The sequence below is a fragment of the Giraffa tippelskirchi genome, chromosome 14 (genome assembly GCF_054371585.1).
Source record: "Giraffa tippelskirchi isolate mGirTip1 chromosome 14, T2T-mGirTip1v1.2.pri, whole genome shotgun sequence".
Lineage (NCBI taxonomy): Eukaryota > Metazoa > Chordata > Mammalia > Artiodactyla > Giraffidae > Giraffa > Giraffa tippelskirchi.
The window spans coordinates 39,829,029-40,982,461 of record NC_137288.1 but is presented as its reverse complement, the minus strand read 5'-3'; the positions used below and the strand labels follow the sequence as shown (position 1 = coordinate 40,982,461).

Sequence of the window (1,153,433 nt, the reverse complement as noted above, 5' to 3'; positions counted from 1 at the left end):
TGGCTATTTAAGTCTCGGAATATCATCTCTATTGGACATAGGATGACAGTTCCATTATATTAACACTTCATTTATCAATGAAAGTGAGGCCAACCTCTTTCCTTCCCCACTATGGCCATCCTCAGGTGAGTTGCCTGCCTTCAGGAAGAGGGTGCCACTGGATTTCCTCTGATTCTCATTTATCTCCATTACTCTCTAATCTGCTTTCTGACCCTTCCTTTGTTGGGGTGGGTAGTGAGATAGGAGTTTAGGATGGTTCCTGCTTCCCCCAAGGGCTTCCCTGAATGGCTCAGCAGTAAAGAATCTGCCTGCCAACGCAGGAGATGTGGGTTCAATCCCTGGATGGGAAAGATCCCCTGGAGAAGCAAATGGCCACCTACTCCAGTATTCTTACCTGGAGAAATCCATGGACAGAGGACCCTGGTGGGCTACAGTACGTGGGGTCGCAAAGAGTCAGACACGACTTAGCGAAGGAACACCAACAACTGCTTCCCTAGTACTGGTTTTGTGTTCTCTGAGTCTGGTTGGTGTATAAATCTCTTTCATAAGATACAATGTCAGGTTCTCTGTGATTCTCCTGATGATTCTTTTTGATTGAAATTCACTTCTTTCTGTACAAATTTCTAATTTAACATTCTTTCATACCTAGAGGTGGGTACTAAAATTAGCCTCTTTTTACAGCTGGGGTAACTGGCACGGGGAGTTTAAGTAATTTGCCCATGTTCATACAGCCAGAAAGTGGTAGAGTCATGCTCATTTCTGAGCTTGATTTCAGAGATGTGCTCTTAACTGCTAAGCAAGATCCTGTACCGTCAGGTGAGCAGTGGCATCAGGAAAGATTGCCTTTGCTTTGTGCTGCTCAGTCTCTGTCCTGCTATCTCACATGCCAGCCTGCTCTTTGCCTCAGAGATGGGTGGTTGCTGTGTTTGCTTGGGAACGCTCTCCCTGACTGCCTGCTATTTACCTAGTTCCTCCAAGCCTTCTGTCTTTCAGAGATTTCTTCCCTGCCACCAGGAAGGGTTTGTTCATCCCCTGCTTCCAGAAATCTGGGAAGCATCCCAGGAAATGCCACAAATAGACTGCAGGTGGGATGCAACAGTCTTTTGAATGGGGGAACAAGAATATCATATCCACACATAAAATCTGGAAAGCAGTTCTCACAAAGCTCCTCTGATGTTAGGAGGGGTGGTTTTCATGTTGCCTGGCAGTTGAAGACCCTTCCTCACTTGTATGCATTCAGATCTATCTATCTAGCTAGTTAGCTAACTAGCTATCGACAAGTTGACTTGGGTACCAGATGTCTAGGAGATGAATTTAGGAGAGCTGCCAAGGAGACAATTCAACCATCACCCTGAGGAAAGAAGTCCCACCTGCTGTCTTGATTGTAATCTTCCATGTATTAAATATTGGAAAAAATCCCTTCTTAACTAGAGAAAAAGCTTTCATGTGCTGCTTTCACTGTCAGGAGCCAATTGTGAGCAACGCCCAAGAGTCTATGAGAGACGGGTGTACTGGTCTTTAGAGTTTCCCCAATTACACCTGCACCCATCTGAAGAGCAAGGTTGACAGGAAATCTTGGACTTCTCTAGATGGGAACTTACTGAAAAGAATAAACTGACTAAAAGACCTGGAATTAGACCCTCAGCTGCCCCATTTTAGATGGCACAGGCGCTTGAGATCTCATTTAGTGGAACAAAGACTGACGGCTATGCACCGTGCTTTTTCTAATATGCTTCATTCTATACCAGATGTCTTTTGCATTTTAGAAGTCTTATTGGACATCAGACTTGGTTGCATATATGGATTCCAGCATCTTAAGCCAGACCCTGAGCTGCAAGAGCCATACTTTAAGCTGGTTCACATAGTCTATCCTAAATGTGCTAAGGATTATGCACTTCTTCCTCTGGGTCCAGATTCAGCTCCTCTGCCTGCAGAACCCCATGGACAGAGGGGCCTGGTGAGCCACTGTCTACATAGGGTCGCAAAGAATCAGACACGACTGAAGTGACTTAGCATGCATGCACGCACACAAGGCTTAAAACAATCCTCCAATTTTGATTCTTAACCACCTAAATTCACTGCCGCTCTAAAATTAGTTTTCATTCATTTCTTATACCAACTCTATTATTAGTGACCTGTCCATTCATCTTATTTATGCCTTTTCACTCCAATGGTTTAGTGGTTTTTCATGTGGTCTCTGCTGCTTTAGTTCTTTTTCTTGGCTACTCTTTCTGTCTTTGATTATTAGAGAACCCAGCTGCCTTTGTAGGAGACACAGGAAACCTGGGTTTGATCCCTGGGTTGGGGAGATACCCTGAAGGATGACATGGCAACCCACTCAAGTATTTTTGCCTGTAGAATTCCAGGGACAGTGGAGCTTGGTGGGCTACAGCCCAAGGGATTGCAAAGGGTTGGACACAACTGAGCTCATACACACAGATAAATTCTATAAACACTCTTGAGTAACACTTTGTTTGATCTTTATATATCACACAGATCCCTCAGTTCCTGCCCAGTGGGAACTTAGGCAGGAGAAGTAGTAGAGCTGTCCAGCCATACCAGGGCACAGAAGCAGGTAGACGCCAAAATCAAGTCCATAGTGTATGCTGAGAATTGCATCAAACTGCTTATCAAAGCAAAGGTGACCCTAGGACATGATCAGAAGTTAACCTGCAGTTTAACAAGACAATTGTGAGATGTGGGGTGAGAGACAGAAATCTAGAAAAGACCTGGGCAAAGATATAGCACAATGGAAGGGGCATGCTGAGCTTGTCTGGATAAATATTGGAAATTTTAATGGAAGTGGATAAACATAAATTCCCTGGACCACTCTGGACCTACAGTGAGATTTGGCACTCTAGCTGATACTGAGAAATCAAGTGTGGGGAATAAGATGTTAAAGTGTCTTGAGAAGATGGAGTTCAGGGTACAGAGATAGACATGATGTTTATCAGACTTGACCACAGTCCTCCTGTTGCATCAAGAATGAGCAGAGGGAGGACAAGATGATAACATTTGTGATAAACAGCTCAGGGGCCTAACTCACACTAATCTGAGGATATAGTCGTGGATTTCAGATATTCTGGAAAACATCTGCCGACTGTACAACCAAAACCTTGGACTGTGTTCTCCTTATTGACATGAATAAGTATTTGTTGTTATCCTTTGAGACAACTTTTTGGTTACTAGTTTTTCTTTTCTTTTTCTTTAATTTTTAACAGTAAAGATATATATGATCTTCATTATGAAGAATTCACACAATAGACTAGAATACAAAGAAGGAAATAACACTCCTAAAATGACCATTGTTAGTATTGTTAACTTTCAGATGTTATCCTTTTCATATGTGCAGTTAGAAGAGTAGATACATAAAGAGATCATTTGATAGGGATAAAAAATGTTATTAAATAGGATCATACTTTGAATGCTCATTTGATAAGATATTCAACTTATTTTGGCTTCTTTATTAAAACTAACAAAGAAAGTGAAGAAATTGTAAATATTTTGGTCAACATTTCCTATAGATCTCTCTAATTTTATCAAAAATATAAGAACAAATAAAAGGTTGGAATCACTGTGTTTTATTTCTTGAACACATACTTCAATTTAAGAAAGGCTTTGAATTCTAGTTCCATATCTTTGTTTTCTCCATTATGCCTGGTGAAATGGCTAGTGATCGACATGCATTTACTGAACAGAAATGAAACTAAACCTATAAAGGATAATATACTGAATATCATTTTACTCTTAAGCATGAAAATTAATTTTATCTGTATGATTTCCAAAGTAAAAGATACCTCATGTGTCAGTTATGCAACTCTGTCAACTATCATTAAAGAACTTAAGATCCAAATAGACTGACTTACTATTACAAGACATATAACCAATTAATAGTAGAGTCACTGGAACCCAAGCCTTCTTGCTCCCAGGGCAGTGATCAGTTGGACCATTGCTTTGAAGCAGCTGAAAAAACAGAAATGGGATCTTAGCTATGCCTGCAGCTTGCTCTCTCCCCGTTTGTCAACCACATATAATATAAATTCTTCCTATTTCATCATGTTTAAAATGTAATTAATACATTGCTTAGTAAAGGGTGGTAAAATAAAGTCAAAGCACAGAATCTTATTCATCCATTTTTTCTCCCAGTTAATAAAAACAGATGGGGACCAGTACTTCAAATTTATTCATAAGAAAGAAGTGCAACCTCTTGCCATAATGAGGACCACAATAAACACAGATGTTTGGTGAGGCCCCAGGGGACTCTAAACCCACCCAGTCTTCTCATTGAAAGTGGCAAATTTGTAAAATCCTAGCAACTTTCATAATATTCCAAAGTTTGAAGAATAACAGATGGGATAGATATTCTCTGATGTAGAATCGGTACAAAATATATCTGTAAGAGGAAGCAACCTTGAAATGAGAACAATTCAGATTATTAAGATGAGGTTATATCATCTTTATTTGTCTAGTATATTTGTGAAGAGTCTTATTTTGAGAACTCATCTCTTAACACCTAACCATGTCAAACTTAGTCGCTTCAAGGGAAAGTTTTCAATTTACTTCCCTTTCATATGTACCTTAAAAGTCTCTAATGGTTAGAAATACTAAATGTAAAATTTTAAAAAATCTTGTTATAAAACAGATTATGTAAATACATCAAACTGACTTTTAATCCTTATATTTGTCAAAAATAGCTAAGTAGAGTATAAGGGAGTGTCTCAGTTAGGCCAATGATAAAGAATATGCCTGCCAGTGCAGGAAACACAAGAGACACAGGTTTGATCCCTGGGTCAAGAAGATCCCCTGGAGGAGGAAATGGCAAACCACCCCAGTATTCTTGCCTGGAGAATCCCATGGACAGAGGAGCCTGGCGGGTAATGGTCCGTGGGGTTCTAAAGAGTTGGACATGACTGAGCACGCACACACACACACACAGAGAATATAATGGTTAAGAAAACATCATTTGGAATTATGTATTTGGCTTTGACTCACAGTCACCCATTAATTATTAGCAACAAAAGCTAAGTCCAGTTTAGTAAGTTCTGTAAAGTTCTGTTTTAGAAGAGCAATGGCTTTTTTTTTGGTGATGTAAGAATAAGGTGAAATGATGTAGCAATTAATACAGAAAGCAGAATTTAATATGTGCTTTGCAAATGATGGTGATTTTTATTATCTCAATGTGGAATTTCAATATAGTCAATAAAGATGCATACAGAAAAAAAACAAAAACAAAACCTCCTCTTTCAACAGTTTACACATAAATCAAAAAATTGTATTGGCTAATTTGACATATTCGAATGAAATTTACACTAAAATATCCCCAAGTTTTGTCCTGTCAGATCCTCTTTGTTATCAGTTGCAGAGAGTTTGAGATGGGAGATTGAGTTTGAGCTGTTATGGAAGTCTTCTGGAAAGATAACTATTAAGGTGGTTTATTTATAATTGTTCATTGTAAACATGGTTAATTTTAAATATTTTCAATTGACTAACTTTGGAGTTTGAAATATAATACAGTTTCAGTGAAATAAACCAACCTATTTTGAAGAAGGATACCATGAAAACTGTCAGTAACTCCTATCTGAAATTGTTCACCAACTGTGTGTGTGTTTGTTACTCAGTCGTGTCCGACTCTTTGTGACCCCATGGACTGTAACCCACCAGGCTCCTCTGTTGATGGGATTTCCCAGGCGAGAACACTGGAGTGGGTTACCATTTCATTCTCCAGAGGATCTTTCTGAACCAGGGATCAAACCTGTAATGTCAGCTTAATAGCAAAATTAATTTTTTTAAGTAGGTGTAGTTTCTTTGAAGTAAAGGTAGTTTCTGTATCTCAGGAATGTTTTGAACATTACATTATAATGCAATTTTCACTGTATTACATTGAAGTCAAAGAATGAAATTTTTGAGTGTTTATGAGTTCTCTCACATTTTAAGCAGACGACAGTATAGTTAATTTTAGAGGTTTATCATTTGCTAATGACACTGAGTTCAATGCAGATTTAATATCCATTTATGCTAAGCATGTTTCTAAAGGTTCTTTTCAAATATGCTTCTGTCTTAAAATTTTTTTCATGTCTCAGATAATGGATGTGTTTCTAGCTCTTTTAAAGTTCCTTTTATATTATGAAAATGTCTATCCCAAATAAATTTCTATTCCAATGAAGGAGAGAATTGGACAGATAATCCAAAACTACTGTGCATCAATGTGGATTTTTTTAAAGTAAGATTTTATTTTTCTGAACAGTTTTAGGTTCACAGTAAAGATTCCCAAAACAACCCCTGCCCTTACAGGTGCATAGCCTCCCCTGTTATCAACATCCCTCACCAGAGAGGTACATTTGTTACCATTGAGGAACCTACATTGATGTGTCATCATCACCTGAAGCCCATAGTTTACATAACAGTTCACTCTTGATGTGGTTCATCCCATAGGTCTGGACAAATGTATAATGACATGTATCCATTTATCTGGCATTTTCACTACCCTAAAAACACTTTCTGCTTCTCTTATTTTTTCCTGTGCCATTATCCCTGGCAAGCACTGATCTTTTCACTGTTTCCATAGTTTTGCCTTTTCAAGCATGTTGTATAGTTTGACTCAGGCAGTATGTAGCCTTTTTCAGATTGACTTATTTCACTTGGTAACCTACATTTAGGGTTCCTCTATGTCTTTTCATGACTTCATAGTTCATTCCTTCTTAGTATATAGGATGGTAATATTTCAAAGGCAGGTTTGCCTTATTAGTTTGAGTGAAGTTTAAAATGTTTATCATTTTAAATGTTTATCATTTTAAACTTAATTTCATTAAATATTTCTTAAAACGTGTTGGGAAGGAGAATTATAGTATAATGTAAATCTATTTTTTAGAATAATTCATGATGTGAGTAATATAAAAAGAAAAGATCAAGACTTGATTTCTTTATCAAACTTTTAGGTGACTGATGTCTTCTAAATGGTTGTAAATTATTAAAAAATTTCTTTACCTGAACATATTAAAGTTTTTAAAAACAGATGCAATAAAATTTTTCCTTTGCCACATAATATTTACTTTTGGAAGATATGGATCAAAGTTATATTTTTTCCTCGATTATATGGATATGGCTTCATTGTATGTAAACACTAGCAGAAGAATCACAGTAGAGAGAAATTTTAGCTGAAGAGACAAGAAGGATACTCTGAGTCCTATAAAATAATGCTGTATTTTAAAATAGATCATTGTTCCTGTCAATGAAGGGTGGTAAGAATATGCCACCTAGAGAATATCTCATTGACATAGGGTTGTTTTGAGCTGATTGTTACAGAAGCAGCAGACACAGGAGAAACTTGAAAAATAATGATTATTTTTTTGTAGAGAACATTTCCATTTATAAAGGAAATCTCTATTTGTAAATGTCTCCATCTCTGTACCAGGAAGAGAAGGATGACTAAGCTACAAGAAAGCTTCTCAGTGGAGAAGGCCACAATTTAAGTCCATTTAGTAAACCTTCCCAGGTGGCTCTTGTGGTAAAGAATTCGCCTGCCAATGCAGGAGACGCAAGAGACTCAGGTTCAATCCCTGGGTCTGGAAGATCCCCTGGAGAAGGGCATGGCTATTCACTCCAGTATTCATGCCTGGAGAATCCTATGGACAGAGAAGTCTGGTGGGCTATAGGCCATGGGGTTGCAAAGAGTCGGACGTGAATGAGCAACTAACACATTATTTTACTTAAAGTAAACTTCCCAGGTGGCTCTAGTGGTAAAGAATCTGCCTGCCAGTGCAGGAGACTCAAGAGACTTGGGCCAGATGCCTGGGTGGGGAAGATCCCCTGGAATAGGCAAATGACAACCCACTCCAGTATTCTTGCCTGAAAAATTCATGGACAAGAGGAGCCTGGTGTGATCAGTCCATGGGGTCACAAAGATTCGGACACGACTGAGCACATAGTACGTCTTACTCTTGTTTACTATACTTTCCCGATTGCTTTCCCACAACTGGCCTCCTATATATTCTTCTCTCTTTGGCCAAAGATGGATTTAAGCCTGGCATTCTAAGGGCTTCCCTGGTGGCTCAGCTGGTAAAGAATCTGCCTGCCATGCAGGAGATCTGGGTTCGATCCCTAGGTTGAGAAGATCCCCTGGAGAAGGGAACAGCTACCCACTCCAGTATTCTGGCCTGGAGAATTCCAGGGTCACAAAGAGTTGGACACGACTGAGCGACTTTCACTTTCCATGTATTCTAAGCCAACTTGGAGAGTTACTGATTTTCTCCTGAATATCTCCCGTGTATACATTATGTATACACATTAGTAAACTTCTGTTTGCTTTTCTTTTTCAGTCTGTCTTTTATTACAGGGCTCCCCATAGAGAATTTAGAAGGTAGAAGGAAAATTATTTTTTCCTCCCTTACAGTTCAACTACTTCAGTTGAAATAATTTTTAAATAAACTCTCCAAACAAGTAAATGTCTTTTAAAAGCTTATGACATAAAATCATGTCATAAACTTACAGGAGATATTAATAAAATTAAAGAATCATTTTATTAAAATTATTTCAACAAAGTCATTAAACATAAGGAATGAGCTATATAGAAATATTTGATTTTATTATAAACTGCTAAGGAAAAAATAACTTACTTTTCCAAAACTATGAGGCTTGTATTTGATAGTTTCCTAATCCTCAAAGTTATTTATATCTAATAACTCCATGTAACAAATCTTTTAATTTCAGTTTCATTGGGAGGGGAGGATATCTGGATCTTAGTAAGTATGGTGTCAAGTCAGATTTCTGAGCATCAGGTAAACTGAGGTACACGTTTGTCAGTCATGTCTGACTCTTTGTGACCCCATGGACTGTAGCCCACCAGGCTCCTCTGTCCATGGGATGCTTCAGGCAAGAATACAAGAGTGGGTAGCCATTTCCTTCTCCAGGGGAATCTTCCCTACCCAGGGGTCAAACCCTTGTCTCCTGCATTGCAAGCCAATTCTTTACTGTCTGAGCCACTCGGGAAGCCCAGGTAAACTGAGAGTCTGGACATTTTCTGGTACCTCCTTGGATTAGTCATCACTCTTGTTTTGAAAGTTTTCCAGGAGAAAATAATGCTGACCATACTTCCTGGTAGGAAACTGGGAATTTGTCCACATTTGTTCAGGCGTTAAAACAGGTCCAAAGTTTCTTCCTAAAGGAAAGCCTACAGTTGAGTTTTTGCTCATGGCAGAAGTGCTAATCCAATGTTCTTTGTCCCCTTATTCCAATAAGAACCTTGATTTTTTTCATGGGCACTTTGCCCACGAGCAAAAATATTTCTCAGAAGCACTTGTGGATAAATATAGTCAATGACCAAGCTTTGGCCATTGAGTTGTAATTGGAGATATTGTGTGCAACTTCTAAAATATTTACTTCTTGGACCCCTTTATTGTTCCTTCCCAATGACTAAAATGCAAAATTTATGACGAGAAAATGAGACAATACACTATAAGTGGTCAGAATACCTTGGGAGCCCAATGAAAAGAGAGCTGCAACACTGATACCAGACTGTCTAATAGGAGTTTCTTTTCTCTAACAGAGAAAGAAATTTCTATGATTTAATTAACTATGAGTTGTTTTTTTTTTTTCTTTTTTTTAAAGTCACATACACTCAGTCACTTCAGTCGTGTCTGACTCTTTGCGACCCCATGGACTGTAGCCCATCAAGCTCCTCTATCCATGGAATTCTCCAGGTCAAGAATACTGAAGTGGGTTGCACTTCCTTCTCCAGGAGATCTTCCCGACCCAGGAATCGAACCCTAGTCTGTTAAGTCTCCTGCATTGGCAGGTGAGTTATTTACCACTAGCGCCACCTGCTGACGCTGGTGAACTTAATTCCTCCTGGATCTGTCTAGTTACTGCTCTAGATTTCTGTTGAGCTGGGGCAAGAAAGATTTGTCCTGCACGTTTTATATACATACATGTAATGACAAAACTGCAGAGCTTAATGAAAGATACAAAAGACTTAGATAAAATAGGCACATACAGATTTCTCCACCTTCAAATGTCTTAATAGGTCCTATTAAACTTTGCTTTGTTCCTCGAGCTATCTTCTAACCAGTGGCTGACATAAACTCGGTTGAACATTTCAGATTCATATTCAGCTAACATTCATATTCAGGGCCCATTATGTGTTAGGAAACTTCTGATACTTAATCGTTTATATTCCTCACAATGACCCTGCAGGATATGTGGTATTTTTGTAATTTTACTGTGAGCCACTTCCCTAGTGGCTCAGACAGTAAAGAGTCTGCCTGCAATGCAGGAGACCCGAGTGTGATCCCTGGGTTGGGAAGATCCCCTGGAGAAGGAAATGGCCACCCAGATCCACTATTCTTACCTGGAGAGTTCCATGGACAGAGGATCCTGGTGGGCTACAGTCCACGGGGTCGCAAAGAATCCGACACGACTGAGGGACTTCACTTTCAATTTCACTAAGAAGCTCAAAAGAAATAGAGTGTGTTTAAGGTATTCTTGCTGGTGAGTGGTGGAGCTCCTTGGTTTGGGTTGGAATGTGTTCCTTCTATAACATGCAGAAAAGAGGTCATTCAACTTTAAAGAAACTGCCTGCATGCCAGAGATGCAGGTTCAATCCCTGGGTCAGGAAGATCCCATGGAGAAGAAAATGGCAACCCACTCCAGTATTCTTGCCTGGGAAATACTATGAACAGAAGAGCCTGGAAGGTTACAGGGCTCACAAAGAGTCAGACATGACTTAGCAACTAAACAACAACAGCAGCTTTTCTTGAACTTTTAAAAATGGACCTAAGTGCCATAAGATGTAATCATTTCATTCATAGATGACATTTTTTTGAGAAGTTCTTATCTATATTTTATTGAAACAAATCAGTGTATAATACCAACCACAAAATTATTTTACTCTTTGTGGTCATACAATGCATATAGTTTCAATTTCTGATTAAATCATTTCAAGAATGTTCGGTCAACTAAGGTGTGTGTGAGTGTGTGTGCATGCTAGTTGCTCAGTCATATCTAATTCTTTGTGACCTCATGGACTGTAGCCCGCCGGGCTTCTCTGTCCATGAAATTCTCCAGGCAAGAATACTGGAGTGGATTTCCATTCCCTCCTCCAGAGGAGCTTCCCAACCCAGGGATTGAACCCTGGTCTCTTGCATCGCAGGGAAATTCTTTACCATTTGAGCTACAGGGAAGTCTGTCAACTAATCTGTCCCCTTATAAAAACTTTCCTGCCTGGGTGTAATGTCTCTAGGTGCTTCATCATTCATTATGTTATGTGACCTGAATCCCTCACATTTCTAGTTTTTCTGATGTAGACTAAACTCTTACTTCTTTCATTGTGTTTGTCTAGGTTGCTTATTTATTTGATCAGTTGACATTTAACTTCTTCTAAATATGGCAATACCCACTCCAGTATTCTTGCCCATGGACAGAGGAGAATTCCATGGACAGAGGAGCCTGGTGGGCTATGGTCCATGGGGGTGCAAAGAGTCGAACATGACTGGAGCAACTTAGCACAGCACAAGTACTCTAGTTCCACATAGAATCTCCATTAGTAAACACAGAATATGATTTAACCTCAAAAGTAGCAAAGAAGTAGGACTTTTAATAAAATGTTCTTTAATGACCACTGTCATGTCAAAGATAACACATGGAAAATAGTGTCTGTATTAATTTTTTCTTAGATAATAGATATGTGCTTATAATTTGAGTATGATAGAACTGACAGACTAAGTGTAACTGTTATTCCTAGACCTGATTCCTACAGGAAGCTTTGCTTGGTTACCTCCCGGTTGCCAAGTATCCTTATTCAAGTGAGCAGTGCCAAGAAAGTTGTTTCGCAACTGCTAGTAAACTAAGTACTGCTGTACTATATTATTTGACACTTGTGTTTTAACTCATCTTTTCCACAGAGTGTTTTAGCTTATCCTCAATACTTTCCAATTAAGGTTTGGTATATAGGAACCGCTGGTTGTTTTCAGACTTCTATGAAATCAAGTGCAAAATAATTAAACATAAATGCATAATTAAATATACAAATAAGTGCATGTTCCACCTGCAGTAATGTCAGTCCTGCCTAGCATATTTATATCATAAATCCGTTTCATGACTTCATCTCTCTTGTCACCCATGTGCATCGTATTCATATACCACATTCAACTCAGGACCATCTTCCTCTATGAGGTCATCCCTCTTATGGTTCTAGCTTCCAGTAACTACTTGCAGGCCTGGGTCCTATAGACTTAGCAGGTAGACCTTCATTACATTTTTGTAGTTTATTATACTCTACCTTTTATAACTATCTGCTTCCTATTTTATTGAGGTGCTGGATTCAGACAATTGGGAGATTTTCTGGACTCCCATTCTGCATGCTGTGTTGTCTCTACTCATTTCTCTCTCTCCAGGCAATCACTTACTAGGTTTTGAGAAGATTCTACCTCACTCTGCCCTGATGTGTATGTCCTTCTTTCACTTACCTCCTTATTTCTGTGGTGTTTTTCCTCACCTCCCTCATGTGTTCATTTTTCACACTGCCAGCGTTAGATTTCTGGAACAAAAGTCTGATCACATCTCTTCCCTGCTTGAGGTTTATACTGGCCCTCCTGTCTGTTACCATAAACATCCAAATACCTGTTATCATTCAGGCTCATTTCTTGCAACACCCTCACTGCCCTGCACTACATTGCAGTTTTCTGGTTATATTACCTGCTTCAGTACCTGCATGGGGACTGGGAGGAGTATTTGGGAGGTAGACTCACAGGAGGATGGATCAAATATTTTATATTTTTATCTCACTTAATCTTTGCTCAGCTTTAAGAGGGAAGTATAATCATTATCCCCATTTTAAAAGGAAAAAAATAAGAGGTTTGACAGGCTACATAAGCTGTCCAATGTGGCAGAAAGAATAGGTGGATGAAAGTAGAATAAAATTCAAATCTTCCTCAGCCAAAGCTTATACTTTTATCCCCCATGTCTTTGTGCTTTTCTGTAGGCTGTTCTCTTTGCTCAGAATTTCTTCCTCCCTACTTTTTATCTGTCTAATAAACTACAATTACCCTTCTCAACTCAGCTAAAATGCCATTTTCTGTGCAGCTCTCCTAAGCATCTCTCATTTCCATCTCACCAGATAAAGGCTCCCAACTTTGGGCTCTACAATTCCTTATATCTATCATCTGTAAAATATGTTATATCATACTATAATGATTTATTTACTCATCTTGTTTTCCTTACAAGATTAAGGATGTTGCATCTCCCTGTGTCGTTTTGTTTTCATAAAACTTAGCACAGTGCTTGCACCCAGAAACATTCTGTGGTTAATTTATTCACTAATGGTATATAATTTAACTTTAAAAAGTTTAAGAATCTAGAAGTGATCTGCATAAATGCTCTTCAGTCAGATGGACCTTCAACACTGCACCATGCTGCTAGCAGTTATTTTCAGCTGTGAACTTAAATTCTCTCCATGGAAGAAATAGAATATCAGAATACCAGTAACATGTGCAGCTTGGCCAGTTTATTAGTATGGATTGGATTTGGGGAAATACTGTTTTCTGAATACTAATTAGAGAATATAAATGGTAAGCATATGTTTTTAAGCAGGGGAAGGTCTCTAATATGTTGACTTACAACATAGTTCTCAAGGTTTATGTGTGTGCTAAGTCACTTCAGTCGTGTCTGACTCTTTGCAACCCTATGGACTATAGCCTGCCAGGCTCCTCTGTCCACGGGATTCTCCAAGAAGAATACTGGAGTGGGTTGCCATGCCCTTCTCCAAGGAATCTTTCTGACCCAGTAATTGAACCTGTGTCTCTTAGTCTTCTGCATTGGCAGACACCCAGGTCCTTTACCACTAGTACCACCTATGTATTATACCATAAGTAAAGATATTAAAAGGAGCAATGGCTATAAAAGAGTAAGAAACAGCAATATAAAGCTCAAGTCTATTTTGGGGGTATATTAAGGTCCCATAAAATAGAATTGATTAACAAAGTTACAAATTATTTCTCTGAAAAAAAATGTCACCAAGAATATAAAAAACCTTTTCTAAAGAATCAAATTAATTATATAATATTATGATCAAATTTAATAATGCTCACTTGCCCTGATCTATATACTGTCATGAATGTCATGAATTTGGAGTTTATTATTCCGAAAATGTCCATACAAATCTTAATGCAGCAGGTTAAAAAAATGTCCAGCAATTTTGGAAGAAATATACAGTGCCTTTTCCCCTCTTAATGAGAATTTAGCATGCATAAATGAAATAATAAAGATCATTTTGCTCAATTACCAATCACATTTTTTCACTTGTTCTATAAAATGCTTCCAAATATCTTTTAGTAGTGTTGCTTGACTGTTTTAGCAGCAATCTAACATTGCTACCAGCATAATCATTTCTTTCCATGATGTCTGGAGCATAAGCTCAATGTATGTTCCTTGGAGGTGGCATCTTTTGATTATATTCTTACACAAAACTAGTATATTGAAGAGAAAACTTTCTAAAACTCAAAACTTTTAGACTGTGTAAAGGCCACCCTCAGTCTAGGTTGAGATTTACTTTTATAGCACTGGTTATTAGATTTCTTAGCATACTGCCTTTCTTTGTGGTTTTAAAAGGCAGACTATGAATATGATGAACCAAGGGCTGTGGACATATTAAAACGCTTTTAGATAAAACCCCATTCCAACTGCTTTTCTGAACTGGCTTTTCAACATTCTTTGTTTTATTATTTTTGTTCTTATATATCTTGCCTTCTTAGAGAATATTTTACAACATTTATGCACGCTCTCCTAACACCCATGTAGGTCACATTTCTACTTCCCTTAATATTCCTTACAGACTCATATTTATAGATAAGTTCTTCATAATGTGGTTTATATGATGATGGGGGCAGAACAGTTGTGACCCCGGCTTTCATTTTTGTCCAGGCTTCAAACTCTAGAATGCATTATATAGAGAAATACTCATTTCCCCTTCCAACTCCTCAAGCCAATGAGGGTGATTAGCTGAAAGGAATTTCCACCATTGTAAATTATAGTTTTACCTAATTAGTGACATCACATAACATGATAAATTATGAATTTAGAAGATCGTTATTCGGTAAATGAATACTTGTCAGTTGCTCTGACGGCAAATTAATCTTGGAGCATCTGAAGAAGGCTTAAAGTAACAGCAGCAGAATCGCTGACGTCACTGGTGTACAGAATCTCTTTATTTCACACTGGTAATTTTGCCCGTCAAAGTGTCATAGTGGTTGAAAAATGTCCTGATTCTGGGGGGGGGAATGCACATATTTTGGAAGCTGTTAGAAATTAGAAGGGAGTAGCAATTATTCTGTTCTGAAATTCCAGTTTTATAGATAGTAAGATTTATATATGGTGCATTTTGTTATAATTAAGAGTAAGACAACTTCCCTGATAGCTCAGTTGGTAAAGAATCCACCTGCAATGCAGGAGACCCTGGTTCGATTCCTGGGTCAGGAAGATCTGCTGGAGAAGGGATAGGCTACCCACTCCAGTATTCTTGTGCTTTCCTTATGGCTCAGCTGGTAAAGAATCCATCTACAATGCGGGAGACCTGGATTCGAGCCCTAGGTTGGGGAGATCACCTGGAGAAGGGAAAGGCTACCCACTCCAGTATCCTGGCCTGGAGAATTCCCTGGACTGTATAGTCCATGGGGTCGCAAAAAGTCAGACACGATTGAGTGACTTTCACTAAGAAACACAACTTTGTAAATCAACTGTACTTCAATAAGAGTAAAAAAAAAAAAAAAAATCAGACATTTGTTTTTTTATTTTCTCTATGTTGTTCAGTATTTAGAAATATCGAAAGTACTAAAAGCTAGAGGAACCTGCTTAGACCTGAACCCACTTAGAACAGTCTGTTCTTCAGCATCACTGTCACTGACAAATAGACTTGTTGGTTCAGCATCTGGGGTGTCCTGTAGACCTTGGTTGCATTGTTCACAGCATCCTGTTGGGACAGACAGCTTAGACTATTCTTTGATCAATAGTTGCTATTAAGTGGACCTGACTTGACCCCATGGTCTCTCATTTGTAAAATAACCTAGCACAGTAATTCTCTGCTCCAAATTCTGCTCTCTAAGACAGTAATAAATAATTCTGATCTCTGAAACAGTAGCAATTTACTAAGGCAAATTAGTAATAATTTTCCATAATTTTGACTAGAGAATTCAAGATGGATTGGGTGGTTGGGAACCAGGAATAAAGTTTCAGATAAAATTGGATGCACCGTTCAAATGAGATTATGACAATACTGGATTCTAGAACAGTCTTTTGTGTTTACAGCTTTCTGCCCCTTATGTATCTTTGCAGTTGTATCATTTTTCTTATTGTTCATTCCATGATTTTCATTTTGATGAACTCAAATATCCTTATATAGAGAATATCATGAAAATGGTTGCATGATGAACACTGAAGTGATCTGAGTAAATATTCTCCTTTGTCATCTTCGACTTAAAGATGAATGTCAGATTACAGATGTTTGTCGGTCTGCACTGGTTTACAATAATTATCCAAAAGAGTTTTTCTTTCCTCACTGTCATATCTTACCTAGATCTCTCTTTTTAACTTCTTAAAGTGCATTTCCACAGGGTTCTACATCAATTGAGGCAGTATTGTCACCTGCGTGGACAACGAAAATTCCCTTAACTTTACTGGGCCAGTTTTCTCTTCTGTAAAATGGGAGTCATGCTTTCTTGTATGAAGTATTCTTGTGAAGATTAGAGATGACATATGTAATAGTATTATTCCTCTTCATAGAGGCAGTGACACATATGAGAAACAAAAATGTTCATAAGGGTAACTTGAAAGAAAATTTCTAATCTTAGAAGATCAGTACTAACAGATTTGCCTATTTTCTTCTCTTTTGAAATGTATGAGTCAATCACCTTTTCCTAAATGTTTATTCAGTAGCTACTGCTTGTGTTCATTAGCTTATGCCAAAGTCTCAAGTGTAGACACAATAAAGCCCTTATTTCTCACCCATATGTCTGCAGACTGGCTGTGGTTCAATTGACCTAGGTTGGGTTCAACTGCTTGGTATTAGGCTATGGATCAGATTTAGATCTGCTCCAAACACCTCTTAAAACTCAGGAACAAGCAAGCTATCTGGAGCATATTCTTTTCACAGAAATGGCAAAAGCACAAGTTTAAACATGGAAGCTCATTTCAATCTGGTTAATATTTTATTGACTAAAAAAGATGGATGGTACATTCCTAAGTAAGAAAGCAAGGGAGGACAGAAGTGGGGAGTATGGGTGAGGTATCTTCTTAATGGTGATCTAGTTAGTTGTCATCCAATGTAGGCAAGAACTTAAATGGCTTCCAGTATTTTATTTTTAAATATGCATTCTATTTATATATCATACACACTGAGCAGTTAATGAAATACTTTTTAACTTCAACTTATAGACCTCAATAAGGATAGGTCAGTGAATGGGGAAATGTGATGAAAAGAAATTTTACTATGTGTGATAATGTCCACTTCAAATTCTGTTTTCTGTCATTCCTCAAATGACAAAGGTTGCAATAAGACAGTGCCCTGTCTGTTTGTAGGGCTCTGTGTGTAATGGCTCCCGATTTTCCCTAAGGAAAAGCTTGTAAGAATTTGATCAGATATATGTATGCATATATATATGTATATAGCTTATATATGATATATATATTATTTCTAATTATATATATGTGTGTGTGTTAGTCACTTAGTTGTATCTGACTCTTCGTGACCCCATGGACTGTAGCCGGCCAGGCTCCTCTGTCCATGGAATTCTCTAGGCCAGAATACTAGAGTGGATTGCCATGCCCTTCTCCAGGGGATCTTCCCAACCCAGGGATCAAACTTGGATCTCACACATTGCAGACAGATTCTTTACCATCTGAGCCACCAGGGAGACCCATATATATCCGTACACACACATATATATATATATATAATATTCCAGAATTGCTAGAAAATAATTTAAGGTACTACCAGTAAGAATATAATATTTGATTCTGACATGGTATTTTATTAAAATTTGTGATTGCCATCTTTATCATTAATCATTCTTTTTGCTGTCTCAGTTAAACATTTTTTTTAAAGTGGCAAAATATACCAATATACCATTTTTTGGCCTAAGATTTGGTGACAATCTTCATTTCAGTCTATTTTTCTTATGTCTGTCATTTTGTGAAATATACAATTAGTACTGGAGGAGACTGAAATGACAGCAAACAAGAGAACAAAGTGAAATGACATTATTTTAAGAACTTGTGTATAAATGAGAATGATAAGTGTAGTAAAAGCAAATAAATCTGGAATGACTTATTTTCTTCAAATACAGAATTTGGAAATCAGGGCAAAAATTCTTATGGGAAAGAGAAAAGATTAGATGAAGTTGTTTATCTATTCAATTCTTTATGTGCTATTTTGGAAGAATGAGTAAGGAAGTAAAGTTTATGATATTAAAAATGGAAGACTATGAAAATAACTCATTATTTTATGCCATTGAGAACCAGAGGCTACTTTGAAAAATGTACTGTATTCTTTTATGGAAATGAATACAATCTGTGAAATTGTAGTTATGTTTGGAAGAGGAATTTTGTTTTGAACTCTCTGAGGTTCCAGTGTAAAAAGAAAATCAGAGTCGAAGCATCTTCAGAAGTTTTCTCTCTTCATTAAAATGAAAAACTGTGACAGGGCCCTAACCTGAATCAGATAGGTCAAGAAACTGTAATTCCAGTCCAGAAAACCATAAACACTTTATATTACTGGCCATTTGACTATAGCTTCACAGGAGATAAAGGAAAAATTGTGCTTCTAGAGATAAAAAGTAAATCAATCACACATAGAATAATATTTAGGTCTTATTTTCTGTCTTTGTGGTGATTTATCTCTCATAATTTATTCCTGCAAATGAAGTAAAAAAATGTGCTGGGAAACATACTCTCTTAAGAATTTTCTCAGAAACACACATATGCTGAGAGTAAGGTATAATACTTGAAAAAGTTACTGTTATGACACTTTGAAAGAAGTTCTTCATGAAGATAAACAAAGGATGCTAAATAACAGCCCAAGCCATGTTGTTACATGATTTATAAATTCATTATTAAATATTAATATATACTCATGTTTATATTATATATGCATGTGTGTACGTACATATAATTTAAATATATGTTCTCAAAACAAAATTCTTAAAGCTGTCAACTTGTTTGAATGGAATAACACCTTAATAGAATACTATCAAGATACTTTATTAAGACACTTACTGTAAAACTAATGGTTTAGTTGTTTTTATTTTTCTGAAACTCTATACAGTTTTGAACATAGTCTAATTGAAATTAAATTTGCCATAAACATGATGCCAGAAATTAGGATGAATGGCCAGTATTGTATAATTTTAGGGTTCCCAGGTGGTGCTAGTGGTAAAGAACCTGCCTGCCAAGGCAGGAGACATAAGAGACATGGGTTCAATGCCTAGATTGGAAAGATTCCCTGGAGGAGAGCATGGCAACTCACTGCAGTATTCTTGCCTGGAGAATCCCATGGACAGAGGAGCCTGGTGGGCTACAGTCCATAGAGTTGCAAAGATTTTGACACAACTGAAGTGACTTAGCACATGCACACATGGTATAACTTTGGAGAAATTATTGAAATAATTACATCTTCATCTGTCCTTTTTCATGCTTTATCAATTTATAGGTGAAAATAGTTTAGATATAGGATGGTGCGTAGAAGAAAAAATCATCTTTCCCCATACTACATCTTCTCCTCTTTCTTTAACAGATCATTTAATTCATAGCGTTTGTAATCTATAATTATTCATTTGTTTCCTTATTAGCTTTTTTTCTCTCCCTCTTATATCTACACTACAAACACATGATACACATTCAATAAATATTTGTGGAGTGACTAAGGATTCCTGGAGTGAAACTATCAAGTTGTACTGTCTACATAAGATTTTAAAAGGCATCAGGTTAGGGTAGGATACCAGATCTATTAGGCTTCTCTGATAGCTCAGTTGATAAATAATTCGCCTGCAATGCAGGAGGCCCCGGTCTGACTCCTGGGTCAGGAAGATCTGCTGGAGAAGGGATAGGCTACCCACACCAGTATTCTTGGGCTTCCCTTGTGGCTCAGCTGGTAAAGAATCTGCCTGCAATGTGGGAGACCTGGGTTTGATACCTGGGTGGGGAAGATCCCCTGGAGAAGAACATGGTAACCCACTCCAGTATTCTTGCCTGGAGAATCCCATGGAGAGAAGAGCCTGGTGGGCTACAATCCATAGACTCACACAGAGTCGGACAGGATCGAAGTGACTTAGCACGCACACATACATGTCCATCCCAAACTCCATAACTATCCCTTCCGCCATATTTCTGTTTACCCAGTTACATACCATCAAATAAAAGATTTAAACTCTTGAAACTGACAACCATGCTTCTTTACCTCCCTCTCATGATGTATAGGTTTACACATTGCTTTGAGATAGGGAAGGGTAAATTAAGTATTGTGAATGAAGAAGGTATTCTTTGGGGGTTCAAAACAAATAATTCTAGTAATAATAACATTATTAAGGATTGACATCTGTAGAGAAGGTACTATGTGTTTGGAATTACACTAAGAGCACTGTAAGAAACAACTCATTAATCTTCCCTACAAGCTTATAGTCTAAATTATTCTCCCAGATACATAGATGCAAAGGTTATTACTAGCCCAATTCCATGCTTTCAGCAAGTACTAGAGTCTTTTGTGTAATTTTGTCTCCAAGATGAAAAGAAGATAATAAGATAGAATCTCTATTTGATCTCTAGTGTGTCCAACACTGAAAACCACACAATGAGGTACTTTTTCATACTTTCCATATAATTTTACTCAGTGGAAATGGGACTCAGAGAGTTCATTCTAGAATGGGCGGGTGAGAGGGATGGAACAAAATGAAATAAAATAAATCATTTAAATTGGCTTGATAGCTGAGTGTATTTGCATATTTGAAACCAGGGAGATATATTGAAATAATACTATATAGGTGACACTCAATTTTTTTTTAACATGAAGTTAAATTATTGGAGATATGCTCTATAGAAAATCAGTGTGTTCATGAGGTGAAGGTGGAATTAAATGGGCTTCCCAGGTTCCGATAGTAGTAAAGAATCTGCCTACCAATGTAGGAGTTACAAGAGACTCAGGTTTGATCCCTCAGTCAGGAAGATCCCCTAGAGTAGGAAATGGCAACCCACTCTAGTATTCTTGCCTGGAGAATTCCACGGACAAAGAAGCCTGGCAAGCTACAGCCCATGAGTGTCACAAAGTCGGACACGACTGAGCACACAGCATAGGGTGGAAGGGGAAAATAAGCTATGATAAAACCCAAGAGAAAAGTAATAATAACCTCAGTTAGTGTCACTTTCTATATGATTGAGATGCCTGTCTTCCTTTGAAATGGATTCTTCCTCGACCTCTAACCTGCTGTCCATCCTCTGATGAAAAGCTAGTGTCCTGGTATGCAATAGCATGGTCTCCAGAGCCAGACACCACAGTTTCATGCTATCTATGAAGTGTACTTCATAGATGTTCATTGGAAGGACTGATGTTGAAGCTGAAACTCTAATATTTTGGCCACCTGATGTGAAGAGCTGACTCATTTGAAAAGACCCTGATGCTGGGAAAGATTGAGGGCAGGAGGAGAAGGGGACGACAGAGGATGAGATGGCTGGATGGCATCATCGACTCAATGGACATGAGTTTAGGTAAACTTTGGGAGTTGGTGATGGACAGGGAGGCCTGGCATCCTGCGATTCATGGGGTCGCAAACAGTTGGACACAACTGAGTGACTGAACTGAACTGATGAAGTTTACTAATGTAATTTCTATGTCAGATTTTGTGTTAGGACACAGATACTTAAAATAATCTCTCTTGTGTAAAGCATATCATGGTGGAAACTGTTAAATATTTTTCATTTTTACCTACATGTAAGAAAAGGACACAGACATAATACTATGGTTAAATGTCATCATGCTGTAGCTTAAGTATAATTTTCAGTCTGATAAGAATAATTACATATTTGTTTAAAGTAGAATCTGTCCATAGATCTCTGAGTCCATACAAATATAAATGAATTATGATTTTCTTAATTCTGTTTTTTTTTGCAATTTGGATGAATTGATCTTTCTTATTAACTGAATGTACAGGGCCTTCATTTTGATATGATATTCTTATTTGTCTGATGATTACTTTAATCTTCACTTTTTTTGTCTTCAATTACATTTAAAAGGTGATTTAAAAATGGTGTTTAGAGTGGTGCTTGTGATGATGATGTGATGAATAGCCACTGAGGATCTATTGTTCTGAAAGAACTATCTCCATGGTGAAGAGAGCAGGGTTGGGAGGAAAACAATATATACAGATATCTCGATAACAGCATCAGTTCTAGAGTCTTGGGTACCATTTTGTGGGGCGGGGCGGGTGGTGGTGGTGGTGGCATCCTCTTTAATGTTCTCTACCATTAGGAATTTCAAGGATTCTCTTGGTTTTCAGCAGAGAGGGCATTCTCAGCACTGAGACTGAGCCTAAAACAAGAAAAACACTGTGAGCCTGTCTGATTTATGTCACTGCTCCTTTTTCAAGGGTATCTTCCATGTCTTTCTCCTATATTTCACAGGTCACTGTCCTGACCACTTGCATTGTCCTGCTGGCCACTCTGTCTATGACCCTGATAAATCTAGTAATTATTACAGTTCGTGAACATTTGCTATGAGCTAGGTTCTCTGCTAAGCCCTTTACGGACATCATTTTATTTAATCCTCACGACAATCCAGAGAGCTTGATATTATTATCCCTGAGGAAAGTGGAGTTCAAGAGGCCGAAGAATTTGTTCAAAATCATCTAGTCTTCGGGTGGCAAAGCTGGTATTCAAATCCATTTGGTCTGACCCTAAGCCTGAGCTACATTTAAAACTCAACTAGGATTTAAGCATCATGGATAAACGTGCCCAGAAGTCAAGACAGAACCTAGTTGTAAGCAAAATAAAAATAGGCTAAGACAAGTTACAGTTTGTGATTTTTCCTTAGAGACATATTCAAGTGAATAGGGAGCATCTCGGGAAAAACTGAAGCCAGCAAGATTTATCTTCAGCTTTTATACTGATTTTCATTGTCTAATCTCCTTATGCTCCTGTGACAGCTAGTGACCTCATGCTGACCCTGTGTTGCTCCTGTCATGAAGAGTAGTGTTAAGTAAACTCATTTTATCTGAATTGTAAGTGACACAGGGCTTTATCCCTTTCAGAGAAATTTGCATTTTTAAGAGAGGATATTAAGAAATCATAGGGGTCAATTTAAATGAATTAATCTTAAAGAATGGGATTTTGAGCCTCTTACTGATGGGTGAAAAATGCATTTTAGGTCTGGGCCACTTTTCCATAGCTTTTCAAGTCACACCTTCTTTGGGACTGGGCAGTGCACTGCTGTGATAGCCAGGATGGTGAGTGAGGCTGGATATTCACTTGCTTTTTGCTCACTTATGGAAAACGTATTTATGGTCAATTATTAGTATTACTGTCGCCTTTGGCCATCATTGTTATGATCTAATATGTGATTTTAAGTTTCATATCAGACACAGAAATACTCACTGGGTAGTTCTTAAATTGCACGGAAAATTACTTAATTCCTTGTTTTTTAGAAAATAATAGTCTAATGAAGATACATTAAAAAGTGTTTAAATGCACATTTGACCATTTAATTTATTTAGAATTTCTTGCTCACAGTGTCTTGAGATTTATAGAAGGAACCATCTGTATAAAAGCAAAACCAAAATCTATCTATCTGTATAGGTATTTTATCTATATGTCTATACAGTTTATATACCTATTAAACCAAAACGAAATTCCGTTTAAATGTTTGTATCAAACCCCATTAGATCCAAAGTTTATCTTAGTATTTTTGATGCCTCAAGAATTTATTGAGAGCAAGAATTAACTCATGTGCAACCTGTATATGTTAGAACTAGGTTAACTATCAAATGTATGATACAAGCTAGATTTTCCTAGTAAAGAAGATTTTGCCAGGTGAAGACAGTAATGTAGCTTCAACTGTGTCATGGTAATAATCTCATTGAATCTATACATAGAAAGGGGAAATAAAAGGAAATCATCAATCTATATTTTAAAGAAATGTCAAGTGTGTTTTATGCCAATGAGACTACATGCATTTACATTTGATCAAAGGATGAGATTTCAGTTCCTCAGAAATAAGCCTGGAAAAAAATGCTATTTCAAAAAATCAACAAAAATCATAAACTGCCTTTATGGCTATATTTCTGATTAGATAAGTACATATCACACCTAAAGCAATGGAAACACAGAGGTCCAATGTGCATGAGTTATCACCCCACTCAACCAGCACCTATCAGATAGAGTGATTGCTTCCAGGTCAGTCATTGTATATAATACCACTGATAGTAATAGACAATGTCACATGATCAGTGAATCTGTGTCTGCAAAGAAAAATCAAGGTTTGCTTTTAAGACTTATGTGAAAAGGAAAAAAAAAAATACTTTTGGGTGGAAATTGCTAAGCCCACTGGCAATGAATCCGATTCCTGCCTTGGTGAAAAAATAATTGGTTCAAGAAAAATGTGATTAGACTGTGTCCCTCCAGAAATCACACAGGATTGAACTTTTCCAATTCAGTCTTTATAGTAGACTCATACTAGTCTCAGAGACCCCACAGCCATCCACACATGATTGTTCTATTTACAGACATAGCCACGACAGAAGCTGTGGACAGAGCTCAGGCTTCTCAGATTAATTGCCATGTGAGTGGCTTCCATATATATATATATGTATACATGATCCTATGGTCTCTTTTAGTAATTATGAAACAGTACCAATGAGGAAGAGGAAGGAGGAGCAGGAGACAACAGAGGATGAGATGGTTGGATGGCATCATCGACTTGCTGGATATGAGTCTGAGCAAACTCCGGGAGATAGTGAAGGACGGGAAGCCTGGGATGCTGCAGTCCATGGGGTTGCAGAGTTGGACACAATTTAGCGACTGAACAGTAACAAACAATGCAAAAAGGCTCCCAGTGACTCAGTGGTAAAGAAGCTGCCTGCAAATGCAGGTGACACAGGAAACACAGGTTCTATCCCTAGGTCAGGAAGATCCCCTGGAGGAGGAAATGGCAACCCACTACAGTACTCTTGCCCCCAAATCCCTCAGACAGAGGAGCCTGGTGGGCTACCGTCCACGGGTCACAAAGCACAAAGAGTCGGACATGACTGGGTGACTGAGAACACTCGCACCAATGCAGAAGGACCAGCCACCGAGCTGTCCATGGGCAGTGGAAAGGCTGTCCACTTCTCTAGCCCATGGCTTAAAGCCCTCCACAGTCTTGTTCTACAGTCCCTCTCACTCACTGGCTACAGGGACTCTGTCCCTGTTGACATAGAACCAGAGAACAGAAGGGATGTGAACAGTGATCCAGCAGGCTCTGAAATTACAGAGGGAGGTCAGAAGACCTGACCATGCTCTCTTCCTTCAGACTCCATCATCAAGCAGATAAAGAAGTGAGTGAAGGGGTGGAGAAAAACTAGGAATGCTTTTCAGTAAGTTTCCTTTCTGGGATTTGGAATAGAAATATATTCCTCTCTGTGGAAATATGATGAGTGTGAATGGTTTTCCCCTCAATGGAAAGAATATTCAGAGTCTCACAATTTGAATGTGAATCCAACTCTGCTACTTACTAGCAGTTATACCACATGCAAATTATTTTCACCTTAGGCTTTGGTTTTCTCATATGAAAAATGAGAACAATAATTTTTTCATCGTAGAGTTTTTCCAAGACGCACTAGTGAAATGAAAGCATCCCAAAAATGGTAGAAAATATTACATTTACTAATAGTAAAAATGATCTCTTTGAGCTTCAGTTTTGTTTTTTTTTTAAATCAATGAAATGAACACAAAATATGGCTTTCAAGGATTTGTTGGAAAATTATGTGACAACATGCAGAATATGAATGTGCTCTTATACTCAATAAATCTTTAAAGACATCCCTGTCTTTTGACAAAGACTGTGCTAGAGAAACCCACAGCTTTTCCTTCCTAGGAGTCTCCTTGCCCCCTCACACAGAGCATTTTACATTTGACATTTCTGGTCACCAAAGAGGTAGGTTCCCCGCCGCCGACGCCACCAAGAATTGTCCACACCAGGAGAATTCTGATACTCCAGAGTATCAGTAAATTCTGATACTCTCCACCTGCAGATAGCACCAGATCCACTGGTTAAGGGTTCAGTCCCTTATGACTGCTCTCACCCACTTCAGATGCCAATCTCAATAACAGGTCCCTAGGTTACACACAACTTCTTTTCCACTTGGCTACAAATTGGAGGTTCCTGGGAGTTAGATACAACTGAGCACACATGTACAGGACCCCCTACTCAGGTTCGATTAATTTGCTAGAATGGCTCACGGAACTCAGGGAAACATTTCTGTTTATCAGTTTATTGAAGGATATGCTGAAACATACACATGAGCAGCCAAATGAAGAGATGAGTTGGGCAAGGCCTGAGCGGGTCCCAAACCCAGGAACTTCTGTCCCTGTGGAAATGGGGTATATCATTCTCCTAGTCCATGGATGTGTTTGTCAACCTGAAAACACCCAAACTCCATTTATTTTTGGATTTTTATGGAGACTTCATAATGTAGGTGTGATTGAGTATTAACTTCATTTTCAGCCCCTCTTTTTTTCCCCCAAGAGAATGGCAGCTGGAGCTGAAAATTCCAAGCTTCTACTCATGGTTCTGTTTTCCCAGTGACGGACCCCCTACCAGGGAGCCACTCCACCTCGAGTTGCCTCAATGAAACCAAAAATGCTCCTATCGCCCAAGAAATTACAAGATCTTCAGGATGCCTGTCATATAAGAACAAAAGATGCTCCTAGCTCTTAGGGAATTACAAGGATTTTAGGAGCTTTTTTCCAGGATCCAGGGGCAGAAACCAATATATATTTTCTATCATCTCACATAAGCCAAAGTGGCATGAGTGGTAAAGAACCCGCCTGCCAATGCAGGAGATGTAAGTGATGGGATCCCTGGGTTGAGAAATCCCCTGGAGAAGGGCATGGCAACCAACTCCAGTATTCTTATCTGAACAGTTCCTTGGACAGAGGAATCTGGTGGGCTATAGTCCATGGTTTTGCAAGAGTTGGACACAACTTAGAAACTAAACCACCATCACCACCACACCATTTTCTCCAGTCCAAAGATGTGAGACCCTTGTACATTGCCCTCTTCCAGAGCAATACCTGATATTAGGGAGAAGTTCTGTTGGATGGTATAGAATAGAGATTATTGAGTTGGCCAAAAAGTTCATTTAGGTTTTTGCATAACATCTTACTGAAAAACCTGAACAAACTTTTTGGCCAACCCAATACGCACACGTACCTATGACGCATATATGTAAAATGACCGTAATGTGAATGTAAGTGCATGCTTGTCTTCCATCGAAATTCTTCAGCTTCAACTCTAAGTATCTGTTTCTTCTATGAAAACTTTCTGTGATCAGAAAATATGTAGAAGAGATCTGGGGAATTCCCCAAAGGTCCTTTTTAGTTTCTTTGAAACCATCCAATGTGAGCCAACATCTATGTCATTGAAACATAAAGTGAGCCCTCCTAACCCCTGGGCTATTGAAGATGATATCTCTAGGGTTATTATTTATGTTCACTTACAGGCTACTGGCACAGGACCCTAAAGTCATTTTCAGTCTTGGCCAAGTAGAGAAATTGCTGGGGTGAGGCCTGAGGAACTATGAATTAAGTCCTCTGGACTCCCTTCCTGTTTATGAAAGGGATAGTGAAGTTGACAGCTGTAAAAAGGTCCACATAGACAGCTGGAAATAAAGGCAGAGCCATTCAATTCTAAATCTTTTGTGCCAGGTTATTTGTCTCATGTCTTCCTAAATCTCATTTAGCTATGTTTCAGCAAATGTGAAGACTAAAATCCAGGCAAGCAAACTGGCATCTCTGTTCATCATCAAAATTTGTAGCTATATCTTGAAGCAGAGAGAGTATTTTTGAAAATGCTTGAAATGTTGTCACAGCACATTCACAGTAAAGCATCCAAATGTATTATTTCAGCACTTGTTGTTTCTACTTTTAGTGAGATGAGGAGAAGCTGAATTCAGACGTGTGTAAACTGTCTTCTATTGTACACATTCTTGGCTTCAGACATTTCTTTTTAAAGTGAGGTTTTGTTTTACCAGCTTGAAAATCGATTCCTAACGCAGTGTCACTTCTCACAGGCCAAGGCATCAGATTTTCAGTTGTAAATGCCTCCATCATTGTCAAGAAATAAAGTTAACAGAAAACATAATTGAAATCCAAGACATTGGCAATTCTAAACAGAAATAATACTGTTAGCTAATAGCTATTGAATATTTGCTATGTGTCTGGGAGTGTTCCAAGTACTTGACCATGAATTAACTCATTTTAACATAACAACAAATTGATGAAGATTATAAACCATAGTTGGATGTGTCTTACTCCATGGGAGTTATCCTTGGATTTGTATGGTTTCTGAATTCAAGATGAAAGTACACTCTTAGAGGATTTCAGAGGTGGACAGAAGGCAGGCTTACACACCTGCCTCCACTTGCCATTCTACAAGATCTGTTCCTATTCCTTTTCTGAAAAAAGAGGAAAACGGGAGAACCCAAGGACATGACCAAAGATTATTAATTCATAGTGGATGGAGAGACAGCAACGAGGGCCATCATGCACCTCTTCTTATATCTCCCGCTCACATTTTAGTATCATGTGAGCATGCTCAGTTGCTTCAGTCATGTCTGACTCTGCAACTCCAGGGACCGAAGCCCGCCAAGCTCCTCTGTCTATGGGATTCTCTAGGCAAGGACATTGGAGTGGATTCCCATGCCTTCCTCCACGGGATCTTCCTGACCCAGGAAATGAACTCATGTGTCCTGTGGCTGCTGCACTGCAGACAGATTCTTAACCGCTGAGCCACCCGGGAAGCCCTTTAGTGTCATAGTTGTTGTTCAGTCACCCATTCATGTCCGACTCTTTGCGACCCCATAGACTGCAGCACATTGTACGTGACTACTGGGAAGACCATAGCCTTGACTATACGGACCTTTGTCGGCAGAGTGTCATAAGAGTTCTTTAATTTCTTGTAGGTCTTGTCTTTTGCTGATTTCAAATTCACTGCTAGAGACAACTGGATCTCGGGGTTTTCCTCAGTCTGTCTTTCCCCATCCCTGTCTTCTCCCCCAGGCTTTCTTCAAAGTGGAAAAAAAATGAGTTGATAAGAAAAGGCCTCTTGTTTTGAAGATTTTCCTGTGTTTTCCCTTAGACTAAATCCTACACTTTTGCCTTTGGAGAGAATTGTAAAAATTTTCTGTAGGTTGGTTACTTAGCAAACCCAGCTTCTGGGGCAGAATGCAGTGAGGAAATATTTCTAATATCTCAAATTCTTTATTTTTAATTTGGATTCTTTCCAAGGCACTTTCCAAAGTTCATGATAGAAATTATGCCTTTGTGTCTATCAGATGGGAACTCAGAGACCAGAGACCAGCAGAGGCTCTCAAGCCCAGGATGAGCTTACCTACTGGTCCAAGAACTCTCATCCTCCTAACAAGCAATAGAGGATATTTGATGACTGATGGTATATTTGTGATAGTATTAAAATTATTTCCTTTATTTTTAGTCATCTTGAGAGCTTCTGTGACTCAGTAGAGTTCTCTACTTCTGTTAAGTTCTACAACTTCAACTATGTACAGTTGATCAGTCTTGACATGGTCAAATGAAATTCTTAATTTTCATTCTGCTTCCCCACTTTCACACACAGATGACCTGCTTCTCTTTTTCTTCTTCATCTCGGTACATGGCTTAGAATAGCATCTCATGTGATCTGTAAGACCTTCATGGTCGGATCCCTGTCCCCCTCTCTGCCTGGGTCTCTTTTTGTTCCTTTACCAGTTGTGCTCCTGTGTTCTTGTGTTCTTTCTGCCTCTTGAATATTGCAAGCTTGCTCTCTGTCTTTTTGATGCTATTTTCATTTGCTGTTTCTCTGTCTCCTGTGTTGGCAATCACCAGTTTCCAGGAGAGGTTATTTCTTTTCTGCTAAAATGCTATCAGTGGAGCAAGGCTCTCCCTGACCAAAAGTAGCCCCACTCTTAATCCTTACATCCAGTCATTCTAGTATTTATTGTTCTCTGAAATTGTCATATTCACTTTTCATTTACACGGTAATTACTCACCTTTCTCCCATGCTAACATATATGCTCTTTTGAGTAGGAATTATATCTATTTTGTTAAAGATGTATGTATTCTACGTTATAAGGATTCAGTAAATATTTGAAGACTATATACGTAATTTCTATCCCATAAATATTTTGAATATGTATCATTGAGATGTTGTCATGGGTTTGTTGGGGTTTTAAAACATAACCTCCAAATTCACTGATACTCTTCCTTTCACGAGATGAAAGCATGTATGTGCTGTCCTTAAATCTGGACTACGTTACTGCTCAGGGCTTAAGAGACTAACTCTTATTCTTTGCATTTCCTTCATCTTGGGATGCTGACTTTTAGAATCTAGCTATTACATTATGAGAAAACCAAAGTGCTCCATGGTAAGGATTAAATAGAATTTTTGGCCTCAGCCCAAGCTGAGGTTTTAGTCAACAGCCAGTGTCAACTTCCAAACATGTGGGGGAGTTTTTATATCAGAGGTCAGCACATTTTTTTTTCCTGTAACTGCCAGCTAATAAATATCTACATTATGGCTATATAGTCTCTGCCTCAGATAATCAGCTGTCCTGTTACAGGTTAAAAAAATTAGCATAAAGTAGCCATAAACAGTACATAAACAAATGGGCAAGGTTACTGCAGTAAAACCATACAAAAATATGTGGTGGACCAGAATTGGACCATGGGCTGTAATTTGACAGCCTATACGTTAGATGACACTACTAGCTCCATCCTTAAACTGCTTCTAGCTTTTGAGCCACTCCAGTTAATGACACATGAAGCAGAGACAGACTAACCCACTAAGGATTGCCCACATTGCAGCTTTCTGAACATATTTAATGCTTTTTGTCATTTTAAGCCATTAAGTTCGAGGTAGTTTGTTATGCATCATTAGATGACTGGAAGAGGGTCAAAGCCAGCCTTGTTAAAATCTGGCAACATTCAGTTTTATATTATATGCTGTGTGAGAGAGAGCTTTTCTATCTTTGATGTATTTCCATACATATACGTTCTAAGATTCAGCCATCCAAGCATCTTAAAAAATCACAACATTTTTAAGTTTTACCAGTATTTTTTAAAAGTATCATATTGCAGAATATAACTATGTGGACAAAGTATGGATGGCAACGCACATCTTAAACTTCTTGGCTTCAAAGTGCAACATTCAGAGACTCTCAAAGTAGAGCAATTGTAGAGATATATCAGAGAGTTGATTTTGGCTATGATAAAGTTTCATGTGATTTTTCTTCCAGAAAAATAACTGCATAAATATCCAGGTCTGTGGGGAAAGAAAATAGTTTACTCATCTATAGTCCAAAATAGAAAAATTGAAATAGTCTTTTAGAAATTTTACAACTTTTCCATGAAATGCACATTTCTATTAAGAAAATATCTGTAGCATTTGGTGAATTTATGAAGAGGCTAATACATTTCCACCCTAATGCATATGTATAAAAGTACAATCTTGAGAGAGAATTTTTGTAGGAAAGATTTTTCAAATTTTAATTTTGTTGCCTCTATTATAAGACTAGAAGTATGGACATTTTCATTTCTTCAATAGATTAGAAGGTTTATATTAAGCTAGCCAGGCTTTTAAAACTCATGTATACACATAGCACAGAATTTCTGAGATTTAAGTGTAATGTACATGTCATATGAGCTCCAGCTGTATTTTATGTGGGTTTCACAGATTACTGATCACTTTTCAAACTTTGTTTGCACACACTCGGAATGGTTTGCCTTGTAATGTTATTCCACAATGCAGAAGTGTTTCTTTCCATCATTCATATAATTGATGTGGCAAATGTACTGGTGTAAGTGTTCTAACACACTCTTCTTTCTCCAAATAGTGACCAATATTAATAGAAGTAATATCTAACCCTCAGATGTTCTGTCTAGAGAGATTAATGGCAAGTGCTTTCTTTTGTAAACTTTGGGGAAACAAAGAATCAAAAAAATGTTCAGACACACTGTTATAAATGACAAGAATCTTGAACTTTTGTAACTAAACTAGGAAAGTTAAGAGTGGAGTAAAAATAAAAGTTATTTTTAAATGTATATTTTTTATTTTCTGACAATTAGTAGGAAATAGTACATTTGATACCAAATATTAAACATTTAATATTATAAATGCCTTTTAAATTCCTGACACCACACAAAGAAATGTATCATCCCACCTTAAGGCAATGTGTATTTCTCAAATTTCTTTAAAAGAAAATTCAAGCAACTTGGGAAATCGTGTCAGGATAACTTGATATTTTCCTTTTAGTCTGGGTCAAGTATGCATGAAACGGACAGTTTAAGCAAAACCATTTGAGATCTCACCTTCTTTAGTTTTTTGAAGTGTCATCTTCATGATTGTCTGTTCTGGGGCTTAAGGTTTTTGTTTTTGAGAGGAAAGGTGCTAACAGAATATAGGATTTTCCTATATTCTGGAAAGGCCCCCCCCCATATATTCTGGAACGCTTCCCCCCCATATGTTCTGGAATGCTTCCCCCCCTATATTCTGAAATGCTTCCCACCACCCTATTCTGCTACTGCTTTTGTTTCAAGGGAGTTGGCAGCTGCCTTTCAGTTCCGTTATAGCTTAGGAAAACCTGCTTTGTAAGCATGTTAATTTTTTTCCTTTTAGAAAGAGCTTGCAAATCTCAGGAGGTATTGCAAAGTTTAAACTGAAGTAAACAGAAAAATTGCTGAGTTGAAAAAAAAAGTTCCATGCGTTTTCTGATGAGTGGGAATACATCTGGCACACAATAGAACATGACATTCTTCAGCTCATTGCTTTTTGAGGATGTGTGAAAGAACTGTCACTGTTTAGTATGCATCAGGTTTGGAGCACCAGCAGATACAGGTTTAATTACTGATCAATGTGTTACTTGACCTGTGGATTATTTAGGAGTAGACTAGTCTTATTTTTTTGTTCTTTTCTCCATAGAATGACTCTTAGAAAAGACAACCTCAGAATAACAAGACCTTGCCCCTTATCATTTGCTTATGTTTTGTTTATTTTTCTTCTTCCTTTTTAACAAGCCTGCTAACAGTAGTTGATGAATCACTCAAGGTCATGCCTGAGTTTTCATTGCTATTCTTTTCACAATGATCGTGCCAATGAGATTCACCCATTGTGTATATGAGTGCATGTTAAATATGGAAGTCAGCAGTAAAAAAATGCATCATTTGGGGCCACTTGAGGGATTTAGAGCAGAAGAAATTCTTCCTAAGAAACCTTTGGAAAGGTGTGACACAAGAGTATACCATTTAGCTGGTGTGGGAACAAATATGGCAGAAGGACGAACTAACAATACAGAGGTCAGCGAAAGACAAGCCCACCTGTGTGTTCTATTTCCCACATAGTAAGGCTAAATCCACCTAGGTCCTAGGAAACACCAGAACTTACAACACAAAGTCGCAGAAAAAATTAAACAGGAACAACGGATCAAAATATCAGCCAGGATTGTTGTCATTATGTTTCTAGCTGCTTTGTCATCATTTCACTTAGGAGAGATTTTCTTTTCTTTTTTTTTTTTTTTGCTCTATGATATTTTTTTATTTAGTGTACAGAAAGAATCTATAAGTACAGTTTGCAGAAAGAAAATGTTTAGTGCTATTTACATTCATTTTAAAACTCTGCTCTATACAAATTTAATTCTGATCAGTATGAACAATATTTTTGTAGATCTACTGCAAAGAGAGATTTTCAACAGAAATATTTTTTTCTTTTAAAAAAATTCAAACGGCGAAGTAAATAGACTATAGGAAATTGAATCAGATTTTCATTTTTAGGGAAATTACTGGTTTGCAGAAGGATGGTTTTCTGAAAGGTAATAACATTTTTTCTTTTCTAAGTATTTTTTTTCTCCAAAGTAGACAGTGTAATGAGAGTAAGGAATTAAAGTTCTACTGCCTTGAGAAAAGTTAATACTCTGGATGATGAATCAGTATCTTGGTCTGCAGTGACACAGAGGAAGAAAACACAAAAACTACAGAGATTTCAGTGACCTTCTAACAGTGTTTTTGGTCATCTTCCCTAAACAGAGGATAACTTCACACCAATTTTCTCTGTTACTAAAATCTTTCTTGTTGCCTCAGTGCTTCAATATATCCCAAGTTTTCAATTAGGTCCTGCCAGCTAGATATCTTGATTCTTTTCATTTGAAGTATAAAACCATTCATCTGTCAATCCATCCATTTATCCATCCATTCATCCATCCTCCAATTCAGCAAATTGTATATACATAAAAGTAACACATAATAATGCATAAGAGTCCCTATAATGAAAGGTTTGACAATAAAGTTGAAAACAGTGGCATGTATACAAGTAAATTATACTTAAAAATAATATCACAGTTGCCACTGGTGGAAAAGATATTTAGGGATATAGAAAAGCAAAGAATTTTACCCAAAAAAATTTATTAGGCTTCATATAAATGGAAATGTCTAACATTTAGGATACTGGAATGGGTAGCCTCTCCATTCTCCAGTGGATCCTCCCAACCCAGGAATCGAACCAGGGTCTCCTGCATTGCAGGTGGATTCTTTATCAACTGAGCTATCAGGGAAGTCCTATCTAATGTTTAACAGCCATTGAAACCTTGACGTTAGCTATTTATTAAATGTGTAGAATGTATCAGACACAGTAGATAGGCAAATTAGATTTTACAGTAACATAAATCATTAATACAACTCTAAAATTACTAAGGTAAAGAAACAAAGGTATAGAGAAGCTAAATAACTCCCTCCAAATTGCACTGCTTGTAAGTAGTAGAAGGAGAATTCAAAACTATTAGTTTAATTCTAGTGTCTGAGCCATAACTCACTGTACTATATTGTCAAGTAGAAAGAAGTGGTACAGCACTTCCTTTTCTGCTGGTATAGAAAAGTAGATACCCTGAAAGACCTTTCTAATTGCAACAATTAAAATGCAAGATCAAATATAACAGAACATGTTTTAAAATGCATTGGCCAGTGGGTATGAAAGGAAGGGCTCTGCAGGGACCAAAAGTTCAAAGTTTTCACCCCAGAGATTATATTGGAGAATCCATATAAAAATTTACCAACCCAAAATGTGGAGCAAGTTAATCAACAGATGGACTAACCAGGTGGCTCAGTGGCAAAGAATCTGCCTGCCAATACAGTAGACATGGGTTCGATCCCTAAATCAGGAAGATCCTTGGAGAAGAAAATGGCAACCTACTCCAATGTTGTTGCTTGGAAAATCCCATGGACAGAGGAGCCTGGTGGCTACAGTCCATGGGTCACAAAAGAATTGGACACGACTTAGTGACCAAAGGTCTTTCAGGATATCTACTTTGCTATACTGGGCATCTTCCTGACTCAGGGCTCAAACCCATGTCTACTGCATTGGCAGGCGGATTCTTTGTCAGTGAGCCACCTGGTTAGCCCATCTGTTGATTACCTTGCTCTACATTCTGGGTTGGTAATTTTTTTATGGATTAGCGAATATAATCTCCAGGGTGAAAACTTTCTCTGAGCTTTTGGTCTCTGCAGAGCCCCTTCCTTTCATACCCACTGGCCAATGCATTTTAAAAGATGTTCTTTTAAACAACAGCAAAAGTCAACAGATTACCAGTAATATATAAGAAAAATAATATTAAGTTCTGGTTCTTATCCTGACAATAACACAAAACAACAGATTACCAATAATATATTAGAAAAATAATATTAAGTCTGGTTCTTATCCTGATATGAATAAGAACCATGGGAGTCACTTCTTGTAAACTAAGAAACAGATATGCTTTCAAGTTTGTTCTTCATTCAGGTAGCTCATTGATCAACTTTAGCCAACTGATATCATTACCTTAGGTCAATTCTTTCTTGCCCCACCACTTACACAACCATTCTTTAGTGGCTAGCCACCAAATTGGTCCCTGATGATACTTCCTTCTGGTCTTAACATTCTTGCAGAATCCCTTCCTATAATTTACCAGTTTATTTGTGTGATCAATGGAATATGGTGGAAGTGTTGAGATGTCCCTTCTAGATTAGGTTATAAAGGCCACTGGGTCACAGCTTTCACCTCTGACTCATGTCTTAAGGACATTTAGGCAGACTTCCCTGGTGGCTCAGATGGTAAAGCGTCTGCCTACAGTGCCGGAGACCCGGGTTCAAACCCTGGGTCGGGAAGATCTCCTGAAGAAGGAAATGGCAACCCATTCCAGTATTCTTGCCTGGAGAATACCAAGGGCGGAGGAACCTGGGCTACAGTCCCGGGGTCACAAAGAGTCGGACACAACTGAGCGACTTCATTATCACTATCTATGAGAGGACAACATGGAGAGGAAATAAGATTTCCAGCTAGTGAAGAATTAAAGAGTTCATGCAACAGCCACTTGAATCCACCTTCTTGGCAACTCTCAAGGCTTTAGAAGATGCAATCTCAGTCAACATCTTACTCTAAGAGACTCTAAGTCAGAACCACCTAACTAAACTGCACCCAAATTTGTAATCTATAGATATAGGAGATAATTAATATTTGCTGTTTCAAGCCAGTAGGTTGGGACAGTTTGTAATACAGCAGTAAATAACCAGTTCCTATATAGTATATATAGTAGTATAGTAGCATAGTCATATAATAGCTTAGCTTCCCTATTAAGTAGATTTGAGAGCATAGACGCATTGCATTACTTATTCTGCGTTCACCTACTTGTTTTCTTTCCTCACAACTTGGAAAAACACATCAGCACATCAGATCTTCCATTTGGAATCCTTTAAAGTCTGTCCCTACCCCTATGGCTCTGAATCTGATCTCATTAATATTGCAACATGTGTGTGTCTGCTAAGTTGCTTCAGTCATGTCTGACTCTGTGAGACCCCATGGACTGTAGCCTGCCAGGCGTCATTGTCCATGAAATTCTCCAGGCAAGAATACTAGAGTGAGTTGTCATGCCCTCCTCCTGGGGATCTTCTTGACCCAGGGATCGAACCTGCATTTCTTATGTCTTCTGTATTGGCAGGTGGGTTCTTTACCACTAGGGCCACCTGGGAAGCCCTATATTGCAACATAGTATTGCTCTATTAATCCAGATCCCATACTGAAACAGACATGAGAATGTATTATATGACACTTAAGGGGAGTAATCCTCAAACATCCTCAATATTTGGAAATTAAGGTCACTTCCCCAATGAGTGGAATGAAGGCTGCCATTCCACTGTTAATACCTATCTTGGAAATGGTACACATCTCCTATGGCTTAAATAAGGCACATGGTCAAACTCATCGCCAATGGGAAGAGGGAATAAATAGTTGATAAATAATGTGATCAACCACAATAATTGCATTCACATTCCAAAATCTTAGTTGAAAGAGAATTTTAAAAATTCTGAACGCTATTGTAATTCTCTTTCTTATCACTTTCCTCACCATGTTCTCTTTCTCTATTCTTCTTTATCCCTTAGATTAATGCTTTTAATAACTGCCTTAAACTATGTTCATCATTTCTCCTGCATAATCCATTTGATATTGAATTATATTTCTTCTGCTCTCTGATTTAAGTAGCTTATTTTAACTAGTTTATGTCAAATCATAAAATACATAAGATATTTTGTGTTTGTATATAGTATTAACTTTAAACAGATCCAGATTAACTTTTGTCTTTTCTCATTTTCTTGCAGTCATCCCCTTCATAACTGAAAATAAATACAAAGTTACCTTCTTCAATTTAGCTCTTGAAATCTTGATTAATATTACACACAACTGTTGGGACAGTTGTCTAAGTTATATACTAGTGCAAACATGAGAATCTCATTTTTGATATATAATCAGAGCAACCTGTAAATAAGTTTTATTCTCTGTATGAAAATTAAATTTACCTTCTTAAATAATATGTACTTCTGGCTGGGATTTTTACTAAGGAAGATTAAAAAAAGCCCTGTAAGTAGAATGAAAAAAACCACTTAAATATATATTCTGGGACATGAACTGATGTCTTAGAGACTAGGTAATTTGTTCAATAGTCAGGTGACAAAGCACAGTTCTCATCCAACTTTTTAGCTCTAGATGCTACCAGAACTGTGTAGTATATTGTCTGTTTCCCCCTCTTCCTCCTTCTTCATTCCTTTCTTATATTTTTTCTTTCCTTGTCCCCTCTATTGCCTTTAAAACCAGTGTTCATTGGCTACTGTGGAGACTTTTAATGGAACAACATCTTGAAAGACTATAAAGAGGAGCATATGTCTCTACATATGTATCTCAATATATCACAATGCATCATCATTAATATTTGAGTGTCAATTAGTCCTCCACACTATCTCCTTCTATGATCAGGAGCATAGAGATAGAGTAGAGGTCCTATAAGGGGGATGAGATGGCGGTAAAAAAGGGGATAAGTAGACAAACGAACATTTTATGCACATTACTTTTCTACTCGGCTTCCCAAGCGTATGCATTCTGTTGCTGCATGAAAATGAGTTTACCACCAAACTGTATTTGCAAAAATATGTTTAAAAGGGTTAAATACAGACCTTTGCCAGTGAGTGATTCCTGGGAATTTTAATAAGGCTGAGCTCCTGCAATTCAGCAGATAACAGTCACCAGGGTTGCTGTGCATACAAAACTGCCTAGGGTCATGTTTTCACGGCTGCACAATTCTTGTAGAAACTGCTCGTGGAATGACCCAGCCTCATAGGCGATACATCCACGGGATGTTGCAGGAGTTGCTACGGTGCTGAGATTCTTGCTGAAGCAATAACCTTTGGATTTGGAAAACAACTGAACTGAAAGGATGACAAGGTGACTGAAGACTTGTCAGTCTCCATCAGCCGGTTACCTGGGATGACAAGAGATGGAAGTTGTGTGTGTGTCTTCTAGCATGCCAGAACCAGCACTCCATTCAGAGTCCCTGAGTGTGTAGGTAGTAGAAGAATCGCATATATATGCTCAGTCATGTCTGACTCTCTGCGACCCCATGGACTCTATCCCCCCAGGTTCCTCTGTAGGTGGGATTCTCCAGACAAGAATACTGGAGTGGGTTGCCATTTCCTACTCCAGGGAATGGTCCCGACCCAGGGATCAAACTCCTGTCTCCTGTGTCTCCTGCATTGGCAGATGAATTCTTTACCGCTAGCATCACTTGGGAAGTCCCCAGTGTAAAAGGTCCCAAATCAGGTCACTTTGGTGCTCAGCATCCCAATGTACAAAGTAATTAGCTCCACATGCCATGGCTGAGTGCTTGGACTGTGTTCAAGTAAGGTGATGAGGTATCCAGCCTTAAAGGATACAGTTGCTTGACTTCTTTATTACAAACACAATGAAAAAAATAATAGTTTTTGCTCCACAGCATGGCAGTGCTTCCACTCAGGAAATGAATTTTCATATGTTGGATCTCTTATGAATTCTGTGTAATTTTGGTCCCAGGAGTCTAAGAAAAACTGCTCTTTTTGTACCACTAAGCGATGCAATGTGTAGCCTAAACAGATGGAAACAGCTTGACTTTAGCATAAGTGTTAGAATATGTAGTTTAAGTGTAGAAATCCACAAAACACAGCTAACAGAGAGTCTACATCATGTAAAAGGCTTATCAAGTTTACACTGACATAGGGATTGTGACATTGCTATGTGAGGCTTTTTTTAAAAATAAATTTTGTATGAAAATAATAGCATTTCAAATATTTTTTCAAACAAGAAAATAAAAACAAAAAGAACTTAAAATGGTAAATAGTACAAAGTAAGTGCTTATTAAACATTAGCTATTATTATTTTAGTAAGTAAAGTAAAGTTGCTCAGTCGTGTCCGACTCTTTGTGACCCCAAGGACTGTAGCCTACCAGGTTCCTCCATCCATGGAATTTTCCAGGCAAGAGTACTGGAGTGGGTTGCCATTTCCTTCTCCAGGGGATCTTCCTGACCTAGGATCGAACCTGGGTCTCTCGCATTGCAAGCAGATGCTTTACCATCTGAGCTATTTCTTTATCCATGCAAAGAATGATTACCTATCAAGTACTTTCTAATAGCTACCAGAAACTTTCCCATAGGATATATCCTGATTAGCCATCTTTCTATAAAATGCAAATCTTAAAATAGTTGGTGAATAATGATTTCTAACCTTTCAAATAATGTCTTGCATGATGTTGTTTTCGTATTTAACAAACATTTTTTTTATTTTACTTTTAAATTTTTATTGGAATATAGTTTATTTACAATGTTAGTTTGTAATGTTGTGTTAGTTTCAGGTGTACAGCAAAGTAAATCAGTTATTCACATAACATATATCCACTCTTTTTTAGCTTCTTTTCCCATATAGGCCATTACAAAGTATTGAGTAGAGTCCCCTGTGCTATACAGTAGGTCCTTATCTATTTCATACACTGTAGTGGGTATTTGTTAATCCCAACCTTCCAATTTATCCCTTCCCCTCCTCTTATCCCCCAGGAACCATAACCTTTTGTATCTCTGACTCTATTTCTATTTCGTAGATAAGTTCACTCAGCTTCTTTTTAGATCACATGTATAAGCAATATCATTAGGTATTTGTCTTTGTCTGACTTAGAATGTCTAGGTCCATGCATGTTGCTTCAAATGGCATTATTTTGCTCTTTTTATGGCTGAGTAATATTCTACCATATATTCATACCAATTTCCCTGATGGCTAAGATGGTAAAGAATCTGTCAGCAATGCAGGAGACCCGGATTCGATTTCCTGGGTTGGGAAGATCCCCTGAAGAAGGGACTGGCAACCCACTCCAGTATTCTTGCCTGGAGAATTCCATGGACAGAGGAGCCTGGAGGGCTATAGTCTAGGGTGTCGCAAAGAGTCAGACGTGATTGAGCAGCTGACACTACCACTTCCACTTCCATATAGGTGCCACATCTTCTTTATCCATCCCTTTACTGATAGACATTTAGACACCTCCCGTGCCCTGTCTGTTGTAAATAGTGCTGCAATGAACATACAAGCATATTTAAAATACCAATAAATAATATCTCATAATGTAACCTACCAATAAGGTCTTTTCATGTTGTAACCAGGAGATGTTCTGTAGAATTTACTTTGGTTTTTCTCTAAAGCAAAGCCTCTCCTCTACCTATTAAGACCAGTAGTCAGTAGACTACTTTGATTCAAGTGCTGTGTATGTTTTTTTAATGCCTATAGCTCTTCTTAAGAATAAAGTGGCAAAAAATTAGAAAGAAAAAGATCTGTCAAGAACAAAGCAATAACCAATAAATAAATAAATAACAAACAGTGCATGAATATGGTTCTAACACTGAGATTCAGGCATCTATGCATGGTAGAAAAGAAAGGCAAGAACAACATAGTGTGAATCTAGCCAACTCAAGTCCTGTTAGGTAAGGAGAGAGCTCAGATGAGACACAATACTAGGCAATGGATTATTCTAACAAATATTTTGTCTTTTTGTATGCAAATGTATTGAATATTTGTATTTTATACTATTTATTTACTTATTTGACTGTGCCAGGCCTCAGTTGCAGCCCATGGGAGTTTTTTAGTTGCAGCATGTGAACTCTTAGTTGAGTCGTGTGGAATCTAGTTCCTGGACTAGGGATTGAACCCAGGCCCCTGCACTGGGAGTGTGGGGTCTTAGCCACTGAACCACCAGGGAAGTCCCTGGATATTTGTATTTTAAATGAGTACTCCTTTATTATTTTTTTCACTAAAATCATAAATAGAACAGTAAATGAGCTCTTAATGATTGACTGGTGTTTAAAAGAAATATGTTTTTATTCTTTCCAATACGTTACTTGTTTGGGAATATGTTTTAATTATGATTTTTTTTATTTAGAACTCCTTTTATTGACATTGGTTAATTAAACAGTGTCTACAAATGACAAATTGTTTACACATTGGGGCAGATTTGCAAGACAGTTTTTGTGGAACTTTTTGCTTTGTCAAGTATCCACACATTATATATAGAAAGGCTTTCATATATACACACAAAAGACTCAACAAATAAAATGTACATATTCTATCACATTTCTAATCACCTTCAAATCATCGGGGCCACAGAACTTGCTTGAGCTATTTTGGATTTCTCGCTGAAAATATTGGTATTTTAAAATCAGACATCTCAGGGGTATGGGTATTATGTATATATGGATGATATTACTTTTCAATTCCACTAACCTCTTACAAGGGCTTCCTAGTGGCTCAGTGGTAAACAAACAAACAAACAAACAAACAAACAAAACCTGCCTGCTAATGCAGGAGACGCAGGAGATGTGGGTACAATCCTTGGGTTGGGAAGATCCCTTGGAGAAGGAAATGGCTACCCACTCTAGTATTCTTCCCTGGAGAAGTCCATGGGCAGAGGAGCCTGGAAGGTGCAGCCCATGGACTCACAAAAGAGTCATACACAACGTAGCGACTAACACAACAACAAACCTCTTTCAGACAGATCACAAAATAGTTTTTTTTTATATGTCCATATATTTTTGGTTATAGACTATATCAATTTTTTTCTTTAATGACTGCCACCAGCAAAAGACTCAGAATGGGCTACAGTTATCCACATATTTCAGGGCAATATCTTGTCGTAGGGTGTTCTAAGGAAATACCCAGACTTACACATTACTTCTCATTGGTCAAAATATTCTATGTGATGGATCTATATTTCATTTTACTGCTTCCTCTACAGAGAAAATCCAATCTGAAAAGCTTGTAGTATAATACAAAACTAAGTAAGACATTTTTGCCAAATTTGGAGGAAGAAAATCATGTAACTCTCTTACCTATACGTATATCTGATGTAAACCCTCTGTGCCTTCTAAGTAGATGCTCTATTTGGAATGTCTTCTTAATGAGTCATAATTGTAAATTTACTATTAAATATTTGCAATATACACTTATGTTTTCTTAAAAGATACAATATAGAAAGTGAAGTCGCTCAGTCGTGTGTGACTCTGCGATCCCATAGACTGTAGCCTGCCAGGCTTCTCCGTCCATGGGATTTTCTAGGCAAGAATACTGGAGTGGGTTGCTATTTCCTTCTCCAGGGGATCTTCCTGACCCAAGGATTGAACCCAGGTCTCCCACACTGTAGGCAGAAGCTTTACCATCTGAGCCACCAGGGAAGTCAAAAGATACAGTATACATAATATAAATTAAAATTTTGGTTAATATGTCCCAGTGTCCCATCAATATCAATATCTTACACCCTTTCATTATAGAATAAATTGATCAATGTATTTTTGAGATATTTGTGTGTTATTTACCCAACTTCTTCTGTATAAAAACCATAAGTTTCAAAAGTGCCTAATATAATCTAAGAGATTCTGATTGCTAAAATATCATATGTAGGGAAGTATTTCATTTCTGAGAAACTAATCTTGTTTAGCGTTTGGGTAAATGCATAATAACTCAAGTTTTAAAACTGATTAGAATATTGGATTTACATAAGAGTTGATCACTTGAATATTGTAATTTTCCTTGAATATCCATTATGCACATTCAGTAAATCTACATATGCTCTTCTAGCAATAGCTGACCACAGATTCAGTTTCTTTTGCATTGAAAATAAAAATCTTAGCTTGGTATGAACTTTTTCCCCATAAATACCTTTGGCTTACCTTGGCATTTATGCAGCAGCAGCAGGAGACCATTATTCAGTGACACATTCTATCCCACTGACATTATCACTCAAAGATGGTCGATTTCATTTTCAGGAAGGTCCCAGAGAGCCACAGAGAAGTTACAATCAATCACACAACCAGGATTGCTAGCAAAGTCACATTTCTGGCAAAAAGAAAATGTAAGAAAAACACAAATGTGTTAATGCATATTGAAATTTTACATTTAGTTCCTAAAGAAACGATGAATTGTAGCATGTCCTTATATTAGCAATATCACGATGTTTAATCCACACCGTTTTTTTTTTTTTTTCCACTGAGATGTATGTATAAATAGCAAAATGAGTTTAAATGCTTTGCCTTGTTGTTGTAGAATACAGACTGGCCAGGTGCTTCGAGAAACGCTGCAGAAATTGTAATATAGGAGTGGAAATGAGTGGAGAGCTTTAAAGTTAATCCAGTAAAGCTAGATATGGATCAGACTAGGCTTGAGAGATAGTTAAAGGTAAGTAGCAAGTGGGTTGGAGCAAGTGGCAGGTATCAGGGGTCAATGATATAACCAGTGGGATCAAACAGAGCTGAAGTACAGCAGAAGATGAAGAATAGAGTCAGGGATCCAGACCACTAGGCTTGAAAGAGCCTTAGACAGAGGTAACCCAATCCTATAGAGAATTTTTAAGGAGGAATTTCTCTGGACATTGGGAGATTTTCTACATAATGAGCTCCAAACATGTTTAGTGGATCAGATCCTGTCTTTCTACCTATGTTTCTGGGGAACATTCCTATGTGTCAGTTCAAGTCTTTAAGGAGCCTTGAAATTACCTTTCTTCCCCCCAGAGACTTTTAGTTTCTGTGGCAAAAGTTGGGATTATATCTTGTGAACTGATATGGAATTCCACTGGCCTGTCTATATCATGTGGATAAAGGAAGCCTATAGAGGTCTTCTTCACCTCTTCTTATGCAGTGAAGCGTCAGAAGCTGTTAAAACTTTTCGTACAACTCCAAGTTCCTCACACATTTCACTGGGAAGGAAACCAGCACTCAGGAAAATCAAAGAGCTGAAGCCATATCTGAACTCATTAATAAGGGAGCTGACACTTAGCAACCTGGCCTCTTGAAGTTGAGGCCAGTGACCTTTCTACTTTATCAAATGGCTTATCCATATAGTCTGTTTTACTCAATGCAGAACAGAGACCCAGCTAGTCCGAGGGCATTTGACAAAGGTATTGTGGAATTCAATTGTGAAAACATTTCCTGTGAAACAGTTATATGACTCTTTATAATGGAAATGGAAGGCCATCAAGCTTGGTTAGCTGAATAAAGAAACTGCATTATCACAAAGTCCTCCCATTGCTCTCCACATAATTGTCAAGAGTTCAAAATGTCAGACTTGGCTATGTTCCACATTAGATTTAGGGCTGAATGAACTTTTTATGTCTATTAGGAGGCATATAACTTTTATCCTCCTCTAAAGAACCTCCAAAGAAACTGGCAGTACATAGAGTTAGTAATATTTACCAATAAAATAAGCACAATGAGATCCATATGTAAGATGGATAACACAGATATTTAAGTTCTTAGACAATTGGTCCAAACGTTTTGGAACTGTTTCTTGCTATATAAAGTTTGGGAGAACTGGATGAGGACTGAGTACTAGTTAAAACAGAGATGTTAGTTCCAGGTTTCCTGATTCAATTCCTGCTTCTGCTGCTTATTAAATGTGTGTTCTTGAGTGCATGTTAGGTGCATTGATCTTTCTGAATACAAAATATGGCTAATTATAGACTCCATTAGGTTTCCCTGGTAGCTCAGGGAATCTGCCTGCAATGCAGGGAACCCCAGTTCAATTCTGGGTTGGGAAGATCTGCTGGAGAAGGATAGACTGCTGCTGCTGCTGCTAAGTCGCTTCAGTCGTGTCCGACTCTGTGCGACCCCATAGACGGCAGCCCACCAGGCTCCGCCGTCCCTGGGATTCTCCAGGCAAGAATACTGGAGTGGGTTGCCATTTCCTTCTCAAGTGCATGAAAGGGAAAAGTGAAAGTGAAGTCGCTCAGTCGTGTCCGACTCTTAGCGACCCCATGGACTGTAGCCTACCAGGCTCCTCCGTCCATGGGATTTTCCAGGCAAGAGTACTGGAGTGGGGTGCCATTGCCTTCACCCACCAGTATTCTTAGGATTTCCAGGTGGCTCAGAGAGTAAAGAATCTGCCTGCAATGCGGGAGACCTGGGTTCGATCCCTGGAGGAGGAAATGTCAGCTCACTCCAGTATTCTTGCCTGGAGAATCCCATGGATAGAGGAGCCTGGCGGACTATAGTCCATGGGGTCGCAAAAAGTCTATGTGACTGAGTGACTAACACTTTCACTTACACTCTCATAGACTATAGCTCATGGAGTTGTTCTGAAAATAAAATGAGTTAATATATGAAAACCATTTAGAACAGAGATTGGCCTATAGTAAGTATTTTATTTGTTGTAGTCAACCCTAATACACATTCTAGATCTGTAATTTGGAAATTCTACGAATGCATCCTTTATGGTGATTTTTCTTTTAAATCTAAATTTTATAGTAATAGAGGCTATTATTTTGTACTTTTTCAAAACATAATAGCTAATTTATTCATGATTTATAATAAGAATTCATTACATTGTGCTCGACCCTAAGTATATGTAACTTTAAATCAGTGATGACCAACCACCCAGAACAGATAGGTATCTAACTCTCCTCCCCACCTCATATTGGCTTTGTAGGTCAGATATACTCACTTATGATGGAAGGGATCAAGTCTCTTCATGAAGGTAGAATTTGATACAATTTGGAGGTGAATCTGGCATACCTCTCTACCAAACAAGGGAGGATGATGCCATCAACTGTACTTGAGAACTGTCTTCCTTGGTGGCACAGTGGTAGAGAATCCTCCCACCAATGCAGGAGACACAAGCATCTCGACAGATTCGATCCCTGGGTCAGGAAGATCCCACAGAGAAGATAATGGAAACCTACTCCAATATTCTTGCCTGGAGAATCCCATGGACAGAGAAACCTGGTGGACTACAGTCCATGGGGTCACAAAGAGTCGGACATGACTGAGAAACGGACACACGTACCTGAGAATCACCACATTAGAGTTATTTGCAAAACCAAATGCAAGCAGAATATGTCCAAACTATCTCTTCAGTTAGCTAGTTTAATTAAAAAAAATCAATAAGTAGATGTGACAAGTCTTTCCTCCTCTCAATACTATTTAAGTAAGTGGAGACGGAGCCACTGAAGTGACCCACTGGACAAGGGCCAGTGACTTTAGGATGGACATGATGATGAGATAAAGGGCTGCTAAAAATCCCAAGTCAGCAAGATGCTTCCAGCACAACTTCTCACCAGACTTGGTCAATGTATCTGTTACAACAAGACGTCTTGATTTATAGTTAATTTCATTATGTAGGTGCTTTGACCTGCTTGATACTCTACTCCATTGTCACAAGTCTTTTCTCTATTGTCTCACACGTTTCTGGGCAATTGGCCAACATCAATCATCCCACAAGTGTTGATAGAGCATCCAGGTGGAGCCAGGCACTACAGTGAGCCCTGTAAACGATTAGAAAAAGACGTTGTGTCTCCCTTAAAGAACACACAGTCTTACCTGGGTTATGAGCAAGCTAACCGTCAATTAAAATATACTATAGTTACTCCTGTGTTATTAGTTCTGAATCATAAATGCCTTATGGGGGTTTTGATATCTAACCTGGAATGAAAGAGAAGGTAACCTTCTAGATGCATGGGACAGTAGTGTAGAATCTCTGAAGTAATATTGTGCTGTGCTTACTTGCTCAGTCCTGTCAGATTCTTTGCAGCCCCATGGACTGTAGCCCGCCAGACTCCTCCATCCATGAGGATTCTCCAGGCAGGAATACTGGAGTGGGTCACCATGCCCTCCTCCCAGGGATCTTCCCAACCCAGGGATTGAACCCAGGTCTCCTGCATTGCAGGTGGATTCTTTACCATCTGAGCCACTAGGGAAGCCCGAAGTAAAATTAGGCATATAAATTAGAGAAAAGCCAGTAATTTATTACATGTCTACAGTTTAGAATGTCTACAGTTTAGAATACAGAGTGAGATTTAAGGAAGAGACTACAGAGCCTAGGTCAGGAAGAGTTTCAAAACCATCATTGGAAAATTTCTTAAATATTGAGAAGTTTAATAGGGTGATTGATATAATCAGATTTGCATTTTATTGATAGAAGTATAATTCTAGTTGCCATGGAAAGACTGAAGAAGGACAAGACCATAGACAGTGACATTAGTTAGACAAGAATTTTACTCATTGGTAAAAACAAAAATTGGTGACTGAATCTAGAGTTGTAGTTGTACTAATAGAGATGAATGAATGAATGAATGAAACAGAAATATTAAGAGAGTTGACAAGCTATAAGGAAGAGAGACATCAAATGATCAAGCATAAGATCTCTTTCTTGAATAATTGAATGGGATATGGGTTCATTACTGGCTTAGAAGACAAGACAGCTTGGTGGGGAAGATGAGAAGAAAGAGCCAGCTCACACGGGGTTAAAGGAGGGACTGAAAAATTAAGACAAAGAGACAAACGTGTTTGAATGCTGAATGGAAGCACCTAGAAATTAAGATGTTTTTAATACAGGAGAAAGAAAGTATATTAATTGCAGTGGCAACGAGAGGAAGATAGAAATTTAACACGACTGAAGAAACTTTAGACAGGAAAACAATTATGACAGAAGGAATGGCAGCATGATGAACATGTTGTTTAGTCGCTAAATTGTGTCTGACTCTTCTGTGACCCCCACGGACTGTCGCTTGCCAGCCTCCTCTGTCCATGGGGTTCCCTAGGCAAGAATACTGGAGTGGGTTGCCTTTTCCTTCTCCAGGGGATCTTCCCACCTCAGGGATTGAACCCAGGTATCCTGCACTGGCAGACGGATTCTTTACCATTGAGACACCTGGGAAGCCTATGCATGATGAATATACACGCATAATAATTGGCAAGTGAGGTGAGAAGTAAGTGGAGTCCTTTTCTGATGGTCCTATTTTCTTTGTGAGGTAGGAGACTATGACATTGGCTGTGAGGAAGAAGGAGGTGGTAGAGTAAGAGATTTCATGAAAGTGAAGATAAATGAAATAGTGACTATGGAAGCATGAAATAGAGTGAAAGCAAGCCAGTGATTGACAAGACATGGCAGGATGCGTGGATCCCAGAATGATACTAAGATGAGCACTGAAGATCCTGTTTGAACTGGAAACCATGGATTTGTAATGCCTCTAATTCTCAACGTTCTGCCGTTTTTTGTTTTTTGTTTTTCCTCTAGATTTATTCAGCATCCCTTGTATAACAGTTGAGAATTCAGACAATTTGAATTTTCCAGAACTGTGATTTCTGCCAATTGAGTACAGTGGAAGGATGAACAGTCAACAAACAGATGTATATGTGAAAAATCATTTATAGAAATTAAAGAAGAGAGGGCTGTGTTCAGAGAAGAATAAGTTTGGGATTTTTCAGTTAAAGAATCCTAGACATTTTGTTTAAAATAAAGTTAGGTGATTGAATGCTGCCATATATGCAAATGGTTATGGTACCATGCAAAATAAAAGCGTACACTGGCAATGTTTTTAACAATGTGGTGGTGGTGGTTTAGTCGCTCAGTTGTGCCAACATTTGCGATCCCATGGACTGTAGCCAGCCAGGCTCCTCTGTCCATGGGATTCTCCAGGTGAGAATACTGGAGTTGGTTGCCATTTCCTTCTCCAGAGGATCTTCCAAACTCAGGAATCAAACCCAGGTCTCTTGCATTACAGGCAGCCTCTTTACCAACTGAGCTATGAGGGAAGCACTCATGTACTGATCTAAACTAATAAAACAAATGATGTCTAAAAGTTAAGCAAGCAATCAGTACACTGCATGGTGTTGAAAGATGAGAAACTTGATGAGGCCAAGCCAATTCTTCTAGCAATCTAATCTCGCTTTTCAGTTCTAATGCCATCGGCATTTTTACCATTCATAGTATTTTGCCAAATGAAAAAGTCAAGTTCCAATTCTCTTTTTCAAGGGATTGCTAAACATTTCTTTTCCAATAGATAGATTAACAGTGGCCACAGGATTGGAAAAGGTCAGTTTTCATTCCAATTCCAAGGAAAGGCAATGCCAAAGAATGTTCAAACTACCGCACAATTGCAGTCATCTCACACACTAAAAAAGTAATGTTCAAAATTCTCCAAGCCACGCTTCAACAGTACGTGAACTGTGAACTTTGAGATGTTCAAGCTGGATTTAGAAAAGGCAGAGCAATCCAACATCCGTTGGATCATCGAAAAAGCAAGAGTGTTCCGGAAAAAACATCTACTTTTGCTTTATTGACTATGCCAAAGCATTTGACTGTGTGGACCACAACAAACTGTGAAAAATTCTTCAAGAGATGGGAATACCAGACCACCTGACCTGCCTCCTGAGAAATCTCTATGCAGGTCAGGAAGCAACAGTTAGAACTGGACATAGAACAACAGACTGGTTCCAAATTGGGAAAGGAGTACGTCAAGGCTGTGTTTTGTCACCCTGCTTATTTAACTTATATGCAGAGTACATCATGAGAAACGCTGGGCTGGATGAAGCACAAACTGGAATCAAGATTGCCGGGAGAAATATCAATAACCTCAAATATGCAGATGACACCACCCTTATGGCAGAAAGTGAAGAGGAACTAAAAAACCTCTTGATGAAAGGGAGAGAGGAGAGTGAAAAAGTTGGCTTAAAGCTCAACATTCAGAAAACTAAGATCATGGCATCTGGTCCCATCACTTCATGTCAAATAGATGGGGAAACAGTGGCAGATTTTATTTTCTTGGGCTCCAAAATCACTGCAGATGGTGACTGCAGCCTTGAAATTAAAAGTCGCTTACTCCTTGGAAGAAAAGTTATGACCAACCTAGACAGGATATTAAAGAGCAGAGACATTACTTTGCCAACAAAGGTCCATCTAGTCAAAGCTATGGATTTTCCAGTAGTCATGTATGGATGTGAGAGTTGGACCATAAAGAAAGCTGAGTGCTGAAGAATTGATGCTTTTGAACTGTGGTGTTGGAGAAGACTCTTGAGAGTTCCTTGGACTGCAAGGAGATCCAACTAGTCCATCCTAAAAGAAATCAATCCTGGATATTCATTGGGAGGACTGATGCTGAAGCTGAAACTCCAATACTTTGGCTACCTGATGTGAAGAACTGACTCATTCAAAAAGACCCTGATGCTGGGAAAGATTGATGGCAGGAGGAAAAGGGGATGGCAGAAGATGAGATGGCTGGATGGCATCACCGACTCAATAGACATGAGTTTGAGTAGGCTCCAAGAGTTGGTAATGGACAGGGAAACCTGGCATGATGCAGTCCAGGGGGTCGCGAAGAGTTGGACACGACTGAATGACTGAACTGACTGAACTAAAGAGAACTTAGTTCAGCTGCCCAAGGCAAATGTGAAGCTGTGTGCTATTTCCCTCATCAACACATGGCTAAGTGGCCAGGGCCCCACTTTCATTTGAAGGGTGAGCCTAAAATATATTAGGTGGTAAAGGCATGTGTCCAGAGGGATAAAGCATGTGGCAATTTATTGGCAAAAAGTAAGAAATCAAATTTAACAAATGATGGAAAGAATAGAGAAATAAGGTCATGTGCAAATCCATCTTTGCGTCTCTTCTTCTATAAATACTATGTATATTCAGACACAAAAAAAGCTTATAAAACTTGACTGATATATATCTTGTTCTGAAACTTGCATTTTTAATTTAATAAAGGGGATGTTGATTATTAGTAAATATTTACCTAAATAATCATTTTAGTGGCAGCAAAAGATTCTATAATAAGCCTAAACTTATTTTTTTATTTCCTTATTATTTTAACCAGTTTTCTACTACGGAAACTTTAAGTTAGGGCTTCCCTGGTGGCCCACTGGTTAAGACTCCAAGTTTTCAATGCAGGCAGCATGGATTTGATCCCTGATCAGGGAACTAGGTTCTTCCCTGGTGGCTTAGATGGTAAAGAGTCTACCTGCAGTGCCAGAGACCTGGATTTGATCCCTGGTTCAGAAAGATCCCCTGGAGAAGGGAATGGCAACCCATTCCAGTATTCTTGCCTGGAAAATCCCATGGATGGAGGAGCCTGGAGGGCCACAGTCCATGGGGTCGCAAAGAGTTGAACACACTTTCTTTCTTTCAGGAAACTAAGATCCTGCTGCGTGGTACAGTCAAAAAGAAATTTTTTTTTTAATAAAATTTTTATTTTTTATTTATTTTGTTGTTTTAATAAATTTATTTATTTTAGTTGGGGGCTAATTACTTTACAATATTGTAGTGGTTTTTGCCATACATTGACATGAATCAGCCATGGGTTTACATGTGTTCCCCATCCTGAACCCCCCTCCCACCTCCCTCCCCATCCTATCCCTCTGGGTCATCCCATTGCCCCAGCCCTGAGCATTTGTCTCATGCATTGCATCTGGAATGTGAAGCTCCTTCACAAAACTTTTTTCCTTTAAAAAGAACCTTTAAGTTAATTTAATTGTTTGATTACTACACACTTAGCAGGATTTATATATGATAAGGATAATTCTTTAAATCAGTATATAGTATCTATTAGTGGGGTTACTGGATATGTATTTTAAAATTAGTGATATTCCTATCATATTTAGCACAATGACAAATTGTACATGGACCAAATGGACAAATGTTAAAAATTAAATAACCGTAGAATACAGTAGTAAATGGAATCTCTAGAGTCTTGACTTGGAAAATCCTTCTGGAGCAGGGCTGACGGTGCAAAATCTAGGAAGAAAATGCCTTGGCCATATGAGCTTTAAACCTCCATTATATTTGTTAAGTTCCTACATCTTTATAATGTGGTTTAATTCATTCTTCCACATCAGTCTTCATTTTCACAAACCTTCTTTGCTTTTCTCAAACATTTACTCTTCTACATAAACCTTAGAGTTATTTGAATAATCTCTGACTCTCGATACCCTTTTAAGAAGTCTATTGGGGTTTGCTTTGGCAATGCATCAGGCTTATGGCTTAGTTGGAGTAGAATGGTCACCTTTCCTGATGGCTCAAGAGGTAAAGAATCTACCTGCCAATGCAGGAGATGCAGGAGACCCGGATTCGATACCTGGGTCAGAATGATCTCCTGGAGAATGAAAGAGCAACCCACTCCAGTCCTGCCTGGGAAATTCCATGGACAGAGGACCCTGGTGAGTTAAGTCTGTAAGATTGCAAAGAGTCCAACACGACTGAGCATGCATGTGCACAGAAGTCACCTTCGTAGACTTGAAACTTTCAGCCTGTAAATTGTCTTTGCCTTTGTAAATGGATATGCTTTATTAATAACCTTTTAAAAAATAATATGCAAAATATATATAAGCACTGTTTAATCAATGAAATTACAGTTTATTTAGGTGAAACTCAAATGAATTTTCAGGCCCTTTGCAATAACCAGAAGACCCTTAGTAGTTCATATCGCACAGGTTGGAGGCCGTTTTATCAGAGAAGAATCTGTGTTCTGTTTGGTGAGCTTCACTTTATCCGAGGAGGGGAGACAAACAAGACCCACAGGGCCCTTGAACCTTTGTTTGAATGCTTGACCTTGAGAGATTTCCTCCTTGAAGAGATGATTTAAACAAGCTCATGCCAGGTTTGAATTCTGACAAAACTGATATTAAAAAATGCCTTTCCAAATCTAGGAACTCATGATTTTATATTTGTGTTTCACCTGTCTATCTAATCATCTATTAATCTATCATCTATCTATCCATAATGGAGAATTTAGAAAAAATAAAATTCAACTACCGTGTTTATAATAACACTGAATTTTATTAGCTTAAATATCTTTTCAGTAAACAAGAATGCTCACTACTACTGTTTTCCATACTTGAAACAGTGCAGAAGAAGCACAATGCTCTGATATTTCTTTGCAGTCTCCCTCCTCATGCAGAATGGAAGCTTGTCATTAGTAAGTGATTTCAAATTTTGCTTTCAGGTAGTAATGTTCTAACCAATTTGTTTTCAGAACAAAATAATTCTCTAATCATTGTTATGAAGTTTTATGTTTTCCATAAGTGTATTTTTCCCTTGATCAGGAGGAATGATTAATTCAAAACTTATTTTAACTGCTTTTCATTAAACCATAACTGAGTTTCACTGGGTTAAATTTGATAATTTTCCAATCGAAGTGTCTTTTAGGTTGGTGCCAGGACTAATTCAATTGCTTCTCTTCTAGATTCATAGGTTTCATAAAAAGTTCATTTTATGTTAGCTTAGGGCTTTTCTGCCTAGTGAGGATTATAGCATTTGTCACAAGGGTGCAAGATTTATTATAAGAAAAAAGAAAATAATTTGTAAATTTTACAGTTGAAATGACTATATTTAGAATGCTTAATAGGGCACTTAAGAGACAACAGTGTTTGTACATTCTTATGCTAATTAGCTAATTTGCTGTTGCTTTTCTTAATTGTGAAAGGTGGTTTTAGTGCAGAGTTCTGTACTGTGATTTATAAAACGTTACGACCTTAACTTACATCAGGGCTTCCTGTGGAACTGGGACATTTTCTTCTGCACAAATGCTGTCACATCAGAGAAGGCACGAAACTCATCATGCTATTTATTTTTGGAGGGTAGCTTGCAAGGAACAGATATTGGAGATGGTAGGACCTATGTCTTTCCTGATGTGTCTCATTGTGTGCAAGGAAGGCTGACTGTATTGTCATTATCATTCTGGTCACATCATAGAGACAGCTTGGAATTTTAATAACTGCCCTATTCAGTGAATTATAGTCGTTTGATGTAGCAATTTGACAGTATTGTGATTAGCCGCCTAGTGGTTACCCCTTCCCCTTGGAGTTCTAGTAAGGCTGCTCTATCCAGGCCTGTAGGCGTCTTGGATGCTGTACAAAGAGGTAACCGAAATGATGAAGTGTTGTGTATTATTTATAGCCTCAATTTGCTGAACTAGCTTGTTTTGTGTTGGTTTTGAGTGAAAGGAAAGATCAGGCAACTCTAAATGATTTCCATTTGTGTCCTCTGGGTATGGTCCTCAGTTCACTGCACTCTCTAATTTAAAAGATGGCATTACTTCTCAGATGAAAGTGATTGTGCCAGAACCTGGCTTGAGCCAGCTGCAGAACTAAATGAGGATTTGAAAAAGCCGGTGCATGTCCCTAAATGCTTAACATACTTTCAGGGAGTACTTTTGGCAAAGGGAGGGGAACAATTCAGTCCACGATTTCATTAATCATTTCAACTTCAACAGAAGTAACTGCTATGTTTATTACTCTGAGATAATTAGTAAAAATTGTCTTAAATCATTTTGCAAGTGAGCTTTATGTCAGACTCTAGCCTAATGGTAACATGTTTATTCTTTTTTTTGTTTGTTTTTTGTTTATTCTTTTACAATGTTTTTATTAGAAGAAACACAAGAATGTATTTTTTCTTCTCTTCACCTTTCCATCCATCCCTTCTTCTTGCACATATTCATAGCTCCATTTATCTAACTAACTGATGTTAACTGGCTATCTGCTAGACATAGTTTACCTGTCTGTACAGTATTTAGTATTTATTATGTGGCAGGCAGTATGCTTAGTACTGGAGATACAAAGATGAGTGAAACCCTTGTGAAAGTAGTGGCTGAACCACATGCTAACAGACCACTATGAAACGACATGGTAAGTGATTAGACAGTGATAGGGAAATTATGCCATAGATTTATTATAAACTGCTCCGTGCACAATAGGCCAGTGAATCTAGAAACGAGTTGTTGGGGAAAAGAATAGCAACTTTATTGAGAAAGACAGCAGACTGAAAAGATGGTGTACTAGATCCCCCAAGAACCATCTTCTGAGACTTAGAATTCAGATTTCTTTTATACTAAAAGGGGAGGGGATGTAGTTGGTTGTTGCAAATTTCTTCATGTCAGAATCTTTTGTTCTTGCAGCTGTCCACACAGGTCAAGTCAAAATGTTCCTGTAAAACCTCCAATAAGACAAATGTTATTCTCTGTTCTACAACTTTTTATCAAATACGAATGGAAAAGGGTTATACTTTAAAGGTCAGAGCCTTGAGAATGGATTGGGCTGTTGCTTAGTCTCTCAGTCACGTCCGACTCTTTGTGACCCCATGGAGTGCAGCAAGCATGCTAGGCTTCTGTGTCCTTCATTATCTCCTGGAGTTTTCTCAAATTCACGTCCCCTGAGTCAGTGTTGCTTTCTCACCATTTCTTCCTCTGCCTCCTTCTCCTTCTGCCTTCAATTTTTCTCAGCATCAGGATCTTTTCTAATGAGTTTGCTTTTTGCATCAGGTGGCCAAAGTCAGCTTCAGTATCAGTCCTTCCAGTGAATATTGAGGGTTGATTTCCTTTAGGATTGACTGGTTTGAGCTCCTTGCAGTCCAAGGGATTCTCAAGTGTCTTCTCCAGCACCACAATTCGAAAGCATCAATTCTTCTACCTTCTTTATGGTCCAACTTTCACATCTGTACAAGACTATTGGAAAAGCCATAGCTTTTACAATGTGGACCTTTGTCAACAAAGTGATGTTTCCACTTCTTAATATGCTGTGTAGGTTTGAGGATCGTGTAATACTCTGCAGTTGCATAATAAAGACTGTGGATATGTTTGCCTTTGGGAGTTATGCTTAATGTTTCCTTATGTGTCCTCTGGGTACTTTTCACTATGGGACAGTGTATATTTGGAATTTTCTAGAACTAATAATCTCAAGAAAGAAAAAAATAAGAGTTTGGGGATAGACTGAGTGGCCATAATCAGCAATCCTTTCTGTTACCTATGGTTAATGGCTATTCTAGACTGATACCTAGAATAGTAGAATGCATTTCTATGAGGTTGCTTTGTGACCCACTGGAATGAATGCAACATCACACTAGGTATTGTTATTCCCTTATGTTTTGGGATATAGAAATAGCTTAAGAGTGAGACCTCATAATGGCAAAGTCACAGTCTTAGTTCACTAGTAATTTGAGCAAATAGGAACTGTTTAGTATGAAATGTGGTGCTTCCCTGCTGAATATAAGCGAGAAGGATTTCATGCTTTTCTAAGTTCTACAGCTGTCTCAGCTTTTAAAAGAACATCAATATAACTACAGATATGCTACTTTTTCTTTTTAAAGAAAATCTACCAAGGCTTATATGATGCCATAAGTGTTGTAGTTTTGAGCCTAAGGAAGTCATGTGTATGATTTTCGATATTATAAAAAGAAGACTTCTTGGACCAGGCCTGATCATTCTCATTATACCTCTTGTCTCTAGCTACAATTTTAAATAGATAGATGCCAAGCCTTCTCAATCCACCTTCCATTCCTTCAGCCTCTTCTAACTCTTTATATCTTTGTGCTGGATGTTTTATACTTCCTTAGATCATTCTTCCCATAGATTGATTTTGCCATCTCTGTCCTATTTGCTTTCTAACACTCTATTGAATTTTAATTCTGCTATTATATTTTTTCCTCCAATGAAAACATTATCTTTGTTTTTTTTCAGATCTATTTGGTTATTTTTATGAACCTTCATATACTTAAAATCATAATCAGTTCAGTTCAGTCACTCAGTCGTGTCCGACTCTTTGCAACCCCATGGACTGCGGCACGCCAGGCCTCCCTGTCCATCACCAACTCCTGGAGTTTACCCAAACTCATATCCATTGAGTCAGTGATGCCATCCAACCATCTCACCCTCTGTCACCCCCTTCTCCTCCCGCCTTCAATCTTTCCCAGTATCAGGAGCTTTTCAAATGAGTCAGTTCTTTGAATTAGGTGGCCAAAGGATTGGAGTTTCAGCTTCAGCATCAGTCCTTCCAATGAATATTCAGGACTGATTTCCTTTAGGATGGACTGGTTGGATCTCCTTGCTGTCCAAGGGACTCTCAAGAGTCTTCTCCAACACCACAGTTCAAATCATAATACATGTGATATTATATATTTTAGCTGTTATTCTGATATCTGAAACCTTAGGTCTTATTCTTTTATTTCTATCTTGTGATACTTGGCTGCTTTGTGTGGTTTTATTGCTATTTTTGGCTGCATGGTGATGATCCTTGGGCCATATATCTTGCTGGGCAGGAAGGTATGTTCAATAGAGGGACTCACAAGAAGATTTTAGGGGATACAGAATTTTATTTCTTAAGGTATATTATGTGAACGTGTTCATTTTGTTATTGTATATATTACTGTGAAATTTTTAAAAAAAATTAGAGTAGGTGTATTTTTCTGTCTCTCTGATTATTTGTAGAATTCTTAATAGCTAGAAATGAGCACTTAGATCTACTAGATGTTCAGTTAGTCAGAGATCCATTCAATAGCTTCCTCTGAAAGTATTTATTCACACAATGAGCATTTATGGCAAACATCCTGAAATGGAATGGTGACTGTATTGCTTCACTTGATAACCAAACTGGATGATGACTTGCTCGATTTTTTAAAAATCTGAGTTCATTCAGACAAAAAGGGTATTCAAACAGAGGATTACTGAGGGCATATTTCTGAGATGACCTGAAAGAGTCAGTCTGCATGAAGGGTTCAACTTTGAAATTAAATAAGTTTTCTAAGGTAATGGAGTAAGAGCATATCTGTTGTAAAGTGAAGTCAAGAACCAAGAGATTACCAAGCATAACAGGTGAAGGCAAGTATTAATAGAACAGAAAAGAAGTGAAGGCAGAGAATGGAAGGGATCAGAAATAGACTCAACATTTGAGTCCATTTGACTGTGTTCATCTCTAGCTTCTGATTTATTCCTCCTGCTCCCCACTCTGTATTCATGAACACATATACTACTATATATAAAATAGATAACCAACAAGGACCTACTGTATAGCACAGGGAATCCTACTCAATATTCTGTGATAACTTATATGAGAAAAGAATCTAAAAAAGACTAAATATATGTATTAAGTGAAAGTGTTAGTCACTCAGTTGCATCTGACTCGTTGCAATCCCATGGACTATAGCATGCCAGGCTCCTCTGTCCATGGAATTCTTCAGGCAAGAATACTGGAGAATTCCCTTTTCCAGGGGATCTTCCCAACCCAGGGATCGAACTTGGGTCTCACACATTGCAGGCAGATTCTTTACCATCTGAGCCACCGGGGAAGCCCAAATATATGTATATATATAATTGAATCACTTTGCCATACACCTGAAATTAACACAACTATTGTAAATCAACTATACTCCAAAAAGAGAAAGAAACGGAATGGCTTGAATACATATCACAGAAATAAATGTTGATGACTTCATTGGTTCTGCTTTTAATGAAACGCAGCATTTTTTTTTTTTTTTTGGCAGAAGCATTATGTTGTGTTTCTTATCTGTTTTGAAAAGATTTTACGCTATTGCCTGGAGTCGGGTCAAGGAATAACTATACAAAAGTGAGTTGTGTAAGATAATGGCTGCCTCAGGGCACCCAGAACCTAGTGATGATAAAATGCTAAATCAGGAAGCAATGACTGAGGTAGAATGAAGTAATTTGCATTGTGCTTGAATGTATAAAGTATACACACAAACACACAAAATTTTTAAAGACTATACCTTTAATTGGCTTCCTGGTGGCTCAGTGGTAAAGAATTCACTTGCAATGCAGGAGATGCAAGAATCGAGGGTTTGATCTCTGTGTTGGGAAGAACCCCTGGAGAAGGGAATGGCAAACTACTCCAGTATTCTTGCCTAGAGAATTCCATGAACAGAGGAGCTTGCAGGGCCACAGCCTGTGGGGTCTCAAAGAGTCAGACAGGAGTGAGAGACTAACACTAACTAACTAGAAATATAAAAATTGGTTAAGACACATCTTATTGAAGAGTTTAGAGCCAAAAAGGCAATAAGTAATCTCAATACCATGAGAGGGGTTATTCAAAGGTATAGGCTAATGTTTTGGGAAACGCAGATTTCGGGGTGATTAACTCTGCTGGTGGAAGTTAGTTGAGGCTTCACAAAAGAAGCAGTCATGAAAAGAATACTGAATTTAAAGTAGTGGTTTGCAAGGTTTGAGGGCTGTAAAAAGTACATTGGAGAAAAGCAGACCATGCAGAGATAAAGAGACATAAAAGAAAACATGGAATGTTCAGGAACTGGGGGGATTTAGTGTGGCTGGAGCATGTAGGGTACAGAGGTTGGATAGCAGGGAGGGGACCAGTAGGCAGAAAACCTGGAAGGTAAGTTAGAGGCAGCTTAGGAGGGTTTTCCTCTACTTAAGGAGGTTGGATACCATTCTCTAGAAAAGGGAAAAAAGATCATCAGCTGCTTTTACGCCATGATTATTGAGATCTAGTTTGTGTTCTTGGAAAAAAAAAAAAAAAACAGAAACACAGAAATAACTTGGCTTCATCAGGGGAGAGGGAATAGAAAAGGAGAAGTTGGAGCAGAGCTTGTGTATATTGGGTTGGCCAAAAATTTCCTTTGGGCTTTCCATATGATTTTACAAAAAACCCAATGAATTTTTTGACAAACAGTAATCAGTTGCCTCTACCCCAAGCAAACTAGAGAACCAAGTAAACTGAGTGCTTGTAACCTTTTACCTCTTCCAAAAATGGGGCCAGGAGACATTTGTCAAGCCCTACCCTTCTGAAGATATCTCCACTCTTCATTCCTTTCTGTATCTGGAGCTGCCCAAAAAAAAAAAGAAAAAACCAAACCAGAATACCACTTAGAAAACTATCGAAGTCATCAAAGCAGAGATGATGGGCATTGCCATCAATCCATGGCTGCATAGATGGTGGATAGGAAACTAGAATAAGAAATGAAGCTGATAGAGCATGTTTAAGAAGCGAACAAATAAGCTTGATTGTGATGTATTATTTGCATTGATCCATGGAGGGAAACTGTGAATGGATGTTTTCATGCCTTATTTTCTTCAAAGGCAGAATACCTTGTATTATCCTATTAATTCCTTGATTGCTCTGTAGAGAATAAGATGGATTTCTTTGTTACCCAGACATATTATTAAAGATTATGATGATCTGCTTAAGAAAACTCCATTGCTATGAAACAATATAGCACCCTTAACATTGTCAGTTGTGTACATCTACTATGAACATTCTGAATTAAGCTTACAGTTTCATATACTGCTAGTGAAACTCGGGCCCTTCACTAGGACTCTCTATATATCCCTTGCTAAGGGAGGTTGTGGGCTTCCCTGGTGGCTCAGCAGTAAAGAATCTGCCTGCCAAAGCAAGAGACTTGGGCCAGGAAGACCCCCGGGAGGAGGAAATGGCATCTGGTGTGTATAAGTCACTCAATCATGTCTGACTCTTTGAGACGCTATGGATTGTAGCTCATCAGGCTCCTTTGTCCATGGAATTCTCCAGGCAAGAATGCAGGAATGGGTTGGCATTCCTTTCTCTAGGGGATCTTCCTGATCCAGGGATCGAATCCAGGTCTCCTACATTGCAGGCAGATTCTTTACCATCTGAGCCACGAGGAAATGGCAACCTACTCCAGTATTTTTGCCTGAGAAATCCCACAGACAGAGGAGCCTGGCAGGCTACAACCCACGAGGTCACAAAAGAGTCAGACACAACTTAGCAATGAAACAAAAACAAGGGAGGTTGCAAAGTTAACCAATGAAATGAGAAGATCCTGACTCCATAGGCCAGTAGTTCTCAATGCTTTTTAATTACTTGTCGATATCTCATTTTTCTCAAGATATGACAAAGAATACACACAATTTAAAGTAAAATCAATTTATTTACATGAATTAAAAAGTAGTAACAAAAGGAAGACTTCCCTGGTGCTGCAATAGTTAAGACTTCACCATCTAATGCAGGGGGTGAGGATTTGACCCCTGGTCGGGGAGTTAAGATCCCACATACCTCAAGTCCAAAAAAGATTGTAATAGATTCAATAATGACTTTAAAAATGGTCTACATCAATAATAATAAAAGCACTATTTTACCAGAGTGTGGATTACAAGAAGAGACCTAAAAATAATTCTGTATTTTGACTCAACTAAATGTATTAATATATTTGATCTATTTCTACTTGTGTTAGATCATCTAGAAAAAAAGAAAGACACGGTTTTGTTTTTTTAAAGAAAATTTTAGTCAGTATGTTGAGAGAGCCAAAATTACCCACAAGGCTTTCACCCCATCCATGCTTCTGGCTGACTCCTTTCCCTCCCTACAGGTTTCAGCTCATAATCACCTCCTCAGAGAGGTTTCACTGAGTTCTCCAGTTCTTCTCACTCCCATGTTGCTGTTGTTTCATTGATTAGTCATGTCTGACTCTTTGCAACACCCTGGACTGTAACCCACCAGGCTCCTCTGCCCATGGAATTTTCCAGGCAAGAATACTGAAGTGGGTTGACATTTCCTTCTCCAGGAGATCTTCCCAACCCAGGGATGGAACCAACGTCTCCTGCATTGGTTGGCAGATTCTTTACTGCTGAGCCACCTGGGAACCCCCACTTCCATATTATCCCTCTCCAAATCCTTCCTTCCTAACAAATGTCCCTATCAGACATCATCTTGTTTAGTTATCTGTTTAATTTTCCAGTGTTTGTCCTAGGATATCAGCTCTAAGGGGACTAAGCTACCAGCTCGTTGTGCCTAAGTCTCTGTTGGGGAGTTTGGACTCTCAAGAAATATACATGGGACAGATAGAAGAATGAATGAATAACTTAGACACTCATGTGGAGAAAGGAAGCACCTGAGGTTGGGACTATTTTTCAGGATGGCAATTTAAGGCAGGAAAAAACATTCCATTTGTCATTGGCTACCTTTTAAGTGTGTATATAGCGGAGAAGGAAACCTACCAGTAGTTACCTAGAGAGAAAGGAAATATGGATTTTCCTTGTTAGCATTAAATTAAAACTCTGTGACAGAGAGCTGCAGGAAATGCTATATCAGGAAAGAGATATTAGCTCTATTATGTAAGTGAAATTACTCTGTCACGTGGAGGGTACTGACAGATGGTGGTATAAATCACCCTTACAGCATTCTTAACTGAGAAATTTAATATAAACCTTTGTTGGAAATCAGTAAAATTCCAGACACAAGGCCCAAGTCTCCAGGGAACAATTAACAGTTGCAATGAAATCATAGAAACTCTAGCATACCAAAGCAGGAGCGCTCACTCTGATAGCCTACACGAGAAGAGAAACAGTACCAGCAATATTTTCCATCAAAGAATTTTATCTTAGACAGTCTGGGAGCAGGATCTGTCACAGTTGTGAGGGTCAAATCAGACATTTTGGTTTCTGGCTGGCCCACAATCTCTTACTTGACAGTATTGTCTGAGCAATATCAGACAATCATCAGCAGTGAAGCTAACCAGCTGACTACTTCCATCCATATTCTTTGAAATAACCACAATTGCCTCTATTCATTCTCTTTTTATAGTTCCTGTTTTTACAGCTTTTTTATTGTTTAAGTTTTTATCCCAGTTTCCAATTTTGTTGTTCATGTTGGATTGTTAGTTTTCATTTCACGTCCCTTAAATCTAGACTGTTGTGCTGGTACTTCTTATCTCAGTCACTAGCCCCTCAATTCCCCTGTTCTCTTTCCAGCCTACCCTGGAAAGTAACACACTAGGTTTCTCTCTAGACATCAGGACCATTTTACCTCTAGTTTGAGCCATATCCTAAATTGTTCTATATTATTTCTTTTAAATTTTGTTGTTGTTGTTAATCTTTAAGTCTTCTTTCTCCAGTACTATCTTTATTCTCTTGCCCTGAATAATAATTTTCTTTCCACGGCAGTCAGCTGTCTAAGTCTTGTGTGTATCTGTGGTTGTGGGTATGCTTGCTTGCATATTTTCAAGGCATTAAACCTAATCCCTGAATTTCTGACTTGATATTTTCTTTTCACAGGTAAATACAGGGATCTTAGATAATCAATTGAAAAGCAAATTGACTATGATCTTGGATGTTCTGCAGACACAATTTTGAACTCTTAGTAGTCAATTGAGTTAACTGAATATATGGTTTTTACAACTATTTCACCTTTCTAAACCATAGGACAAAGGACTGCTTAGTACAGGAGAAAATGATATTTTGACCAGTTACGGAAGCACATGAACCTCCTAAAATTCTGAACACAGTCACAAACACAGCCATGGAATTTTTTAGATTGCTTGTGATAAAAATATATATGGGACTAGTAGGCCTTAGTTGCTCAGTTGTGTCTGACTCTTTGCAACCCCATGGACTTTAGCCCACAAGGCTCCTCTGTCCATGGGATTTTCCAAGCAAGAATACTGGAGTGGGCTGCTATTTCCTTCTCCAAAAATATATATGACTTATATGCAAAATAAATATATTATAATGAAAATTTCACAAAATTATAGTATTTGGGGGGTGGGGTTTGAGATCTAGTTCTCGTAACTTTGTAGGTGAAAAACAGACCCAGAGAGACTAAGTGAAAATGAAAATGTTAGTCACTCAGTCTGTGTCGACTCTTTGAGGCCCCATGGACTATAGCCTGCCAGACTCCTTTGTCCATGGGATTCCCCAGGCAAGAATACTGGAGTGGGTAGCCATTCCCTTCTCTAGGGGATCTTTCCAACTCAAGGATTGAACCCGGGTCTTCTGCATTGCAGGCAGACTCTTTACAATCTGAGACACCATGGAAGCCCCCAAAGAGACTAAATCTCCCAACAAATCCCAGACTTCTCTCTTATAAGCCCTATGTTCATTACACTTCATTTTAGGGCTTTGAACAAGCTACAGTCATGACTTTAAGAACCTGGACAAAACTCAAGTGATGCTAATAACATATGTCTTAACTAACACAGTCAGTTGTCCCTATAGTTGAGAAGCGGCAGGAACCATAGTTTTGTTTAGTGATTCAAGTCATGCTCTTTCCTAAGTGTGGTTGTCGTCAGTCTCCTGTGAGCTGCATTGTGTACTGTCCTTAGATTCCCCACACTCCTCTGTACCCGCATACTGAGACAATGATGTAAGAGGTGGAAACAGGAAGATAATGCATCAGATTCTCCTTCCTGCATGGGGAGATACAGTCTTTATTATTACAAAGACTCATAAAGCACAGTTGGGTTGAGGGAATCACTCCCTATAGGTCTGCTTGGAAAGCCATCTTTGTGTTTGGATATTTTGTTTAAGCGTGTTTTCTCTCTTTTTTTCTTCCTTCCACAAAGACTTATCAAACACTGTATGAAAAGCATTGTGCTTGGCACTGGGAAAACAAAAAGGAATAAAACCACATTATTTATCTTCAAGGGACTCTTAACTGAGGTACGGGGAGGGAGAAAATAAACAATAATAATAGCATGAATATTAAAATGATAGAAAGCACATCCACACTAGAGATACATAAGTGAAGTGAAAGTCACTCAATCATGTCCAACTCTTTGTGACCCCATGGACTATACAGTCCATGGAATTCTCCAGGCCAGAATGGGTAGCTGTTCCCTTCTCCAGGGGATCTTCCAAACCAAGGGATTGAACCTGGGTCTCCCACATTGCAGGCGGATTCTTTACCAGCTGAGCCCCATATCACATACATACACATATTATGTATCCAAGAGATACATAAGAGAGGCATCTTATCTGGAAAAAAGGATCAGGAAAAGTTTCTTGGGAGTCTTAACACCTGAGCTAGATAAGTTTCCCGGGACTCTTAGGATTCTTACCTCAGTAAAGAAAGGCAAAGAGCCATCCTAGATAATCAGATCGTCAGAGCTCACATGGGCCATGAAAATGGCTCTGATGTTGTAGGCCGTGTGTCATGGCTGCTGTTGTTGTTTAGCTGCTAAGTCATGTCCAACTTTATAGTGACCCCGTGGACTGCAGCCCACCAGGTTCCTCTGTCCACGGAATTTTCCAGGCAAGAATACTGGAAGTGGGTTGCCATTTCCTTCTCCAGGAGATCTTCCTGACCCAGGAATCAAACACCCATCTCATTGACAGGTCGGTTCTCTACCACTGAGCCATCAGGGAAACCCATGTGTCATGGATTCTTCATAGCTAAACTCGTGGCTCTTCCAGGGAAGCCAACACTTATAGAGTGACGGCTCTCCTTAAATGTGTCGATGTTTTCCATCAGTTAATCTCATGAAACTTGGCTATTCTGCAATATAAATTCCAAAATTCCAATGGCTTAATACAATATAAGTTTATTTCTCCATCACACCAAGTCCAAGGCAGGACAAATGAAATTCCTCCATCTTGTAACTACACCATATGTGTGTTCATCTCCCCAGACTGCAGCAGCTGGAGAAGGCTGCTGAAGGATTGCCTGGAATACTTGTAGAGAGCTGTGGTGGAAGAGGTGACATCAGCTGCTGCCATTGAGCAGAACTCAGTCACGTGTCCGCAGCCCAATTACAACGGAGGTTGAAAAATATATTCTCCCCATGCACTGGCAATAGAGGAAATCAGCTGGCAAACTCAGATGAATATTTCTGCCACAAACAGAGTAGTAGAATGCACCCTTCTCCTTAGGTGTGATCCTGAGATCTTATTTAGGATGCAGTTTTCAAAAACAACCCACAGCTATGCCCTGCTCAAAAGGTCATGCAAATTAACAGCTTCTTGATGTGAACTCTATCTTAAGTAAATGAAATGCAATTGTGAATGAAGAAAAGTGGCCAAAAAACACTAAGAATTGATGTTTTTCAGAATCAGTGAACTGTGGTCAGCACAGTTTGGCAGAAAACACTCTCCTTTGTTCTGTCAATAGCCATAGCCCCTAACATGCGGGTTTTCTAGAAAATCTCTTGGAATAGTAGCTTATTTGAAGTCATTCAGTTGATTGAGCCAAACATTTTATCCTAGAGCAGCCTAGATGGTAGAGTTTCTGGATATCAGGTTTGAGGATCAGAAAATGAAAGATTCTGCTTCTGGATAATTTGGCCTATTTACTTAATGAATCAAATGTTTTGGATGCAGTTAGGTAAAAATGATGAGTTTGGTAATATATGGGAAAGAGAACTGAGGAAAGCTCTGTCCCTATCTGCAAGGACATATAATTTCCATGACTGTATGAAGAAACTGAGATAAGTATTGATAAATAGCAATGTTGCACAACCAAAATTAGTAATAGGAGTGGAGAGAATTGCAGAAGAAGGGATAATACTAATACACTCGCTCTGTAGTGATTTTAGGAAGATTTGGGAGAAAATATGGTAGCATGGAAGTTGAATGTGAAGAGTGAAGGAAGCTTTCAGTGGATAAAAAACATTCCAGGATGGAAGAATAATATAAGCACGGGTGGCTTTGTGAATTTTAAAAGGATTTTGTGAAGGATTTAATAGCTTTGTGTGGCAGGAACAATGAATGTTTAAAGGATACAGGCTCTTCGAGGGAAGAGAATATTTGAATCTTCATCTTACAGATGAAAGACCAAGCCCAGGTGCCCTGGGTACCAGACCAAGGCTCTCTCCATCTTAACCTGTGCACACTGAGAAATTGAGGCTGTCCAGGAAGGGAAAGATTGAGGGCAGGAGGAGAAGGAGGTGACAGAGAAGGAGATGGTTGGATGGCATCACCAACTCAATGGACATGAGTTTGAGCAAACTCCAGGAGATAGTGAAGGACAGGGAAGCCTCATGTGCTGCAGTCGATGGGGTCACAAAGAGTTGGGTGTGACTTCCCAACTGAATGATGACAGCAACAAGGAACGATAAGGCTCAATTGCATAGGGCTGGTTATTTTTCTTTTTCTGGGACAATGGCTGAAAAAGACTTGTCAAGACTAGGTAGCAAAATATACTGGGAAGAGTGGAATGATAAATGATTTTTTAATTAGCTGTCATCAGATTTTATTGTAGAAATAGCCTACTTTAGGTCATTACCTTGAGATAAAGCATTAGATAGGGTAGCTTACTTGTAAAAGTAATCCTCTGTGTCTATTTCTTTCTATATAAATGGAGTTAATGACAGTATCTACTTCACAGATCATTAGGGCAACAACTGAGAGTATTCATTCATTTCAAGCACTTTTCACAGTGCCAGGCACATGCTAAAAGTGATATGAATGTTAGATATTATTATTTTCCTTGTTATTGTTATTGGTGTTTCTAGAAGCTGGAATAAGAGTGAGGAGAAAATAATACCACCAACAAAAGTATAAACTCTGAGTGAAAGATAAACAGAAATTTATGAGAAGAGAGAGCAGAGGTTGTGAGAGAGATGAGAGGACTATTTTTCTAGTAAAGAAAATTACTAGATGTGGTTGAGATACTTTGAATAATGAAAATCTATTCAATTTTAACTTATTGGTTTCTCATTCTTACTTTCCAAGCAGAAAATAGAAACCAAATCAAAGATGACTAAGGGCAAATGTAGTCCAGGAAATTTGCAGAAGTCTTCCAGAGGATCAAGGAGTCAAGAATTTCACTCATGGTGACATGGGGATGGTGGACATCAAGGGATTCAGCTGGAAATGAAGGGGTAACATGACTCTAACTGGCTTCTGCTTTCCCACGCCCAGAAAACCAGAGCTTTTATTTGGCAGTTGACCTGTTAGATTCCTCAACTGTGAACTAGGACTAACTGTGAACTCTAGGACTAATGTAAAATCTTGACTGGTTAATAATACTTAAGAGTTTCGTTTTCCTATAGATTTTATACTGATACTTTCTACTTTTACTATGTGATTCAATAAAACAGAACCAACTACATTAATATCTGTTTCAGTTTAAATTTTATGATATGTTGTTGGCTTGAAATAGTGCTTGTTGCTAGGTTAGAACTGGATTCACAAATGCTTTAAAAAGAGCTTTGGGATTTTGAGATGACGGTTGTATGTCAAGTGTTTTTATTAGGTGGGGAAACTTGGGGGGAAGTACATTGGACTGGAAGTCAGGAGATTTTGAACAAATTGCATCCAGTTGAATTATAATTTCCTCTCCTCTAAAATAAAGTGAATGCTTATTTCGCAGAGTCATTGGAATAATAAAATATCTCTGCATGACTAGTACAGTGCTAGTAACATAACTGCATCCAAAAATATGGTGTATGCATTCTTTCAACAAACGTTTATTGGCTACTTATCATGTGCTATACTCAAAGTACTGTACTCAAAGATGGGGGCAAAGCAATGAAGAAGGTTCTCCTTATGCTTAAGAAGCTCAGTTCTAATGAGGAGTTAGAAAAAACACACACGCACATAAATAAAATAGTTAGAACCTTTAATAAAACCAGTAAGAAGTTGAACAAAGGATGATATATTTTAGATAAGCTTGATGATTTTACCACTTGCTTATCAAGAGGTCACTATTTCTGAAAGACATAGATTTAACAGGCTATTGTTCTTTAGAGTAAAGTGGATCATAGTATGCATTTGTTTTCACCTTTCCTTTCAATTGTAACATGTCACCTGTTTGACTTTGGATGATCTCTGTGGGGTCAAACATTTTTAATAACTCAATTGCAATGACTTAGTTTTATTGCTGGTTATGAACTCGTAACTTATATCACTCCGCCACCTACTCTGTCCAAATTTGATTAACTATTTTAGCTTGGAAAAGTGGAGAATTAAAAGTTGGGGCAACAAGGGATCTGGTTGCAGATTGTTATGAATCATGTGTCAAAGGAAATGTCTGCTTTGTTATTTACAGCCTTTCAAATACTGAAAGTTGGCAAATGTCTGAATCTATGCATTTATTATAATTTTTTTAGTGGAAGAATAAACCATTGGTGACTTGAGCCCTGTAAATAAACTTTTTACTATCCAAAAGGTTCTCTTTTCTGCTATGTGGTGGGATTGCTTAATTTTTAGAACTGTTTTTAGCTCGGTCATAATTTATATAGAAAACATTAAGTGAAACACATAGCTCTCTCCTTAAAATGTTATTTGAAGAGGGAAAAAAAAAAGCATGCCTGAGGGACTCTTGGGGTTACCTACTCTGATTTTATCTGAGAACTTGTAGGAAGTTATAAAAGAGAAAAGATGTTACAGATTTCTGATTCTGATATAACCATCTGGGCCAGCTATTTGTAAAACCTTCGCCCATCTCAATTGGTTTTCAGCTCAGGCTTGCCTCATACATTATTGGATTTGAAAGAGACCTGAGGAGGATGATTGCTGAAACTAACAAATGGCCTTATTAAGCCTAAGAAGCTTACAAAATATACCTATTCCTGGGTTCTACCCCAGTCGTGTGCATGAGTGATTAGTTGCTTAGTCATGTCCAACTCTTTGCAACCCTTTGGACTGTAGCCCGCCAGGCTCCTCTTGTCCATGGGACTCTCCAGGCAAGAACACTGGAGTGGGTTGCCATTTCCTCCTCCAGGGGAGCTCCCCAGCCCAGGGATCTAAACTGCATTGCCTGTGTCTCCTGCATTGCAGACGGATTCTTTACCCACTGAGCCATCAGGGAAGCTCTATCCCAGTTACACTAAGTCAAATCCTGACTAGGTAGAGCCAAAGAATCTGTGTGTTTATCAAGTTCTTGTAATCATGAGCAGTTAAATTTGAGAATACTTTTGAAATTCAGTTGAGGACACAGAAGAGTACTATTGTAAAGGAAATTAAAAATATAAACAGTAAAGGAGGGAGTCATTCATTTATTCTTTTTTTAGAAAATGAAGAGCTGCTTTATTATGCATATACTATTAGGTAAATGCAGGGCTTGCAAATGTGAAAAACTATGATCTCCGACCTCAAATATGTATCTTTCTTGTTAGCATCAAAGGGATACAATCATGTAAATAAGTACATATACTACTATATATCTAGAGCATTAAAGAATATGTATATTTTTATTTTCTCTTTGAAAAATATGTGAGGGCAGATACTATTATCCTCAATCTACTCTTCCTCTTTTTCTACATTAAGTAGAGATATAACACATGTGATTAGCAAATTTCCTTCAGGGAAACAATAAGTTAAATATAAAAGAATAAATGTTAACATTTATTTCATACTTATAATATTCTAGGCACTGTGCTTGGTACTTTATATGCTTTAACATATAATCCTCACAACTTTATGAAATAGAGACTATCATTCTATTGTATAACTGATGAAACTGAAGTTTAAATAACACGTTCAAAATCAAGAGCATGTAGGTAGTAGCCCTAAAAGCTGAGGTTTGGAGTTAGCATGTGTATTTACCATATGATTGCATCTCTTTGAAATAGAGAAAAAAACACAAATATTTTTTGGTGTGAAAACTCTATGGGTACCTCGTTCCCAGTGATGAACAAGACAATGATATTCTGACTTTGAACAAGACAGGAAACCACTGTGTGTTTAGGCTTCACAAGCCATTTGTTTCTCATTGCATGAAATACACACCACCACCACCCCCAACAAAGAACTGAATATGGGGAAACAGTACTCTACAGACCCTGGAGAAAAAAATAAATCACTCTGAGGCTTGGCAACAAAAAATTTTTCACTGCACACTAATCAAACAGATAGAAAGAGGGCCATGGCATGTGATTTACTTAATTAAACCTTTGAGGGAGGAGAGGTAGGTAGCTCACAGATCTGTATGCTTTACACATGACAAAAACCAGCAATGTCAGCAGCATGGAAAGGCTATCACTCTCACCATGACGAATGCAAAGGCATAGGAGGCTCTGTCCACCTCTGTTAAATATGACAGAGCCTGCTTCATGTCAGAAAAATCAGGAGACTTTTATTTGGCAACTGGTGCCTGTGTCCTGTTGTTTTTATTAAAACCTACCCTCAGTGTGGGGTGAAGCACTGTTGGGGGAATTCTCTCCAGGCTTCTCTGGCAACCAAGAGGACCAGGCAGCTCTTCTTGAGGTCAGTGCATGAATGTGAACAGATGAGTGTAGACTAATTGCTTCTTTATTCCTTGGAGCCCCTTGGTCATCTGAGGTTCAGTTTAGGATACTTTGAAACCTGATCTCAGATTTCACCATTTCTAATGTCCTTTCCATCTGCGAAGTGTTAAATGTGTGTGTATAGTTTTGGGACTGTATCCATCAGGATAGTCTAGGTTTTGCTGCAGCAACAAACAACCCTCAACTCTCAAGGCATAAACTCAACAAAGGCTTATATTTGCTCATGTCACCTGGACAGGAGGATGGGATAAGGGGTGGAGGGCCCCCACTCACTGTAATCACCTAGGGACTCAGGCTGAAAGAAGATCTATCTTGACATGTGCTTTTATAATAACCAGGAGGGAGGAAAAGGGAATGTGGTAATTATACATTGGCTCCTAAAGCTTCTGTCTGGAAGAAATAAATGTCACTTCAGATTACCTTTCACTGGCTAAAGCAAGTCACATGACCATGGCTAATTTCAAAGAGAATGAGGAAATACAACACTCACATGCTGAAAAGATATGACATAGACTATACATCCACAGTCCTAATGGCAAAGGACACATATAGGAGTCGTAGACATGCTGGCAAATGCTGAGAGTAGAGGAGAACCTATGATTTGATCTCCTGGATTCCTAGTGGCTTGGTTTTTGTTCTGAACGTTCTTTCTTATCTGAGGAGTCTTCTGGCATCTCAACCTGGTATCAGACCATCAGGGAAATTTTCTTCTCTTCAGAATAAGGAAGAGAAAGAATTAGGAAAAGAGAACATGGACCATGAACTTCTGAGATGCCTATGTGTTATTTTTAAGAATAAAATCTTAACAGATTTTGCCTACAAAATCAAAACAGATGACAGGTGATCAAGAATATTTCTTGTTCATGTCTACTCAGGACTCTCCAAAAACACCGAAAAGGCTTGATCAGGCAACACTTGTGTCACACTTCCTCTCATCTGGTCCACGTTACTTACTCTGGTCCAAGTGGTTAGATTTTTTGTTAATTTTTAAGATTAACTGCATTTGGATGCAGTTATTAATGGCTGTGGAATGGCATGGTGGCCAGATTCTTATTCTCAGTAGCCACCTTGCACAGCTGGTTCTACTCTGGGATACTGGGCATGTTTCAAACAACTGCCATAGCACACCAAGTATATATTTCATACATTGGTGTGTATATATATAAATATATATATACATATGTGTGTGTGTGTGTGTATTCTTTTTCAGATTATTTTCTCTTATGAGTTATTATAAGACATTGAGTATAGTTCCCTGTGCTATATAGTAGACCCCTGTTGGTTATCTATTTTATACTTAGCAGTGTATATATGTCAATCCCAAACTGCAAGTTCATCCCTCCCCTCCTTTCCCCTTTAGTAACCATACATTTGTTTTCCTCTCTCTGTGAGTCTATTTCTGGCATGATTTCTTCCTTGGACTTTCCAGGGAAAGAATTGAAATACAAGAGTAAATTAGAATAAATACACATTTTGTTTACTTTTTCTGCTCTTTCCAAGAATATTGTGCTATATCTTCTGGTGAGATAAATGAAATCTGTCACTCTGAGGACTGCCCTTATAAAATGTGAAATTAAAAGAGAGAGAAATGTTAACTACCTAAGAGATTCTCTTGTGTTTGTCCTCTGTGAGACCATTAGGTCTCTCTGGGTCGGGAAGAACACTGTGAAAGTAGCTTATCCTTCCTTCAAAGTTAGAAACTATGATATCTGCAATGGGACAGTTTTTGGAAATGGGGAAGACAATGGAACCTGGGTCTCCTGAATTGCAGGCCGATTCTTTTATCATCTGAGCCAAGCAGCACTAGTGATAAAGAACCCACCTGCCAATACAGGAGATGTAAAAGACGCAGGTTCGATACCTGGGTTGGGAAGATCCCCTGGAGGAGGGCATGGCAACCCATTCCAGTATTCTTGCCTGGAGAATCCCATGGAGAGAGGAGCCTGGTAGGCTACAGTCCACGGGGTCACAAAAGCTCAGACACGACTGAGCAAATAACACTTTCACTCTCTTTTTCATATGTGTGTGTGTGTGTGTGTGTGTGTGTGTGTATTCTTTTTCAGATTCTTTTCTCTTATAAGTTATTATAAGACATTGAGTATAGTTCCCTGTGCTATATATATACAGTAGGTCCTTGTTGGTCATCCATTTTATACTTAGCAGTGTATATATCTTAATCTTAAAATGCTAGAGGAGTCTGGAGGGCTACAGTTCATGAGGTTGCAGAGAGTCAGACACAACTGAAGTGACTTAGTGCATATATATAAAAGTTCAGTTCTGTCGCTCAGTTGTGTCCGACTCTTTGCGACCCCATGAACCGCAGCACACCAGGCCTCCCTGTCCATCACCAACTCCCGGAGTTCACCCAAATTCATGTCCATTGAGTTGGTGATGCCATCCAACCATCTCATCCTCTGTCATCCCCTTCTCCTCCTGCCCTCAATCTTTCCCAGCATCAGGGTCTTTTCAAATGAGTCAGCTCTTTGCATCAGGTGGTCAAAGTATTGAAGCTTCAGCTTCAACATCTGTCCTTCCAGTGAACACCCAGAACTGATCTCCTTTAGGATGGACTGGTTGGATCTCCTTGCAGTCCAAGGGACTCTCAAGCGTCTTCTCCAACACCACAATTCAAAAGCATCAATTCTTCTGCGCTCAGATTTCTTTACAGTCCAACTTTCACATCCATACGTGACTACTGGAAAAACCATAGCCTTGACTAGATGGACCTTTGTTGACAAAGTAATGTCTCTGCTTTTTAATATGCTATCTATGTTGGTCATAACTTTCCTTCCAAGGAGTAAGCGTCTTTTAATTTCATGGCTGCATATAATTTTACTGTATACCTGAAACTAACACAGAATGCTTCAATTAAAAAAATAAAAGGGAAAAGATGTGCCAAATACACTCCCATCCAGGTTTCCTCCAAAATGCTTTCCAGTGAAAACAGTGGAGCTTAAAATCACTGCTTTCCCTGGGATCCAATCCAGCAGCAAGTCCTATTGGTTTCATCTTCAAATCTTGAACCTGCCTTTCCCCCACACGTGTACTCCTATCACCCTCATCCAAGCCACCGCCCTGTCTCACCTAAGTTATTAAAGCAGCCTCCTAAGTGACCTTGATGATTCTACTCTTGCTCTGCTCCAGTCTGTTCTCCACCTGGCACCCATCACTCACTGCTTACAACCGTTCAAGGGATCCATATCACAGGTAGAGTGAGATCAAAGCCTTCTATAATGAATACAAATTTCCAACCTCAGCCTCTGCCATTCTTCTCTTCTCTGTTTCTGTTGAGCTAAATGGACAACTTACTTTTCCTTGAATGCAATAAACATACTCAAGGTTTGTGCATACATATATATATTTTTTTTTTTTTTTCTCACTGCTTCGAATGGTTTCCCCAAAACATTCCTAATGATTTCTTCCTCATTGGATTCAAGCATCTCATCAAATGTTACCTTCCCAGAAAATCTTTTCTTGACCGCGATATTAGTTTTCTATTGCTGTGTAAATAGGATCCTAAAACATAGTGACTTAAAGCAACAAATGCTTATCATTGTACCGCTTACATGGGCCAGGAGTCTGGGAGAGTTTTAGCTTGATGATTCTGACAGAGAGGTTTCAGTCACATCAGTCAGGGATGTTACCGTCTGGGGCTTGACTGGAGCCAGATGTCCCCATTCAGAGGTGGCTCTGCTCAGCCCTGACAAGTGAACACTGGTTGTCTGCAGAAGGCCTTAGTGCTCACCACGTGAACATCTTCTGGTAACAACCGAGTGTCTTTGGGGCCTGGTAGCTGGTGTTCCCTGGAGTGAGTGCTCCAAGACAGAGAGAAAAGAGAAGCCCCAGTGCTGTTTATATCTTCATCTTGGATGTCAACACACCTTATCGTCTATCTTCTATTTGTTAAAACAATAAATCTGCCCCTCATTCAAGGGAAATGAAATTAGGCTCCGCCTCTTAAAGGAAAGGCTTCCTAGGTGGTTCAGTGATAAAGTATCCACCTGTCAATGCAGGAGATACGAGTTGGATCCCTGGGTCAGAAAGACACCCCAGAGAAGGAAATGGCAACCCGCTCCATTATTCTTTCCTGGAAAATCCCATGGACAGAGGAGCCTGGCAGGCTACGGTTCACAGGGTCACAGAGTCAGACACAACTGAGTGACTGAGCACATGCAAGCTCTTAAAGGAAAGAGGGTCAAAGAATTTGTGGACATACTTAATTCAAATTCCAACTGTACAACTTACAGGAAATAGGGCCTTGGACAATTGACACACTTCTCTGTGTCTCAGTTTTTACATCTGTAAAATGGGATACTCATAGCTACCTTAATGTATTATAGTGAAGAATAAAGGAGTGGATAGATAGATAGAAACAGTACTTAGCCCAAAAACTACAAAAGTATTACATGTTATCACTACAACTATGAGTATTATTAGTAGTAGTAAACAAGTATTTGTTTCTTCCTTACTGGAATATGATTTGCAGAAGGGCAGGGATTTGGTTAGTGCTGTGTTCTCAGAGCCCACAATAGGTTTCACATTTATGTTTTGAATGGATTTAAGCACTAGAAGGGAATGGTGCCCGACAGGCTCCTCTGTCCTTGGAGATTCTCCAGGCAAGAATACTGGAATGTGTTACAATTGTGTTACAATTGTCTTACATGTGTTACAGTGGGAAATATGTAGGTTAGTGTTATATCGTGTCATGTAAAAGACTATTAATTACTTTTGAACAATTATAAGAACAGTACCTGGTGAGGCATGAGAAACTTGGTAAAAGACACAAAGTGAATGTGGCTCTGTCGTGTCCGACTGTTCGTGAGCCCATGGACTGTAGCCCGCCAGGCTCCTCTGCCCATGGAATTCGCCAGGCAAGAATAATGGAGTGGGTTGCCATGCCCTTCTCCAGGGCATCTTCCGTCCCAAGGGATTGAACCTGGGTCTCCTGCATTGCAGGCAGTTTCTTTACCATCTGAGCTACCTTGCTAATCCACATCTAGGTCACCATCTAGGTTGTCTTAGGATGGTATGCAGTGTTTTTTTAAATTTAAGACAGTCTTAGAATTTCTTAACAAATTAGTGATCCACAGAAAGTAGAGACCCACACAAATTTTCTTTGAAAAGCTGAAAGTTTAAACAAATTTGGATTATAAACATTTGTATTTTAATTACACGGTACACAAGGACTCCACAAAATGCTCCATTTTTTTCCTGGACCAGTGCAAGCCATGTAGAATGTGACTCATACAGCTGTCTACATTGGCCATCAACCACAGATAGACCTTAGCCCAAGGCTCATTTTGGAAGAAAGCTGAAAACATGTTATGCCTACGTGTTATTGCTACACTTCGTCTTGCACCTGCAGGTCGCTTTTAGGAGTTGTTTAATGGAAATCTCAAGTCCCCTTAAACCAAATGTAATTGATGGAAAGGTGGCTGTGCTGAATTATAAGGGTAAGTATGTTAACGAGTTCTAGTTCACTCGACCACAGGCCTGGTGAGCTACTCTGGAGTGAGTCCTGCCATCAGCCAGGAAAACAAAAAATAGCACATCCCCTTTTAATTAATTGCTTCTGGCAAGAAACCTGGTCATGAGGGAACAGCCCTAGACAAAGACTGGAGTGCATTGATTTTCCCAATTAATATATGGCCAGGGCTTCTTTTTCTGATCATGTCCTGCTTGTCTTATTATTGTTCCTCTTGTAAACTCGCAAAAGGTACCAAGTATTTTCTTTGTTTAGCATGATGGATTAAACTGATGGTTGCAAAACTGCACTGTTTCTAAGCAAGGGATAACTACATTAAATCTGTTTCTGCCTCCTATACAATAAAAAAGGAACTGACCTTGTTAATAAGGTATGTATGCAGCAGATAACAAAAGTCTCATTTAAGTAGTGTACTTGGGTAAGATAGATAAGTTAAATTTTGGATTGCATCATGGAGATGATACAGATCCAATAGTTGCACACTATTAATTCCATAAATATTTTAATCTTGGAGTAATATATTATAAGCTCATTAGAAAACAAAGAAGAGAAAGATAGCATACTATTTCCCTTTTGTTAATTCACTAAATAAATAAATATGTATTATACATATTATGGGTCTGTTATACACTAGGCCTTGAGGATACAAGGTAGACAAAACATAAATGGTTTCTGAACTCAGATACTTACGTCAGTAGTGAGTATAAAGAAAGCAAACATTAAACAAATAATCACACTAAACACAGATGGGAGGGATGTGTTTGTACAAGTGCCTTAAGAGACAAGTATAATGATTTATTCACTTAAACAATATTTTTTGTTTACTATGTGTGCCTCTTCTCCTTCTGGGTTTACAGTAGTGAACAAAGCAGGTTTAAAAAAAAATCTCTATTTTTCTTGAATAAAGTAGGCAAAAGATCTGTTTTACAGAGAAGCAATAATTACAAAATAAATAGGTAGATTCTAGGGTACAGTGTATCAAGGAGAAATAGGTGGAGATGTGGTCAGAGAGGCCTTGCAATGAGTCGAGAAATGGATTAAGGAGAGCCCTCTAACAATTTTCAAAGGCGCTGGCTTTACCCTAGTAAAATAGGAAGCTTTGGGGCTTTGAAACGTGGCATGGTCTGACATGTCTTAAAATGATGTGTACATGTATGGCTGATTCATTTTGCTGTTCAGTTAGAAACACCGTAAAACAACCGTACTCCAGTAAAAATAATAATAAAAAAAAGATGACTCTGGCCATAAGGATCAAGATAGAATCAGGTAAACCAATGAGAAGTTCATTTAATATTCCAGGCACAAATATGGGTAGTTTAGAAACTGTTGGAAATCTTATAAGTAGTGAAAAGTGGTCATTTTCTGGATATAATTTTGAGATACTGCAACTGGATTAGCTGCTAGACTAGGTTAGGAATGGAAAAGAGAGGAGCCAGGAAGGGCTCTAGGGAACTTTGAAAGAGTGGTATCTTTTGAGGAAGTCTTCCTTGAGCGAGTGACACTTAGGAATTGTTGTTGCTGTTTAGTTGCTAAGTTGTGGGATTCTTTGCGACCCCACGGATTGCAGCCCACCAGGCTCCTTTGTCCATGGGATTTCCCAGACAACACTACTAGAGTGGGTTGCCATTTCCTTCTCCAGGGGATTTTCTGACCCAGGAATTGAACCATCGACTCCTGCCCTGGCAGGCAGATTCTTTACCACTGAGTCACCTGGGAAACCCACTAATAAGAATTAACTGGATAAAGGGTAAGGATGGACAGAACACATAGACTGAGAGTTGATTACGTTCCTAGGAAGATGAAAAGAAAATAACTTTATTAAGCTGAAATTAAAGTGTATTTATTATACTTGTCAAACTTTTAGGGGCAGTATTATTTGCAACCTTGCATACTATTTAAAGCAGTGCATGTGACACTGTATTCATCATGAATTCTTAAATTAGGCTCCACATTAATTAGGTTTGTGGTACATAAATTTAATAAATGTTATTTCAAAATTACTATTATAAAAGCTTTTTCTTAATATTACTTATCTGTACCCAGCCAAGGAGAGAAAAACACCAGTTGTATATTTCCAAAATTACATTGCAATTGCTTCTTCTTTACAATAATAGGGAATGCTGGTTTTGTATTGATAGTACAATAGTCTGACAGTTCTGGAACTTTCAGCTGGAAATAAATTAGGAAACTTCAAGCCTGCTTATAAGGATTCAAGGCATGCATTTAACCTGGATATGAACTACATTAAATCTGGTCACATATTAAATAACAAATCTAAGCAAATATGTACAGCATCAGCAAATATGTGTACTATTCTCAAACATTTTCATTTTCTGTTAAATATTTACACCTTTTAATAGTCTCTGTTTATTTTACTTATTAAACAATTTCTCATCTCTTTCTGTTTCTTAAACTATATTTATATAGAAGAAGTCATAACAAAGAGGCAGTGCCATCTATGTTGTGTCTGATACATCTTCAATCATTGCGCTTACACTTTTGTTTTACTTAAGTTTTTATGGTTTGTATTTTCACCTTTTAGAGCAACTTCTAGAAGTACTTAGCCTTAGAGGAGTCATTAACCAAATTCCAAAAATTAGGTAATTCCAACAGCCCAAAGCAATGGTAATAAAAAACATCAAAGGCTTTGTTTTATGCTATTTTTAAAACGAGGACGATCAAGTATGGTTTGATTTTTCTAAAGGAGGAAATCAAAAGCATCAGGGCAGGATGTATGGAATTACGACAACGAAGCTGTCCCAGCATGGAGCTGATAGAATCACGGAAACCCTGTCAGGAGCACATCTGGCTCTGCCTCTCATTCCAAAGTGATGCATCAAGTCTTCTAGTTGGAAAATCATGGTAACTCCCCAGATCACTTTCCCCATGGCTTTGGAAACTCAGATGTGCCTCGGGGAGGAAAAAAAAATATGTTCATTTTTTCTTTCGTGTTTTCATATATTGAGTCAACTTATACGATGATCCAACTCATGATTAAGTTGGAAAATTCAGTCTTTTAATTAGACAATTTAGTTATTTTAAAAAACCAAACTGTTACACAATAGCTGTATTATATGGAGAAAATGACATTTTTATAAATCTGTTTATTCGATTATTCTGGCATTAGCTAAATGACTATGTATATGCCAGTTCAGTTTAGTCACTCAGTCCTGTGCAACTCTTTGCGATCCCATGGACTGCAGCATGCCAGGCTTCCCTGTTCAACACCAATTCCTGGAGCCTTCTCAAATGCATGTCCATTGAGCCGGTGATGCCATCCAACCATCTTATCCTCCATCGTCCCCTTCTCCTCCTGCCTTCAATCCTCAGCATCAGTCCTTCCAATGAATATTCAGGACTGATTTCCTTTAGGATAGACTGGTTGGATTTCCTTGCAGTCCAAGGGACTCTCAAGAGTCTTCTCCAACACCACAGTTCAAAAGAATCAACTCTTCAACACTCAGCTTTCTTTACAGTCCAACTCTCACATCCATACATGACTACTGGAAAAACCATATGTTTGACTAGACAGATCTTTGTTGGAAAAATAATGTCTCGGCTTTTTAATATGCTGTCTAGGTTGGTCATAGCTTTTCTTTCAAGGAGCAAGTGTCTTTTAATTTCAAGGCTGCAGTCACCATCTGCAGTGATTTTGGAATCCAAGAAAATAAAGTATGTCACAATTTCCATTGTTTCCCCATCTATTTGCCATGAAGTGATGGGACTGGAGGCCATGATCTTCATTTTTTGAATGTTGAGTTTTAAGCCAACTTTTTCACTCTCCTCTTTCACTTTTATCAAGGGGCTCTTTAGTTCCTCTTCACCCTCTGCCATAAAGGTGGTGTCATCTGCATATCTGAGATTATTGATACTTCTCCCGGCAATCTTGAATCCAATTTGTGCTTCATCCAGCCTGACATTTTTCATGATGTATTCTGCATATAAGTTAAATAAGCAGGGTGACAATATACAGCCTTGACACACTCCTTTCTCAATTTGGAACTAGTCTATTGTTCCATGTCCAGTTCTAACTGTTGCTTTTGACCTGCATACAGATTTCTCAGGGGGCAGATAAAGTAGTCTGGTTTTCTCATCTGTTTCAGAATTTTCCAGTTTGTTGTGATGCACAGAGTCAAAAGCAGAAGTAGATGTTTTTCTGGAACTCTCTTGCTCTTTTGATGATCCAACGGATGTTGACAATTTGATCTCTGGTTCCTCTGCCTTTTCTAATTCCAGCTTGAACATCTGGAAGTTCACAGTTCACATACTGTTGAAAACTGGCTTGAAGAATTTTGAGCATTACTTTACTAGTGTGTGAGATGAGTGCAATTGTGCAATAGTTTGAACATTCTTTGGCATTGCCTTTCTTTGGGATTGAAATGAAAACTGACCATTTCCAGTCCTGTGGCCACTGCTGAGTTTTCCAAATTTGCTGGCATATTGAGAGCAGCACTTTCACAGCATCGTTTTTTAGAATTTGAAATAATTCAATTTAAATTCCATCACCTCCACTAGCTTTGTTCATAGTGATGCTTCCTAAGGCCCACTTGACTTTGCGTTCCAGGACGTCTGACTCTAGGTGAATGATCACACCATTGTGGTTATCTGGGTCATGAAGATCTTTTTTTGTATAATTCTTCTGTGTATTCTTGCCACCTCTTCTTAATATTTTCTGCTTCTGTTAGGTCCATACCATTTCTGTCCTTTATTGTGCCTGTCTTTGCTTGAAATGTTCTCTTGGTATGTCTAATTTTCTTGAAGAGATTTCTAGTCTTTCCCATTCTGTTGTTTTCCTCTAGTTCTTTGCATTGATCACTGAGGAAGGCTTTCTTATCTCTCCTTGCTGTTTTTTTTTGGAATTCTGCATTCAAATGAGTATATCTTTCCTTTTCTCCTTTGCCTTAACTTCTCCTCTTTTCTCCGCTATTTGTAAGGCCTCCTTAGATAATCATTTTGCCTTTTTGCATTTCTTTTTCTTGGGAATGATCTTGATCACTGCCTCTTGTACAATGTCACGAACCTCTATCCATAGTTCTTCAGGCACTCTGTCTATATACTATAGACATAGTATATACTATCTGTACATATATAGATATATATGTGTATATAAATATGTGAAAGTGAAAGTCGCTCAGTCATGTCTGACTCTTTGTGACCCCATGGACTGTAGTCCATGGAATTCTCCAGGCCAGAATACTGGAGTGGGTAGCCTTTCCCTTCTCCAGGGGATCTTCCCAACACAAGGATCAAACCCAGGTCTCCTGCCTTGCAGGTGGATTCTTTATCAACTGAGCTATCAGGAAGCCATATATATATATATATATATATATATATATATATATATATATATATTCAATATATGTATTCTATATATCTATATCTATATACTCAATAAAGAAATTAATTTTATATAGGTTAAAGTCAGGGCTTCCCAAGTGGTACAGTAGTAAAGAATCTGCCTGTCAATACAGGAGATGCAAGAGATGCAGTTTCGATCCCTTGATCAGGAAGGGCCCCTGGTAGGATATGGCAACCCACTGCGGTATTCTTCCTTGAAAATTCCATGGACAGAGGAGCCTGGTGGGCTACAGTTCATGTGGTCAAAAAGATCTGGAGACAACTTAGCACAGCACATATATTAAAGCCAGAATATTATCCAAGTGATTCCTGCACTTCTTAGATTTTGGGGAATTTCTTTATGACAGTTTTCTGAAGAGAGGTGCCAAGAGATGAAATGAGAAACCACTGCTGCAGTTTACTGCCTGGGCCATGATTCTTGATTTTACATAACTGTTGAGATTAGAACTCTGGCCAAATTCTACCAGGACATCTTGAAGAACTGAGATGTCAAACCCATTTTATCTTAAGTTTTTATTGCAACCTAAAATAAAAGTGATTTGAAAATTGTAAAAATTGTAACCAAGTAGACATGAATTGTTCAATTTCTGGTTCGCACTTTGTTTTATCCTGACTGTGGAGTCACTGAGGTTTCCAGTTCACTTCATTCACTTACAGCATCTAGAAAATATATTTATACCAAAGGCAAGCTTTCTTATGAGAGAGGGTAATATTAATAATCACCTATTGCTCACAGAGCAACCTCCAGTCTAATAATTGTCTTTAATGATCTAATGATGCTCACACAAGAGTTCTCTGGAGAAGAAATAGGATGCATGATCATCCCCATTTCACTGATGAGAAGAATGAAAGAATTAGAGATATTGAATCTGCAGAGATATTGAAGTCACTTCAGTTTCATCTTTGTATACATGAGGGGATCTACTGTGATATTGATTGTTACTGTCATTACTTACTATCTTCGCTATTGGGGCTTTTCACTGCAGCACAGTAATCCTGCATACTTTTGTGCAAGTGAAAGCATTTTTCTTTTGAAGTTTTCTTTGCATAGTCTATTTATAGTGGCCTTTGTTTCATCTAGCTGATACCTGCTTGATGAGCCCTCCAAGCAGGGATTGCTAACGGTTTTTATAAAGGACTGTCAACCTTTGCATTCTTTACACATCACTGAGTTTTAAAGTGCAGGACTGTGGCAGCTTACTACATAACATGGTCTCAATAAACCTATCAATTGGAGACTTGGCTCAGCAGCATTTCAAAAATCTCACACTGGCCCCAGGTGCATTTGAGGAAAATGTCCCCTCTCAGCAGGCACGTGTGAAAATCTAAAAGCAGTGTTGGACCTGGTTAGAAGAAAAGCCCTAGAAATATCAAGGATTACTGAATGTGAGGATCAAAATCTGCCTTGAAGCTCATGTTAACAACTTCCATTCAACTCTGTGAGGAGTCAAAAATATTGCATCCAGGGTCAGTTGAATTTTCTGTTCTTAAATAATGCTGGGGAACTTCATTCAAGAGTGAGACCTGCTAAGGGCAATCCTTTAGATGGAGGATAACTCACTGTTTGTAATAGATTGGGGAAAAAGAGTTAGAACTTATTGGCAAAAGCCTCTATTTAGGTGTGCACCGTTGTACTAAAGAAAAATAATGCTACTTTGGCATCCTGAGATCAAAGATCAGCTTTTTATTCAAATTCCACATCACTGGTCTTTCCCTGGAGTCCCATAACTAGGTGGGTAGATTACGGACCTATTTTCTGATAGATATTTGGCTCTTAGAATATATTTTTTGTTTCTCTGGATATTGGCAACTAATAGCTCTTGGGTTTTATCCAGTGAAAGACTGACTCTTCTTACATTGTGCACAGAGCAGGATGCTTTACATGGAAGCATAGTGGATACTTGATTATCACCTGATAAAAGGAGTCCCTCAAGGCCTCCCTTTCCAGATGTCTCTTCTGCTTGTTAATGTCTTCTAGAGTTCCCACTTTTGAGATCATTGTACTCCAATATATTCAACTATTAGCATTTACTACCAAAACATTATAAATGAGTTTATCCATTTTAGCTGGTTGCCAGTATTACAAACAGATACCAACATATGCAAGTTTTTATTAAGGAAGGAAAGTCATGGGAATAGGGCATCCTTTGCAAGGGGGCCACATAGGGTTAAAGTCTTTGAACAGACAGAGCATTTCTTCCATTCCTTTTCTCTACAACTAAAGTATACAGCTGTCAATTTTCAATGCATATCTAATAACTATCTACTCTATTCAAGGCACTGTGGCTTTAGAGGACAAAATAATTTTTTATTCTATTTTATCAGCCCTTAGAGAGATGATGGCTGGCATATATGTGTACACATATGTTTATGTATTTGTTCTATAATATGAGGAAATCATTGGCAATGGAATCATAGTGATTTAAGTACAGTATTGTGTGCAAGTAGAGGAATTAGAAACTCATTTTCTCTTAGATGAACTGGGCCTGGTTTCAGAGAAGGGCTAGCTTCTGTGCTCTGTCTTGACAAGTAAATAGGATCATGGAAAGCAGAGAGAAAGGAGGAAGAAATTCTGGGACAGGGAAAGACAGGAGTGAAAGTATGAACATAAGAAACTGGTGGGGGAAATGGTAGGTGATCCTAGTTTCTCAAAAAAGTCAAATTCTTACAAACATGCATGCATAAAAAGCAGGTTGGAAGTAGCCTACAGAGATTTGAAAATGGTTCAGAAAGCCATTATAAAGGTTTGGTACTAACCATGTAGGTAATAGAAATTAATAAAAAAAATTATAAACAAAAGAGTGATTTGATCAGTTCTGTGCATTATAAAGGGCTTCCCTGGTGTCTCAGATGGTAAAGAATCTGCCTGCAATGCAGGAGACCCAGGTTTGGTCCCTGGGTTGGGAAGATCCCCTGGAGAAGGAAATGGCAACCCACTCCAGTATTCTTGCCTGGAGAATTCCATGGACAAAGGAGCCTGGTGGGCTATAGTCTGTGGGGTCACAAAGAGTGCATTATGAAGGAAAACAGCAGATGAAGGGTCTGACTTGGGGAGAGACATAGAGGCTGTTGCAACAATTTAGTCAAGAAAAGATGTGAAAAGAATATAGAAAATATAAAATATATATATGGCCAGGGCAAAGGAAATTAAACCAGGAGAAAACTAGGATATAGCACCAAAAGGATTTTATGACTTAATAAATGTAAGCAATGGAGCAGTGTACCCCTGAAAGAAGGAGAGGAATGCTAATTGTATGGAAAATGCAAATATAATACATTTTTCTCATTATTACCCCTTAAACTACCCCTGGTTGCTATAATAATAATGATATTGATAATAATGTTAAATAGATGGTGAGAGTTTATATTTGATCCTCACAACAAATATGGTCAATGGAAAATAAAATATTGAGGCTTTACAAATGAGAATGCAGGTACAGAAAAGCTAAATGTGTCAAATATTAGAGACATGTAGATAGCAACATGTAGCCCACAAGGCTCCTCTGTCCATGGAATTTTCGAGGCAAGAATACTGGAGCAGGTTGCCATTTCTGGTTCCAGGGAAGCTTCCTGACCCAGGGATCAGATCCACGTCTCTTGCATCTCCTGCATTGGCTGGTGGATTCTTTACCACTGCACCAAGGACTTCAGATATCGTATAAGTTACAAAAAAAGATCAAATTCAAATGTGTTAACTCCAATCTTCATTTTCTGAGCATTTCATCAGAGTCATCTCATATGTGTTATCAATGGATTCTGCACATCCAAGTAGTTACATGGTTAGGACTGCGTGTATGCCAAGTCACTTCAGTTGTTTCTAACTCTTTGCGAACCCATGGACTGTAGCCCACCAGTCTCCTCGGTCTATGAGATTCTCGAGGCAAGAATACTGGAGTGGGTTGCTACTTCCTTCTCCAGTGATTAGGAGTAAATGATCTTAATCTTTTCTGAGAGGGGTAAGGATGGGGATGTTGGGTATCAGGATGTAGGAGGTGTGAGTTTTTCTTATGTAAACACTAGGAGACAGTTTTTTTTTTTTCTTCTGCTAGTAGGAAAAAGAAAGGAAATCTGTCAACCAAGCAAAAGCATAAAGGTTCACATAAGGGAAGTAAAATTTACAAGATTAAAGAAAGTTAGAAATAAGCTCCTTTGCTCTGTGAACTAACATTGCAACTGCTTCTTGGATCTGATAAGGAGGGAAATAATTTTTATTATTTCACTGAAATCAACACCTAAAGATGCCTCATATTTCTTTATTATAGTATTCATTTTCTTTTCACATTTGACTACAAATTGTCTTTGTTGATTTTATACTTCATTTTATCCTCGAAATAACCTTTCTTGGTTGATAGGACTTGCTCTTTTTACATTCATTTTATAGGGAAGGAAATTGAGAATTTTCCTCACAGCAATTAAATGACCAAACTGGAACCTGAATCTTCATCTTCTGACTCAATGTCTAGGATTCTTTCCACGATCCCACATTACTTCAGACAAGTATGGCATAATTTCTGAAGAAAAGCAGTTTCTATTATGAGGAAAGAGATTGAGAGTTAATTTTTGTTTAAATTGCCCCTTCTATCTCTGAGAGGCTTTAAAGAGGAAACCACAAGCTGGGAATGCTTCACTTGTCTTATCTCTCTGGCAAGGAATAAAAAGCATTTTGGAATTCTCTAGAGCTTATGAAGCCTGCTCTATACTGACAGCCCTTCCTGTAATTAAAGGCTACATCACTTTAGGATGGAAATGGTGAATTCACTTCTGGAAGCATACAGCCATATGCAAGGCTTAGTTTAACAAAAAAGAAACCAGAGATCAATCACATGTGATTTTTGTTAGGATGGAGGTGTGCAGTAAAACCATGGTGAGGGCAGAGTTGACACAATCTTCTCTCTGAGTTGGTATGAAGTATTGGAGCTTCTGTAACGATACAGAGGATTTTGTTTTCAAAGTGGGTGAAAAAGAAGAAACATCATTTGTTGGCCTGAGCCGGAAGTCTACAGAAATTTTCAAAAGATTTGGTGAACAGATGCTTTTAAAAGCTCTTACCAGCTCAGCCTTCACGACTAGTAATTTCAAACAAAGCAGGAGGTCTGAGCATTAATGTTATTTTCCCTCCTTTGTCTGTAGTCCCTTCAGCTAACCACTGATAGCGAACAGCCCGGAGCAGCCTTGAGAAGTCCCCGTGGTGAAAACGCATCAATGTCAGCTTTTCAACTAGGAGCTTGTTGTCAGCTTGAACTAATTTTTTCCAGTTTCTCTTCTGCTTTACCTCTTCCCAACCACATTAAAAAGGAGATAATACCCACGACCCGTCTCCAAAGATATGTTATTTTGTTTGAGTTGTTATCATATATTTGTCATTTCTTAGCTATGAAGAATCCTAGTCAAGTTTTCATGAATAATAAGACAGGTTGGCGCGGGAGGTGGGGAGGGAGAGGGTGGATGAATTAGGAGAGTAACATCGACATATATACACTGCCGTGTGTAAAACAGAGAGCTAGCGGGAAGCTGCTGTATAGCACAGGGAGCTCAGCTTGGTGCTCTGTGATGACCTAGAGGGGTGGGATGAGGTGGGTTGGGAGAGAGGCTCAAGAGGGAAAGGGTTTATGTATACTTATGTCAGATTCACATTGTTGTACAGCAGAAATTAACACAACATTGTAAAGCAACTATACTCCAGTAAAAAAAAAAAAAAAAAAGATGACATACGAGAAGTTAGCAGGGGCTCTTGGTAGAGACTGGCTTCCCAGGTGGCTCAGCGGTAAAGAATCTGCCTGCCAGTAGGGGATATGCAGGAGATGTGGTTTCGATTCCTTGGTCAGGAAGATCCCCTGGAGTAGAAAATGGAAACCCACTCCAGTATTCTTGCTTGGGAAATCCCATGCATAGAGGAACCTGGTGGGCTACACTCCATGCAGTCACAAAGAGTTGGACATGACTGAGTGACTGAGCACATACACACACTCTTGGTAGAAACATTATATCCCACTGTTGAACATACTGTCTTGATCAGTATCGCTAGAAGCACATCTTGAGATGAGGATTCAAGTGCAAGAGATTCATGAGTAAGTTTCTTCCTGGAGACACTGTTAGGAGGAAACAGAGCAAAATAAGAAAAGGGAGTGCTGGTACTTGCTTAGTCATATCTGACTCTTTGTTACCCCATAGACTGTAGCCCACCAGGCTCCTCTGTCAATGAAATTCTCCAGGCAAGAGTACTGGAGTGGGTTGTCATTCCCTTCTCCAGGGGATCTTCCTGACCCAGGGATCAAACCCGGATCTCCCATATTGCAAGCAAATTCTTTACCATCTGAGCCACCAGGGAAGCCCAAAGAAACGTGCAAAGGTGCAATTTCCCGTCACATTTCCCTGAGGGTGATCTCAGTGCCATCTTTCCAGGAGAACTGGCTAACATGTTATTCTTCAGGATCCCTCAACTTGAAGACAGAGAAGTGGGCTTTCTTCTTTTTCACTTCCTGCTCATGCTTAGATAAGCCTGCCTCTCACAAGGTTGCCAGCTCTTGGAAATGCCAGTTTCAGTAGCATAGAATCTTACAGGCAAATTGAAGCAAATGAATTTCGAAGCTAGGGGAGGCAATCACAGAAAGAATGAAGGTTCAAGGGAATCCAGTTAGACCACAGATTCAGGGATGATGAAAAGAAAATCAAGTTAGAGCTGCATTAAAGATTTTTATTTTCTCAGATCTCATAAAAATTCTTAGAGTTGATTATTAAACATGATAATGAACAGCCCTGGAGTGGAAACAGGTCTTTTAAAGAATTGTGCATGGAGTGAAGTACAAGGAATGAGAGAGACGGGAGCAGGGCTCACTCAGGAGTCAAAGTGCTGGCAAGGTTTGCTTCTACAGTGTATGAAATATAATCCTTTGGGATAAGTTAGTTCTACTTCTGAAGTGGTTATTTTGAAATACCTATTTTTATTTTTACTTAAACGCCTCCGATAGGCAAAAATATCTAAAATACCAATGATGATTCCAGCTTTTTTAGGAGCAAGCGCTGGTTTATTTATTGCTTCCATATTGACTTTTTAAGGATGGTTTGGCTTCCTTGATGGGATTTCCTGCATTTTCCTCCATCATCTGCTTTGCCAACTCCAAACTGGAGAGTGTATTACTAAAGTATCACAATTTGATAACAGCTTTTTTATCTCCAATGAACATCTCTTCTTGCTATAGCTCTGTCCTGCTCCATTGCACTAGCTGGATTCAGAGCCTGGTTGAGGGCAGGATACATAAACAGCTATTCAAGAATGGACCAAGCAGAGATTTTGCAAAGAAAGTGTGCAAAGGAAAAAAAAACTCAGTTCTGATCAAGACATGAGCTTGGCTTCTAGCTATCAACTCAGCTGCTTTTCATTGTAGGAAAAGATGTGGCAGAGTTCATTCATCCACAGATTATGACAACCATGGGAATTTCAAGCAGAGCCAAGAAGAAAGTATTTTGAATATAGAATAACTTCTCAAAAATAACCATCATTGGTATTCACAACTCTATGACAATAACACTGCCAGAATTTCCAATTTTCTAAAGTCCAAAAACATGTATTTTGAAATCCAGAAAGCCGACTATTAAAGGTAAGATGTCTTTCAGGCTGAGAGACCTTTAGCCCCCTTCTAGCCACAGAAGTGGAGAATACTATCTATATGTATCGTATGTTCTTGTCCAATACTTATTTGCTACAACACTGACTTTCAACATTTGACAGAACCATAAAGTAAGAAATGCATTTTACTCTGTGACTATATATAAATACATATACACAATTATATAATTTCGGGAAGACATGTTTGAAAAACAATACCTACTATTATACTGCTTGTGATCCACAATGACATTTTCTATTCTTTTTCAGGCTTATGTGAAAAAAAAAATGCTGACAGCAATCCTGGGCTTCCTGGTGGTTCAGATAGTAAAGAATCTGCCTGTGATACGGGAGACCCGGGTTCGATCCCTGGGTTGGGCAGATTCCCCTGAAGAAGGACATGGCTACACACTCCTGTATTCTTGCCTGGAGATTCCCATAGACAGAGGATCCTGGCAGGCTACAGTCCATGGGGTCACAAGGAGTCAGACACGACTGAGCGACTAACACTTTCACTTTCAAACTGAGCATTGTCAACAGGAGTGGTATTGACCCCAAAGGTGTAAAAATAGGTTCTTGGGGGCAAAGAAAACTACACAATGGTTGGGAACCCTCCAAAAAGTCCCAGTACATAAATACACAGCGCGCTGTTTGTGCTTAGTCACTCAGTCACATCTGACTCCGGGACCCCATGGACTGACTGTAGCCTGCCAAGCTTCTCTGTCCATTGGATTTCTCAGGCAAGAATACTGGTGTGGGTTGCCATTTCCTACTCCAGGGGATCTTCCTGACCCACGGATCGAATGCAAGCCTTTTGTGTCTTCTGCATTGGTAGGCATTTTTTTTTTTAACCACTGAGCCACCTCGAAAGCCCTGTTAACAGGTCTGTATGTCTGTGGTATTAATATTTCATTTGGGTGGGGTGTTAGTAAAAATGGGGACAATTGAAAAAAAAATTGAGAAACATTACAAAACTGGCCTGCAATTTAGAAAACACTTTCAGAAATTTAGGAGATCAATTAAACTATGCTTGAAATTCACATTTTTTTCAGAGAAGGCAAATGACATCAAATGTTTATAACCCATAAGCACACAGAACATTTGTTCAAGATCAAGAATCCCAAATCCTAGTTCCACTTTTCTGTGGGATTTAGGACATGACTGCTTTTCTGAAACTATTACACTTCCCCCTTCTGTCATTCCAAATTAAACAAATTCCTTCTTCTATATACCCAGAAATTGGGATTGTAGCTCAAGTTTTCCCTGAGAGAAAAGAAGAAAGTAGATTATTATAATAAAGTAGGTGATGAAAATTTTAAATTGGAGTGATCTTCAGAACCAAAAGTGGTCATTAAAGGATAGAATCTACCCAAGATATTCAGGGGAAAGAAAAGACTGATGCAGTATGTGTAAGGCAGCAGTTAGGGGAAAATGACCCTCTTTAATGTTTATTTCACAGTGAGGTACGACTACTTAGTAAATCAATTACATGTGTCAACATCTTTTTTCCTGCTTCTTTGCTCCTAATATCTATTCTTTTTCTGTCCTTGGATTTCCATCACTGAACCCTTCCATCAGTAAGCTACATGGTACGTAAAAACAGTGATGGAAAAGAAAGGGACATCCCTGGTGGTCTAGTGGCTAAGACACCACGTTCCCAGTGCAGGGGGCCCAGGTTCAACCCTTGGTCAGGGAACTAGATTCCACATGTTGCATCTAAGAGTTTGCATGCCTCAATTAAAAAGCACATGTGCCACAATTAAAAGAACCCACATGCCACAGCGAAGATTGAAGACCCCGCATACTACAACTAACACCCTGAGGAGCCAAATAAATAAATAAATTTGAAAAAAGAAAAATCTGTAAACAAGGTTTCTTTCTACCCCAAACCTCATATACAAGAACATGTGGAAATAGATTTTCATATTCATCAAGCAAATTTGGATATACTTAAAATTCAATGGACATGAGTTTGAGCAATCTCCAGGAGTTGGTAACAGACAGGGAAGCCTGGCGTGCTGCAGTCCATGGGATTGCAAAGAGTCAGACGTGACTGAGCGACTGAACTGAACTGAACTGCACTGAACATTAACTGGGAGAAATGATGCCAACATTTGCAGTAAGATCTGCAAATAGTAGCCTTTTGTGTTGAGGGCATTACCCTCAGCTCCTAGAAATCTGTGACTGTGACACACACAGGATCTGAGCGCTGGAGGAAAAGGTAGTGTGTCTACCAGCTTTCCCTACCTGTACCTGTACCTTTAAAAAGTTGATGAAACCTTTCAAAGCTCCAACCACAAAATGGAAATATTAGCAATTTAGTCAATGCAAACTCTGTTCAGAGGTATGACATGGTCATATGCCCATTCTGAATCGGGAAGCAAGGAAGATGTAGTCAAATTGTACGACGCACCTGCTGTGCTCAGAGGATGACAAAAATGCTGAAGCAAAGAGATCGCCAATGAGTGAAATAGCGCCATTGCAGGTGGGATGGGAGCAGAAAAACTAAGCGTAAGGTTGCTTCTCTCAGGAAAAATGTATTTTGGAAGGGTGGGCAATATTTTTTTTTTCTTTTTCTGTGGAGGGAAAAGTTGAGATGAAAATTTGCGATGGATAGATTATTTCCTGTGAAGTGCTTTTCTCTGCCTCTCATTTCAGATTCTAGTATTTCTTAGTCTCAGATTGACATTTTGAAGTATTCGAATTAATTTACTCTTCCCTAAATCTAATATTTTATTGTCACTTTAAAAAATGGTCTCTGACATCCAGATCCAAGATAATGAAGAACTCTGTTTTTCATTCTATACTTATGGATATTTTTAGTCACTAAATCAGTTTATTTGATAATGGTACAATATGAGCTTAATAATGTCCCATGGAGGATTTTTCAGAAATTCATGAATTTAGTACCACTTTGGAGTCAGTATTCAAATTGGGGGCTTGGGACTTGTCTTTAAGTAAATAAACTCACACATACACAGCCTTACTGAATACTCAGTGGACTATTCAAAATATTATTGTCACAGTATCATTGTTATTTACCAGACAACCCCTCAAAATGTTCTTTAAACCACCAGTACGTGTTTTTTTCTATATATAATTTTTTCTGTGCTTATTATTTAACATGTGACTCATCAAATTTGGAGCAAAATAAGAAGGTAGAAGGGAAGATAATCAAGACTATTGCATTTTCTTTAGGCTGAAAACCTCTTGTAAAACAAGGTTACCTCTAATGGAGGATTTTTATTTGTATCATGATACTGCCTTGAGGTGTCCTTTGAATAAATTACAGAAAAGTGGCTTCTTTTTTTTCTGAGTGAGTTTACTTCTCCTAACTGGCAGAGATATCCTTTTCCACTCAAAATTCACATTAAAAGAAAAAAGACTTTCAGACACTAGAGTCTGATAGTTATGGTTGCACCGACACTTCACAGACACTTTTCAGAACAGAACATGTCTTGTCAACTAGCTTGGTTAGCAAGACAAGCTCATAGTCATAAGCAGAGTTGAAATAACAAGTGTTTTTCCAGTAACTTATGATCCCTCAGGAAAGACAAAAGGAGAATAGGGCAGCAGAGGATGAGATGGTTCGATAGCATCACTGACTCAATGGACATGAATTTGAGCAAACTCTAGGAGATCTGAAGGACAGGGGAGCCTGGCAGGCTGCAGTCCATGGGGTCACAAAGAGTTGTATACAACTTAGCAACTCAATAACAACAAAAGGTGACCCCCTGGAGAAGGGAATTGCTGCCCACTTCAGTATTCTTGCCTGGAAAACTCCATGGGGTCCATGGGGTTGCAAAGAGTCGGACACAACTGAGTAACACATACATTTTCTAGGGAGTATTGACACTTGCTATCAGTTAATCAAATTTCAACATTTATCATTCTAGACTTATTGAAGGAGATATGACAGCCTCCTAATTATGCAATAGTTTTAAAAAATATTCTCTTTTTCTTTTGCAACTTCAGGTGGCTTTCAGCTGAGAAATTATGAAGTATAGCCACACTTTTACTTTTAACTTCTTAAAATAATCTCATTTTCCTGTCTAATTGAAGCTCTTCCTTTCTTGGCGTATTCTGTAATATATCATCTTGCATTCTATTATTGTATTCTGGCTCATCTGGACAATACTGCAATAAATTGTGATGGCTGACAGAGCATTAAGTGAATTTCAATAAATTATGAGAAACTTCATTCTGCCAGCAATGCAAAAAATGCTTGACACCTCAATAAAAGGCAAGAGGGGGAGCTTTAAAAATGAATCTCTAAAATATTAGTCCTGTTTTTCTCCTATTCAAATGTTCAATGTAGGGAAGAGAACTGAATAAACATTTTTTAAAACTCTATTATGATATAGTCTTTATATAAAGTCCTTGAAAACTCAGCTTATTATAAAATTTTAAGATGTGTGTGTGTATTTGTGTTAGTCGCTCATTTGTGTCCAACTCTCTGTGACCCCATGGACTGTAGCCCACCAGTCTCTTCTGTCCATGGAGTTCTCCAGGCAAGAATACTGAAGTAGGTTGTCATTCCCTTCTCCAAGGGATCTTATTATAAAATTTTAAGATGTACTTATTTCTTTTAAAATAATTTAACGTGTGAAAGTTGCTAAACACGTTAGATTGGTCATTACCAATATTTTATTGTTTTCCATGTAGGGTATTTGGCCTATGGCCCATAAAAGTTTATAATTTCCTCAAAGCTATTATACTGAGGGCTCACCTCTCAATATTATGTGTATTTTTGCATAGTGTTTAGAGGGAACTGATACTTAGTTGTGATGATTATGTGATTTATAATCCAGACAGGACAGCTTGAGAGGAAAAGGAGTTTCATTGAAATGTCAAGTCTGGACCACCAGTGAAAACCAACATATCTAAGAGCTAAACAATATGAACTGTTTTCCTATGTATCATAGATGCCCAATATAATTTTCTAAGTTTTGGGGAATATCTGTTGCTGATTCTGACAAACATTTTTCATGAGAGATTTAAATTGTTATTTTTTCAAACTTCGTGTAATAAACCCACCACTCAGTGTGATACGGAGAGAAAGAATATGTTTTAGACATTTGTTCTTACTTTAATCGTTTTAATTCTAGTCTTTCATTTCTCCTTGGAATTATCTTTCTTATCTTCTTTGTTATTCCATTTTCTCCTTTTTTCCCTCTCTTCCAGGTGATGGTGGGTTGGGGTGGAATAAATGTCTCGCAACTGAAATTATAAGAGAAAGTGAAAGGTGTGATCTTAATATATTGCAAAGGAGGGCAATGAGCTTCTCTCTGGGATAGCGATGTCCTTGCTGTGTGTGAGAGAACCAGGGACCAAGGCAACAAACTTCTCTGTATACAAATAATCTGTTTCCTCCCCTCCCAGCTCGTGGAGTAGGAAATGCAAACCCACTCCAGCATTCTTGCCTGGGAAATCCCATGGAGCCTGCAGGACTACAGCCCATGGGTTCGCAAACAGTCCGACTTGACTAAGCAACTGAGCACACTCTCCCCTTCCAACTACGCTTCACTCAGGCTCTGTGTGATGCTTAGTGAATCCCAGACATGAGCCTCCTAGTGATCTGAAGAATAAAGTTCATTATCTCCACTGAAGTTTCTTAAACTGAAGCTTCCTTCCTTTCAGTGAATAGGTTATCTGTCAATCTTCATTCTATCCTTCAAAGATATGTTAAAGTACCTCATCTGCTGCTGTCTCCTCTCTAATCTCTCAGTTCTTATGGGCATGTTCTTTTAAAATTCCATCCTTCTCAATATTTTAGTTCTGAAGAGAAAGGAGGTGAACAGTTTTATATTTATTCTATCGATGTTTCCTTTAAACATATGTGTTGCAGAATGATAGTTTCAAAGCTTAAATCTGATAATGTCATTTTGCTTTACTAAATCTCTTACTATTCCCTCCAAAGCCCTAAGTAGCCTGACCTCTGAATTCGCCTTCATTCGCATCTCAAACAAGAACTTAGTATCTTTCTCTTTCCTCAATGCACACACCCACACCCATCCACCCACACACACACACACACACATATGCACACACACCCCCACACCCCCACATGAAAACACACACACAAATACACACACACACACTCACCCCACACACACACAGGTGTTTTTTGATTCCTTTCACATGCAGTGCTCCTTCTGCCAGAAGTTTCATTTTCTGCAAAGATAGCTTTTCTTAGCTCTTTCCATCTTTGAGTTATGATTTTGTCTTGTTTTGCTTTGTTTTTGAGGAGGGAGGGATTACAAGAAGCAAGCTTGCATTCAATTGAAATTTTTATTGAGGTAATTGTAGTTTTATAAGCAGCTGTAAGAAGTAATACAGGATATTTTGTGTTCCTTATTCACTATTCCCCAATTGTAACATTTTGCAAATTATTTATGTACAATATCACAACCAGGATACAATAATAATAAGCCCAATGATCTAATTAGTATTTCTTTAGTTTCATTTGTACTCACTTGTGTGTTATTTAATTATATACAATTTTATTCCATGTGCAGTTCTGTGATCCACCACAGGTAAGATACTATTTCTGTCACCACAAGGATCTTTTGTGTTTTGTATTTATAACACAGTTACCTCCTTTATCATGCCCTGGAAACCATATAATGGCTCTCAACTTCTAAAATTTTGCCACTTCAAAAGTATATCAGAGAAGGCAATGGCACCCCACTCCAGTACTCTTGCCTGGAAAATCCCGTGGACGGAGGAGCCTGGTGGGCTGCAGTCCATGGGGTCGCTAAGAGTCAGACACAACTGAGCAGCTTCACTTTCACTTTTCACTTTCATGCATTGGAGCAGGAAACGGCAACCCACTCCAGTGTTCTTGCCTGGAGAATCCCAGGGATGGGGGCACCTGTTGGGCGGCTGTCTATGGGGTCTCACAGAGTCAGACACGACTGAAGCGACTTAGCAGCAGCAAAAGTATATAAATGGATCATACAGTATGTAATCTTTTTTGGTGTTGACTTTTTTACTCAGCACAATTCTTTGGAGATTCTTCCAGGTTGTGACATGTATCAAATAGTTGGTTCCTTTTTATTGCCAAGTGGCCTTTATTGCTAAATGATATGTTTGCACTAAAATTTGGTGAGCATCCATCCACCTGTTCCACCTGACATATAGCCTTTTCCACTTTGGGATCTTATAAATAAAGCTGCTGTAAGCAATTGTGGGCAGGTTTTTGTGCAATCATGCTTAACTCTTCTTCTAGTTAAGACTTATCTCGGGGAAGTACGCTGTCATTGCATTGCATTCTTTTCTTTATGTCACTTGTCACAGGTGCAATTTTACATTTATGTGTGTGTGATAATGCAATTACAGTTAATAGAGTTTACTGGACCTTAAGCCTTCCCAGGTGGTTCAGTGGTAAAAGCACCACTGAGTGACTGAGCACAGAGCATACACATACTGGACCTTAAGATGTGTGGGGGCAGGGATTATATTCATTTTTTTTTTTACTCATAATTGTATTCCTAGTGCTTGAGAGAATGATTGGTGAATAGATATTTGGGAAATATCTATCTAATAGATATTGGTGAATAAACTGACTAAATGAATCAGTCATGATACCAGATAATGTATTCTTTGTATATGTGTGCTGTGCTTAGTTGCATCCAACTCTGCAGCCCCATACACTGTAGCTTGCGAGACTCCTCTGTCCATGGGGTTCTCCAGGCAAGAATACTGGAGTGGGGTACCATTTCCTACTCCAGGGGATTTTTTTTCCCCACCCAGGGAACAAATCCACGTCTCTTGCATCTCCTACATTGGCAGGCAGATTCTTTATGACTAGTGCCACTTGGATGCTTTGTACATATTACTTACTATCTAGCCACACCCTTAGAAGATATAAATTTATAAATCTTATTTTATAGATGGAGAAAACTAGGTAAAGCAATTGATCCAAACTACTCTCTGCGAAAATAGGTAAGCTAGACTTCAAACACATAGCTGAGTTCATCACTCCAGCTGTTTCCACTGTACTGTCTTTTCTTTGCAACTATGAAATTATTTCTGCTTTTCTCTGATGGAGCAATTCTGTTACAACCTCAGAGACGCAGCTGTGACAAAAAAAAACTATTCAATTGATAACCTAATACAATGATGTGATGAAATGGAAACCAACCCCATGGCCTTTTGTTCTATGATAGACCACATGAAGAAAGCATGCATAGCTGCTATGCAATCTGCAGTTTGCAGGTGTGGGAATCTCTATTTCATAAGACACAAATAAGCCTGGACATATTCAGTAATTACTGTGTTAATACAGAGTCATTGCACAGCTATTTCTTTCTTACAAATTATATGGTAGTTAGACTTGGAATTACCATAAAAAATGAGAAACTTCTAGTTGCCAGTAAATGATTGCTTTATAATTACAAAATAATTACATAGTTATTTTGGCCTAGAAATATAAAGCTTTGTACAAAATCCATATACTTTGCTGCCAGAGCTGCCAAGGTCCCAGGCTATCAGTTCTTTTAGGAATTGCCCTTAGGACCTTCTGAAATTCTCAAAAACTTTAACTCCTCTTGGGAGAAAAAGATATGTCATAAGGGAGATAGCTTCCCTCATTAAACTAGAATTTTCACTGACCCCAAAGCTATTGCACTGTAAAAATTAAGTCAGTAATGGTAATAACAGAACTTTGTTACCTCTCCCTGATGAGACCTGGTTGGCTGTGGATGTTCAAGAAGAAGTCAGTTAATTTAGCAAAGTCTTTATGCCTTTCCATGGGTCACAGAGTCAACTTGCTACAATTCGTGGGAATTATGACAGTTATTAGCTTATTCAACTATTCTGTCACCTAAAACATTGACTTTGGTCTGTTTGTTCATTCGCACTATGATTTATTATCTTATAATTTTCCACTCTTTATGCTCTTACAGCATTTGATATTATGTATATGGGTTGATTATGATTTTTGATGCAAATTCTGCTTCTCTGGATATTTGATATATAATTTTTTAAGGAAGTCAAAGATAAAACAAATAAATGTGTACTCTTAAGTTGTAGGATTGAAACTATTGAAAGAGACAGTTTCATCTATAAGGCTTGGGATATTCAGTTAGTATTTTTAATAAATTACTTCAACATTGACATGATGTAACGCTTCAATATGGCCAAGTAAAAATATTTTTAATTTAACTTTCTGAATTTGAATTTTTTCTCTAATAGAAACAGATAGTGCTGAAACACTTTGGAGATTCATAATTCTAAAAAATTCAATATGGAATTCCAGTTCTGGGCATAATTTAGTAACTGGGATAAGACATTGTTTCACTATAAATGGGTTTTTAATTGAAAAAAGAACATGAAATATCTGTTTTCTGATATTAGCAACAAGAATTACCTGTTTTCATATTTGAGGGAAGAGAAAACATGAGGCAAATTCCACTTCCCCCAGCTTTCTGCCTGCAGCACTTGGTACACATTAGCACATGGGGATGGGATCAAAACAGAGAGAAACATTTTGTTGGGCAGAGGGAATAGAGATCAAATATCAGGATAGTTGATTTGGCTAGAATTTTCAAGGCATAATATTCAAGATGAGCGTACAGCTTAGAGAATAAGCTCCAAAACTATGCTTTGGGCTCCCTTTTAATTTTTTGCCAAATATTCACCTGCACATTGACAGAGGTCTTAACAGAGAAAGTGATTTGAAGCCCTGTGCACTGAAAGAAGATTCTAGACTTCATACAATACTAGAAAACATTAGGGTTCCAAACATTAAAGTGGGGAAATGAGGCTAAATAACCTAGACATTCATTTGATTGTCTAGAAGGGCCATACCTATCCATAGAGAAAAGACATTTTCTACACCCACCTCTCTAAGGTATGAAAACAATTTTCCACTAGATAAAACATATATTCTAGTAAAGTTACTGTCTGCAAGAAGAAAACGCAACATTTTTAATAGAAACTAAACAAAATCTACAATAACATGAATATAAACAATGTCCATGTTGTGTTAAAATATGGAGAATGAGGAAAACATGCTCCATAACCAGAAAAAAACAAACAAAAACTCTGATTACAGATTACACAGATGTTGAAATTAGAAGGCAAGAACTCTAAGCCAGATACTATAAATACATTCCAGGATTTAAGGCAAAAATTGGACATAATAGATGAGCAGATGCTTCAAATGAAAAATAGAAATTGTACAAGAAAGGAAATTATGGAACGGAAAACACAATTTCTGAAATAAAAATTATACTAGTCTTAACAGAAGATTTTACATTAAAAAAAAAAAGAATAGGTGAGACAAAAATGAATCAAACAACAAGATCAAAACTAAAACACAAAGAGGAAAAGAAGATGGGGAATAAAAACCTCAGTGAAATTTGAGACAGTATCAAAAACTTTAACAAAGAATTAATGGGTGCATGAAAAGAAAACTAGAGAAAGTTGGGCAGAAATGAATATTGGAAGAAATAATATAGCCATACGTTTTCTTCTAAGTTTGATAAAAGAATTCTCTAACAAATTCCCAGTAAAAGAAAACCATACTTAAGAATATGAAAATCAGCTATTAAAAACTGAAAGAAAAATATCCTAGAAACAATCAGAATTTAAAAGTATATTATATGTAAGAAAATTACAGAGTCAGGTGAATAGTTATCTGAAACAATGTTAGCCAAGAGACAGTAGGATCCCATTTTTTTCAATGCTGAATGGGGAAGTCAAAATATAGTCAGCCTAGGATTCTATATACTTTATAAATGTCATGCAAAATATCCTTCAACATATTATACAAAAATCCTACAGAAGTTTTCTTCAAAAATTTAATTGAAATGAAAACATTTTAGATACCAAATGCTGATTGGCAGGAGATCTATACTACAAAAAATGTTAAAGTTCTTCATCTTTGAGAAAATAATAGTAGATAGAAACCTTGGGTCATATGAAGGAATGAAGAGTGCTAGAAACTCTAAATATGTGGAAAAATATGCTTTTGAGTTATTTTCTTATATCTTTATTTAAAAGATAACAGACTGTAAAAACTAAATGCAATATACTTGTGTCAAAGTGGCATCATAACATATTTAAGAATTATGACAAAAATAATACCAGATATGGGAAGAAATAAATGGAAATATTCCTTCATAAGATTAGCATGTTACATGTTGAATGGTATCGTATTAATCTAGTATTGACTCTAATCACCTAAGGATAGACAGCATAATCCCTGGAGCAATGACTATAAGAATAATACAAGGAGATACAGCTAAAAATCAAATAGAGGCATAATTAAACACTAAGAATCCATAATTATCCCCAAAATGTGATAAGAAAGGAGAAAAGGGGAAACGACTACTAAGTAGGGCAAGAAGAAAACAAGTAGCAAGATAGCAGACTTAAACTCAATCATATCAATACTTACAGAACATGTAAATAGTCTACATGTTACAATGAAAAGAAAGATTTCCATCTTGGATTAAAAAAAAAAAACACTTTATGCTACTCCTCAGAAATACACTTGAAATATGAAGCCAAGAACTGGTTTTATGTAAAAGGATAGGAAAAGATATACCAGACAAATACTAATCATATGAAAGTTGGATTATCTCTGTTAATATCAGACACAATGGACTTCAAGAAAACACATAAACCAGAGAAAAGGAGAAATACAAAACACACCTAAATGTACACACATTGTTTAACTGAATTTAAAATGTATGAAGCAAAAACTGATAGAACTGAAAAGAGAAATAGAAAAATAGACAAATACAGTTAGATTAAGATTTCAACTGACAAAGCCATCAATATTCTAAATCTAATTCACATTTATAGAACCTCACCCAATGACTCAAAAAATTGACTTTATTTTCATTCACCATGATGGGCCATATGTTTTGCCATAAAGATAATTTTGAAATAACTCAGAGAATATTTTCTGACTAGAACAGAATGAAATTAAGAATCAACATCAGAGATCCCAGAGACATTAAAAGTATCATAACTGAATATCTCAAAAATTCTTTACTGTCTGAGCCACAAGGGAAGCCCCAATAAATTATATAGCTAAGGTAAAATTCTTTAGAAATTACAATTTACCAAAATTGATTCTATAAAAGGTAAAAAAAAAAACTTAATAATTATGTACCTACTAAAGAAGCTGAACTGTTATTATAGCCTGTCCACTGAGCAAACTCCAATCCACGACAGTACACAGATGAATTTTATCTTACAACTATGTTTTTAAAAATAAACCCAAACTTACACATGTTCAAAATATAAACATAGATAAATAGGAAACATCTCCTAACTCATTTTTGGGAGTTAGAATAAAACTCTGATACAAACATCTGACTAGGGCATTAGAAGAAAAGAAAATTACAGATGAATACAAATGAAATATTAGCAAATTGAAGCCATTTGTAAAGGAAATAATACATCCCCTACCTCATACCATTATTGTTGTTGTTTAGTTGCTCAGTCGTGTCCAACTCTTTTGTGAACCCATGAACTGTAGCCCACCAGGCTCCTCTGGCCATGGGATTTTCCAGGCAAGAATACTGGAGTGGGTTGCCATTCCCTTCTCCAAGGGATCTTCTCAACCCAAGGATCGAACCCACGTCTCATGCATTGGCAGGCTGGTTCTTTACAACTGAGCCACTGAGGGCCCACCACCTCATACCATACACATGAAAATTCATGAAAAATCATCATGCTAATCATATAAGCTCAACTTATATAAACTCTGGAGAAAAAAATAAAACAGGGAAGAAAATTCATATGTCCTGTAGATAGGCATAGTTTATGTAGAATAGTCACTAGCAATACCGAAAAAATCACTAACAATAAAAGAGTTGATCATTTGGTATTCATGAAGCATCCACTCATCAAACGTCCTATTAAGAGAGTGAATGAATAGGTGAGCCATACATAGACTGGAAGAAAAAAGAAAGAGAGGAAAACTACTATAGTTCAGTACTAAAAAGACAATCTGCTTAAACAAACAAACAAACAAACAAAAATGGACAGAAGGCTTGAGTCAATTCATAGAAGAAGTAGATAATGAAAAATAGGCATATAAAAATGCACAACACAAATTATCAAGGAGACACAAATTAAAAGCACTATTCGACACCACTGCACATCCATTAGAATGTACAATTTTTAAAGACTGACAACAGCAAATGCTATATGACAGTCAGATCTCTCATGCTTTACTGAAGGGCGTGTAAACTATAACAATTGCAGTGAAGAACTGTTTGGCAGTGTCTTTAGATTTAAAAGTACACGTAACCCTTTGTATTAATACCATTCTGACCCCACTTCATAAAAGAGCTTGCATTGCATCCGAGAGTTGAGCAGTTAGCTACCAACATCCAGGTGCGTTTTCTTCAGGATCCACCTTAGTGTTCACACCGAATCCACACTCTTGGGTGCTACTTCCAAACCTGTGCATCACCTGGTCATTTGTCTGCAGAACAAGAGTCTTCTAAGGGGCAGTCTTTGTTCTCAAGGCTGTAATTGTTTGGCTGAGACGTTGTGACATCTGCCTTGCAGTCAGAGGTTCTCCCTGCCTAATTATGTTTCCGCCTGCCTCTTCTTTCACAGGTGTTAGCTCCACATCATAGAAGATTGTTCTGAGGAGTTATATTCATTATAGCCCCAACTGAAAAAAAAAAAAAAACAAAAAACAAAACACAAAAGTTCATCAGTAGGAAAAAGAGATCAACAAATTGTGGAATCCCTCTACAGAAAAATACCAGCCAGCAATAAAAAGTAACAGACAGCAGATACACAATAACATGAACGAATCTCAAAAGTATGCTAAGGGAGAGAGAGAATAAAAGAGGAAAAGAGAAAGAAATGAAACAGTCTGTTACAGACTGAATGTTTGTGTCCACCTCCCAAATTATATATTGAAGCCCTGATCTCCAATGTTATGGGGTTTGCAGATATGCTAAGGGAGAGAGAGAATAAAAGAGGAAAAGAGAAAGAAATGAAACAGTCTGTTACAGACTGAATGTTTGTGTCCACCTCCCAAATTATATATTGAAGCCCTGATCTCCAATGTTATGGGGTTTGCAGATGAGGGTCTTTGGGCGGTAGTAATGGTTAGATGAAGTTGGGGTGGAGAGGGGGTGGTCTTTTATGATGGGACTATAAGAATAGACATCAGAGTGGGCCATCTCTCAGGCTCTGTCTCTCATTCTGCCTCTCTACCTCTTTTTCTATCTTCATGAATGCACCAAGGAAAAGCCATGTAAGTACCCAGTAAGAAGGCATCCATCTATAAACCAGAAAGAGAGCCCTTATCAGAACTCAAAGATGTTCCAAGCCACTCTGATCTTGGAATTCCAGTCGCCAAAACTAAGAGAAAATTAAATGTCTATTGTTTAAGCCACCTGATCTAAGGCATTTTGTTTTGTTTTAGTTAAAGTGAAGTGAAAGTCACTCAGTTGTGTCCAACTCTTTGAGGACCCCATGGTCTATAGAGTCCATGGAATTCTCAGGCCAGAACACTGGAGTGGGTAGCCTTTCCCTTCTCCAGGGGATCTTCCCAACCCAGGGATCAAACCCAGGTCTCCCACATTGCAGGCGGATTCTTTTCCAGCTGAGCTACTAGGGAAGACCACAGGTAGACTAAGGCACAGACCGAAACATTATAGAAGTCCATTTACTTGAAATTCTTTAGCAGTCAAAATGTACTGACGAAAATCAGTAAAATGTCTGGTCTCTGATTGGAGGGAGTGTAAGAATTGCCTGGGAAAAAGTACAAGAGAACTTTCAGGGATGATGAAAATGTTCTGTATCTTAACAGGGTGTGGTTGGATGGATAAAATATGCAGTTGTCAAAATTCATATAACTGTGCATTTCACTCTGTATAATTTTACCTCAATAAAAATTTAAATATATTCAAAGTGAAAATAAATGCATTTTCAGCTAATGTTCAACTGTGCTAACATATTCCTAGTTTTATTTCCTTTATTTTCAATTTTCTGTTTGAACATTTTTTCTGTTCTGACAAAATGATCCATAGGGTCAATGCAAGCACAACAAAAATCTCAGAAGTCTCTTTTTTACAATACAAATTGATAAACTGATTCTAAAATGCCTATGGAAATGCAAAAGATTTAGAACAGATAATATAGTTGAAAAAGAACAAATTTGGAGCATTTACACTATAGACTTTAATACTTTATATAAAACTACAATAATTAAGACACTGTATTAAAAAATCATGGTTTGGATCCACACCATAAAAAAATCAGCCTAAACAATGTAAGTATGATTTGTTGAATCAATCACTTTTATTTCATTTTTGATATTTATTTAATATATTATTGGCCTAACAATATAAGACTCATTTATTTTGAATATTTAATGTGTGACTTATGAACACCACTTTTTAAAAGGTGTACACAATTACATATTTATGACATCATCTCTTTATTTTTTAATTCAGATCTTTCTCCTTCTCAAACACTGCAATTCATTTTTGAAACTTTTTAATAGTGATGTCCAAAGACCCTCAGAGGTATTACAGGTATTTCAAGGGAACGAGTATTGCTCAAAAAGGCCTATTTTCTAGTTGTCAGAACAGACTTGTTCTCATCTAGGAAAAGAAATTTATGTTTTAAAATTCTTAGTAATAGATATTTTCTTAAAATACTACAAAAGCTTGGTGTGGATTCAAATGGGAATAGAAGAGTCAAACATTTAATATGAAAAATTTGGTATGCTCCAAGTAAACATTTAAAAAAGCAAATATAAAATTTCTTTATTACTGCTTGCTCTGTCAAATAATAATTGTTGATCTTTGTTTGAAGGGATTAGAAAACATGACTATTTTTCTAACTTCTGTATCTGAAGTGTCACCCATTATTAATTTTTTCTTCATTCACTCAATAATGATGTATCAAAAATCTACTATATGCCTGGCATTTTGAGATGCTGGCTCTGTTGATTACATAGAATGCTCTCAATAAACATTGGTTACACTTACACATGAATAAATAAAGTGATACATGTGCATGCTAAGCACAGAAACATGGTCAAAACAACTTCAAAGGTTGTGACTATAGTGAACATTCTTCTTGGTAGTTAAAATGACCTCTGATCTTATACTACAGATCATTGTCAGCTGAGAAGTCAACCAAAATATTTTTATATTCAACTCAGTTTCTTGGAACATCATGGTAGCTGGATTTAAAGTTATAGGTTTGTGTTTTTTTTCATGAATTTTTCTGTTTAACAGGTTTGTTGACATTTATCAGCACATAATAAACTGTATATATTTAAAGTGTAAATTGTTGAAGTTTTTAACATGTATACACCTTGTGAAATTAACATCACAATCAAGATAATAAACATATGCATCACATTCGAAGGTTCCCCATCACCACTTTTTCAACCCGTCTTCCTGCTTCTTCTCCTTCCTGCTCTTTCCAACCCCTACCTCGTATCATATACAAAATCTAACTTAAAATGGTTACGTGAACTGAATATGTCACAAAAGTAAAATTCTTAAACAAGAGTTTTCATGACCTCAGTTTTTCAATAGATTCTTGTTTGACACCAAAAGCACAAGCACCAATACAAAAAAACAAAAAAAATAGATGAATGGAACTTTATTCAAATTTTTAAAGAATTATGCATCAAAGTACATTGCCAAGAAAATAAAAAGTCAGCCTTCAGAACATAAGAAAATATTTTGAAGCCATACACCTGGTAAGGATCTAGTGTCCAGAATGTATTAAATAGCCTCTTACAATTCAATAACAGACAACTCAATTGAAAAATGGGCAAAGGAGTTGAATAGATATTTATTTTAAAAAAAGAAATGTATGCAAACTGACAATAAGCACATGAAAATACATTCTAAGTGATTGGTCTTTAAGGGACTACCTTTATTGATCATGAAAGGATTACCCTTATTTCTGAAAGACAGTTTTGGTTGGTATAGAAATCCAGCCTCGGAGTTCTGTTTCTGACAGAACTCCCAGCCTGACAGTGAGAAGGTCTACAAACATAATGCCCATCAAAACTGGTGAAATTACTTTTTTTAAAAAACAACCATTTGGAATGGCCTTAAAAGCATATATAAAAGCCGGCAGTTTCAGAGCTGTCAGTTTTCAAGCTAAATTTAGCAGAATCCCATTTGATGGGAATCCCGTGTAGTTAGGGTTCATTTTGTTCAGCCCCTTTGTTTTCTCGTTGAGGGCTCTGAGACCTTTTTGGGGGCTGAGAACTTCCCTCGTGTCTCACAGGTGGAGGCAGGGCTGCACCTACAAGCCTGCTCTCCAGACTCCAGCTTCCTTTCTGTTTCTGATAACTTTGACATGACAGGAATAGTGGACATTAAGATGCTGTTTAATAACTGTGTGAAATTTCCTGTCCTAAGATGAAACCACAGGCCACCATGGAATAGTCTCACCTATATGTCTGGCTTTAATGTTTAGGTTAGGACTACCCCCTCCCAACTGGTAAGAAGTAAATGCATTTTCTGGTAGGCATTTCACAGACTGCATGATGCAGTGGTTGGTCTTAGGTGGGAACCGTCTACAACATAAAAGTCCACGTGGGCTCCTCTGCTTTACATTCCAGAAAGCTCTCTGACTGAACGGGAGGCGCCTCGTTTCTGTATGAAGTGTGATGTGGTTGCTTTGTGACAGTTACTTGAGAAGAGTCCCAGCTGTGTTAATTGACTGGTAATATATAGGTTAACGGAGAAGGCAATGGCACCCCACTCCAGTACTCTTGCCTGGAAAATCCCATGGACGGAGGAGCCTGGTAGGCTACAGTCCATGGGGTTGCTAAGAGTCGGACACGACTGAGCGACTTCACTTTCACTTTCACTTAAAAGCATATAACAAATGAAAAAACATTTACTCCAGAAAATATACTATAGTTTTATAGAACTGCAAGGACCTATGTTATACGAACCAAAACCCACACCCTACTTCCCATCTTCCTGCTCAAGAAGATGGAAGGTTCTCTCCAGATTTATATGGCATGGAACACAGGGCTTACTCTGACTCCAGGTTGGAGCTATCTTTCTGGGAATGGCAAGACAGCATTCCTTATGTTGCTCCCAGTTATCTGTTAACTGAGGCTAAATTCTAGTGTGAACAAATAAATGGGGGACTTTCCTGGAAGCCTAGTGGTTAAGACTCTGTGCTTCTGGTGCAAGGGGTGCAGATTCAATCCCTCATTGGGGAACTAAGATTCCATATGCCATTCAGTGCAGCCTAGAAAAAAAACTTTTATTATATATGTATATATAATAAAAGGGAACCCCCTTCTTTGCCCAGCCCTCCTCTGGGGGGACAGAGGCTCTATCTCAGATGTGGCCCTGCTGATGATACTGGGACCGGAATCAACTTTGCTTTGGATCATGGAGTGGGTTTTCCATGTAAAGAGACTCAGAGCAAAGAAACTTGGGGCTGCTGCTCCCACATTCACCGAGAGCTCAGCTCCTAGATGAGGGTATCACTCAGATGAAAGTGCATTATTTTCCCATCCTCAGCACCAGTGCCATAGCGCAGAGATTTTGCTTGGGAGGAGGAAGACACAGGGGAGAGACCTCCAATTCCTCTCCAGAAGAACTGACTTCATTTGCAATAGAATTTGGAGAACATCTGACTGACTGGTTCCAAATAGGAAAAGGAGTACATCAAGATTGTATATTGTCACCCTGCTTATTTAACTTATATGCAGAGTACATCATGAGAAACGCTGGGCTGGAAGAAACACAAGCTAGAATCAAGATTGCCGGGAGAAATATCAATAACCTCAGATATGCGGATGACACCACCCTTATGGCAGAGAGTGAAGAAGAACTAAAGAGCCTCTTGATGAAGGTGAAGGAGGAGAGTGAAAAAGTTGGCTTAAAGCTCAACGTTCAGAAAACTAAGATCATGGCATCTGGTCCCATCACTCCATGGGAAATAGATGGGGAAACAGTGGAAACAGTGTCAGACTTTATTTTTTGGGGCTCCAGAATCACTGCTGATGGTGACTGCAGCCATGAAATTAAAAGACGCTTGCTCCTTGGAAGGAAGGTTATGGCCAACCTAGATAGCATATTTAAAAGCAGAGACATTACTTTGCCAACAAAAGTCCGTCTAGTCAAGACTATGGTTTTTCCAGTGGTCATGTATGAATGTGAGAGTTGGACAGTGAAGAAAGCTGAGCGCCGAAGAATTGATGCTTTTGAACTGTGGTGTTGGAGAAGACTCTTGAGAGTCCCTTGGACTGCAAGGAGATCCAATCAATCCATCCTAAAAGAGATCAATCGTGGGTGTTCATTGGAAGGTCTGATGTGGAAGCTGAAACTCCAATACTTTGGCCACCTCATGCGAAGGGCTGACTCATTGGAAAAGACCCTAATGCTGGGTAGGATTGGGGGCGGGAGGAGAAGGGGACGACAGAGGATGAGATGGTTGGATGGCATCACCGACTCGATGAACATGGGTTTGGGTAGACTCCGGGAGTTGGTGATGGACAGAGAGGCCTGGCGTGCTGCAATTCATGGGGTCGCAAAGAGACGGACATGACTGAGCGACTGAACTGAACTGAACTGAACTTGGAGAACATCAAGCCTAAGAACGTTCTCCAAAAACAGTGGCTTTGGGAGGCGGAGGCATTGGAAGAAGAATGACAGAATAATTGGAAATACGAAATTGTACTTTGACTAGTTTGCCAGGGCGAACTGGGGAGAGAACCCTGCTGAAGTAAGAATAAATGTCAAACACTGATCTGTGGAACTGTCACCTCAAAGGAGCCTGGATTTGATTGTCTGTGAAGCAAATAATGTACCAATGTGTGTGTCAGTCGCTCAGTCGTGTCCGACTCTTTGCAACCCCATGGACTGTAGCCTACCAGGCTCCTCCGTCCATGGGATTTTCCAGGCAAGGACACTGGACTGGGTTGCCATTTCCTTCTTCAGGAGATCTTCCCCACCCAGGGATCAAACCCTGGTCTCCAGCATTGTAGGCAGATGCTTTACCATCTGAGCCACAGGGAAGTCTGCATTGTTCAAAACAATAAAGCCTACAAGGTGGAAATTGGAGGAGTTGAACAACTGGGTGTCCCATGGACAGAGGAGCCTGGCAGGTTACAATCCATGGGGTTACAAAGAGTTGGGCACAGCTTAACGACTGAGCATGCACACAACAGCTAGGTGTGGTAATGGATAAAAATGTGATCAAAAAGAGTCCCATTAAAACTTGTTATCCCAGGTTGACTGTGTGCATCTTGAAGCCTGTTTATTCTAAAGATCTGTGTTACAGACTTACAATATTTGGACATTAGTTCAGTTCACAGTCATGACGAATAACGCTTTCCCAGCTTAAACTCCAGTTCCATCAGAGGATCAATTTAATTTTCTTTGTTTCTTCTCCTGCATTAATAACATAGAAACAAAGATAACTTGTTCATTGATGCCTGAAAGCATATGTGGATAAATGATAAAGTGGGATGCCAATAGCATTCATTAATATTCTTCCCAGTATCAATAAGCTTCCCTTTAAAGCTGGATTCAGTCTGGAGTCAATCAGTCTTATATGCAAAACAGATTGAAAATTGCTCTCAAGTAGGCCCGTGTGTCTACACTTCAGAGGAAGGGCAGCTTGAATTGCGCAGATAGTTCCACAGCTGTAGGCTTGCCCTGGTTAGAATTTAACAGATAACACAGCGCTTCACCTCTGCCCTGGCTGTTTCAAAGTTCTGGAAACCAGCTTTGGTGCCTTGTGGCTGCTCCTTCAGCCACACTTCAGTGTTCCCTAAGTGGAACCGGAGCCAGAACGACTTTTTCTAAATATTAATTTTAGGTTCTGAGGAATTGTATGTAAAATCTCTCCCCTAGAGTAAAGAGTATGGTGAAACTATCAATTCCTCAGAAAATAAAGCCTACAGATATTTTTTGAATTTAGTCTTGGAAGAGAGATCTTCATGTTTTTCAAAACACATTAAGCATTTTTTTTTTCATTTAATTCTTACAACATGAATTCTGTAAATTTCAAGGAAATGATACTTTAGAGTGAGAAGACTGGATATTTAAAAACATGTGGTATCTGCTTTTGATGCTTTTTGTTTTCTTCTAAGCGCAAGGCCACCCTCCAACCCATGATCCTTATTACGTCACTTGTTTGGCCCCTGGCTTAAGCAGACTTGTATCGTGATCTGTGGACTTCCCTGGTGGCTCAGTGGCAAAGGATCTGCCTGCCAGTGTAGGAGATGTGGGTTCGATCCCTGGGTCAAGAATATCCCCTAGAGAAGGAAATGGCAACCCACTCCAGTATTCTTGCCTGGGAAATCCCATGGACAAGAGGAGACTGGCGGGAGACAGTCCCTGGGGTCAACGAGTCGGACATGACTTAGCAACTAAACAACAATATTGTGACCTATGGAAATGCACTTGTTTTATCTGGCCCCTCTTTGATGTCAAGAACAAAGTCCTTATTTCTCTGGAAACATCATTGCACAGAACAATCTCTAGTGGCAGGAGCTGATTCCATAGAGATGCTTTTCTTACCTAAATTATCTCTTAGTATCAAACAACACATCACAGAAATGGAACCATATTTGTGCACAAACTTGCAAGCAGCACTTATTTTCATTGTTTTTGTTTGAAAACCTAGAGGGTAAAACACTTTCCTTTACATCAAATGGTTAGGTGGGATATCTCTCTCTCTTTACATAACAACTGCTTTCTCTAAGTGATGGATCAGCATCATTCAAGTAGTTTACTGTATAAGTAAAGGGTATATCATTCCTAAAAATTAAGCTCACTCTCAGTTGAAGATGGTCAAATGTTTCAGACAAAAAGAAGGCTGTAAAGGTGTATTTTCTTGGCATGAAGATGGTTGGTTGATAGTATCATATGCTTTACTTTTTTTAATGAATGGCAATAATGCATTAAATGCTATTTTATTAAAAGTTAATATGGATTTTGTGAATAAGTGGATTTAGGTAGGCGAAATAAGATCTTCATTTTGCTATTAAATCACTTTTCTATTATCTGAAGCAAAATCTTCACACTAAATGAGTGTAAGTCACAGACTTTCAGAACATCCCTGGGAATGTACTTTACACTATAACTTAAATACTGATGAAATCAACTGAAAATGAATGTCATTAGTCAGCTGTGTCTTGATAGGGTTCCGTGTGGGCTGATATAAGTCATCATTAGAAATACATTTTCTCACGATCTACAATGAGTGTTTAATGTTTTGCTTCAAAGCAGAATTTAAATTTTATATTTAATGCAGGACTTTCAGGTTTTTTTAAAAAAATTTAGATGGCACATTTTTGTCTTTGCAACTTGTGTTTAATCTTCAAATGTTATAAGACTGTGTAAAATGCATAAAACAGATAATAATCACCAGTGGAGACATACTAATTATTTTAAAAACTCAAACTAAAGACTAGTGGGAACAAAATGTTTTCATATATACAACTTTAATCTTGACTTAATAGATATGTAGAAATTGAAGAGCAAATATGTGTGATATTATTACATCCTTCTGGATTAAGAAATGGTTAACATTTTTAGATTTTGATATTGAAAATAATGCCAGTATTTACAAGTTCATCATGTATTTCTATAGCAATGTAAATGTGTACACATATGCATGTGTGTGACGTTTTGAATGTTTCAGTATTCTGAGAACCAATAGGATGGAGAAGTAAGGTAAGGAAAATTGTATTTAAAAAAATTATGTATACTGTTGTCATACAGAAAATAATTAGTTTCAAAAATGAATATAGTATATCTTGCTGTATATTAATAGCTACAGCAGAGTACTCAGTGGGACTACACAAACCTTAACGCTGTTCAAGAGGTTTAGAATTTCAGTAGAAAACTTTTACTGTGAATATATAGCATAAACTACCCAACTGACTTCATATAAAATGCTTAGAATTTATTTGATTTCCTACCAAATATCCCACTGTGCATAGATATATAATTGCTTTAATTATCTCAGTATCCGAATTACTTGTTGGGGATCTCCAGAAGGGTATTTAACTCTTCCTGGCCAGTATAATATTAACAAGTACAGTGATAGATGTTATTAATTAGCTTCTGTGGGTCTGTGCAGTTTGAAAGCAAACAGTATTGTATACCTTTCATACAATATCAGCAACTGAGCTTCAGGGAAAAGTGTTGTAACATTTTCCCTAATTTTTGTAATATTTTTCCTCAGTCAAAAAGTTGCTAGGATATAATACTGTGTTTAGTTTTATCATCAAAGAGTGAAAAGTGGTGAAGAAGTTTCTTAACATGGGATGTAACATAGGATGTAACATAGCACAAATAGGCAAATAAACCAAAAGGATGAATAAGTAACTTATAAAGAGATATAAACATGTTAAGAAGATTCATGACTTTTAGTTGTATATTAATACAATTCAATTCATAAGGAGATATTAGTTATATCTACAGGTCTTCCTCCACTTACTATGGGGTTACATCCAAGAAAATGCATCTTCGATTGAAAATGCATTTAATACACAATGTATGAAACATTATAGCTTAGCTTAGCCTACCTTAAATGTAGGCCCAGAACAATTACATTAGTCTGCAGTTCATCTAACACAAAGCCTATCTTTTTTTTTTTTTAATTTTTAAAAAATTTTAGAGGAGAATTGCTTTACAATGTGTTAGTTTCTGCTATATAACATGGATAAGTCATAATTATTAATATAGACACAATCCTATCTTATAAAAAAGTATTGAATATTTGATGTAATTTATTGAATACTGGATGGGAAGTGAAAAACAGATTGGCTGTCTAGATACAGAATGGTGTATCTGTTTATCTTCCCAGTTAACTGGGAGCTGCCACCACCCAGCATCACAAAGGAATACTGCATACTGCTACCCCAGGAAAAGATCAAAATTCAAACTACAGCTTCTACTAAATGCAAATTGCTTTTGCATCATCATAAAGTAGAAAAAAATTGTAAGTCCTTCCTAACTGGAAGACTTCATTCATTCATATTTTAAAATTACTAGGTATCCAAATGCTAGGTCTTATTGAAATATATACATTTAATATATAAACATATACCTAGATGTACTTATATATAGAACTGATGACAAGTTTCACCGAGTAGATATCTTTTGGAAAATTATTTTTACCCTTTAATTACCAAGCTTGTGAATTTTTCCTGAAGAAATAACAAAGTTATCTATGCAACTGGGTTCCTTATAACATTTAGAAAATCATTTCTTTATTCTTTTTTTAAACTAGAAATCATTGCATTGTAATATTTATATAGAGCTATAATTTTTATTTTTAAATAAGAAAACAGTGCAAACAAAGCAACCGACAAAGGGTTAACCTCCAAAATATACTGTATGGCTCATGCAGCTCAATACCAAAAATAAAACCTCAAACAACCCAGTCAAAAAAAGGTGGAAGATCTAAACAGACATTTATCCAAATAATACATACAGATGGCCAAAATGCACATAAAAAATGCTCAACATCATTAATTATTAGAGAAAAGCAAATCAAAATTGCAATGAGGTATCACATCATACTGATCAGAATGGCCATCATCCAAAAATCTACAATCAATAAATGCCAGAGAAGATGTGGAGAAAAAGGAACCCTCCTACACTGTTGCTGGGAATGTAAATTGGTACAGCTACTATGGAGAACAGTATGGAGGTTCCTTAAACAACTAAAAATGTTTACAACAGAACTACCGTCCCACTCCTAGGCATAAACCCGGAGAACACCGTAAGTTGAAAAAATACATGCATCTCAGTGTTCATTGTAGCATTATTTGCAATAGCCAAGACATGGAAGCAACCTAAATATCCATCAATAGCTGAATGAATAAAGAAGATGTGGAACATATATACAATGAGATATAGGTAACAAAAAGAACAAAATAATGCTATTTGCAGCAACATGGATGATCCTAGAGATTGTCCTACTGAATGAAGTAAGTCAGACAGAGAAAGACAAATATCACATGATATCACTTATAAGTGGAATCTAAAAAAAAGGGTAGAAATAAACTTATTTACAAGACAGAAATAGAGTCACAGATATAGAAAACCAACTTATGATTACCAGGGGATAAGGAGGCCTGCATGCATCCTCAGTTACGTTCAACTCACTGTCACCCCATGGACTGTAGCCCACCAGCCTCCTCTATCCATGGACTTCTACCAGACAAGAATACTGGAGCAGGTTGCCATTTCCTGTTCAGGGGATCTTCCTGATCTTGGGATGGAACCCAGGTCACTTGCATCTCCTGTATTGGCAGGCAGATTCTTTACCACTGCCCACCTGAGATAGCTCAGATGGTGAAAAATCTTCCTACAATGCAGGAGACCTGGGTTCGATCCCTGGGTCAGGAAGATCCTCTGGACAAGGAAATGGCAACTCACTCCAGTATTCTTGCCTGGAGAATCCCCATGGACAGAGGAACCTGGTGGGCTATAATCCATGGGGTCACAAAGAATTGAGCACGACTAAGCGACTAACACACACACACTTGAGATAAGGGAGAGGGAAGGATAAATTGGGAAACTGAGATTAACATATACACACTACTATTATATATATGTAAAATATGTAGCTAAGTGAGAACCTAATATATAGCACAGAGAACTCTACTCAATACTTTGTAATGGCCTATATCGGAAAAGAATCTTAAAAAAGGGTGGAGATATATATATATATGTATGTAACTGATTCACTGATACACTTTGCTGTAAAGCAGAAACCAACACAACATTGTAAGTCAAATACACTCCAAAAATTTTGTTTTAAAAAAGCAGTGCATTGTACTTTTTTATATTGTATTACCATTTGTTGGTGTAAAGTAAGTAGAAAGACTGGTAAAATGACAGTAAAGGATGTGATAGATGTCAAACTTGTAAACATTATATCCAGGCAATCTTTCCAGATGTGGAAAGTGTTTTTTTGGACAAAATTTATGAATTGCATGTACTTCATCTCTCCAAGCCACCTCTGTCCCTCTGAGATCTGGTAGAAAGCCACATCCTTGGGGACAGGGAGTTTTGTGTTCTGTGAGGGACAAAAATAGTTAACTCAGATGACAGATCAGAACAAAACTTTGGCCATGTAAGGCAAAGCTTCCGGTAGGAACGGAAAATCAGAGAGGCCTTTGACATAGCTTCCTGTCCCTATCCATCCTCCTAATTACCTTTCCTACTTTTACCTTTTTTCTGATAAACCTGTTGAGACCTTAAAGTGATGTATCTGTGTCGATGAAGAGAAGACTGAGAAAAAGGAAGAAAGAGCCAAAAACATAATAGTATAAATAAGAGAGCTACAGAGACCCCTAGCTATGTTACACTAGTTAAAGCTATAGCTTCTCAAATCACAGATATTTCAGTTCATCCACGTTTACTGTGCAGAATCTATATGCATGGGACGTGCATGCAGCTGGCTGTGGTTGTGTCTAGGCAAGAATCGAAGCAGAAATAACACACACACAAATCCTTAGTGTGAGGACAAGGTCTGTTTTGGTAAAGAAAACAAGAAAAATATGTTACAGAAAAGCTTCTCTAGCTGCTGGAGCCCATTTCCTGTAGTTCCATTACAATAAGCGATCCTTTCTCCCAGGGGTTGAGGACTATTGTATTTCCGTTGTAGTAGTTCACCTTTGAAACAACTGGCCCTGGCCCCAGGAAAGCTGCCAGCAAAGCAGAGGATTGAAGAAAAGTCTTATCACTTTGAAAAGATGACAAAATTTCAGAAGCAATATTGAATATTTGATAATGTCTGATTTTTTCCCTCTTCCTCTAACTTATATTTCATTCTAGATGTTCTGGAAGGAAAGGGCAAACACAAAAATTGTGTTAAGTGTCTCAGCAAAAAGTCCTGGATTTCCCTCCTTTTAGGCACACTGTAGTATTATATCCCTGGCTTTCTTGTTGGTGATGTACTGTGACCCTGAATCTGGCCAAGCGTTAAATTTAATTGCTAATGTGACATCCTCCAGTTTCTTTCTTCTTTCTTCTAAGGACCAGCAAAAATTGCTTATGTATGAGTTGTGTGTTTCTGAATTTGAATTCGTATTATCACTAATTGAATGGGGCTTGTGATGAATTAAGAAGAATTCATACATTCGTTTTACAGGGTAGAAATCTGACAGGTGTCCAAATAGTTAAAAGGCCAGAACTTCATTGGCTTTTTTGTCTTTCACAAGGTGTAAGTGTATTCTGGAACTGTCTTAGTGGATCAAAAATAGTTTGTCTTCAACAATTTCCATTTAAGTTTGGCTTGTCCAGAAAGATGTGATACGATTTTGTGATAGCTCCATTTCTGAATCAAGTCTGACACCTGAAGAGTTAGCTGTGTCCTGAGGCTCTGAGGAGCACTGGGCTAGAGTTTAAAACTCACTGTGAACTATCATTGATGAGTAGGGCTGTGAATAATATCAATCTTAACCTCCTCTTCTGACAAATTGCTTGGTAATGACACAAGGCAGAGAAGTGTGTAGGGGTAGCCTTTCCTTCCCCATGTCGTGATACCCTGTTGGCAGAGTTCCTTTTTATCTGTCAAGACAGTAAAATTTACTTCCCCTGAATTTCACACCCATGTGGTTGTGAATATTCCAATTTCCCCTTCCTTCACTGTTTCTATGCCCATGTGGCAGTTGTCTTTCCTGTTCTTCGCCTTTCAGACAATCAACCCTTTGGCACCTTTTTCTAATAGTACAACTGTTACCAAGTCTAGCTGAAATGTTTTTTTCTCTGCCCCCTTCAAAATACTTTCATTCACTTTTTTTTTTTATAAATTTATTTATTTTAGTTGGAGGCTAATTACTTTACAATATTGTAATAGTTTTTGCCATACATTGACATGAATCAGCCATGGGTTTACATGTGTTCCCCTTCCTGGACCCCCCACCCACCTCCCTCCCCATCCCATCCCTCTGGGTCATCCCATTGCCCCGGCCCTGAGCCCTTGTCTCATGCATCGAACATGGAATGGTGTTCTCTTTCACATATGATAATATACATGTTTCAATGCTATTCTCCCAGAACGTCCCACCCTCACCTTCTCCCTCAGAGTCCATAAGACTGTTCTATGCATCTGTGTCTCTTATTCTGTCTCGCATATAGGGTTATCGTTACCATCTTTCAAATTCCATATATATGCATTAGTATACTGTATTGGTGTTTTTCTTTCTGGCTTACTTCACTCTGTATAATGGGCTCCAGTTTCATCCATCTCAGTAGAACCGATTCAAATGTATTTTTTTAATGGCTGAGTAATATTCCATTGTGTATATGTACCACAGCTTCCTAATCCATTCGTCTGCTGATGGACATCTAGGTTGCTTCCATGTCCTGGCTATTGTAAACAGTGCTGCGATGAACATTGGGGTACACACGTCTCTTTCAATTCTGGTTTCCTCGGTGTATATGCCCAGCAGTGGGATTGCTGGGTCATATGGCAGTTCTATTCCCAGTTTTTTAAGGAATCTCCACACTGTTCTCCATAGTGGCTGTACTAGTTTGCATTCCCACCAACAGTGTAAGAGGGTTCCCTTTTCTCCACACCCTCTCCAGCATTTATTGCTTGTAGACTTTTGGATAGCAGCCATTCTGACTGGTGTGAAATGATACCTCATTGTGGTTTTGATTTGCATTTCTCTAATAATGAGTGATGTTGAGCATCTTTTCATGTGTTTGTTAGCCATCTGTATGTCTTCTTTGGAGAAATGTCTGTTTAGTTCTTTGGCCCATTTTTTGATTGGGTCGTTTATTTTTCTGGAATTCAGCTGCAGAAGTTGCTTGTATATTTTTGAGATTAATTGTTTGTCTGTTGCTTCATTTGCTATTATTTTCTCCCATTCTGAAGGCTGTCTTTTCAAAATATTTTCATTCACTTTTTATCTGTAGTGTCAAGTCTGGTGAGCTGAGAAGAAGCAAAAAAAAAAAAAAAAAACAAGCCAAAGGACTGAGCTTGATTTGCTGCTTGGGAAAGCTTGATGCATTGGGCTGCAGAACACTGTGCTCAGTCTAGTGTAATTGAACACAGAAACCATGCTGATAAACAGGAGTGAGGAGAAAACTGCCCCGCGAGTGAATGTGTTACGTGTACAACAGAGAGAGAAAGACAGCCACCAGGTCCTGGAGAGTCACATTTTTCACTTCCGCAGACTTGCTTCAGTAGTCAACTACATTACTTCCCTGGGACGGCGAACCACTTAAACCACACTCTGTTAGTTTCATGTCACACCGAAATTGAAAACGGGGACTTCTAAGTTATAATAGGCAGTTCTGATGAACTTCATGAATTCTCTGAATAGGTCAGAACCCTACACAAGGCAGGATTTTGCATTTTCTTTGGCAGTAAATTGCCCTGCGCCAGAGTGAGAAACCATGTCATATTTTATTACTAAACCTGGGAACTCAAATCAAGGATCAATGAGATTTCAAAAAGTATACTTATTAAGAGTTGGCAGTCACACACAAGGCCACAAGGCTTCAAAAGCTTTACCTTTCTCTTCTGTTTTTCTCAACTTTTTCATTTCAGACTGTCTTTTCACAGTTTTCCCAAATATTAGAAGCAGCAGTTACTAAATCCTAGTGCTAAGATAAAACTAAAAATCTCAAAATACAGACTTAAAAAAAAAAAAACTATGAAGAACTCCACTTTTAAATTGCACTGTTCCCATTTTATGCAGATGAAAGAACAATTATTCCTAAATAATTGCAAAATTCGTTTGAAATACTTAAAGATATGTTACCCAAACACCACTTAAATGCTTTAACACACTTCCACAAGGCATTCACTTTTGGATTTTTCTCTCTTATTTTGCGTTTTTAATGTAAATTAGGCCTTTATCAATATGTCAGGAAACTGTAATGCAATCCTTTCTGTTGGAATCCCAAACTTGTTTGTTTTAGTCATCTGAGTTCAAAATATTAAGGATATCACCAAAGCATCGTTCATACAAATGCCTATAAACTATGCAAAGCAGTAACGTTTGCTTGGTGGTGGTTTAGTTGCTAAGTCATGTCCAGCTCTTGTGACCCCATGGACTGTAGTCCACTAGGCTTCTCTGTCCATGGGATTTCCCAGGCAAGAACACTGGAGTAGGTTGCCATTTCCTTCTCCAGAGGATCTTCCAACCCAGGGATCGAACTTGGGTCTCCTGCATTGCAAGCAGATTCCTTAAGGTCTGAACCATCAGGGAAGGCCAACCTTTGTTTAATTTTGTCTAATCTGAATGATCCCATCCCTGTAAGGGTTGATTATTCTTTAAATATTTATAGAGAAATGCACAGCTGAATTTGAACAAACTTGTGTTTGATTTCCACCTTGGTTCATATACATGCACATATATGTCTATATAGGCTTCCCTGGTAGCTCAGCTGGTAAAAAATCCACCTGCCATGCAGGAGACCTCGGTTTTTGATTCCCGGATTGGGAAGTTCCCCTGGAGAAGGGATAGACTATCCACTCCAGTATTCATGGACTTCCCTCATGGCTCAGATGGTAAAGAATCCACCTGCAGTGCCGGAAACCGGGGTTGGATCCCTGGATTGGGAATATCCCCTGAGGAGGGCATGGCAACCTACTCCAGTATTCTTGCCTGGAGAATCCCCATGGACAGAGGAGCCTGGCGGGCTAAGCTCATGGGGTTGCAAAGAGTCGGACATGACTGAGCGACTAAGCACAGCACAACACATACATCTATATGTTAAAACCTACATATCTGTTTGTGTATATTAATTTATCTCCTTGGTCAAAATGAAGTCTTGATTCTTCTACCTACTTACCGCTTGTAGTGTGTAAGAGGGATGCCAAACGCTATCAGTTACATTAGCAAGGGCATTTTCAGGGAAATTGATTTTTGGAGTCCAAAATCCCTGAAATCACTCAAAGTCCTTGTTGCATTTCAGGGGCCCCATTAATCTTTATAGCACTCTACTGACATTGGTGGCAGCTGCTTTCCCATGCAGTGCTTAGGGCAGATGTGAGCTGAAACACCATGGCCCAGGGATTCAGGTCTAATTCAGCAGAACTCACATTAGGCTTTTAAACTAAACAGAAAATGATATAGAAGGGATTTGTAAAGACAGGGGTGTAAATTACAGCAATGGTGCTGAACTATTCTCTGATGAAGCTGGTTTCAGGGAAAATAGTTTGTTTTTTGAATTACCTCCATTACCACTTGATGCAGCTTAAAATTCAACAAGTGCATGCCTGAAAGCCAAGGAAGTGCTTCTCGTCCTAATGCCACCCCTTCTGGTGAACGTGTAGGATGTAGGGTAGCTACTAGGACTGGAATTGTTGGTAGAGAAAAAAAAAAAAAAAAAGAAATTGGACCCAAATCTGCATACCATGGCTTTAGGGAGAGCAAGATGTATCAGTGAAACTGAAGCTTAAATTACCAAATAAGGTAAAACCACATAAAATGCTACAGTGATGATGCTTTATTCTCTAACCTGGGTGAACCTATTTTGGGTAGTCTGTGTCCTAATTTGATGATGCTTCTACAGAGAAAAGCTTTTCTGAGGGAAAGACAAAGATAAAAAGCTGCTTTGGAATTTCAGAACTTTTAACAAGAGCAGAAGTCCTCTCACAGTAAAAGGAACAAAAGTCAAAAAATATGTATGAAAACATAAGTTAGAAAATTCTTGGAATTATGTCTAGAACACAAAGCTGTGGCTAGGTTTCTTTCTGGCCTATGATTTCAAACTCCATTGCCATCATGGCCTCTTAGACTCAATTTTCAGAGTAGAGCAATTAGCAATTTATTTGAGAATGTAGACTGTCACTCCAACTGACTCTTTCTGTCGTCCATCTATTCTCATTTGTGCACACAGATTAGATGGTGTTCAGAACTATTGATGATTTGCTGGAAATACGAACATTTCTACAGCTACCATTCAAAAGTAAGAGACAGAAGTAATAATTCGGGTGGTAAATAGCAAAAGACCATAATCATTGCCATGATGTCATTATCCCAATGCTTGGAAAATCAGAATAAGTATGTTAAACCTGGAGATAACAAATCTTTTTCTCCAAAGCAGCATCCTCTTTCATGTGAAAATGAGAGAAATTAGATATAGACAGACAGATAAAAAGGATTTACTTCAATTTCAAGATAATTTATTATCAGTGCTTACTTTCTCAGCTTTATTTTCTGTATTAAACTCTATAAAAGCTCTCTTGATTAAGTTCCCCCAAACATCTCTGAGTGAAGCAGTCCAAAACATACATGGATTTGGTCATAAAGCATATTTTATTCATCTTGTCAAAACAACAAAAAACGTCAGGAGGATATCTGAAATCACATAAAACAAGCTCAAGGGAAGAGAGATGCATTAAAATCACCTAATACCAGACACTCCTTGAGTATAATTTCATGAGGATGATTTACACAATTTGTTTGAAATTAACCTCAAAAAACATTCTGTTTTAAGAGTTGTATATGGACACTCTTTCCTTTGCTGGGTATACAGATAGAACAAAACAATGGCATATTCAAATTTATTCACCATCTTGCCAAAAAGAATATGGTAGTTTATGTGAATTATACAGCCCTGCCACTTTAAATTAATGTTGAATAAAAAGCACTGGATGCACATTCTCATGGAAATTTTTTAATACAAATTCTCTTGTGCACATGGGTAAGAGTTTTTTTGTTTTTTTAAGATTTATTGGCTATGCTGGATCTTCGTTGCTGCAAGCAGACTTTCTCTAGTTGGGGTGAATGGGAGCTACTCTCTAGTTGTAGTCCTCAGGCTTCTCATTGTGGTGGCTTCTCTTGTTGTGGAGCACAGGCTCGAGGGCATGCGGGCTTTGGTAGTTGTGGTTAGTCGCCCTGCAACATGTAGGATCTTAGTTCCCAAACCAGGGATTCAACCTGTGTCCCCTGAATTGGCAGGCAGATTCTTAACCACTGGACCACCAGGGAAGTTCTGGACAAGAGTCTTTTAAACAACTTAAGTATTGATCTTAATAAAGATGCTTGCTCCTTGGAAGGAAATCTATGAGAAATCTAGACAGCATATTAAAAAGTAGAGACATCATTTTGTCCACAAAAATCCCTATAATAAAGCTATGGGTTTTCCATTAATCATGTACAGATGTGAGAGTTGAACCATCAAGAAGGTTGATCGCCAAAGAATTGATGCTTTTGAGCTGTGGTGTTGGAGAAGACTCTTGAGAGTCCCTTGAACTGCAAGGAGATCAAACCAATTACTCCTAAAGGAAATCAACCCTGAATATTCCTTGGAAGGACTGATGCTGAAGCTGAAACTCCAATTTTTTGGCCACCTGATATAAGGAGCCGACTCATTGGAAAAGACCCTGATGCTGGGAAATATTGAAGGCAAAAGAAGAAGGGTGGTAGCGGCAGAGAATGAGATGGTTGGATAGCATCACCGACTCGATGGACATGAATTTGAGCAAACTCCAGAAGATAGTGAAGGACACGGAATCCTGGCAGGCTGCCAGCCTATGGTATCACAAAGAGTCAGACATGACTTAGCAACTGAACAACAACAACAAATGATCACCCAAGACACATGAGCAAAGTACAGACAGAGCTGCACAAAGCTCTCCCACAGGCAGAGGGAATCTGCAGCCAAAGTTACAACCTTGGATATAGCATAATATTTTCCATGAGCTTTCCAATATATAAAATAAATGTATGTGAGCTCATTTTATCCTTATAACAATTAAATGGATCAGCTTAGATGAGTGATACTATCTGCACGTTACCAATAAGCGGGGAAATAAGTTTGGGGGACATTATGTGACTTACATAAAATTACAGATCTGATAAGTGACTTAGTTGAGATAAGCCACTCCTTCTTCAAGTTCTTAGGCTAATGATCTTCCCACTGGAGGTTTTCGCATCGTTTTTACAACCCTTGTTTTTCGCCTTTTGTTGTATGGGCTATGTGTTTTGAAAGATTTTGTCAACTAAATGAAACCCACTTATCAAATAGCCTACACAGTATTATCAGGAATAAATGTGGAATTTCCCTCATGGTCTTGAATGTGAAACAGCTGGTGTCAACTTCCTACTATCACTGCACTATACCTATCCTACTCACCCCTGAGAAGAGACTCTCCAGGCTTATCAGCCCTTCATATTTCTATGTCAGTTTGACAGGTTTCCTTTTGCTGCTCCTGAAGCCTGGGCAAAGTATTTAGATGAAAGTGGATAGGAATGAAAAGTTTCAAAACAATGAGCTGCCTGGCTAAAGACTCCTAGAGGCAGGAAAGTGAAGGAGGATATTGCATATATCATAATTTCTCCTCTGTGCTGGCCTTGCTTCATATATATATAATGAAAAACAACAATGAAAAAATGGCCATAATTTAATGACTAGACTAAATGGTTCACTGCAGGTCAGATGGGGTATTTTTAGCCTTTTGTAATGAGCAAATCAAATCACTGCCGGATTCACTTGGTCAAATGATGCACACTTGACTATAAAAATAACTGAACATGACAGATAATTTGAACTGTACCCAGTTAGCAACTACATGATCTTGTGCTAACTTCATAAAAATGTCTTGCTATAGACCCACAATAGCAAACTTCCACACAGATGTTAAAGTAGTAGGCTTAAGTAGAGCATTCTGAAAATGCAGCCTACTCAATGATAAACAGGAAAGTTCAGAAGCTTCTGACTCACACAATTCTAGTCACATGTAGAGAGTTATGGGGCTTCCCTAGTGACTCAGACAGTAAAGAATCTGCCTGAAATGTGGAAGACCCGGGTTTAATCCCTGGGTCAGGAAGATCCCCTGGAGAAGGGAATGGCAACCCATCCATTATTCTTGCCTGGAGAATTCCATGGACAGAAGCCTGGCAAGCTACACTCCATGGGGTCACAAGGAGTCAGACATGACTGAGCAACTAACACACACATACACACACACACACACACACACAGAGTTAGGAAATATGTATCTCCTTATGAATCAATTACACTTTGTAAAATGCTGTTGGGGCTTCCTAGGTGGCACGAGTGATAAAGAACCCATCTGCCAATGCAGGATACAAAAGAGACTTGGGTTCAATCCCTGGGTTGGGAAAATCCCCTGGAGGAGGGCATGGCAACCCACTCTAGTATTCTTGCCTTGAGAATCACAAGGACAAAGGAGCCTGTTTGGTTATAGTCCATTAGGTTGCAAAAGATTTGGACATAACTGAAGTGACTTAGCATGCAGCATACACGCAAAATACTGCTGGGTTCTATGTCAACAATTAAATTCACATAAGTAGAAGATCCAATATTCACAAAAGACATATTGCATGTGTGCTAGCTTTGTAGTTTTTGCATTTTTCCTTTGCATCTTTGATGATTTTTATTTCATACAATCTTAACTCTTTAGAATATCATGTCTTTTATAATTAATGTCTCATGTGAAAACACATATTTACAAAATGGTTTGAGATTCCCTCAGTCTTGCCTTGTTTTTTTTAATGTCATTACATTTTTCCACAAGAACATTCCTCTTCCCTTTAAACCCTTTCTATATTTATCAATTTGATGAATTCCTATTTATCATTCATGAGCTTCTTTGCAAAGTCTTTCATTATCTTCCTGCTTTCTCTCCCACTCTAGACACAGCTGGCTACGCTCTTTTCTTTGATCCCATGTCATTTTTTTGACAGAGCTCCTCTCTTATGTTTTTTTTCATATTTCATTAGCTGTCTACAAACTGTCCTTCCCCCAAATACAATCCTGGAAAGAAAGAAAGAACCATAGTATGTTGATTTCTGAATCCTGGCAGTTTAGCTCAAAACCTGACACAAAGTAGGTGTTCAATAAATATTTGTTGTTTAAATGTCTTAAGTTGGGTTCCTTGGAAGTGGAGCCTGAAGTTGAATTTCTTTTGCAATGATTTATTGAGGGAGACATCTCAGGAGAAGCTCTAAGTAAGTGAGGGAAGGGCTTCCCTGGTGGCTCAGTGGTAAAGAATCCACCTGCCAATGCAGGAAATGTGGGTTTGATCCTTGGGGGTTGGGGAAGACCCCCTGAGAAGGAAATGGCAACCCACTCCAGTACCCTTGCCAGAGAGATCCCATGGACAGAGGAGCTTGGCAGGATATAGTTTGTGGGGTCACAAAAGAATCAGACACAATTGAGCAGCTAAACAACAAGTGAGGGAAACAAGATAGGAAATGGGGAAGGGAACCATGCAAATATGTGATCAGCTGCAGTCTTGACTTCGTTGACACTAAGGTAGCTCTGAAGTGTAAGGGTAACCCTTGAGATGTTCCTTCTTGAGGACCTCTGTGCCTTCTATCATTCTGTTATTAGCTGTGGGTCTCCTGGGAAAAGGGGGAACATAAAAATTTCCAGACATTTTCAAGCAAGACAGCTTAGTCTGCCCAGCCAGTCTGAAGTTAGCGGTCATGATTCATAGCAATGGAGGGAAGGTGCTCCAACCAGGAAAAGGACCAAGATAAAGCAACAACCGTGTTATTAAAAAAAAAAAAAAAATAGAGATCCAAAGTTTTGTGGATAATGATTCATGCGAAATAGTATTAGTCACATGGGTTATCAAAAATAATTCAAACTTAGAAGTCAGACGTGCATACATGCTAAGTTGCTTCAGTCCTGTCTGACTCTTTGCGACCCTATGCATTATAGCCCACCAGGTTCCTCAGACCATGGGATTCTCCAGGCAAGAATACTGGAGCAGCTTGCCATGCCCTCCTCCAGGGGATCTTCCCTACCCAGGGATGGAACTTGCATCTCTTACGACTCCTACACTGGTAGGTGTCTTCCTTACCACTGGCACTACCGGAGTCGGAGACCTGGTTCAAATCCATGTTTTGCCTGTATAACCCAGAGGCAGATCTTCATTCCTCTCCCAGTCTCAGTGTTGTCTGAGTAACAATGTTAATAAGATTTATTTCATGTAATTCCAGTAAAGACTATACACAATATACATAAAGGACCTTACAAAGTGATCAGACCAGAGTTAGTATAATATTATTTATTGTACATTATTTCATTGTATTCACTTACCAAACTCAAAAATGAATAGAGCCATAGGCAGAGAATTCTACTGAGATTCTTTGACATTGAGAATCCTTTCCTATAGGTTAGGGATATTTTTTTAAAAATAGGGTACATAGCAGAGAAGCTGGGCTGATTCTCAGGTTCAGTTCAAAAACCACACCTGACAACTTTAGCAAATGATTGCCCTTCATTAATCACTCTTTGCTATTACACTAATTTCCTTGCTTCAGAACACCAGTCATGATTTAAATTTGTCTAAATTTATTATCTCTTTTGTTTTTATTTTGTCCTCCCCCACCCCAAGTAAAATCTAATCTTTTTCAGGGAAGCTACCTACTTTCTTGTTCAGTGCAGTTTCCTTGGCATAAAATTCTGCCTTGGCACATTATTGGTGGTACCTAAATAACTGACTGGCTGCCTTGATGTTATTTTAAATTATGTAACCAAGGTGTGGAAGCAACCCAAATGTCCATAAACAGAGGAATGGATAAAAATGATGGGGGTACATATATGCAATGGAGTATTACTCAGCCATAAAAAAGAATAAAGTAATGCCACTTGAAGCAACATAGATGGACTTAGAAATTATATACTAAATAATGTAAAGCAGATAGAGAAAAATAAGTATTATATGACATTGGTTATATGTAAAATCTAAAAGAAAAAGATAGAAACAAACTTATTTACAAAACAAAAGAGACTCACAGACATAGAAAATAAACATATGGTTACAAAAGCAGAAGGGAGGGATAACTAGGAGGTTGGGATCAACATATATATACACTACTGTACATAAAATTTATTAACAACAAGGACCTACAGTAAAGCACAAGGAACTATACTCAATATTTTATAATAACTTATAAGGAAAAGTAATATGAAGAGGAATATACATACATATGACTGAATATGCTACCTGCCTGAAACTAACAGGACATTGTAAATCTCCTATACTTCAATAATAATTTTTTTACATCATGTTATCAAAATTTCATACTTATTTTAACTTACAGACTGATCCATGTAAGTTGGTAGAGATCAAAGGCCATGCCTGCTATAGCTGTTCTGTGACCTTTGTGAGCACAATTAGTCTCAAAGAGACGTGCATGTCACTAGTATTATTATTCACTTAGCCACTAATTTTGACAACTCTTCACTGACTCATGTTTCAGAGTCCCAATTCACACAAAGTTCAGAAGTTCTATGCACTGTAAAATATTACCACTACTCAGTGAATATAGTCAGAACACAAGACAAAGAATTGTCACATCATTCTTAAACTAGAATGACAATATAGAAATGAAACTGCACTAGTATAGCAATTCTATGTGCATCTTCTTATTTTATCCTGCAAATGTCTCTGGACAAAGTCAGATGTTGCTTATTCATTTTATTTTTCAGAATTTGCTCCTGGATGTTCAGGTCTTTAGGCATATGCAAATATGAATTCATATTTTTGAAATTATGATATCTTTGAAGATGTTGTAAATTCTTAATTTGCTTGATTGTACTTGAAGATAGGTATGATTAGTAATCCCATCCATTTTTTTTCTGTATTGCTTGATAGAACATATCTGAACTTGCAATTGTGGACGAATAAGGGCTAATTTATTAGTAAATTCCAATATCTATCAAAGGAACAAATAAAGAAAAGGCTGAAGGTTTTACATAATTACATATGTGCATGGATATGTGAGAAATTCTGGTGTTGACTTGTATTTGTCAAGGACCTGGTCGTTGATGGATGTAAATATATCAGTGGGGTGTGTGTGTGCTCGTGTGTTTAGTCATGTCCAATTCTTTGCAACCCCATGGACTGTAACCCACCAGGCTCCTCTGTCCATGGGATTTCCCAGGCAAGAATACTGGAGTGGGTTGCTATTTCCTACTTCAGGGGATCTTCCCAACCCAGGGATCAAACCCGTGTCTCTGTGTCTCCTGCATTGGCAGGTGATTCTTTACCACCACGGCCAACTGATTGTCATTGCATTGATGCTGTCTTCCTCTGTCTATATTAATACCTGCAGAAAATGATCCAACTCTGCCAAAGAAGGCTCAGAAATCTAAAGAATACAGAATAAGTACCTCAGAAATAGAGGTATTTTCTTTTATTTTAGATGTTGATATACTTTTTATAGTGATATAACATCACAGGTTTTATTCAATTTTTGCATTTTAATAATCTTTTCAGATACATATAAAAAACTGGCAAAATTCAAGCATGCTCTGGACCAAATCAAATGTGATATTGTATATCACCAGGTGGTTTATTAAATATTTGTTGAGAAAATAAAATATGTTCAATGATTTAAGAATTAAGCATTGAGTTAGCTCTACTTATTTTCAGTCTCACATCGAAATTTGAAAAATGCATGTTGAATAAGTAGACTCTATTAATATTTCACTTAAAACCTAAAATGTCTGCTCCACTCAAAGTGATGGATGAATAACTGAGTCCATAACTTCTGTGTTAGAAAATAGTTTCCCCCATTGACCAAAGTAGTTCTCAATGGCAATTTAATAGGTAAAGGGGGAAAAGAAACACTAAAAAAGAAAGTGACAGCTTTTCTAGGCTCTCAGAATGAGTGAGAAGGGACTTTTTCAGATAAATGCATGGACTCTTTCAATGAAAGGTGCTTTCCCGGTGGCTCAGTGGTAAAGCATCTGTCTGCAATGCAGGAGACTCAGGAGACCTGGGTTCAATCCCTGGGTTGGGAAGATCCCCTGGAAGAGGAAATGGCAACCCATTCCAGTATTCTTGCCTGGAGAATTCCATGGACAGAGGAGCCCGGCAGGCTACAGCCCATGGGGTTCGCGAAGAATCGGACACGACTAAGCATACATGTACCTCTCAATGAAAAAGCACCTGATTTAAAAAAAAGAAAAAGTATGTTTAATACTGGAATAAATTGAAATCCCCCAGATCCCTGCTAAAAATTTCGTTGCATTTCTGAATTAAACAACTCTTTCAGGGACTACTCAATATGTCAGTCACCTTTAATAATTGAATTGGCTCCAAGAAACTAGCAAATAAGGAGCTTATGATTTTTTCTCCCCCTAGGTCCTCATTACATTGGAAAACTTCAAAGATTGAAATTTAATTTGATCGTTTGTTTCCTAGAATCTCTTCTTGATTTGGTGAACTTCCCATGGTTGAATATTTCTTGACATTGACTTTATCTGGTTATGATAGTACAGACCAAACCACCAAAGAGAAAGATTTTGCAAGTGCATAACTGCAGGCTGCATTGACCATTTGGGTTATCTGCAGATTTGGCTGCTTTTGACTTGCCAGCACATTTTTTCTTATATCCTGTGCTGTGTTAGTTTGCTGAATGTCTGAATGTTCCTTGTATCCAAAAGAAAAATACTAAGGCACATGAGTTGTGCCATTGTATAAGTGTTTTGGGATGGTATTTACAAAATCTTCTAAATATAAATTTCTATCCAAGTAAAAATTATGTAATTTCAAGACAAGTAACTGATGGATCTCACAAGTAGTGTTTGAGTTTTTCGGTCTATGTTAATAGTGCATGTTTGGTGATAGGCTACTCTATATTTATATATACATTAAGCACATTATGCTATCAATGGTTAAGTAAATAAAGTATTACACTTAAGTCAATTTTCTTTTATTTAACTAGGAACAAGGGCTTCCCTGGTAGCTGACCTCGTAAATAGTCCTCCTGCAATGCAGGGCACCCTGGTTTGATTCCTGGGTTGGGAAAATCCCCTGGAGAAGGGATAGGCTACTCATTCCAGTATTCTGGGGCTTTCTTGCTGGCTCAGATGGTAAAGAGTCTGCCTGTAATGCAGGATACCTGGGTTCAATCGCTGAGTTGGAAAGATCCTCTGGAAGAGGGCATGGCCACCCACTCCAGTATTCTTGCCTGGAGAATCCCCATGGATAGAGGAACCTGGCGGGCTACAGGCAAAGAGTCAGACATGACTAAGCGACTAAGCACAGCACAGCAACCTTCACTTTTCCTTTATCTAATGAGATACAGACAATAGCAGCAATAAATTGAAGAGAAAGAAAAATAACAGGGATAAATCTAGGAGACACTGGCCACAACCACATAATAGTTATCCTCTTAATAACATCTACAAAGCTATGTTTCTAACCCAAGCACATTTCTAACTCATTTCACGTTCTTTTAGTCTTTACTAGTTCTCATCTGGATTGAAATTGTTCTTTTATGTATGAGATAATTTAGCACAGTATTCAGATTGGCAATTTATTTTAATATACTATTTTGTCTCTTATTACAAATGCCATATATGTTGTGTTACACTTTTAATATGGACAAGAATAAAATAAAGAAAATGTACTCTATTAGTCATTACTATAGAAAAATCATGATGGACATTTTCACTGGGTAACTCTCTCTTATGTTGTTGTTGTTCAGTTCATGTTAAAGAGAAAGTGAAAGTCTCTCAGTCCTGTCCAACTCTTTGTAACCTGGAATTCTCCAGGCCAGAATACTGGAGTGCCTTTCCCTTTTCCAGAGGATCTTCCCAACCCAGGGATTAAACCCGGGTCTCCTGCATTGCAGGCAGATTCTTTACCAGCTGAGACACAAGTGAAACCCGAGAATACTGGAGTGGGCAGCCTATCCCTTAGCCAGTGGATCTTCCTGATCCAGGAATCAAACCGGGGTCTCCTGCATTACAGGTAGATTCTTTACCAACTGAGCTATCAAGGAAGCCCACGTCCACTTTAAATTCTATATTAAAATTAAGCCATATTTTTTGCTTTTCTTTATCTTAAACACTTCCTTGTATAACAAGTAATTTTCACTTGTAGCTTCTTAAAACTTTTCTTTCGTTTGAGTGACAAAATAATAAGGTCATCTTGGCCTCAAGTTTCTGGTCTTTTTATTTTTCCCATGTAGCAACATATATATCAGCACATATATATTAGCAAATAGGGCTTCCCAGTGGTAAAGAATCCACCGGCCAAAGCAGGAGATGCAGGTTTGATCCCTAGGTCGGGATGATCCCCTGGAGAAGGAAATGGCAACCCGCTCCAGTCTTCTTGCCTGAGAAATCCCATGAATAGAGAAGCCTAGTGGGCTACAGTCCATGGGTCACAAAAGAGTCTGACACAACTTAGCAACTAAACAACAATTAGTATATATATATATATATATATATACACGCATACACACATTTATAAGTAAATATATAATAGAAACTTACCCTATGCTATATTTATTAATTTTTCACAAAAAATTTAAATCTGTGTATATGTGTAAAAGATTATTTAATAGACTTCCCAGGTGGTGCAGTGGTAAAGAATCCACCTCCCAGTGCAGGAGATGAGTGTTCAATCCTTGGGTCAGGAAGATCCTCTGGAGGAGGAAATGACACCCCACTCCAGTATTTGTTTAAAAGATTATTTAATGACTGATTATAAAATGCAATTAATTTAAATTTTTGTTTTATATTTCAGCATTGCAAGAATTAAATTTAATTTTGAATTTCTTGAGAATCACAGAAAATAGAAACATAATTTTTTTATGAGTAATGAAAACATACCCATAATTCAAATTAAGAAATATTCTGAAACTAAATTCTAAAATGACATATTATAGTGTAGGGTTTATTCACTGGCCTTTGTACAACATAGACAAATTACATTTACTTTTGTGAAAAAAAGTAAAGTTTTGAATATTGTGCCCCTTTAATTGTAATTCACTGTGATGACCCAGTGTGCTGAGTCTAAAGGATCTGAGATAAAGTTTGTAAGGGGAATTAATGGTTCTGATACCTGGGGTATAATTTAAGGTTATTTATTGCATAAAAGATTAGGTGGCATGAAATTAGATAAACAACCAACAGGATACAGAAAACTCTCACATGTGCCTGTGTACTTTCTGTCATCTGGCTCAGTGGTTCTCAAACTTGAGTGCACATTAGAATCCTCTGGAGGGCTTGTTCAAGTTCAGATTTCTGGCCCCATCCCCAGAGTGTCCCATGAGCGGGTCTGGGGTGGAGGCTCGGGCTTTGCAGTGCTCGTGGTTCCCAGATGATGCTTGTGTTGCTGGCTCCATTCCGCACGTTGATCATTACAGTTCTAGGGTATCCTGTGTTAGAGGAAATGTATTCATAGAAGACTTTTGGAATTAGTGTGGATGCAGAGGTAAACAATGGAGAAGGAAATGGCAACCTACTCTAGTATTCTTGCCTGGAGAATCCCAGGGACAGAGGAGCCTGGTGGGCTACCGTCTATGGGGTCGCACAGAGTCGGACAAGGCTGAAGCGACTTAGCAGCAGCAGCAGAGGTAAAGAAATGTGCCAGTTTCACAAGGTCAGCCCAAATTTACTTCTAGCAGAAAATTTATATTTCTTTCCCTTCCTTTCTTCCTTCCAGCCAAAGGCATACAAAATTGTGATTTTTCTGGTAGGCAGATAAACAACAGTGTTATGGAGGAACACCGGCAAAGTGACAATGCCTTTATCCCATTGGAACTGTGTTTTTTCCCTCTTCTCTGAGACAGGGAAAAACTGAAGCTCTGGGAATCAACAGGCTTTTGATGAAAGTAAAGTGCAGAAGATACAAAGAAATAATAATAAAAAAAAAATCTGTGTCTCAACTGGAGGGACACAAAAGGACTGGCATGAAAGTAAAAGTGTGTGACTCTGCAAATATTCAATATGATGATGGATTTGGTAAAAACTGTGCAAATTTCCTCCTTATTCTCTAGAGTAGGTGGTTAATGCATTCTATTATGTTAAAGGATGGAGCTGCTAGGGAAAAAAAAAAAGAGAGGCGAGGGTGAATGAAGACTAGCCAACATGTGGTTATTGCTAATGGCCACGCAAATAAAATAATTTGATTATTAAACATTTTGGTTGGTTTCAGATCATCATGCTTTATAAGATTCTATATACTCTTTAATTTCTTTATGTCTAATTCACCTAAAATGGAACAAAAAAATATTATATCAAAATAAAATTTTTAAATTAAGGGATTTCAACTAGCCACAAGTCTCTCCTTTTTTTTTTTTTTAATCTCATTAACTCTATGAATTATTTACTTTGGTGTTCAAAGTAATTTTAAAATAATAAAATATGAGGTTGGCACATTTCATTCTCAGATTTATGTTCTATTGAAAATAATGAAAAGTGACATTTTCCACAGTTTATTGTGACCCACACAGTCAAAGGCTTTAGCATAGTCAATAAAGCAGAAATAGATATTTTTCTGGAAATATCTTGCTTTTTCGATGATCCAGCGGATGTTGGCAATTTGATCTCTGGTTCCTCTGCTTTTTCTAAAACCAGCTTGAACATCTGGAAGTTCACGATTCACATATTGCTGAAGCCTGGCTTGGAGAATTTTGAGCATTACTTTACTAGCGTGTGAGATGAGTGCAATTGTGCGGTAGTTTGAGCATTCTTTGTCATTGCCTTTCTTTGGGATTGGAATGAAAACTGACCTTTTAGTAAAAGTCGAAATATTTACTTACCAGAGATAACACAAGGGTGATGATCCTATCAATCAGAGTGGATGCTTGCCAGGCTCTTAATGGGCAGGAAATTAGTCCTTGTGCCGAGATCAAGAGGAAGCCTGGGGTTTCCCTAATGGTCCAGTGGTTAAGAATATGCCTGCCAATGCAGGGGACATGGGTTTGATCCCTGGTCCAGGAAGATCCCAACTAAGTTGGTGTGCCACAACTACTGAGCCAGTGCTCTAGGGCCTATGAACTGCAACTACTGAGCCAGTATGGTCCAACGATTGAAGCCTGAGCGCCCAGAGTCTGTGCTCCACAACAAGAGAAGCCACTCTAATGAGAAGCCTGCACACCACAACGAAGAGTAGCCCCCACTTGCTGCAACTAGAGGTGGTCTGTGGGCAGCAACAAAGACCCATCACAACCAAACAGTAAAATTAATAAATAAATCTTTAAAAAATAAAGACGAAGCCTGGGAGTTATCCAAGGAGGCCTAGAGTGGCCAGAATGAAGGAGGTACACTTGAAGAACTACTTACAATGCAGCATAGAAATCATTCAATATTTTCACAATCTGTACAGCCACAACAGCCCACCCCAGCAGAATATCAGCCTGTTGCTTTTTTGACATTTATGTTCATACTTTTGAGTCTTGATCCTATGCTTCTAGAGTATAAGCTCTATAGGCTTCTGTTTTTTCCCTAATGTGCCCCCAAGTCCCAGAACAGTGTCTTCCACATAGTAGACATGCCATAAATATTTGTTGAATGAATGAATAAATGATACGTAACAGACTTTCATGATACAAGGGAATACTCTCAGGATTTATTTCATTCTTAAATATTACAGAAACATACTTCATAAAGTGAATTTGCAGTAGCTCAATATTACTTCCTAATCCTTGAGAATAACATTTTCTATTTTAATAATATAACGTTTCTCAATTCTTTATGTGCAGATGGCTACGCTGCTGAATTCATAAAGAAATGATAGTCAAACACTTTTAATATAGCACTCCATTATTAAAATGCTTTGGGACTATAATACATGCATACATATTTATTTTGAAATAATAAGTATATTCTATAAATTATTATATGCATAAAACACATACCAAAATAGAAATATTAAAATATAAGCTAAAGAGCAATTAAGCAATATTATATTTTATATTAAGCAACATTATATTTTACTTAGTGTTCCAAAATTTTTCATTATTTTATTATAATTATTATACTAAAACATCGTTGGTACCTATTAACAGTGACTTTTAATGCCAGCAATATTATTTACTCTATCACATTATTCTGGAAAATATTGCTATAATACTTTGTGACATAGTTGGACAAATATTTTGGTTGGAAGTTAATTCATTTGATTTTCATGGCTCTCATAGTTGAGAATGATAACCTTACATAGACACAAAGATCCAAATGCAAAAAGAAGTCATCAGCTACACTTATCAAATCATACTATTGATTTTTAAAATTTATCTATCTGAACAATTATGAAAAGGATTTTGTTAAAATTCAGCTTGTCTAATTCTCTCTTTCCTAATGTTCACCAATTGTTATTCAAGCAATTTTGAAGGAGTTAAATGGTTATATTTATAGCAAATAGGCTATACTTCATTTGGAGTATCTTAAAACAGATTTGAAAATCTGTTTTTAATGGCTTCATGTTGATAAATACATAGATGACACTCGGGTAAATTTTGGAAAGTGGTAACGTAACTCCAAGGGCTTCTCTGGTGGCTCAAAGGTAAAGAATCCGCCTCCCAGTGCAGGAGATGTGGGTTCAATCCCTGGATCAGGAAGATCCCCTGGAGAAGGAAATGGCAACCCACCCCAGTATTCTTGCCTGGGAAATCCCTTGGTCAGAGCACCCTGGGCGGCGACCATCCATGAGGGTTGCAAAGAGTCGGACACAACTTGGCAACTAAACAACAACAAAAAGCCTAACTCCGAATATCTCCAAACAACATTTTTAAAAGTGCTCTCTTCATCGTGTGGATATGTTTTGAAAAATCATTCCATTCTTATAATTTTAAAACATTCCTTTTATCTTGAAGGGCAAATAGTGTGTTAATTTTTCTCTAAAATATGGAGCTTCCCTTGTAGCTCCGCCTGTAAAGAATCTGCCTGCAATTGCAGGAGAGCTGGGTTCGATTCCTGGGTCAGGAAGATCCCCTGGGGAAAGAAATGGCAACCCACTCCAGTAATCTTGCCTAGAGAATCCCATGGACAGAGGAGGCTGGCAGGCCATAGGGTTGCAAAGATTCAGACCCAACTGAATGAATTTCACTTTCACAAGAGACTGATATGTGATTACTAATCAACTTCACTAGCTTTAGCTTGATTGGGTTCTCATATTTTTTTTTTTAAAGCTTCAGTGAATTCAAAAATTAGACTAGACAGATATTAAAAATTGATAGATATACTAATGTCAGCTTGTATGTCCTAGTCCTATTTAAACTTTCTCTTCCAATATCTTATTCATTTCACTAAGTTTTAAAAATTCAGTGTTATCATACAAGATACCAGTAGGAATGTCTAAATATAGATTCCACCTGTTTCTTTTGTTACATTTGGCCTCCACTGCTTCAATATTTTCAAGTCAATTCTGCTTTGTTCTTTTTTTTTTTTTAAGAAACTTGGATTTTTTAAATTCATGCATTTCACCTATTTTAAATATCCTGCTAACTTTCATATTTCATTAAGGCTGTATAAGATTGTAGGTACAAAAATATTTCCAGTTGTGACTAGGTAGGGTGCTTCTCTCTCCTCCTTCAGGGCTTCCAAAGGAATAAGAAGATGAAGCTGTTTAATTGACAGCACGCTGTAAGGCTCCAAACTGTCAGAATAATTTGAAGGCAGATTAGCCTTACAGATTGTTTATTAGCATACTGGCAAAGGGATGGTGACTGCTTCCCACTTGGCTCTGCATAATTGGATCTTCCCGAGAAAAACACTCTTGTGAAATTGGGAGTGGGTAGTGGGTCAGGGAGGGACCAAGACAAACCCATTCTGCAGTTGAAAGCACATTGTAGTGTCTTCATTTATGATATTTAGCCAGCAAGGCTGAACTACGTCGTATTTTTTGAATTGGGGTCCACGAGGTAGCAAAGAGTCAGACACGACTGAAACACTTAACACACACACATAGTTGCTTTACACCGTTGGGTAGGTTTCTGCTGTACAATGAAGTAAATCAGCTATTTGTTGTTGTTCAGTTGCTAAGTTGTGTCCTACTCTTAGAGGCCCCATGGACTGCAGCATGCCAGACTTCCCTGTCCTCCACTGTTTTCCAGAGTTAGCTAAAATTCATGCTCATTGAGTCAGATAGGTTATCTAACCATTTCATCCTCTGCTGCCCCCTTCTCCTTTTGCCTTCAATCTTCCAATCTTTCCCAGCATCAGCTATAGTATACATATATCTACTCTCTCTTGGGCCTCCTTCCCACCAGCTCGGCTCATCCCCTCTATCTATGTCACTAAAGAGCACCAAGCTGAGCTCCCTTAATACTTCTAAGAGCTATTAATACCATGTGACCCAGAAGTCCCACTTCTGGACATATACCTGGAGAAAACCATGATTCAAAAAGACAAATGCACCGCAATCTTCATTGTAGCACTATGTACAATAGCCAGGACTTCCCTTATAGCTCAGTTGGTAAAGAATCTGCCTGCAATGCAGGAGATCTGGGTTCAATCCCTGGGTCTGGAAGATCCCCGGAGAAGAAAATGGCAACCCATGCCACTATTCTTGCCTGGAGAATTACATGGACAGAGGAGCTTGGCAGGCTACAGCTTATGGGGTCACAAGAGTTGGACACGACTTAGCAAACTCAACCACCACCAGGACACAGAAGCAACATAAATGTCTGTTGACAGATGAATAGATAAAGAAGATGTGGTACATACATACAATGGTATATGAATGAGTGAGTGTTAATCGCTCAATCGTGCCTGACTCTTTGCGACCCCATGGACTGAAGTCCACCAGGATCCTATGTCCATGGGATCTTCCAGGCAAGGATACTGGAGTGTGTTGCCATTTCCTTCTCCAGAAATATGAATATCAGTTCAGTTCAGTCGCTCAGTCATGTCTGACTCTTTGCAATCCCATGGACTGCACCACACCAGTCTTCCCTGTTCATCACCAACTCCCGGAGTTTACCCAAACTCATGTCCATTGAGTTGGTGATGCCACCCAACCATTTCATCTTCTGTTATCCCCTTCTCCTCCTGCCTTCAATCTTTCCTGGCATCAGGGTCTTTTCAATTGAGTCAGTTCTTTGCATCAGGTGGCCAAAGTATTGGAGTTTCAGCTTCAGCATCAGTCCTTCAATGAATACTCAGGACTGATCTCCTTTAGAATGGACTGGTTGGATCTCTTTGCAGTCCAAGGGACTCTCAAGAGTCTTCTCCAACACCACAGTTCAAAAGCATCAATTCTTCAGTGCTCAGCTTACTTAATAGTCCAACTCTCACATCCATACATGACTACTGGAAAAATCATAGCTTTGACTAGATGGACCTTTGTTAGCAAAGGCTTTATTTGTAATGAAAGTTTAAAGTGGAACCTCATATATGTGAGGGAATTAAAAAGTAATTTAAAAGGAAACCATACTGGGGTTAACAGATTAGAGTTAGGAAAGATGGAAACTAAGGGCTCATGTGATTGATCCAGAATTGTGTCAAGTTGTAGGTGTTATAGCAAAGAATCTGTAAAAAGTCATAAAGAATGTGATAGAGATAAAATGAAGCACAAGCCAATTTGGGGAACTCTACTTCATATGTCAGGGCTTCTCTTTTCCACAGCCTACCACATTCAGAAAGAGGAAGATGCCCTCAAAAGTGTCAGCTTAGACCTTATAAAAAACTCTCTATCAACTTCATTAAATTGTCTAAACACTCTCTTCTTTAGTACTGATTCCTGCTTTTAAAGTAAAGCGTTGATTGCTTTTTGATCATAGAGGTATATATCTGAGATAAAATAAAAGGTGTGGCATAACTCGAGATAGAAAATTACTGTGTTCTTTAGAAGTGTACAGGATCTTCCCGGAATCTGAGCACTTGAAGAAAAGATACAGAAATAACATTTTAAAAATTATTTATTCTCATAATAGTTTTGAAATGTCTGTGCTTGAAATGAAGCTCATGACTTCTCAGGTCTTTGTTAAATACCTTACTAAGTCTCTTTAAATTGAGGCATATTAAATCTTTACAAAATTTTAGTAAAATTTCTCAGCCTATTAAAAAGAACACATACATCAGGGAAGAAGTTTTCAGAAGCAGACACAATGACAGATGTAACAGTTCCTCAAAAGAAAAAAATAATTAAAAGCTAAAAAATAAACAAGGATAAAGTACTACAACAATAGCAGTGTTCAAAATAGGGGCTAGGAATCATTAAAAACTTTAAAATTCTATGTAGCATTATTCTTTTTAAAAAAGTTAAAAATTTGTAATCATATATTTGCTTTAAAAATAATTACAATTTTAAAATGGCATTTCAATCTTTGATATTTTTTATCTTTTGAAAGATCCAGTTATACTGACCTCAACTCCTAATGGTTATATAACTGATGAAATATCACTGATTTGTTAATATTTTCAATTATCCAAATAAATATAATGGGTGTAGATTATCTATGAGAAAGTCTCAATAGTGGATCAGGTTTTATAATAATATCTAAAATTATTAAAACCTCCTCTTATTCTATTTCAAATAAAATGTGTTCAGGAATGTAAACTTACCTAAATATTAATCAAGCAAATATAATCGAAGGAAATATGTGCCTTATTGCCCTCTTTGACATGACTAAAAACTGACTTTACCAATAATGAAAGTGTCATTCCATAAATGCAATGTGCTAATGCTGGGGTGTCTTAATATGCTGACAAATGACCTTTAAACCATTAGTCTTAAGTCATCCTCATATTCTCGTTCAGTCCTCACCACATGGATTCAGTTGCCAGTCAAGACAGTATCCTTCAGAACCCAGAGATGATAAAGCTTCTTTATCATCTACCTAGAGGGCTGGGATATCTTCCTTCATTACCTGTGTCACCAGAAACCATCATACCTTATAACAGTAGTCATAGGTTAAACTTGATATACTTGTTAATTCAAGCCTTACATTGATATCTTATGATCACTGCTTTAAAAATGATCTGCTTTGGATCTGCCAGATTCCAAAGGCTGTGTCTTTTCTATTTTTCAAATATGAGACTTCTTCCTAGTGAAATTGTAGAAAAGTCAATGTATTTAATGCAGGGAAGAGAAGAATCAGACCCAAGAGTACCTTTCAGTATGTGGACATCCCAGTGGAGTGAGGTTGGGAGAGAGGCAAGACAAGTATATGAGTAATGATTAATTTTAAGGAAATAGAAATAAGGAAGTATAAAAATGAGAAACCTCATTACTTTCCTCTGCTATTTTTCTTGCAGAATGACTGCATGTAAGATGAAACGTAAGTGATCTGGAACTGTCTCTAGAGAAAAAAACTGTAATATAATTTATGATGAAGTGAACAAAACATAATTTTAAATTTCTCAGAAAAATTACATAAAGTCTAATAAAGTTAAAATTAAGTTCTTCTAATAAACATAATTGATATTGACTCCCAATGTATTTCATATACATTTATCTCATATTTGTAGTTTGTGCTTAAAAATACAATTTAGTGATAATAATTATAAAAATCATAGCAAAGATGATTGAATAGTAATTACATGTTAGACACTACTTTAGGCACTTTACGTGATATTTCATTTACTATTCATGACAGTCATATGAAGAAGATAATTTGATTCCTATCTTTTTTACATGTTAAAAAAATGAGATGTACTTGAGCAATTTACCTAGATTCTCCACAGATCATATGGGGCATATCCAGAATTTGAACCCAGATGTCAGATTTCAGAACCTGAACTCTGTTTAAATTCTTTTTTTGCTGTTGTTAAATTTCATTCTCTATACATGCATGAAGTCCTATAACATTCAAATGTGCATTAAGAATGTAAAACTATGGAGATGATCAGTCAGTTCAGTTCAGTTCAGTCGCTCAGTCATGTCCGACTCTTTGCAACCCCATGAATCACAGCACGCCAGGCCTCCCTGTCCATCACCAACTCCCGGAGTTTATACTCAGAAAATAGTTGCACAATAGCTGGATGAGCATTTGAACAAACGGTGGTATTAAACTTTAAAGAATATATAACTCAATATAGAGAAATACAATAATGCTTATATGAGTAATAATAGAATGTATACATCCTTAAAGTTTCCCAACTGCTTACTGTACATTTAATCTTCTTTGTTTATGGCAACATCCCTGTGAGGGGGTAATTGTATTCTCATTACACTTTATGGGTGAAAAAAACTAAAGCTCAGTTTTATTACTTTGCCCAACTTAATACAATATTAGGTGGCAGAATCTAAACTTGAGTCAAGGTCCTGTAGCTACCCACCCAATCCTATTTTAACACACGAGTTAGCCTTGGGAATCGATCACACCAAATTTATTACCTTCTTCTTTCCTGACTTCTGGTTTGCCCTAAACATATATATTCTAGAAGCTAAAGTTCTTTTTTTACCTCCTGTTGGAATTTTATATGATCACATTTATTTTATAGCCTAAGTCATTATGTCACTGCCCTGTGAGTGCTTCTCCCCTGCTCAGAAGCCCTAAGCTATTCTGGGAGTGTGTTCCGCCCTATATTTAAGACATTCCTTTGAAAATGAGATGAGTGGTAACCTTATTAATATTTCATATTCTCAATCCTGCTTGAATTGATAATGTTGCAGTAATTTTAGGGTGAAATAATGAAACATAATATGCATAGAGAGTAAGTATTCCTGTCAGAGAATTAATAAAACTTAGTTGTGAGAGGGAAAAAAAAAAATTCTCACTGTTTTAGCCCCAGTTAGGAGGATTTAGCCTTTCTCTCCATCCTATGCAAGATGCCACATTACTAAATAAAGTATCTTTATGTGCTGGAGTGAAAAGAAAAGCTAGCCTCGCTATTCACCGTAGCTGAATATAGAACTGTTGAGTCCTGTGTATCCCCACAGAGGTGTGGGGATGAACCACTGTGGCGTTAGCAGGGACCCGAGAAATGAGCTGTCTCAGCAGGATGGGCCAGCTGCCCCGCCAGCGTGGCTCTGCTGAAAGGCAAGCACATACATTCATTTATTCTTTAAGACCACTACCAAGGCTGTGGGTTCTATATATGATCAAGATGCTAATTCCCAGTGAACAAGAGGGGCAGAGCCCTCTTTGCTGAAGTGGTATCCAGCATGCAAACTTGGTCTCATCCACTCTTTCTACTCACCCAGTGCTGTGTCCTGCTGTTCTGAGCAATTTAAGACACAGAAACATTGGCAAACTTAAAGACAGGTTACTACTAACATGTAGGTACACAAAGGGATTTATAAAGTGAAAAAAATACACAAATTATTGTTTCACCAGCCATCTAAATTTGCAGTCTTATTTTCATAGAGTATCTCAAAATCTGTTTAGAAAGATAACAATTGATTCTTTCAAAAAATCCAAATATAGCCGAAGGTATATATTTGGTTCAAAGTAGACATGGTTAAAGCTCAAATTTCTTTTGTTTCCATGCTTTAAATACATTAGTAGTCATTAACAGTGAGCTTTAAATCCTTTTAAAATAAAATAACTTATTTTGCCTTGAGCATGTTCTGTTACCACTGGTGTTTTATTTTTTTTTCAGCATTCATTTTTTCCATCCATTGTTTAGTATATACACTCTTTCAAATTTAGAAGTTTATCATATATTTTGTAGTCTTTATTGAATTTATTATACTATTGCTTCTGTTTTATGTTTTGTTTTTTTTGGCCACAAAGCATGTGAGATCTTGCCTCCCAACCAGGGATCGAATCCATACCCTCTGGATTGGAAGGTGAAGTGTTAACCACTGGACTGTAAGAGAAGTCCTTATCATATATTTTTAAAAGTGATATTGTTCATGTTCAGTTCTTTTATCATACTTGCTATTTTCTAAATATTTTGAGATTTTGCATGTTACACAGCCCTCCATACATTTCTCCCTTAATCTACAGTTGAACCCTCACAATGTTTTGCACATGAGAAGAGAGAAGGGTCAGGACAGGGAAAAGTTACTTCAATAAATCGCTTAATACAGAGAACTAGACAGCCGCTGTGAACCTCAATGAAGCAGTGAATGTAAAACTGGTGTTTCCTGACCTTCACGGGTCTCCATGCCTGTCTACTTCATGGCTACAGGATTCTTTGACAGAACAAGCATATTAGATGTATTCCAGCCCTTAAGCTACCCATTTAGGGTTATTAATTTGTTAAATTATTTCAGGGATTTAATTTTGATGTCTCATTTTGAAAGAACTCACTTCTAGTCTCTGTTTCCTGGCAAGGCTTTCTGAATATCTGGGATTGTCTAAAATTCAGCATATAACTTGTCAAGAAGATAAATGATGTCCTAAAAACTTGAAAGAACTGATATGCTTTACCAAGTTTCTCCCATTACCAGGTGTGACATAGCCATTGAGGGGAGCAGAGGCCGAACAGAGAAGCGTGGTGAGGTGAAGAGCGCTTTCCACTTGTTAAATTGTGTAATGTTTCCATTGTTGAGTTCAGCTGGTTGATAAAAATAAATTGTAAACCTCATTCCTTATAACCATTTCCTTGGAACTGTCCTCTATCCAGCTCACTTATTTTAAAAAAGCACCTGTTGAACGGAAATTCTGTGAAAGGTCCATATGTTCAGGTGGGAATTTTTAGCACAGTTTGCTAAAAATTCCAGGTTTCCCTCTTTTTAGGCATATCATAGGAGTATTGTTGTTGTTATTTAGTCATTAAATTGTGTTTGACTCTTTTCAACCCCATGGACTGTAACCCACTAGGCTCCTCTGTCCAAGGATTTTTCCAGGCAAGAATATTGGAGTGGGTTGCCATTTCTTTCTGCGGGGCATCTTCCTGAACAAGGGATCGAACCTATGTCCCCTGCTTGGCAGGTGGATTCCTTACCACTGAGCCACTTGGAAAGCCCTCATAGGAGTATATCCCTGGCTTTCTTGTTGATGATGTATTATGTGCCTCGATGTGACCAAAAAGTATTAAATTAAATTAAATTTAATTGCTAATGTGAGACCTTCCCAATTTCTTTTTTCTTTCTTCTAAGGACCCAGCAGAGTTTCAGATAGTGATCCTTCCATCAGCCAAGGTCCTCCACTAAGAGCAAACCGAACAGCGATCCCTAGTCAACCCATGATGACATGTATCATGAGCATAAACCTTTGCTCTGTCAAGACACTGAGAATTGGGTTTGTGGTCACTGGAGCATGACCTCATCCCTCCTAACTGATGTCCTGTGTAAATTGAACATTTCAATACTTTTAAAAAGTTGCAGTTTTATCCTTTAAAATACTTTAATACTGCAACCTGGCTCATTTTCTAATATCTGAGTTCCATAAAGATAGTTTCCATTGTTAAATGTTTTCCTAGCTGTAGATGAAAGATCATGAGTTGAAAGGATCTGTAGAGTTTATCCTGAACCTTGACAAGGAGTAATGACATTAAACATCAATCACATGGTAATTTGCAGTTATCATTGGGCTGTTATTGTGTCTTTATTAAAGGCAAAAACTTCAAATACGTGCGAGAAATCATTTTTGCATTTTAATACGACTATGCTTGCATGCTCAAAAACAAACTTGGGAGTCGATAAATTCCACTGGGAAATAGTCATTAAAATACATGAATATCTGCTGCTGGTTCAGATTTTGACACAAGTTCACTTGTTTTACTGTGTATCACCATGCTTCAGAGCATGTTAAATATAGTTTAATGCCTATATGAGACTCAGAGAACATGGACATTTTGATCAGGCATCTATGGATTATTCTACAGTTTCACCTGGGCACTTGATTCCACTGATGACAAAAATCATTCATTGAGGTCTCATTTCCTTTCTGTGTAGGGAAGAATGAAGTCCCTGGCAAATGCCTTTCTCTATTATATCTGAAAGCTCCCCAGTTACACCTCAATTTTAAAATCTTGTCCACCTCATCTTCAATCTGTTGTGTTTGAGGTTGAAGAAATATATCAAAAGAATTTCCATTGTACTCTAACTTTGAGGATGTAAAGTCCAATCTCAAAACTTTATCTTTTGAAAGGTATGCACTGAGAATCACAATTTTCTGTAGCACCTAAGTAATGACACTGGTTCTGCTAATGTTTAAGTTTGAGAATCAAGTAGTATTCAAATACCTTTCTCTCATTAGTCATTTAAAGGCTTCTCGTTCAATCTCCAGCAGGGGCAAGGAGGTAGAGAAAAGGAAAGAACTGAAGATAAAAATCATCAGATCTCATGACAAAGGAAATCAGTTATAATTTGACGGCAGAAAAACTGGAGTACAAGGTTGAAAAGGTTAAGACATAATCACACACCAAAAAGCAAAGAGTGAGAATCTTATTGGTTAAATTAATATTTAGAAACCTAACACACAAATGGATTTGGTACAGTAGCTATAAAAGCATTTCTGAATTTCATCATCTTCACATTAATTTTCCGAGCACTTCTGGAGAACAAGATAGATGCCAGGCACAATGAGGCCTTGTGAGATGCTGATTCATGCGAGTCAATCAGTGCATTATTACAGTTAAAGTTTTGTTTTTTTTTTTTTTTTTTGAGAAAAGGGAAAAAAATACCAAGATGAGGCCCTGACATTTCACTTTTCATGTGAGAAAAAGGAGTGTATATATTATCTTCATTTCATCTAATTTTTAAAAAGTCAGGTTCTAATTCTTATTGCTGCACCGTGATGGGAAAGGTAGGTTAGGGGAAAATTACGTGCTTTGTAAAAGAAATTTCAGAAAGAGAAGACATTGATTTATAGGGGACTGAAGATATAAAGATAATATTTCAAAATTTCCTTTTATGCAAAAGCCAATGGTACGTCTTCTTGTTTCTGTGGCCATAGAACTCTGCTTTGCAACACACAAGAGGTTGCCATCACGTGAGGCAAGGCAAACTTCTTTAAGAAAAATCAAACAGAGTGAAATTCATCTTGATAGAGATGGCAAAGCATGATACAGATGGCATGGTTGTGGCTTATTTGCATCCACTGGGCAATTTTACAGCAAGAGCCACTAGGATCCATGGACAACATGTGTTTGTTGAGGCCTCTGCAGCAGAAATGTGTCTGGCATTTCCTTTAAGATATCCCTGATCACATCTGTCCCTCACATCATAAGATGTTCCCTTAAGAGGTGATCTATGAGTTGTAATGAGTGAATCCTGAGCAGCTAAATGGATCTGGGCATGTTAGACATGGTGACTGGGATACCTTGTCATAGTGCTGCTGTAATTAGTGTTCTCCTGCCCTACATGCACTTCTCTGCAGGAGACCAGGTCTCTGTACTCTGTGGAAATCAAGCAACGCCATACTACTTACTTGGGCCAATGGACCATGAAGTCTAATGAAGAAGATCATTGTCCTGGAGTGAAGAAAACATGAATCAGAGACTCAGCCAACTCAAAGTGGTGGAGATATATATATATATATAGATATAGATATAGATGCATATTTTAATGTAAACCACTGATAGACGGGACTAATAAAAAACAAGGAAGTCTTGTCATGTGTTAAGGTCCATGGATGGACCTTAAGGACATTATGCCAAGTGATATAAGTCAGACAGAGAAAGATACATACCATATGAGCTCTCTTATATGTGAAATCTGAAGACAAAACAAAACACCTCACAGATACAGAGAAAGGATTAGTGATTGCCAGAGAGAAGAGGGGGTGGTGCAAAATGGGTGAAAGTAGTCAAAAGCTACAAACTTTCAGTTATTAAAAAAAAAAAAAGTCCTGTGAATGTAGTGTAATGTGATTATAGTTAATACTACTGTATTGTATTTTTGAAAGGTTTTTAGGGAGTAAATATTAAAAGATGCAATCATAAGGAAAAATTGTAACTAAGTGTGGTGTTGAAGGAGGAAACAGACAGAACAGGCTCCATCTTGAAAGCAGGACTCCATCTTGGGCTGGAATGTGGACTTTGAACTATATGCCCAGTATCTATGGAAACAACATACCAACTGGAAAACCAGGCCCCCAGAAGGAACAGCCCCAGGGCTTGTACCTAGACTCTCCCTCACCTAAAAGAATACCCTAATTATTTGTGTAATGAATAGAATCCTACATTCTATCATGCTTATTGGGGAATGACCACAGGCCTATTGATAATTGTCCACTGTTAACTACCTAGGCTTAAGGCATATGAATCATGGGTTACCTTTGATTGTATCTTTCTTTTCCTTTGTTCAGAGTAGTTTCAGGGAATTTGGGGAGATGGGTTTGGGCACGTACACTTAGGGTATATAAGGTTTTCACAAAAACTGGTCGGGGTCCTTGGCTAAGAGGAGACTCTTCCTTGGGCCCATTGGTGTAATAAACTGCTCTCCACTATCTGCATTGTCCTTCTGAGTGAGTTTGTTTTCCGGAACGTGTGACTACAACAGTGTTAGATGTTAATTAGACATTGTCATGGTCATTGAACAATATATACAAATATCAAGCCATCATGTTGTACAAGTGAAACTAAGGTAACCTTTTATGTCAATTATGTCTCAATTTTTTAAAATATTATTTTTTGCCATAAAAACAAAGGTTTTTTTTTTTTTTTTTTTTTTTTTTTAGGGCACAGCTGGAACTCCCAGGACACTATGGGACTTTAGACTTCAGGTGTCTTGGGGAGTAATATGGGTCCTGATGAGGGGCAGTGGGAGGAGAGGATGGGCTGAGATGGGCTGAATGTCAGCGGCTGCCCAGAGAAGAGCCTAACCATGCAGGAGGTACTGCTCCTGAGACCACACCTCCCAGGGGAAGCGATCTCATGCGATCCTGGGAGATCTATGGGTACTTGGTAGGAGAGTCTCGGTCTGAGAAATAGCTGTGCCCTCCAGGTGCCAGAGGCCCATGTTCCACACTCCTCTGTAAGCTGTCTGTCTCACACCATCTGTCAGGCAAACCCAAAGCTTGCGGATGACTCATCCCCTTTCCACCCCCGCATTCAGAGTCACAGTGCAGCCAATTGCCAGGAAGAGATGCCAAGCCAAACACAGGTGTACACAGCACATTCCCCAGGCTGCAAATCTGGAGTCTTACTGAAGCCAGAGGAGCCCTGGCAGTCATGTGGGCTTCTAGGTAGGAACCCTGGGGCCCTGATCCCACGTCTCGAAAAGCTCAAGGCCAAAGCAACCCCAAAGTGCCATCTTACCACACACCTTTGGGACGGGGTGTTCCTCTCATCAGCTGCAAGGAGTTTATAACTGCAGCAGAACCTCTATCCCTATCCTGAAAAATATAGAAATCAAAGATAGAAGTGGATGCTGTAACAACCAAATCCACACTGAGAGGTGCTGGCTTTGGAAACTGGGTTATAGGTAGTGAAAAAAATTCTATGAAGCTGGAAAATGGCCAAAGATGTTACACTATGGGAAAATACCTTGGAAAAAACTATTGGTTGCAATAAAGTAAAAGGTAAATAGTGTCCCTAATGAACTTGTTTAGTCGCCAAGTCGTGTCCAACTCTCTGCGACCCTATAGACTCCCATGGACTGTAATCTGCCAGGCTTCTCTGTCCATGGACTTTTCCAGGCAAGAATAGTAGAGTGGGTTGCCATTTCCTTCTCTAGGGGATCTTCCCAACCCAGAGACTGAACCCATGTTTCCTGCACTGCAGGCGGTTTCTTTACCCGTGTGTCACTGTGGAATCAGCAATGAAGTTATTAGTTTACATTTGTTTTTTTTTTTTAAAGTAGAAAATGAGACTATAACATGAGTTAGTTACCACTGGATATTTATTTTTCTTAAAAGGTAATGCAACAAAGAGGTGGTCTCAAAAAAGCAAACAAGAAAGATTGGCCTGTTTACAAGCAGGAATAAAAGAGCACATTGACAGCTCAGGAAATCAGGGACCTGCAGGCTTGAATGATGCTATTGATTCTCATCAAATCAGTACAAGATAAAACTGAGGAGCCCTTTGAGTGACAGCCTCAGACAAGGGCAAAATCAAGACTTTGCCCATTGAGTCTACAGCTAAAACTCATGAATGAGTCACGTGGATTCCAGCAAAATCTTACCAGTTGCTGGAGAAACAATGGCTCAGAGAGAAGAGGTTAGGAGTGTGACTCTCCCACAGAAACCTGCCAGGCTCAAGGTATTCACGATGAAATCTAGAAAGGGGCATATGAATGTTCATGCATGGAAGAAATGACAAGACTCAAATAGTAAATAGCCAAGTATACTGGATATTTTATGTATTATATTGTATATATTATGTATCATTGGGTTTTCCTGGTGGCTCAGACAGTAAAGAATCTGCCTGTAATGCAGGAGACCTGGGTTCGATCCCTGGGTTGGGAAGATTCCCTTGGAGAAGGGATGGTTACGCACTCCAGTATTCTTGCCAGAATCTCACAGACAGATAAGTCTGGCAGGCTATAGTCGATGGGGTTGCAGAGTCAGACATGACTGTCTGTTACACTATTGAATATTCTGTGTGTGCATGTGAGTGTGTGTGTACATGCACACACAGCAGGGGTAGTCAGATAGCATATCCTTCTTGTTCCTAGGTCTCAAGCAGGAAGAATGGCAGGCAGGCTTGGTAAAAAGACTCCCAGGTACCACTCAGAGATCCTGGTCTTTGAACCCAAAGCAGAGACAGAACAAGGCTATCATGTTATTTTGCTGTGTCAGGGGAACAGAAAGAAGTATTAGTGACTAGAAAAGTTGACTTCAGTGCCTATAATTTACTCATCATTTTGATGGCAAATGAAAAACCTCATTTTGAGGTTTATAACACAATGCATCTGAAAACATTATCTAATAAAGAAAATGAAGCTAATTAGGAGAATTTCTGTGATATAGATTTTTTTTTTCAGCAACCAGTAGTTTCAGAAAGATGTCTGGATCAGTGGGTGGTCCTCTTACCCATTTTGACACTGGAGAACATTCAGTTCCATTTCTCTTGCTTTTGAATGCTCCTGATTTGCTAATTAAAGATTGTTTTGTTGAGTTCTGAGATTTCAGCCCCAGATTACCTAATCACAAGAAGTCAGTGATCAAGAACCTGGATTCTGAGAAACAGAAGTCTGGAGCAATCATAAGAATTCTTAGTTTCTAAAACTGATGGCATATTGTTACACAGTGCTGTGAGCTTATTGCGACCACGTTTTTGTAGTGACACATCAAAGAGGTAGTCTTGAAATATAAGTGAATTTCAGAAGAACTATAGCTTATGCAAATAGTGCTTTTTTGGTGGTCTTCCTGAAATGGATTTTGTCTTTGGCTTCCCCCAAAACTTGGAAACCAAACAGCTCAGCTCACATCAAACTATTTGAGAATAATTCCAACAGGATATTTGCTAATTAACAATGGGCAAAGGATCAAAGAAGGGATAGATCAGCATAATCAAAAGTGGCTCATGGAAAAACTGAACCATAAAGGATGAATAAGAATCACACTGGAATGCAGGAGATGTTTCAGTTAACAATAATGTGAGTCTAGGCATGTGGCCGGAGAAGGCAATGGCACCCCACTCCAGTATTCTTGCCTGGAAAATCCCATGGACGGAGGAGCCTGGTAGGCTACAGTCCATGGGGTTGCTGAGAGTCGGACACGACTGAGCGACTTCACTTTCACTTTTCCCTTTCATGCACTGGAGAAGGAAATGGCAACCCACTCCAGTATTCTTGCCTGGAGAATCCCAGGGGTGGCGGAGCCTGGTGGGCTGCCGTCTATGGGGTCGCACAGAGTTGGACACGACTGAAGCGACTTAGCAGCAGCAGCAGCAGGCATGTGGCAGGCATGAGCATAGTAGGAGAAAAATATTGGTGATGCCATCTGGAGATGCCAACTACCTAAGGCTAAAGATGTATGTTGAGCACAGAAAGATTAAACAATTATTATTCTAGGTTAACATTATTTTTGCAAATTTTCAGACTGGAAGGAAGCAATAGAGTCTCAACCATATCTTTAAGAGCAATTATAATAATGTGATGTGCAGGGAGAATAGGATCAATAGCCTCTCAACCTCTTTAGTGTGACAACTATTCAAATAGCTATTTGCCTAAATATTTACATTCTGACTTATAGGGCCTTGGGGTCACACAGACCAGGGGAGCATCAGCCATATGAAGGCAATGTGACTGACTCCCCTAAAGTTCTGCGGTGTGAAAACCATAATTCTAAATAAGAAATGAGGATTATTAGCATAAGTGGGGTAGGGGTGAGGAACTAAAGAGGGCAGTTGCCTGAGGATGGGAAATAAAGGGGATTAAAAAACCGGCTAATTCTTATGATGTACTAAAACCTCTGCTTATTGTTTCCACCTGTGAGGTGATGCTATGTTTTATTCCCATTTAACAAACGAGAAAATTAAATCACAGAGAGAATAATTAACTTGGTCTAGTTCTCAAGCCCAGAACTATGAAGTTTGAACATAAAGCTAAATCTATCAGATTCCAAATTTGCTTGCTTGTAACCATGATAAAAGACTTTTTCCTTAGTGTTTAAATCCTTTCTCACCTGGCTTCAAGAAACTGAGTCAAGATATTTCTTTATTATCATGAACTATTTCAGTCTTGAAAAGGATCCTAGGTAATTCCTAATTATAACCTTGATGGTTTCACTCTTTTTATAGTGTTCTAGAACTTTATTAAAGAATAATACATTAGGACAGAAATGGTATGGACCTAACAGAAGCAGAAGCTATTAAGAAGAGGTGGCAAGAATGCACAGAAGAACTGTACAAAAAAGATCTTCATGACCTGGATAACCATGATTGTGTGATCACTCACCTAGAGATAGACATCCTGGAATATGAAGTCAAGTGGGCCTTAGAAAGCATCACTACGAACGAAGCTGGTGGAGGTGATGGAATTCCAGCTGCGCTATTTCAAATCCTCAAAGATGACGCTGTGAAAGTGCTGCACTCAATATGCCAGCAGATTTGGAAAACTCAGCAGTGGCCACAGGACTGGAAATGGTCAGTTTTAATTCTAATACCAAAGAAAGGCAATGCCAAAGAATGCTCAAACTACCACACAATTGCACTCATCTCACACGCTAGTAAAGTAATGCTCAAAATTCTCCAAGCCAGCCTTCAGCAATATGTGAACCATGAAATTCCAGATGTTCAAGCTGGTTTTCTCAAAGGCAGAGGAACCAGAGATCAAATTGCCAACATCCGCTGGATTATCGAAAAAGCAAGAGAGTTCCAGAAAAACATCTATTTCTGTTTTATTGACTATGCCAAAGGCTTTGACTGTGTGGATCACAATAAACTGTGGAAAATTTTGAAAGAGATGGGAATACCAGACCACCTGACCTGCCTCTTGGGAAACCTGTATGCAGGTCAGAAAGCAACAGTAAGAATTGGACATGGAACAACAAACTGGTTCCAAATAGGAAAAGGAGTACATCAAGGCTATATATTGTCACCCTGCTTATTTAACTTATATGCAGAAACACTATACATCATGAGAAACACTGAGCTGGAAGAAGCACAAGCTGGAATCAAGATTGCCAGGAGAAATATCAATAACCTCAGATACACAGATGACACCACTCTTATGGCAGAAAGTGAAGAGGAACTAAAAAGCCTCTTGATGAAAGTGAAAGAGGAGAGTGAAAAAGTTGGCTTAAATTTCAACATTCAGAAAACTAAGATCATGGCATCTGGCCCCATCACTTCATGGGAAATAGATGGAGAAACAGTGGAAACATTTTCAGACTTTATTTTGGGGGGCTCCAAAATCACTGCACCTGGTCATTGCAGTCATGAAATTAAAAGATTATTGCTCCTTGGAAGAAAAGTTATGACCAACCTAGAAAGCATATTAAAAAGCAGAGACATTATTTTGCCAACAAAAGTCCGTCTAGTCAAGGCTATGGTTTTTCCAGTAGTATGTATGGATGTGAGATTTGGACTGTGAAGAAAGCTGAGCACCAAAGAACTGATGCTTTTGAACTGTGGTGTTTTAGAAGACTCTTGAGAGTCCCTTGGATAGCAAGGAGATCCAACCAGTCCATCCTAAAGGAGATCAGTCCTGGGTGTTCATGGAAGGACTGACGTTGAAGCTAAAACTCCAATACTTTGGCCACCTCATGCTAAGAGTTGACTCATTGGAAAAAGACCCTAATTCTGGGAAGGATTGAGGGCAGGAGGAGAAGGGGATGACAGAGGATGAGATGGCTGGATGGCATCACCAACTCGATGGACATGAGTTTGGGTAAACTCTAGGAGTTGGTGACGGACAGGGAGGCCTGGTGTGCTGCAGTTCAGGGGGTTGCAAAGAGTAGGACAAGACTGAGTGACTGAACTGAATTGAAATGAGTACATTAGGAGACTTCCTTGGCGGTCCAGTGGTTAAGACTCTGAGCTTTCATTGGAGGGCACTCAGGTTCTATCCCTGGTTGTGGAACTAAGATCCCCCTTGCCCAGCAGGGACAGCCAAAAAATAATAGTAATACATTAACTAATTAGTTAGTTAATTAGTTAATCCTATCAGTTCTGTTCAGTTGCTCAGTGTTTCTGACTCTTTGTGATCCCATGGACTGCAACAAACCAGGCCTCCCTGACCATCACCAACTCTCAGAGCTTGCCAAAACTCATGTCCATCAAGTCGGTGGTGCCATCTAATCATCTCATCCTCTGTCGTCCCCTTTTCCTCCTGCCTTCAATCTTTCCCAGCATCAGGGTTTTTTTCTAAGGAGTCAGTTCTTCCCATCAGGTGGGGAAAGGATTGGAGCTTCACTTTAGCATCACTCCTTCCAATGAATATTCAGGATTGATTTCCTTTAAGATGGACTGGTTGGATCTCCTTGCTGTCCAAAGTACTCTCAAGAGTCTTCTCCAACACCACAGTACAAAAGCATCAATTCTTCGGCGCTCGGCTTTCTTTATAGTCCAACTCTCATATCCATACATGACTACTGGAAAAACCATAGCCTTGACTAGACAGACCTTTGTCAGCAAAGTAATGTCTCTGTTTTTTAATATGCTGTTTAGGTTGGTCATAGCTGTTCTTCCAAGGAGCAAGCGTCTTTTAATTTCATGACTGCAGTCACCATCTGCAGTGATTTTGGAGTCCAAGAAAATAAAGTCTGTCAATATTTTCATTGTTTCCCTATCTATTTGCTGTGAAGTGATGGGACCAGATGCCATGATCTTAGTTTTTTGAACGTTGAGTTTTAGGCCAGCTTTTTCATTCCCTTCTTTCAGCTTCATCAAGAGGCTCTTCAGTTCCTCATATTTTTTTGCCATAAGGGTGGTATCATCTGCTTTTATCTGAGACTACTGATATTGCCTTAATACATCTATATAGATACAATGTCATATATTATCACTCTTTTATTAACGACTTTTAAAATCATTTTTTAATTTGTAATTTACATTTATGATGACAGGTTTTTTTAAGTTCCCCAAGTCAGATGTTTGACAAAAAAACTGAACGGTGACTTCTAAATGATGGATTTCTTTTTCCTTTAGGATATACCTCCATCACACTCCATGACCCAATACCTCTCACCTCTCATCCTCCAAGTTTCTTAGGTTAGCTCTCTGAAAGATGTCCAAGGCTAGTGACCTCCTGTACATGCCCTAGAATAAAGTTTACAGATCCTGTTACCCATTTTTTTAAGAGATTTGTGACTATTCCATAAGATAATCCTTGGGCAACCACTGATGTATAAAGGCTAAAATGTATATATTTCAGTGTATGTAATACTATGTTATAATGCAGTGACATAGAAGTGACCAGAGTATTTTCTTTTTCTCGCTTTCTTAATGCTGTTAAGCAACGCACAATTACTAATGTAAAATGTGGGGAAGACATCAGAGCTTCTAACTGCTATTTTGTTTTGTTTTGATTTTCTGAATTCTTATATTGTTAAGCTTCTTGTGATCTGAATCTTATGCTTCTGGCTTATTTGATTCTTAATACACATCACATTAACCTCAAACCCTCAAAACTTTTATGAATGTCATGAATTAAATAGTCACCTAGGTGAGATCACAGGTTGTCTTCATGTTTACTGAGGTCAGGGCCTGGAAATCATTAATACCAATCAGGTGTCCTAGGACAATATATTAATCTTTATAAAATGATTTAAATACAATGCTTTATTATAGCACTTCTTGAATATTATTTAGTTTCACACAACCCATTGCATTAAGACAGTTAAAGAAATGGAACAGAAATTTTCCTTTTCTATTTCATCTATTATTAATCATCTGATCCCAAAGTCCCTATAATAATATTTGAAATAGATGGATGCTCTCCTTCTTGCTGTCATTTCAAGTTTTACATGAGGACTGCTTTTGGATCACTCTGCAAATAAATGAATTTGGAGCATTCTTACTCCTTATATTATAGACAAGTCACTGAAATATCACTTTTTATATTCTACTAAACTAGTCTATCTGCATTTTATTGTAGGAGAAAAAGACTGGCCAAGTCCAATGTCTATTCTTTTCCCTTTAGACTGAATGAGAGAGCTTACAAAACCTTACCCACAGATGAGTAACTATGGCTGTATTACTCAATTATCAATTTAAGCCAGGAAGCAGATGATAAATCTGTTACATTATTCAATTTTAAGCTCCTGTAAAACAGTAATGTTTAGGCCACAGTATTTGACTTCATAGATAACACTGGAAAAAGTTGCAGATCCTATTTGTTAATATCAATCCATTTTAATTTGCACTTTAAAAAATCACCAGCTTTCAGAACACTGGAGATGACTATGAGCATTTTACCTATATTTTTAAAAGGGCACATGGTCTTTCTAGTAGTTCTGACTCAGTTATCAACCCTCAGCTTGATAAGAAGATGCTTCTATTTATCAATAGACCATGGTCTTTGATTCAATAACACCTCCTTTCTAAGGCTAGAATTTTAGAGACTGGGAAAGATTACAATTCTTTAAATATGGTAAATGTACACCCATGGCTGATTCATGTCAATGTATGGCAAAACCACTACAATATTATAAAATAATTAGCCTCCAATTAAAATAAATAAATTTTAAAAAAAGAAATGATAAACTCAAATATAATTGAATGAAATTAATTATCTGATTATGCAACCATTAAAAATGATTTTAAAAATAACAAAAGAAAAATATGGTAAATTGAAAGAAATCCTATAGATGTAATATTTATTAGCATAAAAGATAAAATAATATATACATATATATATATACATATTTTTATACATATAGTTTGTTCTATCTTTAAGACACGTTGGAAAATAGTGCTGAGTAACTGTGTGAGCTCTGCAAAGAAACAACTGCAGTACCTTTATGAAGGTATAAACTCCATACCATACAGGGTACAAATTAAGTCTCTTTTTACTAGGAAGGGTCATGTTTGAGAAAGTGTATATTTAAGCCTAAATGTTAGCAAAAGTGGTATACAGATGCCTGTGAAAGATCTATAAAGTGGAGTCATACGCACAGAACAACATTATATGTGAGAGCTTGGACTCTTTGGCCAGATAGCTGGTCCTGAATTCCAGTTCTGCCACAGACTGATTGTCCTTGGTAAAGTCACTAAACTGATGCCTCAGCTTTCTAGGTGAGTAAAATAACCATATTAATGGTACTTACATCACAGGGTCTGTGTGAGGGTTGGATAAGTTGGTATGCACAGCCCTTAGAAGAGTGACTGGCATACAGGAAATGCTACAAGTATTAGCTACTGTTTTTAAATAAACTCCCGGAAACCACCGAATTAGTCAATTCAGTTTAAGAGCCAGGCTACATGAAGAACAATTTAGTCAAGCAATCATTTGCCGTAATGGACTGATTTTTTCCCTTCTTTTTCCTTCTTTCCTGACAATGTTGGTAAAACAGAGAACATGGACATTTGGAGTCTGACTGGGTCTGGCCAGTAATTCAGGATTCATCTTGTCCCAATCCCCTCCTGATATTTATAACAAATGAAAAACCCTTATGCCATGAAAATTAACTTTCATAGACACCCTATTGCCAAAACCTGCCAAGAATTTTCCACATTATAAAACCAATGGAGCTGAAAGACGAATTACAATCATGATTTATAATGACACGTGTGCTGCTGTGTTAGGGAGAACCAGCCCACTGGCCAGGAGGATGGTGGGAGCTGCTTTATTCCTTTCCCCACAGGCTGCAGTCTGATGCACAAACCTTGGCTCCACGGGCAACAGAAAGCTGAGGAGCCATTTCTCCATCGTACCCATATTTATTTTATACAAGAAAGAGAATTTGTTTTTTGTTTTTATTATTTTCCTACTCTCTGCCCCATCCCACCCCCCTCCCCCACATACATCTTTCATTTCCCAGAACTCAATAGCAAAGATTCTTTAAAACTAATTGGAAAGAATGGCAAGCCTCAACAATAATCTACCTGAGAGCATGATCGATTAGACAATGAGAACAGCAGTGGAACTAGGGAGAAGTGAACTTGGCACTTGATTGGATGGAGGTGTTACAAATGAGGGATGGGTCAAGAATGACTCCTGCTTTTCTAAAGAACTATTGAGTACATGGTGGAACAATTGACAGAATAGGGAAGCTGGAAGAGCAGTAGGAGTCTTGGGGAAAGGATCCTGTTTGAAGTGGTTGGCCATCCCACATTTCTGTTGTCTGAGATATTCGGGTTCAGTCTTGAGTAGAGACATAGGAATGTGCGGTAAAGATGAGATGAATGGATTGGATTGGTAGTGGTCATGAACAGATGATAATCCAAGTTATGTGAGAACATGATATTGTGTCAGGATATATTTAATAGGAGGCTTCCTGTGTGCTGTTTTCAGTCTTCAATGAATTCTATGTTCCTTAACAGCACCTGAATACAGGTGCCAGAGAGCTGGCAAGCCGGCTTTCGAGGATAATAGAAATTCATGTTATCTCATTCATATGGAAATTCCATATGGTGAACAGCAGCCATTTACAGGTCTCCTCCTTTCTGATATGTAAAGTAACTGTTACAACCCCCTCTCTAGAGAATAATTCTAACCTCCGGCTTTCTAGATGACTTGTTAGACTTTTGATCCCTATCTCTGCTAAAAAGGGCTATCTGGTAAGAGAGTATATATATGCCCATAATATGTTGAATAAATGCCTTTGTTCCACCAGAGCACTGGTCTCCGTGTCTTTCCTCATTTTCTCTCTCTCTCTCTCTCTCGCTCTCCCCCTCTCTCCGTTTCAGGCTGCTTCCACGGAGCACAGGTGTCCACCGTGTCTACTTATTTGCCCGGGCTTTCAAGACCTCTTCCAGAGGGCGCCCTGAGCCTACGTAGACGGTGCTAGCTCTTTGTCCTAGAGTTATATTGGCATACTGTGTAAACCAGGGAATATCAGCCTCTTTTCTTCCTTCTTTTCTTATCAGTCAACTCTGTACCCCCAAGTTCCAGTCCATTAAAGGACCACAACAATATTGAAAGAAATTATACTGTGAGCAGAAAATAAGCTGAGAACCAAGTCTTGAGGAATCAGCATTTAATAGTTGAGTGGATGAGGAGAAATCTCAAAAGGCATTGAGAAAGATAGGCAAATTGAAGAGAAAAAAATATTTGGAAGAGTTGGGAATTACAGAAAGAAGGATGTGAGCTTCACAAACAGCAAATATTTAGAGTGAAGCTCACCCAAGAATAATTCATCTCTTGTCTGGATGGATGAAGACAGGTAATGAAATAGCTTAGCAAGATCATATTAGCTGTAAACAAAGTAAATAGTTACATGTTCTCTGCTTATCAGAGTGAGGGGGTGAAAAAATTTTGAAATCTTATTCTTAAATTGTGGGAAAATTACTTGAGTATTTTTATTTGGTAATCAAATTGATCTATTTATTTTAAAAGACCAAGAACCATAATAGCTACCATTTATTGGACACCTGCTACTCACTGTATTTATTTCTCTTGTTTGTGCACTCTAGGTTGCTTCAGTCATGTCTGACTCTTTGAGACCCCATGGACTGTAGCCCACCAGGCTCCTCTGTCCAAAGGATTCTCCAAGCAAGAATACTGGAGTGGGTTGCCGTTTTCTTCTCCAGGCGATCTTCCTGACCCAGGCATAAAACCCACATTCTTGCATTGCAGGCAGATACTTTACCACTGACCCACCTGGGAAGCCCCACCAGTATTCATACTGATTTCCTTTTCTTTGCTAGTCTGTCTCAGGATGTCTGATTGGAGCATGGAATATACAAATTATATTTTCTTATGAGTTTATTCATGGCTGTCTGAGGAGGCCTTACAGATAGCTGGGAAGAGAAGAGAAGCGAAAAGCAAAGGAGAAAAGGAAAGATATTCCCATCTGAATGCAGAGTTCCAAAGAATAGCAAGGAGAGATAAGAAAGCCTTCCTCAGCAATCAGTGCAAAGAAATAGAGGAAAACAACAGATTGGGAAAGACTAGAGATCTCTTCAAGAAAATTAGAGATATCAAGGGAATATTTCATGCAAAGATAGGCTCGATAAAGGACAGAAATGGAATGGACCTAACAGAAGCAGAAGATATTAAGAAGAGGTGGCAAGAATACACAGAAGAACTGTACAAAAAAGATCTTCACGACCCAGATAATCACGATGGTGTGATCACTCACCTAGAGCCAGACATCCTGGAATGTGAAGTCAAGTGGGCCTTAGAAAGCATCACTACGAACAAAGCTAGTGGAGGTGACAGAATTCCAGTTGAGCTATTTCAAATCCTCAAAGATGATGCTGTGAAAGTGCTGCACTCGATATGCCAGCAAATGTGGAAAACTCAGCTGTGGCCACAGGACTGGAAAAGGTCAGTTTTCGTTCCAATCCCAAAGAAAGGCAATGCCAAAGAATGCTCAAACTACCGCACAATTGCACTCATCTCACATGCTAGTAAAGTAATGCTCAAAATTCTCCAAGGCAGGCTTCAGCAATACGTGAACCGTGAACTTCCAGATGTTCAAGCTGGTTTTAGAAAAGGCAGAGGAACCAGAGATCAAATTGCCAATATCCGCTGGATCATCGAAAAAGCAAGACAGTTCCAGAAAAACATCTATTTCTGCTTTATTGACTATGCCAAAGCCTTTGACTGTGTGGATCACAATCAACTGTGGAAAATTCTGAAAGAGATGGGGATACCAGACCATCTGACCTGTCTCTTGAGAAACCTGTATGCAGGTCAGGAAGCAACAGTTAGAACTGGACATGGAACAACAGACTGGCTCCAAATAGGAAAAGGAGTACGTCAAGGCTATATATTGTCACCCTGCTTATTTAACTTATATGCAGAGTACATCATGAGAAACGCTGGGCTGGAACAAACACAAGCTGTAATCAAGGTTGCCGGGAGAAATATCAATAACCTCAGATATGCAGATGTCACCACCCTAATGGCAGAAAGTGACGAAGAACTAAAGAGTCTCTTGATGAAAGTGAAAGAGGAGAGTGAAAAAGTTGGCTTAAAGCTCAACCTTCAGAAAACTAAGATCATGGCATCTGGTCCCATCACTTCATGGGAAATAGATGGGGAAACAGTGGAAACAGTGTCAGACTTTATCTTTTGGGGCTCCAAAATCACTGTAGATGGTGACTGTGGCCATGAAATTAAAAGACACTTACTCCTTGGAAGGAAGATTATGGCCAACCTAGATAGCATATTTAAAAGCAGAGACATTACTTTGCCAACAAAAGTCTGTCTAGTCAAGGCTATGGTTTTTCCAGTGGTCGTGTATAGTTGTGAGAGTTGGATGGTGAAGAAAGCTGAGCGCCGAAGAATTGATGCTTTTGAACTGTGGTGTTGGAGAAGACTCTTGAGAGTCCCTTGGACTGCAAGGAGATCCAACCAGTCCATCCTAAAGGAGATCATTCCTGGGTGTTCATTGGAAGGGCTGATGTTGAAGCTAAAACTTCAATACTTTGGCCACCTCATGCGAAGAGTTGACTCATTGGAAAAGACCCTAATGCTGGGTAGGATTGAGGGCAGGAGAAGAAGGGGACGACAGAGGATGAGGTGGTTGGATGGCATCACTGACTCGATGGACATGGGTTTGTGTCGACTCCAGGAGTTGGTGATGGACAGAGAGGCCTGGCATGGTGCAATTCATGGGGTCACAAAGAGTCGGACATGACTGAGTGACTGAACTGAACTGAACTATTCAATATAAGGACTTACAGGTAGAGAGTAGGAATACATCTTCAGCCATGATAATTCCAGCACTAGAAATGCTCTTTCAGTTTATTCGGGAATAAAACAAAAGATCAACGGAACATAAATTGAGCTAAAAATATTTACTTAATTAAAGATGAGTGAAAACAAAGTACCTTCTACTCTAAAGGGTAGTTTGGAGATGTGTGCAAACAATGGCAAGAAATGGTTCATATCATAAAATATGAATACACAAAGCATTGAAAACGAAATTAGAAAGGGAAATAAATAGTCAGTTTTTGTGAGCACATAGCTGGGATTAGAGCCTGTGGCAGGCAGGAGCCTTTGTAGCCGTAAACAGTGAAATGGGATAATGAATTCTGGACACTGACTCCTCCTTTCACTCCTATGCTCGGCTTAAAGCCCCTTGACTTCTACATGGCTCACTAGACATCCAGAAACATGATTCTCCTGGAAGTTAATTCTTGCCCGCAGGCCAGAACTTTGCTGGTTGAAGCAAGAACATAACAGGCTCAGAGGGACTTTCATCATCAGGCGTGGCAATAGGAGCGATTCAATCAAGATCTCATAGCACTCATTCCCTGAGCCTGGATTTCCAGCTTGGGAATGTCCTCTGCGTAAGAATATTTTCTACAATTGCTTCCATACCATCTCATACATAGAAGTAATCGGTTCCAGTAAATGGAGTAAATGTATTTCTTCAAACAAACTTGCTTTAAGTGACTGTCACTCTGCACAGAGCTTGTGCTTTGGGATGAGAACAAAGAAATCAGGCTTGATTGATTTTGTTACTTTATTCATGTGTTTATTAGGTGAGGCTGGTGATCAAAAGAGAAATCTGGGAGAATGCAGAGAGAGACTTTGTAAAGGGCTAGAAGACATTTACATACGTTAACAGATGGGAGACCAGTGGGAGTATTGGAAAGAAAAAACAAGTATTGTTTGGAGGAAGGTCTTTCAGATTAAACAACTGGTACATATTTAGTTGGAGAGGTCATGGGTTATAATTATGTATTATGAATGCTTATGACTATTTTGAATATGCTAGTAGAAATGAAATCTAATGAATCCTTGGGTTTGGGAAAGTATATCTTTTTCAATAAATTTATTAGCTGTGGCTTTAGGATAGCCAGGTATAGAAATTAATCAAAAAAGCTTAAGTATAAAAGAGAATGTATTGACTTTAGCAGTAAGGTTTCTTTTCTCATCAAGTCCTCGTCTGGTGCTCAAATACTTTAGGATGATGAATTTCACCATTTATCTCTCAGTTATGATTTTCTCCTTTTTTTGGCTTCATCCTCAGGCAGCTTCTCTTTACTCGGAGAGGGACTGCTTCAGGTTTCCTTTTAGACCTTTCCCTCAGGAGGAAAAGTGACGTCTTCCTCAATAGTAGCCACAAATTCCTGAAATGATGTCAGGTGGCTTATGTTGCATCTCCAACCTTGAATAATCCCCTCTGTCTACAGTATGGACTATCATACTGGTTCTCCAGGATGATGGAGACCCCCTTATGCTTGAAGGCAGAAAGCAATCAATTTCACTAAACAAAGCAGGGAAATTGAGGTGTGACAGTGGAAGAAAGGAAGTGGAAGCTTGACAAATGAAATAACAGACAGTCACCCTGGGAAAAAGTGTTCATATAGTAGGAGAAATGATGAGAAGGTTGTTGAATAATTTTGCTCTTGTGGCCAAAGAATAGAAGTCAGCCAAGGATGTGATTTAAATTTAACCAATCAGAACAGAGAGAACGGCTGAGATCAAGCTGTAGTTTCGTTTCATTTGTCTCAGATGGAGAGTTTCCTTCTGTCTTAGCTGAAGAGTAAAGTGGTTTAGATGCATCTTCCTGGGTCCCTAAACAAGTTCCAAAACTTAATAATTTTATGATTTTGAAGAAAATCCTTAACATTTCTGTACCTCATTTTCCTTCTTTGGCAAATGTGTAAATATTTCTCATGGGGCCACGGTAAAGAGCAGTTGAAAATATAAAGTGCTTAGAAGGTCATGTGGTCCACAGGAGACTTACATTCAGTGTTTGTCATTCTTGTTTTTATTAATATGATTATAATAAGAAAAACCACAGGCAAATGTGAACATATGTAAGGATGACACAGTGTCTGATATTAGAAGTTCATCCTCAGAGAAAAAGACTGAAGGGATTGAGGTTGAATACATACAAAGTGTGAAATCACAAAGAAAATCACTAAGAGTTACTTGGTTATAGTATTAGCTGGTTCTTTCTCCCAGGAGTGTGTTTGTCATCAGAGTCAAATCAAATAATAATCAATTAAATTTTTCTAACTCATTGCACTGTGGGCATCACTTCCTGGAAGAAATTTGTGATCAGAAGCTTTTAAGGTTGTTTCCAATCCTACCTACCTCCTGATAGTCATGTCTTTGTGGAATTTCCTTCCGTTGGATGTGGGATGGAGTTACTGACCTAGTAGTCACATATATTAACTTATTAACTTACTAGTGAGAGTTGGGCCATAAAGAAGGTTGAGCACCAAAAAATTGATGCTTTCAAACGATGGTGCTGGAGAAGACTCTTGAGAGGCCTTGGACTACCAGGAGATGGAATCAGTCAATTCTAAAGCAAATCAACTCTGAGTATTCATTGGAAGGACTGATGCTGAAGCTCCCGTACCTTGGCCCCCTGATATGAAGAGCTGACTCATTGGAAAAGACCCTGATGCTGGGAAAGATTGAAGGCAAAAGGAGAAGGGCATAAGAGGATGAGATGGTTAGATAACATCCCCGACTCAGTGGACATGAGTCTGAGCAAATTCTGTGAGATAGTGGAGGACAGAGGATTCTGGCGATCTACAGTCCATGAGGTCACAAAAGGTCGGACATGACTTAGCAACTGCAGAATGACAACAGTAAAGAGAATATGTCAGAATCTGTCGTGGATGCGACTTCTGAGATATGGTTATAAAAATGCTATGGCTACTGTCTGGGCATGCTGTCTAAATCCTTCTCTTAGGTCACTTAACCTGGGGGTAGCTAGTTGCCGTGTTGTGAGGCAGTCCTGTGGTGAGGGGCTGAGACCCATCAATAACCATATGAGTGAAATGGAAAGCAAATCCCTCCATCTCTAAACGAGCCTTCATCTGAGCCCACAGCTCTGACTGACAGCTCAGCTGTAACCTCATGAGAAACCTGGAGCTACAGGCACTCAGCTAAGCTACCTCCTGAGCTCTGACCCACAGATGCTGTACAATAAGACACATTTACTTATTTAAAACAGTACTTAAAACAATAAATATCATTTTAAGCTTCTAGGTTTGGGAGTAATTTGTTATACGATGATAGATAACTAATAAACAATTTCTAGACTAAAACTGATAGAATATAATCATCCAGTCGCTATCATGACTTGGCTGAGTTACTTGTAACTGTGGCAGTTTTTTGCCTGAATGGATCCCCATGGCCTTTATTGCTGTCACAGAGAGAATCCATTCCCAAGTAGAGAGAATGGAGGAAGATGTCAACTAATTTATGTTAGTATTTAAACAAACACACTTTTACACAGTTCTGATCATAACCTTTACTAGACCATAATATGTATATATATATATATATATCATGCCATAAAGAGGAGGAAGAGAGCATATAAAATTATTTTGGGCCCCCAGTCTCTATAAGTTCAATCTGGGGATAAGATATATACAGGTAATTCATTAAGTTAAGCTACAGTGCAATAAATTAAGTGCCAGAGTGGTGTGCTGTGACTGAGTTGTGACTTCAGTTAATTTGAAAGATCAATAACATACTTTATTTTGATAAGCTCAATTCTTTCATGCCCCCTCCCCTGCTCAGCAGAAGGCAAATTATTTTTAGGCCAAACTGGCAAATTCAATCCAAACCAATAACTTGTATTCTGCCCTGGGTAATAAAGGAGCAGATTCTCCCAGGAAATACTCAACCAAATTCAAGGAGTCTCTTTCAGCCACTGTTCACAATTTCAAGTTTTCTTTCTGAGCTTCCTCCCCAGTTCTCCATGCTTCTTTTTTTTCTTTCTTTCTATGGTTTTGTTTTTTTTTTTTTTGGTATGTGACAAGGAAAACAGGGAGGATGGGTCATCTGCTGCTGTGGTTGAGAGACTGTGAAGGTGTATGGTTTATTCATTGCCATTTCTCTGTGGCTTCGGGCATCTGGGGTTTTCATGTCTCCCTGTATTGTCTCTGGTGTTGATGGCAAATGATGTGGACTATGTTATGGAACATTTCAGGGCTCCTAAACTTTCAGCTGGGCAGCTGCTCTAGCTTTCCAGGGTGGGGAAGTCTCTGTGAAATGCCACATTCTCTTTATTCCCTGATCTCTTTTGTGTGAATAGCAAACTGGTTCAACTGCCAGCTAAGATGCATTGTCTTCAGTGAGCTTATTAGAAATCTTGGTGTCAAGGCCATTTCCAATTAGGATTCCCATAGGATGGACATTTTTTAAGAATGGTGGGGGGAGGGCTATTCTCTCTCTCTCTCTCTCTCATTCTGTCTCTTTCTCTCTTGTTTAGACTGCTTACTCTAGGGGAATCAAGTGTGGTGCTAGGGCCTGTTGGCATCTCCACATGTCTAGGCACCGAGAGAGGGCTCAAGTCCACAGTCAGTGAAGGGTGTTGGATCTGCAGGGATTTCCCTCAATCCAAGAGTCCACAATGAACAGAGGACACATGAACAAGCTTGGAAATGGAAAAAAGCCAGTAGTGATCGCAAATGTTTAGTAGAGACAACTTAACTGCAACCTCATGAGAGGCCTTGACCCAGAGGTACATACCTAGGCCATGCCTGGGTATTTGAAGTATAGAAACTACGATAATAAATGTGTGTATTAAAAGTGCTAAGTTTCAGAGTAGTTTCTCAAAGTGCATGGATAACCAATACATCATGCCACCTAGTGAGTGTTGTATATTACTCCTCCTGAGCCCTGGCATCACTATAGGTCATGCATATATCAAGATAGAGATTATAAACTGGGACCATGCCCTTTTCTCAGAAACCATCCCCAAATTACAAGGGATATTCTCTCGGTGTCATAAGTTTCTACTGGGTAATATATTAAACATTCTTCTACCCATACCCTGCACAAAGGAGGGAAAAAAGATAAATTACCCAAGTCTAAGGCTCTCCAGAGGTTGTTCTCTAAAGCTCTGCCATTTATTCCCTGCTAACACCCATATTCCCTCTTCATACCTTCTAGTGGTAGAGGCTTCAAAAACAGCTTTGTTTCAATAATATATATATATAAAATTATGGTTACCAAAAGGGAAAGAGGGAAGTGAGGAATAAATTAAATGTTTGACATTAGCAGATATGTACTACCACATATAAGATAGATAAACAGGGGCTTCCCTGGTGGCTCAGTGGTAGGAATCTGCCTGCCAATGCAGGAGACCTGGGTTTGATCCCCAGTCTAGGAGGATCCCACTTGCTGGGAACAGCTAGGCCCTTGGACCACAACTACTGAACCCTTGTTCTAGAGCCTGGGAACTGCAACTACTGAGCCATGAGCCACAGCTATTGAAGTCTGTGCCCCTGGAGCCTGGACTCTACAATAAGAGAAGCCCACACACTGCAACTAAAGAGTAACCCTGGTTGCCACAACTAGAGAAAAAACCCATGCAAAAATGAGGAACCAGCACAGCCAAAAATAAATAAACAAGTTTTTTTTTTAACAAAATAAACAACAAGAACCTACTCTGTAGCATAGAGAACTACATTCAATATCAATAATCTATAATAGAAAAGAATCTGAAAAAGAATAATATATATCTGAATCACTTAGCTGTAGACCTGAAACATTGTAAATCAGCTATACTTCAATAAAAATTAAATTAAAAAAACAAACAGTTCTTTCTTACTTGAAACTTGTAGACTGGGAAAGCCCTGAACCAGAAATAAGACTTTCTTAATATTTAGCTGTTTGAGATAATGTGTCATGATCATCAGACATGAATGAACTCCCTAGTCATTCATATGCACTTCATATAGTCGTCATGAACAGACAGACAGCTGGTAAACCAGGAAAAACAGGGGAGAACACCACCTAATGTTAACTCACATTATAATGTAGCACAATTCTCTGAGGAAGAGATCAATGGAAGCTGGTCTTATGGATGAGGTGGGATTTGTTCTGAGCCTTAAAGGATTGGAGGATTTGCATAAATAGATAGATGGTTTATGATCATTTCAGAAAGTGCAGGGGTAAAAAGAAAAGCTTGTGCAAAAGGCACAAAGATCAAAATTGTGTTTGGGGGCACAGTCGGAGCAGGGCTGTCTGTTAGGCAGCTGAAAGAGAGATTTCTGTTGCACTGGATTACTTAAGAGTCTGACCATTATTTTTAGTAGAGGAGTAAGACAATGAAATAAATGTCTTAATAAATTGATGAAATGGCAATTGATAACCAAAGAATAAATATTTACTGAGGATCTTCTATGGATCAGGCATAAAACTGAAAGTACAATGGCAAACAGTGTAGATATAGCTTCTACTTCCATACATCTCACTTGCCATGGTGGAAAACCATAATTATAAAAATGAGACATAACTTCAATGTGCAAAATGCTAGGAAGTTGAAATTCAGTATTACATGTAAGGTTATAATGAGAGAATCTCATGGAATTAGGCTTTCCTAGAGATTTTTTTTCAACGGTAGCTTTTTGTTTTGAGGTAATTACAGATTCATATGCACTTGTAAGAAATAATACAGAGATTCCATGTATCCTTTGCCCAATTTTCTTCAGCGGTAACATCTCAAGTAACTGTATTACACAGCCAGGATATGGACTTGGCACAGTGAAGATACAGAGAATTTCCATCACAAGGATTTGTTAGTTTGCCCTCTTTAACCATGTCTACTTCCTTCTTGCTCCACTCTGCATAATCCCATCAACTGAAGCCCCTCAAGCTCCTCTGTCCATAGACATCTCTAAGCAAGAATACTGGAGTGGGTTGCCATTCCCTGCTTCAGGGAATCTTCCTGACCCAGGAACAGAACCTGTGTCTCCCTCCTTGTAGGCAGATTCTTTACTGTCTGAGTCACTGGGGGCTGAGGACTATTAATCTCTGGCAACTGCTAATCTGGTTTCATTTTAAAATGTAGGCATTTCAAAAATACTATATAAATGGAATCATACAGTGTATAGTTTTGGTGACTGACTTTTCATGTTCTGCATAATTTTCTGGAGATTCGTGCAGGTTTTTGCATGTATCAATATTTTATTCTTTTTTTATGGCCAAATAATTTTCCTTGGTATGGAAATATTACAGTGAATGTTTTGAGACTGTCTTATCACTTTACAGAGTGATACAACCAATATTATTTAAAATTCCTTTCAATAATATATGAGTGATCCAGTTTACCTACATCTTCTCCAACATTTGGCATTATCATTCATTTTCATTTTAGCCCTTCTGATAGGTATGTAGAGAACTCACTGTGGTTATAATTTGCATTTTCCAAGTGGCTGATGATGTTGAAACATTTTAATGTGCCTATTTGCAATCTGTATTTGGAATATCTGCTTGTGTCTTTTGTCCATTTCAAATTGTTTATTTTAATGTGTGTCTTGAGAGTTTTCTGTATGTTCTATACTTGTGTTTTGCATTATTTTCCTTCCCAGTCTATATATTGGCTTTTCAAACTCTTAAAAGATCTTTCACAAAGCAAAATATATAAAACTTTTGATTAGGTGTAACTAATTTTTCTTTTTATGGATCATGCTTTTAGTATCAAGTCTAAGAACTCTCTGCCTAGCCATAGGTACTGATTTTTTCCTCTTATTTTAAAGTTTAATAGTTTCACATTTTCCATTTAAGTGCATGATCCATGTTGAGTAGAGACTTATATCAAGGTTTATTTTTTCCTGTCTGTAAATGTCTAATTACTCTAGTGCCATTTGTTGAAAGGTTCTCTTTTTGTTTCTGTTTTAATTTTCCTGCCTCCTGTGGTTTCCGTGAACATATTTTAGAATACTATTTTGTTTTATCTAAGCATTTTTGAGTGTTTCTCTTTGTATAGCTTTCTTAGTGCTTGCTGTAAGCATTACATTTTATGCACATAACTTATCATAGTCCAACAGTGTTATGATTTTGCCAATTCAGATAAAATCTACAAACCTCATCTCCATCTGTCTCCTGACCATCCTAATTTGCAATATTTATAATAACATTTAATATAATTAATGTATCTACTTTATGTATTATTAATATATTTATATTCATGTATGTGTTTATATTTGATAAATGTTTATTAAATATAAACAGTTCCTCTACATATATCATAACAAAAAGCATTTTAATTTTTGTGCCACTCTTTAAACACAATTTATCCATGTTGATGTTTGGCAGAAGCCATCACAATATTGTAAAGTAATTATTCTCCAACTAAAATAAATTAGTTAGAAAAAAACAATTTAAAAGACTCAAGGCAAGAAGAATCTTTTGTATTGTACCATATTTTTGCTTACTCTGTTATGTTTTTCCCTTTGATATTCTGAAATCCCTTCACTTATTTCTTTTCTGTTGAGAGAGTTTTCCCTCTCCATTCTTTTAGGGTAAAGTGCTGCTGGTTAAAGGTTCTTTTAATTTACCTTCATCTAAGAATGTTTTAATCCCCCCCCCCCCCACTCCTGGAGGATGCGCTCACTAGGTGTAGTACCCTTGGCTGCCAGTTCTTTTTCAGACCTGAAAAATGTTAGGTCACTTCCTCCTGACTTATATGTGTCCTGATGAAAAGTCCTATGTCATTCAATAATGTTCTCTCTATAGGTAACATGTCATTTCTGTTTCACTGCTTTCAAGACTTTCTTTTTCTTAAGTTTTCAGGAGTTTGACTATGATGTTTCACAGTGCAGAATTCCTTGGGTTTTATCCCATTTGGAGTTTGCTCAGCTTCTTGAATCTTTCGGCTTATGCCTATTGCCAAATTTGGGGATTTTTCAGCCTTTTTCTCTTGAGCATCTTTTCATCTCTACTCTAGTTCCTTTTCTTCAAAAGTCTTCAGTGTATTTTAAAGGATAAATGGGAAGTGACTGATACATTTTAATCAAAGAGTTTGTATCATTAAACTTTTAATGAGAAGCCATCCCACAATTTAGTGGCTTCTAACAACAATTATTTAATTAGCTCACAACTCTGTGGGTTGACAATTTGGGCTGGTCTCAGTAGAGTAGCTTTTTTCCTGGTCTCAGCTGGTGTTAACCATGCATCTTCACTTAGCTGCTGTGTTGGGTAGAGGCTGGTGGCTGAAGAAGGTTTTCACTGGTATGGCTGGTCTCTCTTTCAAATGTCCGTTCACCTTCCAGCAGACTGTGTGTGTATGATAGTCGCTCAGTCATGTCTGACTCTCTGCCACCCCATGGACTATAGCCCATCAGGCTCCTCTGTCCATGGAATTCTCCAGGCCAGAATACTGGAGTGGGTAGCCATTCCATTCTCCAGGGAATATTCCTGACCCAGGGATCGAACTCTGGTCTTCTGCATCGCAGGTAGATTCTTTACTGTCAAAGCCACCAGAGGAACCCTAAGCCCAGCAGACTAAACTGAGCTTTCTCACATGATGCTGAAAGTCCTACAAGACCTATGAGAAGCAGGCTCCAATGTGTAAGACCATCCACTGGCCAGAGTAAACAATATAATCAACTTAAATTCAAAGGATGGAAAAGTAGATTCCAAGTTTCAGTGGCAGGGGGAAATTTTTGCAATCCAGCTTGGGGCTATTATAATCAAATTCACCTTTTAAAAAGAGTATTTAATACTATGAGGGGTATAATTTAAAGGAAGCAAGAGTTGAGGCTGAGAGATCACTTTAAATAGGAATAGAGAGAAAACTGAAGCTTTAAAACATGCTTAAAGAGGAGTATTGACAAGTGATCGATTATGTGTAAGTTGAGGGAAAGGATATGTCATGCATTGCTATTAGGTTTATGTCTTCAGCAATTTGAGAAATAGTAATCACATTTATTGAATTGGAACCCTAGAAGTCGTAAGATAAAGATAAGGGTAATGAGTTCAGTTTGGGATAAATTTTATTTGAGGTACTGAAAGACATCCAAGTGGAAATATTGGCTATTTAGTTCATTAGAGGGCTAGGGTCTAAGAAAAGAGCTCTGGATGGAAAGAAAACTATCTGTAAGTTAGCAACTTACTGACCATACATAGTTTTGGCTATAGAAATGAGTGAGTTAAATGTTAATATTCCTAAGAGTTGTACTGTTCTGAAAATAAGAAAAAATGGAACAAGGGCAGGATTCCATTGAGCTCAACACTCTTTAGCAGTAGCCAGAAAGATATTTTATTTGTATTATTTTTATTAGGCACACATACCTTTAGTATTTGTTGAAAAGGTTTGCCTATACCTCACGTAAGTGCAAGATCCAATCTTAGTTATCACTCATGGTGGAAGCTACAGACTTCCATGAGTACGGAGAATGGTCAGGTGATTATATGCATGTAACAAGGAGTCAGGATGATCATAACATCAGGTGATCATAGGATCATATCTCTCATGGTATTTTGTAATTATTAATAAACAGCTCCAGATAATGTCTATTCTGTCTGATCAAGGTTGCCATCAAGAACTCACTCAGTAAAATAATAATAGACAAAACTCAAAAATACTTGAGATAACATTTGACTTTGTTTCAAGTGGTGAGAATTGAACTGGATTTCTGAAGTCCAGAGATCATGACCAGCCAAAATTTCTGGCCATATGTCATTTCCGTCACATATATTTCTTAGTGTGTTTATGCATCCTTCAGCTCTAGGGGGAATTAGAATAAAGTACAGAGAGATTTTGAGAGAAGGAAATGAAGATATTTTTATCTTTGGGTAGAATCTATACATCTTTTTCTGTATATGTGAAATTTAATAGAATTTGGCATCATTGAGTGACAGCTTCGTAAATCCAATTTAAAATGTTATTGAGTAATTGATTTGGAATGCTGATGTAAGTTGAAATCTTGCTGTTTATGTACAGTGTGTTATGAACATTTATATAAATTCTATCATATATATAAATTAGTTTCTTGGATTTATAAAAACCTCTAATATTGAGATTTTTTTCTCAGAAAATTGAAATGTTTAAAATGAATCTAAATTATATCTTATTTTAAAACTCTGTTTAAAGTATTTGAAGTAGTATTCAAAGGCCCTTTAAAGATTATTGTTTTCCTAGATTTAAAAGTTGAATAAAATTTGCTAACTGAACTTAAGCACTTGACAAGGATTTTGAATATGTAACTTCAGAAAGTTAAATTTAAAATAGTCATAAAACTCTAAAAAGTCTTTCTTATATACAGAATCTACCCTGAACTCAAAACAAGAAGTAAGGAAGTTAGAAGACTGTTGCATGAAATGAGGAAATCAGTTACATGGAGGCACAGGATGAGGGGCCTCTGGAGGGGGAGTAAAAAGGGCAGAGGATGAGATGGTTAGATATCATCACCTCAATGGACATGAATTTGAGCAAACTCTGGGAGATAGTGAAGGACAGGGGAGCTTGGTGTGCTGCAGTTCACGGGGTCACAAAGAGTCGGATGTGACTTAGTGACTGAACAGCAACAACAAAGTACAATACTGGAAGTAGAATGAGATGCCAGGAGTCATGGAACAGAATTAACTTTGGGTTATACAATGTCTGACTAAGGTTAATGTTTAATACAATGTTCAAGAATATCTGAAACTGAAAGTTAGCAAACAGTGAGGCAAGGAGTTGAGCCTCCCTACCTTCCCACTAAACCATCTGGAGACCCATTTGCAACAAACTTCCCTTCAGTTCCTTTATTCCCTTCATTTCCAAAGTGATGGATAAACAGAGTTGTAAGAATGAGCTTGTCTACATTGGCTGGGGTGTTATGGAGAAATGGGTGCTCAGAACAGACTGTGAGCACATGAGAGCTAATTTTCAACCTCTGCATGTGAATTGCGTGCATATTCAGTTGCGACTGACTCTGTGATCCCCTGCACTCTAGACCACCAGGTTCCTCTGTCCATGGGATTTTCCAGGTAGGAATACTGGAGTGGATTGCTATTCCCTTCTCCAGGCATCTTCCTGACCCGGGGATGGAACCCAGGGATCTCCCACATTGGCAGGCAGACTCTTATCACTGAGCCACCTGGGAAGCCCCATGTTATATAGCCTCATGGTTTTATTCCTTCCTTTCCCCAGAATTGGAAAGATACACTAGGTGTCCTCCTTGCTTCATACTCTCTCTTATTCATGCCACAATCCTCTAAGAATGTTTAGAATTCTACATGCTTTTGAAGCCCATGATAAAAAACTATAACCTTTCCTTTTTGTTTTAACCATTGATATTTAACACTTTCTGCATTAATTTGAAAAAACAAAACAAAAAACAAATAGCACTTAACTGGCAATCTTTCTTTTCTCACTAGTCTCTTCTTCTATTTTGAGTGACTTCTGTTTTACCCATATCCTGATCCTCAATTTCTTGACATTTTCGTCTATACTGAGTATTTTCCCCATTCCAGTTCAGCCATTTGCTCCCATAACACCATCCTGAAGCTTATGCCTTAGATCCTCTCTGCTTCTTTTGTGTGTGTGTGTGCCTTTTTTGGTTCTTATAAATTTATTGGACAATCAGCAGTTAGTTCTAATTTACATTAACTGTAGATTTTGGAAAGTGGTAACGAGTATGTAGGTAACCAACAAATAGAGCTTGTTTGGTGATTCTTCATCTTAGGCTTTCTGGACAATTTTGCATGGATATGGTATGGGACATTGCTTATTCCTTTGGCCCAGAAAGCTTTGTTGAGCCTGAGGTCAACACTTAGATCTGGGGTTCCCGTCTCTTTCGTGGCAAATTTCCAGATTTCTTTGAGTGCCTGAGGAGCTCTCTTCTTGAAACCCACTCCATGATGCACTTGTGAATGTTGATAGTGTATTCTCTGGTCAACACTTTACTGATGGCAGACTGACCATTCTTGTCACCAATCTAGCTTGTGGGAGCCATCCTACAGGTGGGGGCTGGAAAGGAAAAGTGAAAGGGATTGTGGGAGGGTCTTCTCTACTCCTGATAGCATATAGACAGGATCACAGAGATGACCACAACCTTCTAGCCTTCCATCCTTCCAAATAGCAATCAAATTTATTTCCCTTCATTCCTAGCATCACTATCCATTACTCTTTCATTCCATCCTCATCCGTTTTCTGGATTATCGCTTCCAGCTCTTACTTGATCTTGCAGACTCTTTTTGTAATTCATTCCTGTCTGTTCCCTGTTTTCAGTCTTCCCTCTTTATAAAATGCAAATTAGATCATTGCCGTTACGATATTGTCCAAACTCTTAACGTACGTCCTTTGTTGGAGCCCATTTATTTTTTCCCAGTTTAGCTCTCAGTCCAACTTCAACTCACTTCAACAATATCACTCCATATATATCTCTCCATTTCAACAAGATTGAAATTCATTGAGTTCTCCCGAAATTCCATACACTCTTACCTCCAAGTCTTCACATATGTTATTTTCTCCCTGAAATATCACTCTCACACCTACCTGTAGGTTTCACTCCCACCATACTCTTAATCTAGTTTTTTACTATACATTTGTAGGTCCTACCTTAAACTTTACTTTCTTTATAAAGTTTTCCCTAAATTTCCCCTGGACCAGGCAGCCCACCCTGGATGTTGTGCACCAGTTTCCATGTTGCTAAAGCTTTCTCTGCTTCCCAATTGGATAACCTGTTACACTTTCTGATCCCTACGTTATTCTTTGTAAGTTCTTTGATCAATACATATTTTGATACGTTGAGTTGGACTTTTCTACATATCTCTTTTTTTTTCTTCTTTTTGCCACTGTCTTTTTATTCTTAACTATTTTTTTAAAAAAAACTTTTTATTTTATTTTATATTGGGATATAGCTGATTAACAATGCTGTGATAGTTTCAGGTGAATAGCAAAGGGATTCAGCCATACATAATACAAGTATCCATTCTCCTCCAAACTCCACTCCCATCCAGATTGCCATATAACACTGAGAAAAGTTCCCCGTGCTATATGTGCGTGCGTGCATACTAAGTCACGTCAGTTGTGTTTGACTCTGTGCGACCCTATGGGTTGTAGCCCACCAGCCTTCTCCGTCCATGGGATTCTCCAAGCAAGCATACTGGAGTGGGTTGCCATTCCCTTCTGCAGGAGATCTTCCTGATCCAGTGATAGAACCCGCATCTCCTGAGGCTCCTGCAATGCAGGCAGATTCTTTACTGCTGAGCCACTAGGAAGCCTCCTGTGCTGTACAGCAGGTTCTAATTGGTTATCCATTTTAAATGTAGCAGTGTGTACACGTCCATCTCAAACTCTCTAACTACCCCTCCCCCTTACTTCCCCTAGGTTCACTAAGCACCTCTTTTCTTTACTGTTTATATGAAATGGTCTGAGGAATAAGACTATGCTATATTTTAGAAATATTTCCCAGTTTAGGCTGATATTATATCTTTTCTTGGCCACACTGTGAGGCTTGCAGGATCTTAGTTGCCCAACCAGGGACTGAAGCAGGGCCCTTGGCAGTGAAAGCACAGAGTCCTAACCACTGGATCACTAGGGAACTCCCTAATGTTTCTTTTCTTGATGAAAAACATACACACTGTAAGAAGGTGTGCTTGAAGGAAATGGGAACCCAAGATTCACTGAGAATTATGGGATCTTAATATTTGTTTCTTAAGTCTCCCTTGGTAGAACTTCCATTAGTGTACTAAGCTTAGCTGGACCTATATTAATGAAAACTTAACATTTATTAATTGAATACTGGAGTGAGTTGCAATTTCCTTCTTCAGGGGATCTTCCTGACCCAGGGATGAAACTGTGTCTCTTGCATCTCCTGCACTGGCAGGCTGATTCTTTACCAACTGTGCCACCTGGGAAGCCTGAACTCATATAGTAATCACCGTGGCACTTTGCATGCATTTGCTCATTTGCTTCTTCATACCTTTCTAAACCTTTCTAAAACCTTTCTAAAGTAGGCATTACTTCTATTATCACAATCTAAGAAATAAGGGAACCAAAGCTGATAGACCTTCAGTGACTTGTTCTAAGGTTTATTCCATCTCCACATGGGAAGATCCAAGTGCACATCTGGTAATTAGGTACCAAGGTTTGACCCAAACAAGTGCTTTAGTGAAAGAGCACTCAGAATAAGGAAGAAACAATGTGATGTCAAGAAATCAACGTTTGAAATAGAAGCAAGGCCCTTATTTACTGTTTCTCTGACTACTTTCTATTTTTGAATCTATTTATTTATGAATAACTACCTGTCTTGTTGGACACAATTAGATATTTTCATTTTATATTGATATTCATGATAAAAACATAGTATGCTTGATCTAGACAATGAAAACTGAAGGTGCTGTTTGCCACTCTCATTATCTACTAAAAAGTAACCACGTGTCTTGTGGAAAATACACTTAATGAGGAAACATCATATGGCCTACCATGGCAACAAAATGAAGCAACTTACCAAGAGAATGTTCAAGAATTATGGGTTGTATAGTCTCAAAGCCTTAATTAAGTGCCCTTTCCTATGAATTCCCTGAAGTGTAGTCTATTTCACTAATAGCTAAAAATATCTTTGGCACAAGAATGACTTCTTTTGCACATAAGCAAAGAGAATGAGTATGACAAAGAATAGTAAAACGGATTTCTCTAAATTCTGGGCTATAAGGCTAATTTATCCGTATTTTGTAATATACTATGTGGGGCAAGAATCTGAAAAATAGTTGCTGTATGTATATGTGTAACTGATTCCCTTTGCCATACACCTGAAACTAACACAAACTGGTAAATCAACTGTGTGCTTAGTCACTCAGTCATGTCCCCATGGACTGTGGCCTGCCAGGCTCCTCTGTGCATGGGGATTCTACAGGCAAGAATCCTGGAGTGGATTGCCATGCCCTCCTCCAGGGAAATCAACTATACTTCAATATAAAATAAAAATTGAAAAAAAATAAAGTAAGTTCACATAGCCAGGAACAAAGCTCACGTGAGGAAGGCTTCCACAATACATGACTGAGATTTGAAGGATAAGGTGGCAGGCTGGGAAGAAGAAGTAGGAAATGGCAACAGAGGTAATGCATTTCCCATTTTAAGACAAGAATAGGTCGTTGCATGACCCTTGTTTCCTTCCTCCTTCCTTCCCTCCTTCACTTTCTTCTTTCCTTCTGCTTTATATTAGGGATTCAGGTATATGAATTCAGGGAAGAAACATGTATTTTATTCAAAGAGTGATACAAACTCTGTTAGAAGTGCTGGACCCCACCACTTTAGACAGAAAATTTGAAAATCATCTACTCAGCTCAATCTGTTTACTTAAAAACAAGCACACAAAGAAATAAAATATGTGAAAGATTATTATCCATTTTACATTAATACTTTGGGTAATCGTGAAGCCACATTGTGTAAGAAATTTAGAGTAAAAAACAAATCAAGTTTTACTAACTTCTCTTTGTATGAATGCTGGTAATTTCCCTATTTTCTGGAATTTACATTTCTCCTCCACAAAGTAAGGACACTGATACCTCTCCTATTTCACAAAGATTGAGGATCAAATTTGAGAAGGCACTTTGTAAATGCTAAAGGATTATGAACATGTTTGTAATTATAATGATGTGTTGTCTATTATTTTCCCAGCTAAGACTTAGTAGTACTTGCAATTACTAAATCAGTATTCATGTAGATTATATCATTCAGAAGGCTCCAGAGATATCTTAATGAGATTATATAAAAGCAAATATTTTATCCAGTATTGAAATGCATCACTTTTGAAAGTTAATGGATCAATTGCCTAACAGGAACAATAACTGTAATGGTTTACAACAGAAAGTGGAAATATCTCTTTCAACTGACATTCTACAGGGAGTTAGGTGGGAGGGAATCAATTATTCAGAGTGGGTAACAGTGCTCAGAATTGTAAAATGTGCCCTGGAATCTTAAATAAGTTCAAGAAGACAGATGTTCAGAGTTGCACTCATCAAGACTAAGAGAAATGTTTTTTCTACTCATATTTTAAACTTAAAAAAAATCTGAATTCTTCACCTTAAAGTTTTTTTTTTATTTCCTCCAGAATAAATTGCCTAAAATGGTCACTTAACATCTCTGAAATTAAGTCATTTACAGTTATTTTCTTTTCTAATCCATTACTGAAACCCTTTTACAGAAGACAGATCTATATGATTTAAGATATTTATTTATATTTTTCCATTCTCCTTCAGAGACTTTTTCAAGGAGTACAATTCCTATGAGAAGATTCTTGCAAAAAGATACTTTTTTCAGGTCTGCAGTCAACCTGATTACTGTGTATATTTCTTAGAGAGTCACCACTACATATTAGCATATTAAAAGTTTTGTATCTTTTTGTTGTTAGGGAAATGTACTTAATTGTTTAAGTCAGTGTTGCTTTTTCAAATTTCTCTGGCCATTGGTAAAGCAAAGATGCTTCCTCAGTGGCTCAGTGGTCAAGAATCCGCCTGCCAAACAGGAGATATGGGTTCAATTCTTGGGTTGGGAAGATGCCCTGGAGGAGGAAATGACAACCCATTCCAGTATTCTTGCCTGGAGAATCTCATGGACGGAGGATGGTGGGCTACAGTCCATGGGGTCACAAAGAATAGGACACAACTTAGCAGTTCAACAACAACAACAGAAAGCAAAAGATCGTCTGTAGTAAGGCTGCCTAAGCTGAATCCCAAGCCTGTCATTGACCTATCTGAACCAAAAACTCCTCATCTATAAAATGTGAATTATAAGATATATAGATCACAGATTTTTATAAGGATTACTTGAGGTGACATCTGTAAACTGCTTAGAACTTTGCCTGACATGATTATGCAAGAGTTTATTAAAAATAGTATAAACTTTTCTTTCATGCCCTATTGTTTTTTTCAGATCCCTGCTACTTGAGGGATTATATAACTATGGGGATGGGGCAAGTGGTATGGAATCTAATTTTAATAGCCCCCAAGCTTGTAGGCTCCTTGAGGCTCCCTGGTGGCTTCCCTGGTGGCTCAGTGATAAAGATTCTGCCTGCCAGTGCAGGAGACACAAGAGATGCAGGTTTGATCCCTGATCTGGGAGGATCCCCTGAAGAAGGAAATGGCAACCCATAAATGTATACTTGCCTGGGAAATTCCATGGACAAAGGAGCCTGGCATGCTACAGTCCCTGGGATTGCAAAGAGTTAGACATGACTTAGTGACTGAACAACAACAGCAAATTGTAGGCTTCTTAAGGCTCAGAGACATTGAATAATTGGCTCAAGACATAGTGGTGGAGATTCAAATCCAGACAATTTTTAGTCATTTTATTAAACCACTGCAATAAATGCCTCTCTGAGGGATAAACAGCAGATTCTTATTTTATGTAAAGCCTCTCCTAGAAATGTTTGTTCTAAGTAAACCTTTATTTTCTAACACACATAACGAGGGAAATAGGACCAGAAGAATTTTTCTGTCCTTTGAAAACTGGTTCAATTCCTCAACAAATTTGATTGTCTTTGTCACTTAAGTAAAAGATGAGGATCAAAATATAAAGATGTAAAGGAATGAAAAGGTTTCAACCAATATCTATCCAAATCCTAACCAAAACTAAAAAAAAAACCAAAAAAAAAACTTAGAAAGGAATATGACAAATTGACATGGGACTAGATGGTGTGAGAAAGAGGAGAAAGTGCATAAAACTAATTTTATGATGTTTTAGTTAGCAAGAAAGGACAAACAAATATCAATCAATGTCCTGGGTTTCTTTTCATGCCTTTTTTTATAGTTTAAAAATGATCAGAGAAATGTATTTACCATTTCAAGTCACTTTGGCTCCTTCTAGTTAAATTTCTGTGATAGCCCCAATTTTCTACCTTCCTGCTTATGATTCTTTTTGATCAATGCATTAAGAAAATCTTGTGACATTATTAAAAAGAAAAATGCCTGGAGTTCTCCTTATTAAAATGACATGGTTAGTCAATCTTGTAAGCATTCCTACTTGGTTTGCTTGGATAATGTACATTAAATATTTGTTTTTCCCTTAGAATTGGGCAGAAGTGATAAATAGCCATGTATTATATTTTATCAATCCTATTTCAACATTCTTTATAAACTTGCAGAGGAATTGTATTTAAGACTTGGAGGAAAGATAATTAGCATATAAAATAATTAGAGTAAAATAGTTTGAAAAATCTAATCAAATACCAACATGTGTAGTGGATCACTAAGAAGGAGAGAGATGTGGGCTGATTTCATTGATAAAGGGTATCTCTCATTTTGTAAATCAAGGGTTACGAGAACTAGGGCCTGAATTAAGTATCATGATGTGATGGGTACATTTGAATTTGGTGAAATTATAGAGGTCATCTAAGGATGGTCCAAGAGGTCTGTAATGTGATGGGCTGCCTCACTGTCAGTACTTTGTCCCCTAGAATGTTGAGGTGGGGGCCTCCTGTCAGATGATGTGTAGTGGGCTGGCTTCCTTTAAAGAGTGGAGGGATAAACCCAGTCAGCTGCTATGTTGCTGTTCTTGTAAGATGTCCCTTTTATTCCATAATCTGCCTCTCCAATGCATGTTCTGTACTCTACCAGTATTTCCCAAATTGAGTTATCAAAAGCATGTATATTAGACACATTAATGCATATTATGCAAAAAATAATTAGCCTAGATGGTAAATTTTACCCTGTATTAAGTTTGTTGACCTTAGGAATATGCTTTTTCATTGAAAAAAATGCTGTAGGATTGAGTGGTCTAAGAAAACTTTAAGAAATGCCTAAGATGATTTCAAAGGGTCTGACAATAGGGAAATTTTGCAAATCAAGAGTTTTTGAATTATATTATTCAATAGGAACAATAAAAGCACTTCAAGTCAGTGTTCTGCATATATCACCTGCGTGACACTGAATTACTTCATACTCATAAAGGATGAATGTATTTGCCAATTTTAATCCAAAAATTTGGCATTCTAGATATGCGCTTATCTTTCTAAACTTTGTGTATACCAAATAGATAACTCTTAAGATACAGGAGAGAAAAAAATTAGAAAAATATTGTTTAATTTATTTTACAGTTTTTGACTATCCTTTATGGGGTATTTTGACGATCAGCTGTATTAGTGGTTAATCCAGTTAGTGTAAGTATGCTTTATTATGCAAACAGAAGTTTGGTTCTGTGTAGTTTTTCTGCCTTTGGGAAAAAAAAAGTCTATTCTATTTCTACAGAGAATTATTCCAATAAATGAAGATAGTATTGCAGAGTAGTAGGAACTCTAGATCTGGGGAAAGAAGAAATGAATCACTATTCTAGTTTTCCTTCTAAATTGGCATGTGACTGTGGGCAAAATTTCAATGTAGTAGCAATGTAGTACAGAAGCTTGAAGCATAAACACTGGAACTCCATGACCTAAGTTGGAAGCACAGGTCTACCAGTGATGAGCTCTACCATCTTTGACAAGTTTTATCACCTCTCCCTGTCTCAGTCTCTTGATCTGTTGAAAGGATATTACAAGTACTCACCTCATAGAACAATTATCTGTTTAAATTATTACTCTGGACTTCAGTATCTTCAACTGATGGAATTGGATTAGATGATCCTCAATACATTTTGTTGCTAACATCCCAGGGTTTTGTGAACTAGATCATCAACAAAGAAATAGATGCATATCTGCCTCCATGCCCATGAAGAAGCTATACAAAACAGTAAGAAATATGCTAAAACTGTATTCAAGGAGATGGAGTAGGATACAGAAATCCTATTCCATCTTCTTCTTTTTTTTCCTCCCCTTTCTTTTTTGAGGGTGGGCAGAACTATTTCTCTTTTAATAGCTATGCCACCTTACTCACATAGGAACACTAAATGCAAAATTATTTGACTACTGAGAAAATAAAGTCCTCTTTTTGCAGCATAGAACTTGTTTGCCTCTAGTTAAATGACAATTACAAATAATCTATTCATCAGTATTCAATAAAAATAAATCTATTTGCAAGGATTTCCATCAGAAGGGGGAAAAATCTTTTGGGAACTTATATCTAGTTAGAGATACAGCTTGATGGAGGATTCTAGGCAGCCTGAGTTCTCCATATAGGTTTAGCAGTGGATCCTGTATTGTGCCAGGAGAGATGAGTGGGATTCAAAGGTGGAAAGGCACTATGGGATTAAGACAGGAATGACATCATGAAGAAGGGCAGGAAGGAATGTGCAAGATTTTTTCCAGGTATCATAGATTGGCCAGGCTAATTTCTTAAACCTCAACATTATTGATATCTGGGATTGGGTGATCCTTGTAGTGGGGCTTCCCAGCTGGCGCTAGAGCTAAAGAACCCACCTACTAAATCAGGAGACTTAAGAGATGCTGGTTTGATCCCTGAGTGGGGAAGATCTCCTGGAGGAGGGAAGGGCAACCCATTTCAGGATTCTTGCCTGGAGAATCCCATAGACAGAGGAACCAGGCGGGCTACAGTCCATAGGGTCACACAGAGTTGGACATGACTGAAGTGACTTAGCACACACACAGGATCCTTGTAGTGTGGGATCTTCTGTGCACTGAAGGATATTTAGCAGCATCCAAATGCCAGTCGCCTTCCCCCACTTGTGACAATCAAAAATGTCTCCTGAGAATGACAAATGTGATTTGAGGGGGCAAAATGACCCCTGATTAAGAATCCATGTCCTACAGGTATTTGTTGTTGCTGTTAAGTCACTTAGTCGTGTCCAACTCTTTGCGACCCTGTGGACTGCAGCATGCCAGACTTCCCTGTCCTTCACCATCTCCCAGAGCTTGCTCAAACTTGTGTCCATTGAGTCAGTGATGCCATCCAACCATCTTGTCCTCTGCTACAGGTATAGAGTTCCATAATCCAGTGGGTGGTAATTTTGTTTCAAGGGACAAACAGCAGATAGTCTTGAATCCTTGAAGAAAGATGTTAGCCTCCTTAAGAAATGAGGAACACGTGAAAGTGTTCTTCTACACTGGCTGTATATATAAGTGAGTCCAGTTGTGGTCTATAACATAGAAGAGGGAACATACAGAGATGAATTGTATGCCACCACACTATCATTACTCCCCCTTTTATTAATAGAAGATAAGGACTTCCCTTGGGGGTCCAGTTGTTAAAAATTTGCCTGACAACGCAGGGGACACAGGTTCCATCCCTTGTCTGGGAAGATTCCACACGCCTCAGGGCAAGTAAGCCTGTGTGCCACAACTGCAGAAGCCCACGTGCCTAGAGCCTGTGCTCTGCAACAAAAGAAGACCTCACAGTGAGAAGCCCAAGCACTGCAACTAATGAGTGGCCCCTGCTCACCACAGCTAGAAAAAGTCCTTCCACAGCAACAAAGTAAAATACATAAAGTAAAATTTAAAAAAAAATACACAAGTAAAATTAAAATAAAAAAGATAAGGTGAAGTTGACCACTTGCTACTATTAGGAAAAAATATTAATTTCAAGATGATTCAAAGTAAAATCACAACTCACCAACGTTTCAAAGTAACTGGGGGAAAATTATTGAACTCATCTGTTGGACACAAGGAGAAAGACTAAATATGATCTGCACCTTTGATGCCCTTCCCTTCATTTTTTCCTCTGGAATCTTAAGCATCTGTCTTGCCTCTGAGCTTGGAGAGCTTGAAACTAGGCAACTCATCAGTACATCCACGGCTTGAGGCCAGTAGATCTCAGTGACTGGTATTCTCAGTTAAGAAAAGTGAAAGGGCAAGAGGACATAAACATTAATTTTGGCGGAAGGTGAAAGGTCAATATATTTTGCTGAGGTCTTCAGCCAGTGTCAAGCAATCAAAAAATGCTTTTAGTTTAATCTTTGGTCTGTCAAACTGAGAACAAAACACGATCATGGTCATAAAGACTTTGCTGGTATATTTAATAAATAAGAAACATGGGGAAAGGTTATTAGATGGTAAAAGCATGTTTGATTGTCTTTTTTAAAATGAGATGAAAGACAAAGAAGACTGATGCTGTACATGGGAATGATGTGAGAGAAGAATAGCAATTTCCAGTTTTATGGGGATCTGTTGCAGTGCTGTTAATTTCCATTTTTAGAAAAATGTAATGCAGAATCTAAGGAGAAATCTGTATCACCACGTAGAAAATGTGACTCTGAATTGTATGCGAAAGCAAGAGAAATCCTATCTCTCAAATAAAATTTTGTGCTTACACGCATGCGCACATTCACATGCCAATTAGGTGACTGAGAGATTACTTCAATCCTGGCAGGGACTGCCACGTGAATGGTTTTGAGTCATGTTCATTGCTCCCATTCGGGTCACTATCTATAATTCAGGCTTATTCAAAAACACTCCACTTTGTCAGTTTCCAGTGCGCTATTTTTAGTGATAAAGAGTTGCCATTAGGGAGAAAGATACATGGTTCTCCCTCTTTTGTTAAAAGACACCTCTTCTGCAGCAGAAATACTTATGCATTTTTCACTTGTTCTCTAGCATTTACTTACACTTTGACATGGAAAGCTTGAGGTCTTTTGTGGCAAATTATTCATCCTTAGCATTTTGGTTGTTAAGGTGACTAGATGCTGTCCTGTTATTATTATTTTAAATGAAAGGATGTCTTAAAATTCCTTGTTATTTTAGGCAGATCATTCAAATCTTTTGAAAGACATTAGTATACCATTTCTCGAGAAGTTAAGTTTATTGAATTTTTCAAATACTCTGCTTAGCTTGGCTGTCATCACACCATCAGTTGTGAGGTATATAAATAACCTCACTTTAACATGTGAGAAATAATAAAAAAAAGACTCCTTCTGGATGTTAAGATGCAAAATTAAACTCCAGGTGCTTTTCAGAGTTATTTGGGACATTCTGCAGTTGTCAGTATGGAAATCCTGTCACTCAGGGCAGGGATCTGTTGCCAAGGGGAAACAAAAGCTTCACCATTTGACAAGCTGGCAGTTGTTACAGTTCGTAGAAAAGAAGAAAAAAAAAACACCTTAGAGACAGGTATTGGAAGATGGTCGTTCACTAGGGATCGGTTAACTGGCTTGGAAATAAATTAATTACTCTTCTTTCTGTTTCAGAGACATTTGTTTATGCATAAAGAATATGGTCTTTTAGGTACATTGATCCTAGAACTTTGGCCTAAGTAAGTCCCTTAAATATGTAAATTTATTACATACAAGCATTTTCCTAATTCATAACTAAGATTCTGATTAGCCAGTTCTAGCGTGGGGGGGATTTTCCACACCCTAGCAAGCAATTCTCTGACACCAGCTAGTGCCCTACAATTCAACTCAATCCTGACGCTGTTACCTGGAGAGAGTGTCAGGTCCCACAGATTAAGGACTTAGGGCTCCAAGACTGCCTCCGCTTCAGATGCCAATCGCAAGTCCAAGCTGTTATCTGTACTTCTGACTGACTGGCTATCAATCAGATGTTCCCATGACCCCATCCTTGTGTTTAGTCGTTCAGTTGTGTCCGACTCTGTGACCCCATGGACTGTACCGGCTCCTCTGTCCATGATATTTTCCAGGCAAGAATACTGGAGCAGGCTGCCTTTTCCTACTCCAGAGAATCTTACCCACCCAGGGATCGAGACAACATCTCTTGTGTCTCCTACACTGGCAGGCGAATTCTTTACCACTGTGCCACCTGGGAAGCCTTGACCCCTCCTTAGGTCTGATTAATTTGCTAGAGTGTCTTGCAGAACTCAGGAAATAAGTATACTCACCAGATTATCAGTTTATTACACAGGATATTAAAGGATACAAATCAATAGGCAAGAGAAATAGGCAATACAAATCAATGAGATATACAGGGCAAGGTACAGACACAGAGCTTTTATGAGCCCTGAGCAGATCACCCTCCCTGACTCTCCAGATGTTCATCAGACTGAAAGAATCCCCCCCTTTTGGGTTTTTATGGAGGTTACATTACACAAACATGGTTGATTAAATCATTGGCTACTGGCAGTGGATTCAAACTCCAGCTCCTCTCCTCTCCCCAGAGATCTGGGGAGTAGAACTAATAGTTTCAACCTTTCAATCATTTGAATGGTTCTTCTACCTTACCTACCTTACCTAGGGTTGAGAAGTCATCTCATTAAGATAACAAAATACACTTTTATCACACTCATCACTTAGGAAATTCCACGAGTTTTAGGAGCTCTGGGCCAAAAATGATATAAAGATGAAATGTTTATTTCCTATTACACATTGCAATATTGCAAATACTCCTTTTAGATTGATGTGATGTTAGATGGAAAATTTCACATTAGCTTGAACTGGGTGATGGCTTCTAAGAGAGTCAAACACCAAATTGCTAGGTAAGGAGATTAAGGGCCTCTTTTGTTTAGTCCTAGCGAGATTTCCATTAAATATATTGCATTTTATTCCATTCCCTTAGTCCTCTCAAAGAGGTTGACAACTGGGCAAAAATTCAGAAAAGAATAAGGAATGTTAAGAGGATTGAGAAATTGATTTTTCAATAAAGCAACCCCCCCCACTTCATACTTGAAGCAATGTGTCAATTATTAATTTCCCTTTAAATTCAGGAGGACACATTCTAATTTCTCATGGAGAGAATAAGATATCCGTTTCTCTCTAAAGCAAAATCCACTACAGTCCTGGTGTGGCCTATATCTAGTAGGAATTAGACTCTACTTAAGATGTTTAACATTTGGAAATATTAGAATGTGTGTCATAGTTCAATCTCTTCCACTAATATTTTTGCTTGACAAAGAGGGTAAAAAAAAAAAACAAACAACTATTTTTTCTCCAATCAATTATTTTTAATTCTAGATAGAAGTAAAAATAGTTGGATTTTCAAAGTAAATTTCCAAAGCCAGCTACTCTGATAAAACAGCATATAATCAAGTAGAAAAAGTATAAAGGAAGGTCAAACAATAATCAGTATCAAGGCTGTAAAGAGCAAAGAGATTTATTTGGGGTTTTAGGAGTTGCACTTCAGGAGACACAGATTTGGGTAAAATCTAAAGAGTGTTACAAGGAAGAGAGTCAGGAGCTTATAAAGGCAAAAGCTACACAGTTGTTAAAGTTTGCTTTCAAAAATTATAGTTGGCTGGGATGCATAAAGGAAATAAACGATAGGCTGTCACAAGTTATTTAGGGTAAGGATCCAATAAGTACCCTGCGTTTCTGAAACATTTTGTAGATGTTCTGAATGTCTGTATTCAGACAAGAAGTGATCAGAGTTCAGATTACAGCCAGGCTGGGGCATGCCTACGTTTTACTTCCTTGATGGCCTCTAGCTCCCTTTTAGAAAGTTCTTTTAGCAAAAACAAACTCCATTTTGATTTTCCTTCTGCAGGAGGTTGGTTTTTTCTACATCTACTGATTGACTTATTGTGGAAGAGTATTCTCATGAAGATGGAGGAGATAAGACTTCTCTTTCTCCCTTATAGAGTTAAGCTATGCAAGACTGTTCCTTGTGGCCAAGGTTTGTTTTTATTGTTTTGAATCTTGAATTGCTTCATTGACTTCTACATAGCGGATAGTAAATATATGGGTGTTTTTTGGTGAATGTTTGCTAAGCAGAGCATAGAACTCTTTGAAGGCTTATAAAAATATGAAAGAAGAGGAGGGTATGTGAAAATAAGAATGATAAAGTCCAATGTATAATAGGCAATCTACTTGACAAAGTGAATTGGAAGTGGAAAATGCACTTGGAATGAACTTTAAAATTGTAGTTTGCTTCTCAAGTGAGTTCTAGGAAATTTAAAGATCAGGTGATATTACCTGTTTTTGTAATATGGAATGTATTAACATATATTTCCCATAAAAAAAGTAGTAGCTAATTCACTTAGAATAAGCTGGGAAACAGAAAGTGTGTCTAAGAATAAAGAACTGCAAGAGAAACTTGTTAAAATTGGAGGAGAGGAAAGGAGTTTACTTTACAGAGCAGACACTACATGACAGGCACGTTGCGCCTGGTAATATGTTGGGCACATTTCTTCTAGCGATTTCTAACATAAAAATGGGGGCTCAGTGTTTGTGACATTTAGATTCACTAAGTAAGTGATGCACCAGTGACTAGAAAACAGATGTCTCAGATTCTAAAACCTGAATTTTGCCATAGTTTCTTACTGCATTCCAACAGGATAGATTTAAAGACTACTAGAAATCTAGTCTTTTTAGTCTCTGCTCTGCTCAATATTCTGTAAGAGCCAAACGGGTAAAGAATTTGAAAAAGAATAAATAGATGCACACATATACTGAGTCAGTTTGCTGTATACCTGAAACTAATACAACACGGCAAATCAACTATGTGGCAGTTTAAGTTATGTCTGACTCTTCTGTGACCCCATGGACTAGAGCCTTTCAGGCTTCTCTGTCCACGGGATTTCCCAGGCGAGAATACTGGAGTGGGTTGCCATTTTTCTTCTTCAGGGGATCTTCCTGACCCAGGGATCGAACTTGCATCTCCTGCACTAGCAGGTGGATTCTTCAGAAATGAGCCACCAGGTATCTACTGCAACTGAACCCATGTCTCCTCCAAAATAAAATAAATTTTAAAAACAAATTTAAAAATAAAATCAGTCTCATACTTACAAACTCAATTCTTCCTAGTATCTTTATTTGTCTCTTAAACAAAGTCTGTCTGTTTCTCTGACTGAGTTGGTGTTCGCTGTTCTTTCTAACCTGTTCCTTGTCATCCACTTACCCCTTTACACACATTGCTGATTTCCCCTACCAGCCAATGTCAAGCTTCCTTGAGCAGCTCAATACCAATATGCTCCATCTCTGACAAAGTCTCTCTCCTTGACCAAACTTCAGTCAGGCTCCTCTGGTCCCTTTCCTTGACTAGATCTAGACCTTGGACTTCCCTGTTCATCTCCTCATCACCCAGTTTTAGCCAGAATCCTTAGCAGTTCAGAGAGTCCCCCTCATCCTCAATATCTGATCATCTGAGACCTTCAGTCAAAATCCTCATCCTGCCCTCCATCCCTCAGATGATGACTTTTCTGCCTTTGGCATGAATCTTATTAGGTCAGTTTAGCAAGAATTCTCTACCCCTGATGTCTATTCTTAGTAATTTTCTGTCTGCTGACCCACCAACCTGCTCCTTGATTATAAACCCCTGCTTTTCTGTATTTGAAATGGAGCCCAGACCTATATTAAGGTCTCTTTTCCTTTTTTGCCAAAGTTCCTAAATAAAATATGCTTTTTACTAAGGGAAAAAAACAAACTAACTAACCAACTTTAACTATCATACCTCTTTAGTTCTCTTTGATACCTCCATGACGAATACAACAAAACAAAACAAAAACAAATGACAAAGCTATAATTCTACTCTAAGGTCTTAAACTCTGATTTTTAACTTTCCTCTGACTTCAACTACTCATCTTTTTACTTTTTTACCATTTTCTAATATTTATAGAACTAGTTCTTTATATTCATTTTCAACTTCTGAAACATGTAGCATAATAATAATGAAGACATGTCATGGAGAACACTAAAATTGTCATGCTATATTTTCTTATTTGTACAAAGTTTATAGTCTAAAAATTATTTTGTATCCATTTTCTCAAGATTAGACTAGAATTGAAAGCTATATTTAGACACACTGTTGTTATTTATTTGCTTTCCAACTTTATTGAGATGTTATTGACATAATGTGCATCATACAATAGATTAGATGCAAATACATATCACCTTAATAAGTGTAAAATTACATGGTGAATATGGATTTTAAACCCAAAGTATAATGAATAAAATTAGCATTGCTCCAATGTGGTTCATTAGATCAAAACATTTCTCCCCATTGGAAAGTCGTAACCTTTTGTGAGGTTTTTCTAATTGTGAGTGTAATATTTTATTTTAATGGTTGTAATTGTTCTAGAATGAGGATTATTTTGCCTACCTTGTACTACTTATGCCTTCAGGAATCGATCTGAAAATTTGTCATGAAGTTATTCTGCATCCGATGTCTTTCATTATCATCTTTATTTTCAAAGACTGGTATTTTAGAATTTGGATTCTGGTCTATCTAGGATATAGCTATGAGTTACCTGTCAGTGGCAGTAACTCAGCTTGCCCCTTTCAGAGGCATCAGTAGAGCACAGAACTCTTCTATATTGGTTGCTATAAAATAGAAGGTCTATGTTTCTTATGGGATTCAGGTGCTATATTATGCTATGAATGTTGGATATTTTATGTTGAAGGAAAATGGCAAGTGCAAGACAGACTCTCTGACAAACTCCGTCTCTCCTGAAGCAGGTCAAAAGACCCTTGTGTAAGAGGTACCTTCCCCATTCCCAGCGAAAAGGAGCATGCTTATCTCTGAAGATGGAATAGAAACACAGAACAATCTAGAAAAAAACACAGGCTTTGCTAAGTTTCCTCCAGATTACTACCTTTAGCTCTTTTCTCTCACATTTTTTTCACTCTTCCTCAAACTAGTATAAAAACATTCAGGTCTTCATTTCCTTGGTTTAGTTGCTAAGTTGTGTCCAACTCTTGCAATCCCATAGCCTGCCAGGCTCCTCTGCCCATGGGATTTCTCAGGTAAGGATATTGGAGTGGGTTGCTATTTTTTATGAAGGCTAAATAAATGTGTGTGCTTTTCTCCTACTCATCTGTCTTTTGTCAACACAATTTACAGGGTCCTAGGTGAGAAATCTCAGCCAGGAAGAGGAAGAGACTTTTTTCTCCCTTACATGTCCATATAGTGAAAAGAATTAGGGCTGTAGCATGAGACAGATTTCATTTGGGTTCTGACTCTTCAAGTTAATAGCTTTCAACCTCTCTCCACTGTAAAATGTGGAGAAAAGTATTTACATCTCTGAGTTGTTGCAATAGTAAGTGAGATTAGATTTGTAAATAGGTAGCATTGTAAATGAAACGTAGAAAAGATGCCTGGGTGACACTAGTGGTAAAAAATCTGCTTGCCAATGCAGGGGACTCAAGAGATGTGGGTTCAATCCCTGAGTTGGGATTGAATACTAGACCCATTCTAGTACTGCTGCCTGCAAAATTCCATGGACAGAGGAGACAGGTAGCTTACGGTCCATGTGGTCACAAAGAGTTGGATGTGACTGAATACTACTATCCCATGGTAGTCTTCATAATATGTAAATCTTTCTTTAATAAGTAATTGGTATGAGATTATTCAATGAACCACAGTGTAACCATCTTAAACATTTGTTCTTATATTAAAATTAGAATTTATTTATGGCACCAGGATAGAATTTTATAGCTTTTTCAGTTGTACAGTTTTCTTCTTTTTAAATAGTATCCCATCCTTAATGACAAGAGAGGAAGAGAAAGAGGGAGAAGGGGAGCGGTCGAGAGAGAAAATGAGACAGAGAAAGAGAATATTGACCATAGAGTAATAACTGAACATGGAATATTTTCTCTATTTAGAAACATGAATATGTAAGATCAATAAATTTAAACCTAAGGCAAGGTAAATTTAAGAATAATATCCAGCTAGATCATGTTACTCAAAAAAAAAAAAACAAAACAAAGATGCTGCATAATATTCAAAGACATGAATATCCTCTCTCTAATGAGCAGAGTGAGTACAAAGCGTGGTTTCGTTGATAGGAATAGACTCTGAAACCTTAAGCAACTACTGAAGCCACCTCGAATACATATACCCTCTAAGTAACTATTCCATACCATACACATACAGTCCTAGAACATTCCACTTGTTTTGTCCTCTCAACTAAATTGTTGGCCAAATTCTGGATCTGTCACTGACTCTATCCATCACTAACTCTTAAATCTTCTGCTAACCTGCTTTCACTTACCGTATGCTTTCCTAATAATCTCCCACCCGTGAGAGTTTTTCTCATCTCATTACTAGTACAGTTACTTTCACTCAGCTGCCCTATCTTCATACTTACCTATACACACATGGGTATCTTCCATATGTAAATGTTCTAGGTCTTCTTTTGATCTGGTTTGAACTTCAGCTTTTCCATGTTAAGCTCTAGTTCTGCAATTACATAGGATGTTTCATTGCTGTTATCAATGATCCATCCATTCTCTTTATTTTGTTTTAAAAATCATACAACGGTACTCCTAGTTACCTCCCAGGAAAATTGAAGCTTTATCCAACATTTTACTTTCTAATAAGTCCTCCAATCTTGCTCTTGACTTCTCTCCCTTACACCTGCTGTCTTCATTTTCAATTCTACTGCAATTGGTCTTCCCCCTCTCCAACCTCAGCAAATGCCATTGTTTAACTTATCTCTCTTTTCGGTGTCTCTCCTTTTGACTCTTTTGATTTAAGAACACATGTATTGAATCTACTTCATTCTAAATGAGTCTGATGAAATGACCACAGCCCATGAAATAAATTTCCAACTCCCAAGCTTAATTACACATTCCCTCTGCATCCTCTACACCTACTAATTCTGAGGCAGCAGATAGAGAGGTCCCTGACTGAGAAGGTGCAGTTCATCCCCTGTGGACTGATACTCCACGATGGAGAGGAGAAGCCGCTAAGCCCTGTCCAGATAAGAGACTGCAAATTTCTCATTCTTGTCTTCAGGGACACCTTTCCAAATATACATGCACAGAGAGTCTCCCTGGAGGTCAACCTCCCCATAGTCCTCTTCTCTAGAATCCATCTTGGCTGAGAGATGGGCGTGCATACATTGGAGGACCCTGTGAAAGGGAAAGTGTTAGTCCTTCAGTCGTGTCTGACTCTTTGCGACCCCGTGGACCGTAGCCTGCAAGGCTCTTCTGTCCATGGAATTCTCTGGGCAAGAATACTGGAGTGGGTTGCCATGCCCTTCTCCAGGAGATCTTCCCAACCCAGGGATCGAACCCAGGTCTCCTTCATTGTAGGCAGACTCTAATGCCGAGGACACCAGGGAAGCCCCTGAGATGTACCAAATACAGACTCAGAACCAGTCAAAGCAAGATGACTGGTCAAATGAAACCCGCTGCTGCTGCTGCTAAGTCGCATCAGTCGTGTCTGACTCTGTACAACCCCATAGACAGCAGCCCACCAGGCTCCCCCATCCCTGGGATTCTCCAGGCAACAACACTGGAGTGGGTTGCCAGTTCCTTCTCCAATACATGAAAGGGAAAAGTGAAAGTGAAGTTGCTCAGTCATGTCCGACTCTTCATGACCCCACGGGATGACCCATATAAGTGATTCAAACTATCACAAGAGTGGGACTCTCTCTGAGCCTGCCTGTGTGCCTATCCACACGTGCCTTTTTTCCTCCTAATAAACAGTTTTTAACTACTTTACATCTTTCTGAGAATTAATTTCTGCAAGACTGTACAGGGAAGGGCCTTGTCACTGGCCACTGGTCTAGTGGCTAGGATTCATTACTTCCACTGCTGCAGCCTGACTTCAATCTCTAGCCAACAACCGAAAACCTGCCTCAAGTCGCTGTAGGCTGAGGTCATCTGAGACGACTTCCATTCAACAAAGCTTGTGTGCGTGCTTGCTAAGTCCTTCAGTCATCTCTGACTCTTTGCAACCCTATGGACTGAAGCCCGCCAGGCTCCTCTGTCAATGGGATTCCAATATCCAGACAAGAATATTGGAATGGGTTGCCATGCCCTCCTCCAGGGGATCTTCCCAGCTCAGGGATCAAACCCGCATCTTTTATGCTTCCTGCATTGGCAGACAGGTTTTTTATTTTATTTTATTTTTACCATTAGCACCACCTGGGAAGCCCCAACAAGGCTTACCTCTAGCTAAAACATTTTCCACAAGTGCATTCCAGTGGTTTTTTTTTCATTCTCTATAAATAAAATGCTTTTTTTCTCCTATAGCCCAGTGTAAGTCTACCCATCCTTTCTGTCACAACTTAAATATCATGAAATTCAATTCATTTTCTTTCCATAGCACTTCCCTAAAATTTATCTGATAGAATTTACCACATTCTACCTTGCATTACAGCTTAGTAGTCACCTGTGTTCATTTTTATCTCTTCTATTAAATTGTAAACTCCTTAGAGATGAAGTCATCTTATTTATTTTTACAGCAACTGCCATCTTTGCAATACTGCTAATATTTTTGCCTTGTTTGTTTTGTTTTCCTAAATAAAAAAAAAGGAAGCAGGCTAATGTTTAGTACATAATTATGATGTGATAAGTACCATGCCGTGTATTATCAACACAATTACTCTAGGAACGAAATTATTCTGTCCATTTTATTGATGGAGAAACTTAGTCTTGGAGGAATTAACTGGTGCAGTCAATACTCCGTACCTGGAATCAGTTTGGTTCAGTTGCTCAGTCGTGTCTCACTCTTTGTGACTCCATGGACTGCAGTAAGCCAGGCCTCCCTGTTCATCACCAACTCCCAGAGTTTACTCAAACTCATGTCCATCCAGTCGTGATGCCATTCAAGCATCTCATCCTCTGCTGTCTCATTCTCCTCCCACCTTCAATCTTTCCCAGCATCAGGGTCTTTTCAAATGAGTCAGTTCTTCGCATCAGGTGGCCAAAGTATGGGATTCAGCTTCAGCATCAGTCCTTCCAGTGAATATTCAGGACTGATTTCCTTTAGGATGGACTGATTGGATCTCCTTGCAGTCCAACGGACTCTCGAGAGTCTTCAACACCACAGTTCAAAAGCATCAATTCGTCAGTGCTCAGCTTTCTTTATAGCCAAACTCTCACATCCATACATGACTACTGGAAAAACCATAGCTTTGACTAAACGGACCTTTGTTGACAAAGTAATGTCTCTGCTTTTTAATACGATGTCTAGGTTGGTCATAGCTTTTCTTCCAAGGATAAAGTGCCTTTTAATTTCATGGCTGCAGTCACCATCTGCAGTGATTTTGGAGCCCCCCCCCCCCAAAAAAATAAAGTCTGTCACTGTTTTCATTGTTTCCCCATCTATTTGCCATGAAGTGATGGGACCAGATGCCATGATCTTAGTTTTCTGAATGTTGAGTTTTAAGCCAACATTTGGACCCTCTTGTTTTATTTTCATCAAGAGACTCTTTAGTTCCTCTTTGCTTTCTGCCATAAGGGTGGTATCATCAGCATATCTGAGGTTATTGATATTTCTCCTGGCAATCTTGATTCCAGCTTGTGCTTCATCCAGCCCAGCATTTTGCATGATGTACTTTGCATATAAGTTAAATAAGCAGGGTGACAATATACAGCCTTGATGTATTCCTTTCCCGATTTGGAACCAGTCTGTTGTTCCATGTCCAGTTCTAACTGTTGCTTCTTGACCTGCATACAGATTCCTCAGGAGGCAGGAAAGGTGATCTGATATTCCCATCTCTTGAAGAATTTTCCAGTTTGTTGTGATCCACACAATCAAAGGTTTTGACATAGTCAATAAAGCAGAAGTAGATGTTTTTCCCGAACTCTCTTGCTTTTTTGGTGATACAGTGTTTGTTGGCAATTTGATCTCTGGTTCTTCTGCCTTTTCAAAATCCAGTTTGAACATCTGGAAGTTCTTGGTTCATGTACTGTTGAAGCCTGGCTTGGAGAATTTTGAGCATTACTTTTCTAGCATGTGAGATGAGTGCAATTGTGCGGTAGTTTGAGCATTCTTTGGCATTGCCTTTCTTTGGGATTGGAATGAAAACTGATTTTTTCCAGTCCTGTGGCCACTGCTGAGTTTTCCAAATTCGCTGGCATATTGAGGGCAGCACTTCCGCAGCGTCATCTTTTAGGATTTGAAATAGCTCAACTGGATTTCTATCACCTCCACTAGCTTTTTTCATAGTGATGCTTCCTAAGGCCCACTTGATTTCACATTCCAGGATGTCTACCTCTAGGTGAGTGATCACATTATTGTGGTTGTCTGGGTCGTGAAGATCTTTTTTGTATAGTTTTTCTGTGCCTGGAATAGCCAGTTTTGATTCCCAAACTCATCCCCCGTCTTTTCTTTGTTGCTACCTCTTTTTATTGCCCTTTCCCCATGTACTGCAATTATTTGCTTACATGTCTGCTTCTTCAACTGACTTTGAGCTTCAGAAAACTAAATGTTTTTAGTAGGTGCACACTATATGATTGTAAAGTGGTGTCTGATAAGTAAATGGAAATTTGTAACACATTGAAAACATTATTGGAGTTTTGTAACACATTATTGCAAGATGGGAATCTCTTAGGTACTTTTTTTTTTCTTGCTTTTTTTAAATAGCACCTACTGGGAACATTTGAATTTCCTTGTAAGTGAAAAGATCAAACAATGTATCTACTATTTTCATCCTGCATTCTCAGAGCCTAGAACCTTGCTGTGTAAAATGTGGTCCTGATTCTGAGCAATGCCCTATGGAGTTCCTGGGGGCAAAGCCTTCCTGTGTCCCCCATTTCTTGGATTATAGGAAACAGCCTTCACTTAGCCTCCGTGGCTTTCCCTGAATTCCAATGGGCAGATTCAAACAATTGTTAATTAGGGAAGGGAGGGTATTTGAGACCATGGAGAAATAGTCAAGAGCAGCCTTGGGGCAGGTGCTGCTTTCCCATGAAGGGATACATCCAACAATATGTTTGAGCTATTTTGCAGATACTGAAACCCCCTCCGGTGGAGAAGTTAATGATTAACAGTGCCGTGCTGCCTGCAAGCAGGTAGACCTCAGGCCAGTTGGACCTGAATGTTGATGATGCTGACTCCTACTTATCACCCATCAGAAGAATGTCCACAAGCTGATCAAGCTGACTTTGAACCATTACTGTAAAACATGTCACTATCTTCTCCAAGCTAGGACACTCAATTTTGAAGCCATTAGCTTTCTGGGGCCCCCTTTACCTAGCAAAATGATTAAGCTAGTCTTTTCTACTTCATCCAAAACTCTGTCTGCGAGATTCGATTTGGCACCATTGTACAGAGAAGCTGAGCTTTTGACCTCAGTCCTTAAACCAATACCACGTGCATCACGTAGGAGCTGGTTAGAGAGGCAGAATCCTGGGTCTCTTCCCAGATCCACTGAATCAGAAACTTCACTCTACAAGAATCCCAGGCGAGTCATATGCATGTTAAAATTTTCTGGGCACTGACTAAGGTTGCCATCTTCCTGAAGGTAAAATTCACATAAGTAAAAAAGTTAGAACTTTGCTTTGATTAGTAGATTCCTAGGATGAAGTAGCATGTTTATGAGCAAATGATGAGGCAGCCAATCATCCATTTTATTATAATCAGAATTAACAGGCAACACAGTCGACAATTACTGTCAAGAGACTTTATCGCTCTCGCCTTTTCCTTGCCCCTGCCCAGGCCATTCCATTAACAGCCCTGGGAAACATTTCAATGACAAGAGTAGCAAAGGGTTTGATTTCCCTTTCAGTTTATATTTGCAGGCGAAAAAAGAAAGGAGGAGGCATAAAGAAAGCACATTGCAAGCAGCATAATGCAAATGAGGTCCCTTTAAACAGTAAGCAATCAGCATAGGTACATGCCTTATGCTGTAGTCCCAAATGCAATCATTAGACTGCTTTCCCACCAGGGAAAGGCAAGACATCGAGTGCTATTGAACATTGCCAATTTTTACAGTGGATCAGCTTGAAAATATTTAGCACAGATGTTTCTGTAATTGTGACACACTGGGAAAATTCACATGTTCAATAGCCCTCTAATGCTGTCTTCCATCTGTGCCGTGTGATGGTCCACAGTTCCTGCACTGGGCCATTATATGAAGCAGAGAATAATGGGGTCTGGCTCAGGACCTACAGGAAGGATCTCTTGTACCATCTGTGCAACTCTATTCATTTGCAGGTATACGTGTGCTTGTCCTTATTTACGGCCATTGCTATCACACACCTACAAGGTTGCGTTTATTTCCCGTGCTCCGTGATGAAGCAGAACTTTGCCGGTAACCAGGATCTAGAGAGAATGAGTGGCATAGGGAATTGGAAAGCAAATCTCCCCTTTTCTTTCCTTGGCTCCAGCCTGAATTCTAATCAAGGTCAGTAATGACTGAAAGTTTTTATGAGCTGCTGGTTGTTTGGTATATGCAAAGTAAGCTAACTGGCTCATTTGGGTTCTCGGTGAACAGTTGCCCAAGTTACAAACCATTGACTACATGTTTTTGTTTTTCTTTTAATCTGAGCAAAGAGATCTCTTAGCAGTGTGTTTTCTGAGTATTACAGTCCTCCATGTTCTTATTTTCTTCTCTCGAATCTAGGATTGCTTAAATTTTAGCATTTAGACATGCCTGGTCCTTCCTTGGTGGCTATGCTTCTCGGACTCTTATTCTGTCTTCTAATATATTACAAATCTTCTAAGGAGAAGGGTCCTTTCTTCCATTGCCCTTCTTTCATTGTCACTCTTGACTGCCAATAAATTGCCATTCTTGACCCACTGAAGATAGAATTAATACAAATAGAATTAACTCCCATAGACATCTTTGGAGAATACATTTGAAATATACAATGGGAGTGGAAAGCTTGGACTATTCAGTCTTTCATGATATGCTACATTTTCCTCTAGCCTCTAGCCTGTGGTCACTTGGACGTGAAAAACTACATGCAAAACACCAAACTGTTTATCTTGACTTTTTTCTCCTGCAACAAACCACCAGGCCAATAGAGTTTTAAAACTACTCGATCATTTTTAATGTGACCCCAGAAACATTTTTAATACTGTATTTTCAACTTGAGCTGTAAACATTTCATATATTTTGCAAGTAATTTGCAGGTTGAGTAAGCAATCCTGCCTAGATTGCTCATAAATTTGAGGTCTGCCTCATTATCATCATGGCCACCTTACAGGAACTCCTAAACCAAATTAAGGAGCTAATTTTGTCTCTAAACAATGTTTAGCAATTATAAAGCTTCAGAAAATAGTATATTTGAATTCTGACCTTAAGAGATAAGAAATATTTCCAATTCTATGTTCTATCGCTCAATGATTATTTCACTCCACCTCACAGCTTGAAGGCCCACATTGACGCTACTGAAATCAGATGTACATATTTGATGGCAGAATCTAATATCTGCATTAAAAGGACTTTGACACAAATGGCTCTAGTCATTGAAGAGCAACATTATCTTCTCAGCTATCCACATTGTGACTATATAGGAACAACATTTTGTTGTAGTTCAGTTGCTGAATTGTGTTCGATTCTTTGCAACCCCATGGACGGCAAAATGCCAGGCTCCTCTGTCCTTCACTATCTCTCAGAGTTTACTCAGATTCATGTACATTGAGTACGTGATTGACCTATTGCTTGTATTTTCAAACACATATCCAATTTTTATTTAACATGTATGATTGAATGTCTGTTATGTGTTTGGCACTAAGCTAGAATGCTGATATACAAATATGGAAAAACTAAAACATATGTGCTATCCTTCTTAAAGCTTGTAATCCGCAAGGGATATAGGGAAACAAATGGACAATTTAAATGTGAGTTGAGTCATTATTTGGGCATTATAGGGTATGATGGGTGCCCATAGAAACACCTAACATTTACTTGTGGGATGAAATACAGCTTCTCCTAAGATATAATATCTTAGTAGCTATCTGAAAGGTAAGTGGGTATTTTCAAGGAGACGTGGAGTATAAAAGGATGTAACTTCAAAGGAGAAACATCACAAAGCTCTTTACATGGTAAGTAGTTATGTAATTATGTCCTGAATTTAGTTCTGTATGACTTTATATTAGAGCCAACCCACCCATTTTCCAGGACCTAGAAGAATCTTAAAGGTAGCACCTAAAAATATGCCACTTTAGCACAAGGATTATTGTGTGCTGAAAGCAATTGAGAAGAAGTAGATACAAGAAAGGCTCTCTGTTCTCTCCATATTTGCCTAAAAGCAGGACATAAATTTGTAAAGCTATTCCCATCCCATCTCTACCAGGAAGTGACTCCTCTAGACCCTTATCAACATGGAGATGGCACCTGAGGAACCTATAAACAAGCCTTACTAAAGCTAGACCTTTTCTTCTATTGTGGTGGTTTAGCCACTAAGTTGTGTCCAACTCTTGCGACCTCATGGACTGTAGCCGGCCAGGCTCCTCTGTCCTTGGGATTCTCCAGGCAAGAATACTGGAGTAGGTTGCCGCTTCCTACTCCAGGGGAATCTTCCTGACCCGGAAATCAAACCAGGGTCTCCTGCATTGCAGGCAGTTTCTTTACCGACTGAGCTATGAGGCAAGCACTTTAGGTCCCCACATATTGGCATTCCCCCTATTTGCTCCTTCTAGTGCCTTGAAGTTCCTTTCCTTTGTCTTGCTACTTCTCTACAAAATTATTGTTCTTTGCTAAGATTCTCTATAAGCTCAAGTCCTTACCATGCCCTTTGAGTTCTTCATCACTGAGTACTCTTATGTATGTGTGTGATACACAAGTTATTAAAATTCTGTTTTTTTTTTCACTTGCTAATCTGTCTTTTGTTAGTCAATTTACAAGACCCAAGCCAATGAACTTAAGGTGGATAGAGTGAAATTTTTTTCCTTCTCCCACTGTATATATAAAATCCCACTGCATACACACACATACACACACACAGACACACACATATGCATTCCTAACAATCACCATGCTCTGCAAAATTGTACAATAAAAGCCACAATGATTTTAGAAGAAAATGGGGTTTGAGGTACAAAAGTCAAAAGCATCAGTGACACACACACAAAAATATAAGAACCTCCTAAAGATGGTGGTCATTTTAGATGCATTAAGTGATCAAGAGATATATAAATAATCAGTAAGTATGGCATTTTTCCTTGAAAAAATTCCTGAAGTCTGCTTGCAAAAGTGGATATAAGGAAGGTTGCAATTTGTGAGTGCTCACAAATGCTATGAGGAAGGTTATCTGAAATCAGATGAAAATTGTAAAACCGGTTGTGGAGAGGGTATTAGTTTTCCCTTGCTACCATAAAAACTATCACAGATTTGGCACTTTGCATGAAGTCTGGGCACAGGTTTGTTGTTGTTGTCCAATCACTCAGTCATATCTGACACTTGGCGATCTCATAGGCTGCGGCATGCCAGGCTTCTCTGTCCTTCACTAACTCCCAAGTTTGCTCAAATTCATGTGTATCGGGTAAGTGATACTATCTAACCATCTTATCCCCTGCCACCTTCTCCTGCTGCCTTCAAGCTTTCCCAGCATCCGGGTCTTTTCCAATGAGTTGGCTCTTCACATCAGGTGGCCAAAGTATTGGAGCTTCAGTTTCAGCATCAGTCCTTCCAATGAATATTCAGAGCTGATTTCTGTTAGATCCTTGATTTATGGACCTAACATTTCAGGTTCCTATGCAATATTGTTCTTTACAGCATTGGTCTTTCACCACCACACACATCCACAACTGAACGTCATTTCCACTTTGGGCCAGTTGCTTGATTCTTTCTGGAACTATTAGTAATTTACCACCACTCTTCCCCAGTAACATATTGGACACCTTCCAAGCTGGGGGGACTCATCTTCTGGTGTCATATCTTTTTGCCGTTCTACACTGTTCATGGGGTTCTTGCGGCAAGAACACTGGAGTGGGTTGCCATTTCTTTCTCTAGTGGACCATGTTTTGTCAGAACTCTTCACTATGACTCGGCCATCCTGGGTAGCCCTGCACAGCCATGACAAGGCTGTGATACATCAAAGGGGGGCACAGATTTAGTTGGGTTCTAAATCAAGGTGTTGGTGAGGTCATGTTCCTTTCTGAAGGCTTTGGAGAATCTGTTTCCACGTTCATCCAGTTGCTGCAGAATTCCATTCCTAAGGAATATAATTGAAGTTCCCGCTCCCTGGTGCCTGTTAGCTATAAGCTCTTAGTTACTAGAGAGCTCTCTCAAGTTCTGCAGGTGTTGAATCCTCCCAATGCTGGGAACCTCTCTTACTCTTTTTTTTTGTTGTTGTTCCATATCTGGCTCTAAACAGGGTAAGTTCTCTGCTTTTAAGGGCTCATGGGATTAGATTAGGTTTGACTTCCCAGGTGGCACCAGTGGTAAAGAACCCATCTGCCAACGCAGGAGATATAAGAGACTCAGATTTGATTCCTGGGTCAGGAAGATCCCCTGGACAATGAAATGGCAACCCACTCCAATATTATTGCCTGGAGAATTCCATGGACAGAGGAACCTGGCAGGCTACAGTCCATAGGGTTGCAGAGTTGGACATGACTAAAGCGACTTAGCACGCAGGCATGCACCTAGATAATCCAGGATAATCTTCCTTACTTCAGGTCAGTGATCAGTAACCTCCAGTAATCTGCAGAGTCCTTTTCACCATGTAACATAAGACATTCACAAGGTCTAGGGATTCAGACATGGTACCTTAGGAGACCTGTTCCATCTATGACCTATGGGCATGACTTGTAAGACATGTGGTGGGCTGAGGGAACTGGCAGATGTTTGAAATGTATGCATTTTGTATATTCCTAGTTGGGTCAGTTTAGCCAGGTGTCAGTTTCTTTGGTCAACTAGTACATCTCCTGGATGAAATCATACATAAGCAAACATGAAATTTACATTATGCCCAAGTTGTTCCTTAATATGTCATTTGCATTGGGACAAATGTGTGTTTTTAAAACAATTTCTCTAGCAACACTGATATACTTCAAGGAAAAGAGAATTAGAGTTGGCTTATACAAACATAAGTGGCAGGCTCATAAGCACAGTGCATACAGAAATCTTTCTGATCTCATATCTATTCTAACTATAAGAATGTAAAATAATTACCACATATCTTTAGACCTTAATTCCCTTATTGGTAAAATAAAAGACTTGGCCAAATAATCTCATAAGTCCCTTCCAGACAAAAAAGATAATTTCCATAATACATCTAAGTTCTAAGTAAATGGATAAATAACTTATAAATAAGATTTGAAGAAGCAATGACTGTTTTCATATTTGTTGATAAGTACATCTAGCCAAAGGCTCTAAGTCCATTATCTGACAAAATGACACTTTCATACTGCTTTGAAATTACAGAAGAATGTGTTTTTGAATGAATATATTTTTGCCCTTGAGGATGAGAATAGAAATAAAACACAAAGCACTTAGTGCAGAAGAAGAAATAAAAAGGATAATAGGATGTAATACTAGCTTGTGATGAATTCTATGTTTTGGGGGTGTTTTTTGTAGAAAAATAAATGTGCTCCCCTGAGTTAATGCCAAAGATAGGTGAATCTAGATTTTGAATTACATTGGATATTAGGTAGGCATTGGTGAACATTGTATCAAGAAACAGAATGGAGAATCAGCCACCCCAGTGCAATATTTCCCTTTCTTTGAGTCAGTTCATTAGATCGGCCCCAAGCTGTCAGTTCAAGCAAAAAGATATGGCTATGCTCAAGTGCTCAGATACGATTATTTGGTCAGAGCTAAAAAAATGTTCTTCCTGGCAATGATGTTTTAATCTATCCAAATTTATTGAACTTTCCCCCACCCCACGTCTTAGGTTTTTTGCCAGGTTGTGTAGGAGTTTATAAATGCATGATATCAGGTTCTAGAATCAAGAAACTCACAGTCACAGTAGCAACTCATCCCTTCTATCTGTTTCAACCCACAGATAACATGATGAGTCAGAAGGAAACCCCGTTAGACCATACTAACTTGCAATTCCCAAGAAACTTCTTCTTTCTTTATCAGCTATCAGTTCCAATGAGCTAGCTGCCAGTTATAGCTGACACTGGAAACATGCTAGCAAATTACATCACCTCCCACAGCAGTGTCTGAGTCATGTGGTCATTTTCCTTCTCAACACTCTCTCACTTCATCTCTCTCCCTCTTTCCTAAAGTCTCATTTTCCTTCTCTGGGTTCGATGGGTGTCCTGTGATCTTCACTCTGGTGCACGTGTTATACTGCAGTTTCCTGGCTGGCTTGCTTTTATGACTCAGCTACTAGACTGTGACGGTTAGGAGGGCAGGGATGTGTCTGGTGTCTTTTTGCCTCCTCAGCCTTCAAACCTGACTAAACTACAGACGGAAGTCAAATCAATGTGTAATGAATAAGTGATAGTATTGGTGGTAGTGCCATTGATTGAGTCAAATTGAAACTTCTCAGTAGAAAAGTCTTAAAGAAGTCAATATTCTTAACTAAAAATCACTTTTCATAATATGTGCCCTGTAGTTTTAGTCTTCCCGCCCATGCCGTATGATTTCATTCACTCGATACAAATGGAAAACAAGTTTGTGTGCCTGATAGCAGTATGGCCAGTCGATTTTCCTCATTTCACTTATATATCAGGTTCAGTTCAGTTCATTTCAGTTGCTCAGTAATGTCCGACTCTTTGCCACCCCATAGACTGCAGCACGCCAGGCTTCCATGTCCATCACCAACTCCCAGAGTTTACTCAAACTCATATCCATTGAGTCAGTGATGCCATCCAACCATCTCATCCTCTGTCGTCCCCTTCTCCTCCCGCCTTCAATCTTTCCCAGCATCAGGGTCTATTCCAATGAGTCAGTTCTTCACATCAGGTGGCCAAAGTATTGGAGTTTCAGCTTCAGTATCAGTCCTTCCAATGAATATTCAGGACTGATCTCCTTTAGGATGGACTGGTTGGATCTCCTTGCAGTCCAAGGGACTCTCAAGAGTCTTCTCCAACACCACAGTTCAAAAGAATCATTCTTCAGCTCTCAGCTTTCTTCACAGTTCAACTCTCACATCCATACATGACTACTGGAAAAACCATAGCTTTGACTGGACAGACTAGACAGACTTTGTTGGCAAAGTAATGTCTCTGCTTTTTAATATGGTGTCTAGGTTTGTCATAGCTTTTCCTCCAAGGAGCAAGTGTCTTTTAATTTTATGGCTGCAGTCACCATCTGCAGTGATTTTGGAGCCCCCCAAAATAAAGTCTGTCACTGTTTTCATTGTTTCCCCATCTATTTGCCATGAAGTGATGGGACCAGATGTCATGATCTTAGTTTTTTGAATGTTGAGCTTTAAGCCAACTTTTTCACTCTCCTCTTTCACTTTCATCAAGAGGCTCTTTAGTTCTTCTTCACTTTCTGCCATATGGGTGGTATCATCTGTGTATCTGAGGTCATTGATATTTCTCCCGGCAATCTTGATTCCAGCTTGTGCTTCATCCAGCCCAGCATTTCTCATGATGTACTCTGCATATAAGCTAAATGAGAAGGGTGACAATATACATTGCATCTAATCAGGACTTGGATGCAATCTCAAAAATGACAGAATGATCTCTGTTTGTTTCCAAGGCAAACCATTCTATATATCAGGTTACTTATGTCAAAAGTAGTCATATAGGATAATGGACACAGTTGTGAATATTGAGTGCAGTCAACAATCACCCAGGCAAAACAATATTATAACCATACTTTAACGTTCATTGCATGTTTTTAGTGGTATCATCAAAATTGAAGGTCAGAATATTCTATTCATTTTTGAAATGAAATAAAATGGGACTAAATAATAAACTTGAAATATTCCAGGGTTTTGCTCTTTAGTATTCTTTGCTCTTTAGTATCTAAAAATAAAATCTTCATTTTTTTAATATATTTTTTAACACAATAAGATATTGTATTTACAGATTAGGAGACACTTTTTAAAGTCAAATCTGTGGCTGTGATTAAATACTAAGATGATTCAGAGTAAAAATCAACAGCAACATATCAGTCTGTGTCTCTACAAGTATATGAAAATGTACATAATGATGGTCCTTCCATCTCAGAAGTGATGGTGTCATGAACCTTGACTAAACTGATCTATTTATTTTAAAAATCAGTATATGTCGAAAGCATTTCAGCTAAAATAGAGAAAATATTCCAGATAGAGTCCATAATGTATTTAATATAGCTTTAATTACCCACTCCAGTATTCTTGCCTGGAAAATCCCATGGACGGAAGAGTCTGGTAGGCTACAGTCCATGGGGTTGCAAAGGGTCGGACATGACTGAGCGACTTCACTTTCACTTTCACTTTATTTTTTAAAAACTGCAAGATTATTTTAACGCTTTATTCATTGGCACATCTAAAGTTTTGCCCCAGCTCTGCCAGATTACTATTTCAAACTTGTCAGGGGATAGATTTTGCTTGGACCTCAATCTCCTTATGTGCAAAGTCAAAGAGTTCACAAAATGAATTTTAAGATCTCTTCCAGCTATACCATTTATGACCTCTTTTTCTTTTTATACAATATTTAAACTTCATTAAACAGGGTAAGACTCAACCAAATATCACTGGCCTTCAAATTCCTCTTGGGTCTCTTTTCCCAAATGGCAAAACATAACTTGATTACTATCTTTCCGCCACAACCCTGAATCCAAGTTTTTCTCTTTCCCTCTGATTTTGCCCTCTGTCCCCTCCATACACACACACACAGACACACACACACACACACACACTTTTATCGTTAAGTGAGAAAGAGAAGGCTTCACTTCCTAGGTCACAGATTTCAGGAATATCTACTTGCAAGACTCAGGTTTCAGTTAGTCAGGGTACCATGAAAAGGTAAATGCCTTCAGAGTGTTTTGTAATGAAAGCGGGTTTCAGAGGGCACAGCTTAAAGAGCTGAGAGTAGAAATGAAAGGTGGATATAGACATAGAGTTGGTAAGAAATGTAATGCCTGAACGAGACAATGTGTTTAAACGGGTTTGTATTTTAGGAGACACTCAAAAAGAGCAGAGATGAATGACATGAATAGAAATACAATTTTAGTGTAATTGAAAGAGCAGGGTTAGGGAGTTGGGCAAACCTAAGCTAGATGTAGTTTAATAGCTATCTAACAGTGGCTAGTCATCTAACCCTGTGTCACAGTTTTCTTATCTGTGAAATTGGATTAATTTTAATTGCTTAGGAGAATTCAATCATATTACGCACATAAACACTTAGCACGGTGCCTATCATATTTTAAATTATTACAAATTTTCTGAAAGCAAATCTTATTATGGTTGCCCTCCTAGCAGCTAAGCTAGTGCCTTGCAATTTCCTCACTTGTAAAAGGAGAATCGTGGGGGACATTATCCTTTGCAGAAATAAAATGTGCTGGTTTTTCAATTCAGTGAGGCTCAATGTCTCTAGCAATAGTCTTTCTGCCAGCTATCCCTCCACTTTCCATATAATTTCTCAGTTTGGGCCTCATTCTAATACATGTGTAAATGAGGTTGACTACTCAGAAAGGAGAGGTGGATCATTCAATCATTCGTTTACTCGGTAGGTGTTTATTGAATGCCTAACATGCATTAGGCACCCTGTAGTGTGAGAAGACACACTAGTGATTAAAATAAACAATTCTCTGCTCTCATGGAGCTTGGAATCTAGAGTCAAAGGAAGACAATCAAAGCATTACATGTGTTAAATTGATTTTGCGATTTCTATAAAGGGAAGGTACGCAGTGCTTGGAGAATATACAACAGTTGAATATCACATTAAGAGAATCAGGGAGGGATCCCTCAAGTGAGGACATAATGCTTGAGCTGAGATGTGAAGACTCAGTAGGAGAGGGAATTTCAGTAAGAAGGAGCTACATATGAAAAGGTTCCATATAGGAAAGGAGCTTGGAATTATGTAGCCTTGCTGCTGCTGCTAAGTAGCTTCAGTCGTGTCCGACTCTGTGCGACCCCCATAGAGGGCAGCCCACCAGGCTCCCCCGTCCCTGGGATTATCCAAGCAAGAATACTGGAGTGGGTTGCCATTTCCTTCTCCAATGCATGAAAGTGAAAAGCGAAAGTGAAGTCGCTCAGTCGTGTCCAACTCATAGTGACCCCATGGACTTGACTAACAAGCAAATTGTCTAAAATTTAGAGAGTAACAAAGGTTAAAAGAGGAGGAGGGAGGGGGCTAGGAATAAGAACCACTTCATCCTACGACAATTAGAAAGCTGTTGAAGCATTTTAAGCAAGAGTGGAGGATTTTATTTTTTACTTCAGTGTGCAGAATGGAGTTAAGAGGGGCCCAGGTGCATAAGAGCAATCCAATCAGAAGGCTGTTTAATAGTAGAGACAGCCACTGATGGATGGATGAGTGGTGAAAATGAAAATGGACATGGTGCCAATCACATGGATAAGGACACTTTGAGAAGAGTTGGTCTGAGGGGGACTTAAGACACAGAGACCCCTTTGGAAGTTCCAAAAAGAGTTGTTAAATAGGGCACTATACCCACAAGATAGGACCTCAGAAAAGAGAACTGGGATGGGGATGAAATGTATGTCATCCTCATATAGATGGTAACTGAAGTCATCTGTATGAATAAGGATGAATAATGAGGAGACTTGAGTAAGAAAATGAGAAGAAAAAAAGGGCTGAGACAGCGCTGATATCTTCTCACATTTAGAGGTAAGGAAGAGGAAGATGAAACTAAGAGAAAAACAATGAACAAAGGAGTGGGAAGAAAACCAGGAGAGTCCTGTGAACTTTCCTATCAAGTCAAATAGCCCCCTATTTGGTTAAATTTAACCTGATTACTATGAAACCAGTTAAGATGGAAGTAGAAAGTTTACTATAGAAAGTTCTATATAAGGAGACAACTTATTGTTCACATTAGTCTTGCATTTACAACTATTTAGAAAATTTGAATAATCTAATGAGTTCCACGTGATTCTTTTTATATAACTAGAAACCTTTTCATCGAAGGCAAGTTTTTTTTATCAAAACTCTGTTGAATGTAATCAATCCTATGCTTATTATTATATACATATTTCCCTGTTCTGTTGTAAAAAGTGTATCATTTTAAGCATCTGCTATTTATTCAGTCTTTAGCATATTAAATGTAGTAATAGATCCATGAACAATTTACTAGTTTGCATTTAATGACTATTTTAATCCTTAAACTCTTCAGGAAATTTGACTAAGAAATATATTTTTTTCCAACGAATGGCCCAGTCTTGATAAAAGAAGTTTTTGATGAGATGATTTGAGACTATATAGATATGGTATAAATTTTCAAATCCATCCCCCTCCTCTAATTTGAGAGCTGAGCTATTAATAATTCCTGCTTGAATTAATCTTTAGTATTTTGGGGGGAGTGTGTGAATTCCTCGGTTTTACCTCACCACAGCAAAAGTTTGAAGCAACAGACAGACCAGTCTGAGCTAAGACTGGTTGAGTTTTATTGGTGAGCAAAAAAAATCACATCCTTGAGGCAAAAAGATGCACAGGAAAGAGAGGTCCCGGCTCAATTTTGGCTCCTCCTTTTATACGCTTTTTCTCCTCCCCCTGAGCCTGCCCTGTGTAAGTTGGGCTAGCCAGGAGGGCTGTTTGTTTTACCTGAAGTCCTCATTTTGGTCGGTCCTCCGACCTTCCTTACTTCTATTTTCACAGGCTTCTCCCATCTTTATCTTTTAGCCACCGCCATTTTGGACTCCTTTTTCCTATTCTAACTACCTAACTGTATGCTGCTGCTGCTGCTAAGTCGCTTCAGTCGTGTCCGACTCTGTGCGACCCCATAGACGGCAGCCCACCGGGCTCCGCCGTCCCTGGGATTCTCCAGGCAAGAATACTGGAGTGGGTTGCCATTTCCTTCTCCAGTGCACGAACAGGAAAAGTGAAGTGAAGTCGTTCAGCCATGTCTGACTCTTAGCGACCCCATGGCTGTATAATGGGTGTTAAATAGTGAGTTTTCAAGCTCCATCTCTTTTTTCCTATATTTATTATTAGGAAGTAGATTGCAAACCACTATTACTTTTCTTTCTTTTGCTGTGTGCTTACATTTTCATCGATTTAGTTAGTTAGAGCCTTTTCAAGCTGGCTTTTTTTTTTTTAAGGGTAGAAATATGGCTTTATTTGAGAAAGTTACTTTCAAATTACTTTTATGTGTTTTAAAAAGTCGTGTATAACTTATGACTGATTCACGCTGTTGTACAGCAGAAACCAACAGAACATTTTAAAGGAAGTATGCATGCATTAAAAATAAATTTTAAAAAAGAGAAGGAAAGTCATATACAAACACACACACACACACACACACATATGTCCAAATACATGTGTCTGTTTATGTTTTAACATACTTTACTACTTTCTGGTTTGGTCATATGTGTGTGTGTGTGTGTGTGTGTGTTTATATATGACTTTCCTTCTCTTTTTTAAAATTTATTTTTAATGGGTGCACACTTCCTTTAAAATGTTGTGTTGGTTTCTGCTGTACAACAACGTGAATCAGTCATAAGTTATATATGACTTTTTAAAACACAAAAAACTCAGCCATTTCTTCAAAGAGCTCTGGTTTCTTTTGATGGGGAATGGAATTTAGAAGCCAAAATGTAGGTGCTAGGTATGTTTATCAGTGCAAACATCTTTTAAATGAAATTCTAATGCTAATTTTCTTTTTTAGCCCCTGGCAAATATGTCAACAAATCAAGAAACAAACACAAATTCTGTTATAAAACAAAATTCAACCAAGTAAATCTGAAATCTAATTGGCTTTAGCTAACACTTCAAAAGTCAGGCAGCATCGCAGGTAGTAAATAGAAACTCATTCCCAGGAGATGTGCAACAATGGAAGGCTTTTATACCTTGGCAGGACAAGGAGGCAAAGAAAGGAAATAATTGTTTCCACCAAGGTTACCTCACTAATGCTGACCAGAAAATTCCAGAAATTCCATCCCTGGGAGAGATTGCAATTAAGTCTTGGTTTGCTGTCCTGGGGACAAGTGACTTGACCTTGGGACTATTGTTTCTTTTTTCTTCTTTTACTTTTTAAACAATTTCCTCCTTTTGACCAAATTCTCAACCTGAGAGATGTGATCAAAATTTAAGGCATTACTTCCGCTCTCAGCTACCACTCTCTAGTTTCCACAGCTTTGTTGATCTTGGGTGTGGTATCCACAGGTCATGATGTTTCTGCCTATTATCCCTGTAACATTCACAAGGAATAGTTGCAAGTTCATAATCCTTACATTGATTATTCTCTTGGAGTCTTTTCTAATGTTCTGGTCTTAGGGAGATCAGCTGCTTGGTGCTTAGCAGCTGTGAACATGCACTTAAAGCTTTTGAGAGAATAAAATGTGCCAGGGGTGATCTTGGGGAGCTGTAGGGTGTAGCAGCTTGAAGTGGGGTCTTACTTCCCTGATTGGGAATTAAACCCAGGGTTCAGAGATGAAAGCGCCAAATCCTAGCTACTAGACCACAAGGCCCAGCAGGGTTGAAGTAGGACCACAGATCTCGTCTTCTTTGAGGAAAGAAATCAGCAAAGAGGCAGAGACAGTAAAGCAGGTGGAGTCTGTTAGAAGCCAAGTATGTCTGAAAGGACACATGGGTGAACTCAAAGAGAGATGCACACTGAAGGGGGAGTTTAAATCACTTATGAGGCGGAGGATTTCTGGGTTCTCTTTGACCAGTCATCTGGCTCATGTCCATATGTGCTCTGACTCAGGACCCACCCAAAGTACATGTGCATCTTTTAGCCGAGATGGATTCCAGCATGAGGGTTTCTGGGAGGTTGGAAGGATTTATTACAGGCTGATCTCCCCTCCCTTCTCTGACTCCTGAGGATCCTTTCTGCACACCTGTGGTCTGAGAGATCTCCTTGACCTCAAGAATGAAAAATACGTAGCCTCCTTATCTTTCACTCAAGAAGAGCTCAGCTCCTCTCTGCTTCTGCCTTATTTTTTGTCTTGAAGTGTCTACAGGAGACAAATTCCAGGTGTTCAGCCTAGGGTCCAGCTACCTCCTGTCTCAATATTATCTGAAGGTAGAAACACACCACACATCTACTATATATACACACACAATATATAGACAGAGGCAGAGATCTTGTAATTATTAATATTTGTGGGAAAGATTTGTAAGATTTCTCAGTAGCCCAATTTGCAAATACTTCCTTTTTATCTCTTTCTTGCTCTTCTGATGAGAAACTTCTCCCTAAAGTTTGTATTTCAAAGAATGTCTCTTAGGTCCTAGAGAAGATAAAAAGGAGGTAGAAAATCTACATCAGAAATGGATAGAATAAGTTCAGGACAATTCTTGTTTCAAATTCCTCATCTTTCCAAACATTTTAAAAGAAATAGGTAAAGTTTGGAGGATTGATTAAAAAAAAAAAAAAGCAGGTAAACTTTGAACTTCTAGAGCTCCAGAGTCACACCTTTGACCCTGCAGGAATTCACAAAACAAAGATAGTTACTCCCAACTCTTTACAATATTGGATTGTAGCTTTTTTGTTTTAGATACATTTTATCTCTTAAATTCTTAAATTTTTATAAGACTTTTGCAATGAATCTTTCAATTAAGCTATTTTGGAATTTCAAAATTTTTTGTAGTCTTCTACACATTAATTAAAATAGGTATCCCATTCTGTTTGATTTGGGAGATACTGCTTTTAAGTGTACTTCTTAAATGAACTTATCTATTTGGAACATTTTCTATAATGACCACTGTAATTTCCCCTGAAGTCTGGCAGCAATCTGATAGGTCTCCAGCTGCAAATGGAGCTCAACCCATATTTCTGTCCAGCCAAGTCTAGCTACAAATAGTGTGCAATTCATGTTTCTATTTGGCCATATTTTGGAGCCTCCAGCTTGACAACTACCAAGCCAAGTTCTCAAAACACGAAAAAAGCTTCAACAGCTTCCAGGATCACAGTTCTCAGACATAAAATTAGCAGGTATGCCAGAAGGCAATGTGCTTAACTCTTTAAACACAAAGAACCTCATTTAAATAAAACTTTATTCAGATGAAGCCTTCTGCCAGCCCCAGTCTGCTCTAAATCAGACCCAGTCTGATCCAGTCCAGTTCTTTGAATGCACAGTCTAACTAAAATTGGACCCAATACAATCCCAGACCTCAGATGATCTTTAAATTGAACCCCATCCAATTCTGGCCAATAACCCCTAACAATTCCTGTAGAACCTAGGAATCGCAGTCTGAAAGGCTAGGGCCTTGGCGCCCAGCAGAACCCTCTGCCAGTTTAGTTGGGATCCAGAAAGAATTTTTAACCAGTTTAAGGTGATCTGCCTTGTAAAGGAAAACCAGTTACACTGGGAGCTTGATGCAAAGAGAATGGAGCTCCAACCAAGAGGAACTTGGAAATGCTGAGAAAGACAGGAAAATCCTCAACTCAAAGGGTTTTCAGGGTGCTATAGGTATATTTCCTATTGTGTCTGAAGCTGCCAAAAGTCTCCTTTGATCCCACTGCTGCCACCAAATCTGTTAAAAAAACAAAATTCAACCAATGAACTTTGAAGATCTAATTGACTTTATCTGATGATTCATGAATCAAACAGCACTCCATCTAATAAACAGAAAATGATTCTGAAGAATTATACAGACTTGAAAGTAGTTATAGAAATGGGGCAGGATGAGGAGGTTATTAACAAAAAGAAAAGAAAGGACTATTTCAGGGAAGGTTACCTCACTAGTGATGACCTGGAAATTCCAGAAATTCCATTCCTCAGCCAGATTGAAACTTTAAGTGTTGCAATTAATCTGCTGCCATAGGGACTGTTGTTTTTCTTCTCTTCCTCCTCCTCCCCCACCTCCTTCCTCTTCTTTCTTTTTCTTCTACCTTTTAACAATGCTAAATCTTAAATTGAACTGTTATAAAATGGTAGAATTTACGTGCAGATTGCACAGTGCTGTCTGCAAATGCTATTGAATATTTAGTTTTGTAATTAAGTACATCAAAAATCTTATCAGGCCTGAACTAATTCTTATAAAAATTAAACTCATTTTTAAATTTATTGTAGATAGCTAGGCTTTGAAATACTTAATTAGGATTTTACAACTTTGAAAATTGGGTTCCTTCTCATCTTAACTGAATTAAAAACAATGCTAGATAAATGTAAAATTGTATTAAACATTAAAATATCATTTTTCTAAGAATCTAAGCTTTTTTTTCCCCCAAAACCAGGAACTAATTGTACCATTTAAAATTAATAGCTTGGTTATATATACATCTTTTATTAATAACTAGAGGTTTAAGTGGGTGTAAAATGTGAACATGTTTTTACCAAGGCCTACATTGCCTTAGACTCAAGCAAGCTTTGCATTAAGATGAGAACATACCTTGTTCATGAGTATTGAGTTGACTAAATCCAAAATCTGGTTGTGATTACATACATATGAAGTTAAAAACATATATGTTAAAGAGGAATACTCTATAATAAACAGTCACTCTCAGACTCAATATACCCCACTATGCAAGTCTTTGTTATTGTTGCTTATAGTACTTAGGAGTACCTGATATTATTTCATGACTTTGTTAATTTGTTTACTTGTTCATTTGTCTTTCTCCACTATTAAAATACGTGTTTCAGGAGGGCAGAGGCTTTCGCTTTGTCCCCAGTAGTGAAGAGTGCCTAATTTATAGCAACTGTTAAATGCATAGTTTTTCAATGAATCAATCAATCATTCATAGTAGAAGGGATGAAAATACAGAGTATATTATAATTTTATGTTGGAAAGACATATAGTAAGACATTGTATAATGGGAGATCTGGAAAACTAAAAGGAAATTGAGGGAATGAGGTGAATGTGTTGACAAGATAGGTCAGAATATGAAGTTCAGGACAAATAGGTAAGGATATGTAAGAAAATCAAGTAATGACTTAAATTCCTCTGCTTATCATATTCTTCAGTGAACTGTTCATATAAATAGAGACTAAAGGTTTTCATTTTGAGGTTAGCTTGCTTCTTAAGTAGAAATGTAGTGAGATTCATGTGTGACCATGAAACCACTAAGCACTTAAGGGAATTCTGGATCACAAGTAGAAGTTAAATTAAAAAAAAATGTAAAATAACCCCTCTGCAAAAGATAGCTTGTAACATCATGGCACTACTATAATAGTATATTGTCTTGTTTTGTGTGTGTGTGTGTGTGTGTGTGTGTGTGTGTGTGCGCATGCGTGCTCAGTCATGGGCAACTCTTTGTGATCCCATGGACTGTAGCCCAGCAGGCTCCTCTGTCTATGGAATTTTCCAGGCAAGAATACTGAAGTCAGTTACCATTTCCTACTCCAGGGGATCTTTTCAACTCAGAAACTGAACCTGTGTCTCTTGCATCTCCTGCATTGGCAAGTGGATTCTTTACTACTAGTGTCACCTGGGAAGCACATATTGTCTTTTATACATACAGAATAAGTACAAAGAATAATTTCTATATAGTATCTCATTTAATCTTCACAGTAGCTCTCACGGTACTAGTATTATTTTATCTTTTATAGAGCTTAAATCATTTGTACACATACTAGTCACCGAGCCGATTTTAAGGCAACCATTGGTACAGATTTTCCTCTTGTTAAACCTCTTTTGATACCCAAAACTCCTATATCTGTACCTCAATGACCGTGAACATATTCCTTCCTATAACTGGAAGCACTATTCCTTTGTTTGCTTTGTTTTTAGTCTGGTATAATCTGAGTACACAGTGCAGTCACAGGTTTAGTATCTTTTAGAGATCACTAGTTAAAAGGTCATGGCAGAGGTCATCCATAGAAAAGAGGAAGGAGAGAAAGGAGAATCTGAATGTGTAATTAATGTTTAGAAACCAGGAAGACCACACATGAGAGAGATTTCAAAGGAAGCTGCTCAAAATGACAGCTCTAGTTTTTCATAGGTTGTCTTGGATTTGTAAAAATGGAGCTGAAATAGAACCACCAATGGAGCTGACGGTATGTACCAGAATGAGTTTAATCAAAAGAAAGGAGCTGAGTCATAATGTCCTGATTTTCAATATCCATGCCTGCTAGGGGGGAGGGGGGAGGACTGGCTCTGGCTGTGGTTTCCAGGATAGAATTAAAATTTCCCAACTCTGATTATTAAAGAACTTACAAATCCTTTGAGTGGTGTGTGAAGTTTTCTTCATGAATAAGCAAACGACATATGAAAAAATATCTTTTTTTGTCCGTAAAAAATAACTACATTGTGTCAGAGATACTTATGGAGGCAGAAAACTAAAACCTCTTTTGAAAAAGTTTCTCTTTTTATACCTTCGTATTGCTGCTATCCTTTAAATGCCACAAAAGCCTCGGTCATGGCATTTATCATATTGTATTGCAATTATATATTTATGTCTTTCTGTGTGATATAGCACTGCCCTTGCCTTATTCATTTTTTCAAAGTTCCGAGGCTTAACAGAGTGTCTGGTACATAGAAAGTGTTCAATGCACTTTTGCTGAATCAATGAATTCTGTTTGCAGATTGAAAGACACAGCGATTGTGCAAGGGAAAGGTGACTTTTAGAGAGGATGCTGATCACATGTTATGAGAATGAAGTTCAGAAACTGCTAATGTCGCTCAGCACATTTGGTATCGGGGAATCCTGATGATACATACATGTTAGAAAGCTAGAAATAGCTTATATGAAGAAAATTCAGGGAAAGGTGCCTAAGAATATTTATGCATTTGCTGCATAGTTCATTAATGATTGTGAGTATAAAAGGAAAGGTCACTAGGGACTTTGCAATGACAGTTGGAAGAGAAAGCATTGACACAATTTTTTCTCCCAAAGTCCTAGCTGAATGTTATCGAGGTTTTTGCCAAGATTACAGAGAGCATCGTGTGTCCTCTAGACTGCTATTGCTGGAAACTCCTCTGTGAGCTTAGAGAAATTTTCTTTTGTTACTACAAAGAGTAGCATAAAAATTTTTATTTAAAACAAAAATGTCAAGAAGTACTTCCTGAGATTTGATCCTATGAGACATCCTAATTACATACAGTTTTATCAACATATTCTCCAAATATTGGGATTATAGTTATGCTACAGGACATATTTTTTAAAGTTTTTTTGATGTGGACCATTTGTAAAGTCTGTATTGAATTGTCACAATGTTGCTTCTGTTTTGATTTTTTGGCCTGAAGCATGCGGGATCTTAGCTCCCTGACAGGTAATCGAAGGCCCCCCTCCCAGAATTGGAAGGTGAAATAGACACCAGGGAAGTCCCTATTTTGATCTTCGACATATTGTAATTTTATTTCTCCCTACTAGTGGGGTAGTATATGAAGTAGATCCCATGTATCCTAGGTACATAGCTTTTCAGTTCAGTTCAGTTGCTCAGTTGTGTCTGACTCTTTGTGACCCCATGAATTGCAGGACGCCAGGCCTCCCTGTCCATCACCAACTCCCGAAGTTTATCCAAACCCACGTCCATTGAGTCGGTGATGCCATCCAACTATCTCATCCTCTGTCATCCCCTTCTCCTCCTGCCCCCAATCCTTCCCAGCATCAGGGTCTTTTCCAATGAGTCAACTCTTCGTATGAGGTGGCCAAAGTATTGGAGTTTCAGCTTCAACATCAGTCCTTCCAATGAACACCCAGGACTGATCTCCTTTAGGATGGACTGGTTGGATCTCCTTGCAGTCCAAGGGACTCTCAAGAGTCTTCTCCAACACCACAGTTCAAAAGCATCAATTCTGCGGCGCTCAGCTTTCTTCACCGTCCAACTCTCACATCCATACATGATCACTGGAAAAACCATAGCCTTGACTAGACGGACCTTTGTTGGCAGAGTAATGTCTCTGCTTTTAAATATGCTATCTAGGTTGGTCATAACCTTCCTTCCAAGGAGTAAGCGTCTTTTAATTTCATGGCTGCAATCTCCATCTGCAGTGATTTTGGAGCCCAGAAAAATAAAGTCTGACACTGTTTCCTCTGTTTCCCCATTAGCTTACTTTTATTTAAACACCTCCTTTTTGCCACCAAGACTGCAAAATTCTTAATTGGAATACAGAAAGCCTTTTCTGCATTTCCTGAGCAACAAATTATAGGAAGTGAGGCTTCCCTGGTGGCTCAGATGGTAAAGAATCTGCCTGTAATATGGGAGACCTGGGTTCGATCCTTGGGTTGGGAAGAGCCCCAGGAGAAGGAAATGGCAACCCACTCCAGTATTTTTTGCCTGAAGAATCCCATGGACAGAGGAGCCTGGCAGGCTACAGTCCATGGGGTCGCAAAAGAGTTGGACACGACTGAGTGACTAACACACACACACACACACACACACACACACACATTAGGGATGAGCGAAGAATAAGACAATGAAGTCTTCTGCTCTCACGGTCCTTACTGCCTGGCAGGAAAGAAAGGATTCTACAAAGGATTCTACATCATCATCTATACTTGATGATGGGAAATGGGAAATAAAAAGGTACTACAGATGTGTAATCTGGTATCTTTGCCCCATTTATGAGTTCTGGAAGATCTGAAAAGTCTTCTTTGAGTAAACATAATAAGGCTGAGACTCAGAGTAGTACTCATCAAAAAGCCCATTTCCCCTACAAGCTGTAAAGGGAATTCAGATATTCAAATTGACAATATATTTCTGGACAGTAATTACTATTTCTAAAACTTTAGCTATTTTTATGATATATATTATATAAATACCATACATTTATTATTATATATGATAATCATCACACATATTTTTATAATGACCTTTCCTGGTAGCTCAGATGGTAAAGAATCTGCCTGTAATGCTATAGATCCAGGTTTGATCCCTGGGTTGGGAAGATCCCCTGGAGAAGGAAATGGCAACCCATTTCCTCGTTGTATTGTTGCCTGGAGAATTCCAAGGACAGAGGAGCCTGGCAGGCTACAGTCCATTGGGTTGCAAGGAGTATCATATATACTATATACTACAACATTGCAGTATAATATGTTAATATTTTACAATTACATACATATATACATATGTACATATATTCATATATATGTAACAGCACTGGGTTGGGTTGGGACTGAGCTATCATGCCCTATTTCCATCATGTTATATACCCATCGAGTCATATATTTATATATATGTATGTAAATATAAAACTGCCAGTTTAATTTTTGATTTGTTAAAAAATTAAAAGAGTTTCTTTAAAGAATTTTTGTGGTTGTTTAGAAATATAATCAGATCTTCTTTTTTGTTTTCAAATGAAGCAAAGCTTATATTATCTAAAATAGTCACTCACTGACAAAACATTGTTTAAAATGTAAAATATCTGGATAAGTTGTTTACTTTCTCTGCAATTTGGCAGTAGAATTCCAGTCGGCAAAAATCATTCTATTGTAGGAAAAAATGACATATTCGTAGAGTTTGTAAATGATTCACAAAAGCTATGTAAAAGGCAATTTTTACTCACTAAATTAGTCCAACATGTTTTCTAGAGATGGGATCTAAACAAAAATGTGTATCTGATAACAATTACTACCAAAAAGAAAAAGTTGGATTTATTTAGGTTTCAGCTCAAATTCTTTTGATATTTGAGACTAGGTATTTTTTTAAAAAGAGAATTGTATTTTTTAAATTTTTAATTGGAGGAAAACTGCTTTACAATGTTGTGTTCATTTCTGCTGTCAAACAATGCAAATCAGCCATAATTATATCTATATCACCTCCCTCTTGAGCCCTGCTGCCCTCCCCCCATGCCATCCCTCTAGGTCACCATAGAGCACCAGGCTGGGCACCTTCTATTATATAGCAACTTCTCACCAACTATCTAGTTTATACTTGCTGGTGTATATATGTCCATGCTACTTTCTCCATTCCTCCCACTTTTTCCTTCCCCCACTGTGTCCACAAATTCATTCTCAATATCTGTGTCTCCATTCCTTCCCTGCAAATACGTTCATCAATACCATATTTTTCTAGATTCCATTATGCATTAATACACTATATTTGTTTTACTCATTCTGATTTACTTCACTCTGTATAACAAGCTCTAGGTTCATCCATCTCACTAGAACTGACTCAAATTCATTCTTTTTTATGGCTGAGTAATATTCCATTGTATATCTGTACAACACTTTCTTTATCCATTCATCTGTCGATAGACATCTAGCTTCCATGTCCTAGCTATTGTAAATAGAGCTGCTATGAACATTGGGGTATATGTGTCTTTTTTAATTATGGTTTTCTCAGGGCATATGCCCAGTAGCGGAATTGCTAAGTGAGACTATTGTTTTAATGAAATCTATGAACAAAATAATACCAACAGTAGATATATTTCACTTCCTCCCTTCTTCTCTTTCTGTACTAGCACTGGTTTTGAACAAACTCTGGTTGTGTTGGGATTGATCTATCATGCCCTATTTCCATCATGTCATGTACTTAGCAAGAATCTGATCACATTTTTTTTTCCATTTGCAATTTTTTAAGTATTTCAAATTTGGAATTTCATCCACTAAGGACATTAGAACAACAGCAATAAACATAATAACATCAAAAGCATACTGTAGGGAAAAGAACATTTTTAAAGGCACAAAGATGAATAGGACATTCCTTTGATACAAAGAAAGTTATAGTCATGAAGTCCTACTGCAACTCTCTCTCTCTCTTATTTTTTCTCATTTTGCTGCAGAATGGTGAAAGTGACCTCTTAAACTACTTCTTCCCAACCCAGGGGTCGAACCCATGTCTCCTGTGTCTCCTGCATTGCAGGTGGATTCTTTACCCAATGAGCCACCTGGGAGACCCTCTGACCTATAGGTAAGCATTCAGGAACCTCTGATATAGACATCATGGTTGCTCAGTGTCATGGATAGGTTCAGTAATTCACAGAGATATTAACAATTAAGCAACGAGGTGTAGTTGAGTCTTTACTTTCTCATCTATAGATTAAAACGTGCTACAACTCACAAATGAAAGAAAACATTTGCAAAATGTATGTCTGACAGGGGTTAATATCCAAAATATATAATAAACTCATATAATTCAACAGAAGAAACCATCATTATCACCACCACCATCATCATTTGATTAAATAATGGGCAGAGGGTTCGACTGACACCTCTCCAAAGATGACACACAAGTGGCCCACAGGCACAGGAGAAGGTGATCAAGAAGACCAGTCATAAAGGGAATGCAAATTCAAATCACATTGAGATATCACCTCACAGCTATCAGAATGGCCATCATCAAAAGATAAGCGATAAGTAGTGGTGAGAATGTGGAGAAAAGGGAATCCCTGGATTCCTCCCAGAACAGGGATCAAATCTGTGACCCCCCTGCATTGGCAGCCAGATACTTAACCACTCGACCACCAGTGTTGTTGGGAATGCAAATCTGCACAGCCACCAAGAAAAGAGATATTTTGAGATTCCTCAAAAAAACAAAAATAGAACTACCATATGATCCAGCAATTCCACCTCTAAGTATGCGTTCGAAGTAAATGAAACCACTGTCTCAAAGAGATATCAGCATTCTCTGTTCACTGCAGTATTATTCACAATCGCAAAGCCACAAAAACAACCCAAATGTCCACCAACCGATGAACAAAGAAAATATTGTATACCTGATCACATTTTTATCCACATGCGATATACTACTACCTCAGTATTTAAATAAGCATTGTTTGAACATCTACCATGATGATTTTATAACCGTGCTAGACCATAGACAAATCTGAACGGCCAAGACCTGTTCCCAGCTTACTTCTCCCACCTTCTGCATTGTGAGGTGCTAAGATTTGCTTCCTTTTTCATTTTCAGAGATTATAAAAATTTTTTCTTTCAACTTTGTAAAGTTACAACTTCTGTTTTGTTTTGTTTTTTATAGGTACCAGTCATAAGTGACAGTTTCCATAACAGAAAAAAAAAAAAAAAAATCCTTCAGCTACCTAGAAGAGACATTCATGTCTGGAAAGGGCCTCAAAAGTCATCTAACCTAGGATCATTTTATTTATTTTTTTAACTTTTATTTTGGAGTATAGTTGATTAATGGGTTTCCTTGGTGGCTCAGATGGTAAAGAATCTGCTTGCAATGAGGGAGATCCAGGTTCTGTTTCCCTGGGTCAGGAAGATCCCCTGGAGAAAGAAATGGCAACCCACTCCAGTATTGTTGCCTGGAGAATTCCATGGGCAGAGGAGCCTGGCAGGCTACAGTCCATTGGGTTGCAAAGAGTCAGACACCACTGAGCAACTAACATTTTCACTTTCATAGTTGATTAACAATGTTGTGTTAGTTTCAAGAGTAGAGCAAAGTGATTCAGTTGTATATATACATATATCTCTTCTCCCATTTAGGTTGTCACAGTATTGAGCAGAGTTCCCTGTGCTATAAAGTAGGTCCTTGTTGGTTATCTATTTTTTTTTTTTAATTTTTGGTATATTTTTTGCTTGCTTTTTTGAATCTTTTTTTGTTTGTTTGTTTATTTATTTACTTTGGCTTCTCCAGTTCTTCACTGCTGTGCCTATGCTTTCTCTAGTTGCAGTGAGAGGGGGCTTCTTTTGTCGTGCACCACAGGCTCTAGGGTGTGCAGGCTTCAGTAGTTGTGGCACACGAGCTTAGTTGCCCCTTGGCATGTGGGATCCTCTCGGACCAGGAATCGAACCCATGACCCCTGCATTGGCAGGCAGATTCTTATCCACTGGACCACCAGGGAAGTGTGTTTATCTATTTCAAATATAGCAGTGTGTGCATGTCATTTCCAAATCTAGGCTCACTTTAAGTGCTTGAGTCCTTTCTACAGTATTCTTGCAATGTGGTGATCAAGCTGCTGTTTGGATGCCTTTAATGACAGTGTGCTTTGCTGCTTAAGAAGAAGCTCATTCTCCTGATGTAAACCCAGGTTTAGAGATTTATTCTTATTTTGAACCCAGATATATTTTCTGGTAATTTCTTCTCATGATTTTTAATGTGGTTCCTTAACTCTGGGCCATGTATAGTGTATCTGTTTCTCTGAACCTCACTCCATGCAAACAGCTTCTGAGATTCCCGGATAGGGTTCTTATTCTCTTGGGCACTAAGAGACTGGTCAGGGGCCAAGGCATGTGTATAGTTCTTGATATGAGAGGGGTTAGGGGTGGGGCTTCCCAGATGGCTCAGTAGTGAGGAATCTTCCTGCCAATGCAGGAGATGTGGGTTTGATCCCTGGGTTGGGAAGATCCCCTGGTGAAGGAAATGGCAATCCACTCCAGTATTCTTGCCTGAAGAATCCTGTGGACAGAGGAGTTGGCAGGCTATAGTCCATGGGGTTGCAAAGATTAAGACAGAACTGAGTGACTTAAGAACAATAACAACAAGGGGTGAGGAAGGTTGCAGGGTTTGTCTCAGAAGTAGAAGGAAATCATGAGGGCACAAGCCACCTAGAAAGGTGGCCTAAGAGTTGATGAGAGGGAGCAGAGCTTGCTGGCAGAGAAGTTTGTAGGCCTACTTAACTGACTTCACTGTTTGTCTAAAACTGTATTTAAATGTATCATGGTAAATGATTGTTTAAAATTGTTTGATAAGAGGAGAATTTTGTTTACATAAATACTCCACCATTTTGTTTTATGTTGGTCAAGCCATGTGGCATGTGGGATCTTAGTTGATCTTAGTTCCTTGACCAGGAGTTGAACCCACACCCACTGCAGTGGGAGTGCAGAGTCTTAACCACTGGACTGTGAAGGAAGTCCCGTTAAAGTGATATTTTACTTAAGGAGATTATGAATTATTTTCTGTCTCTTCTGTCAATTAGAAAGTTCCAAACACACTCTTACACTTCAAGGTAAAAATCACATGTAATTTTAAAATGGCTACAAGGCCAATGTGCCATCAGGAAAAAATACTGATTCAAGGAGAAGACTCTGGGGTCAGAATACTTCAGTTCAAATTGAAAATCTACCACAGAGGCTGTTTGATCTGTGACTCTCAATCTCCTCATTTCTAAAACAAAGATAATGATAGAAACTAATTCATCTTATGGTTATGAGGGTTAAGGACACTCATATATTCACAATGTCTTAATTTCTTTCAACCTTATTTTATGTCTTCTATAAGCCTGGTATCCTGGCTGATATGAACCATTTGAGGGAAGTAGAAATTTCAATTTGTTTTTGAATATTAGACCAAATGGTATTGTACTGCACTCTCAATGATATTGTCCTTGATTAATATTTTCAATAACTTTATATTAAATGTCAGACTTGGGAAATGAAGTTAACTAACTTCAGAATTCATGAAAGATTAATATAGCTAACAAGCCATATATGGCTTCGCCAAAGTATTGACATAGTTAGGAAGAGAATATAAAAACTATTTTGTCGCTAAATTTTGTGTATCATTTTTGTTGTTATTGTTTACTAGATTGTAGATGCTTGGAAAATAGATCCCCAAGGCCTCGCTTTTAACATCACGTTTTTTATAAGAAAGAATGTCAAATATTTTTCAGGAAAAAAAATCTAGAGCTAAACTTAAATTGATTGAAATGTATAAAATAAATGAACAGTTTTTAGCTTGTGTTACCAAGATCACTTATTTCTATCACAAGGTTCTCTCTCATAAACATTTCTGTATTTGAATAAAACTCTGTGAAAAAGAACAAAAAAAAATCTACAAGCTCAGTTTATGACCTTAACTTCACCAATACATATTATTTTTTAGCATCAGTGCCTTTTGGTTTTGTTTTCTTAACAAAGAAGTCAAGGACCAATTATCCTCTTATTGGCTTTCCTATTGTGTTAGATGAAATAACTATAATATCTGTGGTTTAGAATGTCACTAAATATTTAACATTTTTCAGTGTCAACAAACTATTCTGATTGTTATTTTTCATAAGAAAATACATGGTTAGCAGGCTGTTCTCTAAGTATTTATTTTCAAGTATTAAGAATTATTGGGTACTTATAAGGTTAGCAATATTGCTCTTTACAGCATCAGACCTTGCTTCTATAACTAGTCACATCCACAACTGGGTACTGTTTTTGCTTTGGCTCCATCCCTTCATCCTTTCTGGAGTTATTTCTCCACTGATCTCCAGTAGCATATTGGGCACCTACCGACCTGGGGAGTTCCTCTTTCAGTATCCTATCATTTTGCCTTTTCATACTGTTCAAGGAGTTCTCAAGGCAAGAATACTGAAGTGGTTTGCCATTCCCTTCTCCAGTGGACCACATTCTGTCAGACCGCTCCACCATGACCTGTCCGTCTTGGGTGGCCCCACATGGCATGGCTTAGTTTCACTGAGATAGACAAGGCGGTGGTCCGTGTGATCAGATTGGCGAGTTTTCTGTGATTATGGTTTCAGTGTGTCTGCCCTCTGATGCCCTCTCACAACACCTACCATCTTACTTGGGTTTCTCTTACCCTGGACGTGGGGTATCTCTTCACGGCTGCTCCAGCAAAGCGCAGCCGCTGCTCCTTACCTTAGACGAGGGGTATCTCCTCACGGTTGCCCCTCCTGACCTTGAACGTGGAGTAGCTCCTCTCGGCCCTCCTGCGCCTGCGCAGCTGCCGCTTCTTGGAGGTGGGGTTGTTCCGCTTGGCCTCTGCCCCTGACCTCGGACGTGGGATAGCTCCTCTCCGCTGCTCCTCTGCCATCCCAGCCTGGCACTCTCAGCCGCCACCCATGACCTTGGGCATGGGTCGACATTCTAGGAATCAGCAAACTAAAATGGACTGGAATGGGTGAATTTAACTCAGATAACCATTCTATCTACTACTGTGGGCAGGAATCCCTTCCAAGAAATGGAGTAGCCAGCATGGTCTACAAAAGAGTGCGAAATGCAGTACTTGGATGCAATCTTCAAAAACGACAGAATGATCTCTGCTTGTTTCCAAGGCAAACCATTTAATATCACGGTAATCCAAGTCTATGCCCCAACCAGTAATGCTGAAGAAGCTGAAGTTAAACGGTTCTGTGAAGACCTACAAGACCTTTCAGAACTAACACCCAAAAAAGATGTCCTTTTCATTATAGGGGACTGGAATGCAAGTAGGAAGTCAAGAAACACCTGGAGTAACAGGCAAATTTGGCCTTGGAGTACAGAGTGAAACAAGACAAAAGCTAATAGAGTTTTGCCAAGAGAATGCACTGGTCATAGCAAACACCCTCTTCCAACAACACAAGAGAAGACTCTACATATGGACATCACCAGAGGGTCAACACTGAAATCAGATTGATTACATTCCTTGCAGCCGAAGATGGAGAAGCTCTATACAGTCAGCAAAAACAAGACCGGGAGCTGACTGTGGATCAGATCATGAACTCCTTATTGCCAAATTCAGACTTAAATTGAAGAAAGGAGGGAAAACCACTAAACCATTCAGGTATGACCTAAATGAAATTCCTTATGATTATACAGTGGAAGTGAGAAATAGATTTGAGGGACTAGACCTGATAGACAGAGTGCCTGATGAACTATGGACGGAGGTTCGTGACATTGTACAGGAGACAGGGATCAAGACCATCCCCATGGAAAAGAAATGCAAAAAAGCAAAATGGCTGTCTGAGGAGGCCTTACAAATAGCTGTGAAGAGAAGCGAAAAGCAAAGGAGAAAAGGAAAGATATACCCATTTGAATGCAGAGTTCCAAAGAATAACAAGCAGAGATAAGAAAGCCTTCTTCAGCGATCAATGCAAAGAAATAGAGGATAACAACAGAATGGGAAAGATTAGAGATCTCTTCAAGAAAATCAAAGATACCAAGGGGACATTTCATGCAAAGATGGTCTCGATAAAGGACAGAAATGGTATAGACCTAACAAAAACAGAAGATATTAAGAAGAGGTGGCAAGACTACACAGAAGAACTGTACAAAAAAGATCTTCATGACCCAGATAATCATGATGGTATGATCACTCACCGAGAGCCGGACATCCTAGAATGTGAAGTCAAGCAGGCCTTAGGAAGCATCACTATGAACAAAGCTGGTGGAGGTGATGGAATGCCAGTTGAGTTGTTTCAAATCATGAAAGATGATGCTGTGAAAGTGCTGCACTCAATATGCCAGAAAATTTGGAAAACTCAGCAGTGGCCACAGGACTGGAAAAGGTCAGTTTTCATCCCGATCACAAAGAAAGGCAATGCCAAAGAATGATCAAACTACCACACAATTACACTCATCTCACATGCTAGTAAAGTAATGCTTAAAATTCTCAAAGCCAGGCTTTAGCAGTACGTGAACCATGAACTTCCAGATGTTCAAGCTGGTTTTATAAAAGGCAGAGGAACCAGAGATCAAATTGCCAACATCCTCTGGATCATTGAAAAAGCAAGAGAGTACCAGAAAAACATCTATTTCTGCTTTATTGACTATGCCAAAACCTTTGACTGTGTGGATCACAATAAACTGTGGACAATTCTGAAAGAGATGGGAATACCAGATTATATGACCTGCCTCTTGAGAAATCTGTATGCAGATCAGGAAACAACAGTTGGAACTGGACATGGGACAACAGACTGGTTCCAAATGGGAAAAGGAGTACCTCAAGGCTGTGTATTGTCACTCTGCTTATTTAACTTATATGCAGAGTACATCACGAGAAACACTGGGCTGGAAGAAGCACAAGCTGGAATCAAGATTGCCAGGTGAAATATCAATAACCTCAGATATGCAGATGACACCATCCTTATGGCAGAAATTGAAGAACTAAGAAGCCTCTTGATGAAAGTGAAAGAGGAGAGTGAAAGAGTTGGCTTAAAGCTCAACATTCAGAAAACTGAGATCATGGCATCTGGTCCCATCACTTCATGGGGAATAGATGGGGAAACAGTGTAAACAGTGTCAGACTTTATTTTTGGGGGCTCCAAAATCACTGTAGATGGTGATTGCAGCCATGAAATTAAAAGGCACTTACTCCTTGGAAGGAAAGTTATGACCAACCTAGGCAGCATATTAGAAAGCAGAGACATTACTATGCCAACAAAGGTCCGTCTAGTCAAGGCTATGGTTTTTCCAGTGATCATGTATGGATGTGAGAGTTGGACTGTGAAGAAAGCTGAGCACTGAAGAATTGGTGCTTTTGAACTGTGGTGTTGGAGAAGACTCTTGAGAGTCCCTTGGACTGCAAGGAGATCCAAACAGTCCATCCTAAAGGAAATCAGTCCTGGGTGTTCATTGGAAGGACTGATGTTGAAGCTGAAACTCCAATACTTTGGCCATCTCATGCAAAGAGTTGACTCATTGGAAAAGACCCTGATGCTGGGAAGGATTGGGGGCAGGAGGAGAAGGGGACGACAGAGGATGAAATGTTTGGAAGGCATCACCGACTCGATGGACATGGGTTTGGGTAAACTCTGGGAGTTGGTGACGGACAGGGAGGCCTGTGCTGCGATTCATGGGGTCACAAAGAGTCGGACACGACTGAGTGACTGAACTGTACTTATAAGTTTAGCAAAGGTATATGAAAAATGAAGAAAAGGGATCAACTATAAAACTAAACCTTTTTACATGTATGAATGGCTGTCAGCTGAGGAAATAACAGTTTTCAAGTCAGTCCCAAACAAGAGGCCTTGAACTTCAATACATGAACTGAAAAAGAAAATGTTATATTTGACCATGAATGCTACATGAAGAAAGAGAGATTCAGGTACATTTTACAACTTTGTTTTATGACAGATTCATTATTGGTTTGGAGTGCTTTCTCAATCATTTTGGAAGCTTGTCTCATAGTCTTCCTCCTTGCATGTAAATAGAAGAGCACTGGTGAATGGTTCTACCTAGAGGTTAGCCAAGCCTCATCGTTGGGCTTCCCAGGTGGTTCTAGTGGTAAAGAATCCACCTGCCAAGGAGGAGGTGCAAGAGACATGGGTTCCATCCTTGTGTCGGGAAGATCCCCTGGAGAAAAGCATGGCAACCCACTCCAGTATTCTTGCTTGGAGAATCCCATGGACAGAAGACCCTGGTGGGTTACAGTCCATGGGGTCACAAAGTTGGACAAAACTGAGCATACTCATAGAAACATTATTGTAACTTATTATCAGTATTCACAGTCCCTTCCTGGTAGTTGGTAAAGAATCCACCTGGCATGCAGGAGACCCTGGTTCCATTCCTGGGTCGGGAAGATCTCCTGGAAAAGGGATAGGCTACCAACTCCAGTATTCTTGGGCTTCCCTTGTGGCTCAACTGGTAAAGAATCTGCTTGCAACATGGGAGACCTGGGTTTGATCCCTGGGTTGGGAAGATCCCCTGGAGAAGGGAAAGGCTACCCACTCCAGTATTCTGGTCTGGAGAATTCCATGGACTGTATAGTACAAGGAGTCTCAAAGAGTTGGACACGACTAAGCGACTTTCACCTTCACCTTCACAGTCCCTTGTCCATGTAGGGCAGTGCCCCTCAGCTCAAAGATACTGGGTAAGTAGAACATTTTTTTAAAACTTAGAGAAGTTTTCAAAATCCTTTATTTCAACCATAACATGTGTGTAAGAGTCAGCTGAACTCCACATGAGCAAAGTAGCATATGTGTAGGAGCTTGGGTAATTTAATGGTTACAAATCTTCACTCCAATTGCCTAACTGTTTGATTTGTGCAAGGTTATTATTTTATAACTCATCAGGCCTCCTTACTTTCATTATTTATCTAATGATCCTCCAAATAGCATTGCTCTATTCTGAGGAATTAAAAAAGAGAACATGTATATAACAGAGTGGTACATTCCATTACCAAATCAGAGAGGCAGAAAGGTCCTCAAGCAGATTTAATCTAATCACACATTGATCATACGTTGAAGTTTTTACTTCTCTTCATAGAACCATCCCTCTGAATATACATACCCTGCACAATTAATGTGGAGTCATCCAATGGAGTAGGCTTGATGGAGATCTGAAAAAACGTCCCAGGCTCAGAAAATTGGTCATCCTGCCAGACAGTCTACTTTCACATATCATTTATAAAAATAAACTCAAATTGGATTAAAAACTTAAACATAAAATTGAACGCATAAAACTCCTAGAAGGAAATGTAGACAGTAAACTCTTTGACATTAGTCATAGCAGATTTTTTTGGATCTGTCTGCTCAAGCAAGAGAAATAAAAGCAAAACTAAACAAATGAAACTACATCAATAGAGAACAGACTTGTAGACACAAGCAGGAGAGGGAGAGGGTGGGATGAAGTGAGAGAAGCATTGAAACATGCAATTACCATATGCAAAATAGATAGCCAGTGGGAATTTGCTGTATGATGCAGGGAGCTCAACATGGTCTCTGTGACAGCCTAGAAGATTGGGATGGGGTGGGAGGTGGAGGGAGAGGACATGTATATTCATGTTGATGTATGGCGGAAACCAGCACAACATTGTCAAGCAATTATCCTCCAATTAAAAATAAGTAAATAAAATTTTAAAACATCAACCAAACAAAAAGGCAACATGCAAAATGGAGAAAGATATTTGCAAATAATATATCCTATAAGGAGTTAATATACAAAATATACAAAGAACTCATGCAGCTCAATATAAAAAAAATGAAAAATCCAAGTGAAAAATGGGCAGAAAATCTGTATAGACACTTTTCCAAAGGAGGCATGCAGGTGGCCAGCAGACACATGAAAGGATGCTCAATATCACTAATTATCAGGAAACATGCAAATCAAGATGGATGGGATGGGGATGGGTCAGATGAGGAAGGGGAGAGGATATATGTACACATATAGCTGATTCACTTGGTTGATGGCAGAAACCAATACAACATTGTAAAGCAGCTGTACCCCAATTAAAAAAAAAACAGTTAAATATCACTTCACATCTGTCCAAATGATTATTATTAAAAAGACGACAAATACCAAGTACTGTCAAGATACAGAGAAAAAGGAACACTTGTACACAGTTGATGTGAATGTAAATTATTTCCTCCACTAAGGAAAACAGTATGAGGGTTCCTTGAAATATTAAAATATATCTATCATATGATCTAGCATTTGTACTTCTGAGTATCTGTCTGAAGAAAACAAAAACACTAATTCAAAAAAATATATGATCTCTAATGCTCATTGCAGCGTTGTTCACATTCAGCAAGATATAGAAGCATCCATGTGTCCATCAATAGATGAATGGAAAAAGAAGTTGTGGCATGTGTGAAAGTGAAAGTGAAAGTTACTCACTTGTATCCGCCTCTTTGAGACCCCATAGACTATACAGTCCTGAATTCTTCAGGCCAGAATACTGGAGTGGGTAGCCTTTCCCTTCTCCAGGGGATCTTCCCAACCCAGGGATTGAACCCAGGTCTCCCGCATTGCAGGCGGATTCTTTACCAGCTGAGCCACAAGGGAAGCCCAAGAATACTGGAGTGGGTAGCCTATCCCCTCTCCAGTGGATCTTCCTGACCCAGGAATGGAACTGGGGTATTCTGCATTGCAGGCGGATTCTTTACCAACTGAGCTATCAGGGAAGCCCTGATATGTGATATGTGGCATGTGTATATATATATGTGTATATACATATATATGCAATGACATATTACTCACCCATAAAAAAGAATGAAATCTTAGCATTTGCAGTAACTTGGATGGATCTTGTAGGTACTATGCTAAGCAAAATGTCAGACAGAGAGAAACAAAATATTATACAACTTCACGTTTATGTGTAATCTGAAAAACAAAACAAATAAACAAAATAAAATACAAACGGACTCATGGATACAGAAAATAAACTGGTGGTTGCCAGTCAGGAGGGAGTGAGGGAATGAATGAAATAAGTAAAGGGGATTAACAGGTAAAAAATTCCTGTCGTACAATAATTAAGTCATGTAGTGTCATGGGGAATATATTCAAGAATGTTGTAATAACTTTGTATTTTGACAGATAGTTACTGGGCTTATTGGGAGATCACTTCATAGTGTATGAAAGTGTCAAACCACTCTGTTGTACACCTAAAACTGATATTTTATGTGAACTCTATTTCAATAATGAAAAATGACTTCTTGTTATATGATTAAACCCTAGGTATTTGCAAACCCTAACTGATGTCCAAACAACACCCTTTTCATAAAATAAACGGAAGTCATGTTTAGACATCTGGTTCTGAGCAGGGGCCGGAGAAGAAGGATATTCCCAAAACATGATTGAAGTACTTCAATAGCAGATGCAGCATTATTACAAACTGTACTTTGAAATGCTCTCTTGTCATATAGGCAAATTGCCTAGTACAATGCCTATCACACAGTAAAGATTTTACAAATTGAACTTAATTGATTATTTTTAGAGGCAGGTTGAAAACTAGAAAATTCATGTTTTCTGACTCCAATTCCAATGTCCTTTCCATTTCATCACTATGTGTATCAGTAATACAAGAAGAATCAAGCACCTAAAATCAGTAATCCACTATATGAATGTAACATCTTTCGCTTGGGAAAGAGCCTAGAACATAGTTACCAAATTAGAAAACATTCTAAAACACATTATGTACTGTGTACATAGTCGCTTTGTTTGTGTCCGACTCTTTGCCATCCTATGGACTGTAGCCTGCCAGGCTCCTCTGCCCATGGGATTCTCCAGGCAAGAATACTGGAGTGGGTTGCTATGCCCTCCTCCAGGGGATCTTCTCGACCCAGGGATCGAACCCACCTCTCTTATGTTTCCTGCCTTACAGGAAGTTTCTTTACCCCCTGAACCACCTGGGAAGCTCTTATGAGAGCTTTATTTTTCCATCCCAAAGAATCTCTATTTTTTTGTTTGTTTGTTTGTTTTCCAGTCATAAACTTCTTTGTGTGTATGATGAAGTCAATGAACCTGTTCTACAATAATTCCTTTAAATGCATAAAAGCACATGCCTAGACTTTAACAAAAATCGAAGAAATCAAATGCAGTTACAAAAACACCTGTATTACAAAAAATTTTGAAATAAGTTATTGCCATTGTGAGATAAGACATTCTTGAAGAAGAGGAATAAATATCAACCATCAAACCAGAGGCTGCCCCTTTGTTCAGCCCTTCTGTGATAATGAACTGTAGCCTGCCAGGTACTTTTGTGGTTACCAATGGTAAAATGGATTTTCACAAGCACTCATACGTACACAGATATTTGAAAAAAAAGGTCATATGTGAAGCTGGCACCCAGGTAATTATCCAGTGTTTCACGGCTCTCAGAATGAAGCCAGAAGATGGAGTAATGCAAAACTATCTGATGATGAAGCTAGCCGTATACACAGAGTGAGACCTCCTGAGTTATCAGATGAAATGGGTCTTTTGGATAATAGAGGATCATCACCAGGTGTTAGGAAACTGTAAGGGCTTCCCTGCTGTCTCAGCAGTAAAGAACCTGCCTACTAAAGCAGGAGATGCAAGTTCTACCCCTGGGTCAGGAAGATAACCCAGAGAAGGAAATGGCAACCTAGTCCAGTATTCTTGCCTGGAAAAATCCCATGGATAGATGAGAAAGGCTTTTACATATCTAGGAACCCTCAAACTGTTTTCCTTAAAGGCTACAGTCAGACACAACTTAGCAACTAAACAACAACAACAAGGAAAGAGATGTCATGGAATGTGAGGAAAACACATAAAATCATTCCTGTATATATTTGTAGGTATTCCAATTTCTACTAATTGCAAATGAGAGACAAAGCTTTTCTAAGATAAGGATTTAGCTTAGGTAAAATATAGCTCAACCACAGATATTAAGTATTCTGTTTTTATATTAGATAGATTTAGAGCATTGCTAATTTCTTTTAGTAGCAATTGGTTATTTTATCACTTGGTTATTTTGTGCACAATATACAATTCTAAATCACTCAAATCATCAAAGATGATTTTCTTGCATGATGTGCATAGTATTACCCAATAAATGGCCAGTCAGTTGTGTTGAGTTCTTTATTGGTCCTTTCATACTCTCTTGACAATAAAGAAAACCAAAACTCAAAAAGAGAGTAAAACACTGCCCCTCATAAAAAGATTTTCCTTCCTTTTCCCACACCCCCTTATAACTCTCATTCAAACCATGATTGGACTAAGTGCACTGAAATAGGCCAGAATATGCCCGTACGTCTACGGACATACTGTCAAGGTGAAAATCTGTGAGAAAGAATTTGTGCAGCAGTGCTTTATAGCTGCCATGAACTTTGGCAATTTCCTTTTGATCCAGGGACCAATGAGTTGCATAGGTTTTCAACTTAATCAGACTCCTTGGTTTCCCTGGAGGCTCAGATGGTAAAGAACTTCCTGCAGTGCAGGTGACCCAGGTTCAATTCCTGGACCAGGAAGATATCCTGGAGAAGAAAATGACAGCCCACTTCAGTATTCTTGCCTGGGAAATCCCACCGACAGAGGAGCTGGAGGGCTACAGTCCACAGGGTCACAAAGAGTTGGACACAACTTAGCAACTAAACAACAAGACTCCTTGGTGCCTGGAGAACCCCACATTCTACCTTGAACTCTGGTTGTAACTTCAGTTCCAGGTAGGAGTTGACCTGCTTCTTATTCTTTTCCTTTCTATGGGTATGGCTTTCAGAATCCAGTCTCAAAATCAGTCCTGGAGAGTTGTTTTCACCACCTGGTTATTAATTATTATTTTATAATATGTTGGCAAAGAATTAAGCTACTGCAACCTTCAGAGATCTATGCATTTAGCCAACTCAGACATGGGTCAGTGGAGATCAGGACATAACAGTGCCCAGCACTGCCTATCAGTGGTTCCTGTGTTCCAATGTGTGGAAACATATGCCTACCTCAGATTGTTTGAGGCGTTGATCTTGCTTTTGCCTGTGACATAAAAACATGGCATGATTGTGAAATAATGTCTGACTATAATCTTCTGAGTTTGTCATGCCACGCATTTGGCAAGGCTGAATATTTAAGAGGATTCAAGATTGTACAATGGCCATTAGGCCGTGTTGTAAAAACTAAATTTAGTAGGTTAAAATTGCTGTGGCATGTTCTATGTCTCTCCAATAATTTGAGAAATTTCTTTTAAGTAAAATTGTTTTCATCTGAACTTTCAGTTCAGTATTGTCATACTGTTAGGCTTCTGACAACTTTAAATGACTTAGAAATTTGTTTTATTTTAGAGCTCAAACCAGAAAGAGTTTTTTTTGTTGTTGTTGTTCCTTGAATAGCATGATTTACTGTAATTAATAATTACAAATATAGGTTGATTAGTAAAATATACAATATTATATACTACCTTTAAACCAAAACTTATATTGCATTAACAATAGAATTGCTTTCTCACAGTTGGATAATATGGTTTATTTACACAATGAGTGGGAAGGAACTATCCTTATACACACAAAATGAGGAAATAACCTCCAGGTTACAATTAAATGTCTATGAAATGTGAGTTAAAATAAATACAAATATTTTCTTCCAACAGGCATGTCCATTACAATCATAACACTTGCAGATTGCCAGCAGTATTTTAAACAAACTCAAGTTCAAAGATTTCTGCTTCCGTATTGACACTATTAGAAGCACTGATAATCAGGTTTTACTAGTACTTTAAATCTGAAAGACATTATGTATATCTTTCTAGGGCTCCTGAAAAGTATTTTTGCATCACTATTATATTAATGCTAAAGCTTAACGCAGAATGTACACGGGAATAGACAGTAACAGTCACTGGAAAATGTTTAAAAGTAGAAAGGACAAGATTCTGTAGAAGGTTCATGTTAAAAGGAACCAGAAATATTCTATTCAGTCTTATTCTTTATAAATTCATTCAGTAAAAATTTTAAAAAATCATTCAACAAACGAGATTGAGCAACAAGTACTTTCCAGGCTTTAAGAGAGATGAACAAGATATAATCTCTGGCCTTGATGTATTCGGAGACAAGTGGAATAAACCTGTACAAGAGCAATTGAAAAAAATAATGTTGTAAGTACTGTGATGGAGGTTTTTATGTGGTCTTAAAGGAGGAGTATTGGAGATAATGGACTGAGGGTATGAGTGAGAGAAAATGAGGGAAAAATCCCATACTGTATGAAACTCAAGATTTAGAAGAAGGTATAATTCACGAAGTGAGGTGCCATTGGTGAATGGAAGATCAGTTGAACAGGGAGACAAAGAAGAGTTTGCATCTTTTATCTCATATGTTAAAAAAAAAAAAAACAGGACAATAGACCCAACATGGAGTCACTTAAGCTAAGAACCACTTCCTCAACTGAGACTTATAGTTCTGGCCCTTCTAGAAATGAAATTCTAAACTAGTCAATTAGGAATTGCCTGATCAGCACTAGTTACCTCATCTGCCTGATAGACCCCAGTTCAGTTCAGTTGCTCAGTCATGTCGGACTCTTTGCGACCCCATGGACTGTAGCACACCAGGCCTCCCTGTCCATCACCAACTCCTGAAGCTTGTTCAAATTTATGTCCATTGAGTCGGTGATGCCATTCCCTAAAGGAAAGTAGCCTGGCAATACACCCATATTTGCCTCATATAACTTCCTTGTTCCTTTTCCCTTCTGGTGAAGAAAGTCTTTCATTTTCGAGTACGGCTACTCAGAGGTCCTTTCTATCTGCTACATTGGATGCTGCCCAATTTAAATCAAATTTTCCTTAAAATAAACTCTTAATAAATTTTAAAATACACCTCAGTTTATCTTGTAACACATAGAAGTGCCCTTGGAAATAGTAGGCAACTTTTTGAGACTTGTCATTTCTAAATTAAGGTTAACATTGACTCTATCAATCTTTTGTTGTAAGGAGTAAACAAGATATTAATATGAGAAGTTTAGTAAAACTCCTAGCACATAGTAATTGCTAAATTTATTTTTATTTCTTTCCTCTACCACTGAACATGTGAGTGATGAACCTTCAGATGATAATCGCCACCAATCCTGGAACCTTCCAGATGAACCAGATGAGGACCCAGACACTGTGGAAGAGACACAACATCCCAGCTATGCCTTGTTTAAATATCTGACAATTCAGAGTCCATGGATGTAACAAACGATTGTCTTATGTAACTTGTTATCCAGTGTCAAATAACTAGAACACACCCCAAACTCAAACATTAACTCTAAGCCTGGATTTATTGGTAAAGACTAGAAATGACTGGGGGCTTTCCTGATAGCTCAGTGGGTAAAGAATCTGACACAGGAGACATGGCTTCAATCCCTAGTTTGGGGAGATCATCTGGATGTGGAAAATGGCAAGCCATTCCAGTATTCTTGCCTGAAAAATGCCATGGACAGAGGAGCCTGGCTGGCTACAGCCCAAAGGATTTCAAAGAGTTAGACATGATTGAGCAACTAAGCACAGAGATGATGAGGGTCATTCAATAAGCATATAGATTTGTAAGTCCATTCTTTGAACAAGACTGAAAAGATTGAAGTGCCTAAGCAAGTGGTTTAAATATTCACTGTATGTCTCAGGTCAACAATACAAAGGACTTCAGGCCAGGACTTAGAGAAACACCATTCCTAGACATGGGTCTAGGAATCGGAGGTCTCAGAGTCAGTGAAGTATGACTTAGAGAAAAAAATAACTAGGATTGTAAGTCTGTATGGTCATAGAATAGTATATGAAAGAGTAAGATTCATTGATGTAGTAATTTTACCTAATTAAAGTTTTCTTATCCTTACTTTAAAAGATGCTATGAAGCTGACTCAGTTGGAGTTTATAAGGATTTTGGAATACCTTTGAATAAGGCTATTGAAGAAGATTATTATTAACAATGTTGATTTTGTGACACAATTATTAATGCTCACAACAACAATGATGATAATATATCACTCAACTCTTTGTCATAGTCCAGATTGTTCATTAGAATATTGTTCCTCCTTTATTGTTCAAAATATTGGAGATGAAAAGATAGGAACAACGCCACCAGCATCAGTCTCCTGTCATGAAAATCAACTACAACACATCAGGGAGTAACCAAAGGCATGTTCAAAATAATGATTCATGTTGTCTATCGTTTGGGTGGGAAAGCAATGCAAAAACAGCTAATATTTAAAACAGTGATCCTAGTGAGATATTTAAAAACCTGTAACATGAGTGCCAACTGGCTTTCAGACTACGCATTAGAAAGAAAAGAGAAATTACTGCACAATTGACCACATAGGAACTGAAGCTCTTTTTTGCCACATCAATCGTTACACGAGGCTTCAGGAAAAAAAAAAATGCAGCAAAAATAGAAAGACATTAACTGCAGAGGACAATTGAACCCAGTTGTGCATAGTAAAAAATAAAAACTGATGAAATAAAACAAAAGGAAAATATTGGAGAAAAGGAAGTTATGACTGAAGACAAAGGTTGGTGGTGAAGACTTCACACTAGAGAAGAAACTATTATTCTCATATGTCAATGAACAAAGAAAAACTGGAGCTGAATTTAAAGACCTACTGAGTTGAAGAGTTTGATAGGAGGGAATCAATAATTCCAGGATCTCAGGAAGAATGTATTTCAACTGCAAAAGCTGTGTGAAGTTAAGAAAACAGTCAGAAATAATCTCAGAATAGAATTTTAGAAGTTCTATGTGATCAATAATATATAATTCTTCAATATCAAAAATTTATTGTCAAACTGCAGTAAGTGATTTAGACATGGTTCTGAGAAAAATAAAAAGGGATGGTACATAGTGAGAGGTGTAATAGACACAACCAGCACATTTCAGAGAATAATATATCAAAAATGTCTATTCTAAAGAACATTTTGTCAAACTCTAAGTGTTGGTCATGCTGAAAGTTCTTTTCAGTTAGTTTGTCATTCTGTGACTCTGCCACACTGCCCTAACTTAAAGAGAACCAGTACTGAGGCAAAACTAGTTATCTATCAGCTAAATTGTTACCTACCCAATAGCCTTTGAGATGATCTCAAGATAGCTGCCAAGTAAGTACACATAACATATTGGATGATCCAGTCAATTTCCTCTCAAATAGGGTGATCAGAAAATAAAGAATAATAGTGAAATAGATACAATAGTAAACACAAAATATATAGCCACAGAGAGATAGGAGAAAAAGAATTAGAATCACAGTTCAGTTCAGTTCAGTCACTCAGTCGTATCAGACTTTTTGTGACCCCATGAACCACAGCACGCCAGGCCTCCCTGTCCATCACCAACTCCTGGAGTTTACTCAGACTCATGTCCACTGAGTCAGTGATGCCATCCAACCATCTCATCCTCTGTCGTCCCCCTTCTCCTCCTGCCCTCAATCTTTCCCAGCATCAGGGTCTTTTCAAATGAGTCAGCTCTTCGCATCAGCTGGCCAAAGTATTGGAGTTTCAGCTTCAACATCAGTCCTTTCAATGAACACCCAGGACTGATCTCCTTTAGGATGGACTGGGTGGATCTCCTTGCAGTCCAAAGGACTCTCAAGAGTCTTCTCCAACACCACAGTTCAAAAGCATCAATTCTTTGGCACTCAGCTTTCTTTACAGTCCAACTCTCACATCCATACATGACTACTGGAAAAACCATAGCCTTAACTAGACGGATCTTTGTTGACAAAGTAATGTCTCTGCTTTTTAATGTGCTGTCTAAGTTGGTCATAACTTTCCTTCCAATTTCATGGCTGCAATCACCATCTACAGTGATTTTGGAGCCCAAAAAATTAGTCAGCCACTGTTTCTGCTGTTTCCCCATCTATTCCCCATGAAGCGATGGGACCAAATGCCATGATCTTAGTTTTCTGAATGTTGAGCTTTAAGCCAACTTTTTCACTTCCTCTTTCACTTTCACCAAGAGGCTCTTTGGTTCTTCTTCACTTTCTGCCATAAGGGTGGTGTCATCTGCATATCTGAGGTTATTGATATTTCTCCTGGCAATCTTGATTCCAGCTTGTGCTTCTTCCAGCCCAGCATTTCTCATGATGTACTCTGCATATAAGTTAAATAAGCAGGATGACAATATGCAGCCTTGACGTACTCCTTTTCCTATTTGGAACCAGTCTGTTGTTCCATGTCCGGTTCTAACTGTTGCTTTCTGACCTGCGTACAGGTTTCTCAAGAGGCAAGTCAGGTGGTCTGGTATTCCCATCTCTTTCAGAATTTTCCAGTTTATTGATCCACACAGTCAAAGGCTTTGGCATAGTCAAAAAAGCAGAAATAGATGTTTTTCTGGAACTCTCTTGCTTTTTTGATGATCCAGCAGATGTTGGCAATTTGATCTCTGGCTTCTCTGCCTTTTCTAAAACCAGCTTGAACATCTGGAAGTTCACGGTTCACATATTGCTGAAGAATCACAGAGAGAAACACAAAAAAGGGCTGAGTCATAAGAAAGAAGAGTCACCAGAATAAGAAGCCACCCTCTCTCTGTGGCACTTGCAGGCTATGGGAGGGTGTGTGGGTGGGGGTGTAATCAGTTGCTCAATGAGATTACTGATCAAAACTCAGTAATTTGGAATAATCTGCAGTATCTGCAATGTAACTCAGTGGTATGGTTCATGTCAGAAATCAAGTTCTTTATGAACTTCTAAATTGCAATATAGAAGTGGTCCAAGAATCATGATGTTGGATCCTGTGCAAATTCTGCTTGCTGGACTATTCTCCAACATAAAATTGACCAATGGGTTGCATATTCACTTCGATTCAGTCCTTTCACATTTTCTAGGAAAATCATCAGTATTTTGAAAGGCTTCCCTAGTGGCTCAGACGGTAAAGCGTCTGCCTACAATGCAGGAGACCTGGGTTCGATCCTTGGGTCAGTAAGATCCTCTGGAGAAGGAAATGGCAACCCACTTCAGTATTCCTCCCTGGAAAATCCCATGGATGGAGGAGCGTGGTAGGCTACAGTCCATGGGGTCACAGAGAGTCGGACATGACTGAGCAACTTCACTTTCAACATATATTAATAAAAATAATGTTAAGTTTCAGTAACTGCAATGGTTAAATATATTTCAATATAGGCAAATGTTAATTTTTATTCATATGCTAAATCGGGTGTTTGAAGCATAGGCATTGAAAGTTAATATTAAGTGAAAATAATGATTAAATCATATTATAGATTTGTAAATATTGAGATATTAAAGAAAAAAGTAAAGTAAATTCATCAACATTGATGTTCACAGTGGCAGGTACTAGGCTGAGTGCTGAGTGAGTGCTCAGTTGTGTCTGGCTTTTTGTGACCCCACGGGCTGTAGCCCACCATGTTCCTCTGTCCATGGAATTTTCCAGGCAAGAATACTGGAGTGGGTTGCCATTTCCTACTCTGGGGGAATCTTCCTGACCCAGGGATCAACTCCACATCTCTTGAGTCTCCTGCATTGGCAGACGTGTTCTTTACCGCTGCTCCACCTGGATAAAAGCAATTTGCTTTCTTCCTAATGTGTTGTCTAATTCTGTAATGTACAGAAGATATTTTATAATTGTGAATACTAGAAAGAGTCCCCTGAAACTAAAAATTAAGGCAGGAAAGACAATGTCTTGGTTAAAGCACACGTACATGTTTTTTAGTATTTGGGGGATTATCTGCTTCAATCCAATTTGAATATTAAATCCTATCTCTCCTCATAGTAGGCTAATGCATCTCAAGTTAAAGTACTATTTTAGGACCTCCTCCTCAATTTGGCTAGATGACCGACTAATTGTGCAATATGGTTCTCAAAGTAATCTAGGTTCTTACAGAAATCTTGAAATGATAGCCAGAGATTTGACATGTAGGGTGTCAAAATATTCTCAATTTTGATATCAACTAAAGATCAGAATACTGGTAGATAATACACTGTTTCCATCACATGAAGGGAGTGACCCTCTCTTCCTAGTCACCACCTCTCTTACCTGGTCACTGCCATAACCTTCTAACCAGCCTCCCTGTTTACTTTTGACACCCTGCAGTCTCTCTCAGCAGGACAGCCCAGAGTGAGTTTTTTCAATTATAAGGATTATTTCACTTCTCTACTGCAAACTTTGTAACAGTTTCCCATTCCATTAAAAAGAAAAGCACAAATGCTACCACAAAGATTTTACATGATCTTTCTTTTCTGCTCCATCACCCACTACCTTTTTCTTTGCTCACCGCATTCGAAACACTCCAGGCTCCTTACTGTTTCCTGAGGACAGTGTGCAAACTCTTACATTAAGATCACTGGCCCTGCTGTTCTCTCTGCTGGGAATTCTCTTGGGTCAAATAGTAGCTGCAGAGCTGAGGCCCCATCCCCTTCTGGCTTTATTTAAATGCTACCTTCTCAATGAGCCTTTCAAAGATAATCATTTTGTAAATTGTAACCAGCGCCCAGCACAATTCAGTCAGTCCTAATTTCCATTACCCAGATTCACCTTTCCTTTTTCTACAAAATTTTACATATTTTAATTTCAAAGTAATTCACTTATTTATTATGTATAGCATTTACTGTTCACCTCTACCTACTAGGATATAAAGGATATAAAGAATATCAAGCTCACAAAGGCAGGGTGAGCTTAGTGTGTTTTAATCACCAGTGTATCTCAAGTACAAAAATTTGTGCTTGGCATACAATAGGTACTTAAGAAATATTTGATGAAAAAAAGCAAATGGGTAAATGCATCTTTTTGTAATGTTTAAATGAAATAAAAGGAAAGTGTAAATTTATTAAACTAGAAACAAGCAGGCAAATGTCTCTCAACAGTATTTTTACAGCTTTTTATACAAATATGTTATCACTAGTATTCCAGGTTATCTGGAAAAGTCATTTCAACTTTCCAAAAGATATAAGTATGGCAGAGTCGGGTGGATAACTCCAAAACTCTGTGCTCCCTCTGGTTGTTCCTAGGAAGAAACTGCCTACCAAGGATTACATTTCTCTGCTGTGTGATAAGTTCATGCCAATGGAATTTAAGTAAAATTATGTGTATCAACTCCTAACAAGGTGACTATGTAAGTGAGTGTATTTGTTTCTAAACCATCTCTTTACCTGTTTGTCAGCTGGGAATAGAGAAGTCCCTACATAAGAAGATAGAATGTCATAAGATGAAAAATCCTGGGTCCCTGAATCACTGCATGGAGGAAAGACATCCCACCAATCATTAATACCTGCATTTGATTGCTATGTGAGTGAAGTTATTTAGCATTGTGAATTTATTGAATATAGTAGTTGGTGTGACTTTAAATGCAAAACATGATTTAGTTAGGCTCTAAAGTTGTGTATCACATATTTGCAGATGATCACAACTATTAAGACAAAATTCTTGGTCTTATAGAACTGCACAGTTCAAATGCCCAGTCAGAAAAATCTAATGTCCCAGAACAAATCATTATTGCTGAATGGCATTTGCAGACTCAAATGTTTGAGGAAGCTGCTGCTGCTGCTGCTGCTAAGTCGCTTCAGTCGTGTCCGACTCTGTGCGACCCCATAGACGGCAGCCCACCAGGCTCCGCTGTCCCTGGAATTCTCCAGGCAAGAATACTGGAGTGGGTTGCCATTTCCTTCTCCAGTGCATGAAAGGGAAAAGTGAAAGTGAAGTCGCTCAGTTGTGTCCGACTCTTAGCGACCCCATGGACTGTAGCCTACCAGGCTTCTCTGTCCATGGGATTTTCCAGGCAAGAGTACTGGAGTGGAGTGCCATTGTCTTCTCCGTTGAGGAAGCTATTCTAGTACATAAGATATATAGAGTCTGCTTTTACAACCAAAATTTATTTATAATGTAATTATAAGAAAAATGTAACAGATGAACTAGATGAGTGTGGGTAGAAGTACTTGCTAGAGGCTTAAACCACATTTAGTTCATATGAATGACTAATAAAGGATTATATAAAGAAACTATGGTATCTCTAGTGTGTGATTTTGAAGACAGAGTAGTTCCGTGTCATTCACAGCATTAGAAGAAAGTGATATATCATTAAAGATTTGTGACATCAAAGAGTAAAAAATAATTACTGCATTTCAGGAGTCAAGGTTATTTTCAATAGAGATATTGCAATTTTGTAAGGAGAAAAGAAACTACTTTCTTGGTAATTTCCAAAGATTGAAATTAGTCTGGGGTGGCAGAGGACTGTCATAGTGATGACAAAAAAAGAGGTGGAGTTCAATGACTTGAGTGGAAAGAAATAAAAAGGAAGAAGGAAATAAATAGGTGAAAATTTCCCTGTAAAACCAGAAGCATTTAAGTTCTTCTCAGTATCTTAGATTTAGGGCATGTGTGCTATGTCACTTCAGTCATGCCCAACACTTTGTGACCCTGTGCACTGCAACCTGCCAGGTCTGTCCATGGGATTCTCCAGGCAAGAACACTAGAGTTGATTGCCATGCCTTCTTCCAGGTGATCTTCCCAACCCAGGGATCGAACCCGTGTCTCTTACATCTACCTGCATTGGTAGTTAGATTCTTTACCACTAGCGCCACCTGCAGGGGTCCCCAACCTCTGGGCTGTAGATGGGTGGCTCCTGTCAGATCTGCGGTGGCATTAGATTAGAAATAAAGTGCACGATAAATGTAATGCACTTGAATCATCCCAAAACCATCCTCCATCTCCGGTCCATAGAAAAATTTTCTTCCATGAAACGGGTTCCTGGTACCAAAAAGATTGGGGACCTCTGATTTAGGGAACTCAAAGTTTTTATGAGACAAAACATCTTCAGCTATATACTCAAATTTTGATAAATACAATAAAATGTGTGTATCCTCACAGTATTTTTTTGCTTTACAATTATCTGATCATGTCCCCAGTGTATTTTTATTTTTTTAACAAGTGGTACATTCTATGTCTTATTGTAATTATATGCTTATGTATGTCTCTTACTCTGAAATGCAGCATCCTTCTATAAATATAATAGATGCTTAGGATGCATTTTTAAAATACATTTATAACTGAATGGGAAGATGTGTAAATAGACGTGAGATTCCAAGAACATGTGCAAAAAGAACTAATGACAGATAACATTCTCAGATGAGTGTAAAGAAAATTTGGAAACCCATTCTTCAGATTCTAATCTGGGTGCCTTCACTTTCTGAGTTTCAAAAGTTTAAAAGAAAGAACTAGAGCAATTGTAAAATATTACCAGTTGTCATAATAATTGATGAATTAAACAACTCTTCTTGAAAATTCAGAATTAAAAAAATATGTATTTATTCCATAAAGTAAATCTATGCTCTCTTCCTCAACAAGACTATCAACTTACAATCTAAATATCAAGACATGAAAATATTACTGCTCCATATCCTCATTTAGAGTCAATTAAAAAAAAGTCTTCCATTTCTGAATAAAAGCATTAAAAAATAATGTCCTGTCTGCTGAAGCTAGGGAAATTGGCTTCACAGCTGACTGACTGGTTCATTCAGCAAGAAATCGGTCAACTTTCAAAGATCTGAAGAAATGCATTTTCACAATGCCGAGAATCATGAAATTGCCGAGCCAACTGGGAGTTAAATAACTCAGGTAAATTAGAGCTTGTTTAGAAAAATAAGAACTGTTCAAATCTTTACTGAATCTCTCAAGCTAAACTATTTCTAACACTTGGACCCATTTCACTGAATTTTCTAGAGTAAACTTTCTTAGTGTCATAAACATTCAGTTTTAACTCTCTTTCATAGTCTATGATTTCTGCACAGTCATCTGTTTTTGATTTCCTTCCTATGTTCTGTCAAGCTAGCTCACCTTTTCAGCACACACGTTTCCTTTTTCTGCCTTCAAGGGAAAAGAATGCTTGGTGTTTGTCGAAAATATTATGACTACAATGTAGGACGTGCCTCCTACCAGTTGGGGTGCACCATAAACTATATTTTGCTCTGTCCTGCTAGGAAGTGGAGAGGAAGTCTGCCATTTACACTATTTAATATATTTTCTGTAAATGTGTAGAAATGCCTGTTTGAAGTTCTGAAGGAAACTACCTTGATGTTTACAGAGGTGAGATAAACTACTTGATGAAAGAAATCACATTCAAGAAAGCATCCTATGAGAGGAAGGCAGCTGGTTTATTTAAATGAAGATCAAAGACATTTCACAGGAATTGAAACTACCAATTTTTTTCCCCTGAGTGATTTACAAATAAATAACTTTGTGGCTGAAAGAGAGAAGGGGTTAAGTCTTTAATGGCTATATTTGGGGGTTTTGTATTTTAAAAAATGAGTCACAAACTAAAATAATATGCTTGTAAAATTTTTAGTTTTAAAAAAATTCTGTATTTTCCACACTGATCAATATTAAATTATAATAAAATAAATTTAAATTATAGCTCATTGATATTGCACTTGGTAATTTTTTAGAAATTACCAACTGTTGAGCTTATTCAAAACACAAAGAAAGCTACACTTAACAAATAAATGCTATCAATGATTAAAGGCCTTTGTAATCAAAGCCAGGAGAGTATTGTACAGATGCCAGAATATTTTAATACAACCAGGAGAATTCCTCTAAATACCCAACACCATAATGATTTGCTGCCTAACACAATATTCCTCTTTCTAGAAAAGAATAAACGTTGTCCCCAAATGAGAAACTTAAGAGTGATGTTTCATGAGAGGGGAAAACCACACATTCTTAAATCATTAGCTGTTCCTTTCCTTTATGTAATTTACCTCCTTTTTCTCTCTTACTAAGGTTGACTGCACTTTAAAGAATAGGCAGGAAGGCAAAAATACAATCAGCTTCAAAAATCACTTTGGCACAGCACTGCAAAATGCATCCAATTAAAACATTAAACAGTATGCTAATAATTATATTTCCTATAGTGCCTTTTCATCAAGGATTTCAAAGTCAAACTTGCAATTTCTCCATTATGGTTTGGACATCTCTAATCCTGACTGCTGGCAAGGCGCCCTCCCTTCCCCGTTCCTAATGTGTACTCAAAGTTCTAACTGAATTCGATGGAGAATCATTTTGCCTCCAAAATCAGAAAGACTTGGATTCTCTTTCAATTTCTTTTGTCTTTGTTCACTAATTGGTGACTGATTCTGGATAATTTGTAAGCAGAAGTTAGATAATTTTAAAATGTTCAAAATTTGAATAACAATCTTTAAAAAATGAATAGGCCTTTATGACTTTTCAGTCACAAGTGCTTAGCTTAAAGAGCATTAGCAAAATTCTGCCTTCACAAGCCAAAGGTGATTAGCAAGGGACATAATTTAAGCATGGCAATTAGTGCTTTTAAGGTTCTTATAAACAACAGCATCTCTAAAGAGACTATCTGTTTAAACATGTGCTACTGTTCTCCTGATGCTGAAGCTCCAATATTTTGGCCACCAATGTGAAGAGCTGACTCATTGGAAAATAACCTTGATGCTGGGAAAGATTGAGGGCAGAAGAAGCGGGTGACAGAGGATAAGATGGTTGGATGGCATCACTGACGCAATGGACATGAGTTTGAGCAGACTCCGGGAGATAGGGAAGGACAGGAAAGCCTGGTGTGCTGCAGTCCAAGGGGTCACAAAGAGTCAGACAAGACTTAGTGAATGAACAACTGCCCTCATAGCCCAAGTGTTTATTTAATGTATCCTCCCTTTACTTAACAGATATATGAAACTGTATATGACTAAAGCACTGTACGTTGGGTCTAATTAAAACAATTTCACTGAATAATGTTAACTTCTATAATTATCCTGCCTATGGTCTTTAATCTCTTTGCAGACCCTTTCTGACTTCTGTAACTACATTTATTTTTTCTGCTTAAAAAAGTAGTAACTATCTTTATATATATATATATATATATATATATATATATATATACACACATACACATATATATGTATGTATGTATGAATATATGGATTTTCTCAAAACTCCTTTACATGATTCAAACATTTAAAGAGTTTGCCTTTACTAAGTTAGAACTCTTTATAACCACAATTTTAAAAGCGCTGAATGCTTAGCTTGAAACTAAATGCTAAAGGCCTAAATCATCTAGAACCTAATTCCAAATCTGTCATTAACTGTCCATATATCATTTAGCAAACCAAATAAACACTTGTTCCTAGTGTCTTCACTTTTAAAACAAAGTGAATGACCTTAATATGTCTTTAAATATTAAGAACTATGCAGTTCAAAACTAAAGCTTAATGTTGGGTGCCTTGAGTTTCCTGATACAGTAAGTCCCCTACGAATGAATGAGTTCCATTCTGAGAGCATGTTCATAAGTCCAATTTGTTTGTAAGTCCAGCAAAGATTCAGACATAACTGAAGCTCTTAGCATGCACACACACCAGCAAAGTTAGCTTAGGTAACCAAGTAACACAATCAGCATTATAGCACTGTGTTGTAGTAGGTTTGTAATATTTTTGTACAAATAACACATAAAAGACAAACACAAAAATAAGGAAAGCATTTTTAATCTTATAGTACAGTACCTTGAAAAGTACAGTAGCATAAAGGGGCTGGCATCGAGTGAACAGGCAAGAAGAGTTACTGACTGGAGGAGGGAGAGAAAGGGGGAGATGGTAGAGCTGAAGGATCATCAGCAACAGGAGATGGAGGGCAAGCTGCAGTTTCACTCATGCCTGACAGGTTCTGGTTCCTTGCTGAATTCAATTCAATCTACCCTTTTGAAAAAACGATCAAGTGATGTCTGGGTGGTACTGTACCAGATAAATCACCTCTGATTTTACACTCGCTTCTGAACATCCTGGGCTTGAAGTAAAGATACTGTACTGCTGTACACCATACAACACTGTACAGTAAAGTATACAAAAGCACAACTACTTGTAGAGAAAGCATGCATGTGACAATGCATGTCAGACACATGAACTAACTTTTGTGATGGGACATGCAAACGCACATTTGCATCTTTGAAAATTCAAACTTGAAGGTTCCTATGTAGGGGGTTTACTGTACTTTATTAGTTAAAAACAATAATGCAGTGAATATTGAAGGTCTGCTTCTCTACAAGGTCCTATGTCCATAGGGATACATGTTAATAGAAAGAAAAAAATGATCCTGCCTTCATTCATTCTTGTGTGGGAATGTTCTAAGTCACCTCAGTTGTGTCCGACTCTGTGTCCAACTTTGTAGCCCACCAGGCTCCTCTGTCCACGGGATTCTGGAAGCAAGAATCACTGGAGTGGGTTGCCACGCCGTTCTCTAGGGGAACTTCCCAACCCAGGGCTTGAATGTGCTTCTCTTACATCTCCTGCATTGGCTGGCATGTTCTTTACCACTAGTGCCACCTGGAAATTCCCCCATTCATTCTTACATCTGTACAATTTTTACCTGTCCATATACATTATCTTATTTGATGTTCCTAACAACTTATGAGATGGAAAGGAAAGCTATTATTATCTCCCATTTAGGAGATAGTAGCTTCAAAAAAGATCAAGCATTTATTAGAAAATTCTAGAGTGAGCAAAAGAGGCAGAACTAAAACTATGTAAGAAGTTATTTTTGTCACATATTGATTAGTGGGCGCTGTTCTTGAATGACATTCTTTCAGCCTCTCATCCTGAACCACATAATATTGTCCCGCTGTGAAGTAAGCATTGCAATTTTGTATTTACTTCTAATGCATCTCAAAGGGAACCTTGTTTAATGATATAACATTTGTAAATCTCTTTGAATAAAGGAATCATTTAAATGCAAAGTACTCTTGAACATTATTCCCTTTACTCTCCCACTGGGTACATAAAAATCAAATAGGGCTGACTGTGATCTTTTAGGAACATAAAAGTGACATAAATGGACTCTTTCCACCTTCCTACACCACCCCCTGGTGACACTGTGCACCTCAGGCTGATTTCGAAGTGAGGTTATGCTGCCCAGGCCACAAGTCCTCCATAGAGCATAGCAGGGGAAATTGACAAGCTGAAAACCTTTCCTAAACTTGCACTTGGTCTCAGATCAGCAGGTGTTGGGAATTAGTTTTTCACACAGCTTGAGCAAATGATTGGACAGAGATCAGACTTGCACAGGAGGGGAAATCATTGCTTTCGGAATCAGAAATGATGCTGCATGACTGAAAAAGAGAACGCTGTACAACTTTACCCGTCCGGCCGCCATGGGCCATTGTAAGCACTTTGCCTTCTCTTTTTCTCTTACTTTCTACTGCCAATTTCAACATAGGCTGTGAAGATGTTGATCAAAAAATCTGCATTGAAACATGTATATTATCATATGTGAAACAGAACACCATTCCATGTTCGATGCATGAGACAAGGGCTCAGGGCCGGGGCAATGGGAAGACCCAGAGGGATGAGATGGGGAGGGAGGTGGGTGGGGGGTCCAGGAAGGGGAACGCATGTAAACCCATGGCTGATTCATGTCAATGTATGGCAAAAACTATTACAATATTGTAAAGTAATTAGCCCCCAACTAAAATAAATAAATTTATATAAAAAAAAAAAATCTGGTATTGGTACCCTAATGGGTTTGCTACTTGAATTTCTTTACTTAATAAACTAAACTTCCCCAAATCCAACTATCATTAATCCCTTACTTGATTAAGTATCCCTTCACCTATCCAATATTCCCAAACATTAGTTTAGCATGTTAAAACTTCATAAGCAGTGCTTAAATTTTCTCTTTCATCCAGTCTGTTATAGTTGGTGTCCTGAATGATTCTAAAGGATTTCTCATACTACCCCTATATGTATTTCTTCTTTACCTACATACCAAACCTGCAAAATCCTGCTTAGACACATCAGCACGCGTGTTCTTAGTCATGTCCAACTGAGAGACCCCATGGACTGTAGCCCTCCAGGCTCCTCTGTCCATGAGACTTTCCAGGCAAGAATACTGAAGTGGGTTGCCCTTTCCTTCTTCATAGACACACAGAGAATGACATATTTTAAAGTTATTGATGTAAAATTTATATCAGTGAAAGGTGTGAGACTTACATGAAACATCAAATGAGTTTTGATAAATGTGTACATCTTATAAACAACACCCCAAACAAGATAAAGGGCATTTCTCCTATCCAGAAAGTTCTTGACCAATAAATCCCCATGAGTTACAATTATTCTAATTTTTATTTGTATATATAATTTTTTCCTGGTCAACAGCTTCATGAAAATGAAATCATACAGCATTTACTCTCCTGTGTCTGGCTTCTTTGCAATTTCATATAAATCCTAGATGCCATTTATCAGGTTGAGAAATCTCCCACTTTTGGTTTGTGAAAGGCTTTTATCAAGATTGCAGTTTGAATTTTCTCAAATGATTTTCCTCATTATTCTGCCAAAATTTTTATCTATTTAAAAAAAATATTAAATCAACCTTGCATTTTCAGGATAAACCCAACTTTATATTGCTATCTTATTCATTTTATGTATTTTTGAATTTGATTTTCTAAAATATTTTTAAAAGATTATTGTTTTATTTATGTATTTTTGGCTGCCCTAGGCCTTCATTGTGGTGCATGGGCTTCACACTACAGTGGTTTCTCTTGTTGCAGAGCTTGAGCTTTAGGCAGGTGGGCTTCAGTGGTTGCAGCACGTGGGCTGATTTGCTTCCTGGTATGTGGGATCTTCCCAGACCAGAGATCAGACCTGTGTCTCCTGCATTGGCCAGCAGACTCCTAACCACTTGTCCACTGGGGAAGTTCTCTAAATCATTTTTAATTGTTGTATAAATAGTTGTAAGTGATCTATAATATTTTTCTTGTATTGTCCTAGTTTGCTTTGGTCTCATGACAGTGCTAGAGTCACAAAATCAGTCAGGATGTGTTCCTTCCCTCTTCTTCCATTTACTGAAATATATTGTGTAAGACTGCTATTATTTCTTCCTTAAATGTTTGATGGGTATCACTAGTGGTATCATATTGGCTTAAAGTCTTTTTTGTGGAATGGTTTCTAATTTCTACTTCATTTTCTTTAATAGATATAGGGTAATTGAGATTTTTAATTTACTTCTGAGTCAGTTCTGGTGATATTTAATTTTGAAAAAAGTTTTGGTTGCATCTAAGCTAGTTAATTTACTGGCATAAAGTTGTTCATTATCTTCCCTCCTCTTGATTTTGCTGTTTACAGCATGCACTGATGCCTCCTCTTTAATTATGAGATTAGTAACTTACATTTTATTTATCTTTTTATTGATCAATCTAGAAAGAGGCTAATCAATCTTTTTTCAAAAATTTTTAAAAAATTTTTCTCAAAGTTGTTCATTTTCTGTTTCATTGATTTGTACTTTTAATAATATTATTTTCTTATTCTATAAATTTAGATTTAATTTGCACTTCTCTTTCTAGTCTCTTAATTGGAAGCTTAAGCTCTTGGTTTTGAATCATTTTCCTTATCTAATTTAAGCATTTGAAGTATAATGTTCCTCTAAAATTTGTTTTAATTATAATTCAGGTCATATATATGTATGTATGTATATTATACAGATATTATATGCAATACAGCCAAAACATACTTTGTACTTCATTTACATAAATTAAAAATTAATATTTTCCTTGTGATTTCTCTTTACTCTTTCAATAATTTCTAAGAATATAAGTCAATTTCTTACAATAAAAACATTTGCATAAATACACAGATATTCTATTGGTTCTTTTTCTGTAGAGATTTCTGACTCATATAGATTTCGATAATTCTTATAAACCAATGAGAGACTAAAGAGGAATCACAAGGAAAATATTAGTTTTTAAAAATTTTATGTAGGTAAAATAAAAGTATATTTTAGTTGTATTATGTATATATATATATATATATATATATATATATATATATAATACAGAGTGGTTCTAGGGAAATAAAATTTTAGGAATTAGTTTTCTGACCTGATTCTGAGGTTTCCAGAATGGCTATCTAATCTGGTTAGATTTAATGTCTCTGTTTCTGGGGATTCCCAGGTGGCTCAGTGGTAAAGAACCCACCTGCCAATGCAGGAGAGACACCAGAGACAAAGGTTCAATCCCTGGGTTGGGAAGATCCCCTGGAGGAGGAAATGGCAACCCACTCCAGTATTCTTGCCTGGAAAATCCCATGGATGGAGGAGTCAGGTGGACTACAAAGAGTCGGACACGACTGAGTATGCATACACACACACAAAATGTCTCTGTTTCTAGTAGTAAATAGAGCATTCATAGTTCATGGCATGTTCTAGTCATACAGATAAGCAAAATATCACCACTGGATACTCCTAATCAAACTCTTAAGAAGCAAAGATCTAGATGATGTATATGATATGTTTAAATATTTTGGTCAAACTAACAATTAAAACGAAACCGACTGCTAGTTCCTAAAGTTTCTGGACAAAGTTGGGAGGAAAAAGGATGTGCTCAGGGGTTAGAATTCTCAAGTAACACATAAATGAAGTGAAAGCTTCCCTGTGTGCCCTGGAAGAAACCTTTACCACCTGTAGCCACAGGATAGAGACTGCAGAAAACCAAACCCAAATTCTCATCCTGTGAGTGGCTGAGTTGCAACCCGAATTGAACACCCAGCCTCATAGGTTATCCTCTTTAATCAAGTGAGGGCACTGTTGGGAAGGGATGGGGTCGTCAAACTTAGGGAATCTGGATGTATGAGAAGAACCTGATGAAGTTGGAGACACTGAGCCCCTAAGATCATGAGTTCTTTACCAATAGAAACACCCTCATCCTACCCCCCCAACCCAATCTGAGGGAATTAACCCTGCACTGCCTGAGGAAATTATAATGGCCTCCCCTGAAGCAGTTGCTTTGCAAAACGATGTTAATTCTCCTCCGTACTCATTCTCTAGGACCCCTCTTTGCTACTAGACCTATAACTAGATTCAGAGGGCCTAGAAGGTACAAAGTGATACCAGGAAGATGTGTACTAAAACTAATGACTTGAATTTTTTAATTCATTGTTATTGTTCCATTACTCAGTCATGCCCGACTCTTTGTGATCCTGTGAACTGCAGTATGCCAGGTTTCCCTGTCCTTCACTATTTCCCAGGGTTTGCTCAAACTTATGTTCATTGAGCTGAGGATGCCATTTCATCCTCAGTCACCCCATTCTCCTCCTGCCCTCAATCTTTCCCAGCATCAGGGTCTTTTCCAGTGAGTCAGCTCTTCACATCAGGTAGCCGAAGTATTAGAGCTTCAGCATCAGTCCTTCCAATGAATATTCAGGGTTTATTTGCTTAGGTTTGACTGGTTGAATCCCCTTGCTGTCCAAGGGATTCTCAAGAGTCTTCTCCAACAGCACAGTTCAAAAGCATCATTTCTTCGGTACTCAGCCTTCTTTATGGTCTAACTCTCACAACCATATTTGACTACTAGAAAAACCATAGCTTTGACTATATGGCAGAAATTCAGAAAATATGTATGGAAATGGATATTAAAGGAGTGGTATGATGGTGGGGAAAAACCATGAAAGTAGGTCAGAATAAATGCATTTCTGTGAGCTCAGTATGCAGAGATGCTGCCTTTAACACTGAATGCAACTTAAGGAGTTAGAAAGTGGTCCAATTAGTCAGTTGATTGGTTGGTTGGCAAACATGGACCAAAAGGTAGCCCACAGTAAATGAGTTAGAAGTGCCAGACCTGCCTTGGTTTACTATAGAGGAAAAGAGTCAAAGATATGAGGAGCTTGGAATGTTGCAGTAGATTGTCGTTTACTCACTCACCTTCAGAAGATTCAGAAGACATAATTTTCCCCATGAGTGTAAGAAAAATATTTTAAGCATTCTTGAAGAATTCTAAGATGGCTGTTCTCTGTAGGTCAGATCTCACGGTGGGAACTGTGGTCACTGAAATGGGAAACAAGCGCCATGGAAGTGATAACTGGATTCTTGAGTAGTGGAGGCCAAGTAGTCACACTCAACTGCTAAATGCAAGGTGGGTAGTAGATAACCACAATGGACAGAAGAGTCAAAGCAACATGTGTGGCAGATATGTTATTGTTAAAAGAAAATTCACTCTACTCCTTACAACATTCTCCTCCTTGGGTCCATCCTGTGAGACTATATTTCCCACCCAAACCTTCTCACACTTGGAAATAGGACTTATCTTGACCACTGTAATATGAGTGGACATCCCATGTATTCTTTCTAAGCAGAAGTTTGAAACTATGGTGTGAGTCTTTTGTACCTCTTTTTCTCCTGTCACAGGAATGTCTCTGTTCTAGAGAGGGGCTCTTCCTTCACCAAGACCCCAGTGTGAGAGGGGTGTAGACCAGACATATGCAATGCAAACAAAAATGATGCTTTCATTTTTATGAGTTACTAGAATTCAGATGATTTTTTTTTTTTTATTCTAGCACAACTTCGTAAAAGCTGACTGTTATTCTGTGGAGTGCAATGTGGTAGCTGGAGATCGTGTTTGGATGTGAAATACTTTGTGGTGATTTTTAAGTATAATATAAGATTTTTAACAAAATATTAAGCAAATTAAAAAGATAACAAATGGATCAAAATACATATTTTAAAAGGATATACACAAATTCAATAAAACGTATCGAATACATTACTACATTTTCTTGGGGGGAGCTAAGGAGAGTGTGAATGGAGAATAGGGATAAAAAGATATAAAACAATATATGAATACTAACCTATGTGTGCACATGCTCATGTATATAATGCATAATCATTGAAAAGATGAGAAATGTAGAAAATGTGAATAATAATAAGAGAAGTACAATTAACTCCAAGCGTTGCTCCTGAGGATCAAAAAAGGAACAAACAAAAATGTTAAAGAAAGGGAAAAAAACAAATTTTAGGGAAATTAGTAGAAGAGAATGCTTCACCAACTAGGCAGATATTTAACAGTAGCAAATGCCATGAAAGGTCAAAGTAGAAAGGAATTGACAAGTGACTATTTGTTTTGCCTCTTATAAAGTCACTAGTGCAATCCTATGCTTCTATAATTGTAGGTATTATCAAAGCATGGGGCTGATTTAGAAGGGAAATTGGAAGCAGTTTGTCAGGGAACAGTGTAATTGCATCTATCCCTCCCTCCTAACCTTTTCCAAGAGAGGAGAGGATTTGACAGCTTGAATTGTGTATCTAAGCTGGAAAAAAATTCTTTTCAATGACTTTGTGGTGACAGCACCTTAGAAGTGTTGGCCAACTTACAAGGTATTGTAGAAAATCCCTTTGTCATTCAACAAAATTTGTCAGATCACTTCCTGTCTACCCTTTGAGAGATGATGGTTGTCTTACTCTAGAACATGCAACAGTTATTTTTAAATAAGCTTTTATTTCCTTGCTGTGCTTTTTTATTTACTGAGCCCCGAGGAATACCTTTGCCAGCTCAGGGAGGTGTGCCTAGCAGGTAAGGGCTGGCTTCAGTTGCACTGTATTCTCCAGGTGTGCTCTGTGTCCTTGGCTGAATATTGGAGGACAGAACCTCTGCACCGTGATGTTGTAGCTTTCCCCTGCTTCTGATTTCATATTTGCCTACAAGAATTGAATTTGTGGCAAAATAAAATGCTGTTCTGTAGTTTGTCTCGAGATTCCCATGATCCAAATTTTCAATGGCTACATTATTCTACAATTTTTATGACCTTAGAACTTTCGGATATGACATGTGTTTAATCTCTCCTTCTCATGCTTATTTTATTGGAAAGGTGTTGGGGAGTTTGTGCTAAGGAAGTAGAATCTTAATTTCTCAAACACTTTTGGTTTTGCAGTCTCAATAGGAAAAATGTATGAGAGAAAGGAAGATAAGAAAATAATACATAAACTAAAAGAGATGATTATTTTTAAAATTAGAATTGAGAAATTTTTAAATCATCAAAAGTTTAAATAATGAAAGTAGACTATTGTATTGGAATAGATTGAAGGATATAGGCATTTAATTCTTAACCTCAGCTCACTTCCACTTCTCCCAAGTTACATGTGTTATGAAAATTAGTTTGAGTTCAGGATAAAATAAAACTATCCTAAAATTTGATTCAAAGAACAATAGTGTTAAGAGGTAACCTTTGAAAAACGAACGAAAAAATCTGCCTACTATGTTATCTTGGAGACTCCCAATGCATGTAAATATGTTATTAATAGAAGCTCTGAGATTAACTGATTTAAAGGAACTTGTTTAACTTGACTTAATATAATCTTTCCAGTCTTATTTGATCCCATAAAGTTTTTTTTTCTATAATAGCTATTAATTTGCTTGGAAATAAGACTTTTTAATAGCATTCTTTGGTAAATATGGCAAAGTTATTTGCATATTAAAACTTTTAAACTTGAAGAGTACAGTGCCTAACATAATATTCATTCTGTAAATATTTATTGTAAATTTAAAGCCAATGAGTTTATCAAGAATTAAATGCCTATATCCTTCAATCTATTTCAATACAATAGTCTACTTTCGTTATTTAAAGCCAATGAATTTATTGTATTTCAGTTGACTATCTAAATCAATAACCTCAGATACGCAGATGACACCACCTTTATGGCAGAAAATGAAGAAGAACTAAAGAGCCTCTTGATGCAAGTGAAAGAGGAGAATGAAAAAAGTGGCTTAAAGCTCAACATTCAGAAAACTAAGATCATGGTATCCAGTTCCATCACTTCATAGCAAATAGATGGAGAAACAGTGGAAACAGTGGCAGACTATTTTTTTAGGTTACAGAATCACTGCAGATGATGACTGCAGCCATGAAATAAAAAGATGCTTCCTTCTTGGAAGAAAAGTTATAACCAACCTAGACAGCATATTAAAAGGCAGAGACATTACTTTACCAACAAAGGTCCATCTAGTCAAGAGTATGGTTTTTCCAGTAGTCATATATGGATGTGAGAGTTGGACTATAAAGAAAGCTGAGTGCCGAAGAATTGATGCTTTTCAAATGTGGTGTTGGAGAAGACTCTTGAGAGTCCCTTGGATTGCAAGGAGATCCAACCAGTCCATCCTAAAGGAGATCAGTCCTGAATGTTCATTGGAAGGACTGAGGTTGAAGCTGAAACTCCAATACTTTTGCCACCTGATGTGAAGAGGTGACTCGTTGGAAATGACCCTGATGCTAGGAATTTTTGAAGTCAGAAGGAGAAGGGGACGACAGAGGATGAGATGGTTGGATGGCATCACTGACTCGATGGACATGAGTTTGGGTAAACTCTGGGAGTTGATGATGGACAGGGAGGCCTGACATGCTGTGATTCATGGGGTTGCAAAGACTGAGCCACTGAACTGATCTAAACAACAGCTTAAGATAATTAGAGGAGGTATTATAATCTCTGTTAACACAAGAGGAAATAAAGATTAGTAGCATAAGTAAAATCCCAAATGTCATGCATTTAGTTGGTTGAGAAGTCAGGAATTAAGAGAGTTTTTTTTTTTTTTCAGTTGGTGATTTCTAGTGCTAGTATCAATTTATTAGGCAAACATTCAGCTTATTTAATAGATTACCACATTGTATGGGCCTTCCAGGTGGCATTGGCAGTAAAGAACCCACCTGCTAGAGCAGGAGACTAAGAGACACGGATGGATCCCTGAGTTGGAAAGATCCCCTGGAAGGGCATGGCAGCCCACTCCAATATTCTTGCCTGCAGAATCCCATGGACAGAAATGCCTGGCAGGCTACAGTACATAGGGTGACAAAGACTCAGTCTCAACTGAAGCGACCTAGCACATACATGTACCACACTGTATAAAACAGCCCCAAAATAATTTTCAAAAACCAGATATTATGCTGTAACAATGTATACTGATAAAATAGAACAATAATCAGAATTTCGTTCAGGCTTCTAGTGCATAGCCCAGGTATCAGAAAGAATTTGAGAGATAAGATGAAGTTAACATTCTAAATTAAAGAAAAGGCAAATTAAGTTTTAACCACTGTTAGATTTTTTAAAGTAGCCAAATGCTATAGCCATGGCATTCATTTTGGTATAATAATGAGGCCGGGATATACTCTCTTGCACTGAGCAATAAAAATGGCACTCAATTTTTTTAAGTGTGAATAAATATTACAATACATTCTAAAATTCCCAGCAGCATAAAATGACCTATAAATTGACATAAATTCTATAAATGTCTACATTCTTTCAGATATCTGCATCCTGCAGTGACCACACTCTCTAGAAATGAGCTCTAGCTCATAGGATTAGCAAATAGGTAGTAAAAAGAAGTGGGAACAGTCTGTTTAGACATTCAGGACTACATGTCAGCACTGATGAAAGGAGTGCCAATGAAACACTGTGTATCCTGCTGAAAAGCATGCGGCTTGTCCACTTTTTTAGGAATCTTTGATCATTGTAGACCTGTTAAACCCAATTTAAATCTATATTTACTTTCATTATTACATCCCCAAAGGCCTCAATGTTCCACTAAACTTTCACCATCCATTAACAGATCTTCACTTTATTGTGGAGAAGAACCAACATTAGTCTAATATTATTTATGCCCTATGTCTTAGTTTTTCACTTCATGACCCTTGAATATTATATTAAAATGGAGCAAAATAGCACTAATTCCTTAAATTTAAGCTAGAACTCTTGCCAAGCAAAGCGGCATCTACATTACTTTATTACAAGACCATTTCTATAAAGTTCAAAGAATCTAGCATAATATATACATCTAACGGGCATTTAATAATTGCATTTGCATTGAATGGTGAATGTGGCAGAATGCCAGAGGCTGTCTAATGTTCATGGTTCCACTCTTTCATGGTAATGACTAAACCACGTTAGCGAAGGCAACTTTGAAAAAAAAAAAAACTATATTTCAGTGTCCTTTGTAACTTGGTATACACAGTACAAGTTTTACCAATTTTATTAATGGTATATGAGAAGTTATGTATGACACTCAAGTTTAATCCTGTAAAAAAAACAAAAACAAACAAACAAACAAGCAAACAAAAAAACTGGCCACACACTGCCCCGGTCTCTTTTTCCATTTCTATGGCTGAGATAGAAGAAACTGGATGCGGAGACTGAGACTTCCGGTTGAGGACGGCAGATCTGTTCTTAGAGCCTGGATTATGTACCGCTCAACTGTTACATGAGAGAGAAATAAACTACCTTAACTCATTGTATTTTGGCATTCGGGGCTTCCTAGGTAGCTCAGACAGTAAAGAATCTGACTACAATGCTGGAGACTCAGGTTTGATCCCTGGGTCAGGAAGATCCCATGGAGAAGGGATTGGCTACCCACTCCAGGATTCTTACCTGATAAGTCTCACACACTGAGGAGGTGGGTCTCAGTCCATAAGCAGGGTCACAAAAAGTTGGACATGACAGTGACTAACACACGTTCACAGCCTGACATATAGTGAGTTGCACGGAAATATATTCAGAAAAGAGGATAGACACAGGTCATGCCTCCAAGTGCAGTATCAGTGATAGCAGGAGGAACAAGAAATTATTACTAATAAAGCAAGACTTTCAACTATCCTATCATTTTGTGGTTTAAGAAGAGTATAAGTACTTTCATATTGAGTGTCAAGAAGCACTTCCTATCTGTGTGACTGTGCATGCCATTTAAATATTCTGTGCCTAAATTTCTGCTGCTGCTGCTGCTAATTCGCGTCGGTCGTGTCCGACTCTGTGAGACCCCACAGACGGCAGCCCACCAGGCTCCGCCGTCCCTGGGATTCTCCAGGCAAGAATACCGGAGTGGGTTGCCATTTCCTTCTCCAATGCATGAAAGTGAAAAGTGAAAGTTAAGTTGCTCAGTCGTGTCCGACTCTTAGCGACCCCAGGGACTGCAGCCTACCAGGTTCCTCCATCCATGGGATTTTCCAGGCAAGAGTACTGGAGTGGGGTGCCATTGCCTTTTCCGTGCCTAAATTTCTACAATTTCTTAAATGAGTACAACTTCTGTGCAATGTTACTTTGAGGAATAAATACATATCTGATAGGTTGCATTAGTTAGACATTAATAGTCCCACTTTACATAGAAGAAAGTTGAGGTTCAGAGTTATTCTGGGATACTTCACTAATAATTAGCATTGCTAGGCTAGAACTCTAGTCTTTTCTAATGTACTGCATTGCCTGTATATGGTAGAGGGTCTGAGTTTCCCTCAATCTAGGGTATTTGGCAAGCTGGGGATCCATGGACATATTTTCTGAAACATGTGATTTTTAAAGAGATTTAATTATTACCCCAAAGTGAAAATATGGTTTATTAAATAAACTTACCAGCTAAGAGATTATGTTTTATCATCACATTTATCATTGTATTTAATGTTATAGTATTTTGTTTTTCAGTCATTAAGTCTCCTCTGACTCTTTGTGACCCCATGAACTGCAGCACGCCAGGCTTCCCTGTCCTTCACCATCTCCCAGAATTTGCTCAAACTCAAATCCATTGAGTCGATGATGCCATCCAACCATCTCATCCTCTGTCATCTGCTTCTCCTTTTGCCTTTTGTTATGGCATGCATATAGTTAGATGAACACCTTTAATTATATATTGTGTTAAATACATCACCTTTAAAAACTATGACAATTAGTACATTGAATTATTTTACCCTGTGGACACTTTATAGTGTTTTTCAGAAAGGATTTAACTTTTACTTAAAAATATGATTTTAGTGTTACTGTCTCATTGGCAACTAATTGAGGCAAATAGTCTGGATGAATTAGATCAACGATTTCCATCATCAGTAGTTTTTTTGTTTTTGTTTTTAATTTTGATTTTGTTATTTTATCTTTTTTTTATTTTTTTTATTTTTTTATTTTTTTTAATAAATTTATTTATTTTAGTTGGGGGCTAATTACTTTACAATATTGTAATAGTTTTTGCCATACATTGACATGAATCAGCCATGGGTTTACATGTGTTCCCCTTCCTGGACATAGGGATAAATCACTCCATGACTCAAAGATTCTTGAAGTAAATATTCTGTCTGAAGCATATGGAGTTCAGTTTCAAGCTATAGGGCAGAGGATAAAAAGAATACTGTTTTAAAATTTATTGTGATTATATTGAATTTTAATAGTTCATTTAACTCAGGATAATTTGATTCTTAGATTACTCGATAATGGTTTTGAGTATGAAGCAGTATTTTATTCTTTTCTGCATCCCATCATTTGCATAATGCCTGTAAATGGAAGACTGAGTAAATGAATGAATGGATAAGAGAGTGATACCTCATTAAAATACTCTTGCCTTGGGTTATTAGGTGCTGCTTCAAAAACAGGCTGTGTATGTAGAGACACTCCCTTCTTTTTCTCACCCTACAGCTTTTTAGGAATTTTTAGATGGAAAGCCTGCTGCTATGTTTCTGAAACAGCAGTCTTAACTATGCTAGGACTGTTTACTATGTTCCAGAGTCAGAGACTGCTATAGATTAAATGTCTGTCCCTGCACCAATTCATTTGTTTAAACCTAATCCTCAGAATGATGGTATTTGGAGGGGGCTACTGGGAGGTGATTAGATCATGAGGGTAGTGTCACAGGATCAGTGTCCTTACATCAGAGATTAGATTAGAGACCCCAGAGAGCATCTTCAGCCCTTCTCGATGTAAGGTTACGATAAGAAGACTATTATCCATGAACCAGGAAGCAAGCCCTCACCTAATGCTACATCTGCTGGTGGCTTTCTTTTGGATTTGTCCATCTCCAGAACTGTGAGAGGTACACTTCTGCTGTGGGCGTCCCTCGTGGCTCATCGGTAAAGAATCCACCTGCCAATTCAGGAGACTCAAGTTCAATCTCTGGGTCAGAAAGATCCCCTGGAGAAGGAAATGGCAACCCACCCCAGTATTATTGCTTGGGAAATCCCATTGACAGAGGAGCTTGGTGACTACAGTTCATGGGGTCGCAAGAGTACCACTTAGTGACTAAACAACAACAACAAACTTCTGTTTATAAAGCGTCCAGTCTGTTGTATTCTGCTATAGCAGCCTGAACGAAGACAGAGTTCTACCTTCTCCTACCACTGAGGGGAATGTATTCCTTTCCCTCATGCATGCATAGGTTACACTTGGGACCCTTCCCTTTCTATAATAATTGGATGTTAATATGAACCTTTGTTCACTAAAAACTGATGAACTATCTGTAGTGAAACAGAAAATCTAACAATTTTGCACTACTTTCCTCACTCACAGAGTGGCAGGAAAACAAAATAAGAGAACTTTTTCTAAATCAAATATCTAAAACAATTTATAATTACATTAAGGATATAGAAATGCATGTATTAGCCTACTCTTTTTGTACTGAAATATACTTTTGCTTTTTTAATATTAGTAGGCAACACCTCAGATAGGTAAGAGAATTCCTGTTTTTCCTGAAATGTTCTAAAATTTGCTGTTTAAATGCATTTTAATCAAAAGTTTCAAAACCTCTGGAAGCCAAATAAAATATTTCAAGCCTATTTGAGGGAATTAATTAAAATGTACATTTTCACAAACTAATTGGATACAAAAGATAACCATGAAGTCTGCAGGCATTTATCCAGAGGTGGTTCTCATTTCCTTTTTCTAAATGAGGTCCCCTCCTTTGAAGCAGAATACTATGCAGGACACTAAGCAATTTCTCCTATTATAAAGGATGTGCCAGATAAACAGAAGAAGTTGGTATGTTCAGAAAACTAACCAGGACCTTATATCTGATATGCTATCAGGATTCAATGGCTAGATGAAGCTATTTGAGTTTAAAGATACATTGAAGCTACTGCTTAAGAACTTTTGGTCCAAAGCTATTACAAATCACAGAAATGCCAAAGTTTACCTAGAAGCTTACATGTTTTCCTCTCAATTTCATGAAAAGTTTTCTATTTAGATCATAGAGAATGTAATGATTAGAAAAATCTTTAAAACTCATTGAAATGTAGTCAGAATTGTATGCATTTGCTCTTAAGTATCTATTGCTTATATTTTTAAAGCCATGCTCTTTTAAACACAATTTTTTTTCTAGCTTGAGATTTAGTTGACAAACAACATTGTGTAGGTTTTAAAGGTATAGAATGTGATGATTTAATATGCTTTGTGAAATGTTTAATATGAGAGTTATTAATTATAACTGGAAGTGTGTACATTTTAAGCACCTAAACCCATTTTTCCTGTTTCACCCCACCCTGTTCCCATCCTGTTACCAATCTGCTCTGTTAATACAAGTTCAGTTTTGTTAGATTCCACACATAAGGGGGAAGATATGGTGTTTGTCTTTCTGCTGCTGCTGCTGCTAAGTCGCTTCAGTCGTGTGCAACTCTGTGCGACCCCATAGAGGGCAGCCCACCAGGCTCCTCGGTCCCTGGGATTATCCAGGCAAGAATACTGGAGCGGGTTGCCATTTTGTTCTCCAATGCATGCATGCATGCTAAGTCGCTTCAGTCGTGTCCGACTCTGTGCGACCCTCTGGACAGCAGCCCACCAGGCTCCTCTGTCCACAGGATTCTCCAGGCAAGAATACTGATGAAGCACTGTTTCAGGTACTTTTCGACCATTTGTATATTTTCTCTGGAAAAAGGTGCATTCAAGTCCTTTGCTCATTAAGTCAAATTATTTTTGGGTTTTTTTTTTTTTTTTTTTTTTTGCTATTGCCTTCTTTGAGTTTTTATAGTATACATTTTGAATATTAATCTCTAATTGGATATATGGCTTGCAAATATTTTATCCCATTCCATAAACTTCCTCTTTAGTTTGTTGATTGTTTCTTTTGCTTTGCAGAAGCTTTTAACTTTTACGTAGTCTCATTTATTTATTTTTGCTTTTGAAGCATGCCCTTCTAGTGTCGTGTGCAAAAAATCATTGCCAAGACCAATATGAAGGAGATTTTCCCCTACGTTTTCTTCTAGGAGTTTTATGGTTTCAGGGTAGGATTGGAGACTATGCCCACTAGTTACACAGGACTACCAATTTGGTTTCTCTTCCCAGCCATGAACATAGAACTGATAGGCAGGAAGTTAGCTGAGAGCAACAAAAGGCAGCCCCTTCAGCTAACCAACCAACAGCTGCCTAATTCCACCAAGCACTTTACCAGCCCTGCCCCTATTATACCCCCACCAGTACTCCAAAAATAGTCAGAGGGCCATAAAGACCCCACTGCCCTGACTAGTGGGACTTTCCTTTCCTTATTCTAGCACATGTGCACACCTCACACTGTCCTGTACTAAAGTAACCATTGGCGGCCACTGGACTCATTAATTATTCATAAATACTCCATGAATACATGGATCTAATTGTAACAGACTGAATTATGAGAAGGACATTTGGGGTAGAGCATCTTGTTATATACCTGCAGCTGCCAATCAAGGACCCCTCTGGATTATGCAAATGACTCTGCCTTAAAACGTCTGTACCCCAGCCCATCATGGCCACTTGCCTCCCTTGGCATGGCCCGCGTCTCTCTCGAGGTGTTCTCTTTGCTCTTTCTTTGTGTGTGCTCAGTTGCTCAGTAGTGTCTGACTCTGTGCAACCTGTTCTTTCTTTCCTTATTATTTCTATTTTTAATGAACTTTCTTATAATGGGTAAGACCTAGATTTTCCCTTGCATCCTAACCAAGAACAGGGGCCCACAGGAGGAAGGGTCTCCAGACTCTCCTCCCACTAACAGAACAGGCCCCATGGCCAGTACGGTTCATTTACTGGGGACCCAAATTGCCATCACAACTCCCTGGCCAGACAAGGCCATGAGCTTTGTTCTGCATGACAGAGACACTGACCGGTATCTCTGCTCAGGATGACAAAAAGAACTGTGTCTGCCCAGATCTGAGCCCTAGTTGCTGTAAGCCCTACCCTCATCTCTGTTTCTATCTGATCCCTGGTTGTTAAGTCCCACAGATTCTCCCTCCGACCCCAGTGAGGAGAGGCCCAAGTGGTGTCTGGCAATTCTGGAAAGCTGGATGTTTACCTTGGGGTCTCTTTTCCTCGGAGGAGAAACCATAGGCCCAGGAAACCCCTCTCAGCACAGGGCTGTGCTGGTCTAGGGGAGAAGAAATTCATTCAGAACCTGTATTTCTTAACATTCTAATAACTCCTTGTTGGTCTCTGGAGTCCATGGAGGTGTTTCAGCCTCATTCCTGGGGTTCTGGGAGTCTCACAATAATATCTGTGTATAGTTGCTAGTTGGTCTTCTTGTGTGGGAGATGGAAGTCGGAAATGACCTATGTCGCCATTTTGATGATGTCAGTTCAAGAACTGGAATTTGTAAGGTTTGTATCGATCCTATTAGCTGTGGAGGCTGAAAGTCCAAGATTCAGGTGCCAGTCAGGTTGACTCCCAGTGGGGGTCCTTTAGACCCTGGTGAGATTTCACAGAGGAAATCTTGCTGTGTCCTCACAGAGGAAGAGGGCTGAAGTCTTGGTCTTAATTGTAAAGGTTCTTAAAACTATTACATAATGGCCCTAATCTCTGCTTCTTTTGACAGTAAAACTATTTGTATAAAAGACCACATTGTTTAGATTGAGTAATGTATTTATAATGACCTCATTTTGAGCCTTTTTTTGGATGGATGCTAATTTAAAAAATAGACTGTAATTTAGGATTCAAAATTATGGCTAGAAAAATGAATACTACTTCTCTCTTTTAATTATCTCACTTGAAAAAAACCTAGTAGGATAATCTGGGATGACAACATCATCTCTCACTTTTCCTTTGTAGTGGAAGATATAAAAATTGCAAGTGTTCTTCACAGAAAGAATTATAAAGTTTCCCATGGAAAATTGTCCTCATAATTTGAGAGCCCAAATAACAAGCAGATGTCACAAGCACTCAACAAATAAAAATCCCCTGAATATTTTGTTTCCCCACTTATAATTTAACTTGTCACTGAAAATGTGACAATTATTATTATTTATTTATTTTGTACAAAAATGTAATAATGACGCTTAATAGCAGAACAAATGCTTATCAGTGGTAGATAAGAACATTATCATCATGGTTTTCAATCATATCTGTAAATGATTCAATGTAATTGGGTCCCAGGGCATGTCTAACAAAGCCTAACATGGAGAGAACACAGGGGAGTTGTAAAAAGATTAGATCTTCTATTTTCTCTGTCATTTTAATTCTATGTTGATACTCCAAGCCTCTTGGTATACACATGAGAAAATTAATCCCAGATATATTTTGTGTGTGTGTGTGTGTGTTCTCAGATAAATTGTTTTGATGAACTCTATTGGGTTGCTGTGGTCTTGGTTACGGTTACAGATCACCTCACCCTATAGCTGGACTAATATAACTTTGATAGCTCCATTGATTTAGTTACTACACAAAGTTTTACAAAAATAGGTACAAAAAAAAGAGCCTACAACCTAAAAATCAGCTTTTATTTAGGAAAAAAAAAAGAATCAACTCTGTCTTATCAACCACCAACCATGCACTATAATTTTAAACAGCTTTTCAGCAGAGTATTTCTTTTTCTGCCCAATGACTGGTGTTTAAAGTGTTGCTCAGCCTGTGGACCAAAGACTCTTGATTAGCTAGCTGTGTTGGACGAGTCCTCTTAAAAACACTGTACAGTTGTACTTCAGTGCTTCCATTTTGATGTATCCTGTTAAGAGTTACCCAAAGTCATCTGAAGAGGTTCACAATTAAGGAGGAGGAGAGGAAAAAGGCTTTGCAAGAAGTCAAAAAGTGTAACAAAGAAATGGTAGTTTAATGTGGTGGGTCTGATTATTCGACTGGGGATGATGGTGATGACATTGGACAGAAATTACATAAATTTGGTTGTTATTTTTAATGTACTAAATATCAATTGTAGCTAATTTACTGGCTGGATAAGAGATTCTGCTTATACATTTCCTACAGAGAGTTACAGGTGAAATATATATTATTCTATTACATATGTACATCAAGGGCTTTACAAATACATAGGGAAATTAAAGCAAGGATTAATTGTACTAAAGAACAATTTGGGAAGCCTCTTTTGATATCCTACTAATTGCACCAAAAGACTGCAGTTTTCATTTTGCAAATGAATATTCATTCTTACCTCAGCTATGCCCAAGAAGTTTTTATTCTACAATTTCTAATTTTCCTCATCCTATTTTTAAGTTGAGGGATCACATCACCATTTTCTTCGTCTTTAGTTATAAAACCTATTTTGATTTTCTTCTGTTATATCCTTTCTCCCTTACTTCTTACCTTCTTTCTATATTCCTTTTCACATCATTCCTCTCTCTTCTACTTTTCATATTCTCTTTTGTCTTTCTTCTTTTGTATAAAATCTGTATAAAATTGATTATATAGAGAAGATGACTGCTTTTAGGTACTTAGCATGGTTCTCGTGACTATGATTTTTTATCTGAATACTTCTTCATAGATATTTCCAACTACAAACAAGATAATATGCTTTCATTTGCAATGCGGCTACATTGTTGCTGTTCAGTCATTCATTTGTGTCGGACTCTTTGCAACCCCATGGACTACAACATGTCAGGATTCCCTATCTTCACCATCTCCTGGATCATGCTCAAACTCAAGTCCATTGAGTGGGTGATGCCATCAAACCATCTCATCCTCTATCACCCTCTTCTCTCGCCTTTAATCATTCCCAGCATCAGAGTCTTTTCAGATGAGTCAGTTCTTTGCATCAGGTGGCCAAAGTATTAGAGTTTCAGCTTCAGCATCAGTTCTTCTAATGAATATTCAGGGTTAATTTCCTTTAGGATTGACTGGTTTGATCTCCTTGCAGTCCAAGGGACTCTCAAGAGTCTTCTCCAGCACCACTGTTCAAAAGCATCAGTTCTTTGGTTTTCAGCCTTCTTTATTGTCCAACTCTCATATCTACACATGACTACTGGAAAAACTACAGCTTTGAGTATAGGGACCTTTCTCAGCAAAGTAATGTCTCTGCTTTTTCACACACTGTCTAGGTTTGTTACAGCTTTTCTTCCAAGGAGCAAGCATCTTTTAATTTCATGGCTGCAGTCACCAACTGCAGTGATTTTGGAGTCCGAGAAAATAAAGTCTGTCACTGTTTCCTTTGTCTCCCCATTTATTTGCCATGAAGTGATGGGACCAGAAGCCATGATATTCATTTTTTGAATGTTGAGTTTTAAGCCAGTTTTTTCACTGCTCTTTCACCTTCATCAGGAGGCTCTTTAGTTCCTCTTTGCTCTCTGCCATAAGGGTGGGGTCATCTGCATATCTGAGGTTATTGATATTTCTCCCAGCAGTCTTGATTCCAGCTTGTGCTTCATCCAACACAGCATTTCCCTTGGTGTGTTCTGCATATAAATGAAATAAGCCAGGTGACAATATACAGTCTTGATGTACTCTTTTCCCAATTTGGAACCAGTCTTGTTGTTCCATGTCTAGTTCTAACTGTTGCTTCCTGACGTGCATACAGGTGTCTGAAGACACAGGTAAGGTGGTCTGGCATTCCCATCTCTTTAAGAATTTTCCAGTTTGTTGTGATCCACACAGTCAAAGGATTTAGTGTACTCAATGAAACAGAAGTAGGTGTTTTTCTGGAATTCTCTTGCTTTTTCTGTGATCCAATGGATGTTGGCAATTTGATTTCTGATTCCTCTGCCTTTTCTAGATCCAGCTTGTACATATGGAAGTTCTTGGTTCACATACTGTCGAAGCCTAACTTGGAGGATTTTGAGTATGACCTTGCTGGCATGTGAAATGAGTGCAATTGTGCAGTAGTTTGAACCATCTGAGCCACCAGGGAAGCCCTTCTATTTAGTACCTATATTTAATAATTGCAGTGGCTCTCCCATATATTCTGATCTGGAACCACATTACTCATTTTCCAGAACATCAAACCAGGTTCTTTCAGGATACCATTCCATATTTGACATTGATATTTTTTCCTATCCACTTTTCTGCCTGGAAACTTCTATTCATTCATAAGACTCAGTTAAAGGGAAAATCATCCTTTTCCACCCAGAAAGAATAACTTCTATCTGAGCCCTGGAAGATGTCCGGTATTTGCCTGTATTCTAGCAGCTTTTACTGCACACCTTATATACACAAAACTCTCAGAGGGCATGCACTTGCCTGTTCATCTTTTTATTCTTAAGATTTGAATATTATAGTTTCTCGCATTTGGAAAGGGGTTAATAAAGTGAATGTGGAGTAACTCAAGTAATAAATAATAACGTTTTATAGTCAGTTCAGTTAGGTTGAGTCGTTCAGTCCTGTCAGACCCCATGAACTGCAGCATGCCAGGCTTTCCTGTCCATAACCAACTCCCGGAGCTTATTCAAACTCATGTCCGTTGAGTCGGTGATGCCATCCAACCATCTCATCCTCTGTTGTCCCCTTCTCCTATACATTTCATAGTAACAAAAATTATATAGCACTATATGCCAGGATATTAAAAAGCATATGAAAAAGCAGAGACATTACTTTGCCAACAAAGGTCTGTCTAGTCAAAGTTTTGGCTTTTCCAGTAGTCAGGTATGGATGTGAGAATTAGACTATAAAGAAAACTGAGCACTAAGAATTGATGCTTTTGAACTGTGGTGTTGGAGAGGACTTTTGAGAGTCCCTTGGACAGCAAGGAGATCCAACCAGTCCATCCTAAAGGAAATCAATCCTGAATATTCATTGGAAGGACTGATGCTGAAGCTGAAACTCCAATACTATGGCAACCTGATGCGAAGAACTGACTTATTTGAAAAGACCCTGATGGTGGGAATGATTGAAGGTGGGAGGAGAAGGGGATGACAGAGGATGAGATGGTTGGACGGCATCACTGACTCAATGGATATGAGTCTGAGTAAGCTCTGGGAGTTTGTGATGGACAGGGAAGCCTGGCATGCTGCAGTCCATGGGGTCACAAAGAGTCAGACATGACTGAGCCACTGAACTGAACTGATATACCAGGAGGGCTTCCCTGATGGCTCAGATGGTAAAGAATCTGCCTGCAATGCGAGAGACCCAGGTTCAATCCCTGGGTCGGGAATATCCCTTGGAGAAGGGAATGGCAACCCACTCCAGTATTCTTGTCTGGGAAATCCAATGGATAGAAGGGTCTGGTGGGTTACAGTCCATGAGGTCACAAAGAGTCAGACATGACTGAGCAAGTAACACTTTCTCTTTTCAGTTTTATTCCTATTATTATTACAGTGTGATAAATAATGAAATAATTATATAACTCACCATCATGCAGAATCAGATGATCACACATTAGATTCTCGTAATGACTGTGCAATCTAGATCCCTCACGTATGCAGTTTACAGTAAGGTTCGCACTCCCATGAGAATCTAATGCTGCTGCTGATGTGACAGGAAGTGGCACTCAGGTGGTAACGTGAACCATGGGGAGCAGCTGTAAATACAGATGAAGCTTAGCTTCCTGGCCCATTGCTCACCTCCTTCTGTGTGGCCCAGTTCCTAACAAGCCACAAACTGACCTGTCCATGGTTTGGGTGTTGGAGAGCCCTGTTCTACAAGATGGATTCCACTCCTCTTAGCAGAGCAAAAATGTCCCCTTTCTTTTATGGTCTTTGCATAGATTTTCCGATATTTATCTTTCAGATCCCCAAAGCTGCTTTCATGTTGAAATACTTGTCATTCTGTCAGCATACACTGTTTAATCAAGCCAGGATGTATATGATCTTTCTCTTTTAGGAAGGTTGTCCACCCCAACTCCTGCATCCATCTGACCAGAAAAAGCATTGCCACCTTAGGGAGAATGCTCAACCATTACCGTTTCTTCGATGACCTTCTAGACAATTCCTCCTCGAGATTTTCATTCCTGAGGGCCAAAGCATATGTAGAAATGTTGGTTCCACAGAGACAAATTTTAAGAGTTCCCAGTCTTCATTGCTACATGCTTAGATGAAAGTATTAGAATTTGAATTGCGAGAGACAAAGCTGGTACTGAGATGCAATAAACCAAAAGAACAAAATAGTCTTGTTTTGTGCAAAATTGCAGGTTCCAGAAGATTCCCTTTGTTACTTTTGGCTTAATTTATTGAAAATACAAATTTTTACAATGGGCCTGATATAGTAGCAATAAAGATCAAGATGTCAGTGTATGGTTTCCTACCTAGATAGTTTGTGAGATTAATGTTGCTGCCTATGGGTTATGCATTGCTAATTCCAGCTCCATAGAAATGAAATGTCACGAGCAGCAATGTTACTTTATTACTTAATTTGTGGTCTATCTTCAGATGGGACAGAGAATCAATGTCCTTCTATTAGTTTCCATATTTTGTTTTGTGCATTCCATTCTCAAACAGTCTGGTCACTGATAAGCACTTCAAGTTAAATAGCCAGTCATCTGATGAAGAAAGCTGGACACTAGGGATTAGAAAACTAATGTCACTGACAAGGTAATTAAAGGTTATATCCAGATATTTTGCAGCCCACATAGAGAGGAAAATAAAACTGCATTCTCATTTTTAAGGGTAGAGAAAAAGCCAAATGAACTACAAATAAAATGAAACAAGGAATAAAACAGAAAAATCAACTTATTTTAACAAGAAGCTACAACTTAAGATCTCACTTGGGAAAACAACTTATATTCAGCCATGTATGTCTATTCATTTTCAGCTTTTATACCATACAATTCTCTTAGGAATAAGAATTGGCATCTTGAATTATAGTATTTCTAGCTAACTGGAACTCCCCTATCACTAGATTAGGGGAAAAGAAAGAATGATGCTGGTCATGATGAATGTAAAGAAACTTTTCTGGTGCATTTAAGGGTCCTGGCATAAACTGTTTCAATTTCCTTTTAGTCTCTGTGGAATTCAAAATGGAATTTCCCAAATGGTAAGAAAACATTATGCCACCATGATGTCCTGGACCATTAATGACACTCTGCTTTGGAGTACACTTTATTCGGTAAATGCGGTATACAATACAGTAGTCCAAAGAGTGTGAATTTTGGAGTCAGACTGTGTTTCAATTCTGAAACTGTTTCTACCTAGTTTTATAAATTGGCAGTCACTTTGAAGAACAGCTTTCTTACGTATAAAGTAGAAATTCACAAAGGGTTGATTTTCTGATTAAACAAAACAAGTATAAAACCTGGTTTATATTATACATAATATTTCATAAATATTTTACTAATACAAATAAAAAAGCAGAATCTGTAACTGTTTCCTTTAGAAACCAAGGAGATTTGATGAAACTTTCTTTCATCATGAGGTCAGCAACCTAAACCTTTAGATTAAAAGAAAAAACTAAAATTGTTTATAATGTTAACTTAAAATGAACAAATTTACAAAGCATGATTTATTAAGAAAAGAAAAAAATGAGAAAAATTACATCCAAAGTTATTATTCTATGAAGGGCTATTAGGCAGTCAAATATTAATAATTTTTATACAATTAAAGTGAAAAAACACTTTCTTTAAGTACTAGTGCTACTCTGTTTTATTATATATCATCTACTGTAACAGGGAATCAGCTGATTCTAAAAATTAAGAGTAAACTAATTATAAAAGTTTTCCCATCTGCTGTAAATTTGTAGTTTGGTGCTTTCTACCCCCACCACCCCACAACTTTAGATAACCCTGTTTCTTGTTTGATATTTTTTATTTTAACTTTTATTAATTTAATATGGTTATAGAATGAGTGTTAGTTGCTCAGTCATGTCTGACTCTTTGCAACCCCATGGACTGTAACCCACTAGGCTCCTCTGTCCATGGAATTCTCCAGGCGAGAATACTGGAGTGGGTTGCCATTTCCTTCTCCAGGGGATCTTCTCAACCCAGAGATTGAAACTGTGTCTCTTGCATTAGTAGGCAGATTTTTCTTTTTTAAAACCACTGAGTTACCTGGGAAGCCACTATAAATATCTTATTTCAAAACCAAAACTTTTTTTGTTCTTCTTATATGCCCTATTTTAAGGACATTAACAGTGAGAGTATATTTACTTAGGATAGCATTCTGTCAAATTAGGAGCAATAAATTAGTCTCCAATTAAAAGCACAAGAGAGAAAAAATGAACCTAGTGTTAGTTTCATGACTGTCCTGTACTAAAAAATAATAATCAATATATACAACTGCCAATTAAAAAAAAGATACAGAGTAATTGTAAATCAATACATGTACGTGGATGGTATAATTATTAAAATATTTTAATGAATTATTCACATATAAAGGGATAAATATGGAAAAAGGAAAAAAACCTTTGAAAGTGATCTTTTTTTAAAGTAAAGCCTTTGCATTTATTTTTATACATCAAAAAGGGGAAAATAGTGATTTTAAGTATCCTGTTTTCGGAATAGCATTAGTTCAATGAAACAAGATTTCTTTATTGCAAAAGAGTGAAAGAAAAAGTCCAAGTATTTTAATTCATAGCCCAAATGCATAACTTGGAAAAGGGGAAAAAATAGTTGCGAGGAGCTCACTAAATTATGACATTCTGTTAGACATAAGATGAAAATATCGTTGTAATTTTAATATGTAATCTTCTAATATTTTATTTAAATATTTCTATTGGCAATTTGGGTTCATTTTTCTGTGAAGTTCCCATTTTTCTCTCCATTCCTATTGATTAGTTTTGCATTTTTGCTTATTGATGTGGACATTTAGTCTGGATCCTAATTTTAATTTGCTACATGTTATGTGAATGTGTATGTCAAAGAAGTATCTAATGTAAAGATAGAGTAGAAACCATGCAAGAAATTATGAGGCCTTGATTTTAAGACAATGAGTTGTCTTGGAAAAGCAAGAAAGCAATGAGTTGAGGATGGGTATGTATCAACTCTTTAAAATTTTGTTTGTTAAAAATCTGTGTAAAATAGATAGCTAGTCAGAAGCTGCTATATAACATAGGGAGCGCAACCTGGCAATCTGTGATGACCTAGAGGGCTGGGATCAGAGAGGAGAGGGAGGCTCACAGGGAGGGGATGGATACACATATATAATTATGCTTGATTCACATTGCTGTATGTATGGCAGAAACCAACACAACATTGTAAAGCAATTATCCTCCAATTAAAAAATTTTTTAAAAATTGAAGTAAATATGGCAGAATGATAAGAACTATAAATACCACCTGAGAATGACGCTGTACAAAGGCTCAGATTCCCAAGAGATGAGGGTCTTAGTGGCCCCGAGGTAAGCTCACATCAACATAGCTTCTAGCCAAGCATGGGGGAGTCTTGAATGGGATGTACAAGAAGGAGGAAATGAAGACCACTTCCAAACTGGAGACCAGCTACAGTCACACAAGCTATCGCTCATTGCACAGATCTTCCTCTTTTTAGTTTTCCCTGGATAAGAAACCTATCAAAATTCTGGAGGAGCTGCTCCCAGAAGAGGTGAACTGACTGTGAAACAGATGGATGCAAGCATCACAAGCAGTAGATTGTAACGGATGTTTTGGTTCATCTTCCAGATTGAAGACCTCCATCCCTTGACTGCTGGGAAGCTTGGCTGCAGAGAGCTCACAGCTGCATGCCACTGTGAAACTTGTTCTCCATCCAAGGAGGCTTCCTCACCCATCACGCCCCCTTCCTTAGGTAGTTGCCAGTCAGTGACCACAGAGTGTAGGAAGACGCAAGCCCAGGTCCTCTTGTCTATTTGAGATATTCAGAAGGGCTTCCCCAGTTTCAGAGCTCCTGGTGGGAAAGACTGAAGCCATTATTTCTACTGAGACACAATTTTACCACACTTTGTGCCCACTTCTGCTTCTTTTGTCCCCTCAAAATTAGTGTTTATGAGAGAACACTCTTTAGTCAACCAAATCTCAGAGCCTCAGATTCTGTTCCTAGGGAGTCCTATCTATGGTAAAGCTCTCAACTTTTAAAAAGAAAGATAGAGTGAAGGACTTCCCTGATGTTCCAAGGGCTAAGAGTCCTATTGCCAATGCAGGGGACACGGGTCCGATCTCTGATTCCACGTGCTTCGTTGCAGATTCCACTGGCAACTAAGCCAGTACACCACAACTACTGAGGCCCGCCTGCTCTAGAGCCTGTGCTCACAATGAGAAGCCCTGGCACCACAACTAGAGAGTAGCCCCTGTTCACTGCAACGTGAGAAAGCCTGAACATAGCAACAAAGACCCACCACAACCAAAAGTAAACACATAATATTTTTTTTAAAAAAAGAGAGGAATTATTTTTCACTTACATTTAGATAGTCAGCCTAACTCCATAGGTAAGAAAAGAGATGAGAATTTAGGGTAGAATCTTTTCATCAATAAGTCAGTGCTTTGAAACACAGTGTGTTGATATTTGTCTGGAACACAGTATGTTGATGCTTCTGAGGAATCTGAGCAAAATAGGACAAAAAAGGACTCAGAAATCTTCAGACTGATCTCCATTTATGAAATGCATGAAGGAAGATTGGCCAATTTTCATACATTCTGAGATTTAAGCAATGTAGTAGTCCCTTTCCTCCCCCCCATTTTTTCACTTATTCAACATCTATTAAACTATTGTTGTATGACAGTTACTGTGCTAAGCACAGATCATTCAGAGAAGGTGTATTCCCTGACTGCAAGGAGCTAATGACAATACAGATAATAAACCAAAAGTTACCAACAATGCAATAGTTGTTATAATAGCCATTTACACAGGCTATTCTATGAGTAGATGGGAAAAAATAAATGTGATGGGGCAGAGGGCAATTGAAAGCTCCTTAGAACAAATAAAGATAGAGTTCACCTTTGAAGGACAAGAAGAAATGATACAGGAGATCTGAAAAGATGAATGTGAAAGCATTTCATGTGGGAATTATATGTTCTGAGACACTTAAGGGAGTTCAATATAACTAATATAAACATATTGCAAAATAAGCCTAGAGTGGTATGAAATAGTCAGGCTCTTTGTGATTCCTGGTTAAAGGAAATAGGTTTGAATTTAAACCTGCCAGAGACGGGATGGATACTTTGAAGGAGTTAAAATAGAGAAATCCCCTGATCAGACTTCTATTTTACATAGATTTTTACAAAGATTACTCTGAAGGTAGGCCTCTCTACCTTCCTTCCTAATTTAAAGCTCAAAAATAAAATCTTTGGGTCCTGGATTTGCATTCAGTGATATTCAGAGTAGTTCTAACCCTTTTCTAAGACTTCATAGCATGACACCAATAACATAGGTCTGTGTCAGTCAGGATGATGTCTAATGATGTGGGTGTGTGTGTGTAGAAACTGACAAGGGATAGTGAGGTACCACAGGCTGAAATAAGGGAGTGCCCATCACCACAACTGGGTTTGAATGGTTACTGAAATCCAGCTTCTCCCATTTGGAACTGAGACCCTAGACAAAGTTAAATTAAAATTCAAATCACATGGTGTGGGGTGATGGTGTGATTAGAACAAAAAAATCTACAAGGCTGAATGGGGAAAGGCAAAGATTATGAAAAATAAAATGTGATTGATAGGCACAGATTTACAGAAACCTCTACTCCAGTGGCTTTGCCTAAAGGGAAAGCCAGAATACCATGGAGCTCAGCTGATGTCAACCATAGAAGTCAACCCAGGGTGCAGATGAGTTCGTCTGGTGGCTCCCACAGAGGTCAAGCTCTAGGGCAGAGAGTAGAATGGAGGTTGTGATGGATGAGTCAAAAAAATGGAAGTTATACCACAAGATCCAAACTATAGGAGAGAAGATAATTCTCCCTCCCTGCTTCTGAGCTCTTAGCTTCATGAGAGCTCAGCCACTGAGTCGTGTTGGACTCTTGGTGACTGTAACCCGCCAGGCTCCTCTGGTCCATGGGATTCTCCAGGCAAGAATACTGGAGCGGGTTGCCATTTCCTCCTCCGGGGGATCTTTCCAACCCAGGGATTAAACCTGCATCTCCTGCATTGGCAAGTGGGTTCTCTATAGCTGAGCCATCTGGGAAGCCCTGAGTTCTTAGCTGAGACCTTTGTAATAAAAGATAGATTAAAAGCAGGAAAGCAAACAGAATTTTAACATGTATACCTCATGTTCACACGAGAAATACCCAAGCTAAAACGTGAAACACTTCCTCTAGGTCTCCCTCTGTCTACATTGTTTGTAGGGCATGGCCCTTCCAGGCTATTTGTCTTCTGAAACTTGAAATTATGCTAGGATACTTAATCTGCTTCTTGAGAGATTTTCATCTCACCTCTCCAGCATCTTGTCCTTGGTAGCTTCAAAATTTGTGAAGTTTTTTATGAGGGTGGCCAAGTACATATGGGAGTACATACTTCCTCCCTTTAGTGCATCTTCTTTCCTCATCATTGAAACACCAGAGGAATTGCACTGTTGTTAAGGAGAGTTAAGCTGAACTCTGTATCAGCACAGTGCACAAGAACTTTGCAACCATCCATGCCTTTGAGTTTGTCCAAGTGTCACTTCCAGTACTGCCTAGGCTAACACTGACCCTTAGTCCACACACAGAATTGGCAAGTGCCCCCAGAGCTAACACCACCTGTGATCATCAGCTCACTTGGAGTGATACTCTTTTCTCCAAACTCCTTATAATTCACCCAGGCTTCACTGTTTTCATAACTCTGCGTGTGTGCCTGTGCCTGTGTGCTCAGTCGTGTTCGACTCTTTGGGACCCCCATGGACTGTAGCCCACTAGGCTTCTCAGTCCATGGAATTTTCCAGGCAAGAATGCTGGAGTGGGTTGTCATTTCCTCCTCTAGGATATCTTCCACACCCAGGGACTGAACATGCATCTCTTGCATGTCCTGCATTGGCAGGTGGAATCTTTACGACTGTGCCACCTGGGCTTGCTATCTTTAATACTGAATTTTATTTGTAATTTTGTAGCTTTTCTCAAGTCGGTACAGCAGAAGCATTGGCCTTCCTGGTTTACTTTATTACCATTTTTTCTTTGGCTGCATGGCTTGTGCATCTTAGCTTCCTGACCAGGGATTAAATCCTCACTCTGAGCAGTGAAACCGCAGTTTTAACCACTGACCACTAGGGAATTTCCTAGCAATTTTAAAATAAGAAAAATTCTATAGGGGTAGGAGATTAAGAGGGACAAACTATTAGGTATAAAATAAGCTATAAGGACATATTTTACAAAATGGGGATTATAAACAATAATTTATAACAACTGTAAATGGGGTTTAGCTTTTAAAACTAGAAAAACTTTCATACTGTACACCTGTAACATATAATGTTATGCAGCAACTATGCTTCAATTAAAAATTAAACATGAATAAATAAAATATTCTAGACAATATTTCCTCCTAACATGATAGCAATTTTAGTTTCATCATTCATTAATTTTTAAAATGCATAATTAAGAAAGCTAGCATGCATTTACTAGTACTTTAAAATAAACCTGAAATTTACTAATCATAACAGAATTTATAAACACTTTAAAAATAATACTACAAGTAGCTTGTAATGTATTATCAGACTACAGACCAAATTCTGTGGTATGTTAATTCAGAAGACATTGCATGGTCACGAGTTAAAGATTGGCAGCCACAGAATTAGTGTTTTAATGAAACAGTCAAATTCAATAGCCACTGTCAAATGGCAGTGTTAAAAGATAAATTGAGGCATATTAAACTTTTAAGAGTGTATTTGAGCAAAAAATCTATTTGAATCAGGCAGTGCCAAAGTTAAGTGGTTAAGAATACTCTATTGCCTGGAGCCAGGGGAAAAACTTTGATAGAAAAATAGGTGAAAACCAAGTGAGGAAATTATTTAGTTGGCTATAACTTAAGCATTTGCCTTACTTGGAAAAACAGCTAGCTGTGATTGGTTGCCTTAGGTTTTGGTTTCTCAACCTTGAGGCATTAGGTTTTGATTTGTTACATAGGTTGCTAAGGCATTAGAGCTGCCTCATCTAATGGCCTCCTTGTTTAATTAATTTAACAGCAGGAATTAATTAAATTCTGCCATTCTAAAGCCAGATCTCAAAACCCTGCAACCTCTTCAAAAAAAGGTGAACTTGTGAGCAAATTAAATTATAGCAAAGGTGTTCTGTGAAAAATTTTACATTTGGGAAATTTTGGTTTGGTAACTGGATCATATAATATTAACTGCTTGTGGCATTATCACTACTATTAAGAAATCTGAACTTTTTTCTGTTAAAGGGAATAATGAAATAGAAATATTCTGAAGATAATAGTGTGTTTATTTCACCTGGATGAGAGGATTACATAGCATCACCAACTCAATGGACATGAACTTGGGCAAACCCTGGGACACAGTTAAGGCAGGGAGGCCTGGTGTGCTGCAGTCCATGGGGTCACAAAGAGTCTGAGATGACTTAGGGACTGAACAACAAGCATATAAATGATGTCATATCCTATTTCAAAACTTATATTTTACAAAGTGAGGTGGCAGTTCCTGAAGAGTTAATATTTTAAAAGAATGGACAGAATGAGAGTAAAGGCAGTATCTAATAGAAATTTTTCGCAAAAATAAATCCTATTGTAAAATGTAAGGATTAATGTATTAATCAGAGCTTTGTGAACTCTCACATTAAGCAGCTTTGTTATGCTAATTCACTTGTAAATGAAGAATGGAATGATTCTCACATTATTGAATATCATTTTAAAGGCCTGATTTAGAATAATAAAGATGTCCTTTATGCTTGTAAATGATGCTAAGTTTTAAACCAAAAGTCTATTTTAGTGAAAAGTCACCTTATTTTTTCAAGTTACCACATAATTTCAAGTTTACATTTAGCTTTATCCAGCCCATGAAATTTACTAAAGAAATATCTCCTCAGGAAGGAAATAACAAAAGACAACCTTGGGAATTTATTTCCATATATTCCTCCTCTAGCCCAGGGTGCCCAAGCAGAGCCCAGTGCCACCTGGAGGTCATTGCTGGCCCAGCTCCGAGGCTTGGAGCCCACCGAATTCCATCCCTGGCCTTGGTAGAGAGAGCAAGAGTGATAACGCTCCCATTTCTCAGAGCAAGACCCACTCATTTTGCTGCTTTCAAGAATGTGCTTCTCTAAAAAGGAAGAATTTAACTGATCATTAGCGCGGTGCTGGAGCGCGAGTGGCCAAGAGGAGATACTCTACCTCCAAGGTCAGCAGAGGTGGCCCTGAGGAGCTACCCCACGTGCAACGTAAGGAGCAGCAGCTGCACTTTGCTGGAGCAGACGTGAAGAGATACCTCACTTCCAAGGTATGAGAAACCCCAGTAGGAGAGTAGGCGCTGAGAGAGGGAATCAGAGGGCAGAAAGACTGAAACGACAATCACAGAATATAACCAATCTAATCACATGGACCACAGGCTTGTCTAACTAAATGAAATTAAGCCAAGCCCTGTAGGACCACCCAAGATGGACAGATCTTGGTGGAGAGTTCTGACAAAATGTGGTCCACTGAAGAAGGGAATGGCAAACCATTTCAGTATTTTTGCCTTGAGAACCCCATGAACAGTATGAAGAGGTAAAAAGATAGGACACTGAAAGATGAACTCCCCAGGTCTGTAGGTGCCCAATATGCTACTGGAGATCAGTGGAGAAATAACTCCAGAAAGAATGAAGAAACGGAGCCAAAGCAAAAACAACACCCAGTTGTGGATGTGGCTGGTGATGGAAGCAAGGTCTGATGCTGTAAAGAGCAATATTGCATAGGAACCTGGAATATTGGGTCCATGAATCAAGGCAAATTAGAAGTGGTCAAACAGGAGATGGAAAGAGTGAACATCGACACTTTAGGAATTAGAGAACTAAGATGGACTGGAATGGGTGAATTTAACTCAGATGACCATTCTATCTACTACTGTGGGTAAAAATCCCTTAGAAGAAATGGAGCAGCCATCATAGTCAACAAAAGAGTCTGAAATGCAGTAGTTGGATGCAATCTCAGAAATAATAGAATGATCTCTGTTCGTTTCCAAGGCAAATCATCCAATATCACAGTAATCCAAGTCTATGCCCCGACCAGTAATGCTGAAGAAGCTGATGTTGAACGGTTCTATGAAGACCTACAAGAACTTTTAGAACTAAAACCCAAAAAAGATGTCCTTTTCATTATAGGGGACTGGAATGCAAAGGTAGAAAGTCAAGAAACAACTGGCATAACAGGCAAGTTTGGCCTTGGAGTACAGAATGAAGCAGGGCAAAGGCTAATAGAGTTCTGCTATGAGAACGCACTGGTCACATAGCAAGCACCCTCTTCCAACAACACAAGAGAAGACTCTACACATGGACATCACCAGATGGCCAACAACAAAATCAGATTGAGTATATTCTTTGCAGACAAAGATGGAGAAGCTCTATACAGTCAGAAAAAACAAGATTGGGGGCTGACTGTGGCTCAGATCATGAACTCCTTATTGCCAAATTCAGATGCAAATTGAAGAAAGTAGGGAAAACCACTAGACCATTTAGGTATGACCTAAATCAAATCCCTTATGATTATACAGTGGAAGTGACAAATAGATTTAAGGGACTAGATCTGATAGACAGAGTGCCTGAGAAACAATGGACGGAGGTTCATGACATTGTACAGGAACAGGGATCAAGACCATGTCCATAGAAAAGAAATGCAAAAAAGCAAAATGGCTGTCTGAGGAGGCCTTACAGATAGCTGGGAAGAGAAGAGAAGCCAAAAGCAAAGGAGAAAAGGAAAGATATACCCATTTGAATGCAGAGTTCCAAAGAATAACAAGCAGAGATAAGAAAGCTTTCCTCAGCGATCAGTGCAAAGAAATAGAGGAAAACAATAGAATGGGAAAGACTAGAGATTTCTTCAAGAAAATTAGAGATACCAAGGGAACATTTCATGCAAAGATGGGCTCAATAAGGGTCAGAAATAGTATGGACGTAATGGAAGCAGAAGATATTAAGAAGAGGTGGCAAGAATACACAGAAGAACTGTACAAAAAAGACCTTCACAACCAGATAATCACGATGGTGTGATCACTCACCTACAGCCAGACATCCTGGAATGTGAAGTCAAGTGGGCCTTAGGAAGCATCACCACAAACAAAGCTAGTGGAGGTGATGGAATTCCAGTTGAGTTATTTCAAATCCTAAAAGATGATGCTGTGAATGTGCTGCACTCAGTATGCCAGCCAATTTGGAAAACTCATCAGTGGCCCCAGGGCTGGAAAAGGTCAGTTTTCATTCCAATCACAAAGAAAGGCAATACCAAAGAATGCTCAAAGTATCGCACAATTGCACTCATCACACATGGTAGTAAAGTAGTGCTCAAAATTCTCCAAGCCAGGCTTCAACAATACATGAAATGTGAACTTCCAGATGGTCAAGCTGGTCTTAGAAAAGGCAGAGGAACCAGAGATCAAATTGCCAACATCCGCTGGATCATCAATAAAGCAAGAGAGTTCCAGAAAAACATCTATTTCTGCTTTATTGACTATGCCAAAGTCTTTGACTGTGTGGATCACAATCAACTGTGGAAAAATCTTAAAGAGATGGGAATACCAGACCACCTGACCTGTCTCTTGAGAAACCTGTATGCAGGTCAGGAAACAACAGTTAGAACTGGACATGGGACAACAGACTGGCTCCAAATAGGAAAAGAAATACATCAAGGCTATATATTGTCACCCTGCTTATTTAACTTATATCCAGAGTACATCATGAGAAATGCTGGGCTGGATGAAGCACAAGCTGGAATCAAGATTGCCAGAGAAATATCAATAACCTCAGATGTGCAGATGACACCACCCTTATGGCAGAAAGTGAAGAACTAAAACGCTTCTTGATGTATGTGGAAGAGGAGAGTGAAAAAGTTGTCTTAAAGCTCAACATTCAGAAAATGAAGATCATGGCATCTCGTCCCATCACTTCATGGGAAATAGATGGGGAAACAGTGGAAACAGTTTCAGACTTTATTTTTGGGGGCCCCAAAAACACTGCAGATGGTGACTGCAGCCATGAAATTAAGACACTTACTCTTTGGAAGGAAAGTTATGACCAACCTAGATGGCATTTTTAAAAGCAGAGACATTACTTTGCCAACAAAGGTCCATTTCGTCAAGGGTATGGTTTTTCCAGTAGTCATGTATGGATGTGAGAATTGGACTTTAAAGAAAGCTGAACGCTGAAGAATTGATGCTTTTGAACTGTGGTGTTGAAGACTCTTGAGAGTCCCTGGGACTGCAAGGAGATCCAAACAGTTCATCATAAGGGAGATCAGTCCTGAGTGTTCATTGGAAGGACTGATGTTGAAGCTGAAACTCCAATACTTTGGCCACCTGATGCAAAGAGCTGAGTCATTTGAAAAGACCCTGATTCTGGGAAAGATTGAAGGCAAGAGGAGAAGGGGTCGACAGAGGATGAGATGGTTGGATGGCATCACTGACTCAATGGAGATGAGTTTGAGAAGACTCCGCCTGTTGTTGATGAACAGAGAGGCCTGGCATGCTGCGGTCCATGGGGTTGCGAAGGGTACAACATTACTGAGAGACTGAACTGAACTGAATCACCCACTTAAAGGCCAATATACCAGGGATTCAGGCTGCCACCTCCTCTGTCCATGGGATTCTTCAGTCACGAATACTGAAGTGGGTAGCCATTCCCTTCTCCAGGGATCTTCCTGATCCAGGAATCAAATCTGGATTTCCTGCATTGCAGCAGATTCTTTACCATCTGAGCCACCAGGGAAGCCTCTGATGAATGGGGGCAAATCTCAATGAATCCACAACAGAAGTCAAAACCACTGATTTGAGGATTATAAGATTAAAAAATGTGTCTGGTTTTCTCTTTAATGTTTTTCTTTTTATTTTATTTATATTATGTTTATTTTAATTGGAGGATAATTGCTTTATGGTGCTGTGTTGGTTTCTGCTGTACAAGAGTGTGATTCAGCTATAAGTATACAGATATCACTTTCTCTTGAGGATCCCTCCCACTCCCCATCTTACCCCTCTAGGTCATCACAGTGATTTTTAAATATTTGAATCATTTTAAAATATTTTTAAATTAAGAGATTATATCCCAAAGTCTTGATTGCTGGATTTTTGTAGGAAATCAAAAAATATGAAAATGCTAGGACAGCCTTCAGACTTGGAACAATCATCCTGTGCTGAATAGTACTGTTGTTACTAAACCAATACTTTCTGTACTTTGTGCCAAAGGTTAGGTGTAATGTTTTATCATAACTTGTGCTACTGTTCTTATAAGAGAATTACCAAAAAAAAGTGATATATTTTTATAATCTGTCCCTAATAAAGTAGAGAAATAAAAGATAAACTGAGACATGTATAATATTCAAGAAAAAACTTTTTGCCTAAAGTAAAACTATTATATCTTTTTAAATTAAAAATTATTCTGCTTTATAAATGTACAAATACACATAATAAATCTACCACATAGTCAAGAGTGGCAACCAACATAAGGAAAGAGGGCCAACTGATGAAAATCTCAGTGAACTAAAAAAGGACTCAATTGCTAGTGTTTGTTTCTATATTTTGCTGATTTTTTGAAGGCTTGTTTTTAACTCAAAAGCTATTATAAATTTAGCTATTTCTAACCTAAGAATAAGGGCTTCCCACTCAGTGGTTAAAAAATCCACCTGCCAATGCAGGAAACTCAGGAGATGGGACTTCAATCCCTGGGTCAATCTCTAGGAAGACCTCCTAGAGGAGGAAATGGCAACTCACTCCACCATTCTTGCCTGGGAAATCCCATGGATAGGGGAGTCTGATAGGCTACAGTCCATGGGGTTGCAAAGAGTCAGACATGACTGAGCAACTGAGTATGCACACAATCTAAAAATAATGGTAAAATGTTTTATAGATTAAGTTTATAATGGAGAATCTATTGAGTGTAATACAAAGTAAAGGTAACAAGCATTTGCACATTTCAATCTGTTTCAAAATACTATAGCTCAGCTTATCATAGAGATAGGTGGGGATTGACAGAAAAAAGATAAGGGAAAAAGTAAAATAATTCTATTGCAGTTAATTAAAAGGAGATATTAAAAATATTTTCATCCATATTTCTCCTATTTTGGTGAGAACATTTTCAGCATAGAGCTTCTCAGAAGCAAAATATTAAGCAATGAGTAATGTTTTATCTGTTGAGAATTCTGAATTATTAATTGGTTAAGATGAATAAGCAAGAATACAGATACTTCTCTGATAGTAGCAACAGATAAAAAGTTAAAATCATTGTGGCAATGTTTTTGAGACCATGGTGGTTAAATAAGTCCATTGCTTTCAGAAATCCTTATAAAACATTAAAATTAAATATATTAGCACTTGGCAATTAATAATATATGCTGAATGTTCAACAAATCCTTTTTACTTTCCTTAATCAGTCACCCAACAGAATAGTTTTTGAAGAGATGAAATATTTTGAAGAGATGAATTGAAATTTTATAAGTAAACTATATATATAAAATCATTGAAATAAAAATAGGAAAACAGGTTAAATATGTTGGACACTGAATTAATAAGTTGGAATAGAACCTTGAAGGATCGTTAAATGTCTGCATCAAAATGGAAGACAGTAATTTATTTGAGCCATATTCTGAGAGAGTATTAAAAGGTTATTAAATGTGTATTTCCTACATTTATATCACTTCTAAAGTTGTAGTGAAAGATTTCTTTTAAATCTGATTTAAATCTCTTTTTCACTAGGTCTTAGAGAAGAGTGTTAGTAGCTCAGTCGTATCCTACTCTTTGCAACCCCATGGACTGTAGCCTGTCAGGTTCTTCTGTCCATGTAACTCTCCAAGCAAGAATACTTGAAAGAATTCCTTTCTCCGGGAGATTTTTCCCAACCCAGTGATCGAAATCTGGATCTCCTGCGTTACAGGCAGGTTCTTTACCACCTGAGCCACCAGTGAGGCACAGGGAAGGGTACCTGAAGACCGTTCACATACACATGAAATTGATGTATACCATACAAGGCTCAGTGTCTGTGCCCATTCAATATCTAAAATGTTGTCACCATGCTACAGTTACCCTATCCCCAAGTTTGAGTTTTCTGGCAACACCTGTCTTAGCCCAAATACAAACATACATTCCATTGCCCAAGACAAATAATTTTCCAGACTTGCCCATGTGTGTCTCAAAATACTTCTTTTAACCAGCAGCAACTGGTAAAGTAAATCTATTTGTATTCTTAATGAACAAATATTTAGAATAGCTATACTAACTTGAACAGAGTTTTTTAAATGTTGTATAATTTAAAGTTTAGAGCTGACCAAATATTTGTCTGCAGGATTTTAATTCTGTATAAGGTGTTGTTTCAAAGCTATTGTTCCTGCAAATCTGATTAACAATGGCTTTACATAGACTAACCAAGAAAGTGATGTCATTAAAAGAAATGCTGTTCAGTCCAGTCATCACAGAAATGATTTCTTGCATTTTCTTCATTGTAAAAACTCTCTATAGAATGTCCTGGAATGTCCTTATTTATGAGTTTAATGGGAAATTAATCAAGAACAGACTCTGGAACAAGAATGCTTTGATTTGAACTCTTATTCTGCCATTTAGAAGAGGTATGACTTTAGGCAAATCACTACCTCTTCTTGGTTCAGTTTCTTTTTTAAATAGGGGATAAGTACAGTGTCTGATTTACATGGTTCCTGTCAGGATGAAATTAACTTATATACATAAAGCTTTTAAGGCTATTCTGACAATAAATACTGCATAAATATTAGCTAGAATTTTCAATTTTTTCTTCCTTTCTCTGTTATACATATGTCCATTAAATTTATAATAACTTTGTACTAATTCTTGTAACCTTAGTGACCACATCTATGCATTCTTCATGTATCAGGTTACTATGGATTAAATAATAATTCTTCTACTCAGCCACATACTCATCCATATATTTATTCATGTAGTAATCAAATATTTAATAAATCACCCTTTTTCCAACCTCCTTTCAAAATTCAGATGATGCATACAGTCTAGTGAAAGAGTAAAACCATGCAAATGAACAATCACAGTAGATTATAATTACATCTATAGTAACAGGAGTTGGATTTGTCTAAAAGGGTTAGGAAAAGCTTTACAAAACAAATACATTTTGAGTTGAAACCTGAAGTATGAGTAAAATATGTCAGACTGCTAAGGGAGTGTGGGAGGACATGCATGAAAAGGAGAAGAAAGCCTGGCAAATCAACTCTCACTCTAAACATTAAGTAGACGATATCTTAGAGAAATTTGAAGACTGTATAGCACTGAAAGTAACCATAGCAACAACCAACCTCAAACTCCATCCGACTTCTGTCTCGATTAATTCAAACATCCACATTGATGTCTGGTAGAAGGAAGCATAACAATACTTCACCTCAATAATTAATGACTTACTTAAGCTGTCTAGCTTTCATCCAGTATCTATGAAGCATCAAGAAGGAAAGAAAAAATAAACACACTGTAAAGAAACCGACCAACTAACAGAGCAAAACTTCACTATGATGTAGATTTTAAACCATCTGACAAAGAATGTAATATACCTGTAATTAATATGTTAAAGGGCCTAATAAAAAAGGTGCACATCATACAAGATCAGATGGGTAATTTCAGCAAAGAAATGGAAGCTGTGAGAAAGAATAAACAAAATGTCACACACACACACACACACACACACACACACACTCACAGAGTGTTGGAGAGGAAGAATGCTTTCAGTAGGCTCATTTGCAGGCTTACCAAAAATAGAATCAGTGAACTTGATAGACAGATACAAACTTATAATTGGAGACTTAAACACTTCTTTCTCAGCAATTGATAGAAGTAGACATAAAATCAATAAGGACATAAAAGGCTTGAACAAAAGTACCAATTGACTTTGTCTAATTGACATTTATAGAACTCTTCAGCCATCCAACCCAAAACACACATTATTTTCAAGCGCACATGGAACCTTCTCCTTGATGGGCCATATTCTCAATCACAAAACAAACTTTAACAAATTTAAAACAATACAAATCACATAAATGATGTTTTTGAATGATAACAGAATTTAAAAATAAAAAATAATAGAAAGATGTCTGAAATGTGTAAATATTTGGAAATTAGCAGTATATTTCTGAATAAACTGAGTCAGAGAGAGTCTCAAGAGAAATTAGAAATATTTTAAGCTAAATGAAAATAAAAATACAGCATATTAGATTGTTGGTTATGTGGTTAAACCAGTAACTAAAGGAGAATTTATAGCAATGACTATTTGTATTATAAAAGAAGAAAAGTCTCAAACCAGAGAGCTAAGCTTTTATCTTTAAAAAGCAAACTGAACTTAAAACAAGCAGAAGGAAGAAATTAATAAAATTTAGAGTAGAAATCAATGAAATTGAAAACATGAAAACAGTACAGAAAATCACTGCAACTCAAAGCTGGTTTGTTGAAAAAAATCAATTAAAAAATAAACCCCTAGACAGACTGAACTCTTAGATAAGAGACAAAATGCAAATTGCTAATAAATGAAAACAGAAGCATTACTAAAACCCCATAGATATTAGGATATTAAAGAAATGCTAGGAAAATTAAGTGCTCATAAATTGGACAATTTACATGAAAGAAAGTTATTCCTTCAAAGATAGAATCTACTAAAACTTACTCAAGAACAAAACAGTAATTCAAAGGACTTCCCTGGTGGTATAGTGGTTAAGACCACATGCTCCCAATGTAGGGCTCAAAGGTTTGAACCTTGGTTGGGGAACTATGATCCCATAAGCCACATGGCATCACCAAAAAAAAAAGAAGAAGAAGAAAGAAAATAATAAATCAAGTCATTGTATTTCTAGGGAAATAGGCATTCCCTAGAAGAAAATTAAAGTAACAATTTAAAATATTCCAACAAGAATATTTCAAGGCCAGATGATTTTGTTGGTGGATTGTAACACTTCCAATACTTTGGCCACCTGATGCTAAGAACTGACTCATTTGAAAAGACCCTGATGCTGGGTAAGATTGAAGACAAGAGGAGAAGGGGACAACAGAGGACGAGATGGTTGGATGGCATCACTGACTCAATGGACATGAGTTTGAGTAAACTCTAGGAGTTGGTGATGGACAGGGAGGCCTGGTGTGCTGCAGTCCATGGGGTCCCAAAGAGTAGGACATGACTAAGGGACTGAACTTAACTGAACTGAACACTTACAGAGGAAATATAAATTCCTTAAATTGTGTTAACATTTATGGGAAAGTATGTGAAAGGTACCCAAGAATCATCTTATTATGATTACTTTACAGTAATTCTAAAATTATTTCAAATCTAAAATAAAAGTAGAGGGAAGGAACAATATATGATCCTCAAAATGTTGAATTTTGTGAAAAGAAACACACTGATGTTTTAAGCTGTTGAAGTTTCAGAGAAAAGTCTTTAGTCTTCTTATTTGGATTTTTGTCAGAATTTTGTTCTTGGAGTTATCTTGACTATTCAAAACTTATTATGAATGTCTGTATACTAATTAAAAGAATGAGATATCACCTTTGAGAAAGACATAGAGATAAATAAAACAGCATAGTGTCTGGAAATAGGGTCCACAATTGATTTTTGACAAAGCTATCAATGTTGTACTTTAGGGGATCTTTGTAGCAATGAGAAATCTGAATGGGTAAAAAAATAAATCTTGATCCTCACTTCACATTAAATCTTGATCCTCACATTAAATCAAAGTAAAAACTAAAATACATGGTTTTAGAAGAAAACACAGAACACTTTCATCTATCTCATTGTGACCTCTTCTTTTTCATTTCCTTTTTTTTTAAGGTGAAGTGCCCAGCCAGCTTTGCGAGCACCCCAGCTCCCATGTTGGCACCCAGCAAGGCATTTCTCCTCCACCAGCTCTCACATTGCCGTGGTGACCATGAACTCTTGCTGATTGTGGAGTTGCACCTCTTATTCCTTAGTTGCAGAAAATCTGAACTGCTAGTTTAGGTTGTTCCCAGAGACAGTTGCTCTACATGTAAAAAGTTTTGGTGTGTGTGTCCCTGAGATGAGTTGAACTTCCTACTCTGTCGTTTTGATCTGGACCTCGCCTGTACTGATTTTTGTAAATATGTGTAACACGTAGGTTGTTAACTATGCATTTCACTTTAGGATAGAAATTTGGGTGTTAAAATACTTGTAATGAATAGAAGCTGGTAAGTCTGACAGAATCTAGAATCGCTGATTTAGAAACTTATGAAAAGAAGAATAAAGCGATGGCATTAAATGTATATTTTAAAATTATTTTTATTTAAAGTAAAAGTGAGAAACTGAGAAGGTCTTGGTTCTACAGAAGAGAAAGCAATGGGAAGAGGTTAAATGTGCAGCAGGATAGTATGAATACTATGAACTCAAAAAGGACTGAATAGGATAGTTAGAAATAATATGCCCTAACATAGATATGCAGATGACACCACCCATGGCAGAAAGTGAAGAGGAACTAAAAAGCCTCTTGATGAAAGTGAAAGAGGAGAGTGAAAAAGTTGGCTTAAAGCTCAACGTTCAGAAAACTAAGATCATGGCATCTGGTCCCATCGCTTCATGGGAAATAGATGGGAAAACAGTGGAAACGGTGTCAGACTTTATTTTTCAGGGCTCCAAAATCACTGCAGATGGTGATTGCAGCCATGAAATTAAAAGATGCTTACTCCTTGGAAGGAAGGTTATGACCAACCTAGAGAGCATATTAAAAAGCAGAGACATTACTTTGCCAATAAAGGTCCATCTAGTCAAGGCTATGGTTTTTCCAGTAGTCATATGTGGATGTGAGAGTTGGACTATAAACAAAGCTGAGCGCAGAAGAATTGATGCTTTTGAACTGTGGTGTTGGAGAAGACTCTTGAGAGTCCCTTGGACTGCAAGGAGATCCAACCAGTCCATCCTAAAGGAGATCAGTCCTGGGTGTTCATTGGAAGGACTAATGTTGAAGCTGAAACTCCAATACTTTGGCCACCTCATGCGAAGTGTTGACTCACTGGAAAAGATCCTGATGCTGGGAAGGATTGGGGGCAGGAGTCAAAGGGGACAACAGAGGATGAGATGGCTGGAAGGCATCACCGACTCAATGGACATGAGTTTGGGTGGACTCCAGGAGTTGATGATGGACAGGGAGGCCTGGCGTGCTGCGATTCATGGGGTCGCAAAGAGTTGGACACAACTGAGCGACTGAACTGAACTGAACTGAACATACCTAATAACAAGATATACTTGATAACTCTTATACCAGTGACCATTCACATCAGAGAGTCTTAGTGATTATTTCTGAGTAATTTACTGTTGTTTCTCCTGTTACTGGGGCTTCCTACGTGGTGCTAGTGGGAAAGCATCTGCCTGCCAATGTAGGAGACACAAGTGATGCAGCTTCAGTCCTTCAGTTGGGAAGATACCCTGGAGGACAAAATGGCAACCCACTCCAGTATTCTTGCCTGGAAAATTCCATGGGCAGAGGAGCCTGTCAGACTACAGTCCATGGGTCACAAAAGATACAGACACAACTGAACATGCACATGTTACTGTTTTTTCCCCTACTTGACTCGAAGCTCCTTAAGTAAAGGGACCATGTACTTCAACCATGTACATAGCCAAGCAAATAAATTGACACACATTCAATGCTCTCAAAGCTTTAATTACCCATTTGGGTATGAAATTTGACACAGATGATGGACGCAGAACAGACATGGGACACAGAGGATTCTGGAGCAGACAGATAAATTTGGTTTCACTAATAATCTATCTATTCTCTCTTCTATTGACTTCTTTTATGTCTGAGTTTAAAATTTCAGAGAACGGATGACAGTGGGATCCCAGCCAAACATAACAGATCACTTGACTTGGACCTTTGAAAAAAGTCAAACTTTAAATAATAGTTGTAACTCCTGGGATAGGTTTTTGGCAAGAGGGTGAGTATCCCACGTGCAGGATCAGGTTCAAGTGTTTTGCTGTACTGTCCTGTTATGGCTTGACTCTGAATACCAAAGTTTAGAGCTATTCTAAAGTATTTCAGTTACAACAGTAACAGCAAAAAATTATTCTTTATTTCATTTACAACAGTAACAGCAAGAAACTATTCTTATCTCTGTTTTTCAGATGAGGAAACTCAAGCAGGTGATTATATGAGTTGGGTAAGATCAGTCAAGAAGTCAGCAGGTTGAAAACAAACCCCAGATTTCCTGAGGTCAAACCTTGTGTTCCAAAAAGACATGTTACCAAAGCATGCAGAAATATAATAAATGAAAGGTAGTATCTCTGAATTTATTCTTCCAGATTTTGATCACTCAAAGTCAAATTAAATGAAAAACAGACTCTGTAGAAACTTATATAACTTGAAAAATATCTACTTTATCATATTAAATAACATGTGTAGCACTCAGAAAGCACCATCTCAGTTATAGGCAAGTTTGGCTTGGCACACTTGCTAAAATTAAAAGACACAAATTCTATTTCTAGATTTAAAGCTAACTCATTTGATGTTGCTTATTTTAATTATTTAGACTTTAAATCCTCAGTCTATACAATAAATAAATATAGAGAGATACAAATATATAATTTTTCAAGGCAGTGCATTTTAAACACATTAGTTAGGATGTGTATTTCATAGCTGCAGCCAGGAGTAAGTAAGGGTCACTTGTTATTCATCATGATTTTAAGAACAGAGATCAAAGAGAAGGTAGATAAATAGTTGTAAGAAATTAAGCTGCAATCCTTTATGATGGAAAAATGTTCATTTTACAGAGTCATTTATAATACCTTAGTGTACCAAATAGTGAAAAACATTATCATTGTTATCCTCTGGCACTTGGTTGCTCCTTTCAAGATATATTTTTGCTCAGAGTACTTGACATAATCTAATCTGCATGTTTTAGAATTGTAAGCTTTATCAGAGATGAGGGGGCTTTCCTGATAGCTCAGTTGGCAAAGAATCCTGCCTGCAATACAGGAGACCCCAGTTCGATTTCTGGGTTAGGAAGATCCCCTGGAGAAAGGATTAAGCTACCACTCCAGTGTTCTTGGGTTTTCCTTGGGGCTTAACTGGTAAAGAATCTGCCCGCAATGTGGGAGACCTGGGTTCGATCCCTGGGTTGGGATGATCCCCTGGAGAAGGGAAAGGGTACCCACGGGGTCAAAAAGAGTTGGACATGACTGATCAACTTTCACATTCCCCAGAGATGAGAGTTTACCTTTATTTTCCCCTTCTCATGTCCCTGTGCTTAGAAAAGTGATTCACACATAGTCAACACTTAAAATATTGATTGTATGAGATGAAAAAAAAAATTTTAACATAGATTAATCAAGATTTTTTCTGAGTTCATATATTTAAGAGGACTCCATGTTAATGATCTACATGTACAGCTACATCTTAATACTTACACTACCTTCAGGAGCCATGTTTGCCAAATTAGTCACAAGAAAAGATATGTTGCGGTCTTTGTCCTATCTCAAGGAGCTAAAATTCTATATACAAAATAAGAAAAAACTGAACCAGAATATGACTGTCAGTATTTGTCACTGGATATTGGTGACAACATGACAGCATTCCCCAAGATGTTGTTGGGGAATAAATGGGTATTTTATTGGAGTAAAAATTAATTTCCATGGAAGCGAAAAAAGAGAAGTGGAAAGAAAGAAATAAAGAACTCTGCCACATATACTTTTGGAGCCAATGTGCTTAGAGCTATATACCTTTTTAGTGTTGCTACACAACTGTCTCACAGACAAATGCATTAGTATTTTGACATAATCTTTCCAATAGAGAAAGTAGTATTTAAATCATTCCAGCTAGCTTTGAATTGATATGGCCATACATTTTTTTTTTTTACTGTAAAGACAGCCTATTATGCCATTTGTCCCCTGAAATCCCAGATAAGGTTGTAAGCCCTAGAATTCAATTCAAATACTCTCTCTTATTCTTCAGGAAATAATTCTTCCTAAAAAGAAGCACAGCATATGATTCCTAGGTGTACAGCAAATCCTTCCTGCATAAATGAATTAGAAAAAGTCAAAGAAAAGAAAAGTCAGAGATTTTCCCCAAATATTATGTATGAATGCAATTATATTATTGTACTCCATTTTTACTGCTAATATGCCTACATTACCTTAATCCACATGGTTATTATAATTAGAAACATCAATTACACTCAATATGTTACACTAAAAGAAAAACTCCACCATTCATCTATTCAGCCAATATATTCTAAGTAACTTCAGATACATGACATTACCTATGACTTCAAAGAACCTTCAGTGGAGAAAACACATTGCAATGTAGTTCAGTCGCTCAGTCGTGTCCGACTCTGCGACCCCATGAATTGCAGCACGCCAGGCCTCCCTGTCCATCACCAACTCCCGGAGTCTACCCAAACCCATGTTCATCAAGTCGGTGATGCCATCCAACCATCTCATCCTCTGTCATCCCCTTCTCCTCCCGCCCCCAGTCCTACCCAGCATTAGGGTCTTTTCCAATGAGTCAACCCTTCGCATGAGGTGGCCAAAGTATTGGAGTTTCAGCTTCAACATCAGACCTTCCAATGAACACCCAGGATTGATCTCTTTTAGGATGGATTGATTGGATCTCCTTGCAGTCCAAGGGACTCTCAAGAGTCTTCTCCAACACCACAGTTCAAAAGCATCAATTCTTCGGCGCTCAGCTTTCTTCACCGTCCAACTCTCACAACCATACATGATCACTGGAAAAACCATAGCCTTGACTAGGTGGACTTTTGTTGGCAAAGTAATGTCTCTGCTTTTAAATATGCTATCTAGGTTGGCCATAACCTTCCTTCCAAGGAGTAAGCATCTTTTAATTTCATGGCTGCAGTCACCATCAGCAGTGATTCTGGAGCCCCCAAAAATAAAGTCTGACACTGTTTCCACTGTTTCCCCATCTATTTCCCATGGAGTGATGGGACCAGATGCCATGATCTTAGTTTTCTGAACGTTGAGCTTTAAGCCAACTTTTTCACTCTCCTCCTTCACCTTCATCAAGAGGCTCTTTAGTTCTTCTTCACTTTCTGCCATAAGGGTGGTGTCATCCGCATATCTGAGGTTATTGATATTTCTCCTGGCAATCTTGATTCCAGCTTGTGTTTCTTCCAGCCCAGCGTTTCTCATGATGTACTCTGCATATAAGTTAAATAAGCAGGGTGACAATATACAGCCTTGACGTACTCCTTTTCCTATTTGGAACCAGTCTGTTGTTCCATGTCCAGTTCTAACTGTTGCTTCCTGACCTGCATACAGGTTTCTCAAGAGATTGAGAAGTAAAAAGCAAAAAGTTAGGGAAATAAAGATGCTATGGGGATTCAACCTTTTCTTTGGGAGTCAAGGTGTTAGTCAAGATAGATTAGACTTCAGCTACATATAAAACAACCTCTAACTCGCAAGGTTTACCATATAAACATGTATTTCTTATTCATGCAAAGTCCATTATAGGTATACAGGAGGGCTGTGTTCTGTATGATCATTCAGAGATCTCAGTCTGAGAGATTCTGGACCATCAGGAGCATTGCTGGTCTCCTAAGCCTAAAGGAGAATGAGGCTAGAGAATCACTCAGAATCTTTTTACTGCCTCAGCCTGGATATGTCACATGTCACACGCCTCACATCTCACTGACCAGAAATGTCCAAAGGTTACTTGTGAAAACAAGACAGGAAACAGAATCAAACTAATCTTCAGCGAGGTAAGACATCAATTCTATAAATAAAAGAAGGGCAGAAAATTGTGTGAGATTATTAAATAAATGTTCCAAAATTGAACATATGAGCACTGACAGATGGGACTTCTGTTTCTGTTCAAGACAGAATCGCAAAGAATACTTTCATTTTCCTTCTTGAAACAACCTCAGAATGGGACAAAATACACGAACAATGGATGACAAGACTTTAGACGTCAGACAACAAAGGACAGAGTTCCCCAAATTGAGAAACAAACACAGCGAGCCCTTATTAAGTTCAGGTGTTGCTTTGAGAAAGTGTCTAGGCCATGGCATAGGAAGGAGAAACACAGGTAGAGCCCAGGAGACCCTCTCTGACTTGGAATAAAGGAACTGAGAGTCTGGAGAGAACAATCCATTTAGAATTCAAAGGCAGAGTACACAAGAGAAGAGAGAAGCTCAAAGAGAGAATCCTGGAGATCTACAGAGTGTCCCCTCAAGTGCTTGCTTTAATATTAATTAATGCATATATGAGAGGAAATGATATGGAGCCAGGGAAAGGATCTTCTGCAAGGATTAGGTGTAACAGAGCCCCATGCTCACACAGGATTGGGAATAGTGGTGACAAATGACCAGTGAAAGTCACTCAGTCGTGTCTGACTCTTTGTGATCCCATGGGCTGAGTCCATGGAATTCTCCATAATACTGGAGTGGGTAGCCTTTCCCTTCTCCAGGGGATCTTCCCAACCCAGGGATCGAACCCAGGTCTCCCACATTGCAGGCGGCTTCTTTACCAGCTGAGCCACAAGAGAAACCCAAGAATACTGGAGTGGGTAGCCTATCACTTCTCCAGTGGATCTTTCCAACCCAGGAATGGAACTGGGGTCTCCTGCATTGCAGGCAGATTCTTTACCAGTTGAGCTATCAGAGAAGCCCCAGGAATAGTGGTAGTTTCCACCAACGAGACAGAAAAATCTCAAGGTCTATGGCGAACCAAGGACACAGAGGGTGCTGCCTCAGTGAGGAGGAATCATCCCTGGATTAATCTCTGCTCCAGTCCCTCTTGCTGCTGCTGCTGCAGCTAAATCGCTTCAGTCGTGTCCGACTCTGTGCGACCCCATAGACGGCAGCCCACCAGGCTCCCCCGTCCCAGGGATTCTCCAGGCAAGACACTGGAGTGGGTTGCTATTTCCTTCTCCAATGTATGAAAGTGAAAAGTGAAAGTGAAGTCGCTCAGTTGTGTCAGACTCTTCACAACCCCATGGACTGCAGCCTACCAGGCTCCTCCGTCCATGGGATTTTCCAGGCAAGAGTACTGGAGTGGGGTGCCATTGCCTTCTCCCCAGTCGCTCTTAGCAAACCTTAAAAACAACAACAAAATGGAAACCCTTTCTAAGTAACTGAAATGTATTTAAGAACCAAAGTTAAGAATGTTTATAATAATACAAATATATCACCCATAATGGTAAAACCCACACTGGGAGGCAACCAATAAAAACAACAGGCATGAAAATACCTTGTTGAAAATAAAATCAGACCCATCATATGGATGGGTCTCTCAGTCGTGTCCGACTCTTTGCAACCCTGTGGACTGTATCCCACCAGGCTCCTCCGTCCATGGGATTCTCCAGGCAAGAATACTGGAGTGGGTTGCCATTTCCTTCTCCAGGGTATCGTCCCGACCCAGGGATTGAACCCAGGTCTTCTGCATTGCAAGCAGACGCTTTAACCTCTGAGCTACCAGGGAAGCTCCATCATATGGAGGAAAAAAAATAAATGAAACTGAACCAGAATTGACCTGGATGTTAGAATCTGCAGACAAGGACATTGAAATAGTTATTAAAAACTGTATTCCACATGTTCAGAAAGCTAAGTAGAGACAGATAAGGTATGAAAAGCCCAAACTTATAAAAATGAAGACTATAATACCAGAGATGAAAAATATATTCAATGAGGGGGATTTCGCTGGTGGTCCAGTAGTTAAGACTCCATGCTCCCAATGCAGCATGTCTGGGTTCCATCCCTGGTCAGGGAACTAGATCCTGTTTGCTGCAACTAAGATCCAGTGCAGCCAAATACATAAATAAATATTTATACTCAATGAAATTAATAGCATATCACACATGGCAGAAGAAAGATCCGTGAACTTGAAAATACAGCAAAAGAAACTATTCACAATGAAGCACAGAGAAAGAGAATAAAACAACAACAACGACAACAGAGCATTAGCAAGATGTGAGACAAAGTCAAGTGGCCTAATACATTTGTAAGTGGAATTCCTGAAAGGAGTAGGGGGAAACAGAAAATGTTTGTAAGAACATTGGCTGAAAATTTCCTAAGTCTGGTGAAAACTAAAAAACCAGGGATTCAAAAATCTCAAAAAATCCTAAGCCCTAAATGTCTTTTTAAAAACATAAACAAAAACCAACTAGATCGAGGCATTTCAAAAACTAAGGATACAGAAGAAAATTTTAAAACAGCCAGAGTAAAAAGGCATACTATATACAAAGGAACAAGTAGATGGATGGCAGTAGATTTATTTTCGAAAACAATGCAAGCAAGAAGATAGTGGAGGTACATCTTTAAAATACTGAAAGACAAAACAAAACAAAACTGTCATCCTAAAAATTTTCAGAGAGAAAAAAGGATTGCTCACATAAGATAAATAACTTACATTAAGAAAGCTATTATAGTTCTAACTGTAACATCTGATGTTAGAAGGCAGTGGTACATTGCCCTAATGTTTGGATAGAAAATGATTTCTAGCCTTCAATTCTATGCCCAAACTAACAATCACTTTGGAGATGAAAGGAAACATATTTTCATTCAAAACTTTTATCCCTCATGTTTCAATTCTTAGGAACTCACTGGCGATGGATAATTAAAAAAAAAAAAAGGAACTTGGACAATAGAGAATTTGATGTAAGGGAAAGAAGAAAATTCCAGGATAATGATAGGAGACAATTTCAGAGAATAAGTACAGCAGGTCTCAGTTCAGTTCAGTTCAGTTGCTCAGTCGTGTCCAACTCTCTGCGACCCCATGGACTGCAGCATGCCAGGCTTCCCTGTCCATTACCAACTCCCAGAGTTTACCCAAACTCATGTCCACTGAGTCGGTGATGCCATCCAACCATCTCATCCTCTGTCGACTACTTCTCCTCCCACCTTCAATCTTTCCCAGCATCAGGGTCTTTTACAATGAGTCAGGTCTTCACATCAGGTGCCCAAAGTATTGGAGTTTCAGCTTTAACACGGTCCTTCCAATGAACACTCAGGACTGATTTCCTTTAGGATGGACTCATTGGATCTCCTTGCAGTCCAAGGAATTCAAAAGTCTTCTCCAACACCACAGTTCAAAAGCATCAATTCTTCAGCGCTCAGCTTTCCTTATAGTCCAACTCTCACATCCATACATGACTACTGGAAAAACCATAGCCTTGACTAGATGGACCTTTGTCTAGAGAACTATAAATCCAGAGATAATTAAAAAATTTAAAAGATAATGATAATTATTTTCCAAGTTAAAGAGAAATTCTATTGAATATTTTGGAGTTAAACTAAGAAATCAAAGCAAATAAGTAAGGCAGTTATTAACTCAAGTGAAAGCAGAACATTACAGAAGAAATGACTATGTAATTGCAACATACTACCATATTCAGCTATAAATAAGACTTCAAGTCATAATATAAACACTGGTTATTAATTTAACAAAATTATCATATGATTTTACTGGAAAGATGTGTTATAATTATATATGTGAAAAAGTGTTAAATCCTTGTGTTTTACAGTAGCTCAGTTAATACTTAATACTGAAACATGAGTTTATTACACATTACTTATTTTATTCTAGTTACTTTGTAGAAAAATGGACAGAAAAAGCCTGTCTTTTCTGCTGTATTGTATCACTATTTTGTCTTTAACTTCACCTAGAGAAGAGGGATTTTATTTCAATTGTATAAATGTCTGAGGATTTTCTTAAACAGACTCTTGTCTAAATGCAATGTCATCTTTGCTTGTGTGGGGAAAGGACCAACCAGAGAATTATTCAGCCTTACTGAGTAAATCATTCAGATGCAGATGACTTAACTTTCTGGAGATGATAAATAGCTCTATAGGAAAAGGCAAGCTACATTTCCTTTGGGGCAATGGAGGATGATGAAAATCATCACGGAGCTGTGAAAGAACAGAAAAAAATGCAAATATCCCTAATGCTCCTCAGTGATGTGTCAAAAAAGTATTTAAAATGTTAAACTATTCTTACAATTTGAGAGCATGAAAATTGTATAAGCTGCAAATGGAAAGTGGAAGAGATAACATAGAATCACAAATTTGTGGATTTTTCCTCTTTTAATAACTGACAAAAACTCTTTGATCAAGTGGATTCTGTTGACACTTTTTTTTGCAGCAGCAGCAGCAGATGGAAGCCCTTATCTTAAAGTTATGAAACAGAAAAACTGTTCATAAAGATTGCTTTGAATGTCAGTTTCCCTATATTGTGTAAGTTTTGGGATTTGAAACGCAAAAATGTGTGAGATAAAAGATACAATGCATGGATTCTAATACACGATAATGCATTGACTTTTTTAAAACAATTAAATAGTGCACTCTGGTTGTAAGCATTATTCCCCACTCAGAAGTTACTTTTTCAAATAAAAATTATTTTATATAATAGGAATTTCTTTTTAAGCAATTCATGTCACCAGTCTAACCTAGTAGTTTTCTTCATCATAATTCTTGAAAACCACATACAATTGGTCAATCTCAATAGGCTGGCTGAAAAAAAAAAAGATTGAAGAAATGAAACATTTTACAGTTTTTCTAAAAAAGAAGACCCAAGGTGAAACTGTTAGTATCTTGTTAAAATTCATGCATGCAGAAAAACTAATTGTATCAGATTTTAACCATGTTTTGTAAAGGGGATATTTCTCTTGCATTCATTAACTTAATTGGCACAATTGAAGTTTTAAGAGAATTTTAACTTTTGGTTATGGGTTATAGTTTTAGCAATAGCCTTTCAAAATTAGTAAAATAACTTAATAGAAGTTCCAGATTCCAAAAGTTGTTTTAGAAAGAAAATATGAAAATTTTGAGTAAAAGGAGTATTTATAATTTGGCAAAGGAAAGCATTTTGGACCAAAAACCCAAATACTTCTGGAAAATGAAATGGCAACCTGCTCCAGTAGTCTTGCTTGAAGAATCCCATGGACAGAGAAGCCTGGCGGGCTACAGTCCATGGGGTCACAAAGAGTCAGACATGACTTAGCAACTAAACCACCACCACCAAAAATAAAATCTTCACAATCCATGGCTTGAGGGTAGAGAGTCTTACTGGGTATAAGTAAGTAGAAACATTGTGGGGAGTAAATCCTTTAGTGGGATTATTTTTTCTTCCCTGTTATATGAAGCATCAGTCTTGAGACTTTCCTGGTGGTTCAGGGGTTGAGAATATGCATGGCAGGGGAAGTGGGTTCGATTCCCAGTCCGGGAGCTTAGATACCACCAGTTTTGCTGCAACTAAGACTCAACACAGCCAAATTAATTAATTAATTGATTAATTTTAAAAAAAGCATCATTATTAATGATACACTGGTGCAAAAACAAGATAATATTAGGAATTATATAAATTGAGACTCCAGTTTTGAACTGAAAGTGTAACATTTACATGTTTATTCAGAAAAAATTGTAATTGGAATGAACATCATTATACTATATGAGTGAAGCTATACATGCTAAGTTGCTTCAGTTGTGTCCAACTCTTTGTGACCCCATGGACTGAATCCTGCCAGGTTCTTCTGTCCATGGGATTACTCAGGCAAGAATACTGGAATGGGTTGCTATTTCCTCCTCCAGAGGATCTTCCTAACCCAGGGATAGAACCTGTGTGTCTTGTCTCCTGCGTTGGCAGGTGGGTCCTTTACCACTAGTGCCACCTGGGAAACCCAAGTGATGCTATATAAATATGATAATTAGCACTTCCGGATTATTTATAAGGAACTTTGAGTTCTTCAGTCTTTTATTTTTTTACACTCTAACCTAGAAAATCCTCAGAGAAATAAATGAGAATATTTAAAGAAACTAAGTCCCTAAAGTTTTCATGGTTCATCCAAGGGCAGAGGGGACCCCGTTCTTGTGAGGTCAAAGTACTCGGCTAACTGTGCATTTGTTTTTTATGTGGGTGATTCTAGAATGGCTGAGTACTATCTTGGGATCTGCCATCTCTATTTCCTCCCCTGATCTAGAAGTGGACCTTTCCTTCTTTCACTCAGAAGGCTTTTAGTGATGTGATCAAGCAATGTGTAAAAAATACTACTCTTTGGCCAAAATGGTGTTGTTTAGTTGCTAAGTGGTGTCCAACTCTTTTGTGACCCCAAGGACTATAGCCTACCAGGCTCCTGCCCATGGGATTTCCCATGTAAGAATACTGGAGTGGGTTGCCATTTCCTTCTCCAGGGGATCTTCCCAAGGAGGAAAGAATTGAACCCAGGGATTGAACCCACATTTTCTGCATTGGCAAGTGGATTATTTACCACTGAGCCACCAAGTAAGCCTACCATAGGGGACTATTAATTAGAGGATAGGGTTAATGTGATAAGGATTTGGATTTAACCAGCTGAAGATGGTGAGTACTAATACCATTCAGTCCCTTGGTCGCTAGGTCTTTATGGGGGAAAACCTAGGGGAGGGGGGAATCAGGCAGGATGCCCTTCTGCACATCCCATTCTCCATTCCAGCTACAGTTTCATTTCTTTTCTGTAAATCTTGTCTTTAAAGCTTCCATTTCTCTTTAGCTTATGATTAAATCTCTTATTGAAAGCCATTTATTTTACTTTGGATGATAGATGGCTTGTGGAAAGAAATTAGACTGCGTTAATATATCTCTTGTTCTGTGTATTGGAAGAATCTTGTAATCTACAACAAAATGTCACAAATATCAAAGCAATGTTATAATATCCACTGTGAAAACATTTTTATATCTAAGTAAAGACCTTAAAATACCAATATTTTATTTTATTGACAAGCTCAGAAAAATATGAACATATAAGTTAACAGATGCCCTAGTATGCATGTACAAATGGAGACATTTCTGTAGTTAGGTAAGTATAGTTGTTTTTTACTAGTGATAGCCTCACGTGATCATTTGGTAGAGTGTGGTGTCTCTCATTAAGTATCTGTTGATCATATAAGCAACTACATGTAGATTTGTATGCTGGTCTAGGAGATTTTGTGAGAGAAGATCTGCCTTTGCTTTTCACAGTATTACTGTTAACTATTAGAGGGTTTGTTTGTTTTTTTCCTCTCCAAATTATTCCAGTAAAGCAACAGCTGTCATAATAAACCAAACCTGCCATTTATAACCTGGTGCCTTTTAGAATTGCAAAGTCCTAGAAAGTGCCACTGTCATAATAAAAGCTAACCTCAATAGAATGCTTACTACAGGCCAGGTGCTTTCATTATACAAACTCATTTAATATTAACAACACCCAGAAAGTACTATTGCCTCCCCCTTTATAGAGGGACACACATATTCAGACCATAGCATTCTTCTTCTTCATTTTTTTTTTAATCACGGGTCTTTCCAAGGCAGTATATTTTGCTTTTTAGGATCTGTTCTACTTGATATTCTGGTGGTGGGAATGTTTGACAGTTGGAAGGTATAGATATTCCGAGTTTTTCAGATAGTATTCTCTTTCACACACACACTCACAAACACACCGAGTAATACCTTAAAATATCTTTTGGCAATTTACATGCGAATATGGAGGAAATCAGCAATGGCACCCCACTCCAGTACTCTTGCCTGGAAAATCCCATGGACGGAGGAGCCTGGTAGGCTGCAGTCCATGGGGTCGCTAAGAGTCGGACACGACTAAAGTGACTTCACTTTCACTTTTCACTTTCATACGTTGGAGAAGGCAATGGCAACCCACTCCAGTGTTCTTGCCTGGAGAATCCCAGGGACGGCGGAGCCTGGTGGGCTGCCGTCTATGGGGTCGCACAGAGTCGGACATGACTGACGCGACTTAGCAGCAGCAGCAGCAGCATGGAGGAAATAATTTTGAAAGACATAGTTAAGAGAATAGAGGGATCTCAATTATACACAGATTTTCAAAGAAAATTTGAAACAACCATTTTGCAACAATAACATCCTGATAAAATCAAGGATGCTGAAAGTTTGTTCAGCAGAACTGAGAACAGTAGTACCTGGTTGGAATCACAACAGTCCAAGATATGATCATCACTTTTCATGTTCAGAAACTTGGTTCTGTCATCTTGCTTAAGGAACACATTTCCAGGACTTTCAAACACACCAGAGACTATTGTATGAATGAAGATGTGAATAAAGTAAACTTTAATGACAATTATAGTTGCCAAATTACATATATCTTTTGTCTAGTGATCAGAACTTCTTTCCTTGTTAGTTAGTTTATGTTTGAAGACAGATTATAAAGTGAGGGTTGCTTACTGAACACAAAATTGATCTAAGAAAGTTAGGAAGAACCTCCAAAACTGATATGACTTTGTCACATTTTGGCTACTATCCAAATGCTTATTCTTGAAAGGTGAGAACTCAGATTATAAAGTGATTTTTCTTGCCATCTATACGTTGTCTTACATGAGAATGTATAATTTTGTGATTTTTGAACATACTTATTATAAAGCTAGGTTTACTTTCTTTTTTTTTTTTTTTACAAAACTATGTAATTGGGTTGTGTGTGTGTGTGTTAGTCACTCAGTTGTGTCCAACTCTTTGCAACCCCATGGACTGTAGCCTGCCAGGCTCCTCTGTCCATGGAATTCTCCAGGCAAGAATGCTGGCATGGGTTGCCATGCCCTTCTCCAGGGAATCTTCACCTTCATCAATTTTATGAATATATAAGCATTCATGAATACACATACATGCATAGGTCTGTTTCAGAAATTATTCATATTAGCTGTGCTAGATTTAAGTCCTTCACAGGAGGCATCATGGAAAATCTCTCCAATAGACTTGTGTGGAAACTCTTTCTGTGCGTGGCAAATGTTTCATTGTGTCAGTTGCTCAGTCGTGTCCGACTCTGCGACCCAATGGACTGTAGCCCAGGCTCTTCTGTCCAAGGGATTCTCCAGGCAAGAGTACTGGAGTGGGTTGCCGTTTCCTTCTCCAAAATGTGTCATTACATTATAGTATAGAGGGAGACGATAAAAATGATATGGATCAGAAATAATACCCAAGATTCCTTTTAATTTTCCTATCACTTTCATTTTTGTCTTTCTACCATTCCAATTTTGTTAAAATTGTAATTCAATGACCATTTGAAAATTATTAGAGGTTTCAAAGCTTTATTGGATTTGGAACTAACGTGATGCTAAAAACGTAACTAACGATTACTCTAAGTATTCATTTCTCTCTCAATTCACAATCAAATTTGTTCCCACCTTGTGAGACCCAGCCATCACCAGTCACCTTGGTCCATCAACAATCAATCAGCATAAAGGGAAAATGTAAAAATCCTGAGGTCAGAAAAGAGCTCTTGCTACTTGAAAGATATAGAATAGTTTATTAACATATTACAACGATTTCAACAGTACATTCATTCAGCATTGATTGGAGAAATATTTGTTGTTCTCTACTCTTCCTCCCAAACAAAGCAAAAAATAGACTTTTTGAAGTTAAGCTATCTTTTTTACAAGCTTTCTTGAAAAACAAAACAAATTTGCCACTATCTCACTTTTTAACCTTTACCTGGGTAGTTTTTAAAAAATCTATTCCTGGAACATGGAACAGTGAAGAAAAAAGTACCATAATTTAACCATATACTGATTTATTCTATTTCAGTCTCCAACCAGTATAAAAAAACACAATGTCAGTCGTAGCTCAGTTGGTAAAGTATCTGCTCTGCCTGCAGTGTAGGAGACCTGGGTTCAATCCCTGGGTCGGGAAGATCCCCTGGAGAAGGAAATGGCAACCCACTCCAGTATTCTTGCCTGGAGAATCCCATGGACAGAGGAGCCTAGCAGGCTAGTCCATGGGGTCACAAGAGTCAGACACGACTTAGGGACTAAACCACCAGCAGAGAATAAGACTCTCTTAATGCAATGATGTTTACTAACTGGTGTCAAGACATAGGATTAGTTGCTTCTTTTTGTAGCAATTTTTAGCAAGTAGCCTAATTTTTAAAGTGAACAAGTTGTTTGAGGGTCTGAAGAGGGAAAAACTGCAGAGGGAAAAGATGTTTAATTGAGTTTCAGATTTAAAGGATGAAAATCATAAATCAGCAAAAATAAAGATTCCAATTAAAAACAAAAGATGTTAGTGCACATCAGCAGGGTTCATAAGTGCTCTGAAAAAAATTTGTATATACTGATTCACGTCTGATCGTTTTTAAACAAATAAGGTTTTCACACTGCCCTCGGGGTTTCATGTGAAAAGTTTCATGTTTTGAAACTAAATTGGATGCATATACAATTTTCACATAATAGCTTATCAGGGTCTCTTGATGTGAAAAATACAAACTCAGTGAGGTACATCCACAGAACCAAACCAAGCTGAAAGGTAGTAAAAACTATGTAAGTAAGAAAGTTTCTGTTGGGGGTTATCATCATGGAAAACGTTTAATACCATTGCTGCCAAGAAGAAAAAGGAAACTGTGGTACAGATCTCTTCATGAGGAGGGTGTTTTAGATTTGTCTTATGAAATCTTCAAGAAAAAAAAATGGAACCACACATTAATGATACTGTGGTTCTCAACAAGGATGAGGTAGAGCTGAAAATGAACTGACAGGTCTCAAAGGATTTCAGTGTCTGTGCAAAATTTTTGAAGAGCCTTATAACTAATACCTCTTTTTAAAGATAATTTAAAGTGAGAAGGTTCTTAAAAGTGGAAGAAATGTGCTGAGTGACTCATCAAACAGCAGAGCACAGATATGCAGTGCCAAGCCAAGCAGAGCTGAGGGCTATGTTCTCAGGTCCCTGACAACGCTCTTGTCTCCTCAGAGGTTCTCAAAAAGTGTTTGCTTTATTCTCAATGGATAACATCCCCTTTCTCCTTTAGATTTCCTCTCTTTTTTCTCTGTTCTTTAAAATTAACTATCTGTGACTTTGTATAGTTCATTCCTTCAAATGCGGATTGCACCCCAGCTGTGTGCTAGTTACGGATGTTCAAAGATGTAGAAGATACAGGCTGTTATTGATGAACTTAGGCACTGAACGAGCTGCAAGCAAAACACAGAAACCAAACCCTAAACCACAACCTCAGACCTATTTCACGGATGACTTGGGACTTCCCTGGTGGCTCAGATGGTAAAGAATCCACCCGGTAAAGCATCCACCTGTGACGCAGGAGACCTGGGTTCGGTCCCGTGTTGGGAAGATCCTCTGGAGAAGGGAATAGCAACCCACTCCAGTTTTCTTGCCTAGAGAATTCCATGGACAGAGGAGTCTGATGGACTATAGTCCATGGGGTCACAAAGAGTCGGACATGACTGAGAGACTAATGCTTTAAAGCTTTAAGACGTCAGTCACTTTTCACGCGCTTATTGGTCACCCACGTAGCTGCTTTTGTGAAGTGACTGCTCAAGACTTTTGCCACTTTTTAATGTGTCGTTTGCCATGTCATGATGGAATTTTAGCAGTTTTTCTATATCGTGCATACAAATCCTATTGTCAGTGTTTTGTGTCACAAATACTTTCTCCCAGCCTGCAACTCACCTGTTTCATTAAAGGTGTCTTTAGACATTTTTGTTTTCATTTTGCTTTTTTCCGTCTGCCTTTTGTTTGTTCTCTTTCTCCTTTGGCAGGTTAGTCAAAAATATTTTCATATTTTATCTTGTATCCTTTATTGCCATTTTAATTGTCTGTTTTTGCTATTTTTTTAGTGGTTGCTAAATATGCAATTTTAACCTATGTAATTATCTACTTTCAAAACTGATTCCACTATTCATAAACAATATATGAAATTTACAATGGTATATTTATTTTACTAATTTCTCCTCTCTGTTCTTCTTGTCATATAATATTTTATTCTTGTATTTATGTTCTATATTCCACATTAAATTGTTATTTTTACTTTAAACTGAATACTTTTTAAAAGAGATTTAAAGATACACATGCATATACAAACACTGCTGCCGCTAAGTCGCTTCAGTCATGTCCGACTCTGTTTGATCCCATAGAGGGCAGCACACCAGGCTCCTCTGTCCCTGGGATTCTCCAGGCAAGAATAGTGGAGTGGGTTGCCATTTCCTTCTCCAATACATGCATGCATGCTAAGTTGCTTCAGTAGTGTCCAGCTCTGTGCGACCCTATGGACAGTAGCCCATCAGGCTCCTCTGTCCACAGGATTCTCTAGGCAAGAACACTGGAGTGGGTTGCCATTTCCTTCTTCCATATACAAACACACATACAGGCATATATATCTACACACACATGTATATGTATATGTAAAAAAATAACTTTTAGAAGTCCTCATGTTAAACTTTACACTTTCTCATGTTTTCTGATCCATTCTCAAGAATTAGGTTTCTAACCAGTGTCAGATTCCTTTCATATTAAATTTTTAACTTAACTTAGATTGTAGGTTTAATGGAGAGAACAATTTTTCAACTTGTGTCTTGCTGAAAATGTCTTTATCTTTTGTTTTTTGTAAATGAAGGCATAATTTACATACAATAAATTTCACCCTGATAGTACATGTAATTGGTCACGCCTCCTCTTTTGCTAGGTTTTGAGTCTGAAGCATGAGTCATTTTTTACAAAAGGTGAGCTGGATTTGGGTTTGATTGTGGCTTTTGTTATCCTCAGTTTATAGATTATCTACTCCACAGCCCCAATTCAAATTTTGTCAATTTCCCCCATTATTATCTTTTAGAGGCTTGTTTTCTAGGCCCAAAATCTAATAAAAAATCAAGCATTGACTTCAGTTGTCACTTAAATAAAAAACAATTTAAGAAAATCCTGAGTTATTTTAAAAAGACATATTATATTAAAAGAAAGCATGTCAACTGCTTCATCAACAAAGTGATATGAGAAAATAGAGTCAAATGGCAAATATTATGGGGATTTAAATTTATGATTAAGTAAAATTCACACCCCCAAAAAAGTTAGGGAGTGAGGGTAAGTTGAATTAAAGTGTTCTAAGCTTAGGGGGCGGCGGCCGACAGGGCCTAGGCCGGGCCGGGGGCTGGAGGCGGCAGTCGAGAGGGGCTAGGCCAGGCCGGGGGCTGGAGCCGGCGGCAACGGTGGCGGCGGCGGCGGCAAGAGGAATTACCCAAGGCCCAAGGTAAGAGAAACCCAAGTAAGATGGTAAGTGTTGCAAGAGGGCATCAGAGGGCAGACACACTAAAACTAAAACTACAGAAAACTAGCTAATCTGATCACACGGACCACAGCCTTGTCTATCTCAATGAAACTAAGCCATGCCGTGTGGGGCCACCCAAGACGGATGGGTCATGGTGGAGAGGTCTGACAGATTGTGGTCCACTGGAGAAGGGCATGGCAAACCACTTCAGTATTCTTGCCTTGACAACCCCATGAACAGTATGAAAAGGCAAAAGGATAGGACACTGAAAGATGAACTCCCCAGGTCAGTAGGTGCCCAATATGCTAATGGAGATCAGTGGAGAAATAACTCCAGAAAGAATGATGGGATGGAGCCAAAGCAAAAACGATACCCAACTGTGGATGTGACTGGTAATAGACGCAAAGTAAGATGCTGTAAAGAGCAATATTGCATAGGAACCTGGAATGTTAGGTCCATGAATCAAGGCAAACTGGAAGTGGTCAAACAGGAGATGGCAAGAGTGAACGTCGACATTCTAGGAATCAGCAAACTAAGATGGACTGGAATGGGTGAATTTAACTCAGATGACCATTATATCTACTACTGTGGGCAAGAATCCCTTAGAAGAAATGGAGTAGCCATCATGGTCAACAAAAGAGTCTGAAATGCAGTACTTGGATGCAATCTCAAAAACGACCGAATGATCTCTGTTCGCTTCCAAGGCAAACCATTCAATATCATGGTAATCCAAGTCTATGCCCCGACCAGTAACGCCGAAGAAGCTGAAGTTGAACGATTCTATGAAGACCTACAAGACCTTCTAGAACTAACACCCAAAAAAGATGTCCTTTTCATTATAGGGGACTGGAATGCAAAAGTAGGAAGTCAAGAAACACCTGGCGTAACAGGCAGGTTTGGCCTTGGAGTACAGAATGAAGCAGGGCAAATGCTAATAGAGTTTTGCCACGAGAACGCACTGGTAATAGCAAACACCCTATTCCAACAACACAAGAGAAGACTCTACACATGGACATCACCAGATGGTCAACACTGAAATCAGATTGATTATATTCTTTGCAGCCAAAGATGGAGAAGCTCTATACAGTCAGCAAAAACAAGACCGGGAGCAGACTGTGGCTCAGATCATGAACTGCTTATTGCCAAATTCAGATTTAAATTGAAGAAAGTAGTGAAAACCACTAGACCATTCAGGTATGACCTAGATCAAATCCCTTATGAGTATACAATGGAAGTGACAAATAGATTTAAGGGACTAGACCTGATAGACAGAATGCCTGATGAACTATGGACAGAGGTTCGTGACAGTGTACAGGAGACAGGGATCAAGAAAATCCCCATGGAAAAGAAATGCAAAAAAGCAAAATGGCTGTTTGAGGAGGCCTTACAGATAGCTGGGAAGAGAAGAGAAGCGAAAAGCAAAGGAGAAAAGGAAAGATATTCTCATCTGAATGCAGAGTTCCAAAGAATAGCAAGGAGAGATAAGAAAGCCTTCCTCAGAGATCAGTGCAAACAAATAGAGGAAAACAACAGATTGGGAAAGACTAGAGACCTCTTCAAGAAAATTAGAGATACCAAGGGAACATTTCATGCAAAGATAGGCTCGATAAAGGACAGAAATGGTATGGACCTAACAGAAGCAGAAGATATTAAGAAGAGGTGGCAAGAATACACAGAAGAACTGTACAAAAAAGTTCTTCACGACACAGATAATCATGATGGTGTGATCACTCACCTAGAGCCAGACATCTTGGAATGTGAAGTCAAGTGGGCCTTAGGAAGCATCACCACAAACAAAGCTAGTGGAGGTGATGGAATTCCAGTTGAGCTATTTCAAATCCTCAAAGGTGATGCTGTGAAAGTGCTGCACTCGATATGCCAGCAAATTTGGAAAACTCAGCAGTGGCCACAGGACCGGAAGAGGTCAGTCTTCGTTCCAATCCCAAAGAAAGGCAATGCCAAAGAATGCTCAAACCACCGCACAATTGCACTCATCTCACATGCTAGTAAAATAATGCTCAAAATTCTCCAAGCCAGGCTTCAGCAATACGTGAACCGTGAACTTCCAGATGTTCAAGCTGGTTTTAGAAAAGGCAGAGGAACCAGAGATCAAATTGCCAATATCTGCTGGATCATCGAAAAAGCAAGAGAGTTCCAGAAAAACATCTATTTCTGCTTTATTGACTATGCCAAAGCCTTTGACTGTGTGGATCACAATAAACTATGGAAAATTCTGAAAGAGATGGGCATACCAGACCATCTGACGTGTCTCTTGAGAAGCCTGTATGCAGGTCAGGAAGCAGCAGTTAGAACTGGACATGGAACAACAGACTGGTTCCAAATAGGAAAAGGAGTCCGTCAAGGCTGTATATTGTCACCCTGCTTATTTAACTTATATGCAGAGTACATCATGAGAAACGCTGGGCTGGAAGAAACACAAGCTGGAATCAAGATTGCCAGGAGAAATATCAATAACCTCAGATATGCGGATGACACCACCCTTATGGCAGAAAGTGAAGAAGAACTAAAGAGCCTCTTGATGAAGGTGAAGGAGGAGAGTGAAAAAGTTGGCTTAAAGCTCAACGTTCAGAAAACTAACATCATGGCATCTGGTCCCATCACTCCATGGGAAATAGATGGGGAAACAGTGGAAACAGTGTCCAACTTTACTTTTTTGGGCTCCAGAATCACTGCTGATGGTGACTGCAGCCATGAAATTAAAAGACGCTTACTACTTGGAAGGAAGGTTATGGCCAACCTAGATAGCATGTTTAAAAGCAGAGACATTACTTTGCCAACAAAAGTCCGTCTAGTCAAGACTATGGTTTTTCCAGTGCTCATGTATGGATGTGAGAGTTGGACGGTAAAGAAAGCTGAGCGCCGCAGAATTGATGCTTTTGAACTGTGGTGCTGGAGAAGACTCTTGAGAGTCCCTTGGACTGCAAGGAGATCCAATCAATCCATCCTAAAAGAGATCAATCCTGGGTGTTCATTGGAATGTCTGATGTTGAAGCTGAAACTCCAATACTTTGGGCACCTCATGCAAAGGGTTGACTCATTGGAAAAGACCCTAATGCTGGGTAGGATTGGGGGCGGGAGGAGGAGGGGACGACAGAGGATGAGATGGTTGGATGGCATCACCGACTTGATGAACATGGGTTTGGGTAGACTCCGGGAGTTGGTGATGGACAGAGAGGCCTGGCGTGCTGCAATTCATGGGGTCGCAGAGAGTCGGACACGACTGAGCGACTGAACTGAACTGAAGCTTTTAGTGTTTTTAGAATTGTAAAAAGAATAATTTATAATAAACTCTCATAAGTCCAAGATTCCAACAGTAATATTTAAGTTCTTTCATAAAGAATAGTAAGAGAGTATATACATAAAATATAGTATAGAATGGAACATAAAAATGATATCAATAAATGTTTGAATAATAAAGGAAAGGAGAGAGAAATTAAATAAACTTGGAATAAATGGAAAAATCAATAATAAGTTAGAATTAAGTTCAAATAAGTGAAGTTTGAAGTGTTAGCCGCTCAGTCATGTCCGACTCTTTGCGACCCTATGAACTGTAGTCTGCCACGCTCCTCTGTCCATGGGGATTCTCCAGGCAAGAATACTAGAGTGGGTAGCCATTTCCTTCTCCAGGGTATCTTCCTGACCCAGGGATCGAACCAGTGTCTCCTGTATTGCAGTCACATTCTTTACCCTCAAAGCCACCAGGAAAGACCAAGTTCAAATAAAACAGTAATTATATATATAAAGTGAAAGTGGAGTCACTCAGTCATGTCCAGCTCTTTGCGACCCCATAGACTGTAGCCTACTAGGCTCCTCCATCTATGGGATTTTCCAGGCCAGAGTACTGGAGTGGGTTGCCATTTCCTTCTCCAGAGGATCTTCCCGACCCAGGGATCGAACCAGGGTCTCCTGCATTGTAGGCAGACGCTTTACCTTCTGAGCCACCAGGGAAGCCTTATATATATATATATATATATATATATATAAACTAAATACTAAAATTGGGCTTCCCAGGTGGCGCTAGTGGTAAAGAATTTGCCTGCAAATGCAGGAGACACAAGAGACAGAGATGTGGGTTCAATCCCTGGGCCAGGAAGATCTCCTGGAGGAATAAATGGCAATCCACACTAACATTCTTGCCTGGGAAATCCCGTGGACAGAGGAACCTGGCAGGCTACAGTCCATGGGATCACAAGAGTTGGACACAACTGAGTGATTGAGCACACACACAAGTACTACAATTTGAAGGTAAATATTATCTAACTAGAATAAAAATAAACATAAGAAATATCAACATATTCTGATTACCAGAAATGCACATCAAATAAAAAAAATAAATTATAGGAAAAAGGAAAATTGTGATATAAAAACACTTGGTAAAAGAGTCGACATATTTAAACTAATACCAGTCATTATAAAATAAACTTGAAGACAAATCTTGTATAGAGCTAAATGGAATATTTTTATAATAGTAGAATAATCAAATATAGCAAGAAAGTTTAGTGAGTCTATGTTTGTATGCAAATAAAAACATTGCTTAAAATATATAAGGCATAAATTGAAAGAATTAAAGGATAAACCAATAAATTAAAAAAATATGAACCTTTAGTAAATTCTCTCATTCACTGACATGAGAATTAGATAAAACATTGGTATATAAGTGATGCAATCAAAGACTTTCATAAAATTTTTACACAGGAATTTCACATCAACAATGGCAAAATACATATTATATTCAAGTGCAAATGGAATTTTTATCAGTTGGCAATATGCTTCATTAAGCAACTCACCAGTGTCAAAGGATTAAAATCAGATTTTTCTTTGATTAGAGTGGACTAAGGTTGTAGTCACTATGCAGAATAATTAAAGATTCCAAGATGCTTAGAAATTAATCAATACATTCCTATGTAAGAAATGGGATAAGAAAGAAATCAAGATGAATTTAGAAAATAATTTAAAATGAATGGTAACAGAAAATATGACATATCAGTAGGAGTAAGATATAGCAAAAGCATAATTTGGAAGGAATGTATAACCATGAATTCATGTTTTAGGAAATAATAAAGGATAAGAGTCTGTGGTGCTTATCTCAAGAAATTATGTTTAAAAATTTAAGAATTATGAGATTAAAAAAAAAAGATGAGTACTAATACTTGAAATAGAAAATATATACAAAATAGAGAGCAGCAAAGCCAACATTTGTTCATTTACACAGCTAATAAAATTGAAAAATTGAAAAACTCCCTGAAACCTGATAAAAATGAGAAGTGGACCAAATATTACCAAACAGAAAATTACAAAGGAAAGATTACTACAAATCTTAAAAACATAATATAATATATATACCTGTATCTATGTACAAATATAACACATTATCTTTGGCTGTAAATTTGATGATTTAGACAAAATGACAAATCCCTAGAAGCGTGAAACTTTCCCAAACTAACTCACAGAGAAATAGAAGATACATCTTTTTTAACTACTGAAGAAATTGAATCTGTAATTGAAATAAATGTCCCACAATAAAATCTCTAGCCCAGATAACGGCTGCAGAGAGTCATTTTCACAACATTTATGAAATGCATAAAACAACATTATACAAACTCGTCCAGAGAATTTAAAAAGGAGAAAATACTACTCACCATGTTTTACAAGCTTGTGCCAATTTTAACAGCAAATGAAAATTTTAGGCCAATTACTCTCATGGATATTAAGGAAGATCCTATGTAAATTAAAATATTTAATTCTTAAGAAGTAGAATTCAGAAATATATGAAAAGATCATAGGCTAAGTTGAGATTATATAAAGAATGCAAGGTTTTTTTAAGCTTTATTTTTTATCAAAGTATAACCTACAGAGAGAAAAAAGCTTAAATTGCTCCATGCATTTTCACAAAGTGAACTCACCTCTGCAGTCAACCCCCAAATTATGAAACAGAACAACACCAACATCTGTGTGCCTCTTAACTGCAACAAGTCTATCTAAGGATAACCACAACACTTGTTTCTTTTTTCTCATCCTAGCTTTATTGAGATATTATTGACATATAACATATGTAATTTTCAGATGTTCATGAAAAGATGCTCAACATCACTCATTATCAGAGAAATGCAAATCAAAACCACAATGAGGTAGTATTTCACACCAGTCAGAATGGCTGCTATGCAAAAGACTACAAGCAATAAATGCTGGAGAGGGTGTGGAGAAAAGGGAACCCTCTTACACTGTTGGTGGGAATGCAAACTAGTACAGCCACTATGGAGAACAGTGTGGAGATTCCTCAAAAAACTGGAAATAGAACTGCCATATGACCCAGCAATCCCACTGCTGGGCATACACACTGAGGAAACCAGACTTGAAAGAGACACGTGTACCCTAATGTTCATTGCAGCACTGTTTATAATAGCCAGGACATGGAAGCAGCCTAGATGCCCATCAGCAGACGAATGGATAAGGAAGCTGTGGTACATATACACAATGGAATATTACTCAGCCATTAAAAAGAATACATTTGAATCAGTTCTAATGAAGTGGATGAAACTGGAGCCTATTATACAGAGTGAAGTAAGCCAGAAAGAAAAACACCAATACAGTATACTAACACATATATATGGTATTTAGTCAATCGGTAAAGATAACCCTATATGCGAGACATCAAAAGAGACACAGACAAATAGAACAGTATTATGGACTCTATGGGAGAGGGCGAGGGTGGGACGATATGGGAGAATGGCATGGAAGCATGTAAATTATCATATGTGAAATGAATTGCTAGTCCAGGTTCAATGCATGATACAGGGTTCTCGGGGCTGGTGCACCAGGATGACATGGAGGGATGGGATGGGGAGGGAGGTGGAAGGGGGGTTCTGGAAGGGGAAAACATGTATACCCATGGTGGATTCATGTCAATGTATGGCAAAACAAATACAATATTGTAAAGTTAAAAAATAGAAAATAAACTAATCAAAAAAATTTTTTTTCAGACGTTCAAGGTGTTAATTTCTTAATAATTGAAAAATCAATCAATTCAACTCACCACATATATAGAATAAAGAGAAAAATCATATGAAAATATCCATACATGTAGAACAAAATTTAATAACAGTTGAACATACATTTATAATTTAAAACTCCCTGACACTTAAAGAACAGTAGGTGGCTTTTTATTCTTATAAAGTGTATCCAGAAAAAGCCAGCATGATATTTAATGATGAAATATTAAAAGCTTTCTACTTGAGATTTTAACCAACACAAGGTGCTCACTAGCACAACTTCTGTCTGTTTGAGGTCATAGTCAATAAAATAAGACCAAAAAAAAAAAGAATTGAAAAGTTAGAAATAAAACTTTCATTAGTGTCCATTGTGACCTCTTCCTCAAGAGCATGGTATGAAAAGAGGAAAGTAAGAATAACTTTATAAGAAAGAAAAAGGACAAATCAGCCTTAGCCAAGTGATCAAGGTCAACAACATCAACAATCATAAATCATATAGATAGTGTGTACCCTTGATATGATGTAATGAAAAATAGCATGTTGACTTCTGTGACCTTCCTCCTCAAAACTCATAACCCTAGTGTGATCACAAGGAAACTGTCAGAAAAATTCAAGCAAATTCAAACATCCCACAAAATACCTGACCAGCATTCCTCAAAGTTGTGAGATCATTAAAAGCAACAGAAGTCTGAAGAAACTGTCATAGTCTAGATTAATCTAAGGAGTCATAATTTCTAAATGTAGTATGGTATCTGGGACTGGATCCCACAACGGTAAAAACCATAGAAATCCTAAAAAACTATGGACTTATGTTAATAATGATGTATCAATATTGGTGGAATGGCTGGTCCTAATCACAGTTGGTTTGACTCCAAGGGGAATCACAGGGAATTATCAAAGAAACCACATTCGCAACTGTAGAAATAAAAGAAAAAAATGATGTATCAATATTGCTCACTAATTGTGTAAAATGTTTCATACTAAACTAAGACAGTAATAATAGGAGAAATGGTTTGGGGTATACAAGACCCCTTACTGTTTTAACTTTTCTTCTTTTCTGTAAATCTACAAATGTTCTAAAATAAAAACTTTATTTAAATAATAGATATACAGATTTTACTTTAAAAAAGACATGTGTGTAGAAAAGTTTCTTTCTAAAGGTAAAGGACATTTCTTCCAGAATAGGTGTTATAAATCTATCCGATCAAGGTGTAAGCATATGGTGTAAAGAAAAGCTAAAGACTCATGAAATTGTTCACACCACAAGGCCGGCCGGTGTGAGTTAAACTCAGTCAATACACACAACACGTCATTTTTTAAAAAGTCCGTGTTTCTCAGGAAAATGTAAAATTAATTTTCTAGCACAATTTGGATTATTTTAAATAAAATGGCAATGTCTGGAAGCAAAAACACTTGTGGCATGCTTGTTGTAGGAGATGGCTTTTAAAAATGGGTTGCATCAATGGATTTCATTGGTCATCTTTTGGGAGTCTATTTATAACATTACTTATAGCTCAACCTGATGGTGTTCTTTCATTGTGAAGTCTACTTAATTTAGAGTTAATTGGGTCATAAAACAAAATACAAACCAAAGGGAAAAGCTTATTATATTTAAGGGTGGAGTTATTTCTAGCAGGTGTCGGTAGAAAAAAAAAAACTTTTGGCTATAGCTAGTTCAAGTACAAACTGAAACAAGACCTTTTTGTGAAATTTATAAAGCATAAATGTTACATAGATGGCAATGAAAATTTAATGCAGACATGTACAATTTCTTCAAAGATTAACAAATTTACATTAATTTGAATAATAAAAATATTACTTTTGATCCTTGCTACTGCTGCTGCTGCTAAGTCGCTTCAGTCGAGTCCGACTCTGTGCGACCCCATAGACGGCCGCCCACCAGGCTCCACCGTCCCTGGGATTCTCCAGGCAAGAATACTGGAGTGGGTTTCCATTTCCTTCTCCAGTGCATGAAAGGGAAAAGTGAAAGTGAAGTCACTCAGTCATGTCTGACTCTTAGCGACCCCATGGACTGTAGCCCACCAGGCTCCTCCGTCCATGGGATTCTCCAGGCAAGAGTACTGGAGTGGGGTGCCATTGCCTTCTCCGTTTGATCCTTACCCCATGTGGTAAGTGTTGGTATATATTCCTTAATTTTTTTTTATTCTTTATAACTTTAAATCTAAAGACAATACATGTGTACTGTTATCTATCATTCATCTATAACTGCTCCAAAACAGTTTGCATTGCTACTTAAAAACACAGAACATCCTCACTATGGACATCTTATGACAAAATATAGTTATTGAATGTGTTAGGAAAGGTAACTTCATGGCTTCTTACCATGTTTCAGAAGTTTCCATTCTCCTCTCTACAAATGAGGAGTTTTGGAGGGGAAATTTTGGGGCTTTGGGTTCTGCTCACAGGAGAAATGAGACATTACTAGTCCAAAAAACTCCTTGACTATTTCAGTTCTGACCTTTAGATGGGAGAGTTCACTCAGGGTAATGATGGGCTGTTTCTGGCTTAGTCAATCAGCATATTTCCACTCTCCTCATCAGTATATCAGTAAACTTCAAATCCATCCTCTTGACTATTTGTGTGACTTGGAATGAATTATAAAACTACTTTTTCTCCAGATGTAAGTTCCATATTATACTTCCAACATAGGATGAGGTAGGGCCAGGATTAAATGTGTTTGAATTGCCAAAGAACTTTGGCAAGTGCCAAGGATATTGATTGGCACTCAAGAAGTGCTATTTTGATTTCTTTCGTTTCCTTACACAGCACTTTGACATGTTCTTCAATAGTTTAACTGTCAAAGGCTCATACTATTCAAAATACTTTGGTGAATGCATATAACCTACACAATGAAGCTCAGACTCTATAGATTGATATTCATGATTTCCTACCATGAAGAAAGACTCCATTACAACTTTATTTCCACCACAAGCCCACCTCACTACTATGATGTCCAGATCATACCATGCACCACATGCCTTGTATGTTCAGAGATGTTCTTAAATGTGCCTGGACTTTTGTTCTTCTCTTCCTGTTAAAAATGTACTTTTCCTTCACAACTTACTTTCCATTTCCTCTTCAAAATTTCCCTTAATCTCTATATTAAAATTATATCCTGTCTCCACAAAACTTGTATTTTTTTGTTCATTTTGATTCTAAGTCTCCACTCCTAGAATGTATCTCTCTTTTTCAAAGTATCTAATAATTTCTTAATTAATATTCATTCATTTTTGTTATAAAAAATGTGCTTCAAAGACTGTAAAATTATCTCAATATTTAACAGTTATACACATGATAAAGCTAAGAAACTAGGAAATACACCCCTGGAAGACAAAACAAATCAACTAAGATTTTACATTAAAGAGCAATTTTCATTTCTGAGTTGGATAGAAGGAAGAATTTATGATATGTTGATCATATTTCATATACAAATAACTGAAATTTGCATATTTGATTATTTTCCAAATGTTTTGAGAATTTGGGGAAGCTCTTTGTACATTTGTAGATCAGTGAGGGCACAATGTCCAGAAAGCTAGCTCAGAAACATCAAGAAGGATGGAGAAGCCACACTTACCTGACTGACTGTATCAGCTTTTTCTGAGATTTAATTGTGTAGCCACATGGAAAGGGTCTAGTTATTCATTAAAATTGTGAATATAAAAGCACTTTAAAATTCAATGCTATTCTTACTTTAAAGATAAAACTCTATCGTGATACATGTTTCTACATAGTAGATGCACTGTAGGAAGTTAAATAGCTCATGTGGATGAATTTACTGTCTTTACAAGGGGTGAGGAGATGTCTCTGGGGAAAGGAAAGAAAGTGACCCAGCTAATCTCCTTGTTAGACCTTCAATTAAATGGCTAATGATATATTCTCAGAGGAAGAGACCTGATCTATTCAATGTCTTTACCAGGGTATCTCTGGAAAAAGGATTAATTAGATCCAGAATCTATAGAATGTGGGGCCTTGGAGAAAATGAAAACTATACACTCTCTGGAGTATATAGTGCAGATATTTTGTTAATTAAATGGCTTCTTCTGTGTAAGGTAATCATATTCAAATTACTTAGAAACCCTATTTATTATTCTAGGCTAGAGGTGCATGTTAATGCAAGAATATTTCTCCACCATTTTAAATTTTCTTTTTTTGGAGGAGGAATGTTATCACATTTAGACTGCTGTATTATTGGAAATAAAAACTTGATTTTTTTTTTTGTTCAGAAAAGACTAGTACCTAATGTCACTGACAACTCAGAAATAAAAATATGAGTTGATTTGTGAGTTGCATATCTAGAAGTAAAGGTTGCCATTTTTAAGCAGCTTATTAATAATGACAGATTATAGGAATAAAGGGCTTTCCTGATGGCTCAAAGGGTAGAGAATCCATTTGCAACGTAGGAGACACAGGAGACCCAGGTTTGATCGCTGGGTCAGGAAGATCCCCTGGAGGAGGAAATGACAACCCACTCCAGTATTCTTGCCTGAAAAATCCCATGGACAGAGGAGCCTGGTGGGCTATAGTCCAAAGGGCTGCACAGAATTGGACATGACTGAAAGACTAAGCACAAAAACATAAATAGGAATAAAACATTGGTTTGGGTTTCTGAACTGGCCTGAAAAATCACATATAGGATTATTTCCATAAGTTTTTATTTTGTATTTCACATTTATCTATTTTTTTCAGAGCATTCAAGAAGTTTCATGTTTTGTTCACAAGGACTCTTGAGCCTTTCTGTGTTTTGTTGTGTACTTTAGAAAAAGGCTCTCCTAGTTTCTTTTAAAAGAAACATATTGTTTAGATTCTTTTTTCTTTATTTAACAGGTACAACTTCTCCAGGATTTATATTACTAGGAAATATATTTTATTAATAGTGAAATATAAATTTTTACTCAAAAGTTATGCATGTTGAATGAATTATGCAAATAACATATATAGGTCTTAGTAAAAACTAACATTCACAATATCTGTAAAGGAATCACCTTTTTTCTTTATACTATTCACCACACTGTTGACACCAGATTGAGAGTTTTCTATACCAAACAATTCAATTCTTGATGGACACAGGCCTGGTATCCTAAAATTGAACTCAATTCTTCACTATGTCCCAGAAATAGTGCAGATCACTCAGATTAAGGGCTCAATTCTCATTAAGACTCCTCCCCACATAAGTTTGCTCAGTTGCGTCCGACTCTTGCAACCCCATGGACTATAACCCACCAGGGTCCTCTGTCCATAGGATTTTTCATGCAAGAATACTGGAATAGGTTGCCATTTCCTTCTCCAGGGGATCTTCCTGTGGATGGAGGGGTTGAACCTGCGTCTCCTGCATCTCCTGCATTGGCAGATGGATTTTTTACCATTGCACCAGAAACTAATCATAATTCCCAAGTTGTCTCCTCTTTTCTGATAGAAGAGCCATAAATCAAAAGTACCCATGACTTCTTTCTCAGGTTCAATAATTTGTTAGAATGTATAAAGTAGAATAAAGTTAAATATTGAATATCAGTCGTGATTTCTGATATTTTACCTCTAAGACTTCTAATGCATTTATAAGAACTTTGCTCACAATAATTTGCATTTAATTTTGTACCTCCTTTCTAATGCATCCCAAGATAATGATTTCATAATTAAGTGAATAAATAAAACTGATATGAAATTGTACTTATTCAAAATAGGTTAATATTAATTCTAAAGTATTCCATTTCTTTATTAGCATAATAAAAACATTTTAATACTATTTGGAATTACCCTATTTTTTCCCTCAGAGCATTTCCTTGAAAGCTCAGTAAATTCTGAGCACCATCTTTAGGTTTCTCTGTTGTCTTAAGATGATAGGAAGAATATTAAAACAACACAATATAAACATAAAATATTACATAAGTTGTACATGGTAACTTTTTGATACATACTATTAGATATTAAAAGTTAAATTTTTAAAAGTTAAGTGAATTTTAGAAGTGCAAATATTTTTCATTATGAATAAAAATGTACATTTTGTAATGTAGTTTATATTTTATATATAAAATATATTTTTTAATGTAATGCATTTTTACATATACAATACATTACAAAATATGTATTTTTATTTAAAATAAAAACAACTTGCTTTTCTAAAACTCAGTTACCTTTTAAAAATTTAACTTGTAATGCATATATTATGGGCTTCCCAGGTGGCATGAGTGGTAAAGAAACTGCCTGCCGATGCTGAAGACTTAAGAGACCTAGGTTTGATCCTGGATCAGGAAGATCCCCTGGAAGAGTGCATGGCAACCCACTCCAGTATTCTTGTCTGGAGGATCCCATGGACAGAGGAGCCTGGCAGGCTACAATCCATGGGGTCGCACAGAGTTGGACATGACTGGAGAGATTTAGTACACAGGCTTGTATATATATTCAGCTCAGTTCAGATCAATCACTCAGTCGTGTCCGACTCTTTGGAACACCATGGACTGTAGCACGCCAGGCTTCCCTGTCCATCACCAACTCCTGGAATTTACTCAAACTAATGTCCATTGAGACAGTGATACCATTCAACCATCTCATTCTCTGTCGTCCCCTTCTTCTCCTGTCTTCAATCTTTCCCAGCATCAGGGTCTTTTCAAATGAGTCAGCCCTTTGCATCAGGTGGCCAAAGTACTGGAGTTTCAGCTGCAGCATCGGCCCTTCCAATAAATATTCAGGACTGATTTCCTTTAGGATGGACTGGTTGGATCTCCTTGCAGTCCAAGGGACTTTCAAGATTCTCCAACACCACAGTTCAAACACATCAGTTCTTCAGCACTCAGCTTTCTTTATAGTCCAACTCTCACATCCATATATGACTACTGGAAAAACCATAGCCTTGACTAGATGGACCTTTTTTTGGCAAAGTAATGTCTCTGCTTTTTAATATGCTGTCTAGGTTGGTCATAACTTTTCTTCCAAGGAACAAGCGTCTTTTAATTTCATGGCTCTAGTCACCATCTGCAGTGATTTTGGAGCCCCCAAAAATAAAGTCTGCCACTGTTTCCACTGTTTCTCCATCTATTTGCCATGAAGTGATGGGACTGGATACCTTGATCTTAGTTTTCTGAACATTGAGCTTCAAGCCAACTTTTTCACTCTCCTCTTTCACTTTCATCAAGAGGCTCTTTAATTCTGCATATATATTATACACATAAAATACAAAAACCAATTACTTATGTTATTTACCCTTATGGTACTATAAAACTTATAGGGATATGTCCTTATGTGTATAATATAAGCATCTTTCCACTTACTCTGATATTTAAAATATATATTGAAAATGAAAAGCAAAATATGTACCTCACCCATTCTTTTGTGCAAATTCACTTTCAAATATATTTAAATCAATTCACATTTCAATATGAGATTCAAGATGGAAGTCTTCATGTTCTGCCATAATTTCTGAAAGACAATGGTGTAGAAAGCAAGAAAAATAGCTGATTGTCACATGGTATCGATAGAGTCATTTGTGTTGTTCTTTGCAGAATAAAACCACTCCTATAGCTATCACTGTCTATGCTGACAAGAACACGTGTCTGCTGGTAACACACAGATTTGGCTTTGTTCTTCAATTATAGCTATAACTTCATTTCTGATACATATCTTTCTATGATTATAAGAAAGAAGATATATGAGGAGCCATTTGTCTACATCATGACTCTGATAATATCTTTGCCTGTTGCCACAGAAACCCAGATCATGGTCATATGTTAACTGTGAAAATAGGAAATATGAGTATATCAAGACTTGCAGCTTCATTCTTTGATTATTATTTTATTTTGACACAATCTCAGATCTACTTGATCTGACTGTCTTACTTACATCACCTGTTATCTGATGGCTCTCTTTCATTCATGTTTTCCTCTGCAAGAGGGATGTTTTGGGAATTTGCACATGAGGAAACGGAGATAAGCACATAGTGTGTTGAATTTTCTTCTGCAAATATATGTTAGACAGATTCTGATAATTCTAATGGATATAAGAGTTATAATGCAAAAATAATAACACTATCAATGATATATTAACTCTGTATAAGTATTCAAAGCAATCAACTTAGTAGTTTTAAAAATTATTCATCAACTATACCTGCAAATGTATGAAACTCATAACTTTTTGTGATTCCTTTTCTTGTGCCTTAAAGACCTAAAAAATGTGGGGGAAAAAAAGAAAGAAGCCCATGTTTTGCTTGGCTTCATATTTTAGAGAAGTTTATATCTGTCCAAAAGGCTTTTTTACTGTCTATTGTTTAAAGGCTAAAACATAAATCTTTCAGCAGAAGTAAAAGTTTTTTTACATATGTGCACCCATTTTCCTTGTTTCTGGTAATAGAAACCACTGGAAATTTGCAATTAAGAAAGGCTACATAACAGTAAGCATAAAGCACAAACACTAAAATAAAACTAAATCTTTCTGTCAGAGTTTTTCAGTACAACACGTAAACAGAATTTATACATGTGATTTTCTTTCTTAGCACCTTATCTAGCTAACTTGATCTAAACTAGTCAGGTCACCTTAGATACACAGATTCTGTCAGTAGTCAGAATAAATAAAATGTACACATATTGAAAGTATAGTTTCATGCGCTTTTGACAAACACATTCAGTCATCTACCCAATATTTAATCAAACGATTGAACTCAATCACCACACTAAAAACTTCCCCTCTGTGTCTTTCCAGTTAATTCTCATCCAGACTCTCTACTCTAGACTCAACCACTATTCTTATTTCTCTCTTAAAATATTAATTTTGGCTGGTCTATAATTTAATATAAACCATAATCCCATTCTTGGGGTTTCCATCCTCATAACTTCATCTAATCTTAAGTGAAAGTGAAGTCGCTCAGTCGTGTCCGACTCTTTGCGACCCCATGGACTGTAGCCTACCAGGCTCCTCTGTCCATGGGATTCTCCAGGCAAGAATACTGGAGTGGGTTGCCATTTCCTTCTCCAGGGGATCTTCCCGACCCAGGGATCGAACCCGGGTCTCCTGCATTGGAGGCAGACGCTTTAACCTCTGAGCCACCAGGGAAGTCCATCTAATCTTAATTATCTCCTAAACTCTTCACCTTCAAACACTTTCTGCTTAAAAGGAGACAATAGCTATGACATAGTTGTATACCTGTTGTGAGGGGTGGGAGAGAGTCTTGTGAGACTGAGCCCTTCACCTATGGCACGTGACACTATCTCCGAGAGATGGAGTCAGAATGGAGTTAAATCGTAGGACGGGTGGTGTCCCAGAGCCTGGCCTCCATATCTTTGGTGACCATGAGTGCTGTAAGTGAAGTGCCCTGTGAGTGAGGTGGTGGAGTGAGAGTAAAGGAGACGCACAGGAAATAGACTGAAGTTTTCTTACACAAGAAGCCCTCTGTGGGGATTTTCCTGGTGGTCCAGTGGTCAAGACTTTACCTTCTAATACAGGACACACAGATTCGATTCCTGGTCGAGGAACTAAGATCTCACATGCTGGGTGGCAGCTGAGCCTTCATGCCATAACTAGAGAACCCTACACTCTGCAATGAAAACTCCATGTACCCGAGAACAAGAAATACAACAATTTTTTTTTAAATCAAATAATTAAACAAATAAAAAAACTAAAATAAAAAGATACAGTGAAAAAAAAAAGAAGCTCCCTATGTACCCATGAAGGTGGACAATGTAACTAGCTCAACCATGTGTAATTAAGTTAGGAAAAGCCGATGGAATAGTGGACCTCTGAAGACATACCATGAATGAACTGGTCAGTGAAAAGAGAAGCAAGAGATCAGATGGAAAATTAGTCCGACAAGATGGTGAGAAGTTTTGCTTGCCTGAGACAAATGGGATTCAGTAGACCTTTGCTGAAGGGGAAGTAAGGTGAACAGGCTTGCATTTTCATAACAATCACTCTTTTGTGAGCTGAAGAAAGGTTTGTGAAATGTAAGTAGAAGGCCTAGGGCAAAACTCAAGGAACAGCAACTTTAAAAGACCAGATGGAGGTAAAAGAGGTTTTTACGCAACAAAAACCAGTGAGCTTAAAGGTCCAAGCCAGTGAGAAGCAGGAGCGGGAGAAGGTTGAGGTCAGCTGGGCCGAGATGGGCAGTGCAGGCCAGACGATGATCAGGAAGTGAGGCCTGATCCCCTAGAAACTTAAGGGCTATATTCAAATCCTTGGGTTTGGCAATTAAGAGGAGATGGGTGAGTTTTCCCACTGCAGTTTTACTGGCATGTTTGATGTGGAAGCCTTATTTTGAGATTTGGGTGTAAGTGGGATTGGGAGAAATAGCCGCAGTAAATAGAGTGAATTTACTCTTATCAGAAGGCAAGAGACAGAGGAAGGAGGGACTCTAGGATAAAGCAAGTTGAAGGTAAGGACTTGTTGGCTTTTTTTTTTTAAGATAGAATTTCCTACCTCATATTCCCAGAGCCCATTTTTTAAGAGTCTTCTGCTGAAGCATCTTTGTGTTTGCCTTGTTAATGATAAATTTAAGCACATATCTATGACTATAATCTCAACTAGCTGATGAGCTCTTGGCGGACAGGGATTATATTTTATTCATTATCTTAATCCCCATAGCATGTAATTGCTAGATGCATAAGAAATGAGAATTTAATAAAATTTAATTCATCAGTATGTAGTATTTCATCTTTCAAATAATTCTCAAGTATTTTATCTTGAATAACAAATCTTGTCAGTAGTAAAATGTAAAATACCCATGTATAGCTTCCTAATGAGGAGCAGCACAGTACCAAGCAGTGGATCCAAAGTCTAGCCTCCAGACCAGCAGTATCAGCATCCCCTGGGAAGTTACAAGAACTGCAAATTCTTGGGCTGCACCCAGACTTACTAAATAGAAACTTAGGGGCTTCCCTGGTGGCTCAGGGATAAACAATCCATCTGCCAATGCAGGAGACTCATGTTCAATCTCTGGGTTGGGAAGATCCCCTGAAGAGGAAATGGCAACCCACTCCAGGATTCTTGCTTGGGAAATCCGGTGGACAGAGGAACCTGGCAGGCTACAAGGGAGTCAGACAACTTAGCAACTAAACAACAACAGGAGAGAAGTCCCCGCAATCTGTGCTTTTCAGTTCAGTTCAGTTCAGTTACTCAGATGTGTCAAACTTTATGTGACCCCATGGACGGCAGCATGCCAGGCATCCCTGTCCATCACCAAATCCCAGAGTTTACTCAAACTCATGTCCATCGAACCATATCATCCTCTGTCGTCCCCTTGTCCTGCCCTCAATCTTTCCCAGCATGAGGGTCTTTTCAAATTAGTCAGCTCTTCACATCAGGTGGCCACAGGATTGGAGTTTCAGTTTCATCATCAGTCCTTCCAATGAATATTCAGGGCTGATTTCCTTTAGGATGGACTGGTTGGATCTCCTTGCAGTCCAAGGGACTCTCAAGAGTCTTCTCCAACACCACACTTCAAAAGCATCAATTTTTCTGCGCTCAACTTTCTTTATAGTCCAACTCTCACATCCATACATGACTACTGGAAACACCATAGCTTTGACTAGATGAACCTTTGTTGGCGAAGTAATGTCTCTGCTTTTTAATATGTTGTCTAGGTTGGTCATAACTTTTCTTCTAAGGAGCAAGCATCTTTTAATTTCATGGCTCCAGTCACCATCTGCAGTGATTTTGGAGCCCCCCAAAATAAAGTCTGTCACTGTTTCCATTGTTTCCCCATTTATTTGCCATGAGGTGATGGGATCAGATGCCATGATCTTAGTTTTCTGAATGCTGAGTTTTAAGCCACCTTTTTCACTCTCCTCTTTCACTTTCATCAAGAGGCTCTTAAGTTCTTCTTCACTTTCTGCCATAAGGTTGCTGTCATCTGAATATCTGAGGTTATTGATATTTTTCTGGGCAATCTTTATTCCAGCTGGTGCTTCTTCCAGCCTGGCATTTCACATGATGTACTCTGCATATAAGTTAAATAAGCAGGATGACAATATACAGCCTTGACATACTCCTTTCCCAATTTGGAACCAGTCTGTTGTTCCATGTCCAGTTCTAACTGTTGCTTCCCGAACTGCATACAGATTTCTCAAGAGGCAGGTCAGGTGCTCTGGTATTGTCATCTCTTGAAGAATTTTCCAGAGTTCGTTGTGATCCACACAGTAAAAGGCTTTGGCATAGTCAATAAAGCAGAAGTAGATGCTTCTCTGGAAGTGTCTGGCTTTTTTGACGATCCAACAGATGTTGGCAATTTGATCTCTGGTTCCTCTACCTTTTCTAAATGCAGCTTGAACATCTGGAAGTTCAAGGCTGATGTACTATTGAAGCCTGGCTTGGAGAATTTTGAGCATTACTTTACTAGTGTGTGAAGTGAGTGCAATTGTGCAGTAGTGTGAGCTTTTTTGGCATTGCCTTTCTTTGTGACTAGAGTGTAAACTGACATTTTCCAGTCCTGTGGCCACTGCTGAGTTTTCCAAATTTGCTGGCATATTTAGTGTTGCACTTTCACAGCATCTTCTTTTAGAACTTTAAAAGCTCAACTGGAATTCCATCATCTCCATTAGCTTTGTTCATAGTGATGCTTCCTAAGGCCCACTTGACTTCACATTCCAGGATGTCAGTCTCTAGGTGAGTGATCACACCATCGTGATTATCTGGGTCATGAAGATCTTTTTTTGTACAGTTCTTCTGTGTATTCTTGCCACCTCTTTTTAAAATTTTCTGCTTTTGTTAGGCCCATACCATTTCTGTCCTTTATTGAGCCCATCTTTGCATGAAATGTTCCCTTGGTATCTCTAATTTTCTTGAAGAGATCTCTATTCTTTCCCATTCTATTATATTCCTCTATTTCTTTGCAATGATCACTGAGAAAGGCTTTCTTATCTCTCCTTGCTATTCTTTGGAACTCTGCATTCAAATGGGTATATCTTTCCTTTTCTCCTTTGCCTTTCACCTCTCTTTTATTCACAGCTATTTGTAAGGCCTCCTCAGACAACCATTTTGCCTTTTTGCATTTCTTTTTTCTTGGGGATGGTCTTGATCACTGCCTCCTATACAACGCCAGGAACCTCCATCCATAGGTCCATAGTTCTTCAGGCACTCTGTCTATCAGATCTAGTCCCTTGAATCTATTTGTCACTTCCACTATATAATTGTAAGGGATTTGATTTAGGTCATACCTGAATGGTCTAGTGCTTTTCCCTACTTTCTTCAATTTAAGTCTGAATTTGACAATAAGGAGTTCATGATCTGAGCCACAGTCAGCTCCCAGTCTTGTTTTTGCTTACTGTATAGAGCTTCTCCATCTTGGCTGCAAAGAATATAATCAATCTGATTTTGGTGTTGGCCATCTGGTGATGTCCATGTGTAGAGTCTTCTCTTGTGTTGTTGGAAGAGGGTGTTTGCTATGACCAATGGATTCTCTTGGCAAAACTATTAGCCTTTGTGTCCTGCTTCATTCTGTACTCCAAGGCCAAATTTGTCTGTTACTCCAGGTGTTTCTTGACTTCATACTTTTGCATTCCAGTCCCCTGGAATGAAAATGAAAAGGACATCTTTTTTGGGTGTTAGTTCTAAAAGGTTGATGGTCTTCATAGAACCATTCAACTTCAGCTTCTTCAGCATTACTGGTTGGGGCATAGACTTGGATTACTGTGATATTGAATGGTTTTCCTTGGAAACAAACAGAGATCATTCTGTTGTTTTTGAGATTGCATCTAAGTACTGCATTTTGAACTCTTTTGTTGACTACGATGGCTACTTCATTTCATCTAAGGGATTTTTGCCCACAGTAGTAGATATAATGGTCATTTGAGTTAAATTCACCCATTCCAGTCCATTTTAGTTTGCTCATTCCTAAAATGTCAATGTTCACTCTTGCCTTCTCCTGTTTGACCACTTCCAATTTGCATTGATTCACGGACTTAACATTCCAGGTTCCTCTGCAATATTGCTCTTTACAGCATTGGACTTTACTTCCATCACCAGTCACATCCACAACCGGGTTTTCTTTTTGCTTTGGCGCCCTCTCTTCATTCTTTCGAGTTATTTCTCCACTGATCTCCACTAGCATATTGGGCACCTACTGACCTGGGGAGTTCATCTTTCAGTGTCCTATCTTTTTGCCTTTTCATATGGAGAAGGCAATTGCAACCCACTCTAGTACTCTTGCCTGGAAAATCCCATGGACGGAGGAGCTTGGTAGGCTGCAGTCCGTGGGGCCACAAAGAGTTGAACACGACTGAGCGACTTCACTTTCATGCACTGGAGAAGGAAATGGCAACCCACTCCAGTATTCTTGCCTGGAGAATCTCAGGGATGGGGAAGCCTGGTGGGCTGCTGTCTCTGGGGCTGCACAGAATTGGACACGACTGAAGCAACTTAGCAGCAGCAGCAGCACTGTTCATGGGGTTCTCAAGGCAAGAATTCTGAAGTGGTTTGCCATTCCCTTCTCTAGTGAACCACATTCTGTCAGACCTCTCCACCATGAACCCTCTGTCTCGGCTGGCCCTACATGGCATGACTCACAGTTTCATTGATTTAGACAAGGCTGTGGTCCATGTAATCAGATTGTTTATTTTTCTGTGATTGTGGTTTTCAGTCTATCTGCCCTCTGATGGAGAAGGATAAGAGGCTTATGGAAGCTTCCTGATGGGAGAGACTGAGGGGGAAACTGGGTCTTGTTCTGATGGTTTAACACCCTCCAATTGATTCTGATTGCCCTAACATTTGAGAACCATTGATAAAAAGAAACAAGAGCCTTTGATTTGACCAAATTTGTTTTCAGATCTTCCTTTGGTCATTTATAAGCCACATGCAGTTAGAATGTTTTTGGGAAGGGGGCAGGGCACAACGTTTAAATGAATGACATAGCCCGAGGATATGACATAAAGTGATGAGAACCAAATAAGTCCAAATGACAGACAAATCAACTTCCACTAGACCTTGAACCTCAGTATATGTTCATTGTAACACATCAGCAAGCTAAATGACACAGTCACATGGCAGTTCCAAGACCAAGCATAAAGGTTAAAATGTGGGCAGTGACTCAATTCATGGAAATTCCCACACTTTCCCCCAAACAACTGGAATATTCCACCTACTCCTTAGCCCATGAGATTACCCGCACTATAAAAACTGACAACCCCATACATCGGTGTCATTCTCATCTTCTGAGATGGTCTACACTCTGTCTGTGGAATGTGTTTCTCTCTAAATAAATCTACTTCTTGCCTATCACTTTCTCTCTCACTGAACTCTTTCTGTGATGAGACATCAGGAAACTGTGCTTTATTAAAACCTGAGACCAGGTGTCTGGTCTCAGTTAAAAGTCCATTGACAGAGGAATGGATAAAGAAGAGGTGGTACACATATACAATGGAATATTACTTGACCATGAAAAAGAATGAAATAATGCCATTTGCAGCAACATGGATGGACCTAGAGATTGTCATACTAAGTGAAGTAAGTTAGAGAAGCAGAAATATTGTATGACATCCCTTATATCTGGGATATAAAATTTTTCAAACATGATATATATGAACTTATTTACAAAACAGAAAGAGACTCATCTGCTGGGAGGACAGATGGAGAAAGGGATAGTTAGGGAGTTTGAGATGGACAGGTACACACTGTTGTATTTAAAATGGATAGTCAACAAGGAAGTATTGTATAGCACATGGAACTTTGCTCAATGCTATGTGGCAGCCTGGATGGGAGAAAGTTTCGGGGAGAATGGATATATGTATAAATGGCTGAATCCCTTCACTGTTCACCTGAAACTATCACTACATTGTTAATTTGTTATATCCCCATGCAAAATAAAATATAATGAAAACACTGGACTGGATGAATCACAGGCTGGATTAAAGATTGCTGGGAGAAATATTAACAATCTCAGATATGCAGATGATACCATGCTAATGGCAGAAAGTTAAGAGAAACTAAAGAGCACCTTGATGAGGGTGAAAGAAGAGAGTGAAAAAACTGGCTTAAAAATCAACACTCAAAAAGCTAAGGTCATGGCATCTGGTCCCATCACTTCATATCAAATAGAAGGGGAAAAAGTGGAAGTAGTAACAGATTTTATTTTCTTTGGCTCCAAAATCACTATAGACAGTGACTCCAGCAATGAGACTGAAAGATGCTTCCTCCTTGGAAGGAAAGCTATGACAGACTTAGATAGCATATTAAAAAGCAGAGACATCTCTGGTGGCTCAGACCATGAAGAATCTGCCTGCAATGCAGGAGACTGGGGTTCAATCCCTGGGTTGGGAAGATTCCCTGGAGAGAGGAATGGCAACCTACTCCAGTAAATCTTGTCTGGAGAATTCCATGGACAAAGGAGTCTGGTAGGCTACAGTCTATGGGGGTCCCAGAGAGTCAGACACAACTGAGCAACTAAAACTTTCACTTCGACTTTGCTGACAAAAGCCCGTATAGTCAAAGCTATGGTTTTTCCAGTAGTCATGTATGAATGTGAGAGACCATAAGGAAGGCTGAATGCTGAAGAAATGATGCTTTGAAATTGTGGTGCTGGAGAAGACTCTTAAGAGTCCCTTGGACTGCAAGGAGATCAACCCAGTCAATCCTAAAGGAAATCAACCTGAATATTCATTGGAAGGACTGATGCTGAAGCTGAAGTTCCAATACTTTGGCCACCTGATGGGAGGAGACCACTCATTGGAAAAGACTTAGATGCTGGGAGAGACTTAGGGGAGGAGGAGAAGGGAGCAGCAGAGGATGAGATGGTTGGATGGCATTTCTGACTCAATGGACATAAATTTGCACAAACTGTGGGAGATACTGAAGCACAGGGAAGCCTGGTATGCTGCAGTCCATGGATTCACAAAGAGTGGAACACGACTTAGTGACTGAACAACAACAACAACAAATACAAAATAAAAAGTCTTTTATTTTTTAAAAGACTATGGGTTCAAGTCGCAATCTGTGTTTTGGCTGGGTTAGTGTCCCTCTCTGTGAGCTAAAATCCCAATGTGAGTTAAACAGTTTGATCTCTAGAATATAGTTTTCTTATGCAAGGTCATGGGAACTACCTCAAAGTATCATTATGAAAAGTGAGTGATATGATAGGTAAAAGTAATTATTCCATTATCTGATACAGTGTAGATATTAAAAGTGTGAATTTTCCTATTTTAGAGACAATATGTTGCTATTATGAAATTAAATTTTTAGAAAAACCTAGAAATAACATATTTGAAATGTGTGTAGGGGAGAGGGGTGAAGGGAATTGAATTATGCTGAGCTCTTACACTTGGCCATTGTCCTGAGTGTTGTTTCAATAATGTCATCGAGATTTGAAACAAGGCTTCACTTCAAAATCTATTTTATTTTTAGCATCACTCCAGGTAGCTTTGTGCCAAGAAAGAGTTCATTAATTGCAAAAAGCAAAGCAAAGAAAAACAAAACAGAAAGGTTTATAGTATAAGGAATTCCAGCATTTTAACTTCAAAACTTCAAATCTTTTTTTTGTTTGTTTTTAAACTTGTAAGTGTGTTTGTGTGTGTTGGGGGCAGGGAGGGGTGTTGCAGTAAATGCTTCAATAGCAAAATTCTAAATAAGAAACATTTCTCATATTTGGGGAAATAAAAGCACTCATGCTTGTTTGCCCTGTAAAATGCATTTTATCATCTGGGCAGGAGTGGAAAGATAAAAGGATCAATCACAGGAAAAGGCACGAATTTTTCAGAGCTTTGTCTCTTTCTATTGTTCAGATTTAGCAAGGATATTAAAAGAGCTTCCTATAAACAGTACTTATTCATACTGTTCACACTTTCCTATAGCTTCCCTCCCGCCCATGCCCATCCTTTATCTTTAAATGCAAGGTCAGCTCTATGCTGTTATGAAGAAAACTGTTTTGAAATCACACCTCCCCCTTTCTCTCATGCTTCAAATATATCTCTGAGCCATGTTCTTGAATTGACATACATTTAAAAACAATTCAGTCGCGGATTGATCAGCTGATCCAGTGACAGACTACAGCTTGTTCTTGCCATGGTTTCTTTGTTGTTAGTGGGCCTTTGTTTGAATCCTGCAGCATCAGCCCTGATTGTAGTAATTGATAGACTGAGCTATGCTACAGGGCACAAAATAACAAAGGAAGAAAAATATGAACAGTTAGTGAAAGAAGCCCTGGGAAAAGACATAAATAAATGCCCTGTACCCAAATACTGCAGTGTTGGTGGAACCTATCCAAGGCAAGATAAACCAGGTGACTCTCTTTATTTTAATATTTGGGAGGTGAATTCAAGGAGAGGTATTGTGTTCCAAGAGGCATGTGAAGCTAATGGGACAAATACACCCACACAGAGATAAATTCGGAACCTAAATGGCCTTAACAGTTGGAGCTCCTTAGATAATATGGTAATGAATATTTTAGAAATGTCTACATAGATAATAGTCATCAAGTCAATAAATACAGGCTGGCTACATCTCTGGTAACATTAGCATATAAATCTATTGAGTGAACCATTCAGAACTCAGCATTTAGCTTTCCCTAAGAATTTGAATAGAACCTAATAAAATCACTAAACTTTCTGTGAGGTTTGTATATACAGGAGGAAATCACAGCCTTTTCAAGTCTCAGGACTGGAAAGGACCTTAAAGTTCAGATCAACCAGTTACCTTGTAATGAGTTGTTTGGAAAAGCAATGTTATCAAGTTGTGTCTATTGTAAACTCACATACAATTTGTAATTTGCCCCAGAATCTAGGGCTCTTTAACTGATGACAATTCATGAGGAAAGAAGGGCTTCTCAGGTCTTTTAGTGGGTAACGAATCTACCTGTTATGTGGGAGATGCAGGAGATGCAGGTTGGATCCCTGGGTGGGGAAGATCCCCTGGAGGAGGGCATAGCAACCCACTTCAGTATTCTTACCTGAAGAATCCCATGGACAGAGGAGCTTGGAGGGGGCTACAGTCCATAGAGTCTCAAAGAGCTGGATGTGACTGAGCACACACACATGATGCAAGAATTTCAGACAAAATTCTTTACTCAGTGAAAAAGATCATTTTGTGCTAGGTATCTTTTGCATGAGCATGCAGCATTTATATTACGTTAAAGATCACCCTGCTTATTTAACTTATATGCAGAGTACATCATGAGAAACGCTGGGCTGGAAGAAACACAAGCTGGAATCAAGATTGCCAGGAGAAATATCAATAACCTCAGATATGCGGATGACACCACCCTTATGGCAGAAAGTGAAGAAGAACTGAAGAGCCTCTTGATGAAGGTGAAAGAGGAGAGTAAAAAAGTTGGCTTAAAGCTCAACGTTTGGAAAACTAAGATCATGGCATCTGGTCCCATCACTCCATGGGAAATAGATGGGGAAACAGTGGAAACAGTGTCAGGCTTTATTTTTTTGGGCTCCAAAATCACTGCTGATGGTGATTGCAGCCATGAAATTAAAAGACGCTTACTCCTTGGAAGGAAGGTTATGGCCAACTTATATAGCATATTTAAAAGCAGAGACATTACTTTGCCAACAAAAGTCCGTCTAGTCAAGGCTATGGTTTTTCCAGTGGTCATGTATGGATGTGAGAGTTGGACGGTGAAGAAAGCTGAGTGCCGAAGAACTGATGCTTTTGAACTGTAGTGTTGGAGAAGACTCTTGAGAGTCCCTTGGACTGCAAGGAGATCCAATCAATCCATCCTAAAAGAGATCAATCCTGGGTGTTCATTGGAAGGTCTGATGTTGAAGCTGAAACTCCAATACTTTGGGCACCTCATGCAAAGGGTTGACTCATTGGAAAAGACCCTAATGCTGGGTAGGATTGGGGGCAGGAGGAGAAGGGGACGACAGAGGATGAGATGGTTGGATGGCATCACCGACTTGATGAACATGGGTTTGGGTAGACTCCGGGAGTTGGTGATGGACAGAGAGGCCTGGCGTCCTGCAATTCATGGGGTCACAAAGAGTCGGACACGACTGAGCGACTGAACTGAACTGAAAGAGATTTCCTTTAAATGTTCTTGTTTATACCTAAGTAGCCTGGCTTTTTAAGGTTTCCTTTTCTTCCCTCCTGTTCTTCTTTCTTTCTTTTTTTTTTTTTTTCGATTGCCCCCTTCTCTCCTCCCACTTCCCTTCTTCCTTCTCTGCAAAATAAAAACTAGTTAAAAGCTAATGAGAGAATACATCCCAGGAATTTTTCAGAAAGAGACCTAATAAAGCTATTTACTCAAGAACACGAGGCTGCGGAGAGATGGTTGGTGGGGGCTAGATTGCTCTCAGTGTGTTGTTGTTGATCAGTCGCTAAGTCACGTTGAACTCTTTGTGACTCTATGGACTGCAGCATGCCAGGTTCCTGTCCTCAAATATCTCATGGAGTTTGTTCCATGCCCATTAAATCGACAATGCTATCTAACCATCTCGTTGAAGAGCTGATTCATTGGAAAACACCCTGATGCTCGGAAAGATTGAAGGTAAAAGGAGAAGAGGGTGGCAGAGGATGAGATGATTAGATTGCTCTGCATAAGAATGTAACAGGATTTGTATGAGGGTACAGTCAGCTGGGAGATAGGGGAGGGAACCTGAGCATTTCCTTTGAAATACCTATCTGTGAGGGATTCCCAGAGGCTGTAATATTTACAATAGTTTATGAGTACTGATACTTTAATTTTTAAAAGAGAAATGTTTACTGGGCAGCACTATTGTATAATGGCTTTCTCTTTATGCCTGCAGACTTTATGATAAGGTATGCTCATATGAAATTATCTTGTGTTAAATGGGGTTAAATAAAGAAAAAATAAACTAAAAGCTGTGCTTTAGGATGAATTAACATACTGCAGAGAGAAAAGACACAGGTTGGGCTTCCCTAGTAGCTCAGTGGGTAAAGAATCTGCCTGCAGTGCAGGATACCCGAGTTTGATTCCTGAGTCCAGAAGATTTCCTGGAGAAGGAAATGGCTACCTACTCCAGTATTCTTGCCTGGAAAATCCCATGGATAGAGGACACTGGTGGGCTGCAGTCCATGGGATCACAAAGACTTGGGCATGAATGAACAACTAACACACAATGAAAAATTATTAAATTGAGATTTTAGCAGAAATAGAAATTAACAACTAATATTTACTGAAGACAAATTCCATGGAATCCCAATATTTGTCCCTTTTTCTTTATGGAGAGGAATGAGGTTCCACAGATTTTCTCCTGTGTTCTACAAAGAGATACAAAGAGAAATAATTATTTTTTCTCATATTCTGCATTGAGAAAATAGACATAGAAAAAATCCAGTCACATCCATAAAGGATCCAGAAAGGCCAATGGCTAGTAAGCAATGTGAATGAGTTTCAAACCCAGGGATTCTGGTATCAAACAGAGAAAACAGAAAAATAGGTAAATAGACAGATAGATGTTAGGCAGTTAGCATAGGGAGAAAGAGGTCCAAAATGGCAGTTAGAGAAGCTGTGGCTAGAGGATCACATACAAGAAGGGCTGGAAGAGGAAGAAGAAGAAAAAAAGAAGCAGACATGAGTAAAGACTTCCAGAGGGAGCATGCACCCAACATGCCACCTTACCTGATATGTCTTGGGCATAATTCCTTATTTGCATCGGGCATAAGCAAACAAGCTCCAGGGACAGCTCAGGGGAGAGAGCAAGGAATATAAAAGAGCAAAGTCTAATCAGGAAGAATACACAGAAGAACTATACAAAAAAGATCTTCATGAGCCAGATAATTAGGACGGTGTGATCACTCACCTAGAGACTGACATCCTGGAATGTGAAGTCAAGTGGGCCTTAGGAAGCATCACTACGAACAAAGCTAGTGGAGGTGATGGAATTCCAGTTGAGCTATTTCAAATCCTGAAAGATGATACTGTGAAAGTGCTGCACTCAATATGCCAGCAAATTTGGAAAACTTAGCAGTGGCCACAGGACTGGAAAAGGTCAGTTTTCATTCCAATCCCAAAGACAGGCAATGCCAAAGAATGCTCAAACTACTGCACAATTGCACTCATCTCACACGCTAGCAAAGTAATGCTCAAAATTCTCCAAGCCAGTCTTCAACAGTACTTGAACTGTGAACTTCCAGATATTCAAGCTGGATTTAGAGAAGGCAAATGAACCAGAAATCAAATTGCCAACATCTGTTGAATCGTCAAAAGAGCAAGACTCTTCCAGAGAAACATCTACTTCTGCTTTGTTGACTGCCAAAGCCTTTGACTGTGTGGATCTCAACAAACTGGAAGTTTCTTAAAGAGGTGGGAATACCAGACCACCTGATCTGCCTCTTGAGAAATCTGTATGCAGGTCAGAAAGCAACAGTCAGAACTGGACATGGAACAACAGACTGGTTCCAGATTGGGAAAGGAGTGTGTCAAGGCTGTGTATTGTCACCCTGCTTATTTAACTCATAAACAGAGTACATCATGAGAAATGATGGACTGGGTGAAGCACAAGCTGGAATCAAGATTGCAGGGAGAGATATCAATAACCTCAGATATGCACATGACACCACCCTTATGGCGGAGATTGAAGAAGAACTAAAGAGCCTCTTGATGAAAGTGAAAGAGGAGAGTGAAAAAGTTGGCTTAAAGGTCACATTCAGAAAACTAAGATCATGGCATCTGGTCCCATCACTTCATGGCAAATTGATTGGGAAACAATGGGAATAGTGAGAGACTTTACATTTTGGGGGCTCCAAAATCACTGCAGCTGGTGACTGCAGCCATGAAATTAAAAGATGTTTGCTCCTTGAAAGAAAAGCTATGATCAACCTAGAAAGTAGATTAAAAAGCAGAGACATTACTTTGCTGACAAAAGTCTGTCTAATCAAAGCTATGGTTTTTCAGTAGTCATGTATGGATGTGAGAGTTGGACTTTAATGAAAGCTGAGTGCTGAAGAATTGATGCTTTTGAACTGTGGTGTTGGAGAAGACTCAAGAGTCCCTTGGACTGCAAGGAGATGCAACCAGTCCATCCTAAAGGAAATCAGTCCTGAATATTCAGTGGGAAGACTGATGCTGAAGCTGAAACTCCAATACTTTGGCCACCTAATGAGAAGAACTGACTCGTTTGAAAAGACCCTGATGCTGGGAAAGATTGAAGGTGGGTGGAGAAGGGAATGACAGAGGTTGAGATGGTTGGATGGCATCCCTGACTCAATGGACATGAGTTTGAGAAAGCTCCGGGAGTTGGTGATGGATAGGGAAACCTGTCTTGCTGCACTCCATGGGGTCGCACAGAGCTGGACAGGACTGAGTGAGTTTTCTGAACTGAACTGAATCAGGACAGGGCTGCTCCTGTAGTTGTTCCTCTCTCATGCCTCCAAAGTGTACTTCTTACTGCTTGCCCAAGAAGTCTTGCCTGCTTGAGCTGTATTGGTCTCTTATTTCAATTCTCTGCTATGATGAGTCAAGAACTGAGAAAGAACAACTGACCTGACAGATAGATAGGTAGATATATACATACATACATACATACATACATACATACATACAAAGGTAGATAGATAGATGGATGGATGATAGATAAATGACAGAGTTGTGGATCTGACAGAGACAAAGTAGATAATTAAATAGTTGATCCTACTAAGGGGTCATAAGTAAAGAAAATAGTATGGGAGATCCCTGTAAGTTAACTATCACTCAGAAGGCAAGCTTGCCTAACAACAAAACCAAACAGGCTTACTTAGCAACTAAACCATGCACAAAAGCATGAGACATACCCCTAAACAATAAAATAGTAGTGGAATGAGACCCACATTCTGTCCAGCAAGGTCAGTAAATGAATGATTCTTAGGACAAGCTCCTCTGCATGTACTTAAAAAAAAAAAAATTAAAAAAGGTGGCAGTATACTAAAACCTGCAATACCACTTTTAGCATATGTTACCACCCTTCTGCTAATTTAAATAGGGCCATGATAGTCCCAGCTTGACCATTTAGGGACAAGAAAACTCCTTTACCTGATCTGGAGGAGGAATTCATGATGGAAGTTTGCCATCTACTCAAAAATGAGGAAGAAGGTGGTTGATTCCTCCTTCCCGCTTTTCCTTTGATTATAAACTGTAGCCCAGGGATGGCGGAGACTGGTGGGCTGCCGTCTATGGGGTTGCACAGAGTCGGACACAACTGAAGTGATTTAGCAGCAGCAGCAGCAGCAGAAGCAGCAACCCAGTACGTTCTCAGCGTGGCCCCTCTTACCTACCTGATTGTAAACCTCATAAGCATCCTATTATTATAAATTATTTCTTACCTGTCGCTTTGCATCTCACTGAATTCCTTTTGTGTTGAGTCATAAAGAACTGGAGCTCCTCAGAGCCCTCCAAGACACATTTCTGCAGTTTCAGATTGCCTAGTTGTATGTCTTCAAAATTCATATGTAGTTCATATTCACATACCCCTCAAAGTGAATGGTTAAACAACAAAAATTCAAATGAGTAAATTTAAGGATCAACTTGGCTTTATTAAATGATTCCTGGCAATTAGAAAAAAGTTCCTCTGAGATGAAGAGTGCTCAGTCCATACCCATGAATTTCAGGTTTTTCAGCCTTTGAGATCCCCATTAGAAATAGTTTTTATCTACAAAAAACACAACAAGCATATGCACCTTAACTTACCAGCAAGTAATGGAAAGATTGAGCCCTGGCCAAGAGAAGGCCCTGGCTGTACCACCATCAGTTCCCATGGAACCTTGGATTGGAGCATGGGTTGAACCAGCAGACCTCAAGTAGGGAGGAGCTACACATGAATGAATGGAATACAGTTCTCACTTGAATCTTGAGACAGAATCAAGGTTTTCCACTTCAAAGCCTGAGAATTGCAGTCTGAAAGTTTAGGGGCTTCACTTCAGGCAGAACCACCTACCGGCTCAACTGGGCACCAGGCCAAAGAGTCTGCTAGCTCAAGCTCACCTGTCTTGTATTGAAGAGCCAGTGAGATCAGGACCTCAATGTAAAGAGAGTGGAACTCATAACTAACAGGACCTTACCCTCAGTCCTGGGAAACAGCAAGAAAAGTAGTGAACTCCAAAAGGGGTTCACAGGTACCACATCCGTTTCTCATTGTCCTTAAATACCATCTGACGTTTACTTTGGGTTCCAACACTGTCACCAAATCTGTTAAACAGTAAAAATTCAACTGAGTAAATGTAAGGATCGAATTGGTGTTTATTATTTTAAAAGATTTTTTTGTTAATGTGGACCATTTTTAAAGTCTTTATTGAATTTGTTACAACATTGTCTCTGTTTTATGTTTTCGTTTGTTGGCCACAAGGCATGATAGATCTTGACCAGGGATCAAACCCACACCCCCGAATTGGAAGGCAAAATCATAGCAGTTGGATAGCCAGGGAAATCCCAAATTGGTGTTGAGAATATTAGCTGGCCTGAGGTAAGTCAGTCCTCAAATTCTAGACTTTATTTTTGGTCAAAATTGGTTCCTTTATGCATCTGTGTTTATTTTAAAATTTATATAATAAACATTTTGAAGAATTTTTTATCTTCACCTCTTTGTCCAGCAGGGTCCACTTGGTCAAGAGTGGTCTTCATTATCTGTCTCCCCCAAAATTAATATTGTAATTTTATGAGTGTACCTAATAGTCTGAAGAATATATCTTTTACATTATATGTCAGTAGTACATTTCTATTCATTGTGACAAACTTTCTTTTAGATTCTATTCACTACCATTCTACTTATAGAAATCTCAAATTGCAAACTACTTTTGGCATAAATTAAACTGATCTTAGAACCCCTCAAGGTAGCCAATAACTATCTGACTACAGTTTGCTTTTATTTCATGAAGATAAACCACATCTACTCACTATGGAATGAGAGAAGGAAAATTAATCCAGAAAAATTAACCCATCCTTGTTCAAAATATTGCTTTATTATTTTATTCCTAATTTATTGTAGTACTTTTCACTGTCTAGTGTCAATATTAGAAAAGGATAATCTATAAATAACATAAATCTTTATTTGTAACACATAATCAGGGAGCAAGAAAATAAGTATCTATAGTTGCAAGTTGCTACTTTCAAATTTAAATGTTTATGTTTCTAGGATAAATGGTCTATAAAGAATCATAATGAGCATCTTATCTAAAGAAATGAATATACTTGTCTTATTCACTGTCTCTCATTTTCTCTCCAAGAGAGGGAGAACACACATACAAACTTGATATATATTTTCATACATAAAAACATATAGACATTCATATGTACATTTTATATAATGTATGTCATTTTTACATTGCATTGGAGAACAAATGTGAATTCATTAGTGTTTATATACATGCATAAATTTGTATATACCTATGTGTATTTATACATCCATGTTTTTTTTATGCTCAACTAATAAATAGTAAAAGTTTTAATTCATTATCTGCCAGCATACAATCCATATGTGAGTATTCTTTAACTACATGGAAACTACAAATATTAGAATTGGCTGGGAGGGATGAAAAAGGCAAATGTGAATTGATATATGTGGACTTGGTCAATGTCAATTTTGCAAGCTGTACATAAATTTCATAGACCTAATGATTTTCGAAAACCATTTCCAAGGCTGTTTATGTCTCATTGGAAATCTAAATGGGAATCTTACTGGAACTGGATTAAAAAAATTTAGCTCTTGTCAAATATTGCTGGTCTCTGCTTTTTAATTTTTCTTCTTCTCTTGCCTTTAATACATGCTTAGCCTTAGTAGGCCAAAAGTAGGACTCTTTAGCTAATATTTTTTTTTCTTATTGTGCAAAAGACTTCATCTTTAATGCTTACATGGTTATTTGAGTTTTGCTGTAGAATGCTGTGCACTGCACTTTTGCTTTGAAATGAATGATCTTTTTTTTGTTTGTTTCAAGGTAAACAATTTTCTGCAGTGTTTTTGTTGCACATTGTTAGAAGTCATCCTATTGCTTAGATGTAGAAGGGGATTTTTTTTTCTAAATCACTGCTGTGAACAACTAGCTGTTTGATCAGCAATGCTTCCTTCTTTTTTTTTTTCTTTCTCCTTTTGTATTGGACTTAGTCCCTGTCTGTTCTCTATGACACATCAGGATATGACTAGCTGGTACCACTCACAGTGGAAGCAATTTAATCTTTGTTACAAAAGTACCCTGTTTCTCAGAAGTCACATAAACATCTTAGGAAGAATGGTTGATTAAATTGTTTTTGCCAGCAGTTGTACTTATCTGAGCAGTTGTACTTATCTGACCACATACTTTTCTTTGTGCAGGATTTGGAATTTTTTTCCCCCTTTCACTCGGGAGAGTATAATCAGGCTCAATTTCTCCCTGTATGGGCATGCTTTGTTCTTGGAGCATTTTCCATAGAAAAAGTGAATTTCAGTTCTTCTGGACTTATCTTTCAGTACGAAAACTTAGTTATCATTCAGCATTTTAAGAAGCAGAGATAATACTTTAATTTTAAACTTCTAATTGGAGCTTTTTCTTTCAGCCAGTGAGGGGGGGGAGGGAAATGATTGTATTTCATAAACGGCATTTCACCTCCTTGTAGAGAGCATTTCTTCCATCAAATGGAGTCTGTCTTATACAAATTAAAGCTAGGTGAAGGATCTGGTAAGAGATTGGTAGGAACTAGCTGAAAAATGATGTGTTCTCCTGCTGAGAGTTTAGTCTCATTTAATTTACTTTTCCTGATACTTGAGAGAAAACGTATGTGATGTTCTTTGTTGTTGTTTAGTCACGAAGTCTGTCCCAGCTCTTTTGTGACCCCGTGGACTGTATAGCCCACAAACAACTCTGTCCTTGAGATTTTTCAGGCAAGATTTCTGGAGCGGGTTGCCATTTCCTTCTCCAGGGGATCTTCCCCACCCAGGGATCCAACCCGGGTCTCTTGTATTGGACTGCCGGCCTGCTAAGTCACTTCAGTCGTGTCCAACTCTTACTGAATCTATGGACTGTAGCCCGTCAGGTTCATGGGATTCTCCAGGCAAGAATACTAGCGTGGATTTCCATTTCCTTCTCCAGGGGATCTTCCTCAACCAGGGATTGAACCCAAGTCTCTTATGTCTCCTGAATTGTGAGGCAATTTCTTTATATTAGTGCCACCTGGGAAGCTCTGATGTTCTTTAGGACTGGGTTTAAAGATGATTAAGGAGATTGAAGTGATAATGGGTGCTCTACAAATACAAGCCAGGGATAGAACATGAGGCAAGCAAAATATTTCATTTTGGGGGATAATGAAAAGTTAAAGTAGGGAAAATATAAAAGACCTTTACATTATTATGAAAATTTGTGATAATGGGTGTCTTTTTAGTAGATCCATGTGATTGGATAACTTTGAAAAACAATTATCCTTCTCTGATAAAACATTCAATCCTTATATGTATTTCTAGCTATTTTAAATACAATTTCATAGAACTCATAAATTAGATTTATGTACATATGCTTAGAGATTTTTCAGCAAAATATAATGGTATTTAAAAAATGCATATGCAAAAGCTTGAATTGTTGAAGGTCAGATGCTGCCTTACTTAAAAAACCAAAGCTAAAAAAGCCTGAAAAAGATATTATTTGAAAATGGAGAACATTTCAAATATCTTTATGTATGTAAATTACACTAAAAATGGGAATAAAATTTTCTTTAAAAATTAGAAAATAATGCATCACTATGAAAAATTTCTGAGTTTTCTTGTTGGTTGATCTCACAAGAAATATTTTTCAAAAGCACATGATAAAATTGGAATCGAGATAATAAAAATGTATCTTTGAAGGAAACATTTGATTTACAACCAATCTGCTCACCATTTAAAATAATTTAAATATTTAAGAAAATATTTACAAAGGATGCTACTGAAAGGAATTAATTTCCAAGATATACAAACAGCTTATGCAGCTGAATATCCAAAAAAAAACAACAAAAACAAAAAACCCAATCAAAAAAGTGGACATAAATACACGTTGCTTCAAAGAAGATATTTAGATGGCCAACAGGTACATGAAAAGGTACCCCACATCACTCATTATTAGAGGAATGCAAATCAAAACTACAAAGAAGTATCACCTCATACCAGGCAGAATGAAAGTGAAAGTGATAGTTGGTCAGTCCTGTCCAATCTTTGCGACCCCATGGACTGTACAGTTCAGTTCATTCGCTCAGTCGTGTCCAACACCTTGCAACCCCATGGACTGCAGCACGCCAGGCCTCCCTGTCCATCACCAACTCCCGAATCTTACCCAAACTCATGTCCGTTGAGTCGGTGATGCCATTCAACAATCTCATCCTCTGTCGTCCCTTTCAATTGCCCTCAATCTTTCCCAGCATCAGGGTCTTTTCAAATTACTCAGCTCTTTGCACCTGGTGGCCAAAGTATTGGAGTTTCAGCTTCAACAACAGTCCTTCCAATGAACACCCAGGACTGATCTCCTTTAGAATGGACTGGTTGGAACTCCTTGCAGTCCAAGGGACTCTCAAGAGTCTCCTCCAACACCACAGTTCAAAAGCATCAATTCTTTGGCGCTCAGTTTCTTTACAGTCTAACTCTCACATCCATACATGACTACTGGAAAAACTATCGCCTAGAAAGACAAAATTTGTTGGCAAAGTAATGACTATTTTAATATGCTGTCTAGGCTGGTCATAACTTTCCTTCCAAGGAGCAGGCATCCTTTAATTTCAAGGCTGCAGTCACCATCTGCAGTGATTTTGGAGCCCCTCCCCCCAAAATAAAGTCAGCCACTGTTTCCACTGTTTCCCCATCTATTTGCCATGAAGTGATGGGACCAGATGCCATGCTCTTAGTTTTCTGAATGTTGAGCTTCTGGCCAACTCTTTCATTGTCCTCTTTCATTTACATCAACAGACTCTTTAGTTCTTCTTCAATCTTTGCCATAAGGGTGGTGGCATCTGCATATCTGAGGTTATTGATATCTCTCCCTGCAATCTTGATTCCAGCTTGTGCTTCATCCAGCCCAGCGTTTCTCATGATGTATTCTGTATATAAGTTAAATAAGCATGGTGACAATATACAGCCTTGACATACTCTCTTTCCTATTTGGAAGAATTACGTTGTTTCATGTCCAGTTCTAACTGTTGCTTCCTGACCTGCATACAGATTTCTCAAGAGGCAAGTCAGGTGGTCTGGTATTCCCATCTCTTTCAGAATTTTCCACAGTTGTTGTGATCCACACAGTCAAAGGCTTTGGCATAGTCAATAAACCAGAAATAGATGTTTTTCTGGAACTCTCTTGCTTTTTCAATCCAGCGGATGTTGGCAATTTGATCTCTGGTTCCTCTGCCTTTTCTAAATCCAGCTTGAACATCTGGAAGTTCACGGTTCACGTATTGCTGAAGCCTGGCTTGGAGAATTTTGAGCATTACTTTACTAGTGTGTGAGATGAGTGTAAATGTGCAATAGTTTGAGCATTCTTTGGCATTGCCTTTCTTTGGGATTGGAATGAAAACCAACTACTTCCACTCCTGTGGCCACTACTGAGTTACCTCAGTTTGCTGGCATATTGAGTGCAGCACATTCACAGCATCATCTTTTAGGATTTGAAATAGCTCAACTGGAATTCCATCACCTCCACTAGCTTTGTTTGTAGTGATGCTTCCTAAGGCCCACTTGACTTCACATTCCAGGATGTCAGTCTCTAGGTGAGTGATCACAACATCGTGATTATCTGGATCGTGAAGATCTTTTCTGTACAGTTGTTCTGTGTATTCTTGCCACCTCTTTTTAGTATCTTCTGCTTCTGTTAGGTCCATATCATTTCTGTTCTTTATCGACCCCATCTTTGCATGAAATGTTCCCTGGTATCTCTAATTTTCTTGAAGAGATCTCTATTCTTTCCCATTCTACTATTTTCCTCTATTTCTTTGCACTGATCACTGAGGAAGGCTTTCTTATCTCTCCTTGCTGTTCTTTGGAACTCTGCATTCAAATGGGTTTATCTTTCCTTTTCTCCTTTGCCTTTCACCTCTCTCATTCACAGCTATTTGTAAGGCCTCCTCAGACAGCCATTTTGTTTTTTTTGCATTTCTTGTACTTGGGGATGGTCTTGATCCCTGTTCCTGTACAATGTCATGAACCTCCATCCATAGTTCTTCAGGCACTCTGTCTATCAGATCTAGTCCCTTAAATCTATTTCGCACTTACACTGTATAATCATAAGGGACTTAACTTAGGTCATACCTGAATGGTCCAGTGCTTTTCCCCACTTTCTTCAATTTAAGTCTGAATTTGGCAATAAGGAGTTCATGCTGAGCCACAGTCAGCTCCCAGTCTTGTTTTTGCTGCCTGTATAGAGCTTCTCCATCTTTGGCTGCAAAGAATATACTCAATCTGATTTTGGTGTTGGCCATCTGGTGATGTCCATGTGTAGAGTCTTCTCTTGTGTTGTTGGAAGAGCGTGTTTGCTATGACCAATGGATTCTCTTGGCAAAACTCTATTAGCCTTTGTCCTGCTTCATTCTGTACTCCAAGGCCAAATTTGCCTGTTACTCCAGGTGTTTCTTGACTTTCTGCTTTTGCATTCTCGTACCATATAATGAAAAGGACATCTTTTTTGGATGTTAGTTCTAAAAGGTCTTGTAGGTCTTCATAGAACCATTCAACTTCAACTTCTTCAACATTACTAGTCAGGGCATAGACTTGGGTTACTGTGATATTGAATGGTTTGCCTTGGAAACGAACAGAGATCATTCTGTCGTTTTTGAGATTGCATCCAAGTACTGCATTCGGACTCTTTTGTTGACTATGAGGGCTACTCCATTTCCATTTCTATTGGATTCCTGCCCACAGTAGTAGATATAATGGTCATCTGAGTTAAATTCACACATTCCAGTCCATTTTAGTTCACTGAATCCTAGAATGGTGATGTTCACTCTTGCCATCACCTGTTTGACCACTTCCAATTTGCCTTGATTCATGGACCTAACATTCTAGGTTCCTATGCAGTATTGTTCTTTACAGCATTGGACCTTGCTTCTATCACCAGTCACATCCACAAGTGGGTGTTGTTGCTTTGGCTCCCTCTCTCCATTCTTTCTGGAGTTAGTTCTCCACTGATCTCCTATAGCATATTGGGCACCTGCCAACTTGCAGAGTTCATCTTTCAGTCTTCTATCTTTTTGCCTTTTCATACTCATACTGTTCATGGGGTTCTCAAGGCAAGAATATTGAAGTTGTTTTCCATTCCTTTCTCCATTGGACCACATTTTGTCAGAACTGTCCACTATGACTCGTCCATCTTCGGTGGCGCTGGAGCAGCGAGCAATGGCTGCATGGCCCTGGAGTGGCCGAGAGGAGGTACACCACATCCAAGGAAAGAGAAATCTCATTAAGACAGTAGGCACTGAGAGAGGGCATCAGAGGGCACACAGACTGAAACCACAATCACAGAAAACTAGCCAATATGATCACATGGACCACAGCCTTGTCTAACTCAATGAAAATGGACTGTACAGTCCATGGAAATCTCCAGGCCAGAATACTGGTGAGTAGCTGTTCCTTCTCCAGAAGATCTTCCCAACCCAGAGATCGCACACAGGTTTCCTGCATTGCAGGTAGATTATTTATAGTTTGAGCCACCTGGGCCATCATTAAAATAAGTCTACAAATAATAAATGCTGGAGAGCATATGGAGAAAAAAAGAATCCTCCTACACTGTTTGTGGGAATGCAAATTGGTGCAGCCACTATGGACAGGATGAAGGTTCTTTAAAAACCTAAAAATAGTTCATGTATGATTCAGTAATGCCAGTCCTGGACAAACATCCAGAGAAAAACATGGTTTGAAAGGATACATGTAATCTCAATGTTCATTGTGTCACTATTTACAATAGCCAAGGCATGTAAGCAACTTAAATGTCCACTGACAGATGAATGGATAAAGAAGATGTGGTAATACAAACAATGGAATATTACTCAGTCACAAAAAAGAATAAATTAGTGCCATTAGTAGTACCATGGATGCACTGAGAGATCATCACATTAAGTGAAGCAAGACAAAGACAAATATCATATATCACTTACATGTGGAATAAAAAGAATGATACAAATGAACTTATTTATAAAATGGAAATAGACTCACAGACATAGAAAACAAATTTATGGTTACCAAGGGGTTGGAGAAGGAAATGGCAACCCACTCCAGTGTTCTTGCCTGGGAACTCCCATGGACAGAGGACCTGGTGGCCTATAGTCCATGGGGTCACAAAGAGTGGACACAACTGAGTGACTAACACACACACAAGGGGAATAGCAGGGTTGAGGAGGAGATAAATTAGAAGTTTTGCATTAACAGATACACACTACTATGCATAAAATAAGCAACAAGGATCTACTGCATAGCACAGGGAACTATATTCAATATTCTGTAATAACCTATAATGGAAAAGAATCTGAAAAGAATATACATGTACATATATATATATATATATATATATATATATATATATATATACACACACATACATGCATGAATCACTTTACTGGAACTAACACAATGTTGTAAATTAACTCTGCCTCAAAAAAAAAAGTTAAATTGTCCAAAAAATCATTTAAATGTTTAGAATAGGGATATTTGTTACAAGTGTGTGTGAAGATATTATACTATTCTCTATCCTTAATGTTCAATATGCCTAATGTTCTCTGTTCAGTATGGTTTACCAGCAAATTACTCAGCATTTTCATATATGGAACATCCATCTTTAAATACACACTTGATTCAATGCTATCATAATGATTGTTTTTTTTGGCGAAACACACTGTTTTTAGTGATGAAAAAAACAAATTCTGGTTATGGCAAAACCATTTTTGTTTTCTTTGCCTTGTGCTGATGTCTATGATGATAAATGCTTTCTGTTAAAATGGCAGTTTTGTTTTCCCATTGTGAAAACCGTTTTGAAACAGAAATGAATTCAAGTTTATTTCTTTGAAACATGTGAGAGGATTATTTTTGTACTTCTCCCACTTGATATTCTCCACTAGCTCATTTTTTTTTTTGTCTGAACTATGTTTTTGCACAATTTAGTGTTTAGATATAATTCTTTATAAAGTGAGTTCTCTCTCCTATCTCTCCGTTACTGGGTTAGTATTTGTTTTAATCATATACATTCATGTAGCACCAGCCATTTTCAATAAACAAGTTGTAGGTAATGTATTTTCAAAGGCTAAATACAATAGGATTTTATTGACCATAACTGAAAACTAATTATAATTTATTAATTTTGTGAGCTATAGCTCATGTAGCTAATTGATAAGAATACTCATGAAACAGCAGTACCATTTTTTATTTATAATACTCTTAGACAAAACCATGTTTTCCATAATAGTAGATGAAATAGAACTGAAATTTTGCTTGCTGTAATAAACTAGGAAATTAAAAGAAGTTCTCAATCCTATAGCAGAAAGAGAAGAATCAAACACTTTAACACTTGCAACCTTACCCTTTTTCTCTCACAAATACCAATTTGCTGATTTGGGTTCTGTCACTTTGTTTTTGATAACTACGGAACCAACAGACACAAAGCTAGGAGGGATAATAAAAAATATTGGGACAATGATTCTCTTCTCTTTGATTAACTATATATAGTATATATTACCAATTATACATTTACAAGGATGGGTCACTGAAAGAGTGTGTAGTAAAGAGTTTTTCATTGTAACAAAATTATTAATAGCAAAGTCAATTATGAGGGTCTATGGGGTTGCATCGGAGAAGGCAATGGCACCCCACTCCAGTACTCTTGCCTGGAATATCCCATGGATGGAGGAGCCTGGTAGGCTACAGTCCATGGAGTCGCTAAGAGTCGGACACGACTGAGCGACTTCACTTTCACTTTTACCTTTCATGCACTGGAGAAGGAAATGGCAACCCACTCCAGTATTCTTCCCTGGAGAATCCCAGGGACGGCGGAGCCTGGTGGGTTGCCTTCTATGAGGTCGCACAGAGTCAGACACGACTGAAGCGACTTAGTAGCAGCAGCATGGGGTTGCACACGGAGAGGGCAATGGCACCCCACTCCAGTACTCTTGCCTGGAGAATCCCATGGACGGAGGAGCCTGGTGGGCTGCCGTCTATGGGGTCGGACACGACTGAAGTGACTTAGCAGTAGCAGCAGCATGATACAAATTTAGCTTATTATAAATAATTTCTAGTAACACTCATTAGATGGGGGATTTTTAGACAGTATAAGAAGTTGTATTGTCACTAATCTGATTTAAATGATAAATACTTTTTATCTTGTAGCTCAGCTGGTAAAGAATCCGCCTGTAATGCAGGAGACCATGGTTTGATTCCTGGGTCAGAGAGATCAAGGGATAGGCTACCCACTCCAGTATTCTTGGGCTTTCCTGGCGGCTTAGCTGGTAAAGAATCTGCCTGCAATGAGGGATACCTGGTTTTGATGTCTGGGTTGGGAAATCCCCTGGAGAAGGGAAAAGCTACCCACTCCAGTATTTTGGCCTGGAGAATTCCATGGACTACAGTCCATGGGGTCACAAAGAGTTAGAAGTAACTTTCACTTTCACTTTTTATCTAATATTGAGTGTCTATTGGGAGGTAATTATCTTCATCATTTTAATTCATATTCTTTAAAGGCCATCCCTTTTTGTTAAATTAGCTTTTTATTTTGAGGTAATTATAGATTCACAATCAACTGTTGAAATAAGCCAAAGAGATTTCATGTACCCTTTATCAAGTTGCTTCCAAGGGTAATTCCTAACAAAACTTTAGTACAGGAACTTCCCTGGTGGTCCAGTGGTTAAGACCTCACCTTCCAAAACAGGTTCAATTCCTGGTTAGGGAGCTAAGATTTCACGACTTGAAACCAAAAAACCAAAACAAAACAGAAGCAATATTGTTAACACATTCAATAAAGACTTTAAAAATGGTTCACATCAAAAATCTTTATGGCTCAGTGGAGGGGGACCCCGGAGGGTGGAGAGGTCCTTAAGATGGTGGTGGGCTTGGCTTGGAGGGAGGAGGGGACCCTCGAGGGAGGAGGGGACCCTCGAGGGAGGAGAGGGCCTTGGAGGGCAGAGGGGCTCAGCCATAAAAAGGAATGCACTTGAGTCAGTTCTAGTGAGGTGGATGAATCTAGAGCCTGTTATACAGAGTGAAGTCAGAAAGGGGAAAACATATTATATACATTTATGCACATATATGGAATCTGGAAAAATGGTGCTGATGAACCTATTTTACAGGGCGCAGAGATGCAGATGTAGAGAAGAGACTTGGGACACAGCCAGGGAAGAAGAGGGTGGGATGAGTTGAGCGAGTAGCATTGAAACATGTACATTACCATATGTAAAATAGGCTATTGAGAAGTTGCTGTACAACACAGGGAGCTCAGCTTGGTGCTCTGTGACAGCCCGGAGGGGTGAGATGGGCTGGGTGGTGGGGGTGAGGTTCAAGAGGGAGGGGACATGTGTATACTTCTGGCTCCTTCACATTGTTGTATGGCAGAAGCCAGCACAATATTGTAAAGCAATTGTCCTCCAATTAAAAATAAATTTTTAAAAATCTTTTTAAAAAAAGAAAAAAAACCCCACAAACTTTAGCATTAATACAGTATCACAAGCAGATACTGACATTGGTACAGTTCAGATACACAATATTTCCATTGCTACAGAGATTCCTCTTGTTGTCCTCTCATAACCACAATCGCCCTCCTGGTCTAACCACTGGCAATCACTAATCAATTCTCCCTCTCTCTAAATCTATCATTTCCAAAATGTTAATGGAATCCTACATTGTGAGATACTTTTGGGAATGGCTTTTTTCACTCAGCATAATTTGTTACAGATTTATCAAGGTTATTGCATTAACATAAGTTTTCATTTTTCTGGGATAAATGCCCAGCATTGTAATTGCTGGCTTATACGATAGTTGCATGCTTAATTGTTAGGCCATTGCCAAAGTGTTTTTTTAGAGTGACTGTAACATTTTATATCACCACCAGTAATGTATGAGCGTTACACTTTCTCTGCATTCTCACCAGTGTTTGGTGTTGCCACTGTCATTTATTATTATTTTTTTAATGATTTGAATAGGTGTGTAGTCATATTTCATTGTGGTTTTAATTTGCATTTCTTTAATGGCTAGTGATGTTAAACATCTTTTCATATGCTTACTTGTCAACTATATATCCTCTTCAGTGAAATATCTCTAATGTTTTTTGTCCTGTATCTAATTTGATTATTTTTTTAATGTCAAGTTTTGAGTATTCCTTATATATTTTACATACTAGTCCTATGTTGGATATGTGTTCTTTGCAGATAATATTTTCTCCCCCTTTACAGCTTGTTCTTTCATTCTCTTTACAGGGTGTTTTATGGAACAAAAGTTTTTAATTTTTATGAAATCCTACTAATCATTTTTTCCTTTCATGGGTCATGTTTTGTTGTCAAATTTGAGATTTTTTTGCCTAGCCCTAGATCTCAATCATTTCCCACTATATTCTCTCTAAAAATTTTATAGCCTTATGAGGTACATCTTGAGTTAGCTTTCATATGACATGAAGGTTAATTTTTGTTTGTTTTCATTTTTATTTTTTGCTTAAGAAATTTCAATATCTCAATATCATTTATCCTTTCTCCATTGAGTAAATTTTGCACTTTTGTTAAAATAAATTGAGCATATTTCTGTCTTAAATTTGAATTGTCTTTTCTGCTCTGTGGATTTGCATCTATCCCTAAGGCTTCCCAGATGGTTCAGCAGTAAAGAATCTGCCTGCCATGCAGGAGACACAGGAGATGAGGGTTCAGTCCCTGGGCTGGGAAGCTCCTCTGGAGTGGAAATGGCAACCCCTCCAATACCCTTGGTTGGGAAGTCCTATGGACAGAAGAGCCTGGTGGGCTTCATTCCATTGGGTGACAAGGAGTCAGACATGACTGAACAACTGAGTATGCACCAATACCCCACATAGTCTTGAATATTGTAGTTCCATAATAAATTTTCAAAGTGGGTAAGTTTCTCCTTGTGTTATTCTTTTTCAAAATTGTTTTAGCTTTTCCAGTTCATGTGTCTTTTCACATAAATTTTAAAAAAATCTTATCTATATCTATAAACAATATTGCTTGGATTTTGATAGTTCTGTGAAAATATCCATTTGCAGAGAACTGGCATCTTTACTGAATTAGTAACCAATCCTTGAAAATACAACGTCTCCATTTATTTAGTTAATCTTTAATTTACTTCATCAATATTTTGTAATTTTTAGCATATGTCCTATATGTGGTTTGTTGGATCAACATTTACTCATCTTTTTTTAAAAGAAATTATTAATGGTGTTATATTTTAGTTTTAGTGTTCCTTTGTTTATTACTGGTATACAGATAGCAAAATTGATTTTCATGTTGACCTTGTATCCTGCAACATTTCTGAACACAGTTGTTATTTCTAAGAATTTTTTTCCTTAGGTGTCTTAGAAATTCCTACATAGACAATAATGCATGAAATGAGGACTTTTCCTGATCTGTACTTCTTTTATTTACTTTTCTTGCTTTTGTAAGAAAAGGCAAGAATATACTATATTGAATAACATTACTATATTGAATAACATTAATGAGAGTAGACATCCTTGCATTATTCCTGTTCTTGGAGGAAAAGGAGGCAGTATTTCTTCCTTAAACATTTGGTAGTCTTCTCCATTGAAACCATCTGGGCTTAATTGTTCCCCCCACCCACCTCCCTGCCCCCACCCCCCGGAGGTTTTAATTTATGAATTCTATCTTCTTTATAGTTACTGATCTATTCAAATCATCTATTTTATATTGGGTGGGTGTCAGTTGTTTGTGTCTTCAAGAAATTAATCTAGTTTGTCTAAGTGGCCTGAAGAATATGTGTAGAACTGTTCATAATATTGCCTTATTTGCTTTTTGATGTCTGTAGAAGCTAGAGATGATATGCCTTGTTTCCTGGTATTGGTAATTGTTTGATACCTTCTTTTAAGATCCTTTTGGTTCTTAGAATGACAAGTGACTTTCTATTAAAGTCTGAATATTTGCAGTAATACGTAACTAGAATTGAATCTATTTAAATCTTTTATTTTATCTAGCTTTCTGTTATTTCATTCTTTCAGAGGAAGGCTGTGAGGAAGGTTCCACCTCATGGCATTTGGATTAGAGTACAAATGCAGAATCCCTAATTGGTCTTTATCAACATCAGAGATAGGGAATTCTCCCTATTAGTAGTAGATGGAGGTTGGAGTTCTGGTTTCCCGCTGACTCACTGTGGTCCAAACCCCAGACTGAGAGGGGTTAGAGTACCTTGTTACTGCTCCCCATATAGTTTCCATGGACACCATTGGGGGTGTAGCCTCTTTACCACTGGCCAGTGGAGAATGTCTAACTCTCCACTATAGAGGACACCACGTGTAAGGTAAAAATGAAACAATAATGGAACACGAACAATCATTTAGCAGAAAAGACTGTATTAAAATGAGAACACAATTTCCAAAATAATCTTTTTTAGTGGAGGATTCAACTGCATACTACATGAAACTTATTAGATTTGAAAATATACTTAAGAAGATTTAGAAGAAAGAGGAAATATATAATTTTTTTTAAAAAAGTGAGCAACAAGAAAATGAACAAACAGATCCAAGAGGAAAAATGGGAAATGGGCTATTCACTTACTATAATTTCCACAGAGTTGGGGATATTAGATTATATGGAAAAGAATCAATAATCAACAAATAATAATTATCACAATTTAAAAGTTTAAAGATTTAAAGAAAAGCTTGAAATTTTGTACTTTAGATTTCACAAAGAACTAAACAAAAATAATTATAAAAATCGGTAAAAGTTCTGAACTTTAAAATTATCAAAAAACATGCTAAGAAAAGAAAAATACAGGGTTGGAAAGAAAAGAAGGGAATTAAGCTACAATTCATTATAGACAGTATGATTTCTATTTGGAGACTTCAAGAGAATTAACTAAAAATACTTCAAATAATGATGACCAGTAAAAAGGCCAATCTCAAAATACATTAAAAATTATATATTATTCATATAATAATGATAAAAAGTTGTTTAGCTCTTACTGTGTCCAGGACTTTTTAAAATACTCTACATGAACAGCTCACAGCAGCATTATGAGGTAGTTATTATTCTCATTTTACAGATGAGGAAAGTGAGGCATAGACAAAATAAGTTAACCTTTCCAAAGGTTAAATACCTGGTAAGTGGTACATAAATAGTCTATAATTTTTTTTTCTCGTAGAAACAAGATCAAAATCCACAAGGATTCTGACTCTTATTAATGTAAAATATGTTTTATTGGAAAGATGGTATCAATCAAGAAATTATGAATTGAGAGGAAGCACAAAAACTCACTCATCATGACACAAGGGACTCAGCTCCCTAGGAAAGGTCTTCAGATTCTTCTAGTTTCACCCCATGAGTGTCATTCACAAAGTCTGTAAGGTCTGTAAGGGAGAGGGGATGGGGCTAGCTTGGGTCACATGCTCTTGGGCTCATGGATGGGAGGGGAAAGCAAGGTACAAGTCTATCAGTTAAAAAACTCCCTGCAAATACATGGAACTGGAGGAGCAGAGTTCTGGAAGGGAAAGGGTGAAAGGACACATAGTAGATGTACATTTGAGACCTAGACTCTTGGGACGATAGCTACAGGAGTTAGGCAGCAGCAGGCAGTGTAAATTCACTACCACAATAACGAAGGCATTGATTTCTTGCTGGAACCTGAACATATTATCTGCTTTAAAGATTACTTGAGGGCACACTGAAGTAGTCTTATGTTGGTAACTTTCTATCTAGGATTCATTTTAAGTGGCTTTTACACTTTCTATCTTGAATCAAATCAAAGAGATGACCCCGAATAGAAGTATACTCCAGAGAGTTTGAGGGATCCAAATATTGTTTCTCTCTCAGTCAAACAAGGAACTTTCGAGGGTACACTTCTTAAAGTACCATCGGTCACGGCATAGGAGTTTAAAGGTCTTGTAAAGGGCTGAATGCTTAATTAAATTGTTGTTAGATTAGTATCACCTGTTTTAATAGTGTCAGCATGCCTTTTATTTATATTACTTGGGTATTTATAATGCCTTAAGAAAGACCTGGAATTCAAAAATAAGCCTCCAAATAAATGTTTTGTGGAAACCAGGTTTTCTCAACCATCACACTATTGACATTTTGGGATAGATAATTCATTGTTCCGTGTACAGAGTCTGTCCTCTGTGTTGGGGGATGTATACTAAAATCCCTGGCCTCTACTCATTAAATGCTCCTAGTATCCTACCGACTGTGGCAAAAAAAAAAATCTATAGATGTTGTCAAATATCCCCACTGTGTGGGGGAAGCAGGGGGAGGAACTGCACAAAAAATCCTGGGTTGAGAACAACTATTTATAGACAAAAGGGGGAATTCTGGACAGCAGGACTACCAGAACCTAAAATACACACTCAGAATATCACCAGATAAGGTTAAAAGGAAGTTCTACCCACCTAAAAAGGGTTAACCTCACTGTTCTATAAGAATTTGACGTGCATACAGTGTTTGTTTTGAAATTTTTATTGGAGTATAACTGCTTTACAATGTTGTTTTATTTTCAACATTGTGTAATTGTTGCATAATTTTCAACATTATAGCAAAGTCAATCAACCATCCATATACACATATCCCTTCTTTTTTTTCTGAACGTTGAGCTTTAAGCCAACTTTTTCACTCTCCTCTTTCACTTTCATCAAGAGGCTCTTTAGTTCTTCTTCACTTTCTGCCATAAGGGTGGTGTCATCTAGGTATCCGAGGTTATTGATATTTCTCCTGGCAATTTTGATTCCAGCTTGTGCTTCTTCCATCCCAGGGTTTCTCATGATGTACTCTGCATATAAGTTAAATAAGCAGGGTGACAATATACAGCCTTGACGTACTCCTTTTCCTATTTGATGGGGAAACAGTCGAAACAATGTCAGACTTTATTTTTGGGGGCTCCAAAATCACTGCTGATTGTGATTGCAGCCATGAAATTAAAAGATGCTTACTCCTTGGAAGGAAGGTTATGGCCAACCTAGACAGCATATTTAAAAGCAGAGACATTACTTTGCCAACAAAAGTCCGTCTAGTCAAGGCTATGGTTTTTCCAGTGGTCATGTATGGATGTGAGAGTTGGACGGTGAAGAAAGCTGAGCACCGGAGAATTGATGCTTTTGAACTGTGGTGTTGGAGAAGACTCTTGAGAGTCCCTTGGACTGCAAGGAGATCCAACCAGTCCACCCTAAAGGAGATCAGTCCTGGGTGTTCACTGGAAGGACTGATTTTGAAGCTGAAACTCCAATACCTTGGCCACCTCATGTGAAGAGTTGACTCATTGGAAAAGACCCTAACGCTGGGAAGGATTGGGGGCAGGAGGAGAAGGGGATGACAGAGATGGTTGGATGGCATTACTGACTCGATGGACATGGGTTTGGGTAAACTCTGGGAGTTGGTGATGGACAGGGAGGCCTGGCGTGCAGCAATTCATGGGGTCGCAAAGGATCGGACACGACTGAGCGACTGAACTGAACTGAACTTCTTTTTTTAAATTTCCTTTCCATTTAGATCACCACAGAGCACTGAGTAGAGTTCCTTGTGCTATATAGTAGCTTCTCATTAGTTTTCTATCTTATACATAGTAGTGAATGTATCGGAGAAGGCAATGGCAACCCACTCTAATACTCTTGCCTGGAAAATCCCATGGACGGAGGAGCCTGGTGGGCTGCAGTCCATGGGGTCGCGAAGAATTGGACATAACTAAGCGATTTCACTTTCATTTTTCACTTTCATCCATTGGAAAAGGAAATGGCAACCCACTCCAGTGTTCTTGCCTGAGAATCCCAGGGATGGGGAGCCTGGTGGGCTGTCGTCTATGGGGTCGCACAGAGTCAGACATGGCTGAAGCGACTTAGCAGCAGCAGCAGTGTATGTATGTCAATCCCAATCCCCCAGTTCATCCCTCCCCTCCCTCCCCTCTTAGCAAACCACCCTAGGAAGAGAATCTCAACTGTGGATGCACAATTAGAATCATCAGTGAGATTTCTTTTTTTTTTTAATTATTGATGTTTAAACCACAATCTAGAAATCTAAAAAGTTATATCAGAAATTTTCATAGTGGATCCAGACATTTTTATTTTTGAGATATTCTCAAAAGGATTCTAAATAGATAACAATCTAATATGTACTAATCTAAAGTAATTGTCCTTAAAAGCCCACCAGAATCAAGCCACGGAAGATGTGCAGGGGTTTACCATACTGGATTCCATTCTGATTATTCACATGGCCACAGGAATTTTATGGTGAACCAAAGCTGCACAAACAAAGTGCTTCAGGGCACTGCTCCAAGTGTTAATGGCACCTGAAATCTGTATCCCAACTAAATGATTAGTCAAAAAACTCAATAAAGGAAACTTACAGATGAAAGTATTTTCTGATAAAATGGGAGTCAAAATACTGATATAATTCTATATGGGTCCAAGCATTGCACTAATTTATTAGAAAGCTGGATAAGCCACTTTTAGCATCAGAGAAGAAATCCCTGGGCAATTTTCAGTTAACTGTTGGTATACAGTGCTACACTAACTGTCCTAGATTGATCAGCAGGCCTGATTCATTGCACATCTGTGTCTAGCTTATAGATCCAACTCCATGAGATGCTTTGAATCCATTCTGATCATAGTAGAACTTAAACAATCAAGAGAACACAGTAACTTTCTCCAAAGACATACAGATGGTCAACAAACACATGAAAAGATGCTCAACATCACTAATTCATAGAGAAATGCAAATCAAAACCACAATTAAGTAGCACATCTCACCAGACAGAATGGCCATTATCAAAAAAATCTACAAACAATAAATGCTGGGTGATGGTGTGAAGAAAAGGGAAAGCTCATGCACTGTTGGTGGGAGTGTAAATTGATATAACCACTAATGGGAAACAGTATGGAGTTTCCTTAACAAAACTAAATATAGAACTACTGCATACAGACCCATCGCTTCCTGGCAAATAGACGGGGGGAAAATGGAAACAATGGCAGACTTTATTTTCTTGGGCCAAAAATTACTACAGATGATGACTGTAGCCATGAAATTAAAAGACACTTACTTTTTGGGAGAAAAGTTATGACAAACTGAGACGGCACATTAAAAAGCAGAGACATCACTTTACCGACACTGGTCTATCAAAGCTATGGTTTTTCCAGTAGCCATGTATGCATGTGACCGTTGGGCCATAAAGAAGGCTGAGTGCTGAAGAATTGATGCTTTTGAACTGTGGTGCTGGAGAAGACTCTTGAGAGTCCCTTGGACTGCAAGGAGATTAAACCAGTCAATCCTAAAGGAAATCAACCCTGAATATTCATTGGAAGGACTGATGATGAAGTTGAAGCTCCAATACTTTGACCATTTGATGCAAAGAGCCAACTCATTTGAAAAGACCCTGATGCTGGAAAAGATTGAGGGCAGGAGGAGAAGGGTGCGGCAGAGGATGAGATGGTTGGATGGCATCATCGACTCAGTGGACATGCATGAGTGTGTGCTAAGTCGCTTCAGTCATGTTCATCTTTTTGCAACCCCATGGACCTATACCACACCAGGCTCCTCTGTCCATGGGGTTCTCCAGGCAAGAACACTGGAGTGAGTTGCCATGCCCTTCTCCAGGGAATCTTCCCGATCCAGAGATTGAACCTGTGTGTCTTACGTCTCCTGCATTTGCAGATGGGCTCTTTACCACTAGTGCTACCTGGGAAACTTTCAACGGATATGAGTTTGAACAAACTTCAGGAAATAGTGAAGGACAGGGAAGCCTGGTGTGCTGTAGTTCATGGGGTCACAAAGAGTCAGACACAACTGAGAGACTGAACAACAACAACAATGACTCAGCAATTCCACTTTTGCACACATACTCAGAGAAAACCATAACTCAAAAGGATAAATGGACCCCAATATTCATATCAGCTCTATTTACAATATCCAGGACAGGGAGCCACCTAAATGGCCATCAACAGAGGAATGGATAAAGATATGCTACCTATATACAATGAAATATTATTTAGTCAGAAAAAAGAATGAAACTGGGTGTGTGTTCTATATCAGGTTCCTCAGAAGCAGAGTTTTCCATGTGATTCTTGTTGCAGTGATTTGTTTATTAGGGGCTACTCTCAGGAGAGTGGTTGAGAACGGCATGACAGAGCAGAGGAAAAAAAAAACAAAACAGCAAGTGAGAATGTAGTCTCAGCAGGAGTCTAGCTTTAGTCTTATCCTATAAGGGAAACTTTAGAAACTAACTTGTAAGGCAGAAATAGACCCACCTTGAGGCAAGGGTGCCCAACTTTTGAACTTGCAGGAGAGGGAAAGGCCCCTGAGATTCTGTCTGGCTAAGTGCAGAGCTCCAGAGAAGTGTCTGATAGTTTGTCAGCCAACATGCTTAGCAGCTAGAGGAGACGTGCACCCTCGGGCAAGGGGGAGTTGGCATTCACCAACAGCATTCAGTGGGCTCCCCTGGTAGCTCAGATGGTAAAGAAACCACTGCAACACAGGAAACCCCAGTTCGATCTCTCAGTCAGAAAGATCCCCTGGAGAAGGGAATGGCTACCACTCCAGTATTCTTGCCTGGAGAATCCCAAGGATAGAAGAGCCTGATGGACCACAGTCCACGGGTTGGCAAAGATTCGGACAGGACTGAGCGACTAACACTTTCACTTTCCACTTGGAGGGTTATGGACACTGGTGAAGATAGCAATGAATAAGTGCTGTTTTAGATCAGATGCCAGAGAAGGCCTCTCTGATAAGCTGACAACTAAGCTGAGAGCTGAATGAAGTGAGGCAGCAAGCACTTTGGATGCGGTTTCCTGGGCAGCTAAAATTGTTAAAAATCACATAACACAAAATAATAAATGTAGTGGTCGTTTTCCACCAACAAAGCTTAAGACATGGACGACTATTTTAGTAAACATAGTGTCACAGCATCAGTAGCCACCTGTCACCGTCAGTCACCAGCGACAAGAGGTCTCTGAGTTGCACCAGAGGAGTGAGTACACCGACCCAGATCTGATGTTCGATTTGGAAAGCATGTTTATAAACCTATTGCAAGAAACCAACAACAGTATGCGGTAGGGAATTAACATCTTAGTATGTGCTTAATAAAATTGTTGTTTTAGTCACTAAGTCGTGTCTGGCTCTTTTGCGACCCCATGGACTGTAGCCCGCCAGGCTCCTCTGTTCATGGGATTTCCCGGGCAAGAATACTGGAGTGGGTCGCCATTTCCTTCTCCAGGGGATCTTCCCCACCTAGGGATTGAACCTGCGTCTCCTGCCACTGCAGACAAATTCTTTACCCCTGAGTCATCTTTTCACTGTAAATTTGTAGGTGTAATTTTATTATAATTTAATGTTTATAAAACTTAACTTTTTCTAAAAAATTTTAGAAGCATAAAAGGGGCTATTGATTCTACTCAGCTCACTTAGAAGAACGTTACAGATTTGACCTTAAGAAAATAGAAAACAACATAACTACACTTTATGATTACCAAAGGAATGAAGGATGAAGTCAAATAAAACTGTTCACAGTATCTCATAAAATGAGTAACATTTTGAATTAAATTGTGAGTAGTGAGCTGAATATCAATGCAATTTATTGCCTATGTAGGAGCTAAAATTTTAACAATTTACAGTACTTTTCCACTTATTGCCTTATTGACTGTTAAAGCTCTTAAAGCATCCTGTTGGGAAAAAAAAAAAAAATAAAGGTTTGGACATCTATTTATACTCATCTTCAATATGAATAGCCTCAAGTAGTTAGAGCACCTTTTAAAAAATTCAGTCACCTCTTAGGGAAAACTAGATTTTTGTGTAAAATTTTAAATGATTTTTGTTTCTTTAATCATATTATACATGCTAAAAAATGTTAGTCACTCATTTGTGTCTCATTCTTTGCAATCTCATGGTGGACTGTAGCCTGCCAGACTCCTCTGTCCATGGAATTCTCCTTGCAAGAATACTGAAGTGGGTACTGATACCCTTCTTCAGGGGATCTTCCTGACCCAGGGATTGAACCTGGGTCTCCTGCTTTGCAGGCAGATTCTGTACCATCTGAGCCACAGCTCTGAAAATATTCCACACACAAAAGGATAAGTTACATATGGCAAGGTTGAAGGATTGTCGGAGACTTTGGCTATTTACCAAACAACATAGTTTTGTTTTATTTTAAGAGTAATATTAGAATAGCCTAATTATTATAAAAGCTTAATTTAGTCCCACTACAATTTCCTTTGTTAAAATCTGAGATTCTTTTTATCCTTACTAATTTATTTCTGAGTGAGATAATGTCCTTGGGAATAAATGGAAATCTTTATTTTTCTAATATCATTTTTGTGAGTCAGTTATTTAGAATGTTATGAACAGATGGTTTAATGAGAGAACTGAAGCAAATAGACTCATGCTAGTCCTATATCACTGACAATATATCACTTCACAGATCTAAAGAGACTCCTTGAATTTTGACTTATGAAATAGAAATCACAGGCTGCTGAAATAGTTATCTCATATTTGAAAAAGCCCAGATTGCATGTGCTGCTCCTGCTACGTGTGCCTCTCTTCAGGTTTTACTCCAGTCATATCTGAGTTAAAATAGGACAAGGAGAAATTTAAACTTTTATACACGAATTATTTTCAGAATCTATAATATTCCTCTGTGTGTGTGCTCAGCTGTGTCCTACTCTTTGCGACCCTATGAACTGTAACCCACCAGGCTCGTCTATCCATGGAAATTTCCAGGCAAGAATACTGGAGTGGGTGGCCATGACCTACTCCAGGGGATCTTCCTGACCCAGGGATTGAACCCACATTTTTGTGTCTCCTGCATTAACAGGTAGATTATTTACCACTGAGCCACAACGGAAGCCCACAATATTCCTCTCTGCTGTGCTTAGTCACGCAGTCATGCCTGACTCTTTGCAACCCCATGGAGTATAGCCCGCCAGGCTCTCTGTTCAAGGGGAGTCTCCAGGTAGGAATATTGGTGTGGGTTGCCATGCCCTCCTTCAGGCGATCTTCCCAACCCAGGAATCAAACCAGGGTCTCCTGCATTGCACGTAGACTGTGAGCTGAGCTACCAGGGAAGCTCCGAAATATTCCTCTAGACATAAATAAAATTTATTTATTCAAAAATATTTTAAACTAATTGTTTCTGAATAGATATTTCCACATTAATGTTAATTATACCTGTTATAAGTGACGTTTTAAAATTATCAGAGTAACTAACTTTGGGACCTTGGTAAGAAGTCTCATCCCATGTTCACGTCCTCAAGTCAAATAACTATTTGACTTGAATAGAAGAGTTTCTTTGCTAGTCTTCAAGTAGTTCTCAGAGGTTTTTCTACATTGTCGTAGTTTGGGGGTGTCGGTGGGATTAGGTGAGCTCAGAATTTTCCTATCCTCAGAATTTTCTACCATCTCGATCCTGCCTCCTTTACTTATTGTTTGAAATGTGCAAAGCCATGAAACCATTTGTGCATAGAATGATCACAATATTCAATTTATTTGAGAAAATTGAGGTTCAAAATTTTTAACCATGGTAAATTTGTGCTGCTTGGTGGGTTGATAGATAATGCTCCAGAAGTATCATCAGGAAAACATGCTGATACATAAAAGCTTATTTGGTTAGACTTACGAGTGAAGGTTTCCTTAATAGTGTCTTTATAGTGTTTCAGAAGTGAGAACTCTGAAGAGGGTATTTATCATGATTAAGAACTTGGCTTGATATTCTTATGGGACTTAGGACCTGGACTGGGTGATCTGCCAGATGGAATACTGGTTGGGACTGGCAGAATTTGTGACATAGGAGCTTTGGATTGGTAGGCAGAAAGAGACAAGTGTCTTCAAGAGTCTACTGATGCATATGCTATGTGTTAGTACTTCACTGTTAGAGCTTCCAAAGTATTTCTTGAAGAAGGCAGACAGGTAATTTTTTTTACCAGATTTCAGTGTTGCTTAGATTGTTTAGCACAAAATCAGAAGTGTATGCTTTGTGCCAGAACTGATCAACACTGGAAGAGTTAAGTATGGGGGTTTCAGTTCTTAGCTGAACCTCGATCTTTTTTCTTTCTAAAAAATCACCTTCCAGGGAAGTTGGAAGTTACTTAGCTGCTTATTATTTAGTTCATTTAATAAACAAGAAAACGACAATCTAAGCCTCTTGCCATTTATTTGAAAATAGAATGCCTAGGCAATCAAATTATGTAATTAATTTTCTACTTCTACCAGCTACACTGATATTTCATATTTCTACACATTGATTTTTTAAACAATTTATCTCTTTTCTCTTAAGTGTCTTGATTTCCAGAAAACCTATGTGTGAAGGAATAACAAATTCAATAATAAACAGCAAAATCTTGAGAACTCTGGGATTTGTCAAATGACTTTGGTTTTCTGCTTTTGGCTGGGTATGATCTTGCCTGAAGAATGATTTCTTGTAAATAAGGAAAATAAATATTTCGAGTTTCTTTGTCTTGGATTCTTAGCTTTAGAAAAATTACTCAGAGGCTGCCCTGAAGCTGAAATTCATGGCCCATGAACATCTTTTCTCTTCCTTTATTTAACCCTAAAATAAATCAGCCCTAGATTTGCAAAACCGATAAGAGAACTGGATAAACTCTAGCTGCTTTCTAATTCTTGTGGAACACTTGTGCTATGCTAGGTGAGGAACTGTTGATACTAGGCTAGAGAGCGAGAACTTTAAAAACAAGCATTTAGGAAACAGAAGTTGATATTAATCTGGTCATCGTTGCTCAGTCGTATCCGACTCTTTGCGACTCTATGGATTGTATCCCACTAGGTTCCTTTGCCTAAAGGATTTTCCAGGCAAGAATAATGGAGTGGGTTGTCATTTCCTATTCCAGGGGATCTTCCCAACTCAGAGATCGTACCCACAACTCCTGCATTTCAGGTGGATTCTTTGCCACGGAGCCATCTGGGGAGCCCATGAATCTGGTAAGAGTGCTCAAACATTTTACAGATCTTATTTTGTCACTACTTTTCAGGGACTTGCAACATTTAGCTGTATTTTTTTTTCTTGCCTATCTTCTGTAGTGTTGCTGATTTTAAGATTTTGCTCTAAATCCATTAGCCACAGATAACTTTTTGATAGTTTTATTGTTGTTCAGTCTCTCAGTTGTATCCGACTCTTTGCGACCCCATGGACTGCAACACGCCAGACCTCCCTGTCCTTCACCATCTCCTGGACCTTGCTCAAACTCATGTCCATTGAATCACTGATACCACCCAACATTCGCATCCTCTGTCATCCCCTTCTCCTCCTGCCTTCAATCTTTCCCTGCATAAGGGTCTTTTCTAATGAGTTGGCTCTTCACATCAGGTGGCCAAAGTCTTGTAGCTTCAGTTTCAGCATCAGTCTTTCTAATGAATATTCAGGATTGATTTCCTTTAGGAATGACTGGTTCAATCTCCTTGCAGTCCAAGGGACTCTCAAGAGTTTTCTCCAGCACCACAGTTCAAAAGCATCAATTCTTTGGCACTCAGCCTTCTTTATGGTCCAACTCTCACATATATATGTTTCTATATCGTCACATTTCCCAATCATTAACTCTTGAGTCAGCATTTTACTTCAGAAGACAAAGACACAGGGGCTTCACATGGCTTCAGGTTGAGGCAAAGGGGGGAAAGGTCTGCTTTTGGTGTTGTTATAAGGAAGCAAGGTAACAATGATAGCTTATGCCCTGTTTATTCTAGTTTTAATCTGTCCTAATGGTTAGAAGAGACTACTGCCTTTCATTTTTAAAATGTGACTACAAGTATACTGTAATGCAGCATAGCTACAGTAAGAGTCAGCTAATCTGAGTTGTCATCTTGGTTCTTAAAGCATCTAATTGTATAAATATACAAAAGTCCTCTGGGCCTAAAGTATCTATTTGAACAAAGAAAATTATTGATCTATTTTATTGATAAAATTTTCCCATGTCTCTGAAGGCATAATTTAGTTTTAATTATAAAATACCCATAGTAAATTTGATTGCATGTGGAAAGGGATGTTAAGAAAATAAACAGGTTAAAAATGATGTTTTTAGTATATTGTTGGCTATAGCATGAGGAATGGATTTCCATATGAAATATGAGAGTGAAATCAAAAGACAAAATTAAATTTAAAAAGCAAATTAAAGAATTAATTGATATCTAAATATTTACAAAAACATTTTGAGATAAAACTTTAGCTTTATCTCAGAGCAAATTTAAAAAAGAGTAAAAAAGTTATGTTCTTAATAGAATTCTGGTGGGTTTTTTATTCTTTTTCTTTTGTCCTGTGGACAGGTTGAATGTTACCTGAGCCTCATACTTTGGAAAATTATGATAGTTAAGAGATTCCCTTCAGTTTTTGTTTTGTTCGAAATCTCCTTTTCGTGCTGTGGGAAATAGCTTTCCTCTGAGAAGCACGTGAATCAGATAAGATCTGCCGTCATACTCTCTCATGACTCTTGTCAGATTCCCAGACTATTGCCTTGCTTCGTTGTAACAACACCAATCGAGGACCTTTCCTTCTTTTGCCTCAACCTGAAACTATGTGAAGGCCCTGAGTCCTTGTCTCTTGAAGTAAAATGCTGACCCAATAGTTAACAATTGGGATATATCACCATGCAGAAACAAAGAACAGCTAGTGGGCTGGGAACTGGTAACAGTTTAGACTATAATTCTGCTACATACCAAAGTCACCCAAACCCAGCTCCCTGAATGATATAGCTAGAGGCCTGACACACAGCATTAAGTTGTTTTTTACAGGAAGCAGACACTCTCCAGATAAAAACTGCTGACCACAAGAACTTGGACCCTAGACTGGTTGAAACAAGTAGGTTGATGATGCTTCAAACTTCACCTTGATGCCAACCAATTTGAGAATGATCTGTAAGCTGATCAGACACTGCTCCTTGAACACTATAAAATCCCTCACTACCCACTCCAGGGTGGCTCACATGGTCTTGAGGGCATTAGTCTGCTGTGGCCCCATTGTCTGGCCAATAAAACCAATAAAAGCTACACTGCTTTTCTACTTCACCCAAAAATCTGTATCCATGTTTCTATTCGGCACTGGTGAACAGAGGCCAGTTTCGGCAACAAACCTATGGACAAAGCCAATCATTGACCCTCTGACTTCTCATTCTTTGTCTCATGAATGGTTAGCAGAGGTTAGAAGTGTGTGCTGTGTTTGTCCCTCTTGAAACTAGCTAGACAAGGGGATAAACATTTCCTTTGTATCTAACTGACTGGGATTTCCCCAATTGTGTAATGACTGTGCCTGTATATCACCTCATTTTTAATTTATTTTTTCTCCCTGGGAAAGTCTAACCAAAATTGCTCTGCTCAGACAGTGATGTTGGATCTCCCTTTTGTGATGTGTCTGCTAAGTTGCTTCAGTTGTGTTCGACTCTATGCAAGCCCATGGACTGTAGCCCACCAGTCTCCTCTGTAATCATGGGATTACTCCAGGCAAGAATATTGGAGTGGGTTGCCATGCTCTTCTCCAGGGGATCTTCCCCACCCAGAGATAGAACCCGCATCTCTTACAGCTCCTGCATTGGCAGGCAGGTTCTTTATCACTAGTGCTACCTGGGAAGCCCTGTTGCAATAGCCTGAATCAAAGCAATATCCTTACTTGCTTGCTTTTTGCTTTTGACCCTGCCTTCCCCTCCTCTTCCCTTTTTCTCTTCTTTCTCTTTACTTTTCACAGGATTGGCAGGGTTTCTCAGATATTATCAAGGTGAGGCTTGAAACGCTGAGACAACACTTCCCTTGCTTTGCTAAGTAGTAAGAATGATGAGTAGCAGATGGGCATGTGTCTACCAAAATAAGAAAAGAAAAGATTAATTGCACACTAAAAAGATAATGCTTCTGAGCTGAATAGCATTTTAAGGACCACACAGCACTCGGTTATGATAGAAGAGTTTAATTTGGCTTAATCATTAGGAAAGCTTGGATTTGAAGATTTTTGATTATAAGTGCCTCAGATTGAGATTCAAAGTTGTCAACGTAAATAAAAACACACACACAAATGTGTGTAAGTCTGTGTGTGTGTTTGATACACATTTATTTCTATGTGTGAAAGTGTGAAAGTGTTAGTCATTCCATCATGTCCAACTCTTTGTGACCCCACGGGCTGTAGTCCACCAGATCCCTCTGTCCGTGGAATTCTCCAGGCAAGAATACTGGAAGGGGTAGCCATTCCTTTCTCCAGGAGATCTTCCTGACCCAGGTATTGAACCTGAGTCTCCTGCATTACAATCAGATTCTTTACTATCTGAGCTACCAGATAGCCCCATTTCTGACTATAATGCCCCTCAGATAAAAGAGGCTGAAATAGTGCAACTTAATTAAAAGCTATGTGTGTATGTATATGCTTGTGTGTATGAATTTTTGTTTCCATAGAATTTGAAATATGTAATTGCTTTTCTCTTTCACTGTGTGTGTGTGTAGAAGGTACACAATCATATATAAAGTATATTACTCCTTTATCAAATTGAGGGGCAAATCAATATATTAAAATTTTTAAGACGGTTTCAAAGAAGTTTCTTTTATATTACTTTAATCTTTAAAAGAGGGATGAGATGGGGAGGGAGGTGGGTGGGGGGTCCAGGAAGGGGAACACATGTAAACCCATGGCTGATTCATGTCAATGTATGGCAAAAACTATTACAATATTGTAAAGTAATTAACCCCCAACTAAAATAAATAAATTTATTAAAAAAAAAAAAAGAATCTATTGAAAAAGAAATGCTGATTCAAATAGTTACTAGAATTCTTCTTTTTTTTTTATAGCTGTATCCACATGCTAGAGCTCTACTGTATCTTTACCTCTAAAAGATTTACATGTAGGCAAGGGGCTTTCTTGGTGGCTTAGTGGTAAACAATCTGCCTGCCAGTGCAGGAGACATGGGTTCGGTTCTTGGGTTGGGAAGATCCCCTGGAGAAGGAAATGGCAACCCACTCCAATATTCTTGCTTGGGAAATCCCATGGACAGAGGAGTCTGGCAGGCTACAGCCCATGGAGTCACAAAGAGTTAACCATGATTGAGCAAATGTGCAACAACAACAAATCTCAAAATCATTCATTTGGATAGGCAGTAGATATAAGCATTTTTATAGTTCTCATATTATAGAGGGATCTCAGTCCTTCTCCTTCTGCAGGCACATTAAATGATGAGGTTCACAGCACGCTTTCTTGGATCAACACCAGAGCTTCAATCCCAACACATCTCAGAGTGTATTTTTGATGAATAAATTACCAAACTAATGAGACACACTAAGAGGTTAAGGATTGATCAAGTACTTAATCTTCTTAATGAAGGGCACAGCATGAGACACATTCCTCCAAATAGATACAATAAACAATCTTCTAAAACCTAATTAGAATAAAAATACAAAGAAAGGTGCAAAGCCTTAGAAATTGTTTATCAGATAATAACACCATTTTCTGCAACAGTGGAAAACTTTTGTCATGTCATCAACCTTCTTTACATTTGAATCAGGTGAGTCCCAGAAGTGTAGCAAGATAAAATAATGGTATTTTAATGTAGAATTTTAATCTATCCTGATATTGTCTAGGTCCATAAAAAATGCCTCAAAATATGGCTTTGGATTTTTTACAGAACTTGCTATACCTTGAGAAGATTCAGCTTTTTATTTTTTTGGAAAACTTCTAAAAACGCACTTTGTGCATCTATGAGGCATTTTTGACCTGGGTTTAACCTTTTGGGTATCAACTTTCTGGTTAATTTAGGATTTAATAAAGTTTTGAGTTCTTATTTACTTTAGTTTGGATTTTAAAAATAGCTTATATAACTTCAGTGAGAGATTTAGTGAAAACTGCCAGTAACAAGTCAAAATATTTTCATGACAAATTGTTATTTTTAAAAATGACACAAATGATATTATTTACAAAACAGAAACAGACTCACAGACTTAGAGCATCAACTTATGGTTGCCAGGAGCAAAGAATGAGAGGAAGAGATAGGGAGTTTGGGATAGACATGTACAAAGTGCTATATTTAAAAAGGATAATCAATGAGGTCCTACTGTATGGCACAGGGGACTCAGTGTTATGTGGCAGTCTGGATGGGAGGGGAGTTTGGGGGAGAATGGATACATTTTTATATATGGCTGAGACCCTATGCAGTCCACTTGAAACTATCACATTGTTAATCTGCTATGCTAAGTTGCTTCAGTCGTGTCTGACTCTGTGCGACCCCATAGATGGCAGCCCACCAGGCTCCCCTGTCCCTGGGATTCTCCAGGCAAGAACACTGGAGTGGATTGCCATTTCCTTCTCCAATGCATGAAAGTGAAAAGGCAAAGTGAAGTCGCTCAGTCATGTCCAACTCTTAGCGACCCCATGGATGGAAAATCCTCCGTCCATGGAATTTTTCAGGCAAGAGTACTGGAGTGGGGTGCCATTGCCTTCCTCCAGTATAAAATAAAATATTTTAAAAAATGATAAGAACAAAGAGGGATCAGGTGGCACATTGATCCAACAAACCATCTGGATTTAAAAATATAGCAAAAAAAGAGGTGACTAAATCTAAATAAGACTCAATCTAAATAAGAGCCTAACACATGAATTGGCGATATGCATGCTTATATAATGCTCCCCTTTTCAGGTAAACTGTAACAGATTAATTATTAGTTATGATTATTGTTGATTGATTATAACATAATACTGTCATACAGTATGCATTGGAGTAATATACTTTTCATTTTCCAAATCTTACACCATCTGCTTGAGTTGAATATTTAGAGTGTATTGCTATCCACATCTACTCCAGATAGTGCCATGGTATTTAACAAATCACAAACGTGCAATTCAATTCTCCCTCCAAAGATTCTGGAACCTATTATATATCTGTTTAACAAATGGCTGGGTCTTGATTGTGATTCAGTAAGCAAGGTTTTACTCCTTACTGATAAAGAACATGTGAGATATACAATCCTGAAGGTGATGAAAGCAGAGAAATTAAACTCAATTGGACATATCCAAAGTTGTAGTAATCTCAAACACAACTTTTAAATGAGCTTCTTTATTAAAAAAAAAAAAAAAAAAACGATCTCTATCTGGTAACACTTAACTCATTGATTAACATGGAATTTCAGTGGTGTGATTCCAGGAAAAAAAGTACAGTTTCCAAAAGAGATAACAGCACTGTGTCCTTGCTATGATATCTGTTCTACCAGGAGGCCATCAGATACTTAGAAAGCATAGGATCTGCTCTTAGGAGAAAGACAGACTTTAATACAGTTAAAAATATAATCAGTATTTCCAGTAGTCTTGAAACAACCAACATGTTCTCCCCATGGACAAGTATTCGATTCTCACGTAAAATAATTTGTTTCCATGGAGACAGATTCATACTCTTGGACACCAAATCCTGTTTAGTGAATCACTTTCTTGTTTCTGACTCTGTGCTTTAGAAGAGTTTCGTTATAACTGTGAATCAGGTTATTTCCTTAGAATACTAAAATGCCAACAATAACTTTTAGAATGAATTTGTTTTCAAGCTGTGCTCTAAAAAGTTTTAGTGATTCAGAGAGGACCATAAGGGGCTGCCTAACGCGGTTGGACGAACAGCTGCCCCATGCCAGTCCACACTGGGCTGCCAAATAGGGCTTTATGTAAACAGCTAAAAAACCAAAAACCAAACCTCCAAACCTTTAAACTCCCTCAGTTAGAATATAAATAGAGGAGAAAGTCATAATATAACATAAATTCATTTCAGTATCTCAAAACATTTCTCTTTGGGAGCATATGAGTTTATTGGACAAGTTATTAGGAGACCTGAGTTAAACATGGGATTTTGTACTTATCTGATGTGTGAACTTTCAGGTTTGAGGCTCTACAGCTGTGGAAAAAAAAAAAAAAATAGATGGGTCACTCAAATCCCTTCTAGCTTTTAAATAAACACTTCTAATAAAATTAACACCAAAGATCCCAAACAAATAGCATTTTTTCTTTGAGGATTATATTATAGCTCAGTTTTTCCTATAATATTAATAATTACCTCACCTGACACATTATTAGTCAACATGAGATCAAATATATGTATGCAAAATTAAACTTTCAGTCATTCAGACATTTATAAATACCCTCTTGTTCACTTTCAGTGAACAGTATTTGTGTATTTGTAACTAGGATTCTTTTATTCTAACCCAAGAGGTTTTCAGGCTCAGTGGTATCTTAAGCAATTAGTTTCCTTAGAAACCTGAAATATTTAGAGAATTCATAAACCTTTTGAGAGTATTCAATTATCCTTCCCATAGTACTCTACAAATTAAAAAACAAATTTGATTCTGTATAATTTACAGTTTCAGTACTTACCAAATTTTCAGTTGTCTCTGGAAAAGTTCATTGCACACATTTCATGGGAAACATAGAGTGTGTTTTCTTTTCTCAAAATACATGACTCTCCATATTTATTGCTTTGTGGATTTTTATGAGTACAAACCTGAGAAATTTTTATTTCCTATTTTGCCTTTTAGCATTTTAGGTAATTAAACTTGGTCATAAGTGTGCTAAATTATTAAAACTGTAAATTTAGTATGATTTCCTTTTAAAGACTTGCAATATTAATTTAGCAAAAACTTTTAGAATATTTGGCTTTTGCTTTTATCTCTCCTTTTCCTGAAAATGGCACACATTGTAAATACATTGTTTTATGACTCTTCACAAAGTGAATGTACTCTTACAATCATATCAGAAAATAGGTTATTACCAGGACCCTAGAAATCCTTGTTAGGGTCTCTCCTTGTCACAGTCCCCCTCCAAGGGTGAGCCCTATCACAATAACAAATACCAGAAAAGTCTTCCCGATTTTAAACTATAAAAACAGAATCATAGAGCATGCCCTCTATTGTGTCCGGCTTCTCCAGCTCAACAATTTTTTTTTTTTAATTCGTCCATGAATTTGCAAGTAAATGTTAATGATTTTTTCAATAGTCAACAGTCAAAAAAATAGTACTTGAACTGTTTAGGGAAAAATGTTCTTACAAGTGTTGTACAAATGTCTGTTCTTCATTATTACAGATTATTCCATCTCATACAGGTCTTCTGTCCTAAATATAACAAGGCTAACCAAAAGTACAGAGAAGGCAATGGCACCCCACTCTCCAGTACTCTTGACTGGAAAATCCCATGGACGGCGGAACCTGTTAGGCTGAAGTCCATGCGGTCGCTGAGCATCAGACACGACTGAGCGACTTCACTTTCACTTTTCACTTTCATGCATTGGAGAAGGAAATGGCAATCCACTCCAGGGTTCTTGCCTGGAGAATCCCAAGGATGGGAGACCCTGGTGGGCTGCCGTCTCTGGGGTCGCACAGAGTCAGCCACGACTGAAGCGACTTAGCAGCAGCAGCAGCAGCAACCAAAAGTAAATGATGGACAATCGGAGAATAATCTAACCTCAACCAAATATAACAAGGTTTTTCTTTCCCCAGCTTTTACTTTCAGGGTGCAAAATGTAATTAGAGACTCCACAGAAGAGAATTGCTCTCTTAAAGTGAATAATAAAACTTACTGCCTATGTGGGGCAGAAAATAAAAGAATTTTATATATACGGCTTTTGAGTTATAGAAGAAAGTTAGATTATATGTTATGCTAATTCCAGATTAGTATTTAAACATTCTCTCCCATTTCTAACTTGCATTTTGAATGGAGAGCAATTCTATTTCTACTGCTTGACTGTGTCTGGGTACTTTAATGGGAGACATCTGTATCTGATTTATTTCTGTAAGTCTCAAACTTAGAGTAACCTTGTAAACCAGAGTAGGTACTTGCTAAAGGTAGTCTCAATTATAAAAAGCCAACCTTTCTATTTTTCCAAATCAAACAATAATATATAATCAGAATCTCTATTTTTTCATGAAAGTAAAAGTCACTCAGTTGTATCTGACTCTCTGCGACCCCATGGACCATACAGTTCATGGAATTCTCCAGGCCAGAATACTAGAGTGGGTAGCTATTCTCTTCTCCAGGGGATCTTCCGAACCCAGGGATCCAACCCAGGCCTCCCGCATTGCAGGTGGATTATTTACCAGATGAGCCACCAAGAAAGCTCAAGAATACTGGAGTGGGTAGCCTATCCCTTCTCCAGCGGATCTACCCCACCCAGAAATCAAACTGGGGTCTCCTGCGTTGCAGGCAGATTCTTTACCAGCGGAGCTACCTACACATATTCTGTAAAATGATGCCATTAATATTGATTTTTGTCTTGACTGAATTAAGTATCATTTCTGAGTACAGGAATATTTTTTATTCTATATTATAAAAATACTTATGCTATTCTCCTTGGGGTAAATAAACATTTTCAAAATATTCTTGAATTTTTCAAACAATTACTAAAGCTAAAGTATTTTTACAAAGCCCATGAACTTTCCTTTGCCAATAGGAAAAATTCTAAGAGAAAGTGGTGATTCTACCTTAATCTCTAAATCAATACATAATCATAGGCCTAAATTACTGAATTCCAATGGATTGATAGGTATTACTCTTGAATGCATCAATGGCTACCAAACTTTGCCATGGAAACAACCAGGGAACAGGCCAGTGGGTTAGAAAAATGTATTAAAAAGAGAAAAAGAAGATAATCAATCAGCTAAGTAATTCCACCTCATGAGAGAAAATGATGAGATATATTAAATTCAATCTTCAGGCATCATATTGCTAATCCTCAGAAAGTCAATACAACAAAGTAAGCATATTTTCTAGTGTTTTTTTTTTTTTTTTTTGGTGTAGTACAAAAAAGAAAAAAAGTTGGATAAGAAAATAAAAGGAGTTATTTTTCTAACTATTTCTTCTACCTCATAGTTGGTTTGAAACTACTCTAACGAGGCAGACGGTTTCATCAGCAGAACTGGGATCTAAGAGATTCAGTAGTTTTTGTTTCACAATAAGAATCTTCATTCAATTCCCTGCCTGGTGTTTTCCTGAGCATCAGCTTGTTTAGATATATATAACATCTTCCAAGCATTAATGACCCAGCAAAGGATACCATGTGCAAATCTTTCCCTTTCAGCCTGGGAAGTTATTAGTTAAAATCATCCAGGAAATGTGGTAGAGAGTAGTCTCCTGGTCTGATCTCCCTTCTAAATGGCAGCCATCCTTAAGCTGTGCAGCAGAGCAGAGGGAGAAACAGAGAAATCAGAGAAGCCAGCAAGCAGATGGCTTAACTGTGAAGTCCATCTTATCCATCACTGGGCCATGTGCTATTTTGGCAGTGCAGGAAATGTTATTCCTAGGAACAGCATGAACTGCTGCTAAAGCCAGCAAATGCACTCCTATTGTAGCGCAATTGGCCAGCAGAATTAAATGCCATGGCCTGGGATAAGAACTTTATATCACAGATAGTGGTATTAAAATATTTAATACCACGTGTAGAGATACGGATGCCTTTCTTTCTTACTCTGTCCTAAAAACAAACAAACCAAAAAAAAAAAAAAATAGAGGCACTCCAAGGTAATCCTCATGTGCCATGGAAATCAGTTTCAAAAATGTAAGATACACTTGTGGGTTTGTTAATTATTAACTATAACATTTACAAACACACTAAATTCTTATTATTTTCAACTTGAGGGCTTTTAGTCTTGTCCGTTTTTCCAGGATGATGAAAACTCATAAGAGAGAACTGTATTTTGTCATAATCTGATAACGTTAAAATATTTATGGTACAGACCAATCCATACAAAACAATGGGTAATGATCTGGTTGAAATGAAGTCTCCATGTTTGTCAATAATTGGATTGATAATGAGTAATAATAAACCAGTGTATTAAAAAAATATTATATCACACGAAGAATTTATATTTAAAAGGTTTTTAGTGTTGCAGCTAACATAGCAGAAAAGAGAGAAAGGTGAAAGGAGGGAGTGAATATATTAAGGATACTAGTTCTATGTTCAGCTTTGCAAAGTAGTTAATAAAAACACACTTGTAAAAAAAAAAAGTAAGGACTACACACATAATTGCTACTTGAAGTGAAGTGAAAGTCGCTTAGTCGTGTCCTACTCTTTGCAACCCCATGGACTATACAGTCCGTGGAATTCTCTAGGCCAGAATACTGCAGTGGGTACCCTTTCCCTTCTCCAGGAGATCTTCCCAACCCAGGAATCGAACCCAGGTTTCCCACACTGCAGGCAGATTCTTTACCTGCTGAGCCACAAGGGAAGCCCAAATACTACTTACATATATTCAAACATGATTAATACAAGAGGTAATCATTTTATTGGCAGGAAGGAAGAAAATAAAAACTCTGTATTTTGTGTAAGCTGATATATAATCTGTTGTGTCTATTAACTTGGCAAACATCATTATTTGCTTTCCTTGAAATAACAAGAACTTTGAGTCTAGTTGTTCAGATAGTCATCATGCAAAGAAAGACAATTATAATTAAAAATACAAGTAATATACAGTAAATACTTTAAAATTTGTAATATTTTATTTCAAAAAAAATACTCCAAATTTTTATTTATGAAATATTAAGTCATAACGGAAATCTATTTGTATATGGTTTAAATATTTTTACCTGTCTATGTTTGTAGTTTTATCCACATCTCTCACCTCTCCTGCATTGGCAGGTGGATTCTTTACCACTAGCGCCACCTGGGAAGCCCCTTTAAAAAGTAGCACTTAAGAAAATAGGCTTTTGCAGATATAGTCTCTTTTTATTCTCAAAAAACAGTAAGTCGGTCCAAAAATTATGAACCTTGTATTGAGGGAGAACAAGGACTTAATTAATTTCAGGTTCCACACGGGAACTTGGAGGTGGAGGGAGTGTGCCAGGAGATGCCATTAGCAATTGTCAACTGTCTGTTAGGCACCTTTATGTAATTAAACCCAAAGTCCCTAAGTTCTCTGGTTAATGGGGTCTAACTTTCCCTTGCTCTTCGAATGGGTATCAGGGATCACACCTAGCAGAGCCTGGTCTTTTGTTAGCCCTCGAAGAAGCAGTCCCCAAGGCAAGGATTCCCCAAGGCAAGGATTCAGTTGCAAGTGATTTGTTAAGTCTCCCCCGAAGAAAGCAGGAAAAGCCGAGAGGGAAGAAGCAGACAAACAGTTGTGTGATTTCAGTGGAAACCAAAACTCAGCCCAAGTTCTTAAGGAGATCTGTAATGTAATAACACCTTGGGATTGCCCAGACTAGAGGCGGAAGAGACAAGCTTCTGAGTTTCTCACGCTATTCAATCATTGTTAAGGGTCCTGGCTGGGCTAGTGGCAGAAATTCCCCGAGCTTCGGGCACTTCCGGCTCCGCACAAGGGCAAGAGCTCAGCCTCTAAGAGGGGTGGATAGGAGCAGAGCAGTCAACCGCAAAGTGCATGAAGCTGGGAGGTGGTTGTGGGCATTGTCCACCAGTCCCAGGGAACTCAGAGGGCACCAGTGGTGTCAGCTACAGCTCCATCTCTCATGAGCACAGGTCCAACTCCCCCTTGGTTATTTCTGAAGAGTTCCGACAAGGCTCTGTCATTTCCTCGCTGTGGCATATTTCCTGTCCCTTCACTAGACTCCTTTGGTTTTGTCAGTCGGCTCCCCTGAGCATCTGGGAACTGCACCTCTCACATGTAATCCTGTTTCCGGGGTCAGCTCCGTCCTGAGAGTCAGGTCTTTTCTCTTCAGTCGCAATAATGCAAGGCTTGCAGCAAACAGACTTAAGTAAATCTTTAAGATAACATAATGGAATTAATTATAAAGCGGACAAGGAAAACTTAACTGGCTCCTAAGTGCTCTGGTGTCATTTTTAGAGTGACCCCCTCAGCTTTCTCCCTGTTCTGCAAGTCTGAGATACCCCTTGGTTTCAAATAAGATAAAAATCTACCTCTTACTTGGCACATCCAACAAAAACTTTATAAGGCACTAGCAGAAGTAAACAAGAAAGATATCATAATTATTTTTTCAAATGAAAAGATCATCATACCTTTTATTCAATAGAATTCTTTTTTAAAGTGTTATTTATTATCTCATCCACTTTTGTAAACAATTAACCACACATGTGTAAAGTGTATAATTGGATGAGTTTTGACTTATGTATGGACTTTCCAGGTGGCGCTAGTGGTAAAGAACCTGCCTGCCAATGCAGAAGACAAAAGAGATGCGGGTTCTATCCCTGGGTTTGGAGGATCCCCTGGAGAAGGAAATGGCAGCCTACTCTGGTATTCTTGCCTGGAGAATCCCTCGGACAGAGGAACCTGGCAGGCTGCAGTCCAAGGGCTCACAGAGTCAGATTTGACTGAAGCAACTTAGAACTTAGCTGTGAAAACAACAACACACCAAATAACGAACATATTCATCACTTTCCAAACTTCCTCATATTCCTTAGTAAGTCTTCCCTCTACCCCTTAAATAGAATTCTTCCAATCCAATCTCACACACATGGGTCACTTTCTATATTCATGTTTTATAAAAGAAACAGTAGCTAAGTCCTGGCCTTATCACTGCATCTCTAGATATTCACATAAAAAGCTTATCCAAACCAAATTTTAGCTTAGATCCTGGAATGTAGAAATTGTTGCCTTTTAAAAATCAGGACTCTTCCCCCCCTGCTCTATCTAGGTATGACATCTAGTCCACATGTCATCATTAAATTATTTTACAAAAGAGGAAGTTAAGTCTTAAAACTTCAAGTGACTTTTAGAAATCACAGTTTCTACATGGCAGAACTAGGATCTCATCTTGGATCATGTGACTCCAAATATACATTTTTTTAAATACAATTTCGGGCTACCCTGGTGCCTCAGCAGTAAAAGAATCTTCCTGCAATGCAGGAGATGTGCAGGAGACCGGGTTTGATTCTTGGGTCAGGAAGATCTCCTGGAGAAGGAAATGGCGACTCACTCCAGTATGCCTGCCTGGAAAATCCCATGTAGAGACGAGCCCGGTGGGCTACAGTCCATAGGGTCACAAAGAATCAGGCATGGCTTAGCAACTAAACAATAACCAGCAATAGTTTTCCGCAGTTTTCCATATTGTGCACTATTTCACTCTTTTATGAAAAAAAGTTGTTAAGAGTGCCAAATTTTGTTTTATGTTTGTGTGCTGCATTTGGAGAGTTTAGAGGCTATTTGCAATATAGTGTGGGCTCTTAGAATATTCTAAAAAACCTATCCTCTGTTTGGAGAGTGTCCCTCATTTTGAATCCGTGCTAAGACAGAATGGACTGCTTCTGCCAGTAATTTGAACACAAGAATACAATCCAGCAACTGAAAGCTCACTTATGAGGCTTTGCTGCAGAAAGGAGCAATGTAAAGACGCAGGCAGGGCCCCACAGAACCCATGTATGAGAGAACGTAGGGCTAAGATGGCTGGCTTTTGTGGGCAGCATTGGTGAAGATTCTGGCATTCAGTTCTAAGCATGAATGCTGTAAGCAATAGACTCATTTCCAAATGACTAACTTGGGGATAAAATTCATACTTTCTCTGTGAGTGGTTAAAAGGATTAAATGAGATACTGTGTGTACAGTGCTTTAAAGTGTGCATGCTACAGTATAAGTCCTCAATATAGATTAACCTTTGGGACTTCCCTGGTGGTCTAGAAGTTAAGACTCCACACTTCCACTCCTAGGGATGTGTGTTTGATCCCTGGTCAGGGAACTAAGATCATGCATGCTGTGTGGTGCAGCCAAAGGAAAAAAAATGATGGTTGTAAATTAATTTTTATGGATATGATGATGATGGGGTCATTCTTCTGAAATCCCTCAATGAATTCCAAGATTTTTCAAGATAGAGGTCAAATTCTGTGGCTTACGCCACAAAGGCCTGAATTAACAGAGTTTTGCTTCTTTCCCTTCCAAAAATTTCCTTCCTCCACACCAGGTAAAGGGATTTTTGTATGAGTTGAATCCACATACTTCTGGTTTCTGAATATAAAATATATTAAGAAGTCTCAGAAGTCTTATGCATACTATTCTCCCAGAATTTCCTGTTTTTGGCTATACATTTATATATGCAATGAGGGAGACCTGGGTTCAATCCCTGGGTTGGGAAGATCCCTTGGAGAAGGGAACAGATACCCACTCCAGAATGCTGGCCTGGAGAATTTGATGGATGGCACACCACTCCAGTACTCTTGCCTGGGAAACCCCATGGACAGAGGATCCTGGTAGGCTGCAGCCCATGGGGTCACGAAGAGTCGGACATGACTTAGCGACTTCACTTTCACTTTTCACTTTCATGCACTGGAGGAGGAAATTGCAACCCACTCCAGTATTCTTGCCTGGAGAATCCCAGGGATGGAGGAGCCTGGTGGGCTGCTGTCTATGGGGTCGCACAGAGTCGGACACGACTGATGAGACTTAGCAGCAGCAGCAGCATAGTCCATGGGGTTGCAAAGAGTTGGACATGACTGAGTGAGTTTCACTTCTTTGGTTATACATTTACTTGTCTTTCAAACAGAAATATCTCTGGGAAGGTCTTTCTGACCCAGTTAGAATTGATGCTCTCTCCTCTCCGATCTCATGGTTTGATATCTATTTCTCTAACTCACTATTTAATAAGTCATTTGGACTTAAGGATTTTTCTCCCCACTACTCTTCTTGAAAATATGAATCTGTCTTACTGGAATGGTCCTTCCCTACTCACTCCTTTAATCTCAGAAACAATTATTAAGTCAAAATAGTTTAATCAAAGATTTTTGGTAAAATAAATAAGGAGACCCTGAATCCAATTGATGAGAGCAGCATGCACTTGCTTCCAAAAACAGAAGAGAAAAACCTATTATTTATTTTTAAACATGTGTAAATCTTCTCTTGTAGACTCAACCACAAAATAAAGTCATCTACTCATCCCCACACAGCCTGGCTCTCCCTCCCTTGCCCATGTGCTGTCTATACACACTAGGTCTACTTCTTTGTCTTCCTTTACTCTTTGGAACATTTCAGTCTGGATTCACTATCACTCCCATCACACCACCAGATAGTTCTCAACAAGGTCACTGATAATCTCTAGGTCATTATATCTAATGCTGCTGCTGCTGCTGCTGCTAAATCGCTTCAGTTGTGCCCGACTCTGTGCGACCCCATAGATGGCAGCCCACTGGGCTCCGCCGTCCCTGAGATTCTCCAGGCAAGAACACTGGAGTGGGTTGCCATTTCCTTCTCCAATGCATGAAAGTGAAAAGTGAAAGTGAAGTCACTCAGTTGTGTTAGACTCTTCGCGACCCCATGGACTGCAGCCTACCAGGCTCCTCCGTCCATGGGATTTTCCAGGCAAGAGTACTGGAGTGGGTTGCCATTGCCTTCTCCGTAAATCTAATGAGCGTTTTCCATTTCTCTACTTGCTACATTTTTCATTTACATTAAAAATATGTTGAAACATTCTCTTCCCTTTGTGTCTATGCCTTCAAAATCTCCTGGTGTTCCTCTCACCTATCTGTACACTTTTTCCAAGCTTAGCCTCTTTTTTGCCTTTAAATCTTAGTCTTCTTCATTGCATGATCTAAGGTCTATGTCTCTAGTTTGATAGCTTAAAAATTTATTCTAAGAATATGGCCTTAATGTTTTAGATATTAGTGAACACTCAGATTCTAGAATAGTGTCTGACACTCAGTAAATAGGCAATTTCTATCCGTTAATATAGGGTTGGCCAAAAAGTTCATTTGAGTTTCTTCATACTGTCTTATGGATGTTACTGATTAAGTGAGCAAAGCATCAGAAACCAAGAGTGAGTTCCATTTTTTTTTTTTTTTGTGAGTTCCATTTTTGTGGTGTACCAGACTTTAATATGAGCAGGAAAAAGCCCAACAAGATTTGGTACAAAAGTGGAGGACCATGGCAGACCATGCTATATGACTAGAGTCCCTGATGTGAGATTAGACTTCATGGTCTCTGAAAAATATTTTTCTATAGGAGGTGTGTTATTTATTGACTTATGCAATCAGGAAGCTCTTGCTCATAGTTTGAAGCCCCATGTTCCACTTACAACCTAAACGACTGGGCAGAATTGACCATATACAACTGTTCTACTGAAGTTCTGAATTAAACTTCAGGCCTAAGGTTCAGGAAAGGAAAAAGAGGAGAGACTTCCTATTGTTGGTAGGTGGTTGATCTTCCCCAGGGAAGCACTAAGGCTTGTGGAACATAAAGGCTTATAGACAGATATGGGATTTTGTCTGGAATATGATCAGTGTTCACACATGGGAAGGAAGGATCAGGAGCAGAAGGAATAAGGATACATTGTTATAATGTCTGTTGTTTACTTTGACACATATACTTGTTGTGTCTATTTGGGCTAGGTAGCTCACACTTTAAGGGCAGTGAATTGTCCTAAATGAGCAAGTATACTTCAGGGGTCTTCACTGGCTAACTATCAGAAAGACCACACTTCAGAAGTATACTGTATGTAAGTACTATATTAATATTTTATATACGGTGTGCAATATTATATAGTAGAACCCAGACAGATGCAGGAGATCAAATCTTCTTATTTCCCTAGAAATATCAGAATCTATCATTTTTTAAGGAGACAGACGTAGATATGGAAATACCTAGGTTACATGATCTGAACATTTAAAACCCATCTAAAACCTAGAACACAGCCTGAAGCCTAGTAAATACTGGACCAGTGCTGCTTTCAGATGAGGAAATGAACACATTAAGCCTTTAGTTTTTAGTTTTTGAAGGTCAGTATTATTTCTTTTGTGAATTACAACATAGAGGGGAGACTTCATCTGTAGTTGATTGAATCCTCAGGGCCTGGTATTCTCATAAGTACTTAAATATATTCACTGGATGAATGAATGAATGTTTGCTGGGGGAAAAATCAATGAATGAATAAATAAAAATAGCCCCTGATTCGAAATATTAAAGTGCATCATGAAGGGACAAGGAAATTACACTCTATATGAATGTATGAGACATATATTCTTTAAGAAGCACTCTTTGTTTTCTATTGCTAGCGAAGTAAGATAAAATAATCCATCTCAAAACTTCCATATATCTACTATCACATTACTAATGTAAAGGTAAGAGAGAAAAGGAGTAGTTACCTCTTGAAATGGTTCTTTTTATTATTAGCATGGAGATCCATACAAAAGTATTTTCACAGTGTTGTTTTTGATCTTGTACTGTTCAAGGTTTTTGTTTTTTTTAACCAATGAAGACTTTAACAGTTTCTTTAACAATACAAGAGGTAATGCATTTAAGAAGTGGAGTTAGTAATGATGTTATCTAGAGATACTAAGCAAATATTGTAAATCATTCCAGAGTCTTATACTCCTTGAGTCATCAAATGGAATTGATGTACTAGACTAGAAATCTATTAAGGTTGGTGCAAAAGAAATTGTGGTTTCAGACAGTGAATTTTAAATCATTATAACTAGGCTCAAACACATCTTTATTAATCAAAATAAGAACCATTACAATCAACACATTTTTGCCAATGAGAAATCAGTTTTTTTTATTCCTGTCATGTAAAAATCCATGCTTCGAGATTCAGCAAACTCTTGGAAAGCATTTTCTGTCTCCTACTCTTTGTGGAAGCATTTTTCCTGTACAAAGTAATCAAGATGCTTGAAGAAGTGGTAGTCAGTTGGTGAGGTCAGGAATATGGTGATGAGGCAAAATTTAATAGCTCGATTCATTCATCTTTTGAAACACTGGTTGTGCAACATGAGGTCTGGTGTTGTCATGGAGAAGAATTGGGCCATTTCTGTTGACCAGTGCCGGATGCAGGCATTGCAGTTTTCAGTGCATCTTATTGATTTGCTGAGCATACTTCGCAGATGTAATGGTTTCACTGAGATTCAGAAAGCTGTAGTGGATCAGACTGGCAGGAGCCCATCAAACAGTGACCATGACCTTTTTTTGAGCAAGTTTGGATTTGGGAAGTGCTCTGGAGCTTCTTCTCTGTCCAGCCACTGAGCTGGTCTTCACTGGTTGTCATATAAAATCCACTTTTTGCCACACATAACAATCAGATCGAGGAATGGTTCGTTGCTGCATAGAATAAAAGAAGATGATACTTTAAAACGACCATTTTTTTGATTTGTGATCAGCTCATGAGGCACCCACTTACCAAGAATTTTCACCTTTCCAATTTGCTTAAATGGTGCATGACCATAGAATGATCAACACTGAATTCTTTGGCCACTCCTCATGTAATTGTAAGAGGATCATCTTCAATGATGGCTCTCAATTGGTCGTTGTCAACTTCCAATGGCCAGCCACTGTGCTCCTCATCTTCAAGGCTCTCATCTCCTTTGCAAAACTTCTTGAACCACCACTGCACTGTATATTCATTAGCAGTTCTGGGCCAAATGTGTTGTTGATGTTTTGAGTTGTCTCCACTGCTTTATGACCCATTTTGAACTCGAATAAGAAAATCGCTCAAGTTTACTTTTGTCTAACACCATTTCCCGGGAGAAGGCAATGGCACCCCACTCCAGTACTCTTGCCTGGAAAATCCCATGGACAGAAGAGCCTGGTAGGCTGCAGTCCATGGGGTCGCAAAGAGTCAGACACGACTTAGCGACTTCACTTTCACTTTTCACTTTCATGCATTGGAGAAGCAAATGGCAACCCACTCCAGTGTTCTTGCCTGGAGAATCCCAGGGACAGCAGAGCCTGGTGGGCTTCCGTCTATGGGGTCGCACATAGTCGGACACGACTGAAGCAACGCAGCAGCAGCAGCAACACCATTTCCCTAGTCTAAAGTAAGTATAAAATAAACAGCAAGTAATAAGCCACTAGAAAAAAACATAAAGCGATAAATGCATGTTAAAATGATGTATAACATAACCACATTTAAGAATGTATTCCAATATCAGACCACGGAGTTCAACAATGCAAAACTGCAATTACTTTTGCACCAACATAAATGAAAAATGGTTAAACAGCTGTTCAAAGTTACTAATGTAATGGAATTAACACAAACTAATCTCACAGGCGACTCATGTATAAAATAATACCAACGAATAGTTTACATTACATTACTACACAGATTTGCCAAGTATGAAATAATTTAGAAAACTTGAATTTGTAACCATGGAGTTGCTTGATGTTTATGAAATCACAACAAAGAAAGTAGAACTTTTAGATAATTTTTTTTTTGTATCTAGAATGAATTACCCACTGCCAAAACACAGCATGTATCTCCAGTGACTACAACGTTCTTGTCTGCCAGTGTGGCAGGAAGGAGTAGAAGAATTATTAATGAATGGTGCTGGAACTTGACAAGGATAACAATAAACATTGTTGGTGATATGTATGTATTTTCAATTTTTGTACAAGATTGAAAAGGGAATGAGCTTAAATTGCATGCATTGTTTATGTCATTGTAATTGAGCAAGTGGTCATACTCTAATTGGCTTAAGCTCCTATCTAGAAATTTAGGAAACATATACTAAGGAGAGACTTTATAAAGGTGTCTCTTATCTTGAGAAATGCAGGGAGTGCTATATAATTTCATTCTCACTCTAATATGAAGACTTATTCTTAGACTTACATATTGCTTGCCTCTTTGCCTCTGACATGGTTATAATCAGCTTAAGCTGTAATTCCAATCACTCTTTTCTACAGAGATAATTTACCTGAAAACATTGTCCCTAAATGCATCCATTGAGTTGATCCATACATACACATACACTGATTCCCTAACTTCAGTGAATATAAAAATCATGCAGAATGTGTAGTCAAGTTTCCAGTTCCTCAAAGAAAGTCCATACTTTCTCATTCTAAAGATCTATCTGAAACTTGGAAATCTGCACTTGTAACAAGTACCTCAAATGATTTTAGGCGAGTAGTCCAGAAACCAGGATTTGTGAAAACCCTCAAGTAGTGGTTTCATCGTCTGCAGCATCCGTCTGTCCCACTTTCCCTCCATGTTGGCTGTGTTGGTATCTGTTCCTGTTCAGAGGACTGAGTGGGTTATCCTGGAGCTAATGATCTGGCTTGAAGGTCAGTTGGTGCCAACTGGTAGAGTCACATGTATCAACAGGCAAGACATCTGTTATTTATTAGTCAGTGCAGCACTGATGTAACGAGTACTTAACATGTTCCTATTACCTCTGCTAACAGAAGCTTTTGGTCCCTTTAGTCCCTGAAGGAGAATCTTTTCCAACTCATTTCTGAAATAAACTTGCTTTTTCCTTTCTCTGGGGAAATATTTCTACTCAGATTTCCCACAAAGCAAGGATAATTTTTTTTCAAGTCAATAATAAGATACAGTCTTGTTTTGATATATTTTTAGGTAGGATTGACCTATTTACACATCTGTGGCAATCAAATAACCCAATTTATTTCAAAGGTGTCATTGTTGTTTTTGGTCCAGGATGCAATTCTTAAAAAAAAAAAAATCTACAATTAACATGGATTGCATACAGAATATGTGTGTGTGTGTGTATCCATGTGTGCATGCTCAGTAGTGTCTGGTGCTTGTCACCGCATGAACTGTAGTAGCCTACCAGGCTCCTCTGTCTACAGGATTTTCCAGGCAAGAATACTGGAGTGGGTTGCCATTTCCTTCTCCAGGGGATCTTCCCAACCTAGGAATTGAACCGGAGTCTCATGCATCTCCTGCTTTAGCAGGCGGGTTCTTTACCACTGATACCACCTGGGAATATATATGTATATGTATAAATATGTATTGCAAACACCTGTTTGCAATCCGTGTTAATTGTAGACAATTTTTTTTTTTCAAGAATTGCATATTAGACCAAAAATAATCATGAAACCTTTGAAAGAAATCAGGCTGGTAAAGAACCCACCTGCCAGTGCAGGAGACACAGAGACAAGGGTTCAGTCCCTGGGTCAGGAAGATCCCCTGGAGAAGGAAATGGCAACCATGCCAGTATTCTTGCCTGGCAAATGCCATGGGCAGAGGAGCCTGGCGGGCTACAATCCATGGAGTTGCAAAGAGCTGGACATGACTGAGCACCCACACATGAGCATGTGTGTGTGTGCACGCACACACACACACACACACACACACACACACACACATAATCTAGAATATATTAAGAATTTTCCTACATGTGAGATGTCAAAAGCCAGTGAATAGTACCAGGAGAGCAGTAGATGATTTTGCTTTCTTATGTCTTGTATTACAGATTTTAGAAACCATTTACCCCTCTGGCGTGGTGACAATGCAGCTGGTGGTAGTGAGGCATAGTAGGCGTACATGGGCTTTCAAGACCTCATCCAGCTCAGTGAATCTGTTTGTCTCTTCATTTCTGAGCTCAGATGTGGCAGTGATGGATGCTATGCCCGCACACTGCAATGCTTGCAGCCGGCACTGGGACCACATTTTTTATGAGCAAGGTGTAGCTCTTTATTTTTCACATCTTGGCTGCTGGTATATTTAAAATAGACTTTGATAGCTCAGTTGGTAAAGAATCCACCTGCAATGCAGGAGACCCCACTTGATTTCTGGGTTAGGAAGATCCCCCTGGAGGAGAGATAGGCTACCTACTCCAGTATTCTTGGGCTTCCCTAGTGGCTCAGCTGGTAAAGTATCTGCCTGCAATGCAGGAGACTTGGGTTCGATCCCTGGGTTGGGAAGATCCTCTGGAGAAGGGAAAGGCTACCCACTCCAGTATTCTGGTCTGGAGAATTCCATGAAGTATACAGTCCATGAGGTAGCAAGGAGTCGGAAATGACTGAACAGCTTTCACTTTCACTTTGAAAGAAGCAAATGTAGCTAGTAAGTGTTTGATCATTTTTTATGAACATGGTTTTAGAAAGCTGTGCTTAGAAAAAGTCTGATTTAGATGATAAATTATGTGTATTTAACTCGATTTCAACAGTCTATTGTGTTTTATTTTATAATATGTTTCTTAAGACATAGTGCTCTCTTCCTCTTCCCTTGCCTTGTAGACTTTAGCCTTTCATTTAAATCATTACTTTACCTTGCTTTATCTGCTAACTTGAAGTAATTAATTTTATGATATACTTGAAAGTAGTTGCCTATTCAAACACTAATGTGACATATTTATCTCTATATTTTGCTGTTTTAAAGTCTATCTAATTAACAAAGGGCAGAATATAGGGCTATAGCCTGAGCACTCACACATTTGTGTACTTTTTTCCTGGAGGTGTATAACATTTTCAAAAGAGAGACCTGTTTAAAAGGGTGAAAAACAAAAACAAGAAACCCACAACATTTTTGTGTACTTAAAAAAAAAAAAATCAAACAACTAAAAGTGCAAAAGATATAAACATGAGGATAAAACCAAACAACATTTTCAAGAAAATAGCTGTGGGCTTTTGTTTTCCCCAGAAGCTTCTTCCTTCTTTTATCTGCGATTGTGACAATCCCCTGGAGCACTGCGGTGCTGCTCATTGTCTCTGCTCATTGGTTTGATGCTGACAGTGATATTTGGAACTCTTTCTTCAGTGTCCTATATACTTTCCTTTTTCATGTATTCATCATCATGATTTTGAAGTCTAGGGGTTGAAACTGTTTGAGGGCATAACTGGATAGGTCTCTTAAAATTTCCCTGAAGGCTATGTTGCTCTGATGGTGAACCTGTACTCGCTGATATAATGATATCTGTGCTGGGCAGTAAATGATGACTGTTTTCAAGATTCTAAATGTTCTCCAGATCAAATTGCCTTCCAGAGTTCTCTGACTTTATAGAGTCAGAGAGGGTGTTTCTGTTTCTCTTTTGTCATTTCTTTCTCTTAGATGCTGATTTAAGTCTCAAAGCTATAAAAGTGAGGAAGACAGAAATCTTGCTATTTACCTAGTGATCATTTTTTGTTTCACATTCCGAAGCACACACAGGTTGGTAACAATAGAAATAAAGGCAAGAAATGTGCCCTATTTTTTCCTTTTCATGATCATTTCCTTTGAACACACAGAAGGGATATTGTACAAAAAGCAAGCTATGTTGCTCGTCATGTGAAAACTTAGCTAAACAAGTGTGTTAGTTGCTTGAATGCTGTCATCTTAAAAAGTTATGCTCTCATTTCAAAGCCCTGCATAGCTTTGATCTAAAATTTTAAAACAGTTTTTAGAACCAGAAGCAGATGTACTTTTATGCCCATTAATTTTTTTTCCCTCCTGTTTTTTCTGCCTTCCTTCCTGCCATCCTTTCTTCCTCTTCTTTCCCTGCCTACCATCTCTTTCCTCCTTCTGTTTTCTTCCTGCTAGGACTCCTGGAGGCAACTTGCAAAAATAGAGGTCTCTCCTAAGACTGGGACCCCCTGGAGTTTTTAACTCAGTCTTGTCCACACTGTGTGTTAGTTGCTCAGTCACGTCCCTCTCTTTGCAACCCATGTAGCCCGTCAGGCTCCTTTGTCCATGGGATTCTCTGGGTAAGAATACTGGAGTGGGTTGGCGTGCCCTTCTCCAGGGGATCTTCTGGACCCAGGGAAGCCTCTATCAATTTGTCAATTATAGTTGAAGTTTTCCTGCCTGAGTATTGGTTTCAATTGTGAATCTCTCGATTACCTGTTTCTCCAATTTGGGGGTGGGGAGTGTGGGCAACAGTGTGCCCTGTGACAATTCTCTGATAAACCCCAGAAGAGGGTGGTTGATTTCTAGTTGAGGTTTTTTCTTGTGGTGGAGATGGGAGTGAACATGTCCCAGTTCCTTGTAAGCCAGACTAGAGACTGGAAGTCTCCAAAGCCTATCTTGTTTTGTTTTGACCATGCCTCAGCTTGGTCAAAAGTTCCCTGACCAGGGATTGAACCTGTACCCTCTGCTATGAAAGGGCTGAGTCCTAACCACTGGACTGCTGGGGAATTTCCTCTAGAGCCTACTTTTAATGCGTAGGTTTAGAACTTTGAAGAGTTTTGCAAATGTTTTTTTTTTCTAGAACTTTTAGCTATCATTATTAGTGAATTTAATACACCACATCTTTTGATTTTAGGTTTCTTTTTTTTTTTTTTTGCAGAGAGGGATTAAGAGCCCTGAAATCATGATATGGTATCTTATGGGAGGTTTGCATATGATTCCTGCTGCTTCTGACGCTGCCTTCATCACAGGAGAAGCCCAGTGGTTGTAAGGGTAAGATCTTAGCCCTTCTGCACTGCAAACCTCCCGGGCCTAGGGCCATATATATGTGGTCCTTTTGTCCCAACCTCTCTATGTCAAGCAGGTGCCTTAATCTTCTTCAGTTCAGTCGCTCAGTCGTGTCTGACTCTTTGTGACCCTATGGACTGTAGCACGCCAGCCTTCCCTGTCCATCACCAACACCTGGAAAAGCATTGTCTGTATGTGATTGGTCGTATAAATTAAAAACTTATAAAATTAAAACATTTCAGAAATTTATACAAATCACCCTTTATTGGTGTGAATCAGTCACTGATAAGTCAGAAAAGCCTAGCACAGATTTTTTTTTAAATTTTATTTGGGTTGATACTGAAATCGTAGATAAAACTCTAATTAAGTTCTTTCTTCTTGTTGAATCTTGTTAAAGATTTTTTAAAAAGGCTTTTTAAATAACAAAACATAGTTGAGTTTATCCGTTGGTATAAAGAAGACTTAAAATGACTTCTTTGGACCTTCCATACTTACAGCAATTGGACATTCTTAGACTTCTTTAAAATATGTTCCAGATTTAGCTGGTAGTTAAAAGACTTTTTAAAAAAGAAACTTTGTAAAGTGGAAAAACTTTTTACAAAGGGCAGCAAGTTTTTTTAGCTAATATTTTCTCTTTGACTATTATTAAACCATGACCTTCTAAGGACTATTATTAAACCATGACCAGTTTCTTTTTCTTTTGAGCTCTAGCAATGAAGAAGCAATTCTCTGTTTATGGTATAAAAGAAACAATGTTCTCCAGAGAACAATAGGTGAGAGACGATAATTTTTTTGTAGAATCCAGTACAGATGAGTTATTAAAATGGAAACTTTTATTATGGTATTTATACCTCTAACTGAAAGAGCAAGTAGATATTAAATAATAAAAAAGTTATATACCTAAATCACTCCCTAACTCTGAACAGTGCTTTAAAATTTTTGTCTAGGTTAAGTGGATACCCTTGGAAAAGTTATCACTCACTTCCTCTTCACGTCTTCAGGTTTTTATTGTTCATCTATTTTAATTACTCAGTGATTTAATCTAATCTATCTCCAGGGCTTAGAATAATGTCTTATGCATAATAGGATCTTAAAAATATTAGTTAAGCATATGAATATGTGTATGTGTGTGTGTCTGTCTATCTATCTGTCTTTCTATCTAGCTATATATAGATCTACTTTTATAAATTGATGACAATATTCAGATTTATGACATGAGAAGAGTTCCCAGAAATTAAAGGTCTTTAGTCAGGACTAAATTAACCTCTGTCCCTGCTCAAATTCGACTTTAACTTTGCTTTCTTTCACGATGGGTCATTTCCAATCCTATTTCTAGAATCCTTTCCTTCTTCCTTTTGCTGTTTTATTCACTAGGTTCTCAAATTACATTTTTATTCATGCCACCTTTTTCAAAGGAATTGCTGAATCATACAGACATGTGAAATATTGACCTTGATTCCTTTCCTTCCTTCATATTAAAATGTATTGCTGCATTACAGGTCACAAAAATGACTGGCGAGTAGAAGCTCTTGTGCAGTTACATTTCTATGCATCAAAAGATAAATACAGCACATAGTGCCTGAAAGCGGGGAAAATGTAATCAAGAATTTCATCCACTGCCATTACCATTCAAGTGGAAAACGATTTCTGAAAAGTCTAAAATGCTGCTCTGGCTCTATCATTGATAAATACATAATAAATGAACACTTCCTTTCTCCAAATAGTTTATAAATCAACATTGTATAAAGTATAAATAGTATTTCCATAACTTACACATGGATACTTACTATAATAACTAACAAATATCAACTTACTCACTTCCAAGGGTGTATTAACTTATTGATTTAAATGTTGCTTGGAGAAAAGTTTTATTCTGTTTTACTTAGTTCATTAGTATAAGATTATTCACTTTTTATATTTTAGGTAAAAAATAATGATTACCCTTGTGGTATACATTAGGAAGAGCTTCCTAGGCGGCCATAGTGGTAAAGAACCCACTTCAGGGGCCACAAAAAGTCAGGCACGACTGAGAGACTGAACATTTGGTCGCTCAGTCATGGGTGACTCTTTGCAACCCCATGGACTGTAGGCCGCCAGGCTCCTCTGTCTATGGAATTTTCCAGGCAAGAATACTGGAGTGGGTTGTCATTTCCTTCTCCAGAACATACATAATCATGTATTAACAAACAAATCAAACTCAAACCTCTAAGTTCACATAGCCTTCCAGTATTAGACTATGGAAATAATAAATATAATGAAGTCATGTACTGTCCATCTGACTTTTTTTTTCTAGGGGGAAACTAAGATTGGAGCTCTTTGACTAAGCAGACTAATCAGGAAATTCCACACTTGAGTGGCCACCAGAAGGTGGTTTTTAATGTGAGAATTGAACCCACTTACTCTTTCATTGTATTTAAATTATATTGACCCACCCAAGAGAGAAAGACGTAATCCAATTGGGTTGTGATTATTTTTTAAAATATTCACTCTGAAATTATGAGATTATTACTTGTGGAAAATATAGTGTTTACATCTGTTGTAATACCTTAGAGATTAAGGATAGTCTCTGGAGGATAGTCATCAAGAGAGTTTGTAGGATTATTTTTTTCTTAAATTTCTAACTCTTCACGCAGAAAGTGTTGGAAGACAGATTGAGACAATTTTTAAAGCTCTGAGATAATTAGCAGAAAAGGAAAGGAATTATCATCATTCAGCAATTGCTTTCGGTCTGCTCTGATCAAGGTCATAGTGTTCATTTTGAACATTTCTGTTTTGGGACTAGGGAGTGGGAAGGGAGCCAGTCATCTCTTGACTAAATGAGTGTAAGAAAAACAGAAAAGTTAGCATAACTCAAGGATGTTTGTTTAATCAAAACTGTAATACAATATATCGATTTATATGCAAAGTCATTCTCTCATAAATTAGGTGATATTGCTTATATTCAAAATTCATAAACTCCTAAGGGACTTCAAAATTTTGATATTTTGCGAACCTGAATATACACTTTTCCTCTTTGACAGCCAATTCTTCTGAGGGAGAAGGTAGCATTTGCCCAATAAGGCTAATTTTCATTTGTAAAAATACATCTCAAAAAGCTCTTGAGGTATAATTTTAAGCAGCAGCGAAAACCATTCACCAGTAAGTTGAAGGACCCATCTTTCTCTTTTAAACACCAAAATCAGCAGCCGTCTTATAAAAAGGAATAGACCCTGGGGTGATTATGTTCAGAGTACTGGAAAAAAGAAAATAATTTCCTTTTATCTGCACAAAATATGAATTCTAAATATGAAAGTAATCAGAGAGGGCCAACTGGTTCTAACATTCTGAACTGACTATAAAATTAGCACAAATAAATTTGTCTTAAGATTTGTGCTTTGGATACACACAAATGAGATGAGGTCATTTGCACTGAATCTGACCTATTTGAGCCTAAAGAAAGCAACCTTTCCATTTCTCAACAGCCTCCATATAACCCTATCACTAAACATTGTTTTCAAGTTTTCAAACTTAATTATTTCTATTTTAATTGTTTCAGCAATACAGGAACTCTACAAAGGTTAAACAATGATCAAATATGACAAGATTATTGAGTCAAATCAAGTTCAATTAATTCGATCTAGAATACAATACACGCAACAACCAAAAAAAGATCCTTATTGTCTGAGCTAATGATCACTTGTTAGTTCAACATGGGGAAAAAAAATGTTCACCACAAATATCAGTTAATGTGGTGAATAACAAACAAACATATTATAAAGTAGTCAGAACAGGTAAAGAGCATGCACTTAGAAATCAAGAAAACCAAGTTTTAAATTCAAAACCATTTCTCCTACTCATGAAGTAATTTTTGAAACGTTTCTTATCTTGTCAAAAGCTCACTTTCTTCATCTATGAAATAGGATAATGCCTAAAGTTTAATTTGCTAAAACTTACAGGAATGATTTGGCTTATAAGAATTACTCAGAAAAGTAGCTCTTATTATAAATTTTAATATGAACTGTTTCAAAAAAATACCATACCTACAACTTTACAAAGATTTTATCATCAACTTAATTCTGTAAGCTAGCAAATAATTCTTGAGGGATAAAAATAATAGCTTTCAATACCTTTAAATCTTTCCTTAGAATTGCACAATATATACACATACAGGTGTGTGTGCAAACACGCACACATACACACAGGCATACTTGTTTCACCATGTAATTGTTCTCACAGTAACTTCAAGAAAAGTCACATAACAACTTTAGAATAATTTTATAATACTGTTTTGATACATTCAGAAATTATTCCTAATGAAAAATGTGTTTAGATTCAAATCTATGACATATTTGCTTCTCAACCAAATCACAAAATGGCATTTTTGTATTCATTTTTTTCCATATTTTCTTTGACTTTTAAAAATTTCTCTGAGGAAAATGTCAGCATTATTTTTTTATCATTAATTCCACATCACAACCTGAAAGATCTTATTGCTCTCTCTACATTTTAACAAGCCAGTTTTTAAAAAGCATGGATGCCTTTATAATAGATACTCTTGTTTTTACCTCTTGTTTTTGATGACTTTTGTTGCAAATCTGTTGAATCTGGCTTACAGACATCTTTTGGTCAAAACAATTGATGTGTGTTTCTGCATTTATGTTTGTATGTATAAGTAAACAAATAAACAGATGAATAAGTTGTTTACAGAAGGGGGCACTCTAGTTCACCACGGACCCTGCCACTCTCTATTGCCTTATTGTGAACTGCTTCACATTTTATTATCCAGGAAGACAGATGAGTTTTGACTGCATCTTTTGTGATCTCAAGTGATAGAACCATTGAATAAATCACTACTATTGCCTAGTTGGAACATACTGGTTTCAGCATTCTCAACAATTTTCCTGCTTATGGCTAAAATTTATGATATTTATTTTTAAAATCAATTCAGATTAAATTCATGGGCTAATAGAGATCTTAGGTTCTGTGCAACAGATGGCTACATCCATGTAAAATATTCAGAAGGCTTTTCTTGTTATGACATTACATTTGTCAGAGAGATAGCAAAACAGTTAACTCTTCCTATCAATGCATTTTTAGGAGAGAAACTATGACATTTCCACAGTTTTATGTGTGTCTCATATAAAAATGAAGAATCAAATTTCACTTATTTTGCACTAACAACATGAACTTACCCTTTGTGAAAATGTGCCATTGCATTGTTTCCTTGCAAGGGTACATTCAAGCAATTCTAGTTATTTTTATAATGACAGGCAGATAGCATTAGTTATTGCCAAGCCAAGTGTGGGTGTGAACTCAAGCCCTTTCCAAGAATAACACTTCCAAGGGCCAGCAGATTTTTAAATATTTATTTTTAAATTTAGGTTTCTCTTAAATAGTGGTGCTAGTGGTAAAGAATCCACCTGTCAATGCAGGAGACATACGAGAAGCAGGTTCGATTCCTGGATCAGGAAGATTCTCTGGAGAAGGGCATTGCAACCCACTCTGGTATTCTTGCCTGGAGAATCCTCATGGACAAAGGAGCTTGGGGGCTGTAGTCCATAAGGGCTCAAAGAGTCGGACATGACTGAGCCAACTTAGCATGTGAGTAGCATCTACAATACATTATATGATAGCCTTGGAGTTCTAAGCGTGTAAGGAAAGAAAGGACTTCCCTTATAGCTCAGTTAAAGAATCTGCCTGCATTGCAAGAGACTCCGGTTTGATTTCTGGGTGAGGAAGATCCTCTGGAGAAGGAAATGGCAACCCACTTCAGTATTCTTGCCTGGAGAATCCCATGGACAGTGGACCCTGGCAGGCTACAGTCCATGGGATCGCAAGAGTTGGTCATGACTTAGTGATTAAATCATCACCAAGGAAAAAAAAGAATATATATGTAAATATAAAAATACATGCATATATACATATTTTTATTACATATATGACTATATGTATGTATAAATATGTGTGTGTGTACATACACATAGATGTATGTATATCTATATCTATTTTGCATTAGATGGGATGTGGGTATTCTACCTAATGACTTATTGCAGAAGCGTGGTGATTTGTCTGAAAAGTCTAGGAAGGTAGGTTAGAGGGGTTGGCCTTAGAAATGCCAAGATATTGGATGAATTGAAAAATGCTGACAGTACAGTTTCAGACAAGCAGACACAAGAGTGGATTCGAATTTTTAAGAAGTCTGGTCAATGTAAAAGAAAATATTAACTATGTAATTCAAATGGAAAAATGGGGATTTCACATAAAATCAAAAATCTATGTTGTGTTATCAGTTGTTGCTATTCAGGTAAACAGGCCCAAGAACTTTGTACAAGGATAACAAGACTAAAGATTAGTCTTTGAATTAAAATCTTAGCCAATAGAGAGAATATTTGACAACCAGGCAGGTTTTAGTCCTTGTCAGGGGGTGAGGTAGAGAATGGACAGGTATTGGGAGCTGAGCACCATATGTGTTGTGCTGGATGCAGACAATCAAGACTGCTTTTCAAGAGATGCAGGTTCAATCCCTGATCCAGGAAGATCCCCACGCCATGGAGCCATTGAGCCTATGTGCCACAATTATTCGGAGAAGGCAATGGCACCCCACTCCAGTACTCTTGCCTGGAAAATCTCACGGACAGAGGAGCCTGGTAGGCTACAGTTCATGGGGTCGCACAGAGTTGGACACGACTGAAGTGACTTAGCAGCAGCAGCAGCCACAATTATCGAGCCTGTGCCCTGGAGCCCATGAGCCTTAAATACTGAGCCCACATGCCATAACTACTGAAGTCTCCACACCCTAGAGCCTGAGCTCTGCAACAAGAGAAGCCGCCACAATGAGACGCCTGCGCACTGCGACTACAGAGCAGCCCCCGTTCTCCACAACCAGGGCAAAAGTCTGCAGCAGTGAAGACCCAGCACAGCCAAATAAATAAATAAAAGACTGCATTTAAAGCCGGGATTGAGAGAAAGCCTCAGTAAATGAGATGAGATCTTCAGGTCTGGAGGCCCAAGAAACAGGGCCCTGGGAGCATTGTGCCTAAAAAGACACACAGAAGCTGCCCCTGGTCAGGGGAGGAAGGAAGGTGAGGGAAGGCCAAGCCCTTGACATGAGACATTTATGTACTGGTCCCTTCTTGACTTAGATTAGAAACTGAGTCCAAATTGACCTGCAAGTAGAATATCCAATGGAGTCTTGCTTTGGGGGAGTTGGATACAGTAATATAGTATTTATGGTTAATATTTAGTACCTCAAACAATCAAGTTTATACTAGGAATACTAGGACTGTGTTCCACCTGGTTTTGGTGGGCATATAGCTTTTCATTACTAAGCTGCTCTGCTTATCTCAATGACTTCCATGTTCAATAAACACACCTTAAGCCCAGGATCTATGGTTTAACATATTTTTGTATTAGATATAGTCATCAGCAAAATGGACTTCCTTTCAATCTTTTCCTTCAATTTTAGCTTTTGACATAAAGGAAATAATTATTCTTTTGATTTAACTTATTCACTAAATTTGTAACTAGATAATTTTTTTAAAGTTTTTATTATTGCTCATCAGAATTGTACAGTGTTTCATTTATGAAATAGGTTAAATGCAAATTGTGGGCTGATTTGCAGAAACAAACTGCCACATCCAACAGTGGTTCTTTTGGGAGGAATTCATATCAGATTCCAAGCAAATAATTCAAACTCAACTCTAAAAAGAAAAATCACCCTATTCGCAGCTTCAAAACTGCTTGCATTTGGTTGTTTTGAAATGCAACGCACCTGCATGACTCAAATTACTAATACCATACTTATGATTTTTTCTGATGTTTGCAGCTGAGTTTACAAATCCCATCTGTTTTGTGGAAAGCATTTATAACTCTGGTATTAGTAAAATGAAATACTATCACCTTAGATGCTTTTGTTGTTCAATCATGCTTAAGTTGAATTCACATATTATGTTTCAGAAAACAAGGTTCCACCTGTAAAGTATCAGAATTTCCATAATAACTAAGAATCATAACATACCTGGAAGAAGAATATAGTTGAAAAATAACTTGCCAGTCAATTGGAAGTCTTACACGGAAATGGAAAAGGAGAGAGGAAAGAAATCAATACCATTAAATTCAAAACAAAAGGTATATTAGAAAGCTATTTATTAATATATGACCTAAAAATTAAAGAAATTTTTCCTTTTTTATACTGGAAAAGGAGACGTATTTTTCAGTATAATACAGAAGAGAAGCGTGTTAAGAAGTCTGACTATTGTTTAAAAATCCAAGCAAGTAGAAGCAAGTGGAGAGAATTCCAGTGAGGGTGAAATTAATACGCATGTGGGAGTAAGTTATAAACTAATAGGCTAGAAGAAAGAACAGGTATGATGCTTCCCTAATAGAGAAGGAGCAGAGATAAGCTATGACATTAATTGAGAAAATCCACTCTCCACATTTTTTCTGAAAGCAGACAATATGACAAATTTTTGCCTTGTCAATTTTATCTTTCACAACTAATGAGAAAATACAAATGTCCTGTCAGTGTTTAGATTGGAGAACAGAAGATTCAGAGGTCTCATGTTGGCTGTCTTTAAATAAAGATGTGTCATATAAGAAAAGGATTACTTAACCTAATATACAATTCCTAAGACCAGGACACAGAAATTCAAGGGAAGTTAAATTTAATTAAAAAAATGCATGAGTTGTTATTCATTCATTATTAATGAGTAGTATAAACTCATGAAATGGGGTTTCCTGTGAGGAAATCATGGGTCTCTTTGTGATTCGAAAGTTCAAATAGGGGAAGTCTCTGAGCCTAAAGGACATTCATCTTTATTAGAATAGAAGAAAATACTGATACACTAATAACATTTAATAACAGCTAAAGTTTACTGACTGCTTACTGTAATTCCAACATGATTTTAAGCCTTTACTTATTAACTTACTTGAGAAGAGTTGAGGGTCACTGAAGAGTTGACAGGAATTAGGAATACAATGGTACTTGAGAAGATCATATAGAACTCTCGATGAGAAAAAAATAGAAGATAATTGTCAAAATTGGTTGCTTGAACTCAATAAAGGAAGTGAATAGCTGGAACTTTAGAGAATGAGATACTGGTAACTTAAAGAAAGTCCTTTCAGTGTACTGTTGAGAAGAGGAGCAGCATACAGTGGTGTTTCTCTGTCCCTTTCCAAGGTTTATTGTGGTGCTAGGACTCACCTTTTCATACTGTTCATGGGGTTCTCAAGGCAAGAATGCTGAGTTTCCATTCCCTTCTCCAGGGGACGTGGGAAGGACTGAGGCTGAAGCTGATGCTCCAATACTTTGGCCACCTGATTCGAAGAGCCAACTCACTAGAAAAGGCCCTGATGCTGGGAAAGATTGAAGGCAGGAGGAGAAGGGGGTGACCGAGCACAAGATGGTTGGATGGCATCACCAACTCAATGGGCATGAGTCTGAGCAAGCCCCGGGTGTTGATGAAGGACAGGGAAGGCTGGCTTGCTGCAGTCCAAGGGGTGGCAAAGAGTTGGACATGACTGAGCAACTGAACAACAACAAAGGACCCATCTCTGTACGAATGTGAATTCAAAGTGGTAGAGATCTGACTTTGCAATGTGTTGGTCGCTCAGTTGTGTCTGACTCTTTGTGACTCCACGGACTGTATCCCGCCAGGTTCCTCTGTCCATGTAATTCTCCAGGCAAGAATACTGGAGTGGGTTGCTATGCTCTTCTCCAGGTGATCTTCCAGACCCAGGGATGGAACCCAGATCTCCTGCATTGCAGGCAGATTCTTTACCATCTGAGCCACCACAGAAGTCCTTAAAGCACAAATAAATCTCTGTGAGACTGGCAAGACTGGCAAATCATTTTCTGGAAAACTATTCAAGCCACTGTAACTTATCCTTAATAGATATGCTCTCTAGAGATATACCAGCTTAATTCCTGAAAAGCAGTTAATGAGAGCTGTAAGAATATTTTTCAGTAATCTATTATTTAAAATTAGTAACTATAGCAAATCTATATTTTTTTTCTCCTCTAGCAGAAACAAAATTGTCCATGATTCATCGGTTATTTTTACTTTTTGCCTTCAAAGTTACTTTAGAGAAATGTTTTTAATACTTTGTTCTTTAATCTTATAAAGATTATCTACATAAAATTCAGTAAACACAATATTTTATAGTGAAATGCTGATAGTATTTCTTTTAAAGTTAGGAACAAGAGATCAGTCACTGTTGTTACAATTTTTTTTTACACTTTGTTGTGCGCAGTGCAGTGAGACAAAGAAAAAAAATTATATGCGGTTTGAAACCAAAAAGTGAACAACAAAGCCTGACAATAGTTGGAAACCATATCACTGTGAATGAAGACAATTTGATAGAATATAAGTAATAAATTACTTATTAATTTATTAATAATTTTAAAACTATTCATAAGACTTTAATACAAATACGATAGTTAAAAATTGAAAGTGTTATATACACATTTACATGTATTTAAAAATAGTTTAAAAAAACATTTTAAATTATAGAAATGCAAGCTAGCTAGCAATTTATCATACAAATTCCTATACAAAAATAATTTTTAAAAAATTTAAGTCTCATTGAAAAACCTTTAAAAACTAAATAAATGAGAGGTAGCTCATAGCTTGAAATATTCAGTAATCAGAAATCTAAAATCTCTCAAAATTGATCTGTAGATGTAATTCAATTCAAATCCATTGTGATCCTGGCAGGCTACAGTCTGTGTGGTCATAAAGACTTGGTCACAACTGAGCAACAAACACACATACACACAAAACTGGTTTTGTTGCCAAGCATACACCATATACTTAAAAATCTTACATCAAGGCTTAACGCTTTTCTGTGAGTTCCTCAGAAGAAAGATGAAAAAAGAAAAAGGCCCTTAAAATCTGCTTGTCTATTTAGAACAAGAATATTCTAAGTGGAATTTGTATGTATATAAATATTATATGTAATACCAAACCTCTACAATTTTTGTATACTTTCCTACTTCTTTATTTTATGTAATGGTTAACAATTTATTCAGATTACAAGTAACTTCACTTTCCTTGAAACTATAGTAGATCATAAGTTCCATAATTGGGAACTTTTTTCAATTGATTATTTTTGGAAGGTTTCCTACAGAGAGAAGGATACAGTTGAGGAAATTTTTTTTTTTAAACCCTTAGATTCTTTAAAGCAGTGTTTTTTTCAGATTATGATCCCAGGGTCACCAACATCAAGATGGCTTGCAGAATTATTGAAACCTCCATCAGTCCTATCTTAGAATTCTTGATTCAAATTTCTGATGGTAAGATCCTGCATATGTCTTTTTCAAAAGATCCCCAGGTGATCTCTATGCACAGTCAAGAGTGAGGACCTCTGGGGTAAGTATTATATCTGGTGTTACTGTTTTTAGAAATGGGAGCTCCTGGGAAGAGATTTGCTGAGGGTACAAGAGTTCAGAAGTGAAACTCTGGCCTATTAGTTCTCATCTTATGTTTTATAGTTGCTGCCTAGATATGTTCCTACCTTTTAGCAAAGCTTCTGTTCCAATCTGACAAACCACTCTTCTTAAGTCATAACTGTAAACATCCTTTATTTTTTCCTTAAATCCTGATCCCCATGCTTATGGTATCTAGGTCAAAAGCCTTAACACGGTCCTCAAGGATTTTCAAATATGGCCCCCACATATATTTTCACTTTATCTTCTAATGCGTTCCTTGGAATTTACCCAAGATTATCTGCTTGCACCCACCCAGATGATGAAGAAAATGGATACAATGTAAAAGTGAAATCATAAGTTTCTGTAATAACATTGTTGATGATTCTATCAATTTAGCAGTAGCTTGTGGTTACTGATACTGCTTTGAATGTCAAGATGTCTTCATGATCAAATTTCCTTCCCAGAATACCTGGAGGCATCCCCTCTTCCTACCCCTGTGTCCTCGCTTCCAGGGATTAGGCAAAGTGTTCTATTAGATATCCTTCTTCTATGCTTTAGCAAATTATGAAGGACTTACAGCTGGCTCAAAAAAAATCTCTAAACAATCCACCAAAATTAAAGGCTACATTGAGAAGGAAAATACAGTCTATTTTGAAAATTTCCCACTAAAAGTCTATACTAGTGCTAACTAAATGAGCAACCCTTGGTTGTTTATGTGCCTGGTGGAGCCATTTGCCACTTGAGCCTTCCGCAGAGCAAGGTAGGCAGCATTATATGGTCACATTAATCTATTTTTGGTTATTGGGACAAATTTTTGAAGCACTTAACTTTGAAAGTACTATCAAACTATTAGCCACTAGGCTATATTTGAAGATGAAGTGGAAATAGCTGTAAGGGTAGATTAGGCCACATTCCTTGTCATTTGTCAGGGGACTTATGATTAGAATCTGTGGACTGTGTTGAGCGGAGAATGGTTTAACACCAAAAATCTTATGCAACTAGCTGGTTGCCCTAGAACTAGAGACCAAGTCTTTCTTCTTTTTCTTTTTTTCCTCCTCCTTTGCCAGGATGCTGAAGCCAAACACTAAATGAAAACATTCACTATCTGTTGAATGTGCTTTAAATTAACTATTTTAGATTAGACTTTCAATCAACCCACTTCTAAAGATTTCAATGTTAATGTGCTTTCAAAGCAGTTGGGATCGTCCCTGATAGAGTAAATTTGCTATCAATCTGAAACCCTGAGGAAGTTGATGTAATAATGTAAATCCTGAGACATTTCACTGACTACTGCCAGAATCGCCATCGTTGGCTGTTTAGGGATTAGCCCAGGGAAAGGCAAAGATGAAAGAAATTTAGTTTTTGTTTTAACTTCAGTGTCCTAATAAGGTAAGATTTTCTGAGCAGGAAGATCCATAAAACAGCTTGATGCTGTGTGTCCGAATGTAAGATGCAATAAAAAGGCAGTAAAGAGTGTCTTTATGGTTTCTAATCCTTCTTTCATCTCTTCAGTCACTTTAAATATACATATTGTGTAATCTTTTTTAGAATGTCTTCTATGAAATTGCTGGGAATCTAAATCTACACACTATTATGCATGATCCTTTCACTCCTCTGGATGTGTTATGTTGTGTGATTTAAACTTTTTCCTTTTGAGTTAGTTTTTAGTTCCATTAGGATTTTGTTCTTTATGGTTTTTTCTTCCCTGGTGGCTCAGACGATAAAGTGTCTGCCTCCAATGCGGGAGACCCAGGTTCAATCCCTGGGTCGGGAAGATCTTCTGGAGAAGGAAATGGCAACCCACTCCAGTATTCTTGCCTGGAAAATCCCATGGACGGTGGAACCTGGTAGGCTAGAGTCCATGAGGTTTCAAAGAGTTAGATATGATTGAGCAACTTCACTTTCACTTTTTTTAAATTACAGAGTGATTTAAAAAAAAAAAAATTCTTGTCATAATTCTGGATTTTCACTGACCTGGAATTTGTTTAAAACTAATGATCATTTTAGGATTTTAGTTCCACGCCCTTGTGTAAATGTGGAACTTCTTCCTGTGTTTGGCATAAGTTCAATTGTGTTAAATTTCTTTTCTCCATGTGGAATCTGGGGCAGAGACAAGTTCCCAGAAAGAGTAAAAGAAATTATTATTATTATTATTATTATTATTATTATTATTATATGTTATCTTAGGGATAGGCCCTCCTTCTTGGATCTCAACTTTAAACTTCTCTATCATGCTTAGATCAAAGTTTACCCATCTTCTTGCCATGTGGGAAACCCAGATTCCTAAAGAGTCTTCAAGCCTATATCTAGGTCTAATATGATCTTTGTAAAACATGGTGATCATCTTCCTACACAAGTTTAAACCTGTGTTTAATTAGCTTCCTGTTACTTCTCAGATAAAGCTACACTAAAGCTACACATTCTCAACTTTGTTTATGAGTTCTTATCAGGTCTTGCTACTATTTCTTCCTTTTTTTCTGATCTTTTAACTTCACCTTCACACTTTGTATTCCCCCTACACTTACCTTCTTTCAGTTTCTTGAATATGTCATGCTGTCTTGCTTCTGGGTCTTTAAATAGCTGTTTCTATTTCATAGATCATTTCTTTTCCCTTCTGTTCTTACATTACTCTTAGCTCTTTCTCAACTTCACCACTCTTTCTTCCTTTCTTCCTTCCTTTCTTTTTTCCCTTAGATTATCCCTAACTGTGCCAGTTCCTATATCATGGAGTTTTCATAACCCATGTGATTATTTATATTAAAACTTACCATTTATCATTGCAATATCCTACTTAATGGCTTGTCTTCCTTGCTAAACTATAAACCATATAAGGAAGGAAAAATATCTACCATGTTTACTACTGTATACCTAATGTCTAGAAAACTATCCGTTCTTAGTAAATTTTTGGTTACTATTTGTTTTATGAAAGAAATAAAAGGTACACATTCAATAAATTAGCAAATAATGACCTTAATTTTAAAAGTTTTGGCCTCGGTTGCCACATCAAAATAGCTTGAATCTAATTAATTACTTCCAATCCCAAAGAAAGGCAATGCCACAGAATGCTCAAGCTACTGCACAATTGCACTCATCTCACACACTAGTAAAGTAATGCTCAAAATTCTCCAAGCCAGAGAATTCTCCAACATCCGCTGGATTGTGAAAAAAGCAAGAGAGTTCCAGAAAAACATCTACTTCTGCTTTATTGACTATGCCAAAGCCTTTGACTGTGTGGATCACAATAAACTGTGGAAAATTCTGAAAGAGATGGGAATACCAGACCACCTGACTTGCCTCTTGAGAAATCTGTATGCAGGTTAGGAAGCAACAGTTAGAACTGGACATGGAACAACAGACTGGTTCCAAATAGGAAAAGGAGTACGTCAAGGCTGTATATTGTCACCCTGCTTATTTAACTCATATACAGAGTACATCATGAGAAACGCTGGACTGGAAGAAGCACAAGCTGGAATCACGATTGCCGGGAGAAATATAAATAACCTCAGATATGCAGATGACACCACTCTTATGGCAAAAAGTGAAGAACTAAAGAGCCTCTTGATGAAAGTGAAAGAGGAGAGTGAAAAAGTTGGCTTAAAACTCAACATTCAGAAAACTAAGATCATGGCATCTGGTCCCATTCAGTTCAGTTGCTCAGTTGTGTCTGACTTTTTGTAACTCCATGAATTGCAGCACACCAGGCCTCCCTGTCCATCACCAACTTCTGGACTCTACTCAAACCCATGTCCATCAAATCGGTGGTCCCATCCAGCCATCTCATCCTCTGTTGTTCCCTTCTCCTCCTGCCCTCAACCTTCCCAGCATTAGGGTCTTTTCCAATGAGTCAACTCTTCACATGAGGTGGCCAAATATTGGAGTTTCAGCTTCAACATCAGTCCTTCCAATGAATACCCAGGACTGATCTCCTTTAGGATGGACTGGTTGGATCTCCTTGCAGTCCAAGGGACTCTCAAGAGTCTTCTCCAGCACCACAGTTCAAAAGCATCAATTCTTCAGCACTCAGCTTTCTTTATAGTCCAACTCTCACATCCCTACATGACTACTGGAAAAAACATAGCTCTGACTACATGGACCATTGTTGGCAAAGTAATGTCTCTCCTTTTCAATATGCTCTCTAGGTTGGTCATAACTTTCCTTCCAAGGCGTAAGCGTCTTTTAATTTTATGGCTGCAAACACCATCTGCAGTGATTTTGGAGCCCCAAAAAATAAAGTCTGACACTGTTTCCACTGTTTCCCCATCTGTTTGCCATGAAGTGTTGAGACTGGATGCCCTGATCTTAGTTTTCTCAATGGTGAGTTTTAACGCAACTTTTTTACTGTCCTCTTTCACTTTCATCAAGAGGCTCTTTAGTTATTCTTTGCTTTCTGCCATAAAGGTGGTGTCATCTGCGTATCTGAGGTTATTGATATTTCTCCCGGCAATCTGGATTCCAGCTTGTGTTTCTTCCAGCCCAGCGTTTCTCATGATGTACTCTGCATATAAGTTAAATAAGCAGGGTGACAATATACAGCCTGGGCCCATTACTCCATGACAAATAGATGGGGAAACAGTGGAAACAGTGTCAGACTTTATTTTTTAGGGCTCCAAAATCCCTGCATATGGTGATTGCAGCCATGAAATTAAAAGATGCTTACTCTTTGAAAGTAAAGTTTTGACCAACCTAGACGGCATATTAAAAAGCAGAGACATTACTTTGCCATCAAAGGTCTGTCTCGTCAAGGCTATGATTTTTCCAGTAGTCATGTATGGATGTGAGAGTTGGACTTTAAAGAAAGCTGAATGCTGAAGAATTGATGCTTTTGAACTGTGGTGTTGAAGACTCTTGAGAGTCCCTTGGACTGCAAGGAGACCCAACCAGTCCATCCTAAAGGAGATCAGACTGAGTGTTCACTGGAAGGACTGATGTTGAAGCTGAAGCTCCAATACTTCGGCCACCTGATGCAAAGGGCTGACTCATTTGAAAAGACCCTGATGCTAGGAAAGATTGAAGGTGGGAAGAGAAGGGGACAACAGAGGATGAGATGGTTGGATGGCACCACCAACTCGATGGACATGTGTTTGGGTGAACTCCGGGAGTTGGTGATGGACAGGGAGGCGTGGCATGCTGCAGTTCATGGGGTCGCAAAGAGTTGGACACGACTGAGCAACTGAACTGAATTAACTACCAATTGACTAATACCCCACTATAATATTATACCAATAGTTGCTTGTCTTAGCCTATATATGAAATATGTTAAAGAACCTGCATGTCTAGTTCCTGTATATGTAGGAATGTATTACCTATAGCTTTCTGGTGATAATTCAGTTTTCAGCACTTTGAATAAAATGACTGGTTCTTGTGGTTGGAATTGGATGTCACATGGATTCTCAAATATCCTTCAAGTCATACAATCTACCTTGTCCTTTGGTCCAACTTTGGACTAATCCTATGCCCAGATTCTACCAATGTACTGTATTTTGATCACAGCAATAGAGAAATTGAAACCATGCTAATATTTCACTGTACTAAGTTTGTGCTGTGCTGTGCTAAGTCATTTCAGTCATGTCTGACTCTTTGTGCCTCTATGGTCTGTAGCCTGCCAGGCTCCTCTGTCCATGGGATTCTCCAGGCAAGAAAACTGGAATGGGTTGCTATGCCCTCCTCCCAGGAATCTTTTTGACCCGGGGATCGAACCCACACTCTTATATGTCTTTTGCATTGGCAGACAGATTCTTTATCACTAGTGCTTCTTTGGAAGCCCATACTATGTTTCATCTTTAACAATAATCTATGAATATGCGCACAGAGAAGTGGGCCCCCTGAATGGGAAAAACCAAAATAAGTTCTCCCTTAAGAGAGTTATAGCCATCCTAGGTGGAAATGTAAGAGGCAGATACTACATACAAGATCCCCAGCTTGTATTGGCATATCCCTGCAGGAAGAAATTCTGAAATAAAATAACAGACACAGTCTTCATGCTTCCTTACCAGTGGAGATCTGTAGACAAGCTGTCAAGAACAGTTGACCTGAGGTTCTAGGAAGGAAGAAAGAAAGCAAATAAACATCAGTGTATAGCTACTTACATTTATTAGTCGGGTGAGGTAATGGTACTCTTTTTTTAACTCAATTATTCTACTATACATATTAAGATATTAAAATATGTACTGTAATTATAAATACAAAACATATGTACTTTTTACCTAGGTTCTCAGTTGCAAACTGGGATTCTCTCATATGAAGAAATTTTTTTTCTTTATTTTTCAGAACCTTGTTGTCTTTGTCCATATTGAAAGAAGTTACACCTAGTGAATTCACTCTATGTATGTACTATATATGAACTTCCATTTTTTCTACTGGAAAAAAAAAAAAACTGGCCGAATTTTGTCCTAAAAGAGCTGGGAATCAAGACAGCAGCAAGTTCGTAAATTTTCTCTTCCTCAAACCAGTTCAGAGTAAATATATTATTGACTTTAGGATTTTAAATTCCACTCAGCTATAACCTTGAGCTATAAAACAAGGAATAGCAATCTGATTGCAGTTTTGTAGTGTTTTTTGTCTCTATATGTCACTTGCAAGCTGTATTTAAAACATCTTTTTTTTTTTTTTTGTAATGGAGTGACATTCAGTGCTTGAATTTTGGGAAAATTTAGAGTAGTATTAAGCAGAAAGCTAGGGCTTCTCAGGTGGCGCAGTGGTAAAGAATCTGCCTGCCAAAGCAGGAGATGCAAGAGAGGAGGTTTTGATCCCTGAATGGGGAAGATCCCCTGGAATAGGAAATGGCAACCCACTCCAGTATTCTTGCCAGGGAAATCCCATGGATAGAGGAGCCTGGTGGGCTACAGTTAATGGGGTCGCAAAGAGTCAGACATGACAGAGCAAACACACACACACATACACACCACGCAGAAAGCTAGACCTCTGGATATAGTGGCACGTCAAATCAAGAAGTCAGTTCAGTTGCACAGTTGTGTCTGACTCCTTGCGACCCTATGGACTGCAGCACGCCAGGGTTCCCTGTCCATCACCAACTTCCAGAGCTTACTCAAACTCATGTTCATTGAGTCAGTGATGCCATCCAACTCTCATCCTCTGTCATCCCCTTCTCCTCCTGCATTTGATCTTTCCCAGAATCAGGGTCTTTTCAAATGAGTCAGTTCTTTGCATCAGGTGGCCAATGTATTAGAAAACTAATTAGGAAACTGATACACTATTTTCTAATATCCCTAAAACACTTGTCAGGATGGGAAAGGTGACTTTCTCTGAGGAAAATCTTGACCACAAAATCCAGGCTAATATCTTATGGGATGTGTGTTGCTTTGTTTTTACATAGAATAGTATGCATTTTATGTTGTTTTCTTCATTCCTTCTGTAGAGAGTGCCAGAATAAATTTGAACTTTTTTGTGTGTGATTTCAATCCATCTGTCTTATAAACATTGCCTCTGTGAAAACTGTTTTTAATTTAGTAAACAAGTACCATTACATTGTAAGTTTCAAAGTGAAACGGGCAGTAATAGAATAGTAAATCAATGTTAGATTAATTTGAGAAATGGAACTTATAGAGCACTGCCTGATCAACCCTAGAATTTAGATTCAACATGTGATAGTCTCTGTGTGTGTGTGTTGGTGTGTATATGATTGTCAAGGTTGCTAAAATTAAAGCAAGGTGGTATTTTTTAAGCTAATTGCCACTGAAATTTATTTTGGGATGTTTACAGTACCTAGGCTTAGATGAGAATGGTTTGGAGTTTTTCTGGAATTACTTAAGTTGATGATAAGTGAGTATCCTAGATACACATGTTTTGTTCTGGAGAATTCTCTCATTAATTTCATTATCACTTGAGCAATTTAAGGCGTTCACAGAGCTAACACATGATAGATTATGGCTACAGAAGTATTTTTTAATAATGACATCAAAACCCATTAGAAGATGATCTGGTAATCTTATAGGTAATTTTCCCCAAATCCTCGAGTTTATACACAAAAGTCTTAGGGGTTGAAAGGGGAAGAAAAATGGCTTCCTTCTGAATTTTGTGAGTACTTCATAGTGTTTACAAGCACATGTTCTGGAGTTAGGCTTCCTGGGTTCCTGTTTTAGCTTAACTGCTTACTAGGTTTACATCCTTTTGCCATTACTTACTTTTGTTGTCCTTCAATAACTTTTGTTAAATGAAAATATTGAGTGTCTACCTCATTGGTTACTATAAAGATTAATTTACAAATGTACACACAGCTCTTTGCACAGTGCCTGGCAAAGTAAATATTGATTCAAAGTGGATCTTGTTATTTTTTGTTATTATTTAACCAGAATATTATGACAGTCTTCATGGAAATCAAAACTTCCCACAACACATTTTCCTTATACTCTATATTAAAACTATTTGCAGTCGGTAAGATACTTGAATTTCACGAATGTGAAACAAGATTATATTTTCATTTCTGTATCAATGCTACTTTTCAGAATTTTTCCATTTTGGAACTTCACCATTTTTAACCTATCAGGATTGTTTTGTTTATCATTATAAACCTGTATTTATTTCTTTATCAAAGCATCAGACTGAAATGGTGAGTTCCTGGGCCCTGAAAACAGTCTAGATTTCTTCTTTAATAGTATTTGGACACTATTTAAAGTTGTAGTTTGACTTTATAGGAAAGTTCGACATGCAGTTTTTTCTCATTGGATTTAAAGGTAACATTTGCAAAGTAAAAGAGTAAATAAAATTCTCTCTGATCCTTTTCAGGGAGCCTGAAATTCTGTATTGATTTTGCCACAAGTGAGTTTCATGGCCTATGATGATGAATTGATTTGGGAGCTGTCCAGTGGTGCAATATCTTTGCACATAGCCAGTTTTACTGACAACAACACTGCTCTGGAGCCCCTAAGAACTACCATCTCTGATTTGGGGATTTTCATCCCCTGTCATCCCAAATGTCATTTCAGAATAATTCATCATATGTCTCTGTCATTGGACTAATAATGAACCACTTTAATATTCACTCAAATATACACTATGTCACTTCTTGTATGACAGGTCCTGCTGTTGGCTACTTGAGATCATGGAGAAAATCAGGCACATCAAATATAGACAGGAAATCGCAGCTGAAATGGCATTGCACATGCCCACTGAGGCTGCTGGTCCAAGGAAGGAATGATAGAAAAAATATAGAGCGCTTCTAGGACTGTGATGACATTTTTAGAAACAACAAGCAAATCATGGCCCTCTTTCCTCTAGCATTTTGGCAACTGTTGGAAAAAGACTTTCTTAGGGTGGGTACTACAGATTCCATCTTTTGATTCTTTAGAATCACATGTGTACTGAGACAATCTTTACATGAAACAAGGGCAGCTTTTCTTCTCTGCCTACTTCTGGTCTTGAATGGGAGGGAAAGAATCAGGAACTCACATGATTACAAATTATTTTCTTCCGTTGAGCAATACTGGAAGACTTCTCATTGTTTAAAACTGTTTATGTTGCACATATCCAAAAAGGTGGCTTATATCATTTGAGCTGTATAGCTTAAGCCATTATTAGAATGAGAACAGTTTCTACTTGGGAGCTGTAACCACCTGGGTATTCAAGGATACGCTTTAAAACTTACCAGGCAAGTTTATGTTTGCTGCGTCTCCTGGCAAATGTGAAAGCTGGTGGGGTGCAGGAGAGGATCCCCAATCATCAGATGGCTTTCAGGGCCCCATACACCTATTGTGTTACTCTTATGATGCAACAAAGCTATTTCCACTCTTACTTCTATCACCAACACTTCCAGACTGTCTGATTACATTTATAGTCACATGATGTGAATCTCCTAAATATTTGGGATAAACCTATTGCTCAGGGGAATAAGGCTATGAGGATAGAAATTAATGTAGCTTTGCTAACTTCTGACAACATTTTGCATCATTCTTTTCCATTTGAGCCTTGTAAATTTTTAAGGATAGTCTCAGCTGCTGTAACAATTGGTTCCTCCCTTGCCCACCCTCTCTTCAGGCAGAATGACTTTTACTTTGGAAATTGACTCCATTCTGTCAATATTAACCATTCTTCAATCTTTATCCTTTTGCCTTCAGTTCAGGTCAGTTCAGTCACTCAGTCACGTCCGACTCTTTGTGACCCCATGAACTGCAGGACACCAGGCTTCCCTGTCCATCACCAACTCCCAGAGCTTGCTCAAACTCATGTCCATTGAGTTGGTGATGCCATCCAACCATCTAATCCTCTGTTGTCCCCTTCTCCTCCTGCCTTCAATCTTTCCCAGCATCATGGTCTTTTCTAATGAGTCAGTTCTTCAAATCAGGTGGCCAAAATATTGGAGCTTCAGCTTCACCATCAGTCCTTCCAATGGATATTCAGAAGTGATTTCCTTTTGCCTTACAAATGATCAATTCCTTAATGTAATCTCAACATATCACCAGATATATATCTAAGAATTGACATAACCAGAACTTTCTATAATCTATTTTTTTAAATTTTTTCTCTTTCTTTTTTTTTGGGGGGGGGGATAGGTGGATGTGGGGGTTTGCTTGTTTTTAACTAACACATTTTCCTTCCTTTAGCAAAAACTCACCTAAGTACACTTTGGTAGATCAGGATTTAGTTCTAAATTCAGGTCCTAAAAAATACATATCTTCACCTCCAAATTTAATCAACTTTCAAACGCAGCTAGTGAGTGGCTGACAAGAAGACACTGAAAAGTTAGGATTTTTTCTCAGACTAAATTGTCTGGAAACTGAAGTGCTCTCTTCATTCAGTGAGCCATTCCAGACTAAATGTCTTATTGATTTGTCAGTAAGGAAGGTAATATTTGGCCTTGGGTCATCTTGCAATAAGTAAGGAAAGATAGACATTTTGGTAGGAAATTAATAAATGATGTGCTTACAGAGAGAATTTAGGCTTCCAGTGATGACCTTGACAACTTATAAAGCACATTCAATGTCTTTTGGAGAAAGCGTTCCCTATTCATATTAAATGAAGAATTTGGGGCTTGAGAAAAATAGTTTCCCTAAATCCTACATCCTCAGCAGTCCTTTGAGCATTTGGGAGATTAGCCAAAGCATGGTGCTTAAATCCATGGACACTTGAAGACAGTTCAATTAAGAGTCTTTGTGTTTAACTTTTGCTTTTAAACTGTTTCACTTTCCCATTTTACCATGGCATACCATTATTTGTGCATTGCTATCCTGAGAGCCCTCAAGGGCAAGTTTTTAAAAATTAGTAGTGTTATTCACACTTGTCTTCTAGTACACTATTTTTCAGCTTATATATTTGAATTGAAATAGATTGAAGCTAGAAACTGAGTGGAAAGAACAAGATTTCATAATGAATTGCTCAAGTGGGAAGGAGAAAACCTACCTTTCTTGAATGGTTTCTGATTTTGTCGTTTGCATTAAATAAAGGTATATCTGACAAATTTGGGTTATTTTTCTCTCTTCATTGCCAATAGGTGTTACCAAAGTAAATCTACTAACAGCTAAAGTAGATGCTATTAGCAGCACACTCAAGACTCTGGGGAAGTTCAAACTTATTCTCTCCCCTGGGAAAAGGGAATCTCATTATTTTGAAGTGTAAGATTTCTATTCTGGGTGTAAGTATTTATACTGCTCTGCTAGGGGAGGCTGTTAGCAGAGAAATAGGAGCTTAAATGGAATAGGTCCGGGTAGATGACTCTGGGGTCACTTCCACATGGCCTTTGATCAACCCATCCCTTTGTAGCCTGTATTACAGCCAGGCTGGGGAGAACCTCCGTAAGGGATTAATGGCCACTGCCCTCGTTGGGGACTGGGCCTGAATCTAGACTAAACAGTTACCTCAAAGGTAGCATCTGGGACCCAAACTTTATATAATAACAAAAAATCTCTAGCCCATGATGTCCTGCTTTCTTATGCTGTAGTCCTAGCAGCAAATCAGGAGGCTAAAGACACCGCAGGGCTTCCTGGTTTTAGCCTTTTCAATGGGTCAAATTTCTAACAAGTATTTCTACTACTTATCTGCGCCCTTTCAGAAAATAATTAGCAGCTTGGTTGTGATGGTGATCTCAGGACAGATAAGTTGATAAAATATGCAAGGAAGTTTGTATCTGCTTTTGTATCTGTTTTTTTCTAATATATTTCCAATTCTAATATATTTCCAATTCCTCTCTTCTTTCAACTCTTTCTCCACTAGGGCTCTCCTATCAAACTTTGGGCTCATGATTAAAAAACAGCTCTATATTGAGTTAATCTGAGGTTATGCTTCAAAGTGATTGTTGCTAGGTTTACAATACTCAGAGTTTGTTTGTTTACTTTCTAGGGGCTTAAAATTAAGCATAAAGTAGACTTATTGACTTAGTGTGAGAACTTCATGTTAGAAGCATACTTGATACATACACACACATATACGTGTTACAAATCGATACACAAACACAACAAATGTCTAGCATCAATTCTGGAATTTCCCACTAAGTTACTTTTGGTGCCTTATAGAATGCTAAAACAAACAAATTAAAAAATCCAGTATAGCCTATATGTTTAAGCAGCCTAAAGTGGTCACTTTGTGACTACAGTTGACTTTAGCAAACATTGTAACTTTCCACGTACTACTGCCTCTACTATTCGTTAAGTGGCTCATTGCTTCTTTACTTTTTTCGGCCAGATTAAGACGGGAACCTGAAGGAAGTGCCTAGTTAAGGTAGTGCTGGGGAAATATAGTGAGCAGAGTCAAGTAAAATTAGATAATGCTTTTCAATCTTGGCTCTATAATGGGAATCAACCTGACAAGATTAAAAAAGAAAAACCAGGTCCCACCCCTAGAGATTCTGAAACTGCTGAAAGTAGGTGAAATTTTAAAAGTTCCCCAGGTCATGTTAATACAACCAAGCCTACAGTCCACTATATTAGACATTGAGTAATCACACTTTATCAGTTTAATCATTACTTAGGAGTAGTATGTCCATAAGATTGTAATGTGGAACTTTGAAGTAATAGAGATTATATATACAAATATCTTTTTGCATATGACATAAAACTCCTATAGAGCCTGAAGAATAAAAGGATTCTCCACAAAGGAAGAAACACTAAAGTTGAGCTCCTTATGCTTCTGAACGTACCCACTATTTATGTTATGATTCAATAAAAATTGCATAATGTTATTTGGAGCAAGGAGTGCTTCCTTTTTGCTGTACTAAGTTACCATTATAAATAGTTTTAAAGATAAAAGTGAAACATTAGAGTCTAAATGAATTTCAAAGTAAACATGAACTCATAAAGCTTCACTTGACAAAGTTTTGATGTACACAACCGATCAGAAAATTATAATTAGATTTTGAGTATAAAACATAATCTTAGAGTGTGCTATGTCTTGGTGATTGGGGTACTTTTGTATTAGTAACTCTTAAATTGATCTTTTCTCTTTCATTTGTAAAAGTAATAACTATGGAAGTGGAGCACATGAAAATGTATACAGCAGCAATTCAATTATATATAAATATATATTTATATACATTGCATATATATATAATTGTACACATATATTGAGAATGTATAAGTACATTCTCGTACTCTGGGTATGAGTACCTGGCTATAATTATCTGACTTGTACTCCTATGTCTGCTTATTCTTTAAGTATTCTAGGAGAGTTACCTTAGCTTGCATACTATTTATAGTTTCATAGGATCATGAGGATCAATTGTAAGCATTTAGAATATCACAAGTACTTAATAAGAACTATTAATAGATATCATTAAATGGGCTTGTAAATTTTAGAGCATTATAAAACAACAATATGCATTTGACATTGAAAGAGAAAGTGAAAATCGATTAGTCCTGTCGGACACTTTGCGACCCCGTGAACTATACAGTCCATGGAATTCTCCAGGCCAGAATACTGGCGTGGGTAGCCTTTCCCTTCTCCAGGGGATCTTCCCAACCCAGGGGTCCAACTCAGGTCTGCATTGCAGGCAGATTCTTTACTACCTGAGCCACAAGGGAAGCCCAAGAATACTGGAGTGGGTAGCCTATCCCTTCTCCAGGGGATCTTCCCAACCCAGGAATCTAACCAGGATCTCCTGCATTGCAGGTGGATTCTTTACCAACTGAGCTCTCAGGGAAGCCTGATTATGTGTGATGCTCTACACAGTTGCCTCCAACTCTTTGTGACCCCATGGACTGTAGTTGGCCAGACTCCTCTGTCCATGGGGATTCTCCACACAAGAATACTGGAGTGGGTTGCCATGCCCTCCTCCAGGGGATCTTCCCCACCCAGGAATTAACCAGGGTCTCCTTCATTGCACACAGATTCTTTACCAGCTGAGCTATCAGCCCTGATATCAAATTCAAACTCTATGTCTAGATATAACATGGTTTGTCATAGATCATAGTATTTCCACCTCTTTTGTAGTGAGTATTTAATCAAAGAAGAATAGATAGCTTTATAAATTTTAACAGTATAAATAATAGTTATCCATAAGAACAACTTTTCAAAATTCAGGATATAAGCAAACTTTGAATGAAAGTAACTGGGCAAAAGCACTTCAGTGTAAACACTGTAGTACTTTGTCAAATTTTTAATTTGATTATCAAATAGCTTACTTTGTTTCTTTAAGCAAGTAATGGATTTGTCAAATATTTTAAATATAAGAAAATTATTATTAGAAAGATTTTTAAAATATTTAAATGTTATATTTCTATTTTTGAGGAAAATGAAAAACTAAAATGTTTGAAAATATAAGCAAAAAAGGACATTTTATAAGATTTATCAATCAACAAATCAAAATTTAAGTGCCTGTCATATATCTCTCATGGCAGAAATAAGCAGTAAACTACTCACAGTTCTTCATATGACTGAACTGTATCGTATCTACACTGAGGGCTTTCCAGGTGGTGCAGTAAAAAATCTGCCTGCCAATGCAGGAGACTCAAGAGACTCCGATTTGACCCCTGGATTGGGAAGATCCCTGGGAGTAGGAAACGGCAACCCACTCCAGTATTCTTGCCTGGGAAGTTCCATGGACAGAGGAGCCTGGGTTACAGTCCACGGGGTTGCAAAAAGTTTGACACAACCGAGTGACTGAGCACACACGTGCACACGCACAGATCTACACTGATCAGTTTAGATTACTCCTCATTAATAAACTATGTACTCACTTTGTTCCTGTAAGCAGCCTAATAAAAATTAGTCTCTTGAATTCTAAACAGTTTTTTTGAGAAAAGACGTTGAAAAAAACTCTTTTGTAAGATCCATGGTCCCTTTTTTTTTCTCCTTCTACTTTAAAAGCCAACTAGCTGCACCATTTTATTTGTGTCAAGTAGTTTGAGCTTCCCATGTCCATTTTCTTCAGCGACTAATGCTATCTCACAGCAGTGCTGTGTATTGGGCCCAAGGGAGCCAACTGTCAGTTTTTCCAGATGGCAAGCTGCCAGTCTACAATACACTGTTGAAAGTCACCGAGGGAATTCATTTCATTGCAAAACCAAAGAGCATCATTTCATGCATACCTCATGTACAAAATCAGCTTGCAACAGCTGATGAAGTAGCCAAGAAAAAGAGCCAGATGGAGAGATAGACAGATAAGGACACAGAAAGAAAGAGAAATACAGAAAGAGGGAGAGAGAGATTGTTTTAGTAAATTTAGCCCTTTTTCTAGGCTACTGTACAGTGACATATTACATTTTGTGAACAAAGTTTTTAGACTTTATTGCCAATTTACATGAACTTCTCTGTTAATAGCTGGAACAAAATTTTCAATTTGCCCTAATTAAAATAACTAGTTTTCAGGAATGACTTTTTTCCCTTTCATATTTAAACTGAATATTAAAAAAAGGTAAATCACTTTAAATGGTCTTAAAATTGCATTCTCTCTGTCAGAACTGTTAACTCTTTTTGCCTAAGGAGAAAACCCTCAATGTATGCATATAATATCACACTGGAGTGGAAAGTGGTTTTTCTTTTAATAAGTATTTTGGCTATTACAGAGTTTGTATTTAAATGGGAATCATTATGAGTTCTACCAATGGGGAATGATGAATGAAAAATATGCTACTTTTTAATAGCTATGTAAATGGAAACCTGAAGCATGGGGAACTGTATGACCTAAAGTATTTCAGGAGTTGAACAGATACACCTACAGGTGGAAAGCTTAAAGGCAAAGGGCTATAAATCAAAGGATGAAATGAAATATACTATATAGCTTATGAAACCAAGAGACAGTGATTTCAATTCTAAGTCCACTAGCTACTAGGGGTCTTGGGCAGCCTCTCCAGATTTGATCTGTAAAAGAAGCAGTTTGGTTTGGTTCTTAAATGTCTCCTTTCTCTCAGGGGATATTTGGTTAGTTATCAGTTCAGTTCAGTCGCTCAGTCGTGTCTGACTCTTTGCGACCCCATGAATTGCAGCACGCCAGGCCTCTCTGTCCATCACCAACTCCCAGAGTCTACCCAAACCCATGTCTATCGAGTCAGCGATGCCATCCAACCATCTCATCCTCTGTCGTCCCCTTCTCCTCCTGCCCCCAATCCTACCCAGCATTAGGGTCTTTTCCAATGAGTCAACTCTTCGCATGAGGTGGCCAAAAATAATGCATCTTAATTTTTATGATATATAACAATGATTTTTTTATGAAGGAGAAATTCAGAAACATAATATTTTTCTGATGGTTCAATTTCTTAAATAAACACTGACACTTCCTAGAGTTCCTAGAGTTTGTGTATATTGAATAAGGACAGTGAGATGCCAGCCTCTGAGAGCTCACACTATGATTATGTTGTCCTTATATTATTTCAGCCCCTTTGAATGTCTTTAATCAAATAATTAATGAATTTTATTTATCTAAGAATTAAAGGAATAATTATACTGGATAGAAGTTATTTTAATTCATAATTAAACATACAATTGTATTTGTTATAGTGGGCCATGGCAGAGACAGATTATTTCTTAGATAACCTAAAATTTGATTATATTAACATGTTCTAAATATATTCTAAAAATAATAATATACTTCAATTTGTCATATATGATAACTTCTAAGGTAATAATATCTTTGTCATATATGATACCTTCAATAAAAGTTGAATTACAGTATTGAATCTTCCTTAAGTTGCTATGATTTTCAAACTTAATAGGAGATAAAAGCTTTATAGCAGGATAAATAGAAAAAAAGCACTGCAAAATGTTTTGAATTTTAAAGACCCTTCTAGATAGTCTCTATTTTGCTAAAATTTTCCTGTGCCTATATTAAAGACTCTCCAAAATGTGTGACGCTAGTTCAGGTGCTATGAAATTAAAAGAAAAGCAATCATTTGCCCTGCTTTTTATGACCTTAAAGTCTCAAAAAGATAATATAGTACGTGACATCCACAAATGCATATAATCATCATAAAGAACCAGATATAGAATACGGTTTTAAAAATTACGACTAAAAGAGAACAATTTCATATTCTAAGTATAGAATTCTCAGGGGTGGAATTTCTCAGTAATCAAGGCATACATTTTTCAGGAAAAGTCAGCTATTTTTCTGGTAAGAGAAAATGAGAGAAATTGACATTTGTGATGAGTTTGAAAGGTGAACACAAATAGCTTTACTTGTGAGACATCTACAAATCACACACACTAAATTGCTTTCCCAAGATTCAGGTATGATGTCACAACGGCTGGCTCAAGGATCCTGGATCTAGTGGTGGGTTCACTACACTGTAGTCTAGTGAGTCCAGACTTCATGCAATCGGGCAGGTTTGGTTCAGTTAGTTTAATTCTGCATTGCTTTTGTCCTTAGTCATGGTAGCTTAGACAGTAAAGAATCTGTCTGCAATGCAGGAGACCTGGGTTCTATTCCTGGGCTGGGAAGATCCCCTGAAGAAGGGAATGGTTACCCTCTCCAGTATTTTTGCCTGGAGAATTCCATGGAGGAGGAGACTGGCAGGCTATGGAGTCACAGGGAGTCGAACACAACTGAGCGACTAACACAACACATGTGAATACAGTGGCTGGCACATGGTGAAAGTTTGTTTAAAAGTGTTTGAGCTGAGAAGAGAAAAATGAACAAACTTTCAGGCAAGAATTTATATGGGGATATATTATAAAACTGAGGAGGAAGTGTGAAAATAGGAAAGTGGGCATGGTAAGGGGGTCTGTGAGACTGATAAAGTCACCTGCAGGGGTCCCCAAACTTTTTGCACCATGGACTGCTTTCATGAAAGACAATTTTTCACAGACAGGGTGGGGAGTGGTTTCAGGATGATTCAAGTGTTTTATATTTATTGTATATTTTATTTCTTTTATTATTGCATCAATTCCACTTAGATCATCAGGCATTAGATCCCAGAGGTTGAAGACTCCTGGCCTAGAGCAGCCCAGAGTCTTCTTTTTCAATAATTTCTTCCTTTTTTTCTTTTTTTTGCCACACCATGCATCATGTGTGCATGTCTGCTTGTATGCTCAGTCGCTTCAGTCATTTTCAACTCTGTGCAACCCCATGGACTGTAGCCTGCCAGGCTCCTCTGTCCGTGGGATTTTCCAGGCAAGAGTACTGGAGTAGGTTTACATGCCCTGCTCCAGGGGATCTTCCCAACCCAAGGATCAAACCCAAGTCTCCTGTGTCTTCTGCATGCAGGCAGATTCTTTCACTGTTGAGCCACAGGGAAGACCACCATGCACCATGAAAGGTCTTAGTTCCTTGACCAGGGATCAACCACCTCCTATAGTGGAAGAGGCGAGTCTTAACCACTGGACTCTCACAGAAGGCTGCTCAGTATCTTGCTTCTGATTGCCCAGATTTCCTCATTACTGCTCCACACAGGTGAAAAAGGTAAGCTGATTTTCAGAGAGCCATGCTTCGCCAAGATTTTTATATACTTTTTCAGCATAATAGTGGTGGTGGTGGTTTAGTCGCTAAGTCATGTCCAACTCTTGCGACCCCATGGACTGTAGCCCGCCAGGCTCCTCTATCCATGAGATTTTCCAGACAAGAATACTGGAGTGGGTTGCCATTTCCTTCTCCAGGAGATCTTCCCCACCCAGGAATTGAACCCGGGTCTCCTGCATTGCAGGCAGATAATAGTGCTTCATATGCAATTATGTAATAATTGATGTTCATTGTAACAGAAAGTGAGCTCAGGACCCCTTCTCAATCCAAATGGATGCTACTTTTACCCTTTGAAATAAAAGGAACAAATGCTTGAGACTTGGACACTTTCTCATATCAAACTACTACTAAGTGGCAGGCCTGGGATCCCACCCTTGTTCTGACTCACAACAAAGCTTTGCTCCTAACAACTGCTAGAGTATTGTATGTAAAATATATGCTCTACACAGATTAGTTTCGTCTGTTAAAAATAGAAAAAGGGGAAAACCATTCTGCTCTGTTTGAAAAATATGTTGAATCCAAGAAATCTGTTGATTTCTTTACTAAGATTTCTTAAGATTTTAATTTGCTGTATGTATCACATTTCCAAAAGGATGGTGGAACAATGTCTGTTGCATTTTTAAACTTCTGTGACCACATAGCACCTTTTCAAAAGATAATTTTTTTTTACACATTTGTTTGTTTTTCTAGGTTACTGCCTGTCCACTTTCTTGTCTCTTGCACATGTTTCAGCCTTACATCAGAGCCAGCCCCAGACCATTCCCTGTTCTGGTAAAACCTATTCTAGGTACTTGAGAGAATTTTCTTCAAAAGCAGATTCATATAGTACTGTGATATTTTGGTTGCTATTGCTTTATTTTGAAAGGCAACTAAAGAAGCCAAAATTCTGCTTTTTTCCTGGACATTTCCTTACAAAATTTTCTCATGTGTCACTTTGGGCTTTTTAAGATATCTTTTTCAATTTGATGCCTGCTTCTTGAGGGTAGTAATGATGTTTCATTTACTTTGATGTTTCTCCATGCAAATGGTAGAATTTTAATAAATATTTTCAAAATGTTACTTCTTTTTACTCCCTCTCTGATTCAGCATCCCTGTGAACACTTATGTATGGGTTACGTCTATTTCTATCCTTTCTGTAATTAAGATTATTTATCATCTTCATATATGAGGTATTAACAGCAGTCTTCTCAAGGAAGACTTTCTAGTGGCCCCAGCTTTCATATAATTCTTCAGTTGGCAAAGAAACAGATCTGGAATTTATTTCCCCTTAGCAAAGTGTACTTCATAACTATATTTTTTTCTGATTGTAACAGATAACAATTTGAGACATCACAGCATCTGATCACACTAGGTAGTCTAGGGGAGAGGAGATTACTGTTATCCAGTTTGGATATGACAGGCTGTGATGCTGGGCATGGAAAAGAAATATTGGCTTCAAGCAGTGGTGAAAATAGGGTGGTGTGGTTACACGCGTTACAAACACAGAAGGAGAGAACAGGACCAGAAGTATTTGGTCTGGGCGCCTTCTGCTAATTCATCCCATTCTTTCTGCAACCGCTCCTGTTAGACTCCATTACAAAGTGGACTTGTTTCACTTTGACCTTATCTTTTCATCTGCAGCCTTCTAACAACATGCACGTTTTTGTACTGATTAGCCTCATAATGACACATACCTAACCTGTTACCTGCAGTGGGTCATCTTTCCTTGAGTCCTTGAGAAAGTATTTCTATTTCCACCCTGCTCTAAACTCCAGTCTCCGACTGAGTTTTTTCTTAAGATTCTTGACCAGTCAAGGATTTAAGGATCTCATTATATGGATTCTGAAAATCATTAGTTTATGGTTTTCTGTATTTACTGGCTTATGCTAAATAGACTATGCTAAAATTTTCATGCTAAAATTTTCATTTTCTCTAATTTTTTTGTCTCAATTCTATGCATAGTTTTCTTATTTGTATAATGCCTGAATAAGTTCTAACAACTTCTGTCTATCCTGGTGGGACCAGCTATATTTATGAGGGTCAAGTGGTAAATAGATGTCCATGAAATAAAAATCATACAATGATATGTCCAAAATCTATGTCTTTTGAGAACAGTTTTGCTGTCGTTATTGTTGTTTTTTAATAGCCAAATTTTATTATCTAAAGTGGTTGAATAAGGTTGTGAATCGTGGGTGGAAACATTCATCAAGGAAAACAAACTAGCTATGATAGCAGAACAAGGAAACTGATTTGCTTATATGGTTGATAACAAAGGATGTATTTGTGTTGCTTTTGCTTTGTGGCTTGTAAACTGATTCTAAAAGCAATTTTAGAAGAGCTTTCAAAAAGTGGTGTCATTAGAATAACCCATGGCCAGAATCTGAGTCATTATTTAGAAATATTTATTTGCATATGGGATTCCCAGGGGGTGCTAGTAGTAAAGAACCTGCTGTGAATTGGAGACATAAGAGATGTAGGTTCGATTGCTGGGGTGGGAAACTTCCCTGGAGGAAGGCATGGCAACCTCTTGCCTGGAGACTCTCATGGACAGAGGAGCCTGGAAGGCTACAATCCATAGTGCTGCAGACAGACATGACTAAAGCAACTTAGCATGCAGGCGTTTGCATAGGTAAGGTCTTTCTGAGAGGATACCAATTACTAAAGACAAACCTGGTAAAGTAGTAAATGATCAGAGATCTCACCATGTGAGTGGCTATCACTTACTCATATGTAATGAGACATTTCACCAGAGTCTGGCCAGATGTGGCAATTTTGGCTAATCTTACACCTTGGCTTAGTTATGTTTGCCTGGAAAAGCAGTGTGACAAAAAGACGCCAGAAGTGGAAACCTCCGCTGAGAGAAAGCAATGCTTTCTCGACCCTCAGAGCTGCTCTTATTGTTACTGCTAATTCCAACTTGGCTCATACTGATCTGGCAAAGAGATCTGATACTTTTTTACTCTCAATATAGGGAAATATTTTAGAATTTGCCTTTGGGCAGAAAGCTCAAGTTATCACTGGTTTAATGCCTGCCAAATGAGAAGTTGTCAATACATGTTTGTTGAATTGAATAGATTTGAATAGAACATCACTAGATACAATTAGCATTATGACAGGGAAGAGGATGTTTGTAGTAATTATCCAGCATTTGTGGATCACCTACTATATACTAGTATGCTGTGAAAGAGAGAGTGAAACTAACAACATCTCTGACCTCCAAAAGCTTCCAATCTTGCAATGAATGATAGCGAGAAATACTGCCTTTCTTTCAAATGTATAGCTACGAGTGAGAGCCAAGCAAACTATTACCGCGCCCTAGACAACATAATAGCCAAGTTTCAAACCATGTTTCCAGCCAAGGCTGTTCTTGGCAAATTAGACCAATTATACCTCCCTGGCAGGGTTGTCATGCATATAAATGTTCACCTATCACTTAGCATAATGCTTACCATTTACTAAAAGCTCAACAATGAACCATCTTGCCAACCAGGGTGGGGGCTTCTTGACCATGTGACAGTAGTAATGCTTCCTTATGAACATGAATTTAGAAAACAACCTAGGAAGGCACTGTATAACAAGGCATTACTTCAGGAAAATCATGTAGTTATAAATTAAGAGACGGTAGAACTAAGCATGGGGTATTTTCTAGCTCTTTATAGGTTATATTTTCTTTATGTAGTTATTTTTGTAATAAAAAATTCAGGAAGCACTCCTTCAAATTCCCAAATAAGAAAAGAAAGTACAATTGGATAGCATCTCTAGTATAAAAGAGGCAGGTAGGGAATTTCAGGTAAGGCAGTAGGAACAAAACAATGTCCAACATGCTCTGTCAAAATCAAAGAAATCTTATAATCCCCCTCTCTGAGAACACGGAACAGTATCAAATGTCTGTGCAGATCATTGAAAGAGTCCAGAAATTAAAGAAGAAATCTCTTCACCTAAGCAATGTATGACTAGTTTGGGTAAATATAGTAACAATATAATGTTTTCTTGAATAAAAGTAGAAGCGCTTGGCCAAAAATTTTTTTCATTGATTTCAGTCTTGTCATTGTTTACTCACTGATTTTTTTTTAAACAAACCTCTCTTTGATTTATTTGGTTTACTTGAGCTTGGTGAGGTCAAGTGATGTATCTAAGTGTCATGTATCTAAGTAAAGTGCCAATATTATATATTTTTATTCACTTTTTCTATCTTCCTCTTCCCATTTCAACTAGAAATTAGGCAGCTGATTTCTTCAGGCTTGTAACTGAGCAGGACCCAATGGGTCCTTTCTGGGACAGACACCTCCCCTCCCTATCATGTCCTCTGCTTGCGTCTTGTTTGGAGAAAAGCATTAGTCTCCCAGGTCTCCTCAGAGTCATAAAAGCATGGCTCATGAATTAATGACTGAAAGAATGTGAATAAATAGTAACAACAAAAAATAGCAATTGGGCAAGGAGAACTCAGTAACAATTTAAACAACAGATTGGTTGGATAGCCCTTATAGAATCTCTAGTTCCTCCCTGAAGGACATAGATAAAAATATCTGATGCAGGTTTCTGAGTTGTGTTGCAGATACTAAAACCAGCACCAGAGGGAAAAAGGTAACAACTTGTAGTCAAGACTCCATCTTGAGCAGTACTAAACCTATGGCTTGCAGAATGCCAGGAACAGATTTCAAGAAAATGAGAACAAACTCATTAAAACAAGCCAGATAATGCTGACCAGACCACTGCATGGTCAGTTTCAAGATGCTTATCAGAGCTGACTGTGCAGTTCTAAACATAGTACCCACCTGCATAACCCTGAAACTTCCCAGTTTTTCCCTATAAAATCCTGTTTTCTCTAACTGGCAACTGGGAGATGAGTTGGAGGATGCTAGTCTGCCACCTTCCCAGGTTGCCAGCTTCCTGAATAATGCATCTTTCTTTTTCCACCAAACTTTGTGTCTTGGACTTTTGAGCTATAAGCAGTGGAGCTTGAGTTCAGTTCTGGCTCCAGCTGGTAATGGGCTCATCAGGTCACTGACTAAATAATTTCTCCTCTTTGGCCTATTTCTGATCTGATATTGCCCTCTCTATGTTGTTACTACATTTTGCTACCGATGGTCACCACCGAACCCCTCCCTCGCTTTCAGCTACAAATCTGACCTTATTAAGACATTCACAAAGTTGCATTGTAGTAGCCAGCCTCAGAGAGATGCTACCCATTCAGCTCCAACCTCTGGTATTCTCACTTTTGTGCTGTTTCCTCCTGGATCATGTGATCAATGGAAGATGGCAGAAGTGGTGGTGTATTATTACCTGGTTTTGATTCTAGAGACTACTACTTCTAACTTGATTTAACTTGATTCTGTGTGTGTGTGTGTCTGTGTTTTCCCTTGCTCTAAGGGAGGTTAGCTGCCGTGTATATGGTCATTCAAGCAGCCTGTGGAGAGGACTGTACAGCAAAGAATGGTGGTCTCTGGCCAACAACCAGCAAAGAATGAAAGCATATCAACAACAACTTGAGGAAATTTGGAAGTTAATTCTACAGCCTCAGGTGAGTCTTGAGACAACTGAAGTCTTTGCCTACACTTTTGACTATACCCTTGTGAGAGGTTCCGAGCCAGAATTACTCAACTAAGCTGTTCCTGAATTTCTGACTCTCAGAAACTCTGTGAGATAATAATGTTAGTTAATTTAAGCTGCTACATTTTTAGGGTAATTTAGACAGCAGTAGTGAACTAAAATTCCCAGATGGTACAGTAATGAAGAATCATCCTGCCAATGCAAGAGACCTGGTTTCAATCCCTGGGTCAGGAAGATACCCTGGAGAAGGAAGTGGCAACCCACTCCAGTATTCTTGCCTGGGAAATTCCATGGACAGAGGAGCCTGGTGGGCTACAGTCCATGGGGTTGCAAAGAGTCGGACATAACTGAGCATGCATGCAGAGAACTAATACAAGCAGAATGTGTATACCTAACACTACCCACCACTCTGCCTTCCCTTCTTTTGAGAACTTGGAGTTAAGAAATACTTCCTACATCTTGGATTCAATACTCTAGGGTTGACACTTGGGTTTTCACAAAACCGAGTGGTACTATTCTCTTCCTTTCATGTTTGCCCAGAATGTGGGGCTGAGCTTCTGCTTTCATCTCCATCTTAGAGGAAGAAAAGCTGAATCATGTGGTTCCAGACTAGTCTCCAAAGCTGCGTGTGCTAAGTTGCTTCAGTTCTATCCAACTCTGTGCAACCCTATGGACTATAGCCCACCAGGCTCCTCTGTCCATGGGATTATCCAGGCAAGACTACTGGAGTGAGTTGCCATGCCCACCACCAGGGGAATCTTCCCAGCCCAGGGATTGAACACACATCTCTTACATCTCCTGGGCCTCACACTTACACACCCTGCTTAATAGAGGGTTGGAGTATTGAGGAGAGTAGAGTATAGCTGTACAACCAAGTTAGCCTGTTTGATTTGGGTTGGAATCTGTTTTTCTCCTCCCTTCCTATCACTGCAAAGACTAATTCCACAGATATAGTTGATTTGTATTTATGTTCTATAAAGTCACTGTAAACACTAAATTAGCAAATACCGAACCATTGTTCCTAGGGGAAACAGAAGGCTTGGTTCCTGCAAGCTTCTGATCACATTCTCATTAATTGATCAACATATAACCTTGTTTTATGTTTAAGAATACTTTATTTGATATATACTATTGATTCATTAACATTGAACTCACAAGTAACACCACTGCAATTCATGCTGAATAAAGCCTATCTAACATGTATTTTCCTTGTGTTTAGTGGACTGTGCACACATCCACAAGTGACTGCAAAAGTGCCTTGAGTACTGGTTTTGAGATTAAAAATACATTTTACCAAGTAGGCAATTTGCAAAAATGAAATCCATGAATAATGAGGATAGACTATTTGTTGAGTTCCTCACATATTCTGAGAAATAAAGTGTCAAAGTTCTTGTCATAAAAGTACTTCCTACCTCGTGGATATGAAAAATTGGAAGAGTCAATGTCTGCTCTATTACACTGGTCCCTGAACATTTTCAGTTAACCTGAATACCCATTGTCATATGGTGTCAGACTGAAATGGAAGGTTGAATGTCAACCATTCTGAAGTTGGAACAGACTGGTCCCTTTACCCTGTGAAGCTGGACAGCCTGAACGCTCGATTGTCTCATAGTCTTGCACGTGGATCAGACTACTGACAAACACCTTTTCCTGTCCATCAGTTTCTCTAAGTTTTCACATGCCCCCTATTCGCAGTATCTGATGTCAGTTGTCCTGGTGGAGATAAAACAATACAGACCTTTACTAAACTGTTTTCTTCTCTCTTTTTTCACCCATCAAAGTCTTCTCTGTTTCTCATTTCCCTATTAACCTGGAAAATTATAAACAAATCTGATCAGATTTGCCTGATCATAAAACCACTTAGAGATCTTACTTGAAAAAAAAAAAAAAAGATTTCTCCTAAAATATAGGTCCTAATTTCTAGGGAATAGTCCTGAAAGTATATATTCTTATCAAGTGTTCTATGATGCTTTTTATAATTAGACAAGTTCTGGGTCTTAACAGTTCTCCAAAAACTGAGAACTTGGAAAATGATAAATAAAAGAAAATAAGATAGCTGACTCAAGATTTTCCTAAGGTCCATTTGGACCCAGAGTTTTAACTGAAATGATCTATCAGAGTCTCAGCCTTTTCACATAAGTAATAGTTAAAATCACACTAATGGAATTTTCATGGATAGGTTAGATGGGGTATGGCTTATGGTCTTGACTTCCTACTAAGGAGTGGCAATAATTGTTGTAAAGTATTTAATATATCAGATTTTAGAGTCATTGATTCTACTGCTTTCTTGATCTTACCAGAAGGCATCAAAAGAAAATTTTTAGCAACTAAATAAAAATTGGTACCCGGCTGATAGCAATTGTGAGACACAAAGACACCATTAGTGTTAGGTGAATTTTCATTGTGCTAAAATGTAAAACAAACAAAATAGCAAAAATACCAAAAAGAGTAGCAAACAATTGATGAATTCAGATATGTTATTATATTATTACATTACATTGATTTATTTAATATAAATTATAATTGCCCCAATCAGACTATTTTCCAACTAGGAAAAATTCAACTGAGAGAATCATAAACACTTAGAAATGATACTCCATTTGTACAGGCTTATATGTTTGTCTGTTTTAAGCTCTAACTAAAAGAAAAATGTTACTTTTTTTTAAACCAAATCATCTTATTTACTTCTTAACAGTACTCTCCTTCATATTCATTGTCTGTCTCTGGTTGGATTTCCATTATTCATTTAAACACCTACCTAACATCCTCTTTTTATGGTTTGAATTTTTGCTCTTGTGGTTACTCCTCTGAAGCATAGCATAGAAAGGTGCTGTGTGAATAACTCTCATTTTTATTTAATCTCAGAGTCCAGACTTTCATGGATCACATTCCTCTAGTTTTTGATAATTAGTCCAAATGAGACGTTCTCAAAATCTAGTGAATATCTGAATTTTTTTGTGGAGCTTCTTAAAAACACAGCTGCTCCATGCATCTGTGTCTCTTATTCTGACTCGCATATAGGGTTATCGTTACCATCTTTCAAATTCCATATATATGCATTAGTATACTGTATTGGTGTTTTTCTTTCTGGCTTACTTCACTCTGTATAATGGGCTCCAGTTTCATCCATCTCAGTAGAACCGATTCAAATGTATTTTTTTTAATGGCTGAGTAATATTCCATTGTGTATATGTACAACAGCTTCCTTATCCACTCGTCTGCTGATGGACATCTTGGTTGCTTCCATGTCCTGGCTATTGTAAACAGTGCTGCGATGAACATTGGGGTACACGTGTCTCTTTCAATTCTGGTTTCCTCGGTGTATATGCCCAGCAGTGGGATTGCTGGGTCATATGGCAGTTCTATTCCCAGTTTTTTAAGGAATCTCCACACTGTTCTCCATAGTGGCTGTACTAGTTTGCATTCCCACCAACAGTGTAAGAGGGTTCCCTTTTCTCCACACCCTCTCCAGCATTTATTGCTTGTAGACTTTTGGATAGCAGCCATTCTGACTGGTGTGAAATGATACCTCATTGAGGTTTTGATTTGCATTTCTCTAATAATGAGTGATGTTGAGCATCTTTTCATGTGTTTGTTAGCCATCTGTATGTCTTCTTTGGAGAAATGTCTGTTTGGACTCTGAGGGAGAAGGTGAGGGTGGGACGTTCTGGGAGAATAGCATTGAAACATGTATATTATCGTATGTGAAACAGAACACCATTCCATGTTCGATGCATGAGACAAGGGCTCAGGGCCGGGGCAATGGGATGACCCAGAGGGATGGGATGGGGAGGGAGGTGGGTGGGGGGTCCAGGAAGGGGAACACATGTAAACCCATGGCTGATTCATGTCAATGTATGGCAAAAACTATTACAATATTGTAAAGTAATTAGCCCCCAACTAAAATAAATAAATTTATTAAAAAAATAAATAAAAAAAAAAAAAAAAAAAAAAACACAGCTGCTACAAACATATCTTAGTTTCTGAGTCATTCTGAATGGGATCTAGGCATGGGAAGCTCAGAGTGCTTCATCAGGAGAATCCAGGGTGTAAAAGGGGATCTTCACACAAATTTTGTTGCTCCTGGCTGCGCCAACTTTAACTTTGGCTTTTTGATAGACTTAACGCTGCCAGTTCAAATTTCTGCTCCTAACGTTTAAACATGTACATTGCCATTAATTCAGAGTTTATTTGCTCTACCTTGATAATCATTAAATCACACAGAATTTCCATTGGAGGAATCTAATTTATGCATTCTATTAAACAATAGGTGTGAGTTAGTTGATATATCATTTATAGATTTGCTGGGTATGTTTAAATGCTTTAAACAAAAGATTATATTAATAATAGAATTCTATCTGGAGAAGGAAATGGCAATCTACTCCATTATTCTTGCCTAAGAAATCCCATGGACAGGGGAGCCTGGTGGAGTACAATCCATGGGGTTGCAAAAGAATCCGACACGACTTAGTGACTAAACAATAGCAACAAAATGTAATCTAGAGAGATGAAGCACAGCATAAAAAGGTGCTCAGAGAGATGGTACTAGAGAGATGGTACTGATGAATCTATTGGCAGGGCAGCAATGGAGACACAGAATAGAGAACATAGAATAGAGAACAGACTTGTGGACACAGTGGGTGAAGGAGAGAATGGGACAAATTGAGAGAGGTGCACTGAAACATATTTATTACCATACATAAAATAGATAGCCAGTGGGAATTTGCTGCCTGACACAGGGAGCTCAAATCCCGTGCTCCATGACAAACTAGTCAGGTGGAATAGAGTGGGAGGTGGAAGGGATATTCAAGAGGGAGGGAATATATATACCTATGGCTGATTCATGTTGATGTATGACAGAAGCTAACACAATACTGTAAAGCAATTATCCTCCAATTAAAAAAGAGAGTTCTAAATTGTGAACTAGACTATTAAAGTAATACTTTTCTCTTGATTTGAATTTTTGGATCCGTCAGATCACATCCAGAAATTGTCTGTTTGCATGGTTAATCTATTATCATTTTCAGGGATTGCATCCTTTAAGAAGTCTACCTTGATTTGGTGTTATAATTCTCCTCCCCTTGGGGTAATTTAATCTTTACTTTAAAAAATAATACCAAGCAATACAAGAATCAAATTCTTATGGATGAATGAAAATGATTTCATAGTCTTTTTTTTCCGTTTAAAGCAATTGTTAAAAAAAAATTGAATGCAAAAAAATATATCCACATGTCCTAAAAATTTACATAGTGTAGATTGGATGCTTAATGTGATTGTTATTAAAACAAATCAATAATGAAAGCCTTTAAACACTGAGGCAATCAAACAGTGCTGGATAACAATAATTGGAAATCATGATATATTTTATATATGAAAGATGGCAAATCGATAATAAGGTTGAAGATGCTCCTGTGGTGATCACTCTTGGCTGCATTTTCATGACAGGTGACCACATAATATTGATTGAAAAAAAGCTTATATCACATAGATGGGCTAACCTGATGTCTGGGCCATTCACCACTAATAGCCACAGAAAGATTGAGACTTAATGAATTAGTCCTTTTATGTGTACATAATTACATGAACAAATAAGAAATACTCTAGTGAGAATAGTGGCATTGTTAACTTAAATGATTAGTATAAGTTGGATGATATGAAATTGAAAATACAAAGCCGTGTCATCAATCAGAGAATCTTGGAAGCTGAAATTACCTTAGAGACTCTAATTCAACACTTTTATTTTACAGATGTAGAAACAAAGATGCAGAGCAGATACGTGGTTTCATTAAGCCAAAACAATAGGCAAAAGCTAGCTCTAGAAGTCATGACAATACTCTTTCCATTTCTGATGTATATATGTAACATCTAGGAATTAAATACAGTTAATATTTCTATTGCAAAAGACATTTTATGAGTTATTTTCTGGAATTTGATTCTATTTTACTAGAAATAGAACTTTATTTATGAAAGCTAGATCTCCAGAGAAATCCATAAAAGTTCTTATGCCAAAACTCATCTTTCCTTCTGCAATGGAAAGAGGACTAGAAAAACTTTTTGATTCATGGAACTTTAAGAAGAAAAAGTTGAAATCTAATGCATTTTCTTACAAATTTAAATAGTTCCAACAAATAATCTAATATGTTTTCTAGGTTTACATTCTACAGTATGCATTTATACTTCTCACTGTAGCAAAATTTTAAATTCAGTAGGTGAGGAAGGGACTAGAATTTTGTTTTAACCTCAGCATCTTTAAGACCATTCATGGTCTTAGAAGGGAATTTTTATTATTTAATTATTGCTTTCTTATTTCTGTTATAATCCAGATGAACTAGTTTCCTTGATTTTCAAATCAAATATAATGACGCTTTGCTGTCTTCTAATACATATTTTAAATTTTTATACTTCCAGTGTTTCCATTCACAAACTCTAGTTAGTGTTTAATCAGCTTCAACTCTAATTCTTTCTGACTCTGAGTATTGGTTACCCATTGTTTTACAACCACCCAAGAGCCTAGTGGCTTGAGACAACCATTTATTTAGCTCATGATTCTGTAGGTTAGCAATTCAGGCTGCCTTGGCTGGATTGTTTTTCTGTTGATCTCAACCATGATCACTTATGTAAATACAGTTACCTGCCAGTCAGTTGAAAGGCATTGGTCATGGGCATTGGCTCACTGTAGGCTATGATGACAAAAGTGACTGGACCACATGTTGCCCCTCAAATAGGAGGCCAGCCAGAGCTTTGTCATATGGTGGCTTGGCAAATACCCAAAGAGTCTAAGTAGAGGGGAATCCTCACTGTGCAACAACTTTTAGGTCTCCACTTACATTATGACGCTAATGTTCTACTGACCAATAAAGTGATAGGGCCAACCCAGATTCAAAAGGTGAAGGGCGAATTAACAGGCTCCTGTCTCAATGGGGAAACCTGTAAAATCATAATACAAGAGCTGAGATGCAGGGATGAGAAGAATTTGTCATCATTTTTATAGTCTATCATACGATACTGCTCATGACTACTTGAACAGAATGTCAGAAAATAACTTGATCAAAGTCTCACGCTTCATCAGTTTTAAAGAAAGATTCATGCCAGCATATGTTTGATTCCAAAGTTATTGAATTCATCTTATGAAAGTTCCTAAATCCAGCTTACATCTTCTTTCTTTTATCTCTACTGAATTACCTGAAGGCAAACCATCATTTCTGACCTGGATAAAATCTTCTAGTTGATCTTCCAGTTTCCAACTTCCTATCTGAAATACGTTTTTCATGTAGCAACTTGAGTGACATTTTACAGTGTAAATCAAATTATGTTGTTATTCAGTCACTAAGTCATGTTCAACTCTTTGTGACTCCATGGACTATAGCATGCCAGACTTCCATGTCCTTCACCATCTCCCAGAGTTTGCTCAAACTCATGTCCATTGAGTCAGTGATACTATCTAACCATCTCATCCTCTGTCACCACCTTCTCCTTTTGCCTTCAATCTTTCCCAGCATCAATCCTTCCAATGAATACTCAGGGTTAATTTCCATTAGGATTGACTGGTTTGAGTTCCTTGCAGTGCAAGGGACTCTCAAGAGCCTTCTCCAGCTCTGCAATTCAAAAGTATCAATGCAAATTATACTATTAATCAAATTATACTATTTCTCTAATTAAAATCTTCCAGTGGCTTGCCATCTCTTATTTAGAAAATAAAAATCCAAACTTCTTATTTTGATTTACAAGATATTCCACTTTTCTTGCTGCCCATAGAAACATCATTATATCCTGCCCAGGTTTCTTGAGCAACACTGGCTTGTTCATTGTTTCTCCAATACACTGAGTTTTTCCCACCTTAAAAGCCTTTCTTTGCCATCCCTGGAGATAGGACTTCTGAAAGGGAGATTCTTCCCTCTCACACTATTTGGCTGTCTGGCATGGAGACTCATTGCCAATGTCAGTTTCACAGAAAACAAAACAAACAAAAAAAAATCTTGATTATTTTTTGTAAAGTAGACATAATTTTTCCTGGGTCCTTCCCAAAGGCAATTTTTATCACATCAACATTGGGGTGGAAGCTACGAGAGTGATGTCAATATAATACTTATCAGTATTTGGAATTACCATGCATACTCATTTATTTTTATAAGATCTATTTCCTCGTTACCCTTTTAAACCAAACAACAGTAGAGAACTTATCTATCATAATCACCACTACATTCTTAATGAATGGCCAGTGCTTGACACAATATCTGTTGAAGTAAGAAATGGCATGCTTCAAATCCTGAGAATATCCATGAAAAATAACACAGGGCTCTCCCCATATCCTTGGCAGCTTTCAGTGATGAGCAGAACACCAACAATTCCACAGCTCATCCTCCTAAAGGTTCTTTCCCTGATGAGAGTCCCTATCCTGTTGTTTAACATTACACTAAAAGATTAAAGCATTCATCTTTGGGGTATGTAGGTCAGGTGTGACTTCAGGGTTGTCTCTGAAGCCAAAGAGGAAACAAACATTTTCATTTAAAATTAATTTTCTGTAATATCTAAATGACTGATATTCTCCTTATCAAGTATGACAAAGGGGAAATGACAAAAGTTAAGGAAAACTGAAGACCTGAATGATGGAATGAAGTAAATATTGAGAGGAGAAATGTAAAAGGACTGTGAATTTAGTGACACAGAAGACAAATTTTGTTAACTTGCTTTGATTAACCCTGTTATCTTATAACTTGGTAGAGACAAAAATATGAGCTAAGTCTGGAGTTTTTCGTCATTCCTGACTGAAAATACAGGCAGCTATGTTTTAGATGATTTATGAATATTTTTTAACACAGGTTGTGTAAAGGATTTCAGTCTCAGTGGAATAAAGTATACTTGACAGCGGAGTTATAACTAGGAGGACTGGTAAGAACAGTTATGGAGATTAAAGAATGTGTCCTAGATTTATAAGAGTGTATACCAAATCATTCAGTCTCATAATTACCTTAGAGAATTGGTAGAGAAAAGAAAATAACTTGTTAAATTGTAAAGCATACTATCTTCTTTCAGTGTTACTTATCAGGATTTTGTTTTTTTTTAATGTTGTGTGAGCATTGGAAAAAATGGCATTATTGAAATTGTGTATGTTGGAATATTGACATTTTAGAAGATTTGCCACATAGCAAAATGTCTACAAAGAGTTTATCTTAGACACTGACTGGGAGGAGCATACATCTTGCTTAGTTGAATTCTTGTTTGTGTAATGCAGAATTCTTTATATACCTATTGTACACTATTTGTAGATGTGTATATACAATATTTATATTTCAGTGTTTTTATTTTCGAATGTTTTGTTTTTATTAGAATGATAATATCCTGCCCTGGACTTACTCAAATTTTTGTATAACCACATTAATAACTTGGTAGTTAAAGTGGTTGTTTTTTTGTAAATTGTTGTAGCTGTTCTGTTTTTATATATTCAGATTCCTGAATGCTGCAGTTGTCAGAATACAAATGTACACTCAAGCAGATTTGGGATATTTAAGAATCAACATTATTTACTCACTTATTCACAAAGTTGCACTTATTGAACATCATCGAAAAAGCAAGAGAGTTCCAGAAAAACAGCTATATCTGCTTTATTGACTATGCCAAAGCCTTTGACTGCATGGATCACAATAAACTGTGGAAAATTCTGAAAGAGATGGGAATATCAGACCACCTGACCTGCCTCTTGAGAAATCTGTATGCAGGTCAGGAAGCAATAGTTAGAACTGGACGTGGAACAACAGACTGGTTCCAAATTGGGAAAGGAGTATGCCAAGGCTGTACATTGTCACCCTGCTTATTTAACTTATATGCAGAGTACATCATGAGAAACGATGGGCTCGGGGAAGCACAAGCTGGAGTCAAGATTGCCAGGAGAAATATCAATAACCTCAGATATGCAGATGACACCACCCTTATGGCAGAAAGTGAAGAAGAACTAAAGAGCCTCTTGATGAAAGTGAAAGAAGAGAGTGAAAAAGTTGGCTTAAAGCTCAACATTCAGAAAACTAAGATCATGGCATCCGATCCCATCACTTCATGGCAAATAGATGGGGAAACAGTGGAAACAGTGGCTGACTTTATATTTGGGGGCTCCCAAATCACTGCAGATGGTGACTGCAGCCATGAAATTAAAAGATGCTTACTTCTTGGAAGGAAAGTTATGACCAACCTAGATAGCGTATTGAAAAGCAGAGACATTACTTTGCCAATAAAGGTCCACCTAGTCAAAGCTATGGTTTTTCCAGCGGTCATGTATGGATGTGAGAGTTGGACTATAAGAAAGCTGAGTGCCAAAGAATTGATGCTTTTGAACTGTGGTATTGGAGAAGGCTCTTGAGAGTTCCTTGGACTGCAAGGAGATCCAAACAGTCCATCCTAAAGGAGATCAGTCCTGGGTGTTCATTGGAAGGACTGATGTTGTAGGTGAAACTCCAATACTTTGGCCACCTCATGCGAAGAGCTGACTTGACTCATTGGAAAAGACCCTGATGCTGGGAAAGATTGAGGGCAGGAGGAGAAGGGGACAACAAAGGATGAGATGGTTGGATGACATCACTGACTCAATGGACATGAGTTTGGATGAACTCTGGAAGTTGGTGATGGACAGGGAGGCCTGGTGTGCTGCAGTTCATGGGGTCGCAAAGAGTTGGACACGACTGAGCAACTTAACTGTACTGAACTGATTCTGATCCAGATAACCACTATGGGGATATCACTCACCTATAGCTGGACATCCTGGAGTATGAAGTTAACTGGGTCTTAGGAAGCTTCACCATGAACAAAGCTAGTGGAGGTGATAGAATTCCAGCTAAGCTATTTCAAGTCCTATAAGATGATGCTCTTAAAGTGCTGCACTTAATATGCCACCAAATTTGGAAAACTCAGCAGTGGCCACAGGACTGGAAAAGGTCAGTTTTCATCCAATCCCAAAGAAACACAAGGCCAAAGAATGTTCAGACTACCACACAATTGCACTCATCTCACATGCTAGCAAGTAACGCTCCAAATTCTCCAAGCAAGGCTTCAACAGTATGTGAACTGAGAACCTCCAGATGTTCAAACTGGATTTAGAAAAGGCCGAGGAAACAGAGATAAAGTTGCCAATATCTTGGATCAAAGAAAAAGCAAGAGAATACCGGAAAAATATCTACTTCGGCTTCACTGACTACGCCAAAGCTTTTGACTGTGTGTATCACAACAAACTGTGGAAAATTCTTCAAGAGAGGGGAACACTAGACCACCTTACCTGCCTCCCGAGAAATCTGTATGCAGATCAAGAAGCAACAGTTAGAGCCAGATATGGAACAAGGCACTGGTTCCAAATTGGGAAAGGAATACATCAAGGCTGTATATTGTCACCCTGCTTATTTAACTTATATGCAGAGTACATCATGCGAAATGCTGGATTGGATGAAGCACAAGCTGGAATAAGATTGCGGAGTGAAATATCAATAACCTCAGATATGCAGATGACACCAACCTTAAAAAAAGGTTGAGAAAAAAAAAAGTGAAGAGGAACTAAAGAGCCTCTTGATGTAAGTGAAAGAGGAGAGCAAAAAAAAGGTGTCTTAAAACTAAACATTCAAAAAATGAAGATCATGGCATCCAGTTCCATCACTTCATGGCAAATAGATGGGGAAACAATGGAAACAGTGAGAGACTTTTTTTATTCGACTCCAAAGTCACTGCAGATGGTGACTGCAGTCACGAAATTAGAAGATGCTTGCTCCTTGGAAGAAAAGCTATAACAAACTTGGACAGCATATTAAAAAGCAGAGACACTACTTTACAGACAGGTCTGTCTATTCAAAGCTATTGTTTTTCCAGTAGTCATGTATGGATATGAGAGTTGGACTATAAAGAAAGCTGGGCGCTGATGAATTGATGCTTTTGAACTGTGGTGTTGGAAAAGACTCTTGAGAGTCCCTTGGACAGCAAGCAAATCAAACCAGTCAATCCTAAAGGAAATCAATCTTTAATATTCATTGCAAGGACTGATGCTGAAGCTTCAATACTTTGGCCACCTGATACAAACAGCTGACTCACTGGAAAAGACCCAGATGATCGGAAAGACTGAAGGCAGGAGGAAAAAGGGACAACAGAGGATGAGATGGTTGGATGGCATCAGTGACTCGATGCACATGAGTTTGAGCAAACTCTGGGTGTTGGTGATGGACAGGGAAGCCTGGAATGTTGCAGTCCATGGGCTCATAAAGAGTTGGACACTACTGAGCAACTGAACTGAACTGATTATGTGGGGAGACTAGACAAGTGACTGTGAAAAATATAAGAAGACATATATCTTTGGAAAAAGTAATCCAAATTGTTTTTTGATATAGGTAATATACATTCACAAATCAATAAATCATAAAAAATGAAAAAAACTATGTGTGATTAAACTGCATGCTTTAAATGGTTGAATTTTATAGTATATGGATTATATCTGGGTTTTCTGGTTTATGGATTATAAATCTGTTAAAAATGCTATGTGCAAATTAATAGTTACAGAAATATAGCTGCTTAAAATGAATTATTCAAAGGCTAGTACTGATGGGTAGGCACAGGTAAAACTACAATATTCTTTAATGTTGACATCTATTCTGTTTGGGTTGGCCTCTGTTCTGATTGGTTGGTGCAGATGCTTCGCTTTAATTAAGCACTTGACATCACCCTACTTGCAAAAAAGAGGTTTTGAAGTAGACAACTGTCCTTGAAAGATGGACAAAATATGGAAAAACGAGCTATGACCCCAAGGAAAATCCAAATGGAAGAAATCGGAAAGTAGTAGCCTACTGGGATAAATGTTTAGGAAAGAGGTTCTCAGAGCATGGAGAAGGCATCATTTTGTATCAGAATATTGGAGAAGCTTATTAAAAATGCCACTTTCCTAGCTTCACCTCAAATCTAGGAAATCTGATTTCCTATGGGTAAACTAAGCAAGTTTCTTTTTAATAAGAACCCTCAAATAATTTTTTTAAGGATTGAAATGATAAGTTGGAGAGCCATTAGTTTAGAGGATGCATTTACTACTTAGCCAAGTTTGAATGAAGAAATTATTGAAACAGAATAATAACTATCAAAACTAGACAGAGAGGTTTGTTTCAACTTTGCAGATGGTGGTAAAACAGTTTACAAACAGCTGGGCAAGTTGAGATTGCTAGAGTTTTGCTTAATTTAGTTAAACCATTTGGAATTTTCCTAATCATTAGGAAATTGTTAGAAAATTAAAAATCATTATTTAGAAAAGACTGGTGTATACTTTTTTCTAGTTTCTCCTGAGAATAAAGAGAACTGCAAATTGCATCACCTCTACACCTCACATGAAAAAAGTTGAACAGACTACAACTTCATGAATTATTTTGTGCCCTTCAGAGGGTGGGGATCACAGTGCAGTATACAAAGGTAAACCTTCATAACAAGAATTTTTCTTACCCCAACCCAGCCACCATCAGCAGTCCAATAAGCATCAAGTAACAAGTAAAGTGAATACTCCCAGCAGAGTTTAAGAGCATAAAGGCAGACCAAACCTAAGGCACAGTGAAAAGGGATCACTTAAAGTTGAGGGTAGAACAAATATTAAGAAAAACTCTCGTGAATCTGCTTCTACTTGAAGCAAATGGTTGTCCTAGAGGAATATGAAGAGAATGGTTCTATGAGGTTGATTGCAGCAACAAGAAATCAAAAATCCAGATCATCTCTACATGAAGTCAAATTCTCATGCTAAAGGCCTATCAGATGTAAAACTATGTATATTTCCAGGCATACTAAGATAAATAAATAAAACAAAAAGCACTATTTACTTCTGTCTTTATTATTTTCTGCTGAAAGCCTTTCCTTCCTCCAAAAAATTACTAGACATATAAGAGAGAAGAAAAATATGACATATTTCTAAGAGAATAGAGAGAAGAAAACTGTAAGAAAGAATCAAACAGAAATTTGAGGATTTCTTTAAAAAAAAAAAAAAAAAACAGCAAAACTAAGATTATTTTCTATGAACTCGGTAGTTGACTCCATGTAGCTGAGTAAACAATTAGTGCACTTGAGGACAGAAACTTAATATAAAATCATAAAGAGAAATATAAGCAAACAAAACCAACCAGGGAATCCAAAAGCATGGTATAGTTAATACCCACAATCTCAGGTAGGTGAACCACAAATGGGAAGATAATCACAATTGAAGAGGTTCTCGCCAAGGACTGAGGGTCCAAACTCCATGACAGGCTCCCCAGCCCAGGGGTCCTACACTGGGAAGATGAGGCACTGGAATGCCTGGCTTTGAAGACCAGTAAGACTCACTTATGGGAGAACTAAAGGACTGTAAGAAAAAGATACTCTGCTCTTAAAGTGCCCCTGCAAAATCTCATATACTCTGAGATCAATTCATTGGAAAAGAGCTTGGATCAAGCCCACTTGCTGATCTCAAAGTGCCTATTGGTGAGGCAGGGGACAACTGGACTCCCCCTGGGGACACAGATGCAGGTGACAGCCCTTTTGGGGAGTTTGTACTACCAGGACGGTTGGCTAGCTCCATCTTGGAATCTCTCCTCTATCCTATTAGCACTGGGATTTGCCTGCCATCTAGCTAATTGACACCAGTCCTGGAACACAGCAACCCAAATAGCCAGTCATGCAAGGGCCCAATTTGCTAGCATCATGAATGAAACAGTGGCTATCACTACAGACCCAACAGACATTACAAGAATAGTAAGGAAATACTGTGAATACTATGAACATACACTAAACACTTAGATGAAAGAGGCTAATTCCTAGAAAGACAAAAGCTACTAAAAGTCACTCAAGAAATAAATAGTATAAATTATATTTATTAAGACAATTGAAATCACTGTAAAGAAAAATTCTTCAAAGAGCCTAAATGGTTTCACTGAAGAATTTTGCTACAGATTTAAAACAAAGAATTCCAAAGGAAAAGAACTTTTTTCTCAACATATTATATCAGGATGAAATTACCAGAATGCCAAAGTCAGATAAAGATAATACAAGAAAAGAAAACTACAGATCAATATTTCCCATGAACACAAGCACTAAAATTCTTTAAAAAGTTAGCAGCATAGCATATATCATAATCAAATACATTTACCTGAGGAAATTCAAAGCTGGTTTAACATTCAAAATAGGTTAATATAATTCACCAAATTAAAAGTCTAAAGAACAAAGAAAACCTAAAAGCATATTAATAGATGTGAAAAATGCTTTAATAAAATTTAAAATCTGATTTTTTTTTAAACTGTGTATTCTAGGAATATAATATTTGTTCTACAGCTGGACTGAGTCAGCTCTATGTTTATCTCCAGACGTGCCTGGATATCTGACTTGATTCTTAGCTAAGATAAAGTTCATGGGTCCACTAAACAATTACCTAGTGATTTATGAGGTGCTGTTTAAAGGCAGAAACTTCCCCTGGTGTTACCCAGAGCCAGTGTGTTTGTTCATGGCTTTTAACTTGCATAATCCTTTAGACAACCTGACTTGGTCACATGGCCACTAGAGACTTTATTGGGAAACTCTACTTGAGCTCTCCTGAGGCCAAGATCCATTGCACAAATTTTGGTTATTTAGTCTGGAGACAAAATGCTTCTTGCGTGAATAAGAAGGACCCTGTGGAACTATACCTTGATGCCTCTGTAACCATGGATGCGTGCCTGCATTCTCTTTCTCTTGCTGTAACCTATAGTCTGATTTTTCTAACCAAAAGCCTTACATGAGTATAGATACAGAATAGGTATAATATAGTATTAAATATTAATAATAGTATGTATAAAATACAAAAACTTAATTTTTATAGGCAAAAACATCTTTAGCCTCATAATGGACATTCACAACATCTCTAACATCCTACTTAATGGTGACAGACTGAATTCCATTAAGACTGAGAACAAGACAAAAGTGTGCTCTTAATCCCATCCAAAATTCTATTGGAATTCCTAACCAGTGCAGTTAGGCAAGGAAAACAATTGATGCATATGGAAAGTAAGAAAACTATCTTTGTTTGGCAGACAGACAAATGTGATTGACATTTGTAGAAAATCTGAAAGTACAAGAAAGCCCCAAGAAATAATTAATGAGTTTAGCAAGATTGTAGGATGTAAGATTGCAGGATACAAAGTTGACACACCACAACAATTTTGGAAAATAGTGTTTGGGCTACATACTGTATGGATAAAGACATAAATTTTATAACAGACAAATACTACTTTCTAGTAAATAAACTTGTTATAGCATTCCATAATTATTTTATATTTGCATAATGATCATCAGAAAAGCAATAGAGTTCCAGAGAAACATCTATTTCTGCTTTATTAACTATGCCAAAGCCTTTGACTATGTGGATCACAATCAACTGTGGAAAAATCTGAAAGAGATGGGAATACAAGACCACGTGACCTGCCTCTTGAGAAACCTGTATGCAGGTCAGGAAGCAATAGTTAGAACTGGACATGGAACAACAGACTGGTTCCAAATAGGAAAAGGAGTATGCCAAGGCTGGATATTGTCAACCTGCTTATTTAACTTATATGCAGAGTACATCATGAGAAACGTTGGGCTGCAAGAAGCACAAGCTGGAATCAAGATTGCCAGAGAAATATCAATAACCTCAGATATGCAGATGACACCACCCTTATGGCAGAAAGTGAAGAAGAACTAAAGAGCCTCTTGATGAAAGTGAAAGAGGAGAGTGAAAAAGTTGGCTTAAAGCTCAACATTCAGAAAACTAAGATCATGGCATCCGATCCCATCACTTCATGGCAAATAGATGGGGAAACAGTGGAAACAGTGGCTGACTTTATATTTGGGGGCTCCAAAATCACTGCAGATGGTGACTGCAGCCATGAAATTAAAAGACGCTTATTCTTTGGAGGAAAAGTTATGACCAACCTAGACAGCATATTGAAAAGCAGAGACATTACTTTGCCAATAAAGGTCCATCTAGTCAAGGCTATGGTTTTTCCAGTGGTCATGTATGGATGTGAGAGTTGGACAGTGAAGAAAGCTGAGCGCCGAAGAATTGATGCTTTTGAACTGTGATGTTGGAGAAGAGGCTTGAGAGTCCCTTGGACTGCAAGGAGATCCAACCAGTCCATCCTAAAGGAGATCAGTCCTGGGTGTTCATTGGAAGGACTGATGTTGAAGCTGAAACTCCAATACTTTGGCCCCCTCATGCGAAGAGCTGACTTGTTTTAAAAGACCCTGATGCTGGGAAAGATTGAGGTCAGGAGGAGAAGTGGATGACAGAGGATGAGATAGTTGGATGGCATCACTGACTCAATGATCGTGGGTCTGGGTGGACTCTGGGAGTTGGTGATGGACAGGGAGGTCTGGTGTGCTGTGGTTCATGGGGTCGCAAAAAGTCAGACACAACTGAGCGACTGAACTGAACTGAACTGAAGGGTTGAAAAAAATAAGTAAAATTATCAGTGATATTGAGATCCAAATTTGTCATTGTCAGAGAAAGAAGTTACAAGTAAGAAATCTTGAAGACTACAATAAACCGTTTTGGGTTCATTGGAGGTTTAATTGGAGTATTAGTAATAAGTCATTCTTTAAATATACAAATAAGTATATGAACAGCAAAGATACGGATAACAGAAGTAAATTCTAGTCCTGTATGGTGAGAAAGCCAAGTAGCAATGATACCTCAATATCAATGAACTGGTGCCCAGGTCTTATTTTTAAAAACCAATTTACAATAGAATAAACTAGGGATCCTTATAAAAGTCACTATTTTCAGGGATGAAATAGGAAAAACTATAAGAAGAGTCTGAGGCTTCTTGTATTCTAAGAAAGTAAAACAAAACTCTTAAAATGATGGGAACATTGTTGAAAAGGCATAGGAACCAACCTGGAAGGCACGGCTCATGGCCAAATCTCTGATAATTTTAGCACCAAACTAAATAATGATACTATTGAATTATAGCTATACAATAGTTATAATGAATGAATATCTATGAGTCAATAGTAATATGAAAAAAATAAGTAAATAGATTAAGTGGGAGAAGGGCCAGCTCTTTCTTACCAAAAAGTCCAGTTAATAAATATAAATGGAATGAGGGAAAAACAAAATCACTCTTAGGGAATCACAGTAATAACTATTGCAGGCATGAAACATTTATGGATGCTATATTTTATGGATAAAAATTTAGTTAGGAAAAGTATATTTGCACAGTATATATTTGCACATTCTTCCTTCAAATAATTATTTATTGCAAAAGGAAACATTAACTTTACAGTGGAGAACCCTGGAAAACACTTTTTTAACCATTTGATTGAAGTTAACCTCACCATTAATAAGACATAGTTATATCACGTAACTTCTCATGGTGCAATAAGAGGGGATAGCTCTTCTGCAGTATTGTTTCCTATGTATAAACTGAGTGAAATTATAAGGTGATCTAAAAAAGCCAATAGAGGAACATTATCTAAAAATATTGATCAATAATCTTCAAAAGTGTCACGCTCCTCAAAGTACAGAGAAGACAGAGGAACTATCACAGATTGGAGAAAAGTAAGGAGACATGAAGCCAAATGGAATGCAAACTAAATGCATAGGGTGTTGAGAAAACAAACCAAAAAATATTAGTGGAAAAACTATTGAAATAAAAATAAAATCAGTATTTTAGTCAATAATATTTTACTAACATTGTTTCCTTAGTTTGACACTCAGATTATGTAGTGGAAGCTATGTCAAGCTTATATAAGCATTCTCTGCAATGTTTTCCAGTTTACATTTAAAATTATTGCAAGATAAAAATGGTAAAGAAAGAAGTCTAACAATCCTGAAAGCAGATATTGTATGTTAAAGTGGTAATTATTATTTTACAAATAAAAGCATAAAATCAAACATAACCCTAAAACTTCTATAAAAAGCCACAGATTGAGAAAACTTACTGTTTCTACATGTTCTACCAGTGCGAATATATGTGCATGTATGTGTGTGTATGAAAGTCTGGTTTGTGTGCTGTACTGTGTGTATGTTGGTTCTTGTATGGATGCTGACTCAGCTCAGAATTGAAGCAAATAGGAAGCCAGATTTTCAGCTAGAATAAAGACATGTGACAGCATCAGGATATGCTTCTACCTTTTTTTTTTTTGCTTCTACCTTTTGTCTCTGATTCATTCTGGAAAATGGTGAGACTTGAACAAAGTAGCCAGTGTCACATCTATGCAAAGATGGCTTCTGATAGAACTTGGCTCATACTGCATTAGAGCTGTGTGTTTAGAGGGGGAGAAGAGCAATTCCCCAAAAGAAAGATGCAATTCCTGCAAGAAAGATAGCATACTGGACAGACAAAATCGTTCATATCTTCACACTTAAACAAGATGTATTTTCATACAATACTCAAGAAGAGTAAAAGTAGAGGCAATGAAATAGCACAAAGCAATTTGAAATCTAATTTTTGTGACAGTTTAATCATGGCATCTTATAAGTAATAAAACAATAATAAAATTAAATGTCACAACAAGTACTATCTGAAAGAAATATTCATTAAAAAATTAAATATTGCTTCAAAATGTCCATGGAACAATTTAAATTGTTGTATTAATAATATTGATTTTAGGAAGAGTTTCTGTATGAAAACAGATTCTTTGTTCAACTGCAAAATGTAAAGCATACTGAAACTAACAAGTTATTATGGCAAGATTACAGGACACAAGGTTAATATATCAAAATCAATTGGTTTCTGATATTTTTGCAATGAACAAATAGAATCTGAAATTTAAAATACAATACCATTCATATTAACATTCCAAAAAATAAAATAGGTGTAAATTTCTGTAAAGTTCTATGAGGAAATATATAAAATTCTGATGAATGAAATCAAAGAACTAAGTAAATGGAGGAATATTCCATGTTTGTGAAAGCCTCAATATTGTAAAGATGTTGGTTCTTCCCAACTTGACCTATAGATTCAATGCAATCTCAATCAAAATGTCAGCAAGTTGTTTTATGGATATTTACAAACTGAGTCTAAAATTCATACAGAAAGGGAAAAGAACCAGAATAATCAACACAATATTGAAAAAGAAGACAAATTAGGAGGGCTGACACTACCCAACTTCAAAACTTACTCTATAGCTACAGTAATCAAGACAGTGTGACACTGGCCAAAGAATAGACAAATAGACCCCTAGAACAGAGTGGAAAGTTCAGAAATACAGACTCATATGAACATGGTCAACTGATATTTGACAAGGATCAAAGCAAATTCGATGAAGCACAAAGTCTTTTTGACAAATGATTCTAGAAAAATGGACATCCACATGTAAAAAGAATCCAGACCGTATACACTTAACAAAATGGAATAACTCAAAATGGATCATAGATCTAAAAGTAAAAGGCAGAAACATAGAACTCCTAGAAGACAGCATGAGAGAACCTAGATGACCTTGGATATGGGGATGACTTTTCAGATACTACACTGAAACATGATCCATGAAAGAAATAATGGATTAGGTGGTCTCATTGAAATTAAAAATGCATGCTCTGTAGCAGACATTGCTAAGAGAATAGAAATCCAAGCCACAGACTGGTAGAAAATATTTGAAAAAGACACATCTGACAAAAGACTGGTACTTAAAATAGATGAAGAACTTTTAAAAGTCAACAGAAAGAAAACAAGCCCAATTAATCATTGGGGCAAAAACCTTAACAGACTCCTCACCAAAGAAGATAGTTCAGTTCAGTCGCTCAGTTGTGTCCGACTTTTTGTGACCCCATGAACTGCAGCATGCCAGGCCTCCCTGACCATCACCACCTCCCAGAGTTTACCCAAACTCATGTCCATTGAGTCGGTGATGCCATCCAACCATCTCATCCTCTGTCATCCCCTTCTACTCCTGCCCTCAAATCTTCCCCAGCATCAGGGTCTTTTCAAATGAGTCAGCTCTTCACATAAGGTGGCCAAAGTATTGAAGTTTCAGCTTCAACATCAGTCCTTCCAAAGAACACCCAGAACTGATCTCCTTTAGGATGGACTGGTTAGATCTCTTTGCAGTCCAAGGGACTCTCAAGAGTCTTCTCCAACACCACAGTTCAAAAGCATCAATTCTTCTGCGCTCAGCTTTCTTTATATCCAACTCTCACATCCATACACGGCCACTGGAAAAACCATAGCCTTGACTAGATGGACCTTTATTGGCAAAGTAATGTCTCTGCTTTTCAATATGTTGTCTAGGTTGGTCATAACTTTCCTTCCAAGGAATAAGCATCTTTTAATTTCATGGCTGCAGTCACCATCTGCAGTGATTTGGGAGCCCAGAAAAATAAAGTCAGCCACTGTTTCCACTGTTTCCCCATCTATTTGCCATGAAGTGATGGGACCGGATGCCATGATCTTAGTTTTCTGAATGTTGAGCTTTAAGCCAACTTTTTCACTCTCTTCTTTAACTTTCATCAAGAGGCTCTTTAGTTCTTCTTCACTTTGTACCTCTCTCCTCTAACGTTTTCCACTTTTAGAAACTTTTGGTATCTCTTTGAACTTGTTTTCTAAATAGTTTAAGACATGTCCTGATAACTCAATGTTATTCTGATGTGAATAAAATAAAACCATCACAGCAAAGAAGAACATTAAAGAAAACAGAAAACAAAAAGTTTCCTGAATTTAATTTCTCTCTGCCAATTACAAGCAGTGTTATCCTGAACACTTTCATATTTGACTCTCCATTTTCTCAAATTTTAATTGGTAATAAGAAGGCCTGCTCTACTAATTTATTTTTATTCATGTTGGTATCAAATGAGGCAATATAATATGAAAAGGGCAAACAATGTGAAGAAAAAAACACGTATTAATACCTTGTACAAGGCAGCAAGCAAAATCCTTTTAACCTCTCAAGCTGCAGCAGAAGGCATTTGGTAGCGAAGGAGAATTTTTCCTGAAAAAACAAAACAGTGTCTAAATAGAACAGGAGAAATTTCTACTTGAAATTTATCCTAGAAAAACAGCTCCACTCCCACCTCCTATGGAAGACAGAGGTTATATGTTTCAGTCAGCAATCCATCAAGACAGCTGCAGAAAGTAATTTACAGAAATGTTGTAGCAGTCATTTATTTATTGATTTTTCTTAAAGCTTTAGTTGAGACCATTCAAATATTTAGGGAACCCAGAATATCAGCCGTAGCCTAGCCTTCATGGACCAACTCTGTCTAACCTTGTGCCAACCTGTGTGGAGATCTAGCCTTGTCTACTTTTCAGTGTGTTGTGTATTTGTGGATTGTGGTGAATGATTTTCAGGGGAAATGTGTTGAGGAGGAGGCTGTGGGTGGAGATAGTGTTGGTGGTAATATTATGTATCTTCTACCAGATAATCTTTTTTATACACATACAATACACACACACACACACTTTTTTTTCCTCTCTCTCATTAAAGTTCCCTTAGACCCTATAGCCAAGAATTGGTGCTTTATTTCCTAACTCTTCTCTCCAGTAACTGTTGAACAATGCTCCTGTATTCCACCTTCATCTCACATATCCTTTTTGAAATATCAAGGTTGTCTCCCACACATCTTGAAGATTAACTTCTGTTTTCCTTAGGAAAATGGGATTCTCTCTTCAACTTCTGCCCCTTGACTCTTGCGTTTATCTGGCATAGGTATCCATCTCAAAAATAGAAGTTTTGTCCCACTAAAACAATTATTTAACCAAAGGGCAAGGAATATAAATTTTGTTCCCTAAATTATTACATTGACTATTGAATATATTGGTTTTCGACTATCCCACACCATCCCAGCTTTCTGCTGAACTTTTGTAAGAAGTTAGTTATGTGCTCCCTGTTTTCACTTCCAGATAACTAATACAGTTTATTAAATAATATCCATAGTTCTCTTTCTGGTTAAAATAGGGTTCTTTTTGTTGTTGTTAATCATCTGCTTTCAGAATTTTAGCATTGGGCTTCCCAAGTGGTGCTAGTGAAACACTGCCAATGCAGGAGACTCAAGAGACTCAGTTTTGATCTTTGGGTAGGGAAGATCCCCTGGAGTAGGAAATGGCAACCCACTCCAATATTCTTGCTTAGAACATTCCTTGGACAGAGGGTCTGGTGGGCTACAGTCCATGGGGTTGCAGAGTCAGACACAACAGAGCACACAGCACAGAATTTTAGCAACATTTTAGAAAGCAACTCATGGACACATATAAAGTAGGCAACGTGTAGGCCATGCTTCTTTCTCATCGGAGGTGTTGATGGACTGGGTTTTCTATTTTAGTGTGGTTGGTATCCAGTACAAAGCCTGTGTATACATGTATATCACTACTAGTTTAAGTATATATTTATCTTCAGTTAGGATCAGCTCTGTTTCCTTGGGTTCAGACATATTTTGGTTAGATTTATGTAAACATGATTTTGCTTGGCATTTGACAATTTTTACCTCTGCTCCTTTATCTCCTTTGAAATCTCATCCCCCTTCATTCCACCTTGATTGAGTTTATTTTTTTTAACTTTGTATTTTGTGTTGGAGTATAGTCAATTAACGATGTTGTGACAGCTTCAGGAGAATAGCAAAGGGGCTCAGCCATACACATACATGTAGCCATTCAGAATTTGTTATTGTGCTTTTGTTACAAAAATTTGCATGCTATAAAGTTCATAATTTTTGGAATATAGGTCTATGAGTACTTAGATGTAAATAGAGTTTTTGTAACAGCCAGCACAGACAGAATACAAAATAATCCCATTATCCCAATAAATTCCCTCCTCTTGCCTCTTTATATTCAGACCCTGCTCCATCCCAAACTCTAGAAACCTCTGTTCTGCTCTCTCTTTCTATATTTTTGTCTTTTTCAGAATAAATGGAATCATACTGTATGTGACCTTTAGAAACTGATTCTTTCACTTTGGGCAATGCGTTTGAGTTACATTCACATATGAGTTGGGTGAATCAATAGTCCTTTCTGTTTGCTGAATAATATTCCATTTTGTGGATGTGCACAAGTACATCCATATATCTATTGAAGGACATGCAAATTGTTTCCAGATTTTGTCTACTGAGAATAAAGCTGCTATAAACTTTTGCATACAAGTATTTTTTTGTGAAATACATTTTCATTTCTTTTGGATAAATATCTGAGAGTGGGATAGTTGGGTCTTATAGAAAGTTTATACCTAATTTTGTTTTTTAAAAAAACTGCCAAAAAAAAATACACCTGTTTTCCAAAGTGGTTATATAGCTACCCTTTCTCTTAAAATTTCTTATTTAATAATCACAAGATTCTCTCTGATCTTAGAAAACTGTGGCTATTTTCTTAACTGTCTTTAGATAATTAATATGTTTTAAGGGAAGACTTCCTCTGAGGTGTAACATGGTTGAACTTACATTGCAGACTCGAAAAAAGGCACACAGATATGTTTTATAGCTAACTCTCCTTAAAATTTCTTATTTACTTTTCTCTGATATTGGGCAGAAATAACATAAACTTGCCCCTAATATCCTATCATCTACCTTGTGGGTGGCTCTTGTGTTGTACAGGACAGTGTTGAAATAGCATCACTTCTATATTCTGGAAATCTGGACTTGCAGCATGAATTGTGAATTATAAGCCTATTTAGGAGTAATGCTGGGATAGTAGTCATGTATGGATGTGAGAGTGGGACCATAAAGAAGGCTGAGAGCTGAAAAATTAATGCTTTCAAACTGTGGTGCTAGAGAAGACTCTTGAGAGTCCCTTGGACCAAAAGGAGATCAAACCAATCAATCCTAAAGAAAATCATCCCTGAATATTCATAGGAAGGAAGGACTGATGCTAAAGATGAAGCTCCAATACTTTGACCACCTGATGCGAATAGCTGACTCATTGGAAAAGACCCTGCTGCTGGGAAAGATTGAGGGAAGGAGGAGAAGGGGACGACAGAGGATGAGATGGCTGGATGGCATCACCGACTCAATGGACATGAGTTTGAGCAAACTACGGGAGATAGTGAAGGACAGGGAAGCCTGGCGTGCTGCAGTCCATGGGGTCACAAAGAGTTGAACATGACTTAGCGACTGAACAACAACAACAACAATTTGAAGAAAACAGCGTTGAAAGAATACATATCATTCCTGTTTCTCTAGAAGTTTCCTGAGTTTCAGTAATCATTACCCTTGGAAATTTTTCTCTGGTTACCTATCATCAGATAAGGCCATGGAAGAAGAAAGAGTAGTCCTGAATATGTACTTCTCACCTTGCAGATGTTGGCCTTTACTACACCCCAAATCAATGATGTAGTATACAAATGAAAGACACGACAAAGTGAGTATTGGAAATCATTTATGACCTATGTTGGTTTGAAAACAGATCTGCTTGTGCTACTAAAGTAATCATCCAATATTTCTAAGCTTTAGGTTGGTTCTGCAATCTTTTTTTTTTCCTCTTAGACGCCAAGACCTTAGAGTACGTACAGCAGTAGCACACGTCTTACTGCTAAGAATGTTCTTTTTGTTGGGTTATTAATGAAACCGGCAGGAAGATTTTTCTAATATTTTCCTCCTACAAATATCTCAAACATAACCCTGATAAAGCCGGTTTCCTAACTGGCACCTCCTCCCTGGTTGATCTATCCTAGACATCAAGATTCTTACCCTCAGCTTTCAGACAGGATCCTCCAGCAAGGCATTTGCCTATAATGATGTCTGAAAGAATGTTCATCCAGGACTAAAGAACATTTCGGAGTCCCACTCTATGAAATGGGGGGGAAAATGTAAAAACAAAAAAAAGTGAAAGCGTTAGTGCTCAGTCATGTCCTACTCTTTGTGACCCCATGGATCGTAGCCTGCTAGGCTCCTCTGTCCACGGAATTCTCCAGGCAAGAATACTGGCAGGGGCGGCGGGGGGGGCGGTAACAATTTTCCTCTTTAGGGGATCTTCCTGATCCAGGGATCAATTCCGGATCTCCTGCATTGCAGGTGGATTCTTTACCATTGAGCCTCCAGGCAAGACAGTGTGTACTTATTACAAGAAATCCGTCTAATAATAATAATAACCATACACCCATGTTTTATCCTCAGTAGCAACATGATCAATGGTTGCCATATACAGCTCAAGAAATGCTATTTTCTTTTTTTTTAAATCTATGCTTGTCTAGTTCTATGTCCCACACTATTCTTGCACACTTGTATACTCTGAATAATCATTTACTAATTTGGAGATTCTTGGTACTGACTATTCTCATTTTTAATCTATCATTCCTCACAGTTTTACTATAAAGAGATTTCATTGTTAGGAAGAATGGATACCAGCAGGGGAAGTGGGGGTGGGATGAACTGGGAGATTGGGATTGACATACATACACTCCTACATATAAAATAGACAATTAATGAGAACCTACTGTATAGCACCAGGAACTCTAGCCAATGGTCTGTGATGACATAAATCCAAAAAATCCAAAAAGAATGAGGGGACATATGTATGCATATAGCTGATTCTCTGATGGCTCAGTAGGTAAAAGAATCCACCTGCAATGCAGGAGACATAGCAGAAGTGGGTTTGGGTTTGATACTTGGCTTGAAGATCCCCTGGAGGAGGAAATGGCAACCCACTCCAGTATTCTTGCCTGGAAAACCCCATGGACAGAGGAGCATGGGGGCTACAGTCCATGGGGTTGCAAAGAGTCAGACATGACTGAGTGACTTTCACTTTTTTTTTTCATTTGCTTTACAATGTTGTGTTAATTTCTGCTGTACAATGAAGTGAATCAGTACATATACCCCCTCCCTCTTGGGCCTCCCTCCCACCAATCCCTTCATCCCACCCACCTATGTCATCACAGAGCACAGAGCTGAGCACCCTGCACTGAATAGCCATGTGTAAAACAAATGGAAAGTGGGAAACTGCTCTATTTATTTGTTCTGCCAGAGTAAAAAAGCTCCTTTTTCAAGTAACTGTCTAAAGGATATGTTGGAGGTGATTTTTTTTTTTTTTTTAAATTACATGTTTGAAAATAGCTGAATTTTTTTCTTCATACATGATTGATAGTTTGGGTGTGAATAGAATTCTGAGGCAAAAAAAAATAATTTCCCTTGGGAACTTGGAGGGAATTGCTCTTTTGTCTTCTGGCATTCAGCGTGGCTGTTGAGAGTCATGCTGATCTGGTCTTATTCTGGTCTGCATCTCTCCTGTTCTTTCCTTGGCCCCAATTTATAAAATCTCCTCATATTTATAATTCTGAAAGTTTATCATGTTGTAAGGAAGTGCATATTTTCCCCACTCACTCTTTCAATCTAGAGAAACATGTCTTATTTGGGAGAATTTTTTTTCTTTTTTTACATATTTCTTTATTCTTTACTCCAGTTTCTCTGGACTTTCTTAAACACCTATCAGTTGTATATTGGGGCTAAACTGTTTCTTCATGTTCCTTAATTTTTCACAACTTTTAAATTTCTTTTTCTTCATTTTCAGCTCTTAGGGGGAAATTTATCAAACTTTACTGTCAAATATTTCTTTTTATTTTTCACCTATATTTTATTATAAAAATTTTCAACATAGAGAACTCGAAAGAAATTTGTAGTGAAACCTGTCTCCCAACTACTTAAATTCTATTTATTGAATTTTAAAAATTTGATATTTCTTACAAAAAACCTTATGCTCTAATTGTTTCTTTTACAGCGTATCTTGTTTTAAGGACTTTTATTTTTCCACTCACTCATTTCTTTCTTTAGAAGTAATTGTATCTGTTTATCTTTGTCTCTTTTACTTAAGGGGCTTCCCTGGTGGCTGAGCTCGTAAAGAATTCGCCTGGGATGTGGGAGACCTGGGTTCAATCCCTGGGTTGGGAACATCCCCTGGAGAAGGGAACAGCTACCCACTCCAGTATTCTGGCCCTGGAGAATTCCATGGACTATACAGTGCATGGAGTTGCAAAGAGTCGGACAAAGAATTCCCCAAATATCTCAGGTGTCTTGTTAATTCACATATCCTACTGTGTGGAAAAAATAATATTAATAACTTGACAAGGATTTATATGGTGGGACTTCTGAACAGCTGGGGTTTTTTTTTGTTTTTTTTTTTTTGAGTGTTTTAGCAGGGGATGATCTTACTTGGGAAGTCCTAAATACCAGAGGAGTGACCCATTCCTATTCCAGAGAAAATTCGTTGTTTTGTTACTTCCCTTTTTAAATGGGGATATTCTGCAAGGGAATGGCAACATACTGCAAAATACTTGGCTGGAAGTTCCCACGGACAAAGAATCCCGACTAGCTACAGTCCATGGGGTCACAAAGAGTCAGACACAACTGAGTGACTAAGCGCCCATGTAGGTTTATGCTGAGTTGTGCACATAAGCTGGAGCCTATGTATAAGAGTGTATGTAAGTGTGGATGTATGTCTGTGTAAGAGGGCGTGTGTATGGTCCTGGGCAGCTTAGTTGTCTTTCACAGTGTAATCTAACCTTTCCTTTTTTCTGTCGATTGGATTTGCAAAACTGAAGACCTTAGTCTTCTGACGGCCAAGTCACATATTTTTTTTCTCATCACTCTTAGCTAGGTCTTACAGGATTTTGGATTCCTTCAGCAGGCTTATTCAGTCTTGCTTTTCCCCCTCTCTTTTCCCTCTCTCCTAGTTTCTCTGTCATCATGTTTATGCCTTCTTGGAAGTGGGGGTAAATGTATGTGAATAATTATTATTTCCAGAATGAGTTCCCTTCTCACAATCTCTTCAATAATGCCATTCTGGTCTGTCTCCATATCTGAACACTCTAAGGTCTTCTCTGCTTTCTAGCTGTGAGCTGCGTTTTAGAACCTGCTTGGGATTTTTTGTAATAAATAAATACATGAAAAAGTTAAAAAAAAAAAGAACAAATAAAACTATCTGCAAGTTAAATATGTTTGAATAAAATATATATTTTCCCAGATATACAAAATTCTCATGTTGTATAACTGAGCCTTTTGCCTGGAAATAGTAATGTTAGGTTTCATACTTATTGTCATGTCTCTGTATAAGTCCTAAATATTCATTTCTGGAAGACATGTCAGGTATGTAAAGGCCAGAATTTCCTGGGGTAAAATCTTGATTATGCTATCTTGCTGTCCTAGTGAATGGGGAAATTTATTTAATTTCTGTAAGGATCACTTTCTAACCTTACTAACTGAAGAGTTACTTATGGCAGTAATTTGCACCTAACTGAGTGATAATAAATGACTATGAGAACTTTCCCAAATACCCTATCTTATACTTGAAACTTTGTAGACTAATTCACTTTGAATGTAGATACTTTAGAATTATTTCCCATCAATCACATTAATAATTCATCTCCAAGTTGTCAAGATACAAAAGAAGAAACCAAGGGCCTGGCTCTAGAGGAATTTATAGTAAGCCTAAGACCAGCCAACATCCTGTGACTTGCACAAGTATCATAGAATCCAGTGCTCCTGCATGGGAATAACACTATCTGTTTCAGGGGGTTGTCACTGGAATTAAATATGTTAAAAATGTAAAGAACTTAGAAATATGCCTGGCAGAGAGAGTTCCTCAAGTGTGGACTGTTGTAAAATTATTTTCTTATGACTATTATTGTTTGATTTCTGTGTGCATGCACTTTTCTAAGAATTTCACAGGTATCATCTCTTCTCTCATACTATGATTTTATAAATGGAGACATGAGCCACAGACAGTTTAGGTAATTTGTTCAAGGCAGCACACCAAATAGGTTCAGTAGGCAAGATTTGAGCCTAGGCAGTCTGGTCTCACAACTAATACTCAATCACCAATGTAAACAATTTGAGCAATAAAGGTGTGACAGTCAGGTAACAAAAAATATTGCAGATTTGGGTTAGGATAGAAGACCTTTTCAGAATTTTCAAGCATCTTCTCTATAGCTCCTGGATTGGGTTGGCAATGGCAACCCCTCCCAGCATTCTTGCCTAAAAAATCCCATGGACAGAGGAACCTGATGGGGTATAGTCCAGGGGGTCACAAAGGGTCAGACATGACTGAGCACGCATGTCTCATTGCTACAGAAAGGAGAGAAAGGAAGGCTGCCAGGTGGGGTTAGTGACATAAAGCTAGCCATTATGTTATTAATACATGAATTCATCTACTTGTTGATAACACCTTGAATTTTTTAAAGGAGAGAAATTGTTTATTCTTGGCAAAGAGGACTTTATATATTAGTAATAGAAATATCTTGAAAGTAAATTGAAACTCAATGATGGAAGTTAAACATTATTATCTTCTCCTAATGTTTTTAGGAGCTATGAAAAAGAGCTGTGAACACTGATAAAACATAAATTTTGTGAAATCAGCAATCTCCAAAAGGTTCCTTACTGCATTTTAATCATAATATATAAAAACACAAAGAACATTGCAATTCCAGAATAGCCTCCCTCTCCTTATTTTATGAGTGATTGTTAATTTTTTTCAAGGTACTTGCAATTTCCCTGTTCCCCCTCCCTATTTAGATGTTTAATCTTAAAATCCATATGTTGTCCATTTTCTCAGGATAATTAGATGCAAATCCATCACCATCCTCTGGTTTGATTTAGGGGAGCAAATTTAATTCTGCACTGTAAATAAAGATACTTTGAATATATAATAGGAATGCTACTTTTCTTTCCTCAATCCTCATTCTAAACATTTAAGTTATTCACAGCTGCTATTTCCATAACACTTAAGGTGATTATATCTATTGCCAACATCTATAAATTATTAACATCAAAGCCAGCAGTTCCCTGGCACACAATTTCAGCCTTCCACAGAAAGAGGAAAACTTGGGGAGGGTTAAGTCGATTAAGGAATTCAATTGGAAGCATGGTCACTAGAAATTAAATCTTTGTTTACAAATGCATTCCCTTTCCTCACTGGTTCTTGCTCACAAGACTGTTACAGACAACACAGTTTCTGTGGAGATTCTGGAAGTTCAAGTTCGAGATAATGGAGATTATTCTACCCAATCTTTGCTCCACAGTTTCAAGAAATGAGACAGCACAGCCATTTCTCACTTAACAACATTTTGCAGTTAATATAGTTTATTCAGCCAGGGCTTACAGACCAGATTCATAAAACAAGAATTTATTGGATTCAAAGAAAAGGATGATGAAGATAAATTGAGAAATGTCTAGGTAGAAATTAAAATTATTACTTTCTCAGAATTCAGAGACTGGCCGGCTATATAGTAAGCAATATCGAGTTAAGAATGTTAGAAATTAAAGGCACTGTAACTGATAAGATGGATGTCTTACTTTTGCAGATACAACTTGGGCAGCTTAAAATAAATATTGTAATAATTGATCTTTCTGAAAGTGCAAGTGCTAAGTGACGCTTGATATATGACATCACCTTCCTGCCTTTGGCACTGATGGAAGGTCCTTACATTTCTCCTATTAAAAAGATGGCCAAGCCTTTGATTATGTGGATAGCAGTGCTACAAATAAAGCTCAATGAAAATGGGTGGGAAACAGAACTGGTTCTGTCACGCGTGCTGACAAATGAAGATACCATTGCAGATTAAGGAGACTCAAATGACACTGTCATAGCAAAGAAGTGGGAAGAAGGGATAGCTTGCTCCTCTTTTTTACAGAAGCTAACTGGTTACCTGTGTAAGTATGAAGGAGCTTCTGGAAGATTATTAAGAGTTCTATTGACATTCTGATTAAAGTGAATTTTTTCCAGTCACTTTATTTTTTAAAATTGAAGTATGAAGAAAGAAAGAAAGAAGAAAGAGCACTAATTTGTGTCCAACTCTTGTGATCCGATGAACTGTAGCCTGCCAGGCTCCTCTGTCCGTGGGATTCTCCAGGCAAGAATACTGGAGTGGTTTGCCATTGCCTTCTCCAGGGGAAATGCCCGACCCAGGAATTGAACCCAGAGCTCCCACATTGCAGGCAGTTGCTTTACCAACTGAGCTATGTGGGAAGTATAGATAATTTACAATTGTGTGCTAGTTTCAAGTGTACAGCAAAGTGTTTCAGTTATACATATACATAGGTACATGTATATACATATATATTCTTTTTCAGATTCTTTTCCATTATAAATTATTACAAGATATCAAGAAGAGTTTCTTGTGCTGTATAGTAGGTCCTTGTATTTACCTATTTTATATATATATTAGTGTGTATATGTTAATCCCCAAACTCCCAATTTTTAGCAGGCTTGGGTGTCATTCAGTTGGCTCTCAAGCAGCAATTTCAAAGGAATATTTCAGTTAGTAATGTAATAATGTGTCTGCAGTCAGGGTGTTTATGAAAATTATGCCTCAGCTCAGTTCTGAATTGTCTCACAGATATGAGTTTGTCTGTTTGTTTGGAAGAAGGTCATTGTGACTCTTCAGGTTACAAGAGTAAAAACAAAATAAGATTAGATGTTTAAGTAAATCAGACTGCACTGGCTGAATATCCTCTTGTTGGTGCCCAGAGTTACTACAAGCCAGGTTTTAATTTTCTAGTGTCTTCTAGTGAATTTTTGTCTTTTGTTTGGTTCAAAATTTTAAAATGCATTACTCCTGCCCTTTTTACTTTGTAATAAAAAAGTATTTACCTTTCCTATCATGAAAGTGAGTCACAGACAGATACAGCTCAAAGATAGATATTCGACTAGAAAAACCATCCAGAGTTTTGGATACAGAAATTCAAACTAGGATTCTATGGGAAATACAATCCCTAATTTCACTGTTTTCTTGAAAACAAAACTGTCATCTGGTAATTAATTAAAGATTCTGCATATTAATTTGATTTTCTGATTTTCCTTTCTGTTCCACCTTATTAACAACAACTTCCCTAATGTGAGAAGGTGTTACATGTTTACATCACATTTAACACAGCTTTGGGATAAAGGGACTTGGGTTGAATGGAGAGGAGTGGGGCAAGAAGGGGAGCTTTTACTTTCTGTAGTGTCTGTGTGTGTTTTATCGTGTGTGTGTACTGAGTTTAAAAATAAACTTTACATTTAAGCTATAGATAATAGGTATACAGTTTATATATATATATATATATATATATATACAAAATATAATATATGTACACATAGCTTTCCTGGTGGCTCAGACAATAAAGAAACTGCCTGCAATGCAGGAGACCTGGATTCGATCCCTGGGTTGGGAAGATCTCCTGGAGAAGGGAATGGCTACCTCCTCCAGTATTCTTGCCTGGAGAATCCCATGGACAGAAAAGCTTGGTGAGCTATAATCCATGGGGTCACAAAGAGTGAACATGACTAGCACTTTCACTTTCATATATATATATACACTTAAACCAACCTAGACAGCATATTAAAAAGCAGAGACATTACTTTGCCAGCAAAGGTCCATCTAGTCAAAGCTATGGGTTTTCCAGTAGTTAATGTATGGATGTGAGAGTTGGACTATAAAGAAAGCTGAGCACCAAAGAATTTATGCTTTTGAACTATGGTGTTGGAGAAGACTCTTGAGAGTCCCTTGGACTGCAAGGAGATCCAACCAGTCCATCCTAAAGGAAATCAGTCCTGAATTGGAAGGATTGATATTGAAGCTGAAACTCCAATACTTTGGCCATCTGATGTGAAGAACTACCTCATTGGAAAGGACCCTGATGCTGGGAAAGATTGAAGATGGGAGGAGAAGGGGACGACAGAGGATGAGATGGTTGGATGGCATCACCGACTCAATGGACATGAGTTTGAGTAAACTCCAGGAGCTGGTGATGGTCAGGGAGGCCTGGCGTGCTGCAGTCCATGGGGTTGCAAAGAGTCGGACACAACTGAGCGACTGAACTGAACTGAACTGATACACTTAAAAATATACCATTATAAATATGATATGGGCTTCCCAGGTGGTGCTAGTGGTAAAAATGCTGCCTGCCCAATGCAGGAGACATAAGAGACACTGGTTCTGTTCCTGGGTTGGGAAGATTCCCTAGAGAAGGGCATGGCAGTCCACTCTAGTATTCTTGCCTGGAGAATCCCATGGACAGAGGAGCCTGGTAGGCTACAGTCCACGGGGGTCACAAAGAGTTGGATGGATATGACTGAAGCAACTTAGCATGTACGCATGCATAAACATCATATAAATTTTCACAAAGTAAACACACCAATGTAAACATCATCCAGATTAAGAAACTGAATGTTCCCCAAGCCCCAGAAGCTTCTTGTGTTCCCCTTTTTGTCACCACCTCCTAATCACTATTCTGACTTCATATGGCAGACATGACTTTTGTCTTTTCTGTTTTACTAAATAATGGAATATCTCTGTAAGTACTCTACTATGTCTGGCTATTTTTGTTCAACATTTTTTATGAGACTCATCCATATTCTTGTATATTGTTATAGATCACTGATAGCATTGCTGTATGATATTCCATTTTGCGGATACTTTCATTTATTCATTCAGTGGTTCATAGGGCATTTGGGAAATTTCAAGCTTGTGGTTACTGTAAACTGTGATGCTGAACATTTTAGGACACATTTTTATGGTAAACGTGCACACATTTCTGATATGTGCACTGATATATTTCCAGGAGTGGAGGGTATGTGATCTGTATATATTCAGCTTTAGTAGTGGTGGTGGTGGTGTAGTCACTACGTCATGTCTGACTCCGCGGACCTATGGACTGTAGCCCTCCAGGCTCCTCTGTCTAGGAATTCCCAGGCAAGAATACCGGAGTGGGTTGCCATTTCCTTCTCCAGGAGATGTTCCTGACACAGAGATCTTATACGGGTTTCCTGCACTGCAGGTGGTCTCCTGCATTACAGGTGGATTCTTCACCAAGTGAACCACCATTCAACTTTATCAGACACTGTCTAAAAGATTCCCAAAGTGGTTGTACTAGTATAGACTCATACCAACAATGTATGAGAATTCTGTTTCTTCTATATTTTCACAAATATCTCATATTGTTTGTCTTGGGTTTTAGCCACCCTGGTAGGTGTGTAGTCATATTTCTATTGTTTCAGTCTGTATTTCTCTGTGATCTAGTACCTTTCATAGATTTATCAGCCTTTGGGTATCTCACTTAGTGTCTTTTGCCTTGTTTTATTTTTTTTCTCTATAGTGTGTTTTTTATTTATACTTCTACAAATATTCCTAATATAAACTTTTGATGGATAGGTATATTTTGATCATTTTCTTCCTCTTGGTGGATTTCCTAGTCTCTCTTTTCTTTTTCTCAATAAACAGAAATCCTCAAATTAAATACAGTACAAATTGATAAGAATAAATTAACAGTAGATCTAGAACACATATCCTCTCTATCGGAAATTATCTGTAAAAACAATGGTTTTACAATAAAATTATCTGTGAACAATTTAATGATCATACATCAAAGCCCTCATGTTAGTAGCATTCAACAGCAGAAAGATATAGGTGAGTCCTATTCACAAAATGACTTTCAGCAAGATATACTGGTTTCTCTGTGTAATGAAAATAAAATCTGGAAATTATGAACATATGGTACACTGTTGATTGGTAATTTAGGACACTATGTGAAATGTGTAACTAACAGTTGATAACATAAATAGAATCCAAAACCAAGATGATTTCCCATTGTGTAACTAGTGCTTCTACATACGTTATAGAAAAAAGTATGTTTTGGAGACTGCCTCAGAAATTCTAAGTAAATAAATTAAAACTACTGATTTTTTCTTGGAAAAACTTATTAGGCCAGTGGTTCTTTGTTTCCCATATATGTATATAAGAATTTTCTCACTGATTTTTATAAATCCCTTGTCACTCTATGGACACTGGGTCAATTTTCATGGATATATCCAGGACTTCCCTGGTGGCTCAGACGGTAAAGCGTCTGCTTACAATGCAGGAGACCCAGGTTCGATCCCTGTGTTGGGAAGATCCTCTGGAGAAAGAAATGACAACCCACTCCTGTACCCTTGCCTGGAAAATCTCATGGACAGAGGAGACTGGTAAGCTACAGTCCATGGGGTCTCAAAGAGTTGGACACGACTGAGTGGTTTTCTTTATTTATCTAGGAAATGGAATTCTTCCTGTAACAAACATACTCACTGGATAAACAGCAACAACAACAAAGTTTTTTTTTTTTAATGTAATTTGAGATCATTAGTTTAATATACTGTATTGGTGGCTTTAAATGCAATAGGAGTTTCAGAAACGAAATATGCAACAGGACCAGAAAATTAGAAGAGGTTGCCAGGAACAAATGGACTTCATCAACTGTGTATTTGGGGACTTAAAGATTAGGGAGGCTGGGGCAGAATATGAAGTGTTTAAAAAACTAGGCAGGGAAGTTGACTTTGTGAATACAATTTGTTTTGGTGTTTTCAGTCAACAAGACTTATGCAAAATCATAACGGAATGACAGTTATTGTGTCTTCTTTATTTTTTGAAAAATAATAAAGAGGAGGGAGGGTTTTGAAACCTTAATAATAATAAAACATTTTATACTAACTCTCCCATTGTCTGAAACATGACTTAAAATTTTATATCTTTAAAATTGATTTTCTGGATACTGTTTGTCTTTATTTGGGAAAATAACTTTGAAAAGATGACATTGCATTGTGCTGTTTCATGTGTCAGTCATTCAGTCATGTCTGACTCTGCAACTCCATGGACTGTAGTCCACCAGGCTCCACTGTCTATGGGACTCTCCAGGCAAGAATACTGGAGTGGGGTGCCATTTCCTATTCCAGGGAATCTTCCTGACCCAGGGATTGAACCTGGATCTCCAGTGTTGCAGGCAGAATCTTTACAGTCTAAGCCACCAGGAAAGCCCCCATGTTATTTAAGCCTCACCTGCTTCCTTTACCAAGGATATTCATTGTGAATCAAAATTCTATGGTTCTGTATTTTCCATCACACATACACATATAGAAATATCACCAATGCACTTTGCTAGCAATTTGGTGAGGTTGAAAGCATGAATGGAGAGAAAATTGAGAAATAAATGTTTACTTTGAGTCATCTTATACTGTGCCCCCCCTCAATATTGTTTGATTCAGTGGAGATTTTTAATGAGAAATGAACTGATCACAATTAATGGCTAAACTGGTGGTGGACAACTTAAACTAGAAAAATTCTGTATAATTCTTTAAAAGGTAAATGTATTTTACATAAAAGCCATACAGTTATGAAATGTAATATTTTGTTAATATAATTTAAAAAATATTTTCAAGTCCACACCGGCTACTCGATTTGTAGAGGTTAAATGCAAGAATGCCTATAGGACTAGTCAGTATTTTCTGACTTTGTATTAAAAAGTATTTTGTGATACATATTTATTTTTCAAAACAGTACTTTGATGAAAGTCTAAAATTCTGTATCACAAACATATAAGACGCTGCTTAGCCTGATAGATATTTTAGGTGGGAGTAGCTAATTGCCTGCCTCTCACATAAAGAAACCCTAATACAGTTCCTGAAGAACACTTCTGTGCAAACTTGCAACCCAATGAGTCCACCAGGATGAATTAGCCACAGAACACACCCTCTGATAATTAAATTTTTGAGTAGAATTGCTTACTATTATCAATCTGGAGGCAGAAGAATGTGCATCAAAGATGCTGATTTTTCATTTTGGTTTATTGCTTATGAGCTATGTTTTCTGATATTAAAGAAAAAGTTTAGCTGGGTCTTTAAAACTATTTACCAAATTATAAAATGTGTTATTAATTATATGTTCAAAAGAATCAATTCTTTGGTGCTCAGCTTTCTTTTTATCCAACTCTTACATCCATACATGACTACTGTAAAAACCATAGCTTTGACTAGACAGACCTTTGTTGGCAAAGTAACGTCTCTGCTTTTTAACATGCTGTCTAGGTTGGTTGGTCATAGCTTTCCTTCCAAGGAGCAAGCGTCTTTTAATTTCACAGTTGCAGTCTCCATCCGCAGTGATTTTGGAGCCCAGAAAAATAAAGTCTGTCATTGTTTCAACTGTTTCCCCATCTATTTGCCATGAAGTGATGGGACCAGATGCCATGATCTTAGTTTTCTGAATGTTGAGCTTTAAGCCAACTTTTTCACTCTCCTGTTTCACTTTCATCAAGAGGCTCTTTAGTTCTTCGCTTTCTGCCATAAGGGTGGTGTCATCTGTGTATCTGAGGTTATTGGTATTTCTCCCAGCAATCTTGATTCCAGCTTGTGCTTCATCCAGCCCAGCATTTCTCAAGATGTACTCTGCATATAAGTTAAATAAGCAGGGTGACAATATACAGCCTTGATGTACTCCTCTCCCTATTTAGAACAATTCTGTTGTCCCATGTCCAGTTGTAACTATTGCTTCTTGACCTGCATGCAGATTTCTCAAGAGGCAGGTCAGGTGGTCTGGTAATACCATCTCTTGAAGAATTTTTCACAGTTTGTTGTGATCCACACAGTTAAAGGCTTTGACTTTGGCATTCTCTAGACCTTGGGAGTCTCTTGGACTGCAAGGAGATTCAATCAGTCCCTCCTCATGGAAATCAGTCCTGAATATTCATTGGAAGGACTGATGATGAAGCTGAAACTCCAATACTTTGGCCATCTGATGTGAAGAACTAACTCAGTGGAAAAGACCCTGTTGCTGGGAAAGATTGAAGACTGGAGGAGAAGGGGACGACAGAGGATGAGATGGTTGGATGGTATCACTGACTCAATGGACATGAGTTTGAGTAAACTCCGGTAGTTTGTGAAGGATAGGGAAGCCTGGTGTGCTGCAATCCATGGTGTCACAAAGAGTCAGACACAATTGAGAGACTGAACTGAACTGAATTACATGTAAATAATATTAATACATATATAAGGAAAAATATCCATGCAGTGTGAGGCAATTCTCTCTTTTTCTCCAAGTTTGAACTTACTTCACAGAGATCTTGACTTCTAAATTTCAAATCTTATTTCTTTTGTGGGTCATCACTGTAGCATTAAAAATAACATTTCCTTATATTTATTTGCTGAGGAATTCACTTTACTTATATTATCTTCCTGCTGTCTTTCCTACCACCACCTGATTTTCACAGGTGTATAATTTAAAACCATTCCTTGTTACTTTTATGACTTGATATGCTATGCTTGAATCTGTATTTCTCTCTTTAAAAAAAAAAAAAAATGGAGTATAGTTGCTTCCCTGGTGGCTCAGTGGTAAAGAACCTGCCTAACAATGCAGGAGTTGCAGGAGATGTGTGTTGGATCCCTCAATCAGGAAGATCCCCTGGAGAAGGAAATGACAACCCACTCCAGTATTCTTGCCTGGGAAATCCTATGGACAGAGGAGCCTGGCGGACCAGTCCATGGCATCACAAAAGAGTTGGACACAACTTAGCGACTAAACAATAACAACAACCTTTGCAGTAGTGATATTTGAAAGTGTCAGATGAGTTGAAGGAGATGTGGAACTGTAACTGCATAACAGATACTCTGTCAGGGCTGTATGAATTTACATACAAACATCAAGAAAAATAAAGCATTCCTACGTGGTTTGTCTGCTAACACACTGACACTGCTATACTGGTTTGTTTGCATGCATGCTTGTGAGTGTGTATATGACTTCAGAAAGCTAGATATTATTTGCTAAAGTTTAATAGTATTGCTAAATATAAGAACAAATGGTATTAAAATGCTCATGTATTTAGAAGACATAATTGCACAGCAGATACAATATAAAAACAGACAAAAAGGCAAGGTGCACATTGTCTTCTTTGTATTTACCAGCAAACATATATCTTAATTGTTATGATTATATTTCTTACAATGATGAATTACGTCTCAATAAGTGTTCTTATATTACCAAGAACAAACGAAATTAGTAATTTGAATTTACATAAAATGTGTGAACAGATAATGGAACTCAGGTGTATTTATTTACTTATTTATTTCTTCTGTATACTCAAATTTCTCCAAGAGGAATTAAGCTGTTAGAGGGTATTATTTACTTGAAATATCAGTTAGAGATAAATTTCACACATATATCATGGAACATTTGCTATGGTATTAATTGAAAATGTTCTTAGACTTTGTACTGTGAAACAGAAAGTAAAGATTTTTGTGACCAAGCACTAGGCTTGATGTTATTAAGAGATAAACCAGGCAGTCAAAATCAAAGAAAAAGTGAAAGTGTTAGTCATTCAGTCACGTCTGATTCTTTGTGACACCATGGACTGTAACCCACCAAACTCTTCGGTCCACTGGATTCCCCAGGCAAGAATACTGGAGTGGGTAGCCATGCCCTTCTCCAGGGGATCTTTCCAACCCAGGGATCAAACCCAGGTCTCCTGCATTGCAGGCAGATTCTTTACCATTGAGCCACCCAGGAAGTCCTTGGAGTCCTTCATTCTCTAGAATAATGTGACACTATGTTAGTCTGTGACTCAGTACCCATCTGTCTCTATTACTGGTTCCCGAATCCTCTAAATGTTGCAGTGATTCAGACTTCTTCCTCTTCCCCTCTCTATTCTGTCTTAGATGCACTCCTTTAAATCTCCTTAAATTCCACCTAATAGGAATACCATTTTACGTGAATCTCATGAATCACGTGAATCTTATGAATCTCAAATCTCTGCCTTTTCCCATTATCTGTCATCTCAGCACAAAACATGATCATCTCTAAACTGAGACTCTTTAAAAACTGGTCTTCTTGTCTCCTCTAGAATTTATGTTTCACAAACCAATCAGACTTATATTTCTAAAGCTTTAAATAATTATTTCTCCCCTTTAAAAATCCTGCTATTTCTATTGTAATAAGAATAAAATTTATCTATCTCAGGTCAGATGTTCAGAAAGACATACATTGTTCACTGACCTGTAACACACCATACCCATACATAGAGGTATATAAGCATATGTAAATGCTTTCTGAACTGTAAATGAATTTTATCATATTGGCAATGGTAACAGTAGTAGTGATGATGAAGACAGTGATGAGACAATGTTCCAGTTAAACGTTTGGATGGGTGGACTGTGTGCTTAGTTATTCAGTCATGTCCAACTCTTTATGACCCCAAGTCTGACTGTAGCCCACGAGGCTCCTCTTTCCATGGGGATTCTCCGGGCAAGAATACTGGAGTAGGTTGTGATACCTTCTTACAGGGGATCTTTCCAACCCAGGGATTGAACCCAGGTCTCCCACATTGCAGGCAGATTCTTTACCATCTGAGCCACCAGGGAAGCCTGGAGGACCACTAAGCTCATCCAACTAAAAAACAGGATGCACTAGCTTCTACCTAAAAGTAAGTGATACCATTTTATTTCAACACTGGGCTTGTATCTATCAGAGAGAATGTGTTTAAAAATTCCAAAGTCTGTTAAGTACTGCATAACAGGTTTATAATGTTTAAATACAAATTTAAAATCTTCACCAATATGTAGTGCATCAGGTGATTTTGGAAACTTCACTTAAATATGCAACGAGGGTATTCATTTCCTATTTGTGATTCTCCCAGGCCCCTTTGCCCCTTTGTACAGGGTCTGTTTCAGATTTGTTGCCAGAGACAAACACTTCTTGTCCAGAGGAGTCTCTGTATTCCTTCTATTTCATGGAGGTTTTTTTTTCTCTCTCTCTTTTTTTCCTTTAATGATGGCAAACTAATCTAAAAACAATTATTATTAATTTTATTGTTGTTCAATCTCTTAGTCGTGTCCAATTTTTTGTGACCCCATGGACTGCAGCATGCCAGGCTTCCCTGTCCTTCACCATCTCCTGGAGCTTGCTCAAACTCAAGTCCATTGAGTCAGTGATGCCATCCAACCATCTCATCCTCTGTTGCCCCTTCTCCTCCTGCCCTCAATCTTTCCCAGCATCAGGGTCTTTTCCAATGAGACGGTTCTTCACATCAGGTGGCCAAAGTATTGAAGCTTCAGCATCAATCCCTCCAATGAATATTCTGGATTGATTTCCTTTGGTATTGACTGGTTGGATCTCCTTGAAGGCAAGGGGCTCCAACACCACAGTCCAAAAGCATCAATTCTTCAGTGTTTATGGTCCAACTTGTATGGCCCATATCCATACATGTCTAGTGGAAAAACCATAGCTTTGACTAAAAGGACCTTTATTAGCAAAGTAATGTCTTTGCTTTAATAGAGGCTAAAGTCTTAATTCTAGTTCCCATCCAGTTATGTCTTATGTACCTCTTAGAGGTATCATATCTACATCATAGTAAGGTTTCAAATAATAGGGAATTTGGCAGTTCCCTCTGAGCTGATACAGCAGTTCCCTATGAGTGGATACATATGAACATTGGGTGTCTGTTCACTGTATCTGGTAATAGAGCTCCCATCCTAGGAGGTCCTGCCATGATCCTAATAATCCCATTTAACTTGACAACTTAACATACAGCGTATGCAATCAGATAATCATATATATAGCTGGTTTTGACTTCTGGCTCTAATGTCATTGTTTGAAAAAAATTTTTATTTGATATACTTTTGTTTATATGAAAATGTTGTGCCTTTTCTGAATTTCTGTCTTATTGTTTGTAGAATGGGAATGACGTGATCTTCACCATTGGCTTGCTATGGGAATTATTATATTTTATGTGCCTACCCTAAAAACTGGCATTGCCAATTGCTATATAGTACTATTCCGGGGAAGCTATTGGCCAAAGTAGATTATTGGGCTTCACTTCAATCTTGAAGTACAGTTAGGCCTACAGATTGTTGAAAATACATCCGGGTTTACCATGATAGGCTCATCTATCTGTCAGAAAATACCCACCTCTTAAGACACAAGTGAAATGAGGGAAATTCTTTGAGAAGTGATAAATATCCCAGCTTCATTCTTTCAATTCTATTCCTCTATCCCTAGCATAGCTGATTTTACTGACTTTTTAAAAAATTTTAATTGTTGTCATTATTTTGACGTCACTCTGTTCCCTCATACATTTTTAGAAAGTTAATACATATATTATGCTTATATATATGCATACATAATGCATGTATATACATGCACATATATGTACATACATATGTACATATAGATACAGACATAGATACTAATAAATTTTCCTTTGAAACATTTTTGTGAAAAAATAATTTTAAGAAGTTAAAAAGAGCATAGTATATTATAGAAATGGCTTTCCAGGTGGCTGAACAGTAAAGAATCTGCCTGCCAATGCAGGAGACATAGGTTCAATCCCTGGGTAAAGATTTCCCTGGAGAAAAAAATGGCAACCCACTCCAGTATTCTTGCCTGGCAAATTCCCTGGACAGAGGAGCCTGGAAGGCTATAGTCCATGGGGTCACAAAGAGTCAGACATAACTTAGCAGCTTAACAACAACAACTTAAAGACTCCAGCAGATTTTTAAATGAAGTAAATGAAGCTGAATTTGAGCTTGAAAGTCTGTATTCCTGTTCCTTATCTCAGCCATGTTTCATTTGTCTACCTGAGGATCTCATAGCTTCAGTCATAAACAGATTCTGGATTTTGGTGAAGGTCAGGTCCTACTACTGTAATTCTGGATTGCAGCATTTCACACTAGTTAGACTCCTGTTATTAAACAGATGAAGCTCTCAAAAGATACTTTCATACTCACAGCCCATTTAACATCAACATTTTCCTGGTTAGAAGATTACCATCTTTTCCATTTCATTTGAATGGCCTTCTGGGTATGTAGTTAGGCTAACTTTGATGACCATATAATATACTTATTTCTGTGTAAATCCTCAGACCTAAAAAATTTCAGAAAACAATCCCTTGCACATTTGCCTTTCTGTTACCTACTTAAGAAATAAGTAAGTATTAAGTCATCACCATGATAAATTTGACATTTTTATATTTTTAGCAAGTATTACATTTTATGGCACATATATTTTATCCCTATAATATGTATTATGTTTTATTTTATTGATATCTATTCAAATGATATGTTGTCTACATAGTTTTGCAAATTGCTTATGTTCAACGTATTTTTGAGAATAATTCACTCTGGATCATATAATTCACGTAAATCCATCTCATAGTCACTGAATAAATACTATATGTATATATATATATAAAATACATATAGGTATCAGCTTTTCATTTAATGGAAATTTAGGTTATTGCTACTTTTTCTTTATTATAAGTATTTTTGTCTATTTATCTCCTTGTGTATTTGTATGTGATTGCCTCTCTAGAGAGAAACCACTAAGTCTAAGAGTATGCATATCTTCAATGTTTATATACATTGTTAAATTACCATTCAAATTGGTGGTACCCATGTAAATTCACACCTGTGGGTCATAATAATAATGTCTGAACAGTATCCTTGTCAAAACATATTATTTTCAGAATAAATGTTGCCAATTTCTGAGTGTGAAATTTTTTATTTTGATTTTAATTTACATTCCTTTTAAATAGGGAAGGTAGACCTTTTTAAACACTAGTCATATATCCTCTCCTTTGAATTGCTTGTTGCTACATTTTGTCCATTTTGTTGGATTTTTATTTCCTTTTTTTTTTAACTTTTTCCTTCTTTACTTCCTTCCTACCTTCCCTTTCTCTTTTTTAAAAAAGCTTTACTTCAATGCCATTCTCCCATATCATCCAGCAAGTAAATTATCATATGTGAAATGAATTGCCAGTCCAGGTCCGATGCATGATACAGGGTGCTGGTGCACCAGGTGACCCGGAGGGATGGGATGGGGAGGGAGGTGGGAGGGGGGTTCTGGAAGGGGAACACATGTACACCCATGGCGGATTCATGTCAATGTATGGCAAAACAAATACAATATTGTAAAGTAAAAAAATAAATAAATAATTTTTAAAAAATTAAAAAAAAAAAGTTTTACTACCAGATTTACTATAGTTTATTTTAGTTTATTTTGTATTCAGCATACAATTTTTTTTTTTTTTTGTCTGTTTTATGCCTTGCCAGTGTTTTTGCAGTCACTGGCTTGTGTTTCTGTGTGTGTGTGTGTGTATGATTTATACAAATACTTTTACAAAGTATATTTTATGATTTGTATTTTACGTGTATTTTTAAAGAAGTGCAGCTGATCCAAGTGTCATAAACATATTCTGTTTATCTTAAAATTTTTAAGTTTTGATTTTCAGATTAAATCCTTTACATCAGACTTGATCATTTATCTATATAACGGACAATATTTTTTCAGAACCATTAATTAAATAGGCCATTATTTGACCCCTCTCAGCAAAGCCACTCATTTAAAATAATACATTTTCATACACTGATGGATACATCATCAAAGGCTTTGTTATCAGAGTCTATTCAATTAAATTCTATCCTTTCCTATCTTATCACATTTTATCCTACTCTTATCTATCCTAATACATCTTTGCAATTCAGAATCCTCCCTGTCCTTGTCCATCCTATCCTATTCATCTCTTTGGATGGGCAAATAAAACACGGTCTGAATTATTTCTAGATAACTTCATATATTTTTATGTATAGGATATTTATAAAATATCTCATCTGTTAATAACTAAACCCTTATTATTATTTTATCTATTAGAATCATCTTAGCTATCCTTCATCTCTTTCTTTCTATATGCATATTTGTAACCAACTTTAATGTACTGTATCCCTTAAAACTAAATTTAAAATTAATAGAGAATTAATTTAACTTAATTAATTTATTAAATTTAAAATTAATAGCAGCATGTTTTAATATTTTGAGCTTTACTATTAATAGACTCATTTATATCTTTTAAATTCTTCATTAAGGTATTTTCATGCAAATTTTATGTAAATTTATAAAGATTTTACTCACATTTGTTAGATTTAGCTACATGAATCCTTTATAATGGGGAACAATTAAAATTCTTTTAAATTACATTTCTAATAGAAATGATTCCTGGAAATAACATACAGAAAACTTATTGTACAATAACAAGCTTGCTAATTCCTATAATTTGTCCCTAGAGTTTGTTAGATGTTCCATGCAATTTGTCACAGTCATTCTTTATTCCAAACTTTGATATTATTTTTTTCTCTTAGTTGATTATCACTTTCAGTATACATACTAGATGTAAAACATGATGATTATCATTTTCGCTTATTTTCATATTTTAAAGGGTGGATTACGATTTTTACCACGAAGTGGGAAATACCACAATGTAGTTGCTCTGCTTTTTTGTTTGGTTTGCTTTTTTAGGTATTTTATATTAGATTGAGAAAAGTTTGTAATTTTCTTATTTCTTTTTCCTATTCATTTGTTATGTATTGGTGTCAAATTTTAATAAAATTCTTGGGATAAACCTAACTTTGGCTTTTTTGTTTTAATTACTTAACAAATTTAATTTGAAAATATCTTGCTTTGGACACTTTACCTACACGTTCCAAAATGTGGTTCAATTTTTTCCATTTTATCCTCTTCTGTTTTGGTTTCCGGGAGAATGCTGTTCAAAGTGTGATATACAAACTAGTACTGGTTTTGTGATGGTGGTTTTGAGTTGTTTTTCATTGGATCACAGTAAAATAATGACCTTGAGCCAGACTATAAATCAACCACATCACTAAGGATGACAATTTTAATCCACCTGATAATTTTTGATATGGGATTTTCTCAGTGAAGAAAGCAACACATTGATTTATATTCCAGTGCAAACTCCTCATCTCATTGCTACTGCTGCTGCTGCTGCTGTTGCTAAGTCGCTTCAGTCGTGTCCGACTCTGTGCGACCCCAGAGACAGCAGCCCACCAGGCTCCTCTGTCCCTGGGATTCTCCAGGCAAGGATACTGGAGTGGGTTGCCATTTCCTTCTGCCATCTCATTGCTAATCAACAGCAAACAGCTGACTGGATAGTTGAGTAACACTAGGGCATTGTCTTCCCTGGTGGCTCAGTGGTCAAAAAACACACCGGCCAGTGCAGGAGACAAAAGAGATACAAGTTCAATTCCTGGATCAGGAAGATACCCTGGAGGAGGAAATGGCAACTCAGTCCAGTATTCTTGTCTGGAAAGTCTCATGGACATAGGAGCCTGGCAGACTACAGTCCATAGGGTTGCAAAAGAGTTAGACATGACTTAGCAACTAAACCACAACATTTTAGGGTATATTAGTTGAGAAATAGATTAGGTAGCAATTTTTTTTTTTAATTTCCATAAGTCTTTTTAAAAGAAATAAGTAGTTTATTGAAGGGTTAGCAATTAAATTTAAAATCATATTTTTGAGGGTTGATTTATAAGTTGGTATGTTTGTTTGGGATAGGGTTTAAACTTCTGATGGAACATTCTAATAGTTATTATTATACTGAAATTTTTTGAGGTGTTAAATTATCCTTCAAAATTTTCCAAATCATTTAAATTTTATATTCATTAGAAAATAACATATTCATTGTTTTTTCATATCGTTTTAAGTCTATTCTGTTTCCCCTGTATTGTCTCCTCTTTCTGGACACAAAATGTTCAGTCAGTCAGTTGAGTCGCTCAGTCCTGTCTGACTCTCTGTGACCCCATGGACCACAGCATGCCAGGCCTTCCCCCATCACCAACTCTCAGAGTTTACTCAAACTCAGGTCCATTGAGTCGGTAATGCCATCCAAGCACCTCATCCTCTGTCGTCCCCTTCATCTCCCACCTTCAATCTTTCTCAGCATCAGGGTCTTTTCTAAGGAGTCAGGTCTTTGCATCATGTGGCCAAAGTACTAGAGCTTCAGTTTCAGCATCAGTCCTTCCAATGAATATTCAGGACTGATCTCCTTTAGGATGGACTGGTTGGATCTCCTTGCAGTCCAAGGGATTCTCAAGAGTCTTCTCCAACACCACAGTTTAAAAGCAACAATTCTTTGGCACTCAGCTGTATTTATAGTCCAACTCTCACATCCATATATGACTACTGGAAAAATCATAGCTTTGAATAGACTGAACTTTGTTGGCAAAGTAATGTCTCTGTTTTTTGATAGGTCTAGGCTGGTCATAGCTTTTTTTCCCCAAGGAGCAAGCGTCTCTTAATTTCATGGCTGCAGTCACCATCTGCAGTGATTTTGGAGCCCAAAAAAATAAAGTCTGTCACTGTTTCCCCATCTATTTGCCATGAAGTGATGGGATCAGATGCCATGATCTTAGTTATCTGAATGTTGAGTTTTAAGCCAACTTTTTCACTCTCCTTTTTTACTTTCATCAAGTTCTTTCACTTTTCATTTAGTTCTTCACTTTCTGCCATAAGTGTGGTGTCATCTTCGTATCTGAGGTTATTGATATTTCTCCCAGCAATCTTGATTCCAGCTTGTCCAGCCTGACATTTTGCATGATGTACTCTGCATATAAGTTAAATTAGTGGGTGACAATATACAGCCTTGATGTACTCCTTTCCCTATTTGGAACCAGTCTGCTGTTCCATGCCCAGTTCTAACTGTTACTTCTTAACCTGCATACAGATTTCTCAGGAGACAGGTAAAGTGGTCTAGTATTCCCATCTCTGGAAGAATTTTCCATAGTTGGTAAAGCGTATGCCTGCAATGTGGGTGACCTGGGTTTGATCCCTGGGTTGGGATGATCCCCTGGAAAAGGAAATGTCAACCCACTCCAGTATTCTTGCCTAGAAAATTCCATGGATGGAAGACCCTGGTAGGCTACAGTCCATGGGGTGGTAAAGAGTTGGACATGACTGAGTGACTTCACTTTCACTTTCACACAGTCAAAAGCTTTAGCGTAGTCAATAAAGCAGAAGTAGATGTTTTTCTGGAACTCTTGCTTTTTCCATGATCCAACGGATGTTGGCAATTTTATCTTTGATTCCTGTGTGTTTTCTAAACCCAGCTTGAACATCTGGAAGTTCACAGTTCAGGTACTGTTGAAGCCTGGCTTGGAGAATTTTGAGCATTACTCTACTAGTGTGGGAGATGAGTGCAATTGAGCAATAGTCTGAACATTCTTTGGCATTGCCTTTCTTTGGGATTGGAATGAAAACTGATGTTTTCTAGTCCTGTGGCCACTGCTGAGTTTTCCAAATTGGCTGGCATATTGAGTGCAGCACTTTCACAGCATCAACTTTTAGGATTTGAAATAGCTCAACTGGAATTCCATCATCTTCACTAGCTTTGCTTGTAGTGATGCTTCCTAAGGCCCACTTGACTTCGCATTCCAGTATGTCTGGTTCTAGTCTAGTGATCACACCATCATGGTTATTTAGCTCATGAAGATCTTTTCTGCATAGTTCTTCTATGTATTCTTGCCACCTCTTAATATCTTCTGCTTCTGTTAGGCCCATACCAAAATGTTCAGTATCAACAATTTTTTTTTCTTTTTTTTTATCAATCTAGTAGAGTTGTTAGCAGGTTTCATATAGATTCTACTTTTGGTTTGTTCTAATTTTTTTTCTATTTAATTAACTTTTGTCTTTATTTTATTTTCTTTTTTCTTCTTTATTTCAGTTTACCCTGTTCTTTCACATTTTTAAAATTGATTGCTTAAATATTTTGGAGAAGGAAATGTCCACCCACTCCAGTACTCTTGCCTGGAAAATCCCATAACATTTTCATTTCTAATATTCATTTGGTGTATGAATTTCTCATATGACACCTAACATTTTATATACATACTTAACGAAATATAGAGTAAATCAGTATCTACAACCTCCAACAAAACAATACAATAATGGTAAAGCATTGGAAACATTTTATCCCCTTAATTTCTACATTTTATTGTTGCCGAAGCTTTTAGATTTGTTTTATATTTACTTCTAAATTAATTATTACTGTTATCATTTCAAAATCAATACTTCATATGTTTAGCTACTTTTTACTAATTTCTTTGATGATTATTCTTCCTTGTATCTCTTTTTAATCCTTCTAAATTAAATTTGCTTTCTATGGGAAGATACTATTGAGATTTGAGATTTGAATTTTTCTCTTTGAAAGTCTTTACTCAGCTTTTTTCTATAATATTATCTTAGTTATGTAGAAATGTATAGATTGTCATTTGTTATAAGTTGTCACTGTTTTCTCATAGTCTGAAAGTTATTATTTCCATCTCTTCTTAAAATGACTGTTCAGAAGGCTGTTATTAGTGCTCACTATCTCTCCTTTCTCTCTGTGTTTCAGATTTCCTTGTCACCTTTTGTGTTTTATAGTTTTAAGACTATGTCTTAAGGAGTAGGTATTTCTCATTCTTTGGAATCTTGGTGGTTCCTCTCCAAATAGAACTATTCTAATGACATAATTTCCGTTACATATTTAGAGTACTTCTATGTTTTCCAGCTGATACAAGTGTTTTTACTGACAATATTTTCAGGACATCTAATCTATGTTATGGCAAGGATCTAAGTTGGGTTTCCCTGGTGTCCCAGTTGATACAGAATCCACCTGCAGTGCCGGAGACCACCTGCAATGCAGGAGGCGCAGGTTCCATCCCTGGGTCAGGAAGATTCATTGGGTAACTGGAGTCAGACACAACTTAGTAACTGAGCCAGCACCACCAAGTTCCCATCACTAAATTTAGAAATTGTTTTTTTTTTTTAATAAAACATATGTAAAACTGCAATGTAACAACAACAATTAAGGAAAGGTCATGCTTTACAAGCTAAAACAGAAGAGAAACAATGAATAGTTTTATATTCAATCACATTTAACTTCTCCAAAATGGCAATAACTTCAGGGGAACATTAAACACTGCAGAATGGAGATTTAGCAATAGAGTATCATCTTCATTTTGTGATGAATAAATAGAAACACATTTGGTTTTATCTTTTGCCACAGAGGGAAACAAATGGAATGGAATATGGGTATGGCATGATCTTTAGTTACTAAAAGTTAAATATCTGTCCTTAAAATGAAAGAGACAGCAAAATACCTCTTTATAGACAGTTCCCTGGAGCTTCTCCAGGGCAGCAAGCATGGAAATTGGAATGCAGAACAAAAATCTGTCACTACTATCTCTACTTAGTTGTCCAAAGATATTCTTAAGCCTTTTATCTATTATTCATTACCATAAAAACTGATGAATAAATATTTAAGCATGATTCAAATATTTTTCTTCCTAACAAAAATGTGCCGTTTTCTTTTTCTTAACAATTACCTTTCTGATGGCATTTAGTGAACATTATGTCATTATAGATTTCCTGTACTAAGACATCATGCTGATTCATAGAACTGGAGAAGAGGTATCACACCAGGATGTGTCAGCCTCTGAGATTTGAGGAGACACCGTATTCTTAACAAGCCATATCAAGGAATTTTTTTTTTCTGTGTAAAATCCCTTTTATTGTTTTTTTCTATATGACTCTTCTGAAAAGTATATGTCAAACATCTCCCAGAAGAACTTATACCTGTGGCTGAAAGGGAACTGTTTGGGTGAAATAGACATATTTGATCAGTACATTTTTGAAATTGTATGTCATAACATGTTTAGAATAATTTTAAGTACATGTGAAACTCTTTACTGTGTAATCTGACACATCTTAAAAAATGATATATTATGTGAAATTATCAAAAATGAGCTAATTGAGATTTGATTTTATAAATACTTTGTATTAAAAATATATGATTTGTGTAAAGAGTACAAAATTAAGGCTGCAGTTTGCATTTGATAAGCAGAATTAAGAATAACTAAGTAAAGAGTAGGCTTCCCTGGTGGCTCAGACAGTAAAAAATCTGCCTGCAATGTAGGAGATCTGGGTTCAGTCTCTGGTTTGGGAAGATCTCCTGAAGAAGGGATGGCTACCCACTTCAGTATTCTTGCCATTGGACATAGGAGCCTGGTAGGCTACATTCCATGGGCTCCAAAGAGTCCCATACAACTGAACAACTAACACACACACAAACTCAAGGAGAGAAAAAATGTCTGGAGTGGTATGAAAGTGAAAAGTGAAAGAGAAAGTTGTTCAATAGTGTCCGACTCTTTGCAGCCCCATGGACTATACAGTCCATGGAATTTTGCAGGCCAGAATACTGGGATGGGCAGCCTTTCCCTTCTCCAGGGGATCTTCCCAACCCAGGGATTGGACCCAGGTCTCCCGTATTGCAAGCAAATTTTCTACCAGCTGAGCCACAAGGAAGCCCAACTAAATCATTATTCCTCATGCCTAAATGTCAATAAAAAATGTCAACAGGAAATATCTGAATTTTATCAGTATCTGATGTGTATAAAAATGAAGTACCAGTATAAGCTTGATATTGAGGATTTGGAAAGAAACATAAGGAATATAACAAATGAAAAAATAAGTGTACTTGTTTCTAAAAAGAACTATAGTTGGGGCAGCTGTGAGATAAATGCTTTTCATTAAATTTTCTTTTCGATGCCTTGGTTTTCCTTTACTTTTTTTGAAAGTTGTGTTTATGCATCACTATGGAAAATCATCAGTGTGGATTTACCAATTGAGGATATCTATTTTAGGGTCCTGCCTAATGTGCAAGACTGAGCCTTTGTAAGCTTGGAGCTGTTGAGAAGGATATTCAGTAAGAATTTGTTAGTCAAGCTACCATTTTTCTTTATTTTCAATATTTACCTGAATAAAGATGTGGGTTGTACTTTTTCCACTCTTGAAAGAGAAGAATAGTGAATTCTCTGTTAAAGTATGTGATATAGAAAGAATTACAAGTATTTTTAAAACAATTCTTTCAGGGATGTTCTTTATCCAGTTTTGTCTATTTCGGATATCAGAAACTTTACTGCAATACATTGATATATTTCATTCAATCTAGTTATCTACATAGAATAATAAATGAAAGTCTTTCTAAACTCAGAGATTCTATAGGTGTGTATATTTGTATGTACATATATATATATATAAATATGGGCTTCCCTGGTAGCTCAGCTGATAAAGAAACTGCCTGCAATGCAGGAGACCCCAGTTCAATTCCTCTGTCAGGAAGATCCCTTGGAGAAGGGATGGCTACCCACTCCAGTGTTCTTGGGCTTCCCTGATGGCTCAGATGGTAAAGAATTCCCCTGCAATACAGGAGGCCTGGGTTATATACTTGGGTTGGGAAGATCCCCTGGAGGAGGCATGGCAACCCACTTCAATATTCTTGCCTGGAGAACCCACATGGACAGAGGAGCCTGGTGAGCTACAGTCCATTCAGTCTCAAAGAGTCAGACACGACTGAGTGACTAAGCACAACATAGCACATATATAAATATGCATGCAAGTATAAACACATATATATGCATGTATATCTATTTATTTTTACATTTTGTTCCATGGTGACTCAACGTAGAAATATACAAATTCTATAAAGTCATATAATATGAAAATCCTTCAGTTTTACTGATTCTTTTTCTATATGATTTTTCTCTGGGTGTCCAATGACACTCATGTAATTTGGAACCTAAATTATCACTTCTAAATAATGTTACAAAATATTTTTTCACTTTGAGACCACTAATGCATTTAGTTGCTCATTAAACACTTAATTAAAACTAGATGAGTATAATGATGTTTCCAGGTAATGATTGCTGAATATCTAACTACCCCAAAATTAATTGCCGTAAAATAAGTATGATTTTACCACAGTTCACCAAAAATCAGGGAAGAATTCAGCTGGGTAATTCTTCCATTTTTTATGATGGTAAGGTCCAAATTGATAAACTAGTTACTGACAGAAACAGCTCAAAGCTGAACTCAGCTTACATTGTGGACTTACGTGTGATCTCTCCGGGATGGTGGTCTAAGGTAGCTAGACTTCTTACATGATTGTTGTTTTCGCCCAGAGCATGTATAATAAGATGTAAGAATGGAAGTTGAAAGGCTTCTTGCCTTTGAAAGCCCCACATCATTTCTGCTACGTTCTTTTTGCCAAGCAAGCTAGTAAGTCCATCCTTGATTCAAAGGGAGATGAATTTTTCCTATACCTCTTAACAGAAAGAGCAGCAAATAATTTAAATAATTTGCAGCCATCTTTAATCAATAATACTGCAAAATGAATTTTTAATATAACTATTCTACAGAGGAATCTTGGTCAGTGTGCATCTGAGAAATTATGCAAATCATGGGGCCAGTGCTTCTAAACTTTTGAATCTTAAAATATAAAAATCAAACAGACTATTTCTTCCTCATCTGCCCACCCCTTTTCAGCTTTTCAACTTATACCCCTGTTAGAATCATGTTCTTATTAAACTTGAAAATGTAAGACTGTGAATGTGTATTTCACACTTTTATTTTTATTCTGAATTCTAAACATTTTCCTACAGAAAGTATAAGAATTGATCTTAAAAAAAAATTAAAAATCAGTGAATGCAAAATAAACATCTCTGAAAGATGTTGAAGGACTGAATTTTTTTCACTGGTCCTATGAAGACTTTAGCCCAAAACTATTCCTACTAACCCCATCAGAAAACCCAAATGAACCAAAGAAATAGCTAAGCTGGAAGCTAGGCTTGCTTCCCTTCATTCCATCTTGTGGCAAACATCTATTTTCTCACATGTTCTGAGCCTTTTCACAGTGAACAGCATGGAGCTAGGTACTTATCTATGCATAATATCATGTAATCTTTACAATTCTTATCTTCTATTTTGACATCAAGACTAGATGTGAATTTAGTAATGGGATTATGTAGATAAGATAAAATTTAGATCTGGAAACAGTAGTAGAGATATTCTTTCTCATTTTACAGACACAGAAACAAAGAATGGAGAGTAGGGAACACTGAAACATAACAGCTTGCAACCATTTTATGTAATAGAATATGAATAGTGACCTAAACTAAAAATTATTTATATCAATTATCATATTAATGATGTATTGCAGCACAACAAGCTCTTCAAAATTTAGCAGCTTAAGATATCACATGTGTATTATTTCACAAATTCTGTGAATCAGGAATCTGGGCATAGTTTATACGGGTCCTTGCTCAAAATTCTCTAAGTCAGGCTTCAACAGTATGTAACCATGAACTTCCACATGTTCAAGCTGGATTTAGAAAAGGCAGAGGAACCAGAGACTAAATTGCCAACATCCGCTGGATCATAGAAAAAGCAAGAGAATTCCACAAAATTCTACTTCTGCTTTATTGACTATGCCAAATTCTTCGTGTGGATCACAACAAACTGTGAAAAATTCTTAGAGATGGGAATACCAGACCACCTGAGAAATCCGTATGCAGGACAGGAAGTAACAGTTAGAACTGGACATGAAAAAACAGGCTGGTTCCAAATAGGGAAAGGAGTGTGTCAAGGCTGTATATTGTCAACCTGCTTATTTAACTTATATGCAGAGTACATCATGAGAAATACTGGGCTGGATGAAGCACAAGCTGGAATCAAGATTGCCAGGAGAAATATTAACAGTCTCAGATATGCAGATGACATCACCCTTATGGCAGAAAGTGAAGAAGAACTAAACAGCCCCTTGATGAAAGTGAAAGAGGCGAGTGAAAAAGTTGGCTTAAAGCTCAACATTCAGAAAACTAAGATCATGGCATCTGGTCCCACTACTTCATGGCAAATAGATGGGCAAACAGTGGAAACAGTGGCTGACTTTATTTTTGGGGGCTCCAAAATCACTGTAGATGGTGATTGTAGCTATGAAATTAAAAGACACTTATTCCTCAGAAGAAAAGCTATGACCAACCTAGACAGCATATTAAAAATAAGAGACATTACTTTGCCAATAAAGGTCTGTCTAGTCAAAGTTATGGTTTTTCCCGTAGTCATGTATGGATGTGAGAGTTGGACCATAAAGAAAGCTGAGCACCGAAGAATTAATGCTTTTGAACTGTGGTGTTGGAGAAGACTCTTGAGAGTCCCTTGGACTGCAAGGAGATCCAACCAGTCCATCCTAAAGGAAATCTGTCCTGAATATTCATTGGAAAGACTGATGTTGAAGCTGAAACTCCAATACTTTGGCCACCTGATGCAAAGAACTGATTCATTGCAAAAGTCTCTGATGCTGGGAAAGATTGAAGGCGGGAGGAGAAGAGGATGACAGAGGATGAGATGGTTGGATGGCATCACCAACTCAATGGACATGAATTTGAGTAAACTCTGGGAGTTCGTGCTGGACAGGGAGGCCTGGCATGATGCAGTCCGTGGGGTGGTAAAGAGTTGGACACGACTGAGCCACTGAACTGAACTGAAGGTTCAGGGTCTCCTACAGTGATGTGATTGAGATTTGACCTGCCACAGTCATTTCACAGTTCAACTTGGTTAGTAGCTCTCTCAGGGTTTGTTGATAGAATTCAGTGTCTCTCAGGCTGTTGGACTGAGGCCTGAATTCCTTGAAAGCTATTGCTGGAAGCTTCTATCACTTTCTTGCCCTTGAGATTCTGTATAGGGTGGTTCAGAAGACTATAGCTGACTTTATCAGGACAAGCAAGAAAGGGCTCTAACCAGACAGAAGTCACAGTCTTTTGTAATCTAGTATATGAAATGGCATCCAATCACTTTTTCAGATTTTATTCATTGGAAGCAAGTCTACTCTCATACGGACAAGGCAATGGCAACCCACTCCAGTACTCTTGCCTGGAAAATCCCATGGAAGGAGGAGCATGGTAGGCTGAAGTCCATGGGGTCGCTGAGAGTCGGACACGACTGAGCGACTTCACTTTCAATTTTCACTTTCATGCATTGGAGAAGGAAATGGCAACACACTCCAGTGTTCTTGCCTAGAGAATCCCAGGGATGGGGGAGCCTGGTGGGCTGCCCTCTATGGGGTCATACAGAGTTGGACACAACTGAAGCAACTTAGCAGCAGCAGCAACAAAACAGCTACTCTCAAAGGGAGGTTCCTCAAGGGTATAAATACCCAGGGGGCTGGGACAATGGTTAGCCATTTTAGAAGTTGTCTACCACAATTAGGGCTTCCCTAGTGGCTTAGACAGTAAAGAATCTGCTTGCAATGCAGGAGACCTGGGTTCAATCCCTGGGTTGGGAAGTTTCCCTGGAGAAAGGAATGACAATCCATTCTAGTATTCTTGCCTAGAAAATTCCATGGAAATGGAAGCCTGGAGGGCTACAGCTGGTGGGGCTGCAAAGAGTTGGACATGACTGAGTGATTAGTGAGTGACTGAGTGAGTGAGTGAGTGAAGTTGCTCAGTCGTGTCCAACTCTTTGCAACCCCATGGACTGTAGCCTACAAGGCTCCTCCGTCCATGGGATTTTCCAGGCAAGAATACTGGAGCGGGTTGCCATTTCCTTTTCCAGGAGATCTTCCTGACCCAGGGCTTGAACCTGAGTCTACTGTATTGGAGGCAGACGCTTTACCATCTGAGCCACCAGGGAAGTCCCAAGTGACTAACACTACTGCAATTATATTGTTGTTCAGTCACTAAGCCATGTCCAACTCTCTGCAACCTCATGAACTGCAGCACACCAGGCTTCCCTGTCCTTTACTATCTCCCAGAGTTCACTCAAATTCATGTCCATAGAGTCGGTGATACCATCCAACCATCTCTCCCTCTGTTGGGCCCTTCTCCTCTTGCCCTCAGTCTTTCCCAGCATCGTGATCTTTTCGAAAGAGTAGGGTCTTTTCCAATGAGTCCGCTCTTCCCTTCAAGTGGCCAAAGTATTAGAGCTTCAGCTTCAGCATCAGTCCTTCCAATCAATATTCAGGACTGATTTCCTTTAAGATTGACTGGTTTGATCTCCTTGCAGTCCAAGGGACTCTCAAGAGTCTTCTGAACATCACAGTTCAAAAGCATCAATTCTTTGGTAGTCAGCTTTCTTTACGGTCCAACCCTCATATCCATACATGCAGGGACCATGGAGAGCCATTTTAGAAGTTGTCTACCATAATTATGGATGTATTTAAAAATTTTAGTTAATTTTTTTTCTAAGAAAAATCTGTTGTCAACTTATACATTCTTATGATCAGTTTTTATCAGCTATTTAGACATAGTTCAATTATGATCTATCAAGTATTTTAACAGATGGATGTAAAAGGCTTTTTTTTTTTCTTGGTCATCCTTTACTTCAAAAATATCAAAGCTAAGTGAAAGAAATAAAGCTTCTGCATTATTATGATCAGCTTATAAAAATTGCAAAACCACCTGGAAAATATTTTTAAGTTTATCCTAAACTAGATAGAACGGAAATTTTACCTTGCATTCTAAATATGCTTTTGTACATGCCTCAGAATACACAGCAGCTCTTTAGATATATCAAGTGTTATTTAGGGTGTGAATGGGAAATATATATATAAATACAGCTCCAGAGCAGGGTACACACATGAAGCTTAACTAAACTGAAGCATACAAAAGGCAAATTCTATAATCATTGCTCAATTTACTAAAATTAGCATGAGTGAGTTCTAAAATATAATTTGAAATTTTTAGTAATTATTTGAAAGAAAAAAAATGTTTGCTTCTCTTAATACCATTTTATTAATTTCATGAGATACACTGACAATTTCCACAGACTGGAAATTCTGTGCTTTCTCTAAGTAAAGGTGATGGTTTTTGTAAAACAATTGACATGATTGGCAGTTTTACTGGTATTTCTACCACTTTCCTTTTACTTTTCAAAGATAAATTCTGTGGTACTCTTTAATGACCATGTAGAAGACAATAGGATGCATGAAGTCTGGTGAAAAATTTTCTAACTTCAAATATTATGGAATATATTTGTGTATGTGCTCAGTTGCTAAGTTGTGTCCAACCCTTTTGTTGCCCCATGGACTATAGCCTGCCAGGTGCCTCTGTCCAGGGGATTTCCCAGGCAAGAATACTGGCATGGGAAGTCACTTCCTTCTCCAGTATTTGTGCATACTTAATACTTTAAACTTTTGTATGGATTTATATGTATATAAATTGCATATACTTTAGAAAAAGCTAGCTATTTTATTAAAAAAATGTATTTTTTCGTTCACTTTATCTTCATTAACCTCATTTTCATTGGCAATATTCTTGGGTTTCAGGGAGTTGCCACCTTTTGGAGAAGTTGTCCTACAGTTTCATACATCCCATGGAAAGAAAAGTTCTCTTCAAAGGATACAATTGTTGATGAAAGTTTTATGGCAATTGGGAATGGAAAGATTGTATGGAGGAAAACAAAAGTACCAAGAGTCTACAGGTAAACTCATTAGTTAGTAAGCACACTGGCATAAATCTTGTAAAGATGCTGTCCTTTATTACATGAGTCCATTTTGTTTCATGCTACATAGAAAAGATAAACACTGGGGAAATATGTCTGTATGAAATAATCTCTGTAATAAATAACAAGTAGCCCAAGTTTATAAACCTTGGGCTTTCATTATGTTTTTGTTAAAGTAAATGCTAAAATATTTTTTCATGCATGACACTATCCCTTGTTAGAACCTATTTCTAGCTCAATGCAAACTGAGCATTAAAAAAATGCTTACATGCATTTTTTAAGTGCATCTATGAAAAAAAGCTGGATGCAAATCAAAATATCTGATTATTGCTCAGAAGATTCCATACCTATATGAACAAATGGGCTTTTAAATATCAATACTGGTCTAATTTCATGAACTTATAAAGTTCGGTTCACTTCAGTTCAGTCGCTCAGTTGTGTCTGACTCTTTGCGACCCTATGAATCGCAACACGCCAGGACTCCCTGTCCATCATCAACTCCCAGAGTTTACCCAAACTCATGTCCATCGAGTCGGTGATGCCATCCAACCATCTTATCCACTGTCGTCCCCTTCTCCTCCTGTCCCCAATCCTTCCCAGCATCAGGGTCTTTTCAAATGAGTCAACTCTTCACATGAGGTGGCCAAACTACTGGAGTTTCAGCTTCAACATCAGTCCTTCAAATGAACACCCAGGACTGATCTCCTTTAGGATGGACTGGTTGAATCTCCTTGCCATCCAAGGGACTCTCAAGAGTCTTCCCCAACATCACAGTTCAAAAGCATCAATTCTTCGGAGCTCAGCTTTCTTCACCATCCAACCCTCACATCCATACATGACTACTGGAAAAACCATAACCTTGACTAGATGGATCTTTTTTGGCAAAGTAATGTCTCTGCTTTTTAATATGCTGTCTAGGTTGGTCATAACTTTCCTTCCAAGGAGTAAGCGTCTTTTAATTTTATAGCTGCAATCACCATCTGCAGTGATTTTGGAGCCCAGAAAAATAAAGTCTGACACTGTTTCCACTGATTCCCCAACTATTTCCCATGAAGTGATGGGACCACATTCCATGATCTTAGTTTTTGGAATGTTGAGCTTTAAGCCAACTTTTTCACTTTCCTCTTTCACTTTCATCAAGAGGCTGTTTAGTTTCTCTTCACTTTCTGCCATAAGGGTGGTGTCATCTGCATATTTGAGGTTATTGATATTTCTCCCAGCAATCTTGATTTCAGCTTGTGTTTCTTCCAGCCCAGCGTTTCTCATGATGTACTCTGCATAGAAGTTAAACAAGCAGGGTGACAATATACAGCCTTGACGTACTCCTTTTCCTATTTGGAACCAGTCTGTTGTTCCATGTCCAGTTCTAAGTGTTGCTTCCTGACCTGCATACAGGTTTCTCAAGAGACAGGTCAGGTAGTCTGGTATTCCCATCTCTTTCAGAATTTTCCACAGTTTATTGTGATCCACACAAAGGCTTTGGCATAGTCAATAAAGCAGAAATAGATGTTTTTCTGGAACTCTCTTGCTTTTTTGATGATCCAGCGGATGTTGGCAATTTGATCTCTGGTTCCTCTGCCTTTTCTAAAACCAGTTTGAACATTTGGAAGTTCACGGTTCACGTATTGCTGAAGCCTGGCTTGGAGAATTTTGAGCATTATTTTACTAGCGTATGAGATGCGTGCAATTGTGCGGTGGCTTGAGCATTCTTTGTCATTGCCTTTCTTTGGGATTGGAATGAAAACTGACCTTTTCCAGTCCTGTGGCCAATGCTGAATTTTCCAAATTTGCTGGCATATTGAGTGCAGCACTTTCAGAGCATCATCTTTCAGGATTTGAAATAGCTCAACTGGAATTCCATCACCTCCACTAGCTTTGTTCGTAGTAATGTTTTCTAAGGCCCACTTGACTTCATATTCCAGGATGTCTGGCTCTTGGTGAGTGATCACACCATCATGGTTATCTGGGTCGTGAAGATCTTTTTTGTACAGTTCTTCTGTGTATTCTTGCCACCTCTTCTTAATATCTTCTGCTTCTGTTAGGTCCATACCATTTCTGTCCTTTATCGAGCCCATCTTTGCATGAAATGTTCCCTTGCAATATCTAATTTTCTTGAAGAGATCTATAGTCTTTCCCATTCTGTTGTTTTCCTCTATTTCTTTGCATTGATTGCTGAGGAAGGCTTTCTTATCTCTCCTTGCTATTCTTTGGAACTCTGCATTCAAATGGCAATATCTTTCCTTTTCTCCTTTGCTTTTCACTTCTCTTCTTTTCATAGCTATTTGTAAGGCCTTCTCAGACAGCCATTTTGCTTTTTTGCATTTCTTTTCCATGGGGATTGTCTTGATCCCTGTCTTCTGTACAATGTCACAAACCTCTGTCCATAGTTCATCAGGCACTCTGTCTATCAGATCTAGTCCCTTAAATCTATTTCTCACTTCCACTGTGTACTCATAAGGGATTTGATTTAGGTCATACTTGAATGGCCTAGTGATTTTCCCTACCTTCTTCAATTCAAGTCTGAATTTGGCAATAAGGAGTTCATGATTGGAGCCACAGTCAGCTCCTGGTCTTGTTTTTGCTGACTGTATAGAGCTTTTCCATCTTTGGCTGCAAAGAATATAATCAATCTGATTACAGTGCTGACCATCTGGTGATGTCCATGTGTAGAGTCTTTGCTTCCTTCTTATATATATGTCAGTACTATGACCTATACTACCAGCCTGCCATACAAATACAATAGTGTAACTGATTTCTCCTATTAACTGCTGTTGTCACAACTTCTTCAGGTGATTAGAAAGTTCTATGCTTTCCATCTCAAGTCTCCTTTCTGATCCATTAACTGACTCCCTATCATATACTAAATGTTGGTAATGTACAACCCGATACTGCCACAAACTAATATGTTGAATCCCTCACACTCAATGGGACTATGTTTGGAGATGGAAATTTTATGGAGGTAATTAGGGTCTTTATAAGATGAAATTCTAGAGAGCTCACTGTTGTTTACTGCCATGTGAGGACACAGCGGGAAAGTGGCTATCTGCAAGCCAGGAAGAGAGCCCTCACAAGAAGCCAAATTGGCTGGCTGGCACCTTGATGTTGGCCTTCTATCCTTCAGAACTGTGACAAAGCAAACTGTGAGTAGGTGGTTGTTTAAATCACCTAATCTCTGATAATTTGTTACGGCAGCCCAATCTGACAAGACAGCCCTTATCATCTTATCCCCAACTTCCAACATATGGAGCAAGAAGCAGACAGGAAGGTTGATGTCTTTTGCCTTTCTTTCTTGGCTGCCACATGAATTTTTCAGTCTAGGACAGCTACTTATCCACTGCTGTCATAAAAAAAACCTGTTGACAGTGTCCCAAAGATCACGGTGATAGTGGTTCACACTTAAACCCCAAGGTTAACTCTTGTATTTTGGAGTCACACATTTAGACATTTTTCTTTATTAATAATGATGTCCTGGGCATCAGAGACAGGAAGGATCTTTGAGAAAGGAATTCACACTCCTCAAAGGATAATTTGACCTTGGTAGTACTGTTTCCAGATCTCTAGTCTGGGCATTTTCCCTTCTCTTGTACTTAGTTCTTCATTGTATTTTCTCTGTGACAATCATATAGATATAAAGCATGGCTTTTACTAAAAAATGAAACTTGTAATATTTTCAATGAGATGGATGACCTGTAATAAATGCTCAGATAATTATTGAAATATATGATATATATGTATGTATGTATTTATATGTAGGTAAAGAGAGGGTCTTCCCAGGTGGCTTAGTAAAAAATCTGCCTGCCAAGACAAGAGACACAGGAGACAGGAGTTCGATCACTGGGTCAGGAAGATCCCCTGGAGGAGGAAATGGCAACCCACTCCAGTATTCTTGCCAGGAAATCCCATGGACAAGGAGCCTTGTGAGCTATAGTCCATGGGATCGCAAAGAGTTGAACATTTCTGAGGGGCTGAACACACACACAAAGAAAGAGAGAGAGTTGGAATATATATACATTTTTAGAAAAGCCACTTATAGAAGTGCTGAATATTTTTGGAGGTAAGGAAAAATATCATGACAGTCATTTAAATGTGTTCACTTCATAATATAGAAGGATTTTAAAGGCGCAGGCCTACAAATTACTTAGGGAATGTATTTCAGAGAATCATCAATGAAGAAGTAAAATTATTAGGAAGCTGAAATGTACTAAAACAAAGAGCACAATAATTATTTCTTGAATGGAGTTGAATTTGACTTGTATTATTCTGGGAATATCATATCACTACCAAGTTAGATAGTATTTAATAGTGTGTTTGAAGAAATAGGACTTAAATTGCAATTCTGGTCTCTCTGGCCTAAACAGAAACAAATGTCAATCAGAAGATGAAGTGAGAAAATGATGTGGAAATACATCAAATGACATCAGTGAGCCCAGAGCTACCACTCTGAGGAATTTGAATAAACTGAACCAGACATCTGAAGACTGAATGGCCCTAGAAATCATATTCATGTAAAAAAAATCTCATTGAATTTGCATTTGATTTTAGACAGTGAGTGAAGTTTTACATAGACTGTCTACAATGAGGTTCTGCCCATGGATTTTGGAGTCTTACAGGTTTTTGTAAAGATTCAACTTCTACCATTTCTAATCGTAGAATTTACCACCTACTCACTAAACTTTACTTGTAACCCCCAAGACAACATTCTCACAAGTGATTTCCTGGTCATTCATGAACATGTGTAGAGGGGCAAAAAGTAGAGTTGTCAGATGCACATGTTCCCAGTTAAGGTTGAACAAAGTGATGCTCTGCCTCCTGGTGTCAGCTCTCAAACTGCACACAAGTGTTCTTTCTGTGGCATGTTTAGTTTTTCACGTTTTGGTACCTTTTGTGGGTGGTTTTGCTGTTTAATCTGGCCCTCAACTACAGTGTTTGCTGAAGTGCTGTTTGCAAGAAAGTTGTAACATGCCTTACAGAGAAAATGCATGTGATAGATAAGATTTACTCAGGCTTGAGTTATAGTGGTGTCTGTATATTCAGTGTTAAGAAATCAATAAATAAGGTATCTTTAAGCAGAAACACATGTAAAACATTGATCACTTGATGAAATGTGACCAGAGGCTTGGAGCATTCCTATGTTTCTCCTGGCAATAAGGTTTCTGGTACTTGCTAATTCAATGTTTGTGTTGACTTTAAACAATATAACTACCGTGAATAATGAGAATGAACTCTCTGTATGTAAAAAGCAAAATTTGAGGCAGCATTCTATCTTTTCTTCCCAAGAAAAATATGGTATGAGAACTAGATTTCAAATTCAATGATGCTGCTTATCAAATATTTCCTTTTTAGAAGTTATCTCTTTCAACTATATTTCCCTTATATATTAACAGGGGAAAATAATACCTCCCAAGTTTTGGGGGATGTACTCAAGATGTATATATATATATATATATATATATATATATATATATATATATATATATATATATATATATATAATTCTGGAACACTACATCTATGGCCTTTGGACCTTTGAGCAAGTAGAGACTCTTTATTGTTCAAAGATTGACCATGTGATATTTCTAATGATTCTAAAGAGTTCAACACCAAATGGGAATACTTTCCAACTAAGAAAGGTAAAATTCAGTTTCCTCCAAAAGAGAAGGGAGATACTAGTTCTGTGTAGCCAACATAAGTCTAAGAACAATAAATTTCAGAGAAACATAGACTCCCAGATGAATCTGATGCCCTTTTCCTTTTCTCTCTAGGACTCTGAAATCTAGTTCTTAGCTGATTAACTGAAATGAAAATATTTACAAATTCCTTTTTCTTACATGAAAAAGTTGGCTCAATTAACTTAAAAAGGGAAAGAATATAATAAGAATCTAACTCATGTAGACCTGACTGGAGCAATTTACTCCCCTGTCATCTGGTTGGCTGTTCTAATCTTGCCAAGACTCTCTTTTTCTGCAGCTGCTGGGTCTGGTTTTCCTGTCGTTCACAAATACAGTCAGATAACAGCTAGAGAATAGTCAGAGCTCTTGGCAACGGAATAATGTGCCTGAGAATGGTTCACAACAGAATGACTCTAAAATGGGTTTTCCACAATTTTGTGTTCAGGGTTCATGATCACTTATCCGCTTGGACAGAGTTTTTTGTTTGGATTTTAGGACAGTCCTTTATCAGTTAAATCCGAAAATCTAGAAAACATTAAAGACAAGAAAAAAAGATTTTTATCAACTAAGAAGAGATTTTTTCTCTTGGCTGCACAAAATTGCTAAGTGAGAAAATCAGAATGGCTAGTTGGATGAGGAAGGTACTAGGGGACACCTAACATGCCAAAAGATAGGAGAAAACATTTAGAATGAATGGTGATCTTTTTCCTTCTACTGAAGAAAAAGTTTTCTTGTGTGATGGAAATCAAAACTGCTGTCCGTGACTAAAAGTACCTTTCATGTCACTGTGTTTACATAAAAAGGAAACAATACATTTTTCTTGGCTACTCTATGTACTGCACACCCAGTCGCTTCAGTCGTGTCTGACTCTTTGTGATCCCATGGACTGTAGCCCACCAGGCTTCTCTGTCCATGGGATTCTCCAGGCAACAATACTGGAGTGGATTGCCACGCCCTCCTCTAGGGGATCTTCCCCATCCAGGGATCGAACCCACATCTCCTGTGTCTCCTGCACTGGCAAGCAAATTCTTTACCACTGTGTCACCTGGGAAGCCTGGCTACTGTACAGCTATATTTTATTTTACCATGGTAACTATGGTCTGGCTTCATTTTTGTGTTTTTAAGAAATGTGTAGGATTTTAATTTAGAAAATGGAATTAAGCTTCATAAATTGCTGGTGGGAATGCAATATAATATCAACCCTCTAGAGGGGAATGAAGTGCATTTGCCTTTCGGCCTGGTGGCCATGGGAGGCCTTTGAGCACTAGTCGCTCAGTTGTGTCTGACTCTTTGCGACCCCATGGACAGTAGCATGCCAGGCTCCTCTGTCCATGGGATTCTCCAGACAAGAATACTGGAGTGGGTTGTCATTTCCTTCTCCAGGGGATCTTACTGACCCAGGGATCAAACTTGTGTCTCCTGCATCGCAAGTAGATTCTTTACCGTCGAGCCACCAGGGAAGCCCATGGGAGGCCATTATAAGGACTCAAATACGTGTTGCCATATTATTTGTTACAGTAAACAATTTAAAAAACAAACAAGAAAAAAATCCTTCTAAGCGTCCACTTTAAGGAATTGGTTAAATAAACATGTTGAAATATTATGCAGCTGTAGACAAGAATGGTAAAGTATTATACTTATAGAATTTAGTTCACTTAGAAAATTCAAGGTTATTTACATATTATATGATACCTTTTATTTTAAAAAGTATGAGGAATGTATATTCATATTTGCTTGCTTTACATAGAAGAATTACATGGAAACATATATAAGAAACTAATAAATGGTGTTATCTACAGAGATAGATTTTAGGGGACTTCTCAATATAATATATTTTTATTTTTGTTGTTGTTCAAGCATGTAAATACAAAAGGGAATTTTTTTAAAAAAAAGATGTTAAAAGGCAAAACGAAGAGCTCATAAATTAAGTAGACTAACCTCTTTATTTACAAATAAAGAAAATTAGGACTAACAGATAATTTATACAAATGTGCATATCCTCTACTCCATCTTTAGTGCTGACTTCCTTTAAGGCAGCTACTATTTCCATTCATTTTTATATTTCTAGTGATTCTTAACTCAGTGCTTTTATGAAATAAACAATAGTTGATTGATTGTCACTTAAACATATGCTGACAGCTTATTTCAATGATCATATCTTAAAATATTCCAGCATATTAACCATCCCTGTGATATGTCTTGTGATGATTGGCAAACTTTTTTCATCAATACAGCTTATAATGGACTCATTAAAGATCAGGCATGGTTGGGTTCCATTTTGACACATTTGAGTAATACCTTTTTTATCCACTCTACTGATTTTAAGCCTCGCCAATCTTAATGGCATGTCTGATTCACCTTTTCTGTAGCTTAATGCAATATCAAATAGAGGACATAATGAGTGGAAATGTAGTTGAGGGTACAAATGAGCCCCTACATTATTATTCCATTCTATGACATTGGATAGTTAAAACCTATTCCAATTAAACTCTTTTGAGATAGTAATTTATGATGAAAAGACTGAATATTCAAAAATACTTAAATGCTCAGAAGTTTTATTCTAATAAAAGCATATAAGTCTAAAAGAGATTTCAGAATATATCTCCTGGAAGCAGAATCTACTTGCGGTAGGACTTGTTAGTAATACTAAGTTTGAAGTAAAGCATTTATATATTTTAAAATATTACTAAATAATATCCTAAATAATTAAGATTCTTTTCTTTTGGAGAATAGTTAGATTACACTTACATGCAAATAAATACGGGTATGGTTAAGAGATTTAGCAGAATATCAAACATTTTCTAAATTTACTTAAGTTTTTTATATACATTTACATTTTTTTTCTTATTTCAAATATTGTTGCCTACATGTTAAGTGTAACTATTTAGTCAGGATGGTTATTTTTTGTTTAGTGGAAATATGACCAAATAAGATTAAGTTCAAATTTTAAATTATGCTTTAGAAAAATGCTTAGAGCTGTACTTCCCAAAGCAAGTTCCATGAAGTATTCTTTATTTGAAATCTTAATGTAGTCACTTATTATTTATTTTCAATGTCTGTGACATACATGGTAGGAACAAAGCAAAGTACTAGTCCTTGCAGAACTTATGTTCTGTTGAGAGATTCAGATCTCACACAAAGGACTGAGCATGTACCTGACATGTCAGATTATGAGAAGTGTTAGGAAGATGACCAAGGTAGCCTAGGAAAATAGTGCACAATGGTATGAAGGTCTGTCATTCATGTGGGATATTCAGGAAGGCCTCTTAGATAAGAGGTTATCTGAGCAGAGATGTATTGCAGAGTGAGGGAAGAAGCATGGGGTATCTAGAGACAGAGGGTTATTAGCAAATCTAAGAAGAAAAAAATTTTAAACCCAAGAGATGTTAGTGTCCCTGGAAAATTGCAGGAAGGTCAAGCAGGCTGGTGTGGCTGGAGAGGAGAGGAGACAGAATAAAAGTGAAGTCAAAGACCTTTTGAATGTGGGAGGTTTAAAGATGATAAGGACTTTGGATTTCATTTTCTGCGTGAGGAAGAAAATCACTGGAGGATTGTAAACAGAGAAGTAAAATGCCATTCGATAATTACCAGTCAATATTAGGTGTAATAATGTTAACTTTATATTAAATATGTCATCAAATGTATTAGATACTTTTCACAATTAAAATGTGCATCAAACTTTGAACATTTCCATTTCTCAGTGATTATCTTGCTCTAATTTTGTTCATCTAAATGCACAGTATACTCCTTATGAATATTTTATAAATACTTTGTATATTTGAGCATGTTTCAAGGTAAAATCTATTTGTGAAGCTGTATATCAAGGCTGTATATTGTCACCCTGCTTATTTACTTATTTGCAGAGTACATCATAAGAAATGCCGGGCTGGATGAAGTGCAAGCTGGAATCAAGATTGTTGGGAGAAATATCAATAACCTCAGATATGCAGCTGACATCACCCTTATGGCAGAAAGTGAAGAAGAACTAAAGAGCCTCTTGATTAAAGTGAAAACGGAGAGTGAAAAAGCTTTCTTAAAACTCAACATTCAAAAAACTAAAGATCAGGGCATATGATCCCATCACTTCATGGCAAATAGATGGGGAACCAGTGGAAACAGTATCAGACTTTATTTAATTGGGCTCTAAAATCACTGCAGATTTTGACTGCAGTCATGAAATTAAAAGACTTTTGCTCCTTGGAAGAAAAGCTATGACCAACCTAGACAGCATATTAAAAAGCAGACACATTACTTTACCAAAAAGTCCGTCTAGTCAAAGCCATGGTTTTTCCAGTAGTCATGTATGGATGTGAGAGTTGGACTGTGAAGAAAGCTGAGCCCCAAAGAATTGATGTTTTTGAACTGTGGTGTTGGAGCAGACTCTTGAGACAAGTCTGTTGGAGTGCAAGGAGATCAAACCAGTCAATCCTAAGGGAAATCAATCCTGAATATTCATTGGAAGGACTAATGCTGAAGCTGCAACTCCAATACTCTGGCCACCTGATGCAAAGAACTGACTCATTTGAAAAGACCCTGATGCTGGGAGAGATTCAGGCAGGAGGAGAAGGGATGACAGAGGATGAGATGGTTGAATGGCATAAATGAATGGATGGGCATGAGTTTGAGGAAGCTCCAGGATTTGGTGATGGACAGGGAAGCCTGGCCTGCTGCAGTCCATGCAGAGTCGAACACCACGGAGCGACTGAACTGAATTGAACTGATGTGCAACAGTATTCATGCAGAATTTGTAATAGCAAAAAATAGTAACTTTTTTGTTACTGTCATTGATAAATGACAAACTTCAAAATGTATTCTAATATTAAAATTTTTTTTCAAGCAAACCAATGACAGAATAGCTTCTTATTGTGAGCCACAGAAGAGTCTTATCAAATATTTTAACCAATTTATTCACCAAATGAAATTCAATGACATCATTTTCCCATGAACTATGAATAAGAAAGGGAGGAAGAAAACATTAGTGGGCATATAGAATTGTTCAGGAAATCAAGAATACCTTAAGGTTGATATAACTGAGTCTAGAGAAATATTTTGATTCTATTCTTTCATTGAATATCTACCATGTACCAAGTATAAGCTAATTGATATAATCAAGAAAAGCCTTTCTTACCATTTATTGATACAGATTTCTTGAAATGTAAAAATTTATAACTCAGTTTGAAAAGAAATTAAGTGCATACAAGTTACAGAGATACTCCATGCGTTAAGGGATTGATAAAGCTCTGAGATAGAGAAGATATCAGGACAGCATTCCTAGAAATTCAATGTCTGAGCTAAGTTTTGAAAATCAAATGGAAGCTACTTTCTTGTTGTTTAGTCATGAAGTCGTGTCTGACTCTGCAACCCCATGGATTGTAGCCTGCCAGACTTCTCTGTCCATGAGATGTGCCAGGCAAGAATACTAGAGTGGGTTGCCATTTCCTCCTCCAGGGGATCTTCCTGACCCAAGGACTGAACCTGCATTTCCTGTATTGGCAGGCAGATTTTTTTATCACTGACCCACCAGGAAAAGCCCAGTGGAAGCTTTAGGGGTGGGCAAATAGGATGAGCGCATTAAAGTAGTGGGAATATCCTGTGTGAAGACATTGACCATTGTCTGGAGGCCTCTAAGTAGCTAGGTTCAAACAATCAGTTGTCTTTTTCACCTGTTAAACATAAAGCAGATGAAAATAAGACAATAGGGAGTGCTGGGCCTGTGGTGAAACAGAAGATTCACGTCCATCCTAAGTAAATACAAATATGTGTATTTGTATTTACTTTGCAGACATCAAATAAAATGCATCTTTAGGCCAGGTTTCTTAAATTTGCTTACTTGTGTCAGCAGATTTTATATAAAGGTTGAGGAAAGGAGGGACAGTAATGGATTGGAAGGCTATAATAAGGTAAGATTTGGAACCTAGGAAATCATCAACGTGAGGGTATTTATGAGAACAACATTTTGGTAACTAAGCAAAGAATAAATTAGACATTTATATATATATATATATATATATATATGTATATATATATATAATGTGCAAAATAGACAGCTAATGGGAGGTGCTATATAACACAGGGAGCTCAGCTCTGTGCTCTGTGATGACCTAGAGGGTTAGGATGAGTGGGGGTAGGGTAAGGCAGGCTCAAGAGAGAGGGGATATGCATGTACTTATAGCTTACTCACGTTGTTGTACAGCAGAAATTAACACAATATTTACAATTAACACAATTGTAAAGCAATTATACTCCAATTAAAAATAAATTAAAAAGAGAATAAATTAGAAGACGGAATAAGGAAAGCTATTAGGTTGCTCTATTGGGACAGTTCAGGGTGGCAAACTTGCAAATGTAGCTGTTGTTTGTTGTTGTTTTAGTCATAAAGTCATGTCCGACTCTTTTGCGACCCCATGAACTGTAACACTCCAGGCGCCTCTTTCTATGGGATTCTCCAGGCAAGAATACTGGAGTGGGCTGCCATATCCCTTCTTTGAGATCTTCCCCACCCAGGGATCAAATCTGCGTCTCTTGCATTGGCAGGCCGATTCTCTACCACGGAGTCACTAGGGAGGAGTAAGAGAATATTGACTAGATTTGCGTCACTTTAAGGATGATGAAAATATAGCAAGAGTGAATTTTCTGATATGGAGGCTTAGATGGGTGGTACCAATGGATACAAGAAAAGAGCTATATGATGCCAATCAGTGTTAGGGAGAATAAAAATGAGTCTGGCTATCTTTTATGACACATCAGGAACGTGATGAGGAGATAGTTCCCATGGAGCATACTTTTTATATGTAAAATGTCTGCTCATCATGCCCTTGATGTATTATAAGCACCTACTTTCTTCTTAAATCTATGTTAAGAACATGTTAGTAAGTTTATTTTAACCTAAAATCTTTCATTAGAGTTTAAATTATATGATTCTGCTACCAAATAACTGTCCAAACTTGGGCATTTCACTTGAATACCTTTGTGTCTTGGTTTTCTCAGCTATAAAACAAGGGGACCTGCTTAGATAATTTCCAAGGAGACTTCTAAATTTCTTGTACTACAGCTTTTAATTATCTATACTATTATAAAACTTTCTTAATATTGTATAAAATCAAATTTGGAAACTTAGTTTCAGATTTTGGAAAGTTGTCAGTGTTCTAATCTATACCATTATGCTATAAATCACAAATACTGTGATGTTTATAATATAAAGTATATGCTGATATCATAAATATTTAATAAAACCAAATTTAATATTTGAAGATCTAAATAAGGAGTCATGCATTCTGGAAGCAGATAACCAGGCAAAGTTACCTGTAGACCTGTACAAGCAATGTTTTTTCATACCAGTGTTTGATATTATCAGATTTCAATGGGCCCAAAATTTGTCTCTTTAATTAATTTAGAAAACATAGCAGAGCTGCTGCAAGGTCTAAATTATAGAGGACTTGATGTTGACAATGATGGATATTACAGAAGTAAGATGTAAGTTGGCTGCATGATTTGTAAAAACTGTGGAACAAAATGTTTATTATAAACATTCTGTGTCATTCAGTTGGACATTTGCTGAAGTGAGATGACTTTGCAGCTGATCAGTGTGAAATAGACAATTCTATATCTCTTCTCGGTGTGATGAATCTACTTCCACAATAGTCTTTTTCTCTTCACAACAGACAGTTAATTCACATCCTGTAAGTTCATGAAGACTATTCCACAGACAATCATCTGGATTAACTTCTGTTAATTACCACCGAAATGTTGGGCTTTCTGCATAAACTAGGAAATGATCCTTTAGAGAGCAGACTGAAAATGACTTTGGAGCCTCTGCTACAGAACCCCTTGGTTCTGTGGTGCAACATTTAGCCTCTTTGTAATTTAATTTCCTACTTTGAAATGTCACTTGCCAAATACCAATTCGACTCCCCTTACTCTACATCCCCAAATCCTATCATAAATGTCACATATGATAATAAATGGATTATGTGGATTTGCAAGAGGGAATTTCTCAGAGATGAATTCTCAGAGATACAATATTATTTTCACTCCATGAAAATGTTCATGTGATTTGCATAGTGATTCTATTTCCATAATGTGTATCTAAGCCTATGGACCTCTGTATTATTTCAACGTAATTATGTATGATTCAGGTTAGCCTTCATGTAAGCGAAAATCCTATATTTAATTCTAGTTCAGTTGAAATTTGGCGTAAGTCATATTCTACTTTTGTCTACTGACATGAACTATTGGACAAATTACTGTTTCACTTTTCTATAAAAATTGATTGACTTTCTAAATCTTCCTAGTGCTCTGATTTCTTTTGGAAATAAAGAGCATTCAAGTAAGACCTATTCGGAGGTCAATTGGTATTCTTCAGAGTGACTTAAAGTTATTTAAACCTCCAGGGATTCTGAAATAGACTCTAGCAGAAAATATTTCAGTGGTGCAGTTTTCCATCAATAAAAGGATACACTCATACTAAATCAAACAAACAACAACAACAAAAAAGTGGAAAGCTTAGAGGTTTGCTGAGTTTTTAAGTATTACAGTCATGTTGCTGAAGACATGTCATCTAAAAAAAGATTCTTGATCTAGTTTTCTGCAGTTTTCATATAATTTGATTCTATCTTCTCTTTTAGCAATGAGGTAGCAGTATAAAGAATGATTTGTATGTTTGAAACATTTTGTAAATCTCAACTTCCTACTGCACTTGAATTATACTCTAATTTCAAGTCATTGCTTTTTAAGTGTATACATTTAGCTGCATAAAAATATTTTTAAATTGGAACAAGCTCCTTATTTTTTCTTGATTAACCCTTGAACTCTATATATTGGTAAATTTTTATGTCTAAAATACCTTACATTGTTCTCTTGGTGATGGTATAGGTAAATCTAGAAGCGCTTTATCGTGTCTTCTGAGCTTCAAAATGTTGACCTCTTAACATAGCACTTGTTATTGTTTCTATATTTCCAATAAACATCAAACAACTACAAAGCATTATATAAGGATAAAAATCTATTCAGTAAATTCTCTGTTTAAAGGAGTCCTAGAATGTATTTAATATTATCTTTATATATATCTCACCCACACCCATTTCTTCTCATCTTAGACTTCATGGCTATCATACCCTGGAAAAGACAAAGTTGTTAACAACTGCTTTTCAAGGTTGGTGAAAAACTAATCCAGGTGATACAACATGACATCAGAATGAACAACTAGAATGCATTTGCCAAAATCTCATTACATTCAACTATGGTTACCTTGACTACCACCTTTATTTTTGTCCTAAGATTCCCTACTTAAAATATCAATTCCGAGGAAATTTTCTGGATTTGGAATCTGATTTTGAATAAGACTTGATTACTCTTAATACCTGTGTGAACTAAGAGAAATATCCTATTCAGTCTCTTTATTTTAGAAATGGTGATAACGCATTCCCTAATTTGATCACTGACTCGATGGACATGGGTTTGGGTAGACTCCGGGAGTTGGTGATGGACAGGGAGGCCTGGTGTGCTGCAATTCATGGGGTCGCAAAGAGTCAGACATGACTGAGTGACTGAACTGAACTGAACTTGGTTTTATTTTAGATCAAATATATTTTTATTTTAGATCGAATATATATTTTAAATATATTTATATTCGAAAATATTTTCAAAGCTGTCAAACACTGTATAAATACAAGCTGTCATTATTATTTAAAAAAAAAACTTTCCCCACCAAACAATTCATGAAAAAACAGTATGGCATTTGCTTTTTTATAAGGTATGAATGGTTCTTCCTCACCCCTACCCCCACCCCCTCGTAGCTCAGTGGTAAAGAATCTGCCTGCATTGTAGGAGCTGCAGGAGACGCTGGTTCTATCCCCGGGTTAATTAGGAGGATTCCCTGGAGGAGGGTAGGGCAACCCACTCCAGTATTCTTGTCTAGAGAATTCCATGGACAGAGGAGTCTGGCAGGCTACAGTCCATAGGGTCACAAAGATTTGGACATGACTGAGGCAACTTAGCACACACACAGGGTATGAATGAGGCTGCACTGAATGTCAACTTAATTTGGTTTAGAATGTATATTTTGTGTTTCTTCCCTAATTTTTCCCCATGGATATTCTGTGGTTTAGTATCTCTTTATTTGCATCAAAGGCTTTGAATCAGGATGCAAAACTTATGGTTGAAATTGAGTATTAGGACTCAAGGAAATCAAGAGATACACTGCGATGGCAGGAATGATGATGGTGTGAGGATGGCCGTCGACTGCAATCAGGGTGAAAGAGCAGGCCTAACACTGTCTTGGTGAGGCCCCAGAGAACCTAAATAAAGCGGGCTTCCCAGACTTTTTAGGTACTTGGTGCAATTTGGCAATTTTGGTTCTTGCTATTGCTTCCTTTCAACAAGGAGATGTGGTGAGTCCTATGTAGTTTCTGGTGTTTACTTTTAAAGAGCAGGATGGAGTGGTGTGAATACTGGGGCTTGGGTGTTGATGATAGAGCCAATGGGAATGAGAAAGCTGAACTCAGAAAGAAACATTTGGCTTTATCACCATATATATCAAGGAGTATATGTGAATGTGTTTCATATATAATTCATATATTCTTTCATTTATCCTTTTCCAGGCAAGTGATCTGAAAAAAATTGTATGCTACATCTTCTGTATTATTGTAGTTTTTTATCACTTCATAATTTACTGTTGCAATTTCAATAGTTTAAATTTTAAACATATACATGCATATACATATATATGTGTGTGTGTGTGCATGTGTGTATGTCTATTGGAGTAGAAAATGGCAACCCACTCCAGTATCCTTGATTGAAAAATTTCATGGACAGAGGAGCCTGGCATGGGTCGCAAAGAGTCAGACATGACTGAGCAATTGAGCACGCATATATGTGCACATATACATGTACGTATGTATATATACAACACACAACTGACCACACATATATATTTATGAACTGGTATAATATTATTTTTATGTTCTATGGGCCATACGTAGTCTCTATTCCAGCAGCCCTTAAATCTTCAGAAGCACAAAGTTCACCTGTGATGTTTAAATCAGCCCCTGTCCAGACTCAACTGCTTTTGATTCTTATTCAGCAGGTCTGGGACTGAATCTAAAAAGTTGCATTTCTAATAAAAACTCAAAAAGATCTGATGCAAGAATCATGTGGATTACATTTTTGTAACAATGTAAGCTTTAAAAATGTTTATAATTTTATTTCATACAGTTAAAAAAAAAAAATGTGAGAAGGGGGAAATAGCTCCACAAGAGAGTTTACCAATGCGCACAGAACTCCTACGGTTCATACTAATTATATGAGTTTTCCTTTAATTTGCCCATACATTCCTTTTAATTGTAAAAATAATTTTTTCAAACATTTTTGAAATGTTTCTCAAACATTTTTGGAATTGTAAAAATAATTTTGTCAAACATTTCCCTGCATCAGATGTTATTCACTTCTTCCCTAAGGTCTGAAGGTAATAAGAATGGCTTACAAAGTCACTTTGCCTCTCTAGGAGTTTGATACAACTACCATTGCTGAGAGATCACTACCTGGAATTCCTCATTCAAGGTTCCTAGACCTTCAATGTAGAACAGAATCATTGCCCGACATTTGAGTAATTTTTTAAGCAACTAATTATCTGTGTCACTCTGTTAAGATTTTAGTATTTCACACAGTTTTAAAATATCAAATTTTAAGCTCAAAGGTCTTCAAAGGATCGTTGCTTGTATTTCACTCAAGTGCAAATGGCCTGTACAATAGTAGACCTTATTATCCAGGGGTGAGAAAGACCTGATTAAGAGCATTCAGAAATCGAAGGTTGGGGAGATTTTTGAAAGAACTTATGAACTGAAAGAATCAGATAGTAAAGAATCTGTCTGCAGTGGAGGAGACTCAGGTTCAAAAACAAAGGCCATCTGCTCTACCATACATACGATCTGGTGGGAAATGTTATTTTTAATGCATACTGTATACTTGTAGTATTTTGATCTCTAAAGTGTGAGTTTTATCAATCAAACACTGCAAGCTAAAATGCAAAATTTGAAAATGTGCAATGGCAAATTTTTAATTTGCTTTTTTACATGCTTTTTAAGGGATGTTTACATGCTTTTTAAGGGATGTTTTAAGGGCTGTTTACATGCTTTTTAAGGGATGTTTCCCTGGTCTTAGGTTTCCCTGGTGGCTCAGATGGTAAAGAATCTACCTGCAATGCAGGAGACCTGAGTTCGATCCCTGGGTCAGGAAGATCCCCTAGAGACGGGAATGACCACCCACTACGGTATTTTTGCCTGGAGAATTCCATAGACAGAGAAGCCTGGTGTGCTACAGTCCATAAAAGTGTCAGACATGACTGAGTGACTAATACATTTTTTTTTTCCCTAGCACTTTAAGTGTATATGTCAGAATTGAATATACCAAATTCCCAAATTATGCACTATAGTTTTCTATGTTGTTGATCAAAAAGCATGAACACTGAAGTCAAATGTGTCTCAGACATCCTCTGCTCTAACTGCCTGCTCTGTTAACATAGTGACATTTTTTGTCCACTCAGTAGCTGGAAAACCTCAGACAAGTTACCTAAACTCTTTTCTTCAGTTTTCTCATCTTTAAAACTGGTGCAATATTAGAACCTAAATTATAGTGCATTGTAAGGGTGATAATATGCTTACTTAAAGCAATTAGGACAGAGCTTGGAATGTGCTAAACTCATATGGTAAATAGCTAACTGCAGATATTATTATTAGGATCACTTGGAATGGGGAATTCCAAGAAGCATCTGTAAAGAAAATGGTGAAGAATATTCTGTCTATTGCAGAATATGACAAATATTGCTTAAAATTATTGCTGGACATTTCAGAAATATGCTCAGATATTTTGCTTTAGTTTTCCTGAAGGAAGATTCTTCTTTTTTATGTGTGTGTGTGTGGGATTCCCTGCAACACTAGTAGCTTAGATAATTTATTCTAAATAATAAGAGGAATTATTTAGTCAAATGTCTTAGTGTGGGCTGTCTAAGTATCAGAGACAGGGTGGCTTATAACAACAGAAATTTATTTTTCATGTTTTCTGGAGACTGGAAGTCTGAGATCAGGGTGCCAACATGGTCTGGTTCAGGCGAGGGCCCGCTTCTGGATTTCAGACCGTGTTCTGGGAGAGGGAGGAGGTATAAACTTGATTTTCATAACATTAAGTTATCAGACTGATTCTTTTTTCCTTTTCCCCTTCATTATTTCTATCTATCTGACAACTGTCTTTGAATTCTAGGATGCTTCAGAGAGACTTACTTCCACACCTATTCATACATATTAAATGACAGATTAAGTATGAAATCTCAGTAACAGATTCTGTATCCCATATCTAAGGGAAATATTTTTAAATACCATTTCTCTTACTAAAAGAAAAATACAAAAATTAAAAATCTATGAATAACATAAAAACAAACATAAGAAGCTTTAGATAAAATTCATGTTAATGGTTTTATCATTAAATAAATTCAGGATAAAATTTTTTTAGTGATCAATACATGAATTTTAATTTCTAGATTTACAGTGATATTTAAAAGGATATAAAATTTTTGGCATGATAATTAAATGAATTTTAAGGACTTGTATCTTTCCAGCAAAAAAAAAAACCCAAAAAAGCCCTGTCGATATTTCATTGTTTGAAAGGAGTTTTATTAAAAACACACAAGACAATCTCCTACTTTTAGTTTGGTTTTGTTTGCCTGAAAGATTTGGCGAATAGGTCAGCAACAATTGTACATACAAAACTGAATCCACTTGAGTTTGAGAGAACTTCCCATACAGTCTGCACCTTGTCCACTGCAAAGATTGAAATAGGACAGGAAATACAGTGAGATTTACTGCAGAGTCCCAAACAAAACCCATGAAAGGGACTGAATAACCAAACGTAAAAATAACTAACTTTGTTGTACATGATTCTTGTATATTACTGATACCAGTTTTTTGCTTGTCCTGCACTCTACTTATCTTTCCTTAGAAATAAGAAATATAGATTTGATTTGCATTTCCCTGACGTTTAGGAATGCTGAGCATCTTTTCATATGCTAGTTAACCATCTGTAGGTCTTCTCTGGAAAAATGCCTATTCGGGTTCTCTATCCTTTTGTAATTGAATTGTTTGGATTTTTTTATCTTGATTGTATCCATTTTTATGTTTTAAATATTATTATTGTATTGTATATATCATTAACAAATATATTTTCCCATTCAGTAGGTTGCCTTTTGGTTTTGTTAATAGCTTCCTTAGCCGTGCAAAAGTTTCTTAGTTTGATGTAGTCTTATTTGTCTATTTTTGTTTTGTTGACCTTTCCTGAGGAGACAGATCCAAAAAGATGTTGCTAAGATTGATGTCAAAGAGCATACTGTCTATGTTTTCTTCCAGGAGTTTTATAGTTTCAGTTCTTACATTTAAGTCATTCCATTTTTAACTTATTGAATTTACATGGTGTGACGAAACGGTTTATTTTCAATTTTTTTACATGTAATTGTCCAGGTTTCCCAGATAAACTTATTGAAGAGACTGTTTTTCCTGCAGTTTATGTTCTTACCTCTTTTATCATAGATTAACTGATCATATGTGCGTGGGTTTATTTCTGGGCTCTCTATTCTGTGCCATTGGTCTATGTGCTTTTGTGTGTGATACCTGTTTTCATTACAATAGCTTTGTGATATAGTTTGAAGTCAGAGTGCGTGATACTTCATATCTGACAGAATGGCTATCATCACAAAGACAAGAAATGACAAATATTGGTGAAGATGTGGAGAAAACGTAACCCATGTACATGGTTGATGGGAAATTGGTAAATTGGTACACCCACTGTGAAAAATGGTAATGGGGTTCCTCAAAAAATTAAAAACTAACATATAACCCAGCAATTCTATTTCTGTGTATTTATCAGCAGAAAACAAAAACACTATTTCAAAAAGATATATGCACTCCAATATTCATTACAGCATTATTTACAGTATCTAAGATACAGAAACAACCTAAGTGTCCATTGATAGATAAATGGATAAAAAAGAAACTGTGATATGTCTTATATAGCATAATATCATTTAGGTCCATCCATGCTGTCCAAGTGGCAAGATTTCATTGCTGAAAGGAAATCAATAGAATATCAGCCATAAAAAAATGAAATATTGCCAGTTGGACAACATGGATGTACTGAAACGATATTACACTATATGAAATAAATCAGACAGAAAAAGACAGATACTGTATGTTTTCATTTATATGTATAATCTAAAATATAAAACAAAGAACAAATATAGCAAAACAGAAAGAAACTCAAGGATATAGAGAACAAGTTAATGTTTACTAGGGTGAAGGGAAGAAAGGCAAAAGAAGATTCAAATTAGATGATGGGAATAAGAGGTACAAGCTGTTAGTACCATTATGTAATAATAAGTCACAAAAATGTACTAAACAGCACAGAAAATATAATTAATAAAATATTCATAATTTTGTATGATCAAATCACTATCTTGTCTACCTGAAACTAATATAATATTGTAAGCCCATGATTCTTCAATAAAAATGTAAATAAAATAAAGAATATAACTATTTCCCTCAAACAGCTAGTATCTCAGGCATTATTCATAGTGCCTAGTATTAAAAAAAGTTTACAAGTGCAAAACATATAAACCAGTAAAACATAGAGAATCATACTTAAATACTTTCCTATCAGACCCATTCATACTTTCACATAACATGGAAAATGGCAGTCACTTAAATCTATGTTGCTCCATAGTTACTCCAAAAACAATGCAGAATGACAAGGAAATCACAAAGTAAATCACACAAAAATAATGTGCTCAAAACCCCAGAAACTTCCAAAATTACAAATTATCTTCTTAGAAAAAACAAAAGAACCTACCAAATGCTAGCAGATGATCTCCATTCTCCAGCCTTACCTGTGAGCTAGAGCACACACAACCTTAACTATGGCCAGACATGCATGTCATCAGTAATGGGACAAGCCAACACAAAATACCCATTGATATGATGTTCTGGGGACAAACTGTACGTGCTGGATTCTTACAAAAACTATATAACCTGCATTGAATAATCTGGACTAATTAGTCCAATTCAAAATTTGAGGCCTGAACTTTCCAATGTTAAGTCTGACAGATATGAAAACTAATAGTAATGTGTCATCTGAGATTGAAATCCTGGAATAGAAAAGGACATTAGTGGCATAACTGGAAAAATCTGAATAAGGTCCATAGATTAGATAATATAGCATTACCGTTATTTTCCTTCCCTTTTGATAATTGTTTTCTGCCTACATAAAGGAATGTTCTATTTTAATAAATACAATGAATTTATAAACTCATTGGAGTATTTAGAGGTAAAAGGGTATTTAAATATAGAATTTGAGTCTTGCAAAAATGTAAAAAAATACACACGCACATAGATAAATAGATACACAGATAAAGAAAAAGAGAGAGATTGAAAGAGAATGATGAAACACATGTGAAAACATGTTAACATTCATGGAATGTGCATGAAAGAAAGGTACATGAGAATTCTTTGCACTAGTTCTATGCTTCTCTCTACTTTTTACTACAGTGGTCATAAATTATTTCAATAGAAATGTTAAAAACATATATCCCCAAACTCTTGATGAGTTCAGCCTTAAACTGGAAGCATACAGATTCTGATAATGAAAGGTTGCAATATAATCGTTGTAAAGCACATTCCCTATCTGTTTCCCCCTTTTTCTATTGCATTGTGACACAAAGCTTTATGAATCCCATTGTATCATCATTAGACAATTATTATTTTTAAAAAATTGACCAAACTGATAGTATACACTAGTGCTAATCTGAAATTTATAATAACTGATACACACTCCATAGCTTGGAGTAAGGAAAAACAGTATCTTCAGCAATATTGAGGAGCTTCCCTGGTGGCTCAGTGGTAAGGGGACACAGGTTCGATCCCTGGTCCAGGATGATCCCCTACGAGCAGAGCCGTGTGCCACAACTATTGAGCCCACGTGCCACAGCTACAAGCCCTAGAGCCCATGCTCTGCAACAAGAGAAGCCACTGCAATGAAAAGCCCACGGACCACAACTAGAGAATAGCTGCTGATCGCTGTAACTAGAGAAAAGCTCACATAGCAATGAAGACTCAGCACAGCCAACAATAAATAAATAAAATGATTTTTTTTTTAAGTATTGAATTGTCAGAAGACAAAGAAAGAACTTTAATGAATTTCACTGTTTTGGAGATAAATGAGAAATGGGGATCATGGGACAAGAGAGAGGACAGGGCTTCGAGTCCGTTGAGGGGAGGCAATGGCTTTAAAGATGAATGGACATCATGAGCAAACAATGGCTGCATTTGCAGGGCTGCTGCACGCAGGCATCCAGTGCTTGTAATTGAGGATGATTATGGTTAATGACGCCAGTAATGTGCACTCTCAAACAGGCAGGACAATGTAATTTGTATCAAACCTATTCAGTATCTCTTCAGGCATTTTGCCTGGTTTAATCTTGGTGCAGCACTGGCTGCAGAGGGCTGGTCTGGAAGCTTCACAGCTGGCTCAAATTAAAATGTTCATGGTTTCCCCACCCCACCCCCATCCCTCCAGTATATTCGGAAGTAAATAAAGTTGTTTTGAGTCTTGATATCAGCTGGATGGCTCAGGGCCTGTCGTGGTTTAAAGTCACAGGACCAAGATCTTAAGTCCTGAAAACACTAGGTTTTAGTGTGCAGAAAGGAAGCAAAACATCTGTCTGTGAAATTCACGGATAAGGTGTTAACCAGAAACAGCTACACTTTGGGGCAAAAGGTAGCTGTTTCACATTTCAGTACACTGTGAGGCACAACATTATGTGAGGATTTTCAAAAGATAAAAAAAAGTTAGTTAATATCAAATATGTCCAGTCTCCATTTCTCCAAATACTAGGAGGAAATCCCTAGCAAGCAAAATTGTTTATGGAATCAATTCAGGAACAGATTCTGTTTAGAAGTTAGACTATTCATTTAAATCCAGTGTCAGATAAAACAAGTACATCTTTTTAAACTAGGAATTGAAGAAGCATAAACATGCCTTTTTTCTTTTTGTTTTCTGGCTTACTCATTTTAGAGAGGAGAAAGGAGAAGTCTCCATATAATCGTGCTTGTAATTTTCAGACACAGATTACAAATACCGAAGCATGACACAGTATGTACACAAACGAGACGGAAATACATATAAGGCTCAAGATAATTACAGTTCTGAAACAAATGCTATTGTGTTCCATTCCTCAGTTTTGTAAGTAGAGTTTTCTTTCCATGCAAGCCAATGCAAATCATGACATCTGATCAGTTCCAGAAGCAACATTTTCCGTCCAAACAATAATGTCCATCAATAACAACAATAAGTTGGGATTGGAAAGTAAGGTGAAAGGGTATCCATGTCCTGGTCTCAGGACTAGCTAAATGGCATGGAGGATGATTGATATGTGGAAGGAGCAATGATATCTGGATGGCAAAATGGGTGTAAGCTTCAGGAAAATACGAATAACTCAGATGATTGTGGGACCGTAAAATTCTTCATACACAAGTATCTCACAATTTATTTTATTTTAAAAATGCTTATAAATCAAACTAGTTTGCTCTACATGTATGCTCACATGCTGTAAAGTTTAAAGTTTATGACAGGTATCTCACACTAGGTTGGTTGTAGATTATGTTGTTTAGTTCCTGTGATAAGTAATGCTGGATGCGAATGTGCACTTGTTCGTATGATTATAAATGAGCTAAATTGACTAAAAATGACTTTCTGTTACCTAGCATGGAAATACTGTTATTTCTTACATGAAAAGTAATCTTAAAAAGTCATCTGGTATAAAGACTCAGGATTTAGCAGTTTTACCAATTGAGTAGAAGATATCTCCAACACAATCAAATAAAATATCAATCTGGGTGTTTTGTAGTTTTTCCCGTATCACATTCTTAAGAAAATTACTTTGAATAGTAAAAGGGTAGCTATTATAATGCAATGTAAAATACTTAATTGTTGGTCTGAGAGTAATACAGTTCATCTACGTAATCAATGAGAGACAGTCAAACTGTTAGACACATTCAGACAAAATATGGCTGTAATTCTCCCCATATCTCTCCCAACAACTCCTTAATCTCCCTCCAGCAATTAATGGCCATTTCATCTTGATTTATCTTTTGGATGTTGGTAGCCCATCCCTGGGTGTTGAAGATCCTCTATAGGAGGAAATGGCAACCCACTCCAGTATTCTTGCCTGGGAAATCCCGTGGATAGAGGAGCGTGGTGGGGTTGCAGTCCATGGAGTTGCAAGAGTTGGACATGGCATAGCGACTAAGCATCAACAACAGACAATATTCTGGATGAGCTCAAATACTTACCCAGAATGCTAAAGATTACATATCCCAGGCTCCCTTGCAGCTTGGACACTCCAGGGATTTCCTGGCAGATGCATCCATATAGAAATTGGAAGAGAAATGTCTTCCTGACAAATGCCTCATGGAGACATTTCATTTTTCTTTCCTTTAGAATTGAGGAGTAGATTACAAGCACTAGCAGTAGTTATTATTAGAAATAACAGACCTGCAGACTCTTTGACAATCTTCAGGGTCAAAAATAATTACAGCAGATGAGAGAAGAGGTTGTTGCAGTTTAGTTGCTAAGTCCTGTCCCAAACTTTTGCAACCCCATGGTTTGTAACCCGCGAGGCTCTTCTGTCCAAGGATTTCCCATTAAGAATACTGGAGAGGGTTGCCATTTCTTTCTCCAGGAGATCTTCCCAATTTAGAGATTGAATTCGTGTTGAACATGTGTTGCAAGCAGATTCTTTACCCCTGAGTCACCAGGGAAGTTCCAGAGAAGAGGTAGCCACCCCTTGATCTTTTCATGAAACACAGCATACCAGGCCCTTGAAATAAATAAATTTAAATGTTAAATACTTTAATAAATATCCCAAGAGTGGACTTTGGTAGTATGTTCTGCTGAAGAAGTCAGCCCACATCTATCAGGCTTTCAAGAGATACTAACACAGGACAAAAGGCCAGGCTGGCTAACTGAAACTTCTCTTTCCAAATATTTTGTACTGATACTATTTTCTCCCCCATTTACAGCATATCATGTTTTATAGGATGTTGTGGTGATACACAATGATTGTAAAGAAAGCAGCAGACACTTAACAGTAAGACTTACTCTGAGATTTCCAATCTGCTCTTTGGAAGAGCAGATTTTTGAAAAATCAGCATTTTGTTTTTCTTTCCAAAATGTTTTTAGTCTAGAGGAGAACAAGAAAGGTTTTATATCATCAATAATTTCCTGGATATTTGCTTGCCATTACTTCTTCAGATAGCACTCTACTGAAATAATCTCATGGAATACGACTAAATTGCCACATTTTTCTCTTAGAAAATTAGTCTTTTTTCCCTGATGTCAGGTGGTAACCTTTCACTACTTGACACCTTGCACAGGGCATTCTGCAAAAAGGCACTTTTCTATTAATACTTTCAGGCCTGCATTCAGTCTATTGCTTGAATGGCTAGGGAAGAATTAGAAGCTATTCTTTTAAAAAATAAGTTCACTCTGGAAAAGAGTATGGCTTGGTCTCAGATTTAATTTATCCATGACATGTTAACATTTTGAAATATGAACTTTCTAAAGTTGTGCACTCATATCAATTTACACATATATATACACATATATATGCTTCCCAGATGGTGCTAGTGGTAAAGATTCTGCTTGCCAATGCAAGTGATGCAAGAGACGTGGGTTCAATCCCTGGGTAGGGAAGGTCCCCTGGAGTAAGAAATGGCCACCCACTTTAGTATTCTTGTCTGAAAAATTCCATAGATGGAGAGCCTGGTGGGCTACGGTCCATGGGGGCACAAAGAGTTGGATACGACTGAGTGAATGAGCATATATAGGATACACACATGTACAGCTTTTTAACAATAGATTCCTCCCCACCCCAACTAAATCAGATTCAGTATTGTGTTACATAGGTGCAAGGACACTTTGATGGAAGTTTGTTTTTTCAATACTAAGGAGTTTTGTCAATTTTGGAAACTATGGACACCTTAGGGGATCAGAACTAAGAGCCAGATTTTAAGGTCTGCATATAGATCTGTTAGAAAATATTGTATTTTAAAAAACATATTTCCAATAAAAATGTACATATATTTTTAAACCATCTTGGACATAAATTTTATGGGTAGCAATAAGTGAATCAGAAACATATGGCCTGTATTTTCACTCACATAAGAAAGGCTGGTTAGCTTAGTGTCTGAAATAGTTGATGAAACTTTTTTTTATGTCATGACTGAGATAAGCAAAGGGACTAAAACTCTAGAATTCAAGAGTAGTTACTGCTGAAATGTGTTAGCAGCAGTCCCCAGCCTTTTTGGCACCAGGGACCTGTTTCATGGAAGACAAGTTTTCCAAGGACCAGGGAGGGTGGCTGGGGAAATGATTTGGGGATGATTCAAATTTATTCAGTTTGAATTTATTTTTTAAATAAATAAATGAAGCAACTTACATTTATTGTACACTTTATTCCTAATATAGTACTGCCACTGATCTGACAGGAGGTGCCAGCTTGCAGACTGGAGGTTGAGCACCCTTGTGTTAGAGAAATGGAATCAATAGGGTATGTGTGTATGTGTGTGTGTTGACTTCTATTCAATGGCAGGCATCTTTTGCCCCTGCTTCCAGGCTCTTTAAGGTAATTTTTATGCACATTCCTCTATGTGTTTGTGTATGTTCTCTCCAAATGAAATGTATTTCTTTTTCCAATGTAATACTTATAAAGTAGAAGACAAAAATTTTAGAGCTCTAAGAATGTAAAGTAATGATTACGTTATGTGAATATCACAGCATTACAGAGATAATTATTAGTCTTCCAAGCAGAGACAACTGTAGGCAGAGGTAAAAACTCAGGAAACAGGATATAAGGCTTAAAATAGTTACATGTTACAGTATTCCAAAGGACAGATCCTCTGTAAAATTAAATAGATGTCACAGTCCTTGCTATTTGTATCACTAATGTACGTCACTGTCTGAAGTGAGATGTTGCACTGGAAAGGACTTGTAGAGGTTATCCAGTGAATCCTAGTCCTCCATTCTGTCCTACGGCTACTGATGATGTGCCACTTAAAGCTAATATTTAGGAAAATATTAGCTTTTATATTTTAGGACAGTACAATCTGTTGTTGATTGAGTCTCAGAAGATGCTTTATAGTGTCTGAGTAGAATTTTCCTGTTGAATCAGATGACAGTCTTCTGCCTAAAAGTATCACATGTGGAAACCAATAGCACTATATCTTTTATTAATCATGTCACAATTTTCAGACTACTGTTTCAAATGTTTTTATAAGGCCACTGAAGCCTCAGAGCAAAATGAATATGTGGTTGTCAGGGTGCATTCCTGGGCAAGGAGCCAGAGGGGCAACCAGGTAACCCTCGCCAGACGTTTTGTGATGACATATGACATCATCTAAGTCATACAGCTTCCCTTTCTTTGTGCTTTACTCATTTGCTAGTCGTTGTCTGACATTTATTACATTTTTCTCCCTCACTTTTCTGTATTTAGTCCAAAGCCCTCTTGAGCAGGTCTTCTAGGCTCTAGTGAAAATAATTTTTCCTATTCTCTTGAGACGAGCTCTGCCTCTGGTTATGAGCTCATGTTTTTGACATATAATCCCATTATCCAGGAATCACGATCCTGCTTATTGATACCATCTGTACAGTCCATTGTTCACATCTTAGGTCTTTCTTTCTCAGGTTCTAATTCTTAGGAAGACAGTGTGATGACAGCACCATCTGTGCTCTCAAGTCTTTCATCTTCTGATCCAGGAAGGTATGGTTCTTAAAGTGTTTCTCATCTAGACATGGGTCAGTAGGAGTGTTAGGTGGGTGTGGATGCAACATGGATGTGTCATTGAGGAAGATGACACACAGCCCAACCAGAAATGACCCAGGTTCAATCTTTTCAGTAACCTTAGATGTGAAATCATCAAACTTTTCCTTTTTCAAGGCCTGAGTTGATCTGATGTGCTTTGTTCCCTGGAATTCTTTGCAGAAATCATGTAAAATTAGACTTTGATGCTTGTAGGATCTGGAGTCCAGTCTTTCAATGCATCGGTCTACCTAAGTCTATGGGCTTCCCTGGTGGCTCAGTGGTAAATAATCTGCCTGCCAATACTGAAGACACAGGTTTGATCCCTCATCCGGGAAGATTTGGAGAAGGAAATGTCAAATCACTCCAGTATTCTTATCAGGAAATTCCATGGACAGATGAGCCTGGTGGGCTGCAGTCCATGAGGTCACAAAAAGTCAGACATGACTCATCGACGGAACACACAAACCTAAGCTAATATCTTTCAAATTGACCCGTGCTTCCTCACTTTTCCCTCATATATGGGCATATGTCCTACAAAGTATGTGATGCAAAGCAAATTAGACTGAACTAGAATTTAGGTGCCCTGATTCGAGCTTTAAGAACGCAAATAGCTTTGTAGTATTAGGAACACATTAAACTATCCTTAGGACTCTTATTTCCTCATCTGAAAAATTCATATACTGAGTTGATGATTGTATAGCACCAGAGTGTCAGTTGACTTTTAGGTAGGAATTTATCTTTTTTATGTAAGTAAGATATGAAGTGGCATTTTGAAAAATGTTCCCTAAGTTTGAAAAAGAAAACAAACTATTTATCGTGTGCTTTGTCTTTAAAAAAACAAAAAAAGACAGCACTTCACTGTGATGTTAAACTAAATTGTATGTTCTCCATAAATACTCCAGAAGTATAATAATGTTATCCATTTAAAACCTTTCAAGAGCTACCATGTGAGTGATATTTAAAGATCATTGTTGTGAAGCAATAATGTAGAATGAGCTACTGAGCTATCAACAGCCTGTGCTAGTGACAAACATAATTGTATATAAATGTTTTATATGATGCACCAACATGAGTATTTGATGAGTACATGCCATTAAATCCAAATTTATTTATCACTGCCATTCTGTGCAGGGATCTCATGTAAATTATTTCCCTTGGACGAGCTTTCCATTGCAAATATATTTCATTTATAAAACTCTTATTAATTTAACAGGCTCATGGTTTTACCATTTTCATCATTAAGGAAATTTACCTTTTCCTCATTATTATGACATGCTAACCCAGAAATTTTCATAAGAAGGATTTAAAATGGTGGTACAAGTCCCTGGGATATTTTGTTTTATATAGCGTAGCCTTTCCTTCTAGAAGAATTGTATAGCAGAAATACAGCAGCATGTAGATGCTACACTTTGCCTAGGATAGAGTTTACTTTGTTTTGTTTTATCACCTACTTTTTGAATACCTAGTACATCCCAGGCACTGGGATAGGCGATAGAAATACACAGACACAAAGGCCCAATCACTACACTTCGGGGACTCACTGTTTACCCTGGGGCAAAGGTCTGCCAGGGGCAAGATGGTGGACAGAGCCTTTGCACTCACCTTTCCTCTTTGCAAGTCCCAACATGCAATTAAACGAAGGTAAAGAAGAAATAAATTCATAACTAAGGGCATGGGAAGACAGCGGCAAAAAGACGGGTTTCAACAAATTTCTGGTAGACGCAAAGAGACGGATGGCTGAGTGATTAATCAAAGAACAGAAAGACACAATCTAGAACACTCGCAGAGGGAGTTGTAACTAATGAAAAACAGACTTTTCTGACAGAAACTCCAAAGGGACCGCAGACTGAGTGATGGCAGATGCTTTGATGGGTGGGAGGAAGAAACAGATCTAAGAACAAGATGATTAATGGAGGACGTACATGGCTGAAGTGAACTGCCCACACCTCTTCCTACAACTCCTTATGTTGGATGCTTTACTCCAGGCATGAATACAAATTTTAAAAAAAAGCTGTCTGGGGAAAATAACGGTTATTAGTTAAAACAATAGAGACCCAGAGTGAAATTTTTCTTATCTGGTCATATACAAGTCCCCCAGTACAGGAGTCACTTCCATGAATTCTCACTCGAAAGCATCTCCTACTGAATTCAAAGTCTCTCAGTTCAATATTGTGAATTGGCCACTGTGTCTTCTCAGAAGTTTATGAAAACACTCCAACATGAAAAAGAATGATGGAGATACACTAAGTAAATACTAACAGTGATATGATTAATTTAGAGTTTTACAAATTTCATGAATGTCCGAGATGAATTTGAGAAAGTTCTTCACGTACAAACTAACCAAATGCTAAAAAAGGAAAATAATAATAATAATGAGAAGGAAGAAAAAGTCTTGGAAATTAAGTCATTGTTGGAATAACATGTTCAATAGGAACGTTGGAAGAATAAATATGAAATAATTTCTCATTTAATATAACTATAACACAAACAAAGAGATACACAAGAGAAAAGAAATGATCAGTTCATGATGCCTAACGTTTGACTAACAGGAGTTTTTGGTGAAGAGGATGAAGAGAACAGTGGTAAAGTGATTAAAGATAAAGTGCAAAAAAATCCTTCAAAGCTAATGGGAGAAACAAATCTAATTCTAATTAAAAGAGATTTCCCAATAACTGAAACTTAAAATATCTAGGCATATTATTGTGAAATATAAGCAAGAACAAAGATCAAAGATCTTGAAATCACCTATAAATGACAGATAATCAGACAATCATTAACTTAGTATCCTAGAGGAAAATGGAGAAACACTTTCATAGTTCTGAGGGGAAATGATTTTCTATGTAGATTTATGTACTCAGCAAACTTTCACTGTAATATGTAATATGAGGAGTAAATAAAATATTCTAAACCTGAAGCAATTCAGGAAATAATAAGAGGACAAGGTAGGAAATTTCCAATTTTAACATTGTAGTAGCTTAAAGTCTAGTTTAGATCAGAAGGAAATATCCAAATGGGCTTCCCCTATGGCCCATCCAGTGAAGAATCTGCCTGCAATGCAGGAGACACAGGGGACACAGGTTTGATCCCTGGGTCATGAAGATCCCCTGGAGTAGGAAATAGCAACCCACTCCAGTATTCTTGCCTGGAAAATCCCATGGGTAGAGGAGCCTGGCGGGCTACAGTCCATGGGGTCACAAAGAGTTAGACGTGACTTGGCGACTGAACATCAACAACACGGACAAATTATGATAGACTTGTTTTAGCTTTAAGAGAAGAATATAAAAACAAAGACACAGTGAGTGAATAAAGATGAGTTGGAGGGAAGGAAGGAGAACACCTGTTTCCTCATTTTAGAAAGTGGGTGTCAAGATAATTCAGACTGATAGAAAATAGTTATTTGAATTTGCAGCTGACATTAGTGGAGCAGGAAACTGAGAATTATGGAATAGCTATCTGATAAATAAGAGCAAAATTTAAACTCCTTTTTTAAGAAAAATTGTTTATAGTTCTGAGGGTATTTATCAGACTAACTAATCCCAGAAATGCTTTTAAATATTTGCTTCTGGGTAGTGGTATGAGGGATACTGAGGCCATATTAAGGTTGATTTTACTGTCCACTTTTTGGTAGTAACTGATTTTTCAAACTTTTTTGTAGTAATTTGATAAAATACATTAAAAGAAGTAATTGCAATAGGAAAAGTGCTAGAATATTGATATCTATAGAAGTCTATATGAACACATGGAAAGAATGATGGTTAATTCCAATTACCCTCCCTCTGTATCCATTTTAATAAACTATTTAAAATGCCAGGTCATGGATTGGAGTTTTTAGGTTGAGAGAGGCTAATGCACTTGCTCAAATGCATTATGTCTAGGTATACATTTACATATTGATCAATGAAAGTTATTAAGGCTCTAATGTTCGTTTACTCTCCTAGTGGGACTATTTCTATCTCTGTTCTATAATTGATTAACTATTGTTGATTATCTGGTCTTCCCTGGTGGCTCAGTCAGTCAAGTCTGGCTTCAATGTGGGTTCAGTCCCTGGATTGGGAAGATCCCCTGGAGAACGAAATGGCAACCCACTCCAGTATTCTTGCCTGAAGAATTCATGGGGTCACAAAGAGTGAGACACGACTGAGTGACTAACACATATTATCAATTACCTATCATTGATTAACTCTCGCATGATTTTAATTTCTTATTGGCTTTAATTTTCCTTCTCATAAAAGTTTTCTTCAGTTTGATTACTTTGATTACTCTTGATGATTCAACCAGGTGTGCTTGTGATAAAGAACCTGTCTGCCAATGCAAGAGACTCAGGAGACGTGGGTTTGATCCTTACGTAGGGATGATCCCCTGGAAGAGGGCATGGTAACCCACTCCAGTATTCTGAATCTCATGGACAGAAGAGACTGGCAGCCTGCAGTCCTTAGGGTCACACAGAGTCAAACATGACTGAAGCAACTTAGCACACATGCAATGATTTTACACAGAAAGATAATCAGATTTTAACACAAAGATCTGACCCTGGAAGACATTTCAAATATGCTGGCCCATGGTCTGCCCAAATATTTCTAAGATCGTGTTCTACTATTTTACTGCTCAAGTATACTAATGCACTGATGTAGAGTGATTAAGCTCTGCAGCAGTGCTTTTTATAGAGGATCTGCAAACAAGATCTCCAAATATTCTTTCTCTGACCACCAGATGTAGCAATGCTTAGTCACACCTTGGCAATCCTTCTCTTAAACACTTTGTCTATATGTGTAATGGCGACCTTCTATTAATGCTGTAAGCACTAGTAAGTTTTAGGAATCATGTATTTTATAACTGGTTAAGTTGAGAATCATATGCGTGCATGCTAAGTCACTTTAGTTGTGTCTGACTCTTTTTGACCCTCTGTCCGTGGGATTCTCCAGGCAAGAATCCTGGAGTGGGTTGCCATACCCCCCTCCAGGGGATCTTCCTGAACTGGGATCTCTTATATAAGTCTCCTGCATTGGCAGTCAGGTTCTTTACCACTAGTGACACATGGCAAGTCCTGAGAATCATAGATGTGGGCTGTATTTCTGTGTCATGGTAAGCTAAATTTTAAAAATGGAAATGTTCCTATAGAATTACAGAGTTAGTTGCTCAGTCATGTCCGACTCTGTGACCCTATGGGCTTTAGCCCGTCAGACTACTGTACTGTATCCATGGAATTCTCCAGGAAAGAATATTGGAGTGGGTAGCCTTTTTCTCCAGGGGACCTTCCTGACCCAGGGATCAAACCTGGGTCTCCTGCATTGCAGGCAGTTTCTTTACCATCTGGGCCACCAGGGAAGCACCCCTATAGAGCCATTTGCATATAATTGCTTCTTCCAGGGCTTATTCTGGGTCTGGCACCTAAAACAATTACTCTGCTATGTCTGTTTTTAAATGATCATTAATTACACTATCTGATTCTATGTGTTTTAAATGTAGGGCATTTGTTTGTTCTGATTCATTATAAGCTGGTAAAACCCCACAAAAGAGATCCAATTTGAAATGGGGTTTATTTTTAGATTCGAGTGCATGAGAATAAAGATGTTTTAAGATTGTTGGCAGCTTTTGTGTCCTCACTGGTAAAATGTGTTTTTATTTCTATATAATTACAAAAATATGTAATTTATCCTTTCAAGCAGTGACTATAGCTAGAGATTGGAGTGGAGCCAAAGTGCTGAACATCTTGCAGAATGGAGTTAAGGGTAATCCACAAATTGAACACTGGCAACTCTCACCTCTGCACCTGGAAAACTAGTTTAAAAGATCTGGAAAGGTGGGACACAAATCATCTGGGTGAGCAAAATTCGTTAGGAATAAATCAGCCTGGGCTTTGCAAATGTAAATCATCTCCCTTCTGCCTTGAAAGGATACTTTATGATGTTTCACAAAGAGTAAATAAAGGAAGGTTGCCAGATGTACTCAGTTTAGATTTTCAATGCCTCTTAAGAGATATTTTTATCCTGAGCATCACCTGACAGTGAGAATCTGTGTCTGCATTTAGAGAACACACAAGAAGCTCTCTTGCCATCTGGCCAATCTAAGGTCCAGCTTTACCAAAGACCACAGGGATAGATGCCACCCCCAGACAAATCCATTTCTTGTTGCAGGTCGATTCCCAGGAACCTATAAATTCTTCATGACAGAGGGAGAAGAGGGAAAGTTCTGTCAGTGATTAAAAACTGGAGACAGGACAAAAAGGCAAGATTCTGAATGATGTCTTGCTGCTGTAAGGAAAGAGCCATCTGCTTATTGGAACAGAGTCACATATTTAATTCATTATTTAGAATAGGAGAGGGTGAACTGATTGTGTTGAATTACTGAGGACAAGCACTTGGAAGGAGAAGAATAATCCTGAGAAAGCAGTAGGTAAAGAAGTAGGAATACACACAGCCACACATATTCTTGTTTGTAAGAAATTATTTTTTTTTAGAATTATTTCCTTTATTTAACCAATTTATCTACTTGAGGAGATACTGCACACAAAATTAGCCTTAAATTCAAAGACTGGATGCAAATGATTGATGCAAAGAGTTTAAGTAGATTTCAAAGCAAGGAATAAACTCTGCTGTTTGTGGTGGTCGGGGAATGTGTCATGGAGCAGGTGTGACTTAATCTTTAAAAGGGATGTGAGTCAGTAATTGGGGTAGACATTTGACCAGGGTAGAAAATGGGCGCAAAGAAAATTATATTTTTTTAGGGCAGCGTTTAACGGAACATTTATCGATTGAAGAAGTACTGTGATAAGTTTAATGTGTCCACTGACGACTGTTGAACAGGTGAAAGGCCATGATCAAGGCAGCCTTTTGGCTATACTTACTATATGTGATATAATACATAAAGAATGGGTCACATCTGTGGGTAAAAAAACAGAGATGCAATGGTTGGAGTTGGCCAGGTTTCAAACCCTGATGCTATTGCCTAAAGTGAATTTTTTCTAAATTGATTTAGATGAATATTAAATAGGAATCAAATGCAATGAGGTCTCTTTTTGAGAAGAGGGTAATAAACAAACTGGGTCAACAAAGAAGAACAACAACAACAAAAATTAAAAGAAAAGCACAGAAGAAAATCCTGATCTTCACGTTACTAACATCTGTCAATAATTAAAATAACGTTACTGACTCATGAAGAAAAGATAGTCCAATGGGACATAATAGAAAACCCAGGAGTAGGCCCAATTTATACAAGAGATGGGGAGGATTAGGCAATAAATCACATGGGAACAAGTAGATAATAGTCTGATAAGAATATTAACTAGAATCTATACATCACAACACATACCAGAATACATTGCAACTAGCTACAGCATTCAAATATATAAAATAAAAACATAAATGTCTCTGAAGAAAATGTGCAAAAATATTTTTCACCTTTGATTAGAGAGGACTTTTCTTCTAGTTCAAGTTCTAGTACATATTAAAATTGTTAAATTTGATTCCATAAAAACAAGAAAATTCTATACAGCAAAGTCAAAATGATAATCCATGAAAACATCTACTATTCATACGGCAGACAAATGGCTAATATTCCTAATACATAAAGAGCTCCCACAAATAAATTAAAAAATATTACATTTAAATACAGAAATGAGCAAACAAGGAGGAGGACAGAGAGGAGTGGGAGAGGGAGAATAGAACAGAATGGAAAATAAAAAGGTTCTTAAACATTAACAAAATGCTCAAGTTCATTCATAATTAGAAAAACACAAGCTAAAATTCAACCGACGTACCATTCTTCTAGCTTCTTATTTGACAAAAATTCAAGTTTCCTACTTGCTAAGTGGCAGAAGTCGGGGTGAGGGTGTAAGTACATCCCATACCTATGGATGGTGTTTAGCAACATATTATAAACGCATTCTTCAATCCAGTGATTCTACCTCTGGGCCTTTATCCAACAGATGTACTTTCCCATTTGAAATGCTCTATGTAAAAGAGTTTGACTCTGTGGATCATAACAAACTGTGGAAAATTCTTAAAGAGATGAGAATACCAGACCAGCTTACCTGCCTCCTGAGAAACAGGTATGCAGGTCAAGAAGCAACAGTTGGAACCAGACATGGAACAACGGACTGGTTCCAAATTGGGAAAGGAGTACGTCAAGACTGTTTATGGTCACCCTGCTTATTTAACTTCTATGCAGAGTACATCCTGCGAAATGCCAGGCTGGATGAAGCACCAGCTGGAATCAAGATTACCAGGAGAAATATAAATTACCTCAGATATGCAGATGACACCACTTTTATGGCAGAAAGTGAAGAACTAAAGAGCCTCTTGATGAAAGTGAAAGAGGAGAGTGAAAAAGTTGGCTTAAAGCTCAACATTCAGAAAACTAAGATCATGGCATCTGGTCCCATCACTTCAAGGCAAATAGATGGGGAAACAGAGGAAACGGTGGCTGACCTTATTTTGGGGGGCTCCAAAATCATTGCGGATGGTGACTGCAGCCATGAAATTAAAAGACGCTCCTTGGTAGAAAAGTTATGACCAACCTAGACAGCATATTAAAAAGCAGAGACATTACTTTGCCAACAAAGGTCCATATAGTCAAAGCTATGGTTTTCCCAGTAGCCATGTATGAAACTGCAATACTTTGGCCACCTGATGCGAAGAACTGACTCAGAAAAGACCCTGATGCTGGAAAAGATTGAAGGCAGGAGGATAAGGGGGCAACAGAGAATGAGATGGTTGGATAGCATCACTGACTGGATGGACATGAGTTGAGCAAGCTCTGGAAGCTGGTGATGGACAGACAAGCCAGGCGTGCTGTCCATGGGGTTGCAAAGAGTCGAACATGACTGAGCGACTGAACTGAACTGAACTGATATGCAGGAGCATTCATGCAGAATTTGTAATAGCAAAAAATAGTAACATTTCTGTTACTGTCATTGATAAATGACAAACTTCAAAATGTATCCTAATTTAAAAAAATCTTTTCAAGTAAAGCAATGACAGAATAGCTTCTTATTGTAAGACACAGAAGAGCCTTATCAAATATTTTAACCAATTTATTCACTAAATGAAATTCAATGGCATCATTTTCCCATGAACTATGAATAAGAAAGGGAGGAAAAAAACATTAGTGGGCATACAGAATTGTTCAGGAAATCAAGACTACCTTAAGGTTGATACATGTCGTTAACCATTTTGTAATTTTAGGAAATATTAAAATAATAATAATAATACCAACTAACACCCTATAGTATTACAACATGCATTTTTCTTTCTCTCTGTGAACACCTATTGGTAATGTTGTTAGGCCCAGCATGTGTAGCTTTCAGGAAAAAACAAAACAAAACAAAACAAAACTATTCATTGTGAATCAAATAAAATGCTTTCTTCTATAGAAAAAAAGTAGTTTCTCCACACTTAAGAATGCTATTCAATTTTAACTATGTGTGAGACTTCTTTTTCAAAAACAGAATTTGACTTTGCATTTCAATTCATTGAACAGGTATTCATGAAACAATTATTTCCAATGACTTGATCTTCATTAAGAAGCAGCACTGGAAAAACTAAACAAAATTAGAACGATTGAATGCTAAGGGCAAAAACCCTCAATGTTATAAATATTAATCTCCCACATAGATATCTTCAGCTCAAACTCTTGTCAGAAACAGTGTTAGCAATGGTGAATAGAAGAGAAAGAGTAGCAACCTTCAAAGCTGAAATTATTGGTGAAATAAAACCCTACCATCTCTGCTTGATTTTCACCTTGAGAGTCAGAAACTCGGCAGGTATTATTAGAAGGATGGTGGATGCCCAACTTCTGATTTATCTTTTTTATCAGATATACTTTTTCTATGTCTGAATTGTCATCAACTCTTCTACCATGATATAGTCATCTTTCAACATTCAAGTTTTTGTTTCATTTTTGTTTTTCTTCCTAGATGATCTTATGCCCAGAGAACCACAGAATGGTTTCTTATAAAATGAAAGAAATAGATTGTTTAGGAAATTAATACCAATCATCGAGGTGATAATCTTATCTTTTCCTTTTCCATGTCCAGAAGTAATTGAGAAATAAGCACAGGCATCAGAGAACCAAAAATATCCATTTGTAAAAGCTGATAAACACTGGATTGGAACATGTAGCTTAACCTTAAACTGGAACTAGGCTTCTACTCTGTTATGATTCTCAACCCCAATTATCTTTACCTGGAACCTCATTACTGACTCCTATAGTATATAGTGTTCCTATTTATTTATTTATTTTTTAACTGTGTGATGTGTGCTCAGTTGCGTTCAACTCTTTGTGACCCAATGGACTGAAGCCTGCCAGGGTCCTATGTCCATGGAATTTTCCAAGCAATAATACTAGAGTGGGTTGCCATATCCTACTTCAGGGGATCTTCCTAACCCAGGGATCGAACCCACTTCTCTTGCATCTCCTGCACTAACAGGTGGATATTTTATCACTGGTGCCACCTAGGAAGCCATATAGTGTGCTTATAAGATGACCTTATGATAGAGTGGGTAAACGGTGACTAAGAAACCCAGAAGGAGAAGTGGCACCTAGAACACAATTTCACACATCATCAAATTTCACTGATTTTGGGAAAAAATGAGCCAAAGAAGCCAGGGTGGGAGTGGAGAATCCTGGATCTTGAGTCATGCCCTCCAGTGCCTTAAGCCAACAACAACACATTAGTAGAATGCAAATATGCTCTTTCTTAAGACTAGGTCAGCAGTCACTTATTCATCAGCACTTCCTCTTAGATAACATCAGATAATCTGATACAAAAACTCCTGTCATAACTCTAACAACTAACAACTTGAGATGGAAGAACTGAAACATACAAAGTACTAGAGAGGAGACACATATTCAGGTGGGGGTCGCAGTTCAGGGTTTTGGGTACCAGGCTGCCACATGATGATTTTGGATGTCAGCACAAATTTCAACACAATTTTGCAATTTTGAGGGCCAATTTTCTAAGATAAAGGTAGCAATGTCTAACATCTACCTTATGCTACTATCTAGAATTAGCAAGGATATGTGCTTTCTCTTCCATTTTTATTTTCTTCTGGACCCACTCTAACTACTAAGCTGCGATTGCAAACTGAACAGAATATTTTGATTTTTATCCTTGGAAGCATTATGAGCAAACTCACCTCAATAAGTAATCATAATAATGAAAATGAACATTTGTTGAACACGTCTAATTGTATTAGACATCATGTCTCAGCCCCTTGCATGCATTATTCCATTTAATATTCATAACTTTAATAGGTATTATCAAACCATTTTGCAATTAGACTCTATTTTTATCTGAGAGCAAAATTCTTTCTCTAGGGTGCAAACCTTTAAAGAGCTACATAGACACCCAGGAAACTAGATAAACACACTGATTTTAAGCTTCTTAATATTGAATATTGTATTTATCAAAGGTGTAATCCATGGTTTTTTTTTCTAATCAAATGGTATCATTTTATTAATTCAGCTACCACTTATGTCCCCAGCATGTTGTACTCATTTCAGAATAGTAATAAACAGTGCAGACACCGGATTCCAATTGAGTCATCATCTAGGTGGCAGTCAGTTGATTTGACACAGATGATGCTCACTTACATTTTCCCAGAAGGCCAATAGTCCTAGCAAGATATCACAGGGTATTAGGAGCAGGGCTCCCCAGGTGGCATTAGTGGTAAAGAACTTACCCGCCAATGCAGGAGACATAAGAGACATGAGTTTGATCCCTGGGTTGGGAAGATCCTCTGGAGGAGGGCATGACAACCCACTCCAGTATTCTTGCCTGGATAATCCCATGGACAGAGGAACCAACCTGGTGGGCTACAGCCCATAGGGTCGCAAAGAGTCAGACAGGACTGAAGGGGCTTAGCACGCACGCACAAGAAGTTGAATACAGTAAATAGTCTCCTCTAGGCAAGTATTATTTACTCACATTGATATTACCCCAGAGTAACAGGTAAGAATCCTAGAGAAGATTGCTACGGATTACTATATAATCTGCTAACTACTCTCTGTGAATGAACTTCATTCTTGAGTGAACTACCAGGGCCTTTATTGAATAGTCTGAATTCTGAAGCTCTGAGCTACAATTTAGATGTTCCCAAAACAGTGGAATACTGGCAGGTGCATATGAAATCACTAGCTAGAAAATGAGAAACAAAAACAAACAAAAAGAAAGGTCTGTGCATCTTGTGCTAAGGCCCCAACATAGCTGAATTGGCCTTGATTTGCACATAATAAAAAAATAAAGCACAACAGGTGGAATTGCTGTGGCCCTTTAAAGTTATTTATTATCTTAACCTTATACAGTAAGGGCTTTCCTGGTGGCTCAGACGGTAAAGAATCTGCCTGCAATGCAGGAGACCTGAGTTTGATCCTTGAGATGGCAAGATCCCCTAGAGAAGGGAATGACAACCCACTCCAGTATTCTTGCCTGGAAAATTCCATGGACAGTGAAGTCTGGCAGGCTACAGTCCATGAGGTTACAACGAGTCAGACACGACTGAGTGACTAATCACACATATACAGTAAATACAGTGCACTGGTGGATAATTTGATCAATATTAGACAATGAGACAATTCAAAACTAAAAGAATGAAAGTACCAGGCAAAGTCACAAACAGATGATGTTGGAGAAAATGTTTTACATTGACCTGGAAATTCTTTTGAATAGAATAACATATATTGAATAAGGCCAAAGGGTTTTAACTGTCTTAGCTCAGCTCCATATTTAAGAAGGCAAAAATGGGAGAAAATGCCTTATTTTACTTTTGTCAGTTGAATTCTCATTCATGTGTTCCCTGGCCAGTTCTTGGACAGGCCATGGGAAAGTAGAAAGTAAGACCAGTATTAGCTTCCTTTACCTTTAAATTCAGGGCTCCCTTGGTACCTCAGCTAGTAAAGAACCCTCTTGCCAATGCAGGAGACACAAGAGACATGGGTTCGATCCCTGGGTTCACAAAGTCCCGTGAAAAAGGAAATGGCAACCCACTCCAGTATTCTTGCCAGGAAAATCTCATGGACAGAGGAGCCTGGAGGGCTCCAGTCAATGGGGTTGCAAAAAGCTAGACACGATTGAGCGTGCACTCACAGACACATGCACGTACTCTTGAAATTCAATCCTTTTGTGCCTCAAATACTAACGCTTATCAAAGAAAATTTGTTCCTCCTGCACTGGGCGCCTTAGAAGAAGTTGCTCCTATGTCTTCCCTGCCTCTTTACTGTCAATAAAACAGAGGTGTGGACTAAATACATAATATTGTAGACTTCAACAATTAGGTCAGAGGGTAGACAACTTGAGAGAGAAGCATTGACGTATATACACTACAGTATGTAAAATAGACAGCTAGTGGGAAACTGCTACATAACACAGGTAGCCCAGCCTGGTTCTTTGTGACAACCTAGATGAGGGGTGCAGGGTAGGAGGGAGGTTTAAGATGGAGAGTGTATGTATGTGTATATATATATATGGTTATGATTGATTAGCATTGTTATATGGCAGAAACCAACACAACATTTTAAAGCAGTTATCCTCCAATTAAAAATTAAATTTAAAAAAGTGAAAACCATCCAAAACAAATGAAAAAAAAATATGTGAATCTTCGAGGACAACGTGCAATCAAGCAGTGTAGAAACAAATATAAAAGTCATATTTGATACAGTGCTATAAGATATCCCTAAGCTGCCATATATCTTATGGATGTTTTGATTTATTAAGTATAGGTGGACAGATGCCAAATTATAAACTTCGAACGGCTTGGCCTTTCACAATATGGAGTTGAGATGGTGAGTGGATGTGATAGTAGCTAGAGTTCTCTGCTGGGTACCACAAGAGGGGAGAAGTCAGTGAAAGCAGGTAGCTGACACAAGATGCTATGATGTCACAAATTTAACATATATTTTCTTTAGTCAATACTACACCTAAGTGCTTGTGTTAAGTGCCAGAAAACTTATAATGTAACTTGTCTTTTATAGTTTAGTGGGTATTTTAGTTGTAATTTACATGGCGACAGAAAATTCCTACACTTACCCATTTATCGTTGTGTAATGAATTTCAATGTTAGTGTCTTAATATTAAACTTAAAACAAAGGATGATGTAGGTCATTAATTTTTTAAAAAAATAATTTTTCATTTATTTTTGGCTGTGCTGGGTCTTTATTGCTGAGCGAGCTTTCTCTAATTGTGGAGATTGGAGGCTACTCTTTAGTTGTGGTGCTCAGGCTTCTCATTGCGGTGGCTTTTCTTGTTGTAGAGCATGGGTTCTAGGGCATGTGGGACTTCAGTAGCTGCAGCACATGGGTTCACGGGCTTAGTTGCTATGTGGTATATGGGATCTTCCCAGACCAGGGATTGAACCCTTGTCTCCTGCATTGGCAGGCAGATTATTTACCACTGAGCCACCAGGAAAGCCTGGTCATTAATTTTTGATAAAATGATTCAAGTTATGGTCTAACATATCATATTTGTATCTAGTGATTTTTAAATACTTCAGTCACATAAGGCAAAAATGCAATACCATCTGCAAAATATTTTTAAATAAATTTCCATTTTATCAACATTCTGGAACATACAAGAACTGAAGTAAAATCTCCATCTCACAAATGTATTACATAAGGCATCTACTATTATGGATCAAAATCTTTTGTCAGAAAGCTTTCAATATGCTTTAAAACACTGTCATATTTTAAGTTACAGAAGAAAATGGCTTTTTTACTTGGTAAGAAAAGTAATGTTTCTTGACTTATGTCATGTAAAAATTCTAACACATCAGACTTTCCTACATTGGAATAGCTTAAACAAAATGTTTCAGTCATAAGCAAGAGTGTTGCAAGCAAAAATTTTGTATTTATAATACAGCTGGATTTGTGGTCCTATGCCTGACACCATAAGTGACTCATTCTCCCATGAAAGGCTATTATCTGCAAACAGAATACAGTTATCCTCAGATTTTCATTGTTTTTCCATTTATGATTAAATATTTGTATTCCATCTTTATCTCCCACTTTTCATTTTTACTGCTCCATCTGGTGATCAATCATGTCTTGTGTTTTTAAATAGTGGTTGGTAGCATACATTTTTTACACTGTCAGTAATCGAAAAAAAAAGTAGTGCTTATGATGTCTCCTGGGGTGCATATTGATGTCATGCACATTGGAGTCATTGAAAGATTTCTGAAAGGGAAAAGGTTGAAGGGCAGACATTTTTAATGCCAAAATTCTGATCAATATAATAAGGAATTGCATTGCTAAGCCTATTTATTTTCTCTTGCTTTGCAGAAAAGAAAAAGAGGAATGCAATCTCACAGGATGGAAATTACTTGTGGTGAACCGCTGCCATCCAGATCAACTTTAAGTCCAAAGGGTTCATTCATCTTAGACTAGATCCTGGTCCAGCCCAGTGTACTGCTGTTCTTGAAATCAGGCACAGAAATTCTTGAAGCAAAGCTTCACATTTGCATTTATGATTTGCTTAAAATATTCCATTTAGCCTTTCCTCCCAGGAAACAACGCCAGCCTACTTGATTATTGAATAGCCCTTTTCGGATACTTAGTTTGAGGAGATTTTATTAAGATTACGAGAAACTTGAATTTTACAGAATGAATCATGGGTTACGTTTCAGTTTTGATTTGTCTCCAAGGGTTGAAAAAGATAGGAGACTAGGATACATTATATATTAGCTCTGTTTCAGCATGCTCTTATTGTAATCTCTGGAAGAGTCAAATGCTTTGGGAAAAAAAAGATTAAACTGGTAGAATAAGAGTTATAAGAAAAGACAAATTCATACACACAAAAGTGGACCTGGAGTAATTACATACAATATTTTCCATGTAGGTGTGTGCATTTTAATTGTATATTTCTATGCCTACATTCACACTACTCAGTTGAAAGAATGATTTGGAAATATCTAATCATTACTTTCAAGAGGAGGAATCCAGCTAATTCCTCCATATGGAAAATAATGCTTAAGGCTTGTGCATGTGTACACACACACACACACACACACACACATACACACTTCTAATCAGATGACACTCAAGGAATACCTATTATGTACAGAAAAGCACCACTATGGAGCATACAGAGATAAGAATACTTCTTTTTTCCCTAAAAGAAGAGCAAGAAGCAATAGAATAAACCCTTCTCTTGGGTTCTACGAGGTCTGAAATCCCTTTGTGTAACCTTCAAAACAACCTCGGCATCTCTGCCTTTCCTCCTGTCTCTGTCCTGTGATGCTAGGATGCTAAGGCAGAAAATGGATACATCGCCTCCCACACACCCCTTGATGTTTGTTGTTTAGTCACTCAGTCATGTCTGACTCTTTTGTGACCCCATGGACTGCAGCCCACCAGGCTTCTCTGTCCATGGGATTTCCCAGGCAAGAATACTGGGGAAAGTTGTTATTTCCTCCTCCAAGGTATCTCCCTGACCCAGAGATCCAACCTGTGTCTCCTGCACTGCAGAAATCTTGACCACTGAGCTACCAAGGAAACTCCACCATCACTACAGCCACAGGATGCCTCAACCCAACCTCAGCCCCCACGCACTCTTGTATTCCTCTCTTTCTTCTGAAAGAAAGTGTCTCCCCAGGGTCTGTCAGGGTGCTAAGCTCTTACAGAGGCTTCAACTAACCTGATTCCCAATATTGGAATATAAGAACAGATAATACTTGTGGGAAGGACACTTTTTTGTTCATATTCAGTGGTCATTTCTCAGACAAACTTTATCTGATCTGTTTATCTAATATAGTATTTTCTGTCCTTCACTATTCCCTCCCTAAATTATTTTGGTTATTTTTGTCATAGCGTTTTTATCACGATTTTAACCCAAATTGTATTATAGACCTGTTCACTTATTTATTGTCATACTATTTCTAATAAAATATAAGTTGCAGAGAGAGGAAGTTTGTTTTGTTCACCTCTGCCTAATGTTAGGCAGTTAGCAGATGTTAAATAAATGTTTGTTGAATTAATGAAAAACTGATTTCTTGGGTTCTTACATTGGCTTCTTTCAGAAGCAGACCCTAAGCCAAGGATTGAGGTGCAGTGATTTAAGGACACAGTCTCATGAGAAAGTACTAAGGGGGAACCAGGGGGTGGAGCAAGACAGGAAGGAGCCAAGCAAGGATGGGATTTCAGGTGAAGTCTGCACACCAGTAGTTCCCACAAAGAGCTCTGGAATGTAAATTTCAACTCCTGGCTTACTGACCTGGAAGCAAAGGAAGTCGGCTCTTATCCTTCCCACCAGCCAGTCTACTGGCTACTCTCGTAGCCCCAGGGGTGGGGTATGAAAATGCCTTTCCTGGTTTGTAGTCATAGATTTTACCTGTCTTGAAACTTCCCTTTTTGAGATGGTGACAATTGACAAAGTTGAACAAATAAATTGTAGAGCAGAATAAGGCTAGAGGGCCCCATACTTTTGCATCAGATGAAGTATGTATTTTTAAAGTGGCTTAATTTTCATGCAAAGTTATTAGGCTTGTAAAGTACATCAGTGTGTAGTATTGATAATATTTGATCCTCAAAGTAACGCTTTAACTTGGAAGTAAAGAATAATCTCTCTCCCTTTCTCTTTCTCTCTCTCCCTCTTTTTATTTTGGGAAAATGAGGTACAGAGAGGTTAAATTTTAGGAATTGAGTCAAGCTTCAAAGAGTGGCTTTATTGCAGAAATTATTTTTGTTCTTACTGCTGCACCAAGCTGTCATATAAAGAGATTATTCTGCCTGTATTTTCTTAATCACTAAGAATCTAAAAATAAAAATGTTCAGGCCAAGTAAGTGGGGAAGAAGGACTCAAAACAGATTAAGGCAGGAAATGTTAATGACAGAAAGAGCTTAGAGACTGTGGAATAGAGCTGCCTCCTCCATCTGTGCTGCTGAGCAGTGGTGACACCATGTCACCCCTATGCCACCCTCCCTTCTGTCAAACCCCTCGTACTTGCCATTAGAGTTGTCTTTATTCAGCTGAAGCCCACTTTAAACTCTGTATTGCACGATTTTTAAGATTTCACTGATGGAAAACAATTTAAGAAATAACACTTCAAGGATGGTAGTGGGCTTTAATGGCCAATGATGAGTGAAAAGAAGTATTTGTTTGGAAAAAAAACAGACGCTGAAAACAACTGATGACCTATATACCAGCTGGAATGACTTTTCCTTCAGGTTATAAAAGCACTTTGTGTCTGTTATTTGTTTGGACACTGTGGAAATAAGACACATCCATCCAATCATAATCTGAACTTCTAGCAAAAAAGGTGTTTTTTTTTTAAACATCTAATTGTATTGTTACTTCATAACTGTAAATATTGGGGTCTTCCTGAACTACTCCTTCATCTTTAAATATTAATGTAACATTGTAACCTATTGCTTAGAAATAAACCAAGCATGATGACCTTGATATTTAGCTTAGTTCTATGTTTAAATGACTTTGTACTAAATTTCACAAAATATAAGAAAATTAATTTGAAAAGGTTGTCAGAAAAGGAATATGGTTCTAGATTATTCCTTCAACAAAGGATATTATGAATAGTAGTACTATATTTTTTATAAAGTAATTTGCAGTTGTTATTTACATTTTTTTTCCCTGCACTGTTTCTATTTTTCTTCTACACTAGATCTTTAGCAACTTGGACTGGGGGTCATTGATATAAGCCTGTATTAACTCCTTTAGCTTCTACTGTGGCAGGTGGTATGTGTTGCAAAATCCTCAACACACATTTGCCGACTGATTTGGTAAAGAGACAGATCTAATCCCTGTATGCTAGAAATCACAATCCCCTTCATCTACAGGGGTCATGAGGACAGAAAAGTTACACTGGTTCACAAAGATTTAAATATTATATATATTGTTAGAGTCTGCAAGGATTTTCTCTGGAAACAAGCAGAGCATACTGCATGGGGAGCACATGTGTGTAAAGACAGGCACGGGAGGCCACCATCTGGACTGATGTTATCCCCTTTGCTTTCCAGAAGGAAACACCTCCATCTCTTTAATCTCGATTTTCTCTGACCTGACCTCAGCAAGCCCACCTAATTGCAGTGCCTATAACCATCTTTTGTCTTTCTTTTATCTACACTTCTTTAGCTTTTTGACCATGATTACTGTGCAATGTTCTTTTCCAAGTGAAAATGTATAATTGCTTCTGTATTAAAGCTGTTTAGTAGAAATACATTTGCAGCTATTTATTTTCACTATGAGATTTCACCCTTGCAAGTATTTTCTCTCCACTGTTGAGTTTCAGCAGTTTCAACTACCTGTCACTAGAGTCTCACTCCTCTTTGCTTTAGCTTTTCAGCATGGTTCAGCCCTTGGTAGGGCTTCCCTAGTGGCTTAGATGGTAAAGAATCTGTCTGCAATGCAGAAGATCCAGGTGGGTTCAATCCACGGGTTGGGAAGATCCCATGGAGAAGGGAATGGCAACCCACTTCAGTATTCTTGCCTGAAGAGTTCCATGGACAAAAGAGCATGGTGAGCTACAGGCCATGGCATTGCAAAGAGCCCCATGTGACTGAGCAACTAACAGGTTCACTTTTCTTTCAGCTCTTGGTAACAGGTTTCTAAAATACTATGGCAGCTACAGTGTAGCATACAGCTTCTTTGACTGGTAGTGACCATGACCCCAGTCTGCCTTTAGCTGGCACTTGACATACTTTACACAATATTGTGACAACAGAAATAACCTTGGCCCCAGCTCTTAAGATAAAAAAGGTCAGAAACTGCATGTTCATTTGCATTTGTTACCATGTATTAAATTGCGAATATTCTGCCTCTCTCAAAGTCTCTTATGCTTCCTGCATATTACGTAGGATCTAGCATACATCAGTAGCTGGTCACTGGAAGTGCAACTCCAAAGGGAGAGCACCAAAAGAGCAAAGTTGATGCTGGTTCGATGCATAAAATAATAATTCCGGTTCGCTCTTCAGCCAAATCTACCGTGAACCTCATTGCTACTGAATCAGAATGATTAAATTTTGGCCTCTCCGAAAAGCTTCCTGGAATAGGCAAACATTGAAATAATAAGATAGTTTAAGGCTTTTAAAGTTTTCTTGTATTCATTTGATTTGTGTGTGTGCATCAGTGTGTATGTTTTGAAAAGCTACTATTGTCTATAAGCTTCTTAAGTCTATGTAATAATCTTTCATGATTTGACTCTTTTTTACTTCTTAAGTTCTATCTTCCAATTTTTTGCCCTTCAATTTTTGTTCTAGTAAATATACAATTCCTATTGTTGTCTGAATACACTATGCTGTCTTCCTGCTTAATACCCTGAAAGCATATTTCACTTTTTCCTCCTGGATAATTCCTACAAATCTGGTAAAGCTGAGGATAACCATCTTCTTCTTTAATTGGTGTTTGTTGAGTATCAAAACTAGGCTAAATGTCTCTCTGCTATGCCCTCATTGCTCTATGAATATATCAGTATGATAATGCTTATCACACTGTGTATACATCATCTATATTTCACATGAATGTTTACCCCCACAAGCAATGTCTCAATGAAAGGGCTTATATCTTATTTATCTATGAATCTGCAGTGCTTTGAATAGTGCCTAGTATGTAATACATGTCTGCTCATGGAATTTGAGCTTTTGAAGTAGATGCTATTATTGCTCACCTATTTTTGCCATGAGAATTAGGTTTAGAACAGTTGTTCAGATTTACTCAGGCAGTAACTAATGGAGCCAAAATTTGAATGTAGGCCTCTTCCCAAAGCTATTAGAATTTCAACAGACCCTAATGCTCTAGAAAACAGGTTTGTGCCAGTCTGAAGACTCCTATGTCTCTAAATTCATGTATAGAAACAAATATCTTTTCCTGTGCCATTTGCTTAGTTCCAGAAGAAGGAAGTCCTTTCTAATAACATCTTATTCCATGCCCAAAGACAAGGAAAACTTACTTACATTGGTTAGATTCAAGGCCATCTTCAGATTATATTTTATAGATGGTATAAGTAAGTATAAATCTAAACATATAGCAGCACATTTGGGGACTCCTTGGTGGCTCAGACTGTGAAGAATCTGCCTACAATGCAGGAGACTCAGAATTGATCCGTGGGTCAGGAAGATCCCCTGGAGAAGGGAATGGCTACCCACTCCAGTATTCATGCTTGGAGAATATCATGGACAAAGGAGCCTGGCAGGCTCCAGTCTATATGGTCACAAAGAGTCAGACACGACTGAGCGACTAACACTTTCAGTTTCACTTTTGGACTTGGGAGTTGTATCCCCTCAAACATTTGTCCCATAAAGGGATAAGTTCACACACTGAAATTTGGCTCTAGGGATCAGAAAACAGATCTCATACTTCTTTGATTATAAATATCATGCTAACTTAAAATAGTCTTTCATATACTTTACCCTAAGCTTCTTGAAATTCCACATCAGAGTTTATGTCCAAAGCAAAGTTTAAAATGCTCTTCTGTTACATTTTGTTTATATGTATACATCCCTTGGGGACTTTGTAAAAAAATAATTATTGACTGTAGATAAAAATTCAATTTTCACAGGTTTTTTGGACAAAATACTATAAAAACATTGCCTCTCAATAGAACACCACTATTTTTATTATCCAGACAGTTTGGTTCTTTCAGGTGGTCCAGAGAGACCCACTTATCTATTGTGGAGAAAGGATGTATCATTGCTTAATGATGAGCTTGTCATGGGGCCTGCATATTCACTGAGTCACTGTGAAGGGGAGAGTAATGCTTCCTTCCCATGTTTCTTATCAGGATTCCCAGATTGGCCCAAGAAAAGAACAAGAGAGGCATGTGCTAGATTATAGACCATAGTTTCACAGCTGAAGGAAATCATTTCAGTTCAGGTCAGTTGCTCAGTCATGTCTGACTCTTTGCAACCCATGGACTGCAGCATGCCAGGCTTCCCTGTCTATCACCAACTCCCAGAGTTTACTCAAACTCACATCCATTGAGTTGGTGATGCCATCCAACCATCTCATCTTTTGTCGTCTCCTTCTCCCCCTGCCTTCAATCTTTCCCAGCATCAACAATGAATGTTCAGGGCTGATTCCCTTTAGGATAGACTGGTTGGATCTTCTTGCAATCCAACGGATTCTCAAGAGTCTTCTCTGATGCCACAGTTCAAAAGCATCAATTCTTTGGCACTCAGCTTTCTTTATAGTCCAACTCTCACATCCATACATGACTACTGGAAAAACTACAGCTTTGACTAGACAGACCTTTACTGGCAAAGTAATGTCTTTGAACAAAAACTGGCTTTAAAAAAAACATACAAGAGTTCTTTTTCACTTTTGTGGATATTAGGGAAAATGTCTCATAGTTTAACACACACTCATAAAGATACCAACACAGCAAACTGAAAAGTTGAGCTGTTTTCCATCAAACATGCAACTTATGTTGGCAATATCTTACTCTTAATTCATTTTAGTCAATGTGAATTAGGAGTTGGCAAGCCATTTTCAGCATTAATTCATTGATTTGACTGAGCACTCGTTTATCTGGAGACAACTTAGTTTGATTCAAAGTCAACTATGAACACTAGGAAATGACTCCAAGCAGGGTTTAATGTATTAGCATCAGGAACACAGTGAAAAGAATACTGAGATCATCATAGACCCCGGCTCAGCACTGACTCTTTGAAGACCTTCTTTGCAAGAAATTGAATGGGAATCTATTCTTGGAGCTTGCCTGAATTCTAGTAAAAAAGTGAAAAATAAATCAACATTTCTATAAAAACTATTCATTTCTTCCTGTGTATTTCAAGCTAAATGTTCTTAAGAAAAAGAAAGGAAGGAAAGGAAAGGAAAGAAGGAAGGAAGGAAAGAAGAGATAGAAAAAGAAAACTGTTACAATAAAAGCATCAATGATTACATACAGAAAACCGTTTACCTAGCTTTTATTCTGTATAAATCTCACAGTTCTCCTTTTCTTATTAGTAAGGTTAGGTATGATGCTTTTATATTCAAGTGGTAGGATAAGATTCATGTCATTCAAATAAGGACATTGCAGATTTTGTTTAGACATATTTTTAGACAGCTACCATTGCATGATTTCAAGTACATTTAATAAAAGCTTTTATTTAGAAGTAACTTTAAAGTTATAAAATTTTATAAGAGTAACAAATAGTACCAGGTTCAATTATTGTTAACATTTTGCCCATCTGCTTCCTCCTTTGTTCTACTTCTCCCTGTATTTAGTTGTCAGAGTTAGTCTCTTGGGTCTCTATTTATCTGAAACATTTTCAGTCAGTCTTTCCTTGTCTTTTGGTATTGGCATTTTAAAGAATATTTTTTAAAAAATGAAAACCCTCCTTTTGGATCTGTTTGTTGTATATTCATTTTTGATTCAGGTTACATATTCCCTGACACAATACTACGGGATTGTGTCATTTTTAGATGAGCACATCCAGAGACAGTAGATATTCATATGCCCCTCAATGGTGATTGTAACTTGAATCGTATTGTCAAATGGTTGTTGAATTCTTCACTAAGAGTTACATTTATTTTTTCTTGCAATTAGTAAATAGTCTTGTATTGACACTTTAAGGCAACACAATTATCCTACTCCTCATCAAAAGGCATAAACAATTGATTCTTGCTTGATCAGTCCACTATGATGGTTGTAAAATGCTGTATTTTTCCCTCTTCCAAAACTCTCACAACATTCACCATATGACACTCAATTGTAAGAAAAACTCTTTGTTCTCTCCCATTTATTTGCCTACTTATTATCAGTACGGACATGTGGATATTTTCCCCCCATGGTTAAAAATTCATCATAAAACTTAATTATATTGGTATTCAAATCACTGTACAAGCTAGCTCTTGAATCTTTGTGCCATGCCTTGCTTGTTTTCTGGCATAGCAACATATTGCAGGTTCCTTTTGTACCTATTCTTCCCTAGCACTGGAATCAACTAATTATTTATCTTAGTGGTACTGATTCCATTTGGTGAGCAGTGGTACTGGAGACTAAGATCTAGGGTCTAGGTGTGTTCATTTAGACTTTTCTCCCCCAAGGCTTTTCAAGCAGACATGTACATTTATATATATAGGAGAAGGGGACGACAGAGGATGAGATGGTTGGATGGCATCACCGACTCAGTGGATATGAGTTTGGGTAAACTCTGAGAGTCAGTGATAGGGAGGCCTGGCATGCTGTGGTTCATGGGGTTGCAAAGAGTCAGACACGAGTGAGTGGCTGAACTGACTGACTGACTGATATATATGTGTGTGTATATATATATATATATATATATATATACCTAAGACATGGACATACACACACATATGTATATATACTCATACATATATACCTGTAAATACAACTATATTCCTAACACATGTGCATACATATATAACTTAGGAGATGTGCATACATGTATGTACACACGTGTATACCTAAGACATACATATACATATGAGTGCATGCATGCTAAGTCACTTCAGTCGTGCCTGACTTTTTGCGATGTTATGGACTGTAGACCGCCAGGTTCTGCTCTCCATAGAATTTCCCAGGCAAGAATACTGGAGTAGGTTGCCATTTCCTTCTCCAGGGGAATTTTCCTGATCAAGGAATTGAACCCAGGTCTCCTGCATTGGAGGCAGATTCTTTACCATCTGAGCCACCAGAAAAATATACCTAAGCATTAACAAATATGAGCATATACATACACATAAGTACATGTTTTAGAAATCACAAGTTTATACCAATATCTTCAACTGAAATATATTTCAACAGAGTTTTTCTTGCCTTCCTCCTTTCTATATTTTTATGTCTCTCTTTCCATGTGAAAATTTCAACTCCTACCATTTGTCAAATGCTATAAAACATCTAAAATATATTCGTAGTTGATTTGTCCATATTTCCTCTTCAAAAGCAAATTTACTAAGAGTTCTCTCCTATGCAACCAAAGACTGAGAATGTACAAATATTGCGTTCATAAGTCATTTTCATTATTGCTTTATTTTTCTTCCCTGTCAGTTTAATTATAATTTTAATTTGAAATACAATTGGCTATTTTTGCTTCAGGTTGCTTTCAATTTTAGTCTTACTTCCTCTCTTCACAGTCTTATTGATTTAATTTTTCAAATGCATGTAATAGCAACATGCTTCCGTAAGAAAACTGTACAAAATGATGCACTGTGAGATGTGCCAGTCCTTTCTAAATCCCTTCCACCCAATTCACTGAAATGTCATCCATGTAACTCTGCCAGTATATTTGATCAGAGAATCAGAGCTGGTGTTCTTTAGGGATTGGAGCTTATGCAATTGTAAGATCTGGTTAAGCAGTCTCTAGTAGCCTATTTCTGACTAACGCTCCAGATTGACATCCACAGGGTGGGCTGTAATAAAGGCAAAAACAAGAAAGAAAGGAAAATGTAAAATCTATGAGGCTGGGGTGGAATCCACATGGGTAAAAGAGAACCCACATGAATCTCCCACTGCCTCCAAGTCTCCAACTTCAATTATGGGAGTGCCTTGTGTTGGTGCCCTCAGCTCAGGCTGGACCAGAAGTTGGAGAAGCTACAGTAGAAGAGCTTCAGGAAGTAGAAGAGTTTTGTTAGGCTAGTTGTTGTTCCCAAGTCAATCCAGAGAGGCAGGTAAGTGACAACATGCATGACGTGCAACATACATCTATGTGTGTGCTCAGTCGTATCTGACCCTTTGCAGCTCCACGCATGGCAGCCAGCCAGGCTCTTCTGTCCATGGGATTTCCCAGGCAAGAATTCTGGAGTGGGTTGCCACACCCTCCTGCAGAGGATCTTGCCGACCTAGGGACTGAACCCACATCTCTTGCATCTTCTGCATTGGCAGGCAAGTTATTTACCACTCTTACCACCTGGGAAGCCTGGAACCTCCTAAACATAAAAAGAACATGGCCACACCTTCACTTCTGCCTTGCTAGTCTGGTGGGAAAAGTCCCTTACAACCTATGTTAATTCAGATTTAATTGTGGAAGGGAATTCTGAGAAAATGCTTAGCTAAATTGATGCAATATTTGTTGTTGCTGTTCAGTCACTAAATCGTGTCTGACTTTTTGTGACACCATGCAGTGCAGCACACCAGGCTCCTCTGTTATACACTATCTTCTGCAGTTTGCTCAGATTTGTGTCCATTGAGTTGATGATGTTATCTAACCATCTCATCCTCTGCTTTCCTCTTCTCTTTTTTGCCTTCAATCTTTCCCAGAATCAAGGTCTTTTCCAATGAGTCGGCTCTTTGAATCCGGTGGCTAAAGTTTTGGAGCTTCAGCTTCAGCATCAGCTCTTGAAATGAATATTCAGGGTTGATTTCCTTTAGGATTGACTGGTTTGATCTCACTGTAGTCCAAGGGACTCTCAGTAGTCTTCTCCAGCACCAAAATTCAAATGCATCAATTCTTTAGCACTCAGTCTTCTTTATGGTCCAAAAATCACATCCATACATGGCTATTGGAAAAACCATAGCTTTGACTATACAGCCTTTTGTTGGCAAAGTGATGCCTCTGCTTTTTAATATGCTGTCTAGCTTTGTCATAGCTTTCCTTCCAAGGAGCAAACTGACACAACATAAATCACTATAATCCGTCCCTTGAGTTGGCATCCACGTTTATCTCTTTTAGCCTTACTGATTTTCCAAAAAAAAAAAAAAAAAATGTTGCTATCTAATATATCTAATGCTATTATCCTTTGTACAGTAAAACTATTTTAGTCCTCTCCACAAAATAGGGTTTCTCCATTTTTGAGTTATTTTCATTTCTGTTTTAGATGAGACACTTTCTCCTTTCATATCCTGGGAGTTTAATATTAAGGTATTAGGTGAACTGCTTTTAATGCATAGAATGTTAGATGGTAGATACAGGAGAGAAGAGAAAAGAAATTAATGTATGTACGAACATATCAAAGTGTGAAGTAAATACTCATAATTATTACAGTCCTTGTAGGCAGCGTCAGGTAGTGGTAGCTGGTATTTATATCTTTTTTTCACAAACCATTCCATATTCTCTTTGTACTCAGCAAGCTATGTTGCAGGTCACAGTTTTTGATTGCTGGGGGTTAGCCAAATCTTCATTCCTAAAAAGTTGGAAGTGTTAACAGTCCTATTGATATGGGGCTGTTCTATTCTTCTACTGACTTTAATCACAGCACACAGGAATGGTAAGTGACTGCAGGAGTCACCTGCATTCCAGATATATACCTCCTTATCCCCATGGGATAAAATCAATCCAGTTTCCATTTAATACTCAGGCTCACCTCCTCTAGCCAGAAGGCACAATCTCCTTCTTGATCTGTTCTTTTGCTAGCATGAAAGAGACTATTAGCCACTCAGTCAGGTCTCTTTGCAACCCCAAGATCCTCTGTGTGTGGAATTCTCCAGGTAAGAATACTGGACTGGGTGGCCAGTTCTTTCTACAGGCGATTTTTCACTAGCATATAGACTTCAAAGTGGTCATGTGGAGTCTCAGATTCCAGTCTCACGGCACAATTGGTGGGTCCCCTAGCAAAGTATCTTTTCTTAGAAATCAAGACTTCAAGATGAACAGAACCTAAAGTTACCCAATGGGAAGCTAAACGTTCTCTAGGGGATAAATAGTGAGAAAAGATACACCCATTTCCACCCCTTGTTTTTCAGACCTTAAATTTTGGCTATAGAAAAAAATAAACATGATATTTTTGTCACTGATTTAGAGATATCTGGAGGACATAGTAAGACCCAGAACTGACCTCTCAAGTATAAAAATGTGTTATCAATAGGTGTTGCCACCTAGCCAATAGGTGTTGCTGAAAAGTGTTGCCAGTACTATAACTGAGTTACTAAAAGGTCATAATTCTATTTTTTTGAGTAGGTACAATGTTAACATGTTTCCCAAAGTCAAAACAACACAAAAAAATCATACTCAAAGAAACATCCTTTCCTCCACATCCCTTCTACCTCATCACCCTCACTCCATCTATTGAAGTAAGATTTTGTTATTTACTGATATTTTAGCAATTTCTTTTTATAAAGACAAGTTGATACATATTTTCCTTCCTACATAAAAGGCAAAACATGAATTATTTTCTTTGCACTTTGTTTTTGACAGTTAATTTCACCTAGAAATCACTCCATATCAATGCATAGAGATTATTCCCTTGTTTTTCTTTCTTTAATTTTTTTTTTTTAACAGCAGCATAGTGTGACATTGTGTGTATACACCTTTGCTTGGTGATGTTGTTCAGTTATTAAGTCATGTTTGAGTCTTTTGTGAAACCATGAACTGTAGCCTGCCAGGTTCCTCTGTCCACGGAATTCTCCAGGCAAGAATATTGGAGTGAATTGGCATTTCCTACTCCAGGATATCTTCCGGACACAGAGATTGAACCTGTGTCTCCTGCATCTCCTGCAGTGGCAGGCAGATTCTTTATCACTGATTCACCTGGGAAGCCCCATATTAAAGATATATATTTCTCTTTATACACACACACACACACACACACACACACACATATATTAGGTATCTGTTCTGAGTTTACTGTAAGGGTTTGTTATTTTTTTCAAAATAGTCAAAATGTTGAACCAACATTATCTATTAAAAACAAACACACAAACAAAAAGCTTTGTTCTATCAATTCTTGATTTCACACTTCTCATATATTAGATTTCTTGAATAGTTTTGCCTCTTCTGGAGTTTCCAATCTGTTTCATTAGTTGATCTCTCTTTTCATCCACCAGTACACACTCTTTTAATTATAACATGTTTATAATTTGTTTTTGTTTCTTGTCAAACTAATTCCCATCTCTCTATATATCTTTTCTTTTCCACTGTTTTCTTGGCAATTATTGTAGGTCAACTGTTTCACATCCTAAAAAATGAAAAAAAAAAAAGCTCCTTGGTGTATTAATTGGAATAGTTTCACATTTATATATTAACTTAGGGAGAGCTGATATCTTAACCATATTGAGTTGTCCCAACCAAACACCAATGATGCCCTTCTATTTACTTAAATATACTTTTATATCTTTCAGGAGTATCTTAATGTTTTCTTCATAAAAATTATGCTCATTTTTTGTTAAACTTATTCTGGAGTATTTATCCTATTTTGTTGCTATTTCAAATACATCTTTTAAATAAACACATGATGGTTATCTACCTACAAGTAGGATATGAAGAAATAACCATATTCTTCTTTTTTTTAACCCTAATCAAGTCTTTTTGTAAATAGAACTATATTGGTACCAAACTAGGCTCTGTATGGAAAAAATAAAGGAACAATTCTACTGCTTAAAAAACACTGTTTTTGTTTAGTTGCTAAGTAGTGTCTGACTCTTTCGTGATCCCATGGACTGCAGCCTATCCGGCTCCTCTGTCCGTGATATTTCCTGGGACATAATACCGGAGTGAGTTGCCAATTCCTTTTCTAGGGGATATTCCCAACTCAGGATCAAACCCAGGTCACCTGCATTGGCAGATGGGTTCTTTACCCCTGAGCCATCAGGAAAGCTCACACTTAGAAAACAAGTTTCCTCAAAAATCATAATGCATTAGATGTCTGATAATGTATAATGTGATTGATACCATCTGCACCTATTATATAATGTGACTGAGCACTTTCTAAAACTCAATGTCCTCAAATGTAAGGTGGATATAATAATATATTTCCAGGATATTTTAAGAATTAGTATTATTCTAAGCAAAGGACTAAATTGTGGGAGGCACTTAGTAAATGTTACTCTGATTGTTGTTCTTTAGTCGCTCAGTTGTGTCCAGGTCTTTGCAATCCCATGAACTGGAGCCCACCAGGCTCCTTTGTTTTGGGACTCTCCAGGCAAGAATACTGGAGTGGGTTGCCATTTCCTATTCCAGTGATTCTGATTATTTGTGTGCATATGTTTGATAGGAGAGAAAAAATTGCTTTCTAGCAAATACCTATTTGACCTATGCATTGGGTGAAACCATACTCTATTTGGAAAGAGGTTGAAAGTGAAAGTCACTCAGTCGTGTGCAACTCTTTGTGACCCCATGGAATATATATCCCATGGAATTCTCTAGGCCAGAATACTGGTGTGGGTAGCCTTTCCCTTCTTCAGGGTATCTTCCCAACCCAGGGATCTAACTCAGGTCTCCCGCATTGCAGGCAGATTCTTTACCAGCTGAGCCACAAGGGAAGCCCAAGAATACTGGAGTGGGTAGCCTATCCCTTCTCCAGGGGATATTCCCATCCCAGGAATGAAACCCAGGTCTGTTGCATTGCCGGTGGATTCTTTACTGACTGAGCTATAGAGATATTGGAAGATGCATATCTGGTGATTTTTCTCCATTATCCCCTCCAGAAGATATGGGGGGGGGGACGGTGGATAACGAAGCAAATGCAATACTTTGGCCACCTGATGGGAACAGCCGACTCACTGGAAAAGACCCTGAGGCTGGGAAAGATTGAAGGCAAAGAAGGAGAAGAGGGTGACAGAGGATGAGATGGTTAGATAGCATCGCTGATTCAATGGACATGAACTTGGGCAAACTCCAGGAGATGGTGAGGGACAGGGAAGCCCAGTATGCTGGAGTCCATGGGGTCACAGAATTGGACATGACTTGGTGACTGAACAACATCAACAGAGGAACTAAACAAACAGGCTGACTTAGAGTGAAGGCAGCTCATATATTAATACTTCTTCTCTTGGGAGAGATCCTCACAGGTAAAAACCATAATCTTGAGGTGACCAAGACAGCTCTAAAAACTCCCTAAGCTTCACTACAGTTTAGACAGATTTCTTTTTGACTATAGACCTCTGACCTCCCTTCGCTTAGAGTAATTACTTTAGGAAACTTGCAATTGTAATTTTTTTTTTTCTTTCCCCCTTTGAAATGTAAATCTCTCAGCCTCCTGCCAGTTTTAATACACAACAATGTCTTTCTCAAGGACCAGGAAGCCATCCCTTTGAAATGTAATCATCAAGAAAGATAGCAGCACTATCTACCATCTTTGTAGGAGGACAGAAGCTTAACTTTGATAAGTGCCAATTAGCAAACACAGATGGCCTAATAACAGGGACCAACCCCTCCCTTAATGACTTCCATTAATTTTCCAACAGCTCACCATAGTTTAGGAACTCTCATGTCTTTTGTTTCCAGGGAGTCGGATTTAATCTCTCTCCCCCTCATTGTAACAGTCCTGAATAAAGCCTTCCTCGGCTATTTAACTCTCTCTAGTGCAATTTTTCTCTGAGGGAGATATTTAAGAATTATCTTACAATGCAATCTACAATTTAACTCTATTGATTCTTGGATAAGGTGTAAGACCTCCTCCGAGAACAATTAGAAATTTATGGGTAGCCCTTGGGGTAGCTTAAATAAGTGGGCACAAAGAAACCATTTAAATTGATATGTAGTAACTGATTCAGTGTCCGTGCTCATAAACACAACAGTCATTGACTATTTGGGCATAAATTTTATTTTTGCTAATAAAGGAGAAGAGTTTGACAGAAATATTATTTTAGACTTAGTAAGATTCTATTTTTCATTCATAGGTTCATTTATTCAGAATTTATTATAATTTGCTTCTCAATTGTCATCCTAAATTTAAACAATTTGTTGAATTGTACTAACACATCTCTGTGTCTAAGAAATAGCTCTTAGCTTGGCTTCTATTTAACTTTTCCTTTTGCTTTTATCCTGGGAATTCTTCTTTGGTTGTTTACTTTATCTGGCCAATTTTCATATTGACTACCAACGATTTTACTTTTCTTGTCTGTGCCTAGTTTTTCCTGTTAGTATCTTTCATTTCTTTGTCAAATATATAAGATATAAAGGTGTTTAAGACGATTTCTGTCTTGAAATGTCATAAAGTCTAATGAGGAGAAAGGTAAGTAAATAGATGATGATAATGCATTAGAGTAGTTTTATAGCGTTATTTTATACTGACTATAGAATAGCATGTGATGGACAAATAATTCCTATCCAGCCTCGATAATGAGAGTAGTAGTGGAGTCATGTGAGTTTGTGGGAGAAAACATGTCTCAAATAGGTTTCACATGACAAGAATGTGAACAACGAGGATGTTGGCAGAAGGTATTAGAGAGAGAGCTGGAAACATAAGCAAAAGTATCATATAAGAGAGTTTGAATTTTATTTTCAACATGAATGAGCTATTGAGGCATTTTATAGTTGGAAACTGCTAACATGATCCTATTTGGGATCTAGAAGAAAAATCTGGATTTAGTATGGAAAATGGTTTGGAATTATTCTCAATTTACCTCTTTAACAATCATAAAATAATTTCATTATTGAGCAAATTTACAACTGTGACTACATAACACTAACATAACCCCTAGTAAATGAATATTTTTGACCAAACTAATATTTATATTGCTAGCTTGTTACTTTTATGTTATTATATTATCATTTTTAGGGACTACTCTCAAAAATTATAATGATCTTTTTACCAGCTCATTTTTATAGATGAGGTCATTAAAAGTATGTTAATGATATACCCAAAGTTACACAGTATTATATAATAACAATGTACCCCATATTTGTGTTGCTGTGCCGTATTTAGTCACTCAGTTATGTCCAACTCCTTGCAACCCCATGGACTGTAGTCAGGCACCTCTGTCCATGGGGATTCTTCAGGCAGGAATACTGGACTGGGTTGCCATGCCCTCCTCCAGGGGATCATCCTAACTCAGGGATCCAATCCAGGTCTCCTGCATTGAAGCCAAGTTCTTTACCATCTGAGCCACCAGGAAAGTCCAAGAATACTGGACTGGGCAACCTATCCCTTTTCCAGGGGATCTTCCCAACCCAGAAATCAAACTGGGGTCTCCTGCATTCCAGGTGGATTCTTTACCAGCCGAGCTTCCAGGGAAGCCCATTTGTGTTACCAGGCTAAATTTATCCCTCAATTTGAAAGTCAAAACTATTTCACTCACAAATCTCTTTTCAGTGGGATTTTATTTTTTTAATGAAAATAGATAAATATATTTTTATTCACATTATAAGACAGAGAAAGTGAATCTTGATATGGGTCAGGGATGTGGTTATGAGAATATAGCCCTCTGTATATTTTCAGCAACCTGAGGGAGAGCTTTGTAATTTTCAGGGTTGAGATCAAGCACTAGGCTATTTTCTTTCTAATCTTAAGGACTACTATCCCCAAATCATATTTGTTTTACACTGTACGGTACTTCCTAGTTTTATACCTTTAGAGTAGTGAAACATCGATCTTGATTACAATCCTGTTATATACTTTGGGCAATAGTTTTGTTACCTTATAAAATTAATCTTTAACACTTGCCAAAAAATATTTTATTGAACTGTGGATCTGAGTCCAAGATGTATATATTATTTTTCAGCCTCATGCTTTAAACTCTTGTCACATTGTATTTCTTGCCTCTTCTTTTAAAAATAATGGTTCCATTTGAGTGTACGCAAAATGTAGGTGCAATAATATTTCTGATTGTCTTCTGCTGCATTGAAAGTTCATCCATTTAACCTAGGAGTTTATGGTTAGAAATAAGCTCATAAACCATTTATGGATCACTCACTTTTCACTCTCCTCTGTGAGCTGTGAACTGATCTACACAGCTTGCTTAATGGTGCCCTTGTCCTCTGGCTTCCTGTTGCGGTTTATCAATGGAAGATGACAGTGCATCAGAGGACAGGGGAGAGTGAAGTCTGAATTTATATTCTCCTGGAACCCTTTTTTTCTGAGGAACGTGGGGTTTCACAGGTAGCACTGTGATTCTGATTGTGAAAATCTCTCGGTCATGTTGACTCTTTGGACTGTAGTCCATGGAATTCTCCAGTCCAGAATACTGGAGTGGGTAGCCTTTCCCTTCTCTAGGTGATCTTCCCAACCCAGGTATCAAACCCAGGTCTCCTGTATTGCAGACCGATTCTTTACCAGCTTAGCCACCAGGGAAGCCCAGGTAGCACTAGTGGTAAAGAATGTGACTGCCAATGCAGGAGACACAAGAGAAGCAGATGTGATCGGGGTGCAGAAGATCCCCTGAAGGAGGGCTTGGAAGCCCACTCCAGTATTCTTGCCTGGAAAATTCCATGGGCAGTGGAGCCTGGCAGGCTACAGTCCGTGGGGCTGCAAAGAGCAGGACAGGGCCGAGAGACTGAGCACACACATGAAATGAGCCTCAGCCCTCTGGGTAACTTCTCTGGGTTCTGGAAACTATTCTGCACTTTCCACACTAGGGGGAGTTCAGCTCCCTGATGTGGCTAATCTAAGTGTATTAACATTTTTCCTTATTTTCCGAAGCTCTGTTGTTTGTTTACGTCTGTTCAAAGGATCCATTTTAACATGTCTTTTCAAAATGGTCATTTTATTGGAGGAACATATATAAAACTGTTTTACTAATGTCAAGAATGTGTTAACTGGAGGCAGCATGGGTGATGCTTAAAAAGCCTCTCAAAACAGCAGCCTTATTTCTGGCATGGTTCTCCGTTTCCTGCTGTGTGTGACATTGAGCACATTTTTAAAATGCATTTGTTCTTCAGGATTTTTATTCAAAAGTGAAGTAAATATACATATATGTATATGTGTATCTATTTTTATACACACAGATGCTTTAGAGCGGCACTGACCAATAGAAATAAAAAGACACTGAGGTCTATAAACATGAGCTATGTGTACTTTAATACTTTAAGTAATCACTTTCAAAAGAATAAAAGAAATGGGCTGGAGAAGACTCTTGGGAGTCCCTTGGACTGAAAGGAGATCACACCAGTCAATCCTAAACAGAACTGACCCTGAATATTCATTGGAAGGACTGATGCTAAAGCTGAAGCTCCAATACTTTGGCCACCTGATATAAAGAGACAACTCATTGGAAAAGATCTTCATGCTGGGCAAGATTAAGGGCAAAAGGAGAAGGTGGCGACAGAGGATGAGATGGCTGAATGGCATCATCAACTCAATGGACATAAGTTTGAGCAAACTCCGAAAGATAGTAAAGGACAGGAAAGCCTAGCATGTTGAAGTCCATGGGGTTGCAAAGAGTCGGACATGACTGAGTGACCAAACAACAATAAAAAAAGAAAATTAAAAACATGTCTACTCAACCCAGTGTATTAAAAATAGTATCTCAACATGGTTTCTGTGTAAAAGCATAAAACAAAGTATTTTCTATTTTCATGTACAAAATAAAACAACCCAAACACACCCTATTATATATTTTACATTTACTGCACATCTCAGCTGGGACAAGCCATGTTTCACAAGTTCAAGGACCAGACGCTGGTGGTGGTTCCTTTACTGGATAGCACAGTGTTAGGTGTTCTCTAACATACATGAATTTAAACAACTATTTGATGAACCACTATTTTCTGTTCTTTTTCATTAACTAAAATGTACTTATAGGATTCTGAATGCTGGCACATGCAGGCAATTTTCTTAGACCTTTGTGAACACCTGCTTCCACCAATTGGATTAAATGTTTATGAAGAATTAATTGTATTCTTCACAGACCTGTTTATTTAGGTTATATTTTTCACTCTAATAACTATTTACTCATTTATAAATCAATTAAATATTTATGTGAAAAAAATAGTTATTTGTATGAAAATTCGGCTAAATACTTTGAAAAAGATTCATAAAGGAAAGACACTAAAATTTTTCTTTTGAATTAGATGTAGTCAAAATAACTGAAGACTGAGAAAAAAATCAGCAAAAGCTAAAGGGGTTTTGTATGAAGACTACTTCGCAAGTGTCGAGCTCCTGCTCTACTTAAAGAAAATGAACCTGGCTCTCATAGAATGATCTTATGGTTGTAGTTAATGAAAGAATGATGATAAAAAGCAGAATTCTGATACAAGGATGTATAATCAAATATTTTAATGTTCTATGCATGAATTGTTAAGCTATGTTTTACTTTTACATGTATAAAGCATAAAATTAAAAAAAAAACACTTAGATTTTTGTCTGTATTGCTTTAATGATTCTTCATTTCAGCCATTATATTTTATTGACTGGCCATGGTCCTACTGTCAGCCCCATGGGGGCAGGTGTCACATTTGTTTTGTTTGCTACTATATTCTCAAGGCTAGAATGGCTCAAAGTAGATGCTCAACAAATATTTGTTGACAGATTGACTGACTCATTCTTTCCATATGGCACCTCCTACCAGGCAAGCCTGTTGGTTTTTCAGTTTATAGTTTGCTGTCACATTTTTTAAAACATGATACTGTTTTATTTACTACAGACATAATTTTATGGTCCTTTTTTTTTTTTCTAAGTGAAATGTTATTCTAGTCATCTAGCAGAAGAAAATTCATACAAAATTTAACTCGGTAAATTTAGACTTGATGTCTATTAGAACAATGTTGTGCTGAGGAAAATGGAAGAGAGTAAACAAAATTAAGTCTATCTTATCCTGAGAAGGTCAAAAAAACTTTGTTTTCATATGCTTCTGGAGAACTGTGAATAAATATTCAATGAGCCTCATCTGGATTCACAATTTGTTCATCAAAATACCTAAATGTGTCTCTTTCTAAGTATCCACATTAACAGATATTGACTGTGGTTATATACATACACTGATTTAGAAAATTCCCTGAACTTAGGCATACAAATGGTAAATTGATAATTGTGGAATGTACTCCTCCCACCCCACTCTGATGGTGATTTGGTCGCAGTGTAGCAAAGAGGCAGGTAATATTTAGGGTGGAACTGGAATCCTTCCTGACAGACTTGCCAACATAATTATCTTTTTCATAGTTTTCAAGACATACCATTTTAATGGAAACTTTTAAAGTGTTACATACACAAAAATAGACTAGAAGTGTACAGCTTGATCAGTCTTCACCAAGTGAACACACAGTAAAGAGCGCTCAGATGAAGATAACAAATGTTGCCAGTCAGTAGCCTGAAAACTCTTCTTGTACCTTCTTCCAGTCACCAGCCTCCCTAACAGTATGTATGTAATACCCTGACTTGATTGCGATAGATCACCTTTACCAATATGTAAACTTTATATAAATGGAATCATTCAATATGTACTCTGTTTTGCTTGGCTTCTTTCACTCCATAAATGTTTTTAAGATTCATTCATGTGGGTTGTTGTAGCTTGTTTATTCTCATTGTCTTAATGGTTTTCCATTGTGTAACCATATCTTGAACTGTAATCCATTCTTCAATTGATGGATATGGGGATGGTTTTAAGGTTATGGCTCTTAAGAATAGTGCTGGTCTTAACATTCTAGTACAAAAAATGTCTTTCAGTGAACATAGGAATGAATATTTCCTAAGCATAAGCTCAAAAGTGGAAATTCTGAGTGCCCAAGTTAAGTTATAATGAAGTGAAGTGAAGTGGAAGTTTCTCAGTCGTGTCCGACTCTTGGCAACCCCATGGACTATACAGTTCATGGAATTCTCCAGGCCAGAATACTGGAGTGGGCAGCCTTTCCCTTCTCCAGGGGACCTTCCCAACCCAGGGATCGAACCAAGGTCTCCCACACTGCAGGCAGATTCTTTACCTGCTGAGCCACAAGGGAAGCCTATTATAAGTTATAATAGATATTACAAAATAACCTTTTCTGGATTGAATTACTTTACAAAAACAAAAGGCCAAGGGGAAGATTTAGTCTTAGAAACTTCAAATGTTTGGTTATATTAGAAAATGTTTTATATATTTTCTAGTGTATTTGTTAATCTCAAAGTAGATTTTTTAATAATAGTTTTCTCTTTAAATGAATAATAAAAATATATTACCTAATAGAGAGTTAACATCCATTATGGTTTTTTTTTTTGCTTTTGTTTTTGTTTTTGCAGTTTTAATAGTATTTTAACTGTCTACAATTGTAAACCATACTTACTAATAAAAATTGTGGTTAATATTAGGAAAATATTATACTCATAAATGATTTATTTTTAAGTGCATCAGGATTTACCATATCTCAGAATCTGAGGTCATGAGATTTCTGAGATCATGAGATATATGTTCAATGACAGGGACTGGCAAGGTCAAGGAAGTCTTCATGAAGAGATGACACAGGAAGTGAGTTTTAGAATCACTATTTCTGATGGTGAGGCTTAAATATTTCTATTTTGATAAAAAATTCAAAGATGACTGTGAAGTATAAGGTTAGAAGTTACTAACATTATTCTACCTGTTGCTTAGATAAACTTGTAAAACCAAGAGCTTTCACATGTACATGGGAGATATGCAAATCCCAATGAATGTAATGAGAGTTCCCATTCTAAAGTCTTCTTTGTCAAAACATTATCAAGTCTCATCATCTTCATTTGTTATTTCAATGAATCAATCAAGTAATTAGCAAACATTTATTCCTTCCTAGGGGTCTTCCCAAGTGGCTCAGTAGTAAAGAATCTGCCTCTCAATGCAAGAGACAAGGTTTCAATCTCTGGGGTGGGAAGATCCTCTGGAGTAGGAAATGGCATCGCACTGCAGTATATTCTTGCCTGGGAAACCTCATGCATGGACAGAGGAGCCTGGAGGGCTCCAGTCCATGGGGTCGCAGACTCGAACACCACTTAGCAACTAAATAGCAATATGACCTAGACCAGAAAATAAAGAAAGGCTTCTCTTAGAAAGTGGTATTTTAGATACAATTTCAAGGTATTACTTGGGTGAGAGGAAGTGGGAGTAGGGAGACAAGCACATGCTGTTCATCAGGGAGTATGGCTTTAAGGGGTGGCTGCCTAAGGAATCAAAGGGCAGGAATGGAGTATAAAGAATAGTATATATCCTCAACAGATTTAGTATTTTTAAGCTCAGACTCCAGAGACAAAATTATTTTCATTTATGTGGCCCCAGAACATGCCAGAATGCCTGATATAGAGTAGGACCTTAATGAATGAATATTTGTTGAATAAACTAACATACATAGTAACAAATTGAAATTACCCTTAATTGATAGTGGCTTGAACTGATGATTTACTACAGCAAATCATGGAATTTCTCAAAAGCACTTTGTCAATTTTTTTTCAGAGCCACTAGTAAGTATATGCACATGATAATGTTTACACTGCAGCGGTAGCAACTGAACTTGCTCCAGGAATCAGTGGAAACAGATGGAACAGCCCCCAGGTCTTTTCCTCATCTAGTCCCTCAGGTTACCTGGGTTTCTAAGGCACTCAGTTCCTGAGGGATTATTGTGATGGCTATCTCATTCGAAAATATTTGCACTGTAACTGAAGCTCTAAATTCTAAATACAGATGAGAACAGTAGGCATGTCAGAAAATGTCAGAGCCATTGAAAGAATATTTTGTGTTTCATAAGTGACTGCCTTCTTGACCCTTACAATAAGGTCAACCATGAGAAGCCTAGCAGACTCGCTCATTCCTTGGGTTCAAAGGAAGTACTACCAAGTAGTCAAAGGTAAAAGATATCTCTCAAACATGTATGTTTTCAACTTTTTACTCAGCACTTAACATTAACTGACCTCTAGCAATTTACTTCGTCTTTGTGGATCATAGTCTGAAAGCATGTAAACTGTAGGTAAAATACTAAGCACTTGTAGGAAATAAATCATATACCTATGTGAAATAATAGGAGTGTGTGTGTGTGTGTGTGTGTGTGTGTGTGTGTGTGTGTTCCTTGGGTTCTTGGCACAGAGCTCCTAAAACCTTTGCATAAGGAATAAGAACACTAGGGGCCTCTCTTATTCTAAAATTGCTCTTTGACCCCATCCCGACACAGGGCTAAATCCCAAAGAGCTACGAGCACTGTGAGTATCCTTTTTTCTATTGAGGCAACTCTGGGTGGGCTTCCAGATAGGGGCTGGCCACCAGAAAGATGAAGCCTGATTAGAAGCTTGGAAGTTTCAGTCCCATCTCTTATTCTTCAAAGAGGGGAGAAAAGCTGAAAGTGGAGTTAAGAGCTGATCATGCTTATATGAAGAAACCTCCATAAAATCCCAGTAATAGGGGTTCAGGAAGCTTCCAAGTTGACAAACACACCCATACTAGGAGGGTGATGGAACAGAGCTTCTGCACTCAGGACCCCTCATCCAGACCTTGGCCTATGTATCTCTTCATCTGGCTGCGCCCCAGTAATCTTCAGCATAGGCTTTAATGCACGGGCAATGATAACTAAGTGTTTTCTTCAGCTCTGGGAGCCGCTGTAGCAAGTTAATTGAGCTCAAGGTCAAGGTTATTGTTGTTGTTGTTCAATCACTGTGTCCTGTCTGACTCTTTGCAACCTCATGGACTGTTAATATGCCAGGCTTCTCTGTCCTTCACTATCTCCCAGCGTTTGCTCAAATCCATGTCCGTTGAGTCAGTGATGCTATCTAACCGTCTCATCGTCTGCCACATTCTTCTCATTTTGCACTCAATCCTTCCCAGCATCAGGGTCTTTTCCAATGGATCAGCTCTGCGCATCAGGTGGCCAAAGTACTGGAGCTTCAGCTTCAGCATCAGTCCTTCCAGTGAATATTTAGTGTTGATTTCCTTTAGGATTGGCTAGTTTGATCTCCTTGCAGTCCAAGAGACTCTCAAGAGTCTTCTCCAGCACCACAGTTCGAAAGCATCAATTCTTGGCGCTCAGCCTTCTTTACTGTCCAGCTCTCACATCCATACAGGACTACTGGAAAAACCATGGCTTTGACTATACAGACAGTTGTCGACAAAGTGATGTCTCTGCTTTTTAATACATTGTCTAGGTTTGTCATAGCTTTCCTTCGAAAGAGCAAGAGTCTTAATTTTATGGCTGCGGTCACTGTCTGCAGTGATTTTGGAGCCCATGAAAAGCAACTCTGTCACTCCATCCACTCTTTTAACTTCTAATTGGAAGTCGTTCGGTGTTGGTCCAAAGCACAGGTGATGAGGGGGTCTTGTGACTGGCATCTGAAGTGGAAAGGGCAGTTCTGTGGTGTGAGGCCTTCACCTGAGTGATATAAAACTGTCTCCAGGATACAGAGTCAGGATTGAGCTAAACTGAAGGACATTGAACTAGCGTCATTGAGAACTGCCTGCTGTGGGGGAGAACCTCCACACGTCTGGTGACCAGAAGTGTCAGAAATAAAGTGCTGTGTGACTCAGAGGGAAGAAACTGGATTTTTAGGCAGGAAGGAAGAACTGGATTTGTCCCCCCACACAGAAGGAAAAAAAATATCCAGGCTTTTTCTAATTCGATCTAACATAGGCCCTGTTCTTTATACATATTACACATTCCGAGAGTCATTTCCATTCCCCTACTCTAATTCTCCTATTTTGTGCTTATTTTTGGACTTACAACATTGAAATCCTAGGAATAGTGGAAAATTAATATTCAAAAAATTCAAATCATGCTAATATGACTTTACAATATTAAATAAATGATACGCTTACGTGGGCACTCTAAAGGGTCATAAGAAAAATAACCTCATGCTTGTTGAGAAGCTTCATTATGTTGCTGCCCAGCTGTCACAATTGATCTCTGTGTGTGACTGTTTGTTCTGACCATAGATTGAAGGTTATAGTGAAAATTCACACCGTTTGTACTTATTTCTCTCTCAGGGAAAATAAGGGGACTCTAAAAATAATATTCACATGAGGCTGTCACGCAGCAAACTAGAATTTTCTTTTCTATAAATCACAGTGTAAGTTATATCCCATTATATTTCTATTTTGATAACAGTATCTCTGAACTGTGCCTGGTATTTCCCACTTGGTCCTACATGCTTTTACTATCCATCTCTCATGACATTATTTCCTGTGGATCTCCCTGTAGAAGTTGCTTTGATTCTCTTTTATTAGCTCCTATAGGACCCTTTGGTATTTGACTGTCCTTCTGTAAGTATAGCTCTATCTCTTCAAAGTAGCAATTAAATAATTCACATGTTTTCTACATCCTGCTTCTTGCTAAATATATCCATTTCCTCAATTTATGAATAGTGGGTTGGTTTGACCAGGCCTTTCCTGCATTGTTTGTTTGTTTTTTTAATTCCTTGGGAGTTCTTGAATCCCCAACTGTTAATTATTCTGCCAAACACATTGCTTGAAATTCAATAGACTTGTTTTTAGATGGCTCCCATCTTTCTTCTTAAAGGACATGTGCCTGATTGCCAAGGCAAACATGTTCTAGAAGCCATCGTTTGATATCAGCTCTAAAGTATTTCACTACCATTGCAGTTATGTTAGTTATGCTTTTTTCTATTTCTTTTTGTATTTAAGAATATTTTCTTTAGGCAGAAGTAGTCCTTGTTTTTGCTTCTCTTTTAAAGCTTTTAATGTATCTACCTAGTAATTAATAATTCATTTAAGATTCTGTAAAAGGAAGATGTCTCTTCTTTGTATAACAGATACGAAGTTGAGTTTCTCTCTTAACCATTTTAAGATGTATAGAACAAATACTAATTCAAGTGAAATATCACTGCTTTTTAAGTTAAAATGATTCAATAGGTAACTTCATTGGTATTAATATCTATTTTATGGATAGTAAAATCATTCTGTCACTGTCATAATTATATTAATAATTGTTTGCAAGTTATTTGCAGCATTATTTGCTCTGTCGGTTCAGTGTTAGATGTTTATATATTTTTGAGAGTGGAAAGTAAAATAATCACCTCTGCTGAACTGTGATGAAATTGCACCTGTCAAAATATGCATTATTTTGCAATGAATTAATGGAAAAAGTAAATCTTTTTTTACTATAGAGTATATCGTAACATTGTAACCTTCCCCCTTTTCCAAAAAGAAATATCACACACACACACACACACATACACACAAGTACATAAAACATAAATATAGAACTCAACGATTTATGACAAAATAGAAACCCAAGTAAACACCACCAGACCCAGAAAGAGAACATTCAGTTGAGTCACACAGTTGTGATGGACTCACTGTGACCCCATGGACTGCAGCACTCCAGGCTTCCCTGTCCATCACCAATTCCTGGAGCTTACTCAAACTCATGTCCATTGAGTCGGTGATGCCATCCAACAATCTCATCGTCTGTTGTTCCCTTCTCCTCCTGCCTTCAATTTTGCCCAGCATCAGGGTCTTTTCCAATGAGTCAATTTTTCTCACCAGGTGGCCAAAGTACTAGAGCTTCAGTTTCAGCATCAGTCCTTCCAATGAATATTCAGGACTGATTTCCTTTAGGATGGATGGGTTGTATCTCCTTGCAGTCCAAGGGACCATCTTGAAGTGCTAATTCAGAAAGTTCATTTTCTTCTTGACTAGGTATTTCTTATAAAAAAAAAAAATGAAATGGGAGTCTACTGTCTTTATTGAAACAAAATACAGTATTTTCCATAGTCATATTTAGTTTCATGTTTTCCCTAGATAGAAGCCCTAAAACCATAGGATATTCTTTTTTTTTTTTTTTGAGATTTTCAACATTATTTGTTAAATATGCCTTTCTGTCATATATTGGCAAGCATTTCAACCACTCTCTTAATTATTATTGTGGTATAATAGGATATAATGCCTAATCAATCCCCACTATTACTTCTAACTAAACAATCCTCCCTTCATATACAAAAAGGAAGAAATAATTGACCCGATTTGCATAATGCTTTAATGTAGTCATGCTGAGCAACATGATTCACAGATAATCAACTTTGTTAAAGATAATGGTGTTCCAAATTTTAATAGAGTGCTGTTACATTGTTTGAGGGAGGGGCAGGGAGAGGAGAAAAGCAGATGTTTCCAGGGAATTTAAAGTGGTTTAAGCAACAAAACAAAAAGGGATAGTAATTATTAAAGCAGTGTTTAAAAACAATTTCAAATGGAAAGATTTCTTCAAACACAGAGGTCCTCCCTGGAATTTCAGTAAAGTATTCTGGATCTGCTTGTCTACACTCTGAGCCTTATCCATTTTCCACAGTCTCTGAACTATTTGTAGGAGGACCTAGTGCCGTGTGGAATGCAATTTGATAACAACTGAATTACTGTATAAAAACGATGTTCTTGTCTCAAAAAACTAGAAGTAGTTCTATCTTCTACTTAGAAAAAAAAAATGCTCTAAAACTATCAAAGAAAAATAGAGCATGTGAATAGAGGAGAAAAAGTGGGAAGAGCCTGGTCTTTTTAGTAGACTATTTCATGCTTCTGGACAAGTATATGAAGCTCTCTGAACCCCAGTTTTCAACATATGCAAATAACAATATAACATGTACCTCCAGGGGTATTATGAGAGAAAGTGAGGTGAAAATGTTAAAAATGCCTTGTTGAAAAAAAAGTAAATCAAATTATCCTAAGTATTAGAAAACTATTTTCTATATTATTCCTTATTCTATAACCTCTAATATCAACTGCTAGACCAGAGGTCAGCAAACTTTCCATAAAGGACCAGATAGTAAATATTTTAGATTTTGACAGCCCTCTCTTCTATTAGTCACAGCTACTTAACATAAGCTGTAGCTCAAAAACAGCCATATCTGACTATAAACACTTGGGTGTGGTTATGTTCCAATAAAACTTTATTTACAAGAACAGGCAGCTGGCCAAATCTGCCCAGTGAACCATGGTTGGCAAACTCCTGCACTGGACATTTTCAGCTCCAAGTATGGTTCACAGCCCACCAGTAGCAGCATTCCTTAAGAGCAGGACAAATTACATAGACTGAGGCTTAAAGCAAAATAAAAGTGGCGGACACTTTGTTCATAAGTTACTATGAAAATTAAAATGCCAATAGAAGAGCATTAAATTAAGTGTGAAGCCTTTGTGTAACTGCACAGGTCACAGACCTGAGAATGCAGCCCAGCCCAGGAGCTGATTAAAAATGTACACTCTCAGCCCCCACCCCTGACCTACTGACTGAGAATCTGCATATCAATAAGATCCCAAAATGATTCATCTGTATATGTGTTTTGAGAAGCACTGATAGACTAAAATTATTTTAAGATGGTATTTCTGCTAGAAACTCTCTAATAAGGCCTAAGTAATTACTTCTGTCTGTGAGAAATCTACTTTGAAATTCATACAAAACTGTTCACAAAATAATTGAAAAACTGACATCAACAAATATTCTGTTTTCTCTAATAATCCAGTTAAATGATTCAGTTTTTCTTCTTGAGCTCTCACTACATTTGATTGGCTGCTGAGTGCTGATCATTTCCACCCAGAGAATTTTCTCTCTTGTTCTACCACCTCTCAGAAGAGTGCAGTGGGTAAGAATGCTGATTCTGGAGCTGGAAAGCCTGAGTCTATGTGCTGGCTCCACCTGTTACCAGCTGTTTGGTGTTGGGCAGGATGCTTCTTTAATCTGTTTCAGTTTCCTCTTCCTTGCCTGGAGAATCCCAGGGACGGCGGAGCCTGGTGGGCTGCTGTCTATGGGGTCGCACAGAGTCGGACATGACTGAAGCGACTTAGCAGCAGCAGCAGCAGTTCCCTCTTCCTTTAAATAGAGAGGATAATAACTCAAACCATCATTGTGAGGATGAAATGTGTTTTCTATGTAAACACTCAATTAGTGTCTAACACATAGTAAACACTTCAGTATTAGATTTATTATCTGTTAATTCCCATCACCTTCAGAATTCTTCTGACCTTCATAAACAGTTTCCTGAGCTCTTGCAACATTAACTGCTTTCAATTTCACATGGTAATTAGGATCAACTGCACATCCAACCAGTCCATCCTAAAGGAAATCAGTCCTGAATATTCACTGGAAGGACTGATGCTGAAGCTTAAAGGCCAATACTTTGGCCACCTGATGCCAAGAACTGACTCCTTGGAAAAAACCCTGAGGGTGGGAAAGACTGATGGCAGGAGGAGAAGGGGACGACAGAGGATGAGATGGTTGGGTGGCATCACCGACTCTAGGGATATGAGTTTGAGCAAGGTCCAGGAGTTGGTGATGGACAGGGAAGCCTGGCATGCTGCAGTCAATGGGATCACAAAGAGTTAGACATGACCGAGTGATGGAACTGAGCTGAACTGAACTGCACAGTGTTTGGGAAGCAAAGTTAGCCATGCTGCTTGAGTACAGAAATAATAAGAAATATTTTTTTGAGCATAATATAATGGGAGATAGGTAACAGTCTAAGGATGAAGTCAACACCATGAGATCAAGTGCGAGATACCAACTGTAATAAATTCAGTTGAATCCAAGCAGGCCTTGAGAATAAAACTGAGGAAGGTCTAGAAAAGAGACAGAAATTATAGCCATTTGGCCACATCTGGCTTACTGCCTCTTTTCATAAATAAAGTTTTTAAAAAATATTTATTTGGCTGCCTTAGGTACTAGTTTGGTGCTGAGACTCTCTAGTTGTGGTATGGGCTTAGTTGCTCTGAGGAATGTGGGGTCTTAGTTCCCTGACCAGCAATCAAACCCTCATCTTCTGCATTGCAAGATAGATTCCCAGCCACCAGACCACCAGAGAAATCCCTAAAGAAAGTTTTAATGCAACACAGTCTTGCCTATTCTTTTTCTTTTTTTCAATAGTTGCTTTTGCACCACAATGGTATAGTTGAGTAGTTGTGACAGAGACCTATGACCAACAAGACCTAAAATATTTACTATTTGGCCCTTGACAGAATTAAACAAACAACAAAGTACTGGTTGTGGAGTATTACAGAATGCAAGGCAGAGTTAGTGGGATTTTTGGATAGAACTCAATTATTGAATGAATCCTTCAAAATAGGACTGAGAAGAATAAAGTTTAAAAGTAATCCACGTCATCTGGCTGAGAATCAGGCCCCAGAGCATGAGTGGGCACTGAACTAAAAACAGAATATTCAGTTTACTGTTTATCTTCATTGCTGAATCATTGGAGGACTCAACCCTCTTTACAGAAGAAGCTAAAACTACTTCTAAAATACAATTTCTAGTGTTTTGATGAATGGACTCTGTTGACTGTGGGGAAATATATAGAATTGACGTAAAGCTTGCTGATGACTCCAGTGATTAGGATACCACAATTATCATCCTTAAAAAATACAATCATGTAAACTTAGTTTGACACCACCATATAAAAACTCTGACCGGGTATGTAAATTCTGCTTTGGAAAGTCATATAAATTCAGCATTCCAGAGGTATCATTGCATACTTGGCTTTGAATATGGAAATATTTAGCTTGGAATCCAGCTTTTGCAGATGTTTTCCCTATAACCTGAAAATCCTTCCCTTGCCCTTCTCCACATAGCAGATTGTAATTCATTCTATAAAAAGCCAGTTCAAATACCATTTGTTCTGGAAATCTTTTCACTAGTCTTGTAGGCATAATTAGTTATTCTTTTCACTGTAAGTGGAGAAGATCATGTTATAACCCAGGGGGCTAGTGGACACAAGGAGCAGAAATCCAACATCTCAGCAGGGCGTTGTCTAGGAGTGATGTCTTCCACATGCAGCAAGCCAAAGTAACAGAGACTCCTCCCAGCGTTGGTAGGAACAAAAAGCAGGAATCCATCATTCCTGGGATTCATCCCAACAGTGACACCATAAGAAGATAAGCTTGTATAGTAGCTGTTCTCGCCTAAGTGGAACTGTTCAACAAGCAAAAACTTTCCAAAATGAGTTAACAGATGAAACCACCTGGAAGTCTTTGCAGTGGTTTTCTGAGTAGATAGTGCCCTCTCAGAAGAGTATGGAAAAATGCCACTGTATAAAATAGACATTGAGTAAGAAAAAGGAAGGTGAAAGAATGAAACTGGGTAGAATTTTTCTGTCACACACACACACACACACACACACGCGCGCGCGCACACACACACAAACCTGGAAGGGGTTCAAAGGTTTCTGTCCTCCATGATCACCAGTAAGGTGATTACTCCTCTCTTGTGAATGGGGATTCCTTGATTACAATCAAGCGAGGACTACTGCGCCATGGCTCTGGATGATGTAATGATTCTGGAAAAAGCAAAATGATGACTTTTTTCCACATAGAGAACTTTTACGTCATAATGTCTCATTGTTTCCATTTTGCTCAAAATCTTTGATTGTTTTTGCTTTATTTTCTCTTACATCTTATTCAGTTGTGTCACAATGAGTTTCTTTCTTTTTTAATTGGAAAGAGGTTTCTATTCATTTGGAAAAATTGTTTCCCATTTCTCCAATGTCTTTTTTCCATATGTTAAAGCCAAAATGAATCCATGATGGAGACCCAGGAAATAATAAGCATGGAGTTCAATTCAGTTCAGTTCAGTCGCTCATCGTGCCCAACTCTTTGCGATCCCATGAATCGCAGCACACCAGGCCTCCCTGTCCATCAACAACTCCTGGAGTTTACACAAACTCATGTCAATTGAGTAGGTGATGCCATCCAGCCATCTTATTCTCTGTCATCCCCTTCTCCTCCTGCCCTCAATCCTTCCCAGCATCAGGGTCTTTTACAATGAGTCAGCTCTTCGCATGAGGTAGCCAAAGTATTGGAGTTTCAGCTTCAACATCAGTCCTGCCAATGAACACCCAGGACTGATCTCCTTTAGGATGGACTGGTTGGATATCCTTGCAGTCCAAGAGACTCTCAAGAGTCTTCTCCAACACCACAGTTCAAAAGCATCAATTCTTTGGCGCTCAGCTTTCTTCACAGTCCAACTCTCACATCCATACATGACTACTGGAAAAATCATACCTTGACTAGATGGACCTTTGTTGGCAAAGTAATGTCTCTGCTTTTTAATATGCTACCTAGGTTAGTCATAACTCTCCTTCCAAGGAGTAAGTGTCTTTTAATTTCATGGCTTCGGCCACCATCTGCAGTGATTTTGGAGCCCAGAAAAATAAAGTCTGACACTGTTTCCCCATCTATTTACCATGAAGTGATAGGACCAGATGCCATGATCTTAGTTTTCTGAATGTTGAGCTTTAAGCCAATTTTTTCACTCTCTTTTCTCACTTTCATCAAGAGGCTTTTTAGTTCTTCACTTTCTGCCATTAGGGTGGTGTCATCTGCATATGTGGGGTTACTGATATTTCTCCCAGCAATCTTGATTCCAGCTTGTGCTTCTTCCAGCCCAGCATTTCTCATGATGTACTCCGCATATAAGTTAAATAAGCAGGGTGACAATATACAGTCTTGACATACTCCTTTTCCTATTTGGAATCAGTCTGTTGTTCCATGTCCAGTTCTAACTGTTGCCTCCAGACCTGCATACAGGTTTCTCAAGAGGCAGATCAGGTGGTCTGGTATTCCCATCCCTTGAAGAATTTTCCACAGTTTATTGTGATCCACACAGTTAAAGGCTTTGGCTAGTCAATAAAGCAGAAATAGGTGTTTTTCTGGAACTCTCTTGCTTCTTCGATGATCCAGTGGATGTTGGCTATTTGATCTCTGGTTTCTCTGCCTTTTCGAAAACCAGCTTGAACATCTGGAAGTTCATGGTTCACGTATTGCTGAAGCCTGGCTTGGAGAAGTTTGAGCATTACTTTACTAGAATGTGCTGCTGCTGCTGCTAAGTCACTTCAGTGGTGTCTGACTCTGTGCGACGCCATAGACGGCACCCTACCAGGCTCCCCTGTCCCTGGGATTCTCCAGGCAAGAACACTGGTGTGGGCTGCCATTTCCTTCTCCAATGCATGAAAGTTAAAAATGAAAGTAAAGTCACTCAGTCGTGTCCAACTCTTAGCGACCCCATGAACTGCATGTGAGATGAGTGCAATTGTGCGGTAGTTTGAGCATTCTTTGGCATTGTCTTTCTTTGGGATTGGAATGAAAACTGACCTTTTCCAGTCCTTTGGCCAATGCTGAGTTTTCCAAATTTGCTCGCATATTGAGTACAGCACTTTCACAGCTTCATCTTTCAGGATTTGAAATAGCTCAACTGGAATTCCATCACCTCCACTAGCTTTGTTCGTAGTGATGCTTTCTAAGGCCCACTTGACTTCACATTCCAGGATGTCTGGCTGTAGGTGAGTGATCAGTCCATTATGATTATCTGGGTCAAGAAGATCTTTTTTTGTACAGTTCTTCTGTGTATTCTTGCCACTTCTTCTTAATATCTTCTGCTTCTGTTAGGTCCATACCATTTCTGTCATTTATCGAGCCCATCTTTGCATGAAATGTTCCTTTGGTATCTCTAATTTTCTTGAAGAGATCTCTAGTCTTTCCCATTCTGATGTTTTCCTCTATTTCTTTGCATTGATCACTGAGGAAGGTTTTCTTATCTCTCCTTGCTATTCTTTGGAACTCTGCATTCAAATGGGAATATCTTTCCTTTTCTCCTTTGCTTTTCACTTCTCTTCATTTCACAGCTATTTCTAAGGCCTCCTCAGACAGCCATTTTGCTTTTTTGCATTTCTTTTCCATGGGGATGGTCTTGATCCCTGTCTCCTGTACAATGTCATGAACCTCCGTCCATAGTTCATCAGGCACTCTGTCTATCAGTTCTAGTCCCTTAAATCTATTTCTCACTTCCACTGTATAGTCATGCTGCTAAGTCGCTTCAGTCGTGTCCGACTCTGTGCAACCCCATAGACGGCAGCCCACCAGGCTCCGCCATCCCTGGGATTCTCCAGGCAAGAATACTGGAGTGGGTTGCCATTTCCTTCTCCAAGGGATTTGATTTAGGCCATACCTGAATGGTCTAGAGGTTTTCCCTACTTTCTTCAATTTAAGTCTGAATTTGGCAACAAGGAGTTCATGATCTGAGCCACAGTCAGCTCCCAGTCTTGTTTTTGCTGACTGTATAGAGCTTTTCCATCTTTGGCTGCAAAGAATATAATCAATATGATTTCGATGTTGACCATTTGGTGATGTCCATGTGTAGAGTCTTCTCTTGTGTTGTTGGAACAGTGTGTTTGCTATGACCAGTGCGTTCTCTTTGCAAAACTCTATTAGCCTTTGCCCTGCTTCATTCTGTACTCCAAGGCCAAATTTGCCTGTTACTCCAGGTGTTTCTTGACTTCCGACTTTTGCATTCTAGTCCCCTGTAATGAAAACGACATCTTTTTGGGGTGTTAGTTCTAAAAGGTCTTGTAGGTCTTCATAGAACCATTCCACTTCAGCTTCTTTAGCGTTACTGCTTGGGGCATAAGCTTGGATTACCATGATATTGAATGGTTTGCCTTGGAAACAAACAGAGATTATTCTGTCATTTTGAGATTGCATCCAAGTACTGCATTTTGGACTCTTTTGTTGACCATGATGGCTACTCCATTTCTTCTAAGGGATTCCTGCCCACAGTAGTGGAAGAGAGGCTTTAAGGGATTTTTTCCCTAGTAAGTTTAAAAGGACTTCTCATAGATAGTATGAATAGCAGGGCATTTTTCCAGCTGGAAGATGACAGGTTTGAGTTAAAAATAAGCAGAATTCATTTGTCTGGAGTGCCCCACCATTAACTAATAAACCTGAGGCAGCACTTAATATTTGATGGAAAATTAGAGTTCATATATATTAACACTGGACTTAGATCACTATGGCTAACAGAATCTTTGGATAAAAAAAAATAGACAAGGCTGTCACAAAGGACTTACTTACGAAATTATACAGACCATATATCTGAATTTTCAGTACAACTAGTTAATACAGAAATAATAAAAAAACATAACTTTTGGAGATTTTTAAATATTAGTTTACATAAATGGACCAATGAGGAAGTCAAAATAAAATTACATATGCATTGGAAAGAAGAGATGGCCTGAAAATTGCATGAGAACATATTTTAAATTTGTCTGAAAATACAATAATTGCAAATTCATCACTTTATAGTCATATACTACTGTTTTAATACCCACATCCACATGCACACAAACATACACATGAGAATGAAGGAATGAGTCCAACTCACAAAGTAACAAACAAATATGGAACCTAACATAAATATTATCAAAGAGATGTCTCTACAGTAGTCATTGTGTACCAATGGTTTTACAAGTGATTTCTTAAAAATCTCCCCATGATAGGTTATTATTCCTCTAGGGAAATATTCTAAGGAAAGGAGATATCTCTAAGAGATACACACAACTATACACAAGGCATTCACTGTGGTGTAATTTATTTTAGATAATTTGGAAATCTTATTGTACATTGTAAATCAAAGCCAAAGAAAGCTAAGGAGCAGCCTTAACTCTGTCTCTCATACTTGTCACATAATCTATCAGGAAATCATATTGGCTCTTCCTTCAAAATATACCACAAATAATCAAACCATCTATATCTTACCACTTAAACTGCTACCGCTCTGCTCTGAGCCACAGTCCTCTCTTGCCTGAACCCTGCAGTGGTCTCTAACTGGTCTTCCTGTTTACATTTTGATTTCTCCACCCCAGATTCTCTTTACAGAGCAACTGGAGAAATTCTGTCAACATATATATCTAATCATAACTTTTTTTAACCAAAATAATTCAATTATTTCCCTACAAACTCAAAAAATTCAGAAACAACTCTGGCTTATACAGTCTGGGACCCCAATACTGCCTTTATCTGATCCCTAAAGATCTTCTTATTCACTGGATTCCTCCAGTCTCTTATTTCCTTGGTGCCTCTTGAGGTGCCAAGCATCCTCCTCAGGATTTGACTTTGCACTTGCTGTTGCACCTGTCTGGAACTCTCTTCCCTCAATAACAAGACTGCTTTACCTCTCACTTCCTTCCACTCTTCTCCAAAACATTATCACTTCATCAAAAAAGCATCTTTAACAAAGCTTTCTAAAATAGAGAATTATCCATCTTTCACTTTACTCCACTTTAATTCTTCTTAGTGCTTATATTAGGTTATATATTTATTGATTTATTATCTATTTCCTCCAACTAGAAAACAAATCCCATGACAGCAGGGATTTTTTGTTTGTTTGTTTTTGGTTTTTGCCCTTATGTCCAGTGTCTGGAAAAGTACATGGAGCACAAGAGAAGCTCAATGACTACTTTTTGAATTAAAAATAGATGAAAATAATATCACAGGAAATGTGAAATAAACTGTGGATTTACCCATATGACTGCATTGTATTTAACTGTTAATACAGATGTCAAGACTATGGAGCACTTAATATTTGAATTTAAACATGAAATTCAATCTATAAATGTGCACACAGAATATTCTGTCAACAATCTACACATTTTATATGAATGGGAAAAGCATAAGGAGGAAAACCAAATCCATATCAAGACTTTCTCAGAGTGGTACATGTAACAGTATTTGTTATATTATCTATTATATTTTCTTTCATCTTTAACTTTTCATGTTTATCTTTAATTAGGAAAAAAACTTAAGAATTGAGCACCTACTGTATCCATCCCACTGGGCTGAGACCGGTGGATATGAAATTAATAGATGCTCTAATTTTAACTGGGATAAAAGATGAATAAACCAATCATTGTAATCTCGGTAGAATTATGATAAAGATCACATGAGCAATATGTGTGTTCATCAATTTCTTAAAGCCTTTTATTTCCCACTAAATAAATAAAATAAAGATAAATAAAGTACAATTGAGATAATATACATCTTCATAATTCTGTGGTGATATAAGGTGAGATAATGTGAGTAAAAGCCTCAACACAACTTACTAATACTACGCTATTATTCATTTTTATAGCTATTTTTGTAAGTATAGTACAGGGAGGAGTGACTCCTTTTTTGAGCAACATCAGGGAAGACACCATGAAATAGTAAGTACTGGACTGAGCCAAAAAGGTAATGGTATTTGACTGCAGAGCCAAGAAAATGGCTCATGTAGGCTATAATATCAAAAACTCCAAATCTTAGTGGCTAGAGATAACAAAAGAGTATCTTATACAGCCTGAATTTCTAATGCAGGTTCACATGGGAGGGACTGTCCCAGGTCATTAAAATCCCTCAGGGACTCACCTGGGCAAAGGCTTTACCTTGACCTGTACTTGACCCGTGAAGCTACGGGAGCAGGATGCACTGAATCATGGGCTGTCTCTCAAATTTGCAAGGCAGAAGTGACACACTTCACTTTCACTCACATTTCAGCAGCCAAATAAAGCTATAAGGCTAATTCTACCTTCAAATTGATGGCAAGTCTTCCTACCCTGCACATGAAATTTAAAGAGCTGGAAATACTTCGTGAAAGCACTAATGATCACAGAGAGATTGACAAGGAGACGTGGCAGATTTGTTTCACCATTAGAATAATTTGGGCAATGATACTGGGTAAGGCCCTGACACAAACAAGATGAGACTGTATCATATTCAGCAGTATGTCAGAACAGATACCCCAAACCTGCTACTCAAAAAAATGCCAGAAAATGTTGAATATCATTTTATAAAGAATAGTTTAAAATGCACGTCTGAGCTAGCAATAAAATCAGAGTAATCCTTAGAGGCAGGAAGCAAACAGAAAGCATAAATCCACAGTAATAAGTGAAATAAAGTCCATGGCTTCTCTGGGAAAAGGTGTACATCCCTTAATATAGAGCTTTGATTTTAATAACACTTGTGTGCCCAGAGCCCACACAAAGTGAAAAGATCAAGTCAGGGATCACATATAAAGCTGAGATTCAAGCAGTGAAAAGAGTGAACCTGGAAAAATAAGTAAAATGGAAAAGTAGTCATTTGCGAAGATAGACTGTTCAAAGCTTGTCAGTCTTAGACTTGGATTTCAGAATTTTACCCACAAGTTGGTGCTCATGCGATTTTGTGGTCCAAATTCCTATTACCTATGTGGGCTGACAATCCCGGAAGAATAAGGTTTAAGGGAGCCCATGAAGCGATTATGCATTGCCAGAGTTGCAGGGACAAATCTAAGGCTCTCTGAAGAAACAGAACTTCAGTCTTGGTCACAAGGATTTCCCACAAATACAGTGAATTCCTAATAAAAGTAATCACAAAGAAAATGAGGCAGTAAGGCAATATAAATGATTTGTTGTTGTTTAGTTGCTAAGCTGTGTTTGACCCTTTTGTGGCCCCATGGATTGTAGAGCGCCAGCCTCCTTTGCCCATGGGATTTCCCAGGCAAGAATACTGGAGTGGGTTGCTACTTCTTTCTCCAGGGGATCTTCCTGACTCAGGGATCAAACCTGTGTCTTCTGCATTGCAGACAAGTTCTTTACCACTGAGCCACCAGGGAAGCATATATATATAATAGCTTCCCATTTAATGATACTATTTAATGATAGCTAATATAACATGCAGTCAGATAGAATAAAAGTACTTCACATACTGGAATTATCATTCACAGAATTAAAAGTACATATATTTAATGTATTAAAAATAAAAGAGGAAATTTAAAATATGGAACAGACAAAGAGAGCATAAAATCAATTATTCACAGTTTAAAATGTCCAAATATTAATTTTAGAAATGAAAATAATATAATCACTAAAATTTAAATCTGTAAGGCATTTGTGTTTGTGTGTGTGTGTGACAAAATGCACTTAAAATGTTTACTATTTCAACCAATTTAGCGTGTACTATTCAGTGACATTAAATGCATTTACAATGTACAACCATCACCAATATGTAGTTCTAGATATCTTTGTTTGCCATCTCCAAAAGAAACCCTGTACCCATTAAGCAGGGAAGTGTTCCATCCTCTTTTATTTTACTGTTTAAAAGAATTTCAGAAATATTACTTCTTCCTTAGATATTTAGTAGAATTGACTATTGAGGTCATCTGGCCATGAATTTTCTTTTGTTGAAAGGTGTTTGATTACTGTTTCAAGAGTCTTTCAGTGTTATTATGGGGATAGGAGATTAATATTCAGACTGTATAAGGAGCTTCTAGGAAGCACTTCAACAGCAAAACAAATACCCCAATTAAAAAATGGAAAGAGGACTTCAATGGAGATTTATCCAAAGGTAATATATAAATGACTCACAAGCATATAAAAAGATGCTCATATCACTAGTCATTCGAGAAATGCAAACCAAAACCATAATGAGCTATCACTATTACAAATAAAAGTATCAGTGATAACTGGAAAAGCTTTTACTCCTATGCACTGTCAAATGGTGCAGTTGTCAAATGGTGTAGTTGGCATGCAAAATAGTATAATGCTTCTTCAAAGAATTAAAAATTAGGCTAACAAATGATTCAGGATTCAGCAATTACACTTCTAGGTACATTTCTAAAAATATTGAAAGCAGGATTTCAGAGAGATATTTGAACACTCATGTTCACAGCAGTATTATTTACAATATACAAAAGATAGATGCAATGGAATATCATCAACACAGGGATAAACAAATGAGGTATATATACACAATGGAATATTATTCAGCCTTGAAAAGGAAGGAAGTTCTGATGTATGCTAAAACATGGATGAATCTTTAGGACATTTAGGTAGATGTAATAAGCCAGTCCCCCAATACGATTGCTGTATAATCACACTTATATGAGGTATTACAGTAGTCAGTCTCATAGAAACAAGAATGCAGAATGGTGGTTACCAATGGCTTGGAGGAAGGAGAAAAAGTACGTCATTGTTTAATAGGTATAGAGTTTCAGTTTTGCAAGAACAGAGTTCTGAAGACTGGCTGCACAACAGTGTGAATACACTTAACTATATTGAATTGCACTCTTAATAATGATAAAGATGGTTCAAAAAAAAAACAGGCAGGAATTAATGATTAGTATTTTCTGATCACATGTCCTGCATTTGGTATGAACATAAGCTTATATTCCTTAGCATGTATGGGAGCTTTTCAAAACTCTTTATCTCTAAAGTAACACATTCCCCAGTTTTTCCTCCAAGTTTCAGTATGTTTATTGTTTGACTGAAGCATTATCTTTTGCCCCAAGTGGCAATGCCTTATTCCTTTGCCTTTCAATGTTTTCATGGAATGTCCTCATAATTGCTTGACTTTCCACCCTGATTGATTTTAGAGTTAGTGAAAATAAAAGCCAGCTCTTTGAGTTCTTTGGCCTAGTCCAAAAAGACAACCAGAATTTAAGGACAAAGTCAGTTCTGTTTCATCTAGTACCAGGAACCCACAGACCACCAATGAACTGGGTAGGGTGGATGAAACAAGGATAAGTTAAAATGCCACACATCTCTCTTTCTGTGTTTCAGTTGATTCTTTTTATTGATTAAGACTTCACTTGGTTGCTGCCAACCTCTGAATTCTAATAAAGATCATTTTTGTCAGGTTCTCCTTGTTTACGTGCAAGAATAGGCCCTTAGAGTTCCCTACTCTGCCATTTCCAAGAATTCTATGAGTATTTTTAAAAGAAGTTTGGAAATAACCTAGGGAAAAACTTAGTAAAATGAAAAGCAGATATGAAGAAATTTCAGTACAGGGGAAAAAGGAGATGGAAAATACAAGAGAAGACTCAAGGTGTAGGGTGGGTGGAATAAAAACATCCACAATCTATGCAAACTGAGTTCTAGAAAGACTTAGAAAAAGAACAGGATGAGGGCAATATTTATAGATGCAGTAGCCAATATCTTCTCCAGAATTTGTAAGAGATATACAAAGAGACAGCTTCATAACGGGGAAGCCCAATTGATCGTAAATAAATTCACACCTGGAAAACACAGGGAAATGCTCTAATGTAATATAAAAGACAATTAGAAGATATTTTTAAATTAACTATTAGTTTTAAAATTTCAGACCATTAAATATATGTATATTAGGGATCCATTGCCTATCTTTCATGTCTAGTGTTTTCTTTCATCCATTTTTTAGATCTCTTCTTAATTTCTGTTCATTTGCCTGTAGTTTTCTCTTATCTATTTCTCTTAAGTACTTTTGATCCTATCAATATAATCTCCTCTATTCATCTCATAATTATGTTTTCATTTATGAAATTATTTTTGTCATTTTTTCCCAATTTATTTTCTGCCTTTCTATTTCACACTTCTTCTTTGACATTCTCTTTTCTGAGTTTTTACACTTCTTTTTTTATGGTGTTTATATCAGTTATTTATTGCAACAATAATACAGTATAACAAATCATTCCAAAACTTAGTGGTCTAAAACAAATTTATGGGCCAGCATCTTAGTTCTGCTTTTTTGGACCAGGTTGAGATCATTTTACATTTTTGTCTTTGTCATGCTGGCAGGCATACTGGAGCTATGATGGCTCAGCTAAGACGTCTTAATATCTGCTTATGTGATCTCTCATTGTTCAGTAAGCTTGTTCTCAAAGCAAGGGCAAAAAGAGCAATCAGAAATGCACAAGAATTTAATTAAGCCTCTGCTGATACCATATTTTTAACTTTTCATTGATTAACGCAAGTCACCTGGCAAGGTTTGGAGCCAGAAAGGGAGGAGACATTATTCAGAACCATTAATGCAATATATGTACCACCCTAAATAACACTGCTTTGTTATATTCCTTCTGTTCTGAGGTAGTATTTTTCTGAATTTATTTTGTCTGCCAAATGTTTCCTTTCTCATTTTCCATTTTTAGATTGTTTTCCTTACATAATTGTGCTAAGAAGCCTGTAGCTTTATTACTCATGTTCATATTTGAAAATCGTGAGTTTTTCCTAACTTGCTTTTAACATAAGGATTTTACGAGGGTGGGTGTTTGGGTGGCTTCTTCAGTTTCTTGGGTGGTTGTTTGGGTGGTTTCTTCAATTTCTTAACTTATGCTACTTTTGATACAATGAAAAGCAGATTTTGATACATAAACCCCTCATATACGGATAGAGAAACTGACTTCCATTTTCCTGACCAAATTTGGATAGAACAAATTTGAAGAATATTTTGCAAAATTCAGTACAAGTGAAAATAAATATACCTATGACAGTATAATTCTGTTTGCCTGACTACAGCCATAGAAATTCATACTATTTTGCACCAGGGTACATGCTCAAGAATGTCCATAACAACAATGTTTATAATGGCTAAAATATGAAGACAAACAAATCATGAGAGTCTTGCTATGCTGCTGCTGTTGCTAAGTCACTTCAGTCGTGTCTGACTCTGTGCGACCCCACAGATGGAAGCCCATCAGGCTCCGCTGTCCCTGGGATTCTCCAGGCAAGAATACTGGAGTGGGTTGCCATTTCCTTCTCCAATGCATGAAAGTGAAAAGTGAAAGTGAAGTCACTCAGTCATGTCCGACTCCTAGCGACCCCATGGACTGCAGCCTACCCGGCTCCTCCGTCCATGGGATTTTCCAGGCAAGAGTACTGGAGTGGGTTACCATTGCCTTCTCCGGTCTTGCTATGAGATACTATGACTAAATACTATGTATGAAAAACACTGAGTAAAGCCCAGTGATAAGCAATAACTTGAAAAAAAACCTTAAAGATATAGTTTTGAATGAAAGAAGAAAGGCACAGACAGATAATTTCAATCATATGTGAATTCAAAATATTGTAATATTAGATGATATTGTTTAGATAATCATAATTTTAAAAGCAAAGGTGTGAATGTCATTAAAGTCAGAGTATTATTTACTTCTGGAGAAGGGAGAGAATAATAATTGGGGATACTTATTAGACATGCAGGAGGCTTTAGGGTGCTTGTTATGGTCTATGTTATTGCCCTGGTTTGAGATTATATGCGAGTTCATTTTGCAAGACTTCTTATGTCTGAGATGCCTATCATATATCAAGATAGAGATATTGAAAATATTTTTGGATATTTGAGCCTGGAATTTAGAGAAGTCTAATCTGGGGCATAAATTAGGTAGTCTTTAGTGCATAGACACAATATAAAGTATAAATCTAGATGAGGTATGCAAAATACATTGTTCAAGAAATGGTTTGTCTTGGGATGAATTATGTCCCCCCTCAAAAATTTTATATGTTGAAGTATCTCAGAAGGCGATGTTACTTGGAAATAGGATCAGTGCAGATGTAATTAATTAAGATGTGATCATACTGGATAGGGTGGACCTCTAATCTGATATAGGCTTCCCAGGTGGCGCTAGTGGTAAAGAACCAGCCTGTCAATGCAGGAGACGCAAGACGGAGGTTCCATCCCTGGGTCAGGAAGATCCCCGGGAAGGGGATATGACAATCCACTCTGGTATTCTTATCTGGGAAATCCCAAGGACAGAGGAGCCTGGCAGGCTACAGCCCATAGGGTTGCACAGAATTAGACATGACTGAAGTGACTTAGCACTTATGTGAATGCAGTATGATTTATGTCCCTATAAAAAGGAGACGTTTAGACACAGACATGACAGAGGGGAGTGCTACATGAAGGTGGAAGCAGAGATGAGATAATTTTTCTACAAAACGTGGAACGCCAGGTTGTGAACCATCAGAACCTAGGACAGAGGGACAGATTCTCCTTCACAGCCCTTGGAAGGAACCAACCCACTGGCAGCTTGATCTCAAACTTCAAACCTTCAAAACTCTTATAAAATAAATTTGTTATTTATGCTACCCAGTTTCCGCTGTTTTGTTAACAGCTGCCCTAGTGAATTAATATATTGTCCAAGGCCAAGGCCCAATATTAAAAAAGGCTGAAAAAATGAGAAGGAACCAAAACAAGAAAAGAAGAAGAAGAACAAGTAGACAGTGTCATAGGATGAAAACCTACAGATCATGAGGCCCTGGAATCCAAGTGATGAGTTGGGAAGGAAGGATTTGGTCAAGTGTATTAAAGTTGTATGTAAAAGAAAATGTTAGTGTTAGTTGCTCAGTCGTGTCTGACACTTTGCAACCCCATGGACGGTAGCCCACTAAGTTCCTCTGTCCGTGGAATTCTCAAGGCAAGAATACCAGAGTAGGTGTCCATTCCCTTCTCCAAGGGATCTTCCTAACCTAGGGATCAAACCCTGGTCTCCCGCATTGCAGGCAGATTCTTTACCATATGAGCCACCAGGGAAGTCCTTGAAGTTCCATAAGAACTGAGAATTAACTCTTGGATTTAATAAACTTAAGGCATTGGTGAAATGATGAAGTGTGTTTTTATGGTGTGGTTGCAGGCAAACACTCCTTCAAGGATATTTAAGCTAGAATAAGAAGACCAGAAGAGACCTAGCATTGCCAATTCTCATGAGGAGATTAGAGAGAAGCAGAGAAATGGTATAGTAACTGCTGACTGAATTGAGTTTGGAAATGTTTTCTGAACATGGAAGTAAAAAAAAGAGCATGTTAGTACACTCTTGGGAATGATCCAACAGAGATGGATAAATTAAAATTTTAGAGAGTTACTGGGCTCCAGTCATTGAAGGGGCCACAAGAGATAGTATCTAGTGCAGAATTTGGGGAGGCTGCCTTAAGGAATTGGACAATCTCTTCAAAAAAGGAAGAGAGACTGCAGAGAGCAGGCATTCAAAGCATATGAATATAGATATGGGAGCCATTGATGGAAATTACTTTTAGATTTAGAAAAACTTTTTAGGCTAAATAGGATCTGAGCATACTAGAATGAATAAGATGGTGTCAAAATTTCAAAAGAGTGGGAGAGGTGTGAAAAGTCAGTGAAGAGAATAAATAGCTTGCTGTTGTTTAGCTGCTAAGTCATGTCTGACTCTTTTGCAACCCCATGGACTATAGCCCCCCAGGCTCCTCTGTCCATGGGATTTTCCCGGGCAAGAATACTGGAGTGGGTTGCCATTTTCTTCTCCAGGGGATCTTCCTGAACTAGGGATCGAACCATTACCTCCTGCATTGGCAGGCGGATTCTTTACCACTGAGTCACCAGGGAAACCCATAAATCATTTAGAGAAATATAAATGAAAGTTCAGCAACATCAAGGGCCCATTTGAAATTAGTGGTCATCAATGTATTATGAGGACATTAAGGATAATTATTAGTTTTCTCACCAGCCATAATCAGCTGGTTTATTCAGCTGGCCTTTCATGAGGGCCAGGTGGAGGGAATAAGAGACCAAAGTGGCAGTCATTGGCATCTTATAGTGGCTGTGGTGAGACATGAACAGCTGGGAAACCAATTAGAATATATTTTCAGAAACCTCCTATTTGCCAGCAGTGGTATTCGTAGAATTCCTTTGATAAAGAGTCTTCCCAGAAAGAATGCTAAAGAAATCTTCTTCACTTATCTTTTAATTATGGTAGATTTATCGTGAAGAAATCACCACATAATAAGGCACATCTGTTTAAATAATGATTAACATGTTAGAAAGATATTATAAATCCACATTATAGTAGTAACAAAAACAGTAACTATCAATTGTACTGCAAATTACTGTTAACAATGTGATTTGTCCATACATTATTTCATTTATTTCTTATATCTTTTATGAGATATTATTGTCTTCATGTTACTTATAAGAAAACTGAGCTTCAGAAAAATTATTTTGAATGATTTGAGGGCAATTTATGCATATCTCTTAACTTCTGCCTGACCATTACATATTTTTGTTTCTAGAAGTTGCTCAAAATTAGTTTGTTTCTTGCTTGATTACATTCCTTAGTAGCATTTCATTTAATCCCAGAAAAGTGTGGAACTAGCAAATTATATATATGTAGAGAGAAGAAAGAGTTATTAGGAGACATCTTCCTTTAGGGAATGATAACAAAGAATAAGAAAAATGTATAAACATGATAAACTTGGGGGATTAGACCAGAAGCAAATATCATGATTGATAGGTCAAATTTTACTTTCTTTTTTTCTTTCTTCACTAAAATTGATTAGTGTTCACTTTTTACTTCCATATTGCTATATCATATAAGTCAGAGTTTACTCATGAATTTAGATATTTTGGTAGACAGGATTTAATACAGAGAATTCAATTCTTAACCAAAACGATTGGAAGGGCTGGGTGAGTGAAGGTCAGAAAGAACCACTGCTGGCTTTGGGGAAACCGGTAAATGTGAACTCGCTATGATCTCTCTGCTGAGCTGAGGAAAATGACCTGAAGATGGTCAGGCTCCCACTGAAGGTTTCACTTACTACCTGAGTTCATATCAGCCACTGCTGGGAGAGAAAAATGACTTCTGCTTTCTACCTACTTAATTTCACACAAATGCCTACTAAGTGGGAATTCTGCTGACAAGAACCTGAAAAATGTAGTTTTTACAGATTTTGTTAAATATCAACAACTGTATGTGATTCAATCCTCCTCCTTAGATCTCTGGTATCTGAGAAATACTTCTGTTAATATTCACATTTAAACTCTTAAAAATAGTAAGAGCAACAACACGTATTCCTTTAACATGATGATAGAGTTTTGTTATGTTCTTTCTTCCCTGGTCTAACATTCTTATACAAACAAAGTTGCTTGTCCCTACACCTCACCCTGGGCTTCCCTTGTGGCTCAGCTGGTAAAGAATCCACCTGCAATGCAGGAGACCTGGGTTCAATCCCTGGGTTTGGAAGATCCCCTGGAGAAGGGAAACGATCCAGTATTCTGGCCTGGAGAATTCCATGGACTGTATAATCCAGTCAGACACGACTGAGCTTTCACTTTCACTTTTCACACCTCATCCTGGGTTGGCGGGTAGGGAGAGGAGAGACACAAATCCCATGATTTATTGTATCCATCTCTGTGTAATGTTTGTTGCACTTTCTGTTCAGCTACAGATCACCTTTACATTCTATAATTTAGAAAAAAAAGAAATAAAAATACTATAACATGTCACATAAGGTAATGTGGGAAGAAGGGAAGAATAAAATGTAAGATTACTATGTACATATATAATAGCAGTCCAGGGTTTGGTGCTCAAAGTGAAAATAGTTGTTTGTGGAAGGGACCATTGCTTTGCTTCAAATGCTAGTGACTGCATATTGCATCCTACTGGTGATAGCATATTGAGCATCTTTGCATCTTCTGTTTCACAAGGTCCAACTGGCTGAGCCTCTTGTCCTCAAGTCTCCACTGCCTGCAGAGCATTCACTTACTCTGATCCTCATTCAGATCCTGTGGCTTTGGGCCACTTGGTAAATGGTTGGGAACAGCATGCTGAACTCCCAAGACAACCAAAAAATCTTTTCTCTTTTTAGTGATATGGGGAGTAAATTAGAGTAATTTTTCTTTGATTTTGGAAGGACACTTTGGCAAGCCTTTGATAAAAACTTTATCAAAGTGGCATGCTTCTGAATTCTGAATTGTTGTGAGGCCAAGCATGTTTTTTGTCAAGTCAATTAAGGTATTTGCTACTTCTCCTCCTCACTTTGATATGGTGGACCAGAGACATGCTCTGTTTATCAACATCTCTGCATTTAGTTTGGTCTCTTCTTCTCCGGTATGCACCCTCAAAGGCCATTCCTACACATACTCTCCGATTTTCTTTTGATACAAATTGACAAAACAATTACAATTATTGTGGTTTATACATTCCTTCCTTAAAGGTTAAGCTGGAAAGAAACTAATTCTTTAGAATGAATTGGAGTTTAACTTTTGCTCTGAGTAGGTAGGTACTGAAATTTGGTGAGGATAGGTCTTGAAGCCCGGAAAAGGAAATGGCAACCCACTCAAGTTCTTGCCTGGAGAATTCCTTGGACAGAGGAGACTGGCGGGCTACAGTCTATGGGGTCGCAAAGAGTTGGACACGACTGAGTGACTAAGAAGAGCAGAGAGAGGTCTTGAAGGGAATTAACAACCCTTGGAAATAAGCAAATTGCCTCATGATAGGGTCTTCCAGTATAAGGAGACTGATTTCAGACAGATGAGAAAGAAACGGTTTTGTTGGCAGGGGAGACACAATAAAATTTTGAGGTTCAGCCTATTCATAATCCCCAGAATCTACTAAATATCACCATTCTAAATTATTGTGTAACATTTTGTTTTCTTTCATATAAGAGTCCTATAGATTTTGTGAATGACTCTGAATAGCAACTAACTGTAATTTTGGACCTTTAATGGTTTACTTAGGTCTTATTTTTAACATTGATCCTGAGGTGCTAGGGGATTAGAGATTTTTTAAAAAACCAGGAATAGAATCTTGTTTTTGTCTTGGTCTTGCCTTAAGCCAAAAGTTTAAAGTTCTGAATTTGTAAGCTTTTTGATAAGCTAACCACACAGTCAGAAGTAGCCTTCTCATAGTACTTATATGCCTTATTTCCTCGGTTAAGTTCTATTGCAATGATCATTGTGGTCTCCCAAAGCCATATTTTGAAGAAACATTTCTTTTCAGGCAACTCCGGGCATGCTGGAGCCTACTCATATTTCATTTATTTTAGCAATTATTTCATTATATTTTTCAAATAAGACTCAGTCAGTTAACCAATTCTAGTTTCCCACCACTGAGCCATTTATTTTAGAAAGTTCTGAGTCAGTCAAGGCTTTGATGAGGGTAAAAGCAGAAATGACTCTCTGTATCTCAGAGGGGACAGAGGGAATTAGATGCTTACATCTGAAGAGCTAGCAGAACACAAACCCGGGAGAAGCGCTGCTATCATGCAGCTAGGAAGAACAAGTGTTGCAGGAAATCACTGTTAATGAGTTCAGACTCCTGGAGCTCTGAGGCTCAAGAATCTAAGGAGTTTTCTAGGAAACTGCTGAGAACTTTATACATGCGGTTTGATCACACACTTTCTTGAAGCCTTCAAAGGGAGGAAAACATATTTCCTTCTGATTTTTGAGTTTAAAAACTTTATTTTTCTGTTGCAATATAAAATAAGAAAGACCCTGCTGGCAAAGGATTCTGGGAAACAGTTTTTAGGTTTCCGGACTCTGAGGCATGAGAGATGGTTTGATGGTTCAGAACAGCAATACATATATGTTGTTGTTGTTGTTTAGTCACTAAGCCATGTCCAACTCTTTTGTGACCCCATGGTCTGTTGCCTGCCAGGCTCCTATGTTCATGGGATTTCCCAGGCAAGAATACTAGAGTGGGTTGCCATTTCCTTCTCCAGAGGATCTTTCCAACCCAGAGATTGAAACTACATCTCCTGCATTGGCAGGTGGATTCCTTACTACTGAGCCACCAGGGAAGCCCAATGTATATATAAAACCTACAAAATTAGTACTTTTAACAAAATTTTGCATTAGTGTCACTCACATCAGTATTTTTCATATATCATCTGACAACATCTCTGTAGTTTGACATGATAATTCTGTCAAGTAATCATCCTAAAGTATCTCTTCTATTGACCCAGTTTTCTCCATCCCACTCAGTGATTCTAAATCTAGCCATCATCATCTTTCCTTTGGAGGCTACAATAGACTCTTAATTGCTCTCCCCCATTCAAGTATCATTTTCCCCCAGTCTATTCTCACTGAAGTCAGAACAATATTTCAAATCATGAATCTGAAGATGATATTTTGTTGCTCAAAATGTTCCATTTCTCCCCAACATTCTTAGGTGAAAGTAAAAACTTATACATGTAGTCCATTAAATTTCATTACTTGGACTTTGCTACTTTTTCTACCCCATCATTGCACAATTTGAATAATGCTCTTCATCTGTCATAATACCCCATTCACAGTGACGTGTAAAATTCAAGTTCCTTGATCAACTTTCCTCTTCTCTAATATCATTCCTAATTTACTCTGCATCTCCTCTCCCCTGATCATTTTTCAGTGTTTGACCAACCCCCCAACAACTGTCCACCCATTCTCTGGTTCTGCCGCAGCTGAACATGCTCCCTGATGAACCCAGAACCTCAGAACCACTTGGTGTGTGTGTGTTAGTCACTAAGTCATGAGTGACTCTTTGCGACCCCATGGACTGTAGCCCACCAGGCTACGCTGTCCATGGAATTTTCCAGGCAAGAATACTGGAGTGGGTTGCCATTCCCTTCTCCACAGAACCACTCTGAGTTTTGCTAAATTAATCCATATCACCTGAAAATGTTAATGAGCAAAATGGACTTCACTGCAGATTTTGTCAAGGGGGTATGTGCCACACCACACAGGAAAAACAACTTTCAGATTTGTTATTTGGACACATCGTGTCACGTTTTCTTTCTTCTGGATGGTCTTCAGGATGTCAAACTCCTAGCCCCATTATTTTGCCCAAATTCAGCAGTGCTCCATCCACATCTCCTGACTGGCACACCCAAACCCACATTGTTGTTGTTCAGTTGGTCATTTGTGTCCGACTGTTTGTGAATCCGTGGACTGTAGCATGCCAGGCTTCCCTGTCCTTAACCATCTCTCAGAGTTTGCTCAAACTCATATCATTTGGGTCAGTGATGCCATCTAACTATCTCACATAAGGCTCAGTAAAATAAAGTCCCACCGAGTTAACACATCCAAGTCTTCTTAACAGTTGGTGGGGTGGGAGATTCAAAATAGCTGATAATATTAGATCATGCTTATAATAGCATTTATTGGATAGTTATTATGTGTAAGGTACTTTAACCATGCAAAGTGCAAATTTTCATCCAAATAGTTTTTCAGCATTTGGACTCAGCTGGTATCTGACTCTCCATGTGCCTATCCGTTTCTCCTTCAGAGAGCTGGCTACATTCATTTCCACTCCATTCACCTCATAGTCATGAATCTGCACTTCCTTAACCCTCAATACTACTTCCCAAGAATTGCTGTTTGGCTCACACAGAAAGTTCCTATCTTTGAAGTTTCACCTTTATTTATCATCCTTTGATATTGTCATATGCTGAGACCCTTAGGTGCACAGATCACAGTATTTCTTTCTATTTTAAATCCTCACAGCCTCTATAATGACTTCAAATAATATGTGGTCAGTCCACTGGACACCTTATTCTCATGGATGTTTGACTTCCTGGATCCCAGTTCTCTCAACTTCCACTCTCCTCTAGACAACCATTCCCATGGTCTCAGCTAGATTTTATCATCACTTATATTTTTATTACCTCCAATATAATAAATTTCCAAATACTAATCTCTGATTACAGCCTTCATTTATTTCAGCCTCTCACTTCATTACTTTCACTATATAGATGTATCTTCATCACGGCTTTGAATTTTCAACTCCTCCCTCAGTTTTCTCCCATTGCCACTGCTTCAGTTCATTTCCTGTGAATCCCAGCCTCCATGGTGAGTCATATCAACATTTTACTTGAAGTTTATATGTTTGAATTGGTTGTTTGGATCGCTTTTCTGGCTTAGATAAATGACTTTTGGCATACGTGCCATAACAATTTTTGTAACTTTGAGCTCAATCAAGCCATCTATCTCTTCTCCTTAGGATGCTAAGATTTGCTAGAAGAGATCATACATTGATATAGATTGATGCTTCTTCACATTTTTTTTTTTTCTGCACTCACTGGACACTCAGTTCTATTAGCAATCATTTTACTTGTTTTTGTTCACCTTCTTGTCATTTCTCATAATACCTCTTCCAAAGAATAATTTTCATACTTAAACATCTTAGCTGATCTCTTTACGTTTCTCAGTTTTCACAATACTTGCCTCCTTTTCTACAGAGAACATCTAAGCTATCAGGTATGAAAATACGTGGGTGCCCCCACATCCTGTGCCGCACAGACCTAACTGTCTCAGTGTATATCTAGAGTGACTTAACCCCTTCCTGAGTGGAAGAGATGGTTCCTTTGTCTTTAAAGGTTAATCCCCAGCCCTGGTTCTGAATACCGCTTTATTCATCTTTCCTAAGTCATCTGCTCCCAAAAGTATCTCTTTCTCATTTCTTGCCACATCTCATACTCCTAGTTTACCCATTATTCTTTTGGAATTATATGCTATTTTGTGACTTGAGGATTCTGAACCATATTATCTCTCCATAACACATTTTTTAATATAAACATATTTATTTACATGTTTTTCCCATCAGATTCTAAAGCTTTTCGGGAAAAAACTATTTTTTCAAACATTTTGTACTGTGTTTAGAATAGAGTAGTATTCAAATAATACAAATTTATTGAATTTATGAATTTAATGAGAAATTAAGTGAACAAACCCAAGATAAAAGATTTTACTCTCATCTTGTTAACAAGTCACTCCAGTCTTTGTTTTTTGGTAACATACTATATCTCTATAGAAACGTTTATACTACAGTGGACTATCTTTCTACAGGACCATGTTTTATTTCTGGCATGTGTTTAGTTACAACAAAATGTAAGCTGAATGTTCAGTACTATAAATGAGTTCCATTCTATTGACTTTCACATATTTCATAATTTATCCTCTTTGATACAGATGAATTAGTAAAACTAAATTATTCATGGGGTGCCAGCTGACCCTGTGCTCAACTTATGGTATATAATTAGGTGGTAGTGAGTTCTTTGAAGGAAGCAGAAATTTACCAGTTTATATAATATTTAGCCTTCTCACAATAAGATTATAGGTGGATATACATAAAAATCCATTTGAACATCCTGATATCAAGTGAAAAAGAGGCTACAGCAGAAATAGAAAGTGTTTCCTATGTTTCCTATCCTCTTTGTCTGGTGATTTATGAATGACCAGGAATCATAATATATTTCCTCTCAGGGGCCCTGGATCTGTATCCTAGAGGATTTATTATGGTTTAAGATGCTGACTGCTTAACATTTCTATTTCACTATAGCATCCAATTAATTATATTGACTTAATTTGTCTTATTTGAGAATCTATCATCTGTCTCTGTGACATAACAAATATCATGTGCACACTTGCTTTTGTGAGGGGTACAGATTTACTTTTCAAAATATTAATGCACACGAACTGTTTTATGTCAGTTTTTATGCCATAAATCAAATGTATGTGATTGTGTTGTTTATAAGATTTCATATTTGACTACATTTTATTAAGTATTTCAGAGAAAATTATCCTTAAAAGAGAAGGATGACTGACGGACACTGGAAAATCTCAGCTGCTCCATTCTCTCTTTCCAAGAACCACAGATAAATTTAATCTTGGAAACTCTAAAATACACTCACTGATAGCATGCCATTTATCACATCTAAACAAAAGTCCTGGGTCTCACTGTTTAACCGAATCCTATCTTACTAACACCATGGAGAGGTGTTTTCTCCCTTAGCATACACACCAAATTTGTTATTGATTTTTTCTTCTGCTGATCCTACAGGCACTGTTCTCACTTGTGTCTACTTTTGTTTTTCCAGCCTTCTGCAAACCACATGGGTGATGCATTCACTATAGAGCTTAGGTCAATCTCTTGTTAAGTTATTCTTTCTTTTGGTTACTAGGATACTTCTGGACTTTATAAATTCAGCAGTTTCTATGTGTATCCCAAACAGCCGGAAACACTACCTTCCTTACTTGTCTCAGTGTCAAACCCCTATGGCACCAACCATGTTTCCATTCCAGGTGCTACTGCTTATGCAGAGAACTTTTGCTGAGTGTTTTCATTGTTTTTACCTCATTTATTTAGATACAATGGAGAAGGAAATGGCAACCCACTCCAGTATTCTTGCCTAGAGAATCCTGTGGACGGGCGAGCCTGGGGGGCTGCTGTCCCTAGGGTCACACAGAGTCGGACATGACTGCAGCAACTTAGCATGCATGCATGCATTGGAGAAGGATATAGTAGCCCGCTCCAGTATTCTTGCCTGGAGAATCCCAGCGACAGAGGAGCCTGGTGGGTTGCCACCTATGGGGTCTCACAGAGACACAATTGAAGCGACTTAGCAGCAGCAGCAGCATTTAAATACAAATGTATTAAAGAATAACTCTTATTTTACATGGTCTTATTTTTATTAAATAGATAGGAAAATTGTTTTAATCTTTTATGTTTTTAAAGATACTTCATACATAAGGTTCTTAAAGATATGTTTCTAAATCAATGTGATCACGTAGTTGTGATCATGAATTTAATCAATTCATGATTAAAAAAGATCATCATGATAAGGAGACAGAAAATTCCTAAAGTAATTTTTATTTTCTACTTCAGACATCAGTAGTGTGGAACAGCCTTTTTTATAGTCAGTTGAATTCTTCCCTTTTCATAGTTGAGAAGTATGCTGCTCTAAAAGTTTGCAATAATTTGGGTCAATTTTCAAAAGCTTTATACAACTCTAACACTTGGGGTCTCAAATACATGTGACATTATAGAGTGCCCTGTGAGTAAGAGTCTGCATTTACCTCCTCATAAAAATGGACTAGACCTAGCAGTGCTGGCAGTGAAAGAAAACAGAATTGCAAAGACAGGAGGACTGAAAATCCTATATCTAGTACAGCTGCATTTCTGGGGTAACTGGGCTTCACACTATAAGCAGGAAGGTCAGGATTTATAGTCAAACACTTCGAAGAAAAACATGTAATAGGTGGAGGAGGGAGAAGGCACCATGGAAAGTATCTCAATTGCATTTTATTTTTTCTCTCTGTAAGATGTCTTAGACTGAATGACCTATGATCCAGAAAGTACTACCATAGTCACCTTCACCTCTTGAGTGATCATTATTGATTTTCTTTTCATTTAACAGAGACTCCAAAAGTTGCTTCTAGAAAAGTTTGCTGAAGTTCCTTCTCCAGCACTTCACCCTTTGTCCCAATTTGTACACTCAGTTGTCTAGGACAGAGAGAACCTGGTAGTAGTGAGCTGGCAGAATCTACAGTTTTTATATTATTAGATATGGTTGCCACTGTCACTGCAAACATGAATAAAATATAATGCCAATCCAAGATGCATTAAAAAACTCCAAGCTGTACTGTTTGAGGTCACCCCAGGTCTAGTTTGAGTGTATTTTGCATAAAACACAGCATGGACAAAAGATGAAGCCATTGTCACCTTTAATAGCTTTTAGTGTCATATAGTTATCCAGACATGTACTTTCCCAGTTTATTCTCTGCTCTGTTGTATTTACATTTCTGTCAATCACTCTTTTTCATTTTCTTTGCGTTCATTTTATGAGAAAGATTGTCACATGCATTATGCCCATTAAATCTTTAGTGCTAGCAAGCTTCAGGTAAGAATAATTCTCTTAGAAAATTGAAGAAAGTGCAGGCACAATAGACTAACTTCCTTGAAAACTCCTGAGTTTTTCTGAGTTATGTATTTCATACTATGCAACAGTTCTTTCTAAGGCCTCCCCGCCACCCACAACTTAAAAGTTTAGTTAAAGAAATAGAAATTCTTCCTGAAAAAAAGTTTAAACATTAGACAGTGTGGTCAGGGCAGTAATAAGGCATCAGACCATATAAGACTTTAATGGCTATGCTAAGGATCCCCTGGAGAAGGAAATGGGAAACCACTCCAGTATTCTTGCCTGGGAAATCCCATGGACAGAGGAGCCTGGTGAGTTATAGTCCATGAGGTCCCAAAGGGTCAGACACAACTCAGGGGCTAAACAGCAAGTGTCAAAGAAGATACTTGAATCTGTCAATGGAGTTTAATGAAAGAAATGTCATCATTATATTTATGTTTTGAAATAATGTTTTTATGGAGTAGATAATGAATACAGCATGGAAAAAGTGAAAGAAGGGAAATCCATTTTGAGGCTGTTTCTTTGCAGATAGGAGAAAACTCATAGCTTGATCTAGGGTCATGTGATATGACATAGAGATAAGTGGTTAAAATTGCAAATTAGAAAATAAAAGTTATAGGATATTTTAAAGGAATGAAATAGAGGCTTAGAAAGTAGGATGACTTCTAGGTTTTTGACACGCAAGAATGGTTGTTTAAAAAGATGCCATTCACTTAAGCAGGGAACAAGGAGATCAATTATAGCATAGTACCAAGAGTTGAGAATGGAACTTATAAATTTGGAGTGATTGCCAGTCACATTAATGATAATAGAAGTCCTGGGAAGGAGTAAAATTTCCAGGAAACAAATGTATTGAAACAACAGCAACAACAAATCTCAGGATATGACATTAATGTATTCTTATACTTATTTTTGTTTGTTGTAAGGTAGAAGACTTGAGTATATTTAAATGTTAATGTGAAGAATGCAGTTGAGAGAACTTTTAGATGGAACAAATGATTAATAACAAGGTCCCTTCGAAGACAGAGTGAGTTAAGATACAAACACAGAGGGCCGGTAAGTGTTATTTCTGTCAATATATACACATTTTAATTAGTGATTTTTCTGAAGTGTAAAAAAGGTTGTGTTTTTCCCACTTTTTAGTTTTGTGTCATTTGGCAAATTACTCAAATTTGCCTTGTAGCTTTTCATGGGGAGAGTATACAGGATAAATGAGTTAGTGGTTGAAGAATGCTCAGAACAGTCCTAGGCACAAAGTGAGAAATCAGTAAATAATCCGCTGCTTTTAGAACACTTTTAACATTGTAAGGGAAGGTTCCACATGATTGTTTTGTGTAGGGTACAGATGGCTCTAAGAGAAAAGACAGATTTATTAATGCACCCGTAGAGCCCAACTCAGTGCTTGGAATAGAGTCCTTGATTTATATCTGGTGATCAGAACGTAAATGAGTTTTGCAATTGGCAGGTAAGAAGTTTGCTTTTCATACATTAGTGAAGGGATGTTCATGACAAATGCACAAACAGTTCTAGGCAGTGAATTATTGTATTCTAAAATAAAGGAGGCAAATTTGTCCAATTAAGAGCTGTGGAGGATATAATGAAATATCTTTTATTAAATTAGTTTTCAATACTGAAAGTAGAAAGGTAAGAGTATCATCCTGTATTCAACAGAATTGTGTGCATTATTTCCCAACTGAGGTATGCAAAATTCTGCTAAATCAACTAAGAGGAGCTTTTCTGTAGTCTTTTTAATCAATGTTATGATTGAATAATATTGGAAACAGGGCTTCAATTGACTGTTTAATTGATAAGAGGCCATAAAAGTTGCAAACAATCTCCAGCTAAGGGAAGGTCTTATTGTACAACATAGATATGAATATGATTATGTTTGATTAAATTAGCTTAAATGAGATTAAATTAAACTGTCACCTTGTTATTCTAAAGATGTTTCATATGGACTTGCTTGTTTATGACAGAGGCTTATTTATTAAATTCCCTCTTTCCTCTCTAGGATATTCTATGGAAGTTGTTCATAGAAAGCAGTCAACCATATTATCAGAAAGTAGACATGTTTCCACATGGGACTATCTTACTCAGATATTTTGACTTATTTTTAATAGTGTCAATTACCTTAATGTTATGGTCACTGAGATTTTCACTTCAATCATCTGTTGTTTTAAGGACAAAGCTTGTAGAAACTCTGTTCTAAAATATCCCCGTTTTCCCAGAAATTACCAAGGAAATGGAAAAGTATACAGAAGTAGTAATCTTCTAGGAGTCCTACTGTACATGATAGTAAAAGCCTGACTAGATTAATAGATATTAATATATGTAAACATATATTTATTGTACATATACATATGTTAATACCTACAAGCATGATAAGTCACTTCAGTTGTGTCTGACTCTTTGCGAACCTATGGCCTGTCGCCTGCCAGGCTCCTCTGTCCATGGGATTTTCCAGGCAAGAATACTGGAGTGGGTTGCCATGCCCTCCTCCAGGGGATCTTCCTGACCCAGGGATTGAACCCACATCTTCTGTGGCTCCTGCACTGCAGGCGGATTCTTTTACCACCGAGCCACCAGAGAAGTCCCAATACCCATATACATTATATACATATGTGTGTTTGTATATATGTATATATACACATGTATATAATGTGTGTGTGTGTGTGTGTGTGTGTATGTATGTATTCAACAGCAGGTCCATGTATGCATAATAGTTGAAACCAATGGTAGGATAAATACAGTATTTACAAGCTTTTGCCTACAAATGACAGTTCTCTGAGACCTACCAGGGACTATAGTTTAGTGTTACATTGGATGACACTTACCTATAATTACAGTACTATAAAACAAGTTTTTTCAGAAGAATTTGGAGGTCAAATTATGGTTCTTTACTCTTGAAGTTTCCCTACTGTTTCTGTCCACCTACATCTAAATGCCAAAAGTTAATGTAAAAGTGAGGTTATGTTGCCTACTCACAGGGCAATTCATTGGTTTCTCTTTGGGGTATATTAAGTCATCCTAGAAGAGTAAATGAATGAAAGGAGCATAATTTACATATTTCTCAGAAAATTAGAATAACGAGAGTGTTCAGAAATACAGTGGAATCAAAGATAAATTCTCTTTAGTTAGTTACTTCTTAGTCACTTTTTAACCTCAGTTTAGACATTACTTCCTCACGGAACCCAATTCTCAAGATTTGATCAAGTCCATCTGATATGTGTTCTGTGTACCTGTTTCTTCACCTTATTCTGCACATCACATACATGACTAAATGATTTTTTTGTAAGTAGTTGCTTTATGCTTGGAGTCTTTACTAGATTGTGAGATTATCAGGTAATCCAGAAATTTGGGATGCCATGTGTATCTATCATATATATTAATAGATATGTAGGATAAATTTCAAGGCATATTTTACTTAAAGACAAATTCTGTATTATATATGCCCCAGAAACTTAGGAAATTGCATTAATTTGATAAATGAATACATACTGCTACATTTTCAACAGAAAATGTCTGCTATTTCTAGTAATTTACAGGTTAAAATTGTGTGGGTAGAGTGTCCTGCTGTGCTAAGTCACTTCAGTTGTGTTGAACTCTTTGCGACCCTGTGGACTGTAGCCTGCTAGGCTCCTCTGTCCTTAGGATTCTCCAAGCAAGAAGCAGTGTCCCTCAAAACACACACCCACTGAGAATCTCCGAATGTGACCTTATATGGAAATAGAGTCTTTGCAGATGCACTGGTAAAAATATTGAGATGATATACTGGATTTAGAATACACAATAAGTTTAATGACTAATAAGTGTCTAATAAGAAGAAAGAACACAGAAGCAAAGAAGAAGAGTCACAAACTAGAGTTAAGCTGCCACAAGCCAAGGAATGCTTGAGTCCACCAGAAGCTAAAAGAAGCAGATAAACGTTCCCCTTTAGAGCTGACACCTTGATTTCAGCCTTTCAGCATCCAGATCTTTGAGAGAATAAACGTGTGTTGTTTAAAGGAAAAAAATCAAAGAAATAAAACCCATTTGATTTTTTCTTCTGAAATTAATATGCATGTGAAAAATAAATGGCAAAAAAGTAGATATTTGTCACTAAGCAATTTAATTATTGCTCTTGTCTTCTTGTATCAAAATGTGCTTCCAATTTTCATAATAGTATCTTGTACCTACTGAGAACATGGGTTTAAAGGTCAGAATATAATAGAGGTTCAAATCCTGACTTGTAGAACAGTTTTAATTAAATAATATTATGTTCTAAAAGTATTTGATGCAATGCTTTTCATATGATATTCTTTTGATAAATGGAAACATGATTCTAATAATACAGCACATTTCTTGAGACAATGGTTTTGCTTTATTTATATCTGTACCCCTAGTACAGTGTGTGTGTTAGTCACTCAGTCATGTCTGACTCTTTGTGATCCCCACGGACTGTAGCCACCAGGCTCTCTGTCCATGGGATTCTTCAGGCAAGAATGATGTAGTGGGTTGCTATGACCTTCTCCAAGGGATCTTCCCAAACCAGGGATCAAACCCAGTCTCCTGCATTGGGGGCAGATTCTTTACCATTTGAGTCACCAGGGAAGCACCAGTACAGTACTGGTACATAATAAGTGTTCAGTAAATGTTTATTAAGTGAGTGAATGCTTAAAAGATAGAGTTTTTGTAGAGTCTGTCAAAGAGATGTGTTAACCATCTAATTGTCTAACGCATTTGGACACTGTGAGCAAGAGATCCAGCTACCTCCATTTAAGAAGAATAAGCAAATAGCTACTACTTCTTGTGCATTTATTATATGCTGTGAACTGCTAAACATTTTGAACACATTCTAATAAATCTATGACATATGTAAGAAATTTTAAAGAAAGATAAGTAGAGCTTGAGAGAGTTTAAATGGTTTTCTTGCAATTAAACAGCTAAATACGGTAGAACTGGTATCTCAAGTGAAGTCAATGTGGTGGAAATATCATACTTTTCCTAGTACACTATATTAATAAAAACTACTTAAATTCTCTAAGTATTATGCTCAATTGTAACCAAAATTATGGGGGGGAAAGTAATTGGCCTAATAAGATGAATGTTAGTGAAAGTATATTGGTATCTCTCTCCCCCATGAAGAGAATATTCGTTTTCCTAAAATTCAACAAAAACAAACGAAACACAAAGTAATTCAAAAATGTTAAAAAGGTATTTTTGAGAGATAGGAAATATTGACCTCTCTCTGTGCTAGGACCAGTCTTTTGTGTGACTTTGTGCTAACCTTATTTGATATATTTAATTATTGTTCAAAATAATAATGGTTATTATTTGAAATTCCTCTTAGAATTATTTCATGATTATTCTAAATTGAAGATGGACCTGCTCTTAGAAACTGTTGATTGTCTAGAATAATCTTACAGTCAAAAGTATTTGAAATACTATGCCAAAATAGAAGTCTCTGAATGCTATTTAAACTAGAGTAATTAGCTATGCATTTGGTTAAGAATTAAATGTCCCATAGTGGCAAAATATTACTATTTCCCCAAAGAGGTTTTGCCTCTCAGAAAACCTGGGAACATTCATGCCTCGTGTTTATATTACTGTCTAATAAACAATTTTATGGATGTTGTACTTTTTGATGGCATTAATGATTCACAGACACATTTAATTACACAGAAAAACATTCAAAAATCATTACTGGTTAAATGATGGAGGAAAACAGAACAATTATTTTGTGGTCTAGTGATTTCATTGAAAAAGCATTTTGATGCATCAAGGTATGTGTATTGACTTAGCAAACCATGACAAGGGATTTACAATAAATAATATTAATCAGACCTTATTTGGGGATTTCAAAAAGATTTCATTAAAGGTTTTTAGAGAAAGTGCCAGTTCAAGAGCCTTTATTTCAGGTCTAGTGCAAAGAAGAAAAAAAATGATTCGAAAGTTCATTCCTTTGACAGGAATATAACTATTATCTGAACAGAATTAAAATCCAAACATCTATATAGAATACTTTGCCAGAGATGATATTAAATTTTAATGAAAAAATCAATTTCTAAACTTAGACTCAAGTTATTCTGATAAAGAAAGAAAAAAAAAAAAAAAAAAACATGGTGGACTGTACCAGTCTTCTCTAGGATTCCACAGCTCCTGAAGGTTCAAACTCATCTGGAGCTCTTTGGGATGATGTTACTATAAAAAAGGCGTAAAAAATTTTCATAGGATGTGTAAATGCAGAGAATAAAACTACACATATTGTATAATATAAAATATAAGGGTGTCTTGATTTGGGTCCTGTATCCAACACCTATTGACTTAATTAATATCATCAGCTATGTGACATATTTACACTTCAGAATTGTCAGATACCAAATCAGAACACTAATAAACTGTGCTTCACAGGGGTAGCGAGAGGAGCAAATGAGAAGAGAGACTTTCAGTAAACTGTGAATGCTATGCACATACTGATGGTCTGTGGGGTTGTTAAATCAATACCCATTGCTAAGAGTTTTGCTTTCTCTTCTGTTTATCTGTTTTTGATAACAGAGTAGAGTAATGAGAAAGAAAGGTAGATGATTTATCCCATGATCTGAAATTTGACCATTGACTGAACTACTAAATATGAAAAAAAAAAAAAAAAAACAACGTTCAGTATCCTAGTGAGAGTAATGACCAAGCTATGTTCCTGGTTGTTGTACGCAGCTGTCAGGACCTTTCAGACCCAGGGAGGAAAGGTCTGAGGCTCACTGCTGAAGGCTATACCGCCTTTTGTGCAGCCCAGGGCTCCGCCTGCAGGCTACCAGGAGCATTGAAAATAACATCACTGGTCTGTGGACTAAAAACGCAATTTAAAGCCATTTAAATCAGACTTTCTGTAGGAAAGCCACTTTCATTAAGCTTTATGGACATTAAATATACGTTTTACTCGGAATGAAAGGAGCCAAAGTATTTTATGTGCTAAATCATCAAGATAACAGAAAGGAAAAACCGCTTTTCATCTCTGAGCAAACTTGCCACATGGTGTTTTCTGGAATCTCACATTTCTACATAATATCTTTTGGTCCATTACTTTAATAAAAAGGTTCCTTAGAATAGCTACCATTGTGCTTTTTAGATCTAATGCTTTCTCTTTGCAGGTCTCTTATGAGGCTGTTCTGACCTTGACAGCTTCTATCCCATTACTGAAATATTACAGTGATAATTCAGAAACACCATGGTTAATAGAAAGTCTGTAAAGTGACATTTAGATGTCTAGAGATTTGAATGTTTGGACATTCTACGTTAACTTTCTTTATGGTTTTTCAACAAACCTCAATTCTGACGATCAATGGGATGCAAAATTTAAAACAAACAAACTGAGAAAAAAGTAGATGTTAGTCAAAACCAACACCTGATATTTCCTGGAAGACAGCAGGTCCTTTGTTTCTGTGGAGTCAGTGTGTGTAGTGTGAAGAACACAAAACAGAAAAACATACTTGGCTTCAATTTAAATTGACTCACTAAAATGAAAATAAGGTTATACCCACAGCCAACCCACCTGGCATTTACTGGGACTATTTTAAGCTACAGTTCTCCCTTTTTCTCCACCTGGGATAGGGAAAGGTATAAAAAGCTACAGATCCAAGTTGAAGTTAAGATTCTAATCTCCTGACTATGCTTGTTTTGATAGATGATGGACTGAGAAGATTGGGCTGTTTTTACAGACCTCAGCCAATAAATTACTTTGAGTATTCATATTATGCTTGAACAGTGCAAACGAGTTTATAGGTCTTACTCGTCTCACAATAATCTATCTCTTTGCGAAAAGCTAACTCAACCTTACTTCCAGGATAGGTTTCAGATTTTTCATGACTCCATATTATCTCTAGGAAGTTATATTGGTCCTTAAGTACTTCTCAGTACTATTTAATGGCATCGACTAGGAGCCTAATGGAACTCAAACTCAGATTTACGATAATTCAAGTATACTCTTACTTCTGTTTATCTGGCCCATTCTCTTCTTTTGGTCTTTGTCCCAATCTTTTATTCTAAAAGATCATCTCCCTCTCATATTCCATCGTGAGGATGGAGACCATATGAGGCAGGTAGTTTTGTCTAGTTTTCTCATTGAAATTTTCCCTGCAGCAAGGCCTGCCACTGAATGGTAAGCGCACAATAAATATCCGCAAGCAAGAAGAAGTCTTTCTATATATCAATGGAGGAAGCTATTTTGCAAACTTTTTTCTCCCCTACAATGCCTGATGCCTAACAGACACTAAATAGGTATTTACTGAATAATACACACATGTTTACTGAATAATACAAGTAGGTAAAAACAGTAGATTCTATACCTTGTCTTAATTTTGGATACTATAGGTGTTCCATCACACTCTAATTATTTTCATATTGATTTATGGACTCATGCAAGTTCCTTTGCCTAAATCTCACTCCCTACATGTTTCTATGCTCTAAGTGTGTCTTGATCACTTTCCCCTCTCATCAATCAACAATTCCAGTAAGCTTTCTTCTTAAGTGATACTTAGGGATGAACAGGTCCATAAAATGAGATTATGCTTTACAATTTTCTCCTCATTGTGTGCATTAAAAGCAATCAGTTATTTATTTATCCATCTCTATTCAAAAAACAATAATCTCATTAAATTTATCTATCCATAATTCATTTTAATAATACTTTGTTAAGTACTTAATACCATCTATTAGCAATGCAGCTGATTTAAAATGTAGATTATCAGCCTAGATTATCAGTTCATTATAATGTAGAAAGACACAATAGCCATTATTCACAAATATACTAGAATTTTCACTGGAATTATTTCAGATAGCAGTGTAAACATGTAAAATATTGTAAACTCTCAATTCTTATCATCCTATGTTTGTCTATAAATCGCACAAAAGTTCAAAAAATTTAAGTTAAAAAATTTGCATAATTGAGTCATGTCAGGGCACCCTACCTATTAATTTCTTTTTGCTAGTACATAACATGATGCTGGGCGAGAGACAATATTTACTAATTGTTAGTTTAAGAAGTAAATGCGTGGATCAATGTATAAATATAATGGCTAATTGGACCAGGATTATTTGCTGCTCATATAGTCACATCTATACAGTCTTGTATATTTGAAGGGTATAAGCTATACCATTTATGAAGAGGAAATGAAGAAGGAATTTTCCATCATGTTTATACATATATGATATATAATCTTCCTGTATTATTATATAATATTTCTGTATTACATATATGAGTCTTCTGTCTTATATATTTATATAATTATATCATTAACTTACACAATGTTATATTACATTATATATATCAATCTATTCTTTATATGTGGCAATATATAATATTAAAATATTACATATGACATACATATATAATACATAATTATGTATGCCATATATTTTAATATTATATATTGCCACATTATACAGAATAGAATGATTATACATAATAATAACAACTTAAGAGTCCATTAATGAATGAATGGATAAAGAAATTGTGGTGTACACATATAATGAAATATTATTCTATCATAAAAAAGAATGAAGTCTTGCCATTTGTGACAACATGGATGGGTGTTGAGGGCATTGTGCTAAGTGAAGAAAGTCAGACAAAGATAAATACCATATGATCTTTCTCATAAGTGGAATCTAAACTTTACATGCAGTAGCACCTCCCTCCCCTCGATCTGTAGTTTCACATTCCATTGTTTCTATCACACACAGTCAGTTCAGTTCAGTTCAGTCACTCAGTCATGTCTGACTCTGCAACCTCATGCACTGCGGTAAATCAGGCTTCCCTGTCCTTCACCAAACCCCAGAGCTTGCTTAAACTCATGTGCATCGAGTTGGTGATGCCATCCAACCATCTCATCCTTTGTCGTCCCCTTCTTCTCCTGCTTTCAATCTTTCCCAGCATCTGGGTTTTTCCAAGGAGTCAGTTATTAGCATCAGTTGGCCAAAGTATTGTAGTTTCAACTTCAGCATCAGTCTTTCCAATGAATATTCAGGACCGATTTCCTTTAGGATTGACTGGTTTGATCTCTTGCAGTCCACGGGACTCTCAAGAGTCTTCTCCAACACCACAGTTCAAAAGCATCAATTCATCGGTGCTCAGCTTTCTTTATAGTCCAACTCTCACATCCATACATGACTATTGGAAAAACCATAGCTTGGACTAGATGGGCTTTGTTGGCAAAGTAATGTCTCTGCTTTTTAATATACTGTATAGGTTGGTCATAGCTTTTCTTCCAAGGAGCAAGTGTCTTAATTTCATGGCTGCAGTCACCATCTGCAGTGATTTTGGAACCCAAGAAAATAAAGTCTGTCACGCTTTCCATTGTTTCCCCATCTATTTGCCATGAAGTGATGGGACCGGATGCCATGATCTTAGTTTTCTGAAGTTTTACACCAACTTTTTCACTCTCCTCTTTCACTTTCATCAAGAGGCTCCTTAGTTCCTCTTCGCTTTCTGCCATAAGGGTGGTGTCATCTGCATATCTGAGGTAATTGATATTTCTCCAAGCAATCTTGATTCCAATTTGTACTGCATCCAGCCCGGCATTTCGTAAAATGAACTCTGCATATAAGTTAAATAAGCAGGGTGTCAGTGTACAGCCTTGACGTACTCATTCCCCAATTTGGAACCAGTCTGTTGCTCCATGTCCAGTTCTAACTGTTACTTCTTGACCTGCATACAGATTTCTCAGGAGGCAGGTAAGATGGTCTGGTATTCCCCTCTCTTAAAGAATTTTCCACAATTTGTTATGATCCACACAGTCAAAGGCTTTGGCATAGTCAGTAAAGCAGAAGTAGAAGTTTTTCTGGAACTCTCTTGCTTTTTTGATGATCCAATATATGTTGGCAATTTGATCTCTGGTTCCTCTGCCTTTTCAAATCCGGTTTGACCATCTGGAAGCTCACGGTTCACGTACTGTTGAAGCCGGGCTTACAGAATTTGGAGCATTAATTTGCTAACATGTTAGATGAATACAATTGCAGTAGTTTGAACATTCTTTGGCATTGCCTTTCTTTGGGATTAGAATGAAAACTAACCTTTTACAGTCCTGTGGCCACTGCTGAGTTTTCCAAATTTGCTGGCACATTGAGTGCAGCACTTTCACAGCATCATCTTTTAGGGTTTGAAATAGCTCAACTGGAATTCAATTGGTCTGAAAATATGAAATGGAAAATTCTAGAAATGAACAATTGAGAAGTTTTAAATTTCATGCTGTCATTCTAAGAAGCATGATAAAATCTCACGGTGTCCTCCTCCATCCTTCCTGAGACCACCCATCATCGACATCATCTGCTCCTGCTAGTCAACTATCATCATGCCACGGCTGGATGATCTAGGACCACCTCAAACAGATGATCCTTCTCCTGAGGTATGGTCAGAGAGTCAATAATAATTTAACACTACGTAACAGTGCTTCTGTGGTTCACCTTGCTTCATCTAATCACATAGGCATTTTATCATTAGACATTGTCTCAGGAAGAAAGAAGTGAATATATAGTACAATGAAATACTTTGAGAGAGGCCAACTTCACATAACTTGTGTTAGAATATATTGTTATAATTGTTGTTGTTTTTTATTTTTTACTGTTTTTAATCTCTTACTGTGCCTAATTTATAAATTAAATTTTATCATAGTTATGTTTGTGTCAGGAAGATCCTCTGGAGTAGGAAAAGGCAACCCACTACAGTATTCTTGCCTTGAAAATTCCATGGACAGAAGAGTCTGGTAGGCTATAGTGCATGGGGTTGCAAAGAGTAAGGCATGACTGAGCAACTGAGACAGTACCTGTATGTATACCAAAAAAGCATAGTAAATTTAAGAGTACAGTGCTATCCATGGTTTCAACCATCCATTGGGGGTCTTGGAACATATTCATTGCAAATAATGGGGAACTACTACTGTATATTAAAAAAAAAAAAAAATTCATAGATGCACAGAACAGATTGGTGGTTGTTAGAGGCAGGGCATGGGGGATGGGAGAAGTGGGTAAATTGTCTTTTGGTTTTCTAAAATTTAATAAATTGAATACTAGTAATATAGATCTGTATGATATACATTTTTCTATAAAATCCTATATGGTCAAATAAAGAAAGAAATCATTTCTCTACTCTGGATGTTATAGATAACTGTTCTTTATGAAAACTCATGAGCCAAGAATACTTTGTGATAGTAAGTATAACGTGGAAACCAACATCCAAATCAGACTAATAAAACTTTTTATCAAGAATATTCCATAAACATTATGATAGAGAAACTGTATTGTACTTAGGCAAAGTTAAAGGGAAGCAGATTTGGCTCCTAGTAATCTTTATGTACAATGAAATCTGGAATAGAATTGTTTACATCATTATGTTTTTCCCATATACATATATGGGGACAGCTACATAGAGGTGTTTCCCCCTTTTCAATTGGATATTTTATGGAGTTATTATCATAAATATCAGGAAAAAGTCCTCATATTATTAATAGTAATATTTTTGATGGGATGAATTCCAACTACTGATTATTCCTCTGCCTCAGTTTGAGAGTATGGGCATGATTGGTCCAACTTAGGTCTCTTACCTTCCCCTAGGTCAGGGAACATAATTAACAGTTCCACCAGAATACATTTAAAAGAAAATGGGTAATTTCCCCAAAGAAAATTGAGATGTGAGGAAAGTTTATGGAGTCTCTATGGTCAAAAATCAACAAATATACATTAAATTGGCCGAATGCAAAGGTAAAAAAGACAATCAGAGCTCTTTGCATCATATCATCTTTACTTCACACTGTTGTGTTAGCTGCTCAGTCGTGTCTGACTCTTTGGGGCCCCATGGACTGTAGCCCACCAGGTTCCTCTGTCCATTCTTCAGGCAAGAATACTGGAGTGGGCTGCCGATCCCTTCTCCAGGGGATTTTCCCAACCTAAGGACTGAACCTGTGTCTCCTGCATTGCAGGCAGATGTTTTAACATCTTATCACCAGGGAAGCCTATTTACTTCATAACCAACATCTTTTCTTTTTTGCAGAAAGTACAGATTTAATGTTGATATTTGTGATTTTCTGGATAGCAATCAGATTTCTAATTCATGCCACTGTTTTAAAAAAGCCTGCGTGATAGAGTATATACAAGTTAATGTAAATCCATGCACTATTGCAGAGCCCTGATTGTCTGCTTTAATGAAGAGGAGTTATCAATGTCATGGTACACACGAAGAATAACAATGGGCCTTCCTTGGTGGCTCAGTGGTAAAGAATTCACCTGCCAATGCAGGAGACACAGATATGATCCCTGATCAGGAAGATCCTACAAGCCATGGAGCAACTAAACCCATGGATTGAGCCTGTGCTCTTGAGCCGAGAGCTGCAACTACTGAGCCCACACACCCTAGAGCCTGTGCTCTTCAACAAGAGAGGCCACCACAATGAGAAGCTTGGGCACTGAAACTAGAGAAAAGCTTGGGCAAGCAACACAGACCCAGGACAGTCAAATAAATAAATTGGTAAATAAAGAAATAAAATTACTGAAAATAAATAAACCACCCATAAAAAAGAATGACACAATTTCATAGCATATTAAAACTCATGGTATAGCTATGAATGTGGATTCAGATGACATGTGATTCATTTCTGTCTTCCTATTCTCCCCCATTCTGTTTATTTCAACTACTGGATATGGAGAAGCAGGTAAAGTTAGGTGGAAAGAGGACAGATATATGTAACAGAAAGCAGAGAATTCACTCACCTCCAGAATTATTTTAGCTCAATATCCTTCTAATCCTCCAAAAATTAGAAATATACTTATCATAAGTAGTCTGGCAATTTGGTTTCTTGGTATATACCCACAATAATTGAAAACAGGATTTTGAAGTGATATTCATAGACCCATGCTCATAGCACCATTATTCACAATAGTGAAAATGTGGAAGCCACCCAAAAGTCTGTTGACAGATGAACGGATCAACAAAATGTGGTATATTCATTCAGTGGGAGATGGGTGTGCACAAGGACACATGAGAACAACAGTTGGGTGCTGAGTTTAAGGATTATGGAGTCCTTATGTGCTGCATACAATTCCAATAAGCATGTTTTCTAAGCAGCATTCAAAATAGTTGGGATGTTTCAAAATCTGGATAGAGTGTTTTTTGTAACTTTGACAAATCTAATACAAATTGGTAATTCCCTTCAAGCATGCACAACACTCAAGTTCACTATTTAGTGCAGATAGGAAATGAGTTCATTGTCCTGCTCTTTCTGGTACATATTTATATTCAAGTAGCTTCTGATGTCAACAGGAATATAGAAACACTATTTAATTTTTATCTCCTAGCCATGATTTTTCTTGAATCTTACAATTTTTTTCCTCATTGTTAAACTATTAATTACATGCAAGTTCCAAAACTGTCTTGAACTTGTATAATAAGGGAATATCCTCTATTTCCATACATGTCTCTATTCGTGATATCATGACACTTTATCGGAGTCTTGAAATTACCTTAATTACAGTTAACAGACAGTGTTTGTCTTAACAGTTAAAGATATTATTTTAATATTGCTTTTATCCAACAAAGTTTATTGTATAAAGGTTTCCTAGATGTACTGGGGCATGAAGATTTTTCAGGCAATTAATCTCTTCAGATAAAGACAGATATTTCTAGAAGGGGAGTTAAATTATGCATAAAATTATGCTCTATAATTCAGTATTTCCCCCTTAAGGGCAGCCTACTCTATAAATGCTTTAGCTCTTGTTAAGTAAAATGAGCTGCCTCCAAATTGCCCTGATTGTCCTTCAGAAGGGCTAAGAAAAGTGTCCATTACCTTCAAATTCTGCAGCTTTAGTTTTGGTTTGGCAAATTCTACATGCTTGCATATTTTTAGATGAAAAAGTACCTCTGATCTTAGAAAAAATTAAGCTGGTCTTCTACCATTCACTGGCTACACAGTATATTTTAGAAGCATTTGCTATAAAGCACGTAAGAGAGAAGATAGAATTTTGAAAATATGTTTTTCATTAATTTTTTTGTATTCAGAAATAAGTACACACACGTGTATACACACATACACAGACTACAGTACAGTCCATCATTTGCATTAATGATTAAATTAGTGGAATTGGGAAAGTGTGAGTGTAATGAGCAGAGCTTTAATAGTAGAGAAAAATTTTCAAATCCTATCGTGGAAAGGACACAGCAAATAAGCCTATAAACATACAAGGGAAATTGAATTCATTTATATAGCAAAGTACATATATTCATATATCAAGAAAAACACAAGAATTTTTATTTTGCAAAAAGACACTCCTAAGTATAATATTACACCAATGTCTTCAAAGTGCTTCGGTGCTTAAAGCTTGGTATGCTACAGCTGACCATATAAAGCTGACAAATCTGTTTCAGAAGGGCAGTGAATCAAAGTTGTGCTTCCTTAGTTTCATATAGTCCAAACTTCTTCCCCCTTCATTGACTCCAGAGTGAGAATGAAACAGTGAAAAATTATATTACCACAATACCTATAAAAACTGTGAATGCAATGAGATTTTTCTGGAAGAATATAAAGTATGTCACAACTGTAAGAAGCATTGCCTGGCATGGGATTTCCAGCATATGGGTGGGTGTTGCTACTTTGGGATTTTTTATTCTATACCTTTTTAGGGGCATTTCTGAGGTATCATAAACTTCTCTGAAGGAGAAAATACATACAGGGCATACTTGAAGTCTCTCTGTCTACCTGTGTTAAAAGTAATAAAATCAAGCATCCTAAAGAATACAGCTTCGGTGGGAACCACAGCTTAACTTTGAATTGCAGAACTCCTGAACAGGAATTTTCACTCTGCTGTTCTCATGTTAACATGTTAAGAATTTTTCACTCTTGTTATGCTCATTACAGTCTCTAAAGTTTCATGGTGATAACATGGAAGATTATCTCCTATAGTCATTTCCTCTTCAATCTAAGCGCTTTTTTAAAAAATAATTTCATTGACCATATGGTTATCTTTCTGTACAGCAGCTATACAGTAGATTAAGTTAAACCTTTAAGGGATTCTTTTTAAGGAAGTTCCAAATCTCTTTTCATGATCAATATGCTGCTGCACTCCCCTTAGGTAGAAATATTCTATCAATCCATTTCTGAAAAACATCATGGCCCTGCTTTATTGGTATTAAATTGCATTCGTTTAAAGTATCTGAGAAGAATGTTAACTTTTTATTTTTGGTCTGAACATAGACGTACACAGCACATTAATTCAAGTCACAAAGGACACTAAATTGGGTGATGATATGAACACCCAGAGAACACAAACAGATAATAAAAAGAGATCCAGAATGAAATAACCAAATAATGTTCACACTTCTTAATTCTATTTTGGATATATATGAAGAAATATCTGAACACTGATTTCTAATAGCTGGGGAAAATATTTTCTGCATGACTACCTTACGAAGAAATTTGTGGCTGATAGAAATAAAAACAAAGTAGGTACAGATTTATAGTAAAGAACAGTATCGAAGAAAGTGTAACAAATGTGATTAGCATATACTGAAGCATCCCATCAGGGTATAAGGAAGCGAATGGTCCTTTCAAAAGAGCAGTATTTTCTAAACACAACCGATCTGCTTAACCAAGCTGCTGTATTGATACAGAAAAATCATCAGTGTGGGAGGTGTAGTCAACCTGTAAACGGAAGTTTTAGTGTTGTCATAAGTAGAAATAGAGAAATTACATGAAAAGAGTATAATAAAGGTTCATAAATGTAGAAAACAGAAACGTAATCCAAGGCAAGGCCGAGATGCTTCATCAGCAAACTATTATAAAAGTGGAAACCAGTAAATTATAAAGAGCACCTAAGGGAATGCATACCTCTGTCATTCATTTCTCTAATCTATATTTCAGTTTGAAAACATTTTATTAGTTTTTTTTTATATTGCCAATTTGTAATTTTGAAATGAAGTTATTATAGGCCCTGGTTAGAATTTGTCCATTAATTTTATCATAAAATACAGAAGGATGCCACATAATTTCTGTGTTGACCAATTCTTTCTTCCAACTTCTTTATACAATGCAAAAAATTTTTTTAATGTAAATCACCATACTTATAGTCATATTCTAACAGTTAGCCTCTTGTAATGGATAAGAAAGTAAAGCAGCCTATAAAAATCAGGAGCTCAGATGAGTCATTTAAATTATTCTCCAGTTAAAGTTTAAGGCTCTCCACACTCACTGAAAGTTCATAAATTCAACCCGTGATTATGAAACGCAAACTCTTCTTCCTAGCACCAAACAACACATCAACAGAAAAACAGAGTAAACCACACCCTTAAAGGTTATTAACAAGCCCCTTAGCATGCCTCATCATAAAGGCACAAATAAGGGGATGTGGTTTATAGTTTGGGAGGTAGGACTGAAGCTCAACACAGCCACTCATGTGCTTCCTTGTAATTATAGACACACACACATAATACCAAACAATCCATCGTCAACTAAATATAAATCAAATATTTATTAAAGCAATATTAAACATTTATTAATATAAAGTAAGGGCTTTCCAGTAAAAGATCAGTGGTAAAGATCCTGCCTGCCAATGAAGGAGAAGCGGGTTCGATCCCTGGGTCAGGAAGATCCCCTGGAGAAGGGAACGGGTACCCACTCCAGTATTCTTGCCTGGAGAACCCCATGGACGGAGGAGCCTGGTGGGCTACAGTCCACAGGGTCACAAGGAGTCAGATTTCACTGAGCAACTGAGCAAGCAACACACTATTGAAAACATTAAACCCTTTTGCCTCAAATTGTATTGACTGTTTCCTAACCTGTGCATATTCGTAACCCTTGTTGGTCTTTTCCTTCTCCTTCTCCCTATCCTCACCGTCCTCTCCCTACTCCTCCTCCTTCCTTCCCCTCCCTCTCCCCCTCCCCTCCCTTCCCCCCTCCTCCTCTCTCTTCCTCCTCCTTTTTCTCTCTCACTCTCTCCCAACCCTTCTCTCCTCTTTCGATGTATGTACTTTTCAGAATCATTCATCCAGTTGAGGGGATGGGTGTGGGGGAAGGATCAGAGACAGCACTCACTCAGAATCAAACCTGCAGAAACCATACTGAAGTTCCAGTTAAGCAGAAAGGACATGGAGGGAAGGGCTTGGAGTCCTATGGTTTCCCTTTTGTGCTTTAGAATTATACTCAGTTACAAATTTCTGTGTTTCTGAAATTCCATTATTCAGGGTCAGCTGGGGCTAACTTTTGTTCCTTTAAATCTTAAAACATATTGCCTTCTTTTTAATTAAGGTGATCAAAGACCCTCCCCCCAAAAAAATTCGGTATTCAAATAACCTTATTTCTGTCTGTGTAGAATAATCTGACTCACACTATGAAATCAAGTCTTTGAAATCACTGATTTAGTAAATATGGGTTTTTCTCAGCTCTTATGGACTACAAATTCCAACAGTTTTTTGAAAGAAAAAAAATGGAAAAAAAAGAAGAGGAAAGAAAAATTGTTACTGTATAAGATCCTTTAATACAAACTGTTCCAAACTGGGGACTTGGGAAGTTCTGATAGTGAATTCAGTACATATAGTGGAATAGAGGTGGCAGGTGGTGCTAGTAGTAAAGAACCTGCCTGCCAATGCAGGAAATTTAATGAGACACAAGTTCAATGGGTCGGGAAGATCCCCTGGAGGAGGGCATGGCAACCCACTCCAGTATTCTTGCCTGGAGAATTCCATGGACAGAGAAGCCTGGCGGGCTATAGCCCATAAGGTCACCAAGAGTCAGACACGACTGAAATGACTTAGCAGGCACACAGCACAGTGGAATAGAAATTGTTGTGGAAGGGAGCAGCGGGAAGGAAAGCAGTTCACTAGTAAGGATTAGAGGAAGGATTCGTGAAAATCAATGTTTTTATTCACATACATAAACTCTGGTTATATTGAGATTTATTTATGTTAGATCAGAGTCATTACATTATTTCAATCCTATTCATCGCATGTCCAACATGTATCTTGGATTTATTCACTCTATCCCCTATGAAAGTTTCTTAAATGATCTTCTCACTTCCATGCTCTTTCATCTCCTATCAGTGCATACACACGTGTGCTGCATGCTCAGCCGTTTTGGACTCTTTGCAACCCCATAGACTGCTGCCCACCAAGCTCCTCTTTGCATGGTAATTTCCAGGCAAGAATATTGGAGTGGGTTGCCATTTCTTTCTCCATGGGATCTTCCCAACCCAGGAATCAAACCTGCCACTCTTTCATCTGCTGCATTGGCAGGCAGACTGTTTACTACTGTACTACTTGGGAAGCCCAGGGAAGACAGACCTTCTTAAAATATAAATTCGATCATACACGCCTCTGTTCAGTATTTTCCAAGGTCTTTCCACGACTCAAGCATCATCTCAGAATCCTACCAAGGATAGAAAAACCCTGTCTTATCTTTCCTCTGCATTCTCTAAAGCTGCTGGTCCCATGTCATGGATCTAACTCATCCTACTTCTTCTTGTATAATAATGTTCCTTTCCATTCGATTTCTGATCAGTTTCTTTCAGCTTCTTTCCATTCACATCCTGTACTAAAATCATTCCATTAAGATGCTTCATCCCTGCATTTTTCTTTGCTAGCACTTACAGTATTTGGTAACTCTATATTTGTTCTTGATAATAAGTGTATTATATTTTTCGCTCCCATTACGTTTGATTTGTATAAAGGAAGTGGCCCCTCTTTTCCTTACTAATTGTCTAAAAACAGTGCTTGATGCATAGTTAGGTATTCATGTCATTGCTGGACAATAGGAGTTTAAAACAACTTTCTAAGTCTGGGAGGGTGTGATAAACAGATTGAAATCTATTAATATCTCTTGTACCTAACCTAGAGATAACAGAAATCCATAGCAGTGAAGTAATGCTATCTTGGTTGTAATTAAAAATAATAGACTTTATTTTTAACAGAAAATAATCTTTCAGGAACTACAACTTTTTATTATTGAAAACATTTGTAAAAGCATTGATAAAACTGATAAGTACATTCCAACTCTTCCCGCATCATAGCTCACATAGGGGATGACCAGAGTTATAAGGAGAAGCAGAGTAAATGGGCAAGAGGACTTGGATGTCCTGGGGATGAAGGAATCTTGGGTTCACCTGAAAGCCATAAATATAGAAGAATTAGGACCACTAAGTCCTATTAACTCTGTCTCTTAAATATTTATCTCCTCTTTTCCTAGTCTATTACCATTGCCCAAGTTAAGACTTTTATAATTTCTCACCTGTAATGTTTCAATTATCTTTTTAATAATGTCTCTGCATTTAATATTTCCATATCTCATCCTTTCTTCATATTTCCATCAAGTCATCTTTTTATAGAAAATTTGATTAAGCCACTCTCTCATTCAAAATCATCCAGCTGCTTCACTTCACCTCTGGCATAGAGTCTAGAAGTCCTTCTCAGGCACACAGATGACTGTTGGTCTGGTGGCTGCTTGTCTCCACTTACCAGCATCACCATTGTCTTCTAAAGGACCATGGTGCTAAGCCAGAATCCTTAAAGGTCCTTAGGACACTTCAGAATCTGTTCCCTTTGATCAGATTTCATCTCACTTTATTTTATAAATGCTTATCTAACTTTCTAATTTCAGAGTAAGTCCTCTGTTGTCTTCTGATCAAACCTAGACCCTCTTTCTCCTATGTTCTCACTCTGTATGGTTTATATACTTTCAGAAAGCAACTGCGCTATTATAATTGTGTTTTTCCTTGGACAAACATCTTTGAATCCAAATCCTACATAATGCCTGAACAAAGCAGGTACATGATATTTGTAAAAAATATGAATTTAAGTATCATTCTCTTAAATTTCCCTGTGTTTATTTTATTGCCTAAAAAAAGCATTTCCATAAACAGTTTCTCCTGATGACATTGAATAGTCTCAAATTACTTCTTAGCTTTCTTTCGCTGTTTTGTTTTTACTGTAGGATTAGATTGCCTTCAACTTTCTCCATTTCCTTCGATAATCTCATTCATTTGCCTCAAAAACCGTCCTTTTATGTTTTTCAGTCTTTATTTATTCCAACTTTCCTCTTGTTAGCTTTAGTGTTCTCATATCTTGACTGGGCTGCCTCACTCCTACCACCGTTTTCTACCCTCCAAGTTCCCTTTTCTCCTTGATCATGAGAAACAGTTTGCTTCCTCCTTTCTTCCATTCATTTTAATTTTAATAAAGTTATAAGAAATACTTTCAGAGAGCAAATATTTACAGGAGAGAGCTTTCTTAGTTTGACTTGTGTGCTTTCAACTTGTCTCTTCAGTTTCAATTTCTACTTTAGAAAAATACACTTTACTGAGAATATCATAGGAAGTGGAATAAGCTGTGAGAAGTGGAAGTGTTAGTCGCTCAGTCATGTTTGACTCTTTGTGACTCCATGGACTATAGCCTGCCAGGCTCTTCTGTCCATGCAATTTTCCAGGCAAGAATACTGAAGTGGGTTGCCATTTCCTCCTCTAGGTGATCTTCCCGACCCAGGGATTGAACCAGGGTTTCCTGCATTGCAGGAAGATTCTTTACCATTGAGCCACCAGAGACGATATAGATATGTATACTAATGTATTTCAAGGTAACAAAATAGTTTACTTTATTTGAATAACCAATGGATGCTTAAATGTCTTTTTAATAATTTGGTTAGGGAATGGTTGCCAAACAAAAATGGTAGGTATTAAAGATGACATAACCATAGACTGAAGTCAATAATTGTTCACCTCTTAAAAGCATCATCTGAAGAAGGCAATGGCACCCCACTCCAGTACGCTTGCCTGGAAAATCCCATGGACAGAGGAGCCTGGTGGGCTGCAGTCCATGGGGCCACTGAGAGTCAGACATGACTGAGCGACTTCACTTTCACTTTTCACTTTCATGCATTGGAGAAGGAAATGGCAACCCACTCCAGTGTTCTTGCCTGGAGAATCCCAGGGACGGGGGAGCCTGGTGGGCTGCCGTCTATGGGGTTGCACAGAGTTGGACACAACTGAAGCGACTTATCGGCAGCAGCAGTAAAAGCATCATCATCCTTTATTTTAGCTACAACAAACTGTCAAATACATCAGGCATTTCACGTGGATTTTTAAGCACTCTGAAATATCCAGATGTTTATAATCCTATAAAAAAAAGGGCTCCTGATAGTCTGTATTCTGTTTTATGTAGGCATCATTTCAAAGTAGTGTCCATGGTAAGGAAATTCATTCCCTAAGGCAGTAATTTGGTGGGTGGTGACTTGTAGCTAGCCAATTCATTTTATTTATTTATTTATTTTTATTGAAAGATAATTACTTTACAGAATTGTGTTGTTTTCTATCAAATCTTAACATGAATAGCCAACTCATTTGATTAGACTTCATTACTAATGAATAAGACCAAGGCAATCAGTTTTGTGCCTCTATTTGGTTTGATTTAGCTAATTTTAATTAAAATTTCCATTTAACCTCAGCCAATTTTCTTACAAATATATGCTTTTGGTTACAAAGTGGATTGTGCCAAATGATCAGTTGAACCTATTTGATTACCAAAAAACATAATGCATATTGGCACAAAAGGGTCTACATGTAAATAATAATGCTTTACAATTAGGTAATTTTTTCACACCAGTCATTTCTCAAAAAGGAAGTACTAGACCTCTAATTATCCACTGATAATCCATTTTATATTTTGCAAATAAACAACCAGATGGAATGAATTCTCTATCCACATGATTACAAATAAAAGTTGTGTTAAATCACCAGATCATTATTTGGCTTCAATATTAATTGAAATAATTAGTTTTACCTTTTTTATTAAAGTATATCATCTTATGTTTCTAATAATCACCACAGACATTTTTGTTATGTTTCTCCAGGGTTCTCTTTTGCATTTATATTGGCAACAACAGTGGCAGAAACAATTGCATGTGATGGATGCTAGTAAGTGGCCTGTGATACTAGATATCTTATACATCTTTACAGGTTATGCTTTGTCAGGTGTGACATGTTGATCAGATATTAGCAGATAATGGGCATTTTAAGCTTCAAGGAGAAATAATAACACCATCTAGTTTGTACCAGAAAACTATGCAAAAATACTGTTTTGTCCAACTCTCAACTAGGAAATTGATGACACATAGTAAGTGGTCTGTTGAAGTGCACACAAAGAGGTTGGTAACTGACAGCTGAACCCTGAACCCAGGCCACCTGCCTTCAAAATGTTTTATGTCTACAATACCATCCTCTGCCAAGTTGGGCTTTTGGGGCTTCCCTGATGGCTCAGAAGGTGAAGAATGTGCCTGAAACGGAGGAGATGTGGGTTCAAACCCTGGGTTGGGAAGATACCCTGGAGAAGAGAAAGGCAACACATTCCAGTATTCTTGCCTGGGAAATCCCATGGACAGAGGATCCTGGCGGGCTACAGTCCATGGGGTCACACAGAGTCAGACACGACTGAGCATGCATGCACGCATACTATTCTGGATGCTCTATGAGTCAGGAATGGAGGAAAAATATAAGACATTATACATTCTGAATTTTAAACAACAGGTATAAAAGGTGTCCTTGTTTCACTGAACAGTTACATTTGCTAATTATACTTTAAGTCACTAGATGTTTTATCTTGAAGGAGAAATGTGGAGAAATTTAAACTGATTTTGAGAAATGTTACCAACATTTTAATATAAATAAAATGCCAATTCAGGTAAAGCACAATATTATGGAAATGTATACTTCATTGCAGGCTACTGTTCAGTGCATCACATGGAAAATTAATTATATTAAAATGTTCAGCTTTCTGTTATACCAGTAATTCAGATGAATGCATCTATATTCTTCTCAAATGATTCTTCAAAGTAACAGCCACAGAGATTCCAAAAAATTTTGACCATTATCAACAGGTAAATCATCTGAGCAGAAAAATAAATTTTTTGTAAATGAGAGCTGATGTTTCCTTTGAAGACCACAAAATTCTGTTTTCAAATTTTAAGAGTGACAAAGATAGAATTCTCTTTTTTCCTTAATACTATCATTGTCATTGCTCAATTTTTGGCTCCCAATGCTCATGGCTTTCTTAAATTTAAGTAGACATCTATTCATTCAAAAGCCATTAATTCCTATTTTATACCCAGAAATTGGATATACAAAGATAAAAGATAAAATTCCTACTTCAAAGAATATACTAACTACCTGGTGAGATACACACAAGTAAAAGAATATTACAATCCAGTAGAACACATGTCATGATGGATATGAGCCCTGGGTGTTAACACAGTACAAAGTAGAAGAACCCTATCCGGAATAGTGGAGCAGTGTAAAGTCATTAGTGATGACACTTGCTCTGAATCCTGAAGCTGAACTTATCACATCTAAAGAGAATACCGTTCTCTTCACGAATGATTCTTAAAGTGCAATGATATGATGAGGAGATAGATTGACAGATAAATAACTTTTCATTAAAAATATTTCAAGATGAAATTATGTTAATAAATAAACATACGTCCATGGTATCTACCACCTAGTTTTCTCAAATTATAAAATTTTTGGTGTTTGCTTTAAATTATTTTCAATTTTAGCAATAAAATATTATAAATAATCTTGAAACCGTGTTACCATCCCCAACCTCACTATCTTCTCTCCCTTGTGGTCATTCATAATCCTGAATTTGATGGATGGAATTTTACAATTCCCATGCATATCATGCTTATGTATTTGCAACAAATATAGACTCAAATATATATGATTTTTATAAAGTATATAAAGCATTAATTATATTTTTTGTTTCTTCCTTTCCCCATGTGCCTTTTATTTGTTTCTCTTGTCATAGTTGCCTGGCTAGGATCTCTATTGTTATGGTAAATAGAAGTGATAGTAAAACCCTCCTGATTGATCCTTAATAAAATGCTTCTAAGGTACCACTGTTTAGAAATATCACTAACTCCAAGTTTTTGTTTTTTTTTTATCCTATATGAGGTAAAGGAAATTTTCTTTCTATTTCTAATCTGCTGAACACATATTTTAAAACTTATGAATCATTTTTCTGCCCCTGTGAGATGATCATTTGTTTTTTTCCCTCTAATCTGTTAATGTGTTGATGTTATCCTTCCTGCTGTGGCTTCTTGCAACCAAGATGATGATAATGATGATACTCACCAGCAGGAATGTTCAGGGGTGCTCAGAGCACTGCAGGATCCTGGCAATATGCCCCTCCGTTCACCCCAGTGCCATCATTGGCAGGAATAAAGAGGATGCCAAGAAAACTTCAGGTGCCCCTGGTAAGCCTCTGCTATGCACTTATTCCCTTTCTTATGACCACAATCTGCCAAAGAGTCCAGTTCTCAAAGGGAAGCTATAATTCAAACTAATTATCTATTCTCCCTTCAGGAAGTGACTACCTACTTGAATCCACTGATTTCTCATCTTCCTGTTTATCTCAGTTAACTCCAAGCCCATGATTTCAAGGCCATTACATGTCGCTTAAAACTCTTATTCATACAGTTTTCTGATGTACATTTTTCAAGCACTACCGCGTCCTTAAACATCACCACTCTGGAAATTCTGTATCTGTCATCATTAAAATCTCCTATTCTAGTATTTTCTCTTCAGGATCCTTTCACCTTTCTCTACACAAAATCTTTTCCCCTCTCTCTACATAAAATCTATCTCCCCTAAGCAACAGCTTCCACAGCAGCTCTCTCAAGTATGGCTATCTCTCAGTCAATGACCTTGATCTTGAAGGTTATGCTTGTATTCTCCTTACCTGTCCCTTGCTACTTCAAGTCCATTGTTTCTTATTCATTCTTAAATCTTCACTCCAGTGATCTGAAAACTTTACCACCAACACCCCTCCTTGTTTTGGTCATATACCAATATTCAAGTCACTAGCTGTCTTCTTGAAGATGTTACTATTTCTCTCAACAGCATTACTTCTTTTATAATTCATAAGTATTAATATTTAAACATTCATGACAACCATCCTTCAGTCACTGACTCCCAGTTCCTTAACTTCTTCACCCCTAATGATTTTTTTCCTGCTCTGGGGCCACTGAACTTGCCCATTTGCTATCAAAATCAGGTAAAGATTTATCTGCAGACATTCAATAGATTACCTGAATAATAAATCTATTCTTTCCTGCTTCCTATTACATAGTCATATTCTCCCTTCTCATGATGAACAGGGTGAATTACCTCTGCCAGAATGATGACTATTTTCCTCATCCAAAGTTTCAATATGCAAGAAATGTGAAGTCATCAAATGGCATTGCCTTTTGAGAAACAAAACCTCAGAACCTCCATGGTTTCCTACCTATTGCAGACACAGTGGCACATAAGGGTCACTAATTTAAGGTGTGTACTATTATGGGTAATAATTTGCTATCTTGGCAGGCTTCTGCTCAAAGGAAGCTGTCTATTTTAAATGCTTTCTAACACTCTATCAGGACGCCATGTACCTGGACTCCTGAGTCCTGATGTATATACACTGCTTCGGCTGTAACGTGAGCCACTTGTTGCAGTGTAATGTCATGTGGGACCCTGAACCAGTGGGCTAAACACTCTGTAGGGCTTTGGATAGTGGTGCTATCAGAGTGACTGTGGTCAGAAAAGGAAAACCACATGCATGATATTTACATGTTCTAGTCAAGATGAATTGTTGTCCCTTCCGTGCTGAAAGGGGTCTAAAGTATTAATAATTTAAGTACCACTATGTGGTTATCAGGTGTCCTTGAGGGAGAGTTACACATATAAGGCTCAGTACTGGTCTCTGTTACTAGTTCTTTGAATATCTGATGGCAGAAGTAGAGGCTCATTTATAACCTCCATCTTTCTACCATAATTACTCCTGTAGGAGACTGGAAGAATAAAATAAAAGCAGGCCCCAGCAAGGGCTGCAAAAGAAATTTATAATTATTGATAAACTGGATGCTATAAGGCATGAGATTCTTGGAACAAGTCCAGAGGGAACAGTTCATAGTCTTGAAAACAAGATATGATCCTGGGGTCAGAAAACTGACCCCAGACTTTCTCAACTGGAGTCTCAGAGTCACATGTTTTACGCATCTGGTGGAAAATCTATAGATAAGAATATTAGCCTTAGTTACTGATTTGTTATTGATTACTGCTTCTTAGTTACTCAATGGTTAATGATCATTTTGTTCTTTGGCCCTGAAGGCCACATGAGTTATAGCTTAACTCCCCACATATTCTTTCATTCACGGCTGAAAGTATAATAAAGCTGGCTTGGATTTAGTTTCCGCGCCTTCACCTTGGAGCGGTGTTGGTCTGCTGATCCTTGCTTTTCACTGAATTCTTGTGTCTTGTTTCTCATTCTCGCACCATATCGTGTTTTCAGAAACCCTGCTTGTCGAGCCAGTCTCAACAGCTCCCTTCATGTGTCCTCCATGCTAGCACTGGCAAGAAAGTGACAGGGGTGAAGAGTGGGAATGGTGGCAATGATAGAGATTGGCTGATGTCAATTAGCTAGTTGTTTAGTGACTTCCATAGTGACTACTCTGGTCGTCCTTAACATGCCATACAAATATCTTCATATTTCATAGCCACTCCCATCAGTTCACCTACATGCTTTTAGCTCTGATCTCCTTATCTTCATCTTCTAATTTTTCTCCTTACAGACCTGTAACTTATGAGCCAGACCATTAGCTCCTGCCCAGGAGCTTTATATTTATTTCTCTTTCCATACAGAATAGATGACTTAGTGGGGGACTTCTACTTTCTGCTATCTGTACAGACCACTTGTCAGGGTATTACAGCCATAGTCCACCTTTGGTTGGCACTCACATACTCAGCTGAATTATTGATGAATTACAATCAACGTTTTCACCTCCAGTAGCTGGCTTAAAGGGTCTCATCATATAGCCAGGGGTATGACCTGAAGAAGAGGCAGCACTACAAATACGGTGGATATCAAGGGAGTTTAGACCAGCTGCTGTGGAAACTTAATTGCATCCCTTGGCTCTGATCATACCCAATTTTGGATATACCATATCCATCCTAGAGTGGATTGCTCCTAGGCCTGTCTGAACTTACCACAGTCATTTCACATTCTCCGAACAAGCAATCCATATCTACAAGGGACTAATAAAATGTGTCTAATATTATCTATTGCAGGTGGCATTGTGTTGCTCACTGTTGGCTAGGATTGATTTTGGAGTTCTCCTATTGGAGCTTTTTATAGATTCTACATAATATTTTTCTACCATGAAAAAGGGAAATTAGTCACTCACTCACGTCTGACTCTTTGTGACCCCATGGATCTTCTGTCCATGGGATTCTCCAGGCAAGAATAATAGAATGGGGGAGCTATTCTCTTCTCCAGGGTATCTTCCCGACCCAGGGATCTAACCCAGGTCTCCTGCATTGCAGGCAGATTCTTTACCATCTGAACCACCAGGGAAGCCCTTTTCTACCACAGATACTTCTAATGCATAAGGTCTGCCAAGCTGTATGGTCAAAGTAGCATACTTGCAGCACAGACTAACCCCCCTAATCCCTGGTCAAGCCTGGCAAACTTCCATGTCACTCAGAGAAGTAATCCCAAGCACAGAATATGCTTCATCTAGAACACAAAAAGGTTTACTCAACTTCATGTTTCCTTTTTATCAACCTCAAGGATGGACAACAGTAATTTGCCGTTTTCCTTTGGAGATGTTCCCCCACACCTCAGGACCCTTAAGAACTTCACTGATGCAGTAACATCTTAAATAATCATACAATTTGCACTTACACCCCTCCCTTTAAAATTCATGTGTCTTAATGAAACTTCTAATATGCATAATACTTCTTGCTTATATGTCCTGCTTAATATAATGCCATCAAAGTAAGGAACCCTATGAAGTTCTACAGAACGGCCAGGCAGTCTAGATCTCTTCGAAACAAAAGATGGCAGTGATTGGAAGGTTAACACAGCCCGTGAACAAAACCATAAATGTATACAGTTAGTCATGTCAGTGGATGTGACCTATTTCTGTTCTGTCTTCCAGATAAGGATAGAAACACAAGACCAGTTGCATCATATCATGAACCTGAGGCTATATTAACCTGCTCAACAAATACATCACAGTTGGCACAGCAGCTAGCTACAATTTTGAACTACTAATAGATTGTGTTTGCAGTTGTCCACTGATGTTCTCTAGAATCCACCAAGTATATCCAGGGGTCAGACTAGTGAATGAGTATAACCAGCCACGCATTATCCAGGTTTTTGAGAGGTACTCATTTTTCTCATCATCCCCAGAATGAAATATTGCTTTAAAATTACTCCTTGCCTTACGTGTTGGAGCAGTTTATGATGTTTTCGACTTGATTTTCCTCAACCATAGTCCTTACTCCAAGGCCAAGGAATAAAGGTGGAGCTTTGTCAAACAACAAGTATGTACAATTGAGCTGTAGATGCGGACTGGTGAAATGACTATGGGATGGTTTCATGGACTCAGTAAGTAAACAAGTACCAAGACCTCATTTATTACCTGGCTTGCATAGATTTACATTCTGAAAAATGGCTCATGATGTTGCCTTGATTCTCTCACTGGCAACATCAACTCAAACACTTGGTGAAAGAGTTGTGGGTGTTTGTTTTTCCTCAGTCAGTCAGTTTAGCCATTCAGTCGTGTCTGACTCTTTGAGACCCCATGGACTGCAGCACACCAGGCTTCCCTGTCCATTACCAACTCCTGGAGGTTGCTCAAACTCATGTCCATCGAGTTGGTGATGCCATCCAACCATCTCATCCTCTGTCATCCCCTTCTCCTCCTGCCTTTGATCTTTCCCAGCATCAGGGTCTTTTCCAAAGAGCCAGTCCTTCCCATCAGGTGGCCAAAGTATTGGAGTTTCAGCTCCAGCATCAGTCCTAATAATAAATATTCAGGACTGATTTCCTTTAGGAAGAAATCCTAAAGGATTTTGGATTGGATCTAGTTGGATCTCCTTGCAGTCCAAGGGACTCTCAGGTGTCTTCTCCAACACCACAGTTCAAAAGCATCAATTCTTCAGCTTTCTCTCACATCCATACATGACTACTGGAAAAACCATAGCCTTGACTAGATGGACCTTTGTTGGCAAGGTAATGTCTCTGCTTTTTAATATGCTGTCTGCTTTGGTATTAGCTTTTATTCCAAGGAGCAAGTGTCTTTTAATTTCATGGCCGCAGTCACCATCTGCAGTGATTTTGGAGCCCCCCAAAATAAAGTCTGTCACTGTTTCCATTGTTTCCTATTCTATTTGCCATGAAGTGCTGGGACCAGGTGCCATGATTTTAGTTTTCTGAATGTTGAGCTTTAAGCCAACTTTTTCACTCTCCTTTTCACTCTCCTCTTTCATTTTCATCAAGAGGCTCTTTAGCTCTTTTGCACTTTCAGCCATAAGGGTGGTGTCATCTGCATATCTGAGGTTATTGACATTTCTCCTGGCAATCTTGATTCCAGCTTGTGCTTCATCTAGCCCGGCATTTTGCCTGATGTCCTCTGCATATAAGTTAAATAAGCAGGGTGAAAATATACATTAACATATATACATTAACATACTTCTTCCCCAATTTGGAACCAGTCTTCTTTTCCACGTCCGGTTCTAACTGTTACATCTTGACCTGCATACAGATTTTTTAGGAGGCAGGTAAGGTGGTCTGGTATTCCCATCTCTTGAAGAATTTTCCACAGTTTGTTGCGATCTACACAGTCAAAGGTTTTGGCGTAATCAATAAAGCAGATGTTTTTTTGGAATTCTCTTGCTTTTTCAATGATCCAATGGATGTTGGTAATTTGATCTCTGCCTCCTCTGCCTTTTCTAAATCCATTGTGAACATCTGGAAGTTCACGGTTCACCTACTGTTGAAGCCTGGCTTGGAGAGTTTTGAGCACTACTTTGGTAGCATGTGAGATGAATGCAATTGTGCAGTAGTTTGAACATTCTTTGGCATGGCTTTCCTTTGGGATTGGAATGAAAACTGACCTTTTCCAATCCTTTGGCCACTGCTGAGTTTTCCAAATTGGCTGGCATATTGAGTGCAGCACTTTCACAGCATCATCTTTTAGGATTTAAATAGCTCAACTGGAATTCCATCACCTCCACTAGCTTTGTTCGTAGTGATGCTTCCTAAGGCCCACTTGACTTTCGCATTCCAGAATATCTGGTTCTAGGTGAGTGATCACACCATCATGGTTATTTGCATTATTTTGATCTTTTCTGTACAGTTCGTCTGTGTATTCTTGCCACCTCTTCTTAATATCTTCTGCTTCTGTTAGGTCCATACCATTTCTGTCCTTAAATGTTCCCTTGGTATCTCTAATTTTCTTGAAGAGATCTCTAGACTTTCCCATTCTATTGTTTTCCTCTATTTCTTTGCATTGATCACTGAGGAAGGCTTTCTTATCTCTCCTTTCTATTTTTGGAACTGCATTCAAATGGGTATATCTTTCTTTTTCCCCTTTGCCTTTAGCTTCTCTTCTTTTCTCAGCTATTTGTAAGGCCTCCTCAGTCAACCATTTTGCCTTTTTGCATTTTTTTTCTTGGGGATGGTCTTGATCCCTGCCTCTTGTACAATGTCATGAACCTCATCCATAGTTCTTCAGGCACTCTGTCTATCAGATCTAATCCCTTGAATCTATTTGTCATTTCCACTGTATAATCATAAGGGATTTGATTTAGGTCATACCTGAATGGTCTAGTGGTTTTCCTTATGTTCTTCAATTTAAGTCTGAGTTTTGCAATAAGGAGTTTAGGATCTGAGGCACAGTCAGTTCCTGGTCTTGTTTTTGCTGACTGTATAGAACTTCTCCATCTTTGGCTGCAAACAATATAATCAATCTGATTTCCGTATTGACCATTTGGTGATGTCCATGTGTAGAGTCTTCTCTTGGGTTGTTGGAAGAGGGTGTTTGCTATTAGCGTATTCTTTTGGCAAAACTCTGTTAGCCTTTGCCCTGCTTCATTTTGTACTCTAAGGCTAAATTTGCCTGTTACTCCAGGTATCTCTTGACTTCTTTTGCATTCTAGACCCCCATGATAAAAAGGACATCCTCAGTGTATTGTTACCCAAATAAATGGCCATAGTTCCCTATAGGGGACCATCACCATATTCACTTACTGTAGCTTCGCTGAGTCCTTTCTCTTAACAATGTTGAACTTTGCCAGGCTTTATCACCCTAGAAAACAGTGATGGTTGATAAAATCCCCCACTTTTTCTGTTCAGGGAAACTGCTTACTTCAATGAAACATTCTTCCTCATGTGATTTAGATAAGGCTCCTAGAAAACTCTCATTTTATTATATGAAAAGACCAGGCCCAGGCCCTCAAAATTTCCATTCTTTGTCTCTTCAGTGATTACTGAGGTGCTAATCCTCATTGATTAATCAGAACCAGATGCTTGTTAACTTCTCTTCTTTCTCAGAACAACTCTACAATTTTACGGTAAATGTTAATAGATCATAAAATTGAATAATTTTAAACAAAAACACATATTTCCTATCATCCAACTTTTTGTGAAGGATCTATTTCCTGGTTTCATAGCTCTACTCCATTTATTGACAATATTGTACATACTGCTAAGTTAAGAAAACTCTAGGAACAAAATAGATGACTACATAAGAGAAAAGCAAAAGCTAGGGACTAGAATGCATTTTTCTAATAGACTAACAGGTAAAAGGTAGAGTGTCAGTCAAGAGCATTAGAGGACTTTAAATAAAATACCTCAAAGGAATGATTAGTAGAAAGAACGTACGCCTAAGACAAAAGCTTCAGTGACTTAGTTACCGGGGAAAAAGCCCAAGCACAGGTTGCAACTTGAGATACTGTACATTAATATATAATTTTAATATGCAGCCTGACGGGAGCTAATATGCATGTTATAATTACCTTTCCAAGTGTCTTTCATGAGATAAATACACAGGCATTAACAAAACTTTAATGTATCACATTTTTAACTAAATAAATTTGCTTTATGATATTGTTTAATCTTCCTTTAAAAAATGGCAAAACCCCTTTATGCTTTATTAAGCACAAAGAATTGGGAATATTTGAAGTTTTGATTTTTAGCATGAAAGAATACTTCATAGCAGTAGCTAAATTAATGACACTGTTTTCCAAATAGCTGCTATACAATAACTCTTGTCTTATTAAAATTATTATTTTTAATTAAATTAAGCCTTTGTTTGTGTGAAACTAGCTTTGTGGCAATCAAGATGAGAAATGATAAGAGCACAGGAAGTGGAAAGGGAGATTAATGTTTATACTGAATTCACCTTCTGATATGTGAGTCTCTATTATTCCTGGGAAAAGTGGGGAATCAATCCACTTGTATACAAGTAGGAATGCTAAATAATTATGTACTTCACCCTCTAGGATTAGTCAATAAACACCCAGATACACATCCACACCACACACACGTGCACGTATGTGTGCGCGCACACACACACATATATACACTGGCGAAAAATTACAAGGAAAATATACTTGAACCAAAAGTTATTTTCAGCAGGTACAAATCAGGGATAATAGGCCTTTTAGGAGGATTTACAAAATAGCTGAAGAATGAAGAGAAGCAAAAAGCAAGGAAGAAAGGGAAAGGTACATCCAACTAAACACAGAGTTCCAGACAAAATCAAGGAGAGACAAGGCCTTCTTCAATGAACGGTGCATAAAAATAGAGGAAAACAACAGATGGTGATAGATTAGAAATCTTTTCAGGAAAATTGGAAATATCAAGGGAACATTTTGCCCAAAGATGGGCACAGTAAAGGTCAGAAGTGGTAGAGACCTTAGTAGACGCAGAAGAGATCAAGAAGGTATGGAAAGAATACACAGAAGAACTGTACAAAAAATACTTTAATGAACTGGATAACTATGATGGTGTGGTCGTCACTCAGAGTCAGGTATTCTAGAGTGTGAAGTTAAGTGGGCCTTATGAAGCATTGCTGTCAATAAAGCTAGTGGATTAGATGGAATTCCAGTAGAGCTATTTAAAACCTTAGAGGATGATGCTATTAAAGTGTTGCACTCAATATGTCAGCAAATCTGGAAGACCTAGCAGTGGCCCCAGGACTGGAAAAGGTCAATCCTCATTCCAATTCCCAAGAAGGGTAGTACTAAAGAATGTTTAAACCATCGGACAATTGCACTCATCTCCCATGCTAGTAAAGTCATGCTTAAAATATTGCATGCCAGCCTTCACGATTATGTGAACCAAGAACTTTCAGATGTCCAAGCTAGGTTTAGAAAAGGCAGAGGAACCAGAGATCAAATTGCCAACATCTGTTGGATCATAGAGAAAGCAAGGGAATACCAGAAAGACATCAACCTCCGTTTCATCAACTACGCTAAAGCCTTTGACACTGTGGATCATTAAAAATCTGTGGAAAGCTCTTATAAAGATAAGAACACCAGACCATCTTACCTGGCTCCTGAGAAATCTGTATGCAGATCAGGAAGCAACACTTAGAACCTTGTATGGAACAACTGATTGGTTCAGGATTGAGAAAGCAGTATGACAGGACTGTCTGGTGTCACCCTGCTTATTTAACATATATGTTGAGAATATCATGAGAAATGCTGGGTTGTTTGAGTTACAAGCTGGAATCAAGATAGGCATGAGAAACCAACAGCCTCAGATACGCTGATGATACCAGTCTAATAGCAGAAAGTGAAGAGGAACTAAAGAATCTCTTGATGAAGGTGAAGGAGGAAAGTGAAAGAGCCAGCTTAAAACTATTATTAAAAAAACTAAGATCATGGCATCCAGCCTCATTACTTCATAAAATAGAAGGGGAAAACATAGAAGTAATGATAGATTTCCTCTTCTTGGGCTTTAAAATCACTCCAGATGGTGACTGCAGCCATGAAATCAGAAGACAATTGCTTCTTGGCAGGAAATCTATGACAAACCTAGACAGTGTGTTAAAAAGCAGAGACATTACTCTGCTGAAAAAGGTCTTATGTCAAGGCTAGGATCTTCCCAGTGGTCACATACAGTTGTGAGAGCTGGACCATAAAGAAGGCAGAGGGCCAAAAAATTAATGCCTTCGAACTGCGATGCTGGAGAAGACTCCTGAGAGTCCTTTGGACTGCAAGGGGGATCAAACCAGTCAGTTTTAAGGGAAATCAACCCTGAATACTCATTGGAAGGACTGATGCTGATGCTGAAGCTCCAGTGTTTTGGTCATCTGATGTGAACAGCCAACTCTGGAAAAGTCCCTGATACTGGGAAAGATTGAGGGCAAAAGGAGAAGAGGGCATTATAGGATAAGATGGCTGGATGGCATCAACAATGCAATGGATATGAACTCCAGGAGATGGTGAGAGGCAGGGACGCCTGGTGTGCTGCAGTCCACGGGGTCACAAAGAGTTGGACACAACTGGGCAACTGAACAACATGAATGACAAGCAATTTATCAATATATAACTATAAAAGATGTGTTATTTTGACAAATTATGCCCTGCCTGATATGTGATATGATATACAACCTACCATCTTTACATTACCACTCTAATTCTGCTCTACTGAGGTCCAAGTGATCTGTGCTCTAATACACCTGCTGAGGTCCCTCCCTATGGATGGCCAATTAAAATGAACCAACATGTGGCATTATATACAATAGCCAAGATAACCTAAATACCCATCAATGGATGAATGGATAAAGAAGATGTGGCATATGCATACAATGGAATACTACTCAGCTATAAAAAAGATGAAAGCTTGCCATTTTCAACAATGTGGATAGACCTTGAGGGTATTATGCTAAGTGAAAAAAGTCAGATGGAAAAAGAAAAATACCATATGATTTAACTCATACATGAACTCTAAAAGCAAACAAGTGAGCAAAATAAATTAACAAAACAAACAAAAACAGAAGATAGAGTAGTGGTTAACAGAAAGGAAGAGGTGGGGGAGGGTGAAACTGGAGAAGGGGATCAACTGCATGGTGATGGATGAAAACTAAATTTTGGTGATGAACAGTCTGTAGTGTATAGATAAGTAGAAATATAATGTTGTATACATGAACTTTATATAATATTGTAAACCAATGTTACCTCAATGAAAAATTTCTAAAAAGAAAAACCCTACCAACACAGATTCCCACTTCTACCTTCACCTTCATGCCCATGTGAAATGATATCCTCTACTTTATTTGTAGGTTGAAATTCTCCTGTGGCCTGAGGTTGAAGTAAAACACCAACGACTCCAAATGCCTTTTCAAACTACTCTCACATAGAAAAAATCTTATTCTCTTGTTATCATAATAATTTGGTCTTATTTACTTTATTATTCCTATTATCAACCAGGCCACTGTCCAGTAATATGAAAGTGTTTAATAAATGAATTTTTAATAGAATAGACTATTTTAATTAAATGAAAAATACTTTTATCAGAGATACAAACAACCTAAATATCTATAAACAGATGAATGGATTTTTTCAATGTGGTATTTTTGTACAGTGGAACATTAATCCATTTTTTAAATGAAGGAAATTCTGTCATATATGACAACATGGATGAATATGGAGGCCATTAAACTAGGTGAAATAAACCAGCCACAGAAGGACAAATACTGCATGACTCCACTTATCTGAGAAATCTACAATAGTTCAGCTTGTGGACTCAGAGAACACAATGGTGATCATCATGGGTTGGGGAAGGAGAAATGAAGAGATGCTATTAATAATTAACAGCTACAAAATTTCAGTTATGCAAGATGTCCTAGAGACCTCAGCATTGTGCCTATCTATAGACAACTAAAGGATGTTGTGCAATTCAAAATTTGTGGGGTGGGTAGAATGGAAAAGGCGGGTAAAATGAAAAGAAAAAAAAGCCTTGCTATGAACATTGGTATACTAGATTCTGCATAATGGTAAGTCCTCAATTTAGAGTTCAGTTGCTGGGATTTCTAGTTTGGAAAGGAACTAACTTTTACATCCCACAGGTAATACATGAGTCATATCATTTCTCTGCCTCTTCTTCAGCATTAGGTATTATCACTATTTTTCATCTTAGAATTCATTTTAGAATGAATTTAGAATTTTCATTTTAGAGTGGATAGTGATCTTTCATTGCAGTTTTACCGTGCATTTCTCAAAAGGTTGATGTTCAACATTTATTCACGTGCTTATTTGATGTCTATATATCCTACTCAGAGTAATGTCTGTGTATGGGTTTTTCCCATTTTCTAGTTGAATAACTTCTTTTTTAATGCTGGGTTTTGACAGTTTGAAAAATATTATTGGGATACTAGTCCTCGTTGAATATGTCATTTGAAATTATTTTCAACCAGGGTTTCTTTTTCTTTTTCTTTATACTCTAATCAGATACTCTTGCTACACACTATGCCAGTTGAATGTATGTCCCAGAATTGGTGCTCAAAGGTTAACTGAATAAATGAATGAAAGCAATAATATAATTACCAGCATATCAGGAAGTCTGTAAGGATCCTGATGACAACATAATGATTAGAAGACAGGATTGGTTATATTCTATTTGCTGAATTATAGAAGGGTAGAGGAGGAGTGAGAAAAAGAAAACACAACAGGGAAAGAATTTTTCTTATTTAAAATAATCTTTTAAATGGCACTTAGTTTAGAAAGGTTTTCATACTTCACTTACACATTAAAAAAAAAAAATTCCTAAACTGGAATTCCAAGTGAGCTATTTCAAATCCTAAAGGGTGGCGCAGTGAAAGTGCTGCACACAATATGCCAGCAAATTTGGAAAACTCAGCAGTGGCCACAGGGTTGGAAAATGTCAGTTTTCATTCCAATTCCAAAGAAAGGCAATGCTAAAGAATGTTCAAACTACTGCACAATTGCATTCATCTCACACGTTAGCAAAGTAATCCTCAAAACTCTCCAAGCCAGGCTTCAACAGTACGTGAACCATGAACTTCCAGATGTTCAAGCTGGATTTAGAAAAGGCAGAGGAGCCAGAGATCAAATTGCCAACATCTCTTGGATCACTGAAAAGGCAACAGATTCTAGAAAAACATCTACTTCTCCTTATTGACTATGCCAAAGCCTTTGACTGTGTAGATCAAAACAACCTGGGGGAAACTCTTCAAGAGATGGTAATACCAGACCGCCTTACCTGCATCCTGAGAAACCTTTATGCAGGTCAAGAAGCAACAGTTAGAACTGCACATGGAACAACAGTCTGGTTCCTAATACGGAAAGGAGTACGTCAAGGCTATATATTGTCACTCTGCTTATTTAACTTATATGCAGAATACATCATGAGAAATGCCAGGCTGGATGAAGCACAAGCTGGAATCAAGATTGCCGGGAGAAATATCAATAACCTCAGATATGTAGATGACACTACCCTTATGGCAGAAAGTGAAGAGGAACTAAAGAGCCTCTTGATGAAAGTGAAAGAGGAGAGTGAAAAAGTTGGCTTAAAGCTCAACATTCAGAAAACTAAGATCATGGCATCTGGTCCCATCACTTCATGGCAAATAGATGAGGAAACAACAGAAACAGTGACAGACTTTATTTTGGGGGCCTCTAAAATCACTGCCAGATATCCTGGAATCACCTAGAGCCAGACATCCTGGAATGTGAAGTCAAGTGGGCCTTAGAAAGCATCACTACGAACAAAGCTAGTGGTGGTGATGGAATTCCAGTTGAGCTATTTCAAATCCTCAAAGATGATGCTGTGAAAGTGATGCACTCAATATGCCAGCAAATTTGGAAAACTCAGCAGTAGCCACAGGACTGGAAAAGGTCAGTTTTCGTTCCAATCCCAAAGAAAGGCAATGCCAAAGAATGCTCAAACTACCACACAATTGCACTCATCTCACATGCTAGTAAAGTAATGCTCAAAATTCTCCAAGCCAGGCTTCAGCAATACGTGAACCGTGAACTTCCAGATGTTCAAGCTGGTTTTAGAAAAGGCAGAGGAACCAGAGATCAAATTGCCAATATCTGCTGGATCACTGAAAAAGCAAGAGAGTTTCAGAAAAACATCTATTTCTGCTTTATTGACTACGCCAAAGCCTTTGACTGTGTGGATCACAATAAACTGTGGAAAATTCTGAAAGATATGGGAATACCAAACCATCTGACCCGTCTCTTGAGAAACCTGTATGCAGGTCAGGAAGCAACAGTTAGAACTAGACATGGAACAACAGACTGGTTCCAAATAGGAAAAGGAGTACATCAAGGCTGTATATTGTCACCCTGCTTATTTAACTTCTATGCAGAGTACATCATGAGAAACGGTGGGCTGGAAGAAACACAAGCTGGAATCAAGATGGCCGGGAGAAATATCAATAACCTCAGATATGCGGATGACACCACCCTTATGGCAGAGAGTGAAGAAGAACTAAAGAGCCTCTTGATGAAGGTGAAGGAGGAGAGTGAAAAAGTTGGCTTAAAGCTCAACATTCAGAAAACTAAGATCATGGCATCTGGTTCCATCACTCCATGGGAAATAGATGGGGAAACAGTGGAAACAGTGTCAGACTTTATTTTTTGGGGCTCCAGAATCACTGCTGATGGTGACTGCAGCCATGAAATTAAAAGACACTTACTCCTTGGAAGGAAGGTTATGGCCAACCTAGATAGCATATTAAAAAGCAGAGACATTACTTTGCCAACAAAAGTCCGTCTAGTCAAGGCTATGGTTTTTCCAGTGGTCATGTATGGATGTGAGAGTTGGACGGTGAAGAAAGCTGAGCGCCGAAGAACTGATGCTTTTGAACTGTGGTGTTGGAGAAGACTCTTGAGAGTCCCTTGGACTGCAAGGAGATCCAATCAATCCATCCTAAAAGAGATCAATCCTGGGTGTTCATTGGAAGGTCTGATGTTGAAGCTGAAACTCCAATACTTTGGCCACCTCATGCGAGGGGTTGACTCATTGGAAAAGACCCTAATGCTGGGTAGCATTGGGGGAGGGAGGAGAAGAGGACGACAGAGGATGAGATGGTTGGATGGCATCACCGACTCGATGGACATGGGTTTGGGTAGACTCCGGGAGTTGGTGATGGACAGAGAGGCCTGGCGTGCTGCAATTCATGGGGTCGCAAAGAGTCGGAGACGACTGAGCGACTGAACTGAACTGAAAATCACTGCAGATGGTGACTGCGGCCATGAAATTAAAAGACACTTGCTTCTTGGAAGAAAAGCTATGACCAAACTAGACAGCATATTAAAAAGCAGAGACTTTGATAACAAAGGTCTGTCTAGTCAAAGGTATGATTTTTCCAGTAGTCATGTACAGATGTGAGAGATGAACTATAAAGAAAGCTGAGCACCGAAGAATTGACGCTTTTGAATTGTGGTGTTGGAGATGACTCCTGAGAGTCCCTTGGACTGCAAGGAGATCAAACCAGTCTAACCTAAAGGAAATCAGTACTGAATATGCATTGGAAGGACTGACGCTGAGGCTGAAACTCCAATACTTTGGCCACCTGATGGGAAGAACAGATTCATCAGAAAAGTCCCTGATGCTGGGAAAGATTGAAGGCAGGAAGAGAAGGGGACGACAGAGGAAGAGATAGTTGTATGGCATCACTGACTCGATGGACATGAGTCTGAGTAAGCTCCAAGAATTGGTGATGGACAGGCAAGCCTAGTGTGCTGCAGTCCATGGGGTTGCAAAAAGTTGGACACAACTGAGCGACTGAACTGAACTGAAATAACACAATGTAACGCATTTATTCATTTGCACAACAGTCAAATTACAAATACCTACTGAGTATGTATTATGTGCCTGGCACAAGGCTGGGTGGCACCGGAGGTTACAAAGATAAGAAAGGCACTGAAGAATTCACTGACAAGACTGGCAAAGTAAGAAGGGGCAAATAGCCTGCTATGGTTGTGGTTTTGAGTGAAGATATGTGCTGTTCCAAGCAGAGGTCTGCTAGTCCGACGTTTCTATTAAAAACTACCATCACAATAAAAACACCAATAGTAATAATAACTAAATTTATCAAGCACTTACTAAAAATAGAATTCTGTTCTAAGTAGTCTACAATTAATCCTAACAACACAATATAAAGTGATGCTATGCTAGGTGGAGAGAGTAGCAAGAATCAAGACTTATTTTCATAGTTGTGAGGAGAAGATGAGATCTATTTATCCGTCTATCTATATATCTACCTATCTAACTATATCTATCTACCATTATTATTACCTATTTAAACTCTTATGGACTACCTGCAGATGCATAAATGATCATATATTGAATTGTATGATTAGTTGTAATTCCGAATCCATTTTATTCAAGAGAATGTAATGTGACAGCCTCCTCTTTAGCTCTCCCTCTAATGCTATGCTCATAAGATTTTGAACTAAATGGTATCCCTGAGTCTAGGGACACAAAGTCGGCTTATTGCCCTATCCCATTTCTAAAGGATGAACTTGCTATGTTCCCTGGGTAGATAAGCAACTACTGAAAATCAAATGCTACATGTCAGACAAATTGCCTCTGTGTAGTTCTCTGCTGGATGAATTAATTGCCTTTTGTGTGGTTCTGTGTGAACTGTCAGTCCACTGTGGCATATTACTGGGAAGAGAGAGAATAATGGTCTCATAAATCTTTCAGGAAAACTTTCTACTTGTTGCTTAACTTGAATGTCTAACAGTGAGTTTCATTTGCTCTGAATAGAGGAACTATAATTAGAGTATTCTTAGAAGTGACTATTAATACTATCATCAAAATTATTTTCTTTTTTACATTTCCTACAATAGTTTTTCCTCTAGTGTACCATTATTATCTTCCCTCAAAAATAAAAGTTCTCCTGATGTCCTGTGAATATTAAGTTTTCTGAAATGTTTTCATCCATTTCATTTGTTCATGTAATAAAGAATAATTAGATGTTGCTGGACTGTCTTATTCTTTTTTTTCTCTTTTTTTTTAAATTATGAAAATATGATAGCACATTTACAGGAGACTTGGAAAATACAGAACAAAGTAACATATAATTCCACTATATATTACAATTACTTTTTAAGTAGATAAATTAAGATTTTTAGTTGGATTTTCAATATCAAATTCTCAAAGATTAATAGAGTGAATATACAGAAAAGTAGAAGGATATAGAGTAGACTCGAAAAGCATCATGAACCAATTCAACATAATTAAGACTTATCCAATTTTCACACAACAGTACCAGGCTGTCTTATTCCAATGCCACAGTACACAATGAACCTCTCCTTCATATATGGGCAAAGCATGGAAGGTTTGGCTGATTTCCCCTATCATAATCACTGGCAGAGCTGAACAGTGGAAGCTGGATAACATATGGAGTTAGGCAAGGTTGATTTGGATCCTAAATTCACTAATTGCAGTCTTTGTGACATTAAAGTGTTCTAAAGTTTTGTTACTCAGTTGAAGGCTGGACTATTAGGTGAAGTTTTTCTTATGAAATCAGTAGGCACCTCCTTAATTCCTCATTGTATGACAAATACATTTTCCTTCACTTTTAGCTGAGACTTGTTTTGGCAAAAGTTATAGCCTTTAAAGTTCAATTTTTTTTATTATAAAAAGCGTGCTCATGATGTATAAAATATGAATAGCTCATATTGTTTCACAAGGAATATTTGACTCACATCATAAAAATTTTACATTCTCTATACTGGAAATCAATACAAATATCTTCAAGAAATAGTCGTTCAATTATTTAACAAATGAATGAATGAAGGTCGAAGCAATCTGGAAATTTAATCAATGAAGAGATAGGCTTGCCAAAAATATAATGTACTTTGTTTTTCGCTTCATTAATCTTTGATGTTTAAATATTGGATCTTAAAATATATGGAGAGAACTTTTTATTCTCACGATTATTTGTGTGTATTTGGAGATGAGGAGATGAGGTGCTTCTGTGTAAACCACGGTTTATAAATCATTCATGCATAATGAACATTAGAGAGAATTTGGCTTTTTGCCATTATATGATTAGGAAACTGATGCTCATGGCAATTAATCACAGGTAACTTAATTGATAAAAGAGATCATGAGATTGCAGATACATATCAGAATATTTCAAACATTTTCTTTCAACAGAATACTACTTTAGTTAAAATCATTAGGAATCCTACACACACACACACACATGCCTATATGCACACATAAATATTTATACATATATACAGAACTGCTCTGATGAAGAGTGACAGGAACCTCCCCTTCCCATTTAAATTTCTTTTCTACTCTTACCCTCATTTCCTCTGCCCAATGTTCCCTAAAAGATTCTGAATAGCGCTAGATGATTCATGAGAAAGTTTGAAAATTATTAGTTTTATCTCTTCTGATCATAAAATTGATTAGTTATTCAATTTTTTCTTGCAATTTCACTGAGACATGATTGACATACAGTGTTATACATGTTGGGCTTCCCTGGTGGCTCCGTGGTAAAGAATCTGCCTGCCAATGCAGATGCCGCAGGAGATTCAGGTTCAATTCCTTTGTCAGGAAGATCCCTTGGAGGAGGAAATGACAGCCCACTCCAGTATTCCTGCCAGGGAAATCCCATGACCAGAGGAGCCTGGAGGCCTACAGTCCATGGGGTGCAAAGAGTCGGACACAACTGAGCACACGTGCATGCTATATATGCTTAAGCTCTGGCATAATGACTTGACCTTCATACATCAGCAGATGATAAGTTTAGGGAAATTACATTGTCTCATATAGATACAATATAAAAGAAAAAGAAAAAAAAAAACAATAAGTTTGCCTTGCCATGACAACTATAACATACAGCCGTGTTAATTACTTTAATCATGTTGTACATTATATCCTTATTATTTGTTTGTCTTGTACCTGGAAATTTGTACATTGTGACTAGGTTCATCCATTGATTAGCTATTCAGTTATGTAAATAATATGTTATTAAAAAAAAGGTTAGGTTAATTTTATATTTCAAAGTAATATAAAGAATAGAAAACTACATAATACAATAAAATTACAACTCAAAATCATGTAAATTGCCTTCCTGGCTATTTTAATTAGTCGTGATGATAAAATCTGAAATGAGAGTTTCATCATAGAAACAACTACAGGAGATACAAGAAATCAAACTATCCAAAGACGACAATCCTACTATATTTTAAGCATAGAAGATTACTTCTTAGCTTATTAAAACGGATGGAATTTTAACTCAGTGATAAAAATTTATCTCAATTTTACGATATCTTGAATAAAACAGTTAAGAATTAATAGTTAACAGAATTTTATACTTTTTACAATGTGACCGATGTTTATTCTAGACTAGAAAAACTCATTGTATAAGTATATATTTACAGTAGATTTACACTAACACATTTACTAAGAGAAAGAATTAAAACTGTTGAAGCATTTCTTTGTGAGACTTTGTGAACCTCCATGACTCATATGATCATGAGTTTATTTTCCAGTCTTTTCCTAGCATCATTCTTTAGAAGTGAAAAACTAGTGCACTGTAATTCACTTAACCACTTGGAATGGGAATGGAGCCAATGAGATGATTTCTGGCTTTTATTTTCCACTAACTTTATTAAGCATAAAGTTAAAGTTTGTTTTTACTTAATAACCTTTGAACAATAGCTCAATGAAAATCATGAGTTTGATAGATATCCTAGTAAATTTATTTATACTATTTAAGAACACTAATAATCTAGGAAAAGTTTGCCTTAATCTAGGAAAGTTAATGCTGGTCTTTCAAATAATATTTCTAAAGTGAGCAGATTTGTGAGTTAAATTTTATAAACCAATTCGAATTAATTGATAGAAAATGGAGCTCTGATTTTGAGAGGTTCTTAGAGGCTAAGGAAATAAAATGGTTGCCTAAGGCATATAATGAAGAAATATTGGCAGAAATCTAGGGTACCTGGTTTAAAACAGTTACTGATAATGAAAGACATTAATCTGAGTGTTTGGAAAGATAAATAAATAAATATATATATGTATATACATATATATATGTATATATGGAAGCAGTTTTGTTTTTTATCTTATTTTCCTTTGGAGATTTTATATATATACATATATACACATATATATGTATATGTGGGGACAATATTGTTTACTATATTTTCAAGGACGCAAACTTTTTTTAAAACTTAGCTAAAATAGCAGCTATATTTCAGCTATGTCTAAAAACTGAGTTCTTAAAACTCCACAGCCTTTTCCAATAAAGTCTTAATTTGAGATTCAGAGCTTCTTTCCTAATAGGAGTAATTAGTTTTTATTTGTTGGGGGCTTCTCTGCATACATAATAAGCAGAAGATTTTGTAGTATGTGGGTGTGCCTGTTTTGTTTGAATATGGCACAACTTTGTTTGCCTTAGTGTGTTAATAATTCTGCCACTGTAGAGGAAAAAGATGTGTGGCTATGCAAGCCATAATTATCTACTAAATACATTATTTTCCTTTATTAAACCTTTAAGGAAAATACATTGAATTTTTTCTATTTGCTGTCAACCATTCTATATAGATGTCTTATAATATCCCCATGGATCTTACAGTTATTATTTTAATAACATCAAGAGTTATTATAAAACTCTATTTCTTCATTTTTCCAATTTTAGCAAAGTTACATTTGTAAGGAATAGGTTTAAGACTCCTGTAAAATTCATTTCTGCTGCACCAATTATATGTGTGCTATAAGTTTATTTAGTTTGTATGATTAAATATGTCCCTACAAAGGTTTTCTTCCATCTTCAGAGCAGTTTGTATTAAAATTCCTGATCTGTCAGACTCAGACAATATATAATTTGGGGTAAACTACTTAAACTTGAATTACTTTATCTGTTAAACATGGATGATAGCAGTACTGTAAACATTACCAACTCATAAACTATTATGAGGATTAAATCAGATGGCCAATGTAAACCAGTCATCAGATAACTTGGCATATAGTAAGCAAAGACGTATTTGCAATCATGACCTCAAACTTTCTCCCTAACTCAAAGGGAAGGCAATGAAATTTTTAAAATATGAACTCTTGAGTTGCAACTTAATATATATATATTAAACTATTGAAAACTATGTTGTTGTTGTTGGTCGGTCACCCAGGCGTGTCTGACTTTTTCAGACCCAATGGATTGCAGTACACCAGATCTCCCTGTCCCTAACCATCTCCCAAAGTTTGCCTAAATTCATGTCCATTGCATCAGTGATGCCATTCAGCCATCTCATCCTCTGACACCCTCTCCTTCTCTTACCCTCAGTCTTTCCCAGCATCAGGGACTTTTCCAGTGAGTCAGCTGTTGTCATCAGATGACCAAAACACTGGAGCTTCAGCTACAGCAGCATTCCTTCCAATGAATATTTAGAGTTGATTTCCCTTAATATTGACTGGTTTGATATCCTCGATGTCCAAGGGGCTCTTGGGAGTCTTCTCCAGCAACACAGTTCAAAGGCATCAGTTCTTTGGCACTCTGCCCTCTTTACAGTCTGGCTCTTATAAAGGTATGTGACTACTGGGATAATTAAGCTCTGGACCTCAATTTCACCATCATATTTATGTATCTCCAATGTTTTGTGATCAAATTGCCAATATCCGCTGGATCATCGAAAAAGCAAGAGAGTTCCAGAAAAAACATCTATTTCTGCTTTATTGAATATGCCAAAGCCTTTGACTGTGTGGATCACAATAAACTGTGGAAAATTCTGAAAGAGATGGGAATACCAGACCATCTGACCTGTCTCTTGAGAAACCTGTATGCAGGTCAGGAAGCAACAGTTAGAACTGGACATGGAACAACAGACTGGTTCCAAATAGGAAAAGGAGTACGTCAAGGCTGTATATCGTCACCCTGCTTATTTAACTTATATGCAGAGTACATCATGAGAAACGCTGGGCTGGAAGAAACACAAGCTGGAATCAAGATGGCCAGGAGAAATATCAATAACCTCAGATATGTGGATGACACCACCCTTATGGCAGACAGTGAAGAAGAACTAAAGAGCCTCTTGATGAAGGTGAAAGAGGAGAGTGAAAAAGTTGGCTTAAAGCTCAACGTTCAGAAAACTAAGATCATGGCATCTGGTCCCATCCCTTCATGGCAAATAGATGGGGAAACAGTGGAAACAGAGTCAGACTTTATTTTTTGGGGCTCCAAAATCACTGCTGATGGTGATTGCAGCCATGAAATTAAAAGACGCTTACTACTTGGAAGGAAGGTTATGGCCAACCTAGATAGCATATTAAAAAGCAGAGACATTACTTTGCCAACAAAAGTCCGTCTAGTCAAGGCTATGGTTTTTCCAGTGGTCATGTATGGATGTGAGAGTTGGACGGTGAAGAAAGCTGAGCGCCGAAGAATTGATGCTTTTGAACTGTGGTGTTGGAGAAGACTCTTGAGAGTCCCTTGGACTGCAAGGAGATCCAATCAATCCATCCTAAAAGAGATCAATCCTGGGTGTTCATTGGAAGGTCTAATGTTGAAGCTGAAACTCTAATACTTTGGCTACCTCATGCGAAGGGTTGACTCATTGGAAAAGACCCTAATGCTGGGTAGGATTGTGGGCGGAAGGAGAAGGGGACGACAGAGGATGAGATGGTTGTATGGCATAACCGACTCAATGGACATGGGTTTGGGTAGACTCCGGGAGTTGGTGATGGACAGAGATGCCTGGCGTGCTGCAATTCATGGGGTCACAAAGAGTCGGACATGACTGAGCGACTGAACTGAACTGAACTGAATGTTTTGTGAGATTTGTGAGATAAATTTCCCCTATCACGGTTTGAAATTATTATATTTCCCCCATATCATGCCACATAAGAACACAATGGAAACAAGCATCATTATTTAGGAAATTACATGTGGCAGAAAATACTACCCATAATGTATAAGCTGTTTTACAGGGGATTTCTGAAATACTCAACAGTTAATTGGTTTCAAAGAAAAAATGTTGTTAGCTAATGGAAATTGTTTCCTCTGGCATTAACGAACAATTTCCCAAACAACCCTTGATTTCATATTTGGAACTGGGATTCTCTGAGCTTTCAACTCCCAGAAATCTTTAATGATTTTTCAGTCTTATCTACTCATAAACACACCTTCAGGTTATCTTTTGACTGATCTGTCCTTCTAAAGGAGCACAATAAAGCCCTCCTTGTCTCTTGTTATGGCTATGAAGAGGTCTTAAATCCTTTAAACAAATGGTTACAATCTCATTGTCTCATCTACTTATTGGCACTAGAGCCTCTTGTCATGGAGTGCTGTTGAACTTGTACTGTCTCAAAGTCACAGATAAGCTTTGAGGAGTGGAGATAAGTTTTATTTGTTATGGGCAATAAAACCAACATCTCTTGTGACTATCTAAAAAGGAGGTATCTGATGATGCAGATCCAGTCAAGCAGAACACAAATTAAAGCAGAGTCTGAAGGGTGAGGTATTGGAGGCATACATGGTGTAAAAATATACACAATGAAATTATGGGGCAACGAGAGAAAATCAGAGAACAGGGAATCAAGGCTAATACAGACTCTGTCACGAGAAGTTGCAAGAGGAAGCATAAATCTTCCCATCAAGACTTCGGATAACGTCAGTTTAATACATTTTTAATGAAAACAGACTGTTCAGCTTTATATTTCTCATAGGCCTCTCTCCTATGTATATATCATAGATCATGTGGATACATATTCAATTGTTACGAGTCTAACAGGTATGTAAACTCTAAATGACGACAGAGGGTGAGATGGTTGGATGACATCACCAACTCAATGGACATGAGTTTGGGTAAACTCCGGGAGTTGGTGATAGACAGGGAGGCTTGGGGTGCTGCAGTCCATGGGGTCACAAAGAGTTGGACACGACAGAGTGACTGAACTGAACTGAACTGAAACTCTAAATATTCTCTCATAAAATGTTAAATTCTGTATTTGGGTTTTGGAGATACAGATATTTACATATATTTTGCTTCATATGGTTTGCGTGCATGTGTGCTCACTTGCTTAGTCAGGTCCAACTCTTTGCAGCCCCGTGGACTGTAGCCCACCAGTCTCCTGTTTCAATGGGATTCTCTAGGCAAGAATACTGGAGTGGATTGCCATTTCCTCCTCCAGGGGATCTTCCCCACCCAGTGATCGCACTCATATCTCCTGAGTCTCCTGCATTGGCAGGCAGATTCTCTACCACTGAACCACAAGGGAAGCCCTCATATGGTTAAATTAATATTAATTTTTAAAAGTTTGCTGTTTTGTCATTGATAGTGTGTTCCATTTTGTCCTTATAACCATTTACTGGGGCCTGGAATGGATCAGGAGTGTTGAAACACAGTTAAATCTCTTATGAGACCATCACAGCATGATACAGGATATCACCTGATAACCAATTAGAGCAATTAGCAACTTCCACCTTCAGACATTTCTTCTTATAACTCCAAAATGCTCTCAAATTAGTCCAATAAATAATGTGTATTTGTTTAATGTGGTTATTAATGTTTTAAGTTTTTTTTTTCTAGGAAGTATAAAGCCAAGGAAAATTAGTTATTGTTTGAGAACAAAACAGTCAAAAGCACTTATAAATATATATGTTAAATATATGTTATATTTATAGTCATAAGTTTATTTCAAAAAACTTGACTCTTTTCTAAGATAAATAAAATCTAATATAAATGAAGTGTATAATTATTAAATGTATTTTTAATTCTATACACAAATAAATTAACAGTACAATATTAATGTATTAATACAATATTGATGTATTTACTATTCATTTTTAAACTTCTTTAAAAATACTGAATGTTTCCAATATACATTGTCTAAAGAGGCAAAGTGAAATGAATCTTTGATTACATCTTAAATCTTTCTTAATAAAATCTAAGCAAGTATGGGACTTCCCTGGTGGTCCAGTGATTAAGAATCTACTTTGCAAAGCAGGGGATGGGGGTTCGATCTCTGATCAGAGAACTAAGACCCCAGATACCGAAGGGCAACTAAGCATGAAGATCCTGCATATGGCAATTAAGACTTAACATGAACAAAATAAATAAATACTGAAAAAAGAAAAAAACAAAAAAACTAAGCAAGTAAAGGGAGGGCATTTTTACTTGTTCAAAATTTTATTCAGGGAATCATTTAAATTTTCACATTTACCCTGTAAAACTTGGCAAAGAATCACTGAGCCCCTTTGTTATGCAGTTGTCTCCCAGTTTCTTCTCGGTAACATCTCCGGCTTTCTTGTCACCATTATATAATATTACAACAATACCTGGGAGGGGACTATAGCGATGAAATTTTCTGGAGGAGGTACTGTCAGCTCCCTGGCATTGGCCTCTCACTCTAGCCCTGCTTCCTGGCTCCACTGTAAACCGTATTGGCCAATGGCTTTAATTCTTATTTCCTTACCCTGATCCTTGTGACAATCTCCATGTATTAACTCTATGAAGAATACAGTACTCCAAATAAACCACATCTGTTTCCCCTACTGCAGGTGAAAATTAGGTCCAAAATCTAATTTCAAGTGTAAGTCCTAACTCCTTAGCTAAAACCTAGCTCATGTCATTTATTCCTTTTTGTCTATAGCTAAGCCACTCAATATTTTAACAGTGTAAGGTCTTTTCCTTTGTTCTTTTTTATTCTTATTTTTAAAAGAAATCTGATTTTCAAAATGGGCAAATTCTGTTTTCGTTCTTAGATACTCAACTCTTCGGTATCTACCTCCACCCCCTTGTACGCCCTGTGAAAGCTTAATCTCTCTGAAATCTCTGGACATGCTACTTTTGGTAATGAGAACTTCTTTCTTTAGCCCTCCTTCAAGCTGACTCTCTAAGGAGAGCAAATATTTTAATTAAGAAGAAGTTTTCATGGAAGTGTTGGTCTTTTCTTTGATGATACATTATCCTGGTTTTGTTCATTTTTTTCCCTTTTTCTCTCTTTCTGGAAATACTTGTATATCTATCTATCTATAGGAAATATATAATATATATTATATTTTATATAATATACATGATATAGTAATATATAATATATGTATTTATGTATAACTTGTATGTAAAATATATTTTATATATTATATAAAAGTGCAGTCATTATATACAATGTTCTTGCAACCATAGTGCATTTTAAAAATCTGTCTTCCATGTGAATTGTTTTTAGAGTAAGAAAAGAAGCCAGAAGCTGTTTTGAATTGGCATTTTCTATCCCATGAGTGTAACAACAGATATCATCTTCTAAGAAGAGCATTCAGATCACCTGGCAGCCTATCTAACTAGACTCTGCAGCCTCTGATTCCACTGCATTCTTTATGGATTCTATGCCTCAGACATACTGAGCTGCTCAAACATATCACACATTGTCATGCCTCCATCATTTCGTTCATGCACTTCCGTTGGGCACATCATCTCCTAACAAGTTGCTTGTTATTTAAATCTCTAAAAACTCAAAAACCACTTCTCTGAAGCAAGTGAAAATGATGTGCTTTCTCTGTATTGAATTCATAACAATTGGATTTTTGCTCCCATTATTATACATATAGAGTTGCTGTTGAATTACAGTTGGTTCTTTTCTTATATGTCTCTCCTACTATGTCACAAATTCTAATCAGAGCTAACCAACAGAATTGGGATTTGCAGTTAGTAGATTACTTAATTCAATGAAAAAATGTTCATATTGGAAATAGAAATAAACTGGTAGGTAACATACTCTTATTGACACAATATTAAACATACAATTGTTATATCATTCATTGTTGTTTAGTCACTAAATTGTGTCTCACTCTTTTGCGACCCCATTGACTGTAACCTGATAGGCTTCTCTGTCCATGGGATTTCCCAGGCAAGAATACTGGAATGAGTTCTCTAGGGGATCTTCCTGACACAGGGATTGAACCTGCATCTCCTGCAATGACAGGCGGGTTCTTTACCACTGAGTCACCACGGAAAACTTTTCATTTTTAGCAATTGTTTTTTAGTGATTATTGTGTCCAGACACTGTGTAAGTTTTTATGGATAAGACTTATAAGAGGGTCTCTATTCCTTAGAAACTCAATAACTAGTGTAAATGACAGGAAATAGAAAGATTTCAGGCACGGGGAGAAAGTCCAGGAGATATAAAATTACTAAAAGTAGAACCATGTGGAATGGACAGATACTTTCTCTTTCCATCCCTGTTGCTGGCGATGCTAGTTTTGTCCCTCATACCACTTGAGACTTCCACACTAAAAATCCCATTCCTATTCCCTCTCTACCTCATTTTCAGTCTCCAAAACACCATCAGAGTGATATATTTATAACTGAAATTCCCTTCCTCATCATTCCTCATTGTCCATAGCAATGTGTTCTCCCCTAGTCACACAATATCCAAGTTCTAGGAATTGCTGCTCTATACTAAAGCCCTGGAAGTTGTTCATCGTGTCCATGCATGCTAAGTCACTTCAGTTGTGTTTGACTCTGTGTGACCCTATGGACTGCAACCGCCCAGGCTTCTCTGTCCATGGACTTCTTCAGGCAGGATAACTGGAATGGCTTGCCATGCCCTCCTCCAGGGAATCTTCCCGATCCAGTGACGGAACCCACATCTCTTCTGTCTCCTGCATTGGCAGGTGGGATGTTTACCACTAGCACCACCTGGGAAGCCCCAAAAGTTGTTCATTGATGCTCATTAAAGAGCACACATGGATAGAGAAACAAATGTATTTGTAAAATGCTCAAAACTAGATCTTTTTTTTTTCTGGGTAGTCAAGATACGTATTAATTTATGACAACTTAGGGAAGTCTGGCACTTAGAACACTTGCTTATATTTGTGTTCTCTGGCCTGAGCATTTGCTCGCCATCTATGATCATAGAGCCCCCTTTTTAGATTTGCTATTATCATCTCACAGGGCTGCATAGAGAATGCTTTTGAAATCCCTTACCTGAATAATCCAATTTGAGTTTCTTAACACATTCAAGATCCTCCGTGTGATAGCGCAGCATCTCTCTCTCAAACCATTCCTTGCCACTGATGACTTCAAGCCAGTTGGTAATTTGGGAGGTCACGTCGTAGTCTGGCTGGGATGAGGAGCCTACAGTAACAAGCACAGATAGGAGCACAGCCCTAAATGTTTCCTCCACTTACACAGCCAAAATATTTAAGAACTGTTAAGGCACGGTCATGACAAACAGTGACCTGTCAGAATGAAGAGTGACTATAGTGGTAACCCCTGTAGAAGTGTGCCACACCCTGTTTCTGACTGATACAAGTGGCATCGTGGAGTGGTGCCCATATAGATTGTTTCTGGACCAGCCAAGATCTCTTATTGGATAGGGGAGAGATTTCTGAGTTGAAAGGTGCAAATAGGGTCTCACAGCAGCAATTATTTCAAATATTTTCCCAGTTGGTATAGTTGTCATGACGTACAATAGCTGAATGCGAGTCCTACCTCATGTCAACCCAACCGCCCCTCAAGTCCCAGTCACTAAGCTAGTAAAGTACAACAGACAGAGGGAACTCCATCAAAGGCCAGTTGCTTAGGAGTAGTTTCTGGAAGGTTCTCTGCAGTGCAGTTTTGCCTCGTTAGGTGTCAGCGAGGTAGAGAGTGAGTAAGCTCAGTTAGTTACCTACAAGGCTCTCTGTCCTGACACATGCTCTTCACCTCCCCCTCTAAGGAATGCTCCAAGTTCCTTCCTTGGAGGAGTACAAGTTAAGATATTGATTTTCTATTTCTCCTTACAGGTACAAATGCTTATGTGGCTGATGAATCTCAGAAAGAAAACTGAACCATGTATGGAAAAAGAAAACAAATTGATGGACCAGACACAATGGGAATTTAAAATAAAGTTTCTTAGAATTAAATGATTATATTGGAAGTATGAGGAGGAAGCCAGAATTTAAAGAAACAAGTCATCTTCAATTGCGGAATGTTCCAGTATTTTTCTCATAAAGACAAAAATGCTATGTATTGATCTTTCAGTCAGTTCAGTCGCTCAGTCATGTCCGACTCTTTGCGATCCCATGGACTGCAGCACACCAGGCTTCCCGGCCCATCACCAACTCCTGTAGCTTGCTCAATACTAAATACTAAAAATGTTAATGTCAACTCATCCAGAGAGAGACAGACAGAGAGGAGAGAAAGAGTGAGACCTCTTGTTGGATACAAATATGCAATCTAACACTAGTTAGCTAAGAAAATCCTATTTGAACGAGCCAACACTACACCTAAATTAAAAGATACTAAAATCGGTACCAAAAAAGCTTTCGATTCAAAAGTGAATATGTAAACATCACAAGGGATAAAGAGAAGCATTACACAGTGATAAAAGGAAAAGTAGATCATGGTCTTATACGTATGTCTCTAAATGTATAGCCCAGAATTAAAAAAGCAAAAATTCCAACTTAAAGAAGCCAGAACTATATCAAAATGTACAGTAGGAAATTTCAACACCCCTTTCAAATACTAAGTGATTACCATTATATTTAACTTGTAAAGGTACATTAGATTTGAATAAGAAATTAAGCTTGGGCTAGCTATAAGAATGAAGCTTCCTAGGTGGTGCAATGGTAAAGAATCTACCTGCTAATTCAGGAGACACAAGAGATGTGGGTTCCATACCTGTGTCAGAAAGATCCCCTGGAGAAGGAAATGACAACCCACTTCAGCATTCTTGCCTGGAGAATTCCATGGACAGAGAAACCTGGTGGGCTACAGTCCATGGGGTTGCAAAGAGTCAGACAAGACTTAGCGACTGAGCACTTGCATAATATTTAAGAATACATACACACACATACTTCAGAGCCAAGAATAGCTATTATTTTCGGATCATATGGAATATTCACATACATATGTATGCAAGCACATACACACAGAGTCGAGTATGTGGTAGACCATCTGCAAAGGAAGCCTAGAATGTTACAAAGAATAAATATCATATAGACAATGTTTTTACAATACTGCAAATGATTAGCACATGTATATCCAAATTCAGCACACTTTCCAAGAAAAATTTACATTGCATTTTAAATATTTCTCCCTTCATCCTTCTCCCTCTCTGCATACAGTCTACTCACTACTCTTCTCTCAACTGCACCTTCTGATCAGATTCCCGCTCCTTCTCAAAGTCATATATGCCAGTGCTCTATACCCCTGGCTGGCTGGGCTCTCAAGGGATAATCTCCTGGTGTTCTGGTGAATGTGACTGTCCATCTTATTACAGGTGTAATTAGAAGCAAAAGAAAAGAGAAGGAAGAGGGAGGGAAGGAGAGAGAAGAGAGGGACAGGTGTTTTTTCCTTGCCCCTTTTTAAGCATGCTGCTTACACACGTAGCTTTGTTCTTTCTTTCTTTTTTAAATAACCTGTTTTATTGGGAGCAAATGCTCCATCTTTTGAAGGAGGGGAAAATTTAAGGTCTTGTATCTTGCCTTTGCATAGAAGAGAGCTTTTCCACTTGCCCCGTGGTTTTTCTATGATGGGGCGATATATGTGCAGTTTATGAAGTATTCCCAAGGAGAACCTAGATATCAAGACAGTATATCTGACTGCAAATCAACTACCCGATTACTAGAATGGTGGAATAATTGGCTGGAGATTTTATCTGTGTTTGTGGCTGATGCCAATAAGTGAGTGTGTTTATTAACAATTTACTTTCAGCGCACAGATTGATTTCACTAGGACTGCATGGCCAGCCACTGCAAAGAGGAAGTAAATGATTCCTCCCAGAGGATTTAGGAATCCACTATAGTACTGGAGTCTGTATATATTGGAAGTGACTCTCAGGATATAACAGTAGAGTGATGATCATTGCCATAAAGAACACATATAAAATCTATCTGGAAAACAACCTAGCATAGGTTTTAATTTACATATATACAATATAACCTGCAGCAACCCAAATTAAAAGAGAGAGGGCACAAAACGAACAGAGTCAATAACCTAATTATGCCAATGATATTGAGGATAATTATAATGGGGAAGTTCAGTGGTGCAAAAAAAGAGTTGGTTTCTTATTTTGTAAGCAGTGAAAATGATATTCATAAAAACGAAAAGGAGAAATTAGGAGAAAACATTATCGGACTTTGTAATCTATACCATCTGAGTAAACAAAAAATTGATAGGATCAGGATCCAAAAATACAATGTTCTGATTGTCTGGTTAGTTGTAATGAAATGTACATCTGAAGCTCACTGCAGGAAAGGAAATCTACATGTAAATACATGAGAACACAAGTAAATCATTTTATCATCTGTAACATAGTTTCAAAATATAAACTATTATCTAATCTTCAAACCAAAATAATGGAGAAGGCAATGGCAACCCACTCCAGTACTCTTGCCTGGAAAATCCCATGGACAGAGGAGCCTGCTAGGCTGCAGTCCATGGGGTTGCAAAGAGTCGGACACGACTGAGCGACTTCACTTTCAATTTTCACTTTCGTGTATTGGAGAAGGAAGTGGCAGCCTACTCAAGTATTCTTGCCTGGAGAATCCCAGGGACAAGGGAGCCTGGTGGGCTGCCATCTGTGGGGTCGCACAGAGTCGGACACAACTGAAGCGACTTAGCAGCAGCAGCAGCAAACCAAAATAAAACCGTAATTTTATATTTGGTGGGCATTAAAATACTGGAAGCAGTAGAATGCCTGTATAAAAAAATAAATGGACAGATGAATGGATAAAGAAGCTGCAGAACATATATACAATGGAATACTACTCAGCCATAAAAAGGAACACATTTAAGTCAGTACTAATGAGGTGGATGAACCTAGAACCTATTATACTGAGTGAAGTAAGTCAGAAAGAAAAACAAATATCGTATATTAATACATATATATGGAATCTAGAAGGATGGCACCGACGAACCTGTTGGCAGAGATGAAATGGAGACACAGACACAGAGAACAGACTTATGGACAAAGGTGAGGGAGAAGAGGGAGAGGGTGAAATGAATGGAGAGAGCAGCATGGAAGCATATACACCAACATGTGTAAATAGATAATCAATGGCAATTTGCTGTATGACTCAGGAAACTCAAACTGGGACTCTGTAATAATCTAGAGGGTTGGAAATAAGTGGGAGGTAGGAGGGAGATTAGAGAAGGAGGGGACATATGTATACCTATGGCTAATTCATGTTGATGTATGACAGAAATCAAACCAATATTGTAAAGCAATCATCAATCAACCAAAAATAAATAAATATTTTAAAAAGTAATAAATGGAAAGTGATAGTGGGTCGTATGTAAAAATATAGCTTTCTAGGCACTATTTTTTTTTTTATTTTGTGAATACATTTATACTCATTCTTGGAAATATGGAAAAGGAAGGTATCCACAAAAGTATGATAATTTATTTGTCCTAAATTTTATTTTATTGCTAAAATAACTTTTGGTTATATCAGGAAATTACTAGGAAAATACTACTCTTTTAGTACTTTAAAAGTTATGGTGCATTATCCACTTTTACTTCACATTTATAAAGATTTGAACTTGGAAAACAATGCCGTGGTATTTACTGTAATTTACTACTGATTAAATCATAACTCTTAAATCTTGTGCTCTTGACATAAAATTCTTTTAAATCTGGATACATAGATGTTTTGATGAATCATTCAAGACATTGCATATGAAGAGCATGTAATTTTCTCACAGTTAAGCCAAGTTAAATTTTCTCTCCTTTAGTTTCATAATATTTAATATGAAAATGCAGATAACTTATAACATGAGATTTCATCTGCAGTTATGTACCTTAGAGAAACTTATAGGCACATGCATACAAATTTATTGCAATACTGTTTATCATAAAGCAAAATCAGAAGCAACTCAAACTTCCATTGTGGTATTTGTTTATGGAGCAGTACCACACAATTACAACAAATGATCTAGATCTATGATTGGAACTGTATTGATTCTCATGGCTAGGTCTTAAAAACCATGCTAAGTGAAAGAAGTTGTAGTATGTCACTTAAATCATTTATGACAAGAAAAGAATATACTCTTCAAATAATGTAGAGATACATGCAGGTCAGGAAGCAACAGTTAGAACTAGACATGGAACAACAGACTGGTTCCAAATAGGAAAAGGAGCATGTCAAGCCTGTATATTGTCACCCTGCTTATTTAACTTATATGCAGAGTACATCATGAGAAACGCTGGGCTGGAAGAAACACAAGCTGGAATCAAGATTGCCAGGAGAAATATCAATAACCTCAGATATGTGGATGACACCACCCTTATGGCAGAAAGTGAAGAGGAACTAAAGAGCCTCTTGATGAAAGTGAAAGAGGAGAGTGGAAAAGTTGGCTTAAAGCTCAACATTCAGAGAACTAAGATCATGGCATCTGGTCCCATCACTTCATGGGAAATAGATGGGGAAACAGTGGAAACAGTGGCTGACTTTATTTTTGGGGGCTCCAAAATCACTGCTGATGGTGATTGCGGCCATGAAATTAAAAGACACTTACTCCTTGGAGGAAGGTTATGGCCAACCTAGATAGCATATTAAAAAGCAGAGACATTACTTTGCCAACAAAAGTCCATCTATTCAAGGCTATGGTTTTTCCAGTGGTCATGTATGGATGTGAGAGTTGGACAGTGAAGAAAGCTGAGCGCTGAAGAATTGATGCTTTTGAACTGTGGTGTTGGAGAAGACTCTTGAGAGTCCCTTGGACTCCAAGGAGATGCAATCAATCCATCCTAAAGGAGATCAATCCTGGGTGTTCATTGGAAGGTCTGATGTTGAAACTGAAACTCCAATACTTTGGCCACCTCATGCGAAGAGTTGACTCATTGGAAAAGGCCCTAATGCTGGGTAGGATTGGGGGCGGGAGGTGAAGGGGATGACAGAGGATGAGATGGTTGGATGGCATCACTGACTCGATGGACATGGGTTTGGGTAGACTCCGGGAGTTGGTGATGGACAGAGAGGCCTGGCGTGCTGCAATTCATGGGGTCGCAGAGAGTCGGACATGACTGAGCGACTGAACTGAACTGAACACACACATATACACACCACACTGGAGGATATGCACCAGTTTATGACAATAGCTTCCTATGAGGAGGAGGGATGGCAGAAAGTAGGATGATAAAGGGAATAATTTCATATGTAAAACATTTTATGTCTTTAGTTTGAAAAATTTGAATGAACGATGATGAATCAACACTGGTCATTTACAATCTGTAGGAACATGAGAATCATTGACTTATTCTTTGAAATCATCTGATCTGTTCAAATGTTTTAAAACTTGCTGTCCAAATCACCACTCACAAATGAGGGAGCTTGTGTCTGTACTCTATTATGAGCCATAGTACACAATATTTTTATTTTATTTTTTTTTATTATTTTTTTTTATTTTTATTTTTTTTTAGTACACAATATTTTTAAATAGCACTGACATTACAATGAAAATGACAGTGTGGTGGAGGCACCAAAGTAAATACTTATTTATAAGTATTATAATTACAATAGTAATAAAAATATATAAAAGCAAGCTAAACATGGATAATGTCTAATTTCCGGAGTTAAATTTTATGGGAAATGGCAAGTCAAGCTTGACATTTTGAAGCAGGTTAAATAAATAAAAACTGTTAGATTAGCTGATATCCTGGCATCTCATTATTTCCTAGAATTCTAGTCTCTTTGGGACGTTGCATGTAGAATTGGACTTTCCTGAATTAGAGAGTTGAAATGGAAATCCTTGTTTGAAACATAAATAATGCAGTCTTATGATTTGTGGTACATGACAAAGCTGATGAATGTGTGTCAACAAGAATGGCTGAGAAAGGATATTTTAAGACTGGTGTTGCCTGTGACCTGACATTCTTCTCACCTGCATGACTCTCAGAACACTTAAGAAAATTGTATGTGTCAATGCCCTAAGGAAAAAATAGTGTTTGTAATGGAATATTGCAGGATTCTATTAGAGCACAGACTGTTTGTAACACATACAACCCTTTGGATCTCTTTCTCCCCACTTATGAAATTCTAAAGCAAAATAATAGAAAGGGTGAATATTAAGGGGAAAAGTGTGAGTGTGTGTGTGAATGTATATGTATTTGGGAAAGAGATAAATGATGTCATCTTGAATAAGGAATGAAAACATTTAATAAATAGTCTCTTCCAGAACAAGTGGGCACTGCTGATAATTATACCAAGCAGACTTTAGAGCTTTCTGGCCATAAATTTGAGATGGAAGAGTAAAATTAATCACAAAGCTGAACCTAGATGCCATAAATGACAGTATTACAATGCTGACAGGCATAGTAATTAATGATGTAACAATTATGCATTATTGCTGGAAAATAATGTTTTCCAGTGTTGCTTGGAAAATCTGTTCCTGAACCACCTGCTCAAGACATAGTATCACGTAGACAAAGGTTGGTGATTAAAAACATTTATTTCAATCTGACAACATATGCTTAAATTTATGGAGAGCTGAACTGTCAGGAATGATTCCTCTTGCCTGAAACCCTGTTCTTTCTTGGCAGCACCTATTATATTTAACAATTCAAACAAAATGTTCTTTCACTAGCAAATTATGTGGAAATTTCTACCCAAAAAGGCAAGCTCATTTCCCTTGAGTAATTCCAGTATTTTCGAGAACTCAGAATTTCAGGATAAAATTATGTCAAATTGATAAAGGAAAGACTACACATGAAATAAATAAATACTCCATCTCTTTTTTAAATATCCACATGAACTTTTTGAATTTTCAAAATTCACCAAAATCATGTGAGAAATACAACAGTTTATTCTTAATCAAATTAGTATAGTGAGAAAATAAATGTTATTTTTAATTGAATTAGTGTATTGAGAAAATAAAATAAAATACAATTAAATTAAATTAAAAGACGCATATTTAAAAGCAGAGACATTACTTTGCCAACAAAGGTCCATCTAGTCAAGGCTATGGTTTTTCCAGTGGTCATGTATGGATATGAGAGTTGGACGGTGAAGAAAGCTGAGCGCTGAAGAATTGATGCTTTTGAACTGTGGTGTGGGAGAAGACTCTTGAGAGTCCCTTGGACTGCAAGGAGATCCAACCAGTCCATTCTAAAGGAGATCAGTCCTGGGTGTTCATTGGAAGGACTGATGTTGAAGCTGAAACTCCAATACTTTGGCCACCTCATGCGAAGAGTTTGACTCATTGGAAAAGACCCTAATGGTGGGAAGGATTGGGGGCAGGAGGAGAAGGGGACGACAGAGGATGAGATGGTTGGATGGCATCACTGACTCGATGGACATGGGTTTGGGTAAACTCTGGGAGTTGGTGATGGACAGGGAGGCCTGGTGTGCTGCGATTCATTGGGTCACAAAGAGTCGGACACGACTGAGCGACTGAACTGAACTGATTGAGAAAATAAATGCCATTTTTCCTCCAAGACACAATTTGGCAAAGCACCAAATAAGCATGTAGAGATGTCTGGGATGGATGACTTTCTATATTTCCATTCTGATATTTAATATTAATTTTTCATAAAGTAATTGTATTTTCAGGACCTAACATCTGATCTGGGCTTTCCAGGTGGTGCTAGTGGTGAAGAATCCACCTGCCCGTGCAGGAGATGTAAGAGACATGGGTTCAATCCCTGGGTCAAAAAGATCCCTTGGAGGACCACACAATGTCTGATCTAAATTCATCACTTACTTGTGTTTTATTTACTTCTTTCAAAAATGCACTATGCTTGGCTTATTACTCTTCGTTACTTTTTGTGATATTTCTTCATCTATATTAAGTTCATTCAAATAAGAGTTGGTATGAACAGAGAGTGAAGACTCAGAGTATTCCAAGTACAGCTATCAAGAAGAAAGTGGTTGCTAATTCCTTTGCTATCTGGCTGGGCACCTCCTCCGTAGAACCTGAGCTTCAAATTTTTTCTTGTGCTTCTAAGCCAATTAGGAAATCTGGCAAACATTCATTAGATCTATCTGTAGATAATGGTAGGTTGGAGAGACTGGGTTTCTCCTTCATCTTTTCATATCCTACTGAAGATAGCCGTATCCTTGTGCCAGAATGTCATGGTAGGCACAAAGAAAGGGTGAGATCATGGCAAATGAACACAAAAATATATCCATGCTGAAATTTTGCAGTTCTCTATTCCTAAGGCTGCTGCTGCTGCTGCTGCGGCGCTTCAGTCGTGTCTGACTCTGTGCGACCCCATAGACGGCAACCCACCAGGCTCCTCCGTCCCTGGGATTCTCCAGGCAAGAATACTGGAGTGGGTTACATTATACCAAGTCTGACTCTTTGGAGGGCAATGTCTATCTCAGCAAAATGATCTTAGCTCTCTTGGGAAAAAAAAAAGTGATGTTCATTGTTTAGGAAGAATCTGAAGCGTACCTATTTTGTCAGACTTAAGTTAACTTTGCCATAAGAATTTGCTGAATATTCAGTTCAGTCGCTCAGTCGTGTCCGACTCTTTGCGACCCCATGAATTGCAGCACGCCAGGCCTCTCTGTCCATCACCAACTCCCGGAGTCTACCCAAACCCATGTCCATTGAGTCGGTGATGCCATCCAACCGTCTCATCCTCTGTCGTCCCCTTCTCCTCCTGCCCCCAATCCTACCCAGCATTAGGGTCTTTTCCAATGAGTCAACCTTTCGCTGAATATTAAACAATTCTAATCCCATTTTTATTTTAGAGAAGGGAGATTGACTATATTTCTGTGGTAGCATGACAGGACTTTTAATTTTCTTTCAAATAAATTATTTTATTGGTGCAGTAATAGCTTAAGAAATATTAAATATTGTATAAACACTTGTGCATCCTGATATTTTCACAATGCCTAGTTTCTGTGAACCTGTCCACAGGGCCTTCCTTATCCTGGCCTGAGAGACCACTAATGCTGCTACAGGAAGGAGGTAACATCTGGTTCTTATTCCAGCTTTCATCATGAGCTTCTCCCCAGATAGGAGAAAACATTGCTGACTAACTCCACCCTCCAATTTGCCTCCTGACATCTGTCTTCACAGATCTTCCCTCTGGCCCTCCTACCCCATCCAGGTAACTTTATTTCCAAAGAGGCATCTGACCCATTTGTATGCTACCTCACCGTACAGCCCTGAGAGGTCAGAAACCAGGGCTTTGGAATTTTGATGTAAAATTAAGGACTGGTAGTGACTAAGCAACAGCAACAACATTTGTATTTAGGTCATAAGCTCTTGGAAAATCTGATAATACTTGCTATTTTTTTTTAGTGTCTAGAATAGACCTGACACCTGGTAGGTATTTAAATATTTATTGATTGAATTGATGACCGTAAGAAAGCACAGATAAGATGCAATGTGGAGAGATATGAAATGCTGTGGAAAATAGAATGGTGAGGAAAGCAGGAGCAGATTAGCAGATAAAAAAGAGGAAAAGGATATGGGTTTCATTGAGTAGAGATTATGGGTTAATATTAAGTCCATCTATATATGACTTATATTTGACTTTATAAGAAATATCTACTCCCAAATGATGTACAAACAATTCCTTCTTTCATAGTTTGGGAACTCAGTTTCGCTGTCATCACTATTGGTTTTCAGGTAGACATTGCAAATTCCTGTGTCAGATTAAACGTTATTATAATTAAGTTTCAGTAATAGCACTGTGTTGTTGCTGAACATCAAGAAAATGTTTAAGATATGTTCTACACTTACATAGTATATATGCACACATTGCTTCTTTCTTGAAACTGACTGCTATTCTTCAACCTTATAGACAGAAACAACAGTGTGTGCTCTATTTCGACCTGTAAATCTGTATTTTCCTTCCTTCTCTTATTGTGAAGTTTTAGCAACAATAATATTAAAAAGAAAAAAAAAAACAAAAACTTGAAGGCACGGGGGAAAATGGTGAAAGAGGATGTGGCTTCTGTTTAATTTAATGAGATTAAAAAATCATTTAAAATGTATTTGTTCTTCTTTGTATTACCTCAGTGCCTAATGACAGTACTTGGAATTAATGTACATCCACGTGCAGTACAATGGTATTCACTGTAACTTAGCAACAGCCAAATGTGGCTTCTTCAGCTTGTTGATTTCCATTGTTAGACCTGGGAGGTCATAGAAAATTCAATTTACTCTAAATTTCTTATGTTGGCAGTTAAATGTTAAGCTCCTATTTACAGAAAGCTCTTTTGCGAATTGCCCCGTTAGAATTCAGTATGCTCTGTTCTACACAGCAGGAGGGGTTGGCCATCTTCTTTTGGGGGTGCTGGAAGTAGAAAACAAGTTTCCTCTGTAACTCTCTCGTGTCCATGTGTTTTAACAAGAATGGCTCCAAAAAGAAAAGCAAGATAGATCTACCAGTTCACAAAACTTAGAATAGAACTTTAAATCATGGAAAGTTCATAATTCTACGTGGAATAAATACTTTTACTCTGTCTCAATTGTTACTCTAACAAGTGAGTGCATAAAGAAAAAAAAAACCCAAAAACCTAGTGCATTATAAAAGCAAAATAAATGTCTACATAGAAAAATGAGAAGAGAATTAAATTAAAAAATTAATAAGGTCCTTTAAATTCAACACATTTAGTTTAAAAGGAAACCCCATAATTTTTCCTTGTTTTACTCTCAAACAATATATGAGTGCCTCTTAATTGAGAAAGACTCAATTCAAAAGTCATTTAGAGATATATACATACATCTTAAGCCACTTTCTATCTTTAAGACTTTAAGCTGTTTTGTTACTTTTTTTCATCATCAAAGTATCAAAAAGATAAAGAATAAATTTTACTTTATAAGTGTATGTATCTCCGTGCTAGGCAGTTTATTTAATATATTGTTGCTATATGTAGTATCAACAGGAAGTTTGTACTAGTTTAGTTAATCACTGAGTTCCAGAAAGCAAATAGGATATTTATTTTGGAAAACTGATAAAGTAGATTCTTCATAAGTTATTATGGAAATAATTTTTGACTTTAGAAAAATACTGATTAATAAAAAAGTTTCATCTTATAGCTCTCTAAGTTTTACATTCATGTTTGGACCATAAGGCTGAAAGTGAAAGGAATATATCATTTGAATGACCCAATTTATTATACATTGTTTTTAATATCAGCTCATGAAACACTGGGAAATATATCACTTTCTCTTTCTGTGAAAAGAAGAAATTCCCATAAGTAAAGGCTTTAATATAGTCAGAATTTGCCTGTAAACGTGTGTTCTATTTTTGAAATGACTATATTATGAAATCTGGAATTTTGAAAATTTCCTTTGCATCAACATCTCTTATTATCAAGAGCTCTGCCACATAGGAAAAATTATATCCTTTTATTCTCTTCACAAACTGATTGAAGATCTCAGAGGAAAGCTGTCCCAAATAATTTTCCCATAACATCCTTGAGGCAAATAAATTTAACATAGCCATTCCTCCCATTTTTTTTTTTTTTGACCTCTATTTTAATTCATTTTAAAACGGGGCAAACAAAGAAAACAGGAAAAAAAGTAAGATGAAAGTCAGTAAGATGGTTAGTGATGAGGTATCAAGTGAAATAATGCTACAGCAAGAGAAATCTCATTGACAGGATAGCATAAAAGTTTTTACAAGGACCTCAAATATTTGTGGAGAAGGCAATGGCACCCCACTCCAGGACTCTTGCCTGGGAAATCCCATGGACGGAGGAGCCTGGTAGGCTGCAGTCCATGGGGTCGCGAAGAGTCAGACACGACCGAGCGACTTCACTTTCACTTTTCACTTTCATGCACTGGAGAAGGAAATGGCAACCCACTCCAGTGTTCTTGCCTGGGGAATCCCAGGGACGGGGGAGCCTGGTGGGCTGCCGTCTGTGGGGTCGCACAGAGTCGGACACGACTGAAGTGACTTAGCAGTAGCAAACATTTGTAAAAAAGTGAAAAGCACGGTATGTGATAAATTGGAAACAAACAATGCAAGGGAACACCAAAATACACTCTTCATTTAGAAAATTTTAACTGCTTGACCAAGCAATCAATAAACAAAATTAATAAAACCAGATAGACAAAGGAAATTTCTAAACAATAAAGAGGATAACCATAATGGGGATTACTCTGAAATCAACACAACTGTGTGGGGCACTCCCTTGGAGGAAAATTTATTAGGGGGAAACGTCAATAAACCAGGCAACCAAGCCTTACTTTCAGCAGAGTCAGAGAGCTATGGGAAAGAGAACTCTACTCTTACAGGGTACAAACACAGTCTCACAGGCTCTAGGACCTAAGATAGAAGTAATTTAAAAGGATTCTGGGTCAAGACCTACCTGCTGATCTTGGAGAACCTCCCAGAGAAGGAGGAGGCCCCTGGAGCTCACGGCTGGGGGCACACACGCTGGTGGCAGCCATTTTGGGGACGCTTGTTCTACCATGAGGACACTGATACTGGCAGGTTCTATTTTACAATCTTCCTTCTAGTTTATTAGCACTGGGACATGGCCTCACCCACCAACCTGTTGACCTCAGGCCAAGCAACCCAGGCAGTTGGAACATAGCCCCACTCACCAGCAGACCTGCTTGCCTGAAGACCCTCTGAGCCCACAACCACCTCAGGACTCAGGTCTGTCCACCAGAGGGCGCAGGAGCAGGCCTTACTCTCCAGTCCACCTGCACTAATGTGGGGAAACCCCTGCCTCTGCAGCCAGACACCCACGCACCCAGTGGACCAGCATTAGCCCCAGGACCAGCCTTGCCCACCAGGGGGCAGACAGACTAACTCTGGGACTGCTGCTGCTGCTGCTGCTGCTAAGTCGCTTCAGTCGTGTCCGACTCTGTGCGACCCCATAGACAGCAGCCCACTAGGCTCGCCTGTCCCTGGGATTCTCCAGGCAAGAACACTGGAGTGGGTTGCCATTTCCTCCTCTAATGCATGAAAGTGAAAAGTGAAAGTCAGGTCGCTCAGTCGTGACCGACTCTTCCCGATCCCATGGACTGCAGCCTACCAGGCTCCTCCGTCCATGGGATTTCCCAGGCAAGAGTACTGGAGTGGGTTGCCATTGCCTTGCTAAGACCCTATAATCAGACATCCTATTACCCATCTCTGCCCACCAATGAGTTGGCATTAGCCCCCAGGCTTTCTCCCTTGGCCTTGCCCACAAGTGGGCTGACTCAAATTCCAGGACCCCCAAAGCCTTACAGCAGCCACGGACCCAAGGTCCTTACTGTTGAGTTAGTTTGGAAATCTGTGATGGAAGAAAGACTCACATTTTTCAATGTAGATATACTTATCGGTATGAATTTTCTTTACCAAGCATGTGCAGGCTATTTTTCATGATAGATTTTAATAAATCAAAAAATCTCTCACTACCTATTCTTGGTGTATATATATATATATATATATATATATATATATATATATATATATATACACACATACATACAAGATAGATAGATAGATGTCTCAAAATCATGAGAACATTTAACTAAGACTTTTGGGGAAAAAATTACAAACTTCCTTGAACATAACTCATAAGATCTGCCACAGTCTTCTGTTTTTCTACCTCTCTTATGCTTTCATTTGCTATAAACAAATGAAAAATCATTCAAAATCATTTTTTTTTAAAAAACCATAATTTCTCTTTTGAATTTCTCTACTTCTCATAGTGTTTCTCATTCTGAAAACCATGGTGACATTTCAAATAAAATATTGTCTTTTAATTTCTTAAGTCATTTTTCTTCTTTCCCATTCTAATGTTCCTACAGGCTAAAAGGAAAGATTCTCCTGCCTAGCATATTAAAATATAGAGTTACCCTCCAGCTTAGAATCTTCACTATTGCTGTACCACTATTATACTTGATCCCAGATGGAGTCTTTGCAATAGATTTTACACTTAACTATCTTGGCAACTTTCCTAGTATCATCCTCTACTTTTAACTTCTAGCAAATGCTCTTTTTTTCTTGTTTAAACAACAGCAGCAAAAATATAGTATGTTTTGTGTTAATTTCTTATTTTCACTCATTTATTTGTTCAACATACGGACTTACTCTGTCCTCTGCAAAACATCAATATTTTACATTGGAGAAACAAGAAAAATATATGTCCTTCCTCCATTAAATGGCTGAGGGAAGCAGTAGTACATGTGTCGTGGTAAGTGTCTTAAGGAACTATGTAGCCTAGACTCTGCAGACACTAAATTAAACCAACACAATTCTACAAGGGAAGGCTACCTGTTGGCACACACATTAGAAAGGACAGTCCTAGCAAAGATTCCTAGCATGTGAAAATTTGCAAGTGTTAGAAGGCATGTGTAGGTTAAGAAGGGCTTCCCAGGGAGCACTTGTGGTAAAGAATCCGCCTGCCAATGCAGGAAACAAGAGACGCGGTTTCCTTCCCTGGGTTGGGAAGATTCCCTGGAGAAGGAAATGGCAACCCATTCCAGCATTCTTGTCTGGGAAATCGCATGGACAGAGGAACATGGCAGGATCCAGGCTATAGGATCACAAAGAGTCATACACAACTGAAGCGACTTAGCACGCATACATGCAAGATAAAGAAGATAAGGAAGAGAAATTGACCAATATTGTTGCTATCCTTTGAGAATTTGAATATAGGAAGAAAAGCCAATTTCTGAAGAAAAGTTGTTGAGTTTATTTTGGCTATATTAAATTTGAGGTGTATTTTAAATGTTCAGAAGGAGACTTTGAAGCACTTGAACACCTTATATTTCTAAATATAATGTCTTTTCCCCTTTACACTCTTTCCAAAAAAATCTCTTAAGAAAAGACCTAGGTTGTATTTGAATCCCTACTACATCTCTCACGTTATGAGGGGTTTCTTCTTTTTTAATTTTATTTTCTTTTCAATTACTTAATTTGGAGCATTAGAGTAATATTGAGAGATGGCACATTAGCCTGAAATGACTTCAATCAATGTTAATTTTGAAAATGTATAGAGGTCACCAATAGAAAAGTGAAAAAGGAAGCAAAGAAAATTAACACCAATTAGTCATCATTCCTGAGACTGTGACCTCATAGATTTAAAAGCCACATGTCATTACAAACAAGCTCATTAAATACTTTAAAGAAGATATAGAGAAAATGGTTATGCAGCAGAGATAACAAAGATATTCCAGGAGGAAGAGAAATTTCAAAATGTTCTCTTATACAAATGGATTACTTGTGACTTTGGATAAAATTCACCGTGACAACATAAAACATGAATTCAACCTTGGCCACCTCTCAGACATTGTAGATGATAAAGATGATGATATTTTATAGAAATCTGTGTTACATAAATCCAAAAGTGTCACTCTGATAAAGTAAGAGTCTCTGATATTGAAAATTAAAAACCAAATAAAATAGTTTCATTATTATTTTATGTAATGTGTCATTTTAAATATGTAGTGTAAATTAAATATTATAATTACACTACTGAATATTTAATCTTCAACCTGAAAGCTGCATAAATATATCAAATTTCCAAGGGAAATTCTATCTACCTTATTTTTCAGCACATACATTAAATGGGTCTGGAGTTCCCAACAGCAGTAAGTACCATATATATGCCAAATAGGATCTAAAGGGCATATCCTGTGCATTGAATTATCAACCCTTATCTTCCCATCATACAACTTTTACCCTACCGACTGTGTTCAGTCAATGCATTTTAATTATTTCAAGTTTTTATTTTCCCTTAAGTTTACTATTAGAACTCAAGCCTAGCTTTAAAGTCAGATAATAGGGCTGGAGTCCCTTGTCCCTAGCACTTTATAATCTCATGACCAGAGTGCTATATTAAAACCATGTATTTCCAGCTGCTAACTGGCTTTCTGTTTTAAATTAGATATGTCCTCTCTGGATTCGGCTTCCCTGGTGGCTCAGAGGTTAAAGCGTCTGCCTGCAATGCGGGAGACCCAGGTTCAATCCCTGGGTAGGGAAGATCCCCTGGAGAAGGAAATGGCAACCCACTCCAGTATTCTTGCCTGGAGAATCCCATGGACAGAGGAGCCTGGTAGGCTACAGTCCATGGGATCACAAAGAGTCAGACACGACTGAGCGACTTCACTTCACTTCTCTGGATTCAAAACACAGCTGCCCTTTTAAGGCAAATGAAGGCAATGGTCAGAGACCACTTTTGCTGGGCTTCATCCAAAAATTAAAATTGCAAGCAGATTCTCTACCACCTGAGCTCCCCTGGTAGCTTAGATGATAGAGAATCTGCCTGCAGTGCAGGAGACCCAGGTTCTATCCCTGGGTTGGGAAGGTCCCCTGGAGAAATAATGGCAAACTACTCCAATATTCTTGCCTGGAGAATTCCATGGACAGAGGAGCCTGGCAGGCTACAGTCCATGGAGTCACAAAGAGTTGGACACAACTGACTAACACGCAGAGGTGCTATGGTAGTCATTACAGTTGCATAATGAAGAAGGAAACTTTAGGTGTTGTTGACAAACATCTTGCAGCCACAGTGGGGAGCCTACTGATACCACGGAAGTAAGAGCAAAGACACAGAAGGAAAAGAGGTCCATGAACAATATTCAAATACTTTTAATCCAGATCCTGAAGTCTAAGTTCTTGCTATCTAAGTCAATGAAACTCCTTTATAATTTAATGTATTTTGAGTTTACTTTTACATGCAACCCAACTCAACTTTATCAATATACAATACAGTTTATATTCTTCCTTAAACACAGTCATTTTTTCCCATTGTAAAGGTATTCCTCCCAGGCCTTGGTTACCCCACCTTCAGCATACCTCTCAGCTGAGTTTGTATGGATATCTTTACAGCACCTGTTGATTCTACCCCCTCTTAGTAGTGGGTGTTGTATAAGTTTCTTCTTGAGACAATGAGGACTTTATGGTCTAGTTCCATTTAAATTTTCCCCGATTCATCTGCAATCACTCTTCCTGACTGTCTATACTCCAGACATGACTCCTTAGGTGGATTTCTTTCACAACGTATGGTTTATATATGATGACTTCTGTATCAGATATGTCTTATTCATTCTCTAACAAGTAAACTTCTACTCATCTTTCCATACCCAGTTCATTATTGCCATTCCATTAGGAACCTGATTTTCCCAAGCAGAGTAAGTTATTCCCATCACTTTGTTTCTACTGAACTTTTGGACACTTCACTCCTGATTAATTATTGATTATTATTATATATATATGGCATCCGGTCCCATCACTTCATGGCAAATAGATGGGGAAACAGTGGAAACAGTGTCAGACTTTTTTGGGGCTCCAAAATCACTGCAGATGGTGATTGCAGCCATGAAATTAAAAGATGCTTACTCCTTGGAAAGAAAGTTATGACCAACCTAGACAGCATATTAAAAAGCAGGGACATTATTTTGCCAACAAAAGTCCATCTAACAGGGCTATGGTTTTTCCAGGAGTCATGTATGGATATGAGAGTTGGACTATAAAGAAAGCTGAGCACCGTAGAATTAATGCTTTTGAACTGTGGTGTTGGAGAAGATTCTTGAGAGTCACTTGGACTACAAGGAGATCCAACCAGTCCATCCTAACAGAGATCAGTCCTGGGTGTTCACTGGAAGGACTGATGTCGAAGCTGAAACTCCAGTACTTTGGCCACCTGATGTGAAGAGCTGACTCATTGGAAAAGACCCTGATGCTGGGAAAGATTGAAGGCAGGAGGAGAAGGGGACGACAGAGGATGAGACAGTTGGATGGCATCACTGACTCAATGGACATGGGTTTGGGTAGACTCCGGGAGTTGGTAATGGACAGGGAGGCCTGGCGTGCTGTGGTTCATGGGGTCGCAAAGAGTTGGACACAACTGAGCGACGGAACCGAACTGAACTATGTATATATAGGGGCTTCCCAGGTGGCGGTAGTGGTAAAGAACCCACCTGTCAATGCAAGAGATGCATGTTTGATCCCTGAGTTGAGAAGATCCCCTGGAGGAGGGCATGGCAACCCATTCCAGTATTCTTGCCTGGAGAAGCCCATGGACAGAGGAGCCTGGTGGGATACAGGCCATAAGATCTCAGAGAGTCGGAGATGACTGAAGCAACTTGACATGCATATATATATATATATATATATATATATATATATATATATATATGTATACACATATACATGCATATGTGTATATATATAAAATCTTTGATGGAAAAGATTGCATTTTATTCACCATTTTTTTTTTAATCTGGCACAGTACTTTGCAGATATCCATGTGTAGCAGACAAAATAAATGCTAGGTGGAAGAAAGGGTGCAGAAAAGGGAAAGGAAAAAGTACGAAACATAAAATTGTTCTCACAGAAGAATGAAACTCTGGCACAGGAGACAGGTTTTTTAAATGAAGAGTATAGCCAGTACTAATCATAGATGACTGTGTCTTAAAAGATGATCTATGAAATATGTAAATGTTCCTCTGCTAGGAATCAGGAGTGGGTTCACTATTTCATCTAGGGCTTGATAACTAGTAAAATGTATCTTATTTATCTGAGAGTAATAAAAAGTAATTTAGTTTCAGTGTAAGGGTCTGACCAAATACATTACTGCTAAAAGCAAGTTTGAACAAATGACATCTTGTGAGCAAACCATGAGGAAACACAGGTGCACAGATTAACGTAGAATTCATGTAGATTTGACAGAAGGGAGGCACTAAGAGAATTTGTAGAAATCAGTCCATGAATTTACAGAAGATATTTTGATATAGAAAATTTATGGTTTTTTCCAGGACCTTAATTATAAATATGCATGCCTGTGTGCTAAGTCACTTAAGTTGTTTTCAACTGTGTGAGACCCCATGGACTGTAGCTTGCCAGGCTTGCCTGTCCACAGTATTCTCCAGGCATGAATACTGGAGTGGGTTACCATGCTCTCCTCCAGGGGATCTTCTTGCCTCAGGGATCGAACCTGCGTCTTCTGCATTGCAACTGGATTCTTTTACAGCTAAGCCACCAGGGATTTTTCAGTAAATTGTGAAGTATTTTTCAGGAATCAATATACTTTTCTCAATGTAGTTACTCCTTGTGTTGGGGAATGATGTTAAGATTTTTACTTTTACTTTGACCACAATTTGTGCCACAAGAGCAATTTTTAAAATATATGCATCTGCTTTGGGGGTACTGTTAAGCCTTCCAAACAACAGATGGATGATTGGATCTATGAATATCTTTGCCTGATGTAGAAATTTATACTTACAGGAGAATACTTGGAGGCTCAATCATTGGCCTAATTTTGCTGTTTGACCTCATATCAGAAGCTTTGATCATATCCATATTCAGTCTGGAAGCATTCTCCCTTCTAGAAAGTTGAAACTCAGTGTGGCTGGACCTGCTTAACTCAGTAATATTTCATCTCCCAAAGGCATTAACTTTTGAAATTACAAAGGTACTATTCAGTTAAAATGAGTTCTTATAAAAATCATTTACAATAGATTTATAAGGGTATACTTCCTCTTGCAATTCCTATTTTTGATAAATGGCATTATTTCTAAAGAATCAACCATGCCAGACAACAAAGTCATCTTGGATTCCTCCTTTTCATTCACTTATTAATCACCAAGTCCAATTTTTTTCTACTTCCTAACTGCCTGTCTATTCTCTATACTCAATGCCTCTACATTTTTACCGTCATTTTGCTAAATTTCTAAGTTGTTTACCAATATTCATTCATTTTCCTTCTCTGAAAATCTATTTTATGCATGTGGCTTTCAGGCATCATTTCAGTCTCAATGGTCAAAAAAACCCAAACAAACAAATGAAACTCTGATTTCACATACTCCAAATGTTCCTCCCTTAAATGTTTTTCTTATTAAATGGTAACACCATTTTAACAATTTCTCATTTTAAAAAATAAACAAAACAACCTCTATTTTCACATACTCCAAATATTCCTCCCTTAAAAATTTTTTATCTTGTTAGTTACTGCATTTTCCCAATTTTTTTAGTTAAAAAAAAAACCCTCTATTTTTACATACTCCAAATGTTCCTCCCTTAAACATTTTTATCCTATTAGTTACAGCATTTTTCAAATTTCTCAATTCGAAAAAAAAAGAAAAAAAACCCTCACACTGGTCCAATGTTCAATTTCTTTAAAGTACCTATAATGAAATATTTCCTACCACCCTGGTCCACTGAGAGCTAATATCTTTGTCCAACCCCCATTATCTAGTGTGTGGTTTGTTGGAAAGCCCTCTAACTCTTCTGCCTGCTTCCAGGCTTGTCCCTCTGCAGTCTCTTCTCCATACTGTATCTAGAAACATAACTCAGAAACTATCACTCTTTCTTCTAGATCTTCAGTGGCTTCCCCTGTTGTTTGATTCTAAATGAAGTGTATAAGAACCTAGAAAATTTTTCTACCAGCTATTCTTTCAGCCTCATCTAACATGATGTCCCTGCTCACTTCATTCCAGCCACATTGGCCTCTTTACCATTCTTTGTACATTCCAGGCATATTCCCGCCTCAGAGTCTTTGCACCAGCGTGGAGCACTCTTCCCTCAGACAAACACTTGACTTGTCTCTTCACATCATTTTGGTCTACGCTCAAATATCACCACCAAAGGAATCATGAGGAAGATCTCATCATAAAGGTCTTCCCTGACTATCTTCCTAAAACTAGACTCACTCTTCTCTCATTTTCTATCTCCTTACCCTATTTCATTTGTATTCATGGTACTTGCCTCCAACTGATATTTATTTATTTTACAACAATTTTCCTTTCACTAGAATATATATTTCAAAACAACAAGAACATTAGCTGTTTTTTTCACTATTATACCTCTACCTTAATGAAGAAACAGTGCTTGGCACATAGTACAAATTAATTAGATATTTCTCGACTTTGCTAAATCCTCTTAAAAATGGTCTTTCCAATATATGTGTGCATATTTATAATAAATATTTGTGTGTATATATCTGAATCACATTTCTCTTCAATTTAAAAGCCAGTCAGTGGGAATGACTACCAACATAACAGCGGGAGAAACATTTCAGACCTGCTCTCCAAGGAGACTGGTGAAAACCATTTTAAAAAACAAAACCACAATATTGTAAAGCAATTATCCTCCAAAAAAAAAAAAAATCAATTGACAAAAAACCCATCAAAACAAAAACCACCATTTAAAGCCCTTGGAAATGGTTTTAAGGGCAAACAGAAAATAAGAAACATCTGTTTGAGAAAATCTATGAAAATTCAGCAAGAAAAGCAAGAGTATATGGTATGTGAACAATAACAAAAAGAACTCCTTTTTTTCCCCTCTCAGTTCAATTAAGCGAACGTTGCATTTCAGATTGCTACAGCCAAGAACAAGATTTCCTCTTTCCCCAGGTCCTAGTCAGAGGACTTTCTTCTTGACAGGCACTAGATGTCAGCATTTCTTATCCTGCCCTCAGCTACTTTTTGCTGAAGTTAATTCCCAGGCATGTGAATAGAGTTAAGCACTCTGTACTTCCTGCCAGCATCTACTAAACTCATAGAATGCAGGGTCTTTAAATGGTTAAAAATACCATTTTAAAGAACCATACGATTTGTGTGTGTGTGTAAACTAAAGAATATTTTTTATACGCCAAAGAACCTATAGTTTCTAAAATGAGACTGTACTTTGAATCTCAATTCTCTAAGAGGAGAACTGGAGCATTTAATTGAGAAATAAATTAAACTTTTCCACATCCTTCATTTTTAGTGTAGAGACAGCCGTGGAAACACATAACTCATCTCACCCTCCAAGAGCTTACTTTGTTATAAGGTAGGCTGACACCCTCCATCGGCTGCGTTTTTGGTCCACAACAGCATTCCTGCCGAGACCATTCTCTTCTCTGGCTGCTCTAACCAAGGACAGAACACGATGGAAGTGTTAGTTTGGCCATTTCTGCACAATGTGGGACTCTTCTAATGGGTTATATTCTGGGGTGACAGGTTGTTCTGCCTGAGCCTTTCTCAGAGCTCTTCTGCAGTTTAAGGCTCTAACTACATCTCTTCCATTTTTCACCTGTCTTTTCACAGGTCTCAGACCTGCATTTATTTCAGAAGGTGCTCCATGTCCTTCCCCACTTCTACTCTTCATTCCTCGTAGATATTTACAAAATAAATCTCCTACATGTGTAATTCCATCTTGGTATCTGATTCAAAAGAGATCCAAGACTTCTCTGACATGTCAAATTTAGAAGTTCTCCCCAAAAGTGGAACAAAAATGTAAGGATGAAAAGTAAAAGGTAAGAAAATCAATGGAGGAAATGACTTTCCTGTCTCTGTGCTTTGATCAATTTTTATTTTATTTACTTATAGGGCCTATAAGCAAACAAATGAACAGACAACCTAGCAATTTCCTGAACCATATCTCCTCCTGTTTAACTCTTACTCTTTTTAGGTAAATACCTTAAAATCCTTCTAATAATATGTTTATATAGTCATTTCTTAAGTTTTCTACTTAACCTCATTTTTTTCTTAATTTTTCTCTGTCAATATTTCTATTTATCTACCATTGTGAGGTATATTTACTCTCCCTATATAGTCTTATCCTTCCAATATCTTATTTAATTGTGTAAATATTCAATAGTTTGAGTGGCTGTACAAATATTTTGACAGCCAATCAACAGAGCAAATTACTTTCTTGTTGACTTTTTTTTGTTGTTTTCTGTGGCATGAACTCTCTCTTGTTGCTTATTGAATGGTTCTCTGTGGATCATCTCGTTGTTTATGCCCAAACTCCCAGAAGTGTCTATATCATCCCCAAACATTTAAAGCTTTAGGGCATTTATCAATTTCCTCTTTTGTTTCCTTGGAGAGATCTTCGCTGGAGCCCCTTCTTCTTGTGCTTCCAACTGGACTGCTCGTTTGTCAAACAAGTGCATGGTGGGACCTCTGACTACCCATTACCACCATCCTGGGCATGCCCTTTACATCACTTTTGGGTGAAACTCTTGCATTTCTCTTTCTTGGTTTACTTCCTTGCATATGTGGAGTATTTCATTTAGTAAATTCCTGAAGATGGCTCAGTGGTAAAGAATCTGCCTGCCAATGTAGGAGACATGGGTTCGATCCCTGGGTCGGGAAGATCCCCTGGAGAAGGAAATGACAACCCACTCCAGTATTCTTGCTGGTAAATCCCATGGACAGAGCAGCCTGGTGGGCTACAGTCCATGGGTTGCAAAGAGTTGGACACGACTGAGCAACTAAACAATCAAAGACAACATACGTATTTTTGAAGTCTTGTAATTCTGGACATGTTTTTACTCTACCTCTGTCTTCATTTTCAGTTGGATGAATACAGAATTCAATATTGGAAATATATTTAATTCAGGAGTTTGAAAGCATTTTCCCATTATCTTCTAGAATCCATTTAGACTATTAAGAAGTCTTAAGTTTTTCTTACTTCCAGTTTTTTGCATGAGATCTATTTTGATTTTCTCCCAAGGTACATTTGGAGATTTTTCTTACCTGATGTTTTAGAAATTTCTTGGTTATTTACATTGGGATTGTTTTGTTTTTATAAATTGTGCTGGGCCCTCTTGGTCAAGAAATTCAGAATCCTCACTTTTAAGAAATTTGACCTTGCACTCACTTTGTAACTTCCTCTATTAATTTTCTTACTTTTTATTTTTCATCATTTTTACCCATGATTTTATTTATCTATTTTTGGCTGTGCTGTGTCTTTGTTGCTGTGCAGGCTTTTCTCTAGCTGTGGCAAGCAGGGGCTACTTTCCAGTTGTGATGCCTGGACTTCTCATTGCATCAGCTTCCTCTCTTTTTGTGGAGCACAGTCTCTAGGGTGCATGGGCTTCAGTAGCCGTGGCTCCTGGGCTCCAGAACACAGGCTCAATGGTTGTCGTGTATACTCTGTAGCATGGGGTATTTTCCCAGACCAGGGATCAAACTTGTGTCTCCTGCATTGGCAGGGAGATTCTTTGCTCTTGAGTCCTCAGGGAAGCCCTGCTTTTCATCTTCATATTTTTGTTCCACTTTTTGGGAGCACTATTAAATTTGACATTCAATCTTTGTGATTTTGTTTTCAGTTTTGATATCATGTTTTTATTTTATGAGACCTGTTTTGTCTCTGAATGTTCTCTTCCTTATAAACTTTTATTCTTGGATTGTAAATGCAGTATCATTTCGTATATCTGATAGTATTTTATTATCTCATTGCGTCACTGACTCAGTGGACATGAGTTTGAGGAAACTCCAGGAGGTAGTGATGGACAGAGAAGCCTGGTGTGCTGCAGTAGAAGGGGTGGCAAAGAGAAGGACATGACCCAGCGACTGAACAACAACAACATCAACATCTTTCATTCATTCCTCTGTTTGGAGGATGGTACCCCACCATGTGTTGAGCCTATGTTCTCTAGGACAAAAGTGCTTCTATGAGGAGATCTACAGGAGTTAAGTCTATAAAAATTTCTACTGTTTTCAGTCACATTTCATACCCCATTTTATGAGATACCTGAAGTCCCCCTTCTTGGTGTTTCATGCTGATCTTCAGGATCTTCAGTGAACATCACTGATTTTTGTGCTTTTCTTACTCAGCATAGGTTGAACATTCTTCATCTGTTTAGTTACATAGCTGTTGTCCATTATTCCAACAAGCAACAAATTGCCCCTTCTTCTCTTTTTTCTTTGTCTTGGCTGACTTATTATTATTTATTCATTTACTCTCATTTTATGGAGGTTGCAGTTGAAGCAGTGATAAAAATATTTATATACCATCCATCATGTTTATCTAAAGTTGTATGCCTCTTTTGGGTTCTCTTCTGAAATCTCATTATGCTTTGTAAGTATTATATCTAAGAAACATATATAAGCAAACCCATCTTATCCCTCCCTCCTTACGTTACTATAAATTCAACAACTGTTTTATCAAATGCCTATAATATGACAAGTAGTATTTTAGGCATGTTAAATATATAATCAAAAAAAAGCATGAGGGATTTCCTTTCACATGGAGCTCACATTTTGCAATTAGATGGAATGTGAAAAGAAGAAGTATGAGGAGAAGGAGGAAAAGGAGGAGGGGAGGGAGATGAGAAGAAAAATGTACTTAAAAACAAAATCTCTCAGAAAATAAGTGTTCTGGAGGATGTGGAGAAATTGGAACACTTGTGCATTACTAGTGAGAATATAAAGGATGCAGCTGCTGTGGAAAATAGTATGGAAATTTCTCAAAAAAATTAAACACAGAATTACTCTATAATCCAGCAATTTCACTTCCATGGATATACCCCAAAGAAAGTAAATCAGGGACTTGAAGTGATATTTGTATACCCATGTTCATAGCAGCATTATTCACAATAGTTGAGTGTCCTCTGATGAATGAATGAAGCAATAAAATATGATATATACACACAAGAGAATATCATGCAGTTTTAAAAAGGAAGAAAATTCTGACACAGTCTAGAATATGGATGAACCTTAAGGACATTAGGCTAAGTGAAATAAATGAGTCACGAAAGGACAGATATTTTGTGTTTCCACTTACATGAGGCTGCTTGCATAGTCAAATTTATAGAGACAAAAAGTGGAACGTTGGTTGGCAGGGCATGCTTATTGTTGTTGTTGAGTCTCTCAGAGGTGTCCGACTCTTTGCGACCCCATGGACTGTAGCCCATCAGGCTCCTCTGTCCATGGGATCTCCCAGGCAAGAATATTGGAGTGAGTTACCATTTTGTTCTCCAGGGTATCTTTCCAACCCAGGAATCGAATCTGCATCTCCTACATTGGCAGGTGGATTCTTTACCACTGAGCCACCAGGGAAGCCTAGCCTACAGGAGGTGGGAAATAGGAAGTTAGTATTTAATGGGCACAGATTTTCAGTTGGGGAAGATGAAATGGTTCTAGAAATGGATGGTGGTGATGGTTGCACAAAAATGTGAGTGTACTTAACTCCAATGAACTGTTTATATAAAAATGGTTAAAATGACAAATTTTATGCTATGTGTTGTTTTTCACACAGACACAAAACGAATGGTTAGGATAGCTGTTACTGAGAAGGTGCTTTTTGAGCAAATACGTGACAGCAGTGAGGGGCTTAGCAAGGCAGAACCCCCCAGGAAAGGAGTCTGTGCTACTGAGTGGAGTAAACAGAAGGGAGGGCACAAGATGAGGCCAAAGAAGTAGTGGGGGGCAGAGGACTGATTGAAAGGAATGTTAAAACTGAAAACAGACTGTTGGAGGGCTTCCCAGGCAATAAGGTGGTTAGGATTCTGCACTTTGATCCCGGGCTGGGGAGCTAAGATCCAGTGCCATAGAGCACAGTGAAAACAAACAAATAACAACAAAACTGAAAACAGACTATTGGATTTGGCAATTTAATAGTCACTGCAGTTATTACTAGTTTTTTGAACTGAACACTTTTTTATGGGGTAAGTGGGCTGAAAACCGAATTTTAGAAACTATATAGAAAAATTATAGGAAACTGTATCCTAAAATATGAAATAAAATGAGTCATCAATTTTGGAGTTAAAATAGAATTGTCCTCCATCTAACCTAATATTGTTTCTTTCAGGAAAGGATTAAAAAAAAAATGACAGAACAAAGAGAGGCTGTAGAGGTTTGGCAACACAGTTACCATTTGCAATGATATTATTTTCTTATATAACATAGAATCTACTTAGTTTTCACTTAGCTCCTTGTTTACTCAAGGAGTCTCAGCTGACTTCTTTTTAGAGCTTCAAATTGAATTTCTTCTTTGTGGTTGAAGGGCAATGCTATAACTAAGCCCATATTTAACTTTATATTTTAAAGGTACAATCAAACCATCATGAGTTCTGTGTAATAAAATTCCACTTAACATGAGTCTATTTAATTATTATCAGTCCATTTAATAAAAATTTTCCTCCTTCTTCTTAAATTCTAAGTAAATTAAGTGAAATGGCCTCCAAGGTTATTGCCATATGCAGACTGCATCAGAGTACAGGATATTGAACTATAATCTACTTTCATCCCATTTAGAGTTATGTCACTCTTAGTCTTCTGCTGTGATTAGACAATTAGATACAAATGGTTTTCTAATGGATTTGCTACAAGACATTACTGGATGAAAATTCATGATCTTAGCTCATTTCTCTTTGAAGTGTAAACTAGTTAACTGCTCTACAAATCCATTTAATTTGAATACCTTCTTTGAGATGATAAAAGTTTTTGGTGATAGTAGTGACAGATATCAGTACATTTTTTAATATATATATTTTTTTATGATTAGGAACCTTTATCTATGCAGTTAATTACTGCTACCATACTTCAAGTCCTTATCAAGTTTACCTCAAGATTAAGACAGTAGTTTCCTAATTGGTATCTTTAGCTCTAGATTCCTGTCTCCCCTACAAGGTACACTACTCAGTGTGGTTAATCTTATTAAACCAGTTCTCACTGATCACCTTCTTGCTTCTATTGCACTTACAGAGAGCTTTCACTACATATCGTTAATGTCCCCAGATGATCATTTTATCAAATAATTATTTTTAAAAAATTTTATTTCTCCCACTTGACAATTTTGTGTTGGAATTATAGTGTCTATAAATAGTTAAATATTGTATATTTACAGCTTAGGGAATAATCCCTGGAAGATGCATGATTGCACTAAAATCTATTTGAGTTAACTGTTAATATTATGCATATGCACACATGTGAGTGTGTGTGTGTGTGTGTGTGTGTGTGTGTGCCTTTTCAAATCATCATTATGGAACTGAATTTGTCTTAGACAAAAAAGCCAAAAAAAAAAAAGCAGACCAAAACTGTGTTTTTAGCCAGGAGAGTGTAACTTATCCTATCACCAAAATCAAAGCTGTAAACAAAGGGAATACTGGACAGAAAGTATGATAATTTATAAAACTGTTTTTCTGTAATGTATATTACTCAGAGCTGAACTCTGATCATTTAGAAAAGGAGACAAATGAGATGATTCCTAGAGCAGCTCTGGCTTTCTGTCTGGAGGCACTTCCCAGAAAGGAAAATGTAAGACATTGCACTCTGCCAAAGGAAGTAGACATCAGGCTTTGGGTAGATGGGGTAGGCACAGGAGAGAAAGGAACAACTTTGAAAAACAGCTTCAGAAATTTGCTTAGATGTAAAACCATGCAGCTCAGGTTGGCACTTGAAGCATGATCTATTAACTGAGATCACACACAAGGTCTCAGGACTTAATGAAGTTCACGTTCTTGATGTCTCATTGCAGGAAGAATTCAGAGGGAAACAAAGTGATAGGTAAGAAGTGCACTTACTTAGAGAGCAATACACTCCACAGAGTGCGGGCCATCTCAGAAGGCAACAGAGGCACCAGGGGATGGGGTTGTCAGTGTCTATAGGGATGGGTAATTTCAGAGGCTCTTGAGTGGGAGGAGTATTGCAGCCATCTTGGGGGAGAGGGGAAGGGGTGGAGATTTCCAGGAACTGGGACACCACCCACTTTTGACCTTTATGATAGGCCGTGGAACCATCAAGGTGCCTGTGAGTGTGTCATTTACCTTGCTGATGTGTTACAATGAATGTATATGGCGGCTCAAGATTTAGTGGAAGTCGACTCATCTGCCATATTGGGCCCATTTGGTTCTAATCAGTTTATGTCATGTTTAGGGTATGTCATTCTTTTAAAAATTGTGCCCTGCTCCCTTCCCTCCTGCTTCAGAGGTATCCCTGAAACTTTAGCTAAATATTAATCTGCACTTGTAGAGATTGAAAAATCATGAAACAGAGGAAAGTAGCAATTGTTGGGAAGCTGCAAAATGAACAATTCCCAGAGCAATACAAATTTGAATTCCATCAGGCCAGAGTGCAGACATTCACTTGAATACCTTGCACAACCAGTAGAGGCAACAAAAGGGCCATGCCTTAGTAATTAGACTAGGTTTGATAACAAGTAAAGGAATTTAAAAACATGGTTTGAAAAGATCAACCTCCTCTGCAAGTAACATAACTACCTGCCAAATAAATCCAGCACTCTTTAAAAAAGAGAAAACTAAGTCCAAATATTTGAAGATATAATATTCACAATGTATGGCAATGGGAAATTTTACAGAAATATATAGCAGTTTTTTTATTGCTTCCATAAGAAATTTGCACAAATTTAGTGATTTCAAGTACACAAATTTATTATCCACAGTGCTATAGGTCAAAAGTATGGCAAGAGTCTCACCAGGCTGAAATCAAAATATTAACAGTATATATTCCTTGGTGGAGGCTCTATGGGAGAAATTGTTCCCTGCTTATTTAAGTGGTTAGCAGAACTCAGTTTTCATTAGCTTTAGGACTAAGGACCCCATCAACCCTGTTTACAGTCTTGTTGGCTGTAAATTCAGGGTAATTCCCAGTTTCAAGAAGCTATAGCATTCCTTGGCACATACCACCTCCCCACCTCCTTTTTCCATCTTAAAAGTCAGATCTTAGAAATAGATTCTTTCTAAGGTGGTATCTCTCTGACCTCAGTTAGGAAATTTTTTCTATTTTCAAAGACTCTTGTAATTAGACAGTCCACCCAGATAATCCAGAATAATTTCCTTATCTCAAGGTCTCTAACCTTAATGACAAAGTCTCCTTTACTATTTAACATACGTATTTATAGATTCCAGACAGGATATGAATTGGGACGAGTGGTAGCATTCTTGACTATTACATCATGTGAAAAAGCAAAAAAATGAAACACATAATCAGAAAGAAAATCACTCTTTAGGTACAGTTCCAGAAATTATTTGATTTCTATTACATTTACTGACAAATAGGGATTTATAAGTAGTTATGAAAGCTATAAACATGATAGGCAATTTTAAGAAAAACATTCGGGATTTCCCTTGTGGTCCAGTGGCTAAAACATTGCACTCCCAATGCAGGGGGCCCAGGTTCAACCTTCATCAGGGCACTAGATCCCACATGCTGCAACTAAGACCTGGCACAGCCAAATAAACTAACAAATATTTTAAAAAAACATTAAAATGATGAGATAAATTGATGATATAATAAAATGGATCACATTGAAATTATAGAGAGAAATATATTATTTCTGAAAGGGAAAATTTACTCACATTTAACATCAGAGTAGATACTACAATAGAAAATGAGTGAATTTTAACACATAGTGACCAATATCCAAGATGAAGCTTGGGCTTGAATGTTTAAATTTAAATTATTTTTTCCAAGATGACAGGTTAGTAGCATGAAGCATAGGAAAGTAGTCAGTAGTCGTCATATGGCAAAGGTAGCATTTTCTCCACTATACTAAGCTTCATTTCAATATTTGTGAAACATAACATACATATTATGGGTTTCATAGATTTATAATGTTTGCTTTGATAGCTATCATCATACAGAATAATATTTAAAAAAATAAAAATTTGGACCTACAAATCTTGGGTTCAAATTCAGGTACTTTCAATTGAACTATATGACTTCGAATATTTTGCAAGTTTTCCTAACTCTGAGGAGCAGTATAGGGATGGCTTAAGGGAAGTTAACCATGTGTATCAACTACAAATTGTCACTTGCCATCTACCTCTGTATAGATTAAACCATGAGCTGCAGCAGCTGTTGCCTTTCAACACCATCTGAAAGGCATTCAGGGTAGAAAGCAAAAATGAGACACTGTGCACTGAGAAAAACTGGAAGAATAGATCTTTAGATAGTTTGATATTTTCAGGGGATGATTTTATAAACCCAGTTCTTGTATCTCCTCATATCTAGAAAAGCACTAAAATACTTCATGCTCACATCTGCTCCTCATGACTAGCAGTAACCTTCATGACACATTTTTTCTGCAAAAGACCCATTTTGCAAAATGGAGAAGGCAATGGCAACCTACTCCAGGACTCTTGCCTGGAGAATCCCTGGGACGGGGGAGCCTGGTGGGCTGCCGTTTATGGGGTCACACAGAGTCGGACACGACTGAAGTGACTTAGCAGCAGCAGCATTTTGCAAAAATAAATATGTGCTTTATTGCATGTACTTCCCCTTCACAAAATCACATATAAATTGAACTTCTCCCCTACCTCTTTGGAGCAGTTCTTCAGAACTATCTTAGATGCTGTCTCCCAAGCGATGGTCCTCATTACCCCAGATAAAATCTAACTCACACCTCTCACGTTGTGCACACATTTAAGTCAATATGTTCCTCTATGAAGAACAGTGGTTTCAATCTGAATTTCAAGTCTTGGACATCTTCTTCCTTTCTATTTTCTTCTTCTTCTTTTTTTGGGAGTCAATCAGTTAACAAACATATTGCCTAATCCAGAGAGGGAAGGATGGAGATTTGAAATAATGTATCTTATGAACTTGCCTGTTGAACTTCTTTAATATGATGGGAACCTTCCATTTTCACTGGGAAACACAACATTACTGCCTATAATATTAACTTTGTTTTTAAAATAATTTAATTCAACACAGACCATTACAGATGTCAGATAATATTGGAGCATGAAATGCTGCATTAAATGTTGGGACATTGTCAGTTGATGAAGGTAAATGAACATCCTAGGTAACTACAAATACCACTTTGTGTTTAATGTCACATTATCAGTTATATAATTCATCATTGCCATGGAAAGTAGATTGAATAAAGCAAGTGCCATGACATATTCTTGCTTTACATCATTAGTGACGGAATATGAATTTGACAAGATGTCTTTAATTCCATATTAAGTTGACCATGCATTTCACTATGACAAAGTTTACAGAGGTAGATAAACTCTCTGAATTTAATAAACTTAAAATATTGCAATTTTAATCCAAATTTATTATATCACTTATGAAAGATGGCACAATGTAAATTGTCTATGCTCAAATTTTACATTGGCTTTAAATTAAGTAAGTTCAAACCTCATTAACTTGACCACATTCCTTAAGGTACTATTAAATTTTTTCTTTGGTGTAATAAACTTTACTCTGATTAACTAGAAGGAAATTACCTCTAAGTATGGGACTTATCAACAATGTGATTTTAGGCAGTGTGTAAATTTGGTTAAGGCTAGGGAGGGTGTGGAGAAAAGGGAACGAATGCCCTGTTGGTGAAAAGAGTTGTGTTACAGCCACTATGGAAAACAGTATGGAGGTTCTTCAGGAAATTAAAAATAGAACTACCATAAGATCTGCTTTTTAATATGCTGTCTACATTGGTCATAGCTTTTCTTACAAGGAGCAAGTGTCTTTTAATTTCATGGCTGCAGTCACCATGTGCAATGATTTTGGAGCCCAAAAAATAAAGTCTGTCATTGTTTCCATTGTTTCCCCATCTATTTGCCATGAAGTGATGGGACCAGATGCCAAGATCTTAGTTTTCTGAATGTTAAGTTTTAAGCCAACTTTTTCACTCTCCTCTTTCACTTTCATCAAGAGACTCTTTAGTTCTTTACTTTCTGCCATAAGAGTGGTGTCATCTGCGTATCTAAGGTTATTGATATTTCTCCTGGCAACCTTGATTCCAGCTTGTGCTTCATCCAGCCGGGCATTCCCCATGATGTACTCCGTTGATAAGTTAAATAAGCAGGGTGGCAATATGCAGCCTTGATCTCCTCCTTCTCTGATCTGGAACCAGCCTGTTGTTCCATGTCCAATGACATGGGTTTGAGCAAAATCTGGGAGTTGGTGTTGGACAGGGAAGCCTGGCGTGCTGCAGTCCATGGGGTCACAGAGAGTCAGACACAACTATGGGACTGAATTGAACTGACCATAAGATCAGTTTGTATTCAAAGGAAATGAAATCACTATCTTAAAGAGATATTAGCCCCTCTATGTTCACTGAAGCATTATTCACAACAATCAAGGTATGATTGACTAAAAAGGTTGAAAATTGCCCTTTAAGATTAAGGGACAAGATAAGCATGGCCACTCTTAACCTAGGCACCTAGGAAGTCCTAACCTGAGCAATTAAGCAAGATGAAATAAAAAGTCATCTAAATTGGAATAAAAGAAGTAACATAGTTTCTGTTTACAGATATATGGTGGTGGTGGTGGTGATCGTTTAGTCACTAATTCATTACAGATATATGGAATCTATCAATAAGCTGCTAGAGAAAATACTCAAAAATCTAGTAAGAATGTATTTGTTCAATATAAGCAACTATAACAAGTAGTATAGAAACATTGTAGGATATTGAAATATTAATTGTAATTTTGTAAAAGAGGAATTTAACTGTGACCATTTTTACTAGCAATAAATAATATCTGCAATAAAATGTAATGAGAGATTTTAACATCTTTGTGTAAGAATTCATTAGATGAAGTGAAGCGAAGTGAAAGTCACCAGTCATGTCTGACTCTTTGCAACCCCATGGACTCTACAGTCCATGGAATTCTCCAGGCTAGAATGCTGGAGTGGGTAACCTTTTCCATCTCCAGGGGATCTTCCCAACCCAGGGATTGAACCCAGGTCTTCCGCATTGCAGGTGGATTCTTTACCAGCTGAGCCACAAGGGAAGCCAAATTCATTATGTAAGACATTAAAAATACCTAAATATACTTTCACAAAATATACTTAATACTGTCTAGTAATACTAGTATACTTAATACTTAAATAACTTAATACTGTCTAGTAATGTCCCCAAATTGATCTATATATTTAAACTAATTGCAATAAAAATCCCATTAGAGCTTTGAAAATAAGTTGACAGAAGAATAAAAAGTTCAAGAGCAAATAGCCAAGAAACTCCTGAAGAACAATATCGTGGAGTCTTTATATTTATAATTATGAAGATGTTTTAGGAAGGTATGGTAATTAACCTGTGAGTTTTGGGCAGAGAATAGCCAGACCAGTGGAACAGCAGAGAGCTCAGAACAAATTTACACAGGTACAAGAACCTGCACTCTGACAGAGATGGCACTGAGAATCAATGGAGAAGACAACCTAGTCAGAAAATGGTGTTGAAAATACATGTAAATTAAAATATTATATATATTTACATATATATATAGTAATGGATTCTTATCTGACAACTTACATACAAATCAATTCCAAATGGATTAAGAACTCAGATTTAAAAAAAAAAAAACTTCAAAATCAAAAATAAACAAACAGATGCATATATTTATAAACTTGGATTAAGGATGTGTTCTTAAGACCAGATGGCATTTACCACACGTGAAAAGACTGATACATTTGAATGCATTGAAATTAAGGATTTCTCTTATTCAGAAGACATCATAAAGAAAATGAAAGTATAATTAACCAATTGGGAGAAGATATGTGCAATATACACAGTTAATGAAGGAGTTATACCAAAATACATAACTTCTTTGAATCTGGGAGAAAAAAATAACCTTCTCTTATAAACATGCTCTAAAGGAATAGCTAAAAATATACACTAGTAGATCCTTATGTAGTGATGATTTAAAATGCTATCATAATAGCAACTAACAACACAGAGCAATAGGAAAAAATTTCAGTCAACAGTTGAATAGAAAAATAAATTATTTTTATGTACACAATATAATATTATATGGCAGTGAAAGTCAACAAAGGAAATGTACACATATACACACAATATGGGTGAAACTGAAAAACAGAATATTGAACAAACAAAGCAAGTCACAAATAAATTTACTTCTTTAATCTTTAAAAATCAAGACTAAAATATTTATCTTTACTATACAGTCAAGTATGTCAATATATTTTTTAAATGACTATAAAATGATTACAGAAAATAATAAGATACAAGGTTACATCAGGGGAAGAAGGGCTATGACATCTACCAGAAGTATACAGAGGTCTTTGAATTAGGGAAGGGAAGGGAAGTTGCTCAGTTGTGTCCGACTCTTTGCGACCCCATGGACTGTAGCCTACCAGGCTCCTCCGTCTATGGGATTCTCCAGGCAAGAATACTGGAGTGGTTTGTCATTTCCTTCTCCAGGGGATCTTCCTGACCCAGGGATCGAACCCGGGTCTCCCGCATTGGAGGCAGACACTTCAACCTCTGAGCCACCAGGGAAGTCCCTTTGAATTAGTACTTAGTAAAATTTTCTTTCTTAAATGAGATGTAAGTTTCATGGATACTCATTTTATTATTTCCTTAACTATAAATTCATCATGAAAAATATAAAATTAAATATAATAGATAATTTTGGATGCCAGAAATGATAAAAGAAACAAATGGGTCTCAACCTGATATGCTGACTGATATTACCCTTGTTACCAAATTTTATTTAATATTTTCTAAACTTGTTAAACATTCTTTATTCTAATATTTTAAATCACATTAGAACTATTCGACTAGTAACTTATTGTTATTAATAATAACATTTGTCAAAATGTATCACCCTAAAAAATATTATTCTATACATATTGATATTTCCCTTAAAAAGTTAGGATTTTTCATATGCAGTTAATATGTTTGTCAGGGACATTTTCTAAAAATGAATAAAATAATCACCACTAAAGTTGATCTGGTTAAGTGGAAAAATTTACTGCAATAGGAATGGACAAATTATATCAGACAATAGATCGTAAAATGTGTTCAGTTCAGTTCAGTTTCTCAGTCGTGTCCGACTCTCTGTGACCCCATGAATTGCAGCACACCAGGCCTCTCTGTCCATCACCAACTCCCGGAGTCTATCCAAACCCATGTTCATCGAGTCGGTGATGCCATCCAACCATCTCATCCTCTGTCGTCCCCTTCTCCTCCTGCCCCCAATCCTATCCAGCATTAGGGTCTTTTCCAATGAGTCAACCCTTCGCATGAGGTGGCCAAAGTATTGGAGCTTCAGCTTCAACATCAGACCTTCCAATGAACACCCAGGATTGATCTCTTTTAGGATGGATTGATTGGATCTCCTTGCAGTCCAAGGGACTCTCAAGAGTCTTCTCCAACACCACAGTTCAAAAGCATCAATTCTTCGGCGCTCAGCTTTCTTCACCGTCCAACTCTCACATCCATACATGACCACTGGAAAAACCATAGCCTTGACTAGATGGACTTTTGTTGGCAAAGTAATGTCTCTGCTTTTAAACATGCTATCTAGGTTGGCCATAACCTTCCTTCCAAGGAGTAAGCGTCTTTTAATTTCATGGCTGCAGTCACCATCAGCAGTGATTCTGGAGCCCAAAAAAGTAAAGTCTGACACTGTTTCCCCATCTATTTCCCATGAAGTGATGGGACCAGATGCCATGATCTTAGTTTTCTGAATGTTGAGCTTTAAGCCAACTTTTTCACTCTCCTCTTTCACTTTCATCAAGAGGCTCTTTAGTTCCTCTTCACTTTCTGCCATAAGGGTAGTGTCATCTACATATCTGAGGTTATTGATATTTCTCCTGGCAATCTTGATTCCAGCTTGTGCTTCATCCAGCCTGGCATTTCTCATGATGTACTCTGCATATAAGTTAAATAAGCAGGGTGACAATATATAGCCTTGACGTACTCCTTTCCGTATTAGGAACCAGACTGTTGTTCCATGTGCAGTTCTAACTGTTGCTTCTTGACCTGCATAAAGGTTTCTCAGGATGCAGGTAAGGCGGTCTGGTATTACCATCTCTTGAAGAGTTTCCCCCAGGTTGTTTTGATCTACACAGTCAAAGGCTTTGGCATAGTCAATAAGGAGAAGTAGATGTTTTTCTAGAATCTGTTGCCTTTTCAATGATCCAAGAGATGTTGGCAATTTGATCTCTGGCTCCTCTGCCTTTTCTAAATCCAGCTTGAACATCTGGAAATTCATGGTTCACGTACTGTTGAAGCCTGGCTTGGAGAGTTTTGAGGATTACTTTGCTAACGTGTGAGATGAATGCAATTGTGCAGTAGTTTGAACATTCTTTGGCATTGCCTTTCTTTGGGATTGGAATGAAAACTGACCTTTTCCAGTCCTGTGGCTACTGCTGAGTTTTCCAAATTTGCTGGCATATCGAGTGCAGCACTTTCACAGCATCACCTTTGAGGATTTGAAATAGCTCAACTGTAATTCCATCACCTCCACTAGCTTTGTTCGTAGTGATGCTTTCTAAGGCCCACTTGACTTCACATTCCAGGATGTCTGGCTCTAGGTGAGTGATCACACCATCGTGATTATCTGGGTCGTGAAGATCTTTTTTGTACAGTTCTTCTGTGTATTCTTGCCACCTCTTCTTAATATCTTCTGCTTCTGTTAGGTCCATACCATTTCTGTCCTTTATCGAGCCTATCTTTGCATTAAATGTTCCTTTGGTATCTCTAATTTTCTTGAAGAGGTTTCTAGTCTTTCCCAATCTGTTGTTTTCCTCTATTTGTTTGCACTGATCGCTGAGGAAGGCTTTCTTATCTCTCCTTGCTATTCTTTGGAACTCTGCATTCACATGAGAATATCTTTCCTTTTCTCCTTTGCTTTTCGCTTCTCTTCTCTTCCCAGCTATCTGTAAGGCCTCCTCAGACAGCCATTTTGCTTTTTTGCATTTCTTTTCCATGGGGATTTTCTTGATCCCTGTCTCCTGTACAATGTCACGAACCTCTGTCCATAGTTCATCAGGCACTCTTTCTATCAGGTCTAGTCCCTTAAATCTATTTGTCACTTCCTCTGTATACTCATAAGGGATTTGATCTAGGTCATACCTGAATGGTCTAGTGGTTTTCCCTACTTTCTTCAATTTAAGTCTGAATTTGGCAATAAGCAGTTCATGATCTGAGCCACAGTCTGCTCCTGGTCTTGTTTTTGCTGACTGTAAAGAGCTTCTCCATCTTTGGCTGCAAAGAATATAATCAATCTGATTTCGGTGTTGACTATCTGGTGATGTCCACGTGTAGAGTCTTCTCTTGTGTTGTTGGAAGAGGGTGTTTGCTATGACCAGTGCGTTCTCGTGGCAAAACTCTATTAGCCTTTGCCCTGCTTCATTCTGTACTCCAAGGCCAAACTTGCCTGTTACGCCAGGTGTTTCTTGACTTCCTACTTTTGCATTCCAGTCCCCTATAATGAAAAGGACATCTCTTTTGGGTGTTAGTTCTAGAAGGTCTTGTAGGTCTTCATAGAACTGTTCAACTTCAGCTTCTTCAGCATTACTGGTCGGGGCATAGACTTGGATTACCGTGATATTGAATGGTTTGCCTTGGAAACCAACAGAGATCATTCTGTCGTTTTTGAGATTGCATCCAAGTACTGCATTTTGGACTCTTTTGTTGACCATGATGGCTACTCCATTTCTTCTAAGGGATTCTTGCCCACAGTAGTAGATATAATGGTCATCTGAATTAAATTCACCCATTCCAGTCCATCTTAGTTCGCTGATTCCTAGAATGTCAACGCTCACTCTTGCCATCTCCTGTTTGACCACTTCCAGTTTGCCTTGATGTGTTCAGCCTTGCTCAATGTATTCTTTATATGATGGAATCATATGACACAGATCTAGAAGATTAACCCTGGATCACACACATCAGCATGCAAATCTCCAAACTATCTTCAAGCTGAGTAATTTACCCCAAAATTCTCAAGAGGTTCTATTATGTTTCTCTTCATTTAATTCTTTAAATTAATTACATCATTTTATGGTCAAATAATTACATCAAAAATTATTACTCTAGCAATAGAAGTAAGAGTGAAATAAATTTGATGAACAGTGGAATATATTTTACTGTAAATATCCTATTTATTTAACTGTAACATTAACTTAAAGCAATAATCATATTAATCTGATGAGAAATTGTTTACCTCTTGAATAATAAACTCAACAGTTGCTAAGTTATGTGTCTAAAATTGACAGGTAAACAATGAACAAATTCCATGATTAATTGATTTCAGATCACATATTAATATTATCTCATTTCGTAGTTTTCATTCACATTCTGAAGCAAATCAGCCTCAATATGATAAAATTAAAGAATAAACTAGTGGTCTATTGAGAATTATTTCACTGACATTGTATGTCAGGAAATTTACCAATGCAGGAGACACAAGTTCGATCCCTGCATCAAAAAGACTCCCTGGAATAGGAAATGGAAACACGCTCCAGTATCCTGGCCTGGAAAATTCCATGGGCAGGGGAACCTGGCAGGCTATTGTCCAGAGGCCTGCAGAGAGTTGGACACAACAGAGCTACTGAGCACAAACACAGAATAACTAAAACATGTTTTCTTGGATCTGTGACCAACGCAGGATGGCCTGCTGGAAACATTCCTAATTTTTCAATCAAAATATCTAATATCCAGGCTCATCAAGAACAATTTTTTATATGTAGGAAGGTCTTGCATTTTGTTAAATACCAAAATAACTTAAAAACAAGAAACAATGTCTCTTCTCAGGTTAACTGGGTTTCAGGAAAAAGCTAAGCTACAACAGCACTGCCAGCTCTGTTTTCCCCTTCTTCCTTCCTTTTAGAGCTCTCAATTCTGCCCTGCCCTGAATTAGTTTTTCAATACATTCTTCTCTTTTTCCCTGATCTGCTTCTTACTTCTTTTTTACATTAGCCTCTCTAGAGAAATGATTCCAAAAACCAGTCCTGAAAATGCCTAACAGCCAAAATACTTTTTGTGTGCTAAATGGCTAAAGTAGTTACTTCCTTGAAGCTTTTACACCCCAACTGCTCAGAATGATTACATTCATACAATTGTAGTTTGCAGATAAGACTTTATTTCTAGTTTTCCATGTAAACTTAGGGAAGCTAAATCTGTAAACTAAATATAAATTGATAGAGATTCTTAACATTGAATTGCTATGCATCGAAATATATTCAAGGATGGAAATCCACAAAAGCTATTTTTTAAATGATTTTCCTTAATAGCTGACTAATAATCAAGGTAAAACTCTATTAAAAGCTAGTTTCAGCTCATGGATAATTTTCATTGGGTTCACAATTAAAAATATGGAAATTATACATGCATATTTTAAAAATATCATCTATGAATTCAATATTTCTGACTTTAAAATATTTAATGCAAGTAATTTAAAGGATTCATAATTTCCATAGTTGTCAAATTGAAAAACAAATTTACATTGTTGAGATTATTTCAACATAACTTTTAAAAATGGTTTCTATAGCTGTCGAATTGGAAAATAAAATTATATTACCAGGATTCCTTCAATTAGTCTAACTTTTAATAATGGTTAGTAAGACCAATTCATTAGAGAGGGATGGAAAGCATAACTCTAATTTTATCCAAAATATAAAAAGAACCCTTAAAACTCAGTAATAAGAAAACAAACAACCTCCTTTTAAAAATGAGGGAATTCCCTGGTGGTCCAAAGTTTAGGACTCTGTGTTTTTACTGCCGAGGGCCTAGATTCAGTTCCTGATTGGAAAACTAAGACCTGCAAGCTGCAAGGTGCGGAAGAAGAAGAAGAAACACCAGAGACATTAATGTATGCCTGAGAAAATAAGCATATGAAAAGATGCTCCACATCACTCAGCTAAAACAACGAGGTAAAACTACAGACCTATTAAAATGCCCAAATTTTGGAACACTGATAACACCAAATGCTGTTGAGGCCATGGAGCAGGAGGAACTCTTGTTCATTGCTGGTAGAAATGCAAAATGGTACAGCCACTTTGAAAGACAGTTTGGAAATGTCTTACCAAACCAAAGATACGCATACCACATGATCTAGTAATTGAGCTCCTTAGTGTTGACCCAAAGGACCTGAGAACTTTTGTTCACACAGAAACCTGCACATGGCTTTTTATAGCAGCTTTATTCATAATTGCCAAGCAATCAAGATGTCCTTCAGCAGATGAATAAATAAACTGTGGTACATCCAGATGGTAGAATATTATTTGACACTAAGAGGGCTCTAAAGTCATAAAAAGACATGAAGGAAACTTAAATGTGTATTATTAAGTAATTGCCTGGAAAAGCCCACGGACGGAGGAGCCTGGTGGGCTGCAGTCCATGGGGTCGCTAAGAGTCGGACACGACTGAGCAACTTCACTTTCACTTTTCACTTTCATGCACTGGAGAAGGAAATGGCAACCCACTCCAGTGTTCTTGCCTGAAGAATCCCAGGGACGGGGGAGCCTGGTGGGCTGCCGTCTATGGGGTCGCACAGAGTCAGACACGACTGAAGCGACTTAGCAGCAGCAGCAGCAAGTAAAAAAAGCCAATCTGAAAAGGCTCCATACTATAATGCTAAGTTGTTTCGATTTTTTATGGCCGCCAGTTTCCTCTGTCCATGGGATTCTCCAGGTAATAATACTAGAGTGGGTTGCCAGCGCCTTCTCCAGGGGATCTTTCGGACCCAGGGATCGAACCCACATCTCTTATGTACTCTGCATTGGCAGGCAGGTCCTTTACCACTAGTGCCCCCTACAACTCCAACTATATGATGTTATGGAAAAGGCAAAAGTTGGAGACAGTAAAATGATGAATGGTTACCAAGGTTTGGATGTGTGGGGAATTGGAGAGGCAGAGCAAAGAGGATTTTTAGGGCAGTGAAAATACTCTGTAGGATACTATAATGATGGATACATGTCATGATACATTCGTTCAAATCTGTTGAATGTACAACGCCAAGAATGAACCATAATGTAAACTACCGACTTTGGGTGATTGTGGTGTGTTCAGTTCAGTTCAGTTCAGTCGCTCAGTCGTGTCCGACTCTTTGCGACCCCATGAATCGCAGCACGCCAGGCCTCCCTGTCCATCACCAACTCCCGGAGTCCACCCAAACCCATGTCCATCAAGTTGGTGATGCCATCCAGCCGTCTCATCCTCTGTCGTCCCCTTCTCCTCCTGCCCCCAATCCTTCCCAGCATTAGGGTCTTTTCCAATGAGTCAACTCTTCGCATGAGTTAGCCAAAGTATTGGAGTTTCAGCTTCAACATCAGTCCTTCCAATGAACACCCAGGACTGATCTCTTTTAGGATGGACTGGTTGGATCTCCTTGCAGTCCAAGGGATTCTCAAGAGTCTTCTCCAACACCACAGTTCAAAAGCATCAATTCTTCGGCGCTCAGCTTTCTTCACTGTCCAACTCTCACATCCATACATGACCACTGGAAAAACCATAGCATTGACTAGACAGACCTTTGTTGGCCAAGTAATGTCTCTGCTTTTAAATAAGCTATCTAGGTTGGTCATAACCTTTCTTCCAAGGAGTAAGTGTCTTTTAATTTCATGGCTGCAATCACCATCAGCAGTGGTGTGTTAACATATATCAACTGTAATAAATGGACCACTCTGGTGAGAGATGCTGATAAGGGGAATTGTATGCATGGGGGATATGAGAAATCACTGTATCCTCCCTTCAATTTTTCCTTAGACCTTAAACTGCTTTTAAAAAATTAAAAGTCTGAACTTAAAAATAATAAAAATGTGCTACACATGTTTAAAAATATCAACCCTATACCTAATACACAATCTTAAGCAATTAATCAAAGATTCATGTAGATGTAATTTATGTGCATTAAGGGAATATTTTCTTACTTTTGTAACATCAAAAGGAGAAAAATCTGAATATTAATGCTATAGAATAATAAAACATATAGATAAGACACATTACTTTGCAAGTACTAAAACTCATGCTTTAATATTTTGAGAACTTGACAAAATTATTGTTTAAAAAATTTAGTAAAAAAATGGAACACCAAACTTTACATAGTCAGACCTTTTTACACATACTTGTGTAAATTTTCAGATGTTTCTATACCACATATGTGTGTGTTAGTTACTCAGTCGTGTTCGACTCTTTGCAATCCCATGGACTGTAGCCCGCCAAGATTCTCTGTCCTTGGAATTCTCCAGGCAAGAATACTGGAGTAGGTTGGCATTCCCTTCTCCAGATCTTCTGGAGTCAGGGATCAAACTTGTGTCTCCTGCATTGGCAGGTGGATTCTTTACCATTGAGCCACCAGGGAAGCCCATACCATGTATATGATACTTTTATAATTTTATTATGTATTAAGAATGCTGTAATTTTAAGGAATTCTGAAGGAAAAAAATATTTCTGTAAATATATTACTCCCAATTTAAAGCAGTATGTTAAATGCAGAATATATGTATTATATTTTCTTAATACTCTTCTATTTATTCAAAGCCCTTCTGTATATATCCCCAGTCTTCAAAAGAATAAGTGGATCAAAGAGAAGGAAAAGGTGCCATCCATCACAGACTGCAGCAATCACCCTCTCCTCCTACTCCTAACGCACACACACTCACATACACAATTAATCACAACTAGTTTCTGCCAAGATGAGGTGGAGAGCACTTTTAAGAAAAACTAATTTGAATATTAATATCTTGTGATTTGCACTTGTATTTAGAGTCTTAGCTTGCGTTTTGATCTAAATTCATGCATTTTATATTCTACTATGGCAGAACATATATATGTAATATGTGGATAATTTTTTTTATAAAAAGAAAAGGAAAATTTGTTATTCAGGTAGAGTATTATTTAATGACTAAAGGAATCTTGTACTGTTTACATATTTCACCACTTTTCTACTTCGCCTTAGTAAAGTCAGATATATAAAATCTGAATGTAAAAATGACAAAGATTTATGTAAAGATTTTCAAAAAAGATTTTTGGTGGAAATTTTACTAGTTTTATCTGTTTATTTGTAGACTAGTAAACACTGTCAGAGACAGTTATAGAGCTTCTTAAGCACTCTTTATATTGGGAATTAAACAAATATCAACGTAGTAAGCTATAAAATTTAGTATCTAGAGTTAATTTGCAAAACACTTTTACTTATAAAACAATTTGGCATAAATTTTTAGTAATGCACTTATTGTATAGAGTGAAATCTTAAGTGAAAATAGCAATATAGAATCTATACATAGAATAAATCAATAAGGTATAGTCATTCGATTCTAATTTTGCTATTCCTCACATAAGAAATGTTTACAATTTTGTGCTTCATATTCAGTTGAACCTCCTCAATACAATCTGTGAGAATAACCATGATCTAATGAAGGAATTGATCAATTTGCTAGTCAATCCATAGTGCAGGGGGAGTAGCTATGAGAGAAACCAAGGAGAGAACAGCTGGTCTGCTCACTGGGAGAAAAAAAAAACAAAAAAAACTTATTGACTGGGTTCATTCCAAAGATGCTAACTACACAGATTCCAGGTGCACTGGTGGTGGTTGTTTGCTTTACAATCATTCCGAACTGTGAATTAATGGAGTCATATGGACAATATATTTACTGCCCAAACTGGGCAGTACTCCCTATATACTAATTATATTTGACATGCATGAAATCTTCAAGTATTGTTCAGTCAATGATATTCTGATTACAGAACAGCTGCAGTGAATGTTTTTCACTTGTTATATATTATGTCCTTTTAAAATAAATAGCCTATATATATATATATAATATAATTAAAATAAACACTAGAAATATTATGGTATCAAAAAATGCAGAGATTGTTGCTTATGGTAAACTTTTTATTATACTACTCAATGACAAGCATAGGTTTCATTTTAATTTGTTATTGTTGTTGTTTAGTCACTGGGTCGTGTCTAACTCTTTGTGACTCCATTAACTGTAGCCCACCAGGCTCCTCTGTCTATGGGATTTTCCAGGCAAGAATACTTGAGTGGGTTGCCATTTCCTTCTCCAGAGGATCTTCCTGACCCAGAGATCGAACCTATGTCCTCCTGCATTAGCAGGTGGATTCTTTACCACACATCCACCAGGGAAGCTCATCATTTTAATACTTTCCACTAATTATTTTGCCACTATTTGTCAAAAAACATAATACTAATATAAGGAAACCCACACATTAGTTCCAATTTTAGTAGATTTAAACAAAAATTATTTTGTCTTCTGACTTTATAGCATTCATCCTTATGGAACTGTTTATTTTTAACAAATGAAATAATAGAACTATCAAAGGGACTCAATTCAATAAAAACAAAAGGTAATTCTGTTATCATTTTTTTTTGTGTCAGTAAATTACTGACAGTAATTTACTTAGTAAATTACTAAGAAAATGCAACCCTTTTTGCCTGTGTTCATATGAAATAGTTATTGTGCTTCTAAGAGGACACAAGGTTTTTGACTAGAATACAATCTTTTGTAAAATTAACGATATTACCTAGATAGTGTAATAATCTAAGGTAGTCCACGATAGTGGACTACTATAGTCCAATCTATACTATACTCATAACTTTTAAATGAAACACAGGTGTTCATAAAAAGAAAGCCTGGATACACAGCTCATACAGCTTCTACTTAGAGTCAAGGTTGTAGTTTCTAGAGATCTTCTAATGCTGCTCTGTGGAAATAATTTCATGAGAGATTCTTGACTATAATGCTGTTTTCTTTTCAGATGACATGAGCGCGTGTGTGTGTCCGTGTGTGTGTGTTGCCAGTAAAGAGCTCTCCATGAGTGGCCCATATCAAATGACCAGTGTCAAATTATATGACTGATGATACAATTTAATAGCTCTACACACAGTCCTTGAACCGTGGCCATATTTATTATATAGTCCTGCCTATTTTGTGATGCTCTCCCCTTTTCAACAGAGACATTCTTCATCTTAAGTGTTTATGCTAATCAACTCATAATGTACAATCATTCTAGACTTGCAATTATCAGACTACAAAACATTGCTTTACAGCAAACTGTACACCAATAATGTAGAAGCGATTAATCTCTCCAGTATTGTTCATTTGTTGCTATGGAAATACTGCTCCTCTACAGAGCTATTAGTAAACATTGTATTAAGATTGCTGCCAATGACAGAGTCACCCTTGGCAAACTCCGCAACAAATGCAAAGCAGCATGATTGCACTCATGCTCTGCCAGGCATGCAAACATCAGAGCGTGCTTTTTATCAGGAGGATTTTGTTTCAGTGAAAAAAAATGCAATTTATATTATAAAACATACTGATAGGAAATTGACTACACATTGGTATTTATTGGGAATGCATGCAATTAAACATATCAATAATTTATAATTCAAATCATTTTTTATTTTTTAAATGAAATGGCTTTTGCTTACTCTTATTAGAGTTGAATATGTCTTTGATCACAATGAACTACCTGACACATTTCTTTCTTTCAAACTTAAAAATATATAATTCTTTTCATTCTAGAAACATTGCAAAGACATTAAAATAATGTTAATTTTTGAATAAAAATTAATGTAGCACATCATATATTAGCTTGGGTGGAGGGGCAGAGTGTTGTGCTACCATATACAACACAATTGGTCTCATTTGATTGAGGTGATTTTAAAGCTCTAAAGTGAAAGTGTTAGTCACTTAATCGTGTTCAGCTATTTGCAACTCTATGGACTGCTGCTGCTGCTGCTGCTAAGTTGCTTCAGTCGTGTCCGACTCTGTGCGACCCCATAGATGGCAGCCCACCAGGCTCCGCCATCCCTGGGATTCTCCAGGCAAGAATACTGGAGTGGGTTGCCATTTCCTTCTCCAGTGCATGAAAGGGAAAAGTGAAAGTGAAGTTGCTCAGTCGTGTCCGACTCTCAGCGACCCCATGGACTGTAGCCTACCAGGCTCCTCTGTCCATGGGACTTTCCAGGCAAGAGCACTGGAGTGGGGTGCCATTGCCTTCTCCGACTCTATGGACTACAGCCCACCATCTCCTCTGTTCTTGGAATTATCCAGGCAAGAATACTGGAGTGGGTAGCCATTCCCTTCTCCAGGGGATCTTCTTGATTTAGGGGTCAAACCTGTGTCTTCTGCATTGCCAGCGGATTCTTTACCACCTGAACCAACAGGGAAGATTGAGGTGATTATGTGGGCTGAAATGTTTACTAATTTCCATTAGGACTCATAACAATAGATCAGAATTTCTGTAAACACATTTCACTCATGGCACAAAGTGAAGAAAAATATTTTAGATTGCTATGAAGTACATCTAGCTGTTAGAAAAGCTAGTTTTGATAAAATTTTCTCTAAACAAATATAGTTTTGGCCTATATCAATCAAGTTAAACTGTTTAGCATCTTTTACTTATTACTAGGTGGTCATTGTTACAGTTGCCACTTGATAAAATAATCTTCGAATATAAGATAATAATCTCAAATTAAAAAAAAACTGCATTAGCAAAATAATGGCATTAATTTAATTGCATTGATGCCTTTATTTTACTTATACTTTTTCAGTTTTATTGAGGTATAATAGGGGAATAAAATGACTATATCTGAAGTGTATATTTGATATTTGTGTATATTAGGAAATGATTACCACATTCAAGCTAATTCATATATCCATCACCCACCTCACATAGTTACCTTCTACATGTGTATGTAGTGAGAACACCTATAGCAAATTTCAAGTAGATAACATTGTTAACGATAGTCACTATGCTGTACATTAGAGTCTCCATAACTTATTCTCCCTGTGTAACTGGAAACTTTGTACCCTTTAGCCAACAACTCCCTCATTTTCTTTACCTCCTTCAGCCCCTGGCAATCACCATTTGACTCTCTGATTCTATGAGTCTAACTTTTTAAGACTCCATTTATCCTTGAGATTCTGCAGTATTTATCTTTGTGTCTGGCTTATTTCACTTACCATAATATCCTCCAGATTCATTTATCAATACATTGTTGTGAATGGCAGGATGTGTTTGTTTTGAGACTAAATAATATTCCATTGTGTGGTCAGTCTCACATTTTCCTTATGTGTATATCCAACAGTGGACACTTAACTAGCTTCCATATCTTGACTACTGTGAATAATGCTGCAGTGAACATGAGAGTACAGATATCTCTTCAACATACAAATTTTATTTCCTTTAGATATTTTCCCAGAAGTGAAATTGCTGGATAATATGATAATTCTTGGGTCCCCCAGGTGGCGATGGTGGTAAAGAACCCACCTGCCAATGCAGGTAGACATAAGAGACTTGGTTCGATAACTGGGTTGGGAATACCCCTGGAGGAGGGCATGGCAACCCACTCCAGATTCTTGCCTAAAGAATCCTGTGGACAGAGGAGCCTGGCGGGCTACAGTCCATAGGGTGCAGAGTTGAACACAATTGAAGAGGCTTAGCACGCAAACACATACATGTACATACACAAATGTACACTTGTAATATATACATGCAATTTCCTGATGCAATTATCAGGAAATTAGCATTTATCACATTGCATTATTTTTAAAATCATAACCAATTTGCTTCAAGGACTTTCTTCATCTATTTCTGTAGTATAGTATTAATAATATTTGGGTTTCCCAGGTGGCTCAGTGGTAAAGAATCCACCTGCAAGAGACACATATAGAACGGGTTTGATTCTTGGGTCAGGAAGATCCCCTGGAGAAGGAAATGGCGACCCACTCCAGTATTCCTGCTTGGGAAATCCCATGGACGGAGGAGCCTGGTGGGTTACAGTCCACTGGGTAGCAAAAGAGTCATACATGGCTGAGTGAGCATGCATGCATTCATTAATAATATTTACATTTAAATTGATTGTAGTTAATTAATAAAATATAACTATCAGATTTATTGAATAAATAATATTAAAGCCAGATAATCTTTGCTAGCAATCAGCTTGAAAGTGAGGAGAAATAGCTTTCAACAGCTAATTTGGACATTGAAACTTATTTTCATCTAATAAGCATTAATCTGTGACAAAGGCACCAGATTCCCAAAGGCATCTTGGCACACATTTTATCTGGCTACATCATTATGGAAATCCTGACCTTTGATCTTAACTGGGCGCTCACACTTCCATGATGAAAGTCATAATTTTGGTTAGTGGTTTGCATAAAATGTTTGCACATGTAGTTTTGATTTAGAAATGAGTGCAGGGTGTGACTGAAACTTAGTGGTTGAAGATAATTGGCACTTAGGCTGGGTATTTACAAGTGGGAAAATCTTTCTTGGGAATAACACAAGTGAAGCTGTAGGGAACAGCAGGTTTTCAAAACTGAAAATAATTGGGAAGCAGGTAGTTTTAAATCCAAAAAATCCTGAAAAAATGTTTTCTTACATTTGATGTAACAATGATAGTAAATAAAACTCAGATGCAAAAATACATAGTGGCTGAGATAGCATACTGTCCATTCTTGGACAAATGAGTCTTTATGCAGTGAATAGCGCTAAATATCTTAACTTCATAGTGTGGTTAATAAGAAATTCCACAAATACAGAAAAAAATAGTCATTTTAATAAAATAATAAATGGTCAATAAGCTTATTTTTATTTCATATCTGAATGGAAATAATAGTAGACTTCCATTACATGAAAAGAGAAAATCCTTTATACCTCATTTTTGTTTGTCCTCTACAGAAAATAATTTGAGCCTGAGGGATTGCAAAATATTATCATAAAGCATTGTAACTAGAACAAAGCAAAGGCCTATCTTATCTTTCAAGGTTGATATCGCACATAGCTTAAGTCAAATATTTTGTTTTTTCCCATTTTTCTTTTTTTTTCTCCTCAACATTCCTCTCTCAGTGGTATTTTAAGTGCATACGAGAAAAATCTGAGTATATTTCAAAAAACATCAAAATCCTTCCATTCTTCCTTCTTTTCACTATATATTTATTAATCAATTTTATTTAAACAAAGTTCACATAACATACAATTCATCCATTCAAAGTGTCCAATGGTATGTATTTTAGTATATTCATTGAACTGTACAACCATCAACACAATCTAATTTCAGAATATTTTCCTTTGCTTTCCAAAAGGAAAATCTTACCCATTAGCTGTCACTTCTCATTTTACCATAAACTGAACACATCTAATCTTTTGCACCTGTTTATCTTTATAGAATTGCCTATTTTGGACATTTTAAGTAAATATAATCATGCAATACACAATCTCCTTTAAATGTCTTCTTTCACTCAGTATAATACATTCAAGTTGAGGCATGTATCAGTACTTATCTTTTATTGATGAATGATATTTTAGTATATAGCTAAAATATATTTCATTTATCCATTCATCAGTTGATTAACATTTGGTTTGTTTTCCAATTTTGATTATTATGAATAAGGTTTGCCTAATTATTTATATACTCATTTTATTGAATTTGTAGATCAATTTTGGGAGTATTGTCTTAAAAATATTGATACATGGACATGAATTTATTTAGGTATTCTTTAATATCTTTTAATAATGCTTGGTGGTTTGAGTGTATAAGACTTACACCTCTCTGGTTAAATTTATTGTTAAGTATTTGGTGCTTTTCTGGTGCTATTATAAATGAAATTGTTTCCTTAATTTTGTTTTTAGATGATTCAGTGCTACTATATGGAAGTGAGATTAATGTTTGTATATTGGTAGCATGTACTACAAATTTGCTGAACTTGTTTCTTTACCTCTAATATTTTTCATGGACTATTTAGGATTTTCTATGACAAGATCATGTCGTGTTAACAGAAATAGTTTTGCTTTTTGCTTTCTAATCTCAACACATTTATTTTTCTTACTTAATTATCTATGCTAGAACCTTCAGTACAATGTTAAATGGAAATGTCAAGAGACGACTTCTTGGTCTTCCAATCTTGGAAAGGAAAACCTTATTTTTCACCTTTTATTATAATGTTAGTCATGGGTTTTTCATAAATGCCTTTTAACAGTTTGTGGAATTTCCCTTCGACTTATAGTTTGTTGAAAATTTTTATCATGAATGTGTGTAGGAGTCTATCAAAATTATATATGCATCTATTGAGATGCTCGATATGCTTTTCTTATCTACTGCATTAATATAGTACACTATATCAATTGATCTTGAGATGCTTAAGCAATACTGTATTTCTGTAATAATCCCCTTCATTTCAGTTTGTAACTCTTTTTATAGAAGGTTGGATTTTGACTGCTAGTATTTTACTGAGGGAATTGTATCTATTTACATTCAAAATATTGATCTGCAGATATCTCTGCCTGTGCTGCCTTTGTCTCATATTAAAATCAGGCTTTCACTGGTTTAAGCGTGAGTTGAAATTCATTCTTTCCATGGTATAGACCAACGTATTTGTGTTTCCAGAATTAATTTGTTTAAACCCTAACCTCTAATGTGACTGTATATGGAGATATGCCTCTGACCTGATGGGAGTGGTGTAGAGATATAAGAAGGAGCACCAGAAACTTCAATGTCTCCCTCCTTGCATGAGCCAAGAAAAGGTCATGTGAGCACACAGTAACATGACAGCTGCCTCCAAGCCAAGAAAAGAGGCATCAGAAAGAAAGAAAGAAAGTGAAGTCACTCAGTCGTGTCCAACTCTTTGCGGCCCCATGGACTGTAGCCTACTAGGCTCCTCTGTCCATGGGATTTTCCAGGCAAGTGTACTGGAGTGGGGTGCCATTTCCTTCTCCAAGGGATCTTCCCAACCCAGGGATCGAACCCAGGTGTCCTGCATTGTAGACACACGCTTTACCATCTGAGCCACCAGAGGTATCAGAATGGCCTACATTTCTGCAGCCTTGTTCATGGAATTCCCAGTCTTCAGAACTTGAGGATAATCTTTCTGGTATTTAAATCACCTAGTCTATGGTATATTATTTTGGTAGCCTAAGCTGAGCAATATACTCTGCTTGTATTTTTTGGCAAGAATTTGAGGGAGATAAGTATAGATTATTATTTTTTTAATTTGGTAGAGGTTACCAGTGATGCTGTCTGAGTCTGGGATTTCTTTGTAGGAATTTTGCAATTGAATTAAATCTCTGTTTTTTGTTATAGGTCTATTCTTATTTTCTACTTCTTCCTAATTAGGTTTCAGTAATTTATGTTTTTTTGAAGGAATATTTCCAATTTAATACAAGTTGTCTAATTTATCAGTATATAGTTGTTCATGGTATTCCCTCATATTTCTTTTTACTTCTGTAAAGTCTTATAGACAATGCTCTTTCATTCTATTTTAGAAATTTGTGTTTGTTTTCATTTTTTCTTTGTCATCCCAATTAAAGTTCTTCAATTTTTTTGATTTTTTAAGAATTATTATTTGAAAAAATCTCTATTAGTTTTCTATTCCTTATTTCATTTATGTTTTTTATATGCCTTTATTATTTCCTTTTTTTTCCTGCTTTCTTTGTGTTTCATTTGCTTTACTTTTTCCTTAAAGTTGACCTAGGCTATTGATTTAAAATGTTTCCTTTTTTTAATATAAGCATTTATAGCTCTTCATTTCCTTCTGAGTATTGCTAATTCTGCAAAATATTTCCCTTGAATTTTAAAACTTCTGATGCCATTGTCATCTCTCTGTTTCGTTTTGTTTTTTTCCCTTTTATCTAGGGATTTGCCCTGGATCTGCATAAACATTTTACTACTTTTTTTGTCCCATATTCGATCCAGGACTAGTGGCTTGAATGATCCCTCCTGAGAGCTCTGCTATGGAGATGCAAGTCCTTCAGATTTCCAGGGACAATTATTATAATACTTGTAAACCTGACTTGCTCAGGTCACCTCTGGATCAGAGTAGCTTATTGTTCACTCAGCATTAAGAAATATAATGTGATGGTGAATGTTACTCTAAGGCATGATTCTCAAACTCAGTCAGACCAATGGAGTCTCCAAAACCTGGGGTCTTTCCACTGCTTATTTCCATGTTTTGGTTTCAATACTAGTTTTGCTGGTACTGTTCAACTTCTGCCTCTTCTTACTGGATTATGTTTGTCTTAGACCTTATGGCCAGAGGAAAGATTTAAATTAGATAAGACACTTGGGAACAAACTGGAGAAAATATAGTACTAGGACTGTATATTATTAGTATATATCTATATAAGTCCATTTTTGTCAAAGTCCAAGAGAGTCTAACACATACATACTATTTTTATGTTGTATGTGATAAGAATATACTTCTTGGCAGGTTTGTGATTCGTAGACTAGAACTTCTGCCAACTTGTTCCCTAATTTTAGTGTTTTCTTTTCACAGTTTCTTAAAGCTAATGATGTAAAATAAGAGTCATCACAGGAAGACACTGGAAACTAAAATAGTCTAGCAGATTCATGCTTAGGTCGGTGAATATGTGCATTTTATAAAGTTGTTAACATGCGTCTTAAAAGAAATAGATTAATGAATTGCTGAATAATTCACATCAAAGAATTTTCTCTCTGTCTCTCTTTCTCTCTCAGTAAGGAATGGAATATGCTATACATTTAAGGAACTAAAGATTCCCAAAGTGGCTATTTTCAATGTAAGACACATTTTTTATTTTTTTTCTGAATAGCTGGATTTGAGATAAGAATATACTAAATTCAACTTTACTGCTCATTACTTGGAAGCAATTTTCTGTTAAGTAGGGAGTTATTCTATGATCTATATATTTTTTATTCCCAGTGCTGAAGCAATTTTGAGTATTTCAAGGACATTCATTTAAGAAGACTAGACGATTTTTGGCAATCCTTGCTTAATCATTATACATAAAAGAAACAATAGTTAATTTCAAAATGAGGTCATAAAACTTCCCCCTGAATTAGCTCACCAGCCAGTGGGAATCGATAGATTTTCTTGATTTACTCCTAATACCTTTTGATAGTTGCAAGGAATATGGTTACCACAGTGATCTTTACATCAACACAGTTTTTCAAGAGAGATGGCTGTATTTTCCTTTTTAAATTAGAGCTACGCTACTCCACTTCACTTTCACTTTTCACTTTCATGCATTGGAGAAGGAAATGCCAACCCACTCCAGTATTCTTGCCTGGAGAATCCCAGGGACGGGGGAGCCTGGTGGGCTGCCGTCTATGGGGTCACACAGAGTCGGACACGACTGAAGCGACTTAGCAGCAGCAGCAGCAACTCTATCTCATTCACATCCTTGAAAGTGAAAGTGAAAGTGTTCGCTGCTCAGTCCTGTCTGACTCTTCGCAACCCCATGGACTGTAGCCCACGAGATTTCTCTGTCCATGGAATTCTCCAGGGAAGAATACTGGAGTGGGTAGCCATTTGCTTCTCCAGTTCACATCCTTTAGTACCGCTGATTTGGAATGTCTATGTTACTAATGAACATAAGCTCTAAAGAGGGGATGGCTAGACACAACGCAGAGGTTCATGTTACTTGGGACTTCAGTTTTCTGTGTCTAAAAACATACTCATATTTACTGAGTGCTCAGTGTTTACTAATGATGAACTAACAACCTAGGGAAAAATAAAAAAGATTTTCTAGGGACATTACACTACACTGTGATTGGCCAACGTGTTCTATTTTTACAGAAGTGCAAGAAACCAGTTTATTTCCAGACCACCACTTGGCAACTACATAGGCAGAAGAACAGGAGTTTAGTAACCTTAATGCAATTCTTCATAAAGTATAATCTTATCTTTTAAAGCATTCTATAGATAAATTTTAGTAACTCCATATTTAATTTTCCCCGTTAAGAAATTCAAACATTCGTTTGTGCAAAGAGGAATAAAATCAACTTTTTTCATGCCTGACTCCATCTTCACCATCACCAAAATCACTATCAACAATGACAAAACAAAGCAAGCAAGCAAAACAAATAATCTATTGCTTTTGTTCAGTTCATGGTTTCTTAAAGGATCATGGACTTTTTAGGTAAAATCTATTGATGTCCTGATAAAACTTTTCTTTTTGAGAAGTTCTGTCTTATAGAGTATTCATCAGATACAATCATCTCTATAGAAATAATCTACTACAAGAGAGGAAGATATAGACAATAAAACATTGTGCCCATTTATTAGTGCACTCAGATCCAAGAAACCAGATTAATGAGTCTTTAAGACTCATGTTCATGTACTTTGAATTTTATTTCGTCATTCTTCCTTTGTCTTCATCTGAATACCTATTTCAGGAATAATTGTGTTTTTCATAGTTTAATGTTTGTCTCACACTCATCAGTTAAATGTAACAACTGCTGACATTCTTCTTGTTTTACTTATTGTCTTTTTTCTAAACTATGATCTATCCATTCAACTCAAAGGTCATCTGAACCAAATAACACATTACCATATACTAATTCCATGCTAAATTCCATAGTCAGTACCCCACTGGTATAATTTCAGTCACATTGATATAAAATGATTCATTCAGGGCATAAAAACACTCAGAGATATATATTTTGCTAAAGTTAATCAGGTGCTCAGGTGATAACTTTGTATATCAAGTCACTATCTACAAATATTATTATTAGCAGTAAAAAACAGAGATGGAACTCAGACCTAAAATGTCCAACTGTATTTTCCAAGATAAAATGATCTATATTTACAAAACAATTACTGTGCATTGTGGAGTACTTATCTGAATCTTACAACCTGAAGTGCATGGGGAAAAAAAGTTACCCCGATTTCCAACAAAAGTCATTATAACATACAAGCATTTAATAATGAAGTGACCTCTCAAAATTTTTTTGCCACTTACTACTAGCTTATGGCATATTCTTTCTAATGGTGCCAAAATATTTGTTGGTTTCATTTATATTTGTATTAAAAATATAATACTATACTGTATTTAGAAAAGTGAACAAACAAATCATTTAAAAAATATTCAGTACTTTATTTGGTGATTTTGGAATAGCTTTAAAGTTGCATTCAAGCTCATTGACTACTTAGAATCTGATAGTTTGACCTGTTAATACTCAAAGAAAAGAAAATCAATGAGAAATTTCCACTGTGAGTGAATTGAGTACAAGATTATCGATAGGATCTTCTGAAATCCAATGAACCTTCACATTTTTCTTTACCTTTGTCCGTCCAAAATGTCACCCTCAAAATGCTAAGTGAATGGTAAAGTGTATATGAAATACTGCACACAATATACAGTGACAAAATATATCCTTCTGTGAATATTAATGATTGAATTCTGTGGTTCTAAAATCTGGAGTGTAGCTGCTATTATAATCTCAAATATTATAATATAATACAAAACAAGCTATTTTATATGTTTAATTTCTCAAGATAGCCTCCCAATACAACTCATTTCTCATTATTTATACTTTGAAAATTGTTTCACATTTTAAATGAATTCACCTAAAGTGACTGCTTTTCTCCCCCCAGATAATTCAGTTTTCCTGGCAGAAGGTGATTTATCATTTGTCATTAAGAATATAGATAATGCTAAAGCAAAGCTCAAAGGAGCCATTAATTTTTGCTACAAATATATCTGAGATCCTACCATGTGGCAGGCATTACTCATTGTTTTTGATACAGCAGTAAATAAAACCTGCTAACATTGACTCAAATCTCATGAAAGACTATAAACAGGTAGGTATATCTAGAGGTGATGCAGGCTATGAAGAAAAGTTAAGCAATTGTAGGGGAAAATTGGCAGTTGTATTAATCAGTGTTCTCCAGGAAAAAAAATAGAAAAGAACAAAAGGGGTTTATATATATATATATATGAAGATTTCATATATATTTTGGAATTGGAAGCCAAGGAATTGGAATTGGAAAATGGAAGCCAAGAAGTCCTACAATCTATTATCCACAAGTGGAGAACCAGGAAAGCCATGGTATAATTCGGTCTCAGTACAAAGGCCTGAGGAAGAGAAGTCAGTCGTGTATCCCACAGATGTAATTCAAGGGTCCCAGAACTAGTAGCTCTGATGTCCAAGGACAGCAGAATATATCCCCATTCAAGAGGATAGTGAGAGAGCTCTCCCGTTCTTTGTTCCTTTTTGGTTCCATTTGGGCCCTCAGGAGATTGAATGATGCCCACTCACACTGGTTAATATTAAGGGCAAAGGGTTAATGAAAGAGCTACTTTTAAAGCATTACTTAAAAGTAAAAGTACATGAATTACTTTTGTTTTAAAAGAATAACAATCTGCTGAATAGAGACATTCAGCATATGTCTCCTTGTCTCCTAATGCTGAGTTGGGAAGAAAAGGCAACCGCAGGGAGACCAGTGAGTAACTCTTAACCCACCAGGAGGAAGACTTGACTTGGGTTGGGGTGGTGGTCATGGAGGTACTAAGAAATAGTCAGCTTCGGGATAGATTGTGGTAGGATTTAGTAATGGAGTTATATGTGAGTGAGAGAGGAGAGAGATTGCTTTAAACATGCTAGTGGGAAAGAATGCATGAGAAAAAAGAGAAGTCTTTTTGTTTGCTGGCTAGGTTACTTTTTCTGGAAGATGGAGACCCAATCATAAGTAAAGACTGAGACGGGAGGACACACTGGAAAGAGAAATCTTGAAAATGAAATATAAGGAAATAATTGGTAGGATATTATTTTACAGCCGTGAGGCTGGAGAAAGAAAGAAAAGTGTAAGTGGAAAAGCTAACTTTAAAGGAAGGGATACTTTCTTAAGCGGCTTCCCTGGTACCACAGTAGTGAAGAATCTCCCTGCCACGCAGGAGCTGCGGCAGCTGTGGGTTCGATCCCTGGGTCAGGAAGATCCCCTGGAGGAGGGCATGGCAACCCATACCTGTATTGTTACCTGGAGCATACCATGGACAGAGTTGCCTGGCGGGCTACAGTCAGTAGGGTTGCAAAGAGTCAGATACAACTTAAGCAGTTTAGCATGCACACACGCACACTTTCTTAAAAAGGATACTTCCTTAAACAATGAAGATACAGAGAACTTAAAAAGGAAGAGAGGAGGAAAATGAAGAGATTTCCATACTAGATGACTTCAATCATCTCTTAATTCAGAGTAAACAGGGTAGTGGCAGAGATGTGATGTATGTTTTACTTCACTCGATACAACATAGATCTATTTATTTTCTTTGGCTTTAAAAACACCATGCAATCAAAAAGGAGACACTGAGTCTAGACTTCTTGAGAAATAAAAATAAAATAAAATAAAATAAAACAAGAGCGCACTGAGAGAAGGGTTTATTTTGCACATTTCTATATATCTTTCAGTAAAATTTCAGTATGAAGTTTGGAAAGCATGAATAACCAGAGGGATTCTATGCCACTGGAATAGTACAGATGCTCTCAGAAAGGCCCTATTCAAGGTGAGGAATCCTGATGTTACACCGTATTGAATCAATAATTCAGAAACCAGCTTCCCTGTGGCTCAGTGGTACAGAATCAGCCTGCCAATGCAGGAGACATGGGTTCAACCCCTGGCCCCGGATGATCCCACATGCCATGGAGCAACAAAGCCTATGTGCCACAACTATTGAGCCTGTGCTCTAGAGCCCAGGAGCTGCAACTATTGAGCCCATGTGCTGCAACTACTGAAGCCTGCAGGCCCAAGATTCTATGCTCTGCAACAAGAGAAGCTACCGCAATGAGAATTCTGTGCCTTGCAACTATACAGTAGCCCCACTTGCCGCAGCTAGAGAAAAGCCCATGCAACCCAGCACAGCCAAAAAAATAAAAATAAATAAATAAAAATTTTAAAATACAGATATTTCTTTAAAAAATAATCCATAACCTTATACTTGTTCCATGCATTTAACCAACATCCTCTTCCACTTGCCAAGCTAAAGGAGTTCTCCTACTCTTTCCAGGTCTAACTGTCATGCACTTTATGAGAGAAGGTGGAGGTTAAAGTTCTTTCTGTGGTTTAGGAGGAAGCTTATTTCCATAGAGTCTTGGGAAACTCTTCAACAATATTCTCTTGACCTTTTCATCTTTAGTAGAAACACTGATGGACGGAAGTGTAGCTATACATAGTAAAACAGAGAGTTTTCTGTGGTAGGGGATCCTGTACAAAGAGGGGCCGTACTGACTAGACCCAATAGTGTTCTAGATATTTTGTAAAGTCTCCATGTCTATTTTACTTTTTTCTCTTCTCTATTGTAGGACCTGGTGTCTGGACGAGGTCTAACTAGTCAATCCTAGAAAAGAATATTAATGATAGGTGCCTGCTATGGTTCCATCCACCAGTGTGCATAGTAAAGAAGTCTTTGGGAGACATTAGCTAAATAGAAGTCACACCAAATAGTAGTATATTACAAGCAACTTGAAAAGCTAAGGGAACTCACATTCTAAGAACAGATGGAGCCTAGAGTATCTTCTTAAATAATGTCATATAGTCCCAATTTCTCATATAAATATTTAATATGTTATATCTTACAGCTCTTTGAACTGGCCGCCAAGGTATGTTTCTCTAGGTAAACTCTCAGCATAGCCCTGATCTCATCACATCTTTGAAAGGTATGAGCATGCTAGCTCAGAGGGAAGCATCTAACATTTAGTATACTTCTTCAAAGCTGTCAGCTTTGTTCAGTATAAATTTCTGAAGTTTGAAAAGCTCGCTGCCTGGCGGAGTGTTTCGTCCTCTCACAGTCATACTGGCGATCACTGTCTTCACGCTACCAGCAAGGCCATCGCATCTCTGTCATGAGAGACAAGTGTTACAGTAACACTTGGTTTCATAAGAATCACCACCCGGGTAGCTCAGGAACCTTAATGATTTCGTTGACACATGTTCTGCTTTGTCAAGGCAAGACTTCATTTCACAGAGACTTGGAAATGAAAGTTGAAATTATACTTGAAAACTAAAATTCTTCACTTGGGTACACAAGTGCTCAGTTGTTCAGTCATGTCCGACTCTATGTGACCCCATGGACTGCAGCCCACCAGGCAGCTGTGTCCATGGAATTCTCCAGGCAAGAATACAGGAGTGGGTTGCCATTTCCTTTTCTAGGGGATCTTCCCGTAGGAGTCGCGTAATAGTCAAGATGAAGAGCTTGCAATGAGATGCAAATGACCACAGTAGCTTTTTCTATTCTAAAACTAGTCATCCCTACAAAAGTGATCTTCGATGTCCATGTCCATAGTATCTCTGAAGTATTTTTTTTTAGAGATATATTTTGATGTGGACCTTTGAAAAAGTCTTTATTGTTTTTGTTACAGTACTGCTTCTGTTTTATGTTTTGGCTTTTTGGCTGCAAGGCAGGTATGATTCTGGCTTCTAATGCAAGATGTTGAACCTGCAACCCTTCCATTGGAAGTTGAAGTCTTAATCACTGGACGGCCAGGGAAGTCCCCTGAAGATTTCTTACATTATAATATTTAAATATTGTAAAAAGAAATTGCTCCACAATTCTATATCTGGTCAGTGCTGTACAATGAGATTTTCTAGGACTCTTTTTGTTTTCTGCCTATGCAGCAGGAGGGACACATGGTATAGCTTGGCCCCCATTCACTTTGACTCTAAGTAATTTAAATGAAATATATCTCAGAAGTAATTTGTGTAAGCTAATCCCCTCTAGAAGAACTTATTTTAGGTCCTTGGGGAAGTTTGTCACTTTTATTTGATGTTACAAGAATTTATACCCTGCCAAGTACACTATCAGGATGTCACTAGTAGTATCAATTTAATTAAGGTAGTGTCAGCTCTTCTCTAGTTTGCACAGTTTAATGTCTCAGTCTTTTATAATCAAGTGGGACAGAAAATTGGTGCTGAGTTTACTAGCCCTGGTTTGCTTTCTTTTCCTGAAGTGTGACTTGAATTGTTGAAACCATTTTTTAGTCATTTGATGTTAATGTGGATAGATACATATTTACAATTCTTTTTGCATATTTGAGTCAGTATCAGATGGTCTTCTAGTGCTATCCTCTATATATTAAGAAATATTTAAAAATCAAATCAGTGGATGCATTGTAATTGGATTCATTAGTTTATTAAATAATACATAAAAGATTAGGCTTTTGAGATGTATTAGGATTTTGGAGAGAGATTCTGTTTCTTATGAGGAATAAAACACCAAATATTTGATCTATGAAATATAACAGTGTTTTTAAAATACAAACGTTTCTGTTAGCATGTACCTATATTAATTTTACCAATTCATAAAAAGATGGAGAAGTTCTATACAGTCAGCAAAAACAAGACCGGGAGCTGACTGTGGCTCAGATCATGAATTCCTTAGTGCCAAATTCAAACTGAAATTGAAGAAAGTGGAGAAAATCACTAGACCATTCAGGTATGACCTAAATCAAATCCCTTATGACTATACAGTGGAAGTGACAAATAGATTCAAGGGACTAGATCTGATAGAGAGAGTGCCTGATGAACTATGGACGGAGGTTTGTGACATGGTACACGAGACAGGAATCAAGACCATCCCCAAGAAAAATAAATGCAAAAAAGCAAAATGGCTGTCTGAGGAGGCCTTACAAATAGCTGTGAAAAGAAGGGAAGCGAAAAGCAAAGGAGAAAAGGAAAAAATATACCCATTTGAATGCAGACTTCCAAAGAATAGCAAGGAGAGATAAGAAAGTCTTCCTCAGTGATCAGTGCAAAGAAATAGAGGAAAACAACAGAATGGGGATGACTAGAGATCTCTTCAAGAAAACTAGAGATACAAAGGGAACATTTTATGCAAAGATGGGCTCAAAAAGGACAGAAATGGTAGGGACCTAACAGAAGCAGAAGATATTAAGAAGAGGTGACAAGAATACACAGAAAATACACTGTACAAAAAAGATCTTCACAACCCAGATAATCACGATGGTGTGATCACTCACCGAGAGCCAGACATCCTGGAATGTGAAGTCAAGTGGACCTTAGAAAGCATCACTACGAACAAAGCTAATGGAGGTGATGGAATCCTAGTTGAGCTATTTCAAATCCTGAAAGATGATGCTGTGAAAGTGCTGCACTCATTATGCCAGCAAATTTGGAAAACTCAGCAGTGGCCACAGGACTGGAAAAGGTCAGTTTTCATTCCAATCCCAAAGAAAGGCAATGCCAAAGAATGCTCAAACTACCGCACAATAGCACTCATCTTACACGCTAGTAAAGTAATGCTCAAAATTCTCCAAGCCAGGCTTCAGCAATATGTGAACCATTAATTTCCAGATGTTCAAGCTGGTTTTAGAAAAGGCAAGAGGAACCAGAGATCAAATTGCCAACATCCGCTGGATCATCGAAAAAGCAAGAGAGTTCCAGGAAAACATCTATTTCTGCTTTATTGACTATGCCAAAGCCTTTGACTGTGTGGATCACAATAAACTGTGGAAAATTATGAAAGAGATGGGAATACCAGACCACTGATCTGCCTCTTGAGAAATCTGTATGCAGGTCAGGAAGCAACAATTAGAACTGGACATGGAACAACAGACTGGTTCCAAATAGGAAAAGGAGTACGTCAAGGCTGTACATTGTCACCTGCTTATTTAACTTCTATGCAGAGTACATCATGAGAAACGCTGGGCTGGAAGAAACACAAGCCGGAATCAAGATTGCCGGGAGAAATAGCAATAACCTCACATATGCAGATGACACCACCCTTATGGCAGAAAGTGAAGAAGAACTAAAGAGCCTCTTGATGAAAGTGAAAAAGGAGAGTGAAAAAGTTGGCTTAAAGCTCAACGTTCAGAAAACTAAGATCATGGCATCTGGTCCCATCACTTCATGGGAAATAGATGGGGAAACAGTGGAAATAGTGTCAGACTTTATTTTTCTGGGCTCCATAATCACTGCAGATGATGACTGCAGCCATGAAATTAAAAGACGCTTACTCCTTGGAAGGAAAGTTATGACCAACCTAGACGGCACATTAAAAAGCAGAGACATTACTTTGCCAATGAAGGTCCATCTAGTCAAGGCTATGGTTTTTCCAGTTTTTCAGTCCTTCATTGGCAGGACTGCTGCTGAAGCTTAAGCTCCAATATTTTGGCTGCCTGATGTGAAAAGCAAAGTCGTTGGGAAAAAAACCTTCCCCACATGGGAAAGACTGAAGGTGGCAGAGGATAAGATAGTTAGACAGCATCATCGGCCAATGGACATGAGTCTGAGCCAACTCTAGGAGATAGTGAAGGACAGGGTAGCTGCTCCTGCTGCAGTCTGTGGGGTCCCAGATACTTAGCAACTGAACAACAACATTGAATAAAAAAACATTTAGGCATTTAAGATTCTTGATTTCAGTTGTAAAACTGTGAATCTAAATCCTAATAATCTAGTTTCTGAAATTATATACATTCATATGTATATACATATTATATAAATAAATATATATGCAGTAATATATCTGCATATATAGTCTATGAATTTGGATAAATGCATAATGACAAATGTTCATCATCATATTATCATGCATAGTATTTTTACTGCACTAAAAATCCTCTTTGCCCTCCCTGTGCCTCTCTCCTCATATCCTCTGTATCTACTAATTTTATTGTTCCCATGGGTTTATTCTTATGTCATATAATTGGAATCATACAGTATAGAAACTTCTCTGATTGACTTATCTCACTTAGTAATATGCATTTAAGTTTCCACCATGTCTTTTTCTAGCTTTACAGCTCATTTATTTTTAGCATTAAATAGTATTTCATTATCTGGATGTACTACAGCTTATTTTTGCATTCACCTATTGATGGACATCTTGGTTGCTTCCAAGTACTGGCAATTATGAATAAAGCTGCTATAAACATCCACATGAAGATTTTTGTGTGGACATAAGTTTCCAACTCCTTTGGGTCAATGATGAGTATGATTTCTGGATTGTAGTCAGTCAGTTCAGTTCAGTCACTCAGTCGTGTTGCGACTCTTTGCGATCCCATGAATTGCAGCACGCCAGGCCTCCCTGTCCATCACCAACTCCCAGAGTTTACCCAAACTCAAGTCCATCAAGTCGGTGATGCCATCCATCCATCTCATCCTCTGTCATTCCCTTCTCCTCCTGCCCCCAATCCTTCCCAGCATCAGGGTCTTTTCCAGTGAGTCAACTCTTTGCATGAGGTGCCCAAACTCTTGGAGTTTCAGCTTCAACATCAGTCCTTCCAATGAATACACAGGACTGATCTCCTTTAGGATGGACTGGTTGGATCTCCTTGCTGTCCAAGGGATTCTCAAGATTATTCTCCAACACCACAGTTCAAAAGCATCAATTCTTCAGTGCTCAGCTTCCTTTATAGTCCAACTCTCACATCCATAAATGATTACTGGAAAAACCATAGCATTGACTAGACGGACCTTCGTTGGCAAAGTAACGTCTCTGCTTTTTAATATGCTGTCTAGGTTGGTCATAGCTTTCGTTCCAAGGAGTAAGCGTCTTTTAATTTCATGGCTACAATCACCATCTGCAGTGATTTTGGAGCCCAGAAAAATAAAGTCTGACACTGTTTCCCCGTCTATTTCCCATGAAGTGATGTGACCAGATGCCATGATCTTAAGTTTTCTGGATTGTAGGGTAAGAGTATATTTAGCTTTGAAAGAAGGCCAAACTGTCTTACAAAATGGCTGTACCATTTTGGATTCCACCATCAATGAGTGAGATTTCCTGTAGCTCCATATCTAGGCCAGCATTTGGTGTGCTGGATTGTTGCCATTTTTAATAGATGGTTAGTGGTATTTCATTGTTGTTTTACTTAATTTCATTCTATGAAAAACAGACCATCTTTCATAAAGATGACACATTTGCCATTCTTATATCTTCTCTGGTGACTCAGATGGTAAAGAATCTGCTTGCAGAGGAGGAGACTCAGGTTCAATCATTGGGTCAGGAAGATCCCCTGGAGAAGGAAATGGCAATCCACTCTAGTACTCTTTCCTGGAGAATCCCATGGACAGAGGAACCTGGCGGGTTACCATTTATGGGGTCACAAACCGTTGGACACAACAGAGCTACTAACACACACACATATTTTCTTTGGGGAGGTGTCTGTCTGGATCTTTAGCCCATTTTTAATCATCATCATTTTAAGAAAATGATGATTTAGATTTTTTCTATTTTTTGAACCAAATTATTTCTTTTGCCTTTTTGTTATTGATTATTAATTTTATTTCTGTAATGGTAAGATGTGGTTTTTAATTATTTTTAAAAATGTTTGCAGTGTTTCTGAAAAATATGTAATTATTCATTTTTAAATATCCTTTGTATACTCAAGAAGAATGTGGATCCACTAGATTTGATGGTAGTGTGTTTCAAGTGCCCCTCACTACCAATGAAGCATATTGTTAAGTAGTTTAAATCATCTCCAACTTTATTGTTTTAATTATGTTTTGACCTATCAATAATAAAGAGTGCCACTTTGATATTGCCCACCCAAATGGTAGATTTTAAAAGATTTGTCATTTAAACAAAACTTGTTTTCTATATTTTGTGATTATTTATTCAGTGCCTGAAAGTTTTGACTTCATAAAGCTTCTTGGGGAGTTGATGTTTTCTTATTATATAGGAACCCTCTTTATTCTTAATACTTTTGACCCCATATTATATTTTGAATAATATAAATACAGAAATCTTTCTATTAGTGTTTTATTGACATTTTAATCTTTTTGTTATATCTTAAATGAATCTCTTGTAAAAAGTATGAAAATCATTCAAAAATATTATTTAGCAATTATCTTGGTGACAAGAATACACAGAAGAACTGTACAAAAAAGATCTCAATGATCCAGATAACCACAATGGTGTCATCACTCACCTACAGCCAGACATCTTGGAGTGCAAAGTCCTAAGGAAGCATCACTGCAAACAAAGCTAGTGAAGGTGATAGAATTCCAGTTGAGCTATTTCATATCCTAAAAGATGACACTGTAAAAGTGCTGACCTCAATATGCCAACAAATTTGGAAAACTCAGCAGTGGCCACAGGACTGGAAAAGGTCAGTTTTCATTCCAATCCCCAAAGAAGGGCAGTGCAAAGAAAGTTTAAACAACTGCACAATTGCACTCTTTTCACATGCTAGCAAGTTCAGTTCAGTCCCTCAGTTTTGTCCCTTTGACTGCAGCACTCCAGGCCTTCCTGTCCATTACCCACTCTCAGAGCTATCCATCACCAACACCTGGAGCTGTCCATCACCAGCTCCCGGAGCTTGCTCAAACTCATGGCCATTGAGTTGGTGATGCAATCCAACCATTTCACCCTCTGTTGACCTGTTCTCCTACCTTCAGTGTTCCCCAGCATCAGTGTCTTTTCCAAGAGTCAGTCCTTTGCATCAGGTGGCCAAAGTATTGGAGCTTGAGCTTCAGCATCAGTCCTTCCAATGAATATTCAGGACTCACTTCCTTTAGGATTGACTGGTTTGATCTCCTTGCAACCCAAGGGACTCTCAAGGGTATTCTCCAACACCACAAGCTAACAAGGTCATGCTCAAAATCCTCCAAGATAGGCTTCCAAGATAGTATGTGAACTGAGAACTTCCAGGTATACAAACTGAAATTAGAAAAGGCAGAGGAACCAGAGACCAAATTGCCAACATCCGTTGAATCATAGAAAAAGCAAGAAAATTCAAGATCTACTTCTGCTTCATTGGCTAAGCTAAATCTTTTAACTGTGTGGATCACAACTTACTGTGGAAAATTCTTTAAGAGATGGGACTACCAGACCACCTTACTTGCCTCCTGAGAAATCTGTATGCAAGTCAAGAAGCAACAGTTAGAGCCAGACATGGAACAACATATCGGTTCCAAATTGGGAAAGGAGTGCATCAAGGCTGTATACTGTCATCCTACTTATTCAACTTATATGCAGAGTACATCATGTGAAATGCCAAGCTGGATGAATCACAAGCTGGAATCAAGTTTGCTGGGAGAAATATCAATAACCTCAGATATGCGGACGACACCACCCTTATGGCAGAAAGTGAAGAAGAACTAAGAGCCCCTTGATGACAGTGAAAGAGAAGAGTGAATATTCTGGGTTAAAACAACATTCAAAAGATGAAGATCATGGTTCCAGTCCCATCACTTCATGGCAAATAGGTGGGGAAACAATGGAAACAGTGATGGGGTTTATTTTCTTGGGCTCTAAAATCAGTGCAGATGGTGACTCAGCCAGGAAATTAAAAGATTCTTGCTCCTTGGAAGAGCAATTATAACAAACCTAAGGCAGTGTATTAAAAAGCTAAAATATTACTTTGCTGAAAAGGCCCATCTAGTCAATGTATGGATGTGGGAATTGGACCATAAAGAAGGCTGAGCACCAAAGAACTGATGCGTTTGAACTGAGGTGTTAGAGAAGACTCTTGAGAGTCCCTTGAACTGTAAGGAAATCAAGCCAGTCAATCCTAAAGGAAATCAACCTTTTTACTTTGATCAAAATGTAAATATTTATACTTTCTGTTTATTCCACTTTTGCTATGCTTCTGCTATGTCCTTTGATATCATTTTCCAGTTAACTTTAAAAAGTCATTTCAAAATTCCTCTGTTTTTTCCTCTTAGCTGGTTTGGGTGTTTAATACTCTCTCTATTTTGAAAGAAATATCATTGAAAGTTTATCATTTTATGCTAGGTAGTATATGAAGTTAATGTCTTAAGCCTCTTCCTAAGCAAAAACGTAGAATCTTTTACTCTCTATCAATACATTTCTAATTTCTATAATATTTCGACAAATTTTCATTCTGTCCTTTCTTATACTGTACAAATTAGACATTGTTCTTGTCAATATTTTATATAGTCAAACTACATGTACTGAACTACATGCTCAGAATTTCTTCTCTCATTTAAAATTTTTAGGAATCACTTAGATTCTTTGAAAGTTTGTCTATTAGATGCTTTCTTTGTGTAATTTTCATGGTGCTTGCTAAGTCCCTTCAGTCGGGTCTGACTCTGTGTGACCCTATGAACTGTAGCCTGCCAGGCTCCTCTGTCCATGGGATTCTCTAGGCAACAATACTGGAGTAGGTTGCCATTTCCTCCTCCAGGGGATCTTCCTGACCCAGGATCGAACCTGTGTCTCTTATGTCTCCTGTCTTGGCAGGCAGGTTCATTCCCACTAGCACCACATGTGTTTTGAAGTACAATTTTCAATGGAAAATATTGATGTGTTTGATGGAAAATATTGCCAACAAAGGTACGTCTAGTCAAAGCTATAGTTTTTCCAGTAGTCATGTATGGATGTGACATTTGGACTATAAAGAAAGCTGAGCCCCAAAGAATTGATGCTTTTGAACTGTGGTGTTGGAGAAGACTCTTGAGAGTCCCTTGGACTGCAAGGCACTCCTACCAGTCAAGTCCATGGGGTCGCAAACAGTTGGACGTGACTGAGTGACTGAACTGAACTAAACTGATTGATGTGTTTGTTTTTCCTTTGCTCTTGAAAGATGATTTTTAGTGCAAAAGTTTCAGGTTTTATGGTCAATTTCTTTTTGAATAGATTACAGGGCTGATTTCTGACTTCTTCTTTTGCTGTTTTAAAGTGTGCTAATCACCTAACTGCCATTTATTTACAGGTAATTTTTTTACTTCCGTATTTTCCAGTTCCACTACAATGGGTTTACATCATAGTTTTCTTTTATTTTATCCTGCTTAGGATACATTGTACTTGTTTCTGTAGATTCATCATCAGTTTTGTTTTTTATTCATTTATTATTTGTTCATATTGCCTTTTCTTATCTTCTTGCTATGTTTTCTTGGTGACTCTCATTAGACATGTAAACTTTCCCATTAGTTACTCATATTTCTTAACCTCACTTACAAATATTTTAAAATTCTTATCTTTTGAGGCTACATTTTGAATAATTTAAAAATGTCTGTTGAGTTATTAAGTTTTTCTTTAGCTGTGTCTAATTTTCTTTTTTACTCACCGAATTTTTCATGTCAATTATTTTATTTATATTCCTTATGTTTTATTTGTATTAATTTTCAAATCTCATCATTTCAGAATGTGTTTTCTTGGTTGCCTATTTTTTATGTCACTTAAAAATTCCTTAAATATCTATAAATCTTCTTAAAAAAGTGTGGGGAAATGCTGATTCTTTCATAAACCGTGAAAATAAATGATGAGCCATGAAATAATTTATAATTCTGTAGTGGTAGACCATTTAAAAGTATCTAGTCTGCCTTAAGTTCAGGAATTGGAATGCATCTTTTTACCCCCTTAAAGTTTCTGAATATAGAGTATTTTAAAGCATAACTCACTAGTATTGTACATAAACTTCTGTGCAATCTGTGTATCAGTCTTTTCCCTTTTAAAAATATCTTAACAATGATCATAGCCCATCATATGACCGTGGTCTTATATAAGTCATCATTTAATGGTGTTGTATATATCATCAATATATATAATCAGTTTCAGGTTCAGGTGTTACAAACGTAGCCTATGATCAAATTAATGATAAATTTATAACTGCCATTGTTAATATATGAAAGTTGCTTTTTCACTAGAATGGTCACCTGTTTTGTTTCTGGTATGGTAATTTATGGTCAAATATATCTATACTCAATTTTTATTAATTTAATTATTAGAAAGCATGAACATGTCTGTCATGTTTTCTTTTGTGTGTGTGTGTGAATTATATGACCAAATTATTTGCCTATTTTTGAACATGAATTTTATTTATTTTCCTAATTGCTACTAATGCACTTTTACTGTATTATCCCTTGGACACATTCTACAAATAGATTTCTCATTTGAAAATCAACTTGGATTATATACTATATGCTAAATATTTTAGTTCTTATGTGGCAACCAAGTCTGTCTACCTTTAACTGTGAAACTTCTTATCACTTTGAATTTTAGTATTTTTCTTCAAAAAGCGTGACACTTAGTTTTATTTTCTTTCATTTTTACCCATTTTCAATTGTATCTTTGTCTGTTTAACAAGATTTCAAAAAATGTGTCATGTTATGGGAGGTTATAAATATTAGGTGCCTTTAACACAAATAGTTAACAAATTGCCCCAACACCATATATTGAGTACTCTTTTTACTCTCCATTAATTTGTCATGGTTTACTTTATAAATGCATGGCTTATATTAATCTATCCCATTGACTTAACCTATCTATAGTCTTTGCTGTTAGTACTAGACCTCAATCAGTCTAGTTGCTCAAGCTGAAAATTGGGAATCATTTTTGATGTTTTGAAATTTTCCCATTTTCATCTCATGTATTCCCTTTCTTGTTTCGAATTTCATGCCTTGGCAAAATCACAAGTACAAATCATCATCACCTCTGGTCTATTCCCTAGATATACCCTCCTAACTGTTTTCTTAGCTTCCAATTTTATATCTTTCTACTGAAATTTCCAGTCTGTCAAAGTCATATTTTCAAAACAAAATCATATTGCTTCCTTGTTTGAAACCCTTTTAGTTGCTTCCCATGGCTTTCTTTGTTTGAACTACAAAGTGCAACACACTGTTCTCCATATCCATTGCTTGTCTTATAAAACACTTTTCCCCACAAGTCACTTTTACATCTTCTTTACTAATTTGATTTTTTATTTAGGAATAAAAGTGCTGAAGAAAGTAAATATATGAATGAATTTATATTTTTAATCAACCAATACATTAATTTTTTTTTAAAAAAATAAGCATTGAACTAGTAAATGGCATTGGAAATTAAAAAAAAAACAACTAGCCTTTGATTTCAAATAACTGACAATCAATAAATATCAAACATGGCAAAAAAAGGGCATTCATGTCAGAGAAAGCTACATTAGCAAAAAAGCTTAGTTTAAGCATAGGCAGTGAGAAAAGCAAAGTAAAAGATATTTTTTCCATCCAATAAATATTTTACAGCATCTACTATGTGTCTGGTATTAGTAAATACACTGACTATAAAGTGGTGAATTAAATAACTAATCTGAGCCCGTGCAATATCTATGAGAAGTTATAAGACCTTAAGGTAAGTAAAGAACAAATTAAGAAATTTGGATTTCATCCTATATAAAACTGGGCTTAGTGAAATGTCTTAAATTGAGAAGAAACATGAAACATTTGCAATTGAGGAAGATTGACACAGGTACTTTGGGGAAGATAGAGCAAAAGTTCTGATACAGAGACCAATGAGATGATTATTGCAAATAATAAAGGGGTAGAAACTGATATGAAAGAAGAATATGAATATTAGAGATGTTACGGAGATAGGAGAAACAGGATATGGTCAGAGATTAAATGTAACGGATGCTTAAAATACTAGACTCAAACATAATTTCCAGATTTCTTACATGAATGTTTTGGTAAGTAAAGAGCCTAAGTAGAAAGAGAGGAAATCTAGAAGAAAGAATACATCTGAGGAAAATGATGAAACCAGTTTGGAGTGTAGTCAGACTCAAGTATCCAAAGGCACCCAAGTAAAAATTAATATGAAATTAAATAGAATGTACCTCTATATAATCACGGGCTTTTCTGGTAGCTCAGTTATAGCTTGAGGAAGCGGCAGTACATAATCAGGATTTTATGTCTGTCACCAGATTTATTGTACATAAAATAGTAGTCAACTTTGATCTGATGCTATTACAGTATGACAATGGCCAGAAGTCTACAATTTTCTTTGAAATTTAGATCATCACAGGAATTTAGGATCACTGGAGACTGATTGTTACTTCTTTCCCAGTAGAATAAAAGTTTTAATTCTTACTAATAGAACTAACTAAAACTACTAATAGAACTACCTGTTGCTGGACCAGGTAGTTTTTTTCTACTTAAATTTATTTGTAATAATTTGCTTTTTCCTTGAAAATAATTAGTAATTATAAATAACCACAGCCAAACCAGTCAGTTGACAGACAATCAATGGCAAGGGGAATTTAAGTGTCCTCATTCAAAACTATTGGAAGAACGTTGTATATATAAAGACTTAACTACTGGGATCCATACATGTTCCAAAAGGCAAGGTCTAAAACCCAGTAATGGAGAAGGCAATGGCACCCACTCCAGTACGCTTGCCTGGAAAATCCCATGGACCAAGGAGCCTAGTAGGCTGCAGTCCATGGGGTCGCTACGAGTCGGACACGACTGAGCCACTTCACTTTCACTTTTCACTTTCATGCATTGGAGAAGGAAATGACAACCCACTCCAGTGTTCTTGCCTGGAGAATCCCAGGGACAGGGCAGCCTGGTGGGCTGCCGTCTATGGGGTCGCACAAAGTCGGACACGACTAAAGCAACTTAGCAGCAGCAGCAAAACCCAGTAAATTGAAAATTTCCTTCCTGCCCCTCTTCTTGAAACATAACACAGATTAAAAACAAAGAAAACTTGGTTTCTTTGTTCTTTGCAGTTTCAGTTTCTTGGTTGAACGGTCTTCAGTTACTATGCATTGAGTTCGAGTGCTTTTGATTTAAATAAATCCACTCCTAATATTCCTTAAAAGTTGTCATTACAGACTTGTGGTTATTTTTTCCTACTATTTTTGTGGTATATTTAAACAATTTTATCATTATTTTATAAATGCTATGAACATCTGAGGTTTAAACAAGTCATATTTTGATATATATTTTTAGTACCAAAGTTGTTTCACCACCTTAGTAAAAACCATATATTATTCAACTGTGCTGAATGGATCGGGAGCATTTTCGGCACAGATTTTGGCTTATAAATGTAGAGTGTTGAATAAGCACAAAAGGAGTAACAGTTGGTAATTGTTTTAAATGACACACATAATAGGCAGAACATCAAAACAGTGGTTAAACTTCAATCCCAGTGTTCACAGGTCACTTGTCACAGTTACAATGTCATGGCTTTTTTGGACCCAGAAAAAAAGCAGCCTGAAATGTAGTCATGTTTTCAGATGTTTCTGGAATATTCATCTCTTTGGGCAATGAAATTTCTGAGGTTGTCCAAAAACAGCAATTTGTCAACAACTTGAAAATAGGTTTGTGACATGATATATTTATTTGACAGTATAATGCAATAATAGACAGACTGTAGAATGATGACTGTAAAGAAAATTATCATTGGTAAGTGCTCTTCCTTGCAATTAATTTCAGATGTCTATGGGGAAAATTCTGATTGACAAAATGATTATGGGTGGGTGGATGAACAAAATACATGTTACTGGTATTGTCTTATGTCTTTTTGTACATTTATAGAATCAAAATTAAATGATGCTTAGAAAAGAGAGGAATTTTACTCATTTCCTTTCAGTGGAAAACAAGTAAAATGCAAATTCTTTAACATTTTAATAGGCTGCAACACTGATTTGAAACAGATTACAGATCTGGATTTGCATAAAGCCAGCAAAGCAAAGGTTCCCATCTACTTCATAAACATCCTGCAGAAGTTTCCACCATTTATTTTCTTACCTATGAGACTTACAATATTATGAATAGTTACCTACAGAAATATATATTTAAAGCTTTCCCTATTTTATAGAATTTTAAAAGTAGCCAATAAGACTTAAATAGACTTTCTGTGTATAATTTTATTTAACAATTAAAAAATTTACTAAGTACCTTTAATACATGGGGGTTTAAATTATTTTTCATTATAATTACTTAAATGAAAACATCATTGTTCAGTAGGTACGTCATGTCTGATTCTTTGCGACCCCACGGACTGCAGCACACCAGTCTTCCCTGTCCTTCACCATTTTCTGGAGTTTGCTCAAACTCATGTATAGTCCATCACCTAAATCTCAAAGTAAAACGAATTAGAAAAATCCTCAATTATACGCTTCAATATGTACCCAAACAAAAACTAACTAGATAATCTAAGTTTATACGAAATGTAGTTCTAAATTTAGAGGAAAAGATATAAAATGTCCTGGTTTCTTTGGGATGATAGGAAAAACTCCATCGTTAAAAATTTTTGATGAATTTTTATTGAGCTAACTTATAGATTCACATATGGGCTTCCTTGTTGGCTCAGTGGTAAAGAACCCACTGGCCAGTGCAAAAGATGCTGGTTGGATCCCTGGGTCAGGAGATCCTGTGGAGAAGAAAATGGCAACCCACTCCAGTATTCTTGCCTGGGAAATCCCATGGACAGAGGGGCCTGGCTGGCTACAGTCTACGGGGTCACAAAGAGTTGGACACGGCTTAATGACTAAGCAAAATGGTTGTTAAAACATAAGAGATCTTGTGCAGTTTCCTTCAGTGATAACGTCTTGCAAAGCCAGGATACTGACAGCAGTGCAATACACTGACTTTATTCAAAATTCCTAGTTTTAATTGCACTCAAAGTTGGGGGGTGTGTGTATCTGTGTGTGTGATGTGCATGCATGTGTATTTAGTTCAAAATGATTGCATAACATGTAGAAGTTTGTATACCCACTGCCACAAGACATAGAACACTTCCATCACACCCCATACTTCCTGCTCCATATACTACCTATAGCAATCACTATTTTGTTCTTCATTTAATTTTTTTTTAAATTTTAAAATGTTGTATAAATAGAATCTTACAGTAAGTAACTATTGGATTAGTTTATTTCACTCAGCAAAATTCGCAGGAGTTTCATCATAGTTGGTATATTATCAACAGCCCTTTCTTTTCTATTGCTAAATTGTATTCCATTGAATCAATATAACTATAATATAAGGCATTCACCAGTTGAAGGGTATCTACTGTCTTTAATTTAAAAAGTTTTAAATGAATATGACCATTAATTCATAGGATATGATCATTAATGCATAGGGTTTTGGGTAATGTGTTTTTTCTGAGATAAAATATCTAGGGGTATAACTGTTGAATACCATAATAACTGCATAAGTTAATTTATGGAAATAAAGAAACTGCCAAACTATTTCCAAAGTGGTTACACAATTTAATATTTCACTAAGAATGCATGTTACCTAGTTTTTCTGCATCCTCCTCATGATTTAGAGTTGTCACTATTTTTTGTAAAATAGCCATTGTGATAGATGTTTTATAACAAAAAAAATGACTATTTTTTGTGTTGATCTTGTATTCTGTCATCTTTCTGAACTCATTTATTATTTCTAGGAGTTTGCTTAGAGATTCCTTAGAATTTTCTGGGCTGAAAGTTATATCATCTGTAAAATGGGCATTTTATTTTCTCGTTTACAAACTTTGATGATTTTTAATTATTTTTCTTGCCTTCTTATAATCACTCATACATGATATTTTATATCTGAGTCTATGGATATAATATAAAATAGGGATAAAAATAAGCATTTTAAATGCAGTGTTCCATGATTGCCACTAAAGTAAATTCAATAAAGGTAGCTGACATGCATATTTTAATCATAAAAGTAACACCAATTTTGTAATATAAAATTCAAAGAAACCTGGGGAAAATAAAATACAAAAGCTCTGTATTCCTACTATCAAGATTTAACAACATTCAGTTCAGTTCAGTTAAGTTGCTCAATCATGTCCAACTCTGTGACCCCATGAACTGCAGCACGCCAGGCCTCCCTGTCCATCACCAACTCCCAGAGTCTACCCAAACTTATGTCCATTGAGTCGGTGATGCCATCTAACCATCTCATCCTCTGTCATTCCCTTCTCCTCCTGCCTTCAATCTTTCCCAACATCAGGGTCTTTTCAAATGAGTCAGCTCTTCGTATCAGGTGGCCAAAGTACTGGAGTTTCAGCTTCAACATCAGTCCTTCCAATGAATACCCACTCTGATTTCCTTTAGGATGGACTGGTTGGATCTCCTTGCAATCCAAGGGACTCTCAAGAGTCTTCTCCAACACCACAGTTCAAAAGCATCAATTCTTCTGCGCTCAGCTTTCTTTATAGTCCAACTCTCACATCCATACATGACCACTGGAAAAACTATAGCCTTGACTAGATGGACCTTTGTTGACAAAGTAATGTCTCTTCTTTCTAATATGCTGTCTAGGTTGGTCATAACTTTCATTCCACGGGGTAAGCGTCTTTTAATTTCACGGCTGCAATCACCATCTGCAGTGATTTTGGAGCCCCCAAAGATAAAGTCAGCCACTGTTTCTACTGTTTCCCCATCTATTTCCCATGAAGTGATGGGACCAGATGCCATGATCTTAGTTTGCTGAATGTTGAGCTTTAAGCCAACTTTTTCACTCTCCTCTTTCACTTTCATCAAGAGGCTCTTTAGTTCTTCTTCGCTTTCTGCCATTAGGGTGGTGTCATCTGCTTATCTGAGGTTATTGCTATTTCTCCCGGCAATCTTGATTCCAGCTTGTGCTTCTTCCAGCCCACCGTTTCTCATGATGTACTCTGCATAGAAGTTAAATAAGCAGGGTGACAATATACAGCCTTGATGTACTCCTTTTCCTATTTGGAACCAGTCTGTTGTTCCATGTCTAGTTCTAACTCTTGCTTCCTGACCTGCATACAGGTTCCTCAAGAGACAGGTCAGGTGGTCTGGTATTCCCATCTCTTTTAGAATTTTCCACAGTTTATTGTGATCCACACAGTCAAAGGCTTTGGCATAGTCAATAAAGCAGAAATAGATGTTTTTCTGGAACTCTCTTGCTTTTTCAATGATCCAGCGGATGTTGGCAATTTGATCTCTGGTTCCTTTGCCTTTTCTAAAACCAGCTTGATCATCTGGAAGTTCACGGTTCAGGTATTGCTGAAGCCTGGCTTGGAGACTTTTGAGCATTACTTTACTAGCATGTGAGATGAGTGCAACTGTGCAGTAGTTTGAGCATTCTTTCGCATTGCCTTTCTTTGGGATTGGAATGAAAACTGACCTTTTCCAGTCCTGTGGCCACTGCTGAGTTATCTAACAACATTTGCCTCTAATTATATGCTGATGTTGAAAAATAATATTCAAAAGGATATTAGTGAAATGATTAAATTTGACATTCTTCAAAAGATGGTTAATGAATTTTTTTTCTGCTTTGTGAAATGCCTGTCCTTATCTTTTGTTAAATTTTAAAGTAAAAAGCCATGATATTTGTGCAGTTTTAAAACTGGCCTCTCCTCTAATGTACAGATTATCAAAAGAAAAACTATTCAAGGGAATCAAATTCAGAAGCCTACTCTGAAGTTATTTTAGTGATCTAAGGTACTCTTAGAATCAATCCTTTCTCTTGGTATCCTAGAAAACTCTTAATACTGCTAAGCACCTCTATAATATTTTCCTGGTTAAGAAAAATGCCACCAGGCAGCAATATACAACACTCTCTTCATAAAAGGAAGTACAACCAGAAATGAATATTTAATGAATTTTTCTTCATATAAAATATTAAGAACAAATATATATTCACTGCTTACAACATATTCATTACTTATAATATTAGCCACTTAAAACAACAGTTGTAATATTAAAAATATTGCTAGCTACTCATGCCTCTATAATAAAAATCAAATTTGTGCAATAGAATATAATATTTACCCAGAAATAGAAATATAGTAAATATAGGAAAAAGCATTGCTAGACACATCATTGTCAAACTTTGGTAATGCTGAAAAACTGATGGAAATTGAACATAAAAACACCATATTGAATGTAGTCAGAAAAAAATAATCAAATTAGACTACAGGAGTAAAGTGACAAAGACAATAATTGTCTATATCTCTTAACAATGCTAAAAGAAGATTTCCAAAATAGGATACACAAAAATGGGCTTCCTAGGTATCTCAGCTGGTAAAGAACTCATCTGCAATGCAGGAGAACCCCAGTTCAATTCCTGTGTTGGGAAGGTCCCCTGGAGAAGGGATAGGCTACCCACTCAAGTATTCTTGGGTTTCCATGGAGGCTCAGAGGGTAAAGAATCCACCTGCAATGCAGAAGACCTGGGTTTGATCCTGGGTTGGAATATTGCCTGGAGGAGGGCATGGCATCCCACTCCAGCATTCTTGTCTGGAGAGCCCCCCATAGACAGAGGAGCCTGGTGGGGCACAAGACACAGGGTCGCGAAGAGTCAGAGGCGACTAAGCACAGCACACGACACGTGAATACGATTTAAAATATTAAAACAAATAATTGATTCTCCTGATATATATAGCTTGAAAATATTAAACCAGCAATAAAAAATATAAATCGGAATTAATAATGCAATCATCTCACCAGAAACTCTTGATACTGGTCACTGTCTATGCTTCTGTACAAAATATATCACAGAGTCAGACATGACTGAACATCTAACACAGCACATCACAGCATACACAAAAATAGCAGCAATGTGTAAAAAAAAAAGAAATTGAGGATTTTTATAAACTAGAATTTCTTTAATGACAGATCTGTGTCCCCAAAGCCTGATCCCCCCTCAACAGAAGCATTAGTTTTATTTAATTTAATTGGGTAATATATATGTTGAAAATTCAATCTCAGTTCCTCTAAACTGTTACTTAGTTACCTTGGACAAATTTTCTAAACTCTATGAAACATTCAATCTGCCAAGGGAATTGGTAGGAGTTTAAATAGGATAATGCATATAAACTATTATAGTTCTGATTATCATTAAAGTGTAACATATAAACTCAGTTTTCTAATCAAATAATTTCTAATTCATTATACTATTTTTTATTTTAAATTTTATATGCTCTTAACTCATGTTATCTTTTAGATGGATGGATAGCAGATACAGTATACCTATATAGTTGACATTGTTATATTAACACAGAGAAAAGTGCCTACATACCAAAGTTAAATGTTATATGGGTATGAGATATTATATCAGAACCATAGAATCAGTTCTTATTAAGTGTAATAAAACAATCACTCAATCTAGCTGACAGTGCCAGTCTAGATTCAATATTCTAAAACAAATAGAGATCTGAAATTATGGGGACAATTTTGCCACATCTACTATTGACTATAGGCTTCGCAGGTGGCTCAGTGGTAAAGAATCTGCCTGCCAAGCAGCAGGCTTGGGTTTGATTCCTGGGTCAGGAAGATCCCCTGGAGAAGGAAATGGCAACCTACTCCAGTATTCTTGATTGGGAAATCCCATAGACTGAGGAGCCTGGGGGGCCATATATTGTCCGTGGGGTCACAAAAGAGTCAGACACAACTTAGCGACTAAACAACAACAATTGACTATGTCTACCTGTGATTACTGTGTCACAATAAGAAACAAATGTGAAGAGTATCTCTGGAATTTTTTTTTTTTTTTTTAATGATGAATGGGACAAAAAAAAATCATGGTTTGAACATGTCTTCGAGTATATCTTCAGATAACTTTAATGGCTCAACTTTTATGATGCAAAACATAAAATTAATGGATTCATCTAACAAATATCCATGACTGGGATCTATTCTTAAACCTCTGAATGTTTTACTTTAATTATGTCTGCTATTAAAATGACTGTATTCTAAATGAGAAAATCAAACTCAGTACGTATATGTACAATTTGCAATTCAATTCTGAAAAAGTTCTTCACTAAAAATAATTTAGGTGGAAAATTATCCCCCAAGTATAAAGCTTAAGTAGGTATCACATAGACACTTTTGTATATGATCCTTTTGCTATTTTCCCCTTAGCAAGCAGATAAAGAACTAGGTCTTAAAGTATATTGAAAATAGGCAGAAATGAATGACTAATGAATGGTGATTTCTGCAATCACAGAAAGGCAAACAACGATAATAACAATTCAACTTTTATTTTCTATTTCAGCAAATGCATATGGTGTGTGCAACAGGTGTGCAAACTTTTCTTTTTTTCCATTTATGCAAATTTCTTCCTCTGAGGCATTAAAACTTCTGCTTTTATCCAACTCTATTTGGCCCTTATTAGTATATAGTTACATGTTTCTTTTTCTAGTTTGCTTATACAGACTTATGAAAATTATCTATACCATTTTGACTATATGCTTTAAGTAAAAAAATTAGTTAAGGTAAGTGAAAGTGAGAAGTTTCTCAGGCCTCTAATAAGTCTTATGTGAGAATATTTCCTGCCCTCTGCTGACCTCCCTACTCTTTCCATGTTTTCTAATTTAAAGAGACTATTAATCCATTTGTTCTTCTTAGGAAACATTAATTCAAGCACAGTTATTTGTGGGGATTATGACTGTGTGATAAAAGTCTTCACTTGTATTTTTGCTTTCTTCATTCATGGTATATAATTACAAAGTCCATCATTTTTAGGTAAGAGTTACCTTATTATCTCATACGAAGCTGCTATACCTCAGTATAAGCAGCTGAGTTCAGTTAAGCACTAGATATCTTTTTCATTGATTTTTCCTTTTACTCTAATTTGAACTTAATTGAGCACTGAAAGATCTAAAAATAATTTTTTTTCCCTTTCCTATTATATTGTCATTTATGACAACAGTAAATGTCTGCTAAGCTTCACTGTGGTTTTTGTTCCCCAGGGGGTCTTCCTCACACAGGGATTGAATTTATGTCTCCCACATTGCAGGCAGATTCTTTACCACTGAACCACCAGGGAAGCCCCATTTTACCACTTACAACAACAGTAAATGTCTGCTATGCTTCCGAGTAGATATTTATGATATGAAAACATTCTAGTTACTTAGAAAATGTTACTACTGATGCAGCAACACCATGTCCTAAATTACATGGTATGGTAGGGTACATTATTGTAATGAACTGACTTTTGAGAGGGTTGGAAAATGAATCTCATGAGCGATTAGAATTAAGCTTATTTAATTTTTGAGATAACCAAGGTGGCCATAAAAATTGGTGACAGATTAGGATTCAAAGGACTTAGATCCTTAATGATAATCTGAAGTCACCTTTGGAGATAAGATATATGAATATTAATTTATTATGGCATATGTTTTCTGATTGAGGGGATTTGCTTATTTTATAACTCAAAACTCTTTGGGTAAACTTACCAACAGGAAGTCATTCATATTTTTCACATACAGGGCACTTTTTTCATTGCATTAAGCTATCATCCATATAAGTTTTATGAAATTTTATAATGATGTGTGGGCAATGGAATAGAATACAATTTAGGAAATGGAACCAGATTGGATCCTTGGCCTTGAAGTAAATTAACGTCTTGTTTAAAGGGACAGCTAATGAGTCATGTACCCTGGTTCCAAGCATCTACAAAGAAACAATACAGTTTACAAAATATGGAACCATCTTGTTATTATTGCTTAGTTTCTACGTCTGACTCTTTCGCAAACCCCAAGGACCCACCAGGCTCCTTCCTTCAAGGGATTTCCCAGGCAAGAATACTGGAGAGAGTTGCCATTTCCTTCTCCAAGGGAACTTCCCCACTCAGGGATCAAACCCACGTCTCCTGCATTGATAGGTGGGCTCTTTACGATTGAGCCACCAGGGAATCCCAAAGAACCATATATGATTGTAATGATTTTTCCTTGATAGTTAATTGCTCTTTTCCTGTGAATTGTAAACTCTATCCATGATGGACCATGTATTTCATCATTAAACCAAGTAGTTTAGAGAAATTCAAATTAGGAGAAGAGGCAGAGAGACTCTCATTCGTTTCTCAACACAGCAACAACGCTTTTGCATCTTTGCTAACTTTCTGTTATCACTCATCCCCTCTTTTTCCCCTAGAGGAGAAGAAAATACTGATCACGTCATTCTGCAAATGTGCGTGCACTCAGGCCCTTAGTTGTGTCCAACTCTTTGCAAATACTTACCTATAATTAACAATGAGTGGGATCGTTAATGCTTTTATTCATGATTTCCTCTTCAAACACTAAAGTAGGCAGGGACATTAATTTAAGGCTGATGTCCCCAGGAAGCATCTTATTTTATTACAATTGGATATTAAATGAATAACAGAATGGAAGTGAAAAGCAGTGAAAATGTTAGTTGCTCCGTCATGTCTGACTCTGCAGCCCCAGGCAAGAATACTGGAGTAGGTAGCCATTCCCTTCTCCAGTGGATCTTCCCAATCCAGGGATCAAACCAGGGTCTCCCTCATTGCAGGCAGATTTTTCACTGTCTGAGCTTGGTGGGCTGCAGTCCACAGGGTCACAAAGATACAGACACAGTGAGTGACTGAGCATGCTGAGCAATGAGCACCTCACATGAGAAGATACATGCTTAATGAGCTTAAGAAAATTGAACAGAATCATTATTATTATTGTTGTTAGTTGTAGTTGTAGTTAGCTGAGAAGCAGAAGTTTCAAATCTATTTTTATTATTTTGAAAAATTTCTCACTTTTGCTTGGTAGTATTCAGATAAAATTCTCCTATTTTTTTTGGGCTCCAAAATCACTGCAGATGGTGATTGCAGCCATGAAATTAAAAGACGCTTACTCCTTGGAAGGAAGGTTATGTCCAACCTAGACAGCATATTTAAAAGCAGAGACATTACTTTGCCAACAAAGGTCCATCTAGTCAAGGCTATGGTTTTTCCAGTGGTCATGTATGGATATGAGAGTTGGACGGTGAAGAAAGCTGAGCACCGAAGAATTGATGCTTTTGAATTGTGGTGTTGGAGAAGACTCTTGAGAGTTCCTTGGACTGCAAGGAGATCCAACCAGTCCATCCTAAAAGAGATCAGTCCTGGGTGTTCATTGGAAGGACTGATGTTGTAGCTGAAACTCCAATACTTTGGCCACCTCATGTGAAGAGTTGACTCATTGGAAAAGACCCTGATGCTGGGAAGGATTGGGGGCAGGAGGAGAAGGGGACAACAGAGGATGAGATGGTTGGATGGCATCACCGACTCGATGGACATGGGTTTGGGTAAATTCTGGGAGTTGGTGATGGACAGGGAGGCCTGGCATGCTGCGATTCATGGGGTCTCAAAGAGTTGGACACGACTGAGCGACTGAACTGAACTGAACTGAAAACACTTTTATATTGGGACTCTGTCTGCATTCTTAAAAGTTTTTAAGGATTCCAAGAGCTTTACGTTATGCAGATAATATCTATCAGTATTTACCCTCTTAGGAATTCAAACAAAGTTGAAAACACTATTTATAACTTGATGAAATTAATAATTCCATTACCTGGTATCATAATAAATGTTATAAAAAAGTAAAAACACTTTTTTTCAAACAAAAAAGAAAAAATATTGTAAAATATGTCATCGTTTTAATTTTTAAAGTTCTTTAAATAGACAATAGTTTAATTTTCATCTGCTTAACAGTTGACAGATAAGGTCTTAATCTTTACATCTGCACTTAGTGTGTTGTGATATGTTGTTTTGATTGAAGTATATAAGAAAATTTAGCTTCAGAAAAATAGTTAGCTAGAAAAGGAAAAAGTATTTTACTAACCATTTCAGATCATTGTGGATGTTTATTAATATTACACCAAAACATGGCAGATAGTAGTTTATTAAATGGAGTCAACAACCATTCCAATTTGCTTGGGATTGTCATGGCATTAGTACCAAAGTCCATTTACTAGGAAAACCCTCAGTCCCAGGCAACAAAGAAGTGTTGATCATCAAGGGAAGATCCTCTGGAGAAGGGAATGGCTACCCACTCACTATTCTGGTCTGGAGAATTCCAAGGACAGAGGAGCCTGGTGGGCTACAGTCAATGGGGTCACAAAGAGTTAGACACGACTGAACAACTAACACTTACATTTTTACACTTTAGGAGTTACAAATATCCAGGGAAGCTAGAAATAACTATGCGGTACTGGATTAGAGTCAGATGCATCACATTTATTTAGTTTAACATAGATCCAGATGTATGGATTCTTCGAAGGGCTAGAAGCAGTGACATCCTTATAAACACAAACATACCCAGAGCCCTGATACTGGTTTCTAACTATCATTCTCCAATGAAAGGAATTGGAGCTCTTTTGAGAAATATCTGATTCTATAGCTAGGGTGGGGAAAATATAGAAGGACACTGGACATCTTGTAGCACCAGAGAATCATGGGGTACTAAAAAGCAAAAGGATCAGTCCACATCAGAGAAACACAGAAGCCAACTGAAAGAGCTCCCAATGGACAAAACTGGAACAGTTTGGACAAGAAGTTAACAAAGTATCTTTTGGGACTATAAGGCAAAATATAAATTAATATGGGCTTCCCCGGTGGCTCAGCGGTAATTGGCCCGCAATTCATGAGCTGCAGGAGCCACGGATTTGATCCCTGGGTTGGGAAGGTTTCCCTGGAGGATGGCATGGCAACCCACTCCAGTATTCTTGCCTAGAGAACCCCATGGACAGAGGAGCCTGGCGGGCTACAGTCCATAGGGTTAGAAAGAGTTGGACACGACTGAAGTGACTTAGTGGTGCACAGCACATAAATTAATATAAATATGTCCATACCAATATAATAAATTATTACCCAAGTAAATGGGTAGTATTGAATAATTTCTAAACTTCTCTCTCCAAGAGATGATGCAGCACTTGGCGCCAGATTTCCAAGTAGTAATGTGGAAAGAAGGACCAAAGTAATTTAGTGTGAAGCTGACTGAACCAGGTAATTAATTTAAACATCACCAGGGATAAATCATTTGATTGCATGAAATGTGATAAGAAGGGTACTTTACTCTGTGATAGTCACCAAAATCCATAACCCTTGTTTACTCATTTAAAAATTCAGAGGAAAACAAATTCTAGGTTCTTGTACAAAATGGTAATGCTTAAAACTAGCAAAGTCATGAAAAATAAGGAGACATGCTGACTAAACTCAGTGTAGTATTCTGGACTTGAGTCTGCACAGTTGGAAAATGGTGAAATCCAAATAAAATCTACAGGTTATTTTATGATAATACACGATTGTTTTACTGATTTTGATAAATGTCTACTGCTAATATGAAAGGTTGAAACTGAGTCAAGGGTATATGAAAACTCTGGACTTAAAATTTTTTTTTTAATCTAAAACTATTCTGAGGAAACTTTGGGGGCACAAGCTCTGGCCCCTGTGGTGGTGGAGGCCAACACTTTGGCAAACCACGGAACCAGGGCGGCTATGGGTGGTTCCAGCAGCAGCAATAGTTATGGAAGTGGTAGAAGATTTTAATTACTACCAGGAAAAAGCTTAGCAGGAGAGGAGAGGCAGAGAAGTGACAGAGAAGCTACAGGTTAAAACAAATTTGTAAATTTGGCCAAGCGTGGTGGTGGCAGGGCCTAGCTGCTACAAAATGTTTTAGACACTATTCACGTGCTTCCCAAGTGGTGCTAGTGGTAAAGAATCTGCCTGCAATACAGGAGACACAGGAGATATGAGTTCGATCCCTGGGATAGGAAGATTCCCTGGAGAAGGAAATGGCAACTCATTCCAGAATTCTTGTCTGAGAAATATCATGGATAAAGGAGCCTGGCAGGCCATGGGGTTTCAGAGTTGGACATGACTGAGCAACTGAACAGACATGTGTGCTTGGGCAAAAAAATTCAAGCACTGCATTTGTAACTGATTGTATAATAGGTTAACTTCGTTTCTGTTCTGTGGAAAGTGTAAAACATTCCAATAAAGGCTTTTAATGTAGATTTTCTTTTTTTTTTTTTTTTTTTTGCACCCATGCTGTTGATTGCTAAAGGTAATAGTCTGATCATGACTCTGAATAAATGTCATTTAAAAAACAAGCTATTTTAAAATTTTAAAATTCTTATACATAATTAAAATTCTTATTTTGAAAGGCAACTTGAATTTGTTTCGCATGTAAACATAACATAATCTTTTGGGTTTATAGACAGTTGAATTTTTAAGAGTTGATGGTAAAATAAAATCAGTAAAGGCTAGACATATAAAACCTGTCTGTTTTTATGTCAACCTGGGCATAAATGTTATTTGTATCAGCCTGTCTTTTTTTTTTGTAAAAATGAAATGTGAAAAATATAAGAATTAGCTATTTTCTAAAGCCCTTTCTACCTTTATTCATTTTGTGAAACATTCCAGTGATAATAAGTTCAGTCATTATAATATGCACCAAATAATTAAAATTAATTATGTAGAAAAGTTTGATATGCTCATAATGTACTTATTTACAAGTATTTATAAAATAAAAATATTTATTTTCTTATAGCACATAAATATTTTGCAGCTATAGAGAAATGTACTTATGAGGAAGGATTGTGGTTTATATGCATTAGAGAATTAGGATGATTATTTGAGTTCATATCCTTAATTTGTTGTTTCTTAGAAAATATATTGGAAACATGTCACTTTACTTTCTAGAGAACCATTAATTAAGCAAGCACTTGAAAAGTTATTTGACAGAAAAGTTTCCCAAAGTGTGAGGATTTTTAAAATTCAGGCTAATAAATGATTGACTATTTTGTTCTCCCAATATAGTTAATTTCTTCTTGATTAGATAAGCATAGTGTCGGTATGTGTATACAGACTTATGAGAGAGAATGAGAGAATATCTAAAAGACAAAAGATTCAGTACAACTGAAACAAACTTACTTGAGCATTTTTAAAATATAGCCATGGTGCTGCCTGGTGGTATATGATTTTCATACACAGGAATACAAATTCACATATACTTAATCAGTGCAGCAGACGTAGTTGGAGCAAAAAAGTTTTATGCAACAGCTAGGTCTGAAAGGTGGAGAAGGCAATGGCTACAGTCCATGGGGTCGATAAGAGTCGGACGACTGAGCGACTTCACTTTCACTTTTCACTTTCATGCATTGGAGAAGGAAATGGCAGCCCACTCCAGTATTCTTGCCTGGAGAATCCCAGGGACGGGGGAGCCCGGTGGGCTGCCGTCTATGGGGTCGCACAGAGTCGGACACGACTGAAGCGACTTAGCAGCAGCAGGTCTGAAAGGAAGTCTGGAGAATGCATTTTCAATACCTCTTTATTGGAACTTCTGTGAAATACTGATAGTTTATAGGAACAAGATCACGTTGGAAATCTATGCTTCCTTAGAATTACCAGGAATCAATAACCTCTTTTTGCAGAAGTAATAGGCTCTCTTTCTATAAATAAAAGAATAGAATAGGCTTTCTTTCTATAAAGAAAACTGAGTGCTGAATAATTGATGCTTTTGAATTGTGGTGTTGGAGAAGACTCTTGAGAGTCCCTTGGACTGCAAGGAGATCCAATCAGTCCATCCTAAAGGAAATCAGTCCCGGGTGTTCATTGGAAGGACTGATGCTGAAGCTGAAACTCCAATACTTTGGCCACCTGATGCAAAGAACTGACTCATTGGAAAAGACCCTGGTGCTGGGTTGAAGGCAAGAGGAGAAGGGGACAACAGAGGATGAGACGGTTGGATGGCATCACCGACTCGATGGATATGAGTTTGAGCAAGCTCTTGGAGTTGGTGATGGACAGGGACGCCTGGCATGCTGCAGTCCATGGGGTCGCAAAGAGTCAGACATGACTGAGCAACTGAAGGTTTTCATAGCCTGCAGAAATAACAGTTCACTTAAGCTTCCTCTTTTCAGCTTGTCATGTAAAATCAGCCATTTTCCAGTGGAAATTTAGTTTTAAAAAGCCAGTGAACAAAATATTCAGCTTTGGAATCTGAGGCAAGTTACTCTGAAGAAACAAATTCCAAGGTTGGGACATGACTCCATACTCATAACTTTCTACCCCCTAACAGTTTTTTTGTTTTTTTGCCGGTTTCTCCTCCTACCCCTGGTTTCTTCACATCACTGTTTCATGTGACTCAGTTTGACATGGGTTTTTATTTTCATCTACTTTCACTCCCTAGGTGATCTCATCCAAAGCCATTAAAAAAAAAATATAAAGCCTTATGGTTCCTAATTTCTCTCTCTAATTGAGCCATTTCTCCTGAATTTCATGTATATGTATCCCTGTTGCCTGCTTGAAAACTCCATTTGATTATTCAACAGACTTGACTTGAACTTAACAGGTCCAAAACCAAACTCCTCATTTTCCTTCAGAAACTTACTTTACCAGCAGTTTTCCCTATCTTCGCAGATGTTTTCGAGTTGCTCAGATGAGAAAATTTAGTATCCTTCTTGATTCATATTTTTTTTTTTTCCCATTCCTCATACCTATTATTGCAGAAAATTCTCTAGGCTCTCTCTTCAGACTATATCTAGACTCTGATCACTTTACTTCCTGTTCTACCTCTCTGCCCTCAAGTCATTGTTATTTCTTGCCTGGGTTATTGCAATAGCTTCCATTCTCATCCCCTTACGGTTTACACTCAATAAAGCAGCCAAGTCGGATCATCTCTCTTCTTTTCTCAAACCCTCAGAATAAAACCAAAGTTGATGCAAACTTTAGGCCCCAGAGAAACCAGCTTCTCTTAACCCCTCTGATTTCATCTTCACTGCTCCCCCTACTGTCCGTTTAGCTCCAGTCATACTGACCTATTCCTCAAACACTATCCTTCCCTAACTTCTTAACTCCTAAATGGATTCCTCAAACCCAATCAAATCTGCTTTCACATTTTCCCTTTGATAAGCCTTTCCTAAAATTAAAATAAAATTTCAAATTACTTTGTAAAAATGTGTTTCTCATAACCAAGCAGCATTCTCCCACTTCCTGGCGCTTGACTGCTCTCTCATGCCTAATAGCGTCTCCCAGTATACCCTCACAGCTTGCTTATGCTCTTCTTCTGCAATGTTAATCAAACATCACTTTCCATGAGACATCTCCCCTAAGAACCCTTTATACAACTGCAATATTCTCCACTGGCCACCCAGTCCAATATTCTTGCCTGGAGAGCCCCATGGACAGAGGAGCCTGGTGGGCTACAGTCCATGGGGTCGCAGACGGACTGAAGCGACTTAGCACACATACACACAATATTCTTCACATTTCCAGTTATACTTTTCTGCTTAACTTTTTTCTATAGCACTTATAACATTGTAAAATAACGTACATTTTATTGATTATGTTAATATATATTATCTTCACAAGAATATGATTTTTTTTTTTTTTTTTTTTGCCAGGAGAGATTATTGTGTGTTTATTCACTGCTTCATCTCTAGTACCTAAGACAGTTTCTGCCACATAAACAAACGCAACAAACGAATATGTTGACTGAGTCTGAAGTGGTTATTTCTGAGTGATTAAAGGATTAGAATATGTGAAGAGAGTGTTTTATGAACATAATACTGAACTGTTGTCCAAGTGATTGCTGTGGTTAGCCTCTTTCACTTGTAGTGAAATCAGTAAAATATAGTGTTGGGGACTAGATTGAGTCAAACCATTTATTTTTTATTCCTAAACCCTCAGAAGGATGTTATTGGGAAATTTCCCAGTCTAATTTATAAAAATAAAATGAGTATCTTTGAGAAACCTGGAAATTTTGTTTTATGCTAATTATCTAATTTAGTATTCAGGTTGTAATCACAATGTTTTCTGAAAAATGGGTCAAAAAGGATGAATTATTTTCTTTTACTAACAAGAATTCTTAGCTAAATAACAGCTTTGCTTTAGGCTTGTTAATTAAATCTTGATGTGATATTATGTTGCCTCTTTCTCTAGCCTGTTCCTGTACTAATTGCCCTTCATCTATTATTGATCACTGAAAATTTCTCCCTAACCTTCCCATCTCCTAAATCAGTTCCTCAAATCCAATCAATAATTCTGTTTTCAGCTACCTTCTTCATTTCCACATTGCTAAATCTTTCCCCAATTTAAATAAAACTTCAAATTACCTTGTATAAAATCTCTAGACAAATTAATATATCTCACTATATACATCACTTCAGGGGACAGAAATGAATTGAGTAGATTCCCTTCCTCTGGTTAACTTTCAAGAATACAGTGTATAATTCATTTACTCTTGTTTTAAACACTCCTCATTTTAACATTTTTATCTTCTGTAATGTATTTTATGTTGAATCTATTGGGACAAGTACTGTGTTCCATCAATAGGGTTTGATAAAAAATTTATGTGATAGAAGAGCAGTTGAGAGGACAGTGGAAATATCTACCATGTAACCTTGCCCAGGGACTCCAATCTTTTTATAGACAATCACCGGTATCCATCAGTTTAAGAAATATTTATAAGCGGGGTGCAAATATGTATTACCTCGTTTATTGAAGTGAAAACCAGCATTTTTCATGAATGAAAAGTTGATTGTTAATAAACTCCACATAAAAAACTGGTACCATTTTATTATATACATATGTTAACATCAATGCCATCTTATTTTATTCTTTCTTTTCATTTATTTTCTCCATTTTGAATCCTTTACTAGGGAGAAAAAGAGAAAATTTAAAGCCTTTTACAGGCATTCTAGTATAATGCTTTCATTTACTTAAGTATTTATTTATTTATTTGGCTGCTCCAGTTCTTACTTGTAGCATGTGGGGTCTAGTTCCCTGACCAGGGATTGAACCTGAGCCCCCCTTCACTGGGAGTGCAGTCTTAGCCACTGGTCCACCAGGGAAGTCTCAATGCTTTCTTTTATGGTTGCAAAAAGGAAACTGAGTACAATGACATTAACTCTTCTAAATAACAATTACTTTTAGCAGCAAATTGGTCTAAAGCATATATGTGCTTATGCTGTGATCTATATGTCACACAGTTTCTCTTTCTTGCCTCCAGAACACAATATAAAAATTCAATTTCCTTCCTCTTTACCCTTAATATATATTCTGCTGCATTTAAAATATTTTAGCAATACTCTGTCACTCTATAATGTTTTATGTCTGCAATACTGTATCCAGCATACAACATCTGGCGTCAAATTTAAACATTATTTTTACTAAAGAACTATTAAAATATATAGGAAACTTTGAGAATCCCACAGTGTTTTATATTTTAAACAATAATAAGTTAGAGGGAAAATTACAATAGTACAAATTAAATATTAATATCAATTTTGTGCATATCCTAAAAATCATTTTGAGAAATTTAGTTCTTGATTATGAAAGCAGTCAAATAAACACATAATTGTGATAAAGCAAGTATACTGTAGTCAGCAATATAAAATGTTAATATTTTAGCAATATGAGAACAATTTTAAATTGCTACACTTGCTCTGAAAAATAAGAATGATTTTAAACCTACATACAAAAACTATTCTGCTGCTGCTGTTTAATCGCTGTTATGTCCGACTCTGCATGATTATCCTAAACAAAATTTTCAGAAATAGGCAAGTACGTTAATAGGCAATTAAATATTTTAAAACTTAAAGTGTTTGCTGAAACAAAATGTTTCTTTTTAAAGGGAAGAACAGATCTTTAATCCTTTATGAACATTGCTTCTAACTGCGTCCTTTACATTGACTTCATGAGATAATTATAAAAAAAGTAGGATACAAATGGAAGCCTTGTATCCCGTAGGCAAATTTACTGTCATAACAAAATGTCTTCCAAACTCAAACTTTAAACTGTTTGTCCCAAATTTATATATTAGTCCATTTACTAGAAGAAAATATTCATAGATGCCTATTTATTCTTTGAATCTTCTTCAAAATATAATGCACACTATACATTTTAAGGAGCAGAGCAGTTTGTATTTCAAAATCATGGAAAATGAAATAGGTAAAAGTACATATCTTGCCAAGTGTTAGCATACAATATCCTGTGTTTATGGGCATCCATAAACAGTAATATAGTCCAATGCTTTATGATGGATGGTTTATATGTTACACTCTTATCACTGCCTTCCAAACGTTCAAACACTTAGTACAAGAGTATTCCTATGCACAAATAACTGATTTATATGATTATTACTCATCTGGTTGGCTTTATATATTATTTTATATAAACTATTGCTGAATAAGTAATGAATGAAGAAAATTAAAATCTAAAATATCTAAAATATATCATTTAAACACCTCTTTTCTTCATTCTTTATCTATCCAGTTCTCTCTGCAATACCACATTCAAAGTTTTTCCAGGAAAATGTAAGTACATGAAAATACTCTTCTTCCCCTCTTAAAAGTATATTATATAGACTCTTCTATTCCCTTGTTTTTCACTGTTGTTGTTGTTTAGTTGCTAAGCCACGTCCTACTATTTTGCAACCCCATGGACTATAAGCTTGCCAGGCTCCTCTGTCCATTGGATTTCACAGGCAGGAATACTGGAGTAGGTTGCCATTTCCTCCCCAGCGGATCTTCCCAATCCAGGGGTTAAATCAGTATCTCTGTGTCTCCTGCATTGGCAGGCAGAGTCTTTACTATTGAGCCACCAGAGAAGCCTGCTTTTCACTAATACTGTATTTAAGAGTCCATTCTCATTTTCACTTTCATTTTCTCATTTTTAACAGCTGCATAGAGTTCCAGATTATAGATTTACCTTAATTGTTTAGCTAGCTCCCAATGATGGGATTTTGCAATTTAACCCTCCTCTCCTTGCTCTGGGCCAGCCTTTGTGCTTACATAAAATAAAAAATTCAGTGGAAGTAACTCTGTGTGTCTTCTAGGTGAGATTAAAAGAAAAAAAAATACAGTTTTCTCCTCTTTTTTCTCTCTCCATCTCTATCTCTCTCCCTTGCTCCCTTTCATCTGGTTTTTCATTTATTTTTGGATTTCCCAAATCATATTTAGAAAGAAAATTTTCTAGATCACATTGATGAAAGAAAGATCTCATAGATCCAACATCTAGGGTAAAAGGAATTTATCCTTGTGCAACTTGCTTCAAAAGTTTCAGGCTGTTACTTTTGTCCTATTTTCTTTATATAAAAATTTATTCTTTATGAAAAGTCCACCAGACTATGCTAAAAATGGCTAGCTATAGAATTATTGTCAGAATTCATTCAGGAAAAATGATGTATTTTTACTTAAAGATACTAAAAGTACCATTTCTGATTTATTTGTAAAGGTCCTAAAAATGGAAACTGAATAAATATCAGAAACAGTAGAGGTAGTGATCAAAATAGGACTCATTCCTGTGAAAAATGTGGAATTTTGCTGAGGTATGCAAAGGGCTCAGTAAATGAAGTCTATGAACTAATCAGCTTGCAGAAAAGGGACAATGGAAGGCCTTTACGTTGCTGTGATTAACATAACTTAAAATGCTAGTTTTGAAATCATTTGCACTTGAAGAACATTCAGAATTTCTTGAGTATACTCTCATTATTGTGAAAAATGATAATTAAGTACTCTTTCCACCACAAAGCACTTATATAGAGTAGGCTGGCTTGATAAAATATTTTATGTTTAAAAGAAATAAAAGCATCTAACTTAGCAAATGTTATTAAAGAGTTACAAAGATTAAGGAAAAGGAAAACAAGAGTCAAAAAATGTAGGCAAGTTTTTTTTTTTTTTTTGACAGATGATTGCTTATCTTCTTTGAGAACTGAAATGCTTTTTCAGGGGCAAGTTACAATTCTCCTCCCTCCCTTGCAATTGTCACTGCTCATTTAAACTACATGCTTGATAACTTTTTCAACTTACAGAAAGGTACTTCTGTTGTAAAGTGATACACTGAGGCCAAATCAATCTTCCTAATGGTTAGGTGACTGTGCCACCTCAGTTGGCATTACAGGTTACTTAGCATAAACATATGTGTTCTCATTAAGAGCCATCTTTCTTGAAAACACAATACCTCGCCAGTGAAAGAAATCTTGTCTATAAATCTGAAACTAATTTCTCCAGTGCACACTCTATATGCCTAGTTGTAAGACTACACAAATGTTACTCATAAAATAAAATTATGTAAGAATAATACATATAGTAATTTATATGATTTTCTGACAGCACATATTCTATTAAACAACAATGAAGCCAAAACTGGCCTTGACGGTTTTTCATCCTCTTAAAAAAGCTCAAATAACATACAAGCATTATATAACTGACATGGATATGACTTCCTTAGAAGAAATAATTTATACTTCATATTTTCTATTTTCAGTTTCCTCCAGTTAAATGTTTATGATTAGAGTTAGTGTCCATGCTATTCAAAAGACTGTTGCTTTGGTAAAAGATGGAAATAATCATGAAATAATCTTCAACCTGAGAAAATATTTTGAGAGATTTAAGATATCAGTTCAACAAAGAGACATGAATAGAGAAATGTAGATGTTCAGTGAACATTTGAAAGCATATTTAACCTCAGTAAATATCAAAGAAAGAAAAAATTTTTTAAATTAGTAAAATAATTTATTTATGTGACTGGCAAAGAGTGGGTAATATAGACACATATACTATAGTGGTAGAAGTAAAAACACAGTACAATTCTTATGAATATAGGCCTCCGTATATAATTCTTACAAATGTTCATATGTTTTGGTGCAGTATAATTCTCCCTACCACAGTGAACTAGGGAGAGCTGATTGGTTATAATAGCTCAAAAGTTTCAGAGAGCTAAATGCCTACTAACAATAGAATCATTTGATAAATTACAAATATCAATAAAATTAAATATTTTGAAGGCTACTAATCAATGACAAGGAAAAGCTTTATGACATTCTGTTAAATCAGAAAAGTACTATACAAAACTCTTCCTCAGTCTCTGAGTTAATGCGTATGCATAGTGAAAATGAAGTCGCTCAGTTGTGTCTGACTCTTCACGACCCCATGGGCTGTAGCCTACCACGCTCCTCCGTCCATGGGATTTTCCAGGCAAGAGTACTGGGTGGGTTGCCATTTCCTTCTCCAAATGTGTATGCATATATTTATATATATGCCTGCATTTATTTATATGTATGGTGGTGCTAGTGGTAAAGAACCTGCCTGCCGGTACAGGAGACATAAGGGATGCAGGTTCTATCCCTGCATCAGGAAGATCTCCAGGAGGAAAGCATGTCTACCTTCTCCAGTATTCTTGCCTGAAGAATCCCATGGACAGAGGAGCCTGGCAGGCTACAGTCCATAGGTTCAAAGAGTCAGACAAAACTGAAGTGACTTTGCATGCATGCATGCATATATATATATATATGAATATAAACTAAGAGAGTATAATCATAAGGGGTTTGATTCAGGTCATACCTGAATGATCTAGTTATTTTCCCTTCTTTCTTCAATTTAAGTCTGAATTTTGCAACAAGGAGTTCATGATCTGAGCCACAGTCCATTCCCGGTCTTGTTTTTACTGGCTGTATAGAGCTTCTCCATCTTTGGCTGCAAAGAATATAATCAATATGATTTCGGTGTTGAACATCTGGTGATGTCCATGTGTAGTGCCTTCTCTTGTGTTGTTGCAAGAGGGTGTTTGCTATGACCAGTGCGTTGTCTTGACAAAACTCTATTAGCCTTTGCCCTGTTTCATTCTGTACTCCAAGGCCAAATTTGCCTGTTATGCCAGGTGTTTCCTGACTTCCTAATTTTGCATTCCAGTCCCCTATAATGAAAAGGACATCTTTTTTGGGTGTTAGTTCTAAAAGGTCTTCATAGAACCATTCAAGTTCAGCTTCTTCAGCATTACTGGTCAGGGCATAGACTTGGATTACCATGATATTGAATGGTTTGCCTTGGAAACGAACAGAGATCATTCTGTTGTTTGTGAGATTGCATCCAAGTACTGCATTTCGGAATCTTTTGTTGACCATGATGGCTACTCCATTTCTCCTAAGGGATTTCTGCCCACAGTAGTAGATATAATGGTCATCTGAGTTAAATTCACCCATTCCAGTCCATCTTAGTTTGCTGATTCCTAGAATGTCAACGTTTACTCTTGCCATCTCCTGTTTGACCACTTCCAATTTGCCTTGATTCATGGACCTAACATTCCAGGTTCCTATGCAATATTGCTCTTTACAGCATCGGACTTTGCTTCTATCACCAGTCACATCCACAGCTAGGTATTGTTTTTGCTTTGGCTCCATCTCATCATTCTTTCTGGAGTTACTTCTCCACTGATCTCCAGTAGCATATTGGACACCTACTGACCTGGGGAGTTCATCTTTCAGTGTCCTATCTTTTTGCCTTTTCATACTGGTCATGGGGTTCTAAGGCAAGAATACTGAAGTGGTTTGCCATGCCCTTCTCCAGTGGACCACATTCTGTCAGACCTCTCCACCATGACCTGTCCGTCTTGGGTGGCCCCACACGGCATGGTTTAGTTTCATTGAGCTAGACAAGGCTGTGGTCCATGTGATAAGATTGGCCAGTTTTCTGTGATGGCATCTGGTCCCATCACTTCAAGGGAAATAGATGGGGAAACAGTGGAAACAGTGTCAGACTTTATTTTTGGGGGTTCCATAATCACTGCAAATGGTGGTTGCAGCCATGAAAATCAAAGACACTTACTCCTTAGAAGGAAGGTGATGACCAACCTAGACGGCATATTAAAAAGCAGAGACATTACTTTGCCAACAAAGTTCCGTCTAGTCAAGGCTATGGTTTTTCCAGTAGTCATGTATGGATGTGAGAATTGAACGGTGAAGAAAGCTGAGCGCTGAAGAATTGATGTTTTTGAACTATGGTGTTGGACAAGACTCTTGAGAGTCCCTTGGACTGCAAGGAGATCCAACCAGTCCATCCTAAAGGAGATCAGTCCTGGGTGTTCATTGGAAGGACTGATGTTGAAGCTGAAACTCCAATACTTTGGCCACCTCATGTGAAGAGTTGACTCATTGGAAAAGACCCTAATGCTGGGAAGGATTGGAGGCAGGAGGAGGAGGGGACGACAGAGGATGAGATGGCTGGATGGCATTACTGACTTGATGGACATGGGTTTGGGTAGACTCCGGGAGTTGGCAATGGACAGGGAGGCCTGGAGTGCTGTGGTTCATGGGGTCGCAAAGAGGTGGACACGACTGAGCAACGGAACTGAACTGAACTGAAGAGAGTATATTTCAGATTATTAACACTGGTTACCTCCAGAAGTTGTTGGGATAGTGATTATATTTTATTTTCATAAGTATAAGATTATATTTTCATAAATGTACCCCTGCACCAATAAAGACCCTGACTGATGTTTTAGCAGATCTCATTTTGGCCTTCAAGTGTGTCTCATTCCAGAAAGCAGAGTCCACAGGGCTGAAGCTCCATGTGAGGAGGTACAGACTGAGCTTTTGCATGTGGCTGAGATAGTGGGCATGGTCCCTTTGGTGTATTATCCTATTAAAGTGGAAGGAAAAGGGATCAAAGGATGGTTGGGAGTGAGGAGCAGCTTTCCCCAGGCTACTGCATCTTAATAAGGAGCATTGAGAATCCCTCAAATTCTTTTTTTTTTCTTTCTTGTTTCCAGGTTGAACATGATAGAGTGTATTATACTTAAGTATTTCAAATAGTCACATATATGTGTTTTCACTGACATTAAAGGTAGAGAGATAATATTAATATATTAAATATATTAAATTCGTAAACTCTAGTTTTAAGGCAATTCTAAATACTCAAGGAGTAGATTACCCCAGGACAGGAAAGAAAGTATTCAACTCTTAAAGTCTGGAAAAGCTTGAAATTCAAACTTTGTGTAGAGAGGTTTTCTAAATTCTCTTAGAGTCCAAATAACACAGGAAGAGCTAAATCTGGAAGACTCAGCTCACAGAATTCTCTTTTGTGCCATCAAGGCACAAGTTTGAAGACTAAGGTCAATGAAGGAGAAAGTGCTGCGAGATAAAGTGTCACTCTCTAAGGTTCTGAGACATTAAGGGTGAGGAAAGGAAGAGAGGAGTGTGGTTGGCATTGTGGTAGATGAGTGAGGGTAATGCTGAGGAAAAGACAAGGCTTTCTGCCCTCATCCCTGTTCTCACTTTATACCACTGGTGCTAAAACCACCAAGAGCACAGTGGTACAAGCTGAACCTTAAGACTGAGCTTCTGGGATCACTCTTGCTTCTCATGAGGTCTGGATAGCTTCAGGACTTCCTGTGATACCTCCTCTCCTATGTAGAAATGATCAGAAAGTAGCATACTTGAGCAACAGTTGACCAACTGTGGCAAGTAGGAGGTGCCCAATATGGATGGAAGATGTGGCTCTACTCCATGTGGGCTATACAAGAAATGGAGGCTTTCAGAGTTTAACAAGCAACCCAGAACATCCTGGCAAATGAGGGATGTTTTCCCTGCAGTACACTTCCAAATGACGCTGAAGAACACTACCCACCCCACCACATCAAAGTCATACCACACCACTCAAGCCCTCTACCTGAAAACCATCTTTGACAGAAACTAGGCAAAAAAGTTGTTGGAAATGAGAAATATCAAGTGATTATTATAGAGGATTCAGCACTGAAAAATAAACATGATTAAAATACTAGATTGGATCATGATGATTGGGATTTGACATCTATATTTTAACTAGAACTCTTTTGGTATAGATAGACAACATTATACTATATTAAATCTGATACTTGTTATAAACTCACCTGGGATGAAATCCAGGAATTGAGTTGTTAGCTTTTGATTAAAAATTGGAATTCTCCATGCAAAAATACTGGAGTGGGTAGCCATTTCCTTCGCCAAGCAATCTTCCCGACAAAGGGATTGAACCTGGGTCTCCTGCATTGCAGGCAGATACTTTACTGTCTGAGCCACCAGGGAAGCCTCTACTAAAAGGACGGGTGCCCTAAATCCTACCTATGTTTTCGTTTCTCACCAACACCTGGAGTTTTGCTAATCAGAATTATACATGATCAAAATGGATTTTCCTTTATGATATCAGAACTGGCTACATAATTTGTGGGGAAGAGTGTAAAATGGAAAAACAGGGCCTGCTATTCAAAAATTAAGAATTTCTAGACTATTGGACATCAGAACATTATATCAAGCATGGAGTCTTTCTGAGAAGGAGATTATTCGTGCCTGCAGAGGTCACACATTGATGAAGCTGGCCCTGAGTGAGGTTGTATATAAAACTGAACATTTTTAAAATGTATTCTAAATTGTATAAATATATGGAGTAGAAGGAACACATCTTTTCCAAAGTGATCCAAACAATACGTGTTGATACTCTACCCTTAAGCAGGAGGAATTTATTGCATCTCTACCATGCCTGCTCCTTAAAAGACGCTTCTTCCTTGGAAGAAAAGCTACGATCAACCTAGACAGCATGTTAAAAAGCAGAGGCATTACTTTACCAACAAAGGGCTGTCTAGTCAAAGCTATGGTTTTTCCAGTAGTCATGTATGGATGTGAGAGTTGGACTACAAAGAAAGCTGAGCACTGAAGAATTGATGCTTTTGAATTATGGTGTTGGAGAAGACTCTTGGGAGTCCCTTGGACTGCAAGGATATCAAACCAGTCAATCCTAAGGAAATCAGTCCGGAATATTCATTGGAAGGCCTGATGCTGAAGCCAAAACTCCAATATTTTGGCCACCTGACGCGATGAGCTGACTCATTTGAAAAGACCCTGATGCTGGGAAAGATTGAAGGCAGGAGGAGAAGGGGACGACAGATGATGAGATGGTTGGATGGCATCACCGACTCAATGGACATGAGTTTGAGCAAGTTCTGGGAGTTGGTGAAGGACAGGGAAGCTTGGCATGCTGCAATCCATGGGGTCGCAAAGAGTTGGACATGACTGAGCAGCTGAACTGACTGACCATGCCTGAGCTGGACTTAGAGGCTTGCTGTGGAGGAAGAGAATATGAAAAGGGACATATGTAACTTGCAACTTGACAGAGAGAAATCTGACAAAATCTACCCATAACAATCAAAGTAGATGCCACCAATAATAAGATATGTGGCTATCACGTGCTCCTGATATGATGAGTTGAGAAGGGAGCTTCACCTCTTTGGTATTTTTCCACAAAGCCTATAAATAAGCAAAGGATAATTATGATGCAGAAGCTGAAACTCCAGTATTTTGGTCATCTGATGGGAACAACTGATTCATTGGAAAAGTCCCCGATGCTGGGAAAGACTGGAGGCGGAAGAAGAAGAGGGGGTCAAAGGATAAGACGGCCAGATGGCATCACTGATGCAATGGACATGAACTTGGGCAAACTCTAGGAGATGGTGAGGGACAGGGAGGCCTGACATGCTGCAGTCCATGGGGTCGCAAAGTCAGAAATGACTGGGCAACTGAACAACAACAATCATGAGATATGTACCAAATGCACTGAAATTCAGGCATATTCATGTAATGACCAGTACTGCTCAACATTGTAAAGATAATTTTTAAAAATTAAAAAAAAAATTAAAGAAAATGAAAAAAAAGAAGACTGAGATACTATTGAGAAGTATGATAAACAAGAAATGAATAAGAGGATATGATTAGTAAATACAATATGGAGTCATGGAAAGGTAAAAGATTAATGGAGAAATTGATGTAATCTAAAGTCTAGAGTTCAGTTAATAGTAGTAATGTACAAAAAACGGTTTCTTTGTTGTGACAAATGTACCATTGCATGTGCTATGCTAACATTATAAAGAAATGGATGATGGGAATATGGGAAGCCTTTGCAACTATTTTGCAAATGTGACATTATACAAAAGAACTTATTCAGTAAAAATGTTTTATAAATTAATGATTTGTAAATCAATTATTTACAGTGTATGAACTGGTTTAGAATATTCATGAGCCAGTCCTTCATCCTAGCATGGACAAGATATAAAATCCTAGTGGGCTTTGGAGCATGTATGCTTATGAACAGCATTCTAGGTGCAATCACTAAATTGGAATCAAGTATCTCAGCCATTTGCCACCTGAGGTTTAGACAATTCTTGGTATCCGGACTGATGATTCCTGAATCCTGCTGTTAGGATATTGTCACATTTGCCTCAAAGATTGCTTAATGCCTATTATTTTCAGAGAAAAGTTCATTCACAAAGAGGGTGTTTTTTTAAATCGATGTCACATATTTCTCTGAATTCTCTTTGAATTTATATGCACAGAATTACAAGAAAATATATTGCTAAAGAATTATTTTGAAAAATCTATCATTTGACCATTCAGTTAGACTTTGATTTATGTTTTTAAAGGGGTCGAAAAACAACCAACATGTAAAACATTTTATCTAGTTATATAGAGTCATTTATTGTCACCCTGCTTATTTAACTTATATGCAGAGTACATCATGAGAAACGCTGGGCTGGAAGAAACACAAGCTGGAATCAAGATTGCCGGGAGAAATATCAATAACCTCAGATATGCGGATGACACCACCCTTATGGCAGAAAGTGAAGAAGAACTAAAGAGCCTCTTGATGAAGGTGAAAGAGGAGAGTGAAAAAGTTGGCTTAAAGCTCAACGTTCAGAAAACTAAGATCATGGCATCTGGTCCCATCGCTTCATGGGAAATAGATGGGGAAACAGTGGAAACAGTGTCAGACTTTATTTTTTGGGGCTCCAAAATCACTGCTGATGGTGACTGCAGCCATGAAAGTAAAAGACGCTTACTCCTTGGAAGGAAGGTTATGGCCAACCTAGATAGCATATTAAAAAGCAGAGACATTACTTGGCCAACAAAAGTTCATCTAGTCAAGGCTATGGTTTTTCCAGTGGTCATGTGTGGATGTGAGAGTTGGACTGTGAAGAAAGCTGAGTGCCGAAGAATTGATGCTTTTGAACTGTGGTGTTGGAGAAGACTCTTGAGAGTCCCTTGGACTGCAAGGAGATCCAATCAATCCATCCTAAAAGAGATCAATCCTGGGTGTTCATTGGAAGGTCTGATGTTGAAGCTGAAACTCCAATACTTTGGCCACCTCATGCGAAGGGTTGACTCATTGGAAAAGACCCTAATGCTGGGTAGGATTGGGGGCGAGAGGAGAAGGGGACGACAGAGGATGAGATGGTTGGATGGCATCACCGACTTGATGAACATGGGTTTGGGTAGACTCCGGGAGTTGGTGATGGACAGAGAGGCCTGGCGTGCTGCAATTCAGGGGGTTGCAAAGAGTCGGACACAACTGAGCGACTGAACTGAACTGATTTGTGCAGGTTTTGAAAAAGATATGAAACTGCTTTACCAAGACTTGACAATAAACATTAATTATACTTGTTTTTTTTTTTTTTTAAACAAAGGCATTTTTACTATCTTAGGAAACAGTTGAAAGAAAATGGAACACATTGCTCATTTCAATACATTTCTGTCAATACAATATTTTTCATAAAATTTCATTGACTTTAATATGTTACATCAACAATATTGAATTTCAAGCTTAGTTCATCCAATTTATGGAAATATGTTTGCTGTACAAATTGGCTAGCAGTGTTTTCTTACTGTCAAATTAATCAGAAAATTCAGACGTTTTCTCAAGAACAGCATAGTTTTATTTTCTTCAGTTTGGGCAAATATATCAATGTACAGTTAGTGGCATATTATGAAAAACATTCAGAGAGAAATGATTAAAACTTTTAAGAAAGATTGGCACCAAAATGATGTAGAAATAATATAATTAATATATTCATTTACATTGTTATAAGAAGATAATCAACACTTTCTCATTTAATGAATAATGATCTAATGTTTCACCAAAATTGTGTTGTCTATGAAATAAAGTGTAAAAATGTGTGGCATCATTAGCTATAATATGTAGAAATATGTTCTTCTATTTTGGGAGGAATAGTAAGTGCTAATCACTTATAAAAATCATAAACAACTTCACTAAATTCTCATTGTCATTATTCAGTTTTCTCTATGTACTCAATGAAAGATTAAAAACTCATGTCTCTAAAATGAATTGGTCCAATGGTTAGCTTGCAATTTCATTTTTAGTTAACAGTGGGTAGAAAATGTTTAACATATATAAGATGAAAGAAAATGAAGATTAACTGGAATTAGAATACATATTTTATGATATGGTTTGATCAAACATTTTAATTTCTATATTAAATAATGCACAGAGATTCTATAAGAAAGCATATGAAATGTTATCTGCAGGTTTTATCTACTGCAAAACAGAAGGAAAAAAAAAGCGATTCTTGAAATTATTCATTTCAATTAAACACATTAGAATCAGTAAAATTTTCTTTTAACTAATTATAACTCTAGGGATGAGAATAACTGAGAAAGATATTGTTTACATTGGAATATGTGCAAAGAGCCATGGTTTATGTTATTGTGTTAGTCACTCAGTCGTGTCAGACTGTTTGCGACCCCATGGACTATAGCCCACCCGGCTCCTCTGTCCATGGAATTCTCCAGGCAAAAATACAGGAGTGTTGCCATTTCCTTCTCCAGGGGATCTTCCCAACCCAGGGATGGAACCTGGCTTCCTGCATTGCAGGCAGATTCTTTACCATCTGAGGCACCAGGGAAGTCCACATATTTCCTGCCATTGCTCTATTTGCTTTGTTCTCATTAGTGTGAAAAAGAAAGTCACTCAGTCGTGTCCAACTCTTTGTGACCCCAAGGACTATACAGTCCATGGAGTTCTCCAGGCCAGAATACTGGAGTGTGTAGCTCCAGCTCCAGATCTGGAGATCCAGATCTCCAGGGGATCTTCCCACCCAGGGATGGAACCCAGGTCTCCTTTATTGCAGGAGATTCTTTACCAGCTGAGCCACAAGGGAAGCCAAAGAATACTGAAGTGGGTAGCCTCCCTTCTCCAGGAGATCTTTCTGACCCAGGAATACAACCGGGGTCTCCTGCATTGCAGGCATATTCTTTACCAACTGAGCTATCAGGGAAGCTCATAAGACTTTCCCAATTAATTCTTTGACATTTATGCAACATGGAAGAGGTGCACGTAGCTGAAAATGGCAACTACTCTCACCACCAGCACTCCAGATGATTTTCAATGATTCTCATCAACGTCCGGAGAAGGCAATGGCAACCCACTCCAGTACTCTTGCCTGGAAAATCCCATGGACGGAGGAGCCCGGTAGGCTGCAGTCCATGGGGAAACTAAGAGTCGGACACGACTGAACGGCTTCACTTTCACTTTTCACTTTCATGCACTGGAGAAGGAAATGGCAACCCACTCCATTGTTATTGCCTGGAGAATCTCAGGGATGGGGGAGCCTGGTGGGCTGCCATCTATGGGGTCAGACAGAGTCGGACACGATTGAAGTGACTTAGCAGCAGCAGCATGAATGTCTTCATTTCTCATTCATGAGTCCTCACTCTTAGCAGAAATGTATGTAAGACAGTGAAACATAGTAAAAAAGAAAATCTTTTATCTTTTTTTAATTTTTTTTAATAAATTTATTTATTTTAGTTGGGGGCTAATTACTTTACAATATTGTAATAGTTTTTGCCATACATTGACATGAATCAGCCATGGGTTTACATGTGTTCCCCTTCCTGGACCCTCCTCCCTCCCCATCCCATCCCTCTGGGTCATCCCATTGCCCCGGCCCTGAGCATTTGTCTCATGCATCGAACATGGAATGGTATTCTGTTTCACATATGATAATATATATGTTTCAATGCTATTCTCCCAGAACGTCCCACCCTCACCTTCTCCCTCAGAGTCCATAAGACTGTTCTATGCATCTGTGTCTCTTATTCTGTCTCGCATATAGGGTTATTGTTACCATCTTTCAAATTCCATATGTATGCATTAGTATACTGTATTGGTGTTTTTTTTATCTTTTTTAAAGAAAATAACAAAACTGTAAAATTTCTTTTTGTTTTCCGCTTTAGAGTTTTTACCGCCCCAAACAATGTACCACATATTTTTACACACACATCCATATGCAATTCTACATGTGGACCAAATACAATAGTAAGGAAATATTTCTGATAGTCTAATCTATCTTCACTCAGTCACTCCACACTTGGCCTCTCTTAACCAACTGTCTGGTGATTCTCACGTAAAAGATTCTGTCTCAAATTCCCACAACAAAGTAATAAAATAGGCAGACAGGCATAATTTTTGAGCTTTATTTAATTAGAAATTTAACTATATATATTTTTATCTCAACTAAATCATGATACTAGTAGTAATCTTTTTCTGTTAGATGACTAAACCTTTCTTGTCTGTTTCTAAGTAATTTGTCTATAAGGCATTCTTAGAACTTTTGTTTATGAGAAAGTTAACAAGATAGTGTTAAAAGACTAAATTATATACATTTAGATTTCCCATATAGAAATGTTTTATTTTCTCTAGATTGTTCTACTAGGTTTATATTAAATAATATTTTACATTATTATTAATTCTACTAGGATAGGCAATTGATTTGTTAGTGACTACTTTGTGTATGGCCAGAATCATTCATGAATTATTATATAGAGTACCCACAGTGTCACTGTAATGCACTTTGTGAAAAGTAGTAATTTATAATAATGACCCAGAATTAGGATTAGCATCATTTAATCCTTGATTATTGGAGAAGGAAATAGCAACCCACTCCAGTATTCTTGCCTGGAGAATCCCAGGGATGGCGGAGCCTGGTGGGCTGCCGTCCATGAGGTCGCACAGAGTCGGACACGACTGAAGCGACTTAGCAGCAGCAAGCAGCAGCAGCAATCTTTGATTGTTCATGAAATCCTCAAGTGCTTGTCTTCTGATTTTATTGTCTATTTATGCCAGTCATAGAGTGCTAGAAAAAAAATCTATTCGCTAGGAAAATTATAGGTGTTTTATATGATGGAATCTTTACAGAATATTATGACTTGAAATGAATATGTACAACAAATTCTCACTGAGGGAGTTGATATATTTCCTGCAATACTTGAAAAGTATTGCAAAGTAGTACAGTAAAGACACTATTTACTTAGAAGTATTTGATTAAAATATTGTAATAAAATAATTTCCCAACTATTCTTTTTGGTTTCCTTAAGTTTAGATTTTCAAAAGAAGCAAGAGCAAGGATTTGTTATGTAAACTTCCTTTTGTCATAAAGACCAAAGCATTATCTATATTTAAAGTTTTATTAGTCAAACTGATGGAATTTTATATGTATTTGTGGAAATTTATGTGTTTGATGTATTTTATACATCGTAAAATACCTGACAAGTTCTCCTCAAAACTATCAAAGTGATGAAAAGCAAGAAATTTTGAGAAACTATCACAGTCAAGAGCAGCCTAAGGATACAAAATATAAGAGTATCCTGAAAGAGAAAAAAAGGACATTTGCAGAAAAAAAAAAGGAAATTTAAATAAAGTATAGACTTTACTTAATTATAATGTGTCAATACTGGCTCATTGACTGTGACAAATATATCATGCTAATGTAATGTTTTAATAATAGGGAAGGTTGAGTGTAAGGTAACTGAAAACTTGTTATTTTTAAGTTATTTAAATATTTCAGGCATTTTTCTAAACTAAGGAGAATGCAGTGGATATAAAAAGAAGTATATGGATTTTGTGTATAAGAAATAAAGATCAGCAGGATCTGTTGGTATACACTGTATATTAGAGGAAATATACATTGGGTTTTCTACTTTGGGCAAAAAAATATAAATTTAATTGTCTTGCCAGATTTCATGTGTGACTGGACTAGTTAAATGGAGATGCTAAATAGCTAGTTTCTACGGGGAATATAAATTTGAAACTCCTATACCCAAGTTAGGTAGAGAGTTTAGGAGTAAGCATTAGTAATTTTACAATTTAATACCTGGATTGATCCTTTCAAGAAATGGAAGGAAGAGAGGAAAGACTGGACAATGGAAAACCAGAATGGCTTGTTGTCCCAGAAAAAAAGACTCTAATAAAAGAATGTTATAAGGAGGAACCAGTTAATAGTAGCAGCTACTATTAAGAATTCAAGTTAGTAAAAGACTGAAAAAAAAATGTTCATTGGAGTAATTTACAAACTGCTGATAAGAGGCATTTTGGCAGAACGATGGTGGAATGGTAAGGATGTCAACCAGATAGACTGTTGAGACTATTGTTATTGTTATGGTGAGACTGTTGTTATTTAGGTGTTAAGTCATATCCAATTCCTTGGTGACCCTATGGACTATAGTGCTACAGACTCCTCTGTTCATGGGATTTCCCAGGCAAGAATACTGGGGTGGGTTGCCATTTCCTACTCCAGGGCATCTTCCCCATGCTGGCATCAAACCCACATCTCCTGCTATGGCAGGCAGATTGTTTACCACTGAGCTAACAGGGAAGCCTTAAGATTGCGTGCTGAGGTATAAAAAAGTGTATCTCCAGTCTTAACGTCACTCTGGAAACTTCTTAAACGCTCAAGCAGCTTCAAAGTGTGTTAGTCGCTCAGTTGTATCTGACTCTTTGCGACCCCATGGACTGTAGCCCTCCAGGCTTCTCTGTCCATGGGATTTTCCAGGCAAGAATCATGGAGTGTGTAGTCATTCCCTTCTCCAGGGGATCTTCCTGACCCAGGTTTCGAATTCGGGTCTCCCACATTGCAGGCAGATTCTTTACCGTCTGAGCCACCAGGGAAGCCCACAAGTCACATACATCTGCCTTCAAAGCCCTCACTCTTTTGGTGGTGTCATACTACATCCTAAATAGAAGACATTGGATTATTATTAACTTTTAGTTCCTCCTTCATTCCATATTTCAATTAATAGCATCTTCCCCAACCCAGTCAGTTAAGCCTGAAAATGGCCAAGATCATTCTCTTTTCTTTCAAAACAGACTGCTGAAAAAAAAAAAAAGTCACTTATTCTCTCAAATACCTGCCTGTTCTACATTCTCCCATCCATCCCATGCCACTGCCAAATTTGAGGTTATAGTTTCTTTTTCCTGAATCATATCAATAGCTTCCCTCTTGGTCTCTCTGTCTTTAATCTCTTCCATAAAACCGATGCATTCTTCATAGAAATAAATTATATCTCTGCATGTGGGTTCCCTGGTGTTTCCGAGTGAAATTTCTCCATGGTGCTCAAGAATAATTGAAATCTCATAGCCTAACACAGAGGCTTTCTATCATATGGCCCCAGTGTAATTTTCCAGTGTTATATTTTAACATATATATTCAGGCACATTTTCTTTAGCCATGGGGAACTATTTTAAATCCCATGAACATGCTGTGTTCTCCCATATGCCTAGAACATTGCTAATTCTTTTGCCTTGGCCTGAATACCTTTTTTCCCACTTCCTATTTGTCTGCCTGCATAACTTTTATTTTTCTTTAAAAACATAACTTAAGAATTACTTTTTTTAGAACTTTTATTTCTCTGCCACTGCTATGCTGCATTGACTGTGCCAGCTGCACAGACTGTCCTTGAACTGATCACCTTGACACTTTTGAGAATTGCTGGGCAGGTTCTTTTTTTTTCCCCCCAGAATATCCCTCACTGGGGGGCTTGTCTGATATTTTAATTATGATTGTATAGGTGTTGCGTTTTTATTTGGGATGGAGGGTAAGAACATCTCAGAAGGAAAGTGCCATTCTCATCACATCATATCTAGGGATACTTCCTCATTTTCTGCAGTGCATTTACAGCCTGCTCATATCATGATTTCAATTCTGTAATTAACATATTTTGCACAAGTTTTCCTCTTTTTATTGTGAATTCTGAGGACATGTTCTCTTGACACAGAGTAGCTGCTCCATTAATGTTTGCTTTCCTTGAATGAAAATGACAGTGGGGATTTTAGAAAATGCCCCAGATATTATGAAAAGCTTGAAGTTAAACAATAAATAAATTTTTTAAAATAATCACGGTATATTTCTCTTTCTGACTTACTTCATTATTTATTTGCAAAGGAGAAATATAGTCACAGATGTAGAGAATAAAATTAATGGTTATCAAGCGAGGAATGAGGGGAGTGAGTTGAGTGATTGGGACTGAAATATATATACTACTATGTATAAAATAGATATTTAATAGTGAGAACTTACTGTTTGGCAAAAAATTTAAAAAAATTAAAACACAAAAAACATACAAAGTATCAGCAGAGAATATGTTTTCTGTCAAAAATCGAAAGTGAAAAGTGGAAGTGAAATCTCTCAGTCATGTCCGACTCTTTGCAATACCATGGACCTTAGCCTACCAGGCTCCTCCATCCATGGGATTTTTCAGACAAGAATACTGGAGTGGGTTGCCATTTCCTTCTCTAGGAGATCTTCCCAACCCAGGGAGTGAACCCGGGTCTCCTGCATTGAAGGCAGTTGCTTTACCATCTGAGCCACCAGGAAAGATATTTCTGTTGAAGTAGATATAATTTGAATCTGATTACAGAAGATATCGAAAACAAAAAAGAAAGAATAATGGTGGTTAAAAAGCTCATCATCAGTAAGAAAATGGTGGAGACAACCTATTTGTCATGTCATCTAGCAATGGCATGTAAGAACTTGAAGAATTTCATTGCTGTAATAAATATTGAGAGGATTATGGTAATATAAGTTTCCTGGATAACATAAAAGAAAAATTATATTTTTATGTTAATGTGTGTTTCAAACTGATGACCTAATGATCACTTAGTGTTAAAAAAGAGGTATGCTTATTCTAAAAATACTTCTGCTTGAATCTAGCATGAACTAACAACGCAATTGAACTGTTTTCTACTTTAAAACCCATAATTAGATAATGAAGTTAGGGGGAAAAAAAGTGGGGGAGTAAACTGAAAATGGCAAGCTAGAAATGAAAGCTAAAGGATGATTAAAGTAGAAATGGAGACTAGAATATACTTAAGAGAGAACTCACAACTGTCAGTAAAATAAGAATAGCTAGAATAAACTACTCACTCAATATGGAAAGGAAGGAAAGAGTAGGCATCATGAATATGCTGAACAAATTAATTTTAACTTCAGATCAGAAGGGCTTTCAGGACTGACATACTACAAAGAAAGACTCTAGTGTTCTCATTGACTGGAAACTTACAGAACATCACAGCTTAGCCCAGCCTAATTTAAAAATGCTCAGAACACTCACATTAGCTTACAACTGAACAAAATTAACCAATACAAAAGCTATTTTCCAATAAAGTGTTGAATATCTCACTTAATTTATTGAATGCTGTACTGAAAGTGAAAAACAGAATATTAATAGTTATCTTCTGGTAGCTCAGCAGTAAAGAATCCACCTGCAATGCAGGAGACAGGGGTTCAATTCCTGAGTTAGGAAGATCGCCTGGAGAAGAAAATGGCTACCCACTCCAGTATTCTTGCCTGGGAAATCCCATGGACAGAGAAGCCTGGCAGGCTACAGTCCATGGGGATGCAAAAGTGATGGAAAAGACTTGGAGACTAAACAATAACATCACCACACAAAACAGTTTCACCTGGAATGGTTGTTTACCCTTGTGATCACAGGGTTGTCTGGCAGCAGCAGCTGATGACCAGCCCAAGGTCACCAGGGCTTATCTTATCACACAAGTTATCACACATGTTATCACACATCCCTAGTCTGGGAAAAAATCAAAATTCGAAAGGATTTCTACTGAATCCTTATTGCTTTCATACCATTGCAATGTTGAAAAATCACAAGCCAGACTATCATTAAGTTGGGGATGTTCTCTAATAGTATACTAATGAAATAATTTCTTATCCATATCCATGGCTGCTTCCTTGACTGAAGATGTTAAATCCTTATCATACTAAAGGCTACAGGATAACATGGAGATTTATCTCTGGTTACTGTAAAAAGAGAAAAAGCTTCTAAACCCTAATAAAAGTCAGCTGCAATTGTAGATATTAGGCAACTGTCACATTCTTGTTTTAGAGGGGGAAACATAATCTAACTAGTAAACAATCCTTTGCCCTGGGTCCTGTCAACTAGCACTGGTTTGAAAGTCCAGTGCCTTCCTTAAGGATGTGATTATTCCTTGTTACCTACATCATCCTGACATCTCCCTAAAGCTTTCCATCCTCTTAACTTCTCTTAATTTTTCCTTAATCTTCACAGGACGAGTTCATTCGGTGACAAGCGCCCCAAAATATCAAACATTGTTTTAAGATACTTGTTCTGAGATAAACTTTATAACCAACAGATCATTCAGATATGACCTAAATCAAATCTCTTATCATTATACAGTGGAAGTGATAAATAGATTCAAGGGATTGGATCTGATAGACAGAGTGCCTGAAGAACTATGGACGGAATTCCTGACATTGTACAGAAGGCAGTGCTCAAGACCATCCCCAAGAAAAAGAAATGCAAAAAGAGAAAATGGTTGTCTGAGGAGGCCTTACAAATAGCTGAGAAAAGAAGAGAAGCAAAAGGCAAAGGAGAAAAGGAAATATATACCAATTTGAATACAGAGTTCCAAAGAATAGCAAGGAGAGATAAGAAAGCCTCCCTCAGGGATCAACACAAAGAAATAGAGGAAAACAATAGAATAGGAAAGACTAGAGATCTTTTCAAGAAAATTAGAGATACCAAGGGAACATTTCATGCAAAGATGGGCTCGATAAAGGACAGAAATGGTATGGACCTAACAGAAGTGGAAGATATTAATAAGAGGTGGCAAGAATACACAAAAGAACTATACAAAAGAGATCTTCACGACTCAGATAATCACGATGGTGTGATCACTCAACCTAGAGCCAGACATCATGGAATGTGAAGTCAAGTGGGTCTTAGGAAGCATCACTACAAAGCTAGTGGAGGTGATGGAATTCCAGTTGAGTGATTTCAAATCCTAAAAGATGATGCTGTGAAAGTGCTGCACTCAAAATGCCAGCAAATTTGGAAAACTCAGCAGTGGCCACAGGACTGGAAAAGGTCAGTTTTCATTCCAATCCCAAAGAAAGGCAATGTCAAAGAATGCTCAAACTACCGCACGATTGCATTCATCTCACATGCTATCAAAGTAATGCTCAAAATTCTCCAAACCAGGCTTCAACGGTACGTGAACTGTGAACTTCCAGATGTTCAAGCTGGATTTGGAAAAGGCAGAGGAATCAGATCAAATTGGCAACGTTGAAAAAGCAAGAGAGTTCTAGAAAAAACATCTACTTCTGCTTTATTGACTATAGCAAAGCCTTTGACTATGTGGATCATAATGAACTGCGAAAAATTCTGAAAGAGATGGGAATACAAGACCACCTGACCTGCCTCTTGAGAAATCTGTATGCAGATCAAGAAGCAACAGTTAGAACTGGACATTGAACAACAGACTGGTTCCAAATTGGGAAAGGAGTATGCCAAGGCTCTTTATTGTCACCCCACTTATTTAACTTATATGCAGAGTACATCATGCGAAATGCCAGGCTGGATGAAACACAAGCTGGGATCAAGACTGCCATGAGAAATATCAATAACCTCAGATATGCAGATGACATAACCCTTAACGGCAGAAAGCAAGAAGAACTAAAGAGCCTCTTGATGAAAGTGGAAGAGGAGAGTGAAAAAGTTGGCTTAAAACTCAACATTCAGAAAACTAAGATCATGGCACATGGTTCCATCACTTCATGGCAAATAGATGGGAAAGAGTGGAAACAGTGACAGACTTTTTTTTTTTCTCCAAAATCACTGCAGATGGTGACTAGAGTCATGAAATTAAAAGATGCTTGCTTCTTGGAAGAAAAGTTATGACCAACTTAGACAGCATATTAAAAAGCAGAGATATTGCCAACAAAGGTCTGTCTAGTCAAAGCTATGGTTTTTCCAGTAGTCATGTATGGAATTATGAGTTGGACTATAAAGAAAGCTGAGTGCTGAAGAATTGATGCTTTTGAACTGTGGTGTTGGAGAAGACTCTTGAGATTCCCTTGGACTGCAAGGAGATCCAACCAGTCCATCCTAAAGGAAATCAGTCCTGAATATTCATTGGAAGGACTGATATTGAAGCTGAAACTCCAATACCCTGGCCGCCTGATGCAAACAACTGACTCATTGGAAAAGACCCTGATGCTGGGAAAGATTGAAGGTGGGAGGAGAAGGGGACAACAGAGGATGAGATAGGTTGGATGGCATCACCGACTCAATGGACATGATTTGAGTGAACTCTGGGAGTTGGTGATGCACAGGGAGGCCTGGTGTGCTGCAGTCCATGGGGTCGCACAGTCAGACAAGACTGAGCAATTGAACTGAACTGTAACTTTAAACATTTGATAATTCATGAAACACACACACACACACACACACACACACACACAGGCACAGCCTTGAGCTACAGTCTGATGGCAGGACAATTTCTTACATGACAGTACAACATAAATCAAAATACGTTTTGAAGACATTTTAAACAGAATAATTTTGGAAAAGTAAAATTCTGAAATATAGTCATCTGTGCAACAGAAACTTCATGTAAGTAGATATTGAATTTATAGTTATTTCTTTATGTTCTTTGGTGTTATTTGCTAATTTCCTTCTTGCATGAGGTATTTAGGGCAGCATATTTGCAAATGATGGACTAGACAAGTGTCTTATGATAGGAATGCATTATTTTTTGATGTTTTATCATCATTATTATAATTTTACTGAAAAAACTTAATGGTAAAAAAAATCTTTGCATAACTGTAAGCAATTTTTATATAAGATGAAGCTGATGCTTCCTATCAGTGATCTTTCCTATCAGGTGAGTTAATAATAACATTATTGATCAAAGGAGTAATAAAGAAATTTAACATATAAAAATATCTGTTATTTTACTTTATGAAAAAAAAAAGCAGGAACAAATCTTTTGAGAATAGAAAAGTCCCTTCACATAGATTCACAAAAAGAACTATAGGTATACTATCCATATAAAAATAGGCTATTGATATTTATTTAATACTGGAATAAAAATTGTGAGAGAACTTAGGGAATATGTGTATAGAAGTAAAAAAGATTAATGATTAGTCTAGTTCCTTAAGGGATGGGATTAAAAGAGTAATAATGTATGTTTTAATGATTTATTATTATATAAATACTATGTTTTAAATATATAGACACATAAATACAGGTTTTAAATATTATATACATTCATATATATATGTATCTATATATATATATACATACAAATGTATTATAAATAAGTAGTGTTGATACTGATGGCCAGTGGAACCTATCATGACACTAGAATCAACTGGAGAGCTTTGAATAAATACTGATTCCTGGAACCTATGCTTAATCTAATTCAGTTTCTATGAGTAGACTTCATATATTGATTTATTGTAAAAGTTCCATTTTCTTATTTTAATGTGAAGTTGGTCTGGGAAATAGGCTTTTTGAGTAATTTGGAATAATCTATTACAGATATGCGTGAGAGTATGCCAATGTGCATGTGAGTGTGTGCGTGTGTGTGTTAATTTGCAGATGCTTTTTCTGCTTTTTGATTTGGGCTGGTGAGCTATTTGAATAAATCCCAATGATGACAGCTGTCCAACAATTAGGAATCTTCATCTTATACAAATATATTACTAGAAAATAATCTTGTAGTTTTGTCTCCTTGTAATCAGCTGTAAAATAGCTAATTTTAATAATCAATTCCATAATTAATTAATTCCATAATTAATTCCATGTTATGAAGTTTTTAAACTTCTAGATGATTATGTAAAGAAGTGCAAGAGATAAGGCAAATCATGATTGAAAACAGATTTTTTTCCCCATAAAATCATATTTCAATTAAATACAGTTCTCTTCTACTATTCAGTAAATTCTCTTTAATGTAAGTACTGTTTCTTGGACCAGTGCTGAGATCAGAATATACATAAGATATAATTTACTCTTTAGTACTTTTCTGAATAAATATATATGCACACTTTACTTTTTAGAATGCATAAATTGGTAAAAATAAAAAAAATATATTCTCTCCAAACTGGAATACATATATGTTGTATTTTATGCTTAAAAAATGTTTTGTTGTTCTAGTTTCTCAAGATCTGTGGGATGTATTCAACAGAAGAAAAGATGGTTAATGATTGCTGTTGTATGACTCTTTGCAACCGCATGGACTGCAGCATGCCAGGCTTCCCTGTCTTTCACTGTCTCCTGGAGTTTGTTCAAATTCATGTCCATTGAGTTGGTGACACCATCCCACCATCTCATTCTCTATCACCCCCTTCTTCTGCCCTCAATTATTCCCAGCTCTTCACATCAGATGGAGCTTCAGCTTCAACATCAGTCCTTCTAATGAATATTCAGGGTTGATTCATGTTTATAAGTAAAATTTATCCAAATTAATCACTAATAACCAATAACAAGGAGATTTACTGAATATTGATTTGCATAAACCATCTATATGACATGAAAGAAATTGGGTTCTTATTAGCAATGTATGTTGTTTTATTTTTATTTTTTTACTATATTCTCTGTAGTTATTTGGGGGCTTCCTTTGTGGCTCAGCTGGTAAAGAATCTACCTGCAATGTGGGAGACCTGGGTTTGATCCCTGGGTTGGGAAGATCCCCTGGAGAAGAGAAAGGCTACCCACTCCAGAGTTCTGGCCTGGAGAATTCCATGGGCTGTATAATCCATGGGGTCGCAAAGAGTCGGACACGACTGAGCAACTTTCACTCACTCACTCACTGTAGTTATTTTATTTTGACTAACACTCAGGAATTGATGATTCTTTGCCACAGCTCTCAGGAAGGATGGGCTAGTGAACAGTGAAGAATCTATAGAAGATAATGGACTGAGCCTTATCTTCAAACATGGGAGTGGGCCAGTGCCAGATAAGTAAGAACTGGACCTAAGAAACACAGAGTACTTAATAATATTAATATACTAGGCAGCTGCCACAATCACAGTAAAGCTTAATATTTAATTACCTTAAAATATGTAGGCAATAAGACACACATTTCCAGATGCTAACACCTACTGTCAAACAATTATTCTACTTCCTTATTTTCTACATAGATGAACATTACATAATATTTGGATTTCACCAAACTGATTTTAGCCTTATGCCTGCAGTTCAGTTTCTTTTTCATATATTTGAACATATCTAGATGTCTCATATTTATGATGAGGGCCCAGATGGTTGTTCTCACAACCAGGTAGATTGCTTCAAAGAGAGAAGTGTTCTGTGTCTCTTTTTAACTGCTTCTGTGATTGGCAGTGATGATGACTCATTGACAGTGATGATGACTCATAATTCTATGACCTCACTTAAGCAACATTAAATATCAACTTGGTATAATTTCTTATATAATCTCTGTGAGCCCTCCGTATTTCACATATTGCTTTGGTATAAAAGCTTGTTTTTGATAAACATACAGATTTCTCAAGGACTTACTTAGAAGCCATAACTATTACTTTATAACAGTAGTTAACAAATATAATTTATTACTTATCTTTCCCCAATAGTAAGGAAAAAAAAATCAGTGCTAAACTGCTTAATTTTTAAATGACTAAGGTTCCCCTGCAACAATTATTAAAATTAATAGATAAAAATTTTATAATGAAAAATAACCAACAAAAATCTTCTTAAACACAAAACTAAGCAAGCAAAATAGGTCTTGATTCAAAAAAAGAGCTTTATAAAGCCATAAATTGCCTGAAATCAGTTGACTCTCAAATTTTGTTTCACCAGATGCGGTGGGTAATATACACAGGTCTAGGCATACATAGAACTGTGTGCGATTCTGTGAACTTCTGCTTTAGTATCATCCATTTCTTATCCATTCAAGGCAGCAAATTCAAATGTGATTGACTATGAAATAGAGTCCACTATGTTTTTAAAAAGTGTATCATGCACACGTTTAGGTTTAAAATTGGTAACTAGTTACTTGTGAATAGTGCAAAGCTAAAGTCAATACACCACATACCATGAAACTGAGACAAAGACTCACTCTCAGAGATATAACAAGGTATTCTGTTCTCATCTTCAGTTCCCATGGGGTGCTTGGAAATAAACACTGGGAGATGGAAGATGTTCTAAGAAGTAGAACAATCTTGCACTGAGAAAGTCCCAGAAGAATCATCATTAGCATCAGTTAACATTTAAAACTGGAGCTGCTGCCAACAACTGGAGGTTTTGTACGGATTGCCCACCAAGGGGGATTTTTGAAGATACTGCTGGGAGTTGTTAATAAATTTGATATGTACCTTTCCAATGGGGCTGACACCAGAATTTTGCCATTGGGAAGAACAGAGAGAGTAGGCATGGAAAGAGAATTTCAGTTTATATATCAGTTCTGATCCTTTAATAGTACTCCCAGAAATGCTACATTGAAATTTTATATAGGCTTACTGTGAAATAAGTGAACACACTGTGGATGGGGGAAGATACGATATGTTTGCTAAGCCTGAACAAGTCTTTTACAGCTAAACAAATTGGTAGTATTTGAGGTCTAAAAAGAAATAAATTGGTGACTGGTTCCTATGTATTTTAATTAGTGAATTCTATATTTTATGTTTTTGATGACGGAGTTTATGCTGGGCCATCTGGTGAACTGAAAAACACAGTTACTAGAACCAAACTACTACGTACAACGAAAGGCCTTGAACATGTCATTCATTCTCTCTATGCCTTAATGTCCTATTCTATATGATGAGGCTTCAAATGTACTTAACAGAGCTATTATTAGGAGTAAATGGGTAATATAGTGGAAAAATAACTGAACTGAGAATCGACAATTTTGTTAGTTCTGGTTTTGCAACCAAGTAGCTGAATTGTTTAGACAATGCTTTCCATATATCTGGCTTAGATCAACTTCCTCCTCCTCCTCATTATCTAGGACTTGTAGGGCACTTCCTATGTGCTAGAAACAGTTTAAAACATTTTAAATGCATTAACTTATTTTATATCCATAGCAGACCCATAGGTATATAAATACAAAATGAAGTATTTTCAAATTATAAATATTTATAGTTCTGTGATCCTGACTTGATTATATCCAAATGGAACAAGCATTCTCTCATAGAAACAAATCAAGCAATCAAGTTAAAATACAGAAAAGGAGAAACAAGATTATAATTACATGCTACCAAAATAATCATTCAAGTAACTATTAAATCATTTAGACTTTGTCATTCCTAGGTAAACATCAATGTCTATTTTGTTAAATTTGTTGCCAGCAGTATTCTGTCTATTGTTTGAAACTTATCTTAATATTTTTACACAGAAACAATATTGAATCTCTTTTATATCTTCAAATTCATTTACTATTATCAATTTTACATTTCCAGTGTATCATTTTGCATAGAACTGGTAGGATGCCAGATACTTTTGAGATAAACAGAGGGTTATATATATATGAGTTTACAAAATTAAATAGGTTGTCACATGTTAGAAAATACATATAAGTTTTAAGAAAGAGAAACAAACTCATTGGAATCTAGTTAACCATTCTTCAAAATCTGACAAGAAAACTGCCCCATTACACAGTACATGAGAAACACTTAACAGATAAACAGACATATCCTAAATGTAAATTTGTAATGATCAGTGAATTAGTTAGATAATTGCTCTCCACATGCTCAGTCTTTGTAATCCCATGGACTGTCGCCTGCCAGGCTCCTCTGTCCATGGGATTTTCCAGGCAAGCACACTAGAGTGGGTTGCCATTTCCTGTTCCAGGGGATCTTCACTCAGGAATTGAACCTGTGTGTCTTAGGTCTCCCGCATTGGCAGACAGGTTCTTTACCATTAGCACCACCTGAGAAACCCATAGATAATTAACTCCTCTTTATTTTTCAAAGGATTCTTTCACAGTGACCATTCTAAATTTCACTGTTTCTAAAACTGAGAAGTTCTTTGGTATACTTACCAGTCTGTATACAACTTATTGGTTATTTACGATAGGGTTGAAAATCATCCCAATTTTAAATTAATGTAAGTTTTATGTACATTTGAAAAAAAATTAGTCACAAAAATCTTAAATGAAACTATATTCACATATGTAAAATGTAAGTAATATAATAATTACTTAAAATGGGAAAGATTAGAGACAGCTGAATCAATTCTTCAGTATATTTTATTTCTCAGAATAAAAAAAAAAACAAAACAGAAAGCATTTGACCTGAAGCTAGTGTGAAAGGAAAGAAAAAGGAATGGGAGCTAGTTTTATTCTCACAATACAGTTAACACCACCCACTTAGTTCCCTCCAGTCCTGAGGCTGGACGAAAGGAATAGAGATAAGCGTGGAGCAGGGCTGTGAACACCGGCAGACACCCGCTATGTTCACCGTACACTCCAGACAGAGTGTCTTGAGACTGCAACTTTTGAAAAAACCAATAAAAATAGTTTTTAAGATAGAAAAATGTACCATGTCCCCAAATAATTAAAAGCTATACATGTTTATCTGTAAAACAGAACCACTTGTCAATTTTTATTCACTTCACGTCAACTCATATGTAAATTGCCTTTAATACAAGCTTAGTATATTTTAATGGATTTATAATCATATCAAATGCAAGCACCAAAATTAAGGGTTTCTAGGAGATCTATGAAAGGCTTACGATTACTTTGACTGCATGTACCAATGAGACAGAATCCTGTGTGACGGTAGAGACTCAAAGGACATTTTTTTCTGCTTTGGTTGGCAAATAATCAGAGGGCAAAGAGACACCTAACAGAGCTCACTAGTAGAAATTATCTTTGGAGCTGCAGCATCTTGAGATGGTTTGCTTCAGACTTTAATTCCCTTAATTGGATTTTGCTGTGAAGTGAGGCCAACCTACCCAATGCCCTACACTCTTGGAACACTGCCTTGACAGATGGTCTTAGTAATTACTACCATTGTGATACTCCAACTTTCACCTCTCACTTCAGAGTCACTTTTATTTATTAAAGCTATACCAGAAAAAGGGGCACTGGGACTACTGCTTTAAAGAAAATATTTTTTTTTCCCTACAAAACACATATGCAAAAATTAAGCACTTAGGGGAACCATGAAGTTATTATTGATGCACTGCAGAAATAATATCTTGAAAACTTTGGAAAATACAAAATGAGTTATTTAAGAAAACATAAAATTATACTTCAGTATAAAAAAGGTATTAAACTCTGGGAGATAATGAAGGACAGGGAAGTCTGACATGCTGTAGTCCATGGGGTCACACACCACTTAGCAATTGAACAAAACCAACATAAAACAAGTGTGTATATAAAATCCCTCACTATACCAAAGAGAACTATTAAAGTAATAATTTAGTCAATAATCAAAGAAAACTAATCTATCAAAAATCTTTTTGTATTTTTAATATATTTGAGATTGTTGTTGTTGTTGTTGAGTCATCAATCTTTCAGCACTCAGACTTCTTTATGGTACAGCTCTCACATCCATACATGACTACTGGAAAAACCATAACACTGACTATACAGATCTTTGGTGGCAAAGTGATGTCTCTGCTTTTTAATTCACTGTCTAGATTTGTCATAGTTTTTCTTCCAAGCACCAAGCATCTTTTAATTTTATTACTGCAGTGACCATCCACAGTAATTTTGGAGCTCAAGAAAATAAAAGTCTTTCACTGTTTCCATTTTTTTTTCCCCCATCTATTTGCCATTAAGTGATGGGACTGGATGCCATGATCTTAGTTTTTTAATGTTGAGTTTTAAGCCAGTGTTCTCACTCTCCTCTTTCATCTTCATCAAAAGGTTCTTTAGTTCCTCTTCACTTTCTGCCATAAGGATGGTATCATCTGCATATCTGAGGTTGTTGATATTTCTCCCAGCAAACTTAATTCCAGCTTGTCATTCATCCAGCTTGGCATTTCACATGATGTACCCTGCATATAAGTTAAATAAGTAGGATGACAGTATACAACCTTGATGCACTCCTTTCCCAATTTGGAACCAATCTATTGTTCCATGTCTGGTTCTAACTGTTGCTTCTTGACCTGCATACATATTTCTTAGAAGGCAGGTCAGATGGTCTGATATTCCCATCTTGTGAAGAATTTTCCACAGTTTGTTGTGATCCACACGGTGAAAGGATTTAGCATAGTCAATGAAGCAGAAGTAAATGTTTTTCGAGAATTCCCTTGATTTTTCTATGATCCAATGGATGCTGGCAATTTGATCTCTGGTTCCTCTGCCTTTTCTAAATCCAGCATGTACATCTGGAAGTTCTCGGTTCACGTTTTGTTGAAACCTAGCTTGAAGGATTTTGAGCATGATCTTGCTAGCATGTGAAATGAGCACAATTGTGCAGTACTTTGAACATTCTTTGGCATTGCCCTTCTTTGGGATAGGAATGAAAACTGACTTTTTCCAGTTCTGTGGCCACTGTTGAGTTTTCCAAATTTGTTGGCATATTGACTGCGGCACTTTCACAGCATCATCTTTTACAATTTTAAATAGCTCAGGTGGAATTCCATCACCTCCACTAGCTTTGTAGTAATGCTTCCTAAGGCCAACTTGACTTCACACCCCAGAATGTCTGGCTCTAGGTGAGTTACCACACTATCGTGGTTATCAGCATCATGAAGACATTTTTCATTCAGTTCTTCTGTGTATTCTTGCCACTTTTCAACTTTACTCTTTATTATTATATTAAAAACAAATAACCAACATCAAAGACTGTTTTGACTGAACCCAGAATTACACTTAAAATGAAGGAATAGTGTTTATGTGCAAACAAATTTTAATAATGATTGATTATTCTTCAGAGATTTACATATTGAAGTATTATCTCAATCATATTTAGCATTTTTTTGTGTTGCAGAATATAAAATTTCTATAATGGAAGCTTCCTTTTACTATTACTTTTTAATTTGCTGGGAAAAACAAATCCAAATTTTGTAGAATAGTGGTAAAAAGAAAATTTTAATAGAAAGCAATAAAACAATTTGTATCTGCATTCTTCCTGGGAACATTCAACTCCATTGTTTCTCCCTGCAAGATTGCTCAGCATAACAAAAATATGAAATGCTCTAATGATCAATGATGTGTGATAGATACAAATAATTATGGCACTTTTACTAAAGAGAACAATAGAGATACTTTGCTGTCATTTGAGATACTGTGTAGAGAGGCATTTATAGAAACAATAACTTTAGAATTATATTTACATATAGGTATATTCATAATATTTAACAAAAGATAGTTGGATTTAAAATACATTTGGCAATTTAAAAAGTATGTATATTTATTTAAATATATAATACATATTATACTTTCCATTTGAATACTGGAATCATTAAACAATATCACACATTAAAACAATTCTAAGTCTACATACAAGTTAGTATGCCAAAAATTCATAGTATCCAGGTTATAGCATTACTAATGGTTTGTATTAACTACTGTTTCCTCAGTTTTAATTATAGAATGTTAAAATAAAATAAAACAAATAATCATGTAAATTTTTCCAAAAGAAAAAATGTCAACGTAACTGATACTCATAAAATATAAATACACAAATAATCAATTTAAAAGTAAAGCAGCATTCGGTACTAAAGTGTGTATATTGATTTCCAGTGTCTCTATATCACTATTTTAATTATTTGATGTCAGTTTCTTCCTTAATGAAATGACTATGATTAAGCTTTTGGCAGTTTGATAATTCTCAACTCTTTGATTTCATCTTCCTGAAAAATTCCATTACACTGTATCCTAAATCCTCAGTGGCTGGTGGAAAGAGTTAGAAGTAGCTAGTGGGTGGAGATTTTCGAAATCATATAATATATATTTTTATAATATAACTCAACTAGTCATCACAACTGTCAATTCCTAACCTTTAGAAATTTCAAAGAGCTGCAATGCCATACTCTACATTTCATTGAAAACCCAAAATCTAAAAAAACAAAAAAGAAAATCCCCAAACTAAAGATTTTTAAAGCTTCATTGTGTATAAGAATCACACAGGCTGTCTGTTAAAAATAAAAATAGTCTCCACCCTGGAAATTCTGTTTAAATATTTCTGTTTATACAGGTCTGGACTCAGCTCTAAGGACCTGAATTTTTAACACTTAAAGAATTTTCATGTAAGTTATTGGTTGACCACATTAAAGATACAGTATCAACATTATTTTGTAAATCAAAGGCAGATTAAAGAACAACTAGAGAATTCAACTTCTTCTCTAAAATGTTTGGTTAGAAATATGCTTTCATTCTCCTGTGTACACAGTTTTATAAAATACTAGTGATACTGTTATTTTTAAATGAGCTGGGAAAAAAAAGACCTAACAAGCAACTGAAATGGGGAAGTGGTATTTTTTCAGCTCTTCTGTGGAGTAAATTAGTTTTGATTATACGCCTAACTTGTTTGCCATGATTGATACCCATGTGGTCATTTATTTCCTTCAAAATCATCTATTTATAAACATTTGTTTTTACGTTTGAGACTGCAAGAGGCACATTAGATTTATGCCAGGAAGATTACAGAGGAAAAATGTGGAAAACTTAATATTTTTCTTTCAGTCTTAATTGCAAAAGCAAGTTTAGAAAGGCTGAGTATTTGTTCTTACTGCCACTTAAATATGGGTACTCTAGCCTCAAAAAAATGGTTATAATGTTGGCAGTGAACATAGCAATTATTCAGGGGAGTTGTGGGGTGTGGAGAAGGGAGTGGTGTGTCATAAAACTATTTCAGAACTTTGAGGGGAAAAAAGCCCTGCAATTAAAGAGCACTCTTACAACAGCAAGGTGTATTTATTTAGATTTTAAAAATCATAACCTTTGAATAATGATTTGCTACTGAATGTCTTAGCACAGGTGTTCAGGTGTTCTGTATAAATGATTTGTCAAGAGTAATTGGTGGGTTATGTTACCTTAAAAATAGGTAGTTATTTCACTGATGAATAGAAGAGGAGTTGTATGGGGGAAGTTTTACATTCTTCTCAGTGCTTTAGGTTTTTTAAAAAGTCATCCATAGATCACATAATTTCTCTGTATGTTCATAACTGTAATTTAAAATAAAATAAGTGACATTTTATTTTTTTATTTTGCAGTTCTTTCAGGGGAAAGTTTTCCTAGATTTTTAAAGATATAAGGGAACCTTTAAAATAATTCCAAAACTGATATACACTAAATGAGCTTTTCACAGTGACTGCAATTTTCCTGAATGCCTTCCATTCTATTATAGAATTTCCCCATTTGCATTCAGGGAAAATATCTAAAACAAAAGTGTCTTTGTGTGTTTTATCATGCTGGTTTGGTCAAACTGCATTCCTGTGTACTAAGTCTGTAATTCATAAGCATCTTATCATTTGCCATGGATCTTATGAAGTGGCCTTATACCACTTAGATTCAGAAGAATTCTAAGTCTTATGATATCTTTTTTATTTCTAATGGTACTCCCTTACCTCTATGTACGATGAATTGTGATATAATATAGCAATGTTTGTTAGAGGGGATGTCATTCAACCATCTCACCCTCTGTTGCCCCCTTCTTCTCCTGCCCTTAATATTTTCCAGCATCAGTCTTTTCCAATGAATCAGCTCTTTGCCAGCTGGTGGCCAAAGTATTGGAGCTTCAGTTCAGCATCAGTCCTTCCAATGGACATTCAGGGCTGATTTCCTTTAGGGTTGACTGGTTTGATCTCCTTGCTGTCCAAGGGATTCTTAAGAGTTTTCTCCAGCACCACAGTTTGAAAGCATTAATTGCTCAGTCGTTAGCCTTCTTTATGGTCCAACTCTCACATCCATACTTGACTACTAGGAAAACCATAGCTTTGGCTATATGGACCTTTGTAAGCAAAGTGATGCCTCTGCTTTTTAAAACACTGTCATTTTTTCTTATACAAGTATTGTTAATTTTTTCTATGTGAAAAATAAAAGGCATGGGCTCAGCACATAATAGGACTTTAGATTAACAAATATTGTACCGCTATTTTATTTAGGAAAAATACTGCAAAGTATTTAATTTTCCGTATTCTTTAGAACAAATTCCAAACTATTTGTCTATATTCATATTCTCACTTGTTCTGATTTTTTTCAAATATTGGAATTAGTTACCAAATTATTCTCATCATTGACTTGAAAGATTAACCAAGCTATCATAACTTAAATCAAAAATTGTGCCCAAATCTTTTCTATATCCAGTCATATGCAGGAAATCTAGTTTTAGAGATTACTGTAATATTCACTTTTTAGTAGTAATATTATCCAAAAATGGCAATTAACATCTTCATTTATAAATTTACTCAATAGAAATGATTGCCCTCTTTCTTTCTCTCTCTCTCCCCCTCTCTCTTCCACTGTTTCTCTTTTCCTTTCAAACTGGGTTCCTTTATTTAAATGTAAGTTTTATTTAAAACATTATATGAAAATATAAAAATGGAACTGAGCTGGTTGAAACATGCTTAGAAGCATGATCCCCTCTCTCTCTCTTTTCTCAACACCTCCTAAGATACAGAGGAAGGTCTCTTGTGCACAATTCAAATCCCCTTATCTAAGACTTATGAAAAAAAATTAATGACAGAAAGAAAAGACATAACACACTTACTTCACATTTTGTTTTTCTTTCTGAAATTTCAAGCCGAAAATGACTTGAATTACCATAGTTTCAAATGATTTTTCAAATATTACATGTTAAATGCATAGAGTTTGAAAAATGATTAAAAACAAAAAAATAAGCTTACTACATAAGTAATCAATATTTTTTCTATAATGTTAAAAATATGTAGCTGATAACATTCAGTGCTATTTTTCTTACCAAAAAGGGGTGCTATTTGATTATTTGGAATAGGTCTTCAGCACTATCATACATGTATATGAGTGCATGCTTGCTAAGTGACTTCAGTCATGTCCAACTCTTCATGATTCTACGGACTGTAGCCCACCAGATTTCTTTGTCCATGGGATTTCCCAGGCAAGAATACTGGAGTGGGTTGCCATGCTCTTCTCCAGGGGATCTTCCCAACCCAGGGGTTGAAATCATGTTTCTTAGTCTCTTACATCTCCTGCATTGAAACATGTATTTTTTACCACTAGTGCCACTTGGGGAGCCCATATATTCATAAACAGATATACATATATGAATATATATATTATGTATGCAAACACATATGTATATATTTAAATTAAAGTTTATGTAGCCAAATTGATATGCAATCTAATTTTTGCTATTTGCGTTTGTAGAAATACAATCTAGGGAAAAGTGACTCACATTTTAGCAATCATAATTATCTATCAGTTGAATAGAAATCTCAGAAGTAAATCCATATATATAGTCAATTAATTTAAGACAAAAGAGCCAAGAATATACAATAGGGAAAGGATAGTTTCTTCAATCAGTGGTGTTGGGAAAACTAGACAGCCACATGGAAAAGACTGAAATTAGACCACTATCTTACACCATGAAAGTGAAAGTGAAAGTCGCTCAGTCATGTTCCACTCTTTGTGACCCCATAGACTATACAGCCCATGGAATACTCCAGGCCAGATACAAAAATTAATTCAAATGGATTTGACTCGAAGATAACACCGGAAACCACAAAACTCCTAGAAGAAAACATGGCTCAGTGGTAAAGAATCTGCCTGCATTGTAGGAGATGCGAGCTCAATCTCTGGGTAAGAAGATCCCCTGGAGGAGGGCATGGCAACCCCCTCCAGTATTCCTGCCAGGAGAATCCCATGGACTGAGGAGCCTGGCAGGCTACAGTCCATAGGGTTGCAAAGAGTCAGACATGATTGAAGCGACTAAGCATGCACACACAAACTCTTTGCCATTGGTCTTGGCTGTAAATTTTTGGATATGACTCCAAAAGCAAATGCAGCAGAAGCAATAATAAACAAGTGGAACTATATCAAACTAAACAGCATCTGCAAAGCAAAGGAAACCATCAATAAAAGTAAAAGGCAATTTTCTGAATGGGAGAAAATATTTGCAAATCATAAATTCTAAAAGAAAGCTAATATACAAAATATGCAATGAACTCATAAAACTCAGTAACAAATAATTTGATTAAAATATAAGCAGAGAATCTGAATAGATATTTTTTTCCAAAGCAGACATATAATTGGCTAACAAGTATATGAAAAGGTGCTCAACATTACTAATTATCAACATAATGCAAAACAAAACCACAGTGATATAATATCTCACTCTTGTTGGAGTGTCTATCACCAAAAACAAGTAAGTGTGGTCAAGGATGTGGAGAAAAGGGAATCCTTTTGATAGCTGTTGGTGGGAATGTAAATTGGTATAGCCAATATGGAGAAGAGTATGGAGGTTTCTCAAAAAATTAAAAATAGAACTACCTACCATACTATCCACCTCTGGGTAAAGAAAATCAAATACTAATTCAAAGCAATATAGCCACCCAGTGTTCAATACAGCATATTTGTAATAGTCAGGATATGGAAATAAGCTAAACTAAGCATCCACTGATAGATGAATAGATAAAAGATGTGATATATATAAATTACACACACATATATGTATATTCATATACATGAGCACTACTCAGACATAACAAAGAATGAAATCTTATCATTTGTAACTATACGGATGAACCTTGAGGATATTATGGTAAGTGATATCTCTAGACAGAGAAAGTCAAATATCATAGGATATCACTTATATGTGAAATAAAATAAAAAGAATAAATAATAAAACCAGACAAAACTCAGATACTGAGCATAAATTGGAGAGGTTTTGGGGGGGGTCAGGAAATGGGTGAAGATGGTCAGGAGGTACATACTTCCAATTATAAAATAAATGAATTATGGGAAAAAAATGTGTCAGAAATGTTACTTCTGTGAGGACATGAGGCAGTCTTTATAGTTAATTCTCTAGAGATTAAAAATTGAATACAAGCATATGTTTATTTTAAATTTAAATAATTGCTAGTCAGTTGAAATCCGATATTTTATATCAATTTATGTTGTTAATGAAAAGTCCATAGAAGATATGGTTGGATGGCATCACTGAGACAATGGACAAGAGTTTGAGCAAACTCTGGGAGATGGTAAAGAACAGGGAAGCCTGGTGTGCTGCAGTCCATGGGGTTGCAAAGAGTCAGACACGACTTAGTGACTAAACAACACCAGTAGAAGAGACTGTACATTAGTTTCTTAATTTTCTATTAAGTTATTGACCTTAATGATTTATTAAAGTTCTCCATATTTGGGCATATTAATCCTGCTATGATGCAAATGTTTTTTCCCATCCTATCTTGTATCTCTTTATCTATAGTGTATTTTATCACATATCTGATTTCAAAAATAATATGCAGAAATTGATTAATGTTTTATTTTTGCTTTTGTATGTGATTTTGTATTTTTAAATGATCTTTAATTTTTAAATGGCATAAGTATGTTATTATATCCCTAATTTTTAAATTAATATTAATGCTATTTTTTCTGTTATTTTGTAATTCGGCTTTTATATAGTTACTTACTTGAAATACTTGGATTTTAAGTTTTGTAATGACCTGAATGGGATCATCGAAAAAGCAAGAGAGTTCCAGAAAAACATCTATTTCTGCTTTATTGACTATGCCAAAGCCTTTGACTGTGTGGATCACAATAAACTGTGGAAAATTCTGAAAGAGATGGGAATACCAGACCATTTGACCTGTCTCTTGAGAAACCTGTATGCAGGTCAGGAAGCAACAGTTAGAACTGTATTATGGAACAACAGACTGGTTCCAAACAGGAAAGGGAGCACGTCAAGGCTGTATATTGTCACCCTGCTTATTTAACTTCTATGCAGAGTACATCATGAGCAATGCTGGGCTGGAAGAAACACAAGCTGGAATCAAGATTGCCAGGAGAAATATCAATAACCTCAGATATGCAGAAAGCTGAGAGCCGAAGAATTGATGCTTTTGAACTGTGGTGTTGGAGAAGACTCTTGAGAGTCCCTTGGACTGCAAGGAGATCTAACCAGTCCATCCTAAAGGAGATCAGTCCTGGGTGTTCACTGGAAGGACTGATGTTGAAGCTGAAACTCTAATACTTTGGCCACCTCATGTGAAGAGTTGACTCATTGGAAAAGACCCTAATGCTGGGTAGGCTTGGGGCCGGGAGGAGAAGGGGACGACAGAGGATGAGATGGTTGGATGGCATCACTGACTCAATGGACATGGGTTTGGGTAGACTCCGGGAGTTGGTGATGGACAGAGAGGCCTGGCGGGCTGCTATTCATGGGGTAGCAAAGAGTCGGACATGACTGAGCGACTGAACTGAACTGAACTGAATGGGAAATCAAATTATCTTTACTTTTTCCAGTGCTATCTCCAATTTTCCTATCATAAAATTATCCATTTTCTCATAGAGTTAAAATACCACTTTTGTCAAATACTATAACCAAACACAGATTTGGTTCTGATTTTGTAACCTCAGTTTTTATCAATTTGTTTATTTATTATACTGTACCTTTATAACTTATTTTGCTATCTAATAACAAAAGTTATATTGTTTTAAAAAATTTTAATACCATGTGTGTGTGCTTAGTTGCTCAGTAATGTCTGATTCTTTGTGACTCCATGAAGTATAATCCACCAGGCTCCTCTGTCCATGGAATTCACCAAGCAAGAATACTGGAGTGGGTTGCCATTCCCTTTTCCAGGGGAATCTTCCGGATCTGGGAATTGAATCTGGGTCTTCTGCATTGCAGGCAGATTCTTTACCGCTGAGCCACCAGGGAAGCCCCAATGCCAGGTATATACCCCTAATAATTTAAAACAGGTTCAAACAAACCTATGAACATGCATGTTCATATTCAAAATAACCAAAAACTGGAAACAACTCAAATGTCCCAAAATATATAAATAAACAAATTGTGATGTATACATACATACTATTCATCCATAAAAATAAATTAAGTAATAATATAAACTATAATGTGGGTGAACTTAACACTATGGTAGGTGAAATAAATGAGACAGTAATGTTCTAATGTGGTATAATTCCATTTATATGAAATATTTATAGTAATGTAGTACATTCATAGAGACGGAAAGCAGACTGGTGGTTGACAGGGGCTGGGGTGGGAGAATTGGAAAGGAGCTGTCTAGGGGGTGTGGGATTTTAGTTTGGAGGGAGGAAAATGTTTTGGAACTAGATATAGGTAATAGTTGCACACATTGCAAATGTAACAAATGGTGCTGAAGTGTTAGTTTTTTCCAAAGATTATTTAGAGATCTTACAGGATTTTGTGACCCAGTACACATTAAGTAAAACAACTGTTCCTGTATGAGTCTGAATCAGAGAAGTTTACAAAGATTTTATAAATTGAAAATATAATTCTGCATGTTTTCTGTAAAATCCATTCTTTTTTCTTCCCAGCTCTGCAATCACCCATGTATGACTCCGATGAGGAGGGAATGAGGGACTCGTGAATAAAATTCATTTTATTGAACTGTTTACTTTAAATATTTAATTTCATCTTATATAAATTTCACCTAAAAACACCCATAATGCTGATATTTGTATATAATATTTTCCAGATTTATTTTCCATTTTCCTTGTAGATTTGCATTCAAATTCTACATAATCGTATTATCTTTGAAAAATAATAGGCTTATTTCTAAATATTATTTTTATCTTTTTTGTCATATAATGTTGGCAAAAACTTCTAATCAGACTTGGCAAAAGTAGTGTCACTGGGAAGTCCTTACCTCTTTACTAATTTTAAAGGGAGGAAGGGGCTGCACATTTTGTATTAGCATTAGTGTTCCAAGAGAAAAACAAATATCACCTTTGGAGTTTAAATGGAGGGACTTTGGTAAGAGTACTGGCTCTACAACGCTGTAAGAATGGGAGGAGCAAAGTAAAATACATGAAGTGCCTCAAATGTCTGACATGGCCTTAGAGTGTGAGGGACAGAGTAAGAAAGCTATGTTACTGAAGTTGAATAAACACCCTCACGACTGAGCCTGCTGCAGTTTATACTTTTAGAACTGCCACTTCATATCAGAACAGAAATCTAAGAGACAGTATTTATAGAATATAATACTGTCCAGTCGAGTACTGTCTAATACAGTCTTATTATACTGTTCTTAAAAGTAGAGAGTAGAGGGTATAAGGAGAAATTTTGATTAAGAGTCAATATGCAAATCAACAGCAAATTACACATCTTTGGCTACTAAGCAATTTTATCCATGTTATATTAAGGGCTTCCTTGATGGCTCAGTGGTAAAGAACCCGCCTGCCAATGGAGGATATGCAAGTTTAATCCCTGGTCCCAGAAGATCCCCTGTCGAAGGAAATGGCAACCATTTTGGTATACTTGCCTGGGAAATCCCATGGATTTCTCTCCGAGGGACTCTCAAGAGTCTTCTCCAGCACCACAGTTCAAAAACATTTTGGCACTCAGCCTTCTTTATGGTCCAACTCTCACATATATACATGACTACTAGAAAAGCCATAAAATTTCTAAGGTAAAAATTAAATATATGCATTATAATGCTTGAATTCCACTCACAATTAGTTTACTCAACATGTTCATCTCTTCTTCATTCACTCATTCATTCAACAAATACCTATGGTGCTTATTATTGTTGGGTTTTATATTTGTTCCGGGAAAACAAAAGCGGACATGATGTCATCATTGAGAGGCTTAGAGTCTTTGTAGAGCAGCAACTAGCAGCCTCCATTTTCTAGTCTTACAGTGAAATAAGGAATAAGTAAAGAATGTTAACAGGAAAATCCAATTAAGTTGAAATATTCCCATTTCTACTTGGTAATATCTTCCAAAGAGCTACTTAGAAATAACATATAAGATTTTTACCACAATTTAATTTCATTTAAAATCCACCTGGTGGGCTACAGTCCATGGTGTCACAAATAGCTGGACTTGACTTACCAACTGAACATCAATACAACAACAAGCATCTATACTTAAACATCCATAATACAACACCTAGACAGCATATTAAAAAGCAGAGACATTACTTTGTCAACAAAGGTCTGTCCAGTGAAGGCTATGTTTTTTTCCAGTAGTCATGTATGGATGTGAGAGTTGAACTTTATAGTCAAAAGCTAGGCGCAGAAGAATTGATGATTTTGAACTGTGGTATTAGAGAAGACTCTTGAGAGTCCCTTGGACTGCAAGGAGACTCCAACTCCATCTTGGACTGCAAGATGGACTCCAACCAGTCCATCCTAAAGGAGATCAGTCCTGGGTGTTCATTGGAAGGACTGAAGTTGAAGCTGAACCTCCAATACTTTGGCCACCTGATGGGAAGAGTTGACTCATTTGAAAAGACTCTGATGCTAGGAAAGATTGAGGGCAGGAGGAGAAGGGGACGACAGAGGATGAGACGGTTGGATGGCATCACCAACTCAACGGACATGAGTTTGGGTAGACTCCGGGAGTTGGTGATGGACAGAGAGGCCTGGCGTGCTGCAATTCACGGGGTCACAAAGAGTCGGACATGATTGAGCAACTGAACTGAACTGAATATAACACCAGTAATAAGTTGCTTTTGTCCAGCATGATGCACCTATTCCTAACACAAATGAAGATGCACTAACACTTCTGCACAGAGGATAATTATAGGTGCATCAGTCACTAAATGCATTTCTGCATGGTGTTAATTCCTCTCTTATTCAGACACATGGATATTTTGTGACCAAAAAATACACTGTAAAATTAACCGTGACCGACATTCCTTACATACAGTTGTAGGGGAAAATGGTAAGCAAAAAATTAGTTGTGAGGGCTGGACCATAAAGAAGGCAGAATGCCAGAGAATTGATGCCTTCGAACTGTGGTGCAGGAGAAGACTTCTGAGAGTCCCTTGGACAGCAAGGAGATGAAACCAGTTGATCTTAAGGGAAATCAACCCTGAATACTTGCTGGAAAAACTGATGCTGAAGCTGAAACTCCAGTATTTTGGTCATCTGATACAACAGCTGACTAACTGGAAAAATCCCTGATGCTGGGTAAGATTGAGGGCAGAAGGAGAAGAGGGTTTCAGAGGATGAGATAGTTGGATGGATGGCATCACTTATGCAATGGACATGAATTTGGGCAAACTTTGGGTAATGGTGAGGGACAGGGAGGCCTAGCGTGCTGCAGTCCATGGGGTCACAAAGAGTTGGACACAACTGGGTAACTGAGCAAGAACAAATCAATACTAAGAAGCAAGGAAGCCAAAATGTAATCAATATAACTATCAAGATCTTCATTTCGGTAACTAGAAAAGAGAAAACAGTTGATATTTATGTTACAAGTCTAATCTTCTTCTCATGTCTCTTTTGCCCTCAGATACTCAAATACTACCTGAAGCTCATCACAGTTCTTGACCTGGTGAAGTGACCCAAACCTTCATTTTGAAGGATTTGAATTTTTGGTGATCCTGATATTTATTAAGCTGATTCCATCTTACATTTACTTGCTACTAAACATGAAAATAAAAAGAGACTCCCCAGAAAATGTTTAAGTTCCAGGCGTAGGCCTCTCTTTCTCCACTGATTAAAGTCAATCTTATTTCCTCAACAGTTTTAGAATTGAGCTTATCAGCCAGTACAGTGAACCTTTTCTGTCCCTGCTGATGCAGTTCTATTTGGAACCCAATTCCCAGCTGGAGCTAGCGGTACAAACCTGCCTATCAATGCAGGGGACCTAAGAGACACAGGTTCAATCCCTGGGTGGGGAAGATCCCCTGAAGAAGGAAATGGCAACCCACTCCAGTATTCTTGCCTGGAGAATTCCATGGACAGAGGAGCCTACAGTCCATAGGGTTGCAAAGAGTTGGACAGGGCTGAAGAGACTTAGCGCGCACACACACACACACACACACACACACAGAACCATTAGGCAATTTTTGGTTTTGTTTTTGCTTTGGCATGTGGGATCTTAGTTTCCTGACCAGGGATTTAATTAGTTGTGATGTCATCATCTATTCAAGAGCAAATTGCAGCTCTTTTTTCATGTTAATGAAATTTGTTTTGTCTTGTAAAACGTGGAATGTTGGTAAGCCTGGGGCTTGGTTGGCCAAGGCCCCCTCAGGGACTCAGAGATTTCAAGATTCCCCTATCTTATAGTGATTCCCCTATCTTATCTATGGTGCCACACATCTTGCACTCATGGCAGGCAGTCAGTGCATTCACCATCAGGGCAGTGTCCAGGTAGGTTAGAAGAAAGGTGAGAGGTCTGCTTTGCTTTGTCTCTGAAGCCAAAACAAGACTATTTATTTAATTTCCCTAGCAGTACTTTGGTTCATTTTCTCTTTCACTGTAAAATACAAACTTGCCATTTCTTCAAAATCATGGTATCAAGCTCAAAATCTAGCATTTCAGGGCAGTTTGGAGCAGTCTTCCTATCTTGGGCTGATACAGAGAAGAAATCTGTCTGCACTAGATTTCTATTAGATTGCTTTTTGAACTCAGAAAACTAATAAGGCAAGCTACTTTGCGGCACATTTCCTGCTTGGAGAAGCAGATTCTTGCAATAACCTCTGTCGGAGGTCCTGCCTTTTCCATGTTTTCCCATGATTTCTTTTAGTGCTGAGCCAATATCTCATTCTGCTTCAGGCTTGGAGGAACATATCAGCTAATAGTTTATTTGCTGTTGTTCATTTGCTAAGTCATGCTTGACTCTTTGTGACCCAATGGATTGCAGCACATCAGGCTCCTTTGTCCTCCACTATCTCCTGGAGTCTGCTCAAATCCATGCCCATTGAGTCAGTGATGCTGTCTACTCATCTCATCTTCTGCTGGCCTGTTCTCATTTTTGCCTTCAATCTTCCCCAGCATCAGGGTCCTTTCCAAGGAGTTAGTTCTTGGCATTAAGTGGCCGAAGTAATAGTTCATGCTAAGGTTCAAACATTATTTCTTTTAATCCAAGATGATAGACTTTTTAGCACTAGACACTCAAAAATTTATCTGGACTCATATATTTTATTGGAGTCAGTTCCATGTAGCAATCATCATGGCTAAGTTGTTTTTAAGATAAACTTCTTAGCCTGACTTAGACTTTCTTTTCTTCTTCTCTTTTGTTTTTCCTTTTATTCTTTCTGCCTTTCTTTCTTCCTTTTTTTCTTTCTTTTTTTAATTTCTCTCTCTCTTGACTTAGGTAAATATACATTGTCATCTCAGGCTTCAGTGGGAGAATTATATCTTTCATCTCTTTCCCTAACTATTTTGTCCAATTTAATGGATTTAATTAGTGGTATGCCTTTAAATGGATCTTTAATCTAGAGTGTATTAATACATATACAAATTTTAACAGTGAGAGTGTCAGATACTCTTCATTGGATCCTTTATTTTCCATTTGCATTTTGTTGTTGTTGTTGTTGTTCAAGACTTTCTGAAATTTACCATTTAGCAGTTAGGGTTGCAATAAAAACATTTTCCAGAACTGCAAGTTCCCGAATTCTGAATTTTACTCCATTTCATTTCTGTCTGTATACTATCACTTGTCTCAGACTCTCTTTCTTATACTACCTTGTCCAACTTAGCCTAAAGCAGCCAACACACAGTACCGGCACTCTGTCTTATGGCCTCTAGACTTAGAATATAAATTCATTATGCACACAATTCAATTTAAGAATTACCACAGGGAATATTTTCCAAGTGATTCACTATTGCATTAAAAGGGAAACCATCTTGCCAGTCACTGACTCCCTGCTTAACAACCAAGCACAGTGTTGGCTACTATTTAATACCAATGTATATTTAATATACACTGAATAAATAATATATAATAAAAATGAACAATATATGGTATCTTTCTTGTTTTTGGTCAGCGCCCACTTATTATTATAATGTATTTTAATCTTTCACGATGTGGTACAAACTCAAAAATCTCAATGGTTTAAAACAAAAAGTTTTAGTTTTTGCTCATTCTGTACATCTGTCACAAAGTGGCTGAATCTCCACTCTGCTAAGGTTACTATGGGAAAGACTGAGGGAGCTGCCACTATCTAGATTACCGCTGGTCATAATATGAGAGTGAAAAAGTGCTGTGAAAATCTGGCTCTTTACACTTTGGCCTAGAAGCCACACATATCATTTCCATTTTTAATTTATTGTTAACGTGCAAGTAACAAGTTCAAAAGTGACAGAATGTACATTGACATTGTGCCCACACACAGCAGTGAAATATTTCATATATATCCATGTCTTGATTTCTAGTTGTATGTATCTTGGCAACAGAGGAAATAGAACCAAGAGACGGTCAATGTGTCAAAGTTTATATATATATATATAATCTCACAGAACAGTAACTGAAATTCACAAAGTTGTCTCTTAGTGAGAGCTATATATATATATATATATATATATATATATATATATATATATAATCTCACAGAACAGTAACTCAAATTCACAATGTTGTCTCTTAGTGAGAGCCATCTCTCTCATGGATGATGGCATCACTGACTCAATGGACATGAGCTGGAGCAAACTCCAGGAGACAGTGAAGGACAGGGAAGCCTGGCGTGTTGCCATCCACGGGGTTGCAGAGTTGGACACAACTTAGTGACTCAACAACAATACTGAGTATTCAATTGACAAATCCCACATTTTATGAAGCCATTGGCTTCTTGGTGATGGAATATATCTCAAGCAGTAAAATACATGGATATGAGTTATTTTAATGAATACTAATTTTCTTTGAGAGAAGAAACACTTTTTATGCCATCACAACAATGAATATTCTTAGACATTTATAAATTATGGCTGGAATAGCATTACAGGAAGGAAGATATTTAGAATTAATGTCTTTTCTATTAAGGATAATCACTGTCTATGATTCCAGGGTCATATAAATGTAAGCACTTTGCTTCTAGGCAACCTGCATTTTAAATATCTCAATTGCAAAAGACAATAGTTGTTTTATTTAGGTCTACCATTATTTAGGATAACAGAAAGCATGACCTAAGATTAACATGTAATTTATGTGTCACTAATTATTTGGAAGATCATGTATGTGCACAATTGTGCTCAGGGACTCTAAAACAAGCAAAATGTCTGAAATTTGTAAATAGGTGCTTTGTCACCTGTTTTAAAGCAATTGAAGGCAGCAATTTCACTGAATTTAAAAAATAATTCAGTCCTGTATAAAAGTCCTAAGAAAGTTTCTGTTATTATTATCCTCAGCATTAACAGTTCCTGTATTATGTTCATGAATAAAGAAAGGTCTAGCTAATGGGATAGTAATCTGTGTTTATATAATAGGGACTTTGGATTTTACAATAAGATAATGAAAGATGATTTGTATCAGGTTTCCATTATCAGGTACAAAATTGCTTCTTACATTTATTCTTACCAGGTAATTTTTCAAAGTATTTCTTTATGGAAAGTATTCAATTGACATAATCATTTTGAGACAGCACAGAATTTTTCAAAAGTGATTATGGAGGACAGATTCTAGGGTGGCTTCTACTGGGGAGACATTCATAACTCAAAGTCGTTTCTCTTTAGAATAGAATGCTCTTCATATTTTTACCAGAAACAATGACCACCAATTGAATTTAATATGAAGAGCCAAATTTTTCATGAGATTTAGCTGTGACATTATATTTTGCACCTGTACTTTTACAGACATAGAATTTAATTGCTCCTTTATTTGGCTGATAATTTTTACAGTTGGCTGTTTCTGCCACTACGCTGAGATTCAATTGTGCACTTATTGATCCCCTTGGGAAATTCTGCTTCATCCTGACAACTCACAGTCATAATTTAATTGCAGAAATGATGCATGGAAATAAAAAAGGTGTCTACTAAATGTGTTGAGAAGAGTGAGGAACTACAGTTGAACTTAGAAGTACATTTCCAGAATGAGAGCTATTATTGGAAATAATTTCAGATCAATTCACTACTACATTCTTAAGGAGACAGGTCTGATTATCTTTTTTATTTTTAATTTTATATGTGCTCTTGCTTTCAGGGAGAAATAAGTAATAACATATATTATTATTATATATATAACATATAACATTATATATATATTATTGTTGTAAATACATTAATTGGTAAGTCTACTACATCTACATTATATCTACTACTGTGGGCAAGAATCTATTAGAAGAAATGGAGTAGTCATCAGAGTCAACAAAATAGTCCGAAATTCAGTACTTGGGTACAATCTCAAAAGCAACAGAATGGTCTCTGTTCCTTTCCAAGGCAAACCATTCAGTATCACAGTAATCCAAGTCTATGCCCTGACCAGTAATGCTGAAGAAGTTGAAGTTGAGCAGTTCTATGAAGACCTACAAGAACTTCTAGAACTAACACGCCAAAAAGATGTCCTTTTCATTATATGGTACCAGAATGCAAAAGTAGGAAGTCAAAAAATACCTGGAATAACAGGCAAATTTGGCCTTCCAGTACAGAACAAGGCAGGGCAAAGGCGAATAGAATTTTTTCCAAGAGAACGCACTGGTCATAGCAAACACCCTCTTCCAACAAAACAAGACAAGACTCTACACAAGGACATCACCAGATGGTCAACACCGAAATCAGATTGATTATATTCTTTGCAGCCAAAGATGGAGAAGTTCTGTCGAGTCAGCTTAAACAAGACCGGGAGCTGACTGTGGCTCAGATCATGAACTTCTTATTGCCAAATTCAGACTTAAATTGAAGAAAGTAGGGAAAACCACTAGACCATTCAGGTATGACCTAAATCAAATCCCTTACGATTATACAGTGGAAATGACAACTAGATTCAAGGGATTAGATCTGATAGACAGAGTACCTGAAGACCTATGGACAGAGGTTTGTGACATTGTACAGGAGGCTTTGATCAAGACCATCCCCAAGCAAAAGAAATGCAAAAAGCAAAATGGTTGTTGGAGAGGGCCTTATAAAGCGCTGAGAAAAGAAGAGGAGCTAATGTATAAGATGTTTATTAGGGGTTAACACCTGTGAGTTAACACCTGTGACTCCGGGAGTTGGTGATGGACAGGGAGGCCTGGCATGCTGCAGTCCATGGGGTCAGACACGACTGAGTGACTGAACTGACTGACTGACTACTACAACTGATAAACTAAATATCTTGCCCCAAGCTAGCTGAGTAAGCCTTATTTTGGCTTTTTATTGAAGAGAGACTTATGAGAGACAAAAGGATGTTAATATATCTATATGATTTTAAATTCTGTTTAGCCTAAGAGCTCCTCCATGTTTTGTCTCTTGTGGCATTTGTTAAAACCGCTTAGAATAAAGACATCTGAAATTATCACCTGCATAATAAAAAGTGACAAAATAGTGAAGGGCAAGGATACATGGTTTTAATCTTAAGACTTAGCTTTAATGGAAGAAAAAGACAAACTAGGATTTATGTGAGTATTTGAGAACTTTTGAGCCACTGGGAGCTTTCCTGATGCCTCAGATGATAAACAAAGTGAAAGTGAAAGTTTCTCAGTAGTGTCCAAAACTTTGCAACCCCATGGACTATACGGTCCATGGAATTCTCCAGGCCAGAATACTGGAGTGGGTAGCCTTTCCCTTCTCCAAGGGATCTTCCCAACACAGGGATCGAACCGCAGTCTCCTGCATTGCAGGTGGATTCTTTACCAACTGAGCTATGAGGGAAGCCCCTAGACAATAAAGAATCTGCCTGCAATGCAGGAGACCCAGGTTTGATCCCCGAGTCAGCAGAATTCCCTGGAGCAGGAAATGGCAACCAACTCCATTACTCTGCCTGGAGAATTCCAAGGACAGAGGAGCCTGGTGGGCTACAATCCATGAAGTGGCAAAGAGTCAGATAGGACTGAGCCACTAACATGCACACATTTGAAACCTTTAATTCAAGTATGGAATGCAAGGTACCAGGTGCTTTCCTGAGCTTTCAGTCAAAATGTTACTTTGAAACATTTATCAATATACTGCAGTACATAGGTGACAAACATTAAAGATTATAAGAGTCCTATAGTGAAGAGCAGCAACTCATCACACCCACTTCATTCTCAGTCACACTTTCTAGAGAGACTAGTTTTAGCTGGTTCTCATTTTAGTTCCAATGGCAGCTTCTTTTTAAGTTACAAAGTTTATTATATTATTACTTTTTCAAGCTCAAATACTGATGTCCAGTTTAAAAGGAAAAGATTTAATTCACATCCTTCAACCTCTACTTCCACTCAATCACTCCTGAAAAAATTTTCCTGCACCATTGACTTTAATTTGTAGGGCTTTTAGATTTAACTTCAGATAATATGCTTGAATCAACATTTTCCCTTCAGCATTGACTCTCACAACATAAAGTGAACATTTTAATGTCAAAAGCCTTTCCTTAATAGATGTTCTTTCACCTCTGGTCCTTTCAGCTGTTACCTTTACCTTTATATTTTCAAGGCTGATTTCATTTGCATTCTGTTCACTGTCTTAAATTGTCCATGCTTTACTTTTTTCCTTTCTGTCTTTGAAAGAACAAATGTCTTCTTTATTGTATTTCCAAATTTAAACTGTTTTGATATAGGGCATGAAATCTATTTTTCTTGAAGACAGCATTTTTATTTTGAGTGGACTGTCTGTTCAAATTTGTACCAATTGATACCTCATTGATCTCAATACTCCTTTTTATTTAGCCTCTGATTTACTCCCACCAATTCCCATATCTCATAATCTTTTACTCTTTTTATACACTTTTTTATTAAAATGGATTCTCAGATTATTTTCTCAGAAAGAATCTGGGCATTTGATTTTTCTTAATTCTAGCAAGAGAGAAAAGGCCTTATTTTCTTAGAGTTAGGTATAGAATTCCTATTCAAGTAAGTATTCCTCAGAATATGAAAGCATTGACCTACTGTGCTCTTTATCCTCTGTTGCAGGTGAAGAATGCTGCTAGCCTGATCACTTTCATTTATTTCCTTATTTGTTTTTGTATTTTCTCTCTGATATATGTATAAAACTTTTCTTTATTCTTGATTTCATGTCAAATTTTAATCTATTATTTATATTAAATATGATTAATTTCTAACACTTCCTGTTGATTCCATCTCTAAAGCTCAGTTTAGATTTGGATGTTGGGTTTCCAGGTGGTGCAAGTGGTAAAGAACCCACCTGCCAGTGTAGGAGACTAAGAAACGTGGGTTCTATCCCTGGGTTGGGATGATCCCCTGGAGGAGGGCATGGCAATCCACTCTAGTATTCCTGCCCGGAGAATCCAATGGACAGAAGAGCCCGGAAGTCTACAGTCCACAGGATCGCACAGAGTCTAACACTACTAAAGCGCCTTAGCAAGCATGCACTGGGTTTCCAAAATGCCTCCTGTTTTTTTTGTTTTACATGCTATGTTTTATCTCTATCTTTTGCATTTTGTCATTATTCTAAGCAGATTCAATACCCCCTCCCATTTCATGGATCCCAATCCAACCTGTATCTTCCCTTACACTGCTTCACTCAATACTGTTCCTTGCTTTTCTTTTGATTATGAGATGAATACTGTGTACACGAGCTGATCTGCCATCCACTGTCATAGTCTGGCAGCACTCGGATTGGTTTATAGCAGTACCTGCTCTGATGGATGATGTTATTGATTTGACTAGTAGGTAGCAAGCAGTGCCATATTGGTTCCTAAATATTTTCAATATTCCTCACTTACACATGTATTATAAGAACTGAAAAAAACAGAAAAGTTTAAAAACACACCTAAAACTAGAAAATAAAAATCACTCTAAAGTAATAGAATCTTTATAATAATTTTATATTTTTAACATAATACCTATGAAATACAGTAATTCACAAACATTTATACCTACATTTGTTTTTTATTGTTTTCATAAATTATGACCAGCAGTTCTCAATAACTTTAATCAACATGTTTTTACAGATAAACAATATTATTTTGTCTGAATGTATAATTGTTTATTTGGAGAAGGCAATGGCACCCCACTCCAGTACTCTTGCCTGGAAAATCCCATGGACAGAGGAGCCTGGTAAGCTACAGTCCATGGGGTCGCTAAGAGTCGGACATGACTGAGCGACTTCACTTTCACTTTTCCCTTTCATGCACTGGAGACGGAAATGGCAAGCCACTCCAGTATTCTTGCCTGGAGAATCCTAGGGATGGCGGAGCCTGGTGGGCTGCCGTCTATGGGGTCGCACAAAGTTGGACACGACTGAAGCGACTTAGCAGCAGCAGCATAATTGTTTATTATTTAAACTTAATTTTGAGACATCAAAGTAATGTATTGCTTTGCTTTATAAATAATATTATGATGAATCTCATTGTACAAAAAAATTGTAAATAGCTATAATTTTCTTAGGAAAACTTTGTTCTTGTTTATTTCAAGGCAAAAATGATTGTGAATAATGGTATATATAAAGAATTTTCTGCTGTTGATGCTCTATTGATGTTCTCTATTTCTTCCTATTACTGAAAATTCTAATATCTTCTATAGTTTTCTGAAACTCACATCTGAATTGGGGACCTAATTTTATTTTGCATTCCTTTGATTGCTAACTAGGTTATATATTTTCTAACATAGCCACTTATATAAATCTATTAATATTTTATAGAAATCACTTAGTTGGTTTTATTTTTAAAAAGGTCTTTTTCATACTGAAACCAAAAATTTATTCCCTTATATTTTCTTTAACTTATTCAAAACCTAAATCTATTTGGAATTAATGCTGATAACACCTTTCATATGAATAAGATTATGTTTTTCAAAACACTTAAAAACTGTGCTTGTACAAATTATTCAACAATATCAAATTGTCATATATTTTTCAACTCTTTCAAAAGATAATTTTCAAGATTTTTAAAAAATATTTTGAAGAATCTACTTCTAGGCTTTCTTATGCTCCCCTGAGCATCTGTCTACCCTTGTAAAACACTAAAATCATTTGATTAATGTAGCATTTTAGTTCATTTTATTGCTTGTAGGGCAAGATTTACTGGATAAATTTTTATTTAAAATATTTATGGGATTTTTTTTCATGGATTATTCTTCTCAGATGAAATACAGATGAACTCACTATCTTAAAAAATGATATATGAATGAATAAAATCAATGAAAATTTGGTATTTAGTAAATCTATTAATATTTAGTGACTACAGAATAATCTTTAACAGTAAGTCTTTGTAATCACAGAGACTGAAATGGAGTTCCTCTCTTTCCAGGTCTAATATTTCTCACCTGCAAAGGAGAGATAACAATATAAAACTTACAGAGATATTGTGAGTTTTAAAAATGATAATTATTTTAAGTGCATACCCGAGAACCTAGCTCTAAATAACCATTCAGTAAATGGTTGCAATATTAATCTCATTTGTTCAGAGGAGTGAATTACTGATCACCCTTCACCCCTTTCTCATTGACAGCATGGGGTGATTTCATCTCTGTATTTTTGAAAATTAAAACCATACACCCAGACTCCTTTGTCAGAATGAGAGGATTCCTAAATCCACCAAAAGTGTTATGATACAATATAAAAGCTATAATTAGGTGTGATGATGACTAAGTCTGTTAGAAATTTTCTGGCTTTGCCTTATTTTATATTAATGACCTCCAATAAATCAGGCCTCCCTGGGTCCATGACTCTGCACTGTGAAATTACCATTGTTATCATCAAAAGTTGAAGTTTATCCACCCTTGTCTAGTCCGTTCAGGTTGCTGTAATAAAATATCACAGACTTGGTAGCTTGTCAACAACTGAAACGTATTTCTCACATTTCTGGAGGCTGGACAACAGTCATGGTGTCAACATAGCGAGGTAAGGGGCCTCTTCCTGGTTTATAACCCAAATCTTCTCTCTATAGCCTTTCATGGTAGATGGGCTTAGGGATCTCTTTGGAGCCTCTTTTGCAAGACACTAATCCCATTCATGGGCTTCTCAGGTGGCTCAGTGGTGCAGGAGACTGGGCTAGATACCTGGGTGGGGCAGATCCCTTGGAGGAGGAAATGGCAACATACTGCAGTATTCTTGCCTGGAAAATCCCATGGAGAGAGGAGCCTGTCAGGCTACAGTTCATGGGGTCCAAAAAGAGCTGGACATAGTGACTAAACACCAACAATCCTATTCAGAAGGGCTCCACTTTCATGACCAAAGCACCTCCACAAAGTTCCACCTACTAACACCATAGCCTTCGGTGGTTAAGAGTCAACACATGAATTTTACTTGGTTGGGGAGGGGGACTTAAACATTCAGATCATAGAAACTCTGTTGACTCGGAGCTTTGCTTGCAATTTGCTTTGACCAACAATATAACGTGCAAGTTCTGGCTCAGCTGGTAAAGAATCTGTCTGCGAGGCAGGAGACCTGGGTTAGATCCCTGGGTTGGGAAGATCCCTTGAGAAGGGAAAGGCTACCCACTCTAGTAGTCTTGCCTGGAGAATTCCATGGACTATACAGTCCACGGGGTCACAAAGAGTCAGACACGACTGGGCAACTTTCATTTTCAACAAATTTCTAAAGCCTAAGCCTTGAGAGGCCATATAGTATTCATTCCCACCTTCTTCTGAGAACACCATGTTGTCAAAGTCCAGTCCAGCCTAAGGGTGATAAGCCACTAGGTGGTGAACCAAGACAGCTTGCACCAACTGCAAACTATTTACCTCTTAAATCCTCTAATCCTACCAGAGGAATGCAACCATATTAGTGATCCCAGCAAGATTAGCAGAAGATTACCCAGACTGCTGAGCACAGATTTCAGAAAATAATGAAGCAGTGTGTTAAGCCATGGACTTTCAGGTTATTTGTATGACAGTAATAGAAAAAAATAAAACGAAATAGAATGAACATGCACGGAGAGGTGAATGCTCTGTTCTCCATTCATCCTGTATATAAACTGCCTTTTCTGGGCAAGTGGTGTGAATAAAAGGAGATAGAGCTTTCTGATTATACAATATAAACCAAAAACAAAAACTTCTCAAAGGATAAATCAAAGGAAGCTCTTTCAGTTTCATTTTATATAGGCCCAACGGGTAATTGAAAAAAAAAAAACTCTTACAGACATCTGAACAAAAATCAATGTCTCTCTCTTTTCTGTGAATATACTAAACATAAAAATAAAATGAAAATAGAAAATTCCATATCCATACTTGGAAATGAACCCAATTTCAAGCAATTATTTTGGCAAAATAGCTCTGAAATGCATTGACATTTGAAACAAACCTGGGCAATGTGTGGATGGTCGACCCATTTTGCTCCAGATATTAAACAGTATTTAGATGAAACATACAAGCATAAAAGTAAATTTTAAAATAGTAAATATAATAAATATCTTTGCATTTTAAGATGAAAAATTCTTTCCTAAGCATAATGACAACAGGAAACTAATATATTGTCATACTTGATTTCATAAGTTTCTAACACTTAGAAGCTATATATATATATACAGTACATGTGAAGTGAAGTGAAGTCGCTCAGTCGTGTCTGACTTTTTGCAACTCCATGGACTATAGCCTAACAGGCTCCTCCATCCATGGGATTTTCCAGGCAGGAATACTGGAGTGGGTTGCCATTTCCTTCTCCAGATATACAATATATAAATATAGATTAAATATAATATATATAATATACATATAATATATAAATATATATATAACATATATACAGAAAACCACAGAAATTAAAGGAAAATAATGAACTGGGATGATTCATAATATTTGTGACAGATTTATATACTGAATATGCAAAGACATTTACAACGAAATAGATATCAATAAAATAAAGTATCAAGAAAACTAATGATCAGTTTAGAAAATAGGAAATATAAATAAATACCTCAGAAAAATATGAATACATATGTAAACTTACTAGCTAAGAAAAAAATTAATAAATAAAGCTTCTTTGTCTTTGTTACAAATGGTGGAGAGTTAGAAAAGATGGAGTGAATGAGACCCAACAAGTGCATTACCATTAAAAAAAAAAAAAAAACAATTTCTGGGGAGTTGGTGGAGAGATTGAGAGTGGGAGGGTGGCAATTACATAAATGGCTACAGCTCCCGGTAGAAGAAAGTGTAGAGACGCTACGATAACGTGAACGACCTACAGTCTCCATAGCTTTATGCAAAGTTATCAAAGTCTTCTGATCCCTCAAGAGTGAGAAATCCAGACTGCTGGGAGCACAGAGTAACACTATGCAGAATGAGAAAAAAGTGTTTTAGGACAGTATACCATGTTTCAAGCTGTTACATCCCTCACTCACTTCCTAACTACTCTCACCTACTAATTTTTACTAAACATTTGGCATGAATAAAGAACCTAAAAGGGGAACAATGATTATTAGAAATGAATCCATGTGATGCCAATGCACATATATTCAATGTTTTTTTAATGGGGAAGGATCATTTTACGCACGAACACACATGCACACACACACACACATAGAGGCATGCATGTGTTCCCTCATTCCAGCTTTGAAAATAAATCAGTATCCATATAAGTGGAAAATCGAAGAAAAAGTGTAAGACAAGAGACCAAAAAGGATCTGATAAACTCTCAAAAATGAAATTACAAGTAAAATATAAGTAGTAGAAAGGAGAATAATAAATACTGTTAAAAACACAATCATGAATATAGAAAACATGTGTAAGAAAAGGAATTATAAAACAATGGAAAAAGTCAAAGTATTCTGAATAATCAACTGAAAACTAATAGATATAGATGACTAGGGTAACCAAATATTTAAGTGATAGAGGTAACTAAAGAAGAGGAAATATGACAAAATATTACTAATTAAATTTTGTCTGCTTACTATTGTATTTGTGGTAAAAGGAGACTACATCAACCTGTACCAAATGCACTATCTCAAAACAGAGTTCTCTTTTCATAATTATATGACAAAAATACTATGAGTGCATTTTTTGAAACCTTTTCTCTTATACTATTTCTTATACATGTCTCACAGTATTTTTTTATTTTCAAATTTTCTACATTTTTGGATGCAGTTACAAACATAAATATATCATCTCATTGACTTTACCTTAAAATATAACTCAATTCTGTTGCAATAATTTGACAATAGAAATTTCCTTATTCTTTTTCTTCCCTAATTAAAGATTTTGCTCATCAATATCTCTTATTCTTTGTGCTACAAATTTCTCAATGAAGCCAGTCACAGTATTCTTAAGTATCCTTGTGAGATAACACTAAATTCAAATTCAAATTCTGATATTATTAGTGTCTTATAAAATTAAGATCCCTTAGTTTCAGATTTTGTTTGCAAAAAAATGTAATTATTATATACCAGGATGTCATGAGGATTGAAATAGATACATATTATGGAATATGAGTAGCACTTGAAATAAACTTTCTATCATTTACTATAAATTTACTAGGAAGAAAAAGTATATTTGAGATAGAGCTTGTCATCATTTCCAACTGTTTTCCATCTGACATCATAGAAATTAAAAGGTCACATACCTGTCATTCCCCAATCCAGGAACCAGGAACTGAATGGTAAACAGAAAATTCCTGGGTAGAAAGAAAAGGTAAACATCTCTCAATATAGAATATTTTGTTGATTTAACTCAGGAAATATATTTTACATAATGTGAAACAAACTTATGCAATAAAAAAACAAGGTTAAAACTAAAGCAAAATGAAACAAAATAATCTGTCTTAAACATACATAAACATAAATATGTATGAAATATGAAAAAGCTGGCTTAAAACTCAACATTCAAAAAATTAAGACCATGGCATCCAGTTCCATCACTTCATGGCAAATACATGGGGAAACAATGGAAACAGTGAGAGATTTTTTTTTTTGGGTGCTCCAAAATCACTGCAGATGGTGACTGCAGCCATGAGATTAAAAGATGCTTGCTCCTTGGAAGAAAAGCTATGATCAACCCAGACAGTATACTAAAAAGCAGAGACATTACTTTGCTGAAAGAGGTCTGTCTAGTCAAAGCTATGGTTTTTCCAGTAGTCACGTATGGATGTGAGAACTGGAGTATAAAGAAAGCTGCTGGTGCTGCTAAGTCGCTTCAGTCGTGTCCGACTCTGAGCGTCAAAGAATTGATGATTTTGAATTGTGGTGTTGGAGAAATCTCTTGAGAGTCCCTTGGACTGCAAGGAGATACAACCAGTCCATCTTAAAGGAAATCAGTCCTGAATGTACATTGGAAGGACTGATTCTGAAGCTGAAACTTCAATATTTTGGCTACCTGATGCGAAGAACTGACTCATTTAAGACCCTACTGCTGGGAAAGATTGAAGGCAGGAGGAGAGGAGGATGACAGAGGATGAGGTGGTTGGATGGCATCACTGACTTGATGACATGAGTTTGAGCAAGTTCTGGGAGTTGGTGGTGGACAGGGGAGCATAGTGTGTTGCAGTCCATGGGGCTGCAAAGTGCTGGACATGACTGAACTCAACTGAACTGATACATGTATATATTTATACTCATACATATACACATACACAGAGGTAAGATGACACAGTGTCTGCTACTGTTTCAAAATTTCAAAATAGAACATGGCGGTGATGGGGAAGTAGTTAGAGAGTTACAGGAGAAATCAGATCCAGGCTGAGTTGACCACTACTATACCCATGTTCTTGCCCACTCAAAAAGAGTATCTGCAACAAAAATCAAAACCAGAAGTTCCTTTTCTATCCTTTAAAAAAGCTACTAATGTAGTGTCTGACTCTTTGAGACCCCATGGATTTTAGCTCCTGCAGCTCCTCTGTCCATGGAATTCCTTAGGCAAGAATATTGGATTGGATTCCTCCTATAGGGGATCTTCCTGATCCAGGGATCGAACCCAGATCTCCGGCATTGCAGGCAGATTCTTTACTATCTGCGCCACCAGGAAAGCCCTGTTAATTCATAGTAACAGCATTTTAAATTTATTGTTTAGCAGATCAGAATTCATGGTCAGTCTCCTGCTGCCTCTTTTTTTTTTTTTTTTTCCCTTGATTTTCTTTTCTCTGTCCCTTAGCAATAGTCCATATAGGTCGTTATGAAGCTTTCTGTTATTTCCTCATGGATAATCTATCTCCTGGATTTCAGTTGCTGGGTGACAGTTCTGTTAGTAGCTCCTGTGTGAAGCGATTCCTTTGTTCTAGTTTATAATTGGCTCCCTAGCCACAGAATTTTACTCTAGAGTATTTTCCAAGTGTCATGGATTTCTTAGTTTCTTTCTCTGGCTTTACCAGACTCTTACTTTTTCACCCTTTCTGTTTACAGTCTTATGAAATAAAGTTATGAAAGAAAGTGATCCCTCTAGGCATTGTGATGTTTTTATCCCGAGTAGAACACTTACCCGGAATGTTTTCATGTTTTTTAAGCCGACGGTAGGTCTCACGGCCATTCAGAATTCATGTTGGCTTTTCATTTGTTTCATGAAAGATCTAATCTAAACTGTACTTCTACGCATATATTTATTGCTCAGAGTTTAATATGGATACTTTATATTAATATCTATTATTTTCTTCTGTGATCTGTACAACTAAAGAGAAATCACAGAAGGATCATAGTTAAGTTCAGAATTCATTGATCAATACTGTAACACATATTTCTTATTTTATTCTGACATTCAGGACCTTCCAGGATATAGAGTATACTTTACTTCTGGGAATCTTTTTAAACAGCTTTTTTCCCCCTTATTTAACTGTTTGCACTAGTCACAGAGTACCTGGCAGCTTAAATAAGGGGAAATATTCTGATTTGTAAAATGAGGAATGTGAGTCAACCACTATACAAAGAACACCTTCATGGTACCCATTTCAACCTTGACAGTGCTTGAATACATTCTTTGCAAGCAGAATTTTTACCATCTGAACTTCGAGGGAAGCCCAAGATAAATGCTAATAATATCTTTTTTTGAATCCTCATTCTAAATTTGTATGTCTATCAGCAAAACAAGCCACATCACATATTATATAGTTTACATTTCTTAACATTATACATGTATTTAATTAATATTTGAATAGAAAATATTCATGTGGTTTAAAAGTAAAGTCAATCTATATAAAGTAAGGATTCTCTCCTAACTCTACTCCCAATCTACATTTATTTGTATAGTATCCCCAGAGAATATATTATCACTGCTATTAGTTACCTGTATATCCTCACAAAATTTGTATGTTCATAAAAACAGGTGGGTATATATATTAGTTCCCTTCTTATTTTGCACAAATATTTGCTTAGTATATACACTACTCTGGGCTTCGCCAAAGGGGTGTCTGTGTGAGTGTTTTCTCCTCTGTTTACTTGATGTTATTTACAATACTTTGATTTTATATTATGTTGCTGATTTAAAAGTAGAATCTTACATATTCTGTAAATGTTTTGATTCCTATATTTTTATCTTTCATATTCATTCTCTGTCTTGCTTTTTTATTTCCTGTACTTGGATTTTTTTTATAGTGTTAACCTTATGATCTGTTTGAGCTCTTTACCATGTAAAGTAATAATATTTGTCTGTCATCTCCTGTATGTAGCACACTATACCAATACCCTCTTTGTACTTTCATTTGTGGCTTTAATTTTCAAAAATAATTTTCCAGTCAGGTATTAATTAATTTCCAGTTTATGTGCTTAAGTTTCCTTATCAGTAGTCCCTAACAAATTAGCTATCAAGCTTATTGTAAACAGTTACACACAGTGGTATGCCAGTAAATATTTAAAAACCAGTTCTCTGTAGAAAAAAATAAAGAAACCCTTGATTTGTAGATTTGTTAATTTTGATAGTGTAAAAAACTATAAAATCTACCTATTGATCATGAGAAATCCATGTCAAACAACCAATATGATGTTTACCAGCTCACAAAATTCTGGAATTCTTTCACTCAGCTCTCATCTATCACAGAGTAAGCTCTAAATAACTTCTCACAGTTTTATATTGTCTTATGAGATTTTATAACTATATTTTTCATTGAAGTTTCTTATTTCATTTGAAATTTGATGTGAGTTGAGAATGAAGCCCTAATCCATTTTTATAATTTCCAGAAGTATAATCAACTGCTGCAATTAATTTTAATATATAATCCACTAATTTACCATTGGCTTATGATCATGGATATTTTTTTATTCATAATTATTTGCATCCACACACCCCATTTTAAGTAGAAAGAGCTATGAAAATTAATGAGAGTCATTTCATTTATGAAGATATCAAATGGGTTATGGTTCAAAGAGTGTTCAACATTTAGACCTTGGAAGTAAAAATTCTTGATGACTCTTCATTACACATGCCCATTTAGTAATAAAGAGGCTGGGAACAAAAAAACTTTCCCTCCAACTAATTATACAGTTGTTTATTGAGTTTCTTATTTCCCAGTATAGCACTTGACACCTATACTGTTATTTCACTATGAAGTTTGGGGCTAAATCAAATGTTTAACAATGACGTTTATGATATGCAAATGATGGAAATAAAGTTACACAGAATAAAATTAATGCCTCTGTCTGGTGCATGCTAGACAATGGCTATATTCCAAAATTCAGTTTATCTCTGTATTGCATCAACATTTTATTGAAGAAGATATGACTTCCAACTATGGAAAATCCCATAGTCATAAGAAATCTGTGGTGACAGATTATCAGGCCAAATTTTGAATTTTACTAGTCTCATCTTAAAAATAACATCTCCTCAGCTATTTTGTTATGTTTACTATCTAGTCATTAGGTCCAGATGGCACTACATAAAAGTTCAGGTAGATAGTTATTTGGAAATATGAGCAATATTATACAATCAACACAAAGAAGCTAGGATTAAAAACTTACTTCTTAATTTTTCGTTGAGGAACCTGAAATTCAAGTAAAATTAACCCTGGATTGTTCGTTATAGAGTCATTCTGCCAGAATGTAGTAATGTGTAATTTTTTAAGAGTCTATCCTGAATCCACAGATTCTTTGCATTACAGACATTCTTAATTAATTCTTAAGCCACTATGATGGCGTCTTGGTTAGAGATTGATTTGTCAATATTTCTAAGCTTATTCCAGATACCATCATTTATCATTTTAGAATTGGGATGATAAATGAGATTAACACAATATTGCCCTTTTGGCAAATTTACTGTGGTAGTGAAATGTGTTAGTTGCTCAGTCGTGTCCGACTCATTGCAAATGCATGGCTCTTTGTCCATGGGATTTTCCAGGTAAGAATACTGGAGTGGGTTGCCATTTCCTTCTCCAGAGGATCTTCTCAACCCAAGGACTGAACCCAGGTTTCCTGCATTGAGACCTGAGTTTCCTTTCTCTGAGGAGATCATTTTTAGCTAACATATTTACCCTTGTATAAACCCACTGCCCAACAATAGTTCAAGTATGACTAAAAATGATATAATCGTCTCTTGGAAATACTCGTAGGTGATATAAAATTCAGAAAACATTTATTTTGCTTCCAAATATCTGTGGGATCAATATTCTTTAAGAAAAGTCTACATTACTACTGAATAAATGATCCTCGTTTTACAAAGTCAACCTGTTAAATGAGATCTGATTGTATGATATCATACATAATTCTATTGCAGAGCTATTTTACCTCACTGCTTTATTTAAATATAATATATATAATATTCAAATGTGGATTTTATAGTATTCAAATGTGGAATTATATAACTAAATGTATAGTCATATACTTGCATGTTTGTATAAATATGTTAAGTTCTTATGCATAAACTTATTATCTTGTAAATTTATATTTCAAAGTTTATCAGAAGAATTAAAACTTAAAATAATTACAGACACAAAATTAAAAAAATTGTCATTATGCTTTAGGCAAACACATTAAAAATCTCAAAAGTGATATATCTTGGTAAATATATATAACACAAATGAATTCAAGAAAACTGAAAAATTTGGATACATAAAAATCAGGAAAGAAGTAACAAACTGATTAAGGAATTAGTCTCTTCAAGTTCCACAATACCATTGTTAAGTTATTTTACACATAGGGAAAATTTCTTTAGTATATGGAATTTCCAAGTGGTAAGAAAAAAGACATGTGCTAAAAAAAAAAAAAAAAAAGTGCTGCGTGCTTAGTTGTTCAATTGTGTCTGACTCTGTGACCCTATAGACTATACCCACTAGGCTCCTCTATTCATGGGCATTCTCCAGGGAAAAATACTGACATTCAAACTTTATTATATGGAGCTCTTACGAACCAGAAAAAATATGATAAATGACCAAAAGTATCTACTTTTAAGTGTAAAAACTTAATGAATCAAATATAGTGAATTTGCAAAAAAAACAAAAACAGAAAACAAACCATTGCCAAATGGTTTTAAAAAGAATATGAGATGATTTAATATTAAAATAGAACAATGTATTCATCAATTCATGAAATCAAAGGAATTAGATGTTTAAGCATTTCAAATATCAAAATGTCAATCCAGTTTAAACAACAATTATTAAGTAAGAACTTTTTCAATATGCCTCCTTTGCACTGATCAGCTTCGGTAGCTTGAAGCTGCACACACACACACAGTCATTTAGGTTTGTATAATATATATGTATTTACATATATTCACACATATATATGCATATATATATATATATATACCCATATAATTTCATTTAAATTGGGATAAAGAAAAGAAAATATAAACCACTGTCTACTATTTCTTAAAATGTTTCAGATCATTGCAATAAATATTTGAGTAGAAATATGAAACAATATTCAAAAATAGAGAAAACAGACAAAGGCTCAGGGCCGGGGCAATGGGATGACCCAGAGGGATGGGATGGGGAGGGAGGTGGGTGGGGGGTCCAGGAAGGGGAACACATGTAAACTCATGGCTGATTCATGTCAATGTATGGCAAAAACTATTACAATATTGTAAAGTAATTAGCCCCCAACTAAAATAAATAAATTTATTAAAAAAAAGAAAAAAAAAAGAAAAAAAAATAGAGAAAAATGTTATTTGTTTCCCTAAATTAATAATAAAGAATCAACTGAAATACAATTAGAACTGAAAGGAATTCAATTATTGTGGCTGAATACAGGATAATTATGGAAAATAATATGTAATACTCATAACCAATCTTGTTTGTATATTTTCAGAAGCTTCACATTTATAATTGCCACTAAATTGGTAAACAAATAAACTTAATAAGATGCACATGAGAACTGTATTAACACTATAATGTTATTAATTTTTAAGTTGGTTTTTCTGCCTTCGAATAAACAGAAAGATGTTCTATGATCCTGAATGAGAAAACCAAATGTTAGTTCATAATACCACAACTATCATAAAAAAGCTCTCAAGCACCAATCTTTTAGGAAAGCTGCTTTATGACAAATCCTTATCTAAAAAGTGACATCAATCAACCTTTTTGTAAGTCTTTTCTCCCTCTTAGAGCAAAAATACCATGTTTGAAGCTCTAGACCAAAGGGCGAGGAATGCATGTATATTTCACTACAGTCTTTTCACTACAGTCTTTATGTAACATAGTCCCTGCATGAACATTCTACAATTTGAAAAATTCTGGTCTGGAGAATTTTAGATGAGACATTAAGATTTTTTTTTTTCTACAAATTAGTTTATACATTTAAATTTAATGAAATCACAGTCCAAAGTGATTTTTTAGGAGCATGTGTTAACATACTAAAGTTTCATTAGCAAGAATCCATAGGAGATAATAAATATATCTTAGAAAAGGATGATCAAAAATCATTAATTACGCTAACAAATATTAAACCAACAAAGACACTGTTTCTCAATAGAAATGACTGAGGTCCTTACAGGAGAGGAGAATCATGAAATAAACCCACATTTCATGTTGGTTTCCAAATGTTTGTAGAAAGAATGACTTTACTTCTGTCTCTGACATGTAAGTACACCTATTTTTAGGGTCAAAGACTACAGGTGCCACACTTATTTTATAGGTGGTGCCGTGGTAAAGAATCTGCTTGCCAATTCAGGAGATGCAAGAGATTTAGGTTAAATCCGTGGGTTAGGAAGATCCCCTGGAGTAGGAAATGGCAACCCACTCCAGGATTCTTGCCTGAGAAATCTCATGGACAGAGGAGCCTGGAGGGCTAAGGTCTGCAGGGTTACAAAAGAGTTGGACATGTCTGAGCAACTGAGCATGCACACACTCTATCTCTAGGATATTTGAGTACTTTTTAGTCAAAAAACTTCCTCATAGGCTGAAAAAGATAATTTCAGGTACAGCAGAAGTTCAAGTTTTTAAAGGTAGTGATGATGACAGTATACAGCAGTTAAGTGTAGTCCAAGGGATTACAAGTCATGAAACTAAGGGGAAAAAAGGAGGATACACATTTAGTGAATGAGAAAATCATCTCTTAAAAATTCTCCAATTTTAACTGCCTCTATGCATAGTTTGTCCACTGCTTCTATTTATTGATGAGACATCTTAAGACAGATCACTTGAATTCTTAAGGCAAAGGAATGGTAGTATCTCAAAATTTTCTAATACTCCTCAGTCTGGCATGGTTTGAGGGCCAGGTGACTTGTATATGTTATATAAGTGCAGTAAAATGCCAATGAGGTGAGGTGGAATATTCAGTCCTGTAATTAGCAAGATAGGAGATTTTCCCAGTATCAGATATCTGGCTGCTTAGATGAGGAATATCTGGTTAAAAGTGTCCTCTCAGTCTATATAATGCCAATGATATTTTCCTTGCCTGTAAATGTTCATTTCACTAGGGCCAGCTGGTATCATTGCATTTAACTAACTGCTTTTATGGTTCCTTACACTGGAAGGGCCCTAATGCTGCTGCCAAGAGGAAGGATGGTGAGATAGGTTCATTTGCTCCAGACTTTATATCTATCAGATAGTTTCATGATACTTGCAGTCTGAAACATTATAAAGCTCTCTTCATGACACCATCCTTAACCATTACACCAAAATGAGGGATTATCCAAGTCCAATCATTGAGATAGTTTATGGAACACTGTGACATACTGACTGATCATATTAAGTAATTAAAAGGGCATTCCAACTATAGTGAATATTAACTTTAGAGGAAGCAATAGGATTATGATGTTCATTCACTGGAAGGACTGATGCTGAAGCTGAAGCTCCAATATTTTGGTGACCTGATACAAAGAGACGACTCATTGGAAAAGACCCTGATGTTGGGAAAGATAGAAGGCAGGAAGAGAAGGGAGCGGCAGAGGATGAGATGGTTGGATGGTATCACTGATTCAATGGACATGAGTTTGAGCAAGCTCCAAGAGATGGTGAAGGACAGGGAGGCCTGTTGTGCTGCACTCCATGGGGTCACAAAGAGTTGGACACAAATGAGCGACTGAACAACAACAACAGCAATATGATTATGATAACCTACCGTCTGCTATTCTCTGACGGCCAGGGCGCTTGAAGCATAGCCCCTTTAACTGCTCCTCAGGTAAGAAACTACTGACTAGGCATATGGAAGTAAAATAGGAAGATTCACTTTGTAGATTTTACTAAACATGCCTATATGATTTTCTCTAGAAGGGGAAGAAAGGCCAAAACTACTTATGCTGAGGCAGCTTTCAGTGATATGCTTGAGATTTTAAGGTTGGTAACCACAGACTTGTTTCTGATATTTTAGACACAACATTGTTGTTGTTGTTTAGTTACTAAGTCCTGCCCAACTCTTTGCGACCCTGTGGACTGCAGCCCACCAGCCTCCTCTGTCCATAGGATTTCCCAGGCAAAAGTGCCAGAGTGTGTTGCCATTTCCTACTCCAGGGGATCTTCCTGACCCAGGAATCAAACCCAGATCTCCTGCTTTGCAGGCAGATTCTTTACCATTGAGCCACCAGGGAAGGCCCTAGACACAATAAATATTAATATTTGCCTACTCTTGCCCCTTATTTATCTCTTATTGCTTTATACTCCTAACAACCATGTTCTGGGAAATAGCCAAAACTTCATATATCTTGTAAGATAATGATAGAAAGAAATCTGGAACAATAGGGTCATACATATTAATCTCCTTATTAATTTTGTTAGATGCAGATTTCCAAGAGCTCAATGGAGATATAATGCTAGAAGTTGCAGACAAAGCAGGACTGAACAGCCGATTGCAGGTTCAAACCATCGGAATACAAGGTGGGACAATATACTTCCACTGATAAACAATTAAAGACTGAACCCATCATAGGACATACATTTTCATTATCAACCTAACATGGAAATCAGAGCAAGATCAGGTCACCTTAAAAATTTTAACTTGAAAAGTTATTAGAGTCTCTCAGGAGTATAGGTAAGCCACGCTAGTTTAGAGGTCAAGGGACAGAAGACGGAATCACTGTTCATTGCGTTCACCCAGAGCCATACGTTTTTCTCACTAGCCCATCACTTCATCATCTTTGTGCCACGTTTCCCTCTCAGGCTAAGTTCTGCTACAGATCTTCCAGGTTTGGATTTGTGTTGACCTAAATTTCCAGCTCTTGAGAACTCCGTTCATTTTTTGCTTCATTGCTTGTGTTCCCCTGGGTAAGATATTTTGAGACTGCCTTCCTAATAACTGACCTTTTGGCTTAGTCCTAGAAATATACCTCCCACTATAGCTCCAGAAAGACACTTCTCAAATGTTGAGTACTGTAATGAGATATCCCTGACAGTAACATTAGGAGACATTTCGAACTATAGCTGTTCCAATCATGGTTGTTTTGTAAATCACACTGTAAAAAAGTTAAGGAGCTATTATAAGTTTGTAGTTCATAAAGGCAACTTGGCTGAGGCCAGAATGATATGGTGCAGATGTATAGCTTTATAGGAATCCAGACTAGTAAGTGTATGACCATGGAAGAATCTTGAGGAATATGTGGGACTCACATTTCCTTCAAAATATCCTTTCCAAATATCAATATCAATTTCCATAGCTTCACCTTTGCATAAGCAGTATATTAAACAATTAAAGATCAAATTTGATATTAATTATGTTAAATTTACTTCATTCTGATTGAAAATCAATCCATATGGTTGCAATAGAGATGTGCAGATTAAAATACACTGCTTTTAACTAACAAAAAATCAGGAATCTATTAACATAGTTGAAGAAAGAGAAATATACAGACACAGAAATTTCACGTTGTTGTAACTGAAATTTCCTCTCAAGTATCATTAAACACCACCATAAATTATTTCACATACATACATATGTATATATAGATACATACACATGTGTATTTTCTCCTTTGGTATTGCATATGGAAAAGAGAAACTATTGAATCGATAGTTTTAATCTTTAAAGAGAAAGTGAAAGTGTTAGTCACTTAGTTGTGTCTGACTCTTTGTGAGTTCACGGACTCTAGCCTGCCAGCCTCCTCTGTCCATCGAATTCCTCAGGCAAGAATACAGGAGTGGGTTGCCATTCCCTCCTCCGGGGGATCTTCCTGACCCAGGGATCGAACCCAGGTCTCCTGCATTGCAGGCAGATTCTTTACCATTTGAGCCACCAGAAAAGCCCACTTTAATCTAAGTCCTCAGAATTCACAGTCTGGAAAAATTTTCCCAAATATCTAAATGTTAAAAGAAATACTACATCTAGGGACTTGCCTGGTGGTTCGGTAATTAAGAATCTCCCTTGCAGTGCAAGGGACATGGGTTTGATCCCTGGTTGAAGAACTAAGATTCCACATGACACAGAGCAACTAGACCTGTGTTTGGGCCACAACATTGAGCCTATGTGCCACAAATAGACAATCTGTGCACTGCAAAGAAAGATCCCGCATGAGGTAACTAAAATCCAACGCAGCTAAATAATCTGAATAAATAAATGAAATACTATACCTTCTCTACTATAGACCACAATCTTTTAATACACTAGAATTTTCTGCTCTAAAAGTATTTCTAGTTTCTTTATAGGCTACACTTCTAAGTTTCTATTTCTAATATTATTTGGCAAATACATCTGATTTTGATTTGCTTTCTGTTTCTATATGACTTAATTCATTAATGCTTCATATTAAACCTTGAAGACAGCATGAAACATATTCTACCATCTTATTTATTTTTCATTTCTGTTCATCTCTATTTTATTTATCAGCATTTCCACTTTTGGTTCTTACCACAGCTATTGATTTACTTTGTTTCATTAATTGTCTCTATATTTTCCTAAAGTCCCATTTTGTTGCTCTCCTGTCATCCTTTCTATGTGTATCCCAGATTCATGTGTTTTTATTTTACCTGTTAAGCAAGTAAAAATGAGAAGTTAAAGTACTTTTATTGAAAAGACACCTGTTAAATTTGTAGTAAGAAGAGATTAAATAACAATATATTCTCTAATTTGCACTGTTTGCTTCTCTTTCAAGCTTTCTTTTATGTTTATTATTGTCATATATTCTTTATCAATTTACTATCTAGGTTACTATTCCACATGTTCACCTCAAATCTGCAATATTTCTCCTTCCCTCTAGTACTCAACCAATGACCAGGGTTGGTATTTTACTAAAATTTAGTAGTAATTTCAGCAACAATAAGTACTATCTATCAATGACTTTCAACCACTTGCATTTTTATCTTTGCCTTCCCTGTAATGGATTACATGTTTTAGTTCTATCCAAATCCAATTCTTTCACATATTCAGTGAATTTCATTATTTCTTTCCCACCTTAGAATCTAGCTCCAGAAAGCCTACTCTCTCCCTCCTACATGGACAGTTTCCATTCCAAACTGAACCAGTCCCATGATGGTATATTTCTCATCATTAAACGTTACTTTTTCTTTGCTCATCATCCCTTTTCATTCTTTTTTCTCTGCTATCAATTAGAGCAAAAAGTTACACATAATTGTTCAAATTTAATGATGATATTGTCTCCTGCTTCTTGGATCCACCAGGATATTGAAACAATTCTCCTCCTTGTTCACTTATTATTCTGTCTCAGTATCTTTTGCTTCCTCTTCTTTCCCTGCCTTGAAATGGTTTCAATGCTCCAGAGGCTTATCTTCTGGCCTCATTTTCCAACTCACTTTAGTTAATCTCATCTAACTACATACGTCATAAAAACAAACAGGAAACCAATACTTGTTACATATGCTAATGATTTCCAAATGCCAATGTCTTGCCCCATTATTTCCCCTGGATTCAAAATTTCCAGAAAACATCTACTTCTGTTTTATTGACTGTGTCAAAGCCTTTGACTATGTGGATCAATACAAACTGGAAAATTCTTAAAAAGATGAGAATATCAGACCACCATACCTGCCTGCTAAGGTATGCAGGTCAAGAAGCAACAGTTAGAAACAGACATGGAACAACAGACTGGTTCCAAATTGGGAAAGGAGTGCATCAAGGCTGTATATTGTCACCCTGCTTATTTAACCTATATGCAGAGTACATCATGAGAAATGCCTGACTGGATGAAGCACAAGTTGGAATCAAGATTGCTGGGAGAAAGATGAGCAACCTCAGATATGCAGATGACACCATCCTTATGGCAGAAAGTGAGGGGAAACTAAAGAGCCTCTTGGTGAAAGTGAAAGAGAAGAGTGAAAAAAATGGCTTAAAACTCAACATTCAAAAAAATGAAGATCATGCCATCCGGTCCCATTACTTCATGGCAAATAGATGGGGAAACAATGAAACTGTGAGAGACTTTATTTTCTTGGGCTCCAAAATCACTGCAGATGGTGACTGCAGCCATGAAATTAAAAGACGCTTGCTCCTTAGAAGAAAAGCTATGACCAACCTAGACAGTGTATTAAAAAACAGAGACATTACTTTGCTGACAAAGGTCCATCTAGTCAGTTATGGTTTTTCCAGTAGTCATGTATGGATGTGAGAATTGGACCATAAAGAAGGTTGAGCACTGAAGAATTGGTGCCTTTGAACTGTGGTTTTGGAGAAGACTGTTGAGAGTCCCTTGGACAGCAAGGAGATCAAACCAGTCAATCCTAAGGAAATCGGTCCTGAATATTCATTGGAAGGACTGATGTTGAAGCTGAAACTCCAATACTTTGGCCACCTGATGCAAAGAACTGATTCCTTGGAAAAGAGCCTGATGCTGGGAAAGATTGAAGGCAGGAGGAGAAGGAGACGACAGAGGATGAGATGGTTGGATGGCATTATCAACCTGATGGACATGAGTTTGAGCAAGCTCCAGGAGTTTGTGATGGACAGGGAAGCCTGGTGTGCTGCAGTCCATGGGATCGTAAAGTGTCAGACATGACTGAGTGACTGAACTGAACTGATACCCAGATATTTGGATGTATAAAAAGTGTTCTAACTTGATATGCTCAAAACTGAGCTTTTGATACCCAAACCCCACCACACATCTGCTTTTCATACAATCTTTTCCATCTCAGTAATTACACTCCATACTTCTAGTAGTTCAGGTTGTCTTGGGGTCAACCTCATACATCCCTTTGTCCGTAACACTACATCTAAACATCAGCAAATTCTATAAGCTGTGGTTTCAACATAGAGAATCAGAATTAAATCATTTCTTACCATTCCTACTTCTATATTCTGGTCCAAGGTATCAACATCTCTTACCTTGATTATTAAAATAAACTTTTAACTGGTTTCTGGCTTCAGGTCTTGTCTCCTATATTTTATCCTTTATGTATATGTGTGTGTGTGTTTGTGTGCGCGCGCGCATGCACTCAGCTGTATCAGACTCTTTGAGACTCCATGGACTGTAACCTGCCAGGCTCCTCTGTCCATGAAATTTTCCAGGCAAGACTACTGGAATGGGTTGCTATTTCCTCCTCCGGAGGATCATACCGATCTAAGGTTGGAATTTGTTTTTCCTGTATTACAGGTGAATTCATCACTCAGTTATCCAGGAAGCTCTTTACCCTCTATACAACATTCAAATATTCTATCTATTGTATCTTATTCTACAATATCTTTTCTTATCCTACCCTGTCCCATCCTAAATTACTCCTGTTCTTTTTATGCTTCAAAGAATTTTCCATCATCTGATATAAAATATCCTCTCCCATTGCTCATGAAAGGGACAGATGGGTTATGGTCACCACTTAATCTCCAGAAAGAACACACACACATAAACATATACATGCCTGAAACATATATGAAGATACATATGCATATATATATATATATGATACATATGAAAACACATATATATGTCAATAAATATGTTGTTTGAATAAATGAAAGTTAAATGAATGAATTATCACCAAGATACAGACTCAGAACAGTGTGCTATTCCACATTTACATTTATAACCAAACATAGAACCTTTCTCTTGGTTTACCTTGTACAGAATTACACGCCAAGTTAGATTAAAATGTATGTAAATAACTCTGATAGTTGTTCAATTTAAACTTCACAATTTTTTCAGATGACATTAATGAGAACATTAGTCATGCCTCTGGGAGTGTCTGAGTTGAAGTTTCTATAGGATTAAGCAGTGACATAGCCCTCTATTCTTTTCTGCTCCTCAGAGCCACACACTGGAACCCTATTGGTTTCAAATATTTATCACTTTCATTTAATTAATAAGAAAATCTTATTCTGATAATTTTCTGGGATAGGAGAATCAGGATATGTAACTGAATTTTCCAAACTGTTAAGCACCCATACAGAGGAATGGAATTGACATTTGACATTCTGAGTTAAATATCAGAATCTCATTAGCAAACTTCTTGATGAAATTTCTATCCTCAGTTATTTTTAATGAATTACTATAGGGAGTATATCCTGTTACTTGTTATGAATTACTACAGTTGCTACCTACAAATATATCTGGGATCTCAACTGTGCCTAACATAAGTATTTCCTTGAAATCATTTAAAAATCATATTCAAATCCCACACTTCCATTCTCTGTGACACCTCCTCCTCTGCAAAAAAGAGAAAAACCCACTGGAGGATACTACTGAGATTCAGATGGTGAGGATAATGAGTGGTAATTTTTAAATGAATTTTAGAGTGACACCAACAGAATAACCAATACAAATCCCATGTATTAAAACTTATAAGTGATTCTCCATTGTTAATTGAATAAAGCATGTTTTTGTAGCATTTAGTGTGTAAAACTATCTATGGTCTGATTACTCACAGCTTCCTGTCCCAACTGTTTTTAATCCTATGCTCACAATTCCTTCTGTGCAATAGAGAACCACTTGAGGTCCTAGAACACATGACTGTTCTTTTATTTCTTTGCCTTTGTTCAGGTGATTTCCTCTACACTGAATTTGTTCCTTCCCTCCCATTTATATCTTCCAAGAGTCAGTTTAGATCTGATTGGTGATAAGATCTTGCTTAAATCTTCTCTTTTTGGCCCCTCCCAAAACAGTTTTTACTATATATTAAATATTTATTTTTAAATGAGTGAATAGACCTCTGGTTCTTAACTGTTCATGATATTGAAACCTCCCTGAAACATTTTCTTTAAAAGTATGTCCACACCCCACACTGTCATCTCCCATGTACCAGGGGACATATTGATAGAGACAGAGCAAGGATAGCATGGTGGGGAGAATAAGGTGTTCAAAATGTTTCTCAGGTGACTGTGATTTTGTTAAAAAAATCATAACTGAACAAGATCAGATCTTGGTTTCCTAGAAAAGATTTTGAAAACTGTAAACTTATCATCACTAACAATAACTGGCCATAAAATTTTTGATAATTTTATTTTTAAAATTCAGTACATTATATTATATTCTTTCCAATCCTGAAACTAATCATCAAATATACTCACACAGATAAATCAGCACAATTCATCCTAAAAGTAAGAGGTAATGGGGACAACTTATGTGTTAGGTACATGCATTTCTGACTGCTTAATACCTTTCAAGTCTATTTTTGCTTTGAGAGGCATTACATTTATGTTCATAATTTGATGTAAAGAAGGAAATCACTTTTTTAAGAACTTTCCACAAAGTACATTCAGAAAGATGACACTACTTCTCTTTGGAAGCTTCTTTGATATGCAAGTATTTTATTGGAGAACAACCGTAACATTCTTTCAATAAGACATATACAATCTCAGAAGTTTCTTGCTGGATTACCTGACTTCCATCACAGAAAACTGAAGTAAACCCAACTGAACTTCCTTGCTTCTTTTCAGAACATAGTTGTAAGCTTCCTTTTCATTAATTTCCTTGTAAAAAGAGAATTGTGTTGTTTTTGTCTACAATTGGGAGCGAGTGGGAGAGAAGACTAGGAGGAAATACTTTTCAAGGTAAGATTTGGTCTATCATATTTACAGAGAAGAGATTAAATGCTCAGTTTAAACATGTATAAGGATCTAGATGGCAATTTCCAGTTCGATTTCTAGGTAAAATGAGGAAAATACGACATACCAAAATGTGGCAGGCAGAATGATGCCCACCCTCAAAGATATTCCTAATCCCTGGGATCTGTGACTATATGTTACCTGACAAAGGGGAATTTAGATTGCAGTTGGAATTAAATTTGCTGAAATTAAAATAGGTTATACTGGATTATCCAGGTGGGTGCAGTATAATCACAAACTTCATTAAAAATGGAAGAGGAAAGTGGAAGAAAATTAGAAGGAGGTGCTTCTAACCTTCTACAGAATGGTGGCTAGAGAGACACAGTATTCCTAGCTTTGAAAATGGAGGAAGGGGCCCACAGCCAAGGAATGCCTCTAGAAACTGGAAAATGTAAAGAAACAAATTTTTCCCCTAGAGTACCCAGAAAGGAAAACACTGATGCTGACAACTTAGTTTTTATCCCGGAGATATTGATGTTGGAATTCTAGCCTAGAGGACTAAAAATAATACATTTGCATTCTTTTAAGCCACTAAATCGTAAACTAATGCATAACAATAGGAATAAGAAACTCATGACACATTAAGAGGATAGGTACCTTAATTAATGGACATGAATGACTTGTTACTTATTTCCTAAGGAAAGAGTTTCCTTAGGTTTACAGAGTTTCTGAAATCATCAATAACGATCCAACAAGGAATGTCTCAATCATTTTTTAATATTATACCTATCTTGGCTTATCATATACAGAAACTAAACATATATATATATATGTGTGTATATGTATATACACACACACACACACATATTTATACACATATATGTGTATATACTTATACACATATATATACATGTATATATGTGTGTGTATATATATACGTTTAGTTCAATATGTTCAATTATATCTATATATACACATATATATGTTTAGTTCAACTATGTTCAATTCATTTTGAAATGTAAATATATATATACATAAGTATATATACACATTCAGAGAAAAGAGAAAAGAAGCACTTTTGATTAAAATCTCCTTTTATATTTAAATTTACACTAAATCACACTGTAGTTTCAAATCTGTGAAATTCCACTCCCAATACCTTTAAAATATTAATTTGTAAAAATGTGGAAGATGATTATGCTAAGTAAATATTCAAATTTAGCATCATTATTGCATATCCTCATAGGTATATTTTTACAGTTTCCAAATTTAGAAATGTGAAGAACTGAGCCATTTCAATAGCTCCTGAGCTATCTCTGGAGGTAGGCTTATTACTCACTTGAGGGAGATTTTAAACAGACGTTTTACCTGATTCTTAGCACAGTCATTTTTAAGTATGGGTCTGTCAACCTTTTCAAGAAGAAAAGAATCTAGAGGTTGGCCAGAATTTGTTAGAGAACAGAAAATGTGGATACTGAAATGGCCTGCAAGCACTGAAGGAAGAAGACATCTGACCTCCATTGTTTGGGGGCATAGTCCATCCATTGTGTCCTTATACTGATTTTCATTAATTATCATACAAATAGGTGCTTCCCAGGTGGCTCAGTGGTAAAGAATCTGCCTATCAATGCAGGAGACACTGGTTCAATCTCTGGGGCTGGGTGGGGAAGATTCCTTGTAAAAGGAAGTGGTAACTTACCATTTTCCTGCGAAATCTCAGGGACAGAGGAGCCTGGTGGGCTACAGTCCATGGGGTTGCAAAGAGTCAGACATGATTTACCAAATAAGCACGCACACACACAGATAGCAAATAAGTCCAACAAAAATAATCATATAAGCAGTAATAGCCTTATATAATAGTAATAACATACTACTGTGCTGCCAGAAGCTAAACAAAGCTTAATTTCTAGGCCATAAGAAGAAAAAGTCAAAGAAAAATTACTAGATCAACTGGTTCACGTATTACTGAATAACTTCCAAAATATACATCTTTATTGTTGCTGTTTTATCATTTTTGGAAACCAAAAAATGGCCTGAGAAAACTAGAAGGCCTAACTTACCTTCAATAGCTAGTATTAGCTCTTCTTATTTCTGACAATTTTGACCACACACTGGTGAATTTACTTTAGAAGCAGATGATAGTTTTTAAATTCTAGCAATCCCCAGAGAAAAGAACATATTGTTGATTTTAAGACTAATATTAAAGTGACACTCAGCCTTTGGTCGGACTGCCCTGCTGTGCTCAGAACTTTCAAAGTGTCCACCACTGAACTCTGGTTAGTTATCGCTGGAATCTGAGCTTCACCTAGACCCCAGCTTGCTCTCTCTCTAATCCAGTGGCTTCTTCAGACATGCACTGCCTTTAATGTAATTTCTGAAGTCTTACCAAACTGACATGATATATTTTTCAATTTATCCTCTCCATTTCCTCATACCTTATCCTCCATCATTATCAAAAATACCTAAGACTTGGTATCTCTGGTTCAATTCAACTCACAATATTTACTATACTTTCTAATATTTTAATGAGTCAGTTATCTCTAATCAAAGTTGATTATTGCCATCATTGCTTTTCAGTGACATATCCATATTTCAGAGAGGTTTTGAAACGAGCCATTTTTTAAGAATTTAACATTTTTTTTTCTCCTTGGGAAAGTTAGAAAATTCACCCGAATAAGCTGCCATATGAAATATCTTAATTTCTTTCAAAAGTAGAAAATATGGGAGAGAGAGTTACAAATGTGTTCTCAATAGAACGAACAATGGGAAATAAAACACAGAAGTAAGGAAAATATAGCGAGACACTGGCCTAAGTGAGTTTATTTAAATTAAGCTAAATACAATGGTCCCCTTTCTCTATATCACTTTCTGAACATGTATTTGTGTGTGTGCAGGCATGTTGGAACAAAACTGGAACAAAATCTGTGTCATTACTAAGATACGGTTTGAGAAATACACTCATCTAAATCTTTAACAAATATTCAGTGAGTACTTAAAATGTAGTTTTGGACTGTAGTAGTTTTGGAGCTGGTGAATCATTGGTGAAACGTAGAAGTGTTAGATCTAACTGGTGAATTGGAGAAATTTCACAGGAGAAGATAGATTTGATCAAGTCAGTTTATATGAGACAATTTCCAAAAAGGGTTTTGGGAACAATGAGAGGGGATATGTTTGGATAATAAGATAAGGAAAAAGTTGCTTGTTTTCTTTTTAGACATTTGTTCACTTGATCCAGCTTCTTAGAAACATACCAGGGACTTATGGAAGAAGGAGCTGCAATTAGAATCTGGAGGAACTGCCTTCAAATTATATCTTCCCTGGTGGCTCAGACAGTAAAGCGTCTGCCTACAATGCGGGTAGCTGCTGCTGCTGCTGCTGCTGCTAAGTCGCTTCAGTCGTGTCCGAGTCTGTGCGACCCCATAGACGGCAGCCCATCAGGCTCCGCCGTCCCTGGGATTCTCCAGGCAAGAATACTGGAGTGGGTTGCCATTTCCTTCTCCAGTGCATGAAAGGGAAAAGTGAAAGCGAAGTCGCTCAGTCGTGTCCGACTCTTAGCGACCCCATGGACTGTAGCCTACCAGGCTCCTCCATCCATGGGATTTTCCAGGCAAGAGTACTGGAGTGGGGTGCCATTGCCTTCTCCGACTATCTCTGTTAGACTCCTGCATAACCCATAAGTACGAAGGAACTTGAAGAATATAGTATTTGTTTTACAGAGAAATGGTTTGCCATTCAGAATATCTTTCTTATGGCTTATGGTTATTATAGTAGTATTTGGGTCCTGTAATTCCTGCTTGGGACATATAAATGGCATTGATGATATGTGGGAAATTCTTTAGTTTTGATTACATTCCACAATGAGTATTGGCATTTAGAAGTAATGGTAAGTACTTTCACCCCAAAAGTTAACGCAAATGTACATTCATGAGTACTGAATTTTAGAAAATTTATTTTGTTAAATAAATATTAATCCTAGCTTTAATTGTGGTATCTAGCTTACCTATGTTTTTGTTCATTAGCATAGCAATTTCATGATCCAGTGACATGGAGACCAGAATTTTATTTCCTGAATAGATTTCTCATAGGCTAGAGAGTCTCTGTCAAACATACATAAACCAGAGTGGCCATTATTTGGTATATTTGATCAATGTAGATAGTAAATATGAATACCTTACAGGCACAAAATGACATTTTGCCAACAATAGCAACCAATTTGCTTTATAAATATATGTCTATTTTTCAGTATCTGAGTTTAGGATGCTATTGATATATTTATATCAATTTTATTTATAAGTCCCAAATTATGGATCTCCATATTTAAATTTATCATATTGGAAATTCAATAGCTCACATATCTGCCAAATATCTTCCCACTGACAGCCAGGTAGACATTACTTAAAAGTTTTGAAAATTAAACATTGCTTGTGTATTATAAGTGCTAAATATAAAATCTGGGGGCTTCCCAGGTGGCTCAGTGGTAAAGAACCCAGCTACCAATGCAGGAAACTCTGGAGATGCAGACTTGATCCCTGGCTTAGGAAGATTCCCTGGAGGAGGAAATGGCAACCTACTTCAGCATCTGTGCCTGGAAAATATCATGGACAGAGGAGCCTGGTGGGCTACAGTCTATGGGGTCACAAAGAGTCAGACACATTGAGTGACTGAGTACACACACGTAAAACTTTCAGAATGGCACATATAGTAATGGGTTTATTATGAACAATGGCATTCACTTGATCTACTTTATTGAAAAATCCACCTTATTAGTGAGACTTGAGTTATAAACACTGCCATCAGGAATTAGATAAATGCAAAACCCATCACAAGGAATTATCTATGGAGGTTCAGCACAATTGCGGCTCACCTTCTTGTTACAGGCAAAGTTCTTGAAAATGGTATTTAGAGTTATAACAAAGAATACTGTATGTGTGTTATATTATGAAACAATATAACACCAAATTATATAAACTATATAGCTAATATTTTATCCTATTTGAATAACAGTAGAACCCTTTCAATTTTAAGACTGAAGAGAAGGAAAGAAAACTTCAAAGATAACTTAATAAAGTTAAAAATTAATTTTCAATCAATAAACCTTCACTTTAGAGACTCAGATGACCTTACTACTGAATAATATTTTGATTGACAGGGAACATTTCAGAGGTTGCAGTATCATTCTTAGGTAGGAATATATATATATATTTATGATCTTAGTTCACAGCCATTCTCATACACACTCTCTATGTATATCTGTATTATCTATATACATATTTATACTCTCAGAGAAAGACAGAAACAGAGAAAGAGAGGGAGAGAGAAAGAGAGAAAGGAGGGAACAAGGAAGGGGGAAGTGAGGGATAATAATAATTCTAATGTGAGATATTTTCTATTTATTTATTTTGTTAAAAAGAGAAGATATCATAGTGAACTCTCTTTGACAGAATCTTTAAAATAAAACATTTTTGAAATTCTGTCTTGACTGGAGACAAATATTGTGATGATATATCTTAGAAGAAGATAAGTATAATACTTTCGATTTCATTGTTGTGGTTTATTTTTAAGCTTCTCTTAAAAACTGAAATGGGAAGTCCAAGGAAAAATGTTTTCCAGAATATGACTTTAGGAGGTACCCTTTGGTAAACTCCCTAATTCTTAATTCAGGGCATAGACTGCTCAGAAGTTATTTCCATAACTGAATATGTATTTTACTACAGAGTCTAATTAGCCATTATTTTTTAAAAAATTTAATTTAACCTGGAAGCTGCATAGCAACACAATTGAGATATCCTTGGTCATATTTAGGATAGGTTTTATGATTTTCATGAAGAGGTAACATGTCCCGTAGATCTTTTAATTACAAATATAGGCATTTAAAACTTGGTCCACATATATCTGAATTCAGTTCAGTTCAGTCACTCAGTTGTGTCCAACTCTTTGCGACCCCGTGAACCGCAGCACGCTAGGCCTCCCTGTCCATCACCAACTTCCGGAGTCCACCCAAACCCATGCCCATCGAGTCTGTGATGCCATCCAGCCATCTCATCCTCTGTCGTCCCCTTCTCCTCCTGCCCTCAATCTTTCCCAGGATCAGGGTCTTTTCCAGTGAGTCAGCTCTTCACATCAGGTGGCCAAAGTATTGGAGTTTCAGCTGCATTAAGGACCAACTTATAATTTAAAGTATTGGTAAAGGTCTGGGTCTTTACCATTGGTAAAGGTGTACAGTAAACTGGAATAATATGAAACACTACTTTTCTCTATTGAGAGGAGAATTGTATCCACATAACCCCTATTTCTTTACCACTTCTTAACATTCATTTAAAGTAATTAATATTTGATAGATAAAAATTAAATGTAAAATATTAAGTATTGAAAGAAAATAAAAAGGAGTAAAAGTACTAAGAAAATAAAAACTGAATGCAAATAGGTAACAGATATTATGGTAATACAAAATTTATAAGTAGGTTTACAAATAAATTGAATGTATAAATATGTAATTATTTTCATAAACTTACACAAAATTAATATTTTAAATATTTATGCAACATGAACTAAAGTTTAATATTAATAAATGAGTTATATAAAAGCAAGTTATTAGATCATATCAGATTGTAAGATGTCATATTCTCAAATACAGACAAACTATACCAGAGATTGACCTAATTTACCGGGTTTCTGAGCACTTAGTATATTTTCAGAATGGTATTTCTTATTCTCAGATTGATGCTGACTCAAATTTCTCACATTTCAGAGTGTATAAGTATCCTCAAGCTTGAGAAAACAGGTAATCTGATACTCTTTCTGCAAGCTCTGTGGACATAAAGGGATTTCTCAGGTAATCATTAGGTAACATTCCCTTCTCTTACAGCCCCGATATGGCACATGGGTATAGTGGATACGTGACACAGAGAGGAAGTATAAATATCTTCAGGTTGTATGAGATAATATGCTCTTATTTCTAACTTAAGTTGTTCTTTAGAGATTCCAGAATGTTAAAGCTGCAAGACATGATTTGAAGAGTTTGATAATTTTACTCTTTTATTATGTTCACTGAAGTCAATTTATCCGTGAGGGATAGGAGAGATATTGTTTTTAATTCATGTATAGAATGAATACTTTTTCTGTGATTATTCAGATAATGTTGTATTTCTTGAATTTTAAATGATTCTCTAAATTAAAGGCAAAGCTGTTATAGTAGCATATTTACCATGGGCCATAACCATGATCATGGTTTCTCTCTATAACTGTGCTATTTCAGATATCATCTTAATACAGGATTCAAATGGCATATGTTAATTATATATGAATTTTAGTATTGTCAATAATGGAAAATGGAAAAATCTGTCATGCCATAATATGATATGCACAAGTTCTGTGGATCTGTTAAATACAACTAGATAAAATAAATGTATACATTTCAATTAAAATAGCAATATATTGGCTCTATAATTGATGGTTTTCTAAGAGATTTTATCTTTACTTATCTTGCTATAGGAAAGTTAAGCTATAGTTTTTAATATTTAGCCCAGAGAAAAGAATGTTTCCTGGCCTTTGGGTATTAAAGTGCTAATAGATTGAAGAAAGTAGGATTCAGGTTTTCACCTGGGTATTTGGATATCTGTTACATGTATTCAGCGGCTTCTGTGACAGGTATTATTAGAACATTGATCAATAGAGAATTAAATAAAGTTCCTTTCAGTTATTCTCAATGAAATCTTTAATATCCTCAAAGACTCCTCTTTGACTCGGCATATATAGTTGGTTGTAGTTAAATCTTTCCAAATTTACATCTCCAGGTTCTCTTGCAATTTTTTTCTCATTTTAATCCCTTCCAGGCACCAATCCATGGCTTCATCTTAATATAATGAACTCACCTCCTGATCAGTTTCTCTTTTTGTCCACCAGTGTTTCATCTGTCATCATTTTATTTCCCCCCCATATTCTTCCATTATTTATCCATATGCCTCCTATAGTATAAGAAATTTTGATTTCATGTGTGTATACATATAGATGGATAGATATAATTTTACAAATTTATATGTATAATTATATACATACAACATTTTTTCATAGCCATGTTTCCACTTAGAAAACATGCTGTCTCAAATATGCCCATAACGATTCCTCTCATTCATCAAGGTACAGTCCTAAATAACTGAGGCGAGAGAGCAAAGAGAGAGAGAGATTTTTAAACAACATCAAGAGGTCATGGTATTATGTTTCAGGGAGTCACCTGATTGAAGAGGAATGGCTCCAAGCAACAAGAAAAGCATTTATTCTTAAATACAATTATTATTAAATGTGTACTAAGAATTAACTATGGACCAGGTGATTCTAGGAACTTGGTTAGGTGAAACTGTTTGGCCTAAACTCACAGAACTAGCAAATATTCAAGATACAAATTGTTCTAATGAAACTACTTCTTTAATGCTTCCAACAACTTAAGTTTAATCCCACTGATAAATCAACTTGAAGTCTTTCTGTCTCTTCTTGCTCTCTCAATCTCCCCGAGAATGAATGTCTTTCCTCACCTACCATTAACTTTAAGGTCATTTGTCCTGGGGAGAATTCATCACTGTTACCAAAGCCTTTGTTGTTACAGACGTATCCAGCCCTTTGGCAAGTGTGCTCCCCTGTGGTCTTTGTACAGGTCTTGCTGCCCATCCATGCATTTTTGGATGTTTCATTTTCCACAGGGATGTTGGTGTGTTATTGGATCTGCCCGGAGGTAATTGAAATCAGTAGGAAAAACTATGGAAGCAAAAAGTCTAATTAGCTCATTGATAGCTACAAAAAATTTTACCATAATCTCTATCTTCCTAACTCTATCACCGCTATTCAAGTGAATGTACAATGTTTGAAATATTTTCAGGCCATTCTGCGACCAGTAGCCATTAAGAAAAACAAAGCAGACATTTAATTTTTGTCAAAGTTCAATTTTCTATACCAAATCCATATGTAAACTGAATGTCATTTTAATATTGCTAATTTTATCACCTTTTGTGCAAAATTATCTTTATATTATAAAGACTGTTCTTTAGCCATCTCAGAGACACATGGGGTGTAGAGAGTGAAAATTAATTTGTTTTTGAGCAAACATTTCTTTGCCCAGTACACTATAACTATTACACTTAAAGAAAGCTTTACAAGTTTCGATTGTTTGGCATTACAATAGATTGTCTAGCGTTGTTGGGAGCATTTTCGAAGTTCAGCAATAGCAGTGAAGTCAGTCTCATTTGAAATGTATGGCATAGCTCGGAAAGAGGCATTATCAAAACACCTAGGATGTGAGAAGAGTATCACAAAGTTGCTTCCAAAACTAGTTTGACTTTTAGGTGTACATTTCAAGTCCTTGGATGGTTCTAAGCTGTTGCCAAAGAGTTTTATGTGAATGGAAAACAATTACTAGGAGCAAGATACTGCAGTGTAGAGACTCCCTTTGAGGGTACATGGTAATGGCAGGGAGGCGGGGAGGCCCATGGGTGGGTGGGGCTGGGGCTGTGTGTGTAGAAAAGTTGAATTGCTGACTCACATTGAAGCTTCTGATTAGAAAATATTTTAAAATAAATGAGGATCCTTTTACAAGAGACTCTAGCTTAAATTGTAACTACACTTATAATACAAATAATTCATTCTACTCTGAGTTCTTGTGTCCATTTACCCCACAGATATTCTATTAATACTGACCATATGCTAGTGAGTATTCTAGAAACTACAGATAGAGTGACAAAGCTCACAGAGAAGATAGCTAATCCCATGAAATGTTCTGTCTATTTAATAATCAAGGAATGTTAGGCAGTTTCTAAGAAGTTATAAGAATCAGAATGAGGAGCACTGGCATTCTGGAAGTCATAGGGAAAATGTTAGCTATATCTATGGGAAATTAAATCACACAACAACAATTAGATATTATAAAGAAAGAAATAACAGTACCTTAATTGAGATGGAGGGTAAAATGACATTTACCAAAGGAGAAAAATATCAGCGGTAAAATACTGAAAAACACTATTATTTTGAATGATTATTTAATTCAAAAATCAAGTAGTATCATAAAACAGGTTGTTAGGGGAGATGGGTTATCTGGTAACAGAACTTTTATCATTCCTGGAAATGGCCAAGAGAAACAACGAAAAGATGAAAGTTTAATGGGCCATAAATTTTTATTTTTTTCTCATTTGAAATCACTACCTACTTGAGAATAGAGGTATTTAATAATTTTTATCAATATTTTCACTCATATTACTCTTTCTGAAGAACAATGTGTCTTACTCTGCATCTGTATAAGTGAATATTTATCATTTTGGCAGAGTAATCATCTGAAATAACCTTTTCTCAGCTGGTAGGCATATGCTATTTGATCAAAGACATGAAACAGATAACTGCTAAGAATTTGAAGAATTCAGCATCAGGCTTTTTGATCCAGTGTCAAGAAAACTTCATAAATGTTTTTTTCTATTTAAAAAAAAAGATCAATGTCAACATCACAATATCAATAATTTCTCTTCTTTTGGATTAACCTAAGTTCCTTTTAAGTTGAAGCTTTTACTCAGAAATAAGATATACAACTTTGAGTCCAGAAATAAGCTAAAATATCAATGCCAAGAAATATTTTGAACTTGTTCTTTTTATACTGAAATTTGTAATTTTTACAATTTTTGTCCCTTTCTTAGTTGCTAGTAACCTCTTGCCTCACATGACTTCTATCATGGATAATGTATCTTTTTCATATCATAGAAAATTGAACCACTATCCACTTAATTGACAGAATAATCAAGGTTTAAGTTATTGCCTTATTACAGTTATGAAAGCATTTGTACTCATAGAACAGTTTGCCTAGTTATCACCTTCCATCTAAATCTCTATACATATACCTTATATTTAACTTATATTTTTGACATTCTGTGTCTACAAATTTAAAAATGTTTCCATAAGAATTGAGAGTGAGAAACATTTGTGATAAATAGAAGGTGTTGAGATGTCACTACTGAGTTGAACGAAGTTTCAAAAATGGCAAGCCTTTGTTCTATGATCCTTAGTGGAAAAAATTAATGTGAAAATGTGGTTCAATAATTAATGATAATAAGCTGTACAGCCATAAACCTATTGTTCACTTTCACTTTACCCTTTCATGCACTGGAGAAGGAAATGGCAACCCACTCCAGTATTCTTGCCTGGAGAATCCCAGGGATGGCGGAGCCTGGTGGGCTGCCGTCTATGGGGTCGCACAGAGTCGGACACAACTGAAGCGACTTAGCAGCAGCAGCAGCAGCAGCAGCAGCAGCATTCAAAATTACGAAAACTGTATAGTCCTTACATTAGGCTAGGCACCAAGAAAACAAAGACAAGACACAGTCCTTAATTTCCAGAATCACACAGTCTAACAGGAAGTACAAAGGAATAATTAAAACACTTTATAGGGGGACTTCCCTGGTGGCCCAGTGGTTAAGAATCCACCATCCAATGCAGTTTCCGGGTCAGGGAACTAAGACCCTACATGCTGCAGGGCAACTAAGCCTGTATGCCACAATTAGAGAAGCCAGCTAGCTGCAATTACTGAGCCCATGCTCTAAATAAGAGAAGCTGGTGTGCCTCAACCAGAGAAAGTCTGGGTGCTGCAATGAAGATTCAGTCAACATAAAAAGTAAACAACAACAACAGAAAGAAATTTGATAAAAATTGCTACTCATAGGTATATATGGATATGACAATTTCCCCTGTGATGCAGATGTAGAACATGGCATATGATTTGGCACTGAAGACAAGTTTTCATCTCTATGAAGAGAGAAGAAAGATGAACTCAGGTAGCAGAAGTCATGTTGACAGAGGCACTGAGATAGAATAGAGAATCTTACATGTTTCTTGTACAATTGAACCTGAGTTTTATACAGGTTACTTAGAGAGATAAATCTTGTTGGATACATAGAGAACAAAGGTATATAGACCACATGCAGGTGCCAGGCTAATTAATTTGGATTTTGGAAATAAAATGTTGATGATAGAATTAGAGCATCTAAAGAAAAAAAAAGAGAGAGAGACATTTAACAAAATGCAGTGCAGATTGGTATTTGCAAAGTGTAATAAACGTGTTAGAGATTCCTCACTCAATCTCCAAAATTTGAATACAAATGTATTTCAAATGCTTGAAATATACTAACCATCATAGCCAAAATCCTAAACTTCACATATTTCTTAAGTGAAATTAAATTCATAGGTTTCTTTTGGGGGGCAGGGCAGGCAGCATCACATGTAGACTCTTAGTTCCCCAACCAGGGATTGAACTCACGCCCCCCACAGTGGTAGTGCAGAGTCTTAACCACTGGACTGCCAGGGAAGTCCCTAGATATATAGATTTTTATATGTGTTTTCTAGTTTTAGTTTTTACTATCAGAGATGTAACACATAGCAGTTTACTTATCAACCAAGAAACAGATACTGGGGTTTTCTAGGAAAATAGAAATAGAAATAAAACTTACACCTGTCAATGCAAGGGAAAATATTACAAAAGTAAGTAAAAGGCACAAAGCATTTACTATCACTGTTCAAGATAAGAGGGTGTAGACTAATGCAGCATACCTTAGAGATAAGATTTCAAGTCACCATAATAAAACAAATATCACAATAAAACATGTTATAGGAATATTAGGGTTTCCCAGTGCATATAAAAGCTATGTTTATACTATGCTCTAGTTGATTAAATGTGCAACAGCATTATGCCTAAAAATGCAATGCATCTATCTTAATTTAAAAATACTTTATTGCTAAGAAAGGCTAACCATATCTGAGCCTTCAGTGAGTCCTAATCTTTCTACAACAGTAAGAAAAATCTCTGATCACAGATCACCAGAAAATACAACAATAAGAGTCTGAAATGTGAGAATTACCAAAATGTGACACAGATACATGAAGTGAGAAATGCCGTTGGAAAAAACAACTTGCTGAATGTGTGGTTGTCACAAACTTTCAATTTGTGAGGAATGCAGTATCTGCAAAGCAAAAAGCAGTAATACAAGGAACACCTGTAATATAAACTTTGAAAAAAGTACACAGATAGATTTTATTGTGAATGCTTTGCTTGTCCTCACTCCCAAATACACAAAAATCAAAGAAAAGGTGAAAACTTGCAAACAATTTGAGAATATATATTAAGGCACTTAAAATTAGTAATTAAGCCATGGATTTAATTGGATATCAGAAAGAAAAAACAAGTACCTAAGATTGAAAAAAAAAAAAAGTTGACTTTTTATGGTGGGTGGTTGTTTCTGCTTTTTTTTTTTCCACACAGCACTTTATGACAGAAAAGAACAACTTCTAAAACATGTGAAGAACGAAAGTAGGCTTTCCATATAATGGATTAGATATATGTCATCTAAATACCTTAATAATTTTTAACATTTCTTCCAGCTAGTTATTCTAACTAAGGCAAAACTCAAAAATCAATCTATCAGGAAAGAGGAGGCATGATATTAAAAAATAGTGTCAGTGACTATTGGATTTATCAAAATATAAAACAAAGGCTAAAAAAGTTTGAGACATTATTTAAATAATGCAAATATTATAATGTTTCAAATAGATATTGTGGCATTTAAAATTATTACATATAATGTCTTATTACAACTATTGCTAAATCTTCATAAAAACTTTGGAAGTCTGAAATGATTTGGGGAAGGTGTGTGAAATGAAATGAAATAGAAAATGATTCCTTAAAGTAGTAAATGAAAATATGAACGTGGTTATATTAATTAAATCTGTAAAATTAATACTAAAGAAACAAAAAGTAGTATCTATCTATCTATATCTATCTATCTATCTATCTATCTATTTTTCCAGGCTCCAAATAAGACCCAAAAATGTATATAAGAGGATAACATAGAGAAAACCAATATATATGAAAATGCATTTTCAGTTAAAATCTCTAGAAAGCAACTAGATTTCAGAAGAGGTAATCTCTCAGACTGTTAAAGCACACCAGAGAAGCAGTAAAAGCAGTAAAAAAAAAAAAAAAGATGCTTCAGATCTTCTGGTCAAAGTAGTCTCCTCACTGCAATAGGGCCCTCTCTCCATTGCAATAAAACCTTTTATCAACATTGCAATAATTCCTTTAAATAAAGTATCTCCTTAAGAAAACAACAGCAGTACAACAACAGAAAACTCTAAACAAACCAAATGCTAGAGAGCTGAAAATATAAATTAAGTGGACTAAACTTAAGAAAGTGACAAACACTTCATAGCGGAAAACGGAAATACTCTGCTTATTCCAGGATGAGCATCAGGAGAAGGGAGTCTAATACAAATGGGGTTTAAAATGCCAATTTTTTGTTATGGCAAATTGTGATTTTGAAAAAAATAGTTTAAAGAGGATACAAGGCTTCCCTGGTGACTCAGCTGGTAGAAAGTCTGCCTACAGTGTGGGAGACCTGGGTTTGATCAATGGGTTGGGAAGATCCCCTGGAGAAGGGTACGGCTGTCCACTCCAGTATTCTGGCCTGGAGAATTCCATATACTGTATATTGGGTAGGGTCGGACAGGGTGGAGCAACTCTTACTTTCACAAGAATCACACAAGCATTTTTTAAAGATCCATTTTGAAGCCATTTTACTTGTTACTAAAAAAATTAATGTTCTATGATGCAAAAAAAAATGTATCATAGATCTAAAAACAAAAGCCCAAGACATAAAGACTCGCAAGAAAACATAGGATAATACCTTTGCAGTGTTGGAATAACTATAGGTATATTGGACAGGATAAGAAAAAAAAATTAACAATAAAGGAAAACCACAAATTTGTCTTCTCAAAATCAAAACATTCTATTGATCAAAAGTAACAATTAAAAGGAATAGACAAGGTACTGATTAGGAAAAACAAGTTTTAGTATGTGAATCACACAAAGCACTTGCGTCTACTTTTTAATAAAGACTCATAAACAAAATACAGACAAATTATTCAAAACGAAGCAGGCTAATCAGTCTTTCTTAAGAATTCAGGAATTACATGCAGATGTAGGTGGGGAAACAATGGAAACTGTATAAGAGATTTTATTTTCTTGGGCTTCAAAATCACTGCAGATGGTGACTGCAGCCATGAAATTAAAAGACGCTTCCTCCTTGGAAGGAAAAATATGACCAACCTAGACAGCACATTAAAAAGCAGAGATATTACTTTGCCAACCAAGGTCTATTTGGTCAAAGGTTTTTTTTGCCAGTAGTTGTGTATGGATGTGAGAGTTGGGGTGGCAAAGAGTTGGACATGACTAAAGTGACTGAGCACACACACACACAAATAGAAGCTAGAGACTTAATACTGCTTCATCGAATAGCAATCATCTATAGAGACATCTATGCCTTCTTCGTAATGAGATTCTATTGTTGGACACTCAGTTTTTGGTTGTTTCAGGAACAAAAGAGCCTCTTGATGAGGGTGAAAGTTTAGTTCAGTTCAGTCACTCAGTCGTGTCCGACTCTTTGCGACCCCATGAATTGCAGCACGCCAGGCCTCTCTGTCCATCACCAACTCCCAGAGTCTACCCAAACCCATGTCCATCGAGTCAGTGATGCCATCCAACCATCTCATCCTCTGTCGTCCCCTTCTCCTCCTGCCCCCAATCCTACCCAGCATTAGGGTCTTTTCCAATGAGTCAACTCTTCACATGAGATGGCCAAAGTATTGGAGTTTCAGCTTCAACATCGGTCCTTCCAATGAACACTCAGGATTGATCTCCTTCAGGATGGATTGATTGGATTTCCTTGCAGTCCAAGGGACTCTCAAGAGTCTTCTCCAACACTATATTTCAAAAGCATCAATTCTGTGGCACTCAGCTTTCTTCACCGTCCAACTCTCACATCCATACATGACCACTGGAAAAACCATAGCCTTGACTAGACGGACCTTTGCTGGCAAAGTAATGTTTCTGCTTTTAAATATGCTATCTAGGTTGGCCATAACCTTCCTTTCAAGGAGTAAGTGTCTTTTAATTTCATGGCTGCAATCACCATCAGCAGTGATTTTGGAGCCCCCCAAAATAAAGTCTGACACTGTTTCCCCATCTATTTCCCATGAAGTGATGGGACCAGATGCCATGATCTTAGTTTTCTGAACATTGAGCTTTAAGCCAACTTTGTCACTCTCCTCTTTCACTTTCACCAAGAGGCTCTTTAGTTCTTCTTCACTTTCTGCCATAAGGGTGGTGTCATCTGCATATCTGAGGTTATTGATATTTCTCCCGGCAATCTTGATTCCAGCTTGTGTTTCTTCCAGCCCAGCGTTTCTCATGATGTACTCTGCATATAAGTTATATGTAGAGGGTGAAAGAGGAGAGCGAAAAAGCTGGCTTAAAACTCAACATTCAAAAGACTAAGATCATGACATCTGGTCCCATCATTTCATGGTAATTAGATGGGGAAAAAGTGGAAACAGTGACTTGGGTTCCAAAATCACTGTGGATGGTGACTGCAGCCATGAAATTAAATGATGCCTGCTTCTTGGATGAAAATCTAGAGAGCCTATTAAAAAGCAGAGACATTACTTTGATGACAAAGGTCCTGTATAGTCAACACTATGGTTTTTCTAGTAGTCATACACAGATGTGAGACTTGGACTGTAAAGAAGGCTGAGCACTGAAGAAGTGATATTTTTTAACTGTGGTGTTGGAAAAGACTCTTGAGAGTCCCTTGGACAGCAAGGAGATCAAACCAGTCAGTTCTAAAGGAAATCAACCCTGAATATCCACTGGAAGGACTGATGCTGAAATTGAAGCTCCAATACTTTGGCCACCTGATGCAAAAAGCTGACTCATTGGAAAAGACCCTGATGTTAGGAAATATAGAAGATAAGAGAAGAAGGGTATGGCAGAGGACGAGATGGTTGAATGGCATTACCGACTCAATTGGACATGAGTTTGAGCAAGCTCTGGGAGATGGTGATGGACAGGGAAGCCTGGCATGCTGAAGTCCATGGGTTTGCAATGAGTTGGACATGACTGAGTAACTGAAAAACAACAATTTTTAAAAATAATAGTATCATTTTTAATATTAATGTATAAGCACCTAAAAACAGCATTTAAATGCACAAAATTGACTGAACAAAAATACTGATTGAACTAAAGGGAAGAATGTGTATGTGTGCTTGGTCTCTCAGTTGTGTCTGGCTCTTTGCGATCCTATAATCTGTAGCTTGCCAGGCTCTTCTGTCCATGGGGTTATGCAGGCAAGAATACTGGAATGGGTTACCATTCCCTCCAAAGAGTCAGACATGACTTAGGGACTAAACCACCAAGTGATGAAACAGATTCATGATGCCCACTGCATTTTTCTAGCCCAGGGGGTGCTGTGACTCTGTGGTCACTATTATCCAAACGCAACTATACTGGCAGCGCAGAGAGAAGCAAGCTGTGGAGAAACTGTAGAATCAGAACACCACCATTTTTAGAATAGTTTTGGACTATACACTGGTTCAAATTGAACAAATCAAGAATTCTATATCCACAAAACATGTATTCAACTCTCTCATTCCATGGACCAGCCATTTTAACACTTATTTTCATTAATTAATACCAATTTACACCAAACAGTCCATAAAACACTGATGTTCATTGGCATAATATTCATGAAAGAACGGACAGAGAACAGTCTGGATTGCTTCATTGAATAAAATGCATGTTTGCCACATACACACTCACCGTATCTTTTACAAGAATCAGAGAGTTTTGTGACCCTGACCGAGAGTGAGTGTTCTCTTTAGAAATGCTGACTAGTTTCATTTCCTCATCTCACTGATACTGAGAGAAACTCAGCCTAATCAGTTTATAGGACCCTGATCCTCTGACCACAGGGATGATAACACGTATCAAGCTAGGCCAACATGTAAAACTGAAACTGAGTTGAGATCACAAGAACTGGGATGACGACGGAGCTGAGAGACCGACGCTGGGCCAGGAAATACTGTGAGACCACTTGCCAGGAAAACATACCAGTGTCTTAGGTTAGTCGGAGAAGGCAATGGCACCCCACTCCAGTCCTCTTGCCTGGAGAATCCCATGGAGGGAGGAGCCTGGTGGGCTACAGTCCATGGGGTCGCTAAGAGTCGGACACGACTGAGCAACTTCACTTTCACTTTTCCCTTTCATGCACTGGAGAAGGAAATGGCAACCCACTCCAGTATTCTTGCCTGGAGAATCCCAGGGACGGCTGAGGCTGGTGAGCTGCCATCTATGGGGTCGCACAGAGTCGGACACGACTGAAGCAACTTAGCATAGCATAGGTTAGTATCCTGTTCTAAGCTTGACAATTCTGTTTTTCTTTTGATTATGTGGGCTAATAACTTTCTTTGGTTGAGGTTTGGCAGAGTTGGTTTATTTTGCTTTCTTTCAAAAAGTGCTTTGAAAAAGTAATTTCAATGAAATTATATTGTGCATGGTTGTTATGCTTTTTTCAGCAGAATTCAATAAGAAAAAGAAACACCTAAGCCCATACTGATAAATATGTAATATCTGCCTTTCTGTAATTGTGATGGCTTGCACTTCATCAAGGTCAGTCAGAACATATGCACTAAATGTGTCTGCCTGAATTAGCTTTGACTTTAAATTTTATACCAGTGCTGAGTGGTAGCTCCCCATTTATTCTCTACATGCGAACATAAAAGAAAAAAAAGCAAGAGGAAAATGTCTGAACTATGTAGACAGAAAAGTGTTTGTTTAATTGATCTTGGGTAGTCTTTGCAAGAATAGATGCTTGTAATTTAGTACACTGAAAAAACAAGAGTTCCTATACTTATCTTAGTTTAAGTAAAAACCAAAATACAATATAAACATATGTTAAAGAACACAATTTATCCTGTCAGTAAAGCATATCATGCTTCTAATCCCTGAGGATAATTGTGATGAGTTATGTAAGTGCAAAATATTGTCCCATTACAAGAACAGTGATTGAAAATTTTCATGTCAAATAGTTGGTAGATTTTGATCACCAATTTATGAAGCAGACTAATCAAGGAAGTTATCAGAGTATTAGTAATTTTAATGAGACAATGAAAATAAAATAAAAACACAATGAAAAATTTATGTAACACTTTTATACAATTCTGGATAAAAGTGAAGAGAGCTAAGATATATGATACAGGTTTTGACATTGCCCATTTGGTAAAGATGTGTCAAGTAGATTATTTCATCCTCATCTTTATAAAAGAGTGAAGTTAATTCCTATCTTATTACACATGCTTTTTTGATCATATAATATGTGAAAATGTATTAAAAAATGAAACAATAATGAAAAATCATTGGCTACCTGATGTGAAGAGCCAACTCATTGGAAAAGACTCTGATGCTGGGAAAGACTGAAGGCAATCCAAGGGGTAGCAAAGAGTTGGACACTACATAGCAACTGAAAAACAACAACAACAATGAAGAATCACCTCTGGAACAAGAACTGCAAAAATTAAAAATAAAAACCTGTCTTTCTGTAAATATAATGATTACACTTTAAAAAATTTGTTCAAATCAATAAATCAACCTTTTCAGATCTCTGGATGTTAACCAAAGACTTGTAAAAATCAAATAATTTATTCAAGAAAAATAGATGAATCTCAGTAAAAACGCCAAGTTTCAGGGTCTTGACACACCCTATTCTCAACCTCTTTCCCCAGCTCCAAGACACCATTTCAACAAACCTTGGAACTACAGTCAGCATCCTAGCAGCCACTGTAGGAGTCGAATGAGTGGGGATCCCCCCCAAAGTGTTGTTCCCAGAGAATTATTACTATTTAATCCATCTGTAGTCATGGAAGTGATTTGTTAGCTACATTTCAGGGTTTGTCTTTATTTTACTTGACTTAGAGCTCTGTCTGTGCAAACAACAGCTCTATCCCTAAGGTATTTGAGAAAAATAATCAGCAGAAAGTGTTTAACATTGTAGCTGACTGAAGTGGCAACAAGAGTTAGGGTTAACAGGAGGGTGATCAAAATACTTCAGGAAAAACTGGGAATGATGAGTCTTGGAAAAGTTCCAGCAGATTTGACAGAATGTAGAAAGTCACAGCATATACACAGCTGTAGACATTTCTAGAAAGATATGAAGAAGGCCCTAAACTTTCACCTCTGACTGACCTTGAGGCTCTGCAAAGCAAGTGGTTAAGCTTAAGGCAGAGATGGAGGACTTACTCCCAGAACACACATAATTCTCAGCAAACTCTGGGAGACTTACTAGTTCAGGACACTTAATGGAACATCTGTCCAGTGACTAGCTGACTACTAGGCTAACTGAACACAGATTTCAGCGGCCATATATGGCAAAGAATTCAGACTTCAGAGAATTAGGCCAGAAAAGTCATTATTTGTTTAATCACAAATAACAATTATAGCAAGCTGCAATAAAATATCCTGAGTAAGAAAAAGAACCCTGTTTTCAGAGTGGTCACATTATGTTATTTAAAATCCAATTTTCAACAAGAGCATATGAAAATGCAATGAAGCAAGAAAATATAGCCCACACACAGAAAAAAATATAGTCAAAATAAACTGTTTTCAAAAAAGGCCAGACATTGGACTTTCCACACAAATGCTTTAAATCGGCAATTCTAAGTTTGTTCAAAGGACTAAAGAAACCTATGTCTAAGTATTAAAGAAAAATGACAAAAATCTCTTGCCATGTAGCAAATATCAATAAAGTGATAAAAGTTATCTTTAAAAAAGTAGAAATTATGGAGTTATAAATACAACTGAAACATTTATTACAGTGGTTTAATATCAGAATGGAATCAGTAGAAGAAAAAAATGAATTTAATGGCAAAGAATGGCTAAGAAAATATTTTAAAACTATAGAGTAAAAGAAAGAACAAAGAAATTTTTAAAAAACTTGATATTCTCTGGTCTTTGGAGTAAATAACTTGAGAAAATCATTGTAAGGCCTATACAGTTGACCCTTCAACAATGCAAGGGTTAGGGATGTCAATCCTTTGTGAAGTTGAAAATCCCCATATAACTACCACTGGCTCTTCATGTTTTTACCTGAACAGATTCAAACAACAGCATATTGTGTACTACCATAATAGATACTTATCGAAAATAATCTATGAACCCATACAGTTCAAACATATATTGTTCAAGGGCTGGTTGTATGTATTTAGGTTTATGATACACTGATTTAACAATGAGGCAAGAATTTCAATGGGGGAAATAACAGTCTTTGCAATAAATGGTGGTAAGACAACAGATGTCTAGATGTCAAAGAACACAGCTGAACCCCTCCTCACACTATGCACAAAAACTGACTTAAAATGGATTATTCTTCATAATGTAGAGTTACAATTGCAACATCATTAGAAACAAATATAAGGGTAAGTCTTCATGGGCTTCCCTGGTGGCTCAGCGGAAAAGAATCCCACTGCCAATGTAAGAGATATGGGTTCAATCCCTGGGTAGGGGAGACCCCCTGGAGAAGGGAATGGCAACCCATTCCACTATTCTTGCCTGGAAAATCCCATGGACAGAGCAGCCTGGCAGGCTACAGTCCATGAGGTCGCAAAAGAGTTGGCTATGACTTAGCAACTAAACAACAACAAAAATCTTCCTGACTCAGATTTGTTAACAGATTCTTAGATATAACACTGGATAGTAACAACCAGCAAAAAAACAAACAAACATGACTTCATTAAAATTAGAACCTTTTGTCCTATAAAGAACAAAATCAAGAACATAAATTCGACCCACAAAATTAGAATAAAACTACTTGTAATCATATGTCTAAGGGACTTGTATGCAGAATATATAAATATATAAAATATGTACTTGTATGCAGATTGTATTAATACATACAATAAAAAGACAGATAACCCAATTTTAAAGTGTGCTAAGCATATTAGTACACACTTCTTATAAGAACATATACTGAACAAAAGCACATGGAGAGATAGTCATTAGGGAAATTCAAATTTAAAAAACTCAAGTTATCACTTCACACCCACTAGAATAACTAAGAAAAACAGTTTGGAAATTCCTCAATTGGATAAACAAAGTTACCATATGAATCAGCAAATCCACTGTCATGTGTATAACTAAAAGAATTAAAAACATTTGCTTAAAATCCATATATGAGTATTTAGAGTAACATTATTCATAATAGTCACAAAGGTAGAAAAACTCACATGGCAATCAACTGATGAATGAACAGACGGTGTGGTAGTCATAAAAAGGAGTGAAACACTAGTATATGTTGCAACATGGATAAAATTTAAAAATATTATCATAACTGAAAGAAATGAGTCATAAACAGACATAATGTATAACTTTAATTTATATGAAATGTTCAGAATAGATAAATACATAAAGGCTGTAGACAGTAGATTAGTGGTTGTGTAGAGGTAGGGAGAGAGGGGAATAAAAAATTGGTATGGGGTTTCTTATTGGAGCGGTGAAAATCTTCCATAGTAAGACAACAGTGATAGTTGCATAGTGCAGTGGATGTTGTAATAATCATTTAATTGTTCAATTCCTTAGGGTGAAGTTTATGGTTTATGAATTAAATTATAATAAAGCTGTTAACATGAAATCATACTGAACTCCTTGTCAGGTCCCCACCCCCACTCAGCCAGGGGGTTGTGAATATATTAATTTAAGAAATTGAAGTGAATGAATTTAAAAATAAAGGAAAATACTTACTGCAAATGAAAAGAAACAATTAGAGCATATAAGTTTCTAGCAGTAATGATTAAGCTGCTGCTAAGTCGCTACAGTCCTGTCCGACTCTGTGCGACCCCATAGACGGCAGCCCACCAGGCTCCGCCGTCCCTGGGATTCTCCAGGCAAGAACACTGGAGTGGGTTGCCATTTCCTTCTCCAGCGCATGAAAGGGAAAAGTGAAAGTGAAGTCGCTCAGTCGTGTCCGACTCTTAGCGACCCCATGGACTGTAGCCTACCAGGCTCCTCCGTCCATGGGATTCTCCAGGCAAGAGTACTGGAGTGGGGTGCCATTGCCTTCTCCAATGATTAAGCATCTATGTGTAAAAATATTTCCTCAAATTAAAATTAACATTCATTTATGTTAGCCAACATTGATTATTTCATAAGTTCTAGGCAGTATGCTAAATACTTTGCTTGCTTCTCTTTTGAGTCTTAGAATAGTTTGAAATTTATTATCTTAGTTTTATAGATAAGAACTTGAATGAAATTTTAACCTCACTAATGTGTCTAAACAGTCCATAAATGGCATCATCAAGACAGGAACCCAGATCAATTAATTGTAAAGAAAATACTCTTGCCTATGAACCTATAGCTTATTATTTTTATTCAAGATTAAATAAATAAGAAAATTTATTCTCATAAATGTTATATTTATATCTGTAACATACATATTCCAGGAGAATCATTGTTTGAAGTAGAGTTTAATTGCATTATATATGCCTATATCAAAGAAATGTTGACGTAGATTTTCAGGATTTTTTTTTTTTATACCATGAACTCTCTTCAACTTTCTTCCACTAGGGCTTCTCTGGTGGCTCAGATGGTAAAGAATCTGCCTGCAATGCAGCAAGAGACCTGGGTTCGATCCCTGGGTAACGAAGATTCCCTGAATACTGGCAATCCACTCCAGTGTTCTTGCCTGGGAAATCCCATGGACATAGGAGCCTGATGGATTCCAGTCCAGGGGATCACAAAGAGTCAGACATGACTGAGAGACTTTCACTTCACTCTTCAACTCATCATTCCTAGACTAACCAAGGTCACTTATATGAAAAGTCATTTTATTTCAATATGGCTGCATATAATGGGAAGCAACAATAGGCCATAACAATAAGCATTAATATGATGACAGATAGAAAGGAAATCCTCAAGTAAACAATTAGTAGCAAATAGATAAACAAATGTAGTAATTAAAATGGGAAGATGGCATTTTCAAAATGAGTCAAGAAAAGGTAAGGGGTTTATCTGAAATCTAAATTCTTTAATGTTGCTTTTCTCCAAGCTAACCATTAGAGTCAGGGTTTGGATGTTTTCTTTAAAATCTTCCTGCCTAAATTTTATTTTTTATATTATTTTAGGTGTGGTCTCTTGATCTGCTTCTTTATTTCCCTTGGAATAATTTACTCAAAGTCCCTTTGGTAAAGTATCTTTTACTGATGGTCATAAAGCCTCTAGAATTTTAGACACAAGTCTTAGAGGTCATCTAGTTCAATCTCATCATTTTACAGGAGAAGAATTTGAAGCCAGTATAGGTTAAGACCCACCCAAATATTTTTTCTTCAAATTATGAGAGGCTTTCTTCCATGGACTTCTTTATGGAAAAGCCTACCCAGTTTGATTATAAATCTATTTCACTTATTGTGTTTGAACTGTTTAATTTACTTGTATTTCTAAGACTTTTTTTCTATTCTTAAAGATTTTCTTCTTTTAAATATGAGCTATTTAAAACTATCTTGTGCTACCTTATTCTCATTCTTAAATGACAAATATCTAGACAAACTCATTATATGTCAGAACACAGGGTGCAAGGTTCTTTTTGACCTCTTTGTACTCTTTAGTACTGAAAGATTCCAACCCTTCAATCTTAAAAAATCTTTGAAACTTCAGCATTAAGCGATTTTTTTTTAATAATATTGCTGTGCTGGAGTAAGAATGGATAGCCTCACCTGCCTTCTCTCTGGCCAGTTGTATACAAAGAATGTAATTTATTCTTCATAATTTGAAGTAGTGTGAGGTCCTACTAAGGTCAGAGAAAGTATATGCAAGACTACACCTACAACTTACAATGTATATTGTGAATATTTTTCAATACCCTCTAACACTGACATTATATTTGTCCTCAAATTGACTCCTAACAGTTTCTAAGTAGGACAGCCATTGTTCAAATAGAAATTGTGCATAAATATGTCTGCCTTCTTCACCCATTTTATATGTGCAGAGGTAAAATTATATCTTATAACCCACATATGAATGGCTTGAAAAAGTTAAATGAATGATTTTTACTAGTATTCAACTCAAAAACCTCAACAATATACAAGCAACTCCTGCAGCTGAATTCCAGAAAAATAAACGGCCCAATCAAAAAGTGGGTCAAAGAACTAAACAGACATTTCTCCAAAGAAGACATACAGATGGCTAACAAACACATGAAAAGATGCTCAACATCATTCATTGTCAGAGAAATGCAAATCAAAACCACAATGAGGTACCATCTCACTCCAGTCAGAATGGCTGCTATCCAAAAGACTACAAGCAATAAATGCTGGAGAGGGTGTGGAGAAAAGGGAACCCTCTTACACTGTTGGTGGGAATGCAAACTGGTACAGCCACTATGGAGAACAGTGTGGAGATTCCTTAAAAAACTGGAAATAGAACTGTCATATGACCCAGCAATCCCACTGCTGGGCATACACACTGAGGAAACCAGACTTGAAAGAGACACATGTACCCCAATGTTCATCGCAGCACTGTTTATAACAGCCAGGACATGGAAGCAGCCTAGATGCCCATCAGCAGACGAATGGGTAAGGAAGCTGTGGTACATATATACAATGGAATATTACTCAGCCATTAAAAAGAATACATTCGAATCGGTTCTATTGAGATGGATGAAACTGGAGCCCATTATACAGAGTGAAGTAAGCCAGAAAGAAAAACACCAATACAGTATACTAACACATATATATATAGTATTTAGTCAATCGGTAAAGGTAACACTGTATGCGAGACATCAAAAGAGACACAGATAAGTAGAACAGTATTAGGGACTCTATGGGAGAGGGCGAGGGTGGGATGATATGGGAGAATGGCATGGAAGCATGTAAATTATCATGTGAAATGAATTGCCAGTCCAGGTTCAATGCATGATACAGGGTGCTCGGGGCTGGTGCACCGGGATGACTCAGAGGGATAGGATGGTCAGGGAGGTGGAAGGGAGGTTCTGGAAGGGGAAAACATGTACACCCATGGTGGATTAATGTCAATGTATGGCAAAACAAATACAATATTGTAAAGTTAAAAAATAGAAAATAAACTAATTAAAAAAAAAAAAAAAAACCTCAACAGCATCAGTGAATGCAAGAATGCATTAAAAGGAATTCCGTAAAAATTTGTTCAATTGAATTATATTATAACAGCTTTACTCAATTTTGAAGATTTTTTTTCTATTTCCCCCCCTTATCTAAACTAGCAAAATCTATAGTATCATAGTACAAACTCATTCACCATCATTCTAAATTCTGAAGTTTATAGAGTACATAGATTTAGATAAAAAATAGCTGCATCATTCTAGGTTGCTGGAAGCACAATGTGCTCTGGACTAACTTACAGCCACTACACTTGGAGTAGAAGGATGCCCACAGTATTTGGACTTTATTTTCAGAAAGCAATCCAGAGTCACAAAGAGAAATAATATGACTTAAAAACGTACACTAAAAGAAGAGGAGAGGCTCCTTGGGGAACAAAAGAGAAATAGTAATTTCTTACTAGAAGCTTTGTTAGTCTATTAAACTAATTACAGATATATAGGTAGTTAATTATAGACACATAGACACATAGACACACAGAAACACAGAACATGGGTGTAGTTTAAATGCAGTATTCACTGCATTGTTTATAATTTACTGATTATATTTTATATGTCATATCAATTATTATTAAATTTATATCCAGTGTTATTCATTAAAGCAAGAACAAATGTTCCTGAATCAGCAAAAATAGCCATGAATAAGAGTGAAGCTAATGAAGTCAATTATTTGAATGATAATGCAAGCTATTTACTTCATTGCTCTTTCTTCCCTGGCTAAATTCTCTAGTTTCAGTCTTGTTTCTTATTCTCCATTATACGCTTAGTAGTTCAACTTCCTTTCTCAGGCACTCGTTTCTCTGACGTCTTATAGCCTAGAGTGAACACAATGCCTATCCACTATGGCACTGTGGTGTATATTGATTTTACCTAGGCCCTGCCTGCTCTTTGACAATCTGCAAGCAAGATCTGTAGTTATTTCCATGATGTGTCTTTAGATCTTCTCAGTTCAGACATTTTTGTCCAAACAAAATGCAATATTGAAGTAATCAATGAAAGTATTGTTAGAGAGTGGGACTGTAAACTGTTGTCCCTAATTTTCCTGAAATTTCAAAGAATAAACCAGATGAGCATGCTTTCTAAAAGTTTAGATCAGAGAAAATGTTGCTTGCAGCAAATTATTTATTTAGTGAGACTCTATAAGTCATTATTTCAGCTGTTTGGACAGGTCATTTTTGAGAAAGAATAGGTTCAAATTTTATTTTCTATTGCAATGCCCATCATCTAATTATCCTGGAACCACACAGATGTATTCTCAATGGATTACTATTTGGCTAAAATTTTAATGAATGTTTATTCATTTGTAAAGACAGCTCTACTTTTTCCTCTACAGTCAAGATTCAAATGAATCTTTATAAAACATCTAGTTAATATACAGAAAAAACAGAGTTTTGGTGGAACTGCAGAGAAAATCTGGACCACAATATGCAGGACTCTGTAGACACTCTGAAGACCTTGGGCTGCCACGCTAGAGCAATGGAAAGCAACTAAAGGGCTTTTTAAGTGTTAGCTGTTTAGTCGTGTCCAACTCTTTGTGACGCCATGGACTGTAGCCTGCCATGCTTCTCTTGAATTCTCCAGGCAAGAATAATGCAGTGGGTTGCCATTTCTCTCTCCAGGGTAATCTACCCTACCCAGGGATTGAAACTGGGTCTCCTGCATTGCAGGCAGATTCTTTACCATCTGAGCCACCAGGTATGGCTCATGAGCTTAGTTACCCCACAGCATGTGGAATCTTCCTAGACCAGGAATCGAACCCATGTCCCCTGCATTGGAAGGCACATTCTTTTTTTTTTTTATTTTTTATTTTTTTAAATAAATTTATTTATCTTAGTTGGGGGCTAATTACTTTACAATATTGTAATAGTTTTTGCCATACATTGACATGAATCAGCCATGGGTTTACATGTGTTCCCCTTCCTGGACCCCCCACCCACCTCCCTCCCCATCCCATCCCTCTGGGTCATTCCATTGCCCCAGCCCTGAGCATTTGTCTCATGCATCGAACATGGAATGGTGTTCTCTTTCACATATGATAATATACATGTTTCAATGCTATTCTCCCAGAACGTCCCACCCTCACCTTCTCCCTCAGAGTCCATAAGACTGTTCTATGCATCTGTGTCTCTTATTCTGTCTCGCATATAGGGTTATCGTTACCATTTTTCAAATTCCATATATATGCATTAGTATACTGTATTGGTGTTTTTCTTTCTGGCTTACTTCACTCTGTATAATGGGCTCCAGTTTCATCCATCTCAATAGAACCGATTCAAATGTATTTTTTTAATGGCTGAGTAATATTCCATTGTGTATATGTACCACAGCTTCCTTATCCATTCGTCTGCTGATGGACATCTAGGTTGCTTCCACGTCCTGGCTATTGTAGGCAGTGCTGCGATGAACATTGGGATACACACGTCTCTTTCAATTCTGGTTTCCTCTGTGTGTATGCCCAGCAGTGGGATTGCTGGGTCATATGGCAGTTCTATTCCCAGTTTTTTAAGGAATCTCCACACTGTTCTCCATAGTGGCTGTACTAGTTTGCATTCCCACCAACAGTGTAAGAGGGTTCCCTTTTCTCCACACCCTCTCCAGCATTTATTGCTTGTAGACTTTTGGATAGCAGCCATTCTGACTGGTGTGAAATGATACCTCATTGTGGTTTTGATTTGCATTTCTCTAATAATGAGTGATGTTGAGCATTTTTTCATGTGTTTGTTAGCCATCTGTATGTCTTCTTTGGAGAAATGTCTGTTTAGTTCTTTGGCCCATTTTTTGATTAGATCGTTTATTTTTCTGGAATTCAGCTGCAGAAGTTGCTTGTATATTTTTGAGATTAATTGTTTGTCTGTTGCTTCGTTTGCTATTATTTTCTCCCATTCTGAAGGCTGTCTTTTCACCTTGCTTATAGTTTCCAACAGCCAAAGCAATCTTGAGGAAGAAGAATGGAACTGGAGGAATCAACCTGCCTGACTTCAGGCTCTACTACAAAGCCACAGTCATCAAGACAGTATGGTACTGGCACAAAGATAGAAATATAGATCAATGGAACAAAATAGAAAGCCCAGAGATAAACCCACGCACCTATGGACACCTTATCTTTGACAAAGGAGGCAAGAATATACAATGGAGAAAAGACAATCTCTTTAACAAGTGGTGCTGGGAAAACTGGTCAACCACTTGTAAAAGAATGAAACTAGAACACTTCCTAACACCATACACAAAAATAAACTCAAAATGGATTAAAGATCTAAACGTAAGACCAGAAACTATAAAACTCCTAGAGGAAAACACAGGCAAAACACTCTCTGACATAAATCACAGCAGGATCCTCCATGACCCACCTCCCAGAATATTGGAAATAAAAGCAAAAATAAACAAATGGGACCTAATTAAAATTAAAAGCTTTTGCACAACAATGGAAGGCACATTCTTAACCACTGGACCAAAAGGGTTTTTGGTTATAAGCAACTGATTTACAATTCAAGCCTCACCATGGAGGACAGAATGAAAGGTAGCCTCATAGAATACGATAAAAAATGTTGATTATAACTACAATGATTTAGACAAGTTTGTTTCCGGTATATCTGGATTTAAGGTAAATGGAAAGACAATTGTTTTATGTGTTAATAAAAACCTTAGCTGTGAAAGTGTAAATAACTCTCTAAGACTAAATATAGAAGGCTTAATTTTCCTTGGCCTCTGGGATGCAGAGTGTTTAAAAACATGGGTTTGGAATCAAATGCCAACTCTGGAACTCTACTGTTTGCAATTTCTATAACCCTGGGCAAATTATTCACAAGGGAAGGAAGAGTAGGGGTGAAGAGATGCAAAATGCTACTGAAAAAGTCCTTATTGAATAAAAGATACACATTTTTTCAAAAAGTATAGTGCGCTTGCTTTAAAGAAAAAGCACTTCAGCAAAAACATTAAATTCTACTTAATTTACTTAATCAAATAGGGGTTTGTTTTAGAAATATAAAATAAGTTTAAAATCGAAATCCAAAGATATAACATCAGTTTATAGGAAATTTCCTTTTGTGGAATATCTCATTCTGCAAAAAATTAACATGACTTTACATCAGTGGTGTCATCCGAAAACATTCAGTGAGTCAACATCTATTTATTGATCTTCTAGTTTGTGTTGCTTGGTCGATTTGAAACTTCATAAACATGCATATTTTTGGCTGATAGGATAAAACTTCCCCAGTTTTATGTCTTAGTCATTTCCAATGCTGATTTTAATTATGTTTGAATTTATGGATTAAGCATTTCTTAATGAGTTTATGAAAGTGATAAGTTTATGCTTCCAAGAATGATATTTATGGCCTTGCAAGTAACCATAAAGCTTCCTTGCTAGAAATACAAGCAGTTTAAAGGAAAGAAGGACAACAAAAAACAACTCTCTGTTTCCTCAACTAAATCTGATCCAGTTCTACTACTAAAAATGTTGTTATTGCTTCTGTATATGGACACATTTTTTTAACCAGTAGAGAAAGTTACTGTGTCTGATATTGGATTGAAAAGGATGTTGCAGCTTTTAAGGAGAAAAAAGAAAAGAGAAAGAGACACAAGATGCTTGTTCCCGGGGCTAATTTGCTGGCTCTAACCTTGTATTTGTTGACCCTCACCTTTTGTCCACATTTTCCTCACACCACGAGTACGCGCTCATAAATTTCAGTTCCCCGGCTTATTACATTTGAGATGGTAAAACGCCAGGAGCTATGGTGCTAAAAGTGCTGCCTCTCAAACAATTTTCCCCAATGATATTAACCTTGAATGCAAGAGATGTAAGTGATGGAGAGTTTACAACACCAAATAAGTTATAGTGTATTTAGTCTAAACTCTTCATTTAAAGGAAAACTGGCTAGGTTTTGAGGTCAGGGGAACTATACAATCACACTATTATTCCTGGCCCATTGATGACTAAACTATCACAACGAAAATAAAACCATTACGATTTTAGATGTCCTCATTTAAGAATTTGCGGTTAAAAATAAAAAAAAGAAGGTCGATTTAGTGGATGATTAATTCAGATTACACTATATGAAGCAAAGTCCATACATATGATGGTAATTTACTGTACAGATGTGTGAGACATAAAATTTGGTCTGTATACACTGACTGCTTCAAGTTTGAGTCAATTAAACCCCACTGTTTTAATAATTATGAATGCCTTTACAATTATCTGAAGTAAATATTCTGCACTTTAATGACTTCATGAAAGGTGTGAATCTTAGTATTATGCTTTCATAGCTCAAAAATATATAGAAATCAACCAAATTCATTCAAAAATATTTATAAAATCAAACTGGTAATTTTATAAACTCATAAATCATTCAATGTAAACACTGAAAAGTTTATAAAAATTTTCCAAATATACATTTTGGAGGTAGACTAAAACAAAAATATGCATATACTTTTGCTTAGATTTCTCCCATCTGTACCAATTCTCACTCTCCCCAACTTTAGAAGTGTTGACTGCTGATGGCTCACAGCTAAGTCTCTGCTTGGGACTTGTGTATATATAAGTGTGTGTGTGTGTGTGTGTGTGTGTGTGTGTGTGTGTGCGCATGTGTGCGCACACACACGCGATCAATCACTCAATCATGCCCAACTCTTTGCAACCCCATGGATTGTAGCCCACCAGATTCCCCTGTCCATGGAATTTTCCAGGCAAGAATACTGAAGTGGGTTGCCATTTCCTACTCCAAAGATCTTCCCAACCCAGGGATTGAACCCATGTCTCTTGTGTCTCCTGCAATGGCAGTCAGATTCTTTACTTGGCCTCAGCCAAAGAGAACTAATTGGCTTGCTTAAGGGTGTGTGCTCTTCATGGGAAGCTTGCATCCAAGGACTGGTTGACTTGATAGTACAAATAATCAGGGCTATTGCCACAATTCAGGACAACTCGATGTCATTCAAGTTTCAGAGATTCCTGTGGGAATGACAGATATTTTTTTCATTGCATTGCAGTTCAACCTCTTCCCTCTGCCTGATCCTGTTTCCTTGACCCTCTCAAGTGTTGTGCCTTGGAGTGCTCCACAATAAGTTTAATGCTTACCAGTCTCCTTGTCAGAGTCTTTTTCCCCAAGGAATTCACCCTAAGACAGATGGTTCTAGGGGAGGCCCAAGAAATTTAGCTTTAAAATATGATTTTGGTGCAGGATCACTCCCTGGACAGCTGCCAAGTAGAGTCCCATGGATAGTGTCAGCTCTTGGGTGCCACAACAGAGCAGTTGTTAAACAAAGAGTTCACTGTTAATGGAAAGGGATGAGACGTTAGGGGAAGATCATGCAACTGACACTGGCTGCTGTAATATCCCAAGCATTTTAGAGGTTCTCAGAACGAAGAGATGGTAGGTGGTATTGAGTGAAGTAATTTGCAATAACAAAGACAAAAACAAAGAATGACATTGTAAAAAAGAACAGAGGGTGATTAATGAAAAAAAAATGTAATGCAAAATATGAAACACAATGTCTCTTTGCCAACGCATATATACACTTCTCCCCTTCTGCCAGAGAGTGAAGAAGCTAAAGATCAACTCCAGAGCTTAACTGAAAGGACTGTATAAGTCTATAAAGTCATTCATGACCAAAATGATGGCCTTAATTAGACAGAAGAAGGTTCCTGAGAATTTCAATTGTTAATATCTGAGTTGAACCTGAAAATTTCAGATCTCCCTGAACTCTAAAAGTGCCACACTCCTTTTACAGCAGGAGTGCCATGCTCCTTTCTCACAATGGCTAGTGCTGTCTGAAGGTGAAGCTGAGAAGGCCCTCCCCAATATACCCTCATCTCTTCTCCTAGACACCAATGAGTAACTACTTTCAAGTCACAACATAACCCCAGCTAGAGAAGTACTGGCAGAGAAGGCAATGGCACCCCACTCCAGTACTCTTGCCTGGAAACTCCCATGGACAGAGGAGCCTGGTAGGCTGCGCTAAGAGTCGGACACAACTGAGCATATTCACTTTCACTTTTCACTTTCATGCATTGGAGAAGGAAATGGCAACCCACTCCAGTGTTCTTGCCTAGAGAATCCCAGGGACAGGGGAGCCTGGTGGGCTGCTATCTATGGGGTCTCACAGAGTTGGACACGACTGAAGCAACTTAGCAGCAGCAGCAGCAGAGAAGAACTGGACCTCCTAAGGAAGGAAATTGATGATATCCCAAGGTTGCTACAGAACCTAGCTCCATGTACAGACAGGAATCGGACAGTATACATGGAACTAGGATCTAAAGGTGTTGGAAGAAGGGAGGGGGCAGAATGTAAAGGTGGAGAGGAGTGTTCACAGGCATACTCTTTCAACCTGGCAAGAATCCTGAAAGATAGTAGCAGTACACTGGTAGCTTAGCTCTATAGCCACTGTATAATTCTTCTCAGGGGTGTCCTGAAATGCAGTGAGTGAGGGGAAATCCTCCTAATGAGTAGAACTTTCAGCTGTGTCTGTAAGTATACCTTTGTGGGGAAAAGAGATAGTCTAACTTTGTAATATAGATTCATAAGTATAAGTGAAAGTCACTCAGTCGTGTCTGACTCTGCGACCCCATGGCCTATACAGTCTGTGGAATTCTCTAGGCCAGAATATTGGAGTGGATAGCCTTTCTCTTCTACAGGGGATCTTCCCAATGCAGGGATCAAACCCAGGTCTCCCACAGTGCAGGTGGGATTCTCTACCAGCTGAGCCACAAGGGATAGTGGTAAATGGCTGGAGAAAGACTGGGTCAAGGAGGTCTAAGGAAAGAGGCATGTGGCTACACTTAGGATTGCAGACAGTAAATTCAGAGTTTTGTATCACCTGTGAATACCTTCCTAAGAGCATCCATGATGATGGAGGCACTAAAAATTAAGAGTGTGTATGTGCTCAGTCGCTAAGTTGTGTCCATTTCCTTCTCCATCAGAATCAGGTACTGCACTCATAACAATTTGACCGTTTGTTATCAGCCAGCCTCAATCTTCAGCTTCCCTAGTACTGATATGATGCGAGCATGAACAGTGTAGCTTTGTGAGCAGGGGTAAAGAATATACATTCCTAGCATGTATCACCAGCATGGGTTTCCATTCAATTAAATGATCATTACATGGTTGGCATCCCTCAAATTTCAAATAGAATAATCTTAGGGGTTAAAGTTGGAGCAACCCAGAGTGTTAGTAATTTTATTACTGCCATGACAAAATACCACAAACACAGCAGCTGAAAACAACATAAATATTTTCTCTTATAATTCTGTGTCTCAGAAGTCTGGAATGGATCTAGCTGAGCTAAAGTTAAAGTACTGACATGACACACCAGTGCCCCTTTCCAGAGGCTCTAGGGAATACTTGGTTTCCTTGTTTACTTAGGCAGTTTTCAGTATTCAATTATAATCTTATGATTGTAAAAATAAAGTTCCTGTTTCCTTTGTGGCTGTTAGCTTAGGTCTGTTCCTGACTTCTAAGGGGCCACCCACATTCTTCGGAACGTGGCCCTCTTCTTCTATATTCAAAAGCAACCATGGAGCATCAGGCTGCTCGCAGGCTTCTAATCTTTCCTGCCACATTCTCCATGACAACATCTCTTTTACCTACCATTCTGCCTTCCTTTTCCTGTTTTAAAAGCCATGTGATTATTTTTCATCCACCTGGATAATTAAGGCTAATCAGTTCAGTTCAGTCGCTCAGTCGTGTCCGACTCTTTGTGACCTCATGAATTGCAGCACGCCTCTCTGTCCATCACCAACGTCCAGAGTCTACCCAAACCCATGTGCATCGAGTCACTGATGCCATCCAACCATCTCATCCTCTGTCGTCCACTTCTCCTCCCGCCCCCAATCCTACCCAGCATTAGGGTCTTTTCCAATGAGTCAACTCTTCGCATGAGGTGGCCAAAGTATTGGAGTTTCAGCTTCAACATCAGTCCTTCCAATGAACACCCAGGACTGATCTCTTTTAGGATGGATGGACTGGATCTCCTTGCAGTCCAAGGGACTCTCAAAAGTCTTCTCCAACACCACAGTTCAAAAGCATCAATTCTTCGGTGCTCAGCTTTCTTCAGGGTCCAACTCTCACATCCATACATGACCACTGGAAAAACCATAGCCTTGACTAGATGGACTTTTATTGGCAAAGTAATGTCTCTGCTTTTATATATGCTATCTAGGTTGGCCATAACCTTCCTTCCAAGGAGTAAGCGTCTTTTAATTTCATGGCTGCAATCACCATCAGCAGTGATTTTGGAGCACCCACAAATAAAGTCTGGCACTGTTTCCCCTGTTTCCCCATCTACTTCCCATGAAGTGATGAGACCGGATGCCATGATCTTAGTTTTCTGAATGTTGAGCTTTAAGCCAACTTTTTCACTCTCCTCTTTCACTTTCATCAAGAGGCTCTTTAGTTCTTCTTCACTTTCTGTCTAAGGGTGGTGTCATCTGCATATCTGAGGTTATTGATATTTCTCCCGGCAATCTTGATTCCAGCTTGTGTTTCTTCCAGCCTAGCGTTTCTCATGATGTACTCTGCATATAAGTTAAATAAGCAGGGTGACAATATACAGCCTTGACGTACTCCTTTTCCTATTTGGAACCAGTCTGTTGTTCCATGTCCAGTTCTAACTGTTGCTTCCTGACCTGCATACAGGTTTCTCAAGAGACAGGTCAGAAGGTCTCGTATTCCCATCTCTTTCAGAATTTTCCACAGTTTATTGTGATCCACACAGTCAAAGGCTTTGGCATAGTCAATAAAGTAGAAATAGATGTTTTTCTGGAACTCTCTTGCTTTTTCGATGATCCAGCTGATATTGGCAATTTGATCTCTGGTTCCTCTGCCTTTTCTAAAACCAGCTTGAACATCTGAAAGTTCACGGTTCACGTATTGCTGAAGCCTGGCTTGGAGAATTTTGAGCATTACTTTACTAGCATGTGAGATGAGTGCAATTGTGCGGTAGTTTGAGCATTCTTTGGCATTGCCTTTCTTTGGGATTGGAACAAAAACTGACCTTTTCCAGTCCTGTGGCCACTGCTGAGTTTTCCAAATTTGCTGGCATATCGAGTGCAGCACTTTCACAGCATCACCTTTGAGGATTTGAAATAGCTCAACTGGAATTCCATCACCTCCAGTAGCTTTGTTGAATAGCCCTATTTTATTGTCAGCTGATTAGCAGTTTTAATTCCACCCCTTTGTGAAACCTTAATTTCATTTTTCTCATCTAATGTAACTTATTCACAGGTGTAACACAGGAGGGTGAGGATCACAGGGCACAAAATCCTATCTACGACACCTGGTTTACTATTGCTCCCAGTGACTTACTCTGTTTCCTGTTTTTCCAATGCTGGTCTCTGTGGACTTAGACGGGTTGATTTCTAGAAAGAAAATCCTGTCACCAGAGGATACAGCAAGATTCCCATAATGCTTTAAACTACTTTATTGGTTACTCCAATAAAGTGTCCAAACCACAAGGGAAAAGGATCTGCTCTCCTAGCAGAGTAATTGGCTCTAATGATGAGGAAGAGGTAGAGCTACTGATACAGTTAGGTTAAGAAAGCTTATGCTTGGTACCTAGGTAATTCTTGGAGGTGTATTTTTCTACTTCCTTGTCCAATAGTGACAGTGTGTGATAAGTGAAGTAGCCATGATCTGAGTATGTAATTGACTTGGATCCTTGAGGGATGAGAGTCTGCATCATAGCACCAGGCAATCATTTATAGCAGTGGATGGTGAAGCCAATCTAGAATGGATAGTAGAGAAGAGGCACGATGAGCATGAGCAGTTTGTGAGATCAGCTCCAGCAGTGAAGTCTATGGATCAATCACTAACATTCCTCTTAGAGATTTCCCTGCAAAAATTAATCAACCAGAATTCTAGATATGATGAATCTATCATGTGTAGAAGTGGCTCTAATTGGTGCAACGTGGTGAACTCTGAGTATGTGCTGTGGTAAACTGACCAGATACCCTCATTATTCTGCAAGGTAGGTATGATTTCATGAGACTTGCTCTCAAATGAAGGGAACCGCCAGATCTAAAGTTATCCTCCCTTACTGGGGGCAGTCCATATCCCAACTGATAGTTCAATTAGGGGTACAGATATTTAGTCATTTTACCTTTTTTGGGAAAATTCCCGAGGACCTTCCCAGCTCCAGAGATCCCCATCAGATTAGCCAAGGCTTTTACAGTGACTTAGTCATTCTTAAACTGCTCAGTTCTGCTTTCTTTACCCTCTTAGGTGTTAAGGTCAAGGCTGTTTCTCAAAAAACTTCCTGCAAGCAAATCTTCAACTCAGAGTGTACTTTGTGAGAAACCTCACCGAAGACATCTTGTTGGCTCATTGAAATGCTTTCCTTCAAATGTGGATTTTGAAAAAAAATGATTTATTTTCTGTGAGGTGGTGCTTTTTCAAAATAATCAAGGTCAGTTATTTTAACATTAAAAAACTATGTAAGCCAATGGCAAGAAAACACACTGGGTATCAAAAATATGCTTTTTAAAAATGTTTCCATTGGTCATAAATTTTGGCGATGTATGCTTCATAGTGTTAATAAAAATAATTTTCATTCTAATTCCCCTTTGAAATAGATATGTGTATTAGTTGCTTAGTCGTGTCCGACTCTTTGCAACCCCATAGACTGTAGCCCACCAGGCCCCTCCGTCCATGGGATTCTTCAGGCAAGAATACTGGAGTGGGTTGCCATTTCCTTCTCCAAAAGGAATTATAGAAAGAAAGAAAGTGAAGTTGCTCAGTCGTGTCCAACTCGTTGCGACCCCATGGACTGTATGTAGCCTACCAGGCTCCTCCATCCATGGAATTTCCCAGGCAAGAGTACTGGAATAGATAGGGTTATCTTTAACAGCAGAACATTTTCTATCATACTTTCATTTTCATTCCATTTGTTAACATGACTCCTAAAGAAACAGCGGAGCCATTTAAAATCATTTTTGGCAAAGTACTGGGTAAAAATAATAAAAATTAAAAACAGGAAAAATATGACTGGAACCACACTGTAAAACCAGCAAAAGACTTCTCACTTGTTCTAAATGCACTGGTTAGTTAATGTGGTAATTAGATAAAAATTAGACACAGAGATAGGCACTTGGAATATGAATGCCTTGCTAAGAGACATTTTCCTTATGTTTATAGGGTATTCATAATATATCTGCAGGTCCCCCAGATAATGTCACAATTCCTTACACAGGTGCTCTGCTTTGACCATTTATGTGGCCTTAGAAAAGTCATCTAATTTTAATTCTGCTTCTGAGGGAAGCCAACTAGTGTGCTGTGAAGACACACAAGTAGACCTATGGAGAGGTCCCCAGCATGAGGAACTAAGCCTTCCTCCAGCCATGCATGGGTGCCATCTTGGAAATATATCCTCCAGACCCAACCTTTTCTTTAGATGACTGAAGATTTAGCTGAATCAAACCTTAGAGAGACAGTGACACAGAATCACCCTACCCAGGTGAGCTGTTCCTAAAGTCCCGAAGCACAAATACTAAGATAATAGATATTTATTATTTAAAGCTGTAACTGAATTTTGGGATAATGTGTTATGCAAAGATAAATAACAAATGTAAGCCAGTTACTAATAATCTCTGAGCCATGTGATAAAATTAGCTAGCTAAAATAATAGAGGAATACTTTCTAAGAGCTACGAAAATAAAATAAAATAAAACAAGTTTTTCAATAGTTGCATTCCAGTTATTTACATCCTTCCTATATTAAAATAGGAGACATAAAATCTTCAAAATACAAATTCCTATTTCCCTTCTTTTCCTAGCACTCTCTTGCTGTTTTACAGATTATTTATGTAGTTGAATATGTGGCTAATTTAACCAAAGATGTGGATATGATCACCTTAAAGTCTACCTATCTTGAACAAAGGAAACCTCTTTTTAATATCACTAATACAGAAAACTACTTTTTAAAGACCATGATGTGTGAAACTTGCCACTGGCCTCGCTGAAAACCACTTGAGAATGTGCATTGCCTAGCACCAACCATTTCAATAATACAGGAAAAGTAGTGGAAAAGTTCAGGTCCTACTTATGTTGGAGACATCATTATCTTCTTATACAGGTGAAAATGTATATAATGAAAACACTTCCATGATTTAAGTGTATCAGAAAATTGGAACAATTTTTATGAATGAGAAAAAGGTTTACGTAGATTTCAAGTCACTGGATCAGATTTGGGCTGTAGGCTGTAGTTTGACAACCATAGTTTCTGTGCTTAAAGAACAAATGTAATGAGTCATGATTTACCAGGACTTATTTAATACATCCTTAAGACTGTAAATTTGTAACACATGTTTAAAACTTCCAAGAAGGTATTTCTTTGCTCACAATTCTCCATGTAGTTTGTCTTTGTCTGAAATTCCATGTCAAGGTATATAGTTTTCTCAGCAAAGGTAGAGGCCATCACAAGGAGAAATTGAATTTTTGTTAAAAAATTAACAACATCACACAGCAGTTTGTCCATTGTATATTTGGTGCATATTAATAGCATTCAAAGCATCTCCTAGGATTACTCAACACAGGAGAAATAGCACAGAACAACAATAAAAATGTAAATTACCCTCTTTTGGCGACTTATCTTTCCCTTTGTGTACAAATGAAACATTTTTTCCCCCCTTAGGTCAGAGAAAAGTGAAATTACAAAACAAAAAAGAGGTGGAGGGATTTAGTAAATTCATATCCACTAATGCAGGAAGATATTATGAAATGCTATTGCAGAACTTGTTTAGGTAGAATAACTACATGCCTTTAACCTGGGCCAGCTGCTGCATAACTTACTGAAATACAAAAGCCATGACAAAAGACCAAGGGGTGATTTATCAACACACTTGAGAATTTGGGATAGAAGATCTGGAGGATCAATTTAACAGAGGATTTTGGTAAGACATGAAAACTGATGATTCTTAATATAAAGATATGAATGTTTCAAATAAGAATAGCAAGATTACATCAGCTGCTAGCAAATATGAATACATTTCTTATGAGTTGATTTGAAAAAAAGATCATTTTATGCATTGAACCAATGGACAAAGAAATTTACTTTCATTTTTATTGCACAATTTTCTACTTACTGTCTCTAATTTACATTATGCAATCCAGTAGTAATGCCTCCGTACATACCAAATAAATCTAAACTACCTGACATTTATCCCAACCCCATGTACTCACAATTTCTCTCCATCCTTCCCCTCCTCCTGCCCTCTCTCTATTCTTTCCTTTCTCTCTCTCTCTTTATATTACCCAGAAATCATATGTCTAGGAATTAAAACAACACACAGAATGATCTTCTTGAAATAATTTCAGATGAGGGTCAAGTGCTTCCTTTCCCCAAAAGGTAATATATTTTTTTTTCTTATTTCACACGTTGTCTTTTTAAAAAGGCTGCTTAGCACCAGCATTCAGAAGCCAACCAGGTGCAACAAGCACAGAGTACTGTACAAGGCCCCAAAGACATATTAGAGTTTCTGAACAAGTTTCTTCCCCAGATTATTTTGAACATTAAACATCTGTGGAAGAGTTGGAGAGGTGCTCAATCTACTTATTATTCATCCATAATATATGTAATTGATTTTAAGGTGAAACATTCCAGCTCAGATAGCTTTCGGGATACTCACTCTTAGATGGAGTGATATTAGGTATGCTGCAATGCCTTGAATATCATCCAGATTATTAACATATGACACATGGTTCATCAGCATGATATGAAATGGAGGCAAAACTTTTGAGTGTACTACCTAATTTAATTGAAATTTAATGAGATAACGCATTGGAAGGTAAAGTTCTCATTATCATTATCATGCTTTACTTCTCGAGCATAGCATTACACGTGGTACAGACAACACATTTCAGAGAATCTTGGTTTTTTTTTTAATGTTGAATAAATCTCATTAAGAGTTGCATGCATTCAGAAATTGCACATCCTCTTACACTAGTGAACTTTCCCTCCTTGTCTATCTCTCTATCTATATACAAAAAGAGACAGACAGACAATCTGAGAATGTAGAATCATAGCAGGACATTCAGAGCACAACTTATGGGATATGGTGCAACCAGATTTTAATAGCTACTATGTTCCTTAATGTATGGATGTGAGAGTTGGACTATAAAGAAAGCTGAGCGCCAAAGAATTGATGCTTTTGAACTGTGGTGTTGGAGAAGACTCTTGAGAGTCCCTTGGACTGCAAGGAGATCCAACCAGCCCATCCTAAGGGAGATCAGTCCTGAGTGTTCATTGCAAGGACTGATGTTGAAGCTGAAACTCCAAAACTTTGGCCACCTGATGCAAAGAGCTGACTCATTGGAAAAGACCCTGATGCTGGGAAGGATTGGGGGCAGGAGGAGAAGGGGACGACAGAAGATGAGATGGCTGGATGGCATCATCGACTCGATGGACATGGGTTTGGGTGGACTCCAGGAGTTGGTGATGGACAGAGAGGCCTGGCATGCTGCGGTTTATGGGGTCGCAAACAGTCAGACACAACTGAGCGACTGAACTGAACTGAATGCTCCTTAATAGCTCTATGTTCTTGGGCAAGTAATGGAACTTTTCTGAATTTGAGTTTCTACATCTGATATTAAGGGGATAATGATGATCTTCATAAGAATTAAATGAGCTTTGTTAAATGCACTTCCTATAATAGAAATAAATATTCAAGAAATGTTTGGTACTACTTTTTGCATCATACATTGGTATCATGAGTATAAACGCTGCAGTCAGAGTGTGGGAAGACATATGGAGAAGGCTGTAGGATGGATATTGTTTAGAGGAATTGGACCTGAAAGGATGTACTAGCCACTAGTACTAGTAGGTTCCTAGAAGCGACTGCAGCTGCAGACTGGGAGAAGAAATCTAGTGAGGGTGAAAATACATAATATTCCTATACTTCATAATGTCTGTCTTGACAAAATCAAAGTGTCACCAGAGTATCACCCATGCATTTAGTATCCCAGCATTTAATTCCTGGAGTACCAGTCTAGAATATCTGTCTGCCCAGGTAGGCTATGGCTGTCTTCCTAGGAGTGTTCTGGCTCAAAGTAGGTTACTGCAGTTATGGTGATAGAAGATGTTTAACAATAGGCAGAGAGAGAATTTTAAAAAGACAACTGCTGCTAAAGGGTTTGGATCTCAGTTAAGTTAATGGGGATTCGCTATACTGTTGTAAACTGATAAATGACTAAATGGAATAGAATGATTGGTCTGGCAGAAGGGTGGAAGAAGATAGGTCAGAAGATGGAGTGCTTCAAGGTAGGGGATATATCAGGAATCTGGGTGAAAAATTAACTTGGGAAGGAATTTTAAAAATAGGATATTTAATAAATAATAAGAAGCTGGATTCATCACGAGGCAATTTGTTAAGGACTAGAGCTTCAGGCGGCAGGTTAGGATGGGGTGGGGAAGCAGCATCAGAGGCTAGATAGAGGACTTCCGTGGTGGTCCAGTGGTGAAGAACCCACCAGCCACTGTAGGGGACACAGGCATGATCCCTGGTCTGGGAAGATTCCACAGTCTGTGGAACAACTAGGACTGTGTGCCACAACCACCGAGCCCTAACTCTAGAGCCCAGGAACCCCAACTACTGAAGCCCACGTGGTGCAACTACTGATTCAGGATATATACAAAGATTATTGGAACCTAATTGAGAATCAGAAGTAAAGCCTCATATTTAAGGTTTAAATTATTTCCAATAAATCTTCAAAAAATAATTCAGTGGGGAAAATTAGTTTCTTCAAATAATGGTTCTAAGACAACTATATATCCACATGGAAATAAAATTATACGATATACAAAAATTAGCTACAAATGTATTGTAAATCTAACATAAGAGCTAAAACCATAAAACTCTTTAAGAAATATATAGGAATAAATCTACAAAATCTGTGTTAAACAAAACCTCCTTAAATATTATACCAAAACCAAAAGGAACAAAAGAAAAAAATTGGCTTCAACCAAATAAAGACTGTTGCACCTAAAAAGACACCATCATGAAGTGAAAGCACAATCCATGAACTGGGAGAAAATATTTATAAATCCTATATCATAAAATAAGTTGTAGTTAGAGTATATAATAACTGCTACAACTCAAAAATAAAAAGGCCAATGAGCAAAGGATCTGAAGGGCTTCTTTTCCCAGGCAAGACAAAGAAAAGGACAATACATACAAGAAAGATGTTCAATTTCGTTAGTCATTAGGGAAATACCATTCAACATGACAAAGAAGATACCACTTCACAGCTAGTGAGATGGATATAATCAAAATGGAAGATAAGAACAAATGTTGATAATGGTGTGACCCAACCAAAAGTCTGATATGTTATTGGTAAGAATGTACAATGGTGCAGCCACTTGGGGAACCTCTGATAGCTCCTCAACGGTTAAACACGTGCCGTGTCTTGAGCACAAAGGATCATTATAAGAAGCGTCTAGAATAAGCAAATCTACAAAGACAGAATCGATTCACAATTTTCTGACTGGGCTGGGCAAGTTTGGGAGGAAATGAAAAGTGGCTACTAGAGATCATAGGATTTTCTTTTTTCTTTTGGTGTGTTGGAATTGTTCTAAAATTTATTTTAGTGGTGATTGTAGAACTCTGTGAATACAAGAAAACATCCACTGAATTGTACACTTTAAATGAGTGAATTGTATAGTATGTGAATTATCTGACACTGATAAAAATAATCTGTAGTAGCCTATGTACTACTGTATTTCTATTGGCATGAATGATACACTTGAACAAACTTGTTATTATGGTGTGGATGATTCCCCATTTCCTTCAGAAACCATTACTTACTCTAGTCCTGTACCAACACAGGCTCATATGAATATGTGTGTCACGCAGTGTGAAAGTGCACTTAGCCACATCTGACTCTTTGCAACCCCCTTGGACTGTAGCCGTCTAGACTCCTCTGTCCACGGAGTTTTCCAGGTAAGAATACTGTAGTGGGTTGCCATTTTCTCCTCTAGGGGATCTTCCTGACCCAGGGATTGAACCCACATCTCTTGTGTCTCCTGCATTGGCAGGCAGATTCTTTATCACTGGTGCCACATGGGAAAATGAATATAAGTCTGAGTCACTATTTTTTTAACACTGAAATTAGTCTAATATAATATTATTCCTTGAAACCCTTGAAACTCATCATGTATTCTGATGAGTTCAAAAAGAAAGAAGATTATGACTGAAGAATCAACTAAAGACCAAAAAAAAAAAAAACCCCACAGTTTGAATAACCATTCTTCTCTGTACATTTCTTATGTTCAAAGGTACAAAAACAATATTGGCTCTGAGGACAGAATTGACTCTGGGGCCCTAGCAGAGAGAAAGGGAATACATTATGAAACATCCCTGACTAAAATAGAACAGAGCCAGACGGCGTATGCTTAGTTGGATCTCAGTGATAACAACAATGATAATTTAATTACACATGCAGTGTTCAGTGTTTTCCTTCCTGACAAGACAACAGCAACACTATCGTATTTTACCGAGAGAAATTAAGGCCAAGAAAGCTTACCCTTAAACAGTCTGTTTGATGTGTCATGTGTAGCCAGTGCTCTCTGTAATGAGCACAACCAGAACAGGGCAGGCCTTCAGCAAAAACAAACATATCACACAAACTGAAGAATATATTCAAATACATTTTAAAGATAGCCACAATCTTATATTTCTGACAATGGTCTCTTTTCTAGTGATGTTGTACTCACTGTGTTACCTGGACGTGTGTTTTCACCTGAATTGTGTGAGATGTTTCTGTAAACTAGAAATGACATTGTTGTGCATTCCTGGGCCACTGAAATATTAATATGTTTGATAGATAAGATAAAACTGAAATGACATACCAGATATGTGGAATCGAATTCCTTAGATTGGTACCATTATGAACAGCAACATTATTATAATATACTTACTACACAGTAAGAAATGAAATTTGCAAATTGCAGCTTTAAAGTTTCCAATAGTCTAACTGTTATAAAAGGCCTTCTTCTTCCTGGTGCTGACATAATATAGCTCAAAATGTGAGTGCATTAGGTTAAAGGGAATGATTCTAATTTTGTATCCTTGTTTTGCCACTTGTTAACTTTTTAACATAGGATGCAGTATTTCTGAGCTTTGCTTATTAATTTGGATATCATGCTGGTAACATCTAATTTATAAGGTTATCCTAAGGATCAAGAAAGATATTGCTAGTTTTAAATACTGTGGCTTTCCCATAAAATAGGAGGCATTATTTTCAGTTACATGCAGAAATACATTTTGGAGCCACCAGGCTGGGAAAGTAAGATTTAGTGACAAATTGACTAAATCAAATATAACTGTTCTTTAAAAGATTACCTGGATAAGAACATTACTGTAGCCCTGTTAGATGTTGATTATGACATTCACTATGGGATTAGGCAAGGGCCGGTATGCTAATAAGTATATATCAAGTTGTTTATTTTTGGCACCCGTGTTTCTCTCTTATTACTTTCTATTTCTGAGACTGTGCAAGTGAAGGAAATCGTTCAAGGATGTCAGCTGTACTCTTACTGCTCACCTAAGCCAGATGTTATGCTGCTCCATCTGTTCACACATTCTCTGCCACAATATGAAAAACAACTGGGGACTGTGAGGTGACAGAGTAATTAACCTTGTAAATGACATTAAGATCACAAGTGAAACCAACACTTGGTTTTGTGACTTTCATCAATTAGCAGCAATTAATCTTAGTTGCCTTGCATAATCTCCCTTTAATATTTTATAATTTGCTTAATAGCGGATGCTGTAAAATCATGGCTCTTTGCCCCACTTTTCTTGACATTTAGACTTCTCTTTGCGTTATAATGAGCTTTGCAAATATCACTTTTTGTTTGGAATTGTTTGGAACAATTCTTTTTATTCCCTTATGAATTATCAATTTGCTTAAAAAGCTGTAGTGATTGCTCAGTGTCCATTGAATAATGTTAAAAATAGTTAACTATGCACTAGCATTATAATGAGTCCTTTATCAAGCCTAAAAAATAGATTATTTAAAAAGATCCTGAAACAATATTTAAGTTATAGAAGCGAAAATTTATATAACTGAATAAAGAAAAACTGATAGATTTAAAAACAGATTAAACACAGAAGAGAGAATTAGTGAATGAGAATAGGTAATTTGAATATGAATCAGTGAAGTTGTGTATATTTAAAATATACACAATAAATAAAAGCATTTCAATAAACCTATAAGAACAAGAGAATAAAGAAAAAAAAATGACATAAAAATATTGAGAAACTTGTTGACAAGCATATAATAAAAGAAATGTTAAAGGGTGTCAAGACAGAATGAGATATATCTCAGATAAAGAAAGGAAATACATTATAAAATATTTTTGAAGAAACACATTTTAAATTTGAAAATTTTACTGTAAAATATTTACTTATAAATACAAGAATATCAAGTATCTCAATATAAAGAAAATGACAACTAGCAGCTCAGAGAAAAGCTGTTGAAAATGAAAATACAGAAAAAATTTTGTAAGGAATCAGAAAAAAAAACATTACATACATGAAAACAAATTCATGAATCATGGCTAAGTTTTAACTAAAAAAAAAAAATAGAAAAATATAATGGAATTTTAAATTTAAGAGCTTAAAGAAATGAAAGAAAACTATAAATCTATTATTGGGACTAATACATTAAAGATGAAGAAAAATATCATATTGAAAATATTAAGTAAAAATATTTTTCAAAAATCTAGTCTATAAAGGCATTCTCAGCATAATGTTGAGAGATTTCATTTCCAGCAGACCTTCATTTTGAAATTGCTTAAAGAAAATGTTTAAGTTGAAACAATTTATCTACAAAAATATTGATAGCTGATAGCAAAATTTATGGCAGTGTTATAGGTGGTTATAGTATACATAAAAATAAATATAAAACAAAATTGATGGCTTTAAGAATAAAAATATTAATTGTTCAAAGTAAAAATAAAGACAATTCAATAAGGAGCTATACAGAACAGTGGGCCTTCCCTCATAGATCAGTTAGTAAAGAATCTGCCTACAATACAGTAGACTCCGGTTCTACTCCTGGGCTAGGGAGATACCCTGGAGAAAGAACAGCTCCCTACTCCAGTAGAATTGCCTGGAGAACGTCATGGACAGAGGAGCCTGGCAGGCTACAGTACAGGGAGTTGCAAAGGGTGGGACATGACTGAGAGACTTTCACTTTCACTTTATACAGAATAGTAAAATGTAAAATAAGGAGAGAAGATACGAGAGGAGGAAAAAGTAATGCACTGTTGTGAGAAAAGTATATTATTTCAAGGTAGATGAGATAACCTAAAGATGAATATTTCAATATTTCAGTCCTTAGTGCAACCAACTACTAAAACTTAAAGTAACAGGTATAGCCAAAAAAAAAAAAAATTCAGAGATAAAATGTATTCCTAACACTATACAAATAACAAAAATGAAATTAGGGAAAGAAGTATAGAGGGACAAAATAGTACCTTATGGCAACTTTAAACCTAGACATATCAATAAATATAACAAAAATAAATTGCATGAAAATTCCACTTAAAAGCTAGAAAATCCCAGTTATATAGAAAATCAAGAACCTATTTCATGCTCTTTATAAGAAACAAATGTTAAATACAAATGAGAATGAAAATAAAAATGTAGCAAAGGATCCAACTGAAAATACGATAAATTAAAGTGGTTATGACTATATTACTAAGAGAAAACGATTTCTATACTAAGATTTTTAAAGAAATAAAGGGACATCTTATTATTCTTACTATTTAAAAATAATATTATATATATAAGCATCTAAAAACAGCATTTAAATGCACACAAAACATTGACTGAAACTAAAGGGAAGCACGTGTATGTGTGCTCAGTCTCTCAGTCATGCCTAGCTCTTTGCGGTCCTATAGACTGTAGCCTGACAGGCTCTTCTATCCAGATCATTCTTGCCATATTCAGGCAAGAATACTGGAGTGGGTGGCCATTTCCTCCTCCAGGGGATCTTCCTGACCCAGGGATCGAGCCCATGTCTCTTGCGGCTCCTGCATTGGCAGGCAGGTTCTTTACCACTGAGCCATCTGGGAAGCCCAATTGGGAAGAATAAATCTAAATGAAATAATTTAATATTTCTCTTTAGGAATTGATAAATAAGTGAATAAAAGCATCAGGAAATATGTTAAATATTTGAAAATAACTATAAAAAAACTTTTATTGATAATTTTATTTTAGAATATTTTACCTAATAAATACAGAAACCAATTATTTTCAAGTATACATGGAACTTTCCCCAAGACAGACAAGATGCTAGACTGTAAAACTAGAAACAGTATACATCAAATAATTCCATTCTTACAAAGCACATCTCCAACCACAATGTATTAAATTACAACAGCAAAAATCAATAACAGTAAAAATCCAGAAAACTACAAATATTTTGAAATTAATACAAATGTAAATAAACAATAGCTACAAGAATAAATATTATTAGGAATTATAAAATGATTTAAGTTTAATTGTAATTTTTAAAGCTACTTATAATGCTTGATGTAGCAAATGTTGCTCTGAGATGGAAATTTATAGTTTTATATGTATGTATTTTATGACTTCCCCGGTGGTGCTAGTGGTAAAGAACCTGCCTGCCAATGCAGAAGATGTAAGAGACACAGGTTCATTCCCTGGGTCTGGAAGATCCCCTGGAGAAGGGCATGGAAACCCACTCCAGTATTCTTGCCTGCAGAATCCCATGGACAGAGAAGCCTGGCGAGTTACAGTCCATAGGGTTGCAAAGAGTGGGACATGACTGAAGTGACTTAGCACATGTATGTATTAGAAAAGAAAAAAAAAATCTGAAATCAACAATCTAAGCTTTCACCTTAGGAATCTGAAAAATGAAAAGCAAATTAAACCCAAGGCAAGTAGAAGGAAGGGTATAAATGATTAGAACAGAAATCGATGATGTCAAAAACAGAAAATACTAGCTAAAATCAATTAAGACAAAATTTGATTCTTTGAAAAGATTAAGCAAAATTTGCAACCCTTTTCCAGGGATAACTAGAAAAAGAAGATAGAAAATACAGATCAATGATTGGACATTGGTATATGCGGATGGTGACTGTGGCCATGAAATTAGAAGTTATGACCAACCTAGACAGCATATTAAAAAGCAGAGACATTACTTTGCCAACAAAGGTCCGTGTAGTCAAGGCTATGGTTTATCCAGTAGTCATGTATGGATGTGAGAGTTGGACTGTGAAGAAAGCTGAGAGCCGAAGAATTGATGCTTTTGAACTGTGGTGTTGGAGAAGACTCTTGCGAGTCCCTTGGACAGCAAGGAGATCCAACTAGTTCATCCTAAAGGAGATCAGTCCTGTCTGTTCATTGGAAAACTAATGTTGAAGCTGAAACTCCAATACTTTGGCCATCTGATGCAAAAAACTGACTCATTCGAAAAGACCCTGATGCTGGGAAAGATTGAAGGCAGGAGAAGAAGGGGACGACAGAGGATGAGATGGCTGGATGGCATCACCGACTCAATGGACATGAGTTTGGGTAAACTCTGGAAGTTGGTGATGGACAGGGAGGCCAGGCATGCTGCGGTCCATGGCATCGCAAAGAGTTGGACACGACTGAGCAACTGAACTGAACTGATACATAGTAACACTGATAAGACACAATGATATACACAATGACATGGGTAAAATTTATAAAAATGTTGATTAAAGAAGTCAGATGCAGAAGAAAATATATTATGATTTCAAGTATAAATTTTTTAAAAAGTACAACTCTGTTTCAAGGATGCATATTTATAAAGAAAAAATACAAGTGACAACGGTGGTCATCTTTGTGGAGACGAATGAATGTGACTAGGGGAGAATAAGGATGGCATCTGAGGATTTGATAATGTTCTAATATTGTTGTGGGTTATGGTCCTATGGATATTCACTTTTTGAGAAATCATTGAGCTGTACATTTTTATAATTCTTAGCTACATGCATAGCACTTCATAATAATTAAATGTTTACAGAAAATTCATAGTTCATATTGAATAAATACAAACTGCCTTTCAAACTAAGTATTTTCTCTACATAGACTCTACAGTTGGAAAACCAATAACAGCTGTGTGTACACATTGACTCCAAATCAATAATCTCTTTTATATGATTTCATTTAAAATAACACCTTCAGTTTCAATGTTACTAAACATAAGGTATTCAATCAAAGTTAAGACGTGTGTGTGTATGTGTGTGTGTGTGTGTGTACATGTTCTGAGCACACACTCTTGGTTCAATATTCTTTTCGAAACTAAGGACTGTTACCCATTTGACGATTTAGAGGGCTTTAATGAATGAATTTGAATCTATAAATATAATCATGTACATGTATTAACTGTAGTAAGGCACTTATGTGTGTGTTTGTGTCTGTTTGTGCCTGAATAAATTACCTGTCAAGAACCCAACTAAGTCTAAAGAATCAGAGGCTGCTTCCTAATGAAAGTTCAGAGTTATGAGGAAACTTTAAAACAAATGTATCAAAAAAGCAACTGTTTACATTAAGGATAAACTATCAATATTCCTGGAAATGCTTGAATAAAAGCTGTATGCATCAATTTCAGATCATTTTAGTAAGCAAATCAGTTTGAGTGAATAAACCTAGTGAATCCTATATGTCCTAATGTCTAATAGCTTTCATATGTGAGAGTCAGACATTATTCTTACTGTTTTATATACACTAATTCCCAAAGTTAAAATTTCCCAAGAGGGAATTTGTAATCTTCTAACAGATCTAAGGCAACAAAGACTCAAAGAGGAAAATGTGTTATTTACATCCCTGAAGCGGCAAGACTGAGGTTTGAATCCAAGTCCACTTTCAAAGACTTTTCATTGTCTTGAAAATGAAAATTGCTCAGTCATGTCAGACTCTTTGCCACCCCTTGGACTATACAGTTCATGGCATTCTCCAAGCCAGAATACTGGAGTGGGTAGCCTTTTCTTTCTCCAGGGATATTCCCAACCCAGGGATCGAACCCAGGTCTCCCACATTGCAGGTGGATTCTTTACCAGCTGAGCCACAAGGGAAGCCCAAGAATACTGGAGTGGGTAGCCTATCCCTTCTCCAGCAGATCTTCCTGACCCAGGAATTGAACTGGGGTCTCCTGCACAGCAGGCGGATTCTTTACCAACTGAGCTATCAGGGAAGCCTTTCATTGTCTCCCTGGAGAAGGAAATGGCAACCCACTCCAGTATTCTTGCCTAGAAAATTCCATGGATGGAGGAGCCTGGTGGGCTACAGTCCATGGGGTCGCAAAGAGTCGAACACAACTGAGCGACTTCACTTTCTTTCTTTCTTTCATTGTCTATTCTATTTTTATTATCACTTTCCACAGTAATTCTTTCATTTATCTATATCCACGTCATCCTTTTATTGGATGAATATTTTGTAATACAAAATGGAAATTCACAGCAATCTCCAAGGCAAATGTGTGCTCAAGTTCTTCTTCCACAAGGAGATTCCACTTGAATAACTATTCACATTTCTCTCCCTCCTGAAGAGCCAATGGAACAATTTACACCTGCACAGCTACACTGGAGCAGTTTAAGTTTTTATTTTTTTCCCTAGTGGTGACTTGACAATACTTCACTGGTATACTCAAAGCCAACAGAGATTTGTGAGTCTCTATATCTGTTCTAGCATCTTCTATTTTAAGGGTTGAATTGCCACTTGGGTAAATCACTCTTAGTCCTCAATAAGACAAAAGAAAAGAGCATTTACTCAAAAAGCCTCACAGTCTCCCTTGTGGTTTATGAAGATGCTGTACAGAATTTAAAACCTGCATTGGAGAAAAATGCAACTTAATTCACAGTGAGCCTCCTCCACATGAAAGAACAACCTCAAAAAGAATGATGTTTGTTGTTTTTTCCTTTTTTCTTTAAAATCACTCCTGATTAAACCTAGGAAATAGATATCTAGTTAGATAGTATATCGTTGTTGTTGTTCAGTGACTAAGTTGTGTCTGATGTCATGCAATCCCATAGACTGCAGCAAGCCAGGCTCCTCTGTCCTCCACTATCTCCTAGAGTTCACTTAAATTTATGTCCATACTGCAGATAGCATATAGGTTATGACAAATCTTATGTTCCAGTCATCTGAAAACTCCAATGACTATGATGATAGAAATTGCTCTAGTCACTTATTCCTTCATTTTAGTAAAGACAGTCTTTTTTTAATAAGTATTGAAAGGGTAGCTTGTTTAAACTGGATTGGACTTTTGCTGGTCATCTTTGAGAACGGAATATAATTTATCTTGTCTACTGAAGTGGGGACAGCATATGGTGACTGCAGCCATGAAATTAAAAGATGCTTACTCCTTGGAAGAAAAGTTATGACCAACCTAGACAGCATATGAAAAAGCAGAGACATTACTTTGCCAAAGGTCTGTCTAGTCAAAGCTATGGTTTTCCCAGTAGTCATGTATGAATTGTGAGAGTTGGACTAGAAAGAAAGCTGAGTGACAAAGAATTGATGCTTTTGAACTGCGGTGTTGGAGAAGACTCTCGAGAGTCCCTTGGACTGCAAGGAGATCCAAGCAGTCCATCCTAAAGTAAATCAGTCCTGAGTATTCATTGGAAGGACTGATGCTGAAGCCCCAATACTTTGGCCATGTGATGCGAAGAGCTAACTCACTTGAAAAGACCCTGATGCTGGGAAAGATTGAAGGCAGGAGGAGAAGGGGATGACAGAGGATGAGATGGTTGGATGGCATCACCGACTCGATGGACATGAGTTTGAGTAAACTTCAGGAGTTGGTGATGGACAGGGAGGCCTGGTGTGCTGCAGTCCATGGGGTCGCAAAGAGTCAGACATGACTGAGTGCCTGAACTGAACTGAACTGAACTGCAGTGGGAACAGTTTTCTTATGTTCTCTTTGGCTACCTATCACCTTTCTCTCCTAAAGGTAGCTCTTTGCTATCTTTCATAGCTCTTAGCTGAGAGGCAGCCCTGGGAAGTTTTTATACACTGTTCCCTAACCTGGTCATGGTTGTTTATTTATATCAAAAGAAAGGAAATATGTTGCAAAGTCACCCAACCATAGACTTTATTAAGAAACCAAAGGAAATGGTTATACGAGAGCTTTGTACCACAGTTCTCACTCCCTATATTGGTGTTTTTGAACAAGAAATAAACTACAGGCCATCAGGAAGAGAAATAGCAAGGCACTAGAAACAAGTAAAGATGGAATTGACAGTTGGGTCAAGTTAATGTATCTCAAATACAGCAGTTGGGAGAAAGAGATAAAAACACCTATGAAAGTTCTACCACTAGAATTTTGGCAAATCATCAATGAGTGTTAAGCTATTGGACCATTTGGTTTGTCCAAAAGATTTACTAGACTTTATGATATCTCTTATTATAAATAGATATAATAATGCCAGGTTATGTTCAGTGAGATGAAGGAAATATCAAGGGTAAAATAATGGAGAGTTAATAACCTCCTTTTGATAGGATGCCCAGGAAAGCTTTCATAAGGAGCTAATATTTGAGGCTGTATTGATGGATAAAAAGCACCGATATGCAGGAGGAGGCAGAAACAAGTCTAAAGGGCCTGGGATTTTAAAGGACTTGCAATACCTAAGGAAAAACAAGAGAGCAATGTGTCTGGAGAATGGCGATCAAGCAGCTCAGAATATCAAAGAAGGTTGAATAGGTAGGCAAAGGCTAGATAATAATGATCCTATTCAGGGTATGCCTAATAGAGCTTTGGTCTTCTCAGGTGGCTCAGTGGTAAAAGACCCTACCAATGCAGGAGAGGCAGGAGACCTGGGTTTGATCCCTGTGTCAGGAAGATCCTCTGGAGGAGGAAACGGCAACTCACTCCAGTATTCTTGCCTGGAGAACCTCATGGACAGAGGAGTCTGGCGAGCTATAGTCCACAGGGTCACAAAGAGTTGGACACGGCTGAGCACACTCGCACAACATATCTTTATTTTATGTTAATGAAAGAAGAATTCACTGAAAGATTTTAAGAAAAAAATGTCACAATAGCAAGTCTAGCTGCTAATTTTTTGCTTAAAGCATTTTTAAAAAAATTATTAGAGTATATTTGCTTTACAATGTTGTGTTAGTTTTTGCTGTACAGCAAAATAAATCAGTTATACATTTTTCATATTTACAGAACTTCATTTTTATACCTAAATTGACAATATGTAGAAATAACACATATGTAAAATAATAGTGTGGTTCTGGCATTATTTGCTAATTTATCAAATCAGATAAATATTTAATTTGGGTAATAGTGAAACTCTTAGTTAGAAGAGACTGTGTATGTTTGGGTTCTTGGAAGGCTCTCCACTGTGGTGAAAACAGTTCTGAACTTCCATTGATTTGTGCCCAATCTAAGTGCCATTGTGGGCCATGGAATTTCACTGGCCATATTCTTTCTAGGATTCTATCTGTGATCATTTCTCAATAGCCTGTAGATTTAAAAATTTTATTTTTGAAATTTTAATCATTTTATTTCAAATGCTCTAAGTATTTATAGTTCCATTTACCTTCCTGTGAAATGGTAAACATCTGATATATGATTCTGGTCTAACTCAAATGCTTTGTGCTACTATCCTCTGCAGATTCTAATGTTAAAGGCTTAAACATTCAGAAGTATACAACGAATGCCAATCAAAATCTCAAGGGACTTTTGTAACAATACAGAGAAACAATTTTTAAAGGTTAACTAGATGAACAAAAGGAGAAGGCAATGGCACCCCACTCCAGTACTCTTGCCTGGAAAATCCCATGGATGGGGGAGCCTGCTAGGCTACAGTTCATGGGGTCGCTAAGAGTCGGACATGACTCAGTGACTTCCTTTCACTTTTCCCTTTCATGCACTGGAGAAGGAAATGGCAACCCACTCCAGTATTCTTGCCTGGAGAATATCAGGGACGGCGGAGCCTGGTGTGCTGCCATCTATGGGGTTGCACAGAGTTGGACACGACTGAAGCAACTTAGCAGCAGCAGCAGCAGATGAACAAATAAGCAAAGCTTGCAATGTTAAGCAAGAAGATTATACTACCTTAACAGGATTAAAAGACTAATACATGCCCACAATAAAGAAAGTATAGTTGAATATTTGTCATATTCATAGATGGAGACAGATATTTTATTGATACATCAACAGAAGAAGTCACAAAGCAAAATTGTTGAAACAAACAAAGTTTAGCATTCCTTCAACAAATATTTATTGATCAACAATTATGTATTGCTCTGAATGTTTGGGATTCATCAGTGAATAAACTATACAACAATCTTGCCCTTATGGAGTTTATGTTTGGTACAGATGGAGAGAACAGTTAACAATACAGAGTAGTAAAGATAGACTTCATTGATACACTGAGATTTGAGTAAGAACTGACAAAATGTATATTGAAAATAATATGCATAAAGTCAAAAAAGAAATGAGACTCTACAAAAATTGTGACAAATAAATTAATTAGTTAATATCATACAGTTATATAATTTAAGTGGGTTTCCCTTGTGGCTCAGCTGGTTAAAGAATCTGCCTGCAATGCAGGAGACCTGGGCTCGATCCTTGGGTTGGGAAGATCCTCTGGAGAAGAGAAAGGCTACCCATTCCAGTATTCTGACCTGGAGAATTCCATGGACTATACAGTCCATGGAGTCACAAAGAGTCGGACATGACTGAGCAACTTTCACTCACATATAATTTAAGTAGACAAAAGTTTTCATTAAATTTTAATGCATGTAAATTAAAATAATGATTATTTTAATCTATAATCTTGGTCAAGGTTCAAAGCTTGAGAAAGGGCTGCGTTAGTCTCTTCATTGTATCTGACTCTTTGCGACCCAATAGACTAGAGCCTGCCAGGCTCCTCTGTCCATGGAATTCTCCAGGCAAGAATACTGGAGCAGGTAGCTCTTCCCTTCTCCAAAGGATTTCCCAACCTAGGGATCGAACCTGGGTCTCCTGCACTGCAGGCATATTCTTTACCTCTGAGCCACCAGGGAAGCCTAACAAAAATAGACATTCAATACTGTGACTTTTTTTCTTATTTAGTTGAAGACAAATGAACATCATCACATCTTTTCTGGTAAACAAGTAGTCAGTATATGCTAGCATATATTTAAAATATCAACATTCTTTTACTAGTAATGTGACTTACAGAAATTTATCCTAGACAGTAATTGGAGAGGTTGTCAAAGATTTATGCACTGAGAAAATTGCTGCAATAGTTAAGGTAATAATGGGGGAAATCTGAAAAAAATCAGAATATCTAAGAAAAAAGAAATGAAAAATAATTTTTGGTTCATCCTTTCATTCTAATCTACTCTGTAATTAATCATTACTATAGAGATTTACTACCACCACCAGCCTATTACATTGCCATCATTTAATGATAAGGGATAATCTCCTAGATGTTCTCTTTGTATGTACTGTGCAATGAGCTCCTTGACCAATGCACTCTCAACAGGGAAAATGGAGATCTTTACAAAATTAAATCCAACATACTCATGACCTTGTCTAAAATAGTCTAAGGCCTCTGGTTTGCTTTTAGAACAAGGAACAAGTCATAGATACACCCTACTTTATCTTTAATATATCCTATAATTCCCTACAGGCCCAGTCCTGATCTGCCACTCAATCTACATTCACACCATGTTTCCTCCTCCTATTCAGAGTTCTGGTAATTCTTGCAGTATTTCAGCTTATTACTTAGCTATAAAAAGAATGAAATAATGCCATTTGCAAAAACATGGATGGATCTAGAGACTGTAATACTGAGTGAAATAAGTCAGACAAAGACAAAAGTCATACGATATTGCTTATATATGGAATCTAAAAATGGGTAAGCAGGAATAGAAGGAACATATCTCAACATAATAAAAGCTATATATGACAAACCCACAGCAAACATTATCCTCAATGGTGAAAAATTGAAAGCATTTCCCCTAAAGTCAGGAACAAGGCAAGGATGCCCACTTTCACCACTACTATTCAACATAGTTTTGGAAGTTTTGGCCACAGCAATCAGAGCTGAAAAAGAAATAAAAGGAATACAGATAGGAAAAGAAGAAGTAAAACTCTCACTGTTTGCAGATGACATGATCCTCTACATAGAAAACCCTAAAGACTCTACTAGAAAATTACTAGAGTTGATCAATGAATATAGTAAAGTTGCAGGATATAAAATTAACACACAGAAATCTCTTGCATTCCTATACTCCAATAATGAGAAAACAGAAAGAGAAATTAAGGAAACAATACCATTCACCATTGCAACAAAAAGAATAAAATACTTAGGAATATATCTACCTAAAGAAACAAAAGACTTATATATAGAAAACTATAAAACACTGATGAAAGAAATCAAAGAGGACACAAACAGATGGAGAAATATACCGTGTTCATGGATTGGAAGAATTAATATAGTGAAAATGAGTATACTACCCAAAGCAATCTATAGATTCAATGCAATCCCTATCAAGCTACCAATGGTATTTTTCACAGAACTAGAACAAATCATCTCACAATTTGTATGGAAATATAAGAAACCTCGAATAGCCAAAGCAATCTTGAGGAAGAAGAATGGAACTGGAGGAATCAACCTGCCTGACTTCAGGCTCTACTACAAAGCCACAGTCATCAAGACAGTATGGTACTGGCACAAAGATAGAAATATAGATCAATGGAACAAAATAGAAAGCCCAGAGATAAACCCACGCACCTATGGACACCTTATCTTCGACAAAGGAGGCAAGAATATACAATGGAGAAAAGACAATCTCTTTAACAAGTGGTGCTGGGAAAACTGGTCAACCACTTGTAAAAGAATGAAACTAGAACACTTTCTAACACCGTACACAAAAATAAACTCAAAATGGATTAAAGATCTAAACGTAAGACCAGAAACTATAGAACTCCTAGAGGAAAACATAGGCAAAACACTCTCCGACATAAATCACAGCAGGATCCTCCATGACCCACCTCCCAGAATATTGGAAATAAAAGCAAAAATAAACAAATGGGACCTAATTAAAATTAAAAGCTTTTGCACAACAAAGAAAACTATAAGCAAGGTGAAAAGACAGCCTTCAGAATGGGAGAAAATAATAGCAAAAGAAGCAACAGACAAACAATTAATCTCAAAAATATACAAGCAACTTCTGCAGCTGAATTCCAGAAAAATAAACGACCCAATCAAAAAATGGGCCAAAGAACTAAACAGACATTTCTCCAAAGAAGACATACAGATGGCTAACAAACACATGAAAAGATGCTCAACATCACTCATTATTAGAGAAATGCAAATCAAAACCACAATGAGGTATCATTTCACACCAGTCAGAATGGCTGCTATCCAAAAGTCTACAAGCAATAAATGCTGGAGAGGGTGTGGAGAAAAGGGAACCCTCTTACACTGTTGGTGGGAATGCAAACTAGTACAGCCACTATGGAGAACAGTGTGGAGATTCCTTAAAAAACTGGGAATAGAACTGCCATATGACCCAGCAATCCCACTGCTGGGCATATACACCGAGGAAACCAGAATTGAAAGAGACGCGTGTACCCCAATGTTCATCGCAGCACTGTTTACAATAGCCAGGACATGGAAGCAACCTAGATGTCCATCAGCAGACGAATGGATTAGGAAGCTGTGGTACATATACACAATGGAATATTACTCAGCCATTAAAAAAATACATTTGAATCGGTTCTACTGAGATGGATGAAACTGGAGCCCATTATACAGAGTGAAGTAAGCCAGAAAGAAAAACAACAATACAGTATACTAATGCATATATATGGAATTTGAAAGATGGTAACAATAACCCTATATGCGAGACAGAATAAGAGACACAGATGCATAGAACAATTTTATGGACTCTGAGGGAGAAGGTGAGGGTGGGACGTTCTGGGAGAATAGCATTGAAACATGTATATTATCGTATGTGAAACAGAACACCATTCCATGTTTGATGCATGAGACAAGGGCTCAGGGCCGGGGCAATGGGATGACCCAGAGGGATGGGATGGGGAGGGAGGTGGGTGGGGTGTCCAGGAAGGGGAACACATGTAAACCCATGGCTGATTCATGTCAATGTATGGCAAAAACTATTACAATATTGTAAAGTAATTAGCCCCCAACTAAAATAAATAAATTTATAAAAAAAAATAAAAAAAAAATAAAAATGGGTACAAATGAACTTATCTACAAAACTGAAATAGAGTTAGAAATATAGAAAATAAATTTATGGTTACTAGGGGGTAACCTAGTTAAACTGGAAGATTGGGATTGACGCACACACTATATAAAATAGATAACTAATAAGGACCTACTGTGTAGCATAGGAAACTCTATACTATATATGTGTAACAGATTGACTTTGCTTCACCTGAAACTAACATAGCATTATAAATTAACTATACCTTTATAAAAATTTTTAAAGTATCATGCATACCTCTGGACATAGCCTTTGCATACATTGTCACTCTGGCATACAGCAGGTACTCAAACACTTGGATGAAAAAAAATAAACTAATGAATGAGTGCACGGTCCATGGGGTCGCAAGAGTTGGACACAACTTAGCAACTAAACCACTACAATGAATGAGTGAAAAAATTAGTGTAGTTCATAATGTAATAAAGTACAGAGAATATAATCTCACATTTTAAGTCATAGTGTCTGAAATAATATAACTGATTACTTGAAGGAGTGTATTTGGAATAAGAACTAAATCTGGTAGAAAGTCATAGACACATTGATATTGATGATACAACACAATATTCAACAGACACCAATGATCAAGTTAAAGGAATCAGAGTTCAGGTATGAGAGTGAGACTGGATATGTAAATGTTGGATTCCTTTTCTCGGATGAGATTATTTCAGCTGTCAGCAGTTTAACTCAAGATGTCTTTTTAATGTTCTGATTGTGTTGCAGACATTCTGTTTGGTCATGGAAAAATAAAGATGAAGAAGGCACATTCCCTAATATATTTTAGTCTAATAAGAAGGCTATATTATAAAAAAAGAAAGAATATTATTGTACAGAAAATGAATGCAGTACATGAACATCATAAGTTTTCTGAAAATAGAAATTGTTATAAATATAGGAGCAGGAATATGTATCTATTTTCCTAATTTGCGTACACTCAATTTAACAAAATCTAGAAATCCTGTTGAATATAAATAATTTCTGGATTATAAGAGTTATGAATATATAACTAGCTCTTAACTTATTTTGAAAAGTCAAAATGAAGTGCTGTGATTTGATCACAGAATTTTTTTTTCCTTTAAATGTCTAGTTGTTGGGGGGATTTTATTAAGTGCAAAAGACAAGGTCAAAATAAAAGCTAAGAAGTGCCGAAGAAATTCTTTGTGCCTGATGTCAGAAAACTTCCTGAGCCTTCTCCCCCAAAAGAATATGCTGACACATTTGAGCTGAGGAGCTGGAAACTGGGGACTGCAAATAAGGAAGAATGTGAAAGTCTTTTCTTTAAGACTGATCTTTCCTTTAAGGCATGATTAATCCATCACATATTTTACACGCTTTTGTATCTATGTGTCATTATCTAAAGCAATGGTCTTATGAAAAACACATGGATCACTAACCCAGTCAGTGAGTGTGGACAGATTCTGCTAAACTAGCTGAGTGACCTTGCACATACCACTTAGCTTCTCTGTGCCTCGGTTAGCCAGGTGTGAAAGGACATTTCTATAAATAATTGCAGCTCATTCCTGCTCCACAAACCAATCTGTAGTAGTACATTAAGGAAAAAAATGTAAATAATAAAATATACAACCTGAGTTAGTATTAAAATATTTACCTAAAAATTGAGAAAACCAAAGAGATACAGTGTACAACAAAATAGTTCCTCAGAAAGCTGAGAGTAAGAGCTATCATGTTAAAATAATAAAGAAATTTAAGAAATACAAATTAACTCATAAAACAACCCCTATAATTGTTCCTATTTAACACTATAAAGCACAATGATTCTGGGCAAGTTAAACTTCCCTTCAATACATTAAGATTGTAGAAGAGAAATAAAAGCACTGGAAAAAAAAATGAGGACTTATATAATGTTCCTATAGGTTAAATCATTTCAATTATTCTTTATTAATGTTTAAATTTAAACAGATATTTCTTTACAGTTTCTAAATTATGTTCACATATATTGGTATTCCTCCAGTTTTACAGAATAAGAAACTGAGGTTTAAAGAAGCAAAATGATTTGTCTATTGTCAATAGTAAATGGAAAAAATAAAATTAAGTTCACATTTTAAAATTACAAATTTAAGTTTTCTCTCAGTTTTCAAGGTTAATACTTCTATTTCATAAAGGAAGAAAAAATTTTATGTCACTAGTACAGTGAAGGATGTTTCTTTCAAAACAAATACACACAGTTGACCCTTGAACAAAGCAGCACAGAAAGGAAAATCCTTGTATAAATTATAGTCAGCCCTCTGTATCCACGATTCCTGCATCTGAGGCTCCAACTAACTATGGATCTGGTAGTACTGCAGTATTTACTATTGAAAAAAATGCATATAAGCGGACCCACACAGTTCAAACTTGTGTTGAGGGTCACTTGTATATTTCAACTGATATGGAGTACAGTATACACACTATATCCATTGATGTGGATAAGTCAAATAAATGACAGTTAGTAACAGGAGAGGGCTTCACTGGTGGCCCAGGTGGTAAAGAATCCACCTGCAAAGCGGAAGACCTGGGTTCATTCCCTGCGTTGGGAAGATCCCCTGGAGAAGGGCATGGCAACCCACTGCAGTATTCTTGCCTGGAGAATCCCCATGGACAGAGGAGCCTGGTGGGCTACTGTCCATGGGGTCACGAAGAGTCAGACACCAGTGGGCGCCTAAGCACAGCACACAGCACAGCAACAGCAGAAAGCTATCATAAATTAATTCCAGGGCCCATTAAGAGGGGCAGAACATTTAATTATAAACAGCGGCCTCAGCATTTGCTTTACCACACAGCACAGACTAGTATCCTGTGCACTTTTGCCCTCTATCCCACAAAACACAGCCAGAGCTACTACTTCATATTTGATCAGATTATAATACAATGTAATATGCAGCACTATATAATTTTATCAGCTTTATCTGGAAATAAGAGTCAATGGGCCTGGCTGGTAGAGCTTACTTTGTCAGTGAAGGAAGAATGAGAAGTCATAAACAGTGCTGTGCGGTCTTCACAAATGTACACAGTCCATGCCACACAGTCCAGCCTCCGTTCTGAAGAAGTCACAGGAGGTGGCTGCTTCGATGTGAAACACTGCAAAAAATAGCTATCTCTGTATTTCACAAGGAAAGATAAATTTTCTCTGAGAAGGGATTCTAATGTTAGTATTTGTCACTGGTCTCTGAATGGGTTATACACTTTTGAAAACACTAACAATGAATCAACCTGGTTTTTAGTTGAGATTATCCAGGGATACTGTGCCAATAATTTGCTGAATGATCACAGGCAATTACTGTTCCTTGCTACATGAGCAAATGGGAATATGGTAACTATCAGATACACCACGTTATCGTGAAGAAACTGCAGTGTACTAAACAGAAGATTGCCTTGAAAATGACTGTCTACATATACATCAGTATGAATTCTTATTATTTCTTCCTTCTCAGCACTCTAATAACACTGTTAAAAGTGTAAAATGGTACAGCAACCTTGGAAGACAGTTTGGCAGTTTCTTACAAAACTAAACATACTCTTACCATACAATGCAGCACTCACACTCCTGTGATATTGACCTAAAGGAACTATATTTTCACAAAATGCAGAAAACCTGTATTTTCACAAAAACCTGCACCTGGATGTTTTCAGCAGCCTTATTCATTATTTTAAAAAGGAAGCAGTCAGGATGTCCCACAATAGGTGAATGGATAAACTGCGGTTGATCCAGGCAACGCAATGTTATTCAGCATTAAAAAGGAATGAACTGCCAAGCCATGGAAAGACACAGAGGAAGCTTACATTCATATTACTAAGTGAAAGAAGCCAATCTGAAAAGGCTCCATACTGTATGATTCCAACTATATGACATTCTGGGAAAGGCAAAACTATGGAAATAAAAAAAAAAAAAAAGATCAGTTGTTGCCAGGGAGCTGCAGAAAGGAATAGGCAGGGCACAGAAATTTAGAGCAGTGAGAGTACTCTGTATGACATTATAATGATAGATATAGGCCCTTATATAGTTGTCAATACCCATAGTGTATACAACACTAACTGAACCCTAATGTAAACTGTGGACTTTGGGTGATTATGATGTGTCAATTTAGATTCCTCCTGGTAAACAAAGTGCACTATTTGATGAGTGATACTGATTAAAGAGGAGGAAATGTATGTGTTAGGGCAGGAGGTTTTCTGGAAATCTTTAGACCTTCCTCTCAATTTTGTTACAAACCTAAAATTACTCTAAAAAATAGTCTTAAAAAATACTATCAGGGACTTCCCTGGTGGTCCAGTGGTTAAGAATCGGTCCTGCAATGCAGGAGACCTGTGTTCGATCCCTGGTCAAGGAACTAAGGTTCCACATGCCTTGGAACTACAAAGCCCACTCCCCACAACTACTGAAGCCCACGTGCCATGACTAGAGTGTCTGCACACTGCAATGAAAGAGCCTGCATGCTGAAGCTGAGACCAGACACAGTCAAATAAATTATTTTTAAAACACAACCTACAGAATGGAAGAAAATATTTTAAAAAACACTACTACATTATATGAATGAAAATACAATTATGACATATGAATTGGGCAATTCTATTAAAAGTTGGGCTGTCTTTTAAATGGTAGTATGTGTACAAACAATTCCATGCACTATAAGGCATTGAAGCTTTATTTTTTTTTTTTTTTACTTACAATTAATACTGATCTTTTGCATGTAGGAACTTCTAAATATTTTCCACATTTTATAAAATATTACATTTTTCATCTTGTGACCAAGTAAGTAAGATCCATAATTAGAAAATTTGGAAATAACTTTTATCCTCCAAACCATTAGGATTTTCAGTATTTCAAGAATTAAACATTTAACTATCCAGTTATCCATGAAGCTAAAATAATCTGATATTAGTTTGCATTTCTATTTTATATATCAGGATTATATCCTCTAAATAAGAAATTGGGAAGAACTGAGATCTTGACAAGAGTGAGTCTTCCAATCCATGAACATGGAATGATTATCCATTTATTTTGATCTTCCTTGATTTCTTTCTTCAGTCTTGTAGTTTCCACATATATATCCTATATATATATATATTGCTAAATTTATAACTAAGTACTTCATTTTATGATGCTATTTTAACGTTTTAAAAAGGTTATTTTTAAAGTTCCAATTGCCAACTATTGACATAAAGGAAAACAATTGAATTTTGGATACTGACCTATCTTGTAACTTTGGAATATTTGCTTATAGAAGTGTTGTTTTGATCCAGTACATTGTTACTACTATTATGATCTAAAGAGCTATATTTTATATCAATAATTAATACTACAAACAAATGATTTTACCTTCCCTTGATTAGAAAAGGGTTTTTTCCTATGACCAGTGCATTCTCTAGCATGTGGAAGGACTAATGCTGAAGCTGAAACTCCAATACTTTGGCCACTCGATGCAAAGAAATGACTCATTTGAAAAGATCCTGGTGCTGGGAAAGACTGAAGGCTGGAGGAGAAGGGGACGACAGAGGATGAGATGGTTAGATGGCACCGCCGACTCAATGGACATGAGTTTGAGTAAACTCCAGGAGTTGGTGATGGACAGGGAAGCCTGGCGTGCTGTAGTCCATGGGATCGCAAAGAGTCAGACATGACTGAGCAACTGAACTGAACTGTACTGAATGACACTCTTCCTTTCTTTATGTAGATCCAAGTTTCTGATCTAATCATTTCCTTCTGCCTGTAGACTTTCTATTAATATTTCTTACAGGGCAGGTCTGCTACAAATGCATTCCCTTAGTGTTCAGTAAAATTTGGCTGGAAACAAGAATTCCAGGATGATGGTTTTATTTATAGACCTTTATATATTCCACTCAACTCTCTCACTTGTGTGCTTTATAGAGATGTTCAATGCAATTCTTATACCTGTGGGCAGTCTCATTCCCTCCTGGCCCCCTACTTTCAAACTTTTGTCTTTGTCTTCAATATTCTTCAGTTTAATATGATATGCCCAGGTACAGAAATGTTGGTATTTATTCTGCTTTAACATTGCTTGAACTTCCTGCATTTGTGGTTTTGTATTTGTCATTAAATTTGAAATAGTCCTTATAATTATTACTTCAAATATTTCCTTTGCTCTAAACTTATTCTTCTTTTGGTATTCCAACTATGGGTATTACATCTTTTGAGATTGTCCCACAGTTGTTGGATATTTAGAGCTCCTTTCTTTTTACTTAACATTTCAGTTGTGGGCATTTCCACTGACATATCGTCAAGCTTACTGATTCTTTGCTCAGCTATGTCCATTCTATTGATGAGCCCATGAAAGTATCCTTCATTTTTGTTACAGTGTTCTTTATTTCTGACATTCTTTTAGACATTCAATATCTCTGCACATACTACCAATCTGTTCCTACATGTTGTCTACTTTTTTTTATTAGACCCTTTAACCTTCAGAGGTGTTTTCGCTGTACATAGCTTTCTCCCCGCTGCCACTTACTTGCTTCCCTAGCTATATCATTCCCAATATATGTCCTTGAAGTCTTTACCCCTTTAAGCTGAATTTTTTCTCTTTAGGTAAAACATGAAAGCTGGAAGAATCCGGAGTAAGCAGGAATTGCCTACCACTAGCTAAGATAAGACTTTGTAAAAATTATTTCCTATGGAATGTAGGACTTTGTTACATGAGTACTTGGTGAGGTTCTTGGAGGTAAATCTCACAAAAGTCATGGAGTTCTCTTACATGTACCGTATAGGATCTTTTTTTTTTTCACACTTAACACTAGTCCACAGCCAGCCTCTGCCAATTTTATCAACATGCCAATTAAATGCTTCTACCAGCTTACGTCTTTAGCCACTTTTGCTCTATGTTAGCCCATTTTGGTTTTATCTCTCTGAATGCCCCTGTCTCTTCCAATTTGAGGTGATGAGTTTTTTTTGGTGTCTTTAGTTCCCTGACAGGCCCAAGAAAACCATACATTTTTCAGCTTGTCCAGAATTTTTCTCATAGAATGGGAGTGATCACCACGTATATCTGTTTACACACTGGAGTTGAAACAAGTAACTCCTGCTAATATTTTTTAATGACTTTTAACACTGTAAAGAATGTGCATTGTAATGACATATTTCTAATAAGCAACCTCCTGTAGCACCACAGTCCTGTAATAGGAAATTAATTTTCCCGAGGTAATTCATATCATACATTATTTCTTCATGGTCTAGACTTAATTTCTAAGTTTGCTGCTTCTGGTAATATCTAAAGTAAATGTCCAAGACTTTTGTCATAAACTTAGACTGGGAGGTAGGGCTAACAGAAAATATCATAGACCATATATTTTGCCATGTAATACACAACATAAATTGTGACTCCACGGGCTGTAGCCCGCCAGGCTCCTCTGTCCATGGAATTTTCCAGGCAAGAATACAGGAGCAGGTTGCCATTTCCTCCTCCAGGGGATCTTCCTGACCTAGGGATTGAACCCACAAGTCCTGCATTGGCAGGCAGATTCTTTTACCACTGTGTCATGTGGGAAGCCCTCTATATGGATACCTTAAAATATCCATGTCTATAGAAATACTATATAAGTATTTCTAACATTAAATGTTAAAACCTGAATTCATCACCATTTCCCACACAAGGGGAAAATACAGAATCAAGTAAAAACAATGCAAAAAAAAAAAAAGAAAGAAAGAAAGAAAACAAACATCCTAATGTTCTTTGTTTCAGTGGCTAGTAACATTATTTACCTATCCGTGCAAAGCAGAAATCCGAGTTTTTCTTGAGTTCTTTCCCCCAAATTTCCACATCTGACTAGCCACTGTGCTTTACAGACTTGACTTTTAAGTAATCTTGACTTAATTCCACCCCTATTATCTGTGTCCTATACCAAGTCCCCATAATATCTTGTCTAAAGAATCTTCAATAGTTGCTCATTGTTCTTCATCTAAACCCAAATGTTGTAATTTGAACATGAAGGGCAGAGGAATCTAAATAGTGCCAACTTTATAACACTTATATTGTACCTTTTCTTCCTTTCTTTCTTCTTTTTGATTAAACTACCCTTGTCTTATTCCTTTAATGACTATACTATTTTCTGTTTTGGATCCTTACTACAAGCCATCCCCTCTTTAAGAATATTCTTCCATATTTTCAGTTAATTCAGACTAAATTATTCACAGGCTACATAAGATAACTCTTTCTCAAGAAAAGTTCCATTGAACATTTAGTCTTGATGTGGTCCTCTTCTCATATGCCACCATAGAACCCTGTTAGTATTCACTACAATTGTTTGAAATAACGATTATGTATTATTCAGTATCTATATCCCTGTTCAAGTTCCTTTCCAAGAATCGTGATTATATACTTCTTTTTCATTGGTTTAATGTTAGTAAATAGCATAGACTTGGCTCATAACAGTGTATAGGGGCTTCCCTGGTGGCTCAGATGGTAAAGAGTCTGCCTACAATGCTGGAGATGCAGGAGACGTAGGTTCAATCCCTGGGTCAGAAAGATCCCCTGGAGAAGGGTACAGCAGCTTACTCCAGTATTCTTGCCTGGAGAATCTCATGGACAGAGGAGCTTGGAGGGCTACAGTGCATAGGGTTGCAAAGAGTCAGACATGATTGAAATGACTTAGCACATGGGAGCACAGTGTAAAATAGAGCATTAATATACACTATCAATCAGTATTTCTTAAATAACAGTGATTTTACTGAAACAAAATTGTAATTTATTTTTCTGTAGACAATTTCTGACACATATTGAAGTATCTACATTCTGGCCAGGATTCTAGTAATTAGATACAAGATGATGAAACTTTAAGTGATTTAGAACAGCTATACAGGGCTTGCAGTATACCAGTGATGATAAACAAAATAAATTGCATTTATATGCCTAAGTCATTTTAGTCAGCACTGAAAGATATATTAAGATTCACTTATGTTTATGCAGAATTATATAAGCAAAGGAAAACAATCATATAGATATATGTAATTATATATTTGTAATTCAGTGCATTATATTTTATACAATATATTTACAAGCCTATAAATTATAAAAAAAACCTATGCAGAAAAATATATATTCACTAATGTGACACATTAATATAAAATAAATATAATTATACAAAATTTATATTACAAATTTGTATTTTTCTATACTTACTATTAGTATCTTTTATAATATATAAAATACATGTATAATAAAAGCTTTTGTTACATAAATTAATATATATACTTACATAGAATTTATATGTTTGATTGAGATTATACACATTTTGGAGAAGGCAATGGCAACCCACTCCAGTACTCTTGCCTGGAGAATCCTGTGGACAGAGGAGCCTGGTAGGCTGCAGTTCATGGGGTTGCGAAGAGTCGGACATGACTGAGCAACTTCACTCTCACTTTTTATTTTCCTGCATTGGAGAAGGAACTGGCAACCCACTCCGGTGTTCTTGCCTGGAGAATCCCAGGGACGGGGGAGCCTGGTGGGCTGCCATCTATGGGGTCGCACAGAGTCAGACACGACTGAAGCGACTTAGCAGCAACAGCAGCAGCATGCACATTTTACATATTTTCCCATTTTATTAGACATGATTTAGTCTAATTTCTTTGAGCATATCTTTGAGACTCATTACTCTGAGTCAAAGCAGAGACATCCCTTTGCTGACAAAGGTTTGTCTAGTCAAAGCTATGGTTTATCCAGTAGTCATATATGAATGTGAGAGTTGGACTATAAAGAAAGCTGAGCACTGAAGAATTTATACTTTTGAACTGTGGTGTTGGAGAAGACTCCTGAGAGTTCCTTGGACTGCTAGAAGACCAAACCAGTCAATCCTAAAGAAATCAGTCCTGAATATTCATTTGAAGGACTGATGCTGAAGCTGATATTACAATACTTTGGCCACCTGATGTGAAGAACTGACTCATTTGAAAAGACCCTGATGTTGGGAAAGATTGGAGGCAGGAAGAGAAGTGGACAACAGAGGATGAGATGGTTGGATGGCATCACCGACTGGATGGACATGAGTTTGAGCAAGTTCCGGGAGTTGGTGATGGACAGGGAAGCCCGGCGTGTTGCAGTCCATGGGGTCACAAAGTCGGAAATGACTGAGTGACTTAACTGAACTTGAGACTCATACAAACTACTGCTTTTCTGTAGTTCTGTTATTTCCATTTTGAAACTTAAAAAATGATTTGATTTTCAATATAATTATTTAAAGTAATTTTATGACACATTAAAAATGTAATTTGATAATAAAGAAAAAAACAATCCCCTAAGACTCTTTGAATGTAGTATTTTCAGCTATATCGTCCATTTAATTCTGTTTTTAACCCTTAATGTAACAAATCAACACATATAAGACACATCTGATTTTTAGCTGATACCACTCTCAGAAATACTACTTCAAAGTTTTTCAATCTCCAAGAATAAAAGTAGCTTCCTCAAGAAGCACTGCTACAGAATATCTGGGATTTTATCTTTTGAGTTTTTTATTAGGCTCCCATTGAACTTTCATAAAAGCTTGAATTCAGGATGCATTTTCTGAACTCATTTTTTCCTGGGAAGTGAAATGCCATTGAACTGTCATTTGACCAAAAATCTGATCTTTGAGTTGCTTCATAGTGGAAGGAGAAGAGGTTATGTAATATCACATTTCTCCATATTTTTCTTTGGATAGCATTTATTCTACTTTCTTCAGTCATCTCTGTGAGATCCTTAAATTATTATTGCTTATTTCTAATTCTCATAATACAATAATTCTCATAATTCTCTTTAATACAAACTCTAAGTAAATGTTTGACTTTTTAAAGTTATTTTTCTGAGATCTTATGATAAATTTAAATAACATGAGAAAGAGTAAATCTACATGAGTAAAAATTAAAATTCTCTAAACAATTGAGAAAAATTAACCTGAAGTAGTTACATACAAGTCTGTCATAGTTTTCTTTTAGAATATATGGTTTAAATCATATTAGCTGTAATTAGTAACACATGGCTTATCAACAAATTGCTAAGCTACTATTCAGCCTGTTTTAATAAATTTTAAAATGTTAATTCAAACTAAAGGAGATTGATAAATGATTTTAGCAATTACTTGAAATTAGTTTGCTTTCTTTGGTAGCAAATCACTCTTTCTCACAAAATTATTACTATGTTTTTTATAAACACAGTAGTAGTTTAAAGATTCTGAAAATTCTTTGCTACTATTTCCATTGAGGAGTTCTCAGTGGAATTCTTCATCTCAAGGAAGTAGGCATACATGTGATAAGTCCACCTACACTGAAATGATAAGATTACTGCTGTAACAAATACCTAAAAAATATGGAAGTGACTTTGGAATGCAGTAGTGGGATTAGACTGAGAATTTTAAGAAGCATAACAGTAAAAATCTAGATTGCTTTGAATAGACAGTAAGAAGAAATATCCTAAAGTACTGTTAGTAAGGGTTCTGAAGTCAGTGAGAAAAATGCTCCTGGAAATGGTAGAAAATAGGATCCTTGTTATATAGTTTCAGAATGCTTAGCAACATTGTGTCCTGGGGTTATACGGAAAGTAGAATGTGTAAGCAACAAATATGGTTATTTAACTCAGAAGATTTTCAAAATGTTGAAGATACTGCTTACAGTAAAATAGGAGAGAGGGAAGAAAAATCTAGAGACTTGTTAAACAAAAATGAACCAGAAATTCACAACTGGGAAATCTTCAGTCCATCCAGACGACACACTACAATTTGGAAACTGCTTTAGAAACTGTGACAGTGAGAAAACAGTGGGTGTGGTGGTATACAGTTTCATTAACATATCAGAAAGATCAAGAGATCAGAGTACTCAGTCTCAGAAGGATCTTCAGAGTCTCACAGATCACCTAATCAAATTGGAGGCACTCTAGACATTTTAAGGTCCAACATCCATTTCAGCAAATTCAAAAGAAAAGCCAAAAGTCAAGAGGGATTATTTCAGAAAGATCCATGGAGCACCCTTTCTCGAAAGGTGTGACTCCCTGTTAAATCCACACAAAACACACAAGTCTCTTGAGAAGCGCTAAGATCAAATGTAGTATGAGGGCTTCCCAAGTGAGACAGCGGTAAAGAATCCATCTGTCAATGCAGGAGATGCGGGTTTAATCCCTGGATCAGGAAGATCCCCTGGAGAAGGAAACAGCAATCTGCTCCAATATTCTTGCCTGAAAATTTCCATGGACAGCGGAGCCTGTGCACAAAGTTCCAAACGAGTTAAGTAGGACTTAATGACTAACCATCACCAACAACAAGCTCCCTTGAAGGGTGGAGGAAAGAATACTTTCTTGCCTCCTTCCTAGATTCTAGTGGTTGTTGGTGACCCTTGGTGTTCTTGATCTGTATCTTATAAGAACCTTTCAGTTCAGTTCAGTCACTCAGTAGTGTCCGACTCTTTGCGACCCCATGGACCACAGCATGCCAGGCCTCCCTGTCCATCACCAACTTCTGGAGAACTCAAGTCCATTGAGTCGGTGATGCCATCCAACCGTCTCATCCTCTGTCGTCCCCTTCTCCTCCTGCCTTCAATTTTTCCCAGCATCAGGGTCTTTATCAATGAGTGAGCTCTTTGCATCAGGTGGCCAAAGTATTGGAGTTTCAGCTTCAAGATCAGTCCTTCCAATGAACACCCAGGACTGATCTCCTTTAGGATGGACTGGTTGGATCTCCTTGCTGTCCAAGGGACTCTCAAGAGTCTTCTCCAACACCACAGTTCAAAAGCATCAATTCTTCAGCACTCAGCTTTCTTTATACTCCACTCTCACACATCCATATGTGACTAATGGAAAAACCATAGCCTTGACAAGATGGACCTTTGTTGGCAGAGTAATGTCTCTGCTTTCTAATATGCTATCTAGGTTGGTCATAATTTCCTTCTAAGGAGTAATCGTCTTTTAATTTCATGGCTGCAGTAACCATCTGCATGATTTTGTAACCCAAAAAAATAAAGTCAGCCACTGTATCCACTGTTTGCTCATCTAGTTGCCATGAAGTGATGTGAAAAGACAGAAGTGAAAAAAAAGGAGAAAAGGAAAGATATTTCCATTTGAATGCAGAGTTCCAAAGAATAGCAAGGAGATTTAAGAAAGCCTTCCTCAGTGATCAATGCAAAGAAATAGAGGAAAACAATAGAATGGGAAAGACTAGAGATCTCTTCAAGAAAATTAGAGATACCAAGGGAACACTTCATGCAAGGATGGGCTCAATAAAGGACAGAAATGGTAGGGACCTAACAGAAGCAGAAATATTAAGAGAGGTGGCAAGAATACACAAAAGAAGTGTACAGAAAAGATCTTCATGACCCAGATACTCAGGATGGTGTGATCACTCACCTAGAGCCAGAAATCCTGGAATGTGAAGTCAAGTGGGCCTTAGGAAGCATCACTAGGAACAAAGCTATTGGAGGTGATGGAATTCCAGTTGGGCTATTTCAAATCCTCAAAGATGATGCTGGGAAAGTGCTGCCAGCAAAGTTGGAAAACTCAGCAGTGGCCACAGGACTGGAAAAGGTCAGCTTTCATTCCAATCCCAAAGAAAGGCAATGCCAAAAAATGCTCAAACTACTGCACAATTGCACTCATGTCACACGCTAGTGAAGTAATGCTCAAAATTCTCCAAGCCAGGCTTCAGCAACAAGTGAACCGTGAACTTCCAGATGTTCAAGCTGGTTTTAGAAAAGGCAGAGGAACCAGAGATCAAATTGCCAACATCCGATGGATCATCGATTTAACTTATATGCAGAGTACATCATGAGAAAGGCTGGGCTGGAGGAAGCACAAGCTGGAGTCAAGATTGCTGGGAGAAATATCAATAACCTCAGATATGCAGATGACACCACCCTTATGGCAGAAAGTGAAGAAGAACTAAAAAGCCTCTTGATGATAGTGAAAGAAGAGAGTGAAAAAGTTGGCTTAAAGCTCAACATTCAGAAAACTAAGATCATGGCATCCGGTCTCATCACTTCATGCAAATAGATGGGGAAACAGTGGAAACAGTGGCTGACTTTATTTTTTTGGGCTACAAAACCACTGCAGATGTTGACTGCAACCATGAAATTAAAAGACGTTTACTCCTTGGAAGGAAAGTTATGACCAACCTAGATAGCATATTAAAAAGCAGAGACATTACTTTGCCAACAAAGGTTCGTCTAGTCAAGGCTATGGTTTTTCCATTGGTCATGTATGGATGTGAGAGTTGGACTATAAAGAAAGCTGAGCACCAAAGAATTGATGCTTTTGAACTGTGGTGTTGGAGAAGACTCTTGAGAGTCCCTTGGACTGCAAGGTGATCTAACCAGTCCATCCTAAAGGAGATCAGTCCTGGGTGTTCATTGGAAGGACTGATCTTGAAGCTGAAACTCCCAATACTTTGGCCACCTGATGTGAAGAGCTGACTCATTGATAAAGACCCTGATGCTGGGAAAGATTGAAGGCAGGAGGAGAAGGGGACGACAGAGGATGAGACGGTTGGATGGCATCACCGACTCAATGGACTTGAGTTCTCCAGAAGTTGGTGATGGACAGGGAGGCCTGGCGTGCTGTGGTCCATGGGGTCGCAAAGAGTCAGACACGACTGAGCGACTGAACTGAACTGAACTGATGGGACAGGATGCCATGATCTTAGTTTTCTGAATGTTGAGCTTTAAGCCAACTTTTCCCTCTCCTCTTTCATTTTCATCAAGAGGCTCTTTAGTTCTTCTTCACTTTCTGCCATAAGGGTGGTGTCATCTGCATATCTGAGGTTATTGATGTTCCTCCTGGAAAGCTTGATTCCAGCTGGTGCTTCATCCAGCCCAGCGTTTCTCATGATGTACTCTGCATTTAAGTAAAATAAGCAGGGTGACAAAATATAGCCTTGACACACTCCTTTTCGTATTTGGAACCAGTCTTGTTCCATGTCCAGTTCTAACTGTTGCTTCTTGACCTGCATACAGATTTCTCAACAGGCAATTCAGATGGTCTGGTATTACCATCTGTTTCAGAATGTTCCACAGTTTATTGTGATCCACACAGTCAAAAGCTTTCACACAGTCAATAAAGCAGAAATAGATGTTTTTCTAGAACTCTCTTGCTTTTCTGATGATCCACCGGATGTTGGCAATTTGATCTCTGGTTCCTCTGCCTTTTCTAAAACCAGCTTGAACATCTGGAAGTTCACAGTTCACGTAGTGTTGAAGTCTGGCTTGGAGAATTTTGAGCATTACTTTACTAGCGTGTGAGATGAGTGCAATTCTGCAGTAGTTTGAGCATTCTTTGGCATTGCCTTTCTTTGGGATTGGAATGAAAACTGACCTTTTCCAGTCCTGTGGCCACTGCTGAGTTTTCCAAATTTGCTGGCATGTTGAGTGCAGCACTTTCACAGCATCATCCTTCAGGATTTGAAATAGCTCAACTGGAATTCCATCACCTCCACTAGCTTTGTTCGTAGCGATGCCTCCTAAGGTCCATTTGACTTTGCATTCCAGGGTATCTGGCTCTAGGTAAGTGATCACATCATCGTGATTATCTGGGTCGTGAAGATCTTTTTTGTACACTTCTTCTGTGTATTCTTGCCACCTCTTCTTAATATCTTCTGCTTCTGTTAGGTCCATACCATTTCTGTCCTTTATATGGACCTCTACTCATCTTATAAGAACTGCAGTCACACTATTATTAGAGCCCACTCTAATTTAGCATGACCTCTGCCATCTATGGGGTCACACAGAGTTGGACACAACTGAAGCGACTTAGCAGCATCTTTACTAATATATCTTCAAAGTCTTATTTCTATACAAGTCAGATTCTGAAAATTCTTGGAAGGATATCAATCCAAACAGTACACTTTCTAGTCAGTTTATTTTAAAATAAAGAGCTTTCCCTGGTGTGATCACAGAAACCCATAAAAGTAGAGCTTCTCTCAGTTGAGAGCAAAAGACAACGTCAGAGGGATTTAGCAGAAGGTAAAGTTCGAGAATCCTAGTGCCTTTGCTAATTTACAGACGCATGGAAGACATGAGAAGAAAATCTGTTCTTCTAAACAAGTGGAATAAGCTTGAAAGTGAATTGTCCTTTGGAGCCTCTAAACAAGAGCCCAAGCCAAGTGAATTGTTGATTTGGGCCTCACAAGACCTTTAGAACAATACTAATTAAGCCTACATGAAAGTCTGACCTATAGGACAGTGAGATTAGCAAATGCCTGTGCTTTTATAATGCTAAATCTGTGATGATTTGTTATGGTATCAATGTAAAACTAATACACTCTTATTCATATAATTTTTTAAAAGATAAATAATGCAGTAGATTAAAGATGGCCATACATTCTGTGCTATTCTGTTCATTGAGAAACTCTTACTAGAACACTCATTCCAAGGGAAATAGCCTCCATGTTAGAAGTTTACATTGAATGGCCACACTGAGGATAACCAAAGACCAAAACCACACGGAGACAGACTAGAGAATAAGACATTGTGTGAAAAGATAGGTTAAGGAGCCTTGAGGACAGAAATATGGAAGAAGGAGCCATGTTGGAAGTGGAGGCTACGTCCTCAGTTACCCGGAGCTAATACCAGGTAGATCCGTGATGCACCTCCTAGCTGAGCCTTCCTGAATTCCTGCCTTAGAAAAGTCCAAGCAAAATAACAGGTTATTAAAGCCACTAACATTGGGAATAATTTGTTGCGCAGTAATAGAAAACCAGAACAAACCCTATTTTCTCAGCCAACTTATAGTTATCTGAGACTCTGCTCGTTGTCTGAACTATACTTTTACATAACATTATCCATTGGTGTCTGTCTGTTATTTTTTCTCAGAGGTCTACATTAACTGAAGTTACTAAAGTTAACTTCCACTTATATAAAATCTCTCCATCTATTACCCGTTAGAAAATAAGGCTTCATAACTTTGGCAGTTTTGTAGCTCTTCCGACAAAAGGTACTAAAAGAATGATTGCATAACAGGCAGCTTTAGAAGTTAGAGATGGTATCTCCCTAAAGACAGAGATGTTGGGAATACTTTGAGCCAGTAAGGTTCTACCCTCCACTCCTTAGAAACATCTACTTACCTTCTAGGGTAATAAAGTAGAGACAACTTTCTCCTCTTTTCTGGAGGAAAATTTACTTAATATGTAATTTCTCCAAAGGGGAGGATTAACAGAAGTGCCAGCTGCCTTTTATAAACTCAAGAGTTTTCTAACCACAGAGGTCCTTTCCTGTGGTGTGTATGCATGCTCAGTTGCTCAGTCAAATCTGACTCTTAACGACCTCATGGACTGCAGCCCACAGGCTCTTCTGTCCATGGGATTCTCCAGGCAAGAATACTGGAGTGGGTTGCCATTTCCTTCTCTAGGAGATCTTTCTGACCCAGGGATCAAACCTACATCCCCTGCATCCCATGCATTGTAGCAGGATTCTTTTACCCAGTCACCCATCAGGGAAGCCGACTACATATGTACAGCAGTAACTGGCTTTCATCATGTTGCTCTGAGGGCTTGGGGTTTGGGGAATCAACACAAAAGTACTGTTCTAACTGCTGCATTTTCTGATAAGTAATAAATTGCCTGCCTTCATGGTCTAAGAAGTCTCCTATCTTGTGTCAGAAAACATACATGACACTGTGAAGGCTAACTTGGTAGTAGGAATGAAGAATAAGTTCTTAAATTTTTCACTGTTTCTGATTTAATGGCAATGTAACCAACGCTACTATCATTAACTAAGTCAATATATATATTTTTAAAAATTTTTATTGACGTATAGTTGACTTAAAATGTTATGTTAATTTCAGGTGCACGGTAAAGTGAATCACTTATATATATATATATATATATATATATAAATATACTATATATATATCAGTTCAGTTCAGTCACTCAGTTGTGTCCGACTCTTTGCGACCCCATGAATTGCAGCACGCCAGGCCTCTCTGTCCATCACCAACTCCCGGAGTCTACCCGAACCCATGTCCATCAAGTCGGTGATGCCATCCAACCATCTCATCCTTTGTCGTCCCCTTCTCCTCCCACCCCCAATCCTACCCAGCATTAGGGTCTTTTCCAATGAGTCAACCCTTCGCATGAGGTGCCCAAAGTATTGGAGCTTCAGCTTCAACATCAGTCCTTCCAAAGAACACCCAGAATTGATCTCCTTTAGGGTGGATTGATTGGATCTCTTTGCAGTCCAAGGGACTCTCAAGAGTCTTCTCCAACACCACACTTCAAAAGCATCAATTCTTCGGTGCTCAGCTTTCTTCACCGTCCAACTCTCACATCCATACATGACCACTGGAAAAACCATAGCCTTGACTAGACGGACTTTTGTTGGCAAAGTAATGTCTCTGCTTTTAAATATGCTATCTAGGTTGGCCATAACTTTCCTTCCAAGGAGTAAGCATCTTTTAATTTCATGGCTGCAGTCATCATCAGCAGTGATTCTGGAGCCCAAAAAAATAAAGTCTGACACTGTTTCCACTGTTTCCCCATCTATTTCCCATGAAGTGATGGGACCAGATGCCATGATCTTAGTGTTCTGAACGTTGAGCTTTAAGCCAACTTTCTCACTTTCCTCTGTAAAGTTATATATATATATATATATATCTCCTCTATTTGTTAGATTCTTTACCTATATAGGCATTACAGAATATTGAGCAGAAAGTCAATATATTTCTAAATGCACTACCCACATATATTCTGACCCCATATTTTCTAAGGGAAATGTTTAAATATTTATCAAAAAACAATATAATAAAATTTTGAAACCTTGATAGAATGAAAGAATTTCAGACAGCACTTAATTACACAACAACAAATTAATTATTCCCCTTCACAATCCACCTACATCCTTTTTTTGTGTGTCAGTACACGTTGAAAAAAAATAGACAACTATGATATTTGTGGGTACTGTAAATGGATGGCAACTAGACATTAATATTAAGAAAATAAGGACAACTAAAGCAAAAGAATCCGAATCATAATTTTAGAAACAAATATCCTAGCATTGTACTTCTGTCCCTTTGTTTTCACTGAACCTGGAAATAGTGAGTGTCTGCAAAACTATCCCAGGTTTTTACTATTCCCACTTTCACCATCTCTGTTAGTGTTTATATGCACACATGACCTCCCCTACATGCTGTTGATGTACAAATCTTCCTTTACCAATGAGTCCTCCCCTGAGCTCAAGCTGTTCCCTTCTAAAAGCCTACTGGAAATCACACTCTAAACCATTTCATAGATACCTTAAAGTCAATATATCAAACACTGTTCTCATTAGCTCTCTCCTTCGATACTTACCTTTCCTTTTTGTGCCTACTTTTTGATGAACAGCATCATTGTTCAACCATTTTATCGATCTAAAAAGCAGAAAGTTTTATTTAATTGTGCCCCTCCTTTATTATCTCCATAACCATTTCCTTAACATTTGCCAAACTAGTAATTCTAAAGTCAATTACTCCATTTCTTCTTTCATTTAATAAGTATGGACTAATCTAAGTTTCAGGCACTGTTCTATATTCTGGAGTTACAGTATTTTGAGGTTATATTTTAGGGAACAGAGAAACAATAGCTAATATTAACAAATAATCAACATTATTAAGATTGACACAATGATAGACTGTTTTTCACAGTATATTCTTAAGTGAAGTTGCTCAGTCATGTCTGACTCTTTGCCAACCCATGGACTATAGCCTGCCAGGCTCCTCCATCCATTGGATTTTCCAGGCAAGAATACTGGAGTAGGTTGCCATTTCCTTCTCCAGGAGATCTTCCCAACCCAGGGACCAAACCCAAGTCTCCCACATTACAGGCGAACTCTTTACCATCTGAGCCATCAGGGAAGCTTGTTTTGTAAAATCGAACTTAAGAAGGCAACCATATTTTCTGCAAAGGAGATTGTTCTGTGAGAGCAAACAATAAGAATACTGATGTACTTTTGGGGGATCAGGAAGATTTGCCTGATAAAGTGATGAAGGAAAGCAAGATGACTAAGAGTATACAAAAAAAGATTTTAGATGAATATAAGGTAAATCTTTTAAGATGGGAAGAATAAGCAAGTTACCCTATTTATCACTCAATTTCCTCATCTCTAAAATGGGTATATAGAAATAAATGAATATTTGTGAGGGCAAAATGAATTAGTGCATATTAAGTACATGAAAAATTGTGACATATGTAAGCATTAGGTACTATTAAGGCTATTATTATTAAATATGTGGTATATGAAAGCCACTATACACAGTATCATGAAAAAATAAAAAATATGTATGTATAATTTCAGTAGCTGTTCTTCTCCACAGTCAATAGACCTACACATTTTTGAAGGATTCTTTGAGTCAAAGCAGCCTTCAAAAAAAAATTTTTCAACTGGACAAGTGCAAAGCCCCGTCTTCATGGTCAGAAACAGTAACCTAAAAGTAGGACAAGAATGGATACTTTCTGAGAATTTTTTTTTAAATTCTAAATTGATTAAACCAGTAATTCCTAAAGAAAATCATCCCTGAATACTCACTGGAAGGACTGATGCTGAAGCTGAAGCTCCAATATTTGGCCAGCTGATGTGGACAGCCGACTCACTGGGAAAGTCCCTGATGCTGAGAAATACTGAAGGCAGAAGGAGAAGGGGACGGCAGAGGATGAGATGGTTGGATGGCATCACTGATTCAATGGACATGAACTTGGGCAAACTCCAAGAGATGGTAAGGGACAGGGAGGCCTGGTGTGCTGCAGTCAATGGGGTTGCAGAGTTGGACACGATTTGGCAACTGAACAACAACAGCAATCAATTTTAAATTAAATTAAATTAAATTCTAGAGTTTTAAATTAGACCACGTGCACACATGCGCACGCGTGCGTACACACACACACACACACACACACAAGCAGAGCATATTTTTTTCCACCTGGTATTACCTGAAACTCTGCTACTGAAATAAGAACTTAGCCAAAGGCTTTCTTTTCAAATAATAGTTATGTTCCTGGCCTGTCTATCCATTGGTCTGCCCATCTATTGTATTAAAGGCCTGGATGAATTTATTTATAGCCATAATCTTTTCTTTGGATAATAGCTAAAGCTAATGGCTTATCATCTGTACAACCCCGGCAGTCTATCTTTCCTGATTCCTTAGGGTAACTTTCCCCTGCACATCATCACTCTGTTGGATCTCTGAACAGACATCATCCTTAAAATCCCATTTGTACCATTTGGATCAGGTCAGGAAGAGTAATAGCTCTAATCTTCTTGGAATGATATTATTAATCTTGAGCAGGTGAACTCCAAGGTACTTTCTCTAACCTACACATTTAGAAAGCAGGAGCTTTAGGGCTGTAATGAATAAAGCTAAAATGGAAGCCTGCAGCATGAGCGGAAATGATTGCAAGATTAAGCTGTCCTTCACGTCTGTACCTAAACCTTGTTTACTCTGTTAAATCAAGAGCTTTGAGAAAACTAAAGAGAAGTATTAAATGGTTTTCCATTGAAGTGAGTCCTAATATTATTCTATTTTTAATGGTATTCATTTTTTAACAGATACTATATAGAAATAATAGCTAAATAAAGTTGAACATGTTAGTTGCTCAGTCATGTCCAATTCTTTGTAACCCCATGGACTGTAGCCCACCAGTCTCCTCTATTCATGGGATTCTCCAGGCAAGAATACTGGAGTGGGTAACCATTCCCTTCTCCAGAGGATCTTCCCACCCAGAGATCAAAGCCAGGTCTCCTGCACCGTAGGAGGATTCTTTATAGTCTGAGCCAGCAGAGAGGTCCAAAATAAAGTTAAGCATTAAGTAGTATAAAGTTAAGTAGCATTAGAATATTAAAAATATTCTGATAATTACAATGTCAATCTCTTAAGAGTTTGCCTTTAATTTGTTCATAAATCTGTTGCTATACTGACCAATAAACAAATATATTTATAAGCTAAAAATGCACAATTCAGTTCTCAGTTTGCTTCTTCTCCCTTTCACTAACAACAACAACAAAACCCTCTTACTTACTGTTTGAAAGCCACCTCTCTACATGCAATAGAATGTGGTATCTCTTCTCTCTGCTAGTACACACCCGACTCGTCAGAGTTCTTTGGGGAAAGTACATCTCATTTAATTAATATTATTGGGAAAATAATATTCACCACAGGACGTCCCTGAGCTTTATTTAGAAGTGTGAATTTAATAAAGTCACAACCAGGAGCTTGGGAATGGAGAAAATGAAGGAGATGTTGGTCAAAGGGTATAAATTTCCAGCAATAAGATGAATAATTTCTGGAAATCTCATGCACAGCATGGTGACTGCAGTTAACTGTCATACATTGAATAGTTGAAATTTTCTAAAAAAGTAGATCTTAAATATTTTCACCCCAATAAAAGAAGCATAATTATGTGAGGTGGTGGAAGTGTTAGCTGATGCTACAGTGGCAATCATTTCATAATATATATGTGTATCAAATCATCATGTTGGAAACTAAAACTTAGAGTTATATGTCAATTATATCTCAATAAAGCTGGGACAAATAAGTAAAACATTTACAAGTATATATTCACACGACATATAAATATATGATACAAAGATTTCTTAGCTTGTTTAAATATATGCAGTCTATTTTCTCTTTACATGCATTTTAATTATCTATTTCTTTCTATTTTTAAAAAATTGTAAAAATTTTCTTCTAGCCTTTGTGTTTATTCATATTTATATGATACATTTTTGTCTGTTGTGTTTTAGGATTCTAAATTAGATCAGACCGTGTCTGCTTTCACATACGATCATATGAGTACATGCAAGTTTTTAATGAAAGAAAATACATTTTTTAAAATTATGCTTTGTTAAAATATAATTTATTTGAGAAAAATTGGTTCTATTTCTGGATTCAAATGTTTTTCTGTTCTTTATTTCTGTGGTATAAAATGTCTTTTATCTTTAAATCTTCACATTTTAAATGGGATTATATACCTCTCTTATTGAATTCCTGAAAAGAATCTAGTGAAATATGCCAAGTACAAACTGATGATCGCCATATAAACCATTTCAGGAGGCAATAAAATGGACAAACATAGTTTTACTTCTTATGGATACATATGGTGGGTGATTTCTTATGACTTAATAATAGCTCATTCTTTTATTTAAATGAATCTTTCAAAGGAAGATGACATAATCAGTAAGGTCATTTTAGTGACAAGTGTTTGTCAAACAAACTCAGATTTTTCTGATCTGCTGGACAGAGCAAGCTCAGATTATCAAGTTCGCCTTCAAATTTGCTAAACCCTTTGACACTGTTTGATAATATTGTGTAGATATACCTCAGAATTTGAGTCTAGACATCGAGTATGTGATTTTGTCTGCGTAGGTAGATTTCTTACCTATTTTGCGCACGTGTGTGTAGCAAGAATAATAGCTCAGTGAGCCAACAGAGTGCCATCCTGAGCTTATCCAGTAGAAAGTCATTGACCCAGCGTGGGCTGTTCTTCATTGTGTCAATGTTTAGTGTGCTTTGGGGGACTATCAAAGCTATGCAGTTATAGCCCCAGGACTCATCATCAAAAAATTCAAACTGCTCTAAACTGTGGGATCATTAGAGTTATAAAAGGAAGTAACATCAAGAAGACCATGGACATATTATCTCATTTAGGACACTTTTTCACCAGACAAATATCAAGATAAGAAGTAACATCTATCAGCATAAGAAAACAGGCTACCTAAAATATGTACTTCCATGTTTAGACAATTTTTCCTCATGCATGAAAGGGAAAACACTTGTATGCAATTAATAGAGAAATTAAAAATGAATACTTATAAAAGGGATATAATTGTAGACTTTATTCTTTTCTAAGGCGTTTCACCACATTTATTCTAATGTTGTGATGACAAAAGATTATAAAACAGCACTATGCAACGATGATAAGTGTTATGACATGAGTGTTTGCATTCATCTCTGATAGAAGTGAAATATTAATTTAGAAATATTAGAAACTTTATAAATATTCATTACCTCAATTGTATCCTTCTATTTCAAAATTAATTTGAAATTCAAAAATGATTAATTCCTAAAGATGTTGATACAATATTAATAAAGAAAAAAATAAAATGACTTTAATGGCTACATGTGAGGGAAATCTCATGCTGCTGCTGCTAAGTCACTCCAGTCGTGTCTGACTCAGTGCGACCCCATAGACGGAAGCCCACCAGGCTCCCCCATCCCTGGGATTCTCCAGGCAAGAACACTGGAGTGGGTTGCCATTTCCTTCTCCAATACATGAAAGTGAAAAGTGAAAGTGAAGTCGCTCAGTCGTGTCCGACTCTCAGCGACCCCATGGACTGCAGCCCACCAGGCTCCTCCGTTCATGGGATTTTCCAGGCAAGAGTACTGGAATGGGGTGCCATTGCCTTCTCCGAATCTCATGCTAAATACTTGCATATATGATTTAATATTATGCACTAATATAGAGGTTCTCATATAGAAAAAAGGTAGAAGCAATACTAGGATTAGTACATAAACTTAACTATACAATACATTAACAAAATATCAATATCAGGGAATAAATTAAAACTAGTAAGGACAAAATCAAAAACTGCTACTGTATATAGAATATGAGCAAAATTCCATTTGTTATTACACTTACTGATTCTCTAAGTTTATTACAATAAACGAAGTTTTATAATCCAAAAGGAAAAAGAAAAATGTAACAATGACAACCAACCTTATATCATCCTTACCCGTATTAAATTATGAAGCCCAGGCTCAAAGCTAAGAATATTTCTTTATTTCTCTCTTTTCTTAAAATCTCATACATAAATCAATAGTAAACTATACAGTCTTTGTTTTAAAACTGTACATCTAACAAAACTACTCTCTTCACCTCCACTGACATTTTAATACAATATAGCTTTCTGGAAAGTCAGGGTTCTCCACATAGTCTCCCTGTTTTGAGTTTGTTCACAGTTTAATCTTTTCTCTATACAAAATCCAGTGCTATCTGGATTTTGTATAGTGCTATCACTCCCTTGATTAATACTCTATAATTGCTTCTTTAAAACTAAAAATCTTTTTATCATGGTCTGGAAAGTCCAGTGGGATATGCACCCAGCTGACCTTTCCAATCTCATCATACCATTTTACAGCCTTCCTCTGGTTCACTACTATTTGGTCCTACCAGTCTTCTTTGTTCAGTCCCTGGGTCAGGAAGATCCCTTGGAGGAGGAAATAGCAACCCACTCCAGTATTCTTGCCTGGAAAATTTCATGGACGGAGGAGCCTGGTGGACTATAGTCCATGGGGTTGTAAAGAGTCGGACATGACTGAGCACACACACACACAGACAGCCTTCTTTATATTCTTAATTGTCACCCCCTTTTCCACTTCAATGCCGTGTATCTGCTCTACCCAGAATAGTCTATCTCTGGCTGGCTTATTGTGGCAGCCATGAGAACTGATCTCTCAGACATCCAACCAGAAGGAAGGTCTGACAAAGATTCAGCCACTATTCTCTAAAATGCATATCACCAAGGTCCCCTTCTTCCTACAGGTTGCTCCTGGCCAAAGGATGGACATGGCAAGGATATGTGGGCAGGCTGCTCCCTAGGAGGCACAGAGATTCTCTGATGGTTGACCTTGGTTCCAGGTCTCCACATGGCCTTGTCAAACTTTTCTTAGGCTACAGGGAAATCAGGATATTTTCTCTTTCAATCTTTCCTTCCTCTGACTTGATTGGTGATCATACTTGTAATGCAGTCTGATGACTCTTCTAGACTTGCTTAGACTTACCCCAATTTCTCTCACATGCATTTTCCCTAAGAAAATTTTGGAAAATTTAATATCATCTGGGCATTTGCTTCTCAGAGAATCCTTCACTGATTATACTGTGTCCCATAATCTTTTTGTTTTCTTTTAAACAGCACTTTTCAAAATGTAAAATTTTACAGCCTATATATTTATTTTTGTATCAGATTTTACATCACCACAATTTAGTTCCCAAGAAAGCAGTGATCTTTTAGTCTTGTTTGCCAATATATCATCTCAGTACCTGAGATATAGTAGACATTCGACACATATTTGCCAAACTAATTTATACCTAAAGTGAAAGTGAAAGTTGCTCAGTCATGTCTGACTCTTTGTGACCCTATAGAATATACTCCATGGAATTCTCCAGGCCAGAATCCTGGAGTGGGTAGCCTTTTCCTTCTCCAGGGAATCTTCCCAACCCAAGGATCAAACCCAGTTCTCTCGTATTGTAGGTGGATTCTTTACCAACTGAGCCACAATCTGTAACTAATTTGTGATCAAGTGTATAAGTGCGTTAGTCGCTCAGTTGTGTCTGACTCTTTGTGACCGCATAGGCTGTAGCCTGCAGGTTCCTCTGCCCATGGAATTATCTAGGCAAAAATACTGGAGTGGCTAGCCATTCCCTTTTCCAGGGGATCTTCCTGACCCAGGGATCGAACTCAGCTCTCTTGAACTGCAGGCAGATTCTTTACCATCTGAGCCACCAGGGAAGGCTCTAATGCATAAATCAGACTGTTGTTATTCAGCCACTCAGTCAAGTCTGACTCTTGGCAACCCAATGGACTGCAGCATGCCAGGGTTTCCTGTCCTTCACTATCTCCTGAAGTTTTCTCAAACTCATGTCCCTTGAGTAGGTGATGTTATTAAAATACAGTTAAAGATTATGTAGCAGTTGAATAGATCAACAAAATATCCCTAGCCATTCTGCTGCCTTACCTTCAATTTCCTTGTATCAACATAGAATTAATCTCATGACACTGATCTACAGGAATATATGTGAATATTTTGACAGTGTGTAAGTCACCTCTTCGAGCTGGAGTTATATCTTTAAAACTAAAGGGGAAAATTAAAATGAGGATTCTTTCAGTCTTCAATTTTCCAATGTACCTGGAAAATTTTGCACTCGTTACCACCACCACCACTTCTCAAAAAAGGGTCTTTCATGTCCTTGCTGTAACACTTTTATGTATTCAGTTCTGTAAACCTCCTCTATTGCTGGCTCTATTTGATCTTCCTTATTTGTGCATGTGACATGCTGCTAAGCTGCTGCTAAGTCGCTTCAGTCGTGTTCGACTCTGTGCGACCCCATAGACAGCAGCCCACCAGGCTCCGCCGTCCCTAGGATTCTCCAGGCAAGAATACTGGAGTGGGTTGCCATTTCCTTCTGCAGTGCATGAAAGGGAAAAGTGAAAGTGAAGTCGTTTAGTCGTGTCCGACTCTTAGCGACCCCATGGACTGCAGCCTACCAGGCTCCTCCGTCCATGGGATTTTCCAGGCAAGAGTACTGGAGTGGGGTGCCATTGCCTTCTCCCTGACATACTGAAACTCAAATTCAGGTTTTACTTCTCTCTCAGGTAACTCATCTATTATAACAACTTCAACCATCACACTTACACAGGCATTTCTAAATTTTACCTCCTGTTAGTACATATCTCACATAAAATGTATATAAATATTTAAATAATGTCTAGTATAAATTTAAGTCCATTTTTAATTTAAATAACATTTAATACAATTTTAATTTCATACTTTTTAAATATAAAATATCTAAAAATTTCAAGTTTATACTACAGAAAAAGCCTAGGCTTTATAGTTCAGTTCAGTTCAGTCGCTCAGTCGTGTCCGACTCCTTGCGACCCCATGAATTGCAGCACGCCAGGCCTCTCTGTCCATCACCAACTCCCGGAGTCTACCCACACCCATGTTCATCGAGTCGGTGATGCCATCCAACCATCTCATCCTCTGTCGTCCCCTTCTCCTCCTGCCCCCAATCCTACCCAGCATTAGGGTCTTTTCCAATGAGTCAACCCTTCGCATGAGGTGGCCAAAGTATTGGAGCTTCAGCTTCAACATCAGACCTTCCAATGAACACCCAGGATTGATCTCTTTTAGGATGGATTGATTGGATCTCCTTGCAGTCCAAGAAACTCTCAAGAGTCTTCTCCAACACCACAGTTCAAAAGCATCAATTCTGCGGCGCTCAGCTTTCTTCACCGTCCAACTCTCACATCCATACATGACCACTGGAAAAACCATAGTCTTGACTAGACGGACTTTTGTTGGCAAAGTAACAACTTTGGGCTTTATAAGGACTGCATTAAAATTACATGTCTATCACTCAGGAATTCTATGAATTTGGGCAACTATTTCAGAGCGTCCTGAAGTCCAAGTTTTTGTCATTTAAAGAAACTGATATAATGAGGAAGACCTCACTGAAGTTTTAGTTTTTGTCATGCATTACAAGCTTAATGGTATGCTCTTGCTAATGCTATTATATACATAGATTCTGGGATGCATGACAACTCTTTCACAAACATTTGCTTAATTGTGTAAATTTAAATTCTTAGCTTTGTACTTTTAAATGCCAAATATAAATTGAAATAAATTATAATAAGTACAAAAAGATAAAATATATGAGTGAATTTGTTGATAAATAACTATTTTTTTCTAATATGAAAAATATTACCAAAAAGAAACTTAGTAAGTTGACTATTTTCTAGTCATAATCCAAATCTCTGGCAGTCCCGGTGGTGTTTACAGTTGAGTGACAGTACCTCATCTGGTTCACAAATGGTGTAAACTTAATGGTTGAGGAAACTGATGAAGTGGTAGCTTACAATTTTTCATAAACAAAAGGACAGAAACACAAAACCACATGTCACATTCAGGAAGTATATGATGTAGAGTTAACATCTGTCTCTGCAGTTATCCAACACTGAAGGTTACTAAATTCACTGTTTCTTCCACACTTTACTCTCTTCGCTTGGTTACACAGTAGTGCCAACGTGGGGGCTTCCCAGGTGGCTCAGTGGTAGCGAATTTGCCTGTCAAGCAGGAAACGTAGGTTCAATCCCTGGGTCAGGAAGAAGGAAATGGCAACTCACTCCAGTATTCGTGCCTGGGAAATCCCATGGACAGATGAGTCTGGTGGTCTACAGTCCAAAAGGTCACAAAGAGTCAGACTCAACTTAGCGACGAAAAAGCAGCAGTGTCAATGTGAAAGCACTGACTTCACAAAATTGCCAGAATACAAAAGTGCATGTTCAGGAAACTTACTATTTTTCAAAATGGGCAGTAGCTTTGCAAATTTAGCAAGATACTAAAAATATGCATCTGTGCTGGTGCTAAGTCACTTTCAGTCATGTTTGACTCTTTGTGACCCCATAGACTGTAGCCCACCAGGCTCCTCTGTCCATGGGATTCTTCAGGCAAGAATACTGGAGTGGGCTGCCATCTCCCTCTCCCATGCCTCTGTAATCCTTTGATTTAAGCATAAATGTTAAGTTTTCCAGAATATCAACTGATACATTTATGCCAGTGAAAACTTTCTCTTAAAAACAATCTTATAGAATTGGGCTATGCAGCTCTGAGAGAAGTTTCTAAACAGATTGCAATTTGTGTAGTGCCCACAAACAGCATAGAACATGGATAAATACAAGTTTGCATTCCCTTTCTCTTTATTAATGAAGCAACAGTAATATTTAGTAGGTTCAAGATATATATACAATGCATTTATAACTTTAGTTTCCATGTAAGAGAACTACTTAATGCTTTAAAATTAATTAAGACTTTATTTTCAACATTAATTCTTAGTTACTTTATTTGAGGAATCCAGAATAGTTTGAAACATAAATTTCTGAGTCTGAAGCCAGACTCAGAGAAGATATTTTTCTCTAACCATGATTATGTTGCAAGTTCAGTCTTCAACAAGGGGTTCAAAGCCAATATTATGTATTGGAAAGTTCTATGTGGGATGCCACACATACTGACTATAAGAAGTACGTTAATGCAATTCTTTTGGGATATTAAATATGGATAAAGCATGAATCATTCTACTCTGTTTTTCTTAAATAGAACCAAATCATCTTTTCTTTATTTAAATTTGATGATATAATCTTGAAAAATGAATATGCAATAAACACAAACTAGTTCAGTTATTTTTACTGATGAGTATTACCATAGCTTTAAAAATGTTAAACATATGAGTTTCCCACATATACAGAGTGACGATATGTCAAAATTTTAGCTTACTAATAAGAGAAAATGAAGATGAAATGGCTGAGACAAAGAGTTTGAAAAACTGATCTTTTGATATACATGTAAGTATGAATAAAGATATCAGTTCAGTTCAGTTCAGTCGCTCAGTCATATCCGACTCTTTGTGACCCCAGGGACTGCAGCATGCCAGGCCTCCCTGTCCATTCCAATTCCCAGAGTTTACTCAAGCTCACGTCCATTGAGTTGGTGATGCCATCCAACCATCTCATCTTCTGTCGTCCCCTTTTCCTCCTGCCTTCAATGTTCCCAGCATCAGGGACTTTTCAAATGAGTCAGCTCTTCACATCAGGTGGCCAAAGTATTGGAGTTTCAGCTTTAACATCAGACCTTTCAATGAATATTCAGGACTGATTCTCTTTAGGATGGACTGGTTGGATCTCCTTGCAGTCCAAGGGACTCTCAAGAGTCTTCTCCAACACCACAGTTCAAATGCATCAATTCTTTGGCTCTCAGCTTTCTTTATAGTCCAACTCTCACATCCATACATGACTACTGGAAAAACCATAGCCTTGACTAGATGGACTTTTAGATTGATATAAATCCGGCAGTAAGATTACCAGGTTAAATTTAAGACGGATTAAATTGCCATAGAAAAATAAAACAAAAATTTGGTGTTATTTTTTCTAAAACAGAAGAAAAAATGTTTGAAACTTACTACTTTGCATATGTTGACATCTAACTTTATAAAAGCTGAGCATTAATAAATACTCTATATTAATAGCTACATTTTTAGTCAGATTATTCTTATATGGATTTATTAAGAAAAGTTTTATTATGGCACTATAGGAAAAACATTTATTTTTTTATTGGCTTACTTGCAAATTTTATATGCTAAGTCGCTTCAGTCATCTGACTCTTGCCTCCATGGACTGTAGCCCTCCAGGCTCCTCTGTCCATGGAATTCTCCAGGCAAGAATATTAGAGTGGGTTGCCATTTCTTCTTCAAAGAGATCTTCCTAACCCAGGGATTGAACTGGTGTCTCTTGCGTCTCCTGCATTGTAGGCAGACTCTTTACCACTGAGCCACTAGGGAAGCCCCCTACCAATTTCATATACTTTTTCTTAAAATTGGATATTGATTATTTAATAAAGATTAATTTACTAATTTCTTAATAAGCAGCTATTTTATTGAGTAGTCTGTTAAAGATAATAGTCCTATTTTTGGTGCACACAGTTAAAACAGATTTAAATTTAGTTAACATATCTTTCAACTCAATATTGTGACAAAAATATTTTAAATTTAAGTACTTCAAATCCCTTCATTGAGATTAACTTTTCACATTGGACATATTTTCATGTTCTGTGAAAAGAATAGGAAATTGTCTTTGCTTAAAACTAGTTCAAGCTAGTTTTAGAAAAGGCAAAGGAACCAGAGATCAAATTGCCAACATCTCCTGAATAATCGAAAAAGCAATAGAGTTACAGAAAAACATCTATTTCTGCTTTATTGACTATGCCAAAGCCTTTGACCGTGTGGATCACAATAGACTGTGGAAAATTCTGAAAGAGATGGGCATACCAGACCACCTGATCTGCCTCTTAAGAAACTTGTATGCAGGTCAGGAAGCAACAGTTAGAACTGGACATGGAACAACAGACTGGTTCCAAATAGGAAAAGGAGTATGTCAAGGCTGTATATTGTCACCCTGCTTATTTAACTTATATGCAGAGTACATCATGAGAAAGGCTGGGCTGGAGGAAGCACAAGCTGGAATCAAGATTGCCAGGAGAAATATCAATAACTTCAGATATGCAGATGACACCAGCCTTATGGCAGAAAGTGAAGAAGAATTAAAGAGCCTCTTGATGAAAGTGAAAGAGGAGAGTGAAAAGTTGGCTTAAAGCTCAACATTCAGAAAACGAAGATCATGGCATCCGATTCCATCACTTCATGGCAAATTGATGGGGAAACAGTGGAAATCATGGCTGACTTTATTTTGGGGGCTCCAAAATCACTGCAAATAGTGATTGCAGCCTTGAAATTAAAAGACACTTACTCCTTGGAAGGAAAGTTATGACAAACCTAGATAGCATATTAAAAAGCAGGGACATTACTTTGCCAACAAAGGTCCATCTAGTCAAGGCTATAGTTTTTCCAGTAGTCATGTATGGATGTGACAGTTGGACTATAAAGAAAGCTGAGCACCAAAGAATTGATGCTTTTGAACTATGGTGTTGGAGAAGACTCTTGAGAGTCCCTTGGACCACAAGGAGATCCAACCAGTCCATCCTAAAGGAAATCAGTCCTGGATGTTCACTGGAAGGACTGATGTTGAAGCTGAAACTCCCATACTTTGGTCACCTGATGTGAAGAGCTGACTCATTTGAAAAGACCCTGATGCTGGGAAAGATTGAGGGGAGGAGGAGGAGAAGGGGACGACAGAGGATGAAATGGTTGGGTGGCATCACCGACTCGATGGTCATGGATTTGGGTGGACTCCGGGAGTTGGTAATGGACAGAGAGGCCTGGTGTGCTATGGTTCATGGGGTCACAAAGAGTCGAACACAACTGAGCAACTGAACTAAACTGAGCTGAAAACTAATGTGAAATTTAGGCTGGGAGTGGGGCTGAGAGGTAGTTTCATAGGCATGCAGTCAAGAGTGCAAAAGGAAAATGTATTTATTATTACCTATAATTTTAACTCAATAAATGTAACTCAGTAATTCAATAATTATTTCCCAATAATTTCATTTAACTTTTAAACTCACATTTCCACTGGTGGTTTTTAATCAAAATATTGCCAATTAGTGATTAACTTAGTTATTTGTCAATAAAACCATTATTTCATTACATAATATTTAGTGAGTAATGATATACAGACATGTATTAAATTTACTGGTTTTAACTAATACAGAGTTGAGTATTAATGAGATTCAAATTTGTTTAATAAATGACCCCATAAAACAAGTACTTAAAAATCTACATGAATATTTATGTACATAAATAATCAAAATATAAAATAAATGCCATAATACTAATAAAAGTAAAACTAAAGCCATGAGCTTAAGAGATATAATATTTCTTGCAGTGGTTGATAAAGTCTTTTGCAAAAGTTTCAAAATTATTTTCTTACTCCTTCATGAGGGATACTTATATATACTAATTTCAAAATGTATTTACTTTTTGAGTTAATATTTAAATGAATGATTATTGCTGGAAAAAATAAACATACCAGTAATATTTCTCCTTGAACTCTGCCTCCCTTGTCACTCTATTGTGAGGAACACAATAGAGTGTTTTTTTTTTTTTTCTTTAGTTCATTCCCAGTCTTCACAGTAACTCAAGCAAAGGTTCACTGGCCAAGTTTTTCTGGATCTTCTCACTTTTAGAGAAAATTTTCCCTATTTAAAACCTAGAAAAGTGTTAATGGCTCTCATCTTCCCTCACTTTGGCATTTTGCATAATTTCATTTAATCCCATAATCACTGACTGGTATAACTGAAAAGTGAGTATTCTTTTAAACTTTAAACTTTTTGTTTTGTATTGGGATATAGTTGATTAACAATGTTGTGGTAGTTACAGGTGAACAGTGAAGGGACTCAGCCATACATATTTATGGATCCATTCTCCTCTGAAAAGATATTTTATAATAATATTTTCATAAATATATAATTTATATAACATTATTTTAAAATAAAACACATACTATATTTAGAGGAATAACATGTAGTAGTGCATGTACTTTGCTGTTTTTAACCACAGTTTCTATCATTATTCTTAATGTTAAATAATTGAATAATCATCACTGAAAACAAGAACAAGGCATGGAGGTCTGCATGTATTCTATTAATACCAACTCATCCAATCACTAATGTAACAAAAACGTATTATGTAAAATGCAATTTTTTAATATATTTCCTTATACCTATCAAATTGCTCCTTGTATGAGCTTACTGTTTTTTCTTTTAGATTTCACACATAAAAGAGATCATATAGTATTTGATATATTTCATATCTGCCTGACATATCTCACATAGCATAATGCTCTAGAGGTCCATTCATGTTAACATAAAATGATAAGACTTAATTCTGTTATAGGATTGAAGAGTGTATATATATATATATATATATATATATATATATATATACACACATACATACACATATACAGACTTTCTTTATCCATTCATCTATCCATGGATATCTATGATGTTTCAATACCATATCTTGGCTATTTAAATAATGCTGCTGCAGTGAAGTAAGACAAGTCAGGTAATTCTTATTATAACTTTAATTTTGGAAATTAGGTATCAAAATATCATTGTAGATGATTTAGTCATCTTCCTACAAAATCAAGAGAATAAATAAAAACACTAGTATAAATGCTTAAAACATTAAAAACAATAAAAATAATAAATATTAAATTGTTTATAAAGTTGTATTTGTATTTTATTTTTATTTATTTTATTTTTGAGTCTTTTAGATTATGGAGATTTTCAAACATACAAAAAGTAATCAGGCTATAATAAACCCTTATCCTGCCTCAAATTAAAGTTTATTCTGCACCACCTATAGTGCCACATTCTCTTCCCATATAATTCTGAGATAGCTTTTCCATTCATCCATCAAATTTTAGCATGCATTTTTAAAGTACTCCCTTTAATTAGCTTAAATATAAATAGTATTAACACACCTGAAAAAATTACAATAATTCCTCAATAGACCAAATGTTCTAATTCCTATTCTAATAATTATTCAGAATTTCTATTCTCAATTATTCAAAATCAGAAATTATTTCAAGTCCTCGTCTCCATAATGAAAATGATTTTTATATATAACTTTCACCTTCATTTTTCTCTATATATTCTCCTACAAGTTTACTTGTTATTCAGATACCTCCTTCTACAAATTAGTTTACAAATGGTAACTTAAGTAGTTAGTCAATGTATAAAAAGTAATTGACCACAATAGTATGTACAAAAATTCTGGTACATACTTTGTGAAGGAAAAGATAAGCAAGTCATAGATTTTAATCTCTTGGAAATCAAGATATATTTTTTAAAAATTTCTGACTATATTTTTAATAATTTATGTGATTGCTGTATACAACTTAAGGCAAGGCCATTGGCCTAATTTTCACCTAATTACTGTCCTAATTCATAACTTCTTGATATCCATAAAACTCTGTCTCACATTTCTTCCAGAGGTTTTTGCTCCCCTTCATTCTAAAGTGATATACAGAGAATTTTGTTTTTCCTGGAGCTAGAAACGTATTACTGTAATAGTACATCCTGCCAAAGGTGACATTCAGAGATGAAGAAGTTGATGCAACGAGGGTATACTTCTTGTGCTGAGCTTGCAAGCATTTAGGGTTTGAAAATGCTCTTCCTAAAGGTGTCCAGTGATGTTAGATTTCAGACGTAGCAAACTGAATATACAATGAGTCTTATAGTGTGCTCTAGGCTATAACTGATAGAGTTTAGTTCACTGCCATAAATAGTTTGAATTATATTTTCTAAATGCATTTTTGTCTAATTTCCTACCATAGGCAAACCATCTGTGAGTTGCTGATGGTTTCCCCCACCATTGGGGGAAACCAACTGGTTCCCCCCAAACTAGAGTTTATCTTCATCAAGTGTGCACTGAACACAGGTAATATAGACACATTTTTATTTTTATAAAACTGACACAATATTGTTAGTGACATGGAAGATATTTATAAAAACTTGTAAGATAATAACAAGGGTCTGGTTTGACATGTCACAAAATTTAAAGTGTGATATGTAACAAATTGAAGAATTCATAATTTAAACTTCACTTATAAATTAGAGATTATTGATTTAGTGAATTTTCAATAATTATTACTAACACATTGGGATCTTTCTCACTGAATTTTAGCTTATTTATTGCTAATCAACAAACTGAAGTTTTTTGTTACTCAAACTGACTGTGTTGAAGAACATTCCGTAGATGACTCAGTTTCCGTATACCAATGGAGACATCAATTTACTAAAATTTATTAGTGTCCACTTAGTACTATGATACTTAATCCTTGAAAGAATATTACAATTCCACTGAGGAGGCAAATTGAACAAAAAAGTGAAAGCGTTAGTTGCTCAATCGTGTCCGACTCTTTGTGACCCCATGGACTGTAGCCTGCCAGGTTCCTCTGTCCATGGAATTCTCCAGGCAAGAATACTGGACTGGGTTGCCATTCCCTTTTCCAGGGGATCTTCCTGACCCAGGGATCAAACCTGGTCTCCCGCATTACAGGCAGATTCTTAACTGAACAAAGATAACTAATAATAAAAGTCAGTGAATGATATATTCAATATATATGTATTGATTTTGGGGAGTGTACATGCTATGTATAAGATTGCTCCTTATGCCCTTGAAACCTGTTTCTAGGGCATAAGGAGCATAACCATAAGAATCAGAGGGTATGAACAGAGAGTCATCAAAATCCACATACCTCATAAAAATTTGAATACATAAATAATATTAGAGATTAGAGCAGTATAGATATATATATCTCAAATGTATTCAGATACCCATAATCAGAACAGAGTAGGCAGAAACAGATGCCTTTCACAGCAGAGAAGTCAGGAAAAGGAAAACAAAAAATCATTAAAATACAGCTATGTGCTAAGTTCCTTATATACTGGATCTCATTAAAACTTCCCATCAATATTTGAGGCTAGAAATAGTAAATTATTTCCCTAAGGTCATACAACTAGTAATAGTATATAGTACACAAGTCTGAAAATCTTAGATGTTTGACTACAAAATAAATGTCATTTTCATGACATTATTTTTTTTTTCCATCCAGTGACCATGTAAACAATTAGCTAAAAGGAACTTCAGTGAAACTAGCACAGATAAGAAGAAGAACAGAGGAAGTCACAGGCTTATCCTTGAACTTGAGGGAGCTTTCCATGACATCCTCAAATGCCTCATCCTTCTCTTTGAGATCCAATCTTGACCTCTTGTGTTTAATGATGACAATTAAATCTGGCTGTCTTGATAGTTATCTGAGAGATGAAAACATCATAGTTCTCTACCAGAGAGACATTTATTACTGGGAAGTTCATATGAGGGTATTTAAATAAGGGAGTTGATAGTGTGTTCTGCTGTAGGCAAGATTTAAAGAAGAGATGATTCATAAATACATTTTAAATGAACAAAAATATATACTCTCAAAAAGGGAAGGTACTAATTTTTCAAAAATTTCTATGAAGCAGGGATGTTCAAATTAATATATATCACATCATCAGGTAATAATATAGGAGAAATAAATCTTTTGAAGCCTATTCTTTTATTCCCACCCTTACTGAAAAACCATTTTTCCCGTGACAAAACTGTAATTCACGCTCTAGTGAATTCCCTCTCTAGGAATGCTATATAGTGACTTTCCCATGAAGAGCTCAAAATGTCTTTAGGAATTTTATCTTATTAATTCTCACTCCCCTGTAAGGCAGGTGGAAAGAATTACTGTCCTCATTTAATAAACTGTCAAGTTAGGACACTATGTATTTAAATGGTTATAAAGACCACAAGATTACAAAGATCTTTGAGTAACATTGAGGATATTTGACTTGATTAATCCACTAACCACTCTACTCCTAACTTTATAAATTTATACTGACTTTTTTATCCCATCAAACATTCGTCAGTAAATATCTACTGAGTAGTCAGGTTTAAAACCTGTTAACCACTGTTCTCTTCCCTACTTTCCTCACCTTTGTTGATTCCATGGTTTCCGTTTTATACCTGTAGCTTTACATAATAATGTATGTGGTTTATTTCAACCTTAAAACTGGCCTTCTTTAATTGACAAATTATATAGCCACTCTAGTTTTAAGGGACTTGGCTTGATCAATGCTGTATCAGAATTTTAAGACGTTTCTTTTGAACATTAAACTCAGATTCATGTTTAACCCAAAGTCATGGTGTCTTTAAGCATAAAGATCATATACACCAATGTTATTTTACTATTATGTACATGTAATATTATAATCTACATTTGATTAAAGGGTAGAAAGTTAAGTAGGTAAACCTAACCTAGATTGATTTATTTCTTTTATTTCTATTTAAATCATTTCACAGCCTCTTCAATCTCTGCTGGCATCTAAAAATCAATGAGCCAAGGATTCTACAGCCCATTGGCAAGTGCCTATCACTCTTCAGAATTTCTGAATAGGCAGAATGATTAATTCATTGAAATTTATTGCCCAGGAAGTATCAGAGGTGGCAGATGCTTTTCTCAATAGTGATTTACATTGAGAAGGAAATTAAAATCCTGGCTATTTTAATTAAGTGAATGCACCACTAAATCCAAGATGTGTTCCCTTGTAATTTCTTTAAGAAGTAAAAGTGCTCTTGGCCTGTTTTTCTTTATTTTGTTTTGTTTGTTGATGACATAAATTTTTGCTACTTCTTTTCCTTGTCTTAATGGGATAGATATCCCCAAAGATTGCTGCCTTGGAAACTGATTAATCTCTTGTCATTAAAGCTCTCTACTGACATTACAGAAAAGCTGTTGGGATCTCTTCATTAGCTTAGAAATTGGAAACTTCAGATGAGTACAACTAAACTTCAATCTTAACACCATCCTCAGGGTATATTAACAAGGCAAGATTTTCCAGCATCTCAGGACTAATAGTTGTTGTTGTTGTTTTTATTCAGATATGTTTTCATCACACAGATTTTGCAGGACTATATACATCTGGCTTAATAACACTCAAAACTGATAACATTAAATTCTTCAGAATATTACACAAGTTGAACTCATTAGCAGTAACTTATTTCTATCATTTTTTCAGTGATTAAAAGTGATGTGGTTTTTAAGAGACTTACAAAGTTGATTCATTCTCCTTTTTCTAAAAACTGTACTCAGTCTAACCAGAAATAAGTGTTATGACTTCAGAATTTTCATTTAAATTACATTTCAGCCTTTCAAACTAGATTTTTCTTAATTTCCTTACAATTTATTTTTTTCCTAAAACGTATTAGTTATCAGTCACACACTACCAGTGCTCTTACATAACTGAATCTATTCCATTAAGCTACACTGTGACGTTATGCTCTATTATTATAGTGCTTAAAATTCCATTTAAATATAAGCACATAAACATTGTGCCCTATCAACTCTTGCTAGTTTTTACTGAATTAATAGATTTAGATGTCCAAAAAGGGATAGACTAATCTTCTATAAAATTTCCATTGGTTCAAAACGCATATATTATCATCTTGTATACCAATATTCCTCTTTCCTTTTCCTCTTGTTTGACATGAAGAAATGACAATAGCTTTATATTCAGTTACTATTCTCTTTCCCAAATGTGAAATTCAATCATAACAAAAAAGAAAAAGGACTGACATAATTCAACTTCACTATTTTTCATTGTGTGTCTTATTAGGCCTCCAGAACTGATTAATTTTAAATCAAAATATGAATCAGAAGTCATATCATTAAGTCTTTATATATTTACTTTAAAATTATTTATTTCTCTGATTTTTTATTTCTCAATGCAATTCTGTGGAAAAGTGAATATTAGAAAGATTAAAAGTAGAAAAAATGTTTAAAAGATAAATAACAACATACATATCACTTGATTTTCAAAGCAAACAGACATATTTTTATGGAGCACTTCCTAGTGCAAAGAGCTAACTACAGTGAAATATATTATGCAATTTATTTTCAGAAATTATGATTAGTACTCTTGTAAGCACATAAATACCTTTCCATTGAAATGCAGAGAAAGTTAATTTCTATTGAGGGTCCATGAGAATGTATTCAGGAATGCATTCTACATTTCGGCTTTGGAAATACAAATGTGCCAGATATAGGTGTGGAAGTTGTTTGAATGAGACCTTGTGATGCAGTAAGATGTCTTCAGATAATGCTAAACAGGGCTAGACCTGGGTAGTGAATTGATGCTGCAGCAGAGGTAAGTGGGAATTGTATTATAGTGGTCGTACTTTTCTATATTATGGTACCTGGACTTATTTTGAGTGAGTATTTCACAAGTTTATTCAAGGTATCAGGGATTCTACATAACCATAGATGTACTATGCTTTTGAAGATGTAAGAAATCTAGAATTCACTTAATCTAAGCTCATACTCCAGAAGAAAGTAAGGTAGACTAATTGAGGAAACCAATAAATCACAGCTAGTTAGTGACAAATCTCTATGTTACCTACAGCATCCAATGAAGATATATTATATATATAATCAATATTCTTATGGACAAACATAAGCCATGTTAGAGAAGAGGGAGAAGAAAATGACCTGTTTAGGACAGAAACTATAGAACCAATATCTTTGTAATGTAAAATCTTTGCCACATCAAAGACCTTTAAGCCTTTCAGAATCTTGTTTATTTTCCTCATGTATCAAGGATGGATATTTGTAAGACCACATGTTTGTACAATAGTAAGAACAAATAATACATGAAAATACGTAAAATATAGTAAGATTTAAAATCAGCAGCTGTCATTTTATTAAAATATCAAAAAAAATTGAGATAGGAGGCTTCCTGAGTGAGCTCTTATCTTTATCAAGTTGACACTGAGTTTTATACATGGCTCACTAACTTTACTTCTTAATATATTTAACATCTTATCAATTAAAACTATGGAGTTTTATTAAGTAGTAAGTGTTGTCCCCAAAGAATCAAAATATCTACTAACTCAAATTCTCCAAAAGGTTTCTCTTGTTCATATTTTAGGCATATTATTTATAATAAAATATATCATAATAATCTTGAAATTTTATGTGACTTCAGTGTTAAGCTCTTTTCATTATTGTGTTTAATATGCAGCTAATATTAATGCATATGACTTCCCAGACTTAAATATATATATGTATGTATATTTTCATGAACATTCTCAAAATGTATTCCAGATTCTACATTTTTTAATGGTTCTGTAGAATTATAGTTACTACTGTCTATAGCATAAAAGATAAAACCTCCACTTTTTGAAACAATACAAAGGATTCTGAGTATATATAGTCAACTTTTCCAGAAGTGATTAGGTCAGTTCTATTGCATTTTTAACAGTTGTGTGAAACTATTTTCTTCATCAGGTATATATTACAGATGTAAATTGTGTTAACTTCTCCTAATGCTGTTGGTGATCAAGTACTGCTAAACTTCTCTGTATTAAAAAAAACCACACACACACACACAAAATGTAAGTTTTAAATGTAGATATCTTTGGAAGCCAATAGAAAATGCTGTATGGAATTGAGATTCAATTTGTGTGTGAAAAAACTCTCTCCCCTCCTCCTTTTCATTCTCTCCCTTCTCCAGATAGGTTAGGGTTAGTTAGGGAGAAGGCAATGGCACTCCACTCCAGTACTCTTGCCTGGACAATCCCATGGATGAAGGAGCCTGGTGGGCTGCAGTCCATGGGGTCACTAAGAGTAGGACACGACTGAGCGACTTCACTTTCACTTTTCACTTTCATGCATTGGAGAAGGAAATGGCAACCCACTCCAGTGTTCTTGCCTAGAGAATCCCAGGGATGGCGGAGCCTGCTGGGCTGCCATCTGTGGGGACGCACAGAGTCGGACACGACTGAGGTGACTTAGCTGTAGCAGTTTAGTCGCTAAGTCGTGTCTGACTCTTGCAATCTCATGGACTGTAGCCTGCCAAGCTCCTCTGTCCATGGGATTCTCCAGGCAAATTAATGAAGTGGGTTGTCATCTCCTTCTCCTGGGGATCGTCCCGAACCAGGGAACCTGCATTGCAGGTGTCTCCTGCACTGCACATAGGCTCACTTCAGTTCAGTCGCTCAGTTGTGTCCAACTCTTTGTGACCCCATGGACCACAGCATGCCAGGCCTCCCTGTCCATCACCAACTCCCAGAGTTTATCCAAACTCATATCCATTGAGTCAGTGATGCCATCCAACCATCTCATCCTCTGTCGTCCCCTTCTGCTCCTGCCTTCAATCTTTCCCAGCATCAAGGTCGTTTCAAATGCGTGAAGTGCAATTATGCTATTGTTGAAATTATTTGGGATAAACAACTCAGGAGAGCAGAGTCCCATTGTCATTAACTATGTGTCTAGTAATTTCTGAGATTCAGGTATTTACACAATGCTGTGCATGTATGAATGTGTGTGTGTGTATATGCATGACTATATACCTAGGTATGTGTGTTCCTAGGTGTTTTGGATAGAAAATGAGTACTTCTGGAGACTGCAAGAGTCCATTTTTTCCAGCACCATCAATAAAAGCACATAATAGCAAATTGTAGGAAAAGAACATCCTTTCTATTCATAGGATAAAATCTCTCTAAAGTAAATATATGATATACTACTAGGTTTAAGATGTTTCAAATTTCCTTCAAGATCATTAAGCTTCTGAAACCTCTTATTACAAACACCTACACCATAAGCAACATACTCTAAATGAGACTACTCTTCTACTTGAAAATCTTAGGGCCAATGAATTTTTATTAAAATACTGACTCAGACATAGGAAGGTTTAGAAGAGAAATGTTATCTTCTGGCATTATACCAAGTCTAATTTTTAGGAAAATTGCTAGTGCAATCTATCAAGAAACAGAAAGCAAAATCAACCAACCAAACAAAAGTGAAAGTCGCTCAGTCGTGTCTGACTCTTTGCAACTGCATGGACTATATAGCCCATGGAATTCTTCAGGCCATAATATTGGAGTGGGTAGCCATTCTCTTCTCCAGGGGATCTTCCCAACCCAAGCATCAAACCCAGGACTCCCGCATTGCAGGCAAACTACCCGCTGAGCCCCAAGGGAAGCCCAAGAATACAGGAGTGGGTAACCTATCCCTTCTCCAGAAGATCTTCCCAACCCAGGAATCTAACCAACATTTCCTGTATAGCAGACAGATTCTTTACCAACTGAGCCATCAGGGAAGCCCACCAAACAAATAAACAAACATAAAACACTCTCTAGAATTCCAATAAAAATTAGTGAATACATCCTAGTGTTGATTATGTCATGTAAACTAGAAACAAATGAACAAATCTAAACACCAGTCACAGTAGCAACAAAAAAAAATAAATTCAAGTTTATCTGCACTTGCATATTTATATGCTGATGTATAGTGAAACATAAAATTGTGAGTTAGTGGCTCTGTATATCTCACCTTTTGTAATGGCTTACATTTACATCCTTGCATGCATGAATGCTTGTTCCCTTCAGTCGTGTTTAACTCATTGTAAACCTATGGACTGTAGCCTGCCAGGCTCCTCTGTCCGTGGGTTCTCTAGGCAATACTGGAGTGAGTGGCCATGCCCTTCTCCAGAGGATCTTCCCAATCCTGGGATTGAATCTACTCTTGCATATTCTGCACCTCAGGTAGATTTTTTACCCACTGAGTCACCTGGGAAGCCCCCATTTATATCCTTATGTGAACTTAACAATTATGTATCTGAAAATTTCAGACTCCTTATTGAAATAACAGTTAGCCAATTTTTGTGTATTTTGTTATTTAAAAACTGACAGTTCTGTGTTATATATACAGTGTAGAAAATTCTTTAGATAGTCTTGGTATTTAGAGTGAACTTTGCCTTCCTGAAAAATAGAAAAGAATGTTGAGGAAACCATGGATAATCTCAGAGAAAAATTATAGTATTATTGTACTTGGGCACCTCCCGACTAAACTAAAGTTGACTGAAACAGAAAAGAATATGATTGCCCTGATGAAAATAAGAAATCTTTAATTAGGTTGAAAGGGAAGCGGCAGCAATCAACATAGCAGCCTGACAATTGGGATTCTGTCAGAAGATTGTCTCTATTACTCGAGAGTGACAAGGAATCTGGAACTGAATGATAGCAGATGGCAGAAAAATAATTTTGCAAGAAACATATCTTTAAAGCTCTAATTAAGCATAATGGCAAGGATAAGCAAGCATAACCTGCCGAGAAGCAAGGAATATGCGCTCTCATTCCAACTTTATCTTTCTTTGGGTTGTTTAAGTAAATTAATAATACTCTTTGAAATAAATTAGGTATTTATTTAAACGTGTTTTGCTAACACCTTAAGTGGACAAAATTCTCTGCTAATACTCTGCCAATAATAAACAGTTTTATAATTAAATTGTGTACATAACTGTTTAATTTTTAAAATCTTTAAACTACCCAAAAGAACGAAAGTAGTATTCAAGTCAAGCATATTGTATTGTGGGCTTCCTAGTTGGCATTAGGGGTAAAGAACCCACCTTCCAGTGCAGGAGACATAAGAGGAGACGGTTCGATCCCTGGGTCAGGAAGAGCCTCTGGGGGATGACATGGCAATTCACTCTAGTACTCTTGCCTGGAGAATCCCATGGACAGAGGAGGCTGGCAGGCTACAGTCCATGGGGTTGCAAAGAGTCGGACATGACTGAAGTGACTTAGCACGCATGCACACATTTTATTGTAAAAATTTTAAACTGGGTCTCTAACATGGTATGTGATATAAAATGTTGGACATGAAACTTTTCTTCAAAAGAGATAGTTTTACTTGTTAAAGGAAATAAGATCAGCCAGTTTCCAGAGGTTATTTAGAGTATTTCTTATACTTCAAATCACAGAATTATTTTTAGTAATGTAAGTGTTTACAGCTAAGAAATTCTCTGAACACAGTGAATTAATCTGAATTATCAATTATTTTAAAAAAAACTTAGAAAAATAAAACAACAAGGAAATAATAATGGAGATAAAACAAAAATGAATTAGCTTGTTAAATTCATTTAAGAATCGTTTTTAAGAGAAAAGCAATAAAGTGTGCATGAAAATAAGAGAAAGTACAAGCACACACAATCAGAATTTTAAAAGGTGAAATAGACAAATTCAAGAGAAATTCAAAAATTTTAAGAGTAATATGATAAATTATATGAAAGTATATTTGGCTATTAAAATATGAATCATTTACTAATGATTCATTCACTAAAATTTATCAAAAAAGATAGAAGCTTAAAATGGAACACTAAAATAAAATGCACACAATTAATCCTAAATAAGGAGAAGAGGAAAAGTGGAACAAGGAGTAAATGGGTCTGTTAGGAAAAGGCAGCAAAATGATTACTTAAGCACAACACATCATCAGTCATATTTATATAAACATTCTAAACTCCCAAGAAAAGACCAAAGTTATCAGATAAGATAAACAGGAGCACCTAATCATAACTGTCAAAAAGAACCATGTTTTGAATATAAGGGCAAAGACAGGTTAGAAGCATAAAAATTTTAATTGTATATATATAAACATACATATGTATGTTTATGTGTACATGTTCAGAAACTTTTGTCATAAAATAAAAATTTAGTAGTGTCCTGCATATGTTTAACAGTCAGCTTTCTGGGGAGTAAAACAAATAATAATAATCCCCATTTATGTAGATGCTATAGTTCTGAACAAAATAAAGCAAATTGAGCAATATATAAGAATTTATACATTATAATCAAGGGTATTTATCCAAATCATACAAACTTGACTTATCATTTAAAAAATAATTGATGTAATTCACCATCTAATAAAACAAAAGAAAATATGTACGGTGATAGAAATAGATGAATAAAAAACATTTGAAGATATTCACCATCCATTCATAATTAAAAATAAATATACACATAAAGACAAACTCTCAACAAACTGAAAATAGAAGGGAACTGTCCTGATTCATTAAGGGCATCTGTGAAAAATCTATAGCTTTCCATATACACAATACTTAATGCCTGAACATACTATCCCTAATAGCAATAATAAGGCATGAATGTCTGCTCTCACTACTTTTCTTCCTAATTACACTAGAGGGCATAGCTAGAAAATAAAGTAAAATAAAGACTGAAAGATTTGAAAGGAGAAAACTTTCATTATTCACAGATGACATGAAATATTCATAGAAACCCTAAGATACTAGACATTGTAAATAAATTCATCTAGTTCATATTATACTAGGTTGATATACTGAAAAAATCAACATTATTGCTATAAACTAGCAACAAATAATTGAAAATAAGATTTTAAATTACCATAAATAATACCTTGACAAATGTGAAATACTGAAGGTCATTATAACAAAATATCTTTGAGGTGACTTCACTGAAAATTACAAAACGTCACTGAAAGTTATTTTTCAATAAATAAATAAATAGACAGATATGGTGATTTTGTGGAATAGAAAGTTCTATATTTTTAAGATGTTAATTTTATTAAAATTGCACTATGGATTTAACATGATTCATTCAAATTACCAGCAGGTAGTTTTGTCGAAATTAATATGGTGACTCATACAAAGCACCTCAACTCTCCAAAACAGTTTTTAAAATAAGGAATAAAGTTGGAGGATTTCTACTGTCTAATCTGAAGACATACTGTAAAGCTGTATCAATCAAATGGATGCGGGGCACATTCTACCATATGCAATTATAACTCAAAAGATGGTTTAAAACTTGATAATGTGTAGTGGGGCAACAACAACAAATTATTGTTGTTGACTGAACAACAACAAGTAGGGCAATAGGAAATTTTAGGAGTGACAGCTTGGTAGATGAAAAACACTGAGATTCAAGTGGTAGACTGACTTTAGAAAGAACACAAAGATGTCAGAATAAATATGTATGGGTTAAAAGGAAACCATTATAGGATTTTTAAATGTTCCTTATTAATGAAGTAAGTTAAGACTGACTTTGGTGAAGGGGTATAGGAAGACTGTGAAGAGAGGATACAATACAGTAGAAATATGAAATAAGAAGACAAGGAGTGTAGAATATTCGCCAAGAACCAACGGTCCACTTTAACTTTATGGGTCATGGACTTAACATGAAATTAGTCAGCTGGTGGCGGCCACAGTGAGATTGCAAGTACGGTTTTAGCATTAAAGAGACATTGGAAAGTAACCTGTGTACAGTTATCATTTGTTTGTTTGTCAGGTGAACAAACAGAAGTTTAGTTACTATTTGTTTGTCAAGTGAATAAACAGAGTAGAGAGAGGACTGACTTTAGAAAGAAGCACCATTTATCCATGGGAGTGATTATACTCATGAAATATGAACTGTACAGTCTAATCTGGCTGTTCAAGGAAACAGCCTCATAAATGAGGTGAAGGGAGAATGAAATTTGTTGGAATCAATCAGTGGGGCATCTTACTGCAGTCTAGTTGGAAAATTAGTAAAGACAGCTTTAAAACATAGGAGATGGAGTACAGTAAAATATTTGGATTTGAAAGGGATGAGAATGGCAAGGTTAATTACAAATTGAAACCATTCAATTCTAAAGGAAATCAGTCCTGAATATTCATTGGAAGGACTGATGCTTAAGCTGAAACTCCAATACTTTGGTCACCTGATGCATTGGAAAAGACTGATTCTGGGAAAGATGAAGGTGGGAGCAGAACGGGACAACAGAAGATGAGACGGTTGGATGGCATCACTGATTTCATGGACATGAGTTTGACCAAGCTCTGGGAGTTGGTGATGGATAGGGAAGCCTGGTGTGCTGCAGTCCACGGGGGTCACAAAGCGTCAGACCTGACTGGGCAACTGAACTGAACTGAACTGAACTTGTGATTAATCAACGCACAATGCTGTGACTCCCAAACACGCTGGATGAACAGGGAGGTAGTCTATACCCTTTGTCCTTCAGTTTCTTCTTCTTCCTCTCTTACATCATCGTCTGCTCATATTATGAGCATAATCAGTTCAGTTCAGTTCAGTTCAGTCGCTCAGTCGTGTCCGACTCTCTGCGACCCCATGAACTGAAGCACGCCAGGCCTCTCTGTCCATCACCAACTCCCGGAGTCTACCCAAACTCATGTCCGTCGAGTCGGTGATGCCATCCAACCATATCATCCTCTGTCGTCCCCTTCTCCTCCCGCCCCTAATCCTACCCAGCATTAGGGTCTTTTCCAATGAGTCAACCCTTCGCATGAGGTGCCCAAAGTATTGGAGCTTCAGCTTCAACATCAGACCTTCCAATGAACACCCAGGATTGATCTCCTTTAGGATGGATTGATTGGATCACCTTGCAGTCCAAGGGAATCTCAAGAGTCTTCTCCAACACCACAGTTCAAAAGCATCAATTCTGCGGCACTCAGCTTTCTTCACCGTCCAACTCTCACATCCATACATGACCACTGGAAAAACCATAGCCTTGACTAGACGGACTTTTGTTGGCAAAGTAATGTCTCTGCTTTTAAACATGCTATCTAGGTTGGCCATAACCTTCCTTCCAAGGAGTAAGCGTCTTTTAATTTCACGGCTGCAGTCACCATCAGCAGTGATTCTGGAGCCCAAAAAAGTAAAGTCTGACACTGTTTCCACTGTTTCCCCATCTATTTCCCATGGAGTGATGGGACCAGATGCCATGACCTTAGTTTTCTGAACGTTGAGCTTTAAGCCAACTTTTCACTCTCCTCCTTCACCTTCATCAAGAGGCTCTTTAGTTCTTCTTCACTTTCTGCCATAAGGGTGGTGTCATCTGCATATCTGAGGTTATTGATATTTCTCCCGGCAATCTTGATTCCAGCTTGTGTTTCTTCCAGCCCAGCGTTTCTCATGATGTACTCTGCATATAAGTTAAATAAGCAGGGTGACAATATACAGCCTTGACGGACTCCTTTTCCTATTTGGAACCAGTCTGTTGTTCCATGTCCAGTTCTAACTGTTTCTTCCTGACCTACATACAGGTTTCTCAAGAGACAGGTCAGATGGTCTGGTATTCCCATCTCTTTCAGAATTTTCCACAGTTTATTGTGATCCACACAATCAAAGGCTTTGGCATAGTCAATAAAGTAGAAATAGATGTTTTTCTGGAACTCTCTTGCTTTTTCGATCATCCAGAGGATATTGGCAATTTGATCTCTGGTTCCTCTGCCTTTTCTAAAACCAGCTTGAACATCTGGAAGTTCACGGTTCACGTATTGCTGAAGCCTGGCTTGGAGAATTTTGAGCATTACTTTACTAGCGTGTGAGATGAGTGCAACTGTGCGGTAGTTTGAGCATTCTTTGGCATTGCCTTTCTTTGGGATTGGAATGAAAACTGACCTTTTCCAGTCCTGTGGCCACTGCTGAGTTTTCCAAATTTGCTGGCATATCGAGTGCAGCACTCCAGCATAATAACTCTGCCTAAACCTTTGTTCTTTTGTGCTGATTAAATGAGACAAGGAACGTCGAGCATTTTGCACATTGTCAGGTATTTGTCAATCTTCTTAAGTATTAACTATGTTTTCTATCTTTTACTCCTCTTCTTCCTCTCTCACCCCATCCACTTCCTTCTTCTTAGTGTCACTACTAGTATTACTAGATATAATGACAGCAATTTTTACTATTGTTTGTCATAATTATGCTACTTGTATATATTGCTTAAAATTTGGCAAGATTTCTACTAAATTTATAGTATAAGCTAATGTCATTACACAGAACACATGTTTGGGAGCAAGTAAATGTATTCCTTTCACTTTAGTGTACTGCAATTGCTCATTTATTAGTGCTGCCATATGTGCACTATATTTATATAATGAAGATTGTTCTTAAAATTACAGGCAAAACACTACATAATAATCAAGAATGACAAGTGATATGGATTCCACTATTTTAAATATTAATAATGTGTCATTCTTGTTAATATAACAGCTACCAAATTATAATAATATTAAAGAAATATCTAGAATACATTGTAAACATTTGGAACATCATGTGATTTTTTTCCAATGCTAATTGTCTCAAAGATTATAATGTGATAGATATCCTTTGAGATGACTTCCATTAAACAAGATATTCACTGATAAGTGTTGTTAGAGTCAATATATTAGCCAAGATATTGCAAAATTCATACTCAGAAGAATTTGATATAGTATATTCAATGAGATAGTAAATATAATTTACTGTAGCCAATCTTTATATACATATGGTCAAGCATGCGTGCTAAGTCGTTTCAGTCGTGCCTAACTGTGACCCTATGTACTGTAGCCCACCAGGATCCTCTGTCAGTGGGGATTCTCCAGGCAAGAAAACTGGAGTGGGTTGCCATGCCCTCCTTCAGGGGATCTTCCTGACCCAGAGATAGAATCTGAGTTCCTTAGGTCTCCTACATTGGCAGGCAGGTTCTTTACCACTAGTGCCACCTGGGAAGCCCTTAGTATAGTCAGGAATAGGTCAATTAACAAAGGGAAATGAGATACAATAGCAAGGAATCTTTAGATCCCCTACGCCTGAAGTAGCAAAGAAAGGATAATAGTTACAAGAGCCCAACTGAAAGGTGATGAGGCCTTAATTACTTCCCAAAAGAAGCTATAACTAGAAGAAACACACAATTGCCAGAATCGTGAGGTAGAGAAGGGCAGGAGATTACAAAACCCCTGAGCTTTTTTCACTGCCCTCTTTTTTCCCACTAATGTCTTCCATTAGGCAACTCCCACAAGAAACTAGAGTGTTAGATAATCCAGGAGATGGAGCCCACAGCCATCACCTGCAGCAGAACAGAGCAAGGCAGAGAAAGGCACAAGATGTTACTGGGGGAAGCAAACAAACAATAAAAAAGACAGGGGCCTCCCTGGTGGCTCAGGTGGTAAAGAATCTGCCCTCAATGCAGGAGACCCATGATCGATCTGGGTAGAAGGGCATGGAGAAGGGCATGGCAACCCACTCCAGTATTCCTGCCTGGAGAATTCCATAGACATAGGAGCCTGGCAGGCTACAGTCCATGGGGTCCCAAAGAGTCAGACATGACTGCACAGCTAACACTTTTTTTCTTTCACTTTTTAATCTTACATCATCCCAATCTGGCAGGCACAGAATTTTCTTTTTACCTTCGTTACTCTAGGAAGCATGCTATTATTATTTGACTAACCAATAGTATATGCTAATTATATCATTAAATTTGGAAAATATACATATCAAAAGTGATTTATAAATTTCTCTGCATTATAGCTTTACCCTAGGAGGAGTGATTGTGATGGATGATACCCAGTAATCTATATATCTAATTGTTACTTGTTCTTTGTCAATGGCTAACACAGAAGCAAAGTCTGATGCTGTAAAGAGCAATATTGCATAGGAACCTGGAATGTTAGGTCAATGAATCAAGGCAAATTGGAAGCGGTCAAACAGGAGATGGCAAGAGTGAATGTCGACATTCTAGGAATCAGCGAACTAAAATGGATGGAACGGGTGAATTTACCTCAGATGACCATTATATCTACTACTGTGGGCAAGAATCCCTTAGAAGAAATGGAGTAGCCATCGTGGTCAACAAAAGAGTCTGAAAGGCAGTACTTGGATGCAATCTCAAAAATGACAGAATGATCTCTATTCGTTTTCAAGGCAAACCATTCAATATCACGGTAATCCAAGTCTATGCCCCGACCAGTAATGCTGAAGAAGCTGAAGTTGAACGGTTCTATGAAGACCTACAAGAACTTCTAGAACTAACACGCCAAAAAGATGTCCTTTTCATTATAGGGGACTGGAATGCAAAAGTAGGAAGTCAGGAAACACCTGGTATAACAGGCAAATTTGGTCTTGGAGTAGAGAATGAAGCAGGTCAAAGGCTAATAGAGTTTTGCCAAGAGAACGCACTGGTCACAGCAAACACCCTCTTCCAACAACACAAGAGAAGACTCTACACATGGACATCACCAGATGGTCAACACCAAAATCAGATTGATTATATTCTTTGCAGCCAAAGATGGAGAAGCTCTATAGAGTCAGCAAAAACAAGACCAGGAGCAGATTGTAGCTCAGATCATGCACTGCTCATTGCCAAATTCAGACTTAAATTGAAGAAAGTAGGGAAAACCATTAGACCATTCAGGTATGACCTAGATCAAATCCCTTATGATTATACAGTGGAAGTGACAAATACATTTAAGGGACTAGACCTGATAGACAGAGTGCCTGATGAACTATGGACAGAGGTTCGTGACATTGTACAGGAGATGGATCAAGACCATCCTCATGGAAAAGAAATGCAAAAAAGCAAAATGGCTGTCTGAAGAGGGCTTACAAATAGCTGTGAAAAAAGAGAAGCAAAAAGCAAAGGAGAAAAGGAAAGATATTCCCATGTGAATGCAGAGTTCCAAAGAATAGCAAGGGGAGATAAGAAAGCCTTCCTCAGTGATTAATGCAAAGAAATAGAGGAAAACAACAGAATGGGAAAGACTAGAGATCTCTTCAAGAAAATTAGAGATACAAAGGGAACATTTCATGCAAAGATGGTCTCGATAAAGGACAGAAATGGTATGGACCTAACAGAAGCAGAAGATATTAAGAAGAGGTGGCAAGAATACAAAGAAGAACTGTACAAAAAAGATCTTCACGACCCAGATAATCACGATGGTGTGATCACTCACCTAGAGCCAGACATCTTGGAATGTGAAGTCAAGTGGTCCTTAGAAAGCATCACTATGAACAAAGCTAGTGGAGGTGATGGAATTTCAGTTGAGCTATTTCAAATCCTCAAAGATGATGCTGTGGAAGTGCTGCACTCAATATGTCAGCAAATCTGGAAAACTCAGCAGTGGCCACAGGACTGGAAAAGGTCAGTTTTCATTCCAATCCCAAAGAAAGGCAATGCCAAAGAATGCTCAAACTACCACACAATTGCACTCATCTCACACGCTAGTAAAGTAATGCTCAAAATTCTCCAAGCCAGGCTTCAACAATACGTGAACCGTGAACTTCCAGATGTTCAAGCTGGTTTTAGAAAAGGCAGAGGAACCAGAGATCAAACTACCAACATTCACTGGATGATCGAAAAAGCAAGAGAGTTCCAGAAAAACATCTATTTCTGCTTTATTAACTATGCCAAAGCCTTTGACTGTGTGGATCACAATAAACTGTGGAAAATTCTGAAAGAGATGGGAATACCAGACCATCTGACCTGTCTCTTGAGAAACCTGTATGCAGGTCAGGAAGTAACAGTTAGAACAGGACATGGAACAACAGACTGGTTCAAAACAGGAAAAGGAGTATGCCAAGGCTGGGTATTGTCACCCTGCTTATTTAACTTATATGCAGAGTACATCATGAGAAACGCTGGGCTGGAAGAAACACAAGCTGGAATCAAGATTGCTGGGAGAAATATCAATAACCTCAGATATGCAGATGACACCACCCTTATGGCAGAAAGTGAAGAAGAACTAAAGAGCCTCTCAATGAAACTGAGAGGAGAGTGAAAAAGTTGGCTTAAAGCTCAACATTCAGAAAACTAAGATCATGGCATCTGGGCCTATCACTTCATGGGAAATAGATGGGAAAACAGTGGAAACAGTGTCAGACTTAATTTTTTGGGGCTTCAAAATCACTGCTGATGGTGATTGCAGCCATGAAATTAAAAGACGCTTTCTCCTTGGAAGGAAGGTTATGACCAACCTGGATAGCATATTGAAAAGCAGAGATATTACTCTGCCAACAAAGGTCCGTCTAGTCAAGGCTATGGTTTTTCCAGTAGTGATGTATGGATGTGAGAGTTGGACGGTGAAGAAAGCTGAGCACCGAAGAATTGATGCTTTTGAACTGTGGTGTTGGAGAAGACTCTTGAGAATCCCTTGGACTGCAAGGAGATCCAACCAGTCCATCCTAAAGGAGATCAGTCCTGGGTGTTCATTGTATGGACTGATGTTTAAGCTGAAACTCCAATACTTTGGCCACCTGATGCGAAGAGTTGAATCATTGGAAAAGACCCTAATGCTAGGAAGGATTGGGGGCAGGAGGAGTAGGGGACGGCAGAGGATGAGATGGCTTGATGGCATTACCAACTCGATGGACATGGGTTTGGGTACTCCGGGAGTTGGTGATGGACAGTGAGACCTGGTGTGCTGCGATTCATAGGGTCACAAAGTGTCGGACACGACTGAGTGACTGAACTGAACTGAAGTGAACAGACTGGTTAGATGCAAAGGAACAAGACTGAGAATCAGTATAAATATATTGGGGGGACTAATGTGCATTTCATTATAAACTCCAACACATGAAAATGTCCAAATCCATATAAATGTTCATCAAAAGTTCTTCATTGAAAAAACATGTTCTGTATAATCAGAGGATGATCAGTCTGTGGATGCAGCCCTCCACCTTATGTCTACCACACAGTGTGAAAGTTTACTCTGCTCATGTATAAAGCAGACATGGTGTAAGACTGGATGCCATGAAATGTATGGGAGGCACAGACATCCCCTAACGAAGTCCTCCACTCAATTTTCAATTCGCTTATAGCAGCAACCAACCCTGTGCTTAGCTGTGGCACCATATAGAAAGAAGTCTACTCTCTGGGGACAAATTAATGCCATTACATCACATTTTGGCCAGCTGTTCATTCTTACATAATAATTACTTAATAAAGATTTGTATTGTATTTCTCTGATCTTCATAATTCTTCCAGAGACTCCATCTGATCAATGCATTTCACTCCATAGTAATTCCAGCCAAAGAAGCCATTACCAGCCAAAAAAGGGTATCAATGGATTGATGTTCATGAGATTGACTGGTTTAATCTCAATATAGCTACACTAATAAAATGAATAGTTACCATATGGTGCTAGTAGAGAGACAATACATTTAGATTGAGTATTATCTGAAAAATGAGATATGTATTTCTAGCCAGGTACCTACATCTAGACCTTTCTTTCTCATGAGTCACATAAGTGTGGAGGAATCAAATTGCAATGTGAGTACTTCTTATCACATAAGGATGCACTAGAGTTTATTGCTTCTTGCTCTTTTCATTCTGGGCTCTTTGGGTCTGGAAGTTTTCATCACTAAGAAGAATCCTTCTACACATACTCCAAATCTGATACACAAATTCTCCATTCCAGAACCTGGAATTTGCACAAAGAAACCCAGAGACTGGGGACTGCTGAAGTTGATTGAGGACTGTGGCTATGATCAAAAGAAAATCTCAACTACTGCTGTTATAGAGCTTACGGTATAGCTCATCACCTTCCCTTCTGAAAAGTCCTATCTTTTAGTTCCTTTCCTTCCTAAAGCTAATACTGCTGCATATTTAATGTGAAATCTCATAATCTCTCCATAAATATATATTTTTGCCTATAGAAATCTGTGAGGTTTTTACCTCCATATAAAAGAATCTTGGGGCTTCTCTGGTGGCTCAATGGTAAAGAATCCATCTGCCATCACAGGAGATGCAGATTCAATTCTTATGTCAGAAGATACCCTGCAGAAACAATGGAACCCACTCCAGGATGCTTGCTTGGGAAATGCCACAGACAGGGGAGCCCAGCAGGCTATAGTCCGTGAGGTCACAAAAGAGTTAACAACAAAAAGAATTTTAACTGGCAAATAATTAGTATGTATCTATATTTTTTGCCCATTTAAGCTATCTAAGTATTATATCAAATAAAACATTTACAAAGTGCAAAGTGCATTATAAAGTAATAAAATATTTACTATATGTGTTATATTAAATCACTGATGTTGATAATTAAAACAAAAGAAACTATATTGGCATTCCATATTATTGTTGTAATAAGAGATAACTTGTTAGGGAAATAACCTATAAATCCCACTAAGTAATGTGTTAACAGTAGTAATTAAATGAAAAATACAACATATTTGATTTTTTGAAGAACATATTTTTATGCACCATGTTTAAATTATATTGGGTAAAATTGGGCTTCCCTGTAGGCTCAGACAGTAAACAATCTGCCTGCAATGTAGTTCAATCCCTGGGTCTGGAAGATCCCCTGGAAAAGGAAATGGCTATCCACTTCAGTATTCTTGCCTGGAGAATTCCACAGGCTCCAGAGGAGCCTGGCAAGCTACAGTCCATTGGATTGCAAACAGCTGGACATGACTCAGAAACTAACACTTTCACTTTTCACAAAATTAGTTGATAATTAAATTAGTTGAATTAAATGAAATTACAGGGCAGTTTGACCAAATGACAGCTCTAAATAGCACTAGATGCTATTTGAAAATATTCTTCAAAAGAAAATAATTTGAAAATAATACTCAAAATAATCCTTTGTATATTTATTTGTTAAATTAGTAAAATGCTAGATAAAAATAAGAGTTATTGGGACACATACTATATACAATGCAATATTTCAATTTAACATAATGTTTTTATAGATAAGAAATAAAAGTATTAAGTTGACTTTATTTTGATTACTTTTCCATTAATTGGTCAATAAATACACTATTTTGTATTTATCTTCCTCATCTTTAATACCCATATATTCAATAGGTTCATCTTTCTAGATTCCATATACATGAGTTGATATATGATATTTGTTCTTCTCTTTCTGACTTACTTCACTCTGTATATAATAGGCTCTAGATTCATCTACCTCATTAGAACTGACTCAAATGTGTTCCTTTTAATAACTGAGTAATACTCCACTGTGTATATGTACCACAATTTCTTTATCCATTCATCCTTTGATGAACATCTAGGTTGATTCCATGTCCTAGGGATTGTAAACAGTGCTGGAATGAATATTTGAGAACATGTGTCTTTTTCAGTTATGGTTTCTTCAGGGTAAATGCCCAGTAGTGGAATTGCTGGGTCATGTGGCAGTTTTACTCCTAGTTTTTTTTAACAAATATCCATTTCCTGGTGGCTCAGTTGGTAAAGAATCTGCCTGTAATGTAGGAGGCGTGGGTTTGATCCCTCAGTCTGGACAATCCCCCGGAGAAGGAAATGGCCACCTAATCCAGTATTCTTGTCTGGAAAATCCCAAGGACAGAGAAGCCTGATGGGCTACATTCAATGGGGTCTCAAAAGAATCAGACATGACTCAGTGACTAAACCACCCATACTATTCTCCACAGTGGCTGTATCAGTTTACATTTCCACTAACAATGCAAGAGGGCTCCTTTTTCTCCACATCCTTTCCAGCATTTATTGTTTGTATATTTTTTGATGATGGCCATTCTGACTAGTGTGAGGTGATACCTCATTGTTGAAACTAATGAGAAGAATAGGAGGAATCAATACTTTCCTAAAGTTTCTAATGAAACTCTTAAGTTTCTTCACAGATGCCTGTGCCTTTGAAAAATCTGTGCTCCAGATGCTCATATAATATGGAAAACACATTAAAAGCAACAAATACTTATGCAAAATATATTATAATTAACTAGTATTATCAACTTTACAAGTTCTCACCTCCTTAAAAGTTAATGAAAGAATTTACATTGAGTAAAGGATTTGCTCTTGGAGAGACACAGAGAAAATTGTCTATTCAAATCCTTCAATTTCCAAGGTTCTTCACAATGGAAGTCTTGGATCAATATCACTTGAAGCTACCAATTAATCCCAACTTGATTAAAATTTAAAATATGGGATAGAAGAGAGTTCTAGTGCGACATTGTAATCAATGTCTTTATTGATGTGAAAACGAAGAAAGTGAAGTTGGCATTATTTATTCCTTCTCTGGGCTTTTCTAGAGCAATGATAAGTTCTTTATGAGTATATTATCTCCTCTGACGTTCAATATGTCTCAAGTATGTTCTCCTTGGGGAAACAGATATCTCACTCTCTAGAATAAAATTTATGTCTTGAATTAGAAAAACAACTTTGAGATAAAAAGTTCATAAAGTTTTCAATAACTCAAGTGCTTGTATTATATGTGGTGCTGTATCAATCAGGATCCAAATCAGAAAACAGAAACTGTCTCAAACATTTAAAACAGAAATAGTTAAAAGACTTCAAACTGTTAATACAACATGGCATTTGTTTTCCTCTTCTACTCATATATAATCTTTGCTTAGTATATTAATGTGTCTGCCTTCATAAAAGTCATTTTAGTCTTGCCTTAAAAAAAGTGTATACACAAAGTTTTATTTGTCCTTGCATTCATTTTGGACACTGGATTCCCTGAGAATAAGAAATTATGCCCATCAGATTTTATTGTGTCATTTCCAAATTTGGTCAGGCTTCTTTAGATGTAGGATAACCCAACAACTTAGGCCTTAATTTTCTGCCCTTTATTTTTTCTCTCATTATTGGGTTTCTATAGCTTTCTATTTTTCTTATTGAATATTTAAATATAAAGGGAAATAAAAGATTTATATGTATTAAGAGTTTCCCATCTCTAATATTTAACAGAAACCGAATTTTCCACTTGAAGAAATTATGGAAATGGATCTATATAATCAGAAGAATTACTTCTATTTTTTTTCTTTTTTGTCTACCTATTGTTTCAGAAACATAAGGAGTCCAATACTGCCAGGTGTGCATTCACTTTCCAACTTCATAGCTCCACTTTTTTCTTAATCTTCTGGTGGGAACATTTTGACCTTGAGAACTAAGAATTTAAAACCAGTGAAGTTTAATTTAATGAATGAGAAATAAAAATGATAGAGTCCATTTCAGTTTGACTCCTTGGCTATGGAAGAAACACTTGTGTTTGAAAAAATGAGGTCTCTGTTTTCCTAGTTGAACCCTGGGTGAAACACTGATATGACCATCACTGTATGGATTATGGAAGTGAGGAAGTAGTCAATAGATAGGACCATGTGCAGACTGGATACACTATAACAGGTTCATACCAAAATTCCAGGGTGTTTCTTAATCCCTGTAAAGTTTGGATATTTTCTGTCCCTAATCATACCCACCAGGGCTACAGGTAGCTCAAAGTCCCTTGGGGAAGACTTGAAAGAAAAATTCTATATAAACTCAAGGACTTATTTAAGGGTTCTTCCTCAAAGAAGGAAAGATTCATCCTCTTCCTTAGTCTCCCCTTCAATTATGGTGCTGTAGGAACAGGTTATCATAGGAAAGATTTATCTCTGAGAATTATTACAAAAACTCAAGCTAAGTTTCTGTCACCATAACTAAAATATTCCAAATACATAGATCAAAGAACACTTTAGTATCTATCCTCATAGTTGGTGAGCCCATTGTCAACTGAGTACCTCTGTGGATACTTGATGCCCATGAGGTAACTGCAACTTCTTCATCTCTAAATGTTAAATGCTGTAACAGACTTTCATTGTTTCAAGCTGCTATAATTTTTCATTAAAATCAGGGATGCTGTTTTAATAGCCACATTTCCTACACCAAATCCATCCTTCAGAGAACAGTTACTTGTAGAACTACTCAAGTATGCATTCACTAACATGAATCCCTGTACTAACATGGAATGTGTTAGTGAGGAGAGTGTCCCAATAAAAACGCATTCCCTTTCATTGAATTTCTTCCTCTGTATTGTATAAAGAAAAAATAAAACATTTCAATTTTATTGAAAGTAGGCCATAGTCAAAACAGATTTTCATTAAAAAAAAACAGAAAACATACTGTTAAAACCACTTCTAGTTATATAAGCTAGAATATTAAGTCTGGAGACTTGGAGAAGTGCACTCATACACATAAATTAGGCTCAAACCAATGCCATACTTCTTCTGTCTTAGTCTAAAGCCCTAGTATATATCCTCATGCATATTTCCCTGATTCCTGATGATTTAAATCATCTTTCAGGTTTTAAATGTATGTTTTCTCTTCTTGGAGAAGATATAACAGGTCTTGCATTGGGACATGCTGGGATCCAACTCTAGTTACAGACTTGGATGCATGAGTAGTGTTAGGGGCTCTTCAAAAGAATAAGTATCCCTTTGTAAGACAACAATTGAAAGATAGTCATTACTGAGTAGTCAATTACTGGAAAGGTTTTTTGTTTTTTGGGTTTTTTTTTGCAGACAGTGGAGAGGAAACTGCTTCTACTAGGAGGGGTGTGGGATACCAGGGTGTTTAATGTTTCTGTCTGAGTCAGTTTGGGGTGCTGTAAGAGAATACTATAGACTGAGTGACTTAAAAATACTATTTCTCACAATTTTGAAGGCTGTAAGTCCAAGGTCAAGGTGGCAGGCACAGTTGGATTCTTGGCAATGGTCCTTTTCCTTATTTACATAGAGCCTTCATCTCCTTATATCCACATGTGGAGTAGAGGGGAAAAAAGGCTAGCTTTTTTTGTCCCCTTTAAAAAATACTAATTTTTACCAGAGGATAATTGTTTTACAACAATGTGTTGGTTTCTGCCGTACATCAACATGAATCAGCTATAGGTATATATATGTCTCCTCTTTCTTGAATCTCACTCCCATGTCCCACCCCATTCTAGCCCTCTCAGTTGTCACAGAGCACCAGTTTGAGCTCCTTGCCACTTTTACTCTTTTTAAAAGAACACTAACCTCATCATGGAGGATCCACTCCCAAGACATAGTTACCTCCCATAGGTCCTACTTCCAAACACCATCACATTAGGACTTCAACATAGGAAATTTAGGGGGACACAGATATTTAGTCCAAAGCAATTCCTCTCTCAATCTATTAAAAACTTTTCATCTGAAATCTCAAATCCCCATTCATTTCCAAGGTTAAAATGAAATACCTACTGAGATTGTGAATTTAGTTTCATTAATAACTCTGCAACCTACAATTCAGTTTGGGCTCTAATTTATTGTCAGGTTGTTCTGTGACACCAGAGGTAAAAAAGATTTTATTTTAAAATAACGGTGTCCATAGAAGTTCTCTTAATGTCAATCTATTCCTTGAGCCAATATTCCAAAATCTTGAAGTTATTATATCTTTACTTACAGATTTCTAGCTCATTCAGAAGCAACCAACCCATGCTACAGTATTTGTACCCTTATTTTGATAAGACATATGACTATTATATTCTCTACTTGATATAACAAAACATTGCTTTCATATAAAGCAATCTATTTAATAATTTAAATAATTTTATTTCAGTTGAGATCCCTGGGAAAAGATTCTAGGCATAGTTTAGGGTTCAAGATATTTATTATGGACTAAGTTTTCATTCCAATCCCAAAGAAAGGCAATGCCAAAGAATGCTCAAACTACTACACAATTGCACTCATCTCACATGCTAGTAAAGTAATGCTCAAAATTCTCAAAGCCAGGCTTCAACAATCTGTGAACCGTGAACTTCCAGATGTTCAAGCTGGTATTAGAAAAGGCAGAGGAACCAGAGATCAAATTGCCAACATCCGATGGATCATTGATTTAACTTATATGCAGAGTACATCTTGAGAAACGCTGGGCTGGAGGAAGCACAAGCTGGAATCAAGATTGCTGGGAGAAATATCAATAACCCCAGATATGCAGAGGACACCACCCTTAGGGCAGAAAGTGAAGAACTAAAGAGCCTCTTGATGAAAGTGAAAGAGGAGAGTGTAAAAGTTGGCTTAAAACTCAACATTCAGAAAACTAAGATCATGGCATCCAGTCCCATCGCTTCATGGCAAATAGATGGGGAAACAGTGTAAACAGTGGCTGACTTTATTTTTTGGGCTCCAAAATCACTGCAAATGGTGATTGCAGCCATGAAATTAAAAGATGCTTACTCCTTGGAAGGAAAGTTATGACCAACCTAGACAGCATATTAAAAAGCAGAGACATTACTTTGTCAACAAAGGCCCGTCTAGTCACGTATGGATGTGAGAGTTGGACTATAAAGAAAGCTGAGCACGGAAGAATTGATGCTTTTAAACTGTTGTATTCGAGAAGACTCTTGAGAGTCCCTTGGACTGCAAGGAGATCCAACCAGTCCATTCTAAAGGAGATTAGTCCTGGGTGTTCATTGGAAGGACTGATGTTGAAGCTGAAACTCCAATACTTTGGCCATCTGATGCAAAGAGCTGACTCATTTGAAAAGACCCTGACGCTGGGGAAGATTGAGGGCAGGAGGAGAAGGGTACGACAGAGGATGAGATGGTTGGATGGAATCACCGACTCAATGGACATGGGTTTTGGTGGACTCCGGGAGTTGATGATGGACAGGGAGGCCCGGCGTGCTGCGGTTCATGGGGTTGCAAAGAGTCGGACATGACTGAGTGACTGAACTGAACTGAACTGTAATTAATACACCTGTGGAAAGAGTCAAAGAAAGGAGAGATACTTCGAACATGAAGCAACCTTAATGCAGCTTTGATCAACTATGTGGGGAAACTCTAGAACTTAAAAGACTCTTCAGCATCATTCCAAAGTGGGCTAATATAGTAAAGCCTTTATCTATCCATTTTCTTCAGTCATCAGATGCCAGCTGCTCATGGAAACGGTGTAATGGTTTATAGAGAAACTCTCTGCAGTGCAAACAATTCATGAACAAGTTGAGGCCCAGAAGCCATTTTCAAGTAGTATTCTGAGCAGCTTGGCATGTCCTTTTTTGAAGGCACTCTGAGATGCATACTACAACATCCACCATATTGAATTCTTTATCTGAAAATATATCATTGTAACTTGAGAAACTCAACTTCAGAATCTCATTTGAAGGTCTGCCTGCAGGCACCACTTTAGGTACCATCAATTGTACCAGTTAGAATCCAATCAGGAAAACATAAACCATCTTATGATTTGAAAACACTGGCTATGCAAATGATTGAAAAACTGTGAAATTAAATGTAGGAGTAGAACAACATCATGTAGGTAACAAGTAGCAGATGACCACTAGAAATTACTAATGTTTTTGGTCTGAAGAATAAAAGGGAGAAGCAGAGTTGGGAAACCAGAATTACACTGAAGATGAAGTTATAGCAGGCTGTTCACTGGAAGATGAAGGCATAAAGGAGACACCACTTCTGTTGTTGGTGCTTCCCAAAGGGAAGAAAGGAAAAAATTACCCCAGCTTCTCCTACCACTCTGCTCTTCAACTTTTGCCACTGCCCCTCATTCACTGATTTCATGTAGGAGCAAGTGGGAAACACAAACTTAAGGCCCCTAACCCACTTCCCAAGCATACACAGAAGGGCAAAGAATGCCTCTGAGGACATATAGGCCCAGCATCAGCAAAAAGTTAATGTCTAAATGTTAACACTGAAAAGCACAAAATATGATTAAATGATTTATGTGTTTTACAGTTCTGAAATATGCATATGAATATGTATAAATATATAAGCATTAAATATATGTGCATGTGATTCAGCTATACTTTCAAAATTGTTTTCCCAATAGTGCATAAATAAAACTCTGTCATTTTGAAATACAGCCAGCATTAAATATAACATTACTGGCATTCTGTATTCCACTTGGGATATAAATGAAGAACTTGGATAGTGTTCAGAAAAGTGATACACAAAATAACTAAAGTTGAAATAAGTTCTGTGAGTCAAAGTTATTGGGTTTATATATAATGTGAGAATTAATAGGGGTATTATATGAGATTTAGCAGAACAGCACCCATAATTTCATGGAGAATTAGAAAATAAAGAAGAGTTTTACTTAAATACATGTAACTAGCCACAGAGGCATATGTCTTCATGGTCTTTAAAAGTGGTCTCCATGAGACCGTGCTTGTACTTAGGTAAGGAATTGTTCCCACTGAACAATAAGGGAAGTGAGACTCCAGAAACTAACTGATTCACTTGAGGTCTTGCTGCTAGTAACTAACAAAAGGAATGAATATTCTTCTACTTCCTAAAAAATTGTTCTTTAATTTTCTCTTGTTAAAAATATACATGGCTTTAGAAAGATGGTAACGATGACCCTATATGTGAGACAGCAAAAGATACACAGATGTAAAGAACAGACTTTTGGACTCTGTGGGAGAAGGCAAGGGTGGGATGACTTGAGAGAATAGCATTGAAACATGTATACTACCATATGCGAAACAGATCACCAGTCTAGGTTCGATACATGAGACAGGAAACTCAGGGCTGATGCACTGGGATGACCCTGGGGGATGAGATGGGGAGGGAGGTGGGAGGGGGGTTCAGGATAGGGGACACATGTATACACCCATGGCTGATTCATGTGAATGTATGGCAAAAACCACTACAACATTGTAAAGTAATTAGCCTCCAATTAAAATAAATACATTAATTTTAAAAAAGAGAAAAAATATATACACCTCTTGTTTAAAAACACAATTTTCCTGATGCCCAAAATATATATATATACATATATATATATATATATATATATATATATATGTATACATATATGAAGAGAAACAGAATAGAGAGCAATGTATAAAAATAAATTAAAATAATCTGTCCAGCAATAAGCATAGTTACTATTTTGCTACAATTCCTGCCAGTTATTTTGAGTGCAATATGTTTTGGGTGTGGTACATGGATGGCTTCATACCTGATTTTATTGTTAAGCACAATATCATGAGCTCTGGCTGAAGTAATTTAATATTTTTCTGAACGTAATTTTAACAGGTGCATATGTTAGCATAATTAATGCTAGCTGTTGCAACCGACAAACCATTAAACCTTTGTGGCTTAACACAATAAAGGTTTACCTGTTTGTCAGTTCGGTACAGTCTGATGGTGTTCACCGTAGGGAAAATCTGGCCTCAGAGGTTATCATAGTGGGGATGAAAGCAATCAAGGGACATACTGTCTGTCATGAGTTTCAAGTCAAAGATACTGCCACACTTGACTTCTGCTTGGAGGAATTTGACCAAACAACTTACATTACTCCAACTTCATTACTCAAGAAGCTCATACAGTGATGAAGCACATTAAACATCTGATGGACCCTAACATATCAGTTTCTGCTGGTATGTGATATTCAATTTTTGGCAATAGTAGTCCTACTCTTACATCTACTCTTTCAAAGCATATATATACATGTATGCATATATATATATATATATATATATATATATATATATATATATGTATATGTATATGTATATATACATTTACATATAACCAGTATTCTTGCCTGGAGAATCCCCATGGACAGAGGAGCCTGGCAGGCTACAGTCCATGGGGTCACAGAGAGTTGAACATGACTGAGCAATTAAGCACAGCACAGTACACACACACACACACACATATCTATACGTTTGTATATATACATATATATATGTGTGTGTATATATATATTTGAAATGTAAGCCTCTTTTTTTTAAGCTGCCTCCTTCTTCCCTTGCTCCCACTTTAAAAACTCAACCCTCTTTATTTACGATCAACAACCAAGAAAGGAATCTTTTTACCTACATGACTCCATCTCATATTTCTCTGCACATTGCCTTCAGTACTGTGGTCCCGTTGACCTTTATTCTCTTCTTACAGACACCCTATTAGCTACCACCTTTAGGATTTATACTAGTTTTTCTCTTTATTTGACGTGTTCATTCCTTGATTACTACATGGCTTGTTGTTTTTGGATACATCACACAGAGAATATATTTTTTCTGCCAACACTCTGTAATCAAACAAGAGCAACCTCTATAGCCAAACAATCACTGCTATCACATCAACTTATCTGAATTTTCTGCATATATTTTCCTATTTGTTTTTAGATTTATGATGCTAGTTTTCTAAAACTTCTTTTCTGCGGTCATTAATTGTAAAAAGCAGGGTTCTATTCTGCTTTTTTCAGGATGATATTATGGTTTTCTAATTCTGCGGTTTTCAATTCAAAGAATCATAGTTTTTCTGTTTTTGTCCTTGAAAATGTGAAGATTAAAAAGCAAACAACAACAAAAACAGATGTAAACATATGGATATTGGGAACGAGTTGTTCAGTCTCAGTAGTGAAGTGTTTTTGAGGAAATATATCCAAGCCAAAAATAAATAAAATTCCAACAAATACTTTTTCCCAATAAACATTAAAATTGATACAATCCAGAAGTATCAATAACATTTCTACTAATCTCTACTTTTCTACTCTTCCTTAACTGTCCTTGCTCTGATTCTGTGTCTCTCATTTTTAATCTCCCAAATACCTTTTTCTCTTTCTCTCCCTATCTACCGATATATTTCTCTATTTGTTCTTTCAGCTTTTATGTTCCTGTCTTCTCTGCTCTGACTCCAGTTCTGTGCTTTGGAAAAATCTAAGCCACTATCTGGAAAAGGAAAATCCTTTTAATAAAGTGAAAGAAGACATCTTTTACAATTAGTCAGGCTAAAATTATTGCAGTAATTCTTAATATCATTTTTGTTTTCTTATATCATACAGTTAGGACTGGACATGGAACAACAGACTGGTTCCAAATAGGAAAAGGAGTACGTCAAGACTGTATATTGTCACTCTGCTTATTTACCTTATATGCAGAGTACATCATGAGAAACGGTGGGCTAGAAGAAGCACAAGCTGGAATCAAGATTGCCGGGAGAAATATCAATAACCTTAGATATGCATATGACACCACCCTTAAGCAGAAAGTGAAGAGGAACTAAAAAGCCTCTTGATGGAAGTGAGAGAGGACAGTGAAAAAGTTGGCTTAAAGCTCAACATTCAGAAAACTAAGATCATGGCATCTGGTCCCATCACTTCATGGGAAATGGATGGGGAAACAGTGGAAACAGTGTCAGATTTTGGTTTTTTGGGCTCCAAAATCACTGCTGATGGTGATTGCAGCCATGAAATTAAAAGACACTTACTCCTTGGAAGGAATGTTATGACCAACCTAGATAGCATATTGAAAAGCAGTGATATTACTTTGCCAACGAAGGTCCGTCTAGTCAAGGCTATGGTTTTTCCAGTAGTCATCTATGAATATGAGAGTTGGACGGTGAAGAAAGCTGAGTGCCGAAGAATTGATGCTTTTGAACTGTGGTGTTGGAGAAGACTCTTGAGAGTCCCTTGGACTGCAAGGAGATCCAACCAGTCCATCCTAAAGGAGATCAGTCCTGGGTGTTCACTGGAAGGACTGATGTTGAAGCTGCAACTCTAATACTTTGGCCAGTTCATGCAAAGAGTTGACTCATTGGAAAAAAACCCTGATGCTGGGAAGGATTAGGGGCAGGAGGAGAAGGGGATGAGAGAGGATGAGATGGCTGGATGGCATCACTGACTCGATGGACATGAGTTTGGGTAAACTCCGGGTGTTGGTGGTGGACAGGGAGGCCTGGTGTGCTGCAATTCATGGGGTCACAAAGAGTCGGACATGACTGAACGACTGAACTGAAATGATCATACAGCAAATTGTTTCATGAATCCTGTTGGCATTACTTAAAATATTTTTTTAAAACTTAGAATAATTTTAGATTTACATTAAATTTGTAAAAATAGTTGAGTGAGTTCTTGTATATCCCTTCACTTATTTTTCTGAATGTTAACATCTTATCATGGTACCTTTAGCAAAACTAAAACTCATCATTGGAAAAATACTATTAATTAAGATACATACTTTAAATGGATTATATCAGATCTTGCACTAATGCAACTTTTTTTTTTTTTTTTTTGCTCCAAGGATTCAGTCCAAGATTTCACATTGCATTTTGTCATCATTTTTCCTTAATTTTCTCAGGTCTGTGAAATTTTATCAGTTTTCTTTCTTTTTTTTTTTCCAACAAATTTTGAGGACAACCGAACTTCCCTGATGGCTTTACAGTAAAGAACCCACCTACCAATGCAGGAGACTCAGGTTCAATCCCTGGGTTAAGAAGATCCCCTGGAGGAGGAAATGGCAACTCATCCAGTATTCCAGTATTCTTGCCTAAAGAATCCCATGGACAGAGGAGCTGGTGGGCTCCTCTGTCCATGGGGTCACAAAGAGTTAGACCCAACTTAACGACTGAGCACATGCACATATGGACAACTAGTCCAACATGTTACAAAATGTCCCTCAATTTGGGTTTGTGATTGAGTTTTTTCTCTCATAGTTCAGTTCAGTTCAGTTGCTCAGTCGTGTCCGACTCTTTGCCACCCCATGAATCACAGCACGCCAGGCCTCCCTGTCCATCATGTAGTAATAGGTTCTGGGGAAGAAAATTACAGAAATAAGATGTCCTTTTCATTAAATCATATTGGGATGGAGCAGGATGCAGTGTTTTTTAAATGCATCTGGAATCAAATCCCTCCATAACATTTCTATAATTACCATGACTTTATCTGGGCTACTACCATCTTTCTTTTGAATCATTATGATGTCCTCCTAATGGTTTGATTCATGTTGATGTTTGACAGAAAGCAACAAAATTCTGTAAAGCAATTATCCTTCAATTTAAAAAATAAATAAATTAAAAAAAATATCAGTCAAAGTCACCTTTTTAAAGGATTAGTCAGATCATGTCATCCTTCCACTGAAGCTCCTGTTAGAGCTTTCCATCAGATTCATAGCAATATATGTAAATATTATCATAATCAAAAATATTTTCAACATCCCTGTTCCTCAACCCACACTTCTCTGATTGTATGTCCTTACCCCCTTTTTTTCTCACTTCAGTCACACTGGCTTCCTTGTTTCTACAGTCATATTAAATAAACTCCCCCTTCAAAACTTTGTATTTGTTCTTTCTCAATTTCAGCTGTTCCTCCTTTAGAAATGCCCATGGTCTGTCCATTTTAGGTCTATGCTCAATGTCACTTTCTCAATATTATCTTCCATGATTCTTCCATTTAAAATCTCTCCCTCTACACTCTTGCCTACCTTTCCAGCTTTATTCTTTTATCATAACACATCACTTTCTGTGTTTAAGTGTGTCATGTTTTCTAAGTTTCTCGTCACTAAAGTGTAAGATTTGTGAAGTGTGGATTTTTGATTATGGTATCTTCAGTTCTTGGTATATTTTAAAAAAAGCTCATGGAATATTTGTTATATGAATATATGGACTGGGAGAGGAGATGCTGAGTTTTGCTTTGTTTCACTTTATTTCATTTTGTTTGACTCTGTTCTCTGTTCATCTAATTTCCCCTCATCTCTAAACATGATGAATGCTTTTATATGCATAGGTCCAAGTCCAATTGTCTCTCTTAATACAGCACTCTGTGATGATCTAGAAGTCTCTTAGCTTCTCTGCCTATCTCTCAGATATTCTGTAACTAGAACATATGTAAAACTAAAAGCTCAACCACACAGTGCTCATTTTATTTTCCCTTTACTTCTCTGATACACTTAAACCATCCACACAACACTTCATTAAAGAAATCTGCATATCACAGAATATAATGTGTCCCACCTAATGTGAAGAGCCAACTCATTGGAAAAGGCTCTGATGCTGGGAAAGATTGACAGGCAGGGGGAGAAGGCCGTGACAGAGGATGAGATGGTTAGATGGCATCATTGACTCAATTGACATGAATTTGAGCAAACTCCTGGAGATAGTGAAGGACTGGGAAGGCTGGCAGGCTGCAGTCCACGGGGTCACAAAGAGTCAGACATAATTGAGCAACAACGAATGTGTCCCCTGCCATCCTCACTTCTTCCTTCACTATTATTTGCTCAGAGTTACAGTCTATGAATATTTTTTTTAAAGTGGAGAGGATGGAGAGTGGTACTATGCCTGTCATAAAAACACAGACCCAATACGGTCTCACAATGATTGTAGGTATGTGACAACATGAACATATGTGAGTACAATTGTACATATGCATGTGTGGTGTGAGGTTATACATCTTTATGCCCCTGTATGTGTACATATGAATCTGTATGTGTACATATGAATCTGTACGTGCTTTGTATTTACAGTATTTTCATGAACATTTGGAAAATAATACTAAAGATGCTATTTTAATTTTAGTGCCCAAATATTTTTTCACTAGTTTCCTTCTGTAATTTTTTAACTTTTTATTTTTTCATATATTGGAGTATAGCCAATTAATAGTGTTGTGATATTTTTAATGAAAATGATATTGAATAATACATTCAGTAATAAATCTAATATACACAGGAATCTAATCTGAATTTAAATGAAACTGAAGAGGCTATAATTTAACCTTTCGGTATTTTCTTAATGACACAAAAGATACTCCTCTTTCCTATAGGCACCAACATAAAATAAAGCCCCCCAAATTTTATAGCATTTAAACAATAAAAATATCCTCAACGAGATCCTGTTAGGTTTAATGATATTATACTGGAAAATAATTTTTAAGAGGTATTTTGTATTAAGTTGTTCAAAATGATTTGGCTGTTTAAAAGACATAAATTAAAGCTAATTGACACTTAGAATATGACACTGTATAACCATTAAATATAGTTATAATTTGATTGGCATTTAACCCCAGAATAGAGTTTTGTGGGCAATCTGAGGAAACTTTATAAAATAATTTTTAAATAGAAGTTGAAGTATATGATGTGGAAAAAAAAGTGTAAAATAATAAGGACACAGTTGACCAGTTTGGATTGCTACTTAAAATCCTCATCCTCTCTTCTCTTCTTCCAGTACACGCCAAAAGAGCAGGCTGCCAATATCTAATGCAGAGTCATTTTCATCTGCTCGTTTTATTTCTAATGCCAATTATCTTTAATTATTGAAAACTTTTTTTCAGTGTATAATGGATGCTGAAATGTTAGTATGCTCATTAAACGGAAACTTTAGATAGAGCAATAGATTCTGATAAGCACTGGTTTGTTATGGTACTGAAACTTCAAGTTATTCCTTACTCTATTAACTTCAAATTCATACTCCACAAAACATTTACTCAGAATTAATAACTATTATTTTGCCAAAAAGCCCTCACCAAATTACTTAAATGATAAAAACACAGGAATAATGTAAATTGACATCCATGAAGGACAATTGGACCCAGAGGGTACAATTTGTTCTCATGTGAAAGCAGGAGACCTTTAGATGGAAGCAAAATCCTTCATATATTGCTACTTAATCCTCTGTGAGTGCTCCCTTACTGTAGAAGTGTGTTCTGTCCATATTCTAACAAACTGGTGTCAGCTGATAAAAAGCTATGACAAATGATAAATCCATACACAAAGCATCTTGAAGGTCAAGGATTTTACATTGTACATGTGAATATACACGTTTGCCTCCATTTCACTGAAAATCCAGCTGTTTCCGGAATTCCCTCTTCTGGTTAATATTAGCCGAAAGAGAACTGAAAGAAACATTCTTCATTAGATTGGAAGACCAAGGGCATGTGTATCTCTATGGTGTGCTAAGTCACTTTAGTCATGTGTGAGTCTTTGCAACCCTACGGACCATAGCCTGCCAGGCTCCTCTGTCCATGGGATTTTCCAGGCAAGAATACTGGGAGGGTTGCCATGCTCTCCTCCAGGGCATCTTCCTAATCCAGGTTTTGAACCCGTCTCTTATTTCTCCTGCATTGGCAGGCAGATTCTTAACACTAGCGCCATGTGGGAAGCCCATCTCTAAGGTAATGAGCAACAATTTTTCTTCTGCCAACCATTCCCAGTATCAGGGTGGGCGGTGATGGAAGACGATTCCACTATGTCCTTGCGTGTTCCAGTTGTCAACTCAAGTTCCAGTTTATCTTTATTCTTCTGCCCATTCAGCTTTCCTTCCCAACTGCCAATCCAGCTGACCTATAGTGACTTCCGGCTAAATACTAGATGCGGAAACACCAGCTTGCAGTGGGTGCTCCACCATTTTCTACATCAGTGGAAGGTCTGAGCCCTGCAAAAAAATCTTTGTTAAAAATCAGTAGTAGTCTGGCTTCTCTGATAAAAGATTGGCTGATTCAGGTGCTATCCTCCCTTTCTTTAGAAGGTAGTAGAAGAAGATATCTTCTAAAGAAAGGGAGGATAGCACCTGAACGGTGGAGCCTGGTGGGCTGCCGTCTATGGGGTCGCACAGAGTCGGACACGACTGAAGCGACTTAGCAGCAGCAGCAGCAGAAGAAGATATGCTCTACCAGACAAGAGAGTAAATGTGAGGAAGACATGGAATCCCTGAAATGGGGATCCAATGACAGGAAGGCCACATCATGGATAGGGTGAAATTCCAGAATAACAGCTCTCTGGAAAAATCCAGATAGAGTATAATATAGATTTAAATATAATAACCAAAGACTATAGAAGAAATAATTCCAATATAAGAAAATTAGATATCTTATATAGTTGAACACATTTAAGCTGGATCAATTAGTAATGAGTGCATTTAGAAAATTAAACAAAAAAAAGTGAAAACAAATGGGCAACAATTAAATCACATAATTCTCACATGTAAAATACATTCCATTCCAACATCTCCAAAGTCTTGCTAACTCATTCCAGCATCAACCGTTTTGAAAGCAGTATCTAAGAATAATTAACTTAAAAGCAAAATATCCCAAATATCATATGATAAACCACATGAGTGAAGTATGAGTGAGACTCTAGGTATACTTAATCTGCGGCAAAATTTCTCTGCATCTGGGTAACTGCCATCTCCCTGTGTTCAAATCTCCTTTTTCTTATAAGAACACGAGTTATACTGGATTAGGGCTTAACCTTATTAACTCATCTTTACTTGAATATATCTGCAAGATCTTCTTTCCAAATAAACTAATTTATAGGCACTGTGGGTTAGGATTTCAACATGCCTTCTTTGGGGAGGGGTGGTAGAACATAATTAAATTCATAAAAATGCTATAGTAAACAAGCAAATAAAAACAATTCAACTTAAATTAAGATATACTAGATTCTAGTAACTTTCCCACTTTTGTTATTTCATCCTGTGTAAAGTGTGGTGGATGTTCTCTAGAGACTCTATCATTTTATAGATCTCTGTATCAACAGTTCCTTAAGAATATGTTGTTCTATAGAAACACAGAATAACAAAGACAGCAAAAATAAGTCAACTGTGATTTCAAATCTATAACATATTTTGACCTAATCATGTGGTTTCCTTCAATACATATAAAGTTTTCTATTTATTCTTTTGCTTTTATCCAAATTTTCTTCTTTTGTCCAAAATGAAATCTTTAAGAATTGAGATCTGTAAGTATATCCAATTTGAATTAAACACAGATCTTCTGCAGAATGCCTACCACCTCGAATGCCCACCACCTCTATGGGTAGGCAAATCAACCCAGACAACAGATGATATGTCTGTATAAAAATGCATTTTTAAGTCAAAAACAGAATAAATTGATTTATCTCGTTACTTTTAGATTTCACAGGGCCTTTAAAGATGTTAATAAGTGTTACCAATGACTGATACGTTTATCTTCTCAGCTGCAATAATTCCTCAAAGGAGAAGGGGGGAGTTTTGTAGGTTGGAAGTGGGAAGGCAGAAATTCATTTCCCTCTCTTAAACATTAGGTTTTAAATTTTTCAGAATTTAATTTATAAATTCTCCTGCAATACATGCAGCTCAATTTTGAGATAGCCAAGTTTTATGTCTTCATTTTACTCACCACTTTGTTCTTTTCTTTCTTTTCATACAGTTTTCCTTGAGCACCTCCAAGTGTCTTTAGACTCTTACTGCTCAGCCTTGTGTCCTGCTGAGCTAACACTTTATCCCAAGTTTATCTCTGCCTGCATTCCCTATGCCTGACAAGATTAAATTTCACAGTATTTCATCTTCTAGGCTTTTCATGATGCTGAAATTTTCCAGCTGATGCTTAAGCCTCTCCAAAAAGCCAAATATCTCATTAATAGTTTCCTTTCGGCCTTCAGATTTTTTTCATTGTGAGCATGCACACAAAGGCTTAGTAAATTAACTCAATCATTTAATAACTTTGTTCTTATAGCTATTATTTGCTAGCACTGTCCTGAAATTCATTTTTGGACATGTGCTACAAGCATTTATAAATGCTAACAAATGTACAAAAATGAATAGCTCTTTCATTTCACATTTTATTCTCACTTTTTATTAAATATTTCTCTTCTAGACAATAATTAAGCTTTGCCTTTTTCAAATAAGCTTCTACATCACACTGGTATCTTCTAATACTCTCCAATAAATAGTCAAAGCTATTCTGACTTCAGAGGATTTACAAATAAGAGTATGATATGAGAAATTTTACCTGGAGTATTTTATCAAAATGTGAAACCAAATAAAACAATTTTAGTGCATTTGCAAGTCCTATCTGATGTCTAGCTGGAAAATATGAAATTCATTCTGATTTTAAGTAGCACATAGTCAAAGGGTTATTTAAGGAGATAGATATCCCAATAGAGACTGTTCTTAGAGTAATTTTAGCCTCACCTTGAAAAGTTCAGAAAACTGCATTTTCCCCCCATGGTGTTTAAATATTAGGTTTTGAAATTAAAAAGGGTCTGATAATAGGGAATAAAACATTCAGAATTTCATTTTTTTAAAAGGAGTGTTCTACTAATCCTTGTGACTTGACTAGCAATAAAAATCTGACCTTTTCACCTTTAAAAGCCCCAAATGGCTTAAGTATTTTATATTTAATCTCTGTGTAAATGTTTTCCAGCCTCAGGTCACTTAGGATAATATAAGGAGACTGTGTCAGAGAGTTGTTGTACCTATTAATCAAGAGTTGATGGAAATACTAATATCTCAGTGGCAGAAAGCTGACAGTTTCTTTTACAAAATGGTTTGGAAATGATGGTTACATTTTTCGATTATAAACTAAATCGTCACTTGTATTCAAAATTACATCTCTAATTCTTTTCATAATTCTTTCATTGACTTTAGAAAACTCTTTTTACTGTTTTTAGATATGTTATTCATTGATTGAATACATAATTGAAAAAATTAAGCATAGCTACTCTCCACAGATTATTGTGATGATGTCAGACATTGAACCAATAGTGATATTTTCACATATACTGAGATACACAGATTACAGTAAAAATCAGATTTTTTTTATTTTGAACACTTGATATATGTTTATTAAATATGTCAATTCCTTTTTCTAAGATTGACTATTTTTATATTGCTTTATAGCTAGTTCTCAGAATATGTTCTTCTAGTCCCACAGTTTTCAATTTCAAATCATTGTATTGGACCTTGCACTACTTATTTTTGACTATTCAATGCTAGTGCTTTATTTGAATCCAGACTCATTGAGCACCTATCCTCTTTAATTTGAAATCTTTGACCATTTATTTACTCCAAAAAGCTTATTAAACACAGTGAATCCAACAATTTGCTCATTTTTAGGAAATGCAAAATATATGAAAAGATTACGACTGACTAAAGTACTTATATCTTGCTTGTAAAATGGAGTTTTGCTTGAAATTTTCTGATCTGAAATATGACATCAGAAGTAGACATAACTGTATAATTATCTTAAAGATTAACATACAATTGGCATTTGAAGATTTGAAAAGTTTAGGCTAATAAAATTAGCAAGAACAATGATTCTTGCAAATGTTTGTTCTTATTTTTTAAAGTAAATAATGCATTTCAAAATGGAAAGTGAAGACAATGAGAATAGTGGGAAATGAACAGGAAAATTTTCCTCTGTGGGGCATGATTTTAAAGAATAATAGGGTAAAAAGATAATGTAATGATGAATTAATTGCAGTATAGTGACAGAGCTAAATTACAGAGAACTCTGAATGATCAAATGAATCATTTGGACTTAGTCTGCTTTTTGAAGGGAAAATAATACCTCTCGTTATCTGTCATCTACTTATTTGATTCTGTTTTGTTCACATAAAAATGCATAAATATTTAATGTAAAATGTTTCATTGAAATGCATGTAAATAATTAGTGGACTTGGTGAAAACAACAAAAAATAGGATAAACCCATGACTGATATTTAAAATTAAGCAAAAGATAAATTGAAGAAATACTTGATGTCATAGGCCAGGAGACAGTAAACTTTTTCTATGAAAGATCAAATATTAATAGTAAATACTTTAGCCTTTAAGGGACATTCTCTATCTTTACTAGTCAACTGCCATTGTTGCATGACCGCTGCTGCTAAGTCACCTCAGTCGTGTCCGACTCTGTGTGACCCCATAGATGGCAGCCCACCAGGCTCCCCTGTCCCTGGGATTCTCCAGGCAAGAACACTGGAGTGGGCTGCCATTTCCTTCTCCAATGCATGAAAGTGAAAAGTGAAAGTGAAGTCACTCAGTCGTGTCCGACTCGTAGTGACCCCATGGACTGCAGCCTACCAGGCTTCTCCGTCCATGGGATTTTCCAGGCAAGAGTACTGGAGTGGGGTGCCATGACTACAGCTATATAAATGAATCAGTATTACTGTATTATATGAAACAATTAAAAAGTGGCAAGTAGGATTTGCCCTGTGGACCACAGTTTGCACGCCCATATTTGTTGTAGGTAAAAAGATAATCGCACAATTGCACTCATCTCACATGCTAGTAAAGTAATGCTCAAAATTCTCTAAGCCAGGCTTCAGCAATACGTGAACCGTGAACTTCCAGATGTTCAAGCTGGTTTTAGAAAAGGCAGAGGAACCAGAAATCAAATTGCCAATATCCACTGGATCATCGAAAAAGCAAGAGATTTCCAGAAAAACATCTATTTCTGCTTTATTGACTATGCCAAAGCCTTTGACTGTGTGGATCACAATAAACTGTGGAAAATTCTGAAAGAGATGGGAATACCAGACCATCTGACCTGTCTCTTGAGAAACCTGTATGCAGGTCAGGAAGCAACAGTTAGAACTGGACATGGAACAACAGACTGGTTCCAAATAGGAAAAGGAGTACGTCAAGGTTGTATATTGTCACCCTGCTTACTTAACTTATATGCAGAGTACATCATGAGAAACGCTGGGCTGGAAGAAACACAAGCTGGAATCAAGATTGCTGGGAGAAATATCAATAACCTCAGATACACAGATGACACCACCCTTATGGCAGAAAGTGAAGAAGAACTAAAGAGCCTCTTGATGAAGGTGAAAGAGGAGAGTGAAAAAGTTGGCTTAAAGCTCAACGTTCAGAAAACTAAGATCATGGCATCTGGTCCCATCACTTCATGGGAAACAGATGGGGAAACAGTGGAAACAGTGTCAGACTTTATTTTTTTGGGCTCCAAAATCACTGCTGATGGTGATTGCAGCCATGAAATTAAAAGACGCTTACTCCTTGGAAGGAAGGTTATGGCCAACCTAGATAGCATATTTAAAAGCAGAGACATTACTTTGCCAACAAAAGTCTGTCTAGTCAAGGCTATGGTTTTTCCAGTGGTCATGTATGGATTTGAGAGTTGGACGGTGAAGAAAGCTGAGCACCGAAGAATTGATGCTTTTGACCTGTGGTTGTGGAGAAGACTCGAGAGTCCCTTGGACTGCAAGGAGATCCAATCAATCCATCCTAAAAGAGATCAATCCTGGGTGTTCATTGGAAGGTCTGATGTTGAAGCTGAAACTCCAATACTTTGGCCACCTCATGCGAAGGGTTGACTCATTGGAAAAGACCCTAATGCTGGGTAGGATTGGGGGCGGGAGGAGAAGGGGACGACAGAAGATGAGATGGTTGGATGGCATCACCGACTCGACGGACATGGGTTTGGGTAGACTCCGGGAGTTGGTGATGGACAGAGAGGCCTGGCGTGCTGCAATTCATGAGGTCGCAAAGAGTCGGACACAACTGAGTGACTGAACTGAACTGAAAAGATAATGCATTTTTGGGACACCACTGTTCATGAAGCACGAGGAGAACAAAAGCTACTCCAGAAATGTCTACTTTATAAGGATTTAGTAGTTTTTACAGATCTCAAGGACAACTTCTCAAGCTCCACGGCATTTAAATTGAATGGGACTGAAATTTTACTCATTAAACAATGATTAAACTAGATGAACTATGAATTGGCCTGGAAATAGAATTTACTTAGAAAAAGATCTATCAAATGCAATATTGTAAAGTTAAAAAAAAAAAAAAAAGAAAAAGATCTAGTGTTTCTGTTGAGTGAATAAGAAGATACGAGTGGGACTGTATGTTATTTCCCAAGCCAGTGTGTTGAGAGGGCATTCTACTTAAACGGACCAGGTATCCTGTGATTGAGGACAGATCTGGTGAAAAAAAACATATATTACTTAAAGCTAATGAATATTCTTTAAGTACAAGAATGTGGGGGAAAAAAAAGAATTGTAAATGTTTAAATTAGGCACAGCTCCACTTAGTGGTATATTTTAAACACAAGTTCAACACTAAACTCAAAAGACAGTGATATGAATCAATGATCTATTGCTACAATTATGGTCAGTAAATCATCCCAAAGCTCAGTGCTTCATACCAGCAAGTGTTCATTTAGTTTGCAAGATTGTATTGATAGTTTAACCATTTAGTCTGGGCTCATCTGGATTTACTCATATGTCAGCTGATCAGCTATAGATTGACCTTACAATGGATGACTGGGTAGATTTGTCTCTCTAATTTTCTCATTATTTAACAGGCTATCCTGGAATGCTCTCATGGTAAAGGCAGAGGAACACAAAAACAAGTAGAAAGGCAAAGTGACATATTTGGATGTAGGAAGGGTTAAAGATACAAAGCCCTTGATACAGTTGCTTATCCATCTAGTGTATTTCCAAAGGTAGATGCAAAATTTGTAAATTCTGCAAACACTACAGTCAAAGTTCCATGAGTAGCTTCAACTTCTGGGAGTCAATCTCTGAAATAATATGAAACTAATACTTTTCTGGCCTGAATTGAAGACTTACTATAAAAATAAATTAAAAGTAGTGAAATGATTTACAGTGAAAGTGATAATTATAAGTGATCTCTAGAAATAAAGGAATGCATTTCAGGTATTCAACTTGATATTTTAAAGCAAACATATTTTTCGTTTAGAATGAGGATTCTGTGGAGATACGGCTATCTCCACATTTGTTCTGGTACTCAATACACGCACTAAATGACTTCCTATGAAAAAGTTTGCATGCTATCAGTTCATTTGTGACTTCTGATTGAAAACAAACATGCTGATGATGTTTCAATAATTCTATTAATTATTAGCTTATATACAGAAAAATCCATGATTCCTTTTTTTTTGAAGTGAGAATAAGATAATAATTTAATTTTGTATTCTATCCATCATCATCTTGGTTTAAGGTTCATTGTTAACATTAGAGAAAGTCAAGAAGGAAACTGGTGGTATGTTTGAATGCTATTAGAAAAATCAACACAGTGTGCCATATGCATTCACATTTATATTTGATATGCTATGGTGACAGCTAGAACAATCTGGTTTTGTTGGTAGAGTTAGCACATATGATTAAAGCACATGTGGGATAAATTTTCATAATGCTGTATAGGGTTTTAGCCTTGCATCTGTTATTAAAGTCATAAGAATTGGAATTGCTAAAGCCTTTCGTTACTCTTTGACAGTTTACTCCATATGAAGCATATAAAAGAAGCAACACACTGTTACTATTCTCCTTTTCAATTAAGTAGTTCTAACATGGGTTACATTTCAGCCTTGAAGATGACAGATCCTATTCTTCAGGTAACAGCATTCCAATTTGACTCATTATACAAAAACAGGCACATACACACTCTGCAGATTCAAAATTATATGCCTTCAGAAATAAAACTTCTTTTATGTAAATGTCCAATTTATAGATAGTCATTCGAGAATTCCAAACAACTCGCAATGCTTGCACTAGAATCAGAAGCACTTAACATTTGAATTCAAATTATGTTCTTTATATACTTTGTTTTAAAAATGTCTGGTGTAGATCAAATTTTAAATGAGTAATAGAATATTTAACAATGAAATTGCTTCTCTCATTCAAATGCTAATAGTAATTGGGCATATTACTTTCTTTTCGGGGTCTAAATTACATCCTGAGAATACATGAGCTATTTTGCTTTAGTAAGGTGTCTGTTATTTCATTAACCTTATGTTTTGTTACATTACTTAGAATCTGACAGAGCTGCACTCCACTCTCTTTCTACATGATCTCAACCATTTGAGGCTTCAGTTTGCTCATCAGTGAAATGGCAATCTCATTGTCTATAGTGAGAATTAAAGGAATAGTTACATAAACACTTCACCTTATGTCTATCACAGAGCTAGCACTGAATGCAAAGTGATTAATATTAATATGTTTGTCAAGTATAATTTACTATTATTATCATAGGTTAATTCTAAAATTCATGTAACCCCTTTTCACCTGAAATTTGAAGGACCTGATTGATACTGAGATGAGAAGGACAAAAGAGGAAATTGTGAGAGATATGTTTTCCTGGATTATACTACAACTTGTTCCATGTGACCTAAACCACAGGAATAATTAAACAGGTTTAGGGAATTTACAAAATCTGATGCTGTGTATCAATATAATGTTTTAGCAGAATTGAAGATGTGAAGAGCTTTTCTAAGTGGTTTACATAATATGTCCATACATAGTAGTGAAATTGTTACATTTCAGGACAAATTTTCAGTTCAGTTCAGTCACTCAGTTGTGTCCAACTATTTGTGACCCCATGGACTGTAGCATGCCAGGCTTCCCTGCCATCACCAACTCCCAGAACTTGCTCAAACTCATGTCCATCAAGTTGGTGATGCCACCCAACCATCTCATCCTCTGTCACCTCCTTCTCCTCCTGCCTTGAATCTTTCACAGCATCAGGGTCTTTTCAAATGAGTCAGTTCTTCGCATCAGGTGGCCAAAGTACTGGTGTTTCAGCTTTAGCAACAGTCCTTCCAATGAATATTCAGGACTGATATCCTTTAGGATGGACTGGTTGGATCTCCTTTCAGTCCAGGGGACTCTCAAGAGTCTTCTCCACCACCACAGTTCAAAAGCATCAATTCTTCGGTGCTCAGCTTTCTTTATAGTCCATCTCTCACATCCGTACATGAATACTGAAAAAACCATAGCTTTGACTAGACAGACCTTTGTTGGCAAAGTAATGTCTCTGCTTTTTAATATGCTATCTAGGTTGGTCATAGCTTTTCTTCCAAGAAGAAAGCGTCTTTTAATTTCATGGCTGCAGTCACCATCTGCAGTGATTTTGGACCCAAGAAAATAAAGTCTCTCACTGTTTCCATTGTGTCCCCATCTATTTACCATGACCATGAATAGAACAAACTTTGGATAATCATAAAAATGAAACCATTTACAGTCAGTGTAAATCACTCAGTGATTTCCCTAAATCACTTTAGGGAAAGCAAGTAATCCATTAGGGCCATAAGGCTTAATATCACCTGAAGTGTCTGGTTTAAATCCCTATGCAATGTGCCTCATTTATAATTGGGCTGCTCAGATAGCTCACCAGTCTCATCTTTGGCTGAGCCTCCATTCACTATGTAAATAATTCAGTTGCTATTCTGCTTATGTATATCCATTTATCTTTTTTAAATGGCCATTTTCTGTTTTTTCATCTGGCAAAGAGAGATAGTGAGGGACTGGGAGGCCTGGCTTGCTGCAGTCCATGGGGTTGAAAAAAGAGTCTGACAACTTAGTGACTGAACAACAACAACAAAATAGAGGAGATTCTTAAAGTCTCAGCTCAAATCTCATCTCATTTTAAAGTATTTTTCTGAATATAATGCAAGAAATAGTAACCACTGAAGCTGCAGCTCTAGTACTTTGGCCACCTGATGTGAAGAATTGACTCATTGGAAAAGACGCTGATGCTGGGCAAGATTGAAGGCAAAAGGAGAAGGGGACAGCAGAGAACGAGATAGTGAGATAGCATCACCAACCCAATAGACTAGAATTTGAGCAAACTCTGGGAGATAGTGAAGGACAAAAGCTGGTGGGCTATAGTCCATGGGGTGAAAAAGAGTCAGACACAACTTAGTGACCGAACAACAACAACAGCTTCCTTATGTCTCCCATCTTGACCCAAATACAAAACTGTCAAAGCACCCAAAACATTTTTTCACATATAATTAATTTATAAATCTCTCTCCAAATTCAGGTTCTCTGAGATAATGATTTTTACCATAATGTGCATGCTAACTTCCAAGGTGAAAAAAAATTATTAATGAATGATGATTTCCCAATGAATGTCTTCCGAATTTCATGACAGAAGAATAGTTCAGCTGAAAGTTTTATTAGCTGCAGTTGTCTAAGAGATGTGAGGAGCACAGGCAAATTACCATAACCTGACCAGGTCATTTAGGTTGAGGGCATTTGACGAGGCATAGTACTGACTGCAAATAAAGTAGTGTATCTTAAAGATAACAAGCACAGCTTTGATTGTCATATAGCAGTGCTGCTCTAAGGAGTTAAGGCATAAATCATGTTTAATAATTACTAATTTAATTGAGTTAAACACTGGAACATTCGTTTGTCTCAATGAGATCAGGGGAGGTCAGATCCCTGGATTTTATTGTGACAGACTGCTGGCATTTAATTTATTTCAACTAATATTTACTTATAATACATTCCAAGCCAAGCAACTAGTTCTTTGTAATCATGGACTTTCTTCACTGAAGAAAGAGTTCCTATCCCTGAAGAAAGAGTTCCTATCCCTTACAAAAAATATACCCTAAGGAGAAATGATCATAGCAATTATCTTTCACCTTCCGCCATTTTTTCCTTTAAATAAGTTTTATTGATGTAGTCACATGCAAAAGATTCCATGTATATAGAATGTACAGTTTAGTAAGTTTTGACCACTGTATATACCATGAAGTCATCATCATAATAAAAAATAATAAACATTTCTATTACCTCCAAAAGTTTCAATATACTCTGTTGTAATCCTGTCCTCCTGCCTCTCATTCCTTCATTTTATTTGATGACTACTGACTTTTTGGCACCATAGATTAGTCTGCATTTTCTTTAGTTTTATATGAATGTGATCATGCTTTATGAAATCATTTTCACTCTCACTCAACATAAGTATTATGAGATTCATCCATGTTTTGAGCTGATGAATGTCTCGTCATGCATTTTACTTAAAAAATGTTATAAAACCTATAACATATTGCAATTTGTTTAAATAATCAAATATTTTTTAAAAAATTGAATGATAAGAAAAATTATATATTTGTCAACATAGTAACATTTGAGGACTCTCTATGCCTTTGTATAGATCCAAATTCCTATCATGTGCCATTTTTGTTCTACTCAAAAAGTTTTATAATATATATTGTAGCATGAGTCTTCTGGTGAAGAATTTTGTCAAGGTTTGTGTATCTAAAAAACAAAAGTCTTTATTTTGTCCCTATATTTAAAACATATGTTAGTTGAGTATAGAATTCTATATTCACATCTTCATTTCTGTCAGGACTTTAAAGCTAATGCCCCATTGTCTTCTTCACTGCATTATTTCAGGTAACAAATATGCTGTAATCCTTAAGTTTCTTTCCTTCTTTTTGAAGGTTATTTATCTTTTTTTTCTCTCTCTCTTTTGCTGTTTCTAAGATTTTTTTCTTTATGATTCATTTGGGTAATTGGATTATGAAATGAATTCTTGCATTTTTATTCATGTTCCTTGTGGATGGAATTTATTGAGTTTCATCTAATTTATTTGAATTTATTGGTTTTCATCTAATTGAAAACTTTTTTAGATATTACTCCTTAAAATATGTCTTCTGATCTCTTTCTTTGGAGACTCCAATTACACATACTGAAACTGGGAAATCATTATCTGAAATGAGCCTATTCCACATTTAGGGTGGTTTCCTGATGTGTTCATGGCTTATCAGGTTTCACATGAATATTAAGGTCATCCTTATCATATTTGGAGTTCTCTGTGTAGCTCCCTCTTCTGTAGTTTTCTATCTTTCAAACTCTAGTTGGCTTTGTCTCTTCAGATTTTCAGTTTTATCAGTTTAGGAATCTGCTTGGCTCTGTATGGCTTCCCTGGTGGCTCAACTGTTAAGAATCTGTCTGCATTGTGGGAGACCTGGGTTCAATCCCCATGTTGGGAGGATCCCCTGGAGAAGGGAATGGCTACCCACTCCAGTATTCTGGCCTGGAGAATTCCATGGACTGTATAGTCCATGGGGTCACAAAGAGTTGGACATGACTGAGAGACTTTCACTTTCACACTTTCACTTTGGCTCTACATGATTTCCCTCTCACAAATCCATAACCTGTAAATACTCTCAAGGCCATCAACTGGATCAGTCATACAATTCATTTCATTTCTCAGGAATTACTGTCCCCCAATGCCTGATGACCATTGTGTTGAAAATCATTGTTTCAAATACTATGTACGTACATTTTGGTTGTTTAAGTATCTGGGGGTGGATAAATCTAGTCCTTGTTACTCTATCTTGCCTGGAAGAGGAAGTCCAATCATAACTGTCAAACCAGCTCATTACATGTATACTTAAATGTAACACCAGCTGTAGGTATATCAGTTCTGTTGTCAATACCCGTTCAAATATAATTGATTTTAGGCAAACTTTGGTTTTATAATGATTTCTCACTTTTGTACTATTAGAATGATTGACTAATTCTCTTTTTTTCTGCCTTGACAATCTAAACAGTCTTAAACTTTGTTTAAAATAGGCTCACCAGCTCTTTCTGGTCCTCTCTATCTCAGATATTTTAGGTACCGGAGTACTTAGACACTCCTCTGTTTATATAGCAATCTAACCATTTCCCCTGATTTCCTGGAAGACTATTAGCACATATCCATTTCATCATTCTCATTTTACAGATAAAAAGAGGAAAAAAAAAAACAACAACTCAGAATCAATGGCTGGTTCACTCTATACTCTAAAGATACTAAGTTTAAGGGATAATTGTTTTAATTTATTTGTCTCGTTGCTGCTTTTTTATAATTACATTATGCTTAGTTCCCATTTGATAAGACATAGCTCAAAGACTTTGATTCTTTTGTCAAATGCTACACTCAAAATATTCAGAGTGGCAAATAATTTGTCATGATGCTTTAAATATATTAAATGGAAAAATTCAAACATTCAAAGACAGAACCAGTGTTCACCTTCAGCTGCTCATTTCTCATGTCCATAATCATTAACAAAATAGAATTTGAGATAGGTATAATATGATATTGTGCTAGATTCTGAGTCAGGATCTTGAGGCATCTAATTTTTTTTTAGGTTCTGAGTATTATTGTTGCTCTTTGGACAAGAGCTACGTCTATACCAAAATTCAACAAAGAAAATATTAAGGGAAAGTATTATTTATTAAAAAAATACTATATCCCTTGTATAGATATCTATATATAAGTTACAAATGATTTTATTTGAACAGGAAACCTGATATCCAGTAAATACTTCTTATATTTTACTAGGGAGAGGGTTTAGAATCATTATGTATTCAACAGATACGTATGGAATGTCTCCCAGTTTCAAGAAACTGTGTTCGACATTAGAAAATTTAGGTAACTTAATAAAATGTACATGGTGCATAAGCAATTCCTAAACTTGAACCCATATTTAACTTGTGTAAAGGATCACATGGCAAATAGATGGGGAAATAGTGGCTCACTTTATTTTTCTGGGCTCCAAAATCACTGCAGATGGTGACTGCAGCCATGAAATTAAAAGATGCTTACTCTTTGGAAGGAAAGTTATGACCAACCTAGACAGTATATTAAAAAGCAGAGACATTACTTTGCCAACAAAGGTCCATCTAGTCAAGGCTATGGCTTTTCCAGTGGTCATGTATGGATGTGAGAGTTGGACTATAAAGAAAGCTGAGCGCAGAAGAATTGATGCTTTTGAACTGTGGTGTTGGAGAAAACTCTTGAAAGCCCCTTGGACTGAAAGGAGATCCAACTGGTCCATCCTAAAGGAAATCAGTCCTGAATATTCATTGGAAGGACTGATGCTAAAGCTGAAACTCCAATACTTTGGCCACCTGATGCGAAGAACTGACTCATTTGAAAAGACGCTGATGCTGGGAAAGATTGAGGCATGAGGAGAAGGGGACGACAGAGGATGAGATGGTTGGATGGCATCACCGACTCAATGGACATGGGTTTGGGTGGTCTCTTGGAGTTGGTGATGGACAGGGAGGCCTCGTGTGCTGCAGCTCATGGGGTCACATAGAGTCGGACACGACTGAGCGACTGAACTGAACTGAAAGGACCACACAATAAGTGCTTTAAACTTTGTGAGCACTGGAGCCTCTCACAAATGCTTACCTCTGCCATTGTGACATGAAAGCAGCCAGAGATAGTATATAACAAAATGAATTGGCCATTTTCCAATAAAACATTTTTAAAAAAAAACAAAAGCAGATAAAGGGCTAGATTTGTCTCATAAGACATTGTTTGCTGAGTTGTGTACTTGCCCAAACTGAAACATGACAATTTTTAAATGGATTTAAGGTACAAAACAACTCATGCAAATGTTTGATACCATCTGCACTAAGACTAAATAATTGAACTTTTTTTTTTTGATGAGTTTATAAGAGCCAGTGAAATAATGTTTTAAGTTTAAACCCTTTTCTCATTAAACTACTGTTATTTTTCCTCTGAATTTCATTTTAAAACCATTTATTTTTATATAGTTATCATTATACATGGCCTAATGAAAATGTAATACATATATGTAGACTTATAAACATAAATATAGATAGAGACTGACAGAGATAGATATGGCTATAGATAGGCACATTTAGATAGATACATTTTCTAGACAAGAACCCAATTCAGAGATGACAGGTAAAAATTATAAAATTAGAAAAACTACTTTAGAAGTAGTTAAAATTTTTAAAAAGTATATGTTTGAGAGCTCTGTTTAAAAGCCATTCCACCCACTGCTGCACATAAAAGTTCCTCATTGCTGTATCTTGCCCCTAGCTTGACTTTTCATTTCTGTTTGTGTTTAAGAATTCTAAAAGTGATTTGAGAAAATGGTTCAGCATTATGGATGATTTTAATTTCCCTAAAATAATTTCAAATGAAAATCTACCTCCAAGATTTTGTTATATTTTTCTTTAACTCCATTACATTTGTAAGATTAAAGGGTTTATTAGCATGTTTTCTTTTAAAAATTATTGAGGCTCAATCTCTTGGTCAAAACCTCACAGAAATGTCAAATTATATATTCACACTTTCTCAAGATCATAGTGTTGTTATTTATTTCAACATTCTTTTTCTTTTTTCTCTTAGCCTTAATGAGGCAGGAACAGAATATTAGGGTAATGGCATAGTTTTTATGGCAGAAAGTGAAGAAGAACTAAAGAACCTCTTGATGAAAGTGAAAGAGGAGAGTGAAAAAGTTGGCTTAAAGCTCAACATTCAGAAAATAAAGATCATGACATCTGGTCCCATCACTTCATGGCAAATAGATGGGGAAACAGTGGAGACAGTGAGAGACTTTATTTTTTGGGGCTCCCAAACCACTGCAGATGGTGATTGCAACCATGAAATTAAAAGATGCTTACTCCTTGGAAGGAAAGTTATCACCAACCTAGACAGCATATTAGAAAGCAGAGACATTACTTTGCCAACAAAGGTCCGTCTAGTCAAGGCTATGGTTTTTCCAGTAGTCATGTATGGATGTGAGAGTTGGACTATAAAGAAAGCTGAGCACCGAAGAATTGATGCTTTTGAACTGTGGTGTTGGAAAAGACTTTTGAGAGTCCTGTGGACTGCAAGGAGGTCCAACCAATTCATCCTAAAGGAGATCAGTCCTGAATATTCATTTGAAGGATTGATGTTGAAGCTGAAACTCCAATACTTTGGCCACCTGATGTGAAGAGCTGACTCATTTGAAAAGACCCTGATTCTGGGCAAGATCGAGGGCAGGAGGAGAAAGGGACCACAGATGATGAGATGGTTGGATGGCATCACCAACTCAATGGACATGAGTTTGGGTAGGCTCTGGGAGTTGGTGATGGACACGGAGGCCTCGTGTGCTGCAGCTCATGGGGTCGCAAGAGTCGGACATGACTGAGCAACTTAACTGAACTGATAGTTCTATAAACTATGCAATTTTAATTGGAAGATTTAAGTTTAACTTGAAGAACAAATATATATATATATATATATATATATAAAAGAAAATATAAGTAAGTTGAAAACAACTAAAATTTGGAGAATTATCTAGGAATGTATAACATCTTACTTGGCAATTAAAATTTAGAAAATAAAGTGTTAAAGTAAGTGTTGAAAGTAGACATAATAATATGGAAATTTTAGAAAAGCATACTTCAATTATGAAGAAACATGAGCTAGTTAACTATATATAACAACACGTTCCGTGGTTAGTCTTGGAAGGGTTGGTACTGAGAAATGAACATTTGTTGTTTAGTTGCCAAGTCATGTCTGACTCTTTTGTGACTCCATGGACTGTAGCTACCAGCCACCAGCTGTCCATGGGATTTCCCAGGCATGAATACTGGACTGGGTTGCCATTTCCTTCTCTAGGGGATCTTCCCAACCCAAATATCGAACCTGTGTCTCCTGCACTGGCAGGTGGATTCTTAACCACTGAATCACCAGGGAAGTCCACAAAATGGACATATTCATGATATAAGGTAAATCTTGTTTCTATTGTTTAGTTGCTGGGTTGTGTCCAACTCTTTGTGATTCCATGGACTGTAGCCTGCCAGGCTCCTCTGTCTGGAATTCTTCAGGCAAGAATACTGCAGTGGGTTGACATTTCCTTCTCCAGGTGATCTTCCTGATCCTTAGGTAAATCTTACCAATATGCATTTGGTAAATTGACACTTTTTATGAAATTATGAATAAAAAATGTACTTAGAACATAGGAACTTAAGACAAATTCCTAAGCTAGAACATGAGCCTCTGTGGGGCTGTATTAATTTCCTTTGGCTACTTCAACAAGTTACATAAATGTAGAGGATTAACACATCATAATTTCACTTTCCTACAGTTCTGTAGTAATAAAAGTCTGACCAAAGTCTCACTGGATTAAAATCAAGGTGTTGGCACTACTGTGTTCTTTGTGGAGGCTGTAAAGGACAATACATTTAAGTGCCCCCATTCCTTGCTTCCTGGCCCCTTTCTTTGTTTTCAAAGACAGTAACATTACATCTCTCTGGTATTTCTTCCATAGTCAACATTTCTCTCTAACTCTCGGCTGCCCTCTTTCACTTTTAAGGACCCTGTGATTACATTGGGTTTTCCTGGAAGTCTATGATAATCTCTTTACTTCAAGGTTAGGTGATATATTACATCTGAGAAATGGAGTATTTCCTGCCATATCAGTGGACAAAGGATGTCATAATCATCAGCAATTGAAGCCACCACTGATAGGTGGTGAGCTGGTGAGCTCTAAGGGAATTCTGTAAGGGAAAGAATATCTGCCATCTAGGAGCCACTCCCTATGATGAGTCTTGAGGAAACTCGGGGTGTGAAAACACAGGATACTGGCCCCATATAGCTGAGGTGCATATCTAAGGAACTGATTTCAGTGAGCCCAGACTCTTGCATCTTCCCATATATAGAAAATCACTACATTCCTTGAGATATAGATATCTGGTTTTCTTTAATTAACAGTAATCTTCTGACTTTCAAACTACCTGCTCTTAGTCACAAAATTCCTGTATATTTTTGCTCCCCCCACCGCCTTGCCTCCTCATAGAAGTTCTCTCAGGGTTACTTGAGACGCTGCCTTCCAGACTTAAAGTGTTAAACATTCCTGCCAATTAAAACTTAACTCTCAGAAAAAAAAAAAAAAAAAAGAGGTCAAGTGATTAATTCCTCTAATTTACATTTGCCTTATAACATAACATATTCACAGCCTAGAATTAGGATATAGACATGTTTGGGGAACCAATATACTACCAAAGTGGAGGAGGGAGCTGTAAAAGCAGGGTGAGGAATGAGGTGAATAATAAAGGTAGTTTCTACTGCCAGAGGACATGGCATTTTGAGTTCCATATAAGATAAAGGGATAAAGGTGGGAAGAGCAGAGATTGGTTGATAAAGCAACAAAGAAAACCGGATATTTGACACAACTCTCGAGAAGATTACCCAAGTGGAATCTGGGCACAAATGCAGAAACTGAATTTTAGTTAGAGCAGATAAATTTCTTTCTTATTACAAAAAAAAAAAAAAAAAGACACAGAGGGAATCTGGCATAGCAATTCAGAGCATGGACTGAAACTATGTCACTTTCTGTACTGCTATTATGACTTAGTTTTTCATCTATAAAATGGTTCAAAAAATAGTACATATGCCATGAGTTTGTTGTGATTAGATATGCCTAGGTCAATGCATCAAGTAGAACCCAAAGTAAGCATGATAAAGTACTCAACAAATGTTAGTAGTTTTTATTACTGTTTCTCACAAGTAGTAAGTCAAATACACTAGGCTAGTATCATTGAATATCAGGCAACTTTGAATGTTTGAGTTTAGTATCCAGGAATTAAAAAATCCTATCACTATATTTTCTTATTATTGTCAACCATCATTTAGCTATTGGGGTACAGATGCTGAATAGGTGGATGGCCTTATAGAATCTGTATTTTTTTCTTTCCCATCTGAAATTCTTTCAATGAAAGAATTTTCATAATCTTGACAGAGTTAGTATTCTGAGGTTCAATTTGTTTATTCTAAAGACTTGTTCTACATCTATTCATGAATAGTTAAACAGCAAAGACTGAAATACATAGCATTCCATGCCAGATGCTCCACTATTTGGTGTTAACTTACCTCTTATATTATCTGTCCTACGGAGTTCCTGTTATATTCTGGGATACTCATAATTCTCTGAAGACACACTATTAATGCCTTCATGTCTAGATAAAAAGAGAGATATTTTGATATATATGCAGTTGTCCTACAATAGTCCATTGACAAATTCTATTCTTATTTTGGACTCAAAAGTTAATTTCTGCATAATAACTTCAACAAACAAAAAGTAAGACTCTCTATGGATTCAGAGTTTATTTGTGCCTGTAATATGCATTTTCTTCTTCTTTGTTGTTTATAATTAGTTCTACTTGACTATTCTTTTACTCCAAACATGGATAATGCCTATATCATTTTTTATCCCCAAATTTGGCTGCCATAATTCCGTATACAAAGTAGAGACTAAATAATTTGCCTTTTGAGTTGAATGTTCAAATTACATAACTATACTGTAGCCTCTATGTCTTTTTTTTCCTGTTATGCAATATATATTATTAATAATAATTACTATTATTATAAGTAGAAAAAACCCAAAAGTGGTTGTGAAACTTAAAAAGTGTGCAGACTGATTATTTTCATAGTTCTGCCAGACAAATTCCAAGCAAAATAATTGCTTCCCCCGGGTCTCCAGTAACCCAGAGAATGTAATGTATATAATAATAATATATTTCAATAATAATTCAGAAACAACATAAGTGAGGAAATAGTGGTTTGGGTTCACATTCTAAAATTAAAGAGTGCTACCAATAATTAGTCACACTGGATAAAATTTATTTTTTTTACAAAATCAATCATAAACTGTTCAAATTATTGCTTTTAAGCCTAACTGCACTAGATTTTTCTGATATATTTTTACATATATCTTCAGGGCTTCCCTGGTAGCTAGGAGACCCTGGTTCAATTCTTGAGTCGGGAAAATCCACTGGAGAAGGGATAGGCTACCCACTCCAGTATTCTTGGGCTTCCCTGGTGGCTCAGCTGGTAAAGAATACACCTGCAATGCGGGAGACCTGGGTTCGATCCCTGGGTTGGGAAGATCTCTTGGAGAAGGGAAAGACTACCCACTCCAGTATTCTTGGCCTTCCCTGGTGGCTCAGCTGGTAAAGAATACACCTGCAATGCGGGAGACCTGGGTTCGATCCCTGGGTTGGGAAGATCCCTTGGAGAAGGGAAAGACTACCCACTCCAGTATTCTGGCCTGGAGAATCCCATGGACTATAGAGTCCATGGTATTGCAGAGTAGGACACAATTGAGCCACTTTCACTTTCACTTTAGAATGAGTACAAGAGTTTATCGGGAAAAGAAATGTTTCTCATTGATATAGTCTATAGCTATTTTGCATAGTGCTTCAGTGAACATGAGACTGCAGGTATCACTTCACAATCCTAATTTCAGATAGAAGTCATAGAAGCAGAAGGTCGAATGATGGTTACCAGTGGCTAGTGGGAGGAGGAAACGAGGAGTTGTTGTTCAACATGTTTAAAGTTTCAGTTATACAAGAGTAATAAGTTCTAGAGAGCTGCTCTGCAACATAGTGCCTATCATAAACAATTGTTGTTGTTTAGTTGCTAAGTCATGTCTAACTCTTTTTGCGACATCAGACTTCATGGACTGTAGCCTGCCAGGCATCTCTGTCCATGGAAGTTCCCAGGCAAGAATACTGGAGTGGGTTGCCATTTTCTTCTCCAGGGCATGTTCCTAACCCGGATATCAAACTTGTGTCTCCTGCATTGTCAGGTGGATTATTTACCACTGAGTCAACAGGGAAGCCCAATAGTAGACAATACTGCATTGTAAACAGAAAAATTTGCTGAGAGTAGCTCTAGTTAAGTGTTCTTAGCATAAAAAAGGTGGAGGGCAGGAGAAACTTTTTGTTTTTTTTAATGGTTAGATCAACTTCTGTTTATTTATTTTTTTAATTTATTTAATTTCTTACTTTGCAATATTGTATTGGTTTTGCCATACATTCACATGAATCCACCATGGATGTACATGTGTTCCCCACCCAGAACCCCCTTCCCACCTCCCTCCCCATCCCATCCCTCTGGGTCATCCCAGTGCACCAGCCCCGAGGACCCTTTATCATGCATTGAACCTGGACTGGCGATTCGTTTCACATATCATAATTTACATCCTTCAATGTCATTCTCCCATAGCATTCTGCCCTCGCCCTCTCCCATAGAGTCCAAAAGACAGTTCTATACATCTGTGTCTCTTTTGCTGTCTCACATATAAGGTTATCGTTACCATCTTTCTAAATTCCATATATATATGTTAGTATACTGTATTGGTGTTTTTCTTTCTGGCTTACTTCACTCTGTAATTACTTTACAATATTGTAGTAGTTTTTGCCATACATTGACATGAATCAGCCATGGGTCTACATGTGTTCCCCTTCCTGGACCCCCCACCCACCTCCCTCCCCATCCCATCCCTCTGGGTCATCCCATTGCCCTGGCCCTGAGCATTTGTCTCATGCATCGAACATGGAATGGTGTTCTGTTTTACATATGATAATGTACATGTTTCAATGCTATTCTCCCAGAATGTCCCACCCTCACCTTCTCCCTCAGAGTCCATAAGACTGTTCTATGCATCTGTGTCTCTTATTCTGTCTCGCATATAGGGTTATCGTTACCATTTTTCAAATTCCATATATATGCATTAGTATACTGTATTGGTGTTTTTCTTTCTGGCTTACTTCACTCTGTATAATGGGCTCAGGTTTCATCCATCTCAGTAGAACCGATTCAAATGTATTTTTTTTAATGGCTGAGTAATATTCCATTGTGTATATGTACCACAGCTTCCTTATCCATTCGTCTGCTCATGGACATCTAGGTTGCTTCCATGTCCTGGCTATTGTAAACAGTGCTGCGATGAACATTGGGGTACACGCGTCTCTTTCAATTCTGGTTTCCTCTGTGTGTATGCCCAGCAGTGGGATTGCTGGGTCATATGGCAGTTCTATTCCCAGTTTTTTAAGGAATCTCCACACTGTTCTCCATAGTGGCTGTACTAGTTTGCATTCCCACCAACAGTGTAAGAGGGTTCCCTTTTCTCCACACCCTCTCCAGCATTTATTGCTTGTAGACTTTTGGATAGCAGCCATTCTGACTGGCGTGAGATGGTACCTCATTGTGGTTTTGATTTGCATTTCTCTGATAATGAGTGATGTTGAGCATCTTTTCATGTGTTTGTTAGCCATCTGTATGTCTTCTTTGGAGAAATGTCTGTTTAGTTCTTTGGCCCACTTTTTGATTGGGTCGTTTATTTTTTTGGAATTGAGCTGCAGGTGTTGCTTCTGTATTTTTAAGATTAATTATTTGTCCATTGCTTCGTTTGCTATTATTTTCTCCCATTCTGAAGGCTGTCTTTTCACCTTGCTTATAGTTTCCTTTGTTGTGCAAAAGCTTTTAAGTTTAATTAGGTCCCATTTGTTTATTTTTGCTTTTATTTCCAATATTCCGGGAGGTGGGTCATAGAGGATCCTGCTGTGGTTTATGTCAGAGAGTGTTTTGCCTATGTTTTCCTCTAGGAGTTTTATAGTTTCTGGTCTTATATTTAGATCTTTAATCCATTTTGAGTTTATTTTGGTGTATGGTGTTAGAAAGTGTTCTAGTTTCATTCTTTTACAAGTGGTTGACCAGTTTTCCCAGAACCTTTTAAAGATGATGGATATGTTTACTACCTTTATTGCGGTGACAGTTTCGCTGGTGTGTTTTCATATGTTCAAATCCATCAAATTAAACAGTAAGTATATGCAGGTTTTGTATATTATTATACTTCATTAAAGCTGTTAAAAATAAAATATAGCAATAATTAATGCTAACCAGATTAAAATAATAAAATGCCAATGAGAAGAGAAATTTGAAAATAAAATGTTTTGGGTAAAGAGACACAGGTAGTAAGAATTTAAAGAATATTAATGTCTTTGAATTTCAGGTAGAGATTAAATGCACCTATCACAACCTCTCCTTAAAATAACTCTTGATTATATTGGTCTTAATGCTGTTCTTAATGTCCCAGTTTTCTAGATAATATTGGATGTGGTTTTATTCTAAGTTTAAGAACAATACATATATATTTAATATAATTTAATAATAAAAATACAAATTTTGATCCATCGGTAGCTGGTGAGACATACAGGTGACTTAGTGTCAGAGTAATGCTCTCAAAATTCTAGAAAATTTGACATCTCTTTTATAATTAGTTACAAAGAAGCAGTCTAATTTCTTATATAATACTAAGGTATTTCTTTTGATCAATAGATGAAGCACTAATGCTTCTCATGGAACTGTCAAACCTAGGCCACACTGGTGTAAATAATATTAGCCACTGTATACTAAACTTTCTGATTTATGTAACTTAAAGTCACTGAAATTTCTCCCACACAAGGCATATTTTAATATGTTCTCAGTGCCTCTAAGAATCAAGAAACATCCCAAGGTGTTCTTTGAAAAATCTTAGCTATATATCTCATAAAAAATTAAATTTAAAAAACATTTATAATTTCAGGTAATAGCTTGTGTTATTTTCCAATTTTAAAGTACATCTAATGTTTTTACTAACTTTCTGATAATTTAGATAATAAAATGTAATTCTGAAAAGAAAGTGATAGTAAAAGAAAAAGTAATAAGAAACCAATTCTAGAGAATCTAAGATGAAAATTAGGACAAATATTCAGCTTTCTTATTATTAATTATGTAAACTCTAAAATCATAATTGGACATATGGAGAATTTATACAAAAAAGACAAGTTTTGATCACCTATAGGAGAAAATTTCTTGATGAGAATGAATGCAGACTAAAATAAGACTATGTTTTCATAAGTCTTCCGCCTACATTCAGTCATATATTTGAACTGTCATTAGCTGAAAATTAGCATTCATTTTCAATTCTAACTAAGGCTCCTGGAAACAAATATTCTAGATGAAAATTTACATTTGTGGAAAAACAAATGGAATGTGTATTAATGATGGTATTAACATGGAGATTCAATGCTAGAAAACAAGAACAACTTTGTGAAATAGTTGGCATGCCTAACCAGAAATCAGAGCTAAGTCCCACCTCTGCCACTTAGAAGAACCTTCACCGGCCTGAGCTTGAGTGTCCCCAGCTGCAACATGGGCCTTTGTGCCTAATAAGGGGATCAAAAGCTCAAGTGAGACTAAGTACATAAGAAATCCAGACTTGGGAATAAATGCTGCCTCTGGTTCCTGATTGTTGTTGCTGTTGTTGTTTGCTTGTTTATTGTTGTTTCATTTTTCCAAGTTCTTTAAATAGACATTTGTGAACTAGAGTATCTTCCCCAAACTTCTAAGAACTAATTAGGTCTTTCTGCAGTTAAAACTCTTCGTTGCTTTTATGTACACTTTGTTCCTTAGGATTAACAGACTTGTCTCACTAGCAGATCAGATTATTGTTTATTGAAAGTGAAAGTGTTAGCTGTTCAGTCATATCTGACTCTTTGTGACCCCATGGACTGTAGCCTGCCAGGCTCCTTTGTCCATGGAATTCTCCAGGCAAGAATAGTGGAGTGTTGCCATTCCCGTATGCAGGGGATCTTCTCAACCCAGGGATTGAACCTGGGTCTCCTGCATTGCACGCAGATTCCTTACTATCTGAGCCACCAGCGAAGTTCATTGTTTACTGACATTAGAGACAAATCTGACTGATAAATGTCTGGAAAAAGGTTTAGCACTCTCTGGCTATTAGGAAAATATTTTATGATCACCACCATGGATATTTTCTAGGTTTCTGCTTTTACATTAAACTAGATGTTTTCTAGTTTCTTGCAGTTACATTAAATAAATGTGTAAATGTGTGTTTCTGGTGTTTGTGTATATATGGGCTTTTTATGTGCACTTTCTAATTTTTCAGGTAAAAATTTTATATATATATGAATAATTTGACCAGTACTTTTATAGTTTGAACTTCAACAGTTTTGTATTGCTATGGTTAATCATATACATTAAAATGATCTCATTGAATATATAGATACAACAGTCAGTCCTTTCAGAAGCTATACATCAGCTTATCACTATTCAATAAAATACAATTTATAATATATCTCTTTTGCCTCATCCAGTAATATCTTTTTTAAAACCCAAGGTCAATTTATTTGAAAACATAAACCTCTGGAATCCTTTTAGTTTCATACTAGTGATTCTTTCCTTCCTACTATAACCATCACATATGTTAATACAAAAAATACTGGAATCTTTCGTTCATTTTTTCTTGGTCAATGATATTTGGATACCTCATGAGGGTAAAAAAATTAGAGGTAATTCTAATTTGTGTATTCTATCACAAACATTGGAGAAATTTGAAATACGTCTACAAGCAACTATTCCACTGGGATGGGAACTCAATAACCCTCTAAAACTCGAAATTCCATTGTAAATTATAACTTAGCCAAGTTTTCTTTTTTTAATAATTGATTTTTTTTTTAGGAGTATTTGGTTTTCTCTCTGTGAGTTACACTTCAGAAATGCTGTCTTTGAAGAGTATTTCAATAACTGGTGATATAAAATATAAAAGACAATGCTTTCTTACTAAAACTGAGCTTAGTAACATATTTCAAATTTGCTTATTCACATAATATTAAACAAATATTTAATTTTCAATAAGGTAATAAATTATATTTAATACTCAAAATCATTTTATACAATTAAGACACAAGTCTAGTGATAAGAGAATATAGATCCAGCTAGGTTACACATCACCTTCAGCAAATAATGACTGCCACATAAAGTCTCCTCAACTGAAAATAAATTGGGCTATTTAGGAGAATTTATTCCTTTAGGCACATTAGTAACTTTCTAATATTTTTAGATTTCCAAATTAAAATCCATAATTGCTATCAAAGGATATGACTTACAAACTCTTAAAACTATCTGCCATTAAAAAAGGAAAACTATATTTTAACTGAAGTGATACCATTCACATATCTTACATGATCTATACATGTCTTTGGCCATATGACTTGCAAGCCTAGAGACAGAAAACTTACTTTCAAATTACTAACTAACATTATTTACTGTGGGACTTTTCTAAATCTCATTTCTGAGCATTAGTTTGTAAAATTAGCATTTTCATGTCTGTCATGCCTACCTTACTATGAAAATAAGGTGTAATGTGAAATAACATTAATGTATTTTAACTGTCAATTGTTACACAAATTATACTTATGCTATCACAAATAGCAATAACTATGTATACTTAAACTATTGGAAAGGTCAGTTTTCATTCCAATTCCAAAGAAAGGCAATGCCAAAGAATGCTCAAATTATAGCACAATTGTACTCATCTCACACGCTAGTAAAATAATGCTCAAAATTCTCCAAGCCAGGCTTCAGCAGTACATGAACCGTCAACTTCCAGATGTTCAAGCTGGTTTTAGAAAAGGCAGAGGAACCACAGATCAAATTGCCAACATCCAATGGCTCATAGAAAAAGCAAGAGAGTTCCAGAACAGCATCTACTTCTGCTTTATTGACTATGCCAAAGCCTTTGACTGTGTGGATCACAACAAACTGGAAAATTCTTAAAGAGATAGGAATACCAGATCACCTTACCTGCCTCTTGAGAAATCTGTTTGCAGGTGAAGAAGCAACAATTACAACTGGACATGGAACAACAGACTGGTTCAAAATCGGGAAAGGAGTACATCAAGGCTGTATATTGTCACCCTGCTTGCTTAACTTATATGCAGAGTACATTAAGAGAAATGCTGGGTTGGAAAAGCACAAGCTGGAATTGAGATTGCTGGGAGAAATATCAATAACCTTCGATATGCAGATGACACCACACTTATGGCAGAAAGTGAAGAAGAACTAAAGAGCCTCTTGATGAAAGTGAAAGAGGAGAGTGAAAAGTTGGCTTAAAGCTCAACATTCAGAAAACTAAGATCATGGCATCTGGTCCCATCACTTCATGGCAAATAGATGAGGAAACAGTGGAAACAGTGGCTGACTTGATTTTTTTGGGCTCCAAAATCACTGCAGATGGTGGTTGTAGCCATGAAATTAAAAGACGCTTATTCCTTGGAAGGAAAGTTATGACCAACCTAGACAGCATATTAAAAGCAGAGACATTACTTTGCCTACAAAGGTCCATCTAGTCAAAGCTATGGTTTTTCCAGTAGTCATGTATAGATGTGAGATTTGGACTGTGAAGAAAGCTGAGTGCTGAAGAATTGACGCTTTTGAACTGTGGTGTTGGAGAAGACTCTTGAGAGTCCCTTGGACTGCAAGGTGATCCAACCAGTCCATCCTAAAGGAAATCAGTCCTGAATATTCATTGGAAGGACTGATGCTGAAGCTGAAACTCCAATACTTAGGCCACCTGATGTGAAGAACTGACTCATTTGAAAAGACCCTGATGCTAGGAAAGATTGAAGGTGGGAGGAGAAAGTGACGACAGAGGATGAAATGGGTGGATGGCATCACCAACTCAGTGGACATGAGTTTGAGTAAACTCTGGGAGTTGGTGATGGACAGGGAGGCCTGGCGTGCTGCAGTCCATGTGTCACAAAGAGTTGGACACGACTGAGTTACTGAACTGAACTGAAGTTTTCATTCAGTATAATGAATAAATATATTTCATTTTCAATAAATACATTGGAATATAACAATGTAAAAACAATTACTATGACACAGTCACAATAGCAGAGGATTAAAATCATTTATACAAATATAACTATGCCAACTAGTTTTTAGTAAGTCTTATTATCCTCAGTTTTATCAACAACAAAATTGGGATACCTCTGATTGTACAGTAGTACGATGTAAAGAAAAGGAAAAATAATATAAAAAGTTGGTTCATGGTGAGAACTGAGAGCATGTTATTAAGTTAGCAATTTGTGGTATAGGTAATTCATGTAGGTCTATAACATTGAAAATAATATGGCCATTTGTTGTAAAATAAGCATTATTTTCTTCGTAATTCATGGGAGAATTGACAGAAAAGTAACAAAATTCTTGTGAAAATGTTTCTAAAGTTAGGAAGCATGATTTCAAAGCAATTTTTCCATTTATTTTAGAAAATAGGAAAATGTTTTGTAAAACTGATTTAATACAATTTGCTTTAACAGTTGTGCCCAGAATCTCATTTTACTGAGAGTAACTAGAGTCTTTTTTTTTTTTTTAATTACAATCTAACTCCTCATATAACAATCCTTTGGCATAATTTTATTTGGAAGTGTTAGGAGTTATGAGTTAATTTATCAGCCTGTAGATGCATGGATATAATAACCCACTGGTCATACAATCAATGATATTTACTGAGCAGGGGAGGGGTCCATTAAAATAACAGTATGCTACAAATTCAGGCCCTTTGCAAGTTCTCTGACCTCTTCCTTGATCAATCTTCTTTGAAATATTCACTTGTTCATTCTCATAATAAAATTGATCTCTGCTCAAATGTCACCTCACCAGAGAGGTTCTATTTCATTATCTAATAGTATCTACATCTATTTCATAGAACTTACCCAATATGTATTATATTTTATTTTTTAGAGCACTTTTAGGTTCACAGCAAAACTGAGCAAAAGGTACAGAGATTTTCAGTATAGTTCCTATCCCTTCATGTGCACAGCCATTCCCATTATTAACATTCCCCACCACTGTGGAACATTTGCTACTGTTGATGAACCTACATTGACACATCATAAGCACACACCTTCCACAGGTTAATTATAATTCACTAATGATGCTGTATATTCTGTGAGCATAGATAAATGTATAATGACATGTATTCAACATTATAGTATCACAAAGAATAGTTTCACTACTCTAAAAAACCTGTCTTCTGCCTACACATCCCTCTCTCCCCACTAGCATCAGGCAACCAATGAACTTTTTACTATTTCCATAGATTTGCCTTTTCCAGAGTGTCATATATTAATAGTTGAAATCATACAGTGTTTTACACCGTTTGGTCTACTGTAACAAAATGCTACAACCTGAGTGGTTTATATAGATAACAGAAACTTTTTTTTTCATAATTCTGGAGGCTGCAGAGGATTTTCTGAAGATTTATCTTAGGGAGGGTAAATTATTTTCCAAAATTATACAACTAGTAGGATTCAAAGGTAAAAAATGTAGACATATGTGTTGAGTTCATTAGATTTCACTATGTATAATTTTGCCTACAAAATCACTTTCAATAGCTTGTGGCATTATTGTGGAGACATTATTAGATACATAAAAATTAGACACATATAAATATAATTTTATACATATAAATTAGATACATTATTGAAAAAGATGTGATTTGAAACTTTGACATAAAGAAATAAAAACACTAAAGCATATTAAGATAAAATTGCTTAAAGCAGTAATAAATGGAAAATCTTAAAAGTAGACCAAACACAATGAAATTACATGTAGTGTCACAAAGATAAGAAGGAGAGTAGGCTTTTAGCCAGACATTTTGCAAGCTAGAAGACAATGCAGTGAAATCTTTAAAGGACTAAAAGAAAAAGGTTGTTAAACTAGAATTTTATGCATAGATAATTAAAGTCTTTTTTTAGTCAAACAAAAGTTGATAGAATTTATCACCATCAGACATGCAACATAGGAAACGTTAAAGAAATGTATTCAGAAAATAATAATTAAAGTGAAAAAACTGTATATTTATTTAAAAAATATCTATAAGAGATAATTGTGAATTCTGAGGAGCTGAATTCAAAGGCAATGGTCTAGGTGCCACCTCCCAATTTATCCTCCAAACATAAAATACTAGAAGGGAAAAAGGATTTGACAAAATTTGACATAGCATTCATTTAAAACACCACTTAAAACTAGAAAATAAGGGGAAATCCCTTGGCCAGATAAAATGCCTCTGTGAAAACCTGTAGCTACCATTTTTCTTAATGATGAAACACTACATTCATTCTCCCCAGATTAGAAAAAAGCAAGGATTCCATTCTACTCACTAGTATTCAACATTCAGTGGAACTCACAGCTAGCACAATAAGAATGTGAAACAAAATGCTTGTTAAGCTTTTCAGTGTCACATAAAACCCTCCTACTATTTATTCATCTATATATTTGGACCTTCTCCATTTATTTAGATATTTTTAAATTTCTCTTATCAATAGTTTGCCTCTGGAAGTACAAAAGGACCTAGAATGAATAAAACATTTTTGAAAAATCTAGTACAAATTTGGAGAATACATATATCTTAAAACTTATTATTATGTGGGAAGCTGTTGTTGTTTTTCAGTCGCTCAGTCATGTCTGAATCTTTGCAACCCCATGGACTGCAGCACACCAGGGTTCGCTGTCCTTCACTATACTCCAGAGCTTGCTCAGACTCATGTCCATTGAGTTGGTGATGCCATCCAACCGTCTCATCCTTTGTCACTCCCTTCTAATCCTGCCCTCAACCTTTTCCAGCATCAGGATATTTTCCAGTGAGTCAGCTCTTCACATCAGTTGGACAAGGGATTGGAACTTCAGATACAACATTAGTCCTTCCAATGAATATTCAGGGATGATTTCCTTTAGGATTGACTGGCTTGATCTTCCTTGCTGTCCAAGGAACTCTGAAGAGTCTTCCCCAGCACCACAATTCAAAAGCATCAGTCCTTCAGTGCTCAGCCTTCTTTATGGTTCAACTCTCACATCCATACATGACTACTGGAAAAACCATAGCTTTGACTAGATGGACCTTTGTTGGTGATGTAACATCTCTGCTTTTCAATATGTTGTTTAGGTTTGTCATAGCTTTCCTTCCAAGGAATATGGAATGAGGACATTTAGGGAGTGATGAAAATACACTTTGCCTTAATTTTCGTACAGGTTGCATGTCTCCAGACATTTGTCAAAACTCATCTGACTGCACAGCTAGAAGGAATAAATTTATAAACCTGATGACTAAAGGTAAACCCTTTATAAACCTGAATGACTAAAGGTAAAAATAAAAATTAAAAGATAAGCCATAGAAACACCAATCAAACCTAAGAGACTATATCAATATGAAACAATGATAACATGGACTTTGGAAATGGAAAGAAGCAGGCACAAAGAGGATAATTTTATAATGACAAAGCAGTCATTTCAGGAGAATCAAAAAAGGAAAGAAGACAGTGAAAATTCTAAATGAATATGTACATAATAGAGTTTTAGAAAACATGAAGCAAAATCTGACTGAACTGAAAGGAGAAACAATTATAGCTAGGAATTTCAAGGACCTCTCTCAGATAAATGTCTTTGGTAGAACTAAATAGACTAACAATCAGTAAGGGTATACAAGACTGCAACAGCACAATAAAGCAAATTGACCCAACTGACAGTCTACCTAACAAGAGGAGAATACACACCTTCTTCAACTCACATGAACATTCATCAAAACAGAAGTGATTAAAAGAAGATACAGGTGATTTTTAAAAATTTTCTAACAATTGGGAGAAGATTCTATATGCATATTTTTGTTAATGATTCATAAATTAATTAAATTTTATCATAAAATATATTCTGTAGCTTTGAATATTTTAGAAATTCAGTGAAATTTATTATGTGATCCAGCATTTGCTCTACTTTGGTGATCATGCTGTACACTTAAGAAGAATATATATTTTGCTGTTTGGTATTAGATGGTGTTGACCAAGCCTCTATATCTTTTTCTATTTTTTTTCTAGTAGTTCTGAGTGGTTTCTCAATAATCTTCATCTTATGTTTGTGGCTTTGCCTATTAGTCTCTTAATTTGGTCAGTTTTCTATCTTTATTGAAGATATTTTTACTATTTATGTTGACTATTTCCCCAGGAATTAAATATAATGTCTATTGCTTTCTAGTCTCCATTGTTTTTTGACAAGTATATATATATATATATAAAACTCTAGGAGACAGTGGAGGATAGAAGAGCCTAGTGTGCTGCAGTTGTTTCTGGGGTCACAAAGAGTCAGATGATGTGACAAATGACTTAGTGACTGAACAACAACAACAAAGTATGTATAAATATATTAATATATCATCTTCTTTATACAAATTATCCTTTTATCTCTAGTTGTTTTCCTTAATTGACTCTCTATTTTTGACTTTAGTCACCTATATGTGACTTAGGCTTTATTTAGGATTTGGGAATGTCTTAGGATTCACTCAGATTCTTGATTTTTAAGTAAATGTTTTTCACTAAATCTAGGAAATTTGGAAAATTATTTCTTCAAATGATTTCATCTGCCCCTTTTCTCTTTCTCCTTCTAGAATGCACAATAAAAACAGACCTCTTTGCACACCTTTGGTCTCTGAAACACTTCTAATTTTTTTTAAGTCTTTTGTCATTCTTTTCCTCTGATAAGATTATTTTACTATTTTGTGTTCCAGTACACTGACATTTTCTTCTTTCATCTAGTAAACTGATGAGTGCAATTTTTCTTTCCAGATACTGATTTTATTTCATAGAATTGCCATTTAGTTCTTGTTCTTATGGTTTCCATTTTAATCCACAAATTATCTATTTCTTTACTCATTATTTTCATTATTTCCTATAGATTAGGTATAAGGTTTTCTGTTTGTGGGTAGCATAATTGTAGGGAATTCAAATCTATTATCTTCCTTTCAATAGTGTTGATGTTTGATCTAGATGGCAGAGATTCTGTTCAGTTAAATCCTAACCTCTATTATCCCTCTGGTGAGCCAGAACTGAAACTTCTACTTTTTTATTTTAGATTTCCAGATGTTACTTTTTTTTTTCTGGGAAATTTGAAGTGTCCTCCATGTAGGTGTAGTTCAGTGACCAGACAAGGATTGCACAGTATATATGCAGATTTTGGAGCACTTTCTCTGTTCATATTATACAGCAAGGATTCTATTTTTCTCTCAGGCAAAAAGACTTATAAAGGCAAATCCAAATCAGTAGCTTCATTTTTCCAGTGACCACTTTCCTTCAAATTCTGCCTTTCTGTGTCACTCTTTAAATTATTCTTTAACCTTCAAGCAGTTATTGTTATGTAATTTTCCAGAATTTACATTGTTTGTCTGATCCCCTATTCCATCACTACTGAGTTGGATTCATACTATAGCAGCTTTGAGTAAGAAACTTAAAATGTTTAAGGTTTTTTAAGTGTAGATTAAATAATGATGGGATGCTGTTCGCTCAATTGAACATTTTCTAAAGAAAGAATACCTTGAAGCATGCTGCTATTTGTCAGTAAAATTTTAATAAATTTTTTATAGCATTTTACTCTTTGCATGTCACTAATATCCACTAAGCATTCAGGCAGGTTTAAACATCTTTACTGCAGAAAAAAAGTATAAGTTATAGCATTAAAAGCCAAAACAGTTGTGCTATAGAGTCTTTCCGATGGATTTTTGAAAATGTAACTATAATAGAATTCTGTGATGTGTGATATAATGAGCTATAATTAGTATATACCATTTAACCTATATTTACCAGGATTCATCAAGATTGCCAGGAAAGATATCAATAACTTCAGATATGCAGATGACACTACCCTTATGGCAGAAAGTAAAGAAGAACTAAAGAGCCTCTTGATGAAAGTGAAAGAGGAGAGTGAAAAGTTGGCTTAAAGCTCAACATTCAGAAAACTAACTAAGATCAGGGCATCTGGTCCCATCACTTCATGGCAAATAGATGGGGAAACAGTGGAAACAGTGGCTGACTTTATTTTGGGGGGTTCCAAAATCACTGCAGATGGTGACTGTAGCCATGAAATTAAAAGACGCTTGCTCCTTAGAAGAAAAGTTATGACCAACCTAGACAGTATATTAAAAAGCAGAGATATTACTTTGCCAACAAAGGTCTGTCTAGTCAAAGCTATAGTTTTTTCAGTAGTCATGTATGGATGTGAGAGTTGGACTATAAAGAAAGCTGAGCACCGAAGAATTGATGCTTTTGAACTGTGGTGTTGGAGAAGACTCTTGAGAGTCCCGTGAACTGCAAGGAGGTCCAACCAGTCCATCCTAAAGGAAATCAGTCCTGAATATTCATTGGAACGACTGATGCTGAAGCTGAAACTCCAATACTTTGGCCATCTGATGCGAAGAACTGACTCATCTGAAAAGACCCTGATGCTGGGAAAGATTGAAGGTGGGAAGAGAAGGGGATGACAGAGAATGAGATGGTTGGATGGCATCACCGACTCAATGGACACGAGCTTGAGTAAACTCCGGGAGTTGGTGATGGACAGGGAGGCCTGGCCTGTTGCTGTCCACAAATTCGCAAAGGGTCGGACATGACTGAGTGACTGAACTGAACTGAAACAGGATTCAAAATTTGGCCTTCAGAATGGAGGTCATGAATTGTGGGTAAGAACATCTCGATTTATAGTGTTTAGATACAACTAGAAAATGAACAAAATACTGCAACTGGATGTAAATTGTTCAATAGATGTAGCTGGAACTCCTTTTGTGATGTTTCACTGAGAAGTACAAAGGAAAAATGTATTGATTAAAAGTATGCTTCTATAGAGTACAGCATGAAATATGTTCACACACATTGTACGTTTATACAGATTATGTGTTTATTCATATACAAATTTTTATTTTATAGATAAGAAATACAGCATTTATTGAGGTCAACTATTTATCTCATATGACAGAGTTTCTGGGTAATGGAACCAGAATCTGAATCAAGGGACACCCACTTCTAGATCTCATGAATTTTTGAGGCTATCTGCACCATGGAGTCTTTAGCAGAGTCTACACCCTTGAATATAAGCATCTCTTCTCAGGAAGGGCATGTGGAAACTCAAATAAAACAACTGCTTTGAGTTTACAGATGGCAAATAGGTGAACAAGAATATTATAGCATATGGTTCATGCTTTGTACGACCAATTGAGAATGTAGGATTCACATAGAGATGGCTAAAAGTGAACATTGTTAAGGATATCAATTTTAATTTCTTTATGTGTCCAAGATTATACACGCACAGTTAGCAATTTGAGAATTTTATGGATTATATTTGTGCTTTTAATCATTATATTTTGTTCAAAGCTTTTCTTCATTCCTTTTCAATCCCTTCATGAATTCAAATGCTATATTCCCACAAGAAGACTTTATTAGATAGTCCACCATAATTGGTATTGCTATTTTTAAGTGCTTAATAATATTGTTAGAAGAACTTACTTTACATTATATAAATATAGTCATTTATTATGTATATATTTTATGACCCATTAAGGTGATAGAAAACAAGGGTTAACTCAAGTTAATTAACACATTTAACACTTAATAGGTACTCCTTCAATACTCTTAATTTTAATAATAAAACATTTTGTAGTTTTACTCGGTAAATTGGCTCACCCATTTAGGAGTCCAAAGTTTATAGATGAGCTCTAATTTTTTCTTACTTTTCACATTAAATTAAACAAAACATTGACTCAAGTTATTTATGTTCCAAGAATGTTGTTATAATGTGGCTCATACACAGATTTTAAAAGGCTATTGTGGAATAATGGATTTTCTTCCAAACAGGTTCTTAAGGAACATTACTGAACAGATTAAGGAAGTTTATTGAACAATTAAGGAACATTATTGAACAGATTCAATAATATGACCGCAATCCATTAAATTCATATTGAGTCTCTTTTCTGGTATCTAGTCACTTTTTCCCATAATTTTATGTTACCATGTCTTCTCAGGTTTATATAATTGATGGCCTAAACTGCAGTATTTAGCAAAGTTTGTGCACTTGGCACCAGAGTATCTTAAGTTTCTAAGCTCATTTCATTTGTGACTTTTGAAAGCTAGCAGTCAAGTCATATCTTTTCAGCCTAAGACTCCAAGGAATTTCACAGCTAAAGAACTAAAAGAAAAAGTGAGTTGAAAAGAGTCAAAAGCAAGCCGGACTAGAAGGTGATACAAGCAGCATAGAAACAACAGAAAGCACAGCTTCAAAGTAGGATGTGTGGAATCTCATGGTACACACAGATATCAAAAGGAAAACAAAGGGTAACATTTTGGTATTCACCCAACCTTCAAAAGGAAGCCTCTAGAGAAACTGGGGGTAAAAAAAAGAATCTTAAGCAATTTTTACCTCTGAGATTGAATTTGTTGAAAATATGTAGATTGTGATGAATAAAAACCTTCTTTCAGAATGTATTTTCATTCTCTACATGTAGAAATGATGCTTTATAAACAGATAGGCATGTCTCTTTGTTTTCCTGAAGGAAGCTGTGATTTTGAGGAGACTGCGGTAGGATTTTTCAGGTCAGAAATAGAGGTAGTGTTTCTTCAGTTATGTAAAAATGCACTTGTCATAACGAGTTTCACTTAAAGCATACTTAACTAAAATTGTGTTTCATTTTATACATAACGTACAAAACTTTGTTTCATGACGATAACTCCACCATAAGTTGTTATTTTCATTGATTTTAATTAAGATTTATAAAAAAAGTTTTGAGATATTCAAGTCAACCTTCATATCAAATCACCTTACCTGATAGATTTATAGATAATGTATTGAGATTGTCCTTCACTTTTTGAATGGCAAGGTAGCCTTCAGGTGTTGTCAGTAATATTGAGATTTAGAGTCAAAATGGATATTCTAATACAACTTTAATTTAAAATTTATTTATATAATTTTATGTAAACAGGGAACTGTATAAATGAGTCTGAGTACCAAAATCACCCACTGGCAATAATATTGCTTAGGAATCAGATGGATAATGGGCTGTGCCTATGGACAGACGCACAATCATCTGTTTGATAAAATCACTTCTTTTAAGTTGAATCTTGTTTGGTTTATAAATGCAGTGATCTATATATTTTTAAAGTCAACAGTGAGTAAAAATAAAACAGATATACCTAAAATGCTGGTATTTCTTTCTGACAGTGGAATTTTTACTAGTGGAATATTTATAAAAACAATATTGGGGCATTTAAATAAATTACATGAAGCTTTCTGAAATAAATCAATTAGTAGAAGGATTAAAACTGTTTTTCTCTAAATAATTTTTCATGTGTTAGAGCCATTATGCTAATGAATGTTATATCTACCTGTTAGGTAGATATATATTTATATATTATACATATATTGTCGTCATTCATCCTTAAAATTATGTTGGAATATATAGTGATATATATATTTTAGCCATCTGGGAAGCCCAAAGTAAGTTTTTCACACGTGCAATTATGGGGTAAACATAGGTTTTGACACACCTGACTTTAAATTTAAAGCATCCTTTCTCCAGCCCTCCACTCTTGCATTCCTTCTGACCCTCAGTCTGTATTTCCCAGTGGTCCCCTTCCAAAGGCTCTGACTCTGACCTTGGGGGTTTAGATTTCCTTCACTTTTGCCAGAGTTCTGTTCCCCAAGGTCTGACACTATCCTATTTGGAAAAGGACACGTCTCCTCTTTGTTGGCACCTGTCTCGTGTCAAAACAAAACTTAGTATCTTCACAATCCCATAAGATTCAAGGAAAAGGTGTACTGACCTGAAACTTCAACAGAATACTCCTTTGGGATTTTAACAGTTAGAAATAAAAAAAAAAAATTAATGAAAAAACATGTAAGAGTCTAAGTTGCAAATGTTCTGGTGATACTTAGGTCTATTCATTGATATATACTTATCTCACAAACTGAGAGATGAGACAATTTACTTCTCTTTATCATCTTAGTTTCTACTTTGTTAAATGTCAGCATTCAAATATTACTGTTGTATTGTGATAGGGTTCATGGCAGGTCACCTCAAAATATGACACTTTGGTATATGATTATTTTGCATTAAAGTGACTTAAAAAAACAGCCAATACAAGAAGGGCACCTTAACCCTCCTAACCTACCCTTTGTTCTCCTGAAAGCAAGAAATAAATCTCGCTTGTGAAGGCACTGTCCTTCAAGAGAGTAGAAGACATTCTTATTACCAGAGATAGGAAATTCAAGGCCAAGAAGTCTGTATGAACAAAATTTGTTACTTCTTTGTAAATGTGCTACTTCAACAACCTTCCTATTTTATTACATCTTCACAAATAATCGCTTCTTTCTCTGAAAAATTATAAAAACATCCTACTTTGGCCACTTATTTGGGTCTCATATTCTTTTGAGACTCCTGTGGTGGTGGCGGTTTAGTCACTAAGTCAAGACCCACTCTTGCAACCCCATGGACTGTAGCCTCTGAGGCTCCTCTGTCCATGGGATTCTCCAGACAAGAATAACTAGAGTGGGTTGCCATTTTCTTCTCCAGGGTATTTTCCCAACCCAGGCATAGAATCCACATTTCCTGCATTGTAGGCAGATTCTTTACCAACTGAGCCAGCAGGGAATCCTTGAGACTCCTTTACATATGTAATTAAATTTAGATTTCTTTCTCCTGTTAATCTGACTTGTGTCAATTTGATTATTAGAACAGCCAAAAGAACCATGAGGGTTCCCCTCCCTGGCAGTTGCTTTCCCTTTCCACAAATGACTTGTTACTCAAATTGGTAAAGATTTAGGAGCAAATGGCATGAAATACTATCTCTCTACTCATTACAAACTATAAGAATATTCACTCAACTAGCTTTTATTTTCTGTTTCAGTTCTTAAATATTATTTCTATTTTGAGTACAATAAAATTAATCACTTGATAGCCTCAGTCATGCCAGAGCAATCAATAATTCCCATGAATCCCCTGAAAGTGTGGTATATGAAGATCTACAATACAAGGAGCAGGTAACATTTTCAGATTTTTAAAACATGTATCAAGAAAAGGAAATAATTTACAACGGCAACAATACTACATTATAGCCTTTAAAAAGCCCCCCAAACTCCTTCAGTCAATACAAAAATGCTTTCTTCTGTCTCATTCTCTTCTCATTAGCATCTGCTAATCATTACATATGAATATCAGGATAAATTTAAAATGGTTTCTTACTACATTTTATTGTTTTCTGTTTTGTCTAATTAGTAACATTGCATAAAAGTTATTTTTACTGTTTTGTTACTTTGTTTTAGATTAAGTAATGATTTGGGAGATAGAGAACATGAATTTTCTTAATAAAGCACTATTATGGGAGAATATTTTCTACTTTCTAATATCTATTTACCAAGGAACTTCCGGGAAAGAAAAACATTTAATAGTAATGTAGCAGACATTAACAGAACACACAAAAAATCTTATTAAAGCATCATTTTGTAGAAAAGATACTTACCTAATATTTCCCAACAAGAGCAGTTAAATAGCTTTCACTATCAGGAGGACTTGATCATTCCATCTTGTCTAGCTGTTTATTCATCCCAGAAATTTCTTAAAGAAAAATAAAAAATGGAGATTATGTAAATCTTTAAGAAAGAACAGGACTTGTACCAATTAATCATAAACATATAAAACAGTGAAATATCTTAGTTTCACAGATACACAATGAACTCTGTAGCAGATTACATTATTTCCTAACTTTTTTCTCCTTACTAGGAACTGGAATGGAGCTTCCCTGGTTGCTCAAATGGAAAGGACTCTTACACCATGTGGGTAAGATGAGTCTCTCTTTTAGACTGCTTTGTATTTCTCTTCATTATATTTGTTGATCCCGTACCCTCACCATTTTCTGCTAAATTGTCTGCCTTGGAAATGAATTTTTGAGTGGTGGTTAGTAAGGAGACCTGGTTTCATATCTTTGCTCAATCAAATTGTAGCTAAGTGATTTTGAGTAAAGTATTTAATCTCTCTTGGCTTCAGTGTATAATGTATCTCTCTTTGCTTTCTATGGTAAAGGATAAGAGAAGAATTAACTGCATTATTTACTTTTCCTTGCTAATGATAGGCTACTTTTACCATACCTCCAGGGTTTATCTACTTACTTTCACAATATTTTCTGAAAGATATTGACTTCTTGCTTGTGTGCCACTCTGCATGTTTCCTTAGCCCTGCAGCTCTGTGTCTCTACACTTTATAAGTTGTCTGTTATGCTCAGAGCACTTGGGGGTATTAAGGGAATGTATATGAAAGGGAAATCTAATCTGTGGAGGGAAGTTTACTTTATATGAAAATAGTCTGTGGTAGTGTACTGCACTGAAAAATTCGTCCCTTTGAAAACAGTGATATACTGGACATGATTACACTGGATACACTATGGGTAGAAACTCCTTATTTTTATTTATCAATATCAAAGGAGCTGATATATATATAAATCATAGTCCTTTAAACATTAATAGCATTTCTATTTTTTATGTTTTTACTGTATTATTTATTTATTTTTAATTTTTGAATTTTACTTATGATAGACAAATTGAATATGAAAAAATTTGTACTCAAAAGCATACAAATGTTCAGTCATAAGATGAATAAGTTCTGGGGATCTAATGTACAGTTTGATGACTAGGGTTAATAATACAGCATTATACAGCTGAAATTTATTAAGAGAGTAAATCTTAAGTGTTCTCACACCACATGCTGCTGCATACACACACACACACACACACACACACACACAAAGGTAAGACGTGAGAGGATCAATGTGTTAATTGTGGTATTCATTTCACAATATGTACCTATACTGAACCATCACATGTAGACCTTAAAAATCATGTTTTATAATCTAGACTGGATTATATGCTTCAGTGGGCTTTCACATGTTTAGAGAATGACATTTTGATATAAACAAAGCAGATGCAGCAGTTGAGATAGTCCTGAATCAGCCAAAACAGAAAAAAACAAAAAAAATAAGGATACAAATACTGAATTACTAAGCACAAAAACCTTAAGGCACAAGACACAAAGATTCAATATCAAATGAGAATCTGAAAGCCAAGGTTTATGTTTCAACCCATAGAATAGATAAAATAGATCACAGAAAGTGGAAGAGTCAAAGAAATCAAGTAGATGGTACAGTATGATGATGCAAAGCTACCAGCTTCTACCACATCTAATTCCACCCTTCCCCATTACTGTGGAGTTGTGTGGATTTTGAATCAACATTGCCAGTTATCAACTAGCAATTGAAACACATTGATCATTGTGGGAAGCGACTCTTATCTATGGCTCACTCTATTTAGAAACATACTTGCACCAGTGACTCAGTCCTATTTCATGGTGACAACCTTCAGCACAAGTATAATCACTTCCTTCCCTCCAAATATATAGAGCATTTTCACTTTTATGAAATGAATTTAGTGTGAAGAAGAATTATATACTTCACCAAGGAGGGATTTAAAAAACCCAGTGAGAAATCTCCCAGCTGAGCCATGAGAGTAGCATAACACCCAGCCCTTCACACATCCAAGGCCCTTCACAGACCCAACTTATTTCCAAGTGTCATCTTCTTACTGGGCAGCACTAAGTATGAACACATTTTAATACATGAGGCTCTGAGTGATAGCCTTGCTCTTTAACTTCTCCATAGGTTCCAGTGCACTATTTACACAAAAGCTAGCTAGAAGTCACATTTTCTCTTATTATTTAAAGATTACCTTTTTCCTTATCTCTATTCTCTTTGCAGTTTAACTCTTCACTTACAGTTCTCATCCAAAATACTGTATTTTTTCAATTATCTTCTGTCTTAATTCTGAAAAATTTATCATTGTCCTCTATTAATGCTTTGTTTCACTAATAATATTTGACACTTTAACTATAAGAAATGATTCAAATCTGACATTAATTAGTAACAGTGGCTAGCATTTAGTAAATATTTATTAAATATTGAATACAAAAATAGGTGAGAGATTTGTTTAGGGTAACACGATTAATTTGTGGCTAGCCAAAATTGTAAGCAAAGCCTCCATATGTCTGGACTTAACTACTTTCTACAGGGTAATAAAGTGATATTAAATAAGTTAATTATTAAATTTAATCACTCCATAAAAATATGAGGAAATGCACTGAAAAACATCCTCAATAGGCCACCTAGCTGTACTCTAACTAAATTGTTATGGAACACACAGATAGAACAATTTTTATCGTATTTTCTTTTATTTTTGCATCAAACCACATTTCAACATGAAAGAAAACAACTTAGGAAAAAAAAATCCATTGATCAAACTCTTTCCATGAAATGTTTGACATTAAATTTCCATTAGAGTTTCAAAGGTCATTAAAGCAGTTCATATGTGCTGCCTTAAGAGTAGTTTGGGCCTGACTATTGTATGATATCATATGTCAAATATTGACCCTATTTATAACCAGAATCTTACAGCATTTTTCCTGAAGTAGGAAATTCATTTACTATGTCTCAATCCTGCAAACAGGGTAAAGCTACAAATTCTAAGAGCTCTCATAAGTGGCAGTTTTGGATCGATTTTTTTTTTTAATGTTCAATTACCCCTTAAGTGAAGCTGAGCTGCCAAAACTTGCTTTTGGTTTTCCTCTTTTATCCTGGTTTATTCTTAATGCTTTGGAATTGACTGTAGAACATTTTGTGTTCTTGAAATAAGTTCTTTAAACTATGCACTTGTATACTACAGAGTTTGAATATATACTTTCTGTTGACTGTATGAAAGATTTTAGACTTAAAAACATGTGTCTTAATCTTCTCCCCTCCACTCTCCTAAAATGTACTTTCCTATCTACTATTTCCTAATTATCCCTGGTAATACACAAATATATAGCTGGCTAAGGCTTTCATTTATTAATTTTACAAAAAAGATACATATACAGTTTCTGATCTTCTTGCTTCTAGTATTTATGTGTTTCATCCATGCAAAACAGTCTTGGATACCTATATACATACATCCAAAACTAATAACAACTTTCCTCTCATCCATCTAATCCCATTTATTTAAGCTGAGACATTTATAAAGCTTATCTTGTCATCCATTCCTAAAATTTTATCAATTACTAATGTCAATCTGTTTACTGATGTTTGTATAACTACTATTTTATATATTTAGCTTGAATAAATTAAAGTTACTGAAGTTTCCATTTTTCCTGAACTGGTGGGAATTTAACCTCAATTACCAAGTTTGCTTCCCTGTCTGTATTCTTCTAGGATCACATTTGAATGAAGTAGGCTTTACAGACAGTCAAGCGTGGGAGAGGGGGTGATAGTCCCCTAATCTCTATTCTATTGTGGCTATACTGATATCTCCATCAGGGAACAATTTCTCACTGAAGTTTTATCATTTTGTCAGATATTGTTGAGAGTGCTCTGTAGAGTTCCCATTATGTCAGGATCCACAAACTTGTGTATCTTCTCTGGTGACAGAATAACTAAGACTGTATTGTTCTTTTTATTGCCTGTCTACAGTAAAATGATCTTAGTTTTCAGAGAAACACAGTCAGAACACATATAGTTTTTCTGGAAATATGTAGTTTTTTTGTTTGTTTCTTTGTTTTTGAGGGGAGGAGGCAGGGGTCTCTTCTGTTTCTCTTGCTGTTGTAAACTTTAAATTTTCCTGAGGCAGAGAATATGTTCGAGGGTTTAAAATGTTTTATGCCAAAAAGTGAGCAGTACCACCGTGAGTAAAAATGAATTGGGTCCTGGTTTGAGGCTACAGCATAGGGACAAAAAATGTCGCCTACCATACCATATTGGTAAGCAAAAGATGTTGAAGCCATCAAGTCATCAGCCAAAACAGTCACCCTCAACTGTGCACCCTGAGGGGATTCGGGATGAAGAAAAACAAGATCCTGGCCCTACATAGTTAACCTGTATAGCAGAGGACTGATTTCAATAAGCCCAGACTCTTACATCTTCCCATACACAGAATAGCTGAACAAAACTTAATTCTCAACTTTTAGGCTGTGTGTGTGTGCGTGTGTGTGTGTGTGTGTGTTTCAGTTAACAAGTGGAATAACTATTGTTAGAGCAATCTATTTCACTGCTGATAACAATTATCAACTGAGAAATAACACCAAAAAACCCCCATAAAACCCCCCAAAATAAAAGAAGCAAACACACAAAAATTTTGAAGACACTATAGAGGGACCAAAAGAAGAAGAACTTGAAGGGAATGTGATCTTCATAGAAGGTGAAGATGATGAAGTGAGATCTGCATTCATCTACCTTCTTTTCTGAAGGCAGTTCCAGGGTGTTCGAGAGATGAAGCTCAAGTTGAAGTAGCTGTCACATAAGGCTGAGAAGTCAGAGACCACAGTTTGAGCCTGCAAGAACAACTGAAAAGTATACACTACAAGCATGGGAGTGCTAGGATGTGAATAGAAACATATCATATATCCTTGGTTGACACCAGCCAGCATTTCTGCAAGAATGACTCCAAACAGCCCAGGGAAGTACTGCAGAGTTTTCATCATTTCTACCACTAGGAACACAGTGTTAGAGGTTGTATTTCTGCCAAGTTAGAAGGCCTCAGTAACACCTCAAACTTGTGATTAAAACTTAGCATTATTCCATTTTGAACATTAAGCAATCAATGTATAAGTCTGGTTTTAATCTTGTCTTTCTAACAGTTTATGTATTCAAACTTTTAGAGCTTTTCCTAATTCAATAGGTGAGAATTGATATTTCAGCTCAGCTTGCTCTTTATATATAGTAAGGATAAGTATGTTTTTATATGTTCAAGGACTATTTGAAAAATTTAGACTAAAATAAAACATAAAGATGCATAGACAAATATTCAAATATTTTCTGTAAATTTTTGAAAAATGATAGTAATGCTCAAACAATTGCAAAGCACTATATCTCTCATAATTATGGAATTTATCAACACTAACATCAATGGTTGACTTTTTTATCATAAAATATAGAAAGCAGAAGACAATGAAGTAATATTTTTAATGTGGTGGGAAAACAATAGACATAATAAAACTGCATTGATCTAAGCACACACACATCCATAATGCATGAAAAACTAGTGAACCTGGAAAAACTGGCAATAATACTAGTATCAATTTCTTGGTTTTCATATTTTACTATAAATATACGAGATATTTTCACTGGAGGAAACTAGGTGAAGAATACATGGAATGCCTCTATAAATTTTACCAACATTGTCTGACTCTCTAACAATAAAAACAGAACTTGAGAAAGTCTACATGTTAGAAACTAGAATTGCAATTCATAAGTAAGGACAACGCTTACGGGAAATACTAAAAACCATCATCCATAACATCAAGACGATATTGTAGCAGTTTTTCTTCTTCCAAGAATAAAATTCAACACTTTTCTGAATATAAAGACTTCAGAGTTTCTCTACAATGTATGACTGACAATTTCCAGTTTGTGATAAAAGCTAACAGACATACGAAATTACAGGAAAATATGATCAACATCAAGGGATATACAGTCAATATACACAGAACTAAAGTGAACAGGTACTATAATTAGCAGAAAATACATTTAAAACCACATGATGAATATGGTAGAGAATCTACAAGAAAAGATTGAAATGAAACCTCAGATAGGATATATTCACAAATAGTATGGAAACTTTTATGGAAGTGTACAATATAAATATTAGAAGTAAGAAATATAACCAAAACACACACATACATATACATACACACACACACATACACCCACAAACAGCCAAACCACAGCTCAGTAAACTAGATTAACAACAGAGTGGACACAGTAGAAAAAAGGGTTGATAGAATAAAGATAAGTCAACAGAACTGGTCCAAACTGAAAAGCACAGAGAGAGGAAAAACAGTTTTGAAAAAAGTAAAATGTCTTAAAAACCTGTAGGACAGTTCAAGTAGGCTAACATATATGTATTAAAGCTCCAGAAAAAGAAAACAAGAGTAGGGCCCAAAAACATTAAAAAAAAATACCAGTCAGCATTTTTCTAAATTTAAGCAAAAATCCAATTACATATACAGAAATTAAAGCAAATGACAGTAGAATAAGTGCAAAGAAACAAACCTAGAATATCCAACTTAAAATGATGAAATTATGAGTTCCTTAGTCATACAAAAAGATGGATGCATCCCAATGTTCATTGCAGCACTATTTACAATAGCCAAGACATGGAAGCAATGTAAATTTCCATCATCAGATGAATGGATAAAGAAGATGTGGCACATATATACAATGAAATATTACTCAGTCTTAAAAAAGAATGAAATAATGCCACTTGCAGCAACATGGATGGACCTATAGATTGTCATACTGAGTGAAGTAAGTCAGAAACAAATCAACAAGAGAAAGAATAAACAATTTAGAATATATTCTTGTAATAAAGTATCACTAGACAGTAAAAAGGAATAAACTGCAAAAAACAAGCTGGGTAAATTCCAGAATCATTGTATTATACGAAAAAAGGAAAATGAGTACATTCTATTTGACTCCATTTATGGTGATTGCAGCCATGAAATTAAAAGACACCTACTCCTTGGAAGGAAAGTTATGACCAACCTAGACAGCATATTAAAAAGCAGAGACATTACTTTGCCATCAAAGGTCCGTATAGTCAAGGCTATCATTTTTCCAGTAGTCATGTATGGATGTGAGAGTTGGACTATAAAGAAAGCTGAGCACAGAAGAATTGATGCTTTTGAACTGTGGTGTTGGAGAAGACTCTTCAGAGTGCCTTGGACTGCAAGGAGATCCAACCAGTCCATCCTAAAGGAGATCAGTCCTGGGTGTTCACTGGAAGGACTGATGTTGAAGCAGAATCTCCAATACTTTGGCCACCTGATGCGAAGAGCTGACTTATTCGAAAAGACCCTGATGCTGGGAAAGATTGAGGGCAGAAGGAGAAGGGGACGACAGAGGATGAGATGGTTGTATGGCATCACCGACTCAATGGACATGGGTTTGGGTAAACTCTGGGAGTTGGTGATGGACAGGGAGGCCTGGCGTGCTGCAGTTCATGGGGTCTCAAAGAGTGGGACATGACTGAGCAACCGACCTGAACTGATATAACTGTTTGGTGTGGTTGTTGCATAGAAGTAGAGTGACTGGGAAAGGTAGATGGTATTTCTGGAGTGATGAAAACACTAAATTTTAATTGGAGTTATATGGCTACATGGATATATATGTTTTTCAAAAGTCATTAAGTTCTACACTTACAAAAATGTATTATTAGATGTACATGACATCTCAATTAAAAAAAAAACACCTGATTTTGACCAAGCTGATTTAGTTGTAACTGGGCATTTGATGAATGGTTCTCAAGCCTTCCTATACATTATAATCACCTGGGTCCTTTTTAAAAACAACTAATGCATATAATTATCCCACCTTAAAACACAAACATTTTCTGTGATAAATCCTTGACATTTTTATTTTTTAAAATTTTCATACTGACTCTTACAAGCAACCAGTATTGAGATTTTTGAATGAGACAATCTCTAAAATATCTTCCAGCAATCAGTTTCAAGAGCTCTTACAATGAATGCCTGAAAATAAATTCCATAATTATGAGAAAAATATTACTGTTCAATTGTTTGAGCATTACTATGACTTTATGATATTTTACAGAAAAAATTTCCATATTTTTCTTTACATCTTTATTTTTGAACATAGTCTTTCACAAATAGCCCTTGAACATATGAAAACATGCTTATCCTCATTATATATAAAAAGCAAGCCAAGCAGAAATATCCATTCTCAAATATCGATTTAGGAAAAGATTTGAAAGTTTCAATACATAAACTGTTAGAAAGAAAAGATTAAAAGAGACTCATGCATTGTTTGGCTAATGCCCAAAATGGAATAATGCTATGTAAGTTAATTTCTCCGTATATTAGTGAGTTACATTTGCACTTGCCAATTTTAGAAATCTAAGCAAATATCTTAACAAATACAAAACAATATATGCCAAACGTTATTCATAATGGGCTTATTTTTAATATTAGCAATTTGGGAAATTACCCATCTATAAATGTGGGATGACTAAATACACTAAGACATATCCACACCTGAAATTGTCTGTATTCCTAAAACAATGAATAAAATTTCTATGTACTATTTTGGAATGATTTCCAGAATACATTGTTTCATGAAACTACCTAGAGCCAAAGTATCATACATAACATGTCACTTTTTTAAATCTCTGTGTCAAGGTACATATGTATATGATACTTCAGTGGACTGAGATAAGACAGGCATAGTTCATACTGGACATTTATAAACATACATATATTTCAATTGGACATGAATTTGAGCAAACTCTGGAAGATAGTGGAGGGCAGAGGAGTCTGGTGTGCTACAGTCCATGGGATCACAAAGAGCAGGACATGACTTAGTGACTGAACAACAACAACATATTTTAATATTATAATATAAATCGATATTATATTTATTACTATCTTACATTTATTAAATGCTCATGTGTATATATGTACATATGTATATATCCATATTAATAGTCATACCAACATCTACATACATAATATATATAGATATATAATATATCTCTCCCTGTATCTTTGTGTATCTGTACTGAAATTGATGAGATGAAATGACACTTGGTAGTAGCACCTAACATAAACATTTTGATTTCACTAAAGGAAATTAGAAAACTCTTTAGAGAAATGACTTATTCTACATAACTAGCAGGCATATTTTATTAGGACCAAAAGAAAAAAGAACGTAAGAACCAAAAAAACTTTGGCAGGTATCAATGAGCTACCTAAGATTCAGATTTTACTAGCTTAAGTTTGTGATCACCTAAATCAAAATTTAAAAAGATTATAACTAATTGTAATATTTTGAATAAATAAAAAATCCTCTAAAAGATAGGATGTTGTTGTTTAGTCACCCAGTCATGTCCCACTCTTTATGACCACATAGACTGCAGCCTGCCAGGCCTTTCTGTCATGCTGCAGTCCATGAATCACTTGAATGCTAACACTAGAGAGGTGGGTATTAAAATAATCCACTGTGCTGAAAATTTGTATAAAAAAGGATAAATTAGGCATTCATTTGTCTGAGAACATCTGTAAAGCACTCCCTTGTTAGTGAAAGAAATCAGTGTGTGTGTGTCTGTGTGTGTGTGATGATTTTAGCAAGAGGGACTAGAATTTTGGAATAATTATCATTCCATGCTTGACTTTTAATAACAATTTTGTTCAGTTAATTGTTGCGACATAGGATGCTGACTTCTTTTGCCATATCATTCCTGATCTTAAAATGATGGGCAAAATAGTTTCCTGTTAAAAGTATTGCAAACTAACCTCTGGAATGCTTTTTTTCATGAGCAGAGCCATTTTCCCAGAAATGGTAATATGGTATTGATCTTCATTGTATTGTAATTCTTAACTTTGTTTTCCACATGCATGAGTATTACCGACTTGCTGATGCAATGTTTAAAATAAATTTTAAAATGTGTACTAAGCGGTGAAATGGTACTACAACTCCAGGAAGATAATATATTATTGAATATTTCAGATTCAACATTAATGCTATTGGTATTATTCCCAGCCATTTTTTTTAGTTTTTATTGAGAAAAATGTCTATTTCATACTTAAGAAATACTGTATTCTCTACTGTAGCACCACTGCCTCATGAAGAAGTTTGGGTTTCAACCTTTCACATTCAATGTGAACATCATGATATAGAATGTATACATAGAAACGTTTTTAAAAAGCAGGACAATAAACCAATCTGAAAATACACAATAAAGAATCATAGCATATTTCAGCCTTGAACTCCTAGCCTTTATAATAAAAAGAAAGATCTGATCTACTTTTAATTTTTTTTTAAATTTCATGATGAATATGCACTTTCTGTTCATTATCATTAATTTTATTAACTCCTTTACTGAAGCATAAGTGACATAAAATTAACTACACATGTTTAAAGGCTATTTTTTATACAAGAGCATACCTGTGAAACATCACCACAAAAAAGATATTGAACCCTACCCACAACAGCTTCCTTGCATCCAGCTGTATTCCCTCCTTCCTTAGTATCCCGACACCAGCCCTATCCTCAGGCAACTACTGATCTACATTCTTTCACTATAGTTTGCAATCTCTTGTATTTAATATAAATTTAATCTTACAGTATGTTCACTTTCCACTGAGACTAGTGGGAACGAGTATTTTCTTTGATCTGTGTGTCAGCCAGGCACTATTCATCTCTTTTCAAAGAGTTCTTAAGCCTGCACCATATGCATGTGTTGATCAGTAATTATGTGGATATTTGACAACACTTTTCTGCAGATATATGGTGTTCTCTCTCTTCTCCAGTACGCTGTCCAGAAAATGTTAAACACCTTGGTTTCCTCAGACTTCCAGTTCAACCTCCACAATCAGGAGTTTGCAGGACTTGCCTTTGTTGCCATCTCTACTAACATTTCCAATGAAGGAAGTTGGTTGTTCATAGGGCTGAACTTGTTTCCCATTTTTGAAGGGATACTCGACGTCATCGTCTAGCATCTAGCTCATTGAAAACCACTGCTTCAAATACACTGTCTGTTTTTGTTTGTTTTGGTTTTTATAAATTATAAACCAAAATATGTCCTCCCATATGTACAATCTCTGTCTATTTTGTTGAGATATTTGAGATAACTATAATGAGAAGAACTTGCATGATGAGGTATTGAACACTCCCTTCTGCTAGCAATAATAGTCTTAGGTTAAAATTGATGACCAAATGCATTAGACACAGTAGGCTTTACCCCAGATAAGTTAATCTAATTTTTAAAAGAATTTACAATAGGTAACAGCAGGGTTAGCAGCAGGATAAGAAAGTTCTGGTGAATCTCAGGCACAGCTTCCAACACCCTCCACTTTGTACACAGGATGGGTAAGGTCACAAGACACAAGTCTTACAGGGTGCAGACCACTTCTACCCCAGGAAAAAGATATCCCCAAGACTTTTAACCTTTTATATTTTCTCAGAGGTATGTGAATTGTACTCATTTTCTAGCATAGCTTAATATCACTGACATTATTAATATCACTATCAGTAGCTAACCAATTACAGCTTTTTAAATAATCAAAAATGAACTACCTTGTTCTTTTTTGGAGAAGGAAATGGCAACCCACTCCAGTACTCTTGCCTGGAGAATCCCATGGACAGAGGAGCCTGGTGGGCTGCTGTCCATAGCGTCGCACAGAGTCGGACATAACTGAAGCGACTTAGCATGCATGCATGCACTGGAGAAGGAAATGGCAACCCACTCCAGTATTCTTGCCTGGAGAATCCCAGGGACAGAGGAGCCTAGTGGGCTGCCATCTATGGGGTCACACAGAGTCGGACACGACTGAAGTGATTTAGCAGCAGCATATGCTTCTAAATACACTGAAGTAGTATTTTAATAATTTGATCAAGGAGTTTTCTGAAGCTAAAAGGTAGAACCATAGATCACTGGTTAACACTTTCCTTACAGATATCCCACTCTATATTGCCTATTACTATTATTCTGTCTGGACTCATTCACATTTCATTATGCCTCTCTGAAGAGTCTGCAGTTAGTCCCATATATGGATTAAAGGAGTATCTATATCAAGGGCTAAATGGTGGTGGTGGAGATGAGAATGGAAGGTGGGGTGATACCTTTTTTTTTACTTTATTATTATTATTTCGTGGATCTTTATATCAAGGTCCTTTGAAGTAATAATATTCTAGATGCAATGTAATGACAATTTATGAATTTGTGATTATGGAAATTGAGATGCAACACTCTCTATTGTTTGGAATACACAAATCATTTCAGGATGTCAACAACTCAATTTTCTAAAAATATCGCACACTTATAGATCATCTATTAATACTATGCATAAGGCACTGTCTTCTACTTATATTTGGTTGGATGAATTGAAAATTATTATCAAGGCTAAATATAACTTCTTTCAGTCCTACACAGAGTAGCAAAGTGCCCCATGGAATTTAATTGAACCACATTATATACTGTTCATCATGTAAATATTATTGTTGAATGTAATGCATAACTTCACTGTTTTTGATAGACTGAAAGTTCATTTGGGTAATAAAGTCTTTTGAAATTAGTATAAATATAACCAAAATTTATTTCTTACTATACCAGTGATGTTATTATGTCAGCTGTAAAATAAAAACTGTACCCTCTAGGCATGTTCAATACAAAAATTAATATGATAAATCAAATTGTTTATATAAAATAGCATTGCAAATGTTTGTACTCTGTCTTAAAAGAGAGAAGGGCCAAATAGCTACACAGTTGTCTCTGTATTCAAGATTGAAATAGAGAATTGAAAATTATCTATATTATTCAAGGGTGAAATTTTACCATTATTAATTGGCTTTACGAAATTCTTTAATTGTCCATTAGGCATAAATAATCTGATTTCATCTCAATTTTAAACTGCATTTAAATAGCCCTCAAATGTATCAATCCTATATGATTACTTCTCAATATATGATATAGTTAAAACTTAAAAGTAATCATTTTATATTAACAATGATAATTTTATATGACTTTTCATATTAAAGTGTGTAATTTGAGGATATTAGTAAAGCTAACATAAAAAAGAACAAAGTTGACTTTATATCTTAGAAATCACTTGGAATTCAAATCATACTTTTGTAGAATAGAGTTATGGAAATATTAGAAATAGAAAATTCACCATTAAGTTATATTATACAGAGGAATGAATTACCTTCAAAGTATTTCAAAGCTAAAATAATTTAAAATATAAATTAGAAGGAAATTATAGAGAATTTCTCTTTCCCTAGTAGGAATTCTAACTTTATTCTTTGTTATATTCATTATAAATGACAATCCTTTTATCTTTTAACTTTATTAGAACTCCTCATCAAATTTCAGTCACTTGTGACAAGTTTATCTTATGTGAGCTTATAAATGACATTTTCTTTTCTATTGCAAGTAACTGGCAAGTAACTCTCAAAATCAAGTAACAATTCTTTGTGTTAATATTCACTGAGAAGACATTTATCAAACACCAGCACCCTCCAACAACGTGTCAAAAACTGTATAGAATAAAAGCAATGGGATAAAAGAAGCTTGAACTAAATTAATCCATAGTCTCATCATATAATGTATCAATTAACTGGATATTGCTGAAGACACAAAGCATGTACAATATAAGACATGGGATATACCCTCACAACACTCATGATCTGACATGAGACAGGGGGTACATAAAAAATGGTAAAGAATAATTTAAAAATTCTGTAATTAATATTAAAATATATTAATTTAACAAACGTATCCATGTTATTTGGTTTGAGATACTTCATCTTACAACTTGAAATTAATGATAAAAAATAGTTTTGTAAGGATGTAAAACAAAGAGAGGCTAAGGCCAGATTGAAATGCAAATATCTTAGTCTTGTTTCTAATGTCTAAAGTTCTTTCAATCACTTCGGCTCTTCTGGACTGATGTTGGATTTCCTCACACCCTCACCATCTAGTTCTCCGATAATTCAGGAGTGAGGACATGAAAAACCTCAATTCCCATTTCCCTGCCTCTAACTTTGCCTAAAGCATTTTGCTTCTGTTTCCAAGCTGCATCAAAACAAGTCTTTCCAACTTGTATTATCTGTGGCTGTTTCCATCTCTGAAAAAATAATGAAGTGGAAATACTGACAGTGGAAAAGGAGGTATAACAGCATGTAGTTCAACACTGTAGTTTTTGACACTGTGGCCACTTCAGAACCTAATGCTGTTGCCACTCATCTGTAAAAACAGTGTGTATTAGTCTCTACCTGTTTCAGCCTGGTGCGTTTTCTCCAGTTGATGGGACAAGAAAAAGGTCTCTAGTTAGTGATCTCATGAGTTCAGTTTAGTCATACTATCTCAAGGGAATAAATTCCATAACATTAGATATAAAGAGAATGACCTAAATAATTTCTGATATTGTTATGAATATTAGTGATTTCTGACTTTTATCAATATTTGTTAAAGAATTCAGGAGAAACTTCTGAGATGGCTATATGGATGCTGTTTGAACCAAGGAGCATCTTTCGTCTGTGCTTATAAATACCATGCACTCATCTCACACGCTAGCAAAGCAATGCTCAAAATTCTTCAAGCAAGGCTTTAACAGTACTTAAACTGAGAACTTCCATATGTTCAAGCTGGATTTAGAAAAGGCAGAGGAACCAGAGATCAAATTGCCAACATTTGTCGGGTCACATAAAAAGCAAGAGAGCTCCAGAAAAACATCTACTTCTGCTTTATTGACTACGTCAAAGCCTTTAACTGTGTGGATCACAACAGTGGAAAATTCTTCAAGAGATGGGAATACCAGACCACCTGACCTGCCTCCCGAGAAATCTGTATGCAGGTCAGGAAGCAACAGTTAGAGCCTGAATGGAAGGACGAACTGGTTCCAAACAGGGAAAGGAGTACGTCAAGCCTATATATTGTCACTCTACTTATTTAACTTATATGCAGAGTACATCATGTGAAATGCTGGGCTGGATGAAGCATAAGCTGGAATCTAGATTGCTGGGAGAAATATCAATAACCTCAGATATGCAGGTAACACCCCTTATGGTAGAGGGTGAAGAGGAACTAAAGAGCCTTTTGATGAAAGTGAAAGAGGACAGTGAAAAAGCTGGCTTAAAACTCAACATTCAGAAAACGAAGATAATCACTTCATGGCAAATAGATGGAGAAACAATGGAAACAGTGACAGACTTTATTTTCTTGGGCTCCAAAATCACTGCAGATGGTGATTGCAGCTGTGAAATTTAAAGACACTTGCTCCTTGGAAGAAAAGCTATGATCAGCCTAGACGGCATATTAAAAAGCAGAGACATTACTTTGCCAACAAAGGCCCGTCTAGTCAGAGCTATGGTTTTTCCAGCAGCCAATTATGGATGTGACAGTTGGACCACAGAGAAAGCTGAGCACTAAAAATTGATGCTTTTAAACTGTGGTGTTGGAGAAGACTATTGAGAGTCCCTTGGACTGCAAGGAGATCAACCCAGTCCATCCTAAAGGAAATCAGTCCTGAATATTCATTGGAAGGACTGATGCTGAAGCTGAAACTCCAATACTTTGGCCACCTGATGGAAAAAACTGACTCTTTGGAAAAGACCCTGATGCTGGGAAAGATTGAAGGTAGGAGGCAGAGGGGATGACAGAGGATGAGATGGGTGGATGGCATCATTGACTCGATGGACATGAGTTTGAGCAAGCTCCGGGAGTTGGTGATGGACAGGGAGGCCTGGCTTGCTGCAGTCCATGGGGTCACAAAGAGATGGACACGACTGAGCGACTGAACTGAAAAACACCATGAGTGAATTTTTTCCACTGGTATCAGTAGTAAGTGTAGCTAAAATTCTTTGGAAAATCTCTGTGGGTGATGTGTGTGTGTGCATGGTCTAAATACAGTTTATTTTAGATTTTCATAAATATTTAAGTAAATTTCTTCTTGTATATTTACAGTGATACTTTTTTCATAAGGCAAAAACATTGCTGAATTGACATTATGATTTTTATTATATTTGTATGTATTTACATATTATATATTATATGATTAATATATATACTATATGTTTATTATATTGATAAATACTAAATATATTTTTATATATATGTAAATTCTTGAGGATTTTAGAAAAAGAAATATATTTGAAAATAGGTTTTAGATGTGTTTGTGTGCAAAATAATTCTGTTTCATGTAAGGATCAGGAAAAAAATAAATGATGAAAAATTATTTGTACCAGGTCCGATGGTAAGCACAATATCGCTACTTTTGTTTTGTATTAATAGCAAAGTGTCCTTTTTTCCTCTGCTTTGCCAGTAGCAGAAATTTGTGTTTTTGTAATCCCACTTATTTGGATGGTCTTATATTCTGAGAATCCAGCATGAATTGCCCTTGAAATGAAGGTAAACACAGGAAGTACTATGAGAAGCTGCTGCTTGTCTTGGCTTTCTCAGTGTGATGCATAACATAGTCTCCTGAATTCCCATATTTTCTTCTCTTAGTCTGGAATAACTACTGATCAATTGGGATCAGTATCTGTCAGACTTTTGAAGGAAGCAGTTGGTAAATGTGCATGTTCAGCATGCAAAATAAAATGTTTAAGTATACAGGCACCAGATCAGTTAGACTGACTTTAAATTCTTATGTCTGAAATTTATGGGAGGTTTATTTTGTCCATATTTTACTAAACAAAGATTACCTGCTGTCATTGGTGATCTTTTTTTGTTTTGTTTTTGCTGTGATTATGATTTTTGTTTAGCTGAGATAAAGAAATGCTTGGTATCATTAAACAGAAGGATTTACACTTTTGCATACTATGTGCCAGGCATTATTACAAACATTTCTGTGTATTAATTAATCTGATTTTGCCACAGTACTGCCTTAACCAGTAGCCAATGCAATAACATATATGATGTACACTATGAATTCCATGAGGGAAGTCCACAAAAAGCCCCTCTTCCTACAGAGAACTAAAAGAGTTTGAGAATTTTTAACTACAGCCTGGGCCTTTTAGAAGCTGTACTAAGCCACTCTCCTTTCAAAATCATTAAATAAATATATGTATCACTTTCAGTGATCTACTTTTGCTAAGTCACATTCCCGGAAATGACATTTGGAGCAGAAAGAGATCAAGTGATTGAAATGAAGTCTCCCTCAGAAGAAGTCTGAAAGGTATATGATATCAGATAGCTCTTTGATTTGCAACAGAAATCTATTTTCATAATTTCCATTCATCAAAATTATTTTGCAAACGCATTGTACACTTCTGGTTTAACTATTATACCTCCCTCTTTCTGAGAAGATAGGTAGTGTGGTTATTAATAACTTCAGAAACTAGAATATTTGTGATGGATGCATGGATATCTGTTTCTGGATTGAATTGTTTGGCAATGTTGGGTCAGTGCTCTCTATGACTTAGAATTTCTTAGAGATTATCTGGTTGCACTGCTAGTATTTGCTCTCTCAGTCACTATATCTAATACACACTTTTTGTACTATTAGATAGCAAGAGCTGATAGGTGAGCTAGGTCTCCCTCACAATGAATCTATTTGACTTAGCTCTTTTACTGTTTTTATGTGTTTCATATTTTAGTGTCCCCTCTATCTCAGTTATGAAGCACACAAGAAATTTCTAGCACATACAGTAAAGAGGACCAACAAATAAGAACCACGGTTATTTCTCAGTTTGACCATTGAGACAAAAATAGAGATTGATTTAAAACTATACCTGCTGCCAGGAAAATAAAAAGTTTAGCTCAATATAGCAGAATTCTTACAGAAGCCTTATGAAATGTCTCCTAGTGTGGGATCCTACAATTTATCCCATACTAGACAGGAGCTTTTTATACAAGTGAACATCACCCTGAGAGAGTTTGAAAACCAGGAAGGTAGCAAAGAGAATAAAATGTTCACTCTTATTTCTACTAAGCCATTATTTTTATTAGATAAAAAAACTCTAAGATTATTGACAGAATGAAGGTTTGTTAATGTTGCCACAAAATTCAGTTTCTAAAGAATTTGTATATGTGAAAATGTAGGTCCTTTACCTAGCATTTAACATGTTTAAATCTCAGGAATTCTTATTTTCTGAACAAGGAAAATTGATAAGGTTTCAGAGTTTGTAAACTTTTAGAAGAATCTAAGTTTAGCCTTTAAGTAAATATGAGTATTTTTCTTCTCAAACATTAGAATGATATGTAGAATAGTAGAATCAGTGAATTTACAAAAATACAAAAATGGAAAAGCTAATGATGGGAATTATATGTATCTAAAAATCTGCTTGACATTGAGAGGGAAAAAAAATATGTACCCATGGTGCTGAAAAAGTAATGAATGTGATCTGAGTTGAATCATCAGACAAAACAATAGTAAGACATAAGCTCACATCTGCAAGAATGGCTATCATCAAAATGTCTACAAATGATAAATTTGGAAAGGATGTGAAGAAAGGAGAACTCTTGTACATTGTCGATAGGAATGCAAATTGGTGCTGCCACTATGGAAAACTGTATGGAGGTTCTTCAAAAAACTAAAAACAGAACTACTACATGATCCAACAATTTCACTCCTGTGAATATATCCAAAGAAAATGAAAACATTAATCTGAAAAGATAAATGCACCCCAATGTTCATAGCAGCACTATTTACAATAGTCAAGATATGAAAGCATCCCAAGTGCCCATCAACAGAGGAATGGAATGGATAAAGGATGTATGGGATATATCTATATCTATAGTGGAACATTACTCAGCCATAAAGAGAATGAAATTTTGTCACTTGCAGCAATGTGAATAGGCCTAAAGAATACTCTGCTTAGCAAAATAAGTCAGAGAAAGATAAATGCTGTATGATACCACTTCTATGTTGAATCCAAAATATAATACAAATGAATTTATATGCAAACCACAAAAAGCATCACAAATAAAGAAAAAAAAAAAATGTGATTACCAAAGGGGAGAAAGTGAAATTAGAGGTATGAGGTTAAGATATTCAAACTACTATGTATAAAACAGATAAACAACAAGGATATATTGTACAATACAGGAAATTAAAAACATTATTGTGCAATGATTTTTAATGGAATATAGTCTATAAAGAAACCTGAATCATAATGCTGCACATTTGAAACTAATATAACACTGTAAATCAACTATTGTTGTCATTGTTGTTTAATTGCTAAGTCATGTCCAACACTGTGACCCCATGGACTGCAGTCCATCAGACTCCTCTGTCCATAGGATTTTCCAGGCAAGAATACTGGAGTGGGTTGCCATTTCCTTCTCCAGGGGATCTTCCCCACTCAGGGATACAACTGCACCTCCTGCATTACCAGGTAGATTCTTCAATAAAAAATAATAATAAAGTTATTTTAAAATTATGAGTAATGATTAATAAGATAACTAGAAGCCTTTTTATATCTTTACAGTTTAATGACAGATTATAGTTCTTAAACTCTACTGTGTAGTTTTTGTACAAACACCTATAAATACAAGCAATAGTTACAACTAGTGATGCTCATTTTTTCATTTAAAAAATGTACAAAAGACTTTTTAAAGGAAAAATGTATTTTAAAAAATTCTATCTAACTTTATTTTCTTTTTTTAAAAGCCAATACATTTTCTGCAGGAATGAAGTACATTTTCTTTTTAAAATGAGAGAACATGTCCTTTCTGTGGTAATAACATCATTAGCCAAGGAACATTTCAAAGTAACAAATCACTGACACAAACATTTCCCAAAGAAACAAACAGGAAATGCAGTTTGAATTTCACCAAGATTTATAAAAACTGGAGTTAGAAACAAAACTCAGTACTGATTTCCTAATGATCTTGGTTTTATTTTTTTTTAAATGAAAAAACATTACTTTCTTGAAGTCATCTAAGTCTCAGTAATTCTTTTTGTTGTTTTTTGTTTAAATCTTTTGTTGTTGTTTTTTTTTACATTTTATGTCTTTTCCCCTAAATAGCTGTATATGCAAAAAGAGAAAAAGTATTAAAGGTTAATATTTTTATTCTATAGTAGGAAATATTCAAGGATAAAATAGTTTAGACTTCTCTCCTTTTCCTCCCACTTAAATACAACTATAAGCCCTGAAAAGAACACAAGAGAAAGCTAAAAAAGAACACTAAAAGGCAATGAGAAAGTAAATGGATTTTGTTAGGGAGATACCTTAAAAGTTGAGAAACAACACAGCTGGAAGAGGGTGGCCCAGACTTGGCATTTCTCAATCTCCAATCCGGAAACAGAAGACGGCCCAGGTGTTGCAGACAATTCGTAGGTGTCCCTTTCTTTTGGGTCAGTCACTGGAATTTCGCCAGTCTCCTTTAGTGGAATCGCATTTCCTTTATATCAGGATCTTTGTGCTCTTCCGTTGGCGTCCACATATTTGAGGGTGTAGGCACCTCCTCCAGTCTTTGCAGACTGGCTTCAGCAGCAAACCGCGTCACCAGTCAGCCCCCCAGGAATCCTGCTGGTGTCTACGGGCTTCTGGAGACCTTGGGCAGGTAGGCCTGGTGCCTGGATCAGCAGGCAGGCTGGTCTGGGTTTTGGTTCCTGGGGCCTGTCCTGGTGATATGGTCCAGACGTGCAGGCCTGGAGCTTGGGTTCACGCAGGCAGGCTTGGTACTGGAGTCGGTTCTTATGGGTGTGGGCCGTTGACTCTGGCTCAGAACGGGTCAGTCAGGTGCCAGGGAATAATGGCTTACGCCTGGCCTCTGAGTCCACAGTGCTGCACAGGAGCCGCGGGAACTCTGAGGTATGGTGGTGGATCCGGGCCCCGGCCAGTCGGGAAAGCCAAACGCTCAGAAGACCCATGGGACTTCGCTGGGAAGCCACCTGTGTCCTCTCACAGGAGTATCCGCCACTCCTTGAGCCAGTGGGCCTGCGTTCACGGGCTCTCTCAGAGCCTGGACAGAAGGAAGCCACCCGGCGCCCCGAGACTCACCTAGGCCCGCAGGAGCTTGCTGGTGCCCAGGTGTGCTGAGCCTCAGTTCACGGAGAACTTCCTCGCGAGAACCTGGTGCTGGGGAAGCCGTCTGAAGCCGCCGGAAGGCGCCCGGAGCCGCAGGCCTCGGTTTGCTGCAGCCGCAGAACCCAGTGACTTAGGAGCAGCTCGAGGCCGGGGAACCCTCCTAGGGCGACTGGAGCCAGTGGACACCGAGGTGAGCGGGCCCAGTGTCAGGGACATTGACTTGGGGCCTTGTTGCCCTAAGACGCGGGGGAGAGCCTGGAATGGCAGCAGTTTTCCAGAGCCTGTGTGCTGGCTGTCACTTGGGGTCCGCGGGGGTCACCCGGGGCCTCTGGAGTTGGCGGGCACCCACGTGCGCTTGGGACCCAGGCTCTCTGGAACCCGCCGCCCGGAGCCTGGAGTTGGGGAAGCCACCTGGGGCCTTGGGCTAGAAAGGCGCCGAGGGAACCGGGAGCAGGGGAACAAGGATGCTTCTGGGGCCACTGGAGGGACAGGTATGGTGCGTTGGGCCTGGGTTCCTGGAGAATCACAGAGGTTGGCCTCGGTCGGGGTCCACAGTGGTCTAGTGGCCACTTCGCCCTCCTCTCGCGCGGGGCGGCCAGGGCTACAGGGAGGAGCGAGGGACTGTGCCCGCTCCTTTCCAGCTTTCTCAGTATTTCTGTTCTTTACCCAAATGGCTGAGTCCCTTCCCTGGAATCCTTGGCTCCTGTTAAGGTTTCCATGAGCTGGTAACTGCTCAAATGGATGCTGGGGCAGGAGAAGGGACTTTTGGATGAGGGCTCAGAGGGAGGGAGTTTCTGTGCAGCCTTTTTTGCTCCATTTATTTGCTAGTCATTTTTTATTTGGAGACAAATCATCAATTTTATCTAAGCTATGTTTTACTTGTGTGTACTAGGAATGAATTAATCTTTGCTGTGTATTTGCTAATTTCTTTTACATTTGCTAATTTTGTGTTTCTTCGACAACCTGATGAAAACTTTTAAGAATTTTATTAGGTTATTTGAAACAGCTTTCGGTTTGATTGTTTCCAAATCTTTTTAGTTAATATGAGCTTTTACCTTTATTTTATTGTGTCTGCTTTCTTGGGATTTATTTTGTTGTTCTTTCCCCAACACTTTTAAATGTGCCGCTTAATTACTGCTCCGCAAACTAGCTCTGTGCAAGCCTCTAAAATACCCAGTCATTTTCTCAATCTAAGTGGGAATTTCTCTCAGTGACAAGCATCAGATTCATTAGCATAACTCTCTCTAAACCAATTTTCTACATACCCAAATCCCATGATGCCTTATTTTGGACATGAAAATTTGGGTATTTTCTTTGAATGGGACAAAGAAAACTATTACAGTTAAAGTATTTGTTTCTTCCTTTCACTGGGATCTCTTGAGCTTTTTTAAAAAATTGAGGATGAGTATTTGATATTATCAATTAAACTTTGTACAACTACTGATATGGTTTTTATTGATTGACATAATTATAATCAGTTATGTGTAGAAGATCAGATGGTTTTTTGGAAAATATGTCAGGTGAGGGTGGTGTATTCTACTTTGAGTCAGATTGCTAATACTTATTTAAAGTTATCCCTCTTCATTTGTGAGAGATGTTTCTCTTGTAACTCAAACCTATCTTTTTTTGCTTTAATTGGGCATTATCATTAATGAAAATAAATCTGTTTAAGCAGTCTGTTAGTGTCTATGGTAGTATATATTCACCCTCCCCCTTTTAAATAAGAAAAACTTTTCTAGATCAATACCTATGTAGATGTTTACCACAGTGAATATTCTAGTTTGTACTTGCATTTTCTTTGCAAATCTTATTAAAATACATTTTGTGTTTATTCCGTAATTTTATTACATTTAAGCCATGTAGGGATATTTGCTTAGTATTGTCAGATCAATTACTTTATTTAGAGTTTCTAAGTCTTTTATCTTTTCAGTGACCATTCTGTTTGCTCATACTTACTAAGAGAAGTCTGTGTTTATTCAGGTTTGATTGTTGACATGAGGGCTTTTCATGGAATGAGTTATTCTTATTTAAAGTGTTCTGGCTTAGGTAAAAAAGTGAGGGGAAAATCTGCATGTTGTTACTGATAATACTTTTTTCACTGTTTAGAGGGGGAGCTGTATGCAGCCTGAGTAAAAATAAAGCAAGTATTTTGCCTATTATTGTCTTTTTCATATATATTGTGGTTACATGCTAATTGGGTCAGTGCCCTATTTATTAACAGGGATGCATATTATTGTTAAATGTTACAACAGTCTCACCCTCTGTTTAATGCTGTCCATTGCAAGTACAACTAGGAATGAACATCATGAATTGCTGCTTTTACATTTTATATATCTAACTGGGAAGACCCAATGGAACTGAGAGTTGGTCTCATCCTATGAAATTAAAGCTATTTTTTGCCAGCATCCTTTGTGTCTCTGAATCATACATCATCAGTGTATACTTCTGAAGTTTGAATATTTATTCATTAATTCATTCATTTCATACATATTTATTTAGTTCCTTCTATAGTCCAGGCAGGTGGTTGCAGAGTTGGTCGTGACTGAAATGACTTAGCACACATGCATGCACATAGTCCAGGCACTATTTTGGGAAATGAATATATAATAAAGCACAAAAGAGACATGATTATAGAAGAAATTCTGATGTACAAACAAGGATTAAATATGTATAATCAAACCAACAAACGTGTGCAATGAAACCCTGAGAAGGCGTAAGAATTACAAAAATAAAGTATTAAATAACAGATGGTTTGGAGTCATCAAGCAGCTTCTTTCATTATGGATTAAATTTCTATTTCTAGAAATAAGGTTAATAAGAATGTTCCCCTGAAACTGACGTAACATTTTAAATCAACTATAGTTTGATAAAAGTTAAAAAAAAATAAGTGTTCTGCTCTTTTCTCTCCAAATGACTTTATAAAAAAAAGACTCATGCAGAAGAGTTATGGATAAGATATAAATTAACTTTAATGTTAAAGATCATATAAGGCAGGAAGATAGAAAGCTGAACAAAAAGAGAAATCAAATTGTTAACGTCCCTAATCATTCTAATCAAGATATAGTGGAGAAGGGAATTGAAATTGTTTTGATAGCCTCTGAAACTTGTCCATTCAGGCAGAAAACTTATATTCCTGAATGTGGGCTTATGACAATTTTAACACTACCCAGTGTATACTCTGTTATCTAAGGCTGTCTTGGACACGTGGCCATTAGGCCTCTCAGCCTACTTGGCAACGGTCTTTTTTTTTTTAACTTTTTAAATTAATTAATTAATTAGTTTTAATGGGAAGATAATTACTTTACAACATTGTGGTTTTGCTATACATAGACATGAATCAGCTGCAGGTGCACATGCGTCCCCCCATCGGGAGCCCCCCTCCCACCTTTCTCCCCACCCCATTCTTTTGAGTTGTCGCAGAGCACTGGGTTTGAGTGCCCTGCTTCGTCCATCGAACTTGCACTGGTCATCTATTTCACATAGGTAATAAACATGTTTCAGTGCTACTCTCTCAAATCATCCCACCCTTGCCTTCTCCCAACAGTCCAAAAGTCCGTTCTTTATATCGGTGTCTCTTTTGCTGCATTGCATATAGGATTGTCATTACTGTCTTTCTAAATTCCATATATATGTGTTAATATGCTATATTGGTGTTTCTCTTTCTGACTTACTTCACTTTGTATAATAGGCTCCAGTTTCATCCACTTTATTAGAACTGACTCAAATGTGCTCTTTTTTATAGCTGAATGAGATTCCATTGTGTATATGTATCACGACTTCCTTATCCATTCGTCTGCTGATGGACATCTAGGTTGCTTCCATGTCCTAGCTGTTGTAAACAGTACTACAATGAACACTGGGATTCATGTGTCTCTTTCAATTCTTGTTTCCTCACTGTGTATGCCCAGAAGTAGGATTGCTGGGTCATATGGCAGTTCTATTTCCTGTTTTTAAAGGAATCTCCACACTGTTCTCCATAGTGGCTGTACCAGCATTCCCACCATCAGTGTAAGAGGGTTCCCTTTTCTCCACACCCTCTCCAGAATTTATTTTTTGTAGACTTTTTGATGACGGCCATTCTGACAGCCTGAAATGATACCTTACTGTGGTTTTGATTTGTATCTTTCTAATAATGAATGATGTACATCTATGTTTACTATCCATCTGTATGTCTTCTTGGGAGAAATGTCTGTTTACGTCTTTGGCCCATTTTTTGATTGGGTTGTTTGTTTTTCTGATATTGAGCTGCATGAGCTACTTGTATATTTTGGAAATTAATTCTTTGTCAGTTGTTTCATTTGCTGTTATTTTCTCCCATTCTGAAGGCTGCCTTTTCACCTTCCTTATAGTTTCCTTCCTGGTGCAAAAGCTTTTGAGTTTGATTAGGCCCCATTTGTTTATTTTTGTTTTCTTAATGGCCGTGATTCCCTGGTGGCTCAGACGGTAAAGCATCTGCCCGCAATGCGGGAGACCTGGGTTCTATCCTCAGATTGGGAAGATCCCCTGGAGAAGGAAAAGGCAACCCACTCCAGTACTCTTGCCTAGAAAATTCCATGGATGGAGGAGCCTGGTGAGCTACAGCCCATGGGGTTGCAAAGAGTCAGACACGACTGAGCGATTTCACTTTTAATGGCCATTAAGTGTGGCCAGACATTGAGGGGGTAGGGCTGTCCAGGCTCAAATAACTCACCAGTCCTCTACAAATACATTCCTAAGCATAACTACTCTCTTTGTTTTATCCATAGTTTTGCTGGCTAAATTCAAAGCACTTTGTCATAACCAGGTTGCTCCTGATTATAACATAATATGATATAATGAGTGATTTATATTAACATAATGTGTGTGTGAAAGTCGCTCAGTCATGTCCGACACTTTGCGACACCATGTACTATACAGTCCATGGAATTCTCCAGGACAGAATACTGGAGTGGGTAGTCTTTCCCTTCTCCAGGGGATCTTCCCAACCCAGGTATTGAACCAGTTCTCCTGCATTGCAGGTGGATTCTATACCAGTTGAGCCACAAGGGAAGCCCAAGAATACTGGTGTGGGTAGCCTATCCCTTCTCCAGTAGATCTTCCCGAGCCAGGAATCAAACTGAGGTCTCCTGCATTGCAGGCAGATTCTTTACCAACTGAACTATCAAGGAAGCCTGGTTAATATAATATAATATGAAATAATAACAAATAAAGCTTTAAATGCTTAGATTATTAGGACTTGCACTAATAATCCCATTTCTTCCAGGCCTACCAAAGATCAGCTTTCCCTGGGCTGTTCATTTTCTTTGAACTGATCATTTATCACCAGCAGAATAGAAAGTGGGTTAGGACAAAGAAAAGAACTTAGAAAAGTGCTATTCATATGTTTTCTGTACTAGACCCTTAGACTGGCATTCAATGGCAAATTAAGACTTCTGGGTATTGAGCCCAAAACACAAGACAATTGATTTTTTAAAGGCTAAATTAACACAGTTGTGTTGTACTTAGTTACTCAGTCATGTCTGATTCTTTAGAGCTGGCCAGGCTCCTCCATTCATGGGGATTCTCCAGGCCAGAATATTGGAATGGGTAGCCATGCCCTCCTCCAGGGCATCTTCCCAACCCACGGATTGAACCCAGGTCTCTTGCATTGCAGGAGGATTCTTTGCCTTCTGAGTTACCAGGGAAGCCCAAGTATACTGGAGCGGATAGCCTTATCCCTTCTCCAGGGAATCTTCCCAACCCAGGAATCAAACTGGGCTCTCCTGCATTACAGGTGGATTCTTTACCGTCTGAGCTACCGGGGAAGCACCAAAAGTGTTTGTCTAGTCTTATTATCTGTACATACGTTTCTTTCAATCTGTTGGTAGCAGAGTTAGTGGCTTAAAGTCAATTACTGTTAATTTTCTCAAAGTTAAAACTGTCTTCATATATCTCCCTATATGTATGCTTTGTATACCCCATCCTTTTCCCCAGTTTACTTATTCACTGTATTTCCTCTCCACTCTTCCCTTTAAAGTTAATATCTATTATACATCTTTAAATATTCCTTCTATTTGAATCATTCTAAGATAATAACTACATTTTTTATTCTTCTTGGAAACTCACTTGGTCAAATAAAATTTCAAATGATTTAAAAGTTGTAGTCATTTTTTTTTTTTCTTTTGATAGGCTAGGTAAGTCTGTAATGCAGATAATTCATTTGAGAGCTACCCCGAGACATACTAAGCATACTCAGAGACTGTTTGGCGAGGGACCAAACAGATTATGTCTTGATGACTCTACCCTGTGAAACGTGTGTGTTGAGTTGGACAGCCTGATGTGAGTTGGGGATGAGAAGAGTAGATCAGGAGTGGATCAGCATGGTCCATCTCAACCTACCCAGAGTTCCATATTGAGTCTTGTGTCTGATTTATTAGGAGTGGAGGGGGGAAGAAAAATATTACACTCCTTCTCTTGTCCATGAATTTTTCTGTACAAATATTTGTTTGGGGGACTTCAAGGGAAAGAGTGAGATATGAATGAGTGTTCCCAGGTCAAATATTGCATTATAACTTTCTAGTCTAAGTCACATCTTCAGCCAAGCTAAATTGTTTGCTGCTGCTGCTACTGCTGCTAAGTCGCTTCAGTCGTGTCCGACTCTGTGTGACCCCATAGACGGCAGCCCACCAGGCTCCACCAGCCCTGGGATTCTCCAGGCAAGAATACTGGAGTGGGTTGCCGTTTCCTTCACCAGTGCATGAAAGGGAAAAGTGAAAGTGAAGTCGCTCAGTCGTCCAACTCTTAGCGACCCCATGGACTGTAGCCTACCAGGCTCCTTCATCCGTGGGATTTTCCAGGCAAGAGTACTGGAGTGGGCTGCCATTGCCTTCTCCAAATTGTTTGCTATATCAGAGTAATTTATCTACTTGCTCCGTTTTTAAAAATACTATCCATCCCTAAAGGCATACTTAAAACTATACCACTTGTGTTACAATATTTTACAGTTTGTAAAATTATAGTTTATAAACAGTGTCTTATGAAGATCTTGTTTGGGACAGACATTCAATATATAGGGTAATAGGAAGGACTCAGAATATGGATTCAGAAAGCAAGATTGACCTTCAGATATGCCATTTAAGAGAGTACAATCTCAAGAAAGTAATTTAGAACCCTTATATATACCTCTTTGTTCAGCTGTATATTCAGCAATATAGTAACTCATTCTACTAGGTAATTAAAGGAGAGAATATATAAGCTTTATCATGAGTAAAATGTTTCATAATAGTTATATAAGTATAAATAAGTTGATATGAATATTTATATAAATATTATTAAATTACTAAGTACAAATGAGGAAATAGTGATTAATATGTCCCATAAATGACAATATTTAGATGCCACTGCTAAAAACAAAGTTAAATCTGTCTTGATATCCATTATCCATCACTGTGTCTATTATGCCTAAGTCATTAGGCAGAAAGCATGACACATTTTGAGACACACAAATGACACACAAATTTTGAACCCCTATTTTTCTATGTATGTAATCATCTTTCTTGAATTTGTAAGGCATTTTTTTTGTAGTTTGTTAGTTGTAAATAACTTTGTAGATGCTTACAATCTGTATATCAGATTGGAAGCACTTTTAGATGTTTATGACACCTTTACATTCTGGATACTATGTGCCAAGGTGAGGCAACAGAGAAAAATAAGACAAAGAGTTAAGTAAATTATCTAAAGTCACAAAGTCAGTGAATAGCAGATTTGGGGATTTGAATCCAGTAGTCCAGCTAAAGGCTGGGTTCTTTATACATGTTTATATTGCCTATCTAATAACAGCTCACTCTTTTAATTCTCTTAGTTCATCAATCAGTGACTAATTTCATCAATCAGTGACTAATAATTGAAATAGATGGAATGTAAGGTTAAAATATATTTGTTAACAATGACTGATCATTTTTAGAGACCGCTGTAGCATATCATAATTTTAAGTCACTCCTTTAAGAAAACTTACAGTCAATATACTTAATAAAACCATGTTACATCTGATTTTTTTAATAATCCAATGAGTTTATGGAAAATTTTATTCAATTTACTGTAAAGTTTGACTTACTAGAATAAATTTTCAAAACATGATAGAAAAGAGAGATACCTGTAATAACCCACAGATTGTCTACTCAGTTAATTTTTATTGATTTTAGCCATAAAATATTTGCTGGCATTAAGGAAGGGAAAGAAAAAGGAAGTATTAAAGGAAAGCATTATTAGTCAAATTTAGTATAGGTGGTGATTATTTTCAACTTACCAGAAAAATACAAAAAAAAAAAAGGGGAGGAAAGGTAAAAGAAACACTTCTTTTAAGAGATAATTATACAGAATAGTTTAAAATGACAATATAATTTATTTATTTTAGCTTAAAGACATCTCAATTCTTGAAGCTCAAGTGCTCAGCTGAATACATATGCTCCAAGCTAAAATTTAAGACTTGCTTTTAAATGCCCAGTGTCCCATGGTCACTTCAAATTCAAATTGTTCAAAGCTGAATTCAGCCACTTTTCTACAAAATTATTACACCTATTCTTTCCTCCCAGGCCTCCATATCGCCCTAGGCATCTACCAAGTATTTGTTTATGAATATCAGAAACCCAATAATCAGCCCAAATTCCTCTCTTTTTTATTCACCCTCATTTGATTTTTTACCAGGTTTGTAGAATCTTGTTTTTGAATCTGGCTTCAATCTACTCCAATAATCTGTCTCTATATGACTACTTAGTTCAGCCCCCTATTTGTCTATCATCTAAATTTTTCTAATCCATTTGTAAATGGTCTCCTTTTGTCCAGTGTTGTAATTTTTAAAATGATCTTCCAGGTTGCAGTAAGATTCATCCTTTTTAAATAAAATGTGGATGTGTTATTCACTCTTTTGTTTAAAAAATCCTCATTTGCTCCACAGCTACTAAGAGGAATTGTTTAATCTCTATTGTCTGACATAAAAGCCCTTAATGAAGTGACCTGAGGCTGCTTCTAACTCAACACCTGCTCCTTTATAGCCTATCCTTTAAACTGTAGTTTCCAGCACATGCCGTGATAGATTCATGATTTATTCAAAACACTCCTTTGATTGAAAAAATCTTATCCCTGTCTTCATCTTGTTAATTCCCATCAGCCTTTTCTAATAATGATCAACTGTTATTTTTACCACCAACTCTTTCCTGAACAACAGTGACCAAAATAATTATCCCTTTAAATTATCTTGAAGTACCTTGATTGTGTGCACAGCATAACACTTACCACATTTTAATGATGCTATTTCTTAAAAATATTAAATAATTCTGTCTCATCCACTTTTTTGGATGCCCGGCAGGGACCAAATAATAGCCCTTTAAAAATGAGACCATTTGGTAGTGCCTGAGTATTAACAGATAAAAAGTAAATACTGGTGGAGCTTAAAGATAATTGCATGCTCTATTTGCTTATATGAATAGGATATTCTACATGGGTCAGCTCAGTAATTTAACATCAAGCTAAATTTTAATGAAGAATATCCTATCATTGATAACACAAATTTAAACTTCTGATATTTCATTTGTATTAATCTGTATCTTATAGAAAAAGTTTTATGAGAATAACAGACTACATGTGACAGAATTAAAAATATATAAAGTTTAGATATATATAAATTTTATTTCTAAATATCAAGAAATGATGTCAATGTGTATATATGTATATATCATATATGGTTTGTATATCATACATGTATGATATGTCCAAACACTTTTGTTGGAAATAGAGTATATATTTTTAGCAAAGAGAAAATAAAATGATAAAGTTCATCATTGGAGAGGGGTTTATTGCTTCTCAAAAATTGCATCCCAGGCCAGTCTCTTGAGCGAATTTGTATTAACTATAAGATTTTATGCTTTTGAACTGTGGTGCTGGAGAAGACTCTTGAGAATCCCTTGGACTGCAAGGAGATCCAACCAGTCCATCCTAAAGGAGATTGGTCCTGGGTGTTCATTGGAGGGGCTGATGTTGAAGCTGAAACTCTAATCCTTTGGCCACCTGATGCGAAGAGCTGACTCATTTGAAAAGACCTTGATGCTGGGAAAGATTGAGGGCAGCAGGAGAAGAGCACGACAGAGGATGAGATGGTTGGATGGCAACACCGACTCAATGGACATGAGTTTGGGTAAACTCCGGGAGTTGATGATGGACAGGGAGGCCTGGTGTGCTGCGGTTCATGGGGTCACAAAGAGTCGGACACGATAGAGTGACTGAACTGAACTGACTGACTGATAAGATTTTAAGTCAAGATATTCAACTTTACAGCTTTTTTTTTTGAGATCTTAGATAAGTTACTTCTTAAGGAATATGTTGTTGTTTTTTTCTCAAGATAGGATGTTGAATACTTTGAAACTGTATCTGAATCTATTAAAAATAAAATATATATATATATAATATTAAAGCATGTCCAGTTTTTCTCATTATATAAAAAAAAATTCCAAGTGTGAAGGTCACTTGCAAAACAAATATTTGCAGGAATGACCCATCTAACCACTGAGGACTCTGTCTTGATACAAATGAGCACTTTAAACCATAAATTGGTGTTTTTCAGAGAGGTATTGAAAAATAAACTGTTATAAAATTGTCAGCAGCTGACAACCAGAGAACTGATTCCGTAATTTAGTGAGAAACTAAAAAGATCAAAATCACATTTCTGCCTTTTAACGGGCCTTTGGCTGTTGCACAGAACCTGCTAATAGCATCGTAGAAGGGAAGGGAGAAGTAAAGGTCATAAGGTCTACTTTACACTGTTGGCAAAATGGATATGCCTATTCTTAGGTTGCTGTGAGTCCTAAGAACGAAGACTTAAAGATGCGTTGGCCTTACTCTGAGACTTCATAAGAACTCAGAAAAATCATCTTGCTATGTGTATAACAATTAGTTTAACTGCTAATAATTGCAAAGTATTTTGTTTACCTAACTCTTTGTTCATAAGCATGGAACAGTTAGTATACACTCTCTAGTTTACCCTTGCAACTGGATTCAGAAGAATGAATTACCCACCTGGCTTTTACACGTTTTTCTCACTTTAGCCTGTTTGTCAATGCATCTCCTACATCTTTTGGATACCATATAATAGTTGCCATTTCCTTCTCCAGGGGATCTTCCCAGCCCAGGGATCGAACCTGGGTCTCCCGCATTGCAGGCAGACGCTTTACTGTCTGAGCCACCAGGGATGCCAATCTTTTTGTATTTTTATGTTAATATTGATTTCAATAAGCTTCACTTGACTCCAGATCTTTGATTATATTTCTAATCCTGGCTCGTGACAGTTAAGTAAGAAAGTACTTTTTCTCTTTTTTGAACTCCTGATCTGGTTAGTTAGCTAGAAACACCACAGTACTAAAGAAAAAAGACTTAATTGTGGACATTTTAAGAGCTAGAATATTGTATGGAAATGAACAAAAACACATACTGTCCTCCCAAGGAGCTGAGTATGTGTCAGTATTTAGTGGCCTTCCCCAAAGAAGTTCATAACAACTAATATAGCAGTAAGTCTTAGTAGGTTATGTATCTACAGGCAGAGGAATGATTAATTTCTTATAGTCATGTTTTAAAAGTACAGCCTCAGGAATATGCCATGGAGACGCTGCTGATTCTTACTTTGCTTTAATTATTAGTGTTTTTCATTTTAGGTTGACAGCTCTTCTCTCCCAGGTACACTTACTGCTCAACATGTCCTGTTTGCTTCAGTTCACTTTCCTTTAATATATTTTATTAAATTCAAAACCCCTTCTGAATTGCTAATACTGCATACACTATTATGAATTATCTTTCAAATGGTAGCCATTAGAAAGTTTTCTTTTCTCTGGTGGTTGAGATCTCCACAGATAAAAATGAATACTTTAGAGGCATGAATTACAACTCATAGAATACAAGCCAATGGAACCAAAGGTTGACTGAAATATTGGGCATAAAAAATTATTGGGAATGAATATTGAAAGTGAAAGTTTTATCTAAATGTTGAAGCAAAACGGTGCAAATTTGTCAATAAACTTGGCTTCCCTGGTGACTCAGTGGTAAAGAATCCCCTTGCAGCAGATGCAGGTTTGACCCTGGGTCAGGAAGATCCCCATGGAAAATGGCAACCCATTCCCATATACTTGCTTGAGAAGTCCCATGGACAGAGGAGCCTGGTGGCCTGGGGTCACAAAAGACCTGGACATGACAGTGACTGAATAACAGCAACTTCAATAAACTTACTCATATTGCTGGTTTCACAGCATTTATTCACATTGTTGCTAAAGGAAGTTTTCTCAGAAATTAAGTACATATCATTCTTTTGTCAACGAGTTATGTTTTTGAGCGGCCTTATTGCTTAAAAAGAACTTTATGTCATTTCTTTTTTAAAATGGGAAAAGCAGCCTTTTCTAATTAGACTTTTGAATCTATATTTGTTCAAAACAGGCTTGAGTAATATTTTCTTTATTATTATTGCAAATGATATGCTGGAATACTCAAGGGAAGCTTGTTGGTAAAAACAGTCAGAGGATAAGAATACTGAACTGATTTATAAGTGGTTGGAGAAGGCAATGGCACCCCACTCCAGTACTCTTGCCTGGAAAATCCCATGGACGGAGGAGCCTGGTAGGCTACAGTCCATGGGGTCGCTAAGAGTCGGACACGACTGAGCGACTTCACTTTCACTTTCCCTCTCATGCACTGGAGAAGGAAATGGCAACCCACTCCAGTATTCTTGCCTGGAGAATCCCAGGGATGGCGGAGCCTGGTGGGCTGCCGTAGCCTGGTGGGCTGCCGTCTATGGGGTCGCACAGGGTCGGACACGACTGAAGCGACTTAGCAGCAGCAGTGATAACAAATTTACAAAAGCAAGGTGCACAATTTTCGGACCTCTGTTTTGTAGCAATAAATGAAATCACCAAAAAAAGAAAAAAAAAAAAAGAGAGAAAGGACAGAAAGACCTCAACCAAAATAAAACTGTACCTGTCAGCACACATACAAAATGTGTTCTTTATCCAAAGGACTCAGTCACAATGAAAGAGAACATCATGCATTGAAATACAGAAAGTCATTTATTGACTCTCTCTCCCTATTCAGGGATATAAATTATCAAAGATTTTTCCCCTTAATAACGTGTTTTGTTTTCCTCTGTCCCTTTATATGATAACTCTAGCCTGAGTGATTCTTTTATTTGGAGGACTACAGTGCTATTCCCAAGTAGCCCAATCTCAGCCACCACTCCTTCAGATGTCTCCTTTTATTATTATGTAAAATTCAGTTTTAAATTTTATATATTCAATCAGCATTGTGTGCCTTGCTCAGCAATTCCCAGTCCTATGGACTGAAGTTCATTTACCAGAAGTCATTGCTTGGACTGGGTGAGACTTTCTCATTGTCACATGAGATGCATCAAGAATCATCTCCATTTACTGCCACATTCCTGTGCCCTGCACTATCATACTCAAGTCTGTGTGGGCTTTACCCACCTTTACAGATGTTGTTTAGTCACTTAGTCATGTCCCACTCTTTGTGACCCCATGGATTGCAGCACTCCAGGCTTCCCTGTCCTTCACTATCTCCTGGAGTTTGCTCACTCATGTCCATTGAGTTGGTGGTGCTATCCAACCATCTCATCTCTTGCCCCCTTCTCCTCCTGTCCCTAATCTTTGTTCCTGACCAACATCAGGGTCTTTTCCAATGAATTGGCTCTTCACATCAGGTAGCCACTTCAGCATCTTTACAGATGAGCTGAGGGTAAATAAGTGACAGTATCATATGGTGTTTGGGGATGAAGAAGAAATATACTAATACTCTGAAAATGACAATTTCTTCAATCCAAGGAGGGGAAATTATGTATATGGGGCTCATAAATCTATAAATTAGTATATAAACTCACTTCTCTAGGTTCAAGTTTACTCCTTGTTTCAGGAGCCACATCCTTTAAAAAAAAAAAAAATCAAAACTCCAATGGAATTTACTCTCCCCTTTAATGACCTCTGCACCACTCTCATCTGTAGATGTTGATCTGATCAGAATCCATCCCTTTCACAAATGCCCTTCACTCAGACAAGCAGTAGAACACATTAATGTTCCAGCAGTTAAAAGGCTTCTGAAGAACACAAAAGTGTGGATTTTAGCTCAGATTTCAAAGTTGTGTTCAAAGATACATTAAAACTCTTCAATTTAACTCATCATGGAATTATGGAAAACTAGTAATTAAAATACACACACACAGACACACATGCTTAAGCACCCCCAGAGCCAAATAAAAATCCTCAGATTTGCAATGCTATTTGAAATTATATCTCACATTCTTTTAATTGCCCACTGATCTTTACAGTGACTCCTGTGTGTGACAGAGATCATGTTTGTCATTCACCGTGCAGCATGGTAGTAGTTTGTACATACTTTTCCTCCTGGTTTTATGCTATGCATAGTGGTTTGCACATTAGTAAGAGACTCTTAGAAAGGGTGCCACTTGCAAGACCAATTTGTGTCCAACTGGTCCAAGCACACATGGATATCTGTTTCCCATTTTAATTTTGGGTGCACTTAATTTTCAATCACTTTGGAGTTAGCCAAGGGTATATGATTGAGTTCTAGCTCAGTAAAATGAAAGTTGAGTGGAAATAATGTACACCACCTCCACATCCATCCTTTGAGACTGCTCACATGTTCCTGTGTGCAGTCTGTGCCCCTGAACAATGACAGATGTAGAGGATCCAAGGGGAGTGTTCCAAAGCCAAGTTTCTGACATCCTCCCTCATGGACCTGAGCAACAAAGAAATGACTCAGAGTTAATTTTAAGTTTCTTAGGTTTGAGGAAAGAGTAAAAGTTGCTATTCTTGTGATTTTTATCTTTTTATTCACAAATTGAGCAGAGTCAATTTCTTAGGTGAAGTATATTACTCTTTATATCAAAAATAAGAGAAAAAACTTGTTTTCTCTCAGTAAATTCTTTTCTCTTATTTTTGTGTTTTACGTGAAACCTTTTACTTTCTCAAGTGTTAAAATTCTAGATACTCAATCCAACCCATTATGAACATCAGCTTCATAGAATACCTTTATTTATTTTGTAAAAATTTTTATAATTCCTGGTCACAGATCTACTTTTCCTTGAATTACTTTTATGGTGCTAGGACCAAATAAACCCCTTTGCTTTGTGAAAAAGAGGCTCATTGTCTGTAACACTGCCCTATAAGTGGCTTTCAGGAATTCAGGGAAATGATGATAAATGTAGAATTCAGAGAAAGATCTGGTTTCTTAAGGCCATTTGGCATTTGGATGTGCATAAAATGATTAGAGATACCAAGGGAATATTTCATGCAAAAATGGGATCAATAAACACAGAAATGGTATGGACCTAACAGAAGCAGAAGATATTAAGAAGAGGTGGCAACAATACACAGAAGAACTGTACAAAAAAGATCTTCATGAGCCAGATAATCACGATGGTGTGATCACTCACCTAGAGCCAGACATCCTGGAATGTGAAATCATGTGGGCCTTGGGAAGCATCACTATGAGCAAAGCTAGTGGAGGTGATGGAATTGCAGTTGAGCTATTTCAAATCCTGAGAGATGACGCTGTGAAAGTGCTGGACTCAACATGCCAGCAAATATGGAAAATTCAGCAGTGGCCACAGGTCTGGAAAAGGTCAGTTTTCATTCCAATCCCAAAGAAAGGCAATGCCAAAGAATGCTGAAACTACCGCACAATTTCACTCATCTCACACGCTAATAAAGTAATGCTTAAGATTCTCCAAGCCAGGCTTCAGCGATATGTGAACTGTGAACTTCCAGATGTTCAAGCTGGATTTAGAAAAGGCAGAGGAACCAGAGATCAAATTGCCAACATCTGCTGAATCATCGAAAAAGCAAGAGAGTTCCAGAAAAACTTCTACCTCTACTTTATTGACTATGCCAAAGCCTTTGACTATATGGATCACCATAAACTGTGGAAAATTCTGAAAGAGATGAGAATACCAAACCACTTGACTTGCCTCTTGAGAAACCTGTATGGAAGTCAGGAAGCAACAGTTAGACCTGGACATGAAACAACAGACTGGTTCCAAATAGGAAAAGGAGTATGTCAAGGCTGTATATTGTCACCCTGCTTATTTAACTTATATGCAGAGTACATCATGAGAAACACTGGGCTGAAGGAAGCACAAGCCGGAATCAAGATTACCAGGAGAAATATCAATAACCTCAGATATGCAGATGACACCACCCTTATGGCAGAAAGTGAAGAAGAACTAAAGAGCCTCGATGAAAGTGGAAGAGGAGAGTGAAAAATTTGGCTTAACGCTCAACATTCAGAAAATGAAGATCATGGAATCCGGGCCCATCACTTCATGGCAGATAGATGGGGAAACAGTGGAAACTGTGGCTGACTTTATTTTTCTGGGCTCCAAAATCACTGCAGATGGTGACTGCAGCAATGAAATTTAAAGACACGTACTCTTTGGAAGGAAAGTTATGACCAACCTAGTTCAGTTCAGTACAGTCACTCAGTCGTGTCTGACTCTTTACAACCCCATGAATCGCAGCATGCCAGGCGTCCCTGTCCATCACCAACTCCTGGAGTTTACCCAAACCCATGTCCGTCGAGTCAGTGATGCCATCCAACCATCTCATCCTCCGTTGTACCCTTCTCCTCCTGCCCCCAATCCTTCCCAGAATTAGGGTCTTTTCCAGTGAGTTAGCTCTTCACATGAGGTGGCCAAACTATTGGAGTTTCAGCTTCAGAATCAGCCCTTACAATGAACACCCAGGACTGATCTCCTTTAGGATGGATTTATTGGATCTCCTTGCAGTCCAAGGGACTCTAAAGAGTCTTCTCCAACATCACACTTCAAAAGCATCAATTCTTCGGCGCTCAGCTTTCTTCACAGTCCAACTCTCACATCCATACATGACCACTGGAAAAACCATAGCCTAGACTATGCTGACCTTTGTTGGCAAAGTAATGTCTCTGCTTTTAAATATGTTGTCTAGGTTGGTATAACCTTCCTTCCAAGGAGTAAGCGTCTTTTAATTTCATGGCTGCAATCACCATCTGCAGTGATTTTGGATCCCCCCAAAAATAAAATCTGACACTGTTTCCACTGTTTCCCCATCTATATGCCATGAAGTGATGGGATCAAATGCCATGATCTTAGTTTTCTGAGCGTTGAGCTTTAAGCCAACTTTTTCACTCTCCTCTTTCACTTTCATCAAGTGGCTCTTTAGTTCTTCTTCGCTTTCTGCCATAAGGGTGGTGTCATCTGCATATCTGAGGTTATTGATATTTCTCCTAGCAATCTTGATTCCAGCTTGTGCTTCCTCCAGCCCAGTGTTTCTCATGATGCACTCTGCATATAAGTTAAATAAGCAGGGTGACAATATACAGCCTTGACATACTCCTTTTCCTATTTGGAACCAGTCTGTTGTTCCATGTCCAGTTCTAACTGTTGCTTCCTGACCTGCATACAGGTTTCTCAAGAGACAGGTCAGACAGTCTGGTATTCCCATCTCTTTCAGAATTTCCCACAGTTTATGGTGATCCACACAGTCAAAGGCTTTGGCATAGTCAACAAAGCAGAAATAGATGTTTTTCTGGAACTGTCTTGCTTTTTTGATGCTCCATTGGATGTTGGCAATTTGATCTCTGGTTCCCCTGCCTTTTCTAAAACCAGCTTGAACATCTGGAAGTTCACGGTTCACGTATTGCTGAAGCCTGGCTTGGAGAATTGACCCACCTGGACAGCATAATAAAAAGCAGCAACATCACTTTGCCAACAAAGGTCCGTCTAGTCAAGGCTATGGTTTTTCCAGTGGTCATGTATGGATGTGAGAGTTTGATTATAAAGAAAGCTGAGCACCAAAGAATTGATGCTTTTGAACTGTGGTGTTGGAGAAGACTTTTCAGAGTCCCTTGGACTGTATGGAGATCCAGCCAGTCCATCCTAATGGAGATTAGTCCTGGGTGTTCTTTGGAAGGACTGATGTTGAAGCTGAAAGTACAATACTTTGGGCACCTGATGCGAAGAGCTGACTTATTTGAAAAGACCCTGATGCTGGGAAAGATTGAAGGCTGGAGGAGAAGGACATGACAGAGGATGAGATGGTTGGATAGCATTGCCGACTCGATGGACATGAGTTTGAATAAACGTCAGGGGTTGATGATGGACAGGGAGACCTGGCGTGCTGCATTCCGTGGGTTTGCAGATTTGACCACTACTGAGTGACTGAACTGAACTGAACTGACAGTCTTTAATTCTCCTTCACTTTTCAAGAATAGTTTTGCAGTGTTCAGAATTCTAGGTTAGTGTTTTTCTTTTTTTTCTCTCAATATTTTATATATTTCACTCTGCCTTCTTGCTTGCATGGCTTCTGGCTTCTGAGAAATCGATGTAATCTTTTTTGTTGTCCCTATGTAGATATGTTATTTTCCCCCCTCTAGCTTCTTAAGAATTTTTTCAGAATTTATTCTTTGTCTTTATTTTCTGTAGTAGGAAAGTGATATGTCTAGATATGTTTTTTGTTTTTATTTTTATCTTTTTGTTCTTTTTATTTTTTTCTTGTTTTATTTTGGTATTTTATCCTGCTTGGTTTCTCTTAGCTTACTGAATCTGTAAGTTGGTGTCTGACATTAATTAATTTGAGGAAAATTCTGTCATATTATTTCACATAGTATTTCTTCTGTTCCTACTCTGGTTCTTCTTCTGATATTCTTATTACATGAATGATACAACTTTTGGTTTTGTCCCAAAGTCTTTAGATATTCTGTTTTGTTTCCTTTTTCTAGTTTTTGTTCACTTTGCTTTTTAGTTTTGAAGATCTGTTGAGGTAACCTCAAATTGAGAGATTCTTTCCTCAGCCATGCCTCACCTACTAGTGAGTCCACCAGAGACATTCTTCATTTCTGTTACAGTGTTTTTGTTTTGATATTTCTCTTTAATCCTTTCTTAACACTTTCATCTTTCTGCTTACATGATCCATTTGTTATTGTATATTATTTATTCAGTAGAGTCCTTAGCATATTAATCATACTTATTCTTGGCCTGAAAATTCCAGCATCCCTACCATATCTGATTCTGATGCTTTCTTTGTCTCTTCAAATTGTGTCTTTTGCTTCTTAATGGGCCTTATAATTTTTTTCTCAACAGCCAGCATATTAGGTAAAGGAAATGCTATAAATAGTAATGTGATGGTAAGATATAGTGGAAGGAGAAACATTCTATAGTACTAAATTTAGGTCTCAGTTTTTTAGTCAGCCTAAGCCTCTGGACAGTGAGTGTCACAGGTGTTTCTCAGTTTTTTGTTTTTTTTTTGTTTTTCTTCATACTTAGTGTGAGAGTAGATGCTTAGAGTGGACTGGAGTTGGTGTTTCCCTTCTTCTACATGAAGCTGACTAGAGTTTTGTATTTCACTTACCCCAAATCATTTACACTGTGATTAATACCCCAGCAGGTTGGAAATGGCAACCCACTCCAGTATTCTTGCCTAGAGAATCCTGTGGACAGAGGAGCCTGGTGAGCTGCTGTCCATAGGGTCGCAGAGAGTTGGACACGACTGAAGCGACTTAGCATGCATGCATGCATTGAAGAAGGAAATGGCAACCCATTCCAGTATTCTTGCCTGGAGAATCCCAGGAATGGAGGAGCCTGGTGGGCTGCCATCTATGGGGTCGCACAGAGTTGGACACGACTGAAGCGACTTAGCAGCAGCAGCAGCAGCAGCAGGTTACGCTTTGGTTAACTAATTTCTCCTAAGAGCAGACTTCATTAAAAAGAACAGCATGTGCTCTGTTATATTTCAGAATGGTTCCTTTGCCCTCTCCCTGCAGAAAGTACAATGGAATATTTTTCTGCTATTTACTGTGAGAACCTGCTCCAGCTCCAAGAGGAATATCTCACAAAGTTGTGGAGCACCTTCTACAAATGAGTCCTCCTGGAGTTTTTAACTTTCAGACTGAGGCCCTCACAATTCATCAGTTACAGTGTAGGCTTTCCTACCTTAGCAGAATCTGTGTGCCACTAAGCCATGACTCCCTGTATCCACCTATCTGTCTGATTTTGGGACAGCAATTTGCCCTGTTTTCTTACCACTCTTACGGATCCAAAAAGAGTTGTTGATTTTTTTCCATCAACTCAGCTTTTTACTTGTTGTTAAGATAAAGTTGTAATTTCCTACTTCCTTATATGCAAAGCTAGTAAACAGATGTTGAGCTTTGTTTGCCATTTTAAATATAGAGTGATAATATTTAACTCAATCAACTTATTGGAGAATATTTGGGGCATGATTATTTGCAAATACTTCATATACTTGTATATTTTCAGCTGGAAAATACATTACCATTTACATACAACTACATAATAAAAATCTGAGAGAGTTTCTACAGTTTACCTGGCTCTTACATTATGCTGCTTCATCCCATCTTTAATTATTTCAGCTCATTATTGTTCAGTGTAATACAAAATGCTGTAATGCAAAAAGGTGAGTAAAGGCTGATGAAACAGGTAGATCCAAGTCTGTATTACATCCCTTGCTTCCTGACAAACCTTTTACTCTTTCCACTCATTTTCCAATTCAAAAGAAAAAATTGGTTTAAGTTAAACTTGCTTTAGATTTTCTCTTCTAAATATTTTCTGAAATGACTTTTATAACAACAATCTTAAAGTAAGAATATAATTGAGTTATTAAGCAGGTGAAATTATCTTATGACTACTGTGTGTTTTCTGATCCACCTGTGTCTTAGAGAGGTGTTTGTGTTTTCATCATAAGACTTATTATTTCAGAATTTCCAAGATAACTTCAAAGCTGAAAGAAGGAATTCAATTGAGTGTTCATGTTTAATCTTGGCAAGGCCATATATTTTAAATGATACTTCTAGTTGTCATTTTAGTCATTTTTACTTATCAATAAAGTAGTTTAATCATTCAAAATGTATTTTGAAAAGATTCCTAATAAAACTTGATTAGTTTCTAATATGATTTCATTTGATTTAATATAAGCATTCTGGTTTCTCAGAAGTGTGCGATTATGTGGTACAAAGTATATACTATATGGCATAATGGGAATTTATATCTGGCAGGAAATCAGCTTTATGTTCTAAGTAAAATTATCTTCATGGCAATAAAAGAAACATTGATATTGAAACTAGTCATTTCTTTATTTCAATTGTTCTACTAGGGCCTATGTTTCTAGGTTCTAATTTGTAATAAGATCAGAATAAAGTCAGAATTAATGAGTGTTTTAAAATTATATCTAGAGATGGTTATAAATAGAATGACGGTTTCTATTAGAATATAAATATAAAAGAAGAACATAGCATACTATTTAAATCATTTAAGGTCACAACAATAAATGATAATAATTATTATTTCATTTAAAACCTCATTTTCTTAGATATCATTTATTTAAAACTTCTCATTCAGAGTAAAATCATACATAGAGAATAAGGAAACTAGACATTCTTATTCAGTCAAAATGGTGTCATCTTATTCATGTATAAAATTTACTAGCTGAAAGAATACTTTAGGCCTAATTGAAAGCATATTTATTTTATTATTTAATTATAATATACTTTCTATCTAATTTTCTGACCCATAGTAGATTAAAAATGTTATGATTAACAAATGATATAGTTAATATAACATTTTATATGAGGCACTCAGTAATTTTTCAACAAAAAATAACATAAACAAGGGTTCAGAAAAATAGTTAAAATTCTGATATTTAAGTAGCATGACAAATTATGACAAATCTATAATTTATGTGCAAAAGATTTTAGATTGTTTCTTTCAATATGAGGACATGTTTTATTATAGTTTCTAAGAGGTCAACATTAAGCATAATCTTAGTTATGATTTGCCTAAGGAAGATAAAAGGTAAAAGTATATCTAGTATAGCAGTGCTATTGATTCTGGAGTTCTTTTCTAAGCCCTGAATTTCTGCTTTCTGACAATCACGTCAGGTATTGCCGATGATTCTGGTCATGGATCACCCTTTGGAAACGAAAGGGTGACCTATTGACCTATTGCTGAGTATTTTATTGCATGTGTCATCATTTAAGAGTATTGTTGGCAGGCCTAAATTTTATTTTAAAAATATAATTTTGTTTTTCATGATATTTTAAAAATATATTATTTCAGTAAAAAAGCAGAGGTTGAGGAATGATGATATTTATCTGACAGAAGTATATTACATAGGAGAAAAAAGGAGGTGTGGAAGCTTTCTTAATGATTTGGGACACTGCCACTGGTTGCTGCAAAGGTTCAGCTTAAAAGAGAGCTTGTTAAGAGAACTGCCCCCGCTTCCCTCAAATTGACTTCCTGCCAGAACAGGATATTCCATATAGCTGAGCATATTCTGCATAGTCTGGCTGAACACGTGGGGATTCCTGAAGTAGATTAAAGGAAATCTACCTAGAATTTACCAGAATTTATGTGCTCTTTCTCATATGGAAGATCCTCAGAAAATACAGAGTTGTATAAAATAATGAGAAGAGGGAAAAATGTATACACTTAAGGTGGGACGCATCAGCTTAAAATAAACTCAAGCAGGCAAAATAGTGTTCATTTAATTTGTATAATAAAAGGAATCATTTTCTAATAGGATTTATTTTTGTGGGTGTACACATTTTCTAATAGTATTTTGAAGCTAAAAATGTATAACTGTCATGTTAACAGTGAGGAAAGAATAAAAGAAATGGGGATAATCCTTTTGAACTCATAACAATGTTAAATCTATGAAAAAAGAATGTGAAAACTAATATATGAGGCAGATTATTTAACTAAGTAGCAGAGCATCTAATAACTCTTCCTTTGTGTTGTATTTATGTGATTTGCAAAGAAGATAAGGATTCTCTTTAAAAAAAAAACAAACATTTTCTACCTGTTTGATATCTATTTTATTTATAAAGCAAATCCTTTTGTCTTTAATTTCTTTAACTTTTTTTCCCCTCCTCAGCTCAAGGAATAAATGAATAAATATTTAAAAGTTACAAAAAATCATGAAATCTCGCTAGAGTGTTTGAGTAAGTGCTAAACTGAGTGTATGAAAAATACCCTTATATTTTCTCCACAGTGATCTAATTATTTTCAAAATACCAGAGACTTGTGGAGTTAGAAGGGATGTTAAAGGCAAATGTGTCCCAACTCCCATGTTTACAGAATGAGAAAATAGGGACTCAAAGATGTAAAACTGGCTTGTGGGAGAGAAAGGACATAATCTTAAACATTTGATTCCAACTTCACTGTTCTTCCTAGCATGTCACCAATATTTGATATATTATTTCTGAATGTGAAAGTAAGCTTTTAACAAATTTTAGCTCACAAAATGTGTGATACTCCTTTAGAGTAAGTGAAAACAAAATCAGAACATGAGTTAAAATATAATGGAGAACAGACATTACTATATATCACTGAAGACTGATACACAGGGTAATTAAATAAATCCCATAACTTATGAAGGATGTAGTTATTTGGCTGGTTGGAGAATAGATAATATCCAAGCAAGAGGATTTAACACAAATCTCCACTTATGGAAGAAGCATTTTTTTTCGAAATAGATTTCAAATAGTGTCATAGAAAAGTACTTAGCAGCAGCTCAATGAGCATCTTTTCAATTGGTTTTAAATGGATTTTTCCAACTCTTTCTAACTCCTCAAATAGGAATCATGTATAAGTTATAGTTTGTAATAATAATTGAAGGTAACTTGAACATGCAGTGGGAATGCAGTAAGCGAGATATCAGTAGACCTTGTTCTTAACTAGGTCTTTTAATTTATTTTCTTATAAACAAGAACAACAAGGGCATGGGCTCACATTTCATATTTTCAAGACCAGTAAAAGTAGGTACTGCTCTGCCTACTTCAGTCAATATTAGGAAGGATCAAATGAAAGACCATATAAGTGTTTATTTATAATCCTTTGCATTGGTATGTCAGTTAAGTTATTAAATCAAAGCGTGTAAAGTTCCTGGTTTTCAGATGAATAATGGAACATTCCATTGTGCTCACTTCAGCAGCACATATACTAAAATTGGAATGATACAGAGGAGATTAGCATGGCCCCTGTGAAAGGATGACTCGCAAATTCTTGAAGCGTTCCATATTTTTAAATATATAGCCAATGGGAATTTGCTGTGTGACTCAGGGAACTCAAACAGGGATTCTGAAACAACCTAAAGGGGTGGAATGGGGAGGAGATGAAAAGGAGGTTCAAGAGGGAGGCCTATGGCGATTCGTGTTGGTGCTTGGCAGAAACCAACAAAATTCTGTAAAGCAATTATCCTTCAACTTAAAAGAAAAGAGTAATGACTTTCTCAAGGCCATATAGATAAATAAATAGTAGCAAAATCAAGACTCGATTTATGGTCAAATACTAAATTCTATTTATATCCAAATTGTGGTATTCACTCATTATTTTCTTTAGTGCCACTTCCTTTTAGAGAATGTGTGATACTCTGTGTGATAAGAGAGTATCACACATTTTTTCCCAGAGAAAAAAATTGTTATTCAAATATTTTACTATAAAACATTACCTTCCAGTTGTTTTAGTGTTACATTTTGTACTTTTCGAAATATTGAAGTGCCTCCTTTTTGTACAGGTAAGATACTTGCAGTATATTTGTTTGGTATGAAAAAGTGAGGCATTGTTTTGTAAATACTAAATTTATTTCTCTTACCAGTTAGTATTTAGTGCTTTTAAATTGATTTAAATATATTTTTACTTTTTTAAACAATTACAAATAATTTCCAAACACCAGGACATAATTAATCCAGAAGTTATATTTTTATAGGCTTATGACATTTATCTTTTTAGGGCCTAACTAACATCAAACTAATTATTTTAGTGATAAGGCAGTAATAGGAGCTGCTATAATCTAATGAGCCATGATATACTAAAGCATAGAGTTTATATTATTAGAGTAATGGAATGATATATACATGCCCAGATGATTATATAAGTATATAATCAATGCACTATTATATAATTTGAATACATAAAATATAAATATATACATTTCTGCATCAATCACTAACCATCAGGGAAATGCAAATGAAAACCACACTGAGATATCATGTTATACCAGTTAGGTTGGCTGTTATTAAAAAGTTAAAAAAAGATCACAGGTGTTGGTAAAGGCATAGGAAAAAAGAGAACCTTTGTGCACTGTTGGTAGAATGTAAATTGTTACAGTTGTTATCGGAAACAGTATGGAGTTTGCTCAAAAAATTAAAAAATACAACTATCATATGGTCTAGCAATCCCACTTTTGCACATACATCCAAAAGAAATTAAATCATTATCTTGAAGATATATATTCCCTCCCATGTTTAATTGCAACATTGTTTGCGATAGCCAAGTACGGAAACAACCTAAGTGTCCTTTGATGGATAAAGAATAGATGGAATATAGGTGGCTCAGTCCTAAAGAATCCTCCTGCCAATGCAGGAGACTCGGATTCAATTCCTGGGTCGAGAAGATCCCTTGCAGAAGGAAATAGCAACCCACTCTACCTTTCTTGCCTGAGAGATCCCATGTATAGAGGACCCTGGCAGGGTACAGTCCATGGAACTGCAAAAGTTATATATGACTTAATGACTAAACACCACCAACAACAAATATATAGATGTAAAATTCCAACTTTGAAAAAAAAATTCCTGCCAATCGCAACAACTTGGATGAACCTGGAGGGCATTTTACCAAGAGGAATAAACAAAATACATTAGAAGAAATACTGCATGACTTCATTTGTATGTGGAATCTAAACAAGTTGAACTAATAGAAACAGTAGAAGAGTATTAGGGGGTGGGGAAATTGGGGAGATATTGGTCAAAATTTACAAATTTTCAATTATAAGATGAATACATTCTGGAGATCTAATATATAGCATGGTGACATTTAAAATGAAATATACTTTACAATTTGTTAATATAATAGATTTTAAGCATCCTCACTACACACACACACACACACACACACACACACACAAAGGTAACTAGGTAACTATCTGAGGTGGTAGATATGTTAATTACTTTTACTGTAGTAATCATTTTACAGTGTAAACATATATCAAATTATCATGTTGTACACCCTAAATACAATTTTGTCAGTCATACTCCAGTAAAGCTGTGTTTAATAAATCAATACAGATTTTGTATTATTGAAATAATGGAATGGCATATACATGCTAAAAATGACTAAAGATATTATTCATTATTATATCTTTTGAATACACAAAAATATAAATGTATAGAAGTATGTTAATAGGCGCAAGTGGATGCCTCTAAATTCTAAAAAATAAAGCAATAATCAGTCTTTCAATTAATAATGAAACATATATGCATATAATATTGGAGACCACTGATTGTTCAGAGAGAATCAAAATTAAAAGAAATTATTAGGGGACTTCCCTGGTCCAGTGGCTAAGACTCTGCACTCCCAATGCAGGGGGCCCAGGTTCATTCCCTGGTCAGGGAACTAGATCCCACATGCTGCAACTAAGACCCAGCACAGCCAAATAAATAAAAATAAATAAATATATTTTAAAAAGTAAATTACTGTAATGTGAAATTGTATAGAATTAACCAAAGTTGTCATGTCATGTGTAACCTCTAAAAGGAGTACCATTCACTGAGATATTTATTGGTGATCTCTCTGAAATATTTTTGATATGGATTATGCTTTCATGCCACTTACACTGCTGCTTGCATTTTATTTTATTTTTTTTGGTCTAAATCCAACTGCTGTCTTAATATTTTCCACATGGAAAGTGAAGCGACCTTATTTGCATTTTGAAAGACTATGGCATGGTAAATCATGCCTAATGGCAAAACTGAATTATTTCTTTTATATGGTCATGATGTAACATGTCCCAGTGTTACTGAGATGTACATAGAGTTCTTAAAACTAAGATCATGGCATCTGGTCCCATCACTTCATGGCAAATAGATGGGGAAACAGTGTCAGACTTTATTTTTGAGGGCTCCAAAATCACTGCTGATGGTGATTGCAGCCATGAAATTAAAAGACGCTTACTCCTTGGAAGGAAAGTTATGACCAACCTAGATAGCATATTAAAAAGCAGAGACATTACTTTGCCAACAAAGGTCCATCTAGTCAAGGCTATGGTTTTTCCAGTGGTCATGTATGGATGTGAGTGTTGGACGGTGAAGAAAGCTGAGCACCACAGAATTGATGCTTTTGAACTGTGGTGTTGGAGAAGACTCTTGAGAGTCCCTTGGACTGCAAGGAGATCCAATAAATCCATCCTAAAGGAGATCAGCCCTGGGTGTTCACTGGAAGGACTGATGTTGAAGCTGAAACTCCAATTCTTTGGCCACCTGATGCGAAGAGCTGACTCATTTGAAAAGACCCTGATGCTGGGAAGGATTGGGGGCAGGAGGACAAGGGGACGACAGAGGATGAGATGGCTGGATGGCATCACTGACTTGATGGACATGAGTTTGGGTAAACTCCGGGAGTTGGTGATGGACAGGGAGCCTGGCTTGCTGCGATTCATGGGGTCGCAAAGAGTCAGACACGACTGAGCAACTGAACTGAACTGAACTGAGAATTCTTAACCTCGAACCTTCTGAATTTAATACAGTCCTCTATTAGAAAAATGTGTATAGTTTCCCAAAATGAACAGAAGCTAGATTTCAGTGAGATTTCACTCCTAGGTTTTTGCAATATTTAACCCTTTCATATTTAAGTATTTCCTTTTTTTAAAAAAAGTTCAATTCAGTTCAGTTGCTTAGTTGTATCTGACTCTTTGTGACCCCAGGGACTACAGCACATCAGGCTGCAGTTAAAAAAAAAGTTAACTGTCTACTATTTTAGATAAAATAGCTTACAACTATAGAGTCAGGAAGTATATTAGTGGTAACAGAGCTGGAGGGGAAGTTGGAGAGAAACAGAGGTTACTGCCAAGGGGTACAAGGTTTCTTTTTTTGTGGGTGAAAATGCCTTAATTGTTATTGGTAGTGGTTGCATAATTCTGAGAATAAACTAAAAAAAACTGAATTAAGCACTTTAAATACTTGGGTTTTATGGTATATAAACTATTGTTGTTGTCCTTTACTCTCTAAGTCTTGTCCAACTCTTTTGTAGCCCTATGGACTGTAGCCCGCTAGACTCCACTGTCCATGGATTTTCCCAGCAAGAGTACTGGAGTGGGTTGCCATTTCCTTCTCCAGGGGATCATCCAGACCCAGGGATCAAACCCATGTCTCCTGTTTGACAGACGGATTCTTTAACACTGAGCCTCCAAGGAAACCCAATATGTAAATTATATCTCAATAAAGATGTCAAAAATTTAGCCTGCAAAATAAAAATGGAAAAATCATATATTCTTTCAGTAGTAAAACAGTGAGAAAGATTTTTTGAGACTACTTTGAAAATTGTGAAGTTTGATCATTTCCTCAAGTATTATGGTTACATTTCCAAGCTTTTACAAATATAAGTCAGTTTATAGAATTTTTTTTTTCCCAAATGGACATGTTTTTTGACCAAATTCTATGTTCCTCATAAGAAGAAAATACCATTTTTATTTGAAATAACTTTAATTTCTCATGAAGAAAATTTACTTTTCTGTCTAAAATGTTTCCAAGTTATCAAAGCTAAATTTATTGTTGACATTATTGTTAATTCTTCTTTGCATATACTTACCTATTTAATTGTCATTATACCCTATAATGTAATTATTATTATTTTAAAGATTATTAACTTGAGGCAGAGAGAAGGTAGGTAGCTTGATCAGTGTAACAAAGTTATTAAGTGGCAAATCCAAAATTTATAAATATAGATTCTGACACCAAAATTTAAGCTTTCACGTGTAATGTTCAATGGTTTGATAAGATTTCGTAATCATACACAAGAGTACTTGCTGGCTTAGCAGGGTAAGACTGTACCCATAATGATTATTAGTACAAAAGAAATTTAGCAAATAATAAATAAGCTAGCTATAAGTTGCAAATTTCTTTTTGATGAATAGAGTTTTATTATAATGATAGTAATAAAAATATCTAATATTTATATAGTCTTTGATTTATGCAGAAACACTTTAGAAAATTATAATTTTTGTATTAAAATTGAAGCTGGGATATAAATGCATAGAATAACTTATTGAGAGTCATGCAGCTAGTGAAAGTGTTAATCACTCAGTTGTGTCTAATTCTTTGCAGCCCCAAGGACTGTAGCCTGCCAGGCTCCTCTGTTCATGAAATTCTCTCGGCAAGAATACTGGAGTGGGTTGCCATATTTTTCTCCAGGGAATCTTCCTAATCCAGGGATCGAACCCAGGTCTCCCTCATTGAAGGCAAATTCTTTACCTCCTGAGCCACCAGGGAAGCCCTGGTGTTCCAATTACTTATCCTCTAATATAAAACATATCATAGGAATTCTGGCAAGCCAAGAGGAGAGATTATATGAAACTTTACTCTCTTCCACTGGTATCTAAACTTTGTATATAGTATTGACAGAATTCAGCCATTTTTGAACTACTTGCCTCTACTAAGCTTTTTAAAAACTTTCTAGGAAAGTTGTGGCCTAAAGGCATGTAGATGTACCTAGGCATGAGCTTGTTGACCAGTAGGCTAATTTCTCATAGGAAAAATATCAAAGATAGTATTAAGTATTACTTATGAGTCTGTTACAGATCTCAAGTCAAATACATGTCTAACTATATTTGTGGCAAGAAATCTAATAGAATTTTATTGCACTTCTGAAATATACTGAGCTTTTCTGATAGCTCCATTGGTAAAGAGTTTTCCTGCAATGGAGGAGACCCCAGTTCGATTCCTGGGTCAGGAAGATCTGCTGAAGAAGGGACACGCTACCCACTCCAGTATTTTCGGGCTTCCCTTGTGGCTCAGCTGGTAAAGAATGTCCCTGCAATATGGGAAACCTGGACTCGATCCCTGGGTTGGGAAGAACCCCTGGAGAAGGGAAAGGCTACCCACTCCAGCATTCTGGCCTGGAGAATTCCATGGACTGTATAGTTCACGAGATCGCAAAGAGTCTTTGCTTCATGTTTATATATGTGTATATATATGTGTATATATATATATATATATATGTGTATATGTGTATATATATATATGTACACACTTTTTGTAATGCAATATATATGTATATATGTAATATATATGCATGCATATATGTGTGTATGTATGTAATATTATATATATATTTATAAGTATACTTCATGTAATGACAGCTGAAGGGGAATCATTACATAATTAGAAAAGAACAAAAAACATATGCTTTCATTACCCAGTTTAATAATAAAAGTGCGTAGGGTGTGTTATGTGAATATATATATTGGAGGGGGAAGTCAGAAGACCTCAAAATCCTAATTTTTTAAAGGAAGTTATAGATATTTGAACCTAGTATCTCAGACACCTTCTTATCCCCTGACTCTCTTTTAAAGTTGATTTTCTTTAAATATCTGTCTATGCTTCCCATTCATTTTTACATTTACACTGTATGAAAAATCCACAGTGCTACCATTACTCATTAAGAATACTTAGTTCAGTGGCATCATGTTCAAAGTCAATGGATGTTTCAGAACTCATCTTACTTGACCTTTCAGTGGCCTTTAAAATGCCCCTTCTTCATATTATAAACTTTTTTTTTGGCCTGTAGCTTTACTGATGACATAATCTCCTGGTTTTCCTGCTACATCCCTGATTTCCTATACATTTTCTAAATTTCTTATACATCTCTGTTAGTTGAAATATTTCTTCTTATCTTGCTTCTTTTCTCTTCTCCATATTCTATCACCAGTGATTTCCCTATATTTTCCAAAAGAAATAATACAAATACGTAAGATAAATAGAGCACTCCAATTTACATAAAATAGATGTTCTTTGACAAGAAAAATACGATGGAAAATTTTGGAATGGCAGAATAACAACCTCTGAAAATCCACTTTTAAGTAAAAGCAATAAAACACTGGTAAAACTATCAAAAAACAACTTTTAAAGAACTCTGAGAATTAACAACCTAGACAGCATATTAAAAAGCAGAGACATTACTTTGCTGACAAAGGTTTGTCTAATCAAAGCTATGGTTTTTCCAGTAGTCATGTATGGATGTGGAAGTTGGACCATAAAGAAAGCTGAGCATCAAAGAACTGATGCATTTGAACTGTGGTGTTGGAGAAGACTATTGAGAGTCCCTTGGACTGCAAGGAGATCAAACTAGTCCATCCTAAAGGAAATCAGTCCTGAATATTCATTGGAAGGACTGATGCTAAAGCTGAAACTGCAATACTTTGGCCACTTGATGTGAAGAGCTGACTCATTTGAAAAGACCCTGATGAGGGGAAAGATTGAAGGCAGGAGGAGAAAGGGACAACAGAGGATGAGATGGTTGGATGGTGTCACCAACTTGATGGACATGAGTTTGAGCAAGCTCTGGGAGTTGGGGATGGACAGGGAGGCCTGGTGTGCTGCTGTCCATGTGGTTGCAAAGAACTGTACACGACTGAGTGACTGAACTGAACTGAAGTGAACTGAGAAGTAACAAGAAGCTTTTAACAATCTAATTATTCAAGAAAAAGGGCTAAATTTGGTAAAAAAAAAAAGTGACTTTCATTTTGTTTTAACCTTTCCTAATCCCAGCCCTCTAAAACCAACAGTCTTGCAACTATGTGCTGAGTTTAGTCATTCAGTTGTGTCAGATTCTTTTCAACTTCGTGGACTGTAGCCCACCAGGCTTCTCTGTCTGTGGGAATTATCCAGGTAAGAATACTGGAGTGGGTTGCCATGTACTTCTCCTTGGATCTTTCCAACCCAGTGATCGAACCCAGTTCTCAACATTGCAGGCAGAATCTTTACCCACTGAGCCACCAGGGAAGCAACTATAGTTGCTGTCAAAGCAAGCAGTACAGCAGCCATCCGAGGAGGGAAGACAAGCTGGGAGCTACCCAAAGTCTTCATCCCCAGAGAACTAGCACTATTTAACCTGTGTCAACCACAATGGCAAGCTCTATTCCTAGGGATTGTCTTTGACAGGCTCACTGTTTGCAAACAGCATTGCCCATAGGGCATTTGTCAAAAATTATCAAGGGCAATTGTTTAACATTGCAGCTGTCAAACATAGCAATACAAGTAGATCTAAAAATAGACTGACAAAAAAAACTTAAGAAACTGGCAAATGAAATATCCATAAGGAGATTTGTAAAGCTCCAACATATTCATAGCAATCTAGAAGGCTATACATATATATAGAGTTGCACTTGCACACATGCCACAATGTACCCTAGAAGGCTCCAAACTCTAACTGGGCAAGACCAGTAATGTAAGATTGGCTCAAAATGTAATGCTCAATCAATGTACTGTAACATATATGTAATAAAGGACAAATGCCACATGATAATCTATATAGACTTAGAAAAAATATCAAATGCCAACATCATTTTATGGTAAAAAAGCTTCAAGCAGGAATAGAAAGAGATTTCTTCAACTTGATAAAAACTACATCTGAAAAGCTCACACTAACATTATATAAAGTTTTAAAAGGCTAGCTGTGTCCTGCTAAATACCAGAAACAAGCAAAAGATGTTGGCATTTGCCCCTTCTATTCAATATTTTACTGAAAGTTCTACCTAGAGTAATTAGACAAGAAAAATAAAAAGATGTATAGATGGAATAGGAAAAAGTGCAAATATCTCTATTCTCAAAAGAAAATATCTTCTATATAGAAAAACCAAAGTAATAGACAAAAGTGTATTAGAACTCATTAACATGCTCAGCAAAGTTGAAAAATTCAAGATTAATGCAAAACAAGTTATATTGCTAGACACTTAACAATGAGTAGTACAAATGTCAAGTTCTTAGAAAAACTGTCCAAAATGATCTTTTTTTTCATTAAGAGGTCAGATTTGATATTTTGATACAACTTTCAAGTCATTCAGGTAATTTGCTTGAATTCTTATCATAATCTATCACATTTTTTGTTTTATGGATGTACTTAGGATGAGAAGATGTGGAATGATATGGCTAGTTTTTGTTACATTTTTAATGTCTAGGAAAGCATTTATTTTAAAATGATCATTGTGAGGTTTTAGTTTATTCACTCAGATTATATATGTGTGTGTGTGTGTATGTGTGTGTATTTTTTTTAACATTTTAGGCTTTTTGTTCTCTTTTAATATCTATGGCAATAATTCCATTTAAGTGTCTGAAAAGCAACATAAAATTTCGATCCTGGCATAAACTGTACTTTCAATATTTATACTTCAATCCCTTCAAAGTTGAGCAAATCATTTTATTATAATCAAATGTTTAGTTTAAAAATCTAAAGAAAATCACAGTTAACTGAGCATCTATCCTAAGAATAATCTTCCCTTGGTAAGTCTTGGTGGAATACTTGAAATGAAACCAAAGTGCTCTTGAATGTATCCTCTATATGCTTACAAAATATGCGTAGATCTGATGACTATGCCAAAGCCTTTGACTGTGTGGATCACAATAAACTGTGGAAAATTCTGAAAGAGGTGGGAATACCAGACCATCTGACCTGTCTCTTGAGAAACCTGTATGCAGGTCAGGAAGCAACAGTTAGAACTGAACATGGAACAACAGACTGGTTCCAAATAGGAAAAGGAGTATGTCAAGGCGGTATATTGTCACCCTGCTTGTTTAACTTATATGCAGAGTACATCTTGAGAAACGCTGCGCTGGAAGAAACACAAGCTGGAATCAAGATTGCTAGGAGAAATATCAATAACCTCAGATATGCAGATGACACCAGCCTTATGGCAGAAAGCGAAGAAGAACTAAAGAACCTCTTGATGAAAGTGAAAGAGGAGAGTGAAAAAGTTGGCTTAAAGCTCAACGCTCAGAAAACTAAGATCATGGCATCCAGTCCCATCACTTCATGGGAAATAGATGGGGAAACAGTGGAAACAGTGTCAGTCTTTTTTTGGGGGCTCCAAAGTCACTGCTGATGGTGATTGCAGCCATGAAATTAAAAGACGCTTACTCCTTGGAAGGAAAGTTATGACCAACCTAGATAGCGTATTGAAAAGCAGAGACATTACTTTGCCGACAAAGGTCCATCTAGTCAAGGCTATGGTTTTTCCAGTAGTCATGTATGGATGTGAGAGTTGGATGGTGAAGAAAGCTGAGCGCCGAAGAATTGATGCTTTTGAAGTGTGGTGTTGGAGAAGACTCTTGAGAGTCCCTTGGGTTGCAAGAAGATCCAATCAATCCATCCTAAAGGAAATCAGTCCTGGATGTTCATTGGAAGGACTGATGTTGAAGCTGAAACTCCAATACTTTGGCCGCCTGATGTGAAGAGTTGACTCATTGGAAAAGACCCTAATGCTGGGAAGGATTAGGGGCAGGAGGAGAAGGGGACGACAGAGGATGAGATGGCTGGATGGCATCACTGACTCGATGGACATGGGTTTGGGAGTTGGTGATAGACAGGGAGGCCTGGCGTGCTGTGATTCATGGGGTCGCAAAGAGTAGGACATGACTGAGTGACTGAACTGAACTGATGGCTCTAAGAATGATGAATATAGTATAGATTATAGGGTTAGACAAAATCAGAGCCTAGACTATTTATTGCAGCCATGATACATAGCCCAGTGGAAATATTTGCATTTATATATATTATTTTATTTACTCATTTTTGACTGTGCTGGGTCTTCCTTGCTTCGTGAGCTTTCTCTAGTTGTAAAAAGTAGGAGCTACTCTGTATATATGGTGTGCAGGCTTCTCACTGTGTTGGCTTCTCTTTTTGTGGAGGATGGACTCTAGAGTCCATGGGCTTTTCAGTAGTTACAACACATGGGCTCAGTAGTTGCTGCTCCCAGGCTCTGGAGCACAAGCTCAATTGTTGTTGCTCACTGAGCTTAGTTGCTCCATGGCATGTGGGATCTTCCCAGCTCAGGGATGTCCCACATCTCCTGCACTGACAGGTGGATTCCTTACCACTGAACCACTGCTGCTGCTGCTGCTGCTGCTGCTAAGTCGCTTCAGTCGTGTCTGACTCTGTGCGACCCCATAGACAGCAGCCCACCAGGCTCCCCCGTCCCTGGGATTCTCCAGGCAAGAACACTGGAGTGGGTTGCCATTTCCTTCCCCAATGCGTGAAAGTGAAGTTGCTCAGTCGTGTCCGACTCTTAGTGACCCCATGGACTGCAGCCCGCCAGGTTCCTCCATCCATGGGATTTTCCAGGGGAGAGTACTGGAGTGGGTTGCCATTGCCTTCTCCAGCTGAACCACTAGGGAAGCCCCTATTAGCATTTTAATTCAGGTGGGATTGTCCTATTATCATGGACTATAATCAAAAACAATGATGGATCTTTAGACATTCACAGTTGTTCAGTAAAACACAAAACAGTAACAGCTACTTTCCTGAATGGGTCAACTTACATCATAGAAATCACAGCAAATATTGTTCTTACATAAAGAGAAAGCAGGAATAATCACATTGTTTTTTTTTGTGGTCATACCATCCTGAACACCCTTTCCAATCTTGTCTGATATCAGAAGTTAACAGCATTGTTTTTTTGTATATAATCATCAATGTTGCTATAATTTAAAACAGCACATAAGAGTCTATCCCAAACTCCTAATATATCCCTCCCTCAATAAAAAAAAAAAAAAAAAAGTTCATCTTCAAACCAATTTTGAAAAGATCCTTTATTTTTAAAACCAGTCTTCAGAGTGTACATCTTTTCTCATCCATGCCAAAGGCATGGCTGGAAGGCAAGAGGTGCTGTCCCATTCAGTACAAACTGAGATGTATTGCAATATGGACTCCTTTATTATGTCCATACCTCATCCAAAGCATGAGCTTCCAAGTCATACAGTGTCATCATTTTGATCATAAAAATGATAGCATTTCAAGTTGCTCACTTCTTATCAGGTTCCATGAAGATAATTATGCTACATTAAAATTCAAAATAAATATGAACGTACTTTTAAATTTTAAAAAATCTACAATTTTCAACAACAACAAATTTTCAAGTGAGACAAATGAAGCATTTGAGTGTGAACACTTGTCCAAAGCCACGTAGTGGTTATTTTGAACTGACCTTAAAACCCAGATGTCCTAATCACAAATCCAGTGTCTGTCCCATTGAACATCAAAATCTCTGGAGGATGTTTTTTTACTCTAAATCATAGGGTTTTGTGGAGGTATTTTGGCTCATTTATATTGTGAAAATGGCAGGATAAACTTTCTGAATCTGGTATATTCTATTAAATCTAAATTTAATAAATCTGTTCAGAAATAACTGTGATTCAGATTATTTTATTAATTTCTATGTGTTTTTTGTATAGCGCAAAGCAATCTTATTATTCAATAAACATTTACTTAATTTTCTGTTACTGGCTCAATACACTGCTACATCATGTGGATTTGAAGTTGAAGGGAAGTAAGACCTTTCCCTTAAAAATGCTTACCAGTTTTATCTGAGAGATTTTGAAAAGTCATTATATTATAAAATATAATTCCCATTTCTTGTACTTCCTTCCTTGAATGTGCATATCACCAGGGCCTTGATTTGGCTGGTAAATTATTAAGCAGAGATCTGTATGTCACTTCTGAGCAGAAGCTTTAACAGTTCCTATGTGATTTGCCAGGTTTTCTTTTCCTTGGCTTGACTATAACAGAAACATAGCCATAGACATAGAGCCTTTCTCCAGTTGTTAGAGTAGAGACCAAATCTGTTTTGACTGATACACACTGTGTTATGTATTGTCAAGTACCTAGAAAGAAACACTTGGCACTCTCAAATTGGGAACTTAGAAAAAAAAAATAAGAAAGGAATCATTTGTAATGATGAAATTAAGGTTAAAGGAATCATTAGTGATGGTGTAGTAGACCAGGATTAAAATATCTTGCATCGTCAATACTCCCAGACTTGAAAATGCAAGTACAAAGGTTACTGGGATGTGAAGAAAAAGAGAATGTGTTCTTGAATGCATCCATCTCAAGATTTCTCTGCAAGAAAGGAGTAAAGGGAACTAATGCTGCAGTCTCATTTTCTTTCCTGCCTCATACCTGCAGCCAAATGGAAGTTGTTTGTACAAAGATCAGCCTCTCAGTAGGTAGAGAAGGCTGGAACATGCATCTGGAAGGGAACTGTGGAGATTATTTGACACAAGTACAGAAACTGACCCATGGTCAGATTATTGTGGGAACACAAGAAATAGCAGATAAAAAGAGGACTTTCAGGAAAATTGTAGAGGAATACAACTTGAGCTGAATCTTAGAGGTATAACATAACTACTTTAGACAATTTGTGATGATCTTTTGATCTAGGTATTGAGGAAAGCCGGTGTGTAGAGGAAAACCTAAGCAAATACAGTATTTTCAGAAATAAAGATTTAGATTAAAGAATAAAGATTTAATATCAGACCTAGGAAAATGAAATGATAAAGTTGACCAGAATATGGAAAACTTTCTGTATTACATTAAATAATGTTGGCTTTACCCTGAGTCCAAGAGAAAGTTCTGAAGGATTTAAAAACAGTGACATGACTGGGTTTGTAATTAAAGTCAAAATATAGCAGTACTAATAATCACTTACATTTATTGAGTGAATACAATGGGCCAAATCATGTTCTGAGCTCTAAGTACTGCTGAGAGTCAGATACTATCATTATGGCTATTTTGTAAGTGAAGATACTGAAGCAGAAAGTAGTTACTCTAGATGACATAATAGTACATAATGGAGTGGAGATGTGAAACTAGTTTTTGTAAAAAATAAATGAATATGAGTGCAGGACCGAAGCAGGAAGACATAAAAGTTATTCAGATAAGGAACAATAACCAGAGGGATAGTGCTAATAATGGGGATAAGAAAAGGCATTCTAAAGCTTAAACCTGTCAAATACGTGCTTGATTGACTATGTGAAATGAAGGGAAAAAGGAAATTAGCCATACCCCCATGGTATCCTTAACTGAAAAAACGTGTTATACTTAACATGTTATATACAACTACCATTTTCACTTTGGACAAAAATATGCAAAATTATCAATGATCATATAGATTCACAGATGTTAATGAGCATATTTAATTTGGGGTGGGGACCGTTGAATTTAGTTCAGATTTCTGCATTAAAAAGGAAAACATATAATTTAATATTGCAAATATTATCTCTTAGAGCTTGCAAATTAAAAATGAAAGTGACAAATAGCAAAGAGAGTAAAATTTGGGTTTAGTTCAGTCATTAAACTCATAAAGCTAGGGTAAATGATACTGGGCCTTTGTGATACCTGCCTTAATAGATCTGTGTCATCTGAGTATTTGCAAAGCTAATTAGAGCAGCAACTATAGCTTCTTATCTCCATCATCATCTCACTAATTTTGTAAGTCAATCCTATTTTTATCTTCATTAAATGCTTAACTAGCTCTTATCTTCCTCTAAGGTAATCTATGATATTTTTGGTTGTGGTAAAATTTAGATGTGTTGTAAATGAGTAATTTAAACAGTTTTGACATTAACTAAAGTATTTCTCCCTTTTTTTTTTTCTTCTATACCTTGGCGTGTAAACAGTTTCACATAACAATGAAATATCTATTGCAAGAAATTGCTTCTATTTTTTACAGTTGAGAATATTATCTACGCTTTACACACACAAACACAGGCACACACACTCAAAAATTATCTATCTTAAATAGATAATATTTTTGAATTAAATTCTACTTTAAAATTAAAGACCATCAGTGCACATGTTGATAAAGGTAGCATAGTAGCATTAGAAAATGCAGAGTGTACTGATATACTGGGGAAGATACGTTACTTTCTTTTAAAGAATAAGGGTAAATATTGTATTATTATTATGAAGGAAACAGTGGCATTGAATGCAGATCTATGAAAACATTAATGGAAAAGTAAGACATAAACGATTAGTCACATGTATAAACTGAAGGGACTAGATACTTGAGCATTTTATTAATTGGAGGCTTCAGTTCCTCACCTCATTGGTCTATTCATGATATGGTAACTGGTTTCTTTCAGAATGTGTGATTGAAGAAAGAGATAGAGACTATATGGAAGCCACTTATCTTTTATGACCTAATGATGAAAGTCACATATAATTACCTCTTCCCATCTTTTTCCCTTAGCACATAGAAAAATCTTAATAAAAATATGTAGGAGAGGACTTTATGAGAGTGTAACTATCAGGAATTTATTTTCCTTTACTTACAGTGAATATCCTGGCTTCTAGCAATAGATAAGAATTCTTTGTTGTTATTGTTTCTTAGTACATCTACAGTAGTCTCAGAACTGCTTTAACCATAACTCTTACCAGTACCTAAGTATGCCGAAAAAGAGAGTTCAAATTTCCTTGTAGTTCTTTTCCACCCCCCAAACTTCTTAGGAGTTCGAGTGCATATAAATTCTATGTTCCATTTTCCTTCATGCTTTTCACAATGGAAATGAAAGTAGATTTTTATCTTAGTTTATGATAAAAATGATCTACTGCATAGTTTCTCTTTTCATCATCTTAAATATTTTTCAGATATGTTCAAACTTTCAAATATTTGAAAGTTCCTTATAAGGAAGGAAGGAAAAATTGCTTCCTTATTTTTGTTTGAATTTTTACCTTTTTCGTGTACTAGTGCATCATTACATGTCACTTATAGCAAAAAGAAAAGCACAACATTTAATTTTCCATTCAGCATAAAGCTATATAATTGCATTTATTCATGAGACCACTGTATAGTTCATTTAAATGCTTTAACTCATAAGTCTAGGTTATAACTTAAAGGACTTCTGACTTTCAAATTACCATGACAATAATATTTTACTATTCTGTCCTTCCTTCTGTCACTTTCTGTCTTAAAATTGAGTTGTTCAGTTCAATTTGAGCATATATATATATACATATTAGTTTAGTTGTATTGTGATTGAACAGAAAAATAAAAGCTCTTCAGATAGATGCAATCACAATTTCTGAAAAAGTACGCTTAAGATGGACTATGATGAATGTTGAAGGAAGAGAATAGAAAGAGTACCATTGAATCCAAGGAAGTACCATAAGCCTGATTTTAAATTGTTCCCCACATCTCCCTCCAGTCCTGTTACTACACCTTGATTATGAAAATAAAGGTTGTGGATAAAAAGCAACTTAATATTGATCTCTGTGCAGCTTGCATTACCTAAGAGAAGCTTTGTAAGATGCACTGAGTTATAAGTGTCGGATTCAGTCAGGGCTAGCTTCAGGGACCTTTGACTGACCCAGCCAAAAATATACCTATAGCAAATAATTTTTGTGATTGTTGTTGTGTGTGTTTGTCTCTTACTGTAAGGTTTATTCAGTGGTGGTCATTTTCTTGTTATGTTAGATGTCAGGTGAGGATGGCGTCCAGGTGTCCCACCTTCCTGGTGGCTGCGCTGTCTGGAATCCTGGCTTCTGAGGTTATCATAGTGAAACTGAAAGCAGTAAAGGGACATATTGATCAGAAGTGTCATGCGTGCATCATCTTTCATTTCCTTAAGGTGCTTTTTTGCTGTCAATTGGCCTACACAGAGCTTTTAAATACTAACTTGATGCTGCTTGTCATTAATTTTACCAACTTCTTTCCCTATAGTCACACTTGTCATTTTGATGTATTTGCTTATTACTACCTAAGTGAATACACGTTTCAGAATTTAGCCAGATACTCAGACATTTGGGCAGAGTTTATACAAAGATTTGATGTTCTCAATATTTGTCATTCTATTATTATTTGATAAATAATAATATTATATAATTAATGTGGTATAAATTAGAATATTGTGTAAATAATATCTATTAATTATTTTTCCATTTATTAGTGACTATGATAGTCACAGATTTCATCCCATGATTCTTTGGGCTAGAAATATTGCAGATTTTCTACCAAAATTTTCACCAGAGTAAACAGCAATGACTGTTGCCTACTATCTCACTGAAAGACAGATGAAATAGGAATCCCTTGTCAATGGAGAATTTGCCTGCTTCATTTTCCTTTCTAACGCCTTCAGATCTTTGTACTTTTTAAAATTTCATTTAGGTTTTACACTCCTTACCAGTGTTATTATTGCTTTTCCTACAAGAACATTCTTTGGTAGACCAGAAGCAGATCTCCCATATCTTTATATGCATTTGATCAGTTTTATGAATGAATAATTTAGGTACAATATGTTGTAATCATTTACAGTCTGATTCAGTGCCATTTGCCAGATATATGCACTAACATACCAATGCTACAAGCAAAATACAGAGCATTTCCATCAACCCCCAAAACTTCTTCATGTGTTACTGGATTGCATCGTAATCTCTGTACCCAGCTTAAAGCAAACACTGATCTTTCTGCTATCACTAGAGTTTAGTTTGCACTTACTGAAATTTTCTATTTCAGATTTTTATTTATTTGTTTACCTATTATTTATATTTGTTTTCTTGCATTTAGTAAAATGACTTTTGCTCATGCTTATTGTTTCTTATACTAGTATTCATTTTTATCACTGAGAAGAACATAGGGAATAATTTACAATTTCAAAAAAATGCATTTTCATATTTTATGTTAATATCATTATACATACATAAAATGGTTTATTTTATACTACATCAATATGTCTTTGGACAAGGTGAAATATGACTGTGCCTCAGGTTGGTATATAGAAAATTGGTCACCCAAAGTATCCCTGGTGCTGACATTATGATCAAATAAGATTCTCTTTGTTTCCTCCTTTTGTCTTTATGGGCTTCCCTTGTGGTTCAGGTGGTAAAGAATCCACCGGCAAAGCAGGAGACCTGGGTTTGATCCCTGGGTTGGGAAGATCCCCTGGAGAAGTGAAAGGCTACCCACTCCAGTATTCTGGCCTGGAGAATTCCATGGACTGTATAGTCCATGGGGTCACAAAGAATCGGACACGACTGAGCAACTTTCACTTTTTCTTTATAGCTCTTTAAAGTTTCCTAATACAGAATGTTTAAGTTTTATATAAGAAAAAGTATTCTGTTCCTATGAAGGCTCTTAAGATAAGAAATTCTCCAGACATAGTAAGGTTGCATATGCTAGGAAACCTGAAAAAAAAAAAATGGTGTGTACTGCAGGAAGTAATATCACTTGTGACAGAGAACCATTTCTTAGAAGTTCATCATATTACTCAGTTTTACTTTTTTATTATTTAATTTAGGTAAAATTTAATAGCTTTAAATTAAATGTAGTATGTAACGGGCTTCCCTGGTGGCTCAGCAGTAAAGAATCCTCCTACAATGCAGGAGATACAGGTTTGATCCCTGGGTCAGGAAGATCCCTGGAGGAGAGCGTGACAACTCACTCCTGAATTCTTGCCTGGAGAATGGCGTGGACAGAGGAGCCTGGCATGCTACAGTCTATAGGGTCACAAAGAGTTGGATAGGACTGAAGTAACTGAACACACACACACACAAACACACACACAGAATGTAATAATAGCCTGTTTTAAAGAGTTTGTATGTGCATCTTTATCTACAGTCTATCCCTCTATTACTTGGTCTTTACTATAAGGTGAGGAATGTCTAAAGCACCATTTGCTGTGTATTATCACTAATTGTTTCTGAGTGAGGGAATTTGAGGTAGTTTGTTTTTTTTCTTCTCCATACTGCTTGAACTTTTAATAATGAACATGGATACTTATGAAAAGTCAAAAAAGCCATTCATATTATCCCTCAAATTTGAAAAACTTGCACTCATCAATGCTGAAAGTTGTGCAAATTGGTAGAACTAATCTTGGTTGCTGAAGGAAACAGACAACCCACTGCTATATCCTTGCCTGGGAAATCCCATGGACAGAGAAGCCTGGCAGGCTACAGCTGATGGGGTCAAGAGTTGGACATGACCTCTTCTATGAAATCTAGTCTGCAGAACTTAAGAATAGTACATTGAAACATTTTAGAACTGCATTCATAACACCGTGGTTTGCAAAAGCAAAATGTTGGAAAGCTTCATTTAATTGGAGGAAAGAAAGTGAAAGTGAAGTCTCTCAATTGGATCTAACTCTTTGTGACCCCATGGACCGTAGCCTACCAGGCTCCTTTGCCCATGAGATTTTCCAGGCAAGAGTACTGGAGTGGGCTGCCATTTCCTTTTCCAGGGGATCTTCCCAACCCAGGGATTGAACCCAGATTTCCTGCATTGCAGACAGATGCTGACTGGAGGAAGGGTATATTAAATATGGCAATTCCCTATTCTGGGATACACTGCAATCATAAAAAAATAAGGTACATCTATATCTTCTAACCCTGGAGAATGGAATGGCTACCCACTCCACTATTCTTGCCTGGGGAATTCCATGGACAGAGGAGCCTAGAAGGCTACAGTCCATGAAGTCACAAAGAGTCGGACATGACAGAGTGATTAACACATTCACTTTCACATGTGGTCTAATTTGGAAGACTATGAGAACTTATGAAGAGAAAAAATAGAAAAATAATTTTTCAATGTGCTAGGCATTGTTACAGCAATTTACACATATGAACTTAAGTACATAGAGCATCCTGAGGATTTTAGCCTTTACCCGCAGTATAAAGATGGGCATACTGCATCACTGTGAATGTCGCTTACTCTTTTGACAGAGGTGCTGAGAGCAGTCTGGCTCCATTGCTGTTTCTTGTAACACTTTGGTCTAGTGTGTCTAACACTGGAGCTAATCTGTACAGTTACGATTCCATTTTTGTATGAGACAGAGAGAGAGAAAGAGAGGTGTTTAGTGACAAAGAGACAGAGACACAAATCAAGATCAGGGTCTGTTTACATCTGCAAAAGAATCATACAGCGTTTGCCCCAAGTCAGCCACATAATTGTCTCAAGAGAAGGAGAATTTTACTTCTTTCTATACATTATTTTTTAGTGGTTTTTTTTTTGTACTTTTCTGAAACTTTCAGATGGGAGTAAACCATTAAATAAAGAGCCAACCCTCACAGTGTTCTGACTAGCTATGACACTTTGAGCATTTACATAACATTTCATTTCTTAGTATGTTTCCTCACTCTTAAATTGGATAAAATAATAACACCAATATCTTGTGAAGATCAGATGAGATTGTTAAACTTCTAAGAACATTTAGTTCCTGGTATAAAGTAAAAGGTAATAGTTAGCTTTTTTAAAGATTTATTTTTAACTGGATGATAATTGCTTTACAATGTTGTGCTGGTTTCTGCCATACAACGTGAATCAGCCATAAGTCTACATATATCCCTTTCTTATTGAACCTCCCCATCCCGACCCCCTATCTCACCCCTCTAGGTCATCACAGAGCCCAGGGCTGAGCTCCCTGTTTTACATAGCAGCTTCCCACTAGATATCTTTTACACAAGATAGAATATATATGTTAATGCTCCTCTCTCATTTCTTCCCACCCTTTCCTTCACCTGCTGTGTCCATGAGTACATACTCTTATGTCTGACTGCTGCTGCTGCTGCTGCTGCTGCTAAGTCACTTCAGTCGTGTCCGACTCTGTGCGACCCCATAGATGGCAGCCCACCAGAGTCCCCCGTCCCTGGGATTCTCCAGGCAAGAATGCTGGAGTGGGTTGCCATTTCCTTCTCGAATGCAGGAAAGTGAAAAGTGAAAGTGAAGTCGCTCAGTCGTGTCCGACTCTTAGCGACCCCATGGACTGCAGCCTACCAGGCTCCTCTGTCCGTGAGATTTTCCAGGCAAGAGTACTGGGTGGGTTGCCATTGTCTTCTCTGCCATATATATGCGTTAATATTTTATTCATAAAAAGTTATGCATGAATCATTTATATATGAGCCCAAACATATACAAGATTGAGAGAATAAGCTAAAAAAGAGCAAAGTAGTGTAGTATGTGTCAGCTTAAATAAAGAGGCAAATTGAGGCATGCTTAAATTATTTGGCAATAAAAAACATTGCAATTTGGGACATGTAACTGAAGAATCTACAGATGATCCCAAATTTTTCCATGTGAAAATAAGCTTTGAATTGATTCCTTTCCCAAGCATACCTGTTTTTTTACAAGGATCAAATAAAATAATATAAAAGTACTCTAGAACTTACAAATCATCCTTTAAATACAAGTTCTTCTTATTCTGGATTATATTATTCTAAATGACTTATTGTTGGTTTTGTGTCATACTATATTAATATAGTGGTAGAATTACTATTACAAACATCAAATGATAAATACTTTAAAAGGCAGGAAATGTTCTGAATATTTAAAAAAAATTCATAATTTTACACACTTAGGTTTCATGAATTGTACTATAGAGTGATGAAAGTTAACTATTAAGTGGCAATTAATAGCAAGTTGATATTTGTTTTGAGTCAGTCAGTGCCAGCCTTATCAGAACAACATGAATTTTGAGACTACAATAATAATAAATAAAATATTAGCATTCTTAGAGGGAAAAATGTTTGTATGTTTCCAGGTTCTCCAAAATATAATTAATTTTCAGAAGCTTTTCTTAAAAAGGTTAATAATGATTGGTTTGAGCAATATTAAGTATTTGTCTTTTCATTTTTATATCTTTTAGAATATATATAGTATGGAAAACACTAAATTATGAAATAAAATGATTTGAAAAATATGATATAGCTCAGTGTATCATGTTTATTACATCATTTTGAATATTTACTTATAAGTTTTAACATGTATAAAAAGATTTCAATCTAAAACTGGAGGATATTGAAATGGAATGTCTCACACATGCTCCCACAGAAGAATAGAACTTGAGAACTGAGAGACCGGTTTCCTGTATATGCCTGATTTATTGAAGAAAAAGACTTAGCTCCTGACCCATGAACATCTGCCAAGATCTCTCTCAGTCCTCAAGCCAATGAACTTAACTGCTTCCACTCAGGCTAGGCTTTGCCCATTTGCATTCTTGCCCATAAATAGAACCTGACCCAATGGACTCACCTGTAGCTTGGCACACTCAGCTGTGTCTGACTCTTTGCGACCCCATGGACTCCTCTGTCCATAGGGTTCTCTCCAGTAAAGAATACTGGAGTGGATATCCATTCTCTTCTCCAGGGGATCTTCCCAGCCCAGGGGTCAAACACGAGTCTCCTGCACTGCAAGAAGATTCTTTACCATCTGAGCCACCAGGGAAGCTTCATGTGTCCCAAATTGCAATTCCTCTGCTATTTCCAAATAAAATACATTTCTGGTCATTTGAACTTTCCTCAGTTTACCTCCTTTATTTAGGTCAATATATACAAATATTTGATCACATCTTAAAAAATATAAATCAGTTCAGTCACTCAGTTGTGTCTGACTCTTTGCAACCCCATGAACCATAGCACGCCAGGATTCCTTGCCCATCACCAACTCCCGGAGTCCACCCAAACTCATGTCCATTGAGTCCGTGATCCCATCCAACCATCTCATCCTCTGTCATCCCCTTCTCCTCTTGCCCTCATCAGGGTCTTTTCAAATGAGTCAGCTCTTCCCATGAGGTGGCCAAAGTATTGGAGTTTCAGCTTCAACATCCTACCAATGAACACCCAGGACTGATCTTTAGGATGGACTGGTTGGATCTTCTTGCAACCCAAGGGACTCTCAAGAGTCTTCTCCAACACCACAGTTCAAAAGCATCAATTCTTCGGCACTCAGCTTTCTTCACCGTCCAACTCTCACATCCATACATGACTACTGGAAAAACCATAGCCTTGACTAGATGGACCTTTGTCGGCAAAGTAATGTCTCTGCTTTTCAATATGCTGTCTAGGTTGGTCATAACTTTTCCTCCCAGGAGCAAGCCTCTTTTAATTTCATGGCTGCAGTCACAATCTGCAGTGATTTTGGAGCCCCCAAAATTAAAGTCTGACACTGTTTCCACTGTTTCCCCATCTATTTGCCATGAAGTGATGGGACTGATGCCATGACCTTAGTTTTCTGAACGTTGAGCTTTAAGCCAACTTTTTCACTCTCCTCTTTCACTTTCATAAAGAGGCTCTTTAGTTCTTCTTCACTTTCTGCCATAAGGGTGGTGTCATCTGCATATCTGAGGTTATTGATATTTCTCCTGGCAATCTTGATTCCAGCTTGTGCTTCCTCCAGACCAGCGTTTCTCATAATGTAGGTCAGGTGGTCTGGTATTCCCATCTCTTTCAGAATTTTTGCAGTTTATTGTGATCCACACAGTCAATGGCTTTGGCATAGTCAATAAAGCAGAAATAGATGTTTTTCTGGAACTCTCTTGCTTTTTCAATGATCCAGCAGATGTTGACAATTGATCTCTGGTTCCTCTGCCTTTTGTAAAACCAGCTTGAAAAAAATATAAATCGGTGTTCATCATCTTGAGCTTCCCTGGTGGCTCAGAAGGTAAAGAATCTGCCTACCATGCGGGAGACCTGTGTTCGATTCCTAGTCATTATCTGTGATGTTTTGAGAAATACATTATTATTCCTGAGCAGTAAATAATGATTCATGTGACTATGCTGTCCCTTTGAAAGATTTTCTAATAACTGGTACTAAACCATAAGTTAAGGGAATGAAATGTTACAAATACTAAATTGGTGAAGAGAAGTGTACGCAAAGTTTGATGTGCTGTTTTGAATTGCATACTGATGATCAAAAGGTTGTTAACAGAAATGAAACATCTAACTGCAAGCAATTCTAATTTACCAGGTTACATATATGTTGGTCAAATTTATTTGGAGCTAGTAACAAAGCAGAACCTAGCATTTATTTTAAATGACTTATCATGAAATAGGCAATTTTGACACTCAGCAGTTGGGCTTGGTAAAATAAACTTGACGTTTGAATAGAGATAGATGGACCAGCATGGAGTTTATATTTTAATTACTTCAGTATCTCACTGACATTAAAATGTTCCTTTTGGCAAAGGATGGTGTTTTATAGTGCACTTGTGATAAGCAATACTCCAGTTGCAGAGCAACTATACGGATTGAATCTAGTTTACAGGAATGAATGCGCTGGTACTTTTCAATGAAAGAATAAAAATATTCCTCCTCAGTCACTTTCCCATCTGACTCACAATCTGCTGGGCTCTTGCCAAAATTGAATTATATGTTTCTTGGGAAAGGAATATTTTTTTAGAGATGTACTGCTTAAATAAATAGTGTGATATTGGGAGACCCAGTTCCTTGGAGAAGTTTGCTGACCACAATAGGATTGACAAAGGTTTTCTTTCACATCACTGTCACCAAATACCTTCTGCTTACACCCTCTGAGCACTTATTGTAGTATGTTATAGGTAAATTTTTAAGCTATTTCTCATTGTTTAATTGGGAAATAATTTGTCAATGATGTCTGATATGTACTGTGCCATGTATCATGTTAAAATGTTAATGAAAGTATTATATAACATTTTAGCATAGAAAATTCTGCATTATATTATTAAAAATTGGTGTTATGCATATGAGTTTATATATTATGATAAAATAAAGGATAAAATAACCCCAAAACCTAAATTTCAAAATGGGTAAAGATATGTACACAGAAAAGATACATATTGACTGTTCATGGAAAATGAAGTAATACCATGAAAAGATACTCAATGTCACATATAGTAAGGCAAACAAAAAGCTACTAACAAAATTTTTACTCATCATTAAGAAAATTCATCATATATTTGGAATCATATAGGGTGCAGTCATTTGACTTTGGCTTCTTTCCTTGCTCAGGAAGCTTTGAAGATTCATGCATGTATGTGTAAGTAGTACATTCATATTTTTGAATAGTATTTCATTGCCTTATGTACCACAATTTGTTTAACCATTTACCATATATTGGACATCTTTCCCAATTTTGGCAGTGATGGAAAAGGCTGACATAAACATTCTTTACTGATTTTTTCATGGACCTCCTTTTTTTTTCTGGTGATGTGTGTGTATAATATGAATCAGATGTGAATTTTGCAAGCTCTTTCTCATTGACTTAGACACTTAAGCAATGGTCCAACTTAAAATCGCTGAATGTTACATACATACTGTGGTTTAGACACTCATCATTCTTATCTATGAGAGCCTGATTCTTGGGATCATTCCTGTTGCTAAGTATAGAGTTACATTGACACATTGAGTGAGAAAAACAGGTGTCATTCCATTTCTTAATTTTGAAATAATTTTAGTTATGCAAACTAGTAATGATAGTAAAAAATAAAAAATAATGATAGTAAAAGGGTAAAAGATATAATGATAGTAAAAAAAAGTTCCTATAGAATCTTTCGCCCAGCTTCACCTAATGTCTACATCTGTATAATCCCGGTACATGGATCAAACTGAGAAATTAACTGTTGGTTATACAAAACTATAAACTACAGACTATACTTGAAATTCATTTTTTTCCCCTACTGATGCCCTTTTTTATTTCTTCCATGATTCTTCTATACAGGAGACCACATTGCACTTAGTCATGATCCTTAATCTCCTCAAACTTTTAATGTTTTCTCAATCTTTCCTTGTTTTTGTTACACTGACACCTTTGAAGAGTATTGGTCAGTTATGAAGGATGCCCCTCATTTTGGGTTTGCCTGGTTTCTCATAAGTAGATCAGGGTCATGATTTTTAGAAAGTGCCTTTGTATCAATGATACATGATAGGAATACAGTCTGATGATGTTAACCTCCTATCTCTTGGTTAAGGTGGTGACTTCTAGGTTTCTCTACTGTAAAACTGCTTTCCTTCCCATACTCTAGTAATGAATAATAAAGGGAGTCAGTACATTCAAACAACAGTTAAAAGAAAGGGAATTTAATTTCATCTACTGGAAGAAGAGTATCACAGAATTTGTAAACATGTTTAAACAACCATAGTAATAAATAAATATATTGGAGGAGATATTTGAAGCTATGTGAAACCGTTGCTCTTTTAAAAAGTTTTGCATTCTAATTTAATATTCATCTGTGTATTTTAGAAACAGTGGATTACAGTGGATTTCTGAGGATAACTTTCGATTGCCTTTATTCTTTCTATATTTATTACTTGGAATTCTTCTATTGAAAAGATTATACTTTCTCTCTGTTCATTTATTCAATAATTTATTCCCATTAGTATGAACTCATGAATATTTACTTTTGCTCAAATAGTTTCAGTTTTAGTAACTGGGCAATCTTTCAGGTTGATTTCTGTGCTCTTATTATAGGAGGACTGACCTATTTATCAGTATACAGTATACTTTATCACTGATAATATTACTTGTTTCGAGTCTTCACTGCATGAAAGTAATATAGGGCACCCCAGATTTCTTTGATCAATCCTACTATATCTTTATCCATTTACCATTAATGGCTCTGTGTCTTTGTATTTAAAGTATATTTCATATAGGCAAAATATACCTGAGACTTGTATTTTTATATAATATGAAAATCTCCTTTGACTAGTATATTTAGAACATACTCATTTAAAATACTACTTTTTAGTGTAGATGGATTGAAATATATCATGTTGGTAGACATTTTGGAAGACTTTAAAGTTGTTATTTTCTTATCTTCTTACTTTCATGATTCTTAAACAAGAAGTCAGCTTCAATTCTTTTTTTTTTTAATTAGTTTATTTTCTATTTTTTAACTTTACAATATTGTATTGGTTTTGCCATACATTGACATGAATCCACCATGGCTGTACATGTTTTCCCCTTCCAGAACCCACCTTCCACCTCCCTCCCCATCCCATCCCTCCAGGTCATCCCGGTGCACCAGCCCCAAGCACCCTGTATCATGCATTGAATCTGGACTGACGATTCATTTCACATATGATAATTTACATGCTTCCATGCCATTCTCCCATATCATCCCGCCCTTGCCCTCTCCCACAGAGTCCATAATACTGTTTTATTTTTCTGTGTCTCTTTTGCTGTCTCGCATACAGGGTTATCTTTACTGTTTGACTAAATACCATATATATGTGTTAGTATACTGTATTGGTGTTTTTCTTTCTGGCTTACTAATTCTTATGCTTATCTTTAGGTAGTGTTTTTTTTTTTTTTGTCTGCCTTTAATACTTTCCCTGACTTTGGTTATCAGTTGATTGAATATGGCATGCATATTTTTTATTTATGTTTCTGGTGGTATTTTCCCTCTTCTGTGTTCTCTAAGATATTTGGTCATATAATGTAGAATATGTCAAACATGTTTTTCAAAATTCTTTGCCTTTTTTTTCTTCAGATATTTCTTCTGACGCTCTCTTTCCCTTCCTGATGTTCCAAGTATGCACATGTTAGACTATTTGATAATGTATATTTTTAATGTATTGTTCTTTTTTGCCCTTTATTTTTCTTTTAATATTTCAGGTCATATAATTTCTGATGACCTACCTTCAGTCTCAGATTCATCAGTGGAGTCAAGTCTACTGAAGAGCCTATCAAAGATTCCATTCCTACAAATATTTTTGTTGTTTTGATTGTGTTTCATTTCTAATAATCCCATGTGATTTATTCTTATAGTTTCCATTTCTCTGGTGAAAATACTTTTCTAATCTTAGATGTTGTCTACCTTGTTATGTCAGAGCCTTTAAGAAATCAATCTTGGTTATTTTAAATTCCTTCTCTGATAGTTCAAACATTTGTATTATGTCTGATTCTGTTGCTGATGAATGCTTTATCACTTCATATTGTGCTTTTCCTTGCCTTTGATATACCTTGCATTTTTTGAAGCCAAATATGTTTTAATCAAACAATGGACACAATACTTTTTAGACTTGAAGCAGTATTTTTTTCGGCAAGGCCATTTTGGGGGACTTGTGTTAATGGAGATAGGAGTTGCACTTTTTTGCCGTTTATTCTTGGCCTGCCTTTTGAGTCTCCCTGCTTGACTTTGAATTTTGTGTGTGTGTGCTGTTTGCTGGGATAACACTCCCAGCTGTATTAAAACCTCAATTTTCCTTGACACTTCTTTGCATTCTGGTGGGAGCATAGGAGTGGGGACCATCTTTGATCTACTGATTAAATCTCAGCCGTAGATAAGCTCTCTGAACCTGTCTTGATAATGTGGCCTTTAAAATCACTGCTGCTCCTCTTTCAGATGTAGTTATGTATTCCTACTCTTCCGCCAGAGGTAGAGCTTTTTTTTTTCCTGTTACTCTACCACAGACGTAGTGAGTTTCCTGCAGTACTCCTGAATATAAATTTCTTGTCCATCCCCCTGCAGATCAAGGCTTTTCCATAGTGCCAGTGTGCGGTAGAAAGTGATCAAGAGAATATACAGTTCCCCTCAGCGTAATTAAACTTTATTCCCTCGTGCTCCAGTGGCTAAGACTCTGCACTTCCAATTCAGGGCACCTAGATCCCATCCGTGGTCAGGGAACTATATCCCACATACCACAGCTAAGTGTTCACATGCCTGAACTAAAAAATTCATGTGCCACAATAAAGATCGAGGATCCTGCATGCCACAACTAAGACCCGGTGCAGCCAAATAGATACATGAATAAATTTTTTTTTTAAAGGACCCTCAAACAACAACAACAAAAAACAACTTTAGACAGGCTTCTTCCTGATGTTAGGCCCTGGGCCTTCCTTTTCTGTAGCATTTACTGTAGAAAACTTGAAATTGTTAATTTTTTCTCTGCCTCTTTGAGAAGTAAATCCTCTCTCATCCTCTTTCAAGTTTTATAACCAGGAATGTCTTTTTCAACAGCCTGAAAGCCATCTCTTTGAAATGTAATCATTAACAGGATGCATGCATGCTAGTTGCTTCAGTTGTGTCCAACTCTCTGAGACCCCCGTGGACTGTAACTGCCAGGCTCCTGTGTCCATGGGAGTCTCCAGGCAAGAATACTGGAGTGAACTGCCGTGCCCTCCTCCAGGGGATCTTCTAGACTCAGGGACTGAACCTGTGTCTTCTGCATTGGCTTTACCACCGAGCCACCTGAGAAGCCCATTAGCAAGGATAGCACTCCTATTTCTCAGTTTCTGTGTGAAGGTAGGAGCCTAGCTTTAATAAGCACCAATTGACAAACACAGATGTCCTAATTCCATATATCAACATCACCCCAGTATCCTCCAGAACTTTTTCTCGCCCCAGTGTTTTAATTCTTTGCACTTCCCCCTATAGCTCCCTTTGGGGTTGAGTTCAGTCTCTCCTGTTGCAATATTCTTGACTCCTACTACAAGAACCTTAGATAAGTCCTCCTTTTGGTCCTTAATGTGTCAGTGACATTTTTCTTTGACAATAGGGAGAATGGGCCTGGGGGAATTTGGGGCAGTAGCAATTGCTCGTTTTTAGGCAGCTCTAATTATCCTGGGCAGAATTTTTCCGGGATATCATGGTCATCCCTGTGAACCCCTTGAGAGTTTTCTGTAACAGGGAGTGAATCTCCTCTGAATACTGCCCCCAGGGACTCCCCACTGGCACATCAACACATAGTCAATGTACAGCAATTTTAAAATCATCTTTGTCTGGATTTTCTTGTCCAGTGGCCTCGGTCCTAGTCATCCAATGCTTTGATTCTGTTTCTGATTGTTGTTGTTTAGTTGTTCAGTCATGTCCGACTCTTTTGTTGCCCCATGGACTCCTCTGTCCCACCAGGCTCCTCTGTCCATGGGGCTTTTCGGCAAGGATGCTGGAGTGGGTTGCCATGTCCTTCTCCAGAGGATCTTCCCAACCTTTGGGATTGAACCCACATCTCCTGCATTGGCAGGCAGGTTCTTTTAGGTACCTGTCATTCTTCAGATTTCAACCTAGTTGTTTGCTCTTTACAACTTCAGTTCTCTCAGGTTTCCAACAATGTCAGTATTTCTCAGTTTGTTCAGCCATTGTCCTATAATAAGGTTAGAAGAAACTCTCTTTTCAGGTCCCTGTAAATGTTATCAGGAGCTGGATATATTTAACAGACAGGAAATAATATGACGGGCTCCCCTGGTGGATCAGATGGTAAAAAATCTTCCCAAAATACGGAAGACCTGGGTTCGATCCCTGGGTTGAGAAGATCCCCTAGAGAAGGGAATGGCAACCTACTCTAGTATTGTTGCCTGGAGCATTCCATGGACAGAAGCCTGGAAAGCTACAGTCCATGGGGTTGCAACGGGTCGGACATGACTGAGCGACTAACACACACACACAAAGAGAAAACTGAAACACTTATGGCAAAAAAAAAAAAAAAAAAAACTACCAAAAATGACTTTCACATCTCATGCTGGCAAGACAAAAGGAAGAGGTTAGAGTCTTTAGAATCTGGAATCTTGGGAAAGTGTTCCCATAGACACAAGGCTCACCTCATTGAGCAGAGGGCACTGACCAAGAATGCTGTTGTCTGAGGAGCTCAGAAGTGCCTGTGTGGAGCTTGGACCCACACCTTTTAGGATGAGGCCCATCTGACTAGTGCTAATAGGACATTGAAAACAACTGCTGCCATTGTGACTCCATATCCAAGAGGAGTGAGGACTGTTGCTAGGGTGATGCGGAGTCTAGTGAGCAAATTAGTTGTAATATGACCACTCAAACTCCTTCAGATTTTCAGTCTCGCTAGTGTTTGCTGTTGGTTGAATGTAACAGTAATGAAGCCAGCAAATAAAAACAAATGTCTTCCTCTGGTGCCACCAGAATATTGAAAGCTACATATGGCACTGAGAGAAAATAGCCCAATAATCAGCACAGAAATGCCTTTGTCTTATATTAAAAATTAAATTTATATTATTCTAATTTATATCTCAATATATGTTTTATTTGTATATAAAATATACACTTTAAATACTGTACCTTGTTATCGGATTTTTTTTTTTAATGGCCAGAGGACTTGGGAGATTATAAAGATACACACACAAAGAGAGAAGCTGAGAAATTAATGTTTCTATTTGAAATTTTGATTTTTCTTTACTTGCTGTTTGGTTTCATTGTTTATTTGTTCACATTGATAAAAGAGACATGTAAGTGCTAGAATCTAACATTTTAAGGCTGTTAGAATGACCTATCTGCTTCAACAGATGCATTCTCTTAGGGCAAGGTTCTCCGTCATGTAATAAAGGCAGCTTCGGAAAGCATATCATTAGAAATGTAATACCATATTCTCAATACATCATGTCACATTATGGAGTGCATTATCCTTCTGCTGTGTGAATTTTATTTCCATTACCGCAGAGAGAAAAATGCAAAGAAAATTAAACTTTAAGAGTTTGCTTTCTTTAGGGCTTATTGGATATTATTGCTAATGAATTTTATCAATATTACATGGAAAGAAAAGATAAAAATCGTATGTATCTATTGTTCTTCACTTTTTTTTACAGTGAATTTCACATTACTGTTTCTAGAACCATTTCATTGTAGTTTTCTTTTTCTCTTAAGAATAGTTTGTTCCTATAACAAATCATTTAAATGTTACTATATGAAAAGTTACCATATGAAAAGATTTCCCAAAATTTATATTGTAAAATTATGTATATAGGGGCAGTTAATATAAAATAAGGCAAGTACACACTTGCACAGGAAATGCATTTTTTAAAATTGAGTATAGTTGATTTCCCTGGTGGCTCAGATGGTCCAGAGTTGGCCTGCAATGCAGGAGACCAGATTTAGTCCCTGGGTGGGGAAGATCCCCTGAAGAAGGGAAAGGTTATCCACTCCAGGACTCTTGCCTGGAGAATCCCATGGACAAAGGAGCTTGGTGGGCTACAGTCCATGGGGTCACAAAGAGGCAGATACAGCTGAGTGACTAATACTTTTTCAGACTTTTTTCATAGTTGTTTTCTATGTCTGTGAGGGTGATTCCACATATAAGTGATATCATATAATACTTGTCTTTGTCCTGCTGACTACACGGAGTCACCTACACTGAGTGTGATATTCTCAATCCGTCCACATCACTGCAGATGGCAATATTTCATTCTTTTTTATGAAAGTGAAATTGTTACTCACTCAGTCGTGTCCAACGGTTTGCAACCCGAGGACTGTAGCCCATCAGGCTCCTCTGTCCATGGGATTTTCGAGGCAAGAAAAGGGGGAAAAGGAGTGGGTTGCCATTTCCTCCTCCAGGGGATCTTCCCCACCCAGGGATCAAACCTGGCTCCCGTGCTGAAATGCAGATGGCAGATTCTTTCATATATATATATAAAAGAAGAAATCATATCTTCTTAAAGTCATCCGTTTGTCATCCATTTGTGAGCACGTGGGTTGTTTCCATGTCTTGGCTATTGTAAATAGTGTCACTGTAAATATTAGACTGCATGTATCTTTTCCAATTAACATTTTTTTCTTTTCCAGATACATGCCCAGGAATGGGATTGCTGGATCATACGATACTCTATTTTTATCTTTTTAAGAAACCTCCATACTGTTTTCCATTGTGGCTAAACCTATTTACATTTCCACTAACTGTGTAGGAGGATTCCCTTTTTTTCACACCCCATCCAACAATTAATTATCTGTAGACTTTTTGATGATGGCCATTCTGACTGGTATAAGGTGAGAGCACATTGTGGTTTCAGTTTGCATTTCTCTAATAATTAACAATGTTCAGCATCTTTCATATGACTGTTGGCCACCTAGAAACACTTTCTTGAGTAGCATTTTGTGCTTCTTTCAGCAGCTATCTTCGCTCAGGACTTGAGCATACTTGCAGATCATTTACCATATATTTGATATACAAAACCAGTGTAAACTCTCTTTAAGCTGTATCCATGATTGGGTAATTCAGTTGGCTAAAATGAACTTAAAGGGGATACTCTTGAAGAATTTTTACCAAAAAGTGTTGTTACAATATCACAGCTAGAACTCTGAATGTGTTTATATTCATGTTTCCATTTATTATACTTTAAAATTTACCATCTGTGTGATTTCTTATTTTTTTTGTATACACAAGTAAACCTTCTCAGTAGATATGTATAAGTTGGGACTTACAATTCAAAGACATAAGTAAAATCAAAAGTAAAACATAATTGAATATTTTGTTTTGGTGGTGGTTAGTGGATAATCCTGTTTTGATTTTAAATATATAAATTTGATTACTTTAGTTAAATTCTGTGACCTAACTTAAATTATCTTGAAAAAGAAATGCAAATCATGTTTTCCGCTCAAGTGGAAAGAATTAAAACAATATTTATTTTACAAAAAATGGAGAATTAATCTTTAAAAAAATTGAGGTTTTCTTATATTTGATTTTGAAATTAAGGAAAATTAAGAAACCATATCTGTTTTATTATATGTGTCCGTATATATGCTTCATAAATTATGGATCATTGTTTGAGGAATCTCAAAGAGTATGTGTGTTTATGCACTTTGGTATGTGTAAAAATTAATGTTATTTCTTATAAGACTTTTGTTCACTGATGTATTCTCCCAAAAGATCATCTTCTCAAAATTACAGAGTATATGCATACATTTAAGGTCTAAGTAAAGAAAATGTTCAGTATACACGTGTAACAAATTTTAACATCATCTTTAAAAATACACATGATAAAATGTGCAATAAAAACATGTACTTTGAATTAACATAATAAACAACAATTTTCAAAGATATAGAAAGAAATGTATAATTTATGTTTTTTTTTAAATTGCTTGCTAGTTTATGCTGCTTAGGACATGCTATTCGAAGTTGCTGGGTACATTGTAAGCACTTCAGTGTATGTATGCTTCTTGAGGTGAAACACATTTACAAATTTGATATTTTTACTCAAGAACAATAATAAGATTCCACTATATCACAGGCAGGGTTTAAAAATAGTAAAGCAGCAATCTAGGTATGGGGGAGTGGGAAGTACAAACTGTTGGATGTAAGATAGGCTCAAGGATATATTGTATAGTATAGGTAATGTAGCCAGTATTTTGTTGTAACTGTAAATGGTCAGTAAACTTAATGGTATAAAATAAAAAGTGAAAAATTAAAAAAATTAGTAAAACAGTATTAGAAGAAAATCATAATGTTATTTTGGACAAAGTGGCTCCAGCTCTCTGTTGAGAAATTCTTACTCAAGGCTAATTTAGAGAGAAGTTCGTGCTGAGGCTGTGTGGTTGGTGAGGGAGGACAGAGAAGAGACATCTGCTGAGCCTTGAAGGAAACTTCAGTGAGATAAAGGTTCTATTAACTTGCCATCCTCTATATTTTCCTATTTGAAGTTGTAAAAAATATTCAGATTTTTTTTTCCTTGCTCTGAAGTGTTATAGATGATAGAATTAGAAATGATCTCTGACCAGTATACTCAGAAAACTACTAAGGAAGTGACTGACACACACTCATCTCATTATTTGATAATGATTGTTTTTAAATTCTGAATAGTTATTTCAAAATTGTATTTAGCCGTATGTAATGTTATAATGGATCTGAACAAAATGGCCTATGAATGTTTTTCTAATGTAACATATAAATGATACATTGCATTTGGATTTCTAATAATTATTGGAAATAACCATTGCTAACAAAATATAAAATGTGATCTTTTTAATTTGTGCTTTGAACACAAGCCTTAAATCTAGTTCATTGGTTGGAACCAATGTTTCCCACTTATGTTAGTTCTCTGGACACAGGGTACTCTCTACTTGAGCACCAAGTGTAGGCACGATTAGAGATCCTATATCATAGAATGTTTCTCCTAAAACCAGCCAACATTCATCTACCTCCTACAATGAAATTGAAAATTAGTGCCTTTCTTTTCTGCATTATGGAACTAATTATATATGCCAATACTTAGAATTGTCTTACCATAGTTTAATTATGCATGTGCCTGAGATACTTGTGCCTTTAACTTGCCCTTTGTGTTAAATCCCTAACACTGTCATTTCCTGCAACCTCTGCCTCAAAACCATGGAAGATGTTGCCTTATTTCAGTAAATGAAGGAGTGAAGAGGTCCCATCCAGCTTCCTGTAAGAGACTCTTTCTTCCATGTTCCCTTTCCACTGTAGTCCATATAGGAAGGGTATATTCAAGTGAAAAAGAAAGAGAAAGAGAAAAACAAGGAGAAGAAAAGAAAAAAAAAGGGAAAAAGGAGAATGTATTTGAAGAAAACTGGCATAACTCAACCATTTATTGCATTTGGATGTTGTTCAGCTACATGAAGTATGGTCACTGGAGGACCATACTTCACTAATGTGATTTGGACAAAGTAAATAGTTGGAAACGCATGCCTTTCAAAACTGAAATGACAGCGAAGATAGCAAAACAAAAAGTATGAAGCTGAATGATTACAGAATGTCAAATTGCATCATGTGGAGAGCCAGGTCAAGAAATAGAGACTTAGTTATGCCAAATACATGTTTACTGGCAATCTATAGAATAGGGTTAATATTGGATGACAATCTCAGTGTAATATCTTACTTTAATTATGATACTCAATTTATAGAGAAAAATCTGCTTACTTTATGATTAAGAGAGTTATGAGAAAACTACCTTAAAATAACATTTTGGTACTTGCAATTTTGGGTTATTCAAAACATATTCTTATAGACTGAAAATGTTGTGAAAGTCTGCAATTGTGAGAAAATATGAGTTTTGTTTTTTTTTTTTTACATGGGGGACTGCTTTAAGATTTTGGAAATTATGGATAAAATAAGTAGGAAAGTATAGTGTTTGTTGAGAATGTGTTGGATTTTAATATATATATATAATATTATATGTTATATATATTATAATTATAATATATATTATAATTATAATTATTATAATATTATATAATATTAATATATTAATTATATAATAAAATAAAATAATATAATATGTTAATATATAATTGATATATTATATTATAATTAATATATTATTATATAATAGTATTATTAATATATTATATATTATTATATAATATTATTGTTAACATATTATATTATATTATATATATTATATATTATATTACCTCTATTATATATTATATACATATTATATATATTATATATAATACATTATAATATATAATTATAATTAATTATTAATTACTACAATTACATAATAATTATATAATTATAATTAATTAATATTATAATTTTAGAGGGTACATAATATAATTATAATATAATATATAATATAATATACAATATATAATTATGATATATAATATATATTATATGTATTTTTATATATTTATATATTTTATTATTGTATATTACATATATTATTATATAATATATATTATATATAATATTGTATATTATATATTATATTATTATATTATAATATAATTATAATAAATGTAATATATGATATATAATATATTATATATATATTATATTTAGTATATATATATACTTACAGAGAAGGCAATGGCACCCCACTCCAGTACTTTTGCCTGGAAAATCCTATGGACGGAGGAGCCTGGTAGTCTGTAGTCCATGGAATCACAAAGAGTCAGTCATTACTGAGCGACTTCACCTTCACCTTTCACTTTCATGCATTGGAGAAGGAAATGGCAACCCACTCCAGTGTTTTTGCCTGGAGAATCCCAGGGATGGGGGAGCCTGATGGGCTGCCTTCTATGGGGTCGCACAGAGTCGGACATGACTGATGGGACTTAGCAAAAGCAGAATGTACACTTGAGTGTATAAATGCTTTCTGTTATAAAGTATGTTTAATTATACTTATATACTTTCATTAACACTAGAATTTAAAATATCTCTTAAATATTTAACAAATCACAAAATATACTTTTATTAAATAAAATATATTTCTAGGTAAGAGAGAAATATAACCTCTTGATTTATCAAATGTAGCTTAGTGAATTTATGAATTTTTAAATGTACCCTCTATAATATGTTTGTGACAAAAAATGTTGAAGAGATTTTTATTTAGAAGTTTATATTTTTAAGAAGTAATATATGTAGTTGACTGTTTACAATTTTATCTTTTCTGATAATATGCTTATTTCAAACCTCTCTTGTCTGAAAAGTTACAATGAAATATCATCTTCACATTGTGAAACCAGGTTTCCATTTGCTTGTTAAATGAGAAAGACAGTTGCATCAAATATTTAAAAGTGCCTTCAGCAGAGATTTAATTTGAAATATAGGCTCATATCTAAGTTAATTACTGTGTGAAAAACTGTAAAATGTGGAGGATTGCTTTCCTTCCTTCCTCTTTTCCTCTTTCTCTTCCTCCCCTCCTTCCTTTCCTTCATATCCTTTATTTTTTTCCTTTCAGAGTATGATTATAGGCCATCAGTCCATCAATATTTAAGCTACTTAAAGAAGAAGTGGTAGCATAAGGGTAGTAGGTGATGAAAAGTAGTAGGTTTGATAGTTCGAAGCTCTCAGTGAAGGTTGATCAATTTTCAGTTTCTGGTTACTAGAGCAAGTGGGGTTGATAGGTAAGTGGAAAAAGTTCAGAGTGAAATATTTCATATTGGAGACTTTGAAAACAATTCTGGTTTTAGAGATGAGAGATGTCTCAGGCTGAGACATGATGAGAATGACTAGAGTGAGAAAGAAAACAAGATTGTTCAAAGAGAAGGTGAAGGATCTTAGCTGCCAAAATGTTTGTATGATCATCTCATCTGAAATACTAATCACCTAGAATTATGACAGTAATTTTGACAGTAAGACAGGGTATAAAACTTTTAAGGAATTGACTAGAGCATATCAAGTGCCCATATATAAATAGGGGGAGTAGTGGGTGGAATATTCTTATGATAATGAGATTCAGACTTGGTTTTCAGGATGATGGAGGCATGAAATTGCCTAGAAGCTGCAATTAGAAGCAAAAAAAAAAAAAAGACATATAGTCCTGTGGTAGACAGAATAATGGTCACCCAAAAATATCCATGGACAGAGAAGCCTGGTGGGCTACAATCCATGAGGTCGCAAAGAGTCAGACACGACTGGGTGACTAATAGTCTCTAAAGATGTCCATGACCTATTCCTTGGACTCTCTGAATATATTCTGTTACATCGTAAAAGTGACTTTGAAAACAGTGAGAGTTTTACTTCTTCTTTTCCTATCTGTATTCCTTTTATTTCTTTTTCAGCTCTGATTGCTGTGGCCAAAACTTCCAAAACTATGTTGAATAGTAGTGGTGAAAGTGGGCATCCTTGCCTTGTTCCTGACTTTAGGGGAAATGCTTTCAATTTTTCACCATTGAGGATAATGTTTGCTGTGGGTTTGTCATATATAGCTTTTATTATGTTGAGATATGTTCCTTCTATTCCTGCTTTCTGGAGGGTTTTAATCATAAATGGATGCTGAATTTTGTCAAAGGCTTTTTCTGCATCTATTGAGATAACCATATGGTTTTTTTCTTTCAATTTGTTAATGTGGTGTATTACATTGATTCATTTGCGGATGTTAAAAAAACCTTGCATTCCTGGGATAAAGCCCACTTGGTCATGATGTATGATCTTTTTAATATGATGTTGGATTCTGTTTGCTAGAATTTTATTAAGGATTTTTGCATCTATGTTCATCAGTGATATTGGCCTGTAGTTTTCCTTTTTTGTGACATCTTTGTCTGGTTTTGGAATTAGGGTGATGGTGGCCTCATAGAATGAGTTTGGAAGTTTACCATCTTCTGCAATTTTCTGGAAGAGTTTGAGTAGGATAGGTGTTAGCTCTTCTCTAAATTTTTGGTAGAAATCCGCTGTGAAGCCGTCTGGTCCTGGGCTTTTGTTTGCTGGAAGATTTCTGATTACAGTTTCGATTTCCGTGCTTGTGATGGGTCTGTTAAGATCTTCTATTTCTTCCTGGTTCAGTTTTGGAAAGTTATACTTTTCTAAGAATTTGTCCATTTCTTCCAAGTTGTCCATTTTATTGGCATATAGCTGTTGGTAGTATTCTCTTATGATCCCTCGAATAGCCAAAGCAATCTTGAGGAAGAAGAATGGAACTGGAGGAATCAACCTGCCTGACTTCAGGCTCTACTACAAAGCCACAGTCATCAAGACAGTATGGTACTGGCACAAAGATAGAAATATAGATCAATGGAACAAAATAGAAAGCCCAGAGATAAACCCACGCACATATGGACACCTTATCTTCGACAAAGGAGGCAAGAATATACAGTGGAGAAAAGACAATCTCTTTAACAAGTGGTGCTGGGAAAACTGGTCAACCACTTGTAAAAGAATGAAACTAGAACACTTCCTAACACCGTACACAAAAATAAACTCAAAATGGATTAAAGATCTAAACGTAAGACCAGAAACAATAAAACTCCTAGAGGAAAACATAGGCAAAACACTCTCCGACATAAATCACAGCAGGATCCTCCATGACCCACCTCCCAGAATATTGGAAATAAAAGCAAAAATAAACAAATGGGACTTAATTAAAATTAAAAGCTTTTGCACAACAAAGGAAACTATAAACAAGGTGAAAAGACAGCCTTCAGAATGGGAGAAAATAATAGCAAATGAAGCAACAGACAAACAATTAATATCAAAAATATACAAGCAACTTCTGCAGCTGAATTCCCGAAAAATAAACGACCCAATCAAAAAATGGGCCAAAGAACTAAACAGACATTTCTCCAAAGAAGACATACAGATGGCTAACAAACACATGAAAAGATGCTCAACATCACTCATTATTAGAGAAATGCAAATCAAAACCACAATGAGGTATCATTTCACACCAGTCAGAATGGCTGCTATCCAAAAGTCTACAAGCAATAAATGCTGGAGAGGGTGTGGAGAAAAGGGAACCCTCTTACACTGTTGGTGGGAATGCAAACTAGTACAGCCACTATGGAGAACAGTGTGGAGATTCCTTAAAAAACTGGGAATAGAACTGCCATATGACCCAGCAATCCCACTGCTGGGCATATACACCGAGGAAACCAGAATTGAAAGAGACGCGTGTACCCCAATGTTCATCGCAGCACTGTTTACAATAGCCAGGACATGGAAGCAACCTAGATGTCCATCAGCAGACGAATGGATAAGGAAGCTGTGGTACATATACACAATGGAATATTACTCAGCCATTAAAAAAAATACATTTGAACCGGTTCTACTGAGATGGATGAAACTGGAGCCCATTATACAGAGTGAAGTAAGCCAGAAAGAAAAACAACAATACAGTATACTAATGCATATATATGGAATCTGAAAGATGGTAACGATAACCCTATATGCGGGACAGAATGAGAGACACAGATGCATGGAACAATTTTATGGACTCTGAGGGAGAAGGTGAGGGTGGGACGTTCTGGGAGAATGGCATTGAGACATGTGTATTGTCATATGTGAAACAGAGCACCATTCCATGTTCGATGCATGTGACAAGGGCTCAGGGCCGGGGCAATGGGATGATCCAGAAGGAAGAGAGGGGGAGGGAGGTGGGTGGGGGGTTCGGGAAGGGGAACACATGTAAACCCATGGCTGATTCTTGTCAATGTATGGCAAAAACTATTACAATATTGTAAAGTAATTAGCCCCCAACTAAAATAAATAAATTTATTAAAAAAAAAAAAGTGACTTTGGAGATTTAATTAAGGATCTTGAGTTGAGTAATCTCTTCTGGATCATCACAGTGGGGAAAATCACAAGAGTCCCCATAAGACGGAGGCAAAATGGTTGTATGAGGATGCCTTACAAATAGCTGAGAAAAGAAGAGAAGTGGAAGGCAAAGGAGAAAAGGAAAGATACACTCATTTGAATGCAGAGTTCCGAAGAATAGCACAGAGATATAAGAAATCCTTCCTCAGTGATCAGTGCAAAGAAATAGAGGAAAACAAGAGAATGGAAAAGACTAGAGATATCTTCAAGAAAATTAGAGATACCAAGGGAACTTTTCATGCAAGTTCAGTTCAGTTCAGTTCAGTCGCTCAGTCGTGTCCGACTCTCTGCGACCCCATGAATTGCAGCACGCCAGGCCTCTCTGTCCATCACCAACTCCCAGAGTTTACCCAAACCCATGTTCATCGAGTCGGTGATGCCATCCAACCATCTCATCCTCTGTCATCCCCTTCTCCTCCCGCCCCCAATCCTACCCAGCATTAGGGTCTTTTCCAATGAGTCAACCCTTTGCATGAGGTGGCCAAAGTATTGGAGCTTCAGCTTCAACATCAGACCTTCCAATGAACACCCAGGATTGATCTCTTTTAGGATGGATTGATTGGATCTCCTTGCAGTCCAAGGGACTCTCAAGAGTCTTCTCCAGCACCACAGTTCAAAAGAATCAATTCATTGGCGCTCAGCTTTCTTCACTGTCCAACTCTCACATCCATACATACCACTGGAAAAACCATAGCCTTGACTAGACGGACTTTTGTTGGCAAAGTAATGTCTCTGCTTTTAAACATGCTATCTAGGTTGGCCATAACCTTCCTTCCAAGGAGTAAGTGTCTTTTAATTTCATGGCTGCAGTCACCATCAGCAGTGATTCTGGAGCCCAAAAAAGTAAAGTCTGACACTGTTTCCACTGTTTCCCCATCTATTTCCCATGGAGTGATGGGACCAGATGCCATGATCTTAGTTTTCTGAACGTTGAGCTTTAAGCCAACTTTTTCACTCTCCTCCTTCACCTTCATCAAGAGGCTCTTTAGTTCTTCTTCACTTTCTGCCATAAGGGTGGTGTCATCCGCATATCTGAGGTTATTGATATTACTCCCGGCAATCTTGATTCCAGCTTGTGTTTCCTCCAGCCCAGCGTTTCTCATGATGTACTCTGCATGTAAGTTAAATAAGCAGGGTGACAATATACAGCCTTGACGTACTCCTTTTCCTATTTGGAACCAGTCTGTTTTTCCATGTCCAGTTCTAACTGTTGCTTCCTGACCTGCATACAGGTTTCTCAAGAGACAGGTCAGATGGTCTGGTCTTCCCATCTCTTTCAGAATTTTCCACAGTTTATTGTTATCCACACAGTCAAAGGCTTTGGCATAGTCAACAAAGCAGAAATAGATGTTTTTCTGGAACTCTCTTGCTTTTTTGATGATCCAGCGGATATTGGCAATTTGATCTCTGGTTCCTCTGCCTTTTCTAAAACCAGCTTGAACATCTGGAAGTTCACGGTTCACGTCCCATTGAAGCCTGGCTTGGAGAATTTTGAGCATTACTTTACTAACATGTGAGATGAGTGCAATTGTGCGGTAGTTTGAGCATTCTTTGGCATTGCCTTTCTTCGGGATTGGAACGAAAACTGACGTTTTCCAGTCCTGTGGCCACTGCTGAGTTTTCCAAATTTGCTGGCATATCGAGTACAGCACTTTCACAGCCTCACCTTTGAGGATTTGAAATAGCTCAACTGGAATTCCATCACCTCCACTAGCTTTGTTCATAGTGATGCTTTCTAAGGCCCACTTGACTTCACATTCCAGGATGTCTGGCTCTAGGTGAGTGATCACATCATTGTGATCATCTGGGTCATGAAGATGTTTTTTGTACAGTTCTTCTGTGTATTCTTGCCACCTCTTCTTAATATCTTCTGCTTCTGTTAGGTCCATACCATTTCTGTCCTTTATCGAGCCCATCTTTGCATGCAATGTTCCTTTGATATCTCTAATTTTCTTGAAGAGGTCTCTAGTCTTTCCCAATCTGTTGTTTTCCTCTATTTGTTTGCACTGATCGCTGAGGAAGGCTTTCTTATCTCTCCTTGCTATTCTTTGGAACTCTGCATTCAGATGAGAATATCTTTCCTTTTCTCCTTTGCTTTTCGCTTCTCTTCTCTTCCCAGCTATCTGTAAGGCCTCCTCAGACAGCCATTTTGGTTTTTTGCATTTCTTTTCCATGGGGATTTTCTTGATCCCTGTCTCCTGTACAATGTCACGAACCTCTGTCCATAGTTCATCAGGCACTCTGTCTATCAGGTCTAGTCCCTTAAATCTATTTGTCACTTCCACTGTATACTCATAAGGGATTTGATCTAGGTCATACCTGAATGGTCTAGTGGTTTTCCCTATTTTCTTCAATTTAAGTCTGAATTTGGCACAAAAAAAGACAGAAATGGTATGGACCTAACAGAATCAGAAGATACTAGGAAGAGGTGGCAAGAATACACAGAAGAGCTATACAAAAGGATCTTCATGACCCAGATAACCACATTGGTGTGATCACTCACCTAGAGCCAGACATCCTGGAATGCGAACTCAAGTGGGCATTAGGAAGCATCTCTACCAACTAAGCTAGTGGAGGTGATGGAATTCCAGTTGAGCTATTTCAAATCCTAAAAGATCATGCTGTTAAAGTGCCGCACACAATATACCAGCAAATTTGGAAAACCCAGCAGTTGCCTCAGGACTGGAAAAGCTCAGTTTTCATTCCAATCTCAAAGAAAAACAATGCCAAAGAATGCTCAAACTACCACACAATTGCACTTATCTCCTATGCTAGTAAAGTAATGCTCAAAATTCTCCAGCCAGGCTTCAACAGTACGTGAATGGTGAATTTCCAGATGTTCAAGCTGGATTTAGAAAAGGCAGACGAACCAGAGATCAAACTGCCAACATCCACTGGATCATTGAAAAAACATGAGAGTTCCAGGAAAACATCTATTTCTGCTTTATTGATTATGCCAAAGCCTTTGACTGTGTGGACCACCACAATTGTGGAAAACTCTGAAAGAGATGGGAATACCAGACCACCTGAACTACTCCTTGAGAAATCTGTATGCAGGTCAAGAAACAACATTTAGAACTGGACATGGAGCAACAGACTGGTTCCAAATTGGGAAAGTAGTATGTCAAGGCTGTATATTGTCACTCTGCTTATTTAACTTATACACAAAGTACATCATGAGAAATGCTGAAATGGATGAAGCCCAAGCTGGAATTCTATTTCCTGGAGAAATATCAGTAGCATCAGATATGCAGATGATACCACCCTTCTGGCAGAAAGCAAAGAAGAACTAAAGAGCCTCTTGATGAAAGTGAAAGAGGAGAGCTGGCTTAAGGCTCAACATTCAGAAAACTAAGATCATGGCATCTGGTCCCATCACTTCATGGCAAATAGATGGGGAAACAATAGAAACAGTGAGAGACTTTATTTTTTGGGCTCCAATATCACTGAAGATGGTGACTGCAGCCATGAAATTAAAAGAAGCTTGCTTCTTGGAATAGTTTTGACCAACGTAGATGGCATATTAAAAAGCAGAGACAAACAAGGGTCTCTGACAAACAAGATGCCAACAAAGATCCATCTAGTCAAAGCTATGGTTTTTCCAGTAGTCATGTATGGATGTGAGAGTTGGTCTATAAAGAAAGCTGATCACCGAGGAATTGATGCTTTTGAACTGTGGTGTTGGAGAAGACTCTTGAGAGTCCCTTGGACTGCAAGGAGATCCAACCAGTCCATCCTAAAGGAGATCAGTCCTGAATATTCATTGGAAGGACTGATGCTGAAGCTGAAACTCCAATACTTTGGCCACCTGATGCGAATAGCTGGCTCATTTGAAAAGACCCTGAGTCTGGGAAAGATTGAGGGCAGGAGGAGAAGGGGACGACAGAGGATGAGATGGTTAGATGGCATCACTGACTTAATGGACATGAGTTTGAGTAATCTCCGGGAGTTGGTGATGGACAGGGAGGCCTGGCGTGCTGCAGTCCATGGGGTCGCAAAGAGTCAGACCCAACTGAGTGACTGAACTGAACTGATTGACTGAAGAGGGAGGCAGGCGTGGCAGAGTCAGTGAGGGAGAGGTGATGACAGAAGCAGAGTTCAGAGTGATGCAGCCAGGAGAAAGGACTGTGAGAAGTTTTATAAGCTGGAAAAGGAGAGGAATGGACGCACTCCTTGAGGCTCAATAAAGAATTCAATTCTGCCAAGCCATTTTAGACTTGTGACCTATCAATCTAGAAGATAAAAATTTGCGTTGTTTTAAGTTACTCAGTTTGGGGTAATTTTTCACAGCAGCAATAGGACACAGGTAAAACCCTGCCTTTAAATACAGTGGAACACAATTTGAGAGATTATAATGGACACTGCCTGAGAGGACCATGAAAGAGGCAATGTCCCCCAGAGACAATGGAATTTCAGCTAGAGCAGAACATGAAGATTGATCATAGAACATGTGAGGAGGACATAGGGGAAATATTTAAAGAGTTTTAGGGAAGAGTGGAAAATGGGCTCACAAAGTGCATGTGAGGAGTAAGAATCTGGGGGAAAAGGTATGAATTGGAGTTCTGGGTTTCTCCTGGTGCTTGACAGAACAAGGAATAAAGGATTACAGGAACTAGAGATCAAATTGCCAGCATCCACTGGATCATCAAAAAAGCAAGAGAGTTCCAGAAAACATCTATTTCTGCTTTATTGACTATGCCAAAGCCTTTGACTGTGTGGATCACAACAAACGGGAAAATTCTGAAAGAGACGGGAATACCAGACCACCTGACCCACCTCTTGAGAAACCTGTATGTGGCTCAGGAAGCAACAGTTAGAACTGGACATGGAACAACAGACTGGTTCCAAATAGGAAAAGGAGTATGGCGAAGCTGTATATTGTCACCCTGCTTATTTAACTTCTATGCAGAGTACATCATGAGAAATGCTGGGCTGGAAGAAGCACAAGCTGGAGTCAAGATTGCTGGGAGAAATATCAATAACCTCAGATATGCAGATGACACCAGCCTTATGGCAGGAAGTGAAGAAGAACTGAAGAGCATCTTGATGAAAGTGAAAGAGGAGAGTGAAAAAGTTGGCTTAAAGCTCAACATTCAGAAAACTAAGATCATGGCATCTGGTCCCATCACTTCATGGCAAATAGATGGGGAAATGGTGGAAACAGTGTTAGACTTTATTTTTTGCGGGCTCCAAAATCACTGCAGATGGTGATTGCAGCCATGAAATTAAAAGACGCTTACTCTTTGGAAGGAAATTTATGACCAACCTAGACAGCATATTGAAAAGCAGAGATGTTAATTTGCTAAGAAAGGTCTGTCTAGTCAAGGCTATGGTTTTTCCAGTGGTCATGTATAGATGTGAGAGTTGGAGTATAAAGAAAGCTGAGTGCCAAAGAATTGATTCTTTTGAACTGTGGTGTTGGAGAAGACTCTTGAGAGTCCCTTGGACTGCAAGGAGATCCAACCAGTCCATCCTAAAGGAAATCAGTCCTGAATATTCATTGGAAGGACTGATGCTGAAGCTGAAACTCCAATACTTGGGCCACCTCATGCGAAGAGCTGACTCATTGGAAAAGACCCAGATAATGGGAATGATTGAGGGCAGGCAGAGAAGGGGACGACAGAGGATGAGATGTTTGGATGGCATCACCCGGGATTTGGTGATGGACAGGGAGGCCTGGCATGCTGCGATTCATGGGGTGGCAAAGAGTCGGACACGAATGAGTGACTGAACTGAACTTAACTGTGATTAGTATCGATGGCCACAAGACATCAGTGGTGGTGACATAAGGGTGGTGGGAAAGGCAGGGTGGCCTTCCAAGGAACAATTACATTTGCCCATGGAGTCATGGAGGCACAGGAGGGTGGCCTTAAATGGAGTTGCTTAGTAAGGATGACCCTATGTGACCCCATGGACTGTAGCCCTCCAGGCTCCTCTGTGCATGGGATTTTCTAGGCAAGAATACTGGAGTGGGTTGACATTCCCTTCTCCAGGGGATCTTCCTAACCCAGGGATCGAGCCTGCATCTCCTGTGTCTCCTGCATTGCATGCAGGTTCTTTACTATCTGAGCCAGGATCCCCAGGTGGCCTTCTTTTTATAAAACTATGCAAAATCATACCTGCTGATCAGGAACATTCACCATTAAATGAAGGATAAGCTGATTAAATAAGCAGTGCATAGGCACCATAGTCTGAGGAGCACAATTAGCATCTCCCTTAGCATCTGAGTTTAAAAAGGGAGTTTAGTGGCTTTGTGGGTTTTGAGTAAAAAAGAGTCTGCTGAAGTATGCTATATGGAGGCCTATAAGAAAGACCAGGAATGACAGATAATTGAAACTGATATTAAGTGTATCCGTTTGCATTTAAGAAAGAAAAAGGATTATGAGGTATGGTGCACAATAATTATATGAAGTAATAGTTATCAACAGCAGTGGAGAACTATGGCTATCCCTTTCCATGTTTAGAACCAGGACTTTAGGTAGAGGTTTAGCTGTTACACTTTGAACTTCATAAATGCTTGGTTTTTAATAAGTATTTTTATGAGCTAAATTGCTAAGAAATATTGCTCACTCAAAAGTCTGTGTTCAAAGAGCTTTAAGTAAAAGAGATCAACATATGAAAGTAAAACTGCACTTTTAACAACAGTGATGAAAAAAGAAAAACCATTGTCAGAAGCCTCATAGTCTTTCCTTTTCAAAAATGAATGCCTTATTGTACTACATGATTTCAGTACAATATGTTAGTCCATGAATTTTGTAGAAGATGAATCCATAGGAAATTATAAGAGCAGTGATATAAGTCCCAATGCCTAAATTCAATAGCAGTTGTACATGTATTAGTTCAGCAAGCAGTACTGAATTTTCACAAACATGCTGACTTATGATAACCGAAATGAGAAATGAATAACCATCAATGGAGCCTGGATAGCAATAAGTAGAAGTCGGCAGATGGTGTGTGAATATCACACTGGCACTGGAAAATAGTAGAACAGACAGCCATGCTTACTATGATGACAGATTGACTGACTAGAAAAGCTTGAATGCACTTGTGGTATTTTCCCTAGTGTTTTAATTGGAGGCATAAAAGTTCATATTAAACTTTGTATCAGTTAGAAATGGTAAGTCAAATTCAACTTATTGTAGGCTAGATATAGCTGTTTAGTGATTGTGTGTGTGAGAGAGAGAAAGAGACAGAAGGAAATCTATAAATTGACTAATAACATAGAAAATGATCATTTTTGCCTTAATTTTATGTTGAAATTGATTACAAATATAGTCCAAGATTAGTGAAAATGATCCCTTTTTACATCATTTAACAAATACTAATGATTTAGTGGATGGCTTTAGAAATGAAACTGTGTGATTGCAGTAAATCATAAATATTATACTACTAAATTCGTATGATATACTACTTATGATAAAATGTGAAATTTAATTATTTTGAAGAAAATATAACCACAATGGCAATTTAGGCAGAAACATTGTTCATCTCTCTCTTATTCCAAAAATTTATATTGAATCATCAACATACTCACTGTTTTTATCCTGTAATAGTGCGTCAGCTTGTCTGTAGATTTGTAGAGTTGTAGATTTGTCACAGGGGAGTTAAGAAATGCAGTCTCTACAGATAAGGAAGCATGATTGTGCTTGGGTCAAATGATCAATGACAAAATAAACTGTATTAGGGACAGAAGAAATATACCATATAAGGAACACATCAATAATATAATTTGAAGTTATGATATACAGAGATGGAAATAATAGATCTGAAAATTTTCAAACATTGTCATTTAGAGTTAAAAATCAAATAATTTAACAAAAAATTCTTGACTTTATAAATTTTATTGTGTAAGGTTTCTTATGTCTTATGCATATATATAAATAAATGAGGGAAAACAGACCTTCAAATGTGATATACACTGTTATATAGTATCGATATTATATAAAATGTGTAGTTGACAATGTATGAGTTTGCCTACATGAAAAGTAGGGAATTCTAGGGAATTTATTTAAAGAAAGTCCAAAACATCAAATTAAAAATAAATAATAAAATAATTTATTTTCTACAGAAAGAACAGGCATCTTAGTATGCGTTGTTCACTGTGTACTTGTTTAGAGATCAGTTCAGTTCAGTTGCTCAGTCCTGTCCGACTCTGTGACTCATGGACTGCAGCATGCCAGGCTTCCATGTCCATCACCAACTCCTGGAGCTTGCTCAAACTCATGTCCATCCAGTCGGTGATGTCATCCAACCATCTCTTCCTCTGTCATCCTCTTCTCCACCTGCCTTCAATCTTTTCCAGCATCAGAGACTTTTCCAAACAGTCAGTTTTTCCTATCAGGTGGCCAAACTACTGGAGTTTCAGCTTCAGCCTCAAGCCTTCCAATGAATATTCAGGACTGATTTCTTTAGGATGGACTGGTTGGATCTCCTTGCAGTCCAAGGAACCTCTCAAGAGTCTTTTCCAACACCACAGTTCAAAAGCATCAATTCTTCGGTGCTCAGCTTTCTTTATAATCCAACTCTCACATACATACATGACTACTGGAAAAAACATAGCTTTGACTAGACAGACTTTTACAGCAAAGAAATGTCTCTGCCTTTTAATATGCTGTATAGGTTGGTCATAACTTTTCTTCCAAGGAGCAAGCACCTTTTAATTTCTTGGCTGCAGTTACCATCTGCATTGATTTTGGAGTCCAGGAAAATAAATTGTGCCATAGTTTGAGCATTCTTTGGCATTGCCTTTCTTTGGGATTGGAATTAAAACTGACCTACCCAGTCCTGTGGCCACTGCTGAGTTTTCCGAATTTATTGGCATATTGAGTTCAGCACTTTTACAGCATCATCTTTTAGGATTTGAAATAGCTCAGCTGGAATTCCATCACCTCCACTAGCTTAGTTCGTAGTGATGCTTCCTACGGCACACTTGACTTCGCATTCCAGGATGTCTGGCTCTAGGTGAGTGATCACACCAACGTGGTTATCTGGGTCATGAAGATCTTTTTTGTATACCTCTTCTGTGTATTCTTGCCACCTCTTCTTAGTATCTTCTGCTTCTGTTAGGTCCTACCATTTCTGACCTTTATTATGCCCATCTTTGCATGAAACTTTCCCTTGGTATCTCTAATTTTCTTGAAGAGATCTCTAGTCTTTCCCATTCTCTTGTTTCCTCTATTTCTTTGCATTGATCACTGAGGAAGGCTTTCTTATCTCTCCTTTCTATTCTTTGGATCTCTTTTTTCAAATGGTATATCTTTCCTTTTCTCCTTTGTCTTTGACTTCTCTTCTTTTCTCAGCTATTTGTAAGGCCTCCTCAGACAGACATTTTGCCTTTTTGCATTTCTTTTTCTTGGAGATGGTCTGATCACTGCCTCCTGTACAATGTCATGAACCTCCATCCATAGTTCCTCAGACACTCTGTCTATCAAATCTAATCCCTTGAATCTATTTGACTCTTCCACTGTATAATCGTAAGGGATTTGATTTAGGTCATACCTGAATGGTCTAGTGGTTTTCCCTACTTTCTTCAATTTAAGTCTGAATTTGGCAATAAGGAGTTCATGATCTGAGCCACAGTCAGCTCCCGGTCTTATTTTTGCTAATTGTATAGAGCTTCTCCATCTTTGGCTGCAAAGATTATAATCAATCTGATTTCAGTGTTGACCATCTGGTAATATCCATGTGTAGAGTCTTCTCTTATGTTGTTGGAAGAGGGTGTTTGCTATGACCAGTGCGTTCTCTTGGCAAAACTCTGTTAGACTTTGCCCTGCTTCATTTTGTACTCCAAGGCCAAATTTGCCTGTTATTCCAGGTATATCTTGACTTCCTTCTTTTCCATTCCAGTTCCCTATAATGAAGAGGACATCTATTTTGGGTTTTAGTTCTAGAACATCTTATAGGTCTTAATAGAACCATTCAAGTTCAGCTTCTTCAGCATTACTGGTTGGGACATAGACTTGGATTATTGTGATATTGAATGGTTTGCCTCAGAAACGAACAGAGATCATTCTGTCATTTTTAAGATTGCACCCAAGAACTGCATTTAGGACTCTTGTTTACTATGAGGGCTATTTCATTTCTTCTAAGGGATTCTTGCCCACAGTAGTAGATATAATGGTCATCTGAGTTAAATTCACCCATTCCAGTCCATCTTAGTTTACTGATTCCTAAAATGTCAATGTTCACTCTTGCCATCTCCTGTTTGACTACTTCCAATTTACCTTGATTCATGGACCTAACATTCCAGGTTCCTATGCAGTATTGTTCTTTACATCATAGGACTTTACTTCCATCCCAGTCACATCCACAACTGCGCATCATTTTCACTTTGGCTCCATCTTTTCATTCTTTCTGGAGTTATTTATCTGCTCTCTCCAGTAACATATTGGGCACCTATTGACCTGAGGAGTTCATCTTTCAGTGTCATATATGTTTGCCTTGTCATACTGTTCATAGGGTGCAAGGCAAGAATACTGAAGTGGTTTGGCATTCCCTTCTCCAGTGGACCACATTTTGTCAGGACTCTCCACCATGACCTGTCTGTCTTGGGTGGCCCTACTTGGCATGGCTCATAGTTTCATTGAGTGTAGAGATAGAGTTATTAACAAATGCTTTTTATCATGTTTTCATTCTCACAATTTAATGTAGAAATAAGTATTTTGAAGTCAGCATCCAGTTTTAAATCCAGCTGTCCAGTTGTCTTCGTGTCAGTTATAATTTCCAAATGATACGCATCTGTGTCACTCTTACAGACTATTGCCATAATTGAGTGAGTCAACAGCCGCATATATTTTACTTAATTTCAAGCTAATCTCATATATCACTTTTCTTTAAGTTACATGACACATTTCTTATAAGAACTGATGCTACAGAATACCCAGTCCTTTTCCTGTTATTGAGGAAAGTGAAAAACGATCTATAGAAAGATTGGCCATGTGAATTACTATGAAGACAGGGTAAAGAAGGTCAAACAAAGAGTGTTCTTTGATTATTAGAATTTAAAAGTAGCAGTGAGATCAAGGGAATATCTTCTAAACTGAAATCAAGTAACTAAATTTTGAGAACAGAGACAGATGCCCTTCAGGAAATACATTAACCCCAGGATTTACTATTCAATCAGTTCTCAATCAGAAGTGCCTTCTATCTTCTTTAAATAGGAAAAATAATTTAAAAAAGGAAAGAGAGGAAATGAAACAGGGAATTAATAGTAATACTGCATCAAGTATTTTAGTAGAATTATTCTATGAATAAAAATAAAGCTTTATATTGAAATATATAGGGCCTTTTTTGATTATATATATTTGACTACAACTATATATGTATGTACACACATATACATATGTATATATATATGTATGTATGTATACTTTATGGACTAAGCCATCAGGGAAGCCCCTATATAGGGGCTTCCCTGATGGCTTAGTCCATAAAGTATCCACCTGCAATGCAGGAAACTGCCTGCAGAACAGGATACCCAGGTTTGATCCCTGTGTCTGGAAGATCCCCAGGAAAAGGAAATGGCAGCCCACTTCAGTATTCTTGCATGGAAAATCCCATAGACAGAGGAATCTGGTGGGCTGCAGTCCATGGGGTCACAAAGAGTCAGACACCACTTAGTGACTAAATATATACATACATATATGTATATTTACTCTCCTGATCATGGATCTGACTGTGAGCTGCAGCTCACTGCTGTTTTCCAGCTCCATGAGAGTAACATACTGCATATAACTAGCCCAGGAAAAGATAAAAATTCAGTGTGTGGTTTCAAAAAGTGCATTGCTTTTGCACCATTGTAAGCGATGAAAACTTGTAAGTCAGACTGCTGTAATTGGGGCCCATCTGTACTTCCACACTGTTTGATAACCAACCATCAAATCATCCTGTTTACTGCTCAGGATGCTCTGTCCTCTCACCTAGAAATTTCTGGATACCTTCACTATCATCTTATATCTCTTACTGGAGACAGATTTTCAGTGAAGCAAATGAAATTTGTTTCACGGTCCTTTACTTACAGGGCCTCACCCTAGGCACTTTGTGCTTACATTGAAAGTGATCCCCCTCACTTCTCACCTACTACCCCTCTGCATCCCAAATTGTAGGAGCTTTAGTCCCAATAATACCAAACAACCACATGCCTGGCACAAATGGGGTCTCTGGGACCACATTCCAGTGCTACATAGCAATATCCATTCTGATTGTTTAAGCTCTTGATTTTAGATATTTTGAGGATCATCCATTAGTCACTGAAAAATAAAAACAAAGTAATAACACCAAATTCAACATAATAATTGCCTCTGGGAAGAAGAGGGGAGGGTTGAATCCAGAAGGGATCGTGAGTTCTTCAACAGTTCATATAACATTCTATACCTTTATATAAATTGTTGGCACATTATTAATCTTAAAACTATGTATATTCATTACATACTATCGTTTATACATTTCAAGAATAAGCATACATAAAAGTATAAGGTAAAGTTGGCGAAACCTCTTATAAACTTTAGGAAGTCTAAACAAGTTGTGTGTGGAGATATACTTGGGCATGAATATGTAAGTTTGAACTGCTTATAATAAGGTACCAAAGAGCCAAATTATCTAGAATATATATATAAATTATAAACAAAATATAAATCTTTTGTTCTTAATGAGATATTCCTATTTCCTCTGAGTATAGTCACCTCATCCTGCTTATAGATAAGACATCTTTTAACTGTTACAACTTAATTTTGCTCTGTGCAGAGACTGATTTCCATAAGCAAAATCATGGATCACCTTGTTAAAAATGGAAATTCTAGACTGGTTCCAAGGCCACGCAGGAATCAATGTCTGATATGATTTCTATCTGATTATGATGGACACTCAGGTTTTAGAGCCAGTCTGTGTTATTTTCGTGGAAAACTAAATGTTTTTCTTCCCTGTTACTTCATTACAATGCTTCCAGTTTATTTATATTTAATAAGCCCTGGCCTTTATAGCTTTATAAGTTAATCCAAAGAAATGACAATGAAGGTAGTTTTTATCTTTCTTTAAAATAAGGGACCATTATCTATACTCTAAAAATGGTTACGTTTTTTTATATTGATTATCATATAATGTAATTCTACATTTAGGTTTCTGAACTCTTTAGAGAATGTGAAGATTGCAATGAAACAGTAATAGTCTTGTTATTCTAACTTTTTAAAATTTTACACCATATTGTGCTGCATGTTATTTATGCAACAGCATTGAAATTGATGATGCACTTGTTTCATTCAACTAAATCTCCTAAATGAAAATAATGCATAATAAAAATATTATGTAAAGTAATGGCTTCCAAAATTACTCATTATTGCCTTTATCACATTACATGCACCAGAAGCCATAATCATTATCTGAATTTTCATTACAGAAATATATTCAGTTTATACCTTGGCATTATTTTGATTACACAGAGTCCCATTAAAATTAGTAATGAGCAAAACTGAAAATGTACAAATATTCAAGCTGTATGCATCTGGTAGCTTTCCTTAATGGAAATGTATTCAAAATGTGTAGCTCTTTGGCCAGGGAGGTTTGTAAACGTGCTATTTGGGAGCTACTATTTTTATGTTTCCATTTGGCTTGAGATTTGCCTTTAACATAAAATTTGATTATTAGTATGTAGGAAACTACAGTAGATGCTAAAGAAGAGAAACATATGTTGATTTCTCTTATTTTTTGTCCAAAAATGTTAAACTACCAGCTGTATAGGTAATACATATGGATAAGTTGAAGAATCTTTAAGAATAAGCTCTGTTATCTTCTGAGAACTCCAGAAATTTCTGAGAAAATGATATCCACTCAGAAATGTTAGAGCTACAGGGAATCCATAAAGCTCTATGGAATTTGCTTTCTCATGTTTAGCCATCTTTATTGAAGGAATCATACTAGAGTGTATCAATTCTGTATCAGAGGAGTACAGTCTATTCTGGAAGGATGACTCAGAATTTGAGTCCAATTTCACATCACATTTTGATTTCAATAGCCAACTTTCAATACACACATAATATATAGAGAAGCTCACAAACCAAAAAGAGACCATGATGAACAGGCTATGTCGTTACATATGCCATGTAATTAGGAGTAACCCAAGTCCAAACCAAACAAAACAGAGCTAGCCATTCCTCAGACTTCATCTCTTCTCTCTACAATGTAAAATTTCACTATTCAGCTAAGATAAATATATAGTGAATGTAAAAATTAGGTTACCAGATGATTTGTTTAAAGGAACAGCTTACCCAGTCAAGATAAAATAGTACTTTGTTTCTAAACATAATATAATAAATACTTCTGGCTCTTGCAAGGGAAGGATCTTCAGAAATGAGAGCCAAATCAGTATTAAGCACCTTTCACAATTAGAGAAATTGGTTAATGACACAGAGTGGGAATCAAAACACTATGTATACAATGAATGATGAATGGATAGATGAATGATTTAATCTCCCTGCTTGATATTATACGTAAGTGTATATGAATCCTTTTCAATTGGTCCAATTCTAGAAAAGTATATTCCAGAATATATAAACATGTTTCCAAAGTTACATATATATAATATATATATGTGTATATATATATATATATAATATATGTAATTATTATACAGTAATGAATTTATTTGGTTTTCCCTGGTGGCTCACTGGTAAAAAATCTGCCTGCCAATGGAGGAGACCCAGGTTTGACCCCTGGTTTGAGAAGATCCCCTGGAGAAGGAAATGGCAACTCACTCCAATATTATTGCCTGGGAAATCCAATGGACAGAGGATCCTGGTGGACTACAGTTTATAGAGCTCAAAAGAGTCAGACAGGACTTAGCAACTAAATAACAAAAAATAAATATATTAATAAATTAATAAAACATTTATAAATGTATATATATAGTTTCAAGTTTTCATTAATATTAATGGCATTTCATTATATATGTCCTGCTGAATTTGGAGAGAATTAAAATAAGATGGTTATTAGCTCTTTATATAAATTATGTTTAAAGAAAAAACTGATGATTTTATACCAACATTAAACAGTAGAACTTTGAGTTTAAAATATCTTGAATATACATATTTGTACTTTTATCACTTACATAGTTTTTTAGGTAATGAGAGTGAATAGTGCAAACAATAACTCTGGTGCATATTTTACTAGAGTGTTAACAGTATTGGACTAGACTTAGAACATGGCCTCTGAGATACAATAAATACTTAATAATAGTTCGCAAAATGAATGAATGGCCAAGTGCATGCTCGGTACACTCTACCTTTTGAAAATGTTTTAGGGTACTTCTCTAAGATCAATTAGATTGACTGTTTACAAGTTTATCTTCAAGCAATCAATTAACTTGCAAATGAGCTAGGTTATTCATGCCTGTTAAACTACATAGATAACTGCTAATTGAATCAGACATCAAACATGTGGCTTAATATGTGAATATTATGATATATGAGCTAACAAGTTTGACATTTAAACTGTCAAACCAACCACCTCATCATAACTATGTACATAGCTCTATATGTAGTTTACAAAATGCTCACATTTGTTACCCCGATCTCTCAAAATACAGAACCCAAGCTTAAGCAACCGTGACTTGGACTGCATCAAATCCATGAGAATGAACAGAATCAGAATTCAGGTTTTCATTTTTAAATCAAATGTCTTTTCTACTACTTACAACTGATCTCATGGACTGTAGCCTTTCAGGCTCCCCTGTCCATGGAATTCTCCAGGCATGAATACTGGAGTGGGTAGCCATTCCCTTCTCCAGAGGATCTTCCACACCCAGGGATCAAACCTGGGTCTCCTGCATTGCAGGCAGATTCTTTACCATTTGAGCCACCAGAGAAGCCCCACTTATAACTGATAAAATATAGTTTTAGATATAGATGATAAAGCCATACATACAGATAAATATGCACAAAGATACATGTCAGTAGAATTATACTTAAATACTCTGATGTATTTAATTACATCATAATACTAAATGGATTTAATTACATTTAAATGCTAAATTTGCCATATTTCAAATTACAATAATAGAAAATTTAAGAAAATGCTAACACTATATTTTATGTTTCATTTTTTAAGTATAGAGTAATCTTATTAAGCAGTGCATATATTTTAATAGTTTAATTGAATTATGGTTTCTAGTAGAGTATATTTTTTCCCCCAGATTAAATACAATAACAGTATCGTTCTACTCAATATTGATGATGCTGATAGTAGTTTGTAGGTGGTCTATTCTGAGAAATGTCACAAGTTTTGATTTGTCAGAATATACTGCTAGCAGTAAAGAGGAAATGACAAATGCAGGGAAAGTTGGAAAAAATTCACAATACTTGCTTAAAATGAGGGAAGATATAGGAAACCGTGGTAGCTGATTTCAACCATTTTAAGAACATTCACATCAAAGAATAGGAATTTCTTCTATATGTCATCATATTGTGGCATTGAGATAAATAGATTTCATAAGATTTTTTTTTTTTGGCCTAAGGAAGGCTTATACAAGGATTTGAATGATAAAGTACTCAGACCTTATAAGCAAGTGTGTGTGTGTGTGTGTGTGTGTGTGTGTGTGTGTGTGTGTGTGTGTGTGTTAGTCTCTCAGTCGTGTCCAACTCTTTGTGACCACATGGACTGTAGCCTGCGAGGTTCCTCTGTGCATGGGATTTCCAGGGAAGAATAATGGAGTGAGTTGCCATTCCCTTCTCCAGGGGATCTTCCTGACCCAGGGAGCAAACCTGCATTGCAGGCAGATTATTTACTGTCTCTGCTACCTGGGAAACCCATATCAGCAGATGCTCATGCCCAAAGGGAAGCTGAGTCTTCATTTCTGCAGTTATACTTGATTCACATGCTAGAATGCTGTACTTGGTCCTCTGTAGAGGTTTGTTCTAAGTGGGAAAATTCTATTACTTAAAAAGGTAAATAAAATCAGTTTCCTCTGACAGGTTGTTTCCTCAAAGTCTGAGGAATCTTGTTGGGGAAACTGAGTTCAGAATGCAAAAAACCTGTCAGGAGAAGCACCTGTGAAAATTAAAGAGCGCAAACATGACCCATTTGGGGGAACAATTAGACCAGGATGCTGATCTGACAGTTTCTACAGCTCAATACGAAGTTTGAAGCAAAGATTGCCCTTTTCAGAAGTATCTCACTTTGGACAGAAATGGCTACTTCCTTGACTTTCTTATTCCTTCTCTGGGAGCTACTCTAAGAAAAGTGTGTCATTGGCACCGTCACCTTTCTTAGCTGTTCTGCTAGAGCCACCCTGAGAAAGCATGATCTTGGCTTAACCGCTGCAGCAAATGCTGAAGGGACCAGCAGCAAACAACCATCAACTAGCCATATTCATCAAGGCTGGGCTGGCTTTCTTTCTTAGAGCGTCCTGAAAGCACATGTCTGTGTTTGCCACACCATATCCCTACCTGCTCCTACAATAGCCTTCCACTTTGAAGAAAACTGGATAGTTGCACAAGATAAAAATCTTGAAGTCATTACTCACTTTTCCCTTTAATATCCTCTGTATCTGTGCTGTGTTTAGTCGCTCAGTACTGAAGTGCAGGCAGATTCTTTACCACCTGAGCCACCAGGGAGGCCCCTTAGCATTCTTCAAATATGCCAGGCACTTTTCTGTTTCAGGATCTCGAAATTGCTGTTTCTTCTTCTTTCAGATACATTCAGGTCTTTAATAAAGTGCCCCATTTTCAGAAAGAGTTTCCTTGACAATTCTTAAATAAAGTTCAATTCAAACCATAATTCTGCACAGCAATACTATTTCTCCATTACTGCTTTATTTTTATTCGTAATACTTAAATTGTCAATTACGGTATCTCCAGGATCTACATAGACCCTGGCATTTGGTATGCTTCCAAATGAGTATTTATTAGATGAATGAAATATATCAAAAACTATTTTTTTCTCCTACTTTCAGTCTCTCATGGTAATAGGAACTAAATATTAACACATCATTTCATATGGTTATCAGTGAGAGAATGTGTAGTCCAGGACCCCAAAATAGCCAGAAGATTACTAGGAACAAAAACAACAGAAAAAAGATCCATAACATAAGAAACATAACTCAAAGTAGTATTTATTAAATGCCTTCTATGTGACAGGTACATGCCAATTCTTGAATTTTGTAACTGTTGCTATGCCCTTAAATAGCTATTAAGATCGACTGGTTTACTTATAGAACTAGGTCTATAGAATTAAAGTACCTAATCAAATTTCTTTTTACATGGATAAATAGGTATTATCTTTCCCAAGTCTTTGTCATTTCCATTACATTGTAAAAACCAAATACAATCATTTGTCAAGAATCATGCAATAACTTTATAAATTTTACCAAGAATTTTTAATTTACTATTCTCATGTGGACCTCCCACAAATGCACTTGATTATTATCCAAGACTGGATTTAAAGACAAGCTCAGTCTTTAATATAGAATTTTTATTTAACTCTGTGACTGCAGAATTTTTTCACTAAACAACATTTATTCATTCATTTATACATCTATCCATCCTGCCTTCTATTAATTCATTCATGTGTTCATTTATATTATCAAATTATTCTGCATTTCCCTGATGATTTGTTTGCAATAACAAATCTTCTGCCTTCAAGTGATTTAAACATATATATGCATATAAGCACTTCATGTAAGCTAATTTACATCAGTATTAAAATAAAATTTTAACATCAATGTGGACATAATCTAGTTTAAAGAGTAAAACATATACATAAACCCCCACATATACCCACATACAAGCAAGCCTGCAATAACCTTTTGTAAGAATGTGGCATTTTAATCAGACTTTTGATGGAGCAAATGAAGTGCTTAAGACTCTTCTAACCCAAAGGAATAATCAGAATGAGGGGTCAGAGTCGAGAAAAAAAGTAGGACATATTTGAAGGAATATATTATGCTTAGCTTTCTAAACTAAGTATATTTTATTTTGAGAGAAAAAAGGAAGCCATTAAAGTATTAAGTAGAGGATTGAAGTTACCAGAATTGTGTTGTTGAGGAATTACTGTTACGGTTATATGGAAGAAAGACTGAAAGCAGCATCTCCTTATGGGTTCCCCATGCCCTGATAGTTGACTGAAACTATTCTAACAAGGGTTTTCAAAGCCCCTACATATTGCTAAATGTAGTTGTTTGTATTTCTTATGCAGCCCAGTGTTTAACTTCTCATTATCACTTAATATTTAGATAGTAATGGAAAGTGTGCAGCAAGACACAGAAAGGTTAAAAATTGATCTGAAAGACAGAGTGAAAAATAGGTAGAACCCCAAATGGATTCAGAACCCAGTTATCAAGATTTGTATTTGATACAGTAGGAATGACAGTGTCATGGGAGACAAACAGCTTTAAAAAATGTAGATTTTATTTGAATCTGTCATTTTGGATAATGACATTGGAAGGTGACTATTGAACCATATACAGGTAAAAGCTAATTGGATTACCAGGTCATACAAGACCATGAATTTGTACTGACACAGATCTTGTTTATCCTGTCATTTCCTTCTCTAGATCTCAGCTAACAATTGCAAGAGCTACTTCCTGGCCATTGGAGTTCATATCCCTTTCTGGTTTTGATGAGTAAGTGCAAAGAAGGGAAGAAAAGGTAAGAGTTTGTTTTGTTGACAGAAGGATGCTGAAGTTTGGGCCATGACTCCCAATAATGTGAAGAAAGATTGATTAGAATTAAATAGATAATTTTTAATTGTTCAGATTAAGCATGTGTTTAGCCCATGTCATTCTAGAATGTTTTGGGCCTTTTGGGCTGCCTGTCTTTGTTGGACTAACAGATTGCTCATAAAAAAAAAGTGTTCCAATGTCTTTTATTTCCAAACCTCACCACAGCTGTTGCTTTACATCAGCCAGTCTTTTATCTCTAAATGGCATTTGAGTTTATAATTCAAAAGAAAACAAACATATATATAAAACATGAAGATAAAGTCAAAATATCATGATAAATTACTTTTCATTTATTATGATAATTTTTTTCAAAATATCATGATAAATTTCCATTAATTATCATTATTCATATAGCTAGTATTCTTGCAAGGTAGATCTTCAATAGAACATGAAGACTCTTTGAAAGGGATATTTTCTTAAGGTTTTCTATAAAACTAAGAAATAATGCTAATGTAACCATTCTTTGGGCAAATGTAACCAAGCCTGAGGGCATGATCTCAAGGATTCTGAGATCTTTCAATGACAAAGAAGTGAGAAAACCACGTATCACGACTGCTTAGTGTAAGCGTGCCTCCATGTTATATATTTATCTTCCTTACCCACTCCAAACTTCACACCTCATTTCACACTACCCTATATACTGGAATAGCATTCTGATTAATGTTCACTCCTTTCCCTTGTCTGAAGTCATTTTTTTTTTCTTTTTTCTTTGCTTTCTCCCAAGCCCATCTGTTTAGTGGCAAACCTACCTGCTTTCAACTGCTCCTTTGTCTTTTTTTTCCTTAGCAGTTGCTCTAGTTGATGATAAAATAATCTCTGTTGGAATTGTGAACCCATTTGAGTGAGAATTTTAATGTGTTTGACCTGCATTTTCCTTCTTACACATTTCCATCTGATAGCCAGAAACTCATAAATAATGTTAGGGGAAGTAATATAGCTGAGAATATTAAACAAAGTAGTCATTGTCTCCAATCAGTAGAGATGCATAGAACTCTGAGATGCACATTTCTGATTTACGACTTAATGCTGAAAAATATACAAAGACATAACACTGAACATATATTAAATACTGCTTTTGCATAGTTCAGCTAAAGGCTAAGGATAGAAATTTTACTTTACTTTTAATGACAACTTTAAAAGTATTTTAGAGGATAATTTTAAAAAATCAATATTTACAATGTACCTTGTTGACATATATTTTGTGTTATAGATTTCAAGGTATTGAATTACAGTGTTTCCACTTTCTATTTATTTTACATATGCTTTTTCTGTTAAAACCATGAAAAATCAATCATCATTTTGAGAACTGTCATTATTTTCCTCAACACCATTTTTAAAAATTTAAAGATAGCAACTCTACCTTCCTAAACACATAAATGCACACTGTCTTGAATGCCCAAAGAAAGGTATCCAAAGATTTTATTTTTTAAGCAACAAACTTCTGCGCTATTTATTGTGAGACATATCATTTTAGAAGACTGATGCTTCTTAAAAATGACTTTGTGGTTGATTATAAGCTAGACGTTTCATTTAGAAGTGATTATTATAATGTCCTCTTGTTTTGTGTTTATTATATAGTAGTTGAGGCTTCCATGGTGGCTCAGACAGTAAAGAATCTGCCTGCAATAAGGGAGACCCACGTTTGATCCCCTGGGTCTGGAAGATCCCCTGGAGAAGGGAATGGCTACCCACTCCAGTTTTCTTGCCTGGAGGATTCCATGGACAGAGGCGTCTGGCAGGTTATAGTCCATGAGGTCGCAGAGTCAAACATGACTGAGCTACTAAGCACAGCACACACAGTAGTTGTGACAGTACAGTATATTACCTTTCAAATGTAAAACAGGTAAAATTACTATATGAAATATATGAGTCACCATAGTAAGCATAATATGAAATCATTTTTTAAAATGTCTAACACACATATATATTAAAATGATATAAAAATTATTTTATTTTGGGTTTAAGAATTATGTAGTGAACTTTCTAAGCTACTTAGGAATTTTTCCATTAAAAGAACCATTTCACATTTCATAGGTCAAAGCTACCATTTAGAGAAACATGCATTTAGCTTACAGCAAAATTCTGAAGCTCTCCTAGTGAGAAGTACTTAGATATAAGGTGTGAAATGAAAACTACACTCATTTTCTTTAGCCCATAACATTGAGAGTTCAAAAGGAAAGAAGCACTTCTCACCAAGAATAAACTGCAAGCTGCATTGGGTTGTTGCAGGCTGTGCCAGGGGATTTGTCAGAGCAAGTACACAGAACCTCACAACTATTAGTGGTTAATTCAAAGGTGATTTAAGTCAGCAGTGACTAAATGGTATTAACATGACATCAGCAAAGTGAACTGCTAGGATAAGCATCCTTGATTCTTCTGTGGCAAATGATTTCTGCATAACAATAAGCATATAAAAGTCCTCATCGTAGTAGTTGTTGCTCCAGGAATAACTTAAAAGAAACCTTGATTTTTTTTTTTTTTTTTTCCCCTGCTAAGAGTACTATTACTATCACAAGGCCATCAGTTCGAAAGACAGAGAGAGATCTGAGTTCTCAATTAAGAAAGCTAGACTCCGAGGCAAAGTATGAGTTTCAACTTGCTTGATCTCTCAGTCAGGAAAAATAAACTAATAACCTTGGAGTATATAGATCATGTTTGATTCAGTTATTGAAGCTGAATACATGGATCACTTTACATTTCATGAATTCAAACCGGTGCTCCTAAGACCAGAAGCAGTCCTTTACGTTTGTTGCCGCAGACATCAGTGAAAATATTTGAAACTGTATTTTTTATTTCAAAATGGCCATATATATGCAACTCCATATGGTTCACCCCAAACATATCTTTAGGGTTTGCAGAGTTTCAACCTCAGCCATTCAAGTAAGTATGAAGAAAAATATCCCATTTTAAAGCATACTGATGTATGAAAATATTATTCATAGGCCACAAATAAATGTGTAAATGAGATACTACAAATATTTGTTAGCGCTCTTCAAAGCAAGTGGGTTATATTTTAAAGTTGAATAAAATGATCATAACACTTTTCAGTAAAATGATGTATGTGACTGTTAACCTTGATAAAATTAACACTCGTTGTCTAACTCAATGTGGTGATTTCTAAGATATTCTTTACTCATTCCTAAACATGAAAATCCACAACATATAGTTAATCACAGGGGATCATCTGTCAATTTTTCAGACTTTATCCCAAATGTTAATTAGTTATCAACATCAACGTATCTTCTTCATGGAAGAATTTGATATTTCATCATAGTCATGCATGTGTTCTCAGTCGCGTCCGAATCTTTGTGTAGCCTACCACGGACTGTACCCCGCCAGGCAAGTATACTGGAGTGGGTTGCCGTTTCCTCCTCCAGGAGTCATTATTACTCAGAACCTTGAATTTTTTACCTTCTTTCTTTTTTAAATTATCATTAAGGTAGCTTAATGTATTTTATTAAGAAATCCACAATAGGGAGAAATGATGTTACAAAAAAAGTGGGTGGTTCTTTGTGTATTCAGGAGCCTTGTATAGTGTTTGATTTATTAATCATAATTATTGAGTGCTTAACATATGCACCATATTTGTCTCTGAAAGTGGCTGATGGTATGGGAAAGTCCATTTCTCTATGGATCGTGTGATACAATTAAAACAAGAGCTAAAATGCTCCCTTGTTTACACTTACCAAAATATCCTTAGCTACTTTATTGAGGAAAATTTAAATTCCACTTAAAACAAAATAAAAATAAATAAGTAATCATTGTTGGAATATAAAATATGACATTTTTATATAGTTTGATATTTATCAAATCTCAGGAAGAGAAATATTTTCTACAAGTAGTTTTTTAAACTGGTATTTTAACTTAATATTTTTAATGAATGTCAAATCTACCACACAAGTACATTCACCAAAGGTATTTCCGTATCTCTTATCATGAAGTGCATCCTTAGTCTAGAAAATGAATGAATCAAAGATACTCACGTTGCCTGTAGATAGAGGCTCAGGAGCTACTTTCGGGTTTAGGCTATTCCGTGGCCTCCTCTGGTAAAAAGTATACAGTTTACTTCTGTGTGGGCTTCCCTTGCAGCTTAGCTGGTAAAGAATCCATGTGCAATGCAGGAGACCTGGTTTTGATCCCTGGGTTGGGAAGATTCCCCTGGAGAAGGGAACGGCTACCCACTCCAGTATTCTGGCCTGGAGAATTCCAGGGACTGTATAGTCCATGGGGTTGCAAAGAGTTGGACATGACTGAGCAAATTTCACTTCACTTACTTCTGTGCAATCTGGGAAATCCCTATAGATGTTTACATATAAATTGCCTGTTTCCAGCTAAAAAGTAAAATAATTCTAGTGGAGAAATGTTACCATTTGTGTTCAGGGAAAAGGATGAGCAGACCTCTGAATTGCAGAACTTCAATGCCAACCAACTATTTGGTAAATGAAGCAAAAGAAGAGCTGGAAATAAACTTCAAACTCCTATGCAAGAGACTTACACCATACTGACTGATTAAATATATGCAGTGGAAAACTTGCCAAACATCTACGGTGTGTCTAGAACAGTGCTATTAACGTTCTGGTCAATGCCAGCAGTTTTGAGTAAGAGAGAAGAATGTGTTCAGTATCATCATAGACATGTTATCATCTTCATCATTATCATTATTCTCATTCTTATCCTTATTTTCATCATCAATGAAGTTCATTACTTAGCATGATTTGAATAACCATAAGTATATTAACTCATATTTCACAAATGAGAACTTAGATTCATGTCAGTCAATTTACTTCAATGATAAGGGAATGATTGAGTCTGAGGACAGATTTCAAACCTCTTACCACCACTTTACCAGGCAGCATTATATTACAGAGATTTATCCCACCTCTAATCTCAAGTTTCAGAATGTTAGATGGAAAATGCATGAAGAAATGCATACATGAAGGTATCCTGGCCTCAGCAAATTTTGGTTTTCTGTAGGTTCTTTGGAAATAAGCAGGAAGAGAACTTGAGGTTCGTTCATGTACTTGTTCTCTCATTGTGTATTGTTCCCTCCATCCCAAGCTCCATCAATTTCCATACATCCCGATATCCAACAGAAGTCCCACATATTTCTCACTTAAGCTGTACATTGTTGTTATGTCTTTGTATTAAATAACTTTGCCTTTTGCTTCTAAAGTTTATCCAATATTGATTGGGGGAAGGGAACCAATAGTTTCTGATAATTCTCCATCTTGACAGAATTATGAGACTTTCAGGCATTTTCAGGTAAAAAAATAGTCCTCTGACCATGTCCACTTTCCTCAAAGAATGTTAAAATGTAAACTAACTAAACAGATATATATATAGTTATATCCTACTACTCTCTTTCCGGAATAAACAATTTTGTGTATTTTAAAATATTGCCATTAATAATAAATATAGCTTTGATTTTACTAAACAATAATAGAATGTAACGTGAATAATTTATTGTAAATATCTTTATTATGTTTTGAACAAAAGCATCTCTATTTGTTAAAAGATTTTGCTATGCATATATCCTAAATGTGGATTAATGAACATAACAGTATGTATTCCTTATTTTATATTCTTATACTTCTATTAATCTAGTTTTAAATAAATTTATTTTCAGAAATAATATTTACCTCAGTCCTCTTGTCTTCAAGAAGGAAAATTAATTTTGTTTTATGACTATGCACAGTTATTATGTATTTTGACTACTCTTAAAGATTCAGTGATTTAATGAAGATAAATTCAATTCTAAAATATAACTTGCAATCAGTTTTATTAAATTTCCAGAGATTATTTGCACCATTAAACATTAAAAAATATACAATTTGAATTGACCCATTTCTACTCATAAAAGTTAAAGACAGAGATAGAGAGACATATAATTTAAGAGACTTAGCTTCATTCTAACCATGAATTTTCATAAATTTATTTAATAGTTCCTACATTTCTAAACAGCATCCGTAGGTTCAATAAATTGCTATAGACGTTTATTGATTTGTTCATTAGTCCACATTTAGGATATATGCATAGTAAAATCTTTTAACAAATAGAGATGCTTTTGTTCAAAACATAATAAAGATATTTACAATAAATTATTCACATTACATTCTATTATTGTTTAGTAAAATCAAAGCTATACTTATTATTAATGGCAATATTTTAAAATACACAAAATTGTTTATTCCAGAAAGAGAGTAGTAGGATATAACTATGAATATATATCTAGTGAGTTTACATTTTAACATTTTTGAGGAAAGTGGACATGGTCAGGGGACTATTTTTTTACCTGAAAATGCCTGAAAGTCTCATAATATTGTCAAGATGGAGATAATCAGATGTTTCTATAGACATATCTTTTTAAAAACATGTTTGTTTATCTCACTTTCTGTCTTTTTAAAATTGCATTAAAAAACTCATATACAGAGTGAAATTATATGGATATTTTTACTACATTTCCTCTGTAAAATGAATTATTAGCATTCTTTATTATTTTATTTCTTTATGTTTTCCTGACACACCACACATAAGATATACTTAGTCAAGTATTTTATGGACCCTTTGTATATGCTATGATATCCTCTCCTTTTCTAGTGAAATTAGGCATGCCAGTCTATAGAACTGGTGAACACTTATTCAAAAAATTTATATACCATTTCTATTTCAACTGGACAAGATAAATGAGGAAAAAATAAAATAAAATGTAGTTTTAACTTTAATAGTTCAGATCAGTTCAGTTGCTCAGTCATGTCTGACTCTTTGCGACCCCATGGACTGCAGCACGCCAGGCCTCCCTGTCCATCACCAACTCCCAGAGTTTATTCAAACTCATGTCCATTGAGTCAGTGATGCCATCCAACCATCTCATCCTCTGTCGTCCCCTTCTCCTCCCTCCTTCAATCTTTACCAGAATCAGGATCTTTACCAATGAGTCAGATCTTCTTATCAGGTGCCAAATTATTGGAGTTTCAGCTTCAACATCAGTCCTTCCAATGAATATTCAGGACTGATTTCCTTTAAGATGGACTGGTTTGATCTCCTTGCAGTCAAAGGGACTCTCAAGAGTCTTCTCCAAAACCACAGTTCAAAAGCATCAATTCTTCAGTGCTCAGCTTTCTTTATAGTCCAACTCTCACATCCATACATGACTACTGGAAAAACCATACCTTTGACTAGACGGGCCTTTGTTTGCAAAGTAATATCTCTGCTTTTTAATATGCTGTCTAGGTTGGTCATAACTTTTCCTCCAAGGAGCAAGTGTCTTTTAATTTCATGGCTGCAGTCACCATCTGCAGTGATTTTGGAACCCCCAAAATTAAAGTCTGTCACTGTTTCCACTGTTCCCCATCTATTTGCCATGAAGTGATGGGACTGACGCCATGATCTTAGTTTTCTGAATGTTAAGTTTTAAGCCAACTTTTTCACTCTCCTCTTTCACTTTCATCAAGAGGCTCTTTAGTTCTTCTTCACTTTCTGCCATAAGGCTGGTGTCATCTGCATATCTGAGGTTATTGATATTTCTCCTGGCAATCTTGATTCCAGCTTGTGCTTCATCCAGCCCAGCATTTCTCATGATGTCCTCTGTGTATAAGTTAAATAAGCAGGATGACAATATATAGCCTTGACATACTCCTTTCCCAATTTGGAACCAGTCTGTTGTTCCATCTAATGTAAAATTATTAATAATAGGTAATAATCTAGGGTAAATTATTTTAAATTATTTTTCATTCATTTATGCATTTATTCATTCAATGGCTCCTCTGTGCCAGCTGCTCTGAAAGTTGTTGGTATATAATTTTGATACCTAATTGACTTCCCTGGTGGCTCAGTGGTGAATAATCCACCTGCCAAGCAGGAGACTCAGGTTCAATCTGTGGGTTGGGAAGATCCCTGGAAAAGGAAATGGCAATCTACCCCAGTATTCTTGCCTGAAAAATCCCATGAACAGAGGAGCCTGAAGGCCTACAGGCCATGGCATTGCAAAAAGTTGGACATGACTGAGCAACTAAACAATAACAAACAAAGGTCATCCTGCATGAAAGATAAGAAAAAAGGGCAAACAAATATTTGTTTCCATAATGAATCCTATAACACTTGAGTAAAGTATTATACAACCCTTCAGCATAGAGCATCCAGAAACCTTCCAGAAGGGAAGATCTTGAGCTATACCTTGTGGATCAATGTGCATCGTGGATTGCATTGTAAAATGAGGTCCCAGCAAAGCAACTGCCTGACAAACATGTGTCAAAGAATTGTGATCTTTTTCAAATATTGATTTGCATATATAAAGCCTTGGTGATAGTAGGCAAAGAAAAAGTAATTTATCTTCTTTGTTCCGCAAATGTTTACCCCTCATGGAGAATGAATAATATGTGATTCTAGTGTTAAAAGAAACAGACTGTTGCTTCTCAACAGTAGCTCATTCCTGGTACCTGATTGACAGTGAATTAAAATAGTCTAATTTGAGCCTTGGGGTGTCTTTTCTTCCCACTCCATTTGTAATAATTCTTCCAGAATAATTGTTATTTTGGCCACCAGAGATGATTGTGCCAATAATACCTGTCACCAGAAGCAACTTGGAAAATTTCTACATGGAAAATTTTCAGCTGCATATTATTCAATAGAAATGACACATAATACTTTAGATAAGCATTCACTGACAGAAGATAGGTGTTAGAGAGCATATAGCTACAATATTTACATTTTGATTGACAAAATTAAAGTAATTGTATCTTTCAAGATCATATTTTTAAGAGTTTTAGACTAATCATAATGGAGTTAAACAATAATTCTAATATTGTTAATATTATAATAATATAATAATAATAAGACTAATAAACTGGAGTTAAAGTAACTTTCCTTGAGAAATGGTGTATAAACTAAACAATACTTCCTTTATGGTATTTAAGGTTGTTTTTTTGAAGTCTCACCTTCAGTTCAATTCTGTCATTCAGCTGTGTCCAACTCTTTGTGACTCCATCAACTGCAGCATGCCAGGCCTCTCTGTCCATCACCAACTCCTGGAGTTCACCCAAACCCATGTCCGTTGAGTCGGTGATGTCATCCAACCATCTCATCCTCTGTCGTCCCCTTCTCCTCCTGCCCTCAATCTTTCCCAGCATCAGGGTCTTTTCAAATGAGTCAGCTCTTTGCATGAGGTGGCCAAAGTATTGGAGTTTCAGCTTCATCAGTACTTCCAATGAACACCCAGGACTGATCTCCTTTAGGATGGACTGGTTGGATCTCCTTGCAGCCCGAGGGACTCTCAAGAGTCTTCTCCAGCACTCAAGAGTCTTCTCCAACACCATAGTTCAAAAGCATCAATTCTTCGGTGCTCAGCTTTCTTTAGTAGTCTCACCTTATGTTCTACATATTGTATAATGCAGTGTCATGTGGAGTGATCTGACATCAGAAAGCCCTCAACCTCTAGTAGGTCAACCTTTTTCTCACTTTCATGCTTTAAGAAAAATTGAACTCATTTTGGGTTCTCAGAGACAAAAAAAGAAATGGCCATGCTTTGTTCACTTTAGTTTGTTTTGATTCCAAAAGACTGAAAGTTTAGTTCTGAAAAACTAGATTTAAATTCTGCTAACACTCTAAAGCTTTAATATCTACTTCTGAATGTAACATTAACATCACTGAATTTGTTTTCCCTTTTCTCACTATGTATTTACCTTTTATGATTTTCTGAACTATGCTGAATCAATGATTATTTTTAGTAACAGATCTCATCAGTGACTCAATGGACATGAATTTGAGCAGACTAGGAGACAGTGAAGGACAGAGGAGCCTGGCATGCTACAGTTTATGGGGTCGCAAAGAGTTAGACACAACTTAGCAACTGAACGAAAACAGCAGCAACTCATTCTTTAAATTTTAATCAATGTTCTTATTATAGTCATTCCATATAAATTGCATCATAGTCACACAATTTGATAAAATCATAACATGATTAATTATAAAATTCCCCATACATTTAAGATATATTTATTTTGGTGTTAAATTGATGAGGAACAAAGGAAATTTCATACTTGATAGATACTGATGTAAATACACTACGTTCCAACTGTGCTCCATCTGTATCTCTCTAATCACACACACATGCACACATGTTATTAGTTTAAAAAAATTAAGCTGATTGGTCTTGTTTTGTATCCTCTATGTAATAATGTAATAAAGCAACAAATGTCTGCTTTATTGGAGGAACTGAGATATGAATGATAAGAATATGAAAATCATCTATGGAACGTGCTAAAATGTGGAATTCCATCTGTGAAGGTTCTGATACAGAAATCAGTTCTGAAAACCAGTGATGAGTCTGACTAAATTCAGTGTAACTATTCTTTGTGAAATTTAGTTATGCAGGAGTGACCACATTTTGTTTATTCTCCCATTAAAGGAATATCTCACAAAATTATTCATGGCTATGGCCTGAACTAATAAATTAAATACAAAGGAAATACAGGGGCATGACATGTGGTTTTGTTTGTTGTTGTTGTTATTTAGTTTCTGAGTCGTCTTTGACTCGTTTGGAACCTCATGGACTGTAGCCCTCCAGGATCCTTCCGTCAATGGGATTTTCCAGGCAAACATACTGGAGGAGGTTGCGATTTCCTTCCCCAGGGCATCTTCCTAACACAGGGATCAATCCCACGTCTCCTGCATCAGCAGACAGATTCTTTACTCCTGAGCCACCAGTGAAGCCCTGTGGTTCTGTTTCTTTAAGTTATATCCAAGGATACAAAATAAACAGTATTTGATCTACTGACTCAGTAAAATTATCAAAATCAAAGATCTGAATTCCTATCAATTTTAGAATATGGTAGGAAAATATCTGAACAGGTGTTCTTCTGTAGTTAAAGCATTCACATTTCTTAATCCTAATTTCAGTTAAATTGTGAATTTTCTCTAATTTCAGTTTAATTGTGAATCCCTTAACTAATCATTTTGAAATGTGAACAATACTATCTCTAGTCATTTAAAGAGCTTCCTGTTAATACATGGGTCTATTGATCCCTGCTATGTGATAGAAAACTGTGTGATATATTCTTCTCATATGTTGAGTAACTTAACTTATGCAAAGACCCTGGATATTTATTTTTTAAATCAATTTATAGTGAAGCTCAGTGACATGTTAAAACCAGGCAAACGGAAGATATAAGAAAAGAACATGATTCCAGATGCTTCTTATTTTTCTGTCTTTTTTCCCCCTTCAGCAATGTTATTTTCCATCTGTCCATGGGAAAAAAAAAAAAACTTTTTTGTTTTCTTTAGTAACACCAATTTGGGAAAAAAATAATAAAAACAACAATGTGCACAGCAATGAGATCAGTCATTTCTATGTAAAGTGATGAGCAGTAAATGTTTTTGAGATGTAAGTGTTTTTGCTTGTTATTTTGTTTGGAGTTGAGGAAAGATCATAATAAGCACTGATTTTCTTTTACTGAGCATTATCCCTACCATTCACATTCTAGGACCTCAGGCATTAGAAAGTCTAATACGTCAGTGATGTATGAATAAGCTTCATACTTTGTCCATAAGTAAATTACAAATTTTGTATGGATACAGTGCCCTTTGGCTTCCCTGGTGGCTCAGTGGTAAAGAATCTACCTGCAATGTAGGAGATGCAGGTTTGATTTTTGGGTCAGAAAGATCCCCTGGAGAAGGAAATGGCAACCCACTCCCGTATTCTAGCTTGGGAAATGCAATGGACAGGGGAGCCTGGTGGGCTATAGTCCATGGGGTCACAAAAAGTTGAACATGACTTAGTGACTCTAGAACAGCAACACACTACCCTTTAATTTTTATAGCAAGTCAGCAAGTAATAAACAATAGTCAATTTTCCAATGAGTAGATAAATAGGTACATGAAGTAAGAGAATTTTAGAGTAGGAAAAAATTAAATGATATAGCTTTGCCCTAAAATGTGTCAAATTATAGATAATTTGAACATTTAAGCCCAGAATGATCGTGTAACTTGGTATGAAAAATATATGCACAGGTTGAATGTATTTTTATTAGTGATGAAAGTCATTGTTTATGAATGTCCTCATAGTCTAAAGACAGAAATAATTCTTCATTAAAGAAGTAACTATAAATGAGTTTAGAATAATTTCCTAGGAATTAGTGAGGTAGGAACATAAGAAAAAAAATAGCAAACTTAAAACACAGATGATTTAATTTCACAAAAATGATAGAGTGGTGAATTAGCTTTGATGAGAAAGGTAAACTGATGAAGATAGACATCTTTCAGGTATTAAGTCTGTCAGCAAGATGTTTTTCCAAGAGACACATTTCCTTATAGAATAGCTATTTAGGTGATAACCTGGGTCATCAGTTTATCCCATAGTGGAACCTGAAGCACAATATGCCTTATATATTTTCATACTAAATCAGAAGTTATCTACTGAACTTTGCAAACTTGTCTATTCTAATGTATATTTTGAATTCATATGGATTATTTTTATTTTTTAGTATTTTTTAATCTTTATTCACATTAAAAATGGAATTGACTACAAATTATCTTTTGGTTTTGATGTGAAGGCAATTAGAATAATGTGCAGATGCAGCTAATCTTGGAACAATACATTTCCTGGAAATAGGTTCAATGAGAGTATATATGCTTAGTGGCTCAGTCGTGTCCAACTCTTTGTGATCCATGGACCGTAGCCTGCCAAGCTGCTCTGTCCATGGAATTCTCAAGCAAGAACACTGAATGGGTTGCCATGCCCTCCTCCAGGGGATCTTCGAAACCAAGAGATCGATCCCAGGTCTCCCACATTGCAGGCTGATTCTTTACCGTCTGACCCAACAGGGAAGCCCAATGATACTGTGTCTTTTAAAACAGTTCAACTGTTGTCAAGCTTTCAGCATCAGGATGACATGGGAAAGCTAATATGCTAACATATCATATTTTAAAATTCCACTCAAAAATAATACATTAAAAATAACTTTATTTTTGAGGCATTAAACTAATTTAAATATGACACTTGTTGTGTAAGTTTTCCTTATGTAAAAAATGTATACCAATGACAGTTTTAAAATGTTGCATCATCCAATTTTCGTAACATATGATGGCTAAAAAGCTTAATTTTGCAAAGCCAATACAGAATGTTTAATGTTTTATTTTATATTGCTTTCTAATATTATTCTTTATTAAGCAAGACAAACTAAACAAAAAAGAGGACACTCTAATGCCAGGCCAGTTGCTAGATGAAATATGTATATAAATTCATGCACCTGCCTTGAACTCCATGTTAAACTTTGGTCAGGCTATCACTTGACATTTCTTATTCTCCTCTTCTCTCTCATCCACTTCTGTTAGATCCTGGATCTCAGACTAGCTCAGATCTTAGTGAATTTTAATCTTTTCACATTATTTCACATTACTCTAAACATCCCCCAGAGACATACAATCAGTGGAAATTAAAAATGAAAAATGGCTTGTGGTTTAGGAGATTATGAATACAAGATTATGAAGCCTCAAAAAAGGTTTTCTAGTATTTCTCAGAAATAAAGATGAATAAGAGAAGAAGTGAAAGAAGAGAGTGAAAAAGTTGGCTTAAAGCTCAACATTCAGAAAACTAAGATCATGGCATCTGGTCCCATCACTTCATGGCAAATAGATGGGGAAACAATGGAAACAGTGAAAGACTTTATTTTTTTGGTCTCCAAAATCACTGCAGATGGTGACTGCAGCCATGAAATTAGAAGACACTTGTTCCTTGGAAGAAAAGCCATGACCAACCTAGACAGCATATGAAAAAGCAGAGACATTCCTTTGCCCACAAAGGTCCATCTAGTCAGAGCTATGGTTTTTCCAGTAGTCATTTATGGATGTGAGAGTTGGACTGTAAAGGAAGCTGAGTGCTGAAGAATTGATGCTTTTGAACTATGGTGTTGGTAAAGACTCTTGAGAGTCCCTTGGACTGCAGGGAGATCAAACCACTCCATCCTAAAGAAATCAGTTCTGAATATTCATTGGAAGGACTGATGCTGAAATTGAAACTCCAATACTTTGACCACCTGATGCAAAGAACTGACTCATTTGAAAAGACCTTGATGTTGGGAAAGATTGAAGGCAAGAGAAAAAGGAGATGACAGAGGATGAGATGGTTGGATGGCATCACTGACTCAATGAACATGATTTTGAACAAGCTCTAGGAGTTGGTGATGGACAAGGAAGCCTGGAGTGCTGCAGTCCATGGGGTCACAAAGAGTCGGACACAACTGAGCGACTGAACTGAACTGCACTGCACTGTACAGCATACTGCCTATAGATAAAAATACAATATTATATACCTAGAAATTTGCTAACAGAGTAGACTTTATGTTGTCTTCTTATCACAGATAATAATGACAACAACAAAGAGGGCAGGAGAAAAATTTTGGATAGGTTATGGCAAGGACTGTGGTGATGGTTTCGCAAGTATATACTTATCTCTATACTCATCAAGTTGTAGTCAATAAGTATGCACAGCTTTTTGTATATCAATCAGACCTTAATAAAGTGGTTTAAAAAATAAATTTTAAAAGAATGTTTTTTTTAAACAGCATCCTTTTCAGGATTTCCCTACTTCTTATATTTTTTCACATATGTTTCCAAATACATATTTCATTGAAACGTCAATGTGTGGCCTCTCAATTTGTTAATATTTGCTTTAAGATAAGAAGATATCTTACCTAAATTATATTTTATATATGAAATCTGTTTCATGAAATCCAAAGACAGTTTTTGCTACATATAGTTTATTCTTTAATGGTAGTTAGATTTTAATGAAATCAATTTTGTAATTTTTCTCCCTAAATACTACTAGGATTTTCATACATATATTATGATATCAAGAAAATAACAACAAACCATTTTTATTTGTGAAGGTCATCAGAGTAATATGTATCTAAATATGTAAATATCCAAGTGCAGCTATATTAGATAGCATCCAGAGAAATAGTGGGATAAATGAAGAAAACTAGAATGCATACAAGCCATATAAATCAACTATTTCACTTCTGTTAAAGGAGTTCTATGTATATCAAAGGCAAAAATACAAAAATAAATAAAAAGTAAAAAATAAAATAAAATTTGGAAATTAATATTAAAAGTGTGACCCATGATGTAAAAGGGAAAATATAAAGGAGAGTTGTATAAGTGAGTCATAAATAAAAGTTTAGAGAAATACAATTTACACTAGTTAACAAATTTAGTAAAATATGAGAGAACTATCATATTAGCTTTTTCTCAGTGATGAAAAGGAAGCCAGGAAAAGCATACTAAGAAGAAGAAAAATTACCCATTAATAAGGTGCGGAAGGCAGAGCCAAGATGATAATAATGATTACATTAAGACAGAATGAAAATCATCAACTGCTTTCAATTTCATGGACACTAACACTCAATTCTGAAGACAGCATGTAATACTCCACTACTTCCACTGGCAGCTGTATTAGAACACTGTAAGAGAGACAGTATTTAATTAAATTTTGCTTCAGCAATTAGCTTCTATTTGTCTTGGGCTGGTTCCACAATTCAGTGAGGTCCTCTAGAACCCAGACTCTTTACAGATTTTGCCAGTGTGTCAGTGATGGCTCTCCCAGTGGTAGCCAGAGAGCCACAGTAGTGTCTAGCATCAAGTCTTCACATAGCTATGTCCAAAAGTTAGAAAAATAAGGCAACAGTGTGGGTCCTTAGGCTCTTATTTCTCTTCATTAGGAAGACCAATATTTCTTAGAATAATAAACAGAATTCTTTTATATTCTAGTGGACAAGCTATATCTTCCCTGATGGCTCAGCAGGTAAAGAACATGCCTGCAATACAGGACTCACAGGAGATGCCTGTTCAACCCCAGTTGGGAAGATCCCCTGGAGGAGGAAATGGCAACCCAATCCAGTATTCTCCCCTAACAAATCGCGTGGACAGAGGAGCCTGGTGGTCTACAGTCCACAGGGTCGTAAAGAGCTGGATATGACTGAGCAACTAAGCACACACACACACACACACAGACACACACACACACAGACACACACAGACACACACAGACACACACAGACACACACACACACACACACACACACACACACACACACACAGCCAAACTAAATCTTACGCACAATCCTGAGTGAATCTATAGCAAAAATGTGATGAAAATCCACATGTAGCAAAGACCAATTATTTGTGCAAACCATTGCTTCCCCTGAGGTTTTATTAGTAAGGGGAAAAGGTAGGGTGAAGTGAAAATGACGGCAGGGACATAGATGTTTATTCTAGTAGTAAATACTGATGGGAGGTTTTCTACTTACCACACAAGCCGTATATATTTCATCTTCTTCTGTTTGTGTTGTGTAAGTCACACAGTTTTACTCTTGGTTAACTGAGAGGAAATAAAACTTTAAGATCACATAACTCACCTAAGATAGCATAGTTAACTAAATGATACAGATTTGTACAAATTCTCTTTAGGTTTCTAAATAGAATACAAAAGCTATAAAATATAAAACTGTGCATCATACTGAAATATAAATTCATATTTAAAATAAAATATTGTAGATTAAAACCTATGAAGCTTTATGAAAAGGGTATACAGTTATGACTTATGATATAAAATGAGAAGTTTAACTCATTCTATAGATACCTGCTAACACTTATTTGAAAAGACCCTGATGTTGGGAAAGATTGAAGGCGGGAGGAGAAGGGGATGACACAAGATGAGATGGTTGGATGGCATCACTGACTCAGTGGACATGAGTTTGAGTAAACTCCGGGAGTTGGTGATGGACAGAGAGGCCTGGCGTGCTGCAGTCCATGGGGTCGCAAAGAGTCGAACACGACTGAGAGACTGAACTGAACACTTGATATATTTCCTCAGAGGCCATACTGTCTAGTGAGAAATTGAATACCACAATCCAGAGGCTATTAATGCCTGTGTGTGTGCCATGTGTGTGCATGTGTGCAGTAATATATATCTATGTTAAGATGGAGAAAATTTGATATTGCTTAAATATTATGCAAGAACTATAATAATGTTAAACTTAAAAAATATAGAGAGAGTAAAGAGGTATTTGAGTCAAAGAGAAGTATTAGGTTTAAAACTCACTCTTGGGCAAAATAAAGGATTTCAGCATCATCTTTTTGTTGTAAGAAGTAATTAAAAGTGTTTATTTCATTCCCCTGTATCCTATTAAGGTGTAAACCTGGGTGACCTAAAGGCCTATTATCATAATCTTGAGTTTTAGGGCAGGAAGTAGAAAAAAAGTTCCTAATATACTTAGCATTTTCCCCTTATTAATTCAAACTATTCAATGAAAATCCAAAATAGATACAGAGTTATTCCATGCTTGGCATAAGCAGAACATTAATTTCTTAATTTTTCACTACCCCCATATTTCATAAATGAACTGCCAGGTGAAGGAGAGCCCTATTAATAAGTCTCATTTCCTGAGGGATCAACAAGTAATAGAGTCCAGAGCCCAAGAAGAGCTATTAGTCTTGGAAAAGCAGAAAGATCCTCATTTATGAAACTTGAAAGAGCAAAGAAGTGTGTAGGCTGTAGCTGGTTTAAATAAGTAGGTGTTACATTAATGAACCAAAGATGGCCTTTGTATGTTGGCCCCCAGATTGTTTGTTCACAGCAGGCTGACACCTTTTCATTATTAGCTCAGAATCCTGTTGGTGCTAAACTGAGATTTTTGTACACCCAATTATTTTAAACACAGCCCAAATCAGTTACTTTGCCCTCTTCAGTCTGCTTGCCTTGCCCACCCCATGAAACTGAGCTTACTCTCTGCTAGCCATGGACAGGTCTGGGACTATACAGACCTCAAGCTGCTGCCCTTCCAGGCTCTCAGACCCGGGGACTCTGTCGTGCTGGTGATCAATATCACCTAGGCATATAACCCCCTTCTCAGTACCTTTCTCTTTCTGGATGGTGCTCCCACACTCCCAAAGCCTCTGGAGAGTTTCATGCTTTGAGAAACTTCCTCACATCAGCACATGTCAGTCTCACAAATCAGGCTTGTGTGTGCTACTGGGTTTTATATAGCTACATGGATATATATATATATATATATATATATATATATATATTCATATATATATATATAATATCTGTTATAGATGTACTTATCTCTGTTTCATGGAGCCAAGTGCATTTGCAGAGAAAAGTGGAAGGATGTGACAAGGTAATTATAAGTTTAGACTACCTTGACTGTGAAGAAGGAGATGAGGGTACCATAATTCCAGGTATTTCAAAGACTGGTCAACTGATAGTGGGAACAATGAACTTGTAATAGCACAGACCACACAGTTTTGTTCTTTTCTGTTTGTTTCTGTGTTTGTTTTTCTTTGCACTGTTTGGCAACCTTTGTGGCAAATAAAAGATGGAAATTTGTGTTGATACTGTGTTTGGTGATTGTGTTAATGGTGAAATGAAGAGCAGAAGGAGTCAATATGTTGAAAGTATTACTAAAAATCTATAGTGAACATCTGTGAGATCTAGTCTCTAGAAAAGCATGTGAAGATAGAATACTATATTGGAGCAAAGGATAAAATAAAGTTCTAGAGCAGGGCTATGCAGTCAAACTCACTGTAAAGATAGAAATGTTCTATAATCTGTGTGTCCAATACGGTACACTAATTACATGTGACTGTTGAACATTTGAAATGTAGTTAGAGTAACAGAGGAATGGAATTTTTTTCATTTTTTTATTGTGGTGAACAACATAAAATGTACAATCGTTACCAGTTTTGTTCAATAGTGTTAAGTATATTTATATTGTAAAGCTATTCATCTTATAGAACTGAAACTCTGTATTGATTAAAAAATAGCTTCCCCTTATCCCTTCCTAGGTCCCCAGCCCCTGGTAGCCACTATTGTTACTTTCTATATCTACTGATTTGACTACTTTAGATATATCATAAATGGAGTCATACAGTATTAATCTCTTATCAGATCTGTGATTTGCATGCATTTTCTCCCCTAGATTTTACCTATTCACTGTTGATTACATGCTTTGATGAACAAAATGTTTAAGTTTGATGTAGTAATATATGTCTATCTTATCACTTCTGCTTATGCTATCATATCCAAAAAATTATTGCTAAATCCCTATGTCACAAAGTTTTTCACTATGTTTTCTTCTGGGAATCTTACAGCATTGGGTTTTATGTTTAGGTCTTTAATCCATTTAGACTTAATTTTTGTATACAATGTAAGAACCTGATTTTAGTTTTTAGCATGTGGGTATTCGGTTTTCCCATTGCAGTTTGTTGGAGATTGCCCTTTCCCCACTGAGTGGCCTTGGCACCCTTGTTGAAGATCTTTTGCGTATATACTCAAGAGTATATTTCAGGACCTCCTATTTTATTCCTTGGTCTATATGTTCTTCTTAAAGTCAGTACAGAATTTTGTTTACTATAGCTTTGCAATATGCATTGAAATCAGGGATTGTTAGTTCTTCAACTTTGTTTTTCTTTTTCAAAAAATTTTTTGGCTATTTGTGTTCTCTTGAGTTCCCATATGATTTTTAGGATGATTCCTTTCTATGTTTGCAAAATGTACCATTGGGATTTTGATAGGGATTGCATTGAATCTATAGATCACCTTAGATCATATTGGCATCATAACAATTAAGTCTTCCAATCCATGAATAGAGATGTCTTTCACTTATTTGGGTCTTTTTTTTTTTTTTTCCTCAAAGAAATGTCTTGCATCTTCAGTGAACAAATCTTTTATTTCTGGTTAAATTTACTTCTAAGTATTTTATTATTTTGATTGTATTGTGAATGGAATTGTTTTGTTAATTTATTTTTCTATGTATTGTCAGTGTTCAGAAACACAACTGAGTTTTGCTTGTAATTTTGTATTCTGCAACTCTACTGAATTTATTACTTCTAACAGCTGTTTTTTGTGTAACCTTTGGGGTTTCCTACATACAAGATAATGTTATCTGTGAGCAGAGATAATTTTAGTTATTTCTTTACTATTTGTACCTTTTGTTTCTTTTTCTTGACTAATTGCACTGACAAGGACTTCCAATACTATGTTGAATAGAAGTTAATTAGAGTGGGCATCGTTGTTTTATTCCTGATCATAGAGGAAAACCTTTCAGTCTTTCCTCATTGAATATGGCATTAGCTGTGAGTTGATGAACTCAATTTTAATTGAATTTAATTTTAATAATTAAATTGTAATTTACATAGTCCCATGCAGTTTGTGGCTACCATTTTGGACAGTATAGTCCTAGAGAGTCCAGAAATAAATAAATATTGGCTTTGTTGGCAGATATGAGTTTAGTATTTTAAAAGCAGAATCCATTCATAGGGCACACTTTCAGATAAGATGATGTAGAGTTGTGAAAATGTGAGGAATATAGAGATTTTTTTCTTTTTTTGCCAAATCTAAATTTAGCTTTATTTAAATTGGGTTAATAGAACAATGAAGTAACATATCACATGCCTATTCACAGTCATACCAGGAATTATTACATGAAGTTTTATCAATGACAGATAACTCAGAGATCAGTTTTCTCCTCTGATTTGGGAGACAGTCAATTTTTATATAGGTTAGAAATAATGAAATTACATCCACTGTTTCTTATGTAACATAAAAATCTACTTATAGTTGTGAGTCCATTAAACTGTGAGGAAACAATGAGTTGTTAAAAGTACCTTGTACCAGTGTTTGATTCCAAAAAAGGCAAACGAAGGAAGTAAACTATGGAGAAAATTGAGGGATACATTTTATAACAGAAGTAAGACACTATTTAATTCCATATTCTTTCATATTATCTCTCATAAACTCTGTTTATTTCTCTCACAGAATTTCTATTTTAGTAGTTATTGTTTTTTTCAAGCTAGTACTCCTAATTTATTCTAATAGATCAAGTCAGTATCTATTGGACCTGAAAATAATTACATTACATTCCACTTTGGTTCAGTTACTTCAATCTGTTTGGGGGGTTATATTCACATGAATACAAAATCAGGAAAAAATGAAAACAGGTTCTCAATGAGTATATGACAAATTTTGACGTTATCTAAATTTCTATAGTCTCCAATATGGATACTTACTAAATGAGACTAAATTAGACCTGGCATTCTCTCTGTTCATGAATTTCAAAGCAAGCCACCTTCCTACAATCTAACTTAAAACTACACACTCACAATATGCACTAGTTTTCTCTGGTGCCTTCTAATAATTAGAAAAAGATAAGCTCACACACAACCACATTATGTTTTGCTTTCTCTTCTATATTAGGACACGTAAATGTAATTTCTTCATTCCCATGTTATCTCTCTGGTGGCTTAATAAAAGTTGTTATTTTTAAAATCAGTTAGATGATTTCTTGTTCAACATATGGTACTTCTTAGTTGTTTTCGTCCCTGAGGAAGAAGAAAAAAAAATATCTTATTCAGGCTAATTTTGATATGACTTGCAAATTTTCTGAAGTCACTGACTACTGGCCTTCTACTTCTCTAAAACGAACTATGCCACCCTAGGTGGAAGTTTTGATGTACTATTACCTCTAGGGTTTCAACCGTTTTTATTTAGGCAGTTTCTCAGAATAGCACTGCAGAAAGTATTGGTGTCTATTTCATTTTCATAAAGGAAAAGTTTCTAGAATATGTGGCAGATTTCAGTGGCATTTCAAGGCGTCACCAAGAGTTTTTATATGAAATTCAAGATTCAACCCTATTAGATCTATATTATCACTTAATGCTTATATTGTCCAAGAATAACAGGCAGGATTATATCCTATAAATGCATCAGGGGTGCTTAAACTGTGAATATTTCATAATTTAATGCATAAAGGAACATATATGAATATTAATTATAGCATTTCCAAGGATTATAAAAATGAGGAGAATCAAAATAGAAAATTTTAAACAAAAAGCATAAGTAAATATACCAAGTGAAGTACCTTTGAAGCCATAAATCTTTTGTCTAAAAAACATTGTTTTCAGTTCAGTTCAGTCACTAAGTCATGTCTGACTCTTTGCAACTCCATGGACTGCAGCACGTCAGACTTCCCTGATCATCACCAACTCCTGGAGCTTGTTAAAAACCATGTTCACTGAGTTGGTGATGCCATCCAACCGTCTCATTCTCTGTTGTCCCCTTCTCCTCCTGCCTTCAATCTTTCCCAGCATCAGGTTCTTTTCCAATGAGTCAGTTCCTCGCATCAGGTGGCCAAAATATTGAAATTTCAGTTTCAGCATCAGTCCTTCCAATGAATATTCAGGACTGATTTATTTTTGGATTAACTGGTTTGATCTCCTTTCAGTTCAAGGGACTCTTAAGAGTCTTCTCCAAAACCACAGTTCAAAAGCATCAATTCTTTGATGCTCAGCTTTCTTTATAGTCCAATTCTCACATCCATATGTGACTACTGGAAAACCATAGCTTTGACTACATGGAACTTTGTCGGCAAAGTAATGTCTCTGCTTTTTGATATGTTGTCTAGGTTGGTCCTAGCTTTTCTTCCAAGGAGCAGGTGTCTTTTAATTTCACCATCTGCAGTAATGGAGCCCAACAAAATAAAATCTCATTGTCTCCATTGCTTCCCCATTTATTTGCCATGAAGTGATGGGACCGGATGCCATGATCTTTGTTTTTTGAATGTTGAGTTTTAAACTGGCTTTTTCCCTCTCCTCTTTCACTTTCACAAAGAGGCTCTTTAGTTCCTCTTGACTTTCTGCCATAAGGGTGGTGTCATTTGCATATATGATGCTATTGATATTTCTCCCAGCAATCTTGATTCCAGCTTGTGCTTTATCCAGCCTGGCATTTCACATGTTACACACTGTGTATAAATTAAATAGGCAAGATGACAATATACAGCCTTGATATATTCCTTTCCCAATTTGGAACCAGCCTATTGCTCCATGTCCAGTTCTCTCTGTTGCTTCTTGACCTGCATATAAATTTCTCAGGAGGCAGGTAATGTGGTCTGATATTCCCATCTCTTGAAGAATTTTCCAGTTCGTCATCCATACAGTCAAAGGCTTTGACATAGTCAATAAAGAAGGAGGTGTTTTCTGGAACTCTCTTGCTTTTTCTGTGATCCAACAAATGCTGGCTCTTTGATCTATGATTCCTCTGCCTTTTCTAAATCCAGCTTGAACATCTGGAAGTTCACGGTTCACGTCCCGTTGAAGCCTAGCTTGGAGAATTTTGAGCATTACTTTACTAGCGTGTGAGATGAGTGCAATTGTGCGGTAGTTTGAGCATTCTTTGGCATTGCCTTTCTTTGGGATTGGAATGAAAACTGACCTTTTCCAGCCTTGTGGCCACAGTTGAGTTTTCCAAATTTGCTGGCATATTGAGTGCAGCACTTCCACAGCATCATCATTGAGGATTTGAAATAGCTCAAGTGGAATTCCATCACCTTCACTAACTTAGTTCGCAGTGATGCTTCCTAATGCCCACTTGACTTCGCATTCCATGATGTCTGGCTCTAAGTGAGTGATCACACCCTCGTGGTTATCTGGGTCATGAAGATCCTTTTTTGTATAGTTCTCTGTTTTTTCTTGCCACCTCTTCTTAATATCTTCTGCTTCTGTTAGGTCCCTACCATTTCTGTCCTTTATTGTGCCCAACATTGTTTTAGGCTCATACAATAGTAAGACCTGTATTATTGCTATCACTTTCTGTCTCAGATGAGTCCCTCAAATCCTATTAACTCCTTATAGTTCATAATGAGATATAAATAAAATATATATTTTCTCAAGGTATTTTTAGTAGATTCTTATTTACAAAATTGATGTATTTTGGAGTTGGAAATGACCTTGAATATGATATTATCCTGAATTCTAAAACACTGAGGTTCAGTGAGGTCAATGATATTTCTAGAATTAGAAAAAGAATTTAGTGGTACAGCTAGAACTCTTACCTGGACACCTGACTCCCGTCCTACTGTTGCAGATTGCTATTTATCATCTCCTCAACACCCATCACCAGATAAGGACATTCTACTGAAGATTAAGCCTTTGTTTCTGTTCCTTTCCAAGTCAGAATATATAGTAGGTGGGCATATTGGAAAGAACCTATCAATTAGTTTATTAATATTTAAAAATCAAGGCTAATCATTTGTAGTCCTTCAAAAGTAAAACAAAGAACAGCCCCAGAAGCAGAGTGAAAATTTAAGATTTATTAATACAGTACATATTAATAGAGGAAAGTTTCATACTCTGATAAGTAGAATTTGCTTAAATTTTAGATTTCTTTAAACCACAGATCAGAAATCTCTAATAATAAATACCAAAAAACCCTCATCCTTGAAACTCTGCCCATATTTCTGAATCTTAGGTGGACTCATAGTTCTTTTTCTGCCTATGGAATGAGGAAATCTCAAATTTAGTATCACTTGCAAACTTAATTTGTGTGCTTGTTTACAAATTCTGCTAGATATTTAATGAATATCTTTCATAAGACAAGAACTGAAAGCATTCTGTTTTTCACAGCTCAGTTCATTGTAATTTGTCATACTTAATATTTAGTCCTTAACCAGTTTTTAAATGTAGATGAAAATCAGGTTATATAAACAAACTTTATTTTTTATCAAAGAGTGAAAGGGGCTGTTAACATAATCCACATATTTTATAGCTTATATGTCTCTTTAAAAAAATTCTAGAGAACTAAGGAAACTAAAGGCATTAATATGAAGCTGAGTGGTTAGTGGACATTGATGATTTGAGGTGCAAACATGGTGTATAATGTAATCATGGAATAGTACCTTTGGAGAAATATAATGAGAAATGTGCTGCTAAAAGCTATAACCCAGGTAACTGGAAATCATGTTTGTTTGTTTATTTTCCCACAGTTCATAATCACTCATGCCTCCTCCTTTGATACGTCATCACTTTTAAGTATAATGTTTAAAAATTCTAGATCTAATTTTGCTGTGTTCAAATCCCATTCACTAGCTATGTAATGGGCTTCCCAGGTAGCAGAGTGGTAAAATAATCTGCCTGCCATTGCAGGAAACACAAGAGACACAGGTTCAATCCCTGGGTTGTGAAGATCCCCTGGAGTAGGAAATGGCAACCCACTCCAGTATTATTGCCAGGAAAATGGACAGAGGAGCCTAGAGGGCTACAGTCCACGGGGTTACAGAGAGTCGGACGTAAGTGAACATGCACACAGACACACACACACAGCTGTGTAATATTGGGCAGAATTATTTGTGGCTCAGTGTTTTTATCTGTTAAGTGAGAGGAACATTAAGTGAGGATATCTTCTAGAAAATTCCTGACATGTTGAAAACATTCTTTTAAATATTTATTGTTGTTGTCATTATTTGTTTTGATTTTGTCTTCTCTGATATGGTGGCCTTATTGAACAGAAATTAATATTTCCTGATCAAAACAACCCAGCCAGGTATCCTGATCATCAGCAGTTTACAGAGGGCACAGACTAATGAAGTTCCTGCTCTTTATTTCACTAACCATACACCGAATTTATAATGCATTTTGTCAATGAACCAGTAAAAGATTAATAAAATAGATCTTCAATCAGATGACTCTTCATTTTAGCTGGGGCATTACTGTTCATGTATTAATTTTATCCTTAGCCTTATTATTTATTAAATGGCTAAAAGTGATCTTACAAATTATTTAGTAACAATATCAGATTTTCTGTTTTTTTTTTTGGCAAATGCTTGACTTAAATTTATCTTTTCTTTTTAAAAGAACTACTTTTCTTGGATTTCTTCAATAAAATCTTATGTACATACATAGACAAATCATCAATTGATGTTTCCATTAACTTTTACAAAAAGACTCTATTAATAGGAACTTCTAATATTAAGAATATAGTCCTTCATAGGAATATTCATTGCCCTTTCTATCTTGGAAACTCATATTAGAACCTCTTCTTTGGGTTATAAGTGGAGGTAGGAGGTGTAGTTACACAAAATATTTTGACAAATCCCATTGTACAGTTAAGAATTTCAAAGAGATGGTTATTCTAATATTCAAAATTACATATGTTAGAATTTATATATATTCAGAAATATTATGTATAACCAAAAAGCTCTAATCATTTAGAAACATAAAATATTTCCTCAACAGTCCCACAACTCTATCCACTGTTACAAAAATGTGGCAACAGTAATGAAGTATGAGTTGCTTCAGTGGACAGTGTATGACCGGAACAGGTACTAGTACTTGCTAAGATTTGCAGCTTGTGAAACAGTTTTCACTCAAGTAGAACTGATTCATATTGAATTCCATGGGCATTTGAACAAGTACTTGGTTTGAGTAGGCAGGGAGGAAGTCTTTTTTAAATTGCCCGAAATAAAGTTGTTGAAATACAGGAAAAGTGTTCTACAAGTTTGATGAACTAAATGATGCAATTAAATTATCCACTGGTCATTTCTGTAGAACATAAATCTTAATATTAAAAACTTTAAACTGAAGTATTGATATAATTATTTTCTACACTTTCTTCTTTTTTGCATTAGAATAGAGATGATAAAGTTAAAGCTTATAAATGCTGCTAAGTCGCTTCAGTCGTGTCCAACTCTGTGCAACCCCAGAGACGGCAGCCCACCAGGCTCCGCTGTCCCTGGGATTCTCCAGGCAAGAATACTGGAGTGGGTTGCCATTTCCTTCTCCAATGCATGAAAGGGAAAAGTGAAAGTGAAGTCTCTCAGTCGTGTCCAACTCTTAGCGACCCCATGGACTGTAGCCTACCAGGCTCCTCCATCCATGGGATTTTCCAGGCAAGAGTACTGGAGTGGGGTGCCATTGCCTTCTCCAAAAGCTTATAAATGAATGAACACTAAATAGTGGAAAAAGTTAAATATAGGTCAGTTGGAGCAAAGCTTCCTACAGTACATTTAGAGAAGCATCACTAAACTACAAAATAGCTTTTGGAGAAAGATAGAAAAGATGTATGAATTAAGAAATCCTGTTTCTCTCATGCCTTGGTTTTTGGAAACAGGTAGGTGAATTGTGCTGTGTTTGTGTCATCATGCCTTTTTACAAAAAATTGCTTCTATGGGGATTTCTAAATGACATTCATAAGTGGAGTTCCAAGGGTCACATCAATTACTCTTTTGCACCATGACATTTTTATTCACAAAATAATCCTGAAATATTCATTTTGTAGTACTTGATACTTTAGTGTATAAGACCATTTATAGAAAAGGGAAACCCAAGAGAGACTTTACTAACAGCTGGAAAAATGCCAGAAGATTTTAGTAACTTTCTCTGTAACACTGTAATGAGTTAAGGAATTGTAAACCTGTTAAGTTTTATCATTTATTATTACTTATTCAAGTATAGTTATGAGAAAAATATATTATTGATTGATTTTGTATAAGTTTTATATTTATAAATAGTTGTTAAAAGTTTGGGCATTTTGATCCTTTGAAACAAATAGTGGCAATGTATCTGTGAACTTTTATTAGCATTTATATTTAGTAAGAATTCTTATGAGTGCTACATAAAAATTAACATTTTTAATTTCCTCTGTTACTGGCCTTAAGAAAATGGATCACATGTTATTAGGCAAAAAGCAAAACAAAACAAAAGGCTGTTGTGGAAATAACAGTTATTCAGTGGCAAACTTATTATTAGCATTCAGGCAGTTTTATCATATCTTTAGAGTGAGTTCTGGCATGAAATTCAACGGAATCATCATCTTACTCTGATGTCCACATTGCTGATGCTATTAACTTTAAGAGAAAGGAAAGCCTCACTTCAGTACCTGAAGACTTAATTCTAGTATCTGATTGAACTCTCCAAGTGGAAGAAAGTAAACCTGAACGTGCAACTTTAGTTTTGTGCAGTTCAAGTAATGAAAATCCCCAAGCCTGACACTAATCTTTTGAGTTTATAGATTTCTTACTTGGCAGCATAAACTCCTTGGCTACTTTCCTCTTGTTGTAAAATAAGCTGCTGCTCAAATCCTAGCAGGAGACACTGGTTTTTGAAAGTGTTTTTCTGCTGAAACAAAAATGATTACCCAACTCTAAGTTTCCTATTATAATTAAAATTATCAAAAGCAAGCTGTTTGACCTCTAATTTTATTGAATCTTCATAATGATCCTTACTTTTATCAGAGCATGTTTAATACTTTGTTCAATTATTTATATCTTTGCATTATGAAATATAGCTTATTTATTTGTGTATCTACAGCACTTTGGACAGTGCTTATTCAAGGAAACACCATAATCCTTGTTGAACCAATGAGATGAATTTATGTATAGACCTGGGGCCATCAATAAAGCATAGTATAAACAGAGAATGACCAGACGTAGATATTTTTCAAATATTTTAATGTTTCTGTACCTTAATATTTTTAAAGTTAAATGTGGATGTGGAGATGAGCCAGTAGCTCTATCAGATCTCATTATAAATCAAGAAACTCAAATCTTGACATGTCTTAGAATACCATCCTATAATTTAAACCAAGAAACAATTAAAAACACACTATTTAAAGCTTCCATGTTCAAATATAGATTAATTATTTGATAAACCTATGACAGGTCAAGCTGAGCCTGGTTAAACAGATCTTTGCCTACAGGGATATTCTTCGATTCACTACCAAACCAGAAAAGAAGCGTTACAAACATTATATAAAATTTACACAGCTCCTTGAATTCTCCTCTGTTTTCTGGAAGAAAAAAGCAAGTGTGATCAACAGAGTCAAGAAACTAAACTAAGGCTTTTGACCCTTATACCCTTAGAGTGTAAAGGAAACAGAATTCAGAAGTCTCTCTACTGCCCAGCTACATACAGATTCTTATTATTTATTTCTTACTGTACAGTTATGCTGAAAAGACTAACCATACCTAACAATGACCTAAGATACCAGCTCAGCTTGGTAATCCTAGAGACGTCTGTCTCTTGGCCTGAAGCAACCCAACTGCTGGTTCCTTTCTTTCAGCCCTAAGTAGTGTGCATATGCCCTACCAGGATTAGTCTAGATAAGAAGTGAACTTTATCTCTATAGTTGATCTTTCACGTAAGTTTCTTTTGCAGAATATTTAAACTTCAATACCCAGTAGTCCTTTATGATTCATGAAGAATTCATTAGTGTGCTAATCTATAATGAGACAAGAAATGATCCTTGGAAATTTTAAATTACCTTCTATATTTGTCCTGTTAGAACTTTTCAAAAGGCCATTTTTTTAAGGTGGAGAAGTCAGTAACAAACATAGTGATGAATATCTGTTTTTTTCCTAGTTGTTACAAAATCTTAAGAAAATTTAACACATTAAGATGTATTCATAAAACAAACCCCAGAAGAATGAAATTTGTATTTTTTTGAACTAAATTAAATCAAAGCAGGCATTAAGCATCTTTGGATTGATTATGTATAGGTTGTCTTTATTCTCTACCTATTTAAAAAAATCTTTCATCACCTCCAACGTCTTCCCTATAATTCAGTGGTCCATCCTTCTCCATTCAAATCACTTCATTCTACTCTTGATATTTTTTATGTTGCCCAAGGCAATATTCTAATGAGTACACATGCCTCTATTTTCCTACCAATCATTTCCCCCATGAAGGAAACTTTCAGTCTTGTATTTTATCTTTTTCAGAAAGGGTTATTGGTTTTCCCTTTAAAATGAAGGCAAAGAATGAAGGCTCTTAAAGAAGAAAGGTTAAGGGTTCTTTGTTTTATATTTTCTGGGTTAATAGTAATTAACCGAACAGATATGCCTAGTAAGTATTTATAGATAGGAAATTAGGAATCAGGAAGCTGTCAATTAGACATATAGATTATCAAATCCTTTACATTGAGATTGAAGCTGTGATAATTTTCAAATAAATTTTTATAATCAGTACAGGCTGAACTCTTAGAAGAAAACATAGGAAGAACACTCGATGATATAAATCAAAGCAAGCTCCTCTATCACCCACCTCCTAGAATAATGGAGATAAAAACAAAAATAAACAAGTGGGACCTAATAAAACTTAAAAGCTTTTGCACAGCATAGAAACTATAAACAAGGTAAAAAGACAACCCTCAGAAAGGGAGAAAATAATAGCAAGTGAAACAACTGACAAAGGATTAATTTCCACAATATACAGGTAGCTCATACAAATCACTACCAGAAAAACAAACAACCCAGTCAAAAAGTGGGGAAAAGACCTAAACAGACATTTCTCCAAAGAAGACATGCAGATGCGCTAACAAACACATGAAAAGATTAAAAAAAAAAAATCATCTTCAGGAAAGATGAATTCTATTAACGTAAGTTGAAAACTATGATAAAATAAATACTGAACCAGCAGCATAATAACAAGAAAACAGGTTAAAACTATTTTCAGCACTACAAAATTAAGTAATTTTTGATAATATTTTATTAAATTTCATAGATCTGAAGTGTTATTACATTATAAATTTAATTGTTCCCCTAATTCTACATTGAAACAAATAGTGAAATGGAAAGAAAATCATATTCCATTTTTAAGAACGAAGTTCTGTTCCTAATTTTGCCACATAAAATGTATACTCATTTGTTTATTTACATAGTAGCAAATTGATGATCACCGACTATAACATTAGTCAAAAAATGGTTTTCACATCTAGGCTTATTTTCTCATCTATAAAAAAGTAAAATTTTTCATATACCAGTCAATATGATTGTATGAGGTAAGTCATGTGATAACAACCATCATGTGTGTGGGTGTATTGTGTTTTATCTTGTGCCACCTGGGAAGCCCAGCAACCATCATATTACCTGCCATGCAGTAGTTTATTTCACTTATTCAATTTTGATATAATTTATAGCCATTATTTAACTTACTGTTTTTCATCCTTGTGCCAAAAGTCATGTTATTTTTTGTTCTTCCACCTTCTATTTTTTAATCCACCACATATAAAATCCTCAGGTGGCACTGAGTGTGTGCAGCCATTGCCAGAGGCTGAGAGGCCGTTGATTTGATAGTTGTTGTTTTTGAATCAGTGGGAGTCTGGCACTTCTAAGGACTTTTTGCAGCCAACCCATCTTGGCTCACTGGGCAAAGTAAACTCCCACGCCAATAAGAGAGACCTGCTGACTGAAATAAATCACTTGAAATGGCACAAAAGCAGGAGAACTCTTTTCCATTTTTTGGTCCCAAATTGTGTTGATTTTCTTTCACCAAACATGTATTCTATCTTGGGACCACAAGTGAGAGAGGATCTTTAAAAGCTGCAAGTGGAAGAATAAACAACCACCCCATTTCTTAGGTGAGAGTATAATTCCAAACAAAGATGATAAAGAAAATGTAAAAGGGGGTGAGGGAAAAAGAAGAAGTGGGATTTTTTACTTAGATCTAATGATAATCTTTCTAATTTAATTAATTTTCCATCTATGGATCTAGGTAAGAATAGCAAATATTTTCCTCATATTTTTCCTTAAGTTATATTAAAAATACCCTTTAGATGATTAATATGTCAGAGTATGTTTTCCATATATATATGCATATATATATATACAGAGAGAGAGATAGGAGAGAGAGATATATATGTATACAGTATCCCTATTGCTTTAAAATCATTTCATATTTTTCTGTATTCTGAAAGTGACCAGAGAATAAATGCTTAGAGATGTGTTTCTTTAAAAGTTTGCTTTATTTTAGCGTTTTGATTGATTCATTTTCTGAAATTTCATTATCACACAAAGAGTTCATGTTTCTGAAGTTGTAAGAAATCTTGGTTAATTTAGTTAGGTGTGATTTGGTGAAGGATTTGCCTCTGTCCCAAAAGATCATGAGTTCTATCAAAATCACAACTGTATTTAACCTAATTTCTGGGACAGACTTAGGTTTAGAATATATTCATAAAAACTCAGCTGAACTGAAAGAATTTAGTATTTTAAAATGGATGGACAGTTTTCTCGTTGAATTCTATTTTCTTTGTTTATTATTTGCAAAATTTGTCAACTTTTCACCCTGATCAAATGAGTGTAGCAACTGGCTATGTGCTTATTAGAGTTAAAAAAAAGCCCAGAACTTAAAAGTGGAAAATTCTCCTCCAAAATAGCTCTGTGACATTATGTAAACCAGCCCTCATGAACCTCAATTTTTTTCATCCATGTAATTGCAATGATGATATCATCTTCATCTTTCTTTCCTGGCTGAGAGTTTGAGCCATTATAATCAACTTTGACACAGGAATGATGTAAGTCTATTGAAAAACTGTTGTAAAATCCCTTTTATATACTTCTCTAGCTGTTGATCTTCTCAGCACAGGTATTGTTTTTTCACCTCTTACTCAGTATCACTAATCTTGTTTGGACCCTCTTCAGACATATATGTGTCTCTTAAATACTTTGGTAGAGAAGTATCCTAAAATAGATGGAAAAAAATTGACTCTTCTAGAGACAAACACAATTACCTCACAAAATATTTTTAATATTACCATCAGTATTTTTAATATCATAAACAGAAAATAACTTTTTAAGAGTAGTACTGTATTAACTTTTATATCATTTTGTTCTTCTGGTATAGAGGAAATTGTGCACATATTTTCATTATGAAGACAACACCAAAATTTTTGTTTTCAAGAAGGCTCACAATTTTGTGCAGACACATTATTTTTTATGAAAAAGTTTGTACAACAAATCATTAACTCTGAGGATAGAATTAAAAGCACCAATGAAAGTAATTTTTGTGATGACCAGAAAGTAGAATCACAAATAAGTACAACTGCAAGAATATGCATGTGCTATACAGTGGTCCAGATGGATAGATTGTCCTGCCATTGCATTAAGCAGAAAACTTAGAGAGGATTGATTCTGGAAGAAAAAATGTGAGTTCAGACGTAGGTATGTTGAGGGGGCAGTATGTTTGTGGCATCAGAAGGGTGGTATTGATTAGACTGAAAGAATTGAAAGAATGGAGCTCAGAGATCTGGCGTGGACATTTGTACATCTACACTTAGGGGGAGGCGGTCTTAGAAATGAAGTCCCCGAAGAAGGATATAAAGTGGGAAAAGAAGAGGGTCTGAGATCAAATATCTAAATCCCAACATATAAAAGATGAGAAGAATGATACAGCTAAGGAGGTAAAGTGAATTATCAAGAGTGGCTAGGCAAAAATCAAGAATGTATTTAGTTAATCATTTTAATAATTTATCAGGAAGAAGAGAGATAAAGAAGGAGGAATGCATTTTAAGCATTAAGTACAAATGGATGAACGTCATGTTATACACCCAGTTGAACACTTACATTTAATTCAAACAGTAAAACAATTTATATGTCCATAGCACTATGCACTAGGCAATTGAGAGATGCAAGGTACAGTATAAAAGAATGAGCAGGGGAAACTTCTGAAATGGCTGAGTGAGGAGCTCAATATAACCTGTCCTTGAAAAGCAATGATAAATGGACATGATTGTCAAAGACAACTACTTTAAGATTCTGGAAATAGATCAAATACATACAAAAAATTTAGAAATGTTTATTCTGGAACTACTGTAAGGATAGTAGGGAGCTCTGGCATTTCAGCCATAGGAGGGTCTTCCATTTCTCCCCGTACAACTCTGTTACATGGAATATAGGGCAGGGCATGAAGACCTACATCTCTGGCTGCCAAAGGGTCTGGTCTTATTTGGTATCGGCCCTTGGAAAAATCCATACCAGGGCAGACTGTTGAAAACAATAGAGAAACAATCCAGAAACAATAGCAAACAATCTGGGATGGCTAACTTCACACCTCTTTTAATGTCATGCTGCAGTGTGGAGCAAGCAACAGGCAGGTGGACAAGTCATAAATGTAGTAGAAGTTCTGGGGAACTTGTCTTCATAAGACAAGTTGTCTTGTCTTTCACATAACCGAGGTGGTCTAGATAAGCTTTCATATAACATGGTGGTCTGGAATACTGTGGGAGTGTGTATGCAAGTATTTCTGCAAATTCAGAGAAGACCATAGAAAGCCTTAATTGTCTCTTTGTCTTGCTGACTATGAGACCTTGAACATACAGAAATTAAAGGCTAGAAAAGAATTGTAAGAACGTTGAACTTTGAATGTGTTTTCAAACCATACATAGATCTATCATCAAAGAGATGTTATCAGTTCAATGATTTTAAGTACAACTGCTTACTAGTAATTGACTGACCCTAAACTGTGTTGACCCAAAAGGAAGCCCTAGTAAGCCAGACTTAAAAGTAAAAATAAAGACAAATAGTAATAAAAACTGAGCTGAGACTTCAGTGGCTATTCATTTGAGGTAGGGCAGACATAATCTTGAATTATCTCAAGTAAACAAACACAAGAAGGGTTAATTAGAATATATGCTTGTAACTTCTCCATCTTTGGCTGCAAATAATATAATCTGATTGATTATATTCTTTGCAGCCAAAGATGGAGAAGCTCTATACAGTCAGCAAAAACAAGACCAGGAGCAGACTGTGGCTCAGATCATAAACTGCTTATTGCCAAATTCAGACTTAAATTGAAGAAAGTAGGGAGAACCACTAGAGCATTCAGATATGACCTAGATCAAATCCCTTATGAGTATACAGTAGAAGTGACAAATAGATTTAAGGGACTAGATCTGATAGACAGAGTGCCTGATGAACTATGGACAGAGGTTTGTGACATTGTACAGGAGACAGGTATCAAGACAATCCCCATGGAAAAGAAATGCAGAAAAGCAAAATGGCTGTCTGAGGAGGCCTTAGAGATAGCTGGGAAGAGAAGAGAAGCGAAAAGCAAAGGAAAAAGGAAAGATATTCCCATCTGAATGCAGAGTTCCAAAGAATAGCAAGGAGAGATAAGAAAACCTTCCTCGGTGATCAATGCAAAGAAATAGAGGAAAACAACAGATTGGGAAAGACTAGAGACCTCTTCAAGAAAATTAGAGATACCAAACGAACATTTCATGCAAAGATAGGCTCGATAAAGGACAGAAATGGTATGGACCTAACAGAAGCAGAAGATATTTAGAAGAGGTGGAAGGAATACACAGAAGAACTGTACAAAAAAGATCTCCACGACCCAGATAATCACGATGGTATGATCACTCACCTGGAGCCAGACATCCTGGAATGTGAAGTCAAGTGGGCCTTAGAAAGCATCACTACAAACAAAGCTAGTGGAAGTGAGGGAATTCCAGTTGAGCTATTTCAAATCCTGAAAGATGATGCTGTGAAAGTGCTTCACTCGATATGCCAGCAAATTTGGAAAACTCAGCAGTGGCCATTGGACTGGAAAAGGTCAGTTTTCGTTCCAATCCCAAAGAAAGGCAATGCCAAAGAATGCTCAAACTACCACACAATTGCACTCATCCCACATGCTAGTAATGTAATGCTCAAAATTCTCCAAGCCAGGCTTCAGCAATACGTGAACTGTGAACTTCCAGATGTTCAAGCTGGTTTTAGAAAAGGCAGAGAAACCAGAGATCAAATTGCCAACATCCGCTGGATCATCGAAAAAGCAAGAGAGTTCCAGAAAAACATCTATTTCTACTTTATTGACTATGCCAAAGCCTTTGACTGTGTGGATCACAATAAACTGTGGAAAATTCTGAAAGAGATGGGAATACCAGACCACCTGACCTGTCTCTTGAGTAACCTCTATGCAGGTCAGGAAGCAACAGTTAGAACTGCACATGGAACAACAAACTGGTTCCAAATAGGAAAAGGAGTATGTCAAGGTGGTATATTGTCACCCTGCTTATTTAACTTATATGCAGAGTACATCATGAGAAACTTTAGGCTGGAAGAAACACAAGCTGGAATCAAGATTTCCGGGAGAAATATCAATAACCTCAGATATGCAGATGACACCACCCTTATGGCAGAAAGTGAAGAAGAGCTAAAGAGCCTCTTGATGAAAGTGAAAGAGGAGAGTGAAAAAGTTGGCTTAAAGCTCAACGTTCAGAAAACTAAGATCATGGCATCTGGTCCCATCACTTCATGGGAAATAGATGGGGAAACAGTGGAAACCGTGTCAGACTTTATTTTTGGGGGCTCCAAAATCACTGCTGATGGTGATTGCAGCCATAAAATTAAAAGACACTTACTCCTTGGAAGGAAGGTTATGGCCAACCTAGATAGCATGTTTAAAAGCAGAGACATTACTTTGCCAACAAATGTCCGTCTAGTCAAGGCTATGGTTTTTCCAGTAGTCATGTATGGATGTGAGAGTTGGACGGTGAAGAAAGCTGAGTGCCACAGAATTGGTGCTTTTGAACTGTGGTGTTGGAGAAGACTCTTGAGAGTCCCTTGGACTGCAAGGAGATCCAATCAATCCATCCTAAAGGAGATCAATCCTGGGTGTTCATTGGAAGGACTGATGTTGAAGGTGAAACTCCAGTACTTTGGCCACCTCATGCGAAGAGCTGACTCATTGGAAAAGACCCTAATGCTGGGTAGGATTGGGGGCAGGAGGAGAAGGGGACGACAGAGGATGAGATGGTTGGATGGCATCACTGACTCGATGGACATGGGTTTGGGTAGACTCCAGGAGTTGGTGATGGACAGAGAGGCCTGGCGTGCTGCAATTCATGGGGTCGCAAAGAGTCAGACACGACTGAGTGACTGAACTGAACTGAACTGATGCTTGTAACAATACATTACCTGTGTGTGTGTGTGTGTGTGTGTGTGTGTGTGTGTGTGTGTTCAGTCATGTACAACTCTTTGAGACCCAGTGGACTGTAGCCCACCAGGCTCCTCTGTCCATGGTATTTTCCAGACAAGAATACTGGAGTGGGCTGCCATTTCCTACAATGTCCAATTTTCAAAAAGGGCAAATAAAAATGAAACATGCAAAAGACCAGGAAATTTAAATATATGCACATGAAAAAAAAGGTAATTGTCAACATTATTGATGATGGATTAAGCAGAGAAGAAATTCAAAGAAACTATTATAAATATATTCAGAGAGTCAAGAAAACTCTGTCATATATAGTGTCACCTTTGCTTTACTCGATTGGCTGAAGCAGCAATCATAAAGCCACCAAGATTTAAGGAGAAGCAACATAGACCCACTTCTCAATAAGAGGAGTTCCAAAGAATTAGCAGTCGTGTTTTAGAATCACAACAGTCTGCCCTCTGACTTCAATTTATTTACCTTCCTCCTATGTGTAAAATACGAGTTTCTTCTCTCTACACCCAACATCTACTTAAGTTGCATTCCATTATAGCATCATACTCAAGGCCAGACTTAGGATCTTTGCATGAGGTCCCAGTACAGAAGTTCTTTGAGTGTGGCTGCCCAAGTATGATTTTTGTCAATATGGACATCTTAGAATTAAAAATAAACCATTGACACCCATGCTACCAACAAACGATGCTGAGACAGATGCAAGATAAACATAGACAAGTTCATACACAAAAGAGGAAAGCAGGAGACACAGCAGTCACTGGTCAATAGCAATTCTGAAGTCAGCCAGGCAGGAATGCCACTTTCTTGGTTAGACTTAGTGCTGTTCCCTGAGATTGTTTTTATTGTATCTGCTATTTGGATGTGAAGAAAGACTTGGAAAGACTGCAGACCCAAACTAAAGATCCCACTTGTGTAGCAAAACAGCCTAATGAATTTTTGAATGTGTTAGTCACTCAGTCATGTCCGACTCTTTGCGGTCTTCATGTACTGTATCCTGCCAGGCTCCTCTGTCCGTGGAATTTACGAGGCATGAATGCTGGAGTGGGTAGCAGTTCTCTTCTCCACGGGATCTTCCTGATGAGGGATAGAACCTGTGTCTTTGAGTAGGCAAACTTAATTACATGTGAAATGGACTAAACCATTGTAACATGTGATAACAAAGTGCAGTCTTCAAACAAGATGAAAAGTATTTATCACACAATAGTCCAGGTAGTAGTCAGAGCTAGTATAGTTGCTCAGTAACACTGAGGACCCCACTTGTTCTCACTTTTTAAACTACCATCCTTACAGTGTTGTGCCTTCCAAGAAAGAAAAAAATACTTTGGAAAATGTAGAAAATATAAAATCACATACATAATCAATAACATCCTCTTGTCAGACCATACTGGATGACTCAGTGATATAAAATAAAATCGAATTTTCAAATAGCATTTAGCTTTATGGAGAATTGACCCTATTAAAAGTAGAAGATGAATATAAATTTGCATTTATAACATGATCTTTAGTAAGCACACACATATACACACACACCTCCATATATACAAAGAAAGGAAACTAAAATTACTATCATTTGCAGCTGTTGTTTGTGTGCAAGTGGGAAATTGTAGGGATTTAATATTTTGAAATAAAAAAATACTAATTAGAAATATTCTGGATGCCCTGCTTCCTAATTTTAGAAGCCCTTTAGATATATGTAGGTACTGGTTTTACGAGACATTACATATATGCATTTGCTTAACTGATACTGTGGTAGTAGTAAAGCTATAAAGTAATAAAATATGAAAGTATTTTATAGGTGTGATTTCAAATACCTCACAGGTGCTTTATTCCTTGAGTAGATTTCTGGAATGCTTTAATGATGGAAGACTGGAAGCATAGTCTCAGCCCCGGTCATGGAACTCTTTTACATCATTTTTTTTTTCTTCTTGTTTGGTCACCCCTAACTTAAATCACTACACTGATGGGTTGATATATGACCTGAAACCTTTTGTCCAACTGGAATCTCAGAATATGACCTTAGTTGCAAATAGGGTTTTCCAGGTATTATTAGCTAAGACAAAAATCACACTGGGTTAGGGTGGACCCTAAGTCTAGTGACTGGCGCCTTTGTAAGAAGAGGAGAGAACATATGAAGATAAATTCACAGAGGGTAGAAGACCATCTGACAGTACAGCAGAAGTTGGAGTGTTGCAGCTGAAAGTCAAGGCAAGGACTGTGTGGAGACAGCAGAGCTTGGGTGAGTCAAGGAAGGATTTTCCCCTTGAACCTTTAAAGGAAATGTGGCCCTGATGGTATTTTACTTGAAAGGTCTAGACTCCAAAACTGTAGCAGAAAAAAGAAATTTCTGTTACTTTAAGCCACACTGTTTGTGGCAATTTATCATGGTAACTCAGGAAGCTAATATAATTACCTTTCAGAGGAAGGAATATATTGTGTTAATCTGAGATAAATAATATATAAGAATATTATATAATATCTAAGAATAACATATTCTTTGAGATGCAAAAATAGAGATTACTTTTTAAAATGATCAATGTAACTGCTGATCTAAAAGATAATATTTGGGAAAGTGTTTTGTTAGCCATCAATTGCTATGCAAATATTAATTGTACACAAGCTTATGCATTTTAGCTTCTGACTCTATCTATAATATAAATTAGAATGATTTAATTTCCCCACCCACATTCTAAAACTTCATTAGCAGGGGTATAAATTACTTCACATACTTTAAACAATTCATCTCAATGAAGTATAAACCTTAAAAATTTGAACTTATAAATCAAGACCAAGACAGAAAACATACTGCTGACTAAATATATGATGTTCAACATAATTTTCTCTCAGATACATTTTTTTCCGAGAATGCAGAATTAATTACTAAATTAAATAAATCCCAATTAATTTAGAATATACATAATATAAATAATTACAATTTGAATACCAATTTTGCATTGCACAAAAATTTACGTTTATTTAATCATTGGTTCTTATTGGAAAAGAACAATGGAATATTTGGAGTGGAAATTATGTCCCCAACATGTTCTGAAACATAAAAGAAAACTAATAAATATTGAAATAGTGATATAAGTCAAGCTAACAGTTTTGAAATAATAAATATTTATTGAATTTTAATGTAATATATGCAGTATCCCAGAACATGTAGTGAGAAACAATGAGGCAGGTTGTTCAGCCTTCCTTTCCAACAAAATGGAAATAATACCTTCCTCCTGAGAGTGCAGTAGGATTAAATGAGATACCATAGGAGTATCTGTCATTTGTTTCAGATGCATTCCCTTTCTTTCATCTATTCTGCTAATTATTTCAGAAGTTCCACCTCTTCAGCTTGTGTGTTTCTCATTCTCCATGACTCTTGACTTCCAGCTAGGCTTGACCAGTGAATTTCTTGGCAGGAGAATGGACGTTGAAAGTACCATATTAACTGAGAAATTCCTCCCCCTTTTCCTCTGCTTTAGCCAATAACTTTGGAAGTAACTCTGTCTCCTTGGTGGTTTCAGTTCCACTGGGCTGTGCTAAGTTATTTGGATCTTGATCAGACAGACATTATAGGCATACATTGTTGTGCAAAATATTGTACTTGCCTGCATGCTCAGTTGCTTCAATTGTGTCTGACTCTTTGTGACCCTATGTACTGTAGCCCACCAGACTCCTCAGTCCATGGGTTCTCCAGGCAAGAATACTGGAGTGGGTTGCCATAATCTCCTCCAGGGGATCTTCCCAACCCAGGGATGGAACCTGAGTCTTGTACATTGCAGGTAGTGTATACCTATATATTAATTTTAGCTTCTAATTACATCCATAATGTAACTTGGAAATATTTATCTCCCTCCTTACCACACATCCTGAAACTAGTCATTATCAATGTGGCATTTTTCCAGGAACTTATCATCCTAATCATCTCTTCCTTATCTGTTAATATTCTTTTTAGATATGTTATTATTAATAGAACTAACTCCAGTAACTCAGAAGTAATGTTAATACTTTAGCATCTCAATAAATTCCCAGTATGAGTGGAAATACATTAATATTTAAACAAAATTTTTACCCTCCTGCTACATGATTATATCCTATCCTGTTTCCACTTGCTGTTCCTTTCCATTTTTGCTTTTATTTCTCTTATTCTTCCACTTTCTCTCCTTGCTTATAAACAAGCACTATTGCCATCTGTCCTGCCAACTTAACCGGGTTTCCATAAAGGCAGAATAAGCATCTGTATCTATTAGTGTTTTATAAGCTGTAAAGATGTGCTCACCCCTTAGTGTATCATTTTGCAACAGCTCTTCTTTTTTCTTTCCCCATGAATACCACTGACTTTTCCCAAGATTCATTCTCAATGCTTTATATTTTGCCCTACAAAATATCTTAGATTGCCCATTAATTTTATGTGACTGAATCTCAATTCTCTTTCTAATTGTGACACGGTTGTCAATGATCTACTCACAATTCTTACTTGAATTTTTTTACTGCCTCCTCATTCTCATATGGGATTTCCCAAATGGCATTAGTGGTAAAGAACCCGATTGCCAATGCATTGGATGATTGGATGTAAAAGAGCAGGTTGGATCCCTGGGGTGGGGAAGATCCCTTGGAGGAGGACAAGACAACCCACTCCAGTATTCTTGCCTGGAGAACCCCATGAACAGAGGAATATGGTGGGCTACAGTCCATGAGCTCACAGAGTCGGACACGACCGAGTGACTTTCATTTCCACTTTCATTCCCATAAGTTCCAAAAGCAAGCTGCACCTATTGCTCCAAAACTGATACATTGGGCTCCACTGTCTGTCTTAAGTTATCAACATAAAATTTTCCTCCTTTTTTCTTATCTCCTTTATTCCTACCTTCAAACACCCAGGTTTATTGATTCTTTTTCCCTTCTCTCTTTTGTGCTTTCTTGCTTTTGCTGTTTTTCCAGTTTGGGTGTGTCATTTCTATTGATTTTTCCTTTTATCATTTATTTTAAGGATTTATTGAATGTATGCAAATGTTTTGCTTTTGTATCAGTCAGAATCAGTCAGGAAATCACAGTTGATGTCAGTTAGTTACATGTGTAAATTTTACATAGGATAACTAGTTTGGGAGAGCTGAAAAGACAACACAAAATGTTGCAATCCAGGAATTAGCAGCAGCAGAATGCTGCCATCACAGTGTAGACTGGAGGTAAAAGGAGAGAAGAGTTCAGTCCTGTTTTATTAATATTATAACTGAAAGTCTTGAGTTTAATTTTAGGCACCACATTATAAGAAGAATATTAAAAGTTAAGAAGATGGCTATTATGAGAATGAGATGGCTGGAAAATGTCAAGTGAATAATTTTTGAGAAAACTGTATCAGTTTGCCTGAAGAATAGGTGTATTGGTGGCACTGAGAAGGATACAATGATCATTGTTCCAAATAGTAATGGAAATGTATATTATCCTGGGAGAAGTAAGAGGTTTATGACATTGATTTTGGTCAGTGTGAAGCCTGATATTGGAATAAGTAATGCTTCCCCAAAATATGCTTTGCCTTGAAAATAATGAATACGCTATCACAAGCTTGATATTGGAGTATTCACACAGAGATTGAGAAAAATAATGTTAGCATTGTGAAGGAGTAAAAGCGATTAACTTATTAAGTTCTTGCCAATTTTCAAGTTTAACATTGATGGAAAAGAATATCAAATAAGTACAAATTGATTTGTTTAGAATTTCAAATGCTGCAGAAAATTAAAAGTCAAGATGATCCCCTCATTTTTTTGATGAAGGATAATTTCACTGACTTCCATGAATGCATTTGTTTATGCAATTATCTGTACAATACCAAGTTGGCAAATAGAGCTGTTGGTATTGATTACTAAAATAATGAGAAAAATCATTATAGGGAAGGAATGTAAAAAGGAACAAACTTTTGCAAACTCTAGAAGTAGCCAAATATGCTTACAAGCAGTAAAGACAGAATATTGTACTAAATAGAGAAACAAAGATTTTACTGTAAAATGGGATGATTAGGTGACAGAAATGATGCAAAGAAGAGTGTGGATAGAAACCTAGTCTTGCCAACCAAGAGAGAGTCAAGGAAGAAGGATGTGACTCTATTAGCAAGATGGATCTTCAATTTTCCCACCATAAACTTGGCAAAGATGTGGAAACTCTTTCCCATTTGCCATAAAATAATATCCATTTGGCTTCATTTCTGAAAGCTCCTTGGCCTTTCAGCTTCATTTCACATCTTATCCAAGCCACTTAGAATCTTCAAGGATAAACTATAAGGAACTTCATAAAAAGGCAGGTAGGAGGCAAGTTGCGGAGGACCAGATAGGCACTTTGTAGACATTTGAGGAAAGGATGGAAATAATAATACACACACAAACACACACACACAAGCACACACACAAACTGTTTATATTAGGAAGAAGATGTTAAAATTGACTTCAGTCTTTAGTAAATAGAATTCTTATATCTGAAGATGGCAAAGGTAGATATGATTTTGAGTTTGCAGAGAACATGGCTGCTGGGAATAAGCATTATGAGAAGTTCATGTAGTTGAGTAAGAGGATTATTGAGCATCACTCAGGAAATGATTGAAGACAGAACATGTAACATTGTAACAGGTCAAAGTGTCATGGCTTGCTATCTTCCCCTATTAAAAATTTTCATGTCTACATAAGGAATAAATAATGAAAATAAAACTGATATTTAAAAAGCAATCAACTTTTTTACCAATAGGAAAATTATTTCTTCACAGAATTTATTTTAAAAAAAGTTGAGAATAGGGGAGTTTTGCGACGCCTGAATACAGAAGGAACAGAGAAGGAAAGATACAAAATATAGAGATGAAGGGACAGTTCACGTTAGATAGATTATCAGCTCTATCAAACAATTGCATATTAACACATGCATTTTTAAAAATCATAGTACAAGAACATATTCTAAGACACATGAAAATATTGTGGTCACTTCAACTTTGCCCCCTTTCAATTTAGTGGGTTTATAGTAACAATTTAACAGTACACTTGTGGATTTTTTTAATCATTCTGATAGAATGTTGCAAGTTTGATAGAAAGTTGGCAATAACACCTCTCAATCTGTGTAAACAAAACTTACCTTGATAACTTAGTTTACAAAGACTTTATCAGCCCCAGGAACATCTCCAATGCATTTAGAAATATCTGTTAGACTCATTTAGATTAATTAAGGTTCCTTTTAAAATATAATTGTACAGTAGTACATTTTTATGCCTTTACTATATGCTCAGGAAAAGAAATAAGCTTCTACTGTCAAAAATATGGGCATTAAAACACTAATAGTTATATTTATATCTTGGATTTGAAATTTTTTGAAGAAATCTTCATTGTGCAGTCTATATTTTCCAAATTATTATTTGAGCATACATAATTTTTAGAAATATGTTAATGCTTAAATGTGTGTATATAACATATTCTCTCTATATGTACATGTGTTTGTGTGTATATGTAAACAGTAATGTGAGTGAAAAAAAAGATTCTGTATTGCAGACTAGTGAGCAAAACGTGACAAAAATGAAAGGGTTTCTCAAAGTTTTAATGTGATGCTGAAGCTGAAGCTCAAGCTCCAATACTTTGGCCACCTGATGTGAAGAGCTGATTCATTGGAAAAGACCCTGATGCTGGGAAAGATTGAAGGCAGGAGGAGAGGGGGATGACAGAGGATGAGGTGATTAGGTGGCATCACCGACTTGATGGACATGAGTTTGAGCAAGCTCCAGGAGTTGGTGATGGACAGGGAAGCCTGGCATGCTGTAGGCAGTGGGGCTGCAAAGAGGTGGACACCACTGAGGGACTGAACTGAACTGAACTGATGTGGTCCTATCTGGATGAATATAAACTGTAGTCAGAACTGGGCTAATGAAGAGAATAATGCGTGATGTTCAACAACTATTTAAGTAAGTGTGAGGGAACCAGAAGAAATGAAGCTTTTGATCTGGGAGTGGCACACCTATTCAAAATTTTGGAGGGCAAAAAGTAGACTATAATAATGTTGACAAACTTGAAGGTATCCTGGTCAATAGCAGGTGTAGATTTTAGAAAAACAATCTTTTAAAAGCTGAAGAAAAACTAGATAGATTAGCTGACAAAAGCAAGATTATTAGAAGTAGAAGTTAAGTTTTATAGAAAAAATGAAGATAATCACATTTGACAAGGACACATTTGACAATTTTTATATCTAAGTGATACCTGCTAATACTCCAAACTTATGTGATTATATAGAATCATGATCGTGCTCCAAAAGTAGGAAGTTAAATGCCATTAATGGGCTGTTTTCTAAAAGAGCAAACTGAAGTAGGAGGAAACCCTTTCAAAACTCATTAAAAGAACAGCATAATTATAGTAAGTTCAGTTTCGAATATAAAGGTCAATCCCTCAAATCCAAAAGTTCCCTTTTGGAATTTGTCTTGAAAATATTAGACAATCTGTTGTGAAACAATATGGTTGTCTGTATGAAGAACTATGTTCATGCCAAACCAGCTAGTGAGAAGATCATTAACAAACTAAACAGAGAAGCAAAACGATGGATCCCCTAAGGAGATAAGGCTCAGAAATTCTCTTGTATTTAACCCATCAGGTAGTCCCATACAAAGACACCATCTGTCCAGTGAATCAAAATGGATTTTGGGTTTCAAATGATATAGGAAACAACAATCCAAATTCATGTGAAAGTAAAAGTGCTCCTTCTCTTACTAATTCTAAAACGAAAGCATTATATTCCTTAGGGCAATTGGTTATGACGTATGTAGACTAGCCTGAAATGAATAGCATGCTAGAATATGTGAATGTAAGGGAGACTTCTGAAGAAAAAATTAATCATGTCCTCCTACCTTTCCGTTCTAACTGCCCAATGCAGTTAGACCACAGTGCAGAAGATTGAGTTAATCATAGTCCTCTGTTCTTGTAACAATATCATAAGCACCCAGATGGACCTTCTCTTGACTATTAATTTGATTTTATTTACAAATAATTCTCCCATCCATTTCTCATCCTACCATGAACCATTTAGGTAGATTCATTTGTTCATGTAAAATGCACTTAGTAATAATTGTTTTATTAACACACCTTAAGGTAATTTTTACTATATCTCATTTTTTTTCTTTTTTATTTCCTTGAGACATATTTTTAAAGATCAGTTCATGAGACTAAACTATATCTGGTCAGTTACTTTTAACTTAATGATACAGTGTGATGTTTTCCTCTACATTTTTCCCAGTGTCTTTCCCAATGATAGGTACCTAGATTCCTACCATATACTTAATATGTACCACAAACATTATTGCAAGGAATATTTTTGTGCACAGCACTTAATAGATTTATATGTGCAATATATATATATACACACACACATATATACATACATATGTATATATAATGGAATTTGTTGTTCATAAGATAATGTATAATATTATTTTATTTTTTGCTTGGCTTTTATCATATTGCTTGCTAAAATGACTGCACCTATTTATATTCCTGATAGGTACACGAATGTTTGTATGTACCAAAATTCCCACAAACAATATTATCGGTTTTCTAAGTTTTTGCAAATAAGTATAAAAACTGTAAAGTGTGTGCTTAATTATTCTCTCTTTTCTATCAATTCACTCTTATCCTGATTACTGATAAATATGGTTGTCCCTTAACCTTATGGCTTTACTTTTTAGTGAATTACCTAATTGCCAAATTGTACATTGAGATTAAGATTGTCTTGGTAATATGAAGCCTTAATGATAATTCTAAGGAAAGACTGAATGTATGTGAATATCAAAGAAAGCATCATTATTTAAAATGATGCAGAACCGAAGAGAATGCATTGCCTGGTAGTTAAAAGAGTCACACTGCCTAAGTCAGGATCCCTTTCTCTGTGCCTTAGTAGTTGTATCATCTTTGCACATTGAGGCAGTGTTTTCTCTTTTAAAAAGTAGGCGTGATGTTGATATTAGTACCACTTCATAGAGCTCTTAAGAGACTAAGTTAAATCATATACAGAACAGACTAAAAACAAAGCTCAATCCTGGGGAGAACTGAATAAATGAATGTTTTAAGAACAATTTACCCTCAATTTTTCATTAATAATTTTAGATTTTTCTCATTTTCTAAAGACAGTCTTACCTACTAGGTAGTGTTATTAATTAAATAAATATTAATGAATGGACATAAATTGCATTCAACATGCCTCAGATATTCACATTAGCCTCCATTGGATATTTTGCTATGTAGCAAAATGTTGCTAAATTTCCTGTCTTTATTTCATAGCTCAAATAAACAGAGCTGGAACTGAGAAGCCTGAAATCTCTTCTCTGAGCATCTTCCATATATTCTGAGATATTCTGATTAGATACATTTATTGAAAAGGTTACCAGGACTACAGATGCTATCTGAAAATGTTATCTTAAAAGTTAACTAAATAATGCACTCCAGAGAGGCAAGCCATTCACCAGCCATTTGTAAATTCTTGCATCTCATTCTCCCCTACCCTTGCTTCATTTATCTTCAGGCATTTTTTAATCTATAAGCAAAATACCAGTTGCAAAGGTTAATATCTCTCTTGTTCCTAATTAGATGAAATATGCCACCTCTATCTATGAATTTAGTTCAGATATTTCATGTCTTATGGTGCTCATAAATTAAATGTGTTCAGGGAAAACCGTATAGAATTATGGACTGCCCTACAAAAATCTGTTTACATAATTTTATGAGCAGCTGTTGAAATTCTTAAAAAAAAAAGGTACGCTTTTCATAAGGATAAAGGTTTTTTTTTTTTTCCTCAGCTTTAGTAGGAAAAAAAAGAATAATTGAGAAAACTTTGTCAAAGAATCATATTTTTAGGCTTAAACAAAAGTGAAATCAAACCTGTTGTCTCAATAGCAAGTGTTTATTTTAGAGTTTTTGTTTCAATAGGGGTATAATTTGTTAAACATTGGACATAGTCACTTTTAATTAACTATGTGTTGATTATTATTCTGAAAATTGAAATATTTCATTCTTATAAAACTAAGAAGGAAACTAGAAATAGACTTTATGAAAGTATGAAAATTAAGGTCCTGCGACTGGCCAAAACCCATGGTTTAATTAACCAGGAAATGTCTTCACCACTACCACAGCTGCTCAGTTCTCACTGACTCTTTAGATAAACTAATTTTGCCTCTTTTTGAGATTTTTAGTATATATCAAATGGCCAAGTATTTTTGAGTTTACAACTTTCTAGTAATCATGAAAACATGTTATGATGTCTTCTAGTGCCCAGGCATAGGATTTAGTGTTAATCAGAAAGAATAAGGTAGGCCTGATGTTCTCTTCACATTTACAAAAATACCAATTTGTGTAAATTTTAAAACAGTGGTTTGGACTCTGTGCTCTCACTGTCAAGGGCCTGGGCTTAATCCCTGGTCAGGGAACTAAGATCCTGCAAGCCACGGTGCAGAAAATAAATAAATATATGATAATAATAATACTAAAAACAAAATGTCAGATCTACTTGTCCTTGTCTCTGCCTCCCACAGCTAACTCTTTTTCTCATTCTCTCCTTGCCCTTTATTTTCATACCCATGGAGAGAAATCAAAGAAACAAACAAAATCCGATAATGTGTAAACAGATACTCCCAGAGTTATAGCATCTTCTCAGAGGTACCAGTGAAATCTAGCCTAGACATTCTAGCCTTATAAGTTCCATGATCCACCAAACCCATTACAAGAGACATTCACGGGTTTTGACCCTAGCAGTTCTAAGTCCTATATCATTGCTTTGAAATGACATAAATGGTTCACAAGTACCTGATGTCCAATTAAAGCTATTTTCAGTTCCAGAGGGAAAAACCATCTTAGGGTCACATGGTGCACTACTAAACTGCTTAGGCTGTTCTAGAAAAGAATGAGAGAAATCAAAATTCCATGGGAGTTATGAATTGTCATAGACGAATTTGAGGTATTAGTAGCAAAGTGTTCATAACTACCAGACTAATGTGTGTGTGCTCATTCGCTTAGTCGAGTCCAGCTCTTTGTGATCCCATGTTGCCTGCCATGCTCCTCTGTCCATGGAATTCTTCAGGCAGGGATACTGGAGTGGGTTGCCATTCTATTCTCAGGGGATCTTCTCAACCCAGGCAGCAAACCCAGGTCTCCTGCACTGCAGGCAGATTCTTTATAAACTGTGTACATGGACTATGACCAGAATGGAAACCTTTTGTTTCTCTCACTAGGAGAATGGATCCAAAGAGACAGGGATTATACATTACTGAAGGTAGAGGTAGGGGTATAAATCCTGGGCTCTACTACCTGGATTTGAATTATGTGTATATGTGAGCTAAGTTGCTTCAGTTATGTCTGACTCTTTGTGACCCTATGGACTCTGCCCCACCAGGCTCCTCTGTCCCTGGGATTCTCCAGGCAAGAACACTTGAGTGGTTTGCCACTTGAGGGGAAGACGATAAGCACATGCCTCAAGAACTGTCCACCCCCTCCATGAATCTAGGGGCTTATTTAAGGCAAGGGCTCACAGTCAGGAGTCAGTGATGAGGAATAAAGGTGATAGGATCTCGATTTCTTCCTCTTGCATTATTTCAGAGATAGTCATAGACTGGCATCAATAACCCAGTAAATCAATCTGGCAGTTTGGTGGCTCTGTGGCCTTCTTTCTGATATGTAACTACAAGGGGAAGGGTGTTGTAAGGCTAAACACCAGATACAGGATGTATTCAGCAGAGTCAAAGGAAAAATGTGAATTGTAGCTCCTTCAGATTTAGGGGGCAGAAAAGCAAACTTAGTTACAAGCATGCAGTGTTAGAAACAGTTAAGATAAAAAAAAAAAAGGAATATTCAGGACTGCTCACTGTTCACTCTGTCTTCTTTGTTCATAGGAAAGTGAAAGAGAAAAGCTTATTCCTCTTTTTTTTTTTTTTTTTTCTTTTCACTGCAATACCACCTAGAAAACCCTTTTGAATCATGGTGTCCCACTTATGAGTTTTGAGAACTCAGTTACCTAAACTTGCTCCTAAACTTTCTCATCTGTAAATGAGAGAAATATAGCATAGGTAAAACACAAACAACAGTGCGTAGACCAAAGAAATTACATGTACATATTCATTCAATGAATATATTCTCTGATTTGTATTTTTACATAACTTGATGAAATTATTTGAAAATTCTTTCTTAGATAAATATTCATTTTCTGTAATTCCAAGTGTAGAAATCTGAACTTTGAGGTTTAGAAAATTGCCTAAACTCATGGAAAACTAGGATTCAAACAGGTTATTTTGATTCTAAGCCCTATACATTTGGTTATCTTTGTTGTTGTTGTGTTGGTAAAACTCAAAAAAATAGGCCCTGAGGTCTGATTTTTTTCTTTTTTTAACATAAGGACGAACATCCATGTATTTCTTCAGTGATACTCAAACAAAGGCTGCTAAATTTGGTCCCTGGAGAAGGAAATGGCAACCTACTCCAGTGTTCTTGCCTGGAGAATTCCATGGACAGAGGAGCCTGGTAGGGTAGAGTCCATGGGGTTGCAAGAGTCGGACATGACTTAGAGACTAAACCACCAAATTCGGTGCCCAAGGTACCCCCAAATAAATGGGGTCTGGAGGAGACACAATAGGGCAGAGAATAGGTGTGCTTGTGCACATAATAGTGAATATTTTGACCTTATTCTTGCAGTCTCTTCATAGCACTTGGATAATACCTGCTTCACATGATTGTTACATTAGAAACATATATCCCAGTTCCAATTTCTAGCCCATACTGATTTTGTCAGCATTTCTCACAAAAATGTTTAGTGATCCTGATGCTAAAGCTCTGCCTCTGTGCACCAGTGCTAAATCTAATCTCAAAGAAAAGAGTTTTGGGTGAAATAGAGAAGAATAGCTTTATTGCTTGCCAGGCAAAAGGGGGACACATCCTCCTGCCCCCAAAAACTGTTTGCTCCAACCTGGAAGGATTTGATGAGGAGTTTTATAGTAGTGATTCAAGGGTGGTGTTGCTGATAAGATTATGGTGTGTGTGTGCCTGCACTCCTTTGTTCTGGTCTCAGGTAATCTTCTTGATGAGCTTCTTTGGTTACTTTAATGTAACATCAGGTAGTTTTCCTCTGGTATGAAGAATGATGACATCTTAAAGAGCTTCAGTTCAGTTCATTTCAGTCACTCAGTTGTGTCCAATATTTTGTGACCCCATGGACTGCAGCACACCAGGCTTCCCTGTCCATTACGAACCCCCAGAGCTCGCTCAAACTCATATCCGATAGTCGGTGATGCCATCCAACCATCTCCTCCTTTGTTGTCCCCTTCTCCTCCTGCCTTCAATCCTTCCCAGCATTAGGGTCTTTTCTAATGAGTCAGTTCTTCGCATCAGGTGGCCGAAGTATTGGAGCTTCAGCTTTAGCATCAGTCCTTCCAATGAATATTCAGGACTGATTTCCTTTAGGATTGACTGGTTTGATCTCCTTGCAGTCCAAGGGACTCTCACGAGTCTTCAACACCACAGTCAACAGCATCAATTCTTTGGTACTCAGGTTTCTTAAAGAGCTTAAAGACATTGTTATAAGTATCCCCTGAGGTGATACAAGCAAATCTGGAAAACTCAACAGTGGCCACAGGACTGGAAAAGGTCAGTTTTCATTCCAATCGCAAAGAAAGGCAATGCCAAAGAATACTCGAACTACCGCACAATGCACTCATCTCACACGCTAGTAAAGTAATGCTCAAAATTCTCCAAGCCAGGCTTTAGCAATACGTGAACCGTGAACTTCCAGATGTTCAAGCTGGTTTTAGAAAAGGCAGAGGAACCAGAGATCAAATTGCCAACATCCAATGGATCATCAAAAAAGCAAGAGAGTTACAGAAAAACATCTATTTCTGCTTTATTGACTATGCCGAAGACTTTGACTCTGTGGATCACCATAAACTGTGGAAAATTCTTCAAGAGATGGGAATGCCAGACCACCTGACCTGCCTCTCGAGAAACCTGTATGCAGGTCAGGAAGCAACAGTTAGAACTGGACATGGAACAACAGACTGGTTCCAAATAGGAAAAGGAGTACGTCAAGGTGGTATATTGTCACCCTGCTTATTTAACTTCTATGCAGAGTACATCATGAGAAACTCTGGGCTGTAAGGAACACAAGCTGGAATCAAGATTGCTGGGAGAAATATCAATAACCTCAGATATGCAGATGACACCACCCTTATGGCAGAAAGCAAAGAAGAACTAAAGAGCCTCTTGATGTAAGTGAAAGAGGAGAGTGAAAAAGTTGGCTTAAAGCTCAACATTCAGCAAACTAAGATCATGGCATCTGGTCCCATCACTTCATGGGAAATAGATGGGGAAACAGTGGAAAAAGTGTCAGACTTTTTTTGGGGGGCTCCAAAATCACTGCAGATGGTGAATGCAGCCATGAAATGAAAAGATGCTTACTTCTTGGAAGGAAAGTTACGACCAACCTAGATAGCATATTTAAAAGCAGAGACATTACTTTGCCAACAAAGGTCCGTATAGTCAATGCTATGGTTTTTCCAGTAGTCATGTATGGATGTGAGAGTTGGATGGTGAAGAGGGCTGAGTGCCGAAGAATTGATTCTTTTGAACTGTGGTGTTGGAGAAGACTTTTGAGAGTCCCTTGGACTGCAGGAAGATCCAACCAGTCCATCCTAAAGGAGATCAGTCCTGGGTGTTCATTGGAAGGACTGATGTTGAAGCTGAAACTCCAATACTTTGACCACCTCATGTGAAGAGTTGACTCATTGGAAAAGACCCTCATGCTGGGAAGGATTGGGGGCAGGAGGAGAGGGGGACGACAGAGGATGAGATGGCTGGATGGCATCACCGACTCGATGGACGTGGGTTTGGGTAGAGTCCGGGAGTTGATGATGGACAGAGAGGCCTGGCGTGCTGCGATTCATGGGGCGGCAAAGAGTCGGACACGATTGAGTGACTGAACTGAACTGAACTGAGGTGATATCAGGATCCTGCCCCAAGGCTGCACTATGGTTTCTTGTCTTTGCATCTCTTCCCTTCTTGGACTAACAACCATTCAAATCTGCCCTTTACAACTCAGGGAAGGTCATGGAGTCTGGAGTCTGTTTCCTATAAGAAACAGGAGACAGAAAGCCTTCAGTGCCCATAAGCCCCACAGAGTCCTGCTTGTTTTCAGTTCCTATGTTAAAATCATGTCAGTGACAATTTCACAATGGCTTTTGCAGCATTTAAAATGCTCGGAGTTCATGTGTCTGTAAAAGGAATTTCTGAAAAATATTGTGTGAGCATAACAGAGAGAAATAATTGTCTTTCAGTGCCTGAGGCATGCTCTCACCAATCCAGTTTTAAACTGGAAACAAAACACAGAGCAGAGGGGTAATAACAGCCATGTTTTAGAAGATGAAGCAGAACTGTTAGATGATTTGAGGAATGTCTATAGATTGAGGGTTTTTTTTTTTTTTTTTCCCAAGCTGGGCCCAAGGGAGGAGAACCATGAAAATAAAAAAAATGAACTGAATATGAGCAAATATCATTTCAACAGTCTGAAACCTGACACTAAAATAAAATGTGTAGCAGTAAAAACATGAAAAGTAAATAATATGAATAGCTTTCTAAATGAAGGTATAAAGGAAGCATCACTATACACATGGCATACATCTGATTTCTTATGGTACAAGGAATGCTTTTGTATCAGATGAATTCCCAGAAAGCTGAATCCAGGAGAAATATTAGCATAAATTCAATCTAATCTTCTATTTTTTTTTGTAAATGAGAACATGAACAGAGAATTTGCAAAAATATATGCCTGCTATATATAGAGCTTTACCTTATTCAAGGGGGTGTGGTGGAACATAAGATCTGGTTTTTGGTGGTAAGGAGATACTCTTATGTTTAGATGATAAGCTCACCACCTTTATGTATTAAACCAACCCTTTTCCCCTATCAAAGACTTTGTCAAGGCAATCTATAACTTTTCAATTGTTGCAGAAACCAGTAATCAAGAAACCAAGCACCACACACGGAGGGTTGGAGAACTCAGGTTTACTACGCTGGTGGGCCCAGATGAGTTAACACTCCAAGCTCTGAGCCCGGAACAAAGGGTTACAGGGTTTTTGCAGACAGACAATAGTGGGTAACACTGGCTGTTAATAGAATGGTTTAAACTAAGGGGTTTCTCGCGCGGGGACAGCAGTCAAGACGGGGAGGATGATGCTTCACCCTTACACGGACAGGCATGATTAAACAGATTTGCAAAGGCTGGGCGATTGCAAAGAGCAGGACAAGGGTGAGTAAGATAAGCTCCAGTTCCTAGTATTGTAAGTCCGCACTCTCTGAGGCTACGTGACTATGTTACCCAGATTTTGGAAGGAGCAAGCTGAGTTACAGAAGCAGAACAAGCAGGAGCTTATGTAAAATTTTAACTTTTCCTCTTTACAATCACAGAGCTAGGATTGTGATGCTAGAGAAGACTCTTAGACTCCCTCAAGTAGCAAGGAGTTCAAACCAATCAATCCTAAAGGAAATCAACCCTAAATATTCGTTGGTAGGACTGATGCTGAAGCTCCAGTACCTTGGCCACCTGATGCAAAGCACCAACTCACTGGAAAAGACCCTGTTGCTGGGAAAGATTGAGGCAAAAGGAGAAGGTAGCAGGAGAGGATAAGATGGTTAGATATCATCACTAACTCAATGGAAGTAAATTTGAGCAAACTCCTGAAGATAGTGGGACAGAGGAGTCTGGCATGCTGCAGTCCATGGGTTCGCAAAGAGCTGGACCAACTGAGAAACAGCAAATGAAAAAGCTCTCCTAGGGCAGGAAATCTGTGGGAACATCAGTTTCTAAACTTACTTGCTAAAACTGCTTCATCCAGATGCACTGGTATCAGAATCCCTTATCCTTGCTCATTGTTACTGATGGGTAAATATGGGAGAGAAAGCTGAAGAGTGGGGAAAAATCATGGAGCCTCTCCAAGTATAAAGGACAGGATCAGCACTCTGAACAAAGCTGTGATAAAGTAGGGAGTGACTTTAGTTTCCTTGTTTACTGTACTCCTGCTATACTCCCAAGGGCCAAGCTCACCATCAGGGATGGGATGCAAGGGAAGGGAGGTATAGTCATCAGGTCCAGAGATTAAATGATCAGATTTTTAAACTGAAAGTACCTGTCTCATTCAGAGCCTTGGCATTACAGATGAAAAGACAGTTCCAAAGAAGCATCAGAAACAGTCTGCCCAATACCACCCAGTAAAGAGTTAAACCAGAGTCTCAGTCTCCAAATTCTCTGGCCCAGTGCATTGACCACTGCTGTGCCCTCTTTCTTCAAAGAAAGCACTGGATCCTCATCACTTTATTCATATTCTTATGGGTGAAGAGGAACATAAAACATTGTACAAAAAGAAAAAGTCGACAATAAGAGCAGACATAGGGTGGAGTTCTGGCTTTCAAAGCACCCAGTGTGCTTCCTCTAGTATCCTGTGCATGTTTCTACTGTACTACTTAACACATACATAGAAATCATTTCCTTGTCAGTAGTTATCACAGTTTTCAAAATACCCATTCATTTTAGTTGAATTGAACTGTGTGATATTAATGAAGGAATTGAACCTTTCTATTTCTGCATCAGATTCTCTTTTTTAATAAAGAGAAAGTCATATTTATTTTCCTGTTTAACTGGGTTTGTTGTGAAGAGTAAGCAGTAATGAGGGATGTGATGCACTTTACAACTGGCAATTAACCATCTAAGGAAAACAGAAATGGTATCGGTGGTCGCAGTGGAGAAGTAGTCATGCTATTGCATTAACAATCACTATCCAGTTAACATGTCTAGAATAGGGAAATTCAAAGAAGGGAGGAGAGGAAGTTTGTCCTTAATGAATACAGCATTTGCCAAAATGATAGTTGTTATATTAGAATCTGAATTAGACCCCCAAAAAAGGAGTTAGCTGAAGTGAAATGTATTGAAAGGTAACATTCCCATGTACATCTGAACTATGCTTGCAAATTTCAATGATGTACAATACAGAGGCTCCAAGGTACTTATAATAACAATAAAAAATGATAAGGGTGGGAAAATATTGCTAATACATTCTATTGTCATAGTCTTATTCATTGTTTCAATCCAAATCCATTTTTTTTTCTGAATGGAGCTTCATTAATATATAATTTTTTCTATGAAACGTTAGTAAAACCAACTGAAAGCAAGTAAAATATGAAATCAATTGTTATACTAGAGTTTGTGATGGAATATTTAGAAAAGACCTTGATGCTGGAAAAGATTGAAGCAAAAGAAGAAGGGGCTGGCAGAGGATGAGATAGTTAGTATTACTGATTCAATGGACATGAATTTGAGCACACTCCAGGAGATAGTGGAGGACAGAGCCTGGCATGCTGCAGTCCATGAGGTTGCAAAGAGTTGCACACAACTTAGCAACCAAACAACAACAATCCATTGTGAAAATTCAAGGTTATATACCTTTTAAATTTATTTTAAGTGTAATAGTGAACATTGATGTTTCTATTCAGATGCTTTGTTGTTGTTTATTGAGAAAATTCAGTTTGCAACTAAAGCAAAGCCTTCTGAAAAATTTAGAGTAAATTTGTTTAGATTTTAAAGCCATGTTTCAGTAAATAAAAGACTTGACTGTTTCCCCCCATTTATGGCTACAGTTTGCTTTTTTTCAAAAATAGTCAAGTTGTTTTGGAATTTTATGGCAAACTCAAAGATGAATGCTAGAAAATGGTACCTATAGTACATAATATTAAATAAAATGTATATTAATAGTGAATATTCATATAGTAGATTATATTTCTGAAAAGTTTTTGAACCATTTATTTGTTGACATATTAGTTAACATTCTCCTTATAATCAACTTTCTCTCTCTACAATATCACTTGCTGGATTTTACTTAAAGAAGTTTATAGTGAAATGTGAGCTTATCCTGTATGATTCATCTAATTCTCCTTTGAATGAGTTTTACCTAATAAAATGGTAACTGTAAGTATGCTGATGTATTTGCTCTTAGTTAAGTAATAGGTCTTCTGCTCTCTAAAACTTCAAAACAGTACTCTATTGGCAAATGAACATTTTTAAAAATATCAGTCAATGCAAAACTAAATATTTATAGATTCTTCCTATATAAGATGCTTATTAATGCCTACCCAGAGGTGTCCAGATATATGTGTTACAGATTAGGCAAAAAATCACATACTCCTATCCCTAGCAAGGCCAGAGTTCATATATGCTGACTGTAATTGGCACCTCACCGTTTGCATTGCTGATATACATGGAGGCTTTCTGCTGTGCTTTATTTTAATTTAGAGGAGGGGAAGAGGCAAGAATACTGGTGATTCTGTGGCTGGCCCAGTCAAATGACATGTGAGTTTTAAAAATGTACTCTTTTCACATGGGCTTAAATTTTTCTGTTTAGAAGCCCAAGGCTCAGAAGCTGTGAGAGCTGTTTAATTTTGTGAAATATCAGTGAGTGTGGAAAGGGGTACTGGTCAAGAAAGATTACGTGAGGTGCTAAATCCAAGGAAATAAGTTTTGGAATCTGATGAAAAAGGATGTTGCTAAGCTGATAAAGAAGGGGTGAATCTACCAATCTCTATGTGTTGCACAAAAATGTTCTAGTCCTGGAAGTACTAAAGTTTTCTTCATTGAATTCTACAAATCTCAAATCTACAAACATCAATCCCTTTAATTATCAAAAGGATATAAAGGTAATAATAGCACTTTGTTTATAGTATTGCTGCAAGCGTTGCAGTGGAGTTTCATAGCTTAAATGCCTAGAAGACTGTGTGATACAGTGTATCCACTCAGCAAATATCAGCCATTATGTTTCATATAATTATTTTTTATTAAAGTTAGACTTGTGAACATGCTGAGATTTCAGCAAATGTATTTGCAGGATTCTCTGTTACAAAGAAGTAGATACAAAAATATCTGTTAGAAATTTCAGTGACCTGTGTGGGCCATAGTGAGCTATGGATGAAGATAAGAATAATTAGTAGAGAAGAAATAGTTCTGTGTTTGACTTATTGTTTAATCAATGCATCTGAAGCTTCTTTGTAGTGTACAAACATCTTTTCATGTTTTTTATTTTCAAATGTCCTGTCCCTGGTTAATTTCATCTCTTCCTATCTCAACATGAGGATAAGTAACAATGCTTCTATTACTCACAATGCCAGGAGTCTTTGGAACATGTTTATATTGAAACAAGTTAAATCTTCTTGCCTCCCAGTTTCCTAATACTATTTGTTTCATTCCAGTTATATAATTTTGCATGATGTTGCATCAATCACTGAACCACCCATAGATTCTGGATTCCAGTGGCTCTCAAAGTTCATCACTGTGCTTATTGATAATAAATACATATGTAAGTTTTATTTTGAATATATAGAAAATGTAAACAATAATTTGTTTGAGGGCCATGTTGTAAAGTTTTGCTTGGATTTATTGCTGTTTTAGAGACTGACATTTTTCCACTTCCAGATTCTACTCATGGACTCTATTTAGCGTTCCTCAAGAACCCAGTGAGATATATATATATATATATATATATATATACTTCTTATGAATTCCAGTAATATTCTTGTACTATATTTAAGATACCTGTTATATTGTTCTTTAAATATAATACTTAATCAAGATACTTTCTCTCATTAGGATTTTTAGTATAGTATATGTCCCATATATTTTCCTTAGCTTATTTTCTGTATAAACTACTTATTCAATAAATGTTCAATGAACTTCAAAATATAGTTTATTTTTCTCCAGTGTTAAGTACTAATATGCAACAATAAAACAAGGGCATATTCTATTTGTCATTTATTAACTACTGAGATAGATCACCATCAGATTTTATTTACATCATCAAGAAAGATATCTTATTAGTCTGGTAGGTTTCCTGAGTAGTTTTTTCTGGGAACTTCAAGATGTCTATTTTCCCTAGACCAATTGAGGATTAAAAATTTATCCAATTAGTTTAATGTTTTAACTTAAATTACACTATTATTAATTTCCCCTTAAATGTTTGTGCACTCTTAAGACATTGACAGGAATAAATCTGAGATCATTTCTAAGGGCAAAGTTCTACAGGAAAAATAAGAAAAAATGTTAGGGAATCAGGATCCAGAGGAACATAGAAAAACTTTATATTGAGTGGATATTGAAGGTACTTAGGCTAAACTTTGAACTCACTTTCAAAGGTTCAGGAAAAATAAGAAAAAATGTTAGGGAATCAGGATCCAGAGGAACATAGAAAAACTTTATATTGAGTGGATATTGAAGGTACTTAGGCTAAACTTTGAACTCACTTTCAAAGGTTATCCTTTTAATCTTAAGTATTTAGACAGTTTGCTTTGCATTCCCTGTTGTGTTGTTGTGTTCAGTCACCCAGTTGTGTCCAACTCTTTGTGACCCCATGAACTGCAGGACACCAGGCCTCCCTGTCCCTCTCCATCTCCCAGAGTTTGCCCAAGTTCGTGTTTATTGCATCGGTAATGCCATCCAGGCATCTCATCCTATGATGCCCTTTTCTCCTTCTGCCCTTAATCTTTCCCAGCATCAGGGACTTTTCCAGTGAATCATCTGTTCACAACAGATGACTTATACAACCTTCCCTATACAACCCCAAATCTTGAATACTAAATATTTAACATGAGCCTAAACAGGGGAGAAAAAAATTATAAAGTCCTGGGAAGTTCATGTTAAAATTTTCTAAGATTTTTTTTTTTTTAATATTGAAAGGGAAAATAACTTTCATACCTTAAATAATGAAGCATGTACTGTAAATTCATTGATGAAATATGTTGCAAATCACTTCTAACATAAACTCTGTACTCTTAAAATATTGTTTGCCACATATATTTATTTACTGATTGAGCTTCTAGGTCACTTGGTCCGGTTGACTATTTCCTTCCAATAAAGAAATTTTATTTCTATTTAATCTTTTTTTTTAATAAATTTATTTATTTTACTTGGGGGCTAATTACTTTACAATATTGTAGTAGTTTCTGCCATACATTGACATGAATCAGCCATGGGTTTACATGTGTTCCCCTTCCTGGACCCCCCTCCCACCTCCCTCCCCATCCCATCCCTCTGGGTCATCCCATTGCCCCGGCCCTGAGCATTTGTCTCATGCATCGAACATGGAATGATGTTCTGTTTCACATATGATAATATACATGTTTCAATGGTATTCTTCCAGAACGTCCCACCCTCACCTTCTCTCTCAGAGTCCATAAGACTGTTCTATGCATCTGTGTCTCTTATTCTGTCTCACATATAGGGTTATCGTTACCATTTTTCAAATTCCATATATATGCATTAGTATACTGTATTGATGTTTTCCTTTCTGGCTTACTTCACTCTGTATTATGGGCTCCAGTTTCATCCATCTCAATACAACCGATTCAAATGTATTTAATCTTTTTAAAATACAACAAAGTATCTTACTTTGATACATATAGCACAAAGGTAAATCTAATTTTCCCCCCTTTGTCATTTTATATTTGCCTATGAAAATATACTACAACACCAGTCATGTTTCCTAATCTGTAATATATTACATCTCTGAAATTTGATTATAAAGTTGATGTCACCATCTGAGTCATGTATAACTAGCCTTGGGATAAAATTTATAAAATTTACTATGGTCCACCATTATTCATGTAGATCTGTTGTCCTAGTCCATCCAGCTTTAGAAATAAAAATAAAATATGTTATAACTACAAAGTATAAAAGTATATTATTTTATATAGAGAAATAGAGACAAGAAGCTGATTAGTAGATTATCAGAAATTGAGGGTAGGATGCTATCTGAGCTTCCCTGATAGCTCAGCTGGTAAAGAATCCACTTTCAATGCAGGAGACCCCGGTTCGATTCCTGGGTTAGGAAGATTCCCTGGAGAAGGGATAGGCTACACTCCAGTATTCTTGGACTTCCCTTGTGGCCCAGTCCACGAAAGAATCTGCCTGCAATGTGAGAGACCTGGGTTCGATTCCTGGATTGGGAAGGTGGCAACCCACTCCACTGTTCTTGCCTGGAGTATCTCCATGGACAGAGGAGCCTGACGGGCTACAGTGGATGGGATCACAAAGAGTTAGACTTGACTGAGTGACTAAGCACAGAGGGTAGGAAGAAATGGGTACAGGGCTTTATGTTAGGGTTATAAAAATATTTTGAATCAGATAAAGTTGGAACTAGCCAAAAGTGATGTTTGCTAAGCATCATGAATGTACTAAGTGCCACTGAACCATATACTTTTCGTTTTATATTATGTGAATTTTACCTCCATAAAAGGAAAAAAAAAATGTATTATGAGACTCCCAGTCCAAAACTTTCAAAGGATTTCTTACAAAAAATGATGACTCATATATGTGTGGATTTGAGAGGATACATTTTAAGGGTTATAGTTCCATATATTCTTGTCCAAATCTGGCCTTAATCATATATTTCCTTTTCCAATACTAGTATTACAATTATCAGTCACCAGTACATTCCTCTCTCATAATCTATATCTTCTGTTTAGTTTTTTAACCCCATTACTTTAGCCATAATGGCCTAATGCTCATAATTTTTCTTATCTATCTCAGTGAATGAAATTTTTACATTCTCCACTTATGAATTTTCTAGATCAGAAATGAGTATTTCACTTTTGACCTTTCCTGTTCTGTGATATGCAGAGTAATAATCCTCGAAAATGTCCATGTCCCAATCTCCAGAACATGTGAATGTGTTAGTTTAAGTAACAAAAAAGACCATAAAGATGTGATTAAGGTAAGGACCTTGGGAAGAAAAGATTTTCCAAGACTATTTGGGTCAACCCAATTAAACCCAGTCTTTAAAATCCAGTAATCTAGCCTAGTCATGGTTAGAGAGGGAGATATGGTTATGGAAGCTGGTTCAAGAAGTTGCAACAAAACTAGCTTCAAAAAAGGGGTCATGAGCCACGACTATCTCTATAAGCGAGAAAAAGTAAGGAAATGGATTATGCCCTAAAGTATCCAGAGAAGAACATAATGCTGCCTTTTAACCTTAGGTTCAGCAAGACCTGTGTTGACTCTAATACAGAACTGTAAAGTAATAGTTTTGTGATAGTTATTTAGGGCTTCCCAGGTGGTGCAGTGGTAAAAAATCTGCTTGCCAATGCAGGAGATGCAGGAAGATGCAAGGTCAGTCCCTGGATGGGGAAAACCCCTGGAGTAGGAAATGGCAACCCAGTCCAGTATCTGTGCCTAGAAAATTCCATGGACAGAGGAGCCTGGTGGGCTACAGTCCGTGGGGTCACAAAGAGTTGGACATGACTGAGCATGCACCCGGTTATTTTCAGCAACTACATTTCTGATAATTCATTTTTAGCAGCAAGAGTAAAATAATATATCTTCTTTTCTCATAAGGTTTATGATAAATATCTCATTGTCTTTCAAATCTATTTACTTTTTCCCATTTACACCTCTACTGCCTTGCTTTATGATTCATTACATTTTTGGATCATAGCAATAAATTCATAAATACTTCATTTTATTTCTAAAGTCACTTTAATTCATTTCCCACACTGCAGTCAGAATTTCCATACCAAGAGACAAATCTGTGTATAAATTACTAATAAATCCCTTCAATCATTTCTATTACCCTCAGGATAAAGTCCGATCTCCTCATATGTTTCACCAGACCCTTCATGATCTAGTTCTTGATCTCTCTATCCTCCAATGAATTATCATACAAATATACATGAAGTTCTTACAAAACGCCCTATTTTCTCCTGCCTTTGGGTAAGTGAGAACTTTCCCTCATTGACAGTACCATCTCTACCTAGTTTGTTGTTATTTTGTTGTTGTGTAGTTGCTAAGTCATGTCCAACTCTTTGCTACCTCATGGACTATAGCCCCCTAGGCTCCTCTGTCCATGGGAGTTTCCAGGCAAGAATACTAAAGTGGGTTGCCTTTTCCTTCTCCAGGGGAACTTCTCAACCCAGGGATCGAACCCACACCTTTTGTGCCTCCTGCATTGACAGGCAGATTCTTCACCACTGAGCCACCACCTGGTTAATATGTATTTATTCTTTACCTATCAGTATGTACATGTTGCCTTTTTGAGGAAGTCTTTTTTGAACTCATAAAATTAGGTTTCCTGTTACTGATTGCTCTTGCCATCTTTGCATCCATAATAACTTCAATCATAGCATTTATCAGTTTTGACTTGTAAGTATCCTTCACTTGACTCTAACTTTATTTTCATATCAGTTACTTGATATTCAAAAGTAATATATAAATTAATGAATGAATATAGGTATTTGTGCTGTGCTTAGTCTCAGTCATGTCTTCATGGACTCATGTGACCTCATGAATTCATGTGACCTCATGGACTGTAGGAGAAGGCAATAGCAACCCACTCCAGTACTCTTGCCTGGAAAATCCCATGGACAGAGGAGCCTGGTAGGCTGCAGTCCATGGGGTCGCACAGAGTCGGACACGACTGAAGCGACTTAGCAGCAGCAGTAGCAGCATGGACTGTAGCCTGCCAGGCTCCTCTGTCCATGGGGATTCTCCAGGCAAGAATACTCTAGTGGGTTGACATACTCTCTTCCAGGGGATCTTCCCATCCCATGTCTTCTTCATTGCAAGCAGATTCTTTACCATCTGAGCCACTAGGGAAACCCAAGAATACTGGAGTGGGTAGCCTGTCCCTTCACCTGGGGAACCGCCTGACCCAGGAATCAATCCAAGGTCTCTCGCATTGCAGGCGGATTCTTTCCAGCTGAGCTCCCAGGGAATATAGGTACTTAACCTTTTGCCAATATGTAAGCAGATATGTGTATGTGTACCCACATTTTACCACTTACTTAAGGTAGTTTCTGCCTTATTATAATTTTAAGCTTATGATTATGCTGTAGTATGACTTTAATCAAAATATTCTTGTTAAAAATCTAATGCTTACTGAATGATGTGGAGAATATCCTCAGAGTATTGCTTGGTGTAAATCTAACATATTCATTTATGTCCAACCCATTACATCCAAAATAATGAATCTGCTATCTAAATTGTAGGCATACTGCCTGGGAAGAATTAACCACTTTTAGAAGTTTGCCTTGAAAATCCAAACCTGTTAAATGATACAGAATGTCTCAGCATGTCATACAGTAATGCAATTATCAGTGACATTAATTATTACATTCCAAATTTCCTTGAGACAAAGGCTCAGGGCCGGGGCAATGGGATGACCCAGAGGGATGGGATGGGGAGGGAGGTGGGTGGGGGGTCCAGGAAGGGGAACACATGTAAACTCATGGCTGATTCATGTCAATGTATGGCAAAAACTATTACAATATTGTAAAGTAATTAGCCCCCAACTAAAATAAATAAATTTATTAAAAAAAAAAAAAAGCCTGGGATGATAGCAGTTCGTATTTACTGGTCATTGTTCTAGATGCTTTATATGCCTGAGCCCACGTAATACTTATCATAGTCTTAAAGGGTAACACAATTATAAATCTTGTTTTTGAGATGAGGATACAAAAAACACAGAGACGTTGCTTGTCCCGGACCACACATTAAACAAGTGGCAGAGACTGGATACGAAGCCAGGCGGTCCCAGAGCCAGAGCTCACGCCACCACTATGCTGTCCTGCCTTTTCCACCTGCAGACAGTCAGTCAGTCACAGCAGAGTCATGGAGCACCGAAAGGTTCCTTCCAACCCACTACTGCCAAACATCAGATACCACGTGCGATGCTTACTTTCGTGTCAACTTGCCTGGACCTCCAGGTGCTCAGACATTTGATCAAACGTTATTCTGGGTGCATCTGGGAAGGAGTCTCTGGATGAGATCAGCATTTGAATCTACAGACTGACAAAAGCAGATTGTCCTCCCCATTGCTGGTGGGCCTCATCTAATCAATTGAAGACCTGAATAGAACAAAAGGGCTGAGTAAGAGGGAATTCCTCCTGCCTGACAGTTTGGGCTAGAACACTTTTTTTTCTGACCTTTGTCTTAATATTGAAGCATCAGTTCTCATTGGGTCTCAAGCTTGCCAGGTTTCAGACTGGAACTTACAGCCTTGGGCCCCTTGGCTCTCAGACCTTTGGACTCAAGACTCAGGCTGGAACTGTACCATGAGTGATCCTGGGTCTCTAGGTTGTCAATAGCAGGTCTTGGGATCTGTCAGCCTCCATAATCACATAATAATAAATCTTCTTGGTAATAGAAAAAAAAAAAAAAAAGAGGAAATTATGATTACTTTCTGCTCTTTATCATTTATCTCTTTTCACTGTATTTGAATAAGCAGTGTATGGGTCCAAAAGAATAGTTATAATATGCCATCAATGAATATTTTAGTTACTAATACTTATAAAGTTCTCCAGTAAAGCCATATAAATATTGAAAATGTCTGGTATATAAGCCACTTACTGATACTTCTGCTAGTTGATTATGTTATCAATTCAAAGACTATTATATTCAATATAATATTATCTTAACTTAGGAAAGTTAAAAATATATTTTATAGCAAGAGTATACATCATTTATACACTTATTTATTATAGAAAATAAATAGAAATGTAAACTCAACTTTTTGCTTCTGAAGAGAACTTTTTACATACTTAGTGACTTTTATACTATGTGTATAATATTCAGATGTAATAAACTAAAAGTCCAAATAAACTTGTTCCAATTTAGACTGTTCATGCACTAGTTATTTGCCCATGAGTATATCTTACTTTATATGTGATATAGTTTATTAATATATATAATGAGGGTAATATTTCTTCCACTTCCTTATGGTACAAAATTAAGAGAGTAAATCATAAATCAAACAGGATAGGATATTGTAAAACCCTAAAACTATGAAAATTTGGCATTATTACTAAAATTAAAAATACTCAGTTATGGCTACAGTGCTGCTGCTGCTGCTAAGTCGCTTCAGTCGTGTCTGACTCTGTGCAGCCCCATGGACTGCAACCCACCAGGCTCCCCTGTCCCTGGGATTCTCCAGGCAAGAACACTGGAGTGGGTTGCCAGTTCCTTCTCCAACGCATGAAAGTGAAAAGTCGAAGTGAAGTCGCTCAGTCGTATCCAAGTCTTTGCGACCCCATGGACTGCAGCCTACCAGGCTCCTCTGTCCATGGGGTTTTCCAGGCAAGAGTACTGGGGTGGGTTGCTATTGCCTTCTCCAATGACCAGGGTGAATACTTATTAAATAAGTAATATATAATTCATTTTGGAATAAGCAATGTTCCAATGTAATCATTTAACAGTCCCCCAAATAAAACATATCATCTCCCAATTCAGCTATCTTAAATTATAAATTTGTTATGTTTTCAATTGTTGCTATGGAGAAGGCAATGGCAGCCCACTCCAGTCCTCTTGCCTGGAAAATCCCATGGACGGAGGAGCCTGGTAGGCTGCAGTCCATGGGGTCGCTACGAGTCTGACACGACTGAGCGACTTCACTTTCACTTTCCCTTTCATGCATTGGAGAAGGAAATGGCAACCCACTCCAATGTTCTTGCCCGGAGAATCCCAGGGATGGGGGAGCCTGGTGGGCTGCAGTCCGTGGGGTTGCACAGAGTCGGACACGACTGAAGCGACTTAGCAGCAGCAGCAGCAGCAATTGTTGCTAACTTTTATCACATCTTAAAATAGTGAAACTAGATTGCATTGGTCACATTTTGGGTGGTGACAGGGATAGAGATTATCCATATTGTCTGTGAAGTTTGTGTTAAAGAGCAGCAACTTGCATCAAAGACAAATGAAGACAAGAATCTTGCCTTCAAACATCTAAATACTAAAGGAGAAAAATCAGCTCTTTATTAAATTCAAAATATCTGATGAATTATAAAGTTTTAATTATAAACTTTTATAATTTATAAAGTTTTATATGAAATATGAAGGACTAATATATGCAATTCAGTATGCATGCATTGGGCATCATGCACTTTCATATGTACCAAGTTCACTAATGAAATAATTGTTAGGCTCACATAAATTAAATCATCATCTTGTATACATAAAAAGATTAAGGATTCAGAGAAATCAAGTAATTATTTTGTACACATTATAAAGGTTGAACTTAAGAGAAAGGACTTAAATCAAGAGGTGACAGACTCTTTTGCACCACTCATAAGATGTGGAATAGAACTTTGGTCCAATGAGAAAGCCCAAGATATGTGTTTAAGTTGTATTTCCCAAATATTTGGTTGTATGAGTGAATAACTGAGGGAATTTTCCTGAGTCCTATGTTCCTATGAAATGGAAAATTAATCCCTACTACACTGAATTATATAGTTTAACTAAAGCTTACAATATAATGTATCAACTATTAAAAAGCTGTATGTAAAAATAAAACATTCATTGAATATAATAGATTAAAAATGTACATATTATCAATACATGATGATTTTTTTCTTTTTTAAAAAATATTTTAATTGAGTATTTTAATTGATAATTCCTTTACAGATTTTTTTCTGTCATATATCAACAAGAATCAGCCATAGGTACACCCATGTCCCCTCCCTCCTACGTGTCCCTTTTTATGGCTGAGTAGTGTTTCATTTTATACATGTACCACAGCTTCTCGATCATGGTGTATGAGCTTTTTAATATGTTGTTGAATTATGTCTGCTAGAATTTTGTTGACGATTTTTGAATCTATATTCAGTGATATTGGCCTGTAATTCTCTTTTTTCAAGTTGTCTTTGCCTGGTTTTGGTATCAGGGTGATTGTGGCCTTGTAGATTGAGTTTGGAAGTATTCCTTCCTCTGCAATTTTTTGGAAGAGTTTCAGAAAAATAGGCATTAACTTTTCTCTAAATGTTTGATAGAATTTCCCTGTGAAATCATCTGGCCCTAAGCTTTTGTTTTTGGGGAGACTTTTGGTCATTGTTTTGATTTCAGTGTTTATAATTGGGTTGTTCGTAATTCCTATTTCTTCCTGGTTCAGTCTTGAGAGGTTGAACTTTTTTAAGAATCTGTCCATTTCCTCTAGGTTTTCTGTTTTATTAGTTATATAGTTTCTCATAATATTCCCTTATGATCCTTTGAATTTCTGTGTTGCCTGTTGTAACCTTTCCTTTTTCATTTCTGATTTCGTTTATTTGATTTTTCTCACTTTTTTTTCCTTGATGAGTCTGGCTAGTGGTTTGTCAATTTTGTTTATCTTCTAAAGAACTAGCTTTTGGTTTTATTAATCTTTGCTATTGCTTTCTTCATTTCTTTCTCATTTATTTCTGCTCTGATCTTTATGATTTATTTCCTTCTGCTGACTTTGAGGTTTTGTTGTTCTTCTTTTTCCAGCTGCTGTAGATGCTGAGTTAGGTTGTCTATTTGATGCTTTTCTTGTTTCTTGAGGTATGATTGTATCACTATAATCTTCCCTCCTTGAACTGCTCGTGCTGAATGTGTTGGGTGTTCTGAAGGTGTTGGGTCATCGTGTTTTCATTGTCATTTGTTTATAGGAATCTTTTGATTTCCTTTAATATTTCTTCAGTAACCTCTTTGTTATTTAGTAATGTATTGTTCAATCTCCATGAGTTTGTGTTTTTTGCTGTTTTTTTTTTTTCCTGTAGTTGATATCTAGTCACCTGAAGAAGGGAAAAGCTACCCACTCCAGTATGCTGGCCTAGAAACTTCCATGGACTACAGTCTATGGGGTCGCAAAGAGCTGGACATGACTGAGTGACTTTCACTCATAAGATTGTAGTAAGAGAAGAAACTAGATACAATTTTAATTCTCTTAAACTTACTGAGGCTTTATATGTAGCCCAAGATGTGGTCTATCCTGAAAAATGCTCCATCTGCACTTGAGAATAAAGTGTATTTGTCTGCATTTGGATGAAAATCCTGAAGATATCAATTAGGTACATTAGATCTAATGTTTCACTTAAGGTTTGTGTTTCTTTATTGATTCTCTGTTTTGATGATCTGTCCATTGGTGTAAGTGGGGTATTAAAGTCCCCTACTATTATTGTGTTACTGTTGATTTCCCCTCTTATGCCTGTTGGTGTTTTTCTTATGTATTGAGGTGCTCCTATGTTGGGTGCATAAATATTTACAATTGTTATGTGTTCTTCTTGTATTGGTCCCTTGATCATTATGTAGTGCCCTTCTTTGTCTCTTATAACAGTCTTTATTTTAAAGTCTATTTTATCTGAAATAAGGATTGCCACCCTGGCTTTCTTTTGGTTTCCATTCACATGGAATATCTTCTCCCATCCTTTTACTTTCAGTGTATGTATCTCTAGATCTGAAGTGCGTCTCTTGTAGGCAGCTTTTATATGGATCTTATTTTTGTATCCATTCAGTCAATCTGTATCTTTTGGTTGGTGCATTTAATCCATTTACTTTTAAGGTAATTATTGACACGTATGTTCCTCCTCGGAGAAGGCAAGGGCACCCCACTCCAGTACTCTTGCCTGGAAAATCCCATGAACGGAGGAGCCTGGTAGGCTGCAGACCATGGGGTCGCTAAGAGTAGGACACGACTGAGCGACTTCACTTTCACTTTTCACTTTCACACATTGAAGAAGGAAATGGCAACCCACTCCATTGTTCTTGCCTGGAGAATCCCAGGGATGGGGGAGCCTGGTGGGCTGCTGTCTATGGGGTCGCACAGAGTTGGACACGACTGAAGCGACTTAGCAGTAGCAGCATGTTCCTGCTGGCATTTTCTTGATTGTTTTGGGCTGGTTTTTGTAGGTCTTTCTTTTCTCTTGTGTTTGCTAGCTCTATAAGTCCCTTTCGTATTTGTTGCAATGCTTATTTGGTGGTGCTGAAGTCTCCTAAATTCTGCTTGTCAATACACAATTATTTATAATGATAAGAATGCAGATGACTAAATTAAGGATTTTTAAATAAAATGAGACAATTTTTTAAAAAGAATTATAAAATATCAAGGATAAGAAAAATGATAGGATGTTACATTAAGAGAAAAAAATAGTAATTAACTAATGGGCTAAATCTTACAAATATTTCTGTCCCTTCCAGACTGAAGAGACAGAAAATTCCAGGTCACAAAGTGAACTCATATTTGCTGTGTTCAAAGGACAGGAAGAAGGCCTATGTGACTGGATTTTTATAAAGATAAGATGGTATTAAGCCTGTTTTGAGTTTTAGAACAGGGTTCTATTAAAATGCAAGGAGAGGAATAAGGCATGTGTGGTTTGGTTAGAGAGCTGAAGAGAATTGTAGGAGAATAAATCAGAGTTAGCGTTCATCTGGATTAATTTAGATTTCCAAAGTCATTGTGAGGATGTAGGCTTTTATTTAGAAAGAGATTGGATGCTACTGATGGATCTGAATGGAGCAATGAAAGATTATTTATAAAGTATCTTTTCTCCTGCCATATAGAGTGAAAAATCACTCTGAAGCTATTAGAATAATTCATTTGCAGGAGGTCAAAGCAGGGTGACGTGTCAGGGGTTGTTACAAAAGTTGCAAGAGATGATGAACATTTTGACCAAAGTAGTGGCTGATTAGATTCTGATGACCACATTTTGAATAAGTATTTTATTTAGAATAAATAGAAATTGCTTTTCTACAGAAAATAATAAATATGTGTATTATTTTAATTTCAAAAATCATTTCAAGTCTCGCTTTCTCTCTTTTTTTTTTTTTCTTGTGTAACTTGGAGACTGCAGTGGCATTTATTGAGATGAAGATTGCAGGAAAAGTACATTAAGCACATTAGGATGCTGAGACTGTATCTGAATTTTAAACTTGAGTTGACTTCTAGACATCCCCAGTGAGGATATCCAGTAAACCATATGATGTACATGTCTTTCATGCAGAGAATATGCCTGACTTGAGCTAAGGAATTAAATTTTGGATGGATAACATAGATAATATTTAAATCCCTGAGATCACTGATAAGTGAGTAAAGATGGTAAAGAATAGAGACTCCAAGACTGAACACCAGATTTCTGAAAATTTTAGAGTTCAAGGAGAAGTGAAGAAACCAGCATTGGAAACTGAGAAGGTGTTTCTTGTGAGGTAGGAAGTTATCTGAGAGAGGAGCATCCCAGCCATAACTTGACCACTATGAAGACAATATAGGATAACTGCATAAAATTAGTAATGAAATAGCTGAATACAGTTATCTAAATGAATTATTTAGCACGTCTTTGTTCTTTTAATCCGCCCAGCTAAAATATTTATAAACAAAATCCTATCAGGGCCAATTGCATTGTTCATGACTATTCAGGTTAGAAGGTACAGAATTTGAACTTGAACTCATACAGAAAAAAGCAAACAAACAGGAAATTCCAAAGACAAACTGACCAAATGATAAAAGGAAAAGATATATATATATATATATATGTATGTATATGTGTGTGTCGTGTCTGTATATATATATATATTTGTTGTTGTTGTTGTTGTTGTTCAGTTGTTCAGTCGTGGCCAACACTTTACAACCCCATGGACTGCAGCATGCCAGGCTTCCCTGTCCTTCACTATCTCCCAGAGTTTGCTAAAACTCATGTCCATTGAGTCAATGATGCCATCCAACTATCTCATCCCCTGTCACCCCATTCTCCTCCTGATCTCAGTCTTTCCCAGCATCAATAGATACAAAACTTAAAAGTAAGCAAACAAATGAAAACCACACCATATCAGGAACTTGGATGCCATCAAGTCTCTGTCTTAGTTTTTCAATTATGCTTATCTCCACTTATATACTTCATTTTTTGTCTCTCTTCAAGCTTATTTCCCTTAAGTAGGACATGAATACTCACACATCTCCAGTTCTTCATCTTGTAATATCTATCACCACAAAGCCTGAAAAATTTGAAAATTCTAAAGAAAAATGTCTGCTGGACTTGAATCTGTTCTTGAAGTAGTCAACTATGAACAGAGAGTTGGAGTCAGGTAAAGACATAGAGATTCCCAGTGAAAACAAGGGCTTCCCACATGGCACTAGTGGTAAAGAACCCCTCTGCCCATGCAGGAGATGCAAAAGACACAGGTTTGAACCCTGGGTCAGGAAGATCACCTGGAAGAAAGCATGGCAACCCACACCAGTATTCTTGCTTGGAGAACTCCATGGACCAAGGAACCTGGCAGGCTATAGCCCATAGGATCACAAAGAGTTGGATATTACTGAAACAACTTAGCATGCACACACACACAGTGAAAACAAATAGATGAGTTGGAGAAAATACAAGCCCCCAAAAGAAGATGAGACAGGGATTGTTATTCTTGCAAAAAACATAACAAATAACAAGGTGGGGAGAAAAGTAGGTTCCAGAAAACCCCGAGCCACATTCTCAGATATATTTCAGCCTCATGTTCAAACAGACCTTTATTTCTCAGATGTTCTTCTCTCTGATTAATTTTTTCTAAGTGTCAATGAGTCAAAAATATTAATGATAAAATGAGTGTAAATTATCAATGGACTATATGAAATTATGACTGATTTTATTGAATTCTGACTTTTTAGAATGACAGTTAATTTGTTGACTTTTAAGTGCATTTTAAATTCAGAGAACTGAAGAAAATAACAGAAGAGTTATTCAGTTTGCACTATTATTGTAATTAATCTTCTGAGGTTCTTTTTAAGATCTACAAGGTGCATACAATTCCTCATGCTGTTTCTAGAGGACTCTAGAAAGGGAATCATCTTTGAATTGTTAATACTGATATTTTCACTGGATTTTATAAAGATAAGTTGGTATCAAGCTGATTTTAACTTTTAGAAGAGGGTTCTATTAAAATGCAATACATACACCCTCAAAACACACACATATCATGTATATTTAATTTTAAGGACAAATTATCTCACATAATACTCATTTATGTAATGAAGTAAAATTTTATTCTGAGCTAAAAATTGCATCCATAACTCACGTATTATGATAATCCAAATAATTGAAATTCTGTAATCCTTAGATTTTATTAAATATTCATGTTAATATTCAAAACAATAACAGCTATTTTATTCTTTAGAACAATCTCTGTGATATCTGTGCCACTTGATTGCTTTTTTGCCTTTCAAGTTTATTTCAGGTTGCAGAGATAAAAAATAAATACTGTTTTTCCATTCAGTTAATGTATCACAACTCTGTTTTCCCTGTTTCCTGTGGATCTTAGTTTTCAATTATACCAACTGTCTCACGTGGGCACAACGTGAGTGCATGTGTGCTAAGTCTCTTTAGTCTTGTCCACTCTTTGCAACCCTGTGGACCATGGCCCAGCAGGCTCCTCTGTCCATGGGATTCTCCAGGCAAGAATATTGGAGTGGATTATTGCCATGAATATTGCCATGCCCTCCTCCAGGAGATCTTACCCACCCAGGGATTGAACTCACATCTCTTGTGTTCTCTTCATTGGCAGGTCAGTTCTTTACCACTAGCTCCAGCTGGGAAGCCCATGGGCACAACGCTAAATGTTTAAAATCTGATATAAGATGACCTCTTATCCAGTTTTCAAGAGTCATTAAACTCAAATTAGTGTGCTTAATGTATGTATGTAAATATCATGTACATTCTCAGCCAGACACTTTTAATGAAATAATTTTTAAAAAAAATTAATTTAGTATTTTTTCGTAATTTTAAATTTGAATTATTTGTTTATATTATTTGTTGTCCCAGCATATCTTCATCAGAAACACATCCTGAATTAACTAAATTCCAGGGACTCTTCTAGCATGTATGTTTCTGATCGCAATGCATATATATTTTTCCCAATATATTTGACTATATATTTTTTTTTCTTTTAGAGCTATCTGTATTTTATATCTGTCAATAATGCCCTCATTTTCTTTCAAGCTGGTATATCACAGCTTGACACATTTAGTAAATAATTTCTATTTAAAAAAAAAAAGACATTTTCCAATTTGGAACATCTTCAGGAAAAAAAATAGGAATTGTTGTGTTTCTAGATAATGATTTGCTTCTTTTCACAAAATATAAGAGGAATGAGATTTGTTATTAAGTTTATAAAATGCAGTGTTAGAATTCATCTACTGGTATACATTTCATTAGTTAATTAAATACATATAAATAGTTAATAAGCATAAGTATATTGCTTATGATAACTTATATAGAGGTATCACTTTAGTATTTCACTATCTGTATACAAATAGCAATTTTCTCGTTAATATAGTGAGGAGAATTTTTCATAGACAACAGGAGGGGAAAAAAAAAGATTTTAGTACTATGTTTAGTGCTGAAATAGAAATAGGGTTTATTGTCTATATATAGGTATAGCCTATTATGATGAAAGAAATAACCTTTGAGACTCTGTCAATGTTCAAAGTACCAGCTCCCTAAAATAGATTATTTCCTCTTGTCTTTGCTAACATTTTATCTGATGCTGTAACTGCAAACACATACATCCAGTGCTCTGTCCCAGGTAATCAGCATGCCAAGACTTCTTTCTCCTCTCGCTTAATTATATAGAGATGACATTTTCTGTCTTCAAAGTTTCAAACCTAGATTTCAAATTCCACAGAAAGATTTTTTTGAAAGTACAGCTCATTCTCTGTTATCTCTAACTGTATTCTCACTGTTCTAAATTCTGGAAAATAAAAAACCAGCAGAACATATTTTTAAAAAATCACTAGAAAACAGTACAACAGAGATTTTGTCCAACTTGTCACTAATTATGTTTGTGACCTTAGATAAACCTCTTAATCTGCTTGAGCCTCATATTTCTTAAGTTGCGAAATAATAAGTTATAATAAACTGATCTTTATTATCTCTCTCATACTTTTGTATTTTGTGTTTTGTAATTCATAAACATGCTGATTACTAAGTAAGGAATTTTTCCTTATCATTTCAGATATATATATATATATATATATATATATGAAAAAAATTAGAATAAGTGAAGTCTTCAGAGGCCCTTGCACAAAACTGCTCTTCCAGTTTATGCTCTTTTACTAATTATATGTGTGGTGAAATGAAAAAAACAAAATGGCTTAATGTCCTCTTTCTTTTTTTTTTTTTTCACTTTCATTTTATTTTTTCTTTTTTTTTTTTATAAATTTATTTATTTTAGTTGGGGGCTAATTACTTTACAATATTGTAATAGTTTTTGCCATACATTGACATGAATCAGCCATGGGTTTACATGTGTTCCCCTTCCTGGACCCCCCACCCACCTCCCTCCCCATCCCATCCCTCTGGGTCATCCCATTGCCCCGGCCCTGAGCCCTTGTCTCATGCATCGAACATGGAATGGTGTTCTGTTTCACATATGATAATATACATGTTTCAATGCTATTCTCCCAGAACGTCCCACCCTCACCTTCTCCCTCAGAGTCCATAAAATTGTTCTATGCATCTGTGTCTCTTATTCTGTCTCGCATATAGGGTTATCGTTACCATCTTTCAAATTCCATATATATGCATTAGTATACTGTATTGTTGTTTTTCTTTCTGGCTTACTTCACTCTGTATAATGGGCTCCAGTTTCATCCATCTCAATAGAACTGATTCAAATGTATTTTTTTTTAATGGCTGAGTAATATTCCATTGTGTATATGTACCACAGCTTCCTTATCCATTCGTCTGCTGATGGACATCTAGGTTGCTTCCATGTCCTGGCTATTGTAAACAGTGCTGCGATGAACATTGGGGTACACGCGTCTCTTTCAATTCTGGTTTCCTCGGTGTATATGCCCAGCAGTGGGATTGCTGGGGTCATAATGTCCTCTTTCTTGGTTAACTTCTCCATGGTCATGAAATCAATAACAGAATATGCATGGTGGTCATGACTGCCTAAGGACCAGGCATAGTGACTGATTTTTTTGGATTTGCTATTTTATATAGCATTGTTTCTCTAGAAAATGATGGAAACTTCTTTTCATTTTGTGTTGTAGTGATCAAGTTGAACAATTTATTTACACTTAAAAAATGCTTCTAATGATAACAATTGTATCCTGATGTGTTCACCAAACTCATAGAACTGAAATATATTACCTAAATATTTTAAGCTAATTAATGAATTAGATTTCCTGTGTTTGAATTATTCAAGGAGTTCAATTTATAAATAAGTCAATTATAAGGGCATGTTGGTAGCTAAGGAAGCAGAATCTCCTGTCCTCTGATGAAGTGTATTACCCTTTGCTTTTATTATCTTGGATACTCACTTTTTCTGTGGCCCTCTTTTCTGTTGAAACACTGTCAAAGACCAAATGTTTTGCGTTTCATGGAGTGCATATATTGAAGAAGTAACTCCCAGTTTAACTACATTTGGAGATAGATTCTCTAAGGAAATAGTTAAGGTTAAATGAGATCGTAGGATTAGTGTCCTTATAAGAAGAAGCAGCTTCTCTCTTTCTCCCTCTCCGTGTTCACAAAGAAAACATCACATGATAGAGAGATGGCAGCTGCTTAAAAGCAAAGAGAAGTAATCTTAAAATGAAACCTATCTTGCTGGCAACTTGATCATGGACTCCTCAGCTTGCAGAACTGTGAGAAATAAATTACTCTTAAGCAACCTGGTCTGTGATGTTTTGTCATGGCAGCCCTAGCAAACTAGTATGAATTTTGGTACTGAAAGGGGGTTGTTGTGGTAACAAACTCCCCAAAATATGTAAGCAACTTTGAAACTAGGTTAGATGTTGGAAGGAACTTAAAAGTACATGCTAGAAAAAGCCCAGATGGTAATGAAGGGGCTGTAGTAGAAAAATGAATGTTAAAAGTGATTCTGGTAAGGGGTCAGGAATTTTAAAAAGAGAGCTGGAGAGAAAGCCTCCATCTTCTGAGAGGAGTATATAAATAATCATGAACAAAATGTGGTAAAAATATATATATTAATGGATATTCTGGTGAAGTCTCAAATGGAAACCAGGAAAAGGTAATTGGAAACAAGAAAAAAAGCAATCTTTATTTTCCAATGGCAAAAACATTGGCTGAATTGTTTTCTAGTGTTTTTACAAAAGATACAACTTTTTAATCATGAAATTTAATATTAGCTAAGATTTCTAAGCAAAATATTGAAGGTGTCACTTGGATTTTCCTGACTACTTACATGGGAATTCAAGAGTGGAAATAAATGGAACACAGAATTGTTAAACAAAAAGGAATCAGAACTTGAGGATTTGGGAAATGCTCAGTCTGCCCATGTTTTAAAAGATAACAAAAAAAGTTCTGGAAGACTACCAAAGATGTGGCTGGACTGTCACTAGAAAATGAGATTATGTGATTATATGAAAAGACACTCAGCCACTTTGACCTGAAGGAGATGGTTACTGTACAAAATAAAGAGCATCAGATTCTTGGATTTTGCACAACAGAAACATAGAGTTATCTGTCTGCAAACACATGCTATTCTTCAAGAAAAGGGAAGAATAACCCCAAAGGTGTTCAGAGATTATCAGGAATACCAACTCAGTTTCAGCCTCTAGTGACTCTGGAACGTGGGGCTGCAGTTCCAATGGGTCTAGAAGGCAGAGCATGAAGCCAAGGAGGATTATGCTCAGCACTTCAGATCTAATGGAATTTGCCTTCTAGGTCCTGGACCTGCTGGAACCTGTCATCCCTTTCTTCCTTTCTGATTTCTCACTTTAGGAACAGAAATGTGTATCCTATGTCTATCCTACCATTGTAATTTTTGAAGCACATAATGTGTGGTTTCACAGATTTGCAGGTGAAGATGATTTTTGCCTCAGGAAGAATCATCACTCTTTCTCACCCTCTGATATAGAACTGATTTAGGACATGACCCTTTCAACTCTAGATTGTGGAATGAGTCAATGAAATGAGTCAATTGAATGAGTTAAGAATTTTGGAGCTGTTGGGATATATTTTGATTACATGAAGAAAGACATGAATTCTGGAACTGAATAATGTGTCTCCACTGATATTCCCATCCTGAAGCACTAACTCTTAGAGTGTGGTGTTTGGATATGGGATCTCTGAGGGAGAGATTAAGATTAAATGAGATCATAGGGTGGGGCCTTGATCTGGTAGGACTATTGTTTTTAAAAGAAGAGATATTAGGGAGCATTTTTTCTCTTTCTATGCACACACAAAGAAGAGGTCATGTGAGCACACAAAATTGGCTGCCACCTACAAATCAAGATACAAGCAAAGCTATGGGAGGTGATGGAATTCCAGCTGAGGTATTTAAAATCCTAAAATATGATACTGTTAAGGTGCTGCATTCAATATGCCAGCAAATTTGGAAAACTCAACAGTGGTCACAGGACTGGAAAAGGTAAGTCTTCATTC

The 1,153,433-nt window shown here is 37.0% G+C and overlaps 1 protein-coding gene, 2 long non-coding RNA genes and 3 other non-coding genes across 8 annotated transcripts; 3 read left to right on the top strand and 3 right to left on the bottom strand.

The window, feature by feature from the left end:
• Window positions 1-86,643: 86,643 nt before the first annotated feature.
• LOC145534221 (uncharacterized) lies at window positions 86,644-147,549 on the bottom strand. Of its 2 annotated transcripts, XM_081561562.1 has the most exons (8): window positions 147,194-147,549; window positions 146,933-146,975; window positions 110,293-110,396; window positions 103,454-103,660; window positions 95,101-95,232; window positions 88,411-88,495; window positions 88,119-88,240; window positions 86,644-86,934 (listed from the first exon to the last, which is right to left on the bottom strand). In XM_081561562.1, the coding sequence occupies exons 4-8, from the start codon at window positions 103,459-103,461 to the stop codon at window positions 86,859-86,861; spliced, it is 423 nt and encodes a 140-aa protein (XP_081417688.1). In that variant the 5' UTR covers window positions 103,462-103,660; window positions 110,293-110,396; window positions 146,933-146,975; window positions 147,194-147,549; the 3' UTR covers window positions 86,644-86,858. The 2 variants fall into 2 exon arrangements, with proteins under 2 accessions (XP_081417688.1, XP_081417687.1); XM_081561561.1 differs by lacking the exon at window positions 110,293-110,396.
• A 177,657-nt stretch (window positions 147,550-325,206) lies between these two features.
• TRNAW-CCA (transfer RNA tryptophan (anticodon CCA)) lies at window positions 325,207-325,278 on the bottom strand. The gene has a single exon. It is a non-coding gene; the product is annotated as a tRNA-Trp (tRNA).
• A 179,673-nt stretch (window positions 325,279-504,951) lies between these two features.
• Window positions 504,952-1,045,936, bottom strand: LOC145534215 (uncharacterized). 2 transcript variants are annotated; one of them, XR_014074350.1, is made up of 7 exons: window positions 1,045,825-1,045,914; window positions 1,037,566-1,037,789; window positions 1,031,980-1,032,109; window positions 970,679-970,773; window positions 784,791-784,841; window positions 638,298-638,447; window positions 504,952-505,115 (listed from the first exon to the last, which is right to left on the bottom strand). It is a non-coding gene; the product is annotated as an uncharacterized LOC145534215 (long non-coding RNA). The 2 variants fall into 2 exon arrangements; XR_014074349.1 differs by lacking the exon at window positions 1,037,566-1,037,789 and having other exon boundaries at window positions 1,045,825-1,045,936.
• On the top strand, window positions 655,111-655,182 carry TRNAC-GCA (transfer RNA cysteine (anticodon GCA)). The gene has a single exon. It is a non-coding gene; the product is annotated as a tRNA-Cys (tRNA).
• On the top strand, window positions 991,417-1,078,555 carry LOC145534218 (uncharacterized). Its single transcript, XR_014074353.1, has 2 exons — window positions 991,417-991,910; window positions 1,075,552-1,078,555. It is a non-coding gene; the product is annotated as an uncharacterized LOC145534218 (long non-coding RNA).
• LOC145535000 (U6 spliceosomal RNA) lies at window positions 1,015,704-1,015,810 on the top strand. Its single transcript, XR_014075167.1, has one exon. It is a non-coding gene; the product is annotated as a U6 spliceosomal RNA (small nuclear RNA).
• Window positions 1,078,556-1,153,433: the final 74,878 nt, after the last annotated feature.

Coding starts and splice junctions, on each gene's coding strand:
- LOC145534221 (XM_081561562.1), bottom strand. Junction 88,496..95,100: donor CTAGAATTAAAACGATTAAA/GTAAGAACAAAT, acceptor TCCTCCTAACAG/TGTCTCCAGGAAGAAACTTA. Junction 88,241..88,410: donor TAGCGATACTGATCAAGACA/GTATGTTCAACA, acceptor TTTCTACTCCAG/GGGATCTTCCTGACCAAGGA.